Raw genomic sequence first — 1,153,433 nt, 5'->3', positions numbered from 1 at the left:
CGTCTTTTAAGTTATCAGGCACTACTCCAGTTTTGAAGGAGGCATTGATAAGGTTAGTGATAAATGGGGCAAGGTCATGTGCTGCTGCTTTGATGATTGGAGCAGGGCAGGCGTCACCTTGGCAATTCGAAGGTTTGAGTTTCCTAATGATATTTTCCACTTCCCAGATTGACAGGGGTGAGAAACTAACAGGGTAATTCATAGAATTTCGCAGAAAAGTGTCGCAAGCGGCTGGCGCAGAGTGTCCGCGTGCGATTGTCTGCACCAGGCACGTGCGCTAAAACCGATTTCCGCGCACAGCGTATTCATGGATTTTAGGCTCCCAAACCAGCCGTGGCGCAGAGAATCGCAGCGACCCTGCAGCAGCGCCAGTAACGCCCCAAGAACGCCCTTGCGCAAGGAAAAGCCATCAAAATCGCTAAATCATCGCAAAGGGCTGCGCTAACCCTGGACCAGTTCACCGGGCTGGCAAACAGCAAACGCCAAGCGGGGAACGTGTATTTCAGGGGTGCGCGGGAAGTTCCACACGCGATTGGCCCCGTGCAAGCAGGGTACGTGTATTTCAGGGGTGCGCGGGAAGTTCCACATGCGATTTCATCAGGGTACGTGTATTTCAGGGGTGCGCGGGAAGTTCCACACGCGATTGGCCCAGTGCGAGCAGGGTACGTGTATTTCAGGGGTGCGCGGGAAGTTCCACACGCGATTTCATCAGGGTACGTGTATTTCAGGGGTGCGCGGGAAGTTCCACACGCGATTGGCCCAGTGTGAGCAGGGTACGTGTATTTCAGGGGTGCGCGGGAAGTTCCACACGCGATTGGCCCCGTGCAAGCAGGGTACGTGTATTCCAGGGGTGCGCGGGAAGTTCCACACGCGATTGGCCCAGTGCGAGCAGGGTACGTGTATTCCATGGGTGCGCGGGAAGTTCCACACGCGATTTCAGCAGGGTACGTGTATTTCAGGGGTGCGCGGGAAGTTCCACACGCGATTTCAGCAGGGTACGTGTATTCCAGGGGTGCGCGGGAAGTTCCACACGCGATTCCAGCAGGGTACGTGTATTCCAGGGGTGCGCGGGAAGTTCCACACGCGATTCCAGCAGGGTACGTGTATTCCAGGAGTGCGCGGGAAGTTCCACACACGATTTCAGCAGGGTACGTGTATTTCAGGGGTGCGGGGGAAGTTCCACACGCGATTGGGCCAGTGCGAGCAGGGTACGTGTATTCCATGGGTGCGTGGGAAGTTCCACACGCGATTTCATCAGGGTACGTATATTTCAGGGGTGCGCGGGAAGTTCCACACGCGATTGTCCCAGTGCGAGCAGGGTACGTGTATTTCAGGGGTGCGCGGGAAGTTCCACACGCGATTGGCCCCGTACAAGCAGGGTACGTGTATTTCAGGGGTGCGCGGGAAGTTCCACAGGCGATTGGCCCAGTGCGAGCAGGGTACGTGTATTCCATGGGTGCGCGGGAAGTTCCACACGCGATTTCAGCAGGGTACGTGTATTCCAGGGGTGCGTGGGAAGTTCCACACACGATTTCAGCAGGGTATGTGTATTTCAGGGGTTCTGGGGAGTACTACACGTGAATTGGCCATGTGGGTCCTCCCAGGTGTACGCTCCACAACCTCCACGGCCCCTGCAGGCAGCCCACAGCACGGGGGACTACCCTGCACCCCTGCTCATGTCCCGCAGGCAGCCCATCCACCATGGGCATGCCCCCCAGCCAACCCACATGTCACCTTGCACTACTGATCAACAGTGCATGTCTCCCACCACCCCCCAGCAGTGCAGGGGCACCCTCCACAAGGCCCCCACCCATGTCCCCTATCACCCCCACCCCCCAGCAGTGCAGGGGCACCCTCCACCAGGCCCCCACTCATGTCTCCCACCACCCCCACTCCCCAGCAGTGCAGGGGCACCCTCCACCAGGCCCCCACTCATGTCTCCCACCACCCCCACCCCCCAGCCACCAGGGGCACCCTCCACCAGGCCCCCACCCATGTCCCCTATCACCACCACCCCCCGGCATCCAGGGGCAGCCTCCACCAGGCCCCCACTCATGTCTCCCACCACCCCCACCCCCCCAGCAGTGCAGGGGCACCCTCCACCAGGCCCCCACCCATGTCCCCACCACCCCCCAGCCACCATGGGCAGCCTCCACCAGGCCCCCACTCATGTCTCCCACCCACCCCCATCCCCCAGCCACCAGGGGCACCCTCCACCAGGCCCCCACTCATGTCTCCCACCACCCCCACCCCCCCAGCAGTGCAGGGGCACCCTCCACCAGGCCCCCACCCATGTCTCCCACCACCCCCACCCCCCAGCCACCAGGGGCACCCTCCACCAGGCCCCCACCCATGTCTCCCACCACCCCCACCCCCCAGCCACCAGGGGCACCCTCCACCAGGCCCCCACTCATGTCTCCCACCACCCCCACCCCCCAGCATCCAGGGGCACCCTCCACCAGGCCCCCACTCATGTCTCCCACCACCCCCACCCCCCAGCCACCAGGGGCACCCTCCACCAGGCCCCCACCCATGTCCCCTATCACCACCACCCCCCAGCAGTGCAGGGGCAGCCTCCACCAGGCCCCCACTCATGTCAACCACCACCCCACCCCCCAGCCATCAGGGGCACCCTCCAGCAGGCCCACACTCATGTCTCCCACCACCCCCACCCCCCAGCCACGAGGGGCTCCCTCCACCAGGCCCCCACTCATGTCTCCCACCACCCACACCCCCCAGCCACCAGGGGCACCCTCCACCAGGCCCCCACCCATGTCCCCTATCACCCCCACCCCTCAGCAGTGCAGGGGCACCCTCCACCAGGCCCCCACCCATGTCCCCTATCACCCCCACCCCCCAGCAGTGCAGGGGCAGCCTCCACCAGGCCCCCACTCATGTCAACCACCACCCCACCCCCCAGCCATCAGGGGCACCCTCCACCAGGCCCACACTCATGTCTCCCACCACCCCCACCCCCCAGCAGTGTGGGGCACCCTCCACCAGGCCCCCACTCATGTCCCCCTGCACCCCCACCCCCCCAGCATCCAGGGACAGCCTCCACCAGGACCCCACTCATGTCTCCCACCAGCCCCACCCCCCCAGCAGTGCAGGGGCACCCTCCACCAGGCCCCCACCCATGTCTCCCACCACCCCCACCCCCCAGCCATCATGGGCAGCCTCCACCAGGCCCCCACTCATGTCTCCCACCCACCCCCACCCCCCAGCCACCATGGGCAGCCCCCACCAGGCCCCACTCATGTCCCCCTGCACCCCCACCCCCCAGCATCCAGGGGCAGCCTCCACCAGGCCCCCACTCATGTCTCCCACCACCCCCACCCCCCCCTAGCATCCAGGGGCACCCTCCACCAGGCCCCCACTCATGTCTCCCACCACCCCCACCCCCCAGCAGTGTGGTGCACCCTCCACCAGGCCCCCACCCATGTCTCCCACCACCCCCACCCCCCAGCCACCATGGGCAGCATCCACCAGGCCCCCACTCATGTCTCCCACCCACCCCCACACCCCCAGCAGTGCAGGGGCACCCTCCACCAGGCCCCCACCCATGTCTCCCACCACCCCCACCCCCCAGCCACCATGGGCAGCCTCCACCAGGCCCACACTCATGTCTCCCACCACCCCCACCCCCCAGCAGTGTGGGGCACCCTCCACCAGGCCCCCACTCATGTCCCCTTGCACCCCCACCCCCCAGCATCCAGGGGCAGCCTCCACCAGGCCCCCACTCATGTCAACCACCACCACCACCCCCCAGCCATCAGGGGCACCCTCCACCAGGCCCACACTCATGTCTCCCACCACCCCCACCCCCCAGCCACCAGGGGCACCCTCCACCAGGCCCCCACTCATGTCTCCCACCACCCCCACCCCCCAGCCACCAGGGGCACCCTCCACCAGGCCCCCACCCATGTCCCCTATCACCCCCACCCCTCAGCAGTGCAGGGGCACCCTCCACCAGGCCCCCACCCATGTCCCCTATCACCCCCACCCCCCAGCAGTGCAGGGGCAGCCTCCACCAAGCCCCCACTCATGTCAACCACCCCCCCCCGCCCCCCAGCCATCAGGGGCACCCTCCACGAGGCCCACACTCATGTCTCCCACCACCCCCACCCCCCAGCAGTGTGGGGCACCCTCCACCAGGCCCCCACTCATGTCCCTCTGCACCCCCACCCCCAGCATCCAGGGGCAGCCTCCACCAGGCCCCCACTCATGTCTCCTACCACCCCCACCCCCCAGCAGTGCAGGGGCACCCTCCACCAGGCCCCCACCCATGTCCCCTATCACACCCACCCCTCAGCAGTGCAGGGGCACCCTCCACCAGGCCCCCACCCATGTCCCCTATCACCCCCACCCCCAGCAGTGCAGGGGCAGCCTCCACCAGGCCCCCACTCATGTCAACCACCACCCCCACCCCCCAGCCATCAGGGGCACCCTCCACCAGGCCCACACTCATGTCTCCCACCACCCCCACCCCCCAGCAGTGTGGGGCACCCTCCACCAGGCCCCCACTCATGTCCCCCTGCACCCCCACCCCCCAGCATCCAGGGGCAGCCTCCACCAGGCCCCCACTCATGTCTCCCACCACCCCCACCCCCCCAGCAGTGCAGGGGCACCCTCCACCAGGCCCCCACCCATGTCTCCCACCACCCCCACCCCCCAGCCATCATGGGCAGCCTCCACCAGGCCCCCACTCATGTCTCCCACCCACCCCCACCCCCCAGCCACCATGGGCAGCCCCCACCAGGCCCCCACTCATGTCTCCCACCACCCCCACCCCCCAGCCACCAGGGGCACCCTCCACCAGGCCCCCACTCATGTCCCCCTGCACCCCTACCCCCCAGCATCGAGGGGCAGCCTCCACCAGGCCCCCACTCATGTCTCCCACCACCCCCACCCCCCCCAGCATCCAGGGGCACCCTCCACCAGGCCCCCACTCATGTCTCCCACCACCCCCACCCCCAAGGAGTGTGGTGCACCCTCCACCAGGCCCCCACCCATGTCTCCCACCACCCCCACCCCCCAGCCATCATGGGCAGCCTCCACCAGGCCCCCACTCATGTCTCCCACCCACCCCCACCCCCCAGCCACCATGGGCAGCCCCCACCAGGCCCCCACTCATGTCTCCCACCACCCCCACCCCCCAGCCACCAGGGGCACCCTCCACCAGGCCCCCACTCATGTCCCCCTGCACCCCTACCCCCCAGCATCGAGGGGCAGCCTCCACCAGGCCCCCACTCATGTCTCCCACCACCCCCACCCCCCCCAGCATCCAGGGGCACCCTCCACCAGGCCCCCACTCATGTCTCCCACCACCCCCACCCCCAAGGAGTGTGGTGCACCCTCCACCAGGCCCCCACCCATGTCTCCCACCACCCCCACCCCCCAGCCACCATGGGCAGCATCCACCAGGCCCCAACACATGTCTCCCACCCACCCCCACACCCCCAGCAGTGCAGGGGCACCCTCCACCAGGCCCCCACCCATGTCTCCCACCACCCCCACCCCCCAGCCACCATGGGCAGCCTCCACCAGGCCCACACTCATGTCTCCCACCACCCCCACCACCCAGCAGTGTGGGGCACCCTCCACCAGGCCCACGCTCATGTCCCCTTGCCCCCCCACCCCCCAGCATCCAGGGGCAGCCTCCACCAGGCCCCCACTCATGTCAACCACCACCCCCACCCCCCAGCCATCAGGGGCACCCTCCACCAGGCCCACACTCATGTCTCCCACCACCCCCACCCCCCAGCCACCAGGGGCACCCTCCAGCAGGCCCCCACTCATGTCTCCCACCACCCCCACCCCCCAGCCACCAGGGGCACCCTCCACCAGGCCCCCACCCATGTCCCCTATCACCCCCACACCTCAGCAGTGCAGGGGCACCCTCCACCAGGCCCCCACCCATGTCCCCTATCACCCCCACCCCCCAGCAGTGCAGGGGCAGCCTCCACCAGGCCCCCACTCATGTCAACCACCACCCCCGCCCCCCAGCCATCAGGGGCACCCTCCACCAGGCCCACACTCATGTCTCCCACCACCCCCACCCCCCAGCAGTGTGGGGCACCCTCCACCAGGCCCCCACTCATGTCCCTCTGCACCCCCACCCCCCAGCCACCAGGGGCACCCTCCAGCAGGCCCGCACTCATGTCTCCCACCACCCCCACCCCCCAGCCACCAGGGGCACCCTCCACCAGGCCCCCACCCATGTCCCCTATCACCCCCACACCTCAGCAGTGCAGGGGCACCCTCCACCAGGCCCCCACCCATGTCCCCTATCACCCCCACCCCCCAGCAGTGCAGGGGCAGCCTCCACCAGGCCCCCACTCATGTCAACCACCACCCCCGCCCCCCAGCCATCAGGGGCACCCTCCACCAGGCCCCCACCCATGTCTCCCACCACCCCCACCCCCCAGCAGTGCAGGGGCACCCTCCACCAGGCCCCCACTCATGTCTCCCACCACCCCCACCCCCAAGCCACCAGGGGCACCCTCCACCAGGCCCCCACCCATGTCCCCTATCACCACCACCCCCCAGCAGTGCAGGGGCAGCCTCCACCAGGCCCACACTCATGTCTCCCACCACCCCCACCCCCCAGCCACCAGGGGCACCCTCCACCAGGCTCCCACTCATGTCTCCCACCACCCCCACCCCCCAGCCACCAGGGGCACCCTCCACCAGGCCCCCACCCATGTCCCCTATCACCCCCACCCCCCAGCCACCAGGGGCACCCTCCACCAGGCCCCCACTCATGTCTCCCACCACCCCCACCCCGGCCACCATGGGCAGCCTCCACCAGGCCCACACTCATGTCTCCCACCACCCCCACCCCCCAGCAGTGTGGGGCACCCTCCACCAGGCCCCCACTCATGTCCCCCTGCACCCCCACCCCCCAGCATCCAGGGACAGCCTCCACCAGGCCCCCACTCATGTCTCCCACCACCCCCCCCCCAGCAGTGCAGGGGCACCCTCCACCAGGCCCCCACTCATGTCTCCCATCACCCCCACCCCCCAGCCACCATGGGCAGCCTCCACCAGGCCCCCACTCATGTCTCCCACCCACCCCCACCCCCCAGCCACCATGGGCAGCCTCCACCAGGCCCCACTCATGTCTCCCACCCACTCCCACCCCCCAGCCACCATGGGCAGCCCCCACCAGGCCCCCACTCATGTCTCCCACCCACCCCCCAGCCACCATGGGCAGCCCCCACCAGGCCCCCACTCATGTCTCCCACCACCCCCACCCCCCAGCAGTGTGGTGCACCCTCCACCAGGCCCCCACCCATGTCTCCCACCACCCCCACCCCCCAGCCACCATGGGCAGCCTCCACCAGGTCCTCACAATCCCCAATCATGTGCGTTATGGTCAGCCTCCACAGCCAAAAAGCCCTACCAACTAACCCATTCACCCACATGGAAATGGAAATTACATGTTACACCCCCAATGTTCATAAAGCTAATGAACCCATGTCCGTCACACACAATGGTTGCAATTGAATGGGAAAACACCCAACATGACATGCATGAAACCAATGAGATGATACCACACAGTGAAGTATGAAAACAAAATTGTATTAAAAAAAAAGAGAATGCAAAAGAAATGAAACAAACTACAATGGGAATGAAAAAAAGATAAGCTGCATGTCCGTTTAAAAAAATAAAAACACCAAATCCTAATCCAAAAAAATGTTGTCCAAAGTCAAATGAAAAATAAAATCAATCCAATGAAGAACTATGTACAAAACATCCAAGGGTCCATGAGCCCAACTGAACAAAGGAAACCTACAAAAAACCCTAACTAAAATGCAACTATATACAAAAAGTGGAGCAGTGTCCGTCGACTCCAAATCATAAGAACAAACAAAGGAAACCTAAAACTAAAGAACTATATACAAAGGCGGCGGGCAAGTCCAGCGGCTCACTCCGTGGTGTTCCGGGCCAGGGCATCATCGAACTCCTGTTCAATGTCCCGGAGGCGGTCCTGTTCCATGGCCCCGAGGGTCCGCAGGGACGACGCCGTGTCCTCCTCCAACCCCCTGCGGATTGCCTCGAGGCACTCGGCCCGCCTCAGGGCCCTCTCCGCCCTGACCATTGTGAGCCGCGCCTCTTCCGCCCGCCGCCGCTCTGCACCTATGGCGTGGCCCAACCGCTGCCACACGGAAGACACTCTCTGTCCTGGGTCCTCCTGCCCTCCGGCCGATGCCTGCCCCTCCGATGTCGAAGGCCCCGAGTCTTCATGGCTCCCACCATGTTGCTGCTGCTGCTCTGCCTCTGCCCGTGCACTGCCTCCTGCTGCCTGCACATCCTCCGCCGGCTGGGGTGCAGTCGTAGATGTGGCCATCCCTGCTGGACGTCCGACTCCCGACTGTGGCACGGATGCCTCCTCCACCAGCCTGGCCGCACCATCAGAGGCAGCACCACAGGGCACCCAGGTGACTGATGGGTGGGAAGATGGCACAGAGGACGACTGGCGCGTAGGGGGTCCAGTTGAGGAGCGGGTCGGAGCAAGCCCCATCAGACGGAGGAATCCGGCCTGGGTGACCTGTCCCAGCAGGCTGACGTGGTCAACGAGCCATTTGAGATGACGTGCAGTCTCTCCATGAAAAGACTGCAGGTCACCTTGCATGGCCCGTTGACGCAACGCCACACCAGCCAGGACAGGCTCAACCCGGACCTGGATGGCCACGTCCGCAGGCAGAGGAAGGCCAGTTGACGTCAGCTCATCCCCTGCCTGAAAACGGGTCTGGACGTAGGCATCCCTGCTGGTGCAAGATGATGCAGGGACAGGATCGGGGACAGGATTGCACACAGGCACCTCCGCGGCAGCCTGTGCTGCCTCCTGTCCCTGGTCCTGCACTGCACCACTAGCACCAGTGGGATCCCCACCTCCAGACCCCGTCTCTGGTGCTTGCACGGCCTCCTCCTCTACCAAACCCCCCACCAACCTGGATGACTCCGTGCCATCTTCCCCTGTTGGGCCCTGTGGGGTCCCAGCTGCCCCTTCTGCTGCCGAGGAGTCCAACTCCAACCTCTGCCTCTTGGACCTCCCCCCGGCAGCTGCGGCCTGGGACGCGGCACCGGACTCCTCACTCCCCGACGAGATGACAACACGGGAGGGGAGCCGGTCCTTGCGTCTCCAGCTGGCGGTGGGATCCCCGCCGCTGTGCTCCACAGCACCTTCTCCGCCCTCTTCATCAGTTGACGCTGCAGACAGGGAGAAACAAAACACATGCATCAGGGCACTGTACAATGGACACATACACAAATGACGTACAGACACGCATGCGCATTTCAGCGCGTGTGAAAAACTGCACGTCAGCGTGTAATACGAGGAAAGGGCCTATGCCCGTAAGCGCGTGTGGAAACTGCACGTCCGCGTGTAATACGAGGAAAGGGCCCATGCCCGTAAGCGCGTGTGGAAACTGCATGTCCGCGTGTAATACGTGGAAAGGGCCCATGCGTGTAAGCGCGTGTGGAAACTGCACGTCCGCGTGTAATACGTGGAAAGGGCCCATGCGCGTCTGTACGCGTCACGTCACAGGGGCGCTTGCGCTTGAGGGGCCTTCTGTCCAATGAAAATGCGTATGCGTGCAGACGCGCTTACGCGCTAAGGGCCTTTCCTCGAATTACACGCTGACGTGCAGACTTTTCACGTGCCAAATCACTCCGTATCAAGCTGGCCACGCGTATGCACACGGAAGACCACGCTCCTGCCCAGAAGGCCGAACTACTGCCCCCCAGAGCCCCGAGCACGCTCCCACCTGCCATCTGCTGCTGCCTGACTGCCTGCTGCCCACGTGCACTGCCATTTGCTGCCTGCACATCAGCCAGGGGTGCTGTTGCTGTGACCACCCCTGCTGGAACCGAAGACTCCCGACTGGGATTCCATCGCTCCACAGCCCAGCCCCAGGACCCAGTTGCCCACCCACTCCTGCCTCTGGGGTTGTCATGTCGGGGCAAACACCACCTGTGACCACTGACACTTCCTGGCCAGAGAGGCAGAGGGGCACCAGCTTCAGTGCCACCGAAGTTGGTGTCCTGGTGGAGCAAGTCCTGGGGCAGTAAGATGCCCTCTTCAGAAGTTCCCGCGCCGACAAGGAAGGATGGACTCGGATCTGGACTGACATCGTGACTGCCATAAACGCGGAGGGGGTGGCAGTCCGCGACTTACAACATGTCAGGAAGCGCTGGGAGGACTTCAGGTCCAGGACCCTGAACAAGGCCCGGCGCCTCTTGAAGGCAGCGGATGCCAAGGGGCGCCGGGGCCACTTGTCGGAAGAACAGATGAGGGTCCTGGAACGCATATCCCCAGCGCTCCACGTCCAGGTCCTAGAGAAGCAGACCCGTCTGGAGTCGAGCGGTGAGTGTACATGCATCCTGATTGTGAGCAGTGCGTGTGGTGATTATTCGGTAGTGTGCAGGTTGCACATCTGTTTGTATGGGGTCGAGTATGGGTGAGGGTGTACAGGGCCGTGGGGCTGACACATGCGAGGGCTGTAATGTGTGAGACATGGATGGTGCTTGTGTGTGTAGGCTTGCATGCCAAATGCAGTTGTGTGGGCACACATGTTTGGATTAATGTGTATGTAAGTAGACATGTCCGTAATGTCACGCATGTATGTTGTTTTCGGCTGCATGTATCAGCACTGTGTACATGTGCATGTGTGTGTATTTGACAAGGGTGCAACAGTGATGCAACATGGATGCATGTGACAGCGGTATGTGGAGGCCTTATTGGCAGATGTGACATGGATGCCCATCTGAACAGTGCGACACTTGGCAGAGGTGTACACATGCATGCAAGTGTGGTGGTGTGTGTACATGTGTGGTGCACTTCCTGTGTTGCATGTGATGTCTGGCTCACCTTTGGCTGCTCATGCTGTTGTATGTGTAGGGATGGTGGTGGCAGTTGCGATATGGCTGTGGTATGGCTCATGTGTGCGAGTTGTAATGACATGTGTGTTGGGGATTGTGATGACATGTGTGAGGTTTGCCAATGCCACTCATGTGCAACTGTCATGTGTGTATGTGTCCATTGTACAGTGCCCTGATGCCTGTGTTTTGTTTCTCCCTGTCTGCAGCGTCAACTGATGAAGAGGGCGGAGAAGGTGCTGTGGAGCACAGCGGCGGGGATCCCACCGCCAGCCGGAGACGCAAGGCCCGGCTCCCCTCCCGTGTTGTCATCTCGTCGGGGAGTGAGGAGTCCGGTGCCGCGTCCCAGGCCGCAGCTGCCGGGGGGAGGTCCAAGAGGCGGAGGTTGGAGTTGGACTCCTCGGCAGCAGAAGGGGCAGCTGGGACCCCACAGGGCCCAACAGGGGAAGATGGCACGGAGTCATCCAGGTTGGTGGGGGGTTTGGTGGAGGAGGAGGCCGTGCAAGCACCAGAGACGGGGTCTGGAGGTGGGGATCCCACTGGTGCTAGTGGTGCAGTGCAGGACCAGGGACAGGAGGCAGCACAGGCCACCGCGGAGGTGCCTGTGTGCAATCCTGTCCCCGATCCTGTCCCTGCATCATCTTTCACCAGCAGGGATGCCTACGTCCAGACCCGTTTTCAGGCAGGGGATGAGCTGACGTCAACTGGCCTTCCTCTGCCTGCGGACGTGGCCATCCAGGTCCGGGTTGAGCCTGTCCTGGCTGGTGTGGCGTTGCGTCAACGGGCCATGCGAGGTGACCTGCAGTCTTTTCATGGAGAGACTGCACGTCATCTCGAATGGCTCGTTGACCACGTCAGCCTGCTGGGACAGGTCACCCAGGCCGGATTCCTCTGTCTGATGGGGCTTGCTCCGACCCCCTCCTCAACTGGACCCCCTACGCGCCAGTCGTCCTCTGTGCCATCTTCCCACCCATCAGTCACCTGGGTGCCCTGTGGTGCTGCCTCTGACGGTGCGGCCAGGCTGGTGGAGGAGGCATCCCTGCCACAGTCGGGAGTCGGATGTCCAGCAGGGGTGGCCACATCTATGACTGCACCCCAGCCGGCGGAGGATGTGCAGGCAGCATGAGGCAGTGCACGGGCAGAGGCAGAGTAGCAGCAGCAACATGGTGGGAGCCATGAAGGCTCGGGGCCTTCCACATCGGAGGGGCAGGCATCGGCCGGAGGGCAGGAGGACCCAGGACAGAGAGTGTCTTCAGTGTGGCAGCGGTTGGGCCACGCCATAGGTGCGGAGCGGCGGCGGGCGGAAGAGGCGGGCTCACAATGGTCAGGGCGGAGAACTCCATGCGGAGGGCCCTGAGGCGGGCCAAGTGCCTCGAGGCAATCCGCAGGGGGTTGGAGGAGGACACGGCGTCGTCCCTGCGGACCCTCGGGGCCATGGAACAGGACCGCCTCCGGGACATCGAACAGGAGTTCGATGATGCCCTGGCCCGGAACACCACGGAGTGAGCCGCTGGACTTGCCCGCCGCCTTTGTATATAGTTCTTTAGTTTTAGGTTTCCTTTGTTTGTTCTTATGATTTGGAGTCGACGGACACTGCTCCACTTTTTGTATATAGTTGCATTTTAGTTAGGGTTTTTTGTAGGTTTCCTTTGTTCAGTTGGGTTCATGGACCCTTGGATGTTTTGTACATAGTTCTTCATTGGATTGATTTTATTTTTCATTTGACTTTGGACAACATTTTTTTTGGATTAGGATTTGGTGTTTTTATTTTTTTAAACGGACATGCAGCTTATCTTTTGTTCATTCCCATTGTAGTTTGTTTCATTTCTTTTGCATTCTTTTTTTTTTAATACAATTTTGTTTTCATACTTCACTGTGTGGTATCATCTCATTGGTTTCATGCATGTCATGTTGTGTGTTTTCCCATTCAATTGCAACCATTGTGTGTGACGGACATGGGTTCATTAGCTTTATGAACATTGGGGGTGTAACATGTAATTTCCATTTCCATTTGGGTGAATGGGTTACTTGGTAGGGCTTTTTGGCTGTGGAGGCTGACCATAACGCACATGATTGGGGATTGTGAGGACCTGGTGGAGGCTGCCCATGGTGGCTGGGGGGTGGGGGTGGTGGTCGACATGGGTGGGGGCCTGGTGGAGGGTGCATCACACTGCTGGGGGGTGGTGGTGGGAGACATGAGTGGGGGCCTGGTGGGGGCTGTCCATGGTGGCTGGGGGGTGGCGGTGGGTGGGAGACATGAGTGGGGGCCTGGTGGAGGCTGCCCATGGTGGCTGGGGGGTGGGGGTGGTGGGAGACATGGGTGGGGGCCTGGTGGAGGGTGCACCACACTGCTGGGGGGTGGGGGTGGTGGGAGACATGAGTGGGGCCTGGTGGGGGCTGCCCATGGTGGCTGGGGGGTGGGGGTGGGTGGGAGACATGAGTGGGGGCCTGGTGGAGGCTGCCCATGGTGGCTGGGGGGTGGGGGTGGTGGGAGACATGGGTGGGGGCCTGGTGGAGGGTGCACCACACTGCTGGGGGGTGGGGGTGGTGGGAGACATGAGTGGGGGCCTGGTGGGGGCTGCCCATGGTGGCTGGGGGGTGGGGCTGGGTGGGAGACATGAGTGGGGGCCTGGTGGGGGCTGCCCATGGTGGCTGGGGGGTGGGGGTGGGTGGGAGACTTGAGTGGGGGCCTGGTGGAGGCTGCCCATGGTGGCTGGGGTGGGGGTGGTGGGAGACATGGGTGGGGGCCTGGCGGAGGGTGCCCCTGCACTGCTGGGGGATGGGGGTGGATGGGAGACATGAGTGGGGGCCTGGTGGGGGCTGCCCATGGTGGCTGGGGGGTGGGGGTGGGTGTGAGACATGAGTGGGGGCCTGGTGGAGGCTGCCGATGGTGGCTGGGGGGTGGGGGTGGTGGGAGACATGGGTGGGGGCCTGGTGGAGGGTGCCCCTGCACTGCTGGGGGGGTGGGGGTGGTGGGAGACATGAGTGGGGGCCTGGTGGAGGCTGCCCCTGGATGCTGGGGGTGCAGGGGGACATGAGTGGGGGCCTGGTGGAGGGTGCCCCACACTGCTGGGGGGTGGCGGTGGTGGGAGACATGAGTGGGGGCCTGGTGGGGGCTGCCCATGGTGGCTGGGGGGTGGGGGTGGGTGGGAGACAAGAGTGGGGGCCTGGTGGAGGCTGCCCATAGTGGCTGGGCGGTGGGGGTGGTGGGAGACATGGGTGGGGGCCTGGTGGAGGGTGCCCCTGCACTGCTGGGGGGTGGGGATGGTGGGAGACATGAATGGGGGCCTGGTGGAGGCTGCCCCTGGATGCTGGGGGGTGGGGGTGCAGGGGGACATGAGTGGGGGCCTGGTGGAGGGTGCCCCACACTGCTGGGGGTGGGGTGGTGGGAGACATGAGTGGGGGCCTGGTGGGGGCTGCCCATGGTGGCTGGGGGGTGGGGGTGGGTGGGAGACATGAGTGGGGGCCTGGTGGAGGCTGCCCATGGTGGCTGGAGGGTGGGGGTGATGGGAGACATGAGTGGGGGCCTGGTGGAGGGTGCCCCTGGATGCTGGGGGGTGGGGGTGATAGGGGCCATGAGTGGGGGCCTGGTGGAGGGTGCCCCTGGATGCTGGGGGTGCAGGGGGACATGAGTGGGGGCCTGGTGGTGCTGCCCCTGCACTGCTGGGGGGTTCGGGTGGTGGGGGCCTGGTGGAGGGTGCCCCACACTGCTGGGGGGTGGGGGTGCTGGGTGACATGAGCAGGTGTGCAGGGTAGTCCCCTGTGGTGTCCGCTGCCTGCAGGGGCCGCGGAGGGTGTACAGGGAATACCTGGGAGCACACAGCCAAATCGCGTGTAGAATTTCCCGCGTACCCCTGAAATACACGTACCCAGCCAAATCGCGTGTGCAAATTCCTGCACACGTACCCGGCCAAATCGCGTGTGGGACTTCCCGCGCACCCCTGAGATCCACGTACCCAGCCAAGTCGCGTGTGCAAATTCCCGCGCACGTACCCGGCCAAATCGCGTGTGGAACTTCCCGCGCACCCCTGAAATCCACGTACCCTTCCAAATCGCATGTGAGACTTCCCGCGCACCCCTGAGATCCACGTACCCAGCCAAATCGCGTGTGGAAATTCCCGCGCACGTACCCGGCCAAATCGCGTGGGCAACTTCCTGCGCACCCCTGAAATCCACGTACCCTGCCAAATCGCGTGTGGGACTTCCCGCGCACCCCTGAGATCCACGTACACAGCCAAATCGCGTGTGGAAATTCCCGCGCACGTACCCTGCCAAATCGTGTGTGCAACTTCCCGCGCACCCCTGAAATCCACGTACCCTGCCAAATCGCGTGTGGGACTTCCCGCACACCCCTGAGATCCACGTACCCAGCCAAATCGCGTGTGGAAATTCCCGCGCACGTACCCGGCCAAATCGCGTGTGCAACTTCCCGCGCACCCCTGAAATCCACGTACCCTGCCAAATCGTGTGTGCAACTTCCCGCACACCCCTGAAATCCACGTACCCTGCCAAATCGCGTGTGAGACTTCCCGCGCACCCCGGTATACACGCACACGTATTTTTTATCAGCTGGTGTCCGTGTTTGTGAGTACCCCTTTGCACATCATTTGTCCTGGAGGGCCACAGTATAGGACATTCATCATGGCTGTATATAGGTGCTATTTGTTGGCGCACCTTTTGGCGCACATTTCTTCCAGGCGCAGAGACGCTACCGCCTGCTTTCTTGTGGCGGTCGTGTTTGTGCCTGTGCGCTGGTTTGAGCGTGTGCTTTTTTGCCCTATTCTATTCCATGAATACATGTTGTAGGCGAGCATGTGGGCGTTCCGCGCACTTGTACCCTGTACTTCCCCCTTGACGCCCACATTTTGGCAAGTTGTTCCCCATTCCGAGTGTTACGCCCTGTGTTCCGCCTACTTTTGTTGTGTGCGCCGCGCTATGTGCGAATTTCGCTGTGGCCTGTGCGATTTTCGCTGTGACCTGGCGCACGCAGTTAGATGGCCTGTGCGCCAACGTGCGCTGCGCACTTTTTTATCGCACATCCGATGGTTTTCTCGCGCACGGCCTTCCATGAATCGATGTGCGCTGCTTTTCGTGCGATTTTCGCACTTGCACTGCGATTTTCGCTATTCCTCTGCGATTCGCACGTTTTTGGCCACTTGCGCCGCGCTAATTATTCCATGAATCGGCCTGTAAATGGTTTACAGGTAGACTCAAAGGTGGAGGTCTTATTAGGATATTGTTTGTATTCAGGGTCAGAGAGTAGCAAACATTTTTTCGCGTTAATTTTAGATTGTAGCAAAGCTATTTTATCTAATAGCGCCTTCTGAATGTTAGTGCACCATAATGTATCTGTGATACATTTGTCAACAGGGGCGATAGGAGATTCCAGTTCTGTTAGGATCTTAAAACGTTCTTTGTATTTGATTCCGCTTGTATGATCCTTTTGTTGTAAGTGGGCCTCATTACGACCCAGGCGGTAAGTTACCGCCTGGGCCGTGACTTTACCACCATGGTGTAAACTACGTTTACACCATGGTGGTTGGCGGACTTACCGCCCCATTCCGACCTTGGCGGGGCGGTAAGTCCCCAATCCCCATTTACCCTTCCCCATTCCCATTTTCGCCCCATAGGGCATAATGGGAGTGGGGAAGGCGTTAATTACGCCACCGTAAATTACGGTGGCGTAATTAACTCCATGGTCCCTTAGCGCCATGGTTTTTAACACCCGCTAAAATCGGGTGTTAAAACCTCCATGGCGCTAGGGGAACTCGGAATTGGCGGTAAGGGGTCGGCGCAGCTAACGCTGGCGTTAACCCCTTACCGCCAGGGTCGTAATGAGGCCCAGTGTCTTTTTTAGCAAGTATAATGGCCTCTTTGTAGTTAGATGCTAGCGTTAGCTCATTCTTATTAGTTACTGAAGGGCACTTTTTCCAATGTGCTTCTGCAGTTCTCTTAATTTTACGCCATTCTCTTAGATGCAGCGTGAACCATGAATTCAGATGACGTTGTGGTTAAGTTTCTGCAATTTTAAAGGGGCGATGGTATTCAAAGCTTTAAGTATTGACTGATTATAAGTGTCAACTTGCCATGTAGGGTCAGAGGTGGCAGTATTGTTGAGAAGGGGGAGTAATAAAGGGAGGAGTTTATCAGGCGTAATGTCTTTCTTGTTCCTGGTGTGGGTGGCTGGAGCAATGATTGGTGCAGGACGTTGTGTGGTGACTTTGATGGAGAAGGTTATTTTATGGTGATCAGACCAAATACATGGTTCGTTAGATAGAAGATCAATAGTGCAATTAAGGTTGGTGAGCCAGTCCAATGTTCTTCCTTTAGTATGTGTGGGCTCATGAATGATATGGGCGTGACCAAGGTCAGATAGAGGGTTGGCTAGATCAAGGGCGTTAGTATTCATGGGGTCATTAAGACCAAGATTAAAATCCCCAAGTAGGATACTTTGTGAATTGGGTTTGGTATTAGCAGATATAAGGGATACAATGTCCTAAGTGAATGTGGAAATAGGTCCTGGTGGTCGGTAGATGAGGTGCACTGTTGCTGTGTGGTTGGGTGATAATGGTAGTTTGATGGACAAGTATGCAGCAGAGGGGATTTGTAAATCCTGAATGACCCTAATGTCGATGCTGTTTTTGAAGATGAAGGCGAGACCGCCTCCCTTCACCTGTTTAGTGTTTCTATCACATCTAATGATAGCATAGTCGTTCGGTATGGCTAGAGCCAAGGAAGGCCCAGAAGCTGCATTTTTCTGTAACCACAAGGAGATCAAGCTTTAAAGAAGTTATAAAATCAGCAATATCCAATGCGTGGGCAGGGAGGGACCTAGCATTCACCAAGGCTGCTTTGATGAAGGTGTCTTTTGCAGGGGTTTTCTGTGGTGGTAAGGGTGAGTCATGCAGAGTGATAGAGGCCAGATTAGTGTCTGATTCATTGGCCTGATTGGCTGGGTTGTTAAGCCGACGCAAGTGTTTATTTCTCTTATAGAGGTGAGGCTGAGGAGTTTTAGTCCACAGTCGAGCTCCTAATCTGAAGTTTCTGAATGTGACGCTCGGGTGGTAGGAGCGTGGTGTGGTTTGACATGGTTGCTTGTGATATTGTTGCACGGGGAAGGTGAGCTATTATAAAGCTTTGAGTATGAGCACCGTTTTAATGGGGTGGCTCTAGAGTTTAGTCTAAGGTTTCTATTAGTAATAGAGCAGGGTTGATTTGGTGTTGGTCTGGTAGCGAAGTGGCGTATCCAAAGTGCCGGATCATCCAGATAAGGGTTAGCACAGATCATAGTATTAATCCACAAGATGTGGGTGATAGCTACCTCAGGTGTGAGGGTGGACGTGTAGTGGCCAGTATGTAGGTGAGACTGGAATGTCCAACGTCTGGTGTAGATGTACAGTAGGTGAAGGAGAGTAGTTAGGCACCAGTACATAGTGGAGGTATGAGGTGCCTGTAGGCAAGGATTGTGAGCTAGTGCTCTGAGTGTACGGATCAATTGGAACGCTAACTAATATAACACAGTCAGGCTTAAAGGGGAAATTAGCTAGGGCTTGTGAATAAATAATTGACCAGGGTATAGGGCAGATCTACAGGGCAGCACCTAGTTTCAGAATAGTACCTTTGAGCTAAAATGCAATGGGGCAGCACCTAGGTTCAAAATGAAGCATTTGGCAGAACGCAGTGGGGCAGCGCCTAGGTTCGAGGTGGTACACTTAAGCTGAAATGCAGTGGGTAACACCTAGATTCACAGTAGTTCACTTGAGCTAAAACAGCAGTGGGGCAACACCTTGGTTCAATTAATACATTTGGCTAAGATGCAGTGGAACGATACCTAGATTCAAGATAAAAGCAATTGGCTAAAATGCAATGGGCAGCACCTAGATTCAAGATGAAAACAATTGGCTAAAACGCAATGGGGCAACACCTAGATTCAAGATAAAAGCAATTGGCTAAAATGCAATGGGCAGCACCTAGATTCAAGATAAAAAACAATTGGCTAAAATGCAATGGGGCAACACCTAGATTCAAGATAAAAGCAATTGGCTAAAATGCAATGGGGCAGCACCTAGTACATGTAGCGACAGTCGGAACGGGAGATAGGCATTAGCTATACTTCATCAACTTTGCACTTGGCACGTTTAGCGGACAATCAATTAATGCATATAGAGCAGGCAGTATAGGCACAGGTCATCTGAAATCAGGTTAGGCTAGCGAGTCTTAAGGCAACACATAGGAAGGCAATCAATCAGAGCATATATATGCCACCAGTACAGGACAGGCCGCTATAGGTCAGGTTATGCAAGCGGAAGTAGACAAACGAAAGTAGGCACTGGCATTATTAAACAAGTATCAGAAGGGTTGAGTGGGCAGTCAATGGCGGCAGAGCAAGTTAAGGCAGGCAGACATAGTGGGCACCAGTCTAGTTATAGATGGGTTCATAAGCAGTCAATTAGAGCAGTCATTCCGGGTACAGGCCATTTGAAATCCAAAATAAGCAAGCAGCATATAAAACCACTGGACTAGATCACACGTTTCCAGACTGGGTAAGGCAGGTAATAGGTAACAGTGCGGACAGTTGCAAGTCAATTGTGGTAAGGGCGCTAGCCTCATATTAAACAGAATATCAAACTGATAAACACGCCGTCAGTATGGAACAGACCACCGCCGAACCAGTTAGTGTCAGCGATATATAAGGGGCACTAACACATTCATGAGAGGGGCGGGTATATGCAGAGGGGTTGACGTTATCAATCGCAAGACGGAATTTTATGGCAAAGTTAATACTTGGACAACGTTTCAAATGTTCATCCGCAAAGTACGTTAGTTAGCTGGTAATGTTAGGAAAGTTCTGGTGCCGTAATTCAGGATGGCGAATGGAGCGTACGAGTGCTAGGGCTGCATGTAATGGGCACTCCCTACAAAAATCCAGTGGTATAGCTGGGGGTACCTGGTCAGCTCTGTGAGGTGACAAAGCCAAAGGTTGTCTTGGTTAAGTAGGTGAGTGCAGAGAACCACAAAACTGAATAAGGTCATTGGAAAACCACCCCGCAAGAGTCATATTTGCATGGCCTCTAGATAAGGGTAAATTCACTAAAGCAAACTGTGGACGATGTGTGATGCTTCTGATCTCTGTTTGAAATGTTACCAATTGCGGTTTTGTGCTTCCAGACCAAGGGCTGCATTCTATATATAAAGAACTTCAAACGATGGGTACTTACCAACGCACGGGGACTGCGTTAGTGCGCCCTCTGCCTCTATGTGCCACCCTGCCTTTCCATGCTTGCATGTGTTTTCATTGTCTATATGACACTCCTTTCTGGCTTTTGCTCCCTTTTGCGCTCCCATTGCTTTGCTGCTTGAAGGTGCATGAATGTATAGACAGATGCTATTTTAAACCATGCATTTCTGCATCACGATTGGACATCCCATTGACAAACACCCCTATAAAAGGCGATTGGGTTGAAAAACATACACCTCCCAAGGGCTGATTTAATACCATAATAAAAGTGCAGGCATACAAACCATACAGGCCTTTGGATGTGTAATATCATAGCAGGCAGAGTGATAATTGAAAGATGAAGCAAACAATAATAGTAATAACGACCTAACGATTACAATGCAGAACAACGGACAAACAATAATTTACAGCAGAGAGGCTCTGGGCCCACCTAAGTAGAGCAAGCCTGTAGTCATGTAGAGGAATCATAAATCAACAGACAGAACACAATGGCATTGATTGTGGACAGTCCTACACAGATGTGTCCTGCGCAGAAAGGGGCACTTGTAATGTGTGAAGTGCTATGTATTGAACGCTTTCTTAAAGCCTGCGCATTCATTAATTGCACTAATGTCACTGGCGAGGGTATTCCAGTATAGAGACAGTAGGTGAGAGAAGGATGACCCCTCATTTCATTTTGGCGAAAGTGAAAGCTACAAGTGTAAGGTGGTCGAACGACCTGGGTTGAAGGTAGGTTCAGGAGGACACAGGGTCTATTCCATGGAGGGCTTTTAAGATGATGGATAGGGATTTGAAGGTGATTTTCCTGCCCACTGAGAGTCTGTTTAGTGAGATTAGCGCTGGAGATACGTGTTCTCTAAAACCAATACAGAGAAGAGTGCGTAAAGTGGCACTTTGGACTCTGTGGAGTCTGCATATTAGATAAACTGAGGTGCCGAAATTTAGGTTGCTGTTGTGTATGAAAAAAGATCCAGCTCCTTTAAGAAAGCGGTAACAGAGAGGGACCAGGAAAAGAAAGAGGAACGGGAGGAGCAAGGGAAGGGATTGGGAGAAAGAGAGGGGAAAATCAAGAACGAAGTTGAACGTTGATTCGGTTACGTGTCTCATTGGGCCTGGGTCCATTATTCCATCCCTGCTGTCAGCTATATAACCACTGGTGACGAGGAGAAGACGTCCCCACACCCCAATTCCATACACTAGGGTAAGAGGTGCCAGAAGACCCAATGCGATCAGGTGCCATGGCCAATAACCCTGCCACCATACTCCTCCTATGACAGAGTACATGGTTCCATATGAGCCAAGGTGATCCCCCGCTGTGGCCGGGGACCCTTCTACCACGCTCTGCCCACCTGGGCCTCCTCGCCCTCCTCCTCCCGATACTATGCCAATGGATGATGCTACACTCTGCCTGCCATGGTCTCCTCCTACTACCTGCCACCAGCCCACCTACTGGCTCCTGACACTGCCAATGTCTGTCCAGACTGCCTTGACTGACACGTTGCCACATGGTCTCATGCAATCACACCAAAAGATGAGACTGGAGTAAGGTAACTGCATCTTTATTCTCCAATGTTCAACCTGTTACTGAAACTTCTCCTCTCCCGCCCCTCCCCTTCCCGTTACCCCAGATCCCTCTACCACATGATGTGAGAGTTCCTTAAAGCAACGTCATCCCCCTCTCCCCCATAATAAACACAACGATATACATTGATCCATAACCTAAATTAGTCTCTGTGGCCTGGCTGCGACCCTCTAAGCTGGACTGGCCTCGAGGTCCTCACAATCAGCAAGAACCCTCTCTTTGCTTGAGTCCTCGTCATCACCTTCATATGATGAGTCCCATCCAGAAGTGGCAAACTCAGGGACTGGCGATGTGGACAGGATGAAGCCTGGCATTCTCCTAAAATGAGAAGAGTTTTTGGTGATGCTTCTCCTCTCACCTTCAACAGAGACAAGGGACCCTTTCACTTGAGTTACTGTAAGCGGCTCCTCGCTGAAGGCTGCAGTACTCTTCCTGCTTTGAGGTTGTCTCACTATTACAATGTCTCCTGGTTCCAGATCATTGTCTGGTGCCTTTCTAACTGCACCAGCTCTTCTCTTCATGTGCCGAGTGTCCTGTTCCCTCATCTCCTCATTTCCTCTGTATCTCTCTTCAGAGCCGGTTGCATGGGGTAGTCTTGTTCGAATGTTGCGGCCAAACACAATCTCTGATGGCGCCTTTCCAGTCGTGCTGTGAGGTGTGTTGTGATAATCCCTCAGCAGACGGCAAGCCACTTTCTCGACAGGTTCCCTGGTGAGGCGGCCAATTTGCACGGTCCTCTTTATGTTGCTCATAAAGCGTTCAGCAGTGCCATTCGCTTGGCGCCATAGGGGTGTAATTCTGCGATGTGTAAATCCCATGTATTCAGTAAACACCTTGAAGTCCTGTCCAGTGAAAGGCGGTCCATTATTCGACTTCAAATTCTTGGGGATTTCATAGGTGGCAAACATCCTGTCAAGGGCCGGTATGGTGAGGAATGCAGATGCGGATTGCACTATTTGTAGGTCGGGCAACCGAGAGTATTCGTCTACTGCTACTAGAATGTGTTGACCCCCATCCAATGGCCCAAGAAAATCCACAGCTATTTCATCCCAGATGTTCTGCGTGAGTTCTGTCATATGTAGGGGTTTCGGTCTTGTGTGGGGATTGATGACAGCCCACGTTGGGCATTGCCTAAGAAGATCTTCAACGTGCGTGTCACGGTGGGGAAACCACACCTTGTGCCTGAGCATCTTATTGTAGATACTATTCCCCTGTGCCCTTCATGAGCAAGTTCCAATGTTTTCTGACGCAATGTTCGTGGAATCACTATTTTTGTTCCTTTTAATAATAGTCCTTCATCCATTTTGGTCAGTTCCTCCTTGACCGCTAGTAAGCAGCTGATGTCTTGTTTCGCTTCTTCGCAGGTGCTCTCTCCGCCTTTTTCGCTTGTTTCCAGTGTCCCCTTTCTAAGCATTTTAAGATGATTTGTAAACCCTGATCATTTTCAGTCTCTTGGGCTATTTGATGCGGGTCTAGGACTTTTGGTATGTTCTCATGGACGATGTAGCGGGTGTATTGGTCCTCAATTGATTTGGTGGGCTGGGATTCTTTGCAGGGATGTCTTGACAAGAAGTCGGCCAGGTTGTGGTCCTTCCTGGGTCGGTGTATTATGTTGAAAATGTAGTCCTGCAATCTTAGTGCCCATCTCGTAATTCGTGGCAGCATTTTTGCTTGCGGGTTGCCGTAGATGAACAGCAGCGCCTGATGGTCTGTGACCACTGTGAACGGTTTACCGTAAAGGAAAAGGTGGAAGTGTTCACAGGCCCACACCACGGCCAACCCCTCTTTCTCAGCCTGGGAATATGCTTGCTCTGTCTTTGATAGGCTCCTGCTGGCTTAAGAGACAACATATTTGGCGTGCTTGGTCCTTGGCATCTACTTGCATCAGAATGCCACCCAACCACAATGGGCTGGCGTCCACTATGAGTTCTGTCTCCCGTTTTGAGTCAAAGTAGGCCATGTTTTATTGTTTGAAACGCACGTTGACAATCCTTGGACCATTAGAATGCTGTGTTCTGCTTTGTCAGTGCCCTTAAAGGCTCACTGACTGACGCAAAGTCCTTTATGTAGCAGTTGCAGTAGATTGCAAGCCCGAGGAATGAACGCAAGTCTGAGACATTTGCAGGTGGGGCTGCGTCCGTGAAAACAGCGACCTTTTCGGGGTCAATGGTCATGTCATTTGATGAAAACAGGTGTCTGAGAAACCAAAGGGTTCCCTTCCTGAACTCACATTTCTCCTTGTTCAAAGTGAGCTGTGCCTCCTCAAGAGCCATGCAGACTTGCATGAGTGTGTTGTCATGCTGCTCCTGGCCTTGTCCGAAGACCAGGATATTGTCACTATAGTTCAGGCAATTCGGTATGTGTTTGATGACATTATGGATTTAAGACTGAAATAACTCTGCAGCTGAAGAGACTCCGAAGCTGAGACGCTTGTACCTAAATAGGCCCAAATGCGTGACAAATGTGGTGATAAATCTGGAGTTCTTATTCAGTTCTAGCTGGTGGTACCCTTTGTTGAGGTCCAGCTTTGAGAACACAGTAGCACCATTTAGCAAGTGCACCATGTCCGTGATGTAGGGGGCTTGGTACCGCTCCCGTATTATTGCCTGATTTCGTCGCTGCATGTCCACACATATGCGAATATCAGGGGACCCCCTTTTCGGCACGGGTACAATGGGAGATACCCATGGGGTGGGCCCCTCTGCGGGCTCAATGATGTCTGTCTCAAGGAGTTTATGAAGTTCCTCTTCAACCTTCTTCTGGATGTTTATCGGTATCCCACGGTAGTGCTGTGCAACTGGAGGTATTTGAGGGTCGATATGGAGTTCAATTTGCTTTCCTTTCAGTTTTCCGAGTCCTTTGAACAGAGATGGGAAAAGCTGTGCGATCTTCACGGCGGGATCAAGGTACTTGTGGGACATAAGTCTGTACAGTACATAGATAGGTCCCATGTCGATGGCCACTTTGTTACTCAGAATGTTCCGATTTTCGGTTGCAGCCTCTAGTACGTGCAACGGTATCTTTTTTGTCTGTCCTTTGTATGAGCATGACACCATAAAATATCCTTTGCACGGTAATGGGGATTTCGCTCCGTACAGGTAAATGTGGACCTCCGCTGGCCGAAGACGGGGAACCTGCGGAAGATTGTCATATACCTTTTCACTTATTACATTTCCGATTGCCCCTGTGTCCTCTAGGAATTCGGCCGCTAGGTTGTTCACCTGGATCAGGAGAGTTGGGCTGTGTTCTTTCGCTATTGGATTGCCTCACTTCTAGGGTTCTTCTTGATGTTTCTCCTTCCATCTGCCGTCTTCTTCAGAGGATGCACTCGACTGCTGTCTGTTTGAGAGTGCTCGACCAGGTAGTGTATATATATCCTAGGTCTTCTCCTAGGTCTTGACGAGCTTGGTTTGTTGTCACGCCAATCTACTGGTGCTTTCTTCAGTGTTCTTCTATCTATTTTCTGCGATTCTTTGAGAGCGTAGAGCTTTGTCGTTGGAGTAATTATTGAAGTCACAGTGCTTCATTTTCACCCTTAATCGCATGACAAAATTGTCCATGGACTCTCCTTTAATCTGTTTGGTCGTGTGGAATATGTGCTTCTCATAGTCCATGTTCATGTGGGGCGTGAAATAGTCAGTAAGTGTAGACTTGAGGCCAGCGTAAGTGTCTGTTGTGCTCGCAGGGAGTTCATCTACTATGCCACTTACATTGGAGCTTATTATGGACAAGGTGAATAGGCCGTGTTTCTTTTCGTCGTCTAGAAGTCCGATGGCTTTTATGGATACTTTGAAGTCACTGACCCACCATTTCCAGTGGGGTCCAAGGCTGCTGGATTCAGTTAAGTCAAAATGTGTGGGCAGTTGGGTAATGAGGCTGTCCTGCAATCTGGTCGGTAGTGCCGGGGTGAAGGGAACTGTGAGCGGCTCATCCTCCGACATTGTAAATGGTTCTTCTTCTGCACCGTGGCAAATCACTCACCAGGTTGGATTCTGGCGATGTTTAGGGTTGGCTGAACTTTGGGCTGATGCTGTGCACCTTTTTGGTGCTGTTGGTTTGGAAGGCAGCACGTGGTGGTGATCCTTTCTTGCTATATAGGGCTAGCTGACCTTTTGTATGAGGCTGTATGACTTTCTTGCACTGATAGCATGGAATACAGCATGTGGAGGTGCTTCTTTGCAGTTTGTGTATTTCGTGCCATAGTGCTGGTGTACTTTGATGGGCACGTGGACAAAGAATGCTGCTGCTCACGTGCGCTTGTGTTGGTGAGTTGTTCTGCAGACCGGCGCCTGCTCCTGTGTTCCTGCTACCTCGTGCACACGCTATGTGGACCACGTGGCTGTAGGCTGCTGGGTGCACACGTGCGTGTAGGAGAGCCGAATTGTTTCCAGACCGGGCTGTCGCTGGATTCCAAAACAGCCGCTGCGGTCACCCCGCTGTTGAGCAAGTGTTGATGGGCCAGAGCCAGTTCTGGCATGCCCTTGCCCCAAGAGTCGACATCGGCCTGTGCTTTCTTTCCCTCTCCACTCGCGCCGCCGCGAGGAGGGCTGATGGCACCACGGGTCCACTGGCCTCCTCGTCGCCAATGTCGTATCCATACTGCCTTGTCTGACACGTTCCCACACGGTCCCATGCTATCACACCGAATGATGAGACGGACAAATGGAGTAAGGTAATTGCGTCTTTATTCTCCAACGTTCAACCTGTAACTGAAACTTCCCCTCTCCCGCCCCTCCCCTTCCCGTTACCCCAGGTCCCTCTCCACTTGATGTGAGAGTTCCTTGAAGTGACAAGGTCACAGCCACCAAGCCAAGCCGCCACAATCTCGTCCACATCACAATGTGTGAACACGCTCACAGTCTTCCATGCTCCTACAGCCCTACATTGGGGATACCCGGATACTTAATGCTCAGACAGCCCTCATTTGGGGTACTCACCAGCTAACCAGCGCTGTACTACAAGACACAGCATACGAGTGGTAGTCTCCAGCGGATCCACAGGTCAAACCAACATGCATAAGGTGCCAATCCACCCAAGCCAACCATGCACGACAGGTTCACGCCGGAGTGGACGACAAGAGACCAGGATGATGGATCATCAACAATGGTGAGAGAAGCTGACACCATCGCGCATGCCACCCCTGGATTAACACCATGGAAGGAGAACAGGAAGCTCAGGGCCTAGCACAAATGATACCCGCATCCAGAGCGTCAATTCTCAGATGACTCCAACCTTTCCAGCTGCAACCTCAACAAGACAAAGACCTGAGATGGAAAGAATGGCTAGAGCAATTCTTGGACTTCATCAAGGCGCTGGGAGACGACAAGTTACCCGCCCTGCAAGACATCCTCACTAACTTGGCAGGAAAAGAAATCAAAACGTTCCTTAAAACAATCCCAGTGCAGGAAAGTACATCATACAAGATTATCTTTGCCAACCTCAAAAAGAAACTCACGAGATGGTGGGCAAGTTTGTCATCTGTCTACAAGAGAAAATTACACACTGTCAGTTTGTGAATTTCTCAGATGATAAAGCAATCCGCTTGAGTTTAAAAGAAGGATGCACATCCTCAGTGTTCTGCAAAATCCCCATGGAAAAAACACTAGAAATAATAGACCTAGCATGCATCCATGAGATGGTAGACGTCCAGGAAGCCTCAATAGAAGCACCAAAGAAAGAAGAAACGGCTGCGAACATCCGCAACACCTGTTCACCGACGCACCCCCAGAATGCAGCATAGACACCACTGTACCAACCAACCGCCAACAGGAGCCAAACACCAAGTCTCTGCTACTGATGCAGCCTGACATTTCCACCCGTAGAAGATAACAATGTGCCAAGAGGGATGCTTCAAATAGGGTGTCAGAATCACCAGTTTATTGTCGACGCAAGCGCTACCCCAATGCCATCCACAAGAGTGAATACGTACTCATCCGCAAACTGTAGCCCATCATGAAATCCATGGTGAACATATATCAATGGGCAGCCTGCCACCCACTACCCTCTTCAGGACAATTCAGATGCCAATTCCGACACAATTAAATAGTTACTACTACAATCATGCATGTCCTCCAAAGTCCACTGTCCAGATGGTGCCTGATAAGTTACAAAACACTCATCGTCATACATTATTACAGCTCAGAAGTTGTCCACTTCCACCCAATAACGGCAAATACCATCTACGCCATCAACAAAAGCTCAATCTCCAAAGAACAGCTGCACACCACATTCCCAAAACTATTCCATAGACTAGGAAAGCTGAAAGATACAGTGATAAATCTACACATCGATGAAACAATTAGACCGGTCCCACAACACTCCAGGCAAATTGAATTTAATCTCCAAAGTACGGTGTCAGAAAAAACTACAACTCCTTCTACGAGATGGCATCATAGACAGAGCGGAAGGCCTGACACCGAGGGTGTCACCATTAGTACTAGTTCCGAAAGACAATGGATGAATCTGTCTATGCGTTCACATGTGCATCCCAAAAACAGCCATTTAACGAAAAAGCCATCCAGGCTCCAACACAGAAAACATGATAGAAACACTTAACAAGGTAATCATATTTTCCCAACTTCATTTAAATCAAGGATAGCACCAAATGGTCCTTCACCCTGACTCAAGACCCATCACCACCATTTTCCACCCATGAGTGCCTGTTCTGGAATCAAAGATTACATTTCGGGATCTCGTCTGCTGCAGAAATATTTAAAGAGTCAATTAGATGCCTACTACTACCAACAAACTCTGCCTTTAACTACAGTGATGAGAACCCTGTTTTTGGCACATCCCAGGAAGAACACAACCAGATGCTAGAGGAAGTATGCAGAGCCGTTCAAAAAGCAGGACTAACTCTGAATGGAGACAAGTGCAACATAAACAGAGCTACTTTAAAATTTTGCTGACACATTTTTTCTGGCCAGGAAATGACCCCTGATCCTGAAAAGATTCTTGCCATCACAATGGCCGTGCCCACCCAATAACGGAAAATATAATCTACGCCATCAACGAAAGCCCAATCTCCAAAGAGCAGCTACGAACCACATTCCCAAAACTATTCCACAGACTAGGAAAGCTGAAAGATACAGTGATAAGGCTACACATCGATGAAACAATCAGACCAGTCCCACAACACCCCAGGCAAATTGAATGTAATCTTCAAAGCAAGGTGTCAGCAAAAAATACAACTCCTTCTACGAGATAACATCATAGAAAGAGTGGAAGGCCCAACACTGTGGGTGTTGCCATTACTACTAGTTCCTAAAGACAATGGACAAATCCGTCTATGCGTAGACATGTGCACCCCTAACAGCCATTTAACGAAAAAGACATCCAGGCCCCAACACAGAAGACATGATTGAAACACTTAACGAGACAGACAGACTCACCAACGTACAAGCACATAGTAGCCTACGCCAGCATAGCCCTTTCCGACATTGAGGCAACATACTCCCTGGCTATAAAGGAAAGCTGTGAAGTCGCCTGGGCATGCAAACACTTCCACCATTTTGTAGACAAATGAACTCTTATCACAGATCCCCAAGCGCTACTTTCTCTATTGGGCAACCCGAAAACAAAAATGACACCACAAATTGAGAGATAGGGCATCTGGCTACAGGAGTACGATTACATCATTGTCCACAAACCAGGAGGTGACTTGAACCCATCTGACCATCACTACATAGGATACATCTCTGAAAGCGCCCTCCCACCAACCCGGACAATGGACACATTTGCAAAAGAATCCAGGGAAGACCTGACATCAGCCTGGCCCCAATGCTCACTAAAGGAAATGAATGGAAGAACTACAAATACATTCAATGACAACACAGAGAAGCCAAGATAAAAGACATAGAGAGGATGGGCAAGATCCATAGAGAACTGAATGGGCGAAGACTAGTAATGCCCAAACGCCTGAGAAGAACAATAGTAACAATGGCACACAGAGGAGCGGTAAACACCAAGAAGATACTCCTCAACTAAGTATGGTTTCCATACATGGATGCAAAAGGGAAAAACATAGTGTAACACTGCGTGCCATGCAGTGGAAGAAATCCTAGATGAAATGCTCAGTGAATGGGCCATTTCCAATGTCATAAAAACAGACAGCAGACTACCTTTCAATGGACATGAGTTCACAAGATTTGCAGCACACATGGGGTTTAGACAACAAAAGAGCATGGCGCTATGGCCACAGGCAAATGGGATTGCAGAGAGGTTTATGGTGTCCATTAAAAGTGTAGAGAAGGAGCCATGTACCCCCACTTCAACCATTTTGCCTATATTGCCTATATTTTGGAAACCAGAGTGTGAGACACGTGCGGTACCAGTGAAAATACCGATATCGAAGAGAATCCTGGAAGCAAGATTCCCATTGAGAAAGCCATACCTGCATACGAGACAGTATGATGGCCATTTGAATAAAATCCGGGAAGAAGCAGAACCAATGAATAAAAGGGAAGAAGGGTGACGTCACACGAAGAAAGCTGACGTACATGAAAGAGATGCAGAGACAAGAGAATGCAGATATTCTATAAGGCATCAAGAAAGGATCAAAGATAAGTCACATCTTGGGATCAAGATGAAGGAACCTATGCTGCAGAAACTATGAAGATATCGAGCTATTTTACACATGTACAGATGCAAAGAAACACAAGCAGACAAAGTATTATTGAGGCTATCTTTATAGTGAATAGATTGCAGCAGGCGCCAACATATAGACACATATATATTGAAGTAAGCAAAGAATGGATGTTTCCACTAAGTATTATAGCAGAGCTGGACAAGAGAAGGAAGGCCTCTTTTCCAGTGTGTCGCAGTTAAAAAAGCAATTGAATTATAGAAGCAGATCTCAGAAAGGCAAGGCTGGATGAGCCCCAAGAAGCCAATGTCTTATCAGGTTGGGGTGAGCAGACACTGGATACAAATCGTGTGAAAAAAAGAAACTCTTGTTCAGAAGACAGGGACAAAAACAAAGAAGACGTCATAGGTCTATTAGAAAATAGTATTTAAATGCTCTGAAGCTTGATTTTGTGGTCTTCAGTCACGTGGAAAGATGAAGTTGGACGAACACGATGGTCACACCTAGGCATGAGGGCAGAGCATGCTTTCACTCCCCTGAATTCTCCAGAGCAATAGAACACTCCCAAAGATAAGTTCAAAGGCTTAATTGACAGCAGACCACAGAGGCGATGATAGATTAATATGCTAATTGATGGGAAGCTATGGTTAATACTAGCTCACCAGCACCTGGAAGACTAGCCTGTGTGCTGCTAAACGTAGGTGGAAAAGTACTGACTGAGGTTAGAGTGCCAACCAACTGTAGGGAGCCACATGATTAAGGGTCCTATAGTTTGGTTAACCAATGGGACGTTGTGTATTTAGTGACGTTCATAGTGACCTGTTTAAGGGTAGGGCTTAGTTGCCCCACTTGAAGTTAAGAAACCTATCACTTTTCTTCACTCTTTTAGATGAGTATGGATCGTATACTTAGAGGTTCCTTAAGAACCTATCACAATTGCCACTAGCTTTTTGTAGTTTGCCACGTAGGATGACGGTAGTAATACGTAGGTTAACATCATCAATGATGATTTTTTGCTATAAAAGAATGCTTTTCTTTAAGATGCATTGAGAGATCTTACGCTGCGATGTCCGCCGATGTCCGTTGTACTCCCTAATTGATAGTAAAACAGTTACCATTTTTCCAACTACCTGAGTCGTTTCGATTATTGATGTTTGAGTAACTTCTGCATCCTCATCCATCTCAAGGGTATTGCTACCTCATCTTAAAGGGCTGGAGTCCACCAGTTCACGTGGTACCGGAGAGGATGGTTTAAAATCCATCGACCAAATAGGCTTTGGGGTCCCGGAAATATTGCACAACCTCTGCCATTCGGCTGAAAGGACGTGAAGCTCCCTGTAGATGGCGGATATTAGTTTAAGGCAAGTCTTGCAAGCTAGGTCAGACGGTCCCTTGTTTTTAGGCAGAAACCCCTGCCGGCATCTACAGGAAGCTGAACAAACAGAAAGTTGAAACGGCTGTTAAAGAGGCGCACGATCCTGAGAGTCAGAAGTTGAAAAAACAAATGGTGAGTAAAACTGATTGAGGTGGCAAAATTGTGAATGGGCAGTGGGTGAAGAAAGTGATAAGGGAAAAATGAGTAACGGAGGGAGCTTGCGGTAAAGTAACTTGAGAATGTTGAGCATTGAAATATTAGGTAATTGACTCGAGGAGAGGCTAAGCAATTAAAAGGTATACTGAGGGAAGGTGCCACAGTAAAGCGTACGCCCAGTTTTCCTGCGTTTTAAAGAACATAACGGAAGGAATCGTTCCTACAGCCCTATTGACGGGTGACGTAGACTACGAACTCAGTTAAAGATGAGTTTAAAGAGGACGATGCACATCCAAACCGGGGTATTTTTAGGGGTAGGTAAAGGTCGGTCCTGAGGAGAGGACTGAAATATATGTGTCTGGTGAGTATGCCCATTTGGCTGTTTGTTTTATGTAACTGAAAATGGTGAAAAAACAAAAGAGGAATTGATAGATGTGAAAAGAAAACACGAGATTTGATAATTAATTATTTATTTAGTGGAAATTGAATTGATGGTGTTTAGTGAAAAAGTAGATATATTGTGTTGTTTTTCTGAAACGTATTTTTGAAATCTGCAAAGTGTAAAGGTAAGTATTGACAGTCACGTGTGACGAGTCAGAATGGAGGATATTACTCCACTTATGCACCTTTGCAAAAAGTTACCGAAACACACACACTCAAGCTTAGACAGTACAGTGCGAAATGGGTTAAAGGGATGGCAGACAAAATGTTCATGTCATGGCCACACAGGGGATCTCTATCAAAGGCAGTTTTGCAGCATATGACGACATATTTGCATGCAGCGTATACGGGAAAAAGTTAGATAAACGATTAGCGAGCTTAGAGCTCTGGAAAATGTACCAGGAGGAGAGAGAAGAGCCACTCCCTGAACACTGGATATTGAATATATGCAAAGAGGGGGTGAGGAGCCTACTGCTCCACCCGCCGCGCCTGAAGCAGATGGCGATAGTAAGAAAGATGATGGGTTATACCCATTAAGAGGGGCTTAAGGCAGCAACAGTGTACAGAAATCTGGCATATGAGTCGCCTGCGCAAAGCAGCAACGAGGGCCCAGAGAAAATACCAGAGAGAGATGCGTTCTCTAAGGTCGCGAGGGACAAGGAGAGACGCGATAAGGAGAGAAGTGATCGGCCAAGTACATCCTTAGAGATAGGATGAGAAATAAAGAGATGGAAAGGAGAAAAAGATAAGACTGATGAGTTAGCACTTATACAGAATGAATGGATGGGTGGTCAGATTTTGCTCAAACCCGATGGTAAGAGCATTGAGGACGTAAGGCAAAGGGAAGATCGAGACGAACAGGACAAAAAGGATACAGAAAGAGAGAGGATATTGAAAGAAGACAGAGCAAAAAGGAAGGATACACAAAGACGGGAATAGTTGTATCAGAGGGAGCAAGTGAGAAAGCAGGAAAGAGCAGACGAACAGAGAAAGTATGACAATACACAGAAGGCAATCGAAGAACGAGAAAGAACAGAAAGAAAGAGAGAGGAAGAGGAGGAACAGAAATTAAGGGATAAAAGAATACAAAGACAAAAAAACATGGAGGTACAAAGGGCAAATGAGAGGAGAGATATGAAAAGAAAAGAGGAAACAAGAGTAAGAAAAGAAGCGAGGAAACAAAGAGAGTTTGATGACGAACTAGGAAGAAAGAGGAGGCAGAGAGCATGCGATCTTGAATGTGTGGAAGAGTAATTTATAGATCCTAATCCAGTAGTGGCATGGGAAGACATAGAAGAGTTATTCCCAGCACATGAGCCAATAGCAGGTCCGTCTAGAGCAAATCTAAAGGATGAGTTTGACTCTAGAAGTATTAGGGAACTTATCAATAAAGTCTATCATGATATGAGTACTAAGAAAGTGCTAAAGGGGAAGAGTAAAAATGATTGACTCGAGAGTACAAAGTTGTATGACAAAGAAGGAGCCTCATGCAGTTTTCAGCCAAAGGAGCTGTCTTTAGATAGACCGACTCTGAATAGAGATGAAGAGGAGTGAAGTCACATGAGTTGGGGACAGGATATGTCAGAAGAGGACAGGGAAACCTTCCATGGGGATGAGGAAGGCAATGCATGTGGCCCTGAAGGGTGCTTTTCAATGGTTAAGGAAATAAGATGGTCGGATCTAGACCTACCCAAATCTTGGCCGTCAGAATCATTGATGCGGATAGATCCACCTAGAGGGCGATCCCATGGTGAGAGGGGGGACTCGCCACCTTATGTGAGCAGGTTAAGGTTGCTGCCAGGTAGAAGGCGGAGCAGAACCATTGTCCCTGCTATGGATAGACAGATGATGGGAGACAAATGTGAGTTTGGGATCTGGCAGTTTCCTTTGTTAGAAAAGGGAGGAGCTAGGCCACAGTAGATACCTTGGTCACAGATCGATAAGGATAATTTAAGGTGTAAACTACTGAGTATAACTTCTGGCGCTGGGAAATGGATACATGAGTTGGAGAAAATGACAGGAGGAAACACGTTAGCTATAGGGGACATTAAAGGTCTCCTGATTGCCATCATTGGGGAAAGGGCTGATGTCATATGGTCAAGAGCAGGGTATTCTAGTGTTACCACAGTAAACACTGCTCATGATGGAGCACTGTTCAATAACTGTAGGGTGGTGGTCTGGAAAGCTCCTAGAGTACTGTATCCGGAAACGTCCGACATGGGAGCTATAATGGCTGAAAGTGACCGTCCCCAAAAATGCAGTGATAACTCCCCAATGAGAGTCAGTAATGGACACACCCCAGGAGGGAATGAGACCAAGACCAAGTGCGGGTGAAGATAACAAGTAAAGTTTATCCAAGACCAAATAATGCAAGCAGAGAATTCTGCAAACTCAGAGAGCGCTCTGCCCAAACATCAGAAAATAAACATTATATTACAAAATCACATCATCTATGATGTGTGCTATAGGGGATACATTAAATTGAAGTCATTGGATGAAGGGGACAGGACTGTATCCATGCTGTAGGGGTGGGGCTCCCGGATTGGCTGGCATAGAACTGGTTACTTTATGGAGCACGTGGGTCAGCTGGGCTCATCTGGATGGGGTGCAGGGTCAGGCGATGTCCAAATCATGAAGATATAAGCTGCTTAACATTTGCCCTTGTGGCCACACATACCTTGAACATTGTTTATACATTTTGACTTATAAGATATATTACTAGACATTTGACCTGGAGGATAAAAATGAGACTAAATGGGTCCAGATGCCTAGCCTATTCACAATATTATGTTGTCACATTCGTCAAACATTCCCTTAGATCCCATGAAAGAATGGTTTATTGTTTGTTATCGTGAGGGGAATATATTGCCACACATATGATTAGTGGTCTGGTGTGAGCTGGGGTGCTACACCGATGAGGGGCATGCAACCATTACATCAAAAGGCTTTGGGGTGAGGGGCTTGTTGCCCATATTTCATTAACCAGAGTCTGGGGGTGTGAGGCGGGTTTATGGAGACCTTCTGTGTCAGGGAACTGGGGGGAGGGTGGATACTTGGTGCAGGCTTAGCCGAAGGGTGAGAGGTTACATTTGTAGCATCAGGGCATCAGTGAGACAAGAGCCTTTAGTCATCAGCCCAGCATGAGGGGGAGAATGGTGGGGGCTGAGTGTGCAGCGCTGCGAGAGAGGGGAGAGAAGGCCCTGGGACCTGTTAAGTTTGGTCCCGTTCGATTTGTGGGATTATATGTGAACCATTAGAATGAGGTAAAACCAGGTTATTGCCACTGCATGTACAATAAATAATAAGCAAGCTCTGATTACATTATAGGCTATGCCTTCGCATTTACCATGATCATCGTGCGGCAAAATTACTCTATTTACATTAGCCTCGTGGCCTTGCTGTTTATATTGTACACATGAGAATCTTATACCATTTGAACACGTTTGCGAATATACATAGTATTAAAAAACCAGTGAGCATGCGGATCATATACTTTACATCATATTGAGCGAGCTACTTGGCATATCATACATTAGCGTAGGTCTTTGGTAGGGAGCGATATGTAAACAACAATATAGGACCCAGACATATAGGTCATAACTTTGTGCTCAGTGCAATTGATTTAGATATGTTAATAAAAGATTGTTTTGTTGCATCTCATAGAGTCAGCCCCTTAATACACAACCACAGAATGGGATTTATAGCCTTTACAGTGGGTGAAACAGGGTGGCACACAGGCGTGGGGTATGTCTCTGTTACTTCAAAAGAGAAGTGAGGTTGGGGTTTATCCACAGCATATATCTTAAATGCAGGGTCTGCAGGTGAAGGGCCATGTTTGTGGAGATGAATTGTTTCTCCCAGACCCAAGCTCTTGCCTGGTCACCCACAGGTCAGTGATGGATGGAGGAAGGCGGAAGATACAGTGTTTGTCTTGTAGCTTGTTCGCGCATAGTCTCCCGTGAGAACAGGACTGCTGCAGGGACACAGAGGGGAGGAGGGTGGGGGAAATAACTGGCTCACTGTGTGTGATCTTAAAGGGAGAGCTGCAGCCCTGCAGGCTGGTTTTGCTATGAGACCTGCTTTGGCATGTACAAAATTGAGTCGGGGTTTGGTACAAAATGGAGTCAGCAATCAGCCTTCTGGTTGAGCTTTGCATCCATATGGCAGCTATCCAGCACCTCTGGCCACAGGCGCATGGGTAGCTGTTGGACGAACATCATGTGCAAGCGGGCCAGAATGGAGGGGGGAGCCTAAAAGACCTTTTCTCCCATACATTCCCCCTTTCATTACTTAAGTAACTAATATTGTAATTCACCCAGTCTTTTACGCGCCTCTTCCTCGGCCACTGCCTCATCCCATGCAGGTGTTCCCTTTCGTGGCATCCATCCTCTGGACACTGCCTGAGAATCTCCCCAGTCCTAGCATACTCATATGGAGTACAAGTCATGTAGATACAACCCCCATCTCCCTCCATGTCCACCCACACCTCATCACACCAAACTAGCTCATGGGGCTCTTTTATTGTTGTGTGGTATAACCTATCTACAATGTACCCACCGTTGTATATGGCCGTTAGCCTATATTTTGGCCCTGAGTCATCTCCTGTTTGTACTTGTGCCTTGTGCGTCATTTGCACCACTCCTTTTACACTGCCCATTGTCACCATCATCATTGCACTGTTAGGTACTGCATCTGCGCAGCACCTAAGGCCTAATTGGCACACACAACAAATCAAAAGCAGGAAAACGATGGTGGGTTTTAATAGTTTGACAGCCATCCCGAGCCAGGAAGGTACCCACGAGAACATGTCGTCGAACCAAGTGCTGGGCTGCACCCCTCCTTCTTCTTTCATACGCTCGACATGGTTATGCACGGCTGCTATTACGTGCAACAAAGTTCCATTGTCCACATCTGCAGAAGGCACGAATGTGCAACATGCGCTCCCGATTTTTCGGCGAACACCTCCATCCATGGCTGTCAAGTCTAGAACGTACCTGTTCTACATCGTCATCAACCGCAGGGTCCTTAGCTCCACCTTGATCACATTGAATCCTTCTTCTGTGTCGTTGGCCAGTTGGATCAGTTCCCAGCAGATGATCGAGGGAGGCAAAGAACGTTTCAGCGGAGTTAAACAGTCGGAACCTGACTGGAATTTTTGCCAAAAGTCCGGAGGATACCTTGGAGATATAGTTTGACGACCTTCTTTTTCTCAAGACTGTGCTTTGCAGTTTTTCCTCGGATAGGGCATATACAGGGGCGTCTTCAGTTGGTTGCAGTGGCTCTGGCTCCTTGATGGCCGACGGCCCTTTCTCCCCTTGAATATGGCTTTCAGGTATCACCATCAGGGCGTAATGCAGCGTTGCCAGAGAGCACGTGCCCCTCCATGACTGTGGAAGGTGCAGGTATGCCAGTTTTCCGCAAACCCAGTAAGTATCCATCAATGCAGAAGTCCCTTTTTTCATGTCTGGAATGATGAGTGTTTTGCTACAGTTCTTGTTTGTGCCCATATTTACTTTTCCCTCTCCATGGAAGCACAGCTCATAGGATATTTCTTTATGCAGTTTGAATGGCTTTTCAAGTGCCGTGACCCACGTGAGCTTTGCAATGTGTTATATCGGGGCGCACGTTCTCTGGATGCACTGCAATTTTTCATCGGCCAGTCCTTGTAGTGTCTCAGCTTTGCATGTCATCTGCTCACCTTGCCACTTGTTGTATGAATATAATTTTCCCTTTATAACTAGAAAAGGTTCTTTCAGGCACATTACACCTTGGGGTTTCGAGTAGCATGTCTTTTCATTTAGCAGCATTTCAAATGAAACAGTCTGTGCTTGAAAAGTATTTTTTATTCTGCATAGTGCAAGATGAAGGAGACACTGTGCTTCTGCAACAGGTGACTCTTGTGGTAACAGCACTTTAGGAGTACCCGAGGCATGAGGTATTAGAGAGCACACGTAGCAGCTCTCTTTAATTGTTTGCTTTGCACTAGAGCTCATGTCCGTGTACCATTTATTAGACTGGTGGGGGTGTTGTGGGTCTTCTATTGCGTCTAGGTCTAGCCCGTGGTATTCATCGTATTTCTTCTGTCCCGCCCCCCTTTTTCTTCTTCTATTACCTCCCGGGTGCCCCAGAGCTTTTCCTTCATCATGCTGGGTTAAGGGTTTTCCGCCTACCCACCCCTTTTCCCACTCATTATAAAGGGCAATAAATATCTCGACAGTTTTTTCATCATCTCGCTCCGCACTCTTAGGGAATACTGCATATTGTTCAGTTGTGTCAGGTACAAGTGATACAGTTGGATTGGAATCATCATATAGCCAGGGTAGTTCAGAGGGGTCTGGGTCGTTCATGTCATAGACATTGAACTCGGATTCGTTATATTGGGCAGTGGTGCGTACTGATACAAATGGCCGGTTGTGTTATTTTCATACTGTGTGCCGTTTCTCTGTGTCCCGTGCTCCCAAATGAGTTTGAACCCGTCCCATATGAGGTGGGTGCCCTGTTTTACCAGGTTGGCACCCCCTCATTTAGATCAATAGATATAAATGCTATTGCCCAGTACACCACCAGGCCAAACAACATTGAAAAAAATATTACTGCACAGAAGAACAACCCGCATTCATACGAGTACTTTCTTAAATGAAATTCACTATTTCTATTTCTATCTAATCTTCTGTTGTTGATATCGGGGGCCCCTTCCGTTACCATGGTTACTCCTACAGAATGAGACATAAAGGTGAGTTAAGCATGCACACATATATATATATATATATATATATATATATATATATATATATATATTACATGGCCACGGTAGTGGCCATGTAGTTATGGTTAAATTGCTGTTTCCATATGAAAAACACTTTTTGGGCGGCTTATAACTTATATATATAACTATAACTGCAAAGTTTGGTGAGGATTCGTCCAGGGGGCGGGCAAAGTTATAGGGGGGGTCCCAAAACTTTTTTTTTCCCATATACTGAATGGGAATAAAATTTTGCTCGCGTCTACAGCCCAAACCGCTGGACGGATTTTCGCCAAATTTGGACCAGGAGCAGCGGCTTGGTCCAAAAAGTGTGCTTTTGCAAATTTGGTGAAAATCTGTCCAGTAGTTTTTTTTAAAATGACCAAAAAGTAGGTAAAAAAAATTAGTGATATCTGTGTTCGGTCCGCGGACACACTTCCCTGTTCGCTCCGCGGACAGCGTCCTGATTGGCCAATCGGCTTGCGTGATGTTCGCGGACATGCAACGTGTTCGCTGATTGGACGGCGTGGAGCGTGAAGCGCTTCAGATTTTCGGTAGCACCCGCCATCTTGGATTCACGGTCGTCCGCGGATTTGTATTTAGTAGAGTGTGTTGGTGTGTAGGAGTGTTTGGTGAGGGTGGGAGTGTATGAGATAGGATGAAAGTTGTGTTTTTTATGTGTTAGACGTTCTTTTTGTGTTCGATTTGTCTGCGGACATCACGGGTGTTCTGAAATGTTCTAAATAAACTGAATGGGGGGTGTTCTGAGGACTCAATATGTGTCCGTTTTGTTCGCAAGCAAACTGAAACTGTTCTAAGAACACTCACAGTGTCCTGAAATGTTCGCAAATAAACAAAATGGGGGTGTCCTGAGGACGCTGTCCGTATTGTTCGTTGTCAAGTTGAATATATTCTAAGAACACTCGCGGTGTCCTGAAATGTTCGCAAATACACAAAATGGGGGTGTTCTGAAGACGTTGTCGAACACTCGCTCTGTCCTGAAATGTTCGCAAATATGAATGGGGGTTGTGGCTGACAAGTTGAATGTGTTCTAAGAACACTCGCGGTGTCCTGAAATGTTCGCAAATAAACAAAATGGGGGTGTCCTGAGGACACTGTCCGTATTGTTCTCTGTCAATTTGAATGTGTTCTAAGAACACTCGCGGTGTCCTGAAATGTTCGCAAATAAACAAGATGGTGGTGTTCTGAAGACGCTTCTAAGAACACTTGCGGTGTCCGGGGAATGTTCGTAGGGGGTGTCCTGAAGACGCTGTCCGTATTGTTCTCTGTCAAGTTGAATGTGTTCTAAGAACACTCGCGATGTCGTGAAATGTTCGCAAATAGACAAAATGGGGGTGTTCTGAAGACGTTTCTAAGAACACTCCCGGTGTCCTGGAATGTTCGTAGGGGGTGCCCTGAAGGCGTAGTCCGTATTGTTTGCTGGCAAGTTGAATGTGTTCTAAGAACACTCGCAGTGTCCTGAAATGTTCGCAAATAAACAAAATGGGGGTGTCCTGAGGACGCTGTCCGTATTGTTCTCTGTCAAGTTGAATGTGTTCTAAGAACTCTCGCGTTGTTCTGAAATGTTCGCAAATAAACGAAATGGGGGTGTTCTGAGGACACTGTCCGTATTGTTCGTTGTCAAGTTGAATGTGTTCTAAGAACACTCGCGGTGTCCTAAAATGTTCACAAATAAACAAGATGGTGGTGTTCTGAAGACGCTTCTAAGAACTCTCGCGGTGTCCGGGGAATGTTTGTAGGAGGTGTCCTGAGGACGCTGTCTGTATTGTTCTCTGTCAAGTTGAATGTGTTCTAAGAACACTCGCGGTGTCCTGAAATGTTTGCAAATAAACAAAATGGGGGTGTTCTGAAGACGTTTCTAAGAACACTCGCGGTCTTTGGAATGTTCATAGGGGGTGTCCTGAAGACGTAGTCCGTATTGTTCGCTGGCAAGTTGAATGTGTTCTAAGAACACTTGCAGTGTCCTGAAATGTTCGCAAATAAACAAAATGGGGGTGTCCTGAGGACACTGTCCGTATTGTTCGTTGTCAAGTTGAAAGTGTTCTAAGAACTATCGTGTTGTTCTGAAATGTTCGTAGGGGGTGTCCTGAAAACGCTGTCCGTATTGTTCGCTGGCAAGTTGAAAGTGTTCTAAGAACACTCATAATGTCCGCGGACATTAACAGTTTCCATAGACCATAGTTGAAATGTTTGACTCTATGGATGTTATATGCTGCGGTGGTTGTTGCCAGGGCATAGAGTCTTGGGTGCATGGCCATTTGGCCATGCACCCAAGACTCTATGCCCTGGCAACAACCACCGCAGCATATCACATTCATATTTGCTTATAACTTTGGGTGAAAAACAAATGTATAAGGAACAAAGGTATTAGATACTATGGATGTGATATGCTGCTATGGTTCTCCTTATTATTGTATACTTACTGTTTGGTCTAGTAACCGGAGTACATGTATTTCTTGTTAATTTCTGTGATAAAAGAAAATAGCATGTTAGTATTAGTATTTTGTAATGACTTATTACATTGTATAATCAATATCCCTTTTTTTTTTGGACCCTCATATTTAGTAGATTACAAATCAGAGTACTGTGCAATTTGCTCAGTTTCTGTATTTGTTGCTAAAATCATTGGGTCTGTTGGAGAAAAAAAAATCCATGTTGGATTAAAAAAAAACCTTTTTCTGTTATGCTACACAAGACACAGTTTATTTGTTTGTTTGTTTTCAGTGTTCACTTGTTGTTTCTGGCTAATGCTTTATACTTTGGCTTGTTGTATTTTTTTGGAGCAGTAACATATTTATTTGTTTTGATATTATAAAATTTTGGAGCAGTTAGATACCAATTGGCGTATTCTAACTGTCTATTTTTTTGATATATTTTAGTGGTATTGATTTATCTATTTGGATATTGTTAAATTTTGGGTCAGTTAGATACCAATTGGCGTATTCTAACTGTGTATTTGTTGGTCTAATTTAGTGGTATTCATTTATCTGATTAGTTGTTGTAGAATCTTTGAGGAGTTAGATAGCTTTTGGAGTATTCTAACAGTTTATATTTTTTTAACACAAGTTTACTTAGGGTTTAAATACAGTTTAGTTATCAAATTTTGGTTTTAAGAACATCAAATAAGCGTTTGTAAGATTTCCTGGTAATCTCTGCTTTAGAGTAATGGTACTATCATTACATTGAAACCATCCACATTTCTTTTTTATATGTGCAGTGTAGTGCCCTGAATTGGTTGTGGCTCCTGCGTGGTAGATTATACCTATTGTTGTGAAGGTTTTCTTACCAAGTGATATTTGACCATGTGTGAATCCAGTCAGCTTGCAGTTGTTTTTGGTAACATCTGCATTGTAACGTAGAAGCATTAGTATTATGTATTTACTATGTGTTTGTATTACTAACGTGGAGCGATTATCTGAATTGCAGGTAGAGCAAAGTCTACTATGGTTTGCATTTTGTACAAGTCGCTGAAATGGAATGGATTCACAATTTGGTATTGATATATATATGAAGCGTTCATTGGGGATTTCTTCTTGTGTCACATTGTTGCAGAGAGTGCATGTATGTTTCCACATGTATGAAATCTGAAAGATTTCATGTATAGGTATGTTTTTGTTTTCCAGTACTTGTAGTAAGTACATTAGAAATTCTTGTGGATCTTCCTGTGAATTTATAGTGAATTTCACCATTCCAGCACAGTAGTCCAATTGTTGTCTTATTCCATAAACACTATACGTGTTGTCAGGATTGTTTGCTGCATTTCTGTGAAGTACTAACATTTGCAAACACAAGGGGTCTGTACTGTGTAAGTAAATGTTGTCAACAATTGGTGGTAATTGAAATAGAATATTCATTGCTACATTTGCGTAGCAATTTACACCAACTATATTTGAGAATTTAAATGGTCCAGGTAGTTCTGTATCTAACTGCTTTTTTTGGAGTTTGTCTTCCTTCTTTAAATAAGTACCTGGTTTACTTTCCCTAATTGATTCTTTTTTGCTTGTGGTACTTGATGAAGTATTAGTTTCTTTTACTCTCTTTGGAGGATTTGCAGCGACATCCTGTTGCATTTCTGTTTGATTTATTTTTCTTTTATAACGTTTTACTGTTTGTGGAACAGAATATGTGTTTAGGTGGGGGGTGTATAGTGAGCAAAGTCTACTGTATTCTAAAATGCAAGGAATATCAGCGTTTATTTTACTTGCCTCAAAGTTGATTAGAAATAGACCGTCAAGTGTACGTAAGCGTGATAGTGCTACATAGCTCATGCCTTCTTTAAAGACTGTGTTACCAATATCTATCATTGCTTTGTCTAGTGTAAGACCTTGTGATTTATGAATCGTGACTGCGTATGCAAGAGTTAGAGAAAATTGTTCTCTGCGTACATACATATCTTTGAAGAGAAGGAATCTAGCTGTTGAGCGTCCTATCCTTTTTACTTCTGAAAGTTTGTCAAAGAGTATATTGACAAACTGAATTTTGTTGTCGCGTGGGTATGTTTGAAAGCCAACAACTGTACCCAGTGCTCCATTAACTAGTCCTTGGTCCACGTCAAGGTTACGTTTAAGCATTACTCTGCAATTTAAGGATAATTTTAATATCTTTTCTAAGCCTGCTGTGTTTGAGATTGATTTTTCTAAACTATTTAGTCTTGTTGTGGCTTGGTCACACATGTGTAGTGTCATACCATGTACATCTAGTTTGTCTGTGGCGCTAATTTCCATGATTGGTTGCATTTCTTTACTTAGCATGATTTAATTGAATTTTAAACAGCTTGCAAGAGTTGGCATTAAGGCCATACAATTGACATTTTTGTGGGCTAATTGTTCCATAACATCTGTAGCACATGCATTATTGCCATAAAGTGCATTAATGTGCCAGGTTTTCAATATTGCTTCTGCTTCTTTAGAAGGTATACCAACTCTGATACTTTTTAAAATGTTGGCATAAGTGAGATCTGCAGATTGCCGCATGTTTTCTGTTAATTCTCTGTATTGGAAATGTTGCCAAAGGCTGACATTTCCAATGCTGCCAACAGTTTTACGGCAGAGTTTGTGTCCTAATGTTTTAAAAATAGGCTCACCTTTTACTGGTGTTAATTGAAGCAGATCTCCAAAAACAATAATGTGTTTTCCTGAAAAGAGCTCTTCATAGTCTGTTTTGAGTACTTCTTGTAATCTGAGGTGAATCAAAGCTAACATCAGGTTGGAGACCATGCTCACTTCATCTATTAGTAGCATTTTCATTTGTTTCAATACTCTGCGTAATTCCATTGCAGCTTCTGCAGAAAGTTTGTAATAGTCTAATTTGTTCTGGTGTTCTACTGGTAATAGTAGTAATTGGTGTAATGTAACACCACCTATGTTGTAGGCAGCTAAACCTGTGGGGGCAATGACAACAGCTGACAGTTTGTTGTTTGTCAATTGTTGAAGGAACTTACTAATGATTTTGATTAGGAATGTTTTGCCAGAACCAGCTTCACCACTGCCGTACAGTATTATAGGTTTATAATTATGGCAGGAACATTCTTTATTTTCATGTTTTACACCATGTGCAATTTGTTTTGTTACTTCTTGAAAAATGCTACTTTGCTCATTGTTTAGTTTTGATTGTAGTATAGTTAAGTCATCCTTATCTTCATACTGACACATGGTGTTTTATACTTCTATCATAGCTAATTCTGCCTCATTTATTATTAGTGGTTCTCCCAGTGGTTCTTGGCTTCCTGTTACAGAAGGTTGACTCCAAGCCCAACTAGATCAGGAGTGTCCTTATCTAGTTGGGCTTGGAGTTCTTCTTCGTGTTGCTGTTCATTGTGCAACATTGTTTTGTACTGTGTAAAGTTTACATCAGTTATAGTGCTTTCATTTGCTTTGAAAGCATCCTCATATGAGTCATAGTTATCTAGTAATTGTTCTTCTTTTCTCCATGATTTGAAGAGTTGTAGCAGGGACATGTAATATACTTCTTTATGTTGAGGAGTCTTTAATGACAATTTGATATGATTAATTAAATTTGGTTTAGTGAGTTTAAGTAAGCTGCCTTCACAGTTTGTCACTCTATATTTACCTTTTTTTCATCAGGTTTCATATTATTTTTGTATGTGTAGTTTTGGGCTATGTGGTATAGACACATGTTTTCCAAAGTATTACTTCTGTTTGGGTAGTATGTGTCCAATAAATTGTTTTTTAAAATGTCTTGGCTGTTGGGATCATGTTTGGCTATTGTTTCTATATCTTCATATGATTTTAGAACTCTTTTTCTAGATTTAGCTGGACCAAGACTTAGCCAAACTATATTTTCAGATTTACCATACAATGCAGTACCAGTTAAACGATCAGCTGCTTCATATGATCCACATTCTCTATGGGTGAGCATTTTTATGCCCAAGCTGTATAATTTCTGAGATACTGTTTTATCTGATGACAGGTCATTCCAGAGGTCTTGGAGCTCTGTCTTTTCTGCTTTAGTTAAGTATGCTGTGACATATCGTGCAACTGCAGTAGAATTGTCTGCAATGTACTGCACATCTATTTTTGCATTCCATAAGTGGGCAATGATTGCATTATAATCATTGATATATTTTTCTTCTTCTTTTCCTTTTATGTAATATGCATTTTTAGGTGACTTACCTTTAACACTATGTCTAATTGAAGACATGAGGTTGTTCACTTGACCTGTATTTGTAACTGGTCTAGGGAAACCAAATCGGCATTTGGTGTAGTATTTCCCTTTGTTTTTGTATTTGCGACGACAATATTCTCCACATTTGTGTCTTTGAAATTGTAAAATTTGTGCATGAAGATCACTATTTGTGGCTTCTGATGGAATTTCACAAGTGACATATTTTTCAATAAACTGTAAAACAGTGGCATCACTGAATCGACCAAATTTAGGAGCATCTTTAATCCATAAAAGCATGTGGATATGTGGTGCTCCTCTGGCTTGGTATTCTTTTCTCCAAAAGAAGTGTTGCACTTCTCCAAGGGGAGGAACAGTTTTATTACAAATAAAATGTAGCATAGCAATGAAGCGATGGTGAAAATATCTTGAAACATTAACAGGATCCAAAGAACAAAGTTCTCCAGGTGTTAGTATATCTATGTTTGTTTTGTTTTTATTTGATATGCGTAGGAAATCATGTAAATCTTCCCATGCATATTCTGCACAACTTAATGTAACAAACCAAGTGGGTGGGCCAAGGTTTCTGATCATACAACAGACATCTCCATGACGTCGAAACCAGTACTCTTTAGTACCACGCATATTTGCTAATAGATTTGTAATATTTGATTGTAAAACCTCATCCTTTTGTTGCACTTTTTCTAATAATTGTGTAGCTGTCATATTTTAAAAGTGTGATCCTGATTTTAATATGTGTGCAACTCCGTAACATAAAGTTGCTACTTCACTTTCAAAGAGTAGATGGAATATGTAGTCCACATTTTGTCTAAATCTGGGATCTTCAGAATACATCCGTAATGAGCGGTATTCTGAAGCTGATATTTGAATAGGTCTATCATCATACCTTCCTCCTTTGCCAGTAGGAAAGAGTAGAGGAAAAGCATGTGCTTCTATACTTTTTTCCCATATACTGATTGGCGATCCTTTTGTTTGACGCATTTGGTAAGTTTCCAGTACATCTTCTACGGTGTCATTACAGTGCAAAGGATGAATTGTATAATGGTCTAAAGTATTTGATATTGTTGCAGGATCTAGTAGCTGAAATTGACCAGCTTCTTGTGTTTCTTGAATTATTTCAGTTGTATCTTTCAAGTTTTCTTCAATATTAATTTCTTTGTAATATTCATTATTCTCTTTAAGATATTGGAAGGCTTGTCTAACTTTATATAAATTTACCAGCTGTTGCCATATTTTTTTGTCTTTTGTAGGTACTCCATTTACTAAGATAATTCAAGATTGCTGCATTGGACGTTGCACTCCTAGAGTATGCACACTTTCTTTTAGATCTAATGGTAAATAAACTACTTTTCCACGAATGCCTTTTACCAATTCAGAGGGAGGTAATTTTGCTGTTTTTGGTTGAAGGCGTATTATTGCTTGAAATGGGTGTACTGTTTGAATTATGATGCTCTCATATACATTAAGTTGTTGTAGGGGTTTTGGTACTGGGTATAATTCCAAATTATTTGTGATAGCACGTGAAGGAGTTTGGTTGTTGTCAAGTTTTGTAGTGCCGTAACTGCAAAGTATTAAGGGCTCAGTTATTTCGTATTTGTTTTCTGCTACAAGGTAGAGAGCTAATTCAAACCATTTAGAATCTTCATTGTCTTCTATTTTGTCTGATTGGTCTACAGTTTTTGTGTTACATTTATAAAAAGTTCTACAGCAACATACACATACATGGTTTGGTACTTCAGCTGATGTACTTTTAAATTTTAGTATTTCTTTTTTGTATGTGTTTAGCAAAAGGTTGACATGTGTAGAATTGTTGCTTAATTGGTTTAAAGCTATTTCATTCTGTAAATGGCTTTCACTTCCAAAATATTTTTTCTGGATATAGTGAATTTCTTCAAGTAGGTCTTTTGCTGTACCATGTAGAAGGATGTTATTTAACTTTGCTAGTGTTAAAGCAGGACTTTTAGCATAGTACAGTTTATAGACTAGATATCTTATAGTTGAATGATGTGTTGATATCCTTTTGATATCATGGAAAGTGGTTTTACAAGTAGGTCCTGTAATGCAGGCCAATGAATGTCCTTGTAGTCCTGTGTACTTGCGCACTAGACGGGTATCCATATTTTGCAGTAATTTAATTTTGATTTTGTCTTTGCTTTTTACATATTTATTGAGGAATTGGCGTAAAGATTTGAAACATTGTTTGGGAATGTTACACATTGACGTGCATGGCCATTTGTACACTAGACGTTCTGATTCAGTTGAATGGAGGGGTAATTTTAAGTTTTAAGGGCATATTTTTGTAAGGAGTACTTATTGTTCCATTATGGTATTATTCACTTTTTCATGACCTCGACCACTGCTATGTATGGCAATTGTATTTGTTTGCTTTTGTTTGTACGCTTCTTCATTAAAATATGGTTCTGTGCTCGTAGTGTGATTCCATTCACCTCCGCAGATACTTAAGAAGTTCTTTCTGTTGACATTTCGCTTATTGAGAAGTCTTTTTTTGTAATTTAATTATTAGTTTTGTTAGTGGTTTCATTTTGTTTAACAGTAAAATAAATAACTTTCTTTTGAGAAGAATTGCACTGTCCATCAACGCTTCTAAGATTAATTTCCTACGATAGGTTTTAAGCATTGAACCTGATTTCTCTCCTGTTTTTATAAGATTTTGAAGGACTTTGTGACGGTACATTTTGGCTAAAATACTTTTCTTGGTATGCTTACTTTGCACTATATTAAAATTTTAAGACGTAGTTTTATCTGTAGTGATAGCTGATTTTCTGTTAATTGTTTTTTGGTTTGTTTTACATTTTGATAGAGGAGGCAAAGTTTTTGTACTTGAAACTTCTTGTGTTTCACTAAATTACTGTATTAGCTGTTTTGTTTCAACTTTTGTTACAAATTCTGCTAGAGATGGATGCTTATGTTGGACACTTTTATTTTCATTTGCTTTACTTTTGCGTTGCTTTCTACGGACTTGACTTTTGGTAGGCATTCTTTAGGGTCTGTTGAAAAAAATAAAGAAGATATGGGTTGGGGTGTTCTGGAATGTATGTGTGCTGTGTGCATGAGTGTTTGAGTAAGATGATAAAGATGTATGTAATGGTGTGTGATTGTGCATTGGGAACTACAACTAGTAGGGATAGGTATTCTTGAATTTATGTGTTACTAAACTGGGGTTCATATGAAAAAAAAAGTAAGCTCGTGGTGTGGAAAAGTACAAATAGTAAATCTAATGTATACAATTAAAACAGTTGTTTGTTCTATAATATGAAAATTGTAGCGGTTCAGTTGGGTAATTTGTGTGTCCAAAAATAGGAATTTGTGGGCCATTCTGGCTGTAAATCGCTGTTTAAAACATGGAGATTTTTGGACAAAATGGTACACAATCTCTATTTTTAGGCACCGAAATAGCTTGTATTAACGTTATAGTATGTTTGATTAATAATACAAATATTATGGTGATATTTTACTTACTTTTTTTCTTAAATTAACAGGTAACTTCTTAGTTCAATTGTATTAGTTCTTCACTGCAATTGTATAAGTTTCAAATTAGTAACTTTGTTTGTATATAGCGCTGTTTTTAATTTAGATATTGATTTTTTTAATTGAAATCCTCAGTGCCTTCTTTAAAACCATTAAACTAATTTATTTACATAAAATACATTGCATCAGTTCAGTACATATGATATGTTCTTAATGAACAAATTGTATTGAATGACTAACTGTAGCAAAAAAAAATATCTTTACTATGTCTTGTGAAATTTATAATATACCAGTGAATACCACTATTTCTGTAAGTAAGCTGTTCTAGGTAATAGCGCCTCAATGTCATGTCTAAATTAAAGTAATTAAGTAAATAAATAAATAAAAACAAAAAAATATGAAATTGTATAAGTATTTTTTTAAAGATTTAAACATAGATTGTGCTTGCATGCAATTTTGTTTGAATATATGTAGTCTATATATTTCATTTAAAAAATGTTAGGTTAACATGATTTGTGTGTGTATAAAGAAAGTAAATAGTATAAAGGTTTATAAGTGATAGGTGATTTTAGGAAATTGAAAAAATACAGTAAATTCATTTTACAGATTACACAAGCTAAAAGTCTGTTTGAAAATGTGTTCATCTACTGTACAGAAAATATGCATACCTGAAGTTTGTGTTCATGCATATGGATATGCATGGAGCTGCAAGTAGAAATCTTGGAGACTTGTACAGTATTTCTGGTAGATGGTGCTTGCCAATGATATGACACTTGTACTCAGAGAGATTCACAGTACATTTGCAGTGCTGATCTATGATGATGCAGTTAGATGTAGAGGTCTTGAATGTGATTGGTGTATGGTCATGTGATTTCTTAGCTACATCCAATGAGGGAATGGCAGAGAGAGTGAAGTGGAAATGGTAGAAGGGCTGTTCATGTTATGATATGTCCGCGGACATGGCGGTAGTTCGCGGACATCGGGAGTTACATCTGGGGATTTTTGGGTTCAGAAGTCATGCAAATGAGAATAAGCACTGAAAGGGATTGGTCAGGAACGTTTAGTGGGTGTGTTGTGCCAGGAGAGAGTTTCTCAGATACTCTTTTTGCTGAGAGAACAAAAGATATCTATGGCTGTGTGTTTCAGAAAACAGATTGTTTGGCTTTTGGGAGATTCGTGGATACATTGGTTGAAGGTGCATGCAGAAAGCTGTGGAGTAGCTGTAGATCTTGGATTCCCACATGTGGAAGTACACTGGCATGGAGTACATGGAATGAAGTGGTTGGACTTGCTACCTCTCTGTGCTACTTTGGAGACAGAGCAACATCCAGACATAATTGTAATTCATTGTGGAGGGAACAGTTTAGGACATGTGACTGGAATTTTTTTGCAATTTGCTATGAAAGAAGGACTTGGGAGGGTTATGGACATGTTTCCTAATTCTCAAGTGATATTTTCACGGATTGCGCAGAGGCAAAAGTGGCTTCGTTCTTCTTCATTTGGTCCTCAAATGGAAAAAGCAAGGCGCAATGTTAATAAGGCTGTTTGTGCCTTTGTAAGAGATTTTGGCATGTCCTCTTTTCACAATGAAAATATTATGTTTTGTAGTACATACATTTTTCGCAGAGATGGAGTCCATCTTACTTATGCTGGCAATCAGATTTTTCTGAGAAATGTACAAAATGCATTGCGATCTTTTTTGGAATTACAACAACCATTTTGAAGTAGGTGTTAAGCATTTATAATTTTTGACTTACAAACACCTCCCAAATGCTCTTTTCAGAGCCACCACTTCCTCCCAGAGAAAATTGCAATGTTTGTGATGGGGTAGCAACCCAATTTTTTAAATGTTCGCGAACTGTCCGCAGACTTCTAAAAAATACAAAGGGCCCTGCTTCATTTATTTTCACTTCTATTTTTTAACTGTGAAAGGCGGCTCTGAAAAGAGGCTCATTTTTTTTTTTTATTTTTGATATTTTGTATTTTTTTTGGTTTTTTATACATGACACACTAGGAGAGGAGAGGAAAGGAAGGTAAAGGGGGGGACACCAACCACAGGGATAAGAAAGGGCGAGCTGAGAGAGGAAGATGTAGAGTGTGTTTTAATTGGGTAGTGAGCAGATCTTCTCGTGTTCTGAGACGATAGTCTCAAAAGCACTACGAAGTCGCTCCCCCCTGCATAGTACTGTGTCACAGTACATACATACAACTGTGACCCTCGAAAGGTAAGGGTCATCAGCATTCTGTATGGCCTGTGAGGCAGCTTGAGGAAGACGCTGTCCCACAGAGGTGGTCCTTGTGGTGACAGGATCAGAAACAGAGGATGAAGTAGAGGAAATCAACCTGCTACATTCTTCGCAAGGTACAACCCTGCGAATAGCCCCACAGTGAAATGACCTCAGGTGTCGCTTCATAGTAGTGGTCCCAAAGCTGTACTTACTGTGCTTCCCACGACTGAGTATCATTTTGCAGGTAACACGGTTCGCACAAGCCTTAGGAACATTCCCATGAATGGTAAATAACCGCCACACCCAAGACTCACGCCTAGTGCGGGTAGTAGGGTTTTCCTCTACCTCATTCTCATCATCCTCTTCTTCCTCCTCCGCATCCTCACTCCTGTTCCCCTCTTCAGGCCCTTGACTGTTACTGAAGAAAACCATGTGGCCTAGATATGTCAGCAAAAGAAAAAAGAGTGAGCCAGACATGTGATGTCATCAGTGATGTCATCAATGACATTTGTGATGTCATCTTTGATGTCCTGGGTGTTAGTCTTAGCAGTGCACGGTGGTGGCGCGAGTTATGGTTGCTTAGCTTACCATAACTGGCGAATTTCAAGGGTTTTTCGGTTTTACTTGGAACCATAACGTCCCTTAAGTTACCGATTTGCTAATCCATAGCGTCATGTCCGCAGACATGTGATGCGTTCACTGATTGGATGTTGAAGACCGTGAAGTGCATCAGATTGTTTCGATGCGCCTGCCATCTTTCATTCGTGTTTTGGTGTACGGGGCCATCGCCGCTAAAACATATAAAACAACACAACATTGTACTTGTTAAACTTAAGAAATACTGTCTCGGAAGGTGAGTGTTAATGAGGCTGGGATGGGATGTGGCAGCAGGAAGTAAAAAAAGTGGTGTTTTTTTGTCACCAAAGTCATACAGTAAATTGCAAGTTGTTGCTCAATATAATGTCTGTAAAGTACAGGCGAAGAATTACTGTGTCTGTGTTACAATGTATTTAAAATAATATTGCAGTTAGACTGGCGCCCTAGAGTTTGAAATCTGAAGCAGCCACCTGCAGTATTTTATGGAAACACCGGGTCTGCAAGTGTATGGGAGTACCAGTTCTCATGAATGCATTGAGACATGTTGTTGCAAAGTCAGAATGTATTTGGATTCTGAGTGAAGGTCACTTGCTTTGCTTTTTTGGTTGCGCGCTCAGTGGCCAACGCATCCGACTGAACCCATAAGGGTCAATTGTTTTTTTACCTTGAGTGAAAGGGAAAATTCTGTAAGAATGCAGGGAGTGAAAGTTTGCAAAAAAGACCCTTTGATATGGTTATGCATTCAAAATGTTTGTAAGGCACATTTAATATCAGTACATGAAGATTCTTTGGTGCAAGCACATACAAAGACAATGGAGACGGTCAATATCGTGTAAGTTTGCTTTTTACGACTGTACATCGGAACGAGATTTAATTTTTTATTACCTGAACATTAATTTTGGCACTGTAACTGAAGTATTATCTTTCTATGTAGTTGTCATTTTTTTTTGTTATGGAGAGCGCAGATTCTCAGCGTTTGTAGGCTATCACTAGCTTCACCCATGTTCAATGCTAATATTTCTTTAAAATGTCATGTCTGACCACATCGATTTGTTTAGTTTCCACGTTCTTTTTGTCTTTTTTTAAATTGTTTGCTAAAGGTTGGTTATTGATACATATTTTCTGTTATGTTTTCCAAATAGCTACATCCCGCCTTACTGTGATTGCCTTGGATTCCAGATGCCAAGTGATGGATTTTTCACCCGCCAGATGCACATACTCGTGACCGGCTGCCTAGCCGTGACTGTTTTGTGGGACGATCGCGCAGGACCCATTTGTCTGTACGCTGCAGTGGCAATTAGGAGTAACATAACATCTTTTATGGTGGTCTAGGCCCAAGTTCATGCCGACGTCCTGGAATTCACTGTGCGACCGAAGCGGTTGCTTTATCGAAAACAAATATTTTGTGTATGGGAAAAGAACAACGTGTGCCTCATGATTAACATTTTCGATGACGACCGAAGAAACAAAGTTACAATTTGATTGAACATGGGAATTGTCCGATGGTCTTGGACAGTTTATTGTGAAATAAAAGTACTTTACAAATTGTAAAGTGTTAATGTTTTCTTTTAAAAGCCATTTTATTATTTCAAAATGTGACGTGCTACGTTGTAAGGCGGTGTATGTTCATGTTCAGGTTCTGCGTCACGGCACGTAGGTGCTTATGGGCGCATTTGGCTACGCTGGAGAGGAACTTCATCCAAAAAAGGTGTAGAATATCATTAGGGTTGGTTATGTGACGGTCAGGGGCGGCCCATATGATTTAATGACGTCAGGGCAATTTATGTTAGGCAGATGCAGCAATGGACAAGACTAGTGATTGCAAATGATTTTACAAAGTTTGTAGGAATTTTGTGCACACCTAATATGATACATTATTTGTGTATTCTTTTGACAGTTTTGAAAAAAAAAACGTGGGTGGATTTACAGTAAATTTGTGTAAGGCTGATTGGCAATGACCGAAAAGCATGGTGTTGGAGATGTGGGAGTGTTTTCGTATTTAACAAGTCATAATGTAGTTAAGAAAAATAGCAGTATACCTTTACTGACTGAGGGGCAGGCTGTAGCCATGGGGAGTGGGCAGAATGTTGGGGTCATGGTATAAGGTCATGATCCACACAATGTGGCTACTGGGCATGACCAGAAGGGAGAAAAGATAGGATTAAAGTGGACATGTCCACCTGGGACTGGTTTTGTGGTAAAGTTGTTCGACATTAGGATACATTTGAAAGGGAAGAAAAAAGTGCTTGTGGTAATATGTTAACAGAGTTTCTTTTTTGCAGGCTGCCATGGAAAGGGAAGAGGGGTCCTGTATGGAACACCCGCCTTCCCTTTCTATGGTGGCCATCTTGGAAAAGGATTTTGTTTCCTAAACCGGGACGCCACAGGGACGCTATATATATATATAGTTACTCGTATTTTTCTATATACATTTCTTTTCATTTTAATTATTATTCTTATAAATGTTTGTGTCTTTCACGAACATCATTGTTTACCCTATTCCACTAATATAATAAAAGTATAATAAAAGTGAGAGAGAGAGAGAGAGAGAGAGAGAGAAAAGAAAGAGCACAAATCATTCATCAATGTTATTGAAATCTTATTACTTATTTGACACCTACAACTTCTATTTTCTTCAAATGTTTTACAATACGGAATGCACATCTCATTTCGGTATGATCAGTTTATTTATGTCACTCTTTTGTTTCATATATCACTTTATTTCTTTTGCTCTTTTGTTTCACGTATCTCATCAGTTGTGTCTGCTTTTCCTTTTACGTTTGGCTCTCTCCTTCTGACCTATTTGTGTCTCCACAAATGTATCCAATATCTCAGGCCCTTTACCTTCATGGCTGTGTGCGTGCAATACACAACTTCATATGGGCCATGAAACCTTGGTGCATTCCACCGACATATGAAACTTCTCACATACACCATCTCCCCTGCCATGAGCTGGCTGCTTGGGCTATCTGTGGCTGGCGTTACCGTGTCATTTGCTGTTTCTTGTGTGAATGGGGGTGTTAGCTGTCTAGCAATCATACGTGCTGCTTTGGAACTCTTTCCCCAGCACTGTTGCACTTCTGTGTGCATCTGATTGTCTCCGTAGGGGGTAATGTGCTATATGCATGCGTCTGCTTGTCACTATCTCGTGGGGGACCAATGGTGGTCCTTGCTGGGTTGGTTTCTCAATTCAAACAGGACCAGGGGTAAACAATATACCCAAATTTTCTTTAGTGTGTAACATAGTCTACTTTTAAGGAGTCAGTTTATTTTGTCAACAACGCCATTTGATTGCGGGTGGTAAATCATGCATAATTTGTGAGTAATGCCCAACATTGTCGTTACTGCTTTGAACAGATCATTGACAAAATGTGTTCCATTGTTGGAACGTATTACATCACATTTCCCCCAGCGGGAGAACACCTCCCGCACTAGGAACTTGGCTGCGCACTTTGCGTCTGGGTGGGCGCAGGGGCCTGCTTCTACCCACCTTGAAAAGGGGCACACTACCACTATCATGTATCGAGATCCATTACATCTTTCTCCCATATCTGCATAATCTATGTGTAGTTCTCGGAATGGTCCAATTGTTTTAGGAAATGTTCCTTGTGATGTTCTCAATGTCATTCCTGAATTGTATGTTTGTAGTACATTCTATCACCATTTTGGATATTTGTTCTTGTCTGCCTGGCAAGAACCAATTATCCTGCATTTCAGCTGCAATATGTTCTTTGGAATTGTGGGCTGGGAAGTGAAGCTGTTGGAAAGCTATTTCTAGTAGTTTGTGTCATTACTACTTTACCTGTGATATTCTGCCACCAGAGAAGGTCAGTAGATGATTGGCTACACCCTCTTTTTTAATGTAAAAATTGAGGTATTATAAATATGTCGCATTAGATACACAGCTAAATTGTGTCAAACGTTAGCTGGTGATTGAATAATTAGCAGTCCTAATATTCTGCTCTCTAGAGTTACAAAAACGTTACATCTAAGATGATCGCATAGTGAACAAGTTTTTTTTCGGGTAATCAATCCCAAGTGATTAAATGGTTAATAGATTTCATCTCGATATTTCCCATATTTAAATCACCATATATATTTTCCTGCTATGTTCGCCCCTGTGGACGTACATACCAATACATAGCAGCCCTCACAAGGATTTGTGGTCATTTGGGTTCCTCCAATATGGCACCCAAATCGGCACACACTAACTTCTCACTAAGAATATGAGCAACGAGCTTACCCGGTTGCTTAGCAACATGCTCTGCATGCACCGCTACTACGAGCAACACAGACAGCAGCAGCTTGCGCTGTTTAGATGAACGACTTCCAGCAATCAGGAGGTAAGCCCCCCACTGCGGTTCGCCGCAATCACAGCATGTCAACTTGACAGTGTAGATAAAATAAAACTAAATAAACATCTCTGTAACCATAGGTCTACGGAGAGGACGAATTTGAAAATAAAAGTTGCTACGTACATGCCAGCAGCCGTTTAGTGCTACGAGTGCCTTTGCTGTACTGCAAAAACGCTCAAGTTTGGAATACCTACAAGGTAGGAGCCTTACAGGATATACAGGATATACACACTGTTTACATATCAGATATGTAAGAATGAATGATTAAAGTCACTGTGTATTCTAAATCACTGCCACATTTACTTTCCAGGAGCATACCAATACCGATGTAAGCATCGACAGATTCACGAGGCATTAAGTGTACAACTGAAATACTCACCAATTAATGAGTTGTACCTTCCTAAACTTATTGACCGCAAAAGTATATCACATAAATATGGTGATGTTCAGGGGGGCTCACCGCTCACCTTTGGAAAAGGTTTCTAATTAGTGACAATAGACTTTGCTTTGTCCTTATTCCACAGCATTCTTATTGAATTTCAGCCATATAGGCAGCAAGCCTTTCTTTAAATGGGAAACCGACTCTCAAGTTAGTTCCTTTGAATTGAGCCATGTTAGTAATATTCTTTATTAACCAGAAGTTTAAGTTAAATAATTGAGACAAAATATTTATGTTTTACAGATAATATCAAGTCAATCCAATTTTCTAAAACCTGAAGAAGGGCACATTAAGCCCGAAACGTGTAGTTTAAAGATAGGAGATCACACTGGAAAACCTATCAAGATTATTGGATTGGACGATACAGTTTGAAACATATGATAGTAATATGTGAATAAGATCTGTATTGTGAAATTACAAATGTGCAAAAGTACAACATAAGTGCTACTAAGAAAGTTTTGATTTTGCTATATACTTTTGAACAAATCATAAAATCATGGTAATTGAGAATATATGTTTTTGTATAAAAGTTTTTTTTATTATGAATGATATGCGCATAAATTGAATGATTAACTCTGAAAAAGTATTTCTTAAGCCAGGTTAAATGAGAAGCAAAGTTTGTTTGCCCCATGCTGTGCCCTAGTTTGTCCAACGTGGTTTTTCGGTGCACCATTTATTTTCTCTATACCCTCTTTTTTCCCATAAGCCTTTTTCCTCGTCTGGAGCATCCTGCTGTAATTCTAATATCTGAGAGACTGGCGTTGAGCTGTATCCCTCCATTGGCTCTTCTTCCACATGTTTTTGTAAGAGGTACTCACCCGTTGTTTCCTTAGTTAAATAGGAGCTTTTTTGATGGCAGTATCTGCTGCCGCATTACCTAATGAGATGACGTCATTCTTGTTTGCGTGGCCCTGGCATTTTACCAGTGCTACAACCGGTGGCTCTTTTAGGGCTTCTATTAGTTCTGCTAGCAATTCAGCATGTTGCACCGGTAACCCATCTGCTCTTCGAAATCCCCTCCTTCGCCAGCGGGCCCCTCCCCCATGCACTGGTGTGGTCATGTATGCGGAATCAGTGTATATTGTTACTGTGCTTTCTTTTGCTGCATGCAGTACTTCAATCAGTGCCACTAGTTCGGCTGCTTGTGTCGAAAAATGGGCGGACAATCTTTTTTGGACCATTACTTGATATTGTCCTTCTTCCAATCGTACCACTGCCACCCCCACGTGTTTTTCCTGAGTCTCACAATTTATTGATGCTGGCCCATCTACAAAATATACCTCTCCTTCAGTCAGTGCATATTCCTTGGCAGTGGGTGTACCATCATCTTCCCCTCTGTATGTGGCACAATCGTGTGTTTACATGTCTTCCACTGTGCATGCTTCTGTGAGAAATGTGGCTGGGTTCACTGTTTTACACCTCACTATGTGTATATTTGCACTTGATAGTATTATTTCATATGCTGTGGCTCTCTGTGTTGTTAGTGTACTTTTGGACCTTTCTAGTATGGCAAACAGTGAATGCTCCACGTAGAGTCACGGTGCATCCCCTCACAATTGTTGCACTCTTTTCAATGGCGAACGATGCGACTGCGAGAGCCTGTTTGCAAGCGAAGTGTCCCTGCATTACTGTGTCTAGTGTACCGCTGTAGTACGCCAGAGGCTTGTGACCCAATGATGTTTTTTGTGTCAGTACTGCTGTCATGAGTGTTCCATCACAATGCGCAAATAAATAAAATTTGTGTTCATAATCCTGTGCGGCTAGGACAGGTGCTGTTGATATCAACTCTTTCAATGTGTTAAAGGCAGTGTGCATTTCTTATGTCCATTGTATTGCTACGTTCTCCCTTTGTGCTTCTTTAAGGCCCTGTAGGAGAGGTTTTGTGTATCCTGCATAATCTGATATCCATGCACGGCAATAATTGCACATGCTGAGAAATGTCTGCATCTCCTTCACTGTTCTGAGCTCATTCACAGCTCGCACTGCAGCTGCTCTATCGGGTATTATTCTTTTGCCATCTTTTGATATCAGCTGACCCAAATACAACACTTCTGTCAAACAGTATTATCATTTCTCCTTGTCCTCTTAATAGCCTTTGTGTGCCAACAATGTCAATATTGTTACAGAGTCCTGTCTCCACTCATCCTCATTCTTTCCACAAATCAAAAGGTTGTCTACATATTGAATGGTTGTGATCTTTGTGTCAATATTTCCAAGAACTTCATGTAAAATTCTGTTGAATATATATCCCTGGGGCAATTTACAATGTTCATATCTCCCCATCCCCTAGGCTGAAGGCTGTCAAATATTGTGACTCTGGGTCTAGTGGCACTGAGAAGAATGCATTCTTCAGATCTACCACCGTGAAACATGACACATCTTTGGGTATACTGCACAAGATCGATGCAGGATTTGGGACAAGTGTACATTCTTTTTGTATGACATCATTGAGGGGGCATAGCTCCTGTATCATCCTCCAAGCCCCTCCCTTTGCCTTTTTGATGGGGTATATACAAGTATTACAGGGAGAATTTGAGGGTACTATGATCCCTTGCTGTAGTAGGGCATGTATTGTTTCTTTTATCCCTTCTTCTGCCTCTCGTGACAGCGGGTACTGTTTTTCCTGGGGCAATAATGCCCCTCCTTTTGAGTTTTATTTTTACTGGTGTCACTTCATGCAACAATCCCACGTCATGTGGGCCTGTCATCCATAAATCTTTTGGCACCTGTTGCATGTAATCATTAGAAAATGCTGGTGGTGTGCTCACTAATGCCATAAGCGGTAGTGACACTTGTCGATTCTGAATCATTATGTCACAGGGAATTGCTATCTCCATTATTATTTCTCTGTCACTGTCTGAGTCAGTGAAGAGCTCCTCGTCAGACAAATCTCGCAGGGCTTTCTTGGCATTTATGCACAACACTGTTCGCCATTCACATCCATGTATGTCCCCTCCGATCACTGCTATCCTTTGTGATGATACCTGCACACCATGTAAGTGTCATGACCACTGTTAGGGGGCATAAGTAGTGACACAAGTAGGGCCCCACCAGAACCCTGAGGGCCTTAAAACCACTGCAAAAGGGCTTCTGGAGCCAGTCCTGGCGCCTTTGGCACCAGGCTCATATGTAGGAATAAAGGGCTGTTCAAACTAGGTCCCATTTATGTACCTGGGCCTTTAAATGTTAATGTTAAAGGGCATTTGTACCGCGCACTATCACCACCGAAGTGGTCCCCTGGCGCTCTGGCGGCTCTGAAAAAGGGGAGGAGAGGGGGTGGGTTAGTGGGAATAAGCTGGAAAAGTGCAAGAGAGCAGTGATGTGCTGTTGGCAGCCTCAGCCCGCTGGGTCAGTTGGCTAGGCTTGGGGGTGTTTAATGGTCCATAGTCATCGCGTGCTGTTGTGCGAGTCTATGTGTGGTTTGCTTTGTTGTTGCATTGTTGTGAAGTTTGTGCAGATTGCTGCGTTTAAGGCTTGTGCTTGTGTTTGGTTATAGTTTGAGAGGTGTATGCAGAGGGATGGAATTGTTAGTTGGTTGGTTAGTTGGCATTGCTGTCCTTGCAATTGTGGGATTCCATCTAGGTGCGGTACATGCTAACAGTCACATTTCTATCTAGATGCCGCGCGAGCTAAACTTCAGAATTCCATACTAGTGTGGCACATGCTAACAGTCACATTTCTGTCTAGATTTGGCGCAGACTAAACTTGAGAAATTCCATCTAAGTGTGGCATATGCTAACAATTACATTCCTGTCTGGATTCGGCACAGACTAAACTTGAGAATTCCATCTAAGTGTGGCATATGCTTACAATTACATTCCTGTCTGGATTCGGCACAGACTAAACTTGAGAATTCCATCTAAGTGTGGCATATGCTAACAGTTACATTCCTGTCTAGATTTGGCGCAGACTAAACTTGAGAATTCCATCTAAGGGCCTCATTACGAATCAGGCGTTAAGGGGTTAACAGCGCCGTAAACGGCGCCGACCCTTAACGCCTGATTACAAGGTCCGTTAGCACCCAGGTGATATTAACGCCTGATTTTTGCAGGTGTTAAAATCCATGGCGCTAAGGGACCATGGTGCTAATTACGCCACCGTAATTTACGGTGGTGTAATTAGCGCCTTCCCCACTCCCATTTTGCCCTATGGGGCAAAAATGGGAATGGGGAAGGGTAAAATGGGAAATGGGGATTTACCGCCCCACTCACCTTGGAATGGGGTGGTAAATCCGCCATCCACCATGGTGTAAACATAGTTTACACCATGGTGGTAAGGGTACGACCCAGGCGGTAACTTACCGCCTGGGTCGTAATGAGGCCCTAAGTGTGGCATATGCTAACAATTACATTCCTGTCTGGATTCGGCACAGACTAAACTTGAGAATTCCATCTAAGTGTGGCATATGCTAACAGTTACATTCCTGTCTAGATTTGGCGCATAGTAGACTTGAGAAATTCCATCTAAGTGTGGCATATGCTAACAGTTACATTCCTGCCTAGATTTGGCGCAGACTAAACTTGAGAATTCCATCTAAATGTGGCAAATGCTAACAGTCCCATTTCTGTCTAGATTTGGCGCAGACTAAACTTGAGAATTCCATCTAAGTGTGGCATATGCTAACAGTTACATTCCTGTCTAGATTCGGCGCAGAGTAGACTTGAGAAATTCCATCTAAGTGTGGCATATGCTAACAGTCACATTTCTGTCTAGATTCGGCGTAGAGTAGACTTGAGAAATTCCATCTAAGAGTGGCATATGCTAACAGTCACATTTCTATCTAGATTTGGCGCAGACTAAACTTGAGAAATTCCATCTCAGTGTGGCATATGCTAACAGTCACATTTCTGTCTAGATACGGCGCAGGCTAATCTTTGTGGTTCTCTCGGGGTATGGTACTGGTTAACATTATACTGCAGGCCATTGAAAGGTAAGTTAGGGTGGCAGGAGCTTTCTGAAGTAGAGTAATTGCTCTACCCCCCACTCATGCCAGCACTTATAGTTTTGTCGGTGTCTGGTGGCTTCATTGGCTTCCCCTGCTGACACCTGCAGACACTCCCTGGAGCTACCATTGTGGGAGTCGCCCTTAGCCTTGGGGCCCTTAGCGGCGGGGGGCTGCCGGGCAGAGGGCTGCCCTGGGAGGGTTCGTGATATTTGGCCCGTGGACCAATCAGGGGGGCAAGGGGAGGGTTGGGAGGCGGGATTGGGCTGGGGAAGGAGGGGGAAGGAAGAAGGCAACTGGAACGCCGAGTGCGTGGGAGAAACACCATTTGTAAACACTTTTACAGTGTTTTAGGTAGTTGGGGGGGCATCTGGGCCAGGATTCTGGGGGAGACTCACCTTGCCCAGCTTCTGCAAAGTGAAGGTGCCGGCGACAACACCGCGCTCCTCTTGGTTGTTTCTATTTGTCCCGTGGACCAATCAGGGGGCGAGGGCAGGGTGTAACGCTCACCTGATTCCCACGGAGGCACAGGTCTGGCTTCGAGTGCTGATGCTTCTTCAATGGTGAAGCGCAGGACCCTGAAGATGGACAGGAAGGGCCCTCTACTCTGGCTTCTCCGGCTCGCAGGAATATTCCCCTGTGCGTGAAAAGGGAGTATTACCTACTGACTGAGTTATGCTCAAGCCTCCCACTCTCTTCCAACCCTCCACGAAACCCTTCCACGATTCCCCGTGAAGTCTCACCTTTGGGTCAGGAAGGATGAGCTCTCCATCCTGCTTCTGATGCAGGGGCGCATTGAAACCCAGTTACTTCACTGGATTGAGGATTGATGAGAGTTCCGGTAAGCTTGACTATTCAGGTAAGGCTCTGTAAAAGTTATGTTGCAAGTTCAAAAGTCCAAGCTTAATAATAATGTTCATTGTCTTTTTGCAGCAAGCGCTAATGCTTATCTCTTTTTTCCCCTTAGGGGCCGGGATTCGGAATGCCGGAGATATGGCACCGACCCGAAGTGAAACGTGCAGTTCCAGTTCCAGTAAATGGCAGGTTAGTTCTGGATGAGCGCTCGGGAACTGTCTTTGCATTCGCTCATTCGATGTCTTTGTCTTTTTTCCCCATAGGGGCCGGGGTCCGGAAAATGCCTGGAAGCGGCAAGACCCGAAATGAAATGGGAATGACCGAACAGGTAAGTGTTATTCCCTTCCTTCTCTCACCTCTTATTCTTGTCTTTTTCTCTAGGCTCTGGGAAGTGGCTGCGTATCCGGATGATCGCTGCTGAAGATGGAGGAACCCAGGAAAGGTGAGTGAAATGCAGCGCTGCAGCGATCGTAAAGAAATGCTTTTAAAAATAATGTCTTCCCTTTCAGGATCGTCGGTGATGTCTCCGTGGTGCAGATTTAGCTGGTAAGGTCTCTTGTCTCCCTTTGCAGGTGACCCAGGATGCTGACAGGCGTGGCTGATGTCCAGATGCAGGAGCTGACACGGTGAGCGTCCAGCTGCGAGGAGCAGAACAACGTGAAGCATGAGTTGCTGATCGGGTGTGGTTTAAATAGCTTTGGAAGAAGTCCCAAGTGTGTATCCTTCCTCCGATCAGGTATGTATCCTTCCCCGACCACACCCGGGTGGAAAGTAGTCCCACAGGTAAAGTAGTTCCATTCAGGCCTCAAGAGGGCCTGGATGTGGCAGCATGGTCTGCATCAGGTAAGTGCACATTAAAACACTTGAACACATGTCTAGCTTTATGAGCCTGGCGCCTAAGGCGCCAGGACAGAGGTCCAACATGAGCCTGGCGCCTAAGGCGCCAGGACTGCGTCCAAAGGGCCCCAGCTTGGGCCCGCTGGCACTCCCCTGGGGGAAATGATGCCTGCCTCTGGGGTCGCTGGGTCGGACCTGGCTCCTTGGAGGTAGGCATCATGACACAGGGTTGGGAGGCGGGATTGGGCTGGGGAAGGTGAGGGAAGGCGGAAGGGGACTGGCGCGCAGAGTGCGCGGGAGAAACGCCATTTGTAAACACTTTTACAGTGTTTTAGGTAGTTGGGGGGCATCTGGGCCAGGATTCTGGGGGAGACTCACCTTGCCCAGCCTCTGCAAAGTGAAGGTGCCGGCGACGACGCCGCGCTCCTCTTGGTTGTTTCTCTTTGGCCCGTGGACCAATCAGGGGGCGAGGGGAGGGTTGGGAGGTGGGATTGTGCTGGGGAAGAGGGGGAAGGAGGAAGGGGACTGGAGCGCCGAGTGCGCGGGAGAAACGCCATTTGTAAACACTTTTACAGTGTTTTAGGTAGTTGGGGGGCATCTGGGCCAGAATTCTGGGGGAGACTCACCTTGCCCAGCCACCTTGGAGCGCCGAGTGCCAATCCAAAATGGAAGCACCCACACAGTCTAGTTCTAAGAACAAAGCCATGTGGTCTAGTGTTTTGGGTGTGGCAAGCATGGAACTACTTTCCTTGGTACTACTTTACCTGGGCTATACAAACCACACCCTGACTGCAGAACATTGTGTTATTCTGCAACCAGCAGCGTGACGCTCAACGTGTCCAGCTCCTGGTCTTCAGCATCTTCCTGTAATCCTACACGAACAAGATTATTCTGTTTAACCTGAGAAAATACCATCCAGTACTCAGCATCTCAGCTGGGCTGCAATCTGTGAAAACCGAGAGACGAAGAAATATCACTCACCGGTGAGTACTAGCTTAAGGACTTCCTGCAAACCGCTACCACAGTGTCAGGTAATGTCAGGTTGGAGTGACATATTCTTTTACATACAGTATCATATACTCATTTACATTGGGTCAGGGGAGACACATATTTAGTATAGAAAGGTTTTGGGAAGTTATTATGGGTTATATTTTTAAACAGACAATTTTGCCCTTAACCTTCATTGCAGTCTATGGAAAATGCCCCAAGCCAAGATGGAGGTTCTCAGTCTAAATTCTAATTGGCTGGAGATTGTTTATAGGGAGGACAGTGAACATTCTAAACTGCCTTTCATTGTCTTTGCCCAGCTGAGAGGTCGTGTGCTATGCTGCTCCTGCTTAACTTGTTCAGGGGTGTCAAGTTTCAAGCAGTCGAGCGGCATCTTTGAAAATATAACAGGAGTCGTGTATGGAGTTTCGTGGAGACACAGGACAGGAGTGAGAAATTTCCAATTTTCTGAGAAAAGAAGTTTTCAAGACTCAATCACAAGATAAGTGACTTTCCATGTTTTTATGAACTTTGTAAAAAGGTTATATTAATTTAAAAGGATTGAAATCGCAAACCTGTATCTAAAAACTGAAGCGCGTACGTTTGTTTTCTTTCCTACGTATCATTTCAAAACTAGCGCGTGATTTTTCCGTTACCTTGAGCCTGCGCGTGTGACTCTGCGCGTGAGAGGGAAGCGCGAGCGTGAACTTTTGACTCGCGTTTACTGTTCATACACGCGAGGGTTTTGCTACGTGAGTTCGCGTGTGCATTTTATTACGCGTTTCGAATCTGCGCGCGCGCAAGAACAAATCTATGTGGAGCTTCCGCGCGAGCTCTCAGAAGTGTCACGTGATAAAATAAAAGCGCGTGTGCTTTTTTTCCCGCGATTTGGTTTTTGCGCGTGTGCGTATTTTTTCGTGGGTTGGACTTTAGCGCGAGTGTGTTTAACTCGCATCTTGGACTTTAGCGCGTGTGCGTCTTACCCGCTATTTGGATTTTCAGCGCGTGTGCGTATTTCCCGCGATTCGGAGTTAAGCGCGTGTGTTTTTTCCCGCGGTTTGGATTTTCAGCGCGTGTGCGTATTTCCCGTGACTTGGATTAAAGCGCGTGTGTTTTATCCCACAGTTTGGATTTTCAGCGCGTGTGCGTATTTCCCGCGTCTTGGATTAAGGCGTGTGTGTTTTATCCCGCGGTTTGGATTTTCAGCGCGTATGTGTTTTACCCGCGGTTTGGATTTTTAGCGCGTGTGCTGGATTTTTCCACGTGAAGATTTCATCGCAAGTTTTAAAATAGTTCAAGAGTAAAAGACACTCTAAAAGAAAATATAAAAATAAATACAAGAACTTAAAAGAACTTTATTAAACTTATTTAAAGAACTTTAGACTTTGTTCAAGAATCTTGAGGTTGAGAAGACAAACTACAAAGTTAAATATTACATTCATGGACCTGCTGAGAAGGCTGAATGATCTTTAAGATTCTGGTCAACAAGTAAGGAAGTCTTGTCGGCTTATCACTTCTCTGGGCATTCTGAAGAGAAGTACCAGGTATGGTTTTTTGACTATTTTGGTAAAGGATATAGGGCCTCATTACGACCTTGGCGGAGGACCATGGCGCTATTAGCACCATGGTCCATGCCGCTAAGGTCCCAACTCCGCCATGGTGGATGGCGGAATTACCGCCCCATTCCAAGATGAGTGGGGCGGTAATTCCCCATTCACCAGTGGCCCCTGCCCCATTCCCATTTTTGCCCCATAGGGCCTAATGGGAATGGGGAAGGCGATAATTACGGCACCGTAAATTACGTTTGCCGTAATTATCGCCAAGGTCCCTTTGCGGCATGGTTTTTAACGCCTGCAAAAAGCAGGCGTTAAAAACACCATCCCGCAAAGGGACCTCGGAATCAGGCGTTAAGGGTCGGCGCCGTTTACGGCGCCGTTAACCCCTTAAAGCCTGACTCGTAATGAGGCCCATAGAGTTTTAAGGTTAGTATAGTAACCCATTGAGTAATGAGGTGTATTATATGTTTATGTTTTTAACTACAGGTGAAGAACCAGCTAGTTGATAGCTTCCAGCCTGGTGTTTGTTAATTTGTCCCTTCCCCCTTTCCCCTGGAAGTGAGGTAAACTGAGCGGTTATATATATTATCAGCTCAGAGTGCCACATTTTGGGTGGATTGTCAGGGGTTCAGCAGCTTCCGCATGACACCAGGATCTCAGTCTGACACACAGCGGCTGTTCGAACATTGCGACCTGCAATAACGAGAAAGGGAAAAAAAATATTAGAACGTGTGCTTCCAAAACATCGAATTCCATCAGTCTTACCTGAATTCCATCACACTACGCCACGCTTCCATCCAGAGCAGCACAGCAACATAGGCAAAGGAAAAGAGACATATTCAGGTTTGCTTTCAATATTAAACAACCGCACAGCGCTGTACTACCTTAACGGATTCCGGGGGCCTGTTTTTCATCGCGCTCTCATCCACTCGCAGCACCACAGCGGCCAGTGAGGAGAAGAAGAAGAAAACACAGGTTAGCTTCAAAAGACAAAGGTGCTGCGCTTCGCGCTTTCTCTTACCTAGAAACGTGCCTCTCCATCCGGCACGCCAGCATCAAGACCTTCGCACCAGAAAAGAAGGAGATAAAGACATTAACAAATTCCCACCATAAACAGAACAAAGACTTACAATTAACAAACCTACCTGCCTACCAGCAGATCCGGGGTCGCAGCAGGCCTGGGCCCAAGGAAGGCATACTGCACCAGTGAAGCAACTCAGACAGCTCGCCAACAAATGTCAAGCGCCTCTGCACAAGAAATGCAGGACGGATAGCTCACCCTACAAATAACTAAGATTCATTATTCAGCACTGGGCAACTACGCATCCAGGGTTCCAGATCTCAGAGCCTTCCAGATGCCCCCGGTGATATCAGGAGAGCGTAACAGAACACGAAGCGTTTAAACCTTATCCACCTGGGCGTCATGGAGACATCTGAAACTGATCAGTTAGCCCAGCTTTTGGGACAATTACATGCCGAGGTACACGCAGCCCGGCAGGAAACCAATGCCTTAAGACGAGAGTTAATAGTCACAAAAGACCGTACGGATGAACTAAGCAAACAGCTACTACAAACAGAGGCGCGGGGCAGGTTCCATTGCCCGGATTCACCCCATCCGTCACTACACCATCATCAGTCAATCCAGTACAGATAATGTTGCCGGGAGCAGTACCCCTGGCTCCACCAGAACGGTTTAATGGAGACCGCAGAATGTACGCAACATTCATGAACCAGTGCCGCCTTCATTTTCTTTTAGCCCTGGGGCTTTCCCAAACGACCATGCAAGGGTGGCCTTCGTGTTATCATATTTCAGTGGAAGTGCCGCAGACTGGTCGGTACCTTTAGTGAGCCGGGATGACCCTTTACTGCAGAACTTCAGGGATTTTCAACAGGAGATGGAAAAGTGATTTGCTCGACACTTGCATGGACAAGCTCTTGATAACAAATTCCTGTCCCTCTGCCGAGGGAATCAAGATTTGCTGACTTATAGTGTCACCTTTAATAGACTGGTTGTAGAAGCGGGGTGGCCAGAATATAAAAGAACCACAGTGTTTCATGGGGGCCTATGAGGAGACCTGAAGGATGCCCTTGCTCAAGTGGGAGACCCACCTAAAGACTGTGCAGAGTTTATCAACATGGTAGTTCAGTTGGACCACAGATTACAGGATCGAAGAACAGACCGAAGTAGACTCAAAAATCATGCCATGTACGTACGTTTAAAAGATAATGTTCAACGTCCATCAGAAAATACCACAGAACCCATGCAGATTGGAGGAGTACGACCCCCCTTTAACCAAGGTTGAAAGTGACAAGAGGAGACAGCTACAGTTATGCCTATACTTCGGTAAATTGGGTCACTACCTCAAAGAATTCCCAGTGAAACCTCCAAGGAAGGTGCTAGGTGCTACAGAGAAAGAAGATGATGGAAAGGAATCGGAAAACTACCAGGCCTGGCAAGCGTAGAGGTCCGCTTGTTGAGCGAGAAGGATGAGTCACAGACCTCACATTGCGCCCTACCAGAAACCTTGATCAATCACCAACGACCGTCATGGATGCATGCCATAGAGGCATATATAGACAGCGGAGCAGTTGGTAATTACATAGATCGAGATCTGGCAACAGAAATGGGACTTCCCTTATGCACAAAACCAACAACTGAAAAGGTAACTACTGTTGACGGTACAGAAATTGCTTCGGGACCAGTAACCCAATGCACAACAGAATTAACCCTTCTGTGTCAGGATGGACATCAAGAAGCAATCACGTTTGACCTCATCAAAGCTCCTCAGTTCCAGTTGATCTTAGGGATGCCATGGTTAGTAACTCACAATCCCCACATAGACTGGCGTGCAAAGAGGCTGACCTTTTCCGACGCTTGCTACCCGAAATCTATACCACAGCCAAACCTGAAATCTGTTTAAGGAATAGCATTGGGGATCGCGGAACCAATGGACACCTTACCAAAAGAATATCAGGATTATCAAGATGTTTTTCAGAAGGAACAGGCTAACACATTACCGCCACATAGGCCCTATGACTGTCAGATCGACCTGATACCTGGCGCACAGGTTCCTTGTGGTCGAATTTATGCACTTACGGAAATTGAAAATCTCCACTTAAAGTCCTATCTGAATCAATACCTGGATAATGGGTTTATCCGCCCGTCAAAGTCACCAGCAGCCTCTCCCTTATTCTTCGTACCCAAGAAGGAAGGAGATTTGAGGACTTGCATCGATTACCATGCACTTAATTAAATCAAAGTAAAAAACCACTACCCTTTGCCCTTTATCCCAGAACTGTTAGACCAAGTCAAGGATGCCCGAATCTACACCAAACTAGACCTCAGAGGAGCATACTACCTTGTACATGTTAAGAAAGGGGATGAATGGAAAACCGCGTTTCGCACCATGTATGGCCTGTACGAATATCAGGTAATGCCTTTTGGGCTGTGCAACGCTCTTGCAGCGTTCCAATACTTCATGAATGATGTATTACGGGAATTAATCGATGTCTGTGCCCTGGTCTATATTGACGACATCCTGGTGTATTCCCCCTCTGAAAGAGATCATGTGGAACATGTTCGCTCAGTCCTTGCAAAACTTTGCCAGCACAAACTGTACGCTAAACTCGAGAAATGCTCCTTCCATGTCACCGAAGTTGAGTTCCTTGGTTTTGTTCTCTCGCCAAAGGGAGTCAAGATGGTTTTACACAAAGTAGATGCCATCCTTAATTGGCCGTCACCTTCTTCACTTAAAGGAACCCAAAGCATGCTCAGCTTTGTGAATTTTTTATCGCCGATTTATTCCAGATTTCTCACGGATAGTCCACCCAATCACATCGTTACTGAGAAAAACCCAACAAAAAATTCCAATGGACTGATGAGGCAGAACAGGCCTTTCAAGAACTCAAGAAAAGATTCACATATGCGCCAATTTTACAACATCCCCGCCCTGATCTCCCCTATGTAATGGAAACTGATGCTTCCAGCGTAGCTATGGGAGCAGTTCTCTCTCAAAGAGATCCAGAGACAGGCCAACTACACCCCGTGGCCTTTTGCTCACGTAAATTCTCACCACCAGAACTTAACTATGCAATTACAGGCAAAGAATTGTTGGCAATAAAATCAGCCTTCAAAGCCTGGCGGCAGTATCTATTAGGTGCCAGACATACCATCACAGTAATCACAGATCACTGAAACCTTCAATACCTAAAGTCAGCAAAAGCCCAATCGTCACGACAGTTGGGGTGGGCTCTATTCTTCGCAGAATACGATTACGTAATAACATACTGACCGGGAGTTTGGAATGGGAAGGCCGATGCCTTGTCTCGTATGAGTGTTGAAGAGAAAACAAACAGTACCCTGGACCCTGTTGCCATCATCCCAAGTGATAAACTACTGGGACTCACCACCACATTGACTCTGAGTGAACTTCAAGATAAGATTCGAACCTTAATGAACCCTGAGATCTTGCAGAAATGGAATTCCCAAAATGAACATCACACGGTTCTGGATGGATTACCCTACTTCAGGGAACGATTATATCTACCAAGTAAAGATCTGCAAGAATTTGTCCTGTCTTGATCATGGTATTTTGTGATCCTTTCTGCGTAACCTGGCAAACTTTGACAGATGTGTGCCAATGGCGTTTCCGCACCCATTCTATCTCTAACCATTCCTTCCCCACCTTATGAGTCTGTACAATAAGAAATGCAATTCACAATACTTCGGTACTTCATGTCTTTATATAGCACTTCTGTGTCATGGTGTTTAGTACTCTTCAACTTCTATGTAAAACAATAATGCAATACTTGTTTTGTCATGGCTTGTCCGTGTACACTATACACAACAAACACAACAAGACAATTACATGACACCAACCAGTAAACATATAACATGTAACATTTAACATAAATCTTCCCTACCTGTCCCTTTTACCCTTGTGATTTATCCCTTGATACTCTAGACCCATTGTCCCTCTGCCCAAAGAAGAAAAAGAATGAAGCATTTCTAAATTGTACTCTGAGTCTTTCCTTTATGCAAGACTCCTACTGATTCCACTTATTTTGCTCTTTATATCCAGCACTATTTGAGATAGTACTATACAGCGCTGTCTTCCACTCCTTGGCACAGCTAGGTTCCCGTACTCCTTTTTCACATTGTAATCTCCTTAGCTTGTCCGAATGGCCATATGCAGAAAAAAGAAAATAGATTAAGCCCATGAGCCCTCCCTTAACCATATTAAACTTTACTCTCATCTAATCCCCCTTCACTTCGTCTGACTCCATGTACTACACCTGTAACCTCACCTAGCTTCTTTTAGCGTCACTCGCCCTTGATACTCACGTGTTCGTCTTGATCTGAGACCCTCTGGACCCGGTCTGTCCAGGCGCTGCCCCGCACTCAATGGCAGCACCCGGCTCCGGCGAGCGGTACGGTGAGTTTTTGCAAAGGTGGGACCCGTACCCTCTCGCCCTACTGCGTGCGCACGTCTAGGTGTACCGATTGCTGTAGGCGGGCAGCTCTTTTGAGGGGGCACGCCCTGGGTGTCTGCTGTGGCCGGGGACGTCTCATGCCAGAAGGAACGAAAATAGCGCTATCACGTTGGGGGATACCAATTGAAAGTGAGCATCCCCCAAAAATGCAGAGATAGCTCCCAATGAGAGTCAGTAATGGACACACCCCAGGAGGGAATGAAACCAAGACCAACTGTGGGTGAAGATAAAAAGTAAAGATTATCCAAGACCAAATAGGGCAAGCAGAGAACTCTGCAAACTCCGAGAGCGCTCTGCCCAAACATCAGAAAACACACATTATGGGAATAGTTTCTTACCTGTAACTCCATTTCTCCAGCATTGGTATCTTTCATGGATTCACATGCTTAGAATATTCCCCGTCGTCAGGCTGGGAATCCCCGGTACATTATATAGACCCTTTCCCGTAGGAAAACTTTTTCGACGCTTATGCGTCCTATCCACCTCGTTTTGCATCATGCGTGCCCACGCCGTCGGGGCGTCATGACACAAATACAGGCCCCGCCCCCGCGCTCCCTCAGATTTCGGCCCCCAAAGTAGTGGGGGAACCGGTTTGCATGTTCAGGGGAGGCAGGAGGGCGCATGTGAATCCATGAAAGATACCAATGCTGGAGAAATGGAGTTACAGGTAAGAAACTATTCCCTTCTCCAGCATTGGATCTTTCATGGATTCACATGCTTAGAATAGATTACACAGCAGTACCACCCCCAAAGAGGAGGCGTGCATGCAAACCCATATACTTTGTTCGCAAGGCCCGTTCCCTATGATCATGTATACATCAGTAATCGTTAACACAGGCAAACGAACCACATACAGTCATAAATTCCATAGGATGCAACCCCTCAGCCGGGGCTTACCTTACTGGAATAGGTGTCGAAGCACCGCCTGTCCCATCCGGGTATCTTCGGCATGTTGCTGCGACAGGCAGTAATGGCGGGTAAAGGTGTGTGTAGCCGCCCAGGTAGCCGCCATGCAAATGTCCCCCAGAGGGACTCCGGCCCACAGTGCCGTCGACGATGCCGCTGCTCTAGTTGAGTGAGCTCTTGGCCGTCGTAGAAGAGGCTTCCCTGCCCTAGAATGGCAGTACGAAATGGTAGATGACACCCATCTTGACAGTCCTTGCTTCGAAATGGCTTTTCCTTTAGCACCCAAACCATAGGCCACGAACAGCTGTCTCGTTTCTCTGAACGGTTGCGTACGATGGAGATAAAACTTAAGAGCCCTTTTTACATCCAATGTGTGTAGCATGCGCTCCGCTCCCGAGCATGGCTCCGGAAAAAACGTAGGCAACACAATAGAGGAGTGTTTATGGAACACCGACGGAGCTTTTGGTATAAACTGCGGGTTAGTGGCTAGGACTACCTTGTTCTTGAAAAATCGTAAGTATGGTGGGTCTACCATTAGAGCCTGAACTTCTGAAATGCGTCGTGCTGAAGTGATGGCCACCAGGAAGGCCAATTTCCACGACAGAAACTTTAGAGACGATGATGACATTGGCTCAAAAGGAGGCTTCATAAGAGATGTTAAGACCAGATTGAGGCTCCACTCCGGCGGAAATTTCTTCTCTGGAGGGAAAATCCGAAAGAGGCCTTTAAGGAAGTGCTTAATCAGGCGGTCGCTGAACAAAGGTGCCGAGTGCCGTCGACGAGTAAACCTGGAAATGGCTGCTAGGTGTACTTTTATTGAAGATACCGACAGGCCCTTTTGGGCTAAGAGCAGCAAGTATGGAAGGAGCTGTTCTGGCTTAATCGATTGCGGGGCCAAGCCTGGTTGATCCTCACACCATTGACAGAAATTTTTCCATTTGTACGCGTATGAGGCGTTTGTGGAAGGTGCTCTTGCCGCTTGTAGGATACGCCGACAGTCCTCCGGAATCGTTAGCCGACCAAATTCGGCGAAGTCAGGAGCCAGGCCGTCAACTGGAGGCTGTCCGGGTCGTGATGCCAAACAACACCGTCCTGTCGAGACAGAAGGTCGGGGGTCTTCTTGAATCTCATCGGTTCCGCAGCCGCTAAGTGTAGCAGGTCTGAAAACCACACCTGTCTGGCCCAGTATGGGGCCACCAGAATTACACGACATGGGTACCTGAGGATCCATTGCAATGTCCTCCGGACCAGGGGAAATGGAGGGAATGCGTACATGAATTTGTTCGTCCATGGGAAGGAGAACGCATCCCCCAGAGAGCCCTTCTGAGGCCATCTGCTGGCGTACTGATGGCATTTTTTGTTGTTCTTCGTTGCAAACAGGTCTATGGACGGATGTCCCCATTTCTTGAATATTTGTTGTAGTTGTTGGTCGTTCAGTACCCACTCGTGAACTTCGTTCATTTCTCTGCTGAGGGCATCGGCTTCCACGTTTCTCACGCCTGGTAGGTGGAACGCTAAGATTTGTATGTTGTGTTGTAGGGCCCAATGCCAGATTTTCTGTGCCTCCGTCGATAGGGACCTGGAACGTGTCCCTCCTTGTTTTCTCAAGTAGAACATCGTAGTGGTGTTGTCCGTCATGACACGCACCACCGAGTCCCTTAGTTGTGGAAGAAAAGATTTTAGAGCCCATCGCACTGCTCTCAGTTCTAGCAGGTTGATATGCAGGGAGGACTCCTGCAAGGACCACTGGCCTTGTACCTGTAACATATCCAGATGAGCTCCCCATCCGCTCAGCGATGCATCCGTCACCACCGTCTTTTGGAACTCTGGTTCCAGTAGAGGCATCCCTTTCGTTAGATGAGTAGACACTCTCCACCAGCCGAGTGCTTGAACTAGTTGTTCGTCGACGACCAGTTTGTCGGACCAGCGACCTCGGCTCTGCGCCCAACGGTCCGCTAGAAATTCCTGGCAAGGTCTCATAAACAGGCGACAGTTGTTTATTAGCGGAATGCAGGACGACATGGTCCCTAGAAGGGACATGTACTTTCGCACCGAGACCTTGGTACCGCCTCTCCATTCCGACGCCTTGTTTTGAAGTTTTTGAATTCTTTCGCTGGATGGTCTCACCAGGCTTGTGTGTGTATGAAACTCCGCTCCTAGGAAGACCAAGGTCCTCGAAGGCTCTACGGAGGACTTGTTGAAGTTTATTGCGAAGCCCAGTTCCTGTAAGAGGGACATTGTGGCTCGTAGACTGTCTCGTGTTTGTTCCTTGGATGAACCTCTGACCAGCCAGTCGTCTAGATATGGATAGACATGATGACTGTCCTTCCTCAAATGGGCCGCTATAGGGGCCAAGCACTTGGTGAACGTCCTGGGGGAGGACTTTAGCCCGAATGGGAGGACCTTGAACTGAAAATGCTTTCTCCCGACGACGAATCTTAAATACCTCCTGTGTCGTGGGCGTATTGGAATGTGAAAATAAGCATCTTGAAGGTCTAGTGATGATAGATAATCCATGGGTTGCACCGACCTGATAACCTCTTGGAGCTTTAGCATTTTGAATTTTAGGCTCTTTAGCCACTTGTTGAGTACCCTCAGGTCGAGAATGGGCCTCCATTTGCCGTTTGGCTTTTTTACAACAAAGAACCTGGAATAAACTCCTTGTCCTTCCTGTGCTACAGGAACTCTCTCTACCGCCCCTTTTTGCAACATAAGCGCCGCCTCTTGTCGTAGGATTCGGAGGTGGGGCTGTGTCGAGAATAAAGGAGGAAGACGCGGAGGCTTGTCTTTGAATTGCAGCGCATGACCCATGCGAATCGTGTCTAGGACCCATCGATCTGTGGTGATGCATTTCCATCGGTCGAAGTGATGAGAGACTCGACCCCCCAGGACGTTCCGAAGGCCGTCATTGGTTGCTGGTTTGCTTGGACTTCGTCGACGACGGACCTGAGCCTCGCCGTCTGGAGGCTTGATAATCCCTGCTTCTACGTGCCGACTGGGACGCTCGTCTGAACCCTTGTGAAGAGTAAGAGGGCCTGTTGAATCCACGGTCCCTCGAAGCTCCAAAGCGGGAGTTTCCAGAAGCACCCCTGAAGGGGCGAAAAGAACGAAAATTTCTACCCGTTTGAAGGGCGCCGAGGGACCTAGCAGTGTCCGTGTCTTCTTTCATCCCTTTCAGCGCTTCATCAACCTTTTCGCCAAACAGGTGTTCCCCTTCGCATGGCATGTCAAGGACTTTGTACTGTACTTCAGGACGGAAAGGAGTACATTTGAGCCACGCTTGCCGACGAAGTACTACTCCATGGTTGATTTGTTTGAACCCAGATTCTGCTAGGTCAACTGCGATATTGATAGCGTGGTTTGAGGCCTCTTCGCCGTCCCGCACCAGTAACATAGCTGCTTTCCGGTGTTCGTCTGGCAGGTGTTCTAGGATAGGGGCTAGTTTGTGCCACATTTCCCTATCATATCGTGACACGATCGCTAAGGAATTGGCTGCTCTTACTGTCGTCGCTCCGACCGAGAGCACCTTCTTTCCAAAGGCGTCCTGTCTCCTAGCTTCGCTTTCAGGTGGCGTTGAACATTTTTGCTGGACCCTGGCCTTCCTAGCCGCTGCCGCTGACACCACCGAGTCAGACAGAGGTTGCGATGTTAGACATTTTGGAGTGGACTCCGGAGCTTTAAACTTTTTCTCGATCCGACCCTTTATGGCTGGCTCCGAGAACGGATGTCGCATCGTCTTGAGACCTTCTTGCCACACGTGGTCCAGGATTGGGATGGCAAATACTGATTTTCTCCTTTGGCCCATATGGTCAAAAAGGAAACAGTCTTTCTTCTGCTCCTCCGGAATCAAGCCGAATTCAGAACAAGCTTTCCCCATCATTGCATGGAAGGCTCCCACATCATCCGGGGGAGATGGCTGTGACTGGCTCCTCGTAGACTCTAACTCTACATCCGAATTCCATGTTGGGTCCCTCGAAGGTGACATGGAGATATCTGACCCTGAGTCCCCCAGTACAGAATCGGACTCCGACAACTCACCCTCCTCCTGTGCTCGAGGACGATCTTTCATTGCCTGGGGAGCCGACGGGTGTTTTGTCGTCGATCGAGCCGTACCCGTTTGCTCGTCGACGGAAGGTACAGACAAAAGTGACGATGAAGTCCCGGGCTGAGGGAACTGCGTATCCAGCCGCTGCAGGAGCTTCTGAAGAGTATTAAGCACATCCAGAGACAAAACCGTCTGGGGGGTCAATAACGTGGACGATATCGGTACCATACCCCCATTCGCGCTCGTCGCCGTTGACGTGGAAGGCCGTAAGCCTAAATCCGATGGCTGCAGAACCAGATCACCTTCTCCTTCCGCCGAGCCGGCCGTGTCTGGCTGCAGTAAGACTTCCGGGGGGATCGGGTCATAGACCTCGGGCAGCCAAGCCATGGACTGAGTCTCCGTTGACGGGGGAATCCCCCCCGCTGCTGCTTGGACGGTAATAGGCATCGTCAATGACACCGAGGTCGACGAGCAAGTCGTCGTCGTCGTCGAGCCCTTAGACTTCGTCGTCGATTTGGATGCCGACTTCCCGGCTGAGGCTTCCCGACTCATGGAAGACCTGGGACGGTCCCCTGAGGAGGATTTTGACAGCGCTAGCCTCTCCGTCTTAGATGATGAGGAGGAGGAGGACTTTTTATGCGATGAGGAAGATCCATCCTGTTTCCTCTTATGCTTGTCCTCAGAGCGCATTTCAGCTGGCCGTACCTTCTTCGATGGAGGTTCCGATCTACTCCTGGAGGCCGTGGAGCCAACTTCCGAAGCCGGGTAGGCCCCTGCTCCGTCATTAAGCCAGTCGACCAGCCTTCTTTTTCGGTCCTTAAGGGTTTTTTGGGAGAAACCCTGACAAATTTCACATGTATCCGCCGAGTGGTGTGGGTGGAGACAGTAGATACAGTCCATGTGGCCATCTCCTTCATAAACCTTTTTGAGGCCACAGGTTGCACACGGGCGAAATAACGCTTTTCCAGACATAATTCTCCTAGAATTTGAACTTCGCCGAAGCGAAACAGACAAAACAACCTAGTTTTCACTAGTAGTAAAACACGAGGATCCCACTACTTTGAAAGACGGTTGAAATCTGAGGGAGCGCGGGGGCGGGGCCTGTATTTGTGTCATGACGCCCCGACGGCGTGGGCACGCATGATGCAAAACGAGGTGGATAGGACGCATAAGCGTCGAAAAAGTTTTCCTACGGGAAAGGGTCTATATAATGTACCGGGGATTCCCAGCCTGACGACGGGGAATATTCTAAGCATGTGAATCCATGAAAGATCCAATGCTGGAGAAATTACAAAATCACGTCATTTATGACGTGTGCTATAGAAGATACATTAAATTGAAACCATTGGATCAAGGGGACAGGTCTGTATCCATGCTGTAGGGGTGGTGCTCCCAGATTGGCTGGCATAGAACTGGTTACTTCATGGAGCATGTGGGTCAGCTGGGCTCATCTGGATGGGGTGCAGGGTCAGGCGATGCCCAAATCGTGAAGATATAAGCTGCTTAACATTTGCCCTTGTGGCCACACATACCTTGAACATTGTTTATACATTTTGACATATAAGAGTTATATTACTAGACATTTGACCTCGACAATAAAGATGAGACTACATGGGTCCAGGTGCCTAGCCTATTCACAATATTATGTTGGCACATTTGTCAAACATTCCCTTAGATCCCATGAAAGAATGGTTTATTGTTTGTTATCGTGAGCAGAATATATTGCCACACATAGGATAAGTAGTCTGGGGTGAGCTGGGGTGGTACACCAATGAGGGGCATGCAAACGTTACATCAAAAGGCTTTGGGGTGAGGGGCTTGTTGCCCATATTTCTTTAACCAGAGTCTGGGGGGGTGAGGCGAGTTTATGGAGACATTGTGTGTCAGGTGGATGGGGGAGGGGAGATACTTGGTGCAGGCTCAGCGGAAGGGCGGAATGGTGAGAGGTTACATTTGTAGCATCAGGGCATCAGTGAGACAAGAGCCCTTAGCCATCAGCCCAGCATTAGGGTGAGAATGGGGGGGGCTGAGTGTGCGGCGCTGCGAGAGAGAGGAGAGAAGGCCCTGAGGCCTGTTAAGCTTGGCCCCGTTTGATTTGTGGGATTATATGTGAATCATTAGGATGAGGTAAAACTAGGTTATTGCCACTGCAAGTACAACAAATAATAAGCAAGCTCTGATTACATTATAGGCTATGCCTTTGCATTTACCATGATCATCGTGCTGTAAAATGACTCTATTTACATTAACCTCGTGGCCTTGCTGTTTATATTGTACACATGAGAATCTTAAACCATTTGAACACGTTTGCGAATATACATAGTATTGAAAAACCAGTGAGCATGTGGATCATATATTTTGCATGATATCGAGCAAGCTACTTGGCATATCATACATTAGCGTAGGTCTTTGGTAGGGAGCAATGTGTAACCAACAATATAGGACCTAGATATATAGATCATAACTTTGTGCTCAGTGCAATTGGTTTAGATATGTTAATAAAATATTGTTTTGTTGCATCTCATAGAGTCAGCCCCTCAATACACAACCACATAAGGGTATTTATAGCCTTTACAGAGGGGATTAGCCTTGTGGGTGAAACAGGGTGGCACACAGGCGTGGGGTATGTATCTGTTACTTTAAAAGAGGAGTGAGGTTGGGGGGTTATCCACAGCATATGTCTTAAATTCGGGGTCTAAAGGTGATGGGACATGTTTGTGGAGATTAATTGTTTCTCCTAGACCCAAGCTCTTGCCCGGTCATCCACAGGTCAGTGATGGACGGAGGAAGGCGGAAGATACAGTGTTTGTCTTATAGCTTGTTCGCGCCTAGTCTCCCGTGAGACCTGCTTTGGAATGTATAAACTGGAGTCCGGGTTTGGTACAAAATGGAGTCAGTAATCGGCCTTCTGGTTGAGCTTTGCATCCATATGGGTCGTCCCGCGGCTATCCCGCACCTCTGGTCATAGGCGCATGGGTAGCCATTGGACGAACATCATATGCAAGTGGTCGGAATAGAGGGGGCCTAAAAGACCTTTCCTCCCATACATGGCAAAGAAGATGCAGGAAGGGGAGGATCCTCTTGTTTACATTCAGAATTTCCAAGAGCAGTGGGCTTTGGAGACATGTGAGGCTTGGGGGAAATCCATACCTGTATTTTATCATATATTGTGTCAATGGATGCCAGAAGCAGTACAAAAGCAACTCAAGAAATTGGTGGGCATGGAAGCAAAGCGATGGGCAGAGATTCAGCCATTATTGCAGGCTTTTGCAAGAGAAGAATCGAAAGAAAGACGATGCTAGGAAAGTGAAGAGGCAAAGTTATACTCGCACATGTAGAAATCAAGGATTAGTGCAGAACTGTTAATTCTCAAGAGGGGAGACAGCAAACCCACCTGCATATTCGCAGCAGTTTGGAGATAGGTTTGCTCAGAATCAGACAGTGCAGCAAACACAAGTGCCGAGAATGTATCAAGATTTTCAAACACAGCAGGCAATAATGAATCCACCCCAAGGGCAGTCACAGCAGTCACATATGCAGATACAGCAGAGCACAAGCACGGGTCAGTTAATGACTCCTAGAATAGTGGGTGTCACTGTCAAAGGAGGAAATCCTTTCACCGATACGGGGATGAGAATGTATCCACAATAGGACAGCTCACTGGGAGACTTAATTTGTTCAATACTATCAGTGACACCCAATCCTCAAGAGGAACCGAGGGTTGACGTCAATATAGGAGGTAAATATTTTTCTTTTTTAGTAGACACGAGTGCAAAACGCTCATGTATATGAGAGCGGAAATTTTCGATGTCTGGAAATGCCATGAATACTCAAAGGTTCACAGGAGCTACAAGCAGAGTTCCTTTTACTGAAGAATTGACAGTCTTTATAGGAGAGTGTGACATGTCTGTGCCGTTGTTCTATTCAAGGCAGACACCTGTCAATGTCGAAATGTAATGACCAAGTTAAACATGACGATTTCATTCACTGGTAAAGGTATAGTGTGCTCAACACCAGGTATACATTATTTAAACATGAGTGAATTTTTTATGGCATGTGCAGGACAAATGGCCATGCGAGGAGTACCGTTAGAGGCAGATGTTTTTCACTATGGGATATGCATTTTGTTCATATGGCTGCCAGGTTTAGTGGGCAGAACCATGAGAATACCTGATGGAATCTTTCCTTTAGAATTACAGGCAGCCATAGTGCGAGGAGAAATGGCTTTGCTTGATGGGAATGATTATGAAGGCAGACGGTGGTGCACAGTGATTGCCATTGGGGAAGGTTATAGATTGACTGATGTCACTGATGAGGATATGTTTGGAGACCATCCATCAGATGACAAAGTAGTATTTGAGATGAGCATTACTTTTTGAGTAAGAGCAATTAAACGTGAGGTTCCTCAGAAAATTAAGTTAGCACAGAAACGCCCCAAGTATTTCGATGAAGACATGATGAAAGTGCCAGTTTCATTGGACAACAGGCCCCTATGATGTAGGCCTATTGAAGGGAGTTTGAGAGGTGAAGATTAAATTGAAATCAGGAGCAATTTTACCTCAAGCACGACAGTATCCCATGTCTCGAGAGGCAGATGAAGGTGCTTTTAAGACAATATCTGCTATGATGGAACAGGGCAGCCTAGTGACGTCAGAGTCATTGTGTAATACCGCAATTTATCCTGTCAAGAAAGGGAAAGGGGGGTCATGGTGTTTAATTCAAGATTTACGCACGATTAACCAGATTGTAGAGGCCGAGTTCCCTCTAGTTCCTAATCCTGCGACAATCTTATGTAATATCCCTGTTGAAGCATGATATGTTACTGTGATTGACTTGAAAATCCCATTGCATAAAGATTAGCAAGATCCTACGTAATTTACGTTCAGACAGACTCGTCTGAAAAGTACTCATCTACCCGAGCGGTACTTCGAGTCTCCGTCGATTTTCAATAGAGTCCTGCAGATGGACAGATTAGCAAGATCTGACGTAATTTACGTTCAGACAGACTCGTCTGAAAAGTACTCACCTACCCGAGCGGTACTTCGAATCTCCGTCGATTTTCAATAGAGTCCTGCAGATGGACTTAAGCAATATTGATTTGAAAAGTGTTGTGTTGCAATACGTGGATGACATATTGGTCTCTAGCACCTCAGAGTCAGAGTGCAGACACGATTCAGTTTCACTGATGATTATTCTTGCAGACAAAGGATATAAAGTAGACAAGGAGAAATTACAGTATTGTCAAAAGGAAGTATTACACATAGGTCAGTTAATTTTGCATGAGGGAAAGAAAGTTACTACTGAGAGGGCTGAGGCTATTTTGAAAACAGTAAAGCCACTCACGATGAAGCACATGCAGAGATCTTTGGGATTGTGTAATTATGTAAGAGCATGGGTCTTTGATTACAGTTCATACATAAAGCCCTTGTTGCAAGCTCTGAAGAAAGCACAGGCAACTCAGGAGAAAATATTTTGGACTAAGTAATGGAGGAAGGGTTTGATGAGTTGAAAAAGGCAATTAGCACAGCTCCAGTTTTAGGGATTCTCAATTATGCTGAGGAATTCTTTTTTTTCTCTCACACGAATGGCACTTTTATGACAGCTGTACTTACGCAGAGGACCATGTTGGGGTAAAAGCCCCTTGCATATTACAGTGGGATTCTAGACCCAGTAATGAGGGGTCACTTTCCGTGCGAACAGTCTTTGGCTGCCGTCGTGTTCGCCATTGAGAAGGCAGCTAGCATAGTAATGGGGTGTTCCATGACGTTATTTGTTGAACATGAACATACATTGTTTGCCTTTTGGAAAAACCTAAAGGCACGTTGACTTCCCAAAGGGCTTCTGCCTATGAGGTAGTCAAATCAAATCTGGCAATTAAAATAGTGTGATGCAAAATAGTGAATCCTGCCATGTTTGTAGCAGAACCCCTGACAGAGGACGATCATGCACATGATTGCTCGAATTATGAGGAATTCTATGATGAACTCTCAAGGGTGAAGACAAATGCATTGGCAGCTGGGGAGATTCTCTTTGTTGGCGGTTCTTCTAGAATCAATCAGAATGATGGACAAAGATATACAGGTGCCGCTGTGGTGAAGCACGTGGCAAATGGTGAGTTTGAAGTACTGATAAGTGCACGACTACCGTCTCACTTTTCAGCACAGGCTGCAGAATTAGTGGTGCTGATTATCGCGCTCGAGAGACATGCATACCAGGAAGTAACCATGTACAGGGACTCCGCCTATGTGATGTCAACAGTGCATGCAGGGCTATCACGTTGGAAAAGGAGGGGCTAACTCTGAGCGGATGGCACTCCAGTGCAGCACGCAGCCTTATTAAACAGGCTCATTAGAGCACTACAACTCCCAGTAGCCATCGCAGTAGTTAAATGCGCAGCACACACTAAGAGAGCAGACTTTATCTCACGTGGAAATCAAACAGCAGATGAGAAAGCAAAGCAAGTTGCATGTATAGATATTATTATGTTGTTTGATACGCCTGATGTGAATGAAAGCATGGTGATGATGATGAGTGTGTCTGAATGCTATAATAACTTGTCTAGGACTCAATTGGCAGAGATTCAAGGGGAAGCGCCTCAAGATGCGAAAAACGTGTGGACAAGGAGAGGGTGTTCTTTAAAGCCCTCTGAAGCGTTGTGGCAAAAAGACAGCATTGGTAAACCAATGATGCCTGTAGTCCTATTAAGGGTGGCACTGGAACAGCTACACTACCCTGTGTACGTTACTAGAGAGAGCCTCGCCGCAACTATTGCAGAGGAATGGTTCATTCCAGATATAGTAGAACATGTTGCATTTTATGTAGTAAATTGTATCATATGTCAAAGGTTTACTGCTGGGCACACACTGTGCACAATTAGAGGAGTTATTCCAAGACCTAATGGACCCTTTCAGCATTTGCATATTGACTATGTCGACATGCTACAAGTACGTAATGGATACAGAAATATGATTGTAGTGGTATGTCCCTTCTCGAGGTGGATTGAAGCTGGACTGTGTACACACCCAGACTCCACCTGTGCAGCTACATTTTTAGTACGAGAAGTATTTCCTAGATGGGGAATATGCGAAGTATTAAGATCAGATAATGACCCTCATTTTGTTAATGAAGTGTTTGAACAAATAAGCTTGTTGCTTAGCATAAAGCACAAATTTTAATCGGCGTATCATGCGCAAGTGAACGGAATCTGTGAGAGACTCAACGGCTTGCATACAGAGAGAATAGCTAAATTGAAGCTTACTTTGAAGAAAGGGTGGTTGCATTGTCTTTCACTGGAATTGTATGTGTTGAGAAATCAACCAGGTTCAGACCACCATCTTACCCCCCATGAAATAGTGACACGGAGGCGAATGAGGACACCTCTCACACCTCCGTCTAGAACTAGAAGCGATGCCCAGACAACAGCAGAATTGTTAGGAAAGGAGTTACGTGATTACTTAACATGTATGACCTCAAGTGTCTCTGTCATTTCAGATCAGCTCAAGCCGAAGGGGTGTGGGGCAGCTCTGAACACAGAAGGAGATGCTACAACAACCAGAGTTGAAAAATGATGTCTTCCCCAAACTTTTCCCCAGTGATTCGGTCCTAATCCGAACTTTTACAAGGAGGTGGCACGAGCTATGTTTCAACGGTCCCTACATAGTGGAAGACGTGGCACCATCTGCAGTCAAAGTGCAGGGCAGACGCGCTTGGATATTTCTCTGAGATGTGAAAATCTATGCTGGAGAACCCCCTTCACCTCCACCCCTGTCGGAAGCAAGCATCGGGGAAGAACCACATCACATGCAGACTATGTCTATGACGAGGAAGGACGCAGAAGCTGTTGAATAAAGAAAAAGAGTATACTGGACTGTGGCTGATTTCGGGACACTCTTTTCAGTCACTAAAAACAGACTTAAGGGAAGCTATTTGTTCTTGAGCCACAGGAGTTTGTTGACATTGGATTGAGACATGTTTAAGTCTTGATCATAAAGGAGAGCATGCCAGATTTGTAGTTCCTTTCCGACGACTGGAAGAGGGAACAGTTCTCCGATTCCTTTCTCACTGAATTTCTTTTTGGAGGTGCCCATGGTGGTGCCCCATGACAACGTTTCACGGATCGTCGTTGCAGTTTTCCTGTTTATTTTGTGTGCATACCCTGCGCTTGTGGGGAGAACTACTAGTGTTCTCCTGTTCCTGCACGATCCTAAAAATGGTCCAATCATGAGGAGATTGCTTACAGCTATCAATGAGCAAATCCTTCAGCTTCCCGAGTACAGTGGGGAAAACGCAAATGCCCCTATCAGTGGATAATGCACATAGACTGGTCAGTTTGGTATTCTGTTATCTGATTGAGGAATGCCCGCATCTCGTTGTGAGACAAACTGATGTCCGAACATTCCTGCGGGATCCGAGGAATAATGCTCCACTTAATGAGATACAAAGACACATCTTCTCACAGGTGAACTTTTACTCTCAGAGAACACTGAGAACTGAATGAGACTTTCGAGGGGAGAGATCCAAGAGGCTGCAGATTAAAGTACTTTGTTTTATGCTGAAGGAGAGTCATCATGTCGTCTGGTAAAAGGCCAATTTGTGGCCTTCATTGGGAACTTTTGTTCATCATTGCATAGTCAGCCAGCCGAAGCTGATCGAGGGAACTTCTGGAGCATACTCAGCAGCTTCCAGTGTATTGTATAATGTTGCCCGATTAAAGTTTATTTTTCCCTTCCTTAAAAAAGAGTAAAAATGGGTAGCATTAATAGTAATATTATTATGGCAGATCCTGAGAGACGTTCATGTTGTGCAAGAAGCTATTGTTGTAAATGGACTTATCCGTACGTAATTTATACTTGCATTCTATTCATAGTGATACTGCTCTCACTTACAGTACATACTGCTTACTATATAGACATAAATGGAGCAAAGCCTCCTGTGCATCTTCGTCTACAGAAGGAGGGTACTGATGTGGCAACTACAAAGCAGTCTAGATTTTATGTTTGTGTTCCTACTCTAGAGATACAAACAAGGGCACCTGGTCCTGTTATGGATAAGCCTGGTTTACCTTTTGGAGGGAGGTCACATGCAGATATTATAGCAGACTCCATGAGGCCGGCCTTAGCTGCTGCTAAAATGAGGTTTCAGGATAGGAAAAGACTTTTAGATCTTTCTCCTACACAGATAGTACATGTAAAAACACCCAGTCCACTGACAAATGTTTCTATGGTTGGTCCAATAAGGAGAAAATATGCTGACATATTGAATGAGATGGTTAGAGAAGCTCACAAGAAAAGAATGAGATCTAAGAGAAATGCTAGGGAGGATGATCATGAGCTGAATGATTACCTGGATAGTGCAGCACACTTGGGGAATAACATATGGTATCAGCAAATGAAAGAAGTGGAAAGGAGGACCTCAAAGGAGGAATGGCACCTTTCAGTCATGGCTCTTATGTCTTGATCTACCAGTACAACTCTCTCACCTCCTTTTCATCTTACTCCCCAAGTGCCCTGCATGGGCTCTGCATGTGATGGTTCTCCTCAACACCACGGGCAGGATAACCTGGTCACCTCTCATCAGCTTACCTTGGTCCTCAAACCTTTCGTCTGACACTTTCCAGTATGGCTTCAGGCCCTCATAGACGGTTCTTTTGTCAGGCCAGCCATTTCCGAACCCGTTGGGTGATCTTTGTCGTGGTTGTGTCATTGGCTGCTTCTTCACTCCAGTGTTTCTCACTCATCTCTAAGTATTGTTTGCTTCGGACATCTCCCAGTGAGGCCATGACACACGTCCTTCAGGAAGTTGTCTTCTGTGTTACTGCACTCCAGTAACCTGGCCATGCAGTCTGCCTGCGTGTTTCTCCATCCAGGGATATGTACCACCTCGTATGTGTATTCGTGCAGCTTGGATGCGATGCGGGCAAGGCGAGGAGTGGGGTGGCCGTCCTCGTCCTTCCAGGAGTCAGCATGTGCACCAAAGGCTTATGGTCTGTCACCAATTGGAATTTGGTACCCCACAGGTACGTCCAGTAGTATTCAGCTGCCCATGCACATGCTAGCATCTTCTTTTCAACTGTAGAGTAGTTCATCTAGGCTTGTGACAGTGCTTTAGAGGCCAATGCCACTACCTGCTTCACGTCACTCTTCCTCTGAGTCAATGTTGCCCCCAGGCCGTATGAGCTGGCATCTGTAGTTTTGATCGTCTTCCATTGAGGGTTCAACGGCTGTAGACAGGGGGCATGGGTGATGCACTGCTTTACCTTTTTGAATGCCTCCACTGGTACTCAGACCCCGTTTTCATTAGTTCAAGCATGAGGGCCGTTGTCTCTGAAAGGTTCTGCACCAATTTCATGGGGTATTCAGCCATTCCCAGAAACAATCTAATTTCTTCTCTGTTGGACGGAGCTCGTGCTTTCATGATGGCCTGCAGCAGGTCTTTCTTCGGGCTGATTCCCGTGCTCGATATTTTGTACCCTAAGTACTCCACTTTTTCTGCACTTAGGATGCACTTATCGTATCGTAGTCGTACTCTGGCTTCCTGTAGTCGTGTCAGCAACTCTCAGAGCACTCTATCACGCGTTTTGCCATAAATTGCATATACCAAGATATCATCCTGAAAATACACTACGTTACCAATTGTCTGAAGAAGCGAGTCCATCATGTGTTGAAAAGCCGAGGCGGCTGATGACAGACCGAACGGCATGTGGGTGAACTGATATGTCCCAAATGGAGTTATAAATGCTATCAGGTGCCTCAACTCTTTATGTAGACCAATTGGATGGTATGCATCCCTCATATCGAGTTTTGAGAAAACTTGGGCTTCTTTCATTAGGAGAATTAACTCATTAATGCTGAGAAGTCGATAGCTGTCAGTCACTACTTCGAGGTTCAGACTGCGGAGGTCTATGGATATGCGTAGGTCGCTGGAGTGCTGTTTCTTGATCAGGACCACCGGGCTCAGCCACTCGGATGACTCCACTATTTCAATTGTTCTGTCTTTGAGCATTTTGTCCAGCTCCTGTAATGCCCCTCTTGTAATTTGTAATTTAGTTTATTTGTAAAGCGCAAACCAGGCCCGAAGGCAACTGAGCGCATATTTTTAGGAGCAGTTACAGTACATACAATATGGCAGTATAGAGTACAAGGCAATATATACAGTTGCAGTAATACAAAAATAGGTGCCAGATCTTGATAGTGGTGCTTCAGACGTTCTGCATGATCAACCAAGATTTGGTTTTATTCTTGATGGTTAAGAGAGAAGGCTCAGTTCTGATGTGGGTGGGCAATGAGCTAGGACAGGGAAGCTCACACCACCAGCTTTTTGGAGTTTAAACCTAGGCAGGATGATGTTATGAACATGTGGTGTTCTAGTCGGTCGTGTGGAGGTGTGGAGTATGAGACGAGAGGCAAGGTAGGGTGGGGCTTTGTTGTCTAGGCATTTATGAGTCAAGGTTAATGTTTTCAAGGCGATTCTATGTTTTACTGGGAGCAAATGTAGCTCAGCTCTGACGTTGGAGATGTGGGACCGCCTAGGGATGTTGAGGGCTGCTCTGATGGCATTATTCTGGACTGTTTGCAGTTTGTTTAGGTTGGACTGGCTGATCCCCAAGTAAAGGGCACTGCAGTAGTCGAATTTGGACATAATGAGTGTTCTTGCCAGAGTAATGCAATTGTGCAAGTTTAGAAACGGTCTGGAGGCGGTGATAAGTTTGCAAGTGTAGGCCGAGGCCGACCTTACTGCATTTGTTTGTCTGTTCAGAGAGAGAGCAGAGTCCAAATAGATACCCAGCGTTTTAGTGTCTTCAGAGACCTTGATGTCGTTGCCATCAATGTTGAACGATTTGAAGGCTTGGTCTAATTTATTGAGGAGTTGAGTAGAGCCTAGTAATAGAAGCTCCGTCTTGTCGTCATTGAGGCAAAATCCGTGTTGTGCCATCCAGGCCTGGATGACCAAGTAGACATCGTTCAAGGATTTGGTATCGGCTATGTGATCACCAGTGATGGGATGAGTATCTGGGTGTCGTCTGCATAGTTAGTGTAGGAGACACCCAGATAGTCAAGCACATCGAAGAGGGGTTTGGTGAACACATTGTAAAGAGAAGGCGATATGCAGGACCCTTGAGGGACGCTGCAGTGAATTGGGGAAGGGTCAGCGGAGGCTGTGGGCGAGAAGACCTGCATGGATCTGTTACTTAGGAACGAGTGGATCCACGCATTGGCAGAATCAGAGAAGTGGGCCGCAGATTTAAGATGCTGGCACAGTATTTGGTGGTTGACCAGATCAAATGCCGCAGAGAGGTCAAGGAGAAGGAGTAGCGCTAGCTTCCCATTATCCTTTAGTAACTCCATTTGGGTTTTCAGATCGATCAGGGCTGTTTCGGTCGGATGTTTAAGGTGGAAACCGGATTGTCTTAATCCAAGAAGATTATTGGATTCAAGATAGTCTTGGATCTGCAAGTATACTGCATGATCTAGAATCTTGACCAGGAAGGGGACCGTAGTGATAGGTCTAAAATTGGTCAGTATGTTAGGGTCAAGGGAAGGTTTTTTGAGTAATGGGATCACCCAGGCATCCTTGAGGTTGTCAGGGACTATGCCGGTTTTGAAGGAGGCGTTTATGAAGGCCGTGATGAAAGGGGCTAGTTCTGAGATGCTTCCTTGATGATGGTAGCCGGGCATGGGTCTCCTTGACAATTGGAAGGTTTGAGGTTGTTTATAATCCCTTCTACTTCAGGAATGGAAAGCGTGCAGAAGGCGAATGGTTTGCAGTTCGGGTTAGCTTGACACGTGCTAGACGTGGGATAAATCAGGGGTTGATCTCACTGTAAGGAATTTTGTTTGTCTTTAATTTTGGATTGAAGGGTAGTAATTGTGCCCAGGAGTGCTGTCCGTATATTGGAGCACCAATTTCTATCTTTGGCATGGGAGACAGGGGGAACTGCAGGAGTCTCAAGTTCCTTGAGAATTTTGAACAGTTCCTTGGTGTTCGCTTGTGCTGATAGGATATGGTTATTGTAGGAATCTTTTTTGGCCTGGAATAGGGCTTCTTTATATTTGAAAGTAGCTAGGAATAGACCATCCTTGTGGGCATCCGACGGGTGGCTTTTCAAGCGTGACTCTGCGCAAAGTTTCTCTTTGCGTAGCACTCTGAGCTGTGGTGTGAACCACGAGTTGAGGTGCACATGCTGTTTAGGTCTCCTTAGTTTGAGAGGGGCAATGGAGTTTATAGCTGAGAGCACTGTCTGGTTATAGGTGTCAGCTAAGGTGGTGGGGTCAGAGCAAAGGTCTGTGACGTTATTAAGGGTGGGAAGGGTAAGGGGGAGTAAATTTTTGGAAGTTATGTTCTTTTTGTTCCTGGTAGGAATGGCAGGGGCGATGGAGGGCGTGGGCAGGTGTGCTGCTTCAATTTTGAAAGTGATGATGTGATGATCTGACCAGGCGCATTGAACATTAGAAAGTAGGCTAATGTTACAATTGGTGTCGCTTAGCCAGTCTAAAGACCTCCCTTTGATGTGGGTTGGTTCTTGTATATGATGGGAGAAACCTAGATCTGTTAACGTGTTGGCGAATTCAAAGGCCGTTGGGCCATTGGGGTCTTGGTGGCCTAGATTAAGGTCTCCAAGGATGATTGTTTGAGAGTTAGTTTTCGCTTTATCGAGTACTAAGGAGGTAATGTCATCTATAAACGATGTGGGTGGACCAGGTGGTCTGTAAATTAGATGTAGAGTGACAGTTTGGTTGGCAGATAGAGGAAGTTTGACAGAGAGTAGCTCGGCCGAGTCTAGCTTAGTGCTTGGTAGGGTTCTAAATCCTAGTGAGTTTTTATGTATGAATGCAATTCCACCGCCTCTGGAGGATGCAGTCACATCTAGGTATGGAGTACTCAGGGGGGATGGCCAGGGATAGTGCTGGGTCTGAGGCGGGATGCAGACAGGCCTCAGAGATGGTTAAGAGGTCAAGCTCCTGAGTCTTGATGAGGTCAATAATGTCAAGTGCATGTGCTGCTAAGGATCTTGCATTGACCAGAGCGGCCTTGATCTGTGTAGCTTTGCTTAGTGGCACTGAGGTCTGGTGACACTGGGGGGAAGGTGAAATAGGAGATTTGAAGGACAGGCCGGGTTGGGCTATTTTTGAGTGGATGCTAGAGTGCAGAGGATGTCCTGTCGTACCCAGAAATCTGGTTCCTAGTCCTTTATTTCTTAGGCGAGTGGAACATGAGTGACTGGGTGTGGGTTTATTAGTTAAATGGTCTTGTTAACTGTATTAAATTGTATTGTTAACTGTAAAGCACACATAGGCTAAATTGAACTGATACAATGCAGGCACATACAGGCTAGATAGGACTGATGCAGTGCAGGGCTAAATTGTATTGTTAACTGTAAAGCACACATAGGCTAAATTGAACTGATACAATGCAGGCACATATAGGCTAGTTAGGACTGATGCATAAAGGCTAGATAGGACTGATGCAGTGCAGGGCTAAATTGTATTGTTAACTGTAAAGCACACATAGGCTAAATTGAACTGATACAATGCAGGCACACATGGGATAAGTAGAGTTGATAATGTGCGGGCACGTAAAGGCTAGATAGAATTGGTACAGCGCAGTGCAGAGCCTAAATTAAGCTGATACAATGCGGGGCACGTGTGGACTAGGTCAGGTCATTAGTTGTGGAGTACTTATAGGTTAGGTAATGCTGACACAGTACTGGCATAGAAGTGAGATAGGACTCTGACGCAGCAGAGGCACGGGCCTTCCTAGGTAGTCATGTCCGGATAGGTAGTAGGTGCACAGGCATCAGGCAGAGTGTGTTCGAAGACTTTGCACACCCGGAGGATTGGGAACGTTCTGGAGAATACTAGCTAATCATGTGCTGATGTGTAATAAAACAGCAGGCAATGTGTATGCGTGGGGATAGTTTTGGCATTCAGGAGTGGATGGGACACTAAGGCAGGCTGCGGAAGGTTACGGTGGAAAGTTCTCTGCCACTTGTGGAGCCCATAATATAGTAAGTAGTGTAGAAGACGGCATACTCACGTCGCTCAAGAGGGGTTTCACAGAGCGGATGTTGCATGGCATGGAACGCGGGTCAATTGGTGGTCGCGTCTGGCGGCCATCTTGTAGTTGGCGCCAAATACAAATGTAGGAATTACGAAATTGCGGCCAGAAATGGGCCAGAAATTGTAGTTGAGGGAATCAGCCTCACTTTATGTTTGACTGGGACCGCCCATTGTTTCAACTTGATTCTATGCACGTAATTTTCTATCCTTCCTTGTTCATCAGAGAATAAGTCCCAAATCCCTTCTCTGGATACTGGCAACTAGACCGAGGCGATGAATAGTACTTCACCTTCCAAGCTGGCATCTAGACGTATCTGTAATTTGGCTTGGTCCTCCCAACTCAGGACTGCTGGTCCTTTTTCAGAAAAAAATAGTTTGTTCTTGGTCATCATGCCATTGAATTCGATCGTGCTTAGTATGTATCTTAACAAATTCACTGTGGCTCCACCGAAGACGGTTGGCCTGTGTTTGGTCGTGCGTACTTCCACGCAGTCCTCCCCACCATTGATTTGTACGTGGTGGGAGGTAGTATGGCCAGGTAGAACCCAGAATCTGCCATAACTCTTGTCTCATTGCCGTCGAACTTGATGACACAGTGGGGCTTTTCTCTGCGGGCTGTGACGCTGTTGACCATGATGACAGTGGGACACTCCTCTTCCTCTGATGACTCCTCTGTCCTGGCCGCATCATTGTGTATTGATGTCATCATCTTTCTGCCTCTCCACATGCAGGTAGCGGCCATGTGTCCAAATCTTTGGCACTTAGAACACTCTTTGTAGATAGCCGGACCCTTATTGTTGTTGGCGAGGTGGCTGATGTGGGCACATCTGTAACATTTGGCTGGTTCTCTTCTCTCTGCTTTACCTTCTCTGGGATATGGCTGCCATTTCTCACACTTCCCTTTGAATTGTAGTCTTTGTATTTCCAGTTCCAGACAGCTTCCCACACATTCTTTTCTTCTTCCGGAGGTCTTTTGTACAAACCTGGATATTCAAAGCCTTGTGTAGATGCAATGTTTTCTCCAAAATGTATTTGTCTTGTATATTACAACTGTTTGTGTGTAGGGTCAACATGCCACAGATTCTTTCTTCCACTCCCTCTCCAAAGGCACATAGTGCATCTAGCTCTCTCAGCTTTGTGACTTAATCGTCCACTTGCTCAGCAGGTTCTTGCTTCTTACTGTAGAATCTTATTCTGTAAAGAATCACGTTCTCACTGGACGACAACCTTTTTACGTTTCTGCTCACTGCCTCTTTGTAGACATTGGGCCTCATTACGAGATTGCCTGTAAATTTTCCTAGTTAATGTCATGCCAGTGCCACCGTTTCTGGCAACCTGTGATTCCGGAATCACCGGATGATTATGGAGTGGCAGGCACACGCATTCTGGCATGCCGAAAACGGCGCTAGTGGCATCACGGAAACACCATGAAAACTTGCAAAAATTGACAACAATGTCATCCTTGGTGCCGGTGCCCCTGAATCCGGCATCGTGATGCCAGACCGAGCAGCACCGAAAACTCTGATACCACTATTACCATGACTGGAATACAAACTGATTGCCGGAACACGACACTGGCCGGCGGCCATTACAAAAAATACAATCGATTGCAATCTGCAAACCACAGGCGAATCCACCGTTCATGACGAGACAAATTACACCAGTAGCATGTCATCTCAAGTGTGTGGGACCGCAAGCAGAAGCCACGCTTCTCCGAGCCTGAACTCAACATGCTTGCGGACACCATTGTCCGACATGCAGGAGAGCTATTCAGCGATGACCAGCGCAGGCAAACACAGCTGCACAAGAAGAGCATTTGGCAGAAGGTGGCACAGAAGGTGTTGGCAGTGGGGACAACATCACGCACAGTGCAAGACCGCCACAAGCGCTGGGACGAGCTGCGCCTGAGGGTACGGCACCTCCTCTCTGCCCCGCGGAGACAGGTCATGGCCACAGGTGGCGGGAGCACATCACCAACACGCCTGATTCCCTGGGAGGAGAGGTGCATCAGTGTGCTGCACCTGGAGTCAATCCAAGGGGTCCGTGCTGCGGAGGCCAGAGACTGGACACCCGAGGTGGCCGGTGAGTACACATAACCTCAATGAAATAATCAACATCCCAGGCCACCCTACTCCCACCACTGTACCAACATATCATGTAAATGGGAATTGCAGCCTCCACACCCCCCAAAACACCCTGCATGCATCTCCCCTCCTCAAAGAAACAACATCCATGGTGCATACATGTACATGCGCCCAGGCCACCTAACAATGACCCATGCCTGAAATACTTGTTGAACACTGCAGCGACATCCTGTACTGCCAACTGTTCAAGCATCTGCTCCACAAAGACACATATCACCCTGCCACAGTATACTGCATGTGTGCCTGCCGTGCTTCCACTGGCACCAAATCACGGCAGTGCTGAGCCCCATCCCCACCCACACATGACCACTGTAGCACACAAAGTCAACATGTGTCCCTCTCATGCGAGCCAGCCCGACCCCTGAGCACAAATGCACTGTCCTTGTAACTGGTCCAGGCAGCAAGCACATGCTTGCCCCATCCATACTACACCCCTCCCCACCCCAACATCCCAAAGCAGGGACGTTCCCCCCTAACCCAGCAAGTGGCAGTACACCACGACAGTATCCACAGCGCAGTAGTCTACCACGTACAAACATCGCACCTACTGAAGCTCAGTACACATAACACAAGCATGTGTGCACTAGCCATGTACCACGCCATGTCCCCGACACAGCATGGCCACCATAATGCATGTATCTGTGTTTCCTGAAACCACACTGCTCACTGACAACATGCCTGTCCGACTCCCTCAGGCACATCATCTGAGAGTGAAATGGCCCATGCAAGCACCTCAAGGGGCACCAGCCACTGCTGCCGCCGCAAAGCACAGACCACCACCACCCAGGATACCTCAGTGTCCACTGGCCCAACTGCCACAGTTACCACTGCTGCAGCCATACAGGCAGGCCCAACTGCCACAGTCAACACTGCTGCTGCCATACAGGCAGGCCCAAATGCCACAGTCACCACTGATGCGGCCATGCAGGCAGGCACTGCTGTGGCCATGCAGGCAGGCCCAACTGCCACAGTCACCATTGCTGCGGCCATGCAGGCAGGCCCAGCTGCCACAGTCACCACTGCTGTGCCCAATCAGCCAGCCCCAACTGCCTGTCAGGCTGAGAGGTCCTGTGTCCGCGGAAGCTGCTGAACCCCCGACGATCCCCCTGAAATGTAATTCCCAGAACTAGATTTCAATTCAGCTCTGTAAACTACACCCCAAAGGGAAAGGGGGAAGTGGATAACAAAACAACACCAGGCAGACTGCGTCAAGGCTAACCAGAACTGAACCTGCAGAGGATATAAGAAAAGCAGATACAATTCCTTTATTTACTTACTTAACCTTAGGAATGGGAAAGACTTTAAATCCTTAACTAATAATTAAGAATCATACCTGGCTCTTCTCTTGAAATTTCTTAGAGAAGCTTGTAAAGAAGCTGAAAAAATCTCTTACTTGAGACTCTTAAAATTCACAGCAACTTCTTACTTTGGGCAAATCTGGAAAGTTTAGTTTGTCTCTTTTCCAAAATGCACTAGATGTCCAGTTAAATTGTCTATATTTATTCTTTCCTTTTCTTTCAATATTTTATATTCCATGCGCTATGAGTTCACTCGCGATCGAATACACGCGTTTAAAAAGACACGCGCAAGAAACCACAAGCGCAATTGAGTTCTAGTGTAGAAGCACACGCGTTTGAAAACACACGCGGTATAAAGTTTTCACGCGGCAATCAGATTTTCGCGTCAGGAAGCACACGCGCTGGAAACACACACGCTTTAAAGTTCTCGCGCGACGAATGAATCTCACGCTAGGAGCACCCGCGCTGGAAAACACACGCGCTCTTGAGTTTTCACGCGACAAACAGATTCTCGTGCTAAGGACCACCCGCGCTGGAAAACACATGCGCTCTTGAATTCTCACGCGACGAACAGATTCTCGCGCTACGGAGCACACGCGCTGGCAAACACACGCGCAGTTGAATACACTCGCACGCGCAAAGGTTCAACAATATTTTCAGATTACAAGTAGTACGCGTATTTACAGATAGCGCACAAGCGCACTCAGGGAGTTCAATAGTACAAGTACAAAGGTAACTTTTTACGAATTTTCAAGGAAATGTCATTAAGATGAACAGAGCTGCAGTACAAACAAAGTCACTTATCTCCAGAGCGGATTCAAAAGGATCTTCAGAGTTTCCTGTCTTCAAACACGAATTCCTGACAACTGATAGCTTCTCCAGAAACCCCCAAGAAAGTAGCCGCTCAACTGCTAACGCCTGAAGGATAAAATCCACCAGACCTAAGTCTAAAGCAGGAGCAGCCACTAAACACGTCTTCTCAGCTGGGGTTTAGATGATGAAAGGCACAGAGTGACAGTTTAGAATGTTCATTGTTGTTCTGCAGTGTCTTCTAACCAATCAGAGCTGTCACTGTGAGACTCCATTTTGCCTTGGGTCAGAACCAGGATTCTGAATCAGCAAGTTAAGGCCAAACCAACTACAATAGAAAACTTCCCACCCACACAAGGCTAATCTAAAAAGGATTAATAAAGAGAAATACTGAGAAGGAAACTTGAATAAGGGAAAATAGCCTGAATAGGGGAAGGAAACCTGACAGTACCCCCCTCCTAATGCCCAGTCTCTGGGCCTACCTTATGTGGATTTTTAGCATGAAACTTAGCAACTAAACGGGGGGCATGTACATCAACTGAATCTTCCCATGATCGTTCCTCAGGTCCATATCCCTCCCAATCAATTAAATACTGCAACCTTCCCCTCACTTTCCTGGAATCCAAAATTTGTTTAACCACAAATTCCTCAGATGAATCCTCCAAAATCACAGGGAAAGGTGGTGTTCTAAATCTAGTTCCTGAACAAACTGGTTTTAAAAGGCTAACATGGAAAGTAGGATGTACCTTCAATTGCTTGGGTAATTTCAATCGTACTGCCAAAGGGTTGATGATTCTCTCTACTTCGAATGGGCCTACAAATCGTGGACTGAATTTATTCTTCCCCTTAATTTTTAGGTACCGGGTAGAAAGCCAAACTAAGTCTCCCACCTTATATTCAGGCCCAGCCTTCCTTCTCAAATCAACACACGTTTTATATTTCAATTTGTTTTCTCCCAGCACCTTTTTTGCTCTATCCAAGTTATTCTTCATTACCAACAAACGATCTTCCACTCTAGGAATCCCAGAATCCTCCAACACCTCAAAACTCAGAAAGCGAGGATGAAACCCACAACCCAAAAAGAAAGGGGGCATAGAAGTAGCATCTTTACCACAATTGTTGTAAGAGAATTCTGCCAACCATACCAAATCCACCCATTCCTCTCTAACTTGTAAATAACACCTTAAGAACTTCTCCAATTCCTGATTTACTCTCTCCACTTGTCCATTACTCTCCGGATGATACCCAGAAGTCAAACTAACTTCCACTCCAAGTTTCTTACAGAAGGCCCTCCAGAATTTTGAAATAAATTGAGATCCCCTATCAGAGATAACTTCACTTGGGAGTCCATGTAGTCGAACTACACCTTGCAAAAAACTATGAGCCAGTTTTTCCGCAGTAACCTCTCCCTCCATTGGTAAAAAATGTGCTTCTTTAGTAAGAAGATCCACCACAACAAGAATGGTAGTACAACCCTTATATTGAGGGAGATCATCAATGAAATCCATAGAAATAGTGTGCCAAGGACGAGGAGGAACGGGTAACGGCTCCAATAAACCATGCGGCTTCCCAACTTGACTTTTTGCTTGTGCACAGACTACACAAGTTTTAACAAAGTTCAATGTGTCTTGCCGAATTTTTTCCCACCATAAATTCCTTCAAACCAATTCCAGAGTTTTTCTGAAACCAGGATGTCCTGATAAAATGGATTCATGACAATTTCTCAAAACCTTTTCTCTTAACTCTTCAGTAGGTACATAAAGTTTGTTATCAAAAAAAGGAAGATCGTCTTTCAAACTTCTGGCTGGATCCAGTCTCACCCACTCCTCCATCTTCTGCAAGGACATATTCTGGCGAACTTTATTCAAAAAATCCATTTTTTTAATGGTTCCAGCAAACAAAAAACGTTCTGGAGCAATTATAGGTTCTGGTTCCAGAATCTCTCTCTCCTCACTACCAGGAAATTGGCGGGATAAGGCATCAGCTTTTTTGTTCTGACTTCCGGGTTTAAAAGTCACAATGAAATCATAATCGGCAAAGAATAAGGACCAACGAAGTTGTCGTGGAGACAAAGTTCTTGCAGATTTTAAATACAATAAATTTCGGTGATCAGTAAGGACCGTTACCGTATGTCTTGCCCCTTTCAGAAAATGTCTCCATTCTTCAAAAGCGGACTTTATTGCTAATAGTTCACGATCTGCAATTGTGTAGTTCACTTCAGCGGCAGAAAACTTCCTAGAAAAGAATGCAACTGGATGTAGTTGACCAGTATTTTCATTCCTTTGAGAAAGCACCGCCCCCAAAGCTAAATTTGAAGCGTCCGCCTCCACAAAAAAAGTTTAGAGAGATCAGGATGAATTAGAATTGGACTAGAAGTAAATCTTTGTTTTAACTCTTGAAAAGCTTTTTCTGCTTCAAGGTCCCAGTCAAATTTCACTGCTTTTTTCAAAAGTCTCGTTATAGGAGCAACCAGCCGAGAAAAACCTTCGATAAATCTCCTATAAAAATTGGCAAACCCTAAGAAACTTTGTATTTCCTTAACCTTAGTAGGAGAGGGCCATTCAAGAACTGCTTGCACTTTTTTAGGATTCATTTCTAAACCCTTAGGTGAAATTATAAAACCTAAAAACTCCACAGAATCTGTATGGAATTGATTTTTTTCCAATTTGGCAAACAAATGGTTTTCTCGCAGCTTTTGTAAGACTAAGCGCACATGTTTCTGATGTTGATCCAGGTCAGAAGAGAAAATCAAAATATCATCGATATATACGACAACAAAAATATCTAGGTATTCTCTAAAAACCTCATCAATGAAAAATTGGAAAGCCGCTGGAGCATTACATAAACCGAATGGCATAACTTGATATTCAAACAGCCCAAACCTGGTCTTAAACGCTGTCTTCCATTCGTCCCTTTCCTGCACACGCACAAGATGGTAAGCTCCTCTCAAATCTAATTTAGAGAAAATATTTGCTCCTTGTATTTGATTAAGCATTTCCGAGATGAGAGGAAGAGGATACCGGTTCTTAACCGTGACTTTGTTAACTGCTCGATAATCTATGCAAGTTCGAAGCGTTCCATCCGGTTTTGGAACAAAAAATAAAGGAGAGGCCGCTGGTGACTTAGAATGACGAATAAACCCTTTGGCCAAGTTTTCCGACAAATACTCTTTTAAATAATCATTCTCTTTTTCTGTAAGAGCATATACCCTACTACTAGGCAAAATTGTTCCTGGCTCCAGCTCAATTTTACAATCAAAGGGCCTATGGGGTGGTAATTCTCCTGCCACTTTCTCATCAAATACGTCCCAAAAATCTTTGTAACACTGGGGAAGTTGACCCACTACAGCTCCCACATCATGACTTACAATTCCAGTCTCAGCCAGAAAACTAGACACTGAATTACTTTGTTTGACATCTTCCTCTAAGAGACTTCCTGAAAAGCAATTCTCTTTACAAAAATCTGACTGCATGTCAATTGTCCTAGCACTCCAATCAATCAGAGGATTATGGAGAGTAAGCCAAGGCATAGCCAAAATAATCTTCAACAAAGGAGCATCAATTAACTCAAACGAAATTATCTCTCTGTGACCTCCTGATAACTCCAAAGTTAAAGAACCTGTCCTATGAGTAATAGGACCAGAAGATAGATACGTACCATCAACAGCCCTAGCCTGCTCTATAACCTCCTTCTGTATAATTGGAATTCCCAAAGATTTTGCCAGACCCCAACCCATGAAATTCCCGGTGGCACCAGAGTCAAGCATTACAGGACCATTTCCCTTACACTCCAACTCAAAGAACAAGGATACATTTACGGTTATATGGGGAACCGCTGTCTGCACCGTATTGGCGATCTGTTGTACCTTGACCGCTGAGGTAGAAGTCTTCTTGGGAGTGTAAGGACAGTTCCCTAAAAAGTGCCGACCTCTTCCACAATATAAACACAGATTGTTATCTCTCCTCCTAGCCTTTTCTTCCACTGTTAAAGGGCCTCGGACCCTGGGAGATGGATTATTCCCTTTGGATCTACTCTCTACCTTAGGTCTATCCACTCTAACTAGAGACTTTACGTCACTCTGACAATGACGCCTCTCTGCCTTCCTTTCACTCAAACGAAAGTCCAATTGAATAACCAAATCAATCAGACCTTCACAAGTAGAAGCGCGTTCAACTACTCCAGACAATGCATCCTTTAACTCATCTTTAAGGCCCCTATAAAACAACGAGGCCTGTTTAACCTCGGGCCACTTGCTTTCTAACACAAGGGACTTAAATTGTGTTATATAAGCAATCAAGTCTCTATTACCTTGTTCTAGTTCTAAAAGTTCACCATCCACTTCCAGAGATAACTGTCTTCTATCAAACATCTTTCTGAATATCTCTAAAAAACTGGTGTAATTTCCTAAAACCGTACTCTTTTGACTCACCAACAACCCAGCCCAAGTAGATGCCTCCCCAGAAAGATAGGACAATATAAAAGTTATCTTAGATGCATCCGAGGGAAATAATTCTGGTCTACTCATAAAATGTAATTCACATTGTGTCAAAAACACCCTAAACCTCTTGGGATCCCCATGATAACGTTCTGGAGGCGCCAAAGGAACTGGCATAATTAAACTCCTTACCCCTTCTGCCACTGGAGGTGCCCGTTGTATTTGTGGTAAATGATCTTCACCTTCTCTTTCTAACTCAGGTGGAGAACCAGCGCCCCCTGAAACCTCATCCTCTCTCCTTTCTCCCCTCTGTTGAATTTGTGTTACTTTTACACTCAAGTCATCCACCTTTTGACTAAGTAAGGCATTTTCATCCCGAGATATTTTCAACTCCTCCCGTAACTCCCTGATCAAAGATCCTAACATCTCCATGGATTTGTCGGGGTTCATGACAGCTCGGGCGGACTAAATTATTGGCCTTTCATTCTGTCAGGCTGAGAGGTCCTGTGTCCGCGGAAGCTGCTGAACCCCCGACGATCCCCCTGAAATGTAATTCCCAGAACTAGATTTCAATTCAGCTCTGTAAACTACACCCCAAAGGGAAAGGGGGAAGTGGATAACAAAACAACACCAGGCAGACTGCGTGAAGGCTAACCAGAGCTGAACCTGCAGAGGATATAAGAAAAGCAGATACAATTCCTTTATTTACTTACTTAACCTTAGGAATGGGAAAGACTTTAAATCCTTAACTAATAATTAAGAATCATACCTGGCTCTTCTCTTGAAATTTCTTAGAGAAGCTTGTAAAGAAGCTGAAAATCTCTCTTACTTGAGACTCTTAAAATTCACAGCAACTTCTTACTTTGGGCAAATCTGGAAAGTTTAGTTCTTTGTCTCTTTTCCAAAATGCACTAGATGTCCAGTTAAATTGTCTATATTTATTCTTTCCTTTTCTTTCAAACTTTTCTTTTGTTTTTTCAAACTATTTACAATTCAATTGAGTTTGTGAATTCTTGAAGAAACACGTGTTATACTCACAGGCGGGTTATTTTCATGCAGATGAAGTTCACATAGAAAAATTCCTGCGTTGAAAAACATGTGCACGGTAAGCAAAATCCACGCGCAGAAAACACACGCGCTTGCCTAACCACGTCAAGTAGAATTCACGCGCCGTGTTGAAGAACTTCCGCGCCTATTCACACGCGCCTTATAGTCCATGCGCTATGAGTTCACTTGCGATCGAATACCACGTTTAAAAAGACACGCGCAAGAAACCACACGCGCAATTGAGTTCTAGTGTAGAAGCACACGTGCTTGAAAACACACGCGCTATAAAGTTCTCACACGGCAATTAGATTTTCGCGTCAGGAAGCATACGCGCTGGAAACACACACGCTTTAAAGTTCTCACGCGACGAATGAATCTCACGCTAGGAGCACCCGCACTGGAAAACACACACGCTCCTGAGTTTTCACGCGACGAACAGATTCTCGCGCTAAGGAGCACCCACGCTGGAAAACACACGCGCTCTTGAATTCTCACGCGACGGACAGATTCTCGCGCTACGGAGCACACGCGCTGGCAAACACACGCGCAGTTGAATACACTCGCACGCGCAAAGGTTCAACGATATTTTCAGATTACAAGTAGTACGTGTATTTACAGATAGCGCACAAGCGCACTCAGGGAGTTCAATAGTACAAGTACAAAGGTAACTTTTTATGAATTTTCAAGGAAATGTCATTAGGATGAACAGAGCTGCAGTACAAACAAAGTCACTTATCTCCAGAGCGAATTCAAAAGGATCTTCAGAGTTTCCTGTCTTCAAAAACGAATTCCTGACAACTGATAGCTTCTCCAGAAACCCCCAAGAAAGTAGCCGCTCAACTGCTAACGCCTGAAGGATAAAATCCACCAGGCCTAAGTCTAAAGCAGGAGCAGCCACTAAACACGTCCTCTCAGCTGGGGTTTAGATGATGAAAGGCACAGAGTGACAGTTTAGAATGTTCATTGTTGTTCTGCAGTGTCTTATAACCATTCAGAGCTGTCACTGTGAGACTCCATTTTGCCTTGGGTCAGAACCAGGATTCTGAATCAGCAAGTTAAGGCCAAACCAACTACAATAGAAAACTTCCCACCCACACAAGGCTAATCTAAAAATGATTAATAAAGAGAAATAATGAGAAGGAAACTTGAATAAGGGAAAATAGCCTGAATAGGGGAAGGAAACCTGACACTGCCACACTCACCACTGCTGCGCCCATCCAGCCAGCCCCAACTGCCACAGTCACCACTCCTGGGCCAATCCAGCCAGCCCCAACTGCTGTTGTTACACCACCACCATCATAGCAGCCATATGCACGTGGCCATGAATCAAGTGCAGATGACATAGCTGACAATGCTGGAGACAACACAGGGGAGACCAGCGACCACAGCAGCTACGAGCCTTCAGAATTCAGCCCGATGAACCTAATGAGCCCACAACGCCCACCCTTCCCCAGTGTCAGGGAAATGGATGGCCGACTCCACCATATTCAGGAACGGCAGGATGCCTTAGCTGCCCCAGTGCAGCAGCACCACCAACAAGCACAGTTGATGAGGGAAAGTACTGTCTAGCGGCCGGCGCAATGCACGTGACCTTGGACATGGAATAGCTTGGGTGGTGGGTGCAGTTCCATATTTGTTTTGCATTTCATTCATTACATTACACTTGGAGTTGCATTGAAATCATGATTGGGCATTCATTTTTAGTGTGAGTGAGTGTTTAATTTCCTATAGTGCTATAGTACTGAGTGCGATAGCTGGCCTAAGCCATGTGCTTGTGTTATGTGCTCAGAAATAGTGGTTAATCAGTGCATCGCGTGCATCACAGCCATCCATGGCATCCCTGTGATGTGCCAATGGCAGTTCCTCATCACTGTCATTCTCATCCTTCGCATCAGGTGGGTGCATGTCCGTGTCTGGGGGGAATGGTATGTTGCGCCGGATACAAATAGTGTGCAACATGGCACAGGCCAGGTCTATCTTTCCCACCTTCACGGGGCTGTACATCAGTGCACCCCCGGTCTGCTCAGTCAGCGGAATTTTGCCTTTAACAAGCCAAATGTCTGCCCAATTGTGCACCATGTCCTGATGTGAGCACAATTGTATCCCTGCTCGTGCTGGTTCTGTGGCTGCCTCACGAGGGTCATCAGCCATGGCATCAAGGGGTATCCAGCATCACCTGCTCGGGAGGGGCCGAAAGGGTGCAAATTCATTGGGGTGCCAGTATCATGTTGGTACAGTCTGCATATTGGCCGCTTACAAATGCAAATTATTACATGAGATTGGCACAAGATGTAGCATATGTCATAGATGATCCTGGTACCATGCGCATTGTCAATAGGAAATTGCTCTGTCTGAATAGTTTGGATAGTAAGGCATTGAATCTGTGATCTGCCTGCTTTCTGTCTGCATTCATCAATGTCAATTGAATGACATGGTCAAACTGCACATTGTGCTTGTCTGGGTCAAAGTTTGCCGGTGGCCTTACCAGGGGGCTTGTTTCTGGGCTGGCAAAATACAAATCTGCCTGCCACAGCCGGTGTGCCCGACAGGTCTGACCCGGTTGAGCGCCGCAGACCTGGTAGGCAGACCTGTCACAGGAGCTAACATTTGTTTACGTGCACGAATTGAAATTGCTCTTGCTTAGGGAATGGATACATGCGTGCAGTCATACTTGCATTTGGATTTACATGATATGCTTCATGGGAGTGGTTGATGATCATCTATGAATAATGCGAAATGATCAATGTGGATGTATACACAGAAGGTATTATTAGAGGATTTGATTTGATTGAGAAGGCGATGGCAGGATAATGATTGCCATGCAGCCAATATCATTGGTCCCTATGCAAGGTGGATGGGTGGTTTTCTGTCACTTTCCCATCACCCATTCACACCCACCTTACCCTATGACCATATGCCTACGCCACCGACAACTTTGACAAATGCGTGTGCCAATCTGGGTTCCATTGGCATGTTTTATGATGGCCATATCAGCCATACATTCAGATGTCTGACTATTTTGTTGCCATTCATGTCACATGCATATGGGGTTGTGCACTTGTAACTGGCAGGTGAACTGCCTACTTGCTGTGGGGTACCCTAGTGGCTGAGAGTGGGGGGGTTGCATTTGAATGGCTTGTGTGTGCTGCAGGCACTAGGGGTTGTGCTCAGTGTGTTTTTGCAAGGGTGTGATGTATTCTGGTACCTGTAGTGCATTTTATGTGCCAGTTCAGCTTTGCTATTATGCGCATGCTCCGTCTGGCCATTTCACACACGTGAGTCATGCCCTTCAACTCATGCATACAGTTTGTGTGTCTGACATTGCATTGCACACATGCACTGGAGACAGCTATCACCCCCACCTCCCAATTCCACAGTGCACATGCTTTGGTAAATACACTCCCCCAACAGCCAGGTCCACTGTCCGGTATGACATGCCATGTACCTTCGCAGCGTGGAGTTCCTCAGCACCATAGAAATATGTGTTTATTCTCAGAAATCTTGCACAGCAACGGGTGATGAGGGGTTGTGCATCACACACCATCTGCACATTGAGGGAGTGGTAAAGTCTACGGTTCCTGTAGACTGCCTCAATGGCATTCCTGGCCACCAGCTCCACATGTGTGCAGTCCAACGTACACAAATCACATTGGGCATGCCGGCCAGGGCATGGAATGCGACTTTGGTGGCATTAACTTGGTTAAGTCTTCTGGGTAGGGCTATGTGATCAGACACATGCCGCAGGAGGGCATCCAGACCCTGAAACAGGACCCTCGAGTAACAGGGTTGGGGTAGCCCATGCAGTTCACCCACTGTGTGTTGTTAGGTGCCGGTGGCAAGGCAATGTAGCACAGACACTACCTTGAGCAAAGGGGGGATGCAGTATGGATCTGGATGAGGCTGACAAGGTCATCGTGGATCAGGTCCACTATGGAGGTGATGGTGTCCCTGTCTAGTCGGTATAGGGTGTGGATCTGTGTTTGGCTGATATTGAAGGTAGTGGCCGTTATGCAGGGTATGGGTGGCTGCCTGCGGGGTGCTGACTGCTGGCCATGATACCCTCCTGCTCCTCCTGCACCTCCGCCACCACCTCTGCCTCTCTGCCTCTTCCAGTTGTATCCATGCATGCAGGGCCTCCAGCTCCATTACTGCTACTGTGAGCATGGTTGTGCTGGAAGGAGTGTGGGTGGTGGGAGTGGTCCTTTTGTGCTTTTACAGTGTTCATGGTGATCACCTGGGCTGATTTTGGCCACCTGTGACATGTTCCTGCACACCTGACACTGATTAACGCCTGGTCCGCGATGTCAGTGTTTCCGGCGGGGTCATCATGGTGCAACTGCCACTTTTATGCCAGTGTTTCTGTGAAGTTGGTACTCGGAATGTGCATATACTACCGCTGTGCTGGTGTTTCAGGCACAGCCGATGCGTCATTCTGCAGATTCCGTTGACAGTGCTGCCAGATACGGTAGGTCACTAGCAGTGTCAGAGCTAGTGGTATCGCGACTCTGAGTATACCGGTCCAGAAAAAGGTGCCGGTACGGAGTGAGCGTCACTGCTATTTACGTACTGGCATACTTGTAATGAGGCCCATTGTCATCATCCCCTTCCACTGCTTTGGGTTTCAGTCCCGCGAAGATTCTCTCGCCTTCCACCACTAGTGCATTTAGCAGCATTGCCTTCTTCCTCATTGCTATGTAATTTGGGCCACCCACGGCCTCCAAGTACATTTCAAACATGAGTTCCCACTGTGTCCATGGTATGGCTGGCCTACTGGGCACTGGAGGAATGCTGGCGATGGCGTGGCGCCTTGCATGTTGTCTTCCATGGGTCGTCTCGAGTCCTCGTCGCCAGTTATGTTGTGGCCCAACAATGATTACTCGGACACCAGCTGATGTTAATGTGGCCTTTCCTTTATTAACAGCTTGCAGTCAGGGCAGCACAGTTACTTCACTGTGGGTCATTGCATGTGGCAGCACACCACAAGGGAGGGTCTGTAATAGGGGCGGATGACAATTTGGGATTGGGGGCTTGCCAGGGCTTTAAATGGGCTAGGGCTAGCCGGGGCCGGACCCTGCCTGTCTCCAGAAAGGGCTCCTGAGCCGGGGCCCCAGAGGGGCCCACCCGACTAGCCCCAGCCAGCCAACACCTCAGGCAGCCCATGTAAGAGGCTGCGCGGTTACACGAGCTGCCTGCCGGTGTCAGCACTTCGGTTTAGAAAAAAGAAAAGGCATTCATGAACATCAGATCTGATGCACCCCGTATTGGTGGCCATGCGGTCCCCTGTTTGTTCTATGCTGACGACCTTGTGTTGCTAGCTAAGACACCAGGGGGCCAGAAAGCCCTTTTGGCATGCTTGAGTAAATATGCTGATGCAAACTTGTTGAAAATTAATCAAGCAAAATGCAAAATCATGATACTTGGTTCTAAAAAGAGGGGGATACCTAAATTTAAAACGTGGTATATACAGAATGCAAATATTGAAATTGGATCCAAATACAAGTATCTGGGATTAACTATCAGTACTGATCTGCATGACAAACCATATTGGAACAAAAAGTCAGTACGGGTATAGCTCGGACAAAAATTATACAGGCCAAATTCGGGAAATTCTCGATACTACCGGCTATAATATTTTTTAAGCAAAAAGTCACCCCATAATAACTTATGGGGCTGAAACTAGAGGTATTGTCCCGGAGAATGTTTGGATAAAATTGGAAGGCTGATTCTGGAAGAAAATGTGTGGTTTGCCAATGTCTGTATCAGTGTGTCTAATAAGACATGAAATGGAGCTAGTAACCTTGAACGCAATCCATACATGGAAAGCTTTGACCTTGTATCAGAAATATCGGATGGTCGTTAAGGAAAATGGCATAATTTACACTATGGGGAAACATATGTTGGAATCAACAAATCCTAAAATTCTGAGATGGCGAAAGTGGATAAAATCATTGATGGAGAAGGCCGGCATTGATGACGACCTTCTTATCAATAATCCTGAAAGAGCTAAAAAGAAACAGTGGTTGAATGATTGGATCCAAACCAGAGATTCTTGCATGAAATTGAGACTGTTTAAACATCAAGCTTTCGCAATTAAAGAACTACATGTTGTTGAAAAATATTTGGTTAAGTTTCCAGATCCCAAGAGTAGATTTGCATATATGAGAATCAGATCGACTATTTGCCTTACGAATGAAGTTCGCTTTATGCGCAAAAGTACATTAAAGGCTAGTTGTAGATTCTGCCTTGTACCGTCAGATATAGAGACAGTGAAACATTTAATTTCTGAATGTCCAGCTCTAGTTTGGCAAAGATGTCAACTGTTTAAACATATGTTTGTTGGTTACCTTATGCTGAACCAAGAACATTTTTGGAACATCTTGTATAATAGTCAATCACCTAAAATGAATATTGCAGTGTTATTGTTCATTGAATCTTTAAGTTTGATGAACCAGACTGACATCATTAACTATAAAATGTTACAGCATATCAAATAATTGCTTCTTCAGAGAGTATGCAAACAAAATTGTTGAATTATAATATAAATATTTCTGGGAAAACTGGCATCATACCACTTGAAAAGCGTGTACAATGAGAAACTGAGGGGATCAAGGGATTATAGAAGTTCATTTGAAAGCATTCTCTTGTTCAAATCTAATAGGCCATGGAGTGTACAGAGTCGTAATATTGTCGTGAATAGCTAACAGGTGGCATATGTTGCTTTGACATTATTCACATTTCTCTTTTATTATGTATTAAGTTTTTATATGTCTTACTAATTGTATTTATTAGATGTTATATTTCTGTATTTTATTGTATTTTTTTATATTGTATGATGTTTATATTTGAAAGGCTGTATGTTTACAGCTATATCCAAATAATAATAAAAAAATAAAAAAAGGCATTGCCTTTTCTTTTTTCTAAACTGAAGTACTGACACCTGCAAGCAGCAGGTGTAACCGTGCAGTGCGGGCTACCTGATGTCTATGTCTATGTACTCGAAACAGGAGGTTGGCTGGACTGATCAGCTCTGCTTTTGTTTCGAGTAACTAGTCATCACCCAGCATCATTAGTTAATCAGAACAAAAGGAGAGACTCGTCCCTCCAGCCCTCCTACCGTTTCAAGTACATAGACACCAGCAGCAGGCAGACCTTTCATTCAAGGCGCCTGTGGTTAAAGCAGGCTCCTTGAATGAAAGGACTGCCTGCTGCGTGTGAGCTGGAGCACAGTGGTACCACACCTTCTTGTGCGCCCAGCCCCTTCTTTTGTTTAAAAGGATGGGTTGGGGAGAGGCGTGGCCAAGAGCGCCATCAATGTGGTCGCTCTTTTAATGGCCCCCGTGGGGAGCCCGCTGCCGTGTAAGAAAGCAGACGGTCCCGGTATCCCAAAACATCGGATGCCCTGGCTGCTGAACCCGAAATGCTTCGAGCACAGCTAGTGCCAAGATGAGCCGCCCCCGCCCCTCCGGAGCTCCCGAACTGGTGAGAGAACTGTGACCCGCCGGCGTCGGTGTCTCCAAGATGGCGGATGGAGGCCCTGGCGGGGAGAGGAGCAGCAGAGAGGACCCAGAGGGCGAGTGAGGGCCGATGACCCCAGGACCCAGCAACACAGCGGAGCGCTCCCGGCCGCAAAGCTGAAGCGGCTCTGGTGCCCCCCAGACAGCGGACACGGGACTTGCGGAGGCGCTGCGCCGCCCGCTGCATGGTGAGCAGCTCAACATCTGAGCGTGGCGCCCCAGCCCGACGCAAGCTGGGGGTGTACTGCCCGGCTCCCCGCTTGCCTGCCTGCCTGCCCGCCGCCCGCCCACCTGACATCCTTCGGGCCGCTACACCCGGGCTCCGAGACTTCCTATCCTGGCACAGGGCGGGCCAGGTTCTTACGTGGGTCCGGCCCGCCTCTATCCATGGTCCCGCTCTGGTTGGCGGCGACGGCGGCTTACGGGCCTCCGAACTGGACCCCTAACACGGCCCAGCTGCTCGCGCTGCCACGCGCCGCTCCTTGCTCCAAGCCCAGTAAATGCCTGGGGGGGAAAAACAGAGATGGCAGCTGATGAAGGCCAGCAAACACGGTGAGAGCCTAGTGAGGGCTCATTTGGGATCTCCCTGCCTCCCTGCCTGAGGCACCCGGGACTGCTGTGGGGCACGCATCCTAAACCTGTCCCGCCCAGCAACTGACCCCTTGGGTCCGACGCACTCCTCACCTATTCCAGGGGTGCCCTGGCCCACACAACAACCCATCTCCCACCCTTGCTGAGGTGCCATCGATTGACTCTCTGACACTGGACAAGAATAGCCCTATTCTATCACCTTCATCACTCTTGGAGGGGAACGCAACCCTCAGGAGCCCCGGTGCGGGTGAGTGGGGCCCCCCTGGGGTCTGCAACACAACACCAAGCGTCTCCGGGGGAGCGCCCTGTCCTGGCCGGGGGGCGCTGAGGTGCTGATTTACTCCGGGCCCTACAACTTCATCGAGCCCCCCTGAGCCTCCCAACATTACTCCAGGGGTGCCCCGGCCCACTCGGCGACAGTTTCCCCCCCCCGCTGTGGACATTCCCGGTCACTTTACACCTCGGTGGAGGAGATCTCCCTCACCCATTCTGCATCCAGGACCTAGATACATCCCTCTGAATCTCAGTGTCTACAAGCAGGATACCCCCGGATCTCCCGCTGTCCCCTTACAGCCCATTGCATATGGGACACCTCTCCTTTACCATTAAATAGACGGGTGGGCCCCCCGCCTGCTTGCACCTCACTTCAGCTCATATATAGTCGGGCTCTTAGGGTACCCGATATCACTCCTGGGGCGCCCCAGCCCACCCGGCGACTCCCCGTTCCCCGCCGCCCTAGCCAGGAGCAGCAACACCATGACTAAGCAACTTAAACCCATGAAGAATACGGATATCGCCAACATGCTATTGGCGGCAGACAGGGGGAAGAAACAAGACCCTCCCACCTCCATACCGCAGACGGCCCAGGAGGGCAGGGAGATCCTCGCAACCAGAAGCAACCTACTAGCCTTTATGGCTGACATCAAGGCTGAATTTAGGTCCTGCATGACCGAGCTCTCAACGAAACTGGAGCATACAGACCAGAGAGTAACAGAGGCAGAACAAAGGTTGGGGGAGTTTGAGGACCAGACTCATGATCATACCACAGCTATAGACGGAATCCAACACTCTATCAGGGCCCTATAGGACAGATGTGAAATCCTGGAATTCAAACAGGAGGACCTTGAAAACCGAGCCCGGCGCAACAACCTATGAATTCGAGTCCCGGATCAAAAGCTAACGGAATACGTCGGGGATCTCTTTCAGGGCTTACTCCCGGACTTGGACAAGGCCCGACTCCTATTGGACCGTACCCATAGGCTTCGGCCACGCCGCGGAGTGGAATCGGACTCTTCCCCCGATGTCATCACCAGGGTGCACTTTTTCACTACCAAAGAGGCCATTTCATCGATCTCCCGCTCTGGGGACGGTATAACCTTTCAGGGCTTCCCACTCCAAATCTATCAAGACCTCTCCCTCCTCACATTGCAAAAAAGAAGAGCTCTCCGACCACTGGCTCTCTTCCTCCAGGCCCAACAGGTCCACTACAGATGGCTCTTCCCAACAGCGCTACAATTTACCTATAAAGGAACCCTACAAATAATCAGCCACCTGAAGGATGTCACACAAATAATTAGTCCACTCTCACCCGGGACGACCTCGCCGGGGGCCGCTGTCGCTGCCACGGAGGGGGATCCTGTGCCCCCGCCAAAAGAAAAGCGGGACACATGGACAAGGGTTCCAAGAAACAGAAGGAGAAAGTGACCGCTGAATCACCACAGAAGAACCATCTTACGCTCATGGCAGCGGGCCCCCCCCATGGCTCCTGCCCGCTTCTGAGGTATGTTACACCTACAAATCCTTGGAAGGCCGGTCATACACTGGCCACAAGTTCCAGCCATGTTGGCTGACCCTGGTTACTTGGCCCAGTTGGCCTGGGGTGGTGCCGGCTCTACAAGCCCGGCTCCCACGCTAGTTAACACCTGGCCTCCCCATTGCAGGCAGGGATTAAAAACCCAAGAGCAGGATAGCAACCAATCCAATCCATCCGAACAATGGCTGACACCCATGCCTCTCACCTGAACCCTCCAGAGGCTCCCCCCCCCCCTCCCGTCTGGGAACATAGCACCTTGAGAGTAATTTTCCTCAATGTCAGGGGGTTGAACCCCCCACCCCCCCAAGTGGAAATCTATCCTACAGAAGTTTCAGAACGAGGAGGCAACAGTGGCCCTGCTCCAGGAAACCCACCTACTGCCGACAGATTTCGGGCGCCTACGCTCACAACAATTCTCAAAGCAGTTTATTGCCTCAAGTGGCAACAGGAAAGGGGGCACGGCAATCCACTTTAGGAGGGGACTGAACCCCCACATCCTGGACACTAAACTCTGCTCAGAGGGAAGATTTGTGGCGGTGAAGTGTCTCCTGCTGGATCAGCTTTACACCTTCATCTCGGTGTACGCCCCGAATACGGGACAAGTTGCATTCTATGATGCCTTGAACACCGCCCTGATTCCCTTTGTAGAAGGCCAGATCGTGATGGGAGGAGATTTCAACGGAGTGCCAGACCCTGCGAAAGACAAATCACACCCGGCTTCCTCCGGAGACTTCACCCTGGCCCTCGGCCTATTACGACTATTCAGGACCCTGGAGGTGGTCGACGCATGGCGAGTGCTGCACCCCTCTGAGACAGACTTTACTTTCTACTCCTATGTCCACAGAACCTTTTTGAGAATTGACCTCCTCCTAACGTCACCACAGCTACACGCTTTCACCAACGAGGTGTCCATCGGGTCTAGAATACTGTCCGGCCACGCTCCAGTGACCCTGGAGATCCGCACTTGTGATCAACCCCCCGCAGCCCGCCGCAAATGGGCATTGTACGACCCAATGCTGAATGAAATGCCGATAAGGGACGCCATAGCAACATCAATCTCAAACTTCTTTCAGGAGAACCCCAATGAGGATACCTCCCCGGCTAATACCTGGGACGCTATGAAGGTGGTCATCCCGGGGGAATTGATAGCTCGTGGAGTGGCGTACCACAGGAGCAGGAGACGGGTACGCTTGGCCCTTGAGGAAGATCTTCGGGAAGCGGAAGCGGCGCATAAGGAGAAGGGATGGTCCCCCAGAATACAACAAGCGCTCCGGACGGCACGGAAGAAAATCGAGGCGCACTATGTCGAACATACGGCACAACTACTAGCGAAAGCCAAACAATTCTGTTATGTTAAGAACAATAAAGCAAACAAATTGATGGTAGCAAAACTCGCTAAGATTAAGACGAATAACACCATTGTCGGATTACGGGACCCCCAGGGCACGACCCAGTACTAGGAGCTGGAGAAGCTACGGCTAGCAACCGACCACCTGGTACAAGTGATGTCCGCACAGCCACGAAACCTGCAGGAACAGACAGAATACCTGCAGAGGGCCACCCTCCCTCGGCTGAAGCCCTCAGTCCGGGACACCTTGGATGCGCCAATTTCTGCAGAAGAGGTGGAAGAGGCGATAAAATCCCTTAAATCCAGAGCCCCCGGACCAGACGGATACTCCACCAGGTTTTACAAAGTCTTCAGACATCAGTTGTTACCATCACTGGTGAATCACTTCAACTCCTTTCGGAGCACGGGCACCATAACCCCCTCCATGCAGGAATCCATCACGGTTCTTTTGCCCAAACCTGGGGGGACCCAACAAACCCAGCCTCCTACAGGCCTATTGCATTGCGGAACATCGATGCCAATATCTACTCGAAGGTCCTGGCGGCACGCCTCTCCCGCATCCTGCCCGACATAATCCAACCAGATCAAACCGGATTCATCAGAAATAGAGCAACAATTGATAATATACGAAGAGCACTGGATCTGGTAGAACTGGCCACCCGGAACTCCCAAGGCTTCGCACTCCTGGCCCTTGACGCTACCAAAGCGTTCGATAAGGTGGACTGGACCTTTATGAACCTCACCCTGGAGGCCTTTGGCTTCGGACCAGAGTTCCGTACCATGGTCCTGGCAAATTATAGGTCACCTAAGACACTCCTGAGAATCAATGGCACCTTCTCTGCCCCAATCCCCCTGACCAGCAGAACCAGGCAGGGATGCCCACTATCACCACTTCTATTTGCCTTGGTTATGGAACCCTTTGCCCAAAGAATTAGACTAAATGACTCCATTAGGGGTCTCCAGGTCGGGTCCTCCCAACACAAAGTGGTATTCTACGCGGAAGATGTCTTATTTACTATCTCACAGCCATGCCTCTCGCTGAAACACGCCCAGGCCGAAATAAAGGACTACGGAGGAGTCACTGGCTTCGCCATTAACTTCAACAAATCTGCAGCTCTCTGGATAGGCCTGACCCCATCGGAGAAGGCAACCCTGGCCCCGCTCTGCCCTATCCAATGGAAAACCACAGCGATCTCATACCTGGGGGTCCAAATTCCGGCAAATCCAAAGGATGTCTACCGCGCAAACTTCCCCCCTCTTTTTAAGGAACTTACGGACGACCTGAAGCGATGAACTTACAAGAAATCTCATTGACGGGCCGCATCACTGCATGTATAATGAACCTTCTCCCCAGATTCCTATATGCCTGCTCCTCACTCCCAGTGCCTATCCTACCCCCAGCTCTTCAGGACCTCCAAAGGAATATGCTATGGTTTATTTGGAGGGGGAAAAAGCCCAGAATCCCCCTGGGAACGATGCTGGGGAATGCCAGGCTGGGCGGCCTGGGAGTACCCGACCTAGAAGTATACCAGTTGGCAGCACAATTGGCGAACACCCAAGCTTGGCAGATAACTTCTGATCACCCCAGATGGGTGGAACTCGAACAATCCCGTCTCTCTCTCCCCCTACGCTTCCTCCCGCATATTCCACCACCTATGCGGCGGACGGAGGAACTTCTGCTCGCCACCAGGCACACCATAGACACATGGGACAGAGCACTAAGGAAAAAAAGGGTCACGAGAGGACTGAGCCCCTCATCACCGGTATTCCATAAACCGACTTTTTCACCGGGTCTGAACCCCCGGAACTTTAAGAACTGGATAGCGGGGGGCTTGGAATCATTGGGGCAGCTGTTTGAGGGGGGAGAACCACACACGTTCATCCAATGCAGGGAAGCTTTTCAACTTCACGAGACTGATAGGTTCTCCTACATTCAACTTCGCCATTGGTGCTCCCACCCGCTAATTCGTCCCGCAGCAGTCTGCCCTCCCACAGCGCTGGAATTTACTCTGGTGGATCTCCCGGCCTGAGGTAAGATTTTAGCTCTATATAAACGCTTCCAGGGGGACTTCCTCGCCTCTAAAACTCGCGCGATGGCACAATGGGAGGCAGACTAGGCCACCCCATAGAGCACCAGACCTGGGTGGACATATGGTCCAGGGCACACTCATCCTCAGCCTGCATTACTAACAGGGAATGTGCTTATAAACTTTTGCTATGTTGGTATACCCCTCCCCCCCCTGAGGCTCCACCACATGAACAGCTCACTGGACCCGGCATGTTGGAGACAATGTGGACACGGGGCCCTTCATTCACATGTGGTGGACGTGCCCACGAGCCCAACAATTCTGGAGGCAATGTTTGAACATCATTGAAGATATTACACAAACAATGCTCCCCTTGGAGCCTGAACCCATTTTGCTGGGCGCCCCAGTCCCTGGATCGTACCCTAGGTCGGGGGCCAAAGCTAAGCTTCTGTCTCAATGCCTCCTAGCAGGGAGAATAACGATTGCCCATTCCTGGAAGGCTAGAGAGGGTCCTCTCCTGCCCCCCTGGTGGACCAAAATGTGGGACATCTTCATCGCAGAAAAGGTGATGGCAGCTAGGGCGGGGACTTCCCACCGCTTCCAAAATATTTGGGGCCCATTCCTTGACTACGACCAGAGATTCCCAGCTCTTACATACAAGCCCCAGCAGGCCAGGCGAATTCTATGTAGCGAGACCACTCCTGATGAGGGGGGCGAAACATGAATAGGTGGGGAGAGAATCCTGACCTCCAGGATGGTGGCGCGGACAGGCATGCGAAGAGAGGGATGGAGGAGGGGGGGGGGGAGATAAAGGGAATGAATGTGACCGGAATGCTATAACAATGCATAACTGTACTTGTTTCCTGCCTTGTTTAAAATAAACATATATAAAAAAAAAGGATGGGTTGGGCGCATCAAAGGTAATGATGCCAGTGTGCCCAAGCTCCACCGTTTTTACCAGCCGCCCCCCTGCCCTTAATCAAGGTGGGGGTTCTCATTAGGGGGCGTGTCCTTAAGCCACACCCCCTAAGTAGAGCCCCCCCCCGTCGATTTCCAATCCCACTTAAAGCAATGGGGCATGCCTCCTTTGCAGGGGCACTAGGGCTGCGGTCTTATCCGCTTCAAGCCCGCACCGTGAAAGCCAGGGGACGTGCCAAGCAAAGGGAGGCCTGGGAGGACGCTGCCATAGCCACATCACCCAGCAGGCCTCCCTGGGCCCACGTCTCCCCATCCCCCTACAGAAGGGACCATCTGGGGTACCCCTCCCAGACTGACCAACGCCAGCTTTAGGGAGTGGGTGTGGGGGAGGGATCCCAAAGTGCAAAAAGGGCGGGTTGGGGGAGAAAGAAAGTAGTCCATCCCCCATCAGGTGCTTATAAGTACCAGAAGTTTAGGCAAACAGCCTTGTTTCCTGATCAGCTGAGGGCATAAAGATTGCATCGCCCACCAACCCAGAAAGTGTAATGCATAATGTGAAATGTTTAATTTGTTATGATTTCTAAATTTTACAGCAGAACCGTTGCAGTGGAGGTACATGGTGCATCCAGGCTGGTAGGCCTGCTGGAATCCACAAGGGACTGGCAGTGTCTGAGATTGTCAGCGGCAGAGTATATAACGCAGCAGGCCACAGGGAAAGTGGAGGAGGAATGTGCGGGTGGGGGGATGGAAGGGGAGGTGGAAAGGTGCAAGAATCAAGAATGGCTGGGGATAAGGCAACTGGCATTAGGGGCTGGCAGGCACAAGGTAACAGGGCGCAGTGGAATCCAGTTAGTTGGGAAAAGGGGTTAGGGGCCAAAGGTACGGAAATGCAGCGCAGCAACTTGGGGAGTTGGTTGACGAGTAGTGGTCGGTTATCATGCGGGAGCAAAGGGGGAGGTGAGTTATTATTAAATATGATGTGTAATCAGAGGAGAAAAAGTGCAGTCTACCCTGCCTTCCAGGGGCTAAATCCACGGACACTGGTCACTGTATGCTCCGGAAGCTGCAGCCCAAGCTGACCAGTGAGGGAAGCTTGCACTACTGAGGACTAAAGTGGCCCAGTTTGAGTGAAGGAAGCTTGCACTGTGCAAGCAAAGATGTCCTTTTCTGGCAAAGGGTGGCATGTGATGCCACAATCCAGGCAGCGTAATACTTGGTGAAGGATGCTTGAGCTACTGTAGCCCAGGACTGTCTGTTCTGAGTGAAGGAAACTTGCACTACTGCGAGAAATTCAGACCTTCTCTGTGTGAAGGAAGCTTGCTCTGCGTTTGCTGAAACTACTGTACTTCTTCTCTTTGCAGCATGCAGCAAGCTTGGTCTGTACCAGCCCCAGACGACCGGTTACAGAGGCATTACATAGCTTGCAGTACTATTGTTTCTGTTCTGGCTCCCTGCTATAACGTTCCTCGTCTTTGGGAGGAAAGCCTACTCAGCTTCCCATAATGTACCTGTTCTATGTATCAGTTGTGCTTTCTCTTCTGTATGAACATGCCCTGCCTGTTATCTGTGAGGACGGTAGCTTTGATGCTGCTTGTTCTGCATTTGTTTCATTTATAAGGAAATGCTGCACAACTGGTGCCTGTGCTGTTTAGGGTGTGTGGAGAAATGTCCGGACTTGGCATTCCACCATGGGGTGTGATGTTCACCTGTATGGTACTCCGAGTTGAAACTAAAGAGTGCGGTTTATCTTTTTTTCCGCATTGTTTTTTTATTTTATTTTTTATTAAAAAGAAAATGTTTTTAGTACGCAAGGGGCTTTAACAAATTATTCTCAAACTCACCATAGCGACATGCTTTTACAAATAAAATTCCTAATTCAAATCATTAACAAAGAAATATAAAAACAATACGCGTAGTTCGTAAATCGACATGTCTGGAGCTTCAGGAGCCACACTGTTGGTCCCATGTTTAACAGTGTGTTGCACACTCTTGCTATTCTTACTGACCTTGGGAAAGGTACTCCACATCCCTCCCTTTCCTGTTTCGACGCCCAGGGCCTGACCCTCCAGAAAAATAGGGATCTAACCCATGTCCAGCAATGGCACTGCCTCTAGGAGGGCCCCTTCCATCCCCTCCTCCAGGCTCGAGAAGATAGTAATCAAAAACTTGACCAGAGTCAGAGTATGGGATAGGTGAGCAGAAGTTTGTAATCTGTGCCATAGGTCAGATGCTATGAGGCCTGTCAGGGAATTAATAAAGGGAGTGAAAGTTGCGAGTCTCTAATTAAATACCCTGGGGCAATTCATCACGAGAGGGTGCAGCGACTCCAGATCTCCACCATACAATCTGCATCGTCTGAGCTCCATTGGAATCGATATTTGGGCCCTACAATGTCCTGAGTGGGCAGACAGTCTAACCCAGTGGTCTTCAAACCTTTTTGGCCGGGGCCCCCCTGGAGCAAAATTTGGCTAAGCCGGGACCCCCCAAAAATCCTAAATGGACAGTATGTATATGATATGATAGGTTATTTATAACACGCTTAATACCCAGATGTTTCTAAGCGTGGACCTGGGATCGAACCTGTGTTGCATCGTGTTGTCTTGCTTCCAAGGCGAGCATGTTGCCGCTGAGCTATCCTCCCGGGCTGTCACCACTATTGCGTGCTGTCACCACACCCTACTCCCAGTATAGTCCCTAGGCTCCCCCACCTGCTCCCATCACAGTCGCTGGGCTCCCTCATCCCACTCCTACCCAGTCCCTGGGCTCTCCCCACCCCATCACAAACCATGGGTTTCCCCACACTGCTCCCACCACTATCCCATGGTTGCCACCCATCCTGCTCCCACCACAGTCCCTGGGCTCCCCCACCATCCCGTTCCCAACACAGTCAGAGGGCCAGTGGCGGCTGGTGAATTTTTGAAGTGGAGGGGCATGACTATTCCCCCCCAAAAAGCCTAAGTGACGGAGCGCAGTGAGGGAGCCTGAACTGATCAAGGGGGGATCAGGGGGTTTTCACCCATGATTATTTTTAAATGATGGGTTAAAATGTTGCATTGTAGAGTATGCTTTAAAAAAAGAAATCGGTAAATAGCCAAACAGTTTGCAATTGGTGCTGGGGGGCCCAGGGGGTAGGCATGACATTTTTTACTGGACATCTATGATAGATGTCCAGTAAAAGAATACCATCCCTGTCCCCTGGGCCCCACTGGGCCTAACACAATCAACATGATTATGTGTGTATGCGAGGCATTGGGGTTCCAAGGGGGACAGCATGGTATTTTTGACTGGACATCTATGATAGAAATCCAGTAAAAAAATACCATCCCTGTTACCTAGGCTCCACAGCGCCTCAGAAGGAGAGCTGATTTTGGCTGGTGGGTAGGGGGATTGTGCAACAAAGGCATTCAGACATTTTTAAAATGCCTTTGTTGTACAACTATCCTTCCCCCTTTATCCACCACTTGCCAAATGCAGCTCAACAGACCAAAACAAACTAACACACACACATACACACACACACATATTCATACAGCAATCACTCTATCATTCACACGAGCATCCATCACCATAACTTCACTCATAACACAAGCATACACGCATCCATACACATGTTTAAATTTTAAAAAATGAACATAACCGTACCTTCTGCAGGGGCCTGCGTGCGGGTGCTGAAACTCCCCACTCCAGGATGCTCGGTCCGTATGAGCGAAGAGGCGCAGGAGCTTCCCTTCGCATATACAGACATGCAGTGCCGCAGCCAGCATTTCCAATGAGCTATGCAATGCTGGCGAAGCTAAATGCCCCAGCCTTGCATGGCTCACTGAGCAGAACTGTCAAAGCGAAATAGTGTTTGTCTTTGACATTTCAGCCAGCCCAGGAGCACTCCCACAGCTGGAAAAAGCAGCTGAGGGAGTGCTAATTGTTTCACTGGGCTCGCTCCTTAGCTCCTCCATAATGGGTGAGGGGGTCACTGGGTGGGCGCCCCCTCGACATTATGGATGAGCTGCCAGGCTCGGACTGGCCTATAGGGCAATAGGGCAATGCATGCATCAAAAATGCAAAATGCTAGTGTGGGCCATTTAAAATGGGCTACCTTTTTGGCCAATGTGGGCCAGTTTGATGAGTTACTTCTCTATGCAGTTAGATTTTGACCATTAAGCAGTTAGTAATTCTGACCATTGTTGCTGAATAAATATTCTTTAAATATCACAATTTACTTACATTTTAACACACAGCACCCCCTTGGGTACTATTCAAATAGTCTGTGACTAAAGGAATGAATATCCATTTACAACTGCGGGCCACTTTTTCATTGGTGTCTGAGACAGTTTCATGCTTCTGCCCGACCATGTGAGCCGCCCCTGCCATTTCTTCAAATCTAACATTTTTTAGATTTCATGCTAGCCACTCACGACCCCCCAGGGATGCGGCCGGGGCCCCATGTGAGGCCGTGCCCCAAAGTATGAATACCGCTGAGTCTAACCTAAATTTAAGGTACCAATCTTGCAGCCTGCCGAGGGAATCCTTTTTATGTATAGTCTGAGCTCTCTTGGGGGCAAGCAAATACCAGACTTCCAGTCCGCATATCTCTTTAAGCGGCCCAGGTCTTACAGGTCTGTTATCCTTTTTTACATTGTATTTCAGGCACAGTCTCCGCTGGGGCCTGTCAAATGACTTAACATGTGTTTAGTTTGGGCAGAGCAATGAAATGGAATATATTATGGAAATGGAAGAAGACAAAGCAGTGAGGGGAGCATCGACGGTTGACTATTATTCCTTAAGATTTGCAATGTTGAGTAACTAAAAATGGAGCCTGGGTAGGGCAAATCACTGCATGCTGCGTGAAATGATGACAACAAACAGATGATATTATCTTTCATTTTCTTTCACTATGTCTCTTTAAGTCTTGATAATATGATTCAAAACCCAAAGGGCATGTGTGTAAGTCCACCTTACTCTGCATGCTGCTATTGTAATCTTCCATTCAGGATTGGGAAAACAATGCTATAATCATACGCTTTTTGGTCGACATGATTGAATGTTATATATATATTGTGAGGTTAATTTCTTATGAAATTTGTGTACTTTTCAAAATGGTTCCAAAGCACTAAATATTTCTTTAGCTCTTGAAACCCAAGCTTTATCAAATAATTGTAATAATTAAAGCTAGGAATATGTGTGGTTAAGTGCCTACAATTCACACTGGGATTAAATCCCAGTTTCACCATTTTGCCAGAGTTTGTGATCCTGGGTAATTCATTTAATCTTACTGTGTCTTGTTTGACAAATTAGGGAGTTCCTAGGGAGGATTCATTTTGCAGCTGATTCTGTTAAAGATATTGGAGCTCATTGCATGCTTGCCGATATCCCGTCGGTATCACTGGCGAGATACCAGTAAACTGTAATACTGTTTCCGCCACTTGGTCTGCCGGAATTACCAGTAGATTCCGAGTGGTGGAAACACTGATAAATCGCCATTACATGGACTCCAATAGGACTCCATGGGGGGATTTGTAGGTTTTACCTGCAACGGTATTACCGGGACAGTAAGACTGGCAGTTTTTTGCCAGTTGGGTGGCGGATATACCGCCAGCTCAGAACTGTAGGTAAATCCACCACCCTACTGGCAAACCTGGAGTGTGCTGGTGTGGTAGCGTGCCGATATTTGCTGTAATACTGACATGTTATTACCGCACTGGAACACTTGTAATGAGGCCCAAAGTCTCACTTATGGTTTACTAGACAACAGTGTTGTTCCATAAATTATAATAATAATAATAATAATAATAATAATAATAATAATAGTGACAATTCATATATTGCACACACAAGTTTATTTGTCTTTTGGCTTACTTATGGTAACTGTCTGTAATGTCACTTTCACTTCCCATGATGCTGTTGCGTGTCAAAAACTTGTGACAACCCCTTGTAATGTCTTTTTCTGTGACATCACTTCCCATGATATCAATAATTATGCATATTTTGGGACCCACGTGTCTTTTGAAATACATGCCTCACAAATCCCAGGTCAGGTGCTGGAGAGAAAATGCCCCTTTTCCTCGCAGACCAATTTGCTCGAAACCCATTTAGTTGCAAAAGGTTTCCCCCGAAATGTAGATGGGGTGGGGTTGGGTTTAGGTATTTAGGAAGGAGCAGCCATGTGGGGGGATGTGGGAGAAGGTGCGGGGGTCATATATTTGCAGTAAAATGTGTTAAAACATTTTTGGTGGGAAATGGGCTTCAAGCAAATTGCTGCAAGTAAATTATGCAGATCTATAGAACGATAACAATAAATGTTGTGTATTTCTGGGAAATCCCAAGAAGGAAAGTTGTTTTCTAAGGGGAGACATTTTAAAATGGGACAAGCAGTAAACCAATGTAAGGGTGCTGAAAGAGGAGACTGACACACATGTGACATAGTGGTTACTATAAACTTTTATTGTTTAAGAAACTAAAGAGACAACCTAACTTTCCCTAACTCAAGGTTCCCTACATCGACTAAAAGACTAATGGTTCTGCCAGAATGCCTTTGTAAATCAATAGTCCACCATCCTTTGTCAAAAACCTACTTCTGTCCCTTACACTGAATACTAAACTAAAGATACAATAGGTCTTCTTGTTCCAGAAGAATGACTCCCTTCTTCTGGACTGAGAGTAGAGGTTTGTTCCCAAGTATTGGCTCCTACCTGGGGGAATGGCTGCCTTCCCCAGGTCAACACACAAAAGTTCAAAACAATTCTCCTTGGCAGACACCCTGCCTATTCTCTAACAGTTCACCACAACCAGGGGGAATGACTCCCTTCCCCTGGTCTTGGTTACCAGGAGAATGACTCCATTCTCCTGGTATCTAGGCTTTAGAGTTCACACAGCTTTGGTTACTAGGAGACTGCCTGACTTCCCCTAGAATCTTGACAGCTCCACACAACCAGGGGGGATGACTCCCTTCCCCATGTTTTTTCTCACAGGTCACAGCACCAGGGGGAATGTCTCCCTTCCCCTAGCCTTCTCGCAGGCTTGTTTCACGGTTCACAACACCAGGGGAAATGTTTCCCTTCCCCAGGCCTTTTCTCTGGCCTATTTCACATTTCACAACACCAGGGGGAATGACTCCCTTCCCCTGGTCCATATCTCATGTAGCTTCAAATACACAGTTCTCAAATGTTAGAAGGATCCCCTGGCTTCTCTCTCTGTTCTGTTGGGTCCACTCGGTCCACTCTCCTGCCAAGTATGACGCAGAGGAAGATGCCTCACTTCCTGGTTTGGATCCAAGATCCTTGTTTCTCTCACTCTTCGGTTCAGCTCTCTTAGCTCACACTCTTGCCAAGCACTGTTAAGAGGAAGATGCCTCTCTCCTTGATGTGGGTCCCTGACCCCTCTGTTTCTCACTCTCTGGTTCAGCTTGTAGAGGAGGAGCGAAAAGCCTCCAGCAGAAGCCCCACCCCTAACCTGCCTATTAGTAGGGCACCAGAGATAGTGATGAAGGGGACACCTGTAATGATGCCATTAACACAAGCAGCCTTTGAAGCAAAGTATCCGTTGAGAAAGCCATTCTTTATGTATCCACGAAGAGCGGACAGCCTCTTAGGAAAGATCCCTGAAGAGCGGGAGAAGATGAATGAAAGAGCAGACTGGTGAGATCACATGATGTAACGTGACACACTGAGATGAGATAATAGTGGTGAACGTAAAGAGAACACATAGAATCCAGTGATGAAGTAAAGAATCGAGCAATCTGTTACGTGTAAAAAGAAAATTACACGAGTGAAGAGCACAGAAGAAAATGCAAAACCGTTTTATAATTGTACAGAGCCTGTAACACAAGTAGACTAAGTGATAATAGAAGCTAGTTACATTTAGTATATAGACTGCAGGCGGTGCCGCCAAGGTATATGTAAGCATAAGAAATCTGGATATTTCACATCATGTTTGAGCAAACTGGGATTCCAGGAGGAGGAAGCCTGAAGTGTGTCGCAGTTCATAAACAGTACCTGACAAGCAAGAAAGAACCAAGGAGGCTTGGCCCAGTGCCAAGAAGGCCAGTGCAGCCGAGAACTGGTTGTCTATTCAAAGGATACAATTAATACAAGAGACGAGCCAAGGTCCTGCCAAGGTGCAGCTGAGAGACAATAAGTGCCAAGTTCTATACGTTTTAATATAATTTAATTTTGAAAAGAAGCTTGAAAGGTGATCATCAATCATGTGACCTGGATGGAAATAGACTTAAGCAGACTCTGCAGAGACCAGAAGATAAGAGCATGTACATACTCCCTAATACTCCCAGGAGTTGTGAAGCCTGCAAGGCCATGTTCAAAGGCTAATTGAATGACAGAGAATAAGAGTGATGATAGATGTTGGGCTAATTGGGTGGAGAGGAATGGTCAAAACCAAACCCACCAGCACTTGGAGTACCACCTTGTGTGCTTCTAGCGAGTGGAATATTCCAGAGTGGTACACGTGTGCCAACTAATTATAAAAAGCCACGTATCAAAGAGCCCCATAGTTTGAGATCCAATAGATCGTTGTGTATTTTGTGACGATGAAGATGACTTGCACTAGGGGAGGGCTTAGTTGCTCACCTGACAGTAGAGACCCAATCACAACTTAAACCCCCATAGAAAGTATATGTAGATGTTCCCTATTACCCAACCACAGCCCCACATGAGTTTTTACACTTTGCCACGTAGTATTATGTTAATGATGACGAATGTTTGTTATAAAAGGATGTTTTTTTGACTTCTGCCTTTTTCTACTGCAGGGATCCTTGCTGCCTGGGCTTGGCAGCCCTCCTTCCGCCTACACCAGCATCAGTATGGAGCACACGTTTTGCAAGGGTAATGTTACGCTCACCTGGTCTTTGCGGGGGCTGTGGGCCACGGTTGTAGCCCTTCCTCGACTTGGCTCCCCTGTATCCACTATCTTCCCCAGCTGCTGCAGAGTATGCTGTTCTGGATGCTGGTATTGCCCCTGGGAGAAGATGAGAGGCAATGAGAATGGCGTGGGCATGTCACAAATTCCCTCGACTCTTTCGTGCCAAAATGTAGTGTGCAAGACTTTTCCCATGCAAGCTCACCTGTTGTTTTGTAATGCTGAGCTCTCTGTCCTGCTTCCTTCAGCAGGGGCACGTAGAGTGGACCTAGTTGCTTCACTGGCCCGAGGAAGTGGTGATCCAGCCCGGCTGCGACCAATCCACTTGGAAGGTAAGTCTTTTGTTATGATTATTTTTCGTTTATTATAATGTCTTTGGCAGTGAGTCTTTTGCCTTGATTGTAAAATAATAATAATTCTTGCAATGTCTCTTCTCTTCCCAATAGGTGTGAAGATGGTAGATCGGAATCGTGGAGTGGTTCCGGGGATTCCCTTGAGGATGATGGAGCTCTCAAATCGACAGGTAAGTTGGCTGTTATAATAGAGTTCTAGACTCAGGTATGGAGCGGCCAAGTGTTCGTTATTTATAAGATTTCTAACCTGTTGTGTTCTTTTTCCCTTGCAAGAGCGGTGTGGCGGCGTGGAGCAGAGTCTGGATGCTCGAAGGCCGTTCTGTGGCCCGGATGAAGATACCGCAAAGATGAAGAAAAGAAGAGGAGATCCCGCGTCGCTGGACGTCCGGATCGGGTGAGGAAAGACTCTGATTCCGATGGCGATGGAAAGCAGGTAGGGTGCGCGCACAGCGATGGAGCGGCTGGAATCAGGTAAGGTACGCCTTCAGCGCTGGAGAGGCTGGGATAAGGTAAGATGCGCCTTCAGCGATGAAGTGACTGAAATCAGGTAAGGTACGCCTTCAGCGATGGAGAGGCTGGAATAAGGTAAGATGCGCCTTCAGCGATGGAGCGGCTGAAATCTGGTAAGTTGCGCCTTCCACGATGGAGTTGCAGGCTTCAGGTAAGATGGTCTTCAGACGTGGAGTAACAGGAACCAAGCTGAGGAAAAGCAGTAAGCGTCACATTGCAAAGCAGAATAACGCGAAGCGGGGGCATGTGGTTGGGCTGGCCTTAAATAGGCTGGCTCTGACTCCTGCCTTTGGCCCCACCTTGTGGCTCCACCTTGCCCCTCCCAGGGATTCTTGCACGTGCCTCCCAATGATGTTCTATGGCCACGCCTGACCCTGATGCACAGCACACTTTTCTATGAGCCTGGCGCCAGAGGTGCCAGGACTGAGTCCATTTGGACCATGAGGGTGAAGAAGGCCTGGGCCCTTGCCCAGTGGGCATGACAGTTAAGCTCTGCATTTTCACTGTGCAAAACGCGCCTGTGCATGTTTTGTCATCATCCTGCTGGGAAAATCATTTTCTGCTGCTGGCAGGCTGCTGATACTTTATACAGCAATCTTTTACGTTCATTTCATTCAATTTGAGGTATTCAGCATGGTGTTATTGGACTTCACTGGTGTATCGGCCTGTCCAAGATGGCCGTTACCTTTCCTTCCAAGATAAGGCTCCATTGTCAGGCATGCACTCCCTTCCCCTCATTGGCTGGCTGGGGCTTGATTGCCCAATCAGCACAATCGGGAGGCAGGAGCCGGAAACCAACTAAGACCCACAACGAAGGCCCCTGTCTGCTGCCTGTCTGCTTCAGGTAAACCCCCCGCCACCATCTGGTCCCCTGTTTTGTTTCTTTGTGCCCCCACCCGTCATGCTTGTGCCCCCCACCCACTCTGGTCCCCCATTTTGTTTCCTTGTGCCCCCACCCCACTCTGGTCCCCTGTTTTGTTTCTTTGTGCCCCCACCCCCTTTGGTCCCCTGTTTTGTTTCCTTGTGCCCCCACTCCCTCTGGTCCCCCATTTGTTTACTTGTGCCCCCACCCCACTCTGGTCCCCCGTTTTGTTTCCGTGTGTCCCACCCACACCCTGGTGGTCCCCCCTTTTATTTTCTTGTGCCCTTCACCCCTGCAGGAAGCTGTCTTTATTCATTTTGTTCACCACCACCGTCTTGTCGACAATACTGGGATTTTTTACTTTTTCTGGACTCATTGACTCATGGTGCATCACCGTTTCTTAACTTTCATGCTGGACTTCTGCTTCACGTACTCATGGTGCCCCTGAATCATGCTATGTGCTTCCTTATCTGGAATCCTGGTTTGCATTTGACTGTTCTCTTGCAACATTATGGGCCTCATTACACGGTAGGCTATTAGCACCTTGGTCCATGCCGGTAAAATACTGGCACCGCCTTGGTGGAAAGGGGAATTACCGTCTATTCCAAGGTTGGCGGGGCGGTAATTCCCCCTTCCCCCATTGCCCTTCCCTATTCCCATTTTTGCCCCATAGGGCTCTATGGGAATGGGGAAGGCGCTAATTACGGTGCCGCAAATTGCGGTACCGTAATTAGCAGCCTGGCCAAACAGCAGGCGTTAAAGTACCTACCCGCAAAGGGACCTCGTAGTAAGGCGGTAAGGGTTAACCCTTACCGCCTTCCGTGTAATGAGGCCCTATGTGTTATTTCTGACTCCTTCAAATGTATTCAATCTCCCCTCCTGTTTCTCCACTCCTTTCCACCCACCCCTCTGGTCCCCCTTGATGTCAGTGTGCCCCCCACTTACCCCGTGCTCCCCCGTTGGCTTAGTTGTCTGCCTACTTAATCACTGTTATTGCTGTCCCACCCTCTCCCCTCTCCCCCCTCCCTGCACTGTACCCTTAGCATTTATGCTATTCAGAAATGTCGACTGACCTGTATGATAGCTGCTTGTTTGTCCCCCCCCTCATTTGTTTTCTCCTACCTCTCCCCCTCCAGCACTATCTGAAATGTCATCAGGCCTAGTACTATAGTTGCTTGTTTTGTTCTTCTCCTTCCCCCTGTGCCCCCACCCCCTACCTCTTGTTAAATTCCGGCACTACCTCAATTGTTGTCAGGCATAGTAAGGTAGCCTCTTGTCTGTCTCATTTTTCTGCCCTCCCCTCCTTATCATTGTCAATAGCTCCTAATTTATCACTAATGCCCCCCGACCTGTTTGATAGCAGCTTGTTTGTCTCTCCCCCTCCTCATTTGTTTTTCCCCTCCCTCTCCCCCTCCAGCACTATCTGAAATGTCGTCTGGCCTAGTATGTTAGTCGCTTGTTTTGTTCTTCTCCCTTTACTCCAACATCCCCTATCCGCCCCCCCTCTTGTTAAATTCCGGCACTACCTCAATTGTCGTCAGGCATAATAATGTAGCCGCTTGTCTGTCTCATTCTCCCTCCTACCCACCTCATCATTGTCTATTGCACTTGCACCATCTGAAATGTCGCCAGGCTGATTATGATATTTTCCCATTTTCCCATGTTTCCTCCCTGCCTTGAAGTGCTTTGAAACACATTGCGTATAGGTGCTATACAAATAAACAATCAATCAAAATCGAAGAGAATTTGCTATGAGACATCCATTGATGTCTGTTGTACTCCCTGTTTTAGATAAATGTTAATAAAACAGCATACACCTTGCCAACCTCTTGAGTCGACCTTATTATTGATGTTTGAGTAATTTCTGCATCCCCATCCTTCCCATAAGAGCGTCACCTCGTCTTAAAGAGCCCCCTCGGGTTCAAGCTCACTTGGCTTACTTTTCCATCAAGTACTCATACAAGGAAGATGCCTCGCTCCTTGATGTGGGCCTCCGACCCCTGTGTCTCTCACTCTCTGGCAGTCAGTGGTTTTCATTAGCCATTGGGCAGACAAAGTGTTCCTCTTATGGAAGACCACTTTGCCGGCTGCCCCATGTCCCTACTGGGCCTCCCGAACATCCCCGTACCTGCCATTGGGATCGGGTAGCTCTCCGGTTCTTCCTGGGATTGGGCATCCTTGCGGCAGCACCGGCTCTCCTTCCCCCTGGCTCATCGATTGCTCAGATCAGCGGTCTGCTTCTCATGTGTCATGACCACTGTGAGGGGGCACAAGTTGTGCCACAAGCAGGCTCCGACCAGACCCATGAGGGCCTTAAAACCACTGCAAAATGGCTCCTGGAGCCAGTCCTGGCACCTTTGGCACCAGGCTCATATGTAGGAAGGAAGGGCTGTTCAAACTAGGTCCCATTTATATACATGGGCCTTTAAATCCAACATGGAAGCACCCACACAGTCTAGTTCTGAGAACCAAGCCATGCGGTCTAGTGTTTTGGGTGTGGCAGGCCTGGAACTACTTGCCCTGGTACTACTTTACCTGGGCTATATAAACCACACCCTGACTGCAGAACACGCTTCGTGTTATTCTGCAACCAGCAGCGTGATGCTCACTGTGTCAAGCTCCTGGTCTTCAGCATCTTCCTGTAATCCTGCAAGAACAAGAACAAGATTATTCTGTTTTACCTGAGAAAACACCATCCAGCACTCAGCATCTCAACTGGGCTGCAATCTGTGGAAACCGAGAGAAGAAGAAACATCACTCACCTGTGAGTACTAACTTAAGGACTTCTGGCGAACTGCCACCACAGCTGCTTTTCGAACATTACTACCTGCAATAACGAGAAAGGGAAAAACAATATTAGAACGCACGCTTCCAAAACATCGAATTCCATCAGTCTTACCTGAATTCCATCGCGCTACGCCACGCTTCCATCCGGAGCACCGCAGCAACATCTGCAAGGGAAAAGAGACATACTCAGGTTCGCTTTCAATATTAAAAAACCACACAGCACTGTACTTACCTTAACAGATTCCGGGGGCTCTCATCCACTCGCAGCACCACAGTGGCCTGTGAGGAGAAGAAAAAGAAAACACAGGTTAGCTTTGAAAGACAATAAAGGCGCTGCACTTCACGCTTTCTCTTACCTAGAAACATGCCTCTCCATCCGGCACGCCAGCATCAAGACCTTCGCACCTGAAAAGAAGGAGATAAAGACATTAATGAATTCCCACCATAAACAGAACAAAGACTTACAATTAACAAACCTACCTGCCTACCAGCAGATTCGGGGCCACAGCAGGCCTGGGCCCAAGGAAGGCGTACTGCACCAGTGAAGCAACTAGGGCAGCTTGCCAACAAACGTCAAGCGCCCCTGCACAAGAAACGCAGGACGGATAGCTCACCCTACAAATAACTAAGATTCATTATTCAGCACTGGGCAACTGCGCATCCTGGGTTTCAGATCTCAGAGCCTTCTAGACACCCCGGGGATATCAGGTGAGCGTAACATCATGGCCTCGCCACCACATGGTTCTTCGGGACTGACAGGGAGGTTGCTTCTTGCTCAGCCTCTGCAGGGCTTCCATGGCCACTCGCCTCATCTGGCTGGTTCTTCTCTGGGTGCGATTCTTAACTCCTGGGTTCATCGCGGGCTGAAGACACCAAGTCCTCCTTCGGCTTCCCTTTTGTTATGCAGGCTCCACAGTGGCGCAATGTCCACACCTGCAGTAGTGTCAGTCCTCATTCCTCCTATGGGCCACACTGAGGGCTCTCAATGATCTTCTTCATCTCAGTACTTTTGGTAAAGTTAACCTCACAGATGTTACAGAAGTGAATGGGATATTCACTCTATGGGAGTCTGTATTAGAAGAGGGGTCAAAGGACTGTAGGGGTGTATAGGGCATATGTGGAGGATGGGTATAGTGTGTTCTCCCTAAATGTTCTCCCTTGTCCCAAGAGGGGAGGTCTTTTCCCATGAGATCCTACGTCTGAGTGCCAACCCAAGGGGGACTATTGGGTAGCGGCCTCACCACCATGTCCTCATGGGAAGGGCCTTCCCCCGCGAGAAGTGACATCTCGGGATTCGTCACATCAAGCAGTAAATGCAGAGCATAACATAGCATTCCATAATAGCACTAGGTCAAACTTTGCCATTTAAATAATGCATTGAAAGTGCACGCTGCTTGCACTAGGGACATTTTTGCTCCAGTGTATATACCATGAAAAATTGCACTTGTCACGGTGCAAATGTGTTCAAATATGGCCCCAATGTTTTTGCACTTGGGCAAACTTTGTCCTAGTGCTAGTACGGTGCAACTTTGCACTTGAACTGGTGCAAGGATTCTGTAATCTGGTCCCTGGAAACCAGGAATGAGGGTCTGCTCAACTGGTATTACAGGCCTCATTAGTATGGCATTAAAAATGTAGTGTTACCGTGATGGTGGTGGTACCGTTTCCGCCACGGCGTGGTGGCGGAGACAAGGTAGAATTATGGCTTGGCGGCCGCACGCATCATCAAAGCACGCAACCGGTGCCACCGCCATCAGGGTAACACCGGCAGAGATGGATGTACCACTACAAATGTTGATGGTGCATCCATGTCCGAATCATGTATGCGGGACATAGCGGCACCACCTACGTGAATGCGGGAACACCAAAGCCAGAAAATACAGTGATCGCTGGAACCGGAAAGAGAGCGGCGGCCATTACAAAAATCACAATTCACTGCAATTCTCTGGTTCCAGAAGGCATCCAGCTACTGTGAGTGGCCCAACCTACTGACGGATATGTCATCCAAAATTCCACAGACTCGTATGTGCAAACCCCGCTTCAGTGAAGCAGAACTCACTCTGCTTGTTGACCACATAGTGGACAATGCAGGGGAGTTATTTTCATCAGACCAGAGGTGCAGCACACAGCTGAGACGTAAGACCATATGGGCTCAGGCTGCCTGGAAGGTTTCAGCTGTGGGGGTCACAGCTTGTACCGTCAAGGACTGCCATAAGATGTGGGATGACATGCACATAAGGGTGCGCAACCTACTGGCATTGCAAAGACGACAGTGCAGTGCAACAGGAGGTGGACCACAGTCACCAATAAAGCTGCTCCCATGGGAGGAAAAGTGTATCAGCATGCTGCACCTCGAAGGCATCAAGGGTGTCGGTGCTGTGGAGGCAGGAGCAGTGACACCTGGCGAGGCTGGTGAGTACAGAAAGTGCAAAAATATGTTTGTGAATCAAGCTAAACCTGCACCCCCAATCAATGCATAGAAATACACATATCACAGTCTCCATCACCCCGAGCACACCCAGTACTCCCATGCCCCCCGCCCCCAAGCCGAGGCAGATGGCCTGCACCCAAGTATAACCCATACACACCCACATGACCGCAGAACACATCAATGCATGTAACCACAATACTACTATACACATCCTGTAAGACCACTAACAGCATGCCTTTCAATCACCTACAGGAACATCATCTGAGACCGATGGGGCTACCCAGGGACGTCGAGAGAGAATGGACGTGCACGTCAGCAAAGATGTCAGTCAACATCCGGTGCAGGCACCTCGGGCACCCGTGAGGTTACGACGGCCCAGGTACACCACACCCAGGAAACCACCACTCCTTCTGCCCCTGGGACCCAGCAGCCACCCGAGCCAGACACCCCTGCTGCCCCGGTAACACAGCAGGCACCCCACCGAACCCCCGTGCTTCCCTGGTAACACAGCAGGCACCCCAGCCAAACCCCCCTGCTGCCCCAGTAACACAGCAGGCACCCCAGCCAAACCCCCCTGCTGCCCCAGTAACACAGCAGGCACAGCAGCCAAACACCCCTGTGCCACTGCTATTCCACTGGGAAGTCCACCACCACCACCACCACACCTGTCTGAGTCAGATGGCACGGACAGCAGTCAAGAGGAACAGCCCAGTGAGGCACCTGGATCAGGCAGCGAGGAGAACCCCAAAACCCCTGATCAACTGGCCACATTTAGCCCAACGAGCCTCAGGAGTCCAATGCACTCCCCAACACCATCACTGCAGGAGATCAGCAGCCATTTCCAGCGCATTGAGGAATGGCAGGACATGCTGGCCACACTGGTTGAACGACACCTTGAGGAGTCCAGGATGCAATGCGAGGAGTCTAGGCTGCAACGTGAGAGCAACCAGAAAATAGGCCGCCGGGTTGCACATGCCATTTGGGCGCTGTGCCACTACTTTCAATGTTACGGAGGGTCCATGAGGGCAACAGTGTCCAGTCCAACATTGCTGAAACAATGTCGCTGGCCCTGCAGGTCCTCACGAGCTGCGTACTCCCACCCAACCCCGCTATGCCTTCCACCAGCACCACTCCATCAAGCTCACAGACAGGCAGCCCCAGGAGGAGGTCCACGCAGCTGTCTGGGGCAACTCAAAATCTCGCGCTAAGGAACACCGCACTGGAAACACAAGCGCACTCCGATAGTTCAATAGTTTTAGTAGAAACACTACTTTTAACGAATTTTCAAGGAGACTGTTATTAAGATGAACAGATTTACAGTAGAAATAAAGTCACTTATCTCCTGAGCGAATTCACAAAGATTTCCTGCTTTTCCTATCTTCAAAACGAATTCCTGCCAGCTGAAGACTTCTCCTGAACCCCCAAGAAAGTAGCCGCTCAACTGCTGAGATCTGAAGGATAAAATCCACCAGGCCTAATATTAAAGCAGGAGCAGCCACTGAACACGTCCTCTCAGATGGGGTTTTGATGATGAAAGGCACAGAGTGACAGTTTAGAATGTTCATTGTTGTTCAGCATTGTCTTCTAGCCAAAACAGAGTTGTCACTGTGAGGCTCCATCTTGCCTTGGGTCAGAACCAGGATTCTGAATCAACAAGTTAAGGCCTAACCAACTATAATGGAAAACTTCCCACCCACACAAAGCTAATCTGAAAAGGATAATAATAAAAAGGAAACTTGAATAAGAGAAGGAAACCTGACAGTACCCCCCTCCTAATGCCCAGTCTCTGGGCCTATCTTGTGTGGGTTTTTAGCATGAAACTTAGCCACTAAACGGGGGGCATGTACATCAACTGAATCTTCCCAAGATCGTTCCTCCGGTCCATATCCCTCCCAATCAATCAAATACTGCAACCTTCCCCTCACTTTCCTAGAATCCAAAATTTGTTTAACCACAAATTCCTCAGATGAATCCTCCAAAATCACAGGGGAAGGTGGTGTTCTGAATCTAGTTCCTGAACAAACTGGTTTTAAAAGACTAACATGAAAAGTAGGATGTACCTTCAACTGCTTGGGTAATTTCAATCGTACTGCCACAGGGTTGATGATTTTCTCTACCTCAAAAGGGCCCACAAATCTTGGACTGAACTTATTCTTCCCCTTAATTTTCAGGTATCGGGTAGAAAGCCAAACTAAGTCTCCCACCTTATATTCAGGTCCATTTTTTCTTCTCAAATCGGCATATCTCTTATATTTCAACTTATTTTCTCCCAGAACCTTTTTTGCTCTATCCAAGTTATTTTTCATTATCAACAAACGATCTTCCACTCTAGGATTCCCTGAATCTTCCTCCAACACCTCAAAACTCAGAAAACGAGGATGAAACCCACGACCCAACAAGAAAGGGGACATAGAAGTAGCATCTTTTCCACAATTGTTGTAAGAGAATTCTGCCAACCACACCAAATCCACCCATTCCTCTCTAGCTTGTAAATAACACCTTAAAAACTTCTCCAATTCTTGATTTACTCTCTCCACTTGTCCATTACTTTCCGGATGATACCCAGAAGTCAAACTAACTTCCACTCCAAGTTTCTTACAGAAGGCCCTCCAGAATTTTGAAATAAATTGAGATCCCCTGTCAGAGATAACTTGACTTGGGAGTCCATGTAGTCTAACTACACCTTGCAAAAAACTATGAGCCAGTTTTTCCGCGGTAACCTCTCCCTCTATTGGTAAAAAATGTGCTTCTTTAGTAAGAAGATCGACCACAACAAGAATGGTAGTACAACCCTTATCTTGAGGGAGATCAACTATGAAATCCATAGAAATTGTGTGCCAAGGACGAGGAGGAACAGGTAATGGCTCCAATAAACCATGCGGCTTCCCAACTTGACTTTTCTCTTGTGCACAGACTACACAAGTTTTAACAAAATTCAAGGTGTCTTGGCGAATTTTTTCCCACCAAAAATTCCTTCGAACCAGTTCGAGTTTTTCTGAACCCAGGATGTCCTGCTAAAATGGATTCATGACAATTTCTCAAAACCTTTTCTCTCAACTCATCAGTAGGTACATAAAGCTTGTTATCAAAAAAAGGAAGATTGTCTTTCAACTTTCTAGCTGGATCCAGTCTCACCCACTCCTCCATCTTCTGCAAGGACATATTTTGACGAACTTCATTCAAAAAATCAATTTCTTTAATGGCTCCAGCTAACAAAACGTTCTGGAGCAATTATAGGTTCTGGTTCTATAATCTCTTTGTCTTCACTTCCAGGAAATTGGCGAGATAACGCATCAGCTTTTTTGTTTTGACTTCCGGGTTTAAAAGTCACAATGAAATCATAATCTGCAAAGAACAAAGACCAACGAAGTTGGCGTGGAGACAAAGTTCTGGCAGATTTTAAAAACACTAAATTTCGATGATCAGTAAGGACCGTTACTGTATGTCTTGCTCCTTTAAGAAAATGTCTCCATTCTTCAAAAGCGGACTTTATTGCTAACAGTTCCCGATCAGCAATTGTGTAGTTCACTTCAGCAGCAGAAAATTTTCTAGAAAAGAATGCAACTGGATGTATTTGACCAGTAGTTTCATTCCTTTGAGAAAGCACCGCCCCCAACGCTAAATTTGAAGCGTCCGCCTCCAAAAAAAAAGGTTTAGAAAGATCTGGATGAATTAGAATTGGACTAGAAGTAAATCTTTGTTTTAACTCTTGAAAAGCCTTTTCTGCTTCAAGCTCCCAGTCAAATTTCACTCCTTTTTTCAAAAGCCTCGTTATAGGAGCAACCAGCCGAGAAAAACCTTCTATAAATCTCCTATAAAAATTGGCAAATCCTAAGAAACTTTGTATTTCCTTAACCTTAGTAGGAGGGGGCCATTCAAGAACGGCTTGCACTTTTTTAGGATTCATTTCTAAACCCTTAGGTGAAATTATAAAACCTAAAAACTCCACAGAATCGGTATGGAATTGACTTTTTTCCAATTTGGCAAACAAATGATTTTCTCGCAACTTTTGTAACACCAAGCGCACATGTTTCTGATGTTGATCTAGGTCAGAAGAGAAAATCAAAATATCATCGATATAAACGACAACAAAAATATCCAAGTATTCTCTAAAAACCTCATCAATGAAAAATTGGAAAGCCGCTGGAGCATTACAATGGCATAACTTGATATTCAAACAGCCCAAATCTGGTCTTAAACGCTGTCTTCCATTCGTCCCCTTCCTGCACACGTACAAGATGGTAAGCTCCTCTCAGATCTAATTTTGAGAAAATATTTGCTCCTTGTATTTGATTAAGCATTTCTGAGATGAGAGGAAGAGGATACCGGTTCTTAATAGTGACTTTGTTAACTGCTCGATAATCTATGCAAGTTCTAAGCGAGCCATCCGGTTTTGGTACAAAAAATAAAGGAGAGGCCGCAGGTGACTTAGAATGACGAATAAATCCTTTGGCCAAATTTTCTGACAAATATTCTTTTAAATAATCATTCTCTTTCTCAGTAAGAGCATATACCCTACTACTAGGCAAAATTGTTCCTGGCTCCAGTTCAATTTTACAATCAAAGGATCTATGGGGTGGTAATTCTCCTGCCACTTTCTCATCAAATACGTCCCAGAAATCTTTGTAACACTGGGGAAGTTGACCCACTACAGCTCCCACATCATGACCTCCAATTCCAGTCTCAGCCAGAAAACTAGACACGGAATTACTTTGTTTTACCTCTTCCTCTAAGAGACTTCCTGAAAAGCAATTCTCTTTACAAAAATCGGATTGCATGTCAATTGTCCTAGCACTCCAATCAATTAGGGGATTATGGAGAGTAAGCCAAGGCATGCCCAAGATAATCTTCAACAAAGGGGCATCAATTAACTCAAACGAAATTATCTCTTTGTGACCTCCTGATAACTCCAAAGTTAAAGAACCAGTTCTATGAGTAATAGGACCAGAAGATAAACATGTACCATCAACAGCCCTAGCCTGCTCTACAACCTCCTTCAGAATAATTGGAATTCCCAACGATTTGGCCAGACCCCAATCCATGAAATTCCCAGTCGCACCCGAGTCAATCATTACAGGACCATTTCCCTTACACTCCAAATCAAAAAATAAGGATACATTTATGGTTATATGAGGAACCGCTGTCTGCACCGTATTAGCGATCTGTTGTACCTTGACTGCTGAGGAAGAAGTCTTCTTGGGAGTGTAAGGACAGTTTCCTAAAAAGTGCCCACCTCTTCCACAGTATAAACACAGATTATTATCTCTCCTCCTAGTCTTTTCCTCCACTGTTAACGGGCCTCTGATTCTTGGAGATGAATTATTTCTTTGGGTTTACTCTCTATTTTAGGTCTATCTACTCTAAGTATAGACTTTACATCACTCTGACCATGACGTCTCTCTGCCTTCCTTTCACTCAAACGGAAGTCCAATTGAATAACCAAATCAATCAGACCTTCACAAGTAGGAGGGCGTTCTACTACTCCAGAAAAAGCATCCTTTAACTCATCTCTAAGGCCCCGATAAAACAACGAGGCCTGTTTAACCTCGGGCCACTTGCTTTCTAACACAAGGGACTTAAATTGTGTTATATAAGCAATCAAGTCTCTATTACCTTGTTTTAATTCTAAAAGTTCACCATCTACTTCCAGAGATAACTGTCTTCTATCAAACATTTTTCGGAATATCTCTAAAAAACTGGTATAATTTTCTAAAACCGCACTCTTTTGACTCACCAACAACCCAGCCCAAGCAGATGCCTCCCCAGAAAGATATGACAACATAAATGTTATCTTAGAAGCATCCAATGGAAATAATTCTGGTCTACTCATAAAATGTAATTCACATTGTGTTAAGAACACCCTAAATCTCTTGGAATCCCATTGATAACGTTCTGGGGGCGCCAAAGGAACTAGCATCATTATACTCCTTACCCCTTCTGTTGAATTTGTGTAACTTTAACACTTAAGTCATCTACCTTTTGACTAAGTAAGGCATTTTCTTCCCGAGAAATGTTCAACTCCTCCCGTAACTCCCTAATCAAAGATCCTAACATCTCCATGGATTCGTCGGGGTTCATGACAGCTCGGGCGGACTAAATTATTTGCCTTTCATTCTGTCAGGCTGAGAGGTCCTGTATCCGCGGAAGCTGCTGAACCCCCGACAATCCCCCTGAGATGTATTTCCCAGAACTAGTTTTCAATACAGCTCTGTAAACTACACCCCAAAGGGAAAGGGGGAATGGGACAACAAAACAACACCAGGCAGACTGCGTCAAGGCTAATCAGTGCTGAACCTGCAGAGGATAAAGAATAACATATACACTTCCTTAATTCACTTACTTAACCTATGAATGGGAAGTCATTAATCCTTAACTAATAATTGAGAATCCTACCTGGTTCTTCTCTTGAAATTTCTTAGAGAAGCGGATAAGAAGCTGAAAATCTCTCTAACTTGCGATACTTGAAATTCCCAGCAACTTCTTACATTAGGCAAAACTGGAAGTCTTAGTTCTTTGTTTGTCTTTTTTCCAACATGCACTGGTAGTTCAATTAGGTTGTCTTTAAAATGTTCTTTCTTGTCTTTTCAAAACTTTTCAAACTATTTATAATTATCTTGAGTCTTTGAATCCTTGAAGAAAGAGGAAACACGTGCTAACTGCACACGCAGGTTATTTCCATTAAAATTATCGATGAACTTCACATAGAAATCTTCCTGGTTGAAGAACACGCGCAAACGGATGAAGACGCGCGATCAAAATAATCCACACGCGCAAAAAATCCACACGCGCAATAATTCACACGCGCAATAGTCCACACGCGCAATAATGTTCTCCTGCGAGACACGCGAAATAAGAACACCCGCGCTATTGAGTTCAAACGCAACGAAGTGATTCTCACGCGCAAAATCACTCGCGATGGAAAAAACACACGCGCACTCACATGGCACGCGACGAACAGATTCTCGCGCTTTGTACCCCCGCGCTAAAAATCACACGCGCTTTGTATTTCACACGCGCTTTGTACACCCGCGCTAAAAATCACACGCGCTTTGTATTTCACACGCGCTTTGTATTTCACACGCGCTTTGTACACTTGCGCTAAAAATCACACGCGCTTTGTATTTCACACGCGCTTTGTATTTCACACGCGCTTTGTATTTCACACGCGCTTTGTATTTCACACGCGCTTTGTAGTTCTCACGCAGCGTATAGCTTTTCGCGCAAAGGATCACCCGCACAATAATACACACGCGCGTTTAAAATGGCACGAGACCAACCTCTACTCGCGCTCGGAATACACACGCTCGAAAGCACGCGCTCACTTGAATACGCACGCGACAGTCAAAATCTCGCGCTAAGGAACACCGCACTGGAAACACAAGCGCACTCCGATAGTTCAATAGTTTTAGTAGAAACACTACTTTTAACGAATTTTCAAGGAGACTGTTATTAAGATGAACAGATTTACAGTAGAAATAAAGTCACTTATCTCCTGAGCGAATTCACAAAGATTTCCTGCTTTTCCTATCTTCAAAACGAATTCCTGCCAGCTGAAGACTTCTCCTGAACCCCCAAGAAAGTAGCCGCTCAACTGCTGAGATCTGAAGGATAAAATCCACCAGGCCTAATACTAAAGCAGGAGCAGCCACTGAACACGTCCTCTCAGATGGGGTTTTGATGATGAAAGGCACAGAGTGACAGTTTAGAATGTTCATTGTTGTTCAGCATTGTCTTCTAGCCAATCAGAGTTGTCACTGTGAGGCTCCATCTTGCCTTGGGTCAGAACCAGGATTCTGAATCAACAAGTTAAGGCCTAACCAACTATAATGGAAAACTTCCCACCCACACAAAGCTAATCTGAAAAGGATAATAATAAAAAGGAAACTTGAATAAGAGAAGGAAACCTGACACTCAGAGGAACATACATGGGGCAAAGCGTGGCAAGAAGTAGTGTCTTTTCATTGACTATTGTTTCACATGTTGCCACTTTGGTTCTTGGGCCGGGGAGGTGGGTGGGTACGTTTGGGAGGTGGGGGGGAGGTCCACAGTGGGGATAGATAGTTGAGGCCTGGGAGGTGGGTGGTACGTTTGGAAGGTGGGGGTGATCCATAGTGGGGATAGGTAGTTGGAGCCTGAGAGGTGAGTGGGTACGCTTGGGAAGTGGGGGGTCCATAGTGGGGATAGGTAGTTGGGGCCTGGGAGGTGAGTGGGTACGTTGGGGAGGTGGGTGGGTACGTGTGGGCGTGTATTCTTGTAGCACCTGTTCCCATTTTTTCTTTCATAATATACTGGGTTACAAATCTGAATTACGAGTGGACAATCTTCTTCCGTGGGTGTATTAATCATTTAATGTAAGTGTACCAAACGACGTGTATTTTAATGTGCTCGATGTGCATGTGAAGTTTATTCAGAAAAAAATGTTAATATGTGCTCTTCGTGCATGTAGTCCATCCATGGCACCCCGCCCTGGTTGCACACTCAACCCATCATCATCTTCCTCATCCTCTTCCTCCTCATCTGCTGGGTCCATGTCGGGGGGGCAGTACTCGTTCCTGCATATACATATATTGTGCAGCATGGCACATGCCAGCACAATTTTGCCAACCTTTAGAGGGCTGTACAGCAATGCCCGCCGGATCGGCTGAGGTAGCGGAACCTGGCCTTCAGCAGTCCAAAGGTTCGCTCTATCATGCCCTGTGTCCGTATGTGTGCCCGGTTGTAGGCCTCCTCATGTCTGTTCTATGGTCGTCTGACGTGTGTCATGAGCCATGGCATGAGGGGATATCCGGCATCACGTACATGGGAGTGACAGAAAGGTGATAGGATATTTGTGTTGGGGATTTGGTGTTGGCAATGATTTTATGTACACATTGGGCCTCGTTACGAGTATGGAGGTAGCCATGGTGCTATTAGCGCCATGGTTGCCTCCATACCGGGCTCCAATACCGGGGTCTGTGAATGAGGAATTACCAGGTCATTCCGACCTTGGAGGACCCGGTAATTCCTCATGCACAGAACCATTCCCCATTCCCATTGAGCCCTCGTAGGGCTCAATGGGAATGGGGATGGAGCTAATAACGGGCCCGTTGATAACAGGCCCGTTATTAGCTCCTTGGTCCCCTCGCGGGACCCGGAAAGGACTTCTGATTTTACCAGATGTTTGTTCCGGGTCCTGCTAGGGGACCTCATAATCAGGCAGCTCGTAATCAACCGTGCCGGTCCCGCACCAGCACCGTTCATTACGGGACCGGCAGGGTCGTAATGAGGCCCATTGTCTGTATAATATTAGCACACAAAATAGTAAAGACCACAGATTTCATTATGTATTCTGTTGAATTGACTTGGCTCAACTGTTCAATATTACACACTTGGGTCACGCATTCCTCCTGAGACTGTTTGGCTCGCTCAATGTCTCCATTCGTGATGGCCTGCTAGACAACTACATGTCTCATTCCTTTCAATGTACACAATGGTGTGTTCCTATGTACTAGGTACCTCTTGACTTGTAAGGTGCTGGCAAAATCAGCATCAGGCAGCCGCAGCACACAGGAGTGAAGAAACGAATGCGCAGAGTGGGATAAATAGCCATTGAGCACATGGGTGCACCGACTACTTTATTATCGGTGACGATACTCCCTTTCACATGTTGCCATTGCATGGTGAGCCATGGCTAGGGTTTTTTCGATTAGCCAGTGTATGCTTTCCCGTAACATGGCATACTGGCATGTACATATTGCACCAGTAAGCTGGGTGAACTCTGGTGAGTGTCTTTTGCCCCCCCCACTACACAGAGGTCATGCATTGGTCATTCTACTCCCCCAACAACCAGGGACACTCAGGTGAGTGTCTATTCCCCCCACCCACACTACACAGAGGTCATGCATTGGTCATTGTACTCACCTAACAGACAGGTGCTTTCTCCCACGTAATGTGCCATGTACCCTGGCAAAGTGGAGTTCCGCAATACCATTAAGTCGCATGCCAACCCTGGGAAACGTGCACAGCAATGCGGGATGAGTTGTTGTGCATCACAGATCATCTGTACATTTAGGGAGTGGATTTGTTTCCGATTTTGATAGACCGCCTCAATTGCATGTCTGGCAGTCAACTCCACATGGGTGCAATCCAAGGCACCAATGCAATTGGGCATGCCGGCAATGGCATGGAAGGCCGCTTTCGTGGCATTGACCTCTGCAGGGGTTCGGGGTAGGGCAATATGGTCTGACACATGGCGCAGCAGCGCATCCAGTACCTGGAGGAGTATCCTTGAAAAACAGAGTTGTGACAGCCTGTCCAGCTCACCAACGGTGTGCTGATAGGTGTCAGTTGCAAGGAAGTGCAGTACCAACCTTCAGCAGGGGTGGAACTGCAGTCTGGATTTTGATTATGCTGCAGATGTTTTGATTGATGACGGTGACGATTGATAATATTGTGGCCCTGTCAAACCGGTATAATGTGTGGATTTGACTTGGGGTCAGGTTCCAGGGTGAGGCCCTGATGAAGGGTATTGGTGGCTGCCTGCGGGATGATACCTGCTGTACAATGATGTTTGGGATGGCCATCGAGTTCCTCATTTGCCTACTGCGCATATGCCTCCTCCTCTGCCTCAGTGCTGCTTCTAACTCTGTATCTGCTTGCAGGTTCCCCATCCCAATTGCTGCTAGACCGACTACCAGCATGGTTGTGTTGGGAGGTGGATTGGGTCTGGCACTTTTGTAGGTTCCCAGTGGCCAATGATGTGAAGCTGGGCTAATTTCGGACACCTAGGGCTTGTTGCAGCTCATCTGCCACTGTTTTACGCCTGGTCCGCGGTGTCAGTATTACAGGCGCGGTGGTCACGGTGCTACCGTCATAAGTGAAGTGACCATACTATATGGGCACTCCCGTCCCCTGCACACCTGTAGGAAATGGCAATAGTGTCCAGTCAAAGTTAATTACAACGTTAATGAGTTACATTCGTTATGAATTAGTTAATTCATTATTCTTAACGAGTTCATTGGAAACATAATTTATGCACTGTGGTCTTTAGAAATAATCATCACAATTTTAGAAAATCAAGTTTTTAACTATAATCATGATGGTTTAATTACATGTGTATGTATTATTCTCATACATCTCATGTCTGAAAACTCATACATAAATTATTAAGATTAAAAAAATTAAAAATCAAAAAGCTCAACACGTTTCGAGAGTTAGTCTCTCTTCTTCAGGAGCAACATATCCTTATGCATAATTCACGAAAGTAATTTCATTCATAGTTTTGTTTGTGTGGAAGTGATTTCGTATTACAACATCACTTGTTGGCATCAGATCCTATCCCCGTGTGAAGTAATGGTTATTCTTTCTCTGGTGGAATACTGCAGTGTCCCCTGCAATTAATACAAATAGCACTCAGTAATAGATAATTCATAATTGGCCAAAATGTATTTACACTAGTGAATGAGTGGTTTTATTGTGTTACCTGAATCATAGTCATCTACAGTACGTGGGCAGATACTTTCATGTAGCAGAAGTCTTGTCTAGCTGTTGTAGACTGATAAAGACTGGTCCTGTAATACAGGTATATATTCATCAATCCCTCTTTATCACACTTAATGCCTAATCATTTAATGCCATGACACATTTGGATAAGTCCAATTAGATGCTATTTAATACAATAACACATTTAAATAGGTCCCTTTCTGCTAGACCTCTAATGTGCTATTGGCAAGTACAGGTTGTATATGCTGTATCATCAAGTAAATATCGGAAAAACATGGCTCCAGATGCTTACCTCTAACCTGTTTTCGGGTTGGTGCCAGATTGTGAAGCCCTTTGCGTCCTTCAAAGTGTATTCCTGCGCTGGTTGTAATAGATCGCGGTAGCGATCGTGATTCTTGCTCATTCTGTAATGTAAAGAGTGCTGATTAGTACACGGTCATGCCAATTGCTATCCTAAAATTATGGATCCATTAAAGATACTCACAATAGATTAAGGAACTTGCGTTTCACACCAGTGAAGTGATATGCCTTGCCGACTAAATACTTACAAAAAATTGGAAAATCACAAGATTGGACCAACAATTGAGTGCACTATTCCCCAATCAACCGTTCATGGCATACAAACGAGGACTAAATCAGAGATTCTTTGGTAAAAGCAGAAAGATAAGTCTAAATAACTGTTCCTGGCCACCTGGATGACAGATCTGCGGGCACCAGAGGATGCGACACCTACAGGTTTCTCACATATGTAATGGCATGTCCAACCTCTGAGAGATGCACCCGTGGCATACTTCTGGACCTCTTAACAGCCTTCGGAACTGTCCCTGTTTATCCTGGGCCTGGTATTTGCACAATGGTCACTTCTTGCCACTCCACTCCAGCGCATGTAGCCTTCAAGTTTAAGCCCCCAATGGATTCAGCTCAGTGGTTACCTCTGACAGAAACGCCTCACCTGGAGCACGATTCTGGGCACCTATACAAGACCCCATGCTACCAATCCTGATCTTGCCGCCAGAGTCCCGCAGGTTCACCACAAGTTACCATCCATAACGTTGTCGGTCCCTCACAGAGTCTTAGAAGTCAGCTCCGGTACATAGCCCCCAGACAGCAGCCGTGATCTTGGTGCCAGCATAAATGCCCCCTTCCGAGTTCTCCAGTGCCGTTGGGAGACTCCTTTCTCAGGAGGCCTCCACCCGCTGTGTTGAATGCTGCAGCCGTCCTCCGCTGTTGCGAGGAGCGGCTATGCCTTTCGGGAAGCACGAGGGACTAGATTCTTAATTATATTAGGGGCCTTCGTGAAATTAGTCTCAAAGGTTCGATCTCTTAGCCGAGTGCCCATGAAACATCTAGTAGAGGAAAGCTGCAGGGGATAGAAAAAAGATGAAGAAAGAATTCACATTCCACTTGGAGACAGAGAATTTCTCAAATTTGAGTTTGTTGCATAAGCTGTAGTACTTGGGTTCACAAATGTAACCGCAATACAGTCACCCTCTAGTGTTTTTCTAGATTTCCCACCCAGCTAACTGACCTTGCCGTAAGGATCGCTTGCAGGTTGATATTTGCCCTATGAATCTGGAGTTGATCCAATGTGATGCCTTGTTGATTAAAGAAGCAGTAGATTATTTGTCTCCTGGGAACAGTGGTTTTGGCTGAAAGACAACATTCACAAACGGTGATGAAATAAGGGGAAAATGAAGGACATCACAAGTTTTTGTATTATTGGTTGCATTTGCATACCTCTTGAACGGTACACAGTTAGTGATATTGTTAGGTTTTGTGCATATATCTGCTATGACACTTGATGGAGCTCATGTTTTGTTATTTCCGATTACTAGAGGGGTAACCTTATTAGTACAGATTGGCAGCGAGCCTGGATTATCGGTTGTCACAGGATATGGAGCTCCCAATTCCAAATTTACTGGTTTACAAACCATTGCTGATATCGCTGATACACCCTTTTTTAAGTCTGTTAAAATATCATCCATTATTATTAATGAATGAAAAATAGATTTTTTAAAATTAGATGAAACCTTTGTAGTTAGTTTTCCTTCAGGCTGCGGATTGGGAATCTTTATGAAGACTTTTAAATACGTCCAAGAGCTAGTGTCATTCTTGGCTAGAAGAGGAAGATTCATGCTGTGCAGTACAATTATTAGTAACTAGCGATAGCCCCAGGTGTTGCCGGGGTGTGTAGCTGTCATGCACGTGGGGGTCTGCTATAGCCTTGTGTATGTTTCATTGTGTCATAACTTCCTATTATTGAAAAATCGCAAAATTTCCAATCTCCCGAAATCGCCTATGCTGATATCAAAGGGCCGGACGCGCTCCACCCCTGTGCAGGGCGAATGTGTGAGGTTGGTCAAATTCCACTAACAACAGTACACCCCAGACTGGTATGTCGACCTTGTGTCCTAAATTCCTATTTCTGGAAAAGCTGCAAAATCGGCAATCTTCCGAAATTGCCTATACTGATAGCACAGGGCCGGACCCCATCCTGTGCAGGGCGAATGGGTGGGGTTGGTCAGATTTCACTATCGCCAGTACACCCCAGACTGGTATGGCAACCTTGTGCCAAAATGTCAGCTCACCAACTGTTATGGGGCTGGAGACAACCCTGAACATACAAAGACACTTTCAGAAATATATATATAGATGGCACAAGTGAGCCTCTAAGTACAGGCGAATAATATCTAAACATTTCAGAGGTTGTCATCTTCCTTCTCTCCCCTTGGTTCTCCTTTGTCTGGGTTTCTACGTCACCCTGACCATGATTCGCCTTAATCTGAGGTTTTCCTATGGCCTTCCTTCTCTGAATTATTTGACATTTTCCACACTCTCTCTTCTCTTTTTATCTCTGGGTTTCCTTTGGTTCTCCTCTTTCTCAAATTCTTTCTGATGTCCTTTCTTCTTCATTCCCTTTAACCTCCCTCTCAAAGGGGTCCTTTCTTATGCCCTTAGCCTCTTCCTCCCTTTATTCTGGCCACTTTGAGTCTGCTCAGGTTTTGTAGATTCTCTTTCCCTCCCTCCGCCTTCATTGATCTTTTCACTTGTCCCCCTCATTCTTTGGCCTATTACTGCATACCTTGCTGTCAAGCTTTTCACCATTCTACTTTCTTGTAAGCATTTGAATGCAGGCCAAACCTTTTCTGAGGCGTGGCCTCAGTCTCTTTGGTGTTACTGTATAAGATTTCCACTCTGATCTTCCTCACGACCTTTGAATCGGTTGTCGTTAAGAACCTTTTCCTGAAATGCTCCATCCTTCCTCTGGTGTTCAACTTCCCCAAACCTCTGCTTTATAGGGGACTGTGAGAAACCTGAGGGTATTCACCCAAGCCAACCTCGAGAATCCCTTATTCAAGTGCCCTCGGAAGGGCCGATGCTCTGAGACCCCAACCCCGGGGGTGAAAGGAAGAGAGGGGATCACCTGGATGCGGGAACACAAGGTTGTGCTGGGGGAAAGGCCCCAGGTGAGGCGCGGTATTATACCGAGGAAGAGGGAGAGCAGGGCGGGATGCCTGAAGCCTTTGTAGGCTATACAACATCTACCTCCCTCCTCTCAGTGAATCTCTCGGGCCCAGATCCAACAACCCCACTGTATATAGCCAACCAACTATAAGGCCAAACCTTGTTACCCTCGAAAACCCCAACTCTGAGAATCCTCTTTTTTCTGTTGTCCACCCTAATAATCCCAGTCATTTCCATTTGTTTAGAAAATCTCACCCCTCACTTTATAAACACCACATGGAAGAAAAATATAATGTTCCATGACAACCCCCCTCTTTCCGACGCGAACACTTTCGCATATCAGGAAGGACAACGGACTAACACCCAAGTCATTTACCTGACATGTCCCAACACAGGGGTAAGGCAAAGTCAGGCAATTGACCAGAATCACGCACACCTGACAGCCCTTTCCCTTCCCCACAGGGATAAAAGATGGAGCACAAGAGCAAAATAAGAGCAAGGCAGACCGCAGGTCAAGAGAGCTAACTTAGCACGGCAGTTCAAGAGGAGAGAAGAGACCTTGCCCTCTCCGACCAAGGCCTGTGAAACCTCTGTGGAAGGAATCGTAAGCCTGCATACAATAGTCAGCTTGTGTTGCAACAGATATCAACGGTACACAGGACCCTCCTCCACTGATAACCAAGCCGAGGTGAGACGCTTGTCTCGGTGGTACCAACCTTGACTCCAGAGAGAATAAAAGCCAAGCAGTTCAACACAGTTGTTGAGTCGAGGGGAAAGCCGATAAGAAACTGAGCTGTGTTGCACGAAAAATCGAAATCGGCTAATTGAACTGTGAAAGTACAAAGAACTATTGATACCAAAAGGCAGAAAACCAGAAACAGAGGAGTCCCGCACCACGTGGGTGCTCACTCAGGAAACTCTGGCCGATTTCCCGATTGTTGAAACTACCGTAACCAGAAGGCCTTGGGAAAGGCGAGAAAGGGGTCAAAAGTGGTCATAACTGTTATTTCATTTATATTATTTTTTGTGTGTTACATCTTCTGTCACATGTTGGTGTACACTCTTTATTATTTTTTAATTGAATTAGTTTGATGTGAATGTTTACCGTGTTTGCACAACCATTCTATAAATGGCAGCCCGAGGATGACCGTTGGTCGAAACACCGGTTGGCTACATTCTTGAGCCTAACATATGGCCTCATTAAACCAATTCGTAGTTACAAAACATGTTTTGAATTTTGTAGAATCTTTATTCAAAACGCAAGAGTGACATTGGTTTTGCACTGCGTAATCCACCATTCCCTATCAAACCAAGTATTTAAATAGTGTGAAGGGTCTGAGGTCGGAAGAGGGGCCACAAGGGTGGAAAATAACCCGCTGTGTATATGGAAAATAACTTTTGTTTATTATTTTGAAACAAATCAGGTCCACGGAGGAAAGAAAGTTTTTTTTAATTATTATTTTTATTATTTTTTTAAACAACATTCCAAACAATACAAACGTTGAGGACATCCTCATATAAGCTTCACAATATTGTATTACAAATCAAACGTGTCAGTCCTCCCCCCTCCTGCCCCCAAAACCTATGCCTTGTTTCCGTGTCACTATTTTATTTATCTCCAGGCATGTCTACTTCAGTTATCTCAGCTGTATCATCCTCACTATGGTCGGCCTGGGAGGGTCCCACCATTGAGGCCACAAGTCGTCTCCATGCAATCAGAGGTCCCACCTCCTCCTCTCCCCCTCTGCTGACTGCTTCGTACCAGGCAGTCGTTCCTGCATCTGCCCACTTTATGAGGCCAGCCCACCACATCTCAATTCTAGGTCGATGGGCTGCTTTCCAGCACATTGCGATTCTTCGTTTGGCCAGGATGAAAGCCAGATCTTTCATCCTGCTAATGTGCTTCAGGTTGCGTGGTCTGGTAAAGCCCCCCAGCATGCACGCCCAGGCTGAATCCACCTCCAGTGTGATCCCTTTTTCCCCATGACGCATCTTCAGCTCTGTCCAAAACCTCCCCACCTCCGGGCAAGCCCAAAACATGTGTAGCATCCCAGCTTCGGAGGCAAGAAACTTTTTCTAGAAAAGAGACTTAACCTCCAAAGGCCCTGATTGCTGAGAGCGGAACTGTTGGCCTGTGCTGGGAAAGCTTAAGCGTGTGCTACACTCCAGAATCCCACATTGTCCCGTGCTGAAAACGTGGGGAAGGCAGACCCCGACTACCGCATCCTGACTTATTATTTGTGAACATTTCCTTCTTTCTTATGAACATTATCCTACACCTCTTTTTGTAATTAGCTTAAGGATTGGCAATATTTATTTTTAGTATAGGCCCTTTTATTTGACAAGATGCCACTCAGACTGCCTTGTTATTGTTTGATGGTCGAAGCTTGCTCCCATCTTAGATTTAGGTTTAGATAAGGCGTTTTTACAACTTACCTAAATAAACTCCCTTAAACTGTGATCACTTATGTCTGTCTTTACTGTTGCCACCATGGTGCCTGCCTGCTTTGGAGGCCACCACCACTTTTCTGTTGATATAGGGCTTGTTCCATACCCATTTGACATCGGGTGGGACCCTTGGTGTCTAGCACGTCTTCTAGTGGGTCCCCTTTCCGACTCATGCTTACAGCAGTAAGGTTTTCTATCTATCGGCCACTGCAAAACCTGTTACAGATTCCAGCCATGGTCTCCTATGAGCAATGTCCATGCTCTTGCCACATACTCCTGCAATCTTTCTCCATGGGAAATCTGCTCACCATCATTCCTTTGGGGCACTGGAAGGTCAATGCCCCTAGTTTATTCCCTACTAGAGAAGTTTTCACCAAGTAGCATGTCTTTGAATTTAACAGCAAGGCTCTGCCTGCCTCCTATCAACTCCCTCCTGTCAAAATGGTCATCAGAGCAAAGTAGAGACCAGGTAAACAGGCTTCTCCAACTCTTCTTCACTCTAACCCTGGATTATTTCAAGGGTTGGCACTGCCGGCACATCATATTCCTCTACTCTCACTGTTTGTCTTGTCACATCATGTTTCACACCGCTCCTCCCCATGGCAAATCTATTCTGTCACCACTGTCTTAGGAACACAGTCTTATCTCCCACCCAGCCATGAGAATTGTGTCTACTTTTATACTCCATCTAATTAGGTGATTGAAAATGTATGCACTCTGATTCATTGGTCTATTTTTTTATCACCTTCGTACCCTGCGTTTTGCCCTTGCCCAGTAATTCCATCTCCTCCCCTTGAATCTGGTTGGTGATCGTAATTCTGATAGTATATATAGTGTTAATGAGCATCCATCCATAACTCACTGTGCCCATGCCCTGTGGCCTGGAGTGATAAATACAGTGGGCCTCATTACGAGTATGGAGGTAGCCATGCCGCTTTTAGCTTTATACTGGGTACAGGGTCCGGGTCCCACAAAAAGGGACTTACCGGGCCATTCCGACCTCGGAGGGCCCGGTAAATCCCTTTCGCTGGTCCTGGACCCGGTACATCCCTATTCCCATTTGAGCCATGAGGCTCAATGGGAATGGGGAGGATGCTAACAACGGGCCCGTTAATAACGGGCCCGTTGTTAGCATCCTGGTCTGCTAATGGGTCCCGCTAAGGATGCCTGGTCTGACCAGGCATTGCAGAGCGGGACCCGCTGCAGACCTCATAATAGTGCGGCCTGGAATGAACGGTGGCGGTCCCTTACCGGCACCATTGATTCTGTGGCTGCCTACCTCGTAATGAGGCCCAGTGTCTGTTATGTTGGAATTTGGCATCAGAGTATGGATGGCCGATGGTCTTGTTCCACAAGCCTCAACGTATTCCTGCACGTTTTTCCGATCTTTGCCTGCTCCAATGTGTGAGCATTAGCTGCTTTCTTTTTCTCTTACTACTGACATTTTTCGTGGAGCTTCAGTCCAGAGCCTAGTCCAGAGCCCATGCTTGAGCATGTGGACGTGGCGTATGCTTTGCTTGGGCTTCTCCTGGGGTATCTTTGTATACCACTCCCAGGGTTCCATCATGGAAGTGGTGGCTCCTTCTGGCCCCTAGAGCTGCTCAGCCCTCTGTTAAAGGGTAAAGAAGTTGTGACCTAATCACACAAACCTTGCATCCACCTTTCCTTCTTAAAGTTATATTCTGAACATTTGTTGCAATGTCCTCCTGGCTGAAGGGGTGTTGGTTATAAGTACCAATAATAGGTAGGTACAAGAGACAATAGGACTCATTCTGAGTTGGCCGGTAAAACGGCGAAAATACTGACGTGCCTTTATTACCGTTACAGAGAGATCACCAGAATTAACAGTATACTACGTGTCCGTGGACGTGCACATATATCTCCTGCCTGAAGGCAAGGGTCTGTGGCCTCACTGCAAAGCACAGGAGGGAGTGTGCTGTCACCAGAGGAGGCATGGTGGACCTCCTTGCCCTCATGCCCTGGGGGGAGCCAACCAGCAGCAACCTGCATATGGAGGGAATTGAGGAGATAGGAAGCACTGAGGTAGGAGCAGGGACCCAGGGTGATGGCAGTAAATACAACTGCATGTACATGTGCATGTACAAACCAATTGCATGCATCCACCAGCATGAATGGGTATGGGAAACTATTTTTGACACATGGTAGGCACGGCAAATGGACAGTGAGTGCAAGCACACATGTGCCAGGGGGTGTGGGTGAACGGACCAATGCACATGCAATGCAGCATAAATGTGCATGCAAGCACATGGACACATGACAAGCATCCATATGTGCCAAGATCGTCCACATCAGAAAATAATGCTCCACCACACCCACAACAAAACCCCACCTTGGCAGGCCAACAGTCAACCTTCCTATGCATGTACTGTGTACACACTCAGCAGACACCACCACCACATACATGCATGGGCACCCATCAGTGCAATAGCACCCACGCGACCCACCTGAAATGTTGAACTCTGGGACATGCACAATGTGGCATGAGTGTCATCCTGTCCACCTTCTCTTCCTCTACTTCCTCCACTTCTGGCCCGCCTTTGGCCGTCTCTCCTCCTCCTTTCTCTTCCTTTCCCTTGTTCACTCCAGACAATGTTTCTAGACTAGTCCGATCTATGAAAGTCTCAGTCAAAGCAGGGTCTCCCCGTTCATCCAGAACCATCAAGGACCAATTTGGCACTATTGCTCCAGCCTTGGCCGATTTCTGCAATCACTCCTTTGCCGCTGGAACCTTCCCCTCTCCCCTTAAGCACTCCCTTGTTCACCCCCTTCTTAAGAAACCCTCTGCCGATCCTTCTTCTACGTCGAACTATCGCCCAATCTCCATCACTCCTTTACTGGGCAAACTCTTGGAAAAGCTGGCCATCTCCCAGCTTAATTTTCACACTAAATCTGTTGGTTGTCTCCACGACCACCAGTCTGGCTTCAGAGCTGCCAGAAGCACGGAAACTGCTCTCCTGAACACACATGAAGGCCTGCTCTTTAACCTTGATTTCAACCTTCCTTCTGTCCTCATTCTTCTCAATCTTTCTTTTGCTTTTGATATGGTCAACCATGCCATCCTGGTCTATCGCCACCGTGATAACCTAGGTATCACTGATCAGGCCCTGGCCTTGGCTGGCCTCCTTTCTCAACCAACCCTCTCAGGCCCAACTGGGGTCTTTCCTCTCTTCTATCCCTCTCTCTACTTGTGGTGTTCCTCAAGGGTCTAACCTTTCTTTGTGGCTTTTCAACCACTGCCTGGCAACTCTTGCCCACTACATCGCTACTTTGTGCTCCAACTTTCAGTGTTATGCAGATGACACCCAGCTCTCTTTCAGACTCCCATCAGCCGCGTCTTCTCCTTCTCTCATACCAGACTGCCTGGCCGCAATTCAGGAATCGTGTGCCGCCAATGATCTCTGCTTTAACGCTAGTAAGACTGAGATCCTCCTCATCGGAGCACCAGCTCCCTCCTTGGGCCCTCATCCTGCTCCCATCTGTGATGCTAAGAACCTTTGGGTCATCTTTGACTCCACCCTCTCCTTCTATCCTCACATCGCTGACGTCTCTAAGAAGTCAAACTATCAGTTGCACCTCCTCAGAGGTATTCTTCCTTTCCTCACTTTCCCCCCAGACGCTCACTGTCTCCAGAGCTCTGGTCCTCTCTAGGCTGGGCTACTGCAACAGCCTCTTTCCAAATCTTCCTGCCTCTACTCTCCGACCTCTACAACTTATACAGAGCAGGAATGCAAGACTTGTCCTTGGCCTCAAACCCAGGGATTGCACCTCTCCAGCTCTAAAATCTCTGCACTGGCTCCCTGTGGCGGCAAGGATCAAGTTCAAGACCCTTTGCATCGTCCACCTTGGGCCTGGACCGCACTACCTCCAACTCTCTCTTCCTAAACATCTCCCTTTTCGAGTTCTCCGCTCATCCACCTCCAACTCTCTGAGGGTCAGTCACTTTTCCAGGCAGAGAGTTGGGGGCAGATCTCTCTCTTCGGCTGGGGTCTCCCTCTGGAACAGCCTCCCTCACTCTCTCAAACTTGAGCAGAACCACTTCTGGTTCCAGAAGCAACTCAAGACCTTCCTTTTTACTTCTGCTTTCTCTCTCCTCTCCCCTGCTGATGTTCTGACTGCTCCACGCACTGGTCACCTGGCTACCCTTTGAACGTGGGCCTGGGCTACTGCATGTCCAGCTGCCCTTTGCACTGCCTCCTGACTCCCCCAGCACTTGTGGTCTTTATCTGCAACCCTACAGTCCCCTCGCTCTGCACTTATAAGCCACCCGCTAGCTGCAATTATTGCGTTACCTGCACTTAGCCACCTGCTGGCTGCACTTGAGTTACCTGCACGGGCCCCCAGACCTTCTCCCCTTCCTCTTGCCTGCACTTGCGTGATCGGAATGACACAAGATTGTTGTTTTGTCCTCCCTCTGTTTCCTCCTCCTTGTCTTGTCGCGCCTAGAAACACTTTTGTTCCGGTGCCTTATAAATGACATATCATATCATATATCATATCATTACATTTCCAACAGGTACTGTGATGAATCCCCAGCCTAGGATCTCCTCCCATATGGCCATTCGCTACCTGATCCTAACTCTGGGGGTGGTATCATGAGGGAGGATCACATGGGAGGAGATGACTGACAGGGAGAAGTGGTTACTCATTTGGAAGAGACTCAGTATTCATCTTCTTCTGAGGGTGAGTCTCATCATTCCCAAACAACTAATGGCATGCTGTCATTGAACCAGCCCCTCCCATGAAACGACCCAAAAAACATGTTATGAAAAGTAATCTAGACAGAATGAGGTTTGTACCTTGGGAGTTCAGGAATTAAATATGACATCCTCTAATTGTCATGATTCTGTCTTAGATAGAGATCCTAACACCAATGTTAAATCACAAACATTTTATATAGGCTAAGCAGTGTAGAAATCCGTTATTCGGGAATCGGTGTGGGCATGGGAGGTGCAGGAGGCATCACCACTAAATAGCCCTGCTGACCACCCACAACCATGCACAGAATATAGGAGGCAGATCCCCGAGTGCACCTCAATATGCAACACTAGCAGGGACGTGTACCACAGGCTGCTAAAGCAGTGGAGGTACGATGGAGCACCACCACTAACCAACCCACTAAAAATCTCATCGCCCTGCTTGCACCTCTCAAATTCTAAACATAACACAACTATAGCTATATTGCCCAACAAACAGCATGCACTTCACTACACCACAACAACGAAACAAACCACACACAGCCTTGCACAACAGCACATGACAACTACCAACCGAAAAATCACACCTATACTCAGCGAATGGTGTAAACTGAACTGAATCTGCCAACAGCACATTACAGCTCTCGTGCTTTTTCCCGCTCACTTCTACAAACTTACCCTACACTCTTGCCTTTCAAATCGGCCAGAGCACCAGAGGACCACTCTGGCGGTGATAGTGCACTATGGGCTACAGGATCCATAATGATTGTGGTACTGGGACGAGGAAAAGGGACTCAGAGTTAATAATGATCAGAGGTGCTATTGAACGGAATGTGCGGTCTAGTTGTTGTAGAGCAAGAAACCTGAGCTTGACATTTAAACCCAAGAATGAGCTACAGCTAGGGAGAGATGTGGAAGGAGAAGGAGAGGGACAAGCAGTCCGGAGTTCTGGGATTGCCACAGAAGCAGAAGGAAGAATGCCAACTGAAGCCAACGCAGGAACAGAAAGCGGTCAGCATTACAGAGTGCAGGCAGCAGGAAGCAGCGCTGTGGACGGCAATGGGAAGAGGAGCCCAGCCGTATGGGAGACGTGCTACCAACCCGACGTGAGCTGCTTCGGTGTCTGGTAGGATGCGGAGGTCCAACAGAGATGGTAGAGCTCTGGAGAAGAGCCGTGGAAACCGCTGCAGTTACGTGGGAGGTGGCAACAGAGTGGGCAGAACGCAGAAGGTCCGCTGTAGTGAAGCAGAGACGCCAAAGGAGACCAGTGAGTTGGCCTGAAGTTAAAGGTGACCGCAGGGCACTCTGAGCAGGACATTTGTCAATAACTAATAATTTTGAATACCGAACAAATAAAGTAAAGAGGTGACAAGGGCGCAATTCCCCTTTCTTGAGTTTCCAGTTTGGGGAAACCTGTAACTCACATTGCCAAGAGTCAAGAGACTATGAAAAGAGGCAGCCATTGTTCAGCCCTCCTCACATGTGATAGTGGTGTGGAGAATCTTGGAACAAAGATTGCCACTAAGACCAATTGTAGTTGGAGGATATTGGCTTCCTGGCAGGCGAGTAAACTAGGAAAAGGATCAGTAGTAGTTCGTCCTGGCAGGCGAGTATACCAGGAAAGAAGAAGATATTTTCAAGAAGTGTGGTTGTGGCAAGAAGGTGTGGTGGAAAGAACATGTTAACTTTATTAATACATGGACAAACAGTTGCATCACCAAAGGGAGTGCTGTGTTATCCTGACAAAAGTATTCAATTTGAAGAATAAGTATGCTATGCCAATAATTGCTTTGTATCCTGAGGAAAACAATTGCCTTGGCTTACAAACTTGTGTTTTGTGAGAGAGACATTTGCCTTACCAAGAACGATATTGGGAAAAGACATTTTTGTGGTGAATTGAACAGTACTTTGTTGAATCAGAAAAATTCCAAGGGTATTCCTGAATTGGTCCAGGGGAAGGAAACCCAAACCTGGAAACACAACTCGCTGCGCTCCCTCCAGCAAATCCTCAATCCCACGCAGTCTCCAACCCATGCATGTGAGGAGGAGCTCCTGTGTTGTAGGAGACTGGGCTGAGCTGGCACGGCCGCCGCACAGAGAAGAACATGGAGGGTGAACCCAGCACAGGAGACGGCGACGGTGTGGACGGGACGCAGGTCGGGCAGCAAAAACCCACTGGTGATGGATATGTGGTAGCATAGTGCCGCAGCACGGCTGAAGTGGCGCACACCCATCGTGGCCCGAAACAGAGTGTAAGGGCTGGCGCGGCCGTATGCGAGACACCAGATCATCATAGCTGTGCCCTCCCTCTGAGCTGTGTGAGCCCTGAAGAGCTGAGCCGTCTGCGGGCCGGCTGGGCATGGTGGGACCTGCGGGCACCGACTGCTGCGCGGGCTGGCTGGTTTCTGCGGTGCGGCCACTGGATGTGGCCGGATGTGGCCGGCAGGAGCTCCCCGGCATGATTCCTGCAAAGCCTTTGGGAAAAGCAGCTTCCCTGGGGCCGTGAGCCGGCACAAGTACCCTGGATAGTGACACCAGCATGTTTGGAACACCGCACACGACAACTGGAGGCACTGTTGGCCGGGACAGCAGAGAGTACATATACAGAAAAGGCTGGGGACACAGCTGTGGATACAACACGTGGTAAGAGATAGCAACAGGTGGGCAACACCTTGCAGGGGTAGAGTAGAAGAGCTGCTGGCAGGGATCTTAAACTGACCACCAAATCTGCGCAGGGCTACACATTGACAACCAAGGAGACCCCCTAGTAACCCCGCCTTGGGGAATTTCCACTACTGTAGCACTGACCTCTGACTAGAACCATGACGAAAGGAGCGGAGCTTTACCGCCCCCATGGCTAGGCAGCCTGTGGGCTCCGGAGATCAGCCTCAGCAGCTTGGAGATCAGGCCCCACCACAAACATCAAATGCCCCTGACCTACACCGTGTACTGGAGACGGTGCAATGAGGTTTCGAATCAGTCAATACTAAACTCAATGGTATTACAGCGGATGTCTCCTCCATATGGGCGCAGCTAAGAGAAACACATCGCATCACGGAAGCCGAGAGATGTATCAGTAGCACAGAGGACAATGTGGCAGTGCTGCAAACGGCAGTGGCTACCCTGACCAACGACATGAGGCAGGTGAAGGCTAAATGTGAAGACCTGGAATCCAGGTCACGGAGGAACAATGTACACATTATTGGGGTCCAGGAGGATGCACTACATGGCAACATGGAACTCGCTGTGGAGAGCCTGCTGCAGGAGTTGTTGGGGGACCCCGGCTGGTTACCTCAGTTCATAGTGGAACGTGCACACCGGGGCCTAGCAGCCAAACCTAGGCCTGGGGATTACACCCGCCCCATAACTGCCTGTATATTGAATTATCGTGATAGAGACTTAATACTGCGGGCAGCACGTCAGAAAAAGATAGTTGAGCTGGGGTCGAATATCATTCATATCTACTTGGACTACACGGTGGCGGTGCAGCGTGAAAGGTGCACATTCCAGGGAGTCAAAAAACTACTGAGGGAAAGAAACATGCAATATACCATGATGTTTCTGGCACACCTCAGGATACAATTCAACAGCAAAAACTTCTTCTTCACTGTACCGGAAGAGGCAACGTCATTCATTGAATCCTGAATCCCACTCCCAGGGGGTGGTACATGTGCTGTTGATTAAACCTCACAAGGTTGTCCGTAGGAAGTGTTTACCGAATCTCATGTCTATTGTCATTACGAGTCAAGGGTATCCAGCTATATAGGCGGGCTCAAGCATGTAACCTGGACACTGGTCTGTGTTAAATGTTTGGTTCCACCCTGCGCGGCGGCAGCAGCCCCCATGCAGGTGCACCTGGGCGGATGGATGGTTGGGAGGGGGGGTGTGTACTGACACAACCAAGGTTTGATTGAGTGGTCCTGAGGGTGGGGGTGGGGAATGGGAGGTTTGTTCGTTCAAGGGGAAAACTGAAAAGGCACCTGGTGAAGGTTCATTGCATATTTACAGAGGCAAGGCAGGCTCCAGCACACACTATAATTTGGGAAAAGCACAGATGGCATATGCAGCCGGATTAACCACACAGGTGACACTGCTATCCTGGAACGTTCAGGGAACTGGGGAACCCCGTTAAAAGGCGCAAAGTAATCTCATACGCTAGTAACAAGGGGGCTAAAATGCTATTCCTACAGGAGACACATCTGTTGCAATGCTAGGCACAGTGTTGCAAAAGTGTGGGGCAGTGGCAGGTATTACACTTCATACTCAACAAGGGCCATGGGAGTGATGATATTGATTCACCGAACCTTGCGATTCACTCATATTGGGAACGTAGTAGATGAGGGGGGTTGCTATGTATTGGTGCATGGGACACTTAATGGGTGGGAAATACAGCTGGCAAATGTTTATTTCCCTAATGTAGATGACCCCTGTTCTAACTACCCCATAGCGCAGGTGATATTTGGTGGGGACTGAACACTATATTAGATGTGGATCTAGACCGGTCCTCGACTGGCCCCAGGGTTCTAACAGGCGCTGCGAAGGTCGTGCACACACACATGGAAGACTTGGGGATGGTGGATGCGTGGTAGGCATCACACAGGAGTGAGAAAGGGTATACATTCTATTCATCGGTGCATGATATGCATTCCAGAATAGATTTTTGGCTGATGTTTGGATCCTTGCTGTCGGTTACCAAGAAGTGCCTGATTCTACCCAGAACTACCTGTGACAGGAGAGTGCTCCATTATTGCCTACATTACACTTGGAGACGAAAGGCCAAGGGAGGTTGCTGTGGTGATTTAATCCTGCAGCACTGGCAGATCCTGTGTTGAACACTAACCTATGGGAGCTGATTGCCCTGTATTTTGAGGCAAATGTGGGCTCGACTGAATCAGCAGCCACGGTTTGGCAGGCATTTAAGGCATATATAAGGGGGTGATCATGTCCACCGAATTCGGGATACTGAAGGGCATCCGGGCTGACCTGAGACGTCATGAGACCAAGCTAGCTGACCTCCAACAAAAGTATGCCAACTTACCTACCCTGCATCTTAAGAATGTTATAAAGGTCAGCCTTGGTGCATACAGACAGGTGACTGACACGGAAGTAAAATACCTGGAAAGACCAGTGATGGCCAGGCGCTATGGGGAGGCAGACAGGCTAGGCAGAATATTAGCCAACTCAGTGAAGAGACATAGGGAGAGCACTCACGTTCCTTGCATAGAGAGCGCGGACGGGGGGATAGCACACTCGGACAAAGAAATAAATGCAGTATTTTATAGATTCTACAAAGAGTTGTACTCTCCTAAGTGTGTAACTTCTGAGATTGAAATAGCCGAATACTTAAACAAAATTCCCACCACGCTATTGTCAGCAGGGAGGAGAGATGCACTGGAGAACCCTCTGACTCTTGTGGAAGTCAAGGCATTGATAACTGAATTACCCAACGGCAAAGCGCCGAGGTCGGATGGGTTTAGCGCAGAATTTTTAAGGAATTTAAGAATGACCTGGCCTCCCACCTATTAGATGTGTGGAATGAAGCGTTAAGAGGCCGAGATGCTTCCCGAAACTATACGTGAAGCAATAATCATACTCCCCCTGAAACCAGAGAAAAGAGCTGATGAATGCGAATCATACAGGCCCTTATCGCTGATTAATACCAATACGAAGGTCTATGCAAAAATAATAGCAAACCGCCTCTCCCCTTTGATGCCACATATTGTCCACAGTGACCAGTCCGGTTTTATCCCGGCGTGACACACAGCACTAAACATACGCAGACTTTCTAACATTATGGCACAAAAAATTAGCTTAGCTGTGTTCTCCATCAATCGTTGTTGTCATATGCGCCGCTATACGGTTCATTCTGTTCTGTGCGCATTATAAATACCAAAATACAAATACAAACACCATGAGACGCTCAGGCCGTTGCAGTGGCTCTCAACATGCAGAAAGCATTTGATACAGTTTCATGGCCCCTCCTATTCGAGGTGCTGATGAACTATGGCTTCGGGCCTAATTTTATCTCATGGATTCACCTGTTATACTCGCATCTGCACGCCAGGGTCTGTAGTAATGGCAACCTCTCTCCAACTCTGGAACTGGGGTGCGGCACGAAACAGGGATGTTCTCTGTCGCCCTAGCTTTTTGCGCTGGTAATTGAACCCTTGACTGACCTCATTTGAGCATGTTTCGGGTTTCGGGGGTCGGGGGCGCGTGCTTGCAACATGGGGAGGATCTGAGATAATCTTACTATATGCCAACAACAGGATTCTGGAGGCGGTTGTGGAGTTCGGTCTCCACACAAGGCTACGGCTAACGCCACCAAGTCAGAGATATTGCCTCTGACAGAAGTCACACATAAAGTAGAGTCTGCAGCCGGACTTAAATGGGCTCTGCTTGACTTCGGATATCTAATGATCAGGGTGGCCCGCACGGAGGCATTGACCTTCAATCTAAACTATGGCAACTACCTAACCAGCCTCAGAGTAAAGCTGCTAAGCTGGGGGAAACTCCCACTCTCATTGGCCAGGAGGCTAGCTCTGATATAATGGCCATAGTTCCCAAGCTACTATACTACTTTCATAATATTCCTATGTGGCCGAGGCAGGCATTTTTCACTGAGCTTGTGGCCCTGTGCTCGTCCTGCGTAGGGACCAAATGGGCTGTATGTATGAAGTGGGAAAGGCTGGCTCAACCGATTGGGAGGGGAGGCATGGGAGCACCAGACTTAGAATTGTATTACCTAGCGGCACATTATGCTTAATATTGGGTTGAGGGTTGTCCAGATCTTCCCCACTCCCACCAGGAAAAGCTGAGAGCACAAGCGGCCCCACTGATTCTGCTTCTGGCTGGTAAGAGTTTGGAATAGGCTGTATCTTAAAACAAATACGCAGACACCCTATGACCGTAATTTACCGCTATGGAGCCTGTCAGGGTGGGGACCCACTACGGATTAATCAATTGAGAGTGTGTGGAAAAAGGCAGGAGTTACTAAGGTGGGGGATCTATACATGGAAGGCAAGTTCGTAAATTGGGAGGTTATGGGCCTGAATAGTGGGGGCTCCCCCCTGCAGAAACTGCAATACTTACGAATTAATGCGGCAGTGGCAATGCACTGGCCGGGATTTCCATCTGAACCAGAATCGAACACATACTTGAGATATATACGCACTTCAGGTGGGAGTAATACGTCTGTCTCGGTCCTGCATAGGCTGGCCCTGGCAATGGCAACATGTAGGGGCCCAGACATGGGAGCGTACATGCCAATTAATAAAGGGAGTGTCCATGAATGCGAGATACTGGCTTGTGCATTTTAAAATTGTAAATAGGCTGTACTACACTCCAGCGAGGGTCGCCAAGTTTAGCCCCTCAGGCACGGGGGAATGCCCATGCTGTAAGGGCTCAGACACCAATCTGTTGCATATGCTATGGCACTGCCCCAGATTGGAGGCCTATGAAGGGTCAAGACTGGATGGCCAAAGACATGTTCGATGCAATGATGGGCCGCACGCTGCAATTTACACGCGTGCAGTGCATATTGGGATACACAGAGGAAATTAATGCAACAAACCGTCAACTGTTAAATGTATGCTTGGTGTTGGCAAAAAAGGGCCATTTTGCAGAGATGGACATGGAAAAATCCCCCCACGTGGTTGGACGGGCTCCAGGATGTAACGTGGACCAATATGGCGGAGGAGCTATACTTACCACTGCCAGCTGGTCCCAGCTGCCCCAAGGACATATGGCAAAACTTCCGTCAGTACCTGGTGGACTCTGCCAATGGTGGAGATGGACATTAGAACTGCAGGACACTTGTTGGAACACTGGAGAAGTGGGCTATGAGCTGGAAACATCAATGCGTGAATGCTTCCCTTCACCTCTGTAGTAGTTGCTGGTTGTTTATTGCAACTGTACAATTGTATGATGCTTGGAGCCTTGTTTACAATGCGTTGACCGTATAAGGAACACTCACCTGGTGCAAATTAATTAAAGTTGTTAAAAAAATGTTTTAATGTGCTGCTACATTGGTTTGGCCCTTAACTAATTCATATACAGAAGGAGTACTCCATAAGCCATCATAGCTGTTAGTGACTGAGAAGCTAATTGGTCAAGAGGAACAGGGTAGCTGATTGGAGGACAATTGGAACATGGATTCTGAACTGACTTTCATTGTCCTTCCTCAAGCAGGAAGGTCCTGTTTTAAGAAGCTGTGATCTTTAAGGCCTTTTTTAAGAGCTGCAAGCATAGTCAAGATTTTGAGAATTTCTTCAAGAAGTACTGCGTGGGACAAGACAACCTGAGTGATTGGTGGGAGTGTGTCAGGCTGAGAGGTCCTGTGTCCGCGGAAGCTGCTGAACCCCCGACAATCCCCCTGAAATGTAATTCCCAGAACTAGATTTCAATTCAGCTCTGCAAACTACACCCCAAAGGGAAGTGGATAACAAAACAACACCAGGCTGACTGCGTCAAGGCTAACCAAAGCTGAACCTGCAGAGGATATAGGAAAAGCAGATACAATTCCTTTTATTACTTACTTAACCTTAGGAATGGGAAAGACTTTAAATCCTTAACTAATAATTAAGAATCATACCTGGTTCTTCTCTTGAAATTTCTTAGAGAAGCTTGTAAAGAAGCTGAAAATCTCTCTTACTTGAGACTCTTGAAATTCACAGCAACTTCTTAAATTTGGGCAAATCTGGAAAGTTTTGTTCTTTGCCTCTTTTCCAAAATTCACTAGTTGTCCAGTTAAATTGTCTTTATTTATTCTTTCCTTTTCTTTCAAACTTTTCTTTTGTTTTCAAACTATTTACAATTCAATAAGGTTTGTGAATTCTTGAAGATACACGTGTTAAACACACACGCGGATTATTTCAATACAGATGAATTGCACGTTGAAAACTTCCTGCGTTGAAAAACACGCGCACGGTAAGCAAAGTCCATGCGCAGAAGACACACGCGCTTGCCAAAACACGCCAAGTAGAATTCACGCGCAAACGAGAACACGCGCAGAAAACACACGCGCTAATAAATTCCCGCGTTGATGAACTTCTGCGCCTATTCACACGCGCCTTATAACCCACGCACAAAGAGTTCACACGTGATCGAGTACACGCGTTAAAAAGGACACGCGCAAGAAACCACACGCGCAATTGAGTTCTCGCGCTGAAGCACACGCGCTTGAAAACACATGCGCTATAGAGTTCTCACGCGGCAAACAGATTATCGCGTCAGGAAGCACACGCGCTGGAAACACACACGCTTTAGAGTTCTCACGCGACGAACGATACTCATGCTAGGAGCACCCGCGCTGGAAAACACGCGCTATTGAGTTCTCGCGCGGTGAGTCGATTCTCACGCCAGGAATCACACGCACTGGAAAACACACGCGCTATAGAGTTCTCACGCGAGGAACAGAATCTCGCGCTAGAGAGCACACGCGCTGGAAAACACACGCGCAGTTGAATCCTCTCGCATGCGCAAAGGTTCAACGATAGTTTCAGATTACACGTAGTACGCGTTTTTACAAATAGCGTTCAAGCGGACTCAGAGAGTTCAATAGTATAAATTAAAAGGTAACATTTTACGATTTCTCAAGTAAATGTCATTAAGATAAACAGAGCTGCAGTACAAACAAAGTCACTTATCTCCAGAACGATTTCTTAAGGATCTTCAGAGTTTCCTGTCTTCAAAACGAATTCCTGACAACTGATAGCTTCTCCAGAAACCCCCAAGAAAGTAGCCGCTCAACTGCTAACGCCTGAAGGATAAAATCCACCAGGCCCAAGTCTAAAGCAGGAGCAGCCACTAAACACGTCCTCTCAACTCGGGTTTAGATGATGAAAGGCAAAGAGTGACAGTTTAGAATGTTCATTGTTGTTCAGCAGTGTCTTCTAACCAATCAGAGCTGTCACTGTGAGACTCCATTTTGCCTTGGGTCAGAACCAGGATTCTGAATCAGCAAGTTAAGGCCAAACCAACTACAATAGAAAACTTCCCACCCACACAAGGCTAATCTAAAAAGGATAAATAAAGAGAAATAATGAGAAGGAAACTTGAATAAGAGAAAATAGCCTGAATAGGGGAAGGAAACCTGACAGTACCCCCTCCTAATGCCCAGTCTCTGGGCCTACCTTATCTGGATTTTTAGCATGAAACTTAGCAACTAAACGGGGGGCATGTACATCAACTGAATCTTCCCATGATCGTTCCTCAGGTCCATATCCCTCCCAATCAATTAAATACTGCAACCTTCCCCTCACTTTCCTGGAATCCAAAATTTGTTTAACCACAAATTCCTCAGATGAATCCTCCAAAATCACAGGGGAAGGTGGTGTTCTAAATCTAGTTCCTGAACAAACTGGTTTTAAAAGGCTAACATGGAAAGTAGGATGTACCTTCAATTGCTTGGGTAATTTCAATCGTACTGCCACAGGGTTGATGATTCTCTCTACCTCGAATGGGCCTACAAATCGTGGACTGAATTTATTCTTCCCCTTAATTTTTAGGTACCGGGTAGAAAGCCAAACTAAGTCTCCCACCTTATATTCAGGACCAGCCTTCCTTCTCAAATCAGCACAATTTATATTTCAACTTGTTTTCTCCCAGCACCTTTTTTGCTCTATCCAAGTTATTCTTCATTACCAACAAACGATCTTCCACTCTAGGATTCCCAGAATCCTCCAACACCTCAAAACTCAGAAAGCGAGGATGAAACCCACAACCCAAAAAGAAAGGGGACATAGAAGTAGCATCTTTACCACAATTGTTGTAAGAGAATTCTGCCAACCATACCAAATCCACCCATTCCTCTCCAGCTTGTAAATAACACCTTAAAAACTTCTCCAATTCCTGATTTACTCTCTCCACTTGTCCATTACTCTCCGGATGATACCCAGAAGTCAAACTAACGTCCACCCCAAGTTTCCTACAGAAGGCCCTCCAAAATTTTGAAATAAATTGAGATCCCCTATCAGAGATAACTTGACTTGGGAGTCCATGTAGTCGAACTACATATTGCAAAAAACTATGAGCCAGTTTTTCCGCGGTAACCTCTCCCTCCATTGGTATAAAATGCGCTTCTTTAGTAAGAAGATCCACCACAACAAGAATGGTAGTACAACCCTTATCTTGAGGGAGATCAACAACGAAATCCATAGAAATAGTGTGCCAAGGACGAGGAGGAACAGGTAACGGCTCCAATAAACCATGCGGCTTCCCAACTTGACTTTTTGCTTGTGCACAGACTACACAAGTTTTAACAAAGTTCAATGTGTCTTGGCAAATTTCTTCCCACCAAAAATTCCTTCGAACCAATTCCAGAGTTTTTCTGAAACCAGGATGTCCTGATAAAATGGATTCATGACAATTTCTCAAAACCTTTTCTCTTAACTCTTCAGTAGGTACATAAAGCTTGTTATCAAAAAAAGGAAGATCGTCTTTCAAACTTCTGGCTGGATCCAGTCTCACCCACTCCTCCATCTTCTGCAAGGACATATTCTGGTGAACTTCATTCAAAAAATCCATTTCTTTAATGGCTCCAGCTAACAAAAAACGTTCTGGAGCAATTAGAGGTTCTGGCTCCAGAATCTCTCTCTCCTCACTACCAGGAAATTGGCGGGATAAGGCATCAGCTTTTTTGTTCTGACTTCCGGGTTTAAAAGTCACAATGAAATCATAATCGGCAAAGAATAAGGACCAACGAAGTTGTCGTGGAGACAAGGTTCTTGCAGATTTTAAAAACAATACATTTCGATGATCAGTAAGAACCGTTACCGTATGTCTTGCCCCTTTCAGAAAATGTCTCCATTCTTCAAAAGCAGACTTTATTGCTAATAGTTCACGATCTGCAATTGTATAGTTCACTTCAGCGGCAGAAAACTTCCTAGAAAAGAATGCAACTGGATGTAGTTGACCAGTAGTTTCATTCCTTTGAGAAAGCACCGCCCCCAACGCTAAATTTGAAGCGTCCGCCTCCACAAAAAAAGGTTCAGAGAGATCAGGATGAATTAGAATTAGACTAGAAGTAAATTTTTGTTTTAACTCTTGAAAAGCTTTTTCTGCTTCAAGGTCCCAGTCAAATTTCACTCCTTTTTTCAAAAGTCTCGTTATAGGAGCAACCAGCCGAGAAAAACCTTCGATAAATCTCCTATAAAAATTGGCAAACCCTAAGAAACTTGGTATTTCCTTAACCTTAGTAGGAGAGGGCCATTCAAGAACTGCTTGAACTTTTTTAGGATTCATTTCTAAACCCTTAGGTGAAATTATAAAACCTAAAAACTCCACAGAATCTGTATGGAATTGACTTTTTTTCCAATTTGGCAAACAAATGGTTTTTTCGCAGCTTTTGTAAGACTAAGCGCACATGTTTCTGATGTTGATCTAGGTCAGAAGAGAAAATCAAAATATCATCGATATACACGACAACAAAAATATCCAGGTATTCTCTAAAAACCTCATCAATAAAAAATTGGAAAGCGGCTGGAGCATTACATAAACCGAATGGCATAACTTGGTATTCAAACAGCCCAAACCTGGTCTTAAATGCTGTCTTCCATTCGTCCCCTTCCTGCACACGCACAAGATGGTAAGCTCCTCTCAAATCTAATTTAGAGAAAATATTTGCTCCTTGTATTTGATTAAGCATTTCCAAGATGAGAGGAAGAGGATACCGGTTCTTAACAGTGACTTTGTTAACTGCTCGATAATCTATGCAAGTTCAAAGCGTTCCATCCGGTTGTGGTACAAAAAATAAAGGAGAGGCTGCCGGTGACTTAGAATGACGAATAAACCCTTTGGCCAAGTTTTCCGACAAATATTCTTTTAAATAATCATTCTCTTTCTCTGTAAGAGCATATACCCCACTACTAGGCAAAATTGTTCCTGGCTCCAGCTCAATTTTACAATCAAAGGGCCTATGGGGTGGTAATTCTCCTGCCACTTTCTCATCAAATACGTCCCAAAAATCTTTGTAACACTGGGGAAGTTGACCCACTACAGCTCCCACATCATGACATCCAATTCCAGTCTCAGCCAGAAAACTAGACACTGAATTACTTTGTTTGACATCTTCCTCAAAGAGACTTCCTGAAAAGCAATTCTCTTTACAAAAATCTGACTGCATGTCAATTGTCCTAGCACTCCAATCAATCAGAGGATTATGGAGAGTAAGCCAAGGCATACCCAAAATAATCTTTAACAAAGAAGCATCAATTAACTCGAACGAAATTATCTCTCTGTGACCTCCTGATAACTCCAAAGTTAAAGAACCAGTCCTATGAGTAATAGGACCAGAAGATAGATACGTACCATCAATAGCCCTTGCCTGCTCTACAACCTCCTTCAGAATAATTGGAATTCCCAAAGATTTTGCCAGACCCCAATTCATGAAATTCCCGGTGGCACCAGAGTGAAGCATAATGGGACCATTTCCCTTACACTCCAACTCAAAGAACAAGGATACATTTACGGTTATATGGGGAACCGCTGTCTGCACAGTATTGGCGATCTGTTGTACCTTGACCACTGAAGTAGAAGTCTTCTTGGGAGTGTAAGGACAGTTCCCTAAAAAGTGCCCACCTCTTCCACAATATAAACACAGATTGTTATCTCTCCTCCTAGCCTTTTCTTCCACTGTTAAAGGGCCTCGGACCCTGGGAGGTGGATTATTCCCTTTGGATCTACTCTCTACTTTAGGTCTATCCACTCTAACTAGAGACTTTACGTCACTCTGACAATGACGCCTCTCTGCCTTCCTTTCACTCAAACGAAAGTCCAATTGAATAACCAAATCAATCAGACCTTCACAAGTAGAAGGGCGGTCAACTACTCCAGACAATGCATCCTTTAACTCATCTCTAAGGCCCCGATAAAACAACGAGGCCTGTTTATCCTCGGGCCACTTGCTTTCTAACACAAGGGACTTAAATTGTGTTATATAAGCAATCAAGTCTCTATTACCTTGTTTGAGTTCTAGAAGTTCACCATCCACTTCCAGAGATAACTGTCTTCTATCAAACATCTTTCGGAATATCTCTAAAAAACTGGTGTAATTTCCTAAAACCGTACTCTTTTGACTCACCAACAACCCAGCCCAAGCAGATGCCTCCCCAGAAAGATAGGACAATATAAAAGTTATCTTAGGTGCATCCGAGGGAAATAATTCTGGTCTACTCATAAAATGTAATTCACATTGCGTAGAAAACACCCTAAACCTCTTGGGATCCCCATGATAACGTTCTGGAGGTGCCGAAGGAACTGGCATAATTAAACTCCTTACCCCTTCTGCCACTGGAGGCACCCGTTGTATTTGTGGTAAATGATCTTCACCTTCCCTTTCTAACTCAGGTGGAGAACCAGCGCCCCCTGAAACCTCATCCTCTCTCCTTTCTCCCCTCTGTTGAATTTGTGTTACTTTAACACTCAAGTCATCCACCTTTTGACTAAGTAAGGCATTTTCATCCCGAGATATTTTCAACTCCTCCCGTAACTCCCTGATCAAAGATCCTAACATCTCCATGGATTCGTCGGGGTTCATGACAGCTCGGGCGGACTAAATTATTGGCCTTTCATTCTGTCAGGCTGAGAGGTCCTGTGTCCGCGGAAGCTGCTGAACCCCCGACAATCCCCCTGAAATGTAATTCCCAGAACTAGATTTCAATTCAGCTCTGCAAACTACACCCCAAAGGGAAAGGGGGAAGTGGATAACAAAACAACACCAGGCTGACTGCGTCAAGGCTAACCAAAGCTGAACCTGCAGAGGATATAAGAAAAGCAGATACAATTCCTTTTATTACTTACTTAACCTTAGGAATGGGAAAGACTTTAAATCCTTAACTAATAATTAAGAATCATACCTGGTTCTTCTCTTGAAATTTCTTAGAGAAGCTTGTAAAGAAGCTGAAAATCTCTCTTACTTGAGACTCATGAAATTCACAGCAACTTCTTAATTTGGGCAAATCTGGAAAGTTTTGTTCTTTGCCTCTTTTCCAAAATTCACTAGTTGTCCAGTTAAATTGTCTTTATTTATTCTTTCCTTTTCTTTCAAACTTTTCTTTTGTTTTCAAACTATTTACAATTCAATAAAGTTGATTGAAGATACACGTGTTAAACACACACGCGGATTATTTCAATACAGATGAATTGCACGTTGAAAACTTCCTGCGTTGAAGAACACGCGCACGGTAAGCAAAGTCCAAGCGCAGAAAACACATGCGCTTGCCAAAACACGCCAAGTAGAATTCACGCGCAAACGAGAACACGCGCAGAAAACACACGCGCTAATAAATTCCCGCGTTGATGAACTTCTGCGCCTATTCACACGCGCCTTATAACCCACGCGCAAAGAGTTCACACGCGATCAAGTACACGCGTTAAAAAGGACACGCGCAAGAAACCACACTCGCAATCGAGTTCTTGCGCTGAAGCACACGCGCTTGAAAACACACGCACTATAGAGTTCTCACGCGGCCAACAGATCATCGTGTCAGGAAGCACACGCGCTGGAAACACACACGCTTTAGAGTTCTCACGCGACGAACGATACTCACGCTAGGAGCACCCGCGCTGGAAAACACACGCGCTATTGAGTTCTCGCGTGGCGAGTCGATTCTCACGCCAGGAATCACATGCACTGGAAAACACACGCGCTATAGAGTTCTCACGCGACGAACAGAATCTCGCGCTAGAGAGCACACGCGCTGGAAAACACACGCGCAGTTGAATACTCTCGCATGCGCAAAGTTTCAACGATAGTTTCAGATTACACGTAGTACGTGTTTTTACAAATAGCGTTCAAGCGCACTCAGAGAGTTCAATAGTATAAATTAAAAGGTAACATTTTACGATTTCTCAAGTAAATGTCATTAAGATAAACAGAACTGCAGTACAAACAAAGTCACTTATCTCCAGAACGATTTCTTAAGGATCTTCAGAGTTTCCTGTCTTCAAAATGAATTCCTGACAACAGATAGCTTCTCCAGAAACCCCCAAGAAAGTAGCCGCTCAACTGCTAACGCCTGAAGAATAAAATCCACCAGGCCCAAGTCTAAAGCAGGAGCAGCCACTAAACACGTCCTCTCAGCTGGGGTTTAGATGATGAAAGGCAAAGAGTGACAGTTTAGAATGTTCATTGTTGTTCAGCAGTGTCTTCTAACCAATCAGAGCTGTCACTGTGAGACTCCATTTTGCCTTGGGTCAGAACCAGGATTCTGAATCAGCAAGTTAAGGCCAAACCAACTACAATAGAAAACTTCCCACCCACACAAGGCTAATCTAAAAAGGATAAATAAAGAGAAATAATGAGAAGGAAACTTGAATAAGGGAAAATAGCCTGAATAGGGGAAGGAAACCTGACAGAGTGCTGCAATCTAGTTTCATTTAAGAGACATTTCGTCCAGTAAGAAAGACTGTAACATTTTTTAAATACTTTCTTTATTGATAAGTTTTAGTTTAGGTATTTAGTTAGATAATGTAGGAGAACTTATTGAACTTTAAAGCAAAGGATTTCCCATTCACTTCATTATTGAAACCAGCTATTCCGTGTAATCTGAGGTGTGTGTGTAATGACATTAACTTAAGGCCTGAAAGTGAACCCCAATTTACCGGAGCACCCCTTAAATACTTTGGGGTACCCCCGGATCACGCTCAAACCAGATTAAATGCACCCCTCTAGGGAAAGATAACAAATTTACACCCTGATTCATGGACTATTTGCGCATAAAATGCACATTTGCGCACCATTCTTCCCGAAAATCTCCATACCTCAAACAAAAAACTCTGCCCAGAGCAGTATATTCTGTCCCTCAACTGCTCCCAGGTCCTGAAAACTGGTGCTGGGCATGGGGCTTAAATACTCTTGACTTGGTTACTGGATACTGGCAGAGCTCATCCAAAATTGTCCTTCTTGCCTTTCAAGGGATTCTGCAAAGTCCTTCTTTCTTCATCATCAGCCATGGTCCTCTGCTTTGGATAACGTGTCAGGTGACACAATAGCTTTAGGCGACTCTGCTCCCCTTCTCTGCGCATTTTGAAATCCGTTTCTAGGAGTCCAGGTGGCAGAGAATGTCTCAGTCAGAAGTAAAACTCCACGCGCATGTGTAGCGCGAATAAGGGATAACGTCGAGCGCATGGGTAACGCGAGTGAGGGGTAAAGCTGAATGCCTTTGAGGGTCTGTGGGGTTCAGCAGCTCCTGCGGACAAGGTAAATAGGAGCAGACAGCGTCTCTCTCAGTTTGTTAGATTCGCTCACTATGCATGTTCAGGAGAGAAGCAAACCCTGTAGATGAGCTGCGCTAGGCCTAAGACGCTTGACAACGAGCGTGTGTTCTCTGAAATTAAGTAAGGAGTGAAACACTTTGTGAGTTTGCGCATGGACGTCTGGTGAAGAGAAGTGAAATTGTTGTGCGCATGAATTTACACTAAATTTCGAAGAAGAAATACTAAGCATGAGCTTTGAACTTCTGGAAAGCGACTTTTTAGCACGCATGTATTTGAAGTCAGGGGCGAGCACCGAACATGGCTTGATAAGTGGTTTCTCATATCAAAACTCAGAAACACAGAGCTACAAGAGAAAGGAAAGAAAAGCTGAGCAGGCATTGCATGTAACTTTCTAAAGGTTTAAGTGTTGGCTCTGAAGAGGAGACAGGAAACAACTCATAAAGAAAATATGGAAATAACTTTGACCAAACTTAAGTGAATTGAATCTCACAAGGTGCAAAATAGTTGAACTCAAGAAGAGGAATGCAAGTACTTGTCAGCCTATAGAGGTTCAGTTTGTAAAGACTTTTTTATAGAGTTGGCTTAGGACAAGTTTGTTAGAATTATCCAAAGTAAAGTTTGCAGGACAGTGTGTGCCCATATCTGTGAACAGTTAAACATCTATATCAAGGAAAAAGACAAGATTGGAGCAAACCAGATTTCACCCTGAGCAAAATCTTCAAGAACTCCTCAGAGCTTTAATGTTGAGGGGGACATATTCCTTTGCAGTCGCAACAGTGAAGTTTGGAAGACTGTCATTTTTTATTTTATCCACATCCCCTTTCCCCCGCGGGTCTGTCGGGTTAGCTGTTTATAGTCAGCTTGAACTGGAGCGCCCTTGTGGGTTTGTGGGGTTACGCAGCTCCTGCAGCGCAAGCTCATTGGACAAGACACTGATCCCCTGTGCTCCTGCCCAGCTCTGCCCTTCAATTCAGTGAATATGCTGGCTCTCACTTTAAATCACTTTGAAGTGGTGGCATTCTCACTCTAAAGTTTCCTAGATAGACCAATACAATACCCTATAATTAACCCTGCCTCGCAGTCTAGACTTTTTCCCTAGATGGACCCTCGATTAATCAGAAAGACTCTACTCTGCGACAGCTACCCTAGTTATCTAAAGTCTTTGCTTTGTCTGAAGTCGCTATTTCCGTTGCATTCAATTTTCCCTGAAGACAACTTGGTGACGGCACTCTCTGTCTAAAGTGGAACCCAGGCTTGACTTCATTTTTAAAAACACCCCATTTCCTTGTTTCTAACATTCCTTTCAAACACTTACTGCGGAAATCAAGGAATCAGTTAAACTATTTCACCACCCTTATGCTTGGAAATGTCTTACCTCACACAAGACAACAAGCTATCTCTTTATAGGGCTGAATTGCTCCACACTACAACTCATTGTTTCACTCAAACATCTTGTGAATAAGATGTGCAAGCATGCATGTGTTATGACAACAAGTTACACACATAACAGACCAGTCAGCAATGATGAGTTAAAAATAGGTTGATATGGTACAGCCATGTAGTGCGGAATATGCACATAATGAGGGGCTTTGGAATATTAATGACCTCTTTCCAGTGAGCTGTGATTTGACAGAGAAAGGGGCTGTTAGCAGTCTCCATTTCACACTTGTGTCTGCCTAAGCCCAGTAATAAAAGATAATCGATCCAAGAAACATACTTGGGGAAGGTCCTGGAGTGGCCAGTGAAGCCCTGCTATGACTTTACCATAACATTATTTCGGAGCCATTGATAATTGTCAGCATTCACAATGCAGAGAAAGGAACGGTAGTGTGCAGGAAGGAGTAGTAGTGGGGACGAGGGAGTAGAGTCGTGGAAGAAGAGTATCATCGGAGGGTGGAGACGAGGCCTAAGAGTGATTTACATCAGAAGGATACAATGTGTCCAGGAGGTGTGAGGCGGCGTGAATAAGAGGAAAAGAATAGGAAAGGGAGAGTTGAGAGTGAGCGTGCTATTCGGATGACTGCATCCAACTTGGTACTTGTATGGCACCGTTCCCAAATCTCAGTAGAACACTAACAACTGGATAGTATAGGGAAAGTTAGGAAGTCCCTGACTGAGTTTAGAGAGACAATGCGTTCTGATGACAGAATTAGACTGTAGCTGTCAATCTTTTGTATCTACTAACCTGGTGTCAGGGTTGCCTGGATTAGGGTAGAGGTGCAACATAAGAGGAGAGGGAGAGAGACAGCCTTAGGCCCCGCAAAGACTTCCATAAAAACCTTTGAACTGCCTCTAAGACTTGGAGTGATTCTTGTGCCATCTTTGACAGTACAATGCAGGCTTTTGCAGATGCAATGGGACGTTCTATACTTGCCATCATTTAGGTATCGACCTTCAACGTTGACGCCTTTGAGAAAAATGTCTAACATTTGCAATCAGAATTGTTCCCACTCATCCGCGGATAACGCTGATGTGGGGCACCACACCTTTTTCGATGAGGAATCAGATGATTCCTCATTGGTATTGTCCTGCTGGGAGCAGTGCTTTTGCTTCTTCTCATGGGCAGAGGAAAATGATAGTGGCCGCTCTTTGAATGCAACCTTCTAGGGTACTTTTTATAATCTTTCTTTCACACCTCATGAGCCTCAGTGGGCCCCTTCTTGGGCGTAGGAAGTTCTGATGCCCCCTCCCCGTCTGTTGAGTGGCTTCTGGGGGGGGTCTCTCTACTTTTTGGAGGGGGTCGGCCAAGGGCCAATTCGACCACATGATCTCGGAGGCCCTTCGGGTTCAGTGCCTAACAGGAACCACACTCCAAGACATTCTGCCTCATCACGAGTTTGGCACGTTATTACCGCCGCATTTAAGGGTCTGCCAAATCACGAGTTTGGCAGGATTTACCCCCAGCTCTGAGGTGGGGGGAAATCTGCTGCGACTTTGCCGATTGTCAGCACTATTACCACCGCGCTAATACCGCCGGCAGTAATAGCACCGAAAATTCCCAATTGGGCCCAATAGGGAATGGGGAATTCCCAAATGAGCCAATTGGGGAATGGGAACTTACCGTTCCGCCAAACCTGTGATTCGGCGCTAATATCGCCGGGGTGTTTCCACCAGGGATACCGCCCAACTTGTGATGAGGCCCTTTGTGTCCAGACGCCAAACGCAGATCGTTTGTGGGTCAATAACCAAAATCTTCGATGAGCAGTGCCTGCAGCACTTGAACCCCTATGCTTTCGATGAACCAACCAGACATAGAAAAGGCACACAAAGACAAAATGACACAGAGAAAACATTTCTCTGAAGAGAACGTTCTCGCGTGAAGCGCGCTGATCATGAGGAAAATATTTAACTGAGGTCAGAGCGAGTGGTGTGCAACATATATACTATGGGCGCGATCACTTCCAGAATCGAGATAGGGACCCCCAAAGCTGATCGGCGCTGAAGCACACGACTCCCCCTGCTGGGACAAACGTTTCTGATGCCTGCTGAACAGTCCAGGATATATCTAAAGATGAGGAATCTGTGAAAGGACTACATACATTAGACATTTTATTACGATATGACTATCAACTTTAAAATCAATCAATCATCATCCTTAGTGGCTTATGAATTATCCCATTACCAATCTTTCAACTTTGTAAGTTGATAGTTAGAGAACATTATTTTAGTATTGGCCCATATGACATTGCAATGAGATAATTTAAAAAAGATCCTTTACCTCAATGTATTGATCATTTTAATTGATGTATTCCAACCAGTACAGACGGCCGTACCTAGCGCACAGTTTGAAAACACAATTATCGACACCGGGTGAGTATAGAATCACTGTCTTTGCTTTCATTCAAGTTCAATGAATGTATACAAATCTTATATAATGTATATTTTTTCCCCCTTTCTTCTTTTCTATAATTTGTACAATTTACATGTCTGGAGGACATCCTTGTATGCCAGAATTCTTTTTTGTGATAAACAACACACAGATAGTTTGTGGGTCAATAACCAAGATTTCGATGCGCAGTGCATGCAGCTCTTGAACCCCCATGCTTTCGATGAACCAGACATAGAAAATGTACACAAAGTCAAAATGACACAGAGAAAACATTTCACTGAGGAGAACATTCTCGGGTGAAGCGTGCTGATCATGAGGAACTTCCTTTGTTCCATTTTGCAGGAGTTGGAGCTGCTGAAGAGGTCTGTAAGGAAGGCAGGGTATCAAACAGTGAAGATAGCCACAAGTGATCACAGTTCAAGGGTGTTCATTGACCTTCAATGGGTTGATTGAACACCTAGATAGCCCTAAATCTAAGGATGGGAGCAAGCTATGAGCATCAAATAACAATAACGCAGTCCTAGTGTCTCTGTCAAAATAAAAGGGCCTATACTAATACACTATTGCCAATCCTTACTTCTTAACACAAATGGTGTGGGAAAATTATGTATGCAGAAGAAAAGTGTTCAAGAAACAATATGTCAGGATAGTTGAGCAGTTGGCTTCCCTTCCCTGCGTTTTCAGCACGGGACAACGTGGCACACTTGAGCTTCGCACACACTCTGGCTTCCCTGCTACAAGGCTGCAGTTCAAAACATAGGTATCTGGGACTTCTGCACCAAAGCCTCTTTCCCAATAAAAGCCTCTTATTGCAGAGTGCCTGGCGTAACAAACAAGTACCAAAGTTCCTTTCTCATCAAGATTTTCATATTCACAAGTTCTCAGGTTTATTGTTCACCCTGGGTCTCCCTATGTCGGGCTCGGACCCCCTTAAACACAAGTTCACAATTGGTCTCCGTCGATCGGACCTTATAATCTCACTTTCTTTGCTTTCTTTTTGTTAACAAAATTCAAAAGACTTTCGACTGTGCAACGGATTATTCTTAGACCATCGCAGGACCAGTTTGATTCACTTCATCCATAAGTTTCACTGGGCCTCATTACACGGAAGGCGGTGAACCATGGCGCTATTAGCGCCATGGTTCATGCCGGTAAAATACTGGCACCGCCTTGGTGGAAAGGGGAATTACCGCCCCATTCCAAGGTTGGCGGGGCGGTAATTCCCCCTTCCACCATTGCCCTTCCCCATTCCCATTTTTGCCCCATAGGGCTCTATGGGAATTGGGAAGGCGCTAATTACGGTACCGCAAATTGCGGTACCGTAATTAGCTCCACTGGTCCCTTTGCGGGTTGGTTTTTAACGCCTGTAAAAAGCAGGCGTTAAATTCCCCAACCCGCAAAGGGACCTCGAAGTAAGGCGGTAAGGATTTACCGGTACCAGTACAATACTGGTACCGGTAAACCCTTACCGCCTACCGTGTAATGAGGCCCACTCTATTGCTTTTGTTTCTGCTACTTCTTGGATGAGTACCTCACACAGAGACCTTCGATTGAGCACACCGGACCACTCTGTTACTTTGTCACGTACCTACTCTGATTTATATTAAAGTTCAAACATTCATCGGCAATTGAGCTTTACTCTCATCTTTCATCACATGCATTAATATTCTTGGCTCTTGCGCTCTTTATGCAATGTTGACGCATGAAACCTTGACTTCAACACAGACCGGTCTTGCATCGGTGTCGACAACTGCCGGATGTGTTGATTTCTCTTGCGCTGCTTTGATCCTGGAGCCAAGGACGGTACCACTGCGGCTGCAGTTCCACCCCGACTTAGCCAGACATGCAGGAGGGCCCTGGGTATCTCCAACATACAGTGTAGGATACTTCAGTCTGGTTTCCTGGACTGACGCCTGGAAAGTAACAGTTTCTCGCCGGAAAGGTCAAGGGTATCTCCCTCCTTGCTCTCTCTTCTCGGTTTGCCACCTTTCTCCCCTCGTTCAGCTCCCATCTGGAAAACGATGTTCCTTCGTGTGCCTTGCCTCACTCAGAGTGTGCTCTCGTGCTCCGCCTTTTATCCATGTGGGGAAGCTTAATGGAAGTCTGGTGTGAGTTGTTAACAGTAATTGCCTGACTTTGCCTGACCATAGTAGTGGGACATGTCAGGTACAATGCTCGGGTACAAGTCTCTTTTCTCCCAGAGTGGGCTGTCTGTGTGAAAGTGTTCCTGCAGGGAGGGGACGAGGGGTTACAGTTCCCAAGTACCTTACTTGGTAGGATGGAGTAGAGGTGTTATAGCGGGGGATATCATGTCTCGCCATCAGGTGTCCCACTACCACGCCCCGAAGACCCCTCACCCAGGTGATCCTCCCACACTAGTCCACCCTTAGGGTCTGGATCCAAAGGTGATTGCCATGCCCTGGCCACCTGAGAGATCCCCGGGGATTAGAGGGTGAGACACCCTCTGGTTTCTCACAGGTCTCCATCCAGCTTGGTGCATGAGCCGATAGTTTCGGCACTGCAGACGCCGAAAGCTCTGGGACACTTGGCCCCATGGTCTTTCTTTTACTTGGAGCCAGTGTGGATGATGCTGAGTCGGCTGCTTTGAGGTCGACCCTCTGCCCAAACCTCTTGCTGTGTGGGAGTGGGGCTTTCCAAATTTGCTGCTGTCTGGAGGAGCAGATGGAATGGCTGAACCCAGTGCAGCTTTCTTGTAAACCGTCTCATTGGGAGTTATTACGAGTTTGGAGGCAGCCGGCTAATCCAATCTCGGGTCCAGGTAGTCGGAATGGTGACTTACCGGGACATTCCGACCTATGCGGACCCGGTAAGTCCCCATTTTGAATACCATTCCCCATTCCCATTTGAGCCCCCATCGGGCTCAATGTGAATGGGGAAGAAGCTAATAACGGGCCCGCAAATAGCGGGCCCGTTATTAGCTCCATGGTCCCTTAACAGGTCCCGCTAAGGGCGGCTGGTAAAACCAGCCGGACCTGGTGGGACCCGCTAAGGGACCTCGGAATGCAGCGGTAGGGGGTTAACGACACCTGCATCCTTACCGGTGCCGTTAACCCCCTACCACCGTACTCGTAATGGCCCCCATTGTCTTTTAAAAGCCTTTCCCTCTTTGAGGTGTATGAGGAAGTTGAAAGTGGGGACGTGGTACTCACAGAAGAATTGGCAGGTCTTACTTTTGACATGGAACTGTGTTTACAATGTTTATTTTGGGAAGAAGAGTGAGCCGTATAGGATAATGACTTGCTCCTAGAATGGTTGTTTTTTCATTTTTTCCCGCTAGTCGTGCCAACCTTGTTGCTTCCCAACTGAAGTCTAAGGAACAAACATCGGTGTGGTAGACTTCACTGGTGTAATCCTAACAGAGGTGTCACAGCCACCTAGGGATAGAGCTGCAGTAAGAAACAATAGGTTAGGCCAGAGGTTCTCGAATAAGGAGAACCTAGTGTGTGTGGGTGTTTGTATATGTGGTTGTCTAAGGTTCAAAATGGTGGGCATGGGTCTGAATATTGATTGGTTCAGACACTGGAGGCAGAGACCCGGGAATGCTCCTCTGAATTCTTAACTGCCTTTCATTTTAGTTAACTTAGTTACAGGTTTTTGTTTTGAAACCTCAGGTAAAAACTTTTATTTTGAAAAGGAACTTGAATCGATGAGGGACATGATCCAGAGTACTGGTGTGGCACAGCAAGGTAATGCATCGGGAGGAAATGTTTAGTTTCTGTGCGTAAAGATTATGTGCACATGGGCCATTCATTTCTTCCCTAAGAAAAGACTGGTGTCTCCCTGCACTTCAGGAGAGCGAGCGCTCTGATTAGCATCACACTACCGTTCTCATTCAGCTTACGTAAATGGACAGCAGGCCTTATTATGAGTTTGGTGGTGTGGCCAAAAACGGTGTTAATGCAATGGTAAAGGAGTTACCACTGCATTACCGCCGCATTACCGCACTAGACAAACTGCACGTTTGGTGGTAAGGTGGAGGAAAAATCTCCATTATATTTCCTTCACCTTACTGCCAAAAATCGAATGACTGCTGGTGGTAATTCCAGCGAAAAACACTATGGAGTCCTATAGACTTCAATAAATGGGGACTAACACTGTTTACCACCACTTGTAATTCGGCAGTTTTACTGCCAAAATACCACAAAACCTGTGCTAAGACCATTGTCAGTATCTGGTAGGACCAGTATCTGGACTGGAGGGTAGTGTCTTCACTCCTGGAATGGAGAGTAGCATCTTTGATTGAGGATTACATGGTACAGCAACTGGAAAGGGTCCCTTTCAGAACTGATTGCCAGGTTTGTGGCAAGAAAGGAAGAAGAGGCAAACAAGTAGAAAACAAAACAAACTCTTTACAAACTGTAAGGCGAGTAACCCTAGTCTACAAACCAATTCGTGAACAGAACACTGTTAAAGCACAACGCTTTGAGGTTGTCCATCTCCAAGCAATTAGCAGAGGCTAGTCAGATAAAGCAGCAAGAAGGCATTCGTTTGGGAGCAATAAGGAAATGGAACAGTGTATACTCTTTGTGGGAATTGAATGTGCTTACTTCTCTGCAATCTGCAGGTTTCCGCAAGACATGGAGTATCATAATGTTGTTATTTTGTCCTAATCCCCTATCCCCTGTGGGAGTTCAGAGTGAAGTAGGAAATATTAGTCTGTCTCACATGGGATGCTTACGCAGTTCTGTGGGGCCAGTGCCAGCTTCTGTGGAACATCTCAAACCAGTTCCTGATAATACGTTAATAAAAGCCTTACACTCCTCTCACGGACCACTTTAGGATGCATTGATTGACAGGATACACACTCCTCTGTGTCATGGACATTACCAAAATACAAAAGACAGGATGAGTGCAGAGCAGTCACTGACATAGACCAGTGACATGCGAAACAAGCATTAAAGCATAATTAAGGCATTTTCGAGTTGAAAAAAGAGAGGAAAAACTTTGAGTGACTGATCAAATCCTTACATGTGATGGCTGAAAAAAAGAAACTGAAGCGAAAGGGCAAGAGCAGCTTCAAATATCTAAGATACGATGTTCGGACCAGCATTAGATGATGGCAAGGAATGGTGATGTGGTGTCTTGGAGCAGTATGGCAAACCTGGTGGCTGACGTTTCTGATCCTGAATGAGTCTGAGGCAGAATTCATGAGGAACCTGGGGAGGAATGTATCCATTAGAACATCTATTTCTTCCCTGTTAGTCCTGGGTATACTACGTCCAGGCTACCATCATTACAACCACCCGCCAGGGCAGTATCTCATGGCTATCCTGCATATCTCTCACTACCACTTACTTTCATATAGACGTGTTGTCTTTAGTGTTATTGGTGGCTTTACCAATTCTACCAGATTGGGATTATGGCTCATCGCTAGCCTGACTCTTATTTCATTTGTTTTGCTTTTCAAGGCTCTATATGCTTAGGGACTACGAGTTTTTGGCTTCAGGTCCACAAATTTCTAGTTATGTTTGTTATATTACAAAAGGTTACTATAGCGTGACTGTTACCTGAAGGTATTGTGGTGCTGTAGCTGAGAACCATAAGGGTAAATCAGAGATAGAAAAACTATCTGGATCAGTGGGGATATAAGAAAGTTTTAAGAGCCTTGCGAAAATGAAGATACTCATCAATAATCCTCGAAGTCAGGACCAGGTTGTTCCAGAGGCAGGGCCCAGCCACAGAAAAACGCTCGACCACCCACAGTCCTTTTCTCAAACCGAGGTACACATGGGGGGCAGTGGAGTTTATTCAAAATGGGGGAGGCGTGAGAACATTTTGGAAGGTCTGCCACTTATCGGGCTGTCGTATTTTGAATGATCTAATGATCACCCCAAGTTTTTTACTGACTCAACAGGGGAAGGAAGGTTGTCCATAGAAGGATGCCAGAATTCATTGGTCCATAAGGACCGAGCCGACGGGGGCCAACCACCAGCACCTCAGTTTTACTTTCATTGAGCTTGAACCAATTTTGACTCATCCAGGCATCAACATCTGCCAGACATTCACGCAAGCAGATAGCCGCCTCCCTAGGGTTGGGGTCAACTTGAAGAATGAGCGGACTGTCATCAGACTATGCATAGAATTTACAACTATGGTTTTGTATCAGGTCAGCCAGTAAGTAAACATAAAGATTAAACAGCAGCAGTGATATAGCCGAACCCTTCAGGTTTTCCGCACGACAGAGCCACAGGGGTCAACCTAAACAGGGGCAAGGACGAGGTCTGTGAACAGTCCCACAAAAACGATTTTAGCCACAACAGTACTGCACCAGTGATACTGGGCTCAGTGAAGCGTGGACACAGAATAGTGTTGTCAATAGTGTCAATCACCGCAGAGAGGTCCAAAAGGATATTAAAGCCCACCCCATGCTGGTCTCTGATTCCAGCCAGGTTGTCCATTACTGACACCAATATGGCCTCCGTCCCCATCAGAGGGCGGAAGCCGGATTAATGATGTAGGATTGCAGCTTCCTCAAAGAAGGCGTGAAGCTGTGGTGTAACAACAACCTCCACTACCTTCATCAAGAATTTGAGAAGGAAAATAGGTCGGAAGTTGGCAGGAAGTGAGGGATCAAGAGTAGGTTTCTTTAACAAAGGTGTTACAAGGGCATGTTAACCCAACTGTGGAATTCCAGATTGGATCCCATGGGCTCTGCCTTCCAACTCTTGGCACCCCCTCTGCTCTCTGTTCAAGATGGGACACTACCATTGTCAAGACATTTGTCAATACTATGAGGGCCAAGGTCAGACCGGATGCGAGCACTGCAATCTAGTAGTGAGTGCTTCCCGCCACAAAACAAAGGTATTTCTGATGTGTGGTAGTAGACAGGGATGTGACGGCATGCATCATGCACATTATGAGGCACGAGCAAGTCATGCAGCTCTAAAGCCCAGAGGATCTGCAACAAGGTGAACATCTTGAAATGCTCTTTTTTTAGGAGGTTTTTGGTGAGCCTCAAATAATAAGGCTTATAGTGCCCTCTTTCAGATGGGAATGAAGTGGGCTTAGCTGAAAGACTCAAGGATTTCCCAGCCTGTCTTGAATATTTCAGCTTTACACCTATGAGCCAATACCAAAAAATAGCTATGAGGTTTTGGTTTATTTCTACCAATTAGGCAAGACAGATATCACGGTGCCAGTGAAAGTATTTGTGCCTCTTCAAGGGTGGTGACACCCCTTATCCCCCTTAACTGACAAAGGGGCCATAGTAATTGATTACAATGCCAATCTGGTACCCTGGGTGCCAGCAGGCTGATGGGGCCCTACTCAGGTGCCTATTGTTTTCTTCTTGAAGAAGCAACTCAGAGCAATCACTTCTTAATTAGCCCAAGACTGTTCCATGTTGCACCTGTTCCCCTGGAGTCTTTGTGTGTGATAATCTTGCTCTGCCTCATCATCTCGTATTCAACAATGTGTGGTTTATTTATTTATAGCATTTATGAAACGCCCAAACCCTGAGGCATCACAGCGTTTGTACAGGAGAAATATATGGGAGAAACAGTATGGTACATACGTTTACATTAGAGAGAAGTCAGGCACCAAGAGATGCAGTCAGGTGGTAGGGTATGCATCCCGAAGTGGGGACTGAACACAGTGCAGCCAGGCTTGAGCAGTTAGTCATATTTGTCGAATAGCCAGGTTTTTAGCAATCTCTTGAATGTTGCATAGGAGGGTTAATTCTTGATGGTCGGTGGTTAGGAATTCCAAAGGGTGGGCGCAGTAACACTGAAGCTCGCACAACCTGCTCTGACAAGTTTGAAGCTTAAAGTGGACGACGAAATAATGCTGGGGTTCGAAGTAGTCGCTTTTGTTGTTTCCTTGTGACAGTGTCATTCAGGTAGAGTTTCATTGTAGATGCACCAGTGGGCAGTTGATAGGGTCTTAAAGTCAATCTGGCCTTTGATGGGGAGCCAGTGGGAGTCACAGCGGGCTGCTGTGATGTGGTCTGAGTGGCAGAGCCCCAGGGCTGCGTGCAGTGCTTTATTTTGGAGGAGTTGCAGCTTGACATGCCTTTAAGGAGCACATTGCAGTAATCGAGTTTAAGAAGTATTAGGGCTCTCGGGAGAGTGGGGGCAGTTATTGGTGGAGAGGAACGTCCTGCTCAGATATATGAGCTTGGACGTGTAGGAGAAAATGGCATTGATGTGCTTGTTCATGGTGAGCTCAGCGACAAGGTAGACCCCAAGGCTTTTAACTTGTTTGAGAACCGGGATAATGACCCCATCAATGTAAAAGGCGGAATAGGGGCTGTCCAGGAACTTAAGGTGCTGAGATGAACCCACAATGAGTAGCTCTGTTTTTTCATCATTGAGAAACAGATTGTGTGTGGCCATCCAATTGTGTATAGCACTGTAAACGTTGTTTACAGTGGTAGTGCCCTCAATGTAGTTGCCTGAGATGGGGATGAGGACTTGAGTATCATCAGCAAAGTTAGTGTATGTGATACTAAGGTAATCGTGGATGTCAAAGAGTGGTTTGGTGTAGGTGTTGTACAGAGTGGGGGAGAGGCAGGAGCCTTCAGGAACGCCAAGGGGAACTGGGAGGGGGACAGCAACAGCATTATAAATTGAGACTCTTGAGGTACTATCACTGAGAAAGGATCTGATCTAAGTAACAGCTTCTGCAGAGAAGTGGAAATGGGACCTGAGGTGCAGGCAGAATGTGTCATGATCAACGTGATACAGGCAGCCGAGAGGTCGAGGATGAGGAGAGCTAGGTTACCAGTATCTTGAATCCTGTCCAACTGTATTTTAAGGTCGAGTAGTGCAGTTTCCGTGCTGTGCTTAGGTCAGAAACCGGACTGTATAGCTTTGAATAGGCAGTGATGCTCTAGGAATGGTTGTACTTGCGCATAAGCAATGCAGTCGAGTACTGATAGGATGGTAATTAGTGGGCAAGGACGGGTCCAGAGAGGGCTTTTTAAGGAGTGGAGTGACCCAAGCTGCTTTAATACTGCAAGGGACGGTGCATGCTTTAAAGGGGGCATTTACAAAGTCTGTGATGATGGGGGTAATGGTAGAGGCGCAGAGTTTGATATGCGCTGGGCAGATATCACCCTTACAGTTAGAGGGTTTTAGGCTTTGAATAGTCTCTAATATTGTAGCTTGTGTCGCTTGGGAGAAGGAGAAGGGTGGTGGAGTGGCTCTCATAGATGGGGTAGCTGAGGCTGAACGTCCTTGGGTGGTCAGGGGGGTGGTCTTGGCTGCGAGTTGAGTTTTATTTAGGTTAATTGTGTTGCAAAGCATGTCAATCTTATTGGCTAGAGCATCTTGAATGGTGGTGTGGGTTTTGGGTAGGACAGGAGTCTTCAGTTCCCCCTTGAATTGCAAAGAGTTCTTTAGTATTAGAGCTCACGTCTGATATTCTGTTGCCATAAGAGGTGGCTTTATTGGAGATAACTGCTTTCTTATATGCCTTGGTGAATTTGGCTAGGTTTGACGAGTTGCCTGGAGAGGGATGTCTCTTAGCAAGATGCTCAAGTGATCTCTTTGTTCTGCGCAGGGCGATGAGCTTGTCAGAGAACCAAATGTTAGTGTACTTATGAAATCTGGGAGTTTTAAGTTGAAGCGGAGCATGAAGGTCGATGGTAAGACCCTGGTGTTAGTGTTTAGCTATGTCTTCTGGATTGCTGGAGCAGGCAGGGTCGTGGGTGAGTGTGGACAGTAACATATGCTTGAGGATCTCGTGCGTTAGTTTCTTGGTATTTCTGACCATTATCTTTTTGAGAGTGGGGCTTTTTTCAATAGTGCGTTTAGTGTGCTGTAGATTGAATTCTATTAGGTGATGATCCGACCAGAACACAGGGTGAATAGCAGATTTTTTAATACTGGAATTGGTGTTGAGTATCCAGTCAAGGATGCGACCCATGACATGCACAGGGGCAGAGACTAGTTGAGAGAAGCTCATGTCCTCAAGTGCACATGCTAGTGCATTAGCTTTGGGGTCAGTGGGGTCATTGTAGCCCAAGTTGATGTCACCTAGGATGATACCTTTGGTTAGAGGATTGAGTAGTGGCGTGGGGAGGAGGTGGATGTCGGATTCAGGAGCATTAGGTGCGTTGGGTTGGAGGTAGAGTAGGAGTATATTGTAGGTGGTGTGAGAATTGATGGCTAGTTTTTGTTGCAACGTTTCGTAACCCGTAATGGGTGTTGTTGGGAGGCAGCAGATGGAAAGGGTGGATCTAGCGATGAGGGCTACCCCTGCTCCAAATGTGTTGGTGCGATCTGCCTTGAAGATAATGTGTTCAGGGGTTTGGGGGGGCAAGCGTAAGTGAGGGACCTGATGCGCTATGCAGCCAGGATTTGGTAGTTGCAAGGTTCTATGTGAAATTTCATGCTTATTGAAGACCGAACTCAAAGAAGGCCTATTTTTTTTGGTCAATTCTGTGCAGTCCTCAATATGCCGAAATATCACATTATATGATACCCAACCCAGCACCCCTTCCTTGCCCCACCCCACTTACCACCCGCGCCCCTCCCACATTGGCATGTTTTTTTGTCATTTGGGGGGTTTCACCCCCCTGAACCCTCTTACCTCCCTCTGCTCCACCCTTCCCCACCAAAAGCCTTTCTCATCACAGACTCGCACGCATCCAAACATATGCACACTTACAGTTACCAACTCCCTGCCCCCTTCCCCTTCCACAAACATTACTCACACACACAGACACACACAAAAACAAAACTCTTACCTGGGCTCCAGCGACTTCCCTCTTCTGGCTCCGGCGTGCCTGTCAGCCCCTACACACACTCGTGTGCATCGCAGGAGCTGAAAGCTTGATTTAGAAAGACCACTCAGAGACTGCTGCGAGCGGTCTTTGTAAATCGGAATGTGGAGAAATCCATTTTTACAAATCGATTTCTTCACTTAGTACCAGTTGCAAGCATGCCCAAATTGTGTTTGAGGATCCGATCATGGATTTTGATGGCGTGCATCGTAGAGAGCGTACATTGAGGAGTGCATACTTGATATGATATGAAAAGTCATTTATAAAGCCCCTGTACACAAGTGTTTCTAGGCGCGAATCTCTCCTACTTGAAGGAGACATTCTGGGTGGCTGCGATAGGGGATGAAGGGCAGGAGGTGGTGATGCTGATTGGAATTGGTGGTAGGAGGTAATGGAGGGAAGGTGGTAGGAGAGGCTTAACCTTCTATTCTCGCCTGTGATGGAATAAGAGAAGTCCAGCAGGGAGAGGTCAGGTGAGTCTGTTCTGCAGCGTATTTTGAATAGTCTTTTGACGCCTGATTGTGGTAGGGAGCGGAATGGTTGGGTGTTCCTGATGGGGTTTGCTCTCTCTCAATGGGGAGGCAACGAAGTGGGTGTGCACAGGCATCGGGCTGGTATAGCGGGTAGTGGCACCCATAGAGGCTGAGCGTTCTTTGTTGCAGGTGGATGAGCAAGTATAATTAGGTTGGTTTGGGGGATTGAGGAAGTAGCTGTTGTGAGTAGACAAGGTTGGGGTGGGCCCTTTGTAAGGTGCAGGCAGTTACATGTTTCCTTACCACTGACCAAAATGACAAACTGAACAGTAAAAACAGTCCATGCTGTGTTGAAGAGATGGGATATTGTTGTAAACTGAAAACATGTTACTGTCAGGTGGATTTCAAATGTGAGAAGGCAGTTGTGAAAAATGTTCTCTCAATTGTATATGCGGTGCATACTCTCAAGTTTACTCTCTGCTACACTCCCTACAAACCTTACCAGTTCAAAGCATGATAGCTTGCTGGCCATATTGTAATCAACAACATGAACATGCCAATCAGAAGATTCCATGTGTGGTCTAGAGCAGCAAGCTTAGCATAGGTATAACTTGTTCTAATAGAAATAGAGGAAAGGGGTAACAGGGAAGAAGAATGGGATGATTAGATGAGAATGAAGGCAAATAGAAGGGGGCGTTCAGACATCAACCAAATTTCAGATTATGTGCCATGATTCGCTCCCTTTGCTCCCTTTCCTGCTACTTGGGGGCCTGATTTGGGGTTTATTTCCTATTGGATTTTCCTCTCAAACTTATGAGACATTGCTGTGGTGATTTGGGAGTGCTAAATCCTTATTTTCCATGTCACATCCCTTCTGGATACATTCCAGGTTTTTGGCAGCAAGTATGCTGCTTTAATCAAAAGACTATGCTTCCCAGAATGCCTGGCCCACTGCTTCATCTCCGCCCTTACAGGACAAAGTTGGGTGGAGGATAAGCAGCACCTGTAGCTTGCAAGCAGCACACCTGAGGCGTTTGCTCATTAGCCAGCTTTAAAAACCTCTGTTTGCTTCAGTCCAGGTCATTGACGCAGTCTTCCTTTCTTGTGACCAGTCCCTTGGTCCTGGTTCTTCGCATAGTGCCTAATACCTAGTTTCTGATTTCTTGTTACCTTTTCCCTGGATTTCAAAATGAGTGTGCTTATTAGTATTTTCTCCTTCCTGGATTCCTTTTCTGTCTTCTTCTTTTTGACATTCAGCACTTCCCAGTGCTTTCCTTTTTCTGTGCAGCCCAGTTCGTCTTTGTTCTTTACTCCTTTGAATTTGCCTTGATCCTTAGACTAGCCTCATTTATAGATTTTTCATTGTGTACCATTGTCCTTCCCTGGGTGGGGAGGGGGGGGGGGGGATTTTGCTCTTGTTATTTCGTTTTTCCAGCTCCTGCTCCTTTGCCTTCTTTTGGAGTCTGATCCTGGTTTTCCCTTGCACTGTGCCCTTAGTTCTATATTGATTGTGAGATAAACTAAGCTGTTGTATCCAGCTTCTGTGTGAATGCCTGTGTATCCCTCACTATTCTGTAATCACTATTCCTACTTGTCTCTTGTCAGGAGTCGTATCTATTAAGTTATCCTCCCTTTGCTGTTATAGCCCTTCTGGGTCCCTGTTTGATCAGCAGGATTGTGGGCTTCACGGACATTTCGGGTGGTATTTCTCATCCTTGTGAGTATTGTCTTTAAGTTACCTGCTCACAGATCCCATTGTTGCTTGTCCTGTATGTGGGCTTAGCACTGACAGTACCTGTAACGGCAATTGTGGCTGAGGAGCGTGCCGAAATTCTTTGTAATCATGTTCTAAGTGCTTAAGTGCTAAGGAGTCATCCCTTTTCATATACTTGTATTCTTATCATGCTCTACTTGCACATCCTGGGTTCTAGGGTACGTGGTTCCTGAGTGCATGGTGTTTGACTAAAAGCTATTTACTGAGTGATCTTGTGTACAGTTCCCTTGCAATATTCACTGCCTTTGTTCTCTCATGACAGTATGTTATGAGAGCCATATTTCTCCATGTTATACCTATCTCAAATGGCAAGGTTCTTTTTTAACCCTCCAATCCTTCCAGAAGTTGGAGGCAGAGTGGGGCACATGAGCTGTACAAATTAACCAAATATGTTTTCCTTGGTGCTGGGAATTCTGTGACTCCTCAGAACAACTGCCAAAGATTTATTTTTTAAAACAAAAGCTTTGTTGCCCTTTACTCAAATGAATTAAAAATAAAAATATAAGCATGTTTTTTGCTATTACAATTGTTTTAAACATTCCATGTGTCCTACCTGGTGGTAGATACAATTCAAGAGGTTATGAACCTGAAGGGGATTACTTGAAGGAGCACCATTGTTTTCAAACTGGCTATGGTGTTTTGGCCTTTCACTAGGTTACCGGTGAGCACATGGGGCCTCATTAATGTACCTTTCCAGGAGAGCAAATGCAATTTAAACAATCTAAGTAAAGGACCAAAAAATTACTCCATTTAAATGTTGACAATTAGTCTGAGGACTCCCAGATTTCCCAACACCAAGGAACCCATCTTTCCCCACCCCCCAATTTGTATTTTAACTTGCACAGGTTTATCAACATTACTTCAACTACACATTGTGAAGGTTGCTTTAGTTAGTTTATTTTAATTTGACAGTGTGAAAGAATGCAATCTGGTGATAGTGGGATTAAATGAACTTTTTTGATGTCAAGTAATAAAATGATGTGGGTAATTGTGTTTCTGAAAGGGTGGCCTTCAAATCAGATGCACTTTGATAATGCTCCGCCCAACGAATAGTGCACCATTGCACCTCTGCTGCAACCATCTCCTGAGATCCCCAGGGACTACCCAGCAGTGGCAAAAGATCAGGTTCAAAGACCACATATGCATTCCTGAACAGCTCCTGGAACACAAGTTCCAACAGATAGAGGGGGCTTATTAATCGTCTGTACCCCTGGTTGCCCATTAAAATGAAAATCGACACTAATATGTAAATAGAAACCATGTCTGTTATGACATGGTGTCTCCTGGGATCACACAATTATAAAACAACACAATTATAATACCACAAGCATTTGGATTTCACATTAGGGTCAACTTGGTGAGGTAACTCCTTCATGACAGGGCTGACTGAGATAATGAGGCTGATATTTGATTGGTTCTGGGTTGCTATGCTGCTATGTAGAACCTCGCTGAGGAGCCTGAACTGCCATTCATCTGTTCAACTATAAAAGCAGTTCCTTATTAGACATTTCCCTGTAAAATTAGAGTAAATCCAAGTCTTTTTAGTTAAAACAGGAAGGAGAAATTTGGAAACCTTCAAGAAACCTTTGTGGGACATGGTCTGGAGCTGTCTGGTGGGATGCAATGTCGGGATCAAGCAACGATCCAAATATAGACAACGTACATCCTTTCTTTTCTTTAATCACAGTATCGAAGGAAAGCGGTCAGTTAATGGAGCTGTGCTAACATATCCAATTGTAAAATTAACTATAAGAGAAAAGAGGCACTACCTAATAGTATGGCAGCCCAATAATAGATGAATCTACACATGTCAAGAGTCCAGAACCTCATCTGAACATAGATTTCACTGTGGGAAAAGGAAAAACACAAAATCAATACTTTGCTTATGTATATTCACAAGACAGCTCACTTCCAGAGGATTTTAAAGACGAAATAAAATTTACTTTGGAGACTGAGAATTAGGAAATCCAACCAGAGGCAGTCAAAGAGAACTCGTAGTGTAAATAGTAGTAGTTAGGAATGGATTAGTGGTAGTAGCACTCAGAAAGCAAGACTGGAGTTAAACGACCATCCTTAATTTGACCTAGTGATTACATTTAGGAAACTCCATGAGACATAAAGGCCTCTAGGCTTCTTGGAGAGCTTCTCAGGCGTGAAGTGGTGATGCTGGGTAGGAGAGTGTGACTGAGAGAGCAGTTGCGACAGATAGGTATAGTTGCAATTTTTATTCTCTCTACAGATACCTCCATGGCAGCAAGGTGTCTGAGTTTTTGAGTGTCTGAGTTTGTTGTCCCAATCCCCTTTCCCTTCAGGGTGTCATGTGAGCGTCGCAGGATATAAAGCTTGCTGACCCCTGGACGCTCTATAGGGTCTGTGGGGCCAGCACCAGTTTCTGACAGAAGTGGCCCTGTTCTCCTGATCAACCTTAAAGGACCCTAGTACCTTTTAAGCCTCCTTCTCTATATGTTTAAAGACACCCGTTATCAATATTTGCTGCTGAAATCAGTTGCCTCTACCCCTGTCTTCACCAAGAGCTCCCTTTTATTCTAAAGTCTGCATTCTGTATGTTTCTTTTACAGGGATGGTTCATTCATGTATTTAATTAGTTCTGTACATCATTTGTTTTTTTATTAAACTTGGTATTTTTCTAGAACCTTGGCTGGACATTCTTTTATTTTCATTCTACCGTACTAATGTTGTCTGCGATTCATCTGTACCAGTTCACACTGCTCCTGAAGAGTATGGCCTTGTGTCAGCCCGCGTTACCACAAGAGGCCAAGGAGGTATACCTGTTGGGCTGTGCCCGTTTCCCCTTTATGATGGGTAACACTGATGCTCTGCATAGGTGTCTTAGCCACTCATCATCCCTGTACTCCTGCATCTGCCACAGACAGATCATGTGCAGAGTTCTCGCGGGCAACAGAGATTATCAGGCATGGGCTGGAATGATTGTTTCACTGAAGAACAGTCTCAGTAGGACCATCACTATACACAGTGATGGTCCCAGGTCTCAGAAGGAAAGCTAAGGTATTGCATCTCCGGGCCCTGCGATGTTGTCCATTTAGATGCAGACCACTTCCCCAATGTTAAAAGCGAAATCATGCTTCGGGTTACCCCACTGGGTATTTTGCATCAGCATGATCGGCCTGCTGCTGGGGTACTATGGGATTTCTATTGGTTAGGCTCTGCTGTGGCCTTCCCAGAGCATCGTTTCTGGAATGGTTTTCACTGTCCAAGGGGACTCGTGATATTTCCTTAAGAGAGTTGTGCCATTCGCCTTAGAAGGACATAATGTTCCCTTGCCATTGCATCTTTAGTCGAATTCTTACCTCACAGATAATGTTCAAAAAGCAATATCTTGAAATCGTTTTCATATATGTATTTAATTTGAACACTTTTGAAATGGAGTTACATTAATAAAGAGTTCAGATTGTTGGTGCACTTAAAGCATACAGAATGAATGTCTCCATCTACGCTAATGGTATAACTTATTATAGTGGAGGCACCAGGTGAGTATATAGGTCACAATTTTACATAGTGATATATTTGTAAGTATAGGTACATCTGGACATTCCGCAGAACAAAGAGGCTAGTCGCTCTAAACACACACAGATACACATACAGAACACATGCAATGCACACAGGATTGTGTGTTGACATCTAAAAGCAGATGATAGTAAAACGTGTGTTGTTAAATGCCATCTTTTATTAGACATGATTTTTTGTACAGAGCTAATCTATGTTCATAATTACACACAGAGAGTGGTAAGACAAATTTACAACATATGTCTTTCATTCAGATGGGTTAAAGTCTACACACATGAGTTGTTACGTTATTGAATACCTTGGAGAGACAGACTGAACAGTTAGCAGCTCTGGGGTTACAGTGCATTTAGAGGTACAGAGCACAGGAGAAAGACATTGACATATAGGTCATACAGAGAGGATTAAGTTTAGTAGCAGAGGCCACAGGAAGCCTGGTTGCCGCATGCTCAGAGAAAGCCTCAGTTCCACTTACAAACTACGAGAAAAAGAGAAAAAGATGAGTCACGCAGAGCATATACAAGGTTCACGACTCCTGGAGCCGACAGAAGGAGAAATCATTGGCACATCATGCTATGTTTATTTACTTATTGCATTTGTTGGCAGCGCCCAGTGGCGGAGGCATCACGGCGCTAGTACATAATCAAGTACAGAATAACACAATGCTAGGACATACAAGGGAAAGATGAAAGCCATAGAGTTAGGTTGCATCAAATCGTATACAAACGGAATGAGGAAGTCGGGCCTCAATCCTGTGTGTCTTCAATTGAAGCATATCCACAAATATGTAACTTGGGGTTTCTTAAACTTACGACTTATGGTTTCCAGTTTTGATTTGTAACTGATGTTTTGTAACCCAGGTTTGACAGTTGTGGCCTACTACCTCTAATGTCAGTAATATTACATGGCTCATTCTATGATCTGTACCCCTCTAGATGAGCCTACCATATACTTGTGATGACACATGGGTGTGAGGAATCAGGTCATACATACGTTTTGATTGAGTGACAGATCTTATATTTTGAATCATGCAAATGAACAAATAACTGATCGTTGGTCAAATCTTTTCTAATTTAATAGACAGTGAGAGCCAGAATGGATTTGCAAAATGTTTCAGTGATATTCCAACATAAAGATCGGTGGTGCCACAAAGCCACTGTTAACACAGAATTTTATTTTTGGGAATTCTGTAGGGCCTATTTAGGGTCTCCTTCACTTTTTGCTTTTCCCATTTTTTCTTTTTGGATCACTGAACTATGTTTGGTGGTCAGGGAGACTTCTGCTGAAGTCCCCCTGCCACTGCAGCCCTTTTTCATTTATTAAGTAAGGGTCATTCTTAAGCACCTCGTTTGTGCCATAGGGTGATTATAGCTCCCTATATTGATGTTAAGGGGTATCCTGATAGCTATCAAGTTGGCTTCGCCAGGGGTGCAAGCCGATTGAACACATTGGCAGCCCAATGTAAACATTTTGTGGCCAATGAGGTAAACATGTATATATTTAAGTACTACTCTCAGCCATTTTGTTTTAGGGGTTTTCTTGGTTTCGGGAACCATGAGGAAGGCCTAAAATAGCAACTGTGCACAAGTGGCCTCGTTGTGAGCCTTGTAAGGAATCCTCCATATTGGTTTTCACTGGTTTTGACTAGTCTCTGTTCTTGTGCTGATCATATCACACACATGCTGTGGGAACGCTCTGGGTTGAGTGGCAGATTTATGGGCCAACCAGATGGGATGACCACTTAACCTGGACTGGCCAATCCCAGAGACAGTGATTGGTATTATATAAGGGGAAACACTGAGCCGAAGCTCGAATTTGTACTTTAAATGTTGGAAGAACCAGCTTTACCTACCTGTTGGAGGATCTCCTGTCATTTTCCTGCCGGTTCCGGGTTTTAAGGACTAGATCTGACCATTCTGGCTGAATGCTGCATCCTGTGTTGACCACCTGATGGAGTTTCTGGCTACATGGTGTCCCTCTTGGCCTTCTTATGTCCTCCGGCGGGCTCCACTTGTGTGCTGGGCCAGGACTCCCCTGCTGGGACCATCTCCAGGCCTTTTTGCCTCAGGCTTCCCACTGTACCACTGTGGTTGCCTTACCTTGGTGCTGGCCACTGCCATTGCCTGGAAGGGCATTGGGACTCCAAAACCCTGCCTCACCTGCTCTTCAGGGTCGTCCTTCGTTGCGCCCACCATAGCCTTTGCCGTTGGACTGTTTTCTGTGGCTGTGCTGCCCTTTGCTTCAAGCTGCCGAACCCTGCTGTGATGGGTGCTACCCCCTTTTCAATTCAGAGTCTTCCACACTGCTGCTTCTAGCTTGAGCGGCTCTCGTTGTTTGTTCTTCTTCTCCGTCTTAGGGCCATCAACGGCTCAGGAGTGAAGTCTCTGCAGGGTTGCATCCTCTGCCTCACCTTAAGGTTGGTGGTTGTACAGCCCTGACCAGAGGCCTGTGCAAGAAATGACTTAACCATGCCATCTAACATCACACAATACATGGATGTAGGAACAAGTGACTCCTCAGAACGAGTGTTACAAATAGTCAGAAAACATCTGAAGGACTAATGTCTGGGCACACACTTGTTTCATCATCTGATAAAATATATATATTATGGTTGTTCTGTTTTGCAGGGGCATCATCAGTGGCACAGATGCCAGTGCCAGGCATGATTCCACCAAGGTCTGAGGCACATACAAGAATCACCCTGATGGCATGCAAGTTTGTCCTTTCTGTGGCATCACCCTTAGGTCCAACTTTGCAGCCAGCCCATAGGTGGTTTTAGCTGCCTTTACCTACTCCTTCTGGGTTCAGACAGCAGCGTTAATATGAAACGTATGCTGATTGTGTAATAAATAAATAAATAAATTAGAAACGCAGGGACAGTGGTCCCAAAAGGTGCCATGTCAGTAACATTTTTTAACCGTTACACCCTGATTTAGTCAAACTGACAGACAATGCTGTCACAGGAGGGGAAAACTACCTGATGCTTTAGCAGCACTGGAATATGCCATTCTGAAGATGAAGGGGAGGGGGGGTGTTCTTTTCTTACAGCCTGTCATGCCTAGAACAGGTGTAAAGAACCAAAGGTCTTGGAACAGGACAGCTTCTTTATCTTTTTTGTTTTGTTGCGACGCATGGTTTCATGGTGACTCCATGAGGTTAACAGGTATTGATGGACTCTGCCTGATGGCTCCAATTGTGGCGTTTGGGAGTGGAACGAGGCCTTTTTCTTGTAAGCAGTCATAGAAACATGTTCTGCCCTTTTCCTAAGGGCTTTCCTGTGCATGCTGAGGCATAACCTACAGGAGAAAAGTTCACAGTTGGGCCCAAAATACCACACCCGCTCTTGCTTGGATGAGAACATGTGGTGCCTGCATTGTTTGCCGAGCTTCGCTTAATTCAAACATATCCTTATGGATGACATGGCAGGAAAAACCATGGTAAACATGTTTAAAAAGTCGAAAAAAAGGTTACTGAACTGATTCAATACTTCAGTTCCTACCATATGTGTACGCACAGAAAAATGAGGGCTAGGACGGTCCATTTGTGCAGGTGGAAAGGATGCTTAAGCATCCTTTGCCCGAGCCCCTGCTAAACCACATTGCGCATGGTTGGATTATTACTGAACATAATTCTGGATTCACTCTGGCCCCTGACCAAATTCCTCAATGAGCAATCTGTTTGAAGAGTCATCTACTACAAGTAATTCTGGTCAAAGAAAAGGGCACTAAATTACATGTTGCTTTAGTATCACATCTTTCAGAGATTCACATACCTGATGAATACTTATTCAGTTTTGTTTGGAGACCTTGAACCACTTTTAAAAGTTCATGGGCACATGGAGATCATTATTGACCTCCTTTCAGCCAATCAGAATGCTCAGAGAGCAGTCAATAACTACTGGTATTGACTGCATTCTGAACATTTTCACTTCCCAAAGCCGAGAGTGAAGCAACAATGCAGTTTCAGGGCACAATGTTTTTTTTAAAATACACTCCATCCCTTGGAGGATATTTACTGCAACATTCAAGTTAACACACCAAAGAGAAAGCTAAACATGGGAAAATACTTTCACATTTTTAAGAGAAATAATGTTCTTTTACGTTATACCTAATACGTTCGGTTAAACATTTTCCAGTTCAGCCACATTTGCAATCAAAACGCTTACTTATGACGAAGACAACCTTGTTATTTGAATACTACAAAATGAAACCACATTTAATTTACTAAGTTTTTTCTTTACTTTAGTTACCATTTTACAATTGTTTTACTTCATTACCGATGCTCCAAAACATGTATTGTTATTACCACTATGCGCTAATAGCCTTATAGACTTTGACGGTGTCATTATCACTTGGGATAATGACCCTTCCCCAACTTATGGTCCTCGGCTCCGCCTCTGCCATAAGTTGGTGGTGGGCCATTACCCTGTGCTAACGACCCCTCCCTCAGCCTGAACGGCTATATTAAAAACATTAATAATAAAACATTTATTTTGATAGTGCTTCCTGCCCGATTGATGATTCTTCTAAATGCTGTAATAATAGCTGTTAACACCCAAATTATTGGTACTTAATTTAGTGATCATGGAAGGATAAAGGGCTGAGTTACCGGATTTTGTGGCCATATTCTAGTTTTTGCGGCGCTTATTTGGACGACATTGTCATTCATAGCAAAACCTGGGAATAACATATGTACCATCTGTATGATATGACTAGAGCTCTAAGATCAGATGGGGAGGAGAATGCGGTACAACACCCAACACTCTCCACCTACTTCCTTTCCCTCTTCTCACTCCATGAGGCCCACCTTCTCATCCCTCTCTTTCATAGCACATAGAGACAGAAACTGAGACGAGGAAGAGTAGGGATAACTTAATAAAGATCTCCTTGACAGGTACTGAGACGAGGAGGAGGTGCAGAACGATGAAGAGTCCCCCTAAGAACTTGAATGAACATTCTAGCTGTCATCGCTCATTCAACATAAAGAGAGAGGAAGGACTTAACGTTTTGTCAGACTGTCCCAAAAGGATCCACTAAATTGGAAGATGTCCAGAGTGTAAGACTAGGATGTGTACGAAGGAGTCGAGGCATCCCTATCCAGTCCATCGTGCCTGGGCGGACCGGGGAACTGGAGAAGAAGAGGTGTAGGTGGAAGCAGTGACTGGACCACACGGTTGTGGCAGGGCGTGCAACCCTCCCAGAGAGAAGCGCGACAGAGCCGCTGCAGATGGCACAGAAGCAGCAGTAGAATGTGAGAAGCTGAACAAGATGTTTGTGAAGCACGCAACCGACAGTGAAGAACCGGCACAGTCCCAGAATGTACATGAGCCGTTAGGATCGAGAAAAGTAGCAAGCAAGAGAAACCTCAAACCCGGGGTCTGGGACCCAGGTATACTTAACAAGACTATCTTAAGCAATTGGTCATATGCTAGTACTTGGCAGCAGAGTGAACCAGGTATATCAGGAACAAAATACAGAGGGGGAACAGGGTCTGGGACCTGCACCACGTCTATATTTGAGAAAGGCCAGGGGAAGGGAGACAGTCCCCCTATCATTGTGAACTGTGATAAAAAGCCTGAGAAAGGCCAGGGGAAGGGAGACATTGCCCCTGGCATTGTGAACTGTGACGAAAAGCCTGAGAAAGTCCAGGGGAAGGAAGACATCCTCCCTGGCATTGTGAACTGTGAAACTAAAGCCAGAGAAAGGCCAGAGAAAATGAGTGATTCTCCCTGGAGTTGTGGACTGTGAAACTAAAGCTAAGAAAGGCCTGGGGAAGAGAGTCATTCACCCTGGTGTTGTGCATTGTGACACTAAAGCCAAGAAAGGGCAGGGGAATGGAGTAAATTTCCCTGGTTTTGTGAAAGTAAAAGCCAAGCGAGTGTGAGAACCAAGCCAAGGAAGGCCAGGGGAAAGGAGTCATTCGCCTGGAATTGTGAAATAGTGAAACCAAGTGAAAAGAGTGCAGGGGAAGGGAGTCATGCCCACTGGCTTTGTGTGGGGAAAGACACTGAGAGCCAGACGCCAGGATAAGGAAGCCATTCTCCTGGTAATTGAGCTCACAGGAAGGATCAAATCAGTGATCCAGGGGAAGTGAGTAATTCCCCCTGTAGAGAAGAAATAATTAACTTTTGAATCCAAGCCAGCAATCCTTTGTTTGAAGTATTGAAGTCAGGGGAGGGGAGTCACTCCTTCTGGTGAAAGGCTTGCACACAGAATTGTGCCATCCAGTCTAGGGGCAGGGATTCATTCTCCTGGACCAAGACCATTGGTACAACTGTAGTTTATTTATATGTGTAGGGGACAGTGATAGGGAAATTTGACACAGGATGGTGGACTCTTTGTAGTTGCAATGACATCCTGACAGATCCATTAGCACTTTTAGTTGAGGCAGGGAAACCTCTTAAATGTCTATAGGAATCCCAATGCCACCTGTGTGCCAGTGCCCTCCTTCTGCACCCTTACATAACGCATTCACTACTCAAAGTGTTCAGATAACCTCACCCTATGTCGACATATTATCTTGTTGTTGCTCGAAGATCATTGTAAATGTACATTCACCATTTGTATACCAAAAAGGTACAGGACTGACAGTGCTAGTGAAAGTGGCTCTTCACAGAGTAAAGGTACATGGCCTAACCTTTTGAAAAACAAAAGAGGTTCCGCAAAGCCAACGCAAGTACACTGTGGGCCCTGTGGATTCCTGTTTTCAGTCCAGTCTTTGCTAGCTGGCTATGGTGCAACATATGCTGAGCTAGCAGTAAGTGGTCTGTTGTGCTCCTGGCTTTTTTTTTATTTTGTATTCTTTTATTGGCATTTTACAAACAACAGTACAAATGTACGAACAGCCATCAATGACAATTCCATCTTCCTACAACTCAAGTCGCATTTTTTGTTAATTAACATTGGAGAGAAATTGCATGCGGATGGGGTCCTGGCCTTGTTGAGGCCCATACAGGGCAACCATTCATTGTTTGTGCAGAGACAACTGTGTGCAGAAGGGGCTTGCTGAAGGGTCATAAATGGCAGCTCTGCAAGAGGTGTGTGTGTCTAGGTGTGTGTACTGCCATCCTTCTCTCCCTGCCCCTTACACTTCCCTTTCTGTGTCCCACTGTGGGCTCCCTACTTTTCTCATGCATCTCCTCTGAGTGTCCCACCTTTGTCCTCCTCTTGCACTCTGCTTTATACTCCCATTATCTTGCCATTCCCTTCCAATTGCTTTTCTAGGTTCCATCCTTTCTCTTCATGTGAGTGTCCCGTGCCATGCATGAGGAGATCTGCTCCTCTGCATGCTCCACATGGTGCACACCCTCCTCTCCATGTCCCACATTTCTACCCGTCCTTTGTGTGCCCCTGCTGTGCATGAGAGGCTCTTCTTTTCTTCTCCATACCCCATGCTGTGCATGAGGTACACTGTACCAGTGGGGTTCAGCATGCCCCGACATTCTTAGCCTTTCATAGAACATGTACATTATTTTGAAGCGCTACGAGACCTTCACAAGTAGTAGTTAAATTCTGATAGGGTACCTTTTCAAGAGCTTTCCAGAAAGCAAGAGTTATGAAAGTTGGAGATGCATTGACAGCGGAAATACGAGTTTCACTTACACACTCAGAAGAGGTAAAGTACAGGCAGGGGCATCCAGGCCTTGAATACACAGCAGGTAGATCACAGCCAGCACTATTGCAACCTTTCCCTTATGCACTGGACAGGAGTAGCTTGAGCATTGTTATGGGGATGCCCATGCAAACTACTTTAGCACAAACAGGATTTTATATTAGTATATCTTTGAGGTTTATTGTATAGCGCCAATGTGCCACTGAAGAGATACTCAGATGCCCTAACACGAGACAGGAAAAGCGGGATTAGACAATCACTTTGTAGGTACCCTAGGCAGAATGTCAGTCAGATGTCAGTCAAAAGGATCTGGATAGCAAAGTTAGTCCAGAGGTTGACACTAAGGCGGGACGAGTAGGAACCTGGGCAGCTGATGAGGTGAAGAGATGTTGATATTAGATTATGGCTAGAGATATAATGCAGCCATGTGTCCTTGAGTTTGGCAGGGTAACGGGGGAGACTGATTCATCGAAAAAACATGTTTTTGAACTTAACTTTCATCTGATCGGGATCTAGTGGAGAGATGGGAATCCAGAACAGATGTGCTCCTGGTTAGGTGAACCGATGATAGCTTGTGGAGCACAGTTCTGTATGACCTGAAACTTAGAAGTGGGGAAAAGTGAGGTTGCCAAAAGAGCCAAATCATGTTCAGGCTGTGTTGATCACTGTGGTGGCTCCACTGAGATGTGTCATGCATGCTGCAGCACAACTCATCAAAGAACTATGCAAATTCGGCCACATCACCTGACCCTTATGAAACTGCACTGGCTCCTGCTGCAAACCTGTATCACCTTTAAATCCTGCAGCATCATCTACAAGGCTGTCACCCTGACGTCCCAAACTACCTCACTGAGAAACTCAGCATCTCTGGAGGCCTGCGCTTCACCAGAAGTAAGGACATGTGCAGACTTGACCTCCGGTGCAGGAAGGAAGAAATCAGAAGACAGGCCTTCTCTGCATACCCTCCAAGACTCTGGAACCTCCTCCCCATAAACATCTGACTTGTCTCCTCGCTTCTACAGTTTAGGTAGGAGCGCAAGGCCCTCCTCTTCAAGGAATGGCTCCTCCCTAACCCTAGATCCATACACCATCCACGCCCCACCCTACCGGAGACCGGGTTGTCTGATTCCCCCAGTTTCCTCCCATGGTTACTTGTAGACCCATTGCTGACAACTGCCCTCCATGCCCTGTTGTTAGTTCCCCACACCCTTTTTTGTCTGCTCCCTAAACTTGGGAACTTGTTCTTCCCCCTATGATTGTAAAGTGCCCCACTCAATAAATACACTAATAATAATAATTCCTCGGAGTCAGAGAGGATGGGGAGAATTATCTTCAGAATTCCAAGGTTGCAAATGCAGATGTTCCAATCTTGGATACTTACGGGAAGAAAGGTAGGCCACAGTCAAAGGACAAGGAAGAGTAAATGATGCCATGGAATGCAGGGGACAGGTTAGCTTAAACATGCTTTTTTTTAACTGTTAGAGGCTATTGTATAGCATTCTGATGTTTATTTAAAGTAGGAAATCAGTGATTCGATGATGGTTTTCAGTGTTAGAGGCCAACTTGATCTGGATTTGCAAATTGGCATACATTTAAAAATGAGGGTGAAAGCTTTTGATGAGATCTGCCAGCGGTTTTACATAAATATCCAACAGTAGGTGACAAATAGTGGCTAGTTGAGGAACCGGTCAGGATGGGCAGTCTTAGGGTTATTTAAATCAGAGAGCTAGAGATGAATGGGTCTTAAAGGCTGTGCCAAATATTAATGCTGCATCTCAATCCAGGCAACAGGACTTAAACTGATTTTCATGAACATTCACTGGACACTGTTCAAGTGGCCAAGTTTAGAAGGAATACCATCTACAAAGCCTCACCAACAAGAGGATAAGGTAGGCATAGTTTACCTGAAAGTGCAGATACAAGGAGAGTCCCCAGGTGCTGTGGCATTAGCTGGCAGCTGCCTCTTGGTGGAGGGGGAAGATCTTTGATTGGTCATCAGCCTCACAGCTGCAAGGTAAGTCACTTCTGCAAGTTAATGAAAGAGAGATAGAATCGTAATCTGTGAGAAATAGCCCATCGTGTACTCATTCTGGTGAATGGTAGGTGGCCCATGTAAAAAGCAACAAATGAAAGATGTGGAGATAATTAACTTTAAAAATTGCACAACAAATGGACATGCAAACAGCCTACACAAAGAACCTCAGCTGATGCCATCAACATTGCAATAGCACTGCAATGAGTAGAAGTTACTTTTAGATGATAGGCTAGAGCACAATACCAACTCATCTTAGTACTAAGCATCAAATACTTTTGCATGGCCTTCAAAATCCCAACATGTCCAAGGTGTTCCGCACCCATCCGTCTATCCATTTGTGGCTGTTCTGGAATATAAACTTGACTTGGAGCTGAGCTATGAATGGCAAGCAATTGTTTGCAAAATTAAGGAGCATACGTAGAGAATTGTAGGTACTACTGTGAGCAACCTGCCTTCACCCTTAGATCTTGACCCAACAAATTAAAACATTAGAAGAGATTATTAACCTGCGGCTTCTGGAGAAAGGGCTAGGATGGAAGGCAAGGGGGTAGGACAGCTCTTAGGACTGCAATGGGCCAGTTTGCTGATCATCCTATCAGTGATAGAATTCTAGGGTCTACACCACTAGACCTGAATCCAAGGAATAGTCGCCTATACTATCTAGATGGACAGCCATTCACGTATGAGAACCAATACTTCGAATGGATTGTGTCCTCCCACGTATTCCTCATCTTGTGATAAATCGTTATCTCCAGCTTTGCTGCTTCGGAAAAAAAAATTCTCGGCAGAGGGCGCTGTGCTGGAGGTCGTGGCATTGATTGTCCTTCGACATACTCCGTACACTGTCGACGTCACCGATGGTATAAATAGCTCGAGCCGCGCCCGTTGCTTCAGTTCTGTTTTTCCGATTGCTTCGCTATCGAGAACGGCGCGCTCATATTTTCTGTGAACAAAGTGTTGTCATCTTCGACACCTTCGACACCCAGAACTGGGTTTAAAAAGTGTGCAGATTGTGGATCTAAGATGTCGATCACCGATCCCCACCGGATTTGTCTCTGGAGTCTCGGTTCCAGTCACCGAACCGACGACTGCGGGTCCTGCCAATCTATGACCGAAAAAGCTCTTCATGAGAGGAGAGGTAAACTGTCGGTGGGGAGGGAGGCCTCAAAAAAGGTTTCATCAAAAAGACACAAGAAAGCGACTGATTCTAAGGAATCGGATCACCATGGGCACTCGAAGAGATCTCGATCTAGGAGTAGATCGAGACACTCTTCGTCGTCATCGAAAAAAAATGAAGAGGAGACATAGATCTCCCTCATCATCTTCTTCTTAAGAGTCGACCGAAGAAATTTGTTGTCCGACTAAATCGGATTCTCCCAGTAAGTGAGAAGATTTCCACAAAAAGATGATGGAGGTTTTCGAGAATGCGGCCCGACCCCCTTGAAAGACCCTCGAAAAAGCCATACCCCTAAAGTCGCTCCATTGGACGACAAAGGGAAGTCCAAGGCTACCATGGCCAAGACCAGTAGCGTCGAGGAATCCAAAAAACCTCGAGTCGACGTAAAACCGTCGAAGATTCTTCGAGAGTCAAGCACCTCTCCAGTGCCATGCAAGAAACACAAGTCGTCGAAGACGTCGACAACTTCGTCGACGCCCTTGACGTTGATAATTTCGACGCCAAAGCCAAATGCGTCATCGACGCCATTATCGAAGTCATCTTCGAAAACTTCGAAGACTTCGAAGACACCCTCGAAAACTTCGAGGGATTTGCCATTTCCTTCGAAGCAGATGGAAGAGGAAGAAAGGAGATTCACTCCTTTGCCCAGGTCAGACTTTTTCAAATCTATGACAGCAATCTATGAAGAGTCTGCTTCAGAAGAAGACGAGGTTACTCCTTTGGGAGTTACTTATGGTACAAGACAAGTTCCTGAGGAACTTATTGACCAGGAATCTAGAATGAGAGACCTGAGTGATACTCTACATTCTGCCAGTGGAGTTGACACATCCCCAGAATTAGAGTTCGCCAAACCTGATCCTGCAGAGCATGCAGATGCTGGGTACAGGGGTCTTATGACCAGGGTAGTTGAATATATGGGTTGGGGTAATACTTCACCCATTTTTGAACAAGATGACATGAGGGATATAATCGTCAAGGGACCTCAGAAAGATCCTGTTCTCCCTTTTCACAGGGCCCTTCAAAGGACTGTGGAGAAAAACTGGGAGAAACCAGAATATATTGCTGCTGCAGATAGCACTTTTCCAAGAAAATATTGATCAGCTGGAATGGATCCTGAATATTTGAATAAAAATCCGAGAGTTTAGTCATTCAGGCAGCATCTACTTCAAAACAAACTGCTTATCAACTATCCCTCCAGATAGAGAGGATAAAAAAATTGATGCCTGGGCACGTAAAGTTTTCACGTCAGGCAGTATGGCACTTAAGTCGGCAAATGTCACCTGTACCCTAGCCAGGTTTACCCATACCCTGTGGGACTGTATTTCGGCGGCGGCTGATCATATTCCGGAAGGCGAGGAAAGGGAAGGCTTCCTGAATATAGTCAAAGACGGGAAGGAGGCAATGGGGGAATGTCTCCAGTCTGGACTGTATACTGCTGATAGTATCAGCAGATCCATGGCTGCAAGCATTGTGCTACGCAGATTTGCGTGGTTGAGGAAGTTGGGATTTGCACCAGACGTGCAAGCTAGACTCCTCAACATGCCCTTTGATGGCTCGAGGCTCTTTGGCAGAAAGGCTGATGAAAGCCTAGAAAAACTTCAGACCTCGAAAGCGGGAGCTAAATCACTTAGCGCCTCTTTGTGCCAGCCTCTAAAACCCTATTCCAGCTCATCTTCCTGGAGGGGTCATTCTTTTCGATACTACTCCTCTTTTGCTAGAGGAAGAGGACAGGCTTCTCAAAGTGGCAAAAGAAACTTCCCTCGTGGAGCACGAGGAAAAGGTAAAAAATCAGCCTCAGGAGCGGCATCTGTACCCTCAGCCACTCCTGCAGCCGCCTCCAAATCCCTCTGGGACCTTGTTACACAAAACACCAGTGGGAGGCAGGATCTCTCAACATCGGAAGGAATGGGGGGGAATTACCTCAGATGCTTGGGCACTGGAAACAGTAGCCCAAGGTTACTGTCTCCCCTTTCAGAAAGGCCTCAGAATCATCCACCAGGAGCCAACTCCGCCAAAATTCCAGATCCGCTCCTGTTGCATGAAATTTTAACCCTGCTAGAGAAAGGTGCCATAGAACTGGTACCTTTAGCGGAGAGGAACAGGGGTTGGTACTCCCCATATTTTCTCATCCCAAAAAAGGACAGAGGACTGAGACCCATCTTGGACTTGAGAAACTTGAACAAGTTCCTCAGGAGGACAAGTTCAAGATGGTGACTCTTTCTCAGATCCTTCAGGCTCTCCAACTCCAAGATTGGTTGGTATCATTGGACCTTCAGGATGCTTACTTTCATGTGCCAATCCATCCAAAGCACAGAAGGTACCTGAGGTTCGCGATTGGCAATTCTCATTATCAGTTTCGAGTTCTGCCATTCGGGTTGACCTCCGCCCCGAGGGTTTTCACCAAACTGTTGGCGGTTGTGGCAGCAAGTCTCAGGAGAAGAGGTATTCACATATATCCCTACCTGGACGACTGGTTGATCACAGCAAGTTCTCCAGAACAAGCTCAGGAACATCTTTCGATCACCTGCCACTTCCTCCACAAACTGGGCTTCTCCCTCAATTTCAAGAAGTCCCACATGATACCATCCCAGAAACTCCAGTTTATCGGAGCAGTCTTGGACACTTCATCGGGAAAAGCCTCGCCTCCCGAAGTGAGAGCTCTCCACATCCAGCAGATGGTAATGAAGTTTCAGAATGCCCAACATCTACCGGCCTTAGATTTTCTCAGGTTGCTCGGTCTCATGGCATCCTGCATTTTCCTAGTACCAGAGGCCAGGTTGAGAATGAGATCCCTTCAATGGGCACTCAAAACTCAGTGGTCCCAGTTCTCAGGGAATATGTCGGATCTTCTGCAAGTCCTGAGCGCAGTTGCTCAGGATCTTCTATGGTGGGCTTGCAACAACAACATTCTCAAGGGAGAGTCTTTTTGGCAACAATGGCCGGAGATAAAGGTAGTGACGGACGCCTCACTCATGGGGTGGGGAGCACACACCAGCGATCTGACAATCAGCTGTTGTTGGTCTCCATCGGAGTCCAAACTACACATCAACCTATTGGAGCTGAGGGCAATCGGACTAGCTCTGAAGGCCTTTCTGCCCTCTGTACAGGGAAAGAATGTCCTGATAATGACGGACAATACAGTGGCCATGCACTATCTCAACAAGAGAGGAGGTGTAGGGTCACTGCCACTGTGCAGAGAAGCAACGCAGCTCTGGTTCTGGGCAATACGAGAAGGAATCTCTCTGTCGGCAATTCACCTAGCCGGAGAGAAGAACACAGCAGCAGACACCCTGAGCAGGCAGAGCACGGTCTCTCACGAGTGGGAGCTGGCTCAGGAAGTCCTTCTGGAGATCTTCGCCCTTTGGGGAACCCCTCAAGTGGATCTGTTTGCCACCACGATCAACCGGAAGTGCGATCAGTACTGCTCAAGGGAATTTCCTCAAAGAGGAGCTCTGGGAGACGCATTCGTAGTGGAGTGGAAGTTTCCACTGCTGTACGCGTTTCCCCCAGTCCCCGTGATTCCTCAAGTAATCAGGAGGTTGAGAAAGTTCAGGAAAACCATGATCCTAATTGCCCCGGATTGGGCCAGGAGAATGTGGTACCCAGACCTTCTAGACATGTCCATCTGCCCTCCAATACGTCTTCCGCAAAGAGAGGATCTTCTCTCGCAAGAGGAAGGTCGGGTTCTCCATCCAGAGCTCACGACACTCAACCTTCACGCATGGTTTCTGAGAGGTTGAGATACAAGGATTGGGATCTTCCGGATGACGTAATGGAAATCTTGCTTTCGGCCAGAAGACCAGCAACAAAGTCTTTGTATCGATGTCGCTGGAACAGGTTTAGTAACTGGTGCAAAGACAAGGATGTGGACTCTTTTCAGTGTGGCACCCCAATGGTACTCTCTTTTCTACTACATCTAGCTAATCTGGGGCTCCAGATAGGAACAATTAAAGGATACCTTGCTGCACTGTCCATTTTCAAGCGCTCCTCGGAAGAGGTTTCATATTTCAAAATACTGTTAATAATTCAATTCTTAAAGGGGCTTACTAATGTATACCCTCCAGTACCTTTTCATGTACCAACTTGGGACTTAAATTTAGTATTAAAATTCTTGACTTGCATACCTTTTGAGCCTCTGCACTCATGTCCATTGAGACTTTTGACTCTAAAAACTGTCCTCCTTGTGGCCCTATCATCAGCCCGCAGGTTTAGCGAACTTCAGGCTCTCTCATGCAAACACCATATACTATTTTTTATAAAGATAAGGTAGTCCTTAAAGTTAAACCTTCGTTCTTGCCAAAAGTAGTCTCGGACTTTCATTTGTCACAAAAAAATAGTACTACCAACATTTTATACTCCTCCTCATCTGGGCAAAGAAGAGGAGAGATTACATAGATTAGATCCCAAGAGGGCTCTTAGTTTTTATATCTCAAGGATGGCTAAATTGAGACAAGATGACCAACTGTTTGTGGGTTATACTGGTCATAAATTAGGCTTATCTGTAACAAAACAGACCATTTCCCGCTGGATCATATTAGCCATAGTTGAATGCTACAGATTAGCGGGAAAAGAACCACCAGATGGGCTTCGTGTCCATTCTACAAGGGGAATGGCTACTTCTGCGGCTCTAAAGGGGGGAGACCCGGCAGCAGATATTTGTGCAGCTGTAACCTTGAAAACAATGCATACTTTTGTTAAACATTATTGTTTGGACACTGCCTCCTCTAATAAGGGTTTATTTGCAAAGGCAGTTCTGCATTCTGTCCACGAAAACTGAAATTAGTACTCCCACTTCCAAAAATTGATACTGCTATGGGAGCCTATCACAAGATGAGGAATACGTGGGAGGACACAATCCATTCGAAGAACAAGTTACTTACCAACTGTAACGTTCTTTCGACTGGATGTTCCTCCCACGTATTCCTCATCGACCCTCCCATCCTACCCTACAGTACAGTTTACGTTTTCTTACACTTTCCTCTCACGAAGAATGTATCGGTCATGGGACACGCCTGGGTGTTCCTCCTATATATATATATATATTTCATCGAAAAAACAGAACTGAAGCAACAGGCGCGGCACGAGCTATTTATACCATCGGTGACGTCGACAGAGTACGCAGTACGTTGAGGGACAATCGACGCCACGACCTCGAGCACAGCGCCCTCTGCCGAGAGTTTTTTTTTCCGAAGCAGCGAAGCTGGAGATAACGATTTATCACAAGATGAGGAATACGTGGGAGGAACATCCAGTCGAAAGAACGTTACAGTTGGTAAGTAACTTGTTCTTCGATTCAGCTGACCGCAACCTCTGATGACGGGTTCAAAGATATGCAGAGGAGCACGTCCCTGTGCTGAGGAGATACTCGGATCTAATAGCAGTCCTCAGAGTAACAAGTTTACACTTTGCAGGAATAAAATCTGAAACAACTCGAAATACAATGCGAACACAGTGTCTTCCAGGAAAGTGAGAACAGCCAACAGGAAAATGGACTGGCTAAATTAAACAATGTGACCAAAGGTGGCGAGAGACTCGATCTTGGGGGAAAAAGGGCATACTTGACACTACAACTAATTTGTGTAAATGAGAAATAAAGTTACCTGTTATACATTAATCATCTAGTCTGTCTACTTTATATTGTCAACGCTGTCATAGCAATTATAATTATCTGAAGAGTAATCCCTCTAGAAAGGTGTTCCCAAATACTGCACCAAGGTGGAGATATCAATTATTAATGAAAATGAATGATGATCATAGTATTAATAGCTAGCGAAACAAATTGACATTTACATTTAGCTACATCAACATCATGCACACTTTCAAACAAACACGCATATTCAACCACAACAATAAAACTACTGATAGTGGTAAAACGCATTAGATTACAAAGTTCTACAAATATTACAGTTGACATGTTTGAATTTTTATTAAAATCGAATTAAAAGTTGCACTTAATGGAAAGCAATAAAGAAAAGGTACGCTAGGATATCAGGAAAATGTAATGGACCAAACCCACAGACCTAAAGAAACAGGAAAAAGCCACCATCTTGACTCGAACCTCATAACCTTCCAAGAAAGCAGCCTAGATTTTTTCAAAGTGCTCTGACTTACCCTGGTACTGTCAGGTCACATAGAATGGCTGGATTAATGCACAGAGGCAGGAGGGTTTACTTTGCTAGCTTACACACCTTTTAGGATTCCTGTTACCTTGAACGTTGCTTAACTATTCTCCTACAGGAATCAGAATAATTCCCAAGCCATCATGGTGGAAACACATCTGAATGATGATTGGTTGGAACTTTAGTCTGGTCCAACATTCTAAACTGCCTTTCATAGAAGATTTCATGTAGGACAGTCCTGTTTTGTTTAGCTACTCGGTTTCCAGTTGTAAGTAAGCTGCGTATTTTCTGAAGAAAAGTGACAAGAAACATGAAGGATAGGTTGCAGGAGTTTCCAGGGCCATTAAAATTGACAATGTCGGGCGCAACGTTCTGTGTGAACTGAGTTGAAGTCAACTGCTTGTGTCAACGAATTCATTTGGGGGTGACAAGCCGCGCAGTTAACTCTAGTACAAATGTAATACATTTAAGATATTAATCTATGCAAAAGCAGAGCATGACTTTGTACAAGCAAACTCTTAAATTAAGAAAGATAGTCATGTTTTTGTGCTCTGCAATGGAAGATTTCCGTCAGAGGCAGACAGCCTTATGATTGGAGCCTCTGTAGTGCTCTGGCGCCCTCTTGTGACTAATTCCGTTTCATGAAGAAGACACTGTTTTTTCCTATGCAGCAAGCACTCTGATTGACTAAGGGAAAAGCGTCAAGAGTGATGTGCCAACAAGGGGAGTTAAAACCGAGAGTAGGAGAGACAAGTTGAACTATAGCCACAATTCAGCATAACTTACAGAGTGTGCATAAAGGAAACTATACAACCAAATCGTTTGGTGATTCGTGAAGTACCTTATCAAACAAATAGGGTTTTATTAGATAGTTTGTAGGAATAGTTATTAAAGTTATTTTTGTTTATAGATTTCTTTCTGTCCAGAGCTTGATCTTAATCAATTCTTTTGGGAACTACTACTAAAGTTGTGGATAACCAGAAGAAAAATAGTCAAGCAGAAAACTCCTATTCCAAAACCAAAACTCTGTTTTTCCTGTAAACTGATTGCAGATCACGGGTAATCTTGGGAGACGATAGAGAGCTTTTGGGTAGTTCTTAACAGCGTACCATACCAATGTGCTTATTTTTTCTCATACACTGCAGATCTTCATACATCCTTAAGGACTGGAAGGCTGTGCTGTTTGTTATTTTATTCACATCCCCTTTTCCCCTGGGGTGTGTCGCGTTCAGCTGTTGAGCTAGTCAGCTGCAGACGAGACACCTTGGTGGGTCTGTCGGGTCTAGCAACTCCTGCGGATCAAGCTGGTCAGGACCTAACAGTATGAAAGGCTAACATAATTAATTTCCGCCTGAGCCATCATGGACCCCTAAGAGATCAGCATGATTTCCCTGGGGGAGATGATTAGGGAGTTAAGAGAAGAAGTAAGGGTTGATCACAAAGACAATGTTACTTGGAATAGAAGGTGGAGGAGCTTAGAGTTAAAGTAACTAATCTAAAACCACAATTACGTTGGATAACTTGGACTCCTCCAACGACCCCCCTGTTTTCACTTTTAAATCTGTATCTATAGAAGATGTCATTGATACTGTTTCCAAACTGAAACCAACCTCCTGTAAAGTAGATGTCTTTCCAGCCTCCTTACTCAAAGATCATATCCCATACTCTTGCCCCATGGATTACCACTTTTGTGAATAGATCCTTTCAGGAATCTTATGTCCCTGAGAACATAAAGGAAGCATGGGTTACACCTCTACTTAAGAAGGAAAACTTGGACCCAGCAAAGGCGGGTAATTATCGTCCAATTACCAATGTTCCCTTTTTGTTGAAAATTTTACATAGAATCGCGTACTGCCAATACCAAATTTTCGTCGAGGGACATGACAGACTGGCGTCACAACAATCTGGGTTTCGCCCTAATCATGGGACTGAGACTGCGCTCTTAGATTTAAAATCATATATTGCCGGTCTTGTTGACACAGGTCATACAGCCCTGCTGCTTTTATTAGATCTATCGGCCGCATTCGACTTAGTCGATCACCAGCTCTTGGCCGATAGACTAATCACAATTGGTAAATGTTCTCCAGAAGCTTCAGCTTGGTTTAAATCATTTCTGGGCCCACGAAACATGAGGGTAACAAAGGATAATGCTCATTCTATAGCATCCCTATTGTTATGCGGTGTCCCACAGGGCTCATGTCTTTCCCCCTTACTTTTTAATATTTACTCACGTCTCCTCTGCGCTCTTTTGTCAACCATGGGCATTTATTTTGCCAACTATGCCGATGACAGGCAGATTGTTGTCCAACTTACTGGTGAGTACTTAAAAGATGCAGAACATATTAATGCTATCTTTGCTGAAATCCAGAAGTGGATGGCATTTAACTCATTAGCCCTTAACAAAGCTAAAACTGAGCTGTTGATCTTATGCACCCAGAAGAGATTAAAGAAACTTGATACAAAGTATGACAACTTCCTGATAGGCCAACACGTCATTGCTGTTTCTAAATCTGTAAAAACTCTAGGGGTCTTTTTTTACCCTCAGTTATCCTTTACCCGTCAGGTCAATTACCTTAAATCTTCCTGCTACTATTATATCCAGCTCTTATGGCAGATTCGTCCGTTTCTGTCTAAATAAAATCTTGCCTTGATCGCAGCTGCCATTGTAAACTGCAAGCTGGACTATTGTAATAGTCTGATGATTGGTACTTCGCAGGCCAACGTGAAAACCATGCAGATTATTCAAAACAGTGCAGTTCGGGCTGTAATGGGCCTTAAGCGCAATTTACACATTTCCGATGCTAGGCGTAGCCTGCATTGACTGCCAGTTAAACAGCGCCTAGATCATAAAGGTTTATCCATAGTCTTTAAATGTCTGTTCGGTCAAGCACCATCTTATCTTACAGCTAGGCTCAGAAAGAAGCAAGTCACCCGATCTTTGCGCTCTAACAGTAACATCATCTTGGTTCAACCACCATTTGCCCTGAAAAGATTTGGCGGTGTTAGTTTTGATTCTTGGGATCCGGCTCTTTGGAATTCACTCCCTAGCTATTTTGCTTACAGCGACTCTGTGGTTACCTTTAAGAAGCAACTAAAGACCTTCTTGTTTGATAAAGGTTAGGACACTCTTAACTTTTCCGACCCTGCACTCTGATATCTGGTTTTCCTTCTGTCATTTCTCTTCATCATGATTGGCCTGTGTGATGACGGGCCTCCTTTGGTCACTGTCTTTTTTGTGCTACTTGTCTGTCATTGTTGTCTGTTGTCTGCTCTCTCTCTCTCTTCGGTGAGCGCCCTGAGGCCTTTGGGTTAGTGGCGCAATACAAGAACCTAGATAGATAGATAGATAGATAGATAGATAGATAGATAGATAGATAGATAGATAGATAGATAGATAGATAGATAGATAATTTCTCAGAAATTGCAAGTCCCCAACCTCTTTGGCAGAATGCTAGTGATTGCCCTCCTAAGCTTGTCCAAGAAGATTTAAGAGGGATTTTGTGTTCTGATAAAGGGGCAGTAGATGGGTAGAGATCCTTTCCTACAGCTGTGCCGCTGGCGCCATTTTGGGGGAGACACAAAGAGATTCCAAACCTTTTGGACAAAGTGCGAATTACATTTTCGTTGCAAACCAGAGGCGTTTCCTATGGAAGTAGCAAAGGTGCTTTTTGTGCTTTCTTATTTGTCGGGGGCAGCATTGATTTGGTCATTCATTTTAGGGGGACAGGGAAACTCTGCATTAAAGAATGTTTCTCTCTTTCGGGAGGAATTTAAGAAAATGTTTGATAGGTGGAAGGTATCTTTGGCGGTGGATGGTGAGTTGCTGGAGCTAAAGGAGGCTAACAGGGATTTAGTGAGTTACATAGCACAATTTCATTCTCTGGCATTGGAGAGTCAGTGGCCGGAAGAAAATAGGGCTTCCTTGTTCCATAAGGGACTGAGAGAAGAGCTTAAGGATGCTTAATCTGTTATCACGGATTGGTCTACTTCTTGCAAAGCCTTGATCGACTTCGTTATGCAGGTGGACTTGAGGTTAGGGGAAACAAATAATGAGCGCAGAAGGTATACAGCGAAGATCAGGACCAATTTACGGGGAGAGAGGGCAAGAGCAGAATTTGAAACCCAGGATCCCAGAAGTAAATGTCTAGAGCAGAGTGGGGAGGTCAGGGGTCTTCTCTGTAAAGAGGAGAAAGATAGACATAGTCAAAATAATCTCTGTTTGTGTAGCAGCAAGGGAAGTCATTTTTTGGGAAATTGTCCTGTTACTCCACGAAGATTCAAGTGGGACAAGCCTGATTTGCATATAGTCTTTCCCCTTTTGTAATGGCTTGGCAGGCAAAGAACGATGGTCTAGAGGGTTGCCCAGAGCAATGCCAGAGGTTAAGATTGATTCTAAACCTTCCAGCCATCACCTCTTTTGTTTTGCTTAGTCATCCCGAGTGGGACGGGTATGCCCAGACGTGGGCCCCGAAACCTGCTGGGCCTAGAGACCCAAGCTACTCCTTAGATGATAAGGCCCAACAAGGTCCAAACATGTCCGGGAATGCTTGTTGTCTCGTGCAGAACGGATATGATGAAGCAGTTCGGTCAGGCCTGCCTCTTTTGAGGTGGGACCAAGTCGGATTTGCATATGGTCATTCCTCTTTTGTAATGATATGATATGGCATTTGTAATGAGACTATGCACAAGTGTTTCAAGGCGCAACGAGGCAAGGAAGGGGGAACAGAGGGAGGACAGAGACAACGATCTTACTAGGCCAAGTGACATTGAGATCGTACAAGTGCAGGGGATGCGGGAGGGGAAAAGTGCCAGAGGAAGGAGGAGGGGGCAGTGCTGTACATGGGATCAAAACTATAACAAGAATAACTGCCAGCAGGTGGCAGTTCCAAGGGTAAGTACAGACAGCAGGTGTACAAAAGTGTAGTTGGGGGACTGTAGAGTTACAGCTACAGACCCAAGTGCAAGGCTTGCCGGGAGGTAGTGCGGGTGTGCAACTGGACGGGTAGGGACCTGAGCCTGAAATCAGAGGGTAGCCAGGTGACCAGTGCAGTATCAGACAGGAAATCAGCAGGGGAGAGGAAGAGAGAAGGCAGAAGCAAAGAGGAAGGTCTTGCGGTGCTTCCGGAACCGGGGATGGTTCTCAAGTTTCAGGGAGGGTGTTCCAGAGGGAGGCCCCAGCCGAAGAAAGAGATCTACCACCAACTCGTTGCTTTGAGAAGCGACTGACCCTGAGGAAATTGGAGGTGCGAAGAGCTCGAGTAGGAAGGTATTTACAAAGAGAGAGTTGGAGGTATTGAGGACCCAGGCCCCAGAAGGCCTTGTGGACAATCCAGAGGGTTTTAAATATAATTAATCCTTGCAACCACTGAGAGCCAATGCAGAGATTTCAGTGCTGGAGAGATATGATCCCTGGGCTTGAGGCCAAGGACAAATCTTGCAGTCCTGTTCTGGATGAGTTGCAGAGGGGAGAGAGTAGAAGCAGGCATATTTAGAAAGAGGCTGTTGCAGTAGTCCAGCCTAGAGAGAACTAGAGCTCTAGAGACAGTGAGCTACTGGGGGAATGAGAGGAAAGGAAGAATACCTCTGAGGAGGTGCAGTTGGTATTGGGACTTCAGAGATGTGAGGAGAGAAGGAGAGTGTGGAGTCGAAGATGACCCTGAGGTTTTTAGCCTCACAGGTGGGAGCAGGAACAGGGCCAAGAGAGACCGGCCAGAGAGTGAGAAGAAAGGAGGGAGCAGGTGTGCCGATGAGGAGAATCTCAGTCTTACTGGCATTAAGGCAGAGATCAGTGGCGGCACACCACTCCTGGATAGCAGACAGACAGTCAGAAATGAGAGATGGAGAAGAGGTGGCACAGGGAGCCTGAAAATGTGCTGACTGTCATCCGCATAGCACTGAAGTTTCGGGCAGAGAGCGGCAATGCGGTGGGCAAGAAGTGCCAGGTATTGGTTGAACAGCCAGGGAGAGAGGTTAGACCCCTGGGGAACACCAAAGGTAGAGAGAGAGATAGAGGAGAGGAAGGCCCCAAGTTGGACCTGGGAGGGTCGATCGGAGAGGAAAGAGGTCAGCCAGGCCATGGCCTGATAAGTGATACTCAGGTTATCACAGAGATGGTTGAGGAGGATGGCATGGTTGACCGTGTCAAAGGCAGAAGAGAGATCAAGTAAGATGAGGACACTGGGTATTACAATCAAGGTTGGAGAACAGGTCTTCACAGATGTTCAGGAGAGCAGTTTCTGTGCTTCTGGTGGCTCTGAAGCCAGACTGATGGTCATGGAGGCAACCAACAGATTCAGTGTGAATATTAAGCTGGGAGATGGCCAGCTTTTCCAGGAGTTTGTCCAGGAAACAAGTGATGGAGATTTAGCGATAATTAGCTTGGCAGGAGGGGTAGCCTGAGGGTTTCTTGAGAAGAGGGTGTACACAAGAGTGCTTCAGGGGGGAAGGGAAGGTTCCAGTGGTGAAGGAGGGGTTGCAGAAGTCAGCGAGGGTGCCAATGTGGTCCGTAATGGTTTTGGAAGAACAGGGAAGAACCTGTTTTGAGGAGACTTTCATAGATCGGACTTGTGTAGAAACCTTGTCAGGGGAGAACAGAGGAAGAAAGAGAAAGAGGGAGGAGAGGTGGCCACAGCGGGGCCTGAGGTAGAGGAGAGAGTAGAGGGATGAGGAGGAGAGGACGAGAGGGTGGACAGGATGTCCTAGGTTTTAGAGATGAAATGAGAAGCCAGGTCCATGCAGAGGGCCTGGGAGGACACATGAGAGGTAGACTGCAGCTGGATTGGCCAGCTCCTTGCAGATTTTAAAGAGTTCGGCTGAGTTGTGAGATGCCGCAGAGATGCAGGCTTGGATGTTGGCTCTCTTCTTAGTGCAGACAGAGAACTGGCATTGTTCTGGATTGGTAGGCAAAGAACAATGGCCTGGAGGGTTTCCCAGAGCAATGACAGAGGTTAAGACTTATTCTGAACCTTCCAGCATCACCTCTTTTGTTTTGCTCCATTCTGCGGGCAGATCTCAGCAGGTGGCCAACACACTTCACTCTGCAGTTCCTCACATCAACATCAATCTACTCCTGTATTTTGAGGGTAGTTTCAAAGAGAGCGGATCAGTAGTTATTGATTGAGGGGCAACAGGGAATTTCATGACTTCGGGGTTGCTACAAATTTAGGAATCCTGTTGGTACAGAAAAAACAGGTGGAACTGGTCCGGGCAGTAGATGGCTCCCAATTAACATCAAGCCTGATTACATATGAAACAGTCACTTTGGGAAAGGTGAAAGCGGAATATCATCGAGAAGAGATTGCTTTTAAACTGATAGGTGCCCCTCAGTTAAGAGTCATTTTAGGGATGCCCTGGCTGACACATCATAATCCAGTTATTGATTGGAGCAGATGTGTGGTTGAGTTTAAGTCAGAATTACAAGCATTATTTAGATGTTCAGATTCATTTACAGTGATCAGGTTCAAGTAAAGGATGAGGTGGTGAAGTGCCTTGTAGATGGGGGGGAGTGTTACCCCATTCCATTGGAGAAATTGTGGGTGAATTGGCTGAGTGTTATAGTGAATTCTGGGATGTCTTTGATGAGACTGAGGCACAAGAACTTCCCCCACTTATGATTCTAAGATCGATTTGGAGGCTGGAGCGGCATTACCATGTAGCAGGGTAAACACCCTTAAAGAAAAAGAAAACAAACATCTTAAAGAATATTTGCCCAACAATTTGGCCAAGGGATTCATTAGAAAATCTCAGTCTCCAGCAACCTCACTGTTATTTTTTGTACCCAAGAAGGATGGAACTCTTCAAACGTGCATTGACTACTGAGCACTAAATAAAGTCACTATCAAAAGCAGATACCCTCTTCCATTGATCTCAGCCATGCTGGATAAAATATAAAGATCATTTATCTTCTCTAAGTTGGATCTTCGGGGGGCATACCATCTGGTTTGAATTAGACAGGGTGATGATGGAAACTATCTTTTAAAACATAGTTTGGGTTACTTGAGTATCAGGTGATGCCCTTTGGCCTTTGTAAAGCCCTGGACGCTTTCCAATTTTTCATTAATGAAATTCTGAGAGAATATTTGGATATCTTTGTTATAGTGTACATAGATGATATTTTAGTGTATTCTAGGAATCTAGACCAACACAAGGAGCATGTTCGACTAGTGCTTAGTAAGTTAAGGCAGAATCATTTTTATGCTAAGTCAAGCAAAAGCCAATTTCATACTGAGACCATGGGGTTTTTAGGTTTTGTGATTTTCGCTAGAGATTAAGAGATGGATTCCAAGAAGGTACAAAGTTTCTTAGGCTTTGCTAACTTTTACAGAAGGTTCATAGAAAGGTTTTCCCCAAGTGATTACTCCTATCGGCAAACTGCTTAAGAAAGGAGTTAAATTTGTTTGAAGTCCTGCACCCGATGAGGCTTTCAAATTACTCACCAATCGTTTTACCTTAGGGCCGGTACTCTTGGATCCAGATGCATGTAAACCTTTCTATGTAGAGGCAGACGCTTCAAATTCTGTGGTGGGAGCTGTTTTATCTCAAAGGCGTGATGACACCCAATAACTATATCCGGTAGCTTTCTTCTCCAAGAAATTATCGCCGGCAGAATGCAATTATACTATTACGGATCGAGAACTTGGCCAGTAAGTCTACTTTTGTGGAGTGGAAATACTATCTGGTGGGTGCAAGAATTACTGTGACTGTGCTAACTGTTCGGGGCCAGAAATGAGAGGCTGGCACAAAGGTGTCATGTTTTCAACATCAGACATTTTATTAACTCAAAAGGATTGGATAAAGGCCTTTCTGTCCCTATCCAAAAGAAGGTCTCCCTACCTAGCAAACTAAAACTGAAGATCAGCCTTGTCGTCAAAACTAAGAAAACAGTCCTTGTGTCCAAACTATATCTGACCCTCACACTTAGCAATCAAAAGGTGCAAGGTAAATGTTCTGAATTCTACTTAATAAAAAGTGTATAGAAATTCAACAAATAATCCTTGACCAAATTGTTCTTTAAATTCTGAATCTTTAAGAGTAGCTGGAACGTGTCTTTCACAAAGCACGTTCTTAAGGATGGCAAACAGCGTCTTTTTTTCAAACAATGATTCCGCAGAAATAGCAGAAATGTCTTTTCCCACAACAATGAGCAAGAGAAGCCTTTTCAACTTTACTTAAGGATGGTCAAACAAATGTCTTTTGGAGGATAGCAAAATAAGTCTTTTCAACTTTAAAGGGTGGGAAAATTGTCTATTTTTTTCACAACTACTTCAACTACTTCAAAATTGACAGGGTGGGAAAATGTCTCCTTTAAACTACTTTTCCAAAGATGGTTTCCTGGCATACTTCCCTGCCAGGAATGTGTCCTTTGACTCTTTCGATCTCCTGGTATACTCTCCTGCCAGGTAGCTTTCACTGTGTCTCTTTCTTTCATAGGCTTTATGGATTACATGGTGTACTCCCTGCCAGGAATCCCCCTTTCTGGAATTTGCAGATACCCTGGTGTACTCTCCTGCCAGGTATCTTTGTCCAAAAAGAGTTCACTGCCCGATGTGCCTTGTTCACCAGGTCTGTCTACAATGTTCACTTTCTTCCAAAGTATATCACAGTTACACTCCTTCACTGCTTAAACCTCTGTTACTTCAGGCACCACTTGTTCCAATTTCCCCCACATTGACATTTCATATATGGAGGTTTGTACAAGTTTTTTCTGTTAACCTCTTCATTAACATCTCTTGGCTTGTGGCAATGCTTGTTCCACGTTTCCCCCAACTGACATTTCATATAACGAGATTTGTACAATCTTTGCTTTTCAACTGCTCAACTAACATCATAATGCATGTTCCAACTTTCCCCAAACTCATATTTCATATAGGGGGATTTGTACAATCTTTATTGTCAGGTCCCTGGGAAAGTAATCAGCATTATTCAGGCCTTTGGGACGATTACCAACATGTTCTCATTCACTATTACCTGCCTTGTGCTCAATTTTCACTTTGAGTTTTTATTATTTTATTATTTACTATAATCAGTAAAGTTTCCTAGGAGTTAGTTTGGGTCTTAACTTTAATTCTCAGAATGCTAGTGAGAGCCCAAGTCAAGATGGAGGAAAGGAACAGGAGGGATGATTGGTGGATGGGTGAACAAAGAAGTGGGTTACACATTCGAAACTGCCTTTCATTTCACAATCTATGTATGCAGGTCATGTTTTGTTTTGCTCCTGAGTTTTGGGCCTAGGTTTTCAAGAGTAGTCATCAGCCTCTTGAAGAAACAAGAAAACAAGCCAAGTTGCATCTTAAGAAGAAAAGACTTAATTGAAGAAAAGAATATCTAATAGTATTTAAGGATCTTCAAATACAAAGCTAAGTACATTTTGTCTGACTTGCTATTCGGCTCTTCTACATTTATAAGACTTTCCATTTGCCTTGGTAAAAGCTTCTAGTGTGCATTTCTGGTTCCTTAGGGGTTAAATATTTTGACTTCCAGTGTGCGTGTGTGTGCAAGTTGTTTTGTTTGAGAGGGTCGCGGGGAAACTCTCTAACGTTTGTATACTTACCTTGTTGATCGCTCCAGTTTACGAGGGAAGTCAGCTGCTGCGTGACGTTCTTCAGTGAACAATGGAGGTGAGAAGTCCAGACCACGTATTCTTCGACCGTGACGTGTTTCCTGAGGTGAGGTTGGAAACTCCTCCCTGTGTTCCTTTCATAAGCAAGGTAAGCGTTGCGCTATTCTTTTTTTTTCTGGCGCTGATGTCTTATCTTCATTTCCAGTTTTCAGATAGCACGGAGACTGTGAACTGATATTGACTTTATCATACGTTTTCTCGGTGAAATATATAAACTCATTTTGGAAGGCGCGGTACGCGCGGCGACAGAGTAGAACTGCAGTCAATTGCAATTACTCCATAAGGCAACTACAAACAACTTCCTAATTTTGAAAGGCGCGTTGTTACACCCAGATGTCGGCATACTACTCTCTGGCATCGTTGGCGCTTACAGCCGCGGATACGAGTTCATATCATCAACAGGGAGCCTCAAGCTCAGAGGAGCGGTCTAATGGTTTGTGAGATGGACGAGAGCGAGACTCCTCCTTCCACTCCGGAAGTACAATATGAACGAGAGTTGCCAGGAGTACTACGCCTTGCTACGATTCATCACAGCTCCGCTCCGTGAGTTAATGCAACTGCGATACGCGCCTCTCATTGATTTAGATTTAGGGAAGCCTTTCTTTACTTTACTCTGCTTACATTTCCTGCAGGACTTTCCTCCATTTACCCCTATTCTGTCTGACCCAGCAGCTCCACCCGGCTCAGTCTTACGGACGAAATTCTCAGCGGTCTTGTTTAACTTTTGTCGATCCCGTCTCGACACTACCCTCGAACTCCCAAGACTCAACACATGATCTCTGCATCCTTGCCTATCCAACAGGTAGGAATCTAAGCATTCAGGCTTCTACCCCCCCTTACTTCTCTTCTCACAAACCTTATTCAAACACCTCCCTTCTGTTTCTCTTTAACTTCACATCCCCAGCCAACAGAGACTCTCCATAACACTCCTTGGGATTCTCCCACAGGTACATTGCTCTCCTTCAACCTTGGGTAACCATAAGATGAAGGGTGCTACAGATAGTTAATTCTACCTATTATATTCCCACAGAAGAGTCTCACCCAAGCCAATTCATCACAACTCCATCCGGTTAAACTTCCTACTCCAGTCGTGAGGGCTCTAGGCGAACTACCTACAGGACAACATCCACAACCGGGTTTTTTCCCTCTAAGAGGGTTTCCTGGAGAACCCCTTTCTGGCACCTGTGTTGGAAGGTTGGGGAAGGGGTCTCTGGTAAACTTTCACTCCTTCGGAGATACCGAAGACAAGGTAGGACTTTTCCATTGTTGCCTGCAAAGTGCTTCTGAATTGTATTCGTTACACGCGTTATGTGCGGCCAGGGCACGTTACTGCAATGTATTTATTTTCTTCAATGGAAATCTGTATTTAAGTTTCAATTAACACGCAGAAGTGAGGACATTATTCCATAGTGCTCACTTGTTTCAATGTGTGCTTTTATGAGGTGAATTCTAAATCTCAGAGACAGATCTGGGAATCTAAGGTTATTCTGCCACTGAACTGCATGGACACTTTTACCCCTGTGCCAGTTGAATCCTTTGTGTGCTTTAATAAGGAGAACTCTTTTATTCAATGGCAGTTCAGTGATTCAAAGGTAGTTTACCTGAATCCTCATTGAACACAATTTCCTTGGGCAATCTAAAACTAATAAGTGCCTTATCCGAAGAATTATTTCTTGTTGTGACAATTCAAGAAATCTATTTGTTTCTACTGCTGAGCTGAAGTTTTATTAACATTGAATGAATCTCTCATCTATGCAGATACCAGAAGGAGGTTGGAGATCCAGTGTGTGAGTTTGTTATTTTATCCACTTTCACTTTACCCATGGGATGTCACGAGCTCAGCTGGTATTTTTGGTTAGTTGAGTGTGCTACACCTTGGTGGGTCTGTGGGGCTCAGCGTTAGTTTGCAAACACATTCCAGAACCCCCAATTTCTCTGAGCCGACACACTGTTGTATCATGTGGCCGTATTGAAGTTCTTTCTATGGGAAGGCTTCCCCCGGTCGTGCAGACGATCTTTTGGCTGCTGCGTCAGCTTTCCAATTCCACGCCGATGGAAGCAAGGCAGCCCCGCAAGACACGGCAGCAGTCTGCCTTGCAGTGGTTCTCCTGCTGCCCTCTCACTGGTTTCCCGTTCCTTCGGTGAAGCAGGCCTCCAGGCAGTTGCCTGTAAATGCTTTGGTCTCTCAGCACGGCTCTTCTGTGCGTCTCTCTTGCTGCTGTTAGTCGTGCTTCCCGCTCCACCTGCTCTGCAGCTCTCCTTTCCTCCATTGAATTTCTTCATCCGGTTTAAATGCCCAGCGCAAATGATTATCAGTCTGACTAGTCCGTACGTTGAATTTGATGCTCCTTTCATTCCACATTGACTCCTACCTCCTCTTCCTCATCTGAGTACTTGAGGCTTTATGGGAGTTGGAGTCCATAGGAGTTTCAAACCTTTTAATGTTACATTGCTTTACATTTGTGTTTAAATCAGGCACATTCGAGACAGAAGATGTCATGTTGGTGTTATGCACATACGGAGTGTGAATGGCATTTTGCCCAGGATGTCTGACAAGAAGAGGTCTATGAGTTGTATTATTGAAAGAATTGGTATACTGACAATATGCCATCAAGCAATCAAGGATTATAGGATCTTCTTCACATGGAAAAGGAGCATACCACATCTCTCCTGATGGGGTCACCACTTCTCCCTGACAGCCATCTCCTTTCATGTGATCCTCCCTCATAATACCACTCCCAGGGTCAGGATCAGGTAGTGACAATCTTCCCCATGCCTCATGGGAGGAGATTTTAGGCTGGGGATCAGTGATGACGCCATATGATTCAGCACATAACTGTCAGGTACTGTCAGGTTGGAGTGACATATTCTTTTACATAGAGTAACATATACTCATTTACATTGGGTCAGGGGAGACATTGGGTCAGGGGAGACACATATTTAGTATAGAAAGGTTTTGGGAAGTTATTATGGGTTATATTTTTAAACAGCCAATTTTGCCCTTAACCTTCATTGCAGTCTATGGAAAAAGCCCCAAGCCAAGATGGAGGTTCTCAGTCTAAATTCTAATTGGCTGGAGATTGTTTATAGGGAGGAGAGTGAACATTCTAAACTGCCTTTCATCGTCTTTGCCCAGCTGAGAGGTCGTGTGCTATGCTGCTCCTGCTTAACTTGTTCCGGGGTGTCAAGTTTCAAGCAGTCGAGCGGCATCTTTGAAAATATAACAGGAGTCGTTTATGGAGTTTCGTGGAGACACAGGACAGGAGTGAGAAATTTCCAATTTTCAGAGAAAAGAAGTTTTCAAGACTCAATCACAAGATAAGTGACTTTCCATGTTTTGATGAACTTGTAAAAAGGTTATATTAATTTAAAAGGATTGAAATCGTATCTAAAAACTGTAGCGCGTACGTTTGTTTTCTTTCCTACGTATCATTTCAAACTAGCGCATGATTTTTCCGTTACCTTGAGCCAGCGCGAGTGAACTTTTGACTCGCGTTTTCTGTTCATATACGCGAGGGTTTTTCTACGTGAGTTCGCGTTTGTATTTTATTACGCGTTTCGAATCTGCGCGTGCGCATGAACAAATCTATGTGGAGCTTCCGCGCAAGCTCTCAGAAGTGTCACGTGATAAAATAAAAGCGCGTGTGCTTTTTTCCCGCGATTTGGTTTTTGCGCGTGTGCGTTTTTTTTCGTGGGTTGGACTTTAGCGCGAGTGTGTTTAACTCACGCCTTGGACTTTAGCGCGTGTGCGTTTTACCCGCTATTTGGATTTTCAGCGCGTGTGCATATTTCCCGCGACTTGGAGTAAAGCGCGTGTGTTTTTTCCAGCGGTTTGGATTTTCAGCACAAGTGCGTATTTCCCATGACTTGGATTAAAGCGCGTGTGTTTTATCCCGCGGTTTGGATTTTCAGCGCGTATGCATTTTACCCGCGGTTTGGATTTTTTGCGCGTGTGCTGGATTTTTCCAAGTGAAGATTTCATCGCAAGTTTAAAACCGTTCAAGAGTAAAAGAGACTCTAAAAAGAAAATATAAAAAGAAATACAAGAACTTAAAAGAACTTCCTTAAACTTATTTAAAGAACTTAAGACTTTGTTCAAGAATCTTGAGGTTAAAAAGACGAACTACAAAGTTAAATATTAGATTCATGGACCTACTGACAAGGCAGAATGATCTTTAAGATTCTGGTCAACAAGTAAGGAAGTCTTGTCTGCTTATCACTTCTCTGGGCATTCAGAAGAGAAGTACCAGGTATGGTTTTTTGACTATTTTGGTAAAGGATATAGAGCTTTAAGGTTAGTATAGTAACCCTTTGAGTAATGCAGTGTATTATATGTTTATTTTTTAACTACAGGTGAAGAACCAGTTAGTCGATAGCTTCCAGCCTGGTATTTGTTAATTTGTCCCTTCCCCCTTTCCCCTGGAAGTGACGTAAACTGAGCGGTTATATATATTATCAGCTCAGAGTGCCACATTTTGGGTGGATTGTCGGGGGTTCAGCAGCTTCCGCAGACACCAGGATCTCAGCCTGACAGAATGAAAGGCCAGTAAAAAAAAAATTGTCTGCCCAAGCTGTTATGAACCCTGACGAGACAGCCATGGAGGCGTTGGGAGTACTGGTTAGGGAAATGAGGGAAGAGTTACGGGTGGCTCATCAGGAATATTCAAGTCTTTGTCAAAGAATGGATGAGTTAAATTTAAAGGTAACTCAAATACAAGAAAGAGGAGTTGAAGTTTCGGAAGGTGCAGGAAACCCGCCTGAGTTGGTGAGAGTAGGAGAAGAACAAGAACCTAGTCTTCCCAGAGGGGCAGTGGGAGGTTTAGGAACTTTAGTTATACCTGTTCCTTTGGCCGCTCCCGAACGTTTTTTAGGAGATTCAAGAAAGTTTAAAATTTTTCAGACTCAGTGTGAATTGCATTTTTTTAAGTCGTCCAGAGTTGTTTTCCACAGATGCTTCAAAGGTAACATTCACCTTATCATATTTATCTGGAGAAGCTTCTGCGTGGGGAAGTCTTTTGGTGAGTCAAAAGAGTTTGGCTTTGAATAATTATTCCCTTTTCCAGACCGAATTTAAGAAAATGTTTGATAAGAGACAGTTATCTTTAGAGGTTGATGGAGAATTACTGGAACTGCGCCAGGGAGGAAAGGAGTTGATTTCTTATATCACTCAATTTAGAACTTTAATTTTAGAGAGTAGATGGCCAGAGGAGAAGAGGGCTTCCTTATTTTATAGGTGCTTAAAGGATGAGTTAAAAGATGCTCTGGCTGGAGTTTTGGAGCGACCAAATACTTTAGATGCTTTAATTGATTTGGTAGTTCAGTTGGATTTTCATTTAACAGAAAGACATTTAGAGCGTAGATGTTCTCAGGGAGAGGTTAGGTTTCCAGGAAGAATGGAGAGGCCTAAAGTTGAGGTGGTGAACAGAGAAGTGAAGTCAAAGATAATTGACCAGCAGAGTCGGATGAGAGGTCCGTTGTCCAAGGAAGAGAAGGCAAGAAGAAGGGAGAATAATTTGTGTTTATACTGTGGTAGGAGTGGCCATTTTCTTGAAAACTGTCCTTTTACCCCCAAGAAGATCTCCAATTCTTCAGGCAGAGTACAACAAGTGGCTAACCCAATACAGACAGCGGTTCCTCACATATAAAATAAAAATATATTAAAAAAATTAAAAAAAAAAAACTGTGAACGTATCCTTGATGTTTGAAAAAGTAATTTTAGGCTCTGGGCCAATAATTATTGATTCAGGAGCTACGGGTAATTTCATGGATAGGGTATTGGCAAAAACTCTAGGTGTTCCTTTAGTTGCAAAGAAAGAAGTGGAGCAAGTCAGGGCAGTTGATGGGATATCTCTTTCTTCAGGTCCAATCACTCATAATACAGAGTTACTTGAGATGGAGATGATTGGAGGTCATAAAGAAAATATCTCTTTTGAGTTAATTGAAGCGCCAATCTTGAAAATTATTTTGGGTATGCCCTGGCTTACTCTTCATAATCCAAGAATTGATTGGAGTGCAAGAATTGTATCCTTAGAATCAACCTATTGTCTGGAACATTGTTTTTCAGAAAAATCTCTTGAAGAGAAAGAAAAAGTTGTGAATTCCGTTTCATTTTCGCTTGTAGAAAGAGGGGCAATAGGTTTTGACATTGGAGCAGTTGTGGGTGAACTTCCTACTTGTTATCAGGATTTTTGGGACGTATTTGATGAAAAGGAAGCTGGAGAATTGCCTCCTCATAGACCTTTTGATTGCAAGATAGAGTTGGAGCCTGGAGCTATTTTACCTAGCAGTAGGGTTTATGCCTTGACAGAAAAAGAGAATGATTATTTGAAAGAATATTTAAAGGAAAATTTGGCTAAGGGATTTATTCGGCACTCTCAATCGCCGGCAGCCTCACCATTGTTCTTTGTGCCAAAAGCTGATGGTTCTCTCAGAACTTGTATAGATTACAGGGCGGTAAATAGAATGACAGTGAAAAATCGGTATCCTCTCCCTCTCATTTCAGAAATGTTAAATCAAATCCAAGGTGCTACCATATTTTCTAAGTTGGATTTACGTGGAGCTTATCATCTTGTACGGGTCCAAAAGGGGGATGAGTGGAATACGGCATTTAAGACCAGATTTGGGCTGTACGAGTACCAAGTGATGCCTTTGGTCTTTGCAATGCCCCAGCGGCTTTTCAATTTTTTATCGATGAGGTTCTTTGGGAATTTCTTGATGTTTTTGTTATCGTTTATATTGACGACATTTTGATTTTTTCCCAGAATTTGGAGAAACACAAGATTCACTTGTCAAAGGTCTTAAGAAAATTGAGAGAGAATAATCTTTACGCTAAATTGGAGAAGAGTCAGTTCCATACGGATTTGGTAGAATTTTTAGGATTTGTGATCACTCCTTGTGGCCTGGAAATGAATCCAAAAAAAGTGGAAGCGGTTCGTGATTGGCCTACTCCAACTAAGGTGAAGGAGATCCAGAGCTTTTTGGGATTTGCCAATTTTTACCGAAGATTCATTGAAGGCTTCTCCAGTTTAGTAGCTCCAATTACTCGACTTTTGAAAAAAGGAGTTCCATTTGTTTGGGAAGCTAAGGCTGAGGCTTTTCGAATTTTGAAGGAGAAATGAATTACCTCTCCTATCTTGATTCATCCTGATACTTCCAAACCATTTTTTGTAGAGGCTGATGCTTCCAATGTGGCAGTGGGAGCAGTGTTGTCTCAGAGGCATAATGTTACAAGACAATTGCATCCAGTGGCCTACTTTTCTAAGAGGTTTTCACCTGCAGAAGAAAATTACACCATTTCAGACCAAGAGATTCTTGCTATCAAAGCAGCATTTGAAGAATGGCGACATTTTTTAAAAGGAGCACGTCACACTGTGACAGTATTAACTGACCACCGAAATTTACTTTTTTTGAAGACAGCAAAAACTATGACACCTCGACAACTTAGGTGGTCCATATTTTTTGTGGATTATGACTTTATAGTAACTTTTAAGCCAGGTAATCAAAATAAAAAAGCAGATGCTCTGTCACGGCAGTTTCCAGAAAGTGAAGTTAAGTCGGTCTGTGAGCCACTTCCATTGATCGCTCCAGAACGTTTTGTTCTTGCTGGGATTGAAAAGGAGAACGAAATCTTCAAGAAAGTATGGGAATCCATCTCTGAGACACAACTTGAAGATTGGGTTCGTTTGGATCCAGCTCGCAAAATTAAAGATGGTTTACCTTATCTAGATGACAGACTCTATTTATCATCAATTGAACTTAGAGAAAAAATGTTGAAGGAGTGTCACGAATCAGTTTTGGCAGGACATCCAGGGTATCGGAAGACTCTTGAGTTGGTCAGAAGAAATCTTTGGTGGGATAAAATTCGACAAGATACCCTTAATTTTGTTAAGACCTGTGAAGTTTGTGCTAGATCTAAGAATCTCATCGGAAAGCCTTCTGGGTTATTGGAGCCGTTACCAGTTCCACTGCGGCCTTTGTACTGAGTGTCCTTAGATTTCATCACGGATCTTCCACAAGATAAAGGTTGTACATCGGTATTGGTTGTAGTTGATTTACTCACTAAAGAAGCACATTTCATTCCACTGAAGGGAGAGGTTACCGCTGATAGTCTAGCTCACAGTTTCTTGCAAGAAGTGGTAAGATTACATGGAATTCCCAGTCAGGTCATCTCAGATTGAGGGTCTCAATTTATTTCTAAGTTTTGGAGAGCTTTTTGTAAGAGATTGGGAGTTGAGGTATGTCTATCATCAGGTTACCATCCTGAAACCAATGGGCAGGTAGAAAGGATACATCAGGAGTTGGAAAAATATTTGAGGTGTTATCTGCAAACAGGTGAAGAGTGGGTAGATGTGTTGTGGGTTGCAGAATTCGCATATAACAACTGTAGTAATATGCCACCTCTATGTCTCCGTTTTATTTGGGACGAGGTTTTCATCCTCGTTTTCTTAGTATTGAGATCAATAATGATTCAGGAAACCCAGAAGTGGAAAAGAGACTAGAAGTCATGAAAAGAAACTTGGAAAAGGCAAAAGGGGTGTTGGTGGAGAGTAAACAAAAATACAAAGGGTTTGCTGACCTTAAAAGAAAGATTAGTCCTCAATATAGTGAGGGAGATTTGGTGTGGTTATCAACCAAGTTTTTGAGAATTAAAGGAAGAAATAAGTTTTGCCCTCGTTTCGTAGGACCGTTTGTTGTCGAAAAGGTGATAAATCCTGTGGCTGTTCGTCTTAGATTACCCAGACATATGAAAACTCATCCAACTTTTCATGTTAGTTTATTAAAACCTGTGGTTAAAGGAACTAGATTGACACCTACTCCTTCAGCAGTTGTGATTGAGGAAGATGCTTCAGAAGAATTTCTGGTTAAGAGAATTCTGGACTCTAGAAGAGTGAGAGGAAAGCTACAGTATCTCATTGATTGGGAGGGTTTTGGTCCTGAAGAGCGCACTTGGGAGAAAGCAAGTGATGTGCATGCTCCTCGTTTGGTTGAAAGAGTCCATAAAAAATTCCCATTGAAAAGTGGCCCAGGGACTGGGCGTTAGGAGGGGGGTACTGTCAGGTACTGTCAAGTTGGAGTGACATATTCTTTTACATACAGTAACATATACTCATTTACATTGGGTCAGGGGAGACATTGGGTCAGGGGAGACACATATTTAGTATAGAAAGGTTTTGGGAAGTTATTATGGGTTATATTTTTAAACAGCCAATTTTGCCCTTAACCTTCATTGCAGTCTATGGAAAATGCCCCAAGCCAAGATGGAGGTTCTCAGTCTAAATTCTAATTGGCTGGAGATTGTTTATAGGGAGGACAGTGAATATTCTAAACTGCCTTTCATCGTCTTTGCCCAGCTGAGAGGTTGTGTGCTATGCTGCTCCTGCTTAACTTGTTCAGGGGTGTCAAGTTTCAAGCAGTCGAGCGGCATCTTTGAAAATATAACAGGAGTCGTTTATGGAGTTTCGTGGAGACACAGGACAGGAGTGAGAAATTTCCAATTTTCTGAGAAAAGAAGTTTTCAAGACTCTATCACGAGATAAGTGACTTTCCATGTTTTGATGAACTTGTAAAAAGGTTATATTAATTTAAAAGGATTGAAATCGCAAACTCGTATCTAAAAACTGTAGCGCGTACGTTTGTTTTCTTTCCTACGTATCATTTCAAACTAGCGCATGATTTTTCCGTTACCTTGAGCCAGCGCGAGTGACTCTGCGCGTGAGTGTAGCGCGAGCGTGAACTTTTGACTCGCGTTTTCTGTTCATATACGCGAGGGTTTTTCTACGTGAGTTCGCGTTTGTATTTTATTACACGTTTCGAATCTGCGCGTGCGCAAGAACAAATCTATGTGGAGCTTCCGCGCGAGCTCTCAGAAGTGTCACGTGATAAAATAAAAGCGCGTGTGCTTTTTTCCCGCGATTTGGTTTTTGCGCGTGTGCGTATTTTTTTGTGGGTTGGACTTTAGCGCGAGTGTGTTTAACTCGCGTCTTGGACTTTAGCGCGTGTGCGTTTTACCCGCTATTTGGATTTTCAGCGCGTGTGCGTAATTCCCGCGACTTGGAGTAAAGCGCGTGTGTTTTTTCCTGCAGTTTGGATTTTTCAGTTCGAGTGCGTATTTCCCGCGACTTGGACTAAAGCGCGTGTGTTTTATCCCGCGGTTTGGATTTTCAGCGCGTATGCGTTTTACCCGCGGTTTGGATTTTTAGCGCGTGTGCAGGATTTTTCCACGTGAAGATTTCATCGCAAGTTTAAAACCGTTCAAGAGTAAAAGACACTCTAAAAAGAAAATATAAAAAGAATTACAAGAACTTAAAAGAACTTCCTTAAACTTATTTAAAGAATTTAAGACTTTGTTCAAGAATCTTGAGGTTAAAAAGACGAACTACAAATTTAAATATTACATTCATGGACCTACTGAGAAGGCAGAATGATCTTTAAGATTCTGGTCAACAAGTAAGGAAGTCGTGTCTGCTTATCACTTCTCTGGGCATTCTGAAGAGAAGTACCAGGTATGGTTTTTTGACTATTTTGGTAAAGGATGTAGAGTTTTAAGGTTAGTATAGTAACCCTTTGAGTAATGCAGTGTATTATATGTTTATGTTTTTAACTACAGGTGAAGAACCAGTTAGTCGATAGCTTCCAGCCTGGTGTTTGTTAATTTGTCCCTTCCCCCTTTCCTCTGGAAGTGAGGTAAACTGAGCGGTTATATATATTATCAGCTCAGAGTGCCACATTTTGGGTGGATTGTCGGGGGTTCAGCAGCTTCTGCAGACAATAGGATCTCAGCCTGACAATAACTGATTATCACAATCTGCTATTCCTCAAGTCGGCGAAAACTCTCACACCCAGACAGCTCAGATGCTCTCTGCTTTTTTAGCTGAATACAATTTTGTTGTGACATTCAAACCTGGAAGACTCAATGGGAAGGCTTGTGCTTTGTCATGCCAATTTCCTGGATGCGAACAGGAAAAAGAACTGCTCATCAAGGACGAGTGTTTTGTCTTAGTGAGCATGGAGCTGAGGAGAGGATTACTTCTTGAAGTACAACAGAGCCTGACTGAGGAACAAATTAAGAATTGGGCTCATCAGGATCCAGTTCATAACATTAAGGATGGGTTACTTTACATTGATTCAAAGTTGTTTCTGCCAACAGAGAAACCTTGTGAGAAGCTGATGAAGGATTGCCATCAATCCCTCCTGGCAGGTTATCCTGAGTAAGTCAGAGGAGAATTCTGGTGGAGTACTGTTAGAGTGGATACTACTAATTTAGTGAAGACCAGTGAAGTGTGTGCTTGAGCAAAGAGTCTGGTAGTGAAACCGGTTGGATTACTGGAGCCAGTCCCAATTCTGCCTTGTCCTGGGCATACTGTTTCAATGGATTTTGTAGTAGATCTTCCAAGAGATCAGGGGGTTCAGCAGTTTTAGTGGTTGTTGATGTGTTGATCAAGGAAGGACTCTTTATTCCTATTAAGGGTGAGGTTACTGCAGTGAACATTTTACAGGGAGTAGTTGGATTACATGGGGCCTCATTACGGGTTGGGCGCAAAGGGATTACCGGCACCGGTAAGGACACCCGTACCGGTAATCCCTTTGCGGGTCCCTTCCTTAACGCCTGGTCTGACCAGGAGTTAAGGACGGGACCTGTTAAGGGACTTTAGAGCTAATATTAGCTCCTTCCCCATTCCCATTGAGCCCTATGGGGGCTGAAATGGGAATGGGGAATGGTTTGTTCAATGGGGACTTACTGGTCCCTCCAAGGTCGGAATGGACCGGTAAGTCCCCATTGAACCAGGGCGGACTCGGTACCGGTATGGGAGGTAGTCATGGTGCAAATAGCGCCATGATTACCTCCATACTCGGAATGAGGCCCATGGTCTACCTAGTAAGATTGTTTCTCACAGAGGATCACAGTTTGTGTCTATGTTTTGGAGAGCCTTTTGCAAAGATCTGGGAGTGGAGATGTACTTGTCCTTGGATTATCATCCTGAAACTAATGGGAATGTGGAGCAGGGGAACCAAAGAGTTAGAAACATACCTTAGATGTTATTTTAAAACAGGAAGTAGTTGGGTGGATCTAATATGGCTTGCAGAATTTGTGAGCCAAATTAGATCCTTCCAACTACTCAGTAAAAGATTCAACCTTTATGTCCCCTTTATTTTGTACTCTTTATTTTTCATCCTCGTTTCCTGCAGGAATTGGTTGGAGAGGAATCTACATATCCAGCAGTAGAGAGCATATTACAGGCCATGGAATCTGGTTTGGAGAGAGCGATTTTGACTTTACAAGAAAGTAAGCTTAACTACAAGATGTTTGCCGATCTGAAATGTAGACGAGGTACAGAATATTCCATGGGAGTTTTGGTTTGGTTGTCCACAAGGTATCTCAGTTTGAAAGGAAGGAATACATTCAGTCCTAGGTGTGTGGCACCATATGAAACTGAGAAAATAATCAACCCAGTAGCTGTAAGATTAAAGTTATCCTTGGTTAGGAAGGTTCATCCCACAATCCACGTATGTTTGCAGTACTGAAGGGAACCAGGTTAGATATTCATCCTGCCCCCGTTTCTACAGAAGATAACTCAGAGCAATTTAAACTTAACTGTGCAGTTTGCCAATGTGCTTCTTTTTTCTCATCCACTGAAAATCTTCATGCATCCTTAAGGATGGAAAGGCTGTGTTATTTGTTATTTTATACACATCCCTCTGCCCCGGGGGTGTCTTTTGTTCAGCTGTTGAGCTAGTCAGCTGTAGATGAGATGCCTTGGTGGGTCTGTGGGGTTCAGCAGCTCCTGCGGATCAAGCTTGTCAGGACCTGACAACTCACCCCGGTACTTTAGAATGCTGTTTTTATTACATTTGAGATATTCAGCAGTTCATTTATTCAGTCATTGACTGAAGAGGATAGAGAGGATTTCCAGAACCATACTGCAGCTTTGAGATCATGGTAATTCTATACAATCAAACCTTGATATACTTGTGTAAGTTCTCAATTTCTTGGTCATCACGGAGAACAGAAGCCAGGAATTTTAGAAGAATATTGGACTCTATTGCAATGCAAATTGTGGGTTAAATGATCTTCCATAATTTTAATGTTTTTGGATGACTCCATAAAATGTTGGGGAATGAACACTTACTTGTGCATTTCCAACAGTAATGATTGTCTTTTAGGCAAGTGTGAAATACATCATGCTGATGTCTTTGAGGTGTACGTTTCGCTGAATCAAGAATGTCTATCTTGCTACAGCTATCAGCAGCCACCTGTTTATGCAAATCATATGATCTTGCAATTGCTATGGCTAATAGCATGTGCATGCAATGTTATAGCGTGTACCTAAAGGATAGCTTGTAAGTCCTATGTGAAGAATCTTTTCTAGAGTCTGAAACATTTGGGCATTAGTATATTTTTTATACATGTTTGCCTCATGAGAGAGTGATTGATTGAAGCTTTTTAAATTACGTGGACAACGCTCTTGCTATACTATTAGTACATATTTTATTTTCATATGAAACCAAGTCCCCTCCTTGCATTATATTTCAGATGTATTTTATTGCTCTGATGAATATGGTTGTCCACAAGATTGTTTTGCTCTTGATTTCGATGACATAATTCCTCCAAATGCAGGCCTCTGAAAATACGGCAGTGTACATCTTCACAGTCTACACATGGAGAGCGAGCAACTAGACAGCTACATCATTATGCTTACAGGGAGTTGTCAATGCAGAGTTGGCTTTCATCTTGCAGATCAGTGATCCATCTGAAGGTGTTGCAGGCCGAGAAAGCAGAGTGGTAATTATTCAATGGAACAAATCCCCCCTCTTTACAGTGCAAATTGATTGTAAAGAACCCATCTAGATTGTTTAATAATTCAAAGGAATTTGTGAAGGGCTGAATTAAGATAGACAATAAACAGTGCATTCTGTGTGCATTTTAATGTTAATGGAACTTAACAAATACTTCTAATTCTTTTGATGTATTTCATCAAGAATAACAAGAGCAACTCTTGAAAGTGTGACTGCGACTCACCTGTTATCATTGATGTCTGTAGCATTGCCTGTGGCCGCCGTTCCAATGTCATCAGCGGCAAGGTGGAAATGAACAAGGAAACAGAAAAATGAAAACATTGTCAGAACATGTTGCTTTTCTATGTCTCTAATTCGATTGTGAGGTACTATCAAACTTTCACAAACCCTGTTACTTTTTCTCAAAGTTGAACCACATATCCACTGTCATTCCTAGTTTTGGTGTTACACTTTCCAAACTAGTAAACAAAATAACTGAAGTGCAAACTACAGAATCCTATCAGAATCCACAGGCAAGATAGCCTTTCTGTTTTGTATCCAATCCTATTACATGAAAGGTAACTACACACATAATTTGTGTTCTCCTTTATATTAATATCTTTGGCTCAATTCAGTTGTAGTAACAGTTAAATATGAGAGCCTCTCAATAGCTTGAACAAAATATGTTTGCCAAAGCACACGTGTAGGCTTCCTTGTTTGCCTGAAAAGATACAAGGTGGAGTCATCAATCACTTGAACACAAGATGACTTCAGTAGCTAAGTGAGCAACAATAAGATGGCTGCACCAACAACAGGAACAGAAGGAAGAGAGGGCCATCATCCATGGAAAGAGCAACAAGATGGGGTCATCAACCACAAGAAGGAAGGCAAGATGACTATCCCAATAGCATAACGAGATGACCATACCAACCACATGAATATCATTAACTTGGCAGCACCAACCATCTCAAAGATGGCAGCTCTGCTAACCTCATGAACAGAAACAAGATACTGGCAGCAACTACATGGACAGAAACAAGATGGCTCCATCCAGCCCCCAACCATAAACAAGATGGCTCCAGAAACCAAAGGGATAAGAACGAACTAAAACTCTGCCAATCACACAACTAGACATATGTTTTTTCTACAAACCACATGAACAGTTGTAAGATGGCTCCACCAACTAGGACAGGGGTCTTCAAACTGTCGCTCTCCAGATGTTTTAGACGACTCACATGATCCCTCATCACAGTCTATGATAGCTAGGGTGGATGGGAATTGTAGTCTAAAACATCTGGAGAACTAGCTGAACAGAAAGTAATTATATGAAAATAACTCCTACAAAAATGTACTCAACAATAACATCCTCTCAAAAATAATGTCAGCCAATATTATAGCGAGAATAGAATCTGCCCAATTTAGCATACTGCTAATACAAGTTATGGGGCTGTTAATGCCATGGTGATATGGTTTGCAATATTACTAAGGGGATATTACTTTTGGGGATAACTAGATAGTGTAGATGCTCAGAAACAAGGCATATTTATGAACAGAACCAATATAGCTCTGCACACATTGCCCTTAGAAACAAAATAGCATCCTTAACAGCTTAAGCATGTGCATGAACAGAAGCTAATTAAATCTTTAAATCCCATAAACAGAAACACAATGCTTTAATCACATACAAATAAACAATACAGCTCTCTCAATCCATAAACAGAAACACAATATTACCACCAAACATTAATATACATATACACAAAAAGTATGCACCAACCACCTAGATGGAATGTTAGCTCCATCAATCATATAAAGAGAGACAAGATGATTTAATCAATCACACAAATAAAAAGAGGTCCCTGCACAGATTATATGAACAGGAACAGCATAACTGTCCCACCTACATATACAGGACATAAACAAGATGACTACAGGAAGCCCAGGAGTAGAAACAAAAGGATATTCTTCAACCACCAGAACAACCACAAGGTGGCCCCAGCTCTCAGCTTTGCCCACAATTTCAATGTTCAGATGATCTTCAATTACATAATGTCATATTTTGAAGATCGTTCAGTAGCAATGCTCTCAAAAGTGATGTTGATACAGAAACCTGCAACAATATTCTGAAAAGTGTACACCCTTCTAGAAAGCTCACTTATATATGCAGGAAAAGTACTAGAAATGCTTGGAACAGGGATATGGCAAACAATGTCTGTCAGGATTGCTGTTTCGGGGTGATCAAAATCCATACCTTAGCACTTCCCGCTTCAAGGCCCTACATTGAAGCAAAGAAGTAGATGGAAAACAGAGAGAGACGGTTAAGGGCCATCTGTTCGGGCAGCCCTCCATCTGCCACCTCGACTTGGTCTCTGCCAACTGCCCTTCACAGCCTGCCTCACCTGGGGTCTGGAGAAGTGACCTCCAGGCTTGGAACAATCTCAGTCTTACAACACTAAGTCCAGTGGATGTCTTCTGGCCCCCTCAGTCTCCCTTGGTGCCACGTTTGGATTTCCACTCCTCTTTAACAGCTGTGTGGAGAAATAGGAAACCCATGTGCGGTGGGTAGTGGGCTACACACACCAGTCTGGGAGGGCGGTGATGTCGCTGACAAACAGACACCACAGCAGTTGACTGCCATATGGCAATTCTGACCCTAGCTCAAACTGCTCACTCTCTCCTTCTATATCAAGGCTGGCTTTAAAAAGTTAATTCTTGTTATATAGTTCAGTATTTTTGAATAATCTAAATAAAGAGTTAAAAAAAAAGGTTCATTCATTTGGCTTCCATGCCTGTTCATTAGCAAACATTATAGCATGTTTTTTTCTGCAAAGCTTTGGCTTCCTTTAAATCACCAATATCCACATCCAACTCACTTACCATTGTCCACATTTATCTTCTGATAAGGAATCTGGGTGCTATCGGAGGAGCTGCTCCCATTTGTTGAGCATACATTTACAGGGCTGGAAAGAAAGTAAAAGACAGAATTAACAACAAAAGAAAAAAAAACACATATTTATGGCTTAGCATAAGCACTATTTTACTGGATTATTTTCCAGTTCTTTATTCCCCTTCACCCACACAGAAAGAGTTCTTTGAATAGACACAATTTGTATTTCTTGTTTGAAAGCAATCCTTATGGAAGCTATAATTAGGGAGGAAGCAGTGAAAAGTGCACCTGCACATGCTTGGAAGAGCATGAATGACCCTTACATCTCACTGTTAATCAAACTTCCCTAGGGGATGAGTTGGAAGGTTATTCTGCATATCTATTGACACACTCAGAGGTGTCTCTGCCAGTACTGCTCACAGGGGTCCCAACTGAGATGCTGTACCTAGAAGCATTAGCCTCGTGGTGTTCATTGTACAAACGAACACAGCAAGAAACATTACAAAACAGAAGCCAGTTCCCGTCCATGTATAGACAGATGTTCAGAGTTGCCTTTCTTGCAGGGGAACCGTCCGTTTTTGCCACTTACTTTCAAGGTTGATAAACTAAGTGAGTTTTGCAAAACAAATTCCTGCAACTGCGGTTCTAGATTCTCTAGACACTGTTGAGCTTTATTTGCCTTCAATATATTATTTTTATTGGTATTTCAAATTCATACAAATAATTTACAAAACAATCACAACTGAGTTCCTTGAGTACCACATACATTTCTAAAAACTATGCATTGTTCATTTTAGCTAGGAGGTGAGAATGTAATTGTACAGTAATCATGGTATGGATCCGGGGGCACCTTACCATTGGATATGTAATCTGTTGCAAAGTCATTGTTGCAGCGTCTCTCTGGTAACCCCAATATCTTCTATCACTGGTGACACTTTTATTTCAACATTCATGACTTCACCACATATTTCCAGTTTTCATGTCAGCTGCTTGTACCATATCGTAACATCTTTCTTGGGACATCTCCTAGTTTGATAATCACATTTTTCCAACAGCATCACAGCATCCATGCCCACCACCCTCCATTTGGCCACAGAGAGATGTGGGTCAGTGCCCCACACCAAAATTGCAATGCTGTAGAAATAAAAGCATATTCCATATCAAGAACTATAAAACCAATCCATCTATCTTTAATAGTGGTTTGACCTTGATTCGTTTTTATGATGTTTGGGTGACTACATGCTTTATTTTGGTGCAGCATCTTTGCATGGTCTAACGGTCCCATAGAGTGTGATAAAATAAACCTATTAATGCATGGAAGCATACGCATTCCAACGCTGAACACCTAACCATGTGTTGTATTCCATTTCTGGAAAAATATATTCTGTAGGAGTTTGTGAGCTGTATATCTGGAGCTTAGCACTAACTGCCACTTTTCTCAGAGAGGCAAAGGCCTCTGTCCAATTCTCTTCTTACATGCCCTCAACTACTACTTTATAGTATGTGACGAATAATTAGATGTTGTCATTTCTCCCCAGGGGGAAACCCCTTTCCATGAGGCCAGAGAGGTGAGGCTGCTACCCGGTAGTCCCCTTGGGGGTGGTATGATGAGGGAGGATATAATGGGGAGGAACTCCCCCCCCGGGGAGAAGGAGAGCCATCTAAGGTGTAGCCCTTATAGGAACATCACACCCTCACACATTATAGCCTCTTCTTCCTCTGCTAATCTCTTTGTAGATACTAGGCCTATGTGTTGTTGTAAAGTAGATTACCTCAAGGTCCTGGAAAGCACTGAGACGAAGAAGACACTAGGAACATAGCTAACCTGCAGCGGTATAGACTTCCATGGAGGCGTGGTCCTGCTTACGCGATAAAGACCAAAGTAGGACTACCTGTCAGAGAGATGCAGCCAACCAGATGAGAGACCGGGAAACCCGGGAAGCACGATGGAGATGCATAGAATGCCAGGATAGAGCCGAGAGCAGTCCACTCCTGGAGTCAAGAGGATAATGGGACTCCTTCACCCTACAGCATGCAGACAGTACCGGGAGCCTGGCAGACGGTGACGCGAAAGCCAGAAGCATCGTCCATCCCGTCGTTCCAGGGGCCGGACAGGAGATTCGCAAGGCAAAGGAACCGAGATGCAAAAATGCCAGCGCAACACTCCAATCAAGAGAAGACCCCAGGAAGAACGGGTTTCGCATCCTGGGTGCAGACAAAGTAACAGGAGGGGCGCAGAGACTGGCAGGAGCCGAAAGTTGCGGGAGACATGATCCCTGTACCGAGATTACAAGCAGGACTATCTTCCTCGGGGCACTACTTAGCAAGCGAGGCAGGTAAGGGGACATAAAGAGAGGGGGAGAGAAAGCGGGTCGAGGACCCAATCCAAGAGAGTCCAAGTGAGCCAAGCCAAACAAGAACAGAAAGAAGGATAGAGGACCCAACCCAAGAGAGTGTCCTAGTGTCAGTACTCTGCACATGAGGCAGCCAAGGGAACATAAAGAGAGCGGGAGAGAAACCAGGGTCGCGTACCCAAATCAAGAGCGCAATACGAGTTATCTTTCTCATGGCAATACTTGGCACAGAAGTGGACCAACTGGGCCAAACCAAAGAAGAAGAGAGAAACCAGGATCGCGGGCCCTCACAGCACTCAGAGTTGGGTGTTGTAAGTGTAAAACCTAATGAGGAGAAGACCAGGGGAATGGAGTAATTCCCCCTGGTTGTAGGAGAGTGTGTCATAACTACCAGGAGAAGGGAGTCATTCCCTTAGTTAGATGGACTGGGAGGAAGGTCCAAAAAGCCTGGGGAAGGGGGTCATTCTACCGGGCTAATTTGAGACTGAGACCAAACTCCAGGGTAAGGGAAGCATTCTTCTGGCTTATGAAGTAACTGTTATTTTGGAACTTTGTGTCCAGGGTAAGGGAATCGTCCCGCCAGGTCTAATATTTGGAACTTTATTTGGAACTTTGTGACCTGGGGAAGGGAGTCATTCTGCCAAATTGTTTGAGACTGAACAGCAGGAGAATGCAGGCATTCTCCTGGCCCACCAAGAAGACATTGTTTGGCACATTGACAATAACCCAGGAGAAGGGAAGCATTCTCCTAAGATCAGCCAAGTGCTTCTTTATTTATTAGTTTATAGTGTATGGGCCAGAAGTAGGGTTTTCTTGACACAGGACGGCGAACAGCTTTCCTTTAACAGACATCCTGACAGTCACCTTAGATCTTTAGGTGAGGCTGGGAAACCCCTCTTAGAAATAGGGAAAGATAGGAAGTCTCAAATATGCCACCTTTGTGTCAGAGTCCGCCTTCTGCACCCTTACAAGTAACACAAGGTTTCTCTCTCTCTTGACATTATTTCCCATGCACTAACTACCCCAGCCTCGTCCACTAACTAAGAGTACACTCTACAACCCATCTTCTAAAGCTGCCCTTGTTTTCTTATTTATTTTAGCAATGTAACAGCATGGACCAGACCCCATCGGCCGTCAAAGGTCTTCACAATAAAAAACGATAAACATAAATATAGAAACGGGTCCTAAAACAGCCAGGTAAGGCATTGTCAAAGCATACAAATATTGAATTAATTTTAAGAATTTACAGCAAGAGGCAGGATAGCACAGATACATAAGGCTAATAGTATAGTTCAAAGGGACAGTGTTCCATAAGAGCTTGAGTGCATACAATAGGGGAAATCTTGTTTGAAGTTTCCAGGTTAGTCGGCTTTACAAAATTTAGGATTAAATCTCAGAAGGTATGGGAAAGGGAGACACAAAGGCTAAAAGCGTTAGGCATGGAGTGAGCCAGAACCTTGAGTATATCACACGTTAAGGGCAGGAGTAATGAGAAACCTATAGCATCTCAAAACAGCTATGTAGCAAAGGCATCATTGAAAGCGCAGTGAAGTCAGCAGAAGACATTTTTTTAAACCAATTTTTATTTAACCAAATTTGGCTGCGGCATACCGATCACAATAACAGATTGCTGCGTTGAACACATACAACAATGAACAGACAGGTCCTGCACCTCCCCATTACCCCCACCCCTCATCCAACCCTCCCATATTCGTCCCCCCATCTAAACCCTGGTGATGCTGTTTAGTGTTTCAAAAAAGCTGAGCTGGGGTTGGTTTATGTGTTAGGGCTGGGCAATTCTGTGAAGTTGGTTGTCCATTGAAGCGGTAACTTTTTTTTCTGTAACAAGTAGATCCCACACTTTAGCCCATCACATGGCTAGAATCAAGCCTTCCTCTGCTTTCTAACAACAGGCCAATGAAATTCTTGCTGCCAGCAAAAGGTGGGTAATTAACTTTGCAGAAGTACCCGACTATGCATGCATCCCCTCAAGTGGAGCCCCCAGCAGTACTGTCAACTGGTCCATAGGCAGTTGAACTCCCATTATATCCTTGATGATGGTTACAACTTCCTCCCTAAAAGGACCGGGGAATCGATTAGTTCTTCCACATGTGAAAATAGGAGCATCTGTGGCCACATTTACGCCAGCAGTTAGGATCTAGGCTATGTTTGAATTTGTGTAGTGAGGCGGGGGGTAGAGGGAATACCACCTGTATGTCAACTTAAACCTACACTCCCTGTTCGTAACACATCTAGAGGATGAGTAATTACGCGCCCATACCTCCAGCCATGTGAGATCTTCAATAGGGTGGCCCACATTCATCTCCCAGGTAGTCATATATTTTGGTTTTTATCACTAACACATCGTTTCTCAGTATCTTATATACTCTGGAAATGCAGACCTGAGAAATCCCTTCCCAATGGAAAGTTCCAGAGCACTGGGGGCCCATACGGAGCAGATGAAAATGTTAAGGAGGAAAACATGCCAGCATGTAAATGCTGCATTCTAGTGAACTTTCTAGTGGTTCCTGAATTCCTATTGGTCAAGTCACATTCAAAATAGAAGAGGGATACTGTCCGGTTTCCCTTTTTAGCAGGTCGAACCAGGTCTCTGGTCCTACTTAAATCAGCTTGGATTTATTTATTTATCTATTTATTTCTATTTAGTTATTTAAGGGAGAGTTGGACATTAACTGTCTTTCAGTGTGTGGATAACATCCCAAGCCAAGATGGTGGTTCGTGCTTTCCTCCTTGATTGACTGGGGAATGTCTAAGGTCATTTGTAGGACCTAGTCAACTGCCTTTCATTGTCAACACTTCTGTTGAGTGGGTCCGGTGGTCAGGAGTTCCAGATATAAGGGACCATTCTGTTCAGGAGATTAAACTTTGTATGTAAGTAAGACTGGAAAAATTAAGAAGAGCAGTTAACAGAACACACGTGGCAGATCTTCAAGAACTCAAGCTAAGTGACTCTTTGGGCCTCATTACATGGTATGCGGTAACCATGGCGCTATTAGCGCCATAGTTGCCGCCGGTATTTTACTGTGTCCGCCTTGGTGGATGGCGGAATTACCGCCCTACTCCAAGGTGAGCGGGGGCGGTAATTCCCCATTCACCAAGGCACTTCCTCATTCCCATTTTTGCCCCTATAGGGCTCAATGGGAATGGGGAAGGAGCTAATTACGGTACCGCAAATTGCGGTACCGTAATTAGCACCACTGTCCCTTTGCAGGCCCGTTCCTTAACGGCTGGTAAAACTAAAGCCCTCTTAGTAAGGCGGTTACCGGTACCGGTGCCCTTACCGGTACCGGTAAACCCTTACCGCATTCCGTGTAATGAGGCCCTTTGTTTTTTCATCAAAACTTCACTATATACTTGCTTTGAGAGAACAAGCTATTTTTAAATTACTTCAGGATCTGTATGTTAATGCGTAAATCTAATGATTGCCTTTACTAAAAACTTTTTTTAATAGTGCTCGCTTTACTTTATTCCCAGCGAGTTATTTATATAAGGAAACCGTTCCACTTCGGTGAACGGTCGTTTTTTCAGAGGCTCAGCGCTTCAGGTTCCATAACTTAGGAACTGTGGAACAGCTCAGTTTTCTCATAAGGAAAGCTTTCTAAGTTACGCATGTTCCGTAGTTTCCATTACAAACTATGTTGAGCGCGCCGGCACGAGTAATACATGCAGATTTGTTTTCTTTTGACATTAAGGTTTATTTCTTGCGTGGTCTGCACAGCATTCTTCCTGTGTGAGGGAAGGTAGCTTTATTTTGATAAGCGCCGGTTGCGCGTGCAGTGACTGTGACAAGCCCTGGAGACAGGAGGAGCTCAAAAGCACGCAGTTTTACATGGAGTGAAAACAGAGAGACAAGGAGAACAGAGCATCATAAGATAAAGTAGACATTTTCTTTTTTAACACTTTATTTCTAGTTTTCAACAAAGCATTAAACCATGTTAGAACCAAATACTGAGCTTGAACAATAAACAGCTACATTAAAAGGTTATATGCAAGCAATATAATCATAGAATCACAGTAGAAAATCCAACATCTAAACACCAAACTCAGATTCTCTAAAAGTACAACTTAACACAACTTAACACCACATAACAAACAAAATAACAAGACAAGACAAGACAAGACGGACAACAAATAAACTCACACCCACATCCCTAACCCTCATACCCTTTATTCCTGTCAAAAATACATAACTCACACCCCAATATTCATTTATCAATTTCCATAAAATTCATTGAAAGGTCCCCAAAGTTCATCATATACTGCTACCTTTTGCTGCCTACATAACAAACATTTCTCGTATTTTGAAAGAATCTTCATATCACAAAGCCATCCCTCAACAAGAGGCTTTTTCCTTGTTTTCCACACCTTTAACACCTGCCTAATCGCCACCACTATGCTTCTGTTAATCCAATTTCTAGTTACATAATCAATATTTCGTCCGAATCTTGGAGATTGCAGAATCACTGATAAAGGGCTTTGTGGAAAATTGATGGCCCAAACTGCCTAAATTCTGTCCAGCACATCCTTCCAATATTCCATCACTCTATCACAGTACCATAACATGTGCAACAGAGTACCTTTTTCCTTCTGACAACCCCAGCAATAATCATTTTCCACCAATCCTAGACCACACATACGGACAGGAGTCTAATAAATTCTACCCAATACCCTTTCGTGAATGTAACACAAGTTTAAGTCAATTTTTGCCTTAACCGGGACCTTCCAGATTTGTTCCCATTCCTTCACCAAAATATCCTTGCCCAACTCTTCAGACCATGTCATTCTTAGCTTCTCCCATGAGGTCAACCAAGTACTCTCCAAAGGTATAAAGTTCATGATATCCAACAGTTTCTGCTGCATTAAAGAAAACAACCCACATATCTCTGGTTTCTGCACAAACAATGTGTATAACATCTGCTGCCTTTTAGAAAGCAAATACTTCAGAATTCTATACCTTTCCTGTTCCCTCCCACTCATTCCATATGCTCTATCCTTTTTTCAACTTTATATTGAAATCCCTTCCTGAATAAAATACTCACACCTCTTGAATTTGCAGAAAAACAGTTTGATTTATCCTTGTCATATTTAGAAGTATTCAGCTATTGTCTAGTTTCATCAATTAAGTGCGTTTCTTGTAGTAAGAAAACAATATCAGCCTTGGACCTCCACAGACGTGCCATAACTTTCCTCCTCTTCCTAGGGCATCTCACACCTCTTACATTCCACGTTACCACCGTCAAATGATTTATCCCCATCACGACAGTCTACTATACCCCGGTGTACCAGGAACCATCAAATACACGTGGCAGCAAAATTCGAAAAACTAAGTAAGCCATCAACCCATACAAACAACACAAAGAAAAATACACACAACACAAATCCACAAGACACAACAATGAAATCAAGAGCAAACAATAACTATTAGTGAGAGTTTTGAGTAAAGAGAAAGTAAAGGGCAATTAACACTGCTGCATGTTAAAGTACGTTTAGGTTATGAGAAAACACTATTGACATTTCTTCAAGTTATAGTTTTTAAAGATACTCTTCATGGTCAATAGTTTTAAAAGATATTCTTCAAGGTGAAAGATTGAACAATTCTGAAACTATTAACATGGAACTCTCATCAAGAGTATAACTTTATGAAACTCTGAGGGAGTAACATGTCCATTCTTGGAGCCAAGTTCTGTAAAGTGAGTTTTCAAGAAAGTAAGAAAGTCAAGTTCCCTTGCCCATTGAGAGATATGTTTCCTAAGCAAAAGCAGAGATCCTCTTGGCAGGTTGCAGAGGAATGCCAGGTAAAGATTTAGTATTGATTGGTGGATTTTGAGGGTTAAAGAGGAGGAGGCTGTTGTTGATCATATGTGTCATGTGCTTTCTTTCCCTCTGCAGATTTCCATGAACTAGTTGGAAGGAATCTGATTTTTTATTTGATCCACTTCAGCTTTTCCCAGAAGGTGTTCTGTGCTCAGCTGTTAATTCGGGGAAGTTGAGTGTGTAGCGCATTTAAGGGTCTGCCGGGGTTCAGCAGCTTCTGCAGACTTCAACATAAGACTCAGCCTGACAGATTACAGGAGAAGAAGTTAAGCCCTCCGTTCAGGAGCCGCAAGCAGGTTGGCAGGGTAGCGGAGAGAAACAAGGCAGACCAGGATACACAGCGAGCAGGCGAAGCGTCTCTCAGGGGTCAGAAGGGGAAAGACCCTTCTCCCTACTGGAAAGCAGCTGACCTACCTGATGGAAGAAGAGGGACCGCATTGGTTCGTGTCGGTAAAGCAGCCCAGAGGGAACCCGCAGCCGCAGAGCCGCCATAGCTGGAACGAAGTCGGAGGAAGGGAAGACTCAGGACCGACCGCAGCCCAGACCAATCTTCGTAAAGGTAGGGTCCAACACGGAGAAGAAAGGCTAGTGGTACAGATAAGAAGGGTGGAAATATCCCGGAAAGGAGGGCTGAGAAAACTGCCCATGAAAAAGACTGTGGGAAAGTAAAATGTGAAGCAATACGGGTCTGGAACCTGCACCTACACGAAGGAAAGTCCATCAGTCATCTTCATAGTCGCAGTACCGGGCAGGTTACAGAACCAGGTCTGCCACACTACCAGCAGAGAATTCTACGGGTCAGGGATCCAATCTACACTGGGGAGAAGTGTGCAAAAAATGAGGCCAGGGGAAGGGTGTCATCCCACCGTTTGTTGTGAATTGTGAAGTAAGCCTGAGAAAAGGCCTGGGGGAGAGAGGCAGTCCCCCTGGTGTTGTGAACTGTGAAGTAAGCCTAGGAAAAGGGCCGAGGAAGGGACACATTCCCCCTGGTGTTGTGAACTGTGAAGTAAGCCTGACAAAAGAACAGAGGAAGGGAGACATTCCCCCTGGCGTTGTGAACTGTGAAGTAAGCCTAGGAAAAGGACAGAGGAAGGGACACATTCCCCCTGGTGTTGTGAACTGTGAAGTAAGCCTGAGAAAAGAACAGGGGAAGGGAGACATTCCCCCTGGTGTTGTGAACTGTGAAGTAAGCCGGACAGAGGAAGGGACACATTCCCCCTGGTGCTGTGAACTGTGAAGTAAGCCTGAGAAAAGAACAGGGGAAGGGAGACATTCCCCCTGGTGTTGTGAACAGTGAAGTAAGCCTAGGAAAATGACAGAGGAAGGGACACATTCTCCTGGTGTTGTGAACTATGGAAGTAAAAGTTAAGAAAGTGTGAGAAGGGAGGCATTCTTCAGGAACCCAATAGTGAAAAAACAATTGTGGGAAATAAGGAATGCTGAACGGAGAACTTTACTGCATTCTAGCATTACAACATGGAACTTTGTTTTGTGCCTTGGAAAGGGATTGAGACCTGGAGAAGGGAGGCAGTCCCTCAGGTAAAGATCCCACCTAAAAATATGAACTGTGATCCGTTGTCCAGAAGAAGGGAGACATTCTTCTGGACCATAAGATCCACTATCTCTTTAGTTTAGTTATAAATGCAAGGGACAGAAGTAGGTTTTTGACACAAGACGGTGCACTCTTGATTTACACAGCCATCCTGACCGAAACCTTAGTATTTTAGTTGAGTTAGGGAAACCCCTCTTAGAGTAGGGAGAGATAGGTTTTCCCTTTGTTTCTGGTATAATAAAAGTTGATGCCAACAACCATGCCACCTGTATGTCAGTCTCCTCCTTCGGCACCCTTACAATACCTTTTATTGGATTAACTGAACATATTATATTGCAATGAAATAATGGATGAGTTTTCAAAGTCACAAATATCTTCATCAGATGATAAAAAGCAAAAGTGAGGGGAAAGAAACAGTAATGAGTTGTATACATCAAAGGATGGCATGCTAAGAATGCAATGCTGTGTGTGATCATCTTATCTAACTTATATAACTTTACACATAAAAACCCCTAGCTTGGAGATAGACCAGTTTGAAATATTGTTCTCTTTATAAGATACTAGCATTTACATAGTTAAAGAAGTCAATGTGTATGTGTTTCCGAACATCTGAGAAGCACTTTCTCAAGACAGGCCTAGTGGACATTGTCTCGGGAGGATAACTCAGGGGCAATGTGCCTGCCTCGAAGGCAAAATGACATTGAGCAACAAAGGTTCGATCCCAAGGTCTGCGCTTAGAAACCTCTGGGTATTAAGCGCATTATAAATAACCTATCATATCATAAAAATGAGTGTATTTCTGTTAACGGAAAAAGTGTCTTTGAGTATACGGTTAAAAAAGACAGAAAAAGCATCTGTTATAGTGTATTAATTTCACTGGTAAAATTGCATTGTTGAAAACATTTGCATCAAGATTGAAAATTTTCAAATTCTGGATGCTCAGTCACAAGACCCTACACTGACTGCCTGCAGTGATAATGTTGTGTAGTAATACTTTGCAAAATATACTGCTATCAAAGGTTGTTTACATATGGGAAGTGCTGTGCTTGGCAAAGAAACATAATTACTAGCACCTACATGAGCCTGAGGGATATATTACCATTGTTAATATGGCATGTTGCTTCATGTACTAAGCTTAAAGTTCATTATAGTGACACATGTAAGCCACGTCTCTGTTGAAACCTCTGTTCTTTAGGCTGAGACTCTTCAAAAACTGAGTTGCCATGTTATTCTGTGTTATTCTGTGTCTTGTACTTGGGAGATCTCCTTTCAATACCAAAACTGATCATTCATTTAGTGAGTGAGCAACCTGCATGAAATGGTGTCCCAAAGGTGTTTCCATATATGGTTCAAGATGATACGTCACTATAGGTTTCTGGCAAGTTTCACCTGAGTGTGTTCCTTGCAGGCATTTCTTGCTTGGATGATGTGCAAAATGTTGGATGATTTGCAAGTTCCATGAATCTGTATTGTTCCGTTCTGTAGGGTTGCTATAGCAGATTCAGTGCAGCTGTGTTGGCAGATTTTGCATCTCCAAATATTGCATGAGTATGTTGCCTGTCTCATTTAATTTGTTCTTAACCAAATGGAATTGCGCTTCAATTCAGAGATTATGCTGGATTGTTTGGTTGCATATATGCAATCAAAGATGAGGGGTATTGAAAATCTGTTTTAGCTCTTCGCCCCTTTTGAATGTTGGTTGTAGGTCCTTAGCAATTCTGTTCAGTTGTGCTAACATTGGGCGATTATTGACCAACTAGAGGTACCAATTCAGAAGTTATGCTTTGTCTGTACTGTATGTGATGAATATAATTATATCCTCAATCCTTTACCTGAGGTAGTGCCTCCCTATCTAGCAAGGGGACATTAGCCGCTACCTGATCCTGACCCTGGGGGCTGCTATATGAGGGAGGACCACATGGGGGGAGGCGACCCTCGGAGAGAAGGGAGGACGCCATTGGGAAAAGTCACATACCCTCCATTCCCTCTTGGTGATGTTTGCCCAATCCCCCAAAACTTAATGGCTTTTTGCACCACTCATACTCATCCATGTACTGAATCCAGTATTAATATTCCCTAAAATGATAACCGGAGCAACACATTAATTACTGAGACAAGGAAGAGACAGGAAGCAGTAATGATTACTTGTGCTCTCATCCTCCTTGACATCTCAGCAGCCTTCATCTCTTTCCTCTCCAACTGCTCCAAAATCGTCTTTCTCCATCCGTTCTCCTCAGCCCTCCACCCAGTCCTCCACAGAATCCCTCAGGGAGCGTCTTTTCCCCCTCCTCTTCACTTCTAACCTTTGCTCTCCCCACGCTCATCTGTTCCCACAATCTCACCTGGTACAACTATGCTGACGACACTCAGATCATCCTGAAGATATGCAACTCCCCATCTCACCCAACCGGACCTGGCATCCTGCCTCTCAGACATGGACCTCTGGGTAACGAGCAGCCACCTGCTCCTCCACTCTGGAAAAATCAAAATTCTAATCTGCAACAAAACAGCTCTCCTTCCCTAACCCATCCCTTGGCCGGATTCATTAGGATCTGCGTCCACTGCATCCCCCTCAGTCAAAAACCTAGGATGCACTTTTAGCTCGGACCTCACCCTCTCCCGTTACATCAATGCAGTCTCCTGATCATGCACCTTCCACCTCTGCATCCTCAAGAAAAACTTTCCTCATCTCTCCTACTCCCATAGAGTTTCCGCAATCATGGCCATCATCGTCTCACGGCTATACTACTCTAACTCCCTCTACCTAGGCGCACCAATTCTGCAGCAAGGCTCCTCCTCACACTTTCCCCCAGAGAATACATCTCCCCACATTGACTCCACTTCACTGGCTGCCATCAGCCGACGGGCCTCCTTCAAAGCCATGTGCATTACCCACTGCACCATTCACAAGAAAGGCCTGGAATTCCTTCAAAACAAGCTCATGTGCTACCGCCCCACCAGAATCCTCAGATCAGGCTCTGCAAACCTCCTGATAGTCTCTCCTTTCATGTTCTCCAGATTAGGAGGTGCCTGTTTCTCCGTCCTCGCACCCACTTTCTGTAACTGTCAGGACTGGCTGGGTTAGTAGCAGGAAGAGTAACAGGATTAACATTGTGCTTTCAGAGCTGGCTGGGTTAGTTGTGCTTTCAGAGCTGGCTGGGTTAGTAACAGGAAGAGTTTGTACATAGAATTAACATTGTGCTTGCCCAAGTCAAGATGGAGCGAAAGAAACTTAATCTGATTGGTTAAAGGAACAATGATATGTTTGGTTTGCCTGATTGGTGGAAAGGACAATGGGTTTGATTCTTGGGAGGCGAGCAAGATTCTAAACTGCCTTTCATCCATAGAAATTCAGTGGCTGGTTGTACATTAGTTAAGCTCCTTAAGTAAGGCCTTTTCAGAGCTCAGAAAATCTACCAAAGAAGTAAGAATATCGTTAGCTGATCCAGTTTCAACAAGACATCAGGTGGGATCGTTCTTTTAAAGATTTTAAGATTGTCACAGTGAACTTTCATTTTCTTTTATAAGAAACCTTAAAGAGTTAACAAGTTTCAAAATTCTTTGAGAAAAGAGACATTTACAGTTAAAGTTATCATAAGGAAAACAAGCTTGAAGATTGTGTGTAGAAGTTTAAAGTTAATTAACTGCGTGTAATGTTCTTCAAGACTGTTTAATGTGTGCGCGAGCTCGCAAGTCGCCGTTTACGTGTTTTTGAAAGCGCGCGGGTATTCAGAGCTATAGAGCGTGTGTCCAACTGAATTGCGCGAGTGAATTTTAGCGCGTGTACATTTTTAACGTGAAAGACGTTTCATGGGAAAGCGTGTGTTGGTTTGCGATAGAGCGCGAGTCCATTTTGATTAAGTGCGAGTTGTTTTTAACGCGTGAACTATTTTACGTGAATTACGTTTCGTTTCTCCGGGTGAGTTCAGTAGCGATAGAGCGCGGGTCAATTTTAACTAGCGTGTGTTATTTTTATCGCGTTTATGTATTTTCTCACACGCGCGGGTTTGGTAAAGAATCGCGTGTGTATTTTAAATGCGAGGACAATTCTTCACGTCTTCTGATTTCATTTGTTTAACGCACACGCTTATCAAGGAAGAAACTATACGTTCTTTGTGTAAATAAGGAAACAATTCACACGCAGAAGGAAAGCAGCATTCCAGAAAGTTAAGGAATATTTATTTAATGTAATTTATGCAAATGGAATTCAATACTTCAGAGAAAGGCTGCATTTTATAAAAGCATTCAAAACTACATAGAGTTAAAAGTACTTTGAAGCAAGAAGAATATCTAGTTCTGAAAGGTGTTTGCAAGGGCTATCACTTTAGGATTCTAAAGAGACTTGAGTGGCTTGAACTATATGCACTACACAAGATATTATTTACAAGATATTCCACACAGATTATTAGCCTCTAAGTCTTTTACTGAGGTTTAAGAGATACCAGAGCCTACCAGAAGGTTGCAGGGCTGCAGTGTCTCCGTTGTTATTTTCTCCAAATTCCCCTTTCCCTTTCTTGGGGTTTTCAGCTCAGCTTATATTTAAGGGTTGAGAGGTGAACTCCTGGTGAGGGTCTGTTGGGCCAGCATCAGCTCCTGTGGAATTCAGTCAAGCCGGACCCTGACAGTAACTCCCTCACCCTAGCTCTACGCATCATAGAGGATCACCTAGCCTTTAGAAAAGCCCTCAAAACCTGTCTGTTCCCCCTGATACCCCCATTTGCCTGTGCCCACTCCCCACCACTTGCATGCAAGTTTCTTCCAGCAGTCCCCGTTTGCACAGTCCCCCTACCTGTCCCTCAGCCACTAGCCTCTTTTCTCCTTTCATCCACTTTGCTCAGCCACCTCCAACTCCTCCTTGGGAGCCGCCCAACAACACATGGAGGACTCATGAAGGTATTCAAGCAACATGCACTTGGAAAGAGTCCTGACAGTGTGTCAGGTATTGCACGCATATGGGCTTGCAGGTGGGCAATGCATTGCACTTAAAATGCACCTTGGGAAAATCACTCTAATTGTCCGGGAGGAGGACAATCAGGCACTTCATATCCCTCGCTCATGGCTGACACTGCATGCAACTCCAAAGCAGAGGAGTGTGGGCTGCTGCATGTGATTGTGAAATGGGGACATTTTTTCGCACTAGAAGGAACTAGGGATGGCAATTTTGCACTCTAAAATACTCTCAGAGGGCGAGTTTTATGCCTTTATCTAGTACTTAGATAATCTGTGAAACGTAGCACTGCTCCTTGCACATAGATGGAACCTAGGCTGGAGACATTGTTCTTTGTACAGCTAACCCATGTTCTCCTCACACAGTGCACCTTCACAACACAGTGGAAGGCAGGGGCTCACTCCAAACACCCTGCACTCACATATAACACAAACACTACTGCACAACACCTCTACCCTAAGAACCAAGCTAATTTTAATAACAAAAATTCAAAGTGTAGCTTCTCACATAACTCTCTATCTCTTTAAACACAATCTTCCCCCTTTAGTTCATAGTATACCTCTGCTGCGCCCATACACCTTCCATTCAAACATGGGTGACTATGATGGTCTTGGCCATCCTCACATAACTTAAATGCACCCACGCATATCACCTCCCAATTCTCTCCAAATTATTTGACTCTGGTCCCTCCGGGGGCGTTCAAACGACAGCGCGTTGGGACCATTATTATGGTGAAAGGCGCTATACAAATGACAAAATGAATGAATGAAAGAATCCCATACCAGCTTTCTCAACAACACATAAAGAACCATATATCAACTACTGAGACGAGGAAGAGACAACGTTTAGTAATGATTACTAAGACCGGGAAGTCTATGCTGTGGTCTAGTCTTTGGAAATTCTTTTATTCAGAGTCAGTGATGAAGCAAACTCGCCCAGTAGGCGAAGGAACCGGAGTGCAGAGGATGCACTGCCCACAAGGGACAGGTAGATGAAACTGAAGGCCGGCATAGCAGAGGCACAGTGGAAGACAAATCACTCACTAAGCCCACAACGTGAAGCAGACAGTAGCAGGGATGCGCGGGAGACACTTGGCATACCCGGTAAGCCCAGGGAAGCATAGAGGGTTTCCTGAAAGTGTTCGCTGCTTCAAAATAGCTCAAAGTGAAATATGTGAAGAAGCTAATAAATAAATAAATAAATATAAAAGCTATATCATGAGTGAGTGAAGTATGTAAAGGGCCCATAATCTAATGCCTTAGAGTTAGAGAGGCTTTGAGGTAGACCATGATGGCTGATTTCACAGATGCAAGCAAATCGGATGAAAACCATTTCAGTGCTGTAATGTCAGGCTCACGGACAATGTCAAAGTACTGGAGAACAAGTTCAGCCATGTCCAGCCAAAAGGCTGAAAGACCAACCAAAACAGAATAAGTAAACCCTACCTGGCCCTCAGAAATATGGCATACTATGGACCTCTGGGAGAAGAGATCTTCCATTGATGGGTGATGCACATAGGAAGTTGCAAGTCTGGATGCCTTTCCTTTAGCTCAGAGAGCCTAGTCAATTCTGAAAAAATGTAAGGTTCCCTGCTTTGAAGCTACCAAGGATCAAAATAAAATGGGTCTGGAACGTCACCGGGACTCAAGGTACACTTTAGAGTGTTGGCGTGATATCACTGATTAGATAAAGGTACTTTGACATTGGAGCAGCCATGTTTCTGCTGCAGCTGAAAAGCAACGACAGGTATCAAGTGGGAGTTGGCAGGTGTGGGTAACCCAGCTGAGTACTTACTGTGTATCAGTATTTGGGCTGGAGGAACGCTGCAAGAACATGTTTTGGTAATTCTGGAAGAGGCTGTTGGTGTAGCTGATGCACTCTGGGTTGCGAACTCCATAATGGCTGGTAGGAGATGCAGCTGGATAATGGCCTGGCCTGATTGGCTTAGCTGCAATTTTAAAAGAAAAACAAAAGATATGGTAAGACATTAATAATTTTGGAAAACGTTACTGCCAGTGCTAATTGTGTCTCCTTTCTTGTTTTCCTGTGACTCTGGAGTCCGTTTTAAAGAAATCTGACATGATTTAATGCTTATTCAAAATGTGTGAGTTCCCTGATTCCGCATTTAAAATTCTACTGGGTCTTGAAAGAGTTATACTTACAGTTTTAAAAAACATTAATACTGTTATTACATAGCAATAGACAAGCAAATCTACAATGCCTTGCTGTGGAAATGAAATATGAACATCCAACAATGTCCTTCACGTTTATTAAGTAGACAAATTCACATTCGACAATTATTTTTACCAACCTGTATCTCTCTTTCCCAAACCCACATCTCCATCTGCAGAAGTTAGGTCTCTGATATTCTTGGACATGCAAAAAAGCTGAAAGAACTTTCTTGATTGCTTTAATGAATTGTGTAGTGTGAGGAACCTGAGGGCATCCTTGCATCTATTCTCCCTGGATTTTCCTCTCAGGTGGCCACAGAAAGGCCATCGCTGTTGGATCCCGACTCTGGGGGTGGATATGGGAGGATCACCTGGGTGGTAGGACCTTGGGGAGTGGGGAGAGGATGTCTTTGGGTGAGACATGGTATCCCTCTCTCCCTTGTAAGAATGAACCCTTCCCTCCCTCTGCCTACATAGGCTAATGTCAACCTTTATCTCCTTCATGCACCCAAAGTGTCCCCAATCATTTCCGTTTAAGACTGGGACGAGGAGGAGGCAACTAGGAGTGATGCACACTTCCATTCATTCGCACCACTTTGGTAATGGGATGAGGAAGAGGACTGTGGAAGAATACTATTGGAAAGGTCAGGCATGTCCTGCTAATAGATTCAACTATAGTCAGGCAAAGGACTTACACCTGCAACCCGTTAAAGACCCAGAGGTGTATAACATGAGAGACCAGCATGAGAGAAGGAGAATCACACCTGGAAAGACAGACGCGACTGGCAGAGCTGGAGCAGGCTGGAGAGGGGCTGGTGATAAGGATGCCATGTGTTGCAGAAGGGTGAGTGAGATGCCTGGGCCTGAGCGGGCCACGAGAGGGTTGTGACACCTGCAGTCCCCTGCGTTGTGTTTCCACAGCCTGAGCTGTGGTACACTGAGGGCTCCAGATTGTTGCAGGCTCCTGCAGCAGGGTTCGAAGGTAGCAAGCACTGCTCGCCGAAGCTCCCAAGCGGAACCGAGAAGCCGAACAGAAGAAAAGAAGACGACCAGAGGAGCGGCCGTACACCTGTGAGTGTGAGAAAGGGAACCCCCATACCAAGCTGCTCTGGGGTAGGGAAAGGGGCATCTGAAAATGCAGAACAAACTGAAACTTATAATAAGTATGTTTGAAGGCCGAATTGAAGAATTTTGAATACCGAACAAGCTGTAAAGTATTTTTAAGAATGCAATAAGAATGATTGAATACTGAACTGAAGGAAAGATATGAAAAGTATATGAAAGCAGAGCACGAATGAAAGCAAAGTGATGAGCACTTATGAAGCAAGTGAAAGCAGAGCGATGAGCACTTATGAACAAAAAGGAAAGCAAAGTGATGAGCACTTATGGACATGCGGTAGATCTCTTTCTTTGGCTGGGGCCTCCATCTAGAACAGCCCCCATGCCACTCTGAAACTTGAGGAGAACCATGTCCGGTTCCGGAAGCACCTCAAGACCTCCCTCTTTGCTTCTGCCTTCGCTCTTCCTCTCATTTGTTGATCGGTCTGCGCCGGCACCATGCACCTGGTTTACACTCTGATTTCGGGCCCAGGTGCATGCCCACTCAGCCACACACCCACACTGCCTCTTGGCAGCCCTTGCACTTGGACACCCCATGTCTGCGCTCTAAATCTGCACTTGCCACCTTGCTGGCTACACTACATTTGTTATTGTTGTTATCCCTTGCTCAGCACTTTCCATCTCTCCCCTCTCCCCTGCACTTTCCCTCTTCCCTCTCGCATGCACTTGTGCGTTCTCAATGTCACTGGGCCTAGTAAGATCGCTGTTTTGTCATCCCTTGTTCCCCTTTCTTGCTTCGTCACGCTCTGAAACACTTGTGTATGAGCACGATACAAATGAAATATCATATCATATCATAACAGAGTGGAAAGCAAGTAATAAGCCTTAATGTATAAGGTGAAAGCAAGGCGGCGGAAAAGGATCAACACCACAGAATGGGTTGTGTGAAATACATGTTGTGGCAAAGCCAAGAGACTGTAATGGAGAATAAGAATTGAATGTTGGTTAATGACGTTAGTTATGAGAGAGAAACCCTGTGTTAGCAAGAGAATAAATAAGTATAACAAAGTGCTAAGGGTTATCAGTTGAGTGACCTGTAATGGGTGGTCTGTGTGGTCCGAGAACTGCGCCATGATCGAGCGACCCTACTAAAGAGCTAAGGAAAAAGCAATATATAGAAGTTGTATTGTATAACAAGTGCTGAATTGACTGAAGAAAAGAACAATCTGTATGAACTACTGCAAAGCCTGGATGGTTACAACGTTAAACTGGAAATTGTTATTGAAAGCCAAGAGATTTGTGAACTAATTATAGTTTTGAAGCTGGAAGAGATGACTTCTTGGGGAAAGGAACTCAGAGATTTTGTGAACTGTGTTGAACTCTTGGGAAGCGAACCCCAAGGCCTTTTTGGAACTGTGCTGAACTTAGGGAAGGGCAAGCTGAAAAACAGTCCAGGGGCTGGAAGAAGCTTGGAACTTTATTTGGAACACTTCTTTTGTGGCTGACATCCTTACACATTGCATATGTTTAGATGTGAGGGCACGTATAGGTTTTGGACACAGAATTTTCAGTTGAACCGAACAACACAGACTATCCTTAGTTTCTTTTTTTTTTATTTTTTTTATTTTATTGAAAAACTACAGTTTCTTCTCCTTTCTCCCTCCAACACCAAGGTGGAAGTAAGAAAAGAAAAGAAGACTTTTGTTTCAAATCGTGTAAACTTCCAATACATATTATTGTTACAACATCATCAATATGTCCTATTATGCTTTCCACAAGGATCTTCTGCACAACCTTGTGACATATAAGGCACTTAATGATCAAGCAAACGGACAAACGAAGTCAAATAAACAGTCAACATGTCAATTAATCAATTACACACTTTGAGCATCAACTCAACGCCCCACTTGCTTACGGGGGACATCTCAGGAGAGCGTTCATAAAATTTACAACCGCACAGACATGTTTAATGTTTTGGCCTGAGGTTATCAGGCACCACCAGGAGTTCATATCATCGTTTAGCGGGGCATATACGCCTAGGTGGACAGAGCGTAAGTTAGCAATTGCTGAGCATCTTATAGTCAGGTGTTTCAGTGTTTCAACCGATTCCTCGCAGAAACGGCATAGATTGTTGTTTATAGCAGGCTGCCTTCTTTGGAAAAGAATTTCTTTCGTACTCAACGTATTTAAGCGGAAACGAAGAAATTGCTCTCGATATTGGCGATTGTAGCACTGCAGGAGGTAGGGTTGTTGACAATTTAATTTTTTCTGGACGTTACCTATCTTATTGGAGAGATCAAGATTTGAGTATCTTTCCACATTTATAATCCATGCCCAGGCTTCAAATTTACTTTTTGCCACTCTTGGGCGTGAGAACAGGTCGAAATAATTGATGTCCGCTGCTACGATCCACTCTTGCACTCTTGAGCTCCATTGTGCCAACAAGGTACTACTTTGCGAATCGTCGGGGGCGGTGAGTATTCTGTATGCTGGCGCACCACCCACTTCTCTCATCTTACGCCAAAGTGAGATGGATTTCCAAACTACGTTTGAGAAAAGAGAGTTTAACGAAAGTTCGTGGCGTATTGCAGTAATTGGAATACAATTTGGGAGATTAAAAACCCGTCTCCAAAAAAGACCCTCTACAGTATTCCAATTTTGTTCACTGATGTTCCATCCCGCCTCTGCCCCAAACGTTAGAATAGGAACAACCTTTTGGCGGTAGAACGTTATCACCAGCGATAATGAAAATTTACCAAAGTTTTTATTAATCAGGGCTGCTTGCAGTGCCAGTCTTACTGCTTTCAGTTTCAGCATATTTAGCCATTGAACTTCCCTGATTGAGCTGTTAAATTCGATGCCTAGGTAGCGAATCGAATTAACAGACGTTAGTTTTTGACCACCTACCGTCCATTTAAAGGCACGATCTCTTCTACTCATTAATGAACCAATCGACACAATTTTGGTTTTGTCTGGGTTAATGGCCAATTCATTTGCAACTATGTATTCATGCAGACGATTTAGCAGACGTTGAAGGCCGATTTGTGTTCTGTCAATCAGCACGAGATCGTCAGCATACGCAATATACCGAACTGGAGTTCCGTTTAGTCGTGGAGGAAAACAGTGTGCTTGCTCCAAGAAGAGTGGGAGATCTGCCAAAAATAATTTCAATAGATCCGCGGCCAATGGGCAGCCTTGCTTGACACCCCTTGTCGTTGGTATGCTGTCGGATAATAAGCCTTGTTTGTTGAGGCGTACCCTGAAAGAGGTCTCCGTATGGAGTGCCATTATTGGGGTGAGAAGGGCCATAGGACATTTCCATTTCATTAGTTTGGCCCATAGCATCTGCCGGTTGACTCCATCAAAAGCTTGCCTCATGTCTATGAAGGCTAAATGCAATTTGGTTTTACTCTGTAATGCATGATATTTCAAAGCTGTCAGGATCGAAAGATTAACTTCCACACCTGTACCCTTTGAAAATCCAGTTTGCCGGATGTCCATGATCCCCGCCTTTTTAGCCCAACTCGCCAATTTACATCTCAAATTGGAACCAAAGAGTTTTCCAATGGTGTCTAATAGGGCAATAGGACGATAGTTTTCGGGTGCGTCCCAACAGCCTTTCTTGTGAATTGGAATTACAATTGCTGTTAGCCATGATTTAGGCAAGCACTTTGATTTTGCGATTTTGTGGAACAAACACTCAATGAAAGGTGCCCAGATCTCTGGATTTTTTTTTAGTCTGACGTTACTTATCATATCTGGACCAGCAGCACGAGAGTTTTTTAGGGCCTTAATAGCGTCAATGATGTCTGACAGCGACATCTGGACATTCCAGGAACCCATTCTATCCACTGATTTCCATTTAGGAACCTTCAGCACGCTATTGAATACTGACCCAAAGTGTTTGCACCAGGTATCCCCTGAAATTGTGTTCTGCGTGGAATTGGAGCCGTTGAAGGGGCCTTTATTTAATATTCGCCAGATGTCACGTGTGTTTTTAGTAACCATCAGTTTCATCATGATCTCGGCGGAATCCTGTTCTACAATCGCTTTGTGGGATTTCAACCAGTTTCTGTAGGTAGCTCGTCTGGCCTTCACTTTCTCCTGCATTGTCTTGGGTGATGCATTTTTTTGCATTTTTATTTTGCGGACATCTTTTCTTAGAGCTTTCTTATTAGCATCCAGTAATTTACTAAAAGGGTGGGTGTGCGGCTTATGTTGCTGAGCGTTGTCTTTGATCGAGGTGATATGATACTGTAGCAGTGGAGTGTATTCCACATCGTCATTCAGATCACTTAGATGAGCCGTTAGCGCACGGATCTCATTTGCGCTCAGTCTCAATCGGTTTCCACCCATATTTACTTCGACTGCTCCTCGGTATGGGGACAAAGTATCAGACACCGCCAAAAGACATTTCACTTTCAACAGCGAATGATCGCTCTTGGTCGTTGTCAGTGAATGCAGTGTCAGAATCTTTGGCCCCAAGTTACTGGACACCCAGAAGTAATCAATTATACTGTGCATGGATTCACGATGCCAAGTGGCCTGAGCTGGAATATCACCACGCGTATTGCCGTTCAGCAATACGCAGTCAAACGTCTCCATCATATCTGACCAACGTTGTTCTTTTTCGCCTAAGTCGACATAAGGAATCTGGCTGTAAACTTGATTGGGAAGATCGTAATTAAACCATGAGCCGTTGAGGTCACCACAGCATATGATGCTTAAGTTATTATGTTGCCTGGCTGCCTCTTCCATTAGACAGCTAATTGCTGTGGTAAACTCTGTGACATTTATTTTGGCCGGATTCCAGTAACAATTTATAATCAACAGAGTTGCGATTGTGTTTGGAGTATCTGAACATGCTTGCATAATTAAGCCTTGAATGTAGGGATTGGGATTACGACAGATAGGAGTAGACCATACTCGTGAGATTCGAACCATTGTTAAGAGTCCTGCCGAGGGTCGGCCCTGAGTATTTTGTATTGCAGGATTGATAAAAGTATTGAAGCCATCTCTGATTGGCGCATCAACTAACCAGGTCTCCTGCAAACAAATTACAAACACATCATCCAATGGGATGTCAAATTCCCGGAACAAATGTTGAGAGCCACGAGTGTTCCATGATAGGATCGAGCAGCTTTGTTCCTGTAAGTTCAATCATGGCTAATCCTGCTTCGACTGTCTCTGCCGCCCCAGCTGATTCTCGGACCGACGAGAGTCTACTTGACGTGTTTCAGAAGACATACTGTGACGAACTGATGTCACAGCTGTTTGTTTTTTCGATTTTGAACCAGAAGTTATTTGCACCGGATTTGAACTTCTCCTGTCCACGTCTGGTTCAACTGAAATGTCAAAGCCGAATAACAGAAAGTCTTCAGCTGCCTTGAGAATGGTGTTGCGTACCCCAACGGCATCAATATGAAGGAGCACCGCGTCAGAGGCGCTTTCTGTCACATACTCGACTATTTTAATGTCATCTGATTCAATCAGTCGAAGGGGTGGAATATGCTTAAATAATCGCAAAACGTTTGCACGGTTGAGGTTCAAGTCATTGTCATCCTTAAGTATGTTTTGCAATCTCAACTTACATCTGTTGTCCTTTGTGCGGTGCAGCAGCTGCTCTTGTGACCTCGGTGGGGAGCAGCGCTGTTTGCTACGTTGATTATATGTGAATTTCGGATTCAGTTTTGAAGAAATACCCTTTGAAGGCATGACTTCCTTTTTCATAGTAGAGGCACGACGACCTTGGACTACTTGCCACTCTGAGGTCGGGGAGCTTAGTTTTCTATTGTCAGATTTCATAGGGAGATTGAAATCTAGTTGCTGTTCTTCCATATAATGTTGCGATGTCTCCTCGTCGCTACGATGGGAATATATAGAAATGTCACACAAGTCATGAACGTCAGCTGCCGCCATACTGGCCGACGTGCTATCACTCGAATTTAGACGTCTACGCTTGACACCGTGGTTCAGAGATATAGAAGGTTCGGTATGCTGTGATGGGGGGGGAACCTTTGCTCCGTTTGATGGGCGCTTGAACAGCCCCGGCTTTGGTGGAGTCGACATGTTTCTTATAAAGCTCTTTGTTGCAGCATGAGTTGATAATTTTGTTTTCTTGGTTGTAGACGTCGTTTTGGTGGACTTCACTTTCTCCTTCAACTTGGCCGTGCAGTTCGGTGCAAAGGATTTAGCCGTACCTACAAAGATGCCAAATGTGGACGGCGCTCCATCCTGGGAAGGAGCTTGTGCTGTTACTTTATGTGCCTGAGTAACATCAGCTGAGGGTACCATTGCGGCACATATTGGAGTGTCTATGTCAGAAGAGACATGTAGAAGGACGCAATCAGATGAATTAGCATCACAGACCGCAGACGATGGTTTGTCGCTGTGGCAGCACATCGGTTTATGTGTTGCACCAACCGTTAGGTCTGTAGTTGTGACCAATTGTTCGATAGTCTGCATCGTAGGCCTAGACCCTTGCTCAGAATTTTGTAATGGGGCGGCACATTGTACATCAGATTTGGGCCGGTTAGGACTATAGCCGGACTTTAACAGAGGTACTAGTTCGGACAGTACCTCTAAGAGACATTTTAGCTGTAAGTCATGTCGATCTTGTTGCAGGGTCACTAGATCATTAAGACGAGATTGCCAGAATGAACTTGTGTCTTTCCCGTCTTGAACATCAAGTTGGATAAGCTTGGTAAAAGACTCTATTTGATCCAATTTCGTAGAGAGATTCAGAATGAGAGCGCCTTGATCTCTTATAGTCTCATTTAAGGTCTCATACAGCTTTACGAAGGGAATCATCGCTTGAGATGATGCAGCGAGAACATTAGTGTGTAGTTGAAAGGCTGCACCTGCAGACAGGTTTATTTTCGAGGTCGGTGTTTTCAAAAAGTCTTTGCCCGGAGTTTGATTTAGTGATAACTCATTCACAGAAGTTGTGCTTTTTGCCGGAGTAGCTGGCGTTGTGGATGGAGCGTTCATTTTTAGCAGGATATCAGTTGCGTTGTGCCTTTTTGTGGCGCTGTTTTCTTCAGATAAGATCACCGTTCCTAAAGAATGGCGAACTGACCCTTGGTCCTGCGCTCCAGAACATTCTAGTCGTGATTTTGATAATAGCGGCGCTGACCTCAAGGAAGACAAAAGCACCTGCTTTTTCTGCGACGGGCAGGACGGACTGACACTGCACTTCGTACGGTCATTGAGCGAAAACTGCAGCAGAGAAGTATCGTGTGCTATCTTGTTTTGGGCGGTTTCGCCAGCAGGCTTGTCATTAGGGGACCGTGTTGAGGTAGTGCAGGAGTTGCTGGAAGGCGTTGGATTCGAGTCTTTATCGGACATTTTTAGCCTTTCAGGGGCTTTGCTCAAGGCACTATCGGCCAATGTCGTCAGAGTTGACTTTTGTGAAGTTAAAGGTGCATTGAGCTTAAGTTCAAAGTGATCGACACCTTCTGTGCTTATTAAGCATGGCACTGAAATTTCTGGAGCCACCCCAGATTGCTCCAGCGAGGCCGTTCCACTTTCCTGATGTTCACTGAGGACACTTAAGACTCCAGTGCTTGCGGCACTAGGGACGGAGTCAGTCAGGGAACGACCTCCCACGGAGTTGACGATCGTCTGCATTGGAGGGGCAGCATGTTCAGTAGTCTTTAGTCGCATGGTTGAAGTATGTACTCGAACCGGCGAGCTCTCATTAACATTGAGCTTTTCCTGTGTGGCCGAAATCGCATTTATTATTTCCGCATCCGTCAAATCAAAAGGCGAAAACATTTTGAAAGGATGAGAGTGCGTGGTTGGGGCCACTTTTGATAGCACGTGCTCTGTTGATGGCGATTTCGGCAGCGGGAGTGGCATCGGCACAAGGTCATCAAGTGAAAGCATAGATAGTGGTTTTACCAAGGGCTTATGTGTAGACGCGCTAAGCGTATTATGGTCCAGACTGGTGCTTGCAGACACCGCTGTATCAATGACATTGACCGCACAGCTATCAACCAAGGGGGCGACGTCGTGATGAACCTGTGCAGTTGTTTGTATCAATTGGGTTGGCGCTGCCGCAGGATTCGCAAGCGCTGAAGGGGCCGCCTTCAAGCAAGTAGCCGGCTTACCTTGTGTCTTCTGGCCAACCACTGCATTGTTTGTCAGGGGAGTCCATGGATTAAGCATCCGACGCTGTAGCAAAGTCTTATGACGTGTCTGAGGCCCCCCCGACGCAGGGGCCTTCTGCATTGCAGCCATCGGCCCTTGAAGGTAGAGTTGGTCCCAGCCCTCGGACGCCCTCGGGCGAACTGGGCAAACTGGGACTCAGCCGGTACTCCGCGCCGCGCTCCGCGCGGCAATGCAGTCTTTATGCAAATCCACTAGTAGAAGCAGAGAAGGGACTCACAAGTCGCTGCAGCTCCTCACAGTGTTACACACACAGAGACTCTGGGCAAACTGGGACTCAGCCGGTACTCCGCGCCGCGCTCCGCGCGGCAATGCAGTCTTTATGCAAATCCACTAGTAGAAGCAGAGAAGGGACTCACAAGTCGCTGCAGCTCCTCACAGTGTTACACACACAGAGACTCTGGGCAAACTGGGACTCAGCCGGGACTCCGCGCCGCGCTCCGCGCGGCAATGCAGTCTTTATGCAAATCCACTAGTAGAAGCAGAGAAGGGACTCACAAGTCGCTGCAGCTCCTCACAGTGTTACACACACAGAGACTCTGGGCAAACTGGGACTCAGCCGGGACTCCGGGACACTTAGAGAATAATTCCCGCAATACTGTATGTGCTCGTGTTTTTACTGGTGCACTGCGTCCTTCACTTCACGGCACTGCTCCTGCTCCTACGGCCGCCTGTCAAAGCACGCCAAAGCTTGGCGTAACACACAACTGCAGATTGTTTAAAGCTCAGGCTCACCCGACACGTCTCGGGCCAGCTGCACCTCGGAGCTCAGAGGAGCTTAGAAGAAAGCACCTATCGCGTCTGTCGGCGTTGACTGGTTCTGCCTCAACACTGGCTTTTACCTACGAAGCTCCTTTTGGGGGTATCCTCCCCTCACGTGACAGCACTCTTCCTCGCTGTGTTCATGTGACAATGACTTAACGACTGGACAGTTTCTTTAGGAAGGGACATCTCACCTTAGCATAGGGCAAGTTAGGCCTTACTCCTTCCTGACAAAGAAGACAAATAAGTAATATTTTAGAAAAGTGAATCTTTTTTCTTTGCCTTACTTCATGATGCCTTCATAAACGGTGTCAGAATGGGATGCTGCTTAACCGATACAAGTTGGGGAACCCCCATATTTGAAAATGGAAGTGCCAGAGTATCAGACCCATTTGCAGCCACTAAGGGCTCTATTGGGTTTGACCTTTGCATCAGCAGTGACAAGATTATTCCCCCATGTAAAAGAAGACTGATACCCACTGATATGATTCTAATTTCACCCCGTGATACTTACATTGGACTGGGTCCCAATCAGGACTAGCATGGACGAAGGGAATTGATGTGCTAGCAGGGGTTATAGACCCAGATTTTCGAGGTGATGTTAAAGTGTTGTTACAAAATCACGGAAAAGATCCCTTCCAAATCCTTAAAGGGGATTCAAGGGGTGCTTGAGAGGGCAATGCTCCATAGGATCAACGAAGAGGCTGGGCAGGAGGGAAAAGATAGAAGTACTTGGGTTTCCCGGAGGCAGATGTGCAGATGATACACCTAACGCCCCTCCATAGCCTAGAAAAGTCAGCGAAGAAGAAACTGAAACCCTTCCTGACCTAGTCTTTGCCCAAAGCAACAACCCATTGTTGTCTGAAGCTTCTTTACATCAGAACAAGAGGGCTGTAAGAAAGGAGGGGATTTTTTTTTGAGACATGGCCTTATGTATCGGGGACACACCACATCAGAGGGCTAAGTAAACACCCAAATGGTGCTCCCAAAGAGTCATATGCAAGTGGTCCTAGAGATAGCTCACTCACACCTGACGGGAGGTCATTTAGGACAGACAAAGATGCAGGCCCAGATCACTAATAAGTTCTACTGAGTAAGAATACATTATGACATCATAACCTTTGTCCAGGCCTGTGAGATTTGCCAAAAGACTAGTACTCATATGCCACCACCAGTTCCCTTAAATCCTTTGCTAATCATTGAAATTCCATCCTCAACAATTGATATGGACATTGTGGGACACCTATAAACATTGAAATTAGGGAAAAAGTAAATTGAGGTAATTGTGGATTTTTCAACGATACCCAGAAGCCTTTCCCCTGGAAGCAAATACCACCTAGCAAATATTGAAACACCTGCTCCCTTTCTTTTCATGAGTGGGACTTTCAAGGGAAATACTGGCAGATTAAGGCACTGTTTCATTAATTATTTCTGCCGAATAAAAATGGGATTTGTGCGCCATTCTTCCCGCAAATCCCCATTTGTTAAACAGGGATTTGCGGGCAGAATGGCGCACAAATCCCATTTTCTTGGTGCAAATAATCCATGAATCAGCCTCTAAGGCTCTACATATATGAGCAAACTCATGGGGGAAGCAAAACAACTATTGCATATTACCACTTTGAGGACTTCAGTATATCACCCACAGACAGATGGCTTTGTAGAAAATCTTATAAGACATTGAAGACCATACTGCAGAAGTTAGTGGAACAAGGTGGCAGAAATTAGGATCAGATGATTCCATGGGCTTTATTAGGAAGACGTCCCAGGCTTCCATAGGATTCTCCCCTTTCAAATTACTCTATGGGTGGGAACGCCGGGGTGTCCTAGACATGTTCAGCGAAGAAAGAGAAAAATCACCAATACCACTCTCCAAAACTGCCACTAGGTTTAAAGAACACATGGTGACAGTTAGATCTTTGTTACAAACCCATATGGCCAAGGCACACGAACAACAGAAAGCCTCCTATGACAAAAAGGTTTTCTTTAAGATCCTTTTCCAAAGGCCAAAATGTATTGTTGCCCACTTCTGAGAAAAAACGAATGTCTAAGTGGCACGGACCATTTGAAGTATTAGAACAAATGGGACCTTGTAACTATAGAATTTCCCAACCTGACTGCTACCCAAAAAACACAAGTCTACAACATATATCTTTTAAAGGAATGGAAGAAAAATCCTTCAGAGTTTAATGCCACCATTTTGTCCTGTCTGTTAAAAGAGGATCCGAATAACACCACCCTAATTCCACCTGAACTTAATAACAATCAAAAGCAAGTTCTGTATGATCTCATAAGACCATTTACTGACAGTTTACTGGTGTATTTAGAGAAGAGCCAGGAAGCTGAGGAGAGAGTTGTCCTTGGTTTGGTTCAGAGACTCTCTGGCACTTCCCACCTAGGAAGCTTGGTTGCATAGCCTAGAAGGGCATGCTGTGTGCTGGCTGGGTACTGGTTATGGAGCTCCTCTGGATACAGTATCTCCCTCTGTTCCCTGGGAGATGTTTAGGTGAGGGATCTTGCTTCCATTTTTGGAAATCCTGGCCTTCCTTCACTGGCGGAAGCTGTAAGGCAGACTGTACCTTCAGCCAGGGTCCAAATTAGTTCTTCTTGTTACTCTTTGCAAAGTCTTCAGATGATCTGCCCAAAAGAGGGGCTTAGCCCTCGTTAAAAGCCAAATGGGCCAAAGTGATTGTTGTAGGCTAAGCCTACCTTAATGAACCAATCCTGGGTCCCCACAAACAATCTCCTGTATGTGCGAGGTCATAACCAGAGTGCTTTGCAACTGAAAAGGTAAAAGGGTGAAAACATGTTATACTAACTCCCATTCATCTTCCTTTCTGTTGTGGATCAAAGGGTCTTTTCTGGTTAATTGAGCTTCCTGTGGTTCCTGATTAAAGCAGCAGGTCTCCCTTGAAGCTGAGGCGAGACCAGAATATTGGTCGTTGCCAAACAACCTACTTGTACCTTCTGAACGGGGTCCACCTGCGTGCGAGACTATTGTAAATACATAGGCCCAGACATGACAGATCAATGCCCTAGATACTGAGAGGTGGGAGCTGGCTTCAGGTTGACACAGTGCATATCAAAGGTTGTTGGGGTTTTCCTGTCGATGTTAGTCCTGCGACCAGGCCTCTCGTTGGCCTCTTTGAATTAACTCTAATTACTATGCAAAGCTGTCATCAGCAGATAACAAAGGACAAGGTGGATCCATGGAGCCTTTGTTAGTTAATTAGGCTGGCCATGGCAGGAGGACGTTTTTGTCTTCTAGGAAAATGTGTGTGGATTAGCCCCTCACATTTTCCAGGGGTTGATCTACCATCATTCAATTTCAAAGAAAGCCCAGGTGAGCGCCCACCCACTGTGCGGATGGTGGAGTTCCTCACATGCCCCGAGCCTCAACATGTGAACAACCTCCATATTGAGGGTCTAGTTCCTCATGAAGGCGAACGTACCAGCTGAGGCCATCTACATTTTCATGCTGGGATCCTGGCTTGTGCTGGATGTCCATATCTAATCCCTGTAGGGATATGGCCCAACGCAAAGGCGTAGGGTTTTATTCATTTGAATGTGTATAGCGCACAGCGGCTCTGAGGCATTGTGGCGCTGTTACAGATGGTCTGCTTGGTACATACATGAGTGAGTCAAGAGAACAGTACAGAAAAGGCAGATGATACATTATATACATAAAAAGAGGATGTGCGTGTTATTTGTTCGGAGGTACAGTTTCCTGTTGCAGTGCCACCATCTTTCAAATGAATAGTGGGAGCGTTATTAGTTGAACAAGTTGGTTTTTAGCAGTTTGTGGAAGACATTGTAGGATTCCTCATTTCGGAGGGCATTCCAGTCCTTAGGGGCTAGGTGTAGGAAGCTGGAGCCTCCAGCTTTTACCCTTTTGAAAAGTGGGACATGGATCTGGTTGGCAAGATAAGATTTTATGGTTCTGGATGATGGGATGCGGGTGATCTTTTCTGAGAGGTAGTGAGGGGCGTTAAGTGACAGGCACTTTTGTGTGATGGCCATTGTTTTAAAGAGGATGCGTTCTCTGATAGGTAACCAGTGTGCGTCTTTCCTGGCCTGGGAGATATGTTCCCTTTTGAGAATGCTCAATGCTGCTCTGAGGGCATTGTTTTGTGTTACTTGGAGCTTGTTGATGTTTTTAGCTGATGTGCTAAGGAAGAGTGGATTGCAGTAGTCAAGCTTGGTGCCTACTGTGGCTCTGGCAATTGATTGGCTGTTTTTGATAGACAGGAAGGGCTTGACAGTGTTGATGATTTTAGTGGTGAGGGCAGCGGAGGAGGCTATGGCGCTGACCTGACGTGTCATGGTCAGGGAGGAGTCGAGGTATACCCCTAGAGTTTTGACTGATGTAAGTTTGCAGTAATGGTGCTGTTGTCAATGGTTTATAGTGATATTACCGAATTACATTATGTCGAAAGTTATAATGTAAAAAAAAAAATAAAAAAAATAAAAAAAAATAAAAAAAAATAATTCAAATGTCTATTTTGGTTTATTTTTTGTTCGAAATGGGGGGTTCTCCCCCAAACCCCTTTTTTAAATTTGTTTTTGTTTTACCCCTTTTTTTTGTTGTGTAACCCAAAAAAAACATATAAATAAAAAATTAAAACATTGGGACAAAAAATCTCGACATTTTATTTTTCGATATTATGACTTTCGACATAATGTTTTCGACTTTTTCACTGCACACCGTTGTCAATGTTAAATGTGCTGTATTATGGCAGAGTTTATTGAGTGTTTCTTTAGTGCCTACCACAAGTATCTCTGTTTTATCTCCATTGAGACAGAGGACTTTGGCTGCCATCCATGTTTGGATGGCTGTGTAGATGTTGGTTAGAGCTGTGGCGTCTTGTTCTTATGTGCCCGTTAAGGGGAGAAGGACTTGGGTATCATCGGCATAGTTTGTGTACGCTATGTCATGTCGATACAGGTCATTAAAGAGTGAGAAGGTGAAGATGTTGTAGAGGGTGGGTGTGGTGCATGAGCCTCGTGGGACACCACAGTGTATGGTGGTAGGAGAAGCGCAGGCAGAGTCTGAAAATACTCTCCCTTTGAGGAATGACTCAATCCAGACTGTGGCTTGTGGGGAGAAGTGGGCCCCATTTATTAGTTGCTTACTGAGAATGTCATGGTTTACAAGATCAAAGGCAGCGAGAGATCTAGTAGAAGGAGAAGTGCCGGTTTGCCTTTGTCCATAATGTTGCCCAATTGGATTTTAAGATCGAGGAGGGCAGATTCTGTCCTATGGTCCGGGTGGAATCCTGATGGCCTTTTACCTAGGATTTTATTATCTTCCAGAAATTGCTGGATTTGCGTGTATGCCACCTTGTCTAGAATTATGAGCAAAAAAGGGACGGTGGTGATGGGGCTGTAGTTGTTGCCTATTTCAGGGTCCAAGGAAGGTTTTATTAGGAGTGGGCGAACCCAGGCTTCTTTAAGGCTGTCAGGAACTGAGTTGGTTTTGAAAGATGCATTGATGAATGTTTTCAGAAAAGGGGCAAGGATTTCTGAGCAGACTTTAATTAGTTTGGCTGGGCAAGCATCACCTTTGCAGTTTGATGGCTTGATTTTGTTGACAATATCTAAGACTTCAGATTCAGTGACCTCCCTGAAGGAGAAGGGTTTTATATTGTTAGGAGTGATTAGGTTCTTCCCTGGCATGGCAATTAACCATCAAAGAGGCCGGTGGTGTGTCTGAATCATAAAGTGCGACCCAAAGATGTAGGGTTTCAGCTTCTTTACGGTCCATACAACCGCATAAGCCTCTTTTTCAATGACAGCCCAGTTCCAGTCCCTTTTTGCCATTCGCCTGCTAATGTAGGCGATAGGTTGCTCTACCCCTTGAGAATTGAGCTGTGCTAACACTGCTCCAACTCCAAAATCACAGGTCTGTCTGGATAATGAACTCCTGACCATAGTCTGCAACTTTCAGAACTGGGGCCCTGTACAGTCTATCCTTTAAATCTTGAAAGGAGGTTTGACAAGTGGGGGTCCAAGTTACCTCTTTCGGCAAATTCAGGGGTATTACAATGGTCCCATAACCCTTGATGAACAACCGGTAGTACTCGGTGAGACCTAGAAAGGCTCTCACCTGCGTCTGCGTGCTGGGGTGTCCCAATCCTTCACAGCCTGTACCTTCACTTCGAGAGGTTGTTTCTTACCTCAAACGATCATGTGGCCTAAGTAAGTCACAGTGCCCTGTGCTATCTAGCACTTTGTGGCCTTGATAGTCAGACCTGCATTCTGCAGCAACTGAAGCACTTGTTTCAGGTGGGATAAGTGGTCCTCCCAGGTGTGGCGGAAGACAGCAATGTCGTCTAAATAGGCAACACTGAAGTTTTCCAGACCAGACAAAACCTGGTTTACCATCGGCTGAAAAGTGGCAGAGGCATACTTCAATCCGAAGGGCATCACAGTGAACTGATAATGTCCTTCCGGGGTTGAGAATGCTGAGCTCTCTCTCACTCCATCTGTCAAACCGACCTGCGAATACCCTGCAGTGAGGTCAAAGGTACTCATGTACTTGGCAACGCAAAGCATGTCAATGAGCCTGAGGAATGGGGTCACCATCTGTCTTTGTGACAGAATTGAGCCTCCTGTAGTCCACAAAAAGTGAACTTCAGTTTTCCCACCACTGGTCATTTTAGGGACCAGTATCATGGAGCGATTTCTTTATATAATGTATCCACGCTCCGGGTTGTGGCATTCTCGCACTTCTTAACTTGATTATACAGCTGCACGGAGACTACTGTATCCAGTCCAGAATCCCTCAAAAATTATTATTGTCCTCTGAGTTGCCTTCCAACTCGGGACACCGTTACTCTGCTTCCTGACCTGTAGACATTGAATGAATATTAAGACATCTCTAGCTTGTGTTAGACTTATGTATGGTGCATATCTTTAGCTGTGCATATATATATTTTTCAGTGGTTTTTGTATTTTTGCATTGAATTTAATATATTTTTTAATTTGTATTAATTGTTGAACCGCCTCCCTGGAAAGAGCCAATACATATTCTCCAACCTTACAGTAGTTATTGGAGTATATTTTGAGTTCGGGGAAAGGTTGAAGTTCACTGAGTTATTTAAACTTGTGAAATCCCATTTGGGATTTCCTCATTGGTCTATATATAAATGAATTCCTCACTGATTTCTAATTTGTAGTGTATTTATCAGTACTGGTAACTCTGATAAATGTGTATTCATCTAATTTAGTTATTCTAGAAGATATTAATCATTGGTTAAATCAAAGAGGTAATGTAAATATAAGTAAGAGACTCAAAGAGTATGTTTGGCTTTGTTCAATTTTACAGAACAACATTGCAGAGTACATACTCTGAATTGTATCCTCTCTTCAAATACTTTTCTCAGTGAGTTGGCCCTTTTTTCCCTATGGAAGCTAATACTTTTACATTGTAATGTCATTAATTATAGATCAGACTAACTGAAAATATTACAGCTCTGTTAGTTTCTCTGTCCGACTCAACAATCTATTTGGGATGATGAAACTGCATCAGATCAGTGGCTTAAACAGTATATCCCAGTTGAAGTTATTTCAAAAGGGTCAAATTGACTTGATTTTAGCCATGGCTCTCTCTTGAATTGTACATAGCTTGGAGGGAGAAATTACTTACCAGTAATGTTCTTTCTATGAATTTTTCTCTAACAGATTCCTCATCTTGATAGATCATCCCGTTAGCGCTAACTGTTCAGAATAATTCAACAGGGGGCATTGGCCCTCATTACAAGTCAGGCGTTAAGGGTTTAAGGCGCCGTCGGCGTGTTAACCCTTAACGCCTGATTAAGAGGTCCCGGGTTTTAACGCCTGCTTTTTGCAGGTGTTAAAACCCATGCCGCAAAGTGACCTTGGTGCTAAGTACGGTGCCGCAATTTGCGGCACCGTACTTAGCGCCTTTCCTCATTCCCATTATGCCCTTAGGGGCAAAAATGGGAATGGGGAAGGGCAAATGGTGAATGGGGAATTACCGCCCCACTCACCGTGGAATGGGGCGGTAATTCCGCCATCCACCATGGCGGAATCGTAACCTTAGCGGCATGGACCATGGTGCTAATATCCGCCAAGGTTGTAATGAGGGCCATTGTATGCTTGACCTCTGCATGTCTTGACCAGGCCACCCCTCGACTGCGGACCTGACTTTGGCAACCACATATATAGCATCCCTATGTACTCTCATACCTTCAGTTCCCCACCTTGATCCCCCATGCTCAGCAGCTGAGGGAACCAATTCCCATACACGGAAATGAAAACTCAGAAAAAGAACACCCACCCCTTTTTTTTTTTACTGAAGAACAGGCATATATAAGACTCATGGCTTTGGTTGTAATTTTTGTGTCTCATTAGCTATAACTTTTTCTCTTTTTTTTAAGCAATGCTAAAGCACCAACTCTTCTTTTATCACTCAACCACAAAAGAGAAAGCTTCCATAGAGGGGCAGGTAGGGACAGCGATGAGGAATCTCTGGGAGAAGAATCCACTGAAAGAACATTTCTGGCAAGTAATTTCTCCTTCAATAGATTTAATTCTCACACAGATTCCTCATCTTGATAGATTCCTAAAGCAGTACTGACTTCAGGGTTAGGGATGAAAGCTTATACCAGGAATTACTGCAACACACCCGGCATCTTTGTCTTGGGCCAGGCCCAGGCTATAGTATTTAGAGAAGGTGTGCAGAGAAGACCAGGAGGTGGCCTGACAGATTTCCCTAACTGGCACTCCCCCTATGCAAAGCAGAAGAAGCCGCCACACCAATGGTAGAGTGAGCCTGTATGCCGGGTGGCAGCATGCCCCATCTTGGACCAGGAGAATGCAACAGTTGATCATCCCGCCGAAAGGCAGCTGTCCTCGCCACGTAAAAACTCAGCCTCTACTGTTCTTTGGATGGTTGAGGTGGTGGAAAGAAAACTGGTAACACCACACTATGAGAAATATAGAATTCCGAAACCACTTTCAGAAAAACCTTGGGTTGAACTTTCAGAGAAATATTATCTGGAAGATTTTAAGAATGGCGGCTTGGTTGAAAATGTATGAAGCTCACTAACACCTCTTGCTGACATGATGGTCTCCAAAATGAGTGTCTTCAACATGAGTAGCCTGGTAGATGTACAATGCAATGGCTCAAAGGTGGCTGCCATCAAAAAAGAAATTCTAAGCAGGGACAAAAAAAGGTGTTGGAGGGAACGTAGGTCAGGTTATTCATAATTCATTCACACACACATTGATTATGTTCACTTCTTTCCCATTCTCACTTTATTCTTACATAGAGGTGTTCTTTGAAATTCATCTTGTTTTGGCCCTTAACATATTTCTCTGTAGGAGGAGGGATTCCCAAGCCATCATGGTGGTGATGGTTGTAAGGGCTCATTGGTGATGGGACAGTACTTGGAACTGAGGAAGACATTCTAAACTGCCTTTCATCATCCATTCTCAACAGTAAGGTCCTGTTTTGCCCAGCTCCCAGTCAGGGGGTCTAGGATCAGGTGTGACAGGTGCCTTTGTGAAGTGGTGTTTTTTTAGCAGTAACCTCCATGGGACATCTCCCAGAGTAACAGTGGGAGCGCAGCGTTCTTTGTGTGCAAGAAGAAACTGTTTAAATTTGATCCAGTTAGTGAATAGTTAAAGTTCCTGTTGAACTATTTAGCGCTTTCATGAGAGACTGATCATTTTAGCTTACCTTGAAAAATTAGAGGGCAAGATCGCCTGCATTGCCGGAGGTGCACTCTCTGTCACAGACTAGTGAGACAGAGAGAAGCACGTTCTGAACATTTCGTTGCTGTTTTGCGCATTCAGATTTCCTGAGATCAGTGTCTGCTAGTCAGAGTGTAATGTACACTGAAGCTGTGAGAAAATGTCTCTGAGTTACACTGAGACCGGTGTTTATGGCTTCTGAACTTGTGAGCAGGTCTAGGAGATTAGTGTCTCTGAACTGTCTGATGTTCTGCAATCTGTCTGGAGAGATTAGTGTCTCCTTTAGACAACTAAGTGGCATGCATCCGCAGTCTGTAACTGACCGAGTTTCACGTTGAATCCTCCATCAGGGGATCAGAAGCACTCACATCATTCCAGTGAATGTTGGACATTTAGAAGAACAATCATTTCCACAATCCTGCACTAATGCTGTGAATAGTTTTTCTGAAGTAACAAACTGAAGCTGCACTTTCGGACACAACAAATAAAGACTAGCAGTAGTTACAAGTTTGAACAGATTGGTTAATTTAGGAAAGTACTCATGTGAGTACATAGAATATAAATAGGGTTTAGTTATTTTTGGAGTTGGAAATACAAGTCATCAAATAAAGACGCTTCAAGCCACAAAAAACATTTAAGCCAAATTCCAGAATTTCTCTCAAGGGAGTCTGATACATTTCAACCCAGAAATCATACTTTCCTCCCAGCTCTCTGAGGAGGAGGTGTACAGGTAACTGTTATTATTTGGGTCCTGGAGGGAAGTCTCTGGGAAAGAATTGATATAACCTGCAAATGTGATACTTTCTTGCCCTCTGCAGATTTTTACGAAAATTGAATTTAGAAATCTGTTGTTTATTATTTTCTCCATGTCCCCTTTCCCTCAGGAGTGTTTTGGATTTCAGCTCTGACTTACTCAGTTGTTGACTAAGCGCCTTTGGGGGCCTGTGGGGTTCAGCAGCTCCCACGGATCATGGACTTCAGGACTGGTACAGCCCTTCAGAAACTGGGCCACCATAGGAATAGATAAAAAGGGAACCTTGCTCCAGCTATCTCAAGAACAGAGATAAGGCAGCCAGATAGACCATGGGTCTGTCCCTCTGTCCTTAAAACTTTCTCCATCTGCACACATAAATAGACCTGGTGTAAGACCTGCATGCAGCCAGCAGGACGTCTAAAACCTCATCACTGAGGTCCTAATCCTCATACCCCAGCTTCTCAAGAGCCACACATGTAGGTTGAGAGACCCTGTATTCGGGTGAAACACTCGACCCTCTAATTGGGATAAGAGGTCCATCATCCGAGGAACCCAATGAGGTGAAACAATGGCCAATTCTAGAAGGTCTTGATACCGTGCCCTCCTCACCCAGTCTGGGAAAAATATGATCAGGCAGGCCGGAACTTCATCAACCTCCTGAGAACCCACAGAATGACGGGGATCAGTGGAAATGCATACTGGAGGTCGAAGGCCACGCCACCAAGAATGTGCCTCCCAATGCACCTTGCAGGGGAAATTCCATCGAGAAGAACTTCTTGCGCTTCGCATTGTCATTTGTCACAAAAAGGTCCACTGATGGGGTTCCCCAAAGGGAGAAGATCTCTGCAAGGACCTCCGGGCAGCTCTCCCATTAGTGAGGGACCATGATCTGCCTAATCACAGCACCTGTCAACCCGTTCTCTGTCCCTGATAGATAGATAGATAGATAGATAGATAGATAGATAGATAGATAGATAGATAGATAGATAGATAGATAGTACAAATGTTGATCTTTTTCTCTAGTAGCCAGACCAAAGCTGCATGGTCTCCCTTGCATCCCCCTACTTGTTGAGGTAAGGCATGGTCACTGTGTTGTCGGTCAGGATCAGTAAATTTTTCCTCTGGAGGGAATATGAAAAAGATGTCAGTGCTAGCCTGACTGCTCGCAGATCCAGCAAGTTGATGTGCCGGCGACATTCCACTTGGGACCAAAGACCGGTTACCTGCAGGTCTCGGCAAGGAGCGCCTGAACCTTTTAGAGAAGTGTCTATGACTACTTGGACAACTAGCCGAGGTGCCCAGAATGGTTCTACACCATCATGCTCTCCGTGTTGGCCCACCAAGAGATGGCACTTGCCACCGCTCTTGATATCAGGAGGACGTCCATCATTTTGCCTGAACATGGTGATCACTGGCTCCTAAGGAGCCACTGAAGGAGGAAAATCTGAAGCCTGGACTCTGGCACCGGGAAGATGCAGGAAACCATGCGTCCTATAAGACGGAGGAAGGCAGATGTTGGAAGACTGCTGGAGTTGTGGAATAGTGCAACTATCTGTGATGCAGGTCTCACTCTTCTCAGGGGTGGGGCGAATGCCTTCCCCAGTCAAGTGTCCAGGACCACTCTGATAAACTGAAGCCTTTGCGTTGGTGTTATGTGGGACTTCTGTACATTTAGGTAGAAGCTCAGGCTGTGCAGCAGTGAGCAAGTATCGTCAAGATGCCTTGCCACCTGTTCCGGGGACCGACTTCAGATCAGCCAGCCATCTAAATTTGGAAACATGAGGAGGCCAGATCTCCTGAGGTGCACCACACATGCCTTGCAAATTATTAAACATTCCACTAGAACTGCAGGGAGAGTTCCTTATTTTACAATCTCGACCTAAGAGAAAGGCACTTGCCCCAAGGCGACTGGTGACAAAATAGTTACCAGTGCTTTTTGTAAAATGGTGCATGTTCATCCTGCATTACGAACAGAGAGGGCGCATACAAAATCCTTCTTCGCTGGTATTATCCTCCCCTGAGACTACACCATATGAACCCTACACTTAAACCGAACTGTTGGAGGCAATGCGGCCAAGTAGGGTCTTTCTTCCATATGTGGTGGTCCTGCCCGAGGGCCCAGACCTTTTGGAAACAATGCCTAGCAACAATCGCAGACATCACTCAGATACGACTTCCCCTGGAGCCCGAGCCCATCCTTCTGGGAGCCCCGGTCCCCGGGATCTACCCTAGATCTGGCCCTATGGCCAAACTACTGTCCCAATGTCTACTGGCAGGCAGAAATGTAATAGCCCGCACTTGGAAAACCGCAGAAGGACCACTAATGCCTTTTTGGTGGATTAAAATTTGGGACACCTTAATCGCGGAGAAGGTGACGGCTGCTGGGGCAGGCCGCCTACATCGCTTCGAGAACATCTGGGGCCCGATCCTGGACTTTGATCAGAATTATCCAGCCCTGACATACAAACCCCAATTAGCCAGGAGAACCTTACGGAACGATAATTCGCAGCTGGGCCAGGTAGAGGAACATTAAGATCATGGGGAGGGGAGGGAAGAGCAACCAACTGTATTGCTTCTGTACCATATGTCGTGATTGATTAAGCTTTGTATCATTTTATCCTGTTTGTTTAAAATAAATATTTTGAAAAAAAAAATGGTGCATGTTGCCATAAGCACAGTTCATGTTGACTGCAATGCTGTCAAGCATGCACAGTGAAACCTGTATTTGCCGTATACTTTAGAAACAAAGTGTGTTTGCAGTAAATGAAAAATATGTTTCTAAGATCCCCATACTCGCCATAATGCAAATGATACTCGACCTGCATAAACACTACTTGCCAATGCTAGTGAGCTATGTCATAGTCATGAAGTCAGGGGCACAGGTATGCAGGGTTCGCATGCACAGGAGACCTGGGTGGACACTGTCCTGGTGCCTTTGGTGCCAGGCTCATGAACAAAAGTAAACAAGAACATCCATTTAACACCAAAAAAGCTTTTATTATGGACATAGCACTTCAGATGCATTAACCTTGAACATTCCATCCATTCAGCAGGTTGCATTAACCTTGAATATTCCATCCATTAAGCAGCCCCAAGTGTATTCTTGGGTGTGGCTGCTAATGGATTGCCTTCTCAAGTGCTCACTCCCTAGGAATGGCAGGGTGTGGCTGGTAAGCCGGCCGTAATGGGCGTGCCCACGAGCTCAGCTATATAAGCTGCCCCAATCCTGCCCCAAGCTTCGTGCTATTCTGCACTTGTAAGCAGCATGATGCTCACCGTCGCCTGAGGTCAGACTTACCTTTGAAGATCCTGCTTCCTGGACATCCTGCTTCCTGCCAGCATACTTACCAACTGGGGGAAGCTGTTCTTACCTGTACATCTCTTCGGCGAACCAAGTATTCATCTTTACACTTTCTGGAACGCCAAAATCTTCATCTTGGCACCGCAGCACGCCACGCTCCATCGTCGGCAGCAGCGCCTCAAGGAAAAACAGACTACAAGGTTAAACATCGAAAAAACAGTCAGTTTAAGGTAGCGCTTCACCATACTTTGTACTTTTCCTTAAACCATCACTTACCTGCTGTCGAACATTGCGGTAGCATCCATCTTCCATCCGACCACGTCTTGCGTCTCACAGCTGCATTGAGGCCGCTTTTCCATCTAAGGGAAGAGAACAGAAGAGAGACATTATTGCGGGCATGAATAGGAGCAACATATAAAGACATTAAACAGAACGAACAGCATTACAAGAGCTCAAGAAAGACTTACAATCATAAGGAGAAGCATAGTCGGAGCTGGACTGGACTAATCCTTATCAGGGATAAGTGAAGGAACTAGATCCCATTTGACGCTCCCCTGCCAGAAGTAGCAGGACGAAGAGCTTATCTTCCATAATTCACAGGTGAGCTTTATGGGGTGAAGGGTTCGAGAGGTACGACAATCATTGATTGGCGCACTCACAAACTGTTATCTCCACGCAGGAGCAGTATCACCACATACCACTGCTCACAGGTTTTATACTGAGGGAGAGGCCTGCAGGGGGTGACTCAAGTTCAGGGAGGGCTGCAACCGTGCCCCAATGCCTCTGCGGAGACCAGGTGAGCGTAACAGCCCTGCACCACCACCATCAGCTTAGCGAATAGCCTCGGAGTAGAGGTTAGGTAAAATGGGAGCACCTTGAACTGATAACTTGTGTCCCCAATGATAAACCATAAGAACTGTCCGTGCTTCTGGTCGATCAGTATGTTAAAATAAGTGTCCTGAAGGTCCAGCGACACCAATGAGATGCAGAGCCACCTGGAGAATCTCTTTCAATGTCACCATCCGAACTTGTCCTTCTTCAGGACCTTGTTCAAGAGTCTGATACCCGGGATTAGATGAAGTCCCCATCCCTTCTTCTTGGGTGCCAGGAAGTAGTAGGAGTGCTAGTCATACCTCAATCCCTGGCTGGTACCACTTCTACTCCACCCTTCAAGAATAGGGCTTTCAGATCCTCCTGGTGCTTGGGTTCCGGCTGCAGAGGAAGAGGCAAATGTCTGTCTGGTGGCCTTTGGAGAAACAGTTGACAGTATCTTAGTTTTACCAACTGAAGGACCGAGGCATCAGTTAACCTCCTTCCACCTGTCTCAGTACCAGGAGACTCTTTCTCCAACCCGGAGAAGCATGTGGGGAGAACTTAAACGGTCTTGGAAGAAACAGGAGCTGTCGACGTAAAGGCTGCAGAAGATTGGCCTTTCGATGCCTCTCTTCTACCCCTGCCGGGGCATGAACATCTTCTCTGCCCCTGTTTGGCCTGGGACAAATGTGTCCTCCCCACAAAGGGGACACCTTCTGTGTCTGGAGTCAAATGAGAAAGGCTGCATGTCAAGTTACTGGACTACCAGCCCCAGCAACTTTGATGCAAGCTTGGAGTCCTTAAACCATTCCAGGGACATGTTGAAAAGGTGTTTGCCATCGAAGGCTATATCAAGGAGCTTAGCTTATATATTTGAGGGGAAGTCTGAACTTTGAAGGTACGAGGCTCCCCGAAGCATTGTCGATGTCCCGATCAATCTCCGAAGTGATCCACAGCATTGAGACCTGCCTGAAGGGCTTGGCATGCCACTCCTTACCATTGTTAACAATGTCCAAGAAGCCATCTCCTAGATGGTGGGCTGCCTCTGAATTCTTTTTCCAGAGTAGAACCTTCTACATGAGGGTGTCCATTTTCTTTGACTCCCTGCCTGCACCTGACATGGCCTTCTCGAAAAAATCTGCAGAATGTGCTGCTTGAACTCCTCCCATTCCTCCATAGGTGCCCCCTTCAATTAATAAAACTTTCTCCTCTTCTACAAAGAATTGGAGTTGTGCCTGTGTCTGAGTTTCTTTTGTGTGAGCATGAGGAGAAAGAGTGATGAAACTCGAATGTGATCTCTTTTCCACTTTCTTACGTCGGCCGTCTTTTCTCGGGAGTGGGTCCTTCGGTATCGGCACACAAAGATTTGGTGGCCAACCTGGCTTGTGACTTTGAAGGGGATCTCCCTAGTGCCAGTATGGCTGAGCACTTACTCAGAGCCTACGGATTCATCAACTGAGAGCAACTGCATTGTTCAGCATCATCTTAAACACGTAGACACCACACACACATTGTGTGTGGGTTAGTGATGCACATCTTGAAGCTGCCAGTCCAGAGAGCATTTGAACGCCAAAGGCTTGGGCCCAAACATATTGACGCTGAATACATTTTGAGAATTTTGAGCCATGTTCAAAAACAGCAGGATGAGCATGTGAAAAAAGGAACTAAGGAATATGGGGCGTAGTGACACTATACATGTTGTTGCCCATGTCACGTCCAGAGTTGAGGAGTGGCACAGTCAAATTTTTCCGAGCAGCTGCTGCTGAGGGGATAATCTATTAAGATGAGGAATCTGTGGGAGAAAGCAATCTATTCAAAGAAGGAGCAATTACTGAGTTAATACTAAAGATGCATTAATAAGTCACCTCAAACAGCACTGATTAAACATTCTGAAGGCAAAAAAGGAACATTTCACCAAATGACCAAAGCTGGCTTTGATTATATACAAGGAACGATTTGCGGTCCTGCGAAAATTGTGTGGTCTTCACAAAATTCCTAACTGTATTTGTATTTTATTTGTTATTTATATAGCGCCTTACGCCAAGGCGCTGTAAATACCAACTTACAGTACAGTAATTATGCATACAAAATGAGGCAATCCATCAAAGTGAAAGAGTAATGAAAATGAGAATAAGAAAAAAAATAGAGTAGAATAAACAATAAGGATTGAAGCAGATTGCTCATCAAGGAAGAGCGAAATAAAGAATAAGTAGCAATAGAAAGAAGAGAAAGGAAGAGAAAGGGGAAGAGCATTCCAGTGAAGTGGAGCAAACAAAGAAAAGGAACGGAATAGTGATTGAGCACAGGGAGGGCAAAGAACTGATAATAGAAATTGAGATTGCGATCGAAGGACATGAGAAGGAACTTAGAAGGAAATAAGGGATGTAAGGAGATATTTACTGGGTTTGTGAGGATATCTTTCTTCTCCTTGCTCGTACTCACGCTACTTCCTCCCCACTGGATCCCATACCATCTGCACTTATTCCTAAAGTTTACCCTCTACTTGTTCCCTATCTCTCAAGTTTGTTTAATTCCTGTCTATGCTCTTCGGTTTTTCCATCTTCATTTAAGCATGCTACTATTATTCCAATCTTGCAATCTTGAAAAAAACTTCTGCTGATGTATCTTCTGCCTCTAATTTACGTCCCATTTCACTCCTACCTTATCTTTCTAAAATGCTTCAACGCATTGTTTACTCACAGGTTTATACTTTTGTTTCTCGTAATTCTATTCTTCCTTGTTTTCCATCTGGATTTCACCCTGGTTATTCCACTGAGACTGCTCTTTGCTCCGTTTTGGACTCTCTACATTCAGCACGTCATGCTAAGCATTCTTCTCTTCTTATTCTTTTGGATCTTTCTACCGCTTTCGACACTGCTGATCACACACTGCTACTGTCTGCTCTTTCTTCTTTTTGTTTCACTGGCTTAACTTTTTCCAGGTTTGAATCAGACCTGCCTCAGAGTATGTTTTCAGTCTACTGGGCTGTGGTTTCTTCTAAAACGTGTCCACTTATCTATGGTGTTCCTCAAGGTTCGGTTCTTGGTCCTTTTATTTTTTCTCTTTGTAACTCCTCGCTTGCTGGGGTTATTGCTTACTTTGGATTCTCTAATCACTTTTATGCTGATGACACACAGCTCTTTCTTTCTTTCTTTCTTTTCCACACTTCACTGACGACATCCATCATAAGCTTAGCGCCTGTCTCCTTGCCGTTCAAGCATGGATGTCAGACAACTTTTTGATACTCAATGCTGCTAAACCTGAGGTTATTTTCTTTCCTTCCACCACTATTTCTCCAGTATCAGGTAATATTATCCACATAAATAATGTGCCATACATATAGTAGCCAGAAACAGCATAGGCAACATTATTTATGGGGATAATGTATGGGGTTAATGGGAGCTGGGGTTGCGGGGGTGTCCCCCATTCCCTTTAAAAAAATATGGGGATTGCAGGGGTTTCCCACGCAGGGTCCATGAGGTAATATTACTGAAAAAACAGTGCCATTCTTGTATGGCGACATTTTTGTGGGAATATTATCACATGGAACCTATTTCTCCTTCTCCGCCCTCTCCATTCATATCATTCCCTCCTTCCCAGTTACCTACTTCTTCTGTAGCCCGTAATTTTGGTCTTTATTTTGATTCAGGTCTGGTTGTTCCTGTCAATTTCATTTGTACAACATCCGAAAAGCCCGTCCTTAAATGACTTTTAAGGCCACTAAACTGTTGGTGTCTGCCCTAATTTTCCCACAGCTTTTCTATTGTTCTTTCGCACTCTTTGGACTTGTTCATCTTGTCTTGCTGCTCTGAAATCTGTATTTAATGCTTTGATTTGTGTTCTCGTGTCTTCTTGCTCCTCGTGATTCGATTTCATTTTCTTTGGCTGATCTAGGATGGCTCTCTTTTCATCATCGCTTAAACTTTAATTTTCTATGCTTATTTTTTAAATCCCTCTATGCCTTGGATCTCCTTATCTTTCTTCACTTCATTATTCTTCTCATTGTCTTCTTATGGTTCCTTGTCCTCTCTGGCGGAAATCCGTCGCCTTGAGCCATCCTCGTCGTCTCAGGCAAACGCTGTTGCCCAACTGACGGAAACCGGTGTTGGCGATGTCCGTAGCCACCGTAATGGCGTGGTCCGAGGCAATCTCACCTTCCTGTAAGATTTCCAGGGCCTCAGTCCTCTTGGTGTCCGGAAGGAAGTCCAACAGAGGGGCGATCTTGAACCATAACTCCCTGTCGTAGCGGGCTACGATGGCCAGGGCGTTGGCCGCCTTGATGGTCGTCGCTGCAGATGAGATGACCCGTCGTCCCATCGCATCCAGCTTCCTACCCTCGCTGTCCGGCGGGGAGGTTGAAGACGAGGCCGATGCCCTTGATGTGCTCAATCAAGTTTCTGTTCTTTCTCTATTTTGGCTCCTTTACACTGGAATGCTCTCCCACTCTCTCTTTGTTCCATCACTGTTTATTCATCCATTCGATTCTCTGTGCGTTTCTTTTCTCTCTTTTCGACTGGTTAATGAAGGTTATTGTAACCACAGCTACATGCTGTGTTTTAAATGTTAATTTTGTTTTATTGTACCGTTCTTGTTTCTATGTTCAGCACATTGATGTTAAGCGTTATATAAAACCAAATGAATACAAATACAAGAAGGAGCAAAACCATAAAGAGATTTGAATACAATGCAAAGAAAGTTAAATTTAAGTCGAGAATGAAAAGATAATCATTTAAGAGAGGATAAAGATATATCAATAGAGTCACGAGCAGAAAGCAAAAGCAAAAGACAAATTGAAGCATTAAAACTGACTTTAAAGGAGTAAGACGAGAAACGGGAAAACCGAAAAGTAAAACAGAACAATAAAATAAATGTGAAAAAATTAACAAAGAAATCAAAAAAAGAAAGAAAAGACTGAACTTTACAAATGTTGAAAATATGATATTGACAGGAATGAGAAATATTAGAAATATGATAAGAAAAGGATAAGTCAGTATCAAGATAAAGACCAAAATTACGAGGAGTAGAGGAGATGGGAAGATAAGAAGGAGGGAACAAGACAAGGATGGAGGGGAAAGATGAGGAATAGTACAAGCCAGAAAAAAAAACCTCAATTGAGGATGAGAAAATTATCTAACATCCAAGCCTTAACAGCACAAAGACAAGAAGAAAGATTGCTATGAATAACAGGCGTGAAAGAAGAAAATGACAAAAAGAACTGGGTATCATCAGCATAAAAGTGATGAGATAATCCAAAAGAACAAATAATGGCAGCAAGAGGAGAAGTATGGAGAGAAAAAAGAAAAGAACCAAGGGCAGAACCATGTAGGACACCATGAAGAAGAGGAGAAGCATCAGAACAGGAACCAGCCCAAAAGACAAAATAAGTGCGGTTAGATAAGTAAGAGCGAAACCAAGATAGCACAGATTCAGATAACCCAAAAGAAGAAAGAGACTGTAAAAGTAACACATGGTCCACCATGTCAAAAGCAGCAGAAAGATCCAATATGATGAGAATAGATGAGGGTTTAGAATAGCAATCAGTACGCAATAAGTCGCAGACAGAAAGAAGACCAGTTTCAGTAGAGTGAAGAGGACGACCCCAGACTGAAAACGGGAAGAGTAGAATTTTCAGTGACAAAAGAGGAGACCTGAGAATAAACAAGCTGTTCCTGAAGCTTGGAAAGATAAGGAAGAAGAGAATTAGGGCAATTATTTGAAGGAGAGGATGGATCTAGAGAAGTTTTTCTCAGAATAGGAAGAATAGAAGCATGCTTGAATAAAAGGGGAAACATAGAAGTACAAAGAGAAATACTACAAAGACAAGTGAGATAAGAATTAAGAGAAGGATAGACTTTAGGGATAAGGTATGAGGCAATAGGATCATTAGGAGAAGCAGCAGGGGGAGCCCATGAAAGAAGCAGGGAAATACGAGGGTCCAAAATCAGAGAGAAAGAGGCAATAACCGTGATAATGAAGAAGATGAAGGAGGAAAATGAGAAGGTGAATAAGCTGCAGAAAGAGTTACCACTTTAGAAATTAAATAAGGAACAAGTTACTTACCAGTAACTGTTGTTCTCCAGCATGGGTCTGGTATGGATTCACATGCTCATGAATATTCCCTGTCGTCAGGCCTGGAATCCTCGGTATAGAAAAAATCAGTATCAGTTTTGTTTCTGATCTGTCTTTCTCAGTAGTAACCAATCACTGGTCTCTGGGTCATACCGCCCCCAGCCAATGACTGCCCTCTCCCTAAGCCCCGCCCCTGGCAGCCATCAGATTTGGTAGCACGTGAAGTGGCAGTATGACCAAGTGAAGAGCCGCAGAGGGGTAGGCAGGAGGGTTCGCATGTGAATCCATGCCAGACCCATGCTGGAGAACAACAGTTACAGGTAAGTAACTTGTTCCTTCTCCAGCATGGGGTCTGGCATGGATTCACATGCTCCTGAATATAAGAATACATAGCAGTATAAACATGCACAACCACGGGAGGTGGCAAAAGGCTCAATATCAAGCAATACAACAACTCAACATTAAGCAACTCTTACCTCCTCATCAGGCTCATCTTAGGCGAACAGGTTGCGCAGCACTGCCTGGCCGACTCTGGACTCCTCCCTGGAATCCCGGTCGACGCAGTAGAATCTCGTGAAGGTGTGCGTCGACCTCCACGTAGCAGCCCTGCAGATGTCGAGCAGGGGCACACCAGACAGGAACGCCGTAGTAGCAGCGATCGCTCTGGTCGAATGGGCCCTCGGACGGCCTGGCAATGGTCGGTTTGCCAACCGGTGACAGTGCATGATGCAGCCGGAGAGCCATCTGGAAATGGAAGTCTTCGAGAGAGCCTTCCCTTGATTCACAGGTCCAAAGTTCACAAACAGCTGTGATGTCTTCCGAAAACTCTTTCTGTGGTCCACGTAGAACTTCAGCGCTCTAGCTACATCCAGCGAGTGCAGAGTCCTCTCAGCCGGCGACAAAGGCGACGGGAAGAAAACTGGCAACACCAAGGGCTCGTTGAGGTGGAAGTCCGACGGCACCTTGGGCATGAAGGAGGGGTGCGTCCTTAGCACCACCCTCGTGTCGTGAAAAGTCAAGTATGGAGGCTTGCAAGACAGGGCCTGGATCTCTCCCACTCGTCGTGCAGAGGTGATGGCCACGAGGAATGCTGTCTTCCAGGACAGAAACTTCAACGGCACTGAATGCATAGGCTCGAATGGGGCCCCCATGAGCCTGGTCAGCACCACGCTCAGCTCCCACGCCGGGGCAGGGGCCTTCACCGGCGGGAATGATCGGAACAGTCCTTTCATAAATTCCTTCACCAGTCGATGAGACCACAAGGACGCCCGTCCTGTAGTTCTGGTGTAACGTGAGACGGCAGCCAGATGTACCTTGATGGAAGCGTGAGACAGGCCAGCCTTGGCCAAGGACAATAGGTACAGCAATACTTGAGGGGCTGTAATCCGCAGAGGGTTAATCTTCTGTGCACGGCACCAGACAGAGAACCTCTTCCATTTGTGTCCGTAGCACTTGAGAGTTGAGGATGCCCTGGCCTTTGCAAGAACCTCTCTGCAGTCGGCCGGGATGTCGTATATTCCAAACTCTAGTGCTGCAGGGGCCAGGCCTGCAAGTTCAGCGACTCTGGTTCGTGATGAAGAATGGCGCCTCCTTCTCTGGAGAGAAGATCCGCGTCCGTCGGCAGCTTGACTGGTGTGGACACTGAAAAGTCCAGAAGGTCCGGGAACCAGATCTGCCTCGGCCACGCCGGTGCGACGAGGATCATCCTGCACCGGGACCTCTTGAGCTGGTTGACGAGCCAGAGTAGCAACGGCAACGGCGGGAACGCATAAAGGAACAGGCCGTCCCAAGGGAACGAGAAAGCATCGCCCATGCTCCTCGGTTGGGGAAACCTGCTGGCGAACCTCCGGCACTTGGAGTTCGCCGCCGTCGCGAAGAGATCGAACTGGGGTTCGCCCCATCGTCGGAAGAGTCGGTCCACTTGATCCTGGCGCAGTTCCCACTCGTGGCACGAGCGCAGCTCCCTGCTGAGTGAGTCGGCGATGGTGTTTTTTATCCCTGTCAGATGGAAGATTACCAGAAACATCCCTTGGGCGACAGCCCAATGCCACAGATCCTGGGCTTCCTTGGATAGGGAAGGGGATCTGGTTCCGCCCTGCTTCCGAATGTAAAACATTGTGGTGGTGTTGTCGGTGAAGATCCTCACCACCTTGCCCTTGAGGGACGGAAGGAAGGACCTGAGGGCCCAGAACACTGCATGTTGATGTGGAGAGTCTTCTCCTCTGGGAGCCAAAGGCCTCTCGCGTGGAGACCCCCAGTGTGCGCTCCCCAACCTTCCAGGGAGGCATCTGTCGTCACCGTCACCTGGTGGGCCGGGGCTAGGAAACCTGTTCCCGCCGTCAGATGAGAGCAGACACCCCACCATTGTATCGCCTGACGGAACGCTTCGTCGAGCGGGATCCTGTCCTCAAAGCTGCCCGTCATCTGGATCCAGCGGGCGTCGAGGAATTCTTGCAAGGGCCGCATCCGAAGTCTGCAGTGGCGCACCAGATAAATGCATGAGGACATCATTCCGAGGAGGGACTTGATAGACCTCACTCTGGCCACGTCCGTGGCCAGCAGACGTTGCACCTTTCCCAGGATGGTCCTTATCCTTTCCTCCGACGGTGAGGCCCGCTGCGCCACTGTAACAGGGCGACTTGCGACGGGACCAGGTGGGATTTTGGAAAGTTGATGGAGAACCCCAGGTCCGTGATCAGCTGGACGGTCTTCGCAGTGTGTTCCACGGCGAGCTCCCTTGTCCTTGCCCGTATGAGCCAGTCGTCCAGGTAGGGGTAGGTGGATCCCCTGCAGGCGCAGCCGCGCCGCCACCAGTGCTAGGCACTTGGTGAACACCCTGGGCACCGATTTTAATCCGAACGGGAGGGCCTTGAACTGGTAGTGCCACCCTTTGACCACGAACCTGAGGAACTTTCGGTGTCTCTTTAGAATAGGGATGTGGAAGTATGCATCCTCCAAGTCCAACGACGACAGGAAATCGCCCTCCTCCAGCTGTCCCAGCACGTGCTGGAGGGTGACCATCCGGAACTTCTGTGCCTTATTGTATTTGTTCAGTCGTCGCAGGTCCAGGATGGGACGCCATCCTCCTGTCTTCTTCTTTACGAGGAAGTATCTTGAGTAAACTCCGGAGCCCCGAAGCCTCTTTGGAACAAGCTCGATGGCACCTTTCCTGAGCATCGCCCTTACTTCCAACAGCAGTTGAGGGATGTGATTTTCCTTCCTGGCCACGGGAGGAATGCGGGGGCACCTCTTGTGAAACTCGAGGGTGTGCCCCAGGGCCAGGGCATCCAGCATCCAACAGTCGGTGGAGATGGACTCCCACACGCCGACGAAGTTCGTCAGCCGGCCTCCCACCGGGGTGCTTCGGCGGGGGCCCGCCCCGACGGTCGGTTCAATCTTGCTTGGAGGCCGCTTTGCCTCCTTGACCACCTTGGCGACGACTGCGGGATCCACCTGACTTGCCGCGTCCCCTGTAGGCCTCCTGCGACGAAGATCTTGCCGCTTGACGGTACGTAGAGGAGCTGCTGCCGGCTCCCTTGGAGGCACCCTGTCTGCCTCCGGGGCTCCGAAAGGACGGCCGTCGCTGTTGGAGCACACCCAGTGCATGGGCCGTCTCTGTGTCCGTCTTGATCGCCTGAAGGGACTCATCAACCGCCTTGCCAAAAAGGTTGTTCCCATCGAAGGGCATGTCCAAAACCTTGGTCTGTACGTCCTGGCGGAAATCCGTCGCCTTGAGCCATCCTCGTCGTCTCAGGCAAACGCCGTTGCCCAACTGACGGAAACCGGTGTTGGCGATGTCCGTAGCCACCGTAATGGCGTGGTCCGAGGCAATCTCACCTTCCTGTAAGATTTCCAGGGCCTCAGTCCTCTTGGCGTCCGGAAGGAAGTCCAACAGAGGGGCGATCTTGAACCATAACTCCCTGTCGTAGCGGGCTACGATGGCCAGGGCGTTGGCCGCCTTGATGGTCGTCGCTGCAGATGAGATGACCCGTCGTCCCATCGCATCCAGCTTCCTACCCTCGCCGTCTGCGGGGAGGTTGAAGTCGAGGCCGATGCCCCCCCCCCCCGCTTTCTTTTTGGCCGCCGCCGAAACAACCGAATCTGGGGTAGGTTGCGCCCTAAGGCACAAGGGGGCAGCGTCGGGGACCCGGTACTTCTTCTCGTACCGGTACCTCTTCGCAGGAGCCGTGGCAGGGTTCTTGAGGAGGGCAAGCCCCTCATCCCAAATGTCATCAAGAAGCGGTACGGGGAGGACCGTCTTCCTTGTAGCCTTGCGCCGTTGGTAAAGGAACCCTTCTTTCTTCTTTTCTTTGGGGCAGAGCTGGAAGAGCTCGGATGCCCTGGAAATCATAGCATGGAAGGATCCAATCTTGTCGGGCGGGGACGCCCGGCCAGAGGGCGACGGGGGACACGTCCCGTTGTCGCCTCTGTCGTCATCTGTACCCGTCGTAGTCGTATCCATGCCTGTATCATCCCCGTGGGTAGTGGACCGGGGGAAAGGCAGAGAAGGCCGCAGAGGCAGGAGAGGAGGCCTAGGATGCGTCCTCCTCCTCTTAAGTGGTGGGCTCTCCGAAGGTCCTGGCTCCGGTTCCCCCGTCGGGTCTGGCTCAGGTACCTACGTCGGGGAAGGGGCAAGCTAGTCCTTATCTCCGAGCATAAGGACTGGATGGCTGACAAAATGGCCGCCGAGGTGTCCTGCGGCGCCGGAAACGACGGGAGAGAGGGCTCTTGAGGAGCCTCGTCTGCGTCACCGTCGCCCTCGTCGTCGCCCTCGTCGGGATCCCTCCCGATGGGCTGGGCCTCCTCCACGACTTGGATGAGTTCCTCTTCGGAGGTCGTGTCCGTATCCACGACGGCCACCAACCCCTCCCCCACCCTTTCCAACGAGGACTTCGTGGGGGTCTTCTCGATGGGCCTGAAAGACGACTCCCTCCGCGGTGGCAGGGAGACTCTGGTACCTGAGGGCGCCTCCACTGGTGTAGCCTCCACAGGCTGAGCCAGGGCCTCAGCGACATCCTCAATCGAGGTCTTAGCAGGGTGAATTAAGGCCAACGTCACCTTCTGTACGCCTGGGGTCTTCACCTTGGGGGGAGGGTCCGAGCCTCGCTCCCCCTCTGCCAGAATCTTCGAGATCGACCGGGGCCTCTCCAGAAGCTTCGCCGGGTTCTCGGACTTCCTCTTACCCGAGCTTCTCGGACTTCCTCTTACCCGAGCCAGAGCATTGGCTCGTGGTCGATGGCGCCGGGGAGGATGCGCCCTGCCTGGCAGCCAAGGAGCCCAACCGTTCGGCGCTCCCGGTGCCCGCGGACTCACGGTGCTTAGCCTTTTGTTGGGCCCCCGTCGCCGGAGCACCCTCACAGGACTTAGAAGACCGCTCAGACTTCTTTTTCTTCTTCTCGCCTGGCGGGCTCTTACCTTCCAGCCAGTTGGCGAGACGGAGGTGGCGATCCTTCATGGTCCGCTCCGACATGTTCCCACAAAACGCGCAGTCCTTTTCCTTGTGCGTCTTGTCCTCATGGAGACAGTAGAGGCATAACGAAATCTCGTCCTCCTTGAAAACGTTCTGAAGCTGGCATCCAGAGCAGGTCCTGAACAGCTTCCCGGGCGTCGAGCTCCCTTTCTCCTGGGCCATGTCAGGGGTAGGCCTCGGAACTTCTGGAATCCTCCAAAAGCGTAACTCGACGAAATCTTCACCCTTTAGGGGCGTAGAAACTCCGAAACGGATCCCCGTTGATCGGAAGTAGAAACGGTGGAGCTTGAGGCTCTATTTAACTGAAAAAATGACAAAATCTCCTGAAAAAAGCGCGAAAACGCAGCAAAAGCTCGAGAGCTATAGCACGAGGACTCCCAACACTTGAACGTGCGGTAAAAATCTGAGGATGGCTGCCAGGGGCGGGGCTTAGGGAGAGGGCAGTCATTGGCTGGGGGCGGTATGACCCAGAGACCAGTGATTGGTTACTACTGAGAAAGACAGATCAGAAACGAAACTGATACTGATTTTTTCTATACCGAGGATTCCCGGCCTGAGGACGGGGAATATTCATGAGCATGTGAATCCATGCCAGACCCCATGCTGGAGAAGTTGAGGAATCAGATGCAGTTAAAGTAGACATGAATAGTGAAGAGGAGGGGAGAGAAGATGAGAGAGTGGTTAAAAAAGACATCTAGTATTGCTACAATTTTCAAAATGTCTTCATGCGCAAAGTCTAAAGTATTTGAGCCAGTCTGGACACCACTGCCTGCACTTCAAGAACCTTCCAATTTTCCCCAGAAGAGGTAGCCTCTTGACATGCCCTGATATTGTGCTGCGAGAGTCTGTTAGAGTGAGCCACAGTAGATTTGCCATTCTGGGAACTGTGGACTTATAGAGCAGGTTTTTCAATTGGAGCTGAGTCCTGACAGCATGAGAACTTTTGGAAACTCTTGAAAATGCTTAGTATTGAGTACAAGTGAAGTTAATGGTTTGTCATTGAAGCACACGTCCAGTACTGAACTCAGCAGGTCCAGGTCGAACGTCTCTTAATGAGCCGTCCCACGATTTCAAGAAGAATTGTCAGAAAAAAACAAATCACCTGATAAGGAATTAGTGAACATAATAGTGTATTCACCCGAGGCTTCAGTTGGCTTCCCTTGCTCCTGAGTTATGAAGGTCTGGCATTTCAAGCAACATCACACCCAAAAATAGAGGCCATCACTGGGGCCTTTTCAGACTAGTCAGACAGAATCAGACTAGAAGTGCTCAAGACTCAGACACTGATGGGAAATGCAAAGCTAATTAACTTTTGGCAGTAATGGCATTGCTTGAAACACCTACTAAATTGCAAAGGCAGGAGCCATGAACCAATCCCAAAAGCCAGCAGTGCATGGCCAGGACTGAAGACTAGAACAATTGCAGGATAGCTCCAAACTAAAAAAGGAATGCCCAGTAGGAAGACGCATAAGAAAATAAGCAAAGATGTATGGAGACAGCATGCGCTTCGGGAGGAGGTAATCACCCTTTTTAGTTGTGGCACAAAAGTGGCGCTTTAGTGCCCTCTAGTGAGACAATAATGTTGCTATTATCTTGGAGGCCGGGTGGGGTGCACAAGGGATGCACAAACAACTGGATGCAGAAGATAAGGTTTAAAGTCTTTAATTTTACAGACCAAAAGGTAAATGCAAAAGTCATATTAGCAAACAGAAAATTAGCAGCTGCAATTAGGTCTCTCAGCCTGGGGTTGACAAGTCCTCTCGTCCAAGGGTCAAGCCTTGTGGTCTAGCTAGATGTGGCGCTTCTTTTATCCCAGGCCGATGGCTGTTTGGCCACATGAAGTCCCTTGCTGATGTGTCGCTGGGTTGCCTCCAGCAGCTGCAGGAAGGACTTGAGTTCCTCCAGGGGCTGGAGCAAGGAGTTCCCACTATCAGTTTTCTTGTCCCCAAGCTCCTTCTCTACCTTCACAGCTGTGCCCCTTTAGCACCTTTCTTCTCTGTTCTCTCTGCCTGTGTTTTTCCTTCCCCTGCCTTCTCGACCCGTCTTGGGCCAACCCGGACTCCTTGTTCCTTCCTGCTCTTACTGTCTTGGTCACCAATTCCTCCAACTGTTACAACCTCTTTATTGGGGTAGCCCCCTCCTTCAGACCCCTATCCCTCCACCTGTGATAATCACCTGCTCCAGATCTTCTCCTCTTTTTGACATTACTACCTCCTCCAGATTCTCACCAGCTCCTCCTAACTCCTTCTTTCCCCTGACCACCACTTCTCCACAGTCCTTGTATTGCGCCCAAACTCCTCAAACGGCCAGCTACAATCTTCTCCAACAACCCACACTCAGGAACAGGGTCTGGCTGCATTAACAATGTGATATTGTGTACCCACCTCCTATTGAGTGACTCTTTTACAGAGCATCAGCACCTGTGAGTGGTAACTGAGCAAGTGATGGGATTGGCTGCCTTCTCCGAGTGCACCGGGGCTGCTTTGGCTCAGGGGGTTGGGTCAAACCTATAAATGGCCTGTCCCTCATCTTGGATTTTAGGTTTCTACCTCTGATCCTTCCTGGGGTTGCCTGTTCTGGGCCAAGAGCTTTGGAGTGTACACCATGCGAATTACAGGCTGCACATGCCCTGGGTAAGCTTATTGACATCTCTGAATTATTTTTTACCATTGGGTAATTGGGGAAAGTGATTGTTTCCTTCTGGGGGAACAATGAAGTTGGAACATTGGTTTCAATGTCAGCTTCCTCGTTTAGGAAGCTGCAGGCTTGAACCATTGCACCCTTGAAGCTGCAGTGTTAGTCGCAGGTCTAGTGGTACTTCAAGCAAACTTCCTTTGACAAGCTGGGTGGACTGGCAACAACAGCTATTTCCACCCAACCTTCACTGGCTATAGAGAAAGGGTTTCCCTTAAAGGGTCTGGCTATGGTGAGCTTTAGAATCTCTCAAATGGGAAGAGAGAGCCTTTCCATTTGCTTGCAAGATGTTACAGGGGTTTAGGAATCTAAGGTGAGTTTGTTATGATGGGCCAGTGGGTGAGAGGGATTGGATCCCTAGAACTGTCCCGTGATAAGGCATTGTGACCTTCCCCTGACATGTGCAGGGACCATGGTAAGGGGATCAGGGGTTTCTCATCAAACTGCCCTCAAGACCAACATCCACTGGCTAGAGGTGACACCCAGCACCTTGAGTCACCTTTCTGTCAGTCCCCACCTAGGGCCAGACAGGGGACTTTGTCATAACAGATGTATGTATGAATGGGATATATAAAGCCAAACCCAGCTGGGAAACAATGGCAAACTGTACAAATGAGGCGCAACAGTGGTTTACAAGTAAGGGTGTAGTGGTAGCTGGGGAGCTGAGATGGATAGAGGTAACAGGGGAGGGAAGAAAGTTCCACAGAGGAGAATAAGGCTTAACTAGAGCGGTCAGTATTTGGAGAGAGTGTAAGAGAGTGTATAGAGTGTAAAGAGAAAGGGATGGCATTGTAGAGGTAGGTGTCCCTTGACTCCTTGCTCTGGCTCAGTAGTCACCGTTGGTACGAAGCTCCATCATTAGTTTTGGTTCATAGGTGTCAGGTACTGTCAGGATACAGTGACATATTCTGAATTACATTAGGTATGGGGAAAATTAGTATAGAAAGGTTTTTGGAAGTTATGATGAGTTTAATTTTAAAACAGCCAATTTTGCCCTTAACATTCATTGCAGTCTATGGAGAATGCCCCAAGCCAAGATGGAGGTCCTCAGTCTAAGTTCTGATTGGCTGGTGATTGTTTATAGGGAAGACAGTGAACATTCTAAACTGCCTTTCATCGTCTTTGCCCAGCTGAGAGGTCGTGTACTAAGCTGCTCTTGCTTAACTTGTTCAGGGGTTTCAAGTTTCAAGCAGTCGTGCGGCTTCTTTGGAAAAGTAAACAGGAATCTTACGGAGCTTCATTTTGTCACTGAACAGGAGTAAGAAGATTTCGAGCTATCCAAGAAAATAAGTTTCCAAGACTCTTCACAAGATAAGTTCTTTTAAAACTCAAAACTCTTTTTATAATGTCATTGTAGAAGAGTTAAACTGATTTTCAAGTTCATATGAAAACATTAATTAAGAACTATATTGCTGTCGTATGTTTGGCTTTGCTACGCTACGTTACCTATCGAGCGTGTGGTTTTTCCGTTAACAGAAGCCTGCGCGTGAAAGTCTTGGCTTGAGAATCTAGCGCGAGCTCTTTGGTGTCGCGTGATACTATTGTGCGTGTGTTTTTTCTACCCGCGGTTGGTTTTCTGCGCGTGTGCTCGCATCTTGGACTAAGCGCGAGTGGATTTTTCCCGCGGTTTCGACTTCAGCGCGTGTGCTCGCATCTTGGACTAAGCGCGTGTGGATTTTTCCCGCGGTTTCGACTTCAGCGCGTGTGCGTGTGCTCGCATCTTGGACTAAGCGCGTGTGGATTTTTCCCACGGTTTCGACTTCAGCGCGTGCTCGCATCTTGGACTAAGCGCGTGTGGATTTTTCCTGCGGTTTCGACTTCAGCGCGTGTGCGTGTTCTCGCATCTTGGACAAAGCGCGTGTGGATTTTTCCCGCGGTTTTCGATTTCAGCGCGTGTGAGTTTTCTCGCTCCTTGGATAAGCGCGTGTGGTTTTTCCCGCGGTTTAGTCTTCAGCGCATCTACGTTCTTCACGCAGTTTGGATTCTTATGCATGTTCAAGATATTTCCACGTGAGAATTTTTGTTGCAAGTTTCAAGAACAGTTTTATGAAGTAAAGACACTCTAAAAAAAATAATAAGAAGAAATATAAGTTCTTTCCAGAAACACTAGAACTTCCATTTACTTTTAATGAACTTAAGACTTTGTTCAAGCTTCTTGAGTTTAAAGAAGATTACCTGCAAAGTTAATTTCACATTCATGGACCTACTAAGAAGGCTGAATGATCGTTGAGATTCAAGTCAACTAGTAAGGAAGTCTAGTCAGCTTATCACTTCTCTGGGCATTTTGTTGAGAAGTTCCAGGTATGGTTTTTACTTTATTTGGTAAAGGATATTGATAATTAAGGTTAGTATAGTACTCCATGAATAACAAGGTGTATTATATGTTTATGTTTTACTACAGGTGAAGAAACAGCTAGCCTTTAGCTTCCAGCCTGGTTTTTGTTAATTTGTCCCTTCCCCCTTTCCCCTGGAAGTGAGGTAAACTGAGCAGTTTATAGTATCAGCTCAGAGTGCCACATTTTGGGTGGATTGTCGGGGGCTCAGCAGCTTCTGCAGACACCAGGATCTCAGCCTGACAGAATGAAAGGCCAATAAAAAAAAAAAAAAGTCTGCCCAGGCTGTATGAACCCCGACGATCCAGCCATGGAGGCGTTGGGAGAAATGGCTAGGGAAATTAGAGAAGAGTTACGGGTGGCTCATCTGGAATACTCAAATCTTAATAAAAGAATAGATGAGTTAAATTTAAAGGTAACACAAATACACGAAAAAGAAGTGGAAGTTTCGGGAGGTGCAGGAAACCCACCTGAGTTGGTGAGAGTAGGGGAAGAACAAGAACATAGGCTTCCAAGGGAAGTGGTGGGTGGTTTAGGAACTTTAGTTATGCCAGTTCCTTTGGCTGCTCCTGAGCGTTTTTTGGGAGATCCGAGAAAGTTTCAAATTTTTCAGACTCAGTGTGAATTATATTTCTTAAGTCGTCCTGAGTTATTTTCAACGGATGCTTCCAAGGTCACATTTACATTATCTTATTTATCAGGAGAAGCCTCTGCGTGGGGAAGTCTTTTGGTGAGTCAAAAGAGTTTGGCTTTGAATAATTATTCCCTGTTCCAGGCCGAATTTAAAAAGATGTTTGATAAGAGACAGGTATCTTTAGAGGTAGATGGAGAACTACTGGAGCTGCGTCAGGGAGGAAAGGAGTTGATTTCTTATATCACTCAATTTAGAACTTTAATTTTAGAGAGTAGATGGCCAGAGGAGAAGAGGGCTTCCTTATTTTATCGGGGCTTAAAAGATGAATTGAAAGATGCTTTGGCTGGTGTTTTGGAACCACCAACTACTTTAGGTGCTCTAATTGATTTGGTAGTTCGGTTAGATTTTCGTTTAACCGAAAGACGTTTAGAGCGTAGACGTTCTCAGGGAGAAGTTAGGTTTCCAGGAAGAGTAGAGAGATCTAAGGTTGAGGTGGTGAACAGGGACGTTAAGTCAAAGGTAAATGAGCTGCAGAGTCGGGTGAGAGGTCCGTTGTCAAAGGAAGAGAAGACAAGAAGAAGGGAGAATAATTTGTGTCTATACTGCGGTAGGAGTGGTCATTTCCTTGAAAACTGTCCTTTTACCTCCAAGAAGATCTTCAATTCTTCAGGCAGAGTACAACAAGTTGCTAACACGATACAGACAGCTGTTCCTCACATAACTGTGAACGTATCCTTAATGTTTGAAAAGAAAATCTTAGGTTCTGGGCCAATTATTATTGATTCAGGGGCTACAGGAAATTTTATGGACAGAGGATTGGCAAAGATTCTAGGTGTTCCTTTAGTGGCTAAGAAAGAAGTGGAGCAGGTAAGGGCAGTTGATGGTACATCTCTTTCTTCAGGTCCAATCACTCATAATACAGAGGTACTTGAGATGGAGTTAACTGGAGGTCATAATGAAACTATCTCTTTTGAATTAATTGACGCTCCAATCTTGAAAATAATCTTGGGTATGCCCTGGCTTACTCTGCATAATCCTAGAATAGATTGGAGTGCAAGAATTGTATCCCTAGAATCAACTTTTTGTAAGGAACATTGTTTCTTAGGAAAAAGTCATGAAGAGGAAGAAAGATTTGTGAATTCATTTTCGTTTTCACTTGCAGAAAGAGGGGAAATAGGTTTTGATGTTGGAGCAGTAGTGGGTGAACTTCCTACTTGTTATCAGGATTTTTGGGATGTATTTGATGAAAAGGAAGCTGGAGAGTTGCCTCCTCATAGACCGTTTGACTGCAGGATAGATTTGGAGCCTGGAGCTATTTTACCTTGCAGTAGGGTTTATGCCCTAACAGAAAAAGAGAATGACTATTTGAAAGAATATTTAAAGGAAAATTTGGCTAAGGGTTTTATTCGGCACTCTCAATCCCCGGCTGCCTCACCATTGTTCTTTGTGCCAAAATCTGACGGTTCCCTCAGAACTTGTATAGATTATAGGGCGGTAAATAGAATGACAGTAAAAAATAGGTATCCGCTCCCTCTCATCTCTGAGATGTTAAATCAAATCCAAGGTGCCACCATTTTTTCTAAATTGGATTTAAGGGGAGCTTATCATCTTGTACGAGTTCAAGAGGGGGATGAGTGGAAGACGGCATTTAAGACCAGATTTGGCCTGTATGAGTACCAAGTGATGCCATTCGGTCTTTGCAATGCCCCAGCGGATTTTCAATTTTTTATCGATGAGGTTCTCCGGGAATTTCTTGATATTTTTGTTATCGTTTATATTGACGATATTTTGATTTTTTCCCAAAGTTTGGAGAAACACAGAATTCACGTTCGACAGGTCTTGAGAAAATTGAGAGAGAATAATCTTTACGCTAAATTGGAGAAGAGTCAGTTCCATACGAATTCGGTGGAATTTTTAGGTTTTGTGATCACTCCTTGTGGTCTGGAAATGAATCCGAAAAAGGTGGAAGCGGTTCGTGATTGGCCTACTCCAACGAAGGTGAAGGAGATCCAGAGTTTTTTGGGATTTGCCAACTTTTACCGAAGATTCATTGAAGGCTTCTCCAGTTTAGTAACTCCAATTACTCGACTTTTGAAGAAAGGAGTTCCTTTTGTTTGGGACGTTAAGGCTAATGAGGCTTTTCAAAAATTGAAGGAGAAATTCATAACTACTCCTATCTTGATTCATCCTGATACTTCCAAGCCATTTTTTGTAGAGGCTGATGCTTCCAATGTGGCAATGGGAGCAGTGTTGTCGCAGAGGCATAATGTTACTGGACAATTGCATCCAGTGGCCTACTTTTCTAAGAGGTTCTCACCAGCGGAAGAAAATTACACCATTTCAGATCGCGAGCTTCTTGCTATCAAAACAGCATTTGAAGAATGGCGACATTTTTTAAAAGGAGCACGTCATACTGTGACAGTATTAACTGATCACCGAAATTTACTTTTTTTGAAGACAGCAAGAACTCTGACACCTCGACAACTAAGGTGGTCTTTATTTTTTGCAGATTATGATTTTATAGTTACTTTTAAGCCAGGAAATCAAAATAAGAAAGCAGATGCACTGTCACGGCAATTTCCATAAAGTGAAGTTAAGTCGGTCTGTGAGTCACTTCCTCTGATCGCTCCAGAACGTTTTGTTCTTGCTGGAATTGAGAAAGCAAACGAAATCTTCAAACAAGTACGAGAATCCATTTCTGAGACACAACTTGAACATTGGGTTCGTTTGGATCCAGCTCGCAAGATTAAAGATGGTTTGCCTTATCTAGACGACAGACTCTATTTACCATCTATTGAACTTAGAGAAAAGATTTTGAAGGAATGTCACGATTCAGTTCTGGCAGGACATCCAGGATATCGGAAAACACTAGAGTTGGTCAGAAGACATTTTTGGTGGGAAAAAATTCGACAAGATACTCTTAATTTTGTAAAGACCTGTGAAGTTTGTGCTAGATCCAAGAACCTCATCGGAAAGCCTTCTGGGCTATTGGAACCGTTGCCTGTGCCACCGCGGCCTTGGTACTCAGTGTCTTTAGATTTCATCACGGATTTTCCACTAGATAAGTGGTGTACATCAGTATTGGTTGTAGTTGATTTACTCACTAAAGAAGCACATTTCATTCCAATGAAGGGAGAGGTTACCGCCGATAGTTTAGCTCACAGTTTCTTGCAAGAAGTAGTAAAACTGCATGGAATTCCCAGTCAGGTCATCTCAGACAGAGGGTCTCAATTTATTTCTAAGTTTTGGAGAGCTTTTTGTAAGAGATTGGGAGTAGAGGTATGTCTATCATCCGGTTACCATCCCGAAACCAATGGGCAAGTGGAAAGGATAAATCAGGAGTTGGAGAAATATTTGAGGTGTTACCTACAGACAGGGGAAGAGTGGGTAGATATGTTGTGGGTGGCAGAATTTGCATATAACAACTGTAGTAAGGAGGCCACCTCCATGTCTCCATTTGATTTGGGACGAGGTTTTCATCCTCGTTTTCTTAGTATAGAGATCAATAATGATGATGGAAACCCGGAAGTGGAAAAGAGACTAGAAGTCATGAAAAGAAATTTGGAGAAGGCAAAAGGGGTGTTGGTGGAGAGTAAACAAAAATATAAAAGATTTGCGGACCTTAAAAGAAAGACTAGTCCCCAGTATAGGGAGGGAGATTTGGTATGGTTATCAACCAAATTTTTGAGAATTAAAGGAAGAAATAAGTTTTGCCCTCGTTTTGTAGGACCGTTTGTTGTTGAAAGGGTGATAAATCCAGTGGCTGTTTGCCTTAGATTACCAAGACATATGAAAACTCATCCAACTTTTCATGTTAGCTTGTTGAAACCTGTGGTTAAAGGAACTAGATTGACACCTACTCCTTCAGCAGTTGTATTTGAGGAAGATGATTCAGAAGAATTTGTAGTCAAGAAAATTCTGGACTCTAGAATAGTGAGAGGAAAGCTACAGTATCTCATTGATTGGGAGGGTTTTGGTCCTGAAGAACGCACTTGGGAAAAAGCAAGTGATGTACATGCTCCTCATTTGGTTGAAAGATTCCATAAGAAATTTCCATTGAAAAAAGGCCCAGGGACTGGGCGTTAGAAGGGGGGTACTGTCAGGTACTGTCAGGATACAGTGACATATTCTGAATTACATTAGGTATGGGGAAAATTAGTATAGAAATGTTTTTGGAAGTTATGATGAGTTTAATTTTAAAACAGCCAATTTTGCCCTTAACATTCATTGCAGTCTATGGAGAATGCCCCAAGCCAAGATGGAGGTCCTCAGTCTAAGTTCTGATTGGCTGGTGATTGTTTATAGGGAAGACAGTGAACATTCTAAACTGCCTTTCATCGTCTTTGCCCAGCTGAGAGGTCGTGTACTAAGCTGCTCCTGCTCAACTTGTTCAGGGGTTTCAAGTTTCAAGCAGTCGAGCGGCTTCTTTGGAAAAGTAAACAGGAATCTTACGGAGCTTCATTTTGTCACTGAACAGGAGTAAGAAGATTTCGAGTTATCCAAGAAAATAAGTTTCCAAGACTCTTCACAAGATAAGTTCTTTTAAAACTCAAAACTCTTTTTATAATGTCATTGTAGAAGAGTTAAACTGATTTTCAAGTTCATATGAAAACATTAATTAAGAACTATATTGCTGTCGTATGTTTGGCTTTGCTACGCTACGTTACCTATCGAGCGCGTGGTTTTTCCGTTAACAGAAGCCTGCGCGTTAAAGTCTTGGCTTGAGAATCTAGCGCGAGCTCTTTGGTGTCGCGTGATACTATTGTGCGTGTGTTTTTTCTACCCGCTGTTGGTTTTCTGCGCGTGTGCTCGCATCTTGGACTAAGCGCGTGTGGATTTTTCCCGCGGTTTCGACTTCAGCGCGTGTGCGTGTGCTCGCATCTTGGACTAAGCGCGTGTGGATTTTTCCCGCGGTTTAGACTTCGTGTGCGTGTGCTCGCATCTTGGACTAAGCGCGTGTGGATTTTTCCCGCGGTTTAGACTTCAGCGCGTGTGCTCGCATCTTGGACTAAGCGCGTGTGGATTTTTCCCGCGGTTTCGACTTCAGCGCGTGTGCTCGTATCTTGGACTAAGCGCGTGTGGATTTTTCCCGCGGTTTCGACTTCAGCACGTGTGCGTGTTCTCGCATCTTGGACAAAGCGCGTGTGGATTTTTCCCGCGGTTTTCGATTTCAGTGCGTGTGAGTTTTCTCGCTCCTTGGATAAGCGCGTGTGGTTTTTCCCGCGGTTTAGTCTTCAGCGCATCTACGTTCTTCACGCAGTTTGGATTCTTATGCATGTTCAAGATATTTCCACGTGAGAATTTTTGTTGCAAGTTTCAAGAACAGTTTTATGAAGTAAAGACACTCTAAAAAAAATAATAAGAAGAAATATAAGTTCTTTCCAGAAACACTAGAACTTTCATTTACTTTTAATGAACTTAAGACTTTGTTCAAGCTTCTTGAGTTTAAAGAAGATTACCTGCAAAGTTAATTTCACATTCATGGACCTACTAAGAAGGCTGAATGATTGTTGAGATTCAAGTCAACTAGTAAGGAAGTCTAGTCAGCTTATCACTTCTCTGGGCATTTTGTTGAGAAGTTCCAGGTATGGTTTTTACTTTATTTGGTAAAGGATATTGATAATTAAGGTTAGTATAGTACTCCATGAATAACAAGGTGTATTATATGTTTATGTTTTACTACAGGTGAAGAAACAGCTAGCCTTTAGCTTCCAGCCTGGTGTTTGTTAATTTGTCCCTTCCCCCTTTCCCCTGGAAGTGAGGTAAACTGAGCAATTTATAGTATCAGCTCAGAGTGCCACATTTTGGGTGGATTGTCGGGGACTCAGCAGCTTCTGCAGACACCAGGATCTCAGCCTGACAATAGGTGGGGTTTTAGCCAGCCATACCTAGTGAGACATACATAGTTTTCACTCATAGGTAGCACTTTAGCTCCACCATTATTTTTGTTTCACAGGTCAAAGTGTCAGGCTTATCTAAAGACAGTGGTCCAGAAATAATAATAGCATATATTGCTTCAGTTCTCCACTCTCCCTTATGCCAGATGATGAACAACTCATTAAAGCTGGGCTCAGAACCAGTATACTTCAATCCTGCAATGACCTCCCCCTTTTGACAATGAAGACCCCAGTGATAAAGCAAATTTCAGGTAAACATCTCTCCTCCGCTGCATTGGCAAGATGCTGTAAACAATATTAGGACATTCCAGCACGGCAGGCAGAATTCTGCTTAAATTGAGCAGAAGAGCATACATTACACCAGCACCCACCCAATTACAATGGCTAACAATCTCAGCGCTTGGAGTTCAAGTCGTTCTATCTGGTGCGTATAGCCTACAATGGCAAACGGTCTACATTCATTAGGATGAAAAGTGAGTGGTACTGCCCCACATAATCTTTGAGATCTGAAAGGAAAATCGATGTGTTCCGAATATAAGAAATTAAAGATATGGAAGATACAATGTTTTCTACCAAACAAAAAGACTATGGCACTATATAGTCCCAAAGAGATGAGACATAGACAACCTTCGATAGTTTGGGAAAAACTTGAAAACCTTTTGTTCCCCTAAAATCCTCGAATGCACCAAATAGCCGTTGATGTCCATTCAAAACAAGTACAACTGCAGTTTTTCCAGTGTTAAAGTGCCACGATACAGGCTTAAGAAGCACTTTAGAAATGTGCATGGCACTGTATAATAATGGTTGTGATTCAGCTTTAGCATCATTAGTTTTGGATCGAAAAGGTGATCTACTATTACACCTTTAGTTTTGGCTCATGAATGGGACCTTAATACTCCTTATCGAGGCTGCTTAGCTTTGACTCACAGGTGGAGCTTTAGTTCCACAATTAGTTTTGGCACAAACACGTTAATTTGAACTTGTTGTTGGTGCCTTAGAGCCATCATTAGTTTTAATTTCTGGGTGGAGATTTATCAGCAACCAGAAGGATCTAAGAAGAATGTTTCAGATATATGGGATTGGGCATTGCACAGAGAGTGCATACTGAAATGCAATGGGGCCATTTAGGTGGGAGGAGGTTGGTGAGTCCATGGCACTGCAGTCCTGTTTTATGGTGGTGCTCCTTTGACAATGTAGGCCATCACCCAGGTCTCTTCTTCGACCTAGGAGCCTGTGTGACTAACAGTGCTGGTTAAAATGTTCTTGCTGTGTACGACCTGCTTCCATACTATAGGCAGGACAAACACATGTTTGAAGAGGGGAGGCTGGGAGCACCTGAACTATAAAAACATTAACAACAATACATTGCTTAAGACATGGGCTTCATTTTAGGAGGGGAAAAGGGTGTTTGTCAACCCCAACTTTCGTGGACCACCATTTTGTCCCCCTCATTTGGCAGGGGGGGAGGACAGGACATCCTTTAGATGCCATGTCCCCTCCCAGCATTTTCAGTAAAGTTACTCCACTGGTTTAAGACTGTAAGTGCTAATTTCCATCAAATACAAGCATAACCTTGTAGTGTAGAAATAATAACAATGATTAGTCTCTTATTACAAACGTAGAAAATACAGCCCAACCATGCTTTGTTATTGAGAAAATCATACTGGAAAAAAGTGCAATTTTGACATGGGTCCTCTAGACCGATATCTAAAGTTTAAACTCTAGAGGGGTAGACATCGGAATTCAAGGTGCATCTAGCCTTGTCAAGAGGATAGAATTTTGGTCTATGGAAGCATAGATGAAAAAAAAAAAATGTTTGAAATTATTTGGCCATACAAGAGTTTTAATCATATTACCAAGAGGCAGTGAAGAGCATAGTGTAAAACAGTTGGCCTGGCATGAAATCCCACTAAGGACATGGGTTAGTGCAATGTGAGTAACAAAGTACACTGTAAAGGGCTTACCTGTTAATGTAGTGGCCCAGTCAGATCAAGCACATAAAATAAATAAGGAATATGAAACATGGTTTACACATTTGACATGCCAAAGAGTAAGTACCACCATGAACCCTAGGACAAGTGGGATTGCGTGTATACTTTGCCTGACTCACCAATCAGTGCTGAGTGTGGGCGTCGAGTAGTGTTTTTGTAGCGCACCGCTTCCTTGATGCGATCCACCTCCTGCTGGTATCGTTTCTTGTCCTTCATGGCACCTTCCTTAGCCTCCTTCAATGCACCCTCCAAGGCCTTAACTCTCTCAGCTGTAGCCCGAAGACGCTTCTCCAGTTTAGGAAGCTCACAACGAAGATCTGCATTGTCACGAACCAACTGTTTTCCCACCAAAAAGAGAGCACAAAAAAGAGAAGGAGAAAGAGACAAAGATAGAGAGAGAGAGAGAGAGAAAGAGAGAGAGAGAGAGAGAGAGAGAGAGAGAGAGAGAGAGAGAGAGAGAGAGAGAGAGAGAGAGAGAAGATTGAGTGAAATCAGCACTGTCAGGACCACACTCTTATTCAGTTAAGTGAAGACTGGGGGATGGGGAGGAAACACCCTCCTGTGGACTTCCCCTTCTGTTCTGGGGCCGGAGCTACACAAAAAAAGAAGGTAGCAAACAGGTCAAAAGTAGTGAGCCAGGTGTGTTGTAGCATCTATATATTAAGGAATAAAATGAGTGCCTGGTTTTCTAAGAATGCCTCATAACACAAAGCATGTTTGCCATGTCCTCAGTTCTCTAAATCCTGGATGATTGGCCTCTGCTTTGGCCTGCCTGCTCCTAGAGAATGTCTTATATATGCACAGAAGTAGACAGAATATCCTCATAGTAAGGTCTGAATTATCTATTGTGGGACATGGTTTTTCCTCGTGACACTGCTCTGCAACATAGATAGCTGCATACACGATTGTTAACCGAAACATGATAAAATAGAGCAGTGTGATTTTGTTTTTTACAAATTCCTTCAAAGATAACATAATTCATTGCACTAACTGTTGTTTTGAAATTTTTTATTTTGGCATGGTGCCTTGCGTTTGGTGTACTAATTGTTCCAAAAAAGCTTTTGAGGTTAATTTCCTTAGTATTGCTAATACACGTATGCAATGAGAAATATCACGTCGCTGATTAATGTTACAGCATTGACCACAACGGATTGGTGGCTCACTGGCAATTTACTCAGTCCTGCGTGCTGCTGCCAGGGGCAGATGAAATGCCCTGCAGGCTGCAGCATGCTCTCTCTTTCTCTGCAAGGCCAAACAACAAAGGGACGGCCGAATGTCAGCCAGGAGGGGGTTTTAGTAACATAGAAAGCTAGACCTGAGACTAAGTTCACATTGACCCCACTCCTCATGCCAAGGACCTGGCAGATCAAACAGATGTTTAGTACTTGAAATCCAACCAGATAAAGATTTCTCTATTGACAAGCAATAGTAGAGGTATACCCTTCTTGACATGGGTAGAAGGCAAGGCAAAGGTGACCATTATGGAATTCCCACTGAACCCCCTGCAGTTAATGGCTCTCTTTTCTTATATAAAAAGAAAAAGCAAAGGCTGTTAAACACAAATAGGTTACATTTTGGAAAATGCAGATTTGATTCCTAGATCCTGATAGTGCACACGCTTTTTTGCAGATATACGGAAGGATCTTGACATGTGGGCATACATTACTTTTGATCCCCCACTTCACCAGCCCTAAACCTATTAGAAAGTCAATCATGCTCTTAAAAGCTTACATCCCGGTGCACCTCCACAGTGTTTCCATTATTAAAATGCTTTCAAAGGGCCTGATCACGAGTTGGGCGGTATCCCGGTGGTACCACCCAACGTTAATTGCATTATCGCCACCTGCTCCGGCGCTATTAGCGCCGGATCTCGGGTTGGGCGATAACGGGAAATCCCCATTCCCCATTGGACCCAATGGGGCATTTTGGGTGCAATTACTGCACGCTGATAGCACCACCTGTGATTGCACCGAAAACGGGGCGCTAAATGGGATTTTCACTTCCAGCAAAAAGCTGGCGGTAACACAGCCCATTTAGTGCCCAACTCGTGATCAGGCCAGCATTTAAATGAGGCGGTATTAACGTTACCACTGCATTTAAGGGCCACCGCCCAAATCGTGAAGAGGCACAAAGAGTGCTAACCAATCATGGCTTTTGCCTTGGTAGATGGCTTTGATTAGAGCAGATTGCTCCATTATTGATACACAAATCACTAATCAGCACTAACCACCAGTGACTCGAGTATCAATACAGGTGGCAGGTGTACCTTCACATTCTTAAAGATTCCACTGTAAAATTAATTAATGTGCTAAAACGAAGACATTCTGGTTATAAACCCTAGTGCATTTTTCAAGGAATTCTAAGAGATGTAGTTGAGATTTTATTAGGTACCTTCTGTACATAGGAAAGGCTTTACAATACATTTAAGCATTATTAAGCTTTAGCTAAGAAAAATCCCTACCAAAAAGAGTGCACTATGTATGGAGTAAGAGCAGTGAAATTCAGATGCTATTACAGCTTCTCAAAAAGGACAATGTCAAGGGCACCACCTACCTTCTCCATCTTGACGCTTGAAGTCGTCTATTATCACTGCTCAACCAGGCACAAGTTGTAGGATTATCAAAGAGATGGTGACTCCCCACTTTAGTTGATAAATATGTCAGACATATACCTCCACTCTACATTCTCTCCCATGGAAACCCAAAGTGTAGGACACATTCAGTACCGTAGGTGTCAGTGTGCATAGTGACATGCAAGCATGGCACAGGCAGGCGGGAAACGCCACAGCAAGAATGCAAAGATCGGAAGTCATGAGTTCATGTGATGGGTGATAAGAAGCAAGCAGTGGAGGAGAGAGAGCAAAAGTAAAACTCTTGACTTGCAGCATCACATGTGGCTGGAAATTGAGACCACATCAGACACTAAGTAGAGTATACAAAGTTAAAGCAGTTAAGCAAATGGGCAGATACAATTGGCCTGGTTATCCATACTTTCTGTCATCTATGGAAGGCCTAAAGGCAAGAATAAGATGTTTGAGTTTGCCAGGTTAATCATCAGTGCATCCTTTGAAGCAATTGATGATGCAGAACCACTGCACCTACAGTGTCTAATGGGAATCTGGGGACGCCACATTGTGTGAGAATGATTTTTCCGTAGAGAAAAAATCCCAATGCGTTGTCATAGGTTCCCATGTATTGCTGTAGGGACCATTCACCTTTAGGGTGACAAAGAGGACAGAACTGCCTTGTGTGATTTGATAAAATAATTTGAAGTGTCAACTGAATACGGATGGCCTTCAGATATCCCATGTATGTCAAGTCGATCTTGTGTGAATAGGCTAGAAATACACGGCTTCACCCCTCAACAGACAGAAATTACTATTGGAATCACAAAGTTGCCTAATAACTGCCCAGGAAAAGGTCTACCATCCCTTGATTTAAATTCTCACTGAACAACCAAGAACTACTATTTACCCAGAGCTTTCATTTTTGATCCCACATCAAAGCAGTGGTCTGAGTGGGCAATAGCTGACTTTGTTGGCTTTGTCTGGCACAGGATCACGACTTGTGCAGCAATGAAGAGTTATACATTTATGAAGGACTGACAAAACACATGACATATAAAATAAGAGGTTAAACTTGGTTTATGCAGCAATAAAACATTTATGGGCAAAACGACTATTGGGATTAGGGGTCTGTCTACAACAAAACAGGATGCTCTCCTTAGGTCTTTCCTAAATCAACAGTGCAAGGTCGGTTCAAACAATAGAATGTCTGGGTTCTCACTCTAGTGAGGATCGTGGTCTCCGGAGAGTTCTCTAAACTTCACATAGTCTCAGGCATATACCACCCAACCAGTTGTTGCCTGAAATTTAGTCACTTTGATATAGCGCACAATTCCTTCTTAGCTCAGGTTCCACTCACAGGAATATACTGTCCAACCACTTTTGTCTCAGGTTACGGCCACAGGAAGATAGTGCACTTATTTGCGACATCCAGCTCACTATGTGTTATCCATGCAAGGAGAAAAACAAAATACTTACCCCTGGTAATGTTCTTTCTATTGGATGTCCCTCCCACAGATTCCTCCTCTTAGATATACCGATAACAAATGTTTCGATAGCAGAGGGCACTGTGCAGCATCGAGTCGATGCCCCTTGATGGTTACCATTCCGCGCCCGTCGTGATGTCAATGACAGTATAAATAGCACACACTGCGCCCGTTGACTCTGTTCCTAGTTTTTCCCTCTTTCTGCACAGCGGACTAAATTATTAAATAACATGCATTTCGTTGAAAGAGAAAAGTATATTTAAAGGATTCACCCACAGTCAGAGGGGTAGGCTGGGAAGGCGATGAGAAATCCATGTGAGGAACATCCAGTAGAAGGAACATTACCAGGGGTAAGTAATTTGTTGTTCTAATGGATTGTGTCCTCCCACGGATTCCTCATCTTAGATAGACTCCCATAGCAGTTTTGTAGATGGAGGTGCATTTTGTACAATTTTCTGATTATTGATTGACATTGTGCAGAACTGTTCTTCCAAATCGAGCATGCTGGCCCGACAGAGTGTCCAAGCAGCAATGCTTTGGAAAAGCGTGGAGTGAGGACCATATTGCAGCATTACAAATGTCCTGCACTGGAGCACTTCTTTGGAGAGCTGAAGTAGTTGCCACTCCTCTGATAGAATGGGCTCTTGTGTTTTCTGGGACATCAATGAAGTAGTACTCTGAAATGCATAGGATGATCCAACACAATAAAGTCTGTTTGGTCCCAGCTTGCCCTAGCGTGTGAGCGGTACAAACGATAAAAAGTTGGTCATCTTATCTGACATTTGCCATCTTACAAATGTAGAAACTGAGACTCCTTTTCGGGTCAAGCCTTTGTAACCTCTTTTCATCCTTAGCAGGGTGAGAAGGTGGACACAAAGCCGGCAGGGTTATTTTCTGTGTTAGATGGAATTAAGACACTACGTTGGGAAGCAGGGACAAAACCTTAAAACTACCTTCTGCTTGGAGAATATAGTAAATGATGGTTTACATGACAAGGCTTGTAGCTCACTCACTCTGCGAGCAGAAGTGATGGCTACCAAAAAGATTGTGTTCAAGGTGAATAACCTGAGTGGACAAGCATGGAGGTTCAACTGGAGCTCCCATTATAAAAATCTACTACCAAATTCAAATCCCAGGACAGAGCTAGAAAAGGGACCAGTGGATACGTATTTGTCAGACCTTCCAGGAATTGTAGGACAATCACCATCCTAAAGTAAGAGCCTTGTTCCGGAGTGCATTTAAACATTCATAATACCACTAGGCATCCCTTGACAATAGTCACCTGCAGCCCCTGATGGGCTAGGTGCAGTAAAAAGGAAAGCACTGCAGGTGTATTGCAGGATGTATATCTTTAGCTGTACACTAGCTGCAAAACGTTTTCCAACAGCAGTGGTATAGCACTTTTGTTGCTGGTCTTCTAGCCGAAAGCGACACCTTCATCACATCTTCCGGGAGGACCAAATCTTTAGATCTTAATCTCTCTGAAACCAGGCCTGAAGGTTCAGAGTTCTGATTCCTGGTTGACGAAGAGAGCCTTCCCCTTGTGAGAGAAGGTCCACTCTCTGGGGAAGACAGAATGGAGGGCAGACGGACATGTCTAGAAGGTCCAGGTACCACGTCCTCCTGGCCCAATCTGGAGAAATCAGAATCATGGATTTCGCAAACCCAACCTCCTGATGACATGAGGAATGACAGGGACTGGAGGGAAGGCATACAGGAGCGAAATTCCCAATCCACTACGAACGCATCCCCCAGAGCTCTTCTCTGAGGAAATTCCCTGGAGCAGAACATGTCATGGTTTCTGTTGATACCAGATGCAAACAGATCTACTCGAGGGGTTCCCCAAACGGTGAAGATCTCTAGGAGGACTCCCTGAGCCAACTCCCACTTATGGGAGATCGATCGCGCGATACCTGCTCAGGGTGTCCACCATCATATTCTCTTCTCTGGCTAGGTGAACAACCCACAAAGATTCTGTTTTGTAGCACCCAAAATCTTGTTACAATCTGCAAGATATGTTGAGCCCTCAACTCGAGAGGTGAAGCCTTCCCTGAGGTAGAGCCCAGGATAACTCCTCTGAATTGCAGCTTTTGAGAAGATGTCACCTGGGACTTCTTGAAATTGAGGGAGAAGCCCGGTTTGTGGCGAGAATGGCAGGGGCTGTTGATATGTTCCAGAGCATGCTCGGGAGAACGAGATCAGATCAGCCATTCGTCTAGGTAGAGAAAGATGTGAATCCCACTCCTCCTTAGATTCGCTGCCACCACCACCACCATCAACTTGGTGAAAACCCTCAGGGGGTAGGTGAGCCTGAAAGGCAGTATTCGAAAGAATAGTGAGAACTGCCAGTGGCGAACCTGAGTTTTATTAACACCATCCAACTTTGGAGCTGAAGGGCCTGGAGGATGTGTGAAAGAATGATCATCTTGAATCTGCCCTTCCTGAAGAACTGGTCTGAGGTCCAAGATGGGTCGCAGTCCTCTGACTTTCATGGGAACCAGAAAATAGGTGGAGTACCGACCATAGTATTCTTCTGCTATTGGTATCTTCTCCACTGCACCTTTCTACAACAGGGAAAGAATCTCCTGTAGAAGAAGCACATTTGCTTCCCATGAGAAAATCCTCACTTGGGGGACATTCTGGAGGTCTTCGTAGAAATGGGAGACAGTACCCTTGAGCCACTGTCTGTAGTGCCCATGCATATGAAGTAATGAGATGCCATTCTTGCAGATGCTTTGTTAACCTGCTGCCCAATGGGGCTGTGGCAGAGGGCAGTGAAGAGGTGGCTGACTGAGTAGTTTTTCCTCCACGGCCTAGTGGGCATGTGAGAACTGCCTTTGTTGTCTCTGGATAGCCTGACCTCTTCCCCTTTGGCTAAAAGATGAGTAGTAACGAAAATAACACCCTCATAGGCAGGTGTTTTGTTGTGGCTGACAAATGGCTGCCCATAAAGATTTCGCAGCAGCCTTAAAAGCTTGTAGCTTTTCTAGGCTGTCATCAGCCTTTGGTCCAAAAAGGTTGGGCCCATCGAAGAGCATGTCGGGGAACATTAATTGGATGTCGGGGCAAACCCAGACTTGCATAAACCCTCAAATCTCCTGATCACTGCACTCAAGCCCATATACCAGCTGACACAGTCTGACACATCAAGGTCTGATTGAAGGGAAAGGCAAGAAGCTTCCTAACCATCATTGATGTGGTTGTTGAAGCCATCTCTTATCTCCCCTTCGGGAATGTTTTCTGCCGCCTGTGAAGTGACATTCCATAATGTATAAGTGTATTTCGCCAGAGCACAAGATGCATTGATGGCTTTCAGTGCCATCCTTCCAGCAGAGAATGCGCTCTTAGCCAGTGCATAATATTTCGTATTGTCCTTATCTGGTTGGATGGTCAGATAAACTGTGGCCTTTGAGGTGGAAGTAGCCACCTGCACCACCAAACTCTCTGGTGAAGGGTGCCTGGAGAGGAAGTCAGGGTCAACAGAATAAGGTCTGTACTTCTTCACCAACTCCTTGTTTACAGCAGGAGTGGGGTCTGGTATTTGCCAGTTTTCCAGAATGTTTTTTTAGTGCTGTATGGAAGGGCAGCACAGGCTCCTTAGGATGGCCTCTATCCCAAATCGCTATAAGATCATCCTGGATAATGTCCTTAGCTGGACATCCCCAACCGAAATATTCAATGACCCTCATGACCGTTCGATAGGCTGCATTAGGGTGAGAGTGTATGTTTGGAGTGTCAAATTCCACCTCAGGTGAGGTATTCAGAACAGTTGCTTCTTTTAGACAATTGGCTAGGTCTTGAAGCCGGGACTGGTCTGAGGCCAACTCTTCTGGAACATTGCGAGTTCCAAACCATTCATACCAGAAAGGTACAACGTCATTGTCCTCCTCAACTCCCTTGAAGATGGACCCAAAGGATCTGAAGATCCGTCTTAGATTTGGGTTTAAGTCGATGTTGAAGGGCCCTTCGTCTTCGACTCCTTTGAGGTGGAAGTCATAGAAGCTTTTTTTTTTAATGAAGTCTCTGTGGTTGACGCTGTCGATGCTATGAGAGATGACATCTCTGAGGTCTTCAAACTCTGGCTTTTGGGCACGCGGGTTGAAGCCTTGCTGGATTCCCTGCTGGTCTTGAAAGACGTGGTGGGTTCAACAGCCTTTTTTAAGTCTTTTGAGGGACCATGCAGGGCTGTCTTTGAAAAGACCTCGATCACCTGTTCTCTGAACTTTTTCCACTCACCACAGAAGTGGTCTTATCGGGAAAATGTCCCTGATGCTTGTCGGGGGCGAGGAGTCTGGAAAACAAGGAACGATGGCGTTGTTTCTTCGACTTTTTCCATGACAACAAAGAGGAAGAATGACAGGAATCCCTCCTGGATCTTGACTGTTTAGTTAGACAAGATCGTTTTTGGCCCTTTCTCGAGATTTGTCTCCTGTGGAGCTTCTATCTTTGGATGAGTTCCTCTTCGAAGGTTTGGAAGACAGAGCCTTAGAAACCAACTGACTTAGGGCAATGTTCGCTCTTTCAAGGCCTTGCTGGTTATCGATTGGCAGGAGCTGCACTCAGTGACTTCATGTTCTTCGCTGAGGCACCACAGACAAATCCTGTGCGGATCAGTGATCAACATCTTCGAATCACAGTCAGCACATCTATTGAAGCCTGTCTTCTGCTTACACATCACAAAGAATTGACTCAAAAAAGGGCAAGAACGTTAGTTGAGAGATTTTCTGAGGAGAGTCAAATCGTTCCGAGAGCATACTGCACATGTGGAAAAATTGAACTGAGGCAACAGGCGCAGTGCAGACTATTTGTACTGTCATCGACATCACACCTAGATGCAGAAATGGTAGCGGTTGAAGGACATCGACTCGATGCCGCACAGCACCCTCTGCTGTTGAAAACATTTCTGAGACTGTAAGCAGGAATTCAGCATACCTAAGATGAGGAATCTGTGGGAGGACACAATCCATTAGAAGAGCCTGATTCACTTCTTCTTGATCCAGGGTTAAAGTGTTCAATTTCCCTCTTAACTGATATAGTACAATCCCCACTGGTAAGAAAAATGGTGTCCTCACTATTAAGGGATCTGTTGCCTTTCCCACTGTTTAGGAATGTAGTGCCACTCCCATTGCTTAAGGTATATAGAGCACTTCCCACTATCAAGGCATACAGGGCCATTCTTACTAGTAAGGGATATTCTGCTCTTCTCACTATTAAGTGATATAGTGCACTTTCCAATATCAAGGGATATACCACCCATCTCACTAGCCAGTCGTTCTTGTCTCACTACGGGACTAAGTAAGAGGAAGCTGCAGAGAAGAAAAGCCAAAAGGAGTGGAGACAAGAGCAGATTAGGCAAATCCACAGCAGTCATCTGTCTGTGGAATGGGACTTGCCAGTGGGCTTGAACATGATCTGAGATCAGGAAATGAAGAGTGTAGGAGATCCTGAAACACCTGCGTAGGCCACTCTCATTGCTGTGGCTAAACCTGAGATGAGGTGCTCACAGGTAGCATTTTTGCTGCTACAGACTTTTATTAAAGTATAAATAGGGTTGGGGAAAGACCTTTCTATCCCCAATTGTACAAGGGGTTTTCCTGTATAAACATAAATATTTAATGGGTTCATCAGGTTGTCAAAAATAAATAAAGAATTGTCCACTGTGGTGTCAAAACCCTAACTCTAGCCCTCAAACTAACAGCTTAACTAAAAGGTGCAAAAGAGTGTCTTCTTAGCACATCCTTCACAGTTCTTTTCAAAAATTCCAAACACAAAGTTCCAAATAGTGCAAAAACAAACCAAGTTCTGCAGGGGTCAAGAGAATGTCTTCCTTCTCTTGACTTTGCCACAGTGTCCACAATCCCAGGGGTTGTCTCCCTTCCCCAGGTTTAGCTTTCTTTGACACAGCAAACCGTGTTCTTCCCCGGTATTGTGACTAAGAAGAGTAGTTACAATTGTTCTTCTTATATGGGTGCAAGTCCCAGACTCACGCAACAAACACAATTCTCTTCTTAGGTAGACTTGATGTACTCTCCTGCCAAGTACTACCTTCTGCCACAACTGTCCTCCTTTATGTGGGTGCACGCCCCAGACATGCGTGGCTTTAACAGTTCTCCTTGTAGGTAGACTTGGTTTACTCTCCTGCCAAGTACTACCCATTTCACTACCAACCTCTTTCATCTTCCTCCTAGGTACTGTGACTATGAAGATGAGCAACTGTGGTATTCCCTTCTGTCTTCCTCTTTCTGGGTAGGGTTGGTTTATCTCCTGCCAAGCACTACCATATACGACCAAAGATGTAACATCTTCTTTGCTATCACTTTAAGGGTCCCATACCCTAGGTTCGGGGTATTTCGTCCCCCTTTCGGCTTGCCACAAATTCTTCCACTGATCAGGGTCTAAGACCCTAGGTATGGGGTATTCTTTCTGCCTTTTAGCATGCCACAACCTCTTCTACTTCCTAGTGGTTCCCTGCCCCATCGCATAACCGTCAGTTTAGTTCGAGAGAGTGTCTGCTTTCACCCAGCTTCCTCTGAGAGCTGTGGGACTCATGCTGCTTGCCAAGGCTCTGCTTGGTCTGTTGTGGCTTCGCAGCACCGGTCTTCCTTCTCAAAGTCATCTTGCGTCTGACACCTCGAGATCGTCTGCTGTCTTTATCCGCAGCCAGTATCTCAGGACCGGCTTTGGAGCACTCAACCTCACCCTGGGCGTCCCGGCTTCATTGCAATGTACAGCAAACATGGTCATCATCCTCCGCGTTTTTTGTTTTATTGTATGATTATTTTTCTGTGTTGATTACATTTTTTATTTAGTTCACCCCTGGGACTGTGCGATGCACATTTTGACTGATGCCATTTGGTATTCTGGAAATTGCATCCAAAAATGAGATTTCAGGCTAAACAGCAAGACTGTCCGCCTGAGACATAGGATTTTTTTAAGCACATAGTGCAAGGTGGATTTTCACTGAATTTCAAAGTATATTACAGAAATGTACTGTTCTGCCCATACAATTTGGAACCCAGTCTACTCAGTATGGCCTGTACATACACAGCTGGTAAGCACAGCTCTGACTTTGGAAACCTGGTGTGAGGAAGAAAATCATTCTCCCATGCCCCAAAATGGTAAAGTTGTGGCTGTTGTCTTCCCTGATCTGGTAAACCTGGGCATTCAAATAGACAGAAGCAGCAAGCAGCAGAAGATTGCCAGAAAGGCAAAGGGTGGGAAAAGCATGCTTGCTTGCTGAATCAGGATAGTTAATTCCTGGCAATGCTTATGGCAAAAAATAAAAACACCGGAAGGTGTCCAGGTGGCAAGGGGTTAGATCTTCACTGTTTAGATCTACAGCTGACGACATACTCAGAAAATAGTAAGTGGGAGCTAAGTAGTGCTATTTGTGCTCTTGAAATGGAACAACAGACTTAAAGGAGTGTTGAAAATGGACCTTAGGGGCTGTTGGTGTTTATAAATAGCTTGCACCTATTATATCATAGACAGGACATATACACATTCAGACTCACAGGAAGGATGTATAGGCATATGGTTACAAGTAAAATACTTATCATTTCCAAGCTCTTAGTCCTTGTTCTCCCTCTTTAACTACTCCTCGATACACCCTGCACGGTAGGCAGAACTGAAAAAAGCCTTTCAAAGATAGTCTGTCTTTTAAGAGCTAAAGCAGGTGCCTTATGCACAATGCTCCCCTACACACACCATCCCACCCAAATCTATTTGCGGCACCAAACGCTACACTCAGTTCTGTATGTTTTTCCCTATACTACAGTTGGAGAGCTGCAAGGGCTCGGGAAGGATGGCGGTGTTGTGTTGTGAGGCAGGGAGAGCCAGGACTAAGGGAATCGGAATCCCCATGAAAATACTGTTTACATTGGTGTTCTCCTTTCCAGATGGTTGGGAACCAAACTATAAAGCCCAAAAGCATGGTACCAGGGAGAAGGGTATCATGTAAACCACATTCAAGCAAAAAGGTTGGACATACATTCCAGCCCAAAAGACACATCTCTTTGTGAAGACCTATCTAACGAAAAGCATGTGGGTAGCCCACAATACACAAGATTTCTGGTAAATAGCAAATAAGCCTAGTTGGGAAAAACCTCAGTGGTCGAAAATCAGATGTCCCAGTGGTGCTAAGTGTAAATGTGTGAGGAGCATGAGGAAGCCTGCGTAGATCATCCATCATGACATTCTCACAAGTATAGTGTTGCAATCATAAGATCCTTGTGGTTAGCCCAAATAATCTCTTGCAAGCTTACACAGAGGATGACCTCAAGTTCTTTCTTGTTTGCACAGGTGGAACACTCCAGTAGAATTACTATCAATAAAGTGAGCAACTTTCCCAAAACTCAGGAAGAAAGATTTGAGACTAAAATAAATCCCTTTCAGATTCTGAATGTTTACGTGTAGAGATTTGCCCTTTTGTGTTCGGAGGCCATCCAAAGCCAATTGTGGCAAAGCGCCTCTGAACCATAATCTGACGGATCTGATGTGACCGAAATCTAAGGAAATAAAGGACGTAAATGAGCCCCTTTGCATGATTTTGCTTTTCGTAACAGCAAAGGAGGGGCTAGACCAGACAAGAACTTTTTCTATCTTCAACTGGTCCTGATGTTTGATCATAAATCATTGCCAGATGCCACTTCAAAGCTCTAATTTCTAATTTTCAATATTGATAGTAGAACAATATGAAAGCAGGTGGCCATCAGTCCCAGACATCTCTGTGACACCAACGTGCTCTGAAGAAAGAATGGGGTTGTCCACTTTTGTCACTTTTTATTTCTCGACAGTCCACCTTTCCCAAATGGCAGCCTGTAGGGAAATACTGTGCATTTGGGCAGAGGGACAGGAAGGGGCGATGACTGGACACAAAAGGTAATGGGGCCATATGGTGAGGTGAGGGGTGTGGGAAAGGTTGCAGGGGATGAGCAGGAGGCAGGGCTGCAATCATGGGAGGGCAAGGAGCAGGGCCCGGAGGGAGACCGTGTGTTGCAAAGGTATCCCCACTACAAGACAAGGGAGATGGGAAGTGGGTAAGGGATATGGGGCGAGAGCAAACATGCAGGGAGGGTGACTCCTGCAATAAAGGAGAGTCGGTGGGGGAGCAAGAATCATATTTCCCCAAAGTGCTAAAGCCAGGTCCGGGAAAACCAGGCTTTGGCAAAACTGGCCTATAGGAAAACCTTATAGATCCAAAATAATTATTTGAAAAATGAGCAACAGCGTCCTGAATTGATAGCATTCTCTTAAGGAGGAAAAACATTCCCATGTCTGCAATTTAGATGTGATCCATTGAACTGGACAGTTACTCTTTTGCCATCATGGGATATTCATTAATATTTGTAAACAAGATCTCCACCTGGGGATGAGGTCTTGGGACACATTTATTATATAGAGAGAAAACTTTCTTGGTAAAAATCGATTAACAATTATTTCATAGACATTTAACCAGAGCAAAGCCGATCTGTCCAGCTGTGACCTCTAGTTTTACCCCTATTAAAAGCACGTGCTGGATGTTTCCTTGCATAACTGCCACTAAGAAACTACAAAGAGGAACAATAGCTAGACATAGTTTCAGTCATGTAGAACAGAACACAAAGCACTGTCGCTTTAGGGTTGGTTACTTCCTAGGCCCCCTCATGCACCATAGTGGCCGATGAAGCAAGTTCTTTTTTTACGTACGTCATGAGGCTCAATATAACCCACATCTTCTCAATGTACACCAATAGGGCTGATGTCTAAGGAGAGGTGGGTTGTTCACAACTTCAATTCAGCTACCGATGATGGAAAACCTGGATTACACATAAGTAACTTTGCTTTCTCCATCATAGGATCTTCATTGAGATTTGTAAACACTGAACAGACTACCAACGCTTGAAAGGTGGAAGGGACACCAGAGCACAGGTAATAGTATTGCGAGAAATACCACAACAACGTTAAGGTGATGAAAACTTGGTGACACAGATACATTTTAACACCAGAGTCCTGGCCTCAGCGTCTACACCTTAATGCCTGGTGAATGTATGAAGTGACCTCCATGTGGCTACTTTGCAAATTTCAGACACAGGTACATTCCTTAGGAGAGCAATTTTCCCTCTGCCTTCCCCCTAGTCGAATGAGCTCTCATCCTACCTGGCAAGGGTCTGCGGGCCTCCTGGTAGCACAGCAAAAGGCATGGAACTATCCATATCGGATAGGCCGGGGCCACTAAATTTGCTTCCATGTGATAATGTTGCTGTGAAATAGTCGCAGGTAGGCAAATTCTTTATGGTGACCCTTAAAATTCTTTCCCCAAATATTCTAGGAGGGGTATAATTATACATTATTACCTCCAATACTAGAATATTTGAGCAAACGCTTGATTGTCTGCAGGGTGCATTTTTAGGGAAATGTCGTCATCTGGCGGCCATTTCCCCGGCAATATTATCACTGGATCCCTACATTTCAGAAGCTTTGTCCCTGATGTTCTCTGGCCTGAATCCTGTCAGATATTTACCATACAGTAACTCAGAAGAGCATGGCGTCTTTGGGATTGTCTATTCTATAAGATTGATGGAACAAATTCAAATTCTTTAGTCACACATGTATTTTTTATGTGCATAAAGCCATACATAACAGGTTTTATGGTAATATTTTAATGCAACGTTTTATAAGTGCCAACTCAATTTTATTGTATTACATGTATGTACAGTCTTGCATTTATCAGGCATGTTATCAGACATTGTAGGGAAAAGATTCTTGCCATCATAGGGAAAAGCAAGCCCCTGTCCTGAATGTTGCAATGAGGATGGGCTAACAAGCCGATATATAAGCTCTTGTGACCCGCACTACAATTTACTGCTGCCTTTCAATGCTAGACGCTTCTTGGACAATGGAGTGCCGTCAAGTCTTCCATAACCTCTTCGCTATCTTCATGCACAACACACAGATGCTTACTGGGTGGAGCTTTCTAAGAACGTTCATGCAGCCTGCGTGTAAGTCAGTAACAGCTGAGGAGGGGTTTGAACACAAACACTCCTCTGAAATGATCACGGAAAAGTGACATAGACATTCATGGAAATAAGGAAGGCATCAGTGGAAAAGAATATTCCTGGCCTGCTTGTGGTGGAAAAACCAGGAACGAGGTGTGGCAGCTGGTGAAGCAAACCGAAAGAGGTAGGTCTGCACGTACATCATCAGTGTGGCAAACAGAGTACCTTTGTGCTAGCTCTTTAAGAATGCCCTTTCTGGCCCTGCCTTTAGTGCAGGATATCCCAACCAATTGGCAAGGAGAGGAAGAGGATGCCAGAATAGCTTAGGTACAGCAATTGAGCATACATGGAAACAAATCACAGTACCGGGGTAGATGAGACAGAAACAGGAATAGAATAAACAAATACAGAAACAAAATGCACAAATATGGGAATACAAGTAACTGACACTGTTTTAGAATACATACAGAGTTAGAACACACAGACACAGGTTCACACACAAACATAAAGAAAGTATTACTGGGGAGGGTGCCATCCATCAATCAGATTGCGTTGCCTTTGAATCTTAATATCATTTTCAGCAAGGTGGCATGTCTTAGCCAATGTGAGCACGCGGAGGGAGGGCTTTACTGGTAAGGGACCACACATTTCTAATCCCATAGATGAGCTTCGTGCAATCGAAGGCTTTCAACCTCTGCCTCCATTCCGCTCTGCTGCACTTTAACTGACCCTCTCACCTGCTGTATTGTCTGCCACTCTTCTTTGCCCTGCATACGTTCCGCCAAGGGAAATGGAGATGGGATTTCAGAAGTTCCCTTTGTCATTTCCATGGGTCCATTAGGCTTGGGCACAAAGTGCTGTAGTACAACCCCCACCCCTTTTCTGGCTTTCCTAGGCAGCAATGATATCTTGTACCCAGAGGCATTGCTAGGGTGAGGCTGGGGGGATGTAGCCCCGGGTCTTTTGGTTGTAGCCCCGGATAAAAGCTCATGGGTTACAAACAAAAGGCAAGCTATCCTCGAGTCCCGACATTAGAAATCAAGCAGCACCCCTTCTTGCACCTTATTAAAGGCCCTCCTGCTGCTCTGGTCCTTTAACTTGACCCACAAACCATAACTTCCCGGGAATGCCCGCACAGGATGTTACTATTGAAGATACCATCAAATCTGAATGCAGCCTTGCACCTGCAGACTAAACCATGTATATGCTGAGAGGAATAAAAAACGCATTTAAAGATCTACAACCCAGTCCTTTGCTGTTACTTCATTTTTGCTTCTTACGCTGACATTTGTACACATGTTTCTTTTTAAGCAACTAAAGAAACTGAGGGCTCTCACCACTCAGCTTTACTGTGATCTTCCCTATTTTGTATGCGCTGATTCTCATAGACGTAGTTGACATTCCCCCTCCCCCTTTTACAGTGTCTTTCACTGATAAAAGTTTCCCCTATTGGTATCCCTCTTAGGAAACTCATTGCTTTATTATTGTTTTGATTTATCAGTTATTAAAAATGTTATGCGGGCATACAACTTTTTGTTCTTTAGCACTGCTTTGCAATGCCATTTTCTGTTCTTTTTTTAAAGATTGCTGTCGACTTTGGTGTGTTTGTAATTCTTACTGTCAGCTGCAGCAGAGGAAATATGGTTAGGAGAAGCAAGTTAAGAAAGCAGTGGGGAAGTGTGTTTGGTCAGTTTGGTTTGTGGTTTTCTAAGGTTCTTTACTTAACTGGAGTTCTCCTGGAGCCTAGGCCTCTACATGTTCAAGACGGTGAGGAAGGTTCTGTGTGCTGATTGGCCCTAAAGCAAGGTTTAGGAGAAATGAAACGTTCTCCTAGATTCTAAACGTCCTTTCATCGCTTGAAGTCTAGGGTACAGGTCCTTTTTCTAACTTCTCCATCTGGAAAGTTTACTGGGGAAGGTGTAGACTAGTGCGATCGACATTTAAGATACCCACTCCCGCCAGCAGGCTAAATTAACATTCACTGATTTATTTGAAAAGAAACATCAAGGTGCTGGTGCCACACTATCATATCATTGTTCGAGACTAGCACCTAAGAGTAGGGCCCTTATAACGCAACCGAGTGCATGTTCTGCAATTTGTTTGATCAATGTAACAAAGGGAAGCAGCACTCCCAGCACATAGATTGACACAGACCCAGTCGTCCACAAAGCCAAACCTCACACAGGTTCAAGACGAAGACACTCTAGGAAGAGCAGTGTCTCACAGAGTCCGCCACAAGACTAATCTTTAGACTGTGAGAAGAAAAATACTCACAAAAGCAACAAAGGCTATTTATGAGAAAGATGAAAAGGGAAAAATAATTCATTAATAGAATGTGAATACTGTAAATGTGTATTAACAGATAGTTACAATGGTTAGATGCTCGGTGTAGGTGCAAGACATCAGGGCAGAAACTAATTAGGGTTCACTCAAAAACACTAGAAACTACGATGTTCATCAGAGGCATTTAATCAATGGTTTGGGAAAGAGCCTGTTTTATAGAAACAATGGATTTAACTTCCTGACCTCTAAGTAACACACAATTTGGAGCTAGGAGGAGAGAACTGAGTGCAGGGTCTCTCTTTTTCGAACATTCCCATCTGAATAATTTATCATAACCTTTAAGGTGCAAAATCTCCAAGCATTTTGTGGAGACGCTTCAGGTAAACAGAGTTTTGAGTAATAATGGACTGATATTCTAAAATTGTTATCTATCTTTTTTATCTGTAGTTATCTTTCAAGCAGAAATGTCTGAACTGTATTATTTTGTCACAGTCCCCTTTCACCAGTGGTGTTAAGATTGAAAAAGAGGCTGAAAACTATTCCAAGCTGTACACTCACAGGGGTGTGTGGGGCCAGCATCAGCTCCTGCAGAATGTCTCAAGCTTGTTCCTGACGCTTATCTAAACGTTCAGTCTTCTGTGTTTGCTCTCCAACTGGCTAAAATGCCTTCCTAAACCTGTTTTCTTGTACTTCCTCCCATTTCAATCTTAAAGGCTGGTACATGGAAAAGCAATAGTGAACAGCTGTTCACATGCTCCTAGAGTATCAAAAGTTTTGGAGCCCGTGGTTACAGGCTTTATCAGCCATTGTTGCATAGTAGTCCATGTGGCCTCCAGGCTATAAAGCTTAAATAATACACAGATCCAGGAATAAATGAAACACGTGCAGCGATAGAACACACAGATACAAGGATGAGTAGCTGAGGTCTGGGAGAGGGTGTTGTATAATGGGAGCCATGAATAACCTTGTCTTTTTACATATATTTCTATTTTCAAATTATATTCAAGGCTCGCAAGAGCAACAGTGAGGTAGTTTTATATTTCTCGCTTTTTCTCACTCTCTTTCTCGTGGAGTGTGGGGGTGGTTTTGTTAAGATGTTAACAAATGAATAGTTTTTGTTAAACCCCTAGTCATTAATTTTGCCCCCTTTCTGCAAAATGGCAATTGCTTTTTATAGTACTACACATCTGCAAAACTATGGAAGCAAGTGAAAGTAAAAGCAGATGAAAAACTGCAGACTAAAAAGCATACACACATAATGCATCGCATATTGCCTACAAATTCTGTAGGATAGACATCGAAGTTATGTTTCATGCATAAACATCAAACAGTTTGATGATAACAAAGTTGCATTTTCACCAACCTGCTCCCAAAGGAGACAAAGTTGTTAAAAAACAAATGATTTCATGTGTCAGCTATTGAAACATAATGTTATACCATGCTGCTTTCAAATGGGCATAGTTGATTTCTAGCATGTCTTTCTGCACATCACCCAATTTGCTAGATCCCATAGACATAATCACCTTCAAACTATTGAAGAAAGGCATCAACTCCTTCATACACAAATTATACACCTTTGACCTCACCCACTAGAAAGAAGTCTGGGTCGCCCAATCTGCCAGCAGACATGATGGGTTTGCCATTGAAAGAGACCTAACATGTAATCCAAAGGGCCTCCAAGTTGGATGGCCAAAGAGGAGTACAAAAGGGCTAAAGCCAACACCCTCTTGTGGAACTTCCCTATAATCAAAAAGAAGGCATGGCAGAAGGCGATCCCATTTTCTAATCAATGGTTTTTCTAAAGAGCACATCATACTCTTGAAGGTTCGATTGAATCTTTCTACCAAACCATTAGTCTGCAGTTGGTAAATAATGGAGAACTTGTAATCCACTCCACATTCCTTCCAAATGGCTTTCATGTAGTTGGACAAAAAATTGGTCTCTCTCTCAGACAAAATTTCGTTCAGAAATGCAAAATGGGTGAAAAAAAAACACATGGGGCCTCATTACAACTCAGGCGATAAGGGTTTTACGGCGGCGTAAACAGCGCCGACCCTTACCGCCTGAGTACGAGGTCCCTTAGCGCCATGGCGGACTTAACACCTGCTTTTAGCAGGTGTTAAAATCCATGGCGCTAAGGGACCATGGAGTTAATTACGCCACCGTAATTTACGGTGGCGTAATTAACGCCTTCCCCACTCCCATTATGCCCTATGGGGCAAAATGGGAATGGGGAAGGGTAAATGGGAAAATGGGGATTTACCGCCCCGCCAAGGTTGGAATGGGGCGGTAAATCCGCCAACCACCATGGTGTAAACATAGTTTACGCCATGGTGGTAAAGTCACGGCCCAGGCGGTAACTCACCGCCTGGGTCGTAATGAGGCCCATGGGCATTGACAACTAACTTGCCAGTCAGAGTCCTGAAAGGGATTCCTTTATGATAACTAGTGGCAGGGTAAACTGCCAGTAGTATGCATATGTTTCCTGAGGCAGTAGGTGGGCCAAGGTTACCAACTATGTCAATATCTACCTTTTCAAATGGAACGTCCCCTACAGTGAGAGGGTAGAAGGTGCCTGGAATTTTGCAAAACATTTGCCTGATTTATGGCAGGTAGTTCAACTCCAATAGTGCCTTTCTACTGGAATACCCATCTAGAGCCAGAAGAACTGAAGAGGCAACCTTTTATTTGCCTTTTTTGTTACCCTAAAATGACTTGCCAGAGGTACCTCAGGGCCAACTGTAGTGGGAAGTTCCTGTTTTGGCCACCGCCAACCTCCTGTGATCTCCCCTCTGATCTATGACTGGCCTGCCTTCTTCAAACGTCCAGGGACAGTCCATCTGATCCTAACCAAAGTCTTCTCTAGAGTGTTCACCTTCTGCAAGCAAACATTGCAGGGAGGATTGTCTCCAGAATTCAGGTCTTCAGGGCCATTCGAAACCTTGTTTCCTCTCTGTCAAGAGTAAATTCAATCACATTAGGTAAACATTGAGGTGGAACAACTTCTTCCCCTTCTTGGCCTTGGGTTTTCACTTTACCTTAGGCTACGTCATGACCAATGAATTGTCTTCTTGGTCTGTGACCTAGTCCTGGGTGGACCAGCAGAGCGGGCAACTAGTCCAAATCCATTTAGGAAATTTCCCAGCAACACCTTTGCTGGTACATCTTTCTGTTAACTTACCAGTAAAGTTACACGTTTAAGATTACTGGTAGAACTTGTACCATTCTGACAGGGCCATTGGCAATCTTAATAGCCCTAGGGAGCCATATGTGATACTACTGTCTTGCTGGCCCAGTGTTTTTGGTAACAACTGTGTGAGCCTATGGAAGACGTTCCAAATAAGCAGGGGTAGCCTATAATGTTCGAAGCTGCTTCTCATATATGGTGCATAAGGGCAAGCTGTTCCAAGGGCTACTTTTAGTTATTGACTTCAGGATTGAGAGTAGATGAGTTCAAGCAAACAATCGATCAATCAATAACCAACTTTAGTCACAAAGTAGGACAGTGGCTCATTCAATATTTTCAAATACATGAGAGCAACTCTACATTGGCAAATAGTTGAATTTCTTAAACACCAGTTTCAGTGTGAGAATGAATGTTGTCATAAATTGGACATAACAAAAGAAGATGCATTACGGTTTCAACAGCATTATGGCAGCAAGGACACAATTACTTATTGTAGAGGAATATTTTGTGAGTTGGGAACGTTTTTTTAATTGTTGTCTCTCCTTTTTTCCGTAACAAGCCTTTCTTTTCATGAAGCTAGGACTTCCCCATTTTTAGGAAAGGCCATGGATGGTTAAAGATGTTGTATCAGGCAGCTTGGCAGTAAAGAATGCTTGGGAGTGTTCTGTAACTCCCTTTCATCATAGTATGACCTAGGAGCAGGTCTGAAATAGTTGGGCTTTCTCTGTGGGCAACTTCAGAGATAAGCACAAAAATCAGTTGAAACCTAAAAGGGATAGGTACTGGTGGTAACAGTGTGGCACAGCATGATGTTTAAAGGCTGCTTGCCTGCACTGTGAACTGTAGGAGCTTGGTTTGTGATCCATTAGGTAGAGCACCAAGCATGTACCATATTGCTGCCAGTTTTCCCAGAAGAAAATTATTGTCAATAAGCTTTGAAGTGGGGCAGCATCATTTCATTCGAATGTCCCATGCTGAGATTAAAACTCTGGGAAGCAGGTTATCAACATGATTGCCAATGCTTCAATGCACATTCTCCCACCTTGTCTGCTGGACAGAAGCGTCTTTTATTAGGATGGAGCTGGACAAGGGCTACCTTCTTCTTACAAAGCAGTACTTCATAGGGGGAGTACTTTCCAAAGTGATGGTGCCTAAAGACATGATCCCATAAGTGACAATTGGATAAAAGTATAATTTCCTAGGAGTAGTGGTTGGCTGGGTAGACTTAGGAATAGTAAGAAATAGTAACAGGCTAAGGTTTCTTTTAAGAAGATTCAAAGTCAGCTATAAGACTCAAAGTAGGGAAAGAAGTCTGGGAGAGATCAGACATACAAGCACCTTCAATCAGCAAGATATGTTGGAACATTCTCTTGAGGATTTTGCTAGGTTGACAAGGGGACCCACTCACAAGATTGAATCAGGACATCCCAACAATTAGCAGAAATGTCCATGTACAGAAATAGATGGGCCAGGAGGTGGGTGTAGTTGGGATGCAGGAGGAACCCACTAGAATAGCAACTGAACATTGTCTTCAGTCATTGAAAGATCTCTGATGAAGCAGAGGAGGGTATAGTTTGTTGTTTTATACAATTCACTCTTCACCCATGAGCGTTTATTTATATTGTACTTGTTGTGACCAGAAATAAATACAAACACTATCCTTGAAGTATTGCTTAGTGTTATCTGGGATAGAGTTATAGGTTTGGATACAATGTTGCTTGCGGGGTCCAAGGGACACTAAGTTACTGTCAACTTAAACTGCTATGGACTATTTAACAGAAAAAGGTCTGCAACTGGCAATACAGTTCCACCGTCCGGCCAAAAAGCTAACATGACAGATGGAATCACCAAGGCCTTGCCCTTACAATGGGGTTCCCATTCAGTAGGTCAATAGTGCGCACATAAGGCAAAAGCCAAAAGCTGTATTAAATGGGAGCTTTTTATGACCCGACTCCAGTTTGGTATAAGCGTCCGCACTACCAATACTAGGATGGTTATGCGATTTACCCTCTTATGTTTGCTGGCCTGTTTTGAACCTTTCTTTTTGTTTCTTTCCCTCCTCATGCTTCTGAGGAGCCCCTTTATACGTTTGGGATACCCAATGGGGCACCCACAAGTTAGAAGCTACTGCCAAATTCTTAGGGTCCAGGTCATTTAAACCAGCCAACTGATGGCTCAGCTCTGGGTAATAGGGGTAGAAAATATGCTCACTGCACCAGGTCCAACAATGTTTTACTTTTGGAGCAGTCTATCCACCTATAATAGTTCTTAAGGGAATCATTCTCCAAGGTCACATTACCCTTTTTCTTCTGATTTCTGAACTTCTTCAATTATTGGGGAGGAATCTTCTCAAACTTGAGGATGAGAGCACTCTGCACATTAGCATAACCACTTTTCTCACCTGCACCCAACACCAAAATAGCATTACATCCACTGCTGGGAAGACTACTGAGTGAACATTCACAGGGTAATTCATAGAATCCAGCGCACAAGTAGCGCACGCGGCTGGCGCACAGCGTGCGCCTGCGATAGTCTGCGCCAGCCGCGTGCGCCAAAACCGAATCCGGCGCACAGCGTATTCATGGATTTTAGCTTCCCCAGGCAGCCGTGGCGCACAGTGGCGCAGCGACTCGCTGCAGCGCCAGTTACGCCCCCAGGAACGCCCCTTGCGCTGGGAAATCTCATAAAAATCACAAACCAGCGCAAGGGGCTGCGCTAACACTGGACCATCACGGCAAGCGGCCCATGCGATTTTCAAGGGTGCGCGGGAAGTTTCACACGTCAAATCCCAGGCTACGTCCATTTCAGGGGTGCGCGGGAAGTTCCACACGCGAATAGCCTGGCCGCGTGTATTTCAGGGGTGCGTGGGAAGTCCCACACGCGAATAGCCTGGGCGCGTGTATTTCAGGGGTGCGCGGGAAGTACCACACGCGATTACAGCAGGGTACGTGTATTTCAGGGGTGCGCGGGAAGTTCCACACGCGAATAGCCTGTCCGCGTGTATTTCAGGGGTGCGCGGGAAGTCCCACACGCGATTACAGCAGGGTACTTGTATTTCAGGGGTGCGCGGGAAGTTCCACACGCGAATAGCCTGGGCGCGTGTATTTCAGGGGTGCGTGGGAAGTCCCACACGCGAATAGCCTGGGCGCGTGTATTTCAGGGGTGCGCGGGAAGTCCCACACGCGATTACAGCAGGGTACGTGTATTTCAGGGGTGCGCGGGAAGTTCCACACGCGAATAGCCTGTCCGCGTGTATTTCAGGGGTGCGCGGGAAGTCCCACACGCGATTACAGCAGGGTACTTGTATTTCAGGGGTGCGCGGGAAGTTCCACACGCGAATAGCCTGGGCGCGTGTATTTCAGGGGTGCGCGGGAATTTCCACACGCGAATAGCCTGGGCGCGTGTATTTCAGGGGTGCGCGGGAATTATCACACGCGAATAGCCTGTGCGCGTGTATTTCAGGGGTGCGCGGGAATTTCCACACGCGAATAGGCTGGGCGCGTGTATTACAGGGGTGCCCGGGAAGTTTTACACGCGACTTCAGCAGGGTACGTGTATTTCAGGGGTGCGTGGGAATTCTCACACGCGAATTGGCTTGGTACGTGTATTACAGGGGTGCGTGGGAAGTTACACACGCGATTAGGCTGGGTGGGCCCTCACAGGTGTACCCTGTACACCCTCCACGGCCCCTGCAGGCAGCCCACAAAACAGGGGACTACCCTGCACACCTGATCATGTCCCCCTGCACCCCCATCCACCAGGGGCACCCTCCACCAGGCCCCCACCCATGTCTCCCACCACCCCCACCCCCCATCCACCAGGGGCACCCTCCACCAGGCCCCCACCCATGTCTCCCACCCCCCCCACCCACCAGCACTGTGGGGCACGTGGCCAGCAGGCAGTCAGGCAGCAGCAGATGGCAGGTGGGAGCGTGCTCAGGGCTCTGGGGGACTGTAATTTTGCCTCCTGGCCAGGAGCGTGGTCTTTCGTGTTTGAACGCGTGGACAGCCTGATAGGGAGTGAATCTGCACGTGAAAACCCCACACTCAGCGAATCGCGCGAAAACCCGTCACCAGCATATGTGCGTCTATAGTTACCTGCACGTGCAGTGTCAAAGCGTGTGATTGGTGAAAATGGATCTACACGCAGGAGTGACAAAGCGTGTGATTGGTGAAAATGGATCTACACGCAGGAGTGACAAAGCGTGTGATTGGTGAAAAGTGAGCTACACGCAGGAGTGTCAAAGCGTGTGATTGGTGAAAAAGGATCCACACGCAGAAGTGACAAAGCGTGTGATTGGTGAACATGGGCCAAGCACGTACACGCCGTAAGTGACGCTGTACGTGTGGGCCTGTATATAAGGTAGTGTTGAACACCATTTCCTTGTACGTGCTTTTCGTGGAGAGCGAGTGGGTGAATTCTGTACTTCTTGTCGTTTCACACGCGATTTACTTCACGGCGTTTCCAGTTCGTACTCCCTGTTACCTCTGACAGCTTTTTCTCTTTTTCCTCTTGTACTGGTTTACCTGGGCCTGTTCCCTCAAACAGTGTCCCCTTCTACTGTTGTCCTGTCTCCTCAGACAGCGTACACATCTTCTTTTGGCGGGGGTGTTGCCAACCAAACGCGCTCATTTTTCACGCTCTTTTACCTGGCAGACGGTGAGTCACGCACGTATCTAACTTCTGTGCTTGCCCCGTGTGTAGCCTACCCCTTCAGAGGTCATTCTAGGCTGCGTGTGACACGCATACGTTCATTGTGTTACTGGATGCCACAGCGTAGTGCAGGGTTTTCCATCAGCACACGTGGTCTAGGAGGGGTATTGTGCACGTTCCTTAACTTTTCTGGGGTGCCTGTGCGTTGCGTGACCCGTCATCTTTCCCCAGGGGTGTCATATAGCCTTGCCACTGCACTAGGGTACGAATACCATCTGGTACCCAACCCCTTTGACACCCAATTGCCCAGGACAATTGTGCACACCGACTCCCATACGCACAATAACATCAGTGCCATGGTTGGGAGGCGTGCAAGCCGTAAGGGTGGCAAAGGTGGGCGAGCCACACGTGGTGGCCGTGGAGGATCCACTAGGGGACGTGGTTGTGACTTGCAGGGTGCCCCTGTCCCCCCCAGTCTGGAGGACCAGTCAGGGACACCCATGCCCCCCCCCCCCGAGGGTCATGTGGCTGATACCAACCCTGATCAGCCCTTGTTGGACCAGCCCATTGTGGCAGCAGACCTGTCCGAGGGTGATCCCATCGCTGACATCCAGGTCAGCAGGTCCACTGCACGTGCACCGGTGCACATTGGTGTCATCAGGGCACGCGCATCTATGCCAGATAGGTCATCTGCTGGCCCCCGTAGCCAGGGTGTGGCTCCATCCACCCCACCTCTCATACACCCTGCCAAGACTGTGTCGGTCCTAGTTCATGCACCTCAGATCAGGCCTGACCCCATCCCACTACCCCCAATGCCTGCACCTACTCCCATGCTGAGTGTGCAATCCCACACACCCAGTACTGAGTCCACCACGGCTCCTGCCCCTAGTGTCCACAGCGGCGTAGGACACTCTGGATCCCCACCCCCTTCCAAGCGCAAGAGGAAGAGTGCACGTCCGGCACAGGCTGATTCCCCAGGCACGGCTGCACAGTCCGGCCCATCAAGGAAGCCAAGCTTCACAGACGCCGAACTGAATGCACTTGTTCAGTATGTGTCAGATCATAAAAGGGAAATGGTCATCGTTGCAGGGTCCAAGACCACACATGCCAGACGCCAGGCACACTGGCAGACCATTGCTGACAGAATAAGTGCCCTTGGAGTAGTGAGGCGCACAGCTAGTGATTGCCAGAAGCGCTGGAATGACCTTAAGCGCAGGGCAAAGGATAAGCTGGCCTCAAGTCATGCCGCAACCTTGGTGACTGGAGGTGGGTCCCCAGCACAGGAAATAGAACTCACACCACACGAGTCCGTAGCTGGATCCTACGTCACCGAGGGACAACTCCAAGGTGTGGGAGATCTCCCTGATTACGAGGCATCATCCGGTGAGTGCACATGCATGTGTGTATTATCCATGTGCATGGTGTGTGTGTGAAGCATTCATGTTGGGTGCCTGTCAAGGGGGTGTGTGGCAGAGTAGATAGTGGCACCCATGTGCCTCATCCAGTATGTTCAGTGCAACACCATCTGCCCACAGCACTATCCCAACTGGCAACAGTGCACATATGGCCCTACACCATGGAAGTTGCCCTTGAATTGTCATTTTGTCACTACATTGTTGCTCATACTCCCCTGTCTATTCATCTGATGTCTTACATACCATTCCTATACTTTCCCCCAGCCAATCAAGTATCATCCTCACATGCCTGACATGCAATGATACCACATGCTAATGCGTCCTCTGTATATAAATGCCAACCAACATGCTGTCATACTGTGGATGTTGCCTTGACATCCACCTCCTACCTGTGTGCTTTGGTACCGTCTGGTTTCGAGCCCCATTCCCTCACACTCCATGCTGCTCTTCATGGTCTATCTTCCCTGACTTCTACAGTTCAGACCATCGTGCCCTACTCACGACACCTGCTTGCTAACAGTCAAATGAGGGCACCCTGCCCTCCAATGCGACCCACCCTATTGCTGACAAGTGCATCTGAGCCTACTCAAAGCCAACTCTCACTGACATCTGCTCATACATGCCTTTGCCTGTCCCATAGACCCTTCACATGGTCCCTGTCCTCTCTCCTTGCTCCTCTTCCACCATCAATGGTGGGACCCGTTGGGGTGTACTCCTGGCCTCCTTCCAACCCTCAGAGGCCACAATTGATGTGCATGGTAATGGGAGCATCTCAGTCCAAGGCCCTTAGGCCAACCTCATTCTCCTTGAGAAATGCTAGCCACATCTCATCAACTTCCTTACCTCTCCTGCTGTCCCCCCTCCTCTCTCCTCATCAATCCTGCACTGCCTCCCTGCACCCTCCCATGATCCTTCTCCGCCTCCCACTCCAACTCCTACACATGCTGCACCTCTGATCTCTAGCACTCCCCGTAAGTCCTCCAAGGCTGTCAACCTCCTCCACAATTACACTCCTTTCACTGCGGCTGCATCAGGCATTCCTCCGATATCTGTCACTTACATGAGGTTATGCACCTTGACATCCTTGGTCTCATGGAAACATGTCTGACGGCCAGCTCTGTCTGCATCCTTCACACACTCCTACCTGATGTTCAGGAGACCCTCTCCTTTGCCCGCCACTACTGTGCAGGGGGGGTGTGCCCTTGGCTTCCCTGAGGGTATTCCTGCCACTGTCACTCCTACTTAGACCTACTCCACTCTGGAATGGCTTGTGTGACGTCTCTCTCTACCACACCTTGACATTCACAAACTGTGCGTACTGTGTCTGGGAAAACTGGTCAAATGTACTACTTCCTTTCTGAGTGTCCTCACCTCTCCTCCTCACTCATGTCCCCAGACACAGAAATCCTCTTCCTTGTTGCTGTACGCATCCACCTGCATGCTTGTTGACCCCCCCACGTGACCTTTCTGTGACCTCAGCAACTCCCTCTCACCCTCTAGACTCCCGTCTGTCCCTACTCATTCTGCAGGGCACACTCTTGATGCTCTGATCTCATCTGACTTTCCCCTCTCCGTCCATCTCTGCACTCCTCTCTCCTGGAGTGATCACATTCTCCTCTCCTCCCAGCTCACCCTCACCACACCACAGGCAAAGCCACCCTCACCACTGTCACACACCTTCTTGGTATTCCAACCCATGAAGTGTGTGTCAGTCGAGGCTCATGCTGCCAAAATCTCCCCCCCATGCAGCTCCCCCTTAGGCTCACTCCCATCCTGACAGGGCCCACTCCATGCTCCACTCTATGTCAGGTACACTGGATGTCTTTGCCACGGTCATGACCACCTGTCTGAAGCCCCATGCCAATGCAGAGTCCTGGCATGACTCGGATCATGTGAACCCAGACCACAGGTGCCGGGTGGCAGAGAGGGAATGTCCTGCATCATGCTCATCCTCTGGCAAACTGGCCTGCCACATGCTCCAAAGGCAATAGCGCCTCACCCTTCTCACCAAGATGAGATCCCCAATCCAAGGGCACATATCTGCGGCATGTGACAACTCTGCAGGACAGATAGAAATCTGCAAGGACCTTGGCGAGCCAGATGCAGTGTGTACCTCCCCTGTCCCCTCCGAGCCCACAGCACTGCATGATTGTCTCTGTACCCCTATAGGCCACCCCCCCCAGCACTTGTCTGCGCCTAACACCATCTGCCCGTGACGTTAAGTCCTACTTACCTTGTACAGCACTTCCAGCCGCCACTTCCCCTTGCACATCATTGTGCCACCCACCCCTGCACTTGCGTGACATGAATGACACCAGCACCAGTAGGATTGTTGACTGGCATCCCCTACTGCCCCACCACCCCTCAGTGCTCCGCTGTACCTTCATACATTTCTGGACCGGTGCTTCACGAATGCTATATGATTCCTTTACAGGTGATGGGGAGGTGGAATCTCATTGTTTACTGCATTTTGTTGATGTAGACAAGGCACTGTGCATCGTGGCCAATTTGGACTAGCAGATCCATGTACAACATGTCAACTTATTGATGTGATGATGCAATGTCAGGACCAGAGTGGTAGAAATCCAAAAAAGTTGCCCTCCTCTCCCTCTTCACTTGGTGGCTATGTCACATGCCATGTGTGTGATGGCATGTGCCTTTGACATGGCAATCACCGGCCAATGTGTGATGGCAGTGCTAGGCAGCATGGTGAGCAGGCGTTGCTCTCCAATCTGTACATTGTATGCCCTGAGCCTCCCCTACAGACCCAGTGATGGTGAATGCATAGGAGGTCTCCCAGTCATGTGGGACATGTGTCGTAGAACTACTGCCTCTGTTGTTCATCAGCCCTTGTTGCATGCCATGGTGCTAATGCCTGTTTCCATTTTTCTCTTTCATGTCTTTGCAGGGGACGAAGCACTTGTTGATGCTGGGGATGTGGTGGTTGAGCCGTCCCAGGAGGGCAACCCGGGCCGACCTTCCACAAGTGAGGGACGTGGTGTGTTTGTGGGTGAAAACCCACAAGTGCTGCAGGTCGTGCTGTCGAGGGGTGTCTCTGGGGGTTCCTCCCCCGAGCAGTATTCAGGTGTAGACTCGGAGGATGACACCTATGTGCAGTCGCAGGTGAGTGTTCTTGGGAGAGAATCTCCTCTGTCCGACCCACCTGCAGCCGGGCCATTGCCCTCAATGGGGATGTCAGTGTCGGCAGCTCAGCCTCCGGTGGTTACGGATGCAGGGCCACACCACACAATCTCTGATCCTGTTCCTGGGGCTGCAGATCAGAGAGGGAATGCAGTCCTGCAGCCTGAGGCCTTGCCGGCACAGCAAGGCGCAGTCCGCCTTGCCCCAGGCAGGTGTGGTGCCCGTCAACGTGGTGGCCGTATGCCACCTGGCAATACCGCTTGGGAGCAATCCATCTACGGTATGGCCAACCAACAGGCAGCATCATCCGAGATGATTCCACAGGCCTTGGATAGGGTGGCCACTTCCATTGTCCCCCCAGAAAGGCTGATGGAGCGACTGGAGCAGGCTACAGAGTCCATCAGCCAGGCACACAGGGAGGATATGTTGGCGTCCAACAAGGACAGGCGGGCGGCACTGGCGACTCTGCGGGAATCACTTTCCATGGAGTCCCAGCGCCACAGGGAAGGCCTGAGGGAAGAATTCCGTCACCTCAGGTCGACCCTGTTAGAGCTTGAGGCTTCATCCCATAGAAGGACAGAGGAGCAGCTGGAGCGTCTGACACGGACGCTCTCGGCCGAGATGCAGGCAACTCGTGCGGAGGTCAGGTCATCCCGGGAGTTACTGCATGGGGACCTCCGCATGATTATAACCCAGAACCAGAACTACCAGACCCGCCTGCTTGCAGCCATGGAGGAGCAAACTCGTGCTTTGCGTGGGCTGCCTCCCATTGTCACACCATCTTCTGAGGCAGCTCCCCCACCTCCTGAGTCAGCTGCAGGGTCTGGCCAGAGCGATAGCGACTCATCTCCCACAACAGAGTAGCCGTGTGGGCCACGAGCCTATGGGGTGTTTTAGTTTCCCATGATCCACACAGGTGGATTGTGGCGTGCATCCTGTCCTCGGACCTCATAGGTGGCCCCCCCCCCCCGCCGGCCCTTTCATGGCCATTTTTTCTCAATTTTCTTTTTTCTTTTCCAAGAGTGTTGCCTTGTGTGGGTACCTGGGCATACACTGTATTGTGGCTGGGCACATGCAGGCTTGTCCTGAGTTTGGTTTAGATGCTTGGGTAGCAGACATCCACACCCCTCCTGCTTCCGTTTCCATGGGCTTGCAAAGGGTGTGCCCAAGTGACAGCAAATTACACAGTGACATTGGACTCCCATGAGCTGTTGGCCAGTCCATAGTCAATACTGTGTAGACATTCATAGTGTACATTGTTGTTGCACCTAACTATGCATGATGGTTTGATATGTGCCTCTACTTACATATGTTGCTCATGTTTTGCAGGTATTTCACACAGTTCTTCACACGGGCATACTCTCTGGAGTCAGACTACATGTCGGTAGATGTGCACTGACACTTTTGCGTGGCGCCATCACTGTACATCTGGACGGTGAGGACATACCAGCAGAATCAGGTAATGAGACTACCATTGATTACATGCATTGTGTCTTGTTTGGGTGGGCTTCAAGGTGGGTTGGTGTGTAATTTGATTGAAATTACTCTTACACAGGTGTGTAGTAGTGGCTCCAGCGCGGTTAGCTGTTCAAGTGCGGCTATGTTCCATTTGGGGCACTGCTATTTGTGACACCGGTGTCATGTTGTGATGGCCAGTTTGTTTGCTCTCACATACCATGACATGGTGTCCTCAGTGGCGGGACTGTGAAGGGAATGGGTGACATGGCAATGTTGTCATGTAGTGAATCGCCTGTGGCAATGCATATTTGATTGATGGAGTTGTGTCTTCTCGTTGTGATGCATTGCTGGTGTATGTGTAGGTAGGGGTGCACACATAGTGACACTTCCATGTTAACAATCTCAGGCTGATGTGTATCTGACAGTTTATTGTCGAGTAATTTTGTGACATTGTCAGGTAGTGTCATCATTGATTGTCAGATGGTATGTGCCAGAGCAGTGTGCACTAGCCAGCACTGTGATTCCTAGGTGAAGAAGTTGGCCACCAGTTGCGTACGGGCTGCCACCCCCCGTGCCCTTTCCCCTCCCATGCGCAGCGGACGTGCATGTGGTTGTGGATGTGGGGGCACCACCATGTCCACGGGCAGGCCCCGGCGTGTTGCAACGTTGTGCAGGACACATGCTGCCACTATGATCCTGCACACTATTCAGGGAGCATATAACAGCTGCCCGCCAGAACGGTCAAGGGAGCGAAAGCGTGACTTCAGCACTCCGAATGTGCGCTCCACTATGCCCCGTGTTGCAATGTGGGCTGTGTTGTACCTTACCTCGGGTGGCGTGGTGGGGTTCCGGATTGGGGTCATCATGTGGGGGCTGATAGGGTAGGCACTGTCCCCTGCGGAGGTGGTGATGGGTATCATTAGTGGTGTTGTGTCATGACCCAGTATCTGACATGCATGCATGTGCAATGGCATTCATGCTCACCAAGCAGCCATGTATCTCCATGCTGGCCAGCCTCCAGGTCCCGGCATAGTGTAGACATTCTGTAGATGAAGCTGTCGTGGGTGGACCCGGGATAGTTGGCATATACTGATGTGATTATTCCCTTGGCATTGCATACAACTTGCACGTTGATGGAATGCCAGTGCTTGCAGTTTCTATAGATGTGCTCTGTTGCCCTGGGTGGACGTAGAGCCACATGTGTGCAGTCAATTGCACCAAGCACTTTGGGGAATTGAGCCACACCATAGAATTCCTGGATGCACGTCCGCCTTTCTGCATGAGTCCTGGGGAGATATATGTGCCTGCGGACTGATGGCCGTGCAGTGATGATGTTCAAGACCTGGTGTAGGCAGCGTGACTGCGTGGCCTGTGACACACCACCCACTATGGCACTTGTCCGCTGAAAGGATCCAGTGGCCAAGAAGTGCAGTACATTCAGGACCTTCTGCAGGGGGCTGAGTGCTTGGGAGCACAGGGTGGGTGATGTGAGGTCATCCTCCCACTCACTGACCAGGTCCAGTATGATGTGTGCTGGAAACCTGTACCTCCCATACACCTGGTCATCAGGCATCCCGAATAGGCTGGTTCTGGGTGTGAATATTCTGGCCCTGACTCTCCTCCTCCTCCTCCTTTGGTAGCCCACTGCCACTGCTGCTAGGAACGGTATGTTCATCCTGGCATCTGGCTTGTTTATTGATAAGTGCGCAAATTAATGCCTTGCGCGTGTTCTAGGCGAGCGTGTGACCCTCGCACCCCTGGAATCTAGTTCCCACTCCAATAGCGTGTGGAAATTCCCACGCAGCAGGCATACAGGTGCGCTGACGTACTTGCGTGTGTAAGTGCCCGCGCACCCCTGTAATACACGTACATAGGCCAATCGCGTGTACGCGCACTTTTGGCCAATTACACGCGATGTGATACACGTACATTGGCCAATCGCGTGTACGCGCACTTTTGGCCAATTACACGCGATGACACTCTGACGTGCAGTATTTCCACGTGTGCTCCGTCATCACGTGCTGAGTGGGGAACGCCCGTGCGGATCACGTCAGACGCGCTTACGCGGTGAGGGACTCTGGTCCAATAGAATCGCGTATGCGTGCTGATGCACTTACGCGCTAAGGCCCTTTCCTCGGATTTCACACTGACGTGCAGGAATTTCACGTGCCAAATCACTCCGTATCAAGCTGGCCACCCGAAAACACACGGAACACCACGCTCCTGCCCAGAAGGCCGAGTTACTGCCCCCCCAGTGCCCTGAGCAGCCTCCCACGTGCTATCTGCTGCTGCCTGCCTGCCTGCCTGCCTGCTGCCACCGTGCCCTGCCATTTGGTGCCTGCACATCAGCCATCTGCAGGGGTCCAGTTGCTGTGTCCACCCCTGCTGGAACTGAAGACTCCCAACTGGGATTACATCGCTCCACAGCCCAGCCCCAGGACCCAGTTGCCCACCCACACCTGCCTCTGGGGTTGCCATGTCGGGCACTTCGACATCTGGCACCAGTGGCAACCCCAGGCCAGAGGGGCAGAGGGGCACCAGCTTCACTGCCACCGAAGTTGGTGTCCTGGTGGAGCATGTCCTGGGGCAGTATGATGCCCTCTTTGGATCGTCCCGCGCCAGCAAGGAAGGACGGGAGAGGATCTGGGCCGACTGTGTGGTTGCCATCAACGCGGAGGGGGTGGCAACCCGCAACGTCCAGAAGATCAAGAAGCGCTGGGAGGACTTGAGGTCCAGGACCCTTGTGAAGGCCCGGCGCCTCGTGGAGGGGGGCCGGGGCCGCATGAGTTCCATCCAGAAGAGGGTCCTGGAACGCGTACGCCCAGCGCTCCACGCCCAGGTCCTTGAGAGGGAGGCCCGTCTGGAGTTGAGCGGTAAGTGTGCAAGCATTACTGTGTGAGACAGGGCATGTTGCGGTGTGCTGGTTCTATGATACTTGCCTGTATGTGTGCCATGGGCCATGTATGCATGTATGTGTGCAGGGACATCATGGTAATGCATGTGCGACCAGTGATGTGTGACCCACATGGTTGTTGCATGTGTTGAAATGTGGCATGGGGAGCCCTATGCAGATTTAGGACATGAGAGCATGCCAGTCTCTGTACCTGGACATGGATGGGGGTGAAGGATGGGTGCTGATGCCAGGTACATATATGGTAGCCATGTCTGTGTGCCTGACCTGCGTGTCTGTGACTTGTGCATGCCATGGATGCATGACACATGTGTGTGACAATGCACAGATTCTGTGACGCACCCAACTAACCCTTGTTTCGCCTGTGTTCGTTGTGTTTGGGGCCAGATGGATGTGACTGAGGTGAAGTGTGTGCATGTGATATGCATGAGCCATGATGCATGTGAGTCACATATCATTGAATGTTTCAAGAGTCAATTGGACATGCATGGAAATGTGCATGGCATGCACCATGCCTGTTACTGTGTGTGTTTTGCCTGGACTGACCCATGTGTTGTGGAGGGACATGATGGAAGTGTACTTTGACAGGGGTGCTCATCTGCTATTGCTTCCTGTCTAGGGGACCATTTTACAGTAGCCTGATGCTTGTGTCCTTTGTCTCCCTCTACGCAGCGGCTAGTGAAGAAGAGGGCGGAGACGGCGCTGTGGAGCAAGGCGGCGGGGATGCCCCCACGGCTGCAGCGGAAGGGGTGGGTGAGCCCCCACAGGGGCCTGCTACGGCGGGAGACGGTGAGGAGCCATCCAGGTTGGTGGTTTGCACAGAGGAGGAGGAGGCCGACACTGGTGCACACATGGGGCCTGGTGGGAGCATCCCTGCTGGTGCAAGTGGTGCAGTCCAGGGCCAGGGGCAGGAGGCAGCACAGGTCACCGTGGAGGTGCCTGTGCATGTCGCTGTCCCTGACCCTGTGAGTGCACCACCATGCACCAGCAGGGATGCCCCGTCCCAGGCCCGTCCGCAGGTAGTGGGGATGTCCATGTCAACTGACTCCCCTCCACCTGCGGCCGTGGGAACCCCTGGCCGCGTGGAGCAGGTCCTGATTGGGGTCGCGATGCGCACGGCTGTGATTCGTGATGACGTGCGTGCTTCCCGGGAGGAGCACGCACGTCATCACGAAGTGCACCGTGCCGACGTGGCCCAATTGGGATCGGCCATGTTCGGGGGGTTCCTGCATGTGTTGGCCAATCTGACGGCCCTCTCCTCCTCTGTGCAGGCTATCCAACGGTCGTTCTCCTTGCCGTCTTCCGGCCCAGATGCCACCATGGCCCCCTGTGGACCTGCCCCGACCAATGCAGCCAGCTCGGTGGGGATCCCATCCCTGCCACAGTTGGGAGTCGGAGGTCCAGCAGGGGTGGACGACACAGCAAGTGGACCCCAGCAGATGGAAGATGTGCCGGCATCATCGGGCAGGGCACGTGCACGACGGCGTCGGTGGTTACCATCAGCCTGGATGCCGTCGTGCTGGCAGAGGCAGTGGCGTCGGAGGCAGCAGCGGGCTCGACGTGGGAGGCATCATGGCTCAGGGCCATCAAGATCAGAGGGGCAGGCATCGGCCGGAGGGCAGGGCAACCCTGGCATGGCGGTGTGTTCCGTGTGGGAGGAGTTTGGCCAGCGGATAGGTGCGGAGCGGCAGCGGGCGGAAGAGGAGCGGCTCGCCATGGCCAGGGCGGAGATCTCCATGCATCGGGCATTGAGGCGGGCTGAGTGCCTCGAGGAGGCTCGCAGGGATTTTGGTGAGCACATGGGGTTGTCCCTGCGAGACCTCGGGGCCAGGACAGAGTCCCGCCTCCAGGACATTGACATGGAGTTCGAGGATGCCCTGGCCAGCATCACCAAGTGAGCCGCAGGACTAGCCCGCTGCCTTTGTATATAGTTTTTTAGTTAGTTAGTGCTAGGTTTCCTTTATTTATTTTTATTATTTTGGACCGCTCGGACAATGGCCACTTTTTTGTACATATTTATTTTATTAGTTAGTATTAGGTTTCATTTGTGCTGTTGGGCTCATGGACCCTGGAACATTCCTGTATATATTGTAATATTTTGGGAGATACATTTTTTAATTTTTTTATTGTTTACACCATGACGTAATGGTTTTTCTTTGATTTCCTACTACATGGTTTTGCTTTGGACAAATTATATTGATTTTTTAATCCTTTGTTTTTTGGTTTATCATTTTTGTTCTCGGACATGGACCTTTTATTTACTTTGCCACATAGTTGTATGTTTTATTGGTTTACTTGATTTGTGTTTTTAATACATTTTTATATTATCTTACACTTGTGTTATTTTCTCTTTGGTTTCTTACATGTCATGATATGGGTTTTGACATTCACTTGCACCCATTGTGTATGTGTGTGTGACAGACATGTGTTCTTTTGCATACTTGCCTTTGGGGTTGTGTCATGTGATTGCATTCACTATGTGGGTGCATGCAATCCTTGCCTGGGTGTTTGTGCTGGGTATGCTGGCCATTACTGCCATGATTGTGTATCGTCAGGACCTGGGGCCAGGGGGACATGGGTGGGGGCCTGCTGGCAGGTTCCCCACAGTGCTGGGGGTGGTGGGAGACATGGGTGGGGGCCTGGTGGAGGGTGTCCCTGGTGGATGGGGGGTGGGGGTGGTGGGAGACATGGGTTGGACATGGGTGGGGGCCTGCTGGCAGGTTCCCCACAGTGCTGGGGGTGGTGGGAGACATGGGTGGGGGCCTGGTGGAGGGTGTCCCTGGTGGATGGGGGGTGGGGGTGGTGGGAGACATGGGTTGGACATGGGTGGGGGCCTGATGGCAGGTTCCCCACAGTGCTGGGGGTGGGGGTGGTGGGAGACATGGGTTGGACATGGGTGGGGGCCTGCTGGCAGGTTCCCCACAGTGCTGGGGGTGGGGGTGGTGGGAGACAAGGGTTGGACATGGGTGGGGGCCTGCTGGCAGGTTCCCCACAGTGCTGGGGGTGGGGGTGGTGGGAGACATGGGTTGGACATGGGTGGGGGCCTGCTGGCAGGTTCCCCACAGTGCTGGGGGTGGGGGTGGTGGGAGACATGGGTTGGACATGGGTGGGGGCCTGCTGGCAGGTTCCCCACAGTGCTGGGGGTGGGGGTGGTGGGAGACATGGGTTGGACATGGGTGGGGGCCTGCTGGCAGGTTCCCCACAGTGCTGGGGGTGGGGGTGGTGGGAGACATGGGTTGGACATGGGTGGGGGCCTGCTGGCAGGTTCCCCACAGTGCTGGGGGTGGGGGTGGTGGGAGACATGGGTTGGACATGGGTGGGGGCCTGCTGGCAGGTTCCCCACAGTGCTGGGGGTGGGGGTGGTGGGAGACATGGGTTGGACATGGGTGGGGGCCTGCTGGCAGGTTCCCCACAGTGCTGGGGGTGGGGGTGGTGGGAGACATGGGTTGGACATGGGTGGGGGCCTGCTGGCAGGTTCCCCACAGTGCTGGGGGTGGTGGGAGACATGGGTGGGGGCCTGGTGGAGGGTGTCCCTGGTGGATGGGGGGTGGGGGTGGTGGGAGACATGGGTGGGGGCCTGGTGGAGGGTGTCCCTGGTGGATGGGGGGTGGGGGTGGTGGGAGACATGAGCAGGTGTGCAGGGTAGTTCCCTGTGGTGTGTGCTGCCTGCAGGGGCCGTGGAGGGTGTACAGGTAATGCCTGGGAGCACACAGCCATATCGCGTGTGGAACTTCCCGCGCACCCCTGAAATCCACGTACACGGCCATATCGCGTGTGGAACTTCCCGCGCACCCCTGAAATCCACGTACCCGGCCATATCGCGTGTGGGACTTCCCGCGCACCCCTGAAATCCACGTACGCGGCCATATCGCGTGTGGAACTTCCCGCGCACCCCTGAAATCAACGTACCCGGCCATATCGCGTGTGGAACTTCCCGCGCACCCCTGCAATCCACGTACCCGGCCATATCGCGTGTGGAACTTCCTGCGCACCCCTGAAATCCACGTACCCGGCCATATCGCGTGTGGGACTTCCCGCGCACCCCTGAAATCCACTTACCCTGCCATATCGCGTGTGGGACTTCCCGCGCACCCCTGAAATCCACGTACATGGCCATATCGCGTGTGGGACTTCCCGCGTACCCCTGAAATCCACGTACACGGCCATATCGCGTGTGGAACTTCCCGCGCACCCCTGAAATCCACGTACCCTGACTAATCGCGTGTGGAACTTCCCGCGCACCCCTGAAATCCACGTACCCGGCCATATCGCGTGTGGTACTTCCCGCGCACCCCTGAAATCCACGTACCCGGCCATATCGCGTGTGGAACTTCCCGCGCACCCCTGCAATCCACGTACCCTGCCATATCGCGTGTGGGACTTCCCGCGCACCCCTGAAATCCACGTACCCTGACTAATCGCGTGTGGAACTTCCCGCGCACCCCTGCAATCCACGTACCCGGCCATATCGCGTGTGGAACTTCCCGCGCACCCCTGAAATCCACGTACCCGGCCATATCGCGTGTGGAACTTCCCGCGCACCCCTGAAATCAACGTACCCGGCCATATCGCGTGTGGAACTTCCCGCGCACCCCTGCAATCCACGTACCCGGCCATATCGCGTGTGGAACTTCCCGCGCACCCCTGAAATCCACGTACCCGGCCATATCGCGTGTGGTACTTCCCGCGCACCCCTGAAATCCACGTACCCGGCCATATCGCGTGTGGAACTTCCCGCGCACCCCTGCAATCCACGTACCCTGCCATATCGCGTGTGGTACTTCCCGCGCACCCCTGAAATCCACGTACCCTGACTAATCGCGTGTGGAACTTCCCGCGCACCCCTGCAATCCACGTACCCGGCCATGTCGCGTGTGGAACTTCCCGCGCACCCCTGAAATCCACGTACCCGGCCATATCGCGTGTGGTACTTCCCGCGCACCCCTGAAATCCACGTACCCGGCCATATCGCGTGTGGAACTTCCCGCGCACCCCTGCAATCCACGTACCCTGCCATATCGCGTGTGGTGCTTCCCGCGCACCCCTGAAATCCACGTACCCTGACTAATCGCGTGTGGAACTTCCCGCGCACCCCTGCAATCCACGTACCCGGACATATCGCGTGTGGAACTTCCCGCGCACCCCTGAAATCCACGTACCCGGCCATATCGCGTGTGGAACTTCCCGCGCACCCCTGAAATCCACGTACCCTGCCATATCGCGTGTGGTACTTCCCGCGCACCCCTGAAATCCACGTACCCTGACTAATCGCGTGTGGAACTTCCCGCGCACCCCTGCAATCCACGTACCCGGCCATATCGCGTGTGGAACTTCCCGCGCACCCCTGAAATCCACGTACCCGGCCATATCGCGTGTGGTACTTCCCGCGCACCCCTGAAATCCACGTACCCGGCCATATCGCGTGTGGAACTTCCCGCGCACCCCTGCAATCCACGTACCCTGCCATATCGCGTGTGGTACTTCCCGCGCACCCCTGCAATCCACGTACCCTGACTAATCGCGTATGGAACTTCCCGCGCACCCCTGTAATCCACGTACCCGGCCATATCGCGTGTGCAACTTCCCGCGCACCCCGGTATGCACGCACACGTTTATTTTTTCTCTCAGCGCGTGTCTGTGTTTGTGGGTACCCCTTTGTACGTCATTTGTCCTGGAGGGCCACAGTATTGGACATTGATCATGTCTGTATATAGGTGCTATTTGTTGGCGCACCTTTTAGCGCACATTTCTTGCAGGCGCAGAGACGCTACCGCCTGCTTTCTTGTGGCGGTCGTGTTTGTGCCTGTTTGTGCCTGTGCGCTGCTTTGAGCGTGCGCTTTTTTGCCCTATTCTATTCCATGAATACGTGTTGTATGCGAGCGTGTGGGCGTTCCGCGCACTTGCCTCCTATACTTTCCCCGTGCCGCCCCCATTCTTCCCCATTCCGAGTGTTGTGCCCCATTTTATTCCCCATTCCGAGTGTCCCGCCCTGTGTTCCGCCTACTTTAGAGCTGTGCGCTGCGCTCGGAGTGATAGCGCAGTGGCCGTGGCGCACGACGTTGGTTGACCTGTGCGCCGGCCTGCGCCGCGCGCTTTTTCAGCGCACGTCCTCTGCTTTTCTTGCGCACGGACTTCCATGAATCGACGTGCGCTGGTTTCCCTGCGCTTTTCGCTTATTTTCGGCGCAGCGCACGTATTGGCCCCTCTGCGCCGGGATTTTCGGCGCACATTTATTCCATGAATCGGCCTGTCAGTCTGGTCTGGGATACCCTAATTTTGTACTTGACAAGCAAGATGAAAGACACTGCATCATAACATCATCTTTGATGCCATACACATTCACCTGATCTTTAGGGAATATAGAATGAGAGGAGGATCCAGAGACATTCTCAATAATGGAACCGGAACCATTGGGGATGGAAGCTCTTGCAACTTCCAACTTTCTCTATTGTAGATGGGGCCCTGTCATTTTCTTTTCCTCCCTTTGAGAAACCACTGTCAGGGTTTACTTATTTTTGGGTATGTTGGTTATTCTTGGGTAGTATGTTTGGATGGGAGAAAATCATAATGATTAAATATTGTGTGTCATTTGTGAATTTACACAGGTTGGGCCTTAATTAACTTGTTTAGAGTGTTGATAACAGCTCAAGCCAAGAAGATGGAGGAACTAATCAGTGATCTGATTGGCCGTGGAACCCTTAAGGTCAGTTGGGAAACATTCTCAACTGCCTTTCATTGTCTTGCTTCAGCTGAGTTGGTCAGGTTCCAGGTGGTTCCAGGGGGTTCCAGTTTTCAAGAAGTCAAGCAGGCTGAAGGGAAAAGTCGTGGAGGTCCTGTTGGCAAAGCCTGCTGAGAGAGATAGTCAACTTTCCAGAGCTAAGTGAACTTGTCAACTTCCTTTCTAAAGACTATTTGAACGGTTAATCGGTCTACTTATTGAACAGTGTACATAATTGTGAAAAGAATGGGTTGTGCGCTATTTACTGAGTGAGGGGGTCTGAGCTATATAATTGACCAGATTCATTTCCTCAGACACTCGCGCGTCGTTTATTAACTTTTCTCCGCTCGCAGTAGTTTTCAGTCGAACGTTTATTTTCTGAACTGTGAAATTGACAGGATTTATCTTTCGGACACTGCGTGCGTCGCTTATTTATTTCTCATCGCTCGCAGTAGCTTCTTTAAGGGTTCCACACTATGTTCATCACACTGTCTGGGGTTCATGTACCAGCTGGTGTTTCAGGCATTTGTTTTGGAGGTGTAGAAGGGGAGGTCTGTCTAAGTATTAGGTTGGTTCTGGGGTGAGACTGATTTGGGTTGCTGAATTGGGCTGAAGAATTTGTTTTCCTTCATTTTCCTTTCTCAGAAAGCCTTTGTTTCCCCAAGCCAAGATGGAGGCTCAGCACTACAGCAGTGATTGGCTCAGGCTATTGTGATGTCACTTGGAACCCCTTGTGGGGTTCTAAACTGCCTTTCATTTTAGTTTTAACCAGAGCGGGTCATAGCCTTTGTAGCTCCAGTAAATAAAGTATAAATATTCTCTTAGAAGTTTGTAATTCTATTTTCTTTGACAAGTAATATTAGAGTTCCCATAGTGTAACTTGAAGATAAGGTGCAGGCGGCAGCACAGCAAGCTAAACTCAGGAAGAAGATCAGGCTGGCTGAAGCTGCTGAAGACAAGATCAAGCTAAGTGCAATTTCGAATTCTTTACTGTTGGTAAAGTCAGAAGAAAGGAAAGTGATTTATGTGATTCGTTGGGAGCTGACAGGGAATCAGATAAAATGAATGCAGCATATTGCAGTGAATCATTCATAGAACGCTGCGGTTCATTGAAGCAGTGTAGGAAGATAGCAACAGGAAAATCGATTGACAAGTCTAATGCCTAACAGTAACTCTTTGAAGTGACGTATTGTGTGACTCGGTTTTGAAGCGCGAGGAGTTTTCGGTGGACTCGCACTAGAGGAAAGGGCCCGGCAATGTCGCGTGCGCGCCTTCTTCCTCGTTCAGTACCGTTTGCCTGATGGTCTGTTACGGATTGAGGTGTTTTTGTCATCGCAAGTTACAAACTTTTTTCCCCACTGTTTTTCGGGTGCTTCGTGGCCAGCAAGCAGAGGTCAGCGAAAAAAGCCAAGTAAGCGGATTTCAAGTTGCACGAGTTTGTGTAACATAATTTGTGAACATTTATGAAAAGAAACTTTTAGAAAAAGAACTGAGAAAATATTTACTGACATTAAGTCCTTGATTAAATTAAGAGTAGTTGTCTCAAGCCAACAGCAATCAGAAGCAGCAGGAGGTTTTCAGCAAATACATTTCCAGGCAACATTCTTATTCAACAAGGAATAAAGGAAGAATTAGCATTCTTCAGAAAAGATGTATTTCAACCCTATCAGCCTAAAAGCATAGGCAGCAGGTAGGGGAGTAGCCTGAGTATCAGAGAAGTTAGAGCAGTAAGTTGTAGTACACTAGAGTGAAAAGAAATAATTTGTTGTGATTCATTTTAGGTCTTCACTACAGAGCAGACTGCCCAAGAGGAGTACAGAAGTCGAGGGCAATAGAAGATCCTGCATTTATTATTTTCTCCACTTCCCCTTCCCCCTTGGGTGTGCCAGCTTGATAGAAGTACTTCAGGGATTGTTGTGCCAGCATATTTAGGGGGTCTGGTGGGCTATTGTCACTCCTTTAGGAATTCCGGGGTGACTTGACAGTTTTCAGCACAGCGTTTATTTACCTTCCTTCCCTTTGGTGGAATCGGGAAGAAAGGAACATGTCAGTTTCCTTCGTAGCAGGAAACCTGACTACAGCTGTTTGCACTTCAGCCCTTCCTCGCTCGCTTGCCACGTATATAAAATACAATCCTCGCACTACGTTTATTTTTTAGGTTGCGGTTGGCAACAGCGTTCGTTTTTCCTTCCCTTCATTCAAAAAATAAACGTGAAGGGAACTCAGATAGACTTCCACAGAAGTCAATTTCATTACTATCTATCCGTCTCGCGGCAGCCACGTTTGTTGTCAGTTTCACTCCGCGCTCAGCTCCCGAACAAAACTAAACAGTTTTTCTCAGCACGTGACGGGGCAGGCAGAATACTTTGCCTCTCTGGCATTTATGAACTCTCTAAAGAGCTTCAGTCCTCGTGGGTTGGGTGGCGACTTTCTTCAACATCCGTGGGGACAGGAGCGCTGTACTGAAGCAGCTACAGGGTTTGCATGAGGAGCAGGTTTTGAAGGTGCCACAAAGTCAACTCCTTAACATTTAGCCTTATAAGAACCAGCTCTTAGTCAAAGTTGTTTAACATGCAAGGCACTGCACATAGAAGATTTGAAGGAAAGTTGTAATGGGTCACACCAACTGTAAATTCTCTTTAAGGGAGAAGAATCATTTTTAGAGGAGCAGTGTAAAGGCATGGACCTCTAGTTAAAAAGTATAATTGAAAAGCAGGAGTACTTAAGTTACAAGAAGCATCAGCTATACTAGAAACATTTTCAAGATCCGGTGCTAAGAAGAAAGCATTATCTTCCTCTGGGCAATCAGCAGAGGAATTACAGGTACACATTCCTTAATTTACAAGACATGAGTGCAAAGTGTCAGGACTGACTAGTTTCATAACAGGAAGAGTAACAAGATTAACATTGTGCCTTTAGAGCTGGCTGGGTTAGTTGTGCTTTTAGAACTGGCTGGTTTAGTAACAGGAAGAGTTTGTTCATAGAATTAACATTGTGCTTGCCCAAGTCAAGATGGAGATAAAGAAACTTACTCTGATTGGTTAAAGAAACAATGATATGTTTGGTTGCCTGATTGGTGGAGAGGACAATGGGTTTGATTCTTGGGAGATGAGCAAGATTCTAAACTGCCTTTCATCCAGAGAAATTCAGTGGCTGGTTGTGTATTAGTTAAGCTCCTTAAGTAAGGCCTTTCCAGAGCTCAGAAAATCTACCAAAGTAAGAATATCATTTGCTGATCCAATTTGAACAAGAAGTCATCAGGTGGGATCGTTCTTTTAAAGATTTTGAGATTGTCAAAGTGAACTTTCATTTTCTTTTATAAGAAAACTTAAAGAGTAAACAAGTTTCAAGTTCATTTGAGAAAAGAGACATTACAGTTAAAGTTATTATAAGGAAAACAAGCTTGAAGATTGTGCGTAGGATTTTAAAGTTGATTAACTGTGTGAAATGTTCTTCAAGACTGTTTAATGTGTGCGCGAGCTCGCAAGTTGTCGTTTGCGTGTTCTTTTTAAAGTGCGTGTACATTTTTCACGTGAAAGTCGTTTCCTGAGAAAGCGCGTGTGGTTTGCGATAGAGCGTGTGCCAAAAAGAATTGCGCGTGTGAATTTTAGCGCGTGTACATTTTTCACGTGAAAGTCGTTTCCTGAGAAAGCGCGTGTGGTTTGCGATAGAGCGCGTGCCGAAAAGAATTGCGCGTGTGAATTTTAGCGCATGTACATTTTTTCACGTGAAAGTCGTTTTCTGAGAAAGCGCGTGTCGGGCTGCGATAGAGCGCGAGTCCATTTTTATCAGCGCGTGTTATTTTTTATCGCGTTTACGTATTTCTTCACACGCGCAGGTTTTTTATGATAATCGCGTGTGTATTTTACACGCGAGGACAATTCTTCACGTCTTCTGATTTCACGTGTTTATCGCACACGCTAGTAAAGGAAGAAACTATACGTTCTTTGTGTAAATGTGTAAATAAGGAAAACAATTCACACGCAGAAAGAAAGCAGTATTCCAGGAAGTTAAAGAATATAATTTAAAGTAATCTATGCAAATAGAACTCAATGTTTTCAGAGAACGACTGCAATTTATGTAAGCATTGAAAACTACATAAGATCAGAAGAACTTTGAAGTAAGAAGAATATCTAATTCTGAAAAGATGTTGCAAAGGCCATCACTTTAGGATTCTAAAGAGACTAGGTTGGCTTGAACTATTTGCACAATACAAGATATATTTACAAGATATTCCACAAAGGTTACTAACCTCTAAGTCTTTTACTGAGGTTTAAGAGGTAAAGAGTTTAGAATTTATTTAGCATAATTTAGAAAAGAAGTTTTCTTATTATATTAGTAACCAGGTGTATTTGTTTATCACAGATACCAGAGCCTACCAGACGGTTGAAGGGCAGCTGTGTCTCCGTTGTTATTTTCTCCAAATTCCCCTTTCCCTTTCTTGGGGTTTTCAGCTCAGCTTATATTTAAGGGTTGAGAGGTGAACTCCTGATGAGGGTCTGTGGGGCCAGCATCAGCTCCTGTGGAATTCAGTCAAGCCGGACCCTGACAGGATGAAAGGCCCACGATAATATTTTCCACCTGAGCTGATATGGATCCCACAGAGGCACTAGCTAGTTCCATAAGGGACATGTTTTCAGAGTTAAGGGAGGAAATGAGGGCTGTGCGAAAAGAAAATCAGGAATTACAAGTCAAGTTTGAAGAGTTAAACTCCAAGGTTACCCGTAAGGGTGAAGAAATTTCTTTGGAGTCAAGAGATTCAGAGGATACTCGTAGAGAATTACCAGTGTTAATTAGAGAGGATTTGGGTGAAGGAACGAGTTCTCAAGAAAGATGCAGGGGAAGTTTGAATATACCTGTAGGTCCAGTCCCCTTAGCACCTCCAGAGCGTTTTGGGGGAGAGGCCAAGAAATGCCAGATTTTCCTTACACAGTGTGAACTTCATTTCCTTTGTCGACCTGAAGCTTTTAACACAGATGCTTCTAAAATAGCTTTTATGCTGTCTTACCTCACTGGTGAGGCAGCAACTTGGTCAGTATTATTGGTTGGTCAAGAGAATCCAATACTAAAGAACTTGTTAGCTTTCAAGTTAGAATTTAAAAAGATGTTTGACAGACGCCAATTATCTCAAGAAGTAGATGGAGAACTACTAGAGTTAAAACAGGGAACCAAAGATTTAGTGTCTTACATCACACAGTTCAGATCTTTAGTATTAGAGAGCAATTGGCCAGAAGAGAAGCAATCCTCTTTATTTTATAGAGGTTTGAAGGAGGAATTGAAAGATGCATTATCTACAATTGTTAATAGACCCACTTCATGTGAGGATTTAATTAATCTGGTCATACAAATTGACTATAGATTAGGGGAACGCAAGGCTGAGCGTAGAAGAGGAGGAGTTGAGCAACCCAGAATTTTCCCTAGAGTTGATAGAGGAAGATTAGAAATTGTAAATAAGGAATTGAGAACTGGGAACGCAGAGAGAGTAAATAAAGTGAGAGGTCCTTTAACTAAGGAGGAGAAGGATAGGCGAAGACAGAATAATTTATGTTTATATTGTGGGAAATCAGGACATTTTGTTGGAAATTGCCCTTGGTGTCCAAAACCTTCTACATCTATTAACAGCTCCAGAAATCAGCAAGTGGCAAATACCATCCAAGCAGCAGTACCACATATTACATTGAATGTATCCTTGTATATTAAAGAGGAATTAAAGGGAAGTGGTCCAGTAGTAATAGATTCAGGAGCCACTGGTAACTTCATGGATTGGAATGTGGTTAAAGATATGAATGTGCCTTACGTTGTAAAAGATATACCAGAGTATGTGAGGGCGGTGGATGGGTCTCAACTGACATCAGGTTTAATTACACATGAAACAATCCCATTGGAAATGGAAATTGGAGGACACTGGGAGGAAATTGTGTTTGAATTAATTGACACTCCACAGTTGAAAATAATTTTGGGAATGCCTTGGCTGACGTATCATAACCCTCAGATTGATTGGGGAAGAAGAGTGGTGAAATTGGATTCTGCTTTTTGTGTTACAAATTGTTGTAAAGAAGCAATTCAGGAAAATGTTTCTAGTGATAATTGTTCAGAAGTAGTGGAAGGTTTGGTGAATTTGGGAACTATAGTACATTCTATAGGGGCTGTAATGGGAGAATTACCAAAGTGTTACCATGATTTCAATGATGTGTTTAGTGAAAAGGAAGCTAATGAATTACCTCCTCATAGAGAGTATGACTGTAAAATTGATTTAGAACCAGGGGCCCACATTCCTTGCAGTCGCATCTATGCCTTAACAGAAAAAGAGAATCAACATTTGAAGGATTACATCCAAGAAAATTTGAATAAGGGTTTCATCAGGCACTCTCAATCGCCAGCAGCTTCTCCACTATTTTTTGTTCCCAAAAAGGAAGGCACTTTACGAACATGCATAGATTATAGAGCATTAAACAAGATAACAATTAAAAACAGATATCCGCTGCCTTTGATATCAGTAATTTTAGACCAGATTCAAGGAGCCTCAGTATTTAGCAAACTAGATCTTCGTGGTGCATATCATTTGGTGCGAGTTCGTCAAGGTGATGAATGGAAGACGGCATTTAGAACAAAATTTGGTCTTTTCGAATATCAAGTAATGCCATTCGGATTGTGTAACGTTCCCGCAGCCTTTCAATTTTTTATAAATGAGGTATTAAGAGATTTTATTGACATCTTTGTAGTAGTATACATAGATGACATTCTCATTTATTCTAAGGATCTCATGCAACATGAAGAACATGTCAAGAAAGTGTTACAACGACTAAGGGAGAATAAACTATTTGCTAAGTTAGAAAAGAGCCAATTTCATACCAGAGAAGTGGAATTTCTAGGTTTTATGATTTCTCCCAAAGGTTTGGAAATGGATATGAAGAAAATTAAGGCAGTTGAACAGTGGCCAACTCCAACTTGTGTTAAAGATATCCAAAGCTTCCTGGGCTTTGCAAACATTTACAGGAGATTCATTAAAAATTTCTCTCAAACTGTTGCTCCTATCACCAAATTATTGAAGAAAGGAATGAAATTTGAGTGGAAAGATGAAGCGGATCAAGCTTTCAAAACATTGAAGAACTGTTTTACATCTGGACCGATCTTATTACACCCAGATCCTTCACAACCATTTTTTGTGGCGGCAGATGCTTCTAATGTTGCAATTGGAGCAGTGCTTTCTCAAAGGCATCCTGAAACTGGACAGTTGCATCCTGTGGCCTATCTATCTAAGAAATTGCTTCCAGCAGAAGTGAACTACACAATTACAGACAGAGAACTCCTGGCAATCAAGAAAGCATTTCAGGAATGGAGACATTATCTGTTGGGAGCAAGATTCACAGTAACCGTTTTAACCGATCATCGAAATCTTCTGTTTTTGAAATCTGCTCGAACACTATCACCTTGACAACTTAGGTGGTCACTTTTCTTTTCAGAATACGATTTTGTGATAACATTCAAGCCTGGGCGGTTAAACGGTAAAGCGGATGCTTTATCACGACAAGGATATTCGGGAGAAGTTGAAAATCAATTATTACCAGAACCAGTGATTGCAGAAGAAAAATTTATCCTAAGTGCTACACAGGAAGAGAATCAGCTTCTTAAAAAGATTCTAAAGGAATTACCAGAAGATGAAATTCAATCTTGGTTAGCGGAGGATTCTGGAAGACATTTAATTGAAGGATTTCCATGTGTTCATTCTAAAATTTACCTTCCAAGCAAGGAACTGCAAAAGGAAATTATGCAAGAATGTCATGAATCCAAGTTGGTAGGTCACCCTAGAATTCGTAAAACTATTGAACTGGTTGAGAGAAAGTTTTGGTGGAAAGAAATGAAAAAAGATATTGAAGACTATGTGAAAACATGTGAAGTCTGTGCTCGAGTAAAGTCAGGAGGAGGAAAACCATCTGGGTTATTAAATCCATTACCAGTACCTCCTAGTCCTTGGTTTACAATCTCTATGGATTATATTGTAGATCTTCCCAAAGATCAAGGTTACACTACAGTATTAGTAGTTGTGGATTTACTAACTAAAGCTGGGCATTTCATTCCCATGAAAGGAGAGGCTTCTGCAAGGAATCTGGCAAAAAGTTTTTTGCAAGAAGTAGTACGATTACATGGTCTACCAACACATATTGTATCAGATCGAGGGTCCCAGTTCATTTCTAAGTTTTGGCGAGCTTTCTGTACAGAGTTGGGAATTGAGGTAAAGCTTTCTTCAGGTTATCACCCACAGACCAACGGCCAAACAGAGCGAGTAAATCAAGAATTGGAAAAATATATTAGAGCTTTTTGGCAAGAAAGAGGAAGTTGGGTAGATCTTCTTTGGCTAGCAGAGTTTAGCTATAACAATTCTGTCAAGGATTCTACTAAGTATTCTCCATTTTTTAGCAACTATGGTTTCCATCCACGATTTTTGAAAGAAGTGTTACCATCTGAGTATTCCAATCCAGAGGTTGAGCAGCGATTGACTTGTATTAGAGATGGTTTAGTGAAAGCTAAAGAAACCTTAGAAAAAAGTAAGCTAAGATTTAAAACATTTGCTGATAAGAAACGTCGTAAAGCACCACATTATCAGGTGGGTCAAAAAGTTTGGTTGTCCACAAAAAACTTACGTTTAAAGGGAAGAACTAAATTTAGTCCGAGATTTATTGGTCCATTTGAAATAGAAAGAATAATAAATCCCGTAGCAATCAAACTGAAATTACCCGCAAGTATCAAAAGTCACCCTACATTTCATGTTAGCTTAGTGAAACCTTGTGTGTCAGGAACTAGATTAGGAAAACCACCACCAGCAGTTTACACAGAGGACAATGACGAAGAGTTTGAAGTTAAGAAAATCTTAGATTCCAGGATTGTTAGAGGTACCTTACAATATCTTATTGACTGGAAGGGATACGGTCCTGAAGAAAGATCTTGGGAGGATCAAGTAGATGTAGATGCCCCTCAATTGATAAAACAGTTTCACAAGAGTTTCCCTGCTAAACCAGGCCCTGGGACAGGGCTTTGAAGAGGGGGGTACTGTCAGGACTGACTAGTTTCATAACAGGAAGAGTAACAAGATTAACATTGTGCCTTTAGAGCTGGCTGGGTTAGTTGTGCTTTTAGAACTGGCTGGTTTAGTAACAGGAAGAGTTTGTTCATAGAATTAACATTGTGCTTGCCCAAGTCAAGATGGAGATAAAGAAACTTACTCTGATTGGTTAAAGAAACAATGATATATTTGGTTGCCTGATTGGTGGAGAGGACAATGGGTTTGATTCTTGGGAGATGAGCAAGATTCTAAACTGCCTTTCATCCAGAGAAATTCAGTGGCTGGTTGTGTATTAGTTAAGCTCCTTAAGTAAGGCCTTTCCAGAGCTCAGAAAATCTACCAAAGTAAGAATATCGTTTGCTGATCCAATTTGAACAAGAAGTCATCAGGTGGGATCGTTCTTTTAAAGATTTTGAGATTGTCAAAGTGAACTTTCATTTTCTTTTATAAGAAAACTTAAAGAGTAAACAAGTTTCAAGTTCATTTGAGAAAAGAGACATTACAGTTAAAGTTATTATAAGGAAAACAAGCTTGAAGATTGTGCGTAGGATTTTAAAGTTGATTAACTGTGTGAAATGTTCTTCAAGACTGTTTAATGTGTGCGCGAGCTCGCAAGTTGTCGTTTGCGTGTTCTTTTTAAAGTGCGTGTACATTTTTCACGTGAAAGTCGTTTCCTGAGAAAGCGCGTGTGGTTTGCGATAGAGCGCGTGCCAAAAAGAATTGCGCGTGTGAATTTTAGCGCGTGTACATTTTTCACGTGAAAGTCGTTTCCTGAGAAAGCGCGTGTGGTTTGCGATAGAGCGCGTGCCAAAAAGAATTGCGCGTGTGAATTTTAGCGCGTGTACATTTTTTCACGTGAAAGTCGTTTTCTGAGAAAGCGCGTGTCGGGCTGCGATAGAGCGCGAGTCCATTTATATCAGCGCGTGTTATTTTTTATCGCGTTTACGTATTTTTTCACGCGCGCGGGTTTTTTAAGATAATCGCGTGTGTATTTTACACGCGAGGACAATTCTTCACGTCTTCTGATTTCACGTGTTTATCGCACACGCTAGTAAAGGAAGAAACTATACGTTCTTTATGTAAATGTGTAAATAAGGAAAACAATTCACACGCAGAAAGAAAGCAGTATTCCAGGAAGTTAAAGAATATAATTTAAAGTAATCTATGCAAATAGAACTCAATGTTTTCAGAGAAAGACTGCAATTTATGTAAGCATTGAAAACTACATAAGATCAGAAGAACTTTGAAGTAAGAAGAATATCTAATTCTGAAAAGATGTTGCAAAGGCCATCACTTTAGGATTCTAAAGAGACTAGGTTGGCTTGAACTATTTGTACAATACAAGATATATTTACAAGATATTCCACAAAGGTTACTAACCTCTAAGTCTTTTACTGAGGTTTAAGAGGTAAAGAGTTTAGAATTTATTTAGCATAATTTAGAAAAGAAGTTTTCTTATTATATTAGTAACCAGGTGTATTTGTTTATCACAGATACCAGAGCCTACCAGACGGTTGAAGGGCAGCTGTGTCTCCGTTGTTATTTTCTCCAAATTCCCCTTTCCCTTTCTTGGGGTTTTCAGCTCAGCTTATATTTAAGGGTTGAGAGGTGAACTCCTGGTGAGGGTCTGTGGGGCCAGCATCAGCTCCTGTGGAATTCAGTCAAGCCGGACCCTGACACAAAGCAGATTAAGCAAAAAATGTGGTTAACTGTTTATATCCTTTTTTCCTTTCCTGCTACAGATTATCCTGAGGATACTGAAGGAATCTGTTACTTTGTTATTTTAGCCACTTCCCCTTTCACCGGGGGTGTAGTGTGCTCAACTGTAAATAAGGTGGTTGAGTGCTCCACGCCTTTGAGGGTCTGTCGGGGTTCAGCAGCTTCAGCAGCTTCTGCGGATCTTCAATCAAGACTCAGCCTGAAAGCCAACTCCTATTCTCTTGGAGCTGTGTCTTCCCTCTACAGGGCTTCCTGATACACCCGATATCTATCCTGTTCTAACTCTGCTTCAAAGCTAATGTTCCTATACCTTTGCAGTGGTATCTAAATCGGCCTTCTTCATTGCCAGTTGCATCTTTCAGGCTTTCATTTTCTGTATTTAGGAGATCTTCAGCCGCAGAGGGTGTAAGAGATACATTAGCCGTGGGGTTGGGGACAGTAAATGTGCCCACATCCCAATCCGTTGCCCCATCAGTTAAAGAAACACAGAGAATCTTGAAAATCGACAAGACCTTTGGTTAACTTAGCCTTTCTGGCTGTTGAACTCAGACCCCTGGAAAACATTGTTCTTTAAGCTTCTAAACCTCAAACTTGCCTTGTGCCTCTACCGGGAATGTTTCCATAGTTAAAGCTACTGTACTCACAGAAAACGTTACATGATGCCCTCATTAGTGTGAGGGTCAGTGGTTGGTACCTCTGTGATGCTTAATTGAGTACTTAACACCTTATAGCTCACTGCTGCCACTACCTGGTTAGGGGACTTTCCAGAACCACTATAAGAATCAGGTTTTTCAAGAGCAACTTAATGAATCTCCATTGTTTCCACCAAGTTAGACCAAACCTCTCACTGGTAACGTGACTAGGAAGTAAGGCTTAGACTAAGAAGGGGAGAACAATGTTGTAAAACATAGATCATATACAGAAAGGTTGTCAAGCAATAGATGGACCACAAAGGTCAGTTATGTTATGTGTGTGTTTATAACGCGCCGAAAGCCCGCAGGCATCAGAGCGTGGAAACAACCAGTAAAACATATTCACAACCTGATTCCAGCTAGCAGCCAATACCAAATAAGCATTGGGAGCATGCCTATTAATAGCAGGTTTTTTTGAAACAGGAGGTTTTCAATGACTTCCTAAAACTTTGATAATCCTCATCTTGCTGAATGGCAGCAGGCAACTCGTTCCAGTATTGTGCTGCCTTAACTGGAAAGGATCTGCCGCGCCCTAATGCATGATTTACGCAGGGCATGTCCAATAAGCCCGCATTGGCTGACCTTAAACATCTCCGCGGGATGTAGAGTGAAAATTGTTTTTTAAAATAGCTCGGTGCCTCTCCAAATAGGCATCTGTGGACTATCGACATGGCTTTAAATTTGACTCTATCTTCCACTCTAAGCCAGTGTAAGGCTTTTCTCCCTGTAGATGTGTGCTCTCTGTTTTGATTCCCTTAACTATGCAAACTGCGTCATTTTCCATTACTTGGCACCTTTCTATCTCCCTCTTGGTGGCTCCAAGTAGTAAAGCGTTGCCATAGTCTAGAAGCGATACTATGATTGCTCTTCCAATGGTGGCTGTGTTTTCTTTATTGATGTCGGGTCTTATGGCTCTCAGGGCCTCATTACACGGTAGGCGGTGAACCATGGCGCTATTAGTGCTATGGTTCATGCCGGTAAAATACCAGCACCGCCTTGGTGGAAAGGGGAATTACCGCCCCATTCCAAGGTTGGCGGGGCGGTAATTCCCCCTTCCATCATTGCCATTCCCCATTCCCATTTTTGCCCCATAGGGCTCTATGGGAATGGGGAAGGCGCTAATTGCGGTACCGTAATTAGCTCCACTGGTCCCTTTGCGGGTTGGTTAAATTCGTTAAATTCCCCAACCCGCAAAGGGACCTCGTGGTAAGGCGGTAAACCCTTACCGGCTACCGTGTAATGAGGCCCTCAGTAACCGCAGGTATTAGGCCTTGTTTTTATGCAGGTAGTTAACCTGTACTTCTGAACCCACTGATGCATCAACCATCATCCAGAGTGTTTTAACTTGAAGCATTACCAGAAGTTTAGCTTCTTTGATGGTTAAAGGTTTATTTTCCACACCAAGCTTGGATCTGGCCTGTCGTGTTCCGAAGATCATCAGTTCAGTCTTGGTGTTGTTCAAACACATCGGGCCTCATTACGAGGCTTGCGCTCCCGTAATGAAGGGTGCCGGTACGGGACCGGCACCCTTGATTACGGGATGCCCTATTACGAAGTTCCCTTGCGGGACCCGGTAAGGATGCCTGGTAAAACCAGGCGTCCTTACCGGATCCCGCCAGGGGACCAGAGAGCTAATAACGGGCCTGGAATTAACGGGCCCGTTATTAGCTCCCTCCCCATTCCCTTTGAGCCCTATGGGGGCTCAAATGGGAATGGGGATGGGTTTTTCCAATGAGGACTTACCGGGTCCTCCAAGGTTGGAATGGCCCGGTAAGTCCTCATTGGAAGAACCCAGTACTGGAACATGGGCATGGCTGCGTCCATACTTGTAATGAGGCCCATCCAGTGTTTTTGCATCCAGGTCTATAATATTATAGACCTCTGTTATTTTTGCGCTATCTATGTCATGGTCGCCGATTTGTTCGAAGATTAGCTATGTGTCATCGGCGTAATTCGTGAAGAATACGCCAATGTTTTCTAGCAGGTCACAGAGGCTTCTCATATAGAGATTAAACAATAAAGGGGATAAACTTGCTCCCTGAGGGACTCCAAAAATAATGGGGGCAGCCTCAGAGAATTTATCACCCGAGTGTACTCTGGCTCTCCGGTCCTTCTAAAATGAGGCCAGCCACGCCAGTGCAACTGGGGAGCAACCCGCTATTTTATCTAATGCTAATTGTAGTAGCTGATGGTCCACCAGGTCGAAAGCTACACTAAGAAAGCAGCATAAGTATCCTGGTTTTGCCTTTGTCAACCAATACCAACATGTGGGTCTGTAGATCTAGCATGGCGGACTCGGTACTATGGTAGGCCCAAAAGCCTGATTATTGTTCATGCAATATCTCTAGAGCTTCCTCATGTTTCTGCAATTGATTAGTTGCAGTTTTATCCAAAATCTTCAGGATAAAGTTTGAGTTGGAAATAGGTCATAGGTTACTGGGATCTTTTGGATCCAGACCTGCTTTTTGTGTTATCGTCACCTCCTTGATCTCCTTATGTATATATATATATATATATATATATATATATATATATATATATATATATATATATATATATATATGTATATATATATATATATATATATATATTAGAACAAAAACATTGCATTATGCTCAGTAAACTACAAAGTTTATATATGTGGTTTAACAGGCTCAGTAAAATAGTCAAGCACAGTTATAGTGGCACAGGTTTTCATTGAAGGAAGAGTGCATCCACCTATCCCAGGAATCTAGAGGGACCCAGATCAGATCCTAGTACCGAGGTTCCACCACTAAATTTAAGGCAAAGATGGCTGCAAGAGAGAGCTCTATATCCTATTCGATATTACAGGGGCAGAGGGCAACAAAGCTGGTATGAAAACAAGCTTCTTGAACCCTGGCCAAGAAGATCAGCTCCAGGTATTCATAAGACATTGGGGATGAAACTTTCATCCTTGGTTGCTGTGATGAGGGTTCAGGGGTGCCATAGGTTAGTTTTGTTGTTGGGATTGGGTCCTGCAAGGTGCAGATTCTGGTGGTCACTTCAGGCTTCACAGTTCTGGATAGCAACAGATGCTCTACCTCAAGCTTCCAATGACAAATGGACCTCTGCTTTGGCACCCATAACAAGAAAGTAACAAGATGATGCAGCAACTATGAGAAGGACTCGCCATGACCAAGCCAGGGTCTTTAGCCAATGATGAAAGAGGGTGTTAGCTTCTCTGAGGCCCATATATCTATTGAAGAGCAGCAACAGAACCACAATGGAAGTGCTGCACAAAATAATGAATGGGGTCAGTCTTTCTGCGCTGATAGCACAAGGCACTAAGCAGTGCCCCAAAGCAAAATGCGTTGTATTACTGAGTGAGTAAGAAATTATCTTCTTCACTAAAAAGTGGTTAGGATCAGACAATCAGTCAGCAGATATGCTGGGTGGGGGGGGGGTATCACTGAAAGAGAAGGGAAAGCTGCAAAGAGAACAATCTTTCCTACTAGCGGCAAAAAGACCTAGCGTAAATCCTTCCTGTGCAAATTATTTTTCTACCTGTAGTGCATCCACTACATGCGTGAGCTTCTATGGCTGTGTTCCTTCTGATCGTTGTGCATTTTCATTCTGGCTTTTTACTTTAAGCGATTTATAATGCGCTCGCATAGACCCATAGGCTTAAGGGTGCCGGACAGACGACAACAAGTAAGATAAAAGAAGAAACCTCTGCAAGATACTCAGAGGGGTAGAGAGGCTGAGTAATTAATATCTACTCAAACAGTCAAGTCTCCAGTTTATTTTTGAAGACATCAGTAGAATCAATGCCTCTCAAGTACAGCGGTAGGTCGTTCCAGGCCTTAGGAGCACTAGCGTAAAAAGCTCCCTTTAAGGCCTTCTCAGTCCTGTACCTCGGGATCATCAAAAGATCCTGATTGCTGGACCTCAGGATTCTACCTGAGGCTCTGGTTTGTGGCCCATGCCAACTTTGGTGCATCTGCCGTGCGCTGCTAATTGGCTCCTGCATGCCAAGAACCCATGGCTAGGCGCCGAGTACGATGCCACCTGTACTAAAAATGTCAAACAGGTTCTAGGACCGAATAGGTCTCTGGGATTTCACCCAGTAGGTGTGGAGCTGGACCCTGAGCTCTAGAGGTTGGATTGACTCTCCTCTTCCGTTATGAGGGTCACTGTAATAACTTTGACAAGGGTTGCACTCCACAATCATCCAAAGAAGGACAGGCGGAAAACTGGGGATCCTCTTGTACCGCCTTCTGGGTTTGCATCATGGACGGGTGACTCCCACTGATGACAGCAATTTATCAGCCTTCCTCTGCAGGTGATACACAGGTTACAGTATACAGAAAGCATACACATCATTCACTGCCTTAAAAAGAAGATTAGTCTTTAACATCAGTGAGGAAGAATTGATGGTACGAAAGATTTAAAAAACCCGGGGGAGTGCTCATCACTTTCCAGTTAATGTGGCAAAACATATGGAACAAGGTCAGTGTTGTATCTAAACCAATGCAATAATAAATGGAGCTGCTATAGGTGATGTGCTGAGGGTATATGTAAGAATCGAGATCGCAACTGTGTGCCTCGTAGATCATAAGTCGCTTGGTATTCTGAGAACATGTCACCCGTAACAATCCCAAGCTGAATGTTTCAGAGATTCACAAATGTATTGCGAAATGTGGACTAGTGGCTTGAAGGAATTCAAGCTGAAACAAGAAGTCATTAAAGCGTCTTCACATACTGTAGATCTGTATGGCCTTACTCTAACATACAGAAATCTGTCCACAGTGCCAAACCTAATCTATCCCCCAAAATGCGCCAGCAAAAGTGTTCAGTGATTCTCTGTATAGGAACATGGAAAATGGAATGCGTTGACCACCCACGTCAATGCTGAGGACATTCACCTCCCCATTGAAAATAACGTGAAAAAACACACCTGCTCCAACCTTCATGCTTTCACTTGTTCATTAAAGAAGCACCCAGAAGTGATGTTGGATACGTTGATTGATCTGCAGGCAAATATGGTGTCTGCTTACCATTTCAAAGCTCTATACGCCAGAGGATTAAAACACAAGAATTCCAGACACACAACTAAATAATGCTGCAACTAAACATCACAACTTTTAAACACATCATTTAAAAATATTAGCTTCTCTGCCTCCACAGTAGATCATCTAAAAACATTGTGTCTTTCTGCCTCTCAGGACTCGCACACAAGTGAAGGGGAGAGGGTTTTATGAAAATACTATAACACAGATTTAACATGAGAGTGTTTTCCAATGTGCTGACTCTCTCTCTCTCTCAGATGGTGAGACGGCCAAAAGAGCATAAACGGAAACCCTCTTCTGTTGGGAAAAGTGTTTCATATGAGACAGCGGACCAGTGATGGCTTAAAGACACCCAAGGGGGGAAAGGAGTGACAACACACAACCCAAACTGTACAGATCTTTGCAAGCCAATGCTCAATGAGCTGAGAAGCAAGTCAAGGGGGTTCTACCTTGCAGTGCCACTGCATCACCTGGGCAGCATGTGTCAAAGAGGGAGAAGGACGGACAAACAGAAAGAGAGCGTAAAAGAAAGAGAGAGAGAGACATAATGTTGACAGTGGGAGGATGACATCATGTTTCCTATCACCAAATAAAGACACGTTAAAGATTAAATGCCCCTATATATTATTTGGGGCTTGCGTGAAGGTGTTATCATTCATCTAACATGCATTGCACCATTACGATTGCATCAGACGCACCACCACTTCTTTATATAACATTCTGTATACTTTGTGACCTTTTCTTCTTTGTTTCCCAGTCTGAAATGGTTTAAAATCCTGTTCCCATAAATATGCTTAACCAAGCATCCCTGAATGGTCCAATAAAGGACCTTAGCCAGGGGACGTAGCCGACCTCTAGATGGATGTTTAGAGTGAAGGTAAAGCATAGGTGTATGAACATGTTTTGGGTAGAAAAGGAAAGAATTTCAAAACACCAATTTCCAGTGGAGTACAAATAGGGTAGAGCCAAACAAAGGAATGTTCCCTGATGCTGCAACATCGTGCTTCATCTCTGGGCACCCTCGGCTCCATGCTCTACTTGCACCCATTGATGAATGATGCTGCCTCTGTTTGCTCCGACCTGAATGTTCATAACTATGCTACTGCTTAATTGCATGTTTGAACTGGCTTAATGTCCCTCAAGCAGACGAAGGGTGGCATGCTGCTGCTATATAAACATTACAAAATAAAGAAAAACATTTTAAAAGCCATTTCACTGAAGGCTGAGCCAACTTCAGAAACACAGCTATTTACTTTCTGAAATGCTATAACTTTGTTGAAAACAACTACTGAATGAAGCAGAAGTAGTGATGCCAGCCACAATGTTCAATGTCGCTGTGGGAGCTACACTAGTTTGCTTAGCAAGTTGTGCAAGCATGTACAGGTTAGAAGGAAATATGTAAAGGAATTCGAGTTTGGGCAAGAACAAGTACACTTCGAAAGCTGTAACAGTGTTTTGAAACGCTGGTATCATTTCCAAACAAGAATATATTTAAGCACCACCCAGCTACTGAATGCAAAGTATTGCAAAATTCCGAAAAGCCTATTACTAGTTCCAATTTCTAAAGGCTTGTTAAATAAGCCATTAAGCTGTCTACTACTCTGCGTACTCCACCTGAATAGGCAATGAATCAATATATAATAGTTTGGAGTGTATTTGACACACTTGACTTTGGTGATAATTTGTAAAAACTCTTCAGCACTGATTAATGAGTTAACCAATCCATCAATAAATTCAAATGCCTTAGTATTCAATCATATATATATATATATATATATATATATATATATTTATATATTAGTACAATTAGACCTTTTTTTCATTTATTCTCAGCAAATTCAAACTCTGGTCCTAATCTTGGTCTCCTATGTTTTCTGTGGGGTCTTTTGATCCCACAGTTTCAATGATCTCATCTAGAATCTCTCTATTCTAGTAACACTGGACCACATGTTGCACCCTTTCCAAGTCTACATTTCTGACTTTCAGCACAGGCTTTCTCAAGGATTTAGTAAACATAGCAAATTACACAGAGAAGAAAAACAAAGTTAATGCCAGCTATCAACTATTATCTCTGTTTTGAATCCATCCAAATTATGGAAGTTTAAACACACCCCTGCTTCTTTGATGCTTTCTCTTCAATACATTTTGTTTCATAAACAATTGCTCTTTGTAGAATTAGTCTTATTTTCAACTCTGCATTTAAACGGTTGTTTGGAATGAAATGCCCACTTTTCCAAAACAATTATACTTGCTTAATGAACAAACCATTCACTTTTTGTATCAATAATCTTCCTCTTGATATTGGTTTGGCTGTGGGTACTCTAAAAGAATACAATAAGAGTAGAAAAAAGAATGTTTCTTTCGTTTCTTGTATTCATCCCTGTCGGCATGATTCTACTCTCCTTAACAATATTCACTGTACAGCATGAGTTATAATTCACTGCATTTTAAGAAATAAAAGCTGCTTCAGTGTTTGCCGTCTGTGTTGACTAGCAAGAAAAAGGACTGTGTGTTTCATCTGGTGTTCATCATGTTGAGAGTATTTTTGATAGGTGATTTAGATCTTATACCTTTAATATATTTTTAATTAATGTTGCTGTTGTAGGAAATTCCTAGGTTGGAATTTCTGTCAGTTTCAGATGTGGGTAATCACATGGGAAGAAGATGATTTCACTCACTGGCTGTAGCCATATAGTAATTGTTTTCATTGGCACTGTTTGATTTCAATAAATGTTCTATTGATTGCATTTTAGTTTACTTTAGATGTGTGTTTAGAGAGATTGATACTTAAGTTCTAATTGTTATCAGTTTTGGAACTGAAACTGTGTATTTTGTCTTGATGTTAGTTGTTTGATCATTATTAATTGTTTTGTACGAAATATACTCTAGCACTTTTTTTTTACAAGTGAGATTTGAGAAATCTTAATTTTATTGTTCCTGTATTTTCTGTTCATTGTTTTATTATTATATTCTCTGTATGTATATAGGCATTTTAATCTGGGAATACACTACCCTCAGATTTTAGTTTGGGAATAAAATTAATACATTCTTTTGATTTTATAGTGCATATTTGTAGATCCTAGATAAGAAAAAAATATGTGTATGCTAAGGAAGGATAACACATGAATTGGCAGGCAATACCATTTACTCCTTCAATAGATCGATTATATGTATGTTTTTAAATAAGATACTGATAACACCTTGTTTCTTTTGATTTTTTGGTCTCTGGCCACTCATCAATTATGAATTGTATTGTTGTAAATGTTTTGATTGTCAGGTCTGCTAGGCCCATACACAGATTGGGACGCTATTTCTTTTACAGGAGAACATAATTTAGGATTAGAGTTTTGGTAGGCTTAGACTGTAATTAGTTTCGGCTTTAACCAGAGACCTGAGGTGATCCCAAGCCAACATGGTGGGGGGGGGGGGAACGGAAATCTCATTAGTTGCTCCTCAAAGACAAAGGCAGGCTATTTAAGGTTCTAAACTGCCTTTCATTTAGTATTCAAGCAGGAAGGTTCTGTATTTTCTGAGTAAGGTTGGGACCTTACCTGGCCTGCGGAGAATGAAGATGTACCCAATAACCCCCACTGGACTGCAAAGACTGAGGACTTTTTCCAAAATCTGCTTCAGACTGACACCCCTGGGGGGAAGGGCAAGTGGACAAAATAAAAAACTTCCAGGCATCAGCTCTACCCTCTGTCTCAGCTTGCTTTATTCTTTCTCTGGGTATCTGCTGATCTGTAAAACATAAAACACAACTGTACTAACTCAATAGATCTAAATGTTCCGCTTCCCTTTCTTCCTTTATATCGATGCCTTTGCCTAAAGCCTAGAGGCAGACTCTTCTTCACATTTCCTTTTGGCTCCTTTTGTTTTTCCATTCTAGAAGACGAGTTCCTGCTGCTGTCTTGTTGTCTTAGAACTGTCTTCTTCTGAAAGTCTCTTTCATCTCCTACTCAGATTGGGCCTCATTACGATTTTGGTGGTAGCCATGCCGCTATTGGGTCCGGGTCCCCAGAATGGGGAATTACCGGGCCATTCAGAGTTCGGAGGGCCCAGTAATTCCTCCCTCCAGGAACCTGGGCCCAGACCATCCCCATTCCCATTCAGCCCCCATGGGGCTGAATGGGAATGGGGGAGGGAGCTAACAACGGGCTGATTACGACCGGCCCATTGTTAGCTCCCTCTTCCCCTCGCGGGACCCGCTCTGCACGTCTGGTGAAACCAGACGTGCAGAGCGGGTCCCGCGAGGGGACCTCGTAATGTGGCGGAATGGTGTTAACGGGTCTGCATCCTTTTGCGGCACCCGTTAACTCATTCCGCCACTCTTGTAATGAGGCCCATTGTCTTTAACATTATCTTCTATTTGTTTGAAAATGCTCCTTACTGTGGCTATAAGTAGTTTTTACTAACTAATTGGATTCAAGTCTTTTTTTCTAACTACTTAACTTCTTCTTGCTTAACCAATATTTACACTTTCTGTATAAGTTTGCCCTTGGTTGTGATTGCTTAACTTAGGCTTCGTAGTCCATTTCAAACTATTTTCAGCATATCAATATTTACCTTTTCTTTTTCTGTCTTCCACGCTCCTGAAACGATTGCCCCACATGACCGCTCTGCTTCACATTCAGTGGGCTTCTCCTCACACTGCAGATCCATAACCTGACTCCCACGCTCTGAACATTACGACTGAATTCCTTCATTGCTACAATGCACGCACTACAGCTAAGGCCTCGGCATTGACATGACACTCGTATAATCAAGGAACACGTCACACGCATGGCACGCCGCAAGGTCCTTTGCTCGTCATTTCCTAAGAAGCTCGCTCGCACGCAGTCCTTCAGCTTCCCAACATTCACGTGGGCTGATGCGATCGTTAACAACAAAATTGAAGATCAGGTTTAGCGTTGCCTGAATTAAAACACGCTGAAGACTAGACAGCAGCCTTTCTTCTTGTTTATCTTGTCAAGCAGCTTACTTAAGTCTTTAACGAAAAGCTCCCCTTTACACTTCTGAAACTATTTATATCAACTGTACTCCCTCTCCCCTTCATAATACAATGAGTCTTTTAAATAATTCACTCTGCCAAACTTTAGTTTTGTTATCCTGGACACTTAGCTCAGTTTTCACTGCTGAAGTTTTCCTCTTGAATAAGATTCCGGTAATTTTTCTCTGGAGCTGCTGAAGCGGTGACCTTATTTGCGTAGTTCTGAGTATGAAAGGTAGTTTAGAACCCCCACAGAGGGTTCCAAATAGTCACAAGTAAGCCTTCAGCCAATCACTGAGGATTCCTACCTTCACCATCCTGGAATGGGATAATACCATTGTCCTAAATGCCAAGATTACGGAGGGTAACCAAAAACCAATCATCACTTCAAACATATCATACACAGAAACTTGACCCCCTTACACACACAGGTCTCTATTTCCACGGCATGGATCTGATCTTCCTGGGCATAAATCTGATATTACTGGGCAGAGACCTGACACGTTCAGCCTAGTAAAGTCATTTTTGATGAAGAAATAAGTCAGAACTGTGAGGTGACAGGTTTGGAGAGAACTCTGTGGGACATTGGTGTGTTACGGTGCGGTGCACCGATTAATAGCTGTGCATATGCTATTGTTCGCTACCTTTTTTGAAGAAGACTATACGTTTTCTTTATTCACAGTGTGTAGAAGGGACGTTCAACAGTATTTCAGTTCTTTCATGAGTATTTTTCTGATCATGCGCACTAGCAGGAACAGTAACGCAGGAAGTGTAGTGCCTTCCAAGCGCGCACCATAGCATCAACTAGACCACTGCGTTAAATGATTATATCCTTCATGGTTTGTCTGGGAATTAAAGCATTTGAATAACGTTTCACGCAGAGAACAGTATCACTGCTCTAAGCCAACCAAGGCCTCAGAGGAGGACAGTGCCTCCGCTCTACGCAGAACCCAGGCCTTTAAAAGGAACAGGGTTTTCGCATCATGCACTCTCAAGACAGTTGAAGAGGAAGATGTACTTTTCATTTTCTATGGATTCCTCATCGCAGTGAGTTGTGCATTTTTGTAAAAAGACTTTCTGAATGGCATTGAATTTCTAGGAGAAACCTTTCAAGATTTTTAGTACAGGAAGTAGAATAGATTAGATACAGTTAGTTAGGCAATGCTTAATAGATGGTAGTCTATTTAGGCCAGATTCATTACTTATATCTTCAGTGTTAAATTCTTGAACCTGGAGCCTTTTTTAAATCTGGAGAGACTTAAAGCAAGGCACCTACCTGTGAGGTAGAATTTTGGAACAAAACTCAGCAGGATTAAATCAATAACCTTCTCTAGCAGTTAGTAGAGGATCACAGGTACAATGGGGTATGTAAGACCGGGAGTTGGGGAGAGGGTATTTCAAGAACAGTTATGTTTTACCATATTCTTTTCTCTCTCCCCTGCAGATCTTCTGGAGACTAGGAAGTCCTGAAGTCTGTTTGTTATTTTATCCACTTTCTCTCCCCCCCTGGGATGTGTCAGTTCAGCTGTATCTGTAACCAGGTGTAGATGAGACGCCCTTGTGTGTCTGTGGGGTTCAGCAGCTCCCGCGGATCAAGAAAGTCAGGACCTGACATGAATTGACCCATTATTACCAGTGTACACATTGATAGATAATTAAATTGTTATGGCAAGATGTAACTGTGTTGCTAATAGGACAATCGATTCTATCAGCTAGTTGAATTCAGATCACAATAAAAATATATAATTCTTAATGATTCTTTTATTATATATAAAAATCTGTTTCCTAGCTAGGTATTGTCACGGAAAATTGAGTGAAAAGCACAAGGGGCTGATGCAAGGATATAGTTCTAAAAAGACAGTTTTTAGTTACATAACCAAAACAGGAGATACACTCCTCAATAATGAACTGTGAACCAACGAAAACTTCCTTACAAAAAAATTGAGTTTAGCTCATCCTAGTCGTCAGTCTAGTATCCGTTAGAGTACCCTTGTCTTTGTCTATGAGTGGCATGCTTTCAGGTTCCCAAATCTGTTTCTGTAGATGACTCTGAGGTCTACTTGTCACGTGTCACAAAGTTGGCAAAATGTTCCACCACTGGCCACAAAGTTGGCTAAATCTCAGGTTCTCTGTCATGTTTTTATAGCGGAGCTAGGCTTTCACCATGATGTATCTGCCCTCCCATAAACTGGGAATGCACATTTCTAGTCTTATGTCAACTGTCCCCTCCATCTTCTAGGGTCTTAGTCCCTTGCACAGTCTTCTCCTTGCTACTATTGTCCTAGCCTCCATGCTCTTTGGTGAGGTTGTATCATCTTGTTCCTCCATCCTACCTCTACAATCTGCTCTGGCCCTGCCTGGTCCATTTGAAACCTCTCTGATTTTACTGACTAGCTGGGTGGCGTTTCCCCCTCTCTCCTTCTTGACCAGTGCAACTATTTCCCCTTCTAGACAGGTAGCACCCCTCCCATCCTGGTCTCAAGATCGGGCCAATGCTTGCTCTCTCTGCCCTTATTTATACTCCTGGTGATCACTGCTTCAACATAGTTCTCTCCTTCCTACCTTCTCTAAATGAAACCTCATTGATCAATACCACTCTTTTCTGATGAAATCTCTCTTTGTTCTCCAACCTCCCACTACTTCTTCTAAGCTGCTCTCTTCTCAATAAAAAATAAACAGCCAAACCTCTTTAAACACATTCCTCCATCTCCTTCTCGAACACCCAACATCACTGGAAAGAGCAGGCTGTTTTGTTAAGTCTGCCCACCCCTCCCTCTGGGCGGTGCTTTGAGATACGGACTGCAGCTGTGACAGCTGGTCAGTTAGGGGGTTGGCTACCCTCTAGCTCAGCACCTGAAATGGTTTGAGCTATGGGGGATAAAGACATAATACCCATACACCATCTTGGATTCAACCCACCCCCCCAAGTTGCACGAGTATGAACCCACTGAACCTCTTCCTGCCCTTTGTGAACAAGCTGAAGGAAAACACTTGGATGCAAGCAGGAGCATTCTGCCTTAAGACAATGCTTTTTGTGTGCTTCTGTGCTGTAAGGCAAGGCATTCGGTGCAGCGTTTTTGCATTGCTCTTGCCTGTGCTTTGTGGCATCCCACACTGACTCAGGAGACTGCAGACTCCACACCATCTTGTTTTGCACAGATTTTTCTGCACACATTGAAATTAAACCGAAAGCTGACAAATAAACTAGAGAAGGAGCAGAGCCGAATTAGCCAGGTGTGAAATATAGGTAACAGAAACAAGTTAAAGAATCATGTACTTTAGATGTGCACCGAACAGAAACACACAATCCAGTTGTAGAAAAGTGATACAAAAAGGAGTGTATGTTAAGCTGTTCAAATATACATGTTTTAAGGAAGAAAAATAGTAAAATAACAGTATTGCGTTTGAAAGCATTCCAAAATTAGCAGAAAACATCATTATGACTACAGCGCTGTCAGAAAAACAGTGGTAATGCAGTGGTAACTATGTTAACATTACAGCATCGCCATACAATTCTGGTGCTATGGGAGAGGATTTTCCTCCAGCGAAATGTTGAAGGTAAATCCTCCACCAGTAGCAAAACCGAAGAATTACCACTAGCGCTTATTCCGCTGAAATCTCAATCGAGTCCTACAGACATCAAACAATGGGGACTTACGCAGGCCACCACCCCTTGTAACCTTGCAGTAATTCCGCGGGACCAAGTGGCAGCAATGGTAATACTGTTTGGCAATATTTCAGCGGATTTACCACAGAAATAGCGCCAAACTTCTTATAAGACCCTTAGTACACTGACATGAACTTGGTTTCATTTGCAGTTTCTGGTGCAAAAATATTAAGAAAGGCACATTTCTCTAACAATAATCCACTAGCATTGATAGATCATGCTTGGTTGAGGAATCTTATCTGGCTTCAGGGAATATTGTCACTAAAGATGAGTATAGTTCAGCCAAGTTTGTAACCCATAGTTGATGTATTGCCGGAGAAGACCACCTCCACCAAAGCAAAATACAACCGAAGTGTGGCACATACCTGTTTGTGAACCTTTGTAAGCTGATCCAGGTTGTTCTCAAGAAAGGAAATCTTCTGCTTCTGGGAGTGAATCCCCCCACTGTCTTCAGGCTCCATCTCAGAACTCTGCAGGGTACAAAATAGAAATCAAGCTTAAGACCCAGCAGGAATCCACTATCTAGACTGTCCAGGGTTTAGCCTTACAGAAATGAGGCCCCATCCTTCACTTGAGTGTTCATTGTCAATGTTGATTCCTTTAGGTGCTGTAGTTATTCGGTGGTGGGCCTGCTGCAAGTTGGTATCTAAGATCTAGCCTTCCACTAACACTAGTGAGCAATTACAAAGAATAAAGACATACACATGTAAAGATGGATTTCTAGAATCTGGCCTGGTGGACAGATTCTAGGAGGCTACCCTAGTTGCAATGAACAGGGACTCTGCGAGGTTAGCCAAAACCCTATCAAGGTAGCAATGGAGAGCAGTCAAGGCTTATTGTTGTCAGATCCTGCAAATGGCCAGTGGTTGTTCATAATATTGGGAGATGATTTGTTAGAGCGAGGTGCTAGAGGAGGGATCATTTAGTGTTTTGTTTCCTTGTTTCCTATTTTCTTTAACTAGCCACCCTCCTCGATCAGTCTACCCCAGCACCCTTATAACCAGTACGTGCCCTTGGACACCCTTCCCTGACTAGCCACTGAGGCTGGTCCACCCCCTTCCTTGCACTTGTTGACCCTTACCCCTCGCTCCCCAGTCACATGCCCTTCTGGGCTCCCCTTAGCATGTGCCCAACCCCTGGGGCCCCCTCCCTCTTGCACTCCCCGCTTCTCCCTTTCCCTTATGCCATCCGTTCCACCCTGAGCTGCCCCATCCCCCTGCACTTCTTGTCACTGCACGTGCACGATATCTATGTCACAAGACCTAGTAGGACCATTATAGTTGTTTCTCCTCTGTCGCCCCCCCGCACCTCTTTGTCTTGTGGCGCCTGGAAACACTTTTTGCTGTATAGGCGCCATACAAATGTTCAATAAATACAATTAAAAAAGGAAAAAATTAAGACAGGATAGGTGGGAGTGCTTAGCAAAGGCAATAAAGTTGTAGACATTCATGAGAACAGCTTGCGTGTAGTGACAGGAGCAGACACCTGCTTGATGAGGGTCTCGAAGGTTGTGGATGTCTAAGAAATTGGTACGACGGTTGAACACAACCCTTTTGAGCACTTTAGAGAAGTGTGCGGAAAGAGACACAGGGTGAAAGTTAGTCAGTAGGTTTGGGTCAGACCCTTGCTTTGCTAGGAGAGATAACCGTGGCCATTTTCAAAACAGAGAGAAAGCAAGCTGAGTGGAAGGACAGGTTGAAGAGTTCAGCAAGGTAAAGGCCACTAAATGGACAATAGGCTTCACAACTGCAATTGCACAATGCAATCCCTGTCAGTGAAGAAATGCAGAATTCAACGCTGCAGGCCTCAAGACAATTCACATGCTGGAAAAGAGTGAGTTGCAGCAGCGGTCACCATTTGCAGGCCAAGACAGGCGTCCTTCCAGTTGCGGTCACAGAGCTGCTCCAGGACATATTCCCTTGAAGATAGGAAGCTGGAATTGTGGGAGAAGGCTACTTGTGGCACAAGCTGCAGACCACAAGAGTTCCGGGCTTGAAAGTGGAACAGTGCTGGTTCTCGCAAAATAGCCTAAGAGAGAGCTGGTCAGTCCACCGGGCAGTCCAGGGACACCTCCAAAGACTCTGAAGGGCTGGATCGTTGAGAAAGTTTTCAGACAAGTTGGTCGCACTAGTCAAGGGCTGAAGAACCACAGAGGGATTCAAGCACATCAGCAGGGCTTCGGCAGCCGGATACTGGCAGGGATGCTGATCCACTAAAGCAGTCACCTTTGGGTCATCAACTGGCTGCTCTTCTTTGAGGGATTTTGGCTCCACCGGAGATCAGAAGAATGATTGCGGGAGTCCTACTCTTATCTAAAAATCTGAGCTGAAAGCAAGTCCAAGCCCACCAATGGTAGGGATCTGCACCATTCAAACAGGCAGTAGTTGTCCAATCAGGGACAGCTACTGGTTTCACATCCGGGCCAGTAGCAGACTTACTGGCACCGTTGACAGTCTGGGACTAGACAGTCCCTGTCCCTTTCCCGCACCACATACACATGCAGATAATCGCAAGCCCTCGAAAGCAGAAGCTTTCCTGGGCAAGTGCATGACTTTATAAGGACTTTCCTGACCTTAGAGGGCAGGAGAAACGTCATACTACAATATGTCCAAAGAACAAATGGAAATCTCGTGGCACACCCATATTAGGGCACTAGCCACGTTTAGTAGCCGCACACAAAAAAAAGTGAATGTGCACACTTATAATAATGCAAAAATTGTAGAAATGTAACTGCTACCACCAGCTTGCCTTTGGCACATATAAAAGTTACCAAAAATATAGGGTGATACAAAAGTACCCCCATTGCTCTGCATTGTAAAATAATGCACGCAATATAAAAATATAAGAATTCAAAAAGGAAACAAAGTTTCACAGTACTGATAGGCTGATGGACTGATTGGTTTCCCCATACCAATTGAGCAAAAGGCAAGAGAAAAAGTCAAGTCAGGATCAGGAGCAAAAAGAATGGGGTTCCATAGGAAACCATAGAGGGAAAGTTGAAAGAAGAAAATCTTTTCTAGCAACATGCACAGGTATTTGTGCAAATGATGCTTTTGTTGTCATTTATTCATCAATCATTTGTTTTTTCAGGGGAAACTGCCTATTGGGCCAACATGTGTTTTTCACGACTGCGCCTCCTTTGGGATACATGCTTCTTCAAGGCTAAGGGCCTCATTATGAGTTTGCCGGTCTGGAAATAAGGTGCCGCTAACATGTACCAGCACCTTTGCGGACCGCCAAACTCCAGGTCTACCAGTCGGGGCTGTGATCTACTGGCAGGCCTGACCGGGTGGTAGGCAGGCCCCTACCGGCAGATAATTGCCACACTCATCGGCATCAGTATTACCGGTGCTGGTAATTGCGGCATTCCCATCCCATCGGAATGGGGAGTTACCGGCATCTCCGCTGCCCCTAATATCCCAGTATGACAGGGATATCGGGTGGCAGAGATGATGCAGTATTTCACCGGTATCCTGCCAGAACTACCGGCGGAATACTGGGGAACACCGTAATGAACCCCTAGGCTTACTATCAAAGCCTGGAAAAGCACCATGTACAGTGCCGAATTCCTGTCAGAACAATATTCAGTTGCTCCTGTAAAATGAGCCATTGATAACTATATCACAACAAAATGGCCTTTGTGCAAATACCTGTGTGTAAACCTTTATTCCAAGCTTGTTAAAGCTCTCAGAAATGAAGTAGTGCATAGACCGCTTTGAGTCCAGTTTGGTTTCCTAAACATAATCAACCCCAACCCAGTCCTTCAGGAATTCTGATAGGCGCTTCTTACATAGTGTGAAATCTTCTGACTGCCAGTAGCCCAAACCAAAGGGTGGGAATCCGAGCTTGAACTCAGGACAAGGTGAGTGACATCACAAGAAAAGACAACACCACCTGCTACCCAAGTGATCACAAAGCTACTAAGTCGATGCAGACATGATTTCATTTGGAGAAACGGTAGGGGGCATTATTCAATATCAGCTCTCTCACGGTAGTTTTCCAAGTCTGGTTATAATTTTTGATTTGTGCTATTTAACCCTAATGGCCACACAAGCACCCTTACACAGGCCTAAGCTCTTGGGTTACTTACTGGAGCCTAGCCAGCCCTCCAAAGTCCTAATTGTGGCCAAATGCACACACGCATCTTAAGCCGCCTCTGAGAACTTTCCCGTAGAGGGCGTTTCTACCACAACGCAGTTTGAGACCATAAAAATGGAAAAAGATGCTATTTGAATGACTACTACAATACAATAATCAAGAATGACAAATAGGGGCCTGAGTGGGAGTGGTGTGCATGTGGGACAGCTGAAGGTGGTGGGACTTTGGGTCAGCAGGCACTGGGATCATCTTCAGGGCGTAGAAGACACTCAAAGGAGGGTCGTACATGAGCTAATAGGGGACTGCCCCGGCTCCAAAGTATTATAACCCAAGAAATGGGCAGAAATCCTTTACATTTCAATCATGTCTCTTGGCTCACATACAGCCCATGAAGGCATAACCCTTTCTTTTGGTAGGTCTGCAGGTCTTGCGCAACAATACAAGTTACAGCCTAGCCGGGAGTATTTGTAGCCACCAACACGGAGAGTGAGGTATCCTTTCAAGGATTTCCGGTGAGTTTAAATACTATGGCCCTCATTCCGAGGTTGGTGCTAGTCATGGCGCTATTAGTGCCATGACTAGCACCATTACCTGTACCGTGTCCGCCCTCGTTCAATGGGGATTTACCGGTCTAGTCCGACCTTTGTAGGACCGGGAAGTCCCCATTAAAAATGTCAATCCCCATTCCCATTTGAGCCCCCATAGGGCTAAATGGGAATGGGGAGGGTGCTAACAACGGTACCGTAAATTACGGCAACGTTATTAGTCCCTTTGCGGATCCCGTCCATACCGCCTGGTAAAAGCAGGCGTTAAGGACTGGGCCGCAAAGGGACCTCGTAGTAGGGCACAAAGGGTTTACGGGCACTGATGTCCTTAACGGTGCCCGGTATCCCTTTGCGCCCTACTCGGAATGACCCCCTATGGCTTTCATTTCCCCTACAAAAACAGTACTCCTAATGCTGCGAGAAAACCTGTGGTTTGACTCACAGATAATCAATTCCTTCTTGGCTGACACAGAGGTCCGATGAAGGCGCCACAACATGACACATGCCCTTTATTTTGGTGTCCTTTTTGATCCTGAGCACCAATACAAGTACATCTACCAACAGAACTGGAATAAAGTCAATGCAAATATTCAACCAGATGGGATAAAAAAAAAGCACAACATCTCCAGTGAGAGGTGAGTGTGCGTTCCCTCATAAGCAAAACAGCATAATAAGATAATATGTCACATGCATACATGTCAATGAGTCCCAGTTGCAAGTAGGCTTAAAATGACAATACAAATAAAAATAAAAATAGTAATGTAAACGTAATTAAGAATATACAGAAGTGAACCTATGCTAGCCTGGAACGGCTAACACAAAATTAACATAAGTCAACCAGGGCAAACAGATCACGTTTTGAAGAATGCGTTGCATCAACAGAGACATATTGATTATGCTTTAAGTGCAAAAAGATGTGACACCCTGTTTTTGGAATTTTCTTTAATACTGAGCCACGGAAGTACTGCACATTGTTTGTGCCTATCCACACATGCAGTAAGACTTGCTGCAATTGCACCTCACCAAGCAATAGAATTGAGCAGCTGGGGAGCAGGTGTAAGTGAATCTAGGTCACCTGGCCTAAGCCCCGCCCACCTGGTGCTTTCCTGGTTGCTGCTCTTTTTCACCACTTAGCAAGCCCTGCCCACCTGGTGCCTTCCTGCTTGCCGCTCTTTTCCTACTTAAGGAGCCCTCCAGCCTCTTTTCCTTTGCAGCTGGGGAGCAGGTGTAAGTAGATCTAGGTCACCTGGCCTAAGGCCCACCCACCTGGTGCCTTAGTGCTTGCTGCTCCTTTCACTACTTAAGGAGCCCTCCAGCCTCTTTTCCTTTGCAGTTAGGGAGCAGGTGTAAGTGGATCGAGGTCACCAGGCCCAAGCCCCGCCCACCTAGTGCCTTCCTGCTTGCCGCTCTTTTCCCTACTTAAGGAGCCCTCCAGCCTCTTTTCCTTTGCAGCTTGGGAGCAGGTGTAAGTGGAGCTAGGTCACCTGGCCTAAGCCCCGCCCACCTGGTGCCGTCTTGGTTGCCGCTATTTTTCACCACTTAAGGAGCCCTCCAGCCTCTTTTCCTTTGCAGCTGGGGAGCAGGTGTAAGTGGATCTAGGTCACCTGGCCTAAGCCCCGCCCACCAGGTGCCTTCCTCCTTGCCGCTCTTTTTCACCACTTAGCAAGCCCCGCCCACCTGGTGCCTTCCTGGTTGCCGCTCTTTTTCACCACTTAGCAAGCCCCGCCCACCTGGTGCCTTCCTGCTTGTCGCTCTTTTCCATACTTAAGGAGCCCTCCAGCCACTTTTCCTTTGCAGCCGGCGAGCAGGTGTAAGTGGATCTAGGTCACCTGGCCTAAACCCCGCCCCCCTGGTGCCTTTCTGCTTGCCGCTCTTTCCCGTACTTAAGGAGCCCTCCAGCCTCTTTTCATTTGCAGCTGGGGAGCAGGTGTGAGTGGATCTGGGTAATCTGGCCTAAGCACCACTCACCTTCTTAGCCCTGCCTCTTCCTTCCTGCTCTTAACTCTTAGATCAAGGGCGTATCTCGCCCGGGCGTCCAAAGAAAAGGGCAATTCCTGTTTGAACCTGTTCGGACCAAGAGGATCCACGACCGAACCCCTGCTAAGACAGCAGGTAAGCATGCACCAACATGTGTTTACACCCTCTGTCCTCACAGGTCATCCCCACCCTCTCTGGTCCCCCCGTGCTGTTCCCTTGTGCTCCCCCCTTCCCTCACACAGGAGTCTGTCCTGCTACATTCTGGTTTCACCATCACCGTCTTGTGGCCAATGCTGGATTTTACTTTTATGGACTTCATTGATTCACGGTGCGTTACCCTTTCTCAACTCGCATGCTGGACTTCCTTTGCATCTTGTATTCATGGTGATCCTGAATCATGCTGTTCCCATCTTCATCTTGTATCCAGGCTTGCAACATTATGTGTTACTACTGACTTCTGCAGTTGTATTCGCTCTCCCCTCTTGCTTCTCCACTGACTGCTTACTCTCTGTTCTATCCTCCCGTTTCCCTTTTCCTATCTCCTTCCCCCCTCCCCTTACTTTCTTCTACGCACTTACTCTATCAGAATTGTCCCTGGACCTAGTATGATAGCAATCTCGTCTGTCGCTCCCCCATCCCCTTACTGCCCCCCTCCCTCCCTCCAGCACTATTTGAAACATTGTCAGGTCTAGTACGATAGTCGCTTGTTTTGTTCCTCCCCTCCCTTTCTGCACCCCTCTCCCTCACCTTTTGTTTTTCTCCGGCTCTACCAGAAATGTCGTCAGGCCTAGTACTGTAGTCACCTGCCTGTTTCCATTTCCTTCCCACTCTCCCCCTCCCTTCCTTATCTAAGTCTTAGCTCTTGCACTATCTGAAATGTCGTCAGGCCAAGTACGATAGTTAATTTCACATCCTTACTGTTCATAGCCTGTAAGAATTTAATTGCATTTTCCCTTGTTCCCTCCCTTGCCTTGAAGCGCTTTGAAACACATTGGGCCTCATTCCGAGTATGGCGGTAGGGGGTTAACGGCACCGGTAAGGATGCCGGTGCTGTTAACACCCTACCGCCACATTCCGAGGTCCCTTAGAGGGTCCCACCAGGAACGGCTGGTCTGACCAGCCGTTCTTAGCGGGACCTGTTATTTGCTCCGTCCCCATTGCCATTGAGCCCTATGGGGGCTTGAATGGGAATGGGGAATGGTTTTCTGAACCGTGACTTACCGGGTCCTCCAATGTTGAAATGACCCGGTGAGTCCCCATTCAGAGACACCGGACCCGGACCCGGCTGCCTCCAAACTCGGAATGACCCCCATTGTGTATAGGCGGTATATAAATAAACTATCATATCATATCATAACACACTTTTCATGCTAAGACCTTTCTGATGAAAGTGGAAAAAGAAATATGCCCCACAAAAACTGGTCGACAATGGTGGCGATGGCTCATGAATAAAAAGCCACGATCCACAATAATCTTGACCCTTGAGGGGCTAAGTATACTAGACCCCTTAAGCAGATCGAGTTTGTCTTTTTTTAAATACCAAATATTTAAATATTGTTTTAGAAGCGTGTGCTTCCAGACTATAGGCCTACAATGATTTGCTGTGGATAGTATCCTGGGTCCCACTAACTTTTTACTCATTTTTCAATAAAAATGTTTTTGGTTTGGAAAGGTGGGAGTGATGTCAAAGAGGTTTTGTGATAGTATGAAAATAATGATAAAAAACAGAAACATCTGTCAAAGAGACTACTGGTCGTCCTTTGACTTCTTTACCTGTACCCGTTTAGATAGGCGCGGCACCATCATCCCTGAGGGCCAGGTAACAGAAGCTAGGGCAAGTTAGTTGCTGCTCTCTGTCCTCTTCTTCTCTTTCCTGCTGACACCTTTGGTATTTAATTACCCAAAGTCAGAGCTTTGTACCATCACCATTCTCTTGGAATGACTGATTGCATGTAGTTGTTTGCACTTAATTGAAATATAAAGGATTTCTGCCGATTTCTTGTGTTATAATCATCTTCTGGGCAACAATGGTAGCTTTGAGTGTAAATACTTCTATATGTTGGTCAAGTTTCCCTTTTTAATTACTGCTCAAACTGCATGTTTCGACCCTGTCCCTTTTACTTTAAACAACTTGGTTTATGTATTATGGGCACTGCCTGACTAGCAAGCCTGCAAATAACAATGGCCAGGTAGGTCTGAAGATTCCTAATTTAAGTACTTGAAAGACACATTGGTCAGCTATCCTAGGACTAGTCAAAAGAGAGACACATCAGCCAAATTGGTTTATATGGGATCGACTGGAGATTAGGAATGTAATTTACTGAGCAAGGACCATTATTTGTAGCAAAACATAAAGTGTTAGCCCCAAAGTTCCCACAGTTACATTTTGTGATGGACAAAATGTCAATGTTTTTTTATAATTATTCTAACAATTGATATCTTTTGATAAATATACCGCAATGTGAGTGACTTTGGTTACACACATTGAGATGAGATTTTGCAGTTTAAAAATAGAACAGAAACAGTTTTTTTGTGTACAAGGAGCATGAAGATAATTTGCAGATGTAAGCACAAAGAAGAGCAATCAAAAGTGGTGTGGATTACAAATCCGCTTGCAGTTTAGACCATATAAAGGAACAATAGTAATATGGCACATATAACTAATTTGTGAAGGGCTACCTTTGACACAAGTGGCTTGTTGTCACTACATAAGGAGCAACACAATGGTCTATTAAACCATACAAGAGTGAGTTGGCAGGGCCTAGGAAACAAAGGCTTGGCTGAGTGGCTCTCTATTGGCTAAGGCAATTGGTGACCTAGCCAGGACTAAGACACCGGAGCTAAGCATGTTGACCCAGAATGCTTTAAACAAATGGTATCATGTTGTATCACACCCCTGAAGATAGCATTGAACAACTTTGAAAGCATGCAAAATCGTTCAACTGCACAGACCAACAGTGCAATTTCCCCGATCTTTAGGAAGGGTGAGAAAAACAACCCAGAATACTATTGCATAGTCAATTTCTGCACATTAATCAGAAAATCTTCACAAAATGCATCCTGGTGAATGTGCAAGAGTGGCTAGTGTGTAATAACATTCTATCCCCATTTAGTGCCAAGAGGCCATTAGGTTTGTAGTGATCGTCATAAAAATTATCTTAATCACTTATACAAGTTTCCATAAAAGAATGACTACTCTGGACCATATCTTCTCTCTAATCAACCTTGTGTGGAAATACTGCACAGACAGGTTTATAACACTGATATATCGCCTTCCTTAACTACAGTTGGTAGTCTGACCAGTGGACAGAGCCTGACTCTGCAGGAAACTCATACATGTGCAGCTAAGTCATATATTGCAAGCCACAATCATGCACAAACACCTCCATCCAGCTGCAGACCGGGTTGGTTGGCAGATTAAGGCCCTCATTACAGGTTTGCCGGTCCGGAAAAAAGTGTTGGTAACAACAGTTACCAGCACCCTTTCTGGACCAGCAATCTATAAGTCTGCCGGTAGGGGCTGTAAACTACCGTCTCTGGCCCCTGCCAGCAGATTTTTCACTGAAGCACCGGCACCATTACTAACGGTGCCAGCGCTTCTGGGTTCCGATTCACATGGAGTCAGGACTCCATGATACTGGGAACTTACCGTGTCCTATACCCATAATATTCCGGTATGACTGGGATATCAGGTGCCGGAAACGGTAAGACGAGTCTGCCGGCAACCCGCCTGTAGCACCGGCGGGTTACTTGCAGACTCGTAATGAGGGCCTAAGCAAGGTCATTCAAGTGAATCATGAAGGAAAGCAGGGGTGCCTTCTACCAGTGGTACTTTTCAATGTGCACACTACAATATATATGATGAAAGCAGCAGAAGATGCCCCTAGATTTAATAATGAAAAGATTCTGATGTTCCTCTACATGGATGATACGCATTACTAGTAGGAACTCTGAACTCTCTGCTGAAACAGCGATAAGCAAAGCAAGAAAACAGCATATAAAGAAAATACGCTCAGCATCAGTGGGAAGAAATCAAAGTCATAACAACACAAGGCTGGAAGCAGTTGAAATGCTCCCGCATGTGGGGTTTACCATCAATTGCAGAGGATCATGGCATCAGAAACTGAAGCAAGCGCCTGCATGAGCAGCCACTCCTTAAAATGATATTAGTTAGGACTCATCAAGATATCTAGACAGAGCAATCCATTCAAAGAAAGGTGGCATATCCCTAAATGTGGCTGAGATACAGTGATGGCTGGGTTCTATGTTCCTTTATCGACAGTGTTTTTTTCGATGGGTGTTTTGCTGATTTTGTTTTTTTTCTCAAAAAAAGAATCGAACATTTTTATTTTTGGGGGTCCTCCAACACCCTCTACTCTATTAATCTGACACTATCCCCTACTCCCCCACCCCTTATATATCTTTACCCACAACCCCCAATATTTTTTGATGAGTTTAACTAATATTGGCAAAAAATGGAAGAAAACTATGTCGATGAATATCATCGTACCAATGGCTGTTTGCTTACTCAAGAATTTGAGAGGACCCTGTGGAGAGATCTGATGGGAGCTCCAAAAGGATTGCCCAATATCAGAAAAGCACTTTTGGAAATCTTTGCCGTGTTGTGCCTCGCTTTGTGAATAGACTGGAGTCTTTTCACTGCTTTCATTCACCACTATAAAAACGCTTCTGCAGGCGGAGCCCTGGCGGAGTGAGGCTGAGAGTTCCGGTGTTCCGGCTGCGATGGTCTCATTGGGATCCTGTGAGGCACAGCGTACCAAGGCACAGGGAAAATAAACAACTGATTCACTATGCAAGGACCTGACAAGCGACATCAGGTGAGGCTCCCTGAGAATAGGGTGCTAAGCTCTTTACATATGCTCTTTCCCGTGTATTTCATTGCCCGCCTTTTGAGTTGCAACAAATACATCTGCTCGACGAATTTCCAGCCTATGTTTGGGTACATATTCTCCCGGTGAAGCAAGAGATCGATTTTGGAACTGTACCAAATTCTGTATACACATATACATCTGTTTGCATAAACTCAAATTCAAGCCCATGTTGCTGCTGACAAAGTGACTGCTCCTTCACTCTGTAACTCATGAAGCAAGGGTCGAAAGGTTAACACGTTTGTCTTACATTGGGAAACGCTTTAGCAGGAGAGCGTTTCTTTTGTAAAAAGGGCTTGTGGAATACTGCTGTGCTTGCCTGCCACCTTAAGGGCTGGGTACACGCCCTCTGAGGAATCCCTTGTATATCCCTGAAATAACTGACCTGGTTGGGCTCTTTATCCACTAATCACAGCTCGCCCTATTCCCTCTATCCCGGGGAAAGCTGTTAGCCGTGGGAAAATGGCGGTTTCCTGTGGCAAGAAACCCTATGGGCTTCACTCATCAAAAAAATGTTTTTGTTCATTTCTTTTTTTTCAGTTTACTGAAAGGGAGAAGGGACTATTTTTAGTCCCTTCTCCCCTTCCATGGCGGCCATTTTCTTTGTTTACTATGTCGGACATGAAAAGAGAAAATTAACTACGTTTTCCTGTCTGAGACAGCCATTTTTTTCTGCCTGCGAAATACACCGCCTCTCGCAGCCGGAAATAACCCACCATTAGTACCCTGGTCTAACTGGCCGGGGTACTAATGGCAATAAACCCCAATACTGCGGGGCGGGCCATTACTGCATAAGGTAATGCCCCCGGGGCCTTCGTTAAGGGTCTTGCTACGCTCAGGCCTGTAACTATGCGCCCCGAGGGCATTACCTTGTGCAGTAATCGCCTGCAGCCTCAGCGTCTATTGCCTTATTAATGCAATAGTAATATTTGGTAAAGTCCCAGACTCATGGAAAATTGCAGACATTTTCCAATATATAAAAAAGGGGGGTGGGAAACGCAAGAAATTCACTGTCCCATTTTATTACTATACAGCAGTGGGAAGATTTATGGTAAAGTTCTCCTAGTAAGAGTCGCCTTCAAGCAGACTTTAAGAAAGGGATGAGCACTATTGATTAAGTCTTCAGGATCAACCTGTCATTTAGTAAATATGTTACACTTAGGAGCGGCTCCCTCTACATGATGTATATTGACCTTAAAACAGTCTTCAATGGTTTCCCAAGATCTGAACTTTAGAACTTCCTCTGTAAGAAAATGATAGCATCTATGCTACTCAAAGCAATTACGAAACTCTACTCTGACAGTATGGCTACAGTAAGATGGGACACTGGAGGCAAATGCACAAATTCTTTTTTGGTTGGCAAATGTGTGAAACAAGACCGTACATGTTGTTTAGTCTGCTTTTTATGGGATAATTTAGCTACAGACGCACCAACTATGGTGGGGGGGGGAATGTGGGGGTGGTGATGATACATTTCTGCCCACCCAGTGGCCTCCCGACCCTTAAAAGATAATTTTGTTATATTTAATGACACCACAGGTCTGACAGTAAAATGTAAAAAAACAAAGTAAACCTAACCAGACATTGGGGAAATTGAGCAATGGTCTACTGAGCTTCTCTAAATCGTTCGGGAATAACATCCTTAACTCAACACTCAAGGTTTACAAAGCACAGGCTGTGTTGCAGGGGCATTATATGGGGCTGAAAAGTGGCCACCACTGCAAATATGTTCTTGAACAGGTTGCTCACACCTCCATTAGGTGCACCTAATGTTCCTTTGCACCTGGAGCGTGGTCTTACTCCTATAGAATATAATGTTGCTTTGGAACCCTTGTTACATTGGATAAGACTATGCTCAAGCAACTGCCTGCTGAAATATAGAGAGGCCTCTGTGGGTTTATTGGGTTGACTTCGATGGTGTGACTTCGTTACACTGGTCCAGTTATGTCAAGAACACATTTTATTCTGAACCTTCACGATCTATGGCATAACCCTTCTAATATAACATCAGCTCACAAATTTCTTGTAATAGAGGCATACACTGAGTGGACTTTAAATACAATGAATGACAACCGTTTGCGCTCTCTACTGGCCTTGGGTATCTTGCATTAAAGCAGGTCTGCAGTATGGAAAAATATCTAATGTTTATAGCTAGCCCATTTTTGAGATCTCTTTAACTGGAAATGAGGCTAGCTATATTACCACTTGCAACTGCTCAGATATGCTGGGGCAGAGCGACCTATGGTCTTTGCCGTTTCCGTGTAAATAAACATGGGTCCTTGCAACATTTCCTCTTTGTTTGCTCATCCTATGACAATATCCACCACCGAAACCTAAAGTCGTGTTTAATTATTCATAGAGTAAGGTCTTTCATCACAGCTGGAATACTGTGCAGAAATTCAAATAGTAAGGATGTGCTGTCAGCTTTTAATGGTTAAGCTTGGTCTAATAGAAGTAGATTTGTATTGACCTTGTGATATTGATTTTATATGCCCTGTTTTTACTAGCGGTCATCATCTTTTTTGCAATCCATTTGTATATTTTTATAATACCTACATGAATTTGTACATTTTGTATATGAATTTATTAATTTAAATGTTTATGGCTTAATTGCACTGAAATAAAGTATGTTGAGTGATTGACTATAAAAAAAGTAATTTGTTGTGCTACTTACTTTCTTGACTCGAGTTGTGACGTCTTGAACAAAAAGCTTCCGAAGGTTGTGAAGGGTCTGGAGTTCTCGGGCCTGAAAGGGGAAACACACACACTACAGTTTTCAAAACATATGCATGCGCAGGCAAAAGGCTGAGCTGAGAATATGTGGATCTACTTTCACAATAGGGAAGGCGTGAGAGAAAGGAGTGGCCAAGCAAAAGAACTTGCTCTGCATTGGTGCCTTTCATGTACATAAGTTAGACCGTACAGTAAAACTGTTTATAATATACCATAACAACAGAAAATGTCTTGTATCCTTGATCCATTGCATGACAACATGTACCGTATGCATTTCCAAATTCTTATTTTTCATTGTGGATACTTGCTCAACTGGCTTGTCTCTGCCTCAGAATTGTACAACTTGCCCATATCGTGCTTCTTTTTTTCCACATCTTTTTTATTACAACACGTGGGAGGAATCTGGTGAAGAGCAATATATAAAAACCTGATAACATTGCTGCAAAAACCTAGAAAGTTGTTCCCTTCCACATTCATTTTTGTTTGATTGGTTTCAAGATCGGATCACTGCCTGACCACTAGTACGGGACAATTCCAAAGCATGTGGAGGAGTGTGGCATCAAGTTCTTTACATTGCAAACAACTGTCTGTTTCAATAGGCGAGGACTAAACATGTTCTTAGGTTTCCGCTATGATCTGGTAAGGATTTATGTTGCCTCTACACCAAGTACAGATCAGGGATTATATTTCTGTAACTCGATACATAGTGTACACAACTGTCATCTGTTTATTTATATGGCTGAGGGGGCAGAAACGGAATATCAGTTTTCCTCTACCCTACCCTCTCTGCGATACAAATATGGCAGCATTTACGCCAGCATGACATTTTCATGCTGGCATAATGCTGTGGACTCCTATGGAATCTGCCTGCTTTTTACACTAGCAGATAGCAGGCAGATTCCATAGTAATCCATTGTGAATGTGGCTTGCCATGCATACATGACAGGCAGCGTTTGCTCTACGTGCATTGCGACGTGCAAAAAGAAAAGCAACGTGTGATTACGCCTACATTTACACCTTTGTTTTGCACTTCATGTAAAATGACAAAAAAAGCCATAGAGGGGACATAATTGCATGTACGTGTCCTAACGTCAGAACCTGCTATACCCATCTATATATTGTTTTTTGCTACCAACACGATACAACGTGGGCCATATGTTTGTTTCTTTTGTCAACATTTACACTGGTGTTCTTCTTTCTATTGTCTCAGACAAAAGTGGAATCTCAGCCAGCTTCTTTGGGAATGAAAGAATGAATGACTGTAGGTGGAAGAGTTGCTGCTTTTGAAACAAGGCATATTAGTACTATTGGGCCCCCAAAATGCTTGCCTCTTACTTCACAGCATGACATTTCTAAATTATAGCTCTTTCCACTTTCACAACATACATGTCCGTTTTTGAGGCTTATAATGCATAATCAAAAATCCTTATTGGTAAGTTGTTGTCATTAAGCAATATATATAAGACTAATATAAGCATATTAAGCATACTAAGCCCCGATCTAAGCATTTTATCTCACCAATTGCCAAGCTCGGACCTAAATCTTTTCTCTAACAAATTTGTTTTAGCTTCATTCGGTTTCTGAGAGCAAAAGAATGGAACAGTACGAATATACCTTCTAAACAGGACTGTCCAATGATGTACCCTGATGTTGTCAGGTCCTCTCAGCCCAGAAAGAGAGACAGAAAGACAATTGTGGTACACAAAGTGGGGGGATGTTTTCTCTCGCAGGAAGCATTAGGTAAATATAAGTCTTTGGGGTAGATTAATTTGTGTATGACTGTTTTGGGGGGCTTGAGAAATCATTTTGTAACATAGCTTGCCTTAACCACGGGCAAGAAAGGCTTATGATGTCATCGGCCAAGACAAACTAGAACTTTTGTGAGGGTTTCATAACTGCCTTTCATCAAGTCCCCTTTTGGAATTTGCGATGCTCTGCTCACAGGCCATCTGTAGGTCGGTTTCCGGGGGAGGTGAGAAGAGTTTGGCATCAGTTCAAAGTCTAGAATAGGCAGGGTTCCCAATTACAAATAAACCCTGTCCGACATGCGAGCATGTTGGGCAGCGTTTAATTGTAATTGTACGTGCTTCCTGTCATGCTGTGTACACTGGATCTCCAGCATTTATATGGCTGAGAGGAAGGAAGGTGGTGGAAACACAAGTTGCATTTCGCCCCTCCTCTCCATTATACAAATGATTGAATATGTGGCGGCCATGAATGGAAGGCGTTAAGCCTTACTCAAGGCTTTTATGCCTTTCATTCACATTAAGCCAAATACCAACATGAGCTCCATAGTCTCTTAGTACTGATAGTGTTATGGACTAATCAGTATCCCATAGGAATGAGCAAAAAGAGAAGGGAAGTAAAGCACAAGGCTTTACTTACCTACAAAAAGTCAGTTCAGGATCCCAGACAAAGCAAAAAGAAAATCTATGAAGTCTATGGGAGGAAATCAGCAACAAAAAAATCTTAAGTAACAGACACCATCGACCATCATGCCTCTCCTCCCTCAATACGGGATTCACTGACACTGTCCTGAATTTGTTTACCCACTACCATTATTTCTCTCGACTTGCTTCATGATTAACTGTGTTTTCCAAATTAGTACTGAGACGAAATAGATCTACAATATAAGGACCCCCTCTTTGAGGTGCCTCGCGACTCCCGTACTCCTGGTTACCTTCTTCTTCAAAGGAGAACATCTTCTGTGGTTGGGTTCCTCGGGATCCTTCTTGTCTGCTTTCAACCGCTGGTGTCTGCTTCTTTGGCATATTGTTTATTGTGGTCTCCCTCTGCTTTTAGTTTCTCATTTCGGTGTTTCGGACTTTGAACGTAGAACCGGGCATCTTCATGCTTCCCTTTCACAATGGTCTAAGTGGAGTTGTTTGGACCATTGGCCAGAGTGAGAGAGGGAAAGCAGGAGCAGGGGTCCCAATGAGAAGGATTTCCATCTTACTGGCATTAAGAGAGAGATTGTTGGAGGTGCACCAATCCTGAATCACAGATAGACAGTCAGGAATGAGCGGGAGAGGAGAGGTGGCTGAGGGGAGCCTGAAAGAGAGCTTAGTGTCATCCGCATACCACTGAAAGTTAGAGACCGTAGAGATCAGATGGGCCAAATGGGCCGAGTAGACATTGAAGAGCCAGGGTGAGAGGATAGAACCCTGTGGGACACCACTTGTGGAGAGAGAGGTGGTGGAAAGAAAGGACCCAAGTTGGACCTGAGAGGGTTGGTTCAGGAGGAAGGAGGTCAACCACTCCAGGGCCTGATCCGTGATGCCCTGGTTCTCGCAGAGTCGATTGATCAGGAAGGTGTGATTGACCGTGTCAAAAGCAGAGGAAAGGTCAAGGAGTATGAGGACAGAAGGAAGGTTGGAATCAAGAGTAAAGAGCAGATCTTCACCTGTTTTCAGGAGAGCAGTTTCCATGCCTCTGGCTGCTCTGAAGCCAGACTGATGGTCATGGAGACAACCAACAGATTCAGTGTGGAGAGGAAGCTGGGAGATGGACAGCTTTTCCAGGAGTTTGATCATGAAAGAAGTGATAGATAGAGATCGGGCAATAGTTTGCCGGACAGGTAGGGTCGGCAGAAGGCTTTTTAAGGACGGGGCGAACAAAGGAGTGCTTGAGGAGAGAGGGAAAAGGATCCAGTGGCGAAAGAGTGATTACAGAAATCAGCCAAGGCTTGCGGGCGTCAATGTGGTCCTTGATGGTTCTGGAGGAGCAGGGGAGCACCTGTTTGGACAACACTTTCATGGATCGGACTTGTCTAGAAATGTCAGATGTTGTCAGAGAGAAAGAGGAGAAAGGAGGAAATGGAGAAGTGGCCATAGGGGCTGAGAGAGGTAGAGAGAGAGAACGAGGAGAGCGAGGACAGGATGTCCTGGGCTTTAGTGGTGAAGTGAGAAGCCAGAGCTGTACAGAGAACCTGGGAGGGAACAGGAGAGGTAGATACTGCAGAAGGATTGGCCAGCTCCTTGCCGACTTTAAAGAGTTTGGCTGTGTTGTTAGAGGCCGCAGAGATGCGGGCTTGTATGTGGACTCTCTTCTTGGACAGGACAGAGTCTGTATTGTCTTTGGAGCAGGTGGCAGGCCAGTTTGTCAGAGGATGCGCCCGAAGTCCTCCACTTCCTCTCAGCCATCCTGCACTTGCGTTTCAGGGCAGGGAGGTCAGAGTCATATCAAGAATTGCACATGCAGGTAGGCTTCAGACGGGTCCTCATGACAGGGGCAAGGATGTCCAGAGCATTGTAGATAGTCATATGCAGGTTAGAGAGGGCTGTGTCAGAGTGTGAGTCAGCCGCAGGAGGGGCAGAGAAAGTAGAGGCAAAGGTATCCACTGACACACGGTACATGGGCCAAATGGCCAAGAAGGTAGGTGGCTGTGCTGGGGCAGGCTTTGCCTGAGGGACAGAACGTTTTGGTAAGAGGAAAGCAGAATGTGGTCAGTCCAAGATAGGGGAGTGGTGAGATGGTCAGACAGGGGGATGCATGAGGAGATGAGAACATCCAAGGTGTGCCCCGCAGAGTGTGTCGGACCAGAGGGTAGAATGGAAAGAGAGAGTGTTGCAGAGGTTGCAGAATAGCTTGAGGAGGGATTAGAAGCATCTAGGTGAATGTTGAGGTCTGAGAGCAGGAGAGGTTGAGAGGTAGAGGCAAGGGGAGAGGAGGAGAGGTCAGCCCACTCTGAGAGGAAGAGGGCAACCTGGCTAGGAGACCTGTAAATGGTGGCCACAGTCGGAGAAAGGCCAGGAGAGATAGAGAGCCTGCAGACCAGGCATTCAGGAAGAGTAAGCCGGCGAAGGAGGGACAGAAGCAGGGACCCACTCTGGAAAGATCAGCGCTACTCCACCTCCAGGTTGGTTGGTTCAGGGCTCGGAGAGGATCTTGTTGCCATCCGAGAGGAGAGTGTCAAAACATGTGACAGAGCTGGCCGTGAGCCATGGCCCGGTGAGAGCGAGGACATCCAGGTAAAGTTCTTCGAGGAGGTGGCAGATGTCAGAGGAGTGTTTGACAGCAGACGGAGAGTTGAGAGTAGTGACGTGGAGCAGGTTGTCACATTTTAATGTTTTCCGGGGAGGGGGGGTACAGGCTTGAGGAACACCCAGCGGAAGTGGTAGAGAGGCCCGAGCTTGGGCAGAGGTTGTAGTAGGAGGTGGGATAGTAGCCTGAGAGGAGGAGGCAGGTGCCAGAGAGGTGGTGGAGGCAAGACGTGGCAGAGGAGTCAGAGATGCACTAGTAGGAGTAGCATAAGAAGGAAGGAAGTTGATAAGAAGCAGATGACGCCTATCGAAAAGGAGGAGATTGTGCTGAGGGCCCTGGACCAAGATGGTGCCATCCAGATAGACATTAATGATGGTCTTGGAGGAGTGGCAAGGGGCTAAGAGGACCTCCCAGTGAGTGCCACCATTAATGGGAGAGGAAGAGATAGGACAGAGAACCAAGACCAAAGGTCCATAGGTCTGGGGAGGGAATGACAAAGAGGATGTCGGTGAGAGTCTGTCTGGAGGTAGCACTGATGTAGTTATCAGCAATAGGGAGGCCTGGGTTGGAGACCAGATGTCCCGCTTGAACTTCTTCCTTGCAAACCTTGTGGGCGGGATAGGATAGGAGATAAGAGAAGCAGTTAGAGAAGATGCGAGAGACAGAAAGCACCATAGAGGGTGTGAGGAGAAAAGTAGGAGGAGGAGGGAACAAAAGAGAAAGGAGAGACAGCCCAGAGCCGCACAATGCAGGAAGAGCAGAGGGGTTTGGGGGTCACAAAGTAGGGGGCACACAGGAGGAGCAGACAGGAGGCACACAACAGTACTATGGTACCCCCACCTGGTGGGGACCTAGAGAGTGGGACACAGTTCACAGTGCACAGTACAACAGTAACCACAGTGCAAAAACAACCCAAATTCGACTTTCCGAAAAAGAGGGAAAAAGGCCTAGTTAAAAGTTAAAAACACAGCAGCAATGCAAAAACCACCCCGATTCGACTTCCCTAAACGAGGGAAAAAGGCCTAGTAAAAAACACAGCAGCAATGCTAAAACCACCCAGATTCGACTTTCCTAAAAGAGGGAAAAAGGCCTAGTTATAAACACAGCAGCAATGCAAATGTGACTTTCGTAGGGAAATGTGAGGGGTGGCATACAAATACAATTAACTGAGGTGCTAAAGGATGGTATGGTAAGTGAAATAGGAATAATGTGAGGGGTGGGTCAGCTTAGTGGAGTGCAGTGATTGCTGCCCCCCCTGACTGTACTGCAACTACTTGGTTGGTAGCAGCAGGTTGACGGCTGCAGGCTTCTTGCTTCCCTGGCTGACACCGGCAGACACCATCTGGAGCTGCTAGGTGGGGCTTAGGCCAGGTGACCTAGATCCACTTGCACCTGCTCACCAACTGTAAAGGAAAAGAGGCTGGAGGGCTGCTTAAGTAGCGAAAAAGAGCATCAAAATAGGAAGGCGCTAACAGTTTAAGGTAATTGACAGGTGGGTGGGGCTTAGGCCAGGTGCCCTAGATCCACTTGCACCTGCACACCAACTTTAAAGGGACATAGTCTTTTTCAGCAAAATGATGGCATCTCTGTAGAGTTTCTTCATCCCAGTTTGCAGGTAAAAAGATTTCTGGAATTTGACAACATCTGGTGTTTGCCATAGTATTTGCCACTGTAGGGAGTTCCTCACGGAAAAAGGAGTCCTTGTTCCCCAAGGGAGAGTCTCTCCCAATGAGGTCGAACTTGCCTCTACCCCACATGAAGGGCTCCACTTTGGGGAGAAGGGATGGATTCCCTCGATTCGTCACACTCGCCATCATCCAGTGCTTGATGTGTACTGCCTACCTCAAACGTAACCCTGCCAAAAACGAATTTGTCCTCATCAGTCCCCCCACATAAGAACAACTCATACATCAATGGCTCATTGGTAGGCACATAAAAGGAATTGATCAGCAACTCTTGGATTTTGCAAAATCCTTAGCTTTCATCATCGACTGAAGCCTGTGCTTCCAGAAACACATAGCCAAGAAGGTCCAAATTTCCAACCTCTGCAAAATCAAACCCTTCATCCCACCACAGGATTTCCAGACCATAGTGCAGGCTCTTGTGGTCTCGCACATTGATGGGGGAAACACCCGCCTGATAGGGCTCCGAGCGTTTCACTTGGCTCCTCTAACATCAGTCCCCCACGCCGCACCATGCCTTATTAATGTGTGGAAATTTTACTGAATCATGCCCATCCTATCTGAACTAAATTGTCATTGTCTCCAAGCCAAGATATTGTTGAATACTGAATGTACCATCCACAAAGCAGTCATGAGTAGCACAACAGCATACCTAGTGGGTAACCTCCACATATTTGGTGGCACATGCTTCTCACGCAGCAAGTCAACCAACTGGCTAAAATAACAACTCACCTGCAAAGAGGGGACATGCAAACAAGCCTTCTCTTGTCACGCACCCACCCACTGCTACTCAATCCCAGTATCGGGTCAGAATGCCCCCACAATTTTCCAGTTTCACAAAGCTCTCACAACTTGGCTTTTTCCACAATATCTGACCAAGGTCTAACCTGATGGATGCAAAGACTGGCACACAGATCCCAACTCGTAGTACTTTGCTACTGTTAAAAGACAGCAGCCCAAACGCTGGTTACCCACACCCTGTACAGCTCTACACTGCTCTCTAGCTAGTGCCTTATTTTAAACAAAATAAAATACAAAATAAAAATGTGATGTCATAGCTGAGGTTGCAATATAGGCTGATATAATTACTGAAGCAGAGGGTGTTTCAATAGCGTATGTGGTCATAGACCAAAGTCAAAATGGTTAATTTAATCAGAGGAGTAGATCTTTCTCAATCAGGAGCCATCACAGAGCCAGGCTTCAGATGTGAATAGCTTTTCCTGTTTTCATTCTCTCTGAACTGCATGGGCTTATGAGAAGGAACCCATTTGTAATGTTTTCACTGTCAGGCAGCTGGCTTCCCACCTTTCACCTATTGAATCAGACAAGTGCTGGCAATGTAAAGAACTTGATGCCACATTCTTCCACATGCTTTGGAATTGCCCCTTACTGGTCACACAGTGATCCGATCTTGAAACCAATCAAACAAAAATAAATGTGGAAAAGGACGGCTTTCTCGGTTATGCTCCCTAAAAACCAGAATATGAAGGTGTTTGAACTGTACCCATATTGGAAATCCCCCAAAATGATTTAGTAGAATGAGCATTAGATTACTGTTCCTTACCTGCCACTATCAGGTGTTCACAATCTGCAACACCAAGGAGAGTGCAAAATGAATTGGAGGACCAATGTTTCTGGCCAAATAACATCTAGGAGACCTGCATGAGATATGACTATGCAGAGGCCAGATCGCCATGGAGAAACCGGGTACTATATTTCAACCTCAAAATCCCACTTGTAGACAAGCTGTCACAATCACTTTAACATAAACATTTGACTTTCCCTAGAATATGCCCTAATACTTACCACTGTCTCCTCCAGGCCTTTAAGATCCTGCTTGGACTGCTCGTGCCTTTCGTAAAGAAATCTGCATTAAATAAAAATTGAAGATTGAGAACTCATCAAACAGAGCAGCAGCAAACTTTTCCTGAATTTAAGCAATAAGGCTACACTCCAAGGCAAACTGTGAGCATGCATTTGAACCCAGATCTCAAAGTGCATATCTGTACTTATTGCAGGACAACAATCGTTGATAGAAATCAAATGCACTAATAGGAGCAGCATAACAAAGCTGGTCTACTGAAACATTCCAACCCGATTGTGCCAATTTAGCTTCCATTCTTGGAATCAGTTATTTCAATGAACAGATATAGACTGTGAGGCCCAGAACTGAGGATTTAAGTTATGTATTTACCTGTTTTCTAATATGTGTTCTTGTTGGGTGCAGAATTTCACCTCTAGGTCTTAAGTCAATCAGTGGTACCTCAGTGCCTTCCTTCTTAATTAAGCATTTACCTTGCAGTCAAATACTATTACTGATAAGCACAATGCACTATCACTCAAAATATTTATATTCAGTTTCTCTTGGCAACTGACTCCAACGTTCTGCCATACACCTCTCCATAGAACAGTTTAATAGCCCTCTCGTCACTATTCATGCGCTTCACACAGATCTGCCTATGCGTTTCATTCCTGATCCAACAAAACACACCAATTTCAGTACGAAGACCCTCACAGTTCAGCTGATGCATCTCAGTCCTAACCTCAAGAAATCCATCTTATTGCACTACTGAAACCCACAAAGTCCACCCTTATCTGCCAATTCCCTTGTCATGTCAGTGTTGATGCCCTAACACAGCCCTACCAATGAACCTCAGTCCAGACTTCATCAGTCCTTCCTATCCCTGGAAAAGCTTGCTACTTCAGGCCTTACTTGCATCACCACCTTTTGTTATTCCAGTACTGGGACAAAAACACAACTCTTGTTAGTCTTGAATCCTTGCTAGCCAACACTGAATTCCCACATATAATCCACATCGTGACATTCCATCACTAGATACATCTTCTAGTCATCCACAAAGCTACCTTAGTGCAACGTTACTATTCCTGTATTAACATTTTCTCCCACAAACCTATGCAAATAACCTCAATCCCCACCTTTGGGCTCAAAGGCTTTACCCAGCAATGAGAACTTCTAGCTCCGTTAATCTACCTGAAAAGTGACCTTTCATACATCCTGATATTGTGATACTGAGATCCACACAAAGGCTGTACAAATATACTGCAACCTCAGGCTTCAGCAACTCCATTATTTCAAGCACTGATACCTGCACAGCTGCCTTTAACATCTCCTGCAATTTTGGTACGCAGGCATAATAATGTTTCTCAGATGCCTTGGCCTCTTCTAAGCCAAGATGGTGGGAAAGAGAATGATGCTTGACTGGCTCTGGGCTGCTAGGCAGCAGCTGGGAATCCACCTGAGGGTTCTAAACTGCCTTTCATCTGATCATCCACGAAATAAGACCTGTTTTTTGTTTGTCCTGAATTTAGAAAATGCCAAACAAGTAGATCAGAGGATCAGCCGCAGAAAATATTCAAGAAATCTGCCACATGATACAGTAGACACTGGTGGGGCGCAGCAAGTATGCTATTTCTGGAGCAGCAGGGTAAAAGCTAAACACTTCAAGGTTAAGGACATTTAGAAAAGCATAACACTTTAGCATAAGTGCTGTTGTAAATATTAATGGAAGGAGAATGAACCAAAGATTTTTGACAAAGGTTTCTAGCAGAGACAACCAGCTAAGGCTGGGTAGTGGAGAAGTGCAAGCATATTAGAACGTTGAATGAGGTACGCAGAAGCGAACAAAGCGCCAGGCTGCATACACCAAAAAGTGGCCCCTTCAGCGAAGAGAACATACGGTCAGGTCTGGGGCATGCGAGGTGCTGGGTAATTTGGCAGATTATTGTATGTGGTGGACGTTTTGGGATAAAATCTGAGAATTAAAGGGGGATTTTAAATGTGGTGTTACATTGGTTTGGGCCTTAACTAATTCATTGACAGAAGGAGGATTTCCCATGCCATCATGGCTGCTAGGGACTGAGAAGATTGCTCAAGAAGCACAGGGCAGTTGATTATATAAAAATTGGAACTTGGAATCTGAATAGACATTCTCAACTGCCTTTCATTATCCTACATCAAGCAGGAAGTTCCTGTTTTCAGAAGCTCTGAACTTTGAGGCCTTTGGGGAGGTACAAGCATCATAGTGAGACATTGGGAATTTCTACAAAAAGTATGGCGTGGGACAAGAAAACCAGAGTTTTTGGTGGGAGCGCAACACTCTAGTTTAACTTGAAAGACATTGGGCCTCATTATGAGTGTGCCGGTCCAGTAACAATGGTGCCGGTAAGCCTACCGGCACGGTTGTTACCGGACCAGCACACTCTGAGTTCTGCGGGCGGGACGGCACCCGCCCGCATTCTTTGACGGAAGCACCAGCACCGTTGCGCATGGTGCAGGTGCTTCCGTCCTCCCCATTCCCATTGAGTCCTATGGGACTCAAATGGGAATGGGGAGTCACTTTTTCCGGCGCCTGGCTGTAATGCCCCGGTAATTCCCCAAAGCCAGGTGTCGGAAAAAAACACAACTCTGGTGGCAGCCGTGCACTTTTTACCGGCACGGCTACTGCCGGGGTCATAATGAGGCTGATTGTCTTCAGAAAGAAGGACTGTAAAATGTATAAAATGCTTTTTAATTCATAAAGTTCAGTTTAGGTATTTAGTTATGAATTTTAGAGTTAAGACTTATATAACTTCAAAGGAAGTGATCTCTTGTTCACTGTGTTACTGAAAACAGTGTTTCAGTGTAATGCGAGGAGCGGTCTTCAAAACAAAGACTGGTGGTCATACTGTTTGTTCGGCTGCTCCGTGAATGCTAATACGATCCATTGTTTGGAACTGTGTCAGCCGGCACGTTAGCCTGAGGCAACGCAGCTACACTGTTTTGTATAACGAGTCAGCCGACACGTAGTCTAATGCAACGCAGCTTCTTTTCGCCGCAAATAAGTGATTAGATCTTTGAAGTCCAGGCGGCAGCGTTAGTCTCCTGTGAAGAGAAGCGCACATGCGCATGGGTAGCATGAACGAGGGATAACGCACAGGAGTTTATGCGCAAGAGTGTTCTAGTAAAGAAGGAAACCGCGCGCGTGTGCAAAGAGACTAGTGTCTCTAGAGTTAGCCATTACACGAGAAAGTCAAGGACTGGAGTCTGCGAAGCAGGCAATAAGAAATATATTGCTCAGGTTTAGTGCGAACATTGCGGATCTGAAGCACAGAGTGCAGATTTGAGACAACATGTTTTGAAGCATTAGCCATCCATTTCTTAAATCTTTGAACACATAAAAGTAAGTTTGTGAGTAAAAACTCAAGTAACAAGTACTCCTATTGGACTTCAGGATATAAAGGAGCAATTTGGAACATTTTGCCCAGAGGATTTGAACTTTCACTTAAAGTCTTCAAAAAGAAAATAAAGAACCAAGAGGTTATTTCTTCAGTCAAAGTCAGCTAAGAATCTTCTCTTCTTCTGGATTTAAATGTAAACCTCCCAGTAATTCAAGGAGGTTGAACAGGTACAGGAAATACTAGGGATGACAGGTGGGCCAGTTATTTAGCATAGAAGTAACCATAACTTTGTTTTCTCATCCTGTGCAGATTCTCAGCTAACATTGAAGATTGATGTCTGTGACTTTTTATTTTATCCACTTCCCCTTTCCCTTGGGGGTGTTGGGACTTCTGCTGTTATTAAGATCAGTAGTCGACTGAACACATTGGAAGGTCTGTGGGGTCCAGCAGCTCATGCGGACGAAGAATAGGACCGCACACAAACACAGCATTCGGAGTGTGGCAGGATGCTCACTAAGGCGAATAAGAAGCTCCCAGTACTTACAATGCTCTCCTAACAGAGCAACGAAGTTCCAGTGTAGATGAAATCTGCATTGGGAAAGGAAACCAAGTGACATTGATCTGCGCATGTGCAGAAGGAAAGTGTTCTGTGTTAAAGTTTGTGGCAGTGCATGTGAATAAAGTTTTAATATGAAAGTAACCGGAAAGAAAATGCCTGCAGGGTTTAACAGACTTCCAGAGCTAAAGACAACAGGGAAGACATAGTAAACAGAGTATAGCGGACTCTCAAAGTGGGGAAAAACCAAAGAACAGGTTTTCATGCCATGTTCTTTCTATAGAGGGGCACCTGCTACCTTCTTTGCATTTTGCAAGGAACCTGGGGGTTAGGCAGCCTAAGTTACCTGGAGGAACCTAGGTGTGGACCACTTGCTCACTGTGCTCAGAGAGGCACAGGTGGACTCTCAAAGTGGGAAAAAACCACAGAACAGGTTATCATGGCATGTTCGTTCTAGAGAGGGGCACCTGCTATCTTTTTGTATAGTCAAAAAGGATATTCTATCCAAAGACTCAAAAATATTGGAAGTATGCAAAGTTGATCATGTAGTTTAGATAGAGAATAGAAGTGGGTTTGTTTGAAGAAAGACTTTCAAAGACCTAACAAAGGGTTCTCATGAGAAAGCACTCAAGAAACTATGCAGCGGTATTAAACTCCAACATGCACTTAGTAGAGGTAACTCAGGTATTGCGAGAAACTAAAGGGAAGAAAATAAAGTATAGTCTCGTGCCATTAAGTGGAAAGATTAATGAATCTTGTTCTTCTGTGTTTTCTGCAGATCTCTTCACAAGAGCAGAGTTTCTGAAGTTTGTTATTCTGTACCAATCCCCTTTTCCTTCAGTGTGTCGGGAGATAACTTAGCTGTAAATTCAAATAGCTGCTTTCAGGATGCTCTGTGGGGCCAGCGTCAGCTCCTGCAGAACCAAAAAGATTTAATCCTGACAATATGAAAGGCCAATAAAGAAATAGGTTCCATCTCAGCTGACATGGACACGGAAGCCCTAGCCCAGAGCTCCTTAGGGAGTTTACTTAGGGAGATTAGGGAAGAATTGGTGGTTACTCGTAAGGAGGATAAGGAATTAAGTCAAAAGCTAGAGACCCTCAGCATTAGTCTTTAAGGGTTGCAAGCTAAAGAATTTCCAACCTTGTTAGAAAGTGAGCGACAATTGGAATCCCCAAAATTGGAGTTTAAGAAAATGTTTGATTAGCGTCAAGTGTCTCAAACAATAGATGGGGAGCTTTTAGAATGTAGACAGGCTACTAGGGATCTAATCAGGTATATTTCCTACTTCAAGACTTTAGTGTGGAAAGTAGGTGGCCAGCGGAAAAGAGGGCATTGCTCTTTTAACGTGGGTTGAGGGAGAAACTAAAGGATGCCCTGGCCGTTGCAGTAGATAGGTCTTCTTCCTGTGAGGAATTAATCAATGGTTATATGTCATTTTACCAACGTAAAATTCAGAGTGGTACATTCCATAGCGACCAAAATACCAAAAAACTCAGATTTTTTTAAAAAGAACGTCCCCCCACTCACTGATTTTCTACCCTTATAATGCCACCCAAACCCCATCCCTACTCATTTTAACCCCAAACCCACTACCCTTTATAATTTATTTACTGTTTTCAGTGTTTTTATGTATTATGGTCTTCCGTGAACTGTACCACTCTGAAATAATTTTGGTAAATTGATTGGGTACCTTAATCAATCTGGTGCTGCAATTATATTATAGGATAGAGAAAGGAGAGCAGAACATATGAAGGTGGATTCTGAGGGAAACCATGGTCTAATCAGGAGTGCTCACGTGATGGAGTTAATTATAGGGATCAGAGGCCTCGGGTTAGTTTAGCAAAAGCTCCCACTTTTTAACCCCATCCTCCTCTCTCCAGTAATGAGAAAGAAAAGCGACGAAATGTTTATGTGGTGGAAAAGAAGGACATTTTCTTTATGATTGTCCATGTTGTCCCACAATGCTTTCACCGCCTATAAGCAGGGCAACTCCGGGCAACTCAGCGAGTAGCCAACACAATTCATGTAGTAGTACCATATTTGACCTTGAATGTATCCTTATATATGACAGGGAATTTAATCTGTTCAGGACCAGTAATGCAAGATTCAGGCGCTACAGGTAACCTTTTGGATTGGGGCTTGGCGAGGTCGGTGCATATTACCTAGATTAAGAAAGAGAGAAGGGAACAGGTGAGAGTCATATATGGCACACAATTTTCATCAGGGTCCATTACTCATGAAACTGTAACTTTAGGAATGGAAATGCAAAGGGGGCATTTGGAAGAAATCCTTTTTGAATTGATGTCCTTCTTGGATATGTCCTGTCTGAATCACAACAACATCAGAGCAAATTGGGGAAAAAAGACCGTGGACTGCAGGGAAGTGTGTCTCCAAGGAAGACCCGAGGATGAACTAGCATCCTCTGACATTTCTGCAGATGTTGCAGACAGTTTTGCTGGGGCAGTCTGGCAGCTGTTGCCGAAAACATATATGTCATTGGTTGTCATGGGTACCAGGCATGTTGTCGGGGCAAGTTGGGTGGAGGCTTGGCAGGCCTGGCAAAGGCACACAAAAAAACCCATAGCAGATGCCTTCTTTTAATTCCTTCCTGGTGTTTGTAGTAACTTCCTGGTTACCCCTTCCTGTTGCCAAAGAGGAAGTGCATGAAAGTCCATGAGCTCGCTAGTGTTCGGGTGTGGCTGGCTATATAAGCCACACCCTAGATTCTTCCAGTGCTTCGTGTTGCTTTCTGTAAGCTGCATCAGCAACACACTCACCGTGATCCTGCTTACCTGCTCTGGATCATCCTGCTTCTGCTTACCTGCTCTGGATCATCCTGCGTCTGCTTACCTGCTCTGGATCATCCTGCTTCTGCTTACCTGCTCCGGATCAACCTCTGTGCTTTCTCCGTGCCGCAGCTTTCCCCGGACACGAGGGGAAACCTACACCGGCACCTGTAAGCGCAAAGAAGAACTTTCAGTAGTGCACTCGCTCCAGTAACACTACGCATACTCACAGAATCTTCCCGCTACACTGGAATCCAGGTTCGTAGCCGGAGCGCCCAAATTCCTGCAAAAGAAAGGAGAGACATTACTTACTGCGCTCGCTCCAGTAACGCTGTGCATACTTACCGAAGCCTCTGTGCATACTTACCGGACCTCCGAGGCTCTCTAGTAGAGCTGAACCCAGGCTCGTGGCGCAAGCACTCCATAATCCGCTCCTGTAAAGGAAAGGAGAGACATTACTAGGTGCGCTCGAACTTATAACGCCGCGCATACCTACTGGCAGTTCTGAGTTCTACACGCAGCGCTACTCACCCAAGATATCTTTGGCAAAATAAAGACAACTCAGACAATACCGGACTCCAAAATCCACCGCGCAACATTCGCCGTGTGGAAAGGACTTTCTTGCTAGTGAAGAAACTAGCACATGGAACACTCTGCCTCGCTGTGAAGACATATAACAGCGTGTGGCATCAGAACTCGGCAAACAGACATTGGCATCATCCCTACGTGTAGGGCTGTGCATCTCCCATAGAATCGCACCCCTGTGAATGCAGGATGCAGTGCACACCCCACTAAAAGCCAAGGTAAGCCCTTAGGGGACATCACACCACATAGTAGAGAGAAGGAAAGGGGCCCAGGGGAATCAGGTGAACCCAGGTCTGAGTGTGCATCTTATATTTGACAGGTGTTCCTTCGGGTGAAACAGGGGAAGTGAGAACTCGGGGTCAAAGGAGGCTCATCCATCGCTCCTGCAGAGACACAGGTGAGTGTGACATTGGGGCAGCATGTGGAGAGCTTCCGTCATGTTATCTGGATTTTTGGTAGGTGTTAGATGAGATTGAGTCAGGAGGGCTTCCACCCCATGACCCTTAGGATTGTAAGATAGAACTGGAAGTAGGTGCACCTATACCTTGCAGTACGATATTAACTCTCACCAAAAAGGAAAATGTATATTTGAGACAATACCTTGATGAGAACTTGCAAAAGGGGTTTATTCAGCACTTACAGCCTCCAGCAGGTTCGCTTTTGTGTTTGGTGCCTAAGAGAGATGGGTTCTTGAGAAGATGCTTGAATACATAGCCAATAATAAGATTAGAATCAAGTACTTTTACCTGCTGCGTTTAATCTCAGTGGTATTGGGTCAAATTCAAGGACTCAAGATATTCTCCAATGTAGACCTGCGGGGAGCTTACCACCTAGTACAAGTTCGAGAAGGGGATGAGTGGAAGAATGCATTCAGAACCAATCATAGTTTTTTGAGTACCAAATGATATCTTTTGTACTGTGTAATGCTCCAGCAGGCTTTCCGCTCTTTATTAATGAAGTTTTGCAGGAGTATCTGGACATATCTGTAGTAATCTACATCGATGATATCCTAATTTTCCCCACGATTTAGAACAACATCAAGAACATGTACGATTTGTGCTGCAGAAGTTGAAAGAAAATCATTTATATGCCAGGTTGGAAAAGAGCCCATTCCACAATGAGGGGGTAGAGTTTGGGGGTTTGCTATCTCAATGCAAGGTTTGGAAATGGATAATCCCAAGGTTCAGACAATTAAGAAATGGCTAACTCCTCACAGTGTAAAAGACATTTAAAGCTGTCCAGGATTTGCCAATTTTTGTCAAAGGTTCATAAAAGATGTTTCTAGTCAAGTAGCACCAATAGCTAAACTGCTAAGAAAGGAGTGTGCTTCTGTTGGATGTTAGAAGCGGAAGAGGCATTTCTAAAACTGAAGGAGTGTTTCTGTGCCGGCCCAATTTTGTTACATCAAACGTTGAAGAGCCCTTTTTGGTAGAGGCTGGTGCTTCCACTCTGGCCATTGGAGCAGTGTTGTTTCAACGTCATTAAGAAACTGGCCAGTTGCATCCCACTGCTTTCTTTTCTAAGAGGCTTTTCCTTCCAGAGGCTAATTACACCATCTCAGATCATGAGTTATTGGTCATAAAAGCAGACTTTTCAGAATGGACACATTATTTACTTGATGAAAGACATCCAGTGACTGTATGATTTCACCATCACATTTAAACCAGGACGTTTAAATGGTAAAGCAAATGTATTATCACGCCAGCATCTATGGAGTGAGAAAATGAAACAATGAGCGTAGAACTGCTAATCCCTGAGAAAAACATGATAGTAGGAGGAACTAGTGAGACCAAGAGGTGGCTTCTAGAAATAAACCTAAGCATGACAAAGGAACAGATGCAAGAAAGGGATGCACAAGATCCCATGAGAACCGCGAAGGATGGCTTCCGTATGCGACAAATGATTGTATTTGCCTAGTATCGTGTTACAACAAGCAACCTTGAATGATAGTCACAAATCAAAACTTGCTGGTCACCCTGCTTTTCTTGAGTTGCTGGAATAGTTGAAGAGAGATGTGTGGCGGCCAACTATGAGAGAATATACTTTACATTTGTGAAGACTTGTGAGACTTGTGCTCAAGTAAAATTTGAAACACAAAAACCGTCTTGGTTGCAATGTCCATTGGAAATGGCACCTCGGCCGTGGACTCTATTACAGATTTACCTATGGATAAAGGATGTTCTACCATCTTAGTAGTTGTAGATTTGTTAAATCAGACAGGACATTTTGTTCCGATCGAAGGGTCTGTGATGACAGACAAGTTGGCACAGAGTTTCCTACAGAGTGTGGTTAAGACTTCATGGGTTACCCACACACAAATCGTTTCAGATCAGGGACCTTCATTCATATCAAAATTCTGCCAGGAATTCAACAAACAACTAGGAATTGATGTAAAATTATTCTCAGGTTACCATTTCCAAACCAATGGACAGACTGAGTAAGTCAATCAGGAATTGGAAAAGTACTTACGGTGCTATCTTAAGTCTGGTAAGGGTTGGTCTGGTTTTAAGAATTTTGCTATAACAATTCAGTTAAATATTCCACTTCTATGCCATGCTTTTCTTTACATCAGGGATCTCAGCCTCGTTTTTTGAGGGAAATAGTTTCTGAGGATTCTTAAGTAGCTGTTGTGGAAACCAGGTTAAAGATGATGAAGGAAAATCTTCAGACAGCAATGCAAGCATCACAAGCTAGTAAAAAAAGGTATAAGGAATTTGCTGACAAATCTTGGAGTAGCTCCTAATTAGCAGAAGGGAGATCAGGTTTGGCTGTTGACTACACCCATAAAGCTTCAAGGGAGAAATAAGTTTAGACCTAGGTTTATTGGTCCTTTCCAGATAAGCCCAAAAAAATATCCAAGGCACTACTTTTAATATTACCCTTAGGGTTAAAGATACATCCTTAACCCTAACCCTAACCCATTTGTCCTTAACCTCCATTTTATTAGAAGGGAAAGTTTCCCAATCCGGCATGGTACAGAGGAAGCTGGGCATTGATTGGGCATTGATTGGATGAAGATGCCGCAGGATGATTGGAGGTTGTGGGTGTTAGGAAATTGTTAGGGGATTCAAAACTGCCTTTCATTGTCCTCTCCTTAACAGGAACGTCCTGTTTTATGTATTTCTTAAGTTAGGCCCTATTATGACTCCTTTGTAATTTGCCCAGTCTGATGGAGGAACAGGTTTGGAATCAGAGCAATGTGGGACAAGACAAGCAGATAGACCGGTGGGAACACTGTGCTCTAGCTCCATGTGAAGAGAGACTTTTCTCTCTTCACATAAAAAATACCTTTAAAGAAATAGGTAAAGAAATACCTTTAAAGTAACTTGTTGTTTATCTTAGTTTAGGTATTTAGTCAGTTACAAATACTTTCCTTTTCAAAATCCTCTCAATAGCTGTCAGAAGATCAAACTGAGGAAGGTTATGTAAATTGTCCCACGAAGCAACGTGTAACTCCTTTGCAAGTCAATTTCTCTTTGTTGTGCTCTGGCTCTTGTTCCTGAATTGAGTGTTGAGCTACGTGTACTCTGTGTGAGGCAAAGTATTGACAAAATTAGCAATTGTGTTTTTATTTTGGCACACGCGCCGCAGCGAATGTCCACTTTGAAATACGCTGCACGCGTGCAGGCTCTGGAGACTAGCGTCTCTGTCTGGAAGCCGTAAGTCTCATGAAGGACTCATAAACCCCACTGGGTTTGGATATAGAGCAGCTTTTGCACTGGTCACACGGCAGACTTTATGAATCCAGAAGGGTCAGAATATTGAGCGGCTAATCCGTTCATTACGTTTTAATTTAAACAGTCCAACTAACCTTTTAATGTAAACAGGGTGAAGGATTTATGTTCATTACCCACTCGCGCATGCTCATAGAGTAGTGACTCTGAAGCAGAGAGCAGTGCGCTTCAGTCATTCCCCATTCAAACTAATGAAAGTAGGAGTGACCCTGTCAGCACTGCTTAAGCTGTGTTAATACTAAGAAAATGTTTTAAAGGACACTGATGGTTAAACGGTGAGCTCACTGCAAACAGAGGAAAATGACATGCAAATGTGCAAGTTGATTTTGATCAAGTTTAACCTGTAACTTTTTGAAGTTTTAAAATTTAACACATTTTCTCCTAAGGAAAGCTGCTATTTTAGAAGCTAGTATGACAGTCAACAACTTGTATTAAATGAACTCAATTCCTTATAGAAGAAACAATACTGACTTTAAGAATTTAATGCAAGTTCAAAAGAAGTTTCCTCTTGTGTAAGGTTTAGAATGAGAGGTTTCACAGCAATGAGACTTCTTAATTTCACCTTCCAGCAATCCAGGAAGGCATAACAGGCATTAGAAATGACAAGGGAATTTTGGAGGGGTTTCTTTTAGTAGAAAGGAAATAATATCTTTATTTCTCTCATCCTCTGTAGGTGCTCAGCTAGTTGGTGTGCGAGTGACCTGTGTCCTTTTTTGTTTTATCCACTTCCCCTTTCCCTCAGGGGTGTTGAGACTTCTGCTGTTTCAAATCAGTAGTTGACTAGACATCTTGGATGGACTTTGGGGCTCAGCAGCTCCTGCGGACAAGGCTTCAGGACCGGACGACTAGGAAAGGTACCTCCTCCCATTGTGGTGGAGAAGGATGCAGAGGAGTACGAAATTCAGGCCATTTTAGTCTCCTGCTTCATGAGGCGATGGTAACAGTGTCTAATCAATTAGAAAGCTTACAGTCCTGAGGAAAGAAGGTGGGCGAAAGCACAGAATGTTCATGCTGCACAATTAGTCAGGAAGTTTCATTTATCCAGACCTGGGAAATCAGACCCACGGAATGGGCTTTGAAAGAGGGGGTACTGTCAGGGATTCGCAGTTTGGAGAATTCAGAGTAGAGTTGAGGGCCTTGTGAGTGTGGTTTGGCGTATGAATGGGGAGTTAATTTCTGAATACAGATTTTCCTTAATCAGGTTTCTCAGATGCCTAGGGCTCTCCCAAGCCAAGATGGTGGGGAAGAGAATGATGCTTGATTGGCTCTGGGTTGCTACGCACCTGCTGGGAATCTACCTGAGATTGCTTTTCATCTGATCATCCTGAATTTAGAAAGGCCAATCAAGAAGGTCAGAGATTCAGCCACAGAAAATCTTCAAGAAATCTTTGTGGGACCTGATCAAGTAGACATTGGTGTGGATCAGCGATTAAGATATTATTTTGGAGCAGCAGGGTAAAAGCTAAAACTGTCAAGGTAAAGGACATTTAGAGAAGCATAACCCTTTAGCTTAATTGCTGTTTAAATATTAATTCAAGGAAAAGCACCCAAGTCTTTTGACAGAGGTTTCTAGCAGAGTGTCAGGTCCCTGGGCAAATAGACTGGGATGTTGTGCATTAGACTGTTGCTCTGGTCAGTAAAGTGTGCAACATTTTGGGAGGACTGTGGGTCTCAGCAGCTCCTGCATTGAATTGAAGACTGGTCATGATATAGAAACACCAAGCTAAGGCTGCCCAACGCAGTGAGAGGCACATGCATAGTAGAACGCTGAATGAGGTACGCAGTAGTGAACACAGCGCCAGGCTGCACTGCACAAAAATGGTGTCCCTTCAGGGAAGAGAATGAACATGGCATTCAGCGTTTGGCAGGCTGCTCGCTAAAGCAAATAAGAAGCTCCCAGTACTTACAGTGCTCTTACAGAGCATCTGCATCGAGAAAGGAAACCAAGTGACGCTGATCTGTACATGTAGAGACGGAAAGTGTTCCATGTTAAAGTTCAAAGCAGTACATGTAAATAAAGGTTTAAAGTGAAAGGAAGTGGAAAGAGAACGCCTACAGAGTTTAAAAGACTTCCAGAGCTAAAGACACAAGGAGTGGAGTGTGTGAAGTTTGTATTTTGGTCCCAATATCGTTTCCCATCAGTGTGTCTAGGGAGAGCTTAGGTTTAAATTCAAATAGCTGCTTTTCGGATGCTCTGGGGTCTGTGGGGCCAGTGTCAGCTCCTGCGAAACTAAAAAACTAAAAAGATTCAGCAACTTAATTAATTCAAGTACTGACAACTGCACAGCTGTGCTGATACACCTCACGTCTGGATTTTAACATCTCCTGTAACTCTGATACAGAGACGTACACTCATCTCTGTCAATTCATCTTGTTCTGAATGCTTATTCCAGTACAGAGACTCCCTTTACTACTACAGCTCAGCCACTGAACTTCAACCCACTATACACTCCCCCTGGCTCTTTAACATCTACCTTGCTCTCCTTTCACGCCTCATCTCCACCGTCTTCTCCAACTTCCAGTGTTACGCAGATGCCAAACAGCTCTTCTTCAGACTCCCTGCTGACCCTCTTTCACCCTCCATCATCCATGACTGTCTATCTGCCATCCAGTGTTGGTGCGCCTCCAATGATCTCTGCCTCAACACCTGTAAAACTGAGATCCTTCCCATTGGGACATCTGCTCCCTCCTTCTTCCCCTAACTCTGGCCTTCCTCCTTGGGCTCTCCCCCTACACCTTCAACTGAAGCCAGAAACCTTGGAGTCATCTTCGACTCCTCTCTCTCCTTCCTCCCTCACACTCAGGACATTGCCAAGAAGTCCAACTATCAGCTCTTCCTTCTCAATGGAATTCTACCTTTTCTCACTTTCCCTCAGAGGTTAAATGTGACTCAAGCCTTGGTTTTCTCTAGACTTGACTACTGTAACAACCTCCTCCTGAATCTGCCTTCTTCACTTCTGCAACCCTTTCAGCTTGTCCAGAATAGGGCAGCAAGACTTATCCTTAATCCCAGTGATTCCATCTCTCCTGCACTAAAATGTCTTCACTGGCTCCCGGTTGCAGCACAGATTAAATTCAAAGCCTTCTGCATCATCCACAAGGCTGTTTGGGCCAGGGGACCGCACTATCTTCAACTTTATCTCCCTAAATACTCACCCTCCAGATCACTTTGCTCCTCTGGCACCAACTCCTTGTGTGTAAAGCGTTTTGCTACCAGAGGGCAGGGGGTCGCTCTCTTTCCTATGCGGACTCCCTCCTTTGGAATAGCCTCCCCCTCTTCCTGTGCCTTGAGCAGAATCTCCTCAAATTCTGGAAGCTCCTTAAGACTTTCTTCTTTTCCTTCTCCTTCCTTCCTTCTCTCCTCTGCTAATCTCGTAGGGGCTGTATTGGTGTCCTTGGCCCTTATGCATCTTTGTGGCCTTGACCTCCCACACCAATTCTCCCCAACTCCTGTCTATCCACAGCACTTTGCATCTGCACACCCTCTGCCCTGGAGACTCGGACTTATACCTCCCACAGCCCAGGCCGTCAAGCACTCAACAATCCTAGCACTTCGTCCATGGCTCACCCCCGAGCTCGGACTTCCCAGCACTTACCCCCTCTTCCTTCTTTCTTTCTGCACTTGCACGTTCTGAATACTCACAAGATATAGTAGGTTAGTTTCTGCCACCTCCTTCCCCTCTGCTCTTAATATTGTGTTGTAATTGTATTTCCCACCCTCCCTCCCTGCCCTGTGGGCACTTTAAAACAGTATATTCTTATTGTATAAGTTGTATAAGTGCCTAACAAGCAAAGAATAAATAAACAATAATTCGAGGACTAAGCCCTCATCTGTACACGCATTACAGATGATCCATGCAAATTCTGGCTTTCAGGACTAACCCCCTTAATGCAGTACTGCTACTCCACTGACAGCTATGGTTCTAGCAGTGTCCAGAGATGCCAGAGTGCATCTGTAAAAGCACCTCAATTCTTATCTCACTCCTCCACTTTCACTTCAAAATCTGAGAGGGGCCAAGGCTGACATTAGCCCCTCCACTCCACTTGTTCATACTGTACAAGCAAAACGATGTTTTGTAACATCGTGAATCCTGTGAGCGTCTCAGACATTCCATCTCACTTAGGTGACAGGACGTACGTCAGCTCCTGAAGCCGTCCATTTTTCTCCTCTTCCTGGGTCTTTAGCTTCTCGTAATCGGCCCGCAGCTTTTCCAGCTCCAACTGCAGCTTTTGATTCAGGCTGTGGGAAGACAGATGTAGCTTAATTTTTGCAGGGACCAAGTTTGCAAGATACACAAATGTTTGCATTCAGTGCTAAAATGGATAAGAGCATAGCTTGTGTATTGTTTTCATTTAATCAGTTTCCATAACAAGCAGTTTTTAATTGACGGTGAAGGACTTGAATCTTATTTGCTCACAGGTTTAAAGGGTATCACTCACCTAATTTAAAACATAAAACGCTCAAGTACAGGCATGTAGCTGAGTGTGACTTTGTTTGACACAATGTGTAAACCTATGTTTTGGAACACTGCATGATTATTGCAATAAGCTGCTTTCCTGTGCAAGAGTTAGCTTTCCTTCAATGATGTAAACATGCAGCCACAATCTGTCTTTGATTTATGCGTGGTGACCTCCTTCAAAATATTAAACATTTTACTAAATAACCACCTTCTGCGATGGGAAGATCCTCACAACCCGCTTTCCGGTTTTCTTTCCCTGCTCACACAATCATGGTTTAGGGATACTACCATCAAGTACCTTGTTGTCATGTACTGATCTCAATAATCTGTATAGAGCATTTCTTCCCAGGATACTCTTTGTAACTAAACAAATGTCAATACAATCTTTGCCTATCTCTATTCTTTAGCTATGTTAGAAGTCTAATCCAATGGGGAGTGAGTCCTTAATCATCAATTTTAGCACATGTAATGAACTTGTCATGTTCATTGGTGGTATTTGTATCAGTTCATTGATTTAAGATGATTTTAGGTTAATGTTTTCCTTTTTGCCATTAAGGTTTGTTTTGCCATGTATATACATCATACCATTAGTGAAAATATTGAAACTGTTTTTTACTAAGGATTTTGTATATACATGAATTGTGTTATAGTTGTGAAGAATGTATGCGATTTTATGATATTTTTACCAAAATAAATCTTTCTTGACTGACTGACTAATGTTTAACCACCCAAAACAACAACACTGTATTGTAATCAGTGGGAGGCTCTGATAAGCAAAGCATTTGATATTTTAATCATTAGCAATTGACTAAACTTACTGTACTTTTAAATGAGGTGTCTTTTATAAGTTATAGTTCATTATACCTTCCAATGTCATACACATAAAGTACTTATTTACTGGCTCCTCAATAAGGCATGTGGTGTTTTTGATTCTTTCAGTTTCTGAAACCCTTCTTTATTAAACAGTTTTCTGAATTAGAGGTGACACCAATAAGGAAATCATATTTAGGTTTGTCGAGCTGGTATGACTAAAATAAAATGCTTACTTGGAAGATTTCAATGAGGCATTCTGTGAGCTATGACACACAGAAGCATTCAATCCCTCAGAATTCGACAGATACATATATTAATTTATTAAAGAATAAGCTGATATTAATTAAATGATGACTAAATGATTTACTTAGGCAAAGTTAACCTTTACTCTGATTGGAGCGGCTTAGAACACATACAACAATTTGGTGACGCGGCTAGCGTGCATTAACCGGTTTACGTAACTATGCTAGTTACACTAACACCCAATGGATTTTTAAAACTGTTTCAATAGTTTTAAATCTTTTTGATTTGTAGAGGTTTTCTAATTCTCTTATTGCCTGTAACACATTTAATAATGTTGATAACTGTGTATGAACCAACAAAAAGAAATGTATTAAATGTAGACGTCACACTCACATTCGTTATGTCACATAAAGTGCAATTAACTTAAACAATAATAATCCACAGGGATGTCATTTTCCTGTCGGGAACTAGATTAGTCTAAGGGATAGCCAAGAAATGTAATTCTTGCAAGGGCATTATCTTTCAGTGATTATCACAAATTGTTAAAAAATAAAGAAAACATTAATCTCCACCCTCTAAAAACCATCTTGACATTTTGGAAATATTTGCCAGACAGCACAAATCCTTTCACCAAACAAGCCAAAATGTAGTTGTGGCAGTGATTTTATAATCTCATGCATCGCTTTGCCTTACTCCTTCAGCTCGTCGATGATCTTCTGCTTTTCGTTGATCTCGTCTCTCAGCCGGGCTAGCTGCTTATGGTGGGCATCTCGGTGACTCTCCATCTGTAGCTCCAGCGCCTTCTGCGAGGAACAGTATAAGGTAAACTGCATATCATTGGTGTTTATTCTGAAAAGCACATTTTACCTCACACAAGCCCAAGAGCAAGCTAGAGTCATACATTGATGGCACATTGGTAGACTACCTGCTTAGGACACATGGAGCCTCATTGCGGTTCCTACGGTAACCCTGCCGGTGGTGCCGGCGGGTTGCGGACGGACCCGTAAGAATTTACTGGTACATTTGTAAATCCCCATTCCCATAGAGTTCTATGCGACTCTATGGGAAGGGGGAAATGGGAGCACTGGCACCGTTAGAAACAGTGACAGTGCTCCAGTGACAAGTCTTCCTACCGTGGCCGTTGCGCACAGCAGGGTCAGACCTGTCGGGCACATCGGCTACGGCAGGCATTTGATTTGACCATTCAGGTGACTCCTGTTCTCCAACTCTGTGGGTTTGCCAGGCAGCTCTTCTAATGAACAAACTTAGTCAATAAATACAATTTTCTTAACAATAAATACTAATAACAAGGGATTTGCTTCCAGCTGCATTAATATTTATGTTTTCATCTTAAATAAAGTAGCCACATAGAGTGTGTTGATTAAATCTCTGTGAATATCAGAATGTGAAAGCCTGGACCTCCAGGAACTCTGAACACAAATCTTTGGGCATCATTCCAAGTGTGTCAGTAAATCCAATGGTTTAGTGTCAAAACTGATTACTGTTACTGCCACTCAGTCCCGTGTACTTACTATGGGGATTTTTTGCATATTTACCACGAGCGTTAATACTGCTCAGTAATATGATGTTTTTGGGCAGTAAGGTGAAGATTTGTCTCAAGCTTCTTGCTGAAGGTAGATTCTCTGACTTACACCCCAAACTTGTAGTACGGCGGTGCTGTAATGTGGCAGTAAAGTGATAGCAATGCAATTACCACCACTTTTTACCACACTGCCGTACTTGGAATTCTATTATACTATTTGAGTATTCTCCTTAGAGTCAGCCCTTAGGATCTTCTAAGCAGAGAATTTTCAAATCGTTATGATAATTACTAGTCTGACTCAGTGTCACAAAAATCTTCCCTGCTCTGGTTATTTTGGAACTTTCCAGTAAGGATGATAATACAAAGAGGGACAATGGTATGGTTATAAAAATTGGGGTGAGGAAAACTCACCTGTGGGCAATTTGCTAAAGAAATAAACCCTGCTGCCATGACTAGATGCCACAGTAGAGAATATCCCTTCCAATTGTAGGAAATGATTTGCCCATTTGAAAATACTGCCACTTTATGTCATTCAAGGCTGTGGTTGTTGGTTTAACAATCTATAAAATGTGTTAATTAATTTTTTAGAAACCGGTGTTTAATAAATGTCCTAAAAAAAATCAGTGTTTGTAAAAGTTGTGATTAATCCTATTTTCAACATTTCTAAATAACTTTTATGATTGAACCAAATTCATGATTTATTTTTAAAACCTTCAAAACTATTTTTAAAATGTTACTTTCAACTTAGTGACAAACAAGACCCACCTCTTTTATAACACTTGGATCCTTTATATTGAATGATCTAATGATGTCTACACATGGAGGACTGCACATATTCACAGACATACCGGCCTCTTCTAAAAATCTGCAAAGCTCCCCGTTTTGGGCAGAGGGAACTTTATCTCTGGAAATATGAAAAAGGACAACCGTGGATCCTAATGGAGTGACAGATGTCACAGCCATTTTACCCTCTAATCTGATTCCTGTGGCTGTCAGAGTGAATATATGTGGTTCATGGGCACAATTTAATATTGTGTTAAGTGATCCAAAAAATGAAATGATTACCAATCCCAGAGTGCATTATGTACTTATCAAGGAAAGCATGCAATCATTTTATAACAGATAAAATTATGAAATATAAAGATTTGTGGTCATTCTTATGTTCCCAAAACACTGTTTGATTTTATGCAAAGCAGCAAGGGGCCCCCAATGGTGCCATGGAGGAGGGATAGCTCAGGAGCAACGCCTTTGTCTTTGAAGCAAGACAACGCAGCACAACATAGGTTAGAATCCCACGATTAGAAACCATTCCTGGTATTAAGCGCTTTATAAATCAACAATTGCTATTATTTTCTGTCCCCTTCCCCTTTCTGATTTTAAAAGAGTACAATAGGTGAGTTATAGCATGTCCATCTTGGAATGGTAACCCTCTATTGGGAACAAATTATTATGGTTTGTCTTTGCTTGGATAACGTGCTTTGTTCAGTAAGACAAGTGCAACGTTCTTATTATGACTACAATATATACTGCAAGTATTATCAAGACATTTGAAAAAGAGCTAATTTACAATGTTAGCACAATTAAATAATGTCCTTTTTAATAGCTCCTTTTGTAACTAATCCACACCATTTGTCTCTCAAAATATTCTTTCTCCTTGGTGTCAGGTTCTCATTCTGATGTATGTCAAAACATTGTGACTATTAGCTACATTCAGTATTTTAACCTTATTTAGTTGGTTTGGCCCTTAACCCTATTGTTTTTGAAGGGGAGTTCCCCAAGCCAACAAGGAGCTGAGCAAGCTAGCAATTGATTGGAGAAGAAGAAACTGGAAGCTGATTTGAGGTTGTGGGTGCAAGGAAACTAAAAGGGCATTCTAAACTGCCTTTTATTGTCCTTCCCCAAACAGAATCCTGTTACAGATAACACTTTGTTTTAAGGCCTAATTTAAGTGTTCCAGACATTTTGTTCAGGTAATTGGTGAAGTTCAAGTTTCCCTTGGAGCAACACGTGGGACAAGACAAGCTTATTTATTGGTGGGAGCATTGCGCTCTATTTAAGGTTCTGGACTAATGTTAAAAAGAGCTACAGAGAAGAGAAACTTGAAATAATTTTTGTTTCGTTGAACATAAGTTTGGGATTTAGTTAGGTTTAAGATTCTTAATGAGCAAATCGTTTGAATGCGCTTTTCACTGCAGGAGGCTGTTTATTGTGAAGCTGAAGAAAAAAACATTACACACGCTTAGTGTAACAACAGTGTCTAGGAGTTGCTGTTGCGCACTCGCATTGCGATGAGAAGCTTAGTGAAGTTATCTGAAAAGGTTCAGCATGAGTTAAGTCATTGACTGTGGCTGTCTCTTCGCTTACCGATATGATATGATATGGCATTTGTAACGCGCCTATACACAAGTGTTTCAAGGCACGAAAAATCATTTTTGGAGTTTGCCATTTGTTTTCCAGTTAAGCGCGTTGAGTGTTTAAATGTGGAATTACACCACCGAGCACATGCATTTTGAGACTAGGGTCTCAATTTTCATTGTGCTTAAAAGGAAATACATTGAACAGGCCTGGAGGGGAAACGTGTCTCTCCCAGACAATTCCTAAATGAGTATGCGCATGGGTTGGGTTACTGTACACTATCTACAGAAAAAAGGTGGGCTCGCTTCTGAAGCAGCGAGACAAAGTTATTAGTAAGAAAACACTTTTGAATAACCTAAATTGCTAAAGAATATGATCTTCAAGATTTTATTGGAAAGAATTCCATAAAATATTAAAAGAATATAAAATTCAAACTGATAAATAACATGTTGTTAATAACCCATTCAAGTTAACTGAAATGAACTTTGCTCCAAAAGTCTCTACACGTGTTATGGATTCAATAAAGGAAAACTCTTCAGTGAAAAGTTACAGAGAAATAATTAAAGTAACCACAGTTATTGGATTTTTCTTCACACTTCCCAGCTGTTCAAGGTGCAACAGGTTCTCAACTAAGTTGAAGAGTGTAGCCTGTGTTTTTTATTTTATCCACTTCCTCTTTCCCCCATAGGTGTTGAGACTTCTGCTGTTTCAGATCAGTAGTTTAATAAAAACTTGGGAGGGTCTGTGGGGCTAAGCAGCTCATGCGGATGAAGTAACGGGACCGGTAACTTGGAAAGGGTTGCTCAGAATAAAACCAGTTGCCTATTTCTTTTACAAGCCCAAAGATAATGCTTCATTTTGCCTACAGATTGGTTGCTAGTACTTCCAAAACTGTGAATTATTTCAGTATACACTAACAACAAATACGAAATTGGAAAAACTGTCATAGATCCTGCAGCCTTGTTCGCAGGTCATTTTCAAGATCTGTCAGAACCCAGCACCCATCGCACAGCCTATCCGCTTCTTCTTCACATCGCACATCACAGACAATACACTCTTATAGTGTTTCTCTCCAAATACTAGGCCTTTCGACAACTACGGAGGATTAAAAAAACACATTACCTCTTTGTGACAAAATGATGACTTCTTTGCAGAATGACAGCGATAAGTGATGGTTAAATCACCTACTCAGCCCCACACTACTACTAAACCAGCAGTAATCCCAAACATTAAGGTAAAATAGGCAAAGCCGTACAGGTATATCTCTTTCGCCTTTTGTGGTAACATTGAACCGATGGCAGTCTACATCCTTCAGAAGGGCTATGAGGTGATAGCAGTAGCAAACTAAACAACTTAAGAACAATAGTCCAAAATAAACTAATGACTAATCAACATTACAGACTTTTAATTAAACAATATTAATGTAAATAACTAACTAAAACACAAGTAAAATGCCACCACAGTAAAAGACAACACATAAGATGTGTACAGTTGTGTATGGCACTTTGGATACTTGAGCATGGACAATACATTGCAACAATGTCGCTGTTCAAAAAGTATATGTCTTAAAGAATGATTCCATAAAGTGAACCAGCGCGACAGAGACACTTTACACTACCTTATTCATGTCTTGGGTATACAACACCATCGAGACAGGCTTCTGAACGCTTTCATGTGGTCAAGCCGGTGTCAAGACAGGGCTTTCGGTAGATTCAGTCAGCGCTCAAGGCAATGCGGTTTGATGGGTCCCAACAGGTTTGAATCAACAGTCGAGTCAAGCCAGACCTATCTCTCACCCAAATTGAGTCGGTGAGTGATATGATGACTTCCAGCAGTTTGGGTCAGAGGTCGAGTAGGGTTCAGTCGAGGTTCTGTTGGATTGAAGTAATCCTCGAAGTGCAACAAGTGGACTTCTGTGGACTCTGCTGTGGAGCACCTACTAAGACAGAGGCTATAAGAGGTGGGGTGGTCATCTTGGATTTTACAAAGCTGCCCTGTACCCATATGGCCGCCTTATGCCTCTCTTTTGTCCATCTTTGAGGTGAGTGTAGCTTACATTGTGTGGTGTGACAAATCTGAGGATGTTGTTGGGGGGGAAATCTTTCCCATGGGGCCAGGGCGGTGCATCCACAGTAAAATAGGCCCCCTGAGGGTGGTGCACAGAGGGAGCATCACATGCGGATGGAATCCCCCTATTGGACTCGGTACGATTATCACCAGAGGAAGCAGTATCACCTCGCTTTGCCATATCCAATCCCTTGTCCAACTCCAACTCCTGCTGCCCCCTCCCCTGATGCAGCTAATATATATCGCTATCAAGTTACCCAAACTAACCTACATGACAACACTGAAAAACCAGATAATACAAAGTACTATGGATGAAGCCAAACTAACCTACATGACTACACTGAAAGACCACATTATGTAGGTTAAAGGCTGGTACTGTGATGAAAAAGATGGCCATGGAGTACAAGGATCACTTGCGAGAAGCCGAGCGAGACGTCTAGTTTTCCAAGGCGAGTGATTGGCTCCAAAAAATACAAAAATCAGACGCGTGAGTTCCAAAATGACCCAGGTTCAATCTCAGACTCAATTGAAAGCGCCAGTGAGACATGAGAGAGGGAGAGCTGTCCCTGGACGAGGAATAGTGGGAGCCATACAAGGATGAGAGATGAAGCGTGGAACAGACAGAACGCATAGGCGGAGAGAAGCTTCAGTCTGCAGGGATGCTGAAGACACCGCTGGATGCCCAAACACTGCCAGAACCTCCAGGGAGGATACAGCTGCCTGGGAATTACTGTCAACGGCAAGAAGCAAGCGAACAGGTACTCAGGTTGACCAGGAGCTATGAGAGGTCTGGGGAAGCATCGGGTGAGCTCAGTTCAGAGAGTGTCTCAGACCCTAAATTAAATAAGAGACAGTTGTGTACTTGGCAGGAGACCAAACCAATCGCATACAATACAACGGTGCGAGTCTTGGACCCGCACACAAAAGCAAGAGGGCCTGGGAACCTAATGAAAGAAAGGGTTTGGGACTCTGAAATGAATAAGAGACAGCTGTGTACTTGGCAGGAGAGTGAACCAAATGGATACAACACAACCATGCGAGTCTGGTAGCCACTCCCAAAATCAAGAGGGTCTGGGACCCTGATGAAAGAGAGGGTCTCGGACTCTGAAGTGAATAAGAGACAGCTGTATACTTGGTAGGAGAGTGAACCAAACGGATACAACACAACCATAAGAGTCTCGGACCCACACCCAAAAACAAGATAGCCTGGGACCCTGTATGAAGATAGGGTCTGGGACCCTGAAGCAAATGAGAGTTCTATACTTGGCATAAGAGTGAACCAAGTGGACAGAATGCAACATTTTGAGTCTGGGACTTCCACCCATATGTGAAGTCAAGGTTTAAAGCAAAGAGGGTCTGGAATCCTGAGAGAAGAAAAGAGAAGGTACAAGAGAAAATGCTTGATTGGCAGAGGTGTGAGCCAAGATGTGTAAAGTATTGCGAGTCTGGGACTCGTACCCACCTAGGAGGTTCAGAAATAAGAGGGTCAAGGACCCTAGGACTGATAAAAAGGAATCCTAAGCTTGGTAACGGAGCATGCCACGCTGATAGGATACGAGTACTGTGAAGCTAAGAAACAGTTCCTCTTGAATTGTACAGTGTCTTAAAATAAGAAGAAGTCTAGGAGAAAGGAGCATAACCCTTGCTTTGGAATTGTCAGGTTGGAGTGACATATTCTTTACATACAGTATCATATCCTCACTTACATTGGGTCAAGGGAGACACATATTTAGTATAGAAAGGTTTTAGGAAGTTATTATGGGTTATATTTTTTATACAGCCAATTTTGCCCTTAACCTTCATTGCAGTCTATGGAGATTGCCCCAAGCCAAGATGGAGGTTCTCAGTCTAAATTCTGATTGGCTGGAGATTGTTTATAGGGAGGACAATGAACATTCTAAACTGCCTTTCATCGTCCTTGCCCAGCTGAGAGGTCATGTGCCTTGTTGCTCCTGCTTAACTTTGTCAAAGGTGACAAGTTTCTAGCGGTTGAGCGGAAGATCTGAAAGTCATGGAGTCATGTTTGGAGTTTGGTGGAGACACAGGACAGGAGTCAGAAACTTCCATTTATTCTGAGAAAAGAAGTTTTCAAATCGCATTCAAGATAAGTGACTTTCCTGATTTGTTGAACTTGTAAAAAGGTTATATTTATCTAAGGGATTGAAATCAAATCTGTATCTAAAAAGATTTAAGCGCGTACGTTTGTTTTTATCGCTACATGTCAAATCAAACTAGCGCAAGAGTTTTTTGTCCGTTACTTTTCGCTCGCGCGTGTGTCTCTGCGCGTGAGAGTGAAGCGCAAGCGCGTACTTGGGACTCACGTTTACTGTTCGTTTACGCAAGGGTTTTTTCTGTGTGATAATATAAGCACGTGTGTATGTTGCGCGTGTACGTATTTATTCATGAGTTGGACATTAGCGCGAGTGCGTTTACCCACGAATTGAGTCGTCAGCGCGTGTACGTGTTTCCCGCGACTTGGAGGAAAGCGCGTGTGATTTTTATCGCGTCTTGGATTTCAGCGTGAGTGCGTTTTACCGGCGTATTGAATCTTCTGCGCGTGTGCGTGTTTCCCGCGACTTGGAGGAAAGCGTGTGACATTTATATTGCGTCTTGGACTTTAGCGCGAGTGTGTTTTTACGCGTGTGCGTATTTCCCGCGTTTTGGAGAAAAGGCGCGTGATTTTTTTTTCTTCCCGCGGTTTCTGGCTTTCCACGTGAAGATTCCAGCGCAAGTTAAATTCGTTCCTGAGAAAAAGACTCTCTACAAAGAAAATATTAAAAACAAATACAAGAACTTAAAAGAACTTCATAAATCTTACTTGAAGACCTTGTTCAAGAATCTTTGATTGGAGCAGACTAACTACAAGTTAATTTACATTCATGGACCTACTGAGAAGGCTGAATTATCTATAAGATTCTGGTCCACAAGTAAGGAAGTCTTGTCTGCTTTTCACTTCTCTGGGCATTCTGAAGAGAAGAACCAGGTATGGTTTTTAAACTATTTTGATTAAGGATTTAGAGTTTAAGGTTAGTATAGTAACCCATGAGTAATGAGGAATATTGCATGTTTACGTTTTAACTACAGGTGAAGAACCAGCGAGTTGATAGCTTCCAGCCTGGTGTTTGTTTCTTTGTCCCTTCCCCCTTTCCCCTGAAAGTGAGGTAAACTGAGTAGTTATTTATGTCAACTCAGAGTGCCACATTTTGGGTGGATTGTCGGGGGTTCAGCAGCTTCTGCAGACACCAGGTTCTCAGCATGACAGTATGAAAGGCCAATTATAAAAAAAAGTGTCTGCCCGAGCTGTTATGAACCCCGACGAGACAACCATGGAGGCATTGGGAGTAATGGTTAGGGAAATGAGAGAAGAGTTACGGGTGGCTCATCAAGAGTATTCAAGTCTTTGTCAAAGAATGGATGAGTTAAATTTAAAGGTAACACAAATACAAGAAAGAGAAGGTGAAGTTTCGGAAGGTGCAGGAAACCCACCTGAATTGGTAAGAGTAGGAGAAGAACAAGAACCTAGGCTTCCCAGGGGGGCAGAGAGAGGTTTAGGAACTTTAGTTATGCCTGTTCCTTTGGCAGCTCCAGAACGTTTCTTAGGAGATTCTAGAAAGTTTCAAATCTTTCAGACTCAGTGTGAATTGCATTTTCTAAGTCGTCCAGAGTTGTTTTCCACAGATGCTTCAAAGGTGACATTCATCTTATCATATTTATCTGGAGAAGCTTCTGCGTGGGGAAGTCTTTTGGTTATGAATAATTATTCCCTTTTCCAGACAGAATTTAAGAAAATGTTTGATAAGAGACAGTTATCTTTAGAGGTTGATGGAGAATTACTGGAACTGCGCCAGGGAGGAAAGGAGTTGATTTCTTATATCACTCAATTTAGAACTTTAATTTTAGAAAGTAAATGGCCAGATGAGAAGAGGGCTTCCTTATTTTATAGGGGCTTAAAGGATGAGTTAAAAGATGCTCTGGCTGGAGTTTTGGAACGACCAAATACTTTGGATGCCTTAATTGATTTAGTGGTACAGTTGGATTTTCGTTTAACAGAAAGACGTTCTGAGCGTAGACGTACTCAGGGAGAGGTTAGGTGTCCGGGAAGAATGGAGAGGCCTAAAGTTGAGGTGGTGAACAGAGAAGTGAAGTCAAAGATAAGTGACCAGCAGAGCTGGGTGAGAGGTCCATTGTCCAAGGAAGAGAAGGCAAGAAGAAGGGAGAATAATTTGTGCTTATACTGTGGTAGGAGTGGTCATTTTCTTGAAACCTGTCCTTTTACCCCAAAGAAGATCTCCAAATCTTCAGGCAGAGTACAACAAGTGGCAAACACAATACAGACAGCGGTTCCTCACATAACGGTGAACGTATCCTTGATGTTTGAAAAGGTATTTTTAGGTTCTGGGCCAATTATTATTGATTCAGGAGCTACGGGTAATTTTATGGATAGAGGATTGGCTAAAACTCTAGGTGTTCCTATTGTTGCTAAGAAAGAAATGGAGCAGGTCAGAGCAGTTGATGGGACATCTCTTTCTTCAGGTCCAATCACTCATAATACAGAGTTACTTGAGATGGAGATGACTGGAGGTCATAAAGAAAATATCTCTTTTGAGTTAATTGACGCTCCAATCTTGAAAATTATTTTGGGTATGCCCTGGCTTACACTTCATAATCCCAGAATTGATTGGAGTGCAAGAATTGTATCCTTAGAATCAACCTTTTGTCAGGAACATTGTCTTTCAGAAAAAACTTTTGAAGAGAAAGGAAAAGTTGTGAATTCCATTTCATTCTCACTTGCAGAAAGAGGGGCAATAGGTTTTGACATTGGAGCGGTTGTGGGTGAACTTCCAACTTGTTATCAGGATTTTTGGGATGTTTTTGATGAAAAGGAAGCTGGTGAGTTGCCTCCTCATAGGCTTTTTGACTGCAAGATAGAGTTGGAGCCTGGAGCTCTTTTACCAAGCAGTAGGGTTTATGCCTTAACTGAAAAAGAGAATGATTATTTGAAAGAATATTTAAAGGAAAATTTGGCTAAGGGATTTATTCGGCACTCTCAATCGCCGGCAGCCTCGCCATTGTTCTTTGTGCCTAAAGCTGATGGTTCTCTCAGAACTTGTATAGATTACAGGGCAGTAAATAGAATGACAGTGAAAAATCGGTATCCTCTCCCTCTCATTTCAGAAATGTTAAATCAAATCCAAGGTGCAACCATATTTTCTAAGTTGGATTTACGTGAAGCTTATCATCTTGTAAGGGTCCAAGAGGGGGATGAGTGGAAGACGGCATTTAAGACCAGATTTGGCCTGTACGAGTACCAAGTGATGCCTTTTGGTCTTTGCAATGCCCCAGCGGCTTTTCAATTTTTTATCGATGAGGTTCTTCGGGAATTTCTTGATGTTTTTGTTATCGTCTATATTGACGACATTTTGATTTTTTCACCGAATTTGGAGAAACACAAAATTCACGTTCGACAGGTCTTGAGGAAATTGAGAGAGAATAATCTTTTCGCTAAATTGGAGAAGAGTCAGTTCCATACGGATTCGGTAGAATTTTTAGGATTTGTGATTACTCCTTGTGGTCTGGAAATGAATCCAAAAAAGGTGGAAGCCGTTCGTGATTGGCCTACTCCAAGTAAGGTGAAGGAGATCCAGAGCTTTTTGGGATTTGCCAATTTTTACCGAAGATTCATAGAAGGCTTTTCCAGTTTAGTAGCTCCAATTACTCGACTTTTAAGAAAAGGAGTTCCATTTGTTTGGGAAGCTAAGGCTGATGAGGCTTTTCATATTTTGAAGGAGAAATTCATTACCTCTCCTATTTTGATTCATCCCGATACTTCCAAACCATTTTTTGTAGAGGCTGATGCTTCCAATGTGGCAATGGGAGCAGTGTTGTCTCAGAGGCATGATGTTACAGGACAATTGCATCCAGTGGCTTACTTTTCTAAGTGATTTTCACCTGCAGGGGAAAATTACACCATTTCAGACCGAGAGCTTCTAGCTATTAAAGCAGCATTTGAAGAATGGCGACATTTTTTAAAAGGAGCACGTCACACAGTGACTGTATTAACTGACCACCGAAATTTACTCTTTTTGAAGACAGCAAAACTCTGACACCTCGACAACTTAGGTGGTCATTATTTTTTGCGGATTATGACTTTATAGTTACTTTTAAGCCAGGAAATCAAAATAAAAAGGCAGATGCTCTGTCACGGCAGTTTCCAGAAAGTGAGGTTAAGTCGGTTTGTGAGTCTCTTCCATTGATCGCTCCAGAACGTTTTGTTCTTGCTGGGGTTGAAAAGGAGAACGAAATCTTCAAGAAAGTAAGGGAATCCATTTCTGAGACGCAACTTGAAGATTGGGTTCGTTTGGATCCAGCTCGCAAAATTAAAGATGGTTTACCTTATTTAGATGACAGACTCTACTTACCATCAATTGAACTTAGAGAAAAAATGTTGAAGGAGTGTCACGAATCAGTCTTGGCAGGACATCCAGGGTATCGGAAGACTCTTGAGTTGATCAGAAGACATTTTTGGTGGGAACGAATTCGACAAGATACCCTCAATTTTGTTAAGACCTGTGAAATTTGTGCTAGATCTAAGAATCTCATCGGAAAGCCTTCTGGGTTATTGGAGCCGTTACCAGTTCCACCGCGGCCTTGGTACTCAGTGTCTTTAGATTTCATCACGGATCTTCCAGAAGATAAAGGTTGTACTTCGGTATTGGTTGTAGTTGATTTACTCACCAAAGAAGCACATTTCATTCCAATGAAGGGAGAGGTTACCGCTGATAGTTTAGCTCATAGTTTCTTGCAAGAAGTGGTAAGATTACATGGAATTCCCAGTCAGGTCATCTCAGACAGAGGTTCTCAATTTATTTCTAAGTTTTGGAGAGCTTTTTGTGAGAGATTGGGAGTGGAGGTATGTTTATCATCAGGTTACCATCCAGAAACCAATGGGCAGGTAGAAAGGATAAATCAGGAGTTGGAAAAATATTTGAGGTGTTATATGCAGAGAGGTGAAGAGTGGGTAGATTTGTTGTGGGTTGCAGAATTCGCATATAACAACTGTAGTAAGGATGCCACCTCTATGTCTCCGTTTTATTTGGGACGAGGTTTTCATCCTCGTTTTCTTAGTATTGAGATTAATAATGATTCTAGAAACCCAGAAGTCGAAAGGAGACTAGAAGTTATGAAAAGAAATTTGGAAAAGGCAAAAGGGGTGTTGGTGGAGAGTAAACAAAAATACAAAGAGTTTGCTGACCGTAAAAGGAAGATTAGTCCTCAATATAGCGAGGGAGATTTGGTGTGGTTATCAACCAAGTTTTTGAGAATTAAAGGAAGAAATAAGTTTTGTCCTCGGTTTGTAGGACCGTTTGTTGTTGAAAAGGTGATTAATCCAGTGGCTGTTCGTCTTAAATTACCCAGTCATATGAAAACTCATCCAACTTTCCATGTTAGTTTATTAAAACCTGTGGTTAAAGGAACTAGATTAACACCTACTCCTTCGGCAGTGGTGATTGAGGAAGATGCTTCCGAAGAATTTCTGGTTAAAAGAATTCTGGATTCTAGAAGAGTAAGAGGAAAGCTACAGTATCTCATTGATTGGGAGGGCTTTGGTCCTGAAGAGCGCACTTGGGAGAAAGCTAGTGATGTACATGTTCCTCGTTTGGTAGAAAGATTCCATAAAAAATTTCCATTGAAGAGTGGCCCAGGGACTGGGCGTTAGGAGGGGGGGGTACTCTCAGGTTGGAGTGACATATTCTTTACATACAGTATCATATCCTCACTTACATTGGGTCAAGGGAGACACATATTTAGTATAGAAAGGTTTTAGGAAGTTATTATGGGTTATATTTTTTATACAGCCAATTTTGCCCTTAACCTTCATTGCAGTCTATGGAGATTGCCCCAAGCCAAGATGGAGGTTCTCAGTCTAAATTCTGATTGGCTGGAGATTGTTTATAGGGAGGACAATGAACATTCTAAACTGCCTTTCATCGTCCTTGCCCAGCTGAGAGGTCGTGTGCCTTGTTGCTCCTGCTTAACTTTGTCAAAGGTGACAAGTTTCTAGCGGTTGAGCGGAAGATCTGAAAGTATAACAGGAGTCATGTTTGGAGTTTGGTGGAGACACAGGACAGGAGTCAGAAACTTCCATTTATTCTGAGAAAAGAAGTTTTCAAATCTCATTCAAGATAAGTGACTTTCCTGATTTGTTGAACTTGTAAAAAGGTTATATTTATCTAAGGGATTGAAATCAAATCTGTATCTAAAAAGATTTAAGCGCGTACGTTTGTTTTTATCGCTACATGTCAAATCAAACTAGCGCGAGAGTTTTTTGTCCGTTACTTTTCGCTCGCGCGTGTGTCTCTGCGGGTGAGAGTGAAGCGCGAGCGCGTACTTGGGACTCACGTTTACTGTTCGTTTACGCAAGGGATTTTTCTGCGTGATAATATAAGCGCGTGTGTATGTTGCGCGTGTACGTATTTATTCGTGAGTTGGACATTAGCGCGAGTGCGTTTACCCGCGAATTGAGTCGTCAGCGCGTGTACGTGTTTCCCGCGACTTGGAGGAAAGCGCGTGTAATTTTTATTGCGTCTTGGATTTCAGCGCGAGTGCGTTTTACCCGCGTATTGAATCTTCTGCGCGTGTGCGTGTTTCCCGCGACTTGGAGTAAAGCGTGTGACATTTATATCGCGTCTTGGACTTTAGCGCGAGTGTGTTTTTACGCGTGTGCGTATTTCCCGCGTTTTGGAGAAAAGGCGCGTGATTTTTTTTTCTTCCCGCGGTTTCTGGCTTTCCACGTGAAGATTCCAGCGCAAGTTAAATTCGTTCCTGAGAAAAGACTCTCTACAAAGAAAATATTAAAAACAAATACAAGAACTTAAAAGAACTTCATAAATCTTACTGGAAGACCTTGTTCAAGAATCTTTGATTGGAGCAGACTAACTGTCAGGACTGGCTAGTTTAATAACAGGAAGAGTAACAAGATTAACATTGTGCCTTTAGAACTGGCTGGGTTAGTTGTGCTTTCAGAACTGGCTGGGTTAGTAACAGGAAGAGTTTGTTCATAGAATTAACATTGTGCTTGCCCCAGTCAAGATGGAGCGAAAGAAACTTAATCTGATTGGTTAAAGAAACAATGATATGTTTTGTTGCCTGATTGGTGGAGAGGACAATGGGTTTGATTCTTGGGAGATGAGCAAGATTCTAAACTGTCTTTCATCCAGAGAAATTCAGTGGCTGGTTGTATATTAGTTAAGCTCCTTAAGTAAGGCCTTTCCAGAGCTCAGAAAATCTACCAAAGAAGTAAGAATATCGGTTGCTGATCCAATTTAAACAAGAAGTCATCAGGTGGGATCGTTCTTTTAAAGATTTTGAGATTGTCACAGTGAACTTTCATTTTCTTTTATAAGAAAACTTAAAGAGTAAACAAGTTTCAAGTTCATTTGAGAAAAGAGACATTTACAGTTAAAGTTATTATAAGGAAAACAAGCTTGAAGATTGTGCGTAGGATTTAAAAGTTGATTAACTGCGTGTAATGTTCTTCAAGACTGTTTAATGTGTGCGCGAGCTCGCAAGTTGTCGTTTGCGTGTTCTTTTTAAAGCGCGTGTACATTTTTTACGTGAAAGACGTTTCCTGAGAAAGCGCGTGTGGTTTGCGATAGAGCGCGTGCCAAAAAGAATTGCGCGTGTGAATTTTAGCGCGTGTACATTTTTCACGTGAAAGACGTTTCCTGAGAAAGCGCGTGTGGTTTTGCGATAGAGCGCGTGCCCAAAAGAATTGCGCAAGTTAACTTTAGCGCGTGTACATTTTTTTTACGCGAAATACGTCTCAAGAGAAAGCGCGTGTTGGGTTGCGATAGAGCGCGAGTCCATTTTTATCAGCGCGTGTTATTTTAATCGCGTTTACGTATTTTTTTTAACGCGCGCAGGTTTTGTAAAATAATCGCGTGTGTATTTTACACGCGAAGACAATTCTTCACGTCTTCTGATTTCACGTGTTTATCGCACACGCTTGTTAAGGAAGAAACTATACGTTCTTTGTGTAAATGTGTAAATAAGGAAAACAATTCACACGCAGAAAGAAAGCAATATTCCAGGAAGTTAAAGAATATCATTTAAAGTAATCTATGCAAATAGAACTCAATGTTTTCAGAGAAAGACTGCAATTTATGTAAGCATTGAAAACTACATAAGGTCAAAAGAACTTTGAAGTAAGAAGAATATCTAATTCTGAAAAGATGTTGCAAAGGCCATTACTTTAGGATTCTAAAGAGACTAGATTGGCTTGAACTATTTGCACAACACAAGATATATTTACAAGATATTCCACAAAGATTACTAACCTCTAAGTCTTTTACTGAGGTTTAAGAGGTAAAGAGTTTAGAGTTTATTTAGCATAAGTTTAGAAAAGAAGTTTTCTTATTATATAAGTAACCAGGTGTATTTGTTTACCACAGATACCAGAGCCTACCAGACGGTTGAAGGGCAGCAGTGTCTCCGTTGTTATTTTCTCCAAATTCCCCTTTCCCTTTCTTGGGGTTTTCAGCTCAGCTTATATTTAAGGGTTGAGAGGTGAACTCCTGGTGAGGGTCTGTGGGGCCAGCATCAGCTCCTGTGGAATTCAGTTAAGCCGGACCCTGACAGGATGAAAGGCCCACGATAATATTTTCCACCTGAGCTGATATGGATCCCACAGAGGCACTAGCTAGTTCCAAAAGGGACATGTTTTCAGAGTTAAGGGAGGAAATGAGGGCTGTGCGAAAAGAAAATCAGGAATTACAAGTCAAGTTTGAAGAGTTAAACTCCAAGGTTACCCGTAAGGGTGAAGAAATTTCTTTGGAGTCAAGAGATTCAGAGGATACTAGTAGAGAATTACCAATGTTAATTAGAGAGGATTTGGGTGAAGGAACGAGTTCTCAAGAAAGACGCAGGGGAAGTTTGAATATACCTGTAGGTCCAGTCCCCTTAGCACCTCCAGAGCGTTTTGGGGGAGAGGCCAAGAAATGCCAGATTTTCCTTACACAGTGTGAACTTCATTTCCTTTGTCGACCTGAAGCTTTTAACACAGATGCTTCTAAAATAGCTTTTATGCTGTCTTACCTCACTGGTGAGGCGGCAACTTGGTCAGTATTATTGGTTGGTCAAGAGAATCCTATACTAAAGAACTTGTTAGCTTTCAAGTTAGAATTTAAAAAGATGTTTGACAGACGCCAATTAGCTCAAGAAGTAGATGGAGAACTATTAGAGTTAAAACAGGGAACCAAAGATTTAGTGTCTTACATCACACAGTTCAGATCTTTAGTATTAGAGAGCAATTGGCCAGAAGAGAAGCAATCCTCTTTATTTTATAGAGGTTTGAAGGAGGAATTGAAAGATGCCTTATCTACAATTGTTAATAGACCCACTTCATGTGAGGATTTAATTAATCTGGTCATACAAATTGACTATAGATTAGGGGAACGCAAGGCTGAGCGTAGAAGAGGAGGAGTTGAGCAACCCAGAGTTTTCCCTAGAGTTGATAGAGGAAGATTAGAATTTGTAAATAAAGAATTGAGAACTGGGAACGCAGAGAGAGTAAATAAAGTGAGAGGTCCTTTAACTAAGGAGGAGAAGGATAGGCGAAGACAGAATAATTTATGTTTATATTGTGGGAAATCAGGACATTTTGTTGGAAATTGCCCTTGGTGTCCAAAACCTTCTGCATCTACTAACAGCTCCAGAAATCAGCAAGTGGCAAATACCATCCAAGCAGCAGTACCACATATTACATTGAATGTATCCTTGTATATTAAAGAGGAATTAAAGGGAAGTGGTCCAGTAGTAATAGATTCAGGAGCCACTGGTAACTTCATGGATTGGAATGTGGTTAAAGATATGAATGTGCCTTACGTTGTAAAAAATATACCAGAGTATGTGAGAGCGGTGGATGGGTCTCAACTGACATCAGGTTTAATTACACATGAAACAATCCCATTGGAAATGGAAATTGGAGGACACTGGGAGGAAATTGTTTTTGAATTAATTGACACTCTACAGTTGAAAATAATTTTGGGAATGCCTTGGTTGACGTATCATAACCCTCAGATTGATTGGGGAAGAAGAGTGGTGAAATTGGATTCTGCTTTTTGTGTTACAAATTGTTGTAAAGAAGCAATTCAGGAAAATGTTTCTAGTGATAATTGTTCAGAAGTAGTGGAAGGTTTGGTGAATTTGGGAACTATAGTACATTCTATAGGGGCTGTAATGGGAGAATTACCAAAGTGTTACCATGATTTCAATGATGTGTTTAGTGAAAAGGAAGCTAATGAATTACCTCCTCATAGAGAGTATGACTGTAAAATTGATTTAGAACCATGGGCCCACATTCCTTGCAGTCGCATCTATGCCTTAACAGAAAAAGAGAATCAACATTTGAAGGATTACATCCAAGAAAATTTGAATAAGGGGTTCATCAGGCACTCTCAATCGCCAGCAGCTTCTCCACTATTTTTTGTTCCCAAAAAGGAAGGCACTTTACGAACATGCATAGATTATAGAGCATTAAACAAGATAACAATTAAAAACAGATATCCGCTGCCTTTAATATCAGTAATGTTAGACCAGATTCAAGGAGCCTCAGTATTTAGCAAACTAGATCTTCGTGGTGCATATCATTTAGTGCGAGTACGTCAAGGTGATGAATGGAAAACGGCATTTAGAACAAAATTTGGTCTTTTCGAATATCAAGTAATGCCATTCGGATTGTGTAACGCTCCCGCAGCCTTTCAATTTTTTATAAATGAGGTATTAAGAGATTTTATTGACATCTTTGTAGTAGTATACATAGATGACATTCTCATTTATTCTAAGGATCTAATGCAACATGAAGAACATGTAAAGAAAGTGTTACAATGACTAAGGGAGAATAAACTATTTGCTAAGTTAGAAAAGAGCCAATTTCATACCAGAGAAGTGGAATTTTTAGGTTTTATGATTTCTCCCAAAGGTTTGGAAATGGATATGAAGAAAATTAAGGCAGTTGAACAGTGGCCAACTCCAACTTGTGTTAAAGATATCCAAAGCTTCCTGGGCTTTGCAAACTTTTACAGGAGATTCATTAAAAATTTCTCTCAAACTGTTGCTCCTATCACCAAATTATTGAAGAAAGGAATGAAATTTGAGTGGAAAGATGAAGCGGATCAAGCTTTCAAAACATTGAAGAACTGTTTTACATCTGGACCGATCTTATTACACCCAGATCCTTCACAACCATTTTTTGTGGAGGCAGATGCTTCTAATGTTGCAATTGGAGCAGTGCTTTCTCAAAGGCATCCTGAAACTGGACAGTTGCATCCTGTGGCCTATCTATCTAAGAAATTGCTTCCAGCAGAAGTGAACTACACAATTACAGACAGAGAACTCCTGGCAATCAAGAAAGCATTTCAGGAATGGAGACATTATCTGTTGGGAGCAAGATTCACAGTAACCGTTTTAACCGATCATCGAAATCTTCTGTTTTTGAAATCTGCTCGAACACTATCACCTCGACAACTTAGGTGGTCACTTTTCTTTTCAGAATACGATTTTGTGATAACATTCAAGCCTGGGCGGTTAAACGGTAAAGCGGATGCTTTATCACGACAAGGATCTTCGGGAGAAGTTGAAAATCAATTATTACCAGAACCAGTGATTGCAGAAGAAAAATTTATTCTAAGTGCTACAAAGGAAGAGAATCAGCTTCTTAAAAAGATTCTAAAGGAATTACCAGAAGATGAAATTCAATCTTGGTTAGCGGAGGATTCTGGAAGACATTTAATTGAAGGATTTCCATGTGTCCACTCTAAAATTTACCTTCCAAGCAAGGAACTGCAAAAGGAAATTATGCAAGAATGTCATGAATCCAAGTTGGTAGGTCACCCTGGAATTCGTAAGACTATTGAACTGGTTGAGAGAAAGTTTTGGTGGAAAGAAATGAAAAAAGATATTGAAGACTATGTGAAAACATGTGAAGTCTGTGCTCGAGTAAAGTCAGGAGGAGGAAAACCATCTGGGTTATTAAATCCATTACCAGTACCTCCTAGTCCTTGGTTTACAATCTCTATGGATTATATTGTAGATCTTCCCAAAGATCAAGGTTACACTACAGTATTAGTAGTTGTGGATTTACTAACTAAAGCTGGGCATTTCATTCCCATGAAAGGAGAGGCTTCTGCAAGGAATCTGGCAAAATGTTTTTTGCAAGAAGTAGTACGATTACATGGTCTACCAACACAAATTGTATCAGATCGAGGGTCTCAGTTCATTTCTAAGTTTTGGCGAGCTTTCTGTACAGAGTTGGGAATTGAGGTAAAGCTTTCTTCAGGTTATCACCCACAGGCCAACGGCCAAACAGAGCGAGTAAATCAAGAATTGGAAAAATATATTAGAGCTTTTTGGCAAGAAAGAGGAAGTTGGGTAGATCTTCTTTGGCTAGCAGAGTTTAGTTATAACAATTCTGTTAAGGATTCTACTAAGTATTCTCCATTTTTTAGCAACTATGGTTTCTACCCACGATTTTTGAAAGAAGTGTTGCCATCTGAGTATTCCAATCCAGAGGTTGAGCAGCGATTGACTTGTATTAGAGATGGTTTAGTGAAAGCTAAAGAAACCTTAGAAAAAAGTAAGCTAAGATTTAAGACATTTGCTGATAAGAAACGTCGTAAAGCACCACATTATCAGGTGGGTCAAAAAGTTTGGCTGTCCACAAAAAAAAAAACCTACATTTAAAGGGAAGAACTAAATTTAGTCCGAGATTTATTGGTCCATTTGAAATAGAAAGAATAATAAATCCCGTAGCAATCAAACTGAAATTACCCGCAAGTATCAAAAGTCACCCTACATTTCATGTCAGCTTAGTGAAACCTTGTGTGTCAGGAACTAGATTAGGAAAACCACCACCAGCAGTTTACACAGAGGAAAATGACAAAGAGTTTGAAGTTAAGAAAATCTTAGATTCCAGGATTGTTAGAGGTACCTTACAATATCTTATTGACTGGAAGGGATACGGTCCTGAGGAAAGATCTTGGGAGGGTCAAGTAGATGTACATGCCCCTCAATTGATAAAACAGTTTCACAAGAGGTTCCCTGCTAAACCAGGCCCTGGGACAGGGCTTTGAAGAGGGGGGTACTGTCAGGACTGGCTAGTTTAATAACAGGAAGAGTAACAAGATTAACATTGTGCCTTTAGAACTGGCTGGGTTAGTTGTGCTTTCAGAACTGGCTGGGTTAGTAACAGGAAGAGTTTGTTCATAGAATTAACATTGTGCTTGCCCAAGTCAAGATGGAGCGAAAGAAACTTAATCTGATTGGTTAAAGAAACAATGATATGTTTTGTTGCCTGATTGGTGGAGAGGACAATGGGTTTGATTCTTGGGAGATGAGCAAGATTCTAAACTGGCTTTCATCCAGAGAAATTCAGTGGCTGGTTATATATTAGTTAAGCTCCTTAAGTAAGGCCTTTTCAGAGCTCAGAAAATCTACCAAAGAAGTAAGAATATCGTTTGCTGATCCAATTTGAACAAGAAGTCATCAGGTGGGATCGTTCTTTTAAAGATTTTGAGATTGTCATAGTGAACTTTCATTTTCTTTTATAAGAAAACTTAAAGAGTAAACAAGTTTCAAGTTCATTTGAGAAAAGAGACATTTACAGTTAAAGTTATTATAAGGAAAACAAGCTTGAAGATTGTGCGTAGGATTTAAAAGTTGATTAACTGCGTGTAATGTTCTTCAAGACTGTTTAATGTGTGTGCTCGCAAGTTGTCGTTTGCGTGTTCTTTTTAAAGCGCGTGTACATTTTTTACGTGAAAGACGTTTCCTGAGAAAGCGCGTGTGGTTTGCGATAGAGCGCGTGCCAAAAAGAATTGCGCGTGTGAATTTTAGCGCGTGTACATTTTTCACGTGAAAGACGTTTCCTGAGAAAGCGCGTGTGGTTTTGCGATAGAGCGCGTGCCCAAAAGAATTGCGCAAGTTAACTTTAGCGCGTGTACATTTTTTTTACGCGAAATACGTCTCAAGAGAAAGCGCGTGTTGGGTTGCGATAGAGCGCGAGTCCATTTTTATCAGCGCGTGTTATTTTAATCGCATTTACGTATTTTTTTTAACGCGCGCGGGTTTTGTAAAATAATCGCGTGGGTATTTTACACGCGAAGACAATTCTTCACGTCTTCTGATTTCACGTGTTTATCGCACACGCTTGTTAAGGAAGAAACTATACGTTCTTTGTGTAAATGTGTAAATAAGGAAAACAATTCACACGCAGAAAGAAAGCAGTATTCCAGGAAGTTAAAGAATATCATTTAAAGTAATCTATGCAAATAGAACTCAATGTTTTCAGAGAAAGACTGCAATTTATGTAAGCATTGAAAACTACATAAGGTCAAAAGAACTTTGAAGTAAGAAGAATATCTAATTCTGAAAAGATGTTGCAAAGGCCATTACTTTAGGATTCTAAAGAGACTAGATTGGCTTGAACTATTTGCACAACACAAGATATATTTACAAGATATTCCACAAAGATTACTAACCTGTAAGTCTTTTACTGAGGTTTAAGAGGTAAAGAGTTTAGAGTTTATTTAGCATAAGTTTAGAAAAGAAGTTTTCTTATTATATAAGTAACCAGGTGTATTTGTTTACCACAGATACCAGAGCCTACCAGACGGTTGAAGGGCAGCAGTGTCTCCGTTGTTATTTTCTCCAAATTCCCCTTTCCCTTTCTTGAGGTTTTCAGCTCAGCTTATATTTAAGGGTTGAGAGGTGAACTCCTGGTGAGGGTCTGTGGGGCCAGCATCAGCTCCTGTGGAATTCAGTTAAGCCGGACCCTGACACTAACTACAAGTTAATTTACATTCATGGACCTACTGAGAAGGCTGAATTATCTATAAGATTCTGGTCCACAAGTAAGGAAGTCTTGTCTGCTTTTCACTTCTCTGGGCATTCTGAAGAGAAGAACCAGGTATGGTTTTTAAACTATTTTGATTAAGGATTTAGAGTTTAAGGTTAGTATAGTAACCCATGAGTAATGAGGAATATTGCATGTTTATGTTTTAACTACAGGTGAAGAACCAGCGAGTTGATAGCTTCCAGCCTGGTGTTTGTTTCTTTGTCCCTTCCCCCTTTCCCCTGAAAGTGAGGTAAACTGAGTAGTTATTTATGTCAACTCAGAGTGCCACATTTTGGGTGGATTGTCGGGGGTTCAGCAGCTTCTGCAGACACCAGGTTCTCAGCATGACAGGAATAAGAAGTAGATTAGGGTAAAGGAGCAGAACCCTAGCATTGGAGTGAGAAGCAGACAAGAGGAAAGGAACACAAACCTAGCATTACCAAGCTGGTGGGATACAGGAACTGTGAAAGCGAACAACAGTTCCTTGTGAGTTATCCAGAGACTTAAGATGAGAAGAAGTCTAGTGGAAAGGAGCGTAACCCTAGCATTTGAAATCTTGCATTTGGGACATTATTTTGCATCACTTTTTGCTACCAGAGAAACTGGGAACTTTTCTGTTGTTTGAAAGCAGAACAATCTCTTTTTGCTTTCAGAAGAGAGCACCCTTGCATAGTTTTCATAGATTATTAGTGTTAGGGACAGAAGTAGGCTTTGGGACACGACAGTCACAGACCTTTAGGTTCAGACTTCCTGACAATTTCATTAGTTTCCTTTGAGGTAGGGAAACCCCCTTTTAGCTTTAGGGACAGTGAGACAGTGAGGCATTTTTCCAACCCTCTTTATATTAGTAAAAGTCTATATCCAAAACCATGCCACCATTGTGTCTGAGTCTTACTTCTGAACTTTACAGTGGGAATTTTGTTCTTTGCACCAGGGCTTCTCATGATGGGAAGGTGGGGACTCAGGACCAGGCATAACTGGCCCATTCTCTGGTTTTGACGTTAGCAGGATCTGTGCCTCTAGCAGCGGTTCAACTGATCCTGCAACATCCAAAGCTCTGGGCTCTCCCGATCCATTAGTTAATAGATGCGGCATCAAGTTCACAAACCTCAAAGTCCTCCAAATCGTTCATGGGAGCTGCCCGTGGGGGTTCCAGTGTGCCCGTCGCGGTTTAAGGAAAATAGTCTTGCGTGGCTATCTTAAAGAGACCAGAACCAGTTCTCAAGCAGAGAGGATTGGATTCCAGCTGTCCCATGGCCTACTAGGTTGGATCTTGAAAGAGGACTTGAAAACCTTGTCTGCATTTCTCCGGTCCTGCTACTCTGATCCTACCAACAAATGATTCTGGAGGGTGTATTTCTAATGGACTGCCCTCTACTTTGCAAGTACGCTTTAGTGCAGTATTCCTGGGACTGACCCACATATTTCCTCCAGGACAATCCTGGATTGCAGGGATGGGGGCTCCAACATCTAAGGCCACCACACTGCTGGCATCCAGCGCCAAGCGAGGGATTCTGTTACAGGATAATTTAGCAATAGATAGAGTAGACGTTAGGTAACATTGGTAGAGTAGTAGGAGTGAGAGCAATACTTCACATAAAATGAAGAAAGCCATTAAAAGACTCAAGTGACAACACATTAAATACTCTTCCAAGAAAAGTCATACACCATTAACTGAGACATCCATCTAGTGGAGGAACCCATTCTACAGCAATTGTGGCAAATGGAATTTCACCCACAACTCTTCAGAGAAAGTTGGGAAATTTTGTAAAGTCATACCTTTCAGGTACAGGGCTGAGAGGGCTGACGAGATATCCCAAGAATAGGGTTGTTCACAGATTAGAGGGATGTTTTGCGTACAAATAACACTGAGGAATATTGGCTGGGTATGACTCAGCAAGGGTTGGGGAACAGATATGTTTTTCCTTAACTAGATTTCTTTAGGTACAGAGGCCTTTGTCTGCCCAAGATGGTGGAAAGTTGTCTCAAGGTTGCTGGAAAGCAGATGAGAGGTAGAATAAAATTCAGAGGAGAATTCTAAACTACCTTTCATCGAAGACACTGACTGAGAAGGTCACAGTTTTATGAGCCGAGTCAAGACTTGAGAAAACCTGAAGATATTGAGAGTATGGACATCACTTGTTAATTTCAAAACTACAGAGAAGCCACTACAGAAAACTTACAAGCTGCAAAAGGTGATAAGTGAACTTTTCTACCAAATCTTTAAAGTACTTCAATTACATATAGTTACCAGAAATTATCAGTTTTAAAACTTTCACAAGAGTTTGTTTTATGAGAGCCTTTCCAATGGAAAAACAAACTTTTCATTTTTTGCTGACGTCTGAGTAAGCTCGGTTTCATAACGAGAGTACGTTTTCGGGTGCGCGTGACCCAGCCGGGTTAGAGGAAGGCACCTTTCAACGCGAGTGTACATGCTGGTGCATCATTGCCCAACACGCCTTCAGAAGCTTGCTGTGTCGCTAAGCAACCAACGGTGTTGTTGCACGTCAAGAGCTGTGAAATTAAGTACTCATTTCGCTTTGGTCTGTAAGTGCAGGCAATGAAGTGAAAACAAAACAAAGCATTTTCTTAATATTGTTAGTGCAGACTATGCAGTGAGATTAAATCAGCAATTATAATCAGCAGAAAGCACAGGGTGTGTGGTGAAGCAAAAAACAGGACTGCACAGTGGAGAAAAGGAAGCAGACTGCTTAGAGAAAAGGATGTAATAAACAGACACTTCTTTCAAGGATAAAAACAGTCTATAGAAAACTCTTAACAAATAATTCTTTTAAGACAGTGCCTTCTAGCTTCGTGAGAAGGCAACCAGGTATGCCAAAATGTAGAATACAGTGATAGTTAAAATGTGTTAACTTAGTAAATGAAAAGCCTAAGACCTACACTGATAATATTCCTGATTTGTAATTATAGATCCCCACACTAACGTTGAGACTGCCTGAAGATATAGGGCCTCATCATGAGTTGGGTGGTAACCCTTAAATGCGGCGGTAATTATATTACTACTGCATTTAAGGGTTCGTCCAATCACAAGTCTGGCAGCATTTAACCCCTGCTGTGAGCTGGGGGTAAATGAGCCGGAAAAATGCCAATTTTTGGTGCAATTACTGCATGGTAATACCGCCGGCGGTAATTGTGCTGAACATTCCCCATTGGGTTCAATGGACCCAATGGGGAATGGGGAATTACGTTTACCACTCAACCCGTGATCCGGTGGTAATACCGTCAGACAGGTGGTTGGTAACGCAAATACAGTTTGGCGGTATCCAAGTCAGAATACCGCCCAACTCGTGATGAGGCCCATAGTCAGCAAGCTTAGATCTGGTGGTTTGTTATTTTGTCCACTTCCCCTTTCACCCCTGAAGTGTCAAGTCTGCTGCTAGAATTTGGAGGGCGCACATGTAGGGGTTAGTGGGGTTCATCAACCTCTGGAGTATCGGTAAACTGGGACCTTACAGGTACTTGGCGGAGTTACTGGTATAACCCACTTAAAGCAGGACATGATACTCAGTAAAGAGAATATAGAAATGCACCACTGAAAGTCGCTGTCTTCTTTCTTGCAGCTCTCCGACAAGGAAGAAGAGTTCCAGTTCTATTATTTTACCCCATTCCCCTTTCCACCAGATTGTAGTGGACACTAGTGGATTAATATAAACCGATGTAGACTAGATGCTCAGGGAGGTCTGCAGTGCTAACAGTTCTGTGGATTTCGGCTTGTGAGGACCTGGCACTTGCATACCAGTGTCAGGGTTGGCAATAGGGGGCGTAAAGGCAGGCCTGACTGGTGGCCAGCGGTTGTGCACAGGGTGGGAAGATGCTTTGTCAGGAGGAGATGTTAAAAGGAATTGGGCCAGGGTCGGACTGGGACAAGAAATAGGCCCGGACACCCAAAAAAAAGTGGCCCACCCCTCGCTTCAAAAAAGTGGCCCACCCTGCGCCTCAAAAAAAGTGGCCCACCCCACGCCTCAAAAAAAGTGACCCACCGCGTGCCTCAAAAAAAGTGGCCCTCAAACCATCATCCGTGAATCGCCTACCACGCTTCTCACTGCGCAAAAACAGATGTTTCTACAGTATCAGTGCCATTAATGAAACACAACCTTTCACCCCTTGACAAAACGGGAAGTGGCATCAAAAGCAGACTAATATGGTTATGATTTCACTAATATGATATGCATTTCATACAAGAATGGATCACTATATGTATCTGTGTGTTTAGAGCCATATTGTCAAATTACTGTGAATGCAAGCAGACGTCCAAGGCCAAATGATAATATGTTATTGTATAGCACTTACGCTTAAGCTCTTTTTTATAGAACAAATATGCATACAATATCACCCAACCTGTCTTGGTACCCATTTATCGACCTCAGAAGAATGAAAGGCTGAGATGGCCTTGCTGGGATTCGAACCTGCAGATCACACACACATCACAGCAGCGAGCACTCAACCCACTAAGCTATTATATTGGCTATAGTAAAATTAGCATCTGCAGGTTTGGTGCAAATGTGGCCGCATTTCAAGCATGTGTGCAATGCATCTACTTTTCAGGCTCTGCCCACGGTAGTGCTTGTGTGATGAGGGCCTCAGCAAATACAAGTGCATGACACAAGGCAATGGCGCCTGACCATTGAGGGTAGTTTCTAAGATCCCAAAATGCAGTCTCTAGTAAATCACGTCCATGACAAGCTGCCAGCCAATCCCCCAGGACCTCGAGCACCTGATGGTAGGCTGATGTTAGCTGGATGTCAAAGCCAGCCTGAAAACAACAACGTCACGTCAGTAAAACACTGTCAGTAAAGGCCCTGTTTCTGGAACACCACCACCAAGGCATGGTGCTTCAGGCAGTCCCGGCCGTTTCCTCTGCTTATTAGGAAGTGGGGGCCCGAGAAACATGTGAATGAAAGAAGGGACATGCATAGCGCAGCCCTGTTAACTGAATCGCCTCAAGGCGCTTCCTGGCCACACGCCCACAGGGATTCTGGGAAATCGACAGACCAAAGGAGGTCGAAATTGTAATGCAAAGATCCCTGTTAAGCAGGCTAGATTCTGCACGGACAAAGCAAAAGTAGGATTCTAACAACAAAATGTCAAAAGAGAAAAGTCAATTAGCTTTGAAGAAGGAAGGATGACTGCTTTGTGGGATGGAAAGTACATCACACCCCTCTGAGATTTGTTTTAGCGAGTAGGCCCTCTTTAAATGCCATGTACGCGTACAGGTTCGAGATATCATTGATATGACCAAATTAAAAGACTAATTGGAGCATTGTTCACTATTAGTTGCATTTCCATTTTCAAGTTGGTGACATAAAATGGAGGCTCGTATGCAGGCATAACGTTGCCCACAACTACCTCATGCAAATAAAAGGTATCAAAGGACGTGGGAATCATATTGAAACCACAACACAGTGTGGCTAGTGAAATGTGCGTTCGCCTCCAGCTATACAAGGTTGACAGCAGTTCGGATAAAATTGCACTCAGTGTGAAAAGGCGAAACACAAGGTGAGAAATGGAAAATGCTGGCTGTGCTTGGATAAATGATAATAATGCATGCTCCAATAGTCATTAAATAAAGTGCATAGACTGAGAACAGCCAACCTTGAGCTGTTTATGTGGCGCTCCCCAAATGCCACAACACATCACAACACACCACCATGTTGCGCCCTCTCTACCCAGTCCACCTCACTCCCCCATTCCCGACATGGCACCGTGGCATCCATTCATGTAACAATTGTGTATAGGCGCATTACAAATGCCGCATTCGCTCAGATTTTAGTCCATGGCCTACAGTCATCTCTGCAGCAGGACGCTACCCCGCCACGCTCTCTTAAAGCACTTTGCCCACGGTTTTCTGAATTTCTGTGTGTTATGGCAAACTCTCCGGGGTTCCATTATCTGCCCTTTAAACTACCAACAGAACTGGCTCTCCTCCGGCGAGTTCATGGTATTATTCACTTCCAAAGGGGGAAAGTCTGGGGGGTCTGACTCTCGGGTCTGCCGTAGCTCGCACCCCTGACGCTGGGACTGTACACCGATTTGAGCAGCGGGCGCAAGGCCCACTGAGATACCTTGCCTGCTGCTGAGTCACAGATTGGCCGACAGGTGATGATATGATGGGCCCTACGAGAATAGTACTAGTACTAGTCCTTACCTCAGTGGCTGGCTGGCTGTTGGGCTGCTGTCTGTGGGCTGTGGCCTGTGGCAGTGGCACTGGGCACTGTCTGCTGGCCGCCTCGCCTGCTGCCTGGTGGTCCGCCTGTGTGTGGGCACTGGGCACTGGACTGTCGGCCTCCAAGTTGTCTGGTGAGGTCCAGCTCCGTGGTGCCTGGTGGTGGTGGCTCTCTCTCTGCCTGCTGCGCTGTGTCGGTGTGACTGCGGCGTGCCCAAATAAATCAGGGCCAACCCAGGGTGGGTCAGAGAGGCAAGCGAGGCCCAAGGCAATTAGAAATAGCAGCATTGGCGGCACTATGGGTGGGCAGGGCAGCCTGCCCAGCCGAATTTTCATTGGCTTTTCTGTGGCGCCAGCGGCCCCGGGACCCAGCCCAGCCCCCAGGCACAAGTTGAAGACAGTTGCTTTCAACTTTGCAAAGAAGTGTTACTTACTTCCTGCAAAGTTGAAGCAAGTGTCTGTGAAATGTGTCACTGTTCTGGCAGTACCAGCCCCAGGCAGGCCCCCAGCTCATCCCTCAGCCCTGCAGGCAGGCTGCACCCCCAGGGTCAGGACTCGGAGGGAGGCAGGTGTTACAATAGCTTTATTGTGTGTTTGCAATTGCTTCAGCCTGCCTCCCTCCCACAGATCAAAGAAACGTTCTGGCCTGGCCATTGCAGGCCCGAGCGGAGCGCGAGCCGGCGAGCACAAACGGCACCGGCCCCCTTCAGTGGCGGCACGGGTGCCGGCCCTGTGGCCCACGACGCCGTGAATGCATTATGCATGCATTTGCATCTGCATGCATCATAAATTATGATGCAGTCATGATGCAGATGCAATCATCAAAGCAAGGTAACTTCTAGTGTGTTACGTTGCTATGATGATTCTGAAGACGGCAGACAGTGCCGCTGCCGTGCGGCACCAGCGCCTCCCCCCCCCTGGCTCCCTGCCCTGCTGCACAGCACAGCCATGGCAGCCTCCTGCTCTGAGCCCCTGGAGCTACAGACAGTCGCGAGCTGCTGCTCTGCGGTGCTCGGGGCACACACACACACACTAGGCCGGGGCCGCCGGGCCTGCCAATAAAAAAATGACAAAAAAAAAACGGCCCAGAAGTGGCTGCTGGAAAACCGGCCCCAGGGGACCCTAAAGTCCTTCGGCCACGGGCCGAAAGACCGAAAGGGCCAGTCCGAGCCTGAATTGGGCAGGGTGTTTGTGCTCTATCTTCCTTAACCTTATGATGTACAGGTCTCCCAAGCCAAAATGGCTGAACAATAGCTGGAGAGCTGATTGGCTGGTGTTTCAGGAACAATCACTTGGAATGCACAGAAGAATTTGTAAATGCCTTTCATCAATGCAGTTGAAGAGTCAGGTTGTGTTTTATAGTTTTCCTTAAAATGAGGCCCAAAGAAGTACCAGTGTAAAGAAGTCAGAAGAAGTCTGTTTCAGGAAGAGGAGCATTTTGTGAGCCTGAATTTAAACAGTTAAAGATTTCAAGGATTGGTAAAACAGTACCTGTGAAATATTAGAGACTGTCATTGAGCAGCCTACAGCTCGCTATAGGAAGCACTGTGTGCAGCTGGACCGTAAGCGCATCACTATATTTTTCAGAACTTTCACCCATGACTTTTAAAAAGCTGGTTTTGGTGTGACGAAGAAAGTTGCCGCTTTGTGCATGTGTGATTCAGCACGAGGCAGCAGAGAGAGAGAGAGAGATCGCTCAGCAAACAGTAAACTTGTGACCTTTTGAATCGTGTGCTGGCGGGCAGGCAGCACAGTGGTTTTTCTGAAGTACGGCTTGTGGTTCGTTACAGCCGTCTTTGTTTTCTCTGAGCGGCTTCCATTCAGCAGCTGCAACTCGTGCACACGCCTGAAGGTGCAGACGCCTAGGCATTCCGTGCAGCAGTTTTTGATGTACGGTTCGCGGCTCGATTCTACAACCGTAATTTCTTCCGGAGCGGCTACTTTTCAATAGCTCCGTAATCGCGCATGCGCACCAAAGTGCAGAAACCATCTAGGAAGAGTGAGAAGATGTAACGTGGCAACAAATCAAAAGATCATTGCGCAAGCGCACAACCGAAAAGACATCTTCCTCCAAAATCATAATTCGTAAATAAAAGGAACAAATATAAGTATTCAAAAGAGCAACAAGTCAGCAAGTCTGTGTGTATGTTCTTAGACAAAAGGACTTAGACAAATAGTTTCAGCTAGCAGGAGAATAGCACAGACACAAAAGATTGATTCCTCTCCAGAGTCTGAGAGCATTATTCAGTTCTACAGAAAATAAGTGTAAATAAGATTAGGTAATTAGGTTAGTAGTTAGGTTTAAAGCAGCAAGAAATTGACTAGCAGCTTTTATCAAGAAGTAACTTTTCAGTTGCTTTCAAAAGAGCTAAAAAAGAAGAAGGCTCTTAGATTTAAAAGTCAACATCAGGGCATTAGAAGAGGTGCGACTGGTAAGAGTATGTTTAAATGACAATGTTTTGTGAAAAAGATTTTGACTTTGTACTAAAGTATTTGCACTTAACTTTTTGCACTTGTTGTCATGCAGAAGAACGAGGTACCCGCAGCAGAGCCAGCCTGCTCGAGAGTCGTCTGTCTTTTTATTATTTTATCAACTACCACTTTCCCCTTCCTGGGGTTTCTGACTCAACTGTACTTAGGAAGGTTGGGTTGGAGGCATCCAAAGGGGGTCTATGGGATGAGCAGCTCCTGCGGAGAAGACCCAGTCGGATCCTGACAACCAGGTACAACTACAAAATCTTACACCTCTAAGACAAACAAGTCAGATGAAAAATATAGTTACTTTGGAGTTTCAGAATAGTTGGACTTTTGAATGATACAAGTTTTTTTACTTTCCTTTGGCAGTCCCTTTTATTAAAAATATATGTTTTCTCTTTGGGGAAAATGGCCAAAACGTTCTACTTTTGCTTCCTGGCGGGGGATCCTACCAACCCTTACACGGACAGCAATTATAGGTCATGGAAGGAGCTCAATTCTCACACATTAAGTGGAAAAGTATTTGGTTCTTTTCACATCTCACCAATTAGGTATTTTACATAAGAAGGCCAGTGTCCGTTTTTCATATAGGCAATGCTTGGCATTTCACTTTGCATTTTAAAGCTCAAGGATTCTCCTCTACTGCATCGACAGGCCCCATCAACACCAAGATAAAGACTTCTGCAATGAACCCGAAACCTGCAGTCTCTGAACAGGAGACTTGGATTAGGGTCCACCTACATATGGGCCTACCTCCGGCTCCACCCCCCACACTTAACGCTGCTCGCTTTCAGCTAACTCCTCTTTAGTGCCCTCTACTGGTACTGAAATAATGGCAGTGATACACATCAGACTTCACTTATCCTGGATTAGACTATCACAATATTGGGTAGTCAGGGAAATAAAATGTGCACAAGTTAACTTCTCGCTTATATGATTTTCCCATTCCCATTTTTGCTATCATTTGCTTCTGTGTCCCCTCAACCTCTTAATCTCTTACTCACCTGCACCTCATCTGCCTCCTGCATGTCCAGTTCCTTGTCCTTCATGCTCACTTCGTGCACCGTTTCTGCAAAGGAAAACAGATGGAATCAAAGCACAGATCAGGAGCGAAGGCCTTGCATCTGAACCTCGAACTGTCAGGGAATGAGAACATCTAATGCATTGCCAATGTGGATTTTGCAACTTCAGGATATTATTTTACCCTTTCACAATAAACCACACTATGTGGTAATGTAGATCTATATGCTTCGTGTCCCACGTGACATATTAAAGGCCTCCCTACCAATGCATATACCCAAAGGGGTTTCACCATTCCCATGCACATCCACCACCGCCACCAATTCTAAGGCTATTATTCGAAATTTGCATTGCTAGGTTTTGCAGCATGATCCATATTTATGCTTCAATCAATGCTACCCTTTCACCAAAACATTTTATACAAACCCACCATTCTCAAAGAACAAAGAAAGCCTGAAAACAGGGCATATATGATGGTGAGCCTAAGAAAATCCTCTAACAATAGTGCTTAGGGAATGCCATTTTATATACATCCACATGCTGTATTGAGTCTTTCCAGGTGTAGAGTTTTAAATTCTCTGAACACATTTTAATAGCACTTTCACTTTATGATATGATAAGTCATTTATAACGTGCCTGTACACAAGTGTCTCTAGGCGTGACAAGACAAGGAAGGGGAGACAAAGGAGGACAAAACAAACAATCTTACTAGGCCTTGTGTAATTCAGATTGTGCAAGTTCAAGGGTGAAGGGAGAGGAGAAGTGCCAGGGGGAGGGATGGGGAAAATGCAATAGGCAAAGATCAAGTAAGTGCCACCTGGGTGGCCGTCTCTGAGTAAGTGCAAGGAGGCAGGGGACTGTAGGGTTGCAAATACAGTCCCCAAGTGCACAGTAAACCAGGAGGCAGTACAAGGAGCTACTGGACGAGTAGGAGCCTGCTGTCAATTAAAGTTCAGAGGTTGGCCAGGTAACCAGTTAGTGCCACAGACAAGTACATCAGTAGAGGAGAGAGAGAAGGCAGAAGCGAAAAGGAAGGTCTTCAGTTGCTTCCTGAACCTTAGTTGGTCCTGCTCAAGTATGGGAGAGGCAGGGAGGCTGTCCCAGATGAAGGCACCGGCCAGGGACAGAGATCTACCCCCACCACCCTCTGCCTGGAGAAGCGTCTGACCCTCAGAGAGTTGGAGGTGGATGAGCGAAGGGCTTGAGAAGGAAAGTTCTTAGGAAGAGAGAGTTGGATGTAATGTGGTCCCCAGACCCAGACAGTCTTGTGGACAATGCAGAGGATCTTGAACTTGATCCTTGCAGCCACCGGGAGCAAGTGGAGAGATTTCATGGCTGGGGAGATATGATCCCTGAGCTTGAGGCTTGAGGCCTTAGGCCAAGGACACATACTAGTCCTGTTCTGGATTAGTTGCAGAGGGTGAAGAGTAGAGGCAGGTAGCTGTTGCAGTAGTCGAGCCTAGAGAGATGGTGAGCTTCTGGTGGAAAGGGAGAAAGGGAAGAATACCTCTGAGGAAGTGCAGTTGGTAGTGGGAATTCTTAGAGAGGTCCGTGATGTGAGGAGAGAAGGAGAGAGTGGAGGCGAAGATGACACCAAGGTTTTTTGCCTCGCAGGAAGGCAGAGAGAGAGGGCCCAAGGAGAGCGGCCAGAGTGAAAGAGGGAAGGCAGGAGCAGGGGTCCCAATGAGAAGTATCTCAGTCAGTCTTACTGGCACTAAGGCAGAGATCATTCCTGAATCGCAGATATACAGTCAGGAATGAGCGAGAGAGGAGAGGAGGCTGAGGAGAGCCTGAAGGAGAGCTGAGTGTCATCCGCATAACACTGAAAGTTAGAAGAAAAGGTAGAGATGAGGTGGCCCAGCGGTGCCAAGTAAACATTGAAAAACAAGGGTGAGAGGTTAGAGCCCTGGTGAACACCACATGTGGAGAGAGAGGTGGTGGAGAGAAAGGACCCAAGTTGGACCTGGGAGGGTCAATCCAGGAGGAAGGAGGTCAACCATGCAAGGGCCTGATCCGTGATGTCCAGGTTGTCACGGAGAGGATTGATCAGGATGTCATGGTTTATTGCGTCGAAAGCAGAGGAAAGATCAAGGAGAGGACAAAAGAAAGGCTACAGCCGACATTAGAGAACAGGTCTTCATGGTTGTTCCATGCTTCTGGCTGCTCTGAAGCCAGACTGATGGTGTCAGGTCCAGCCCAAAGGGCAGAAAGGGTATACTTCTTACCTGTGTTTGTTTGGGTCTTTTTTAAAATTATTTATCAGTATTTATTCTGACCTTAGTTTAGGCCTTAACTCTTGTGCTCTGAGTAGGGAAGCTTTCCCATGCCAAGATGGAGGAAGATAACCAACATGCTGATTGGCTACAGCGATAACAAAGACCCTTTGACCAATATTCTAAACGGCTTGAGACATTGATTAATTCGGCAGCGGTTAGGTTGAAGTTACCCTTTAGCATGGAGGCGCATCCAACATTTCATGCCAGTTTATTAAAGCCGTTGCAAGAAGGAACTACACTGGGTCCAATTCCTCCTCCTGTTCAGGTTGAGAATGATTTTGAGGGTGTTTGTCCCCCCAACTTTTGTGGCACACCTTTGTTTCCCCTTCATTTAGCAGGGACCCTTTCATTTAGATGGTATGCCTCCTCCCCCCAACATTTTTAGCAAAGTTACTCCACTGGCAGGAGAGCAGGTTGTACTAGACTGGCAGGAGTAATATGGAGGTGAGGGGGCTAATGCTTCTTTCTTTGTCTCGAGAAGGCGAGGCTGTGTTCAGTTTGTTATGTTATCCATTTCACCCTTTGCCTTGATGGTGTTTGGAATTTTGCTGAAAAATAGGGGGATTTGTGTGGTTCAGCAGCTCCTGCAGACTTTTGTCAGTTGGACCTGACAGCTTATGCATCGTCTCCCTCACTGAGCCTGCAACCCATTTCCCCTGGTGGGGCATGTGCACCGTCTATCCCCCGATTCTGTCTGCTATCCCCCTCGGATCATGCTATCTTCATCTAATGCAATATTTTTGATTAAGATCCCTATTTTGTTAGTAGTCCATTTTCTGGCCCTATAGGCCAAGTTGGCAAATACAGTTAGTAAACTCTGTTGCTGACTATACAGCTACAGTGTTGTGGCAACAGAAACTCAGGATTATGCCTCTATTGTTATTACATCATGAGGAAACATATTGAATGCTGTCCATTTCACTTTGAAAGCTAGTATAGCAATTGGAAAGCCAACAAGACAGAACAGAAAGTTAATTTCACAGCCCATACATCTCTGGTCAGCCAGTAGTACACAGGTTAAAAAACTGTCAAGGTGGACTCCACCCTTCCCATTCCAAGAGCAATGAGTTCAGTTATTATAAATTTAGTAAAGAGCCAGGCCAGGCAGAAGTCCATGCTGAGGCTGCTGTGTAAGCCGCCTTTTCTTTTTTGCAAAGTAATAGGGCCATTTAGTAGTTAGGAATTGGCACTCAAGGCTCTTTATGTTGGACTACGACAAGCACCCTTAGTTTTGTTTTAGAAGGCAGGGCATTTGCTTCATAGTGATAGGGCAATGTCTTCTTTTATTTGAATAAACACATATATACCATGATCCACTGTTGTCCGAGTCCTCCTTCTGGTTCTCCACAGATTCCAGATAGCAAAGAAATTAATAGCGTCTAAAAACAAGAAAGTACTTTCTCTTGTGAAGTTGAATTGCAGAATTGAATACAGTTTCTGTTTTGTATAATCCTCTTTATACTGGGATGATCCTTTTCTCTCTTCATGTGTCATGCATATCTAAAAGCATTAACTATCCCCAAACCACCACCACTAATCAACGGCTAAATGCCCTTTCATGGACAATCTAATACACGTTCACCAGTGCCAAGACCCCTTCCTCCTCAATGATACCTTCCAACAACTGCTTGGTGAAGTTTTATTTTCCACTTTCACCACTCTGCACACAATGATTTACTTCACCCCATTCAATAATTTCCATCAACTACCCAGCACCTCCACATACTGTGGCCCTCAATCCATCGTTTTCTTTTTCAAAAGACATATTTCAAACATCTCTCCACCCAATGAATAGCTACCATAAATACTCCACCCACCAATCCTATCCAAACAGCATTTCACCGATTGGGAAAATCAGAAATCTACATGCATTCACACACCAATCTAAATGTCACTTTCTCAAACACAATCTTTCAAGGATTCTCTCTCTCTCTCTCTCTCTCTCCAATTGACAAACGATCTGAGACTAGTGTCTGTCCACAGTTGCTCTGTCTGGTACCTGACCCACTGTCATGGTCATAGTATACCACGAACAGACTTCAACTCCCAGCTTCCTGGCTCAAGCAGCAACATCACGTGACAAAAACGTCTGTGTTTCTGTGTGTCTGAGTGGAATTTTCTAGAGACTTTTTGGTTCTGAAATGTTGAATACAAGCCAAAGGTAGGTTATCTGGGTATGTAAAATAGTTGGAAGATGATGCTGGTTCTTCAAGGTGTGTGAGAGGGACTACCTTTACACTGCATCTAGAAAGAATAACTGAATACGAATTACCACAGTCTCCTAGCCTTTTCATGAGGTAATGCGATGTAAACCAGCTCTTTAGTGACTTCAGATTATGCCTCTACTGCAGGGGAGATAGGCATCAGGATTCTTAGACACCACTGAGCTATGGCCAAGAAGGTTGCAGATCCTTGCACAGGAAGAGTTACGGCCTAACCTGAATCTGCAGCATGATCCAGGTCTCTACAAACTACAGCTGTGGTAATGGAATGGCTGGGACTCTCTTATCAGCACAGACACTTGGCCTGTTCCAGTCAGAAGCCTGTGACGTCATCATCTGTCTGCATTCCTATGATCGTGCTCTGACCTCCAGACATGCATTTGTCAATTAAGATTCATATTTTAAATCTGTCTTCACTCACGAGCCACCATCTACGACCTCAACTAACAGGGTCTCCCCTCCTCTTCGCTGCGTCACTATTCAGACCGTCTACATTGGTAAATGTGGTATCTGTTGATGTCTGACCTACCTGGTGCTTCTGGTACGACATTCCATGATGCTCTGAGAAGATTAGAGGGACGGTTCTGTGCATTCATTGGTTCCTGCGTGACTAACAGTGAGTTGAGGCTGGCAATAGGATGATTACGCATAATGAACTTGCCTGGCATTCAAGAGTCGCTGCAGAGTGAAAGTTAACTGTGCATCCAGAAGGAAGCATGTTAAATATGGACAATGGAGGATGCGCGTGGCCTGGTAAACTGCAGCCTTAGCAGGATTATATGAAAGGTTTTGGACAACCGTTAAGTGTCTAAACCCTATCAAACTGGGACAAATTCACAGGTAAAACATGTGTTCAGTTGTGACAGAAAGATGTGCTCTTAAAAAGAGAAGCATTTTAAAAGCTCTAGTATTTCTTCCTGGCACATTAGTGAGCTTGGAACATGTGCTGTTCTCATTCTTCCAAGTTTACAGGAAAAAGAGTTTGATCTGGCCAGCTGGCTGTAATCGGAACTGCTTCATTTACTTGAGAGGCACCTGCACTCATGCATTCGGGCATGATCATCTTCTCAGTGGGTCCTCGTATGCGTAGACAGCTGAGTGGCTATTGGGCTCATCTATTCAATCCCCAGTGGTTGAACAACAGATTCACCTTGCACATGTGCAAATGGAAAGCTCTGATGCGTCATGCGGATTGAAATGGGACAATGAGTTTTTATCATTTTTTCAAGAATAATGGCCTCATTAGGAATTGGGCAGTGTGGTATTAACATGCTGGTGGATTACTCTTAGCTGGAGGTAATTCCGGCACCCCAGCAGCAAAAATTGCCAGTATTAATACTGCCAACTCCCCCCATGGAGTCTTATGTGACTCCATCGAATGGGGAGTAACTGCCCTTACCGGCATTCGGAATCTGGATGTAATTTGTTTGGTGGTATCCCGATGGATTTAACAGCGGGATACCACCAAACATGTAATGAGGCCCATTGTCTTGAATTCTTACTTAGCTGAGAACCAGACGTTCAGCCTCATTACAAGTACAGCGGTGCAGTAAAAAACAGCGGCAATGGAGCAGTAACTCCATTACCGCTGCACTAAAACGTAGAAAAAGCTGGAGGTAAATCCGCTAGTTTTCCACTGAAAATCAACGAAATCTGCAGAATTACCACTAGCAGTAATTTCGCCGAAATCCCCACGGAGTCCTATGGACTCCAATTAATGGGGATTAACACTGCCTACTGCCACTGGTAACCCATCTGTAATTCCCTCAGACCAAGTGGTGGTAACAGTAAATCAGTTTAGTGGTATTTCAGCACATGTACCACCGAAATACCACCAAACTTGTAATGAGACCGTTTATCCTTAATTTATTTCATAAAAGTACTCTACTTCATAGGATTTTACTACTCAGAGCTAGAGCCTGTGCTCTTGAATTGAACTGAAGATGCAGCCCCTGTTTTTTTTATTTCCTGGCCCAGGTGAGCGCAGTATTATGTTTGTTTGTTTATATTATTGATATAGCGCGCCTGACCCAGAGGTATCTGAGCGTTTTAGGTAATGAAGAGGTTACATGATACAATAATACAATGGTTACATAATACAGTTATAAAAGGCAGAGTACAGTAACATAGTACAGGGTGGTGTCAGGTGTAAATCAGTAGGGTTAGTTGTTGTTCAGTAACCATGCAATGACGTGACTTCTGAATTTATAAATACTCCGGGCCAGGAACAGACTTACTGACACCACCTCACCATCCCAGACCAGCTACTCTGGTGGGGCACTGAGCAACCTGCACACAATATATATATATATATATATATATATATATATATATATATATATATATATATATATATATATATATGATATACTACACAAAAACCAGAACCTAATGTCACAATGGGGTGACTGCTGCACCCCTTTAGCTCTGTCCAAGGTGCAGGGCTGCTTGCTCTTGATGGCACTGGCTGATAACCACAGATGATGAGGCATGGCCACTCCTCTTCTTCCAGGGTGCCCCGTCCACCCCATGTGGCCACCACACAACACACGCCCTTCACAATGTCCCAGATGGCCCCCTATGCACCTGAGGAGCACCCACACTCACCGCCGCAACCAGCAATATATATATTCTTTTAGGGTGAACCCTGTTGGCTTGCTGGGGGGCCCACCTGAAGTCGCTGCATGGCCCTGGTGCCATTTTCTGTTTCGGCAGTGTCCCCGTTGATATGGGGACGCCGCCAAGCTCATGGTCTGGCCTCCTCCTGGCCCGCCCCCTCAGCAATGTGTTGTAGCAACGCAGGGCGGGGGGGCTCTTCTTCACCTGGGTCGCTCTGCTGGGCAGCTCGTGGCTTTCTACACCCGGCCCGCTCAATAGAGCGACCCGGGACTTGACCACCTGCCTCCTCTTCACCCGGATTTGGCAGTGGCAAACCCGGGGCTTCCAGCTTCACCGCTCAACTCCACGCATCTTTGCATTCCTTCCCAGGCTGCTTCGGACATACGCAGCCCAGAAGGATTTGTTCAATGACAGGCTTGCCTCGCTGGCCATGAGGCGGGCTTTTGGGAGCATGGCTGGGCAGCCCGGTCGGGGCCACCCCCCACACATGGTCCTGGCCTGGCTGTTCTTAACAGGCCCGGGTAGCCACTGCCACACTGACTGGGCCTCAAATGTTAATGTTAATGTTAAAGGGCATTTGTGCCGTGCACTATCACCACCGGAGTGGCCCTCTGGCGGCTCTGAAAGAGGAGGGGAGGTTGAGTTAGTGGGAGGAAGCAGGAAAAGTGCAAGAGAGGAGTGATGTGCTGTTGTCGGCCTCAGCCCGGTGGGTCAGTTGGCTGGGCCTGGGGTGCTTGCGGTCGGTAGTCGTTGTGTACTGTTGTGCGAGTCTATGTGTGTTTTTTGTTTTGTTGTTGCAAATTTAGTGACGTTTGTGCGGTTTGTTGTGCTGTAGGTTTTGGTTGTGTTTGGTTTGGAGTTTGAGAGGTGTATGCAGAAGGGGAAATTGTTAGTGGAGTTGGTTAGTTGGCATCTCTATCCTGAGTTGAGGCACTGGGCTTGCGTAGTCTCCCCTGATGTGCGTCTGTCCTGATCTATATAAATGTCTATAGGGCTGTCCGGTCTGGCTCCCGGACGTGTCAACAGGCACCACGGCCAAGGGCGACCGAGCTGCCCCTGAGATAGCAGCTCGGCCCCCCTGCTCACAGTCTCTGCGGGGGCTCCCTGTTGCGCCGCCCAGCGCTGTGCAAAGGATTAAGGCCCCGGGGGGGGGGTCGCTCGAAGCAGCTACCCCGCAGGTATGTCTTTCTCTTTCGCTCCTCTTCCCCAACTGTTCTTTTTTCAACTGTTCTTTTTTTTAAAAATCACTCTGGATACTCTTCTATCCCCTGCCCATGTTCTTTTCTATTGTTCTGTCCTTTACTTTTAACATTCCATCCAGTCCCATGGTGGACTGGATGGATTTTTCCAAAACACACACACAGAACATATAAACAAAAACTCACTACACTTAAATAAAACCTTTTATTATTACACTAGTGTTTGTGTCTTTCTTTTCTGTGTGTTCCCTCAGAGGGCCAGCATATAGCCCATTAGCCGGGCCCCATGGGGCTATGGACTACAAAGACATATTCTGTAAAAAGCTTCGTAGCTTCTCGAAGCTAGGTTCACGCTCAATAAATACCATAACAATAATTCCCAAGTGAATACTTTTTCTCAACTATTACAACTGTCCTAACAGGCCCTAAACTTATCCCTAAATCAGACTATCTCTAATGTCTCCAACCTGTCATTCTATTTTCTATTCAGTGACAATTTGAAAAAAGTTTCAGCCTCAGTCAACTGATGCTGCTTGGGAAGTACTGTCTCATTCTGATGGAGATCTCCTACACACACAGCTCCCTGCTCAGAGTTACAAGGCTGGGGCTGTACAGGAGAGTGGTTCCAAGCTTCTGGCATGATTGGCAGTGCCCCGTTAATTTCTTTTGGCCAGATGCTACTCTTTACTGTGGTGTACTAATACTAGTGTATGCTGCTGCTCACCACTCTGAGCATGCACAGTGTGATCTCAGGACCCCACACTGGTGATCTAAAGTGAATCGGAGAGCAGAGCTTCTGCTAGCCTCCAGCCTTGTGCAGGAGACTTAAGGCAACAGCCTTGTAGTACTTTCTGCCTTATCTCAATGACTTTAGTCAACACTAAGTTGTCCACCAGTCTGTGATTTAGACCTTGGTGAAGTTTTGGAACTGCACTCTTCTAGTGAGTCTTTTATCTTACAAGTTCATTCGAGCTTGACACAAATGGCAAGCTGTCCAATTAGCTCCATGCTTTGCCCCACCAAATATTCAGGAACCTGTTCTGGGGACCAAACTTCCAAATCACAGAAATGCAAATCAGGTTTGGCTCTAAGCATCTTTCTTCCAGGAAGCAGGTTAGGGCCTGGTCTCAGCACAGATGCTGAATTAAAGTGGGTTACAGACTGTTGGTTGGTGAATGATAGGTCCCAAATCTGGCATTCCACTTGCCCCTTCCTCACTTTTTGGACTAGAAACCTCTGAAGGCAAACAGAGGGCCAGTTAAGGAAAAGACAGATCAAGACATAGGGCCTCATTACGAGGTGGGCGGTAAGGGATTACCGGCACCGGTAAGGGCACCGGTGCCGGTAATTCTTTGCCGCCCTACTACGAGTTCCCTTTGTGGGTCCTCCCTTAACGCCTGGTTTTTACAGGCATTAAGGACGGTACACGCAAAGGGACTCTGGAGCTAATAACGGTACCGCAATTTGCGGTACCGTTATTAGCGCCTTCCCCATTCCCATTGAGCCCTATGGGGGCTCAAATGGGAATGGGGAAGGGCCCTGGTGAATGGGGAATTACCGGTCCCGCCAACCTTGGAATGGACCGGTAATTGCTCCATTCACCAGGGCGGAGTCGGTAGGGTTTTGGAGGCAGCCATGGAGCTAATAGCTCCATGGCTGCCTCCAACCTCGTAATGAGGCCCATAATCTCACACACACTCACAGAACTCTCCAGCCCTCCTGACACAAACTGTACTGCAGTCTTTAAAGCATATTGGGAGAAAAGAAGCCCTCCTCCTTGTGAACTACTACTGCCCCCTAAAGGGCTCCAGGACAGGCCAAGACCTTATTAGTGTACTTACCTGTCGTCTGTTGCCTATTTGCATGTATCTTGGTCACTGCCAATCTGTCCTCTGACCGCTACCTATCTATTGCCCTCAGCCCTGACACAAGAAGTCCATCCTGAACCTTCCCTCCCACCCTACTCCTACACAGACGCTCTCTACCGCTCACATGGGTCCCCATTCACTTTCCTTTATGGTTCCCTTCCAGCTTCTCCCCTCTCCCTCCTTCCACTCCATCCCTATCCTTCCCAATTCTCTCTGGTGACACCAATCCCACTTACCCCAACCTTATTCACACCTCTCGTCTTCCCTCTCAAAATGTCCAGTTGTTAATGGGTAATGGTAGACTATTCAGGTGTAAGAAGGGTTCACCCACGTTTTCATAGTAACACTATGCCGTTGGACAATAGGTGTCATTGCAAGGTTGCCAGTAGGCTGTCGGTAGTACTGGCGGCCTACCGACAACATTGGCTTAACGTTTCCACCGCCTGATATTCCGGTTGTACTGGAATACCGCACGTGGCAGCGGAATGGTAAACATCTCCCTCTCATTCTCCCTCTGCTTAAAACTGCATCAGCCACTTGTTCTGATCGCACAGTCCTAGTGGATACATATAATCACACCATGCATAACACTGTTACAATTATGCAAACAAAAACCTTGCCATCACCTCAACTCCTGGTTAACTCCACATCTCACAGACCTACGCATAGTAAAAAGAAAGGCTGAGGCACATTGGAAAAGTACACCATCACCAGTCAACAAAATTATCTTAACAAATTCCTCCTCTTCTTATAAAGAAGCCTTACTTGCATCTAAAAAAGACGTTTACAATAAACATATCTTGCAAGCTGAGTCCAACACAAAAGAACTTTTTAAGATCCTCAAGGAATTAGAGTCCCCTGTAGCCCCATCAAATATTTGTATCCCTGACATTGCATGGTGTACAAACATCCAAAAGGCACTCTTATCTCTACACTTCAAGCTAAAGTTAACGCCAAAAGAAGCAACCTCTCTGACTCAGCACTCAACTCCCCGTCATATAACCTCCCCACTGCCAAACACACCTCTAAACCGTTCAGCTTCTCACCTCTCTCTGTACAGGAAGTTGAAAATATTATTAAGAAGCTCAAACCCTCAAACTGCTAAGGGGATTCATGCCCGGCTCCTATCATCAAGGAGGCTGCCCGTGACCTTGCGCCTTTTATCACCACCTTCATAAATGCCTCATTTAAATCTGGTATTGTACCTGTCAACCTTAAGGATGCTTGGGTCATCCCTTTAATCAAAAAGCCTACCATGGACCCTAGTAACCCGTCCAACTACAGGCCTATTACCACTGTGCCTTACTTACTTAAAATTCTGGATCACGCTACTTACCTCCAAATTCAGGAACAACTTGAAACTAATAAACTATTGGGTCTCCGGCAATCAGGCTTCCGCCCCAGACATGGAACTGAAACTGCCTTGATTGACTTAAAAACACAAATGGAGGACCTGAAAGATAAGGGCAAATTGGCACTCCTACTTCTTCTTGATCTTTCAGCAGGTTGTATACGAATTGATCGTTTTACAACTGCTCGAATGACAATTGACCTTTTCACAATTGACCGAATTGTGAAGGTCAATTGTACCATATATGTGGGGGGAAACCCCCCACAACCTCCCACCCAACGCCAAACCCCCCAAAACCCATATATATATATATATATATATATATATATATATATATATATATATATATTCGGTCAATTGTGAAAAGGTCAATTGTGACCCTTTAAATTCGGTCAATTGTTCATTCGAACAATTGTAAACAACCAATTTGGGTAATACCTTTCAGCAGCCTTCGATCTGGTAGATCATCAAATTCTATGTCACCACCTCAAAATAGCTGCTCATTTCTCAGACGCTGCCACTTCTTGGATCAGCTCCTTCCTGGCCAACAGAACCATGAGGGTTTTCTCACCATCTGCATCCGCTGAACCAGCACCTGTCCTTTGTGGAGTCCCTCAAGGATCTTGTGTCTCTCCCATACTGTACAACGTGTTTACTAAGCCACTCTTTGACATACTTGACTATCTGGGTGTCTCGTACACCAATTATGCGGATGACACCCAGATACTCATCCCCATCACAGGCGACTATGCAATCGACTCTAAAGCACTCAATGAAGTCTACTCAATCATCCAGGCCTGGATGGCACATCATGGGCTCTGCCTTAATGATGAAAAAACAGAGTTACTCGTCCTTGGCTCACATATCAAACTGTCCAAACTAGACACTGCCTATAAATCATTCCCTATTGATGGGAACACTATTAAAGTATCCAACGACACAAAAACACTTGGTATTTACCTGGATTCGACATTATCCCTCACCAGACAAACAAATGCCATAGTATCTGCGTCAGTTTACACCTGCAAACCTATTATTGCCTGCAGACCTTTCCTGACGACTGACAACTGCATTATCCTTGCCAGAACCCTCATCATGGCAAAAATGGATTACTGCAACACCCTCTGTTTAGGGACTAGCCAAAGAAACATTGACAAGTTGCAAGTTACGCAGAACAATGCCATTAGGGCAACCCTTAACCTCCCTAGGAGATTACACATCTCTGATGCAAGAAGGAATCTACACTGGCTTCCCGTTGCTCACCAAATTTCTCTTAAATCCCTTGCTCTAACATATAAGGACCTGAACAATCTGGCACCCGCATACCTAGCTAATCACTTCATGCGAAATACAGCCAACAGACCCCTGAAGTCGGCCCATTTCCACTCACTTACTGTACCTAGATACAAGCTTCAGACAGACGGGGGATCAAGTTTCCCAGTCCTTGCGGCCAAACTTTGGAACACACTACCTACTTCACTCAGAGTGGAACCACCCTTTTTCTCCTTTAAGAACAAAACTAAACTCTGGCTTCATGAGCTAGACGCCTCTGCCTCATCCACCTAACCTCATTGGCCAATTTATGGCATTGTACCAATGTTGGACTCCTTGGACATTCTTTGCACTTGTAATTTCCCTACACTGTTATACTCTAGTATACCTGTTATATGCCCATCACACTATTGGAACTGTCTATAGCACAGTCTGTAACTATGTAATTTGCTGTAAATATGTAATTAGCTGTAACAAATGTAAGAATTGTTTATTCTTCTAAAGTCTTGGCTTTCCCTCTCGGGAATCTTGTTCACTTGTATGTAATCATTACCGTCTCAAATTATGCGCCAACTGCCCCAGGGCATGGCGCGCAATACAAATAAAATAAATACAAATATAAATGGTAAGTTCCCATTCTCATGGGAATGAGAACACTGAAGCAACAGCGAATATACTGCTGGTAGGGGCCTGAACTACCAGCAGGTCAGGGCTGCCGGGGGTTCACAGCCCCCAGCGGCAAACAAAGAGTGATCCGGTCGGTAAAAGGTGCTGGTAACGTTATTACCGGCACCTATTACCGGACCGGCTCACTTGTAATGAGGGCCATTGTTGTTTAAAGCAAAGCTTTAGGGTGCTTTGCACAGAAATTTATTTTATAAATTGGAGTGTTAGGACTAATTGCGACATATATCTTTTTTACTTTTACTTTATTAGTAGCAATAGCACTACTTTCAATGGAATACATTTATATCCACATCTTTATTTTTACAACTTCAACTCTACAACTTTTTTACTATGTTATATTTTCCATTAGATATTTGAACATAGAGTACACACATGAGAATTGAAAGATGTTTTGAGGGTTTTCCATGTCTTTCAATGTGCTCCCCAACATATTTACTGACTCTCTGACCTAATTTTTGTGAGTAAGGTCTTATTAACCATACTCACTTAACTCATTTTGTGCAGGGCACTGGTTATTCCTTAAGGTTATCAGTGCAGAGGAACCCAATCTCCCACCGATGTGACATTCACAGCTCTACTAACACACTAATGGACAGTATTGTAGTAGAAGAAAGTTGTTTCCCCTTTCATTTTACATATGGGCATTTTTCCCATGGTCAGGAATCGCCCAGACAGGCTTGAGGCAGTGAGTGGTACTTTTACACTTTCTGGATGCACTCCTGTGCACCTCTTCCTTTTTGCTGAGAGGTGGCTATTTTCCCACTACAGTAGCCAAACTGGCAAACCTTGTCATTTAGTCCCTGTCTTTTGACTCACTGCCTTTGTTTCCTTCCTCCTGGATAGGGGCGGGAAGTGTCTACGTGCATGGTCATTCTGGCAGAGGCAGGATGTAGTCTTTGTGTGTGTATGGAACTAGTTTGGGATGGCTAAGGAGCTGCAGACAGCCTTAGTACAAATCCTCAGCCTTATATGATGTCATGACTGTAGCCGCGTTGGCTGTCCATGACTGGAAAGCCACACAGTTTGAATGCTGATGGTCTCCCAGGCCCAAGCTTCTGTATATCAGGAGGGGAATTGTGGCATTCCTAAAGATGAACTCTGGAGCCAGGAATCTGATGCATGTGTGCCTGCAGAAGGAGGATGGAAAACTGCTGCTGGGAAATCCATTGCCCAAGCCATCAATCGTAAGGTGAAGCTCTGCTCTTTCTTCGACAGGGGAGGACTTCCACAGTGCCTTCCTCCTTTTAACTAGCGGGCTTAAAAACGTCCAGGTCCTGCATCGCTGAGACAGTCATCCCAGTGCTCAGAAGAGTAGTGGGGTTGTGTCAGGCTATCCAAAGTTGATCTCCACAGAAGATGCTGAACCCCCAACATCCCTCCTACAGAGTAACACACAAAACTAATTTTAGATACAGTTCTGCATGATTCTCCCCTGAGAGAAAGGGGGAAGTGGATAAAATAAGAAAACATCAGATTTCAACAATGGATATCACCGAACCTGTAGATAGAGCAAAAAAAATAACATTCCACTTTTAAAAAGTACTCAAGAATTACCTGCTGCTCTTCATATCATCCAAAACACGTTAATAAACCATACCTGGTATTCCTCTATTAATAGCGCAGAGGAGATAAATTATTTGTAAGATGCTCTGACTACTGGTTGCTGCTTTCACATCTATGCCTTCTGTTGCTGCCTTTGTAGTGCTACTTGCTATACTGTGAGCTGCTCTTAAAGAACCTCCTGGTTCCCTGGCAAACTGTCTGTTGCAGTGGAAACTTTGTTGTCAAAAGACATGTTTTTTCCTTGCATACATTTCTTAACTGGAACTATTACACATTCACTTTGCAGTTCCAGCCACACAGTCTTTGGTTAATAAATTGTTTTCTATTTTCGAAAGTTTGCCTTTTCCAAGAAACTCTGTGCCTTTAACTTGCTTGCTTTGGGTTCGAACAAAGATGAAATCCTTCTTCTTAACCAGTGCACGTGCGCTATGTCTCCAAGATAGTTAGCCTTTCCCGTGCGCCTTTTCACAATACAGTAAGTTCCAGCGCACGCCCGTCCTCTGAAGATACTACAGTCAGGCTGTTACCACACACACACACAAAGATCCACGGATCCCGATGCTGAAACCCAAGAATTCGTACTGAACGAAAAACCCTCTAAACTGGTAAACTTAAATTACAGCCCGCTTGCCATACGCACGAAAACAAATCATTAGCTTTTTAATTGCTAACGATTAAGAAATGAAAGCACTGCAATCTGCGCTCAGTCGCTAGTTCAGCTGCCAAAAAAAACGGGCACTCTGAATAGCGTTCATTAAACACAAAAGAAGGTTGTTGCAGGTACAAACTGCGCAGCCTATGAGCGCGAGCAATGAACAACAGCTGATGAAGGAAGTTGGCTCGCGCGAGCACGTATCCTTGCAAAACACGCTGCTCGGAACAAAAAGTCTATTCAGAGTTCAACGCTTGTTGAGCAAGACACTCTCTAGCTAGACAGTCTTTTAGTTAACTTTGAAATATAATATCTACATCAGCGCCGCATCCTCACAACTCAGGAGGATATTTAAAGTTATTTTGCTTTAAGTTCAATTATTGAAAAGGTTATTTTACAAATGTGCAGTCACCTAGATTCTGGTTTCCTGTGTGAACCCCTGCTGACTCTGCCTGTCTCCTGAACTGCTCCTGTGTCTCCTGAATCTCTGTCTCTGCTAATTAGTTGCCCATGAAGACCCTTCTATGCCTTGAAAACAGGAGCTTCCAGAAAACATGTTCTCTCTGCTGGGCTGTAGACCATGAAAGGCAGTTTCGAATGCCCATTGTCTGCCCTTCTGTCGCATCTAGCCAATCAGGATGTTTGCTGAGAACCTCCATCTTGGCTTGGGAAATTCTCCACTCTCTGCATAAAGAAAGTTAAGGCCAAGCCAACTACATAGGAAGACACTGCTAACATTCCCAAAGCACATTCCTTAACCAGGGAAACGGAACCTGACAGTTTGTAGCTGGCTCACATCATCCAAAGTGGGGACTCCTCTTATTCTTGTATCTCCTACAGCCCTAGAATTGTGAATATCGCAGCGGAACCTCCTTGTGGGACCAGGAACTCACATCCTCACTACTGCTGCCCTGTGCCAATAAGAGGAGTCTTGCTGGATCCTTTGTTTTGTGGTCCTTCCATTCTCTTCATGTCTACACACCCATTGCTGGGCCACTTAACACACTTATCTTGACTACAGCATCTTGATGGCCCTCCAACATCATGGGATCAGATGCAGAAGTCTTTCTTCATCATTATGTAGTCTGTGGCCCCATAGGGCCTGGCTAGTTGGGCTACATGCTGGCCCTCTGACACACAGGAAAGAAAAGACACAGACACCAGTGTAGTAATAAAGATATTATTACATGTCTAGTGTGTGTGTGTGTGTTTACCTGTGTAGGTGTATTGGAAGAATTCATCTAGCCCACAATGGGGTTGGATGGAATGTTGAAATAAAGAACAATAGAAAAATAACTCCCCTGCCCAAGAATGGGCTGGGCAGGGGAGAGAAGAGAATCCAGAGGGATTTAAAAAGAAAAGACAGTTGAAAAAAGAAGACAGGAAGGAGAGACACTTACCTGGGGGGTCGCTGCCTTGAGCGGCCCTCTGGTGCCGCAATCCTCTGAAAAGCGCTGGGCAGTGCTACGGGGAGCCCTAGACGAGACTGTGCAGGGGGGCCAGAACAGATGGGCCCCAGAGACATTTAAGGCCTGTGCAGCTTGGTGGTGCAGCTTGGTAGTGTTTGGCAGTGCCCCCAACCAACAGGGCCCACCCTAAAATAATATATATAAAGTGGGTTGCGCCAGTGAGTGTGGGTGGTCCACAGGTGCATAGGGGGACTCTCAGGACAGTATAAAGGATACAGGTTGTAGACGGGCCACCCTGAAACAAGAAGAGGGGACCAGGCCTCACCCGTCATCTGTCACCTTGGACAGACCTAAAGGTACTGTGAAGGGGTGGCTGTCTGCAGCAGTCCCCCTATTGTGACATGGGGTTTTGTGTTTCTGTAGTATGTCTATATATATGTATGTTATGTATGTATGTTATGTGTATAATTGTGTACAGTTAAGTAGGGTAAATGTTACGTTGGGGAGGTTAGGGAGTTGGGGTAATCAGGGCTTTAAGTGGGCCAGGGCCTGCCGGGGCTGGGTCCCGGCAGGTTCCCGAAGTTTCATTTTGAGGCGGGCCCTGCCGGGGCCCACTAATCTCCCCTGGCAGCACCGGCCACTAAACGAAAAGGCTTTTTTTTCCTACAGCTTGAAGCTCTTGCTCGTGTGCGAGAGCTTTAGGCATCAGAAAAAAATGCCTTTCAGTCATAATGGTGGCGCCGGACCTGCGAGGCATCCCTTTAAACAAGAGATGCCCGTGGGCCGGCGCCACCATTATGGAGAAAACGTGAGGCTGCTGGAAGCAGAGGCCTTGTTTTCTAAATACTGAATCTCCCGCGGATTTGCAGGAGTTTCAGTCTTTAGGAAAAAAGCCTCTGCTTCCAGCAGCCTCACCCTTTCAGCCTTTAATGGTGACGCTGCCCCTCCCCAGCTGGCGAGGGGCAGAGCTACCATTAAATCTGAATAGGCGAGGCACTATCCCCTGTCAGGCAAGCCTATAGAAAATAAATGCAGAGAGCAGCACCCTCTCCCACATAGGGAGAGGGTGCTGATCTCTACAAAAGGCTGCCTGGCAGGGGTGCCAGTAGCCCATTGAGCCGGGGCTCATCAGGGGCGTGGCCTAATGGGCCAGCGGGTCCCCCGCCATTAGGCCACGCCTCCTTCATGAGCCCCGGCTCATTTTGTAGTGCCACTTAAGGCACTGGCGGTAATAATTAGAGGGAATGTTCAGTAGGGTAAATGTTAAGTAGGAATAGATGAGATGGCCATTAGTTTAAATAGGGGGAAGAGGGGAGGCACTGTGGCGTGAGGTGGTGGGACAGGCTGGCGGCCTGTCCAAGGCCGCTTTGCAATGGGATCACCCAGGGAGGCCATCCTCTGGCCTCACTCTCCATGTGGATGGTACCAAAGTTTAGCAAGGGGATTGTTTGCGGCAACCGCAACACCAGTAGAGGGTCTGAAAAAACCTATCACTTGGTGTCAGTTTCATGTTATGTTAAAGGATATTTGTACCGCGCACTATCACCACCGGAGTGGTCCCCTGGTGCTCTGGCGGCTCTGAAAAAAGGGAGTGGGGGGTAGGTTACTAGGAATAAGCTGGAAAAGTGCAAGAGAGCAGTGATGTGCTGTTGGCAGCCTCAGCCCGGTGGGTCCGTTGGCTGGGCTTGGGGTGTTTTACAGTCGGTAGTCGTCGTGTGCTGTTGTGCAAGTACATGGTTTGTTTTATTGTTGCAGTGTTGTGAAGTTTGTGCGGATTGCTGCGTTTAAGGCTTGTGGTTGTGTTTGGTTAGAGTTTGAGAGGTGTGTGCCGAGGGATGAAATTGTTAGTAGGTTGGTTAGTTGGCATTGCTGTCCTTGCAATTATGGGATTCCATCGAGGTGTGGTACCTGCCGCCATTCACATTTCTATCTCGATGCGATGCAAGCGAAAGTTCAGAATTCTAAGTGTGGTGCATGCTAAGAATCACATTTCTATCTAGATGAGACGCAAGCTAAAGTTCAGAATTCTAAGTGTGGCACATGCTAAGAATCACATTTCTATCTAGATGCGACGCAAGCTAAAGTTCAGAATTCTAAGTGTGGTGGATGCTAAGAATCACATTTCTATCTAGATGCGACGCAAGCCAAAGTTCAGTATTCTAAGTGTGGCACATGCTAAGAATCACATTTCTATCTAGATGCGATGCAAGCTAAAGTTCAGAATTCTAAGTGTGGCACATGCTAATAATCACATTTCAACCTAGATGCGACGCAGGCTGAAGTTCAACATTCTAAGTGTGGCACATGCTAAGAATCACATTTCTATCTAGATGCGACGCAAGCCAAAGTTCAGAATTCTAATTGTGGTACATGCTAAGAATCACATTTCTATCTAGATGTGACGCAGGCTGAAGTTCAGAATTCTAAGTGTGGCGCATACTAAGAATCACATTTCTATCTAGATGCGACGCAAGCTAAAGTTCAGAATTCTAAGTGTGGCGGATGCTAAGAATCACATTTCTATCTAGATGCGACGCAAGCCAAAGTTCAGAATTCTAAGTGTGGCACATGCTAAGAATCACATTTCTATCTAGATGCGACGCAGGCTGAAGTTCAGAATTATAAGTTTGGCGCATGCTAAGAATCACATTTCTATCTAGATGCGACGCCAGCTAAAGTTCAGAATTCTAAGTGTGGCGCATGCTAAGAATCACATTTCTATCTAGATGCGACGCAGGCTGAAGTTCAGAATTCTAAGTGTGGCGCATTCTAAGAATCACATTTCTATCTAGATGCGATGCAAGCTAAAGTTCAGAATTCTAAGTGTGGCACATGCTAATAATCACATTTCAACCTAGATGCGACGCAGGCTGAAGTTCAACATTCTAAGTGTGGCACATGCTAAGAATCACATTTCTATCTAGATGCGACGCAAGCCAAAGTTCAGAATTCTAATTGTGGTACATGCTAAGAATCACATTTCTATCTAGATGTGACGCAGGCTGAAGTTCAGAATTCTAAGTGTGGCGCATGCTAAGAATCACATTTCTATCTAGATGCGACGCAAGCTAAAGTTCAGAATTCTAAATGTGGCGGATGCTAAGAATCACATTTCTATCTAGATGCGACGCAAGCTAAAGTTCAGAATTCTAAGTGTGGCACATGCTAAGAATCACATTTCTATCTAGATGCGACGCAGGCTGAAGTTCAGAATTATAAGTTTGGCGCATGCTAAGAATCACATTTCTATCTAGATGCGACGCCAGCTAAAGTTCAGAATTCTAAGTGTGGCGCATGCTAAGAATCACATTTCTATCTAGATGTGACGCAAGCCAAAGTTCAGAATTCTAAGTGCGGCACATACTAAGAATCACATTTCTATCTAGATGCGACGCAAGCCAAAGTTCAGAATTCTAAGTGTGGTACATGCTAAAAATCACATTTCTATCTAGATGCGACGCAGGCTGAAGTTCAGTTCCCTACAGGTGTGGCACTAGCTAAATTGGCAAGTGAGTTGATATGCATCACAAGGCAACATTTACAATCCACTTACAGTGGTCACAAGTCTTCCTAAGTATGTATTGTCTATGTTTATGGCAGTCTGCGCTATGGAAGGTAAGGTAGAGTGACAGGGGCTTTCGGGAGTAGAGTAATTGCTCTACACCCCACCCAAGCCACACTCACAGTTTTGTTGGTATCTGCTGACTTCCTTGGCTTCCTCATGGTGGGGCTCATGGAGGAGATAGAGACACTGAAGCATTATGCCTTAAAAGTTACCATGTGAGATTGTATCCTACCTAACTGGTTACTCTTTTTCTATCTCCTGCCATTCCGCTTCCAGTTGGAATCCCCAGGTTACGGTCTTTGAGCTCCTACTCTTTACTCTCTGCACCCCATTAAGTGGCAAGCTGATGACACACAAACCTATTACTACCTCCCCTGCGCATCCAGCAATAATCCTTCTGCAGAATGTGTGACCACCATGTGCCACTGGATGCCTGATGTTTGACCCCTTCAAATCTGAAGAGAAATGCTGTAAATCCCTGTGAGTTGCATCCTGCTGCGCTGGTTGCTCCTTATAATCATACAAATAATTGGTTATTTATAACATGCTTAATACCCAGAGGTTTCTAATCGCGGACCCGGGGATCGAAACTGAGTTTCTCCGTGCCGTCTTGCTTCCAAGGCGAGTGCGCTGCCCCTGAGCTATCCACCCGGTATCTTCCTGGTTATCTTCTGTGACAGCAGGGCTAATGGCGATAATGGTCTTGGGGCGTGGGCAGTACCATGTGGTAATGGCCTGCCATCCAGTGGTAATTCTCTTGCTTTGCTCTTATCAGGATGGATGGCTGTTACCACACGGCACAGTCCACCACCAACGCCATCCCTACCATAATATAACACAACCATCATGTAACAGTGCACTACAACCCAGGCCCTACAATGCTTAAGTACCAAACCCTCTGGCATAATATTCCTATGCCAAAGTTCTTTTTCAGATATTCCTACCAGCGTATTCTCAGCCCAGTGTCCCCACAACAATTCAAACCCTGGTACAAGATTAGGCATTCCCCCAGTCCAGTTTTGGTTGATGATCAACCTGAGGAGTTTGAGGTCAGAGCGATTTTAGATTCTAGGAGGAGTAATGGCCAGTTTCAGCACTTAATCGATTGGAAGCGTTTTGGGCCAAAATAACTTTCCTGGGAAGTTCCTAGTGATGTTCACGCTCCTATTTTGGTTTCCAGGTTTCACAGAAAAAATCCTTTCACACTTGGCCCCGGGGGGAGGTCTTGGAGAGTGGGTACTGTCAGGTCCCTGGGGAAATAGACACTATTGCCTGTCTGGTGCTTGATTGTCTTTTCAGTGAGTTTGTGGTGTTTAACTGTTTGCTATTACCAGTTAAGTTGCCTTGGAGTGGTTTGGGCCTTAACTTTAGTCTTCAGAATGCTGGTGGGAACCCAAGCTAAAATGGAGGGAAGGAACAGGAGTCGTGATTGGTTGAAGGGACAGCAAAGGACTGATTCAAGCATTGTAAACTGCCTTTCATTTGAGATTCCATGTAGGCAGGTCATGTTTTTGTTAGATCCTGAAGTTTGGGCCTAGGTCTTCAAGAGAAATCATCAGTTTTCATGAAGAAATGTATATCAAGTCAGGATTTGATCTGAGAAGATAAAATCTCTTTTGAAGAAAAGAAGATTGGAATGGTTCATTTAGCTGTTCACCTTTTAAGCTAAGAACATTTGTCAGAGTTGCTACTCAGTTGTTTCACTATAACAATACTATCTTTTCACTTGGAAATACTTAAAGAAAGGATATCTGGTTCCTATGGGGTTAATGGTCCTGAATGTGGTTGCGCGCGTGTGTTTTTGTCGAGAGGATTGTATGGAAACTCTCTAACTGCCTGTTTGCTTACCTTGCTAGACGCTTCTTCCTGCGCTGCTCCAGTGACACGTGGGAGACCAGCAGCGGCGTTGCGATCAGCAGTTTTCCACAGGGTGGCATGTTTCGGGCCGCATATTCGTCTGCAGTGACGTATTTCTAGAGGTGAGGTTTGAAAGTTCGATCCAGATTTCCATCTCTCAACAAGGTAAGCGTTGCGCATATCTTTTTCTTAGCGCAGAAGTAATTACTCAATATTTTGTTTCCGGATAGCGCAGTGGCTGTGAGCTGTTATTCAGACCTTGCTCGTTTGTTATTGAATATCAGTTGAACTCCATATTTAAAGCACAGTGTGCGCAGCGACAGAGTTGAACTGCAGTCAGCTGCAGTAACGTTATACGGCCACAATGAACATCTTTCCTTTTCTTAAAGGCACAGTATACGTGGCAATTGTAAGTAACTACAAGGAGTTTTATCTTCAATGGAAACCAATTTTAAGCACCAGATCACACGCAGAAGTGAGGACATTATTCCATAGTGCTCCCAATTTACATGGTGCACTTCATGAGAAGAACTCTCTATTTTCAGTGACTGTTCAATGAAATGTTAAGTAAAACTGACTCTGAATTGCATGGACACAGTTCTTCAAGTGCCTGTTGCCTCTATAGTGTATATTAAGAGACATTGCTCAGTGGCAGTTTAGTGATTCCATGGTTGTTGCCTAAGTCCTCAATGAACACTACATTCCAGTGCAGGCTAATCTCAATACATGCCTAACCGAGAAATAACCATCCTGGTGACTAAGTTGTACATCTACAAAATTCATCTGTTAACCAATTCCATGTTTCTGTCAGGTTTCCTTTAATTATTCCATTATTCCCCTTTATTTCTGTGTGGGTTAGAAGTTTTCTACTGCAGTTGGTATGGCCTTGACTTTTCTATACAGATACCTGGCTCTGACCCAAGGCAAGATGGAGTTTTACAATAGAAGCTTTGATTGGCTAGAGAGAACTGCAGGACAACATTGAACATTCTAAACTGTCACTCTCTGCCTTTCATCGTCGTAACCCCAGCTGAGAGGATGTGTTTGTAGCTGCTCCTGCTGAAGTCTTGGGCCTAGTGGATTTGAACTTTCAAATCTTGGCAGTCGTGCGGCTACTTATTTGGGATTGTTCAGGAGAAGTATTCAGGTTCACAGGAGAGTTTTCGGAAGTTCTTTTGGAAAAGAAACATTCTTAAGCTAAGTGACTTTATTTGGATATGTAAATCTGTTGCTCATATTCATTAGTGACTTTTAGAGAAAGTAAATGTAAATTCAATAGTAGAACTGTGATATTACACTGTTAATAGTTGCACGTTTAATTCCTAAAAGCGCGTGTGTGTTCATTGCGCGTGTATTCATAGCGTGTGTACGCGAGCGCGTGAAAAGACTACTACGTGATTTCTGCAGCGCGTGAGTTTATAGCGCGTGAGTTCATTGCGCGTGTACGCGAGCGTGAGAAAAGACTTCTACGTGATTTCTACAGCGCGTGTGTTCATAGCGCGGGTGTTTATAGCGCTTGTACGCGAGCGTGAGAAAAGACTTCCACATGATTTCTACAGCACGTGTGTTCATAGCGCGGGTGTTTATAGCGCGTGTACGCGAGCGTGAGAAAAGACTTCTACGTGATCTCTACAGCACGTGTGTTCATAGCGCGGGTGTTTATTGCGCGTTTACGCGAGCGCAAGAAAAGACTGCTACGTGATTTCTTCAGCGCGTGTTTTCATTGCGCGTGTGTTCCTCAGCACGTGTTTTTCTCCGGCGTGTATTTTCTTCAGCACGTGTTCTGCGCGGGAAAATCTTTGCACGTGTGGACAAGTTTGCAAGTTCTTAAAGAGACTATGTACTTTATTAAGAAAGAAGAATGGATTCCTTTTAAGCCCATCATAACTGGAACATTATACAGTTTTAAAAGGCATGAGTCAAGGTTCTTAAGGCTACATTACTCGAAAGGAGTTGCTGTTATTTTCAAGATTTTCAAAGCAAAAGAAGGTAGAAAGATTTTATCAGCAATTACTCCTATCTTCTCTAAGATCCTTAAAGAGAAGAACCAGGTATGATTCTTTACATTTTAGTTAAGGATATAGAGTTTTAAAAATCAAAAGGTAGTTAAGTAATTTGAGGATTTTGTGTGTTCTTATGTATTCACTGCAGGTTCTGCATCAGCTAGTCTAGACGTCGCCAGCCTGGTGTTTCTTATGTTATCCATTTCCCCCTTTCCCTTTGGAGTGTAGTTAACAGAGCCGAGTATAAACTGGTTCTGAGGATTACATTTCAGAGGGATTGTCGGGGGTTCAGCAGCTTCCGCGGACACAGGATATCTCTCAGCCTGACAGAATGCAAGGCCTTTAACCTTAGTCCGCCTGAGCTGACATGAACCCCGACGAGACCTCAATGGAGGCTCTAGGATCTTTGATCTGGGAGTTACGGGAAGAGTTAAAAATATCTCGTAGTGAGAATGCTTCACTTAGTCAAAAGGTGGAGGATTTAATTGGAAAAGTGGCACAAATTCAGCAGATGGGGGCAAGGAGAGAGGATGAGATGGCTGGGGGTTCAGGTTCTCCACCTGTGTTAGTAAGGGAGGAAGGTGACCAGTTATCACATTTATTACGGCCCTCACATGCTAGTGAAGGAGTTAGAAGTTTAGTTATGCCGGTTCCCTTGGTGCCTCCTGAATATTATCAAGGAGACTCTAAGAGATTTAGGGTGTTTTTAACTCAATGTGAGTTACATTTTATGAGTAGGCCTGAGATTTTTCCTACAGATGCTTCCAAGGTAACTTTCATGTTGTCTTATCTCTCAGGGGAGGCCTCTGCTTGGGCGGGGTTGTTGGTGACTCAAAGGAGTGAATTTTGAGAAATTATTCTAGTTTCCTGGAAACTTTCAGAAAAATGTTTGACAGAAGGCAGATATCTTTGGAGGTGGATGGGGAGCTTTTAGAATTGAAACAAGGTAATAAAGAATTAGTTACTTACATTACACCTGGTTTTAGAAAGGTGGGTGGCCCGAGGATAAACATGCTTTGTTGTTTTATCAAGGCCTTAGAAGGATGCTTTATCTGGAATTGTAGATCGGCCCTCTACCTGTGATGCTCTGATAGATTTAGTTATTCAATTAGACTTTCGCTTAAGTGAAAGGAGAGCAGAGCGGTTCATAGTCAGAGTGATTTTAAGTCTTTAGTCAAAGTGGATAAACCTAAAGTGGATTTGAAAGTGAAAGGGAATGATCCACCTTCCAGGGCCCGGGGTCCTTTAACTAAAGAAGAAAGGGCTAGGAGAAGAGAAAATCATCTGTGTTTATATTGTGGAAGAAGTGGACATTTCTTAGGAAATTGTCCTTTCACACCAAAAAGAAATTCTACTTCAACGGGCAAGGTGCAGCAGTTCGCCAACACCGTGCAGACTGCTGTTCCTCATATCACAATGGATGTATACTTGTTTTTGGAAATGGAGTTTAAGGGAAAAGGTCCAGTTATGGTAGATTCAGCAGCCACTGGGAACTTTATGGATTGGGGGCTTGCCAAATCTTTGGGAATCCCTATTATTCAGAAGGAGGTTGTTGAGCAAGTTAGAGCAGTTGATGGGACTTCTCTTTCTTCAGGTCCAATTACTCACAGAACTCGATTTTTGATTCTGGAGTTAACCGGGGGTCACAGTGAGAGGATATCTTTTGAGTTGATTGATGCCCCTTTGTTAAAGATAATTTTGGGAATGCCTTGGCTTACTCTGCATAATCCTTTGATTGATTGGAGTGCTAGGACAATTGATATGCAATCTGATTTCTGCCAAGAGAATTGTTTCTCGGGAAGGCCTGTTGAGGGAGAAGTTAAACAGATAAATTCAGTGTCTAGTTTCTTGGCTGAGTTTGGGGTTGGAGGTCATGATGCTGGAGCAGTTGTTGGACAACTTCCACAATGTTATCAAGATTTTTGGGATGTTTTTGATGAGAAAGTGGCAGGAGAATTACCACCTCAAAGATCCTTCGATTGTAAAATTAAGTTGGAGCCAGGAAAAATTTTGCCTAGTAGCAGAGTATATCCTCTTACAGAGAAAGAAAATGACTATTTAAAAGAACATTTAACTGAGAATTTGGCAAAAGGTTTTATTCGTCATTCTCAGTCTCCTGCAGCCTCACCTTTATTTTTTGTACCTAAACCAGATGGAACCCTCCGAACGTGCATAGATTATCGAGCAGTTAATAGGGTCACAGTTAAGAACCAGTATCCTCTTCCTCTCATCTCAGAAATGCTTAATCAAATTCACAGAGCCACCATTTTTTCTAAATTAGGCTTGAGGGGAGCTTACCATCTAGTGCATGTGCAAGAAGGAGATGAATGGAAAACAGCGTTTAAGACCAGGTTTGGATTATATGAATACCAGGTGATGCCATTCGGACAATGCAACGCTCCAGCGGCTTGCCAATATTTTATTGATGAAGTTTTTAGAGAATTATTGGATATTTTTGTAGTAGTCTATATAGATGATATTTTGATTTTTTCTTCAGATTTGGATCAACATCAGAGACATGTTCGTCTGGTTTTGCAAAAAGTACGCGAAAATCATTTGTTTGCCAAGTTGGAAAAAAGCCAATTTCATGCAGATTCGGTGGAATTCTTGGGTTTTATAGTTTCACCAAAAGGTTTGGAAATGAATCCTAAGAAGATACAAGCAGTTCAGGAGTGGCCTGCCCCAACAAAGGTTAAAGATATACAGAGTTTCTTAGGCTTTGCAAATTTCTATAGAAGATTTATAGAAGGATTTTCACGGCTAGTTGCTCCTATAACCAGACTGCTCAAAAAGGGAGTAAAATTTGAATGGGACTTTGAAGCAGAAAAACCCTTTCAAGAATTAAAAAAAATGTACAACCAGCCCAATTTTGATACATCCAGATATTTCTAAACCTTTCTTTGTGGAAGCGGATGCTTCCAATCTAGCAATGGGGGCGGTACTTTCACAGAGACATGAAACAACTGGTCAGTTACATCCAGTAGCTTTTTTTTCCTAGAAAGTTCTCTGCGGCAGAAGTGAATTATACGATTTCAGATCGTGAATTTCTAGCTATCAAGTCCGCTTTTGAAGAATGGAGACATTTTCTTAAAGGGGCTAGGCACACGGTAACTGTACTCAAGGATCATCGAAATGTATTGTTTTTGAAGTCTGCTAAAACTTTGTCTCCATGACAACTTCGTTGGTCCTTATTTTTTGCAGACTATGATTTTGTAGTGACATTTAAACCCGGAAGTTTAAACAGAAAAGCAGACGCACTATCCCACCAATTTCCTGTAAGTGAGGCGAAAGAGGTTCAAGAACCAGAACCGATTATTGCTCCTGAACGCTTTCTGTTAGCAGGAGTTTTCAAAGGTATGGATGTGTTGAATGAAGTTCGCCAATCTATGTCCTTACAGAAGATGGAAGAGTGGGTGAAATTGGATCCAGCTAGGAGCTTAAAGGAGGGTCTTCCCTTTTTTGATAACAAGATTTATTTGCCCGCAGTTGAGTTAAGAGAAAAGATCTTGAAGAATTGCCATGAATCGATCTTGTCTGGACATCCAGGTTTCAGGAAGACACTGGAATTAGTTCATAGGAATTTTTGGTGGGAGAAGGTTCGTCAAGATACTTTGAATTTCGTTAAGACATGTGCAGTCTGTGCGCAGGCAAAAAGTCAAGTTGAGAAACCGCATGGTTTATTGGAGCCGTTACCTGTTCCTCCTCGACCTTGGCACATGATTTCTCTGGATTTCATCAGTGAGCTTCCCCTGGATAAAGGCTGTACAACAATTTTAGTTGTGGTGGATCTTCTTACTAAAGAAGCGCATTTCTTGCCGATGGAGGGAGAGGTTACTGCGGAAAAACTGGCTCATAATTTCTTGCAAGGAGTGGTTAGGTTGCATGGTCTTCCTTGTAAAGCTATCTCAGACAGGGGATCTCAATTTATCTCAAAGTTTTGGCGGGCCTTCTGTAAAAAACTTGGGGTGTAGGTTAGTTTAACTTCAGGGTATCATCCAGAGGCTAATGGACAAGTTGAGAGAGTCAACCAGGAGTTAGAGAAATTTCTAAGATGTTATCTACAAGCTAGTGAGGAATGGGTTGATCTGGTGTGGTTGGCTGAGTTTTCCTACAACAATTGTGATAAGGATGCTACTTCAATGTCACCTTTCTATTTGGGACGTGGTTTTCATCCTCGTTTTTTGAGTTTTGAGGTTTTGGAAGATTCAGGGAATCCTGGAGTGGAGGAACGTTTGTTGCTGATGAAGAATAATTTGGATAAAGCAAAAATGGTACTGGGAGAAGGCAAATTGAGATATAAAAGGTGTGCGGATGTGAGAAGGAAAGCTGGTCCTAAGTACGAGGTAGGGAACTTATTGTGGCTTTCTACCCGACATTTAAGAATTAAGGGGAAGAATAAATTTAGTCCTCGATTTGTAGGTCCATTTGAGGTCGAAAAAATCATAAATCCAGTGGCAGTACGACTGAAGTTACCCAAGCAATTGAAAGTACACCCCACTTTCCATGTTAGTCTTTTGAAACCAGTTAGTCCAGGCACCAGGTTTAGAACTCATCCCTCTCCTGTGATTATGGAGGATTCATCGGAGGAGTTTGTAGTTAATAAAATGTTGGATTCCAGGAAAGTGAGGGGAAGGTTGCAATATTTAATTGACTGGGAGGAATATGGACCCGAGGAAGGTACCTGGGAGGATTCCTCTGATGTACATGCTCCTAGGTTAGTTGCTAAGTTTTATGCTAAGAATCCACATAAGATTGGCCCAGGGACTGGGCATTAGAAGGGGGGGTACTGTCAGGTTTCCTTTAATTATTCCATTATTCCTCTTTATTTCTGTTTGAGTTAGAAGTGTTCTACTGCTGTTGGTTTGGCCTTGACTTTTCTATACAGATACCTGGCTCTGACCCAAGGCAAGATGGAGTTTTACAATAGAAGCTTTGATTGGCTAGAGAGAACTGCAGGACAACAATGAACGTTCTAAACTGTCACTCTCTGCCTTTTATCGTCGTAACCCCAGCTGAGAGGACGTGTTTGTAGCTGCCCCTGCTGAAGTCTTGGGCCTAGTGGATTTGAACTTTCAAATCTTGGCAGTCGAGCGGCTACTTATTCAGGGTTGTTCAGGAGAAGTATTCAGGGTCACAGGAGAGTTTTTCGGAAGTTCTTTTGGAAAAGAAACATTCTTAAGCTAAGTGACTTTATTTGGATATGTAAATCTGTTGCTCAGATTCATTAGTGACTTTTAGAGAAAGTAAATGTAAATTCAATAGTAGAACTGTGATGTTACACTGTTAATAGTTCCACGTTTAATTCTTAAAAGCGCGTGTGTGTTCATTGCGCTTGTATTCATAGCGTGTGTATGCGAGCGCATGAAAAGACTACTGCGTGATTTCTGCAGCACGTGAGTTTATAGCACGTGAGTTCATTGCGCGTGTACGCGAGCGTGAGAAAAGACTTCTACGTGATTTCTAGACCGCGTGTGTTCATAGTGCGGGCGTTTATAGTATGTGTACGCGAGCGTGAGAAAAGACTTCTATGTGATTTCAACAGTGCCTGTGTTCATAGCGCAGATGTTTATTGCGTGTTTACGCGAGCGCACGAAAAGACTGCTACGTGATTTCTTCAGCGCGTGTTTTCATTGCACGTGTGTTCCTCAGCGCGTGTTTTTCTCCGGCGCGTATTTTCTTCAGCGCGTGTTTTGCGTGTGAAAATCTTTGCGCGTGTGGACAAGTTTGCAAGTTCTTAAAGACACTATGTACTTTATTAAGAAAGAACTGGATTCCTTTTAAGCCCATCATAACTGGAACATTATACAGTTTTAAAAGGCATGAGTCAAGGTTCTTAAGGCTACATTACTCGAAAGGAGTTGCCGTTATTTTCAAGATTTTCAAAGCAAAAGAAGGTAGAAAGATTTTATCAGCAATTACTCCTATCTTCTCTAAGATCCTTAAAGAGAAGAACCAGGTATGATTCTTTACATTTTAGTTAAGGATATAAAATTTTCAAAATCAAAAGGTAGTTAAGTAATTTGAGGATTTTGTGTGTTCTTATGTATTCACTGCAGGTTCCGCATCAGCTAGTCTAGACGTCGCCAGCCTGCTGTTTCTTGCTATCCACTTCCCCCTTTCCGTTTGGGGTGCAGTTAACAGAGCCGAGTATAAACTGGTTCTGAGGATTACATTTCAGGGGGATTGTCGGGGGTTCAGCAGCTTCTGCGGACACAGGATATCTCTCAGCCTGACAGTTTCCAGCTGGGAAAAGTTAAGGGTGCGTACTTTAATTGAGAGTATAAGGCATAGTAAAGGTTGTGTATGCTACTAGTTCTCTTCTAATAATGACTGGGAAGCTGTCAGGACTGGCTGGGTTAGTAACAGGAAGAATAACAGGATTAACATTGTGCTTTCAGAGCTGGCTGCGTTAGATGTGCTTTCAGAGCTGGCTGGGTAGTAACAGGAAGAGTTTGTACATAGAATTAACATTGTGCTTGCCCAAGTCAAGATGGAGAGAAAGAAGCTTAATCTGATTGGTTAAAGGAACAATGATATGTTTGGTTTGCCTGATTGGTGGAAAGGACAATGAATTTGATTCTTGGGAGGTGAGCAAGATTCTAAACTGCCTTTCATCCATAGAAATTCAGTGGCTGGTTGTACATTAGTTAAGCTCCTTAAGTAAGGCCCTTTCAGAGCTCAGAAAATCTACCAAAGAAGTAAGAATATCGTTAGCTGATCCAGTATGAACAAGAAGACATCAGGTGGGATCGTTCTTTTAAAGATTTTAAGATTTTCACAGTGAACTTTCATTTTCTTTTATAAGAAAACTTAAAGAGTTAACAAGTTTCAAAATTATTTGAGAAAAGAGACATTTACAGTTAAAGTTATTATAAAGAAACAAGCTTGAAGATTGTGCGTAGAAGTTTAAAGTTAATTAACTGCGTGTAATGTACTTCAAGACTGTTTAATGTGTGTGCAAGCTCGCGTGTCTTCGTTTACGTGTTTTTGGAAGCGCGCGGGTATTCAGAGCGATAGAGCGCGTGCCCAAATGAATTGCGCAAGTGAATTTTAGCGCGTGTACATTTTTAACGTGAAAGACGTTTCATGGGAAAGCGCGTGTTGGGTTGCGATAGAGCGCGAGTCCATTTTGATTAAGCGCAAGTTGCTTTTAACGCGTGAACTATTTTACGTGAATTATGTTTCGTTTCTCCGCGTGTGTTCGGTAGCGATAGAGCGCAAGTCCATTTTAACTAGCGCGTGTTATTTTTATCGCGTTTACATATTTTTTCACACGTGCGGGTTTGGTTAAGAATCGCGTGTGTATTTTAAATGCGAGGACAATTCTTCACGTCTTCTGCTTTCACGTGTTTAACACACACGCGTATCAAGAAAGAAACTATACGTTTTATGTGTAAATAAGGAAACAATTCACACGCAGAAGGAAAGCAGCATTCCAGAAAGTTAAAGAATATCTATTTAATGTAATTTATGCAAATGGAATTCAATACTTCAGAGAAAGACTGCATTTAATAAAAGCACTAAAAACTACAGAGTGAAAAGAACTTTAAAGCAAGAAGAATATCTAAGTCTGTAAGGTGTTTGCAAGGGCCATCACTTTAGGATTCTAAAGAGACTTGAGTGGCTTGAACTATATGCACTAAACAAGATATTATTTACAAGATATTCCACACAGATTAGTTAGCCTCTAAGGGGCCAATTCATAGAATTCGGCGCACAAGTGGCGCACGCGGCTGGCGCACAGTGTGCGCGTGCGAATCCCTGCGCCAGCCGCGTGCGCCAAAACCCATTTCCGCGCACAGCGTATTCATGGATTCCAGCCACCAAAACCAGCCGTGGCGCATAGTGGCGCAGCGACCTTGCAGCAGCGCCAGTTACGCCCCCAAGAACGCCTTCCGCGCAGGGAAAAGCCATCAAAATCCCCAATCCAGCGCAAAGGGCTGCGCTAACCCTGTACCAGCACGGCAAGCGGGCTACGTGTATTCCAGGGGTTCACGTGAAGTCACTCACGCGATCGGGCCTGGGGGAGCGGGCTACGTGTATTTCAGGGGTTCGCGTGAACTTTTTCACGCGATCGGGCCTGGGGGAGCGTGCTACGTGTATTTCAGGGGTTCGCGTGAACTTTTTCACGCGATCGGGCCTGGGGGAGCGGGCTACGTGTATTTCAGGGGTTCGCGTGAACTTATTCACGCGATCGGGCCTGGGGGAGCGGGCTACGTGTATTTCAGGGGTTCGCGTGAACTGATTCACGCGATCGGGCCTGGGGGAGCGTGCTACGTGTATTTCAGGGGTTTGCGTGAACTTCTTCACGCGATCGGGCCTGGGGGAGCGTGCTACGTGTATTTCAGGGGTTCGCGTGAAGTTCCACACGCGAATAGCCTGGGCGCGTGTATTTCAGGGGTGCGCGTGAAGTTCCACACGCGATTTCAGCAGGGTACGTGTATTTCAGGGGTGCGCGAGAAATTCTACACGCGAATAGCCTGGGCGCGTGTATTTCAGGGGTGCGCGAGAAATTCTACACGCGATTTCAGCAGGGTACGTGTATTTCAGGGGTGCGCGAGAAATTCTACACGCGATTGGCCTGGGTACGTGGATTTCAGGGGTGCGCGAGAAATTCTACACGCGAATAGCCTGGGCGCGTGTATTTAAGGGGTGCGCGAGAAATTCTACACGCGAATAGTCTGGGCGCATGTATTTCAGGGGTGCGCGAGAAATTCTACACGCGATTTCAGCAGGGTATGTGTATTTCAGGGGTGCGCGAGAAATTCTACACGCAATTGGCCTGGGTACGTGGATTTCAGGGGTGCGCGAGAAATTCTACACGCGATTGGGCCTGTGCGAGTGGGGCAGTGTATTACGTGGGTGTGCGGGAAGTTGAAGAGGTGAATTGCCAGTGTGGGTCCTCCCAGGTCTCCCCTCTACCCCCTCCACGACCTCTGCAGGCAGCCCACACCACAGGGGACTACCCTGCACCCCTGGTCATGTCCCGCAGGCAGCACATCCACCATGGGCATGCCCCCCAGCCAAGCCACATGTCCCCTTGCACCCCCACCCCCCAGCAGGCCCCCACTCATGTCCCACTCATGTCCCCCTGCACCCCCACCCCCCAGCAGGCCCCCACTCATGTCCCACTCATGTCCCCCTGCACCCTCACCCCCCAGCACTGTGGGGCACCAGCCAGCAGGCCCCCAACCATGTCCCACTCATGTCCCCCTGCACCCCCACCCCCCAGCACTGTGGGGCACCTGCCAGCAGGCCCCCACTCATGTCCCCCTGCACCCCCACCCCCCAGCAGGCCCCCACTCATGTCCCCTTGCACCCCCACCCCCCCAGCACTGTGGGGCACCTGCCAGCAGGCCCCCAACCATGTCCCACTCATGTCCCCCTGCACCCCCACCCCCCAGCACTGTGGGGCACCTGCCAGCAGGCCCCCAACCATGTCCCACTCATGTCCCCCTGCACCCCCACCCCCCAGCACTGTGGGGCACCTGCCAGCAGGCCCCCAACCATGTCCCCTTGCACCCGCACCCCCCAGCACTGTGGGGCACCTGCCAGCAGGCCCCCAACCATGTCCCACTCATGTCCCCCTGCACCCCCACCCCCCAGCACTGTGGGGCACCTGCCAGCAGGCCCCCACTCATGTCCCCCTGCACCCCCACCCCCCAGCAGGCCCCCACTCATGTCCCCCTGCACCCCCACCCCCCAGCAGGCCCCCACTCATGTCCCCCTGCCCCCAGGTCCTGACGAAACGCAATCAAGGCAGTAATGGGCAGCATACCCAGCACAAACACCCAGCCAAGGATTGCATCCACCCACATAGTAGATGCAATTACATGATACAACCCCAATGGCAAGTATGTAAATGAACACATGTCCGTCACACACACATACACAATGGGTGCAAGTGAATGTCAAAACCCATATCATGACATGCATGAAACCAATGAGAAAATACCACAAATGTAAGTAATAAATATATGTATTAAAGATGAAAATGAAGTAAAGAAAAAAAACACACAACAATGGAGATGACAAAACTAATGGTCCATGTCCGAGAACTAATAGAAAAAATCAAAAAACAAAGGAATCCAAAAACTAATGTAGTCCAAAGCAAAATAATGGGGGGAAAAAATAAGGAAAAACCATTGCCTCATGGTGAACGGAAATATAAATCCAACAAATGTTTTTCAAACATCAAACTATGTACAAGAATATCCCAGGGTCCATGAGCCCAACACCATAAATGAAACCTACTACTACTAACTAATGAAAAAAATATATACAGAAAAGTGGCCATTGTCCGAGCGGTCCAAAAAAAACTTTACAAATAAAGGAAACCTAACACTAACTAACTAAAGAACTATATACAATGGCAGCGGGCAAGTCCTGCGGCTCACTCTGTGATGTTGCCGGCCAGGGCATCATCGAACTCCATGTCGATGTCCCGGAGGCGGGACTCTGTCCTGGCCCCGAGGTCTCGCAGGGACAACCCCGTGTCCACCTCAAACTCCCTGCGAGCTTCCTCGAGGCACTCAGCCCGCCTTAACGCCCGACGCATGGAGAACTCCGCCCTGACCATGGTGAGCCGCTCCTCTTCCGCCCGCTGCCGCTCCGCACCTATCCGCTGGACCAACTGCTCCCACACGGAAGACACTGCCATCCCAGGGTTCACCTGCCCTCCGGCCGATGCCTGCCCCTCTGATCTTGATGGCCCCGAGCCATGATGCCTCCCACGTCGAGCCTGCTGCTGCCTCCGACGCCACTGCCTCTGCCAGCACGACGGCATCCAGGCTGATGGAATCCACCGATGCCGTCGTGCACGTGCCCTGCCAGATGATGCCGGCACATCCTCCATCTGCAGGGGGACAGTTGCTGGTGTGTCCACCCCTGCTGGAACAGTAGACTCCCGACTGGGATACCATCGCTCCACAGCCCAGCCCCAGGACCCAGTTGCCCACCCACGCCTGCCTCGGGGGTCGCCATGTCGGGGCAAGCACCATCTGAGACCAGTGGCGACCCCCAGCCAGAGAGGCAGAGGGCCACCAGCTTCAGTGAGAAGGAAGTTGGTGTCCTGGTGGAGCATGTCCTGGGGCATTATGATGCCCTCTTCGGAAGACCACGCGCCAACAAGGAAGGACGGGAGAGGATCTGGGACGATGTAGTGGTTGCCATCAACGTGGAGGGGGTGGCAACCCGCGACATCAAGCACATCAAGAAGCGCTGGGAGGACTTGAGGTCCAGGACCCTCAATAAGGCCCAGCGCCTCGCGGAGAGGGGCCGGGCACGCCTGAGTGACATCCAGATGAGGGTCCTGGAACGCGTAGACCCAGCGCTCCACGCCCAGATCCTTCGGAGGCAGACCCATCTGGAGTTGGCCGGTAAGTGGCCAAGCATTGCTGTGTGAGACAGGGCATGTTGCAGTGTGCTGGTTGTCTGATACCTGCCTGTATGTCTGACATAGGCCATGTACGTATGTGTGTGTGCAGGGACATCATGGTCAGGCATGTGAGTACAGTGATGTGTTCTATTGCAACATGGGGGGCTCTGTGCGGAATGGACACATGGAAGCATGGCAGTCTCTGTTCCTGGACATGGGTGGGGGTGAGGGATGGGTGCTGGTCCCATGTACACGTATGGTGTCCATGTGTGTGTGTCTGACCTGCGTGTCTGTGACTTGTCACCGCCATGGATGCATGACACATGTCTGTGACAATGTTCAGATTCACTGATGCAGCCTAGTCATCCTTGTATCCACTGCGTCTGTGGTGCACGAGGCCAGATGGATGGAACTACGGTGAGGTGTGTGCATGTGATGGAAAGACCCATGATGCATGTGAGTTTGAAACCAACATTGTATGAATCATGAGTCCCTTGGTCATGTATGCCAATGTCCATGGCCTGCCCCATGCCTGTTACTGTATGTGTTTTGCCTGCACTGACCCATGTGTTGTGGAGGGACATGATGGGAGTGATGTATGACAGTGCCACTCATCTGCTGTTGCTTCCTGTCTAGGGGACCATTGTACAGTACCCTGATGCTTGTGTTCTATGTCTCCCTCTACACAGTGGCAAGTGAAGAAGAGGGCGGAGAAGGCGCTGTGGAGCAGAGCGGCGGGGATGCCGCCACGGCTGCAGCGGAAGGGGTGGGTGAGCCCCCACAGGGGCTTGCACCGGCGGAAGACGGCGTTGAGACATCCAGGTTGGTGGTTTCCACAGAGGGGGAGGAGGCCGCTACTGAGCCACACATGGGGCCTGGTGGGGGCATCCCCGCTGGTGCAAGTGGTGCAGTCCAGGGCCAGGGGCAGGAGGCAGCACAGGTCGCCGTGGAGGTGCCTGTGCATATCACTGTCCCTGACACTGTGACTGCACCACCATGCACCAGCAGGGATGCCCCATCCCAGGCCCGTCCGCAGGTAGGGGAGATGTCCATGTCATCTGACACTCCTCTACCTGCGGACGAGGGGACCCCTGGCCGTGTGGAGAGGGTCCTGATTGGTGTCGCGTTGCGCACGGCTGGCATTCGTGATGAGGTGCATGCTTCCCGGGAGGAGCATGCACATCATCACGAAGAGCACCGTGCGTACGTGAACCATTTGGGAGCCGCCATGGTCGGGTGTTTCCTACATGTGTGTGGCCTTCTGGCGACCCTCTCCTCCTCTGTGGGGGCTATGCGCCAGTCGTGCTCCATGCCGTCTTCCGGCCCAGATGCCCCCAGGGCCCCCTGTGGACCTGCCCCGACCAACGCAGCCAGCTCGGTGGGGACCCCATCCCTGCCACAGTCGGGAGTCGAAGGTCCAGCAGGGGTGGACACACCAGCAACTGTCCCCCTGCAGATGGAGGATGTGCCGGCATCATCTGGCAGGGCACGTGCACGACGGCATCGGTGGATTCCATCAGCCTGGATGCCGTCGTGCTGGCAGAGGCAGTGGCGTCGGAGGCAGCAGCAGGCTCGACGTGGGAGGCATCATGGCTCGGGGCCATCAAGATCAGAGGGGCAGGCATCGGCCGGAGGGCAGGTGAACCCTGGGATGGCAGTGTCTTCCGTGTGGGAGCAGTTGGTCCAGCGGATAGGTGCGGAGCGGCAGCGGGCGGAAGAGGAGCGGCTCACCATGGTCAGGGCGGAGTTCTCCATGCGTCGGGCGTTGAGGCGGGCTGAGTGCCTCGAGGAAGCTCGCAGGGAGTTTGAGGTGGACACGGGGTTGTCCCTGCGAGACCTCGGGGCCAGGACAGAGTCCCGCCTCCGGGACATCGACATGGAGTTCGATGATGCCCTGGCCGGCAACATCACAGAGTGAGCCGCAGGACTTGCCCGCTGCCATTGTATATAGTTCTTTAGTTAGTTAGTGTTAGGTTTCCTTTATTTTTAAAGTTTTTTTTGGACCGCTCGGACAGTGGCCACTTTTCTGTATATATTTTTTTCATTAGTTAGTAGTAGTAGGTTTCATTTATGGTGTTGGGCTCATGGACCCTGGGATATTCTTGTACATAGTTTGATGTTTGGAAAACATTTGTTGGATTTATATTTCCGTTCACCATGAGGCAATGGTTTTTCCTTATTTTTTCCCCCCATTATTTTGCTTTGGACTACATTAGTTTTTGGATTCCTTTGTTTTTTGATTTTTTCTATTAGTTCTCGGACATGGACCATTAGTTTTGTCATCCCCATTGTTGTGTGTTTTTTTTCTTTACTTCATTTTCATCTTTAATACATATATTTATTACTTACATTTGTGGTATTTTCTCATTGGTTTCATGCATGTCATGATATGGGTTTTGACATTCACTTGCACCCATTGTGCATGTGTGTGTGACGGACATGTGTTCATTTACATACTTGCCATTGGGGTTGTATCATGTAATTGCATCTACTATGTGGGTGGATGCAATCCTTGGCTGGGTGTTTGTGCTGGGTATGCTGCCCATTACTGCCATGATTGCGTTTCGTCAGGACCTGGGGGCAGGGGGACATGAGTGGGGGCCTGCTGGGGGGTGGGGGTGCAAGGGGACATGGTTGGGGGCCTGCTGGCAGGTGCCCCACAGTGCTGGGGGGTGGGGGTGCAAGGGGACATGGTTGGGGGCCTGCTGGGGGGTGGGGGTGCAAGGGGATATGGTTGGGGGCCTGCTGGCAGGTGCCCCACAGTGCTGGGGGGTGGGGGTGCAAGGGGACATGGTTGGGGGCCTGCTAGGGGGTGGGGGTGCAAGGGGATATGGTTGGGGGCCTGCTGGCAGGTGCCCCACAGTGCTGGGGGGTGGGGGTGCAAGGGGACATGAGTGGGGGCCTGCTGGGGGGTGGGGGTGCAGGGGGACATGAGTGGGACATGGTTGGGGGCCTGCTGGCAGGTGCCCCACAGTGCTGGGGGGTGGGGGTGCAAGGGGACATGAGTGGGGGCCTGCTGGGGGGTGGGGGTGCAGGGGGACATGAGTGGGGGCCTGCTGGGGGGTGGGGGTGCAGGGGGACATGAGTGGGGGCCTGCTGGCAGGTGCCCCACAGTGCTGGGGGGTGGGGGTGCAGGGGGACATGAGTGGGACATGGTTGGGGGCCTGCTGGCAGGTGCCCCACAGTGCTGGGGGGTGCGGGTGCAAGGGGACATGGTTGGGGGCCTGCTGGCAGGTGCCCCACAGTGCTGGGGGGTGGGGGTGCAAGGGGACATGGTTGGGGGCCTGCTGGGGGGTGTGGGTGCAGTGGGATATGGTTGGGGGCCTGCTGGCAGGTGCCCCACAGTGCTGGGGGGTGGGGGTGCAAGGGGACATGAGTGGGGGCCTGCTGGGGGGTGGGGGTGCAGGGGGACATGAGTGGGACATGGTTGGGGGCCTGCTGGCAGGTGCCCCACAGTGCTGGGGGGTGGGGGTGCAGGGGGACATGAGTGGGGGCCTGCTGGGGGGTGGGGGTGCAGGGGGACATGGGTGGGGGCCTGCTGGGGGGTGGGGGTGCAGGGGGACCTGAGTGGGGGCCTGCTGGCAGGTGCCCCACAGTGCTGGGGGGTGGGGGTGCAGGGGGACATGAGTGGGACATGGTTGGGGGCCTGCTGGCAGGTGCCCCACAGTGCTGGGGGGTGGGGGTGCAAGGGGACATGGTTGGGGGCCTGCTGGGGGGTGGGGGTGCAGGGGGATATGGTTGGGGGCCTGCTGGCAGGTGCCCCACAGTGCTGGGGGGTGGGGGTGCAAGGGGACATGAGTGGGGGCCTGCTGGGGGGTGGGGGTGCAGGGGGACATGAGTGGGACATGGTTGGGGGCCTGCTGGCAGGTGCCCCACTGTGCTGGGGGGGTGCAGGGGGACATGAGTGGGACATGGTTGGGGGCCTGCTGGCAGGTGCCCCACAGTGCTGGGGGGTGGGGGTGCAAGGGGACATGGTTGGGGGCCTGCTGGGGGGTGGGGGTGCAGGGGGATATGGTTGGGGGCCTGCTGGCAGGTGCCCCACAGTGCTGGGGGGTGGGGGTGCAAGGGGACATGAGTGGGGGCCTGCTGGGGGGTGGGGGTGCAGGGGGACATGAGTGGGACATGGTTGGGGGCCTGCTGGCAGGTGCCCCACAGTGCTGGGGGGTGGGGGTGCAGGGGGACATGAGTGGGACATGGTTGGGGGCCTGCTGGCAGGTGCCCCACAGTGCTGGGGGGTGGGGGTGCAGGGGGACATGAGTGGGACATGGTTGGGGGCCTGCTGGCAGGTGCCCCACAGTGCTGGGGGGTGGGGGTGCAGGGGGACATGTGGCTTGGCTGGGGGGCATGCCCATGGTGGATGGGCTGCCTGCGGGACATGACCAGGGGTGCAGGCTAGTCCCCTGTGGTGTGGGCTGCCTGCAGAGGTCGTGGAGGGGGTAGAGGGGAGACCTGGGAGGACCCACACTGGCAATTCACCTCTTCAACTTCCCGCACACCCACGTAATACACTGCCCCACTCGCACAGGCCCAATCGCGTGTAGGATTTCTCGCGCACCCCTGTAATACACGTACCCAGGCCAATCGCGTGTAGCATTTCTCGCGCACCCCTGAAATCCACGTACCCAGCCCATTCGCGTGTAGATTTTCTCGCGCACCCCTGTAATACACGTACCCAGCCCAATCGCATGTACATTTTCTCGCGCACCCCTGAAATACACGTACCCTGCTGAAATCGCGTGTGGAACTTCACGCGCACCCCTGAAATACACGCGCCCAGGCTATTCGCGTGTGGAACTTCACGCGCACCCCCGGAATACATGTACCCAGCCCATTCGCGTGTAGATTTTCTCGCGCACCCCTGTAATACACGTACCCAGCCCAATCGCGTGTAGCATTCCTCGCGCACCCCTGAAATCCACGTACCCAGCCCAATCGCGTGTACATTTTCTCGCGCACCCCTGTAATAGACGTACCCAGGCCAATCGCGTGTAGCATTTCTCGCGCACCCCTGAAATCCACGTACCCCGCTCAATCGCGTATTTGACTTCCCGCGCGCCACTTTTTTGATGCGCTGGGACTCTACCGCCTGCCTTCGTGTGGCGGCCGTGTTTCAGCTTGTGCGTGTCTTTGCCTGTGCGTGGCTTTGCCCTATTCGATTCCATGAATACGTGTGGTTCGAGTGCGTGTGGGCGTTCCGTCTGCTTCCCTGCAGTACATCCCCAGTTACGCCCTTATTTTCCCGTGTTGTTCCCCATTCCGCGCGTTACGCCCCATGTCCCGCCCACTTTCTGGTGTGTGCGCTGAGGTTGTGCGCTTTCACTGTGCGCGTCGCGCACGCCTTTCGCGATGTTGCAGTGACTTGTGCGCCATGCATGGGTTTGGCGCACATCCCGCGGTGAACACGCGCAGGGACTTCCATGAATCGCACGCGTGCGCGTGCGCCTGTTTTTTTCCGCTTGCGCATGCTTGCGCATGCTTGCGCGAAGATTTTCGGCGCACGTTTGTTCCATGAATCGGCCCCTAAGTCTTTTACTGAGGTTTAAGAGATACCAGAGCCTACCAGAAGGTTGCAGGGCTGCAGTGTCTCCGTTGTTATTTTCTCCAAATTCCCCTTTCCCTTTCTTGGGGTTTTCAGCTCAGCTTATACTTAAGGGTTGAGAAGTGAACTCCTGGTGAAGGTCTGTGGGGCCAGCATCAGCTCCTGTGGAATTCAGTCAAGCCGGACCCTGACAGGATGAAAGGCCCACGATAATTCTTTCCACCTGAGCTGATATGGATCCCACAGAGGCACTAGCAAGTTCCATAAGGGACATGTTTTCAGAGTTAAGGGAGGAAATGAGGGCTGTGCGAAAAGAAAACCAGGAATTACAAGTCAAGTTTGAAGAGTTAAACTCTAAGGTTACCCGTAAGGGTGAAGAAATTTCTTTGGAGTCAAGAGATTCAGAGGATCCTAGTAGAGAATTACCAGTGTTAATTAGAGAGGATTTGGGTGAAGGAACGAGTTCTCAGGGAAGAAGTAGGGGAAGTTTGAATATACCTATAGGTCCAGTCCCCTTAGCACCTCCAGAGCGTTTTGGGGGAGATGCCAGGAAATGCCAGATTTTCCTTACACAGTGTGAACTTCATTTCCTTTGTAGACCTGAAGCTTGTAATACAGATGCTTCTAAAATAGCTTTTATGCTGTCTTACCTTACTGGTGAGGCGGCAACTTGGTCAGTATTATTAGTTGGTCAAGAGAATCCTATACTAAAGAACTTGTTAGCCTTCAAGTTAGAATTTAAAAAGATGTTTGACAGACGCCAATTATCTCAAGAAGTTGATGGAGAACTATTAGAGTTAAAACAGGGAACCAAAGATTTAGTGTCTTACATCACACAGTTCAGATCTTTAGTATTAGAGAGCAATTGGCCAGAAGAGAAGCAATCCTCTTTGTTCCATAGAGGCTTGAAGGAGGAGTTGAAAGATGCCTTATCTACAATTGTTAATAGACCCACTTCATGTGAAGATTTAATTAATCTAGTCATACAAATTGACTATAGATTAGGGCAACGCAAGGCTGAGCGTAGAAGAGGAGGAGTTGAGCAACCCAGAGTTTTCCCTAGAGTTGATAAAGGAAGATTAGAATTTGTAAATAAAGAATTGAGAACGGGGAATGCAGAGAGAGTAAATAAAGTGAGAGGTCCTTTAACTAAGGATGAGAAGGATAGGCGAAGACAGAATAATTTATGTTTATATTGTGGGAAATCAGTACATTTTGTTGGAAATTGCCCTTGGTGTCCAAAAATTTCTGCATCTACTAACAGCTCCAGAAATCAACAAGTGGCAAATACAATCCAAGCAGCGGTACCACATATTACATTGAATGTATCCTTGTATATTAAAGAGGAATTAAAGGGAAGTGGTCCAGTAGTAATAGATTCTGGAGCCACTGGTAACTTCATGGATTGGAATGTGGTTAAAGATATGAATGTGCCTTACGTTGTAAAAAATATACCAGAGTATGTGAGAGCGGTGGATGGGTCTCAACTGACATCAGGTTTAATTACACACGAAACAATCCCATTGGAAATGGAAATTGGAGGACACTGGGAGGAAATTGTGTTTGAATTAATTGACACTCCACAGTTGAAAATAATTTTGGGAATGCCTTGGTTGACGTATCATAACCCTCAGATTGATTGGGGAAGAAGAGTGGTGAAATTGGATTCTGCTTTTTGTGTTACAAATTGTTGTAAAGAAGTAGTTCAGGAAAATGTTTCTAGTAGTAATTGTTCAGAAGTAGTGGAAGGTTTGGTGAACTTGGGAACTATAGTACATTCTATAGGGGCTGTAATTGGAGAATTACCAAAGTGTTACCAAGATTTCAATGATGTGTTTAGTGAAAAGGAAGCTAATGAATTACCTCCTCATTGAGAGTATGACTGTAAAATTGATTTAGAACCAGGGGCCCACATTCCTTGCAGTCGCATCTATGCCTTAACAGAAAAAGAGAATCAACATTTGAAAGATTACATCCAAGAAAATCTGAATAAGGGGTTCATCAGGCACTCTCAATCGCCAGCAGCTTCTCCACTATTTTTTGTTCCCAAAAAGGAAGGCACTTTACGGACATGCATAGATTATAGGTCATTGAATAAGATAACAATTAAAAACAGATATCCTCTGCCCTTAATATCAGTGATGTTAGACCAGATTCAAGGAGCCTCAGTATTTACCAAACTAGATCTTCGTGGTGCATATCACTTGCTGCGGGTACGTCAAGGTGATGAATGGAAAACGGCATTTAGAACAAAATTTGGTCTTTTCGAATATCAAGTAATGCCATTCGGATTGTGTAACGCTCCCGCGGCCTTTCAATTTTGTATAAATGAGGTATTGAGAGATTTTATTGACATCTTTGTAGTAGTATACATAGATGACATTCTCATTTACTCTAAGGATCTATTGCAACATGAAGAACATGTACAGAAAGTGTTACAGCGACTAAGGGAGAATAAACTATTTGCTAAGTTAGAAAAGCGCCAATTTCATACCATGGAAGTGGAATTTTTAGGTTTTATGATTTCTCCCAAAGGTTTGGAAATGGATATGAAGAAAATTAAAGCAGTAGAACAGTGGCCAACTCCAACTTGTGTTAAAGATATCCAAAGCTTCCTGGGCTTTGCAAATTTTTACAGGAGATTCATTAAAAATTTCTCTCAAACTGTTTCTCCTATCACCAAATTATTGAAGAAAGGAATGAAATTTGAGTGGAAAGATCAAGCGGATCAAGCTTTCAAAAAATTGAAGAACTGTTTTACATCTGGACCGATCTTATTACACCCAGATCCTTCACAACCATTTTTTGTGGAGGCAGATGCTTCTAATGTTGCAATTGGAGCTGTGCTTTCTCAACGGCATCCTGTAACTGGACAGTTGCATCCTGTGGCCTATCTATCTAAGAAATTGCTTCCAGCAGAAGTGAAGTACACGATTACTGACAGAGAACTCCTGGCAATCAAGAAGGCATTTCAGGAATGGAGGCATTATCTGTTAGGAGCAAGATTCACAGTAACCGTTTTAACCGATCATAGAAATCTTCTGTTTTTGAAATCAGCTCGAACACTATCACCTCGACAACTTAGGTAGTCACTCTTCTTTTCAGAATACGATTTTGTGATAACATTCAAGCATGGGCGGTTAAACGGTAAAGCGGATGCTTTATCGCGACAAGGTTCTTCGGAAGAAGTTGAAAATCAAATTTTACCAGAACCAGTGATTGCAGAAGGTAGATTTATTCTAAGTACTACAAAGGAAGAGAATCTGCTTCTTAAGAAGATTCAAAAGGAATTACCAGAAGAGGCGATTCAATCTTGGTTAGCAGAGGATCCTGGAAGACATTTAATTGAAGGATTTCCATGTGTCCATTCTAAAATTTACCTTCCAAGTAAGAAACTGCAAAAGGAAATTATGCAAGAATGTCATGAATCAAAGTTGGTGGGTCACCCTGGAATTCGTAAGACAATTGAACTGGTTGAAAGGAAGTTCTGGTGGAAAGAAATGAAAAAGGATATTGAAGACTATGTGAAAACATGTGAAGTCTGTGCTCGAGTAAAGTCAGGAGGAGGAAAACCATCTGGGTTATTAGATCTGTTACCAGTACCCCCTAGTCCTTGGTTTACAATCTCTATGGATTGTATTGTAGATCTTCCTAAAGATCAAAGTTACACTACAGTATTAGTAGTGGTGGATTTACTAACTAAAGCTGGGTGTTGTGTTTGTACTTTTCCTCCTGGTTGATAGATCTGTGTGCATGAGCCCCTGATGGAATGTTGGTGTGGAATGTTATGGATGAACTGGGTCTGGGTGTTCCATGAAGTCAGTTGGGGCCTGGACTTGGATGATGAGGGGGCCGGTGGATGTCTCTCCCTGTTTACTTACTTAACCTATTTGCTTCATATATACTTACCTCCTGTGTCAATTTAGTAAAGAAGTTAACCCAAGCAGAACGACTCCCTGTACTCATTGAACCCAAGCACAAACTTAACATTGGCGACGAGGATCTTGGGAACGTACACCAAAGGAAGGAGTAACACGGAACGAAAATAAAAGGAAAACGGAGCAGCAAAAGGGACAGGAAGAAGAAGAGTCCCATAGGAGACATCCACCGGCCACCCCTGGCCATAAGGTGAGCGTGCCCCGTTTGCCAGAGCTGGCAATAGACTGCGCCCAATCTAATTAAAGGGGGGCTTGCGCTTGCACCTTAGGGGGCATTGAACATGAAAGGACCCATACGGCCGCAGCAATTAACCCCGTTGGACGCCGTTATGGCATGGATGTTTTCCCATAAAGAGTTGCCCATTTTACATGTGGGGCTGGCGTGCACCTCAATGGGACAGTGTACTATAACGGGCCCATATGCTCGGGGAAGCAGTGATGTTGGAAATAGACATGGCGCAGGTGTTTTCCCCTGAAGGAGCGCTACCTGCTGTGCATGCGCACTGGAATTGGCCCCTGGGTCTGACTGCAGGGCCTCTGGGGAGCTTTTGGGTGTGCCGATGGCTATTGGGACATGGCTGGAAACGGTCCCAACCACCAGCTGTTGAAATAATGTGGCGTGGCAGGTGCCATCTCTGCAGGCACCAAAACAGGAGTGTTAATGCACTTACCTCTTCCTTGCTGGCTGCTCTTCTTGTGGGCTGTGGTGCTTGCGGTCCGGGCGGCTGCGTAGTTGTGATGGCCTGCGCGGCGCCGTGTGGGGCTTGGTAAGCGCATCCACTGCAGCGGTCCAGGATGACGGTTGGAGCGGAGCTCTCCTTCCGTGGCCGCTCTCGACATAGCAATAGTGACGTCACCTGGATGCTGGGGGAGTTGGCGCTGGTTAATTCGGAATGCTCCCTCCAGCATTCCAGGACCCGGCAGCGCTGTGAGCGTGACAAACAATGTTCAGAAGGTTAGAAGAAAGAACCTTCCAACGTGAGACCAACGTGCCCTAGTTCCGGGTCTCACACGGAAATGCAACATTGGGATATTGACGTTCTGGCAGCATTGGGCTGTACAAAGGATTTGTAAGGTACTGCATTCATTGGGAACATTTTCACCGTAGTTTTCAGTCTATGCAGCATGAGCCGGATTATAATGTACTGTTTTGCCGACAAGTTAAGAAACTATGACGTCTCATTGGACACAAAGTTAAGTGTCAGAGTTATTTAGAATTTCGGCGGAGTGAAGTTGACTGGCGAACTCGTACATGCAGTGATGTGCCACGAACTGTTGGAGGAACTGTATTTTGAACTTAAGTACTGGGAGTTACTTATGGGTGTTACAGTGATTTTAACAAATGTTATGGTCAATCCATAGGTGATTGAGTATTTGCCACTGCTGGTGGGGTCTTTGTTTTGTTCTGGTTAATAAGAAATGGTGATGTGTACATATTACAGTGCTGTTACACTAAAGCGTAAATGTGGCATGTAGATTGCAAAAGCATTTAAAATGTCTTGTGAGGCCTGTTAGATCATTTCGTTGCAGAATTGTTGCTATGACTTTCAGGGTTGGGTGACTGTGAGAGGTTGGATGTTATGGTTGTCGTGGCCTCTGTTTCAGTTTCTCATGTGTGACATGATGTGTTGCATTATGTATGTTATTTTGGCTAACCACATTTTCATTCACAGGTTCATCAAACACAAAAGACTTTGTAGGGTAAAGAATATGGACTCGGTAGTAGTGTTGAACTCTCGCTTACCATTCTTATACTCTCAATTTATCTTTGCTTGTATGGTAAGAGACTTGTGGTGAGTGAAGTGTTTGTGTTGTGTGGTAACAATATTTTGGTTATTTGGGTGGGATGTGTGGTCCCTGTAAAAGGTTCTGGTTCTGGTTGAACTGGTATCCTTCGCACTAGGTGCATTCTGACTATTTGGTGTTTCGGTGGGATGTATGGTCCCGGTAAAAGGTTCTGGTTCTGGTTGAACTGGTATCCTTCGCACTAGGTGCATTCTGACTATTTGGTGTTTCGGTGGGATGTATGGTCCCGGTAAAAGGTTCTGGTTCTGGTTGAAGTGGTATCCTTCGCACTAGGTGCATTCTGTAACGCTCACCTGATTCCCACGGAGGCGCTGATCTTGGCAGGAAGGTGTCTGTGACTCGAAAGGTGATGTGCAGAACCCGATGGGCTTCTGGGGTCGAACCTCTTCGCACTGTGTGTCGAACTCGTAGAGTGAGGTTTCTGCAGGTGAAAGAATATGGGGGTTAATGGTCTGGGTTGTTCAATGTCCCTCTTCCTCTCTCTCCCTCTCCGTAGAGCCCCCAGGTCAACGTGCTCACCTTAGATAGGTGAATGCTGGGCTCTCCATCTGCGTCTGGTGCAGGGCGCTGTTGCCAGTTCCTTCACTGGTGAAACATAGGCCTCTTGGACTCAGAAGACCGTTACCGTCGTTAACTGCACGAGCGGTGAGTTTCCAGACACCTTTTTAGTCTTTATAGTCTTTAGGTGCAAGGCACGTTAACATTGAACAGGACTTCGTATAATGCTTTTCTCCCTTTTGTCTTGCAGGACTCTTGAGGAAGATGGAGTGAAGCGCCTGGAAATGCGTGAGTAAATGCAAGCGCTCTAACTGTCTTTTCCTTTCAGCGTAGTTCGTGCTGAAGAGCAGGCGTTCTATTGCGAAGAGCGCGATGGGCGTAAGTAAATACCTGTCTAATGTCTCTTCTTTTGTCTTTCAGAAGTTGGTTTGCAGCGCCGGAGTCCGCGGAATGTCCGTAAGTAGATACAATGCTTTTATCTCCGCAGGCGGCGATGCAGTGTGAAGAAATCCAGAATTCACGGAGTGCCGGTAAGTAGTGACAATGCTTTTGTCTTCGCAGGCGGAGGTGCAGCGTGCCGAAAATGACCGCAGCCGATGGATCAGGTGAGTAGCACTGCGAGATAAGGCTGCCTTGCTAACCTGCTGTTTCTTGTCTCTGCAGGTGCTGCTGTCGACTGGATGCAGGAATGGTGAGTATGCTTCTTGCAGATTCAGGATGCAGGAATGGTGAGTATGACTCTTGCAGATTCGGGATCGTAAGAAGAAAGGCTGGAACAGACTCGGTGAGCGTTCTGCTGCAGATGCAGAATAACGCGAAGCACGTTTCGTCTATCGGGTGTGGTTTAAATAGCCTTGGAGTGATGAGGCGTCTTCCTCCACGACCCCGCCTAGGTAAGAAAAGAGTTCCAGTTCCAGAAGCTTTCCAGTGCTGAATCCAGGGAGTGGAGCTTGCCCCACCCAGGTAAGAAAGTAGTCCCTGTTCACAGAGGACTTCTAAGAGGCTGGTAAGTAAGCAGCATGGTCTGCTGCAGGTAAGTCCACCCAAGCATCTGCACACATATTATGAGCCCGGCGCTTCCAGTGCCGGGACCGATGATTCTGATGAGCCTGGTGCCACCGGCGCCAGGACATGGTCCAAAAGGTCCCCGTGGCGACCGGCTGGTGCCTAGGATTAGGGGCCTGCTTCCAAGGACGTTGGGCTGGTCCTGGCTCCTTGGAAGCAGTGATCATGACACATTCTGACTATATGGTGTTTTGGTGGGATGTATGGTCCCGGTAAAAGGTTCTGGCTCTGGTTGAACTGGTATCCTTCGCACTAGGTGCATTCTGTCAATATGGTGTCTCGGTGGGATGTATGGTCCCAGTAAAAGGTTCTGGTTGAACTGGTGTCCTTCGCACTAGGTGTATTCTGACTATTTGGTGTTTCGGTGGGATGTATGGTCCTGGTAAAAGGTTCTGGTTCTGGTGGAACTGGTGTCCTTTGCACTAGGTGCAGTTGGTGTGATAGTGTATTGGGATGTGTGGTCCCGTTAAAAAGGTGCAAGTTTGGTGAAATTTTGATCCTTCGTACTAGGTGCACTTCAGTGATTTGGTGTAATTGCACCACATGCATTGTGGTGATTTGAGGTTCTTACACTGTTGCTGAGTTGTGTTGGGATTAGTGGTTCCGACATTTGTCCTAGTGTATTGGGATGTGTGTCCCACTCACGCTACTTTGGGAGCGTGAAATATGCTGATGTTGTTATTTGTAGAAATTGCTATACTGTGTTGGTGGAAACAGTTGGATGTGTTTAACTTCTTATGGTGTCCTTGCACACCTTGTTAAGGGATTATGGATGATGATGGTATGGTGTCTGAGTTGTTGGTTTGGTTTGTGAGTGAGGGCTGGTTCCCTGTGTTTGATGTCCGTTGTGGGCCCGCTACAGAGTTGGTTGAGTGTATGAGTTGGAGTTTAGTTTATAGGAGCTGGTTTAAAGTTTGGTGGAGTTGAGCAAGCAGCTTTGCTCTGAGCATATTGCTTGGTATGGAAGTTTTGGTGATGAAAGTACGGTCTGGGTTAGATGTCTTTCTTGGATTGTTCTACAGAGTTCTATAGTATTGTTCCCTTACTTCCTCCTCTGTTGTTATCCTTATTTCATAAAGGGGGAAGATGTGTTGTGTTTGTACTTTTCCTCCTGGTTGATAGATCTGTGTGCATGAGCCCCTGATGGAATGTTGGTGTGGAATGTTATGGATGAACTGGGTCTGGGTGTTCCATGAAGTCAGTTGGGGCCTGGACTTGGATGATGAGGGGGCCGGTGGATGTCTCTCCCTGTTTACTTACTTAACCTATTTGCTTCATATACACTTACCTCCTGTGTCAACTTAGTAAAGAAGTTAACCCAAGCAGAACGACTCCCTGTACTCATTGAACCCAAGCACAAACTTAACACTGGGCATTTCATTCCCATGAAAGGAGAGGCTTCTGCAAGGAATCTGGCAAAAAGTTTTTTGCAAGAAGTGGTACGATTGCATGGTCTACCAACACAAATTGTATCAGATCGGGGGTCTCAGTTCATTTCTAAGTTTTGGCGAGCCTTCTGTACAGAGTTGGGAATTGAGGTAAAGCTTTCTTCAGGTTATCATCCACAGACCAACGGCCAAACAGAGCGAGTAAATCAGGAGTTGGAAAAATATATTAGATCTTTTTGGCAAGAAAGAGGAAGTTGGGTAGATCTTCTTTGGCTAGCAGAGTTTAGCTATAACAATTCTGTCAAGGATTCTACTAAGTATTCTCCATTTTTTTAGCAATTATGGTTTCCACCCACGATTTTTGAAAGAAGTGTTGCCATCTGAGTATTCCAATCCAGAGGTTGAGCAGCGATTGACTTGTATTAGAGATGGTTTAGTGAAAGCTAAAGAAACTTTGGAGAAAAGTAAATTAAGATTTAAGACATTTGCTGATAGGAAACGTCGAAAAGCACCACATTATCAGGTGGGTCAAAAAGTTTGGTTGTCCACAAAAAATCTACGTTTAAAGGGAAGAACTAAATTTAGTCCGAGATTTATTGGTCCATTTGAAATAGAAAGAATAATAAATCCCGTAGCAATCAGACTGAAATTACCCGCAAGTATCAAAAGTCACCCTACATTTCATGTCAGCTTAGTGAAACCTTGTGTGCCAGGAACTACATTGGGAAAATCACCACCAGCAGTTTACACAGAGGAAAATGACGAAGAGTTTGAAGTTAAGAAAATCTTAGATTCCAGGATTGTTAGAGGTACCTTGCAGTATCTTATTGACTGGAAGGGATACGGGCCTGAGGAAAGATCTTGATAGGATCAAACAGATGTACCCTCAATTGATAAGACAGTTTCACAAAAGGTTCCCTGCTAAGCCAGGCCCTGGGACAGGGCTTTGAAGAGGGGGGTACTGTCAGGACTGGCTGGGTTAGTAACAGGAAGAGTAACAGGATTAACATTGTGCTTTCAGAGCTGGCTGGGTTAGTTGTGCTTTCAGAGCTGGCTGGGTTAGTAACAGGAAGAGTTTTACATAGAATTAACATTGTGCTTGCCCAAGTCAAGATGGAGTGAAAGAAACCTAATCTGATTGGTTAAAGGAACAATGATATGTTTGGTTTGCCTGATTGGTGGAAAGGACAATGGATTTGATTCTTGGGAGGTGAGCAAGATTCTAAACTGCCTTTCATCCATAGAAATTCAGTGGCTGGTTGTACATTAGTTAAGCTCCTTAAGTAAGGCCTTTTCAGAGCTCAGAAAATCTACCAAATAAGTAAGAATATCGTTAGCTGATCCAGTATGAACAAGAAGACATCAGGTGGGATCGTTCTTTTAAAGATTTAAAGATTTTCACAGTGAACTTTCATTTTCTTTTATAAGAAAACTTAAAGAGTTAACAAGTTTCAAAATTATTTGAGAAAAGAGACATTTACAGTTAAAGTTATTATAAGGAAACAAACTTGAAGATTGTGCGTAGAAGTTTAAAGTTAATTAACTCCGTGTAATGTACTTCAATACTGTTTAATGTGTGCGCAAGCTCGCGTGTCGTCGTTTACATGTTTTTGGAAGCGCGCGGGTATTCAGAGCGATACAGCGCGTGCCCAAATGAATTGCGCGAGTGAATTTTAGCGCGTGTACATTTTTAACGTGAAAGACGTTTCATGGGAAAGCGCGTGTTGGGTTGCGATAGAGCGCGAGTCCATTTTGATTAAGCGCAAGTTGTTTTTAACGCGTGAACTATTTTACGTGAATTACGTTTTGTTTCTCTGCGTGTGTTCGGTAGCGATAGAGCGCGAGTCCATTTTAACTAGCACGTGTTATTTTTATCACGTTTACGTATTTTTTCACACGTGCGTGTTTGGTTAAGAATCGCATGTGTATTTTAAACGCGAGGACAATTCTTCACGTCTTCTGATTTCACGTGTTTAACGCACACGCGTATCAAGAAAGAAACTATACGTTTTATGTGTAAATAAGGAAACAATTCACACGCAGAAGGAAAGCAGCATTCCAGAAAGTTAAAGAATATCTATTTTATGTAATTTATGCAAATGGAATTCAATACTTCAGAGAAAGACTGCATTTAATAAAAGCACTAAAAACTACATAGAGTGAAAAGAACTTTAAAGCAAGAAGAATATCTAAGTCTGTAAGGTGTTTGCAAGGGCCATCACTTTAGGATTCTAAAGAGACTTGAGTGGCTTGAACTATATGCACTAAACAAGATATTATTTAAAAGATATTCCACACAGATTATTTAGCCTCTAGGTCTTTTACTGAGGTTTAAGAGATACCAGAGCCTACCAGAAGGTTGCAGGGCTGCCGTGTCTCCGTTGTTATTTTCTCCAAATTCCCCTTTACCTTTCTTGGGGTTTTCAGCTCAGCTTATACTTAAGGGTTGAGAAGTGAACTCCTGGTGAGGGTCTGTGGGACCAGCATCAGCTCCTGTGGAATTCAGTCAAGCCGGACCCTGACAGAAGCAGGGTGTCTTGAGAGATAGGGAATCCAAGAACATTATCCTCTAAGCTGTAGCAGAGGAGGTTTCAGGTGATTTCTTGTGTATATTTTGTGGAAAGTGTAGTTAAGGGGGTGAACATTAAGAAGTTAAATTAACATTTAATGAATCTCTCATCCTTGCAGATACCCGAAGAAGGTTGGAGATCCGGTTTCTGAGTTTGTTATTTTGTCCACTTCCCCTTTTCGCTCTGGGGTGTCACAGGCTCAGCTGTATTCAAATTAGTTGAGTGCACTACATCTTGGTGGGACTGTGGAGCTCAGCAGCTCCTGTGTAAAATTGAAGATAGGTCATGACAGTGCACAGTGAACTAGAGCTGAGCTTGTCCAGTTCCCTCATTCTTGCAAACATCTTAAGCAATGGCAAAAGCTTACCCCCAAAACTGAATCCCCTCTTGATATTCCCTGCTGGTTATGTTGATTTATACCACGCACCGTTGCCATTTCCATGGTCTCCAGGCGCTCAGGGTTGTTGGAGAGACTGGAAAGGACCAGTCACTGCTTTAAAGTCAAGTCTTTTCCAGGGCTCTGCTTTCACACGTCTCGCAGTTTTCCTCAAGGCTTCTACTACCAGGTTTGTGTGGGTTCTGTGTCCATCTCTACAGATGTCCTGCCTGTTTCTACAGATTTCATTTGATGCACCCTGCCTAATGTCAATCATTATGACCTTCCTTTTGACGTGTTTCCTAGAATCGTCCCTGTTGTTGTATCATTTGCTCAGGTTCTCTGTTCTGAGCCGCTTCCCCTTCCTGCCGTACTTTAGTCAAGCGCATGGATTCCAGTGTGGCGGCTGCTTGCAGAAATTACATTCGGGGCATTCTGCTTTTTCTAACCTTTTAATTTATTTGCACTTCTGCCTCTCTTTCATCCGCAATAAAGGCGCACCGGAAAATGGTTGATTGCTCAACCTGTGTGCCTCTATTGATGCACTCTATTGGCTATGTCTGATGATTGGATTCCAATGACAACACCCAGCTGCTTTATTTGATTTAATGTTTCTTTAAGGTCTTTTCAAATTATGGTCCACACCCCAGATGGAGTATCGAAGTGCTGTACACTGGGCAAAGCAAGACAGCAGCAATTCTACATTTTAGCATGTGAGCACATTCCAATTAAAGAAACAGTAAATACGAAAGTTATAGAACGTTACTGTCAGGTACTGTCAGGTTGGAGTGACATATTCTTTACATACAGTATCATATACTCATTTACATTGGGTCAGGGGAGACACATATTTAGTATAGAAAGGTTTTAGGAAGTTATTATGGGTTATATTTTTAAACAGCCAATTTTGCCCTTAACCTTCATTGCAGTCTTTGGAAATTGCCCCAAGCCAAGATGGAGGTTCTCAGTCTAAATTCTGATTGGCTGGGGATTATTTATAGGGAGGACAATGAACATTCTAAACTGCCTTTCATCGTCCTTGCCCAGCTGAGAGGTTGTGTGCCTTGTTGCTCCTGCTTAACTTTGTCAAGGGTGACAAGTTTCTAGCAGTTGAGCGGAAGATCTGAAAGTATAACAGGAGTCGTGATTGGAGTTTGGTGGAGACACAGTACAGGAGTCAGAAACTTCAATTTTTTCTGAGAAAAGAAGCTTTCAAGTCTTATTCACAAGATAAGTGACCTTCCAGTTTGTTGAACTTTGTAAAAAGGTTATATTTATCTAAGGGATTGAATTCGCAAATCTGTATTTAAAAAGATTGAAGCGCGTACGTTTGTTTTTATCGCTACGTGTCAATTCAAACTAGCGCGTGAGTTTTTACCCGTTATTTTGAGCCCGCACGTGTGTCTCTGCGCGTGAGAGTGAAGCGCGAGCGTGAACTTTGGACTCGCGTTTACTGTTCGTTCACGCAAGGGTTTTTCTGCGTGATAAATTAAGCGCGTGTGGTTTTTCTCGTGATTTGGTTATTAGCGCTAGTGCGTTTTACCCGTGAATTGAATTGTCAGCGCGTGTGCGTTTTTCCCGTGACTTGGAGGAAAGCGTGTGCAATTTTTATCGCGTCTTGGACTTTAGCGCCAGTGCGTTTTACCCGCGAATTGAATTGTCAGCGCGTGTGCGTATTTCCCGTGACTTGGAGGAAAGCGCGTGTAATTTTTATCGCATCTTGGACTTTAGCGCGAGTGCGTTTTTACCCGCGAATTGAATTGTCAGCGTGTGTGCGTATTTCCCGTGACTTGGAGGAAAGCGTGTGTAATTTTTATCGCGCCTTGGACTTTAGCGCGAGTGCGTTTTTCCCGCGAATTGGATTGTTAGCGCGTGAGCGTATTTCCCGCAATTTGGAGAAAAAGCGCGTGTGATTTTTTTTCCTGCGGTTTTGGAATTTAGCGCGTGTGCTGGCTTTCCACGTGAAGATTCCATCGCAAGTTAAATTCGTTCCTGAGAAAAAGACACTCTACAAAGAAAATATTAAAAACAAATACAAGAACTTAAAAGAACTTCCTAAAACGTATTTGAAGACCTTGTTCAAGAATCTTAGGGTTGAGCAGACTAACTACAAAGTTAAATTACATTCATGGACCTACAGAGAAGGCTGAATGATCTATAAGATTCTGGTCCACAAGTAAGGAAGTCTTGTCTGCTTATCACTTCTCTGGGCATTCTGAAGAGAAGTACCAGGTATGGTTTTTAAACTATTTTGGTAAAGGATTTAGAGTTTAAGGTTAGTATAGTAACTGATGAGTAATGAGGTATATTGCATGTTTATGTGTTAACTACAGGTGAAGAACCAGCGAGTTGATAGCTTCCAGACTGGTGTTTGTTTCTTTGTCCCTTCCCCCTTTCCCCTGAAAGTGAGGTAAACTGAGCAGTTATATTTATGTCAGCTCAGAGTGCCACATTTTGGGTGGATTGTCGGGGGTTCAGCAGCTTCTGCAGACACCAGGTTCTCAGCATGACAGTTATACATCAGTCAAAGGATGTCCCATACCCATAGGCCAAACTCCAGGCCCCTTCTTCTGCAGACAAGATGGAGAAGTACTAGCTAGTAATTAAAAAGCAATCTTAAAAAGACTCTGAACTTTTGAGTAATCATAGAAAACATTTGCAATCACCACAAACACAAATTTGGCATCTATTCTTGTTTGCTGATGAACACATGTTTTGCTAGTACACTGTCAGAGTTCACACAATCCGTGATCCATGATGCATAGCTCTTCAGAACTGCCTGGCATACACTAAGTCATAGTTCACTGTCAGAGTTCACATGATCCACGATGCAGAGCTCTTCAGGACTGCCTGGAATGCACTACGTCATAGTACACTGTCAGAGTTCACACGATCCATGATGCAGAGCTATTCAGAACTGCCTAGCATGCACTAAGTCATAGTACACTGTTAGAGTTCACACGGTACATGATGCAGAGCTCTTCAGAACTGCCTGGCTTGCACTAAGTCATAGTACACTGTCAGTAATTAACACAGTCCATGATGCAGAGCTATTCAGAACTGCCTGGCATGCACTAAGTCATAGTACACTGTCAGTGTTCACACGATCCATGATACAAAGCTATTCAGAGCTGCCTGGCATGCACTAAGTCATAGTACACTGTCAGAGTTCACACGATCCGTGATGCAGAGCTCTTCAGGACTGCCTGGAATGCACTACGTCATAGTACACTGTCAGAGTTCACACGATCCATGATGCAGAGCTATTCAGAACTGCCTGGCATACGCTAAGTCATAGTACACTGTCAGAGTTCACACAATCCATGATGCAGAGCTCTTCAGAACTGCCTGGCATGCGCTAAGTCATAGTACACTGTCAGAGTTCACACGATCCATGATGCAGAGCTCTTCAGAACTGCCTGGCATGCACTAAGTCATAGTACACTGTCAGAGTTCACACGATTCATGATGCAGAGCTATTCAGAACTGCCTGTTATGCACTAAGTCATAGTATGATATATGATATTTTATTCGTACACAAGTGTTTCAGAGCGCGATAAGGCAATGGAGGGGAACAGGGGAGAACAAAACAACGATCTTACTAGGCCCAGTGACATTGAGAACGTGCAAATGCATGGGAAAGGGAAAGGGGAAAAATGCATGGAAGGGGGAGAGTGGAAAGTACAGGGCAGCGGAGAAACAGATAAATAGTCATAAATACAAATACATAGATAATGGAACAATAAACAGGGGTAGTGCAGTCAGCAAGTGGCAATTGCTGTGTTTACGGCAGCAGAGCTGGGTAAGTCTGATAAGTGCATAAAAGAAGAAAATGGGAGGGGTGGGGGACTGTATGGGCACAGATATGGTCCCCAGTGCGAGGGGTGGCCGGGAGGCAGTGCAGAAGGGTGGCAGGGTGAGCAGGTACCTGGGCCCGGTGGACAGAGGGTGGCCAGGTGCACAATGCCAAGAGAGAGCAGATCAGCAGGGCAGAGGGGGAGCAAAGGCAGATGCAAAGAGGAAGGACTTGACGTGCTTCCGGAACCAGAGATGATTCTCCTCCAGTTTTAGAGTGGCAGGGAGGCTGTTCCAGAGGGAGGCCCCAGCCGAAGTCAGGGATCTCCCTCCAGCTCGTTTCTTTGAAAAACGACTGACCCTGAGGGAGTTAGAGGTAGAGGAGCGAAGGGCTTGAGAGGGGAGGTATTTGCGGAGGGATAGCTGAAGGTATTTTGGACCCAGGCCCCAGAAAGCCTTGTGCACAATGCAGAAGGTTTTAAATTGAATCCTTGCATCCACTGGGAGCCAATGGAGAGATTTCAGAGCTGGAGAGATACGATCCGAGGGCTTGAGGCCAAGGACAAGTCTTGCAGTCCTGTTCTGGATTAGTTGCAGAGGGCGAAGAGTAGAGGCAGGTAGATTTAGAAAGAGGCTGTTAAAGTAGTCCGACCTAGAGAGGACCAGAGCCTGGGAGACAGTGAGCTTCTGGGGGAAGGAGAGGAAAGGAAGAGTGCCTTTGAGGAGGTGCAGTAGGAAGTTTGACTTTTTAGATACCTCCGAGATGTGGGCGGAGAAGGAAAGTGTGGAGTCAAAGATGACCCCGAGGTTCTTAGCCTCGCAGGTGGGGATAGGATAAGGGCCAAGCGAGGCCGGACAGAGAGAGAGGGGAAAGGATGGAGAAGGTGTGCTGATGAGGAGGATCTCGGTCTTGCTGGCATTCAGACAGAGATCAATGGCGGCACACCGATCTTGAATGGCAGTTAGGCAATCTGAAATGAGAGAGGGAGAGGAGGTGGCCGAGGGCAGCCTGAAAATGAGTTGAGTGTCATCAGCGTAGCACTGGAAATTTGAGCATAGAATGGCAATGCAGTGGAAGAGAGTTGCCAGGTATTGGTTGAAAAGCCAGGGCGAGAGGTTAGACCCCTGGGGAACACTACAGGTAGAGAGGAAGATAGAGGATAGGAAGGACCCCAGTTGAACCTGGGAGTGTCGATCAGAGAGGAAAGAGGTCAGCCAGGCCAGAGCCTGATCAGTGATATCCAGGTTCTCACGGAGGCGATTGAGCAGGATGGTATGGTTGACCGTGTCAAAGGCAGAAGAGAGATCCAGCAGGATGAGGACAGACGGAATGTTTGAGTCAAGGTTTGAGAGCAGATCTTCACGGATGTTCAGGAGAGCAGTTTCCGTGCTTCTGGCCACTCTGAAACCAGACTGGTGGTCATGGAGACAGCCAACAGAATCAGAATGAAGGTCAAGCTGAGAGATGGCCAGCTTTTCCAGGAGTTTGCACAGAAAGGGAATAATGGAGATTGGGCGATAGTTAGCCAGAGAGGAAGGATCAGCTGTGGGTTTCTTGAGAAGAGGATGCACAAGGGAGTGCTTTAGGGGTGCGGGGAAGGATCCTGAGACAAAGGAATGATTGCAGAAATCAGCAAGGGCTGGAGCGAGAGTGTCAATGTGGTCCTTGATGGTTTTAGAGGAGCAGGGATGAACCTGTTTTGATGAGGCTTTCATAGATCTGACTTGTCTAGCGACCTCATCAGTGGAGAAAATAGGAAAGGAAGAGAAGGAGGGAGGGTGGGTGGATAAAGGTGGGTTAGCAAGCACAGCCTGAGAGGGAATAGGAAGGGGAGGGGAGGAGAGGGTGGACAAGATGTCCTGGGTTTTTTAAATAAAGTGAGAGGCCAGGTCATTGCAGAGAGCCTGGGAGGCAAGAGGAGGGTTAGAGACTGCAGCAGGGTTGGCAAGCTCCTTGCAGATTTTAAAGAGTTTGGCCGAGTTGTTAGATGCCGCGGAGACACGGGCTTGAATGTGGACTCTCTTCTTGGAGCGGACAGTGAGTCGGTATAGCCTTTGGAGCAGGCGACAGGCCAGTTTGTTAGAGGATGAACAAGAAGCCCTCCATTTCCTCTCAACCGCCCTACACTTACGTTTAAGTGTAGCTAGGTCGGAGTCATACCAGGAATTACACTTGGCTTTGGACTTCAAGCGGATACTAATGACAGGGGCAAGTACATCAAGAGTATCAGAAATGGAAGAGTAGAGAAGGGACAGAGTTGTGTCAGGGTGTGAGTCAGCGAGAGGAGGAGGGGGGGAGAGAGGTGGCCGAGAAAGCCTCAACTGACACACGCTTCATAGGTCGGATGTCCGAGAAGGTAGGTGGCAGTGTTGGGGTGAGCTTGGCTTGGAGGGAAGAGAGTGAGAGATGAGAGGAGAGAAGGAAGTGGTCACTCCAGGAGAGAGGAGTGGTCAGCGGGATAGAGAGGGGGAGGCCAGAGGAGATCAGGACATCGAGTGTGTGTCCAGCAGAGTGCGTCGGGCCAGAGGGGAAGATAGAGAGGGAGAGGGAATCACAAAGGTCACAAAAGAGCAAAGATGAGGAACAGGGAGAATCGAGGTGGATGTTGAGGTCAGCAAGGAGGAGGAGTTGAGTGGTAGAGGACAGGAGTGAGGAGGAGAGGTCAGCCCACTCAGAAAGAAAAGAGGTGATTTTCCCAGGGGGCCGGTAGAGAGTAGCAACAGTAAGAGAGTGGCTAGGAGAGATTGAGAGCCTGCAGACAAGGCATTCAAAAGAGGAGTAAATCTGAGTGGGAATGATAGTGGCAGGAATCCATTCTGGAAAGATCAGGGCTACACTACCTCCGGGCCGGGTGGATCTGGGTGCAGAGAGGATCTTGTAGCCATCAGGGAGAAGAGTGTCAAAGCTCGTGACAGAGCTGGCCGTGAACCAGGTCTCTGTATAAGATCGAGGACATCAAGGTCCAGTTCTTCAAGGAGGTGGCAGATGTCAGAGGAGTGTTTGACAGCAGAGCGAGAGTTGAGAGTGGCAAGGTGAAGAAGGTTGCCGGCCTTCAAGACCTTCCGGGGAGGGGTACAAATTAGAGGTATGCCCTGAGAGGAGGGGACAGCCGGAGAAGAAAGTACACTGTCTTGTACCAACCTACATAGACCCAAACCAGTGCCGTCAATCTTACAATAGTCGCCTCTACACCTAGTAATCCAACCCTAAAACAATCTACTTGATTATCGACTGCTACCAAAGTGTTGCTAATGAATGTTCACTTTCTCATCATCTATCTTAATGACCATCCATAAACCCAGAAACAGCACAAATCCACTTACCGCTCAGTGCCACCAAGTCATTTACCCTCATGCCACTATCTTGCACTGATCCACTTGTTTACTTAAAGCCCTACTCTTTTTCAGAAAGCCAGCATTTCTGAAAAGTTCTGTTTAATTTTTTTGTTACGCAAGGAACATCTAGATGTCACCTTCCTCATTGGCCAGAATGCTTAGCCACTCGCACAGGAATGTGTTGACTCCTGTGTGCAAGCATATTTAAGACTTTCTTGATCACTTCAAAATTGCATTTAGGTAAGGCTTTCACTATACAAATGTTATGTCTTATAACTGTGTGCCCACTGCTAAAGTGCTGTGGATCAGATGGGAAACAAATTGAGGGAACATAAGAATAACACAGGGGATGCTATGCGCGGTGGAGAAGATGGAATAGTACCTTGCGCCTGCAATTTAACCAAGTCCTCGCTCAGCGTATCATAGGACTCCTCGAGCTGACGCTTCTTCTGCTCCACACTGTGCATGTACTCAGTCAGCGACCTGATCTTAGCTTCATGCTACATGGAGAGAGAAACCAAATCCCATGAGCTTGGATATCAAGGGGTCAGTACAGAGCAAGCTGCAATGGTTCAGGTATTATATGCAAATAGAGAGCTTTGCAGTATTACAAAATGAAAGCATGTTACATGTATGGTGATGGAAGACATGACTTCTCTGAGGACTCTAGGTACTCTTGCAATGCAAACACATCCAGTGACCAAGAAGAGACCCTGACAATTACATAAGTCCACAATGATCAACACGTTCCCTCCTTTCCGGAACCCGGGCAACTACAACAAGCATTGGCAAAGCCAACAGTTTGAGATTTCGGGTAGGCATGGGCTAGGCATTTACTAGGCACTGATATAATGGTTCTACATGGCCTTAAGATCCCAACAGCTGGAAAATGGAGCGATTACCTGAGCATATGAAGTCAGTACCTGGCAGATGTTTATTTAATATCTCAAGCCAAAATTCTTGGCTTTGTCATTGCTTCTTTTTAACAGGATTGCAGTGCATGCCAGAGATATAAATTAAACAGCTGAGACACACTTGGTTAAGACATTTCTATTATTAAACCAGTAGCCATTTACAGCAGCATTTTAGCCATTAAGCCATTCACTCTCAGAAGACTGCTTAGAAAAACATTGGCATGCTAAAGTTCATTGATACTGCTTGGTAGAGCAAGCTCAGAGAGATCCCAGGAGGGTGTGTTTAGGGAGGAGAGGGGCACATAGTGGGTGAGAATGGCCAGTGGTTGGCTAAATAACCAAAAAAGGTTCCATGGGATCATGTCGCCGCAAAAATGTCACCATGCAAGAATGGCAGAGTTTATTTGTGGAGAAATTATAGTAAGGAACATGCGGGGGACAACCCCCCCCCATTTTTTCTTTTTTTTTAGGGAGCTGGGGACACCTATGCTTCCATTTACCCCATGTATTGTCCCCATATATAAGGTTGCCTATGCCCTTTCCTGGCGACTAGAACTATGGTGACATTATATACAGGGACAATATTACCTGATACCCGAAAATACACCCACAGGCTGTGTCCCCCTCCTCACATGCCATCTCTCCTCTACATGTACTCCAATTGAATCCTTTTTGGCTTATAGGTGGTGCTTAAACACAACCTAGTAGCCTAAACTAAAAAGGGCTCAAGATAAGGAGAGTATAGTATATTTTAGTCACTAAAATGACTTAAGTGCCCCCTCAAAAACATGGGTTAATGGTATTGCCAACTAAACATATGGCGTGGTGTATAAATACGTGCCCATACCCTAATCCTAGTTGCATAGTTCCACTGATATGCTCAGATCAGTGGCACTGGCAGCTTCATGCACTTAAGGGGGTAGTCTACTGTTTAATGTAAGTAAATACATCCTCTTGGCTAAAAATTTAGTAACTAAAAATAAATATGTATTATCTGAAGACAGCATTTAAAATACATAAAAAACATCTTTTCAGTTAGTAAACTACTAGCTGCAAAGAACCCGTTGTTGACTTCACAAATTCTTACATTTAAAACCTAACATCATTTTTTCCTTTGAGCTTCTACAAATCCACTTGAAATGTTATCTATGTCGCTGGCTGCATGCATTCTTTAGGAGGAAAGGTTCAAAAGCTAAAAAGGCCACAAGCATAGATGGGAGTTATTTTGTGTTGGCTATAAAGTGCCTTATATAATACTAGCAATATGTTCATAGAGCTACAGCCAGTATGGAAGTAACCAATGGAAACTGGGTTATGAGCAGTAGCCAGTATGCAAATAACCAATGGACTCTGTACTATGAGCAGCAGCCAGTATGCAAATAACCAATGAAAACTGGATTATAAGCAGTAGCCAGTATGCAAATAACCAATGGAAGCTGGTTTATGAGCAGCAGCCAGTATGCAAATAACCAATGGAAACTGGTTTATGAGCAGCAGCTAGTATACTAATAACCAATGGAAGCTGGATTATGAGCAGCAGCCAGTATGCAAATAACCCATGGAAACTGGATTATGGCAGTAGCCAGTATGCAAATAACCAATAGACACTAGATTATGAGCAGTATCCAGTATGCAAATAACCAATAGAAGCTGGATTATGAACAGGACACCCGTTTGACACAGGTCTCTCGACAAGCTCTAGATTACGATGACCTTTGGGCTCTGCAGATGGAGGCTGTCAAAGGGTGAATAAAAGATGTAGTGTGTGTTAAGCGTGTGCTGACTCACTGCCCACCCAGCGCCCCTTTATTTCAATCCTCTTTTATTCTTCCCTACCCTCTCTTTTATCGGAATGCCATTCTTAGAAAGCATTGTTAGGAGCTTGTAAACACATTATTTCCCATTTTTGGGGTGTGGAAATTCACTTTGCATGCCATACCTGGGAGATGAGAAGTTGGCAGGAAGACAGCTCTCGTCCCGTCACCTCCATTTTCCGGTGGCACTCCACTTGGAGGTTCTCCAGCTGGCGGCAGCGCTTCACCACTGACTTCACCTCTGATTTTATCTTGCTGATGTACAGGCGAGCCACAGTGAATTCCTCCTCGATGGCACCACTGATCTCCACCGGCTAATCACAACACAAAGAATCATGAGCATCTTTCATATACCACAAGGAGTGATACACACTTAGAACACCTGGGGATATATATCATAAAAAGTATTTGGCATTAAGTACTTTATCACAGCAATATCTGGTGATGCTGACACGCCTAATAAAAATGGGAACCATTAGATGAAACCACGTGGGCTCTTCAGGCACCCTTCTTCAGCAGTAGTTGCTGGTAGGCTGGAGCCATGGCAGAGTTTCAGATGGGTGCGCCCATTGCAGAGGAATGGGGAACACACACTTTCCCAGGACCTTCGGTCAAAATAGGCAATGATGTGCACCTCTGGAGTTTGTTTACTAGTTTAATCTTACACAACATAATTACCACCGGTATGTCCCTGTTTGAACATTTCTTTACAGGTCTGTTCATTGCTTAATAGATACTCTAAGGGTGCAGAAGTGCTCAGACAAAATGGGTGTATGTTTTTGGGTATAGACTTTAAATAAATAAGAAAAGGTTGGAAAATTGCCTCTCTATCCCTAAAGGTAAAAGGGGTTTCCCTACCACAAAGGAAACGAGTGAAATTGTCAGGAAGTCCAAAAATAAAGAGTGCATCACTGTCGTGTCCAAAGACCTGCTTCTGACCCGAACACTAATCATCTAAAGTAACTGTGCAAGGATGGTCTCTTCTTGAAGTAATACGTGTTCTTTGTGCTTTCAATCAAAAGAAAGGTTCCAAGTCTTTCTGGTAATAAAAAGTAATGCCAAACAATGTTTCAAAATGCAAGATTTTAAAGCTAGGGATTGTGCTCCTTTGCCCTCGACTTCTTATCTGAACGTTGCTATGAGGAACTGCTTTTGGCTCCGCTGCCGTGCCCAGGATTCTTTTTATCATTTGCAGGGTTATTGACTCTATTATTCACAGTCTCTCATGTGGGTGTGGGTCCCAGACTCATGGACTGTCTCTTTCTTTCTCACAGGGTCCAAGACCCTCTCTTTTATCAGGGTCCCAGACCCTCTTACTCTTTGTTTCTCATTTGTGTCCCTCTGACTTTCAAAGGTTAGGGTCCCAGACCCTTTTATTCTCGCTTTCTCATTTGTGACCCTCCGACTTTCAAAGGGTGGGGTACCAGACCCTCTTATCCTTGTTTTCTCAGTTGTATCCCTCTGACTTACACATAGAAGTGTACCAGACCCTTATATTCTTCACTTATTTGCTTTGGGGTCCCAGGCCAACTTTCCCCAGCTTCTGGGTTCACCTCACTGCTTCCCTAGACCTCTAGCACCTCCTGGGCAGCCCACATACCTTCTCGTAGGTATCGACGGTTCCAGGCAGCTGTGTCCCTTCTCGAGGCTAGGATAGTGTTCAGGGATTTGGCGAGGTCTGCAGCACCTCTGCAGTCTTCTGATGTTCTCCCTCAGAGGACCGCTCTCTCACTCTTGGGGTTGTGCCAGATCAGCATGCTGTGAGCGCCATCTTTCTTGCTCAGCTGGGTGGCTATCTCTGCTTCTGTGGTGCCAATCTCTCCTCGAGGGGTTTTCCAGGGTCCCTACTCCCTCTAGGTAAGCTTACCGGTCTTCCCTTTTCTGGCTTCTCTGTCTCTGGACTGGCTTCACCCCTTCCACATGGTTTCCCTATGGATGGCTCCTCTTATACTTTCTGAGTCTTCACACCGCCCTGGCCCCATGAAAAATGTTCCCCTAAATGAAAGAACGGACGACATCCTCAGATTCTTCACAATACCTGTGTGTGAAGGCAGGCCACCGCAAGTTCCTCCTCGATGGCGCCACTGATATTCACAGGCTTACCACAACACAAAGAATTGTGTGCTTAATTTCAGTGTACACACTGTCACAGGGAGGTTTGTACCAATCTTTCATATACCATGAGGAATGATACACACTTAGAAAACCTGGGTATATATATATCACCAGAAATATTTACTGTTAAGTACGTTGTTACAGCAATAACTGGTGATGCTGACACGCCTAATAAAAGTGTGAGCCATTAGGTGAAATTAAATTTTCTGTTTTTTGTGCAGAAATGTCTGAGTTTATTATATTCTCCAATCCCCTTTCCCCCAGGGGAGTTGAGAGTGACAGAGATGATCTGAATACTGTAGCACGCTAGACTCTCACGGGGGTCTGTGGGGCCAGCATCAGTTCCTGTGGAGCACTTGAGACCAGCTCCTGACAACAACACAGAGTACTCTATACAGTGTTCACAAAAGTGATGTCTGCTTTGGTTGCCTGTCTGCATCGGGGGAGTTCGCATCTGCTTCTACCTGAACGACTGGCAGATCAGAGCCCCAAGTTTCTAACAAGCAACACAAGACAATACCTTATGGGGAATACCTCACTCCATAAATGGAAAGAGAAGGGTTTTAAAGAAATGCACATTCGAAAATTCAAATAAGCAGATTCAAATAAGCAGATTTTGAAAATAATACAGATCCTCCGGCTCATATCCCCCTGTAGCATCTTGGAACCAAGAGGCTCACTCTTAGAAGGATCCAGTCTCAGCCCACTGCCACTTAATCAGTTAATCTGGATTTCGTTTCTTGTGAAACCACTTTTTAGTGTTTGTAACTATGGCTTTATTTTTTATTGAAAGTATTTACTGAGTTTCAAATTAACAAAGAAATGTTTCTACCGTTTTTTGGTGCTGTGATCCAAGTAGAGAAATCTCAACAGTGCAGTCTTTTTCGGGGTACCAGAATATTCTCTGATTGTAACAACATATTCCTCTCCCAACAGAGGTGAGGGGGCACAATTAAGTCACCTCACAGTACACAATATGCGGTATTCAGAGGATCAAGAAGCACACATACATATTCTGGAATTGAATGAAATACCTCTGGCCCTCAAAACATTCTTTGCTTCAGTCAAGGAGTGCAGAGTATTGATCCAAATGGACAGGCTTATTACTACATTTCATATAAACAATCAGAGTAGTGCTTGTTTCCTTTTACTTTGCAGGTTGGCTCTATGCATTTGAGAATGGGCAGCGGTTCAGCAAAGAACTACCCAGTCTACTGGAATTTCTATTGGTGTTGGGGAGACCTACTAGGTCTCCCCGATACCAATGCAGAATACCTGTGTCAACATAGTCATACTCCTCACAAAAGGGAACCTAACACTCAAGTAATGTCCATGAGACCTTTCACGGGTGAGGGGTCTTGTGGTGTATTCTTTGCAATGTAAGATAGAAAGAAATGTTGTTATATGTCCCAAACAGTTTTGCAAGAGCATGGTTTGGGAGATGCTTTAGGAAGATCATTCTCAACTGGTGAAGGGTTCAGAGAGACCAAATGAATTAGTGTGCAGGGCGTCCTCTTTCAGTTAGACAAAACTCTCATGGATAAATGTGACTGAGCAGCAAACCTTTACTCCTAGGAGAGGAGGAGGCTGGTGAAAAGTACACATCACACACACAAGCACACCAAGCACATGGGTTATACTGAAAAATAAACAATATTTATTTAAGAAGTATGTACATGGGGAGTCATTATCTATAAAAAGCAAGCACTTCAAGTTTAGGTCTACAGCAGCACAGTATCTATTGTCAACACAGAATTACGCACAGTCGCTTTTTAAGTTGGGAAGAAAGATGGGTTAAACCACATAACACACACTGCTTTAGAAATATAAAGAAAAAGTTTACAAGTTCAATCAATCTTGTTGAAAGCTCAACCTTAACACTTCACAAATGCTCACTTTTGTGATTGTGTTTCAGGTTCCTTTAAGGGCTTTAAGCTGAGCTAGAAACTTCATGCCATAGGAAACTACGGGACAAAGAAATAGTTAGACTGTGGTTATGGTGTCATCATATGTAAGTATGTACTTAGAGGTCTCCATGTCAGGATGAGGGCAGCCACCTAGTTGGGGGAGTCATAAGGACTGCACAGAGAAGGCCCAGACTTAAGTTCCACCACCAGAAGTAGGAGGACAAATGTTGCAGAAGATGGACTTAGGTCCAAGGGAAGAAGATTACATCGGGGGTCTCAAAAAGGGGTAGGCAAGCATGTCACACTGGCCCATATAAAGAAGACAGGCAATTGAAGGTAGGTCCAAGGGCCCGAGGGGGCCTACTCACAGTGATAAATGTTGCAGATGGTGCCCTAGGGTCACGGGTGCAAAGGCAGGTTCTTGTATTGTCTTGTATTGTGGTTGAGTCCAGGTGACATTGGTTACAGTCCATGGTGAGGGACTCATGGTTACAGATGACAGAGCCAGACCTCTTGACTGTCAATGAGGGACATCTTTCCAGCAACCCACAAAGAAGGGCACAGAAGATGCAGCAGCAGTGGTGGAGATTCAGGTTGACTTTTCCAACAGGTCACAGGCAATGCAAGATGCAGCTGCAGTGGTGTAGATTCAGTGTTGACCTTTCCAACAGGTCACAGTCAATGCATGACAGAAGAACAGAATTGAGCTCCAACTCTATCCAATGTTCAAGACTAGAAGCAGGATCATGAGCAGAGAAGCTTAATTACGAGATTATGTACCTGGAGAACAGCAATGAAGGGCATCTCAGTAGCCAGTTCACAGGATGAGCCTCCATTCAAGATGAGTAGCACTTGGTGAAACAATGCAGGTAAGCCCCCGAATGCAGTGGCAGATGGTGAGCTGACAGTTCTCGCTGACTCAAGGGAGGAAAGCCCCTGGTCGAGAGAGGTGGCAAAGCTACGCCTTACAAGATCTGCAGCAGCAATGAAGACTTCCAGAAGAGTCTCTGGAGTCCTTTGTGGATCTCTTGGCTTCTTAAGATTCAGGATCCAGTGGTGAACTCAAAAGGGTGTCCTATATCCTCTCCTGATATACACAATGCAGGGCTAGGCCTTACCCCAGTTCTCCTATCACCAAGCAAGTAACACTGAAGTATTTGGTGACAATTTAATCCTGGGTAGCCAGACAAATACCATTTGAGACATCACTCCAGTGAGCATGTGGTTTAGAGCATCTGGAAGACCTCTAGCCAAATCTCAATGCAGTTCCTATTCATTCAGGCTACCCATTGTGAGCTCACCACACTAAAATGAGGTAAAAGGGGAGCAGGTAGGGGGTGAAAGAAGAGTGTTGGGGCTGTGGGGAGTAAAGGGTGGGGGAGTGACACGTATATGGGAGATGGTCCCCCATTAAAAAGCAAAGGCAAATGCAGTGAGAAGGTCATGTGGGGATTTGTGATAGATCCCTCTGTACAGGGATGGTGAACGAGGATGACCATATATAGTCATTCCCACCTTAGAATGCAAGTAAAGCAACCAGAAAAGCCTGTGGTTTCATAAGACAGGGCTTAAAATTACAAGATAGGCATACTGGCTGCTACACAGCCACATATGACAGCCTTGCAGTAAAATATGCAAGTGCTCAGAAGTACACCATTAAAAACTTTAAACTGCCAGTAGCGTCCTGTGAACACAATGCACTGGTTCAAAGACTGCTGAAGGAAAATAAAAGTAGGGGACTGGTATAAGGACTAGCAGTACTACCCAAAAATGATAATCGGGGAGAGGGTATCCCTGTGCTGACAGTCATAGGGAAAGGTCAGTGCTGGCCAAAGAGATATGTTACAATGGTAAGGTTGGAAAGAGCCTCACTTGCCCAAAAATAAGTCAGGAACACCAAAACTGCCAGTATACATTCTGGGGTCTCATATGATGAGGCTAGAATGCAGGAACATGTTTCCTAGCAGTCTTTCATTTATCTTTCTTGTCACAGTTTCTCAAGTTCTAGCAAATGCTTTACTCAAACAGAGATGTATGGCATGTTGAATGATTGTGGTAATCATTCTTTGGCTGAACTGGCATTAGTTCTAGGTCCATCTTCATACAGCTGCAGGAAGGAATGCAAGATTCATCAGAGTTCAAACGTCTTGTGAAAGCAACAGGCAATGGTACAACAAACCCTTCCTCAAATCCTTAGTGGTATGGTTCCTGAAGACTTTGCATGTGAGCATTTTGGATTATCTGCCAAAAATATGAAATTTTCTGGCAGCAAGAAAAGATTCCATTAGCAACCAGAAAATAATTAAATGGACAATTCTCTGTTATTGGGCATTTGAAAATAATGTAAATCTATTGAACTCAAAGCTAGAGGATGCATTAAGTTTATATCCAGTTTAGCAGAATCTGCCATTAACGTTGAATTGTGTCATACATAGTTATTATTATAGTTTTTATGTATCTCCATTACAAGTGAGCTGAATTCCCTGGGTTCTCCATGCCAACGTATGGGGCTAGATGACTACTGGGGTGAGGCTGATTGGCAGCTCCACGATCTGCGTCCCCGAAGGCAGACCAGGTGCATATTCCATGGGCCTGTTACTCCGCAGGAGACATGGTATGCCGGTAAGATAGCTCAGCGAGATGAGTGCTCGCTGCTGCATTCTGCTTGTGATCTGCGAGTCCTAGCAAGGCCAACTCAGCCTTTCATCCTTCTAAGGTGGATAAATGAGTACCAACTTCAGTTGGGATGATTAATGTATGTAAATATGTTCTATGTACAGCGCTTAGGCGTAAGTGCTATATTCATTACAATTCATTATATTTATGGTAACCCCTGAGGGTGCCATGAGGGTTGATAGAGACTGATTACATTAATTACTCTTTTTGCAGTTAAAGTAAACCTTGACACCACAGTATTCTGTATTTGACCAGCAAGAGGTATGCAGAATACCTGGGAGGTTAGAATTAGTTCAAACATATATGTGTCAGCTTATATGCACTTCACACAAATGGATTAGCAAGGTTGATTTTGAACAGCAAGGTTAATATACTTAGCACTTTTACAGTGCCTAGAAGTGTATCGAGCCATGGAGCTTTATGTGTTCACTGTAAAAACATGTAAAACTATAGCACTGAGAAATAGATTGCATATTGAATGTATTTGGTAGCCAGATACATTGGATTTATGAATGAGCCATCATCACTGTTCAGTGAAAAGTCTATGGCTGTATTATATTGCATGCATAATTGAATTTTGGGAAGCCTGGTTGAGAATGTATTACTCTGCTCTCAGCTCGAAAACAATATGAACAAGGTCAGAAATAAAAAATATCAGTAAGCTGGACAAGATAGGTCAACTTAGATACAGGGAGATTGTACACTACGTAAGGCAAATTAGGAGAAATGAACACAAGCCACGCCAGAAAGCAGAGACCTGTACCACACACTAGAATAAGGTGATGCCCAGTTTGCCAATATGTTTTAATAAAATAATTACAGCAAGTTGGACATTTGACAAGATATAGGCCCCAGTTGAAGAGTATATAAATCAACACGAACAGACAAGTGGTGCGGATAATGGGAGCTGGGCATTGAATAGACGCCTACCAAAGAAGAAAGCAAAGAACTGAATAACACCCAGCGAATGGATGGGTGCCAGCCACAATGGAATGGTATAAAAGCTTTCATTTAGAAGCACCAAAGTGCTAAGTCATTTCATTTACAATGTTTAAAGAGACAAAGAAGGGGCATGCATTTTATTTGATTACCATGTAAATTGAAAAAGAGCACAGAATTAAGCTGGGGAGCATTTAGCAGGGAGGCACAGAAGGTGGCCTGCATTATATTTTATTAGCCTGTAAACTGAATTAGAACAGAATATTATTTTGAGGAGATTTTAGAAGAAAGATACAGGAAGTGGTCTCAATTTATTTGGTTACCCTCTAAACTGAATTAGAGAAGATCATTTTTAGCAGAGGCACAGAAAGTGACCTGCATTTTCATTTGAACAGTTAGAACAAAGAGACACAGAAAGGGGCTTGTCATTTTATTTTATTTACATTTAAACTGAATTAGAGCAGAGAATTAAGTTGATGAGTTTTTAGCAGCATGGATTCAGATTGTATTCTGTTAGGTCTATAACAATTGTTTGTGCAGAACAGCAGAGACTATTCCGCACTCTTAATCTAACAATATAATAAAAGGCCAGATGCATGTTTGTCCTGTATGTTTAATTGTCTGGTGCAGTAGTTTTGCTTGTTGTTACCGCTAGACGGAGCTGTTGCCTTAGGATATATAGTGGTCCTACTGTGTGAATGCAAACCTGCACTTTGGCCTGTGTACATGAGCTCTTACACTAGTCAAATTATATACAACAAGCAGACATTATTTCAAATGAATTGAAGTAATCATAAGTACAATTGCAAACAGTTATTTGAAATTTCTGAAAGCTAATGCATAATTCATTTTTTAGTAAAGAATGTTTTTGAAATGGTCGCGGTTTATGTTGGAGAAGGCGCATCATTCTGTATGGATTGTTTTATTGTTCTAGATTTTCTAAAACCAACTTTCCTCAAACTTGCCTGCTCACCAATCCTAGTCCCCTGATTAACAACCCACCCACTAAAACCAGCAATACAAACACATACAAAATCAGGCAGAGAAACCCTCCAATCATGGATACCACGATTATCAAAGGTGCCTTAATCAACGCAGGATCCCTAATGGTGCATGCCATTGACATTGCTGACCTTATCACTTCAAACAAATTAGACTTCTTAGCTATCACGGAGACCTGGCTCCACGCTGCTACTGGCTCGTCTCTCCTACTCGCGATACCAGAGAACTATACTATCTTGAGAACTGACAGAGAAACCTCTAAAGGGGGTGGCATTGCTTTTATGGCCAAGTCGGATCTAGAGCTGACAGTATCCTCGTCACTCAATGTCCAGCCCTGCAAACTACTCTCCGAGAAACTCCCCATATCGGAGTCTCGGAACGCAACGGCACACCTAATATACAGAACTCCAGGACCCATCGGCTCCTTCGAGGAGGACATCACTACCATAATATCCACCAATACCAAACCTACCTCACAATTACTAGTGCTAGGAGACTTTAACCTTGGTCTTAACGACCCCAATGATCAACACACTCTGACACTCTCGAACACCCTTACTGAACTTGGCCTCACACAAAGAGTCAAGCAGCCTAACCATGAGAAAGGCAGAACCCTAGACTGGGTGGCTGTGCTCAATTGCGAGACTATGATTACCTCCATTGTACCCCAGTCATGGACTGACCACTATCTAACCACTATCTAGTATCCTTCACTATACAAGCTAGTACTTCACCTACCAAGACCAGGCAAATAGCCCCCCCCACTCCTCACTAGTAACAAAAGGAACATCAGTCGATAGGCTAATGCCACACCTGCTGCCGATCTTAAACCCTGTGCCGGCTACTTCCGACCCAGCTACCCTAGTGAACTTATATAATTCCACCTTTACACAAGCCCTAGATAGTATTGCCCCGCTCAAGCTGCACAAGTGTAAACCTAGAAGCCACCTGAACACATGGTTTATACCACAAATAAAGCCCTTAGAGCAGAAAAAAGGAAAATGGAAGTCTAGTGGAAAAACCTCCCGACTAAGGACAACAAATGTAACTTGCTCAAAATCTCTGCTAAATATAAAACTGAAATACTACTCACTAAATGAGAAACCTACAACGACAGGATTAATAAAGCCAGTTCAAGCGCCAAGGAACTCTTTATTATCGTTAGGGAATTGGAAGCCCCTATCCCTCCTGTGGACTTGTGCACCAATGATCAAGTATGGTGCACTAACATCCAGAATTCACTCTCTAGCAAAATCTCCCTCCTCCAAAAAAAAAGATCAGAAAAAAATCTGAACCTGTCTACAACAGGCTCATTTAAAAGAAATCCAGGTCATATTCTGAAACCTTCCAGCGTTTCAAATTTGCACAAGTCAATACCCGAGAGGTGGTAAATATTATCGCCTTGCTCAAACCTACAAGGTGTCAAGGCAATATATGACCAGCCCAGATTATCAAAGAAGCGGCCAATGAGCTGGCTCCCTTCGTTACCAAACTAATTAATGCCTAATTTCTATCATGCAATGTCCCTACAAATTTTGAATTATGCATGGGTCATGCCACTCTTGAAAAAAACACTCCTTGGATCCGCCTATCCCAACAAACTACAGACCAATCACGACAGTTCCTTTTTTACTCAAGATAATAGACAAGGCAGTTTATTTCCAAATACAAGCTTACTTGGAAATCAACAATCTTTTAGGGCTCAGGCAATCAGGATTCAGACCTCCTCATGGCACAGAAACGGCTCTGATAGATCTGATTTAATCAAAGACAACAGGAAACTAGCCCTCCTACTCCTTTTGGATTTATCCGCTGCTTTCGATATGGTGGACCACAAAGTGGTATGCACATATCTTTCTACAGCAGCCCACTTTTCCCAAGAAGCAACAGCATGGATCCACACATTTCTTAACAATAGGTTAATGAGCGTGGTCTCACCTGCAGCCTCAGCAGAGCCTACACCTATAACATGCGGAGTACCCCAAGGCTCTTGCGCATCACCTACCATGTATAATGTCTTCACCAAACCACTGTTTGATGACCTTGACCATCACTAACTATGCAGATGACACCCAGATCCTAATCCCACTCACTGGAGACTATGATACTGACTTGGCCTTGGTGACCAAAATCTATCTAATCATTCAGGCATGGAGGGCCTCACATGGCCTCTACCTGAATGACGATAAGGCGGAGCTCCTCATTTTAGGAACTGCAGCTAACATTAAAAAACTTAGCAACTTGCAAACCCTTCCTCTCCACGGAAAGCTGCATCACGCTAGTGAGAGCATACATTCTCTCCAAAATGGATTATTCTAATGCCCTTTACTTAGTGCGATATAAATAATTATAAATTATAATTTTAATAAATACTATAAAAATGTGCATGAACTTGTTATTCTTTCACGCTTTCAAAAAAGACCAGTGTCTGATTCAATAAATAAAATGAATAGTCTCTATGTTATCAATAAATGTGAAAATGAAAAGGTATTCATGAACAGGCTTTTCCAAAACATACTTCCCATTCAAAAAGAATGAAGTACCTATCTGCATGGCATAATTAAGTGGAGGTGAGTAGATCATTTAAATTAGTCACTGACAATGTTTCTATTATTTTGAAAAACAGTTTAGCAATATTTTGCATTCAGTCCTTGATGGACCTTTCACTGAACAAAGCTCTCAGATGAGTCAGATACGATGAATGATGGAATAGAAAATCCCTCTGGCAAATAAGACATTTTTATAATGCTATCTCTGAAGAAAGTATCTTTCTTTGGGGAAAGAGGTTGGAAGGTCACTAGGGTTAAAATACATGTCACTGGGTCAACTACTAGTACCAGAATGCTTGAAGATCCTGGGTTTATATTCGAATCTTGCAATTATTCTGAATTAATCAAGTTGAAGCTTATCTAGGAATCTCCCCCATGAATGGGGGTCCAATACCAGGAGAGCTGGAAACGTGTTGCACTTCCCAAACACACCGGGAAAGAGAATGCCAAAAAGTGTCAGCGTTGTGAACTGGCGGCATTCAGAGACTCCGGCACTCTGTCTAGCAAGTGTTACCTAGCTGAAAAGCAGAAAACTGCGGCGAGACCAAGGGAACGCACAAATGTGCAACTTCTTGTTCTGCAGCATTTTAAGTTCCAAGATGATGCCAGCTGCTGTGCTGCCCTTAAACGTCTTGCAGACCCTTGCCAGGAAAATCAAGTCACTGAAAAGATTACACAATCCAGTCCAAAAGCAAAAAAAGAGATGAGGAAGGGGAGTCACGAAAAAATGGAGAATAACCAACCAGCTTCCCAAATTCCAAACTTGAACGGGAAAATCATTGTGGGAAATGGAAGGAAAGCAAGCCTATTGGGAGGAGGATAAAAGGAATTCGGAACGCCCACTGGGCAAAGGATCCTAAAGATACAGCCCTGTCTGTCTCTGTTCCCCTGTACCAAGGGGAGAGCCAGAGAGAGGACAAGCCCAGGAAGATTGCTAGATGGTGGCACCCTGCTAGGTTCTGGGAGAAGCCACTGGAAACCTAGCGCAAGAACAACCCAGCAAGAGAGACTTTGACACATAGGTGTAGGGTTCCCGGTACAGCACTAGATTACACAGCACTTCATTCCAGGACACATCATGTAGTGTATAGGTTGTCTATTTGGGAGCACCTCTGATGATTTTATAGTTTCTCTGAAAACAATGGGTCAAACCCATTAACTCAATTTGGCAGGGATTGTGGAATGGGTTAAATTGTTGGTATACCATTTTTGGGCCTTATCATATTCTTTCAGGGGCAGGCTGTTTCCCAGGCCAAGATGGCGATAGAGGACAAGACTCTTGATTGGTTGAAAGAGGAGACAATGGACTAACCTGGGAGTTCTAAACTGCCTTTCATTTTCGTTGTCTTAAGAAAAGGTTCTGTCGTTTTGACCTCCTGAATTTTCTAGGCCTGAAGGTTTTTGAGGAACCAACAAGTCAGGAACAATTAAGTAAAAAGAAGAAGAAAGAGTTTTGTCAAGAAGAAGAATGAAGAGCAGCGTCTTCTCATCCTTAAATTAGGTGCTGAGCAGTTGTGAAGTAGATCAAGTTTAACTATAGCTTTAATTAAAGATCGATAGGACCTATTTTTGTAGTGAATATCTGGGTTTGTGTGTGTGTTTTCAGCTTAGTGGCAGGCAGGTAAGCAATTCCGTAATGTTTTTATCCAAGAAACTATTCTGTTTAGATTTCTGAGCAATTTGTTTGATCTCTGCATGTGCGTGCAGCTTTCAGTCGACGGACTCCCGATTTGTGTTACTACACTATCTGCGTAATCTTAACTGTTTTCTTTCTGCTGCTATGCAGATAAAGTGAGCCTGCCCTGAGGGAAAGAAGACGACTGCGCAGTGCGCTTTGCGACACGTCCGCTTCAGGAAGTTTTCGGGAACCGACCCCATCGCGTTCGACCATTCTTGAAGATATTCATCAGTAAGCTGTTTCTGGAGTCCTCGATGGGCGTGGAGAAGGCCACATGTTTAGGTGTGGCAAGGTGAGGCTCTCATATTTTAATGCAGCGACTGCTTCCCTTTTTACTTCATAAAAAAACTAACTTTTGACAAGCAAGGGTTTATTTTCGCAAGTGTTATTTATTTATATTGTCTGAAGTGGAAAACGAATCTGTTTCTTTAGAAAGGTACTTGAAATATCCCTAAAGGAGACCACTTTTTAAAACGTCTTTAAATAGGTTTAGAGAAGTGTTAGTGTACTTACTTTAGTTACGAATCAGTCTCTCCGGCCGCTGGAAATCATTTCAGCCGCTTTTCCTTCATTCTCCTCTTCAGTTTTGGTTCCAGTGGTAGACTTTTCCTCAGCTTCCAGGTTCGCAGTATTTATCAGGAACTACAGCACAACCTCTGCATTCTCTGCCCACATTTTACAAGAAGGGGCAGTCTGGTTATCCAATCAGGACAGCCATTCCCCCCCCCACACTCGGATTTGTCCCCATTCAAGCAAGGCGTAAGACAAAGGGCTGGGGAGTTTTGCACTCCTCCCTTGCTTCTTGCACTGTCAGGTACTGTTAGGATACAGTGACATAATCTGAGACATTAGGTCTGGGGAAAATTAGTATAGAAAGGTTTTTGGAAGCTATTATGAGTTTAATTTTAAAACAGCCAATTTTGCCCTTAACATTCATTGCAGTCTATGGAGAATGCCCCAAGCCAAGATGGAGGTCCTCAGTCTAAGTTCTGATTGGCTGGTGATTGTTTATAGGGAAGACAATGAACATTCTAAACTGCCTTTCATCGTCTTTGCCCAGCTGAGAGGTCGCGTATTAAGCTGCTCCTGCTTAACTTGTTCAGGGGTTTCAAGTTTCAAGCGGTCGAGCGGCTTATTTGGAAAAGCAAACAGGAATCTTGCGGAGATTCATTTTGGCACTGAACAGGAGTAAGAAGATTTTGAGTTATCCAAGAAAAAAGAAAGGTTTCAAAGACTCTCCACAAGATAAGTTCTTTTAAAACTCAAGACTCTTTCTATAATGTCATTGTAGAAGATTTAATCTGATTTTCAAGTTCATATGAAAAATATTTACTAAGAACTTTATTGCTGTCGCATGTTTGGCTTTGTTACGCTACGTTTTCTATCAAGCGCGTGGTTTTTCCGTTAACAGAAGCCTGCGCGTGAGAGACTTCGCTTGAGTATCTAGCGCGAGCTCTTTGGTGTTGCGTGATACTCTTGTGCGTGTGTTTTTTACCCGCGGTTGAACTTCAGCGCGTGTGCTCGCATATTGGATTAAGCGCGTGTGGATTTTTACCCGCGGTTTGTCGTCAGCACGTGTGCTCGCATATTGGACTAAGCGCGTGTGGATTTTTACCCGCGGTTTGTCGTCAGCGCGTGTGCTCGCATATTGGATTAAGCGCGTGTGGATTTTTACCCGGGGTTTGTCGTCAGCGCGTGTGCTCGCATATTGGACTAAGCGCGTGTGGATTTTTACCCGCGGTTTGTCGTCAGCGCGTGTGCTCGCATCTTGGACTAAGCGCGTGTGGATTTTTACCCGCGGTTTGTCGTCAGCGCGTGTGTTCGCATCCTGGACTAAGCGCGTGTGGATTTTTACCCGCGGTTGAACTTCAGCGCGTGTGCGTGCTTTCGTTTAATCGCGTGTGGATTTTTTCTGTGGTTTAATCTACAGCGCTTCAACGATCTTCACTCAGTTTGGATCCCTATGCGAGTTCAAGAGATTTCTACGTGAGATTTTTGACGCAAGTTTCAAGAACTGTTAATTTAAGTAAAAACACTCTAAAAAGAAATTTATAAGAAGAAATATAAATACTTTCCAGAAACACTAGAACTTCCATTTACTTTTAATGAACTTAAGACTTTGTTCAAGCTTCTTGAGTTTAAAGAAGATTACCTGCAAAGTTAATTTCACATTCATGGACCTACTAAGAAGGCTGAATGATCGTTGAGATTCAAGTCAACTAGTAAGGAAGTCTAGTCAGCTTATCACTTCTCTGGGCATATTGTAGAGAAGTTCCAGGTATGGTTTTTACTTTATTTGGTAAAGGATATTGATACTTAAGGTTAGTATAGTGCCTCATGAATAACAAGGTGTATTATATGTTTATGTTTTACCACAGGTGAAGAACCAGCTAGTCTTAGCTTCCAGCCTGGTGTTTGTTAATTTGTCCCTTCCCCCTTTCCCCTGGAAGTGAGGTAAACTGAGCAGTTTATAGTATCAGCTCAGAGTGCCACATTTTGGGTGGATTGTCGGGGGCTCAGCAGCTTCTGCAGACACCAGGATCTCAGCCTGACAGAATGAAAGGCCTATAAAAAAGAAAAAGTCTGCCCAAGCTGTATGAACCCCGACGAGACAGCCATGGAGGCGTTGGGAGAAATGGTTAGGGAAATTAGAGAAGAGTTACGGGTGGCTCATCGAGAATACTCAAATCTTAATAAAAGAATAGATGAGTTAAATTTAAAGGTAACACAAATACAAGAAAAGGAAGTTTCGGAAGGTGCAGGAAACCCACCTGAGCTAGTGAGAGTAGGGGAAGAACAAGAACCTAGACTTTCAAGGGAAGTGGTGGGTGGTTTAGGAACTTTAGTTATGCCTGTTCCTTTGGCTGCTCCTGAGCGTTTTTTGGGAGATCCGAGAAAGTTTCAAATTTTTCAGACTCAGTGCGAATTACATTTCTTAAGTCGTCCCGAGTTATTTTCAACGGATGCTTCCAAGGTCACATTTACATTATCTTATTTATCAGGAGAAGCATCTGCGTGGGGAAGTCTCTTGGTGAGTCAAAAGAGATTGGCTTTGAATAATTATTCCCTGTTCCAGGCCGAATTTAAAAAGATGTTTGATAAGAGACAGGTATCTCTAGAGGTAGATGGAGAACTACTAGAGTTGCGTCAGGGAGGAAAGGAGTTGATTTCTTATATCACTCAATTTAGAACTTTTAGATGCTCTAATTGATTTGGTGGTTCGGTTAGATTTTCGTTTAACCGAAAGACGTTTAGAGCGTAGACGTTCTCAGGGGGAAGTTAGGTTTCCAGGAAGAGTAGAGAGATCTAAGGTTGAGGTGGTGAACAGGGAAGTTAAGTCAAAGGGAAATGAGCTGCAGAGTCGGGTGAGAGGTCCGTTGTCAAAGGAAGAGAAGACAAGAAGAAGGGAGAATAATTTGTGCCTATACTGCGGTAGGAGTGGTCATTTCCTTGAAAACTGTCCTTTTACCTCCAAGAAGATCTTCAACTCTTCAGGCAGAGTACAACAAGTTGCTAACACGATACAGACAGCTGTTCCTCATATAACTGTGAACGTATCCTTAATGTTTGAAAAGAAAATCTTAGGTTCTGGGCCAATTATTATTGATTCAGGGGCTACAGGAAATTTTATGGACAGAGGATTGGCAAAGAGTTTAGGTGTTCCTTTAGTGGCTAAGAAAGAAGTTGAGCAGGTAAGGGCAGTTGATGGTACATCTCTTTCTTCAGGTCCAATCACTCATAATACAGAGGTACTTGAGATGGAGTTAACTGGAGGTCATAAGGAAACTATCTCTTTTGAATTAATTGATGCTCCAATCTTGAAAATAATCTTGGGTATGCCCTGGCTTACTCTGCATAATCCTAGAATTGATTGGAGTGCAAGAATTGTATCCCTAGAATCAACTTTTTGTAAGGAACATTGTTTCTTAGGGAAAAGTCATGGAGAGGAAGAAAGATTTGTGAATTCTGTTTCGTTTTCACTTGCAGAAAGAGGGGCAATAGGTTTTGATGTTGGAGCAGTAGTGGGTGAACTTCCTACTTGTTATCAAGATTTTTGGGATGTATTTGATGAAAAGGAAGCTGGAGAGTTGCCTCCTCATAGACTGTTTGACTGCAGGATAGATTTGGAGCCTGGAGCTATTTTACCTAGCAGTAGGGTTTATTCCCTGACAGAAAAAGAGAATGACTATTTGAAAGAATACTTAAAGGAAAATTTGGCTAAGGGTTTTATTCGGCACTCTCAATCGCCGGCTGCCTCACCATTGTTTTTTGTGCCAAAATCTGACGGTTCCCTCAGAACTTGTATAGATTATAGGGCGGTAAATAGAATGACCGTAAAAAATAGGTATCCGCTCCCTCTCATCTCTGAGATGTTAAATCAAATTCAAGGTGCCACCATTTTTTCTGAATTGGATTTAAGGGGGGGCTTATCATCTGGTACGAGTTCAAGAGGGGGATGAGTGGAAGACGGCATTTAAGACCAGATTTGGCCTGTACGAGTACCAAGTGATGCCATTCGGTCTTTGCAATGCCCCAGCGGCTTTTCAATTTTTTATCGATGAGGTTCTTCGGGAATTTCTTGATATTTTTGTTATTGTTTATATTGACGATATTTTGATTTTTTCCCAAAGTTTGGAGAAACACAAAATTCACGTTCGACAGGTCTTGAGAAAATTGAGAGAGAATAATCTTTACGCTAAATTGGAGAAGAGTCAGTTCCATACGAATTCGGTGGAATTTTTAGGTTTTGTGATCACTCCTAGTGGTCTGGAAATGAATCCGAAAAAGGTGGAAGCGGTTCGTGATTGGCCTATTCCAACGAAGGTGAAGGAGATCCAGAGTTTTTTGGGATTTGCCAACTTTTACCGAAGATTCATTGAAGGCTTCTCCAGTTTGGTGACTCCAATTACTCGACTTTTGAAGAAAGGAGTTCCTTTTGTTTGGGACGTTAAGGCTAATGAGGCTTTTAAAGTATTGAAGGAGAAATTCATAACTACTCCTATCTTAATTCATCCTGATACTTCCAAGCCATTTTTTGTAGAGGCTGATGCTTCCAATGTGGCAATGGGAGCAGTGTTGTCGCAGAGGCATAATGTTACTGGACAATTGCATCCTGTGGCCTACTTTTCTCAGAGGTTCTCACCAGCGGAAGAAAATTATACCATTTCAGATCGCGAGCTTCTTGCTATCAAAGCAGCATTTGAAGAATGGCAACATTTTTTAAAAGGAGCACGTCACACTGTGACAGTATTAACCGATCACCGAAACTTACTCTTTTTGAAGACAGCAAGAACTCTGACACCTCGACAACTAAGGTGGTCTTTATTTTTTGCAGATTATGATTTTATAGTTACTTTTAAGCCAGGAAATCAAAATAAAAAAGCAGATGCTCTGTCACGACAATTTCCAGAAAGTGAAGTTAAGTCGGTTTGTGAGTCACTTCCTCTGATCGCTCCAGAACGTTTTGTTCTTGCTGGAATTGAGAAAGAAAACGAAATCTTTAAAACAAGTACGAGAATCCATATCTGAGAGACAACTTGAACATTGGGTTCGTTTGGATCCAGCTCGCAAGATTAAAGATGGTTTACCTTATCTGGACGACAGACTCTATTTACCATCTATTGAACTTAGAGAAAAGATTTTGAAGGAATGTCACGATTCAGTTCTGGCAGGACATCCAGGATATCGAAAAACACTTGAGTTGGTCAGAAGACATTTTTGGTGGGAGAAAATTCGACAAGATACTCTTAATTTTGTTAAGACCTGTGAAGTTTGTGCTAGATCTAAGAACCTCATCGGAAAGCCTTCTGGGTTATTGGAACCGTTGCCTGTTCCACCGCGGCCTTGGTATTCAGTGTCTTTAGATTTCATCACAGATCTACCACTAGATAAGGGGTGTACATCAGTATTGGTTGTAGTGGATTTACTCACTAAAGAAGCACATTTCATTCCAATGAAGGGAGAGGTTACCGCTGATAGTTTAGCTCACAGTTTCTTACAAGAAGTAGTTAAACTGCATGGAATTCCCAGTCAGGTCATCTCAGACAGAGGGTCTCAATTTATTTCTAAATTTTGGAGAGCTTTCTGTAAGAGATTGGGAGTTGAGGTATGCCTATCATCCGGTTACCATCCCGAAACCAATGGGCAAGTGGAAAGGATAAATCAGGAGTTGGAGAAATATTTGAGGTGTTATCTGCAGACGGGGGAAGAGTGGGTAGATATGTTGTGGGTGGCAGAATTTGCATATAACAACTGTAGTAAGGATGCCACCTCAATGTCTCCATTTTATTTGGGACGAGGTTTTCATCCTCGTTTTCTTAGTATAGAGATCGATTATGATGCTGAAAACCCGGAAGTGGAAAAGAGACTAGAGATCATGAAAAGAAATTTGGAGAAGGCAAAAGGGGTGTTGGTGGAGAGTAAACAGAAATATAAAAGATTAGCCTTAAAAGAAAGACTAGTCCCCAGTATAGGGAGGGAGATTTGGTATGGTTATCAACCAAATTTTTGAGAATTAAGGGAAGAAATAAGTTTTGCCCTCGTTTTGTAGGGCCGTTTGTGGTTGAAAGGGTGATAAATCCAGTGGCTGTTCGCCTTAGATTACCAAGACATATGAAAACTCATCCAACTTTTCATGTTAGCTTGTTGAAACCAGTGGTTAAAGGAACTAGATTGACACCTACTCCTTCACCAGTTGTATTTGAGGAAGATGATTCAGAAGAATTTGTAGTTAAGAAAATTCTGGACTCTAGAATAGTGAGAGGAAAGCTACAGTATCTCCTTGATTGGGAGGGTTTTGGTCCTGAAGAACGCACTTGGGAGAAAGCAAGTGATGTACATGCTCCTCATTTGGTTAAAAAATTCCATAAGAAATTTCCATTGAAAAAAGGCCCAGGGACTGGGCGTTAGAAGGGGGGTACTGTCAGGTACTGTTAGGATACAGTGACATAATCTGAGACATTAGGTCTGGGGAAAATTAGTATAGAAAGGTTTTTGGAAGCTATTATGAGTTTAATTTTAAAACAGCCAATTTTGCCCTTAACATTCATTGCAGTCTATGGAGAATGCCCCAAGCCAAGATGGAGGTCCTCAGTTGATTGGCTGGTGATTGTTTATAGGGAAGACAATGAACATTCTAAACTGCCTTTCATCGTCTTTGCCCAGCTGAGAGGTCGCGTATTAAGCTGCTCCTGCTTAACTTGTTCAGGGGTTTCAAGTTTCAAGCGGTCGAGCGGCTTATTTGGAAAAGCAAACAGGAATCTTGCGGAGATTCATTTTGGCACTGAACAGGAGTAAGAAGATTTCGAGTTATCCAAGAAAAAAGAAAGGTTTCAAAGACTCTCCACAAGATAAGTTCTTTTAAAACTCAAGACTCTTTCTATAATGTCATTGTAGAAGATTGATTCTGATTTTCAAGTTCATATGAAAAATATTTACTAAGAACTTTATTGCTGTCGCATGTTTGGCTTTGTTACGCTACGTTTTCTATCAAGCGCGTGGTTTTTCCGTTAACAGAAGCCTGCGCGTGAGAGACTTCGCTTGAGTATCTAGCGCGAGCTCTTTGGTGTCGCGTGATACTCTTGTGCGTGTGTTTTTTACCCGCGGTTGAACTTCAGCGCGTGTGCTCGCATATTGGATTAAGCGCGTGTGGATTTTTACCCGCGGTTTGTCGTCAGCGCGTGTGCTCGCATATTGGACTAAGCGCGTGTGGATTTTTACCCGCGGTTTGTCGTCAGCGCGTGTGCTCGCATATTGGATTAAGCGCGTGTGGATTTTTACCCGCGGTTTGTCGTCAGCGCGTGTGCTCGCATATTGGACTAAGCGCATGTGGATTTTTACCCGCGGTTTGTCGTCAGCACGTGTGCTCGCATCTTGGACTAAGCGCGTGTGGATTTTTACCCGCGGTTTGTCGTCAGCGCGTGTGTTCGCATCCTGGACTAAGCGCGTGTGGATTTTTACCCGCGGTTGAACTTCAGCACGTGTGCGTGCTTTCGTTTAATCGCGTGTGGATTTTTTCTGTGGTTTAATCTACAGCGCTTCAACGATCTTCACTCAGTTTGGATCCCTATGCGAGTTCAAGAGATTTCTACGTGAGATTTTTGACGCAAGTTTCAAGAACTGTTAATTTAAGTAAAAACACTCTAAAAAGAAATTTATAAGAAGAAATATAAATACTTTCCAGAAACACTAGAACTTCCATTTACTTTTAATGAACTTAAGACTTTGTTCAAGCTTCTTGAGTTTAAAGAAGATTACCTGCAAAGTTAATTTCACATTCATGGACCTACTAAGAAGGCTGAATGATCGTTGAGATTCAAGTCAACTAGTAAGGAAGTCTAGTCAGCTTATCACTTCTCTGGGCATATTGTAGAGAAGTTCCAGGTATGGTTTTTACTTTATTTGGTAAAGGATATTGATACTTAAGGTTAGTATAGTGCCTCATGAATAACAAGGTGTATTATATGTTTATGTTTTACCACAGGTGAAGAACCAGCTAGTCTTAGCTTCCAGCCTGGTGTTTGTTAATTTGTCCCTTCCCCCTTTCCCCTGGAAGTGAGGTAAACTGAGCAGTTTATAGTATCAGCTCAGAGTGCCACATTTTGGGTGGATTGTCGGGGGCTCAGCAGCTTCTGCAGACACCAGGATCTCAGCTTGACAATATTGTCTGAAGTGGAAAACGAATCTGTTTCTTTAGAAAGGTACTTGAAATATCCCTAAAGGAGACCACTTTTTAAAACGTCTTTAAATAGGTTTAGAGAAGTGTTAGTGTACTTACTTTAGTTACGAATCCGAAAGGAGACATCAGTATTTTCAAACTTTGGAGGCATAGTAAACATTAGAGACAGGAGTGAAAGAAGCACAAAAAGCTACAGTAAAACCGAGTTTTCAGTTCTAAAACCTTGGAAGAAAAAGCAAGGCATCAGATTCTGGATTGGACGAATTGCAACACAACATTATCCTGAATTGGAAGGGAAGCTAGGTTCACAAATCAGAAGGCAGTTAATTACTTTGGTAACGTTAAGTTCAAAAGACCTTTCTCAGCTATCTCTACTGCAGGCAATGATATCCAAGCCTTAATCAGAGACAATTGGTTATTTCTTCTGCAATCTCTCCTCTAGGCTTCCAGATGAGGAGTTTCAGGTACAGTGACTTCTTGATGGGTTAATAAGGGAGGAGGAGAAGGTGGCCAGGAACTGGAACATTCATATTTATCTTTTCTCGCCCTTGCAGATGTCTGATCAAGAGAGGAAGATCCAGAGCCTGAGTTTATTATTTTATCCAATTCACATTCCTCCCAGGGGTGTTGCAAACTCAGCTGTTGAAAATATTAGTTGAGAGCGAAACACTTTTGAGGGCCTTTGGGGTTCGGCAGCTCCTGAGGAACTCCAGACGCAGGACCCGACAATAGGCTAACTAGGAGGCAGAAGACCACACCTTTTGACTTTGTGGGAACTGGACGGACCCAGTACCTCCACCAATGACCCAGAGATAGAAAAGTTGACTGTGGCAGGACAAGAACCAAGAAAAGGGGGAACAAATACTGTCTCTGCTTACCAACCAGTGGTAGAACAGGTCCAGACATGACCTGCAGTTTTCAGTATTGCCAGGAGCTGGGAACTATTTGGCTCCTGGTTATAGCCAAGGGGAGCCTGGTTTGCTTGAAGCCAACAGCTACCAGGAGCTACTTTTGACTCCTGTAGCAAGTGATGCCATACAGACCTAGCTATGTGATATTAACTGTGTATGTTTGGGAATGTAAATAAAGGAGAATAGAGCACACACCTAAGGGACACTTAGAGCAAAGTAGGTAATATAAAATGGACAAAAGTTTAGAGTTTGCATATTGCGCAATGTTAGATTTGTTGTGCACTATGTGCTAGCTCCTGGTTTCCGAGCAGTAGCTCCTGCCTAACCGGTTATGCCTGACACCCAGGAGCTGCTTTTTGCTCCTGGTCAATAAATACCAAGTTCAATCCCTGGACCTGACCTATATAAAGTAGAATAATACCAAAAAACTGTCGGGAAACCTGAAACACAAGGTCTGGGCAGTAGACCTGTCTGAGGAAAGACTTAAAGAGAATTCTGAAATCACACAGGTGGTATGGGAGGAACTTTGGAATCCTAAGGCCTGTGACAGAGTCCACTTGCAAATTCTGCAACCCAAAACCTATGAAGGAGACCTGCTGTGAATCCTGAAACCCAAGGCCTAATAGTGCGGCCTGCTGTGAACACTGGGAATCCAAGGCAAATGAAGGAGGATTCCTGTGAATCCTGAAACCACTGACCTAGGAGTGAGGCCTCTTGTAGATGCAGGGACCTGTCTATGAGGGAGGCCTACTGTGAACCCTTGACCTCTATGGCCTACAAGAGAGGCCTGTTGTGAGTCATGGGACCCAAGCCCTATGAGAGAGGTCTGCCTTTCAGAATCCTGAAACACAACCTTTAATAAAATAACTGCTGAGAACATGAGACCCAAGATCAGTGGAAAGACTTGGAGAGAAGCTGGTACCATTAGGACTGGGAAGAGACCCGTGGCAAAGCCTGAAACCCCAATTTCTATGAGAGAGGCCCGTTATTAATCCTGAAGGCATGGACTTTTAGGGAATCAATCAGGAGGGTCCCGACTTCGAAACTGGACTGTTATAGTCCTCCTAGAGAGCTATTGAAAAACCTAAAGGGACTGATGGCCAGCAGACACCCAACAGTGATTGTGAGCAGGTTTAAGGAACACTGAAGGGGAACTTTTTGGGAAATCTGAATCCTAGGAGAGGTCAGGAGAAGCAAGGTTAACACCAGGAAGTCGGAAAGCGATATCAGACTGTAGTGTCTGCTACCGGAACCTCCCTAGAGGAACAATTCCTTTTTTCTTTCATTAGAATAGGAATGAACACTGAAGAGTAGACTTATAGATTTCCTTTGGCCCAATCCTTGGAACTGTATTTTTATCATAGGGTAGCCAGGAGTATAGAGGATAGGAACATACAAGATTAGGTGGAGACTTTTTCTGTTGTCCTTGCCATTTGGACATTACTTTGTATACTTGGGCATCCACTGGAGAGGCAAGGACATATGACAGGTGTTGGACCTTTATGTTCTATCATGAGGGGAACCCAGGAAGCACTAAAGGTTCACTATTCAGTTTAACTCATCCTGACAGTGTCTTATTCAGATGTCCCCCTTTTGGCGTACAGCGACCCCTATTATCAGTTACACATTTATCTAAGCCTAACCTTTAACAGTTTGTTTTTGTAATATAACAACTGTTGGAATCACACTTTGAGCGTGATGTGTATCATTGCCTTGAGGTTCCCACACCAGTTAAATCCCCTCAGTATGGCACTTGAACATATCTGAGGCCATGGCTTCAATTAACATACAATTAGTTTCATTGGAAGCATTATTTTATGGCCATAACCTTGTCTTGCCGGGAATGGGAATTATAAGCCCTTTACTCAGAAGAATCACTTCTATATTTGTATACTGTGGCAAAAAGGGGACAGGATGCAATAGTGTGAAGATGCACTTAGAGTTATCTTAACTATACTAGAGATATTGCACCAGCATGCACTTTAAAGAGTGCCTGCTATTTTGTAAATATTCTAGTATGTATAGTAGAGTGCTGTCTGTGGTCCTGCACCCTTGCCATGGATGATATCCCAAATGTATGGCGCAAAGGGAACTAGGGACTAGGAGTACAGTAGTAACTACAGTGAATAATATGTACTACATTGAGTACCGTCAGCCTCTTCCTTGTCTACAGGTGTGATCTGGCTTCCACCTGTGGATTTTTGTGTGTCCTTAAATTTCGTTTGCTGCTTCTCCAGTCGAGGCATACATAAATACTTCTTGTGACAAAATTTAGTAATGTAATCTGATGACAAAGGATTTAAGGGGTTTGATCCTAATCAAGCAGGAAAGGAGTTCGATATTTCTTAAATGTTCCCTTTCCTTAAATAGTCCTTCAGGGAATGGCTCTTCATTAGTGAAGTCCTCAAGGTCCAGGCATTAAATAATCCCTTGAGAGCACAATGGTGAGTGGAAATATTGATGCACCAAGTAGACACATACTTGCCTCTGTATTGATGGAACTTCCTGTCCCAATATGGCCTGACACAAAAAAGAGAATTACAGGTCCTGAAGTGCATCCTTAGCACCTCACCATGTGCTTGCAACTCTTCTCACCCCGCGCACACACTCCCATAGCATAGGATGTCTCCTCCAAACCTTTGTTCGCTTGTTTTGCCACCTACCTATTACAGACCAAAGGCAATTTTGTTGCTATAACCGTGCTCTCTCTAAAACTTCTCATTTGTGTTAGTCTCAAGGAAGCAGATGTCTAATTTACTACATAAAATAAAACAATGCTGAATTTGTCTAAAAAAGGGATAACTGTTTTCAATATGATGCAAAGTTCTGCAGAACATAGTGTCATGAAACACAATCTTGATAATGCAATAGGGGTTCCTTCAGCTTCACTGTGCTGTCGCTTCCTTGGGCCCAACTGTTGTGGCCTAACACTTTCCCCTTCTTTTGGCCAAGCCTAATGGTTTTAAAGTGCAACTGAAGTTGATTGGCACCTGCCCTGGAGCCTGGGGGACCGGAAACTGTTTCCCAGAATCCTGAGCAAGGACACGGCAGATGTGTCCCATGACTCGCAATGTTGTGACATCACCTGCAGGACCTGAAAATCGCAGCCCTGCTACAGGGATTTAAACCCGGCTCTCCAGAGAGCAGGCACTTCTGAAACTGGCTACAGCATTACAAGTGGTGTTTGTTTCCTGACTTCAGTGAATATTTTTGGCATTTTGTAACCTCGGCTTCTTTCTCTTGGATTTCTTTGTCTTCACGGATTAGTGTCTTGGTATTTATTGCTTGGATTCCATGGTGTTTTTGGATTTTGGACTGGGACTTGGTTACTGGATTGGACTTGGATTTTCCTTTTTCTGTTTTGGTGTTCTTTCGCTCTGGAACTTGCCCTTGGATTACGCTTGTGGATTGTTAGCAGCAGCCTTCTGGACTGATCATGACTTTCGGTCTCTTTCCCTCCCCCCCTTTTGATAAGCTCACAATGCTACGGTGCAGCTTCCCTTCTTTCTACTACTCCTTGGAGCACACCTACATTCTTTATCAGGTAAGTCATATTTGCAAGGGGGATATTCAATAGGGGATTTCTTGGGGTGCTTTAAGTGATTCAGCTGTGTTGACTTGCTTTACAGCTTGGGAGCAAGAGCCTGGCAGTGCACCTCCTTTCCTTCCTTTTGCCCAATCCTCTGGTTAGCGGAGTTCGCTATCTAACTGCCTGACTTGTAGATTGGGAAGAAGGCTATTCAGTTCACCTGAGAACCCAGCTCCTGACATTGATCAGGGTAGTCTGTCTCCCAGTTAGTGGAAAACCAAATAGTCTTTGAAGAGCCTCTGCTGCATGTCAGGTTCTTCCCTCCCCCAAAGGCTTAATCAAACAAAACTAAGTCTCTAAAGGCAAAAACAGAGGTCCAACAAAAAGTGCCTTGGATCAACCATCACCTCTTCTGTTTTGCTAGTCACCGCGAGTAGGACGGGTATGCTCAGACATGGGTCTTGTGCCTGCTCGGCCTAGAGACCCAAGCTAATCCTCATTGATGAGGCTGAAATATGTCTGAGGATGCTTTTGGTCTTGTGCAGAAGGGATGTGACCGAGCAGTTCGGGCTGGACTACCTCTTTTGGGGTGGGACCAAGCCTGATTTGCATATGGTCTTTCCCCTTTTGTAATGGCTTGGCAGGTGAAGAACGATGGTCTGGAAGGTTGCACAGAGCAATGCCAGATGTTAAGATTAATTCTAAACCTTCCAGCCATCACCTCTCTTTGGGATCAGAAGGGACATTTCTCAGAAATGGGTTCAATTAAAAAAGCAGAACAAAGCAAAGCTTTTCACTGTTCTTTCCCTGGTGTTGCTCACAGTCCTGGTTTGTTCTTTTGCAGTTATCTTGACCCTTCACAGGCTGGTGGAGTTCATGAGTGCAGGTTGAGATGCAGATGTACTTGAGCAGCTTTCATGTAGCACATAACTATTCTCATAGGTAAAACGGGCTCAGATGGTTTACCGGCAGAACACAGGTTTTCTGACCGACGGCTACATGTCTCCAACCCACTCTCACATTCCTCCCTCGTAGCCATGATAAAAACGCTACCTGCTCTGTTCCTCACCATGTGCTCATAACTCCTCCCAATAAACCCCTTTGGCGTGGGTGCATGTGTTCCTCTCTCCACGCAACCTCTTGCACTCATATGTTCTCCTCCTTTTGCCACCTCCTTCTCAGGACTTAATGTCTCCTCCACCTATGAGGCTCCTCCTTTCAAAAAACTCCTTACTCTCACATACATCTCTACTGTTCTTTCCATCATCCTTCTAACTCTCTTCTACATTGCCTCTGTTTCATTTTTCACCAGCCACCTTAGTCTCTCCTCCACCACCACTGCTCCTCCTGTCAACATCTCTTCCTCTGATGTTACTCTCCTCAACCCTCTGTGTTCCACATTTCACCAGCCTCCCTTCCACTCTCTGCCTCATTTGCTGCCTCTGTGCTCTCCAGCCTTGCGTTTCCATTTAAAAATGAAGACAATAAAAACATTATGGGGTGGTGTCAGATCCATGGCCCGGTGCAGCGTTGAACATGTCAGGGGTGCCTGTCGTCACCCCTGATTTTTGCGTTTGGATATCGAACCACTAGCAAGGGTAGTTCGTAAAAATCATAAAGCTGTGGGCTGGATAATGGGTTGGGTGACACACACTATCTCTCTGTAAGCTGATCATGCCCTTCTATACGTACAGGACCAGTTGGCCCATCTGAATCAGGTCATGACGATGATAGGTCAGCTCAGGAAACTCTTGTGCTGGTCATTAACAAATCCAAATGAGCATTATATACATTGCCGAAGGAGCTGACCAAGGAGCTGGCGCAGCAAAGGATGGAGGTTCCTGAGGGTGGGTTCAAGTACTTGGGAATTAGAATAAGCACCGTTTGGGAATGGGTGTGTCAGCAGAATGTGGCCTGGGCTATGGTCGCATTTGAAAAGCTGGCTACTTTTTGGGCAAGATTTACCATCTGTCTGGTGGTGCAGGTTGCGCTTGTGAACATGATTATGCTTCCTAAATTGTTATACATGTTTTGAATATTGCCCATGGTCCTCCCGGTGGCCTGTTTTCGAGACCCTCATAAGACTATGTCTGGGAAATTGTGGAAAGGAGGTGTTCCAAGGATAGTGCTTAGCACGTTGCAATTTCCGGCGGGTAAAGGGGGAATAGTGGTACCTGACTTCAGGTCGTACTACTGGGTGTCGGTGCTACAACATATGGTGCACTGGTTTGTCCGCCCAAATTAAGATTGCCTCACAAATTGGATCATGGCTGAGGTCGCCTCTCTAAGTGTGATGACATTACTTGGGGGTTGGGAGGGAGAGATTGGGCAATTGCTGACGCCCGTCAGTACTATTATACGGACATGGTGGAAGGCCACTAGGGTACAAGGACAGAAATGTCCCTTTATGGCTGACATCCCCTTGACCTGTAATACACTCTGATATGCACTTCAACCTAAAGGGGTGAGTGCTATTGGGCAGTTAGGTCATGGGGGATCTAATAGGGGACATATCTAAGGAAGATGAGGCCAACACCTTTGGGGAATTCCACGAAAGCATGGAATGAATGAGATGCTGGTGAGGCTAGCAGAGGGTGGTCGGAATGTCTCTGAGCTGTATGCAGCGGACAGAGCAGAAATGGATGTTGAGGATGGGAGCCTGAGTATGAAATGTGAAACGGACCTAGGGGAGAAATATTTAGATTGTGAAAGGTAAAGGGTGCTCATACATGCAAAACAAAATTCCGAAATGCACGTTTCAAGTGGATTCAGTATAAAATTGTGAGGAGGGTCTATGTCACCCTAGTGAGGGTGCACAAAATGGTGCTGAGTGCTGATCCAGCATGCTGGAGGTGTACGGCGATGGGGATGTTTCTACATATGTGGTGGGAATGTGTTCAAGTGAAGGGGTTCTGGCAAGGGGTTCATGAGGAGCTGGCCGCCATGTTTGATATTCAGATCCATCTCTCGTGCAGCTCTGTATTTTAGGGTTGGGTCCTTCTCGGAGGGGGAAGAGTGGTAGAGTTTTTTTTAGCATGTTATCACTGGGACTTATACTGGCCAACAGGGCAGTCACTATGGCCTGAAAGGCAATTGTCGGCCCCAGAATGGGTGAGTAGCGCAGGCAAATGCGCAATTGGGTGCAAGCTGAAATGGAGATGACCTTTCGTTTGAGTATCTTGGGGGATGAAGATGCGAGGTACATGGTCTGGGATTAGCTTGATTTGCCATCGGACCTATGTATGCCATAGCAAGCTGGGCAGAAACAAATGAGGAGCAGGGGAGGCAAGGTCCAATTTGGGGGGTGGTGGGAGTGTTGTTAGGATTTCTTGTGTGTTTTGACTGTACTGTTGAAATAATACTGATGTATGACAAAAATTACAAATAAAAAGATTTAAAAAAACCAAAAAGATTTAAACACACCTTTCGATTCAGGTCACTTGGATGTAGGAACACAGGCTTCCTGTGTTTCCTGGATGGAAGCAATTTCTTCCAGGTGGGTCTTTTTGTTTCTAGTCTATAGTCCGTGCATGTGTGGAGAAGCCGGAACTCCAGCGAAGCTCCCTGGAATCGGCTAAGCTCCGGCAGCAACCCACTTCCCACTCAATACATTAGTAAGTGGGGTCACTACTGGGGAACACACAGATTTCTTCAGCCTTGAACATTATTTGGCCTGTAATAAAGGAACCAAATTACTGATGTTGCCTGCATTGTATATACGTTTAGTTGATACCTTATTTAAAGAGCCAGATGCTTTGCTAAAACCCATGTGACAAAAACCCTTGCCTCTGGTGTTGAGGTGGTGATGAGGGGGGTCCTGCTCTTACCACCTCTTTGCCCTGCATCACAAAGTGGGTGGTGGCCCCCAGGTCCCATGGTCCCATGGTCACCCCTGCCCCCTCATAATACAAAGGCAAAGCATTTGTACCTCATTAAGAAGGCTTTGGCAGGGTCATGGTTTACATGTTGTTATGTCTGACTTTGGATGTGCCGTAGAATCTATCTTTTCATGTGGGATCTGTTAAGATGCCCAGTCTCTAGGTGTTGGATTACCCTTGTGCTTTTACCTATGGCATGACAATGCAGTTTAGTGAACTGTGGTTAAGTCTGAATGAGGAGACGGGCCCTCTGCCATGTTTTTAAGGATTCTTTATGATCAAATGTTTCAAATCCTACTCTATCCCTGATGTGCAAAGCCCTAAAGAAGTATAAAGGGGTGTCCTACAAAGAAACCAAAGTCCTTCGTCCAGAGAACCATCTCTAATATGGATTTTGTCCCTACCACTTTTAACAAAAGAAAGTTGTAACATAAACACAAGAAGGTTTTTCCACAACCCAGGAGTGGTGACTGACATCTGACTCACTTGTGATCTCTGCTTGTTACAAGTGTCACAGGCTCTTGGTCCGTTTCAAAGTTCCAGTCACTACAACAAGTCTCTCTTTTCCTTTGGGTGGTTTCATAGTATCATGGTCTCTGATTAGTCTCTTCCATATTACACCTTTAGCAGACAGTTTGTTTCAGGCTCTGGTTGATGAACCAGCCTGAGTTGTTTTCTGTTTCGCTACTTCATATTAAGTATTTTTCCTGGGTTCCTCACCAGGGAAGCTTATTCAGTTCTCTCCAGTTCTTTTCTGAGTTGTCGGCTTTCCCAGCCCTCATTTTAGTTTGGTTTTGTATCAGCCATTAGGATTGGGTTACTCTCACCCTGTTCTCTTGTTTGTTCTCTTGTGCCCCACTCTGGGGTATGATTTCTCTTTCCTCCCCTTGGGTTATGGTTTCTGGCAGCCTGCCTTGGGCTATGACTTCTCTCTTGACCCACCTTGGGGTATACTCTTGCTCACCCCACCCCGGGGTATAGTTTCTGGCACACTGCTTTAGGGTATGCAGGTGCTCACTATACCCTGGAGTATGCTTTCTGGCACCCTCCCACATTTCTCAGAACCACTGTGTACCTTGTTGTCCGTTGCTGTTCCCCTCGGGCAGACCAGGAGCTTTGGGGTCAGCGGCATAGTCTCTTCAGTGGCTTCTCTCATTTCAGCCGCGGTTCATGTCGGGCCTCCCTCTGCTGGGCCCTTCGGTACTCGTGGTTCTACTTCTTTGGCCCACTGTTGGTCTCTCGGGTCGAGACTCCGACAGTGAGACAACGAGAGAAGCAGAAGCTGGTCTCAGCATTTCGGAGGCCTCTCAACATAGTTGAATGCCACACCAGGCGTCAGTCAGCCTTCTCCAGCCACGCCTCTCTGGAGGTCTGCCAGGTCTGTGGACTGTGCCTTTTCGTTACACCCTGAAAAGGGGAGTGTTTGTTCTCTGTTCTCAATTCAGGCACCAATGGTGTCTGAAAAGATCAGATGTCAAGTCATCCCCTAGTGTATGAAGTTGGGAGTCCGTGCACCATTCCATTGCCATATAGCCAACAAAAGTGTTCCCTGTTTGAGTTAAGGCAGGATAACAAATATCCCTACCTTAAGAATGCCTGTTCTCTAAGGGGGTGAGGAGGGCACCCCCAGTAAGATCCTGCTTGCCCTGTCCCCTAAGGTTTGCTAAGCTTAGCAGACTCACCCCCCTGACCCTGGACTCGTCACAGAACGGATTGTTCTGTTTCATTTTGTAAAATGTTGCCATTTCTTGATGGTTTTTGGGAAACCACTGGGCTCCTTTTCGAAAACGTTGTTGCAGATGGACTCTATGCAGGCAGTATTGTCAGTTATGATGATGGAGATTCTTCCCTGTCAAAATGGTTAGAGTCCTTGTCGGAATCTTTTTTCTTTTTTTTTTTAGGTTTTGAATTTATTAAACTATTCAGCAGCACATATGGCATCTGCTTGAGGAATGTTTTATTCGGTTGCCAAATACTGAACATGCTAAGCTCTGTACATGAATACACTTGACAGGGGAGTATCACTTATCAAGGATGCTTCCTTCTTCGGACCTGGGCCAGATCACTTGGATACACAGAAGAAAAAGATTGGTGCTAGGCTTTGCTTAACTGATTGAATGCTTTAATGCTACCCACCCCCCTAAGTGTCATAAGCGGTCATTGCCAAGGCAATGACGGCAGGTGGTCTAGAGAGCTTTCTTCACATAGCAATACATTCTACATTTATTTTCAAAATTATAACAGTATTTAGTATATTTTGTATATGCAATTTTTTGCAATGAAAATGGCCTCTAGCTAGTCTTCTATAAGATCATGTCATCAAACTAACTTTTCTGAAAAATATCAGGGCTGTTAATTATCAAACATGCTTTGCACTTTCCCAACTTGTGAGTGTCTTGGGTGCTGTCCTTGTCGGAATCTTGAAGTGAATTGTAGTAAACTTACTCTACATCCTCTGTTTCCTTCTCGTCAGAAGAGTGGCGCTCTGTCTTGGCTGGCACCCCATCATTACCTTCATTTCACAGAGTCTGAAACATTTTGGCCTGGAGAGCGAGCTTACGTGACATTCTAGAGATTTAGTTCACATAATATAATACATGCAGATTGTGTTTGACTGACATGTACAGTAGAACTCTATTTGTATCTTATCAAAAAATTCTAAAAATTAAAGTAAAGAAAATGTGACGGAAATATAAAAGACAAAGGGCTTCATCACGAGTTGGGCGGTAGCCCCGGTGCTATTAGCGCCGGGGCTATTAGCACTACTGCCAACCCCCCCCAGCGCTATTAGCGCCGGATCACAGGTTTGGCAGAGCGGTTATTTCCCATTGGGCCCAATGGGGAATTTTCATGCTATTACTGCCGGCGGATTTCCCACCCGGCGGTAATAGCACCGAAAATCATCACATTTTCGGCAGATTTCCCCAAGCTCAGAGCTGGAGGGAAATCAGCCAAGGCCCTGATTTGGTGGACCCTTAAATGCGGGGGTAATAGCGTTACCGCCGCATTTAAGGATTACCGCTAAACTTGTGGTGAGGCCCAAAGACAAGTAGAGGCAAAGATAAAGGACATAAAACAGGCACAGTACTGACCGAAAGAATTGTCCTCGGTCAGTGGTGATAGATAAATAAATATAAATGGTGAGGGTGGGAAAAGATATATTTCATGGTAAAAGAATAATTTTGAAAGCAGAACATAATTTATGCTAATGCTAGTGTTTCTGCAGTGTCATAAAAAAAGGTTTAAGACATAAAACAGTTCCTAGGAATTATACCCCAAAAAATGGACTGGGATGCTCACCTAACAGTAAATATGAATTCAAACAAGCAAGTGGGTTTACTGAATGCCATAGAACTTCACTCGCTTAAATCAAATTTGTCTATCTAGTAACCCTCTTTATTAAGCAAATTACCCCTCCCATAAACATTACCTTCCCCATGTCTATAATAAGTGCAGTGTTTTTCCTTTTGTAGCACTGCTGGTAGTTCCATCAACTTTCTCTCTCCAATTGTTTCACTCTGCACTGATTTCTTTCCCAGAATCCACCCACTGTCCACCCCAACACTTAATCAAGTGTTACCGGCACCTTTATTTCTGGACCGGCTCATTTATAATGCTTCACAATCTAATTGTCTATAATCAGAATCGCTCTTGTTTCTTAGTTACCTTGGCACATACAAACATCCATTTAGTCAAGCAGAGAAGCTGAACTGCAACCAAGGTCATCTGATTCTGAAGCTAATTAATTAGCTGCTAGGTCACACTTCACTTTTCACAGTCACATTAAACAAAAGACATTTGAGCCTCATTACAAACCTGGCAGTCCGGAAATAAGGGTGCCAGTAGCAATGTACCAGCACCCTTTCCAGACTGCCAGACTACGAGAATGCCTGCTGGGCCCAGTGCTCCCGGCAGGTCTCACCTGCCGGCAGCACCAGCCCCTGCAGGCATGGTTTTCACAGAAGCACCGGCACCTATGGGACTCCACGGGAATGTGGACTTACACTTTCTGCCGTCTGACATCGTGGGCCGCCGGGACTTGTAATATCCTGGTGCCACTGGGATCTCAGGCGGCGAAACGGTGTTACGAGGTCGGCGGCAACCCGCCGGTAGCACCAGCGAGTTACAGCCGACCTTGTAATGAGGCCCATTGATTGAATTAATCATGTTGCTTTCAAGTTGGGATTCTGTCAGTCAGGGAGAGTCAGGTCTGGGTACACTTACATTTTGCACACTTGCATTTATTTGTACACTTACATTTAGTTTATCACTTATTTTCACTTGTTGGTTTGGGTCTTAACTTTGCTTTCTGTAGAATGAGAGAGTCCCAAGCCATCATGGAGGAAATGGAACTGAGAGCTCATTGGTGAGCTTCTACTCTTGGAGCTCAGACAGGCATTCTAAACTGCCTTTCATCGTTCATGTTAAGCAGGAAGGTCCTGTTTAAGTGAAGCTCCCAGTCAAAAGGCCGAAACTCAGGTGTGGCAGAATTTAAACGTGAGGAAGAACAGTTATTTGAGCTGTAACCTTCGTGGGACATTCTGAGTTACGGTGGGGGTGCAGCGTTCTCAATTTTGTATGAAGAGACTGTAAGAGAAAGGTGTTTGGAAGCTAGTGTAAAATAGTTTTCTCAGCCCCAGTTGGATTAACTGTTTAGTATGAGTATAGGAAAACCTATACAGTTTGAATTGCAAGAGCTGTCAGGAAATCTCTTTAATGTAGGCTGTGCACTCTCTCACAGACTAGGTTGCAGAGAGAGAGAGTAGCGTTCCTAAGGATTCATGAGGAAGACATTTGTGCGCATCGCCAGAGTCATCAGCGTATCAGTAGAAAAAGAACCTAAAGTGCATCGCCTGATAGATCAGGGTTCCAGCTGCAGATTACCAGTGTGCACGCTCAGCCTCAGGGAAGACAGTGGCTTTCACTGAGCGAGACCAGCATCACAGCCTCAGCTGTTCTACACACACACTCAGTTTTAAGGAAGGTAGTGTCTTTGTTTACAACACGCTACTTCAGTCTCAAGGAGGCTAGTGATTTTGTTTTCACCATGCACGCTTGACAATCAAGAAGGTAGTGACTCTGTTCTGCGTGCGATTGTCAGTGGAGGGAGCTGTGAATTCTCTTAAGCATCGGCAATCACTTCAACAAGTGACTGGAGTCTCAGGTACTCTTAGGAGTGTGGCTACAAAGTTAGTAATCATCTCAGCAGAGTTAGTCCTCTGGGAGAGTCAAATTAATAAACAGGTTTAGTTAAAGTTTAGTTTTTTCTCTAAAAATAAGGAATGTCAAAGCAAAGAGTAGCTCTAAGGTTTAGGAAATACTTAACATTTAAAATTAATCTGAATAAACAAGTAACTCTGGATACTTTAGCAACCTCCAGTTTATAATTCCAGGATACCTCCCTGGAAGGTTGTACCCACCTATCCGGCAAGATTTCATTAATTCCTCCCACATCTTCAAGGAGGAACACAGGTATTCATTGTTACTTGGGATCTGATGGGTGGAATTAGAGGAACAGAGTAGAAGTAATCCAGGACTCTTGTGTTTTCCCGGCCCTCTGCATATTGCAATGAACATTGAAGACAGAAATCTGTTGTTTGTTATTTTCACCACTTCCCCGTTCCCTCGGGTGTTATTGGTTTCAACTGCAGTAGATTCAGTTGTTAACCAAACACCTTTCTGGGTCTGCGGGGTTCAGCAGCTCCTGTGAGTCAAGGTATACAGGACCAGACAGATGCCTGATGATGATTATGAGTTAAAATACATTTTTAACATAGTTTTTGTCAGGCTTTATCTTCAATCAGGATGTTGTCCGCGGAAGATGCTAAACCCCCACAGTCCCCTTTGGATGCTAACCTCTCAACTGAATACAAACAGTTTAGCTGGGAGCATCCTCAATGGAAAGGGGGAAAATGGGACAAATAATAAACTTCAGGTCTTGTTCAGCTTCTTAATATCACTTAACCTGAATCTCCTCTATTGATAACTTAGAGGAAGTTTTTTCTTATTGAAAAAATAGTAAAGTGTCTCTGTCACAATTACTATCTCCTCAATTTCTGAATTGGAAAGCTGCTGCCTTGAATTCACACTTAAAGTTCCATGAATTAGTTTACTAGCAGTTGAAATTCCAAAACAAACATGCCCATCTGAAATGCTTGGCCAGTTTTTTTGTGTGAATCTCAAATATAAACTCTGAACTTATAAAGTTCCAAAGAAGAATAACATGTTTGAGGGAATTAATAAAATGTCAAGCCTCAAAACTAAATGTGAAAAGGACTTCACTCTAAATCTTAACACAGATGTTGTACACAAGCGCGTGAAAATTCCTCTTCTTCACATTTAAAATGAGACTGCGCATGTAGAAAAAAGCAGCATTCATTCAAATGGTAGCTTTCATGCGCATGCTTAAAAATATGACACTAGCTTTTTCCTTCTTAAATTGTTTGCGCATGTGGAAAGAAAGCAGCATTCACTAAACAGGATTTTAGAGCTTGTATGTAAATGTCGCACTTCAGGGCAGCATTCGCTTGGCCGGATAATGTGCATGCATGAAGGTATTCCTTTTCCTACTGAAACGGTTCGCGCATGGGAAAAGAGAATAGCGTTCATAAAAAGGCACAGGCGCATGTGTAGTAGTTTAGTATTTCTCCCTCATGAATTCTAATTAGTTCGCATAGAAAAAAGGAAATAACTGAGTTCCGGACAAATCCTTGAAGAGGCAGCTTAACGATCAACGCGCGCCAGGTTAGAGTGTTGGTAAATTAAAAACATAACGTCCCAGGAACGCATGTCTATCACACTGTCATTTGCGCAGACAGTGTAAGATTTCTAGTGCAAACCCGACGCTTATAGAGAGCACAGTGTCAGGATTGACTGGATTAGTAACAGTAACAAGATTAACATTGTGCCGTCAGAGCTGGCTGGGTTAGTTGGGCTTTCAGAACTGGCTGGGTTAGTACATAGAATCAACATTGTGCTTGCCCAAGTCAAGATGGAGCAAAAGAAACTTAATCTGATTGGTTAAAGGAACAATGATATGTTTGGTTTGCCTGATTGGTGGAGAGGACAATGGGTTTGATTCTTGGAAGGTGAGCAAGATTCTAAACTGCCTTTCATCCAGAGAAACTCAGTGGCTGGTTGTACATTAGTTAAGCTCCTTAAGTAAGGCCTTTTCAGAGCTCAGAAAATCCACCAAAGAAGTAAGAATTTCGTTTGCTGATCCAGTTTGAACAAGAAGTCATCAGGTGGGATCGTTCTTTTAAAGATTTTAAGATTGTCAAAGTGAACTTTCATTTTCTTGTATAAGAAAACTTAAAGAGTTAACAAGTTTCAAATTCATTTGAGAAAAAAGACATTTACAGTTATTATAAGGAAAACAAGCTTGAAGATAGTGCGTAGGAGTTTAAAGTTTATTAACTGCATGTAATGTTCTTCAAGACTGTTTAATGTGTGCGCGAGCTCGCAAGTCGTCGTTTACTTGTTTTTTTGAAAGTGTGCGCGTACATTTTTAACGTGAAAGACGTTTCCTGAGAAAGCGCGTGTGGTTTTGCGATAGAGCGCGTACCCAAAAGAGTTGCGCGAGTTAATTTTAGCGCGTGTACATTTTTTACGTGAAAGACGTTTCCTGAAAAAGCGCGTGTGGTTTTTGCGATAGAGCGCGTGCCCAAAAGAATTGCGCGAGTGAATTTTAGCGCGTGTACATTTCTGATGTGAAAGACGTCTCATGAGAAAGTGCGTGTTGGTTTGCGATAGAGCGCGAGTCCATTTTAAACAGCGCGTGTTATTTTTTATTGCGTTTACGTATTTTTTCACGCGCGCGGGTTTTGTAAAGAATCGCGTGTGTATTTTAAACACGAGGACAATTCTTCACGTCTTCTGATTTCACGTGTTTATCGCACACGCTTATTAAGGAAGAAACTATACGTTCTTTGTGTAAATAAGGAAACAATTCACACGCAGAAAGAAAGCAGTATTCCAGGAAGTTAAAGAATATTATTTAAAGTAATTTATGCAAATGGAATTCAATACTTTCAGAGAAAGACTGCAATTTATGAAAGCATAGAAAACTACATAAGGTTAAAAGAACTTTGAAGCAAGAAGAATATCTAGTTCTGAAAAGATGTTGCAAAGGCCATCACTTTAGGATTCTAAAGAGACTTGATTGGCTTGAACTATATGCACAACACAATATATATTTACAAGATATTCCACAAAGATTACTAACCTCTATGTCTTTTACTGAGGTTTAAGAGGTAAAGAGTTTAGAGTTATTTAGAATAATTTTAGAAAATAAGTTTTCTTATCATATAAGTAACCAGGTGTATTTGTTTACCACAGATACCAGAGCCTACCAGACGGTTGAAGGGCTGCAGTGTCTCCGTTGTTATTTTCTCCAAATTCCTCTTTCCCTTTCTTGGGGTTTTCAGCTCAGCTTATATTTAAGGGTTGAGAGGTGAACTCCTGGTAAGGGTCTGTGGGGCCAGCATCAGCTCCTGTGGAATTCAGTCAAGCCGGACCCTGACACACAGTAAGAAAGAACTGTGCTCTATTCTTTTTTTTATACGACCGTAAAAAAACGCGACGCTGAAGTAATGAACTTGCTTCCACAAACAAACTTGTCACGCGCTAAATACATTGCACACTTCATAAATAAAGAAAACAGTTCAAGTTATTCAAGAATAATGTCTTTAAAGAACAAACACTAAACTAACTCCTGTAAATGAACTTTTCCTTAAAGGGAAACAGGAAACTGGAAAATAAACTATATAGGAATAAAAACTCTTCCCTGAACAACAACAGAGTTCAGTTTAAAAATAAAGTCACTTAGCTTGCTTCTTTCTTTTTCTGGAACGTTGCTGATTTTCTTCTTTAATTCTCCAACACTTTCCTGATCCTAATGAAACCCTAGGCACAAGGGCCCAGCTAAAGTTTCGAAATATTCAGAGCTTCAAACATAAGACCTTCCTGCTGGGCTGCTGACAATGAAAGGCAGTTTAGAATGTTCTGACAATGCCTTTCTTTTACTTCTGACCAATCACTGATCTTATTTGAAGTCTCCATTTTGACTTGGGAAGCTCTCCACACTCTGCACTTTAACGTTAAGGCCCAAACCATAAATTGTATTAATTATATACTCATTCCACCACATTCAACCAAACCCCATGAAACCTGACAGTTTTAAAGCATTTCCTCTGACAGTGCTAGATACCTCAAAACGGGTTTTGGGCACATTATCATAAATCTGTATCCTAATGCTTGAATCCTGCCAGCTGTTTAAACTTTAGTTATTTTTTCTTCTTCTGATGCACCCCCAATCTCTTGCAGACCGGTTTTTATATCTTTGATGATCTTGATGCAACCAGATCTAATGATCTGGTTATTCAACTTCATGTCGACCTCACTGTAGCTTCTGGCATCATTTACCCAGCTACCTCTCCAAAAGGCAACAACTGTTCCTCATTTGAGCCTTCTTCTGACAGAACCATGGTTTCCCATTATGCTTGAATTTCCATAAGCTTTGGTGTGTGCCCTTTTTCTTTTCTCTAAAGAGGATCTCCAGAAATCATATTTCTTTCTGCGTTGGCCACAATGATTCCATCCCAAACTCAGTGGCATTATTCCCGTCCTCTCTCACAGGACATGCCCTATATGCAGATTGCCCTTAATTTTAAGTTATATGCAGTGAATGAATGGTACGCCAGATTGTGTTTTCTTTACTCCTCTTTGCTGATTCGCTACAAGCCAAGACTCTGTGCATTCTTATTAACTTTTGATTGAAATAGGGTCCTTTGCTTCTTTGCCAAAAACATCATTAACTCATACTATTTACTTTTTAGCCCCTTTCCCATTGTGTTCTAAACTGTTCTGAAACTGCAGCCCTACTTTCTTCCACGCCATCTTCCTGATTATTCTCCTGCTATATTTTGTTACATCCATCAATGCATTGCAACAATTCCCAAAAAGAATATGTGGTGACCTGTTAGTTGTCAGATATACTTGGTTAGCCAAAGGACTGATCTTATGGATCCCCAGAAGGCCTTTCAGACTTCCAGGATCTACAGGGAACAGGGTGGTTCATAAGTGTTAACTTGTACCTGTGATGGATAATTGTAGTGTCTGGAAATAGTTAAGATTGTTTTCTTAATTGGGTGCCCTTTGAGGAAACAAGACCTGCCAAAATGGAGGGGAACTGATTGGCTCTTGTTCCTTCTGCCAGGCAGTGCCAAAACTGACAAGCATTCTGTAACAGCCTTTCATCATCAAGGTCTTGATCCTCAAAGACCAAAACTCATGGGCCAGAACTACTGAAATCATCTCCAGAGGAACAATGTTTCAAGGGACACTATCCAGAACACTCACGTGGGGAGCAGCACTTAGCTAGCAGTCACACACCAGTACCGAAGTTAATTCACACTTTTCAAAACTGTGCAAATGTAATCGTTATTTGAGGTGAGTGCAGGGGTCTTCCTACCTCTCTGCCACTGGAAATGTGGATGTCGAGAGTGCTAAAGACTCGGGAGGGTGCATGGTGCATGTTCTGCGCTCTGCGTGCATTCCCAGTTTCAGAATGAAGGTGTGCCTCTGCTCTCATAGAAAGTGGATGTCCGCATGGTGTAGGAATAGCTGTGCACGCTCTATGTCACAGAGCTTTCAAAGACTATGTCAGCATAAGTAGAACTGTGCAGCTGATGGAGAGACACTGTCCTTTCCTTAAGTCGGTAGGTTCTCTCCTCGGGGTAAGATCTGCCTATTGAGGATTGAGAAAAGGAACACAGTGTTCCAAAGACAAACATTAAAAAGTGACTAAAACTACAGTAGGTTTTAAATGTTTGAATGAGATGAAAGTAACTTAGGAAGAAAACATGATAAGTCAATGGAAGTGTACATAGTGTAGTTTAGGATAAGTTTGGGGTAGTAGTATAGTAGCTTTTAGGTACCACTTTTGTTTTTATTTCAGAAATGTGCAGGTCCCATATTTTTCAAAGGCGACCTGCAAATTTCAGTGGGGCTGGGCAGCAGCGCAAAAGATGTGCTGGCTAGTCGCCATTCATACACTAGTGATATTAGCTCCCCACACTAAAATATTACAGGTTACCAGTAGGTGTTGGGAGTGCATTTCACAATGACAGTCCATTAAAGGCCCTGTCACTGTTAAATTCTGTAAAAAGGAAAAATTCATTTCTATCCTTGTTTGAAGGATAGAAAATTCAAATGGGGAAAACAGCGGCTCACACTGCTGAGCTCCCTCGCAAAGGAAAAAGCATGAAAGGTTCAGAAATAAACCTCTGATGCATTGCGCCTTCCCCAGTACCCAGTTCAACCAGGCACAGGAGAATTATGTGATTGTTGAATGTTTCAAAGTGCATCCCATTTCTGGATTCGGGAAGTGCATTGAAATGCAAAAAACGTCCCCTTCTTTGTGAAAATGCATAAAAGGGGTGAAAAAGGGCATCTGAATGCTAGCGCATCTCCTCACTTGTGCCAAACGTTTTGAGAATCTGGCCCAATATCTCCACCGGGCCTTTTACAGACACCAGATTGCAAGAAGGTTCACATGATTTCATTATTCATTTCATAAGGAAGCAAGTCTGGAGTAGAGTCAGCGCTCACCCTAAGAAGAAGAGGCATTCCCATAAGTCAATTAGCAGATGCATTCAGGTGCTAGGTGGGAGTGGGATGTGAAGTAGGAGGGGAGTTAACATGTGATGCCTAGATGCTGACCTGCTGTCTTCTTTATTGCAAATCTCTGACTTGTCTGGCTTGAAATTTGATCAAATTCCCATGTTCCCCAGGGCTGCTAGGAGTACAATAGTGGAAAATAGGGCTTTGCACACTCGACGCTTCCAAGTAGCATTTGTGGGGACCTGATAGACCCTCTTTCCGGATATCTGCTTAGATTTTCACATAGATGACAACATCTTCTTACTCCAGAGTGTGGTGTGTCCTATGATTAGATTTCATGACTAGTTCAAAGTGCCAGTGGCTCACCTTGCAGTAGAACAGCGACAGTGCCTTGCTTGTGCACTCTTGTCTATAAAGTCACTCTTGTAGTGATCACTCACCAGTTTAAATTCCCCATTGCCTACAATCATGCTGAACTCGCTGAGGTCCTTCATCAAGCCATTCAGCACCTCTGCTATCCTCTTCCGCTGGTGGCTGCTGAACTCCTGCATGCGGTGCAGCTCCGTCTCTAAAGACAGCATGGTGGCCTGCAGAGGGAAGATACAACACCTGGATGGATTTATCCACAATAAAAGCGTAGCCGTTTACAAATCATTGATTTCCATAAATACCCACGCTGAGGCAACCCATTCTTCCAACTACCACACAGTGCACCAATAAAACAGCTCTAACAAGGAGCCATTGCTGGTTTATTTTAACTACAGGTACTTGGTGCAGCCACATAAGGGGTCCATAATAAAACTCGCAGTCCGTTAAACTGGTCACAGCAGGTGAACATGCATACAATAGGCCAAGTAGACCAAGAAGAAAAAGGAGTAGGCAAGCTGTGATACAATTATTGCAGCCAGACAAGCGCAGCAGTGAGGGTTCTACATGTTTTTGTCAACTTCTTTTTTAAAGTGGCGGAGTGTGCAGGAGTGTGTTTCCTGTTATCTGTGGAGCAGTCTGTTTGCCATTGCTGCTGCTGGAAGGTGGAGTCTAATTACAAAAACCCCTGCACTACGCAGAGCGTAGCGGAGTGTGCAGGAGTGTGTTTCCCGTTACCTGTGGAGCAGTCTGTTTGCCATTGCTGCTGCTGGAAGGTGGAGTCTAATTACAAAAACCCCTGCACTAGGCGTAGCATAGCGGAGTATGCAGGAGTGTGTTTCCCGTTACCTTTGGAGCAGTCTGTTTGCCATTGCTGCTGCTGAAGGTGGAGTCTAATTACAAAAACCCCTGCACTATGCGGAGCGTAGCATGCAGTAATGTGTTTCCTGTGTTCCCTGTGGGCCGTAGAGCCCTTAGAACTCGGAGTGCGCCTGTCTTTGCTAAAAAACTGTAAACTGCAAAACTGGCAAGTATGAGGACCGTGATCCCTGCAAAGGCTCGCGCACAGGTCAAACGGGTCTTGTTGAAAGCCACGCCCCATAATCAAACTCTGAGCAGTCGAGCAGACGATATGCCGTGGGGTGGAGAAGGACTGTTAATGCCCCTTGCTGACAATCATGTTGCGAGTCGGAATGGAGCCTCTGCTGTGCCCCGCAAACACCGGATACCACAGTGAGTGATGGTTCATCCGACCAGGAGACTCAAGAGTTCAGCGGGGAAGGAGGGAGAGAAAGAGAGGAAGAGGAGGAGACGGGAGGTGAGGGGGTAATGCTTCCATGCAGATGGGGCTCCTGGCCCAAACCTCTGAAACAGAAACTGAGTCATTGTCCACCAGGATGTGATGCATTCCCCTCTGAAATCACGTGCTCTGCCGTGATTCACTGCCCCCCGTGGGGAAAAATCTCAGCACTACCGTGGAGCATGCCATTGAACAAAAAACCATGCATTGCTGAGGTGAGCGTGTTCATGCCACCTGTTACTCATAAAAAGCCATCATAGTGTCCATTTGGAGAGCGGGTCCATGGTGTGCAATAAGGAGGCAGTCTCATAAGTGTTGCCAATACAACAAAGGCCAAAACTGAACAATAATGGCTGTACCTCGAACATAGAGATGAACAAAAGTGACAATGGTGTAGGGAAAGTGAGGCCCCTCACAGAACATTTATCAGCTTTTCATTCAAATTCAAATTCTTGGAGTGCAACAATAAATGCAACAACTCAGAGTCATCTGTGGAATACTACAGAAGTGGGAAGGCCAATTCCTCCACTAAAACTAACAGCATGGCTAAGGGTCGCTGCAATGAAGAAGCCGGACCACAGGAAAAAACGACCTATGCATGCAAGAAAAGATGAACAGAATCTAAAGGTTGGTGAGGTTCCGGCTGATATCCAACATCAGGTGCCGACATCAGAGGTTAAAAGTTCAGCCTCTGTGGCAGAAGGATTCGATGATGTATGGAAACCTACAGAGTTCGTGAAAGATGGATATGAGGTATCCTCTCATACTCAGCCGCCTGGTCGCCGCGACTCACTAGTGATCGCTGATCAAGTGACAAAAGATCTAGCGGCTCTTAACCTCAAACTAATGCAACCGATGAGAGAATCTCACGCAAGTTCTTGCGGAAGAACTATGCCACCATCCACGTGGCCTCACCATAGGAATAAGAGCATTAGTGAAGTGTTGAACCTAGAACTGAACACGCCGTCTTTTGAGGCCCGAAATGACGAGATCTTGTCCTCCCAAAAAAGAGTAAGACGGGCAGCAAGCTCAGATAACGAGGTGAGTGGCCCCAACAAACGCTTTAAAGGCTCGGAAAAAACGAATTTGAACGCAAGTGATGAGGAGTGTGGGCCTCCAACACTTCAGAAAGATCGAGAAGCGATTGATTCATCCTCCTCCTCTGACTCATCCGATGAAGATAGCTCTCCAGTAAAAAGAAAAAGGAGGCACCTGGGTATAAAAACCCCACGGTTGAAGGGGTCAAGAAGTCAACAATTAATACCTGGTTTACTAGAGAACTTAATCTCCGAACTAAGCCCAATCTTGATGTCTGCTACTACAACAGCAGTGGCCCCTATGACAAAACTGTATGAGAACTTAAATGGAAACCTCTGTGATCAAACGACTCTGATTGCTCTCCTTATTTCAAAAATTGTAAAACTGGAAGCTGACTTGGTGGAGATGATGTCCCAAATTGTGACAACTAGAAGAGGCAACAATATCTCCTTAATAGCACTGAAAGAGTCATTCAAAAATAACTCAGAAGACAAAAGACTCTTGGCTGAAGTCACGAGACAAGCTCTTCTCCTTCTACAAAAAGAACGAGATGGAAAGGGTGTAGCCGAACCAAAGCAAAGGAGAGCTGAGATCCAGCAACCTATGGAAATAGTGATCGATCTGGAAGTTCCGGACAACACAAGAGGCCCCCAAATAAAAAACCAACACTCTGTTGAGAGGGCTGAGGCGACAAAGAAAACCCTGCAGCAGAATTGCCGCTATGAGAAAAATCTAACGATCAGCCCTATTCAAGAGAACAGTCCACTGAAGGAGACCGATAAAGAAGATGAGGAACAGATAGAAAGTCCTGTTGGCACAAGTGAACAGTGAAAGGTGCATAGACTCGAAGAGCCAGCGGAAGTCCCGATAAATGGCTCGATAAACTTAAAAGACAAGGAAGCAGAACATCCCCTGGTGATCGTTCATGCGGCTGAAACCAGAAGTGTCGGACACCCAAACAGAACTATCGAAAAATAAGCTAACAACATCTGCGATGAACAAGAAAGATGGAGATTGGTTTGATATATTTGAAAAACCTAAAACGTTGCCAGGACCGCCGAAACCAAATAAAAGTTTGGACACTGAAAAAAAGCAAGGCAAATGCAAAAAAAAAAAAAACCCTGCTAGCACAAAAGAATAAAAACTCTCTAAATTCTGCCAACTTCTTTAGAAATATAAAAGCTCTGAACATCACTGTGAACAACACAGAGCATTGGAAAGATAACGACAGAGGGTGTACAGGGTTACCAGTCATTTGGTCGAAAACCAAATGGTCGAATGACCATTTGATCGATGTTAAATGGTCGGAGAAAAAAAAGTTCATTTTTTTTTTATGGGGGGGTTCCCCCCATAACCCCCCTTTTTCTTTATTCAAAAATATTTTTTAAGCAACCAAACAAAAAAATATACATATAAATACATAAATAAATAAATAAATTCAACCTTTTTTTTCTACCATTTTGATTCGATCAAATGGTCATTCGACCATTTATTTTCGACCAAATGACCGGACACCGGTGTACAGCAGAATCGACCAACAAAGATCCAACTGATGGTGAAGCTAAGGTCGGCGGAGCAATGAAAGAGAGCATAGACACCCTAGTGATCGAAGATGATGAAGATGAGACCAAGGAATTGATGAACATGCCGACTTATAGTAATACCGTAGATGAGGATGAGGAGGAAGATAATACGGACGCTCCAGAGCAGAAAAAGGAGCCAAAATCCAGCTGTCCGGAACTCGATTGGGGCCAGAATTCTACATCGCCAATAACGCAAAAGAGAGACCGGAAGAGAAGAGAACTCTTCGAAGAAAAGAGTGATCTCATAGCCTGTGACGCAAGCGAGAGAAGGTGGTGGCAATCCAACCCTTCCGCACACTCGAAGAAAAGCGGGGGCTAAGTTTGCAGATTATGGAGTCCAAGTCATGCAAAGCTAAAGAAAGTCTACGAGTACAAAATGAAGCCCAACCTCATATGACCATCAGCGTTGAGGCCTTAAAAAGACAAGATGATGGTCCCTGAAAATGGAGAAGATCCTCATGCGAAAAAGATCAAGGAGGGAGACCGATTGGTGGCCAACAATTCCCCCCCCCCCCCGACTCCAAAGACCTCACATGCACTACAGCCATACAGAATCTTGGTGGAAAGAATTGAGTGTAAGAAAAATGATGCTGCGTTGAATAGATACACCATACTACAACTATTTCAATCGATCCCTGTTCTGAGAACATTAAAAACTTGCGTATAGATCGCATCAAGATTATTGCGGACATGAATCGAAAATTTGTCTTACTACATATTAGCGACAAGAAAGATGTTCAAGCAGTGATGATGTGTGAGAGACAGTTGCTGGATGTGGGTTACCAGGTGTATGAAGTTGATAACGCACTGGCAAACAAGGAGCTCCCTAAACCCATGGAACCAAACTCTCCAAATAAAAATGAGAAAGCAAGAATGCGCTTCAACCCACTATCGACGCAAGTTAGATCCCCAGACTCAGTGATGGTAAATGCTATCGTAGACGAAGAGATCCTCCAAGCCTCGATTTCAACTGAGGAGATCAAACAAAAGAAAATCACAATAACTGTAGAGAATCCACTGTACAGAAAAACAAATCAAGCCGCAAAAGAGGAAGTGCAAAAAACAGAAGTCGAAATAAGCAGTTGGGCATGGATAGCAAAATCTCTAAACGCCTCACAAAAGAGCTAATGCCAAGATCAACCGAATAATGTTGTGCTCGCCACTTGGAACACAAGAGGGTTCTCGCATCTTTTCGTGTCCCTTCCAGAAATCCTAGTGACGGCTGACACAACATGTTTGCAGGAAACATGGTTAGTAAGAACACTATGGGCCTCATTACGAGGTATGCCGGTAGCCATGCCGCTATTGGCGGCATGGCTGCCGGCAAAACCGCATCCGTGTCCTCGGAATGAGGACTTACCGGACCATTCTGAGTTCGGATGGCCTGGTAATTCCTCACTCGAGGACACAGACACGGTTCATCCCCATTCCCATTTCAGCCCCCGTAGGGCTGAATGGGAATGGGAGAGGGAGTAAACAACGGGCCATTACGAGATGGCCCGTTGGTTGCTCCCTCGTCCCCTCGCGGGACCCGGTATGCATGCCTGGTTTTCCCAGGCGTGCTTAACGTGTCCCGCAAGGGGAACTCGTAATGTGGCGGAACGGGTTGAACGGCGCCGCAGCCTTTTACGGCGCCGTTTAACCCGTTCCGCCAGGGTCGTAATGAGGCGCTATGTGTTGAAGGTTTTGATGTCGCAATAAATCCACCTGTAACTAAAAAAAAAGGCTGCCCGATGTCAGGCCAACTAATCCTTGTTAACTGAAAGTGTGGATTACGAATCAAGTCAGCTCAGAACGTCTCACTGTATCTTCAGACGGTATGTCTCAAACCATCTGACCCATTGTTGACCACTTCAGGAACTCTCCACGTATTAAATGTCTACTGGAATACAACTCCGACAACCCACCAACATTTTGAGGATGATCTTCTAAATGTGATCGATAACATCTTAACAGGAGATCCAAATGCTCAGATCATACTATGCGGAGACTTGAATAAAGTGGAGCAACTAAAAGCAGTGCGAAATCATAAGGAGTGGTTGAAATGTGAAAGATGGCTAGAGGAAATGATGAACAGGAATCTAACATTGCTGAATGGATCGATAATGGGAGACATTCCACCAATGCCGACTTGGGAAAGAGGCCCCCAAAAATCCATAATAGATTACATTTTCGCTTCCGAAGCAATGGTACAAGACTTTACACACCTCAAAGACACAAAGACTAAACAAAGTGATCATAATGTAGTCTCCATACAGTGGCAGAAGAAAAAATGTCAACAACGCAAAAAACAATGGAAAAAATCGAATTGCTGTAGAACCTGGCCACAATAGATTGCGATTAAGAAATAATGACATCAAAACAGTAACGGAAACCATGAGACTGAAACAATGGAAAAACCTAACGGATTCTATAGAAAACCATCCCGTGTTTGAAATCTATAAAATAAAAAAGAACAACTCCCAAAACAAACCGAACTACCGAAAGCACAAGTATGACCCTTAAGTCGCGCTAAAAAAAAGAGAACTCAGGAAAGACTTAAGAAGAATATATGCTGCAAGACAGCCAGACTGTAAGTGTGCGATAAGGAAAGCTAAAAACAGATTTAACAACTGGTGCAAAGTGTATAGAGCGACGCTTGAACAGAGAGATGCAGAGATACAGCTGACAGCATTAAATCAAAGAAACTCAAGAGGTTTCTGGACAATAATAAATGAGTCCACAAATCCAGAAAATGCAATATTAATGAATATGGTAACGGAAAAACAGTGGGAGAGACATTACACACACTTGTTTAAAAAAGTAAAAAAGGTCAACCTGTCCGTCCCTACAAATAAGTCAACCATGGGAATTTACCATTGACCGAGATGATATTCGATCATGTATTCAAAAAAGTAGCGCCTCCAGAGCTGCTGGCCCCTTTCGAACGCCGACCTTAAAATGAACATCGAGGAGTGGACTGAATTCTGGGATATCCTATTTCAGAGCATAATCAAGGAAGAACATATTCCATCAACCTGGAAATCTGGTATTATAGTAACGTTATTCAAGAAGGGTATCCGCACAGATCCGGCAAACTATCGGCCAATAGCCCTTCTTGATGTGGTGGGGAAAGTCTTTGCAAGCTTGATGCTAGCTCAACTGATGAAATGGATTAGACAACAGAAGATCTTTGATGAGCGTCAGTCTGGCTTCATCAAAGGAGTAGGTTGCAGCCTAAATCTCCTCATCCTAAACCTGTTGAAAATGGATGCCATCAGAACAGGCCAGAAAGTCTACCTAGCGTTCATCGATATGGCAAACGCATTCGATGGTGTGGATCGAGAAACGCTATGGACAAAACTTAAGAAAAGAGGGTGTGATGTCAGCCTAATTCAGGCAATCAAAGAGTTGCATTCAGACACCTAAATAAAAGTTCAGTTGGATGGTTCGGGAAACCTGACAAACCCTATACCTACAGAAAGGGGGGTGAAGCAAGGTTGCCCCTAAGGAGCCACCCTATTCAACTTTTATATATCAGAAGTTGGCTTAGCATTAGAGTGTGTTGTGTCATTTCCTCCAATGGTGAATTGAACTCATATAAATCACATTCTCTATGCAGATGATATGGTCATCCTTGACCTTACACCTATTGGCCTACAAAGAAAATTGACTGCACTAAAAACCTTTATAGAAGAACTAGGGTTGGATATTAATGTCGCTAAATCCGTAATTGTAGTGCTGGAAAACAAACGAGGTAGGCTATCAGGCAAAAATAGGTCAAGATGGGCCCTTGGATCAAAGAACTTGAATAAAGTTCCATATACGCGATATCAAGGAACTGTCATAAACTCTAGTATAAATGACGAGCCAATGAAGAAAAAACTATTAAGCAACTGCAAACAACTAACATTTCAGGGAATAATTCTGCAAAAAGAATACGGTAAATTTTCCTACACCCCGATAAGAACATTTTACCAAAGCAAGGTTACTCCTATACTAACATATGGAGCCAAAAATATGTTTGGCTGTGATGCAAAGATCTGGTCAAGATGCAAGGGCTCCTTTTGGAAGCAAATCCTCCAGATCCCACAAAGTTGTCCAACAGCATGTATATTGTATGAAGTGGGGGTCTCTACATTAAATGCTAGATTAATATGGAACAAGCTATCGCTATTCAGAAAGACCAAGGAAGAAGCAGATCTACCACCATTTAAAATATGAATTGAGCGGAAAGTACAAAGGAAAACAGCATGGACAGAATGGAGGCAACAATGCATGGATATCCTGAAGCAGTTAGACACAGATAAAACAACATTATGGAATAACCCAAATGCAGTAAAGAAAAAGTTGCTGGAACTTGATTGGATCAAAACTGGAAAGCAAAGATTAAACCATCAATGTATGAACAATTCACCATTTGAAGCCAAAAGACTCAACACCCTGCCCAAATATATGATCATTGCACCATGTAAACGTCTAAGAAGACTATACCTGAAATTACGCCTAAATATTTTTGAAACCAAAGAAATCTTAAGGCATAGACGAATGATTCAGCCCAGAAATATAAACTGTAGATTCTGTTTAAGCAAAGAGGAACATTTAAAACATCTAGTCCTTTCTTGCCATAATCTAAGGGACCAACGTGAGAAATTCCTAAGGAAAGAGCTGGAAAAATGTCTGACTTATAACATGGAGGAATGGTGGAGGCAAATGAACAACAGCGAGTGCAAATCACTCTCGCTAGCATTAATGAGGTTCTTAGATCAGCTTCAAAAGATGTTGGAGTCGGTGCCAGCTGTCCAGAAATGAAAGAAATCTCTCCTTGCAGTAACTGAGAATTGATGCCTAGAGTTTGGTTTGTGTGGTATTCTTTTTTTCCCAATCGTAGTCTTTCTAAGCTTAGTTGTACATTTAGTTTTAGTTCATATTGTGATGAATTGTGTTAGGAGTTCATTTTTTTTTTATTTCAAAAGTTTGTATAAACTGTGTGAAATAAAAAATAAAAAAATAAAAAAGTGGTTATTTTCGTTTACAATTTATTTTTATTATGGAGGTGGGCCGGAGTCTGAGTTCCCTTCAGTACCCTACCTCTACTACCCCTATTTCCCAGCCCCCTTCTTCCCTACCCTACATACACATATGCATACCTATTAAAGAAAGTGTCAAATTCTAGTCGTACAAAAGAGCATGACCAAACAACCACTTAAAAAAGAAGTCCATTAAAACACAAGAGACATCAGTGAGGGATAGTGGCCAATGAAAGTATGGCATTGCTCTGATGTGGTTCTGAATGTCAGAGACAGATTCTGGTGCAGCAATAATTCCCAGTGTCAAATTATGGCACTGGCTGAGATTCTGGAGTAAGCCTTCAGAGGCATCTGTTAAAGCTACAACCAGTTAATGCAGTGTCCTACAGTATCCTTCAATGTTATGAGAATCAGTAGACACACGTATGCCGCAGAGTGCCGCGGACACCCCTTATGAAGTCGCACTGATGCACTGAGATCACACAAGTGTGTTTTACTTTGTCTTTTGGATACAAGGTTCTCAATGGCATTTTTTATGGATCTATATAATTACAGCAAACTTACTATGAGGTCGAAAAGTTTGACTTTTGTTTCTCGATTTTTTGCACCTTTAATGAGGGGGAGACCCCCTGCAGAGCCCTACCTCCATGCTTAATTTATACCTTTACCCCACTTACCATGTACATTTTCGACACAAGTGCTAAAAATCGAAATAAAATACATGTTCAGCCTTGCAGTACTAGGATTCAGTATTTTGTAGTGATACCGATTGTTTTCAGGGGCAAGGGCTTGGAGGAATGAACCGGCCAGAGAAGATCAAACTGCTAGAATAATCCTCCCATATCCTGTGCAAGCAAAAGTATTTCAAGCTGTTAAAATTGTTTTATTTGGTTACCCAAAGGCAGGGCCCATGATGACCAATTCATTGATCAAAAGCAGTGAGCCTGGGTGGGCCTTTAACATACCACTTTCTGTGACAGTTCCTCTGCCAAGATCTTGTTCTGGAGGTTCTTGTCGTCCACCTCCTGGGATTTCTGGTCGTAGTTCACGGCCAACTCTTCGAGAGCCTGCAACACCTCCTTCACCTCCTCCTTGGCACAATCATTCTCTGATTGCAGACGGCTCAGCTCCATCTGCACCTTCTCATTGTCCCCACGGGTCGAAATCAGCAGCTAGTTGGGAAGAAATTATGACAAACTTTATACTTTACAGTGTCATTTATAGTTTTGGGTGAAAGTACTTTGCCAAAGTATATGGTATATGGGCTTTCAGATTGGTGCAAAGATACATTGTAATTCAACTTTTTTCCTACCTGTTTTGCATGTATCCAAGCTTAGTGTATGCATCATATCACAATATTTTTTGGGTCAACTTTTAGGTAAAAGAATGCAACAGAGAAGAACGAAAAAGGGAACGGATGCTGAAACACGGGGGTCATTACGAGTTTGGAGGCAACCATGGCGCTATTAGCGCCAAGGCTGTCTGCAAACCTGGGTCCGTTCTCACTGAACGGAGACTTACCGGGTCATTCCAACCTTGGAGGACCCGGTAAGTCCCCATTCAGTAAACCATTCCCCATTCCCATTTGAGCCCCCATAGGACTCAACTGGAATGGGGAAGGAGCAAATAACGGGCCTGCTAATAGCGGGCCCGTTATTTGCTCCAAGGTCCCTTAACGGGTCCCGCTAAGAACGGCTGGGATGTTACATCAGGCAAAGGGCAGTTAAGTCCTTATACTAAGTTTCTCGTATTTGACAATGTCTCTTCACTCTCAAAGTGATGCAAAGAAGACTTCTTAATAATCGTCCTTCCATATCTGGTATGCAATGTGGATCATTAAACCAATGGGTGTATCATATCTTATTGAAGGTCCCATAGATACAACGTATCCATGGAATCTTGGAAAGCAAAAGTGTAACAAATTTGTGATAATAGACTGTGTTAAAGTTGCTTTTTTCAATACGCCATAGGCAAATCCACAAGTCGACAGAAAACATTGATAGAATGTCACTAAGACATTGAAATCCCAATTCAAGATGCATATTGAACCTACTGGTAGACTGGGCCATCCCCAACAATGACCCCTGTCAATCTCAGCCTCCCTTCTCTGATCCCTGCCACCACCCGTGGATCGATGCATCTACCTTTTCTTCTTCCCTCTTATGTCCTGCTTTGTCTGTCTCCCTCTTTCTCACTTTCACTCTTGTTGTCTCTTTCATCATCATCACCACTTTATTGTGTAGTAAAAGCCATTACAATATAACACAGTACAAATTCACCACAGAGGTGTACAGTAAAGATATGATGGGTCGATCACAAATTCCACAAACGACTCCCATGTCCCTTTCTCACAACTCTCCCTATCTGTATATGAGCAATGCTCACAAATCTAGGGAGCAAGGGCCCTTCATCTTTCAAGCCAGGCTGCAGTTGGAACGCGAGCCATTTTTTCCTTTACCCGCCCATCTTTAATAAATGTGCTGTAATCCATTGCTTCCTTACACATTTTAATTCACTTTGACCTGAAGAGGTGTAGGTGCACCTTCTGCCCCCATCTGTAAAAACAACACAAGCACAAGAGTAAGCAATGCACCACGTTGGCACGTTCACAGAAGCCAACCCTTGGTACCTTGCCCCACTTAGCAATTAGATAGTCAGGGTGAGACACCCTAAACCAAACTGCTTATTGGCCTTCTTTTGTATACTTCAGGCCGCATAAGCCTCTATCCCCATGTATCCTTATTTTTCAACCTGCAGCCCTTGTCCAGGTTACTGGACCTTGCCTCCTTTCTCACATCCCAAAATCTGCCCCTCACTTCCCTAAGGGAATACCTAGTAATCATAGTTGGAGACCCAACGGTATTCTATTTCTAATGCCCAATCATTGAATGCAAGGTTTCTTCACCCAGGCCAGCCACTGGATCTTCATACAAGCATAAAACATATTTCAATGTGGCTTGATAGACCCTTCAACATTGAAAACAGCAGGCATCTAAGGAGGTAACTCTCAGCTACCATAAAAACAACGAGGTCATGTGCAGGGGCATTACCCCAAATTCCTACTGAAGTTTGGAACCCTGCCAGCAGATTGGCCCAATTTGTCTGTACTTCTTTCTACTTACGGGCACTACCCAGTTTCATTATCAAAGCAGATACCCAGGTAGTCACAGTGAGATACTACCCCGAAACATCTACTATTTAAACAAAAACTCCTTCAGTGGCATTTAGCTGGGCCCATCAACACTGCCTTTGCTTTCCTCCCATTAATGATGGGCGGTAATTACAAAAGGCACATAGTAGTTTATGCATTGCTATGTACGTGCAAGTTAGTAGCACATAGTTATTTGCAAAGAGTCGTCCTTACTAAAAACTCCTCTAAATCATTCCTTTTTTTTTAAATGTATTACTCGTGTCACACAGCTGTATAGTCGACAACCTTTCAACACAATGTCCATGATAAAAGAAAATAGAACTTCATAATCAATAAAATTGGCATAGCACAGCATATACAACATGTCCTCTTAAAACCAACAATCCCCTCCAGGTAGCATCCAATCCATACCCTCAATGTATCAGCACAGGTTACAGTCCTCCAGAATGCACACAACTTTTTTCCAGAAAGTCGTGAAGAAGATGATACAGGACTCACTATTCCCCCCATAATCAGCGCCCATAACGACTCTCTGTTGGTAATAGGGCTCAAGCCAGCTGCGATGAGGGCCTTCAACCTCAGTGCTCCCAAAGATTCACAACTAGTTAACAAATGTTTGGCAGACTCAAGTAGGTTGTTACGACACAACAGACAGAAACAAAGGGTCCTTGGGATACCATTCCAAGCAACCACGATTTCCAAGGTCTTTACTGAATTTATTTTGAGATTGAGGTAATCCCAAAGCAGGGGGATACCCAGAAACTGTCCAATATAACTTGGAGCATGCTCCCGAATAAGGATTTGCTCTATAAATAGACCACTATTAGATTTGGTGGCCAGATCCACATTATGTTGCCTGCGATAGCATGAGAGAACAACTTTTCTCACGACAGCTTTAAAGTGCGAGAGGGTCCAACTCAATGGATCAACCGGGACCAGAGCCAACCATCTAGCAGCCACAGTGTTCATAAAGAACGGAGCATTATCCTGCATATAGGCCGCTTTTACTCGGGCAGCGTCAAAGATAAGGAAATTCAGGGTACCAGCCTGAGCATTTGCGAGTTTCCAGTAGGTGATCAAACAAGTCAACTGGAATCTCGCCAAACAGGAATCAATACTAAGCTTGAGAAGAATCGTCTCAACCGGTATTCGAGTAGGGAGGTGAATCAGCCTCTTGAGCAGTGTAGACTCCAATTTGGCCACTTCGGTAATGTTGCCGGAAACCCAACCTTCTGCTCCATACATAATTACTGTAAGAATCTTGACCAAATATAATCGCACCAAAATTCCAACTGAACAGCCCCCTCCAGTGCGGCCCAGTTTTCCAAGGCACTCAACCTGAGAACACTGTAACTTGACATAATCCAGATGCCGAGTACCCCATAATCTACAGTCAAGGTAAATTCCCAGGTATTTGTACTTGCTAAACACCTCAAGTTTATTTTCCAAAAGATGCCACGGCACAATGATCTTTTTACGGCCATAAGGATGGAACACCATAACCTTGTTTTTTGTTGTTGATATTTACAACAAAGTGATGGGAATCTGAGAACTTTTTTCGCACATCTACGGAAGCCTGTAAAACAGACTGGATAAGGCCTAGCAAGATGATATTGTCTTCATAACCCATCCACTGTAAGGGGGAGTTTCCCAATTTCGGGGCGATCGATGTTGAGTTAGCCAATGCCTCTCCCATGTCTGCTAGGTATAAATTTAACAGAAGGGACGCAACGGTACATCCCTGCTTCAGTCCGCAATCAGTGGGGATCCAGGAAGAAGTCTTGCCTGATTGGTCCAATCTACCTTTTACCCTTATGTTGGTATGTAGGGAAATGATCACGGAGAGTAATCCTGCTGACATATTCCAATCAGATAGCTTCCGCCAAAGTTTATTCCTATTGACGGAATCAAAAGAAGCAATGAAGTCAATAAACGCTACATAGACGGGGCACTGTCGGGTGAGACATGCTTGTTGGATGACAGTCAGCGAAGCAAGGCAATTAGTCGCCATGCTGAGTCCCCTCCGGAATCTGGTCTGATTTAGTGAAATAAGCTTAGGAGCTTCAGCACAAGATTGCAGTTCATTCAGCAACAAACAGGCAAAGATCTTCGATGAAGCATCAAGCATTTCTAAAAGGTGACTACATCATTCTGCAATAGGCTACATAGGGTCAGAGCCAGCCCAGACCACGTTTTGGCACTCCCTTATACCAACAGAATGTTGACCTGCCAGTTTTCCAATGGAGCAGTATTTTACTCTTGCCACTGTGAAGTGCCTCTGGTATCTCCACATACCCTTCCCCCAGCCCTTTTCTACTAAGTGATTCCCCCAACAACTCCAAATTAACTGAGTCAAAATCGCTGTTGGATCTACACATCTCTTTATCTGTTCCTCTGGAGAGTGCCCGTTGGGATGGATAACATGTCATGCAATGTAGGATAATTTTGCTCTGTTATGCTGGAACAACACCATCCATACCCGAAGCCTGTACATGGATCTGTGTGTGGTACTTCTACATTTCCCAACTGTAGACCTTGCTTGTTTAGAGGGTTTTGCGGTATGCATGGAACTTAAGCACTATTATTAAGTGTAAAACGTGTGGGCAAAGACTGACCGGAGCATCAGCTTCAGTTTTTCCGGAGGTAAATGGTAAAGCATGATTGCTGCATCAGCATTTGGCTTCAATACTATTGGATCTTCTTCACATCAGTTAAAACTAGCAAGGTTACATGAATGTTGATGCCCTCTTTGCAACACCACATTTTTTTCAGTGTTTGTTTATATTGCTACTTGCCTTGTGCTTCAGCCAAAAAATGACAACTGGCAAGATGCAGTTGCAGGGACTTTGAGCTGTAATAATAAATAATACATTCAAAGTGGGCAATGGCAAGGTGGAGCAGCAGGGGAATGAGCCTGTGAAGTGCAGCAGAGGGGCTTAAGGGTATAGTTCCATTTACATCTGGTGAAAACCGCAAAACAAAATGAGGTATTAGAACTTCTGGAAAAGGTTCTAAGGCTTGTAATTTCCAGTTCGGTGCGAGCAGAGCAAAAAGATAAAGGGAATATGGCGGCTGTGGAAAAAACAGCAAAAAAGAAAGGTGGAGCAGGTGTTAAAAGTGGCAGCTGAGCTGAAGGGGGCTATGGAGGTCCCCCATTTATAATACTGCCCCAAACCAGGCCCAAAACATAAAGGAATACACCCTATGGCAACAAAAGATGGTTGTCTGATGCAGGTGTGTTTCATGATTTTAAATAGTGAAGCATGTGCTTTCCTTCCATAAGTCTCTTGATTCTTTTAGGTATTACTTGTGGAGGTTAACAATGTTACCCTAAAGATAATGCTATTTCTGGAATAGTGTTCAAGGAGATTCTGTCACTATTACCAGAGCTATATAATCTGCAGGTACATGAATATACAATGTCATTCTGCAAGTGTGTTTTTTTATAATTTTGCACATGTTTGCATTTTGCGTATTTGGTAGTGTTTTGTGAAAAGATTTTTTTTGTAATACAAACACAATGCAGCAATAATAATTTCTTGGGGGGATTCTTGCAGTATTTCTCTGGAATGATATTGGAAAATTTGGATTTTTCCTTTTCTGAATTTGTTCACACTGTCCAAGGGTGTTCCGTGTTGTCATTTTGCATTCTGATTTTCACTGATTTTTGTGATTGTTGTGCTACCTTCAAAGATATTTTATGGTTTAAGGAGATTCTGCCACTATTTCCAGAACAATATAATCTGCAGACACATGTATTTCAATAACCAGCGATTTACAATGTAGCATTATTTTTGGATCAGTTGATTTTGAAAACTTTGTTTATCTACCAGTATTACCACATACAACCATTATCAAGCAGTACATGCCTTCTTACACATGGGCCCTCATTAGGACTCCGGCGCTAAACCATGGTGCTATTAGCACCATGGTCCATGCCGGAGTCCGCCATGGAGAAAGGGGGAATTACCACCCCATTCCAAGATTGGCGGGGCGGTAATTCCCCCTTTCTCCTTGGCCCTTCCGCATTCCCATTTTTGCCCCATAGGGCTCAATGGGAATGGGGAAGGCAGCAATTATGGTACCGCAAATTGCAGTACTGTAATTGCCATCAAGGTCCCTTTGCGGGTCCCTACTTTAACGGCTGGTCCAGACCAGCCGTTCAGGTCGGGAGCCGCAAAGGGACCTCGTAGTAAGACGTTAAGGGGTTAACGGCGCCGCAGCCTTTTACGCCGCCGTTAACCCCTTAATGCTAGGGTCCTAATGAGGCCCATGGTCTCTTATATCATGAATCTCTGTATTTTCTTTCTGAGTGGTAAAGTCCTGAATTGTGGCCTTGTAGTAAACAGATTGTTAGGCGTTACGCCATTCTGTTGTACATCGTTTGCAGCCCAGGTGATTAAGACTCAAAGGTGTGATGTAGCCCTGATGATGCCATGGTGGATAGTAGAGCGATCAAAAGCACTTTATGGACCTTCGCATCAGGCTGTGTCATGCTTCAGCTGCTGATTTTACATGCTAACAGCTCACCTAATGACAGCCATGCAATGATCAGCACTCCGGCTTACATATTATGGAGCTGGGCATATGAAGAACACATTGATGCCTATACATGCCTAATGCAATGAACAACTGCAAAGGCATAAACTACTGGGTTGGCCAATGCTTCTTAACATACCGATTGATACTGTGCTTTGCTTGTTTTTAAGCATTCCCAGGGTATGGCAGACATGAGGCAGGCACATGGACATGGACTACTTTGCCCAGAAGGACATCATTTAGCCAAATCACTTAGTTTATTGTCATAATTTAATGACTTACTATGCAAAGCCACCCATCAAGGCCAGACCTGTGCCAAGACACTCAGCAAATGACAGATGTATTTTTAAGTTTTTAATGAAGTTGACCGCACATTAACACTGCATGTTTTTGTCTCCCAGTTGTCGGTTTTCCACCAGAAAGAAAATTCTGCAAGCCGTTGGCAGTAGTTGTGTTTCACAAACTGTATCAGAAGGCCACACTATGTTACTCTGCATAGCTTCACTGTGGCTTGCATTTTGCCACACAGCCTATTCGCTCTTTGGTTCTGTGTTTCAAAACCAACCGGTTGGAATGAGTACAGTGATGCATAGCTTGCAGACAGATCCCACAGCCCACTGACAGTCAGACCCAGCTGACACCTAGGGCCAATTGGATTACACAGAAATCAAAGCATCCACTTTCTCAAGAAAATTGAATATGCGATTTGTCACAGATGCAGAGAAGCAAACCATTTCAGAATATTCAATTTCAGGGGCTCAGCAGGGATGACACCATCCCAGAGCCGGTTTTAAGAATTGATTTTGAAAACAGTGCAAGTGGATTTTATTTAACAGTTTCCGGCAGGAACAAAAACATATTTTCACATTGGGACAGATTGGTTTTGGGTACAGTGAAGGATGTTGAAATTAATGTGCCCCCCAACCCCACATTCATTCAAACATCCTTCACTGTAACCAAAGCCAATCTGTGGTTGTTGGGGCGGTGGTGCTCATGTGACACTACCATTATTTGAAGTTTAAATGATGTCTTTGTTGTGGTTCCCCCATATTGCAAATATTTAGATCTCTTTGGTTTTGGCCACTTGGATAGTTGGCTTGTAGATGGAATACGCCTTGATGCGTGTAAGCTCTTATGATGCATTTTGCAGCATCCAGCTGGCATAGGAAAAGCATTTAGACGATTTTGAGTTATTTTCTCGTTGCATGAAATCCCAATCATTGGGATAATTAAAAACACTTTTTGTAACCCCATGTACAATTCTGAGGATACACACCAATTTATCAAACATTTGACGCAGTAGTGTGGGAACGCCCGGTCATTGTATGATAACTGTAATGGCACAAGTACATTCATTTTTAGGTTCAAGTTAAATAGTCAGCTGGCCGTACCTGCATGTAAAAATGTTGTCTAATGTTGGTTGTCCTTAATCTATGTATGTCCACCCATGTATTGTCCCCCGTGACTGTTCCATTTACTCAACCCATCCCCCAACAACCTGGCCAGAATGTCACTCGAACTCACTGCATTGTAAGAAGCTCACTGCATCCCGTCTAATCTTATTTCTTATCTATCGTACATTCTTTTGTGATAAAAACAGCATTGTTCCTCTCTGTATATAGATGCATGAATACATAAATAGTAAATTTAGATGTAAGGCAACAAAGTATATGTTTTACCCTGCTTGATTAATTATTGTCACAGATGGCTGCTATTATTCCACCGAACTGGAAAACAGTTCAGTTTTATTTGTTTTTTCATATTTCTGTTATGTTTGGAAGATTGCTGGTTGTCCCACCTAATGGGTGTCCCTGACTGGCCCCTCAACCTCCTGTGGACTCCTTCCACCTGAGCCGATGCTTAGTGATTACCCAGTGTGTTATATTAAAACTACGATCATTACCTCCTATTGTCTAAATTATCCTAATCTTGCGGTGAGGGATTAAGTCCAAGACTTTATACATCCCCCACCCTCCGGGACTTTCTAAGGACTCCCTACTCACCTGGTGACCCACAATGGGATCAATGATGTTCAGGATGGTGCTTGTCTCCTCCTACACTCTCTTTCTCTCACCTCTTTCTCTGATCTTGTCCCGCCTTGCTCTCTGTCTTGTTCTACTCAATCTCCTTCCACTCATCCCTATCTCTCGTTCTCTGGTCTTCATAGGTCCTCTCTCTCTCTCTCTCTCTCTCTCTCTCTCTCTCTCTCTCTCTCTCTCTCTTACTTTGTCCTGTCACTATCTTCTACCTCCAACCGTCTGTTCTCCCTCCTCTCTCTTTCCTCCTCCTCTGTCCCTCCACAATCATCCCTCCTATCTCGAAATTGCTCCTTCTCCTGCTACTCCCTTCTGTCTCCAACCTTCCTCTTTCATCTCCCACTCTCTCCCATCCTTTCCGTCACTCCCTTTCCCTCTCTTTCTCTGTACCACACTCACTTTTCACTATCTACCTTCAACCCATACACCTCACCCATTATTATCTCTCACAACCCTCCTTGTTATCACCCACTCTATCATACACTCTCACCACCACAGCTTCAATCTTTCAGACTTGGTACCCTTTCTCACATTCAATAGCTTATCATATCAAGCTGGGAACCCCCTACCACCTCCAACTCACTCTTACTACAGAATAAGGAAACTCTAGTCAATCCCCCAACACCAGCCCCCCTATCACCACCTCCTCCGATTACAACCCAGGTGCAAAAGTCAAAAGGCCACCAAGAGTACACAGTTATACCTATAATTACAACGCAAGAAGATAACAACCGCCACAATCCAAACCCTGCAAAGCCCTACAGGCGGGCTACTGCCCCTGTGACCCAAACTCCAACCTCCAAACCAACTACCAGTAACGACCACAACTAGCCATGACACAGAACAGGACGACGCCAAACAAAAACGGAACAAGGAGCAAACCAAATGGAACCATACCCTCTCCCAGTAGAAACTGCCACTAATACAGAGCACAACGCTGCAAACAATGCGGCCAACAGAACAAACATCATGAAAAGAGAAAAGTCACTATATCTAACACTGTACCTCGCAACTGACCATGCAGCACAACCTCTCAGCGCCACCAAGATCACTAGACGCGCCATACACATACTGGAACCATGCAGAAAAAGAAGAGAAAATAATGAAAGCAACGCCCTCATCCCTTATATCACAAAAACACGAGGACACCACCACCAACCACAACAAAACATAGAAGAAGAGGAAATCAGCAACCCAATAATTAATTTAACAGGCCGTTTCAACAACGAGGCAAACCTCACGTAGCACCCATCAGATCCTGACAGCAACATGGAAGCAGAACAACTGCAAAATAAAACCAATATTAAAAAATAAACCAAACCACACCAAAAGGATCCACTGCAATCCAATGTCCAAACATGCCACAGAGATTTACGACCTACTGTGCGATGGAGGTATTGACATCCTATTCATTACAGAAACATGGCTAGATGACAATTACAGAATCACACTACACAACGTGCTCACGGGCAAATAGGAAAGACAAAATAGGAGGAGGACTTGCAATAGCATACAAGGAACACATGAAAATAAAAACAAATTAACCACTAAACATAATAAACTGCGAATCCCTAATCCTTCACCTGACAGTGAACCCCAAAACAAGCCTCAAATTCGTTCTGGTTTACAGACCACCGACATACCATTCAACTTTCATGGACACCCTCACAGAACCCATCACCAACCTAGCTATCGAGCAGGAACACCTGATAATCCTCTGGGACATCTGATCTGAAGAAGAAACCGCTGACTCACAAAAATCACTAGCCAAACAACTGAAGACAATGGAACTACATCAGTTGGTCAAAGGAGCAACACACACAGCGGGACACACACTCGACACAATCTTCGCCAACACAAACCTCATCACCACAGCACCACCAATACAGATCCTCTGGAATGATCACCTCATCATTCCATTTGTGATCACGCTACCAATGAAAGGAGTCAAACAACCCAACAAACTGCCAACTATCATGAAAAGAAACTGGAGGACCATCAAAGATAGCAACTTAGTAGACCAACTCGAAATGACAAAACCACCAACCACGAATCTGAACAAAGTCGACCTGGACAAAAAAACAGAAATACATCATAAATGGATCACCGGAACAATCGCCAATATCTCCAAGGAAAAACCTTTTACCCAATCTTGCAAGAGAGCAACACCAAAATGGTTTACTCTCCTCCTCAGTGCCATGAAGAGGAAAAATAAGAAGTTGGAACTAGAATGGAGGAAAAAATATGACCAGGCCAAAACAACACAATTTCAACAACAAATTCATACAAAAACGAAATCCTTAAGGCCAAAAAGAAATTCTACGACAACCGAAACACCAAAGCCGCAAACACCCCAAAAGAACTATTCAGTATCATAAACGAAATTAGGAACCCCCTGGCTGCAGCAACATACCGGTACCCTTACTGAAGCTACGCAAAGACCTCGCAGACCATTTCAAAGACAAAATCAATGCCATCAACCAAATCATACAAAGCAGACAGTCAACCAAAACACATAACCCACTCTCCCAACCGAGGATCGTCAGAACAAACTCCAAAACTTCCCACAAATATCAGCAGAGACATTTGTCACGCTGGTAAGAAATAGCAAGAAAGCAGGCTCCCCCATGGACCCCTGCCCTCCTGACATATACAAATGAATCCTCACACAAGGCACACCTCCGGAATACTACAGAAAACTCTTCAATGTATCACTCTCAGCAGGGAAACTACAGCAATCTTTCAAATCAGAGTACATCAAACCACTCCTCAAGGACACAGCAGGCAACGTGGAAGACATCTCCAACTACAGACCCATTTCAAACATCCCCTACCCAGCACAACTACTTGAAACCTATGTCTATGGAATAACACAAGTACACATAGACAAACACCAACTGCTGGACCAGTCACAAGTCAGTTTCAGACCTATGAGAGGAACGGAAACGGCACTCCTCTCAATCTGGGACAATCTAAAGACAAATGCAGACTCTGAGACAAGCTCAGCTCTGATACTTCTGGTCCTCTCTGCAGCGTTGGACACAGTCAACCATGACATCCTCATCAAAAGACTGGAAGAGATAGAAATCCCCAAACTAGTACTACTCCGGATCAAATAATTCCTAACACAGAAATCGTCTGAATTAAACTTTTTAAATCCACTCCAAGGGAAACCACCTGTGGAGTACCACAAGGATCGTCCTTATCTCCACTACCGACCCCACTAATCAAGCTCATTAAAAGACATGGTTTTGTATGCCACAACTATGCTGATGACACACAAATCGTCTACAAAATACACACATGAAGAAAACACAGCGCTGCCTACAAGAACTGAATGGTTGGGTGAACACAAACAACCTCAAACTCAACCCAGGCAAAACAGAAATAATGATTATAGCCAAAAACGGGGAAAAAACACTACATCCCATGGCCGACAGAACTAGAACAGCACTGATGCTGTTGGCCACAGTAAAACATGTTGGAGTGCTGATGGACAACAAACTAACACTAGAACCACAAGTGAACGCAATAATCAAGAAATGTTTCTTCCAAATGCACACTGTAAAACGAATCCTACCGTTCCTTTCCTTCACCCATAAAACATTCACCATCATCTCCCTCATCCTGTCCAGAATAGACTACGCCAACAGCCTATACCTTGGAATGCCGAAACGCCTACTAAAGAAACTACAATGTATCCAAAACACAGTGCCCAGACTCCTGCTCAGACTACCACGAAGGGAACACATCACCCAAGCACTAAAAATACTACATTGGCTACCCATCAAGCAACAAATAAGGTTCAAAACAATATGCATAATGCACAGAGCAATCGATGGCCAAGGAGCAGAATTCCTACAAAAGAAAATAAGCATCTACCTTCTGGCAAGACCACTCAGATCAAGCAACGACGTTCACCTAAAACTAAAACCTTACAATAAGAGAAGATTCGGAGGGTCGTCATTTGGAATGGGGAGCATGCTAACAACGGGCCGTTAATGACGGGCCCGTTGTTAGCATGCTGGGATGCTCGATGGCCTCCACCTGCCCCCTGGCTAGATATGATTAAGTTAGGGTTTTTGGGTGCATCCCTGGGTTTCTTGTGTGGGATCCCTACCTACCAGGGGTCGATGCCCTGAGCCCTCTTTGGTTGGCAGTAATGGTTGATGCTCCCCCGTCTGTGTCTGGATATCCTGTTTCCAGGGTATTATATGGTCCGAGTTACTTCCCCAAGGTTCCATTCCCTCCATCTTGGCTTGGGCTGTCATTCAATGTCTGCTTGAAAGGTTAAGGATTGACACAAAACTTAACCAACCTAAGATCCCACTCCCCTTTCCAAACTCCCTTCAAAATAAGAAAAACACTACCGAATGCACTTGGTTTATCCATCAGAATAATATGTGAGTCAAGTGCCCAAGGACCCAGACAGGTATTGCATGATTGCCAGTGGTGCCACTCATAGTTGGGCAGTGCGGTAATGCAGCGGTATATGTTAATAATGCAGCATTTAACCCGCACAGCCCAACTCATAATGACCCCCGTGTCTGTTTGCCTGCCTACGTCTGTCTCCAACCTCTCATGCACACCGTTGTTTGGCAATCCAATCACCACATGGTGCACTGAAATTACCCTTTAATGTTACTGTTTCATTTTCTATGAATCTGGGTAGAGAGGTGTTTTTTTGTGTCTGCCCATAGCTCAAGCTTGAATGAACAATTCTGGGGACATTTAAAACAGCTCTCTTGAATTGGTGAATCCCAGTCTTTTTGTGGCGTATTTGAGCTGTGTATAGCTTCACACGCATGTGTAAGGGGATTGCGATTTGTAAAATGTTTGTAACAGTACAGCAACAGACTGTCAAATGAATAACAAAGTTGAATGAATTAATGAATGAAGTTGTCAACAAGTGTGTTCAAGGTTATGGTCGCTCTATGTGACACAAGGATGTAGGCTCACATTTCCTGGGACTAAACTGCTCAACTGTTTGCACTGACCACCCTAATTTGATCACAATTAAAGTGAAAGGCACTCTTCACCTTTGCAGACTCTAGCCTTCCCCTTCCTCTGATTTTGCGTCTCTTAGAAGGACTAAAACTCTGAGGGCTTCTCTCTGAGCAAAGCATTCCTCATGCCCAGGTTGGTGAAACCCTTTACTTGAATATTCCGTTTTTTGCTTGGAAGTGCTATGAAGAAGCCCTCAGCATTTCCAAAGGACCTTCACACCATATTTATGCTGTAAATGTTTCTTCATTAATGATGTGCGGGTACATATGTGTAGATCGGAGTGATGAAGGATGTCACAGGTGAGAGAAGAGGTGAAAGAGAAGAACAGTGAGTTGCAGGCTTTGGATTGGGCTGAGATAAGAGAGTGCTGTAGGAGTGAAGTGGGCAAGAATGGAGAGCTAAGGAAATCAACATGCACAGAAGGGAGGGCTGCAGTAGGTAAGATAAGGAAAGTGATAATGAAGAGGTGCATAAGAGCAAGAGTAATAGGATGGGGGACAGTGGTCTGAAGGATGTAAGAGGAAGAGAAGGAAGCGAGCGCTGCAAGAGGTCTGGACAGAGAAAAGGGAGGCTGTAGGAGTGTGACGGGACAGAACATGGGAAGGAGTTGAGAGAGAACAGCAGGAAGTGAGGGGGGAGTAGAGAAGGAGGTGCAGAACATACGAAAGGAAAGGAATGGGGAACAGGCATTAGGCGAGTGAGCATTAAAGAATTTCAGGAGCTGAAAAAGGAAAAGAGAAGGGAAGAATGTGGAACCTAAGAGGTGAAATCAAAATTCATGCTGTGAAGTGGAAGACCTGGCTCGCTTGAGGGAGTGAGGGGCACATTAAAAATGTGCTGTATGAGGAAAGTGATGTAAAGTAGTGTTCCTGGAGGGGAGAAAGAAGGGCTTCAGAAGTTGAGGGTGATGAAAAGGGAGGGCTGGCAGAGGTGGGTGGAGGGAAAAAGGAAGGCTACAAGATTTGACAGAATGAGATAATGGAGGATTATCAGAAGTGAGGGGTCAAAATGGCAGGCTGGACAAGGTGGAAGTGGGGTAGATAAGGATGTGTTGCACAAATTGAGAATGGGATAAATAAGGAGAATATTCGAGAAAGTAGTAGGGCATTCTTTTGGGAAGAGTGGCTTCATGAAGGGAACGGGGAAATACAAGAAGGATTTGCATAAAATGATGGTAGCAGAAAGAATGGAGGGCTGCAGGAGGCAAATGAACGAGTGAAGGTGATATGATGGAGAGGAGATACGTTAGATGAGCTGCAAGTGTTGCGAGAAGAACAGGCAAAATCATGTATTGCAGGATGGCGATGTGCAGGAAAAGACAGAGCTACCCGAGAAAGTAGGCAGAAGAAAGGAGAGGTGATGGTGAGCTCAACAAGATGGAAACTCTGCAAGGGAAACTGTTGGGAGACCTGTGGAAAAGGAACGCGTAGGGGGTGGCTTTAGAAGGAGACAGGCTAGTGAGTGTGGATCCCTGCAGGAGGGGAGAATAGAAGGCGCCAGGGGAAGTGGCAAATTAGAAAACTTCAGGATTGAAGAAAAGAGACAGAAAGGAAAAACACCCAAAGATGATTCTGTGAATCAATAGCTGTATCAGAGAAGTCCGAGTAGCAAAGGTCGTTTGAGGCATAGGAGGTGGTGCAAACTGTAAACATCGTAGCTAACATCAAATACACATTTAGAGGTGGAAGTGGCAATTGACAGATTATCTCATGGTTACCTTCTTGCACGTCCCAAGTCGCTAATCACAATTACAGGAGTGGTGTTTTTTTTTAACATCGTCTGAACCATGGAGATTCAGGTGTGCCGCAGGGGAAATTCACAATGAATCATGAGGTATGTTTGATCATGGAAGTACGCTACTGAATGCATCTGCTTTGATATGTGTCAATTAGAATAATTACTACTAACAGTTGACTTTTTAATGCTTTAACAGAAGGGAGGATTGGCAGCTAATTAAGTGATTGGAGCACGTAGGAAATCTGGGATATGCATAATCTTCCACCTTACAATTGTTCACTTACGCTTATTGTCACTTGCCTATCTACATATTGTGGTAAGTTAGAATCAGGAGACTGACAAGGTAACATTTTGAGTTAAAAAGTTATTTATTAGAACACCCAAAACCTATCCTTTCCCTGGGTTTCGTGGCCCTACTTCTAACTACTTCTAAAGAAGAGAAAGGAGTCTAAAAGAGTGCCTGTCAAGGTGTCCTACAATGTTAACAAAGTCCACCGTCCCGAAAATCTGTCCCTACCACTGCAAACAAAGTCCTCACTTTAACAAAAGTAGAAAATGGGCCTTGCCCAAAAAGAAAGAATGCTGGCTGGATTCCAGCCCCACTCTGATGTTCAGCTCGCCCCACTGCACAGTTTTGAATCAGAAGACCAAATGTCTCTTCAAGCGTCCCATCCACGTGTCAGTGTTAGATTAGTCTTTTTCACCTTGTTTTTTGTCAGACACTTTGTCTTAGTCTCTGGTTTTCTTCCACCGTTGGGAGCCGCCTTGTTCCTAAGTCTGCTGGGCTGGGAGCACGGCTCAGGGGCAACACGTTTGTCTTGAAAGCAAGAAAACGCAGAGCAGCACAGGTTTGAATCACAGCACCATGCTTTGAGGCTGGTCTCCGGTGTTAAACATGTAATAAAAGATTCATTAAGTCCACACTAGCATTCTCCTTGGTCTCACCACCAAGGAACTTCGTGATACTCTCTACAGTTTGTTACCTCTCCCGGGGCCTCGGGTCTCACACCCTACTTTGGGGTTCAGTTTCTTTCACTGCACCTTGGAGTCTGGGGTCTTGTGTTTCTCCCTGGAACAACCATGTACCTTCTGTCTCTGCGCTGTGCTCCTCCGCGATAACGTTCCAGTAGGCCAACAAGGCTTTTCTCTTGAGGCTTCTTCCCAGCATTCTGTGTCCTACAGAACTGGTGCTCCCTTCATGGCTTAGGCATTCTCCACGGCTTGTGCCTCTCGTGAGCTGGGCTTCTCCGTCAGTGTCTCGGTTGCTGAGCATTCCACAGCTTGACTGCAAATCAGTCTGCCATGCTTGGCGTGTGCTGGCTTCTCCTTGCCACACCACCCAGGAGGTCTCTCCAGCTCTACGGGCACCCCTCTTCTCTCGTGTAGCAATGCTGATTGGGTCTTTATCCTCCACACAACCAGGGGGTGGGCTTATTCTCTGGGCTCTCGTCTGAGGGATGGACGGTGCCTGAAAAGGGTCAGACACCATACCATCCATTTGTGGAGGAAGTTGTAAGTTACTGTACAGTTATATAACCAACAAAACTATTGGGTTTCCTGATACAAGGGAGGATTACATACACCCGTGTTTAGGTATTGCCTGTCCTAGACTAATGGAGGGTCACTTCCAGTGGGATCCCGCTTGCCCTATCCCCTATGATGTGTTAACCTTAACGGGCTCACCTCCCTAGTTCCAAAGAGGGGGGCTCCCCTTCCAATTGCATGGATTCATCAATATATGTACTTATATTAATAATGTATTTGGCTGAATATTGATGCTGGTGCTGTATCTTGGAAATGTACTCTGGTAGAGTACCGGGTAACCAATCTCTGTGACATTTGAGCTAGCATGTTTTATATATGTCCCACACAGAATTAAAACTGTAGTGTTTACAGGAATGCTTTTTATTGAATTTTTCAGAATGTACCCACTTCATAGAGACATGCACTATATTGTCTATTTCAGTTGCATCCTCTTGTTTTTTGTCAGTTTCATATTTATTTTGGAAATAGTCATTGATGTTAATGATGACTTCCTGTGAATTATTCAGGTTCAAAGGTTATCTGACACCACTTCTTGTAATATTATCAGGTTAGATATATGATGCCACTTCCTGTTATGTCATTGGTGTCAAATGTCATGTGATGTCATTTCCACCCCACTTGCATTTTGGTGGATCGATGTCCCTAGATATCACCCAGAACTCACATGTTGGGATGGCAGTGAGTTGCATTTTCTGCGCTAATTCTTACCTAATGTGAAATCATATTTAGTGCTGGTGATATAAGACATTCTGCAACACTGCAACAGTCTCCTTTAACTTGAAAACAGTCCGGAAAAAATCTTCACTATGGAGGCCAGAAAGAGTATTATTTTACTGCTGTTTTGTGTGAGGAACCTGAAGGCGTCTCCCTAGCTAGTCCCCGGGGATCTGTCGTCCAGGTGTCCAAGACACATCCAACACTATTAGATCCAGTTCCTGGGGATGGATCAGTGAGGGAGGATTACCTGGATGGGGAGTCCTTAGGTAGTGGGAGTGGGACACAGATGGGTGAGAGGCGGTATATCCTCCTTCTTTCAACACCTCTTCCCTGTCCTACCACATAGGATATTCCAAAGCACTGCCCCCCTTTCCCAACATGAATACTTTCGCACAACACAGAAGACAACGGACTAACACCAGAGCTGTTTACCTGACATGTCCCAATACAAGAGTCAGGCAAAGTCAGACGATTGACCAGAATCACCCACACCTGACAGCCCTTTCCCTTCCCCACAAGGATAAACGGTGGAGCACAAGAGCACAAGACCAGCAAGGCAAACCGCACGATGTGAGAGCTAAGTCAGCACAGCAGTTCAAGAGAAGGAGAAAGACGGCGCAGACTGAGAGGGTGATAAGGGAGAAACACGACCTTGCCCTTTCCTACCAAGGCCTGTGAAACCTCCGCAGAGGGAATCCTAAGTCTGTGAACAATAGCCAGCGTGTGTTGCAGCAGATGTCTACGGTACATGAGACACTGCTCCGCTGATAAACAAGCCGGGGAGAAATGCGGGTCTCTGTGGTACCAACCTTGACTCGAAGGAGAAGAAAGCCAGGAGGTTCATCACAGCCTGCAAGTCGAGGGAATAGCTGATAAGAAACCAAACTGTGTTGAATGATAAATAGCCAACAGCTAATTTGAACTTTTGAAGAAGCTTTAAAGATACTATTGGCGGAAGAGGGGGAAACCCAGCAACAGAGGGGTCCGGCACCACGTGGGTGCTCAGGCAGGAAACTCTGGGCAATTACTTGATGGTAGAAACTACCGTAACCAGAAGCCCTTGGGAAGAGGCGAGAAGAGGTAAAAGTGGTCATACAGGGGTCTTGTAAAATCCTCTCTACTGTTGAAAGTCTTTGACTGACAGATGATTGCGGAGCTAAGGGAAATGAGTCCCGCTTGGTGAAATGAGCGTATGAACAGTGTGTTGTAAAAGTTAGCAACACTGAGCCGACAGAGGGGAGTTGATTAAAAAAAGGGGCAAAGCCCGAAGAACTGATTTTAAAAAACAAAGATTTGTGAAAGGAAGAAAAGCCGCAGTGAACTCGAAGGAGGGAGCCTAACGTCTGAAAAGGCAACTGAGCCCGAAAGAGGGAGATCTGGGATGGAAAGCTATCACCCAAAGTTCATTGAAAAAGGAACTGTTTATTCGATTTGTTGAATACGATTTTGTTAAGGGTCTACGCCCAGAAGAGGGGGACCCAGGTGTGAAGCCATCACCCAAAGTATACATGGAACCAAACTTTGTGTTTCTTTGTTGGATGTATCAGGCCTCGAAAGCAAGAGACTTTTTCTTGAAAAGAGTCTTAATCATCGAAATAACCTGATACCTGAGACAAAACTGTTGGCATGTGCTAGGAAAGCTCGAGCGTGTACTGTGCTCAGGAGATCCACTTTGTCCCATGCTCAAAACGTGGGGAAGGGAGGCCCCTGGCAATCACATCCTGACCTATTATTTGCGAACACTTCTTTCTATATCAAAAACCCTATCCCACACTCTTTCAGTAATTAGTTGTAAGGATTTGGAAATCGTTTTTTTTAGTATAGGCCTTTTTATTTTGACACAACGCCACAAGGACTGTCTTATTTTTCATTTGATGGTCGAAGCTTGCTCCCATCTTAGATTTAGGTTTAGTTTAACCGTTTTTCCACCCTGCATTTACAGTTTAATAAACACCCTTGAACTGTGATCACTTGTGTCTGTCTTTACTGTTGCCACCATGAGTTCCTTATATTGGACATAAGCAGTCACCCTTATTTCTGCATTAGGAGAGGGGGAAAGTGCCTCAAGTATATAGCTTAGGGTTAGTGCTAAGGATTGGATAGTTAGAGTACTTAAGGGCCCCATTACAGGTTTGGTGGTATCTCAGTGGTAAATCCGCCGAGTTACCACCAAAAGGATTTGCTGTTATGCCACTTGGTCCGGCAGAATTGCCGCTGGATCACAAGTGGTCGTATGCCAATGTTAGTGCCCGTTTATGGAGGATTTCGGCAGAATTACCACTGGCAGTAATTCCACTGAAAGTGCAATTTTTTGGCAGTAAAATGGTGTAATTTTTCCTCCACCTTACCTCGAAAGCCATAGTTTTCTGGTATGGTAATGGGGCGGTAATGCAGTGGTTATCACTGCATTTGTTACCACAGCATTACCACCATAATGAGGCCCTTAGAATAAATTGAATAATCTCAAGTGAAACAAACGCTGTAAAGGTAAAGTCAAGACTATTTAATACCAGTGATTGTTTTAAGGCAATAAAGTAAGATTCAACTCGAGCACAAACAGGGAGGGGATCACACAACATTCCTTGGAAAAGACTTTGAGTTTGGCGGTGTGGCCCACCCCATTACCGTTCCACCGAACTATGGATTTGAAGGTAAGGTGGAGGTGATTCCGCCACCTTACTGCACAAAAATTGCAATTTTGGTGGAATTGCTATGGAGTCCTATGGACGCTATAAATGGAGACTAACACCGCCATACCCCCACTTGTGATCCGTTGGTAATTCTGCCAGATCAAGTGGCGGTAACAGTAAATCTGTTTGGTGGTATCTCAGCGGATTTACAGCTGAGATACCACATAACTTGTAATGAGGCGCTTTGACTTTTCATTTGGGAGGAGGAACGAAGACCTACTCAAGAACTAACATAGGATAACAGATTACATTTATATTAAGCCCCAAGGTGTTCACTACCAGAAATGACTTAAGGATAATTCTTTAAAGGAATTTTCCAGCTCTCTGAGGAAGATGTCTGTGATGTGTCCTCGATTAGCAACACTGAGATTTCTGATATGTAGTCTGAAACATGGCTTTAGTAAAAGTCCAGGATAAAAAACAACCATAACTTAATAATTCACTGTTAAAGGATAGGGAATGCACCAACTATGCAAGTATTGTCTTAAATTCATACGTTAGATTAAATGGAAACAGACCTTTTTACATTCTGCAATGAGCTTAAGGCTTCAACCTGTTGAATATCTCAGGAGCAAGGTGCTTGTCTTGGAAGCAAGACAACGATGAGCAGCAGGGGACTAATAGAATGCACAGTCCCGGTGCACAGTGTAAGGGAGACATGGTATCATAAGTGAAGACAGACACAAGAGATTCAATGTTCAAGGGTATTTATTGAACACATGGGTTGGATAACCTCCTATCTGGAAGTAACTTTGAAAGATGGGAGCATGCACTACCATCAAATAATAAAAATAACAGTCTTAGGAATGTCTGGCAAAATAAAATGGCCCATACTAAAGAAACCTATTGCCTGCCCTTTTACTACTAAAATAAATGAGTGTACAGGAAAATGTATATGTAAAGGAAAACAGTGTACGAAATAATATATCAAAATGGCTGAGCAAACAAACTCCCTTCCCCACGTTTCTAGCACGGGTCAAGGGGGCACACTCGGGCTGTAGAACAGACTCTGGATTTCGTGCCACGAGTATGCAGCTCAGAACACAGGCTAAACCCCTCCACGAAAAGTCTCTTGTTCATACCAAGTCTCTCTCCCTGGCCGCCTTGGGCTTTTCCAATGAAACAAATTTCCTTCAAAAGTTCAACTTAAACATATTTCTCCAGGGTTTCTCAGTTCAAAAGCATTCAGAGTTGCACAATTCACACTGGGTCTCCCTTGGTCAGGCTCGGACCTTTTGCTAAAACTTTTCTCACGATTTACAGTTTGCAATTTCTTATAGGTCTCCCTCAGTCTGGCTCAGACCTTTCATTCACAGACTTTCGAATATTCGAGGGGTTTCAAAAATACCTCAGCATAGCCACTTCGATATTTTACCAGATTATACTTTGCCTCAATGCTTTCTGGTATTGGTAGTTCCTTCAATTTGGTGGTTCATCTTTCCAGTCTCAGGAATCCTCCCCAAGTCTGTCCTTCACAGGGAGGGGAACAGGCCTAAAATCTAAAGCCTCAATGAGGGACAATGCACACTTCTCAGCTAGCAATGCTGTTGCAGCGCTGCAGAAGTCATCCTTCCTTGCCTCTTCCCTTTCCTCAAGTGTGCCTCTGAGCAGCAAGACAGGGATCCCCTGCAGGACTCAGCCTCGCAGCCTCCCTGTTGCCTTCCCAACTGCAACTCCCTGCTCTATACGGGGACACTCCTTTTATACACTTGGGTAGTGTCAAGTGGTTGCAGGTGTACGTGATTGGGGTGGAGTGCCTAATCCTGCCTGGCCTAATAAGTGTGTGAATATGGTGGATTCCCATAGGAAACCATGACCTTGCTATTCCTATGGGAAATCTCCATTCTTCTTTCTTTGTTCTTTTTCATCTCAGTATTTGGGGAAGGGGAGATGGAATGACTAAGGAGAGGGGCTAGATGGAAAATAGGGGAGGGGGGAATGCAGCGTCTCTACCCGAGGCACTCTCCCTCTAATCCCCTGAGACTACTTATCTAGGTAGATCTTCTTCACCTTCCTAGCCACAGGGTCGGGATCTAGCAGTGATTGTTCTCCCCTAATCCCCTGAATAAGGAGTTCCCCAGAAAGGGGCCGTCAAATACCCTCAGGTTTTTCACAGCAGGAACTGGGGCTACGTCATCTCCCCAACTTAGCCTCTAGGGTTGGACGCCTCTGGTATACACCCTGGTAGGCCACCTACCCCAAACCTGTTGCTTCCTGTCAGGGCCATACCCTGATCCTGTCACACTAGTCCCCAAGCACCCCCTAAACTACAAAATAATGTTCAATGAAGTGGCCAACAGAAATGTTTTCAGATTCTATTCTTAATGATTCCTTACCCTCCTAGCTACCCTAAACTGTAAAACAAATGTACACTTTCTTGGCCAGCATAAGTGTTACTAAAACTTAATCTCAAATGTCCAACCCTATTCTAACAGCATGTCTCTGGTGAGGATCTTTCAGGAATTACTCACAGCCTGGACTCTTCTTCAGTACTCTTATCTTACATCTTGGTTCTCAAGCCCTCTTCCTGGTTCCAATCTTCACAGCTTTCTCTTCTCATGCCTTTGCTCAGCCTTGAAACATTCTTTGTAGGCTTCTTCCAGCCCAGGGCATCTTAATTTTCCTAAAAGCTCTCTCTGTGAACCTGGGTTTTCTCAATATTCACAACAGGTCTCTCCCAAACCATCGGGTTTCTCAAAATTCACAGTGAGTCTCTCCCAGACCTTGCATTTCCTTGAAATTCACAGTAGGTATCTTACGGACCTTGGGGTTTCTCAAAATGCATAGCAGTTCTCTCCCAGGCCTCTAGTTTTCTCAGCATTCACAGCAGGTCTTTCCCAGACCTTCACTTCAAGAAAGATTGGTATTTTTCACCCTTACCACTAGCAGACACTATTATCTTACCCTCCTGCCAGTGGTACTCCTCATTTGGTTCCTCTGGGGAGCTACTCATCAGGCCTTTCCCTTTCTTTACAACTGGATTCTGCTCACAGGACCTTTCACTGGGTACTCCGCACAAAGTACCACTTTGCCCAGTGGCCAGGTAACCATAGGACCTCCCGTATATATACTACGTTGTGTGACGAATCTAGCAATATCGTCACTACTTCCCCAAGGGAAAGCTCCCCTTATGGGAACAGGGAAAGGCAGAAGCTACCCGACTCTGACCATGGGGTGGCTATCTGTGGGAGGACCAGATTGGGTAGGACAACCCTTGGGGAGGCAAAGTGAGCCTGCTGTGTCAGAACAGGTCTTTACCTGCACTCCTGGGTAACACCCATTTACTTTTTCCCTATTCTTGTATGGGCAAAGTGAGCCCGCTGTGTCAGAACAGATCTTTACCTGCACTCCTGGGTAACACCCATTCACTTTTTCCCTATTCTTGTATGGCATATTGTGGTGTGAATAAAGAATCTCCACTATTTACTGAATTCCAACCTTATGTACATCCCTCCACCTTTAATAACACTGAAACAACAAGTACTGGGACTTGTGTACACCTCCCCCCCTTTTATAACACTGAGAAGAGGAAGAGGGATGGAGCAATGAAGATCACTAGGAGCGGCAAGCCAAAACTGCGTTCTAGTCTTTGGAAGATGTTAACAGCCCCGGGATATTCAAATATGGAACCTCTGAACAAGACAGAAGAATCAGCCCTCCCAACAATGGTTGGGACACAGGAGGAAAGACCAGAGAGAAGAAGCTTGCGAGGACGATGTCCAGGAAAGTCAGGAGGAAGAGTGTTTTCTGCGCTGCCAGCCCGAGCAGCAGGAGCTGGCGAGCGAAGAAGGCCAGGCGGGAACCGAGAAACCAATGAGACATGTTCCCTGGCAACAGACCGACAGTGGAGGAAACAATAAGCCCAGAGAAGGAGACTGGGATACCAGGGAGCTTCAGGACGGATGCTGCATGCTGTTAGTAAAGAGCAAAAACCCCATTTAAGGTAGCTGCGACATTTAACACATTAACAAAGTTTGTTCGCTTTGTCACTTTATAACAAGACATCAAACATTTTGCAGAGACTTTCGAGTGGGCTGTTAATTTTCGCGGGACCACTCTGCTATTCTGTATCACTGGCTTCACAGTTATTGGTAATTTTTAAAGTTCACTACGCGTTTGCTTTCTTTCGTGTCTCATCAGCATGCGCACAACCTTCAATAGTGAGATACACTGTTGAGACTTCAATCTTTCCTTGACACAAACCAGTGTTTAATGTCTTTTCGCGAATTCATTGGTTGTGTGCATTCCCTTCTTCTCTTTGCGGCTTTGATTCACGAGTCAAGGTTGATACTAAAGGCTTGGCCTCACCTCCCCAACTCTGTCGTTCACCCGGAAGGGTCGCTGGTATCCTTCAAACACAATACAGGCTTCTTCTTGTCTGGGATTTGGCTTTCTCTGCGTATCCTTCACGGTTTCCCAGAGGTCATAACGTCCTGCAGGGATCTTCAGGGTTTCCCTACCCTTCGCTCTGGTCCCTCAATCGGTCATCCTGCTCAAATGGGTTTGCCTTTGCCCCAGAAGATCTGCTCCTTCTTGTGTCTCACCTTGCTCAGAGTGTGTTTCTATGTTCCGCCTTTTATCAGTGTGGGGGGAGCTAATGGGTATCAGATGTATGTTGATGATGTAGGGCCGCTTGACCTTCCACGTTAAAGTCACTTATTTCCAGTTCACCAAAAGTTCTTTCACAGTTCACAAAAAGTAGTTCTCCCTCTGTTGGGCATGGACCTCTCAAGAAATCAACAGTTCACGTAGGTCTCCCTCAGTCAGGCTGGGACCTCTCAACATAAAGTACCTGATTCAACATAGATCTCCCTCAGCCGGGCTCGGACCTCGCAATCACAGCACATGCAGGGGTTCCCTTCCCCAAGCTTCATTCACAATGTTAGGGGTTCCCTAACCCCTAATTTATTTCCTGTTCCCTATCCCCCTCAGTCAGGCTCGGACCTTCATTCACATTCGTTAGGGGTTCCCTTCCCCTAAGTTATTTCCTGTTCACGGTCTCCTTCAGTCAGGCTCAGGCCTTTCACTGATGTCGAAGACTTTCGAATGTGCAAGGCCTTTTACATAGACCTCCGCAGGACCACTTTGACTTTCAATTCAGCTCTCCCTTATATTATTTGACCCAGTGTCTTTTGGTCTTGGTAGTGCCATAACACAATCAGAAAAGTTCAAATAAATCTTTCTCTTAAAGCAATCACCTTTTAACTTCCCCTTTTGATGGGATTAATCTGGACCATTGCCCATTTCATAGTTCGTTCTCTTTGTCACTTTATTACAAGTCATAAAACATTTTGTGGAGACTTTCGAGTGGGCTATTTCCTTTTTGCTTGACCACTCTGCTACTGTATATCACTGGCTTCACAGTTAGCAGTAACTTAAAGTTCACTACTCGTTTGCTTTCTTTCGTGTCTCATCAGCACGTGCGCAACCTTCAACCGTGATATACACTGTTGCTGCTTCAATCTTCCTTGACACAAACGGGCCTTTCATGTCTTTCGCTAACTCGCCGGTTGTGTGCATTCCTTTCTTGTCTTCGCAGCTTTGATTCACGAGTCAAGGTTGATACCAAAGGCTTGGCCTTGCCTCCCCAACTCTGCGGTTCACCCGGGAGGGTCGCTGGTCTTCCTTCAAACATAATGCAAGCTTCTTCTTGTCTGGGATTTGTCTTTCTCTCTGTATCCTTCACGGTTTCCCAGAGGCAACAACCCCCTGTAGGGATCTTCAGGGTTTCCCTACCCTTTGATCTGGCCCCATGATCGGTCATCCTGCTCCAATGGGTTCACCTTCACCCAGGAAAATCTGCTCCTTCTCGTGTCTCACCTTGTTCAGAGTGTGTCATCTCTATGTTCTGCCTTTTATCGTGTGCTAATGGGTATCAGATGTATGTGATTAAGGTCAAGTGCCTGACTTTGCCTGACCTTTTTAACGGGACATGTCCAATGAGATATGCAAGTGTTAGCCTCTTTACTCTCAGTCCTCCTCTTCCTCAGCCCAGTGTTTGTGTACAAAGGGTGGGAGAGCGGAGTTGCAACGTTGGATAATCCTATAAAAAAGGATCTGGATATGGCCACAGGAAAAGGGGGCTACCATGTCTCACCATTGGCTGCCCGACCCCCACTTTGCAAAGATTCCTCACCCAGATGATTCTCCTGCACTGGTCCACCCCCAGGGTCTGGATCCAAAGACGATGGCCGTGCCTTGGCCACTTGAGAGAGAGATCCCTGGCAACTAGTAAGTGAGACACCCTTTGGTTTCGCACACAGGGCGCAGAAGTTTTACACTGAACACATTGTAAATAAGCAGTACACATATATAGCAGTGCAGAAGGATTTAGGTCAGTCAAAACTGTGAGGTTCAGGAATTACCCTCTAGTACAGTAAATGAGAACCAGAAAGAGGGCAATGGACAATAGAGGGTACTGAAGTAGTAATCACCTAATCAGAGTGAGAGAGCCAAAAAGACTATATTTTAGGTTAGATAATTCAGTAAAAAGGAAGCACTCATTACAGGAATTCAATGGAAACTAGTGAGACATCAGTGAATCTCTCTATAATATCTTCAGGTGGAGGAGTATCAGAAAGGAGAACCACAGGCCAGTATGAGAAGATAGCGGGAGTACTCAGAGGTGCCTTCAAGCTTTAAGAGGAGGCAGACAGGTAACCCGGGGGTAGTAGCTCTACAGGATACAAAGGGAGAGCAGGAGGTAAGGAACTAAGTATTAACACATGTATTTGGTTTTCAGGTATTCAATAGCAGATTGGAGGACAAGGAGGAGCATCTGAATGAAGCCAAGTTCTTTTTTATTTTATCCACTTCCTCTTTCCCCCTGGGGTTGTGGGCTCAACAGTAGTCACTAAAACTCATGGAGTCGATGATTGCAAGGGATTAGTGGGGTTCATCTTCAGGCTCCAGAGGATCAGAAGCTGAGACCTGAGAGTGAAGGGGTAACTAGTGAGGGGGCTTGGCAGACACTAGGAAAAGGGGTCTACCCCCAGCCACAAGTATGTCTGTTTGCTTTCTCCCATTGCTTCCCCTCCAATCCCCTGACCTTATTAAAAAACACTGCACATTCACTGTTACATTGTTATCTTTATAAACAGATGTGGCAAGAGAAGTTGCAATCCTGAAGAATGGTGCAGTTATCTTTCCCTGATTGTGGCTGCTTTTCAGGGCACAAGTAAAGGATACATGTGGGAGGACAGTGTCACTTTTTTCAGGATGCAGACACAACCCCTCATTTTTCTTGAGGTTGGAAAGCCTGCTCAAGTATTTGACTACCAGGATTTTTCCCAGGTTGTCATGTTGCTAGTACAGCCGCTGTCTATTAGTGGGGTTTTGTTTTTCAGGGAATATTTCACTACAGATTGCTGGGTTTTAAAGATGAGCATCTTTTATACTTTGCCAGCATATTTATTGGAACATTTCCGCTTTCAGGTAATTTTTATGGTGTTCATTACTTTTCTTTTAAAAGCCCAATGCTCTTTTCTCTTGTGCACTTTCTTCTAAGGGGAAGGTCAATTGAACGACATGTGTATATTTCACTTTAAGATATGTTCATTCACTGTGTGTATATTCATGGGGGCCAGCTTTAGATTTTCCCTCTGGGGAAAATGTTCATGCACAGAGTGAAGCGAGAGAGCCGTGCTCATCCCCAGCCAAAACAACACAATTTACAGCACTTGTTGCAGCAGGAATAGGAAAAAATCCATATTTACAGGAAGGTATCAACATAATACATCTCATCAACAATCACCTGATCAGCTGAGTTGCCTTTGCAACAGTCTACTATTGGATTCCCTGATATTCCCGCACCCAACTAACAGTTTTGGCAGCACTTGATAAACATAGTTGTTATCTGCTTGCAGTTTATTTCTTATGACAGTCAAAATAATCTATCTCCACCAGTAACTGCTCATGAGCAAATCCTTTTTTTAACAAACTATGACTTATCTGCTAAAATTAGAAGTCTCTAAAATGTGGAAAGGTCGTTTTCACAAATCAAAGTCTTCATGGGAAGAAAAGAAAGGGCAAGGATGGACAAAGAGTCCCTTAAAAAAGTATTCCCTGATTTACTACAATTATTTTGACTTGTAGAAATGTTAGAAATTACTGGATTAACATAATCATCTTTATTCTCCGAAAAGTGTTCATAACACCTTGCTCTGAGAGATATTACCCTACTTATACACACAATTAAACAATAAATGAATATTTGTGTGTTTACACTGGAAAAAACAGCTATTTGCAATTTTTTGATGGGGGCAAATTGGAAAAGACTGATAAACACAGCTTCTGAAAATGTTTGAAACAACTGGAGAAAAAAAATAAACCATGAAAACAGAAAACCCCATTTATATACCACTTTTGACAAAGCAATGTACATAGAACATTTACATACAAATATTATCACCCAACTGAAGTTGGTACACATTTAACGACCTTAGAGAGATGAAAGGCTGAGTTTGCCTTGCTGGTATTTGAACCTAGAACCTGTAGATCACACGTAGATCGGAGCACCTAGCGAACAACACACTGAGCTATCTTAACAGCTGAAAATCCTCAGAGCTCTGACAATGGGCTCCAGCAGCCAATTTTTCTTGTCTTCACGACCAGCTGTTGTTACATTTTTGCTTTTGGTTAACAGTTGTGATACATGGCCGTCATGGACACACAATGTTGGCCGTCACCTCACGTTTATTAGTTTCCCATTATCTCATGACAGCAGAGCCTGTTGGACACTATTCATTTACACTCACCTATAGAATGGGCTTATGTGCTCATGATATGCATCCTGACTATATCTAACTAGATGTATTTCATTGTGCAGTGCAGCTGGACTCCCTCCAACGTGATTTAGGAAATCTCGCTTTACAATTGGTGCAGTTTGTGCATTAACATGAATGTAAATTTTTTCTTACAAGTGGGCTGTTTTCACTCTTCAGATTCTACACTATGCCAATATTTTAGGCACTACGGTTTATCCTCTCAATTTGTGTCTGTGCCTCCTGACGTTTCATTAAGATATGTATTGCTGGTTACCATGCCATATATTTCAGGGTGGGTTCCCGTTGGGATCAAGGTGGCCCATGTAAGTCTTTTCACATTTTCCATTTTTAGGTGTGTTATGCAGTCTAATAATTCACTGGCCATTTCTCATGTTTTATAGATGCTTATCTTATTCCCACATGTGCAGTACTAAAAGATTGAGGGCATCACTGTGTTTAACTGTAAGGTCATCCTTTTATTTTGGGGGCTGTCCTCCTGTTCTTTCCTCTTGGGTGGCCTTGTCCATCAGGTTTGATTGTGAGTGTACGAGTCAGTGAGGACTCTAAGTGATCCCCTCGGCTTTCCTGTCTGTTTGGTGCTTGTTACCACTGTGTTTCAGGCTGAACGTACCAGTTCTCCTGACTGTTGAGTGTGTGTTACCACCCTGTTTTATGTGGCCTGTACCTTGCACTTTTCCTTTCTGTTGGGTGCTTGTTGCCACCCTGTTTCATGCTGAATGTAGTTCCAGTTCTTCTGACTGTTGATTGTGTTACCACCCTGTCTTATGCGTTATTGACACCCTGTTTCATGCTGAATGTACTTTCAGTTATCCAGACCGTCGAGAGTGTGTTACCACCAGGGTTTATGTAGTGTGTACCTTGCACTTTTCCTTCCTGTTTGGTGCTTGTTTCCACACTGTTTCATACTGAATGTAGTTTCAGTTCTGCTGACTGTTGAGTGTGTACTACTGCCCTGTTTTTGTTAACTTTCTTAGTATCCACAGAGGCTGGCAGTACATTGCAAATTACACATTCCCATGATCATACAGTAAGAAATGAACAGCCTTTGATACTTCTGAGGTCAGGAAGCAAAGCTCATGGGTGCCGGAGAAAGGCAGTGAATGCACAATCATTCTATAAGTCACCATATTAGTTTATGAAACTGGTCTACTGACGGTTTCAAAATGTCCCAAGGCAGTTTCAAATTGCACCTTTCCACATGTGAGCCTGGTAAGAAGCTCGAAGAGTTCCTTAGATGCTACATTAAAACAGTTACTTGTCAATGGTTCAAGGCTCCTTCAGTGTCATGATCGGTAGTATTCCCATGGGAAACAGATGGAGATGACCGGCGGCAGATGAATAAGGATCCACTGGTCATCTCAACTGTCTTAATGTTTTGGAACTGTGATGTAGGAATTGGGGGTTGAACTGTGATGTCACAGAGGTGGTTGAGGGTGGTGTGGCAAGGTTTGCAGGACCCAATCATGTCAGGATAATGTATGTCCCACTATAGGGGAATGAAGTGGCTCTACCAATTAGCCTCACATGGAGGTCTAACCTAATGTTGCAATGCGGTTTGATGCTAATAAGTTTGTATGATTATAAAATCTCCTGTTTTAGGGGCGTATCTGACAGCACCTTTCATGCAGTTCTGTTCTGCATTCTGTGTGAATTTTGCTTTCCCAGCTGCTTCTGGACCCAGATTAGCATTACTTCTTGCTTGGTGTACACTCCTTTTTTAATTACTTTTGTAACTTTTATTGGTGAGTTCTGAGGCAACCCCCTGTACACTTTTTGTTGAGGTCAGCATGCTGCTGCGTGCCTGGCTGTGCAATGTATGTGAGTGGAATGTTGGTCCCCCTGTTCTCGCCCAGTGAAAGGTGGAGATTGCCTGCGTGGTGGGCACGGTTGGGCCTCCTTCTCTGAACCTGTGCAATTCTCTGAATAAACAGTATTTACCTGACCCACACTCTTGGTTGTCCTTATTCCAGAGTACTTTTCTGCATAAGCTCATACCACCTGCCCTAGCCCTACTCTGCCTGAGACCTATCCACACCTGCCCTCCTGTGCTCACTGTTATGTGCAAACATATTTAGGACTGAATACTTGAATGGCAGATTTACCTAAAGCCACACACCCCACACATGGTACAGAACTATGCTGAAGATAACACAAGTTGTCAGCGGGCAGCCTCTGCCAGGCCCTCGGGGCTCAGCCTCACTTACCTCCTCCTGGTCCAGCATTTGCTGCTTCAGCTTCTCGGCCAGCTGGCTCTGCTGGTTGATTTCGTCATCCTGAGCAAGAGGGTGAGAAATGACAGCGTTTGACAAGGAAGGAGCAGCTACCTCCACGAGCATAAATGTTACAGCATGGCCTACAGACTTAAAGATTCTAAACAACACAGTCCAAAAGTCCACAAGTCCAGCACACTGAGCGGCAAAGGCTTTTTGCAACATACATCTTGTGCGGCGGTTGTGCAAATACTGATTTTAGGACATCTTAAATGCAAACAAATACGCAAGGGCTGCGCTATTGTTTAGGAAGTGGTCATGTTCCGACTTCTATTTCCTTGAATCTCAGGTACAAACAGAAAAGTGTCATCTGGCTCCCCAACTAAGATAAGGCCTGAAGACACCTGATCACGATAAGTGGCGGGCCTTATTTCAAGAACACCAAGACAAGTTGGCAAACAACGTGGTCAGTATGATATGATAGGTTATTTATAACGCGCTTAATACCCAGAGGTTTCTAAGCGCGGACCCGGGGATCGAACCCATGTTGCTCCGTGACATCTTGCTTCCAAGGCAAGCACGTTGCCGTTGAGCTATCCTCCCGAGTATCTCTCCTTGATGACCCATTGGGTACATAAGTGCCATGCAAGAAGTGTGTCGAGCGCTTGGAGGCAGGATCTCCAGTGGTCCTAAGCAACAAAGAGAGATAATGGCTGCAACAGTCGAGCCCTTCGTGTCATGTGGTTCCCGCACGAGGAAACTGAGATGGGTCATGTGACCCGCGAGAAGAAAGCATATTTTGTTAATCGTGTGTGGACCTGTAGTTACTTTGTGTGCAGGAACGCATGCGCCCAGGCAAGACCAGGCACCAGCCTTGGCATTCTATCTGCAATGTTACAGGAAAAAAACAGCCTCGACCTTAAACACTTGTTAGGAGCCAGGCCGAAAAGCCAGGATGTGAGCTGGTCATTCAGCACCCTGGACAGCACCCCTGCAGCCCCGCGCTACTCTGGGTGCCACCCACCTTGTCGTCCAGTTGCTTGTACATCTTGCGTATCTCCTCTTCATACTTTTGCCGCTCCTCCTCGGATATCCGGATGACGATGGAGGAGTTGTTGTCGTTGACAGGGGTCTCGTCGCATGTGTCCGGGACAAGCTTCTCATTCTCGCTTAGCTGTTCCGTCTCAGGCACGTTCTCCCCTACAGAAAAGAGAGACGACAGGAAGTGGGGTAAGAAGAGGACTCATGGCGCCAACTGGCCTGCCACTGCAACTTCCTAGCACTGACATGGGTTCACCTTTGTGACGTCATCTACGTTTCCAGGAGCCTGGCGCAGTAACCGTTACCCCTAGCAACAAGCAACATGTTCAAAAAGGGGTGCCGCTGATTTAGGTGTTACATTTGACCCCTGAGCTGCAATGACTCACATCTGAAGCGCTAGTCTTGGAGGCAGACCAGAATTCACTCTCCTGCCAAGGGCTGCATCTATGTGCCTACTAGCACGACTGTGGGCTTCATGTAGGTATTTAGTTACTTTGATTTTTAAGTTTTGTATTCAGCATAGCATCAAGACACGGGAAATATGTCCCAAACGGACATTGGACTAAAACTATTAAGGACAGTAGAAAGATGAGGCAGTTTCGGGAGACTAAGTGAAATTAAAAGTACAGATCACTCCGTAAAGTGTCAGGAATGTACCCCAAGTGTTCATAACTGACCCTTCATCTCCACTGAGTCTAATAGTCACCCACTCCACTGGGGCAAGGCAGGACATAAACGCCATTAATTCTTCTATTTTTAAGACCTTTTCGGTCGTCTAATGTTTTCAAGTCATTATGGCATGCTTATGTTGATGCTTAACATTGAAAAGGATTGTTATTCGACCTTGCACCCTGTTATAATATGCACGTGTTCAAAGAAATGATTTCACAACAGGCCTACACAGAGGGAAAGCACCAGCAGGGGGGGTCAGCTAGCCCGTGTCTAGGGCGTACCTCCAACACCGGCCGCATGTGTTCAGTTTGAGTTTGAGTTGTTTGCATAATTTTTGCACTATGTCCACCTAAAGTGCTGGGTACTGACCACCCAGCAGCATAGCACGTTGCAGCAAGGTGCAATGTGCTCTTCTGCAAGTTCGGTCCTGCTCCCTCTCTGAGGAGTCTGATGCGACGACTGCCCAGCCCTCATGGTTGCCTTCTCTTAGAAAGTAAGACTGGGTACTGAGGAATTTTGAAGTCAAAGTTTACACAATGTGGTTATTTGTGAATGAATTTAGGGGGCCAGCCAATTGCACAACTGTAGAGCCAGTTCAAAATAGTCTTATTAGAAGACACAGTATTACAATATTAGAATTACGGGACTACCCCAAGGCACTCTGACCAGTGTGCTACATATAGGACTGACTATATGTAGCATCACTACTCCAATTGGGATTTGATTTATACTTTCTGAAGAAACAGATGTGAACCCAAAGGTATATAACATGGTGTCTTAAATGACCAATCGCTACCTATTACTAAATATTCATAACATACATCTGGCACCACGTTGTTGGGTACATTGAGCTTTTCAAATTTACATCCATTGAAGCATCCTTCTTACATTCAGAATTAAGGCCATTTCCAGTGAGGTGCAGCATGGGATAGCTTGGAGTAGTTTGATCTTGAACATGTCTCAGGTTGCTTGTGATCTCATGCAGAATGCTCGTGACCAAGTAGTGCGGTCTGCACTGTCCCTTTTGGAGTGGGCTCAATCCTGATGTGCATGTGGTCTTTCCTCTCCTGTAATGGGATGGCACGTTGAAAAATGATGGTCTGGTGCCACTGGTGGGTTGGTCAGAGCAATAGCAGAGGTTATTATTCATTCACAATCTTCCAGCCATCCCCTTTCTGCTTTTCTTGCTCACTCTGACTCTAAGAGAGAAAGTGGTATGCCCAGACATCAGTTCCGAGATTGTCGGCCTAGTGACCCAAGCTACTCCTCATCTACAATGGCCCATGAGCCTGATACCTACAGTGGCTAATGAGCCTCATGCGTGTCTGGGATGGCTTGTGGTCTTGTGCAGAAGGAATGTGACCTAGCATTTTTGGTTGGACTGTTCCTTTTGGGGCGGGACCAATCCTGATTTGCATGTGGCCTTTCCCCCTGTGTAAAGGCAAGGCAGGCTGAATAATGGTAGTCTAGAAGGTTGGCCATAGGTATTTATTCAAACCCTTCCAGTCATCACCTTTCTCCTTTGCTCTTGTGTTGTTTTGTCTGTATACATGTGGTGTCTGTGTCAAAACTGTGTTGTGTGTATGGTGTCATGTGAGTTTGGTGTCCAGTCATGGTAGAGTGGTGAGGTTGGTGTGTGAGGTTCTGAGTTGCAGTTAATGCCTAAACCAAATTGTTGTGAGGTGGTATATGCTTGAGATATTGTGTAAATTAGTATTAGGAATGGGGAGAATCCCAACATTTCTGGAGGGAGTTTGGAAGAATGTGAATGAAGTGAACTGTAAAAGCGCTTTGAAGAGCAGTTGGTGTGTGATGTGGTGTGGATGGTATATTTTAATGGGGATGTGGTGGACTGGTGAAAGCAAAGGATGTGCGTGAAAAATAGGGATGAGGGCATTCACACAGTGGAGTGGAACAGAAATGTAATGGACTGGTGAAATTGTGTGAACAGCTGTTGATTCATGGTGTGTATTGGTTGTGGTTGGTGTGTTCTTCATGGTATGTGTGTTAAGGGTGATTTGTAAAGCTCAAGTCTTCCATTTACATCAACTTGAGGCACAGATGAGCGTTCTGAAGGATCATGGTTGAAAGCCCGAGATCCAAATGTTCGAGGGAGAAAAGACCGAAGATTATTTTTCCGAAATAACCTCCAGTCTTTTCTCCCCAGAACATTTGCAACTTGGCCCCCACCAGACCCCTCTACTTACCTTGTGGCTGCTGACTTGCAGTGTCCCTGCATTGCCTGTTACCTTTCACTTCCGTGATGAGGAACCGGCAACACAGGGTCCTTTCCTTTTTTCAGGAAGGCTGCGGGGGACACCCCCGCTCACAATATAGTGAACAATGGTGCGGGCCACACCTCTGCAGCCCTCTCTTTTTTTCTTTTCTTTTTTCAGGACGGCTTGCAGGGGGCACCGGCTCACAATATAGTGAGCAAGGGTGCGGGGGACACCGCTGCAGTCCCCAGCACCAAATGCGTGATGTGGTCGAACTTTTTTGCTTTTCAGAATTTTCGAGCAGCCGAAATTCAGCCAGATCATGCGTTTGGTCATTTTTTATCTGTCATTTTGGACAAACCATTGATATGTCAGATCAATGCTCTGAAGTGGGTGCTAATGATTTGAAATGAATCATTCACCACTGACTTTCCTAAAATTCCTTTAGGGAAAAGCCCCAAATCATCTGCTAAAATTTCATCCAAGTCTTATTAATCTCTGACCAACAATATGGGGCCACTGTGCTTTCAAATTTACCATTTGCCAAAAAAACACATCTCACAAATTCTCCTGCGACATAGTGTTTAACAAATATCAAGTCATAATCAAAGTTACTTGGATGATAGCGTTCAAAAGGTTCTATTTGCCATAAATCAGTATATTTACCAAAAACTAATAGGGTGCATCCGCATCTCCCCATACAAAGTGGCCTTTAGATCCAAAATGATTCTTACCAATGTTGCTGGCCCAACGTGCTTTAAAGTGGACAACTTGTCACCATATATTTAGAATGCCTCTTGGGTGATGAACTTCAAACCTGCTTGTAAAGTGACCTTTAAATCATGACATATGTGCCTTTTACACTGTGCTTCAAAAATGCAACACATTTCTATAAGGGGATATGCCAAAAGAGCTGCTGAGAAGGGGACAACAGGGATGTGCAAATGTCAACTGCATTGTGATGTGCAAAGATTAACAGGTAAGTGCAGTGGTCATGAAGATAATCAGGTGCTGTATGGTTTGAGCTGCAATTCATAACCTTGCCATCTCTCAGGTTGTAGGTTTTGCAGAGATTCTAGGTACACCAGGTGCACCAGCTCCGTGTCTGGCGAGGAGCCCTTCACAACCACGCGCAATGTATCACTGGTGCTCTCTCAAAGGGGACAGCTTTGGTGATGAGTGTCTCAATGTTGGGTTATGTCTTGATGTTCAACTGAGTGCTTTATTTAGCAGTCAGCTTTAGGAGATTCGTGGGGGGTATCACAGATAAAGAAACATCAGCCACCATCTCTAGGGAATGCTTTGCAGAATTAAGGATATAAAGGTAAAGCCTGGCCCTACTTTGATCCCTCAGCGGTCACCTTTAGGGGATAGGTGGGGGCAATCAAGGACCAAAAGGTAAAGCCTGGTCCTCATTGAATCCACTCTCATCTGCAAGCAGACTTAGAAACTTTTACACCCGCCTGGGAGCCTGTATTGTACAGTTGCCTGGTTGGTTTTCTCAACAGGTTAGGAGCATTCATAAGGTCCCCAGAAATCATAACGCTGTGGTTCACAATTTGACAACGATAGGGGGTGTAGAGCAGATCTGATCAAATCGCAGGCTCCAGCAGGGACACTGTTATCGAGAATAATACCAACAGTTTTTGCCACAGTGTCACAAAAATCTTTTTGTTTTTGTGATATGTTCATGCACAAAGTGAAGAGCGCTTTAAAAAACATTAGAATATCAGCACACTCTGTAGTTTCATCATCCGAATACAAACACAAATTACTCTCATCATGCAACTTCCTTACTTCATCTGAAATGTTGTCCTAATCAGGTGTTTTCGAAAAATTAAATTAAACTCTTATCACATTACTTGCCATAATAGACTGGTCTTTAGGCTGATTATACAAACCATTACCTAATGATTCACGGTGAAGACTGTACACCAAGTTGAGTAACTAATGGTTGTCAACAGGGTTCGAAAAAGTATTGTTTTTACCAAAGCTTAGTGTAACATTATCACCCTGCATAGGAGTTGTATGATCTTCCGAGATAGACAAACAGATACATTCTTGGTTACCATGATTACTTCCTCTCTCCCTAGGGTATTCACCCACAGTACTAGGAGGTAACGCTGGAAAATAGTTAGCAATTTTACTATTAGTAGCAGTGTCATTAAAAATTAGTTCAGCCTCAATCGGCACTGTTGTAAATAGAGTACCTGCTCCGGATGCTTTCTTTTTATTACGTCCTTTTTTTGGAGGCATCTTAACCGATTGGCCTGTATTTTGATCACCTTTACGCCTTAAAAAATATCCCTTACTTCTCCCACTCATCAAATACCGTAAGAGCCAAAGAGGATTTTCAGTGAGCAGATCTCACCGGTCTTTATAGATCAGAACTCTTGAACGAAGCAGCAAACTGCGATTGCACTCGCAAAGCACTCACTCGAAGCACACGCGCAGAAGCGCCACGCCGGTGCTTTTTAAATCCTTTAGTGCAGAGTGGGCCTATCCACCGTCAAGCCCAATAAATTAAGTAAAAACTGCAGGGAACTCTGACAGTAAACACTGCAAATTCTGATTGAATTCGCCAAGCACTCACTCGAAGATCTTACTGAAAAAGTGAATGATGATGGAGCAGCATGTGCTTGCGGTGTTGGAATTAAAATCCACAATGGTATATACTGTTTAGAGAGGTCTCATGGTTTTGCTTTGGCGACAACCAGCATCAACACAGGTTACAACATGCTTCTGTGTACTGCTAGTGCCCTGCCATCTTTTGGAGTGTTTCATGTGTTGCCCTGCATAACAGAGTCTACATACTACATTGTTACCTTAGTTTCTGCTGCAAAATGCCTAATTTCAAAACCATTATTTGTAAAATAAATTATATTGGGGAGCACCACCCAAAACCTTACTGGATTAGTTCAGGTAAACTCGCTCGGGTCAGTTCAGGGGGAACCTTTCCACCCTTCACTTCACAAATCCACTAGCTTCAACCACTCGACTGTATTTATTTTTTACATTTGTATAGTGTGTGCAAGCCCCTAGGCATCAGGGCGATGGAGAAACCAGTTACAAGAGGCCTGTAGGCGACGGTAGAAGCAAACATGTTTCAAACAGCAGTCTCACATAAATCAGGTGGGTAGTATAGTGTTATTGTTTGAGTGGGGCGTGGAAGCCATGAAGATGGCTGGCTAGGTCTTGCTACCTTCTTTGACCGTACATTGGGAGTACCCGATTGCCCCATTAAAAAACACGGCTGTTTTCATGGTCCCACCTCCCCCACACTTGCAAAGTGACACTCTTGCCACACTGGACATTCACCTGCAAATGTTGAAACCGGTATTACATCACCCAGCACAGCTACATAAAACCAACCCAAACACTCCATCGGGCTGTTGGAGGGGCTGCACGGCTGAAGGAACACTATTCCACCTGTTGTGGACCTGCACGCAGACGACAAACTACTGGAGAGAAGTACTAGACCATATAAAAGTGATCAAAGGCCTTGCAATTCTTTGGGACCCAGGGATTCTTCTACTAGGAGACACGGGACGGGGAATTCCCTCTGACAGGCCACACAAACTGCCTATCTACCCACCTCCTAACAGCAGCAAAGATTGCACTAGCACGGCTCTGGAAAAATCCAGTGGGCCCATCAATCCCGTCATGGTGGGCAAAGTGTTGGGACACTGTTGTGGCTGAAAAGATCACAGCTCTACGAGCAGGGAACCTGAACCAATTCCGGAATACATGGGCCCCATTCATGGACTTTGCAGTAGAATTCCCAACACTCTCCCAAAGACCCCCACTAACCCATTGGCTGGAAGAATCCAAGAGACTATGAGACATCATAGTCACGGTGCTCTCATCTATCCCCCTTCCACCCTGGAGTGAAGTACCCAGATCGGGCATAGCCTTTTCCTGTCAATAAGTCACTATGCCAAAATGTGTTATGATGTATTCTGGAATATACCAAATGTCTGATGTTTCTTGTCATTTGTTAAAATGCCAATAAAATGTTATGTTGTAAACAAAATGGTAGCACGTTCCACAACACAAAGCAAATGCTTAATAGCACCGGGGCTTGCAAACCAGGCAGAGATTTTCGAATTCTTTGAAAAAGGGAATCATTAGTTTGTTGCAATCGACCTTTATTACTCCCAGCGACTGCAGAGGAAAGGAATAAGCATTTGCTCTGCACCTGGCGCTTTAGTCTAAACATAGCTTTCATTAACCAGGTTCTTTTTTTAAATCCTTCAAGATGCCACTTGGGGGAAAGAAATAATGAGCAACCTGTGCAGTCCAAGCACTTTTCCGACTCTTTTGTTCTTCCAGTTTGTCTACTCTGATCTCCACCAATGCTAACCTTCTTGTTTAGACTTCTGCTGGCAGGACATTTCCGAGAGAAGCACAAAGGGTCTTGTGCTAATTACAGCTGTCATTCTTGCGCAGTCCATATTTCATATCCAGAGAAATTGGGCACATTCTGCTGTTGCACAAATAGAAATATTGTTTTTTTTAACTTATGTTTTATTAAGTTTTCATACGTCTAGATAAACAGTATCAACATTCCCCCAACTCCCTCGCCCCCCCCCTCTTCTTGCTTCGGAGCGAGTAAGCTTACAGAATGTCCAGGATTCTTATGTTGTGTGGGCACCACTGGAGCATGTAATCACTCTGCAGGTAGGTCATGATACTGCCCCAGTCCGACCGAAAGGCCTCTGGCGTTCCTTGAAGCTTATAGGTCATCCATTCCAGAGAGACAAAATGCCATACCTTTTTAAGCCAGTCCAATATCGTGGGTGGTTCTTTTTGTTTCCATTGTTGGGCTATCGTCATCCATGCTGCTATAATCAGCGTCATCACCCCCCTCTGTTGTGCTTTTGAAAAGTCCCTTCGGTTTGGCTCCCACATTCCCACTATCCATACCTTCTCCTGCAAGTCCTCTGGCCTTAGCATCATTTTTCTTAATTGGGTTTTAACTTCTCCCCAGAATTGTTGAAGGATAGGGCAGCTCCACCAAATGTGTTTCTAGTCTCCTTTTGTGTGGCACCCTCGCCATCATTTATCGCTAGTGGCTGGATACATTGTATGGAATCTTTCTGGAGTGTAGTGCCATTGAACTATGACTTTCTGCCACATTTCTCTCATCAATGATGCGCGTTAGCTTAGGGATTTCGTTCCACACGTTTATCCATTGGTTTCTTGTTATGATCGTTCCCACTGTCTTCTCCCATCGCTTCATATAGGGCCATTGAATATCTTCTCCTTGATCATTCAGGAATTTGTATAGATTGGAGACTATTCTTCTACAGCCTGTGTCTGTTGTCATGTAGACTTCAAACGGAGTCAGTTGTTTGGTGGCCGCTTCTTTGTTGGGGGGGAGTAGATACAGTGCTTCAGTTGAGTGTATTGATATTCCTTTGTGGCCTTTATCCCCACGGTTTGTCTACACTCTTGGTAGGTCATGACATCTTGGCCCCTGTACATATCTCTTAGCTTATTTCAACCTGCTTGTGACCAGCTCAGGTATGAACTCTGCTCCATCCCTGGTTGAAAGTCAGGATTTCCAAACATCGGGGTGAAAGGAGATGGGAACTTCGTTAGGGCTCCTCTTTTGATCGCCCCATCCCAGGCTTCCGTCCCTGCCTCCACAACCTCACTTATCTTAGTATTCGGATGTCTCTAGCGTTTAGGTAGCTATAGGCGATTGGAGAGGGGGGAATCCCGCCACTGCCCGGTCTTGTTTTGCCTAAATGTGTTGGGGAGACTGCGCCACCCACTCCTTTATGACATAGTACCTTCGAAAGTGTGGTAGTGCTAGCCCCCCTTTGTCTTTCTGTGCTGTTAAGGTTGACATCGCCATTCTAGGTGTTTTATGTTGCTATATGAAGGTACACAACATCTTGTTCAGGGCTGTTAAAAAAAAGTCTCGGTATCCTTATTGGGAGTGTTTGAAAAAAGAACAATAATTGTGGGAGGACCAACATTTTTATGACTGTCAGTCTGTCAGTCCCACCCCCCCCAGCAGATGGTGAGAGGATTCCATTTCTTTAAGTCTGCTTTCAGTTTCGCTAGAAGGTTTGGGTAACTTGCGTTGTAGGGCTGTCCAATCGAGGGCGTTAATGTAATCCCTAAGTACTTGATACCTTCTGAGGCTTTATTCAGTTGAGTAGCTTGGTCCAATTTGTCTATTTTTTTTGGGTCTTCCGTCAAATTCAGAATTTCAGATTTTTGCTTATTGATCTTTAGGCCGGAGATGGACCCAAATTGATCTAATTCTTGCAGGAGTGCTGGAAGGGGGAGCTCTGGAATCATTAATGCTAGGAGCATGTCGTCAGCGAAGGCAATGCTTTTATGCTCCTCCCCTCCCATCATTATGCCCTTCACTTGGTGTGCCTGACGAATCCCAATCAGGAGTGGTTCCAAAAATAACGCATATAGCAAGGGTGAGAGTGGGAAGCCCGGCTTAGTGCCTCTGGTCAGGGGTACCTTCTTTGAAAGGGTGCCATTCACCGAGCTCCGCAGCAAGGGGCTTTTGTAGTTTGCTTTGATCAGTTGCATAAAGTTTGGTCGAAGCCCATGCCCTCCAATGTGTGGATGTGTTCTACTTTTTCAATGAGATGGCTAACCCTCTGGGTGTTATCTGCAGTTTTTCTCTTGGGGATGAATCCTGATAGGTCTGGGGCAATGAGTGTCAGGAATAGCCGAGTGCACCTTTCCACCACGATTTTCGTGTAGAGCTTGGCGTTCAAGTTGATTAAAGCTATTGGGCGGTATGAACCTGCTAGAGATGGGTCCTTTCCTGGTTTGGGGAAGATGATCCGTTTCGCTTCGTTCATGGAGTCTGTGATGTTCCCTTGTGACCTAAAGCTGTTGTAAAGCTTTGTCAGTTTTGGGGCAGCACCTGCTATTTTTTGTAGACGGTATCAGGGTAGCCATCTGGGCCCGGTGCTTTGTTTTTTGATTGCCTGATGAACTTCCTCTTCTTGTATGTCTCTCTCTAGTGACATTTTTTCTGCGCCCAATATCTGGGGGAGAGTGAGATTCTCTAAGTAGGCCTTCTGTTGGTCTTCCCTGGGTGCGTCGGACTTGTATAAAATCTGATAATAAGATCTCATTATTTCTCCCAATTCCTGATTAGTTGTCTTCAGCTGGCCGTTATTGTCCCTTAGTTTTAATATGGTTGATTTGCGCCCTTTTTCAAGAAGTTGTCTTGCTAGCAGCTTGTACGCTTTGTTGGCGCCAATATAGTACCTATGTTTCACACTTAATAGCACCATTTCTGCTTTCTCATTTTGTATCAGTCTCAATTGTCCTTGTATGTGTTTCAGGGCTAGGTTTGTCTTTTTATTGGGATTGTTTGCCAATTCATTTTGCGTGCATTTTAGTTTCCCTTCCAATTCTTCCTCCCATCTTCTTCGTTACTTGTCCCTTTGCGATTTTATTGCTATCAAATCACCCCTTAGTACCACCTTAAAGACATCCCATACCACGGTCCAGGGGGTTGCGCCTGTGTCCTTTACAGAGAAGTATTGCTCGATCTTTCCCTTTATTTTCTCCGCCAGGAGGTTGTCCTAAAGGACATCTAATGGAAATCTCCATGTCCAGACCACTACCCTTGCCCTGTTGATGTTGAAGGATGCCATTTTTGGGGCATGATCCGAGAGGGATATCGGACTTATTTCCATATCTATCACTTTCCCCACTAATCCCGTGGATGCCCAAATATAGTCGATTCTAGATTGGAAATTATGTACATATGAAAAGTTGGTGAATCCCTGCGTATTCCCCTTCATGGCATGCCAGATGTCCTAGAGCGCTAGAGTTTTGAAAGCTTTCTTGAGGACCTTTGAGGGGGTAATCATCCCCGCTCGTGAGCTGTCCCGTTTATGGTCCCATGCTAGGTTGAGTTCTCCTACTAATATAATTTCCTCTGTGGCAAATTCTTCTAATGCCCTGAGGATCCCTCTCAAGAATCCGTCTTGACCCGTATTGGGGGAGTAGATGGAGGCTAATGTGAGTTGCTGGCCTCCTATGTTCATGTTGAGGAAGAGGTAGCGCCCGTCCCCATCTGCCAGAAAATTCTGAACTTGTGTGTTAAGTCTATCTTGTATAGCTATAAGGACCCCCGCTCTCTTCACCCCTGCGTTTGCCTGATAGGTTTGAGAGACCCCCCTGATTTTGACCTGTGCTTTCTCTTTCTTTTTTATGTGAGTTTCTTGGTATAGAATAATGTCTGCCTGCAGTCTTCATGCCTTGCATTCTCATTTCTTCCTCTTTATAGGAGTCTTCATCCCCCTAACATTGTGTGTCAGGATTTATATCAGTTTCTGGTTCCCACTATCCATAATCCTCTAGAGTGGTCCATTCGCTCTCATGATTCTGCCCTCAACTGGTTTTCCCTTCTGTCTCGCTCCGATACCACCAATCACTGCCTCTACCTCACCCCCCTTCTTCCTCACTTCCCCCCTCCCTATACCAACTTCCCACTACCCTGAGGAGGGGCTAGGTTCCTAGGAGCGCTCGGACGAAGTGTCTTTCATGCCTGGCCCCTTATCGACCTCAGGTTCAGTTTGTGGGGGATCCTAAACCCCACTCGGGATTCCAACATCACCCTCCCTCCGTCTCCCCTTGGCCTTGAGTTGTGTGATTCTGGGTAAATTCCCATCCCCGTGACATGGATTGGTGGGTTCTGTGCCTTGAGTTCTTACTTGTGTAATGTCGGGGAGTTAGTTATCTTCATCTTTTCCTCCCTCCTCGGTTTCTCCTCGCTACCATTTTCCAACCTTCCAAATATTGTTTTAAGGGGGTCTCAGTTCTTTTGTCCTTGTGTCAGCATCAGTTGGTATGTGCATTGAGTTTCTGCTGAGGGGAGATATGATTTGCACTAATTTACATGGCCCGTGGGCTTACTTTGGGGCCTTTTCAGTATTGCACTCCATGGCCTCTGGCTGCAGGGACCTGCCAGCTCTAGACAGGAGAATAACATTTACCGGTTCTCTTCTGATTTCGGTGCATTTCGGGATTGTCACTGTTAGGGAGAATTCTCCAGAATGGCAAATTTCCCTTACCTTGTCAGTCCTTTTTTTCCACTCTTACATGTGTTTTGCTTTGTGTTGTAAATATTTTTGCTCATGGACTATGGAGTCTCACCCACTCCATAGGCATCATCTTTTTACTGTGTGTCACCCAACACCTTTAGTGCAGTGACACAGGGTTGTCTTTTCAGACTTCCCACTTTAAACTCCATTTTCTGGGACTGACTACTGTCTCCCAGAACATGTAAAGCTGCCATTGACTTTACTAGTCTTTTTAAATGTACAGACCTAGTACACCCTATCTTCCAATAGGGTATTGGAGGGGTTAATAGTTATCCCCTTTTGTCTGATTCTCATGGAACATTTTTGTGTTCTCCTTTCTCTAAGATTTGGCTGGTGGCAGTGGTCTCTACCATTTTTATTCTACTGCTGACTATGAAAATAGCCTTGGCACCGTTAGAGGCTATGGTGGTAGCCTCAAACTCAAACCCGGTAATCCACGTTTAATTGAACTTGCTTCCGGTCGAGTTCTTTTCCCATATCTTTTCGTAAAGGTCTTTTTAGTGTTTTACTCTGCATGCCAAACCAGGTTTAGTTCCTTTGTTCGGCATCCTTTGGCGGGCACAGAAGCCCTCCTTAGGTGTCTGAGTGTCTGAGTGGGCAGGATGTGAGGGAGAGGTTTGAGCCCCCCCTGCACAGGGTCTTCTTGGAGACCCAAGTTGCACTCTTGTTTGATTGGCTAGGTGGCTCTCCTGCCAGGAAAGCCACCCTGCTGTGTGATTGACAGCCAGGCTGTGTGAATGGGGGATTTGGTGAATAAAAAGCCTGTCTCTGGGACTGGAAGGCAGAGTTGCCACTGAAACGAGAGAACCAACGAGAAGCTGAAGGAAGATGACTGCTGCAACTACTGGACACCAGGTGAAGCCCTGCTGCAGGTCCGAATCACCTGAAACATCGACGACAGAGGAGATCTGCAAGGAATCTTCTTCCCTTGAGCTTGGTGGGAACACTAGCCCGCCAAACACCAGACACTGGTCCTCATCCTGGTCGAATTTGCTGTGCATCGCTGCAGTAGATCGGATAACCAGTGGGAAGAGAACCAGTTTGGCTTTTAAGGAGCACACCTTTTATTCGTCGTTTTGCTCCACTGCTGGCTTCTTCCCTGGGCAGCCCTCCAGCCATCCTCCTTCTTGTCACCACGACTGAAGCTTCAGGAACCGCAAGCCTGCAGGAACTGCCAGGAACAACTGCCTCAGCTACAGCATTCTTCTTCTTTTAAGGTACTGTGCAAACTCGGTCGTTCTTTCCGTCCGACCACGGTGAAAGTGCTTGAAATCTTTCGCCTCACCGAAGTTTTGTCCTTCTCTTCTCCTTTAAATAACTTTTCCTCTGACCAACTTCATTTTGAACTCTTGGCAAAGACTTAACCGCAAACTACTCTGAACTGTGTGATCCTCTGCAAAGACTCTGAACCATTAGCATTGGCCCAGACCTATTGACTTGAATCCTAGTTGTAGTAGCCTTTTCTAGATTGCCCTGCCTATAACTTGTTGGTGCTATTGATTGTGATAACCTTGTCTTTTCTGCCTTTTAAATTGCTTGAGTGCCATTTTGCTCACACTTCATTTTCAGCTTAACTTGTCCAGAATTGATTGTGTGTTATTGTAGTATATTAAGATTGTGATTTTCGGCTGCTTTATAATAGGGAACTGTTTTATAAATGATGGTGTAAATAAATGTATATTATTTTACTCAGAAACCTTGAATCAGTGTTTGTTTGAACCATAGTAATTGTTGTCCTCTGTGTAACCTCTTGTATGTTATGTTATGTTGTGTGCTTGCTTATTACGTGCCGGTAGCCCGCGGGCATGAGGGCGCAGGAACAAAGGAAATCTAAATACGTAATTCTCCTCATTAAGATGGGTAGATATCCTAGAGATCGGGACTCTATTGCTCATTGAAACAATTAAGTTTTTAGCGATTTCCTGAAACTCTGGTAATTTGCTTCAAGCCGTAATGCTATCGGCAGCTTGTTCCAGAGGTCTACTGCTTTCACCGGGAAGGATTTGCCTTGCCTAAATGCAGACTTAGCCCCAGGGGTGTTCAAGGTGCCCCTGTCGGCTGATCTTAAACATCTTCCAGGAGCATAGAAAGAGAAATGTACTGCTCACTTTACTCTTGAGATAAGTCTAGCTGCTCAGCCATCGCTACCACTTTACTGTGTAGTACGGGCTTGTACCAAAGGTGAATTTGTACTTACACTTGTAGTCTTAATTGTGTGTGGTGTTCCCAAAGAGTACTGCATATGATTCTGCCTAAGAGTGACTGCCGGTATGCTCTTTAATTCTAAGGATTGTGAAGGTATCATGAAATACGACACAGACAACAGATTCAAAGTTCAAACAAAATGCTTTTTAATAACTTAAATGTCAGGATGGTGTAAGGCCTAACTTGCCCTATGTGAAGGTGGGATTTCCCTAAAGAAACTAAGGACAGTCCGAGTCAGTAAGTTCAACTTCAAAGTCTGTCTGTATCCAAAACCTATACTTGCCCTCACAACTAAAGCTAAACAATGTGTAACGATGTCAACACAAATAAGTAGTGTTCCAAAATAAAGTTCTGCGCTTATTCCAGCTCTTGGCTTGCTTGCTAGCTCCCCTTCCCCAAGTTCAAAGCAGTTCCACAAAGTTTTGGGGTTCCCTTCCCCAAGAAAACAACACAGTTCCAACAGGATCTTAGGGTTCCCTTCTCCAAGAAGACAACACAGTTCAAAAAGGGTCCTGGGTTCCTTTCCCCAAGAAGACAACAGAGTTCTGAAAAGGCCTCATGGTTCTATTCCACAAGGTGACAACAAAGTTCACAGGTCCATAGGTTTCCCTTCCCCAAGACATCAGCTTGTCTAGCTTGTCTAGCTTGCCAACTCACACTCTGTTTCAGTCTCTTAATACTCAACACCAGTTCCAGGTCAACTTGACACTCCTTCTGATTTCTTAATAGTTTACACAGATTGGTCTCTTCTGTTGTCACTTCAGCAATCTCTTTCATAAGTGAAGATTTGTTGTTTGTATATTTTTCTTGGCTTTCATAGACAGGGTATCCGCGGTCTAGGTGCAGTTGTCGGACCACACGGTCCACCCATTACAGGTCACACAACCAATAACCCTAAGCTTTCTTGCCCACACACATTTCTCTGTCACTGCGCCTGTGTTCTGGTTCACATTCACTTTGGTTTCTCTTTGCTAGTATCTTGGCTTTGCCACAATGTGCTTTTCTCTTTGCCAATCTCTTGGCTTTGCCACAATGTGTTCTTTCATGCACTTCACTTCCTGAAGCTAACTTTCCTTCACCACCTTACTTTAACACTCTTCAGTAATGTTCATTACTTGCTGTTCAATTAATTCCATCAGATTTGTTCCTTGTCTTTCAGTATTTATTACGCGTGCTTCATACGTGCATGCATTCCATTTGTTGGCTTATCAAAGCTTTATTTTAGTTCGGTATTCAAAAATGCTTAATTCACGTTCCTTCACTTAGAGTTCAACTTGCTCATATTGTTCAATACAACCCCTCATTTTGGGTTCACTTTTGATTGCACATCTATTTTTGTTCATCCGGCAATAAAATGTGCCCTGTTCTAGCCCCAGGAGAGCCCAGGTATGAGTGTTCCCTCTGTTTAACTCACCGGTCCTTGGCGGCTCCTCCGGGCGTCTTCTCTCCTCATTCTGTCCTCTACGCACATGTCTCTGTAGCTTTGCGAGCAGCACTCACATTTCGGAAATATATCTGTGGGTTGCCGGTAACTCACCCGGACGCTGCTGGTAGCTCGCAGCACTGGCATCTCTTCCAGGCCCCCCAGCTCCGGCAGTGGGCCCCCGTGCAAGGAGGCTCTGCCAGCTTTGACCTTCTCATGGCCCGCTCGGGCCCAGGTGTCGCAGTATCTCCTGGATAATTGCTGGCGTCCTGTCCTCCAGGCAAGACTCTCCTCGGCAACCGCCTTCTTTTTTGTGACTTCTTTTTATTAATTTCACAATACACCCAATAAGAATTAATGAATACGATCATTCATGTAACATCAGAATTAAAATTCCTTTCTGAATCAATCAATGAATACACTAACACATCCTAAGAATCCTATGATACAAGCTTTACAATACAATGACTGCACTATAAGGCAGTCCTCGATAATACACGTTGTCCTCAGATATAATACCAGCAGAACACACCAAACGGCAACACAACACTGACAAACATAAAAACACCCATACCCTCACCCTAACAGGATCCCTTTGCCCAACCTTTTTCACAGGCACATTAAACACTCACCCACCATATAAACCATTTAAAGGTGACCAGAGTTCTAAATAATCATCTTCTTTATTTTGTTTCTGAAACAAAATCTTCTCAAAGTCAGACAATACTTGCACATCACTCACCCAACTCTCCACTCGTGTTTTTATCATTGTTTTCCACAATTTTAGTATTTGTTTTGCAGCCACTACTATCACGTTGTCAGTTGATTGTCTATCCTGCTTAGCAATCTTACATCATCCTCTATTGGCTAGCAAAAGGACTTGCAAAGGCATTCTAGGAAAGTTCATTGAAAGTACTTTGTCTATTCTGTCCAATACACCCCCCCAAAATTCCTTCGGCCTAGAACAATCCCAAGACATATGTGTAAGAGTACCCCGCTCCTTACCGCATCCCCAACAAATGGCATTATCAATCGAACCCAAACCATGCATATGCGCAATCCAGTACAAACATCCCAAAATTATCCAACCCAAATCCTCTTCCCACATCCCTTTCAATTTTTCCCAGGAATCATCAATGAGAGAATCCAGGGGCATGATTTCTCTCCTCACAGGCCTTCACCTCCTGGCCCGGTTTCTCTCCTGCTGGTCTGCCCCTCCTGACTGTCGACTCCTCCTTTTATGCACTTGTGACCTATTAATAGTTTGCAGGTGCAAGCCCTTCAGTCCATTTGCCTGACCCTAATTACTGGTGTTCTCTGCACATGCTTGACCCTCATAACCGTCTTCAGGCCTCTTTCTCGTCTCAGTACCACAGTTGTGTAATTGCATGGTAGTGTGTACCACTCCTAGTCTCCTCCTCCTAGTCCCAGTACTAGATTGGTATGACTGAGCGGAAATTAAAGGAAGTGATTGGCAACAACCTATAAAGGTAGGGGGAGGGTAAGGTTTTTATTACAAGGAAAAGGAGGATACCATGTCTCGCCTGCAGACATCATCTCCCCAATCCCCAAGGTTCCTCCACCTAGGTGATCCTCCCACGCATCTCCACCCCCAGGCTCAGGATCCAAAAGCGATGGCCACCTGCGAAGAGGATCCAAGGGGAGTAGGTGTGAGGATACCTTCAGGTTTCTCACAGGACTGTGTTTCCCAGAATGCCTTGAACATGCATCATCACTACCCTTGTGGTGCAAGGATGGGCAGAGGTTTTAGGATACCTGTGGCTGGTCGGTGCAATCATTTGACTACATCTGAGCCTCGTGATCATTAATCAGCTATAGTACAGCGTTCACTGATGCATTGCTTCGGCACTCTGGCTACTGGTTCCTCGTTCCTTTCGCCTTGTTCCCTCTTCGTGGTTCAGAATTGCTCCATTTTAATGTTGATATGCTTTTCAGTGTAAGTCAATACAAATCTTTATTTAGATGATTAAAAGACTATCATAAAATAGAATCTAACAAAATAAAAAATGCCTTTAAGGTACATGGATACAGATAACTAACAATACAATTTCTCTTTGAAAATAATGCTTTTTCAATATATAAATACACAGTCTAAGCAGGAAGTATGTAAGGTAATTACTATAAATAGTTGTTTGCACCAGTGACCTTAAATGACAACCCTTCAGTATTGGAATAAGATATTTGTTCCTTGAGAGATTCAAAATAGGGCAGAAATGTGAAAGGTGTGTCAAGTTCCCCTCTGAGGGATCATCACATACAAAAGTGATGACATATTAAGGTGTCTGATGGAATTCCAGTTAAATCATACAGAAGCCAGCGGGAGGCGATTGGCCCTTAAATTTAACAACATACTCCGCTTATGTGCTTTTCAGTGTTTTCTTGCTCCCATGGCTTATACATTTTTAGCACCCCTCTTGATTTCTGTACTCATTTTGCATTTTGTTTGCAATATGTATGGTTTCCTGGTCCTGGACCGCTCCAGTGTGCCCCTGTTACTTTCAGTGTATTAACCTAGCACTGTAGGGTATCCATGTTTCCTTTTTTTCTTGGTGATGGGTGTTTACCCAAAGAGAGGATACATGAAGGCAGGCCTTTGTTTGAAAAGGAAGTTATGCTAATTCTCTTTATGGCATTATGTCTCATATCTAATAGACTAGGTGCTAGAAACTCTGGGGTTCGGTTTTTTAAACCATTCTTTGGTGTTTTTAACTTGGAAACTGGGTGCTGTAAATACTTGTCACTCACTGCAGTGACTCTTGGACTGCTAGACATAGTTACACTACCTCATTACGCACAATTTTTGACAGATTAGAAGAAATAGTCAAAGGCGCTTGCTCCCATATCCCAGTCCTTTTCTCTGTGTCTATTATGCAATAGAAAGAAAGGGGTGTGGTGGTAACTAATGTGAATGATGTGTATATATTTCTGCACCCATACTACCTTCCAGAACCTTGGATTTCGGAATTCAATGAAGGCAGGCTCCCACCTGGACCTTGACATAAGGAAAAAATATTCACAGCGGGTTCCTCCAGGACCTTGGCTTAGTGCCTCTGGTCAGGGGTACCTTCTTTGAAAGGGTGCCATTCACCGAGCTCCGCAGCAAGGGGCTTTTGTAGTTTGCTTTGATCAGTTGCATAAAGTTTGGTCGAAGCCCATGCCCTCCAATGTGTGGATGTGTTCTACTTTTTCAATGAGATGGCTAACCCTCTGGGTGTTATCTGCAGTTTTTCTCTTGGGGATGAATCCTGATAGGTCTGGGGCAATGAGTGTCAGGAATAGCCGAGTGCACCTTTCCACCACGATTTTCGTGTAGAGCTTGGCGTTCAAGTTGATTAAAGCTATTGGGCGGTATGAACCTGCTAGAGATGGGTCCTTTCCTGGTTTGGGGAAGATGATCCGTTTCGCTTCGTTCATGGAGTCTGTGATGTTCCCTTGTGACCTAAAGCTGTTGTAAAGCTTTGTCAGTTTTGGGGCAGCACCTGCTATTTTTTGTAGACGGTATCAGGGTAGCCATCTGGGCCCGGTGCTTTGTTTTTTGATTGCCTGATGAACTTCCTCTTCTTGTATGTCTCTCTCTAGTGACATTTTTTCTGCGCCCAATATCTGGGGGAGAGTGAGATTCTCTAAGTAGGCCTTCTGTTGGTCTTCCCTGGGTGCGTCGGACTTGTATAAAATCTGATAATAAGATCTCATTATTTCTCCCAATTCCTGATTAGTTGTCTTCAGCTGGCCGTTATTGTCCCTTAGTTTTAATATGGTTGATTTGCGCCCTTTTTCAAGAAGTTGTCTTGCTAGCAGCTTGTACGCTTTGTTGGCGCCAATATAGTACCTATGTTTCACACTTAATAGCACCATTTCTGCTTTCTCATTTTGTATCAGTCTCAATTGTCCTTGTATGTGTTTCAGGGCTAGGTTTGTCTTTTTATTGGGATTGTTTGCCAATTCATTTTGCGTGCATTTTAGTTTCCCTTCCAATTCTTCCTCCCATCTTCTTCGTTACTTGTCCCTTTGCGATTTTATTGCTATCAAATCACCCCTTAGTACCACCTTAAAGACATCCCATACCACGGTCCAGGGGGTTGCGCCTGTGTCCTTTACAGAGAAGTATTGCTCGATCTTTCCCTTTATTTTCTCCGCCAGGAGGTTGTCCTAAAGGACATCTAATGGAAATCTCCATGTCCAGACCACTACCCTTGCCCTGTTGATGTTGAAGGATGCCATTTTTGGGGCATGATCCGAGAGGGATATCGGACTTATTTCCATATCTATCACTTTCCCCACTAATCCCGTGGATGCCCAAATATAGTCGATTCTAGATTGGAAATTATGTACATATGAAAAGTTGGTGAATCCCTGCGTATTCCCCTTCATGGCATGCCAGATGTCCTAGAGCGCTAGAGTTTTGAAAGCTTTCTTGAGGACCTTTGAGGGGGTAATCATCCCCGCTCGTGAGCTGTCCCGTTTATGGTCCCATGCTAGGTTGAGTTCTCCTACTAATATAATTTCCTCTGTGGCAAATTCTTCTAATGCCCTGAGGATCCCTCTCAAGAATCCGTCTTGACCCGTATTGGGGGAGTAGATGGAGGCTAATGTGAGTTGCTGGCCTCCTATGTTCATGTTGAGGAAGAGGTAGCGCCCGTCCCCATCTGCCAGAAAATTCTGAACTTGTGTGTTAAGTCTATCTTGTATAGCTATAAGGACCCCCGCTCTCTTCACCCCTGCGTTTGCCTGATAGGTTTGAGAGACCCCCCTGATTTTGACCTGTGCTTTCTCTTTCTTTTTTATGTGAGTTTCTTGGTATAGAATAATGTCTGCCTGCAGTCTTCATGCCTTGCATTCTCATTTCTTCCTCTTTATAGGAGTCTTCATCCCCCTAACATTGTGTGTCAGGATTTATATCAGTTTCTGGTTCCCACTATCCATAATCCTCTAGAGTGGTCCATTCGCTCTCATGATTCTGCCCTCAACTGGTTTTCCCTTCTGTCTCGCTCCGATACCACCAATCACTGCCTCTACCTCACCCCCCTTCTTCCTCACTTCCCCCCTCCCTATACCAACTTCCCACTACCCTGAGGAGGGGCTAGGTTCCTAGGAGCGCTCGGACGAAGTGTCTTTCATGCCTGGCCCCTTATCGACCTCAGGTTCAGTTTGTGGGGGATCCTAAACCCCACTCGGGATTCCAACATCACCCTCCCTCCGTCTCCCCTTGGCCTTGAGTTGTGTGATTCTGGGTAAATTCCCATCCCCGTGACATGGATTGGTGGGTTCTGTGCCTTGAGTTCTTACTTGTGTAATGTCGGGGAGTTAGTTATCTTCATCTTTTCCTCCCTCCTCGGTTTCTCCTCGCTACCATTTTCCAACCTTCCAAATATTGTTTTAAGGGGGTCTCAGTTCTTTTGTCCTTGTGTCAGCATCAGTTGGTATGTGCATTGAGTTTCTGCTGAGGGGAGATATGATTTGCACTAATTTACATGGCCCGTGGGCTTACTTTGGGGCCTTTTCAGTATTGCACTCCATGGCCTCTGGCTGCAGGGACCTGCCAGCTCTAGACAGGAGAATAACATTTACCGGTTCTCTTCTGATTTCGGTGCATTTCGGGATTGTCACTGTTAGGGAGAATTCTCCAGAATGGCAAATTTCCCTTACCTTGTCAGTCCTTTTTTTCCACTCTTACATGTGTTTTGCTTTGTGTTGTAAATATTTTTGCTCATGGACTATGGAGTCTCACCCACTCCATAGGCATCATCTTTTTACTGTGTGTCACCCAACACCTTTAGTGCAGTGACACAGGGTTGTCTTTTCAGACTTCCCACTTTAAACTCCATTTTCTGGGACTGACTACTGTCTCCCAGAACATGTAAAGCTGCCATTGACTTTACTAGTCTTTTTAAATGTACAGACCTAGTACACCCTATCTTCCAATAGGGTATTGGAGGGGTTAATAGTTATCCCCTTTTGTCTGATTCTCATGGAACATTTTTGTGTTCTCCTTTCTCTAAGATTTGGCTGGTGGCAGTGGTCTCTACCATTTTTATTCTACTGCTGACTATGAAAATAGCCTTGGCACCGTTAGAGGCTATGGTGGTAGCCTCAAACTCAAACCCGGTAATCCACGTTTAATTGAACTTGCTTCCGGTCGAGTTCTTTTCCCATATCTTTTCGTAAAGGTCTTTTTAGTGTTTTACTCTGCATGCCAAACCAGGTTTAGTTCCTTTGTTCGGCATCCTTTGGCGGGCACAGAAGCCCTCCTTAGGTGTCTGAGTGTCTGAGTGGGCAGGATGTGAGGGAGAGGTTTGAGCCCCCCCTGCACAGGGTCTTCTTGGAGACCCAAGTTGCACTCTTGTTTGATTGGCTAGGTGGCTCTCCTGCCAGGAAAGCCACCCTGCTGTGTGATTGACAGCCAGGCTGTGTGAATGGGGGATTTGGTGAATAAAAAGCCTGTCTCTGGGACTGGAAGGCAGAGTTGCCACTGAAACGAGAGAACCAACGAGAAGCTGAAGGAAGATGACTGCTGCAACTACTGGACACCAGGTGAAGCCCTGCTGCAGGTCCGAATCACCTGAAACATCGACGACAGAGGAGATCTGCAAGGAATCTTCTTCCCTTGAGCTTGGTGGGAACACTAGCCCGCCAAACACCAGACACTGGTCCTCATCCTGGTCGAATTTGCTGTGCATCGCTGCAGTAGATCGGATAACCAGTGGGAAGAGAACCAGTTTGGCTTTTAAGGAGCACACCTTTTATTCGTCGTTTTGCTCCACTGCTGGCTTCTTCCCTGGGCAGCCCTCCAGCCATCCTCCTTCTTGTCACCACGACTGAAGCTTCAGGAACCGCAAGCCTGCAGGAACTGCCAGGAACAACTGCCTCAGCTACAGCATTCTTCTTCTTTTAAGGTACTGTGCAAACTCGGTCGTTCTTTCCGTCCGACCACGGTGAAAGTGCTTGAAATCTTTCGCCTCACCGAAGTTTTGTCCTTCTCTTCTCCTTTAAATAACTTTTCCTCTGACCAACTTCATTTTGAACTCTTGGCAAAGACTTAACCGCAAACTACTCTGAACTGTGTGATCCTCTGCAAAGACTCTGAACCATTAGCATTGGCCCAGACCTATTGACTTGAATCCTAGTTGTAGTAGCCTTTTCTAGATTGCCCTGCCTATAACTTGTTGGTGCTATTGATTGTGATAACCTTGTCTTTTCTGCCTTTTAAATTGCTTGAGTGCCATTTTGCTCACACTTCATTTTCAGCTTAACTTGTCCAGAATTGATTGTGTGTTATTGTAGTATATTAAGATTGTGATTTTCGGCTGCTTTATAATAGGGAACTGTTTTATAAATGATGGTGTAAATAAATGTATATTATTTTACTCAGAAACCTTGAATCAGTGTTTGTTTGAACCATAGTAATTGTTGTCCTCTGTGTAACCTCTTGTATGTTATGTTATGTTGTGTGCTTGCTTATTACGTGCCGGTAGCCCGCGGGCATGAGGGCGCAGGAACAAAGGAAATCTAAATACGTAATTCTCCTCATTAAGATGGGTAGATATCCTAGAGATCGGGACTCTATTGCTCATTGAAACAATTAAGTTTTTAGCGATTTCCTGAAACTCTGGTAATTTGCTTCAAGCCGTAATGCTATCGGCAGCTTGTTCCAGAGGTCTACTGCTTTCACCGGGAAGGATTTGCCTTGCCTAAATGCAGACTTAGCCCCAGGGGTGTTCAAGGTGCCCCTGTCGGCTGATCTTAAACATCTTCCAGGAGCATAGAAAGAGAAATGTACTGCTCACTTTACTCTTGAGATAAGTCTAGCTGCTCAGCCATCGCTACCACTTTACTGTGTAGTACGGGCTTGTACCAAAGGTGAATTTGTACTTACACTTGTAGTCTTAATTGTGTGTGGTGTTCCCAAAGAGTACTGCATATGATTCTGCCTAAGAGTGACTGCCGGTATGCTCTTTAATTCTAAGGATTGTGAAGGTATCATGAAATACGACACAGACAACAGATTCAAAGTTCAAACAAAATGCTTTTTAATAACTTAAATGTCAGGATGGTGTAAGGCCTAACTTGCCCTATGTGAAGGTGGGATTTCCCTAAAGAAACTAAGGACAGTCCGAGTCAGTAAGTTCAACTTCAAAGTCTGTCTGTATCCAAAACCTATACTTGCCCTCACAACTAAAGCTAAACAATGTGTAACGATGTCAACACAAATAAGTAGTGTTCCAAAATAAAGTTCTGCGCTTATTCCAGCTCTTGGCTTGCTTGCTAGCTCCCCTTCCCCAAGTTCAAAGCAGTTCCACAAAGTTTTGGGGTTCCCTTCCCCAAGAAAACAACACAGTTCCAACAGGATCTTAGGGTTCCCTTCTCCAAGAAGACAACACAGTTCAAAAAGGGTCCTGGGTTCCTTTCCCCAAGAAGACAACAGAGTTCTGAAAAGGCCTCATGGTTCTATTCCACAAGGTGACAACAAAGTTCACAGGTCCATAGGTTTCCCTTCCCCAAGACATCAGCTTGTCTAGCTTGTCTAGCTTGCCAACTCACACTCTGTTTCAGTCTCTTAATACTCAACACCAGTTCCAGGTCAACTTGACACTCCTTCTGATTTCTTAATAGTTTACACAGATTGGTCTCTTCTGTTGTCACTTCAGCAATCTCTTTCATAAGTGAAGATTTGTTGTTTGTATATTTTTCTTGGCTTTCATAGACAGGGTATCCGCGGTCTAGGTGCAGTTGTCGGACCACACGGTCCACCCATTACAGGTCACACAACCAATAACCCTAAGCTTTCTTGCCCACACACATTTCTCTGTCACTGCGCCTGTGTTCTGGTTCACATTCACTTTGGTTTCTCTTTGCTAGTATCTTGGCTTTGCCACAATGTGCTTTTCTCTTTGCCAATCTCTTGGCTTTGCCACAATGTGTTCTTTCATGCACTTCACTTCCTGAAGCTAACTTTCCTTCACCACCTTACTTTAACACTCTTCAGTAATGTTCATTACTTGCTGTTCAATTAATTCCATCAGATTTGTTCCTTGTCTTTCAGTATTTATTACGCGTGCTTCATACGTGCATGCATTCCATTTGTTGGCTTATCAAAGCTTTATTTTAGTTCGGTATTCAAAAATGCTTAATTCACGTTCCTTCACTTAGAGTTCAACTTGCTCATATTGTTCAATACAACCCCTCATTTTGGGTTCACTTTTGATTGCACATCTATTTTTGTTCATCCGGCAATAAAATGTGCCCTGTTCTAGCCCCAGGAGAGCCCAGGTATGAGTGTTCCCTCTGTTTAACTCACCGGTCCTTGGCGGCTCCTCCGGGCGTCTTCTCTCCTCATTCTGTCCTCTACGCACATGTCTCTGTAGCTTTGCGAGCAGCACTCACATTTCGGAAATATATCTGTGGGTTGCCGGTAACTCACCCGGACGCTGCTGGTAGCTCGCAGCACTGGCATCTCTTCCAGGCCCCCCAGCTCCGGCAGTGGGCCCCCGTGCAAGGAGGCTCTGCCAGCTTTGACCTTCTCATGGCCCGCTCGGGCCCAGGTGTCGCAGTATCTCCTGGATAATTGCTGGCGTCCTGTCCTCCAGGCAAGACTCTCCTCGGCAACCGCCTTCTTTTTTGTGACTTCTTTTTATTAATTTCACAATACACCCAATAAGAATTAATGAATACGATCATTCATGTAACATCAGAATTAAAATTCCTTTCTGAATCAATCAATGAATACACTAACACATCCTAAGAATCCTATGATACAAGCTTTACAATACAATGACTGCACTATAAGGCAGTCCTCGATAATACACGTTGTCCTCAGATATAATACCAGCAGAACACACCAAACGGCAACACAACACTGACAAACATAAAAACACCCATACCCTCACCCTAACAGGATCCCTTTGCCCAACCTTTTTCACAGGCACATTAAACACTCACCCACCATATAAACCATTTAAAGGTGACCAGAGTTCTAAATAATCATCTTCTTTATTTTGTTTCTGAAACAAAATCTTCTCAAAGTCAGACAATACTTGCACATCACTCACCCAACTCTCCACTCGTGTTTTTATCATTGTTTTCCACAATTTTAGTATTTGTTTTGCAGCCACTACTATCACGTTGTCAGTTGATTGTCTATCCTGCTTAGCAATCTTACATCATCCTCTATTGGCTAGCAAAAGGACTTGCAAAGGCATTCTAGGAAAGTTCATTGAAAGTACTTTGTCTATTCTGTCCAATACACCCCCCCAAAATTCCTTCGGCCTAGAACAATCCCAAGACATATGTGTAAGAGTACCCCGCTCCTTACCGCATCCCCAACAAATGGCATTATCAATCGAACCCAAACCATGCATATGCGCAATCCAGTACAAACATCCCAAAATTATCCAACCCAAATCCTCTTCCCACATCCCTTTCAATTTTTCCCAGGAATCATCAATGAGAGAATCCAGGGGCATGATTTCTCTCCTCACAGGCCTTCACCTCCTGGCCCGGTTTCTCTCCTGCTGGTCTGCCCCTCCTGACTGTCGACTCCTCCTTTTATGCACTTGTGACCTATTAATAGTTTGCAGGTGCAAGCCCTTCAGTCCATTTGCCTGACCCTAATTACTGGTGTTCTCTGCACATGCTTGACCCTCATAACCGTCTTCAGGCCTCTTTCTCGTCTCAGTACCACAGTTGTGTAATTGCATGGTAGTGTGTACCACTCCTAGTCTCCTCCTCCTAGTCCCAGTACTAGATTGGTATGACTGAGCGGAAATTAAAGGAAGTGATTGGCAACAACCTATAAAGGTAGGGGGAGGGTAAGGTTTTTATTACAAGGAAAAGGAGGATACCATGTCTCGCCTGCAGACATCATCTCCCCAATCCCCAAGGTTCCTCCACCTAGGTGATCCTCCCACGCATCTCCACCCCCAGGCTCAGGATCCAAAAGCGATGGCCACCTGCGAAGAGGATCCAAGGGGAGTAGGTGTGAGGATACCTTCAGGTTTCTCACAGGACTGTGTTTCCCAGAATGCCTTGAACATGCATCATCACTACCCTTGTGGTGCAAGGATGGGCAGAGGTTTTAGGATACCTGTGGCTGGTCGGTGCAATCATTTGACTACATCTGAGCCTCGTGATCATTAATCAGCTATAGTACAGCGTTCACTGATGCATTGCTTCGGCACTCTGGCTACTGGTTCCTCGTTCCTTTCGCCTTGTTCCCTCTTCGTGGTTCAGAATTGCTCCATTTTAATGTTGATATGCTTTTCAGTGTAAGTCAATACAAATCTTTATTTAGATGATTAAAAGACTATCATAAAATAGAATCTAACAAAATAAAAAATGCCTTTAAGGTACATGGATACAGATAACTAACAATACAATTTCTCTTTGAAAATAATGCTTTTTCAATATATAAATACACAGTCTAAGCAGGAAGTATGTAAGGTAATTACTATAAATAGTTGTTTGCACCAGTGACCTTAAATGACAACCCTTCAGTATTGGAATAAGATATTTGTTCCTTGAGAGATTCAAAATAGGGCAGAAATGTGAAAGGTGTGTCAAGTTCCCCTCTGAGGGATCATCACATACAAAAGTGATGACATATTAAGGTGTCTGATGGAATTCCAGTTAAATCATACAGAAGCCAGCGGGAGGCGATTGGCCCTTAAATTTAACAACATACTCCGCTTATGTGCTTTTCAGTGTTTTCTTGCTCCCATGGCTTATACATTTTTAGCACCCCTCTTGATTTCTGTACTCATTTTGCATTTTGTTTGCAATATGTATGGTTTCCTGGTCCTGGACCGCTCCAGTGTGCCCCTGTTACTTTCAGTGTATTAACCTAGCACTGTAGGGTATCCATGTTTCCTTTTTTTCTTGGTGATGGGTGTTTACCCAAAGAGAGGATACATGAAGGCAGGCCTTTGTTTGAAAAGGAAGTTATGCTAATTCTCTTTATGGCATTATGTCTCATATCTAATAGACTAGGTGCTAGAAACTCTGGGGTTCGGTTTTTTAAACCATTCTTTGGTGTTTTTAACTTGGAAACTGGGTGCTGTAAATACTTGTCACTCACTGCAGTGACTCTTGGACTGCTAGACATAGTTACACTACCTCATTACGCACAATTTTTGACAGATTAGAAGAAATAGTCAAAGGCGCTTGCTCCCATATCCCAGTCCTTTTCTCTGTGTCTATTATGCAATAGAAAGAAAGGGGTGTGGTGGTAACTAATGTGAATGATGTGTATATATTTCTGCACCCATACTACCTTCCAGAACCTTGGATTTCGGAATTCAATGAAGGCAGGCTCCCACCTGGACCTTGACATAAGGAAAAAATATTCACAGCGGGTTCCTCCAGGACCTTGGCTTCAGGATTCAAAACAGGTCCCTCGTGGACCTTCTGTCCTCTATCTTCCCTTGTGTCAGGGTCCTCACTTTGCCTGTTTTCGTTTGCATCAAGAGTACATGATTTGTAGTAGACCTCTCTCATTGGTCTGGGGTTGCAGCATTCACAACAGGCCTTGGGTTACAGGACTCACAAAAGCCATCTCTTATAAGTCTCAGGTTACAGCATTCACAACAGGCTTATCTCCTATGCCTTGGGTTTAGCCTTCACAGTCCACCTTTCTCACTCAGGCTTTGGGTCACAGGAGTAACAGTAGGCCTTGCTCGTAGGCCTTGGGTTCAGCATTGACAGCAGGCATCTCTATGCTTTCACTGCCTTGCTCCAGGCAGCAATCCTTCCAGGCACACTCCTTTCCAGCAGCCTCCCCTTGAATCACGGCAGCATCAGCAGGTACATCTGCATCCTCCGGGTCCAAGAAGTAATTGGTCCTTTCTCATGTGCTTTTGTATCTCCTCTTGGGATTGGCCATTCCTCTTAGGAGTCCTAATTCCGCTCATTATCTGATTATTGTTTTTGGGACAGTGATTGGTTCATGAAGTAATGGCCTCTAGTAGGTTTTATAGGCTTCTGTGACATGCTGTGCCATCTTGAAATTCCCAAGATTAAACTTGATGGTTCCATTGTGTTCCATGGTCTCTTTTGCTGGCTGCATCATTTCCCCTTTTGGTGCTGGAATACCTGATTGCTAAGCGCCTCGTTGCTTGTTTCTATATTCTGGTCTGCGGGCCGAACCATTCCCCTGTGATGGATGTATTCTTGAAAATGGAGTGGACATGGTTTTTTCTAGGGTGACAATGTGATAAGAACTCTGGTGTGGCATGGTGTGGCTTGGTGTGGGGATCCTCCCCACTCTACCTCTGACCCATTACCACCTGGCTTGTGGTGGCACCTGCCCACCTTAGCAACGCCACCATTCACCAGTACGTTTAGGCGGACTTCGACACACTCCTCACCTGTTCCAGGTTCTGAAGCTGAATGGATGTGAGCTAAAAGTAAGGAGGAAAAGGTTGAGCTTGGTTAAAATGAGGCAGCATCCCTGACCCCTCTATTATGCAAGGCTTGCAATGCACAAAGACCAGCCAACATTACGGAAGGGATTCAGGTCCTGGCACATAGACATTTTTAAACCACGTTTTAGACGAAGAACCAAAAGAGGTACCCATGCTAGTGACAGTCCTAATCTCTGTCAGTTATTTTGGTTGAATCTCCATATTAGTACAAGGTATATGCTTTGAAAGAAAGTCACGGAAACAAAAACCAAAGAAAAAAGTCCTAAGAGTACAAACAATACATTTATTATTCAAAACACATTTTCTTGTTCGAATTACTTTTTACACAAGTTAAAGAAAAATCTCAGAAGAAGAAAAAGACATAAAACATAGCATTCATTGTATATACATAAGTTCACCAAGAGCGGTATATTCATCAAGGAGCAATTTGGATAGTTTTCAATAACTCAATTGATGAAAATATCCTAGCAGGAAACAAATTGTTCCTCTGAGCTAGGTATTACCAGGGTGTACAAAAAATTACCCTGGTAGGTAAAAGCAAAATCATTCAATCAACTTGGTTTATATTGTTATCTGCCAAACATAGACACCAACCACACCCTGCATATAAAGGGGGTTAGCCCCTAAATATGGTAGCTGGAATCTGCTGTACGGTTTGACTTCACATTTCTAAATTCTTTCTGCTGAAGTAAGAGCTGAGCGCCCATTACCATTTCCACCATACATTCGAAGGGAAAAAGAGGCCCTGTGGTGTCTGGAGGTCCGTTTGCTCCACTCAGTCTTAAGTGAAGTGTGACTCTCTCCCTCCTTTGTTTTATTTATTTGATTTCTGTAGCACTTTTATCCAACGCATGGTACATAAAAAGATAACCAATGTATAATAGTCCGGAAATATTGAAATCATACTTTAACATGAAAATGAAACATAATAAAATCAAATAATCCAAAGATATTAATTACATTGTCAGTCAAAAGATGGAAAAACAATAGTCAACACATTTTATTTTAAGTGTTTTTTAACAATGATAAAGTGGTGCATAAACTTATATTTAAAGGTAAAGCATTCCGTAATTCAGGAGGCATGACTAAAACAAACAGAAGTGGGAAGAAGCACAGGGAGTGCGCTGACAGGACAGGAAGACTTGAGTACATGGACGAACTTACGGATAGCTAGTGCAGTATAATATCAGAAAGGTAGGAAGGTGTAAGAAAGCAAAATAATGCAAATCTGTGAAGAATAGGAAGCCAACAAAGGTTAGCAAGATAAGGTCAGACATGAGATAAAAACACTAATTCAAAAGGAGTGTTAAAGTAACACATATTTTGGGAAACCCACATCTCAAGGCCTTGAGCAACTCTATGTTATGTGAATAGGAAGAGCAGATGTTTTAGTCGGCAAAACAAAGAGGACTTTGTTTCACCAAACTCTACATGACTGATGTGAAGTAGGCCTATGGGGAATACCTTGATGGTGGATTTACAGACACCTCAGGTCTAGTCCCAGAGAAATACTCTAACAAACCCTTGGATGTTCCCCAGGCTTAGGTTCCTAAGTGATGCCCTTAGACTATTCACACAGCACCTCTGATACAAGCAAGCTTCAGGCGTGTAACTCTAAGTGACATTGGGGCAATGCCTGGTAATTGGAGTCATTGCCTTAGCTTGCGAGGGCACCTTAGGGCAGAGGAAAATAGCATTAGGCCATTCAGAGAATTCTCTGTTGTGATGTACTAGGCCTTACTACTGAAGTTCCACCTTGACATGATGCCGTTGCCTTCGATGAACGAGGCATATGATGGGGTACAGACCTAGGACTAAAGTCCCTCCAGGGGCTGATGGCCTGTTGAAACAACTCTCCACAGCAAAGTACAGTAGAGAAAAGAAGGTCACTCATCTGTCTTTTTTTCTTACGGGTGACAAAGTTAATGAGGTCCCTTGAAGGATGTCCACAAATCTTTTCCCAGTGCTTTAGGTGAATCGTAGTGATTTAGTAAAGTGTCATAGGGGACTCAGCGCACCTAAGAGTGGCCCAGAAACTGTCTGCAAGGTGTGTGCTGGTCGGCGCTAGTGTTAGGCCACTCACCTTTCCTAGGCAGCTTCCTCGGGTCTAAGCTTGGCAGCTCTGACCACACTGGTGCCTGCCGTGGATCTCATCGGTACGTAGGCTGATGGGTGTGGCCATTTTTGATGGACGATGCATACACGTGCGTCCTCGTTCACAGCTCCACGCATGCGCAGTGCTCATGGTGTTGCAGCTGCATAAGCTTGCCTTTCAAGCCTCTCTTTCACCCTGTGGCCCTATCAGCCCTTGTTTGTTGCTGGTTCACTGCATCTCAATGCGGTTTGTCCCCTGAACCGTGCTTCGCTTCTGGATCCTTTTTCTGTTTCCCTGGTCTTGCTTTCTTCCCATCCTCCTGCTTTATGTTCTACCTCTTGTGGTCACCCTGTCTGCTCCTTCTCCTTCATCAGAGGCGTTGCTAAAGGGGATCTGGTGGGGCTATAGCCCCTGGTCTTTTGTTTGTAGCCCCGGATAGAGACTCAGGGGCTACAACCAAAAGGCTAGATAGCCCTGAGTCCCGACAGTCTCAACATTATCGTAACCCCAGATATTTTCAAGACATAGCAACACCCCTGTCCTTCATTACCCCTCTTGCTGTGCTTGGGTTGTTTGTCCTTTATTCTTGTGTTCTGTGCCTCTCCCTGGTTGGAATCCCCAAGCCTTTTTCTGTGTCTGTCTACAACCTGCTGCTGCTTAGCCTGCATTGATTACTTCACAACCTGTTCATGGCCTACTGTGATCTGTAGGCCTTCCCTGCCTGTGCGCCTTCCCTGTCTGTGCTTGCACTGCCCCTACATCACGCTAATCAGGGAAGTGCCATCCTATGGCAAGGGGGGTTGGCTCAGGACTTTTACTGTATTCATTCAGGGGGGTCCTGGGTTGACATCCTTTTTTTCCTCAGCATTCTGGCTTATTCATCTCAGCACCAGTCCGGAAGAACAAGTACGCAGCACCAGTACGACACCTTGTATGATAGCTGGAAACCAGTTGGTTCCAGGTCTGACACCACAACCGACCACCAGAGACAATGCATGGGGTGGGAATTTCAGAAAAATGAGAGACTGTGCTTGTCTGCTCCAGACTAAGTTACCAAAAAGACTCGCAGGAGAGAAGATGGATAGCACAAGTAAGACAGAGCTTGGGATCGGTCCTGCCTTTTGGACACCCCATCTTAACATGTGTTTTTAAGAATTCAGAGGAAAGGGCTTGGGATGTAGAAATAACTGAAATATGCTGTCAATGTTGCTGTGCATTAATATTCTAATGAATCAATATTTCAAACTCCAGATTGTGTGTCTCGCAATTTGGATATTGATATACCCGCTGGACAGCAGTAAATCCTTGCCTACTTGGGAGAGTGTACCATTGCTCTTAAGGTTTCACCAAAGGGCATTTGATCTATCGGCACCAAGAAGTTATTTTACAGGCAGGGATGAATCAAACAGTGCACAAGGAGCAAGAATGCCCAGAAGCTATCCTATCAGCATCTGCTTTAAACGTGTTGTTGAAAACAGGATTTAAATATATTCTTGTAATAGTAGAGGTAAATCTTTGTTGTGAAAAGGCTTTATTAATTAATTTAAATTGACAATAGATTTAAAGCAACTCATTTTACTTCTATGGTCCGATATATTGAATCCTATTAATATTTAGTAGTGTTTCAATTCTAAAATACAAATAATTTTTGAAATACAGTTTCTAAAGAAATATCAATAGGTTTATAAAATACTTAAAAAAAACCCTCATAATCTAACTGGCACACTGAAAGCTGGATATTTTGTTTTAAACAGTTGGGATCTTGATTGATGCATATTAGCACTCATAAAGCGGCAGTTCTGTTATTGCAGCAGGATTTGTTTGTCTTAAGGAGGAATTCAAATTTCCAGCATTTTAGAATTCTCCCCCTTGTTTGTCATTGTTGTTTGTTCATTTTATGTTTTTAACTGATTGTGGTTAATTATTCACAACTGGAATAGAGGTTTTTAAAATTACATTATTTTCAGAAAACAGTTTTATCTTTTTGTGCTGGAATCTACCTGGATCACCATTTTTGAAGTATTTTTCAGAATTTCTGGTTTGATTAACAATTAACAATGACAAATTCAAGGGGGGTTTCATCAGTTTTTAAATGAATTTCAAGATTTCCACGAATGTTAAAGGCGAACGACTTCTGTTCACCTTGATTTTGTAAGAATAAACATTCTGCACGCCACTTATTTTTGTGAGATTGTAACTTGATACCATTCTGAACTAATGTTATTTACAAATATGTTTTTACTTGCACATTTATTTAAAATGTTTTTACAAAAACAATATTAAAGGTGGGATTTTTCTTTCTAATACTTTTTTAACACATTTCTAAAAATTGCACTAACACATGCAATTCATTTGGACTAGTATCAATTATCATTAGAGTATGAATAAACCTGACTAAATCATAGCCTAAAACTGCAAAAATGGACGAACATATCCTCAAAAAAAGGAAGACATTTAATACAACGTCTGTCATATCCAGTAAATGGAAGTAGTCCGAATGATGACTATCAACATAAGGAGGCACTTATTGCAATAGGCCTATATGGGTAGTCATGACCGATCAGCACTCCAGAAAATATAGCATGATACCTCTCAAGCACAAGACAGAGACCGCTAATACAATTTAAGGCAGAGCCTGTAGGATGGGGGAATGGACCAGTTACTGAGGGGCAAGTAGACTCTCCCAGAGTCCACCCTAGAGCCATGGTTCCAACAGTATCCCACTAGTAGAGTGACACTACAATGGCTCCAATTGAGTATGATTGGTTTCTGAATTGCTACTTGTAGGCTTGCATATGTGCCACAGAGCTCCATTTAAGTAACACACAATGGTGACCCCCCCACCAGTCCCCTGCAACCTCCACAGGTCCAAACAGTGCCTCTTCTATTGGTCTGAATTATTGTAAGCTGCACATGCATTCAGATCAAGGTTTGCCCTTACCATTTCGCCAGCGATTCAGTTCGGCCTCCAGCTTCTGCATGGCCTCTTTCATGGTCTTGTTCTTCTCCTTCTCCTTTTCGTACTTCTTCTTCCACTGCTCGGCAGTCAGCTCCAGGTTGACAGATGCTGTGTTCTTAATTGTCTTTGCCCTGAAATTCACAGTAGATGTGTTATCCTATAAAATACCACTATATGCCCCTCGTCCTATCACCACTTCATATGTGTTACTTAAAAGAGTAGACCATAGACTTCTTCTAGTTTATAGAGCCTTCACAGGAAGGTAATTAAAAAGCACTGAAAATCATGATGCCAATCATATAGCAAGCAATGGGGAATAAGAAAAGGATCAGGGACATTTCACTGTGCTGGCTATTTCCCTGCAAATTGTGCTGCATTGTTTATGACCCCCACCACTGCCCCACTTCCCACCACCTTAAACATGAAAAATAAATCTACTGTAGAGAGGCAGATGAACATGTCATCTCTAGTGCCCACCCCCTCAACTCTGTCATATTAGAAGAACAACAAAACGGCACTGTGCATGACACCTTGTATAGTCCCAATACTGCAACGAAGATATGAAAGGCGTTATGCACTCAGACAACCGTACCGAATGTACCGTTGTACTGATGTAGTAGAAGGAAGTCTGCAGACACCACTGAACATGGAAGAGTGACAAGTGAAATCTGACAAGAGTAAAGTGACGTTATAAAGAGGAGACATGAGGATATACTGAAACAATATGAGATTACTTAAAGAATAAAGATATGACTGAAGGAACAAAGTAACTGAACATGCAAATATGAAGCAATCATATACACTGAGAAGATAAGTGAGAAGAGATGCAGTAGATGTGTAGACACAGAAGCGGAAGGTAGATGAGGCATATATAAGCTTGTTCCAGTAAGAAAATATTACACGGGTAAAGCAGCCATGATGAAAAGATGGATGTTGACTCTGTATAAATAATAAGCAAGAGGCCTGAAGGAGAGAGACTGGGGCTGCAGAATCTGACAGGTGCTGGAAAACAGCTTTGTGGAAAGAACAAAGAATATCTGTTTGGCTTGGGATCAAGGATGCCACATCAAGAAATAATTGCAAGACACAAAAGTGAATTTGAAGAGGATAAGCTACATACACACAATATATTTCTCTTAGATTAGGTAAAGGAGTGACCATTTGCAAGTGCCAAGTATTGAACAAAGATGCAGAAAGCATATGCAAGACGGAGCAACCTGGTCTCCAGAGGCCAACATGAGTAATAGAACCCAGTAGAATTGAATCAAATAGCACTAAATAAAAGGTCAGAATGGACAAAAGTGTGGTCTCCTCACACGTGGTGAAAGACTGGATAACAAGGCCTATTCATAAAGCTCCAGTCGAAGATAGCGATGTACCCTCTGTGAGAAACCTGATGGTATTCTCCCACCAACTCCCCCGGGATCCTCCATTCAGGTGACCAGGGAACGGCCATCGCTTTTGGATCCCGACCCTGGGAGTGGACCAGCGAGGGAGGATAACCTGAGTGGAGGATCATGGGTAATTTGGAGGAGAATGCCTAAAGGCAAGTCTTGGTATTTCCCCTTTTTCCATTGTACATCAAAACCCTCTCCCTCAGCTTTTATGGGATATTTTAAATCCCATTCCATCCCCCTCCCCATTTCCAACATGTACAGGGACACGGGAGATGTGATCAGGGGCAGTAAAAATTACCCATAGACATATCAGTGAGGAGCAACGAGAAGCCTACCACATTACACCACTAGGCTGTCCCACTAATAGAGTCAGGCAAGGTCAGGCTGTTTACCTTAACCATTCACACCTGACTCCACTTGACCCTGTGGTTCTGCTAGAGAAGAGGAGCGAGCTGGGGTTGCTGGTTGGAATGTGGAGGCTACAGTACGAGAAGCCTGGAAAGTCTGGAGGAGAGCGGACACCGGAATGCTGACCCTATGTGGCTGGAGGGTTGCAGCGTGGCGAGGGAGCCCTGTCTCCATGGAGCCGGAGTGAGGCCAGTTGCTAATTATTGGCCGTGTCCAGGTCAGTGCTCATTCCCCTGGCATGTGTGCTGGTCCCAGGGATGGCGTAGGGGCAGGTGGTGAGACCATGACCTCGACCCACAGAACCCAAAGAAGCTGCCCGCCAGTGCCGCGTTATCTGGGTGAGTTTCATAGCAGGAGAGACAGAGAGAAAACCAGTGGCACGCGTGTGGATGGAGCAGGAGCAGAGATTTGAGAGGGTGCAAGTGACCAAAAAGCAGAAGAGAGGGTGCAAGCGGCTCAAAAGACAGAACAAGTGCATTTAAAGTTGAAGGAAAGCAGAGAGGGCGCAAGCGGCCCAAAAGCAGAAGAGAGGGTGCGAGCGACCCGAAAAACAGAAAGAGTGCATTTGAAGGTTGAAGGAAAGCAAACAGAGGGCGTGAACAACCCGAAAGCAGGGGAGAGCTTGCAAGCGACCCAAAGGACAGAAAGAGTGTAAAGAGGGGGTGCAAACTACCCAATTGTAAGTAAAAGAAAGTGGAAGGGTGCAGGGCAAATTGAAAAGAGTGTGCCAGGGGCACAACTAAGCAAGAGGAGTATGCAAGAAGCACAGCAATGAGAAAGAAGTGCAGGAGTGTACTGCAAAATGGAAAGAAAGGGGAAGTGAAACAAGACAGAAGAAAAGATTCAAAGCACGAGGAGAGGGGTCAGAAGCCAGAGTGGTCGTGCAGGGAAGGAGCAAAAGCTCAGCGTTTACGAAAGTCTCCAACACTGCCCCTTAGAAGGAACTGTGTGAACATTTGTTTGAGATCAGAGGGGTCTAAGCTTGGGAAGGGAACCCTGAGAGGCCCGCAGAAACATTTTGCACTTTTGCAGGAGAGGCCTAGACTTGGGGAAGGGAACCCTGAGAGGCCTGACCAGAACTGTGTCTTTTTGTTTGGAACTGGATACAGTAGAGCTTGGGAAAGAGACCCCAGGTGACCCAGAGACATTGTGAACTTTAATTGCTGCAATAGCCTTATGTGAAAGGTACAAAAGCAACCCTTTATGTTTTGAACTATCTATTTCCTGAAACTGGCAGAACTACACATGATGATAAGGCCACCTGAAACTAGTTGTGATTTACATTTCTTTTTGAGCCACTATTTTTTCTTTAAGAAGAGGTGAGTGATTGCAAGCATAGGATTTGACACAGACAGACTTTGGTTTTGGACTTTTGAACATTGACGGCTCTTAGAAACATCAGTTGAGGGAACAACCCCTTTAAAATTAGGGCCAGTTTGGCACTACACCAACCCAGCAAAGTCTTTCATAAAGGTTTTCGAACTGTTGCTTTTGAGTCTGTGTCCCTCTTGATACCATGCCTGTCTCACACCTTAAAAGTCCTGAGGAAGAGAACAGTCACCAAGGTCAACTGCAAAGAAGAAGCCTTGGTTTAGGGCCTAACTGATGAGAGATGATAGGCTAGTTGGCCAAGTGGGCAGCGGTCTGACGTTGTTACCCGCACCTGGGCTTTGTTGTGCTTACTTGCTGCTAGAGAGCTGAATGTCCAAGTTATGGAGAGAATGGCAACCAATCATGAGGGCCTACATAATGATGGACTATAAATTGTTACAGAAGCCAATCCACTGCTGTTATTCTGCTATTCATCTGTATTATATGTAGCTAGAGGTAGTTCAAGGCTACTAACACCAAAATGAAGTATAGGTATGTATGTTCCCCTAACCAATCCCTCCTTTCTATGGGGTTTTACTATTTGCCACGTAGGATGACATCATAGCTGACGTATATTGAGGTATAAAAACTTTTGTGTAACTGAAATGGATTGAGAGTGAATGAGCTGCAATCTGTTTGTTCACAAGGTTCCCCTACTTTATTGAGCTGATAATAAAGTAATATTTTGCCATATCCTTTGAGTCTGTTTGGTTATTTGGGTCTGAAATAATTTCTTGGTAATTCCATCTGGCACTTGGAATGCTCCAGGTGCTACTGCAGAGTATCCTAAACTCCCCACCCCCTAAAAAAATGCCACAACAATGCAGCAAAATGTACATTCACCAAATGCAGTGAAATGGCTGTGGCAAGACGGGCAGGTACCCAAGAAACAGTGTGATTTTCAATGGCTTTTTTAGTGCATGCAAACTGGTAATTGTCAATCAGTATGCTAGATTAAAGTGAATGGCTCTTGTATAGGGACACTGGAAAGAAGTGTTCAACACCAGAGCAAAAGCAATGGAGAGTAAACTTCAAAAACCAGGATGAGAGATTCAGGGGGAGCCTCAACACAGGGTACTAACAGAAGTGCATGAGACTCAACACCCTGATAGGGCTCGTGGAGCAGGAGAATCAAAACAGGTTTTGAGGGGCAGTGAAGTGTGGAACTTAATACTGATATTTTGTAGTAGAGTGTGCCACACTGGCAATAGGAGCAACAAGGAGACCTTGGACTGGACAAAATAAGACCTGCTCTAAAATGCAGTATTGGACCACTTACCAGCAACACCTGTGTATATTCCAGAAGAAGTGCTTATGCCATTAAACATTTGTTGAATTGTGTACCACACGTTTTTACTATGGAATGAAAAAACATCACAAACACATGCCAACTTAGTGGACCCTAAGTGATTGATTTTGCTTTGTTTAAACTTGGCTGAACTCTACAGCATAACGAAATATGCACCAGCTGCACGAGCTTTCCTCAACACAGTGACATAACAACACATCTGGTTCTAAGTATGACAGAATGCAAATACTAGGGTGGAAGGAATATGGAGGTGTTCCACAAAGAGTGAGATGGAGACACAATGTAGTTGGGGGGCAATAGAATAGGTAGATCATTGCACTTGATCTTGTACCTTCATAAATGTACCCTTCTGCTGCTGATGTGGTTCCAATGAGAAAGTGCTCTTCGTTCTCCCAAGTGTTAAGTTAGAGAATAGGAGCTTCAGCCCTGTTCACCTGAGCGCTGAGTTATTCAATAAGTAATTGTTGTTGCAATAAAACAGGATTGGAAACAACTGTTGGTGTTATATTTATTGTTAGACGTTAACCGACAGGTGTTTCAACCCTCAGGGGTCTTTTTCAAGGCATGTGGAGTATTGGCCAGTCATTGCTGGGAGGTTGTGGGAGGTTGTGGGAGTGTTCCCCTGCCCTGGGTTGGTGATGTTTGGGTTAGAGGGTTCTGGTCACTCTGTGCCCATCCCATGTGGGGTCCTTACCTACCTAGGATTCCTCTGTGGACTAGCTGTATGTGGACATGGGTGATTGGGGCGCCATCCCCCACACTACGGTTGGCTAAGATTAAGTTAGGGGTCATGGGTTACTCCTTGGGGATCTTGTTTCCCATGGTATACATTTGAATACATGCGGTTACTTAGTGGATCAAAATGCAAATATATGGTACAAATGTTGAATACATGCTGTTACTTATCGGACCTAAATTCAACGATATGGTATGAATGTTGAATGCATGTTTTTACGTGGTGGATCTAAATTCAAAGATATGGTATAATGTTCAATACTTGTAATTACTTAGTGGATCGGAACGCAAAGATGTGTATAGATGTTGAATACATGCTGCTACTTAGTGGACCTAAATTCAAAGATATGGCATAAATGGTATACATATTGAAAGTGTGCTGTTCTTTAGTGGATCAAATTCACACAGGATAGTGGCAAGTTATTAACAGCCCTTAGAATGCTGAGACAATTTGCTGTTAACTCCTGATCCAGCAGGCTGGATAGGGGGTTAAGGCCACTAGCACCCTGGGTTACCAAAGAGGTAACCCGGGGTGGTAAAAAAAAGGATTTTCCGCACGTGTCCCGTTGAACGAGGGAAAATCCTTTACAAACATGGCCACCATGGAAAAAGAAGGTGGGGCTCCATACGGAGCTCCTCTTCCCTTCCCATGGTGGCCTGTGGGACTCAAGGAGAAGGAGCAGATGCAGCGGTGTAACTCGCTGCTTCCGAAAAAAGGCAAGTAGGTGTGTGGGGGAAGGATAATAAAAAAAAGAAAAGAGAACAGAGGGTCGGGGGAAGCTGGCGACGGGGGAGCTGACCGTCAGGTGGCTTGGAAGGTGGGCTTGTACCAATGGTACAAGCCCACATTCCTAGCCATCTGATTGGTTGGCTCCTCCCGCCCGGGTGCAAATGAATGTGAACCACTTGAGCCTGAAGAGCTAATTCAAAGATTGCTGTCAGTGGTAAAGAGCTTCCAAAGGCATTCATTGTAATCGCAGAGACTCATGTTGGAGATACCTTTGGCCAAACATTAAAGTTGACTTGGTTTCAGCATCGTTGTAGTTGGAAGGAGAGCAGCATATGAACATTGTGGTCCTGCAGTTGCCCCCCAAGGAATCCTGGAGGATTCGTGTCATCTTGCTGTCTCGATATGGCACATAGCTTTTCTAAAAGGGACAAACCAAAAAGAGAATGATTATTTTCTTATTCACAACATTTGCAAGCAAATCACTGTAGTTTCATGAAAGATTTTAGAATTTTGGTTAACTTGCCATCCTATAGCAAATCAAAGATTATGCTTACTTATTTATAGCATGCTTACTGCATAACTTAATTTCTTCTTGGTGCTCCCCTGCAAGATGTATGTTTTACTCAGGAATTGAAAAGATTTAGCAAGACGTACATGACAAAATATCTGTGATAGGCCCTATTCTATTTGACCCCTTTGCCTCGCCTCCATTAATCAATTTTCACCACTGAGCCCCATAATCATTAGCCATTTTTCTAGTTGCACTTCTGAACTACAAGAGCTACAGTTATGACTTTGATCTCTGTACTCTAGATGTGCATAGCTGTTTGCTGCCTATCTGTACTTTCTCTAAACATTTGAATTCTGTATTTACAGTTGAAGCAAGACCTCAATCATTCAAGAACATTCTTATAATGCCTCTGCTAACACAATCACAAACTGTCCTAACAAACAGTGCCCACAGACATTTATAATTGCAACAAGTATTGAATCTTCCTTATCTAGCTAAATGCTTCAAAGTCATTGCTGTCCCAGTAGGAGTTGCTGTCGATTGCAACATCTATCTCAGCCACTTTGTTTGTCATGTATTCTGCTTTTTTCTTCATCTTTGTTAATTTATATTCCCTTAGTGCTCAGATATAGGTTCACTGGAGCCTTGTCATTTAGTGTTGACAGGTTTCTAAATGTTTTCCAAACCATGTACCCAGTTGACGATTGAGTTTCACATATACTAATGGATTTTGTTACCTAAGTGAGTCTGTTGTATTCTGATGAGTATTTTATTTATCTCTGACAGCTTGGTTTATGTCGGCTGGAGTGTGGTTTTAGGTTTAATTGAGGAACGTGCTGGTCATGTTTCTTAGTTCGTTGGAATGAAGAGCAGAGATGAGTGAAAGTAGACTGAGTCCACAGGGGGCACCTAACCTGCAGAGAGATACATATCGGACTGCATTTGCAATACATCTTTGATTCAACTGTGTGTGAGATCCTTCTTTTAGTGGGTGAGAAATTCTGCTATTTCTTCCTTGTACCGTACCAATATTCCCAAAGACCACCTGTCCCTCTCTCTTTTTTTGTAGGTGGGACAAAAAACTCTCTCTACTCCTGTGGACATTAATGGAAAGTTTCTTTATCAATCTAGGTTTTTCTGCAGATCTGTAATATCGTGACCCATTACATTTTGTGGAAAGTCCACATGGTTGTGCTTCAGCTAAAATAGAGAGAAAGCTATGCACTGGATGGTCCAGCTTGTTACTGGAGGATTCAATGATTTGCTCTAGTGCAGAGGTCTGCAACATTTGGCTCTCCGGATGCTTTGAACTACAACTCCCATTAACTCTAGCCATAATTGTCAATATTGAGGGATTGTGGGAATTGTAGTGGAAAACACGGGCTGAGCAAAGGGGGTCACTCTGAGCTAAGATTGCCACTTCAAACAGCCAGGGAATTTCATACGATTTGCTGCGAGAAGATGGAGCATCTTAACTCTCTGTTTACTAGTTCTTTCCACTGAATATCAAGGGTTTTGTAATGCTATACAGCGGTCGAAATTGGAATTCATGGAGCAGGAGCTGGAAGTAGCTCCTGGATGTCAGGATTTCCCTCTGTCCAGGAATTACTCATCATGCCCCAGGAGCTAATAAAGTCCAACCTGATGATTGGAGTGCCTGAAAGATGGCAGTATTTGTTTCTTAGTCCCCTACTTCTGTTGCTGTGTAAAGTATTGTACTTAACTGCTGACTGTGTCTGTTGAATAATGTGTTGCTTGCCATGTTGGTTTACCTGTAGTCACTATTGAAGTTCTCTTTAAATTGCTTTCTGTTTTATTTATTTCACGTTTTTCTACCAGTTCTTCCGTCTTGCTGCTACCTCTCATTTAGTCTTCATCTATCTTTGCTGCTCTTTCATAATTCTGCCACACCCGTTGCAGCATGAATATCTGTTAATGCCACATTTTTCTCTGCTTCCACCTCTTTTTCTGTGAGGACCGCGCTCATCTTTTCTCTCTGCTGCACAATGGCTTTTATTTTTGCTTTTATTTTGTTTTGAACAAATCTGTGTGGACTGTTTCTCGGATGTCCGTGGGAAGAGAATTCCATGCACGTAGAGCAAGAACAGAAAAAGAGCGGAAGCACAGTGAGGGCGAGGAGCTGCCTGGGTAGTCGAGGAGGCAGAACAGAGATTACAAGAAGGCTTGTAGAGTTGGATAGAGGGGGATAGATATAGTGGTGCCTTAACATGGATACCTTATGGATAGATGAATTAGAAAACTGGATACGAGATAATGATATTGTATCTACGTTTCAAATTGGATTTCATCCTGACATGAATATCACAATAAATGGATTTCTATTCAAAATGACGAAGCATGAAGACTACGTAAACCTATATATGATGTCTTGCTTCATTTCACTGCAGAATTTGAAAAGGTGGATTGCAACAGATTGTGGTAAACGCTTTCTTTTAGGGGATCCCTGAAGGCTTATTAAATTTGCTAATGCATATGTATACCAATACTAAATATAAGTAATGTTGAATTTTGACGGTTCCCCTTCCATTACAATAATTGTCTCAAAGGGTCTGAGAGAGGCATGAATGTTGACCCCCTGTTTGTTCAATTTCTTTGGGCGGATCTAGATATTACATTGAAAGAACAGATGATTTCTCAGTGAAAGTTGGTTCCTTCAGATATTCATGGTTAGCCCTCACTGATGACCTGATTATAATAGGCTGAACACAAATTGGTTTTCAGCGCAGCCTGGTCCAAGAATGAAACTATTTGCTCGTTAATGATTTGCACGCTAATCCAACTACATATTGTATTATGAATTTTTAAAGGAGATCATCTAACAATACATCTTTTATATGGAATTTAAGTGATTGTCTTTTTTGATGAAAAAAGTCATTGATTTGGGATTTAACGTAATAAATTCTTGGTCTAATTTACATTAACATAAAGTCACGAAGAATAAATTACTCCCCTTAAAATTAAAATTAAAAATATTTATTTTGTTATATGGTGGCTACTTGGTTTCGCCATTCATTTTCCTTCCTATGATATGTTATGATGGGTCATTTATAACGCACCTGTACACAAGTGTTTCTAGGCGCAACAAGACAAAGGGCCTCATTACAAGTTTGCTGATCCAGAAACAAGGGAGTCGGTAAGCTCACCGGCACCTTTGTTTCCGGACCGGCAAACTAGGAATCTGCCTGCCAGGGCCGCTATGCTTGACAGGTCTGACCCTGCAGGACACAGCATCCAAGGTAGGCAGACCAGTCACGGAAGCTCCAGCACCACTAGCAACAGTGCTGGTGCTTCCAAGTCCCCACTCCCATAGAGTCCATGGGGACTATGATTTTACCAGCGCCTTACTTCCCGGGCTGCCAGACTTGTAATCGCCTGGTGGCACCGGGAAGTCAGGCGCTGGTAACATTTTACGAGTCCGGTGGCAACTCGCCAGTAGCACCAGCAGGTTTACCGCCAGACTCGTAATAAGGTCCCAAAGACAGAGGGAGGACAAAACAGACAATCTTACTAGGCCTTGTGTCATTCAGATTGTGCAAGTGCAGGGGGGGAGGGAGAGGAGAAGTGCCAGGAGGATGGAAGGGGGAAGTGCAATCAGGGCAGTATTACTCTAAGTGCAGCCAGGGCAGAGTGGCTCAGGGTAAGTGCAAGGAGGCGGTTCCTGTACTGCTTTATGTTATTGAAATCAAACCTAGACTGTTGTTGCAAAGTTTGAATGCTTGGAAAGGTAAGATTTGGCGATTGTTTTTAAATCTGCCAAGGAGTTTACCTATAATGGCAATTCAAGCCAAACTGGATCTAACATCACTTTATATGATGGCAATACTGAGGAGGCTAAACTTATATGCTTGAATATTGAAGGGTGAGGATAATTCTTTGTTGGCCTTTTTAGAGATCTGTACCCTGCTGGAAGCTGTAGATTTGTTGTGGATTATATTAAAGACTGCAAAGTTTGGCTAGCTCAATTGGGTTTTAATAACAAAGATATAAGAGATTACTCTTATGCTGTTGGAATAAAACAAGCTTCTCACTAAGACTGGATTTACAACTATAAATATATTGAGGAAAAACAATCTCTTGCACAACATCGCAATCTTTTTTTCAAATGTTGTACTATACAACATTATCGAAAACAAATCCTAGTAGATTTGATTTAAGATAGTAAATGATGTTTTGTTTAATTTGATACTTACACAAGAAATAGTTGCTGCTTGCAACATTTAGAACATAGAACATGTAGAACATGTCATTTGTGTAAGAAATCTGTATGTATTGACAATCATAAACACCTTTCGAATTTTTGTAATTGTAGCCATGTTTTCGGGTATTAATATTTTAGTGGGTTTGTTCGTAGTCCCATCATGTTGGAAGCCAATGAATTCTGGAATAGAATGATGTTAGGTAAATAGAGGTCACTTATTTTACTTGTCTGTAGGTTTTGTTCACTGGTTTTGATTTTTCATATAATGATTACTATGTATTTTGTTCATACATATTTGTGAAAGGTTTGTAAAAAATCAAAACAAAACAAAATAAAATACAAATAAATAAGTATGAATTGTATCACATCGCATCTTTACTCAGCTACCCATATTACCATTCTGTTGCAGGCCCCCATTTACAGGCCTTTCCATTCTTTTCAAGGCTTCATTCCTAGAGCTAGCATTTAATCTGTAGGATAAACCCATAGAACCACCAGGATTCGTATGTTATGGATCCAGGTCTATTAACCTTTCCCAGATCCCACCACTCAGAGAAATTTGTGCAAGCTTTTTTGATGCACATTAGGGGCATGGAATTCATTTCTGCTGGTTCAAACAATTTGAAGACATAGGGCCCGATTATGAATCCGGCGGTAGCCATGCCGGTATAAACGGCACGGCTGCCGCAGTAATTTCTTTTCTGGCACCCGGCAATAGGGACTTCCCAGGGCATCACGGCCCCGGCGGTCCCTATGGCTATGCCCCGGAAAAAGAAAATCCCAATTCCCATTCAAGTCCCATTGGACTCAATGGGAATGGGGAGGACGGATGCACCGGCACTGTGTGCAACAATGGCGGTGCATCCATCAAGGTCTGCGAGCGGGTGCCTTTCCGCTCCCAGATTAGATATGGTGGGTTCGAAAAGCACCTGCTTGCAGAACTCATAGTTTGCCAGTCCGGAAACAATTATACCGGCAAGCTTACCGACACTGTTGTTTCTGGACCGGCAACCTCGTAATGAGGCCCATAGATTTTGAATTTGTGTTAGTATTCTGAAATCTTATAAACTCAACTTGTACAATGCTATGGTGTTTCTTTTGTAGCGGTTTCACTTTTCAACGTTTTTTTAAAAATTGTCCATGAAGCACTTTTGCCCCTGAAGGGGAAGGCTTATTTATTAACACTGCCTCCTTGAACTTCAAAACCAGAGTGGGAGAGCTATTTGGGCCAGCTTCCACCTCTCGCTAAACAATGCTGGGCTGGAGGAAGGGGCGGGAAGGATCCCTCGGCTCACCCCTCCCTATTTTTGTGTAAAGAGCTTGTCATGTAGAGTGAATTAATAGTTATGAACCCTTTCATGGGCCTTTATAAAGAAGAGATAACTGTTAGCAATGCCATCCTCCCTGCAGGCACTAAACCCAAAGGCAGTGTACAGAAAGACACACTTGCACGTGTAAATCATCATGCTCAGATGTCCGCATATTTGCCAGATGCATGGGGGTAGACCGGGGTGAGACTGTGGAGTGTGTAGCTCTGCCATGTCCATCTTCCCTGCACATGTGTATTCTAGGAATTCAAGATGGTGGTAAGCCTACTTAATAGCTCAATCCGCTGAGACACGTATGAAGGAGGAGGGCCTAGGAATGTGGCTGGAAGGCTACGGTTCAGTAGAACACAACCAATCACATTTCCAAACTCAAATGACTGCACACCTGAACTGTGTCAATTAAGGTAAGTCTCCAGAGGTGGGGCTAAGCCCAATATAAGGCCCGGGAACTGTCAGAAAGCTGTGGACATGTGGATAGAGCAGAGGTGTGGTGCAGAAGACTGGAATTAGGAGATCAGAGAGGAGGTGGTGCAGTTCGAGAAGTGAGAGGAGGTCAGAGAGGATGATATGAAAGTGGGAAGGAGAGGAGAAGTTTGGAGAGTGGAATACAGAGAAATGGTGGAGCAGGAATTAAGCCTCATTCAGGGGAAGGAGGAGAGTAAACATGCAGAGACCAAAAGAGAGGGGTAGACTAAGGAGAAGGATGAATAAGGGGAGGAGAACCAGCGGTTGAAAGGAAAGAGAAACGAGTGACGGAGGTTACGGGTGATCACCTAGGTGAAGATAAGGAGAAACATAGCCCAGGAGAGGCTTGCAAATAAAAACATGATAAGCAGGCACAATCTAACCATGAGGGAAGGGAAGTAAGGAGGGGAAGAGGAATGAAAATTTAGCTGAGCACTGAGGAGCTGGTATAGGAGACAAGAGAGGAGTACAGAAGAAGAGACAAGGAATAAATGACCCCCTTGGGAATGAGACTATCCTGACTCATTTAGGAGTGTAGGGAAAGTGGGGTTTTGGGGAACAGAGATTGGTTCCCCAGACAATGAGAAGGCTGGGATAAGTGTCCCAGCCCCTGGTGGAGAATTTTGGGCTTGACCTGGTGTCTCTCCACCCTCCCTCTTGCTGCTGTGAAGGCCTCATGTGCAAGCACACTCAGTCTCTGAGATGCAGTTGAGAGTGCCTCCAGAAATCAGGATAAGAAGAAGCAGACAGCATCCGAAAAAACTAACAATCAATCAAGAAGTGCAAGGTCAATTAAATCCCCAGCCTGTGAGTGACAGAAATGATTCAGGAACCGGTCCCAAGACTGAGAGACTTTGCATTTGAGCAAGATAACTTTTAATTACCTCCAAAGAACTTTTCCTTATAGGAAGCCTTGTAGGAGAAGCAAACCTGTGTTTTGGTTGCTCTTTCTTTAAGTTACCCAATATGTGTTCCAACCCACAATACATATATTTTCGTTAACTCCTGCATCCATCACTTTATGATTCCCCTTGGCTTCCTCACAGATGGTGTTAGAACTGAAATCAATGAGATCTGACCAAGACATTCCACCACACGCAACACTGATGGTTGTAAGAACTACTAAGCAGGCTAAGCTTCCCTTTCAAGCCACAAAGAGCTTGACTGACTTTGACTTGTGCATCGTTGATAATGTTAATATCCCAGCCAAGGCAAGTCCCTCATTTTAACTGGCTAAAGAGTCCAGCTCTGCAACAGGACATATGAGAGTTATGACAGGGTTTGCGACCTGACACTGTCAAGAGGGGATAAGGATCTTTCTCAGCCTGGGGTGCAAGGCCTACCACAGTTAATGCCAGAGACAGTGCCTCCTCAGAGGTGGGGTGTGGGAGCTCAGAGGGCCCCAGTTCCTGCCCCTTCACCTTGTGCCTGGTTGCATGACAGCAGTATCACTGTCTATCACCCCATGCCTGCCCAGCCCTTTTCTGGTCTGTGTCCTTGTCTCGTAGAACCCACAAGGTTATCAGTTTTGACAGTAGCACCATCACCAGTGTCGTAACACAAAATGTGGAGGCCCCCCCCCTGCGAGACATGCCAAAGACCACCTTCCCCTCAAGCTCCTCGACAAAGCAGCGGGTGCACCACACTCTGGGCGGGCTTGAACCACCATGTGTGCTCAAAGTCTGTGATGATCATGCTGCTGCAGGGGCACGCACTGGGCTAGGCGAAAGATGTATGTCTTTTAATTTGGCTGCTGAATTGTTTTATTGGAGGTGTGTAAATATTTGCCACAAGTATGCAAGAGTGACTGAGTGTAGCGATGGAGCCTGAACCTATGAAAGAGGATTTGGGGGGTTCTCTCCCCAAGAATTATTTTTGAACATGGTGCATTATGCAGCACACTTGCTGTGACAAATTGGGTAAAAAACCAGACAGTGTGCAATTGGTATTGTTGTGTAACTCATGAAAAAATCAAATAGATGCAAGCCGCCACAGGAACATTTCCAAACACATTCACGTGCTTTTCCCCACAACATATGTCAATATAAAATACATTTCACGCTCCCTGTGCCCATACATTACCAAGCTGGCTCAGCCAATATATGCCAGTACCCCTACATAAGATAACACTCCTGTTGGCTTTGCCATCAAAAAAGCCATGCCAAAATAAATAAAAAAATACAAACTAGATTGTCAGTCTAGACTGGTAAGTACACATGTCATGCCTGCTTTCTCATAGATGCTCTGTAAAAGATGTCATGCCACAGGAAGAGGTAGCTAGGCTGGCTGCACCTAAATGTCAATCTAGCCTTGGAATAATACTTATCATGCTTGCTTTATCATAGAGGCCCAGTAGAAAATGTCAGGCCACAGAAAGAAATGGCTAGACTGGCTGCACCAAAATGCCAGTCTAGCCAAGTAATAACATACATCAAGTTGGCTTTGCCCAAAAATGCCTGTAAATCAGCAATGCTCCAGTGCTCACTGTGGCCCCCTAGCGACTTGCATGCACACATAATCACATTCTTACCAATTCACTCACCAGTCATTGGCCCACACACTTTCTCTCACACATGCATCCAGAACATTCACACTGTATTCTCCACATAGGCACCCTCTGAGAACATTCACACACAATCACATTCATAGCCATTCACCCACCACTCACTTACCCACACACCTTCTCTTACATTCACTCACTGCATTCTCCACACATGCACCCACAAACCCAGAACATTCACAGTCACATTCATTCCCACCCACTCACCTGTCATTCATCCATACACCTTTCACATTTCACATTCACTCACACTGCCTCCACCCACCCAGAAAATGCACACAATCACATTCATACATATTCACCCACCAGTCTCTCTCTCTCTCTCTCTCTCTCTCTCTCTCTCTCTCTCTCTCTCTCTCTCTCTCTCTCTCTCTCACACACACACACACCGGGGTGGCTGGACCCCTCACACCAAGGTGGGATGCGGGAGCCCCCTTTAGACCAGTGACTACCACCCGACCACCTTAAAGACCACCTTAAAGAGGGCTCTGAACAACAAAGAGCTGGAAGAAACACAGCATGAACTGAGGAGCAACCAGCCGATACATGATTTAATCCATTCAGAGTGTTTTTGCTGAGAGATGCAGCTTAGTTTGAGTAGGCATTGTGGAGTATTGTGCAGATCTCCCAATAAACCCCGCCTAAAGTCTCCTCCCAGGTGTCCAGCAGAGGGCAGACACTTTCTGATGCCAATCCTGAGGGAGGATCACATTGGTGGAGACAAGGCGCAGTGTGGTTGGGGAGATTTCGCAGGGTGCGACACAGTAATTTTCCTACAAGAGAAATACTCTTATGACAGACTTAGAGGAGCAATTGGCTTATTGCCATTATGATATATCTCGGCCTGGAAAGATACATTGTAAAGAAGTAGCTCAATATAATGTTAAACCCAAAGAACACCTCTTTTATACCCTTAAATCCCCATATCCTCCACAATGCCAAAGCTATGCCAAAAGGAATGACGAACATGTGACTTTTCCTGTCCCATCTGCCTCTAGAAAGGTTAAACCTTATAATTTCTCTCTTAATAACATCAAGAGAGGTAAAGTCATCTCTAAACCTTTTAAAGAAGTAAGAAAACCAAATTTCTCCGAAGTGGACTACATGTCCCAGAATCCCCCAGGGATTGTGCCAAAGAAGAGGACTATTGAGGCATGTAGGAGCAAAGAACAGACAGGCAGGCCGAATAGCTTTTGGCAAGGTCAGGCAATTAGTCCTAATGGTCTGTACCTGAAGCCAATTAACCCAGGCCGGATCGATGGGTGAAAGCAGCCCAATCAAGACCTGAACACTGATGCTTTGAAGTTGTTGAAGCTGTTATAAACCCAGAGTACTCTGATACAAGGGTGACAAAAGTTATCTAAGGCTGGAAGAGTGGTGCTACAGTTTTGGGGTAACTACTGGAAGCCAGAAGGTGTGCATAAAGCTGGCGATGGGAGCTGGGTGCTTGTTAATGCATACCTTCTGCCTGTCCTTTGCAAACAATAATCTGTGAAGCTGAGACTGTTGAAGCTGAGAGAGAGAAGCAGTCTAGAAGCCAAGGCAGATTTTGTGGTAGCTGTAAGACAGAAAGAAGTGGCAAAGAGGCTGCCCTTTCTTATGATACAGGAAAGAAGAGTGCCTTGCCTACCTGTAGAGGTTGAAGAGTCTTGTCTAAGTTGCCTAATATATTTTTCAAACTATCAAGTTGCAGTCAGAGCAGTAGTATGGTTGTCTATAATTTTGTCAGAACATTTCTATTTTAATGTAGTTGAAGTAGTAGTAGACTGTGGGTCAAAGGAGGCTGCTTTCACAGTATCATTGGCAGAAGGGAGTTGCCAAGGAGAAAGCAATCCCCTTAAAAGAAGCATCCTCACAAGTCATATTAAAGACGCTGCAGAGGGTACAGAAGAAGAAGTATTGGTTACAGCAGAAGTGGTACTTTTGTTTGAACTTTGTCCATTCTAGCCTGGAAGGAGATCATCCAGATTCACCATTGATGCTGTTTTCTATGTGGAATTTGGGAGGCAAACTTTTCAACAAACGAAGAAGGAACTGTTACCAGTGGATTTTTGTTTGACTGAACTTTTGTGACTTCGGAAATTTTCAAGAACTGGTTTAAGACTTTATTTTTCTTGGAAGAAATTGACTTTGGACATTCCCGGGGAACAAGATTTACCCAGGACAAGTAGAGGTCATCCAAGATACTGGTTATTTGATAATCTTTCCTTTATGTTGTTTATGCTTTGTTTTGATTGTTTTGTTGTTTATTGTGAGGGCCAGTTTTGTGAATGCTAGGAGATCTTCCCTTAGATCCTAGACTAGGTAGGGAATCCCCTGGTAGAGTAGGCTTAGTTAGGTTTTCTTTGTAATTTTTGTGTGCAATAAAATCTCTGCCTTGCCTTACTGACCCCTCACAGCATGGAGTGCATGTCGCATCAACACCACGCTGGTGTAAGACATGCACCCAGCGGGACCTGTCCTCTTCAGGGCATTTCACTCACCTATGCGGGGGCCACGGCATTGGCATTCTTGGTGAACCAGTGTTTCCAAACCAGCAGACCCTCACACAAACTGTGATATTGACCTTGGCGCGCTGCCATTATGGGTGGTAGTCTGACATGCATTTGAAAAAGGTGAGGGGCCTTTAGCCCACTTCTGAATATTTGGATGTTTGTAAAACCTTCCCAGGGAAAAGGGCAGTCAGTGGTTGGCTTGGAGAAGCAGCAAGTGAAGGTAGCCAATGGAGGGGGAAATGGAGAATAAAAGGGAGGACGGGAAACAGGAAGGTGTGGGTTATTTGGGTGAGGTCAAGAGAAGAGCAGAAAGACCAAGAGACCAGGCAGAGGAAGGACATAGTGAAGAAACATGGGGGAGAATGTGATGAATCTGATGATGTCATCGCTGCTTTCCCGGAAGTAGCCGCTCCCCATGTGGCCATGTTTGGGATGATACAAATACGGCACGAAGTAGAAGGAGAGACGGTGTCTAGAACATAGATGCATTCCCGCAAGCAGAAGAGACGCAAGGCAAAGAAGCTTCCCACTGGTAAGGAATGCCGGAGGGACACGGAGATCGCCACCAGCCACATAGATGCACCGCCCGAAGCGGAGAGAGGGAGCCGAAGCAGAGAAGGACCCAAGTGGGGTCGGAGAAGCCAAAGAAGCTGTCCTAAAGCCGGTGAGCCCAAAGTGGAAGGGCAGGGCCACGGGAAGGAACTAAAGAAGGCAATCTCTAATTGGAACAAGAGGCAAATTTCCTTCAGCTTAAATTAAAAACTGATTTTCGTAATCCAAGTGTTTGGGATATACAAATACTCCAGTGATAGAGGAACTTGAGGAAAAAGCATATGCCCTCAGATCCTGAAAGTGGATGAGCATAATGAGAGAACCTGGCAGGAGAGTATACACAGTGTTTTCCGAGTGGATTGCAACACCAAGAGTATGGGGATATACTCTTGGGCTATACAAAATTGGTTATTCTTTTGAACTTTTTGTTTTTGTGGAAAGAAACCTGGGAAAGGAAGCAATTCTTTGGAACTGTGAACATTATCCTTTTGGATTTTTTGTTGGATTTATACCTTTTTGGTGAACTTGAACATTTGAGTATTCGCCAGGCCAAAGAACAATACCCTTAAGACCTTCGAGTTACTTTTATAATGAGAGGGCTATGATAGGATTTCAGACAAAGGCCATTTTTGCTTTGGACATCTTGACACAGGATATCCCCTTAGTTTTTGGTTGAGGTAGGGAAATGCCTCCTAGATTAGGAACAGTGAGGCATTTTCCAACCCGCTTTTTTGTTAATAAAGTCTATACCAATCACCATGAGTTCTCTTGGTCCGTGTCTCACTCCTGGGTTCTCACAAGACGTATTGAATGGGTGGGCAAGGTCAGGTACTGGTTGGTGGGAGACAGTGGTACTGGTATTTGAGTGTACTTAAAAGATGAGTGAGTGACAGTAGTGAAAGAGTTGAGGGTAAAAGAACCGGGACTCGGGAGAGCGAAAGGAGGCTGACCAGGGGGGAAGGTGTGGGTGGAGTGATTAGTAGTGTGGAGAGGAGAGTAGTTGTAGTGTGGAGAGGGAAGTAGATGTAGTGGGGAGAGGGCTGTAGGTGTACAGTGGAGAGGAAAGTGGGTATTGAGTGGAGAAAAGAGTAGTAGTATGGAGCGGGGAGTAGGTGTAGTGTGGAGAGAGGAGAAGTAGTGGCATAGTGAGCTGAGAGTACTGGAAGTTGCAGAGAAGAGAGATAGAGGGAGTAGTGGGGAGTACGTTTGGAGGGTGAGATAGACAGTAGAGAGAGGAACATCAGATGTATACAGGAGGAAGTGTCAAGGAGAGACAAGTGAGATGGTGGGTAGAGTAGGAGCAAAGGAGTAGGAGAAGACAAGGGAGAGTGACACAAGCCCTAGGGAGATGGGAAGGCTTGTAAGGGTAAGATCAAGTGGGCCTGGAGTATCCGAAAGGTACTAAAATCCAACGTAAATCATCCTGGGGGCCATACAGTAGGGACCACATTGTTCCCTGAGGGAGACTTCAAAAGATGAAACATTTGCCTTTAGGCTATCACAATTAATAAGACAACCCTTAGATAGTAGGGGTTAGTGATCTCTAGTGATCATCCTCCGGTTGAGGGATGCCTGTTTTAAGGAGGGACAGTCCATATATAGATTAGATGGAGAGGGATGGTCCTTTGAGTGCCCCTTGAGTGTCCGAGAGTTGATGTATTCTTGAGGCCATCTGTGACAGAGGATAGCTGCCAGGTCAGATCTAGCTGTAAAGTATGTGTGACATAATGCCATCTGTAAGGGGGTAAATAGTCTGAGCTTTTATTGATAAACTTTTAGCTATAATGGGACCTAGCGTTATTACTTCTTTTCTGGGTGGTGGTTTAACTGGAGGGGAATTGGGGTGAATGTTATTTTCGTTAACTTATATTCGCAAGGCAAGATGGAGGTGCTACACTTAAGCAGTGATTGGCTGAGGCAGGCTGCTGGACTCTGTCTGAATATTCTAAACTGCCTTTCATACAAGACATCAGGCAGGAAGGTTTGAGGAGTCAGCGGGGACAGCAGAAGGAATATGGTGGAAGTGTTGTGCAGAAAGAAAAAAGGGTCTGAAGTGATTTATTTATTGGAAGCATTGGAGCGCTCCGATTATCACAGTGTGGGACTTTGGAGAAAAAAGTTCAAATTAATGAATGGGTTTGAAGCCTTACTACAGCATACTACACTTTATAGCATGTTAGTATACTCTGGTGTGGCAGTCGCCCGAAACATGATCAGAGCGACGGAGGAATCTAGTTTTGGGTGCGCTCTTAGCTGAGACACTACCAGTTCAGTCTTAGCTGCGCCCACTAATGAGACACTAGTCTCCTACTCATGCTGTATCAGTGATTTACTGAAAGGACACAAGGTAGTGTCTCAGCACTGAAGCCGAGTGCATCTCATCAAAGGGAGGCTTGAAACACTGAGTTTCACTGCCTCATAACACAACGGAATTGGTCAAATGGTTTAAAGACTTGCACAATTCAAAGAAACCAGAGGTTGCAGTTTTCAGAAAACTAATTAAAAACTGTTACTTGACTAATGAAGTTTGGTCTATTTTTTGGGAAATTGCTTGTTTTAAATATTTTGGTAGTTAATTTAGGGACATTTGGTTTATGTAGGATATTCTTTTCACCAAGTATGGATGACAAGATTGAACTGACATCTTGTAGAACTTTCCTGTAAATTTGAGACAACAGAGAGTAGGAAATGTCAATTGCAGTCAATCCCTCCCAGCCTACGTGGAGGGTACACAGGTAATTTGAGTGTGGTTGAATATTGGAGAGAGTTAAGAGTAGAGAGATGAAAACTGAAAGTTAATGTGCAGTAATATGTTCTTTATTTTGCTGCAAATTCCACATCAAGATTTAGAAGCAAGAAGTCTGTTTGTTTTTTATCTACTTCCCCTTTCTCTCCAGGGTGTTAATATTCAGCAGTTTTATTTGCCAGTTTTTAACAGGACACCTTGGCACGTCTGTGGATGTGATTTACCAGAAGGTCAGGACCTGACACTTGCACATTCTTAAAAATCCTAGTCAATTTCCTTAGTTTACATACTCGACCCAAGAGAAACGCACTTGCTCCACTGTGACTGATGTGTGAAACCTGAAGGTACTCTTACATCTACTCATCAGGGATCTTCTGTTCAGGTAGCCAGGGAAGGGCTATCGTTTCTGGATCCCGACCCTGGGGGTTGACTAGCAAGGGAGGATCACCTGGGTGGAGAGTCCCTGGGGAATGAAGAAAGGGTACCTAAAGGTAGGTATCTCCCCTTCACTAACACTGACCTATCAGATCCTCCCTCAGTATTTATGGGATATTGTCAGTCATTTCCAGCTTTTCCCTCTAATTTCATATCAAGTACTGAGACGAGGAAGAAGCAACTAAGAGTAATCCCCACTTCCTATTGGAAACAACACTATAGTACTGGGACAAAGAAGAGGGAGTCTGAACACTACAGAGCTGAAGGTCAGGCATATCCCAGTAATTGGTCTAATTGGAATCAGGCAAAACAGGCAAGAGAAGCACACCTGAACACCCTTGATGGGATAAAGGTGTATAAAAGGGTGATGTGGCAGGAACAGAGGGGAAGGAGAGAGAAGCAGTCGGGAAGAAGAGAGAAGCAGAGAAGTCCAGGAGGACAGTTGGAAACCGAAGGATAGCAAAACGCAAGATCACTGGAAAGTTGCAGAGCACAGCGCTCTGCGGAAGTGTGGGGAGGGAGCTATGTCTCCAGGGATCTGGTGAGGTCGGAGGAGGGAAGCCGTATGCAGTGGCGGCCCTTCCCATTTGGTTCTGCAAGTGCTTGTTCCCCTGGGTGGAGGAGCCGGCCCAGGAGTACCTGAGGGGCAGGTGGTGAGACCCTGACCTCAGTTCTAAGAAGCTGTAAGAGCGGCGGATCCGCAGCATCAAGTAAATCGACCAGTGAGTTTCTGTGTGTAAAGAAACCCGGTGCGCGAGCGAGAGGAAAAGAAGGTACATTGTGGAAGAGCGGGTGCGTGTTGCCAATAAACTTGTAAGTGCTTTTGAACTGTATGAACAATCGAATGCTATGCTAATGAGGCTATACAAAGATACTGTGTATCAGAGTGATAGGGTATAGAAGATATGCAAGGTTTTGAAAGCCTTTTGAGTAACAACAGAAGGGGAGCAGTGAAGTGGGAGCAAAAGAGAACCTAGAGACTGCAAACCCTGGTGAAAGAAGAGACAGACTGAATATCAAGTTAACAAATGAAAGTACAAAGAGTCAAGTAATGCCAAGACAAGATGTCTAGCCAAAGCATAACACCAATGGGCCCTGGTTGCACGACCTGTAATAGGGGACCGTGCAGTCTGCAACTGCGCCCAGACCAGAGAGCCCCAACCAAGTGTATGGAAGTCACTGAAGAAAACTTAAGAAAAAGTGTTTGTTGAACTTTTGCTGCACATGTGCTTGAAGCTTGGGGAAGGGAACCCTGAGCTCTTTCGTACCATTGGTTTTGTGAATCTGTGTTTGAAGCTTGGGGAAGGGAACCCTGAGCTCATTTTTTAACATTGTTTTAGTGAATCTATACTTGAAGCTTGGGGAAGGGAACCCTGAGCTCTTTCGGAACACTAGTTTTGTGAATCTGTGCTTGAAGCTTTGGACACAGGTTGGCTGATCGGCTTAGTTATTTAAACGCATGATAGTTCTTCTCAAACATTAGGGTTCTTCAATTTAAAACAAGAAATGGGACATGTTTGTTCATGTTCTTAAAAAGATGTGTTCCCATATGCTGTGCTCCCATCACCACGAATTGGACCGAAAAGGTGAGTGTCAAGGAAAAAAAAAGATGTTACCTCACGTTTGTCTGTTATAAATGTCTGGGGTTGATGTGGTAACTCTGGTGTAATCAGTGCACGTAGGGGAATGGTAGAGAAAATACAAAAAATACATGAAATGAAAACCGAGATACGTGTCAAAGCCACTTGGGGATGAAATGATGTAAGGAAGCTTACTTTAAATGTGCACCGGGAGCATATCACTGAGAGTGATGGAATACTGCAAAAGGCTGGGAACCTGAGTCTCGCGGCTTGGTGTGTGCTGCTCTGCGCTGACGGCCAGGAAAGCACAGAGTTATGAATGCTCCTCATTGCAGCTGCGTGGTGTGAGCATAGCATGTAATGACGTCACAGAAATAATGAAGCTTTTCGTCCATCCGTCATGCACGAGAATGCCGTAGGTGGAGAAAGAGTGCTTGCAATAGAAAACATGGGGATTTGTAAATGTAGACAAGAAAGTGGCAGAAGTGAAACTGGGAATCTGGGAATGTTCTAGCTGCTGAATAAAGCATTGAACCCTGTTACTGGAAAGTGTAAATCCAAATTGACTCAGAATCTGATTAGACAGTGGCAGATGAACATCTAATATAAGCCATGTCTAATTTTGACATGTTGGCATCTGGGAATCTATAATTACACTTGGCAAACCATATTGGTGTCATATTATTGTCAGCTTGGTTGCTAGTGACTCAGTCACAGACACAGACTTATGTGTACTGTGAGGAACCATAGGGCATCCTCACTTCTTTTCCCCCTGTAGCCTCCTCTCGGCTGGCCAGGGAAAGGCCATTGCTTTTGGATCCGACCCTGGGGTTGGATATGCAAGGGAGTCACCACGGAGGGGGAGACTTGGGGCGTGGGGAGAAAACTTCCTTTGGTGAGCCATGGTATCCCCCATTTCCCTTTCTCAATGAACCCCCCATCCCTCAAACCTTTATAGGCTTTTGTCAGCCCTTTCCCTGTGCTTCCCCCAAAACACGCCAGTATGCTACTGGGATGAAGAAGAGCATAACTAGAACAACACATCCTCATTTTATTAATGTAGACACATATAGACCCCAACCAAATATTCAGACAAAGAGGAGGACAACACGAGTAAAGCAGGACTACCGCTTTAATGGTGAGCGGTCTAGACCTTTTTGGAATAATCATGGAGGCAGGAACTTTAAAAGCTGGAATAAAGAGGTGAATGGAGTCAGCTGTGGAGCCTGTGCAAAACCTGAGGGTATTCTCCCAAGCGGACCTCGAGGATCCCTTATGCAGGTGACCTGGGAAAGGCTGATGCTCTCAGTCCCAAACCCTAGGAGAGGACAGGAGAGAGAGGATCACCTGGATAGGAGAAGCTGAGGTGGTGTTCAGAGAAATACCCCAGGTGCGACACGGTATTATACAGAGGAAGAAGGAGAGGAGGGCAAGATCCCTGAGGCCTTTGTAGTCTGTATGACATCTAGCTCCCCTCCCCTCAGTGAATCTCTCTGGTCCAGACTCAACAACTCTGCCGTATATAGCCAACCAACTAGGAGACCAAACCTCGTTACCCTTGAAAACCCCAACTCCCAGAATCCTCTTTTTCTGTTGTCCACCCTAGTAACCCCGGCCATCCCCGTTTGTTTATCAAACCCTACTAACCTCACCTTCTGGAATTTACCAATACTCCTAGGACAAAGAATATCATTTCCCATGACAACCGCCCTTTTTCCGACACAAACACTTTCGCACACCACAAAAGGCAACGGACAAACACCAGAGCTGTCAACCTGACATGTCTACAAACACCAGAGCTGTCTACCTGACCAACCCAAGGGTCAGGCAAAATTAGGCAATTGATCAGAACCGCCACACCTGACGGCCCTTTCCCTTCCCCACAGGGATAAAGGGTGGAGCATGAGAGCACAATACAAGCAAGGCAGACCGCACGACGAGAGAGCTAACTCATTACAGCAGTCCAAGAGGAGGAGAAAGACAGCACAAACCGAGATGATGACAAGGAAAGAAGTGACCTTGTCCTTTCCCCCAAGGCCCGTGAAACCTCTGCAGAAGAAATTGTAAGACCGCAAACAATAGTCAGTGTGTGTTGCAGAAGATATCAATGGTAAACGGGGCCCTCCTCTGCTGATAGCCAACCAGGGGAGAGACGCTTCTCTCCGTGGTACCAACCTTGACTCCAGAGAGAAGAAAAGCCAAGCGGTTCATCACAGCTGGTGTGTCGAAGGGAGAGCCAATAAGAAACCGAAATGTGTTGAACGAAAGTAGCAAAAGGTTAATTGAACTGTGAAAGTACAAAGAACTGTTGATACCAAAAGGGGGAAACCAGCAACAGAGGAGTCAGGCACCACCTGGGTGCTCACTCAGGAAACTCTGGGCGATTACCCGATTGTTGAAACTACTGTGACCAGAAGGCCTTGGGAAAGGTGAGAAAGAGGTCAAAGTGGTCATACAGGGATCCTGTAAAATCCTCTGTACAGTCGAAAGTCTTTGACCGCCAGATGATTGTGAAGCTAAGGAAAGTGAATCCCGTATCTTAAGAATTGGTTGAGAAAATGTGCGATTGACAAAGTTGGCAACAGTGAACCCAAAGGAGGGATGCCGATGAACAAGGGGCAAAGTCTAAAGTCACGATGTACAGTGTGTTGACAAGAGTGAACCCGGCCGAGGGATGTCCACAGTGAACTGTTTAAAAAGACAGTAAGATACATGAATGTCACAGAGGAAATTATGTTGAAAACAGTAGCAAACCCGGTGGAGGGAAGCTAACATTCCACAAGGGTCTGAGCCTGGAAAAGGGGGATCCAGGGGTGAAAAGGCATCACCCAACATACAAGCAGAAAGGAACTTTTGTTTTTTATTTTTGGATCATTTCGAGAAGCCGTAGTGAACCCTGTTGAGGGAGGCTAAATAGGGAGAAGGGTCTGAGCCCGGAAGAGGAACACCCAGGGGTGGAAAACCATCACCAAGCCATAATGAACCCAACGGAGTGAGGCTGACATTCGAGAGGGGTCTGGGCCCGGAAGAGGGGGATCAGAGGATGAGGAAGCATCACCCAAAGTGCAACCAGAAAAGACATTTTGTTGAACTTTTGTTTTGTTAAATTGAACCTATCAGGCCCTCGTAAACAAGAAAACATAACTATCTTAGGTCCTGATATCGCTACAAACTTTTTGCAGATCTGAGCCTGGAAGAGGGGGATCCAAGGGTGAAAGGTCATCACCCACCGTGTATACGGAAAATAACTTTTCTTTATTATTTTAAAACACATCAGGTCCTCAGAGGCAAGAGAATCTTTGTAGAAAAGAGTCTTCACCACCAAAGGCCGTGACTGCTGAAAGCGCAACGGTTGACTCATGCTGGGAAAGCTTGAGCGTGTGCTGTGCTCCAGAATCCTATCTTGTCCCGTGCTTAAAATGTGGGGAAGGGTGACCCCGACTAATACATCCGGACTTATTATTTGTGAACTCTTCCTTCTTTCTTATGAACATTATCCCACACTTCTGTATTTAGTGTAAGGATTAGCAATACTTTTTTTAGCATAAGCCCTTTTATTTGACAAGACGCCACTCGGACTGCCTTATTATTCTTTGATGGTCGAAGCTTGCTGCCATCTTCGATTTAGGTTTAGATTTTTCCAACCTACCTATACAGTTTAATAAACACCCTTGATCTGTGATCACTTGTGTCTGTCTTTTCTGTTGCCACCATGCGTTTCTTCTTAGAGGGTAGAGTCAGCTGTGAAGGCTGAGACAGCACTTGGGAAAGCAACTCCAGGTCAGCAGTGTTGCAAGAGGAGCGCTCGAGACTAGTGTACAAATGCAGAGTTTATGAAGCAGAAAGTGAAGCCAAGGTGCGCTGGGAGACCGGCATGACCGAGTAAAAGCGGTTACAGGAATCCTGTCCTGCAAGTGGAACATCGCTGCAGAGATGCGCCATGAAGAGCCGCTGGGAGAGGGAGATGAGGCAACACTGGGGAAAGCAGAGACATGTGGCCTGTCTGGGGTTGGCAGGTTGGGTGTTTGGTGTCTCATTTCTGTTGATCAAGGAAATTCCCAGCCCATTTTTGTTCTTGATTCCATTCACCTTGTTCTAGTTTCCATGGTGGCTCCCAGATGCTTTTTGGGAGCTGCGATTCAAAAAAAGACAAAAGAGAACTCCAGAATTACTGGGAGGCATCATGCGACAGAAGTTGGTACCGACATTAACAGTCGTGGCACATTTATGTGCTGAATCCTCCCCCACAACTCCATATCCCAGCCACGGCTGGCTCTGGCTTTAGCTCGGGTAGTGTAAACCTGCCTATCATAATATTGCCAAGGAGAGAATTTGATGTACATTTTCATAATGGCATTGCTATACATATTTGGATTTACACAGGAAATAAGAATGTATTTTTAACCTTTGCACAATCACCAAATATAAAAATGTATCAAAACAGTCTGTCATTTCAATCAATTTAGAGACTGCTGTTGCACTTAGCACTTTAGCACATAACCTGTATTTGCACGCAATGATGACCATAATATTGCATTTTTTTTTAATTTACAGTACTTTCTTCAAGTAATGCAGAGGGATCTGTGTGGTGTATTTAATTGTTTTTACTTTTGATGTAGTAGGATCTCTTTAGATGATTGGACTAAATGTCAAAAGCTTCATTTTCGATTGCAAGCCAAATACGTCTATATTATATTATTATATCGTTGAGAATGGTCATGTTTATTTTATATATTTTTTGGAATATATTGTGGTCTCACTTTTATGACACATTGTCAAAATAAAGTGATCTAACTAAAAGAAGAAAACCACCATAATATTTGATGATAGATAAAATAATAGGGTGCGAAGGACAACTTCTTGGTGTTCCTCGCCCCCCATGCAAATTCCAGCTCCTGTCCTTTTCTCTCTTGCCCCGGAAACACTGGAATACACTTTCTCTTTCTCTTCGATCTCTGCCTCTCTTTCTGTTTTCTGCTGTCATCTTAAGCCTCATCTCCTCACTGGTTAACTATGTCTGTTGATATTGTTTTTCAATTTCGTTTTACATTACTTGTACCGCTTTTATCTCTGTACAGCGCTTTGGCTTATATCGCATTTTTTTCAACAACAATCAAATCAAATAATACAAAACCAGCATCCTTACCTCTGGAAGAGAAACTTCAAAATCAGTCAAATTTGCTCCAGTCCAATCCTACTTCATGGCAATCAAGCAACGCATTCTAGCAATAATTTCCAAATGCGGTTGATCACATTTCATCAGACACATTTAAACTGACTAATTTGTGCAAGCCACCCTTCCCCTCATTAAAAACAAGGCCAAATGCTGTTCATTACGTCCCCACATAAAGTAATTCTCATCCTCATTCCTAGTCCTGACCTGACTTGCTCCCTCCACAAGGTCACTACTGCCTGAGAGCACCTTTCAAGGCCAACCAGTCCCAGAATCACAATCTCTCTTGTGAACACATGAAAAAAGATCTTCAGATGTGTTTGATCAGATCGATTCAACCATTATAAACTCACCCATCATAAACTTCACCCCCCCCCCCTCAGATCTATTCCCCCCTTCTCTGCCCCCTAAAAAGTGCAGGAAGCATTCATGCCACCACCCTACATAAAAAGGTAAGCAGCAAGGTGGTTGCCATTACAGAGACATACACGTGTCATTGAAAAGAGAGTACAAACAGTGGGTCACCTGAGTCTTTCTCCCCCCACAGAAAGTAACTTGTGTGCAATGTTAACTCCCTAAGGACTACCTCAGGAATGTAAATCAGGAAGTACAGTCATGAGGAATGACAATGTTGGCAAGTGTTCATTCTTATGGCCTTCAGCCTGGCTACCCATGAGACTGTAACCATACACCATAAATTTTCGTTTAACTGCATAGTGGGAAAACGTTCACATTAGATCATTGAGTGAACCCGACACCTGTTTAATTTTCTCAAAGGAAATGGCACAACTGCTAGCACAACTCAAACCTCTTCCTCATTCTTAGCTCACCAGCATACGCTCTTATTTATTCAACATCATTGTATTCCTGAGAGTATCTAGTGAGCCCATCCAAAGGTTCCTGCTATGAATCATGAGGAATAATTGAGTAGTTTAAATATCATCGCGGTTAACTAGCCTCTTCACCCTTACCTTTGTGCCTAACACCATCACCCACGTGACCCAGTTCAGTCAAAACACAACATACTCATATTCCTCCCAACAGAAGGTCAGCTGACCCAATTACAAGCTTTTTTGGAATCAAATGAAACCACACTCAGGTTGCTGTTATATGGCGTTGTAGTTCAAATCAATGGTCATGCAAATATTCTCTGCACCCTGTCTCCCTTTCATGAATTCCACCAGGTCAGAGTGCACTAGTTTTGCGAGAACTTCTCAATTGACAAGGCCTTCACTGCAGCTAGAACCACTCAGCCCTCACGCAGATGCGCGATGGCATCTCAACAATCAATGTGGATAACTGAAAAAAGGGCTTCTACTTAGGTTATCAGAAAGATTTTGGAGTCCTAAGGATCCCGAATCACCTGTAAAAGGTTATAATATAATCCTCACTCCTTAATGCATCCCGCAAATCATATTTTTGTTTGATAACTTGATTTTATTGGTAATTACTGGGCATCGAGAATCAATATTCCTTCTCTCGATAATTTGGGTAAATTGGCTTCAATGAGTTGTGCTTAGTTCTATCTCACTTTCATCCACTCTGTGCTGAGGCAGGTACAGGCTGCTACGATTGTTCTGACCATAAGTCTGGTGTTTCTGCGTGTTCCTTCTGCTCTAAATCCACAGGCCTACTCTCTGTTCTTTACTAGCATATTTTTGTGCAAGCGGAATCTGAGTATTGTGTCCCCTTCTAATACTTAAAATATTTTTTTTTACTAAATTTGGAACTCATAAGAAAAAGTGTAGGATGCAGTAAATACCACTTGGGAGGGTAACGTTAAAGCGATTTGCTTGTGGCAAAAGTTCACCTTGTTTCTTGGGCAGTCTTTAAGTTAGGAGGGTGGCTGTACTACCTATGCCTAGTTGCCAGTAACCATGTATTTGTTATGAAGAGTAGGCTATTGTGCCTTGCAGATGCATGTTGAAGGAATCTTTCTTTTCAGAATGAGGGTGGCATTCTGATCTGATATTATGTAAAACCTCCTTCACTGGGTGTACCAGCTCAAAATACAAATGAATGCAATTACAACAAGCACTAATGCCCAGATTGCTTGGCATTAGTGAGCACATTTTTCAAGCTATTTGGTTAGGGTGAGGAGAAGGGAAGGTATTTGCCGTACACCCGTTTTTTGAAGGCTTAAGTCATTTTAAGATTTCAGTCCTTTTGGACTAAGCAATCAGTGTCTCACCGTCCCTTCAGCCAATGATGATATGACGTTCCCAAGGGCCGACAAAGACTTGTTGATGTTCTTAGCTTCATCCAGCACTGCTCCTTCAGCTCCAGTCTTACTGACCTGCATAGATGGAGGAAAACCTGTTAGAACTAATACATGGTAGGTGTAACAAAGAGCGACATGATTGTACGTAGTGTAAACTCTAAGTGAACGTAAGTGAACACCAAGTGAATAAGAAGCCAAAGAGCTTTTTATCTTGTTTTACACTGAGCATCTTTGCTATGCAAAGTCCAGAAATCTTTCCAAATCCTTAAGCTCTCTCCTTTTCATGAACAGATAATTCTTCTATGCTACAGTTTAGGAAGACCAGGATGTCTTTCTCCCATCATCAATCTCTCCTCCCATAGTTTTTTGTAATACTTTTGCCAAGGCATAACACATTGGTACTTCAATTATACTCATAACCCACAATTCATGAAAATGGATACCAATAAAACCCCTCTGATTTCCACTCAACGCTCTCTCTATCTCACCACCATTGCCTTCTTAAAATACAACCCAACTACTCAACTATGCATTTCTTTGCCTAGTGCTGTGTTAGGTTATGGCTGGCTCATTGGTATACTCATATTGTTTTTATAATACTTCCAGTAGTAATCCTTTGCTAATCATTAATATCTAACCTGCCTGATAGCAACTGCTTGTTACTCAACATATAATTAGTAGCCGTTCCCGTATTAATCCTAGATGATCACTTTGCGATCAGTAACCTCTCCAATAGTAACCCCCTGTCAGTTTAATCGGAACCCTAGACAATAGCGTGGTCACTCATTTGTATGCAACTCTTTGCCAAGAACAAAGAAAACCAGAGAATGCTAAAAGGTGAAGTAAACAAAATGTCCCAAAGTATGAAAATAGAGAGAATAACAGTTCTAAGACCAAGGTTAAGTTAAAAATAACGGTTTGGAAAGACAATGATTTTGAGGAACAGACCTGAACTATTGCAGCTCACGAATGAGAGTGACAATCCTGACCATAGCCAAATATTTATATAAAATATATTAATTAAAATCTATTGCCTATTTAGTGTTTTTGAAATGCCGCCACAGTAGGTAAGGCATTGATGCAGGATACAGGTGATTCGGGTTCAGAAAGCTTTGAAGATTCGTCTTATGTTTTGACCCTCCTTGTTAGTATCATCTGAAAGGCAAACATCAAGTCGGACCTTAGGGTATCAAGTTTGACAGGACATGGACTAGGCACACCCTAGGACATGTATTGGCATAACTGGGATTCAGACTCTCTTGGCAGACAGTAGGTGAAATTGACAGGTTCTAGTTTGCTGATCGGGATACTGTTCCTGATGCTGAGTGGTCACTAATGGTAAGAATAGAACCCAATGTCTGAAATAGGGCCAATGTTGTAGATAGTACTGATGCTATAATAATGATATGCCTAAAATGTAATTTGTGCAAAGTTTGGCAGGATATGCATAACATAACCCATGTTTATTTCCTACTCAGTCTGCCAATCATTCGTAGACAGGTTTGTAAAGACGCATGGAGCGAAACAGGCAGTCATTGGCAGTTTAAAAACATACAATTACATTTATGTTCCTACTAATTCTCTTTGTGAACAAAAAGATCTGCACATTTCCTGAAATTTATTTCACATAAGCATGGATCAAATGAAAAGCGTTCCTGCATTATTTTCAGGTTCAGAGCCATAATAGTGAATTACACTAGTGAAAAATCAAAAATGCAATTTGTACAAAAAGCAGGTCATTTTCTTATGGTTTAGACGTTTTCTATAACAGTAACATTGACTGGAGCATTTTCCCCTTTCTATTCAATCAATGCTGCCCAATGGAACTGTGAGAGGTAGGCAAATTAGAGCAATTCTGTGGATGAAGTGGGTTGGTTCAGAAGGTGGTCAGGGTTGGTTCTCAGTGTAGATTAGAACAGTACTTGGCTCTTTGATACCTCTTCAAGTAGTCTCTCCTCAACACCTAGGCCATTGCGCCACCCCTCGCACCACCTGCCCCACTAGACACCACCTGCCCCATCCCTACCAGCCACCTGGTACAGCTGTACCCCTCCTCTGTGCCCCTCTGTAGCCTACCCCCACAGCATATCTGTTCTGTTGTTAACTCTGAAAAGTGCTCTGTCATGCATCTGTACTGTTGTAGTTAGGTTCGCGCTCAATGAATACAATAATAATAATAATAATTGATATTATTTGCAGGACCATCATTGCAATAGTAAAGTATTACTATTTCTGTTATAGAAAGGTGTGGTTGTTCTAAAGAGCAACAAGAACTAAATGTTGATAAAGGAGAATGGGAATCTTCCATTTTGTAAGCCACACATTGCTAGCAAGAATACTGCTTAATACGTAAAATACAGTATGGCATATTCATTTCTTGTGGCTACATTTTGTACAATGTGTAGTCTTTACTTCCTTATTCTTATAGAATTTTGTCAAATGCTGTTTTATTATACAATGAGACATCTTTTTCAAGTCCTAACCAAAGCACGAGTGATATTTTCCCTGATATTTCCAATCAAATTAACCAATTTAAGAGGGATGCTGGAGAAAATTATCAGGACATAAATGCATATTTTGATAAGTCAGTCCATTTAAAAAATAACCTACGGTAACAGGACATGAGTAAGGTGGGGAGAGGAACATTGGATGAGAGTTGCCATGTATGCTTTCTCATCCCTTATGCCATGAGCACAGCCAGAACATGTATAGCAAGAGAAATACCTACACACGATGTGAAGTATCTCAGCCATCTAGCAGCATGCATGATAAGAGGACAATTTGAAGGGAAGTGGGCAACCCTACGATGGATGTCAAAAACAATGTTCCCATACGAAGATTTTTATATAAAAACACAGAATGCGATAAAAGACCCAAGATGAAAGAGCAACAGGATCCTGTACTCATTGAGTGGTCTGAATAGAGGCGAAAAGAAGATTGTTGAACAAAAGACACTGTATTGTGCAGATATACGGGACACCGGGATTGCCAGGATGTTGGGAGAGACCTCACCTATTGGTACCAGTACAGGATGGGAAGAAGGATTGTTGAGATGCAGTGCACACTTATTGATGACAGCACCAGTAAAGATAGTGCAAGTAGCAAATGATGGATGCCTTAAGGAGTGGGCCAAATATTCGAAGTTATTAACGTGGGTTGAAGATGAATCAGGACCTGTTTCCATACCGCCAATGAAGAATGCGACACTGTGTTTCAGAAACAGTGGACAGACCAAAGTTGGAGAAAATTACGGATACAAACAAATAATTGATGTGCCAGGAATGAAAGGAGGATATTGGTTATTCCCCAAAGTGATTTCCATATAACCAATTTTCCAAAAATGTATGCACATCAAAGAAAGGAGAGGTCACTCAATCTCACCCTGGCAGAAGAGAAAGAATGACTTTTCGGTCAAATCAATAGAAGTTTATCATGACATTCCTGATGAGCATAAATTGTTCAGCAGGACGGCAGTGATATTTACAGCCATAGTCATGCCAGGAATTCAAGCTGCAGTGAATGCCAAATGGTTACAAATAACAAGGAGGAAACTACTACAAACAATTAACATGACATTAAAAGGATTTAATGTAATTAAAGAAGAATTGAGGGCCATCAGCCTCATGGCCCTCCAAAAGAAAAATGTGTTCTGGACTTAATTACAGCAATGGAAGGAGGCGTGTGTGCCAAGTTCGGGCCTTTGTGCTATACATACCCACCAACCCATGATGGAGAAAATGCAATCCTGACAGAAGCTATAACTCTGTTGTCAACCCTGCATATGAAAATTGTGGAAGAGGTAGATGAAAGCGAAGATGAAGATTGGTTTTCATATCTGTTCTTGTGGGTTCCAACCTGGTTGGAGAATGCCTTCAAAATGTTGGGAGCAATACTAGTGTTATTGTTGCTGGGATTCTGTGTTATAAGAATAATTATAGGAACATGTAAGAAGACAGCGGAGAAAGCAGTTGGAAAGAAGATAATGATCGATAATGATCGATGTAAATGCTGTGACAGACGAACACAAACAGACCGAGAACACTAGTCGTGAGCACCTGAAAGGCAGTACGCTGGCACCCCTAGGAACATAGTTATATTATCCCAAGGATCATAAGTACTATGTGGTGTTCTGTACACCGACTGAGTGTTGCCATATGACCTGGAGTGTGGATGAACACATAAAAAATGCAGGTGACCTGAGGGGGGTGACAAAGATATGTATTCCGAAGAAACCACAGTGCGAAGAAAGATGAAGAAAATTGAGGAGGTGGTCGAGGACTTAACTAGAGGGGATAATGTAGAGAGGCAGTTGTACACTCAATTATAGAGCCGACCCCATCACCTCTGCCATATTGGAAGAACAGCAAGAAAACACTGTGGATGACACCTGGTATCATCTCAATACCACATCGGAGATATGAGAGACATTATGCGCTCAGACAACCGTATCAAATGTATCCCCAAACTGATGCAGTAGACATGAGTCTGCAGCCACAACTGGACATAGAGGAACTATAAGTAAAATCTGACAGGCGTGAAGTGACGTCATGAAGAAGAGAAGATATGAGGATGCACTGAACTCGATGTATGGATATCTAGAGAATGAAGATGTAATTGAAGTGACGGTCTAAACATATATGCAAATATGAAGCAAAACATATATACTTAGGAGATAAGTGACAAGAGATGTAGTAGATATACATATGCAGAAACGCAAGGTAGATAAGAGAACAAAGAAGCTGGCTAAAGTAGGAAAGATAACGTGAGGAAAGCAGCCATATTGAGAAAATGGATGTCTGCATCGTATAAAAGTATGCAAGAAGCTTCGAGAGGAGTTAGACCAAGGCTGCAGAGCTGACAGGCGCTGGAATCCAATTCTGGGCAAGAACAAAGGGTATTTGCTTGGCTCAGAGTCATGATGGCATAGCAAAAAAGTAACTGCAAGGCTTGAAAGGCGTCGAAGAGAATAAGCCATGTACGAAGGACATATTTCTCTTAGAGTAAGTAAAGGCGTGAATAATAGTGAGTGCCAAGTATTGTACAATCAAAGATGCAGAAAGCACATGCAGGATGGAGCAACCGAGTTTCCAGAGGATGAGGAGAGTAATAGCACCCACTATAATTGAATCAAATAGCACTAAATAGAAGGACAGAATGGAAAAAAGTATTGTCTCCTCACATGTGATTCAGGACTGGAAAACAAGGCAGATTCATAAAAGCTCCAGAGGAAATAGCAATGCACCTTCACTCCCTTTAAAGTTCAGAGGAAGATGAGCGTCAGCAAAGTCAACTACAAAGAAGAAGCCTTGGCTTAGGGCCTAACTGATGAGAGATGGTAGGCTAAGAAAGGCAGTGGTCTGACGTTGTTCTCTTGCACATGGTTTTGTTACGTACGTGCTGCTAACGAGCCGAATGTCCAAGGTTGGAAGAGAGTGCCAACCAATCATGAGGGCCTATGTAATAGTAGACCATACATTGTTGCAGAAGTCTATCCGCTGCTGTTGTTATGCTATTATCAGTATTTTGTGTAGTTAGAGATTGTTCAAGGCGTGCCTACCATATAAGGGGCATCTAATGATGATACCTACACCTATATAAACTATAGGTATTTACGTTTCCCTGAACCAATCCCTCCACCCAGTAGATGTTTACTGTTAGCTACGTAGGATGATGTCATAGCTGACGTATGTCGAGATATAAAACCTTTTGTGTAACGGAAATGCATTGAGAGTGTGTGAGCTACAATATGTTTGTTCGCCAGGTTTCCCTCCTTTATTGAACTGATAATAAAGTAGTATTTTGCCATATTCCTTGAGTTTGACCGGTTATTTGGGCCTGAGATAATTTATTGTGGTAATCCCATTCGGTACTTGGAACGTTGCTGCACATTACCTTCTCACTTCCAGCGAGATCGACGAGGTAGAGCTTCCCGCTCAACTTCTGCTCGGTCTCCATGTTTTCCTGCTTGATGTTGATGAGAAAGATGCTGTGACTGCGGGAGCTGTGCTCGTTCATGTCTGGGAGAAGGAAAGAGAGAATGAGGCCAGAGACGAGAGAGAAAATAGAGGGTGAAATGGAAAGGGAGACAGAGATACAGAGGGAAAGAAAGAGACAGAAGTATTAATAATGCTTGAGAAAGGGTGATGGAACAAGCAGAAAAACGAGATAGAGTGGCACGCAGAGAGCGGTGCACTGCCGAGGGAACACAGGACTAAGAAGTGGAGATCATGCAGAGAGGAGATATCACATTGGTATGCGAGAAATAGAGAGGAATGCAAGAGGGAGAATCACATAGGCTGACACCACCTGTGGTTCAGATCACCAAGCAGATCTTTCACAATTTAAGTCAAGATGTTGTGAATCTTTTAGCTAGTGGGTTGTGTTTTTCATTAAAGTGGGTCGCATAAGTATTTTAGTCCAACAGAGAAATCTGTGTATATATTTTTGTATGACTAATACTATTAGACCCTTTGAAAAAAATAACCTTTGTGCCCTATGAAGAATTTAGAACAATTTCTCTCTGCAGTATTTGAGATGTCCACACATGGGGCAGAAGGCTTTCTGTATTTTCGTAGTGCAACAACTCCAATAACGTGGCAATAATTTATGGTACCCTATAAGACGTCATGTACATAAAACAGATCTCACTTGTGACGGCGACATGGCGGTTCGACTTCCCTTCATCGATGACATCCAATATCTCCTCTGGGCTGGATACAAAGCGCTCCGTGCACCCCTGAATGAGGCAACACAGAACAGTTGTTGATTTTGTATTAACTAATCTGAATATCAATACTATTAATGCAAATTACTGAGCTTTTTTGTATAGCACAAAGTATTATCTCAAGCACACCTAGACATTTGGCAAAATGGTGAGGATTGGGTGCTTGTGACTGCAGGACTTGCAAAGGAGCTGGGAAAGGAGGTGCACACTCTGTGCACCAACATGCAGGGTGAGAGGGAAATGCACATTCCATTGGCAGAAAGAACAAAGTCTCTCGGTAAACACCAACAAAGTAGCTTCTCATGGCCAACTGGATTATTATTATTAAACTCTATCAATAAACCCCAACAAAGTGCTTACTCTGGCCATGTGTGCAGTGGACATTTGGTGAAGTCTTTGGCCTGCTGGATCATAAAAGAACACTGGCCATCCTTACCTTTTTCATGCAATTGAACCTCCACTTCTCAGGTAACATGAAATCCTTGGCTTGTACTACTATGAGCCAGCATATTCCTTCTGATTGGATCTGTAAGCCTATGATGCCATGACCATCAAATGCTAAAGACATGACCTTACATGTAATTTCAAGTAAGCACCCAAGAGATCTCCTAAGCTTTGCTAGTTGCCAATTTCAAGAAACAGATTGCAACATTTTACGCAACGTTCGGCTCTTCGCGATCTGTTCTTACTCTGACAGTTTTGACCTAAGCGTGTCTTTCAACACATCAGTGGTCTGCGATCTGTAGACCTCAGGGCTGCCCTTCTGTAAAAGTGGTACGTATGGAAGGAGAAAACAGGAACTCTTCATGGGAGACCATTTAACATGACAGAAAAATGTATTAACTGAAAGGCTTGCGTACCTTGACAAATGGAACCCGGTTCTTGTCTTCATGCACAGAGAGATTCGTCTTGGACACTGCATGGGGTAAAAAATATGAAAATACAACTTCAAGCAAGAAAGCAGTCATTTTTGTGCGGAATCAAGACATTGCGACAAGAAGGTAAATTTAAAGCATGAGATCACTGGCCCTCATAACAGGTTTGCCAGTATCCCACCGGTAATTCCGTTGGGATAACGGCAAACGGACAGGGACGTCATTTAGGGGTCACCAGAGGTCACAAATGTGACCTGTGAGGCCTCCCTTGCGACCTCTAAAAAAAACCAACGTTTTTTTGTTGTAATGCAAGCTCCTGGGCTGTGGCCAGCACCATGTGGCTCTTTATTTCTGGAGTGGCTGGCTTTCTTGTTCAGGCTCCTTAAACAGAAAAAATAAGAAAAATAAGAACAGGAGTGCCACAAGTCTAACACTTTCAGCACTGACCCTAAATAAGAAAGAATAGGAATACGAAATAATGTGTCTTTCTGGAATTCTACACAATAATTGCTAGACTCATTAAAGGTTTATTTCAGGCACATTTCAGGGGGTGAGTTCACTGATTTAGTCTGTTCGAGGTCGATAAATGAGTACCAACACAGGTTGGGTGATACTGCGTAAGTGCTATATAATAACACATCATTATCATTTGGTCATGGACGTCTGCTTGCATTCACAGTCATTTGGTAATATGGGCCAATACACACTGATCTTAATGATACATTTGGTGATCCATTCTTGTATGAAATGTACATCACATTATAGTGATATTGTAACCATATTTAAACTATAATACGGCCTGCATTATCCACAGCATCCAGGTTGTTTTATAAGGATGCAGTTGGCAACCTGTTTGCCTTCAGTTATAGTTTTTTTTAAGAGCTGAGATTTCATGGGCTTTGGGACTGTTTCAATTTGCAGTAGTAGTTCATCCCATTTATGGCAACTATAGTTAGCCAAAAGGGTAGTATTGTTGGCTATCCTAGTCTGATAGGCAGCTGAGCAAGCCACTTTCCTGCAAAAAGTGTAAATCTTCTTACTTTCTTTATCTGGAGCGGCCTCTGCAGAGGCTACACGTGGGCCTGCTCTTTTCCTAGTTGTGGTAACCACCAGGGAGCCGGGTTTTAGATGATACCTGATGTATAGAGGGTATAGTGGGTCGGTAGGTGCTAGTCTGAACACCTTCTCGATGCAGCGATTGACTGCTCGAGTAAGGTTTGGTGTTAGGAGAGAGGGTTTAATGTGTCTGAATAGATTGCAGGAGGTGAAATAATTGTGTTGCAGACTTCTTATATCCAAGAATGTCCTCCACAATTTCCTTATCAACTTGGACCTCCTGGGTGTCTATGTTGAAATGTTCTGCGCCCTTGAGGAGCAGCTCATTGTATTGGAGCTGGTTGTCGACTGGGGACTCAGCCACTGGTTGATCCTGATGGTCTGGTCACTGGATGACATAGATGTCATCGTCGTCATCATCGTAAAATTGGTCTTGGCCATCCTGGTCCTGATCATACTGTTCCCCTTGATCTCCTTGAGAGCCAGGGTCAAGTGAACCTGAGGTCTCTACCTGGCTCTGGGTGGAGGCGCTAGGCTGAAATGTGTCCAGGCATGCCTTCTTGGCTGCTGGTTTATCCCTAGCTACCACTCTGTGAGAAGTGCCCTGAAGGTTAAACAGATCTGCAGGTTGCCGGTCCATAAAGTCTACAAAAGAGGACCTCTTCCTCATGACTCTATCGAAGCTCTCTGGGGTCCACTCAAATGACCTTGTGAATACTGTAGCAGGAGTGTCCTGCCTTTAAGGGTGTAGGCTTTTTGTTGTGCATGGTCCCTGAAAAAGTGTCTGAGGTTAGAGGGCCACTATCTTGGGAAGTAGAATACTTAGATGGTAGAGGAGTTTGATTTTTTGTGGCTTGCAACATCTTGGATTTTAAAAGAGGGCCAGGACTTTTTTTTATGAGTTCTCTCATTTTTGAGGTAGTGGAAGGTGCCGTTCAAGCACCTTTCAGAGCATGCCTTTCAGCACGCGAAAGGGCATATGTTTTATGTGTGGTATTTGAAACTGACTTGTGGGTCTGTTTCGGAAGTCTGTCATGCAGCAAACACTAGCACGGTGGCCCAGAGGACAGGGATATTTTCGAGGACCTTTTCTTTGACACTGCATGGCTTTCAAAGATCGACAGTGTGGCGACGGTTGGCTGTGGGATGTGTGCTTGGTGTGGCATGTAGTGTGCTTGCTTGCGTCGCCCGGTGTAGTCTCTGTAACAGGACTGCCGGCCTGCTTAATGGAGTTGGGGGCTCGCAAGAGGGAGTCTGTCGAATTCCATTCACCCTTGGCGTCACTTAGGACACCAACGCTGCCATCACTGTAAGCTCCCTCCATGCCAATGGAGGCCTCTGCCTGCATGGCATGGGCGGCTCTGCATTTTGTTCTGGGGTCCTTTAATGTCTTCGTTCAAAGGAGCTTGCAAGATTTGCAGTTCTTTTCAGGGTGATCCCATGGGAGACAGTGGTCACACCGCCTGTGTTTTTCTACCCGGGGGTAATTCCTATTTCAGGACGTGCAAAACTTAAAATGTGTCTTTTCCATGATTAGTGGAAATGACAGCACAGCGAAGAGAAGGAAATGAGAAATGCGGAGAAGAGATTAGGCATTATCTAAAAGGAGAAGAAAGTATGCCCTCCCCCCACACTCCCTACTGTGATGGGCAGAGGCCCAGTGAGGCCTGTGTAGCCAGCGGCCAGTGTCCGTTGAGGTGATTGTTTGGTCGTCGTCGATGATGGCTTTGTTTGTTGAGCTCCGCTGCAGATATTTTGTGGCAAGCGATGGGCGGTTAGCATAAGAATAGTAAAAAATTCTATGATAAACCTTTTCTAATCAAAGGCATCAGCCTGAAGAACTCTGCAAATCTGCGTTTGTCTACAATGGTGGAAAAAAACAATCTGAGGGACCTCGATGTGTAAAGGAACATGGGTACAATGGACGTCACAGTAGGGATTTTACTGACCCACCCAGTCAATGTCCCTTTTCGAGTTTCGAAAACAAATCATGTAATACTCCGCGACTACCACTAGATGTTGGCCTATGCATAGCATGTCATCTATGCAGATCCACAAGCCTCAGAAATATATCCCCTTGATGGCCTCCCGTTTTTGAAAGCTGGGCGCGGGTTGCAAGGTTATGATTTTAACCATGTTTTGATAAATAAAAGAATATATTTTTTACGTATTTTGCAATGTTGGAATGAGGAGCTGTTCTTTCATGTGAACCGAAACTTGCTACAAACAATTTGTGAGTGCGGTTCAATTTTCACAAAGGGATTGGTAAAGCTGAAAAATTTTATATATATATATATATATGAAAGAAAAGGTCCTGACTGACTAACAGACTCATCAACGCCCAGCTCAAACTGTTAAACCTAGGAACTTGATATTTGGAAGGTACATTGTTTTCATGACGTAGGCACCCACTAAGGAAGGATTTTTGGAAATGACATACCGAAAGTGAGTGGGGGTGCATTTTTAATGGGGGTACCTATATCTCAAAAACCAAAGATGTTACAGACGACATGAATATAGGTATTTAGATTCTTCTTCAAATAGAGAAACACATGTTTTACCATTTTTTGAAAATCCAGTTAAGGGAGCGGAAAAGGGGGGTGAATTTTATTTAAAGGATACCCATATTTCACAAGCTGAAGATGTTAGAAAAGTAAAAATTCACATTTTAAATAAAAGTAAGTTTCCAAAACTTCTTTTTAAAATTGGTAACGTAGAGTATCCGTATTTAAGAGCAATATTGTCATCCCTTCCGATCTAGGCACAGTCATCAGTTCCCTAGCAGACCTCATATCCAAAATGTACTGACATAATAAATCTAATGGAGAAATCTACAGACTGGTTATGTCAGCATGCCATTTTAACGCCAAAGAACAGCATGGCTCCCGCAATCAATAAGGTACGTATTAATTCTTTCAGAGGAGTCCAAATGGAGAACAAATCTGTAAACTCAGTGGTTCCCCGTTGAGTTCTTGGACACTATAAATCCTCCTAATCTTCCCGAACACAAACTTGCTCTCAAAGTGGGAGCACCTGTAATACTATTACGGAACATCAACCCACCTAAGCTCTGTAATGGCACCAGATTGTGAGTGAATGCTCTCCCCAGAAATGTGATTGCGGCTATGGTGCTAACTGGTTTTGGCCCAGTCGAGTCTGTGTTCATACCATGAATACCTCTTACACCGTCAGAATATCCATTTGAATTCAAAAGACTTCAGTTCCCCTTTAAGGTTTGTTTCACCATGACCATCAACAAATCTCACGGGCAGACTTTAAAGGTAGTGGGGATTCACCTAAGGGAAGACTGCTTCTTGCATGGGCAGTTTTACGTGGCCTGTTCCAGAGTGAGCTCACATACCTCTCTGTAATCCTAGCACTTGTAGGGAGAACCACTAATGTAGTTTACGAAGAATTACTCAAATAGTTTGGTTTGTAGGTTGCAGATGCCAAATAAGTAATTTTTTTTTTTGTCTGTCTCATTGTCTGTTTGTAATTACAACACAAAAGAAATTCTGGACGCACATCAATGAAACAACCATCTTTGTATTGTAGCCAAAACGCCCCAACTTATGTCTGCAATAAACATTGCTTATTACGTTAAGACATCAACCTTTAAATTATATTTTGTACAGTTTGAACAAAAAATCCATGTGTCTTTTGAAAACAATTGTACCAAATGGCAGAAACAAGGAGACAAGTAAAACATGCGTTTTGTCACTCTAGCTTCGTCAGAGCCAAATCCGTCATGCAAGCAAAGGTTATTAGCAATTCAATTTTCGTGTTTCCTAAGGGACTTGCTACTATATATTGATACTTGGATATATTACACGGCCCGCGCTAGTAGTTATGGTTAATTTTCTAAATCCATAGGAAGACCTCTTTTTGGGCGGCTTATAACTTTGCTCCCCCTGGACGAATCCTCACCAAACTTTGCAAAAAAAGCATATGGCCCGCTCTGAATTTTTTTGCAAAGTTTGGTGAGGTTTTGTCAAGGCGGGCAAAGTTGTAGGGGAGTCCCCACATTTTTTTCCCCATAGACTGATTGGAGAAATACTTTGCTCACGCCTACAGCTCAAACCGCTGGATGGAATTTCACAAAATTTGCGGCAGGAGCGACGGCCTGGTCCCGAAAGCGTGCTTTTGTAAATTTGGTGGAAATCCGCCAATAGGTTTTTTAAAAACAACCAAAAAGTAGGTCCAAATAAATGTGTGATATCTGGGTTCTGTCCATGGATTGGCTCAGAAGGCAATGTGGTGTCCACGGACATCGGACGCGCCCACTGATTGGATGCTGAAAAGCATGAAGTGTGTCAGATTTTTGGAAACTCCCACCATATTGGATTCACAGACAGTGGCCCTTCTCCGCGTACATCTCGGTAAAAACATATTAAAAAACACAACATTGCACTTGTCAAACTTATCAAAAAATCTCTGGGGAAGTGAGGGGTGATGAGGATGGGATGGATCATGGCTTCAAGAAGCAAAAATAAAATTGTGTTTTCGCCATTAAAAGTCCGCGAACAGTCCTATGAAGTTTGCAGACACCTCTGCATTACAGGTTTGGTGAAAAGCAGTTCTTGGATGGCTTATTACTTACTTACTTATGACGCCACTTAATGAAACTGCATGACATTTTGCAATTGTATTCTTGACATGATTCCGAATGAGTTTGCATAGTTTGGTGGCATTCTGTCAAGAGGGGGCAAAATTAGAGGGGATGTCCCAAAATAATGTAAAGGCTTATAAATGGTGCCATTTGACGAATCTGCACTTACGGTGTTAAACTGATAACAGATCTAAATATAAAAGTTTTTACGAAGTTTGGTGGGATTTTGTCAAGAGGGGGCAAAATTTGAAGGGGGTCCCAAAATATTGTAAAGGCTTATAAATATGGTGCCATTTGACAAATCTACACAAAGGTTTGCAAGAAGATTATGGATCTCGATATAAATGTTTTCGCAAATTTTGGTGGGATTTTATCAAGAGGGGACAAAATTAGAGGGGGTGTCTCAAAATATTGTAAAGGCATATAAATGTGGTGCCATTTGACGAATCTAAACAAACTTTTGCAAAAAGCTTTCAGATCTAGATATAAATGTTTTTGTAAAGTCTGAATGGATTTTGCCAAGAGTGGGCTAAATTATAAGACTATTGTATGTGCATACATTTGACACTTTTGAAAAAATAAAACATGGGTGGATTTCCAGGAAACTAGTGTAAGGAGCATTGGCAAGGACCTAGAAGCATGGTTTTGCAAATGTCCCGTGTTTTATATTTTGTCATAATGTAGGTACAAAAAATTGCGATATACCTTTGGTGACTGAGGTATAGCCTGTGGCCATGGGCAGTGGCCACATTGTCTGGGTCATGGAAAAAGGTCAAGATCCAGACAATCTGGCTACTGGCCATGACCACAAGGGACAACACATGGGGTTAAAGTGACCATGTCCACCTGGTACCGGCTTTGTGTTAAAGTTATTGGAAAGTGGGATAGCTTTGAAAGGGAAGAAAAATGCGCTTTTGGTAATATGGTCATAGGGTTCTCTCGTCACCTTCTGGAGGCTGCCATGGAAAGCGAAGAGGGGCCCTGTATGGAACCCCGCCTTGCCTTTCCATGGTGGCCATCTTGGAAAAGGATTTTCCTTCCTACAGCGGGACCCCGTGGTGTAGGAAGAAAAATATTTTTTTTTTTAGCTTTGGGAACCTTGGGTGCTAATGGCCTTCATCCCCCATTGCAGGGGCTGGAATGGGGGGATAATGATCCGGAGACCTTGTTATCCACCTTGCTTCGCTTGGGCTGATAACTTGGGCTGCCGAGCTGGTATCCACTGTTCCAGTTCCTGTAACGGGGGGTGAACGCCACAATATACCATTAGCATAACACAACATGCTAATGGAAATGTTGGAAAATCTTATTGAGTCTATGTACTTTACTGAGAAATGTAAAGTAGATGGAGTCTATGTTTTTTTTCTTCTATTTTTTAACTGAAAGGTGGTTCGTTAAGGAACATTTCTTTTGTTGTTTTTTGATGTATTTATTTTTTTGGCAGGAGAGGTTAGAACGTAAGGTGGGGAGGGAAAAGAGGGAAGAGGCACCAAACACTAATATGGAGGGGCAGGTGGACAGGGGAAGATGTTGCACATGTGTTATTTCTAGGGTAGGGGGGCAGTGTTTCTCATGCTCCTTGATTACCGCTTCAAAAGCACGTTGAAATTGCTTGAATGTCATCAATGACATTTGTGATGTCATCTTTGATGTCATGGGTGTTAGTCCTTGCAGTGCACAGTGGTAGCGCGAGTTATGGTTGTTTAGCTTACCATAACTAGTACATTTCTGGGGGTTGTCGATTTTACCTGTAACCATAACGTCCCTGTAACTGTAACAACGTGTTTCCATTGAATTTCGTAGGTTTTTTTAGTAGTGCAACTTAACCATAACGTCCCTTTAACAACGTCTTTTCTGTGAATATATATATCCACTGTACATTCTTGCCCACAGTGAGTTCGTGCATCTGTGACCACGCTGAGTACTGTGGATTAGCCCATCTCTCTAAGGACGCTGTAGGACATCTCCTCCATCCAATAATTAACACAAGAAGCTTTCCTAAAGCCGCCGCTACATGTCCTGGTCTACAATTGCCACATTCCTACTTGATCCCTTCTTATAAATGTTTTCAGATAAGCACCTTGTCAAGCGGCGACACATTCTACTGAAGTAACCATGGGATGAAGCGTGTGGTTCTAAAATGCAAGCACCTAATGAAGTGTGCACAGGACATTAAAAGTACACTCTCTGCCTAAGCACTGCAATATTTTAATATGAATTGTTCAATAACTCAGAGGAATAGTGGAAATACGCGAATATCCGATTGAGATTTTTTCCTAGCATTTGTTATCTCCAACAATAGATTGTAGTTTTTCTAAAATGGTCTCAATCGGTTCTCTAAATGTTTCCTTTTTGGAGTTTAGGTTTAGTAATGCTTTCTTGTTTGTAATTTCAAAAGTATTCTATACATTCTGCTCTCTGGAATCATGCATGCATTCAGGGTCAATGGTGGGGAAGAAACATGCATGGATTCAGGGCTAACGGCAGGGGAAGAAACATGCATGGATCCATGGGCATTAATGGAGGAGAAGCATGCATGCATGGACTGAGGGGCAAAGACAGGGAAGAAATATGCATGAACCCCAGAAGAAAAAAGGGGACAAAGCATGCATGGACCCAGGGTCAATGGTGGGGAAGAAAACATGCATTGATCCAAGGGCAATGACGGGGAAGAAACATGCATGGATCCAGGGGGAATGATGGGGAAGAAACATGCATGGATCCAGGGGGAATGATGGGGAAGAAACATGCATGGATCCAGGGGCAATGGTGGAGAAGAAACTTGCATGGATCTATGGATAATGTCAGGGGAAGTGACATGCATAGGTCCATGGGCAATACTGGTTGAGAAGCATGCATGAATGGATAGAGGGGCAAAGACAGGGAAGAAATGTGCATGGACTGAGAACAAAAATGGGGAAGAAACATGCATGAATCTAGGGGTAACGGTGTGTAAGGAACATGCATGGATACAGGGCTAATGGCAGGGAAAGTAACATGCATGGACCCATGGGCAATAATGAAGGAGAAGCAGGCATGCATGGATAGAAGGCCAAAGACAGAGAAGAAATATGCATGGAGCCAAGAGCAAAGATGGGAAGAAACATGCATGGATTTAGGGGCAATGATCGGGAGGATAGATGGCACATCCTGACTCAAGAAGACAAAGGACAAATGGAGCAAGTGTCCATGTAGTCTGCCTCTTGGTACACAAACGCAAAGGATCTTGTGAGCTGAAATTCCTGGACTGCAAGTGTGAAAGGTTAATGACATGGACAGCATCAATTTAATTAAATTATTGGTGAGCAAGAACCAGCGAGATCCGCAATGAAAGAGCCACCCAAACCTACTGTTTCAGTTGAAACGGTGAAAGCCATAAAATACATCTTTCGTATGGTCTATTCTTTTGGCGCTTTCAACACACACCACACCAACAACATAGTGGAGGGATCGGTTGCTGAAGCGGAACCATGAAAAAGTGAATGTTTGGTCAATTCTTGGGTTAAATTAGACTTAGCTAGCACTGGGTTAGGTCTCTTGCCAAATCCAGCAGAAAGCTTTGTGCGTAAAGGGGAACATGAAATCCAAAACATCTGTAAGCTCTTCCATGGTAGCATATAAAGGCCATGCCGCCTCTTCTGAAAATCATGCGAGTGATGCAATCAAATGAGCAGCAATTAACCACTTCCACAATAAAACAATTCACAAGATGTCCATTTCAGAAAGAAAAAACTCCACTCTACAAACTCTAGCGGCATAACTGGGAAACGTGAAATGACTGCTCCCAAAACATATGCCCAGTAGAATTATTCAGATTCTGCTCAGTGTAAAAAGGGGATCTCTTTGGGGAAAGTTAAGGAACCAGATCAGGAAAGGCTTAAACTCAATAACTACCAAAGGCACCTTGTCTCCCTTAAGGCTGGTTTTGCCTTTTTTGGGTCTTTATTCAGCAAGAAAGGGTCAGCGTTCTCTTGGTCCCAACTTTGGCCATCATCATCATCATCATCTCACTTTTGCCCAACAAGGCTAAAGCTTTGAGACTCTAAATCTGGAAATGTCCCCTCGTGGGCTTGGGTCCAAAATGGGCGGGGTGCAGCAGTGTCCTCTCACAGCATCTCCACATCTTCCAGCCTATTACCCAGGACCTTTCTATTTAGAAAGCTCTTCCTCTCCTGAAAGTGGCTGCTACTGTCATTAGATCTATGTCAGCAGTCTGGACCTGCCATGGGGGTCTACGCACCAAGCCATCAAAGGAATATCGACGCTCGCAGACCATCCATACTTTAATTAGCACTTACTTGTGGACTGCAGCATGAAGCAGGCACTGCCAACAGCAACTGTCGGACACAGGCTAGGGCACACAGGGCTGAGTGGCGTAAAGCTGGAGACCAGGCAACACATAGCCATACATAGACACTAAGCTTGGACTCCATAATTCGCCACATCTTACTCTACCTATGGATATTGGCCATCATTCTCCGAGGGGAATGCTAGGTCTCTGTAAAGGGAGTAAATGACTACAAGCAGTCTAGCACAGGTAGGCGCACATGTAGGCTGCAGCATAATCATTGAGATTTTAGGCCAAAAAAAGAAAAAGGTCCTGCACGGAGTTCGAACCTTACAGAGCTACACCTTGTCGCTCCGCTGTGCATGAGAGTGCCTGCGCGTAATACTGGTGCAGTGGTAGGACCTGTGCTTTGAGCAAAAGGTAATTGAGATGGGGTTTCTAGGTGCACTGGAGCTTTGGGGGACTTCTGCGAAGGCGGTCTGCCGGCACAGACTTGCATGGATGCACAGAACCAGCAGTGACTGACCTTCCCTGTACTCGAGCAGTGTGAAGCTGCAGGAGCTGCGCTTGGCGAGGGTGTCAGATGGTAGCATTGCTACGTATGATAAGGACCTGCATTGGTACGTATGATAAGGACCTGCATTGGTACGTGTGATGAGGACCTGCATTGGTACGTATGATAAGGACCTGCATTGGTACGTATGATGAGGACCTGCATTGGTACGTATGATAAGGACCTGCATTGGTAGGTATGATAAGGACCTCGTTTGGGCGGGTGTCGGCTCTATAAATGTCCTCATTTCAACCATTACTTATCGCGCTGCACACAATGACAAAGTGCTGGGCATCAGTAACACACAACCTGTAAGACGTGTTAGGAGCAAAAACGCAGTAGAATGCATTGCTTTATTTGAAACGCCTGTGCATTTTTTAAATGAAATCGGAAGCAAGGCTGGGTTTCAAAATGGAGGTAAGGATCGAGAGAAAGAGCAAGTTAAATGCCCCTGTTTTATCCCTTAAACAGCTGAAGTGCAGCAGTTGGAAATGCAAGTACCCATGTTGTTAAGGCATCCAGCAATAATGGAATTAAATGTAAGCAGGAAGGGACTGTGCTTAAGGGCTCATGGCCCATCAATGATTCATGAAAGTGAAGAGATGAACGAACAGCAGCACACTGCCCTTACCGTCCAGGAGGTCCCGAATCTTATCCAGGTAGATTTCAAAGTATGACACCTAGTGAGGGAAAGAGAGAAAGAGAAGAGCCAGCTTTCATAAAAGTAACAGAAAACAAGATGGTTTTATTTTTGCTTACACTATCCTGCTTGCTCCTATGGATGGAGATCTGCAATATTCACATGACTGGCCCACTTGCCTGATATTACAGCATTAGCAGGAGAACACTCTTACCAAGCACAGTACCAGGAAACACTCTTGTCCAACTCCAGGCCTCAAGGGCCGGATCCATGTCGGATTTTCAGGATGCCTGCCTTAATATTCATGAGATAGATTTGCATGCAATGATTCCAAAGCCGGTAAAATAGCTCAGCAGGTTGAGCGCTCGCTGCTGCGATCTGCAGGTCGCAGGTTTGAATCCCGGCAAGGCCAACTCAGCCTTTCATCCTTCCGAGGTCGATAAATGAGTACCAATTTCAGTTGGGTGATATTGTATGTAAATATGTATTCTGTAAAGCGCTTTGGATTAAGGCGCTATATAAATAACACCTCATTATCATTACATGTGTGCACATTTCTTCTCATGAACCTTACTGAGAGATATCCTGAAAACCCATCAGGATTCCGGGCCTCGAGGCCTGGTCTCGGACAACTAACACCTTCTTTGACATGGTAAAGCATAAGGTGGGATTCTGGGTTCCAGTCTTATGAGTACAGAGCTGTTAGGCTCAGTATCTTCTGTCCAGGGGCTTTGGCAGATATCCAAGTCCCTGATTCACCTGCTGGACCCCCCAGGATGTAGGCATGAACACATCCTGCCCAGCAGCAGCCGTTTACAGAACGCCCTGAGAGGATATCAGGCTTTAAAGCAAAGTGAGGATTTATGGTAGTCTACAGCCAGCTCGCTTCTTTTGTCAGCCAACATTTCTTAAACCTCGTTCCTCTTTAGGCCACACTGAACAGCACTTGATACTAGTCAAAAAAAGGGAAAGAAGGGAAGGCCTGCAGGGACCACCTTCACTTACACAAATCATCTGCTATGCCTTGGTCAAACCCTGTTTAAAGATCCGAGCATCTTTCATACTAGTTGAAAGATGCCATGTGTCTCCACCATTCTTCCCACCTTCATGGAGTTCTTTATTCCAAGACAGAATCACACGTCAGCCCTGTCACAGAGTGCCCAGCCCACCGTACAGTGTTCTCCCATTCCTCACCTGTTTTCGCTCCTCAGTCATCCCTGGTGCTGCCTATCTTGGCCATCAGTCTTTCCCTTTATCTCCTGATCTCTCTTCCCACTTTCTGCATGCATTCATCCCAGGCCTCTGGTCTTGCTATTAAGGCCATCAGCACATGCTTTGTGTCCATCGCTCCACCTGTGAACCTCCAGTATTCCCAGAGTGCGGTCTCTTCTTCTAACTGATCACGTGAATAACTACTGTTAAGCACTCTTCTCGACTCTAGTTTGCATCAGGGGCAGGTGTGTAAACGTTGCACTGCTAACTAGAGCGCTTTCCGTTGGCATATAGGGAGTCATCCTATTAACTGGGTAAGTGAGAGCTAGGTTGTTTTGGCATTCAACGCCCAAATACACTATTGAAACTTTAACTATTCTGACCACAGCCAGCCATTGCTGCAGTGTCTGTGATAGCATCTCATGACAAAACCTCCACAAGCCAAATTGCAAATAGACTCCTGCATTTTGTTTTCTTTGGAGTTTTGGGAAGGGGGTGTGGTGGCAAGCCTGCTTAAAGCACACCGCAGTACGCTTGTCTAGAATTAAGGGTTGGCCACACTACAAGTAAACTATGTAGTAGAGTAAATCGATGCATCAGTTCCTTCAATGAGCTTTATGTCTCTACTTTCTTTTACTCTCCTACTCCCTCATATATTGCACACTCAGGCTCTCCTTCCTCCATCTCTCCATTTATCACTTGCCTTTTCTCTCTCCTCCCCCCTCTGCCCCGCCCGCCGTTCATGACAGGGCCTCTTAACTTCGTCCCTATCCGAACACCAAGGCACATCATCTCTGCTTGTTCTTGTCTGAATGACCTTTGCATTATAATTCTGTATATTTAGTTCCATGTCAGAACATCCCAGGAATAATAGCCCACACTGAAAATGAAGTGGCAAAACGTAGGAGGAAAAATAGCAAATTTTACATTGAAAGTAATGCAAACAGTAAGACAAGTACATTTCAAAAGAAGAAAGTAAAACCAACTTAATATAATATTTCATTTATTTCCTTTACAAAAATGAAAAAGGAAAAACGTTTGTGTATTGTATGTATTTGCTTTGGTAAGGTGTTTTGGTCCCTTTTTAATTTAGTAGTATGACAGGAAAACACTTGTACCCTCCAAGCTGACGCCCCTCAATTTACACATACCTATTTCCACCAGTAAAGGAAAGCCACGTATCCCAAATACCCCATAATCTCTTCTAACCTAACCCAAATCATACTGCTCATGTCAGGAAGTGGTTTGCTTTTTGTTTTGACCTCATGAAATATCATGTATTTTGATATCAAATATTTATAGTTCTTTTCACTACAACCTATTCTGGCACCTTACGTTCAGTAGTCTTCATTTTCTCTCAGAGTTGTTTTTCACTGCGTACCAGTTCCTTTGCACATAACAGCAGACATATCTGCTTGCTCCAGAAAAGCAAGGTTGTGTAGCAGGAACTACCACCACAGACCTAACTCACCTTGCTTGAACTATGCATGCGATGTAGATGTAACTGATCTTGAAGTAAATTGGAAGCAACATTCGACAAGCACAATTATGGACCGTAAACACAAGTAGGTTTATAGGCTACGACCGCACACCCAGAAAGTTTTCATCAGAATTGTACAAGTGGCTCGGATCCCTTGAAAGTATACATCAGGCCCTGGCTTTTGAAATTAGAGCCAAAACGGTCCTGCAAAAATGCTGGAAAAATTGCTGGTAATACCGGCAACGTCATTTTTACAGAACCGGGGAAACCAGAGTTTTGCCAGGTGGGGCTCTACCGGCAAAGAAATGCCAGAATCACTGGCACCGGTACTACTGTTGCTGGTCATTCTGCAATCGAATCCCATGGAGTCCTATGGAAAGGGAACATACCACCATCTCCACAGCCTGTAATATCCGGGTAGCACCGGGATATCAGGCGGCAGAGACGATAGGGGCAGTTTCCCAGTATCCTTCCAGAATTACTGGCGGGTTACCGGGAAACTTGTAATAATCCCCAATGTCTTCGGAGGGACTCTGGGAGTATAGTACCTTGATATGGAATTCCAGATTCTCGTCCATGGAGTAGATATGGTTGAAGATGTCCCGAGCAATCCGTGGAATAATGCCCATTCCTTGGGGGTCATGCAGCTTTCCCTGAAACAGACCAAGAAGAGAGAAAATAAATGGAAAGGAACATCCTGGCAGTCAGACTGCGAGGGTTAGTCTGCGCACAGAATAATACGCAAGGACAAGGAATACAGCAGGATTGGGGGTTCAGAACGGAAGGACCCCTGCTGTCTTCTGTCCAATTACAACCTAGAGTAAACATTGCATCTCACTGTGTGTTGGCTTGTTGTGCAGACTGCCGAGGCATCTCAGGGGCTACTGGAAAACCTTGAGTTAGATCATGACTGACTAAGTCGCGCAACCACAAACCTATTTTTCCTCAAGGAAATGCACTTGACTGCACGTATATTAAAGTACAAAACACCCATCCCAATGTTGATATTTGTGAGTTAATTGCTGACGGAGCACAGTTAGGCCTTCACACTATGCAAAAAAGGAGAGGCAGGTGCCCTTATTTACCTTTCACAACAGGGGGTTACTGTGGTGCCTGGTGTGTCGGATCTGGGAGTAATTGCTCAGACTCCTGATTTGAGGGGAGCATTTCTCTTGCAGGTGGGCAAGCTTCCCAGATTTCGGGTTTTAGTGGATAATGCAGTTCACTTGATTTTGGGGTTTTTAGGGAATATTCTAATAATGACTGGGTGGGTTGCTGTTGGCAACCTGTTGTTGAATTTGTCTTTGCAAAGTTAATCGGGCAGGAATTACTTGCTTAGAACCTAGCTGTAATAGGTATTCTGTTCATTTGTAACAGTACAGTAAGTGAAGGATGGGAAGGCAATTCAGTTATGACCAGCCCTTTACCAGTGTCTCCAACAGTATATCCTCAATCATGGAGGATTGTCTTATAAGGCAGGTGGTGTGTAGGCTAGTCTAGCTTTGGGTTATTACTTGTTTAAGTGAGGCTATCCGTTGGAGGCATTGGTAAACGGCTGTTGCGTAATCGAATCGCCCCCTGGGCCTTTATTTCCTCTTTATTCACAAATTAAGAGAAAATGTACTCAACTGAAATCAATGCAAATAATGTCTCCCCCCTTGTAATCTACAAGCAACGATTCACGTACTGACTGCAGTAACCCATCCAATCAGAAGCCACAATTAAAGGCTTCCCGAAAACCTTAAGATCATGAGTTAGATGTTGTCTACTCAGACCACAATCCGGGAACAATCTCCATTACCAAATCCCCATTAAGGAGGAATTCTCCCCAAATTCCTACACACCTGTACTCGCTGCTCTCTTTTTTCTTTAGTGATTTGCAAAGGCCATTGATGCCCAATTAATACAAAGGATTAATTTCAGTGGCAGGAAGCAAAGGTGCACCGATCAACCGTCAGAGGTGATTGGCTGTCATGGATGGCAGCTGGATCTGCCAGTTCCTGGAAATGTTCTGTGAAATAACTGTGACCCAGAAGAATGTTTCTATGTTTGTTTTGAAAGATTTCCGAATGGACCAGTGAACTTTCAGAGACACTGGGCTGTCTTGGGCACCGCCCATATGCCCCATAGAGGGCGGGGTCCCCCATTGCTTTAGAAACTGATCACCCCATTTTCCCAGCAAGCTTACATGTCAGTGGGTATATTTATAGCAGCAGAGCATTTGTGACAGGGTCCATGGTGCCGGCAGTGACATGGCCTACTGGCACGCTCACCGAGATGGGCCTTGCACTTAAATGCCTGGGCAGAAAGAGAAGACAACGCTGAAAGCAACCATTCCTTCCTGAAATGGCGGCAACCATTTCTCATCCCGGCTAAACAGGCCCAGATTAAGGAGGCCATTCATTGGACAAGCATGTCCTTGGCTCCGCGATCATCCCTTAAAGAATTGGAGCTAGAAAGAGAGTCATCAGGAACATAGAGCATGGAGAGAGCTGGAGGCAGTTGGATGAAGGGTTTGTTCAGCCAGTGGACATCACTCTTACATATTCTAATCTAGAAGGCGAATTTTACAATGGGCCTGTACCTCCATCGTGTGAGTCTTCCCAGATGCCGTCTGTCCATAGGCAAAGATGGTCCCATTGTATCCCGCCAGCACATCTGGAAGAGAAAGACACGTATGTAAAAACCTCAACCATTGGTCTATCACCAAAGATAGAATTCCCGAAATCCTTTCTGGCTCTTAATGGCTGCCAGGCTGACTTACTATGTGCTCTGTGGTCATTAGATAGGATTATGAATGATAGTCAATGTGAACTTAAACAGCATGCACACACCTTTAAATCAAAGACTCAGGTTAGAATTGTGTCTTTCACACCCACCTGCCGCACGGGAGCTGTTATATGTGCCAGGTGAGTGCGTAGGAGTATTGGACTTTCTGGCTCATAAACAGTAAAAAGTGATGGATGGAAAGCTTTGACTTAATCATAACCCCTGGCATTGCCTGGGCAGATTCCATTCCACTGCATTTTAGGTTATCTGAAACATTGCAGAGTCAGCCACAGGCAAATCAGTCTTGGTCCTACCACCAGTGAGAGCCTTCCATCCCGAACTGAGAGGCTACGCCGCCACTGCACTGGAATCCAAACAAGCCCCTATTCAGTAGTCACGAGTGGGGTGCACTTTGATTCCCTAGACACAGCAATGCAAAGGGTCCACGTCTGTGCATTCCCCAGCCTATTTAGGGAAATGCACCACAAAGAGCAGAAATGGATGGAAAGCTTTAAATTAATCATAACCACTGGCAGTTGATCTAGTTCGACGTCCGTTTTTTTACCACGTCTGTCCCTCTATAGAAGGGGACCAGCCACAAGCAAATGAGTTTACTGGGGTCAGATATGTCAATACAGAGCATGTTTAAAATGAATGTGTTCACTGCATGTTTGCATAGTGAGGCCTACAGGGTCTGGCTGTTTCTTCGAATGCACCTGATAGATACACCTCGCTGCATTGTGCCTGCAAGGTTCCTGCTTTGGGGAGGGTGGGGGGGAGGGGGTTGCACACTAGCCCCAAGCAAGTGGGAATGCCTGAACCCAAGCCTTTAGCAGATAAATGGACCACCGCACACTCAACACAGAGCCAACTTCAAAGACCTGAGATGATCGCCTAATGCCGCCACTGGGAAGGCGCAGACTCCTATCAAGTTGCAGTGGGATGAAGGGTATATACCCTTGATGACTACATTTTTAATTCCAATCCCCTGAATGCAGCCTGCTGCCAGCCACAGCAGCGTGCCCAGTGCTCAGTGTAGGGTAGCTGATGTAGGCTTGGGCCGGCCCTCCAGACGCTCCACACACGCAGCTGCTCCGACCTTGCTCGTTATTGCCTGAGATTGAGAAGGTGGCTGGCTGCCCTTCGGGCTTGCTGCTCGGGAGGCCTTTTGGGAGACCAGCTCCCTCCGGCATCGCACAATTACACCTCCCGAGATTGGGGAGCTCTTTGACCTGTGGGGGAGTGCTTCCTAACACGGTTAAAAGCACCACCCTCGTCTTGTGCGCAAATTCCCATCTCACTACTGAATTATTTACCTTATTTTCTATTTTAGTTTAACACAAATAACGGCGTCTTCTTGCAGCCTGGACTTCGCGGAATTGACCTACATAGCGGCTTGAGGTCCGTCCCTATCTGGATTTTGGGCAACGCCGCAGCCACCCGGCGAGGCCTGGTAACCTGTGCTCCATGGCAGCCAGGCAGGGGAGAGGGGCGAGAAGCACCCCAACAAATGGGCCGGTGCTCCCCCTCTCCCCCACCACAACTACAAAGGTGACGCTCAGTCACTGACCTGGAAAACACAGAGGGAAATCAACACCTTGCCTTTCCTCCTGAAGGGATGCAAAGCACCAGGGCCTGCAAAAAACAGGAAGTAGGCGGGGGAGTGGTTTATTAGGCACCATAAGGACAATTGTTGTCAGCATCTGTCGGCCTGGGGGAGTTGAAGGGGAGCTCTGGCACCACAGCCCCCCATACAGACACAACAAGGACCCAGGGGACAGCCCCTTGGTCCCATATAAGGAGCTGCTTTTGCAGCAGAAAACAGAATCAGTTTGGGTCCCTGTACAGAGACCCAAGCGAACCAGTTTGTGGTCCCTGCACGGGGACGCAAACCGAAGAGTACTTTGTGTACACAGAGTCTCCTCTTTTTTCTTTAGCAGTTTGTGGTCCCTGCACGGGGACCCAAACCAAAAGTTTGCTGTGTGCTCAGCGTCTTTGTATCTTTTGCACGAACATTGTCTTGTTCAAATATCCATTACACAGTGCAGCGGGAGTGTCTGAACGTTAATTCAAAGCAGCAAGCGATCGGGAGAAGAAAAGTATCCAGATCCTGGCAGCGGTGCCATCCAAGGTCCGGGAACAGAGAACGGTCATGCGGAAGAAGACGAGCGGTCAAGAGCGTCCGGGAGTAGGAAGCAACGACGAGGGAACCCGGTGCAGGCAGCGGCTTTGCTACTTTGTTTCCAAGTAAGTCAGCCCCAGCGTGTTTGGGTTACCCACCAATGGGTCCCCATGCGAGCCCCGTACAAACATTTAAGTCAGAAACAAGCCGGCACAAAGCGCTAAAACGATACAGCGCAGTAAGACATTAACAAACAGATTTCGAAATATAACGAGGTGGCATCTAGCTTTCATAGATTGAAAGCAAGCCAATACAGACCAGCGGCGGATAGCCATACCGCGCAATAAGCCAGAAACATACGGATTGTAAAATATAACGATGTGGCATTTAGTTCAATTGTAAAAATAAGGAAACTCTACCCCCCTTTTCCCATAAGGTTAAAACATGCTAAACGCGCCCATCATTTAAACAAGAACGGGTTTCAATTGACACAGGAGGCACGTTACACTCCCCGGAGCAATTCACAGCAAATAAAGAAAAAGATTTCTTTTCTAAAGCATTTTTCGAATTTAAGTAGGGGAACGAATTCCAACACGAGACAAGCCGTGTTGTTGATCACAGACACGTGACTCATACGTTACACGGCACAGCAAGCACGATAAAAAAACAAATGAAACAAACCTACAAAAAACTCCAAGCAGGACAGTACCCTGTCACAGGGGCACACCACAACAGTTACCTGCAACGGGTGACAACACCAACTTTACCAACATACCCATCAATTCGAGACTAAAGCGAAACATTCAACCAGCATCTCAGAATACAAACACGGGAGGACATTTCGAATCACGTGCAGCAATCCACAACAGCAGAGCACATTTAAGAAATAGTTGTTAAATATTGCCCACGTCAAAAACTCCTTTTACAAACTTACTTCAGATTCCAACAGTACCCAGATACGGGGCACTGCACATCCGTTACCTGACAAAGGTGAAAAAGATAGGTGCGGCACAAACCCCTCCAGCCTTGCCACGGATCCTGACAATAAGTATGGGGCAACGGGCAGAGGACAAAGGCATACGGCGGGCAGCCCACAGCGACCGTCGGAGACAAAGACAGCCAAAAGACAGCTACACAACTCATTCCCTCCAGCTTCACAGAAACAGCAGCTGGCACAGTTAAAGTGAAGAGTTTGAACATGGGCAAATAAATTCTGCACGTTTGGAAGCAGGACGACACAGAGCATAACAAGATTGTCAGGCGCCGGTTGGTGCACAAACTTCACTTCAAAAGGGGGGCACCACCATCTACAGTGCGCTCACTTGAGCAATCTGGAAACATAACGATTGTCATCAAACAAACAAGTTCCCTAAACTTTCAATTAAAAGCGCTAGGGGGTTTCCCAATAACTCAACAGGTAGAGCATGGGTCTACCAGTAACAACATACAGGTCAAGCCACCTCTCAGACATGTGACAGCGAAAATGGCAGATTGAGTACAAATCAATATTTATTTAAACCAGGACATATCACACATGAGTCAAGTTTTTTCCTTTCACCAGCACAACATATTTGTTTCAGCATGCCCATGAGACAGATTTTTACATCTACAAACCAGTACCCTGACACAGGGCACAGCAAGACATAGAGCATGCTCACCCAACAAACAGGGGTAGACCCTGGACAGCGTGCAACAAGCCAAATAACCACAAACATTGCAGTTTCTCAAATTGCCAAATTTATTTTGCATAAGAAGTAGCGCTCAAGTATCAAGATTAAACCTCACAAATTGCAAATCAATCCTAAGAGACACAGGGCTAGACATTTTGTTGCACCAAAAAACAGTACCCTGCACGGGGCACAATTAGAAGAGGGATCAGACTAGGCAAAAGCCTCCTCTCAGGACGAACAAAGGGGAACCCAAGAACAAAGGAGAAAGTCCTGGCGGTCCCGCAGCTCTTTATAAGAACACCAAACAGTCAGCTCAGCTGGCGCAAGCGCTCAATTTTTGTACATCCGGACAGAACCTGCTGATGCAGTTTTTAAGCGTGGCAGATCTGACACACAAGCCAATGCGAATCAGCACCAGCCAGAAACAGAAGGCCATGAAAAGGAGAAACCGTAGAAAGAGATCTCCAACTCCAAGCAGCTATCTGAACGGAGCTTGCCAAATATTTCTGTGTACGCAGAATAAACAACAGAACCCTGAAACGGGGTTCAAAACAGCCTCACAACTAAGGAAAACCCGCACTCGTGGGGACCCAGTTGCAGCAACACTACTGAGGTAGTGCAACAGAATCAGACCCCAGGCACGGAAGCGGGCAACGACAATATGACAAAAGAGCACAGAAGGTTTCGGGACATTGGGTGCTAGCAGTAAGGAGCCATGTGAAGAAGGGGAGACAGCACCAAAGAAACACCACTGCAGGGTAAGTAAGATAAAACTCACAGGGGGCACCAGAAGAAACACGGCTTCTCAAACCTACCGACGGTCCCGCAGCCAGCTAAGGTCCCAAAGAAACACACACACTAAGGCAGGCAAAAATCAAGCCAGCCCCAAAAACTGCTTGAAGAACTGAAACAAACAGCTAAGACAGGATAGACAACCAAACAGTCAGGTAGCACAGCAAGCAGAGCGTTTGCATTTTTGCATCCGCTCAAGACTGTGATTCCAGTGTCCAGTCCGAGCAGTACCAAACACAGCCCACCAGCCTTTAAAAATCAAAAGATATATCCGTCTCATATTGTAAAGCCGCACAGAAATACAGAGCCTTTAGCACAACAAGCAGAGCGCTCCTTTTAACATCGGCCCAGAGCCGGCCGATGCAGTTTCAAACCCCAGCAGGGCCAAACTCAGCATTTCACCTCTCCGAGGGCGAGAAATCAGCGCCACACATCAGGGGTAAAATAATATAGCACTCGAGATCCAAGGGACACAATTTTAAGTTTAGCAGGACCAAGACCCAGCAGTTGCCAAAGGTGCTCGCACAAACAGCACACATACCAAAGCGAGAGTCGAAAGATTATAACAAACCCCCGAAACTAGGGTGTCAACAAACAAGAAGTGTTCCAGACCGTTGGGATTTACCGTAACATGCAAGTAGTACACATGTTGATGAACAGTTTTTCCAGCGTTTAGAGGAGGCAGACCACAGCAAGGGCAGAACAGTTTTGAGCCACCCAAGGAAGACACGGATGCACGTTTTCCTGGCAGCTGATTAAAACAGAGTCACAGATACAAGCCTATCCAACCAAGACGGGGGAAGAAGCAGTATCAACACAAGAAAGCAGGACAAAGGAGCAAAAACTATGGGCCAGAATAAAAGCCCAGGCTTGCCACAAAGGGCAGCCAAGATAACAGAAAGGGTAATATATTTCTAAACATAGTCACCACACTCCCAAACGGTAAAGAACAGAAAAGAGGGGGAAAACAACAGAGGTATCGGAACATATAAGAGAATATGGTGTGAGTTTTAAACTCAGAGAGGCTATAACACAGGGGAAGAATCACAAGTCAGGCGGATAGTTCAGCAGGATGCTAGAGAAAAGGGCGACACAGCAAGGCAGCAAGGCAGCAAAAATACAAGCAAGAAATAAAGAAAATAAAAGGCCAACAACCGAGGGCGGCGGCCGGAAAACAGCAAATAGCACTGAACATGGTTTCTACAAAAATAATAAGCAGTGGGGAATAAACACCACACAGCACAATAGAACAGGCCAACGCCCGAGGGCCGGGGCCAGAGAGCTACAAGCAGCACAGAAACTGAACACGGGTTCGACAAATCAGCACTGAACCTGGAAAACTGTTTCTTCAAAAATAAAAAGCAGTGGGGAATAAACACCACACAGCACAATATAACAGGCCAACGCCCAAGGGCCAGGCCGGGGAGCTACAATTTAGCACGGAACCTGAATGCAGGTGCTAGAAAATGTTTTAACAAGCAATAGAAAAACGTGGGTGAACCGTCCCATAGGAAACCCGGGAATTTCCCCAACAGGTTACCACACCTCGGGTCACAGGGGAGAGGTCACTCACTTTTATAGGAAAAAGTTTTTTTGTTTGCTGGAAATATGTACCAGGGTCCATTTGAACAATTACGTTCAGGGATCCCCAATTTTGGTTCGCAGTCAACCCCGGGTGGTAAAACACCACGCAGCACAAGACAACAGGCCAACCCTGCAAAGGTCCAGGGCCCAAAGCTTCTAGAAGCATAAAAACCAATAATGGTTGGAAATAGATAAACAGGCCAAATGCCGCAAGAGCCGGGGCCAGAAAGCAGCTAATAGCATGATAACCGAAACAGGTTGGAAACAGGAGCAATACTGGAAAGCAGGGGTAGCATAGGGGGCTCCCCAGGAACAGGCCAAAGCACTAGCACAAGACGGGAAACGAAGTAATAAAGCGAAACCAACCCTACTGCGAAGAGAGGTTAGAAAACCTACACCACATTGGATGGGCCAGAAGGCCCCTCCAAGCAGTGCTATATGTAAGTACTGCAGCAAGTAGATGAAATAGAAGGGGGCCTAGAACCAGCTAAGACAGTGAGCAGTCAGAGCGGGAACCATCCTACGCAAGGGGTAGCCAATGTCTAATTTTCTTAAACAATCTGGTTTTGATTGGTTTACTAAAAAGAAACAAACTTAGACAGCCGTACAAGGGGAAATAAGAGGCTAGCACAAAATGTTGGGTCGCACATAACTACAAGCCAGCAATGTGCGGGCAAATAGCGGGGGAATGGGTTTTGCAGCATTTAACGCACCCCATTAAGGATAAGACCAAGTAATGACAAATCCCTTACAGTGGTCAGTACAGGCACGGTCAAGGGACTAGCCCCAACTATTGGGAACAGATAGATCAGCAAGGGAGGAAAACAAACGAGCAACAACTTTTGGGGGAACCTGGATAGCCGGTAACCCATGCAGGTCGTGGCGGCACAGGCCAGAGGGGGTAACCTCGGGACGCGATGCCGAAATGTACAGCATATTATGGTGACTGTAATTATGATTATGTTTTTGTTATGACCATAACTGTGCAATAAAATCTCACAGCCTTTTATTGCCAACACTTACCCAATGTTTTGCGTACTACCTGGTGGGGGGAGCATGGGGCGTTTTGTCACCAGGTTACGTTACCACTCTTCTTGCTTATGGGTCCACTGGTTATTTCTGCCGTCTTGGAAATGACCACCAGCACCATATAGCTTCCAAACACATGCTCACTCGTCAGATCAAACCACAGCAGTGACATTTCTTCTGCTTTTTACAGAAAACAATAGATGCTTATTCTTTCCTAGAGCTTAACCTCGTCATTCTACTAATATACAATGATTTAGCGTCCATTTCTTTGCGAAAAATGCTTTCCCGCCAGACTGAATCTAAAGGCTGCATCTCTCTTAGAGGGTACCTCGCCTATGCCTTGTCCTAACAGGCTGTGGAAGAATGGAAATTCCCACCATTCTCCCTGGTGTGCAAATTACTAGAAAACAAGGTCAGCTCTGGAAAGAAAGGTAATAATACAAATGAGGTAAAAGCAGGGAGAAAGAGAGCAAAAAACCAAAAAGAACATACTTTGACTCTTCCGGGTAGTACTCTGTGTCTGAATGTAGCTGTTAAGGGCATTGAAAAACAGTGCACACTGGGAAACACACACACCAATCAACACGCAGAAGCAAAACAATCCTCGCAGGGAAAGAAACACACTGAGGCAAATCATCACGCACTGGCAAACCAATGCATACGTCGAACTAAAACACAACAAAATGAAGCACACACACACACTAGCAAACATATCTGCAAACTAACTCACCAGCAAAGGATCACAGACACAAGCAAAGCCAACAGTGTTGGCTTTTTAGTGGGCATGGAATAGGCGTTTTCCAGATCCTGCCATAACTGGAATGCCCTACCACCCCACATTAGGCTGATTCACACTTTGCCTTCTGCAAAGCAATCAAAACCAGGCTATTTGTCTGACTCTGAAGGAGCCAGTACCTGATACCCGACTGTTTACCCTGACTCTCAAGCATGATGCAACACCGGGAACAGCATTCACCTGATTTTGTCATGTTTTATCACTGTCTGTAACTATCTGTTTTTGATTGTTGTAACTAGGAAACTTTTGGGCTGCTCTGTTTGTACCCCCTTAATCAAGCCTTGTACATTCTCCTGTGACAGTGCCTCAATGCCTCTGGACTGTAGTGCGCTCTACAAATCTAAATAAAAAAATAATGGTAGTACTAGGCCATAAAATGGTAACAGCTGCACAATTATTAATTAACTGATCTTTTATAAAGCGCTAAATACCAGACCAGTCTCTAAGCAAGGGACGGAGATGTGAACCTGTGTTGCTCTGCAGTGCCTTGCTTCCATGACAAACGTGTTGCCCCTGAGCTATCCTTCCAGCCCTATGTGAATACCCGGGCATATGTTATAAGTGACTGGAAACTACCCATCTAATACCTGCACAAGCCAAAAAATTAACAGGATATCAGAGCGAAGACACCCAAACTGCTTATAAATCAAGCGGCTGAAGGCACACTTGGTTAAGACATTTTTATTATACCCGCAGCTGATTTATAGCTGGAATTTATCTATTAGCCCTCAGGTGACTGCTTTGTAATAATACTGACAGGGACTTACATCACACACATTTGATAATACTGTTTCATTTAATTAGTTGAAAGGAGATTCCAAGATGATTTGTTTTGGTTGGGATGGGGCAGGTAGAGGGTGGGAATGGTCATAGGACTTAGCATGGCCATGGGCAGTCAATGGGTGGTTAAATAACTAAATAACACACACAAGCTATATGTCCCTCCTCATATCCCTCCTAGCTGTACTCAGTGCTAGGTGGTGCTTTAGCACCATCTAATAGCCAATACTAAAAATAGCATCTGTTTGCAAACTAAGATACACTGACCAAATAAAACACCAACAAACTAAGATTCACTTCCTGAACAACCAATGCATGCAGACAAACACACTACACAAAAATAATAGACAACAGCAAACCGATGAACAATAACAAAGCACAGTAGCAAACAACCTCCCAGTGGCAAAACAAACACAAACTGAAACACTGGCACACATAGGCAATGGAGAGAAACATGAAATAGATATGGAGAAAATAGAAAGAATAATGCTAAAGTGAAAACAGTAATAAAAAGCCAATAGGAAATGCATAGGTTGACTCTTCCTGTTATTCTATGGACTCCATAGTGGTCATTAGCGTAAATGTAAATGATTATAAATAAAGAATGACCAATTACTACACTGACAGATTAACATGTACCAACAAACCAACATGGACTCAAGCAAATCAATGCATGCCAGCACGCAAAAAAACAAAACTGGCAAATCAACACATACTGTCAACACAGCATTACTGTGCAACCAGCACACACACTAGCAAAAACATGCATAATTACAAACTGGCACACCAAAACACACCAGTAAACCATCATGTGCTAAACAATTAACATGCGAATTCATGCCAACAAACAGCAGCAAAGCAAACTACACAGGCAAATAATCACAAACTTAAATGAGAAAGACATACCAGCAATCCAACAAATCAAAGAAAGAAAACACAGACTGAAAAACTAGCAAACAGCTGAAAATGAGCACACGCTGCCAAACAAACACACTCAAGAATTAATCACATTATAAACCAGTAGACTAACACACAATGACAAACCAACTCAAAGAGCCTGACAAATAAGAGTGAACTGCACCAGATTTGGATCACTTGGCAACAATAAAACTGAAATTCCAGCAATAAGTCGCTGTCATAAATCTCCCCCCGTCTCACCTGGGATTGCCTCTTGCTCTGTTCCGCGGGAGGATTCCCTTTGTGGACGGATCGGGTCTTGTATAGGCTCGCTCGAGTCTCGTCCGGCTGCAGAGCGCGTTCAGAGTTCCGGGAAGGCCACTGTTCCAGGATGTCCAGAAAAAAAGGGTAGCGGTCGCTAAAAATGGGGATTCCAGGAGCAGAATAGAGGGAAGGGGTGAAGGAAGGAAGAAGGAACCAGGATCTAGGAATAGTGGATTCGCCGAACAGCACACACACGTCAAGTCACTACCTAATGATAGCATTGAGACGCGTGGGGCTGCGGGGGCGGGGCCAATTTATAGAACGTGCCGTGTGCGACGTGAAGGCTGGTGCGAGGCAAGTCGCTTGATGCGGCCATGTTGGGAGTAACAAAGAATACAAGCCCCGGCGCGACAAGACCAGAAAGTCCAGAAGGGGCAAGTTCTTTGCGTCGTGACAGCATGCCTCCTCCAAAGACCTCTTCCACCAGGTTTGCTCGGATGTATGAGATGGAATCTTCTAAGCAGTCAAGGGGTATTTAAGTTAGAAACTGGTTCCCAGGTTCTCTCGCTAGGGGGGTATCCTTTCCATTCAACCAGGTATTGAAGTCGACCCCGTTTATACCTGGAATCGTATATTCTGGACACTTCATATTCCAGCTGATCGTCCACAAAAACAGGACTGGGTCTGCAGGATTTCCGGGAGGATTGGATGTAAGGTTTCAATAGGGAAGTGTGAAAGACTGGGTGTATTTTCTTCCAGGAATCGGGTAGCTTGAGTCGGAATGAGACAGGATTGATGACTTCCTTTATGGAAAATGGTCCATAGTAGCGAGGGGCCAATTTGTTTGGGCGTAGATATCGAGGTAATAGTTTCGAGGACAACCAGACTTTATCAGCAACAGAATAAGAGGGCACTGATCTTCTCTTGGAATCCGCATAGAGCTTAGTGCGTGTTTGAGCATCTTTCAGTTGTTCCTTGGCTTCCTTGTGTATGTTGATGAGAGTCTGTATCCATGAGTCGAGAGTAGGTACTGGAGTGGGATGTGGAAGAACAGAAGGTAAAACTGACGGGTGAAAACCTTGACTGCAATAGAAAGGGCTGACCTTGAGTGCTGAGTGATCGGAATTGTTGTAGGCAAACTCAGCCAGGGGTATGAGGAGTGACCAGTCATCCTGAACCTTGGTAGAAAAACAACAAAGATATTGCTCCAGAGTTTGATTTACACGTTCCATGACTCCGTTGGTTTGTGGGTGATAACCTGATGAGAGAGCGCGTTGGATCCCTAGAATACGACACAGATGTTTCCAGAATTGTGAGACATATTGAGGTCCTCGGTCCGATATGATCTTGGAAGGAAGTCCATGAAGAAGGAAAATGTGTTCCAGGAAGATTCCAGCAAGTTCTGAGGAGGATGGTAGTTTATACAAAGGTGTAAAATGAGCCATATGGGTGAACAAGTCTATGGTTACCATGATGGTCGTGTACCCTCGGGAAGGTGGTAATTCCACAATGAAGTCTGTAGCAATAAACTCCCATGGTCTTGTTGGCAGCAACGGTTGCAGTAGAAGACCCGCCGGTCTCTTGTTATCATGTTTGTTTTGACTGCAGACAGCACAAGCTTTGATGTACTGTTGTACGTCGGTCTTCATCCGAGGCCACCAAAACTGTCTTTGTATACGACGGAGGGTGTTAGTTATACCACGATGACCGGAGTGAAGGGTATCATGGCAGAGGTTTATTACCCTGTGTTGTAATTTCTGCGTAGGAATGACCAGTGCATTGTCCTTGGATAGATATTCTTCCTTGACTCTTAGATTCCATGGATTCTTCCTTGAAATATCCTTCCAGAGGTCAGAGGACTGGGTTTGCACTCGGATTTCTTCCAGGAGGTTGATTGCTTGAGCTACAAAGATATTTTGGGGAAACATCTTAGGATAGGCCTTGTCCTCAGTAGCTGCGTAGTCAGGACGTTGAGATAAGGCATCAGCAATCGTGTTTTGTGATCCGGGGACATGAGTGATTTGAAACTGGTACTGGGCAAAGAAGTAGGCCCAGCGGGCCAGACGACTGTTCCTGCACTCCAACGATTGTAGGATTTGGAGATTCCGATGATCTGTGCGGACCTGGACTGGATATCTAGCACCCAGAAGTAGGTGTTGCCATTCAGTGAAGGCTTGGCGGATGGCCAAGAGTTCCTTCTCCAGGGCGGAATAGTGTGTCTCGCTGGGGGTCAGGGTTCGTGAAAGGTAAGCAATGGGGTGTTCCAGTCCATCCTGATGTTCCTGTTTCAAGACCGCCCCTATGGCTTAGTTAGAGGCATCCGTTTCCACTAGGAATGGGCGATTTATATCAGGCTGGGTCAGGATGGGGGCTTGCGTGAACTCTGTCTTCAATTGTTGGAATGCTTTATCTTGCGGCGGAGACCAGATAAAGGGGTTGTCTTTCTTCAATAGAGCAGCGATCGGCTGAACGATCTCGGAAAAGGTAGAAATAAACTTCTGGTAGAAGTTGGCGAGCCCCAGGAAGGATTGCACTTGTTTCACAGATGTGGGAGTGGGCCAAGCCAGTATGGCCTTTACCTTTGAAGGGTCCATACCAATTCCTTCTGGGCTAAGGATGAATCCTAGATAGTGAACAGAAGTAACGTGAAACAAGCATTTTTCGGGTTTGGCTAACAGTTTGTGTTCACAAAGTCGTTGTAGTACTGCCTTTGCATGTTCTTCATGTTTTAGAGGATCCTTGGAAAAAATCAATATGTCATCCAGATAGACAATGACGAAGAGGAACAACATATCAGAGAACACCCTGTCCATAAAACGCTGAAAGACTGCGGGAGCATTGGCTAGTCCAAAAGGCATGACTAGGTATTCATAGTGACCAAAGGGTGTTCTAAAGGTTGTTTTCCATTTGTCCCCTTCACGGGCACGGATTAAATGGTAGGCACCCCGGAGATCCAACTTCGTGAATATTACGGCTCCTCTCACAGCTTCCAGTATATCCGAGATCAGGGGCAGTGGGTACCGATCTTTGAGGGTGCATTGGTTTAAGCCTCGATAGTCGATGCAAGGTCTGAGTTCCTTGGTATCCTTCTTGGGAACGAAGAACAAGGAAGCACCCGCTGGGGATTTCAAGGGTCTTATGGTGCCGTTTTCAAGATTGGTGTCTAGGTATTCCCGAAGGGCCTTTTTCTCAGGTTCGGAAAGAATGAACATTCGGCCGAAGGGAATTACAGCTGAGGGATCTGTATCTATGGCACAGTCTTCGGGCCTGTGAGAGGGTAAGGCTTGGACTATAGCAGTAGAAAATACATCAGCATATCCCTGATAGGCCTCTGGAACTTGTATGATATTGGAAACCATGAGTGGTGTTTCTTGGTCTCTTGGTGGTTCTTTAGGAGTTATCGAGGAGGGGTCCAGGGATAGACAGTGGGACATACAGAACTCTGAACCCAGGAATAATTATCCTGCTGTCCAATTGAAATACGGATTGTGCTTTTCTAACCAGGGCATACCCAAAACCATGGGGTAATGGGCTAACCTAATGATGTCGAATGTAATCCGCTCTTGATGATGGTTTATGGAAAGTTGGATCTCTTTAGTCTGCAGGCTTATGGGTCCTGAAGAGAGGGGTCTTCCGTCAATTGCTTCCACCGGCTGCATGGTATTTCGTATCTCGTACGGAATATGATGACTAACGACCCAGTCTTGATCAATGAAAATTCCAACAGCTCTACAGTCCACCAAGGCCAGAATGGGATAGGTCTTGTCTTTGGAGGGCGACAGGAAGGCCTGTAGTATCACCAAACTGTTTTGTCCAGGAGAGTTCAAGAATGGAATTGATGTGGAGCAAACATCTCTCTCCCGACACTTCGCTCCATCTAGGCTCGGGAGCTGGCGTTTCCCGAACGCCGTGGAGGGGCTAGAGGGCACTCTCTAACAAGGTGTTTATCCGAGGCACAATACATGCACAGGCCTGTGTGGATCCTTCTCATCCTTTCTTGAGGGGAAATAGGCCCACGGAAGGCTCCGATTTGCATGGGTTCTGGATCTATGTCAGGGGTTGGGGCAGAATCGGTTTTAACAGAGGTCTCAAGGGAATTCTTTTGAAAGGGTGTCTTGGTCTTTCTTCTTTCAGCCTTTCTTTCCTGGATTCGGAAATCTATTTGCATGGCTAGATCCATAACAGCCTGGAATGAACTAGGACGAGCCACCCGGGCTAATTCATCCTTAATGTCCTCATTTAGACACCTGCAAAATAGAGTGAAACTTGCTTCTGAGGACCAATCCGCTTCCTTGGCCAGTTGTTTGAATCTAGTAACGTATGTTAGCATATCCTGAGTACCCTGTCGGAAATCAAGTAAGCGTTCCTGAGCACTAAAAACCTGTTCTGGGCGGTCGGACATAGTCTTGAGTGCCTGAATGAATCCATCATAATCATCCAAGAGGGCATCCCCTGAGTTGACTAAGGGAGTGTCCCAGGTCAACACGTTCCCTGTGAGGTGTGAGATTATGAAGCCCACCTTCGCCCTAGAGGTTGAAAAATAATAGGGCTTAAAAGTAAAATGCACCAAGCAGGAATCCAGGAATCCACAAGGATTTTGCCGATCCATCATATTTGTCTACCACTCCACCCAGTAACACACTGTCCTTAGCGGGTTCGCGAGACAAAACAAGCTGCCTTAACGCAGCATTCTCAGCCTTTAAGTTCTGTACTTCTGTTGTGAGCTCTTGCATGCCACGCATAAGGTCCTGGACTGCTTTCTCCATAGCAGTATCAGTGTCGGTCGTTTGGCATCTCAAACTGTCATAAATCACCCCCCGTCTCACCTGGGATCACTTCTTGCTCTGTTCCGTGGGAGGATTCCTCTTGTGGACGGATCGGGTCTTGTATAGGCTCGCTCGAGTCTCGTCCGGCTGCAGAGCGCGTTCAGAGTTCCGGGAAGGCCGCTGTTCCAGGATGTCCAGAAAAAAAGGGTAGCGGTCGCTAAAAATGGAGATTCCAGGAACAGAATAGAGGGAAGGGGTGAAGGAAGGAAGAAGTAACCAGGATCTAGGAATAGTGGATTCGCCGAACAGCACACACACGTCAAGTCACTACCTAATGATAGCGTTGAGACGCGTGGGGCCGCAGGGGGGGGGCCAATTTATAGAACGTGCCATGTGCGACGTGAAGGCTGGTGCTTGATGCGGCCATGTTGGGAGTAACAAAGAATACAAGCCCCGGCGCAACAAGGACCAGGAAGTCCAGAAGGGGCAAGTTCTATGGGTCATGACAGTCGCATCAAAACAGATGAAATTCTGAAAATTGAAATCTGAGTTTCTTAAATTACATTTGGTGTAGCCCATAACTTGTAAAGAGATGACCCCAGAAATATTTTGGTTGTATAAAAGGTTTCTACATCAGGTTTACATTTCAGCCTTGTGATTCCCTAACAAATGTGAAACGATTATGCTACAGAAGAGGAGAATTTCATTTTGCAAGGCAGCAACTGGACCTGATTAACAAAGTTAATATGTGTAATGGCAAAGCATCAACAACGTTCTGATCAGTGGACTTCACAGAGGATTACAAAGAACCTCCTTCAAAATACCCTTGGCTCACCACTAGGTAGCATGGGCTGAGCTCAAAAATGTAATCTGAAGGAAAAGCTATAGTGCGAAAAGAAAGGACCGCTCAGTCAAGGCACTGCAATTTAAATATTACAGAATTTAAAGTCCTACCAAATGTCCTTTTATTTTGGAGTTGCACCTTGCATAAATTAATGTTTACCTATAACTCTTAATACTTTGTTATTCATGTGATGTCGGGTGTATAGGCATCACTCTGTCCATGCTACCTGGCCCAGCAAAAGTAGTCATAAGTGAGGTACTTGAGGGAACACAACACTTCTGCACATTTGTGCTCTAGCACCTTGATGCGTCGTCTTTGTGCTAGATGGAATTGCCAGTAATTATCGGAGACCAAATAATTGGACAGACCAAAGGAAGATGGTAAAATACTGCTTTAATCTCAATGAAAGAAAGGAGGGAGGGGGAAATACAGCTATCAAATAGATGCTCGAAATGCTCACGTCTAGGCTTGCTTGCACAGAGTTTATATACTTCTACGTACGTCATTCATGAAGTCATCTTAGAAGGCATTTCATAAAAACCTATCACCGGAAGGGATTGGATTAGGGAAACATATCTACTTATAAAATGATATAAGTGTTAGTATCTCATTGGCTGCCCCTTGTCTGTGGGACACACCCTGAGCTACATCTATGTACGTCACGTACTGATTGTAGCAGAGAATATGGTAGTGGGCTAATATCTGCAACATTTTATATAAAAGTGCGTGGCAGGGCTTTTGATTGGTTGGCAACCCTATCCAACCTTGGACTTTTGGCTCGTTTTAGTAGCATGTGAACAGAATAAAACCTAGGTGGTCCAGCTGCGTCAACTTGCTCTCTGTTTTCCCAAGCAGTCCATTGTATGTCATTGACCTGATCCTTAGTCAAGGTCTATTGTTTGTAGTTGACCTCAGTCTGCTCACTGTTCTGGGACATTCAAGGGAGTGTGAGCACATCACTATCTGAACTCGAAGCTCTAATGAATAGCCTTTGTTTTGAGCTCTTCATCACATGTTAGGAGACCACGATGTTGTCCATTTCAGCCTCTCAATTACTGCTATTTGATTTAATTCAACAAGGTGCCATTACCTTCTCTGGCCTTAAGAGACTTGCTTACTCCATACATAGGTGTTTACCTTAGTCATTAATCAATACTTGGCATCAGCAAATGTCCTTTCCCTCCTAATCTTAGCAGAAATATGTCTCATGCACATGGTCATTGGACTCCCTTTGTGCCTGCCACCCATCTCTCGAAATAGCCTCCTTGATTACACGCCAACGTACTCCCTTATTCTGCACACGAAAACAGCTTCTTCATCAATTCTTCAATTTACAATCCTAAGCTTGTTTTTGAGGTAGCTGGGTTAATACTTCAACATGGGCCGTCGTCCATTTTCTTCCAATGGCCGTCCTAAATGTTATATATATATTCCTCTTTTTCTATATGTTTTTTCTACCTTGCGTTACAGCATATTTACAGTTATTGGCCAACAAGTTAATTCTTTTTCTTATTTTCATGATAACTTCATCTTTTGGTAGATGTTTCTGTTAGTACTTTTGTTACAACGTCAGTCTTAAGTATTTTCATTATGTTTCGGCTTAAACTTATAAATCTTGTTTATGACATCATATTGTTGTCGCCAGACTTGTGTTTAGAGTTCATCCATGATTGCCATAGCCGCATCCTGGCACTTTGGCAGTGGATATCCTTCTTGTTAACTTCCCTCTTTTGCCTCAACGTGAGGGTACCTTCTAAATGGCTGTCTGAGTGCATATCATCTTACGTACAATCGACGCGGTATGGACATGTCACATAAACTCATGCATGAATGTCCACTTGTAGCCCTTTCGTCTGCTACTCCAATAGGACGATGGTGAAGGAGCAGGCCTCCACCTGCTCCTCTACACAGAATGGTGCAAGGGCAAGCAGATGTTCACAAAATGCATTTTTCTCATTGAACATCTGTAACGCTCACCTGACTCCCACGGGGGCGCTGGCCTGGTTCGCGCTGCTGTGACCTCGTCTAAGGTGATGCACAGGGTTCGGAAGACGGACTGGATCGGGCCCCAGATCTGGCTTGTCTGACTCGCAGAAGTATCCTTCTGTAGGTGAGAATAGGGGGTTAACTGTCTGCGGGGTAATGCAATCGGCCTCCCACTTACCCCTCTCACCCTCCTCAAAACCCTTCTGTGCTTCCCCGTAGCGTCTCACCTTAGGGTCTGGAAGGACGAGCTCTCCATCCTGCTTCTGATGCAGGGGCGCGTTGGTATCCAGTTACGTCACTGGATTTTCGGATGGGTGAGAACCAAACTTGCTTGGCTTCCAGGTAAGTTTTTCTATAAGTGGTTCCCCTTGTGTCCATGCATTAATGTTCTAATGCTATTGTCTTTTTCCCCATAGGGGCCGGGGTACGGAATGCCGGGGAACAGGCACCAACCCGAGGTGAGCGGTGAAATCCTTGTGGAAATCAGGTAAGTCTTTAATGAGTGTTTTGGTAATGTCTTTTCATTCACTCATTAACGCTGATGTCTTTTTCCCCTTAGGGTCCGGGGTCCGAAAATGCCTGGATGCGGCGCGGACCCGAAATGAAAAGGGAATGATCCAACAGGTAAGTCTTGACATGGAGTTTTAGCTTCCCTTTTCCCTTCTTTCTCTCACCTTTGTTCTTGTCTTTTTCTCCCTAGGCGCGGGGGCGCGACTGCGAATCCGGATGGTCGCTGCTGAACATGGAGGCGCCCTGTAAAGGTGAGTAGAATGCGGCGCTGCAGCGATTGATGCGATGTGCTTTAAAAAATAAATGTCTTCCTTTTCAGGATTGTCGGCGAAATGTCTCTGGGATGCAGATTTAGCAGGTGAGGCCTTTTCCTTCTTCTGTTCTCTTGTTCCCTTTCTTTGCAGGTGATTCAGGATGCTGGCAGGTGTGGCAGAAGTCAAGATGCAGGAGCAGACACGGTGAGCGTCCAGCTGCTAGATGCAGAACAACGCGAAGCACGTGTGGCTGATCGGGTGTGGTTTAAATAGCCTTGGAAGAAGTTCCTAGAATGTGTCCTTCCTCCAATCAGGTATGTATCCTTCCCCGACCACGCCCGGGTGGTAAATGAGTCCCACAGGTAAAGTAGTTCCTTTCAGGCCTCAAGGAGGCCGGGGCTCTGCAGCATGGTCTGCATCAGGTAAGTGCACCCAAACACTTTCATAATGAGCCTGGCGCCTATGGTGCCAGGACTGACGTTTTCTTTGAGCCTGGCGCCATAGGCGCCAGGACGCTGTCCAAAGGGCCCCTATAAGGGGTTGCTGGGACCTTCCCCGGGGACTTGATGTCTGCTTTCGGGGACGCAGGGCCTGAGCCGGCTCCCCGGGAGCAGGCATCGTGACAGCACTCCCCCCCAAGGCCCCTCCCTAGGTTGTTCCCTCCGGGGGTTTTGGTTTGTTTGGGAAGAGTCGATGGAATTTCCTGACTAATCGAGGTGCATGCACATGGTCACTGGGTTCCCACGACCTCTCCTGAGGTCCGTACCCCTTCCAATCAATTAGGTAGAAAAGCTTTGACCTGAACATTTTTTAATCTAAAATGTTCTTCACTTCGAATTTGGGTTCCCCATCTATTTGAATAGGTTCTGGAGGTTTAAGTAGTCGGGTTCTGGGGACCACTGGTTTCAGAAGTGGCACATGAAAAACAGGGTGAATTCGCATATTAGCTGGTAAATCAAGTTTAACGGCTACTGGGTTAATTATTGCCGTAATAGAATAAGGTCCCAGATATTTTGGGTTAAAAGTTCGAGGCCCTTTGAGCTGTAAATGTCTGGCAGCTAACCACACTTGATCCCCAATCTGATACGGAGGTGCTTCACTCTGATGTAGGTCAGCATTCTCCTTGTATTTTCTCTTGGCTTGTTGTAAATGCGTGGTTGCCTCTTTGAAGGCTCGGGTAATGGTAGAATGCAGATGTTCTACTGCGGGCACTCCGAGGTGAGTCGAGGTTTGAGGTTCGAGGGTGATGTCCAAACAAGGTATAAAAAAGGACTATGGCCAGTTCCAGAGTGTACCGAATTATTATATGCGTATTCGGCTATCCAAAGAATGTCTTTCCAGTTGCTTTCAGATTGCTGTAACATACACCGTAAGTACTGCTCAAGGGTCTGATTTGTCCTCTCGGTCTGACCATCGGTCTGAGGGTGGTGACTGGTCGATAATCTTACGTCGATTTGTGCCATTTGACAACATTTGCGCCAGAAGTGGGAAATGAATTGGCTTCCCCGGTCAGAGATTAGTATAGATGGGAATCCATGTAGCCGAACAATATTGTCGAGGAATTCTTTGGCTAGGACAGAAGCTGAAGGTAAACCTTTCAAAGGAATGAAGTGGGCCATTTTGGAAAACAAATCCACAATTACCAGAATGGTATTGTATCCCGAACAAGGAGGCAAGTCCGTAATAAAATCCATTGATAGGGTATGCCAGGGTGCTGGCAGTATGTCTAGAGGTTGAAGGAGACCGGTTGGTCTTTTCTTTTGACCTTTATTTTGGGCGCAAACACCACAGGACATCACAAAAGATTTAACATCTTTTCGCCAAGAGGGCCACCAGAATTGTTGTTTCACCTTTTCCATTGTCTTGGCAATACCGGGGTGTCCCTCTATTAATGTATTGTGATAACCTGAAATAACTAGTTCGTGTAAATCCTTGTGCGGCAGGAATAAGCGTCCTTGGTAATAAGGTAAACCATTATCTATGGTAAAGTCTGATCCCTTTTGTATCCAATCCTGTAGGACTGTAGGGTCCAGGAGTTGTTTCACTCTGACTTGAATGCTTTCAAGCGTCTGTTACGAAGTCATGCCTAGAATTCTCTGTTCGGGAATTATTGGTACTGGTTCTGAGTTTGTATCAGATTCTCCCATTCCAATTCGGGATAAGGCGTCTGCTTTGCCGTTCTTGCAGCCAGGTCGATAGGTAATCACGAAATCAAATTCAGCGAAAAACAAAGCCGATCGGAGCTGCCGTGATGACTGAGCCTTGGCGGTTTTCAAATACTGTAAATTCCGGTGATCAGTGATCACCGTGATGGTATGTCGAGCGCCAAGCAGGTAATGCCGCCAGGCTTTAAAAGCGGACTTTATGGATAACAGTTCTTTGTCAGTGATTGCGTAATTAATCTCTGGTGCCGAGAATTTTCTGGACCAAAATGCTACGGGATGCAGTTGGTTGGTTTCAGGATCTCTTTGAGACAGAACTGCTCCCATGGCTAGGCTGGATGCGTCAGTTTCGACGACATACGGGAGATCTGGACGTGGGTGTTTCAATATAGGTGCGGAGGTAAACTTAGCTTTTAAATCCTGGAAGGCCTGCTCGGCTTCTTCAGACCATTCAAAACGTTTATTTTTCCTCAAGAGTGCAGTAATGGGTTGTACTATGCGTGAAAATTCCGGGATAAACCTGCGATAGAAATTGGCAAAGCCGAGCATGCTTTGAACCCCTTTTACAGAGCTAGGTGATGGCCATTTGAGGATGGCATCCACTTTTCTTGAGTCCATTTGGACTCCTTTGGGTGTCAGGATGAAACCGAGAAACTCAACTTCTGTGGTATGGAAAACACATTTCTCCAGTTTAGCAAATAGTTTGTGTTGGCGCAGTTTTTTCAGAACTGCCCTAACGTGTTTTCTGTGATCAGATTCCGAAGAGGAGTACACTAGAATGTCATCGATATAGACGACAACACAAACATCAATGAGTTCCCGAAGGACATCATTCATGAAGAATTGGAAGGCAGCAGGCGCATTGCACAACCCGAAAGGCATTACCTGGTATTCGAATAATCCATATTTTGTACGGAAGGCTGTTTTCCATTCGTCGCCTTCTTTTACTCGCACCAGATGATATGCCCCCCGGAGATCTAACTTGGTGTATATGCAAGCGTCCTTCACCTGGTCAAGGAGTTCAGGAATCAGAGGCAGAGGATAACGGTTTTTAACCGTTATCTGGTTCAATGCGCGGTAATCGATACAAGTTCTAAGGTCGCCTTCTTTTTTAGGCACAAAGAACAAAGCCGAGGATGCCGGGGACTTTGACGGGCGAATAAAACCATTGGCGAGGTATTGATCCAAATATTGTCTCAAATGCAGGTTCTCAGGTTCGGTAAGAGCATAAATCTTGCTACAAGGGGGTTGTGCACCGGGCACCAGATCGATTTGGCAATCGTACGATCGGTGAGGAGGTAACGTGTTGGCCTGTTCCTTTTGGAAGACGTCCTGAAAGTCCTGGTATTCCGGAGGTAATTGCATGGAGGCAGAGGTTACAGATGCTAGATTAATCTTCAGGTTTTCTGGGTAGCATGTTTGTGCACAATCCGGGAAGGTTATTCTCTTAGCTCGCCAATCAATTTGAGGATTATGTGTCTCTAACCAAGGAATTCCAAGAATAACCTGAAACTGTGGAGCCTTGATTACATCAAACACAACTGCCTCCCGATGGCCGTCAGGACCAATAAGAGTCACCCCAGTAGTGGAATGTGTTACCGGTCCAGAGGCAATTTCAGTTCCATCGACTGTGGTGATGACATCTTTGCTGGTTTTAGGACGGAGAGGGAGGTTAATCCTAGAGGCCAATTCACGATCCACATAGTTTCCAATAGCCCCACTATCGATGTATGCCTTTATTGCATGCAACCGCTTAGGTTTTTCTGGATCTACGAGAACCATTGGCACAATGAAATGCGAGGTCTGAGAGTTAGTTTTCAAGCTCGGCAAGCGGACCCCTACGCTTGTCGGGCTGAGTCGTTTCCCGAAACAGAGTCTTCATGGTTTTTATCAGCGGCTCCTACCGCTTTTCGGGGCGGTTTTGCCGGGCAATCTCGTAGAAAGTGTCCAGTGTTCCCACAATAAAGACATAATTTTAACTGCCGCCTCCTTTCACGTTCCTTTTGAGTTAAGGGTTCTTTAACCCCTCCAATTTGCATAGGCTCAGAGACATTAACTCCTTTGGGGTTAGCGTGGGTCTTGACCAACACCCGGGTCTCAAACCTAGACCGATCTGTTTTTCTGTTTTGAAGTCTGTGATCCAATTGGACCACTAAGTCTATATATTCTGTGCATTCTTGGGGCGGATTTACAACTTGGGCCAAGACATCTTTAAGTTCTCCGCGTAGACCTCGATAAAATAACGTGACTCTTTTATCCTCTGGCCATCCCGTTTCCACAATTAGTCTATTAAAGGTTGCAATATAGGATAGGAGGTCCTGATTGCCCTGTCGCAGGGATAGAAGTTCATCATCCAGAGCCTGCCCCTGAGAGTGTCGAGCAAATAACCTTTCCATGCTTGCTTGAAATCCTTGAAAATCACGGAGAATCGGGTCATCTTGAGTAACCAGTGGAACTGACCAATCGGCAGCGCAGCCGCTGAGATATGACAATACAAAGGCTACTTTGGTCTGATCATTAGGGAAGGCCCGAGGTCTGCATAGTGCAAACGACACTGATTCATGAATACGGCGAATCGTTTGGGGTCCCCAGCAAAGCGTTCAGGTGGGGCCAGCGGCATGTTTTCAGGTAGATTAATCTGCACAGGGTTACTGGGAACCACAGGAGCGGGGTTCCCTCTGGAACAGGGTAGAGGAGTTTGTCCAGCTTGACCTTGCAAAAGCTGTCTGGCCAGGTCATCAGTTCTTTCCTCTGATATTATTAATTCCCTCTTGAGGGCATTAGTCTCTTGACGAGCGGCATGTACTTCGGCCCGTAATGCTCCCAGTAATTGGGCCAACTGATCAGTCTCAGAAGTTTCCATAGCGCCTGGGTGGGAATTTGTAGGAAGGCTTCGCGTTCTGTAACGCTCACCTGACTCCCACGGGGGCGCTGGCCTGGTTCGCGCTGCTGTGACCTCGTCTAAGGTGATGCGCAGGGTTCGGAAGACGGACTGGATCGGGCCCCAGATCTGGCTTGTCTGACTCACAGAAGTATCCTTCTGTAGGTGAGAATAGGGGGTTAACTGTCTGCGGGGTAATGCAATCGGCCTCCCACTTACCCCTCTCACCCTCCTCAAAACCCTTCTGTGCTTCCCCGTAGCGTCTCACCTTAGGGTCTGGAAGGACGAGCTCTCCATCCTGCTTCTGATGCAGGGGCGCGTTGGTATCCAGTTACGTCACTGGATTTTCGGATTGGGTGAGAACCAAACTTGCTTGGCTTCCAGGTAAGTTTTTCTATAAGTGGTTCCCCTTGTGTCCATGCATTAATGTTCTAATGCTAGTGTCTTTTTCCCCATAGGGGCCGGGGTACGGAATGCCGGGGAACAGGCACCGACCCGAGGTGAGCGGTGAAATCCTTGTGGAAATCAGGTAAGTCTTTAATGAGTGTTTTGGTAATGTCTTTTCATTCACTCATTAACGCTGATGTCTTTTTCCCCTTAGGGGCCGGGGTCCGAAAATGCCTGGATGCGGCGCGGACCCGAAATGAAAAGGGAATGACCCAACAGGTAAGTCTTGACATGGAGTTTTAGCTTCCCTTTTCCCTTCTTTCTCTCACCTTTGTTCTTGTCTTTTTCTCCCTAGGCGCGGGGGCGCGACTGTGAATCCGGATGGTCGCTGCTGAACATGGAGGCGCCCTGTAAAGGTGAGTAGAATGCGGCGCTGCAGCGATCGATGCAATGTGCTTTAAAAAATAAATGTCTTCCTTTTCAGGATTGTCGGCGAAATGTCTCTGGGATGCAGATTTAGCAGGTGAGGCCTTTTCCTTCTTCTGTTCTCTTGTTCCCTTTCTTTGCAGGTGATTCAGGATGCTGGCAGGTGTGGCAGAAGTCAAGATGCAGGAGCAGACACGGTGAGCGTCCAGCTGCTAGATGCAGAACAACGCGAAGCACGTGTGGCTAATCGGGTGTGGTTTAAATAGCCTTGCAAGAAGTTCCTAGAATGTGTCCTTCCCCCAATCAGGTATGTATCCTTCCCCGACCACGACCGGGTGGTAAATGAGTCCCACAGGTAAAGTAGTTCCTTTCAGGCCTCAAGGAGACCGGGGCTCTGAAGCATGGTCTGCATCAGGTAAGTGCACCCAAACACTTTCATAATGAGCCTGGCGCCTATGGCGCCAGGACTGACGTTTTCTATGAGCCTGGCGCCATAGGCGCCAGGACGCTGTCCAAAGGGCCCCTATAAGGGGTTGCTGGGACCTTCCCCGGGGACTTGATGTCCGCTTTCGGGGATGCAGGGCCTGAGCCGGCTCCCCGGGAGCGGGCATCGTGACAACATCTAACCAAATCAAAATTGTATTTATTTATTTATTTATTTATTTATTTATTTATGTGTTTGTAATGCGCTGAAAGCCCGCAGGCATCAGGACGCAGAGACATAAAACAAGGCAAAATAGACAAACAACAGGGGTGCTGGAAAATACCCAACTACAGCTGCTCAGGGTTGAGGAGGGGCTGGTTGATGCTCAATGAGTAGTTGTACATTGACTTGGCCAATTTTTGGCCTGTTTCATGTGCTCCTTTGGAGGGGTTTGTGTGTTTTTTTCAATAATATTTTGACTAGTTTGTGCTACTCTGGTGGGTTTATCTTGTGCTTTCTGTGGCCTCCCACCCCGGTTTATGAGCTGGTCTGCATCTAGAGGTGCAGTCCCTGGGGTGTAGTCCTTTGTTTGTTTCTGTCTTTCTTCCTGTCCCCACACTTCCCCTTGCAATTGGTTGAAACAGTCAGGTGTCTCTCTGCCTCTGTTCCTGGCAGCCATTTTCACTTGCTTTCTGGACTTCTTTCAATTTTCTGCAGCACCTGTGCGATCTCCCCCCTGCCCCCTCCGTACCCCCGCCCTGTGCCCATGATTGGCTGCTGCCCTCAGGAGGCAAGCTCTTAACCACACCTACACTCTGTCCAGGTGAAGTTTAGCCATGCGTCACACTTAGATAGAAGAATTATGGCGATTAGTCATTTGTCACATCATATTGGACTCTCTAGATTTGCCACATAGAAGAACTTAGCGAGTAGCCAAAGCACTAACCACCCGCTTCTACCTCCTCAAACACACCACCCAAACACTATACATGCCCACTGGTCTAGCAAACCTATACCCTAATACAAACCCAACACAATCAACACCCACTTACAGCAAACTAACCTTACCAATACAGACACAAAAAGCCAGTGCACACAACATTAAACACCTGCCAATCTAGCCACAAACACACATAGACACCCCAACATGACAAACAGCCACTCAAAAAACACCCAAGGCATTGGACCTTACCCGTATTGATACAACAAATCAGTGCACACAACCTTCCATCTGCAAGCCAACACGCACAGATGCCAGTTTCTCCTGGTTATGGACCTATCCTATTATTATTCCCTCACTAACCAACAATGTCCTCTTTCTTGCAAAGCCACGTGAGCACCTGGAGACTGCCCTTGGGTGGTATCGGTACTCGGTATAAATCAACATAACATAACTTAACATAACAGGGGCACAGCTATCTATGCAACCACAAAACTGGCCCACGTCTCTTCTATCCTATTTTATCCCCACCACCAAATAGAAGGTAACGTGCATGTACCCACTTCCATTCTGCAACTGTCACCCCACATAGACTCACTGAGTTGTGAACTGTGTTGCCCAGCCATGTCTCACTTCAAGATGACTATTAATTAGCAATATTTCACAACTAGGTAGAGTATACTCTGTACTAGCTATCCCAGTTAAAATTGCATATATGAGCCAGCATCACAATTAGACAGAATTGTGAAGATTAGCATTGCGTCACATCTAAACAGAATTGTAATAATAGCTTGCGTCACATCTACACAGAATTGTGAAGAATAGCATTGCGTCACCTCTAGACAGAACTGTAATGCAAGCTTGCTTCATATCTAGACAGAATTGTGACTGTCAGCTTCCATCACATCTAGACAGTATTGAAAAGATTAGCTTGCGTTGCATCCAGGCAGAATTGTGAAGATTAGCATGCGTCACATCTAAACAGAATTGTAATACTAGCTCGCATTACATCTAAACAGAATTGTGAAGATTAGCATTGCATCACATCTAGACAGAATTGTGAAGATTAGCCTCTTTCACATCTAGACATAATTGTGAAGATTAGCTTGCGTCACATCGAGAGGGAATTATGAATGTCAACTTGCACCACACCTAGACAGGATTGTAAAGATTAGCTTGCGTCGCACCAAAACAGAATTACGAATGTCAGCTTGCACCACACCTAGACAGGATTGTAAAGATTAGCTTGCGTCGCACCAAGACAGAATTGCGAATGTCAGCTTGCACCACACCTAGACAGGATTGTAAAGATTAGCTTGCGTTGCACCAAGACAGAATTGCAAATGTCAGCTTGCACCACACCTAGACAGGATTGTAAAGATTAGCTTGCATCGCATCTAGACAGATTTGTGAAGTCAGCTTGCATCTCATCTAGATAGAATTTTAAAGATTAGCATGCGTCACTTCTAAATAGAGATGGCACTAACCAACCCCACTAAACAAGCTCACCCCTCTGCATACACATCTCAAACTCTAACTAAAAACAACCATACCTCTAATGCACAACAAACCGCACACACTTCGCCACGCTGCAACAACAAAATATACTCCACATAGCTTCACGCAACAGCACGCAACGGCTGCCAACCGAAAAGCACACTTAAACCCAGCGAACGGTGCAAACCGAACTGTGGCTGCCAACAGCACATCACTGCTCTCTTGCCTTTCTCCCAATCAATCCTACTAATCTTCCAATCCTCTTCCCTTTTCAGATCCACCACAGTGGCTGGGGCCCACTCCGGTGGTGACAGTGCGCGGTACAGATACCTTCAACATTAATATTAACATAAACATATGGTGATGAGGCGAACCTACAGGCTTCTGGGGTCAAAATAAAGTGCAAAAACATGGGAAGTGGGAGGTCAAATCATTCACAGAGAGGATGGGGAAAGAATAAAAAGGCAAACCTTTTGTACTCTATAAAGTGTCGAAATTAAGTGGAAACACACTGGAGTGGTATAAAATGCAAATTAGAATCTACGGTAAAAGTAATGATAAACTGAGACAAAAAAAACAAACAGGAAAGAAAGGAGGCTTCTCTCCTTCAGGCGTTACTCTAAATTAAAATGTAGTTATCAGTGTCATTTAAGAACATTTCACAAAGGCAAACACACATACACTAGAAAATCATCAACAATGACAAATTGGCACCAAAATAACATATACTCCTGAAAACCGATTCACACTGGCAAACCAACACGCACCAGAAAACAAACACAAGCCAGCAGATCTACACACACAATCCAGCGCATAGTCGCCAACTAAAACAAAATGGCAAACGAAGACACTCTAACGAATCAATAAACATTGGAAAATTAACATACAAAGGCAAATTAACATACAACGGGCCTCCTTCCTGGCTGGGTGGTGCAGTAAAAACTGGTAGTAATTCCATTACAGCCATGTCTTTGGGCAGTAATGGAACCACATGCACAATATTTACTGCAAAACCGAATTCGGAGATTGACTTTGAAGTGGAGGATTTATCTCCAGCAAGATGCTGGAGGAAAATCCTCTTCATTAATGACAAAGATGACAAGATGGAATTACCACGCACGGTAATTCATCCAAAAATCCCCATGGAGTCCTATGGACCCTGTAAATGGGGGCTAACACCTCCATTCCACCATTCATAACCCCATGGGAAACCCACAGGTCCGAGTGGTGGTAACGGTCGATGAATTTTAAAGTAAATTGGCAGATTTACCACTGATTTTCCACCAAACTTGTAATGAGGCACACTGTCACGCAAGATCCCTGGGAACAAGAAGGATGCAGAGACCAAATTCCACCATTCTATTGCTTTATTTTTGAACTGTGTACAAGTAAGGGGTCAATTTAAATGCAAAACAGGGATCTTCCCGAAATAAATAATAATCAGGTCGTGGGAAACTGTGTCTTTGGGCTCCAGAGCAAATGTTACAGTCCCTACTGTTTGCAGGAGGCTACGTCATCACCCCTCCTCTGGCATTATGGATTTAACATGCACCGGAATCGTTTTCTTCAGCCTAAGCCCCCAGGCTTTCTGGGTCCTTTAACCCATGACTGATTCTAGCACAGAGTTCTGGGATCAGATGCGTCCGGTTGTAGCTGGCAGGGAGAACTAATGAGAAGTTCCTGGGGCTGCCAGAGCTTTCCTTTGACTGATCTCCCATCGCCTCTCTGATATGACCATATCCTCCCTGTCCTCAACAGAACATGAACCTTCCTGCTCTTGCTATCCACATACCAGTCTTTGTCAATCTCTCCTTCACTCCATTATTGACATCTCTTTAACTTCCACCTCCCAGGGTGTTATTTTCACTTGTGTCGTGTCCTCTCCCTGACGGCGTGTTCCTGAACTTTGTACTAGTTTCACTATCACCTTCTGCAACACCTCCATCTCGTGGTACTACTTCATCCACTGCCTCAGCATTCTCTCTTCATCTGATGGTGTCATTTCGGTTCCATGTGTTAATTCCGCCGCAAAAATATCACAATGCAAAAATATCACCATATTTTTGCGGCGAAATTCACACATGGACCCTGCGGGGCACACCCCTGCAACCCCTGCATCAATTTTTTAATGTGCGGGGGACACCCCCGCAACCTCCACTCCCACATAATATCCCACCAAAAATATTGGCTATGGCGAACCAAACGGCCATATCTACGGCGATAATTTTTGTTGGGGATATTATGTAGTGATACCATCATTTCAGTGTCAGTCCCTGCCCATGGGCTTTATCACCTCCTTCTGCACCCTGTCTTCTACCACCCATGTCTAGGTCCTGCTACTATCCTATCCTCCTCCTGGACCTGTTATCAACTCTGCTACACCCTTAACTCTCACCACCTACCCCAGGCCCATCTCCCCTGCAGCTGCTTTCATGTCGACCTTTGGCTTCCTCCTCCCTGACACCTACTAATGCCAACTCTCGTCTTATTTTACTACCTCCTCGATCAACTTATCAAATCCTACTGCCTCCTTCTGTCCGCTCTCCCCAATGCCTTGTTACCATTTCCCCCTTCACCTTCTTAATCCTCGACACCTTCTTCTGCCCACTCTTGCCTCCTGATATTACCACCTCCTCCTTAAGCTTCTTAACTTTCACCAACTCATTCTGTCCACTCACAATCCCTGATTTTACAATGTGTTCCTTGACCCTTCTTGACCCTGTACATCTTCCTGCTCACCACTGCTTGCACCTTTCAGGCCTCCTCGGTCTTTCCAGTCTCTGATGTTTTAACCATTTTCCAATCTCCAACCTTCTCCAACTGCAGTCCTCCTTTTCCTGCAACCCACACTACTTGACTGGGGTGCCTTTATAGTGTGCTCCCTGGTCCCCCTGAGTGGCTCTTTCAGTCAGGGGTCTGTACCTGTGGTTTGTAATTGGCTGAGGGCTGGGATTGGTTGGTGTTCCTTACTGCTCCTGGGGCTACGTTGTACGCAGGGGGTGGGAACAAGTCTATTATTGTGCTTTCTGCCATCTTGGGAGGCAGTCATGCTGCTGTAATTCATCCATGTGCTGCGTGTGCTGTACAAAGAGCCCCTGCTCTCCAAGTGTGCAAATCCAATACTGGAAACACAACTGGTTAAGATTTTTACAGTCTTTGGTTCAGTTAATGGCCTATGTCTTTGAGGAAACTGCCACATGTTATTCTCCGCAGAGAACCTCTGACGTGAGACAATCAATACCTCGTTAACTTTGTTTTCCCTCTGATACAACCCCTGGCCAGAAGCACCAGGCTTGCAACCTTGCATCTGTGGGAATTCCTGATTTATAGAATATCCCTTTTTAGTCTTGTAATGACTTCCCGGATCAAGTTTTAACAATGGCACAACACACTCTACCCGTGTCTAGTGAATGGAAATGTTATTTTAAAGGAAAAGGTACAGTTGTAGAGGGGCACCATATTACCCTAGGCTACCCGGGTCTCACCAAGGATTTGGGCTGGTGTAGGGTTTCCAGGATTATCCTGCCGTAGTGGACGGATGGATTGGGAAGGGTGTTGATTCCCAATGCTGGGCTGTGGCGAGGAACTATGACTTCCCCTGCCTCGTGACTGGATCAGGGTAAAATGTCGGGAGCATAGCTGAGGGGCAACGTGCTCGCCTTGGAAGCAAGATGACACCGAGCAACACAGGTGGGATCCCCGGGTCCGCGCTTAGAAACCTCTGGGTATTAAGCGCGTTATAAATAACCTATCATATCATATAATAAAATGACCAGGGGACTCGTCACATACCAATCCGGGGAATTGGCTCAGGGCGTCACCCAGTCCCCTGGGACACCACCTTGGTGGTCCCCTGAACCAGGCAGGGGGCCTTGTCACAACACCATCAAAGGTAAATACGCTAGCAAATTAGCATATGCTGGCAAATCTTCATAAAGTAGCAAACCAACAGACATACCCCAAAACACGAACAAGCAAATTCGCACTGGCAACTCAAACAGCCTCAGACAGCTCAACATACAATGGAAAAACAACACATACCAGCATACCAGCACACACATACTGACAAACGAATACACACTTGAGATTAACTGGATTTGGATAACATGATAAGAATAAAATGGTAATACTAGTGATTCATAGTTCAAAATGCATGGTCACGCATCATACCAAGGCAAACACTAATGCTTACAAGAGACCCCTGCACTTTCATAAAGCTCATTTGATTTAACGCTTTTCTTTACAGAACTAGTTCAACGCCATTTCAATTGTGAAAACTGATTTTACATTAGTCTGTATGATCCAAATTATGAATTTCTGACATATGGCAACCGAATATCTTGAAGGAGGATAATTTGTGCTTCAGACAATGTGGGATAGTAGAAAGGCAGATCTTCAATGTTCTCAATAGCATGCACAGCATCATGTTTGTATTACATGGACACTTTAACATTCATGTAATTGGATAAATAAAAAGAAAAAACAAGAAATTAAATGTTTTGTTTGTATTTTATTTAAAAAATATATATTTTTACATTATAATGGAGCGCACAAACCCGAGGCATCTGGGCACTGTAGGGGGTTTGACTTCCACTTTTTACACTGGAATTAAATGCAGTTGTTCATGTAATTGGAGAACAGCCCACACAGGCAAATAAGCAAATACCAGTAAACCAACATACTGCATACACAAATAAATCAAAACATATATCAGCGAATGAGCTCACACCAGCTAAGCACTGGCATACCAGCATACACTCACAAACCATAACAATCCACAACACACACATGTACACACGCACACACACACCACAGAAAACCAACATAACCAAGGAAATCACTACACAACAACACACTGAGAAATTAACACTCTGGCAAACCAATACGCAACAGCATATCAACACATACTACAAAACCAATACATCAGCAAACCACCAGACATTGACAAACGTACGTACATTTGCAATTCAGCGATAAAAACATCATAATTATATAAATAAGAATTGCACTAAGGTAAAAGTAGTACAGTTGAAAACAATAAAACACATATGTGGACTCATCCCGACAAAACTCTGGATTTCCATGTAGTCATTAATGTTATTGAAGACCAATGGTGTTAAATAAACACATACTGACAAACCAGCACCCCCCCCCCAACATTACAAACCAAGACTGATCGACTATTAAGAGCATTCATAATGTATTTCACTAACATGGCAAGATTGAAACAGGAGAACTAGTGGCACATGTTCACTAATCAAATCAAAGCAGTACAGTGACATTCACCTTAATTATTTCCAGGAAATATTGACAGGTTCCTTAAAGCTCATTTAACTAATTATATCCCAGTCTGTACTAGACACATAAAGAGATGCTCCAGGATTCATTTAAATTGTGACAAATGTTTTTTTTTTTTTTTTACATCAGAGTGAAATGCTGTCATCCTTAAACCTTGATAAATGACAAAAGATTATGTTGGAGAAGAGGAGAATGCTATTTTGGGAGGATGTGGGAAGACAATGTGCACAAAGTACGCGGAATGCAGATCTGCGGTTTACAACATGGAAACCATCAAGGCATGGAAAAAGAAGGGATGAATAAAGTAAAAGAATCACGTTAAATATTGAGACTCAGCCAGCACCTTGAAATTAATTACAGTTGTTTATGTCACTTAAGAACAACAATAACTAATCAACGAACAATCACTAGCAAATGAACACAAATTGCCAAATCAAGACACAATGGCAAACCAACACACTTAACTGCAACGCAGCAGGCAGAGGCAAATTGACATACAATGGCAATTCAACTCACACCGGCAAACCAAACACCAGAAAACCCACATCCACATACACAGCAATACACTAGCAAATAAAGCATATACGGCAACCACCAGCCTAGCCAGCAAGAGAACTTGCACACTCAGGTAGGACGTGCTCCTGTAGCAGTCTGACCATTGCCATGCTTAAGACTAAACTGTCCCTTAAAGAGAAATCAGGAAACAGGCCTTGTCTTCCTATGCCCAAGCCTACTGGAACACCATCCTGGACAACGTGAATGCTCCTGCAGTTCGGGAAGGAACTCAGCCTGCTCTTCATGAAATATCTCGGGGTCACTTACAACCTGCTACTCCTAGGTGTATGCCAAACCTGCAGTATAGGGTATTCAAGTCATTATGTAACCTCACCTTCCACTGACCTCTGTTAACACCTTAGTACATGTACAGTGTTCTATTGCTGCCTAGCTAGGTTTACGCGTCATAAACTCAAATGCAAATGCAAATACCAACACACACATGAGCAAACCAACACATACCAACAAAACAACACATATCGTCAAAGCAAAGTGCACTTACACAACCAGCATACAGTAATAAAGCAGAAAACTCTGACAAACCAACAGACACTTCCACAAGCCAACATAGAATCATAGATAAACACAACAAAAGTAAACCGCATGCCATTGAAAAGACACAAGCTATACAACACACAGCACCATTAGCAAACTAGCATAGAGCAACAGCAATCAACAGAAAAACAATATCGAAACTTCAAAGTAGAACATGATCACCTAACTTCAATTTTAATTTCTTATAAAATCGTTTCACCTAAAAGAAGGGGTGAATGGGGAGGCTACAGGTTGAAAATGACAGCAGGGTGGACAAAACGTACTACGTCCATATAATCAACAGGAGATGGATCCAGCGAAAAGGTGCACACAAAGGCTAAAGCTGTATCTTTGAAGAGGGGTGTGCTGATGTGGATGAAGGCAGACAGAAGAAAGGGCAAGCAGAGACTGAGGAGATGGTGAAAGGGGAATAAAAAATGGTGTCCATTGAAAATGTTTCCAACAAAAATGTAGTCAGTAAACAAATCATGGTGAAAATACCTTTGCAAAAGGGCAAGCAGAGACTGAGGAGATGGTGAAAGGGGAATAAAAAATGGTGTCCATTGAAAATGTTTCCAACAAAAATGTAGTCAGTGAACAAATCATGGTGAAAATACCTTTGCAATGAAAATGTTTTCAGCCAAAGAGTGGTAAAGAAAATATAACTGAAAAGTAGCCAAACAAACAGTGCTGTTAGGGTAAGTGTTAGGGTTAAGGAGGGGTTAGTGGGTTTATGAATTCCTGATTAGGGTTAGGATAGGGTTGAGGTAAGGGTAGGGGTTATGGTTAGAGTTAGAGTAATGTTTTTGGTTATACCTGGGCAAGGATTAGATGAAGGTGGTTGTGAGAGGACTGGTGATGTTGGAGGTTAGTCTGTGGTTAAGGTAAATTACATGTCGGTGTGCGTATTAAGGTAGTGGTTATGGTAAGGCTAGGGCTAATAGAGCAGTGGTTTGGTTAAGTCTTAAAGAAAGGGAAAGGAAGGTTGGCGAGGGCTGGTGATTATGGCGTTAGGACAGGTGTTAGGAAAAACCTAAGAGTTAGGGTACAGTAAGCATTAGTGTTAGCATCGCAGTTAGAGTAAGACTAAGGTTGAGAATAAAGGAAGGGTTTGAGTTAAGGCAAGGGCTATGGAATTTGTGGCAAGCTGGTGATGGAGTTGGTTCACTTTTCATGTTCTATTTGTTTGGTGTCTTGTATTGAGGCATATGCAAATAAAATGCTTTAGTGCGCTGAAAGGTTAGTGTCAGGTAAGGGTTCAGGGTAGAGGAGGTAGGGTGATTGGGGAGGTTTTCTTAGAGGTGTGGGCCATTGTTAGCATGCAACCTTGTACTTTTGTGCATTTGGTGAATTACTTATTTTTGCACCCTTATCACTGGAAACATTTTCACACTTTTCATTGCTTGTATTGAATGACGTGTATAAACAGGAATGCCACTGAATGCAGCTACCCGCCTACACACATGCTAGGTGTGACTAGTTGCACCAGGTGTTAACAAATCATGTTGGTCTATAGGTCCAAACAGGAAAAAAGAATAGAGATAAACATATTTTAATTAGTACATAAGAAAACTCGACACGTTAAAAAACAACAATGCATTTCGTTTACACAAAACATAAAAACATCTTGTGAAAATCAGCATTTTTCCTAACCAGGAAGACAACAACTGCAATCGTCATTTTTAAACAGTGTTGTGGGGTTAGTACAAGTGTGATATTAACATTTCATATATACTCAACTGTTGTTATTATTTGTCCTTGACTCTGTCGACGCAGAGAAATGTGTTTCTGGGTACCAGCAGATGTTATTGGAAAGAAACACTCTCTAGCTGACGTTAGACTGCTATGAGACGTGTGCTGAACCCGTCTTCAGGACAATAAATTGTGAGGCCACAGGATGAATGTCAGGGGCACAGTGATTAAACTAAAAACCAAAACACAAAAACAACGTGTTAGTGGCATCTTAAAAGCTGGGTGGAAATCTCTATGGGTATACACGTGCAACTATTAGCACTAACTAACCTTGCAATTACTTTGTAGCTGTGTGTGGCATCGGATTTGGTGACCATGTAGACCGAATCCGATAGTTATAACTGTGAAAACTTACAGTTAAGATAACTAAAATGAAGAAATAGATTTTAGCTGTTCGTTTTTTTTAAAACATTTTATTTTTTTAAAGAATTTTATTTTCATTAGTGTGCGAAAAAAGATGCAAGCCACACGGCGTACTCCGCATTAGCTGCACTATTCTGGTCAACATCGTGTCGATTGACATCAACGAACAGGCACACTCCCGCCTGTGCATGAAGGTAATAATCGTTACCCGCACGCTTGTGAAACTCTGCACGCTAATGCACAGGCCTTTTTAATCTTCTAACCGTAGGACTATCACCAAAATAAGCGGACAGTTTTTCAAGCATTAAAATTCAATGCCCCAAGCTGCTCACTTAGCGAATTTGCATCTTTTTCGCACACTAATGAAAATAAAATTCTTTAAAAAACAAAAAAAATGTTTTCAAAAAACTAACAGCTAAATCTATTTCCTCATTTTAGTTATCTTAACTGTGAGTTTTCACAGTTATAACTATCGAATTCGGTATACATGGTCACCAAATCCAATGCCACACACAGCTACAAAGTAATTGCAAGGTTAGTGCTAATAGTTGTACGTGTATATCCATAGAGATTTCCACCCAGCTTTTAAGATGCCACTAACACATTGTTTTTGTGTTTTGGTTTTTAGTTTAATCACTGTGCCCCTGACATTCATCCTGTGGCCTCACAATTTATTGTCCTGAAGACGGGTTCAGCACACGTCTCATAGCAGTCTAACGTCAGCTAGAGAGTGTTTCTTTCCAATAACATCTGCTGGTACTCAGAAACACATTTCTCTGTGTCGACAGAATCAAGGACAAATAATGATAACAATTGAGGATATATGAAATGTTAATATCACACTTGTACTAACCCCACACCACTGTTTAAAAATGACGATTGCAGTTGTTGTCTTCCTGATTAGGAAAAATCCTGATTTTCACAATATGTTTTTATGTTTTGTGTAAAAGAAATGCATTGTTGTTTTTTAACGTGTCGAGTTTTCTTATGTACTAATTAAAATATGTTTATCTCTATTCTTTTTTCCTGTTTGGATCTATAGACCAACATGATTTGTTAACACTTGGTGCAACTAGTCACACCTAGCATGTGTGTAGGCGGGTAGCTGCATTCAGTGGCATTCCTGTTTATACACGTTTGCATTTGGTCCTCAGCCACACAGCCCCTAAAAAAGAGGACTTTTCTAACTCGAAACGCTTGATTTACCCCTTGTATTGAATGAATACATTTAAAACAATTTTTCGCTAACTAATTTGTCACATGATACATTTTCCTGGAGTCATTTTCAAATAGAACTGAATAATCTCTTAGCTCTGCGGTGCGTGGGAGAGCGGTCGCCGGTAGCCCGGAAGGAACAGCAGGCTAGGTAGCCCTGCCTGGGCCCTGTGAGTGAATTTTAGTTTTTGTTTTTCTAAATTTGATTTGGCGCTCCGAGCGCGTTGTGTGCCAGCTCCTGCTGCCCTCCCTCCCACTTCCTGGTCCTCCTCTCCTCCCGCCTCCCTGCCCGCCCACCCCCCCCTCTGATTGGCTGCCTGACTGTCCCCTTCTGGCCTACTCGACGGCCGTTCCCCCCCGCCCGCTTTCTTAGCTCTGCGGTGCGTGGGAGAGCGGTCGCCGGTAGCCCGGAAGGAACAGCAGGCTAGGTAGCCCTGCCTGGGCCCTGTGAGTGAATTTTAGTTTTTGTTTTTCTAAATTTGATTTGGCGCTCCGAGCGCGTTGTGTGCCAGCTCCTGCTGCCCTCCCTCCCACTTCCTGGTCCTCCTCTCCTCCCGCCTCCCGCCTCCCTGCCCGCCCACCCCCCCCTCTGATTGGCTGCCTGACTGTCCCCTTCTGGCCTACTCGACGGCCGTTCCCCCCCGCCCGCTTTCTTAGCTCTGCGGTGCGTGGGAGAGCGGTCGCCGGTAGCCCGGAAGGAACAGCAGGCTAGGTAGCCCTGCCTGGGCCCTGTGAGTGAATTTTAGTTTTTGTTTTTCTAAATTTGATTTGGCGCTCCGAGCGCGTTGTGTGCCTGCTCCTGCTGCCCTCCCTCCCACTTCCTGGTCCTCCTCTCCTCCCGCCTCCCTGCCCGCCCACCCCCCCCTCTGATTGGCTGCCTGACTGTCCCCTTCTGGCCTACTCGACGGCCGTTCCCCCCCGCCCGCTTTCTTAGCTCTGCGGTGCGTGGGAGAGCGGTCGCCGGTAGCCCGGAAGGAACAGCAGGCTAGGTAGCCCTGCCTGGGCCCTGTGAGTGAATTTTAGTTTTTGTTTTTCTAAATTTGATTTGGCGCTCCGAGCGCGTTGTGTGCCAGCTCCTGCTGCCCTCCCTCCCACTTCCTGGTCCTCCTCTCCTCCCGCCTCCCTGCCCGCCCACCCCCCCCTCTGATTGGCTGCCTGACTGTCCCCTTCTGGCCTACTCGACGGCCGTTCCCCCCGCCCGCTTTCTTAGCTCTGCGGTGCGTGGGAGAGCGGTCGCCGGTAGCCCGGAAGGAACAGCAGGCTAGGTAGCCCTGCCTGGGCCCTGTGAGTGAATTTTAGTTTTTGTTTTTCTAAATTTGATTTGGCGCTCCGAGCGCGTTGTGTGCCAGCTCCTGCTGCCCTCCCTCCCACTTCCTGGTCCTCCTCTCCTCCCGCCTCCCTGCCCGCCCACCCCCCCCTCTGATTGGCTGCCTGACTGTCCCCTTCTGGCCTACTCGACGGCCGTTCCCCCCCGCCCGCTTTCTTAGCTCTGCGGTGCGTGGGAGAGCGGTCGCCGGTAGCCCGGAAGGAACAGCAGGCTAGGTAGCCCTGCCTGGGCCCTGTGTGTGAATTTTAGTTTTTGTTTTTCTAAATTTGATTTGGCGCTAGTCCTCCTACTCCATGGTGCTCTCTATTTCGCCTATCTACTCTAATTGCTTCTCTATTGACTATCCTGCTCTCCTCACTAAATCTGGCAGGAAAAAGTTTAAAAAGGACATCCTGGTCTCCAACCCAGGCCTCCCTATTGCTGACACCTACACGAGCGCCTGCTCCAAGGAAACTCTCACTGACATTCTCTTTTTCGTGCCTTCACCTGACCTATGGACCCTTCACATGCTCTCTGTGCTCTCTCCTTTCTCCTCCTCTCCCATCAATGGTGGCACCCGCTGGGATGTCCTCCTGGCCCCTTTCCACTCCTCTAAGGCCATCATTAATGTCTATGCTAACGGGACCGTCTTGGTCCAAGGCCCTCAGGCCAACCTTCACCTCTTTGATAGACGCCTCCCACGCCTCATCAACTTCCTCTCCTCTCCCACTGTCCCCCTTCCTCTGTCCTCGGCTACCTTGCCTCTCCCCTCCCTCCCTGCCCCATCTCTTGCTCCCTCTTCAACTCCCTCTCTAACACCTCCGCAGGACATACCTCTGATCTGCACCCCTCCCCGGAAGTTTTTCAAAGGTGGCAACCTTCTCCACATTGCCACTCTAAATGCTCGCTCTGCCATCAAGCACTCCTCTGATATCTGTCGCCTTCTTGAGGAACTGGACCTGGACGTCCTCGGTCTCACTGAGACATGGTTCACAGCCAGCTCTGCCACCAGCTTCGACACACTCCTACCTGACGGTTACAAGATCCTCTCCGTGCCCAGGCCCAACCGTTCAGGGGGTGGTGTTGCCCTTATCTTCCCTGAGTGGATTCCTGCCACTGTCACTCCTACGCAGACCTACTCCTCTTTTGAATGCCTTGTCTGCCGACTCTCTCTCTCTCCTAGCCATTCCCTTACCGTGGCTACTATCTATCGGCCACCTGGTCAAATTTCCTCCTTCCTCTCTGAATGGGCTGACCTCTCCTCCTCACTCCTGTCCTCAACCACCCAACTCCTCTTTCTCGGTGACTTCAACATCCACCTCGATGCCTCCTGTCCCCCCACTGGTCTCTTTCGCGAACTCTGTAACTCTCTCTCACTCTCTATTCTCCCGTCTGGGCCTACTCACTCTGCAGGGCACACTCTTGACGCTCTGATCTCTTCTGACCTTCCCCTCTCCCTTCCTCTCTCCACTCCTCTCTCTTGGAGTGATCACTTTCTCCTATCCTCCCACCTCTCCCTCCCTACCCCACAGGCAAAGCCACCCTCTTCACTGCCACCCACCTTCTCGGTCATCCGACCCATGAAGCGCGTGTCAGTTGAGGCTTTTGCTGCTACCTTCTCGCCCCCTCCTCCCCCCTCGGCTGACTCCCACCCTGACACAGCCCTCTCCATGCTCTATTCCTCTATATCTGATACTCTCGATATCCTTGCCCCTGTCATGAGAATCCGCCTGAAGCCCAAAGCCAAATGTAACTCCTGGTATGACTCGGATCTCGTCACCCTAAAACGCAAGTGTAGGGTGGCAGAGAGGAAATGGCGTGCTTCATGTTCATCCTCTGACAAACTGGCCTGCCGCCTGCTCCAAAGGCAATACCGGCTCTCCGTTCTCACCAAGAAGAGAGCCCTTATCCAAGCCCGCATCTCTGAGGCATCAAACAACTCGGCCGAACTCTTTAAAATCTGCAAGGAGCTGGCCAACCCTGCTGCAGTCTCTACCTCTCCTGTCCCCTCCCAGGCCCTCTGCACTGCACTGGCCTCGCACTTCATCTCAAAAACTCAGGACATCCTGTCCTCGCTCTCCTCCTCTCTCCTCCCTCCCTCTCTTCCCAGCTCTCCCTCTTGCTCTCTTGCAGCCACCCCTCCACCCTCCTTCTCTGCTTTCCCACCTTTTTCTGCTGATGAGGTCTCCAGACAAGTCCGATCTATGAAAGCCTCGTCTAAACAGGTTCACCCCTGTTCCTCCAAAACCATCAAGGACCACATCGACTCCCTGGCTCCTGTCCTGGCTGACTTCTGCAACCACTCATTCGCCTCTGGAGTCTTCCCATCCCCCCTCAAGCACTCCCTTGTGCACCCCCTCCTCAAGAAACCCTCTGCCGACCCCTCCTGCCCGGCCAATTATCGCCCAATCTCCATTACTCCCTTCCTGGGTAAGCTCCTGGAGAAACTGGCCATCTCCCAGCTTAACCTCCATGCTGACTCTGTTGGTAATCTGCATGACCATCAATCTGGCTTCAGAGCTGCCAGAAGCACGGAAACTGCTCTCCTGAACATCCGTGAGGACCTGCTCCTGAACCTCGATACCAACACTCCCTGTGTTCTCATTCTGCTCGATCTCTCCTCTGCCTTTGACACTGTCAACCATGCCATCCTGCTCAACTGTCTCCGTGATAACCTGGGTATCACTGGTCAGGCTCTGGCCTGGCTGACTTCTTTCCTCTCCGATCGACCCTCCCAGGTCCAAATGGGCTCCTTCCTCTCTGACATCTTTTTCTCCACCTGTGGTGTCCCCCAGGGATCCAACCTCTCTCCCTGGCTTTTCAACCAGTATCTGGCACTCCTTGCCCACCGCATCGCCGCTCTCTGCCCCTACTTCCAGTGCTATGCAGACGATACCCAGCTCATTTTCAGGCTACCCCCAGCCTCCTCCTCTCCTTCCCTCATCTCCGACTGTCTGTCTGCTATCCATGAATGGTGCGCCGCCAATGACCTCTGCCTCAACGCCAGTAAGACTGAGATTCTACTCATCGGCACACCCACTCCCTCCTTCCCTGCAGCTCTCTGGCCGGCCTCCCTTGGCCCCCTTCCTGCCCCTACCTGCAAGGCTAAAAACCTCGGGGTCATCTTCGACTCCACACTCTCCTTCTCTCCTCATATATCTGACGTCTCTAAGAAGTCACACTACCAGCTGCACCTCCTCAGAGGTATTCTTCCCTTCCTCTCCTTCCCCCAGAAGCTCACTGTCTCTCGAGCCCTGGTTCTCTCAAGGCTGGACTACTGTAACAGCCTCTATCTTAATCTGCCTGCCTCCACTCTCCGCCCTCTGCAACTTATCCAGAACAGAACTGCGAGACTTGTCCTTGGCCTCAAGCCCAGGGACCGTATCTCTCCAGGACTGAAATCTCTTCACTGGCTCCCAGTGGCTGCGAGGATCAAGTTCAAAACCCTCTGCATTGTCCACAAGGCCTTCTGGGGCCTGGGACCAAAATACCTCCAACTCTCTCTTCCTAAATATCTTCCTTCACGAGCCCTTCGCTCATCCGTCTCCAACTCCCTCATGGTCAGCCGCTTCTCGAAGCAACGAGCTGGGGGTAGATCTCTCTCCGCAGCAGGGGCCTCCCTCTGGAACAGCCTTCCTGCCTCCCTGAAACTTGAGGAGAACCATCTCCGGTTCCGGAAGCACCTCAAAACCTTCCTCTTCGCTTCTGCCTTCTCTCTCCCTCTCCCCTGCTAATCCTGCTTAACTCCCCACTGAACTCAGCTCAAACCTGCATCTGGGCCACTCTCAGCAACCTCGGTCCAGGGCCCAGCCACTCTCCACCTGCACTGCCTCCCCGGCTCCCCCTGCACTGTGGGACTGTCACTGTATCCCTACAGCCCCTTTCCCAGCACTTGCTCTGCACTTACCTCGCACTTGCCACCAGCTGGCCCTTTCTATTTATTATTTATTATTATTTTATTTTTTTACGCTACTTACCTTGTACTGCACTTCCCCCCCACCTCCTCCCCCCTGCACTTCCTCCTTTTCCCCTTACCTCTGCACTTGCGCGATCTGAATGACACCTGGCCTAGTAGGATCGTTTGTCTGTTTTCCCCCTGTTTCCCTCCCTCCCTGCCTCGTCGCGCCTTGAAACACTTGTGTATAGGCGCGTTACAAATACCATATCAAATATCAAATATCAAATATCAAATATCAAATTGAGCTGGGATTTAGAAGAAGTGTGTGGAAAAGTCCCTTCTTCCTTACCTCAGTGATGGAAGGAATTTTTGCCATGCGCACCATGAGGAAAATCCCCTGGCTGCCCACACCAATACACTCGCTGTCACAACGCCTCAGTCCAGGGTAAATCACATGGGTTCAGTCCCTCCCCATGCCCGTTACCCATCAGGGAAGACCAGCCATAAAGGGTTAATCTTGAATCAATACCCGGGAATTAACCTATAAAATACCCCTTCCCAACTGAGAGAGCCTGCAGCTTCCTTTAAACAGACCTCCAGCTCCAATAAGCAAAGAAACGCCTTTCCCTTTGAAGAAAATCATCTCCCTTCACCATACAGTGCTAGAATATTGAGTAATATTGTTGCTGAGTGTGGATTGCAGTAGCAAGAGGCACCCATTTTATGATGGCTGGAGACTGGAGAGGACTGAAGGGAGGAGAAACTGGAGCTAGGGAGGAGCTTGGCAAGGTGACCACAGTGGAGAAGTGATAGATATAGCAGGATGTGTTACTCTGTATAAGGAGGGGTTGGCTATTGTGGCTATTGTGGGAGGTAGTAACATCAGTAGGTAGGAGGTGGTTACATTAAGAGGTGGGAATATTAGTAAAAGGCTCTAGGAGGCTGATGAGATCAGAAGTGAAGAAAGTTTTGAGATCAGAAGGGAAGGATGTGACACAATCCGCAGGGAAGGAGGTGGTGAGATCCAGAGGGTATCAGATGGTGAGATCAGATGCAAAGTAAGTGGGGAGATTAGAAGGGAGGGTGGAGACGATAGTAGCAGATGGGGGAGAGGGTCATGATTTCAGTAAGATGATGCACAGGGTTATAATAGGAGGAGGTGGTGGTACCAACAAGTTGTAGGAAGAGGTTATCATTGGATGTGGTGGTTTCATAAGGCAAAGAGGAAGCAGTCACAGCAAAAGATGGTGCTGACCGTGAAGAGGAGGAGAGATTATGTCACAAAGTGATAGTGACAGGAACAAGGAGGAGTGGTTCTGAAAAGAGGGAGCGAAAGTTGGACGAAGGTGGTGAAGAAAGCTCGGGGAACATTAGAGACGTGTTAGAGAGTTTATTGAGATGTTGTAAAGAGACGTGGAGGAGGGGGAAGCCTAACATCAGATGGAGATGGTACAGAGTTCAGGAGCACAGCATCAGGCAGGACACGAGAGCCGGAGGGAGATGATACATAGATGGCAAGAGCAGGAAGGTTCAGGTGGGCCGAATAGACTCTAGGCAGGACCTGATGGTGGGAGGATGAAAGAGAGGGGGTCAAGAAGGACGAAACAGGATCGGGGTGTTGAGAAGGGAAGAAACAGGAAGGGTCCAGGAAATAACAAACCTGAGTAACCACCTCTATGCACCTTTACCTTCATTGTACCCAGACACTCCACTCACTGACATGACACTGGAAAGACTTAACCCTAGTTAGTCTTGGAATTCTTGTCCCCAGAAAGGATGTACCCAGTTAGTTGCCAAGGTAAAGCACGTGAACCATCAAAGTAACAACAGACTGAGGTTTGCCAACTACGGTGGAGGGAGCCCCCTTGGAGAGAGACGAACTTGGCTAGGTAATGTGTTTCAATCAAAGAGTGGGAAAGCCTGAGAACCCTGGAAGGACTTGAGAGGACTTTCGGGCGGCTGCCCAGTGCTGGAGTGCCACCACTGGGAATTGAGGAGAGCCCGCCTGACACTCAACATTGCGTTTGAGACCCCAAGTAGTTTGAGTTATCCAACTGTGTAATCTTCCCCAAACCCCTAACAAAACTGAGATGAAAACATGTATAATCAGGTTTGTATGTGTTGAGGGCATGAGTAGAGCATGTTTAGACATGTCTTTCCCATCACTACCATGCTTGTGACCTACTTGTTTTGCCAGTGGGAATTTGTTTGAAAATGTATGTTGGTCATCAGTATACTGCGTGTTGTTTTTTTCATTGTGTGTTAGGTTCTGTTTGCCTGTGTGTGCCTCTGTGATTGTCTGGTTCAATGTCTGCCCACCAAAGTGCCTATTCATGGACACTGCCTGTGGAATCGTGGGCTCACTGCAGCCTGAACACTTTAAAGAGGTGAACGGGACAGAAAGAACAGCAAAGGGAGTCAAAGCAACTCACGTGACATACAAGGTAATGCTTGGACAAAAGGGAAAGTGATGTAAGTCAGAATGTAATACTAGATTCTACATACAATGAAAAAATTACAATCCAAACTGGATAGAATACAGTGAGCCAGCCAAATGGAAATGTTTGTGTTCACGTCCAGTGCAGATGCTTACATTAAAGCTTAATTTCAGTCTATGGTAGCAGAAATAATTTCCCACAATACCTAATTGTCTTACACAAATTGTTCCCATTTGTTTCATAGCAGAGTAACCTCTGTTTGCACAAATGTGGAATGTGATAAATCTGCATGATTTAGAGTTGTTGTTCAGTAGTGGCTAAAAGGTAGTAAATTGTATAGATGTAGTCAATGTTCATGCACAAAATCGTCATTCGTGCCAGGGGCATGTGCCACATACGGGTTGGACACAATAACACGACGTGCCAGAAGGGCCCCTAAAGACGTGGGTGAAAACGCTTTTTTCTGAGTGGCCCCACAATTGCCACACATCATGGTGGAGGAGCTGATGGGCCATGGGTTCCTGGAAGTAGCTATCACATTCATCACATTGCACATGCATTTTCCAACAGGTTGTCCCTTCTAGTTGTTTTTTGTTGGCAATCCGTGTGTTCTACATGGGATACAGTATCATCCACAAAAAGGCCAGCCCCTACTCTGCTCAACACCGGGCGGGGGGGGGGTGGGGTGGTGGGGGGGGTTCTACGTGATTTCATCGCTGCACCTTTCATCGTGAGGTTTTTTGGCGTGATTTTATTTTTTAAAAAAAACATCGAATTATTCTTTTTTTTGGGGGGGGGGGTAACCCCCAAACCACCCTTTCTTTTTTTCCTTTTTTTTTACATCCCAAACACCCAAACCCATTTAAAAATGTACCCCCCCAAAAAATTCGATGTTTATTTTTACGAAAAAAAAATCGCGGCAGAAAAGTGCGGCGAAGAAATGACGGTATACAGTTCCTTTTGGTTGCTCAATGTCGGTCTTTGGAAAATGTTCTAAGACACACAAAGGAACAACTATCAGAGTAAATCAAAAGTTAGGGCAAGGCAATTGTATTCTTGGAAGAAACCATATCTAAATGAATTCATAATGGTACACTTGCATTTGGCAAAACATTATTTATTCTGCATTTCTTCTCGCAAATGTGATGCAAATATTCATAAACATACACAGGTGTATTGTTCTACAGGTGAAACAAAAGTGTTAAAGCAATATATCAAAATATTCCACATAAAGATACAAAAAAACTGAAAAAAACAACCAATAATCAATCTTAACATACACAAAACATTTTAAAGGGACAAAACACAGGGAGAAGTACCTGTGTTATGGGCTAGTCAGCGGAACAATCTCCTTGGTTCCCACAAAATGCCTCTCTGTCTAACTAAACACAGTGTATATAACACCTAAAATGGTGCCTCATGGATCCATTCATGGGCTCAGGGGTGAACGTAGCGCTCAGTTCTGTACACTCAGACTGATCAGCCACTCTATTGTGTTCTATAGTAAATCGCTAGGGGCTATACATTTCAGCGGTGATGACAAAATGGTTCTGCCCTCCTCAGTACCATGACCATCCTGTTTAAGTGACCCACTCTCTAGGCCAAGTGAGTGCGCCTTCCAAAGTGTTTTTTAAGGGAGTTTTGAATTTTAATGAGAATTGAGGGCACAGATTAGGGTATGCAGTGATTTTAACGAATGAAAAATAACAAATTACACTTTTAACAAACCAAGAACATCTAAGAACAAAATAATTAATTTGTTAAAACTATATATATGTAGTTGGGAATGGGAATAGTAGTTTTGGGGGTGGGGGAAAAGTATCAATAAAAAAACAGGGGGATTTGAGGGGAACCCCCCAAAACAAAGAAAAGAAATGTGTTATTTTTTTGTAGATATTTTTGGTTTGATCAAAATTAATTCATTGTTTTGTGATTCGTTAAAATCACATATAACCCAGATTAATCCCTCCTCTCTGATATGGGATTCATACGACGAAGGCTACCGCCAGAAAGGGCCAATTCCAGCTGGAATAAAAACTGCATGACGAAGCATCCAGCTCAATGGAGGAGAAAGAGAAGTTTCCCCCCAATGCTGTTAAGCAACCTAAATTGAAGTTGCATCTACGCACAAGCTCGTGTGGATTGTCTTCATACCCGCGTACGGGTCTGCGACTACTCGACTCTGCTGTACTGAGGCAGGTTGCCGGGGGACTACATGGGATACAGAACTTTCCATGTGGTATTTTATACAACCTATCCCTATAAAATACCATATGCAGTCCATATTATTCTAAATGCATATATGCATGTATGGCATTTATAAAGCGCAACCCCAGCTGGGAAGCAACCAAGAGCTAAACATAGGGGATGCAACAAGGGGGTTACAATTAAAGATGTGGGGTAGCATAGGAGATGTGATAGTCGGGGGAGAGGAAGGGGAGAATTAGGATTGAGGGGGTGATTAGTGAGATGATCTTTGGAGAGTAGGTGCCTTCATGATGTGCAGGATGGGGTGGGGGCTTTCTTACCTGTATTGATGACGTGTTCCAGAGAGAGGGTACGTCAAAGGAAACGGCCTATCACCATTTTGTTTCCCTCTTGCAGTTATGATGATGATTGGTTATGACTGGTTCTTCGTTTCCAGCCTGGCGATGTAATGGCTTCTGGTGGTGGTGCACTGGACTCCAGAGATGTTGAGTTTCTTGGCCAGTTAGAGTGGTGTTTTGCATGAGACTGCTTTGTAGGTGAGACAGTCTATCTTGCACATGATGCATGCTGGAGGGGTAGGCAGTGCAGCCCCTTGAGGATAGTAGAATTGTCTTAGTCTGGTGATGAGGCATGCTGCAGCATGCTGGATGGCTTCCAGGGGAGCCTAGGCGGTATCTTCCACTCCTGTGAGGGGAGCGTTGTCAAAATCCAGGTGCGAGACAACCAGGGCTTTGAAAACTGTTTTGAAACTCAGGACAGGGATAAAAGGTGTGACTTTGAGCACAAGCTGATACAATGCTGCTGGGGTGCTGTTGGCGATGTGTGTTTTGAATGAGATGTCACGCTTGATGGCAAAGTTGACAGATCTTGCCCTAAAACATGATTGGCAAAAAATGTACAGAACTCTCGATGCTACATTTTGTCCTGATTTTTCCTGATTTCCATCAACGTTTAAAGAGATGTTAGACCCCACAGATGAAACTATGCTACCTAGTCTCTGTGTGCTCATTGGAGTAGCAAAGCATGCCCCAAGATATATAGCACATCTTTCATGTTCGGTTGTACAGAAGAATTATCTCAAGGCAAATTTCCAGACTTGGAACCTAACAAAATCTTCACTTTAATGATAAAAGAACATTCTGATCTACTCACATGTTCAGGAGCAGGTACAAACGTAGAATAGCATCATAGGCCAACTCAAACTCCTCTTAGACAACTCATGTGCTTAACATTTCTAGAACTTGCGATGTACCTTATAATAAAATAATCATACAGGGGCAAAGAGTTGCGACTACCCTGCCTGGCTGTTATTACGACACCCCGCTTTGGATAAGACCTGCACATTCCTGTGATCTGCTCGTATTTCAAAAGGAGGCCAAATGAAGCCTCAGAGGCTGATTTTTGATCAATAGCACAGTCATAGCCCCAATGAGAAGCGAGATTATCATCAACGGCTTCCAGAAAAACATCCAAAAACAGGCAACACTGCAAGTAAACTATTGAGCGTTTAGAAATTACTAACTGCTCTGCTAGTTCAACCTCTGGAGCTCAATGGCCACAATCAGCAATACGCCTGACCTAGAAAAGATGACCCTGGTGGCGAATCGTAGTCCATAAAATGTGCGTAAACCAGGGAAGAGGATGTTTTCTTTTCTTTACTAGTAACAGTATCAGGGACTAGTAACAGTACCAGGGTAACTGCGAGCTCTTTAGAGAAGAGACACACCAAGGTCTTGTTCTTGGCTTCTTAGAGTCTATTTATTTATTTGCATTTTTAAAGCGCTCACACAGCCCGCAGGCATTGAGGCGCTGTTACAGGAATTGTTTGTTTTTTAGTTGTGTAATTGTTTTTTTTTTGTCTTAGTTGCATATTTTGCAGACCCGGGGATCGAACCTGTGTTACTTCATGTTGTCTTGCTTCCAAGGCAAACACTTTGTCCTCCCGGGACCAGTAACATCTGGATGGTCTTGAACCAATCTCTCATAAAACAGTCACTCTAGCCTTACAACAGTGTTGTTCAGTTGTCAGTAAGGCAGGTTGGGGCTTCAGCAAGAGGATGCCACCAGATGGTATGAGAGCCCTATCCAAAAACCTAATATTAGACAGTTATGCCGCACACAGCACATTTGCAACAACTTTGTTATAAATATTCATAGGTACTTTGATTTATATACCACGGAAGCTATTTCCATCTTCATGGCAAAATATGGAATATGATGCAAGATCTCAACGGTAAACAAAATGCCATCAGCTGGCAATACTACGCTCTACCCGCCTCACTATGGTACCCACCCAATGCATTGCACAGCGCTCTGTTGGTCCTCAGCCAGGTTTGCATTTTACCAAACCCTAACATACATACATATATGGCCACCTGCCAATGTCCTGTGTCGTTGCTTGATTACAGAACTATATGGGTGGAATGATCAAGCTGTGCATGCAGTCAAGCATCAAGCAAAAGGCAGCTGCACAATAAGCGAATGAGTAGCATTTTCACACCCATTTAAAGTATATATTTTTAAATGATTATTTAGTATAATGGTCATAATATTATCACCTTTCATACACGTAGAACAATGTATTAATAACAGTGAATTCCATCAATTTCACATTCATTATTATGATAGAAGGCAGTAAATCCTAATATGATATCACATCTACTCTTGACATTTAGGCACACACTACTAAAAGCAATAATACAAATAACATATTACAACAGCATAAAAGTATAACGGGCCATGGCAGTTAGCATTTCGCTACTCTATCGATATCATGAGGTGTATGCTTTTTTCAATATCCCGCCAGAGTCGTGTCAGATGGTCTATAATAGGTATGTCATTGCCTGTCGTAAACCTAGACCAAAGTGAAATATGCCTAATGTTCCTAGCCTCACCTCTCCCATCAGCCAGTGGGTGTTTCCTAAGCCCAGCAGTCAGTCTGCTGCATTCGGTCTACAAGTGTCTGACACTTTCCACACAGACTTGACTGCACAAACGGCAGGTTCTCATAGTTCTTTCTATCTTTGATCTTGCATCAATATTTTCCCCGACATCACCATCTTCAATGTAATCCTCATGTAATCTCTTATTAGGCATTGATTGGGAAAATCCTGGAGATATCATGGATGATGCCCCAATTTAGGGATACATTTGACATATTCTCGACCTAGTTCTTTTGCAGCTAGATCAGCCCCATTCTGCTCATAATCAATGAGCTTAACATTTCTTTAGCCTTTGTTGGGAAACGGGGGTGATCGTCCCAGGCCCCAAAGAGCTTCTGAATGCGGCAGATGACAAACAGTGAGTTGTAAGTGCTTGGGAAGGTTACAGGGGGAGGGTGTGTTAGGAGAAGCTGCCTTGTAGTAGATTATCATGTATCTGGGAGTAGATTGTACTAGAAAATGAAACGCCATTTTAGGAAAACATCAGCCATCTTGAAATCGAGGCCTGCGCTGCAGCCAGGGCAGTAGGCCAAGCCCCGAAGCAGAGAAATGTGTGTGTGCGAATACAGGAGCTGGTTGCAGCTTGGGCAGCAGTGGGAAGGCAAAATCCACTGGGATTCATAACCCTTTCATTGTCTCATACTAACAGCGCATGTAACCCAGAAGGAATGCGCCCTACAAGACCATGAGGGGTCTCAGAGCTCTGTGCGAGCAGTTAATCCCCGAGAAGGAGAGCACAAGTCTCTGACCTACCCCAGCCCAAATCCTAAGTTATAGTGTCCAGATGACCCTGTCCCAAGACCAAAACATTCTAGAGTGTGGTTTGTCCCAGACCACCGACCAGCTGTTAGATTGCCAATTTATCAGAAGGATCATAGCAAAACATCCTAGGCCCCTGTGGTTTGTACAGCGGGGTGCCACAGTGGAAAAGTAACACATTTAAGCCCTGGGTGGGAAGAACTGGAAAGGCGCGAAGCATCTGGGATAGACCTTGGGTTTGTAAGATAGTGTGATCTCGAACGTAGCCTCTGCGCCCCCGTCTGCAGTACCAGATGCACATTAGACCACAGATAGGGCAGGCTATGATTTGTGTCTCAAATTGACAGTTAAATGCCCTGCACCCGATGACGCGCTAAGAAGAACACCACGTGGACGAAGACGGACAGGTGAAGCTGGGACCAATGACCTGGCATCCCGTATGGAACAGCCCGCCTATCTATAGGGTCGCACCAACCAGATACATGGTTTTGTAACTTATGTGATGTATGCCAGTTGTGGTGCTTTTTTCCTTTATGAGCTAACACCCATGTTGATTTCATCAGAGCGCTCTGTGGCAGCAGAGTCCTTTACTAATATGCACTTTAAAAAAAATTAGAATAAACCTTGTTCTCCTTACAAGGAGTGTGCTCAGCATTTTTTCCTAGTAGGTTGTATTTTCTCTGGCGTGAGTGTTGAGGGGTTTCTCTACACCTTAACATTGCTTTTTGACAGACAGGCAGCAGTGTCTTGAGGGTCGATATACTGCTTGCAAAGTCGCACTTCCCTCATCAAGCAGCTCATGGTGGTGTTTTTATACAATTTCTCCTGATGGGACTCCCCAAAGTAGTTGAGCTCTGCTAATGTGTTGGTTTCTGCCATTTAGTACATGTATCTACATTGCGTGACCATAACAGTTGCAGAGGGCACTGATCATTAAATCGGCTCTTCAGTATTCCAAGGGTAGATTCTTGGCTACACAAGTAATTGTTCGAAGGCAATAGCTTTCAATTTTAAGGAGGACTTTCTACTTTCCGAGAGACCATATCTCAGAGACATATAGTATTGTGGGTACAATTTGGATCACATAGATCTCTCTCAATGCTTTTACTGTATACCCTGAGTTAGGCTTGGCAAACAATGATAAAGACGCCATTAGTTTATTTACTATCTACCAGTGCTCCAAGGTATTGATCAACAATGTCAATGACACTACCATTTAATTTCCAGTTGAATCTCATTCCCTTCTTGCCCCTCTCCCTGAATCACAGTATCTTGGCTTCAGTGACATTAATTACTCACTGATTTTCATAGGCATATTTAGCGAGAACATCCAGTTGAGACTCTAATCCTCTCTGGGAGGTATCTAATAGTGTAAAGTCATCCAAATAGCCAAGCCATTTTTGCCTCCTAGACCTCAGTCTAGGCGGTTAAGCACTAAAACCATCTAGTGTCTCAGTCAAATCTGCCAAGTAAAGATTAAAAAGGGTGGGTGCAAGGAGGCAGCCCTGCTTGAGACCCATATACGTGAAAATATGTCCGCACGTTTACCATCCTGGGAATAACTGATCCTTACTTTAGTTTGGTCGTGTAGTGCAATGATCATTTTCAACAAACCAGGTGTGGTACCCCAATTGTGAAGTTTGCGCCACAGCCTATTTCGGATCACACTATCAAAAGCGGCACTAAAGCCTACAAATTCAGGGTATGCCACCTGTTTATAATGAGTTCTTGCTTGCTATACTACTGTAAACAGCACCCATTATGCTGATTAGTGTAGAGAACCCCCTCCGGAGCCAAGTTGGATTAATAGGGATAATGTTCTTATCAGACCATTCTTGTAAATCTGATAGGAGGATTCTGCTGATCATTTTGGCAGGGACTTCGGGCATAGCTCTTATGATCAGTGTGTGGCCCACACTTATAGATCGGAAAAATGGTCCTGCTCTTCCAACTTTCTAAAATCTGGCCCACTGTGCTTATGTTCTTAAATAGTATGTGTAGAATACCTCCCCAAATATCAATATTGTTCTTGAACAGGCGACGGGTTTGGGTTTCTAGAGTTGCTAATGGTGCATATAATCTTGTTCATATCAGCGATGTTCCTGTTATAACTCCACCTAATACCTTCCAGGTTAGGAGGCAAGGATTCCACTGGCTGAGTGCCAATCCTGTTATTAATATGGCAAACCCAGCTATCACATGCTGCCCTCTCACCAGCTTAAGGCCAATCCTCTCACCATTTACCATAGCCCCGAAGCATCGCCCTCTATTTGCTTTCAAAGCTTCAATGAGTTGTTGCCATCGTTCAGTCCTTCGTAGGGACTGATATGTCTTTAACCATTTTTTGCACTTGACCTTTCTCTGCCTTATCTTAGCTCTCATTTCATTACTACTCTTTAGCATCTTCCTCAGATCTTTTCTCGGCCACTTCTTTGCCAGGTTCACCTTGGAATCAAAGCTGTATCTAATGGGCAAGACCGTCTTATTAGAGTAATCTCTGCTGACTTAAATGTATTCCATCGATTGTTCAATCAATATTTCAAATTGACTGATAGTAATCATATCTTTCTCGGTGCTTTTCACATATGCATGCTCTACCAATGGATGGGCTTCCTGATTCTGCCAGCCGTGATCAGTTACCCACATTGCCCCCTGTCTTTTGAGAAGTTCATTAGCATAACTCAAATTAGGCGCACTACATTGCATGTAATTAGCCTGTGTTGCAACACCCACAGGCCTAGCAGGATCATAGGTTGCCCTCTGCCCCTGCGAAGTAGTAGCCGCCTTAACAGTAATAGGGAAATGAACTATGTTAATTCCATTGATGTAATATAACCTTGCTTTGTCAATAAGGATGTAATCCAGCGTGGTAGCACTGGTGTTAGAACCCCTAGTTACTCTCCGGGGATGCCCCCACTGCACTTACCACTTAACAACTAAACCATGTTTGTTCAACAGGTCAAACAAAGTTCTGCCTTTTTTATCCGTGCTAGTCTGTCTAAGTGTAGCAGTGGGGTTATTAAATGCCTTGTTCCTATCCTAAGTGTCCAATAGTGAATTGTCGCCGGGCATTCTTGCATTAAAATATCCCATCACCAATGGGGAGATCGAATGCTCAGCCCCCTAGGTCGTGAGTGACTTCCCTACCACGCAGTAAATGTTCCTACTTTCAGGGGTGCCTAGTGGGTCGTAGACATTTATAATGATCAGGTTATGTGTCTGACCAAAAAACGCCCCCACCCAAAATCGTACCCACCAAAACGTTATCACATGGAGTTGCACTAATTAGTAAGCCTCCCTTGGGTCTCCCTCAATGGCCAATTTGCGTATGGTGCTCTGATCATCAGAACCAACAGCTGAAATGGTCCAGGCTTCTTGGAGGCCAATAATGGCAGGTGACAGCTAATATCAATGACTCCTTCCACACTATTATAATGGGAGGGCCCACGTGTGTTCCAAGATAATAGGGATAGTTCCTCATCAGGGTCTATGTAAAGTTGTGGGCGGCAGCACCATGGGGAGCCAATCCCAGCCCAGCTTTTCACAGAGTTTCACCAACGAGGTCAGTAATCAAGCGCCTGCAGCTGGGAACTATGGACCTCTCCATATGGAACAGGCAGTTCCACCATTGACAACCTAATCTCTGCTCACAGTCTGTAGCTGCCATTCCGGATTTTGAATTTAAGAGACTAGGAGGGCATTTGCTGTCCATTACTTGCGTTACTGTCTATTCATCAGTGGCATGGCCGGGGGGGGGGGGGGGGAGCGAATGTGCTCTTATTTAGTAGATGCGCTCTGTCATAAGATACGTCAAAGTCGGTTATTAACTTCACCTCGTTAATGTTTGCAGCGTCTGTATTATTATTAACCCCGTCGTTACCCACCCCCTTTTCATTTCATTTTCTTATTTTCTATCTATCTAGGACAGGAACTATGTGTATCAGTTGTATAATGTGAAAGGCTTACAGTAAACCAAAGGACAATTAAAAAAATACTAAAACGCGGGTCGAACACAAAAAGGCCGAAGTATTTCAGACGATTTTGTGTTGCCTTCAAAATGCAGAAATATGACATTGTCAGTCCCCCGTGTCCTCCCTGCAACCCCTTGTGAAGGCCATCCTGCCCCACCTCTACCCTCTCATGCGCTGGCGGGATGTTTAGAAAAATAGAGGAATGAGGGGGTGGATCACCCCCACAAAGTGCTCCTTTCATCCCCTAATGCCCCCCTTCCCAGCCCAACACATTACACCTCCTCTCCCACACCGACAGTCAAACAGAGATGTTTCTGCCACCCGTCCCCTCCCGCACCACAAACCTTCCACCTCCTCTCCCACACAGACACGCATTCACTCGCCAACACACACTCTAATTACAACAAAAAGATATGTACCTCACTTCCCCGAATTCCCCTCGCCTGGCCGCGCCTGTCAGCCCGTGCTTGCGCCCGTGTGCAGCAGGGGCATGACAGTTTGATTTAGAAAGAGCGGTCTACGAGCAGTCTTTTCAAAACGGTCCTTTTTAAATTCTACAATTTAAAAACGACCATGGGCCTCATTACGAGGCTTGCGCTCCCGTAATGAAGGGGGCCGGTACGGGACCGGCCCCCTTCATTACGGGAGCGCGTATTACGAGATTTCCTTTCCGGGACCCGGATCAGACGTCTGATAAAACCAGCCGTCTTTTCCGGGTCCCGCGAGGGGAAGAGGGAGGTAACAACGGTACACCTGTAATGTGCCAATTGTTACCTCCCTCCCCACTCCCATTGAGCCCTATGGGGGCTCAAATGGGAATGGGGAATGGTTCCTGCAAGGAGGACTTACCGGGTCCTCCTATGTTGGAATGACCCGGTAAGACCCCATTGCAGGAACCCGGTAATGGAGCCCGATTTGGAGGCAGCCATGGAGCTAATAGCTCCATGGCTGCCTCCAAACTCGTAATGAGGCCCCATTTCACTTAATACCACTAATAAAACAGAGTAAAAGGACATTAGCTCTATAATCATCTGTGACAGATCTTGTGCTGGTATTTTTTGTTCCTTTTCTTAAAATCAACAAGCTGTACTTTTTACAATTATACTTTTTGGTGTATTTTACTACTTAACCCTCCAGACGTTTGAGCTCTCGGAGCGGCTACAATCTTGAGATTGGAATATTGTAAGATGTTGGGCCTCATTACAAGATTTGCGGAATGGGTTAACGCGCTAATGGAGGCGGACCCGTTAAACCCATTCCGCCAAATTACGAGGTCCCCTCGCGGGAGCCGGTAAGGACGCCTGGTAAAACCAGGCGTCATTACCGGGTCCCGCGAGGGGACCAGGGAGCTAACAACGGGCCGGTCGTAATCGGCCCGTTGTTAGCTCCCTGCACCCATTCCCGTTGAGCCCTATGGGGGCTCAAATGGGAATGGGAAGGTCCGGGCCCGGGTTCCCTGTAGGGGGAATTACTGGGCCCTCCAAATTTGGAATGGCCCAGTAATTCCCCATTTAGGGAACCCGGACCCGGTTTTGGTGGCAGCCATGCTGCCAATAGCGGCATGGCTACCGCCAAAGCCGTAATGAGGTCCCTTGTTTTAGTGGCTTTCCCCGAACACCTACACTTGCTTAAAGGTGCCTTTTTAACCCTTGTGTTGCTGCATAAAGAAAACATTGGGTCCTTGAGGGATAATGCACAATGGTATATTCCAACTAGGTCCCTCTGCTCAGAAATTGCAGGATTGTCACTCGTATCCATCCGGGCTTCATCTAACTGTTGACCAGGTTCATTTCCTCCGAGGGGTGCAAGTGATAGCATGCCCTGAGAGGTCCATCTACAGGGCCCACCACAAGTGGGTCACTCTGCAAACAGTGTGCATGTACTCAACTCACTCAAACATCCCCTGGCGATAGTGATTTTTATCCTGAAAAAGCGGGTGCTGCAATACTGAATCCATTAAAAAGACCTCATTACGACCCTTGCGGTCCCGTAATGAAGGGTGCCGGTACGGGACCGGCACCCTTCATTACGGGAGCGCTGATTAAGAGGTTCTCTTTGCGGGACTCGGAACAGACGTCTGGTAAAACCAGACGTCCTTTCCGGGTCCCGCGAGGGGAAGAGGGAGGTAATAACGTGCCATTTATAATGTGCCCGTTATTACCTCCCTCCCCATTCCCATGGGAATGGGGAATGGTTCCTTCAAGGAGGAATTACCGGGTCCTCCAATGTTGGAATGACCTGGTTATTCCTCATTGAAGGAACCCGGTAATGGAGCCCGGTTTGGAGGCAGCCATGGTGCTAATAGCACCATGGCTACCTCGAAACTCGTAATGATGCCCAGCGACTACAAAATGCAACAGGGCAGCATCTTAGAGAAGGGGGGGGGGCATTCACTTGAAGAATGAGTGAGCCATCTTGCTGAGACACCTAGGGATGGCTAGGGGTCTCTAAAAGCTTAGGACTACTTTCTGGTACATCGGCTAGCCGGCCCTGAGAAGCCATTACTACTTCTAAGAAGTCAGGGACGGCCCAAGATTTTGTTCTCTCCTAGGCAAAAGGTTTTGCTCCCCCTGAACACATATCCAACCCGTCACGTGGTGTGTGAACAAACTCTTTTGCCAACACACATACAGACAATCTCCAGAGAAACAGCAAGTGTAAGCAACCCTCAGCTATCGAACAGGCCCCCAGTGAGCAGTGCAAGTGCAGCTTCTCTCAAATAAAGTGCACCAAGGGCAGGGCCAGCAAACATGTCCATCATGAAGAGGTGCAGGTAAGCATGCCCAAATCCCACATTTGCTTACTGACACAATGATTCATGGCTCAGCCCTCACCCGGTGCAAGCTCCCTTGGCTTTACTATAAACTGTGGCCGTTCATTCAAACACACACATTGCCAAGATGACGCCAAAAGCAAGGAAACAACTTGCACTCCTCTCCAACTCTGCAAAGTCAAACCTTTCATCCCTACTCCGAGTTTCAGAACATTTGTCCTCTTTGACACTGGTCCTCTCCCGCCCCGGCAGTGGCAACACCCTATTTAGGGGAGTCTGTGATGCCACTGCATACCCTCGGAATGTCGTCTAGCATGATGCAGCACACCTCATCACAGGACTAAGAAAATTCCACTGCATCAGCCCTATGCTTAAGGGGCTGCACCCTATTTATAACCCCCTGGGGCATCCTCTTTGTACAGTGCTATGTTGTTTGCCAGTTAGGTTTGCACTTTATAAACCCCATACACTCATATTAGTGGTATAGGGAGGGCCAGTGCAATCTTCTCTATGGGTATGTGTATTGCATAGCCAGAGCAGGTCTGGCATAGGCAGCCCAGTGCAAACCTTTCTTGCACATGGGTACAGGTACAACATACACTAAGCAGAGGGAGATTGGCACCACCAAAAGAATTCAAATTCAGTTAAAGTAAATTATTTCAGGAAAAAAGTGTAATAGGAGCACTGCCGTTAACTGGCGGTTGATGCTGCGGTACTTTTGAGTGCTCCGCGTGGTACATTGCTTTTTGTACCTTCTGTTTGCGGGTTTGCAGAAGTATGACCAATCATCTTGTATAGCAGTTTATTGACTACCAGGAGACAGATAGGCACCGATGAAGGATGTGGATGATCCGAAATGCATTGGCCTTTCATTCTGTTCCTCCTCTGCTTTATATGTCTTGCTATTAAAACACATCATATTATTACGTAAGTTGAATTGAATCTGTTTTTTGAACTACAAATTTACTTGTACGAATACTGATAGTTCTGCGGAGCGGACTCTCTGTGAGCACGCCATATTATATCCGCCCCGCTATAATCCTCCTGTGATTGTTCAGGTACAAGATAAGCAAGGCAAGGGCAATATCTCCTCACACACTGGAAAATGTACAGCACGGACAGTAGCTGTGCAAGCACCCCAAACACACAGTTCTAGTTACTGCATGAAAAAAGTCCAGTGTATGTTGACTGCCAACCTCCCATTCGGAGAACGTTAGAAGTGTGGGTATTCATTGGCAGTCCGATTTGGGTGCTAAACATCAAGTGTGAGTGGTTGTTAAGTTCTCTTTGTTCAGACCAGAGCAACTTTGCTCCATTCCCCCATTTTCTGAGAGAGGTATAGGGTCTGGTGAGTGGAGCATTTGTTAATTTAGACTTGTTTACCCCATGGCACTTAATGTGTTCCTTTATCCCTGAGCATCAGCATAACTGCCAGCAAGTTGCACTAAATGCAGCAGTCTGATTGATTCAAGGACATCCCAAATCTGCATTTGTCTCTGTCTATAGGCAATCCTAATGTGCGACCTGATGCCTGCGGGCTGCGGCGCGCTAGAATTATATAAATAAATAAATCCCTTCACAGGTGATGTGAAAACCAGAGAATCCACTTTAAATTGTTGTGTCTGGTTTTTAAATGCATCCATAAATTTGCTCCCCTACATCTAACAGAAACAATCCATCTCTAGCACCATAGTAGGTCCTTACGCTAAAAAAAGTCTCTTTGGATATTCCTTAAACCCAATGTAAGTCCAGAGGGGATCAGTGCTTCTCAGTCCTCAGCCCTTGCTTCAGGAATTCCCTGCCCTTCAAGCTTAGCAGCCTTGATTCTCTGTTTTTCTTCCACAATGGTTCAAATTCACCTCTTTTTTTTTGTAGGTCTTCTGTTTCTGTACATTTTCCTCATTTAACCACTGCACCTGGAAGCTGCTCAATTGCCCAGTTTTGGGTGGCATAAAGATATCAACATCAAATTAATAATCTGAAACAATGGTTGGAATACCATGCTCGCCCGATGAAAAGAATCACAATACAACAATCCACAAGAGATTGAAGAGGGAGACCTAAATGTGGTCCTCGTTGCACCTATCCCACACTCATCTTGGTGGCAAAGAAATGAGAGGTGTATATTGTTCCTGGTTCCCCCATCTCCATCGTTGATGTACCGCAGGTGTGAGAAACGCTATTCACTCAGGCATCCCTTTAGACCCTACCCTAAAGACGCCACTGAACATACAAGTTTGCAGTCAATAGAGCAGGTAGACTGACTGTGACCATGCAGAAGCTGATGACGTCATGACAGAGACTGTGACATAGATGCATCATGCATGAAGCGCATATGCATCCCTGCATGAAGCTACACAGACACTTAGATTAAATTGCTTGCAGACACGACAAAGCATGTTTAAGATCTCTTAGAGGACGGACACATTCTTGCTATGCAGTAACCACAAGTTGCACAAGAATACATAAGAACTGCTAGCTGGTGCTAAACGCGGCCATGTAAATCAAGATTGCATTGAAGTGAATGGAAAGTGCTAAAAGGACTCGAGAATACAGAGAGAGATCTGACATGCTGATTTTGCAGAGACACGCAGACCAGGCTTCCAGTGCAGCCAGTGTGCATATTCTTGCCAAGGACACCGAGGGAGAAGGTTTCATATTAGCAGATGACATAGGACACCTGCGTGTGTAAAAGCTGAAAATCCTCATAAATGCAAGCAGGAGAAATCAAGTGTGTTTCCTGCACGTGTGATCTGAACCTGGGAGACAAAGCCTATTCATTCGAGCCAGGCTGAGGCAGTTGTTCCCATCCAGCCGAAGGCTGGATGATACAAATGTAATGTCAGATTCAAAGACTAATGTTCTGTCTCAGGGCCTAGAGGATTAGAGATGGTAACTTGTTTGGGAAATGCACCACCTTCAGGGCTGTTCTCACCTCCTTGAATAGTTGTACTTGGGCTGTGTAACTTTCCAAAGCTTCAAGGCTAAGTAGACCCTCTTTGATCAATACCTATTCACCTTCCACGCTATGCTCACACTTTGTTGCATAACCCGATTGCAGTACACTAACCTTAAATGTTTATAGTTGCAACATTTTGGAGGTAGTCGCAGGAGGAGCCACCAGATGTGTCTCACCCAATCAATGTACTAATCCCCTACATATTGTATTTGTAGTCTACTTTATTAACCAATCCCGGTCCACTTTAGGTTTTGTGCAATGTATCATTATTGTGTGACATCACCATGCCTCAATAAACGACTGGACGAGTCTATAATTGACGAGAAAGTATTGGAGAATGCTGTGTTTTCCATTGCTTGATCCCTGTGCGAGAGCTCTCAAATAAAACAGTAAACTTTTGGTACATTGATGGACTCTTCCGTTTTTTGAGTGCAGGGGATTTCCTCCGCCCAGTTCCTCTTGCTTGTAATCAAGGAGATTAATAAATCCTTTGCCTTAATTCAAGATCTTTCAGAGTGGCACCTTTATAATCCAAACTCATATATATTACTGGTTTGTGGGTTGCCATGGGAATTTAGACAACTAAATAATTCATGTCTTGCATGGTTCTTTGCTGTTCTTTAATAAGGCAAGCTATTTTTAAATGTGCAATATTCTAGTATCTAGCCTGATTTTAACAAGCACACTAGTAGCTCTATTTCAAAGGACTTCGCAGTAATACCCGCATACCCATAATTATCATTAGAATGTAATTTGTCACACTAAATAGCCTCAAGTTAGACACGTTTGGCTGATCTTCTCTGAGGGCATTAAACACCTGTCTCCTTTGGTAAAAGTGAAATTCATTAGTGCCAAAAAACATTGAGTGACAGGGGTACGCGTTCGGCTCTTTCGCCATGAAAAACAGTTTCAATTACAGTTTTAATGAATACAAATTCATCTCCAAGGATATGGGAGGAATGAAATTGCACCATTAGCAGGTTTTCCTTCTGAGATGTACAGAGCTGTTCGTTCATGCCTTTCGGCCTGCTACATAATATGCACCTGTCGAATAGCTTTCTTGTCGCCTCAATAAGTGCCTGAGCTGGTGTGTGGCTCTTTTGAACACCAGGTTGATGCATACTTGCTATACCAGTATTTCCACTGGTGACAATAAACCACTGCAGCAGTGGTGTATCCAGGCTCTTTTGACTGTGGTGGTCCAAGTGGGGCACTGACTTATGCAGGGGTGACATGAAGTATGAGCGCACACACACGCACACATAATGATCATAGTTTAGGATAATGGCGTGGCACCTGGGGTGGCCAATCAGATTCCAGGGGTAGCATGTGCCACCCTAGGGCACTCCCTGGACATGCCAATGCACCACAACCTTGTCTGGTAGATTTTGTCACGTGCTGACCTCCACCACCTCTTTGATTGTGGTTTGTGCAATGGGCCCTGGAGTAAATGGCTGAGGTCTCCCAGCATTTAGATATTACAGCCACTGACAATACAAAATGAAAAAGCTACTCTCTTGTAATCCTAGTTCTCCATCATGGGTATCTTTGCTATTGATCAAAAGCTCTAGGACATCGCTGTGCATCAACTGGACTAGAACTCATTTTGAGAAGATAAATATCTCTTTTAGTATATTCAATCCAAAAAAATCAAAGATGTATCTGATCGTTTATGTTTGGGAAATAAAAGGGGGGCAATAAGCAGGTGATAATGATTGTCTGTTTTTCATCACGTAAGTAAAAGAGAAAAACAAGAAATTAGGTGAAGGCATTCAATGTACTGCACATCCAGTGCTGATGACTGTCCCGATAAAAATAACAAGCAGATCCCAGACAAAGGCAGGGAAGGCATAGACGAAATGAAAGAAGAAGCAAGCCACGACCCTACAGACTCCCCTTCTCCTACGTGGGAGGCCTAAATCCCATCAACACGCACACTAATCAGGGCAGCTCTGAGGTTACCTAGGCAGGGGGTGTGCAAGGCAAGCTACCCAGGGCACCTCTGGGGTTACCTGGACAGAGGGTCTGCAAGGCAAGCTATCCAGGGCACCTTTGAGGTTACCTAAACAGGGGGTCTGCAAGGCAAGCTCCCCAGGGCAGCTCTGGGGTTACCTAGACAGGGGGTCTGCAAGGCAAGCTACCCAGGGCACCTCTGAGGTTACCTAGACAGGGGGTCTGCAAGGCAAGCTACCCGGGGCACCTCTGTGGTTACCTAGACAGGGGGTCTGCAAGTGAAGCTACCCGGGGCACCTCTGGGGTTACCTAGACAGGGGGTCTGCAAGGCAAGCTACCCAGGGCAGCTCTGGGATTACCTAGACAGGGGGTCTGCAAGGCAAGCTACCCAGGCCACCTCTGAGGTTACCTAGAAAAAGGGGGTCTGCAAGGCAAGCTACACAGGGCACCTGTGATGTAACCTAGACAGGGGGTCTGCAAGAGAAGCTACCCAGGACAGCTCCGAGGTTACCCAGACAGGGGTTCTGCAAGGCAAGCTACCCAGGGCACCTATGAGGCTACTTAGACCGGGGGTCTGCAGGAAAGCTACCCAGGACAGCTCCGAGGTTACCCTTAGGTTACCTACACAGGTGTTCTGCAAGGCAAGCTACCCAGGGCAGCTCTGAGGTTACCTAGACAGGGGGGGTCTGCAAGGCAAGCTACCCAGGGCACCTCTGAGGTTACCTACACAGGGGGTCTGCAAGACAAGCTACCCAGGGCAGCTCTGAGGTGACCCTGAGGTTACCCTGACAGGGGGCTCTTCAAGGCAAGCTATCCAGGGCACCTCCGAGGTTACCTAGACAGGGGATGTGCAAAGCAAGCTGCCTAGGGCAAATCTGAGGTTACCTAAACAGGGGGTCTGCAGGGAAACCTACCCAGGGCAGCTCCGAGGTTACCTAGACATGGGCTCTGCAAGGCAAGCGTCCAAGGGCAGCTCTGAGGTTACCTACATAGGGGGCAGGGGGGCTGGAAGGCAAGCTACGCAGGGCACCTCTGAGGTTACCTAGACAGGGGGCCTGCAACACAAGCTTCCAAGGCAGTTCTAGGTTACCTAAATGGGGGTCTGCAAGGCAAGCTTCCAGGGCAGCTCTGAGGTTACCTAGACAGGTGGTCTGTAAAACAAGCTGCCCAGGGCACCTCTGAGGTTACCTAGACAGGGGTCTGCAAGGCAAGCTACCCAGGGCAAGTCTGAGGTTACCTAGACAGGGGTCTGCAAGGAACGCTACCCAGGGCACCTCTGAGGTTACCTAGATAGGGGATCTGCAAGGCAAGCTACCTAGGGCACCTCTGAAGTTACCTAGACAGAGGGTCTGCAAGGCAAGCTACCCAGGACAGCTCCGAGGTTACCTAGACAGGGGTTTTGCAAGGCAAGCTTCCCAGGGCAGCTCTGAGGTTACCTAGACAGGGGGGCTTGCAAGGCAAGCTACACAGGGTACCTCCAAGGTTACCTAGACAGGGGTCCTGCAAGACAAGCTTCCCAGGGCAGCACTGGGGTTACCATGAGGTTACCTAGATAGGGGCTCTGCAAGGCAAGCTAGCCAGGGCACCTATGAGGCTACCTAGACAGGGGGTCTGCAACGCAAGCTACCCAGGGCAGCTCCGAGGGTACCATGAGGTTACCGACACAGGGGTTCTGCAAGGCAAGCTACCCAGGGCAGCTCTGAGGTTACCTAGACAGGGGGGTCTGCAAGGACAGCTACCCAGGGCACCTCTGAGGTTACCTAGACAGGGGGTCTGCAAGACAAGCTACCCAGGGCAGCTCTGAGGTTACCCTGAGGTTACCCTGACAGGGTGCTCTTCAAGACAAGCTACCCAGGGCACCTCTGAGGTTACCTAGACAGGGGATCTGCAAAGCAAGATGCCTAGAGCACCTCTGACGTTACCCAGACAGGGGGTATGCAAGGCAATCTACCCATGGCAGCCCTGAGGTTACCTAGACAGGGGCTCTGCAAGGCAAGCGTCCCAGGGCAGCTCTGAGGTTACCTAGACAGGGGGTCAGGGGCTCTGCAAGGAAATCTACCCCAGGCACCTCTGAGGTTACCTAGACAGGTGGTCTGCAAAACAAGCTACCCAGGGCACCTCTGAGGTTACCTAGACAGGGGTCTGTAAGGCAAGCTACCCAGGGCAAGTCTGAGGTTACCTAGACAGGGGGTCTTCAAGGAACATTACCCAGGGCACCTCTGAGGTTACCTAGAAAGGGGGGTCTGCAAGGCACGCTGCCCAGGGCACCTCTGAGGTGACCTACAAAAAGGGATCTGCAAGACAAGATATTCAGGGCATGTCTCAGGTTACTTAGACAAGGAGGTCTGCAAGGGAAGCTACCCAGGGCACCTCTGAGGTTACCTAGACAGTGGGTCTTCAAGGCAAGCTACCCAGGGCAGCTCTGAGGTTACCTAGACAGAGGGTCTGCAAGGCATGCTACCCAAGGCAGCTCTCAGCTACCTAGACAGGGGGTCTACAAGGCAAGCTACCCAGGCCACCCCCGAGGTTACCTAAACAGGGGGTCTGCAAGGCAAGCTACTGAGGGCAACCCTGAGATTACCTAGACAGGGGGCCTGCAAGGCAAGCTACCCAGGGCACCTCTGAGGTTACCTAAACAGAGGAGACAGGGGGTCTGCAAGGCAAGCTACCCAGGGCACCTCTGATGCTACCTAAACATGTTATTCAGGGCACCTCGGAGGTTACTTAACCAGGTGAGACAGGGGGTCTGCAAGGCACACTATCCAGGGTGCCCCTGAGGTTACCTAAACAGATGAGACAGCGGGTCTGCAAGGCAAGCTATCCAGGGCACTGCAGAGGTTTCTTAAACAGGTGAGACAGGGGGTCTGCAAGGCACACTATTCAGGGCACCCCTGAGGTTACCTAAACAGGTGAGACGGGGGGCTGGCAAGGCACGATATCCAGGGCACCACTGAGGTTACTGAACAGGTGAGAGAGGGGGTCTGCAAGGCACACTAATCTTGGCCCCTCTGAGGTTACCTAAACAGGTGAGACAAGGGGGGCTGGCAAGGCACGCTATCCAGGGCACCTCTGAGGTTACCTAGAAAGGGGGGTCTGCAAGACAAGCTATCCTGGGTAGCTCTGAGGTTACTTAGACAAGGGGGTCTGCAGGGCATGCTAACCAGAGCAGCTCTCAGCTACCTAGACAGGGGGGGGTCTATAAGGCAAGGTACCCAGGGCACCTCTGAGGGTACCTAGACAGGGGTCTGCAAGGCAAGCTACCCAGGGGACATCTGAGGTTACTTAGACAGGGGATCTCCAAGGCAAGCTACCCAGGGCACCTCAGAGGTTACCTAGACAGAGGGTCTGCAAGGCAAGCTACCCAGGACAGCTCCGAGGTTACCTAGACAGGGGTTTTGCAAGCTAGACAGGGGTCCTGCAGGAGAAGCTTCCCGGGGCAGCTCTGGGGTTACCATGAGGTTACCTAGACAGGGGTTCTGCAAGGCAAGCTACCCTGGGCACCTATAAGGCTACCTAGACAGGGGCTCTGCAAGAAAAGGAACCCAGGGCACCTCTGAGGTTACCTAGACAGGGGTCTACAAGGCACGCTACCCAGGGCACCTCTGAGGTTACCTAGAAAGGTGGGTCTGCCAAGCACGCTGGTCAGGGCACCTCTGAGGTGACCTACACAAGGGGATCTGCAAGACAAGCTATCCAGGGCATGTCTCAGGTTACTTAGACAAGGGGGTCTGCAAGGGAAGCTAACCAGGGCACCTCTGAGGTTACCTAGACAGAGGGTCTGCAAGGCATGCTACCCAGGGCAGCTCTCAGCTACCTAGACAAGGGGTCTACAAGTCAAGCTACCCAGGCCATCCCCGAGGTTATCTAAACAGGGGGTCTGCAAGGCAAGCTACCCAGGGCAACCCTGAGATTACCTAGACAGGGGACCTGCAAGGCAAGCTACCCAGGGCACCTCTGAAGTTACCTAAACAGAGGAGACAGGGGGTCTGCAAGGCAAGCTACCTAGGGCACCTTTGAGATTACCTAAATAGGTGAGACAGGGGGGTCTGCAAAGCACATTATCCAGCACACCTCTGAGGCTACCGACACATGTTATTCAGGGCACCTCTGAGGTTACTTAAACAGGTGAGATAGGGGGTCTGCAAGGCACGCTATCCAAGGCACCACTGAGGTTATCTAAACAGGTGAGACAGGGGGTCTGCAAGGCACACTATCCAGGGTGCCCCTGACGTTACCTAAACAGATGAGACAGCGGGTCTGCAAGGCAAGCTATCCAGGGCACCTCTGAGGTTACCTAAACAGGTGAGACAGGGGGGCTGGAAAGGCACGATATCCAGGGCACCATTGAGGTTACCTAAACAGGTGAGAGAGGGGTTCTGCAAGGCACACTAATCTGGGCCCCTCTGAGGTTACCTAAACATGTGAGACAAGGGGGGCTGGCAAGGCACGCTGTCCAGGGCACCTCTGAGATTACCTAGACAGGGGATCTGCAAGGCAAGCTACCTAGGGCACCTCTGAGGTAACCTAGACAGAGGGCCAGCAAGGCAAGCTTCCCAGGACAGCTCTGAGGTTACCTAGACAGGGGTTCTGCAAGGCAAGCTACCCAGGGCAGGTCTGAGGTTACCTAGACAGGGGGGTCTGCAAGGCAACTACCCAGGGCACCTCTGAGGTTACCTAGACAGGGGGTCTGCAAGACAAGCTACCCAGGGCAGCTCTGAGGTTACCCTGAGGTTACCTTGACAGGGGGATCTTCATGGCAAGCTACCCAGGGCACCTCTGAGGTTACCTAGACATGGGATCTGCAAAGCAAGCTGCCTAGGGCACCTCTGAGGTTACCTAGCCATGGGGTCTGCAAGGGAAGCTACCCAGGGCAGCTCCAAGGTTACCTAGACAGGGACTCTGCAAGACAAGCGTCCCAGGGCAGCTCTGAGGTTACCTAGACAGAGCGCCTGCAACACAAGCTTCCCAGGGCAGTTCTGAGGTTACCTAGATGGGGGTCTGCAAGGTAAGCTTCCCAAGGCAGCTCTGAGGTTACCTAGACAGGTGGTCTGTAAAACAAGCTACCCAGGGCACCTCTGAGGTTACCTAGACAGGGGTCTGCAAGGCAAGCTACCCAGGGCAAGTCTGAGGTTACCTAGACAGGGGGTCTGCAAGGAACACTACCCAGGGCACCTCTGAGGTTACCTAGACAGCGGGGTGTGCAAGGCAAGGAACCCAGAGCACCTCTGAGGTTACTCCGACAGGGGGGGTCTGCAAATCAAGCTACCCAGGGCACCTCTGAGGTTACCTAGAAAGGGGGGTCTGCAAGGCACGCTGCCCAGGGCACCTCTGAGGTGACCTACACAAGGGGATCTGCAAGACAAGCTATCCAGGGCATGTCTCAGGTTACTTAGACAAGGGGGTCTGCAAGGGAAGCTACCAAGGGAAACCCTGAGATAACCTAGGCAGGGGGCATGCAAGGCAAGCTACCCAGGGCACCTCTGAGGTTACCTTTAAAGGGGGGTCTGCAAGGCACGCTGCCCAGGGCACCGCTGAGGTGACCTACACAAGGGGATCTGCAAGACAAGCTATCCAGGGCATGTCTCAGGTTACTTAGACAAGGGGGTCTGCAAGGGAAGCTACCAAGGGCAACCCTGAGATTACCTAGACAGGGGGTCTTCAAGACAAGCTACCCAGGGCAGCTCTGAGGTTACCTAGACAGAGGGTCTGCAAGGCATGCTACCCAGGCCACCCCCGAGGTTACCTAAACAGGGGGTCTGCAAGGCAAGCTACCCAGGGCAACCCTGAGATTACCTAGACAGGGGGCCTGCAAGGCAAGCTCTCTGCTACCTAGACAGGGTTCTACAAGGCAAGCTACCCAGGGTACCCTTGGGGTTACCTAAACAGGGGGTCTGCAAGGCAAGCTACCCAGGGCAACCCTGAGATTACCTAGACAGGGGGCCTGCAAGGAAAGCTACCCAGGGCACCTCTGAGGTTACCTAAACAGAGGAGACAGGGGGTCTGCAAGGCAAGCTACCCAGTGCACCTTTGAGATTACCTAAATAGGTGAGACAGGGGGGTCTGCAAAGCACATTATCCAGGGCACCCCTGAGGCTACCTAAACATGTTATTCAGCGCACCCCTCAGGTTACCTAAACAGGTGAGATAGTGGGTCTGCAAGGCACGCTATCCAAGGCACCACTGAGGTTATCTAAACAGGTGAGACAGGGGGTCTGCAAGGCACACTATTCAGGGCACCTCTGAGGTTACCTAAACAGGTGAGACAAGGGGGGCTGGCAAGGCACGCTATCCAGGGCACCACTGAGGTTACCTAAACAGGTGGGAGAGGGGGTCTGCAAGGCACACTAATCTGGGCCCGTCTGAGGTTACCTAAACAGGTGAGACAAGGGGGGCTGGCAAGGCACGCTATCCAGGGCACCTCTGAGGTTACCTAAACAGGTGAGAGAGGGGGTCTGCAAGGCACACTAATCTGGGCCCCTCTGAGGTTACCTAAACAGGTGAGACGGGGGGTTTGCAAGGCACCCTATCCAGGGCAGCTCTGAGGTTACGTAAACAGTTGAGACAAGGGGGGCTGCAAGGCACCCTATCCAGGGCAGCTCTGACATTACCTAAAAAGGTGAGACAGGGGGGTGTGCAAAGCACACTATTCAGGACTCCTCTGAGGTTACGTAAACAGTTGAGAAAGTGGGATCTGCAAGGCACATTATCCAGGGCACCGCTAAGGTTACCTGAACAAGTAAGACAATGGTCTGCAAGACATGCTATTCAAGACACCTGAGATTACCTAAACAGGTGAGACAGGGGGGTCTTCAAGGCAAGCTTTTCAGGGCACCTCTGAGGTTACCTAATCAGGTGACACAGGGAGGTCTGCAGGGCACCTCTGAGGTTACCTAATCAGGTGAGACAGGGAGGTCTGCAGGGCACCTCTGAGGTTTCTTAAACAGGTGAGATGGGTTGTCTGCAAGGCAAGTTCCCCAGGGCACCTCTGAGGCTACTTAAATAGGGGAGACAGTGAGGTGTGCAAGTCACGCTACCCAGGGCACCTCTGTTGTTCCCTAACCAAGTGAGACAGGGGGCTCTGCAAGGCAAGCTACCCATGCCACGTCTCAGGTTACCTAAAGAGGTGAGATGGGGGGGGGGGGTATCTGCAAGGCACATTATTCAGGGCACCTCTGAGGTTACTTAAACAGGTGAGATGGGGGGTCTGCAAGGCAAGCTACCCAGGGCAACTCTGAGGTGACCTAGACAGGAAGGTCCGCAAGGCACCCTACCCAGGGTAGCTCTGAGGTTACTTAGACAAGGGGGTCTGCAAGGGAAGCTACCCAGGGCACCTCTGAGGTTACCTAGACAGGGGGCCTTCAGGACAAGCTTCCCATGGCAGTTCTGAGGTTACCTAGACAGGGGGCCTGCAAGGCATGCTACCCAGGGCAGCTCTCAGCTACCTAGACAGGGGGGTCTACAAGGCAAGGTACCCAGGGCACCCCCGAGGTTACCTAAACAGGGGGTCTGCAAGGCAAGCTACCCAGGGCAACCCTGAGATTACCCAGAGAGGGGGCCTGCAAGGCAAGCTACCCAGGGCACCTCTGAGGTTACCTAGACAGGGGGTCTTCAGGACAAGCTACCCAGAGCAGCTCTGAGGTTACCTAGACAGGGGGTCTGCAAGGAAAGCTACCCAGGGCACCTCTGAGGTTACCTAAACAGAGGAGACAGGGGGTCTGCAAGGCACACTATCCAGGGCACCCCTGAGGTTTCCTAAACAGGTGAGACAGGGGGTCTGCAAGGCACACTATTCAGGGCACCCCCGAGGTTACCTAAACAGGGGGTCTGCAAGGCAAGCTACCCAGGGCAACCCTGAGATTACCCAGACAGGGGGCCTGCAAGGCAAGCTACCCAGGTCACCTCTGAGGTTACCTAGACAGGGGGTCTTCAGGACAAGCTACCCAGAGCAGCTCTGAGGTTACCTAGACAGAGGATCTGCAAGGAAAGCTACCCAGGGCACCTCTGAGGTTACCTAAACAGAGGAGACAGGGGGTCTGCAAGGCACACTATCCAGGGCACCCCTGAGGTTTCCTAAACAGGTGAGACAGGGGGTCTGCAAGGCACACTATTCAGGGCACCTCTGAGGTTACCTAAACAGGTGAGACAGGGGGGCTGGCAAGGCACGATATCCAGGGCCCCACTGAGGTTACCTAAACAGGTGGGAGAGGGGGTCTGCAAGGCACACTAATCTGGGCCCCTCTGAGGTTACCTAAACAGGTGAGACAAGGGGGGCTGGCAAGGCACGCTATCCAGGGCACCTCTGAGGTTACCTAAACAGGTGAGAGAGGGGGTCTGCAAGGCACACTAATCTGGGCCCCTCTGAGGTTACCTAAACAGGTGAGACGGGGGTTTGCAAGGCACCCTATCCAGGGCAGCTCTGAGGTTACGTAAACAGTTGAGACAAGGGGGGCTGCAAGGCACCCTATCCAGGGCAGCTCTGACATGACCTAAAAAGGTGAGACAGGGGGGTGTGCAAGGCACACTATTCAGGACTCCTCTGAGGTTAGGTAAACAGTTGAGATAGTGGGATCTGCAAGGCACATTATCCGGGGCACCGCTAAGGTTACCTGAACAAGTAAGACAAGGGTCTGCAAGACATGCTATTCAAGACACCTGAGATTACCTAAACAGGTGAGACAGGGGGGTCTTCAAGGCAAGCTTTTCAGAGCACCTCTGAGGTTACCTAATCAGGTGAGACAGGGAGGTCTGCAGGGCACCTCTGAGGTTACCTAATCAGGTGAGACAGGGAGGTCTGCAGGGCACCTCTGAGGTTTCTTAAACAGGTGAGATGGGGTGTCTGCAAGGCAAGTTCCCCAGGGCACCTCTGAGGCTACTTAAATAGGGGAGACAGTGAGGTGTGCAAGTCACGCTACCCAGGGCACCTCTGTTGTTCCCTAACCAAGTGAGACAGGGGGCTCTGCAAGGCAAGCTACCCATGCCACGTCTGAGGTTACCTAAAGAGGTGAGATGGGGGGGGGGTATCTGCAAGGCACATTATCCAGGGCACCTATGAGGTTACTTAAACAGGTGAGATGGGAGGTCTGCAAGGCAAGCTACCCAGGGCAACTCTGAGGTGACCTAGACAGGAGGGTCCGCAAGGCACCCTACCCAGGGTAGCTCTGAGGTTACTTAGACAAGGGGGTCTGCAAGGGAAGCTACCCAGGGCACCTCTGAGGTTACCTAGACAGGGGGCCTTCAGGACAAGCTTCCCATGGCAGTTCTGAGGTTACCTAGACAGGGGGTCTGCAAGGCATGCTACCCAGGGCAGCTCTCAGCTACCTAGACAGGGGGGTCTACAAGGCAAGGTACCCAGGGCACCCCCGAGGTTACCTAAACAGGGGGTCTGCAAGGCAAGCTACCCAGGGCAACCCTGAGATTACCCAGACAGGGGGCCTGCAAGACAAGCTACCCAGGGCACCTCTGAGGTTACCTAGACAGGGGGTCTTCAGGACAAGCTACCCAGAGCAGCTCTGAGGTTACCTAGACAGGGGGTCTGCAAGGAAAGCTACCCAGGGCACCTCTGAGGTTACCTAAACAGAGGAGACAGGGGGTCTGCAAGGCAAGCTACCCAGGGCACCTTTGAGATTACCTAAACAGGTGAGACCGGGGGTCTGCAAGGCACACTATCCAGGGCACCCCTGAGGTTTCCTAAACAGGTGAGACAGGGGGTCTGCAAGGCACACTATTCAGGGCACCTCTGAGGTTACCTAAACAGGTGAGACAGGGGGGGTGGCAAGGCACGATATCCAGGGCACCACTGAGGTTACCTAAACAGGTGGGAGAGGGGGTCTGCAAGGCACACTAATCTGGGCCCCTCTGAGGTTACCTAAACAGGTGAGACAAGGAGGGCTGGCAAGGCACGCTATCCAGGGCACCTCAGAGGTTACCTAAACAGGTGAGAGAGGGGGTCTGCAAGGCACACTAATCTGGGCCCCTTTGAGATTACCTAAACAGGTGAGACGGGGGGTTTGCAAGGCACCCTATCCAGGGCAGCTCTGAGGTTACCTAAACAGTTGAGACAAGGGGGGCTGCAAGGCACCCTATCCAGGGCAGCTCTGACATTACCTAAAAAGGTGAGACAGGGGGGTGTGCAAGGCACACTATTCAGGGCGCCTCTGAGGTTACGTAAACAGTTGAGATGGTGGGATCTGCAAGGCACATTATCCAGGGCACCGCTGAGGTTAGCTGAACAGGTAAGACAAGGGTCTGCTAGACATGCTATTCAAGACACCTGAGATTACCTAAACAGGTGAGACAGGGGTGTCTTCAAGGCAAGCTTTCCAGGGCACCTCTGGGGTTACCTAATCAGGTGAGACAGGGAGGTCTGCAGGGCACCTCTGAGGTTACCTAATCAGGTGAGACAGGGAGGTCTGCAGGGCACCTCTGAGGTTTCTTAAACAGGTGAGATGGGGTGTCTGCAAGGCAAGTTCCCCAGGGCACCTCTGAGGCTACTTAAATAGGGGAGACAGTGAGGTGCGCAAGTCACACTACCCAGGGCACCTCTGTTGTTCCCTAACCAAGTGAGACAGGGGGCTCTGCAAGGCAAGCTACCCAGGCCACGTCTGAGGTTACCTAAACAGGTGAGACGGGGGGGTATCTGCAAGGCACATTATCCAGGGCACCTCTGAGGTTACTTAAACAGGTGAGATGGGGGTCTGCAAGGCAAGCTACCCAGGGCACCTCTGAGGTGACCTAGACAGGAGGGTCCGCAAGGCACCCTACCCAGGGCACCTTTAAGGTTACCTAGACAGGTGAGACAGGGGGGTCTGAAGGGGACCTCTGAGGTTACTTAAACAGGTGAGAGAAGGGCTCTGCAGGGCACATCTGAGGTTACCTAGACAGGTGAGACAGGGGGGTCTGAAGGGCACCTCTGAGGTTCCCTAAACAGGTGAGATATGGGGGTTTTCAAGGCACCCTATCCAGGGCAGCTCTGAGGTTACCTAAACAGTTGGGACAAGGGGGGCTGCAAGGCACATTATCCAGGGCACTGCAGAGGTTATCTGAACAGATAAAACAAGGGTCTGCTAGACATGCTATTGAAGACACTTCTGAGATTACCTAAAGAGGTAAGAAAGGGGTTTCTGCAGGGCACCTCTTAGGTTTCTGAAACAGTTGATATGGGGTGTCTGCAAGGCAAGCTCCCATGCGCACCTCTGAGACTACTTAAATAGGGGAGACAGTGGGGTGCACAAGGTACGCTACCCAGGGCACCTCTGTTGTTACCTAAACAGGTGAAACAGGGGCCTCTGTAAGGCAAGCTACCCAGGGCACGTCTGAGGTTACCTCAACAGGTGAGACAGAGGGGTCTGCAAGGCAACCTACCCAGGGCACCTCTAAGCTTACCTAGACAGGTGAGACGGGGGGTCTGAAGGGCACCTCTGAGGTTACCTAGGCAGGTGAGACAGTGTTTTTTTTAAGGCAAGCTACCCAAGCCACCTCTTAGGTTACCTAAACAGGTGTGACAGGGGGGTCTGCAAGGCAAGCTGCCCAGGGACCCTGTAAGGTTACCTAGACAGGAGGGTCTGCAAGGCACCCTACCAAGGGCACCTCTAAGGTTACCTAGACAGGTGAAACAGGGGGTCTGAAGGGCACCTCTGAGGTTACTTAAACAGGTGAGACAGGGGGGGTCTTCAGGGCACATCTGATGTTACCTAGACAGGTTGGGCAGTGGGGTCTGAAGGGCACCTCTGAGGTTACCTAGACAGGTGAGACAGGGGGTCTGAAGGGCACCTCTGAGGTTACTTAAACAGGTGAGACAGGGGGGGGGTCTGCAGGGCACATCTGAGGTTACCTAGACAGGTGAGGCAGGGGGGTCTGAAGGGCACCTCTGAGGTTACCTAAACAGGTGAGAAAGGGGGGTCTTCAAGGCAAGCTTTCAGGGCACCTCTGAGGTTACCTAATCGGGTGAGAAAGGGGGGTCTGCAAAGCATGCTATCCAGCGCACGTCTGAGGTTACCTAAACAGGTGAGTGAGGGGGGGTGCCCTACCCGAAAATCCACTCTGAGGTCAGAATCTGAACAGTAATTGTTTATAATGCATGGTAATCAGAATGACTGCTATTCCTCCTGACCCGTCCCATTCCCCACTCATGGAGGTGCTCCACCTTCCAGGCAGAAATAACCTGGTGATAACCGAAGAAGAATTGTCCCCATTCCTCAAAGATGGGCAATCCCAGGGCTGGTGCAACTACTAGGCCAGAAAGATATTAGCCTAGACTACAGCTCCAGCTCTCCTAAACATGCCTATGTAAATTCTCTGTGTAAACAATGCTCAAGCTCACTTTCCTGAGAGGGTGCTGTGCAGTGCTGGCTAAACCCCACTGTCCCACCCCCACCTTGAAACCCGAAAGGTTGCCTGTGCAAGTGGCAAGGGCTTATAATCCCCATCTTCAGTGCCTGTGTGGCGTAGGCATGACCTTGGAGGGCCGTCTTCCTTATAGGCGAACTCAAGTCTTGGAAGTTTCATACGTTGCTGATGTGCTATGTTCATGCAGACACAGCTGCACTGTCAAGTTTCACATGGAAGTCCGGTATCTCTGCACTCTGTTTCAGTTTGTAGCGCGGGTGTTCAGAGGAACAACTTCTGGGTATGTTTATAGGCTGTAGTCTGCATCAGTTCCATTCACCAGGCAGTTTGATGTGTCCTGGCTGCAGTGCATTAAGTGGGAAGCTAAATCGAGGGGGCGGGGGCTCTCATTCGGGGGCGTGGCCTAAGTACGGGTGAACTAAGTCTACGCCCCCTAATGACAGCCCCCAGGGGTGTTGCTAGGTCTGGAAAAAACCCGGGGCTAAGCTAATGTTGGAACTGTCAGGACTCGGGGCTAGCTAGCCTTTTGATTGTAGGCTCTGAGATTCTATCCGGAGCTATAACCAAAAGACCAGGGGCTATAGCCCCCTTTTCCCCCCCTAGCAACGCCTCTGAGAGCCCCCCTCGCCTAAGGGGGGCTGTTAAGAGCAGCAGAGCTGGGAGCCCTGGCATTATTAGGTTGAGTATGCCAACCCCTCCTTTTTGTCCAAATCACAGACTCAGAGCCTGTTATGAAGAAATAAAAGGAGAGCCTGTGCGCACCAAAGGGGTGACACCAGTGTTCCCCAGCTCTCCTTCTGTGCCTCCAACACCAGCAGGTGGTCCGTTTCTTTCAAGGCGCTGCATAGTTAAAGGGTCCCCTGGGATGGTGGAGGGAGTGGGGTACTGACTCCTGCAGGCAACCCTTTTAACCACTCGGTTCCTTCAGTGAAAAGGCTGCCTGCTGTGTGTTGGCTCTTAATTGAGAAACAGGAAGAGGGCTACGTTGCCCAGTCCCTCCTTTTGTTTCTGAGTAAAGACCTAAAACAACAGGAAGCCCCTTAACAGAGCAGTGCTGCACAGTTAAATGGGCTGCCTGAGGGGTTGGCGTGGCTGGTGCTAGTCGAGGTTAAGCTCTGGCAGTTCCCCAGCTCAGGAGCCCTTTTCGGGACTATCGGGGCTCTGTCCCGCTAGCACTGGGCTACTTAACGTGCTGCCTACCTGGTATCTGGTGAGGTGACCCTTACTTGGCTTCTCCCACACCTCTATGCTTGTAAGAATACAGTAGCACGTAAGATGCCAGCTGCCGCACCCTCCCAGCTGGTAGTGGCTTAACAACATTGATTTTTAAAAACTGGATTTTGCTAATAGTTGTACATGTTGAACAGGGAATGGATTAAATATTGCGTTGGCCCGCCGGATACGTGGAAATCCCTTAGGCCATAGGACTGCAGAGAACGTACCAGCTGGCAAGAGACAGAACAGGTCAGCAAAGCAGTGACGAGGCACTGGAGGACAAGAAGGGGGAGATATGGGACAGAGGAGAGGTTGAAGGAGAGTTTCCTCCAGACGAGAAGTTTTGGTTTGAGGAGTACCAGATTGAGGAGGAAGAATATTACAGCGGAGAAGAAAACTAGCTGGAAGTGCAGTCTTATGGTGATGAGAGGAAGAAGAGAGCTTCAGAGCTGAGGGACCAGGCATTCATTGAGGTGCTGCTCGCTGAAACAAGGACCTGTGACGGGCCAGTTAAATAGAGCAGGAAGGGTCTGGAAGGCCAGGCCAGGCCATAGGCAGGCCCAGGTGGTGCAAAAAGGTACCAGCCAGGGCTAGAGTTAACTGTTAGCTCATAGAGAAACTGTGAAGGACCACAAGGCTCTCTGCCAGGGAGTGATCCTCCTTCCTCTTCACTGGCTGACTGACCCCTACTCCATTTTCGGGGAGACCTGGGGAGTGGTGCAGAATATGACAGGCATGGTTAGTCATGGGGTACGGGACCCTGGAGAGCCCACATCTAAGCTCAGTTGAGTAGATATAAAGTGGGTTAGGGAACTCGATGAGCAGACAAAGACAGAATAGGGGGAAGGAAGACTACCTCCCACAAACACTAAAGACCTGGACATTGGCTAGAGGAGCACAAAGGCCCAGCTACCCAGACACAGAGGAAGAGACATGTGAGAAGGACACCCTATGTTGTTAGTTCATAGGGGACATCCTATATATATATATATATATATATACATATATATATATATATATATATATATATATATATATATATATATATATATATATATATATATATATATATATATATATATGTGTGTGTGTGATCAAGCACGCTGTGAGCGCGAAACGCATAACCTTTTTTTCTCCTTTGTCCATGCATGCTGTGTTTTGCTAACAAATATGTATCAAGTTATTTTTTCTTAGCCATGTCTTTGATTTCTGCGGCATCTCGCGACCCGGAGTGCAGTTCTCCTGCCATACGGCGGGTTTTGTGTTTTCTCTGATATATATATATATCGCCCAAAAAGTGCTCTTCCTATGGGTTGAGCAACTTAACCATAACTACAGGGCCGCTACTATTACATTTAGAGGGCTTGGTCTTGGTGTCCTTCTTAATACCAGCTGTCTGCAGTGTGACAGCACCATCAGAGGGGCAAATCACCACAGACTCGGGAGAGGAAGGCTGGGACTCGGGCGGTGTCACATCGGCAGGACTCGAAGTAATGCTGATTACCAAACATAATCAACCATTAGCTTCCCCCTTATCCTTAATGAACACATACCATATAGTAAAATGGAAGATCTTGATCGCAGGCTGAGAATTATTTGTAAAAACAGCAGTTTTGTTTGAACAGATTGAAATATTACCTGCCAGAAGAATACTGGTGCAAATCCCAGCTCACATGAACCTTCGATTGCCAGCTTATAATGACAAATTAAGGCATGGGGATTTGCTCAGTTTGCTCCATTATATCAGCCCTTTGTGGAGACTGAAGCTGCAGGCTATAGTGTTGCAATCCCTCTTTTGAAGGTGCCAGGATAGAATCTGGCAACAGAACATCTATATGAGCTTATACTGTTGAAATATTTGACCCCCTCATGCAGATGGCCCCCAATATGAGTCAAGTGCTTTGTGAACATTCGAGGAGTTGAAGGCAGGCTAAAAAGAAGGCCTTCAAGTGATGAATTGCCTCATAGAATTAACATGACAGGAATCTCTGGTGAAACCTATGAATGTAAATATGGAAATATGTAATCAGGAGCTCTACAGATGTCCAAGATGGACAGACGCAATGATGTGTTAAGGGTATCCATACAGAAAGAATGACAGGCCAAGACATGAGACAACTTCTTTAAATTGATGACTGGGCAAAACAACACATGGTCTATTTACCAGGGAGAGAAAGGAGTTCTTGGAGAAAGCAATCTCAACTATGGTCTTTTGGATAAGATGCTGAATACCCTGCAACAATGCTTTCCTCTGTCCCAATTCATTGGGAAGAGATGTCCAGTCTGAAGGGATCTCACAGAAGTCAAAAGAGACCCCATGCACCTGGGATGACCTGCAAGGCTTCCTCAAAGTGTAATATCCAACCTCAGACCGCAGGCTACTGCCAAACAGTCATGTAGTTGAAGCGAGGGACCTAAACATAGCCCTTGTTACACCTATACTGCTCTAAAGAGACAGAGAAACGAGAGATGTATTTCGCTCGTAGCCCCCTCCTCTCCTTCATTGCTGATGTACTGTAGATTAGTGAGACATACTCACTCAGACAGCTATTCAGACCATACCCAGACGACGACACAGAAGATACTAGCCTGCAATCAATAGAGCAAGTCGACTGACCGCAGCTACAGGGAGCAGATGACATCACGACTGACACCATGACATGGATACGTCAGACATGAAGTACACATGCATCCATGCACGAAGCTACGCAGACATTCTAGTTTATTGCAGATAGACACAAAGAATATGCTTATGACCCACATAGCTAGAGGACTGAAATATACATAAACACTTTTGCTGAGCATGAACCAGCAAGACACACAAGAATACATGTGAACAGTTTGCTGGCGCTTAACTCAACTAATACGGGCTCCCATGCAAATCAAGATGGAAGCCACAGGTACATTGGAGTGAATGGGAGAAGCTTCGACAGTTCGAGGTGCAGAGAAAGCCGACAGGCCAATTCAGGTATGGCTGGCAAGACAGGCTTCCGGTGCAATCACCGTGCACAGATAGCCAAGGACACAGGGATAAGGAAAGTTTTCAGATAAGATGAGGGATGGACCATCTGCAAGACACACAAGCTAAAATCCTCATATTTACAGGCAGAGTGGCCCCATTTCGTGGTCCCTATGCACGTGACTTGCACCTGCCAGACAGTGCCAATTCATTCGGGTTAGATAGGGATGCCTGTTCCCAGAGAGCTGAAGGTAGTGGGATACAGATATAGCACAGGTTCAAAGACAAATGTTCTGTCTCACGGCCTAGCAGATCAGGGAAGGTAACTTATTGGGAACACACAGTACCTTCGAAGTCATTGCCACTAGCTTGAGTTGTTCTGCTCGACCTGGTGCCTGTCCAAGGCTGAGAAGACCGTTTTTGTCCCATCCCTGTTCACCATTCACATTAGGCTTACACTATGTTGCATTGGCCAACCACCTTCCACTAACCTGTAATTCTACATTGGATACTTTTGGAGGTAGTCTCAGGAGGAGCCACCAGATATGGTTTATCCAGTGAGTATCCTACTGCAGAATAGAAGCTATATGTAGTTACCTCAGTAACCAATCCCTTCCCCTGTTAGGTTTTTGGGATGTAACTATTTTGCCATGTCATGCGCTAACAAAACCAGCTGACAATTGCCTAGACACTAAGAGAGTGTGGAGAATGTATGGTTGTTCATGCTGCAATGCCTGTCATTTGAATGCACAATAAAAGCAGTTGAACTTTATCTTATGGCTGGGTCTTCCGTTCTTGGTGCAGGGGTTTTCCAGGGCCCAATTCCCCTTGCATGTGAATTGGGAAAATCTCAATAGTCCCCTGACCGCCATTATATAGTCGTGCTTTGGGAGGAATGGAATGCAGATGGGGAGGGCTGGTGAAGTGACAACTGGGGTTGGATCACTAGCTCCAACCATGAAAAGCACCTGTGCCTACTGAAGCAGAAACCACAATGGATGAACTATGCCCAGTACCAGAAGGCGTAGCAGTAAAAGACTGCCCCTCCCGCAACAGGATACAGGATCTAAGAAGGACTTCAGCAATAAATAAACTAGCTAAAGCCTAAAAACAAGAGCTCTTTCGGGGCTTCTTTCTGAGTTGCATTGGTCCTCCAATTCCTTAGCCACGGACACTGCTAGCTGCTGTGAAAATAGGTGACATCTGAACCAGCAGCCCCCCCATACTATAGTTAATATAAGGCAGGGGTTGCACATGGCATTCCATGTAATATCTGAGCCCTCCTGTCAGGTAAATAAAAAAAGGCCTGGCAGCCAAGAAGGAGGGACTGAGCTGCATAGCCCGAATAAGCACCCATTCTAATAATCAGATTGATTGAAGAATTAGTTTATTTTGGAACACTCCCAATCTTTTTACCCACTGGCTCAGTCGATGTCGCTTAATCTAGAGAAAAGTTATTGTGCCTCCTCATATCTCCCAGATGGGTGTCTAATTCACACTGCCTGGCTAGTTAGCATCAGAACTTTTCAAAGGATATGATTTAAATAAAAATCATAGAAAGGATAGCTTATTGGTATCGGTCTACTGTTTTAATCTAACCTTCCGCATGTCCTCATAGAAAGGCAAAACTCTATAAAGCTGGTTGTTACATCTGTTTTTGCAAAACTACTTCTGAAGATGGGTAGGCGGGGAAGACAACACTAGATTACATGGGGCCTAATTCACACGTAAACCCTCATCTACTGGCTCCTTCACCAGACTGACACGTTGTGCATCTGACAAATTCTCAGGAGATTTGGAATGCCTTGTATGTTTGTGGTGGCGATAGGTGAACATTCTGGGGGAGGGAGGCCTAGAATCTGATGAGGAGAGATAGTTCCTCTTCTCAGCACATATGCTTGTACCCATGCTAACAGTAAAGAACTATGATTACACAAGGAGCCAAAGCATTCCCGTAATTATCGGTAGGGGGCCCGCCAGGAAGCCTGATCTTCACACATGTGCAGACTCTGCCCCTCCCCACCATTGTGTAAGTGGGAGAGAAAATATGCATGAGGTATATGCTTCTTTCCTCATGTAAATATACCTATAAATGATAAAAAAAGACTTCACAGCATTGCTGCCCCGCACCACAAAAGGAGAGTGTGCGACACCACAAACTGTCAACCATGAGGATCTACAATAGCCCAATCTGTTACCATAACATATGGTCCATACCAGTGTGAGCCATCCACTGTCAAGGGTTGCAGCAATATTGTGCAACCAGCCCACAACCCATCACCAGTGTAGAGGATCAATAATGGCACACCTTAAACCAAGTATGAGGGTGTGTCACAGCATGGCCCAGAGCCAATCACTGGGCCTGGTGTGAACCAAGTGGATGCTCCAACATCACTATGTGGTCCACCAAGTCCTCACAGAACAGGCTAGGCGGCAGGGCAAGACAAAAGACAGGGTGACCTCGTGACTCCATGACATGAAAAATGCTCAAATAAATCAACAAGACTCCCCTGCGGATCTGCAACAGGCCCTCCAAGATCACAAAACATGGCTCACCTGAACTGCAACACCACCATCAGGTGAGAGGTTTCTCTTGGTATTGTAAATGGCCAAGCACCAATACGTCCAGGTAATGTCACTTTCAAAGTCATAAAAACACAGGGCGATAACCCTAAGGACTGTGGTTTTTGTCCCCTTAAAACGTTTGGGAAAACATTATTAGATTATTTTCAGTTTTCACCCACATGTTTCTTTGTGGATGGTGGATTGTGAGTGAGATGGTGAGTGAATGGACCTCCGTGTAGCAGCTAAATACATGTCTGTCATCAGAAGGTTTCCAAATAGGGCTTTAATGGCTGCTATGCCACTCGTTGAATTGGCCCTGTGTGTACTAGAGATTGGCCTACCATCCTACTGAGAAGAGTGGACTATATAGAGATACTGTTCATCTTCCACTTCGAAGAAGGGGAACCACATCAATTGGACCCTATTTCACAATAGCTATTTTTACTTTCTTGCATCCTTGGTCCGTTCAAAATAAAAAAGAATGAGAGCCCTTTACATGTCTAGAGAGCAAAGGGACTGTTTTGCCTGCAGAAAAGGATTAGGAAAGAAAGAAGAACAATAAGGGGTCTGATTTAAATGCAAATCTAAGACCACTTTTGGAAGAAAGTGAGATGTGTTCTAAACACGGCCATTCCCTGTGCAATTTCTCTCAGCACTCTTTGTTAAATGGCAATTGAAATAGTTACTTTCAAGGAGAGGTTCTGCAAATGCATTCGCTGTGTAAAATCAACTAGAGGCCCATAACCCTGGATACGACTATTTAGTTCCCATGGAAGAGGAGAGCTTCCAACTGAAGTAAAATAAAACCTTAAGACCTTCTTAGAATTATTTAATGGCTGAAATAACAATAAAGGTGGCCTGAGATTGACTCTTCCTATGGGCATTAATGGAGGCTACATCTATTCTTATAGAAACGTACTATAAGCCTGATTTAGCTCAATGAAGGAAGTCTGAGAGGACCACATCTTCCTGAAAGGTGCGCAAGTCTATCCTATTCTCTGTGTAGCATTTTGAGAAATGGCCATCTCGCAAGGGGGAACATCCCAGGCTTTTATTATTTTTAGCACATAAAATGATGCAGGTGATTCCTTTTCCAAAGGGGTATCTGCTAAGCAGATCCCCCTCTGTCGCAGCTCCATGTCAGAAGCATAGTGTGTGCACTGCTGCATCAGTAGCCTGATCCGCAGCATCCACTCTTCTCATGGCACAGCGCAGGTTCAAAGGCCACAAGATGCCCACTCGACCGCCACAGCAGGAGCAAAGTCACTGCAGCACAGGGACGACATTTAGGATAAGCTCTCTGTACCCAAACTACATGATCATGAGTACCCATGCTGGTGGCAGGGCAATCTCTAAGAATAAGCTATGCCTGAGTTTAGGCATTGTGCATGGCACTACTTATGATCATGATCGCCACATCCCAGTTGATATTGCACCTGTGTTAGCTCCTGTGAGTCAGTTCTGCTGTGGAAGGGAATGTGTATTCAGGTCAAAAGGGCCGATACTGCCACACTGCAGGAAAGGAACCCAGAGGACTCAGCCTCTCTTTGATTTTCTTTGTGAGGGCCAGTAACTCCATCCCCCAGAGACATCCACCAAGCAGGCAGCTGTCCTGGGCCCCAGTATCAAAAGAGCAAATACATTCAGGAGGAGTAGCATCACACCAGGATGCTGCATGTCTAAAGGTCTTTGTTGTCAGTTGGAGGGAAGAGGGTGGGAGGGTTTTCTCGCTTTCTCGCTTTCTCTTTTGTGGAAAATCCTGTGGACCCACCACTAAAACCCTGCCTAAAGTCTCCTCCCAGGTGGCCTGGAGAGGGCAGACACTTCCTGGTCCCAATTCTGAGGGTGGTGCACTGTGGGCGGGTCATGTGAGTGGAGACAAGGCCCAGGGCTGTGGAGTGATTTCACAGGATGAGACACAATATTTCTCCCTGGAGACAGATTACCCTGATATTGGGTTAAAGGAGGAATTTACTTATTGTCAATTTATAATATCTCAACCTCCTGTGAGAGAGGGAAAGATAAACTCCCAGGATGTAATCCAACAAAGTACTGCATGTGAAGAATAAGTCTATTGCCTCCCTAAAATGATATATCCTCCCGATGCCAGAGGTGCACCAAAAAGGATTAAGGAAATGTAGTCCTTCATCTTCCATCTGTCTTTAAAAAGATGAAATCCCACAATCCATCTTCTAACACTATTAGGGAAATTTAGACTACTATTAAAAGTAGTAACGGAATAAAACAATCGAATTTCCCTTAAAAGCACCACATGTCCCATAATCCTTCTGAGGTCCCAAGAGAGCCTGTGGCAGCAGTAGCAGAAGTCAGAAAGTTTGAAGATGAAAGCAGCCCACAACCATTGTGATTTGGAAGCCGGTGAGTGAAGCTCACTACTCTAAATCACTTTTAAATACCTTTGCCGGTAACTATAACCAGCATAGTTTATACTCACGTAGAAGTGAAAGCGAGTGGAATCGTTCAAAATTGTGGGAAGTCCTGATTAACAAAGGGAATTGTAGCACAATCTTGTTCAGCGTTAAGCAAAGTGCTCGCGTAAGAAGAGAGCTTTCCTTTTCCCATTGTTATCCAATATTCATTACCGGAGAGGTCCTGTGTCTCCCATTAAGGTGGAGAACGTTATTGGTAATGGTTTAAGAAGCTGTAGTTGACTTTGCCTAAGTGTTACAAGAATATTTCATCTTACAGAAGTAGTGCATCAGATATTTTGTTTCGCGGTACATGTCAAAGCAGAATGCTGAGTGAATCAAAAGGGAATGCAAGTTTATACGTTGAATTTCTGCATCAAAAGAAGATCTAACTTTTTAATAATTTTTGAAGTTGTTGAAGTCACAGAAATAACAAGCATTACCCAAGCTAGTAGACAGATCCTTCTTGGAGGCAAACCAGCACAGTTGAGAACTGATCACAATGGTTTTGAAGTTGTTGAAGCTGCTATAAAAGGGCCTCTAAAATAAGGGTGACAAGGTTGTCCAAGGCTGGAAGAGAGGTAGTACAGCTTTGGGGTAACTACTGGAAGCAGAAGGGTGTGCCTGAAGCTGGGGATGGGAGTTGGGAGCTTGTTAACCGAATTAAGTCTGTGAAGCTGAGACTGGTAAAACAGAGAAAGGAAAACAGTGCAAGAGCATGGACAGATTTCTGTGGTAGCTGCAAGACTGAGAAGTAAGGCAAAGAGGCTGCCCTTTCTTATAGAAGAGAGAAGAGGTCCTTGCCAACTGGTAGAGGTCAAAGAGTCTTTTATAAAGTTCCCTAATACAATTTTAATACAAGTTGCAGCAGTCGCAGTGGAACTGTGGCTGTCTATAGTTTTGCCAGACTATTTTCAGTTGTATAAAGTTGAAGCAGTAGCAGAGTGTCAAGCAAAGGAGTCTGCATTCACAGTACCATGTGTAAAAGAAAGTTGCTCAGGAACAAAACCTCTTTAAAAGAAGCAACCTGAAAAATTGTATTCACAACGCTGCAGGGGTTACAAAAGAAGAGTTGTTATCCAAGTTGAAGTGGTACTTTTGTTTTGTCTTTTCCATTCTATCCTGGAAGGAGGCTAACCAGGGTCACCATTGGTACTGTGTTCTTTGTGGGACTTGGAAAGGGGATGCTTTCAATGACCGAAGAAGGAACTGTTATCAGTGGATTTATGTTTGGGTGAACTTTTGTTTCTTTGGAACTTTGCACAAACTGATTTGGAACTTTCTTTGTATTTTCGGGAAGAAAATGACTTTGGGCATTTCTGGGGAATTACATCTAACCATGACAAGTAGAAGTCATCCCAGACACTGGTTATGTGGTTTTTTTTATTTATGTTGTTTTGCTTTGTTTTCACTGTTGTGTTGTTTAGAGTGAGGGCCAGTTTTGCACATGCAAGGAGTTTTCCCTTAGTTCTTGGACTAGGTAGTGAATTCCCTGGTAGAGTAGGCTTAGTTAGGTTTTATGAATATTTTTTCTTTGAAATAAATTGTCAAGTATTAAGAAAACTACAAGCAGTGGTCCACCTTGCATTACTGACCCCTCACACTTTCCTGTCCCCTCAACTTCCTCTGGAGCAAAGCACTTTGGTTGGATATCAAGTGGGCAAAGTCCACTCAAGGCATGAGCAGGGATTGGTCTGCTAAAGCAGGCTAGCTTTAGACCAGTCACCTGGGGACTTGCATCCTTAGGAGACTTCTGAAGATTGTCAGTTGGACTTCCTTTGGGACAATTGCACTGTCCAAAGCCCTCCACCAGAGGTAATGAAAGAGCCATCCAAGACAGAAGGAAGATGGCAGAACCACTCCCAGGGAACATTGGGAGTGACCAGTGCTGTGGACCAGGACCAACCACTCTGCAACCGATCTTCTGTGCCAGAAGAGCAGACCCTGAACTGGAGTATCCTGTCCTCAAGTCCTCTGTGAAGGCATCACAGCAACCAGAGGGCCAGACCAGCGGAAGCTCCCTGTTCTCTCACACCGAACCAGTCGCTCTGTGTTCTCGGCATCTTGAATGATAGTTCCTCCAACCAGCCAAACTATTGCACTGCATCTAAACCAGCACCTGCTCAATGCCAGAACCCGAACCAGATCGCCGGAGGGTCACTCGCTGATTCTAAGTGGGGGTCACAACCATGGCTCGGCCCACCTTGCCTGAGAACCGCCACCTCATTGACTGCATATCGATGCACCCTCTATCACCACTTCAACGACCATCGCCCAACAACTTGAACCACTGGAGCGTCACTCACAGAACTCTTCCAGCGCCAAAGCCTGACTCGGTCTGGCCAACTGTGAAGTGTTCTTGGGACCACCCCAACCTGCATCACTTGAACCGCCGCCGTTCAACCGCACCCTGCACCTACATTAAAACATAGTCGACGCCCGCTTGTTGCCAGCGCTTCCTCAATCCTAGGAGCCTGACTGAGCCTGATCAGCTCGCATTAACGTTCAAACCCGGGTCTGATGTGTCAGCCTACCAAGAAGTGAATCCAGGTACTGTGACACTGAACTGCCCCTACTGTCCACTTGGGCCCTAGAGACTGGTTAGGTCACGTTTGCTCCTGCTTTCAACCCAATATCCTTTTTATGGTAGTACTTTACCTACCACCCCTGTAAGTACACTCAGAGTGCTACTTTCTGCAGTCTGTCGCATCTCTCCTGTTCTTAACTTTGGGGTGGGTTTTGTATGGTAATCTCCTTTCGTTCTACTTGCAGATGGTGTGTTTTATTAAAGTCTTTATATTTGTATATAACCTGGATTGGACATTCCCTCTATTTTGGACCGTGATACCGGGTTTATTGGGTCACTTCTGGTTTACCTTTACACCCCTCTTTAGAGTATAGCCTTCCCTGGAGCCGCGTTCCCACAAAAGGCAAAGGAGGTATTTCTCTTGATTGTGCCTGCTTCACCTTTATGATTGCATTGTGTTTTGGTTTGTAGAAGTGTGAAGTCTGAGTGGCAAGTTTTCCCATACTCATCCTTGTATTCCTGCGAGGTAGAATCCAATTCGTCACACCCATACATCAAAACATTGCCACTCAAAGTACAACTGGCCCTTGCTGAAGGACATTTCAGTTCTCTGAGAAAGTTTATGCAGTCCTGTGGTAGATCTTTTTTTTTTATTTTTTTTTTTTTTATTTTGATCGGCTGAATAATCAACCTTACAAAATTATTCACAAAAGTTATTCATGTTACAATGAACATTCATCAATTTTAACCAAAAAAAAGGAAATTTAAAGTCATATAAACAATAAAAATTTCAACATAAGAAAAAATTCAACCGTACATAATTCGGAGCACAATACCAAATTCTTATAAAAACTAAACCTGCAAGAGTATAACATAGAACATTAAAAGTGACAAATCATGACCTACAGTGCACTAGGGGGAATGACGGCATTAACAAATTGGACTAGTGCGATTTGAGTAGAAGCTTTAGCATTGGACACAAGATAAGCCCAGATTTCCTCACTGGGTTGAGGCAGAACAAGAGGACTACACATCTTAAACAACTGTCTCCGAATTACCCTCAAAGCTTGACAATCGACAACCAAATGCTGCAGTGTTTCAATCTGTTCAGCATCCTTACAACACCGACAAAATATGTCATTTTTGGAAATGAACTGTCTTCTTCCCAAGATCTCTCTGGTCACACACAAATTCAATCGAATGCGCAACAATTGGGATCTAATGTAATTAGACTGGCATTTCACTAAATACTGTTCCATGGCGCGTAATTATTTGTGAGGCCGCACTAGGGAATCACAGTCCACATAATCCAAGCATTGACTGCGAGTATGAATCCAATCAGCCTGGTAAAGTTTTTGTCTAGCTTTGGTTGGATACAATAACAAAAGATTAAGCGAGATGTCAGCACTAGATAATCCATCCAACACAAAGTTATTCCATTTGTTCGCAAGAACAATGCAAGGGACCAGTAAGTGGTTTGCAAGATTACCTAGCACATTTGTGATGTTGGCACTTATAAGACATTTCCTATATAACAAGCAAAACTTCCAAACTACTTGATTATGCAAAGACACAGTTCCCAATTCATACCTAATCATTCGTAAAGGAGCACATTTGGGGAGCTTTAAAACAACCTTCCAAAAACTGGATTTAAGATGATCCTAAAACGCTCTCTCCTTGGGAGTTCTTGTTTCGGCTCCATAACTTATAATGGGGACTGTTTTTTGTTGGTAAAACCTTAGGACATGGTTTAGCATGAATTTCCCATATCTATACAGTAGTATGTTTGCTTGAGATGTTAAAGAGCGAACTTTCGCAACTAAGAGTGCTGAATAGATTTGTTCATTTTGCCATCTTGTAAATGGAAGTCCCAAGTATTTGTATTGAGTGACTTTGGCTACCTCCTGATCTTGTAATATCCACTTATAGCTAGACAACTTTTTTTTGACATTAGGAACACAAGTTACCACTTGAGTCTTACCAAGATTAATAGTAAGATGATTTTCACTCACATAAATTCGAAGTTTGTCCATCAAATGTTGTGACCCACCAGGAGAGCATGACAATAGAACAAGATCATCTACATATAAGAGCCAGATGAGTTTCTGTGTACCCAGGTTAGGTGCATCAGAGATGATATCTGCAAAATTGGAACCCAAATCAAGTAGGAACAGATTGAATATTGTTGAGGCCAGGATACACCCCTGTTTAAGTCCTCGATAAGTTGGAATCGAGGCAGACAACGTTCCATCCAGGGCCAATCTGACTTGGAGTGACGTGTCTGTATGCAATGATTTAATGATGGCAAGTAAGGATCTAGGACAACCATATTGCTCTAACTTCTTAAACAGCAACTGGTGGTCAACAGAGTCAAAAGCATTGCTGAAATCGACAAACGCTATGTATAGGTTTTGCCCACGTTCAGCATACTTGCTCTTAATCAGGTTAAGAAGGAGCATATTAGGGGAAGTACCCAGACCCGAGACAAAACCTGCCTGAAAAGGGTCTCGCTTACCTGCGAGCTTTGTCCATTCATTCAAATGTTGTAACACAATCCGACTATAAAGTTTTCCTGGAGCATCCAGCAAAGCAATTGGTCTGTAGCTTTGTGGTAAACTACTGTCACCCTTTATAAACAAGGGGATGATAATGGAATGCTTCCAGGAACCGTGAATTATCTGCGTAATGTTGATGTTTTGAAAAATGTGGTACAATATCTCAGTCCACAGATCGATGTTAAGTTTTAAGGACTTATTAGATAACCCATCAGGGCCTGGTGCTCTGGAGTGGCTTATTGAAGAGATATAGTATCGTATATCTGATCTTAGTATCTCAAGATAGAATTCTGAGACCCGAGCCTCCTCTTGTGTTAAATAGACAGAAGCCGTAGAGGAATACATAGCCTTGAAGTACTCAATCCATGCCGATTCGGATACATTATGACCCTGGATTAACGTTTGTGGAGTGCTAACAGCTTCATTGAGGGTTGCCCAAATGTGTGCGGTGTTTTGATTACACATTAGATTGAGCATCTGCTCCCCATCCTTTTGCCATAATGTTGCGCGATGTTGCCACAGCCAATTTCTGTAGTGCGTTTTTATTTTGACAGAGGCCGCTGTTCTAAGTTCATCTGGCAACTGTACAGCTTTCCATTTCAGTGCACGGTATTCAGTTTTTTTTTATTTTTGACCTGTACATCAAATGAGTGTCTTTTCACTACTGTTGATGCAGAGGATTTTCGCTGATATACTAAATGCTTCTGCATAAGATCAAAATAGCACACATTGAATTTTTCCCCAGCTAGTCAGGAATGGGTAAACGCAGATGTAAGCGAAGTAGCATATTGTGTAAGACTGGCACTTCAGTCCATTTTACCCGATTGACACAAATGTTGGACATCACGGTCCCAAGGTATTTTGTCTTTGTGTTTACCAAACCTTTCGGGGGAGCATGCCAAGAACTGGCCAATATAAGATGGTCACTAACTGAGACTGGCACTGTTTGAAACTGTCTTACCAATGACATCAACTTGGGATCCACATACACATAATCAATAATGGCTTGAGATTGCCCACGCTGCCAGGTGAAGTTTGGCGGATTAGCATCCATACATGAACCATTAAGCATTATCAAGCCGTGAGAAGACATGATGTGGTTCCATTGAATTTGTCGAACAGATTCCCCAGCTTTCTCAAGTGAAAACAAATGCAAGTTAAGATCCCCAGCCAACACTGTATGTGCCACATCTGGGAGCAAAGTAACATAGTTCAACAAACAATCAAGATCATTAAAAAATTTAGAATCATCAATGCCCTGCCAGTTCCAGTATATATTGACTAACGCATACAGCGAGGCTCTGATGGAAATTATGGTTAATTGCAAAAATGGATTCAGTGAAAAGGTGGAAATCATTTTAATCTCTGAGCTAGTTTTAATACATGTGATCAAACCGGCCATAGGACGACCTTTATCCCCATACAAGGCAGGGGTGAAATGCATGATGTGTTCATGCCAAATAGGGGATACGGTCAGCCATGTTTCTTGCAACAAAATGATGTCATAATTGTTTAGATGGGAATTCAAATTGTTAAACAAATGAGAGTGCCCACGTGTATTCCACGAGGCAAACTTTATCACATCATTGTCACACTGTTGCGTTAGTTAACTTGTTGTCATGCAGTTACACACACATTGGGCTGGCATAGACTGGACACATTCCTTCACATTAAGTAAGGCAGATTTGGGAATGGAACCTTTCTCATGATTTTCACTCTCAGCAGGGCCCAATAATAAAATAAAACCCAGTTCAAATAGTTTGCTCTTAGCTGCCCAAATGATGTTACGTGCCAGCCTTGATCGCAATTTCCAACAAATGGTGGTAAGCACATTCTCATTAAAAACTCAAATTGTTCAATATCTGCGGAACCTATGTCTTCAAGTCCATGAACATCGGTAAATATTTCCAACATACCATGCCTATTTAGCAGATATTGAGGTCTACACCCCAAGATTAGAGTGTTTTCATGAGTATTTTGTTTGGGGTTCGTCATTGGTTTTTTAAAAGGTTGCTTCTGGGGTGGTAGTTTTGGTTCCTCAGGCATTTTGACTTTGGAAGTTGATTTGGGCAGAAGAGCTTGAAGTAACTGAGCTATTTCATCACCCCTCCCTTCAAAGGAGTCAGATGTCGACTTCACCCGCACCGAGGAACCTCCTCGATTTTGGGTGCAGCAATGTTCATTTTGTACAACTGGGAGAGAACTCGGCTTCAATGCCACTTTTGGCTGAGTTTCAGTCTCGTTTAGATCTGTTGATTTTGGTTTAAGACTGGCAGCACCTCAGCCCATGGCACCAAAGGTCACAGTTTTTAACGCTATTTTGGGGGCACCAATAGTGGGCAGTTGCACAAACCTGGACATATAGGCGTCCACTTCCCTTGTGATATCTTCCCGTGTATCATTTGAGCCACTCAAACCTGCAGGCATATTACATTGCTTGGAGACTGAAGTGACAGTCTGAGACTCTTCTTTCAAACTTGGGGTCATGTTAGATTTAGGTACACTCTGTAACACGTCCACAAGATCATCCAGGGGAGCATACTGCTCTTGTGAAGCTGTTTGGTTAGCCACTCCCGCTTTGATCTTTTTTAGATGGTTCAGTTCAATATATTTTTTTCTCACAACTTCTGCTGTGACTACAGTGGCGCTTTTAGAAGGAATGTTCAAAGCGTTAATGAACTGTTTCGTAGAACCAGTAATTACACTCTTCTTAGTTTTAACATTCTTAGATTTTTGCACAGGGTCAACCCTAATTTCACTACCAGACTTCTTCAAACCCGAGTTTTTTTTCAAAGGGCATCCATAAGCTCCTTTGAGGGGTTTGGCAAAGATGGTGTAAATTTGTCTTTCAGACTGAGTTGGCGACTGGGTTGAGGGCATGACCTCATTATTAACAGACACAGAGGGATCAGTAATTATTTCTGTAAATATAGGAACAGCAGAATTCTCAGCCGAAGTCGAACAAGGCCATGAGGAATGAGTAGAAAAGGTTTGCCTTATGGGAGAGGTGGCATGATCAGTAACCGAAGCCTTGATTTGGGAAAGAGCTACTGTTTTTTGCTCATCACAGTCATTTCCCCTCAAAGCTCCAGCTCCATACATGGCCTGCCAGGCCAGCTGCACACTTTGCACTGAGATCTTGTCATTTAGGGAGTCAAATAGCTTGACTAAGGTGTTCATAGTGGTGGTCTTGGTTACAAAAGCCAGATTCACCACTCTACTTCCTCTAGGAGAAAGTGACCCATCTTCTCCTTGCCTAGTTTTCCTGGGCGTAGGAACCAGGAAGGATGCAGAAAGGCTAGACCTGGATGGGCTAGCCACAGGACACATATTTGGTGAAAACAATAGCTTTTCAGACAAAGTTTGAGAGGAATAATCAGTATGCATAGAATCCAAGTTAATTACTGCGACGTCATTGGAAGCCATAACAAAGCTCTCTCCAATTGAGGTAGCAACTGATGTCACAGACACCCCTCGTAACACCGTACAGTCTGCAAGAGCTCCAGTCGCAAGTTTCACCACTTTAGCACACTCCACCCCCACCCTCCCATTAGCAGTTCGCACTTGATTTTAACAAGCCGTCGGGGGAGGAGTATCAGGCACCTTTGCCATATTTGCTGGAAAAAACCCACGAATGTCTAAGGCACCCGGCCCCTTTGATGGATTCGCGGGGGCTTTTGAAGCTTCCATCAAAAAGCATTTCGGAGTGGAACAATTATTGTCATCAAACAAAATTTTATGTGAGGTTGTTCGTTTTTTTACATCAAACCTTGAATTTTCACTCCTGTTAAACGGCGGTACAGGCATGCCTGTCCACAGAGTGTAAATAGGCAAATTCATAGTGAGCGGGAGCACGCACAAAAGAAAGCACACTCAAAAGCCCCAACTAGTTTAAGATCCACAGGGCGAGCACAAGCAAGAGTAGACTGGAATCAGGCAAACAGAGGTAAAAGCCAAGCACCGGCGCTGCACCGCTCGACGCCGCGGCAAAGCGGCAAATTGGTGCTTCACTGGTGCTTCTTCCTGGTGCGCGCGCTAGTGCGTGCAGCTTCCTCACTTTGTAGCGACGCCTCAGAGGGGGCAGGGCTTCACAGTTAAAGTAACTAAAAAAAGGGTATATAAAAGGGTATAGGAGTTGTAGTGTGTACTACGTATCTTAAATAATATGTAGCAATCACAGGGATGGTTAGATTGAAATACCAGCAGGTATAAACACAAAATCCACAAAAGTCCAGTGAGGAGCGTTCAGGGTCCGGTGCAAAGCGGTGCTTCACCGGTGCTTCTTCCTGGTGCGCGCGCGCTGGTGCGCATGGATTCCTCACTTTGTAGCGATGCCTCAGAGGGGGCGGGGCTTCACAGTTAAAGTAATTAAAAATAGGGTATATAAAAGGGTATAGGAGTTGTAGTATGTACTACATATCTTAAATAATATGTAGCAATCACAGGGATGGTTAGATTGAAATACCAGCAAGTATAAACACAAAATCCACAAAAGTCCAGTGAGCAGCGTTCAGGGTCTGGTGCAAAGCGGTGCTTCACCGGTGCTTTTTTCTGGTGCGCACAGGACACCTGCGTCCTGTGGTAGGTCTACATTGTCATATAGTAAGACTTCAGGAGCCAACCTGTTTATGTCATTCATGGAAGGTTTCAGTGGACCAGACTGCCTCCTACATTGGTCCTGTCTGCATGACACTGTCTTGTATGGGGTTACTGGTAGATATAGCAGGTCCATCTACCAACACTGTCTCTCAGCCAAGATGAGGTTATGAGAATCATGTGAGCTCTGGATCCTGACCTTCAATAAATTTCAGGAATTAGAGGTATTTGTGGAATGGCAAACATAAAATATGGTGACAAGGGCATTTAAAGGGCATTCAACCAGGAGTAGGGTTCAAGGAACCTGAATGCAAAGGATGGGAATGTTGTGTTTTGCACCATGGCGAACAGCCTTATACTTGGTTTTTCCCTCTCTGCAAAGGTGTTGCGCAGAACCTCGTTGATCACTTCCCATTTGTGTTCTTCTGTCAGCACTCTACTTGATGTGCCCGCCCTTACATTCTCTGCACGACTGAGGTGGAAATATTTGAAATGGATGTTCCTTTACCACAGCCCAATGCTCATCTGGTGACCTTCCCTCAAGTGGATTCTGAATCTTGCCCTTCCTTGTTTGCTTATTAGTAGATTGAGGTGGGGTTGTTCGACTGCACTAATACCAACTTGTCCTGAATTGAAGGCAGACATGCTATCAGGGCCAGGTGTATCGCTCACAGCTCCCAAAGGTTGATTCATTATAATTATAATTGTTTTTTTATAATGTGCTTAATACAGAAGAGCTTTCTATGGCCGGACCCGGGATTCAAACCTGTTCTGCGTCACCTTGCTTCCAAGACGAGCGCATTGCCACTGAGCTATGCTACCCATGTTACGCTGTCTTTTTCTCTGATCATGGGTTGGTTGATAATGGTCCCATGGGTGCTCCCTCGCCATAGGAGAAGCATCGGTTACAATCGTTGTGTCTATGAGAGGATGCTGGAAAGGCACTCTTACCATCAGGATTGGTCCGCCAAGACAGGGAATGTGCAACTCTCTTCACATATTATCCACCCATTGTCCTGTTTTCTGTTTGCATGGTTATTTTGTTCTGTTTTGACTTATTTATATTATTTTTCCTGCAGAGATTCTGAAGGGAATGCATGCACAGGCTCACGTGAAGAGCAATGAAGATGGAGAGAGACACATTGATTGAGTTTTTTTTTCTGGAAAATGGTTTAAAGTCCCTCTTATAAAGGAAACACCCTTCATCTTTGAGTGGAAGGTCAGGCCCTGGTCCTAGGTGGTTTGAACTGGTCCTAAAGTGGACTTTCCCCAGTTCACCTACTGGCCCAATTGAAAGTACACGTGTGATCTTCACTGACTGTAAGAGTAAGCCCTGTGTTGACACTTTAAAGAGGGGTCTTGAAGTACTGTAGTTGCCACCCAGTCTCTCACCCGAATGTGTGGAGCAGTCTGGTTGAGTGTCAGCATTACCATTTTTTCTTTCTTGACTCAGTTGTTTGCATCACAATCCAAAATGGGTCTGAAGTCCTTGCATATGCCTTTTTTCCTAATAAGAAACACCCTTGAATAGACTTCCTTTCATTTTATTTTCCTGGAACAGTTTCTGTGCATTATGATTAATTATGATTATGATTGGTTATTTATAATGCACTTAATGCCCGGAGGTGTCTAAGTGCGGACCCGGGGATCAAACCTGGGTTGCTTTGTGTCGTCTTGCTTCCAAGGTGTGCGCGTTGCCCCTGGGTTTTCCTTAAAGAAGGATGTTAGCTACCTGTTGGTGCCTGGACCAGTGACACAGAATTCTGGCTGATTTCGATGGCCTGTTTGTTGACAATGCCTTGAATTTCAATTCCTTCCCTGGCATGAGGATGCCGAGTTCCCAGCCTCAATTTGTGATCTTTGCGCAATGGTGGGCCTGTTCCATGAAGATACCTCCTGATGGGGTGATCTTTGGTAGGAGAAGAAGTTGCAAGTCACTGAGACGTTTGGGCAGGGAAAGTCTCATTGCTGCAGCTGATGGCTATGCGCCACCTCCCCCATTACGCTGCTGCTTCTATATTGTTTGGAAATTCGGTTTTGATATTGAGGGTGCTAGTCAGTGTGTTGAACCATCTGTGGCATCTTTTTGATTTGCCTCCTCTGGACTGCTGTCTAAGGAATTCTTTATTATTGTCCAGATGGGTAGATTTAAGGGTATCTGCTTCCATTTCTATCTTTTTGACTTCTTCATTGACCAAGGCTCCAAAAAGTGCTAGCCCATAAAATGCTCAGGAATGCAGGCATTATCTATTGATCTTAACCAGTGTTCCATGCTGTTGGCTGACGTGTCCCCAGTATGCACGGTTCTGCCTTGCCCAAAACATCCAGGCCCCTTCCCTTCTGCCCTGCTGTCACCCCAGCCCTATCCCTTGCATTAATTTACCTTCCCCACTCCCACAATGCCACACTACAGGGCCCAACTTGCTTTTGTGGCCTACTGCAGAAACCAGTGTCCTACCCATTTGGAAATGGAAATGGAAGGGGGCTCCATCTCAATGGCGGCCATTTTGTCTCACTTCCCTGCCGTCATGGGTGAGTGTTTGCTATTCCCCTTTTCTAACTTTTTTCATGACATTAGCACCTTCGGGCTTTGTTCTAAAGGGCTACTAGCAATAAAGCCCTGCCCCTCTCCTGGCCATTACCAGGTGGTAGCATCCCTTTGCCCTCGTTGAGGGCCTGAGCAAAAAGCGAAGGGCCATTGACACCCAGTAATGGCCCTCGAAATGCAGCATTATTGCTTAATTAACCATGAAAACCTCAAGCCATTAGTTACACAGGGGAGGGAGACCATGGAAATACCATTGGAGGAGAGGTCAGCTAAATCAGCAGAGGCCCTTGTAATCTTTTTGGAGGCAATTTTGCCCTCAGATATAACTTCTAGGGAGTCCTGTCTTTTGTGCAGTGGCAAACCCTTGTTGGAGCTTCACCTCCTCCTTTCTCCAGAGGTGCTGTTTGTAGCCTATGATGAGGAACTATAGGAGCTTTTGATGGCATTGGTGTTTGTGTGGTATACACAAGAGCCAATGACCATGAAGAAGGCAATCGGGCCAATGATCCTGCAGTGGATGACGCATTCAGCCTTGGTGTTGAGGCCGTCGGTGAGTATGCTTCTAATGCAGATCCCTCTTGAACATTTATAGGATGGAATTTGAGTTCAAAATCCTCGACAATGGGTCGATAAACTTTCAGAGGTTCAACAATGAGTGTTTTGAAGTTGAGGTCCCAGATTGTAAACATATTGGCATTGAGACTGATATAACATTGAAAGTCTTGACGGATAAGAGTCCCTCGATTTCGAAGGACTGGCATGGTCGTGATGTGCCTCAGAGCTAGCTGGGGGATCTCAAGTCATGTGAGGGGGGGGGGGCAGACATGACCCAGGCTATACAAAGGGAGCTTCTCAATTGAAGGCCTCATGGTTGGGCTCATGGAGCCAGAAGATGCTGGTCTCGAGCATGCTGGCATACCTAGCCACCCTTGGAATCCATCCGCCTCGCTTTCCCCTAGTCTTCTTGTGGGGAAGTTGGACTGATGGCAGAGAGAAATCAGTGGGTGTCCCTGGGGACAATGCAGGAGGGCTAGCGTAATGAGGAGGCGGATCAGGGTGGAGCGCCATGGCAGCAGGAGAGGGAGGTCCTGCGCCTGAGACACGAGCAGAGACCATTGCATTCCTCCGTGGCGAGCTCTCCAGCCACCACATTTCCTGTTTTTCTTTTTTCACTGCAGTGAATAAAGGAAGGCAAAAATCATCATCTGGTCCATTTTCACCTTGTTATTTGTGTTTTTTTTTTTTAAATAAACTAACATTTCAGATACATTTTTGATACATGCTATGTTTCGAAGAGATAGTAGTCTCTTATTAAAACGTGTTTCTGTTTTTATGGTGAGCAATTCAGAGCCAAGGCGTTTCCCTTCGATGCATTGCCTCTTTCTACCATGGAGAGAGGCACACCCCCATTCCTGAAGGATGTTCTCCTGTCCATTGGCAGCTCTTTTGTTTAATTTAAAGTTTTCCTGGGCATCGTTTAGCTTCAAACTAGAAATCGCAATTGTATTTGCAGCCTTAGGACTCTGTCGTAGGCCTCTGCAAAGCCATAACTGTGTCCTTGTCTTGTGCTTCTGAAATCATCCATATGCTAAGAGCTCATGTGATAGCTCATGCGTCACCATTGCCCTCAAGCAACCCAAGGGATTGTGTGAGTGCAACACAAAAGGTACCGGACAGACAGGTCTGTGCATGATTACTCCCGTCCTGCATTAACCACCTCAATAAGTTCAAGGTATCTCCTAAGATTACTCACAGTTTTCAGTGACTGCTATTCTGCAGCATTGTACCATTTATTGCTGTTCCCTCATTAGCCTCCTGAAGGGGGCCGTCAGCCAATCAGGAGGCTCGGAACATGGGCTGTATCGTATGGTAAAAGTCCAAGTTCTGAGATGCATGGGCAGCCAGCGCCCACTTCGCTTCCCCGCTATCACTTCCCCCTCACCATAACACCTGTGTAATTTTCTGTACTTGGGCCCTTAACTTGGGCAGCGTCCCGTTACCTACAGGGTCAGCCCGCCACCTCAGGGCATATCGCCACAATAATAGCTCCCTAGGCACCTACCAGAGCTTTTGGTGAAACCTAAATTTCTCCTGCTAGCTCTAAATTTCTAAGACAATGTGGCACCTTGGGTGAGAAATGGACTGCGATCAACATTTATATGTGAAAACGTTTATCATAAACATGCAAAAAATGAATGAATCAACAGGAGGTAAGGACATAGACAGTGCTTTGAATGGGGAGGACCTCTCATATTCCGGATACTGGAATTTGTTCCAAAATCCTTAAAACAAAGTCCAACAGATTAGAAATATACCTATTAAGCAGTACGCACTGAGCAGGGAGGCATTACCACTTCAGGTATTTATTTATTTATTTATTGGTTTCTTATAATGCGCCTAATACCTATACGAGTTTGGTTTCTAAGCTTGGTTCCGGGATTCAAACCTCAGTTGCTCTGTGTGGTTTTGCTTCCAAGACCACCACGTTGCCCCTGTGCTATCCTCCGTTCACAGTTAAGGTCCCGGGGCCTATAGTTACAGGCCCGAGTGGGGTAATGCCCCTCCTGCAAGGGGCTTATTGCTATTAGTAGCCCGGCCCGTAAAAATCATTTTTTTTCTGTTCTGAAACACTCTGGCAACAAAGAAAAAGTTTTAAAATATGGCCGCAGGGGAAGGGAATACAAAGTCTGTTTTCCCTTTCCATGGTGGCCATTGAAAACAATAATAAAAAGTAACCAAACAAAATGGCCACCATGGAAAGGGACAAGGGACTCCGTGTAGTTGCATCTTCCTTTCCATTGCGCTGTGTCGAAGATAGGGTGCGAGTGCGCTAGAGACAGAAGTGTTTCCAGCGCATCCGCTACGGAAGAGGAGCCAAAAAACAGGTAAGTGGAGGGAAGGGAGGCGAGGAGGGAAGAAGGAAAATCTGTGGTGGCGAGCAAGAGGGTTGGAGCACTTACCTCAATCCCCGTCGGGGGAAGATGGCAGCCTCCAGCCGTGAAGCGGCTCAGAGCAGGGGATTACCATCTGGTAATTCCCCCATTCCGAGCCTCCTCATTGGCTGAGAGGCTGCCAAATCCATCCCCCCTCCACCAGGTACCAATGTGAAGTAACTTTGTTTTTGTGAGTCAAACTCCCACGGGTTCTTCACTGTCCGCTTCACACATTTATGAAGAGGATTGCAGACTACACGCTAAAAACTTCCATTGATACAATGTAATTCTATGTTCTTTTAACAGCAACGCGACATTAAAAATGATAAAATCACGACGCTTTTTTTAGTAAAATTCAAATAATCATACATTGTGGCATCTACTAATGATAATGATTTATAAAAAAGGAAAAGAAATTAGTACAAACCGATTTCAAAAACATACATAAAATCAATGATTTTAAAAGTGATGACACAGCATCAGCAGCAAAGGCGTTGAAAAGTCTACTGGAATTTTCCTTTGATAAATATTGACAAGGATTATGATACCGAAATACAAAGGTATGTTGACACGTTTCAGCCTTTTTATAAATAGTGGTGTCCTTCATCTGGAACACTATTCAAGCTGCAGTACATGAGTCTGCATGTCATGCGATTGTGTTTCCAGACTCATTGATCCCTAGTTCTATTAGTGGAAGTATAGCCAGATGGAAAATATTTTTGGATATCCGACATTTAAGGCCAAAAGACCAAGGAAATAAAAATGTGACCATAATTAGCTTTGAACTAACAATAGTAGCCACCTCCCCCAGGTCTACCCTTCTCACTGGGATCCGGATGGAGTCAGGTGTAGTCTGAGTATCTTGCAGACGATTCTCCCTCAGATGGGGCACTCACTGTAACATTGATAGTAGCCCAAGCCAATAGAAGGCCCGGCATTCATGAGCCTTGTATTAGCAGAACAGTGGCTGCCTCTTCCCACCCCCTTACATCATCGTAGCTTACCTTTAACAATCTGCATGGCGCAGGCATGGTACACCTGTTCCTGGGTGGTGTTGGGAGGGAACACTCTGTCAAAGACGTAGGGTTTGCCCTGCAAGAAGAAAAGAAGATTTGCTGTGACATTTGCTGCGGCTGATTGAAGGCACAGGCCGCACAAACATTGATCTAATTGAGACCACTTTGGACACTGTTATTAAGTACACCAGGGCAGGACACACTCACAGGCAACACTGCTATTCATGGTTCACTGTAGGAGTAACATTAACCCGTTTCCATCCACCGGTTCACAGGACCAGGGCTGCAGGAATAGGCTGCAGAGTAGGGGGTGGACTGGGAACCAGAAGAGGCCCTTGAAATCATTTTCAAAGTGGCCCCAGAGCACCCGTTTCCAGCACGCCCAACCCTTTTCCACAAAAGAGGCCCAGGGTGCGGGGACCTACCGGGAAATCTCCAAAGCTTCATCCCTGATGGAGTGGGACCGGGGCTGCTTATTCCCAATCCCCTCTTCTGGGCCTTCCCAAACTAAATCGGAATTTAACTCAGGGCTTTGTGCGCTATACAAATGTCAAAATAAATAATAAATAACTAACTAAATAAATAAACAAACTACTGGACTATTTTGCATACACGCTCTTATCACATATGTATGGTTCATCGTTCGACAGGTTATCTCAGAATGATGGGCTCCCCTATATGCGAATTGATACCATTTTTGTCAGTTCAGGTGACTTCAAAGCTGACAGAGTATGGGTGTGTTTGTGTGGGGGGCCGAGGGGGGGGGGACTGGCAAGTGACTGACACTTCCCCAGCCCTACGGAGGCACCAGTCCAACTCACAGTCTCCTGGTTTCCTGGCAAGGTCAATCGGTCTCTGTGGTCGATCAAGAGCTCGCCCAGGGCGGGCGGGGTCTGTCCTGTGACATGACTGCCTGAGCTGGGGGAATCCTGTTCAAGGACCAAGTTCAGAAAAATGACACGGCTTCATAATCAGGCTGTCCTCTCGTGGGCCCGGAAAATAAAAGTGTGCAGACATTGCGTGGACAGATTTGTATCCTGCAATGCCTAACAGCGCCATAGGTTGCCCGCGAGAACTAACACAGCGAAAGAATAAATAAAGCTGAAAAAAGATGTGTGCGCAGGGCTGGAGAAAATTCGAATTCTTTTCTCTGCAGCAGCTGGTATTAGAGTTATTCTAAGAAACGTGAGTTATTTTCTTTCCTGCATGTTGCCAATTAGCAGACACCAAGGGTTCCGCTGGTTGGTAATCTGAATGTTTTCTGATGTAGAGATTGACTGCAGCCACCCACCAGCCCCAACCCAAGTGTGAGGCTGGATGGACTCCACGCCTACACCCCATCCATGTCCATTTGGAGAGGGAGAAGACCTCTGCCCAGCCTCCCACCCCTCTTTGTTGGATAAAGCAGAAGGCAGACCCTGGTCAAGCAGCACACATCCTTCTCTGTTGGATGAGGTAAAAGACAGGCCTCGACCAGAGCATCCACCATTGGGCGAGGGGGAATATAGACCCCGGTGCTGCATTCCACCATCCTTTATTGGATGAAGTCGGGGTTTGAGCACCGTCAGCCTCTGCACTTCACGAGTGTCCGAGGTGGATGAAACATCCCAGACCCACATGCCTGTGTCTCCTGTTTCTCCATTGTGTGAGGTGGAAGGTAGACACTGGTCCTGCATCAGGCATGTGGGTCTGGCATGTGCAGTAATAGGAAGGGCTCGGCCGGAACATCCACCATTGATATTGATATTGATATTTTATTTCTATCGCGCTCATACACAAGTGTATCAGAGCGCGAGAAGGGAAGGGGACCAGGGGAGAACAAAAACAACGATCTTACTAGGCCCAGTGACATTTAGAACACGCAAGTGCATGGTAGAGGGGGAGAAGTGCATGGGAGGAGGAACAAAAGGAGAGTGCGGAGCGAGGAGGAAAAAGCATAAATAATCATAAATTAATCAATAAAAGGCAACAAACAATGGGAGTGCAGCCAGCAAGTGGCAAGTGCTGGGTTTAAGGCAGCAGACAGGGTATGTCTGATAAGTGAAGGAAGAAAAAAAAGGGGGACTGTATGGGTACAGATCCATAATTCTCTCTTGGCAGGCCTCAGCCAGAGCATCCACCATTGGGCGAGGCGGAAGATAGATCACAGTCCTGCCTCCCACCGTCATTTATTGGATGAGGTCAGGGGTTGACCACTGTCAGTGCCTCTGCTCTTCTCCAGTGGCCGATGTGGATGACGCATCCCAGACCCACATGCCTTGGTCTCCTGTGTCTCTATTGTGTAAGGTGGAAGATACACCCTGGGTTCTGCATCACGCATCCCTCTCTGTTGGATGCCACCCTTCTTTATTGGAGGAGGTAGGTGATTCTCCAGCAATGGCTGAGGAAGATGGCGTATACTAGCCGTGTCGGCCTTTATCTCATGTTTTCCTGAAGCGTAAGGTGAAGTTAGACGCTGGCCCTGCGTCCTGTATCCGTCGCCATTGGATGAGGTGACGGATATACTTCAGAGAACAAGAGAGGGAGAGGGCATGGAGAGATTAAAGAGATAGAGATACAAAGAGAGAATGTCAGAGCGAAGTAGATTTAGAGAGGCTGAATAAGTCATACAGAAAGACAAACCGAGAAATAGGCGCACTATACAGGTTTTGTTTTCTTCATATTTAAATTATGCTGCAGATTAGATACTGCTGTGGTTATCCGCTATTGTTAAAGCTGTGTTTTTTTTAATGTATACGATTTGGCCGTGGCATAATTGTTCACGGCCGAATTGAATTCGGCTGTGAAGCCCATATTACCGCGGCCAAATCTGGTCAAACTGAAACCCCCCACTCACCCCCATACCCTCCCCCTCCCATCCCCTACTTACCTTTTTGGCGTCCGCTCAACTTCTAACCCTGCAATGTCAGATCCGTCCCTCCCACGTCAGTCGGATCAGACGCTGCAGGGTCCGCTTTTCTTTTTTTTTTCTTCCTTCCATCCCTGCCTCCAAACCTCTGGAAGCGGGGGACATCCCCACTACCCCCAAAGACCATCACTATCAAACATGGGGAGTGGGGGACACCCACAGAACCCCCACTCCACGTGTTTGGTAGTGATTACCCAAATTGATTGTTTCCAAACGATCGAATGGTACTGGCCGAATTCGGGCAGATTTACCATGCAATCAATTCTAAACGATCAATTTGGGTACTAGCGTTTTTTCCTTGCCAAAATTCTCTATTTCTTCAATCTTTACAGTTTTTCAAAATCAGATTTGTTTTTTATTTTATTTTATTGTATATTGCTTTAAAAAAACCTTTACAAAATCACATAAAATAGCATTAAAACAAGTATACCAACATACAAATACACATAGAACTTCTTTAAAAGATCAGATTTGTTCTAAAACTTTTCCAATCCGTTGCTCTCTGCCTCCACTCACTGGTGAGACTTGAGCTATCTAGTGATTTAACAAAACATCTTTGAGGAAACGATATTTTTTGGACTAACCATCCAGCACTTTTCCCATATATTCTACAACTGGAGTTTTTTTTTATAATGGATTTTTTATTGACATTTCTTAGACATTAACATCGGGACACAACATTGTCCCCAACTTCCCCTTCCCGCCCCCCTCCCTCCCCACCGGTATTGGTTTCTCTGCAGTTCCTACTGTCCCATGTTTGCTTCGGGCTTAGCTTGTGAACATATCTAAGATACGAATGTTATGTGGGCACCATTGGAGCATGTAATCACTTTGCAGGTATTCTATGGTGTGTCCCCAGTCTGTAGCGAATCGCTGTCTGTTCCCTTGTAGGTTATACGTTATTCTTTCCATCGTTACATATGTCCATATCCTGTGGAGCCATTCTTGCGTCGTTGGGGGGGTCTTTTGTTTCCATTTTTGTGCTATTGCCAACCAGGCCGCTATGAGGAACCCCATGAAGTTTCGTTTTTGTGTCTTGTTTAGAGTTCTATCTTTGGGATCCCACATTCCGCACATCCAAACTTCTTCTTCTAGGTTGTCCGTTCCCATGAACATTTCCTGCATCTTGTCTTTCACTTCCGTCCAGAATTGTTGTAGTTCCCGACAGTCCCACCAGATATGCCTCCAGGTGCCCACTGTGTCACATCCCCTCCAGCAGCTATCTTGGGTTGTCGGGAACATTTTGTGTAGCCTTTCCGGAGTGTAATGCCATTGGATCATCACCTTGATCCATGCTTCCTTTGTTTGAATTGCTCGCGTCCACTTGGGAATGATGTGCCACAGGTACGTCCATTGCGTGCTCGGGATTTGTTTCCCTAACGTGATTTCCCATTTTTTCATGTAGTACCATGTGATGTTTTCTTCTTGGGCATTGATGAATTTGTAAAGAGATGAGACGAATTTCTTTTCTCCCGTTTGGGTTAGTATATAGGTCTCAAAGGGGGTTAGGTCCCTTGTCAACGCCTTCATAATTCTGGGGGATGTGAGCCAGTGATGAATTTGCTCATACTGAAACCTGTCCTTCTCCGTGAGGGCTAGTAAGTCCTGGCAGTCCGTAAATGATCTTATCTGCCCTTTTTCAAACATGTCGCCCACTTTCGTACACTCCGAGTCCCTCCATTTCTGGAATGCGCCTTTTTCTACCCCTGGGGGGAAGTCTGGATTGTCTAAAATTGGGATGAACGGGGCCGGGTCTATCGTTAGGGTTTCTCTTTTGGTGGCTCTGTCCCAGATTTCCATAGTGGTGCTCATAACTTCACTTATATCAATGTTATGATGTCTGTGTGCTGGTCTCTTCCACAACAGGTGGCGCAGGTTAGATCTCACCACCGCTCGATCCTGTGCCATCCACCACTTATCTGACGTATCCGTGATCCATTCATGTAGTACCCACAGTTGTGCCGCCTCATAGTACTTCCTGAAGTGGGGAAGTGCCATCCCCCCGTCTGATTTTTGTGCGGTAAGTGCCTGGTGTGAAATTCTCGGTGTCTTATTTTGCCATATATATTTGGTAATTGTTTTTATGAGTGATTTAAAGAAAGATGTTGGGACCTTTATGGGGAGTGCTTGGAAGTAGTAGAGCAATCTAGGTAAGATCGTCATCTTTATAACCGTTAACCTGCCCCACCAGGACACCTTCAGGGGGTTCCATCCGCTCAGGTCTGAGACGACTTGTTCCATTAGCTTCGTGTAGTTCCCTGTGTATAGATCTCTTATTTTTGGTGTGAGGGTCACTCCTAAGTATGTTACTCCTTCCTCTGACGTCTGGAGGCGTAGCTCTTTCGTTATCCTGTGGATCTCATCCTTGTTTCCGGCCATTGTCATTACCGACGATTTCTGCTTGTTAATTTTCAGGCCCGATATTTCCCCGTAATCATCTATCAGCTGGATCAGGTGTGGAAGCGATCTGCTCGGGTCCGTGATGGTCATCATCATGTCGTCGGCGTAGGCGGCTGTTTTGTGTGTTTGTCCGCCCATTTCTATCCCCTTTATTTCTGGCGTCACTCTGATCTTTTCCAATAGGGGTTCAAGAAAGATTGCATAGAGTAGGGGCGACAAGGGGCATCCCTGTTTGGTGCCCCTTCCTATTCTGATTGGATTCGATAGTTCTCGGTTGACTGCTATCCTGGCGGTCGGTGCGTTGTAGATGGCTTTGATCATGTTGATAAAGTCGTTCCCCATTCCCATTTTTTTGAGGGTCGCAAAAAGCATTGTCCATTCGACCCGATCGAATGCTTTCTCTGCATCCAACGATACTATTGCTGATGGGAGTTTCACGATGCCTGCCTTTTCAATGAGGTGTATTATTCTTCTTATGTTATCGTGGGTTTTTCTGGTGGGAATGAATCCCGCTTGTTCCTGGTGGATTAATTTGGGGAGTAGTGGCGCCAGTCGGTTCGCTAGAGCCTTCGTATAAAGTTTGGCGTCTATGTTGATTAGGGCTATTGGGCGGTATGAGCTTGGGTTTACTGGGTCTTTCCCCTTTTTATGGAAGACTAGAATCTTTGCTTCGTTCATCGATGGGGTGATGTTATTCTGTGTCCTGAAGGTATTAAATAGCGTGGTCAGATGTGGAATCAGCGTTTCCGCGTATGTTTTGTAGAAGGTTGCTGTGAATCCGTCCGGACCCGGGGCTTTGTTTTTTGGCAGGTCTCTAATTGCCTTCCTCACCTCTTCTGGTGTTATTGGCGCATCCAGGGCTTCTTTTTCTGACGGGGAGACTGTTGGTAGGGTGATGCCTCTGAGGAAGGCCTCCTGATCTTGCTCCTTCGGGTGTTGGGAGGAATATAGGTTCTGGTAGTAGTTCCGGAAAATTTCTTTAATGTCTTTCGTCTGAGTTTTCATTGTTCCTTGTTCATCTTTTATGGATTGTACCGTCTGTTCCTGTTTTCTGCCCTTCAGTTGTCTCGCCAGCAATTTGTCTGCTTTATTCGATTTCATTGCGTACCAGTGTTTCGTGTGCAGCAGCTGTGTTTCTGCTCTTTTTGTTCTAATCAGGTCTAATTGACTCTGTATGTGTCTATATGCTCTCTTGATCTTTCTGGAGGAGTTTTTTGTCATTTGTTCTCTTGTCTCTTCCAGTTTTATTTCCAGTTCTTCTTCCCATTTGTGTGTGATCCTATCTCTTTGCGCTTTTAGAGCTATAAAGTGCCCCCTCGTAACCGCTTTGAAGGCTTCCCATGTTGTGCTTGGGGAGATTTCCGGGGAAGTATTGTCCTCGAAGTATTCCTCTATTCTTTCTCTGATGGATTCTTTTGCCACTGGATCTTGTATCACCTCTCTGGGGAGGGTCCATCTCCATAGGTTCGATTTTTTCATGAATTTTGGGATTGTGATCCACACCGGGGCATGGTCTGAGAGTGAGATATGGCCTTTTTCGATGTCCTGTATTTCCCCCACTAGGGTCCCTGTTGCCCATATGTAATCTATTCTGGAGCTTGAGTCATGTACATGCGAGTGGTAAGTGTATCCTTTTGTCGTTCCTTTGAGTCTTCTCCAGACGTCCTCAAGGGCTAAGTTGTGCATTGCTTTCTTCAGCGCCGGCGTGGGGGACCCCTGCTGGTTGCCTTTAGGGTTTGATCGGTCTTCCGTGTTGTTCCATGCCAAGTTGAAGTCTCCGGTCAGGACTATTTCCCCCTCCGCGAAGGATTCTAATTTGTTTATTGTATCTTTGATGAATCCCTCTTGACCTGAGTTAGGCGCGTACAAGGTGGCTATAGTTAGTTGACGGTTGTCAATCTGGGCCTTTGCGAATATATAGCGCCCTTCCTTGTCAGTTTGCGTCTCTTTTACTTTAACTTGTAGGTGGTTTGCGAAAGCAATAAGTACTCCTTTCTTTTTCTCTTCATCGTTTGATTGTAGGATTACGTTGTAGCCTTTTAACTTGAACTGTCCTCTCCTTTTTTTTTGTATATGCGTTTCTTGGAGCGATATTATGTCGTATTTGTCTTTGTGGAGAAAGTGTTCTATTTTCTTGCGTTTCACTGGTGAGTTCAGACCTCTAACATTGTACGTTAGAATTTTCAGCCCCATTCCTTTTGATCTGTCTGTAGTTTTGTTTTGTTTCCGCCTCGTGGGACTGTGTCGTGTGTGTTAATACCGGTGTTGGAGTTTCTCCCCCTTCGAACTTTCCCTTCCCCTTTCCCCCCATCCCTCTTCCCCTCTCCCTCCCTCTTCCCCCCAACTTTGTCCCTGAGGAGGGCTCTGGGCCCTATGGTTGCTCCGGCGTGGTGCCTTTGCTCCATGCCCTCTAACTTCTCAGGGGTAACGGTTCGCAGGGAGTCCTAAACCCTGCTTGTGTTGTGGATTCCATGGCCGGCCCCCGGCTCAGCCGCGCTCTAGATCACCCTCTGTCCTGGCTCTCTCGTCCGTTTGGTTATCGCCTTCCCCTCTTGTTGCGCCCGTCTCGTGTAGGGTGTTTCTGGAGACTTAGCGATCTTCTGGTTTCCGGGATTGGAGTCTCGTTTTCCTTTTCTCCGTTTGCCACCCCTTCGGTTGTCTCCTTTGTCTTCGGGGTTCACTATCGTTCTGCTTCTCAGATTCCTGGTCTCCCAGTATTTTAAGGCCTTCTTCGCAGGTTGTTATTCGGTGTTGTCTGTCTTCCCATGAGAATAGTAGACCGAATGGGAAAGTCCATTTATATCGAATTTGTTTTTCGGAGAGGATTTTCGTTATCTGGCTCATTTCTCTTCTTTTTCTAAGCGTTGATTGGGCGAGATCTTGGTAAAGCTGAATTTCTTTTCCGTTCATTCTTATTTGCCCCGTAGTTCTGGCCTTCCTTAGGATTTGTTCTTTTTGAGTATATCTAGTCATGGCCACTAGTACGTCTCTTGGGCGAGATCCGGGCTCTCCTGTTCTGCGGGGACCAACTCTGTGTATTCTGTCGATTTGGATGTCTTCCTCGGTTCCCTCCTGTAAGATTTCTTGGAACACTTGTTGTGCTGCCGTACGGAGGTCTTTGTCTTCAACTGTTTCCACCATATTTTTAATTCTGATGTTCGATCTTCTCGATCTGTTCTCCAAATCCTCGCACTGGGATTCCAGCTCCAGCGCCAATTGTGCGAGTCTGTCTTGTGCTTCCGCTTGTTGTAGTGCTTCCTCGTCTATGTTTTGGACCGTCCTTTCTAAATTGTCTGTTCTCTCTCCGAGGTCTTTTATGTCTTTTTTTAATTCTTGTATTGCTTGTTTCATTTCGCCTTTCATATTGTCAAATTGCGCCTGGGTAGATGCGATGAACTGGTCCTGAAGTTCCTTGAACCAGGATTTCATATCGTCCCTTGAGGCCATGTCTGCCTTTTCTATCTGTTCTGGAGGGTCGCCTCCTTTGTTTTTCTGTTTGTTCAAGCTCTTGGGGTTCTTGTTCCCTAGTCCCCAGATTTGGGTCAGGTCTTGGTCTTGCCTGGGTCCACCTTTCTCCGCCCCCGTTGATTGTGACCCACTCTTCGTTTTGATTTTTGACATGTGTTTGGGCCTCTTCGCTTGGGTTTCTTATCAAAGTCCTCTCTTCGGATTTGACAGGGTTTTGGCTAGTTTCTGAGGTCTCTTGATTTTGGGTTGATACGTTGTCTCTTTTGAGGATCTTTGTTGGGTTTACGGTTCACTTCTGGGGCTTTCGGTCCTCCTCTTGGTTCCCTTATCGCATGTTCATTTACTGGGGATCTGTGTTTGTGGTATGCTTAGGACTTTGCGTGTTACCCCGGTGAGTCCTGCTTCGATTCCCAGTTTTGAGTTCCTTGCTGAGTTAGGCTCCTCTTTCTATATGGACCTCCTTGTGCTGCTTGTCGCTGCCCAGGTCGTTTCCCCACCCCTGGGGTACCCCGAATGCTGTTTTAGTGCCCGGAGAGGACGGGTCTGCTGATGTTCCGGAGACCCCCAGCCCCCGACCCCCTCAGACCTGTTGTGGCGCAGGGTTAAATGTCCGCTTTTTCTTCCGCTCGGGTCGTCTGGAGGGGGGGGGGGCCCTCACCGCCAAATCTACTGTGGGGATGTCTCCTTCCCGCTTGCCCTCCGTCCTTCCCCCCGCCTCGTACCTTTCATCCGTTGTTGCTTCTGCGGGCCTGCCGACAGTCTTTTTCCGGCTTCGGGCTTCCCGTTTTCTCTCCGGAGACTGCTTCACGCTCGGAGCGGGGGCGGTTCTCTCCGTCTGGTCCCGTTCTTCTTGCGGCTTCTTTCCTCGGGCTTGGGCTTCCCTCGATCCGCCCGATCTGCTGCTCACTGCTGGCGTCGGGCCCGGGGTCTCAGCGCGACTCCCGGCTGCGTAGTGTGGAGGGGCGGGTCCGGTCCGGCACTCGCTCTCGTTCTGCCTCCGGCGCTCGTCGAGGGAGATTATTTCCTTTTCCTCCCTGTCTGGGGGAAGACGCTTCTCAGAGGCTCGGTGGGTGCTCGAAGTGAGGTGCTTATTTGTTGCGGCCCGGGTCGGGGGACGGAGCTACGCTCACGCACGTCTGCCCGGCTCGGCCGCCATCTTGGAATCCCTACAACTGGAGTTTGATTATATAATTGTACCAGTCCTAAAGAATGTTGGGATGGCTGTTTAGTGGGTGCGACAAAATATTGTTTCCCCAATAAAGTGCCTCATTAGGACACTGGCGCTAAGTGTTTAACGGCGCCATAAAAGGCTGCGGCGCCGTTAAACACTTAGCGCCTTACTACGATGTCCCTTTTCGGGACCCGACCTGAACGGCTGGTCTAGACCAGCTGTTAAAGTAGGGACCCGCAAAGGGACCTTGGTGCTAAGTACGGTACCGCAATTTGCGGTACCATACTTAGTGCCTTCCCCATTCCCATAGAGCCCTATGGGGCAAAAATGGGAATGGGGAAGGGCCATGGTTCAATGGGGAATTACCGCCCAGCCAACCTTGGAATGGGGTGGTAATTCCCCATTGAACCATGGCGGACCCGTTACAACACCGGCACCAACCATGGTGCTAATAGCGCCATGGTTTAGCGCCGGTGTTGTAATGAGGGCCAATGTTTTTTACAGCGGCATTCAGCGCAGGGTAAGCATGGACACAGAACACGTGCAGGGATTCATAGTTGCAGGAATGTGTCCATAATTGGGGTAGTACTTGACAATTACACGCACATGCACAATGAAATATCAATGCCTCACGCTGGCACGTGGACTGGGTGCAGCGGCAGAGGCATTCGTGCACCCAAGAAGGAAGTGAAACTTTGCAACCCGGATGCAGAATCTCAAGCGCAGAATCAGCCCCCATGCCAATGTGTTTGGCAAAAACGGAGTATTCCATGAAAGCGGGAGCATCATGTCAGAGACGCACTGGGGCACGTGCATGTAAAGACCGTTCTACTGCCCCCTTGCTCTGCCGTAATACCTCACCTTGCAGCTCGGCCAGGGGGGAAAGGTGCTGCTACGCCAAGTCTCTGGTATTAAAGAGTCGTGGACTGGGCCCCCTCTGCACCAGCACTATTCCTGGATAGTCACTGGGGCCTGATTAACAGAGCGGGTTGCTATGGGATTGCGGCATTATAAAAGGCTTCTGTGAATCAGGCCCTGGGGATGACCAACAGGCAGCTATGAGATGGGAAATCAGGCCGTGGGACGGCCATATTATGCAATGGAGGCGGCGCAATGCATTTGCGTCTCAGTCTCACGCCACTGACCAGGGCTGGAGGTTAAAGGTTGAACATTGTGAAGGGGTGGACGTTTGGGGCGGCTTGCAGAGGTTGACTGGGGAACCAAAAGAGGCCCCGGAAATAATGTTCAAAGTGGCCCCATAATACACATTTTCAGCAAGCCCAACACTTTTCCTACGAGCAAATTTGGCAATACTACACAAAAGAGGCCCAGGGTGCAGAGTACTACTGGGAAACCTCCAGAGTTCCCTATAAACCCGTCCACCCCTGGGGGCTTGTCAATGCTGAAGCGGTCGGACCTATAGTTACAGTCTCCCTAGAACAGGCCTTACACTGGGCGGGCGGTTTCTTGCTTTCTAACCCAAGTCTTCCACCCCTTCAATAGATAGGGTGGCCCACCTGCGTGCATTCTCCACTTCTCAAATCTTCTTTCCCTGTGTGACGCAGAAACCGTAACCCAATATGGCAGCAGGTCCGAAAGCCCTGGAGCGCCAAATCCCACCCCTTTTGAATTCAGGGCATACGGACTGATTTCCAAGCAGCAGCATGAAATTGTTCATTCACATTTGGCTTGCGGCCCGTGAGCGCCCCCGGCCCAGTGGCGTGTCCAGGGAGTGGCCTGGGGTGGCACTGTGCTACCCCTGGAATCTGATTGTCCACCCCATTATCCTACACTGTGATCATTATATGCGTGCGCGCTCGTACTTCATGCCACCCTTGTCTCGGTCTCAGGGGCAACACGCTCGCCTTGGAAGCAAGACGACACGGGGCACCACATGTCCGATCCCCGGTTTCGCGCTTAGAAACCTCTGGGTATTAAGTGCGTTATAAATAACCTATCATATCATATCACATCACCCCTGCATAGGTCAGAGCCCCACTTGGGCCACCCCAGTCAGAAGAGTCTGGACACGCCACTGCCCCAGCCCCCACATCCTTTCCTTGATCCACACTGCCGAGTACCTCACCCATTCGGCTGCTATTCATCCGTTAACTTAGTGTGGGTTTCACGCATCAACGTGCCCCCGTCAACTGCAGACGTCATTTCCCGTGGGCCTTGCCACCCCACCAGCGTATAAATGAAGAAAGCGCCAGATAAAAGCAGCGGATGTAACACAGACACCTTAGGAATAACACTGCCCCAGTCAGCGACCTGTGCACAGTCTGTTCATTCCCATGAACACTTGAGGCTCAGTTCCCAATGATAGAATGTAAGAAGCAACAACGTGTGTGGCATTGTGCTGAATGCCTCCACAAAGTCCAGGCACACAACATATTCCTGGCTTCCTGTTAAATGTTCCATTTCAAAACATACTTATGGCAGATGTGCAATAAACACCCCCACCCCAGCATCCATGCTAATGTATAAAAAAACCGACAGATCCTCAATTACACTATCCATAATATAAGACTCCAAATTCTTCACTAATATATGCTAAACCTCCTTGTCTGTAGTTACCAGGTTCTGGCTTAACCATGTTCACATGCATCTTTCTAATGGCGTCCATCAACCAATAATCTGATTTACTCTTCAAAAATGGAGCGCCTGGATTTGATCTACATGTTTTGACTTCCACATGAATATTCCGATAGATCTTCTCTCAACTTTCTACATGTTTATTAAATTACTCAACATATGTTCTTATATTGTGTGAGATCTGGAGCTGATCTGAAAGACCCAGGAGATGATAGCCTAATGATTTCAAGAGGTCCAAAGTTGGTGCTCCTAAAGCCGCCCCTGATATCCCAGCATACACAACTCTATCTACATCAAATAATGGGTTTATTAGAACATCCAGCTGACAATTTGGTAGCGAGGCTGAACGCTCATGCTGAACTCTGTAGAAGGTGGGTGGGCTGGCTCAGAATGAAGAGCACCATTTAGATGCACTTTCAGTAAGTAAATAGGTTCTTACAAACGATATAAACTTTTAATTCACAAAAGAATCACACAACCTTACCTTACCTGAATTGCACGTGATGTATATAGAATTGTAGATGGGTGGCTTCCAACGACGGCAATGCATTCCACAGGGTGGGTTTCGATTGATGTCTGATACATGACAAGCGTGAAGTTCGAGCTGACTATTAGGCACCTCAGAACTCGAGGTGCAATGAACCCCTTTGTGGATACATGCCCACCTACTATGTTATGTTGTGTTTGCCTCTACAACATTGCTTTTCCACACCTGCACTGCAGTGGCGTCCCCAGACTCTTATGACTGGGGTGGCCCAAGTGGGGCACTGACTTATGCAGCGGTGGCATGAAGGCCGAGCGCACACACACATAATGATCATAGTTTAGGATAATGCGGTGACACGTGGGCTGGCCAATCAGATTCCAGGGGTAGCACGTGCCACCCAAGGCCACTCCCTGGACACGTGTCTCCGTGCACTAGCACCGCATTGCGTGGATAAGGGAGGCATGAGCGATATATAGACAGCGTGGCACAAGAAAATGCATGGGGCCCTGCCACCCTCCTCACCCGACTCACTTCCCACCTTCCTTCCATCTAGACGAAAGTGCTGTACTCACCTGCTGTGAGTTCTCACCGGTGGACTCGGGCTTTCATATTCCTCTCACTTGATGTCCTAGCAGGAGGAGACTGCATTTACAAACCTCTTCATGTACACATGGCTTTCTTTTTAAGCCATATACAATGAACTACATTTGAGTGGAAAGGATTGAAACGTTGTTAAATCAATAGCAGAACTCGGTTTAGAATGCAAAGCACAGGCATTTCTCCTGCATTTCGCTTATATAATAAGTGACTCGCATACGCAATTCAACATACTCACAGAATCTATAAGGCACATCTATAGTTCCGTTTGCACTAAACGCACCACTTCTTATTGGTCAGTTTTACAGCGTAGCAGAAATAAGGCTATTTTTCCACTAGATTTGCCGTTGAAAATTATCCATTCGTGTACATCCCCTGACAGCACTGGCTGCCTGGTTCCTTCCAAAGGCTTGAAGTCACCATTCATAGAAAGAGTAAGACGAATTGCACGCGCTGACCCTGGATGTTAGCATCCAGGTCGGTGTAACTGGACTGGTGACTCGCGCCCGGCGGCTGCCGGCCCTTTCTGTCATGTTGATGTTTTGCGCTACCATGTGATGTAAAAGGGACGAACAGCTCATCGTTTCTCCCAGGAATGCCAGTAGCACTAAAGGAAGCTCCCAAGAAAGAGCGAGTCCTGGGCAATGCCGCAGGGCCGCTGAAGTCGAGGCAGGGTAACTGATGTTACCATGTGGCAGGCCTGGGAGAGGGGCATCCCCCACCCCCAAGCCTGCTCCTCTCCCCCCCACGGACACAGAGACACGTAGTCTCCAGCATACACAAGCAAGGGAAGGGTGAGGTGTGAACAATCACCTCACCCTTTCACTGAGCAACAAGGTGCTAAGCACCAGGAAGGTAGCTAGCAGGCAGGGCACAGGGTCAAGGACCTGCCCCCTCCCTCCTGGGGGCATAGACAGTCAGCTACACCGGCCTGGGGGCTGGACTACAGCTCCCCCACTATGCACATCAAAGACCCAGGGCTCCCCTGGGTCTTATAAATAAGAGCAGCATGCTCTAATAAAACACTACTTGTTTGTGGACCCTGAACGGGGACCCAAACAAACAGGAGGTTCGCTGTGCACTCAGCGTCCTCCAATCTTTGTTTCTTTACTTTAACACGTTTGCCGTGCACTCAGCATCGTGTATTTCTTGAATTCTGGTGTTCGCCGTACACGCGGCGTCGCTTTCTCTCTTGAAACATTGTATTGTTTCAGTAAATCCCTTGCGGCTCCCCCGCTTCGCCGTTAGCGTGGATAAACAAACAAACGTGAGAGGCCCAGCTGAGTGATCCAGGGAGTCGTGAAGCTGCAGCAGGAGAGGTATGAGGAAGCGTGAAGGAAGGAACCCGGCACTGCAGCGACTTTGCATCATTATTTCAAGTAAGTCGGCCGCGGCACCGGGCAGAGGCAGTGGTGACAGCCGCTCATGAAGAGTGGCTAAATGAAATAGACTAAGGCCTCATTACGAGGCTTGAGCTCACGGAATGAAGGGGGCAGGTACGGGACCGGCCCCCTTCATTCCGTCAGGGCTGATTACAAGGTTCCCTTCACGGGACCTGGATCGGACACCTGGTAAAACCAGGTGTCCTTTCTGGGTCCTGCGAGGGGAAGAGGGAGGTAACAACAGGACACTCATAATGTGCCCATTGTTATCTCCATCCCCATTCCCATTGAGAACTATGGGGGCTCAAATGGGAATGGGGAATGGTTCCTGCAAGGAGGACTTACCGGGTCCTCCTATGTCGGAATGACCCGGTAAGTCCCCATTGCAGGAACCTGGTAAAGGAGCCCGGTTTGGAGGTAGCTATAGAGCTAATAGCTCCATGGCTACCTCCAAACTCGTAATGAGGCACCAAGCCTCCGTTTGGAGGCAAGGCAACAAAACAAACGGCCCGCTAGTACGTGGACGCCCTATCTAGACAGAGGAGGGCTCGTACGCCACAATAAGGAGCTCCATTAATTTCGCTTCCAGTTGGAAGCAAGGCAACACATAGCAACATGGTCCGCTATAACGTTGACTGATTAGTAAAATGCCAGAAAATAACATTTGTAGCCACCAGGATATATATTACAGAGGTGAAGCGTCCTACCTACAAACCTGAAGACGAGGTTTCGAGCCTCGCGGTCGGTGGCAAAGCATAATTTCATGGACGACACTCAATAGTGCTCATTTTTGGTACAAAATTATAAAAAATCATAAAATTTAACAGGAGCACGGGGGCGGCTGAAATAGAAACAGCAGGCCAACATTTGTTTGTGTAAAGGGGCACGGGATGCTTATACTCTAAAGGGGTGTGTGGGTAAAGCTGCAAAGTTGCAAAAACCATCTGCAGACCCACGTTGTCCACACCCGGTGAAGTGGCTCAGCGAGTAGAGGGCCAGCGTCGACAGCCGTGCCGAGCCTGTTGATGCAGGTTTGAATCTTGGCAGGGCTTAACTCAGCCTTTTATCCCTCCAAGGTCAATAAATAAGCACCACACGCCCTGGGCAATATTATTCACAATCCAATGAACGTTACAGAAGCCATTTGATATTTCTTGAAGGGGGTTTTCCATATTACTGAAACTGGATAGCAGATAAAGTGCACAAAGTTGGACGATACAGGCCCAACAACAGCCAGCTACCCAAAGCACGCAGCAGCATAGACAAGTTTCATGCATACAGAATTTTGTGACACAAACAAACAAATTGAATGGTGAATGATTAGTCACGTGTTCACAAAGACAGTTAGGTAACTGCACAAAGTTCAAAAGGGAATAAAGTATTTCCATTTCTTTTACTTAAACAGGCAAAGAATAATGTCTCCCAAGTGAAAACCACAAGAACCCACAACACCACCACAGAAGCCCAAATCACCCCACTTGTTGGCGGCACTAGAAGCAGCCGAGCATTATGGCTGGGCCTGGGTCAGGGAAAACATATACGGCCTAGCTAAGGAAGGGGTAAGCTTGCCACCAGGCCTGGAGAACAACCCACCCCCAACAAAGAAAAGACAGAAGCCATGGGAAAAGGTAACAAAAACAAAAAACTGTCTCAATTATGTGTAAACATGAGTGAAATGCAACAATTATTGCTTGAAATCAGGGGTCAACAGCCACCTCCCCCAGGCGGGACCGTTTCCCCAAGCCCCAACACTCCACTTGAACCCAACATCATTATAGACCCCCCACTGCCCACAACAATATTAAGAACACATATGTCACTACCTTTAACAGCACCCCTTCCGCTAACAATGACAACACCAACAGCAACCGCTACAGGTCCACTTGCGCCAACAGCGGCATCACCAGATCCGACAGGTGCACTGAAAGCATGGGCAAACCCCAGTGCAAACACACCGGGGCAGACGGTGGGAAACAGCAACAACCCAGCAGACATGTTAATGATCAGCAGTGCCCAACTAGACCTAAAGCTGAAATCCTTCCAAACAGAAATCCTGAACAGATACAAAAGATGCTTAGCATGGAACATTGACAGTACAATCAAAGAAGCCATATGGGCAAAATAGTTCATCGAACTCTGTTCACTTATAGAAGCCCAATGCAAAGGGAGAGATGCTTTCATGGATCCAAAAAAGATATAGGAAAAAGCCATAGCTAGGAACGCCCTGGTAGAACAGAACTCGGACAACTGTTTACAATCTTTCGCCATCCTAGCATCCATGGTAGAAAACTATGGGCATACATGTACAAGATCAGAGAAGTAAAAATAGCACAAAGGGGAAAAACCTGGCTAGCATATGATATTAGATTCAGGCGGAGCATGTCAGAGAGGCCAGCCATAGAATGGGACGAGGTACAGAATGATCTATACATGCTTAATGCCGAGCCTCCATCAGAGGAAGAGGCCAACTAAGCAATACCCAAAAACAACGGAAATTCACATTGCCCCAGAAATTCTGAAAATGAAAAATACAAGAAGGGAGAGCAGCCCTTTCGGATGAACCAGCCATGGGCGGCTAAGTCTAATGCCCACAAACAGGACAAAAACTACCCCGCCAAAGCTAATATCCCATGCAGGAACTTTGGGAAAAATAAGTGCAACTGGGGGAAGGAATGCTGGTACAAACACACATGGACCAACTGCAACGGTGACCATGCAGCAAGCAATTGCACCAAACTCCCATTCAAAAATGCAAAAGCCTAGCAGCAACACCCCCCCCCCCACCAATCCCATTTCTAGAACCAGGGAAAACACCCATCAATTGTAACAACTTTAGAGATGCGTTGAGGAACTACCCAGATAAAGAAACCAGCAGGGCTATCCTGCAAGGTTTCACCAATTGTTTCATCATCCCTTTCAAAGGGACAGGAACACAAAAAATCCCAAAAAACCTGAAATCAGCTATGGACAACCCAGAAATGAGAGAAGGAACTACTACTAGGCAGGATTGCAGGCCCCTGGGACTACATGCCCTTCACAGAGTTCATAGTCACCCCACTAGGCTTGGTCCCCAAAAAGAACCCGGAAAAATTAAGCTAATCCACCACCTGTCCTACCCAAAAGGCGAATCACTGAACGATGGCATCCCGTATACAGAATCTGCGGTATCCTACACACACTTCCAAGAAGCAGTGAGACTCATACAGGAGTGTGGTACAAATGCCCTTATGGCCAAATTGGACATAGAATCTGCTTTCAGATTACTGCCAGTCCCCCAGACTCTCAGCAATGGCTAGGTTCACTTTCAAAAACAAATTCTATATAGACAGATGCCCCCCCATGGGATGCGCAGTATCCTGCGCCCTATTTGAACAGTTCAGCTCTTTTTTCCAATGGGCATTCCAAAAACAAAGACCAGGAGCCAAAATAGTTCACTACCTTGACGACTTCATGGTAATGGGACCAGCAAATTCTGAAGAATGCAGTAGAGCTCTGGCCAAGTTAGAGGAAATGGCTGCACAGTGGGGCATCCCCCTGGCAACAGAGAAAACGACCAAACCAGATACCAACATAATCTTTCTGGGTATTGAAATAGATTCTGCATGGTGCCTATGCAGAATTCCAAAAACTAGATAGCAGAACTACTGGAAAAAATACAAGGCCTGACAACAAAAGACAAGGCCACAGTAAAAGAAATCCAGTCACTGGCTGGAAGCCTCAACTTTGCAGCCAGAATAATCCCCCAGGGGAAGATATTCTCCAGAAGTCTGGAACTAAAAATCAAATCATACATCAAACCCCATTTACACATCCGGCTAGGCAAAGTAGTAAAACAAGATCTGGAAGTTTGGGGGAATTTCCTCAGAAACTTCAACGGGACCTCACTTTGGCACACGCCATTGAATACATGGACAAAAAGGGTCCTTTTGACTGATGCAGCCGGGAGCAGGGAGTTTGGAGCCATACTTGACGTAGAGTGGGTGGCAGGACACTGGCCCAATTCATGGCAAATGGCAGGGTGGCCAAAAAACATCACCCTCCTAGAAATATTTCCCATTTGGCTAACCATACACATCTGGGGAAGGCAGCTAGCTAACATGGAACTCTTGGTCTGGTGTGACAACATGGCGGCGGTAGGCTCCATAAACAGAAGATCTACCAAATGCCATTTAGTGCTGAAAGTACTACGAGCCATTACAGCAGTCACACTGCAGGAAAACATTGTGGTGAAAGCAAAACACATCGCTGGAGCAGACAATAATATTGCAGATGCTTTATCTTGCTTTCAGTGGCCAGGGTTCTGGGAGCTAGCACCACACGCCCGAAAACAGATGACGGCAATACCAGCGGAATGCTGGTCAATAATGAGAAACTAAGAAAAATGGCATCAACGCCAGTGCCAGAGAGCCCAGGCCAGGAAGCCCAACAAGAACCAGGCACCTCAAAAACGGGTGCCAACATCACGCTATCCACCGAGAACAGGAACCCTGGCACGTAGTTCCTAACAGAAATGGCCAAGAAGGCACTGGCAGGCACTACCGCAGCTCAATACACTAACTGCCTACAAACAGTATTCAAAGCTACAGGTTTAAACCATGTAGAATTAAAAACGATTAAAGACATAGAAATATTTTTTAAATGGGCTCACAACCTGGGTTTCAAGAGAGACTGGGCAAAAAGACACCTGGTAGCAATTTCATATTTTTCCAAAATACGGAGAGACTCGGGCCTCACTCAGAACACTCTGATCTCCTACGCCATGAAAGGCTGGGGCAGAACAGAGGGACACCAGGTAGACACCCGCTGCCCCTTATATTTCAACAAACTAGTAAAAATAGCGGAGCAACTGGAGGCCATATGCTGGCACCCCTATGAGACCATGATATTTAAAACAGCATTTTTTCTAGTGTACTTTGGGGCCTTCCGGGTAGGGGAACTCATCGCCTCCAGCACAAAAGCCAAACATGGGTTAGGCATCATGGAGGCCAGGGTCAGACAAGACAGCGTCAGCATAGGCAGCCAACAGTCCAAAACAGGGGCCAAAAGAACCATCAATATCTGCTGCATCAACGATGCAGAAAACTGCCCGGTGTGTTTCACCAACAAAAGTGGGGGGGGGGTTCTTAATCCACAGGGATGTCTCGGCACTAAGCCACTACCAATTTAAAGGGGTGCTGATGAAAGCAATCAGCAAAGCAGGATGGGACCCTAAAGATTTTGGCACCCATTCCTTTAGAATCGGGGCCGCCACCTCAGCATGGCCAGGAGGCCTGGCACCAGAACAACCAAAAAACATAGGGGATGGAAGACAGATTGCTACAAAAGATACATCAGACTACAGCTATTATAGCCCTTCCCACCGCCCCTTTTTCTATTCCTCTCCACCCCTGCAGAAACAACTGCCAGGGAGAGGACACCACTCCGATCAGCATGGATAGTCGGCCACTGAATCGTCTTCAGGACAGGCCGATGGGCTGAAGAAACTAAAGAGGGTCCACCCTTTAGGAACACCATAGCTTCCTGGTGGGGATACAGAGGTCTTCTCTGGGCCGACATCCACGACCCACTAACAGAGCTGGTTGCATACAAAGACCCGCCAGAATTCCTCATAGTACATCTAGGGGGCAAAGACCTAGTGTCTGCAGGAAGGAGAAAACTACTGGAAGAAATTTGCTCCTCCATAGCTGGAATTTCGCATAACTGGAGGGACACAGAAATCTACTTCTCGGCCATCCTGCCCAGAAAGAAATGGCAGGGGGCCAATTGTTACAAATCAATAGACATTTCTAGACGAAAACTGAACAGGGGTCTGGAATAATGTTATACAGCACGAGGCCTGGGTTTCATAAAACACCCGGTCATCACGTTAGGTGACCCAGATCTGTTTCTTAAAGACGGCAACCACCTATCAAACCAGGGCATGGAACATTTCTTTCGAGAAATCACATCTACCCTAGACTCCAGGGGTTGCCAGCAGAGATACTTTCGGGGGAACACAGTCAGCCGGCAACCTGCCCGTGTGTGGCGGCACGAGCCAGAGGGGGTAACCCCTGGACCCGCTGCCTAAAAGTATGATGATATTATGATATGTGATTATTGTTATTCCATAACCATATCTGCACAATAAAATCCTACGGCCTTTTATTGCCAACACTTCACAAATGTGTGCTCTTGCTTATTACTGGTGAGGGTAAGGGTTCGGCCCATACAATTTGCATGCATATGCGTTCAGCAGTTACGGGCAGACTTTAGAAAGGTACCTGCAGTGCCAGGTGTGTGTGGAACGTCAGGATTCGACAGGACATGAAGAAGGGGGTTCGGAAATGGCAATAATGGAATGAAAATTACTTCATGCTCCCCTCCCTCAGCACCTCACTGATTGGGTACCGGTAACTGCCAACAGCATAAAAAAAATTAAAAAAGACGACTGTTTCTCCCCTTTCCCACCTTACTCCGACTACTGCCTTGTCTGCATTGCGAGTTATGAAATAGCCATGCCCTCCTATAATACAACACAGTCATAGACATGTCGTATCATCATTGGCAGCCGGGTGGCATGTGAGTAAGGTGACGCGGAAGGGGAGCTGACGTCATGTGGATCACCATAACCTATCACCTGACCTCCCTCGTCACGTTCCTCATAGTATGAGGACATACATAGAACATAAGCAAGGATAGGTCTATATGAAAGATGGCATGTTATGCCAGGACCAAGCACATCGGTTTTAAACCAAATTCACGGTGCCCATTCCAGAAGTGCCTACGCTACATCTCCTGTGCCCTGGACTGGAATCTTATAGTGTTGGATAAAGGTTCAAGTGGTAGGATAGGCGCCCTAATGGGGTAAACATCCATACTATTTACTGTACGTTCTATAGGGTAACCCATTATAAAATCCAATAGATGCTCGGTTACCAACAGTACACAGGCACATTCTTCAACACATTTTCATGATGCGTTTGCCCACAAAACATGCCACCAGTGCCACTGTAAACAACTCTTCATGATATATGCCAGTGTTATGCCAATGCAAGGCAGAATTGTATGCTGGCTTTCCAGATCGTTGCCAGTATTACCACTGTAAAAACACACTCATGTTGGCTGTACTCAATAATGTCAGCATTGTAAGTGTAACTCACCCATGTTGCCTGTGCCCCATAATGGCAGCTGTGTCACTGTTACAAAACACTAATGATGGCTGTGCCCAACAATGCTAGTATTACAACTGCACAAACACAATCACGTTGCTGTGCCAAATAACACCACCATTGCTACTGTAAGCAGACATTGGCATTCTGGTTCCGCCAACAAGTGCCAGTATCCCCACTCTAAGAATGCACTCATATTGGCTGTGCCAATGAATGCCAGTATTGCAACTGTAAGAACACAATCATGTTTATATCCCCAATAATGGCAGTATTGCCACTGTAAGAACACATTGTCATGCTGGTTATACCAATATTGCCAGTGAAAGAACACACTTGTGTTGGCTAAGCCATGTAATGCCACTATTCCCACTGTAAGAACACACTCATGTCAGCTGGGTGAATTCATAATCATACTGGAACCGTAAAACACAGTAATGTTGTCCAATAATGTCACTTGAATACTACTCTGAACACATTTGAGCCTCCACCATATTTGCCATGAAAATGAAATGGAGACACGTAATAGCAGGACAGCACACATCAGGGTCCCAGTGGGGCCAGCTTGGCACATAGCCCATATTACAATGAGATCAGATGTTGCCAGAGTGCACACGATTTCTCTGCTTTTTTGCCCAGTATTCCTTTGTTCACTTTGAATGGAATGGAATGGCTGCCTATCCCGGGGACACAGAAACAATTGTGTCCTAAGGTTAGGCGCCCCTTGACCCCTGCACACTTTCCTGCTGTAAACACAGCCAACAGTAATTAAACATTGATATAGTAATTCAAAGAGCAAGTTAACAAAAAAATAATTCACAATACAGATTTGAACAAACAATGAAGCTTCTTTTAATTTTGAAGAACAGTGCTCAACATGTTTCAGGGGAAAGCCCCTTCTTCAGGAGCGAAACTGCAAATGTAATAAGTTCTAGTACAATTAGTTATTTAAAGGCCGATTGTTTCAAACAACACAGACTTATATCCATAATAGTAAAAGACTCGAACAGAATCAGGGATATCGGACCACGTGTACCCAGATTAGTTAATGTCCCAATCATGAACAAATTCAGTGAAGAACATAGAATACAGAAGTACCCTAAAGAGACACCCCAAAAAGGATAGAACGTGTGCACATCTTGTGAAAAAAAAGTCCAGGGAAACCAAAGCAACTGTATTCGAGGATCCCCAATGGCTCCAGAGTGCTAATAAAAGCAAACACCCAAGTGTTCACATAGTCAGGCAACACAATCAGCCAAGTGTTATAACCCTATGGCGCCACACACCAAGTCTTCAACATGCCTCAGAAATCCAACGCAGCCTACCAACAAAAGGGTATAACTAAAGGCCCCTGAAGTGCCTCTCCGTGCAAGAAATAGACAATCAGTAAACACCTGCATGCAGAATACAGAACAAGCTAATGGGTAAGCAAAACATCAAGCAGATCTACTCCACGTTTCATAGCTATGCCTCAAGCCTTCCCTGAACATTCTTTTCATTTCCACTTTTGCTTGTCACAGTTGTTGGGCTGTCCTGAAAATAATTCCTTGTTCTACGGTGTTGTGCACCTAATTAGCCTATATCTGCAAGGTCTGATTTATGATTCCTTACACATTTCTTGCAAATCTTTAAGTGCTGCCTAGGCTGTGTTCACCAGGAGCATGTATGTCGGCAAGGTCATATTAGAACCACCATAGGCCTCTTTTTTATCATCTTTGAAATTCTCATTTGAAGCGTCTCTTCGGGCCAAGTTACCGTCATGGCACATCCTGCTAGGTCAGAGAGAGCAGGTCCACTGCCTGTCATAGGGTAACCTTTGCGGATTGATTTTGAAGTATAATCTTCTAAGAGCCCGGCCGCTCCCTGGCCTTTTTGCCTGGTTTGAGAATGAGGACTTGAGATGCATCTAAAATAACATACCAGCTCCAAAAAAATCACCATCTTCTTCCTGGTATATTTGTTCTGCTGGGAATTGTAGGAATTCCCATTCGTGGGGAAATACTGCTGGACTTACTTATCTGACGATAGAGTGGCCTTTGACATCACGGCCAGATTCTACCCTTTTGTCATTCCCATGTGCATTCTTTTTCCAGGGCTTCTGCCTATGCTGTTTCAGCTCTACCGCGGGTTTTGGCAGATCAGGCAATTGGTCTTTCGGTGTCTTCTCTTTTCTGAGGCGGCCATGTGTAGTAATCTCCCCTCTAGATGGGGTTCTAGATCGAGGCCTCTCCCTGTGGATCCTGCCTGATCTAAAGACACCTTTGCCAATAACTTTGATCCTGTTGGGAGCAGAGAGATCTACCATTCAGTAGTGGAAGCAGAGGGAACGCAATCATCCTTTATCACTCTTAAGTCGGATTGGCTGTCTTATCAATAGTCTAGTCCTTGGAGACTAGCACAGCGGGGACTACATCACATCCCTGTAAGTATACTTATCATTAGGTGCCATTCTCGGGACTTCCAAATTGCCTGCGTTACCGCCCCATCCCCACAACCAGATGCGTGCTGGGGTCTAACAAGCCTGCACCCGAGTGACCATCCCGCAAACCCAGGCCTCGCCAAGGCTTGCAAAGGGCAACAGCAGTATGGTTTATATCCGGGCCCTCCATGCCCCACCTAGTTTAAGGGAATGCCAGGTTTTTGGCATGCCAGCATGTCCCGTAGCAGGCATGCCATATCCCATAAATCCAAAAGTAAAGAAGAGGGCTATAAGGAGGTCTAGCTATCTTATAAGTCCCGATGAGAAGAAAGGGCATAGGAAGAGCCAGCATAAGGCAGGAAAGCGGCGAAAGAATCATCTTTAAAACTGTTCAGCCAGGAAGGTGGTGAGAGAGGGTGCCTGATAGGTGATGTGTTATTTCCTTGGGGTGCATTTATGGAGCCTGTGTGAATCGTGCGATCATCAGTCATCACCAACACCCCAATAATGCCACGGGATTGTTTGTAGAAAGCTACCCGCTAAACACTTCTCAGCATAAGGAGAGCAAACGGAATAATCAACCTACCCGCTCTGCAAACCAGCTGTCACGCATGACGTCAATAGCACATATCCTGGTTCCAAGGTTTAATGTAGGGACTTCATACAGTTAAAGCCCACTGAGTCATAATTCTACGGGGTTTCCCAACATAAATAATAATACTATTGGCCAGGATGGCCTCTCAGTCAGTGCGTGTGATTGGGCCTCTGAGGTGCTTGGGCCAATGTCTGGATTCTTCGCGTCCATGGGAGGGAGCCTCACCTCTCCGGCCTTCTCTGGTGCCGGCAGGCCCACAGGATTCCCAAACTCTCTTCTTTTGCATTACTCTATGTGTGGGCTTCCCGGGATCCTGTACCCCACAAGTAATCCAGTTGTTGAGGCTTGCAGCATTCCCCAGGTCCCGTCGAGTGGTCTATACTCCCCCCCCCACTCCTGCCCTTTAAGCTCTCGCCAGGCCCCCTGCCCCGCCTGGAACCTGCCCACACCTCCTAGACCTGTCGCGGGCATGACCTGGCACTTCAGAACCTTCCTCCACTATCTGACTTATTCATTTTCCACACTTTGCCTCTTGGATTAACTCTTCAACAAAGTCCCGGTTTCTCATGGCAGTTTCCCTTTCCTTCCTTTCCAGTTCCACTTCTCATTCACCAAGCACGCTTCTTTCTCCTCGCGCTCTTCCTCTTCTTCCTCAACCTTCTCACTACAATACCCTTCACTCATCTTCCACACTGCAAAACTCCTTGTCTTCCTCACTCTGAGATGTGTCTATACGGTCCGCGCCAGCTTTCCAGCTCACACCCCCTTTACGTCTGAGATTGACTCCTCCCCCTTGTCCTTCGCGGGCTCCTCACTCCCACTTTGGCCGGTACTTATGACCATCACATCCTCACTCCATCCTCAGGCTGTTCTAATTGCCACCTCTTCCTCTTACCCACCTTGGGTTGTTCTTGTTGCGGGCATCTCGTTCCTATCACTGTGCTCTATTTTCCGCGCCACCACCTCATCTCCGCCAGCTTATGGCTGTTCTTGCAGCTACCACCTCCTCCCTACCACATTGGACTATTCTCTTCACCACCAGCCCCTGCCTACCACCTTGGCATATTTCCTCTCGCCATCCCCCACTCTCTACCATGTAGACTCTCCTGCAACAATTTCACTAGCACCTCCTTCACCTTTTGCTCCCTAGCTGTTAGCACCTCTGCCATGTCTGCCACTATCAGCACTTTCCCCTCTGATTGCATTACCCCCTTCTCTCTCCCGCTGCAGCCTTTCCAGCTCCCTCTAACTTGCCCAATACTTCTTCAGCAATCTCCAGTCTCTAGCCTTCTCTGAACATTAGCCTCTTGCCCAGGGCCAGCTGAAGTGCTCATGGAGGCCCATTTAAAAATGATGCTGTGTGGCCCCCGTTGCCTACAGCTGGGAACCTATTTTAAAGGGCTGCATAGATTATAATGGAGAGACAAAGGAATAGAGGGAGGGGATAAGTAGCTGCAGATTATCACGGGACATGCTTATTGGCCTGTGCACAGGGCAAAGAAGGGCAGCAAGCTAGAAGCTGAAACATTAAAAGTCAACTGTAGAGCTTAAAATGCACTAATATTGCGGAAACCAGAGTACAAAGGCAATGAGGTGATAAGAATGCTGCTGGATACGGCAAGGCCTGAGGCAGTTGACTGAAGAAGTGGACTGGCCATTGGGGAACTCTGGAGATTTCCCCGTAGGCCTCTGCAATTTGGGGCTCTTTTGTGTGGTATTTCCACATTTTCTCAAAGGAAAAGAGCTGGGCTTGCTGAAAATGTGTAATATGGCACCACTTTGCACATTATTTACAGGGCCTCCTTTGGTTCCCAGTCCACCGCTGGTTGACGGCCTGAGGAGTCCAGCAAAGGCAACCTGAAACATGCATGCTGCAAAGTGCATATTTAATGTATTAGCATATTAGGGTCCCTAAGGCTTGAAGCCCATATTGATTGAAACATGTAAAAGGCCCCAGTGCTGTCCCTGTTCTTGCCAATGAAACCCACACTCAGCAGCTAGGTCTAGTTGCTTTTATAGTCTGTTCCCCCTACTTCTGAGATTTTAGCTCAGGTTTCCTGGTTCTACCGTTTGTAATTTGGGCAGTAAAATATAATTCATCTATCTCATTTTTAGTTTTGCATAAACATACAATGCGTTCTGCATAGTTGTCTTTCAAAAGCTGTACTAGTGCTGTGTTTGATTTTAAATGTTATTCAAGATTTTGTATTGGGCAGGTGACACAAAATGGCAGAGAAAACCAGATTGCCTATGGGAACATACTAAAGGCTTTATTCATGGAACGTTTTCCTATGGGATTGCGCCATTATAAAACACTTCCATGAATTAGGGTATAAGTGTGCAATAAAGCTGACTTGCAAAGCTCCAAACCCCATGATGAATCAACCTGACAATGTATAAGATATTTTTATAGAAACATGTTAGGGAACGAAAAATACAATTCGTTTTGAAAGGGCAAAATGCCACAACAGAAAATGTGTATTTGCAAAATGAAAACAAAGCAATCCATGAATCAATGTTGTTTGCCACATGCAGCGAAGATTTTGCCAAACTCTATGAAAACACATACTTATGTACTTATGCGTATCATTTCGTGATTGATTCACGTGATGTACATGCATTATCTATCGTAACACTCTAGAAATGGATCGCAATATAGCCCAGTGTGTTGAGGGCCTGCTGCAAAGAGGTGTGTCGTGTGATCTCTAAGTCACATGTCTGAATATTGGCAGGAAAGAAGTGGAGTTTTATCGTTCTGTGGTCAATAAAACATTTATCATGTCAAGTGAGCATAACACCTATTAATGACATGAAGAGAGAATACAAACGTGGGACCTGATTATAATGTGCACACATTCTGCCATTATATTTCTGCAAAAGGCTTCCTTACCACAAAACTCCCACCTGCTAGAACCAATCCTCATTCTAATGGTAAAACAATGAAGGACAAGTCGCGGTCTATTGAAGTATGAACTACTGTATAGGGCAGATCTCAATCACAAACTTTAGGCCCTTTATACTGATGGGAGTTCCCAAACAGCATTGTGGGGAAGTGGTAAGTATTGGCTTGTTTAGGCGCATAATAGTCTATGTGCAAAGCAAATTCTGCTTAAGAATATTCTGAAGCCAGTAATACAACTCACTTTCCTCATTTACCTTTACTTCTACATTTTCACTTATTTCTGAACAATATACAGAGCAAGGGCCTTTGTATTATCTGATGGCAGATAGGCGATGTTTTGCCTGCCCTCTTGTTTTAAGCACATACCATTTTGCTCACCTAATTGTAATTAGTTATTTATAATGCACTTAATACGTAGAGGTTTTTAAGCGTGGGGGGCGAACCTGCGTTGCTCCATGTTGCCAAAGCACATTGCTCCTGAGCTATCCTCCAGAGCCTCACTGTAGCGTTTCATGTTTACACTACAAATGCGAGGACAAGTGGCAGATTAGCAAGGTCAGCAGGGTCTGGAGACCGTGAATGGTGGAGCATCTCACGCTTCAGATTGGACGCTCTGGTGGATCTAAATAGAGGGGACAACATTCCAAAAGTGTTTTTACTATTACTAAGTAGCGCCTCAAACACATGTCTGACACCACCATTCTGCCAGTGCTGCCCACTCAACAGCAGTTTGCATTCTGGAACTTGTAGTTTATCTTTTCCCATAGGTTCGGGCCTATGAATCATCAAATGTAAACTGCCATTGGGTCAAAAGATAGGATCAACCACGAGTCAGCCACTTTCCTACCACTACATCTGGCTCCCTGATTACTATTTGAATTGGCAAAAGAAGTTCACAATGCGGCTATCTGTCTTCTCTTTAAATTGACAAATGTTTCTTCAGTATGCATGTTTTGGCACTCTTTACATTGGCTGCCTATTCATCAAATAGTACATTTTAAGATTTTATGTGGCCTTGTATTCAAATGTGATTTGCTCTTATTAGTCAGGTCCTTACTTTCCTTCCTTTCAAACAGACCTTACCAAGTGCAAATGGGCCGTTTTCTCTCCTCCACCTCACTCTCTACATGTGGCGTCCCTCAGGGCTCTATAATATTGCCGCTGGCTCTTCAACATCTACCTGGCCCCTCTGGCCCACCTGATCTCCACTTTCTCCCCTCATTTCCAGTGTCACACAGATGACACACAGCTCGCCTTCAAGCGGCCATCTTCTACCTCCTCCTCCTTCATACCTGACTGCCTGATTCAGGCATTGTGCTCTGCGAATGATCTCTGCCTTAATGCCAGTGAGACAGAGATCCTTCTCATTGGGATGCCTGCTCCTTGTTTCCCAACCGCTCTCTGGCAAGACTCCTTGGGTCCCGTTCCCTCACCCACTTGTGAGGCAAAGAATCTTGGGATCATCTTTGACTCTTCTCTTTCTCTTTCTCTCCACACATCACGGACCTGGCAAGAAGCCCAAATTTCAGTTGCATCTGCTCAGGGGCATTCTACCTTTCCTCACCTTCCCCCAGAAGCTCAACATCTCCAGAGCCCTGGATCTCTTTACGCTAGACTACTGCAACATCCTCTTCCTCAACCAGCCTCTTTCCTCCCTTCACCCCCTTCAGCTAATCCAGAACAGGACTGCATGACTTCTCCTTGGCCTCAAGACCATAGATCACATCTCTCCAGCCCTATAATCTCTCCACTGGCACCCGGGGACAGCAAGGATCAAATTCAAGACCCTTTGCATCATCCACAAGGCTGTCTGGGGCCTAGAACTTCTTTACATCCAGCTTTCCCTCCCGAAATACCTCCCAGCCAGAGTCCTTCGGCCTTCTGGCTCCAACATTTTGCAGATCAAACGCTTCTCCAAGCAGAGAGTGGAATGCTCCCCCCTCAGACTTGAGCCAGATCTTCTTACGTTCTGGAAACTTTTCAAGACTTTCCTTTTCTCCTCTTCCTTCCCTCTTCCTCTCCCTTGCTAACTTTCCGTCTGCCGCTGTGACTGGGGACTGGTCCCTTCAGAGTCATACAGGGGTTAGATCACCCGTTACCAGTCCCCTAGTATCATTTGCCAGGTTTTATAGTGATTATTTCGAATTACATAATTTCGAATTACATAATTTCGAAGGCAAAAATGTCGAAAAAATGTTACCTAAAAAAAAGTTGAATGTTTTTTTTTTGTTATTTTTTGTTTGAAATGGGGGCGTTCCCCCCAACCCCCCATTTTTTTTAACCGTTGTTTTTACTCGCAAAACAAAAAAACATGTAAATTCAAAAATAATACATTTGAAGAAAAAAATGTCGGTAATGTTTTTTTGACATTTTTGTCATTCAAAATTTTATTTTAGACATATTAAGTGGATACCATTTGCCAGCACTTGCCCTCGGGCTCCCTTCCCCAGACTAGACCAACTCGGTCCTCCCTGTCCTCCGCACTCACCCCCCACCCCCTTCCCCTGGCACTTGACGTCTTGGCCTGCTCAGCACTTGATCGCCCCCCCACCCTTGGGGGTACCCCACTCCTGCACTTCTCCCTCTACCCCTCCCCCTTGCACTTACCACCTTGTCTTGCACTTGCACGATAGGATTGTCACAAGGTCAATATAACCGTTATAGTTGTTCATCTTTTTTTCCCTTGTCTCCTCCCCCTGCTGTCTCTTGGCGCCTGAAACACCTGTGTACAGGCGCCATATAAACGTTCAATAAATAAATAAAATAGGATCATGACCTGTTACTCATTCAAACTACTTGCAATAAGACCAAAGGAAACAGACGGGTTTCTGTGCTGGGCCGGCACCTCCAGAATTAACTTCTATTAGGACTCTGGATAATGAATTCCATACTTGATTTTTGTAAAGGTCTGAAAACCTTCCTTTTCCGATAATCTCCTTCATGGCTTCTTCTTGTTGCAGTATTGTCCATCTGTGCCCAGATGCAGTTTACTCTGCTCAGTACTTAGGCTACATGCCTTACAAATAGCTGAAATCAAATCAAACCACAGACTTACTCTACTGTGATAGGCTTCAACACACCATCATGCCTCTAACTTGGAAGTTTATTTGCATTCTTTACTGGTATTGTGTGATATTTCTACTGTAATCCAAAACTATGAGTACCTTCCCAAATGCAAAGCAAAAGCAGCATCCGGATTGGATGAACTGCTCACATGAGACAATGAGTTATCTATAGTATTTACAGGTCAAGGTGCGGATCACAATTAAAATGGTTGTGTTTGCAGAATGAAGCTTTGTTTATTTGTTTGATTGATTTGAAAGGTACTGTATCTGACAATCGATCTTCAGTGCAAAGAGCCCTAATCCAGAGCTCTAACTATGCCGCATCTCAGGTGAGTGAGTGGTGCATCTTGCACTGTGAGTGTATATGTCTCTGCATTCTGGCACTCGTAGTTTTGCTTTTTCACTATTCGTGTGGAACTACAGCAAGTGGCAGAATGCATGATAGGGAGGGAGGGCTGCATGTCCTATTCACGTGAAAGACTGGGACATCCTTAGAGGTCTGCATAGACTGACGCGGACTGGTTGTATTATCAATACATTACAGTAATGTTTTGATTATTTGAAATGTGCATGCTTCGTGTTTTGCATTATGCCAATAAAATGTGCAGTTGAGCAGAAAAAGTAATACAGTTTGTGCATGTCAAACAAGCAGGCAGCTTTGTACATGTATTTAGTTCACAGGTGAATGCTTCAGGGATAGAGAGCTATGGTGGGGAGTTGGCTTTCAAAGGGAGGTGACCTTCACAGCTAGCAATCCCAGCACAAGCACTTTTCAGCAGGATTTGGAACTGTGCACATGAAGGGGTCACTGGAGGTGCACTTCCTATCATGACCCATGCATAATCGCTGGCTGCTGAGCAGCCCTCACCTGGCAATAAGGCTCTAGATGACATCCCTGAGGAAAACCGCAGAATGAAACTATAATGCGAGCTCAGCAGGCGTTTGGAGGAACAACAGTCCTGAAAGGTCTTGTCCCAACACACACCTTCAGGCCTGACAGCACCTCTTTATCTGACAACTGAGTACACATGGGGGGTGGAACCAGGCTTGGACTGGCTTATATGGCAATAGGCTCATGGTCGAACCAAAAACACAAAATGCTGGTGTGGGCTCGTTTTTTGGGTCAAAGTGGGCCACTTTTTTGGCCAATTTGGGCCAGTTTGATGAGTTAATTCACTCTGCGCCTAGTAGTTTTGAACAGTGTTGCTGAATACATATTTTTTTTAATGCACAATTTGCCTCACACTTTATCCCGAAAACTCCCCTTCGGTTACTATTCAAACAGTGTCACTAAAGGAAGTAATTGCCATTTGCAAAGGTGGGCCACTTTTTCATTGGTGCCTGAGAAAACTGTATGGCCCAGTCTGACCCGGGGTGCAGCATTCCCCCGCCCACCTAATATACACTACCACTGCTACCAAGGCCTTGTCTGGGTCTTTGCTGTGTCCAGAACCTGTCACATGCGAATTCGGGGGTCTTCACCATGTCCGGCAGCATCTGCCCCAGGTGAATACAGAGGGTTAAGCGTTGGAAGGAGAGCAGAGATGTTGACCTGGCAGACGCGCACGCACACACCCGCGGTGCTTTGTGTCCTGTTTATTGATTGGAAGATGGCTCATGGGGGAGAGGGGGCGGGATGACTTTGGTATACGCCATATTAGCAGCGGTGCACATCGTCCCCTGGGGGCCCAGCTCATAGGAAAGGAAGGAGGGGTGTGGGAGATAAAAGAGGAGGAGGAGCTTCTGGGCAGGAAAAGGAACGTCTGAGGGGTAGAGTAGGAAGACAGAAAGGGCAGGGCTATGAAAAGCTTAAATAATTTGCCCAGGAGCACCTGATCCTCTTTCGCAGGTTCGATGTTGGGCTGCGGTCAGGCGCCCGCCCCCCCCCCCCCGCACCAGAAATTGGCAGCAAAGTAAATAAGGAATGTAATAATGTGTTGCAATAATGTTTGATGTGCGTGGTCATACTTATTGCAGAGCCGTCACAGTGGAGGTACATGGTGTATCCAGGATGTAGGGGTTGTGCAGTCACAACCTTAAAGTAACAGCACCGGGGGCTCGACCTCTGGAAAGCCACAGGTCCTAAGGAAGCGAGTGGGAGGAATGGCAAGTGGCAGAAGTGGGGTTGGGCCAAGCAAAGTGAGGGCCAAATAATGATTATGGGGAGTTGGGCCTGGGAGGAACTGAGGTGAAAGACATGGAAAGCAAATTAATATAATTGATTTTTTGTAACGGGCTTAATACCAACGATGGGTTTCTAATCGCAGGATCTGAATTCAAACCTGTGTTGCGCTGCGTTGTTTTGCTTCCAAGACAAACGCGTTGCCCCTGAGCTATCGTTACTCCCCTTTTGGAAAAGAGGGCAGAAAACCTAGCAAGCGAAGGAAAGCGGCATAAAGGAAGTTGTGGATGGAAGAGGTCAGGTGGCCGGGAAAACAGGAAATGTATAAACGTTAAGCGGTTGGGGGGGGTGGGTATAAATAGACCTCTAAAGAGGCATCAGGGCTGGGAAACCAAGTGATGCTGCAAGCGGTCAAGAGACGTGGGAAACCAAGTAAATGTGTAAGGGGGCAGGAGACAGACTGGTGAAAACAAATAATTTGGTATGAAGGAACCTGGGAAACCTAGTAATGGTGTAAGATGTGCGTAGGCCTGGGAAACTTGCTAATCATGTAAAAGGTTGGGAGGCCTGGTAAAACTGAGCAAGAGCATAAGAGGTTGGGAGACCTAGCGAAACCGAGTAAGTGCATAAGGGGTGGGAGACCTGGGAAACCCGAGGAATGGTGTAAGAGGTCGGGGGACCTGAGAAAACTTGATAATGATGTAAGAGGTCGGGAGTCGTGGGAAAACTAAGTAATGGCGCAAGAGGTTGGGAGGGCTAGCGAAACTGAGTGACAGAGTAAGGGGTGGGAGACCTGAAAAAACTGAGGAATGGTGGAAGAGGTCGGGAGGCCTAGGGAAACTGAGTACGTAAGGAGTGGGAGGCCTGGGACAGCTGAGGAATGGTTTGAGACATGCGGAAGAGGTTAGGTGGCCTAGGGTGGGTGCACAGTAAGTGTAAGGTGCACAGCTCAGCATAGGACCCTGAGTCTGTGTGGGTGGCAAGGAACACTGGTAAGGTATCTCCTGCCTAACACAGCAGCTGCAGCCTTTTCATACCACACACATGTGTGTCCTGTTTATTGATTTCAGGCCGGTGGCTGGTTAGGAGTTCCCGTGGAGGAGGCTCGGGTGGTTGTGGTTGGAGGAGGACAGAGGTGGAAAATTTGAGCAGTTGCTGCCGTGACTGAGGCTGCTGTGCGGCTGCCTGGCCTCGCAGAAGCGGCGCAGCTGGAAAAGCGGATGCCAGATTACAGACTCTTTAGCTCCTGAGCCTGCAGAGCTCAGCTGCAGCGCTGCCAGAGTGTAATGCGGTTCCGGGAACTGTGGCGCTGCCTTACGAAGCCACGTCATCTCCGGCATAGATTTCCCTGATCGATTGCACGGCAGAGTGCTTTTATGGACAGGGCCTAGGCAGAGAGCGCAACATTTATAATAGAGTTGGGGAAGGAGCTGGGGTGCCGAGGGGCGTAAACGGAAAGGGTAAGGTCGGAAGAAGAGTGGTTGAAGGAGAGAGAGGAGGAATTAGAAATATATGGACTCATGGAGGGACTGTGAGAGAGGAGAATGGAGAATAGGAAAGGGAGAGGAGGTGGTCAAAGAGGGATAGAGCAGGAGCTAGAAAAACACAAATCGCACCAAGAGCGAGGAGGGAGGAAGGAAGGGAAGGAGGGAGAAAGGGAGGGAGGGGGGGAGGAATGGAGGGAGGGAGGGAGGGAGGGAGGAAGGAAGGAAGGAAGGAAGGAAGGAAGGAAGGAAGGAAGGAAGGAAGGAAGGAAGGAAGGAAGGAAGGAAGGAAGGAAGGAAGGAAGGAAGGAAGGAAGGAAGGAAGGAAGGAAGGAAGGAAGGAAGGAAGGAAGGAAGGAAGGAAGGAAGGAAGGAAGGAAGGAAGGAAGGAAGGAAGGAAGGAAGGAAGGAAGGAAGGAAGGAAGGAAGGAAGGGAGGGAGGGAGGGAGGGAGGGAGGGAGGGAGGGAGGGAGGGAGGGAGGGAGGGAGGGAGGGAGGGAGGGAGGGAGGGAGGGAGACTGCTAAAGAGAAGAGACGAGGAACTAAGGAAAGAATACAACACAATAATGGGTATTAGAGCAAAGGCGAAGAAGAGGCGTGGAATAGCAGATATGTGGGTAGAAAGGGAAAGGAAGAAGGAGTGTAAAACAGAGGCATGGGGGATGAGGGAGGAGATGTGCAGCCTAGTGGTTATTTATATCCTCGAGGATAGCTGCATTGGGATTACAGAGAGCTTTAGCAAGAGCCCTCAGAGAGAAAGAGTCAGTGCCCGGGGTTTCTGAGACAGCCACTCTGCCCTTTGGCTGCTTGGCGCAGCTTCCGGCGGGGCCACCTCCTCGCCTTTCTCTCGTTCTCTTCTTATTTCTGATCCCTCCAGGACAGCGCCTGTGGCCGTCAGCTTCATGCAGTGTCTCGAAGGGCAGAACATGTTCTGAAGTGTCTATGTGCGTGCGCCGCTGTGGCTGCTTTACAAAGCTAGATCCTGGATGCATATGGCTGACTCCCTGTGTAGGGTGGACCTGAGGCTGTCGTCATTCTCCTGGAGTTAATGTGCCGGCGGACTGCGGCGGTAGAGCGAAGGTGGGGGTTTAAATATGGATCAAGGAAAAAACAGAGTAGGGACTGCTCAGTTAATCAGTCGCTCACTTGCTGTACCCCAATATGGAAATATGGTAGGTTCAACACACCATCCAACATTTCTATCCTCCTTTTTCAGTGTGACATGCTGTTGCCATCCGTGAAATGGATGTCTGATGGCGTGCTCCAAATATGGCCGCCTCCAGTACTCAGGGACTGAACCCAAGCAAATCTGGACAGGACACTCAACTGGTCACTGGTACATCACCGGTCAGACTCCCAGTGATGCACATATCAGCCATGTAGATACTCAACCAGACCCAGCCCATCAGAGAACCACATAGATATCCGTATGCTAGCATTTGGACTCCTTCTCTTCACACACAATTTCCTTTTTGTTTTTATGGAACAATGTTTTTGAGTTTCTAGCACGAACTATAAAATCATTAACTACGATTCCAAAGAAGAATGCAAGTAACGTGTTTCCTCCATTAAGAAGAAAGATGGAGCAAATGACCAGCTTGAGATACAAAAAGGAAAGCAAGAGTCAAGCTACCCCTCCCTTCAACACACAGGTAGTGACTGAAAACCTACAGCAGGCTAGGAGTAATTGAACTAGCCATTTTTGATCACACATACAAAAATGAAAAAAATACTGTTAAATTCTAACTCAAGATACCTAATAAAATCACGAATAAACAAGTGAAGGTCACTATCATTCACTATACATGTAGCATGCAATTCTATACACAGCGTGGTTAGTAACAGAAAAAGTGTTGTTTTCTGTACTGTAAGACAGTAGCAGCACATTTCTACTGTCGACACATATTGTGTGTTTTTGGTTCGGAGTCAATTTCACAGAAAAATCTGTAAGTGGCACACTTCATGCAATGCTCCGAACTTTCCTCAGGACACTGTGGGACGCTGTTATCAAGGGACGTGCAGAGGTAGATGTTATTAGTCATCCAAGGATAGTTGAAGGCGTCTTGGGATACGAAAATTAAAGGGAAAACCGGCGCAAAGACTGAGCCGCTGATTCACTGCGAGCTTCACCAGCCGCCTGCACCACCTGGAGTACTGCTGACTTCAAGTTGCCATGTCGGTTTCGCTTTTAATTTTTCCTGACGCCACTGAGATATATTACGTTTGCCACAACCTGCAACCAGCTACCACCAGAACCCCTGAGAATATATGACTGTACATGGGACAGTTTTTGCAAATCGTGTCCCAAGACGCCTTCAACTATCCTTAGGTGACTAATAGCATCTACATCTAAACGTCTCTTGATCACAGTTTTCTGAGGAAAGTTCGGAGCACTGCATGCAGTGTGCACTTAGAGATTTTGCTGTGAAATTGACTCCGAACCAGAAACACACAATATGTGTGGAAAGCAGAAATGTGCTGCTACTGTCTTACAGTACATAAAACAACACATTATCTGTTACTAGCCACACTGTGCATAGAATTGCATGCTACATGTATAGTGAATGATAATCACCTTCACTTGTTTATTTGTGATTTTATTATGTATCTTGAGTTAGAATAAACTTTGTTTTGACAGTATTTTTTCATTTTTGTATGTGGGATCCAAAATGGCTGGTTCAATTAACTCCTAGCCTGCTGTAGGCTTTCTAGAACAACCTGTGTGTTGAAGGGAGGGGTTGCCTTGACTCTTGTTTCCCTTTTTGTTACTTACCCTCCAGAGTCAGGCTTGCCGTCAACAAAAAAGAGGGTCCTTGCCCTATATTTTTCACAGTTGGTTGCTGCTGGCTGTTGGGCTGACAAACTGACAGGGGGTAGCTAGTGGGTTTAAAAAGTGGTGGGACATAATTAATGTAATTTTACAATGTAGCGAGCGAGCGCAGTGAGCAAGCCTGAACTTGACCAGGAAAGTGCGGGGGTTGCATACTTTGTGAGAAATGTTTTGAAAAAACCCTGCCAAAATCACACATATTTCAGCACGATTTGTACTAGAAAAGTGCATATGTTTCTTAGTGATCCAAAGGGATACCGAATACTGTACAGCTAATAAGCTGCAGCCAGCAGCAAGCAGACAGGATACAAATACCCAATGTAACACAACATAAATTAAAAGCATGTCCAATTCCAACATAGCTATTTAAACAATTACATTTGTGGATTTATTCCTGTGTGAGTTGCATTTAGTAGGAATGCAGTATGGACAGAACATGCTGCTTAAAAATGAAAGTCGCATTTCCAATTCCAACATAGATCAGCCAAATTTTGTTAATACATTTAAATTTCAATATACATAATACAAAACAAATATGATTCTTTGCAACAACTGTGAACTGTACCCATATTGACTGGGGTTAATATAGAAACCAATTAAAACAAACCATGTCAAATATAATTTTACAAACTGTATAATAACATACTCTCTAATAACTTCATTTATCATTTTAACTAGTAAAGGTGCTTGCCTTTATGCGGGCATGCCGGCGAAATGATCAGCAAAACGAACAACAATAGCATCATCAGAAACCGATGGTAGCACTCTTCTCTCTACTGAAAGTACAGAAAGGTCCTGTAGCCCGGAGTGACCCATTGTATATCTGAGCCATACGGGAAGTCTCCGTAAAGCACTGAAAGGCCTCTCACAGCTGCAACTGCTCACTGGATCAGTTCAAGTAACTTGAATCATGTTTCTTTTCCAGTTGCAATCATTAGAGGATCTAAAAGCGTATACACTTGGTCCATTGAGAGAGTTTGACCTTTCTGCTTCTTTTTAGCAAAATAATATTTTGCTACAAGTGCTTCCTCAGACTTAAAGTCTGTTTTGTAATGGTTTGAAATTTCCCTTAAATCCTCAGATAGAAAGTTCGGGAAAGTGGACCGCAAGCCTGAATTCCTCTCATCATCTCTTCTTTGACATTAGAGAACCGATGTTCTAGTTCAGGGTATCATCCGATCCAAGCACGGGAAAAATAAGTTTGTTCTAAAGTCCTCCTTTGTACTGACATGTTCCAGAGATGAACTTTGTTCAACCACAAAGTCTTCCATGCGCTTTTGATTTTCATTTCCATTCTACTACCATTTCCTTGCCTTCAGTGTTGGTATGTGGAAGGCCCTTGCAAAAAGGAAGCCAAGAGAACACTAGTGATGGCCAAGCCTGGGCCAAGACTTGAATCAGACAATTAAACACGGTCAGGTTTTTCACAAAATTGACAAGTGCTCGCCCACAAAACAGCCCTACTGCAAAATGTAGAATTGGAAGGGGAGTGTGGAGCAAGGTCCAGTGGAGTTTGCCAACCCACCATATTGGGCAGTTCTGCTACTCCTGCATCTCACAAGCAAGCAAGACCACTAAGGCTAATGTGGGGAGGAGAAATTACATCCTGTTCCCCTTCCCTTTGGGGGCGAGCTTTGAACTCTCACAGGAACAGGCTTGCCACATCTTGCTTCTTCCTTGGAGCCCTCCCCGCACCATTCGCCAATCGGCCTCTACCTATACCCACCCCCCGTTGGAGGAAGGCTCTGGGTAATCTGGGCCTCACATTCTTCCTTCGGCGAGCTCTACCACCCTATTCTTCATTTCATGTTGGCACTATGCTACCCATTGCCCAAGTAATGCTGCCTCGCTGCCCTTTCCTAGGGTATTTCATCCATCCAGTCACCCACTTTCTTGTAATAGCTCTGCCTATTTCTGGGGTGGGCAAGGGGGCTCATTACCGCATGTCCACCCCCAGTGGAGCTGTAGATTGTCTACCCTTCCCAAACCTTAGGGGAGGTATTTATCTTCATCCGCCACATACACGAGGACAGCACTTCCTTCCCACCACCCTGGAGGGAGCTGGGTTACTGAATTCATCATCCTGATGGAGCTTGACTACTTGACCCAATGCCCAGTTCTCTTTCACAGCTTCTTCCATTGCCAAGAGAACTTTGCACCATTTTCCAACTCACTGAGGGAGACCATGTACTCCCCCTTCAAACACCCCTTTCTCAAACTTCTTTCACAGACTGCTCTTTACTCTGTGCCATCCCTGCCATCCAGGATGCCATGCCCCACTTGCTGCTCCTAGAAATATTCTACCTCTCCTTCCAGCCCCCTTTTCGGGGTAACTCGTTCATCCTGGCCTTGATTGCATGGAAGCTCTGCAGTGTCTTCCTCTTTTCTGCTGCCTTTATCTTGCTGACCGTTTCTATCTGTCATTCGTTTTTTGGATACTGAGGCTGAGCCTTACTACTCCAGTTTCTCTGGTTGGAAATGGTGGCACTGTTTGGTTTGCTTCTTGAGCACCGTTATCTTGCCATAGAAAAGTTGGTTTCACAAGCTCAACGCTGTGATGGCCGCTGGTAGCAGTTACAATTCTGATACTACCACTCCACCTGCAGATGTATACTCTGAGTGCCCCGTGGAGGTATTTCTAACCTTCCTGATCTCCAGATGGAGCAGGGGATTATGAACATACAAAGCCTAATCCTCCCCTCTTACCGCCCCAAGGAGGTCTAATCCCTCCCTCCCCCCCTCATAGGCACTGCCACGCTTCAGGTGTCTTCACAGGTTTCTCTACCACCAATCCCTGTATTTGAGACCTCTACCTGCCACTCATTCCCCTCTCTGCTAACCACCACATGTAGTTAACACTATCAATTCCCCCTTCTGTTCTTCCTCTCACAGATGTTTGCCCACCATTGACCAGTTACGCTTAGCCCATCAGCAGATATTGCTTTTTGGGGTGAGGGGGGATCTGCAGAGCAGCACCAGACGCTGTGTGGGGTCGACCTCCCACCAGAGTTAGACTGGGGAATAAAAGTGGCTCGGGCAACAATTAACAATGGTCCTCATGCACAAATGGCAATTTGAATTCTTTTGTGATAGACTGTTTTAGTGCCCACTGAGGAGTTTTGGGGTAAAATGTGTTGCGAACTGGGCATTTTAGATATATTCATTCAGCAACAATGGTTAAAATTACTAGCTGCATGGTGAGGTAGCTCATTGAAAATGGCTCACTCTGGCCAACAGTACTGGGCCACACTACAATATTTGGTCTGCACTTCGGGCATTGCCCTATAGGCACGCCCGAGCCTGCCTTCCAGCCCTTGTATATTCCCTAGTTGCTGCTCTAGTTTGCTGCTGTTTGTATAGTTAAAATTCCATGAGGGACTTCACTATAAAAAAGGTGCAGGGAGAACAATCCGCCCCATTGTGCTTTCCTATATTACTTGAAAAATTGTGAATTCAAGGGCCTTAATTGTTTCTAATAGCAGGCCTTCTACTTTGCCACATAAGTGGGGATCCTGGTCACATAGACGTGTAGCTAACAACCCGGTGCAGTAGCACCTTTGAGCGTTCTTCTGCTCCGAATGGGATTACCATAATAAATGATCTCAGGCCCGAATAACCGGACAGACTCGGGGAATATGGCAAAATACTACTGTATTATCAGTTCAATAAATTAGGGAAACCTGGTGAAAAACAAATCGTAGTCCTCGCACTCTCAGTTCCATTTCAGTTACACAAAGGCTTTATACCTCGATGTGCGTCGGCTATGATGTCATCCTACATGGAAAATAATAAAACCTATCAGACGGAGGGATTGGTTAGGGGAAAGTGTTAGTAACATCATTGGCTGCCCCTCATCGGGCATGTATACCTTAAACATCCCTCTAAGTACGTATAATACAGAGTATAGCAGCATAACAGAAGTGGATTAGCCCCTGCAACATTGGATGTTCACCATTGCATAGGCCCTTATGATCGGTTGGCATTCCCTCCCAACCTTGGACCTTCGGCTCATTAGCAGCACGTAAGCAAAGTCAAACCCGGGTCAGAGAATAACATCAGACTACTGCACACTTACCCAATTAGTCTACCATCTTTCATCAGCCAAGCTTTCAGTCAATGCCTCTTGTATGTACTTGACCTTGTTGGATGTTCTCTTCTCTGGAACTTTAAGGGGAGTTAAGGTACATTGTTATCTTCTGGAGCTTATGAATAGGCCTTGTTTTCTGGTCTTTGCAGCATGTGTGAAGAGACCATTAGTTTGTCAATTTTGCTTTTCTATTTGGTACTATTTTATTTAATTATCCTGGGTGTCATTACCTTCTTCGGTCTCTGGAGACTTGGTTGCTCTGTCTCACATATGTGTACTCCATCTTTAATTGTCCAATATTTGGCATTCACAAATGTTCACTCATTTACCTAATCTAAGAGAAATTTGTCCTGCGTATGTTGCTTATCCTTCTTGTCTCCCTTTGTACTCTGCAGTTTGCTTCTTACTACGCCATTCTTGATCTCTGGCTAGCACCTATCCTTTGTTCATACACAAATTCACTTCCAGTGTCTATGAGCTCTGCAGCACTGGTCTCTCTCCATGGAGTTTCTCGCTTTACTTATTGTTCAGAGCCAGTGTCTATCTGTTCAACATGGCCGCTTGACCCATGTTATTTTTTCTACTGCAGCAAGCTTCTATGTGACTCATCTACCTCGTGTTTCGGCATATATACATGTACTACTCATCTGGTTACTTATCTTCTTTGTATATATGGTTTCTTCACACTCATGTACATGTTTAGTTTCCTTCTTCAATTACATCTTCATTTTTTTAAGTATTCTTATGCCGTTTCAAAGTGTCATCATATCCTATCCTTATGACATCACTTTGCACCTATCAGATTCCCTTTACAGCTCTTCGATGTTCAGTGGTGTCTGCATATCTCCTGCTACCACTTCAGTTCGAGGGTACATTCCGTACGGTTGTCTGAGGGCATAACGTCTCTCATATACTCAGTGCAGCATTGGAATAATACCTTTTGTCATGCACAGTGTCTTTCTTGTTCTTCATCCAATATGTCCGAGGTGAGGGGGCGGGTTCCATCAATGACGTACACATCTGCTTCTCTACAGCACCCTGGCAGCAGGCAAATATTCTGGAGTGCCAGGGGAAGTGTGTGTTATTGTTGAAAGTGGATTTATCATCAGAACTATGTCTTCGTCCTTACGGCAGGGGCAAGGGTGAGTGGAGATCCAGTAGGGAGGACTTTGTGTCGCTAGCATAGCACTGAATAGAGCGAAAAGGCCAGTATTTCCCACGGGCATCTCCGTGATCGGTGCACACCTTCCCATCCTTCTGCTTTTGGGGACGTTGGTGGAGTTGTGGAAGGCCACTGTCTCCACTCGCGCGTGCCCTTCTAGACATGATTAGCCATGATGGTCCACACACGCTGGCAGGGCTGCCTTTTGTTCACAACCTCTGCCTGGGTCCACAGCGGCTCCTGCTGGGAGGGTGAAAGGGTTGAAGAGTTTGGGAAGTTTGCTGGAGAACGCATGAAATTGATTGCTGGGGGTGCACTGCCCTGTCACCCTTGCTTTGCTATCCTGGGAAGTTTCTCCCAATCACAAACCTAGGATGTAGGAATAAAAGGTGAATGGATCTATCATACAATGATCAATGCCAAAACAAGGTTCTAAAAGTCTGGAAAAACGAACAGAAAACCCTCATGTGGCGACTGGATTGGAGGTTTATGTATGCTGTCAGCATATCAGAAGAATAACTGTAGGATATGTGGGCCGCTTTCAACGGCGTGAATGCCTCAGTGCTTATGCAAATTCCATTACCCTATTATCCTTACTCCACTCTCCTGCATTCAGTCTCCATTGGGTGTACAAAGGGCGGAAGAGAGACTGCTCTGGCTTCTGACCACACCACGCCATGTAAGTGGCTCGTCAGATTTTGGCAATGGTGTTGGTCCCACTGAAAGCACTGGAGCAGGCCCACCCATCCCCCCGCCCCCTGATAGGCTCACTGCACACTTCAGTGCGCACCTCTCCTTCAGTTTTTCATTGGTGCATTTTTCTTGTCCGGACAGAGTGCTCAGCTGTGTAGGAAGCCATATGATGAGAGTTCGATGCAGTGAATGATGACTGCTGCCTAACAAGCGTTGACACCGTGTCTCCAAGGAGCAACATTGACTTGATTCTGAGTTATTAAAGGATCTTTCCCACTGAACAAGAAAATCATTATTTTGAGGCCAAAGGCTCAAGTTTTCTTCTTAATTCAAGCGCAGTTTGCTTTAACAGAGACTTTTAGGACTTATTTTATTTTGAGAGTTTTACCCCAAAACAATGAGCTTAATAATGTTAGTTGATCTATGCAATGAAATCTTGATATCTTCTATATAAGTACAGACAATCAAAATGTAAGACCTTTCTTCAGCCTATGGGGGCTATCTTAAGGCTCCCGAGGCCCGGTGATGCTACCAAACCCTATTTCTAGAAGTATGATACCTGGCCAACCAAATCCTAAACTTCAATTAAAGGAGATTATTTGCTTATGTTCCTGCGTTCTGAAAACCCGATTGGATTTTATTATTCAGAGGTCAACAATTTCAGCCTCACTCATTTTCAAAACGATCTACAAAATATAAAAATAATGGGTGTTGTCTCAAAAGATTGAAAAACGTGTGTATTTATTTCTGTGTGCTTTCTTGAAGTCAAAATAAAGGGGTTATAGTTTAAAATCCTTATTCTTCTTAGCTTTTCCAAACTATCTTTGCTGGTTAAAAGTAGCCCACCTGCTTATAATTATTCATTTATAATGCGCTTAACACCAACGTGTGGTTTCAAAGCGGGGGAGCAGGATTCGAACCTGGGGTGCGTTGCGCTGTCTTGCTTCCATGACTAACACGTGACGCTGAGCTATCCTTCTTGAGATCTCTTATTTTTCGAGATCCAGTCACGTATTTGATGAAATGGCACGAAGAAGAGAATGTGGATCCACGACAGCTGATGTCTAAACGTGGGTGGTGTCACGTGGATATTTCTCCCACATTAATGCTACACATTACCAGAGAGTAAGGTGAAAGGGAGAACTGATTGCAGGGTGGCAAGTGAAAGACAGCCACAGAGAGAGTGACGGGGGGAGAATGTGGGGGGCAGGTAGAGATAGAGACAGAGAGCGAAGAGACCGGGAGAGGGGGGAAAAGAGAGGAAGAGAGAGTGCTAGATTAAGTGAGAACCAGAGGAAAAGAGAGAGAGAGGGAGGGGGGAAAACAAAGAGCTGGGAAAAATGAGAGGATGGGAGAGGAAGAGAATAAGAGAGAATAGGGAGAAGAAAAATGAAAGAGAGACGAAGTAGAGAGAATGAGAGAGAGAGGGGGGAGAGAGAGAGGTACAGAGAGGGAGAGAACGGGAAAGAGAGAGCGAGTGCGAGACCTTGATTGCATTGCTATTCAAGGAGGTATACTACGTAAATGTCCACGAGTCCTCGTGCCCAATGGAAAAACTTGCAAGTATGAAACAGAGGTGTTGGCCAGAATAAATGACTTATTAGCACAAATGTACTAAGGAAACGGAGACTCGAGCACCCATTGAGAGGGTAATTGTGCCTCACTTGATAGAGCACACGCTGATGACTTTTTATCTGGCGAATGTAAACGTGTGTGGGAAGAAAAAGCCCAAGTGAGAAGCGATAATGCGAGGCACTGGGAAGGCCAGTCTAGAAGGATGCCACATAACACAGGTACTATGAAAGACACATTTGCACGAAACATAACTGCAACCTTTATTTCAGTGCAGTGTTTTCAAATGAAACCCAATGCAAACAAAAAGAACAATATCTTGTGTGTGGAAGAATGAGCTTTCACTTTAAACACCAATCCTCAAAGCAGCGCTTCACATCCCTGCTCAGACACATAACTGTAGAAAATCAAGGCTGCACCTCTCATGGCTGCATCTGGCCCACGACTAAATGCCTAATGCCTAACGCTGGTAGATCTTCCAAAGGATCTACCGATGCACAGCTACTCCCTGGTCTCCACAGCCATTGATGGCTGAAACAAAGGTAAGCTTTCTAGAGTTGACCTTCGCTGACTGCTCTGCTAATAACAAATCTTGAACGGTCATTAATCAGAATTTCAGACGGACCTCCAACTGGGTAAAAAAAAAAAATAATGTTGAAGACCAATGTACAATTCTTAAAAAGAAAATGCACAAATTATACAAAAATACTTGAAATTCAACACGCGCCCCTTACAGGTCCCTCATAACAATCAATGTCAAGACGTTGGGCATTTTCAGACACAAATGAACAGACGTTTTGCTGAACCATGTCAAATTCACGCGTCCTTTCGTCCCAAAGGAAGTAGATGTACTCGAGAACTACCTTCCCCTGGAAGAGCCGGAGCACTGGCTTCAAGCAGGTTGATGTGAACGCCAGTGCCCTTTTTAACCAGATTTTACATATCACCTAAAATGCCATGCCGATCACCAGGCAAACTGCAAAGGATTAATTGTTAGGAAGGACAGACGAAAACCCTTGTAGACGTCTGAATGCATGGCTTGCCAAGAGGGAGAGCTCGCAAGGGTCACTTTGGGTATCAGCATCTCCTTCAATCAAAGATCCTCGGCATGCAAGTGGCCATCAGCCCGTAGCCCCACTAGTTCAGCGGGCTCATCAGTGGGGGATGGTCTTCATGAACCTGTGACTGCAGCCTGCAACAGATCAAGCACTTAGCACAGGGATCTACCGCAGATGGTTAGATGTTCTCATTAGACCTTCTGTACAGGCACTAGTTCGTCCACTGGTGTTGAGGTCACCAAGCCACACCCTAATGTCATCTTCATATACCAGACTCAAATTTGGATCAGCCCTAGCAAGATGTAAAAAGTCTATAGTCCCATTTATCATTTTCACAAAACCCTATAGTCAAAACTCCTCTTGAAACATTCTAATAGCTCTGGCAGAAAATAAAAAAGTGGATTTTACAAGAAAATCTTTTAGCCACCCTTGTCCATCTGCATCGTGTAAGATTGGACTGGAATGGCTCATTATCTAAGCCCATTCCCTCGGCCAGAGGCCTTAGCTAGGGGTGTGTTCTTGCACCGAGCCAATTTAATCTATACCTGTCTGATTTGGGTGAATGCTTAGAACCGGCTGCTTTTGTTACCCCAAAAATTGGAGAAAAGAAAGTAGATTGGCTCAGTTTGCTGATGACGTCCTTGTACTGCACAGGACTCAGGTTGGCCTCCAGCACCTTTTAGTGATTATTTTTAATACACCAAGCAGAATAAATTAAAGGCTAATCCTCCAAAAGACAAATATATTGTGCTTTAGAGGCTCTAGGTCAATGACACCTAATTATACCTGGAAACTTTATCTTAACTATGGTCTCACTTCAAGGGGCAATACGAGATCAATTATTTGAAGGCAACACCCAATTTGGTATGCAAATGCAATCTATTGGCTGCAAATATTGTCGTTTTACATTCTCCCCCCCCCCCTTATTCATTTTTAGAAGCTCATGGTTTTACCAGCAATTTTATACGGCTGTTTGATTTCAGAAACCTTTGACTTTGACAAGCTGCAAGGTAGAATTCTGCAAAAATGTCTAAACCTGCCAAACTGTACTCTGATTATTTTCATTAGATATGTATCTGGCCCCTCATCCATGCATATTTGCCTCTCCTTATATAGGAAAATTCTACGGGGAAAAGAATGTTCTTTATACTGGCTGCTTTGGTTTCAAATGGACAAACCCAATTCAGGATCTCATACTCACTTTAAATCCAAGTGTGAGAACAGCTTCAACAATTGAATATGTCAAAAGAGTTACTTGTAACAAATCCTCTTGTGGTAAAAAGCTTATGAGAATGATTGGGCTAGAACATGTGATTTGAGAACCTTCTGCATATTAGATTATATCTTGACCTTGGAGGATAAGCGATGAGGGGTTGTACGCTCCTATATTATTAAGTCCCCTGATTATCACGTATTTAGAATCTTCTTTAGATTCAGATTGAACCTTCTGCATACAAAAGAAATAGAATTCACTAGAAACCTTGGAACTGATAATAAATGCAGATTTTGTCGAGTGAATGTGGAAACACTGCAACATATATGTATATCGTGTTCTGCTCTACAATCTGTCAGAATGAAGTTGTTCCCAAAATTTGTTCATGGTGAAGCTCAATTGAATATTTATTCATTTTGGTACAGAAGTTATAGCGGTTGGCCCACTTCACTTTTAATTGAGGTTGTTTCGTTTTTTATCACAGTTGAATTTAATTGATGATGTTTAACTGAGACATTAGATCTATTAACTGTTTGTAAAGTATTTACAGGATGTATTTGATATTTTTGCTTACCTCGATATAAACTGAAGCTCTTCAATGAACTGTGCAATATTGCTATGATAATTTGCTATTTTAGAGATTGTAAATTGAAAGCTTTTTTTAATTGTTATTGATTAAATGTATTTAATGTGCCTATCTGTATAAGGTTTTTTAACCAATCGAATAAAAACATGTTTAAAAATAAATAGATACATAGAATAGGAGCTTTTCAAACTTGACAAGATCTGAGGGAAAGGGGTAATTATGAATCGGAAGGAAGTACCACTCAATCTCTAGGTCAAAACACCAACTTTCTTCCTTTACATCAAAATATTGGCCTCCTTAATGACAGTTTTAAACATTGGACTTCAGCTGCCCTCAGTCATGAAACACAGGTTCCATTTTGTTTGAACTGAGGATGGTACCATACTGCATCCCAACGGTATACTAACCAGTGGTAGTGACACAAGCAACTCCTTTTTTCTTAAACTATTGTAATGTCCTCTACCAGCACAATCTAAATATCCCCTTCAGTTAACTTAACATGTAATAAATGCTACGGTGAAGCTACTAAAAGGATTTGGGAGACATGGTCATATCTCAGGTGTTGCCTGTTCCTTTCACTGCCACAATACCTTTAAACTCATGTACCTAGTTCCAAAATGTTGTTGGGGCCCCCGACACTCCACTCTACTGCCTCCATCCATCAAATAACTACATATTGCTCTCCTTTACGGACAGTGTAAACAGTGACGGGTACATTTCTGGTGCACACACCTTACTATCTTGCTATGAAAGGTAGCATCCAGCTCCCGTACATGCTCCAAAGCATCCTAGATTCAGGTAATTGTCAAAGATCTACCTTTATTGAAGTGTTCCATTTTGCACCATACACAGCATTGCGTATGGCGTGTCATTCACTCGCACATCCACTTATTCCCTTTGCTCAGTGCTCAGGAATACTGTATTTGATTGGTATGCAACATTGTGGGTGCAGTGAAGTTGCGCTCCTGGATTATGTTGGTGACTACAACAACTCACTTATGGAAATGCAACTCCCTACTGGTACATCATCCTACTCCAGATATCCTTCTGGCTGCTCAAAGCCTTGCAAGGGAGGTCATTGGGAACCTGAAACCCATTTCTTCTTTTGATGAGATTTCTATTTAGGGTTGTCTTACTTTGTAGTCTGTAAAAGGATACAACGAAATTCCTGAAGGAACAACGTTGTGCTGGGAATCCCCCTACCCTCATCTTGCAATGGGTAAGGAACGATCAGTGATTTGGGAGAAGGGATCAATACCCTAGTAGGAGCAATTTCTAACCTACTTCTGAACATTTAGGTTTCATAAGGGAGATTTTATCCATGATTTTGTTTTCAATGGAACTGTGTCGGTCAAGCATCATCACAAAACGTCTGTGAGGTGCAGTGAAACTCAACAAAATAACACTTTTTTCAGTTGCTGAGGCCCATGAAACATCAGAAAGGGGTGACTGGGAGCAATTTGCCTTTGAGCTCCCCCGGGATAATCTCGAACAGTGCAGGGTGTAGTGAAGACGGCCTTATTTGGGCTGGAGTTTGCATTTTCTGGCATTAATACTGCCGCACATTTGAAGTGCCTCTGAAATTTGAAACTGTATTGGTACAACGTTTTTTCCTTATTCATGTCTTTAAGAAGACTAGTTTAATCCTTTTTGTTTCATGCTTGACTTTTCATTTATTTAATCAATTATTCTGGTTTTGTTGCTAATTTTTAGTAAATGAATGTGTCTTAAAGTTTAATAGAGTCTTACAAAAAAAGAACAAAAACAAAGAAACGATTCACCTCATGGTGGTAGACTTGAGAAGTGGTAAGTGTCTAGTGGAACAGGGCTCACATATACAAACCTCTGTAGCTGCGTGTCTCTTATTTCTAGTCCATTTCTAGCGAGGTAGTCATCCTCGGGTGCATCAGAATAGAAAGAAGCATAAAGGTGCAGCTGGAGGTTAGTTTTGCGTGTGGTCCTGGGTGGAAGCAGAGAAGCTGGTGATACCGTCTAGGGTCCAAAAGATCCAATAGTCTCAACTTAGCGACTGCTCACTCTGCCCTCCATCGGGTTCAGGCCCAGCACTCGGAGGGATAGACCAAGCCAGTAATATCTTGAAGAGTTTCTGCACTGTGAGGGGGCTCTGGTCCAGGACCTGGATCCATTACCAGACACAAATGAGAAGGAAGGAGAAAGAGGCCACTATGAAGCCCCAGCTGGAGTAACATTGAGGCTGAAGAGCTTACCCCGCTTGGAAGATCTTTGGAAATGTTCAGCTGTTCCTTCTCTCAGTCAGACCAACTGACTGGTGGTGATCCCCAGTGTAGCCCAGGCCGAATATGTGATAGTCAGATGCTGGGAATCTGCTACTCAACCACTATACACAAACCTCGAAGACAAATGTCTGAACATAGCACTGGGCAGCACCAACACAGAAAACAACACTATCCAGGAAGACAATGATGAAAACCTACACACGAAGAACTTGAGGAAAAAAGGCTTCAGGAAACAAGGCAGTCTGACATTGGAATCAGGAAATAGGTCTTCCATTGAGGTATCATTGGAAAAAAGTTAACTAAGAGACATGTCTGAAGAATCCCTCTCAATACCATCGAAACCGTGCCTGAAACTTTCCGCAAGATGGTACACTATCCAATAGTTAACAATATAAGGAAGGACAAGGAAAACCGGAAGATGGGTAAATAAGAGACTATGCAGGCTCTGACTTAGATCAAAGGAATCGAAACACATATTATAATCACCAATGTATCTAGCGCTTGCTCTAGCAGTTTAGTAGTCCCTTATCTTTGGAAATAGCAGAAGGCTACCCAACTTGGTGGCTACCCAATTTGGTGGTTACTTTTGGGCCTTGGAATGATGAAGGTCCGAGTTGGTTGTTCTGGGTTTCAAACCTGTGTGCTTTAGCCTACGACAGATCCAATGGGGGTAAATGGAGATTATGGTACAGTTGTCCTCATAAACACCTATGAAATTCAGTGAAAAAACGCTCTTAAAGGGATGTTGTACTTTCAGCACAAGAAACCAAAACCTCAAAAAACCCACCAGTTATACTTTCTAAAACCAACATAACTGCCCCATCGCCATGGTAAAACAACCATAGTTTGGCCACCATCATGCACCGCCCATGACATTTTACCATATATTAATTCATCTGTAAGAGACGGGTCTTCTACTTTAATTTTACAATAGTTCTGGTGTATATATATTTGTGTTGTCCCTCACATAGAATGTAAGCAACTCACAAAAGGGTTTGCTTTCTCTTGGCCATCACATGTAAAATAAACAAACCATAAACCTTTTTCTATTTTGTACTTTTCATTGTTTAAGTATGGTTCAAAGTTTACTTATGAACATGTCTTCTGTGTTGGCGTAGTTGGCATCAGGAGCGGTGCATGGCAGTAGTTGAGTGATGTTTGTTTAACGCTGGTGCTGGCACAGCTATTTTTGCTTTAGGAACGATAACGGGATAATTATGTGGATTTTGTTTTCTTGTGATGCAAACATAAGGGGCCTCATTACAACCATGGTGGTCCGGGAACTACGGTACCGGTAAGCATGCCGGCACCCGCGAGCAGAGCACGTCGGATGCACCGGCACAACTCTGAATGTGTCGGTGCATCCGACGTCCCCATCCCCATTCAGCCCTATGGGGCAGAATGGGGATCGGGACGCCCTTGATTCCAGCACCCGCAAATGGGCAATTACCAGGTCTGCCGAGCTATGCAAGACCCGGTTCTTGCCCATTCGCGGGTGCCGGAAAAAATGTAACTCCGGCGGAAGCTATGCCCTTAATAAGGGCACGGCTACACCCAGAGTTGTAATGAGGCCCAACGTCACGTTAAGAAGGTTTTTTTTTAAAAAAAAAACTTTCCTAGGGTTTTTTAGGCCAGTTTTGCCATAACGTCCCTTTTTTTGCTTTATTAAGTGCTTGTGGTTGTATGAACAACCTTTAACACAAAAAATTGTTGACATACAATACATGTTAGTTCATCATAAAACATTCCATTTAATAAAATTTACATGAAAAAAAATTAACAATAACTAATAACAAATGTACATGCGAAATACTAAAACAAGAATAACATATTGAACTTGTCGTAATTAAAAAGACTAATTGATCAGGGCTTACTGAGTAAAATCCCTCTCTAACCTTCCCTCCCTTGACAAAACCACACAAAACTTTCCTCAAAACATGTTTTTAGACGCTTTTGTGCAGATTCGTCAAATGGTGTCATAGTTGTAGGCCACCTAAATGGCTAATAATTGCCATGAGGAGTCCAGCTTAACCACAAACACAGAGTTTCTGTTGCCTGCCCTGTTAATGATGCAGAGAAGGGCAATGATACAGAGGTACATGAATAACCCCATCATTAGGTGTGATCATGTGCATGTCAAGTGTGTACTATGTTGGCAGAGAAGGGAACTGCTGCAGATATAGAAGGCATGTGCAGAGTGACACAGTACACCAGGTGGGGAGGCCTGGACTGGAATGCGTGTCTCCCAGACCACCTCTCTTCCGCAGACAGTAACCAACACAATGTACACAAGGGAAACGATTGAAATACAATCTGCATTCTTCCTGACAGAGGGAAAGCAGCTTGCCCTGCTGCATGCGGATGCAGCCTCACTGTGGCAGGTGCTGTGGAGGAATCACATTAGGGTGGTGCTGGCACCAGGGGGGTGGTGCACAGCTGCCGTCAGATCTATTTTAAGGAAGGAAGCTTCCACGCACTTTCAGTAGAGCAGGGAAGCATCTTGTGATTGGCCTGATAAGCAAGGTTCCTATTATTATACCACAGGTCACAACATTGCCTCATTTTGTATTTTTACGTATGTTATGGCTTTTAGAGATGGGGCTTCAGGTGTGCACCTGGTCATCCGGACGTCCTTTTAAGAGGCTCATACTTGTAATTTCTTTCTTTTGTAAAGAAGATTGGAATTGCTCATTGTAGCTAACAAGCCACACATGCCACGGTGCCACCCAGTAGCCATCTCTGGAAGTCCCCCTCCATTTCAGAGTCACTGAGAAATGCATTGTGGGTATACAAATTCGCTTAAAAACATGCATTTTGCTCCAGAAAATTGTCTTTGTCTTAGAGAGCATCACTATTTTCTGCATACGTTTACCAGAACAAGAGAAGACCGAGGCAACCACATATGCATTTCACCCTCTATGGGGACCCCCAGTGAGATATGGTCAGATGTGACACCATCAGTGTTATGGCGGGTTTATAAGCAGCAGCAAACATGTTCGCGTTGGACACATCAGCAAGGCGATCAATGATCTGTTTTTCAGAAATACAAAACACAGTTTTCGGTAGTGAGAATGTACTGTTTTCGTGAAAGCATCGACACAAAATGAAAGCCCCAAAGGGGTGTTTGTGTGTGTGGTTATCATAGTATACAGCATTGAAGACACATCTTCATTATGCTATGCTGTGTGGGGTACTGCCATATCCTGGCGTGCAATATGATTTGTAGTGTGCTGTTTATTGTCTATATGTATACATATTGTATTGTTCTGTTGTGGCACGTTGTTTTATACAATGGTGTCATGTCATATGTTGTGCTATGCTATGCTTTGCTTGGTTCAGCACTTTGCCTTTCAAAGGAGAGGGGCACCCCGCATTCTTTGATTCATTTCCTAACTCTCTGGCGGGCAAGAGGAATTTACTGGACCTCTGTTGGGGATACAGACTGTCCCAATTTCCGCCTCCAGGGAAATGAAGACAGAAGGCATCCAAGGCAAAGGCAAGCTCTGTCCCTTAACCATCCCCAGGGAACACTGGGTGTGACTGCTGTTGGACCAAGGCCTTGTTGGAAGCTGCACCTGAACCAGGACCCTGTTGAATGCAAGTGAAGGACGATGTCAGCCCACTCCCTGAAGTGTGAGTGCAGAACAGAAAAACTTGCCTTGTTCTGGAGTCCCTGGACTGGTCTTCCCAGCAGCCACAGCGCCAAGGAAGTGCCCCTGGCTCTCCATGCATCTTCAAACCACCTCAACACCAGTTTGGCACCTTCAACCCCATCCAAATTGCTGCAAGAGAACCTCCAGAGTGATCCTTGACCTCAATGCTCAACTGCATCCGCATCTCCGAGTTAATGCGACACTGATGCCAATGCTCCGCTGTCTTGGCACCTGATAGCCGCTGATTCTTCTAGCATCATAAACATAACACTGCTGCCTGGTGGCCAGCTTCTTGAAGCTCCCTGGTGATGCCACTGCTGTGCCCCGTTGCTGTGTAAAGCCAGTCAAGTCTGCTCGCCACCAAAGGCAAGTCTGCTTCTGTGTCCCTGAGGTCACTGTCTGCCATTCAAAGCAACTTTGATATGCAAGCCGACAATGCTGCCAAACAGCACCGCGTTGTTGGGACCTGTCGCTGCCACTCAACAACTGGATCTGAGTCTGGCACTGAAAGCACCGGACTCCTAGTTTGATGCATGTCTTTGGGCTCAACAAAGTTGAGGCCAATAACAAGAAAAAGGATATCTCGAAGTGGCTCTATCCCACAGTCCTATTTTTGGGACAATAGTGACTTTTAATCACCTTTCTCTGCCTTTTCCCTCTAAGATATTCTTGAACTTTGATATTGTGCCAATTAAGGGCCTGAAAACGCTTTCTCATCTACCCAGAGTGCCTCTCTACTAAAGTCTGCATTCTTCATATTACTTTTTGAGGGGTGGGTTTTTCAAGGTCTTTTGCACTAGTTGTTTGCATTTTATTGTTTGATTAAAAGTCTATATGTTATAGAAACTTCATTGAACATTCTTTTATTTTGGACCATTGTACTAAAGTTGTGTGCGTTGCTAATATTATCAGCTCACACCCCTCCTAAAGCTATAGCCTGCCCTCAACCTGCTCTATCACATAAGGCAAAGGAGGTATACATTTTGGGCTGTTCCTGAGTCACCTTGTGAGTGGGATCACTGCTGGTTTAGTAGTAATGTCCGGCTGGGTCGGCAGTGTAGCCACTACTCATCCCTGTACTCCTGCAGAGCAGTGGTCATTTGTCACAGGCATGCTATGCTATTCTATGTCATTTCATGTGATGACATGCTAATATATGTTAGATTTACTGGGAAGTGATAGCCCAGGGCAGATGTGTTTTGGAGCATGTGCTCTGCAGTATTTCATTGTGTGTCGTTTTTAGTACAGTGTATTCTTTTAGGGCAGTGCTATCGGGAATACTTTCATGTACATTCCAAATGTAGGGGTGGGTAAAATTCCCACAGGCAAAACGATGCTGGTGAAGATCGCCTCCAAGTGAATTTCTTTTTGTCAAAAATGACATTGTTTTGCACGAAATGTATTTTCTTGCCTGGAATGTTGGGCAATTAGGGGGCTGAAACGTTTCACAGCCCCCTAATAGGTGGAAATTCCGGACGACTTTTTGCCAGGAATTCTGGCAAAAAACTACATTTCGGACGGGAAAATGTCCGAAATTCAAGATTTCCCTGTACGGGTGAGATCGACAAAACTGGGGAATTTTCCCCAGAATGTGCCAATTTCTCTACAGAACGAACTTTGGCCGTTCCACCCACCCCCATTGAGTTGTTCCATGGGCGCCTTGGGATGAGTTAACAAGCACAGGGATCTTGAGTTAACAAGCACAGGGATCTTGCAGCCTCCACTGTGGGTAAGGGTTTAGAAATATTGAAAGATGGTCACAGATACTGACTGGTGGTGCCCAGCCAGAAAACACGACTCGCAATCAATATGGCCTCATGACAGAGAAGAAGCACATGCGGATATATTAACCTCTTGGCATTGTGTCGGAACCCTATGCCATATTCCACACACGAGCAATGTGCGAGAGTGCTCCACCAATGTACAGTACACCCCAGTACTGCACCATTAAGGCAACAGTACTGGCCAACACCATTTGTCGCCCCCTGCAGAGCGCCCGAGGGTGTGTGTGAGAGAGTGACTAAGAGCCTGATTCAGAGGTGCATGTTAAAATGGAAAAGTGTCGTGAGGCACAATGTATTACGGGAGTGGCGGCAATAAGCAAAGCCCGGCACGCCTGTAAAGCCGTGATTTACGGCATGGCAACAGCCTTGTCAACCACCTCACATGTGAGGGGCTGGCAAGGGCTGCATTCAGAGGACAGAACACCCTCCCTGCACCAGCGAAAAGATGCAGACATTAACGGTACCCTTGGAGGTGCCGTTAAACCCTACAGCACCCAGTCCCCCATTATGTAGATAGGATTTCTCAGACTGCAGCCCCATTTTTCCAGTTTAATGAAAAGTGGCCATCTGTTGAGAAATGCTCGCTAAGCCACTGGAGCACATGTTTCCCCGGGAAAGATACATTTTAGCAGCTTTTGCTGCTGGAAAGCAGGACTTTTCCCCTGCAGTATCTCCACCCATCTCAGAATGATGGTGTTGGGAACTGGAGGGGAGCATGTTGGCTTTCCACGCTATATTTAGCACGGGCTCGGATTCAGGCCCTCAGTGATTCAGTGAGGGACTGAGCGATGGAGTGATGCAGTGTGTGTGTGTGTGTGTGTGTTCATCCCCTGCACAGGTTTGAGTCCCGCCAGCTCAGTCTCACTACCTTTCAAGGTCAATGCTTTGATCACTATTCATGTGTGCAATTGATTTATGCATACAAAAAGAACTCTCTTAACTTCCACTCTGAAGCATGGCCTGTGGGGATAACCCTCTCCCCCCCCCATAAGGGGACACTTCAACTGTTTAAACAAAAGCATCTTAAAATGATTCTGCAGTTGTGATGGGAATGATCACAACACATGCGCACAGGGCCATCGTTCAGTGTCAGATCGCGTGCGCTGTGTCGACATCTGAACGAATACCGCACAGGTACACAGGACCTCGTTTGCCGCACGTTCAAGCTACCTTTGCAAACGTGGCAGGCCCGGGAATTGTACCGCATTGCGCGCTCACCAGATCCTCTACTCTCTCATTTCAAATGCAGAACACAGCCGCGGTGTCTGGGGAAGGAGAGGCCTGCAGCCGTCCGCCAGCTTTCCTACTGTAGTAATGGGTTTCCGGAGGAGGTAACTCACTCCCATCCTCGGCCTAGCCTCGACGCCTTCATCAAAGTTTCATTAACCCAGCCGCTCGTGGTGGCCAGGTTCTATGGCTGAGAGCTAAGCAGCGGACCCCAGCCGTCTTCAGAAGCACTGGGCAGAGCTATTATGTGCTTGCGTGCGGCTGGGGGTCCGCCTTCATCACTAATGGAAGAAAACACTCATGTGGGCGCAGCTTGGAGGGTCTAGAGGAAGGCTCATGGCTTCAAGGAGAGGTCCATGTTGAAGGCACATCCAGATGGCAGGACGGCTGTGTAACACTGCCTTCTGAACAGAGCTTCCTATCCATGACTTTGCCTCATTAACACTCTCGATTCATTGTTTTCTCATTTTCCAGCAATGTACCCATATGTTAGTCTCCAGCTGGAGGGTGTTTTTATCCCATGCTGGAGATTTCCCAGGTCAATCAATTCTTGGATCTTTTCTTTTCCACATGGATGGCCTCCACAAAGTAAGAGCTCAAGTCGAACATCGATTCCATAGGCGATGGCTAGAAGAGAGGATGGCTGGAACCACAGCCCTGACCACTACAGGGAGAGGAGCCCCTGAGACAGGGATGTAATTTCACCAAAATACCCTGGATAGTGGAAGTGACATCACACGACCCTTGACCTCTGATGGCATCACAGGAAGTGATGTCAATTGAGCTGGCGCCCAAGTGACATCGCAGGAAGTGATGGCACACGACCTTCAGATGCATCTAAGACCCGTGTTTTTCACCCAGGAGCTTCGATTTAAAAAAAATACAGGGGTAGCAAGGGAGACCCCAGGGGTAGCAGCTGCGGTCCCTGGCGACCCCCAAATGACGTCCCTGTTGTAAGACCATGATGTGAAAGACTTATCTGGGGCGATACCTTGGAATGTAGACAAAGCTGATGAACAAAGGCCAAAGCCACAACAAACTTCTAGGGGAATTACACGCATGCTTATGTATCACCTTTGTATCACCTTTGCAAACACATTAGTGTTCACTGGTAGAATAACCCACAGCCTGTTCCTCCACTATACTAGCTATTCACACCCGGGGAAGGGTGCTTAGCCAATCAGGTGGCTGGAACAGTGGGTGCTAGCTGTTTCCAGCCACCCGAGGCCCTTCCCCGAGTGGCGCCATCTTTTTTATTTATGTGGGCACGCAACAGTCAGCATCTTGCTGTTGCCTCCCCACCCTCCACCCTGGGGTGCCAATTTATTTCACCCCTGCTGTGGGGGGTGGACATGGCCTTTAACGGCCCACAGCGCTTGCTTGGGCCTACCTGGGCTCGGATTGGCGGGCCATTAAAGGCCATGTTGGCCCCCCACAGCGAGGCAAAATCCATACTCAAGCAAAGTAAAGACAGTAGTAAGAAAGAGACTTGGAGCTGGTCCTGGGTCTGCATTTCTTTCTTCATTATTTAAACATTATAGCTGAGTTTTGTACTATAAAAATGTATTCTTCTTAAAATTGTACGTCATGAGGGTAAAAAGTCTGCATGGTGCCCTAAGCAAATCCAAATCCCGCCCTGGATATCAACGTTTATCATTTGTGACTCACTTTCTAATTGCAGTCCCTGTCAAATTAAAATTGCGGTGTCCTTTCTACTGGACTTCAATTTCTGCACATTGCGTTCACGCCATCCATCCATAAGCATTCTCAATAGCAACAGGAAGTAGATGTGAGTATGGGAATTGGGATGCCAAAGGCTTGTGTGCATTTTCCAGGAGCTGGCGAAGGCTGCTTGGCCCTTCTTGCCAGGTACCACCAATTTACTGTGAACCCAAAAATACTGAATACGAAAATGTCGAATCTTTTACTGCGCATTTCACCGCAAGTCTTTTGTGTGGGGGTCGGTTAGGATAATACAGAAGGTAAGGGTCGTATGGGGCATTGTTGGGGTCTCCCCCGCATATAGTTGTAGTGTAGGAAAAAATAAATCGACATTTTGTATTCGGCATTTTGTTTTCCCAGTAATCACGTAGATCCTTCTCGCGATCCCCCCTCAACAGTCTGTCTGTGATGAGCAGTTCAATGACAGGCAAGAAAGAGGTGGGGCAGTTGGCTCATCCTAGAAATGTGCTAGGACGCTTGAGGTTCTGCCTACTGTGGCGGCCTTCTCTGGGAGAGGTGCTGGATCCCATTATAATCCATAGTCTAATAAGAATAGGCCCAACGTTCAACCTCAATCAGAGGGAAGCCCGTCCTTTCAGCAGGTAGCAGAGAAAATCCCATAAGTCAACATATCCCAGGAAGAAGAAAGCTTGTAATCCCAAGGAGGCAAACTCGAGTTGTTGCAACCCACTTCTATCAACATATAATCTCACTACACCCTCTCCTTTTAAATTTGGAGCCTGGTGTCGCACCCATTGTCCCTCACACCCAACCCCAGCCGCAACATATTTACCCACTGAGCTGGCCGGTCCTCCTGTGATATCAGCAGATCCCATTGATTTAAAGGTGTGACTGCAGGCTCCCCTAGAAGCAGCAGCAACATTTGGGGAGCTGCAAGAATGAAACATTTTCACCGGACAGGTTAGAGCTGCAGTCATCACACTGTGCTCAGGGTTTTATTACAAGAAGCTTGGGAGGATAGCACAGGGGCAACGTGCTCACCTTGGCAGCAAGACCACACGGAGCAACACAGGTTCGATCCCTGGGTAAGCGCATTATAAAAAACCCATCATATCATATCATAAGAAAGTAGGCTCCTGTCTCTGGGAAGTGGGAAAAGTATGACCTTACACTTGTAACCGGATGTGTCTGATTACAGATAGCATGGGGGCAAAGACCCCCTCCCCAAGAGCTCTATCACTGATTTGCAGCCCTGCTCACTGTGGAGCCTTCCACACATACAGTGGTGTCCCCATCCAATGGTGGTGGGAGCTGTCATACCCACATTCTCTTGTTCGCCACAAACAGGGGTGCATGAAAACTACCTGCATAAGGCCCGCAGCAGGTTTCACATGCAAGTGTATGGGCCGAGTTAGCCCCCACAATGTTGCACAGTGCCCCTCTGTATCTGCTGGAAATCTGTTCTGTTGTTACCTCTGAAAAGTGCTCTGTTGCTCTTCTAAGCTAGGTCTGTGCTCAATAAATACAATATTAATAATAAAGTCCATATTGAAACCGCTGCGATCATACTTTGCTTCCAGTCGTGGCGATGCACGGATGTGAGTCAGGTCCCGATTCTATGGCGGTTTCTACCTACCGTGCCAGGGTAGACGCTTCTCCGGGTCACCTCAAATACACAAGTTCCAATCCCAGAGGAACCAAAATCAGCTTTTATCCTTCAGTGGCCCGCGAGGTGAGAACGAACGTGTTGGGCAGTAGTAACAGTTGCTATTTATAACACCGAAGCTGCAAAACTCTCTGGCTGCTAGCGATATATAAGACAAACGATTTATTTAATTTGTATTCAAGACTGGTCGTTCTGCCACAGCAGTGCGACTTATTGCAACCCAAACAAAGAACAGATCCAGAAATGTTGTGGTGTGGCCAGTGGCGTGAGTCCTGGTAAGCCTGAACCACCCCGAATCATAGAAAAGGGTCTGAAAGGTAGACCTTCAAATAAACTCCAATCCTGCCCTCTACAGCAGGGCAGGCCCATCCTGCCCGAGGACCCCCGCCTGTCTCTTTGAATATTTCCTAACCATGGAGAATGCGCTTGGTGTAGACTTCTCTGTTGGCTTTCCTCGGTCATTATGGGCCTATTCTGAAGGTGGTGGGTGGTTTGGAATGCCGCTGCCTTCAAGCCAAACCTACCGGTGCGTACAGGCCCACGTTGTCGTTCTTAGGAAGGTCAGAGCAGAGATCGCCCGGGCTGCAGGTATGCAGTGAAGTGAATATATTCAAAAAATATCCTTTCACTTTGATTTTTAAGGCCAATGTATTACTTTCTTAAGTAAGGCGGCAGTATTACTTTTCTGTTTGGTAATAAATGTGTATTATGTACAGTATTTCAAATATCCAGGATAAACACACTTGGGGCAAGAGGTTAGAGCCATGTGCAGTTCTCTTTTTAGTGCACCCCGATTTGACGGGGGTCCATGATGAATGCAAACATAAGCTGAGCTTGTGGGTCAGTGGTTACTTTTTATCATGGATTTGGAGTCAAAAGAATGGTATTCTTTTGGATGCATTGCTTTGGAGGAGGTGGGTTTCATGACAAGCACCGTATGGGTTTAAGAAATAAAAATTAAGCTGTAAATACATGATTTGCTTTTATGACCTTTTTACTGGATAGATCAAAATGGTTGCAGATTTTTTTTTTAAATCCACTACAGCCGGCAGAAGAAAATTCAGAAAGCCCTGAAAACAAGTGGTGTTTGGAGAAGAGGATGGTTGATACGTCATTGGGGAGGAAAGATCCTAATACCACCACACAAACACCCATGGGCCTTAACCCTCCCTTCATCGAATGCTGGTGTGCTAGTCATCACGCTGATCGCTTGCATCCTGCGACTAGGTGGCAATGAGTCTTCATTCATATAAACACTTGTGTATAGACGTGTTATAAATGCCATATCCTATCCTATCATATAAGATCATGTGTATCTGATGGAACCCCCGTCTATGCAGCTCGATTCAGCACCCAGTTGCACAACTTGCCAGATCCATGCTACAAAAATGATATCACAAAAGAGGCGAATTAGTGATGCTGCGGCTGTGGAACACCAAATGGATTGGTAAAGGAGAGGGACTGAATTTAAGCCAGAGGAGGATATAGTGGCGGGAGATACAGAGGTGGTCCTTTTCCAAGTGCCGTGTACACTCAAGACATAAGCCATTTATGCCGCACTTTTATACTCCAGCGGATATTCATGTAATTTGGAGTGGGAGTAGGGGCACGAAATGCAAGGTATGTTTTGCTGGGCATTCCTCCACCTTCAAATAACTCCTGGTTTTACAGCAACATGAAATCTTCATGCATGTGTAAAAACCAATGCATTCCAATGGAGCCCGCCATTCTTTTTGCACTTGCGAAATGTAGGTGAATTCCATCGAAATCCATTGTAAATGCTGTCTGCCTAACATTAATGACAGGTGGAATTTTCCCTTTTTGCAAAGCAGAAAGCAAAGAAAGGGATAAAGGTGACTTCACCTGACTTTACTCTTTGGTTTTGCACACAGTTTTGCAAATGATTAAAATTGCATTGCAGGGACATCGGTGCTAATGCTGACGGTCCTCCATGCAGTTAGCACTTACTATAAAATGACCTCATGACAAAAGGGTATAGCAACTGGAGTGCTAAACCGTGCCCAGCCATAAGCAGAGACCATCGCTAAACAGTATGAGGCAGACTCACTTTGGCCTCGTTTCAGAACAGCAATTCTGGTTGGGCTGCTGCTAGGGTAAGTCCATGTGGGCTTCCCCAAAGACCACAAACATTGAAAGAGAAAATTACTGCACTATTTCTCATGCCTATGTCCACTGTAATTGTACATTTCTTTGGTTCGCAAAAGTAATTGGTGAAAGATCAGAATTGGCAGTCCGTTTTGTTAAGTATACCACGGTACCTCTACTGTTTCAGCGTAGACATAATCTTCTGGTAAAATGGAATAAAACGGCATATAACTGCAAAAATGACACTTCCTTACTGATGAGAAATAATAAAATATTGAAGGATAACTAACTCTTTGAGAGAGCTACCTTGACTGATAGGTATACTTAACAAACGGGACTGTCAATTGTGATCTTTCGCCAAAAACCTTTGAGAACCAAAGAAGTTTACAATTACTAGGGACATGAGCCTGAGATATGGTGCAGTCATTTTCTCCATCTCTAAATAGAACAAGCATTGGCAATGGCAACAGTTTGGGCTTTTATGTAGGCATGGCAAAGGCACTTGCCAGGTATTGCCATAGTGGTATTAACTGGCCATTGTTGGTAGCAGGTGCAAAATTTTGCGAGCACCTGGGCATCTAATGACAGTGCTTGTCATATGCCTAATACTTGTACATGAGCCAAAACTGTTGGCTTTGCCAATGTATGTTTTTAACAGGACGTCAGCGAAGGACACACATAGCGCTTATAAATCGAGTGGCTCAAGGCCAACCTGGTTTAAAGATTTTTTTGAAACTAGTAGAGTCATTAACTGTTGAAAGACAGCTTTGAAAAAACAGTGGCAGTCACTTTGAGTGCAAAGTTTGTTGGTAAGGCTTAATTAAAGCTAGCTGAAAGCATTCCCATGAGGCAGTGTTTTAGGTAGCAAGGGGCAGGAACTGCTTGGGAATGGCCATAGAGGTTAGAATGGCCGTGGGCAGTCAATGGGTGAGCAAATAACCAAACAACACCTACAAGCTGTGTGTCCCTCCTAATATGCCATTATGCCCCATTCTGTACTCTAATGCATTTATTTTAGCTATAGATGTCGCAAGCGACACCTAATAGCCTAAACTAAAAATATGGACTGCATCAGCAAATAGTGTGTCATTCAAGCCAAGTTTCCTCATCACTGCCATTTAGTGTGACGTCGTGCACGATGCCATTTATTTTCCTTTGCAGGTCGATGTCTTGCTCATTCAATGGTGCCCCTACTCTCCTCAACCATTATTGGAACTGGACTGAGCTACTTTGTAAGGGAACTAAGAGTGCACTCTATGTGCTACTTCACTAATCAATCAGTCAAGTGTGTAACAAAAAGGTGGAGGGATGGTAAGAAGCCAGACAATGCCAGAAACAGGTTTGGGGAGCAGGTTTGGAAGAACTTCAAAGTACATAAAACCAGTGGACGCGTGACAGGTATTCTCTTAGAACCGCCCACACTGTAAACACAGTGCGTACTGTCACGATGGTGAAATTTGGATTCAGTTTGCACCCATATCAGAGAGAATTCCACTTATTAAAATAGGGGAACACTGTAGAGAGCTGTCCTGAACATAATATCGGCACCGAGTGTGAAATTAATAGCAGAGACCCGTTCAGCTGCTGAAATCATCACCCAGTGTTCAACCAACGCATGGAGCTGCCCAGGTGCTGAAACCTGCAACCAGCCTAGACTGGGTGCAGAGGACTGTCCGTGTGCGGAAAACTGCAGAGAGCGCAGATTACGCAGAGCTGTCCAACGCTTGAAATGCAAAACCGTCGTAGACTCACTTAAGAAGACTGTGCAGGAGCTTTAATTCGCAGGCAGTGCGGACTCTGCACAGAGCTGTCCAGCTGCTGAAATCTGGAAGCAGTGTAGACTCAATGCAGAGAGCTGCCCAGGACCAGAAATCTGTGCTCATTTTACACCGCGGGCTTCATTACAGAAACCTTGCCCAGTATAACTGTAATTTTGGACAATATTAGAACAAGTACAAACATGTTACAAGTGCCCAGATCACTCTTCCAATGCATGCACCAGCAGATCTATGTCACTGTGCCCCATTAGCAATAGTGCCAACATTGGCCGGATGAAAACATGCATGTGTGTATTTAGTTTGGTGTTTTATTCAATGTTTCGTGCAGAGAGAACTGCTTCAGAATGCCTTTTTGCACTATGGCGATTTTTGCCCGAGTGTTAAAACAATGCAAAATTGAATTTGCGCTGGTGCAACGTTCCTGTAATGAGATCCATGGACCTGGGGGCAGCACATCCATGATGGACGCGACAGGATTTAAACCCGTCGCTCATTTTAGATGGGCCAAGCCAGCTCAGTGAAAGCAATGAGCGCACCCCCAGCTGCTGCATGCAGTTGAGAGAGCGCTGCTGTGTTGGCTGAAATGACAAAGAGAAATGTGGTTTCCCTTTGACAGGTCAGTAGCACCCCAGCGTACATGCCCAGAGGCATGCAAAGCTAGGGGTATTTTGCCATCACGGCCTTGCATGGCCCATTGGGGTTGTAGGTGGGGGTACTGCAAGGATGAAGTGAGGGCTCTAAGGGTGGCGTGATGGAGGCCCTCCAGCTCCACTGCGCATTGCAGGATGCAGGAAGCATTCTCTGCTTCCTGGTTCGTGTTGTATGCTGTGTGTGAGCTGGAAGGCCTACAAGGTCAAGTCATCTGGAATCCAGAGTAGGGCTGCAGGTAAGAAAAAAAATGATGTATGTGTGCACGTATGCAAAGGTTTGTGTTTGTAAGTGGGTGCGTGAATGAGAGATGCATGTTGTTTGGGTGCCCTTGTGAATGGGAGCGTGTGAATGCTGTCTGGGTTTGCTGGTGAATGTGAGAGTGAAGGAAGGGTGACTGCTGATTTGTGCATGTGACAGTGAATGAAGAATGAACACTGTGTGAATGCTGATGCATGTGCGCCGGGCCGGGGAGCAGCCCTCTGGTTGGGGTAAGTGCGGGGAATGGCAGCCAGGAGGACATGCTTTCTTACTGTGACATGGCATTTTTTACTGGGCATCAAGGGGAGAGGCAGCATGATGAGTGTTGCTATGTAGTAATGGTCCACATTGCTGGGCCAGTGTGTACACATTTCTTCACTGTGGCATGGCATTATTTACTGGACATCAAGGATGACGACAGCATGATGAGTGTTCCTATGTGATAATGACCCACATTGATTGGCCAGTCTGGACATATTCATTTACTGTGGCATTGCAGTTTTTATTTACTGGATATGAAGGGTAAAGGCAGCATAAGGAGCGTTCCTGCGTGTTCAGACTGAACACATTTATTTACTGTAGCAAGGCATTTTTTACTCAGCATTTAATGGGTGAGGGCAGTATGATGAGTGTTCTTACATGGTACTGGCCCACACTGGTGAGCCAGTCTGCTCATCTCTCTTTACCGTGACATGGCATTTTATTACTGGACATCAAGGGTGGAAGCAGCATGATGCATGTTCTTACATGGTACTGCCCCACATTGGTTTATGTTTATGTTTATTGAGTTTACATAGCGCTTTTCTCCAAAGCACTTTAGTTGGTCATTCTGAACATATGTATTACTATGGCAAGGTATTTATTACTGAGCGCCAAGGGGAAGGGCTGCATGATGCGTGTTCTTACTTGGGACTGGCCTAAACTGGTGTGCCAGTCTGAAAATATTTATTTACTTTGGCATGGCATTTCTGCTGAGTTGAAAGGGTGATGGTGTTCCTGTGTGGCACTGGCACGCACTGGTGGGCATATTTCTACTCTGCCATGTCAGTGTAAACTATGCATCAAGGGTGAAGACAACATGATGTAGTATTATATGGCTAGACTGGCCTACATTTGAGAAGCCAGTCTGAATATATTTTCTTACTTTGGCATGAAATGTATTACTAAACATCAAGGGTAAATCAAAAATGACAAGTATTATTACCTGGCTAGACTAACTTACATTGTTGCAATCAATACAGGCATTTTTTTTCGAACTGTGGCATCACATCTTTGTACTGGTAAAGCCATCAGGAGTATGTTCTTATATGGTTATATTGCCATATACTGGGTCAGCCTCTATGGGCATGTACAGGCACGGCCAGCATGAACATGTTTTTATAATGCCATATAATTTGGGCAATGGCATCATGAAAATGTGCACATTATTAGAACCCAAGGGAACACTGCAAATTGGAGTACTCACTGCATTGATCTCAACTTCAACAGGACTTTTCTACCAATAAGGACTTTCTCAACCTATGATACTTAGTGAATTGAACTAAGGGCTCCAAACCAATAAAGATCCTAAATCAACAAGGATTTATTTCAACTTACAAACAAGACCTAGTGTATTCAACTAAGGATTTTCTCAAAGGATAAAGACCACATCTTAGTGAAAACAACTCAAGATTTCACAGGACTTTCTCAAAGGATACAGACTAAAATCTTAGTGGAAACAAATCAAGATTTCACACTGTCCTAAAAGCTTTAAAACATTTTTTTTTATACTCTCATAACAATTTACTTTGCCTTAACAAACATTCTCTTCACGTTTGGACGGAAATGTGCCAATTTTTGGCCAGAATTGCAATCCAAATAAAACTAAAAGGAATCTGTACAATTTTGTTTGAGTATTTAATTCAACTTCGAGAAGCACAAAAGGAGGGCTTTTTCTCTTCCAAGCATCATGAAAATGAGTTTGAAAATGGTACTGTGGATTGTTGGTGACATGCAGCTATTGAATTTTCGCATGTGTTACCCTACAACACAGGTGGCTAACTGTTTTTTTTGCAAATGCAATCCAAATAAAACTAAAAGGAATCTGTACAATTTTGTTTGAGTGTTTAATTCAACTTCGAGAAGCACAAAAGGAGGGCTTTTTCTCTTCCAAGCATCATGAAAATGAGTTTGAAAATGGTACTGTGGATTGTTGGTGACATGCAGCTATTGAATTTTCGCATGTGTTACCCTACAACACAGGTGGCTAACTGTTTTATTTGCAAATGTTTTCACACACAGTGCGCTGAAAATGCACACTTGTAACCCAATAACCCCCCGCCACGAGGCAACCTTGGTTAATTCAGTTTCCCTTGCTATGATCGGTCACTCCTGCCTATTTTTGTGGGAAACATTTACGCCCCTCCAAATAAAAGAAATCCCCAGCTTTCACTGTCACGGCCACATAAAAACATTCATCAGCTATTTTACATCTCATGTAGGCCTAATATGTTGAGCTGTCCAGGTGCAGAAATCAGAACGTAGATTGCACACATTCTAGGAGATAGCTGGCCTTATACCAACTTTTACGTTTGACATTACTCAATGCAGGAACCTATAATTGTTGGATTTTAGTGATAAATAAATAGCTCTTCATAAAGTCAACTGCTTCCAAGCACTGAGTTGCTAAAATCTCTTTCTTGCTGCTTTCGGATGTAGAATGTCAATATTGCGGCGAGGGAGAGAAGCGCAATTATTTATTTATCTATTTTTACATTTGTAAAGCACCTAAGTCCAGGGGCATCAAGGCGCTGTTGCAACCAGTTAGACTTCTTATGGGGACATAGGGAGGAAGGAAGATATGAGCAGGGCATCTATAAATACGGGAGATCCACGTGATGTGAGACTAATCAGGGTTGTTTGGAAAACGGCCAAGTTCTCAGTGATGCTTAAAAAATCAGCCAAGTTTGTAGGGCTTTGCAGAAGGCCAAGTAAGAGTTCTCTGCTCTTAGAGTGTGCGGGAGAGTTCCAATGATATGCAGCCACTGTAGGAAAACTCGTGCCTCCTCCTCTGATTAGTTTGTATTTGGCGTGGCAGTGAGCGTAGGCTGACCTCACCAGTCTGGACGAGCTTGCTCTGGAGATTCTTTGTGTCAGGTAGAAAGGAGATGAGTGAGACAGGCATCTGTGTGTGATGGATTGAGATTTTAAAATGATCCTTTCTCGGATAGGGAGCCAGTGGGCCCCTCTTCTCGCCGAAGCAATGTGTTCTCTTTTAGTGATGTTGAGGGCAGAGTGTAGGGCATTGTTTTGGATCACTTGTATCTTACTGATGTTCTGTTTGGAAGTGCCTGCATATAGGGCATTGCAGTAGTCGAGCCTCAATCCGATTATTGCTCGTGCAATAGTAAGACAGCTGGTTGGGGTGAGGAAATGCATTGCAGCATTGATCAACTTGTTTGTGTAGGCAGTTGATGTGGCAATGGAGTTCACTTGACTTGTTAGTGAAAGGGTAGTATCTAGGTGGAAGCCCAAGGTTTTCGCTGAAGAGGAGACTGTGATATGTAGGCCGTCTATGTTGAAGGAAGTGCATTGGGTGTTGAGCTTTTTTTTAACATGGCTGGGGATCCTAAGAGCAGGAGCTCGGTTTGTTGTCATTTAAGCAGAGATGGTTGGTAGCCATCCATGCCTGCATTGTCAAATAGGTTTTGTTGAGGGAGCTGGCGTCATCCTCATAGTTGCCTAAAAGTGGAAGGAGAATCTGTGTATCATCGCCATAGTTTGTGTAAGATATGCCGATGGAGTCGAGGAGGTCGAAAAAGGGACTTGGTAAACACATTGTACAGGGTGGGGGACAAACGGGAGCCTTGTGGAACACCACAGCCTCTGAGGGTTGCCGGGGCACTAGCCACTTCTGCGAACACTCTTGTGGTTCTACCATCAAGGAAAGAGGTGACCCAGGCAGTAGCTTCCAAAGAGAAGCTAGTGGAAGCCATGAGCGGGTGGCAAAGAGTTTGATGATTGACCAAGTTAAAGGATGCTGAGAGGTCCAGCAGGACGAGCCGGGCTGACTTGCCTAGCTCTCCGAGATCATCCAACTGGTTTTTAAGTCTAGCAGGGCTGACTCAGTCCCATGGCCTGGCCGGAAGCCAGATTGGTGCATACCTAAGATGTGATTAGATTCCAGGAAGTGCTGTATTTGGTTGTAGGCAGAACAGTCCAGAATCCTTAGGAGGAAAAGGGCTGTCATTATGAGGCAGTAGTTCGTGGGATCAGAGGGATTTAGAGAGGGTTTTTTTAATAAGGGGAGAACCCATGCTTCATTTAGACTGAGTGAGACGAGACAAGATTCAAAGGAGGTGTTTATCAACCTTGTTATAAAAGGGGCCGGGGCTTCAGCGCATACTTTGATAGTAGAGGCTGGGCAAATATCTCCTTTGCATCTGGAAGGTTTGAGGTATTTCAGGATATTGGTGGCTTCTAGTTCAGTAACTCTTCTAAAGTGGAACATCAGGATATTGCGGCTAGGGTAGGTGCGTGTTAAGGTGTGACTATAGGCCGATTTTATAGATGCTTGTTTTTGGGCCATTTTGTGTTGCAGGGAGCATACTTTCCCTAGCATGGCATTTCGAATCTTGGAACACCAAGATTCATCTTTAGTGAAGGGAGGGGAAGCCAGTTTTCGAATTCACTAAGTATTTTAAAGATTTCTTGGGTGTTAGAGCTAGCATTGGAAATTGTAGTATTTTAAGCTGCCCATTACACAGCTAGGATCGCCTGCTTATATTTTTTGGAGACAGTAAGGAACTGTGTTTTGAGGGCATCAGAGGGTGTTTTTCCAGGTACCTTCTGCTAGGGGTTTCTCTATGTGTTTTGCTCCTGAAGGTTAGGGGTAAACCACAAATTAATGGGTCTACTGATTTTGGCATTGCAGGTGACTAGGGGAGCTACCCTGTCGACTTCTGCAGTCCTAATTCTCTGGTACAGATTAACTAGGACACTGGGGTCATTGGAATTAAGGAATTCAGGTTGGAGTGGTGAGAGAAGGGGCATGATGTTTTCTTTGGTCAGCTTACGTGAGCTTCAAGACGAGGTGGGTAGAAGAGAAACGAGGGAGGGTGGGGAATGTTTGGTAGGAGGGAAGGAGACGGTCACTATATGGTGGCCTGACCAAGGGCAAGGTGTGTTGGCGGAAATGGTGACTTGGCTGTTGAGGTCTGCAATCCAGTCCAGTGTGCAGCCTTTAATATGGATGGGGGTTGTCACACAATGTCTGAAACCAAGAGCACAGAGTGTGTTTGCCAATCAATTGGCGTTGGGGTATGCAGTGTCGTTGAGGCCTAGGTTTAAGTCTCCTAGCAGGATGGTTCTGGTGGAAGTCTTGATGTGATCCCCTAGGGTGTGTAAGAGCTCTTTCTCGAAGGATGCCAGCGGGCCTATGGTGCGATAGATAACATGGATGTTGAGGGAGTCATTCGGGGAGGAAGATAGTTTAACAGTGAGCACATCACAGTTACCCTCAGTCAGAGTATTGATTTTTCTAATTTTAAGGTGATCTTTGAAGGTAAAGGCAACACCTCCTACTCTGAGGTCCAACCTGTCATTCCTAAGGATGGAGTGTCCTTCTGGCATGGCTAGGGATAATGCTACGCCAGAGGCTGGGTGGGATCTATGTGATTATTGCACCCTGTTTACTGTGACCCCCGAAAAGCCTGACTTTTGTTTTTATTTCACCCCATATATATGCAGAGGAGAACCCCACATTCCCCCCTTCATCAATTATATACTGTACCCATGACATCTATATATGGTGTGAAAAGGGGGTCAAAAGAAAAAATAAGTCAGCATTTTCACGGGTTTCAGTAAAGAGGGTGCAGTAATTGTACAATCCCGGCTTGGTGTAGCCAGGATTGTGAAATGGCTAGCAAGTCAAGGTCTTGTGCTGATATGAAGTCATTTATGTCCAGTACATGTACTGGGATGGGCCTAGCATTTATGAGGGCACCTTTTAAGTGGGGTTGGTCTGAAGTTAAGGCAGCTCCTGTAATGGACTTTGGGAGTGAGAAGGTTGGTGGAGCATGCTTGGTGAGCAGGCAAGCTGGTAGTTTGTCCACGGAGGCCTGAAGATGCATGAGGTTGGTAGGGGTGGTTCGGGGTTAGAGCCTGGGGTGCAATAGCTTTAGTGTGGTTCGTATTCACCAGGACTCTAGTTGGGTAGTAGGCTGCCCTGAGTTGGAGACCTTTAGTATACCCAGCACCAATGGCGTCAGTACGCTCCCATAGCTTGACACTTCTGAGGATGGTACAGATAGGGCAGGATTGAGGGGGACCCCAGCTGATCTTAGCATCGGTCTCTTTAATAAAGAGGCACGGCACCAAAGAAGCTGGTATAAGAGCTTTATATAAGGCCCCCGGAGGTTGGAACCGCCAGTGCTCAAATGACCTGGTACGTTCTCAGGTGAGAGCGTAGGAGCGCACAGGCGTTCCGTTAGAACACAGGTTAACATTCTATAAGTGCATAACATCATAACATCTCCTTACCTATGGGAAAGAAAGGGACGGAGAGGGGGTAGGGGAAAGGGTGGAACAAGGCAAAAGGAGGAAATAAACTAAGGACTAAATATAAAGCAATGTTTTGTAGGCAACTGCTGGTTAATAGTAGATGTAGTCGCTGTTGAAATTTCGGATGGTTTTCCGATTTCTGTTCGACAGTCTCCCGACAGGGGCTTCATCATTGTTAGAATGGAGCTCATCATCTTCCATGCGCATGTGGTATGATGTTCCATCAGGAATTAGGTCTTTTCTTGATAGTGTGCCACGGTGTCCAGTCAACTGGTCGACAAAAAACTGGTCGACTGCAATTTGGTCGACACCATTTGGTCGAATGCCAAATGGTCGAATTTTTTTTTTTTTATATATATATATGTGTTTTGTGGGTTTTCGTGTGGGGAAAAAAAATAAAAAAGAAAAAAAAGGGGGTTGGGGGGGACCCCCCCAAAAAAAACCAAAAAATGGGTAAAAAAAAATAAAAAAAATTCGACCATTTGGCATTCGACCAAATGGTGTCGACCAAATTGTCTGTCGACCAAATGTTTTCGACCATTTGACTGGTAACCGTGTGCCACAGTTAATGTCTTTGGATGTACTGGGTCTGCAGATGTCATTAGTTATTTTCACAAGACCATACCCAGACCATCTCTTTCCATCGTCCAATATGACAGATTTTCCTTGACAACGTGTGACCCTTTGTGGAGACCTAAAGTTAGATTCACCCTTGAGTGTTTTCTTTGGTTCTTTGACACAAACCCAGTCTCCTTCCTGAATGGCCATTTATTTTACTCCGTTCCTTGAGTCATAATATGTTTTGTATTGTTCCTGCTTCTCCTTCACTGTTTTCCGGATTTGGTCTATGTCCACTCTTTCCTCACCAGTATCCATGAAGATCCACGCTAGCCTCAGTTGGTTGGTTGCTACTCTGCCCCGCATCATGGTAAAGGGCTCCATGTTAGTGGTGGTATGTGGGGTTGTTCTGTATGCATATAGAGCTTTCTTGAGAGTTTCCCTCCATGGAAGAGCATTTGCTGTAGCTAGTTGGACTACGCTTTTCACTAGTCTATTCATTCTTTCTACCAGTCCATTGGAGATTGGGTGGTACAGGGACTTTGTGGTGTGGTTGATGGATCTGTTTCTGAGGAACTCTTGAAATTCTGATGATGTAAACTGGGACCCATTGTCTGAGACCAGATCCTCGGGGTCTCCCTCTCTATTGAAGATTTCAGTTAGGAAATCTGTAACTTTTTTTGTGGTTACACACATTTCCACTACCCCCCATTCAGTCCATTTGGAAGTATAATCTATGATCACAATAATGAATACTCTCACTGCCTCTAGGTTCTCGAAAGGGCCCATGATGTCTATTGCAAGTTTTGACCACACGTTTCTTGGGGGTTCTATACGTTGTAGGGGAGTCTTCCTTAACACTTTTGATTTGTCACTGGTGGTGCAGGCGGAGCAATTTTTGACTACTTCTTCAGCTTCTTTCCACATGTTTGGCCATGAATAGTTGTTCCTCACTCTATTTTTTGTCAAACTCCTCCTTAGGTGTCCCTCGTGTGCCAATTTAAGTAGTCTCTTCCTAAGTGCCACAGCTGGAATTACTCTGTCGCCTCTATAGATATGTGTTTCATCCATGGATATTTCCTCCTTGAAAGGTGTGAAATCTGCTAGAGTTTGTCCAACTCCTACGCAGTCATTGGCTATGGCTCTCCTGATTTCTTGTTGTAGCAAGTCAATGTTGGTGATGTTTTTCCATTCATCTCTGGGGATGACGGGACTGATGACGTCTATGATGTCCTCATCAGAACATTCAGTTTCGATGTCTTGGGTGTCTTGGTTGGTTGGTAATCTAGAGAGGCAATCGGCTACTTGGTTTTGTGGACCAGGGGTGTAACATACTTGAAGATTGTATTGCATTGATTGATATTTTATTTCTATCGCGCTCGTACACAAGTGTTTCAGAGCGCGACCAGGGAAGGGAGGGGCACAGGGGAGAACAAAACAGCAATCTTACTAGGCCCAGTGGCATTGGGAACGTGCAAGTGCATGGGAGAGGGGCGAGGGGAAAAGTGCATGGAAAGGGGGAGAGGTGGAAAGTGCGAAGCAGAAGAGAAACAGATAAATAACAATAAATAAATAATAAAGGCAACAAACAGTGCTAATGCAGCCAGCAATTTGCAAGTGCTAGGTTTAAGACAGCAGACAGGGTAGGTCTGATGAGTGCAGGAAGAAAAAGGGGGGCTGTATGGGTACAGATACAGACCCCATTGCAAGGGGTGGCCCGGAGGCAGTGCGGGAGGGTGGCAGGATGAGCAGGTACCTGGGCCCAAAAGACAGAGGGTGGCCAGGTGCACGGTGCCAAGAACAGATCAGCAGGGGCGAGGGGGAGCGAAGGCAGAAGAAAAGAGGAAGGTCTTGAGGTGCTTCTGGAACCGGAGATGGTTCTCTTCAAGTTTTAGAGTGGCAGGGAGGCTGTTCCAAAGGGAGGCCCCAGCCGAAGACAGAGATCTACCCCCAGCTTGTTTCTTAGAAAAACAACTGACCCTGAGTGAGTTGGAGGTAAAGGAGCGAAGAGCTTGAGAAGGGAGGTATTTGCGGAGGGATAGCTGAAGGTATTTTGGACCCAGGCCCCAGAAAGCCTTGTGGACAATGCAGAGGGTTTTGAATTTAATCCTTGCATCCACTGGGAGCCAGTGGAGAGGTTTCAGAGCTGGAGAGATACGATCCCAGGGCTTGAGGCCAAGGACAAGTCTCGCAGTCCTGTTCTGGATTAGTTGCAGAGGGCGGAGAGTAGAGGCAGGTAGATTTAGAAAGAGGCTGTTACAATAGTCCAAGCTAGAGAGAACCAGAGCTTGAGATACCATGAGCTTCTGGGGGAAGGAGAGAAAAGGCAGAGTACCTCTGAGGAGGTGCAGTCGGAAATTTGACTTTTTAGAGACCTCAAGGAACCAACGCCTAATCCTTGGTGATATGAGGTGAGGTGTTCTGGTTTGAAGAACATTCACCAAAGGTTTGTGGTCTGTTTTGAGTAGAATGGGCAGACCCCAAATCAGGTTCCTGTAGTGTTGTAGAATCCATTTGACGGCTAGGGCCTCCCTCTCGATGGTGGAATAGTTCAATTCGGCACCTCTTAGTACCCTTGATGCGAAAGCGATGGTCACAGTGTCTCCATTCTGTTGTTGTTCCAGGACCCCACCAAGCCCGATCTTACTGGCATCTACTGACACAATTGTCTTAGCTTTATAGTCAAACATGCTTAAAGCTGGAGCTTGATTGATGTCGGATTTGAGTTCTTCAAATTCGTTTTTGCATTTTGTGGACCAGTCAAACTTGGTTGCCTTCTTCATGAGGTTCCTCATGTTCTTTGTCTTGTTGGCATAATTACTTATAAATTTGGAGTAATACTCTGTCATGCCGAGGAAACTTCTCAACTGATCTTTATTTTCAGGTTCTGCAAGGTTCAATATGGTGTCCATGAGTTTCTTTTTGGGACTGATGCCCCTAGCGTCAATGGAATGGCCGAGGTAGGAAACTTGATTACATTTTATTTTGCATTTCTCCAGCTTTAGATTGAGTCCACTTTTTTGGATCACCTGTAGGACACGCATAGGTTTGGCATCATGCTCCTCCTCTGTGCTGGCTGATATGAGGATGTCGTCTTGAAAACATTGTACTCCATCAAGGCCTCCAAATAAGTGTGACATTAACTTCTGGAACACCGCCGCTGCCGAAGCGAGCCCAAAAGGCATTCAGTTGAACATGAATGCTCCCAACGGTGTAACAAAGGATGCGAGAGTCCTTGAGCTCTCTTCCAAGGCGATTCGATGATATGCTGAGGAGAGGTCCAGGGTTCTCAAATATCTTGCTGGCTTCATGGTCGAGAGAAGCTCAGATATATTGGGAAGAGGGTGCCTGTCGATCCATATGTTTTTGCTCAGGTCCCTCAAATCGACGCACATTCTTATGGAGTTGTCAGGTTTTCTCACTAAGACGATCGGGGCGAGACATTCAGAGCTTTCTATGGGCTGGATAATGTTCTCATCGCACACACTTGTGAGTTCATTTCTTAACGCTTCTTTAGTTCCGAAAGGAACTCCACAGACTCGATGGGCTACAGGAATGGCACCCCTTTCCAATACAATTTTGTGTTGAAAGCCCTTGAGGATTCCAATTTTATTAGAGAACACCTTAGGGAATTGTTTGGCCAAAGCAGATTTAATGTCAGTGTCATTTTGAGTACACTCAACACGGGGACTTCTTCTCCAGGGTGGATTTTCACTTGGAGGGCAGCTTGTTCTTCCCAGCCTATTACTGAGGATCCGTTCTTGGCCACAAACAGTTTACAGTATGCTTCCCTGTTGTTGAATCTAAGCTTAATCCAAGTGCACCCAATGATGTCGATGGGGGTCTTTCCATAACCCGTAGCTCTCACAGGGGAGTTACGTAAATCATGGATTTTACCGGACAGCACCTTCAGGAATGTCTCAACGTCTACCATGGTGTAGGGGGAACCTGTATCCACCATCACTTGAAGAGGTATGTCATTCATGTACATGTAGACCCATGGACAGTTGCACTCTTGTGGAGAGGTGACAGTGAAGATTTGTACTTGTGGGCATGCTTGATTGATGGATAACATGCTGTCACACACTTGATCACTGTCCACTGTTCTAACCGACCCAGATCTGCTGAAAGGCCGCCTGGTAACATTACCAAATCTACCAGGTCTCCCTCGGGTATTTCCACATACTTTGGCAAAATGTCCTAACTGGCCACATTTGTAACACTCAACATTCGTTGCAGGACATATCTTGCCGGGCTCATGGTGTTTGTGCCACCCGCATTTTTGGCAGCGTACAGGGTTTTGACTGTCATACACTGACACTCTCTCTCTTCCTGAGCTGAATCTTGAACTTTGTGGAGCTTTCCTCACCGCTGCCACCAGGGTTTCTCCAGAGTTGTCCTTAGGGCTGACCTCTACAGATTTCACTTCAATATTCTCTCTCTGGGCCAGTCTCTCTTTCATGCAGTGATCTCCAAATTCCATACTCCTCACAATTTAGGTGGCTTGGTCTAATGAGGGATTTCTTGTCTGCCATAGTCTCTGCTGTATGCGAGGATCGGCCACATTGAGTACGAGCTGGTCTCTCAAATATTCATTACCGACACCAGTGAAATCACAAGTGGACATGAGCACCCTGAGGGATGCTAAGTACGAATCAACCAATTCACCCTTCAATTGCTTTCTGGAGAAAAACTTATCTTTCTAGCACTACATTTGTCTTATTGCCGAAGTGTTTGGTGAGCTTGGCTAAGGCAGTGTCAAACTTGCGGATGCCACCCCCCCCCCCCAACATCGTCAGGTTCTGGGAGTGCCCTAAACAATCTCAGAGCCTCTGTTCCTATGCAATTTAAAAGGGTTGCTTCCTTGAGGTCATCATTGAATTTATTGCCCCCAATGGCTCTCAGGTAGACCTGTAAACCGTCGAGCCATTGTTCCCATGGGCACACGGGAGTTCCAGGGCAGGGGAGAAACTGAACAGGATGTGGAATATTCTGCATATTTGGCAATATGTGTGTAGATAGATAGGGTTCAGGACAAGGTATCCTTGTGTTGTAGATAGGTACAAATGGAATGAGTGTCCAAGCCTAGTGGTTCTCAGGTCACAGTTCAACAGTTCCCAGGCTGAGCATATGTTCACTTGCAGCAACAGGAGGGCGTGCGGCTGGCAGTAACTGGGAGTAGGAAGAGAAACTACTATTTTTGCGTGGAGCCTTCAGAGTGACACAGGTACTCCTTCACACCACATTAAGTCTTTCTGCTTCTGGAGAGTTGAGCTGGGACAGGCTCGCGGAGGAGTGCAGGGCAAGGGAACCACCCAGTGTAGGGTTAGTGCGCACGAGGTGTGCAGTGTTCGTGGTCCTGCAGGTTTACTTAGTGGAGTGAGCCGGCTTGCGTGGGGGGTGGCATTCAGCAGCCGAAAGCGTGTTCCGTTAGAACACAGGTTAACATTCTATAAGTGCATAACATCATAACAGTCTCGTATTTATTTCCATGGTGGGGGCCTGGCGTAGAGGGCCGTGCTCCCGGATGGTGAATACCAAGGGTGTTAGGTGAGGGGATCTGAGAGGGCAGGGGGAGTTGTGTTGTATGAGCGCATTGGTCCGCTCACTGTTCTCCCTGGCCTCGAGTGAGATGGCTCGAGTAGTTCTCCGTAGAGGCTTGGGGATGACCTCAGATCTTTTTGGAATCAGGCAAGTAGTGTGGGGTGTGCTGTGAGGAGGAAGGGTAGGTGGAGGTTGGACGGGTGATCGCAACGGGCGCATAAACTTAAAGTAATGGGTAGGCTGGGAATTAGGCAGTGTATTGAGCTGTTTTACTGGCGGAGCAGCACATGTGAGCTCGGCCTCGCTGTGGGCAATGCACATGGCTGCAACCTTTTGTGTCATGTTAGTAGTGCATGCTAGGAGTACAGGGGTGAGTGCAGGGCGTAAAATAGCACTTTGAGCAGCATCGCTAGTAATTAGGGGCCTGTCGTCAGGCTTACCTTTGCTGGTTGAGGACTGTGCATGATGTAAGGTGAGCGGCAGTGCAACTCGCGGAGCACGGGCATGGCAGAGACCGGCAGAGACTGCAATTGGCCTTTCCTCCTGGCCTTTGCTCCGGCTGGCTACGCCTCCTGGCTGGGGGCCATGCTTCTGTTTTCCTCTTTCAGCAGCCAATCAAAGCTTGTTCTCGATGGAGCTCTCGGGAGGATAGCTCAGGGGCAATGCGCTTGTCTTGGAAGCAAGACGACGCAGAGCAACACAAGTCCGATCCCTGGGTCCGTGCTTAGAAACCTCTGGGTATTAAGCACGTTATAAATAACCAATTATAATAATATAATAGCTTCCAAACTGCATTCATTCTTGCCAAGAAAGGCGGCGGCCATCTTTATGTTCCCAGGCACCTCGTTGTGCTGTATAGTGGACACTTCTGTGATGAGGCTGGGGGGGGGGTCCTGGAGGTACTTCTCATGTAATATACTGGCAGAGACTGCGATTGGCCTTTCCCCCTGGCCTTCACTCCAGTCCGGCTGCGTCTCCCTGCGGGCGGCTGGGCTTCTGTTTTCTTCTTTGAGCAGCCAATCAAAGCCTGGACTATATGGAGCTTCCAGACTGCATTCATTCTTGCCAAGAAAGGCGGCGGCCATCTTTATGTTTCCAGGCACCTCCTTGTGCTGTATAGGGGACGCTTCTGTGATGAGGCTGGGGGGATAATGGGGGTACTTCTCATGTAATGTACTGGCAGAGACTGCGATTGGCCTTTCCTCCTGGCCTTCACTCGGGCCGACCGCGCCTCCCGGCTGGGGCCATGCAACAATTTTCTTCTTTCAGCAGGGGACACTTTGCCTGCATTAGATGGCGAGAGAAGTACTAGCGGCCAACCATGGGGTTGTGCTTTGTAATATCACACAGTACTTACAGTGGGTAACTATCCAGGTGCTGACAGCTGCACTCAGATGTACCCTAGTGCTGAAACTGTCCAGACACTGGATCAACCATGAACAGTGCCAAAACATTTTGACATAATAGAAAATATGTTTTCTTTACAATTCCTGTTTTAACATCTGCTCATTTACGGGAACAAAAGCCTTCATCGTTCTCGTTCTAATGAGTCAGTGCCTGATTCTCCAAATCAGGAGGACACATCAGAAGAGTAGAGGAAATGGAGTCTGTAAATCGATAAGTGCAGTAACAACATCCACAGTAAAAGTCCGCACTGTATTTTATTTTCCAGGACAAGTGTCTTTGCTTTTTTGGCATACCTGATAGTGGTTTAGTATTAAAAAATAAACGATGCTGCAGTTAAAGAAACAAGGACAAGGATGTTGTGAATTATAATATGTTACTGGCATGCAACTGGCAATGCTTGTGGCATGCATTGGGTTAACCTGATGTTATTTGTATTGTTTTCCACCATATAAACCAATGATGGGTTACTTTATTACCAGCGGGCCTATCAGAATGTTGGCTGTATAAAGGTGTTCTGTTCCCTGTAATGGCAGACAGCACTGTGGGCTCTGTCTCTAGATGAAATGGTTCCATGTCCCCTGGCCGACACCCTTTTTTTCGAAGTATTGTTTTTAAAAAAAATCACTTTAAAAAACTTGATTTTTATTTTTGTATGTTTGCCCCCAGGTCCCCCTTTGCCTATACTATTACCACTACCCCGCCTCTTTTAGCCCCTTACCCACTATATATTTCAAATATTTTTTTAAGTCATTTTATCATTAGAAATACTTCAAAAAATGGGTTTCGGCAAACCAACGCAATACCGATGAAAGGCGTGTTACTGCTTTAGCCTCCATGATGCCTTGATCTTTCTCACTGTCTGTTTATTTATTTCCTTACCCATGGCTCTGTGTGCAATAACTGATGCGTTCCTTTTTCTGGTGCTTCAGGAGATTGTCCCAGCATGTGTCCGATTCCCCGCTTTATGCTCTCCCTCACCCCGTAGCTCCACCCACAAAATGTCCTTCAACTGTGTATTGTACTTCATTTTCAGGCTGGATGGGGGTTCGACAGACCTGCTCACTGCTCTAGACATGCTGAAGGATGAACGTTGAAACACCGAATGGAGAAATACAGGAGGAGACCCCCACTTTCCCCCCTCCACCCCCACCACTTTAACCATTTTTCTTACCCCACCCTACTCCTTTATTTTTTAAAAATGTCCCAAAAATTGGGGAAATTATTGCAAAAAAGCTGCGATAATTTCTCCATTCAATGTTTTCCTTTCGACTTTTTCTGCGGATACCATGCAGAAGAATCCCTGAGCAATTGATTTGTGACTGGCACTCTGCCCATCCCATGAATTCAATAGATAACCCTGGGATGGGGGAAGAAGAGGCTGGTGGGACTGTATCAGAGGCTGTCCAACAATTGCTTTGTGTTTCGTTGCATTGTATTAAATCTGGAGGATCCATTAGCTCCAAAGGAATTCAGGTGACCAACATGTCCCACAATGCCAGCTCATAGTATAAACTGACGTTCTTCAGTTTCTTGGGGCAGACTGAGGCGCTGCAGCCCTTCCCTTTAGAGTAAATGGGGGTCAGCAACTGGGGCAAGGGTATCGGCATGTGTCTAGTTTAGGCACATAGTAGGCCACACTGTGTCTACAGATGGCATATGTTAGGGGGCAGAGCCTGTGAGATGCCCCCCCCCCTATTTCCCAACACACGATCCGCAACCTAGCAGGCATCGGCAGCAAGAAGGATGCTCCCGGCCAAAAGTCAAGCTGAGTCATTGCTGCTGTCCTAGGCACTGGGTTCCACCTTCCATCCTTCATTGGCTATGTGAAGTGGTGTGGCGGGGTTATAATACAGAGCATGGCAGTTTTGGTGTCATTTGTGGCCCCAGCTATTAAACATGTGGAAGCTTGCTATAGATCTGCATGACAATGTAGGATCTACATTGGTCTGGTGTGTCTGGGCACTTATGTGGCAATGAATGGGAGTAGATCCAAGTGTCGGCATGGCTCTTTCTAGAGTTCTGCTCTGGTGGCCCGGGGAGCCTGCTGTGCGTGCGTAACATTCAATGGCTGTTCTGCATAAGGAGTTACAGGTGCACAGCAAGGAAAGCCCTGTTCCTGTAGCATGGGTCTGTGTGGCATTATGTGTGAGTGCTTTGTCTTTGGGTTTTTTGGTGCTAAATCGGGGCGTCCTTTGACCTTTTAGTGAAAGCAAGCCCTGTTCCTGTATGTAGGTTTCAGACTGCTGCAGCATCATATTAGTCCCCCGAAGCTGTGTGGATTGGCCCAGATGCTGTGACGGCACGGTGCATTGTGGTAACTCTTTCTGAGGAGAACTTTGTGCATAAGGAATTCCAGACACAAAACACCTGCAGTGCAGAGTTAAAAGTGAGCATTTTCTGTAAGAAGGAGACCTTTTTTTGTTAAAAATGTCCCCCAACAGACCTGTCAAAACATAAACACGTATGTATTGCCTGTCCCTTTGCTTTGCCAGCAGGAAGTACCAATGTTAGTCCAGTGACTTCCCAAACTGCTTTGCAAACAGCCATGTTCACAGGATAAGGGCTACAACTGAGATTTCAAAATTCTTTCAGGTAACCTTTGTGGTTTTTTTTTTCTTTTTTGCACTTGCACTAAAAGTGGGAAGGTGGTACAGCTTCCTGGACCTTCTCATTAGAAACAAAATCCAGAAATCCGGATTCAGGATTTTCAAATAAAATGCCATGCGCCACTAACTTTGGCTATCATTTGTCGTCAAACGCCTTTACGTCTTAGTTACATATATGTTTACTTCAGAGCTCTGAATACATCTCTCCAGCAATTCAATTAGTCAAAAGGTCCTATACATTTACAACATCTGAGAGTGTTCATTATAAAAGCGACGTAAGAGCCAGAAATTCTCCAGAATGTTTGAGCATCATCCCAACCAGACGCATGAATGCATTTGCCAAGATCTACTGTAGGGATCACTCTCGGGTGGGACATTCTACCAGTCAATGGGCCTCATTACACGGATGGCGGTAAGGATTTACCGGTACCAGTAAAATATCGGTACCGGTAAATCCTTACCGCCTTACTACAAGGTCCCTTTGCGGGTTGGGGGATTTAACGCCTGCTTTTTGCAGGCGTTATAAACCAACCCGCAAAGGGACCCAGGGAGCTAATTACGGTACCGCAATTTGCGGTACCGTAATTACCACCTTCCCCATTTGTCTGTAAGTCGCCGAATGGGGTCCCTTCAATGGGGTGCTGCACATTTATTTTCTGAAGAGCAGTAACGCATTCCACATTACCCGACTTTTCAGTGGCCGCAGCCTCCGTTTACAACAAATTGTCGAAATGGACAGACGATTAGGTAAACCCAGGACTCTTCACCAAATTGCAGCTTCCAGGCCGTCAAAGAACTCCCACTTGAAACCTAGTATTGTTTCTATACCACAGAGAAATGTTGGTATCACTTTAATTTTGTAATATTTGATAAGAGGGAGTAATGTGTATCTGCCATATTGATTATGAATCGTCGTAGTTTGTGTGTTACGCTATCTCCTTTGTTGTTGTGGCCAAAAATGGGAACACTCAGGTATTAAAAATAGTTGCTTACTTCCAGGGAGACATTTGGCCTCATTACGACCCTGGCGCTAAGTGGTTAATGGCGCGGTAAAAGGCTGCAGCGCCGTTAACCACTTAGCGCCTTACTACGAGGTCCCTTTGCGGGACCCGACCTGAACGGCTGGTCTAGACCAGCCATTATAGTAGGGACCCGCAAAGGGACTCTCGAGGTAAGTACGGTACTGCAATTTGCGGTACTGTACTTACCGCCTTCCCCAGTCCCATTGAGCCCTATGGGGCAAAAATGGGAATGGGGAAGGGCCAATGTTCAATGGGGAATTACCGCCCCACCAACCTTGGAATGGGGTGGTAATTCCCCATTGAACATTGGCGGACTCGTTACAATACCGGCACCAACCATTGTGCTAATAGCGCCATGGTTTAGCGCAGGTGTTGTAATGAGGGCCATTGTCCTTAGTCCAGGAGAAGCCCATTTTCTTCCCTGAGTTCCCAAGTCTCATGATCTCGGGTTTGCTTTGTTTACAGTTATCTCCTGCATAAGCAGATACTATAATGCATTTTACATCCTCTGGAGGCCTATTTGCGTGTGGCTCATCAGTAGAATGTCGTCGGCATATGCCAACCAGTGAAGTCTGGAATGCTCTCATTTTGGTGGTATCAGGGCCAATGCCTCTATGGATTGCCTCAGGTCTGAGAAATAAATGTTAAACAGGCAGGGAGCCAATACACATCCCTGCCGTAACCCGCTACATGTTGCAAATATGTTTGACATGGTGCCCCCCCCGCCCCCAGCTGAACCTGTATACCAGTATCTGCATGCAGGTGTTCGAGTATACTTAACAGACCTGCAGGCACACCCTGTATTGCCAGCTTGGCCCACAGTCTCTCCCAACTCACTGTATCAAACGCTGAGGAGAAATCAATCTATCCTATGAAAAGTTGTGGTTTAGTCGTTTGTGATGCTATGCCTTGTAAAACATTTACAACTGCCTTGTTTAGTTTGGTTCCCACACCGCTACGAAACCCTGTATGTTGTTTCCACCAATGACCAGTTTGTAGCGCGCAGGATTCGAGCTCTGTAAGTATCCGGACAGAGCAGATCTTACTCTCCACATCCATCAAGGTGATAGGTCTATAATTTGAAGGGCTTATACGATTCCCTTTTTTGTATATGGGAACTACATACGACAGTTTCCAAGTCTAAGGTGTACTTCTGTACAAGATGATTTTATTAAAGAGTATTAGCAGAATTCTTGCCCATAATTCAGGGGCCACTTGCAACCATTAAGGCCTTTTGCTCTAGACTTGTTTGCTCTTTTGATTACCATAAGGATGTCTTCATAATCAAAGCTTAGTGCCCACTAAGCACCCTTTTCAATCCCTCCATCGGCCCCAATGTTCTCATTTACCTAATAGACCTTGTCAAACTATTCCACCCAGTCAGATTGCAAAATAGGATTAGTTTGGATTTCCGTTTGGCTCTGCTCAGTTTTTCTTATAAGGTTTTGGACAAAATTACCTCTATAGGATCCCATATCCACCATCATAGCCCCTCTGGAGCATCAGATATTTATGGTGCTTAAAGAAGTTCTTATATGTGTGTCTACAATTTTTGGTCGCTGCCATTGTGTTATGAATAGTTTATCTATAAGCTTTTATATAACCCAGTCCACTCCTGAGTTTCTTTTTTTGTTTTGTTTTTATAGCCTCGTCATAGGCATGCACATGGGTGCGCATATCAGTAATGCGCGTGCGTGCTATCAAGCTTTTCTTTTAGGGAGCAGATTATCAATAGGGGCTTCAAGGTCCGCTCTCTTTGTATTCCATGCATTACCTCATAGGCACCGCCTATCGTATTATTAACTTTCGCAATGTTCCTCTTGTTCCATATGAGTCGATAGCCTGCCGCAGTAGCCATTAGATTAACGTGTCTCAATATCGCCCTGTGTCCTAAAGCCAAAACTAAAATCGGCTGTCATCATATTATGATTGCTCAAATCAGTATAGTTAACTTTGAAACTACCACATTTCCGAAATAATTCTGTACCAATGCAAATGTAATAGATACACAAAGAGAACGGGTCCCTATGCCGTGTGGCAGGACCACCCCAGTTCACCCCCAAAGTTGCCATTTAATATTATTATATTCCATTTTCCCCAACAATGGGACCTGGATCTCATGCTTCACATTCTACAAGTGCATGGGGGATGGCAAAAAAGAACCCACAAACATACCCACATGTAGACACATGTCAATCAAATCTTTCACATATCGACTTGTGAATGGCGACAAATTGACTGAAACTAAATTCAGCCAAAATGGAATTGATGGTATACAGCACAAGAACAACCCACCTTACATCAGTTCCTCGGCCTGAGGAAATGAGGACCTGTTCTTGCTAGCAAAGATGAGTGAAAAGATCATCATGGGTAGTGCCCTCACACTCAAATCCCAAGTCAAAGCCAGAGTAAAAGGCTGCCTCTTTCCACTCCAAACCATATGGGGCATAATTAAGTGACATTCACACAGAAACATGGCAATCATCACCCTAGTACTCTCAGGCAGCACCTCGATCCCCACAGGGTTTGTTGTTTGCGACATGGCACTTTCCATGGCATTTGGCAGATCACCACCTTCAGGGAAAATACAATTCCCAGGCAACCCTGCGTTGACTGACGTCATTATGCCATCAATGGAAGCCACATTCTGTACAGCACGTCACATTCAAAAATAGGTAGCAGCGGCGCCGTGATCATCAATTCGAGTGTATTACTTCATGAGCAGCTTCACCGCTATTCCTGACATGCTAGTGGATCTTCTGACTCTGTGACCATCCTTTTGTGTGCACACACTAATCTACTATCTCCAAAGTGAGTGAACGCTTTTTACCCTGCTTGACCTCTCTTCAGCTTGCAAGGCAAGAAATGGCTTCTTGGCATGTGCTTCACGTCAGGCTCCAGCCTTCAAGCGTGGAACCAGGTATTGAGCCCGTGCTGCTCGGCGCTGTCTTGTTTCCATGACAAATGCATTGCCCCTGAGCTATCCTCCCAGACCAAAGCCTCATTATTTAGGTTGTGGTCTGGTGGAATGATTATTTATTTCCCTCTGGGTCCTTCAAATCCACAGTGACTCTCTGTTTGGGAACCTGAGGTAGACCTCTACTGGTTACGACAGGAACAGTGTTGGTCTCCTTGTTTCTCTTTCCCTCGGCCACCTCATCTCACCACCACGCAGCCTCCTCCACTGGTTCCGGTATGGAAGCGTCTTCATCTGGAATATACCTCTGTCCCTCTTCCTCTTAGCTGCACACTGGTGTCATTGGGGTACGGGTCACTGCTGACTTTGTGGATTTATGCTCGGTCAACAGCATCTGGTTCTTCCCCTTACACTGTTCTCTGGACTATACCTGTCTCTCTTCCCATCAGCTGGACCCCCATTGTGGACTTGTGCTCAGTCAACAGTGTCCGGGTAGTCCCATTACCGTGCAGGGGGCGGGGAGGGCATGGTCTCAGGACTGTGGTCTATCCGCAGCTTGCAGACCCCTTCTCTTGTCACTGGAACCTAACATTGTCCTGGTAACTGGCTTTTTTCTTGGGATATCCTCTCCAAGGTGAGTATCAGGAGACAAAGGGAAAGAGCAGAGGTCACACTGCTCCCCTGAATTCACAGACCTGCATTAACTATGCTTATGTTTCCTGTTCCCTGCAGCCAGGGAGAGAGCTTTGCTAGCATGCCTCACACATTTTCCCTTGATGGCTAAGTGTGAATCCTATTATCTCAGCAGGGAGGGTAGGGGGAAAGGCTTGAGGTCCTCCTGCGGTTCAGGTGCCCTCTGGTAGGCAACCGGGCAAGCACTCACCAGTTTTGATTATATCCACTGTTTTACACGAAACTACAGATTGCTTCCTAAACTGCTTACAAAGAGCCCAACACTCGGCAGCTAAACTCCTCCTAAGACCACAAAGATTGGAACACATCACATCAGCTCTTCAAACACTCCACTGGCCTCCGGCCAAACGCAGGATCCAATGCAAACTCCTCTTTACCCCCCACTGAGCCTTTCAAAGAAAGCAACCCAGAATCCACCAGCAAGAAATTCATCCCTACACTCCGGTCAGAACACTTCACTCCATCAACTCTTAGTAGCTGTCCCAGCCTTTGACTGAATGTGCAGAGGAGGATCCTCCTTCTCACACCTATCAACACAGCTATGGAACTACATTCCCAAGAGACGGAACGCAGGAGAAGATCATCCTGTCTTTAGAAAATCACTAACAGCCTGACTGCTCCCAAGACCACAGAAGAACAACTAGGTTGGCAACTTCCAAAGACAGGACTATAAGGATCCTACCATGTGCTAGCCACCTCAGGAGCTGAACTAAAGAGCCACTGGAAGCATACAGATGAAATAGCATGACAAGTAATTCCCAAAGACTGAACCATTACGATTTTTAAAACAGTGGGGCCATTCCAAGCGTGGACCCAAACACCAACCAGAGAACCAACCTCACAAACAAAAACGAAATAGAGAGAGATAAGACCCATTAGGATCAGTTTCACTTACATGTGCAAATATGCCTGCCCACAATGTTTAAATGAAAAACACCTGGAAGAGCGACTCAATGGAGTCAGTCTCCCAAAATGCCCCCCCCCCCATCAGACATAGGGCACTTTCCCCCAATGGTCGACTGGAACCTTACCGGTTCAGTCTAGCCTCAAACCCAATAGCAGGACACTGCAAGAGCCTTCAACTAATAGGTTCACCTTTCAACTTACTGGCACCTTTACACTGCTTACCTCCACACATGCAGGGTGACCAGACTTTAAAAATAAAAAACCCCAGACCAGCCCCAAACATAGAAGTAGGTCTTGCCCCTAGCCACCCAAAAAAACACTTCCCATCCCTCCCCCATCGGGATCCTACAGTATTTCCAACACTCAAACCCCTCTCCCAATCTTTTGGGATCCCACAGTATATGCAGCACTTCGGCTGGAATCTTAATAACAAATAGCAGGTAATGAAGCGTGGCTGGTATCTTAAAGGTTGGGGGATCGAGCCCCTAGTGCTCTCTTAAGAGATACTGTGACATTCTGCTCTTATTATGATGTTTATTTCAATTATCATCGTTGGCGAATGGGAAAACGTAGTCATTCCCTGCAGTCATCTGAGATTGTGGCATTGTTCACTCTCCCTTTCCCCAAAACCACAACAGGGTTTTTAAGATGAAATAAATTGTCGGGACAAAGGGAAGGAGAGACCAATTCCAGGGCGTTACTGGCAAACCGGGACATCTGGTCACCCTGCACACACGGCAGCTTTTTGCCTGCTAGCACCACCTCCAGTACATTAAGTCTGCAGAGCCACTCAGCGCAACATCTTTACCCCTCACAGTGTCCCAACACTGGCATCTAGAGGAGCTTGGGTTTTACCCTCTGGATAACGCATAAAACCATTTTTACTGCCAAAAACCATGTGGGAGTATGGCCTCAGTACTCAAGAACATGGGGTTTTCATGTGTCTCTCCCTCTACCCCAATATTACCTCCCCTGCCTTTTGTTCGGAAACATGTGCCATGCGGCCATCAAAATGACAGAAGTGTGCTATAGAGGGACACGTGACTGACTCACGTGACTGACTCATCCCCAGACCTCCCCCCACTTTTGAAGCACTCTCCTTCCAGTCATCTGAAAAGCTGATCAACTGTATAGGAGATTGAGGATCTGAAACTATATTGAAAGAAAAGCCCAAGACCCCTGCCCAAACTAATCGGTAAAAGAATACAGTTTACATGTTTTATGGCAAAGAAAAAATGGTGTGTTGTTATGTACCTTTTTTCTGAAATCGTTGGAAGCCTGCTAGACGTGGAAAACAACCAGACCAGGGAAGAACGCAGAGAAGGTTAATCGCGATGATATTATGCATGTAATTGTCTGTAATATAAAACGACAAGTGTGCTCCGCTCTTTCTTCCCCTCACTCTGAAACCTGAGGGCAGCACACATCATAGAGAACCTGAATTTCCACACCCTTTGGCTGTGCACTGCGCCTCATCTGCGGCCCGTAAGGCCTTGCCAATGAGCTGCAGTAAAGAATCCCTGGACAGTGTTCACGGGGACGGCATCCGCTCAGTGTATGAAAAGAAGTAGTGAAAGTGTGTTCCCTGCTGGCCTGTCCCCAATCCCCACAAACCTCATCGCCGTACCCCTCCCACGCGACAAACCAAAACCCCCAAACAAACGCACCTGCTGTTTAAGGGAACATTCATTGCAGTGAATTGAAGTCCAAGTTTCAACTTCTTCCTACACGTTTATTGAAAAACTAAGCCATTCCAGAACTGTTTCTTGTTAAAATAAAAGTATTGGAACAGACAAACGTAATTAAAGAAAAGTAGAGGAGCTTGGCTCCCAACCGCTACCGCCCACTTCAACCAATGCATCCACTGCTGTGAAAGCAGCAGATACCTGTGGGAGGGAGGGAAGGCTGGTGGGTCCGAATCAAAGCCAGTCACAATCCAGAGATTTCAGTACCTGGCATGTGATTGATTCTACCCCAGTCCTCTCTTAACTTTTTGAAGTACTGACCTCATCAATCTCCTGATACACATCGTGACCCAGTCCTCTGCAAAGCTGTGCAATTATACTAGAGACCGAGTGACTGATTCACAGAAGTGTTTTATAATGGCACACTCCCCTTGAAGAATGCTCTGTGCATCAGGCCCCAAGGGTTCTGAAACTCATATGTTTAGTGAAAACCCAAGGCTTCTTCCCATGCTTGGATTATACCATTATTTAGGCAAAAAGAACGTTCCAAGGTTGTGCATTTATTTTCCCCAACTCAATGGAAACACCCCAGGGTCAGGGGAAAGCAGATTATGCCAAGTGGGAATGGGGATCCCTCTCAGCCTGGGGTGGGAGGCCTACCAGGGTGAAAGCCAGAGCAATTCCAACCCCATATGGGGAAGGTGGAAGATCAAAGGGCCCCAGTCCCTGTCCTCTGCCTAAGTGCCTACACAGGTATCTCAGTAGTACCAGTGTGGATCACCCATTACTTCCTGAACACAGTACTAGTTAGTTTCTTTCTTTTATTTGAAGACAATAACCATATGCAGCCAAGATCTGGGCAGACTGCTGCCCACAAGACAATGCATAGGACAATGCCTTTTGTGCTACTGAAGTTTGAATCGCGCAGGACTTTTAAAATAGTCTCTGCAGTCTGAAGGTACTTCACGTGATACTTGGGAAAACTGCACAAGAATCAGAACACTTACACTGTTTACTGTTTATCACTAACAGATTAGACAGAATAATATGTGAAGTGGATGCCATCCAAGAAATGCTGGCTCTGCTTGCCGAATGTGATGCTCCTGACACCTACACTGATTCCAAGATGGTGGACCGGCCTGCTATATCCTCGATCCAGCAGATGTGTCAGACCTGCCCTCTTCAAATGCATGCACCTGGAACAGGAAATCCATTAGCGAACATCCAATCATGGCGCAGCCAGAAAAATCATGCACAGTCGCAGACCATCCTGGGGATCCCGTTCGCCTCAAGGGGAGAGGACAGAGGGACATAGAACGCCCAGAGAATGCACATGTATGGGTGTTTGGGAGAAAGCGTGCGTGTGAGGTGGAGGCCGCTGGAGGAAGCAGAGGTTGGCGAGAGAGAAGAGGTTGAAGGTGGCAGGTGAAGCAGAGGAGGCGGAGGAGAGAGCAAGCGTTCAGGAGGAGTTTGTGAATGGAGGCGCAGGGGAGGTGGTAGACATATTGAAAGATGAGGAGGAACAGGTAAAAGGAGGAGCAAAGGAGGTGGCTGACAGCATGGGAGCTAAGGAGGTAGTGAAATGCAGAGCTAATGATTTAGAATAGAGTCAACGTTGAGGAGGAGGAGGATAAATGCAGCGATGGAGAGAGTGAGAGGTAAGGGTGTAGAATGGCAGAAGAATTAATAGATTGGCAGCAGAAAAGTGGAGAAATTCTTACAAAAATGCTGTGTGCTCGTCCCGCTAGATCCTTGCGATTCAATGCATGATACTGTAGCAGGCGCAGGAATCTGCTTCGATCCGCGCGTGCACCGTGAGATCTGTAAAGGTGGCCATCATGAGAAGGTAGGCTGCCCATCATTAACATTGATTCATGGCAACTCTGGCTGCTTTTTTTTTTTGCAGTTGCTAAAAATCCGTGTACAGTTCTCATGAATGAAGCCTATCAATGGGGACCATTCACTGGAGAGCTCTCGCGCGAGTGCTTCTCTATAGTGAACGAGAAAGCCTGCGTTACAGATTTCCCGCCGCTGGTCCCACTCCGTGTTTGGTAACGAGCTCTGTAGTGAAAACCTGCCCAAACCATCTTTTTCCCCGCGGTTTCCTCCCCTCCTCATTTGCAAGGAGGCGCAAGTGAAGACACGGCGCAGGGAGCTGTCCAAGTGCTGAAATCTGCACCCTGTATGGCTTTATGAGGAGTGCTGTCCAGGTGCTGAAAATTAAAAAAGCCGTCTGGCATCTCAACAACTAAATGTAGGAGAACGGATAGAAGGGAGAGATCCAGGTAATGAGTTCGGCACTCACTTTAGACCCAATACAGAGCCAGCCAAGTGCTGTACTCTGCACCAAGGCCCCAATTATTGAAAGCGTGTTCTCCCTTATGACAGATGTACCTAGAACCGCACCTTACCCGTTGGATGACATATAATGGAAAACAAACAGCAAATGCATTCGGGGAGGCACTTTGATTGCCTTTGGGACCTACGTACAAATCGTGCATTCTAAGGGAATCCCAGAGAGTGGCAGCATAACCCTTATATGCCCAGCGATGAGCCTCGTGATCCGTCAGGCACCACTGTCCATGTCCATCTGCCCACTATGTCACAAGCAGTGGTGTCTGGTGAATCCTTTCACTGGAGAAGCATAGATATTTCCCACTAAAGAGTGGGAGCAACGAGAGCCATGAGGTAATACAAACCATACAGGAGTTTGGACACATTTTTCAAATAATAGGTTAACATGCTGCCTTTGACAGAATACGTTTTGTGCAGAATTGGGTCTAAGGATGTATACTTTAAGTTCTGCTGTGCAGGGCAATACAAGAACAACCTCCAATAGATGCCAGATCACCAACAGTACACAGGAGCATTTTCCAACTCATATTAGGGCTTATAATATCAGAGTATTTATTGAGTGCAGACCTAGCCTCTGGAAGCAACATAGAGCTTTACAATGATAGGGGGAAGGGGAAAGAATAAGGTTAGGGAGCAGAAAAACAGCGGAGTGGGGATCTAACACCAGGAGAGGAGGGCAATAGTCAGCAATGGATCTACAACTAACCAGAGAGGAAATAGTGAGAATCAGATCACCCCGTCTCAGGTAAGCGTGGAGTGGGCGCATTATGGACCTAGGTGTTAGGGAGGAGCCAATCTTTGAAGAGGAGGGTCTTGAGCCCCTACCTGAACTGCAGAAGTGAGGGGACAAGTCAGATGTTCGTAGGCAGGAGGTTCCAGAGTGAATTGACCAAACATGTCGAAAATAAAATGCTGAATGCTCATAAAATGTGCATTCGGCATTAAAAAAATATTGAATGCCATTATATCAAACATGGGTTTCCCCTGCCCCCATGTTCGATATAATGGGACTCAGGGGCTGCAGGGGTGTTCCCCCTTCTTAAAGAAGGAGTGCAGCAAGGAACAATAATTTTTTTTTAAAAAAGGGACAGTTTGACGGCAGTTCCTACCCATTTTAGGGGTAGGAGACAAACATTGCAGGTGGAAGGGTGACAGGAGGATCGGACGGGAGAGAAGGTGGAGAGAAGGTAAATGGCAACAAGTGAAGGTAAGTAGGGAGCAGGGGTCACGGTTAGGGGAAAAGCGGCATTCGATATTTTGGTAATGTGAAGCTTTCCACTTTGCAAAATCCTGCTCGGTCTTTTCCGCTTCGATTTTTTCATCTAGATCCGTTCCAGAGTCTAGGGGCATAGACAGAAAGAACCTGTCTTCTGGTTTTTCCTTCCTGTGCCGTTCAAGTGTGCACATGTCCTTACTTCTGGAGGATCGTAAGCCTCTAGAAATGCAGAGTTTCTCAATGTGGTAGCTTGGGGACTTCAGCTTGAAAGCCTTGTAAGATGATGCAGCAGCATATAAAGATGATATGGGCGTACAGCGGGAGCCATTGCAGATCGATGACGGTTGTGATAATGTGGTCGAATTTGCAGAGCCCTTTGATGAGTCATGCTACAGCATGCAGAACACATTTCAGGGGAGGCAGGGTAGTTGCAGGAAGGCCTTCCAAAAGGGCATTGCCACCATCCAGGTGGGAGAGGACCAAGGCTTGGACAGCAGATCTGAAGTTGTTTTCTTAGATGGAGGGTTTGATTTTTTGGCAGGAGAGAAAGTTGGTACCAAACCGTTTGTGGCTCTGCTCATAACATATGCCAGCATTGTCACTGTATAACACATTTTATGATGCCTTTGCTCATATTATATGCCACTATTTTACCACTAAGAAGACATCTTTAAGCAGGCTGTGCCAATATATGCCTGTAGTGATACTAAGGACACACACATGTGCGCTGTGATCACTAATGACAGTATTGCCACTGTAAGACCCCTCATTCTCGTTCTACCAAGAAAAAACATCATTTGTCACTGTAAGAATATTTCTGCTGGGTGTGCCCAGTAAGGCCAGTATTTGACATTGTTAGAACACCTGTGATGAATGTGCCCAATATTGCCAGTATGTGCCCCTGTAATAACACTTGTGTGTGCTGTGCCCAATAGTGACAGCATTTGCCACAGCAATATTACTTGTGGTGGTGCACACAATAAGGCCAGTATTTGCTTCTCTAAGAACACTCCTCCTGGCTGTTCCCAGTATTTGTCACTGTAATACCACTTATTCTGACAGTGTCCAGTAATGGTAGTATTTGCCCCTGTAAGACCACTTGGGCTGCATATGCACAGTAAGGAAAGCCTTCCCCTGTACAACATATTTCCTTAGTGAAAGGAAGCCCCCACACTATTCATAAAGCCAGGGAAGATGACCTGCTGCCTGGTCACCGTGGAAATGTCACACATACACACACACACACTCACACACACTCAAACACACTCATGCACATACTCATTCCAAGGCTCTCATATACACATACACACAAACTACATAGCCACACATACACCGTCTCCGACACTCATTAAAACACTTCCACCCTAATTCAAACACACTCTCTCACATAGACACACTTAACTTTACACAAGAATGCAAACATACACATTTTCTTTAACTCTTGGCTTGGGCCATGGTGGAGAAATCTCCTCTCTCCAGCACAGACTCCCTACAGGTGAACACAAGAAGCAGCAGGTCGGGGACTCTCACTTCACCCTCCTTTTCCCTACTGTGGAATTAGGCTGTGGGTGGGGTCACAATTCTGACCCCATCCTCCAACCCGAGTCATGCACAACTAACAACTAGGGAGGTGCGAAGATGCATTTTCTGGCCTCAATTGGCGGTATTTTACAATACAGTGTGAGTACAATGAAGGCAGTTGCATAACATCCGGTCAGTCTAATGCAGTGGCCTTCAAACTGGGGGCTGGATCCCCCTAGGGGGCACTGAATGATGTCTACGGGGGCGGTGGGGCAGTCTCTTTCAAAAGGGGATTAAGCTGACTGTTTTTAATATAAAAAAAAGGATTTAGGGGACTGCTTTTAATAGAAAATATAAGCAGTACAAATTCTGTTTATATTCATATTTCTCTCCCCCAAACGCCCCCAGACATCATTTGGGCCCCCTAGTGGGGACAACCCCTAGGTGGGGGGTCCAGAAACAATACTGTGCCTCAAGGGGACTCGGTATGAAAAGGTGTGAATGCCACTGGTCTAATGCCTTCCATTGGGCTGTGCAGGAGTCAGGGCCCGGGCACTGATAGCACCAGGCCCCGACTTGCGCACAGCACTGAGTAGGGCCACAGGGTTGCCTCCATTCTTCGTATTTACAACTAATCTAAATATATTTAAAGTCTTTGCAAAGGCTAAGACTAGATTTGCATCATGTAGCTAGTGGAAGGCACTAGCGCCCCTTTTAGGAACGCTGCCACTGGGCACAGGGGAACCTGAAGTGCAGATAGGGTTTGATTCTTTCTTTGCATTTCCACCCTGGAAGTGGGAATGCAAATGTGGAAAATGCATCTCATGTGGTGTCGGGTGAGTCCCCAACAATTACATATACATTGGGGGGGGGGGGGCGTGAGGCAAGAGACCGGCGCGCAAGGCCTATCCCTCCTTTCACACACAAGCCCCCTTTGCGAACTAGGGGTTCTGTGTGTAATTAACGCTGGTTAAAGAGTATGACAAGTATTACACTCGTTGCATACCCCATGTAACATATTTGGTGAATTGGCCACTTAGTGAGGACCTAATGCAAAAGACTTAACCATGTGTTATCATGTGAACACCTGATAGAGGTGTATACCTACTTTTAGAGAACTGAACAGGGCCCAGAAATCTGATCACTCTATGTAGATATTATATACAATGAAAAAGGCCAGATAGCTTGCTCTGTGCAATGGCGCCATAAGGACAGCCCAGCCCAGCACCAAAATGCCAAGCAATTCCCCTTTGAACAGGAGTACCCACAGCAACCAAGACACGTGCTTCTGCCTCATGTGGCATCATCAGTGAGGTGCGGCTGAGGTGCAGAAACACTCGAAGCACTCAGAGGAGAATTGCTTGGCCTTTCACCACAGCACTGTACATGCGGGCGGGCGGGCGGGCGGGAAAAGGCTGATATGAGAATGGATGCATCTCATGTGCTAAGCGTCAGAGAGCTGAAAGACTGGTGTAGACTCATCATAGTGGGCACCGACCCCTAGAAGAGCCTCTCCGTCTGGAAAATATATGGGCATGATGACACAAGAAAGGGCTGTCCTGCAGCTGAAATCTGCACTCGAAGTGGAGCTAATTGCACTGAACTCTCTGGGCGCTGAAATCCCAACTAATGTCTCCCTCTACTCTAGCTCATGATGCCTTAACGCCCAAAAGAGTAGGAGCTGGGGAGCACCAGAAAAATAAAACCTTTCTGATTGGAAGAAATGTGCTTACTTTGGTGTTTTGCGTAGCACAACACTGTCAACTCCGTTCTCGCTCTGATCTGTGAATACACGGCTGAGATGTTTTATAGAACAGTGATCAAAGTGTCGATTTTTTGGTCCAGAATTGCAGCCAGTCTCCGCATCTGGATTCTTGCTGTGTGTGGCAGGCGGTCTCCTGTCACTCATTTGGAAGATCTCTTTGCACGCCGAGGCCCATGCGTGTTCGTGGGCAGTTATTTGCATTTCTCCGCAACTGCAATTTACGGCCCAAGTTTACCTTAGATAAATGCAGTTCTAACATGTATGCATGTGTGGGCACCTGTGCCACGGGCTCAGTCTGGTGGGAAAGGCAGATGCCGTTTAAGGAGAGATGGACACCAACCTATGATCATTCAGGGATACACCAGCGAAATGTAGGGCCTCGTTTAGAGCTAAGCAGAATGTGACGTTACCACCACACGTTTTACTACCTCCAGTGTGTGAAAAGCAGTAACATTTGAGGTAATATCATGCCTGCATTTTAGTTAAAGTAATAGCATGCCTGCATTTTAGTTAAGGTATGCCTGCATTTTAGTTAATATAACAGCATGCCTGCATTTTAGTTAAGATAATAGCAGGCTTGCATTTTAGTTAAGGTAATAGAATACCTGCATTTTAGTTATGGTATGCCTGCAATTTAGTTAATATAATAGCATGCCTGCATTTTAGTTAAGATAATAGCATGCTTGCATTTTAGTTAAGGTAATAGCATGCCTGCATTTTAGTTATGGCATGCCTGCATTTTAGTTAATATAATACCATGTCTGCATTTTAGTTAAGATAATAGCATGCTTGCATTTTAGTTACGGTAATAGCATGCCTGCATTTTTGTTAAGGTAATAGCCTGCCTGCATTTTAGTTAAGGTAATAGTACGGCTGCATTTTAGTTAAGGTATGCCTGCATTTTAGCTAATATAATAGCATGCCTGCATTTTAGTTAAGATAGTAGCATGCATGCATTTTAGTTAAGGTAAATAGCATGCCTCCATTTTAGTTAAGGTAACAGCATGCCTGCATTTTGACCACAAGCCTCCAATCACTTTGGCATTCGTTGATTTGTTCCCCTCCCCCAGTGCCCTATCCTGTTCCACTGCTGGCATTATTTGTCATACTTTCATTTCATTTTCCCGTGCGTTCCTATATGACAGGGAACACGCTTAAAAAGTGGGAGGTCATTAGTTTTCATTTGCATGAATGCCATCGGTTTGGCCGACTCAGCTTCTCTGGCCTTGCGCTGCTCAGGCATGATTTATCTTCATAGATGCAGATGCTTTTAAGCAATTTCAAGCCAAGCATTAGGGCTTGGGAATGCCGTATCGATTGACAGTAATTCCATTACCCAAACGGAGTGGGAGCGAGCAAAGAACCGTGATGACGATCGGGTGCTCTTCAACAAACTCCTCAGTGAACAAAATAGCAAACGGGCAGTCAGTGCCACAGACAGCGGGCTACCTACGTATATACCTTTGTATCTAGCCTTAGCACCCTGATGGGGGGCACTGGCTAATCAGGAGGCATGCAGTGCGGGCTGTACTGTATGCTACAAGCCTGCGTTCCAAGCAGCCTGGGACGTAAGTGCCCCGTGCCCTTTGCCGCTTCCTCTTCACCTTAGCACCTATGTAGTTTCCTGCACGGGTGCTAACAGTGTCTTTTTTTTGTAAACAAAAAAAAGAGAAACTTACATTTGCTGCGCGTCCCGGGGCTGTGCAGTGCTGCTTTACCTAAAGTCAGTTTTCATGTTGATGACATCACAGTCATCAACAGTGAAAACAGACTTCCAGGACACTAGCACTGCGCGGCACTGGGTTGTGCAGGCAAGGCAAGTTTCTTTTTTTGATTTAAAAATAAAATACACCATTAGCAACCATGTAGGGAACTACACGGTACAAGCCCGCATTGCGAGCAGCCTGGGTGCTGCTGGCCAGCGCTGCTTTCCTTTCTTGCTCCTCCTTATGTTCCCCACTCTCCCTCACATTTAGTACCTATGTACTTGTCTACACAGGTGCTAAAAGTGTCTTCTTTTTTATAAAAAAAAAAGAAACACACCTTTCCTTGTCCCAGCGTCGTGCCGTGGTTCCTGAAGTTCATTGTCAATGTTGATGACGTCACAGTCATCAACATAAAAAATGGACTGTGAACCACGGACACCATGCAGAAAAGGTAGAATTCTTTGTTTTTAAAAGGTACCATTAGCACCCATGTAGGGACCTACATGGGTGCTAATGGCAATATGCCCCAAGGCAGTGGGCCGGCCGTGACGGTAACAATGCCACTGCCCTCATTAAAGTACTCTCGCTTCGCTCAGGCCCTTATCTTGGGTGGTGGGGCATATCGTCTTGTTCCATATTATCTCTTTCCATCTCTATGTCTATCTATCTATCCATCCAGCCAGTGTCTTTACTTATCTGTCTTTCTATCTATCTCTCTGTCTATCTATTCACCTACTTATCTATCTTTCTATCATGCAATCTATCTATCTATCTATCTATCTATCTATCTATCTATCTATCTATCTATCTACTTAGCATCTGTCTGCCTTTGGAGTCTCCCTCTACTTATCTGTCTTTGTATCTCTCTTTGAACCTATCTATGGGTATTTCTATCTGCTTATCTGTCAGTATCATTCTCTAGGAATTATCTATGTATCAGTCTCTCTATAAACCAATCGAGCTGTCTCTCTTTTGGACTCTATCCACTTATCTGTGTTGGTATCTATCTATCTCCCGGTCTGTCAGTCTGTCTTTGGGCCTTTATCTATCTAGCTATCCATCTATCGATCTATCTATCTATCAATCAAGCAATCTGGCAATTATGCCATTACTGCGCCCCCATCACTGTGAACTCAGAAACTGTCAACTTTTTATTTTTATTTCGACCCCCTTTAAACCCCATATATATGTGGAGGTCTAATTTGATATAATGTAAGTGAGGGAGGTGTTGGGGGGGTATCTCCCCGCATATATATGTGGTGAAAAGGGTGTCAAAATTTAAAAAAAGTTGGCAATTTCAGGGTCGCAGTGATGGGGGTCGCAGTAATCGTATAGAATCAATCTGTGTATCAATCGATCTGTCTCTCTTTTGTATTCTATCCACGTATCTGTCTAAATACCCACCTACCTATTTGCCTATCTGTCCTTGGGTATGCAAAGACGGACACTCTTGACTTTATATACTTCTATAGGTGAGATACAGCGGCTGCCCTTAAGCAGGCTGCATGCAACATATGAGGCCTACAAATAAAACAGTGCTGATAATAAATACATAAAATATCCGCTGTGTTCAAATGTGATGTTATTAAACTGAAACCAGACGGATTTTGCAAATAGAAGCCACGGGCCTTATGTTTCATTTAGATCTGCTTCGGTGGTCACCATTTCATTGGGGGAAATCGTAATTAGCAACAGAAATGACACTGAAATGTGAAAGAAATCAGCATGTTCAGTGTCTCAGTGGTTCTTAGGACCCTGACACTGATGCATGTTGGGTCTGATTCGGCTGTAAGAATGAATAGGCAGGGATTGGTTTGTAGTTAAATGGCTCTAAAACATGATTGGGACCAAAACTGCCCATGCAGACATAGACTTCCACCCCATCTCCCTTACCCACAACAACCTTTTCACCGATTACCTTTGCCCATTCACCAAACGATCTAAAAGTACACCTCAATTCTAAGTCAAACCTTTGAGGGCTGAGCGCATAATTATATATGCCCTCATTCAAATAGGAAATCATTGAAAACCTGCACTTAAGTGTTAACCTTCAATTAAGGGCAGTGACTAAAGGGGTTTTCACAGACGTATTCCCCCCCCCCCATAATCCCTTCCAGTCTTCACAGTATCATAGCCAGCACTATGGTAGACACCAGACTCGATTTCCCCAGGCCTGGATTACTCCAGCAAGTCTAAAACATAGCTGACAGGCAGGGGTTTCAAGATGTCCACTTCATTGTAACCTCTACACCAAAGCTCTGCAATATTCACCGAACTGATCTATCAAAGGAGATGTGGCCAGAGTTGTCCAGAAGGCTGAGGAAGAAGAATCCATATTCTGCAGCCAAGGGTTTTCCGGGTCCACAGATGGGACATAAGTCAAGTGGACCCATCCCACCAGGCACACATGGAGGAATGCAAAGTGGTATATGCAAGAAGGTGCAGTCCTGACTACCTTGAGGAACAGTGAGCATAAAGGCAGTCCACAGTGGGGATGGAATACTGAAGGGCAGAGAGCAGAAGGATTGTAAATCGTGAGAGAGTTAAGATTGTGCTTCTGGAACCAAAATACATTGCAGAGCAGAGCATGATGACGCAGATGAATATGTCATTACTACCTTCTGCCCCGGCCCCGCCCCATTGCCGTATGTGTGACAAATGTTACAAGCTGAGACAGCCATACCACCCCATAAATCTAGGATTGGTTGATAGGATTTTGAGTTAAACTAAGCTACATGAAACGATATGCTTAACCAAAGTGAACGTATATGCTATCTGCCATAAAGATTTAGTTAGGTTGTGCGACACAAGCAAAGATTAAAAGTAGTTTGCATAGTGCACAAATAGTGTTCGGTATAAATAGTACAACATAGTATAAAGGGATAGAAGGTTCCTGTATACCAAGAAAGGGACTTACTACACCAATAGGGCAGTTGAATTATAGGTAGATGAGATGCTGAAGAGCAGAAGCACATGGCTAAAGCCAAGGTCAGGAACAAGGAATGGAGCAATAGATGAACGGAACGTAGGCACGAGATAACGGTCCCAAGGATGAGAAGTGGCAGTCTCCCAAGTTAATCAATTTTAATAAGAGCACATCAACCATTGATGTCCAGTTGCATGAGATCAGTAGGCCGCAAGTAGCTGTCAAGCGCTAGAGGTGACCACAAAGAACACAACATGCACGCTAGAATTAGCTAAAACCTCAATAAATAGAAGGAAATTCAATCTCAAACACAGTATCCTAGCATGTGCTCCAGATAGTGAAAACATGGCTATTCATTATGAGCCAAACATAGATAAGACATGTGCAGAACTCCCTCAGCACCGACACCGACACAAGACAGCACACAAGGCCAAGTACAAAGGATAGGGAAGGCCTCATCATTTCAGGATGACTAGGAGTATGTGTTAACAGGAAGTATGGCAGACCATACAAGTCTCTTCCCCCACTAATGTCTCGCTCATATCTTGACTCCTTGTCAAGGTTTCCAAGGTTGGTAAGCAAGATGCCAACCAATGAGATGTCCCTTGCCACACCGACTATGATGGATAGCGCCAACCAATTACCTGTCCCTGTAATAATGTAGTAGAAGTAGTATCAATAGGGAGATGGGTCCAGGAGGAGGTATCAGATAAGTATAGACCAATAACAAACAATGTTTTACTTACACAAGACGACTCCATGCAGATATGCTGGAGGAGATGAACAAATACGAGTTGAAGAATGACTTTGAAATTAACTTGACAAAATGAAATCTGAAATGCTGAACTTAAATATACACTAAGTATAGATGGAACAGGTTGAACAAGTTCAGCTCTACAGAGCACATCATGGCTGCGAGGAATGGAAGCCTTTAAGATGAACACTCTTGAGACATGATGGAGGTGCATGCAGAAAAAGCAGACCGTACTAAACAAACATTAATTAGGCAAAGTCTCACCCCAACGCTGGCTTGATGTCTCCAAATGTTATACAATCATGAAATACAGGGAAGCATGGATCAAAGTAATTTATATCTGGCACTTACTTCCTGTGATATTGCATAAGATGTTCCCTAATACATCAAATTCTTGCTGGGTAAACTTTGGGGGATGGGGACGTACTCCTTATCACATGGTCTGTAGGATTACTAAAAACCTATTGACGGGATAAACTGAGGGCCAACAGGGAGATCTGAGGAATCCTTCTGCATGTTCACCCAGCAATCTTACTATTGGGGCACAGAGTTTCTACTATAAGGGGGTATGATGAACAGTGACAGGACAATAGAATCTACTAAACACATACTGCAATTGCATCTTGTTTGGCTAATGAAGCAATACCATGTTTTACAAAGTGGATTCAGAAAGTGTGGTAAAACATGGCTGTATAGCAGGTCACATGTTCTCTTGTTTCCTTCCATACTGGTTTGCTAGAAATTTGGCTACATTCGGGCTGCAAATAGTGGAACAGGGAGAGGTAGGGGGGAGTTGATGGAAGAAGGTATTTTAATGTATTGCACAAGCCAATGTCCTATTAAAATAAGAAACAAAGATGGCCACTGCCTTAGTGAATAGAAAAAAGGGGCGAAGTCCCATTTCTATTTCTATAGCAGGCTGGTGTGGATGGGGAGGGTGCATGGCAAACTGAGCGGGAAGCCCTAGGCAGCAGGCACGTCCTTGTGTCATGTAGGGAGGCAGGTTGCGGAATGTTATCGCCTGGGGCGTGGGGATATCTAACAAGGAAGGGAAAGGGCTGAGTAAAAAAAAACACGTCAGCACCCGGTGAAAAGGCAAGGTGGCTGCAATAACATGGGCGGATACTTGCAGTTTCTGCCCGTGTTGCCAGACACCTTATTGGCTGAGCGTCCTTCCCTGTGTGCGAATATGCAACAAGGCAAGTATAGTAATTGAAAAGTTAACACACAAACAGTGCATGCTTGTACAGAGAGAAGTAGGAATTCAGTGGTAGATTTATTGACTAATTAAAAAGCCAATCCAAAGCATGGCAAATGCGTGCTGAAAACGCCCATCAATATCCTTAAAGGTGCATTCAGACAGATTCAAACATACATGGTGTGGGAGTAATCCATCTTCAGGAGCTGGCGATTACCCACCTGCTGCCCCGGGCGCTGCACGTGTGGATGGATGCTTGTTCTTGAGAAACGCTAAACAATATCGAGTTGATTTGGTAAGTGTAAGCTTCTGAAAGTGGAGAGCTCTGAAGCACGTCGACTGCTGTCCTGTACCTCTGTGCATCAAATATATTGTTACGTCATTGGCTTACACGTGGGCCCATGCAGCTTTGGAACTATCTGAATTAAAGTCGAAGGCTGCCGATGGGCTTTTGGGCGGCATTTGTCACGCGTTTAGATTGGCTTTATGTTTCCTGAACACATTTAACAATATATTCATACTTATGTCTATACAAGCATATATATGAGCTGCAGGTGTTCACTTTGCAGTTCTTATACTTGTCACATAGCATCCTGTTTGTCGATTTGTAGTTCTTCTTTAGGCCCTAGTTAGCGAGTGTATTAGCAGTCAATATGTACCCATACTACACCTTTTAAAGTTTGTGGTTTGGAAATCCCTTCCGACACTGGTGACCCAGCACGCAGAGGTGTTGCTAGGGAGGATGAGGGGGCCAGAGCCCCAGGTCTTTTGGCTGTAGCCCCAGATCGATGCTCAGGGGCTACAACCAAAAGTCTAGCTAGCCGAGAGTCCCCAACAGTCCCGACATTAGCGTAGCCCTGGATTTTTTTGCAGACCTAGCCACCCCCTGCCAGCTAGGTTCAATGAGCTGTATACAGTGTGACAGAGGAAAGCCAGCAAGAACTGCTATGTGGCATGAAGAGTCTGCTGCAGCCAGCCCTGCAGTGAAATACAAACGAGCTTTTTAGGAGGAACTTCCCATCCCTGGACGGTAGGAGAACTGGAGTTTGTGAGAAAACAGGACACTGCCTTCGTTGGAGCACAACGCTGCCTCCCACCTGTACACTAAGCGAAGAACAACTCACTGAACAGAAGACGCTCGGGCAGGGGAGGGCGCCCTCGAGCAGACCGGTTGACACAAATGCAGAGGTAAATCACAGGGGCTGACTGCGCTTCCACCCAACACCTCAAATGGGCAAGCAGAAAGGAATAGACCAGTAATAAAAGGACAAGGAGGGAATCACAACAGAAGGTTAGAAAAGGAAAAAATGGTGGACTCGGGGAAACTAATGTGTAGTCTTACCTGCCATTATAGCATGCAACCCATAGCCCCTACTCACAAAGTAGCCAAGGAAAATAAGTAGAACAACCCAGACCAAATAGAATCCACCTCTACAGGCTTCTAGTCAACATCCTGCAAGCCATCATCAAGCTAGACTACCATGCTAGCATTCCCAAACCCTGCTGGCTTCTAGCTGACATGCCACAAAGCATTGCCAAATGCTGCTGGCTTCTAGTCAGCATCCCACAAGTCATTGTCAGCACCAAGCTAGACTACCATGCTAGCATTTCCAAACCCTGCTGGCTTCTAGTCAACATTGCACAAAGCATTGCTACACGCTGCTGGCTTCTAGTCATCACCATCAACAAGCTAGACTACCGTGCAAGCTTTCCCAAACCCTGCTGGCTTCTAGTCAACATCCCGCAAGTCATCACCATCAACAAGTTAGATTACCGTGCAAGCTTTCCCAAACCCTGCTGGCTTCTAGTTAACATCCCACAAGTCATCACCATCAACAAGCTAGACTACCGTGCAAGCTTTCCCAAACCCTGCTGGCTTCTAGTCAACATCCCACAAAGCATCGTCAGCACCAAGCTAGATTACCAAGCTAGCATTCCCAAATCCTTCTGCCTTCTAGTCAACATTCTAAAAGTCTTCATCATCAACAAGCTAGACTACTGTGCTAGTATTCCCACACCCTGCTGGCTTCTAGCAGACATGTCACAAAGCATTGCCAAATGCTGCTGGCTTCTAGTCAGCATCCCACAAGTCATTGTCAGCACCAAGCTAGACTACCGTGCTAGCATTTCCAAACCCTGCTGGCTTCTAGTCAACATTGCACAAAGCATTGCTACACGCTGCTGGCTTCTAGTCATCACCATCAACAAGCTAGACTACCGTGCAGGCTTTCCCACACCCTGCTGGCTTCTAGCTGACATGTCACAAAGCATTGCCAAATGCTGCTGGCTTCTAGTCAGCATCCCACAAGTCATTGTCAGCACCAAGCTAGACTACCATGCAAGCTTTCCCACACCCTGCTGGCTTCTAGTCGACATCCCACAAAGCATCGTCAGCACCAAGCTAGACTACCATGCAAGCTTTCCCACACCCTGCTGGCTTCTAGTCGACATCCCACAAAGCATCGTCAGCACCAAGCTAGACTACCATGCAAGCTTTCCCAAACCCTGCTGGCTTCTAGTCGACATCCCACAAAGCATCGTCAGCACCAAGCTAGACTACCATGCAAGCTTTCCCACACCCTGCTGGCTTCTAGTCGACATCCCACAAAGCATCGTCAGCACCAAGCTAGACTACCGTGCAAGCTTTCCCACACCCTGCTGGCTTCTAGTCGACATCCCACAAAGCATCGTCAGCACCAAGCTAGACTACCGTGCAAGCTTTCCCACACCCTGCTGGCTTCTAGTCGACATCCCACAAAGCATCGTCAGCACCAAGCTAGACTACCGTGCAAGCTTTCCCACACCCTGCTGGCTTCTAGTCGACATCCCACAAAGCATCGTCAGCACCAAGCTAGACTACCGTGCAAGCTTTCCCAAACCCTGCTGGCTTCTAGTCGACATCCCACAAAGCATCGTCAGCACCAAGCTAGACTACCATGCAAGCTTTCCCACACCCTGCTGGCTTCTAGTCGACATCCCACAAAGCATCGTCAGCACCAAGCTAGACTACCGTGCAAGCTTTCCCACACCCTGCTGGCTTCTAGTCGACATCCCACAAAGCATCGTCAGCACCAAGCTAGACTACCGTGCAAGCTTTCCCACACCCTGCTGGCTTCTAGTCGACATCCCACAAAGCATCGTCAGCACCAAGCTAGACTACCGTGCAAGCTTTCCCAAACCCTGCTGGCTTCTAGTCGACATCCCACAAAGCATCGTCAGCACCAAGCTAGACTACCATGCAAGCTTTCCCACACCCTGCTGGCTTCTAGTCGACATCCCACAAAGCATCGTCAGCACCAAGCTAGACTACCATGCAAGCTTTCCCACACCCTGCTGGCTTCTAGTCTACATCCCACAAAGCATCGTCAGCACCAAGCTAGACTACCATGCAAGCTTTCCCACACCCTGCTGGCTTCTAGCTGACATGCCACAAAGCATTGTCAGCACCAAGCTAGACTACCATGCAAGCTTTCCCACACACTGTTGGCTTCTAGCTGACATGCCACAAAGCATTCTCAGCACCAAGCTAGACTACCATGCAAGCATTCCCACACCCTGCTGGCTTCTAGCTGACATGCCACAAAGCATTGTCAGCACCAAGCTAGACTACCATGCAAGCATTCCCACACCCTGCTGGCTTCTAGCTGACATGCCACAAAGCATCGTCAGCACCACACCCTGCTGGCTTCTAGCTGACATGCCACAAAGCATCGTCAGCACCAAGCTAGACTACCATGCAAGCATTCCCACACCCTGCTGGCTTCTAGCTGACATGCCACAAAGCATTGTCAGCACCAAGCTAGACTACCATGCTAGCATTCCCACACCCTACTGGCTTCTTACAAGAAAGAATAAGAAAAACAGCACAGAAGGAAATCTGAGTTGAAGCGCGCACACACCAGCCCAACCTTGATACATCTGCTAGCTACACACCATTGCAAGATTTATATTCAAAGTAAACGGCAGCAAGTGCATGCAAAACTTAAGACAAAAGCATAATTGCTTACAGGCCCCATGACAACAGTTGTCTATAATTAAAGGTTACCAACAAAGTGTGTAGAGTCTGGACATTCCCCACAACAGAGGGGTTAATCATTTTATTGCCGGGATCGGGGGCATGAAACAGGCTCTAACAGGATCAGAGAAAAGAACGAAGCTCCCAAGAGGCCCCAAATCCTCCACTTTTATTGATTGGCCACTGTTGAGGTCACTGCCATAGATCAATCAGCATGATTGATTGGCAGTGTATAGCAAAGGATCTCAGATCTTAGAGGACCCCACGGTTTCAGCGTTACATAAAAACACAAGCTCGCGCACAATCCTGAAATAGTTGTGCTGCCTTGAACCGCGTAGAGCTGTGCTTAATGAGGACTAACGAGTGAGGCCTAATTACAGAGCTTTCCAGGCGCTGTCATTCACTCCAACCAATCGCATGGGGAGTGCAAACAATGCGTGTCCCACTGGCCTTTTATGAGCGCACGCAATAAACGCAGCTCTCGCTTAACACGGAAATAGCCGGTGTTCTTATTGCTCACCTCCGCGGGCGCCATTTTACTGACCGTGGAAAGATGAGCAGTTGGCACCGCAGCTGCTGTAGTGCAGGCTAAACACAGACTGTACAGTGGGCACACGGCCATGCCAGAAAACGTACAGGCTGCGCTTTATTGAACATAACGTCACACGTTGTGAATATCCCTCCTCAGACCCAGCCTGTACACAGTAGAAGAGCAGCGTCAGCTCAATTGCCAGCTGAAGGGAAGTAAACACAACTGGATCTGAAGTCAATTCTTGGAGGGGAAGGGGCTTGTATACTCCGCCATCCCATGTTCTGATCAATCGCAACTCAGCAGGAGCCATGGCATTACAGGGTGCACCATTTGCAAAGAACAGGGTGTTGAGGCAGTCCCCCCTCCCCGCCCCCGCTCCGATTAGACCAGCCAAACTAATCCCAATTCATGTGATTATTTGCGTGCGCAACTGGGATTTGCGTGCCATTCTGCCCGCATATCCCTGTTTGACGAATGGGTATGGTTGGCACGCAAACCCCCGCTTTACACGCAAATAATTCCATGATTTACGGAACGTACCTCGCCATACTGCGCTCCAGTTAAAACATGCCCGCCCAAACGCGGGCTACCCAGACGCTGTACAGCGCTCTGTTGTTCTCGAGCTAAGTAGCGCTTTAAACAAAACTAAATGAAAAAAAAGAACTGGGCACTTCGGGAGGGCAAGGAACCGGGGCAGGTCTAGCCTGGAGAAAGCATGCGTGAAACCCTTCAGCGTTCTCTTTGGACACCTGTGGCTAGATACTATAATAATGGTGATTAAGAAGAGAACACCATGGGCTGCGAGGGATGGAGTTCGGCAAGGACACTGCTTATAGGTTCACATGCATGCACGCAGTCCTAAGAGGTTAGGGCAAACATGCCCCGGATGGTATCTATTCACCACAACCCCCACTTACATCGGGAAGGGACTACTCTGCATGTTTCCACCCCGGGTACAAAACGCAGCACTGGGCTGAATCAGGGCACTCCCGGGTTCGCTTGCTGCAGGGGGGATCAAAGAGGTCTATAGGGGATCGATAGATTGCCCTGGAGGACAGCCCTAAGGATTTTCTGGAAGCAGGTGTGATTACCCACTGCAGGTAAGTATGCTGGGCTGAACTATTGCACAGAAGGCCATGGTGGCTTCCCGCCGCTAAATCCCAGTGATGGGGATGCGGCTCTCAGGAGGGTGGCTAGCCGGACAATCTGACATTGATCATGTGATGGGCCGGGATTGCAGGAGTCTGCGTGCCGCACTATTCAGCATGTGTGGCGCCACTCTACTTTGTGTGGCATGACGTCAGGGCTTCCTGGGCATGCTTTGCTGATGGTAGCTTGTGGATGGTCAGAGCTACCTCGTTCGGAAATGAGTTCAGTCTGGTATATATTGAGTAGTTTGGGAGCTCATTGTCTTGGAAGTTAGATCAAGTGATGAGAAGATGTCTAGTTTCAGAATCGCCCTATGGATTGGTGCCGATTCAGAGCAGAACGTTGGCTTATTCAAGAGCGGAATGACTCGCCATTGCGTCCAGGCAGGTTTAAGTTGGGGAGCACCGGAAGATTTGCATCTGAGGGTTATTCTGAGACCAGGTGGTTGGGCTATTTTGATGCTTTCAGAAAACAGAGTTGGAGATATTCTCTGTGGCGCTGGCAACCCAACTGCTGATGGTGGACAGCGCATGCCATTGAGTAGGTATGAACTCTGTGACCATCTGCTTTGCCGAGGAGATTGAAGCTAGACTGTAATGCTCGTCAGCAATACATATCAAGACAAAATAGGGTCTAAGGTGGTAGATGGATTAATGTGGTTGCCCAACGAGGGTTTTTGGAAATGGTTGTATTCAGTGTTGAGGAATGGAGGAATGACCATGCCATGGCTACTAGGCTAGTGCAGCGTGCCCATAACCACCTTTGGCACCCTGTCGCGGCCATTCCTAATATCCTCCCTGCTCCAATGACTGCCTCAGGGTTAATTTACACGAGCGGAAGGATAATAAACAGCGCTTGTATTGTTTATCTAGCAGTGTTTTACCAATCCCCCCCATTATGTATTTATTTGTTTTAACATTTGTAAAGCGCACCAAACCCTTAGGTATCAGGGCGCTGGTTGCAAGTAACAAGGGAAAAAACGGTACGTCATACAGAAAACGAGACAAAGAAACAACAAAGTACGCAGGAGCATGAGAATCAGTTCAATCTGGGGGCATCATTGTTTTAGGGTGTCAAGTCCATGGCTGACGCTTCTCGGAAAACAGAAAAGTCTTAATGTGTCGACGGAAGAGCCAGTATGATTGTCTGGTCGGGCAGAGATTTTAGCTGAACAAACGGAGGAGCAATCACAAGTAAAACGGATTACATCGGCTTTCAGTCAGGAAGCCAGACGAAGACAGGGAGGCCTCACTCCAAATAGGGAGCCGCCCATGTTTCCTGTGAAATGTGCTTGCTGCTCACCTGTAGGCCAAGGAGTGTGCGCGGGAATGCACGTCACCTGCACGTGGCAAGGGCAACGGTTCTCCAGCTTAGTACTTATGACCGAACATCCCTGATTCGTGACGTGTGTCCGTGCTATCTAGGCTTTTTACAGCAGAAATGTCACCACAGATGCTTTACAATGCTTTTTTAACCGTTTGTTCCTCCGGGAAATTTAGGGGTCATTCTCAATATGTGATGGGGATCGACTGGGAGACATGGAGAGAGGATCTGGGTACATTTTGCAGGAAAAATAAATCGGTACAAAGTGCAGGAAAAACAATGCAGTCCACTGCGCGATAGAAAAACATAGGGCCTGGTTTACAAAAGCCTTTTTCAATGGGAAGATACCATTGAAAAAGGCTGTGTAAATACTGTCTTGTTTATTGCTTGATTTTGCTAGAATTGGTTTCACATAGAACGGAGCCTTTGCGAGAAGGGATGGGCAAGTTCCTAACTTTATTCACAAAGGAGTCGGCTGCATTTTAGGAGGGTCGAGCATGCAGGGCACACAGTCTGCAGCCTGGTTTGTAGGAATGACTAAGCCTGAGTCTTACCTATTGCAAGTCTTGCAGCAAGTAGGTGGGCGAGAGCTGGAGCCTGCTAGCACCACAGCCCTAGAATGCTGGGAGCATCATCAGGCCTGACAGGCTATAGCAAACATGCACAACCTCAGGAGACTACAACCAAAGCTACACCTTACCTAGCCGAACAACTCGCTATTGCCAGAGGCGCCTGCAGTACCAGAGGCCACAATCTCAGGAGACGACAACCAAAGCTACCCCCTACCCAGCCGAACAACTCAATACTGCTAGAGGCGTCTGCAGTACCAGAGGCCACAAACTCAGGCAACTACAATCAAAGCTACACCCTACCTAGCCAAACAACTCACTATTGCTAGAGGCGCCTGCAGTACCAGAGGCCACAACCTCAAGAGACTACAACCAAAGCTACTCCCTACTGAACCAAACAACTCACTATTGCTGGAGGCTCCTGCAGTACCAGAGGCCACAACCTCAAGAGAGTACAACCAAAGGTACACCTTACTGAGCCAAACAACTCACTATTGCTATAGGCACCTGCAGTACCAGAGGCCACAACCTCAGGAGACTACAACCAAAGCTACACCCTACCTAACCAAACAACTCACTATTGCTGGAGGCGCCTGCAGTACCAGAGGCCACAACCTCAGGAGACTACAACCAAAGCTACACCTGACCTAACCAAACAACCCACTATTACTGGAGGCACCTGCAACACTAGAGGCCCCAACATCAAGAGACTACAACCAAAGCTAAACCCTACCTAAACAAAGAACTCACTATTGCTGGAGTCACCTGGAACACCAGAGGCTCCAACCTCAAGAGACTACAACCAAAGCTGCACCCTACCTAACCGAACAACTCACTATTGCGGGAGGCACCTGTAACACCAGAGGCTCCAACCTCAAGAGACTACAACCAAAGCTGCACCCTACCTAACCGAACAACTCACTATTGCGGGAGGCGCCTGCAACACCAGAGGCCCCAACCTCAAGAGACTACAACCAAAGCTACATCCTACCTAACCAAACAACTCACTATTGCGGGAGGCGCCTGCAGCACCAGAGGCCACAAGCTCAAGAGACTACAACCAAAGCTAAACCATACCTATCCAAACAACTCACTATTGCAAGAGGCGCCTGCAGTACCAGAGGCCACAACCTCAGGAGACTACAACCAAAGCTACACCTGACCTAACCAAACAACCCACTATTACTGGAAGCACCTGCAACACCAGAGGCCCAACCTCAAGAGACTACAACCAAAGCTAAACCCTACCTAAATAAAGAAGTCACTATTGCTGGAGGCACCTGCAGCACCAGAGGCCACAAACTCAAGAGACTACAACCAAAGCTAAACCATACCTAGCCGAACAACTTACTATTGCTGGAGGCGCCTGCAGTACCAGAGGCCAAAACCTCAAGAGACTACAACATAAAGAATACAATAAGGAAAACACACAAAACAAGCCTTCTCCTGCAACACACCCAGGCTTTGGAGCAACATCCAGATTCACATCATAGCAGCCTCATCTCTCCTGTCTTTCAGGTAGGAGCAAAAACCCAGTTGTTCAACGAAAACCGTATCAACTGCTGCGATATGATAGCAGCCCGTCATCCCCATACTGCCTCTCTCCTTTCCCTCGGCCATGCTCCTTCGTTCTCTGTCTTCCTCTTGGTTCTGTGGAGCACCCCATTCCTTTCCAGCTCCATTTCTTCCATCTAAATCCCACACATACATACATTCCAGGAAATAGGTTTTTCATGGTATCAACATGTGGGATAGGGATTTCAAGTGTGGTGTTGTTGAAAAATACTGAATAGAATGCTCAGCAATGTTAGGGAGAATTCTCCAGAATGGCTAATTTCCCGTACCTACTGAGTCCCTCAGCCGCTTTGCTGGATTTCTAGGATTTATTTTTTTCACCTGGTAAGAGTGTGAGCCTTTTTTCCCACTCTTACATGTGTTTTGCTGTGTGTGTTTAACATTTTCTTGTGTTCATAGACCGTGGAGCCTCACCTACGCCACAGGCATCATTCTTTTACTGTGTGTTACACAGCACCTTCAGTGCAGTGACACAGGGTTGTATTTTAGACTTCCCAATGAAGAGTCCATTTTCTGGGACTGACTACTGTCTCCCAGTGCATGTAAAGTTGCCATTGACTTTATTAGTCTCTTTTAAAAATCACGGACTCAGTACAAACTATCTTACATAGAGTTCTGAAAAGGGTTAATAATTATCCCTTTTTTGTCTGTTTCTTTGGAACATTGTTTTGTTCCCTTTTCATTAAGACTTGGCTGGTGGCAGTGGTAACTACCCTATTTCTCCTACCACGGTTATCTTAAATAGCCCTGGTATTATTTTAGGCTATCTTGGTAGCCTCAAACTTAAACCCTCTTGACCATATACGTTTCCATACGGTTCCAGCTGGGTTTATTCACCATTTCTTTTTGTAAAGGTCTTTCTCATGTTTTACTGTGTGCGCCAAACCAGGTTTGGTTCCTTTGTTCGCCGTCCTTTCGCTGGCTTCTGCACAGAAGCCCTCCTTAAGCCCCTGTATGTCTGAGGGGGACAGGATGTGAGGGGGGGTTTAGGACTCCCTGCACAGGGTCTCCTGGGAGACCCATGTCGCACTCTGATATGATTGGCTGTGGTGACTGTCCTGGCGGGACAGCCACCCTGCTGTGTGCTTGACAGCCAGGCTGTGTGAATGGGGGAAACTGCATAAAAAGTAGGTCTCTGGGACTGAGAAGGCAGAGTCACCACTGGATCGAGAGAGCCAACGAGAAGCTGACAGAAGAGGACCTCTACCATGGCTGAACCTCCCGGTGAAGCCCTGCTGCGGGTCCGAATCTTCAAACTTCAACGACAGGGAATATCTGCAAGGAATCTTCTCCCCTTGAGCTGGTGGGACCAACCAGTTCACCAAACTGCTCGCCAGGCTTCTCTTCTCTGGTCGAATTTGCTATACAGAGCTAGAGTGAACCGGATAGCCAGGAGGAACGGACCCTGCTTGCGTTTTAAGAAGCGCACCTTTTATTCTTCGCTTTGCTCTGCTGCTGGTTTCTTCCCTGGGCAGTGCAGGACCCACCAGTCTTCCTCCTTCTTGTCAGTCTGACAGTCGCTTCAGGAACCGTGAGCCTGCAGGACCTGCCAGGAACAGCTGCCTCAACTACAGCATTCTTCTGCTTTAAAGGTACTGTGCTAACTCGGTTGTTCGTTTCGTTCAGCCGCGGTGAAAGTGTGCGAAATCTTTTGCTAATCCGAGGGCTTGTCCTTCTCCATTCTTTAAAGTAACTTTTCATCCAACCAACTTCGTTCTGAACTCTTGGCAAAGATTTAACTGCAAACTACTCTGAACTGTATGATCCTCTGCAAAGGCTTTGGTCCATTGACTTTGGGCCAGGCCCCTTTAATTTGATTTCCTCATTGTAGTTCCTTTTTCTATATTGCCCTGCTTACTCACTTGTTGGTGCTGCTCAATTTCTGTCTAACTTTGTCTTTCCCTCTCTTTTAAATTGCTGGAGTGTCATTTTGCTCACACTTCATTTTGAGCCTAACGTGTCCAGAATCTATTGGGTGCGGTGTAGTGTATTAGTAACGTGATTTTTCCACTGCTTGATAATAGTGAAATGTTTAATAGCTGATGTGTATATAAATGTATATTCTTTTACTCAGAAACCTTGAGTCGGTGTTTGTTCGAACCATAGTAATTGCTGTGCTTTGTGTAACTATTGATACTGCTCACTTTACTCTTGAGATAAGTCTGGCTGCTCAGCCATCGTTACCACTTTACTGTGTAGCACAGGCTTGTACCAAAGGTGAATTTGTACTGTCACTTGTAGTCCTAATTGTGTGTGGTGTTTCCAAAGGTTACTGCATATAATGCTGCCTAACAAGCAATTACTATGTTGTCTATGATAGGATTTGTACAAACCATGAATATATTATGAAGTGAGTACGTTTGTATCTGAAGTATGCAACAAAACTTGAAATGTTAAAACATATTATCAGTGGTGAGAGATAATTCAGTTCTTGGTGTGTGCTATAGAAATGGTTATTAGCAGTAGTAGTAGCAGTGGCAGTAGTAGTACTATTGGCTGGAGATTGCGCTTGCATTTCAAACTGGATAGCATGAATAAGGTCCGCGCACAGCAGAAGTGCATGCACTGGCAGACCTTAATGGGCACGTGAGTAGCAATGAAAGCACTTGGAGTAGCTGGCCTTTCCACGTTGTTAACCTTACACACAATCTTGGAAGTAGCTTGGTCTAGAGACGAAGGAAAGCAACATTACCAGCTCTCCTGCTAAGTCCATCATTGTTTCCTTGCCTCTTCACCTTGCCCCCAACCCTTCAAAGTCTCTTGTTCCATCTTCGTCTTCCAAAAAGCGAGGTGCCAGCGCTTACGGGGAGAGGGTAGGAGTTCCTCCCCTGGAGGTGCCTTTTGCCGCTGGTTGCACGGGTGGTGTAAGGAAGGGAGGGCTGTTTGTGTTAATTATGGAGGATGATGAAAAACACTGAGAATGGCTTTTTTGGTAAACCCAGATGCACTACATAATCTTCATCATCTCCCATGTAGAACTGCGTCAATCGCAATACCCAGCAGGCTCCCGGGTTGGACCACCAATCACAGCGTTCCGCCATTAAAGCACATTATGTATTCATGTCCCCATTTCTGAACACTATCTTTAACTACAGCATCAGATCTCATCAATATTAGATCGGCCTCCTTTCCTGGGATCCTTATGCTCTGATTACTTATGAAGTGAGCCGATCAATATCCACACAGCCGGACGAGCTCCGATGTCCTACCCCGCTTCCGGACGCATTCAAAAATAACCTTCTACTGGGAACAGACGCACCGATCGGCTGGGCACCACAGAGTTATTTATTTTATTAGTTTGTGCAGTGTATCTTTATGCCACTTTACAGCCGACCTGGGCTATCCATAGCCAACACAACGTCAAACAATATCTCAGGCAGAAGAGGGGTACTCGCAAAGCTGGGGTGGCTGTGGAAAGTCTACTGTGGCCTCCAGTGATGGACCTGTTGCAGTTGCCTAATTCCCCAATGAAGTATATTGTTTGCACCCAAAGACGTGTAGGGGGCTGTTTAAATAGAACTGATTGCAATGTTTACCGCAACATTCGATAAGTGGTCCTTTAGGGAGAGGTCATGGCCTTCCCTTTCACCGTAGGCTTAGTTTGGTGAATTGCCAGAGACGGGCTCATCCCAGATCTCTAGCTGGGGTAGGATGTAGTGCGGGGGCAAGTAAGACTGCTCACATCCAAGTGAGTAGATGATTCCATGGTAGGAGTGAAATGCATTGTTAGGCGAATAGAGATTCTACTGAACAGATATCTTTCTAAAAATACGGGTATATATGGTAATGGAGGGCAGAGGGGCGTCCTAGTGGAAGACTTGGAGGGAAGACTAATGGGTGCATTTACACAAAGAAGGACTTGCCATCTCACCCGCCTCAGAGCAGTGTGTGTTTGGCACTGTGTGGGCACAGAAGTAGTGCACACAAAGCTACTCGCCATGGTAACTCCATTATAACAAGGTCAAGAAAGCCTCAGTGCCCCTCCACCGCAGAAGATGAAGGGGTGCCTAGCTGTGAGCCATGGGTCACCCCTAGAAAATGCTGACAGCCCAAAATGCCAGGGTGCATTGCCTTTCTCCCCCTGCACCTGGGGATGCGTGAAAGGGGCAGAGACGGCGGGGGACGCTGGGGCAAGAGGGTAATGGGGCCCTATGTAATAAAAAACAGAAAATAACAAAAACAAAAGGCCGCCAACCACCTGAAAAGCGTTATGCAATCACAACATAAGACACAGATCTGATCTGAGGAGATCGCGTGCTTTACTGTCCCCACACCCAACACGAACAATTCTAGAGCACACACCAAATTACCTGGCAATGAAAAATGGGACGCTTCCCTTCAGCTGGCTTCCTTCTTGGCGTCCAGTCACTCTGGCTGCACCTGAAATCGCGCGGAAATGTTCCATGGGCACATAATAACAGACACTCTCCATACCATTCTACCCATACAAGGAAAGACTACACAATCGTATAAGCCAGAAGCCAACAAGTGGCATACCCAGACATCACTGGTTACACCCCCAAGGCTCGAGGGGCAGAAAGGAAAGGAACTGGCTTAAGAGTCAGAGTCCAGAACACCAGGCCTGATAGAGGCATGAATAAAGGGTACCCCCAAAAAGCCATTTTCACACGAGACACGTATGCCACAGACATCGATGAAGCAAACAAATCACCTGCCCATAAGGAGATGACTGATGCCATCTGCAAGAACGCTTCAATGTAAAACAATGAAATAGACTATAAATTCGTAAAGGAGGCCCCACTCTGGACCCCGGGTCCTGGCACTGTTCAGTTTCAGCAGTTGTGTCACTGATCTGCTAATATCCAGTGCAATCTCTGATCTAGGAATGAAATGGGAGAGTCGACACTGGCCTGTGACCAGCCGGAACGACATTGGGGCTCCAGCACATGCCATTGATGCTAGTTAACTGTAGGATCTTAGTTGGCGAACACACACATCCCATTCTGGGAAAACCTAACCTTCATCGCATGACCAGGCCTAAGGACAGACCCAGGCACAGCCTTCTTTGCTGGTCAATGTTCAGAGAGAGCATCGCGGCCCAGTAGCTCCCATGACATACATTAACGTAAGTGTGGATCCATCCAATGCAACCGCGTGTGGCCAGCCGCTGTCAACTGGTAAGTACTAAACTTCCAGGAGATAAGTCTAGACTGCAGCAAATGTTGGCAATGCACAACAAGAGTACCTCGTCAATGGAATGTCCAACTCCAGTGACATCTCACAAGCATCATGCAGAGGAATGGACGAACTACAATCTCCCCGAGCTCCACGCGGCAACACCACATTCTTATAAATGTAATGTAATGACACGGCTGTGTTCCTTTAACACTGAAGTGCAGAGCATTGAAGCAGATATGTTGACTGCACCAACGGCCCCAGATAATGACATCAGGGTCACCTAACTTCCTGGATCTGGTCATCCTGTTGCATCCGCTGATGTAGATAAACATCTTGACTGTCAAGCGCTCTAGACTGAACCGCGACCTGAATATTCTCGCTGCCACTTTTCCACAACACCATCTTGACCAAAATGCTCGTATTTGTTCAGAAGAGGGAGCCGTCTCTGAAATCGTTTTTTATGGCATCTGGTTTTCGCATAGAGCCACCTCTTGGTCGTTAGCATGTTAGGGTGCGCTCTCCTGCCAAATCTATCGTGGAATCGGTATGAGTCCAAATTAAATGACGAGCCTTCTTAATGAGGGCACATTTCTGCATAAAGTGCACCAAGGCCACTAATAGGGGCAGATAGGCGCAATGCAAGATCACTTACACTGTGTAAAATGCATAATGTTCTGCTTTGATGCTTAATATTAATGTTTTGCATTGGGCAGCTTTGCTTCTACTACTTCCAATGAGAGCAGACGATCCAACACTGTTATACTTTTTTGGATAGGCAGCTTATTGGGTTTGTGGAACTGCGTCGTCCAATTCTGACTGTAAGCGAATCCTTACACCGATGCTCCGGTTACCTGATAAGTGGAGAGTATGTATAATTCTCCACACGTGCAATTATTTAAATGAAATATCGGTTTCTTCCCGCACTTCTGGGTCAGTGAGAGAGAAAGTGCGTCATGAAATGGCGCCGCTGGAAGTGTCAGAGAGGACGACGGACCGGCAGCAGAGCGGGAGGTGGGCGCCGCAAGAGGCCAGCAGCATGCGCCTAGGGCGTTCCTTACACCCGGGCCCACCCGGATGGGAGGCCCGGGGCCGTAAACTGGGAGGTGGGGGATTTGTGCGAAGTCCGGTGGGGCAGCGCCTGTTTGGTTCTGCCCCACTTAGCATGCACATGGTGGGGTCGGGCTGCTGGATCCCTTAACAATGGGAACCCAGACAGCGCGTCTCCCGCACAGGAGGGTGAGGTGAGAGGGGCAGGTGACAACCGGTAGTCGCTGCCCCGTCACCTTGCCCTCCATACTTCAAAGGCCCCCCCTTCCCATCCTGCGGATGCCGAGCGGGGGCCTTTTGAAGTTCAAAGAAAGGGCCGCCTTGCCCCCAGGCCGAATTTTGCCTTTATCTGGTGGGGGCAAGGTGGCCCTTCTCATGCTTCCTCCCCATCAGCCACGAACAGCAGCAGGACGGCTGCAGGTCTACACAGAGCACCAGGACGAGAAGGAGCATCGTTTACTGGGTCCAGCTGACAATTTTTCCTGGCTGCGGAGAAAAAGCGGACATTGACATACTTCCAGCAGTGAAGGCCCGTCGGTGCGTGGGCCTCCCCAGCCCCGCAGGCTTCAACAAGACAGAGAGGCACACTGCTGCTGTGCTTTCCTAGGAGAGAAGGCTGAAAGCTCCCCAGCCCCTCCTGCACCTCCCATCGAAGTGGGATTTTTTTTAAAGAAACCAATGCTGCGCTACACTGTTGCACTCAGAGCTAATTGCTTCGAGGGAAGAGCCCAGCTACAGCCAGGTGATTGTTTCAACTGGGGGGGCTGCTGCCAGTGTTTTTCGAGGAAATCAACGCTGCACATGCATAGGACAAGGTACAGCTGGACAATTGCTGTATGAGACCTGTCCTAATCTGACATCGTGTCACGACGGCGAAGATAAATTAAAAATACCTTCTTGGGGATACAGCGGGGGACTGTGGGCTGACACAGACAGGCCACAGCATTCCAAACCTGACCGAGTCAAAGGTCACAAGCAACATGCAGGTAAGGAGCAGAGAAGAATTTGTGGCGGCCGTGCATTTCTGTGTTTCAGCTTGGGAAGCAGGACTACACAGATCGCCGGCTTTAACAGCTGGTCAGAGGACAGCCGGAATTCGCAGGCGCACATTTCGGCAGACCTGCATTGGAAGGAGGCAGACACAGAGCCCCAGCATTTTATTTCGCCTGGGAACTACAATAGGGGGGGGGGAAGAGGACCCTGACCCACACAGCAAGTTGGGAAACACAAGGACAACCCATTACGAACCAGCACGCAGAGACCCAAACAGGCAAGAGATGGCCAACGCCTTATCCCTGAAAGAAACATTACTCCTGGAATGGGCCAAAGCAGTGGAAGCCGTCCATGGCATGGACGTGGTGCAGGAAAGAATGGCAGAGCTCGCATCCACCAGCCTCAACGAGGATGACGCAGGCGCCCTGGAAGAGGAGGTCGACGGCGATGAGGAGCCAGCAGAAAGGGAGCAGCCAGCTAGGAAGAAGCAGCGCCTTGATGTCCGCAGCATGCCCGCCTCTTCAGACACCCACCCAGGCACCAAAAGGAAAGCAAAATCAGGTACTGTGAAAAGCAATGATTTGGGGCCTATGCTTGAACAATTTTTAAAATGCCATAAGGGTGCGGGCGCTGGGAAAAGGAGGAGGCACAGGGATGACTCGAGCAGCTCCAGCAGCGAGAGTGACAGCACAGACACAGAGTCGGAATCTGGGGGCGAGGATGACCAGGGCCACCTTAAAGCATGGGTTGGGCCTAGCAATGATGTACCGTCTCCAACACCACATATGACTAAATATGGGAGGCGCACTGCCGGCAAAAGTGTAAATAGAAGCCTAAAAAAGACCATTGCATGGCACATTGAGCGGAAAATTAAGAGAAAGATTTGGAAAAAGCAATTTATTGACATTTTTTGCCTATTGGAATATGAAGAATTAGGTTTTGGCATTTCAAAAAGGGATAAGAAAGAGGAAGAAAAAGAGAGAGCAAAGAGGCCCACACTGGAGAAGAATATTCAGAACTGGGAGGCCTCTTTTCAAATCCTATCCACAATAATTCTAGAAAAATTCCCAGAAGAGGGCACTGCACTGATTGCCTACCACCACAGAATTTTGGAGATTCACAATACCTTTGGGGGGGGGAGTCCTGGCTGAACTATGATAGAGAGTTCAGGAAGGAGATGCAGAGATTCCCTGACCTGGGCTGGGAGGAGGAAGACCCTAAATTGTATCATTTTCATGTATTAAAAGAAAACTCAGCTAAGAGCGCCCAAAGCAGCAAGGACTATGAGCATCAGTATAATAGAAGGGGTAGAAACAGGCAACATAACCAGCGCAGGCCTCAACAAGACAGTATAAATACTAACAAAAACAAACCCCTCTTTCGAAGAACGCCCCCAAGGGGGCAAAAAACAGGGCATAATCAGGGGCAGTCTGGCAACCGCAGCAACGGGGGGGCCAAAGGAAGCACTCCGGGGTCCTGCTGGTACATCAACAGAGGGTCATGTAACAAGGGCACCGAGTGCAGATACAAGCACCAATGCAGCACATGCAGTGGTGGCCACAGCAGCAACAATTGCACAAAAGCCTCTCCTTCCAGGCCCAGCCCAAAAGTCACTGAGGGCAAAAACATGCACTAGCTATAGAATAGGGGCCTCACCAATAAAAATGGACCAACTGCTAAAAATGTTAGAGAACTACCCTGACCCAGCAGCTAGAGCATTCCTGGCTCAGGGTTTCAAAGATGGCTTCCAGATCCCATTCAAGGGCCAGGGATCTCCCACCATACCCAAGAACCTACAATCTGCCTCATCCCTAGCTACCATAATAAGCGAAAAAATTGATAAAGAGCTACAACTAGGGAGGATTGAGGGCCCCTTCCAGCACCCCCCCCTTCACTGAGTTTTTATGCTCCCCCCTGGGCATGGTGCCCAAAAAAGAGCCGGGGGAGTTCAGGATGATCCATCATTTATCACACCCACCCGGTAGCTTTTTCAATGACGGCATCCCTGCCACGGATGCCGCTGTCTCTTACAGCTGCGTGCAAGATGCTGTCGACCTAGTAAAACTGTCAGGTAGACACGCTCTCATGGCAAAAGCGGACATTAAGTTAGCTTTCAGGCTGCTGCCCGTGCACAAGAGCACTTACCAGTGGCTGTGTTTCCACTTTGACAATGAATTCTATTTTGACAAATGCCTTCCCATGGGCTGCGCCATCGCGTGTACCTATTTTGAACAGTTCATTTCTTTCCTACAGTGGGCGTTCCAACAGTCCATGCCCAGAGCCAGAACGGTACACTATCTGGATGATTTCTTCTTCACTGGCCCAGCAGGGTCTCTCCTATGCAGCTCATCCCTAAAAACATTCAGTGAAACTATGCAGGAATTAGGGGTTCCTCTGGCACCCGAGAAGACTGTAGGAACCACCACCACCCTGTCATTTCTAGGAATAGAGATTGACTCTTCCATGGGGGAGTGCCGCCTGCCCAGGGACAAAATAGAGGACCTTCTACAGACAATAAGGCGGATGACAGGCAGGGACAAGGCGACGCTGCGTGAAATACAGTCCCTTGCTGGGAAGCTGAACTTTGCTACCAGAATCATGCCCCAAGGCCGGGTTTTTCACAGGAGCCTGGAACTAGAAATGAGGGGGGTTACAAAGCCACACCACCACATTAGATTGGGCAAGGAGATAACACAAGACCTGGCCATGTGGGAATCATTTCTTAACAACTTCAATGGCCAAGTGATATGGCGCAAACCCATGAATGGGGCAGACAAAAGGTCCCTGTTCACGGATGCGGCTGGCAGCAGAGGCTTTGGGGTATGTTTTGGTAACAAGTGGTGCGCCGGCCGCTGGCCGCCCTGCTGGCAGCAGAGGGGCTGGACCAGGAACATCACATTGCTAGAGATATTGTCATGATCTCTGCTTCCAAAAGGTCAGGGTTTTCCTAACTCCCTTGGAAGCAGATCCATAACCCAGGTTCCGAGTGCCAACCAGTCCCAATTGGGACCTTTTGGACCCAGTCCTGGCGCCAGTGGCACCAGGCTCATAAATATGCCCAGTCCCAGCGCTGGAAGCGCCGGGCTCATAATGCTTGGGTGGACTTACCTGCAGCAGACCATGCTGCTTACTTGCCTGCCAGTTGAGCCTCTGATCCTCTTCTGTTTGGAACTACTTTTCCTGTTGGGTGGGGCAGGAGCCACTCCCTAGATTCAGAACACTGGAACTCTTCTGGAAAGCAGGAACTCTTTTCTTACCTAGGCGTGGCTGTGGAAGGAGACACCTAAGCACTACAGGAGGCTATTTTAACCACACCCGATGGATGAATCTTGCTTTGCGTTATTCTGCATCCTCTGCAGCAGAACGCTCATCGTGTCTTCTGCATCTGATCCTGGGCCTAAGGAAAAAGGCTTACCATCCTGAATCCAGTCTTCAGCAACACCTATAAAGACAAGAAAGAACAGGTTAGCATTACGGTCTTGAGTGACAGCTCTTCACTTACCTGGTCCATCGGCTGTCACCAACGCCTCGCGCTGCATTCCGGCATCTGAAAGACAAAGGCTTACCTACTCTTCGTGCGCTCCGGAGGTCTTCACACTGCATTCCGGCATCTGACAGACAAAAGCTTACCAACTCTTCGCACGCTCCGGAGGCCTTCGGCGCTGCATCCCGCATCTGAAAGACAAAACAAGGTGCGTTTAAAGACATTGGGGAACTTTAATACTCACGTGCCATTACTCCTTTCCACATCTAACCCAGTGGGTATTCCGGCACCCTGCAGCCGCTCCGAACTTGTACCTGCAAAATAAAAAGACAGTTAGAGCGCATCGTGAAGCAGGCAACAAGCGCTTACTTACGTGCTTCCAGGCGCTTCTATTCATCACACGGGCTCCATCTTCAACTCACTTCAGCCCGTCATCCGCCATCGCCGGAACCCTGCAAAACAAGAAACATCATTACTAAAGACTTTAAAGACATTAGAATTACTCGAAACTTACCGTTCGTGCAGTAAACGACGGACAGCAGTCCTCTGAAGTCAAGAGGCCTGCTCCCCTTATCCAGTGAAGAAACTGGTTACAGCACCCTGCCCCGAGGCAGATGGAGAGCACGGCGTTCACTTACCTAAGGTGAGAGCGTTAACCTTTGGGGTTCTACTGGAGAAGAGAAAGGGAAGAAGAGAGAGACATTCAATAACCCAGTTCCTTAATCCCATATTTTCTATCTGCAGACATCTTACCCTTCGAGTCAGACATACAGTGCACAGAGGTCCAGCCCAAAGAGCCAGCCGTGTGTTACACATCACCTTTGAAGATACGGTATACGCCCAGTCAAGACCGGCGCCTCTACGGGAATCAGGTGAGCGTTACAGAACGCAAAGCCTACCACAAAACTCCCGTCCAGGCGCTATGGAAACCTCGGATACCGACCAGCTAGCCCAGTTACTTGGGGAACTAAGGGCAGAAGTGCATGCAGCCCGTCAGGAAACGAACGCTCTAAGAAGGGAACTGATTATTTCCAAGGAGCGAACAGATGATCTCGCTAGACAATTGCTACAGTCACAAGCCGGACAGACCCCGTTACCCGCATCTGGGGGAAATCTTCCTTCTACATCCTCTATGAATCCAGTGCAGATCAACCTACCTGGGAATGTACCTCTGGCTCCGCCCAAACGATTTTCTGGTGACCCAAAGAGGTTTGCAGTATTTATCAATCAGTGCCGGTTGCATTTCTTATGCCGGCCAGCAGCCTTTCCAACTGATCAAGCTAAAGTAGCTTTCGTGCTTTCGTACCTTAGTGGCAATGCGGCAGACTGGTCGATCCCTCTAGTAAATCAAGATGATCCGGTCCTCCATGATTTTCAAGCTTTTCAGCTCAGTATGGAAAAACTGTTCGCAAGACATTCACAGGGGCAGGCCTTGGACAATGAGCTTCTTTCTTTGCGACAAGGTAATCAAGACCTTTTGGCTTATATTGCGTCTTTCAACAGACTGATAGTGGAAACTCAATGGCCTGAGGACAAAAGGATTACGCTGTTTTATAGAGGTCTACGTGGAGAGCTCAAAGATGTGTTAGCCCAAGTAGTGAATCCCCCACAAGATTGTTCGGACTATATAGACTTAGTCGTTCAAATAGATCACAGACTGCAGAACAGGAAGGCCGATCGTTCCAAGTTTGATGCTCGAGTATTTTCCAAACCGCCAACTCCTTCCAAAGGAGTAGACTCCGGGGAACCCATGCAAATAGGGGGTCTGAAAGGTCCTCTAACACAAAAGGAGCGGGAAAGGAGAAAACAGTTGCAATTATGCCTCTATTGCGGAAACTCAGGGCACTTTCTTCGAGACTGTCCGGTGAAACCTGCCAAGAAGGCAGTAGGAGCTGCAGTTACCAAAGTTACAAACTCTGAGCAGGGAAACGACCCCGCCCGACAAGAATAGAGGTCCTCTTGCCGAGCGTGAAAACCAGTTCCGTGACCTCGCATTTCGTGATACCTATGGTCCTCATTAGCCCTGATAATCCGGATCGATTACATGCAATTGAAGCTTACGTCGACAGCGGTGCCATTGGCAATTATGTGGATCATGAAATGGTTTTGAGGATGAATCTAACTCTTTGTCCCAAGGCTGTAAAGGACGTCATTACTACGGTGGATGGTACGGAGATAGCCTCCGGGCCAGTAACGCATACCACTCAAGAGGTGACGCTAGTAAGTCAAGATGGACACCATGAGAAGATCGTGTTCGATGTGATCAAGGCCCCTCAGTTTCAGATTATTCTAGGAATACCTTGGTTAGAGAAACACAATCCTCTGATCGATTGGCGAGCAAGAACGGTCCAGTTTCCAGAATGTGTCTCTACTTGTCACCCTCCACCTGGTGTTGCACTGGCAGCAATTTCTTCAGAGACTACCCAGTTACCTCCCGAATACCTAGAATACCAAGATGTTTTCCGGAAGGATCAGGCTAACTCTCTACCTCCTCATAGGTCTTATGACTGCCAGATAGACCTGATACCTGGATCTACTCCTCCTTGTAGTAGAATTTATGCCCTCACCAAGCCTGAGAACCTTCACCTTCGACAATACCTGGATCAATACCTGGCAAATGGGTTTATTCGTCCTTCCAAGTCCCCTGCTTCTTCAGCTTTGTTCTTCGTTCCAAAAAAGGAAGGAGACCTTAGAACTTGTATAGATTATCGCTCCCTGAACCAGATCACCGTTAAGAATAGATATCCGTTACCTTTGATCCCTGAACTCCTGGACCAAGTCAGAAAAGCATGCATATATACAAAGCTGGATCTTAGAGGAGCTTACCACTTGGTACGAGTAAAAGAGGGCGATGAATGGAAGACGGCCTTCCGCACCAAGTATGGGCTATTTGAATATCAGGTCATGCCCTTCGGACTTTGCAATGCCCCGGCCGCCTTTCAATATTTTATGAACGATGTCCTCAGAGAGCTCATAGATGTGTGTGTTGTTGTTTACATTGACGACATCCTCGTTTATTCTTCATCGGAATCTGAACATCGGAAACACGTGAAAATGGTCCTCGAAAGATTGCGTCAACACAAACTTTTCGCTAAATTGGAAAAATGTGTTTTCAACGTGACTGAAGTTGAATTCTTGGGATTCATATTATCACCTGGCGGAGTGTGTATGGATTCAAAGAAGGTCGATGCAGTTCTCAAATGGCCATCACCATCCTCCGTAAAAGGTGTGCAAAGCATGTTAGGCTTTGCTAACTTTTACCGCAGGTTTATCCCCGAATTCTCTCGAATAGTCCAGCCCATCACTGCCTTGTTAAAGAAAAACAAAAGTTTTGAATGGTCTACCGAGGCGGAACAAGCTTTCCAGGATTTGAAGACTAAATTTATCTCTGCACCAATCTTAAAACACCCTCGCCCCGAACTCCCCTACATCGTGGAAACTGATGCTTCAAGCCTTGCCATGGGGGCAGTTCTATCACAAAAGGACCCGGTAACCAATCAGTTGCATCCCGTGGCATTTTGGTCCCGCAAATTCTCGCCTCCTGAAATCAATTACACGATTACTGACAAGGAACTTCTGGCTATCAAGTCTGCCTTTAAGGCTTGGCAGCATTATCTGCTGGGGGCCCGACACACCGTTACTGTGATTACGGATCACCGAAACCTGCAATATTTGAAAACCGCAAAAGCCCAATCCTCTAGACAACTCCGTTGGGCATTATTCTTTGCCGAGTTTGACTTCATAATTACCTATCGACCTGGTACAAAGAACGGTAAAGCTGATTCCCTTTCTCGGATGGGAGTGGAAGAACACTTGATCAACCCTAAACCTGTACCAATCATTCCCGAACAAAGAATTCTGGGTGTAATCGCCACAGAATCCATAGAGGAAGTTAAGGATAAAGCCAGGCAACTTGTAACTCCAGCAGACATACAGAATTGGCATCTGCAGGGAAAGGACTTTGCAGTAAAGGACAACTTATTGTATTTCCAAGAACGATTATACCTACCCAGCACAGATTTACAGAAAAAAGTAATCTCTTGTTATCACGATTCTTTAATGGAAGGATATCCCGGTATGGCCAAGACCTCAGAAAAGATCAAGCGCTACTTCTGGTGGCCGTCTTGGAAAAAAGATATCAGAGACTTTATAATGTCCTGTGGAGTATGCGCCCAAAACAAGAGTCAAAAGGAAAGACCAGCAGGCCTCTTACGCCCTATTGACATCCCACTTCGCCCTTGGCATACGCTTTCTATGGACTTCATCACCGATCTACCTCCATGCTCCGGATACAATACGATTCTAGTAATCGTGGACTTATTCTCCAAGATGGCGCATTTCATTCCGCTCAAAGGCTTGCCAACAGCAGCAACTCTGGCCCGAGAATTTCTCGAAAACATCGTCCGACTGCACGGTTTCCTTCGGTTCTAATTTCGGATCGAGGTAGTCAATTTATTTCTCATTTTTGGCGAAGTTGCTGTCGGTCGGCTCAAATTGATGTGAGATTATCGACCAGTCACCACCCTCAGACCGACGGACAAACCGAGAGGACCAATCAAACTCTGGAACAGTATTTACGCTGCATGCTGCAACAAACTGAAAAAACTTGGAAAGACATCCTTTGGATAGCCGAATATGCCTACAATAACTCTGTCCATTCGGGAACTGGGAAAACCCCGTTTTTTCTTTTGTACGGCAGTCACCCTCGAACCTCGGAGTTGGATCCCCTCCAAGATCTTGAAACACCAGCAGTAGACTACCTGCATTCTACAATCACCCAAGCCTTTAAGGAAGCTGTTTCTCACCTTCAAAGGGCTAAAGAACAATACAAGAAAGGAGCAGATCAACATCGGAAGGAAGCCCCTCAATATCAAGTAGGGGATCAAGTCTGGTTATCCACCAAATATCTACCTCTAAAAGGGCCACGCACATTCAACCCAAGATACCTTGGTCCCTATTCCATCACTACCATAGTAAACCCAGTAGCGGTCAAGTTGGACTTGCCCCCGCACATGAAGATACATCCGGTCTTCCACGTCTCTCTATTAAAACCCGTGCAACCTCAAACCCGACTAACTAAATCTCCAAAACCTATCCTAGTTGATGGAGAACTCGAGTTTGAAGTCAAAAGCATTCTGAACTCCAAGATCTCCAAATCTAAACTATTTTACCTAATTGACTGTAAAGGCTACGGCCCCCAAGAGAGATCCTGGGAACCTGCTGAATATGTCCACGCTCCTCGCCTAATCAAAAGATTTCACCGAACATTTCCTGACAAGCCAAAACCCCCGGAGAAGCCCGGTTTGGGAGGGGCCTTGAGGGGGGGTACTGTCATGATCTCTGCTTCCAAAAGGTCAGGGTTTTCCCAACTCCCTTGGAAGCAGATCCATAACCCAGGTTCCCGGTGCCAACCAGTCCCAATTGGGACCTTTTGGACCCAGTCCTGGCGCCAGTGGCACCAGGCTCATAAATATGCCCAGTCCCAGCGCTGGAAGCGCCGGGCTCATAATGCTTGGGTGGACTTACCTGCAGCAGACCATGCTGCTTACTTGCCTGCCAGTTGAGCCTCTGATCCTCTTCTGTTTGGAACTACTTTTCCTGTTGGGTGGGGCAGGAGCCACTCCCTAGATTCAGAACACTGGAACTCTTCTGGAAAGCAGGAACTCTTTTCTTACCTAGGCGTGGCTGTGGAAGGGGACACCTAAGCACTACAGGAGGCTATTTTAACCACACCCGATGGATGAATCTTGCTTTGCGTTATTCTGCATCCTCTGCAGCAGAACGCTCATCGTGTCTTCTGCATCTGATCCTGGGCCTAAGGAAAAAGGCTTACCATCCTGAATCCAGTCTTCAGCAACACCTATAAAGACAAGAAAGAACAGGTTAGCATTACGGTCTTCAGTGACAGCTCTTCACTTACCTGGTCCATCGGCTGTCACCAACGCCTCGCGCTGCATTCCGGCATCTGAAAGACAAAGGCTTACCTACTCTTCGTGCGCTCCGGAGGTCTTCACACTGCATTCCGGCATCTGAAAGACAAAAGCTTACCAACTCTTCGCACGCTCCGGAGGCCTTCGGCGCTGCATTCCGCATCTGAAAGACAAAACAAGGTGCGTTTAAAGACATTGGGGAACTTTAATACTCACGTGCCATTACTCCTTTCCACATCTAACCCAGTGGGTATTCCGGCACCCTGCAGCCGCTCCGAACTTGTACCTGCAAAATAAAAAGACAGTTAGAGCGCATCGTGAAGCAGGCAACAAGCGCTTACTTACGTGCTTCCAGGCACTTCTATTCATCACACGGGCTCCATCTTCAACTCACTTCAGCCCGTCATCCGCCATCGCCGGAACCCTGCAAAACAAGAAACATCATTACTAAAGACTTTAAAGACATTAGAATTACTCGAAACTTACCGTTCGTGCAGTAAACGACGGACAGCAGTCCTCTGAAGTCAAGAGGCCTGCTCCCCTTATCCAGTGAAGAAACTGGTTACAGCACCCTGCCCGGAGGCAGATGGAGAGCACGGCGTTCACTTACCTAAGGTGAGAGCGTTAACCTTTGGGGTTCTACAGGAGAAGAGAAAGGGAAGAAGAGAGAGACATTCAATAACCCAGTTCCTTAATCCCATATTTTCTATCTGCAGACATCTTACCCTTCGAGTCAGACATACAGTGCACAGTGGTCCAGCCCAAAGAGCCAGCCCTGTGTTACACATCACCTTTGAAGATAGGGTATACGCCCAGTCAAGACCGGCGCCTCTACGGGAATCAGGTGAGCGTTACAGATATTCCCCATATGGCTGGCACTCTACCTATGGGGGGACTTGTTGGCCAACACAGAACTGGTCACATGGTCAGACAACATGGCGGTTGAACACATTTTAAACAAGGGTGCTACCACCTGCCCACTGGTGCTAAAAGTGTTGAGAGAAATGACGAAAGTCACCCTGGAAAATAACATTGTAATAATTGGGCGGCACATTGCAGGCAAAGATAATAAGGCTGCTGACGCTCTGTCCCGTTTTCAGTTCTCCACTTTCAAGGCACTAAACCCACAGGCAGAAGCCAGGAGGACAGCAGTTCCAGAAGAGGTTTGGGCCATCATGGACACACCCAAGGCAGCCCCCGCCAACCAGCCGGTCACAGCTCTTCCATGAGATGCCCGCGCCCAGCTCTACCCTCACCCCAGGGCCCGGACAAAAGGGGTTGCCTTTCCCGGCACTACACTCCTACAGGTGAGGCTAAAGGTGTCTTAGGGGAACTGGCCAAAAAGGCGCTGGCACAGAAAACTGCCAAAATGTACAATAAGTGCTTGACTGATTTTGGAAGGATCACAAAAGTCACCAACATCAGGGATATACAGGAGTGCCATGTCAATGACTTTATGGAGTGGGCTTTCAAACAAAGCAAAAAGAAGTCATGGGCTTCATCCCATCTGGCAGCAGTTTCATATTACACTAGATTAGCGGGGGCACCCGACCCCACCCACGGCGCACTAACCAGATATGCTCTCAAGGGTTGGTCCAAAATGGAAGGGGTCAAGACAGACACCAGGCGCCCCCTCAATTTTGCTAAATTAAAAATTCTGCTAGACACCCTCCCTGCAGTATGCAACAATGCCTACGAGATCTCACTATTTAGAGCTGCCTTCACACTAAACTACTTTGGGGCGTTCAGGATCAGAGGAAGGGCTGGATATAGGCGACATCCACCTGGGGAAGGACTCCATGGCTGTGAAACTGTGTAGGTCCAAAACTGACCAATTAGGAAAAGGGAGGATCATCAACCTGTACTGCATTGAGGAAACAGAATATTGCCCCATCTGCACCACCAGGGCCTTCATGAACAAGCGCCCCAGCCGGGGGGGGGGCAATTATTCACACACAAAAATGGGTCTGCCCTCAGTAGATTCCAGGTGAGGTCTGTCCTCAAGAAGACTATAATAGCTATAGGATGGAATCCTACTGAGTTTGGATCCCACTCCTTCAGGATAGGAGCAGCCACTTCAGCCTGGATGGGGGGGCTGCAAGAGAAAGCCATAAAAGGGATTGGGGGTTGGAAATCGGGGGCTTACAAAAGATACATCAGGAAAGACTTGATCTAATAGTATCCTCCGCCCCCCTCCCCCATTTTTCTTCTAACCACAGGCTACCCCCCGTCCCAGACGGCGTGGATCGTGGGTCACTCTTTCATTACCAGGGCCAGCAGATGGCTGGAGGAAACCCAGGACGGCATGCATTTCCAGGACACCATCACCTACTGGTGGGGCAAGCCGGGCATGCGCTGGGGAGACCTACACGACAAATTGGCTGGCCTACTGGGGGCCTGCTCACCTCCCCCCCGAATTTCTCATCATCCACCTCTGGGGCAATGACTTGCCTCAGCTAGGCAGGAAGCTTCTCCTGGCTGAAATCTGCACCTCCCTCAGATCTCTGGCACACATGCTAAGACTTCGAACAGAAGTGATGATGTCAGAAATCATCCCTCGCCAACATTGGCATGGGGCAGAGTGCAACAAAGCCATGGAGATTTCTAGGCGCAAACTGAACAAAGCTGTGGCCAATTTCTGCCTTTTCTCAGGCCTCAAATTTATTAAACATGGGATCTCGGTACACAACCAGGCCATGTTCTGCAGTGACGGGGTTTACCTGTCCATTGAAGGTATGGACATCTTCACCAGGAATATTTTCTGGACCTTGGCAGCCAGAGGCTGTACTTAATTCATAATCTCTTATTTTGGGGGGACCTGGGAGACGCCGGTCAGCATCCCCTCAGGGTGGCGGCGGGGATCAGCCTCGAGCGGCCCCTAATTGGGATTAGGGCCCCCCGCTCACCTGTTCCCTCTGTCCCCAAAATATAGTATTGTTATCCTTATGTGAGGTTATGGCTGGTTTTTCTTTTGCACCATGGCTGGTACTAAAATAAAGCTTGTGGCCAACGTTTTTTCCACCTCACATCCTGGTCGTCAGTCTCCTCATTCCTGCAACTGTCATTACTGTATTGCCTGTCTTGTCACACTTGTCATCCATCCATGACACCCGTCACCTGCATGCCACTCCCCAGCACAAAAACACTTCCAGGCTTATACACCCGGGCCCACCCGGATGGGAGGCCCGGGGCCGTAAGCTGGGAGGTGGGGGATTTGTGCGAAGTCCGGTGGGGCAGCGCCTGTTTGGCGCTGCCCCACTTAGCATGCACATGGTGGGGTCGGGCTGCTGGGTCCCTTAACAATGGGAACCCAGACAGCGCGACTCCCGCACGGGAGGGTGAGGTGAGAGGGGCAGGTGACAACCGGTAGTCGCTGCCCCCTGTCACCTTGCCCTCCATACTTCAAAGGTCCCCCCTTCCCATCCTGCGGATGCCGAGCGGGGGCCTTTTGAAGTTCAAAGAAAGGGCCGCCTTGCCCCCAGGCCGAATTTTGCCTTTATCTGGCGGGGGCAAGGTGGCCCTTCTCATGCTTCCTCCCCGTCAGCCACGAACAGCAGCAGGACGGCTGCAGGTCTAAAAAACCATCCCTCCCACCCTGCAAATAACTGTAAGGAAAAGCTATAGCGAGGGCCATGTAGAAGATGGAACACACTCATATCATTAGGGGAGGCTAAAACGCCTCACTTTAAAAAATAAACATAAAAATTCAACTCCAAGAAGGGCCTTTTTTAAAATACCGGGGGGTCTTTTGTCTATTAGTTAATCTTCTAGGAAAATGCAGTTATAAAAGACCTAGGTGCTCAGAATCCACCAGAGAACATCAATACAGGTGGGAGCTCTAGGGGTATTACAAAGCCGAAAAGGAGAGAGGAACTTGAGCAGGAACATGTACTAGCAAGCCTCAAGTATCCACCTCCATGCATGCAGAAGGGGGGGTCTCACCACAAGTGGATCAGGAGCAGGGTAAGTTCCTAGTAAGGCTCTGGAACCCACCCCCTCGCATTTTTTATCCAAGATAAGCGTACTGGGGAACGCAAGTGGATCGTGGGCAGGGGAAGTTCCCAGCTAAGCCCTTAGAACCCACCCCAGCAACTAAATAGTACGACACAAGCACTGAAGGGGTTTCACAACACAAGTGGAGCGGGAGCAGGGAAAATTCTAGTAAGGCTCTCTTTTTGAACCCACTCCAGCTGTAAAAACAAGCAGCCTTAAGCGCTGAGGGGGTCTCACAACGCAAGTGGATCGGGAGCAGGGTAAAAACCTAGTAAGGCTCTTTGAACCCACCCCGGCTGTAAAAACAAGCAGCTTTAAGTGCTGAGGGGGTCTCACAATGCAAGTGGATCGGGAGCAGGGTAAAAACTCAGTAAGGCTCTTTGAACCCACCCCGGCGGTAAAAACAAGCAGGCTAATGCGCGGAAGGGGTCTCATAGCACAAGTGGATCAGGATCAGGGAAGACCCTAGTAAGGCTCCTAGAACCCACCCCCGAGGAAACAACTAGCCCACAAACGGAGCGTGGGGGCTTCAAAGACTCAAGGGGATCATGTGTGTAGAAAGTGCCAAATTCATCTCCAAAGAGTAGACCAAGAGGCTAAAACGCCTCCATCCATGGAAAAGTACAAAACACATAATCAAAAAATCAAAATGGCTCTAAGAACACATCCCGCGGAGGATCAAGTGAAAGGCTTCACAACGCAGGGTTTTTGTTTTATCAAGAAATATGGATCAAGAGCCATAACTTCAGCGAAAATCACCCTGTGAGCAAGAGAGGGCGCAAGTGCTAAAATCTGGTCAGGTTGGACAGCAATAAAAGGCACACAAGCGCAGACCTCCCCACCTCACTTGGAAAGGACAAGAGAAAGCAGGATGAACCTGCTCCAAAGACAAGCAATTATGAACATGTCACAGCTCACACGCTGGGGCCAAACAATTGTCACAAGCTTTCATATGAATGGCGGCGGGGATCAGCCTCGAGCGGCCCCTAATTGGGATTAGGGCCCCCCGCTCACCTGTTCCCTCTGTCCCCAAAATATAGTATTGTTATCCTTATGTGATGTTATGGCTGGTTTTTCTTTTGCACCATGGCTGGTACTAAAATAAAGCTTGTGGCCAAAGTTTTTTCCACCTCACATCCTGGTCGTCAGTCTCCTCATTCATGCAACTGTCATTACTGTATTGCCTGGCTTGTCACACTTGTCATCCATCCATGACACCCGTCACCCGCATGCCACTCCCCAGCACAAAAACACTTCCAGGTTTATATTTCAGTGGGCGGTCATGCGTGCCGCAGGGCAGTGCCGGGGGACCTGCGCAGGCGCGGCAAGACAGCCGAGCAGCCCCAGTTCCTTACAGTGAGAGCCCGTGCTTCATGCCAGTAACTGCAGCAGCGACACAAAGGGAGCTCAGGAGAGACGCTTGGGCTGCAGCGAGTGGCCATCAATATTTCAAATACGTTATACCAGTGCTGTAAGTGGGACAATGAATCGGTGGTGGGGGGCTGGGGGACGGGGTAAGCTATCGCGCACTTGATGCACATTTTTGCGGGTAGGGTCTAAAAAAGGTCTGAAGCAACCTAAAATCCCAAAGCCTTTAGAGAGGTGGGGCCTACTTAATAAAGAGTGACACCCAATCAAGTTTTCATACGTGCAATGAAAGGGAGTAAATTCTACTTTAACATATGTATCAAATATAATAAATGTGTTTAAAAATACTGCCTTCAATGAATAGCAGCAATATTAATATTAATTAATAAATATTCATATATGAAACTGAACTTCAAATCTAAATAGGTCTCTGAACCATGAAATCCCATAGATCCTTTCAAAGCAATCCGTGCTTCTTGTTTACTAATTAACATCGTTGTCATGGCAATACCTTAATATAAGGTGTTGCAATAAATAATTAAACCTTTTGGAAAGCAACCTAATTCAAAATGTATTTGACATCGACTGGCTATTTTACATTAGAGCTGGTAGGGAAAGTCAGTTCCGAGAGCCCCGCAGAGCCCCGGTTCAAGGACAATATTGAGAGACGGCTGGGGCTGAGCCATGGCTAGCCCCGGCCCACTTAAAACCCTGCTGTGTATACATCATCCAGCTATGTGGCCAATAGATGAATACAATGATGAGAACCCAGAACTCTTCTTCATTTTAGCAACATTTCAGTTTCTATAAGTGGTGATGTTTGACTGTGGATTTTCTTTTTTCTAGCAGAAATGTGCAAAATATTTCCACAGATTTCTACACAGGCTTCTGTAGGTTTTCATGGACTTTTCTAAGTAGGTTTAGCCGTGGAACATTCCTTAGCGCCTACCTTGTGTAAGTCAGGAAAAGGGAAGCACATACAAACTGCCCATGCACTACAAGCAGACTTTGGGGGTCAGTCGATACATTCGAACGTTACTGTAGGCCGCAGTACTGCGCCAAATCATAACATAACAAATATTTCCAGAGACTTGCGGAATTTGACCATGAAAAATATTTTCTCATGGCCCAAAAAAGTAAACTGAGCTTTTAATAGATTTGAACATTGGATATCTTGATTATTTGTGCCCCGTCATCATCCATTTTACGAGCATGTGAAATCAATGTTGGCAAAAGAGATATAACTATGTTTTGAAATGGACGATTGGAAGAGACTTGGAGATCTGTCAACAATGTTGCCTTGAGGTAAAGGTTCCACCAGAAATTGAACATCTAAGCAGAATAGCCACCCTACCACCACATGCCGTCATGAGGGAGATGCCGTTGACACTTTGTGTCCCGGACTCTGCTCCCGGGCAGCTTCACAAGGGCCTTACCCTGCTTGTCGAATACTCTTTTAGCAGGTCTGAATTGAATCGTTGAAGTGACCATTGTCTGTGGCATGTCCTCTTAATATGTGTTAATACTTGGGTGCACTGTGATTGGCACAGTGGCGCCTATTTCTCAAACTGCCACAATGCTTCAGCTTGCCCTAACCCTCTGCTTAGTTTCAGGTTCGTAGCAGTCTTTGTGGGCACTGTTTTCATGTACACATTTCCCCCGTGAACTGTGTCATGGTGAGTAGATGGTTAAATTCCTTTCCTCCCTTGTTTACCTGTGACAACAGTGTCCTTTCATTGGCCAGTTGTGCTGACTGCGGTGGCACGTTGTTCAGAGCAGAGGGCATTGCTTCTGGTTCCAGTGAGATGTGCTAGCAGGGTGCTGGAGCACAAGACTGACTGGAGCTTGACTGCGGCTCAAGGGTTGCAGAGGTTCTGGCAAGGAAAGCCCTAGTAATGTCGTAAGACTAAGGTGCTTCTTTATAAATCCCCTTGGGTTCCCTCCCCTTATCCATGGGAGGGAGCCTCTAAACATACACATGTAGACTCTCATGTTCTGTGTGTGTCTGGTTTGCTGAAAGACTTTCATGGGGCAAAACACCTCAAGGTTGGCCTTGGTGTACTCCCTGACAAGGTTTGGCATCTGTGGGGAGTGAGTATGATGGACTGACAGATAATAATCGATTAAGGTTCCGGTAGTGGAGGTTGACGGTGGTGCTGATAGAGGGGTTCCGTACAAAATTCCCCAAAATAAAACCGTATGGTATATTTGGTCGATTTTTGGCTCTACGAAATTTTCATAGAGCCAAACATTTCGAATAAATATGTAATGCGGGACCATTGTAGAAAACAAGGGGAGCGGGGGCTGCAGGGGTGTCCCCCGCAGCCTTGTACTCGATTGTGGGGGTATCCCCGGCCTCCTGAATATGAAAGTAAAAAAAAAAAAAGAGGACACTGCGGTTCCGGTTCCCATCCATGTAAGTGAAGGGAACCGGCGTCGCAGAAACATTGGGGATTGGCGATGTGTACCGCCATCAGGTAAGTCGGGCGGCGGGTGGGGGAGCGGGTAAGGGGATGTGATGGAAATCATGCGTGATTTCACTGCTGCGCGCATTTCTCATTCAGCATTTTCGAATTCGAAATTTCGCACTGCAGTAAAATTACGTATCGAAGGTGTAGAGAGAATCAAGGTGTTTGCATTCCAGTGGCAGTAGTGGGGACCCTGATCCTTTCAGGGTGGGAGGCCAGTGGTTAACTATGTGCCCATGACCTTATAGTTTCACTCGGAGCGCCTCAGCAGATGCTGTGGACAAATGCAGTGCTCTCCTTAAAACACGAAGCCTGTTCACATTTGGTGTACCCTAGCAGGCGTATAGTGCAAATATAGTGGCTACCCTCAAAGTGTTATGCAGGACCTGTTCTCATTCCTAGTGCTTCAGCAGGTGCCTAGAACACATACAGTTGCTACCCTCAAAGTGCTATGCAGGACCTGTTCTCATTTTTAGTGCTTCAGCAGGTGCCTAGCACGCATACAGTTGCTACCCTCAAAGTGCTCTGCAGGACCTGTTCTCATTCCTAGTGCTTCAGCAGGTGCCTAGCACGCATACAGTTGCTACCCTCAAAGTGCTCTGCAGGACCTGTTCTCATTCCTAGTGCTTCAGCAGGTGCCTAGCACGCATACAGTTGCTACCCTCAAAGTGCTCTGCAGGACTGTTCTCATTCTCGGTGCCTCAGCAGGTGCCTAGCACACATACAGTTGCTACCCTCAAAGTGCTATGCAGGACCTGTTCTCATTCCTAGTGCTTCAGCGGGTGCCTAGTACACACACAGTTGCTACCCTCAAAGTGCTATGCAGGACCTGTTCTCATTCCTAGTGCTTCAGCGGGTGCCTAGCACACATACAGTTGCTACCCTCAAAGTGCTATGCAGAACTGTTCTCATTCTTGGTGCCTCGGCAGGTGCCTAGCACACATACAGTTTCTACCCTCAAAGTGTTATGCAGGACCTGTTCTCATTCCTAGTGCTTCAGCAGGTGCCTAGCACACATACAGTTGCTACCCTCAAAGTGCTATGCAGGACTGTTCTCATTCCTGATGCCTCGGCAGGTGCCTAGCACACATACAGTTGCTACCCTCAAAGTACTATGCAGGATTGTTCTCATTCCCGGTGCCTCGGCAGGTGCCTAGTACACATACAGTTGCTACCCTCAAAGTGCCATGCAGGACCTGTTCGCATTCCTGGCGCCTCGGCAGGTGCCTAGTACACATACAGTTACTACCCTCAAAGTGCCATGCAGGACCTGTTCTCATTCCTAGTGCCTCAGCAGGTGCCCTGTACAAATAAAGTGCCTACCCGCTGGACGCTGTACCTGTTCTTATTCAGATTGCCTTAGCAGGAACTCTCTATATATTGAAATATGGTGTTCTAAGTACAGCACCTGTGCCCCTACAAGAGAGTCTTAGCAGGTGGTTCTGACAGATTGAGGCAGGATCCAAAGCGCTTTTCCTGCACCTTCCCATGTGCGCCTCCACAGGTGTCCTGGGTTCATAGGATGGTATTTGCCTCCTCGGTGTTTCCTTAGAGCCACTGTTGGGGTGCCATTCCGGGCTCCTTGCAGGACGAGCTGTTTGATGACGCACCCCTCTAGCACCGAGAGGTACATTCACAGGGGCCAAGGGCAATAGCCGTGCTAAGTTATATGAAGTGATTTTCAGGTGCACCATAAGGTGTGTTTGCGACCCCTGGATTGTGAAAGTTCGAAGCCTATCTCTATTGCGGCAAAGTGCTCCCCGGAGCCATGTGACCGGGGAGGTGGTTGCCTAGGACTGTGTGGTGTTTGGACGGCCACCACTAATGCCTATTGACAGCTTTCCACTCAAGAGCTGTAAACTGAATCAGGAAAAGGAAGTCAGTGTATACATTGCTAACAACATCTTGATTACATTTGAATATTCATGAGCTGACTGTGATGACATGTTTGCAATGGGGCTGCTATTTCACGGTAGTTCTCTGGTGGCACCAACCTGCCCCATTACATGCTTTTGCTTGGTAGGGAGAGGCACATCATTAATGTGCATAAATATTCAGGAGATGGCTTTCCTTTTCCACAGTGCCAGTCAGTGTACCCGATCAGTTACTGGTACCATAGTGTGCCATAATACCTAGAAGAATAAAGGGCCTCGCATGATCCATATCTGCCTTCTCAGAGAAAATAGTAAAGCCAAATCACAAAGCAACGCCCACCATGTTTAACTGTTCACTTTATTTCAATGTCTGCGTGTTTGCTGTACAAATAAGGTTTGCGTTTTGCAGAACTTCCCATTTGTGTCGCATCATGAAAACAAGCTACATAACTTTGAAATAGTTACTATAAGCATGTGACCACACCCCACAGTTTGTTTAGTGCGTCCATATATTTTAAAAGTACAGCAGTGAACCCCAAAAAAGAGTTCTAGGTTAAGATCACTTTACATTCTTGTACTTGTAGTTTTCATTTAATGAGGGGGGATAGGCGTTTCTGTAAATACTGCATATTGTCTGTGATATTGCTAAGATGGATTTCTCAAATCTGGCCCGGTGGACAGTTTTCCGGAGGCCACTCGAGTAATAGCGAATAGGGCAACTCTGAGCCAAACCTAAGCGCGGTAAGCAGTGGTCAAGGCTTAGTCTCAGTAAAAGTGAGTGAGGTCAGGGGTCCTCAATGAGTCCACGCAGTGAAATATACAATGGGCCTCATTATGAGACCGGCGTTAGCCATGCCGGTAAAATCAGTATAATTATTTTTCTGGCACCCGGGAATGGGCAATTACCGGGTCATTACCGGGTAATTACCCATTCCCGGGTCCCGGGTGCCGGTAAAAAATGCTCCCCATTTCCATTTGAGCCGCATAGGGCTCAATGAGAATGGGGAGGCCGGATGCACCGGCACCATTCAGAATGGAGGTGAGCATTCAGAATGGTGCCGGTGCATCCGGCATGGTCTGCTCACAGGTGGCGGTCCGCCCGCCAGGTCAGTCCTGGCAGGCGATAAGGCACCCACGAGCAGAACTCGTAGTTACCGTTGTTACTGTACCGGCAAACTTGTAATGAGGCCCAGTAATTCTACATAGACAGGTAAGTACAAAAATACTATATTTACTATAGGCCCAAAACTCACTAGGAAAATTAATCAAGCAGATAATATTCTCACACAACACTCTAAATATAAAACATATATACTGTCATCTTCTGTTATAAAAATGCACACAAATTACTTATACACCTGAAAGGAAGGTTAGTAGTTTTGCAATAGGAAAAACGGTCCAGGGTGAAAAGACCTATTTCTTTTTTCCAAATGGAAAAAAATATGATTTAGAAAGACCGCTCCGTGACCCGTGGTCTTTCCTAATTGGACAGTCAGGCCCCTGCTGCACACGAGTGAGTGCAGGGCCTGGCAGGCTCTATGTGACCAGGGCGACTCAACACCGGAGAGACGGGTAAGTTTAAAACTGTATGTGTGTGTGTATGTGTTTTTATGAGAATGTATGGGTAGAATGCAGGTTTAGATGTAGGAAGGTGGTGGTGAGTGGGGAAAAGAGGGTTTGGGGGTTAAACCCCCCCCAATTAACGAGAGAATGAGCGGGAGAGGGTGGGCAAGGAGGGGGGCTCTATGTAAGAATACTGCATTTTAAAGCCTGCACAAAAACAGCTTTAAAATGCAGGATTATGACATAGAACCCAAAAAACAGTACACAGGAATAGAAGCCCTAGATTGATGAGTCCAATCCCGAAGTTGAATGAGGCCTTGTGCCCAAAAATCACAAAGTTCCTTTAGGAGAGGGGACACACTTTGGAAATGTTCCTGTGGTGGTGACAAAAGCGACCGCAAACATAAATACAACGTTTTCAAAGCTGCGGTTTTATTTCTAAGTTTTCCGGGCTCCTCCAGCCCGGAAAACTTAGAAAAAAAACCGCAGCTAGTGCTTATTTTTTTTTTTTAAATGAATAGCACTTACCGAGATTCAGCTGCAGCTTTCCTGCTCTGGTCTCCAGTTCCCGTCCTCCGCGTACAGCACCAATGAAGGAAAAGCCACCCAGTGGTAGTTTTTGTTTACTACAGCTGGCTGCCTTTTACTTCATTAGTGCCGCAAAAGCAAAAGCCAGCACAGGCGGGCATCCAATGGATGCGCCCATGTGCTTGCTTTTGCGAATTTTGAGCTTGAATAGCTCAAAACTTTACATAGGAAGTTAAAAAAAAAAGTGCTAGTATTTTATTTTTAATGTTGCCTATCTATTTTTTAAATACATTTTTTTACTGGACTATCCCTTTAAAACTGAGAATATATTATACAGCTTACATGAATAATCCGATGGTAGTGAAGAAAAAGCCTGTGTATTGTACTAATATTTAAATTGAATACTATAAAGGCTTATTTAAACATTCTATGCATTTCTGTAAAGTATTTATGAAGTGTATAATTCTATACTAAAAATTGTATTGATTGGAGATGTTTACAATTTGACTTATTTTCTTTCTTTGTGCAAGATTTGCTTGGATAAACCAATTTCACAATTAAAATAAATAAAAAACGCTTGTGCTAATCATGCAGTTGAAGCATGTGAAGAAAACTCTTTCGCAAATTAGCCCTGATGTGTCATATCTGCCAATACAGGGAGGCCCTAGAAGCGATTACATTCACAGTGTGCCCTACTCAATGGACGCCTCAGCCATGGTTCAATGGACTGCTAGGGTTATTCTACATATACTGACAGCAGTAATAATGAGCGCTCAATATGTAACATGTTTCTTGGCACACTCATGCTATTTGAAAATCGTCACTCTATTTCTACTGAAAAGTGAGATCAAAGATACATTACAATGATAAGTGACACCTTTGGGTAGCTGTACATATACACGTAAATGAACACATATTCGCTACTCTTCGACATCCACCCTTGTTTAGTACCCCATGGTTTTATTTGACTCCTTAGTTCAGTTCCATGTCATTTCATTGCGTCATGTTTTTTTGCAGATTTTTTTACCGTGAATTTTTTTACGGAAAAAACTGACTTTTTTGTGGGGGGGTCCTCCCACCAACCCCCATTCCCTTTCAGTTTTTATCTATACCCAAACACCCACATCCCATATATATGATTTTCTAACCCCCCAAAAAATATTAGATGGGTTTTTTCGTTAAAATATTTGTGGTAAAAAACCCTGCGAAAAAACATCCAGTGATGAAAGGACGTTGTACCCTTTGTTCTCCCCTTATAAAAGGTATGGATTGCAAGGAGGCAAGGTGTTACTTTCTAATGAGGGTAGGAAGATTGGGTACTATAGTTTGAAGGGAGCCCCAGACCCTGCTACCAATGGATAGTATGGTGGCCCCTTCAGCAAAGGGCATGCCTTGGGGGCCAGGTGTATAATGCATGGGGGCCCTTTTGCAGAACACACCGTAAGCAGACAGTGCTCTAAGCTTCAGGAATAGGAACCCTACACATTGTTACTCACTTTTCCAACCACGGGGGGTGAACAGCTGATTCCATCAGGATTGAAAACTGATGTGGGTCTTGTTGGCTTTTGTTGAGGTTGTGTTGGCTTTGCAGTGGTACATGCCCTCAGCATGCTGGGGCACATCTGCAGCTCCAAGACCACGTGGAGCTAGTAAGGGAGCCACCTGTGGGCCATGACTCATAAAGCATATCTTGCCAATGCAACAATAGTTCATTTTCAAATGGGTTTTATTTTTAAATGCCTTTGTGTCCATGTTACTGATGCCCCTTCCTGGGTTTCCACTTCTTCTAACAGCATTTCCCATGATGCCTTTAAGTATCAAAGACTGCACCATCACTATCTGTGATATCACTGCTTGCGACATCACTGCACATGCAAACTGGGGACACCACATGTCCTTTGGTGAACATAGCCTTACAAATCCTACGACCGACCCGGCCACTCTGAGAAAGAACGTCCACGTGAATTAAATAGTGTCCCAATGATCGATGTTCATCATGTTCTCCGCGTGGCGCTGAAGACCTTGAAAGCTTTTCACTATCTTGTCATGAATGTAATGATCTTAATGGAGCCATGCATGCTCCATGCATGTATATAATAACATGAATAATGAACTGGGAACATCTGTTTCATCTGCTGTGGAATGAAAACAGCACTCCATGGGGTAGTTCTGGGTGGTAAGTTTTACCATTACTGCAAGAGTTCCTTACATATAAAATAATGTTTTTCATTAGAAGTTGCTCATATGCGTGCATAAAACATTGAATGTAGGTTTTTTTGGATGCTGCTGGTGACGGCAACAATTAAATACGGCCAATTGTCTTATCGTCTTACGTCGAGTATGTGCAAGCGACATGAAACTGACATGGGGCCTAATCATGTTCTTGCATGCCGGGTCCTGGCTGGTCCTAGATAATTGCAGCCTTGTAAAACCTAAATGGTACAGAAACATCTTCTGAGGAGAAACAGTAACTATAGACCGTTGAAGGAAGGACAAGTCCTCTGGACTCCAGGGATCCTTACATGGGAAAGAAGGCCGGCTGATGGATTCAGAGCCCAGTCTGGCAGACAGGCCGAGAGGCATGACACTGGCCAATCCAAATAAGCGGCCTTCCCAGACATCACCAACGCTATGCCAAAAGTGGGCACGTGCAAGGTTCATGTCTATTCACGCATTGTCTTTGGGAGGGAAGAGTACACGCCCTCTGTACTGCGAAACCATCCTCTAACCCACACTCGGGGGCAGACTGGCCATAAAACAGATTGGGCACTCGCCCAGTGGGCCAGCAGCATCAGAGGTGCCAGGGTTCCTCTCCTATTGATTTGGGGCTGCCTCCTCCTTCATCCTCTAGCCAAGGGCCACTTCTACAGAGACAAAACAATAAAAAATCACACATTAATATAACTCGAGGGCTTCTAAGACTGTTATAGAGCGCCTCTCCCTACAGTGATCCGGGTAAACGCTAGTCATCTGCATCTACAGGGCCCATACTCCATTGCAGGACAGATAGCTCTGATCTCTGACAGATAGACAGATCTGTGCTTGCCCTGCAGGTAACATGTCCGAGTCCTGAAAGGGGCATTTGTTTGTGGCAGCCCTTATGAGTGCAGGAGAGTTTACAACGGTGCATACAGAGGGGAGTACTTGACTATATGCAGAAACAGGCTGAAGTCCCTTACTGCCCTGGCTGCAAAGCTCCCACTGGTCTATAGGCCAATGCCTGACGGTCAGGCCCAACATACTTGTGTCGCCCAGTTTTTTGGTCTAACAGACATTTTGGTGACTTCACTGCGCAGATACTATTTTGTACACGTTTTTCTGAACAAATATGCCTTAAAATACCCAATTTCCAACCCATTTTGTTTGTATTCCATTGGATATCACTCTCCCAGTCTATCTTAAAAAGAACAAATTGCCATTTGTGACTGTGGGCAACATTTTCATGATGGCCCAAGCCAATTATATGCACCAGTCCGACCCTACTGACTAGTGGGGACCCTCCCAGTCCACCCCTGCCACACTGCTGCAGGATCAAAAGGCGACACTGAAACTGTGCAGGGAAGCAGAAGGGTGTGATTCGAAATAAATGAAGCATCTATGATTTGGTTATTCCCCGCGCTCGGCTTGTCCAAACGCATCATAAATAAAGGCAAACATGGTTGATTTTAATGTGAGGTCACGTCAGACTCATTCTCTCTTGGTCACGACCACAGGGATGGCCTTAGGGCACAGCTGCCCCAGCGACTGCCCGGGGCATGGTATGTCCCTCGCCACAACATCTCAGGGGAGTATTTCAAGGGCTCCCCCCAGCTGGTGTGGTGGGAGAAGGCGCAGTAGGTACCCTATCGCAATTAAATGTGACCCTCTCTTGTCTCGGGAGGATAGCTCAGCTGCAACGTGCTCACCTTGGAAGCAAGAGGACACAGAGCAACACAAGTTCAATCCCCGGTCCGCGCTTAGAAACTTCTGGGTATTAAGCGCGTTATAAATAACCTATCATATCATATCTTGTGCTGGTGCTGGGATTTCCAGGGCAGGAGTGGGGTGCATTTAATAACACTCTATTGAGATGATTGTGCAGGGGGGTTTTCATTAGAATAGGGCGCAGATACTTCCGCATCAGCACCCTATTCCAGTGAATGATGACCTGCTCTAGCACAAGGAGTTAAAAAAAATGTGGTGTCCCCCGACCGCCCCTGCATTGACCAGTGGCGCGTGCCCAATTTGTCTTTCACTGCCAGGGCCGCTAAGGCCGGCACTGCACACCCACTCCCCACTGCCTCAGCTTGCATGACGGAGAGCCCCATCGCTGCTGGAGAAAGGAGTAAAACACTGCTGGCCAATCAAGGGGACGCCCCCATTCAGCGGAGATGTGATGGCCTGATTGCTCCTGTGCCTGGCGCCCGATGAGGGCTGATGGCAGCGCATTCGTCTTCCCGGCAGAGAGCGGGGGTGCGCTGCGACGTGTATTGAGCGGGTGAAATTGGCAATCTCGCGCTGAAGGGACGGGCAGCCACACGGAACGCTAATGCAGAGTGACTGCCACTGCCAGGGTACTGGCACTGCATTCATGTGGACCTCTAGAATGCTCTGTGCATGTTCATTGTGCACGTGTGCGTGAGAGTCTGCCTCTACGTCTGCCACGTGCCTGTGTATTTTCCTCACTTCCTTGTAAACCTTGCAAGGTGCATTGTATTATTGAGACAGAGAGAGTGCAGAGAGACACGCAATGCGGCAGATAACTCGCTAATGCGTCCCAAGGAGTGGAATGTCACTCAAACAATGCGGAGCTGCATAGCCACCGCACGCCTTTCCCAATTAGCATCCTAAAATAGAGCTGTGGGAGGAGGAGAGAGAGGGGCGGGCGCGCCACCTTCTTGGGGAAAACCTACGGATATTCCTGCGCCAGGCGTTTGGCGTGCAGATGAGTGTAGATCGCGTGTCTACCCCAGGGGCTGGGCGCTGGTGCATAATGTATTTGAGCTGAAACATTTTGACACTGGCCAACAACACAAGCTTTGTGTTCTTAAGCACTTTGCACAGAAGCAGTAAAAAAAAACCCCTTTTGGTCGCCATGGCATAAGTAGGAAGCGCACAAAAAACACACAAGCTCATTTTTCTCGTTTTTGAGGGAGCTCTTTTCAAACTTGGCAAATTCGGATTTCTGGCATGGAACCCCTTCCAGCGTTTTGTTGGGGGGCCTCGGGCAGGAAAGAAGTAGACGGACTTTGCCACCCGTGTCTTCTTGGGCGTGGCTCCTACATACCTTGGCATGCCATGACACTGTGGGAGGCTCAAATGTCTGGCCAGTGCAGAGCGATAGGCTTTGTGTCCTGGAGCAGCCTGCACAGAAGCACAGGCCCAGGGTTGTGGTAAAACAATACGTTTGGCAGCCGTGACATAAATAATAAGCTCAGAAAAAAATGAAGGTTGTTTCAGGGAGCTTTTCCAAACTTGGCAAATTTGGATTTCTGACGTGCAACCTCTTCCAGGGGCCTAGGGGGGGAAAGAAGTAGAGGGGCGTTGCTGGCTGGATCTTCTTGGTCATGGCTTCAACACGCCTTGGCTAATCACAAGATGAGTACATTTGTGACATACCCCTGGCGCGGTGAACCCCTTTCTCCAGCTGTCTCTCTTTTCAGCGCTGCGCCCCATAGATTACAGGTGAGTCTCATGATACACGTGGTCCAGTGGTACACATCGCTCCTCCACCTTTTCCTTCTCATGCCTTCCTGAGCATCTCATCTATCCCTCGCCCTCATCCCAAATACCTACCCGACTTTGCGCTTCCCTACCACTACTGAATGTTCTGTCGTACCCCTCCTTTTCCTCTCAGTCAGGCAAAGTGCTTCAACACCATAAACAATAGCAGTAGGCGCTATACAAATGTAAGATAACATGGCATGTGTTTGTGAGTCTGCATCTACATCCTCCTTGGAGTCTGCTGCCATGTGCCTACCTATTTTGTTCAGTCTGTGGTTCCTTGTACATCTTGCCTGGGGCATTGTATCAATGCGTCTGAGAGTGTAGACAGAGACACAATGTGGCACTCTCTGATGCTTCTGAAATGGTGGAATGACATGCAAATAAATGCTAAACTTCATAACCGTCCTACGCTTTTCCCAATTAGACAGCATCCTAAGATCCAGCTGGGGCCTGGAGAGGGACCGGATGCTCCACCATCCTGGAAGAAAATGACAGATATTCCTGTGCCACGCATTTTGTGTGAAAATAGGTCCAGTTAGTTTGTCTACCCATAGCTTGATCCTATACTCCAGTGCAGGTATCTGGGCTTTAAATAGGTGCTCAGGTTTAGGCTGCTGATTCATACTGTATCTTAGCTGAAAAATCTTCAGACTGTCCACCATATGATACTCCTCCATTGCATCATGATTACACCAGCCTGCAACATGTCCTGGAGGACCCCCAACAAACAGATAGCCACTGACTTTCCAATTCACCAAAGCTTGTCTGGAGATAGACACGCACACACACAAACACACACACACACACATTGTGTGCGCGCACATCCCCACACTCACCCTCACACACTTTGACCTACTAATCATTAGAGCTTCTTACAGGGTAGACTGACACACTGCAGCCTAATACGCATTAGTGCTACTCAGAAAGTAGAATGGCACAGACCATCCTAATACTCATTAGTGATTCTCAAGAAGGTAGACTGACACACACTGCAGCCTAATACTTATTAGTGCTACTCAGAAAGTAGAATGGCACAGACCATCCTAATACTCATTAGTGATTCTCAAGAAGGTAGACTGACACACACTGCAGCCTAATACTTATTAGTGCTACTCAGAAGGTAGAATGGCACACACTGCATCCTAACACTCATTAGTACTACTCAGAAGGTAGAATGACACACACTGCGTCCTAATACTCATTAGTGCTACTCAGAAAGTAGAATGACACACACTGCATCCTGATACTCATTAGTGCTACTCAGAAGGTAGAATGACACACACTGCATCCTGATACTCATTAATGCTACTCAGAAGGTAGACTAACACACACTGCAGCCTAATACTCATTAGTGCTACTCAGAAAGTAGAATGGCACACACTGCATCCTAATACTCAGTACTACTCAGAGGGTAGACTGACACACACTGCGTCCTAATACTCATTAGTGCTACTCAGAAGGTAGAATGGCATACACTGTGTCCTAACACTCATTAGTACTACTCAGAAGGTAGAATGACACACACTGCATCCTAATACTCATTAATGCTACTCAGAAGGTAGACTAACACACACTGAAGCCTAATACTCATCAGTGCTACTCAGAAAGTAGACTGACACACACTGCAGCCTAATACGCATTAGTGCTACTCAGAAAGTAGAATGGCACAGACCATCCTAATACTCATTAGTGATTCTCAAGAAGGTAGACTGACACACACTGCAGCCTAATACTTATTAGTGCTACTCAGAAGGTAGAATGGCACACACTGCACCCTAACACTCATTAGTACTACTCAGAGGGTAGACTGACACACACTGCAGCCTAATACTTATTATTGCTACTCAGAAGGTAGAATGGCACACACTGCACCCTAACACTCATTAGTACTACTCAGAAGGTAGAATGACACACACTGCGTCCTAATACTCATTAGTGCTACTCAGAAGGTAGAATGACACACACTGCATCCTGATACTCATTAATGCTACTCAGAAGGTAGACTAACACACACTGCAGCCTAATACTCATCAGTGCTACTCAGAAAGTAGAATGGCACACACTGCATCCTAATACTCATTAGTACTACTCAGAGGGTAGACTGACACACACTGCGTCCTAATACTCATTAGTGCTACTCAGAAGGTAGAATGGCATACACTGCACCCTAACACTCATTAGTACTACTCAGAAGGTAGAATGACACACACTGCATCCTGATACTCATTAGTGCTACTCCCAAGGTAGACTGACACACACTGCATCATAATACTCATTAGTGCTACTCAGAAGGTAGAATGACACACACTTCATCCTGATACTCATTAATGCTACTCAGAAGGTAGACTAACACACACTGCAGCCTAATACTCACTAGTGCTACTCAGAAAGTAGAATGACACACGCTGCATCCTAATACTAATTAGTGCTACTCCCAAGGTAGACTGACACACACTGCATCATAATACTCATTAGTGCTACTCAGAAGGTAGAATGACACACACTTCATCCTGATACTCATTAATGCTACTCAGAAGGTAGACTAACACACACTGCAGCCTAATACTCACTAGTGCTACTCAGAAAGTAGAATGACACACACTGCATCCTAATACTCATTAGTACTACTCAGAGGGTAGACTGACACACACTGCGTCCTAATACTCATTAGTGCTACTCAGAAGGTAGAATGGCATACACTGCACCCTAACACTCATTAGTACTACTCAGAAGGTAGAATGACACACACTGCATCCTGATACTCATTAGTGCTACTCCCAAGGTAGACTGACACACACTGCATCATAATACTCATTAGTGCTACTCAGAAGGTAGAATGACACACACTTCATCCTGATACTCATTAATGCTACTCAGAAGGTAGACTAACACACACTGCAGCCTAATACTCACTAGTGCTACTCAGAAAGTAGAATGACACACACTGCATACTAATACTCATTAGTGCTACTCCCAAGGTAGACTGACACACACTGCATCATAATACTCATTAGTGCTACTCAGAAGGTAGAATGACACACACTTCATCCTGATACTCATTAATGCTACTCAGAAGGTAGACTAACACACACTGCAGCCTAATACTCACTAGTGCTACTCAGAAAGTAGAATGACACACACTGCATCCTAATACTCATTAGTGCTACTCCCAGGGTAGACTGACCCACACTGCATCATAATACTCATTAGTGCTACTCAGAAGGTAGACTGGTACTGCAGCCTAATACTCATTAGTGTCACTCAGGAGGTAGACTGACAAACACTGCATTGTAACATTCAGCAATGCTTACTGGACGGTAGTTTAATGCACTCTGCAGACAAACATTCACTGATGCATTTAAAAGGTAGATGGAAACACACACTGCACCCCAACATTCCCTTATGCTTCGAAAACGGTAGACAAACACAGACTGCAGCTAAAACGACAATGCTTCTCAGAAGACATACGCTTCAGCCTAATATTCACTAATGCTTCATTTCTTGTGTCCAGGATTCTCTCTTACTCTCTCTCAGCTTATCTATAGCTATTCACATGTCCCCACACCTTCCCACATTACGTCAGTATTTGTGCGGGTGATTGATGGATTGGGCCTGATTTCCAAAACGTTTTCTAATAGGATTGGACGATTGTCAAATGCTTTTGTAAATAAGGCCCAATTTCTTCTGCATAGAAGCAGACTACCGTTTCCTGTGTGTAATGAGTGTATCTTCATGTGTGTACGTTTGGTACCTCCAAGTGATGCTCTAATCCTCTATGTATACATCCACAGCAACCTGTAAAACAATCTGAATACTGCCTAATATTGCTTTATTCTTTAATTTGCTGCTATCAAGATTCTGGAGGCATATCTTAGATACTTTCAGCGGTATCACGAAAAAATATCCCCACCAAAAATATTGCCGTACATATGGCCGTTTGTCTCGCCATAGGTGATATTTTTGGTGGGGATATTTTGTAGGGAGCGGGGGTTGCAGCGGTGTCCCCTGCACATTTTAAAAGAATGCATGGGTTGCGGGGGTGTCCTCCGCAGGGTCCATGGGTCAATATTGCGACAAAAATATGCCGATATTTTTGTATTGCAATATTTTTGCAGGGATATGAACACATAGAACCCTTTGAGCAGTAATGAGGCAGCAATTCAGTTATGGCTGCATTACTGCACCACCCAGGTACGAGTTTGGTGGAGAGGAGGAGGATTCCAGCTACATCTGGGGGTATAACCACCACGGTTCTGCCAACAAACCCCCATGGAGGACTCCAGTTAATGGAAAGTAACACCGTCTAAAACCACTTGTAATATGGCGGTAATTCCGCTGGACCAAGTGGCGGTAATGGTAATTCCATTTGGTGTTATCTCTGCAGATTTACCACCAAAATACCAACAAACCAGTGATGAGGTTTATCTTAACCAAGCGGGTATTAGCTCAGCATTCTCTTTCTTTGCCTATTCTATTCCAGCGCTCTCTATCATTTTGACCAAGAGCCCTCATTGTTCAATACTAGGAAGCGCTGACTGTGCCGTGTTTAGCCTTTCTTTACAGGAGAGAGAAACACATTTCCTTTTCTAAATAAATCTTTATTGAGAAAAAGCGTGGACATTCCATGATTCTAGGAATACTCCCGAGCCTCACAACTGTCTGATATTTGTATCAGACCACTGAACCACAACATGTTCCAAGATTTATTTTATTTCAAACCTCTCCTTGAATCACCAACAGTCCAAGCTCCAACTTGTTTCACACTCCTGGCTGCGTGCGGGGGTGATGCAAGGGGCGGGAAGCGTGAAGTGATGAACACGAGCATGCAAATCCACTTGCTAAGTAAATTAATGATGTCGTGTTCAAACCTCTCAAAGCGCCATCCCACTCAAACTGGCTTATGGCCAAACATCGAGTAGAAATACTGTAACACTGCAGTGCCAACAATCCAACCACATCTCCAAATACACGGAGCAACTCATCTCATCCAATCACCGCGGAGAATGACTTGGCTGCATCCACTTAGACACATCTCTGAGTACCAAAAACAGGTTTGGTGGTTGCCAAATAGATGTCTCCACCCCCAGCTCCTGTTGCCATATTTGGGTATCACTGGCCGAATTGAAAGAAACGAAAACCTTCTTCTCCAGAAAATTGTATTCCCACTTTTTTACCAGTGTTCGTAGGATCAGCTTCCTTTCCCGAGATGGGTGGGTGGGGGGCGGGGGGTGGCTGACTTTGGCTACCCCTGTTAACCCTTTTGAGCATTTTCCTTTAGGACCCAGTGTGGGCAGCCGAAGAGCTTTGCACACCAACACTGAGCTAGGGGCAGTCCCTGGTTGTGCCTCAGCATTGAACTCCTGCACCTAGCTCAGCAGGCCGCCTTTTTCATTGAATGTAGGCAGACCGATGATTCACCGCCATAGCCAGATTTTGCAATCTCTCAGCCTTCGACTGCAACTCTACAATAGAGGATGCAGCACACCCCTGACCTTTCTGAAACCAATTCACACATTGATCGAGTCATGCCTTTCTCCAACAGTTGTGGCCGTTGCTTTAATAATTCTGGATACTTTTTGAAAATCTTACAGGGCTTCCAACAGGGAAATTTCGCCCTGCAAGAGCTCAGAGGCACCTTCAGTTGACATCTCTAGCAATCGTGCTCGCTACCCTGGGCAGCGGAATCCTTCAAACTCAAGAGGTTTTCCCTTCTTTGCCTATTGTATATAACCTTATTGTCCTTAGAAGGCAACTCCGGGTAAAATGTTGTTGTCTTACTATGTGGGGGCACCTGTGCTCTTTCGGCACAGACTAACTCTCACAGATTCAATAATCAGAGATTTTCCTGTAAATAATATCAAGCATCAGTGATGTGGTTTTCCATAAGTAGTCCACACACTTTCACCTTTCCTTTCACCAAGTGGGAATGTAGAGAGGCAGATGTACACGTCATCTCTAGTGCCCGCCCCCTCACCTCCGTCATACTGGAATAGCAGCAAGAGAATACTCTGTGTGACGCCAGGTATCGTCCCAATACCGCATCGAAGATATGAGAGATGCTAAGCACTCAGACAACCGTATCAACGGTGTCACGCACTGACGTGGTGGAAGGATGTCTGCATACACTACTGGACATAGAAGAGCTACAAGAGAAGTCAGACCAGAGCAAAGTGACGTCATGAAGAGAAGACACGAGAACGCACTGAAACGATATGTAAATATTTGACAGACCAAGATGCAATGGAAGTAATAAGAGAAACTTGTATGCAGAGACGAAGAAATCATATTCATTGAGGAGATAAGTGAGAAGAGGATCAACGAATGTATGTAACCCGAAATGCAAGGTAGATAAGATATATAGAAGCCTGCTGCAGATGAAATTATAATGTAATAAGAGTGACCATGAAGAAAAAGATGGACGTTGGACTTGTGTTAAGAATGACCAAACTACCTCAGGGACGGAACAAGGCAGTGGAGCTGAAAGGTGCTGGAAAACTATCTTTTTGCAAAGAATAAAGAATGTCTATTGGCCTGGGATCAAGGATGCCACATCAAGGAATAATTGCAAGACACAAGGGGAGTCAAAGAGAAAAGGCTAGGAACCCAAGATTAAGTAAAAAAGATTAAGTAAAGAAGAAAACAACTGCAAGCATTGAACAATTAAAGATGCAGAAAGTGTATGTGAGATGGAACAATCAAGTTTCCAGAGAGCAAGAGGAGTAATATCACCCAGTATAATTGAATTTAATAGCATCAAATTAGAGGACGAAATGGACAAAATGGTGGTCTCGCACGTGATTTAAGGCTCAAAAACAAGGCCTATTCATCAGGCTCTAACTGAAGAAACTGATGTACCTACACTCTCTTAAAAGTCACAGAGAAGAAAACAGTCAGCAAGGTCAACTATGAAGAAGAAGCCTTGGCTTGGGGCTTAACTGATGAGAGATGGTAGGCTAATCGACCAAGTGGGTAGTGGTCTGACATTATTCTCCGCACCTGGGTTTTGTATTGCTCACGTGCTGCTAATGAGCCGAAAGTCCAAGGTTGGGAGAGAATGCCAACCACTCACGAGAGCCTATGTAGCAGTGTACTATCCAATGTTGCAGAAGTCAATCCGCTGCTGTTATTCTGCTATTAATCTGTATTATATGTATTTAGAGGTAGTTTGAGGCATGCCTACCAGATATGGGCAGCCAATTATGTTACTAACCCCTAAACTATATATAGGTATCCAATCCCTCCACCCGATAGGTTTTACTATTTGTCACGTAGGATGATATCATAGCTGACATACATCGAAGTATAAAGCCTTTGTATAATCAAAATATTGCCAATAGTGTGTGAGCTGCAGTTTGTTTGTTCACCAGGTTTCCCTACTTTATTTGAGCTAATAGTAAAGTAGTATTTTGCAATATACTTTTGGTCCATCCAGTTATTTGGTTCTGAGATCGTTTATTGGTCCTTGCATCTGGCACTTGAAACGCTCCAGGTACTACTGCAAAGGAGTCATGTTTGAGGGTTTCTCATCTGAACAGCTGCAAAACAGGCAACTACCAGTTGGCATCATCCCCTCCTTTTGCTGTGCAGTGCCACCACCATTCCCTCCTGCAGAATTACACCAGTACACAATGGCACTGCTGTGTTTCTGAAGGTGCCCTACTTAATCCGTGTGCTATTAGCTACAAGGCAATCCTAAAGTCATCCGTCTCTCTGGGAGTTTACCAGGGCTGCCACATCTCGAACCGCAGCACGGCCATTTTACATCTCTCAATGGCTCTACAGGGTGTGTCCAATCTCCCAAGACTCTGCACTGCTCTCTAATGCCACAATATGCACCCCAGCATGAATGCTGCTCACTCCCACAATCCACAATCGCTCTTCCCAATTGTAGGCCCCCTCCTCCTTCCTTGCTCAGACACACAGCTCAGGAAGGGGAGCCCAGACCGGAATGCAAAGCCAAGCATTGCAGCCATCATGGAGCCTGGCTATCTGCACCCTCCATAATCCAATGTCAAGCTCCTCCCAAATTTGAAGAGAAACACTTAGACACATGTAGGTATTTCCAGAAAGTGTGAGGGGGGAGTATTTTGGGACAACTTTCTCAATGGACATCATACTTTTGGAATCCAATAGATTCTCAATCATAAATGACTTTCTTTCAGTATTATTAGGGTATTTAGTGAGTGCAAATCTGGATTTGGGAAGCAACAAAGTGCTTCGCAGGTCATAGCACTACCTTTGCATGTCTGATGAATTTGATCTAAGATGCTTTGTGAAAATGTTTGGTTCCCTAAAGTCGGAGGGTCTATAGACAGCTTCAGGATGTGGATTTCTTTGCTAAGGTCACAGGAATAGCACATTGCTTCCAGAGTCTCGAGTTTCATTTGTTTGAAAAAAAAACGTAACCACTTAACTAAAGAAGGTAGCAGCTACACCAACTGTACTGCAGGAAAGACTCACGGTTTGTAGGACTACAGGAAGTGTCCCTGAACAAAAGGGGAGTTGATAAAGAATTAATGTTATGTCGTATGGAAGCAAGGTTGATTTGCCAAGAGCAACAGAATATGGGTTAAATATAGATCACGAGATGGTTTCATTTCTAGAAATTATTTGTATTTTGATAATATACATTCTTATGCTCAACAATGTCTTTAATCTGTGTAACTGTTATGGATCTACAAGAATCAGTGTTATATATGCACAGGTACAATTACCATTTGTTGTGATTTTCTGATAACAGTGAACTCTGGAGCATCAATGTTTAAGATATGATTCTTAGTTAAATGTGATAATGCGTTTCATTATAAATTGAGCAGGTTATTACCAACTTGGCTAGCGTTATTCAGCATTTATGTAAAAACAGTAAAAACAGCAGGGAATAACCAGTCTCTAAACAAAAGACTATTTATAAAGAGCAATGGCATAGTGGAAGCCCTCATTTTATCTTTCACTTAGGAGATGTAGATCAAATTACTGTTACATTGCTCACTGCAGTAATAATCATTTTAGACAGTTTCCATACAAAGTAAGTATAGGGGAGGTGCTTCACGTGTGAGGCCGTCCAGTTACTTGTGGATGAGCGCATTTCAGAAGCTAAAACACCATTTGATACATAAATAAACCCACTAGCCCTCAATCATGACGTAGGCATATAACCATAATATGGGCAGTCGAAAATAAGCGCTATTAGACCAAAATATGGCCACTGCTTATACTAAGAATAATGCAGTTTATTATTTATTTATTTATTTATTTATTATGGGCCGTCATATAAGAGACGCGATTAGCCCAAGATAAGGCCATAACATTTAGAAAGAATAACATGAGCCACGTGAGACATGACCACGCTTATGCGTGATGACATCACATAAGTCCTAATTAGGATTAGCAAAAGCTGGCGACTGCAATCAGGAATATCGGAGGAACAGCGTTTTTGGAATCTGAAGCTGGGAAACCACGCAGGTAAATCACAATTTAAATTTAGAGCTGCAAGAAAATGCATCATTGCTGGGGTTTCAGCAAAAATTGAAGGGGAAAGAAACATTTTTCTTTTGTTCTGATGTATTACTTCCAGGTGCCTGGGATCTATCCCCTATATACAAATATGCTAATTTTAGCAACGAGTTGATGAATGTTTTCGAATCTCAATCAATTGAGTAACTGTCACAGTTTAAGCACATCAATCACTACAGTGTGTAAGCGTGAACTATTGGGAGACATCTGAGGACTATGAGTTAGAACAAGTAGCGTCCACACTGAGCATGGTGTGCATAGAACCATATACAGGGGAACAGAGAGCAAATGTCCAGAATGCACCAGTATTGAGCATGCAAAGCAATCTCGTATGTAAGGGAGAATCACTGCGAGTAACTAGGGACTTTAGATACAGGGTGAGGGGCGATCACATCACCACCTTGTTTCGCATGAGAAAAATGAAGTAATTGCTATCTCTGGTAGTTGTCATGTAACACAAACCACACTCTATGATATAAGAGGCACAGTTTTGGGACTTTTGCATGTGGATATAGCAAGCACATGTTCTTGCAAAGTAATTAATGAACTGTTGACGTGGTTTCTCTCCATCCCTCACCAATCGGACCCAATACCACTCCATGATTATCTGTCTATATAAGTATGACTTATATGTTCTGTTGTAATGGCTTATATGCAACTTTGATTATGTGATTTTTCTATCATTTAATTTGATTAGTGACTTGAACAGTGATTGTTTTGACCAACCCGGATTTTGAAAAAGGCCTCAGTGGGCCGAAACACGTGTCAAACAAGACGGGCATACGTACTAGATTATGCATTTTTACTGAGAAATTAACTCAATTTAACAACTTAAACTACAATCTAACAACGCAAATATCACAAACCTTGGCGCACCAAATTAGTACTTCCTTTTCCTTTGACCAAACCTTGTTAGGGTGTGGGTGTACCATAGGTACTCAAATTAGTTGTGACAAGGCCATTTTTGACAGATTTTGCTGATTGGAAGGTGGTACCACCTTCCTTAGATGTCTTTGGCGGCGCAGGATGACAGCCCTTTTACCCAGCGGTCAGGTTCCGCTTTCAACTAACTTAAGGTGTTTCCAGTTCAGTAGAGAACATCACTTTCAAGAAAGTTGATTTGTCCAAGGACAAGTTGGGGAAAAAATGTCCACAGTGTTTCCCCATAACTGCCCGGGAAGAGTATTACACGTCCAGGACGTTGGAGCGATTTGTATTTGAGTGTCGGATTTACAATGTGCCCATTACAGCATGTCACTGCACTTTGCAGTTTAAGTTTTCTCTAACAGATAATGCCACAAAATATGTACATAAATCGTGGCAGAAGAATCATTTTGATGAGATTCATTCTGTCAATTACCTGTTGAATTTGTTCATCTTGTTAATTTCAAAGCAACGTTTTGGAGCACGGTCTCACTGTTTATATGGCTAACGTCAAACGCATTTGCATTCGCTTAATTCCTCAACATTGTGCCATGAAACAGATGAGTACAATGATGCCAGGTAAAATGCTGGGTTTAATTTGGGAGTGGGGTCGGGGGGGTCCCACACTTCCCAGTTTTTCACTACCTATTCCCCCGTCCCTGAACCCGTATATATCCCTTTACGCACCCCATTCCACCGATTTTTGTCGATGAGTTTTTCCGTCCAAAAATCGCCAGCAAAAAAACTCCCTGACAAAACACCCTGGCGGTAAATGAACGTCGTACCAAGCCTTGATTTTTCCCTCTGGTGAAGGTCCTGATTCACATCCAAATCCCTGCATTAGTGGCTTAGTAGTTTCTCTTGCAGTTGCTACTTCAGGGGTAGCAAAGCAACCGCGGCGCTTCTTATTAAGCAGACTCAAGCACACGCCAGCCTGGCCCTCACGTATCCTAGTGTACACAGCGCGCAGCACACACTGCAGTCCAACACTAGCTCGTCTTGAGAGAGTGTCAAGCAACTCCGAAGATGTGGTGGGCGCAAAAAATGGGAAACAGCATGCACTGTAACGCGCAGCGTGCAATATGCGCCTCCGGCTGCCAGTCACATAAGCGTCGAAGCTGAATGCTGAAAAATGACACTACAACCTGACTACTCCTGAGGAAAAGGAATGGAAAGAGGCGCAGGAAGGGTTAAAGGCGACGGAGAAGGGTCTGCACCTTGCTGCTGTAGCATTGGAAAGGTGGGGGCAACCCACCAACTCCCCAGGCGAGGAATTTCACCCTTGAATAAATGCCATTTAAGGATAAGGAATATTGTTGATGGTGAGTTTGGATTTTTTAATATTATCATTCTGTTCTTTCTTCCACTCCGAATACAGAATTCAGGAGTTTGTCCCGCCTTCGTTTCTCTCAGATATTAAATGATTGGTCTCCCTTCAAGCCTCTCACCTTCCCTTTGCTTTGCTGCTTCAACATTTGACAATTGCAGCCACGTTCGGGACATTTCTGTGCCCATATTTCGCCTTGTTGCCAATAATCCTTCTGAACCATTGTGCCAAGAGTAGGCAGGATGACCAGGGGTTTTGCTAGGTCTGGAAAAGATCTGGGCCTAGGCTAATGTCAGGACTGTCAGGATTCGGGGCTAGCTAGCATTTTGGTTGTAGCTCCTGAGCTCCTATCCTGGTCTACAACCAAAAGACCTGGGGCTACAGCCCCTTCAGTCCCCCCTAGAAAGGTCTCTGAGGATAACTAAAATATGGGAACCCCACGGTAGAAATGAGGAATAACCCTGGCGCTGATAACCGGGAAAGGATTTGCATTAATAGCCTAATGACATGTCTTTGCACAGGTGCTATGGCATCAGTGATGAAGAAGGGGTTGAGGGTGGGATGGGGGCATAGTGTGTTCACCCATTTTGAACAGAATGTTCTGGTAATAAGCTTTTCTTTTTCAGCAAATCACCACAGTACTAGTTTCAGAGCGCCGAGGCTTGTCTGTGGAGTGGAGTACTGTGCCCCCGCCACAGATATGCAGACCGCAGTCTTCTGAGAAAAGAAAAGGAGCGATAGGAAGATAAATGCATGAGAAAGCAGGAAGGAGATGATTAAAACTCAGGGACGGGCGGATGCAGCGAGGGAAGAATGCTTTGCGATAGGATGGGTGCATTTGAACACAGACAGTGGGCTTCATTCCGAGATTGGTGGTAGTCATGGCGCTATTTGCGCCATGACTGCCACCAATAACGGGTCCGGCACCAGTGTAGTTCAATGGGAACTTACCGGTGTAGTCCGACCATGGCGGGACCGGTTAGTCCCCATTGAGCATGCCATTCCCCATTCCCATTTGAGCCCCCATAGGGCTCAATGGGAATGGGGAGGGCACTAATAACGGGCTCGCGACTTGCAAGCCCGTTATTAGCGCCCTGGTCGCTTAGCGGGACCTGTAAGGAACGTGTGGTTAGACCACACGTTCCTTACGGTCCCCGCCACGCGATCTTGGAATAGGGCGGTAAGGGATTACCAGCACCGGTCTCCTTGCCGTTGCCCGGTATCCCTTACCGCCCACCTTGTAATGACCCCCAATAGTTTAACAAATGGAGGAGGCAGGTATATCCCAAAATTGTGCAATATTTGGGTTTCAATTTCCAAGGCAGATTCGGAGAATTTTAAGCTAGTACACAATGTAACATTGGGTGTGTGACGGGCTCGAGAGTGCGCACAGGCAATCCTGGAAAAGTGGTGGCTTATTTGTCCCGGCATTTCTATATAGTGTTTCCAGGTCATACTCCAGAATGTTAATTCTGTGACTGCCAAGCCTGGGCCAAGAGTGGCATGGTCAAGGATAGAGTGTGCATAAATGCGAATGTAGAATAGAGTATGCATAAAGGTGAATGTAGAATAGAGTGTGCATAAAGGTGAATGTAGAATAGAGTGTGCATAAAGGTGAATTTAGAATAGAGAATGCATAAAGGTGAATGTAGAATAGAGTGTGCATAAAGGCGAATGTAGAATAGAGGATGCATAAAGGCGAATGTAGAATAGAGGATGCATAAAGGCGAATGTAGAATAGAGTGCGCATAAAGGCGAATGTAGAATAGAGTGTGCATAAAGGTGAATGTAGAATAGAGTGTGCATAAAGGTGAATGTGGTTAGTCACAGAAGCTAAGGGAATGGAGTGGTCAGACTAGTGTGGCAGAATGATGGCTTTACACCAGTGCTAAGAAATACTTATACTCTTGATGCAAAGCAAATGGCATGATTGCAAAGACCGTCATTACTGGGTGATGAATTGGGAGAAACCAAACACATCGCATTCCAAAGGGAACCAGATACTTGAAGGTATCCATGAGAAAAAGGACTCAGGTATGTCATGCTATGTTATGTTAATATGCTTTCCTACTGCTCCAAATCACCACCGTAATAATATCAGAGCACCTAGGCATATCTGTGTAGTGGCATATTGTGTCTGTGCCAGGGGTTACCAGATGTTAGTCAACTACAATAAAGAAAAAAAGATTCAAAAGCGGAAACAGTGACAGATTGAGATTATCCATAATGCAGCTCTGTCAAATGCGTGATCTGTGACCGTGGTGTTGCTATTGTGGAAGCGTATGGTGCCGCAACTATTCAAATCATAAGAAGAAAAAGTAAAGATGTTCAAAAAGCCCAACTGAAAATACAGAACACACAAAATATTACGTTTGAAAATGAAAGACACATTAAATATAGTCTCCATTCTATCAAATTTGAAAATGGAGACTACATTTAGCAAACGGTGCATTGTATCGAATTTGAAAATGGACTCCAAATTAAATAAAAGGTGCATTTTAAAAAGAATATCCAGAGACAGATGAAGGGAGGTGCTGGTAAGGGAGCTAGGAGCAGTACTTTTGGGTAGGTGTCAGGTGAGAATATAGGGGATGAGGGTGATTTAAAATGTTCAAAATGGGATGCTGTAAGCAGTCTAGGGTGAGTTGAACCATCACATGCTAAAACATTCATTACATGACTGTTTACATTGAATTTTTGAACCATTCACTTTGACATGTTTCCATTTGACTTCATCGACAATTTGAATGATAACAATTATATTATTTGAGATTCGATTTTGCTCATTCAAGACTGACACATTTCCTTGTTTTACCCTCTAAAAGGAGTAGTGTCAATTTACGGCACAATCAGAAAAAAGATTCTGGCCAATAGGCCAAAAGGCTGAGGAAGCTACTTTGTGTCAATTGCGTGCGTATCTGCCCAGGGAAGGGATCATTGTGGGCGATGAGCATGAGGCTGCAACGTCATGTCCTGGCAACCTCACCCTCACCCTCACCGTGAGGGTGAGGGGTTATGTCAGGACACGAAATTGCATGTTTCATGGCCGTCAAGAGTAAAGCAAAGATTATTCATGCTTGCTTACCTCTTGATGCCTATTTTGTTTTTATATGGCAACACTGGTCTACGTTGGTGGGCCATATTTCTTTACTGTAGAACAGTAAAACATAAATCCAGACTGGGCCACCAACAAAGCCCAGTCATGCCAAGGCATTTCAAGGCCAAGAGGACCGGAATCCAGAGCTGGGCTGCTCGAAGGAAAATAAAACAAATGTATTTGTGCGTGCATGTATGCAAGGGTTTGCATATGTAACAGTGGCGTAACACAAAATGTGGGGGCCCCCCTGCGAGCCATGCTGAGGGCCCCCCCCACTCGGCAACAAATCACTGGTCGCGCCTCGCTCTGGGCCGGCCTAAATTATTATGCTTGCGCAATACGCGCAAACGTGCTGCTGCAGGGATATCCTGCACACTGCACTAGGAGAAAGATATAAATATGTTTTTTATTGTGATATACAGCACACTTTCTGGGAAAAATTGGCTAAAAAGCCAGAGTGTTTGCAATTGTTTTGTAGGGTAACACCAATCCAATAGATGCAAGTCACCAACAGTGCACAGGAACATTAATGCTTTGCTATTAAAAATGCCATGCCACAATGAAAACATGTCCAACTGGCTGCACAATGTAGACCAGTGTAGACATGTAATAACCAGACCTTCCAGGATTTTGTGGCATGAAATAGCAAATTTTGCGGCATGAAACGGCAAATTTTGCGGCACAAATCTTTATTTATTGCGGCATTTTTGCGGGACATTTTGTATTAACTGGAGTGTGTAAGATTGGAAATAGGAATAGGAAATAGGCAGAGTGCAAGGCTACAAGAGAGCCAGGGTATCATTATTATGTATCTTTTGTATTAATTTAATAGGAAGAGTCCTAGATGTCTCTGGCTTGGCAGAACAGTTTTTGATTTGGCTACATTCTTGGTTTAATGTGCATGCCTATTTATGATCATTATCAGTTGTAATGCTGAAAATATTCCCCTTCTATGTTCTCCAATCCCCCAAACACCCACACACCTCTCTCACCAACACACACTACACATCTCACCAACTCCCCATCACAGCTTGCATTCCTGAACCTCTCACTCTGTCATATAAATACTCACATGCTATGTCACACTGTCAAGTCACAATATGCACTGCCCATCACCTGCCACACTACAAATCATACTCCCAACTCACACCTTACACTCTACAATTCCTCCCGCAATATACAGTCCTTAATTCTTTTGTGATGCGTCTGCATCTTGCATCCTTTCTCCCATTCTATCGCACTCTTTCCTCATTCTTTTTCCCAATCTGCAGCTCACTGCCTCTTTCCGGCCCACCGCTTCCTCTCTGCTTTCTGGCTCACTGACCACATGCTCCCTCTACTTTCTGTAACCTCCGCTCGCTCTCAGATTTCGGGCCCATCACATCACTGCTTCCTCTGCTCTCTTGTGTACCGCTTCCTCCTCTGGCCCACTGCTCTCCTTCTGCTTTCTTGCCTACCACTTCACATCTCACCCATCACTCTCCCTCTCTCTCCTTTCCCTCTCATAGTGTAACCATTTTTTTTATTTTTTTTAAATGTAGATTTTGATCCAGACCCTCAAAAAATGGGGCATTTAAAAATGGAGCCGAGGATATGCTATTTTTAGACAACTCAGTTTTTTTAAATGAGCAGGTCACCTTATTCTCAAAGGTGACCGGCGCATTTCCACAGGCTTGAGCTGTAGCGCAAATTGTGCGCTGGCCAGCAGCCTTGAATGGTGTTCTGGGTTGTTTGACCGAAGTGTAATTATTTGCGGCGGAATTGACAGTAGTCCATTTCGCCGCGAATTGATTTGCACTTCAGCCAAACAACCCAAAATATACCTTTCACCACCACCCTCTCCCCTACTTAAATGCTTGGTCGCTGCCGCTTCCCCTGCAACCCTGCGTTGTCAGATCCGTCCCTCTAACGCGGGTCGGATCCGACTTCGCAGGGTCCCTTTTTCCGTTATTTTCTTTTTTTTCTGTCCCTGCCTCCAATTTTCAAAAGTGGGGAACACCCCTGCAACCCCCTAACCCAAATAATACTGAACTTGGGGAGCGGGTGACACCCCTGCAACACATGTTCCGTATTTATAAAAATTGATCGAATAGTATTGGAGTAAATAGGTCAAATTGTACCATTTGATCGATTTTTGTCATCAAAATGGGTAGTACCTTGAATAGAATCGCTCTCCCGACAGTGTTCTGCGAGCTCCCAGCGCCTTTCACAGGGACTTGCCCTTTGGGGGCCTGTCACTGTAAAATGTGACCCAAAAAATGCATTTTTATCCTGTTTTAGGAACAGAAATGCAAGCGACACAGCAGCAGTTCATTCCTTAAAAGGAATGCATGATAGGGTCAGGAAAGACCGTGTCATGCAGTAGCACCCCCACATCCCATGCGCGTAGGGTTGCCTACAATTTCTACACATTTAAAAGTGCATCTTGCTTGGAAATGAGTGATGCAATTTTAAATTGGCAGAAACACCACTTTATTTGATCAAGGAGGTGAAAAAGGCCCTCTGAATGGGTGCATATATAAAATGGCCCATTCATGTGTCCCTTGTGGATTGGGCTGCTCTTTTTTTGGGCGCAAGTGATGAAATGTGTTGGTGCATTTCATTTCTTGCGAGAAAAAAAAAATTGAGAACCTGGCACCTTGAATATTTTTTTAAAACAGTAATTTTTGCAGAATAATTTTTTTTTTTAAATAATTTTGTTAAAAGTTGCTATTTTTGCACAAAACGGCCATTTTCGCGGCATTTTGCGCAAAACGGCCGTTTTCGCAGCATTTTGCGGGATCACAAAATCGCTATAAGCTGGATGGTCTGAATAACTTTACAGTAAAGCATGCCAGGCCACATTTAGACACACCTAGACTGGTTGCACCAAAATGCCAATCGAAGCAATTACACTCATCAAGAAGAGAACACACATTCAAGCCCATGGCCTCTAACAACACGGCCAAACTCTTTAAAATCTGCAAGGAACTGGTCAATCCTGTTGCAGTTTTTACCTCTCCTGTTCCCTCCCAGGCCCTCTTTATGGCTCTGTCATCTCACTTCGCCGCTTAAAATCAGGACATCCTGTCCTCCATCTCCTCTTCCTCTCCCTCTCCCTCTTCCTCTTCCTCTCTCGGACCCCCTTAGGCTATCTCTACCTCTCTTCCTCCTTTCTCCTCTGACAACACCTAACAAGGTTTCTAGACAAGTCTGATCTATGAAAGTGTCATCCAAACAGGCGCTCCACTGCTCCTCCAGAACCATCAAGGACCATATTGACACCCTCGCTCCAACCTTGGCGGATTTCTGTAATCACTCTTTCACCACTGAAATGTTCCCCTCTCCCCTTAAGCACTCCCTTATTCACCCGCTCCTCAAGAAGCCGTCTGCTGATCCTGCCTGCCCGGCAAACTATCGCCCAATCTCCATCACCCCTTTCTTGGGCAAACTGTTGGAAAATCTGGCCATCTCCCACCTCACTCTCCACACGGAATCCGTTGGTTGTCTCCATGACCTTTAGTCTGGCTTCAGAGCTGACAGAGTCATGGAAACTGCTCTCCTGAACACCTGTAAAGATCTGCTCTCTAACCTTGATTCCAGCATTCCTTCTGTCCTCATCCTCCTTGATCTTTCCTCTGCTTTTGACACGGTCAACCACACCATCCTGATCCATCCTGATCAATCGACTCCATGAGAACCTGGGCATCACAGATCAGTCCCTTGAGTGGCTGACCTCCTTCTCCTTGGACAGCCCCTCCCAGGTCCAATTTGGTCCCTTTCTCTCCGCTCCATCCTCTCACCCTGGTTTTTCGACCTCTACTTGGCCCCTTTGTCCCACCTGATCTCTACCTTCTCCTCTAACTTTCAGTGTTATGCGGATGACACTCCTCTTTCCTTCAGGCTCCCCTCAGACTCCTCTCCGCTCTCGCTCATTGTTGTGCCTCCAACGATCTCTGCCTTAATGTCAGTAAGATGGAGATCCTTCTCATGTGGACTCCTGCACCTGCTTTCCCTCTCTCACTCTGGCCGCCCGCTTTGGGCCCTCTTCCTTCGCCTTCCTGTGAGGCAAACAACCTTGGTGTCATCTTTGACTCCACTCTCACTTTCTCTCCTCACATCTATGACGTCGCCAAGAAGTCCCACTAGCAGCTGCACCTCCTCAAAGGGACTCTTCCCTTTCTCACTTTCCCCCAGAAGCTCAATGTCGCCAGAGCCCTGGTTCTCTCTAGGCTGGACTACAGCAACAGCCACTTCATCAATCTGCCTTCCTCTACTGTCCACCCTCTGCAACTAATCCAGAACAGGACTGTGAGACTTATCCTTGGCCTCAAGCCCAGGGATCGTATCTCTCCAGCCCTGAAATCTCTCCACTGGCTCCCACTTGCTGCAAGGATCAAGTTCAAGACCCTTTGCATTGTCCACAAGGCTTCCTGGGCCTGGGGCCCGCACTACATCCAACACTCTTTTCCAAAATATCTTTCTTCTCGAGCCCTTCGCTCAACTACCTACAACTCTCTAAGGTTTAGATGCTTCTCCAGGCAGAGTGTGGGGGGTAGATCTCTTTCCTCTGCAGGTGCCTCCCTGTGGAATAGCCCCCCTGCCCCTCTCAAACTTGAGCCAGACCACCTGATGGTCTGGAAGCAGCTCAAAACTTTCCTCTTCTCTGCTTTCTCTCTCTCCCTCCTCTGCTGGCCTACCTGACCTACCGGTCTGCTGTACCGACTGGTTGCTTGGCTACCCTCAGAGTCTCACTGAGTCCAGACTCTTTCTTGATCAGTCACCCTTGCACTGCCTCTGGGCCTACCACACACTTAGGGGCTGTAACTGTAACCCTACAGTCCCTTGTTCTCCTTGAACTACCCAGAGCCCCGCTGCCCTGGCTGCACTTACTCAGAGCATTGCTGCCCTATTTTTCCCTCCCCTCTCCCTTGCACTTCCCCCCTCCCTTTCCCCCTGCACTTCTCGTTCTCACACTTGCACAATCTGAATGACACAAGGCCTAGTAAGATTGTTTGTCTTGTCCTCCCTCTATCTTCCCTTACTTGTCTTGTCACGCCTAGAAACACCTGTGTACAGGTGCGTTATTAATGACTTATAGCATATAATTTGATCACAGATGCCCAGAAAAATATGAAATGCTGCAGTAAGAAATGGCTAGACTGGCAGCACACAAATGCCAGTCTAGCCAGATAATTCACTTAGCAGGACTGCTTTATCAGAAATGCCCAGTTAAAAAAAAGTCATACCAAACTGAGGAATGACTAGACTGTATGCACGAAATGCCTCTCAAGCCACTAATACCAAATATCATGCCTGCTTAGTCTGGACATGGACAGCCATTATGATTTGTTGCACAATCCTGCCCCCCACACATCCCCTCTCCCTCCCAACCATACCCCATCCTCCAAAATCCGCTCCTGGGCCTAGAATTACCTTCACGTCCCTCTTCCTTGTCCCAGAGCTTACGTATGAGGCTCTTTGCCTCATAGGTAAGTACTGGGATGAGGACGAGTGGGACTAGGAGTAATGAAGATTACAGGTAGCTAAGTCAGGCATTACCTCCATGTACCTCTACCTCACCCAAGTACTTGTGTATGAGGCAGCATGCCTTATACATAAGTACTGTCTCATACACACTGGGACGAGGAAGAATAGGGCTAGGAGTAATGAGTAATCAAGGCATTAAACACACGTATTGGTGCAACACCATTGAGTTGACTGGGATTCAGCACTCCCCCCTATCCCCTGAAATTTTGGGCTATGTTGACTCGACCTGACTGACCTTCAGAGCAGTTGCCAGACAGAACAGGACACAGATGTTAAATGGCACCTGGGTTTCGCTGTTAACAAGAGCCCAGCAATTACTAACATAAAGCATTTCACTATTAGTACCTGCATTCAAATGCCACATTTTTTAGGCAATTGAAATCGTGATGTGGGTTTAGTACTTGCATGCCAGGGGAGTGATTGGAAGGGTAGAGGGGGAACAGGAGACCACTCATTCTCACAGCAGTCCATAAGTGGGTGCTTTCAACCTTAAAGGAGAGAGTTAACTGCTTGTAACATTGAAGCTGCACAAGAATAGTCTCATTAAAATGCATAAAGAAATGAGATGCCCCCCAAACAATCAAAGTTTTCCCCTCCCCCACCGCAAATGACGTTAGCGCCTCGCCCAACATTTGAAGGGTTAGCCCCTGAAATGTAGTTTTGTTGCGCCCCTGAACGCAAGCACACACACCATTCACCATATACACACACGCACACCCAGCCATCCATACATTTAAGTGTGCATTCTTTCACCATACAGGCACACCCAGGCAGCCATCCATACATTTAAGTGTGCACCCTTTCACCATACAGGCACACACACCCAGGCACCCACCCATACCTTTAAGTGTGCACCCTTTCACCATACACTCACACAGTCAGCCACCTATACATTTAAGTGTGCACCCTTTCCCCATAAAGGCTGGCTTAGGCAGCCACCCGTACATTAAAGTGTGCACCCTTTTACCATACGCTCACACAGGCAGCCACCTATACATTTAAGTGTGCACCCTTTCCCCATACAGGCTGGCTTAGGCAGCCACCCGTACATTAAAGTGTGCACCCTTTTACCATACGCTCACACAGGCAGCCACCTATACATTTAAGTGTGCACCCTTTCACCACACACACATGCACATGTCATGGGGTTGAGGGAAGCTCTAATACTTCAAAACGAAATTGGGCCTCATTACCACTATGCCGGTCCGGAAATAACGGTGCCGGTAAGTTTCCGGACGGGAATAATTCAGCTCTGCGGGCGGTTGCCGTCCCACCCGGCAGGTCAGACCTGCCGGGCAGAACGGCACCCACCCACAGAGTTTTCACAGAAGCACCAGCACCATTATTAACGTGCCGATGCTTCTGTGGTCCCCATTCCCATAGGGTCCGTTGGAAATGGGGACTTACCATTTGCCGGCACCTGACTTCCCGGACCGCCGGGGTTGTAATCACCCGGTATTACCGGGATATCGGGCACCAGTAAATGATTACGGGTCCGGCGGCACCCTGCCGGAAGCACCGGCACGGTTACCGCCAAACCCGTAATGAGGCCCATTGTTTCTTTTTGAAGTCACTCCGACTTCATAAAGAAATTATTTCCGTTAAGGAGCGAACCATAACGGAAATAATTTCTTTGTGAAGGCAGAGTGACTTCAAAAATAAACTATTTCTTTTTGAAGTCATAGGGCTCCCCTGACCCCATGACATGGAGGCCTCCAGCCTAGGGTCTTCCATGCCATGGAGAGGGCTATGCACTCAGGCTTAAAAAACCTTTCTTTTTGTAGTCTCGGTGCCTTCATAAAGAAGTGATTTCTGTTACAGAAATCATTTCTTTATGAATGCAGAGTAAATTCAAAAAGAAAAAAATATATATTTTTTCCTCCATTGGGGCCCCCTCCTAGGACATGTGCTGGCGGGGCCCCCCACAACGCGGGGCTGCGGGGGCCCCTGTTAAGAGGGCCCTGTAAGAAATGACATGCCACTTTAGAACAATATGTCCAGACTGGACCCACCAATGGTGAAGGAAACATAATGAGAGCATCTACATGGTGTGTGGGCCCCTACCACATAGGAACTCTCATTATACTGCCTTCACCTTTGATGCACAGTAAAATAAATGCCATGCCACTGTGAATATTTGTCCAAACTGGACACACCAGCTTGGTGTGTCCAGTTTAGGAAAATATTCACCTCAGCAATAGAAATGTCCTTGCGGCTGCCATCCCACCTCCTTCTCCTCTTCCCTCTTCTTCCTCCCCCAGTAGGAAGCCTGCCCCCACCTGCCCCACTCTCCCATCAGTGTTCATTCATACATCATTCATTCTCACATTCAAAGACACGCATGAGCATTCATACAGCAGTCATTCTTCATTCACTTAGAAACTCATATTCACTCTCGCACACATACAGCATGCAAACGCTCTCACATAAACACACGCACCGAAGCAACACACTCTATCTCTTTCATGCAGCCACTTACGTAATACGTAATACCACCAAGTTGCTGTGTCCAGTTTGGACAAATATTCACAGTGGCATGGCATTTATTTTACTGTGCATCAAAGGTGAAGGCAGTTTAATGAGAGTTCCTATGTGGTAGGGGCCCACATACCATGTAGATGCTCTCATTATGTTTCCTTCGCCATTGGTGGGTCCAGTCTGGACATATTGCTCTATAGTGGCATGGCATTTCTTACTGGACATCAAGGGTGAAGGCAGCATGTTGAGTGTTCCTACTCGGTACTGGCACACATTGGTGGGTCGAGTCTGCACATTTTCTTTACTGTGGCTGGGCCTTTTTACAGGACATCTAGGGTCAAGGCAGCACATGAGCTAGAACTATGTAGGAACTCTCATTATGCTGCCTCACTATTGGTGGGCCAAGTCTGGACATATTTTGTTCTACAGGTAGAGCTTTTTTTATAAGGCATCAGAGTGACATCATCATGATGACTGTTTCTATGAGGTACTGACCCACATTTCTGCATCCAGTCTGCACATATTTCCTACTTTGTCAGGGCATTTGTTACTGGGCATTAAGGGTGAAAGCAGCATGATTGTTCCTACGTGGCAATGGTTCATATTGGTGGGTCCAGTTTGCACATGTTTCTTTACTGTGGCATGGCATTTATCACTGGGTATCAAGGGTGAGACCGCATAATGAGTTTTCCTATGTGGTACTGGCCCACATTGGTGGGTCCATTCTGGGCATATTTATTTACTCTGGTATGTTATTTTGCACTGGCCATCAGCGGTGAAGGCAGCATAATGATTGTTCCTATGTCTTACTGGCCTGCATGGAGCCCAGTGTAGAAATATCTTCACAGTGGCATGGCAATATTTACTGGACATCAAGGGTGAAGACAGCATGATGATACATGGTACTGGCCCACATTAGTGGCTCTAGTCTGGACATATTTTCATATTGTGCCATTGCATTTGGTACTGGTAAAACCAACAGGAGTGCGTTCTTATTTGGAAACACTGGCAGATATTGATCCAGCCTACATGGACATGTTTAGGCACAGACAACATGAAAATGTTTTTTATACTCACATATATTATGTTCAAAGGCATCATTAAAATGAGCTAAAAAGTTAGCCATGCAATGTTGATGACTTGAAGCTATTGCATGTTTTCATGGGTTAAACTAAAAACCCACCCCACTGGCTTTTTACCCCATTGTTCACAGAAAGTGTGCCAAAAATGCAAGATTTTAACCCAATATTTTAAAAATGTTGTCAGGGAAAACCATCCCGGAGTGCCACTTGCTAGGTTCACACTCCCTCACTATGATCAGTCACTCCAGCATATTCAGGGGAAACATTAGCACCCTTCCAATAAAACAAAAATCACCAACCGCCACTGGTTACATGGTGGTTCAAATGGCAAAGGGATGGCCAACGCCAAACGCTGGCAAAGTATGTAATGTAACCAATGTGAGGACGAGGACCCTGAAAGAAGCAGCACTGCGCAGGCCTCATGGAGGACGGGCAACGTGCCAGGCACGGGTCTCTAGCAACAAGAACATGGGGGCCAAAATCAAGGATTGGCTACATGACAACACCATTTGAAGGAATGAAACTGATTGCGCTCTCCTCTTTCATGTGAATAAAACCTACACGCTTTTTTTTCTCCATCCAGCAGGTTCAGTACAAGCTCCTGAGGGGTGCGCTGCTGTGCAGCCTGACATAGAGTTGGCCCATCTTCCATCACTTGTACTATAATTAGCTTGGCACTTGGGATAGCCACCAGATGGGGTCACTGTTGGACCAAACCAAAATGGGTCCCCAGAAGGGTACGGGCCCTACAGCAGGTTATATTCCCCTCACCCAGCACCAAGGCGTGTCTTACAGCAGGGCTGGCTGGGTGACTGCCTTGGGCTCCATTAGGGTCGCCAGCCCTGTCCAGCACCCTTATAAAAGAGTAAGCTTGATGGCGGCTAAGGGGGCACTCCACACCTCCACGTGTGCCGCGATTCACGTAAGAAGGATCTACGGTGCAGAAGCGACAGTGAAAGACGCTGCAGTAATCCAACGTACAACATCAGAATCGAATCATGCCCCTGTAATCAATGTTGGTTGTTCTCGCTCATTAAAAGTCCACCTGATATTTTAGTTAAGTGGGGCGTGGAGCCATGCTGCTTTTCAAAATGGACTCTTCGTATATGTGTGTCGCTAATTGCATAGCAACCACATTGTGGCAGCGTTTAAAGTACTTGCCAGTGTCCTGAAAAAGAGGAACTGGCCGGTGTACTGTGTAATTACCGCTCAATACCAGCGAGTGTGACTAACAAGCTGTATAGTCACTGTGAGATGCCGGTAAATGGATCCGTCTATGTCTGAGATGCAAATCGAGGGTTCTTTCACAGGTAATTGCTGAGCAGTGCGCGGGCACGGTATAGTCCAATGTCATTTTCATAATTTCTGGAGAAGTGAATAAGCAGTTGAGCTGATACGTGGCTGCGCAGTACAAGACTGCAATGCATGTAACATAGCTAGCACAGAAGAATATGCCAAAATAACTATGATTTGATATGATTGGTTATTTATAACGTGCTTAATACCCAGAGGTTTCTAAGCGCAGACCCGGGGATCAAACCTGTGTTTCTCCGTGGCCTCTTGCTTCCAAGGTGAGCACATTGCGCCTGAGCTATCCTCCCGAGACTATGCAGTCAGTAAGCACTGCTTTTGCATTTTCTGTGCTTAGTAACAGCTGTATGGCTAAAAACGAAATACCGTGCTTAGCCCAAGGGACCCGTCTTGTATCCCTAGTGTAGCTCGATTCTGTCTTGTGTAGTTGCAGTGCAAGTACCACCATGGTTTCAAAAACCTACTATCCTTCTATAGCTCAAAGTCCATCAAAATGCAACTAGATGAATTTCTCTACGTCCCATCAACGGGAGGGAAAAGGATTGGCATACGTTACAGATGGGCTGGTAACACTTGGAAGTGACTGGTGAAATATTGGACCCAGTGTGCAGGCCTTTTTACATGCCTCCATTGAGTTATTCTGAAGGCTTTAGAAAACGCTGTCTGTGTATATCCCGTAGTAAGGGCGTGAGCGTTATAATGAAGGGGCCGGGGACATACATTGAGCACCAGCCCAGAAGGCTTGGATGGACCCTAAACATGGGGTCGGCAAGATAGTGGATGATTCTTTTGCGCGAGGCCCTGGTTCTGCGAGTGGCCTTCTGCCCGGTGCCTGGGCATCCGATTGTTAGGATCAAGTCTCACTTTGGGCTGCGGTGGCCTGGGTTCGGCTTGCAAGTCCCAAGTGTTTCCTTGAATAGAGAGCTTTTTCTAGTCTTGTTTTGTGACAACCGGGTCCAAGTCCTTGCACAGTTGGGTCCACTGTTCTCAGAGGCTCCCATCTCTTAAACACACGAAAAGGGGCCTAAACACTAGGTCCAATATTTGACCAGTCATTTCATGTTTCAGAAGCCTTCGTCTTTAAACGTATGCGGCTCTTCCTCCGGGACAGATCGCAACGCAGGGGATATACAGTGGTGCTTCTTCGAGTGAAGGGCTGAGCTCACGGACTGATCATGAATTCTTTCTAGTTTCTGATTTTGATCTTTTGGAAGCGTGCTGTATGATCTATTGCAACAGTGGTGCTCTGAAAGGATCCAGGATCTGCTGAGCTGCTTTCGGGGGCTCACGCAGAGCAGCAAAGGAAAGCCTCTTCGAAAGATAAGCTGGAAGTGGGCACCTTTAGCCGCTGCATTCATCTGAGAGTTGAAAAGGATAGTTTGATAAAGGGATTAAGGACTTCAAAATGAAATCCCATATTGTTGACCTTTTGAATTTGCCAACTGGGTGCCTCCACGACTGGTTGCCATGAAAATAGGAAGGTGGTGTTTTTAGGGGAATTTTTAGGGTAATTCGCTATAAGCAGCACCTCAGTCTTTACTTCCTTCTGCCATACAAGACTTTCCTTCCTTCAGAAGGATACCTATTCTCAACCCTTTCCTACACTCAGTTGAGATATGTGTGTATGCAGACAATTGCACGTGACCCTTGAAGAGCTCTGCAAGTGGCTACATCATGCATTGCACAGAAGCGGGTACAGTTAGGATCCTTGGGGTGACCCACATCTGATATTGTTAGTTGTGGGCTGAAATGGCCCAAGGACATCTGTTGCCTATGATTCGAGAGGAATGGTTTAATCCACTTAAATTCTAGATCGTATACAGCAAATAATTCTTGTAGATGCTTGAGTAGGATCCAGTGATCCACTGGGTTTTACTCTGTGATAAGTCTAGTAGGCTTGGGATGCTTCCTAACATTCATCCATGGCCATGAGCCGGTCCTCCTTTGCGCCTGACAGTCCTGATTCCGTTCTTCTAGACAGTCTGAAGCACTGATGACGGTCGTTGCATAGATTGCTAGTTTCAGCCTAAATCTATAACTGTTTGAAACCTATCGCCTCCACATTTTTCTCAGTAAATCCGACTTGAGACATTGTCGGAACTTGCTAGTTTTCTTAAGACTTGCTGATTTTCTTAGGAGGGTATTCACTACCTGCAAGAAAAACATCCAAAAACTATTGTGATGAAGGAAAGTGTTTAGAAGGTCTGTGTTGTCAGACACCAGGTTCAAGAAGAACTGTTTGAGGCCACAGGGGGTGTAAGATTCGACAAACTAGCTGAAGCCTTCGTTTATGATACGTTAAGTTTTAATAACCTGAGCAATACTTGGGTCATGATTATCAGATTGAAGATGGAAAATATGAGTGTCTGAAAATGTGACTGTTTTTGCATAGAAGAATTTTGGGAGGTTTTCACATTACTCTCGTGGGTGTGATAGGGCATTCTTTTGAAATTCTGTGCTGGAATCCTCCCTGTTAATCATCACTGGCTCATTAGTCAGACTGGTAGCATCGTAGATTCTACTAGTGTGTAATAAAGACAGTACACTGCGAGTGCATCAGTAACCGTTTATTCCGATCAACCTGTAGCCAGCCGTGCCACAGCTCCCTCAACTCTCTCAACAATGACCAGTATAAAGCAACAACAAAGGTAAACAACATTGGAACATTAGAACTACGAGCATGGAATTCTACATGTAGAATTCCACGCTCGTATGGCACGAGCTACTTACAACATAGTGCAGTGACATTCTTTACACATCTGACTACTTTGTGGTAATCCCTCGAATGAGGCGATTTGCTCCGAGGTGGCGGGCCAACCATGTAGGTAATGGCCTACCACCCAAGTTAAGGGCCTGTGCCCAGCGAGGGTCCCTTAATGAGGGTAGGGGCCGTTAACTACAGGGTCAGCACGCAACTGGGAGCATATCGCCATTAGCACCCGTGTAGTTCCCTACACAGGTGTTAATGTTTTTTTAATGGAAAGTATTTTCTTTCTGTGAGCGGATCGCCTCGGGGCTTCCTTTTCACAGATAGAAAATACTATGCCAACATGGCCTCCATGGAATAGGAAGGCAGGGCTCCGTATGGGGCCCCTCTTCCATTTCCATGGCAGGCAAACGGAGCGGAGACAGAAGCTGCAGGGGCTGCGGCGGCAGGACCTGATGACGCAGCAATCAGCTAAAGGCGTTTGGGGTGGGTGGAGAAAGAAAATGCATGGTGGGTGGGGGGAAGATGACGGGCAGGGGAACCGGCCATCAGGCGGTTTGGAACGCGTGCTGATACCAGGACTGTCAGCTCGCGCTCTGTGCCTCCTGATTGGCTGGCTCCCCCAACGAGTTTACTAATGGATTTTACATCATACTTTCTCACAGTTACATTTGTTCAAGGTAACAATCTTCTCTCTACATGGTGATCCAACATAGAACCGTCTACGTCACGGGTGACTCATTTGTTGGATGGTTGGAAGCCATTTTTGGCTGGGTGGGAGCCATCAGAGCCAATGTTTGCGCATAGACTGTTTAGAAATTGGCCTACCAAAGGCCTATCTTGCAGGGCAGACTGCATTGTGTGAAAGGGTTTGGTAAAACAAGTTGGAAAAACTTTGTTTAATGGCTTGTGGAAAAATATGCTAAAAAGGCATGCCCACTGCTTTATTCAAACAAAAATACATTCTGTGAAGTATATTGTCCATGTCCTTCAGAGCGCGACCAGGCAAAAGGGAGGGGAACAAGGGAGAACAAAAACCACACTCTTACTAGGCCCGTGACATTAAGAGCACGGAAGTGCATGGGGAAGGGAAAAAAGGGGGGAAAGGGCATGGAAGGGGGAGAAGTGGCAAGTGCGGAACAGAGGAGAGAACAGAATAAATAATAAGTAAAAATAAATGGAACGGATAATGAGTTTGCCTAGTTGCTGTTGGACATGTGCATTCCAAATAGTGAAATTCCTCTGTAATACTTATCTAGATGAATGTTGGTCTGCATAACCAGGACCTGAATATTTTGCAACTCAACGCTACACAAACACTCAGCAGAGTGTCTGTCGGCTATCTTTAGTCCAGGCCCAGGCTGCACTGAACAGTGAAACCTCTGCATACGAACTCTTGTCTAGCTGAATTATGTATGTACGTTCGGTACACTCGTGACGTGGCTGGGTCATGCCTCCACTGGCAATCTAAGCAATGTACCTGAAGTGCAGTTGGATTCTGGCTCATGCGCCTGCACTGTAAACACGATGCATCTCTAACAGAGACACATACGGAATATGTTCCCTGCTGTCGAGCCGCAGTCACTATCCTCTGGTTAGTGTGCTTACAAGGGAATGATTATGCAACCCTGAGGATTGATGGGTATCCAGGGGTGGCAGCTGCTACCCCTGGCATTGCCCTTTCATCCTGTGGGTGTGCAAGGGACAGAAGGCAGGCAAGGCTCTCAGGTAGTCACTGATTTGCCTCTGAAGTATCACGCTGTGCAAGTAGACAGTCCCTGGATTTAGCTTTCGGCCCTGTCTGTGAAAATGCTCAGAGTTTAAACATCACTTTGTGTCTTGCCCACTTCTAAGGTTTAGGTAATGCATGACACCCTTCACGGCTGTTTGCTTCAGCAGGGGTCCTCCTTCTGCTAGCCCAGCCTCCTCTCTAATAGGATCTGGGTCCTGGGGTCTTGCAATCTGATGTGTGTGTCCCATTGGTGTCTTTTTTATATGTTGCTTGCATACAAGTAAGGAATAGTTGGAGTTTTTGTCTAGTTTTCGTTGTGACAGAAAATGACCCCTGCATTCTCTGATGATGTAAGCAGGGTCTCTGGCTCGGTGGACAGGTCTGAGGCATATAATGGCATTTCTGAAGCTGTACCTGGCATATGATGGCAGTGCCTGCATGTGCGGGTACACCTGGAATATAGAGGCAATACCAAGGATATGAAATGTTAAGTGAGATGAGATAACATTTCCTGAGCACTGGAGACTGCCTTGGCATGTGATGGCTGCACCTGGACATGTCAGGCTGCACCTTGCATATTATGACACACTTGGCATGTGGAACTATAACAGGCATAAGATGGCAGTATCTGTTTAAAGTAGGCTACACATGGCATGTCATTGCAGCACCTGGCAATGCAGGGCTGCAGGAAGCATTTAAGTATTATTGCCGCCGTGCAAAGCTATGACTACTATACAATGGCAGTACCTGGCATAGGAAGAAAATGGCCCTGGAATATGCTGTTTCTTCTTAGTTTACTCCTTTCTAATCATGCACCCCAATATGACATATCAATGCAGCACCCTTTTCAAAATAGGGTTAGTAAAATAGTTTATTTCAATATTTGTAAGCTTGTTTACATTGTTTTTGTTATCTAGTCAATTCATCTAAAACCATTCCATCTAATACCATTCCATCGAAATTTTTCCATCTAAAAAATGTCCATCTAATGTATGTTTTTGGGGGGTAAGTTAATTTTTGTTGAGGTGTATTTTAAAGGGTAAAAAACGGGATTTTGAGGGGAGGGGCCACAAAACAAAAAAAGAAATGCATTAGATGGACATTTTTTAGATGGAAACATTTCGATGGATGGCAATGGTTTTAGATGAATTGACCATAAACCATTGTTTTTACATCCACAGCTTCTCTTTTGGGAGTGTCAGCTAAGCGCATGTGACATCACTTCGTGTTGTGCCATCAGAGTCATAGGTCATAAGACATAACTTTAGGTGATGTCATCAGGTCGGTGCTGTCACTTTTGCTGCTTGTGGCATTTTGGTGAATTGACGTCCCTGGCGTCAGTAGTCTATAGGCATTGTATCAACTGCACTAACAGTAGCATTTGGTGGCTGTTGCCTTGTCATGCCTATAATAGCTCCCAACGTAACAATGGGTAACCTTCAAGGTGCTGGGTCTCATTGAAAAGGACTTCTGGTGTTGGCATGTAATCATTTAAGTGAACCTAAAATCAGCACTGAACCTGCCCAGAACTGGAGATGCATAGCAAATAGCAAAGCAAAAGGGGCAACAGGAAATTAAACTGTTACCGAGGCAGTACTCCAGGAATGCTAGGCTCTGAGACAAGACATCATTTGATCATGATAGAAATTGTCTCCCTCTGCAAAGCCCATGAAAAATGATCAAGTAGAAAGGTCATAAATGTGTGATTCTGCTTTGAAGGTCTCCCACAAGGGCAAGTGCTTGGTCCACTTGTCATCACGCTCTATACCTCCTCTGTGTGCAAACCTCATCCCCCCCTTTGGCTTCTCAGAACACCTGTTTATGAATGATACTCAGATCTGTTACTTACTCTCCAACATCCCAGAGCTGTTCTCCCACATCACTAGCTACATATCCGCTGTCCATCACAGGAATACTTTGCCTGATGCATCATGCCTGTAAACATAAAGTGTTTGTTCTCTTGGCCTCCAATGCTACATCTATTATATTCTCTCCTAAATCCTTCCCAGCCTCTAAAGCCCATCCACCGACCTTAAACCTCAGGGCTTTATCATTTCCAATGCCATGGCTGCCTGACCTACCCTCCCAAAGATCCTTAAAAATGTATCCCCATTCTCAACGTTCACTCCTCCTCCAAAAATCCCATTACCACCTGGGCTGCGACAGGTGGGATTCCTTCCCCAGCCTCCTACTGGGACTCCCCTTTACTCCTTTGCTCTACAAACAAGTTTCTGAACTTTCCTACTGGAACCCTTGGTTACATGTCTTTATAACGAAACATTTTATGAAGAATGCACTTACAAAGAAACTTTTCTGACAAAAAATATAACCATTTTTGTTGTTGTTGGGGGGTCCCCCAAACCCGCGTTTCCAACCCCTAAAAGCCTACCCCAACCTTTTCCCCACAAGATTTAACCCTTTACCCCACCCCACATACATTTTCAATATATTTTTCGTTATAAAAGATTCGATATATGTGCATTCTTCATAACATTTCTTTATAAAGACTGCGCACCCTCCTCCGATCCTCACCCACTTCCGTGCACAGCCTTCACACATATGGGCCAGCAGGCAAAACTGTCCCCTATTCCAATGCATTCTCCTTGTGTTTACAACTATCCAGGTACTATTTCCTCAGCACAGCGGAATCTATCTCCTGCTAGCCGTGCCCATGCGCTCTAAAGCGCTTCCCAACCTCGCCGTCCGCGGTCCACTCACTGCTGCTTCCGGCTTTCACTCCTTCTCCCTCCTGGCTCCCCATGACTGAAACAGCTGAGCTGCTGGAATTAAGGCCTTTTCAACTGTCTTCTGGACCACCCTTAAGCAGAGGCGTAGCTAGAGGGATACAGGGGTGGCTATAGCCCTGGTTCTTTTGGTTGTAGCCCCGGATAGACATTCAGGGCCTACAACCAAAAGGCTATGGCTAGCCCCAAGTCCCGACATTAGCGTAGCCCCCGGATCTTTTCCAGACCTAGCAACACCCCTGCCCTTAAGAATCCCCCCTATCACACCGCTCAATGATCCCCCACAACGGCCACCACTCAAGTGCATGTCTGTGCGCATCTGTGTATAGTGACGATGACCTTGGAGACTCTCCTGTGCTGTCCACTATTATTCTCCACCACCTGGTGGTTTAATGCATTAACTAGTATCGCAAAGCTGTGTCAAATACCCAACAATGTTCCATTTGGGAAGTGCTTCTTGGGGGAGGGGGGGGCACTTTCATTTTCGATACATGAATATAATAGGAACTGCATTGTGCAGGCGCCCGCCATTTTGTTTTTTGATCTGGGTGTCTCATGGATCACTGATGAAGACGCCATTAAGAGAGACTTCTCTCTCCCCACTCCCCGCCCCCATCTCTGTCACATTAGCACAGCGAATTGCAGACGGCCACCCATTTGTGTGCTCTCTCCTCTAATTGTGTGTGTGGCTTTTGATAAGTCTGGACTTTAGCAACATAAATCAAACCTTGAGAGTGGGAACATTCCACAGTTTCCAAGAACACATCCATTTCGCGCTTCTACTGAACCCCAGTGAAGACAGGTGGTGAGTTTCCAGACACACAAGCACACAGACACAGCCACCGCTACATAAAGCCGTCTCTTACTCCAGATCCATTAAGCTGGGTAATGATAACAGCTATTATTAAAGCGCTTTGAAGCAGGACGCATCTGCCCGTAAGCGCCGTATAAAAACCTTACTGTATTATTATTGGCGCATTATCATTACTGAACAATAAATGCATCCTAAGCGGGTATTCTTGACACTGCCCATGATACACGCAATGTTTCGATAGATGTGCCGCATTAGCGCAGCGAGTTGCGGATAAAGATAATAACGCGCAACTAACGCATCGTTCCTCGCGCCCGTGTGTTTCTGGCTCGGCCCAAGCCTGGTTTGCAGCCGCACATGTCACCCCTTGGAAGCAGCACGCGGAATCCTTTTAGAGATCACTCGATGGAGGCGAGGAGGGCTCCCATTTGCAGGCTAGGCCAATGCTTCACACTCAGGTTTTTTCCAGTAATTACAGCGCATCACCATGGCGATACCTCCTTGGAGAGATGGCTCCTAGGCTTATGTCATCAGGGAGCCTACGATGTTCTAAGAGCCTCTAACTCCCACCCGCCCCCATCCACCGGTGAAATGTAACTTCAGGCGATGCAGACAACGCGTCTGCGAGAATCCCCTTGACAGCGCAATCCTGGCAGCAAGAGAGCGAGTTGGTGAGGACTAGTGTTAGGCGGGAACACTGCCCTGTGAGTAAACAGAGCCACGTCACGTGTCCCAGGCTGGACGCAAATAGGACCTGTCCTGTGGTTACTATTGTAACTACCAATCTAGGCTAAGTGCTGGCCTGGGAGGATAGCTCAGCAGCAACACGTTTGTCGAGGGAGCAAAACAATGCAGAGCAACGCAGGTTTGAATCCCAGCCGCACCTAGAGACTGGTCTTCATTATTAAACTCATCCCAAAAGATAAATTAATGAGTGGAGTTAATTTATTGAGCGACTACAGCACAGCAATTTTCCTATTGGGAACATGCATTCAAATGCAAAAGTGGACACCAGACACGAGAGGCGTTGCTGGGGGGGGGGGCTAAGGGGGCTATAGCCCCTGATCTTTTGGTTGTAGCCCCGGATAGAATCTCAGGAGCTACAGCCAAAAGAGTAGCTAGCCCCCAGTCCCGACAGTCCCGACATTAGCGTAGCCCCGGATCTTTTCCAGACCTAGCAACTCCCCTGGCAGACACACAAATTCTATGCTCAGCGCGCGGTGCCGAAGCAGGCATACAACATCTACTCCAAGCGGCTTCTCACAGAATGCCAAGCAGACTGCCGGAGGGCATCATTACCATCGTGATTCAGTAATCGCCCTTCAGAATTACTCATGAACAGCATGAGAAGATACTCATCCCCATCAAATACAAATTCTAATTTTGAGATTACTTTTAAATGGATGGAGTGTTCAAAGGTGCACAGGGTTTCAGGAAGCAGTGAAAAAATTGAGACGAAATGTATACTGCGGTCAACTAATCTCCGCAGAAATACCAAACCATTTAATGTCCCTTGTAAAGTCTAATGATCTGTTCAGTTCTGAAAATATATCTTCGTGTGCACCATCCACGTGTGCTGATTCGGAATCTATTTAACGGGAAATGGCTGACTACTACCACTGTGACACCACAAGACTAGTTATACGGCACCTGAGATGGGTCGAGGGCCCAGACGCAGAGGGTCTTAAGACTTTGGAAACAGTCTTCACGCATAGCCCCCACTTCGCCTGGGGCAGAAGCGCAAGCTGGTGTAGAATGCCCTGATTACCTCATTACTCTTACTCCTCACCCAATCGCCGGCTGTCCTGACAAATATCAGCCAATCGGCCCGCAGGAGACATCGGCAGAAGCAGAATTCCAGTAACCAATTTTTCAGCACAGCCATTTTAAGGGGCCCCTGGGTTCCTCCTGTCATGACATGAAAACCAAAAATGAAAGGCTGGCAGTAGTATGGGAAAGGGGTAAAGAGGAGCAGGATGAGGAAGACTAGGACTTGGAGTAATGAAGATAATTTAAGTAATAAGGGCATGACCCCCTCATCTGTATCAAGAGTACCGTGTTTCAATCACAACAGACCTCAGATTTGGATGCTAAACACTTTGATTGATTAAGGAGAATGGGCACCTCAATCATCAGCAGATCCAAACACAGACCAGCCCAAAGTGGCTCACTAAGTGGCCACCACCTCCTGTGGCCTATACTTTAAGAAAGGAAGATGGTTAGACCCATGTGGTGACCCAACCGATCTCAGACATGGATACACCCATTGCCTGAGCCCAGGATGCAATGACACGCCTGGTAGATCTACCCAAAATCCCATTAGATAAGGCTAGGCTTTATTGTTCCTATGCAATCACAACAGCTGGCTCAATGTAGCACAAACATTGTCCCCCTTATGACCGGCACAAAGACCAAAATCAAAAATTCACACCCTTTGAATGGGGGTGTGTTGTGAAACTAGATACCGACTGCTCAACTCACATCCAAAAGGTGTTCTGTATAATCAGTGGACAGACTCTGGCTGTAAAAAGGGAACAACTAGATGATTAGATGAAGGAACAAGTGAAAGTCAGATATTACCTAAACCAACGCAGTGGATGAGGACAGAGCACCCAACCCAATTAAATAAATCTGAGGTATGGTTCAGAACAGATGGGTGCCCCCAATTTCCTCAGCCGATGCCAAGACCGAAGTTCCAAATCCACCACCCCAAAGTTTTCAAACAGAGGGGCTTGCAAGGCCCAGAGCACCAGTCAGAGGTCCCACGTAGCTAAAACGGGGCGAGGCGAGGAGGGGGGTGTGTGAGTCAAGGAACTGCATAAAGGTCCACTCTAACAGTACCACAGCAGGGTTCTCTAAATGCCCGAACCCCTGCAAGATGGGCCCTCAGTGAGAAAACCGCAAGACCCAGGCTGTCGTGCAGAAAGGCACGGATACACTGAGATGCGTAGGAAAATGGAAGCCAACCTTCAGACAGAAAAGAAGCAGAACATGAAGCAAAATGGCGACTATGCACTTTCAAAGCAGCTGAGCATTTAGACTGTTGAAGGCCAAGGTCAGACTGTCCAGCAGACCCTGACAACTTAGAACCCCTATGTCAGTAACCATGCCAACACAACACTCATTGTCTGGCAAGGGCTTTGGTTTGGCAGAACTGCCCTCCTCAGGGCTCGCACTAGCGTGAGAAGTCAGGGGCTCATGCACCGCAAGAGAAGGGGCAGATATGAGGGAAAGGTTCTGCTAGGGGCATCTGCGCTGACGTTTCCTTTGTTCGCGGGAGGGGGGGGGTGGAATAAATAGGAGGAGGCTGGTGGGTGGTGCCTCATATACCATCCCGAAGGTATTTTTCAAGGTATTTCAATTTCATTTAGCAGATGTCTCTGGAATGTAAGGCGCCTCATGTTTATCAGGCTGGGATAAGGAAGAAGGACACCGAGATAATGTGCCTGTTTTCATGCTGTAACATGCCACATAACCCCTCTGCCATCTGTACTGGCCTCGAGTGTATTTATGCATCGATCCAAGCCGGCCTATACAATTCTGCAGAATATTTGATCTCGGTATCCAGATGCGCAGCTGACTTACAAGCATGGGTGCTATGAAATGCAGTTCAGAGGTCAGGGTCTGCTCATGGGGCTTATAATCTGATTCCTGGTGACCAGGCAGTCTCTGTGCAGTGCCTTCAGTATGGCAAACTCTACCATCAAAGATCACGTCAACCGAGAGGGTTGATCTTTACAGCAAGATCTTCACCAACAACCTATTCCTTAGACCTCCCCTTACTTTAGTCTGCCCATGTAGTCAGAGAGGTTCATATCGACAAAAACTGCTCATTGTCTTAATTAATACCTTTCTTTACACTATCGTGAAGCGCCCGGTGAGTAAGATGATCTAAAAAGTAAAAATGATAGAACGATTGGGTTCTATGTCATTTCATCGACGGGTGCAATTTCGATGTTTTTTTTTAACAAGTATGTTTTACCGAAAAAACTCATTGAGATTGATTTATTTTTTATTTTGGGGAGGGGGTTCACCCTAATCCCCCCATGCCCTATTGTTTGTTTACCTATTCCCCGACCCCTTATATATACTTTTCCAACCACCCCCGATATAGTTTGATGAGTTTTTTCGGTAAAATGTACTCGTAAAAAAAAAACATCGAAATTGCACCCGTCGATGAAAGAACGTTATACCAATGATTGATGGGCTGAGTCCCAAAACACTGAATTCCTCTATAAAATAGAGTAACCGTGTCTCATTTATTTTCATAGATTTCCCGCTATTGTCGCACACATGTCGGTCGCAGCACTAGACAGCTGCCATGGCAATATCCATGCCTTACGGAAGCCGATTTGTGGTTTGCATTAACAGATAAGAAAAAATAGCTGCAATCGGGCTCATTCTCAGCGCTGTGGGGTGGGATCTCAGAATCGTGCTACTAGTTTCTACGGTTCGGGCTCCTGAGTGAGATGTTGCCTGGTGGTCAAGTCACTGACTGTGGAAGGAGACCCACACACACCAAACCTGGGATGTCCACTTGACCCCACGGAGTGACTCTGGACAGAGCCCCCCATTTGCAGACATTGGGGTCGCTTGGTTACTGCTTCCTGGCAGTTGGCTGACCAAAATCAACTCATACAATCATTGCACACTTTGGGCCAGATTCATGGAATTTTCTGCACAGTTCAAAGTGTCTTTGCACTGCTGAAAAGTGACTTTGCACTGCCGACACAAACCCTGACCCATGGAACTGTGCAAAGTGTATTTTTGCAGTGCAAAGTCAGTGCATAGTCATGTTTGCAGTACAAAATGACTTTGCACTGAATTTGCACTGCAAAAATACACTTTGCACAATTCCATTAACCAGTGTTTTTGGCGCTTTTCAGCAGTGCAAAGTCACTTTGAACCGTGCAAGAAATTCCACGTATCTCTGTCTTTGCCTGTTTCCCACCTTGCTTGACAGTCCATTCAGATAAGATGAAATAACACATGCTTTAACTTTTATGGTATTAAGGTACTAGTGCTTGATAAATAAAGCGGGCAAATCTTGTATTTTTTCATTCCTCAGATTTATCTGATCAATCGTTCACTCCATGGTTGACAAAAAGAACGACAGGGTTCAAGTCGAGGGTACACGCGGGTGGACCGAGTGCACCCACTTGTTTTAGAGGGTGGACTCAGTCCCATCAGCTAAAATGAGAAACATTGAAAGACTTCTTTGAATCTATCACCTCGGGGATCGAACTGCAGTCGTCAGGTTTGCAGGCCGGACACTTCGCCACTGTATTATATAACCTGACGCCAAATAACAAACAACTAAAGGTGAAATGTCCCATTTCGGTACTGCAAGTTCCAGGGAAAACATTTGTATTGGCTCTTGGAGTTTAAAACATGCACACCTTTTAACGTTTTCAAAAGCACCATTTGAAGACAGTATCCTCTGTTGGTTTTGTGTGTGTGTGTGTGTTGATTTCACGAAAGACAAATGCCATTCTTCCTGTGCGATTAGGGTGGTTATGCAAAACCAATTTAATGAAATGTGCATATTTCACCTTGGTATGCTAATTTCTGGCAGCATCACATCCCATTGCATTGTTGATGAGTCCCCCCACTTTTTATTTTTTAGGACTTGACCCTTGAAGAACGATAATGGAAAACCACTTCGTTCATGTGCAATTAGAAACTAAGCTGGATGGAAAGGCATTGTACATCCCTCGTGGCCTTTCTGTGCAAAGTATAGAGGCGGCTGCGCCCCGCTGGAAAGACACACTCTTCTGCCGCCAAAGGTGGACTGGTGCGCTGGCGTCAGTGAATACATAAGCGAATGAAGGCGGAGACGGGCATCCGGTCCCCCGAGGAGCAGGACTAAGAGCTTTGAATCACACAGAGCCTCTGCTTCCGGTTAGTGGAAGAGCCATTATTCCTGTACCTGCTGGGCGAGGGCACGCGCTGCCCCGTGGCGTCTGGCCAGGCTATGCAAACCTAACTCAGCAACACAAGGCGAAGAAGAGGGGGAAGTCCAAGGGAATGAGTGGTGCTAACAGAGAATGAAGCGGTGGTCTGGGGGAGGGCGAGACACAGAGAAGGGGGAGGGGCATTTCCCATTGGTATGCAGACGGTGTGTACATCCAGGCCAGCACTGCTGTCAAAACCCTTTTACCAACAGCAAACCCATCAGATACGAACTGCTTTCCTGCCTGTTAATGCTTTTCCACTGCTAGAAAAAAAAAAGGAAATTGTTTTACGCTATTGCTAGAGGCAAAGATCACTGCTCCTGTGCCATTTATTCAAGGAGAACATTTATGGCAGAGAAGAAGGGAATGGCAACAAACAGCAACCCTCCAAAAACAGGGCAATCCAATTTGAGAATTGAATAATGCCTCTTCTGTGTTTTCCTTTGTTTTTTTTACATGTTTTCTTGTACTTTTGGGTGAAATTCTAAAAATAGACTGCTCCATTTGCAATCACTTTTTTTTATAAACCGAATCAGAATTGCCTGCATTTATAAAGGAAGATGCAGGTGGAGAAATATTGTTTGCCAATTGTTTTTAAAAGGTGGTGCCAGCCATTGGACTGAGGGCACAGCAGATGCAAATGGAAAAACCCTGTGCACTGATGTGATAGCCGACATTGTGGGGCATTTCTGCACTACTTAAACAAAGGCTACGTCATAATTGGCGGGACATTGCTTGCCGGTAAAATCCCTTGGTATGACGTAATGCTTCTCTCGAAAAGATTGGGTGACTGGCTGACTTCCTCGTGATCGTCTCACCTTTCCAGCTTTAAAGAGAGCACGTTTGAACTGAGAGAAGACCAAACTTTGCTAAGCCCTGCATCTATTATTGAACTGCTGTAATGTGTGCATGCTGAGGTGGGGGCAGGGGCAATCGTCTACAGTTTAAATACGTCTTTTCAGTGATTGCACTGACTGAATACTCATTGATAATCCTTCTCACAGACTGTGCTTTCCTTGCCTATGGGAGCCCTGCTGAATCTGAAGCTCACGGAGGGCAACTTTGGACAAGATGGACCATCGACAGGCATCCCTTTTGAAGTGCCATCAATTCAGAATCCCTTCCAGGGAGATGACTCGGAAGGGTCTTCTGTGCAGATGTCTACCATGCTGAGCACCACATGTTACATTGTCTGGGGTGTTGATGCTTCTTTGTAGTGCCTGAGGTCATCATTTCTCAACCTGACTCCGGCCTAAAATGTGATCTTGCATTAGATATTGACCCTGTGGTCAAGGCGCTCTTTAGTCTGGAGGATGTCGAGCAGGTGGTAGTTTGGGGTCTGCACAGCGTCTAGAAGCCAACATCGTGCATCTCAGCCCTCCCCATGACTGAGGTGCAGCACAGCGTCTAGAAGCCAACATCGCCATGACTGAGGTGCTAACGCAAATATGATTTAGATTGAGAGCTTTTGGTATTCTGCGGAGGCAAAGCTGTGTGGATGGTATTAATGCCATCCCCGTGATCATCAACTGAGCTGCCGCTGAATCACCAGAACTTCTAAGGCCGTGGAAACTGACTATCACTGTGAAAACCTTAGATTCTGGACTGTCAATACTCCGCAGTGGTGCGTACAAGACCAAGATGACTCACTGTGGAGTATCACAACTGGGCCAGGATCCTTAATCTCCAGCTTTACTAGTTTGGGACTTGATTGTGACGTATAATTGTTAACAGCCTTTTCATAAAAATCTTTTCCTAGATGCGATTGCTTGATGGGATTGCATGAGTGAGATACTCTTACTTGCATTTAAAACCCATTTATTATTTTTTTAAAACAAAATTACAGTTTTAAAATGTTTGTCTTTTGGCTATTTATAGCTTTACTTAAGTAAAGTGTGGGCAATTTTTCCTGGAATTGAGGATTATATAAATCTTTGAAACGCTGCATTGAGACCATAGTTATGTATTGAGATAGCAATAATTGTGCTACGTCTGCCTTTTACAGAAAACAGCGTGGGCACTCAGTTTTGTCACCAAATGGTGAACCAGTGGTCTTGTAAACCTCTTGATTGACGGAGGTTTCAGAAATACGTACGTTGGTGTCTTGGAGATGTTAGTTTGGCCCACCTTTGGACCGCCGCAAATCTCTCTGGTGTTGCAAACTTCTGGCCTCACACCATGGATTTTAACTATTCTAACGATGCTCCTCAAGGTCTAGGAAATGAATGGGAGCAATATCATTAACGCCCTCCTCCGCAAGCATTCACTGTCCCGACCGCTCCCCCCTCGTGTATAACCAACGCCCCCGCATCCTCCCCGGAGATAGGGGACTTCATCTTACTGCTCAGGCACTCTACTGTGTCCCAATTGGAAATACACTGAAATATATGCTCAAGTGGAGAGAAAAGTGTGTGTGATGTACAGAAGACAATGAAAAATTTGCTGCACCGGTACAATGGCGTCACAGCAAACAATTCATCTAAATCATAACCATTTGTGGGTATTTGCTCTTAACTCACATCAATTATGTCATAACACTGAATTATTCTTCCACATTCATGGGAAGGAAATAATCAGAGGATTTCTAGAAGTGGGAAGTCTCTGAAATGGGTTCTTTAATCATATTTCGTTTTCACTTATCAAATACTTTCAGTGTTCTCTGTGTAACACTTTGAGTAATCAAAAGGCACTGTCCGGTTGCACTATACCGGGTAACGGCAAAACACCAGCATGCAGTGCAATAACCGTACCTTTGCTAGTTCAATATTGCAAAAAACAGCTGCCAACACTGCTCACTTACTCAGCCAAGACATGCTTTTAAAATAGCAGAAATAAGTCTTTACTCAGACCCTGACTACTGACTAACATAAATCAACTTTCTTTTCTACAAGTACAGGATTCATCTTATTGCTAGAATCCTTCAGTGACTCCCTGAACCAAACAAAGCCATGGCTTTCCAGATGCTCCCTAACTCCCCTCTCAGCTGCCTAAATCTCAGGTACAAGGGGTTCTAGAGCTGGTTATTGGAGCAGAGCGAGCTCCCTTCTTACGCATTCAGCGTTCCAATCGGAGTTCCTGCTATCCCTGTCCGGTGATAGCCGTGTGCCGTGCTCTTTAGAGTGGGCACCCTGAACCCCTACCTGGCAGGAGTGATCCCAAAATCCCCTCTTCGGCTGAGCTCCTCGGGTGCCAGGGACATGAGGGCGTGGCTTCTTTCTCCAGATCCCTGAATCCATGGAACAGGGGCCTCTGCATGTACCAGCAGTCCATGTTCCTCTCGCTGCATACAAGAAACCACAGCATTACTAATTCAACACTCAGATCCTCATTGCCATGACAGGACGCGCCACTGTCACCTTTGGTTCTAGGCTGAGATTCTGGCATCACTTGGTCAAGGCATTGCAGAGCCTGATAATATTGCACTCATCCAGCAACTCCACAAAAGACAACTGTTACTCAGTGAAATCCTGATATTCATTACGCAGGAAAGTCTGGCGTCTATTATTAATTCACAAATAGTGCAGAATTAGCATCTTTTATCCTTAAGCTATTACAAAGTTGCCTATCATTGAAGGATATCTTCTCTTCATTCCTGCACAAGGAATGTCAGAGCTTTGGTAGTGGAGGCAAAGTAGAATCATAGATCCGGAAACCCTGTTAGGCAATCGGACGATAATCTATGTGCGGGAGCTACTCATAAAGGGCCTCCCTTGTTGCAATTCCTTTTATGATTATAATTATTTTTTTATAACGCTTAATACCAAAGAGGTTTCTAAGCGCGCAGCCAGGATCTGAACCTGTGTTGCTCTGCGCCGTATTCCTTCCAAGGCAAGCGCGTTGCCACTGAGCTATACTACCCATGTCTTTACGATTACAATAAGTAATGCTATGTACCTTCTGTGCTCCAGTACTATATAGTGGATACAGCATTGTTAAATAAACCATGTCTGGACCGAGAGGATTTTGAAACTATCCGCCAATCTCTAATGTAACTGACCAAGCTAAGTTGTTGAAGCAGCAGGGGTTTACAATCAAGCGCAAAAGGATGTTCTTCATCTATATTGATGACCTGCGTCTGGGAAAGGATGCCAGCATTCTAAGGTGTTTGATGATGATGGGTCTTTCAGTAGCCTCCAACACCATCAATCAGGAGTATCTGATTAGCTCAGGTTGCTGGAAAAGGCTTAAGAGGAGCAAGGTTAGCAGGTTGAATTTCTTCCGCACTAACAGAAAGCAATAAGTGGCTATTGCCTCCTTTGCTTCTCTGTCTGAGCTTCTTATCTGTGGTGTCCAGCAATGATCAGCTTTTACACCCACCCCCTCCTTTGTGTAACAATTACAGACAACCACTAGCAGCGCTCATTCTCTCCTCCACCTTGAATTTGTATGACTATGTTGATGACATCCAGGTCATGCTGAGGCTACAAAAACACAAAAGAGCATCTCCTCGCTCTTATCAATTTGCCACCTTAAAATAGAATGTTATATGTTTTTGAAGCACCTCAAGTTAAAGCCTTCTAACACAAAGGTCACATGTTTGTTTAGCCAAAGAGGGAAGTATAACGCAACCATGCTTCACTGGCTGATGGGTCCTGGTAGTTTAACTGGTCAAGGTTATGGATACATTTCTCAGATGTGTACCACGACAAGTGCAGAGAGGTGGAGAGTAGACTTCCGAGTGGGAGAGAGACCTGGGTCACCCTGGAGGGCCTTAACGGAGTATAAAGAGTGAGATGGGAGCGTCCTAGGTTGAACCACAGAGGGGAGAAGAGTTGAAGGCGAAAGAGTGGTGACCAAACAGAAAACCACAGGGAACAGGTAGATCGAGGGCACAGGGAAGAGGTCCCACCACCCCCCGGTACACCATCCTTAAGGGGCCGAGGAAGGAGGTGGCAGGTGCACACCAGTATAGGCCAAAGGGCCAAACCGGTGCAGAAATACGTTATCCAGGACTCAGGGTGGAGGGGGGGCGGCCGTATTGCCTCTAAATAGCCTTTCAGACAACCCACAATCCTACAGAGAATAAAGGAGGGAGACTCTTCATCGCCCCAGAACACCACAATATGCGAGACTGCAGGGACGCATATCACAGGTGGCCATAGTAGAGAAGGTATGATGGAGCGCCACCACCAACCAAACCCACTAAAAATCTCATCCATCTCATCATAACACCTCTCAAATTCTAAACATAAGACAGCCATGCCTATGCTGCACAACAAATGGCACACAAGTCACTACACCACAGCTACGAAACAAAACACACATAGCCGTGCACAACAGCACACAACAGCTACCGACTGAAAAAAATCACACCCATGGTCAGCGAGAGTTTTAAACCGAACTGAAGCTACCAACAGCACATCATTCCCGCAAAGCCCGCAAAGTCCTACTAACTTACCCTACCCTCTTGCTTTTCAGATCCGCCACAGCGTCAGGGCACCAATCCGGCTGTGATAGTGCACGGTATAAATATCCTTTAACATAACAGATGGCCAGTCATAATTTGGAAAGCATGGTTACATATGGCAGTGATGGTGTAATATTACATTATTTCCCACCACATTGGTAGTAAGGAAGGGGTACATGCTCAGCCCCTGTTCTTTGTGTTATATATAAATGACCTTGAGAACCATCTGGCAGAAGATACCTTTGATGTTACATGATTAGGGGGTGGCAGTGGCCCCCCTGTCTCACTCTTCATGAACTTCATGAGTTCTCTCAAAGGCTGAGTCATTTCTGCAAATCCTTCAATAAATGCATTGTAATTCTCAGCTAGGCCTAGGAAAGAGTGCAATTCTTCTTTGTTATTGATATGATGTGATATGATTGGTTATTTATAACGTGCTTAATACCGAGAGGTTTCTAAGCGCAGACCCGGGGATCGAACCTGTGGTGCTCCGTGTCGTTTTGCTTCCAAGGCAATCACGTTGCCCCTGAGCTATCCTCCCGAGATGATACGTTGCATATATTGTGTACCAAGATACTGATGCGAGCCCTGCTTCCTCCGTCCTCCTTTCCAGTCTCTCCTCTCTGTTCCACCCTCGGTCATCCGCTCTGCAAGCCTGCCGTGTCATCACATCCTGAAGGCACAATACCACAGTCTACAAGCACATCTTTGGATCTTAAACATGTGGCCTTAATGGGTGTGACCCCTCCAACGCCCTGCCTCAGTTGTCAAGAGAATGGGTGTGTACCTGGATTCCCTAGTTCCTGCCCTCTAAGTCCCCGATCGTGTTTCCGCAAGGATTAGTGGCAGTCCTGCTGCTGGTGATATCAATGCTTCATAATGCTGCCACCTTTATCTGGGCTCCCCCTATGAGACTGGTTCTAGGTCTCTTTGTTGCCTGTTTGAGGTCATTTGTGTTTTCGCTGCCTTGGAGCGGCCTCAGACTGGCCACAAATAGTCATAGAATCCTTTTCATCATGGGTTTCACCCCGAACCTGTGCGCCAGCGCCTGCGCTCCATTTTCCCCTCTGCGTCTTCTCCTCTTTCACTGCTTTTCCAGCCCACCAAAACTCCCCATTCTTGGGTTACTGTCGCTCTATGGCCCACCCCCAACCCAAAACCTTTGTGATGTTTGCCCTCCTAGCCCCTTGCACACCTGAATGGCTTACGTGCTTGCCCCGTCCCCGCTCCCTCCTCTTCTGTCTTGGTAGACCTGCTCGAACCCTCCAGTGCCCTCCTCTTCCATGATGGGGGGGTATTCAGACCCCCATGCATAAATACCATGAGGTGCAATTTGCTGCCACGCACCTCTTTCTACCTTGCATGGAAGGATGCGTGCTACTCCTTCAGTGCTAGAGTTGCGTTGCCTGGCTGTGGCCAGGTGAGTCGAACATATCACCTGGCGCGTCGTGCATATTCTGATTTAGTACCTGATTTCTAACTCAGAAATGAGCACCTTGCCACACTGGAACCCATCTTCTTCTGATGCTCTGTCCTGACTCCTCCCTAGTTGCAGAAACCCCTGTGCGGCAGGCAAGCCTTCTCTGTTTGCCCATGAAATCCACCCTGTGTGTGTTATTAGCACAGCCCTCTGACTCCTGCTTAGTCACGCAGCACGTGCGCGCCAGTGAATGGCAGTAGCATGACAGAGCAGGCGCGGCTCCTGTGGAACTAGCACCCTCGCGCTCAAATCCACCGTACGGAAAGCACCATGTCCCTAATTCGCTCAAAACCGTCCAGCATCTCTACCCAAAATCCTCTATCCAGACAGTGGCCGGCGCTGTTTCAGGCGAGCCGCCTGCCATCCCAAACTATAGGCTGTTCCTAAAAGTAAGACTTGGCGCGGAACTGACGGAATTCTTTGAAACATCTTGGAAAGACCTAGGCCTCCCAGCCAATCTGCCTGAGTGCAGCGGGAAGGGAGACGCGTTACCCCGGATCTTGTCATATACCCACTACATGAAAGGGATGGAGAGCACTCTGGGCCATCATGGCTGCCTGCTAACCTGGGAATTCACCAAAAATGGCTATATGGCGCTGACCATGGCAGAACACTAAGAGAGGGTCTCTTGCGGACCCCTGGAATAAAACCGGTGTGTTGGTAAGGGTTTTTAGGGCCTCAAGATTTTATTTTCGTTATTTCAACGTATAACCCACAATGTATTATTTCAAACTTTCTGGACAACAACCTAAAAGCTAGAGGAGACACTGAGACCAGAGGGCGGTGAAGCAGTTTAATACTGGACGGTGGTCGGATGATTTGGCGCCTAGCCACTCCATTAATAACAGAAGAGTGAACAGCTGTGCTCCAATAATGACATTGACCATTCATATAACACACGCTGCCTCGACTGTTGGGGCTTAAATAATAGGTGCTGCGATTGGTTCACTCGGTGGAACTCAAAGTTTGGATATTGACAAGATGAAAGGCTGAATGAGCGAAGCTGTACAAATTCCCTCTGGAATGTTGGATGAATTAATTCATGAATGGAAGAAGGACGTGACTTGTCACTAGGGGCAGATGGTTGCTTAGGGCAGATGGGTTCTGTCCCACTGCCCCCAGAACCAGGCGGCAGAGCCAGGGGCGTCATTTCACCAAAATGCCTGCGGTAACGGAAGTGACATTGCATGACCCTTGAACTCTGATGACATCACAGGAAGTGATGTCCTTTGACCCCACCCCGAAGTGACATCACGAGAAACAATGAAACACAACATTTCACCCCTTGACAAAACAAGAAGTGGCACCACATAGCATTGTTCCTAAGTACACTATGAAAAATATGGTTACAATATCACTAATGTGATAAACATTTCATACAAGAACGCATCCCCATATTTATGGTTAATATCAGTGTGCGTAGGCCCATATTACCAAATCACTGTGAATGCAAGCAGACATCCAAGGCCAAATGATAATGATGTGTTATTATATAGCACTTACGCTTAAGCACTTTATATAGAATAAATAGACATGCAATATCTCATTTATGGATCTCATAAGTTTGAAAGGCAACGTGCAGATCACACACACATCACAGCAGCAAGCGCTCAACCCACTGAGCTATCTTACCGACTATAGTAAAATGAGCAATTACATGTCTGAATGTTCTCAAAGTCAGAAAGCAAATTACACTGTGTAGTGGATAACAGTAAACTGGTAACTGAGATTTAACAGCAGGTCAGTTCATCCACAGGTCTGGTGCAAAGTTCGCTGCGTTAGCCTGCGTGGATCTTCTTTTAAGGCTTCAGAGGTTTGCAAAATAGGGAAAGCAGCGCACTAACACAACATCCCATACTCTGGGCACTAGGTACCTCATTCATGTAAACAAACATCCTGAACAGGATGCCAGGGAGATAGGAAAGACGGGCGCGTTACAACAAAGCATTAATTGTGGCACAACGAAATCAAGGGCCACTTTATGTGCTGTGGTCAAACATTTCTACACTGTACACAAGCTTTTAGGCACAAGGATGTTGTCAAGTGACCGCGGACACCAATATGGATTGTCGTGTGATGATCATAACAGAGACAACAACAGAAAAAAACATGCTATAACTGCAACTAGAAAAAGCAAAACACATAGGCCCTCATTCTGACTCAGGCGTTAAGGGGTTTACGGCGCCGTAAACGGCGCCGACCCTTAACGCCTGATTACAAGGTTCCCTTTGCGGGATGGCTTTTAACGGCTGCTTTTTTGCAGCCGTTAAAATCCATGCTGCAAAGGGACATTGGCGATAATTACGGCACCGTAATTTACGGTGCCGTAATTATCGCCTTTCCCCATTCCCATTATGGCCTATGGGGCGAAAATGGGAATGGGGAAGGGTAAAATGGGAAATGGGGATTTACCGCCCCACTCACCTTGGAATGGGGCGGTAAATCCGCCAACCACCATGGCGTAAACATAGTTTACGCCATGGTGGTAAGGGTACGACCCAGGCGGTAACTTACCGCCTGGATCGTAATGAGGGCCATAGTCCGAAATGGATGCTTATTCTACTCTAAATGTGTTTTGGAATTTTTTGTCTGCATTGTGAATTTGAGGTGTTTAAGAACAGACTAATTCAGTGACTCACCCCCTGAAGTGTGCCTGAAATAAGCCTTCAATGAGTCTATCAATTATTGTATAGAATTCCAGGAAGTCAAATTATTTGCTATTCCTATTCTTTCTTATTTAGGGTCACTGCTCAAAGTGTTATACTTGTGGTACCTCCTGTTTTTTTTTTTAAGAGGGTGTAACAGGAAAGCCAGCCACTCCAGAAACAAAGAGGCACATGGTGTTGGCCACAGCCCAGAAGCTTACATAAAAGAAAAAGAAAAAAACATATTTTTTTTATGGGTAGCAAGGGAGACTACTGGGGTAGCAAGGGAGACCTCAGGGGTCACAGTGGCAACCCCCGGCGACCCCCAAATGACGTCCCTGGACAGAGCGCACTGGTTCGTCTTGAGAGGCATCACTCAGATGCATAGACCGGTGCTGCAGAAAATTGAAATTGTATTTTTATAAGAAATTAAATAAATAATGATGGCATGTCAGCGGGCATAATCTACAGTGGCGCGTCCCATGCAATGCAAGATTTCTTTGTATTCTCTGTGTGGAGCCATTGCCCCGCCCATATAGCGTAAAGGTTTACATTAGGCAGCTAGCAGGGCGCTAGACCTGTGTCCCCGCTAATATAATATAGTGTGCAACCGGCGCGGCTTGTATCTTGTGACGCTCAGCGTCAGTCACCGTTCTTAGACCGTCAGTCTAAATTTCATCGGAAATGTGACATTTGCTGGGTGGGCGGGTTTCCATGCAGCACATCCACTCAGCAAGTGCGGGGTCGGCAGTGACTGTCAACTGGTGAGCAGGATGGAAGAAGCCGAACAGCAGCGCAGCCACCCACCCACGTGTTGCTGACACAGTGATCAGCACCGAGGAAAGTAAAACTTGCATGACACGTCATAAAATCAGACATGCCGAATCCAGTGTTGTTGTAACTAGAGTCCTGGGCCAGGGCTCGTGCCAGCTCACATGATTGGGGTCCAAAGTGATCACAGCACGTCACCCAGGGGGGCCGGCTGTGATCACGTGTAAGTGGCCAATAAAAGGGCAGAGTGGATTCTTTACTGTGACAAGACCACACAGACGAAGAAGAATACACACCCACGACCACACACGCAACCCGAGAAGATGGAGTAATGAGGCTCAAGCCTTGGTATCCAAAAATCACTGCGGAGGGATACAAATCTATCAGCAAGAAGAAGAAGAAGCGCGGCCATTACCCCCGGCCTAACATGGCAAAGACCCAGTGAAACTGGCTTTACTGTGACAAGTGCACACAGACCCTGAAGAAATCCAACCCACGACCACACACTCAACCAGAGAGGATGGAGTAAGTATCCAATAATCACTGCGGAGGGATACAATCTGCCAGCAATGAGCAGAAAGAAGCCCCGCTCGGCAGCCAATGCCATCCGACCCTACCTCTGTCTGCTATTGCCGCGCGGTGCCGGCGCTGCCATTGAGGCAGAGGGCATGCCCAGCAGAGCCCTGCACAGGTGCGGCCCGTCCCCTCCCCGGACCCTCTAACACTTATGATGTCACAGAAAAATCCAACCCTAAAGTAAATATTATATATATGGGTTTCGTAGGATTACTCTTGCCACAGCGCTGGAAATGGCTGGGCCAACCCCACACCCCCACTCGACCGTGTTTTCCCTTGGGGGTCCTGCACTGGCATCCTGAAAAGTCGAAACCAAACGTGTTTAATTATTTGAAGCACGCCTCACTGTCTAGACTGCTTTCTCCGCTGAGCAGTAGGGCACCCTAAAGTCCGAGGACGGGAGCGGCAGCGGCAGTTTAAAGGTAGTACTGGGAGCGGCAGCACCGCATTGGCGTGGCCCTGGGATGCGCTGGCTGGCAGGTGGACATCTCTGTGACTGCCTCCATCTCCCAAGGTTGTGTTTGCCTCGAACAGGCTCTGATCCTTCTTGCTGACGGTGGACCACGCCCATAAGAGCAGGCATATCAAGTTGGCATAGAGCACTTGATGCAGGATTCCTCCAGCTTCCAAGCGCTGTAACAGTAATTATTAATAGTTACTGTTTACCCAAGTTTATGGTACTTTCGGGCCCGAGTCGAATACCCACATAACTTTGGCACCTTTTCACATTTACACTGAGACCTGGGAATGAGTACCCAGACACACCCAGTCAGCCGTTTTCTGCACACACATGAAGCCACGCCAGGTCTCTCTGTCACACCTGTCATTTTCTGCTGTGGGTATTAAGCAAAGTCAAACCATCCAGGGGGGCTGTTGCTAGGTCTGGAAAAGATCCGGAGCTATGCTAACGTCCGGACTGGCAGGACTCGGAGCTAGCTAACCTTTTGGTTGTAGCCCCATAGCTTCTATGCAGGGCTAGCCCCATCAGCTCCCCCTAGCAACGCCTCTGCCATCCAGTCAGTCATTGGGCCTCATTACAAGTTTGCCGGTCCGGTAACAACGGTGCCTGTAAGCTACCGGCACCGTTGTTACCGGACCGGTAAACTACAAGGTTTGCGAGCGGGTGCCTTTCTGCCCTACAGGTGTGACCTGGCGGGCGAAACACCACCCGCTCTCAGACCTTGTCAGATGCGCCGGCACCATTCATGAAAGACATCGGTGCATCCGTCCTCCCCTTTTCCATTAAGTCCAATAGGACTCAAATCGGAATGGGGAGTAATATTTTCTGGTGCCCGGGAACAGGCAATTACAGGGTCCGCTGGGGCTGTAATGCCCCAGTAATTGACCATTCCCGGCCACCGGAAAAAATTAATGACTCTGGCTACTGCCAGAGTCATAATGACCCCCATTGTCTGTAAACACAGAAAGAAAAGTCAGGCAAATGAGTCTGGAGGTATACTTTATTGGAGCAGTGGCAGAGCACTGAATATTAATGCAGAGCAATCAGGCATCTTCACCACCTAGTAAACCACGAGCTGGATATTGCCAAAAGGTCAGGTGGACTTGGAGCAATGGGTCCACAGATAATGCATTACTGGATGGGCCTGGATAGGCTTCCGTTTACTGCAGAGAATGGCTCACTGGAAGGATTGGACTTGGAGCAATGTGTCCGCAGATAACGCATTAGTGGATGGGCCTGGATTGGCTTCAGGTGTGTGCAGAAATTGATACTGGCGGACTGAATGGACATGGTCTGCTTTTAGGTGTCAAAAGAGAATTGCTGAATAGGTTGTTGTGACTATTACCTTTTAGTGTCTAGAACGAATGACTGAATGGATGGGCATGTCCTGGCTCTCAGTGACTGACCTGAATGACTTACTGACTGTATGGGCCTGGATTGGGGTCCCATGTTTGCAGAGAAAGGCTGGATGGGTGGGCTTGGCTTGACTTTTTGTGTCACAAGGGAATGGCTTATGAATGGCCTGGCTTAGCTCCACTTTTTGGTAAGGCATGGCGGACTGTATGGGGCTGGCTTCACTTGTGTCAGGAATAGGAAATCGCTTACTCATGGTAATGCCTCGGCTTTGCTTGTCTGCAGAGAATCAGGTAATGACTGACTAGAAGGGGGTGGCTTCAGTGGAGTAACTTTGCTTAAAATGTTAGGCGAGGACATGCCATCTAAATGAAAGGGGCCCCTGCTAAACGAGTGGGACAAAATGTGTTTCCACAAAATATGGGGGGGGCAAACACCCTTGACTCCCAACCCCCTAAAAGTATGCCCATGGTTGGCTTGGCGTTGGTCCAGTGCAGTGCTTCTTAAAAGAGCATCACCTTTCCTTTCAAATATGGATCCAAAAGTGCTGTTTTCCACAAGGAAACCTTAACGTTGGCACTGACACTGTTTGACCAGAAATGGTTTAGACTAGAGCAGTTCTAGTCAAGCAGTGTCAGTGTTATCATGCAGGTGCATGATAAGAGGGTGTTCTGTTTTCGCACACAGAGCAGCCGGACAATGCTGCTATGTATTGACTGTTTGATGTAAACCCAGTTCCACCATGGCTACAAAGGCCTTTTTGTTACATAGCAAATATTTTAGGAAATTGTGTCTTTTATATGTTGTTCTAAATGCTGCTTCAGGTTTTTTGCAGTTTTTTTACATATATATATACATATTGGAAAGAGCCTACATGAAAGCACACAGTTTGGATCGAGATTCTCTGTTACTGACAAACAACGACCAAGCTAATTCCCAAAATATTGACCGAATAAGACTCATTTTCAGCTTTGGGGCTCATTCTAATTTGGTTCATCACATTTTACATCGTCATTGGCTTGTGCTGCAATTGGATGAGAGTTTGTCTCCAGTTCTTGGCGAAAGAGTTTTTTTTTTTTTTTTTTTTAAATGTATTTTATTTTATAACGACCACACAGTGCAACAGAACATAAATAGAACACATCAAGCCACAACAAAGGCCAAACAACAGATATGAAAAAGAAAAGAAAGAAAAAACAGGACAGAATTAACTTAACAATCCCCTTCCCTCCCCCCTATGAGCCTGCAGGGTGTCCACCATCATTGTCCGTTCCGTGTGGTGGGGTTCCGTCGCTCTCAGATCCAGCCGAGGTCGACCCCGTACTAAACAGTTCAGCCAATAGCACCTTCCATGCCGTGAGGGAGCTCACCTCTTCCTCCCCTCCCGCCCTGCTGGCCTCCCACCATGCTGTCGTCTCGGCGGCAGCCCATTTCTGGAGGTCACGCCACCATACCTCCACCCGTGGCCTCTGACAATTCTTCCATCCCATGGCTATTCTGCGTTTGGCAAGTGTATAAGCCAAATCTTTAAGCTTCTCCACGTGCCGAAGCTTGCGCGCCCTGGGGTACCCTCCAAGCAAACAGGCCCAGGCCGAATCTATCTTAAGTACAATGCCCCTCCCTGCCAGCTTCTGCGCCACTTCACTCCAGTAGGTTGCAATCACAGGGCAGGCCCAGAACATGTGAATCATATCAGCGTTCTCTGTGTTACACTTGGGACACGCCTGGCGCCCAGCGTCTCGAAATCTGGAAATTCTCAGGGGGGTCATGTATGCCCTATGCGTGATATATAGTTGTATCTGTTTAAACCTGGCATTCCTCGATACTTTTTTGTGGTACCCCAGGGCGCGCTCCCACTGCCCATCCGCCATCGGGGCCCCCATCTCTGTTTCCCATTCCAACCTCAGGTACCCCAAATCCTTCCCAACCTTTGCCATCAGCATCTCGTACAGCCTGGAGACCTCATGCCCGCCCTCGGATGCGTCATACATAATCTCCAGCGTCGCATCCGGCTCGTCAGCCAATACGGTCTCGGGCCAAGTGCTCCGGACCTCCCTGACCACTCTGTGGAACGTCATGTATTGCCCCGCATGCAGCCCCGCCCCCGCCTCTAGATCTGCGAACTCCGCCAAGGCCCCATCCTGCCAAATGTCCCCCAAAGTGACCAGCCCCACTGACTCCCAGTATGTTCGCAGGATGGCCCTAAGCTGTCCGTCTTCCCCTGCCAAGGCCACCAGCGGCAGCTGCGGCATGCACGGCAGGGGATCCCCCATCATCCGGCAGGCTCTTCGCCACATGTTCCTGCCCAACGCTAGCATCTTAGGACGCCCCCTCATCCATGTGCTGGATACCCAAATAATCTCTCGCAGGTAGAAGGGGGAGCAGTCCTTTCCCAACAGTCTATGTTCCGGGGTTTCGTCGTCCGAAAGCCACTTGGCCACGTACTGCAGCTGCGCTGCCACGTAGTAGGCCTCAAAGTTCGGCAGCCTCACGCCGCCTTTCTCATAAGCCTTCTGCAATTTCCACAATGCGACCCTGTTACGCGTGCCCTGCCATAAGAAATCTCTACATACCCTATGTAGTCTAGCAAAAAACCCCTTGGGTATCATGTATGGAATGTTATTGAAATAATGCAGCAGCCTAGGTAGCACGACCATCTTAAGCATAGCACCCCGGCCCATCATCGCTAAGGGTAGTTTCTCCCAAAACCTCATGCACTTCTCGATCCTCCCCACTGCCAATACAGTATTGTGCCTGTGTTCCTCCCCGGTCGTGTGATATATGTCTATGCCAAGGTACCGAAAGGTGCTTGTCGCCCATGGGATTCGCAATACTGGCAACCTCTCAGCCGGTATCCCCACATAGCCGCCCAGCGGGAACAGGGTGGATTTCCGAGGGTTGACCGCTATACCAGAAAGCCAAGCAAACCTCTCCATCACCTCCAAGACATATTGCAAGTTCTCTTCAGGGTATTGGAGGTACAACAGCATATCGTCGGCATACAGGGATATCAGATGACTCTCCCCCCCCACCTCTATGCCCACCGGGTCATACTGTTGCCGGAGGTAAATTGCCAAGGGCTCAAGGGCCAGGATGTACAACATTGGGGACCAAGGACATCCCTGCCTGGTGCCTCTACCTAACTGCCACCTATCTGACACTACTGCCCCCGTACGAACTCTGGCTAGAGGCGCGCTATATAATAATTCAGCCCACCTCCTGTACCCTGGCCCCATTCCGAAGTGATCCAGTGCCGCCAACAGCCACGGCCAACGAACAGAGTCGAACGCCTTGACCGCATCCAGCGCCACTATCGCCATTTCGCCGTCTTTGTTACATCCCCATTCGACCACTCTGTGTAGGCGTCTATGGTTGTGGGTAATGTTCCTGTCCGGGACATAGCCCGTCTGGTCAGGGTGAATCAGCTTGCCTATCACTCTCCTCATTCTAGCCGCCAAGACAGCTGTTAGGATCTTGCTGTCCTGGTTCAGCATTGACAAGGGTCGATAGGAGCCGCAACCGTGTCCCGGTGTATTGTGCTTGGGGAGTGGCACTATGACCGCTTCCCTGAGTGATTCTGGTAGCTGTCCCAGCTCAAACGCCTCATTAAACATGTCCAGCATGGGTGGGAGTACCTCCTCCCCATACGCCTTATAAAACTCGCTGGGGAACCCGTCCGCCCCCGGGGCCTTGCAAGTGGGCAGCTGTCGCACTATTTCTCTGAGCTCTTCCAGAGTGATCGGAGCATCCATCTCCTCTCGCTCTTCATCGCTGATTCTGGGCAGGCCTATATCCCCGAGTACTTCATCTATCTCCTCTCGGCTCCCCCCTTCCCGATCTTCATACAATGTTTGGTAGTATTCTGCGAATGCCCCATTTACCCCTTCTTGCGTATCGATCTCCGCACCCCTTTCGGTGATGACCAATCGGATCGGAGCCCTAGGGGTTTTGCTCTTATATAGCCAAGCGAGGAGCCTGCCTGTCTTGTCCCCACCCGCATGCAACCTCTCAATGTACTTCGTATAATTCAGGTTACAAAGTCTGTCCCAATGCCCAGAGCACCGCTGCTGCAGCTCAGTAACTACTTCCATATCGGTCCCACCCTTCTCCAATTCTTTTTCCAGCTCGATCTCGGCCTCTCGCAGGTCGGTCAGGATTCCGCCCATTAATCCCTTGGACTTCGCGATAGCAACTCCCCTCATCACCACCTTAAAAGCCTCCCACAAAGTACCAGCCGATTTGACACTCCCTGTGTTCGACTCAAAATACGCGACTATCTCCTCCCTCATGTCCTCCTTGAATACCGGATCCCGTAGTGCTTCCGCCCGAAGGCGCCATGTTGGAATCCGTGCACGTGGGGGGCGCAGCCGCCAATGCATGATTAGGGGCGAGTGGTCCGAGAGGACCCTCGCCCTGTAGTCAATCTGTTCACACTCCGTAAGAATGTCTGGAGTGGCAATTCTTGGCGAAAGAGTTAACATAACTTTCAGAAAATCCATCTCCCTAAAAGACTCCTTTGTCTGCAGTTTTATGCCTCCAGAGAAATTAGGAGGCTTGGATACAGGGTTGAATGCGCAACCTCCAGGTTTTTACAAATGTACAAGATGCAAGGCATGCAAGTTCGCAGTCAACAAAACCAGTTACATGCATCCTGTGTTGGGGCCAGTGTATCCTGCAACACAGAATTTGTGGTATATGTTTTGATGTGCCCCTGTGAACTGTGGTACGCCGGGAGTACCATAGGTAAACTTAAGTTCTGCATTTTACAACGTATGAGAGCTATAAAGAATCTTGATCCCTCCTACCCTATGGCTATATAGTTCTGGGATAAACATAATGGTAAAGTAGAGGGTCTCAGGTTCTTTGCAGTATACAATGACAAGTAACATCGCAGGGTAGGTAATTGTGAACTCGGGCTATGCCAAATGGAGAATACATTCATATTGGATTTAGAAATAAAGAAGCCCAAAGGACATAATCTAGACAAAGAACTTAACACATTTCCGGGAACTTGAATTGTAATATTGATAAGAGTGTACATTTTGTTTATTCTATCATGCAATCTGCTTTTCCCTTTTCTCTTCCCTTTCCTGATTCCCTTTCTCCTTCATTACTTTTCTCCTTTTTTTGTTGTTTTTTCCATTCTAAAATATTTTTTTTAAATATTGACAGCATTTTTTGTTTGTGTAGATTTCTTTGCAGGACTATGTAGTGATACGTTGGGATCTTTTTCTCTCCAGAGCAGAGGCCTGACCAGAGAATGATAGGTTATATTTCGCATGAGACCCAGTAGTGTTAAGGTACACACCCTCAGCAGGACCTAGTCAGCTTCTTTGCAATACACTTCCAGCAGTCCTCTTAATTCCATTTGAACTGTTTTACATCATGCCAAATGGATTGAGGAATAAATTGTATCTTACGTAGGTTGATTTAATGGAGTGCATAGTAGTAATTAACATCAATTCTCATGCGATATTAGACATAGACTGTATTGCCTTTATTATAAGCAGTGATTTTTTTAGGCTGATTTTTCTAAACGAATATACTTATGTACTATGCACCTTATCCTTAATATAGAGACCCCTTAATACCATCATTCGAAGTAGCTGTCATGGAGGTGGGCCCTTTCAGAGTGGATACTTTATGCACTATTCACTTTATATTTACGTATGCAGCTAGCTTATGTTCATGCACTATGCAATTTATCCCCAATATAAGAAATGCACTTTATTACCATCACCAGAAGCATTTGTCTTCGAGGTGGGCTCTCTTTTTCAAGTGGATATGCCAATGCATTTTGCACTTTATGCCCACAAATGCACCTAGCAAAGTAGATATTTAAGTTGGCGGCATGTTCTCAGTAATCTGGACCCATCATCTGTTTGGTTGCTTTCAGGCATGTGTTACTCTATACATAGGCACTATGCACGTTCATAAATAGGCAGCAGTGGATTCCATTGTATTCCCTATCTCCTCTTTTTCTGTCACCTCCAGATCTACTTTCTCTGAAATTAGTGCACCATGCACTTTATTAGTTGAAGCTGCTGCTATTGCAACTTTACATGCATATTTCATTTGCACATTGCTATTTGGAAAGATCCTGCAAACCTTTGGTGATGCACTATACACTTTACTAGTTGAAGCTGCTAATGTAACTCTACATGCATTCATTTACACATTGTTATTTGGTAAGATCCTGTACATTTTTGGTGATGCATTATGCAGATTTACTAATTGAAGTTGCTATAGTAATTGTATATGCATATTTAATTTGCACATTGTTAAGTGGAAAGATCCTGTTTTAATAAGGCACTGTGCACTTTATGAGTATTTGCAATGTAGCTGCATAAGCTATTGCTCATTAATGTCAATGTTGTTGCCAATATTCTTTCAATCAGAATTGATAAAGCATTGTACGCTATACTTGTTAGTATTGTGATCTTGAACCAATTTCGAACGACTTTGTCAAATGCTAAAAGGTACTGATTGGTGTTGTGCAATCAAGGGATAAAAAAAGTAAAACATGCAACAAAATGTATTAACACAAAATGGCCGACAGTTTTAGCCGCATATTCCTTCTTTTGGCTGCACATTGCTTTTTCAGAAAATGGAGAAAAGGACCAAATACAAAGAACCATAACATTTTTGGTAATGTTTTTAGACCTGATTCCTGCATTGAATGAACTGTATGTGAACAAGTAGCCGCTAGGCTACGAAACGCGGTATACCGCGTTTCTTTCCCAGTCCATGTGACGAAATTCACTTTTCCACCCTTTTTCATTGCGGTCTTTATTCCAGGCATCATCGAGGGGTTCCTCTGAGTGCTAGTCCAAGTGCGAGCTAATATATATATGTAACTATTTAGTAATAGGAATGCTGACATTTATATTTAGTCAGGCCCATAGGTTCATGTGGTGTGTGTGTGTGTGTGTGTGTGTGTGTGCGTGTGCGTGTGCGTGTGCGTGTGTGTGTGAGACTATATTACATAGAATATCTTACTGCATACTGGGTTTGAGAAGATACTGTCAGTGCTGATGTTCAATGCTAGTTTTGGAAAGATGGTTTGGTATATTTTCAGACATGACCTCAGGTTTTCTTTAACCCTTACACCCCATTCATCTGAGTTTGAGATGAGTGGGGTGTAAAGTTCAAACAAATACAGTGGTCATAGAGTTGATGAAGAAACGAGAGAAACCTCCGTTACAGTGAAGAGAAACATTTTGATTGTGAGCCTGCGTCTCATATAAAGACATATTTGTGATTGCTTGGGACACTCTGGGACATTATTTTATGCTATGAAAACATAATGCTGTCGAATTGTGACAGACCCTGGAGTACTGGAATATTGCATTATTGTACTGTAGAAAAACAGCTTATGAAACCAATAACTTCTTATTTATTTTCCATTGAAAACGGTGCTGTAAAATGCATAATTTTAACCCTTTAAACAAAACTATTATGGGGGGGGGAGAACCCCCACACCCCTTAAACTCCTATATGATTTAGACTTGCTTGCTGCACTCGCTCGCACACAAAAAATTGTATCCGCCGCACCAGTTAAAAAATTCACCATCCGCCACCGCCTATCACATCCTTAGCATTTCACAGAGACAGCTAAGGAGGACGGCATCCTCTTCCTTATCACTAAGGGGTTTTAACGTCTGACCTTCAGGTCGCACAGATATCTTTGCGGCGCGCATAGGATTTAGCCATGACTTATCAATCTATTGTACCGGTGGTTAAAATCGATCATGGAAACAGCACAATAGGGTCTAACGTCCGCATTTGGGAAGGCACAAACAGAAAAGCACATTATAATGTGCCTGTCATTCAAAAGCGGTCTGCGGCTGTAATCGCGAAGGAGGTGGCGCGCCAGCACTCTCGAGCCCCCTGCCACTTCCAGTTTGCATCTCTGGTCTCTACCAGTGCCTCGGCATCTCTCAGCTTCGCTCAGCATTCCTGGGACGAGGCGGTTCGGGTTGCACCCTAGGCATCTATAGGCAGAGCATCCAATAGCAAGAGCAGGCAGTGCTTGTTTTGCGGAACACCCAACATGAACAGCAACATGGTACAGAAGACCAGCTCTCAAAGGCTAGTGATATATAAACCAGGAAGCAGGAGTGGTGTCTGGATGCTGCTGCTAATGTTCACCTGGATTATCAGGGAACCCAGGGGCACATGCCCATTAAGAAGTGCTCTGGCTCCTCCTGAACAACTAGCTCCAGACATCGTCCACTCTCCACCACAACTGAGAATGGGTGATCCGATCTCCACTGTTTCCTCCCTTGGTTACTTGTAGATCCATTGCTGACAAATGCGCTCCCTGCCATGTGGTTAGATCCTCACTCCCTTGTTTCTCTGCTCCCTAACCTCATTCTTCCTCCTATGATTGTAAAGCGCTCCGTTGCGTCCCGAAGCCAGGCCCATGCTCAGTAAATACCCTAATAATGATAAAAGTCCCATCTAAGGTTTACTTAGATGCCCCCAGCTACTAGAGTAAGGGAATCCGCCAGCCAATATAAACAGCCTGGCTGCTGCTCAACCCTTACTGTGCCAGGGGAAGGGTATGGGGGGAAAGGGAATATCAAAGAGCTCTGCTGGGTAAGCAGGTGCCTACGGGTACCATGGTCAGGCCACCTGATTCCTCTGAACAACACAAACAATGAATCTTGCTAAGGCTGCCACCTTTCTTTGAAGGAAAAACCGGACTGGAAGCCCCACCCATGTTTTTAGTAGCTCCACTGCCTTGATATGCCCATTGTAGAGGTTTGAAACCTGTAGGACAATAGCAATGGAAAATAAAACATGGTTCCAGTTTTATTTTAACATAGGTGTGTTCATTTAAAATAAAATAAAAATTATAAGCTGAGGACTGAATATGACATTTCACTTAAGCAATAAGGCCCACACTCGGGGGCATTACCGCATCACTGGCCCAGCGGACTGGGGTACTAAAAGCAACTTCATTCAGTTGTGGGACGCTCCGGTGTTTCGCAACTGAAAAACCTAAAGAAATAAACACTGTCCACCATGGACCAGGAAACGAAGTCCATCCTCCCTTTCCATGGGTGCTATTCAAAAGAGTAAATAAAATGTCGACAAAAAAGATGGCCTCCACGGAAGGGGAGAAGTGACTAGACATAGTCCCTTCTCCCTTTCCGTAGTGGCCATTACGAAGCGTAGAAGAGACACACGTTATTGACCCTTGCCAGGTATTAATAAATAATATACTATACATTTTTGACCTTGGAATGATCAAAAACTGAGCTGGTTCTGACAGTATGGGATCTAGTGACTGTGAAGCTGTTCAGATTTCAACAAGATGTGCATTAACCCACTTGCCCATCTTAGCATATTAACAGGTGGCACTGATAATTGTATTTCTGAACACTGTATAGGTGCTAAAAGCAGCGGTAAAAACATTCATAGGAATGTTATTTCAAGCCGTGAAAGCCAGTGCATCTTTGGAATAGCTCAGTGGGATAAGCACCTACAGCAGGGAGCTAAATCACTGCAGCGGGAATATTGACCCACCAAGTCAACATGCTAAGAGAATGACACAGGCAGGAAGGGTAGGACCATTTTATATAGTGCACACTAATAACCGAATGGTCTCCTGCAATATGTAAGACAAGTTGCCATTATTACGCAACTGAATTAAGTTTATGGGGGCAAGCCAGTTTAAAAGCTTGTTTAGGCACATCTAGTGTTACACTGGCTCTTCCCAATCCTTCCCAAACATTTAGAGGCATGGGCCAGCCAAAGTCTTGTAGGATAACATTTTATACCAGAACCATACTCCTTTTGCAAGATGGAATAAGAGGCTTGGTACACTGACATGCAACTGACTTTTCCCCATTCCTCAGAGGCATAGAAACTGGCTGCATTGCTCCTAGCCTTTCACAGACACTGGCCTGTTATTAAGTCTCCCACTGTATCTCTGTTTTTGTGCTTGTTAAGAACAGCATAGAGCAATGCTATAACCATCTCGCTCCCTTACGCAACAGTGAAGGTTAATTTTCCCAATGGAAATTTAGATCTACAAGTAGCAAGCTTGCAGGTTGATGTGGGATTGGAGAAAATGAATGGCGGTGTAACTCACAATTGACATTGGTTAGCTTGATAGATTTATAAAGAGGGAACTACATTGCAACAAAGCTTCAAGTATTGATAAGTGGCCCTATGACATGTCTAACACCTCCCAACCAGACCTTGATGCTCATTCAACAGAAGTTTGCATTCTGTGACTTGTAGTTTAGCTTTCACCGTAGGTTTGCATCGAATGCAAAGTGGCATTCCCTAAAAAGCAAAGACTGACCACTAGTCAGCTTTTCTTCCCACTACCTTCTGTGAAGCAGAGATGTTTATTCTCTCATGCCATGTCCCGGCCTCATTTGTTTCTTAACATTCTTTTTGTCCATACTGTATGCTTATTCCACTATAGGTAACTATATGTACCAGAACACAAAGAAAAAAGAAATTCTCGATTGGATGAGCGGCTACAAGTCACATACTAGACGACTTGGGTTGTATGTAGTATTTGCACATTAAGATTCAGACCACAATTAAAGTGATATATATGGCTCCAAAGTATCTTGAACGCATGCAAGAAAACAAATAAATAGATATATATTGTGTGTAGCAGGTCGATTTATTTTGTGAGACATTATTCAAAACAATCTCTCTGCAGTGCCTAGAGATCTAAACCCGAGATCTAAAGTCCCAGGCCAGGTCTGAGTGCCGCATCCTATACCGTGTGTTTCCCTGTATTCTGGTACTAATAGGTTTGCTTTTCATTTAAAAATGCAAAGCTGTAAGTGACAGAATGCAAAAAGGAGGCCGGGTGGATGTCCTGTTGGCATATGTCACTGAGACAACCTGAGATGTCTGAGAAGCCTGCTGTGGGTTGGTGGTATTATTAGTAAAGGTTGCTTGCATGTTCATTATTTGAAACAGGCATCCAGCATGCTGTTTTCCATTATGTGAATAAAATGTGCAGTGTTTGTCAAGCAAGCAGACAACTTGGGAATTTCTAAAAAGATATAGTTGATCCTTTCTTTCAAAAATTAACCAATCAGCTGATGAGAGATTTTGACACTTGGCTTCAAAATGCATTTGGCCCATTACAATCAACAGCCCCAACATTAACACTTTTCATAAAGAATTGGAATTTTGCAAATAGAAGTTGCACTGGAAGTGACTTTGCCCTATGACACCTTTTCCATTAAGTGTTGCCTACTGGATGGGCCGCATGTCACTATAGAGCTGTGAATCATGGCTCCAAGTACAGCAATAAAAACACGATGTATTTGAGACCCTGACAGGAAGGCCAAACACTTCCCCCGGCGATGCGCACCCAGCAAAGCCGCAAACAGCTCCGTTGTCTTTTTCCTTAGGGATTGTCCTTCGGTGAACGTGGCGCTCCAGTCGCAATTTGAAAACGCGACTCCATACGCCAGCCTTAATCAAGCTCAGGCCTAGGATCTCAGGTAATCTCAACCCCTATCCCCAGCATTGATTGCAGTCCTCGTTTTTACCATCTATTGAAACGGGTTCCTATATCTTGTTTTTAACAGAACTGCCATAGACTAAATACCGACTTTGGCTACACCACTCCATTACCCGCTGGCCCGAAGTCCTGTGCTCAGATGCCACTCAACCGGCACCCCGCGCTTTTCCTGTGATTTTCCACACATAAGTGAACTAGCAAGGTGAGCGCTTGCTTTTTCTATGCACCAAGGTCACTAAAACTTTAGTTTTGACCACCAACAACTGTACATTGACCCATAATTGTTTATGATTTTTTGACTACTGTAGCTTTCCACAGTCTGCTGTTAAACCCTAGAAGCCTCGACTATCCTGCACCTCACGCCACGCAGGTGTCACAAGCAATCTGCAGATTCATACAGCATTTCAGCCCCAAAGGTCAGCCTTGTGTTTCCCTTGCCCCCAATTTTACAGTGGTGTACTATACTCTTGGAATAGATCGTGCCTTGTGTTTTTTAACAAACAGTTTTTAACTTTCAATTCAGACACTAATAGAGTCCATATATCTCTTTCCTAGGGAGACCTACTCCAGGCCCAAGATGAAGGCACTTAGCCGAAACGTCTTCAGGACCAACATTCACATACTTATCCTGGTCCCTACATCTTTTTGATCCATATCTAGACGTCGATCACATATTAGGTCACCCTCCAGCCTGGCTACAGACAACCAAGAATTTCATCATTTACTGCTTTTCTTTGGTTGCCTTATATCTAATACTTGTTAATCACTTGTCACTATAGGTGGTGGTTACACAGTGCTCTTTCAAGCACTACTTTGTTTTATCATTGCATTTCTGCAATTTATCTTGTTACAACAATTGTGCGAGGACTAGGCTAAGACTATGAATTATCCTCCTTGCACACTATGGCCCTCATTACGACCCTGGCGGAAATCGAAAAACGATGGCGGAAATGCAATACCGCCATCGAATAGCGCTCGGTGCGACTATGACCCGTCACCGTAAAGTACGATGCCATTAGCGACACCGTAGTGAACGCCAACGCAAACTGCACCAAGTACGCGCACGCGCGCCATGCGAAACCGTAATTACCACCATGGCGCAACGGTACGCGAATGCTGACCCTAGCGGACATTCACCTAACGCCATCAAGCATGGCGGAAAGTACCATTCCGCCATGGTGAGAAGAACGGCAACGCGAACCAACCGTAAATGGCCCTACTGAGTGCCTGTACACCACTCCCTGGCCACATTGCACAACTCCTCGTAGGTGCAATGAAGTCCCACAATGCAACCAGTGAAATGTACACGTCACCCATGCATGCCAACGAACAAATGAATGTAGGGGCTCCAAATGCCTTGTGAGTGGCCATCCATATTTGCCATGTCACCATTGCCGTACTGATGCAGCACAGGCATGTGAAGGGCCAAGTACAGCAATATGAAGTGAAATATGAGACAAAACAACAGGCCCCCATCGCTTGACACCAGTGTAAGGCAACATTCAAAGCAGTAACCTGAGGGAGACTGCACCAGCCCTGTACCCTTGCCAGTAAACAAACCAACCATCAGCACAAGCATGTACCACACAAGTTGGCAGAGTGACTGAGCAGCCAGGCCCATCTCAAGAGGGGCCAATGGGAGCTGCAGGGCACAGATGGCACGAATACAGAAGCTATTCCAATGGACATGACCTCAGTCTCCCTCCAAGAAACGCACGCAAACACAGGCACCTGTGACCAGCCATATTCTGATAATCACATCATTCCACCAATCCACCTGGCTGACCGGCATCTGTCACACAAAAGCTAATCCCCCGCCCCTGAGCATGACATCATTAAAACAGTCATAATGGCAGCCCCTATCCCTGACCTCACTGGGCTTCGTAGGCAAACGCGGCCAGTACAGTACCACGCAACTATAACCAGAAGCCGGAACCCAATGCAGATCTACTCACAATACATCGCTCCACAAATAGGAATATGCTACATTACTTGCAAAGAATAACGCTACACGGTTAATATCAGAATAGAAATTTAATGCACCACAAAATCACCAAGCCCATACAGCCATTAGGTCATGAACACCAAAATACATTTCAGTATTGTGGGCTGCATCCGCAATAAATGACCAGCTTCTGCTTGTGTGACGCCCTGTTCCTTCATGGCACACAGGGGCTACATACACGTTCAAAAAGGCAACATGGAAGCGCCTAGAACCGCAGGGCCGTCCCATTAGGTAGGCACTAGTCCAGCTGAAAGGTCGACATGTTGCTCCTAGCCACTAGTACTGCGTAAGGGCATGTGGCCCATTGGCGATCGTCCCATAAGATCGTAATGGTGCTCCACTGATTAACACGAAGCAGCAGGTGTCGGGAGTAAAAGCCATCTGCAGGAGTGGCATACAGATGGCAGCGGCAAAAGGGGAGGAGATACCTGTCACCCAAATGAAATGAAAAAGAATGGCATGGGCATCAGAACTTAATTTGAATTACACACTTCAATGATCACACTAAATCTACAGCCATATGCATGTTAGCCCACTCAAAAGGATCATTCACACCCAAAAATCACTTGCGAATCATAACTATATAGATCGAGGTGAATACACTATTACAAACGAGTGTATGTGTGCATGCGTCTGTTAAAACAGAATCCATTAGATGGGATTAGTAACGTGCATAGACACAAGTGTTTGAAGGCGCGTCGAGACAGGGAGGGTCCAACAAGGGCAGATAGACGATGGTCCCACTATGGCAGCTCTGCATCACATAGCGCAGGGGAAGTGGATAGATCCCAAAAAGCCATGTACATGGTAAACTCTCAATTAAATCATCTGTCCATGCATCCATACATCATACCCTCATCCCGGTATGAAAACGCCTGATTATTTACTCACATAACATGTGAAATTTCCATTGAGTCTGTGCGTAATGCAGTCTGCAAAATCCACTGTGCTCCAGCCCGGAATTCTAGTGTTGTGAAGTAACATGTATCTGGGAACGTCCTGCCTTATCGTCCACTACGCTATTGCGCATCCCATACTATTCATATCAATCATTGCATTCTCGCCATGGCCCCTGTCCCAAGGACATTAAACAATAGAACTTAATATCTGCAGTCAGACCTGTGGGCGTCTCCTCGCCGCTAGCTGAAAACCGAAAGCGCTGTCCTCGAATTCCACATTTGCAACATCACGTCGAAAAGGCATCTGTGACCGCTTGAAATCACAAATTCATCCATGTAGTGCGGCAGTGTGTGAAAATGGCAACTGGCTTCACTCACAAATGGGACGCCCCGCCCGTCGGTGAACCTCAGTACAGTGCTGCATGAGGGTCCAGCGTTAATCGAGTACTACATTCCACTGACCCTTCACGAGTTTGTTCGCGACTGTAAAGATAGTATGTGAAACAATGGGACCATTGCAGACTGAACATATGAACAAATATTCCACTGCCATCGGGATTAAATACATGATTGTAATTGCAAGATGCCATGCGTCGAATTGCAGCGTTGTGTGCGGGACGTGCTCGCCCAAAGGGGATTGCAGCTTGCACAGGTGGAATGAATCACCACAGGTGGAGGCTATACAGCCTGAAAACACATAAATTGCACACCCAACCCCCTCCCACAACCACACCCACTCCAAAATGCTACCGGCAGGACTAGCGATGTTGGCCCTGGGGGACCTGATAGCACTGCAAGTACTACAACATCAAGAAGAAGACGAACACCAACTACTACAACAACCGGCCGCACAGAGGAGACAGAGGAGACGGAAGAGGAGGAGGAGGGCAAGGCAGGGCCAGCAAGGCCCACCAGCACAGCCACTACCACCACGCAGGCAGCCCGCAATCCCACGCCTCCGAGCCCATCCGTTCAACCTCACTGATGAGCAGATCCACACCCTCTACCGTTTGGACCGGGACACCATAACCGCCATTGTGGACATGACACATGCTGACCTTGTCAGCATGATAGATAGCCCAACCGCCATCCCACCCCTACTGAAGGTGGTGTCTGTACTACCCTTCCTGGCCACAGGCACCTACCAGCACACAGTCGGACAGTTGCATGGCATTTCACAGCCACTGTTCTCACGGACACTATTGCAAGTGCTCGATGCCCTCCTGAAGCACGCAGACGACTACATCTCTCTACCACGCTCGGAGCAGGAAATTACGAACACGAAAGTGGGATTCCATGCACTTGCCGGCATACCGGGTTGCATTGGTGCCATCGACTGCACCCATGTGGAATTGGTTGTGCCACATGCCATGGAGGCCCAGTACCGCAACCGAAAACAATATCATTCTCTTAATGTACAAATGGTGTGTGACTCCAACAGGATCATTACACATTGTTGTGCCCGATTTCCTGGATCAACCCATGATTCTATGGTCTTGAGGAACTCTACAATACCACGCTACATGGAGCCACACGCAGGGAACAGATCCTGGCTACTCGGTGAGTCTCATTTCATGCATGATAATGTGGGGTATGTGATGCGGCAATGAACTGGCAGGAAGGGGGGGGGATGCGTACGTAGCTATGTCATTCCACAAACATCCTTTATTGTCCACATACAGGTGATGCCGGGTATCCACTGAAGAGATGGCTCCTTACACCACTCCGGAACCCACAGAACCAGCATGAGGAGGACTACAACCATGCCCACTCACGTACCCGTGTAGTCATAGAACAGGCATTCGGCCTACTGAAGACTCGTTTCCGCTGCCTCAGCAGGTCTGGCGGGGCACTCCTGTACCGCCATGAGAAGGTTGCAAAGATGGTCATGGCATGTGTCATGCTACACAACATGTGCGTACGTAGAAATGTGCCCATGCCCCCTGACGCAGGGCTGCAAGCACCTGAAGATGGTCATGATGAGGGTGGGGATGTGGCAGCACCTCAAGGAGTCCGCGAGGCACAGGAGGGCCGTGAAATTCGTCAGATTCTCATAGATTCATGCTTCTAGCACTCACGCCTGGTGGCTGATACATGGACACGGGACTTGTGGCACTGTGTGTGTCTGGAACATGCACAATATGGACTGTACGCCTATAAAGGCCTCGTACACAAAGATCAATGTCCACACATCTCATTGGATGATTGTGATATGTTTATAGCATATGTGAAATTATGTTACACACCCCATCGACCCGCCACCCAAGAAAGCCCAACACCCCCCCTCCACCCTCCTACCTCCCCCCCGAACACCAGTGTCCAAAGATGCTCATTGTCAGTGGGCAGACGCTATTGCAAGCCCCCTCTCCGGGTATCAGGGGCACCCCTGCCTGTGGAGCGCAGGTTCCTCCCAGATCTACGTTGGGGGCTGCCCTGGACGGAACTTGCAACGGATGATGTCTCTGCCTGCTCACGTCCATGCATGTCCCTAAGGGTTTGTGAGAGCTCAGTGAGCACACGGCGCACAGCGGCAAGTTCAGCACATACGTCTTTGGACGTCGCATGCAGTTCCCCTCTCAGGCTCTCGGTGCTTCTCTCCATTTGTACCCTCAGGCTCTCGGTGCTTCTCTCCATTTGTGCCCTTAGTGTCTCTGTGCTTCTCTCCATTTCTGACCTAAGTGTCTCAGTTGATGTTTCTATGGCTGCCTTAGTACCCCCACATTCATCAGCATGCTCCTTGAGGAGCGTGGCCAGTTGCTGCTGTTGCACGATCACCTGGTCGAGGGACTGTTGCCTCTGCTGGGCCATGGCCATTTGCGGTGGTGTCACAGAGGGGCTGATCACCTCATGTTGCCTTGCCACAGGGCTTGTGGGGGATGGCCAGTCGTCGTCTTGTGGGTGCCCCTGCGTGGTATCCTCATGGTGTACGGGATGAAACAAACAGGGGGATTGAGACAGGTCATGGATGGATCCTACATCGACAGCACCGTCTTCTGTGTCGGAGCATGCTGCCATTAATGCAGTGTCACCTATGGTGCTGCTGCCACCAGAAGCAGTGCCTTCTGTGGCATCCATTGGGGGGACCTGTGGTGCTGCTGTTGTGGGCATGCTGGCTGCTGGGGTGCCTGTTGAAGTCCCCTCCTGTGTGCTGCAACTTGATTTGTGCTGCTGCCGTGTCTTGATCCGTGCAGCTGAGGTGGAGGGTCTTTGGCCGTTGGTCTTGGCCCTCTTTGCAGGTGTGCTGGTAGGGGTGTCCTGGAGCTCGTCGTTGGAATCGGACCCTGTGGTGGAGTAAAGGAGGGCGAGCGTTATTTATGGGTCTGTGGAAATTGGTATGGCAATGTATCACATGCATTGGGGTGGTACCTGAGGGTGATTTGGGTCAGGGCCTTGGAGGTGGTTTGATTTTTGTGTGGATTGAGGATGCAGTTGTTTTGCAGCCTGCAGTTAGGGTGTGCATGCTGCACGTGTAGAGGGTGTTTTTGGGACTTTTAATTATTTATGTATTTAATGTGAGTTTTAAAGTGCGCTATCAGGCCAATGTATGTGGACGTTCTCCTGGACATGTGTTTCTGTTGCACTATGTGGACACATGGTACTTCACATGATTGGACATTGTGGATTTAGCATTGTTTTATTTGGCTCACCTACCTGATTCTTCGGATGTCTGCACTCCTTTCTCCATCCCTCAGACTCCCTCTATACTCTCCATTCCAATGGTGGAGGCACAGATTTCTTCCCAGGGGGTCAACTTGACGGGTGATTCCGATCCTCCCCCGGTAGCTGTGGCAATGTTACGGTTGGCAGATAGTATGCTCCGTACGCGTATCCGCAAGTCGTCCCATCGCTTTCTGCATTGCTGTGGGTTGCGGGGTGCGGTCCCCACCGCACTTACCCGCTGTGCCACCAGGGCCCATATGGCCTTCTTGTTCGCAAGTGCCGTCCTGGTCATTTGCGTCGAGAAGATGACGGCAGCATTGTCCTGGAGGGTCTCTGTGAGCACGGTGAGTTCCTCATGGGAGAAGTGGACCTGCCGCTTGCGGTCGCACGCTTTCTTCGCAACTTTTCCCATTTTTATTGTTTTCACTAGGGTGGCTTACGGGTTGGGATGTGTCTCAGGGTAGGATTTTTGATGGTTGTGTTGGGATTCTGATTTTATAGGTGTACGGCGTGCTGTTTCCCGTTCCGGGGCCATGTTTTTACTTCCGTTTCCGTATATTTACGGTCACCGTATTTTGCGATTACCGCTCATTACGGTGACCGCTATGATGGGTGGCGGAATTGCACCTAGAGCGCCGTACGACGGCGGTGAGGGGCGTTTTGGGGACATTTCCGCCATCGCGGACTTTGCACTTCCGCCATGGCGTAGTGCTCGTGCCCGATAGGTCAGAATTGGCCGCACTTTACTCCGTCGTGCAATGGCGGAAACGCTATTTACGCTATGGCGGTCCGGTCAGTTACTTTCCGCCAGGGTCGTAATGAGGGCCTATGTATTTATGAATGAATTTGTTGTTTTTATGATTGTCTTTTCTACAAATACCTCTCAAAAAATACTACTGATGCATGACTACCTAATGCACCTCACAGCAAAATAAATTTAAAAGCTGTCAGTTTGATATCTATTTTTGTCTGAACTCCTTTCTGTACATCTTCACATTTAAAGTGTTTGTGTACCCCTTTTGACACAATAGAAATTACTTAGGTCTACTGCAATCAATAAGTAGCCTCCCCCCCAAACAAACGCTACACGCCTGAACAGACCCCTTTTTGTTAACCAAGTCTTGTCAGCCCATTGTTCTGGCGTTATTGGGCCATCCCTCCAGTTACCAGGAAGGCCATTCATGACAGCTTTGGCTGAACTCATACCTTTGAGAGCCACGTGCCTCTCTTAATCCAACAATTCGGTGACCATGTAGGGTGGACAGGGGCTGACTTGGAAAGGGCGCAAGGAGGCAATTGCTCCACCGGGTGACTGGGCTGTTTCTCTCTGGGGCAGAGCTGCAAAATGTAAAATAAATAGACAGAATCCTTCATAATCCAGCCTGCCTTAAAGGAAACAAGTGCTGCAAGGCCTGCTCGGCTTCTGTGTAGATGGGGCGAGGCACTCGTCTTGATTTCAGCAATGTTGTAGATGTGCCCGGATCGACTCCACACATTAGCCCCCATAGTGAGGGAGTGGAAGCCAGACGAGTCTAGGGTGCAGGGGCACATTCACACTGCCCAGCGAAAATGTACTCTTTATACAATAACAGGTTCTGTGACCTTGGATGGTACAATCCGATGCATTTGCCTCAGGATACAGGTGATTAACGGGCTTCCCTCTTATAGATACATGGGTGCTTTGAAATCTAGATTTATTGAACAACATCCATTTTAGACCTTGAAAAACAACTTTGCAGAAAATGTTTTGTTAGTTCTAATATTGAAGATGGAAGCAGACAAGATGAAGTATCCCCCTTTTCTAAATTTGAAACTCAAACCAGGGGTTAAGGATACTGAACAAATCACTTTTCATCACTGTGCCTTAACTATTTGCAGGTAAAGTCTCACTCATATGGGTTTATAATCTATTGTCTTACTCCATAAATAATTATGTTAACCATTTATATGATTCAAACTCAATGGGAGGCAGGTTGCCAAGTGAGGGTCCATTGTTGAGTTGTGGTGTGGGGGACAGGTAGAGAGGGTGCCAGGTATGGGTTTTGTGTTGTGGGCTGGGGAGGCACGAAGCCAGGTATGGATCTTTTTGCCATGCCAGCTCGTGTTTGGCTCCTACAGCAAAGCCAGACACCCTGGTTTATCAATGACTCAGCTCTACCATTGAATTCCCCGGCTTGGCCACATATTTGCATTAGTCTAAAACTAATGATGGCATTGGATAGGCTGAGAGGATATGTAGTAGACTGTAAATTGCAAACTGGGACCAAAGGAATCCTCGGCTCAAATCCTAGCTTTTCCATTTCATCAACTAAATGATCCTGGTGAAATAATTTTACTAGGTTTGGCAGGTGGGAGACTTTCCCGGGGTCCAAGTCTCTTGAATTGAATTGATATTTTATTTATATCGCGCTCATACACACATGTTTCAGGGCGCGACAAGGCAAGGGAGGGGAACAAGTGAGAACAAAACAATGATCTTACTAGGCCCAGTGAAATTGAGAATGCACAAGTGCATGGGAAAGGGAAGAGGGGAAAAGTGCATGGGAAAGGGGGAGAAGTGGAAAGTGTGGCACAGAGGAGAAACAGATAAATAATAATAAATAAAATAAATAAATAATAAAGGCAATAAACAAAGAAGTGCAGCTAACAAGTGGCAAAGTGTTGGGTTCAGCAGACAGGGTATGTCTGATAAGTGTGGAAAGAAGGAAAAGGGGGCGGGGGACTTTATGGGTATAAATACAGACCCCAGTGCAAGGGGTGGCCCGGTGGCAGTGCAGGAGGGTGGCAGGGTGAGCAGGTACTTGGGCGCGGGGGACAGAGGGTGGACAGGTGCACAGTGTCGAGAGAGAAACGGATCAGTAGGGGAGAAGTTGGGCAAAGGCAGAAGCAAAGAGGAAGGTCTTAAGATCCTTCCGGAACCGGAAATCGTTCTCCTCAAGTTTCAGGGCCCGATTCTCAAGTTGGTGTTAATTACCGAAAATGTCGTAAAAAGTGCTAAGACATTTTCGGTAATTACGACCTATTCTGAACGTGGCGCAATCTTCCAAAGTCAGACTGATTGCGCCACTTTCGGAATATGGGTGCCGATTGCTAGGAAGGGCTGAAAACCGACCTAGCAACCGGCACTTTCGTTATCTCTCCTTTTGCATGGGTATTCTTGTGGCACTCCTCCAATTTCGGAACTGCCTGAAATTGGCGCCGAAGTACGGTACCAAATTGGTGTCGTACAGGAGGAGTGCCACAAGAAGCACACAACTGTTTGGGTGTGAAGATGGTGACAGGTGGATCCTGCACTGCATCTTAGTTTACAGAAGAGTGCATACTGTCATCCATGGTTCTACTCTGGATGGCAGTATGCACTCGTCTGCAAACAAAGATAAATAAATGCAGTGCAGGAACCACCTGTCTCGATCTGCACACTTTTTGTTTTCATCTCGGCAGCATTTTCGTTAAATAATGATTCCCTCGTTATTTAACGAAAATGCTGCCGAGATTCTGCAATCCGTTTTCATTAGAAACAGGCGGATTGCAGGGAAAGCACTGTCGCGCCTTGCGAAGATGCCCAGGCCCACATGAGAATAGCAGTGGTGTCTGGGCGTCAAGAAATGGCCCAGTGAGTCGTGCTATTTAGCACCCTCACTGCGCCATGATGTGAATCGGGCCCTCAGAGTGGTATGGAGGCTGTTCCAAAGGGTGGCCGCAGCCGAAGACAGATCTACCCCCAGCTCCTTTCTTCGAAAAACGACTGACCCTGATGGAGTTAGAGGTAGAGGAGAGAAGAAATCACAAACATAACTGAAATATCCGTTGTCTAGAAGGAAAAGAATGTCAGTAGGGTCTACTATATATACCGGAGGATGTGCGTCAGTGGGAGAGATTTATATTGAGTTTACTTGTTCGGGAAGTTGGGGGCCACTTCATTGTAGGCTTTGGCCACTACAATAAGGGCCAGGAAATAATATTTCCCCCCACCCCTGGCCAAATATTACCAGTCTTCCCCTGAGGGTGGAACACCCCATATACGCTCCAGGAGCTACATACCTGGCTGCAAAGTTCAAAACCTATTTCTTGGGACTCAGTGTCTTAAAATGTAGACTGCCATGCCAGGGGTTGAGATAAATTCGAGCACAGCTCCAAAACTACAGTCAGTCTCGGCAGAATCCGCGGAGGTGGTGACTTTAAACCTCACATTGTTCAGTTCTGCCTCCAGGAAAGGCCCGGAACTTACTGTTAACATAGCTTAGAAGCAGCAATGAAACAACCTCTTACCGCTTCAATGTGTACGCTATTGATGGAGGACCCCAGACTCGGCAGTGGCCGCTTTCCCTGCACAATCTCTGCACACGAGCATTAGCCAGAAACACAGAGAAGCATCGTTCACAGATGCGTCCATACCACCGAGTTTGGCACGTGCCTCAAGCTCTCCACCAATCCCATGCTTGGAGTAGCACGTTCACGTGGGGGGCTCCCGCCCAGACCAAAGACAACGGCTTCCTGCCCTATTGAATATGCAAGTGCTATCCATTTTTTGACAGACCTTGAGGAGACGTGAGAACCCCTTGGCGCAGCGTTTCTCGCAGTTGCTGCGACGCCACTGGCCCCTGGCACACTTACAGAGGATCCCGCTCTCCTCTGAAGATAGCGAAGCAATGACAGATGCCTGCTGGGCACTGCGACTGCAGAGCCTGGCAGCGAGCGAGACAGCAACACTGCGGCAATGAGCCGACAACTTCTACCTCATGACCATCCATCGAATTCCCATATCTGGTGCTTACAGGGCGTTCCTTAAATTATTACAAGCAAAAGACAGTAAATTCCCGAAATATCACAGCTTGGTCTGCAAAAAGAGATTTGAAAAACCCAGTGAAATAATGACGCACGCACCATTTCAGAGCCGGCATGGGTGTACGCTGCAGGGAAGCGGTGCTAGAGCATGGACGCACCAGGCAGGATCCCCTTGTGCCAGCAGTAGGCCTCAATCTTCCATTGTAGTGTGTGCACGTCAGCCTGGTTCCTGCCACCACTATGGGCGTTGCAGCCAGAACTTCTAAACCGGAAGGCTGCCTCATGGGCGTGGTTGCTTGTGTTCTGGGACGGAACATGGCTCAGCACTTTGAACTGGACTGCCCCGCTTGGAGGCAGAACCAAGACTAATTTGCATATGACAGGTTCCCTTCTGTAATGGCCCTAGCTGGTAAATAAATGATGGCACGGAGGGCTGCTCAGAGCAATAATTCAAAGCCTTGCATCCACCGCGTTTTGATTTTGGTATGGTGGTCATGAATGCTGTAAGGAAAGTCCCCTCATGTAACTATCTAATTTATGGCTGCAAACCCTGCCAACAGAGGCTAATAGCTACCCTACATAGAATAAATATTCTGTGTACCCTTCCAAACGTACCTTTCTTGCTTACCAGCCTTTATTTTGTCGCCTATCCAGGCTCAGACTGCCCTATAGGGCAATAGGCCCAGGGCCGAACCAGAAGCACAAAATGTTGGCGGGGGCCAGGTTTTTTTTTAAATCAAAGTGGGTCCAATTTTTTGGCCAAATTTGGGCCAGTTTGATGAGTTAATTCACTCAGTGTTGCTGAATAAATATTCCTTAAAATTCACAATTTGCATTACACTTTATCAAACCCTCCCCCTTGGGTACTATTCAAACAGTATCTCACAAAAGGAATGAATTCCCATTTGCAACTTTGGGCCACTTATTTGTTGGTGCCCGAGACAATTATATGCCCCAGTCCGACCCTGCCTACAGACACCCAGTAAAGTATTTGACACAGTGACAGTGGGTACCTCCTGAGGAGTACTCTACTCGCCCCCTTTCTGGATACCAGTGGGCAGTGTTGGTACATACACACCCGCAATCCCATCAAGTAAATGATTGACATCTTCTTCCCCAGTTGCAGGGTCGCCCATGCCTCGGCCAAGCACCGGTCCTGCAGAGTGCAGGGTGCTGCCTTTCAGCTGGTGATCAAGCTTTGCCGCATTCCCTTCTGCAGCTTGCCGCCACTCACAGGGAAACTCAGAGGACCTGCACGCTTTTCCTGATAATGCTTTGAAAGAATTGGATTTTTTTTTAGCCTGCTTGTATTTCGTTACACTGTCATCTTTCATATTCCCACACTCAAGTCTGTAAACGGCCTCTTGAAATGTAAGAGGCAAGCAAAGAGCGAGAAGCCTTGGTGCACTGGATCCAATGTGTATTGAATTGCATGGTTTCTTTATAGTGAAAGACAATGATCTTCACTTGCTCATTTGTGATTTCATTATGCTTCTTGATTTAGAATAAACTTTGTTTTATCAGTATTTTTTCATTTTGTTAGTGTGATCGTATATGGCTAGTCCAAGTAGCTTCTAGCCTTCTGTGGGTTTTCCAGCACTACCTGTGCGTTGAAGGGAGGGGTAGCCTTGACTCTGTCTCTCTTCTGTTCACGGAAAGACACGTGCCTTCCTCCATGACTGGCCTCCGGGCACACACTACTCCCGTCTGACACAATGAATCCCTTATCTCCAAATTGAATTGGAGCTGATTCACTTTGCGCAGTGCTCGTCTGTTTCGGGTTCAGTAAACGAGACAGGGGCCATTGCCTTTTATCAGATTAGGAAGCCATCAGTTGCTTTGTAACCAGTGCAGACTAAAAGTGCTTCGGATATTCTATTGGAAATATGAATTAACTAGCTGTGCTCTGCGTACTATATGCCTATCTGTGCTCTCTCTCTCTCTCTCTCTCTCTCTCTCTCTCTCTCTCCCTCTCTCTCTCTCTGCCTCTCTCTCTCTCTCTCTCTCCCTCTCTCTCTATCTATATATATATATATACACACACATTCAAGGAAAACACTTTATTTGCAGGAATGTTACGGTGAGCAACCCCTGAACTTCAGCTAAAGCCACCTTAACTTTGCGCCCCCTATTGCGCTACCTATGACCTCAATGATGACATTACAGATCACATCACTGATGACATCACTGTTGAGAACACGAATTACATTGTATATAACTGATTACATCAATAATGGAATGAAACATCATTTAATAGTTAGCTCATGAACATGTTGATGCAGTTTGGGCTGAGCGCTTTGGAAAATAAATGACCTTGTTTGTCTGGGTAAAATGAATGGGAAGTAGGCTGCAACTTTGGAAAAGAATATTGTTTTGTTTTCTTAATACCTTTTAATATTTTTTAACGTATCTTTATGAAACTTTGCAGTCTGGGAGGAGTTGAGGTGTGAGTGCCTAATCACTTTAGAAATTTCGGTCATATTCTTTACTTGAATCAAAAGTTAGTTAGTAACAATAGAATTTTGAGGTGTCCCTATGGTAGTCCGCCTCCCCTTAACTATAGGGCAGCTATCACCGCCCTCTAAAATATATATATATATATATATATATATATATATATATATATATATATATATATATATATATATATATATATATGCATAATCTCTGTTATAAAACAATGTATATGGGCATTCTAAGTTCTGATAATGTGCTTTGCACAGAAAGGCAGCCCCTGGTAAGAACTTGTGGGCAGCGCTTGTTGCATTCATGTTTTTTCGTTTTGTGTGCACATTTACTTTCCTTTCAAGAGGCAGGGACCTTTTGGAAGAGAAACTGGTGTGTTTCTAAGAAAAAAGAAGTTGTTAAGAAAAGAAAATGATCATAATTGAACCAACATTGTCAATTGGCTCTTTTTTTAAAATGTTGTAAATGTAATTTACAGTGACCACTTCCAGTGTATATTTTAGTTTTAATAAGAATGTTGTGCTTGTCTTTCAGTGCAAAGAGTATTATCCTAACCTAGAATACTCATATACATTATTTTCTAACAGAAGCTTATTATTCCAAATGGATAGATTATTACACTCCCATTGTACCCTTTTAAAATATCTCCATGAGAAATTGGAAGGAGAGAAATACAAACATGTGCGCGCCTGGCTGCCTTGCATAAAATCAAAGACTTTTTTGGAAAATAAGAGTTACCACAGATCTTTACGTTCATCCTATAGGTCTGTGATAACAGGGTTTTATGTTTGAATTAATAAGGAAACAATTCACACTGGGCTTGGTGGCCATTTCATTTTTTCACAACATTCACCCTAGCATTAAAGTGCATGTAACCATGAACCATATATTCTCTTTCAGGCAGCTTGTGAAGATAAAATGGATGTGTCATATAGTACTCTCTTGTGGTCCATGGCCATGCTACTTCTCATTTACAGAGATGCATCCTCCCCCAAAAACCGGGCGCCCTGAAGAATATGGGAAGATTAGGAGCTGTGTGGTCATATGGTAATGTGCCCATGCCTAGCCCCAAATGCAAAAACCTCCTTAGAGAAGTATATGGACAGAATAGGATGGTTCGCTGGTGTCTTTTGGCAGCAACAGAAATAACCAGGTCTGGGCCATCAACGGTGTATTTGTATTTTATTTATTTATAAAGCGCAACCAGGTGTTAATATTGCTACTGCTGATTCATACAGTTACTTGGGTGTGCTATTTGCAAGCAATTACTTGTGGTCTGCACACCTACGCCTACTGCACAATCAGCTACGGGTGGGCCTGGAGGCGTTTGAAGAGATTCTATTGCAAATATGGTTGCTTACGTTTGGATAAATGCATCCTGGTGCTGGTGGCAAAAGTATATTGATCGGTTTTGTACTGCAGCGAAATCTGGGGCAGTATGTCTACTCCGGCCGTGGATTGTATTATGTATATCTATTTGAGGAAGCTTTTGGGGGTGGGTCCAACCACCACAGGACGAGCCTGTGCCCTTGAAGCTGGGGTTATAAACATTGGTGTGCAAGCTGAATATAGATTTCTGGAATATTTTCAGAAACTACACTTAGGCCTTTTTTTAACGAACCCCAATATTAGGAATGTGGCATGAGTTATCAAAAATCGAAAGTTATGGCAAATATGCCTGACATAAGAAATGTGGTTTGTTATGTAGAAAGTGGGGCATTTGTTTTAATCAGTTAAGGGGTTGCTGACCATGCAACAGTTAAAAAAGAGAGTAAGCAAATTAGAATTGGATCTAGCTATAAACAGCCTGAGGATCACTGTGGTATTTAAGGGCAGCACCAAATACTCACCAGGAGAATTTGTTGTTGAGTCATATTCGGTCCCCTAATGATAGACGTATTATTGCTATGGTGAGACTAAATGTTCAGCCTTTAAGGGGCCGTATGTCATGGCAGTTTAATTCTAAGTATTGTACTTGTGACAGTGGCGCCATGTAGGATTTTCTGCCTTTCCTGCTCATTTAAACAAGACTATTAGACCTGAGACGACAGTGGCTCAAAAGAAATGTTATTTGCAATAATATTTATTTATTTATTGTTTGCTTGTTAGACGCTTAAACAGGAAGTAAATACTGTTTCAAAGTGCCCCCAGGGCAACAGAGAGGGGGCAAGGGGATGTAAAACAATTAAACAATGAATACCATTAAATACATAAAGAAATATTAACTACAATGAGTAGGACAAACCTACTATGCCTTCTGAGAGTTCAGAACGTGCATATGCGGAAGGGAGGGGGAATGGGATAGGTTCTCTGGTACTCATGGATAAGCAACAGGTTAAATGCTATGAAGGGTAAGTGCGAGCCTCCAGGGAGGAGGGTGAGCTGAGGCAAGTGCTAAGGATAGACAGAAGCTGAGGGTGATTTGGTGTGGGAGGTCAGGGTCCTGAGGATGCATAAGGGCCCTGCACACCAAACAAGCAACTCAACTGTGAGATTAGCAGAGGAGAGTGGGGGCAGGGGAGGAAAAGGTCAAGCGGAATGCCTTGAGGCAATGAACTTTGTTCTGTCATGTGTTGATGTTTATTTTGTAAACAATTTATGCGAGTATATTATCGCCTCTTTTATCCGTTTGGAAAGGAATCTTTAAATTCTGTATTTTATTACTAGTATGGGTGGTTAGAAATTATATTTTATCTTTTAACAATCTGTCTTCTAAATCTGTTTTTAGATTATATTTGGTTTTGTATTTAAAAATGTTTACTATGTAAATGGTGTAAACCGAAATAAAGTATTTCTTACTTACTGGTGTGTGAAATATCAGAACCTGTCTCTAAGGCTATGATATGCAGGTTCCTGCTTTTCATGATCCTCCCCTCCCCCATGATGTACATGTAGATGGGGAATTACTTAGGAGATTTTGGAAAGGAAGAAAAGATTTGTTCTCATGCTTGATTTTGGAGTAAACGCTGAAGACTCTGCAGGCATAAATACTCACTTTTCCGCCTCGTTCCTCACTGCTGGGGGATTTATGAAACAATGTAATACCAAGAGAGCAATTCACAAAGATGTTTCCATTTGCCAAGAAACAGTGGCATACATTCAGGGCCTGTATATCAACATCTTGCGTCAATGCAATTTTTGCACAAGTGCAGAAAATGGCTTTAGGGCAAATATGTATAGGGACTGATTGCGAAAGATGTTTTTCTGCAAGTGATGGTATGTGCTAGTGCATACCCTTTACTTGAACAAAATAAGTTTGGGCCAGTTCACATACAACACCTAAAAGTGTGCATCACAGTTGCACCCATTCAAATGCCAATCTTCCCCACCTGTGCGGTTAAAGGGGCATTTCTGTACCTTGAATAGTCCATCCTGAATTCCCAAATGGGATGCACTTTGAAATGTGCAGAAAACAACGACATTTTTTACGCGCGTAATGAACTTGTCTTCTTACATGGATCCTCAAAGGATCCCTCTTCTGCTACAAACACAACCTCAGCAGTAGTATTTAGATTTATTATTCATCCAGATAAAAGACATTTACAAAATAAATGACCTTTAGTTGAAATATTATAAAGTAAAGGTAAGCTTTAAGTTTTAGTTTACAATGGGAGACAAACATTGACTACTCCAGTAGAATGCTGGAAGGTGATGTCTCCAGAGAAAGGACCCTTGGCAGTACTTCACCACCATATTAATTGGATTTAAGAGATCTACTATTAAAAAAACTGGCTTACTTCCTGCTTCTCCTGTCTAATGGTTCTGGGCGCTGGTCAGTTGTGAGTCCTAATGACATCCCCTATGACTGGTCTGTACTCTTTAGTTTGTCCATCCTTGTTGGAACAAACCTAATGTAGCGAGGACAGCGATGCCTCACCATCTCCCCTCTCCCACAAGGCACAACCTGGCATAGATGAAAGCGGATCACTTCTTCTCAAATAGCTGTGCATCTCCTCTTATACCGTTCCATAGGAGATTTGCTCAAAGTGCCTGCAGAAAATGAAATTATTTTCAGCTGCATAGATTGTTTTATGCAAACGGCACTGGCATTTGCAGAGAAATTAGCTATGGCGTGTTCCTTTATTGAGTTCCTTTCCTGCCTTCAGTTAACACAGATTCCATCAATGAATGGCATTTATATGATGAGTGCATGGCAGACATAATTATGTGTCACTTTCTTTATGTGACAAATCCTTTATAAAGCATAGCGACATATCAGAACGGTGTTCAGTCATAATATCGAAGAAAACAATGTTGAAAGACAATAATTTCGAAAAAATAATGTAAAAAAAAAAATTGAATTCTTTATTTTTTTATTTATATCTTTTTTTGGGGGGTTCGCGAGTAATAAAAAGGTTAAAAAAAGGGGTGGCTTGGGGGGAACCCCCCCTTTTCGAATAAAAAACGTAGTGAAAAAGAAATTCGATTTTTTTTTCGACATTATTTTTTCGAAATTATGACTTTCAACATTTTTGTATTCGATATTATCACTATAAACCTATCAGAACTGGCCCTGCTCGCCCCATGAAGGAAGGTGAGTAGATATTAATTCACCATAGCATAATGCAATAAACATCTGGTTTTGACCCCCAAGGGACCACTATCGATTCCCCAATAATTCTGAATATTGTTTGTAATGCTAATGAAGGAGTAAGTGATCTTAATATAAGAACTTTATAATAGTAAATGGATGAAACATTGTCAGTGAGTAAATAGGCTGTAGGGTGAGCCGCATGGGTCAGAGTGGCCTGGAGTGAGCAAATAGGAGGGAGAAACAAGATGTAGCAAACATTATTTTCTCATATCATCGCTCAAGCAGGGTTCATCTTGTGGGATATAGGACATGGCATATGCTTGTGGATCTAGATCAGAAGGTTTTCACTGGAAAATATAAGGCTGTCATGTTGTTGGAAATAGCATGATCAAGGACTAATCCATGGTTCAGCTAAAAACGGATTCAAGGGCTTATCAGAGAGGAAGGGGGGGGGCAGACCCCATGAGGGAGCTACTTTCAGGCTCAATTGTCCAGGTGAAGCAGATATCAATTGCTCGACCCCTTACTCCCCTTATCTCTTCAAGATGCTCACGAACAGTGGATGCCCGTTGATCATGGGGCTTGTGAGCTGTCCATATGGTTTTATGGGGAGTCTTTCAGCACTCATTGACAATATTCTAGGTAGAATTGACAATTGCAAAGGGCAGTTCTACGGTTCGAGCTTGCTGTGAGAAAATGTGAGAAATAATATTAACCAATTATGATGACATTCTTGAGTTGACTAACAAAGTCATGACACTTGAACAAGAAAACATTTTGCTTGAACATCAACTGATTCATTGTGAAAAAGAGACATGAGAAAGAATGAACATAACGTAGTATGGCAACAAAGTAAATTCTGCTCTATGCATCTGCGGGGTCAGTATTTTCAGCACATTGCAGCAGCAGCAGCGAGTACTCCTTTGAACACATTCATCACAGTTGTTTTTTATTATTGTTACATTTTGATGGAAAAATCGGTATTTAGAAAAAGCAATGTCATGCTCAAGACTCAAAATGTGATGATTATGCACTTTTGTTTTTGTAAAACCTTCCCGTAGTGTTCGCTTGCAGCAATTAATGTGTGGAATGCTGCCTTCCATTATGCAGAGGTCTGCAACCAGATATTCCCCACACATGTCAGATGACGCATCCCTTGCTCGTTCACCATTGACTATATAGACTAGAGGCTGATTGGAGTTGAAGTCCAAATACAGAATATGAATGAGACATTAACTTTTGAGCTCATACAATGGTAGGAACATAATGAAGGCATTTTTAAGGACTCACCAGAAGCCAAAACCCACATACATACAATATAAAACAGCCAAACACCGAAATATTATTCAAGTAGGGTGTTTTGCTAATTTCGTTTGGCAACAGACCTAAATGTGACTTTCATAATTAATATTATGCTTGTTGTGTCTTCTCTTTCCACGCGTTGTATACCCCTAGTTTTAAATGCACATGCTTGAGGCTCTACAACAACAGTCATGCTCCACAACGGGTGGCAATGATGGAATCCATCAGCATGAATGGTGATTGCATGGATTCCTTGACAAAGTCCCCAGACTTACCCTGAGGACCTCCAGTGTGGTGACCAAGAGGGCTGGGCTACTGGATAATGACCCTGGAGGATCCACGGTTCACCCTCATTTAGTCCATCTGAACGGGCAGTGGGCAGCCAAATGCCAAACAAAGGAGCGATAGGCTCTTCAACGACCTTGCCACGAAAACCTGCCACTTTGCGTGCAGAGGTGCCCCCCACCGTGATCTCAGTATCAATAAGATGCGGGTCCAAACCTTTCATAACATCTCTAAAGCAATGACAACAGCGCCCCAGGCCCTGCTGCTGATGCAGCTCAGCTGAAGATCACGGACGACCACCCACATGTGCAGACTCACACAGACCAGAAATCCAAGATGGCAGACCAGTTTCTTAAAGCCATGGTGTGTGTACTCAACACTACATTACAGCGGTAGGGGGAGAAGAGTTTGACTGTAAGCAATCATACAGTGGCACGAAGACTCAAACAAGCTCTAGGGTAGCACAATCTAAAATATAAAAGCAATGCCTCAGGAAATGGGAACGTCTTTTATACACTAAAGCCCTAGGCGGAAGGTTGCTCTATCACCAAAATACCCACAATCACTAACTTTGCCACTTGGAGAAGCTGGGTCATCAGGTACTGCCTGTGAGATACCAGTGGCCAGTGTTTTGGGCGTGACAAACTTAGACTCAAGTACAGTGGATTGTCAGGTATATCTATTTCCATCATATCCTTGATCCCAGATACCAACACAAGACAGACAGTCCTTACAAAATGCACAATGGCTCCTCTACGACCAGAACTTCTCCAGAATCCATCCAATCAGTCTGTTTGATGTTTGGACAGAGAATCTGAGATGAGGCTCATTCTGTCATCTGTGATTATGTGAATGCCTGCAGAAACCAGCACGTCATGTAATTGTGACATCAGCCACTTGGTTCCATTGGCCTCTTGTTTTTGCTTTAATTTGGTGCAGTCTTGTGTTGCTCCCAACGTAATGGCAGGCTGAAGACCGTGGCCGACCTGCCAATATCTATATATTTTCTCTCTTCTAGCCCAAAGTATTTTTGTCCGACCTGCCAATATCTATATATTTTCTCTCTTCTAGCCCAAAGTATTTTTTTTGCATTGTTCAAATGTTTTGAGTTTCCCTAGGGAGAATTCCAAATGTTCCCCCTGAAGCGAGCAAAATGAGACAGGCGTGAAATAAGCCCTGGTAACTTCCCCAATGCGTCCCATTCCTCAAAGGTCGCCTTTGTGATCACACTGATGTACAGATTAGGGGGTCTTCTGTTTGTTGGTAGCCGCCGTTGCGATGTGATGACGTAGCTTCTGCTCTGATGGAGAAAAGGGGTGAGTAATGGATAAAGGGCCTACTCAGCACAGCAACAAGCAAGACAGGGAAGGCAACCAAGCAGGCAGAAGGAAGTTCCAAAGGAAGATTGAGGGAAGGTAGGGCGGGCAAGCACAACCAAGTCTGAGGGAGTGTTAAGGCAGGTCTGCCAAGCAGCATTGAAGCCTTTTAACTGCTGGCTTGGTGCACTGAAATTAGGGTGCCAGTGAAGCGGGCCACAATGGGGATGGAGGACACCAGCCACACTGTGCATGCATGGAATTCAGGAGCCGGCCTCCAGACAAACACAAAGATGGAGAAATGGCAGCCCACAAGACACACGTGAGCCAGCTGATCATCCCAAATTGGCCCTCAGAATGGGTAGGGAGAAGAGGTTTCCCCTTTCTGGGAGCTCCTGTCTTCACCTCTCTGGAAGATGACTCTGGATGAGACTGTACCCATAATCCGGTTCCAGTGAGTCCTTTTTCAAAAGTGTTCCAAGAATGTATCAACTGGGGGGGGCATGGTCCCCTCCATAAATAGGGCAAAAGCCACTTAGCAAGCTTGTTGTTAAGGGTCCAATCCAGGCTGAAGTAACAAGTGCCTTTTGACAGCTGATATCATGCCCAGAGTGAATTGTCTGTAGTAAATGAGGTGGGGAAACAGGAAGTTTGGAAGCCATAGAAAAAATCAAGATGGTGAGATCCTCTGTGGACTGAACCTCTTCTCTGGGCTACCCTAACAACACCCCCTTAATCTGTCTGCAGCTTCAAAAGAACTCGTATAAGCAGCATCTTGTTGTGAGGTGGACATTGTCATGATAGGACTGTCTTTGTAGCATTGTTTCCCAGGGGCCCTACCACAGAGGGTTTCTGTTCCCGGGAGGAAGGTATCGACTCTCCTTGTGGTCAACAGAGGCATCATGGGCTAGTTCCAACATGGTTGATGTGGGTACACCCAGGCCAAACATAAGGCACACCAGGCCCTGTCAAGAATGGGATAGCTCGCTAAGCTGAAAATGATATGACACCCAATGCCTGTGACGGCACAATTGTGTACTCTCAATAACTAATTTTAGTAGCCCCCCCTTTCATAACTAGATATGGCTTATATTGAGTTAGTAATAACTGCCACCATGCCTCTGAGGTGCACAATTATAATATGTGTAACTAGTGGTGCAGATGATTAAAAAGCAACCTATGCCCGTTGGAACTTTGAGTTCCCTGCAGCTGTGTTCAGGAATACACATGTGCCCTTTGAACCTTTCCCTGTTGCCACTGCAGTGCAGTGCCTGGGAATGTCAGGAGATGGTTGCAGCAAGGTACATGTGTGCATCATGCATTTTGGCATGGAGCATTATGAAAGTGTGCTCCGATTATCAGATCTCACTTTCAGAAAGAGAATTACCCATGTCATTTTCTTATTAAAATTCAAAAAAGCTCAGGCTATCCCACCCTAACAAGATGGCATTCTGTCACATGCTTCCATATGTGGTGTCCCACTATTATCTGTTCAATAAACAGCCAATGCTCTTCAGGCCGCTCCTGCATCCATTCCACAATCACTCTCATTCAGAAGGTGGGGTGATATCTATAACATCTGAGTACGTACGCCCCATTGCCTTTTTGTAGCAAAAAGGAGTTTGTTCCTGTAAAGACTGGAGAGGGGTTATCTGTACTTCTGCCCTCTATATGGTTGTGACAAAGGCACAGAGCACCCTAGCCAAGGTTCTCTATGGGGTAGCTTGGACGAGCAACCAAGGCGTAGGCACTCAGGAGGGGATGCAGGCAGGTTCTTAAGTATAGTCTGCAAGCCCCACAAAGGAATGTCCACACTATGTTAGGTGATAGCACAGCTTCTTTATATGCAATAAGTGTTGCTACCAATATATACACATACATAACAACACTTTGTACTCAGGCAGTTCTATTCAAAGAATGGTAAAATTGTAAATTCTATGTGGTACCACATAATACTTACATTCAGTAATAACCAGCTGCATGCAGTCCCAAATAGACATGTGAATTCTTAAGTGAGGACTAACAGCATATATTAGCGAAGAAAGGCAGGTTAGGTATGAACAATGGCTGAATGCTTTCTTTATGAACTCGTGAGATTAATAACTACAATGTATCAAATATCCCCGGTGGAAGTGCACTGGCAAGAAAAACATATTGGAGAACTTATAAAATCATTTAGGTTTACAGAAATTGAAAGAGTTACGATTGGCTAACATAGAAGTAATCCAGAAGCACTGCTACACCAGAAAGCAGCAAAGAAAGTCTTTGTTAGATCAGTGGAATATGATTTTAACAAGAATCATGAACTATATTGTTTTTTGTAGAAGAGTTATATTTTGTCTTACTTTCTTAAATTAGTTTACATCTTATGGCTGTTTGTGTTTCAAATTTGAGTATGAAAGGAGTGACTCCATAGCACTTCATTTAACAAAATTAGTTTGTCATGTTAAGCCAGTTTTTAAAGTTCATTGCCGAGTATATAAACTGCTATGGTAAAATGGCACTTACTTTTACAAGGATCTCCATGAAAGCAAATTCCCTATTTAAAATGTATTTACTGAGAACACACCATAACCATGGGGTATAACTACTGCAAGAGAACCAGCATGCCAAATTTAGGCAAGCTCAGATAGCGCTTATATATGATAAGTTTTGGAAAATATTCTGTGTATTAAAATGAACACCTTAACATTATTTAATTATTTGTGTTGCTTCTTTTTCTGATCAGAAATCCGGTGGGCACTAGAACCTTGCCAGGTCAATGTGCCTCAGAGATAAAACCAGAAGAAACTTGATTTTAGTACAGAATCAGGCAGATTTTTAGAACAAAATATCAAGTGGCTAACCTAAAAACCTGGGCCAGATAAGATTCCTGTTGAGCTGTAGCTGAATGAGCCGGCAATCTGGATCCCTTACCTGACCCTTTTTTTAATTCAATTAATAAAGCTGTAATTATCCTGACAAGTTGGTAATTTGCCGAACTTATTCACAACCTAGATGGCAAGGTTGTAGGTTTCTACCCCGCACCTAGAAAAACATCACCTGTTAATCTTAAATCTTTAAGTTGAAACTGATTGTATTTACCAATGTGTAAAGTTAATTTAGGAAGGTGTGCTTAGTGTCAACTAGGTTTGTTATTTGCCGAAATAATCCTGATTTAAAAAAAAAGGGAATAGCGATTTCTAAGGAAATTATTGTCCGACATCTTTAGGTAGTAGTATGGCCACAATCTAGTGCAAGATTTTGTTAAGCAGATTGGAGTCTTCGGTCAAGGAATCGGAAATGTGGCTAGTATTACAAGGGATTTCTGAGATAAGCGGGGTACCGTCGAACATTGTTTTCTCAAACACTCTGCACACTAAAAGAGAAATACTGTATCCAAAAGCCTTTGTTAAATATCTTGTTTTTATAGATTTTAAAGCTGCATTCAACAAAGTGGACAAATACCTTTTATGGTTAGTGTTGGGTAAATTGAAAGCACCAATATTGATTGTAAATGCAATTAAAACTCTATATGAGCGCAACCAAGCAAAGGTTAGTTATGGAGTTGAGTGCGCCGAGGTCTTGCTAAAGGGGTAGGGCAGGGGTGTATTTTGTCACCATTGTTATTTTCCCTGTATATAAATACCCTAGCAGAAACTATTCACAATTGTAAATGCAATGTACGAAGGCTTAATAACGGGAAGATTGGACTTCTACTCGATACAGGTGATGCAGTCCTGATATAACAGTCTCCTACAGGAATACAAGATGTACTCTGATTTTTTTAAACATTTTGCGATAATTCGGCAATGGAAATAAATATGACAAAAACAGTATCAATGGTGTGCAATAAAAAAGCTAAAGAATAAATGCAATTCAAATAAAAGGGCGTGGCTATCCACCATGTCGAACAGTTTGATTTAGTGGTGCAGATAACTTATAATAGATCATGGGCAATGCAGCTAGAACTCAATCGCTGTATGGTGAGACAGCATGTCGGTGCAACCCTTGAGTTTTTGAGAATGCTAGGGGGTAGAGCTACTGTGAATACCCTAGAAGTATACTTTACTTTTATTTATTTATTAATATACAGGAGGAACAATGCTCTTTTGATCACAAAAGAACCACAATATATAAGGTACAAGCTACAGGCCCCCTCAATTGAGCACAGCTGTGGGGCAAGGTAGAACCAATAGGGCCAATTGCAGTTGGGGAAAGAACTTTCCTTAAATGAGTATTATCCCCAACACGTAGTACACCAACTGTTCAACTAAATTTAGAAGTTGGTCTTTCACCCATCAAATGTATTGTTTGGTTAAGGGTTTTACTCTTCTGGTTCAGAATCAACATCAGAAAAGAACTACAATTCAACAAAAGTGTAGTTCTGAAATTAAATTACCAATTGGAAGAACCAAGCTGGAAATGGCTACGTTTCATAAAAGCACTATTAAATCACTTGGGTCTTTCATTTTTATGGAAGGCAGGGAGTGTGATTCTGAAAAAAACATTATGGGCAAATTAAGTCAATCTGTGAGGAATGGTCTTTCCCGTGTCGTATCTAACGATCACCCTGGCTAGTGAGAACTCTGTCCTCACTCTCAGATTGGAGAAAGGTGTAGCATTCCTCTATGCGATGGAAAAAGCTATCAGCCACTGGATTGATCATAAAGGACGTCTACCCTTGACCAATTCAGAGCTGATTTTGTAGTCATGCTACAATGATTAGATGTGTAATTTGTGGGCCTCAAAGTCTGTTTCCCTTCCCCACTCACTGTCACAACAATTTACAACTCTCAGAACCGACAGTTTACTCACAGGTTCTGCAACCATCCCATGTTAGTTCTTCTGTCGCTTCCTAGTGCACACATAGGGATAGAGAGATTGACAAGACAAAAAGACTTTGGGGGAGAGGCAAAATGCAACACTACATGCAGTGCTATTGATTATAATTGTTTTTTTATAACACACTTAACACCAACGAGTGGTTTCAAAGCGCGGGATCGGGATTCGAACCTGTGCTGCGTTGTCTTGCTTCCAAGACAAACAGTTTGTCCCTGAGCTTTCCTTCTTCCCCTGATTACTGTACCAATATAACCCAGAGTCAAGAATGCCTACCGTTGTTTATAAAATGCGTATTTTATTTACAATCATAAACCCTCAGATCATCTTGCTAAATCAACACATTGTTCAAAACACTTTTGTTTTCTTCAAAGTCCTTACGTGCTTCTCACTAGTTCAACATAAAGTCAAACACATCTGTTTGGTAGGTAACAAGTCAATTTTCTTTCACTAAATCAATTAACATCAATATTCTCATCTTGGGGCTTAATTCACATTCACAATACAAAACGCCCTGTCCATGCTTTACCCTTCATTTACAGGAAAGGCACAACACCTCTAAAGTCATATCACAATGCTCAATTCACTGAAGCAATATTGTGTATAGGCACTCAAACCTATCCTATACTGTCCAAAATAAGCCAAAAGCTTTAATCAATAAAGCAATCATATGCATCTCAATAAATGACAATGTTCAATGCAAAGCACGACATTACAGCATCAAAGGACCAATGACCAGAATTGCACACTATTCAAAGCCAAATCCAATTGCATCTTAAAAAGTCTTTAAGGTGTAGGTCCAAAATCACACCCCCTGTAGCCTCTGGCATGGCCTCAGCAAAAGAACCCTTGGTGTGTGGACAAGCAGCATATATATAGGGCCCCTCGCTTGGAAATCCTTCTTACCATAAATGCGGTCTCTTGGTGGGCAGATCCCCTGCTTCTGACTCTGACTCAGAATCACTCCCTATTCTTCATAGAATCAATGTAAACTATATGGCTTGTACCTCACCTCGGGTTGCTGCCAAATTATCGAGTGTTAGCTTCTTGGCTGATTTATCTCTAAAGGATTCAAGCTGTATTATCTACGGCCCTAAATGTCCCCAATACAAGGACCTTACGTCACGGGTTGCTTTGCCTTTAGCTTATAAGCAAAATGCTGCTTATTCCTTTAACATAGAAAATGAAGTGACATTGATTGCACTGCCTAGTCATTATAGCTATATTCCATCTGTATGCATATAGGGATAATGTACTGGCTTGCTCAAAGCTACATATGTAAGCCTGTATGCATGCATTTGTGAATGATATGATCAAGCTATCAAGCTGCTTAGCACTTTGCTATAATGAATGGTTACATAAATAAATGAATATATGAATGTAAACACAGAAACATACTTCTCACTATGTGTTTGTGACACTACTACTAAGACTATGTAACTACTTTTCAATACAGTGCTAATACAGGCCTCTAGTTGCCCTTTGAGCATTACACGCTTTGAGTATACATTTGTTGTTTTTAGCACTACGGTTGCCATTCTAAATATTTCAGTTTAGCCTGCCCTTTAAACATGTATCACACTACTTGCTCAGTCTACATATACTTAAACATAACCTAATATATCCTCAGAGGATACAATATAGGATCATTTCTTGCTTATCCCCTTCAAGGCACTATATTCTACTTGTCAAGCTAGTTTGACTACTATGAAGGGATATTCTGAAATGAAATGGTGTCTCACCTGTTGCTCTTACCCCCACATGGCAGACTGGGGTGAAATACCATGACACGCCCCATCGACATTTTTTAGGTAGTCCAAATTGAGGGCCAATGTCAACAGAACATCTAAGAGTGAAAATGAAGTGGGGGTACAAAAATGATCTCAGAGATATAAACTGCCCAGTTAAATGCTTACTGTTGTGAGAAACCTGAGGGTATCCTCACTCCTATTCCCCTGGATCCTATTCTCAGGTGGGCAGGGAAAGGCCCTCGCTTTGGGATCCTGACCCTGGGGTTGGAGAAGTGATGGAGGATCAGCAAGGTGGATGGTCCTTGGGGAGTGGAAGTGGGGCGCCCACAGGCGAGACATGGTATCCCCTTTCCCCATTGGAGGCCAACCTAACTGGCCCCCAGCCTTTAAAGGCCACTGCAAACCAGCTCCCCTCATTTCCCCACATTTTACCTCTGACAGTACTGGGGTGAGGAAGAGGTGACTGAGAGTAATGAACACTAAAAACCCATTTCACCACGCTAGTACTGGGACGAGGAAGATGTGTGCAGAGTATTGACAGGGTCAGGCCTGTCCCTTTAATTATAACCAGGCAAGCCCAATTGAGAATCCACACCTGAAACCTGTCAAGTGGTTGCAGGTGCATAAAGGGACACCAGTGGAGCAGCAAAGGGAGCAATAGGGAGGCCTGTGTGGGAGAGACCAGCAAGGGACCCTTTTCGGAAGGAGGCAGCCATGGTGGGACCTGAGGAGGAGCCAGGATGCCGGCCGACATCCCAGAGGACCTGTGGAGGCCAAGGCGAGTTGGGCTGTTAGGCTGCCACGGGTGTGGGAGCTTCCATGTTGAAGAACGAGCAGCTGGAGCTGCAAGCAAGCAGGATGGAGAGAGTCGTGCAAGCGGGGCTCACAGAGCCCAGCCTCCGGCCTAAGAAGCAGAAAGGAAGCAACAGAAGCTGCTGGAGCGGAATCTTGAGGACCGGTGAGTGTTGGGGAAAGCCACTCAAAAGCCAGGGCGCTCCTAGCAGGCTGCGCATAAGTTCCGAAGTGCTGTATCAATGAAAACTTCAAAGCATACTGATTTAAGTATATTGAATACCGAACTGAATGTAAATCTGAAACTAAACATATTGAATACCGAACTGAATGAAATTCTGACACTTGGCATATTGATTACCGAACTGAGTAAAACTTTATGGGAAATGCTTGTAGCTGATGAAAGTCAAAAGGGAAAGTGCCCATGAGAAAGCAACCTACGGAAGAGAGAGCTTGTGCGAAAGAGTGCAACAGATAGGTGGGGCATGAATAAAACCACCATTAAGTGAACTTTGTACATGAATAGAGTGCGGCATGGTGGAAGTCTAGAAAAAGGTGTGTGACATGTTATGGCAAAGCCAAGAGGCTACCCAGGAGAAGCCAGGAGAGTGTAAAGCTGCACACAAAGCCAAGAGGCCAACAAGGAGAAACTAAGTGTATGTGAATCTATGCACAGCGACAGGTGCAGAAGAACCTGTGTGGACTGAAGAACATAGGGATCCTGGTTGCACAACCTTTGATGGGTGGACTGTGTGGTCTGACAACGGCGCCTAGACCAGTGAGCCCTAAATTGTGAAAGCCAAAGAAATTATAAAACAAACATTGAGCAGGTACAAATAGGATAGGTTGGTGAAAAGGATGCCAACCGAATGGTGCTCTTGTTGGGTGTTAACAATGAAGAGAAGTATTGTGAACTGTGAAGCCTCAAGAAACTGGATTTTGTGAAACAAACCAAGAAGAAGCATTGTAAGTGAACTGGTAATGTACTCCAGAAGGAGGGTCAGGTTTACCTAGAGTTCTGTTGAACTGTGAAAGACTGAAACTAATATCCGTTGCTAAGTTGAAGTCTTGGGGAAGGGAACACTGAGACCTGATGAACAGCAAATGCTTTCTTGAGGCTGGAGCCTCAGGACCCTTTTCTTTTTTAACTTTGGTGCCTTAACCTTGGGAAAGGGAATCCCTAGGAGTGTGTGGAACTGTGTTGCGTTGCAACTTGTGAAAGGTAATCTTGAGACTTTTGTGGAACTTTCTTGAACTTGAGGAAGGGGAGCGGGAAAGGAAGCTAAGAGCTAGTAGAAGCGTAGAACTTTACATTGATCACCATTTCTTGTGTTATTAACATCCCTACACATTGTTTAGCTTAAGTTGTGGGGGTAAGGATAGGTTTTGGACACAAACAGACTTTTAAGTTGAACTCTTTGAGTCAGACCTTCCTTAGTTTCGTTCAGGTAGGGAAATCCTACCTCAGCATAGGCAAGTTAGACTTTCTACCATCCTGACATTTGCTTTAATAAACCATTTTGTTTCAAACTTTGAATGTTGTTTGTGTCTTGCTTCATGATGCCTTCACACTGTTTACAAAAATTCAGATTGAACCATTCACCACTTGCGAGCCTGATGGCAAAATGAGATAAAAGAACAACAGGGAATTGGCCTATGTGTAAAAATAGTAAAGAAACTATCCACCATTTTTGCCATATATGTCCAACTAGGATAATATACGATGGGAAGTTTAAATACGACTTATAATAGCAAATAGACGTGTTAATGCAAATGCTGTTACAGTCTTTTTAAAATGATCTATTAATCCTAAAATTGTCTGTATATTTGTTCCATTTTTAAAAAGTGCCTAGCAAACAAGAGAGACCATAACGAATTTGTTAATGCAATATGTGGGTATGGAATTCTAACCTGTTTTTCTTATGATGTCACAGCAGTTTTTATCATATTGTTTTGGTATGCTTTGATGGATTGTTACTTGAATGTAGCTTGTTTTGAATAGAAAAGTTCGGAGCACAATCGATCAAGCCTTCTTATTTATTGTTTTAAGTAACTATGTTATTTTAAAGAAAGAAACCTTATATGTTGCTTTTATAGATTTTAAAACAGCTTTTGGTCCAGCTGATCACAAAATTTGATGGAAAACTTTGAAAAACATGAAAGTACCAAATGAAAATCTTAATCCCACTCAGAGGCTATATAAAGACAATTCTTCTATCGTATGTTGCGGCCAGGCGGGTGAGTCCACCCAAGGGTTTTCTATTCAAAGTGGTATTAGGCAGGGGTGCGTTTTGGCACCCCTGCTGTTTCTGCTATTTATAAATAATTTAGCATTTAGGATCCAAGAAATAAATTTGGTGTGTTGTTTTATGGGATGATGGTTATCATTTCTAAGACATCTTCAGGACTAATAAAGCAATTAGGCATAGTGTCTTCCTTTTGCAAAGAAAGTAATTTAATCATTAACGCTGGATCGACCGTGGTCATAGCTTGCATCCACTTACGTCAACAGAAACGAAATGGCTTGTTAGAAGGTGTCGCGGCAGGTCCCAGCGTGCAGGAGCTCCCGCTCAACCTCTGATTACACCACTGGCAGGCCTCCACTCTGCAAGCACCGGCACCGGGGTAACTCACCCCTCTAGCACCTACTGGGTCTGTGCCACTGACTGTTCAGTTCAGGAGTCACCCCACTGCCCATCTTCCTCCTGTCAGCACTCAAATGGGTGGGTTGCCATGGTCACCATATAATGTTTTCCTAGGGTCTTCCAGGCTGCCACGCTGTGGTCATAATGCTCTGTTATTTCAATGGGATCTTCATGATAGCATTGATTTTGCCCCTTATAGTATTGTGTATGTCTGGATGCCATCTGCCTGTCTAGGAGAGTCGAAACATTGCTTTCTGGTTCGGTGGGAGCTGGAGCTGTCTTAGGATCCACATTGACCACACCCGCCAAATGTGCTCTCTGACACAGTAATGAACTAGATGCTAGATGAAATGAGGTATTCTGAATTCTAAGGCCGATCGGCACATGCACATTCATAGGAATGATGAGACTGGGACAGTCAAACAGGTTACTCAAAATGCAGCCCATTGCCCCCAGCACATCACATGAGCTAAACCTCTTCCAAAAGAAAGAACAAGCTGAGGGAATAACTGCAAGGTGTTGGAGAAAGAGTGGCAGCACATTCATGTGCTAACAGCGGTATTCCTCTTGGAGATAATCAATAACAAAAATGATTCCTCCTGAAGCCTTAATGGTGGCCTTGCCTGCCGCTCAGACCCCAAGTTATTTATCAACTGTCTCCGCTGTCAATAAGGTCACATTTTTGTACCCTCAACTACCTATGAATCCACATCTGCAATTCGGTGCTACCAGTCTGGTAACGGACTTGTGTGCCTGGCCCACTCATAAAAACACCTGCCCGTGGGCTAATTCACAAAACCACCCCAAACTGCTTCATGATTTCCTTTTTGGGACCCAGAGCACGCACAGAATGCAGGCAATGGGCACGCCACAGGAGTTCGTCCCCATTCCAAATGGGGTTTAATGTGATCTGCATCAGACTTGCCACCCGTTCCCTCGTGCCACATCCCTCCTGCAGGAGGTCAAGTGCTAGAGAAATTCCAATAGTTAGGTGGGTCTTTCTAGACTGCTGGCAGCATTGAGGCGGCCCTAAATGGGGACACATTCAAAGCAATGGCCGTTTCCGTCATCAGGGGTGGACTGGGAACCAAAAGAGGCCCTGGAAATAATTTTCAAAGTGGCCCCATATGACACATTTTCAGTCAGCCCATCCCTTCTCCTATGAGAAAATGTAGAAACACCACACAAAAGAGGCCGTGGGTGCAGATGTCTACACGGAAATCTGCAGCGTTCCCTACAGGGCAGTCCACCCCGTACATCATGTATCTTAATATTTCCACCCCTCAACCAGAGGTGAAAGTTAAAAATGTAAATGGCAACAAAGCCGTTCACTTTGCCATCACTAACCGTACCTGAGTGCATTGTTAAGTGCAGCCCCGCGCCCATGTGCTAACTCTGACATGCAGAGATGTGCATTCAGGGAAATGTACAGGTTTCGTTTTCTGGTAAATCAGGTCCCATGTTTGAAATATGGCATGCGGGTGTGGAATAATAGCACCAACTATGTGCAATACTCACGCCATTCGCAATCACTTGGCAACCTCGGTTGAATACTTGTCCAAAATGTGTGATATATCCACTGTTCATGCAATATATCTTAGCACGTCTAATGAGCTTGATGATCACTGCAGACAAGAAAAGTCAATAAAACATACTGCCTGGCGGAGGGCTGGCTATAGCTAAAATATATATTTTGATTATGTGAATTCGTTGCAAGAATATTGGGTTAGGACTCAAATAAAAGTTATTTAACCATTCTCTAAACAAAGTTAGGAGTCCTCTCCCTCGGCCCCTCACTATTGAGTGAGCCAGTTGAGCGAGTAGGTTCATTTTTATAGAGTGCACGCAGCAAAAGCAGTCACTTTTTTTGAAGCGGGCCATCACAACAGGACAGTAGAAAAAAGGTCTGCAGCCATTTTGAAAAGTAGAGTTTTCAATGATGCTCTCTAATGAAGTTGTGTTATGCTATGTAGATACGCTTTTCTGCTGTGCCAAATGACCACCATGGCAGTTTCAGTGGGTAAGTGTCCAGGTACAAGCCTTTATCCAGATGGGAGCGTATTACATTCCCGGGGACCCAGACAGACTTTCGAACGACCAAAAGGCCAGAGCTCTGGGTGGATGATACCTATGGCTTTTGTAGGAAAGGTAGCAATTAGCAGGGGCCACATAAACACTAACCTCTAAGCCACAGGATTTTAAAGTGGATCCTATACTTAATGTCCATTCAGTGCAGAGAGGTATGGGCTGTGAAGATGCAGGTGCACTTCCGAGGAGTTTTGACCAGTGTGACTAGCACATTTTGGGCTGGCTAGAGCAGAACCACAGATGGCCTAGGGAAACGGCGTAAAGAGAATTGCAGAAGTCAAGAAGGGAATTTATCAGGGCAGCCACTACAGTTGGCATGAACAGGAGGAGAAATGGAACTGCCTATGCTAAAATAACAATTCCTTTTGACTCTGAGCACCTGCTCCATGAGTGGCATAGTGGACATATTGATCCTCAGATTCTGCTCAGGACAGGGGCTGGGTGGGATGTTGAGGAGAAAAGACAGAAGGAGAGAAGCCAAGGTCAGTTCAGAATAGTTCTGTAAGAACCCAACATGTGTATTCAGGTTTTCTCTGAGTTCGGTTAGAATCAGTAGTTGGTCAGGCGCAATTTTGTAGAGTCCAGACAAAGCCCCAACTGAACCCGCTGATTTTATGGGTAGTAAATGTGACTGTATCGCTGGATATCATCCGCTTAGGACTGATATAAGACTTTGAAATAGCAGATGGCTTTGAAGAGGGGGGCTATGGGACATCTGCTGGGTTTTTTCAGACAGGAACGATGTCAGCTAGTGGTTGGCCAAGAGAGAAAGATGAACTTAATTGACCAAACAACTGAGTAGTATGGCGTGGTGTGAATACCGCATATGGATCAAGCAGACAGATGAGGCTGGTTTTTACCTCATTCAATGCGGGCAGGACATCGCTCCACACAGTCGGCAAGGGCATTTCTGTTGCATGCTTGCAGTGGAATCTTCATTAGCAAGGGGCAGGATGCCATTGGCGGCAATATAGTTCTGTAGCTGTGCCGTGGCTGTGCTTTGAATCATTTCGGCTGCATGACGATGAAAGGAAGTAGGAAGGGCAGACCAAAGTGTGTTCATGAGAAGATGGGAAGAAACCTTCTGAGAAAGAAAGATGGGTGAGTGATGGAGCAAATGTCATCTAGAAAAACATCAGGGAAGGACCAGATCCTAGAAGGGATAGGATCAGCAATGGAATTGGTGAGCTTTATTGAATTGAGATACTGCTCCATTTTCTCAGAAGGGACTTCTTGAAACTCAAAGATCTCAGTAGAAAAGTGGGGCGTGGGGTGGCAAGATGGGGATAGGGTGGCAATCACAGGTCCATCCTTCTCTGTGTCCATTGCAGCAGGGGAGACTTGTCTACCATTCCTGCATTATATTCAGCACTCTGGTGCTTTCCAGCACCACAGAAGACCTTGTATATCCTGACATAAATACAAATCATCATTCATTGTTTATAATTAGAATGATAAGGCTATGTGAAGAAATTAAATTCTCCAAGTGGGATGCACATGCAAAAAAAAAGAGGTGTGGTATTGAGTCGTAATGTGTTGTGTACGGAGTATGCCAGATCTTCATTTGGTGGATTAAAAGTGATGCAGCAAATATAAATGTTAATGAGATATGGGTAAAGGTTGGGGAAAGGTGGCTAATAATTTAGCAATACTTTTCCATGATTTCATTTTATCATTTCTTTCTTTGTGGTTGTTTTAGCTACCTACCACGTTGTATGGCGTCAGCTAAGCCACTAAGATGTTATCCAGGTGGAAGGCTGTGGGTAAACTGTATTAGCTAAACAGCTGTTAGTTGTATGTATATTGGTAGATTCAAGATATGTGCACATTATGGTAATACAAAACATGTATTGACCAATTTGCCTTTTCGTATTATGTTTTTCATGTAGCCCCTATAAAACGTGCAATGTGGTGCACGTTATGCTATGTATATACACATGTTGTATTATAGCAATGATTTAATTTTATGATGGGTAAAACGACCACAGAGACCAAAACACTCCTGTAACTAACACAAAACCAGCTTAAAATTAAGACAACCTGGGGCCTTGTTACAGAACAAACACCGCTATTGGTAAATGAACACTCCACTCGGCCCACTGCTTCCCCCATCAATAACGCCGGCGGTATTGCATTTACACATCACTGCTAGCCATGAGGAACACGGAACACTCAGGGCACTCATTAATAAAGAAAGAACATCATGTTGGTGTTTATGCTGCAAGCGAGCATCATTATGTACATCCATGTGCGCATATGAGTCATAATAGACCACAAACAAGGAACTAAGGCCTCCTTGCCTCTCTCAGGCGCAAACATACATCACGTTATATTGATTCTAAAGGAACAGGTCGATTCCAGAAGAGCGAGGATTAATACGTCATGTATTCACAATCATTGAAGTATAAGAAATAGCCTCTGAGTTATTTTATAACCTAACTTGAAAGTCTGAAAAACAACCAACAAGTGTTTCACACTAAACGAAGATTTCGATGTATAGCCTCTAGCACGTGCTTCTTCAGGGCCCGGAAGTCAGTCCCAGTAATAACTGGTTGAATAAAATAACGATGTTTTGCTAGTACAGTTACAACACAAATAGTGCTACTATTGACAGGACGGGATAATATAACAAAATCAAAAAGAAAAGATAAGAGAAAGATAAGAGAAACAAATATATAAAAAAATAGTTACAATCGCATTAACATAATATAAATTACATATTTGTATTTTTAACATCTGGCACAGTTTATGTGTTCTTTATGTGTCATGTGTAAACTTCCTAGATTTAACAATTATGATATACTTGATTTTAATGCAACTACACTAAGATGGTTAATCAGGATCATCAGGTCCACAGCTAGTCCCTTTTCTATTCTTATTTTCTGTGGCGCAGCAACTGCACACATTCGGCAAGTTTCAGTCAGAGTGCTTTCTTTACTCATTCCATAAAATGCAGGTGCGTTTCCCCTGCGTGGGAATTATGTTTCAATTTGACATCAACGGCACAGCTCACAATGTTCTTTCTTCTTATGTAGTCCTCGTATAAATTGCTCTTGAGACTTAACATATTCATTTTGTCTTACAGCCTAGGAAACCACACTCTTTTTTAAATAGACCTGCAGCGCACACAAGCCAATCTAACTACATACAGATCACCAGGGTAACTAGGTGCTCATTTGCCATGTTTAGCGCTGTCATTCCTTTGATTGCAGATCTCTCCTTGTGTCCGCCATTCTCCCCCAAGTCCAGCGGTTCTGCATACTATTGTGTCTTTATCCTCACTTACTGATTGGGGCATTAGCAACAATCTACATTTGCATGACAACTCAACACTGGAAGTGCCGCTTTAAAGTTGGATCCTAAACTAGTAAGAATTCGAACACCATGAATACTAGCATATAGATCTTTGTCACATACAACTAATTTTTTCAAATATTCATTTGGCTACCATTGTTTGGATCAGATCCAATGGTGAAAAATAGCAAGTTGCCTTAGTAAAAAAATATTTTACATAAGTGAATATATTTTCCCGGGACAGGAATGTGTCTTAAAACCACCAGTTTGTTGTTAAATAACAATAATGTGTTCTTTATATAGCACTTTCTCCAAAGCGCTGTACATAGAACATTTTTTATATACAATTACCATTACCCTACAGAAGTTGGTACTCCTTTGTCAACCTCATAAAGGATAAAAGGCCGAGTTGGCTTTGCCCAATTTGGAACATAAAACCTGCAGGTCATGCACAGATCTACGCATTCAGCTGTCAAACAACTGAGCTATCTGGCCAGCATAAAGAAGGCATAAAAGAATACCTGAGTTCTTACTGGTCTCATACTATCTAGTATCTTGGAAACCAGCATTCGTCCCAACTTAACTAAGGAGGTCATAAAGACAGACCCAAATCTACTTGGATCCCTGTTTGTACATAAGGGAGAGCCCAAACAATCTTCTTAAAATGACCATTATCTGTGAAATAAGCCATCACTTACTGCCAGCATTTGGTGCTGGTACCAGCACCTCGCGCCACTAATCTGTGGGCTGACTGAATGAGTAAACTTAACCTGAGCTGCATAAGCCTTCCGCTTTTCCTAAAAATAAAATGTAGATCGCCGACAGGTTTGTTGCGGACGGGTTTGGTTTTGACATACCGGCTTGATTGTGTCAGCACACTATGTGTAGACGCATCACGGTGTCCTCACTGCCAATGCCTTGTGCTATTGTACATCTTACTAATTCAGAATTGCAGTAAACCTGCCGATAATTATGTTACCACCAAAAAAGTGTCGCCAGCAGAATTACTGCCACTTTTGACTACGCTGCCGAACTTGTAATGAGGCCCAAATCTTTAACCCCAGTAGCAAGAGTTCATGATTTTTGTTGTTGTAATAGGGCATGCAAATGTGTGATTAGACTATTTTCCACTTCTACTGACCTCCAGAGAAGACGTAGGAGACAGCTGCATGTAACTGTGGCCGTCATCTTGGAACGGTGAATACCGAAGCTCTGTGTTATGATATGTTAAGACTAGATCTAAATAAATATTGCATTAAAAAAACACAGGATATAATAGATGCTTCTTAAAGACCCTTTCGAGGGGCAGTGGCAATAGAGGCAAAATTCATTGAATATCCGTCCTGGTCACAAAAATATACATGCCGCTTGCTCTTGGCATGTCAACGTAGGAGAAAAGAGTGCTCGATCCACCTTTGTTGACATTATGCGAACATTATCCGAACAAAAGAAGTGCAAGTATAGATAGAGCATGAGTTAATCTTGGGGGTACTAGCTCTTTTCCTTCTCCAAAGCCCAGTTCTTAGTATTTCGAATGATGCCATTTGTTGCAGGAAAAAACGCATAGATTGCATTCGGCAAACTAGTGTGCTCTTATTATATGGGGTGGGGAGACTATTTTTGTTCTAATTGAGAGTGCATTTTTTGGTGGGATTAAAAGTTAGATGTGTAAATGGAGTTGGAAGTCACATTAAAAAGCAACCCGGAATCTTTGCTTTCTCCCCTCAATATGCCCACCCCCCTTCTAGGCTCCTTTGCAGCTCTTCATTTAATCAGTCCACATAGAGCAATTAAGATCTAAAAATGAAGCATTCAGCAAGCATCGAGTGAGATTAAATAATGAATTCCTACACTGGCTTCAGGCATCCTCCTGCCTCTGATTAATGATTCCCTATCGCAGGTCATATCATGAAATCCTCAAAAACAGGCAGATACTCCGTGCTCTTAGACATTTCAGTGTCGCATTTCAAGGATACCTTCGTAAATTAGGACAAATATACCCACCCTCTGCACTTAAGAAGTTAAAAGAAAGTCTGTTTTGATATGAAAGATATAGCCAAGTATTGCCCACTTATTCTTCCTGAGGAGCATTCCTAGTTTTAAAAGAAAGGTGGAATCCCACTATGTCCTTCAAGAGCATCAATACACCCAGGCTGTGGGGGGGACATGGGGTTTAACGGCCCAGCAGCCCCAGCTTTGGTAGGCCCGAGCGAAGCTATTCCCAGCCCAGGATTTACCAGGTTGCGGATAGTTCATTTTTTTTTCATCAGACGGGAGATGACCTCATCTCCCGTTGGAGAAAAAAAATGCAAACAAAATGATTGCCGCAATTGAAATGGAAAAGGGACTAAGTCCCTTTTCGGATGATGGCGACCATGGAAAACATGTTCCAAAATGGCCACCGTCATCTGACCTATTCCCTTTTCTATTTAGATGGGGGGCAGACGAGAGAAACAGGTAAATTGGAGTGGGAAGAAGGGAAATTGGGGTTTTCTAACGTGATGAGGCAACAGGGAGAGCCTCCCTGTTGCCTAACCATGTTCGAAAAAAAAGGAAAAAAGTGACACCCGGGGAAGGGGCCCAGGGTGGCTTAAACAGCTGGCAAGGATTGTGTATTCTCTGTCAGGAGTAAAGGGTGGTGTAAGAGGGGAAGGTATAAAACCCTGTAAATGGACGAGAAACACGAAAATCAAGAAAGAAACTAAAATTCCCATCAGCCTTTGGGGAATGATGTAGTTTCAAGCTGCACGCGCGTGTGCCCAGCTGTCTGTGATCAAGAACAGCTTATTACGGGCCAACGGCAAGCGGCAGGAGTGGCTTATTTTGTGTGCTGCAGGACGCGGACATGAAGGCAACGAAATGAGCACCGCTGCGGCTCGTTTCACCATTTGGAAAAACCCAGGCAGGATTCTGTGGACATCGGCGGCGGGCGGAGAGAAACGTGGCCAGCAGTGTTTGGGTGTTCAAAACTTCGTCCGGGTTGGCTTTTGAGCCTCCCGGACCTCAGATAAGTGCAGGAGGGGCTGGAGGAAGTAATCCATGTCTAATGTTTTAAATGCTGCGCTTTGGTCGAACTGTATACTTTGGGAAGAGTCAGCCTGTGTATGTTTCCTTGTCAAAGTGAGGCATGGATTTTGCGTCTCTGCTTTGAAAACAGGAGGCAGTATGCAAGCACGTTATCAGGAAAGTGCTTAAGAGTGGAGAGTCCACTATTTTCTCAAGGAATCAGTGATGTAACTGGGTGTCTGGGGGGACATTGTCTCAAGGCAACACAAATCAATGATTTATGTACATGTCAGTCATGTTATATGTGGGTATGTTATATGTGGGTCTTCTGTGTTCATGCTTGCCCTGTGGGCCATGTGTATTGTTTTCTCATTGAGGGCATAGTCCCCAACTGTATGTGTTCATCTTGCTTGCTCCATGTATTGTTGTATGTGTTCAGAAAAGTCAGTACACGTATCAAGGTGTGCTTTTCAAGTGATTTGACCAACAGGCATTAAGTATGCTTTTCAGGTGGGGCATAAGAGTGTAACTGCATGGTGTTTTTTGATCAGGTGGTATCAGGTTAAGTGAGACAGGATAGGGCTTTACCCTGTTACTTTCCCGGTCCTATCCAATTTAGGTGTTCCCTTCTCCTCTATCTGGTGTTCCTAACTCCCCTTCCCTAACCACAACCTCTCCCTAACTCCTCTTCCCCCCATTGGCTGCCACGTGGTGTCCTGTATTATACATATCAGGTACCTGTGCCAACCACGGTGGGAGGGTCGAATTCATTCGGTTTCTGTGGTTCGGGGTTGAGTGTCGAAAACTCTCGCCTCATTATTGTGCCTATTATTGACATTCCCGCCTGCTGTCCCAGACACCTGATTGGCTGATCGCCCTTGTCTGGGTGAGAATAGGGCTTCAGGTCTTCCAGTGAACTGAGTCTTCGTTCATTCTTCTTAAGAGATCTCAACTTCTTGAGATCAGGTCAACAGTTATCATTCCCCTTGACCTGTCACCCACACACAATATGGTGGGTAACTACACCCTCCTGAACCATTTAGAAATATGAGCTGGGTAACTTTAACTGTATTCAATTGTATGTATGAAAAAATGGACAATTGCAGTCTTGGTCAACCAGTTTGGCGAGTCCTAAATTATTTTTTTTTATCTGAATTGTGATGTCAGCAAGATATATGTCCACATATTGTGACTGCCCAATACTGATTGCTAATTTGTATTCTGAATTGGATTATCCAAATCGCGCCAACTAAGTCGTATGAAAAGAAAATGCTTACAAATTGTCAGGTGGTCAAGAAATAAAGAGTTATTTTTTGGTGCTTTTCTTCATAATAAACTTGTAATGACAAACAACCTTGTTATCTTATTCTTTGTTGTAAATAATGTTTATATTGTAGGTGTTGAGCTTATTTCATATTTGATTTTGTCATTCATTCTGAAGGTCCTCTTTTTAGAAACCTCTTTTGTAATAAACTTGGAGAGACAAGCAACCTTGTTGTCTTGCTCTTTGTTATTAAATATTGAAAGTCCTCTTATTAGGAAACCTCTTATTTGGAAACCTCAACACGTGTTTCCACCACGTGTTTCTCAGTGGTTCATCACGATGGTTTATTATTGATTTTCATTAATTCTATGTCTGGATTATGGTAAAAGGAAAAGGACAAAAATAGATAAAATGACAAATATATGTAACGAAAAACAAAACACAGTGTTTACATGATCAGTTTTCTGAAGTACTTTAAATTTGTAAAGTGAGCCTCTAGATTGTTGGTTACCATAGTTCAATCTGCTGACAAGTTATAAGCCTGACTCACTATGCTGTCATGTGCAGGCTTGTGAGACTTCATTTGGTATCCAATGATTTTGCTTGTTTTCCGGGGGTTCACCCTGTGAATGAGGGGATGCCTGTCTATTAATGCTCTATTTTGAGTAATCACGATACACACGTTAGTTAAGGATGCAGTTTGGCATATCTTTCCAAAATAACTTACCAGTTTGTCTTGAATGAAAATGGATTTGATTGTCCAGGGAATCAGCCTTGCTTTCAGTCCGCGTTGATGCAAATCCAAAATGGCTGCCCTGATATGCGTTTATGTGATGATGTCATCATGTACTTTTACGTGTCTGCATCATCACGTTTAGATGCTGTAGCGGCCATCTTAAGTTGGGCTCTAGGGCTGCAATGATGTAGGATACCGACTGCAGAAAGTGCTTGGTATGACTTGTGGATCACAACCATAAAGTTTACAAATGCTGGCTACTAGATTTGCCAAAAGATAATAAAAGCTTAGTAATTGAACACTCTTTATCTTGTTTTGGATGTATGTCTATTGCATGTGATTGTTTGATAAATTCAAAGTTATTCATCTGAATATCGTTTGGTCTACAGGGTAATTACAATCATTACTATTTTTTTAATTGTCTATTACGTTTATTAATTTTTTATGTATTTGGTATTTTATAATGTGCTTCGGGTATACATGATGCTACAGAACCCATGGTCACATTCTTACCCTCAAACTGAAGAATACATGTCAGAAAGGACTCAGCCCACTCTACCACACCTGCTATTCAACACATATGGATGGCCCCTAAGGTGGTGCAGCTCATAGCACCACACCATTGACAGCTCCAGATGAACACAAATGGCATCCCGATTCATTTGTGAGTAAACAATGGTGCTGATAAAGAGCGTGTCTACATCTCAAAAGCCTCACAGATGCAGCCGAATCTTGAAATCACACCATTGGCAAACACTGAAGAAAAGTATTAGACTCAAAAAGTCTTCTAGGGCAGCAAATCAAATCACCTACAAATGCTGCCGTCTCAATGCCCCCTCAAAACCTAAACCCCAGACAATTCTGCCTGAGTTGTCCAACCTAGTTAAAGAAAAAGCACATCAGGGGCTGATACTCTGTGTGCGGGGCACCATGTTGTGGAACAACCTAGGTCCACCCCTGAGGTCACAACAAAGTCATTAAAGGTTGATACAGGACCTAGGATCTGTTCTGCTCAAGCTATTAATCCCCTGGGGGGCAAAATGCCATTAATCAGAAACTCAGAGTCTTTCAAACAGCTCTTTCTTGTTTTGCTATTTCTTTCAGATGGAACCATAATTCCTAAGTGCCTAAGTGTATCTTCTCTCCATCCTCCAGTTTTTCTGTGCCATCTGGTTTACCTCCCAATTAAGCACCATCTGGTTTATTTTTCCTTTGTACAGGAATTGCCATCACAGGGGTACTGGGTTTAACTTCCACTTGTCCCTCTCATAAGAATTCATGTTATCTAGCCTTAAGAGCTTTTCCTCTGGGGGTAGTCTCTATACATGCTTCCCAGGCTTCAGTGAAAATCCACGATTTGAACATATGGCAATAGGATCCCAAAGATCCCTAGACAGGATGCTTTGCTTCCACGTATCCATGTATCCCTGTTTCTTACAATGTGTTGAATGCAAGTGGTTTCTCCATCTTCAGGTTCTCAGGGCTTCGGCACGTCTCAGGTTCATGTACTTGCAGGTTCAGCCCCTCTCAGGTTCAAGTGCTGTCAGTTTCTGTTCCTCTCAGGCTCAAGCACCTATGAGATTCAAATATGGGTTTCAGCAGCTTCCAGGGTCTGGTGCCCTGGGTTTCTGCACTTCCTAGATTCAAATTTTGGGGGGTTTCGCACCGCACAGATTCAAGTGCTCACATGTTCGTCAGTGTCTCCCTTACCACATTACTTCCTCCTCTCTGGTAGGGGGGTCTCCTTCGCGAGTATGTGTTCATTGGTGGTTACCTTATGAGCTGACCCTTACCCAAGGGGATGTCTCTGGTCTGCAGGAAGTGAAAAACGGCCCGGACGCCATTTTGACATTGGTACTGGCCCCGTGTTTTGGCAGATCTGTATACTCTCTCTTGTCTTCTTGGGGCAAGATGCTGCAGTGTCCATGGCGCTCTTACTAATCCCTTTAGCATAGCTATCTGCATTATGCAGTCCTTTTCCTCTCGCATGTGCAAGGCTCTGTCCCTGGGTGCAGCAGCCTACCTGTGAATTGCCATGACATACCTAGCCCTTTTGAGTGGAGTCGTGAGCCCTGAAGGCTACAGGCTCACTTTGTCACAGCTGCTAGCAGGTTTTGACATGACTACTCGACGGTCCCCCCAATGGAACCAGGTCACAACAGCTGCTGCTAACTTTACATCAACCAGCTGAAGTTATTCATGCCCAATGAAACTTTTCCGCATAGGGCACAACCGCACACACTCTGTCTGTTGGATGTACGAAAGGATCCGTACAGGTACTATCAAGCTAGACCCTCCCACAGCTGCTTGACTCACTGAGAGTGCTGAAGCAACTGGGAGGTTGCATTCAGCACTTTGCAAAACAAATACAATATATGTCTCCTTATAAGGTTTTTGGCAATGTGGGGTCCTCCTATTAGGTGCATAGTACATTTTCAATGAATGTCAGGAATGTCTGTCCGCGCAGAACCAGCTGCTCCATTTACCAGAATGCTTATCGCAGACAGAAAAGTGGGGAAGGCATTTAGTGACTGAGCCATGGAATTTCTGAAGTGAAAGATGGCGCTGGAGTGCAGACATACTGTCTGGGATGGCGGGCAAGCAGCCCTGTCCCTGCTATGAGGAGCATCTGCAATGCTCTTGTCTGAGAGGAAGAAGCAGTGTCTCTAGGTTCGCAGAAAGGAAAGATGCTATTGAGAGCAAGAGAGAGATTGATTGGAACGCGCCAGACATCAGACTTGAGCAACAGATGTTATCATTAGCTGAGTTAAGAGTTTCCCAGCGTCTCTGCATTCTCTAAGGGAAGAAAATATAAAAAATGCTGCACCCCACAAAATACATACATAAATATTTAGTTCTGCTCCCACCTCTGTGCCTCATCCTGTGCTCACCTAATCTTTGTCCCTTTGCCCTGGGGCCACCTCCGCCTCTATCTATCTTATTAATCACTGTTCCCTCTCAGCTCGCCTGATCATTGATTCAATTACCCCGCTTGGTTCTTTTACATGTTCTATTTCCCAGCCTCCCCTGCAATTTCCTAGTGGTCCCAGAGGTATCTGAAGTAAAGCGATGTCATTGTAAAGAGAAAGTCCCGTCCCCTTATTCGGTCAAATACACATTTCTGTTCAGTGCCCACCTATAAACTTGTGAGCTTGGGTTTACAACCGCAACCATTAGTAACTATTATGATACACCTTGCTAAGAAGTGTTTATACAGCACAAGTCATCACCATTGTGGCTTTAGGGTGCCGGGACTTGTACTGTGCCCCCATCTGGGGTAAACTAGACGTTGGACTCTGGAGGAAAGGACACGGAAAAAGGTGAAAGGGTGGCGAAGGTGGGAGTAGGGTTAAGAAAACAATTGGCGAGAGACGAAGGGTTTTAGGGTGATGGTATGGGATATTTTGGGGGGTTCTTGTGCTGTTAGTGGATCAGATGGACTTGTAATCAGAAAGAGGGAAATCAGAACATCTTGTGATTACAAACAATTTGTATTGATGGCCTTTTCTAGAACTTCAAAGGTGGTACTAGAATTGTGGGTTGTGTGATGGAGCCAAGATGTGCTCAGGGGTGCCCTAGAAGCACGGGGGCTTCATGGCAATGAAATAGCCTTGTTTTTATATAGTACTTCATGTTGGATTCACTTCTAAGCACTGCATAAACGTATCATTATTGCCAAACGCACTGGTAATGAATGTATCAATCATGAAAGGATGAAGGAATGGACCAGCCATGCTGATAATTTAAACATTGACACATCAGGTTTAACACAGATGCCTGAGATGAATGACTATCTCGTTTGGCTGTCTTAAAGTCTACTGGCCCACCATCCATGTATCTCAACGTCTATCAGAAGCTCTTGCTTAGCAGGTTTTCCACAGACAACGTATCTTTATCTGTGCCTTTATTTTGGGCTGTTTTAACTCCAATCCCTCCCTCCTATAGAAATCACCTGTCTTTCTTTCCTTAAACCCATCCACTTTCCCCTGCACATCTCCCTTGGTTTTCACGTTCATTTTTTCAAGAAATAGCCACATGTTACCTCTGCCCATGCCAGATTCTTTTTATGGTTCTCAAAAACTCCATTATGAAAAGTACCTCATCAACATGGCAGAATTCATGCAGGTGGCCAGATCTCATTTCCTCCTTCTACATCTTCAACTTTGACCATAGAAGCCAATGCCCTATGCAAGCATTACATTCCTTGCTCTAATCTCAACCCTTCACGCTTGTTGTTTTGATTTTGGAATAGTTATATTCTCTTCAAGGATGTGAGAGCCTTGATATTGCAGTAAAACACCCCCAAAGTATAATTCATAACATACTATAGCACAGACGTTGCCACAAAGCATAACATTTCAAGCACTTTGTGGACTCGACTGTCGCCTGGTAAAGGTTGGCAAAAACGATGTAACTGCATGTTTTGCTAAATATGGCCTGAGGAGCATAACAAAATCCGTACAATTTCATACAGAAGACTTAGGCATGGTGGAAGAACTCTAACAGAGGCTGGCTCCAAAATCTGGAACAGCCTCCCTTACAAGTTCAAGTGAGAAACTATCTAAAATGTAGAAAGTACTCAAAGGCATGGCTATTCAAAGAAGCTTAGCCTCCATAATAAGCCCACTAAGACCTCTGCAACACACATCTCTCAATGATTTCTCGTCATACTATGAGCTAGAAATCCACAAGCAAGTAAACCAGAGCTTTCAGACTTTAAGAACCATTCATACCCTGAATCTTAATGTGTTACTTGGTTAACTATGAATGTGCAATACCGCGTACTGTGAATGGTTCCTGTACTTCTCCTATTCCCTCCGATACCCCCACAAGCTCCTTTACTGATCGACCCTAACTGGGAGCTTCCAAATGGAAACCTGCCAGTTGGTGCATTATAAAATGAAAATAAATACAAAAAAAATAAGGCGACATAGAGAACTCTACAGAACAGCTAAAGAAATATCTCAATAGCATAGTGTAGTTAGGGAATGGGATATTTTGCCGCAGCAAATTTGGTCGAAGGAGAAATGTGTCAAAGTTTTTTAGACAAATTTAATCGCAAATGTATGTGAGGGTGGATTTTGATAATACAAGTAGTGAGGGTCTAAGGGGCAGGGCGCGTCTCTCTCCCGCCCCCGCATATATTTATGATGAAATAACCCAATCAAATAAAAAATAAAAATAATTCGATGAAATCGCCCTGACCAAATAACTTTAACCAAATCACAGAGAACCATGTACCTAGATTCCTTTCAACAGCAGGCCAGCCTCATTAACACAATGTGCATCAAACCCTTCTGATAGCCTGTAAAAATAAGCATAACGTTATTATGCCCCGCATACCTCTTCTCTACTTGCTCATCCTTTCCTGGGGGGAAGTTTGCAATGTCTTACTTGTTTTGTCTTCTTTAGATGGCTGCCCTTCATTGCCGATCTTCTGTCCACTATGTGCACACCGTAATGTTGCCCTCATATTTCTAGCAGCTTGATATTTCTCTATGCTTAAGGTACAAACATCTTACCCCATACAAAGATTCTCAATATCCCCAGAAACCACACTGAATTTCCTTGGCTCTTTACCACTTTGGTTGTGAGATGGATAAAATCAACCAGATCAAGCTATTGAAATGGTTATGGAGCCGGTCGGCTCTGGCCGATTCACCAGCCCACTTATAATGAGTCTATGAGCCTAACGAACTGGAAAGTGAAGCCATTCTCATCAGTGCGAACTACCTTCCTCATGATGACAGCTAGCGTGAATCAAGCATGTTCATGTGGATGAGAAGATGGACTCAAATGAAGCAACAATATGGATGCCCACTGGTGCCAAAAATAGGAAGTAGGCACCTGTCACTTGGACAAGACTCAGTTCCTTGCACAACTAGCAGCACAAAATAGAACAACTGGTATGGTCCAGATTAGACGTGGCAGGTGAGAAGTAAAATGTTGTGCAAGTGGTTTTCTCGCCAACCACTCGGTAGGAGACGTAGAAACTTGCACCAGCAAGAGTGGCAGAGTGCATTTATTAACGCCTACCTCTAAATATATGCATGCTTTAGCGCACACGTTACAGGAGGAGCTTGCTGGTGCCATCAGGCTTATGTTCACGTCCTTGACCATTAACACCTCTTATCAAGCTGATACCAATATATACATATTAGTGCAGACTTAGTTGGGTAATGTTTTCAGCAACTGAAAGTACCTTCCCAATATAACACCTGGACATGCCACAATCTTCTTCTGCCCCAGACCATCTGGTGGGCATGAACCTCCTGAGAAAAACCTACAAAATAACTCTTCTGGGCATGCTTCCTCCTGAGAATTGGATAAGACAGTTTGGGGGCAGAGGCAGGGGGTACAGACAGGAATAAAGCCAGAAATTATACAGGAACCAGGCCATCCAGGACTTTCAAATAAGCTGCAGGCTGCAGTATCCTTGTGACAGGGAGGTGATCTCTGTGTGCAGAGCACAGCCGAGAAAGAGGCACCATGGGAGCTGCATTCCACTCCTTTTGTAGCCAACTTGCACCCATCCATGTCGCTGCTGGAGGGTGATAAGAGATGTTAATGGTCAAGGAAGTGAACACAAGCCTGGTGGCTCCAGTAAGTATCAGTGTTATGAGTGTCCTGTTAGGAACACTCTGCTGTGGTCGGCATCCCGTGTTTTGCAATGTCGGGTGCCATTTTGTATTTGTGTTGTTATAAGATCAGGTGACGTCACACGTTTTCAGCGTGTGACATCATTGCCGTATTTCCGTCTGAGAAAAGATAGCATTCATGGAAAATGTGTGACATCCTCTGATCTTATAACAACACAAATACAAAATGTCACCCGACGTTATAACATGCGGGACACCGACCATGGCAGAGTGTACCTAACAGGACAATCATAACACTGATACATCATGTTCATAGATCCACAACGATATGGAAATGGATACCTAATGCAGCCAAAACTCTAGAATCAACACTTAGTGACTATATTGGTCGTGGGTATATTTACACCTAATATCAGAGGCGTTGCTAGGGGGGGCAGAGGGAGCTATATCCCCTGGTCTTTTCGTTGCAGCCCCAGATAGAAACTCAGGGGCTACAAGCACAAGTCTAGCTAGCCCTGACATTAGCGAAGCCCCAGATCTTTTCCAGACCTAGCAACACGCCTGCACAATATTTTCACCTGTCCAAGGAAATCACGGACTACACCCATATATCTTGAACCAACATCTAGGAACCATACTGGTTGTGGCTATAATAATACCACACGCTCATACCAGCCTAAGGCAAACAAAGACTGGCTAATGGATATGATATTGACCAATCATTGAACACTTCTGTATTTTCTTTTTTTCCAATGTACAGCCTTGAAAAATACCAAATAGGGTTGAAACACGTATGGGCTTGGCTAGGGCATAGAATGGGTTTGTCAGAATAGAAATGACATGCCAGTACCAATTGTTTGGTTTTATTAAAATGAACTAATATTGTTGGGAAGAGTGCACTGTCATTGGTGTTCTCTCTTTTACTTCTCAAACACCAAGACAAGCAGCAGCCTACACATATATGTATACAATTATTATCAGTATCAAAAACAATTGTAAACCCAGGCGCACAAGACACTTGGTCCGCCCTAAACCATTACATTTCAGCATTTAGAAGCAGGAGGAGTCAGGAGTCGGCCATGAAGCGCTATACATACAAATATGATATAATACCAACTATTCTACCCTGATTTCGGAAAAACTAGGCTACAGTTAAATCAAAGCATAGAGTATTTTTTGACACAATTATAGGCCTCAGAAACATAAAACAATCAAGTTGATTCTAGAGAAGGATCTCTGGTTCTGGAACATCCAGTCTGCCTGACCTATAAACGCAAACAGCACTCCCCAGTTGTTCCTTTGTGAATATAGAACATTGGAAAACAACAAATCGCACGTGAAATATGGAAGGCTTCAGGCATGGAGAATTGTGAAGGGAATGTCACATGAGCAGCAATGTGCACAGATTTCAGCTGGCTAGCGTGCGCACGATAGACTCATGGTCCATGACCCTAGATACTGGTGGAAGATGACACATGTTGGGTGGCCCTGACGTGATTGTTGCAAGATTTTAAGTGTGCTTAGTCACCAGATTTACCCAGGACATATTTGTTATGGTAAGTGCAATGGACCAACTGCAAGGTTTTAGCTTGACCCAGCGGCACCCAGAGGGCTCCATCGTCATATCTATGCCATCCACACATGAAAGGGGCGAGTTTTCAGTCGCCTGTTGGCGGAGCTGCTGGCCCAATGGAAAAATAACGAGGGGGCTGCACCTGTTTTTTTTACCCTGGCCCCGGCCAAGCCACGTGGCAGCCCTGCCAACCCCACTCGTAAAGGCATCTCCTTAACTGTCTGCCAAACAATCGCTCAATCGTCGAATTGCAACCTCTGATAACTTTGGCAATAGGTTTCCTTTCACCGCGCATTGGAAAGTTATGAGAGCACAAGGGGCAGGTTTGGAGGTCACGGTTTCCCTACAGTACGGGTGATTCATCGACAAAGTAAGCTCGACAGAAACACAGGTTTAAAAATAAGAAAAGCGTGTCATCAATTTCATGAGGCGAGACCAAGGCACATAAATATACACGCCTGGCAGGAAAAGAGCCTGAGAAAACATGACAGAGGCCTGCAAGGCTCCCAAGAACGGAACTAATGAAACATGGTATTTCCAGTGAGAGGGAGCTCTGAGACAGAAGGAGGGTGACAGACACACAGCGGTGGAGGGGTGTCTCCATGGGGGTGGGAGCATGCAACTACGCTGACATCAGAAATGGCAGACACGTTCCGGGCACTGGACACGTTCAAGCCGTCAATGCAAGAAAGAACGCGAAAGATTGGTTGAGGGGTGGTGTGGCGGTTGGTGGGTGAACTGGAGAGCGTGGACCGGGGCTCTGGGGTTGTCCGGTGACATTTTATGTCTCTCTTCGTCGACGGCTGCTAGTGGCTAGGAGCGAAGCTGCCACTTTTGCGGATGACATAATGAGGGCCACCAGGCTTAAGATTCCAATCAGGTCAAATCTAATTTCCTCTTCCGGAAGAAGGGGTCAGGTGGGGGAGGGGAGGGCGGAATAAATGGGTTTTCTCTGTCAATTCTCCAGGGTCTACATCCATCTAGCCTGCGTCATTGTAAGCCTCTGGAAAGGCTACTCCCGCGCCTTTGCCCACTGTCTCGGTGTCGCAAGGCGGTAGCGAGGACTGCAGTGAGGGGAACGTGTAATTAAACCCACTGCACGCAGCGCGAGGACTGCAGTGAGGGGCACGTGTAATTAAACCCACTGCACGCATCGCGAGGACTGGTGTGGGGGGCAGGTGTAATTAAACCCACTGCACGCAGCGCGAGGACTGCAATGAGGGGCACGTGCAATTAAACCCACTGCACGCATCGCGAGGACTGCAGTGAGGGGCACGTGTAATTAAACCCACTGGACGCAGCGCGAGGACTGCAGTGAGGGGCACGGGTGTAATTAAACCCACTGGGCGCAGCGCGAGGACTGCAGTGAGGGGCACGTGTATGATCAAACCCACTGGACGCATCGCGAGGACTGCAGTGAGGGGCAGGTGTAATTAAACCCATTGGACGCAGCGCGAGGACTGCAGTGAGCGGCACGGGTGTAATTAAACCCACTGGACGCAGCGCGAGGACTGCAGTGAGGGGCACGTGTGTAATTAAACCCACAGCACGCATCGCGAGGACTGGTGTGAGGGGCAGGTGTAATTAAACCCGCTGCACGCAGCGCGAGGACTGGTGAGAGGGGCAGGTGTAATTAAACCCGCTGCACGCAGTGCGAGGACTGCAATGAGGGGCACGTGTAATTAAACCCACTGCACGCATCGCGGGGACTGCAGTGAGGGGGCACGTGTAATTAAACCCACTGCACGCATCGCGAGGACTGCAGTGAGGGGCAGGTGTAATTAAACCCACTGCACGCATCGCGAGGACTGGTGTGAGGGGCACGTGTAATTAAACCCACTGGACGCAGCGCGAGGACTGGTGTGAGGGGCACGTGTAATTAAACCCACTGCACGCAGCGCGAGGACTGGTGTGAGGGGCACGTGTAATTAAACCCACTGCAGGCATCACGAGGACTGGTGTGAGGGGCACGTGTAATTAAACCCACTGCACGTAGCGCGAGGACTGGTGTGAGGGGCACGTGTAATTAAACCCACTGCACGCATCGCGAGGACTGGTGTGAGGGGCATGTGTAATTAAACCCACTGCACGCATCACGAGGACTGGTGTGAGGGGCAGGTGTAATTAAACCCACTGCACGCATCACGAGGACTGGTGTGAGGGGCACGTGTAATTAAACCCACTGCACGCATCCCGAGGACTGCAGTGAGGGGCAGGTGTAATTAAACCCACTGGACGCAGCGCGAGGACTGGTGTGAGGGGCACGTGTAATTAAACTCACTGCACGCATCCCGAGGACTGCAGTGAGGGGCAGGTGTAATTAAACCCACTGCACGCATCGCGAGGACTGGTGTGAGGGGCACGTGTAATTAAACCCACTGGACGCAGCGCGAGGACTGGTGTGAGGGGCACGTGTAATTAAACCCACTGCACGCATCGCGAGGACTGGTGTGAGGGGCACGTGTAATTAAACCCACTGCACGCATCGCGAGGACTGCAGTGAGGGGCAGGTGTAATTAAACCCACTGCACGCATCGCGAGGACTGGTGTGAGGGGCACGTGTAATTAAACCCACTGGACGCAGCGCGAGGACTGGTGTGAGGGGCACGTGTAATTAAAACCACTGCACGCATCACGAGGACTGGTGTGAGGGGCAGGTGTAATTAAACCCACTGCACGCATCGCGAGGACTGGTGTGAGGGGCACGTGTAATTAAACCCACTGCACGCATCGCGAGGACTGCAGTGAGGGGCAGGTGTAATTAAACCCACTGCACGCATCGCGAGGACTGGTGTGAGGGGCACGTGTAATTAAACCCACTGGACGCAGCGCGAGGACTGGTGTGAGGGGCACGTGTAATTAAACCCACTGCACGCATCGCGAGGACTGGTGTGAGGGGCAGGTGTAATTAAACCCACTGCACGCATCGCGAGGACTGGTGTGAGGGGCAGGTGTAATTAAACCCACTGCACGCATCGCGAGGACTGGTGTGAGGGGCACGTGTAATTAAACCCACTGGACGCAGCGCGAGGACTGGTGTGAGGGGCACGTGTAATTAAACCCACTGCACGCATCGAGAGGACTGGTGTGAGGGGCAGGTGTAATTAAACCCACTGCACGCAGCGCGAGGACTGGTGTGAGGGGCACGTGTAATTAAACCCACTGCACGCATCGCGAGGACTGGTGTGAGGGGCACGTGTAATTAAACCCACTGCACGCATCGCGAGGACTGGTGTGACGGGCAGGTGTAATTAAACCCACTGCACGCATCGCGAGGACTGGTGTGAGGGGCACGTGTAATTAAACCCACTGCACGCATCGCGAGGACTGGTGTGAGGGGCACGTGTAATTAAACCCACTGCACGCAGCGCGAGGACTGGTGTGAGGGGCACGTGTAATTAAACCCACTGGACGCAGCGCGAGGACTGGTGTGAGGGGCACGTGTAATTAAACCCACTGCACGCATCGCGAGGACTGGTGTGAGGGGCAGGTGTAATTAAACCCACTGGACGCAGCGCGAGGACTGGTGTGAGGGGCACGTGTAATTAAACCCACTGCACGCATCGCGAGGACTGGTGTGAGGGGCAGGTGTAATTAAACCCACTGGACGCAGCGCGAGGACTGGTGTGAGGGGCACGTCTAATTAAACCCGCTGCACGCATCGCGAGGACTGGTGTGAGGGGCAGGTGTAATTAAACCCACTGCACGCATCGCGAGGACTGGTGTGAGGGGCAGGTGTAATTAAACCCGCTGCACGCAGCGCGAGGACTGCAGTGAGGGGCACGTGTAATTAAACCCGCTGCACGCATCGCGAGGACTGGTGTGAGGGGCAGGTGTAATTAAACCCACTGCACGCAGCGCGAGGACTGGTGTGAGGGGCACGTGTAATTAAACCCGCTGCACGCATCGCGAGGACTGGTGTGAGGGGCAGGTGTAATTAAACCCACTGCACGCAGCGCGAGGACTGCAGTGAGGGGCACGTGTAATTAAACCCACTGCACGCATCGCGAGGACTGGTGTGAGGGGCAGGTGTAATTAAACCCACTGCACGCAGCGCAGGCCACACATTCTCTTCCACCGTTTCAGTGATTACTATACACCAAACATTCCAAACTCCACATATTGCAAAAACAACAAAGTGAGATATGCCTACAAATATATATTCATAAATGATCACTCAGTTTACTCATACATTTCTAAGAAGAAAAAGGAAAATTAAACAATTGTACCAAATGAATTGGCAAAGATTCTTTTTGAGCTCCGTAACAGCATTTAAAACGGATATATGCCGGTGCGAGTTCGCCGACTACAGCACAAAGAAAAGCGAAACCAATTCTAGCAGACATAACGGCTATCCTAAAAATTATTTTAAAAAAATAAATAAAAAAGGCAGTTGTTAAAAAAAATTGCTCGGTGGTAAACATCAATCTCTAGGTTGAGTAAAAGGTTCTACACAAAAGGAGGCAATTGAATCAAAGCTGTGCTGGGATAGCAAACCTGTACAAATATGCATTCCTACTAAAATAGTCCCAGTGTGAAATCAAACAATTATATCGGGTTAGAAGGCCACCCCCATCTGCCTTTAGACACACAATGCATGGCTCTGTGCAACGGGAGTCCTAAAATGAGCTCTGCAGAGGGGAGTCCTTCGGTCGAACAAGGGAAACCCGTTGAGCCAGCCTCGTTTTCCCCTCAAAAGGCATGGAGAAGCCTGCTTCGTCACTTGGCCCCCCTTTATGGAATGATCTCCCAGAATCCTTCAAGTCTAGCACTTGTTTTTGCTGAAGAAATAAACCTGTTGGTGTTACCTAAATTGACCTTTTACAATTGACCTTTTGCACAATTGACCTAATTATAGTGGTCCTAATTGACCTTCTGCACAATTAACCTTTATATTATTTTAGTTATTTTATATATGTATTGGGTTGAATTTGGATTATAAATATAAGGGGATTGGGTGGGATGTTGCAGTGGGTTTTGGATTGGGTGAGTGGGTGCGGGGGGTTTCCCGCCCCGCATATATGTCCTAATTGACCTTCCAAATTAGGTCAATTCTCCCGAGGTCATTCTCCCGAGGTCAATTGTGAAAAGGTCAATTAGTATACAACCACCTGTTTAACAAGGGCATTGGCTAATTTCTGTCACTCATATCTTGCACTCTTCTCTCAGTGTTGTTTTGTGTCTGTCCTTGTTTTGTGTGCGCTCTGAGGCCTGCGGGTTACTAGCTATAAGTACAAATAAACATAAACATGTAGGCAGGGCTTGGTGCTCGTTTCATTTTTCACAACACGCATCCTAACATTAAAGTGTTTTCAGCCATACACATTATTTAGAGACCCTTAGGTTTCTGATGTGAGGATAACAGGGGTGTGACATCTGTCACTCCGTTGGGGTCTGAGGGCTGTAGTTCGGAGATATTTCTCTCACCAAAACCAAAAGCCTCACTGAGTTTGAAAAGAGGAAGGGCTGAGCGGGAGAGTCGGGTCTCAGAGTAAGGATGGTCGTGTGTATATCCAGTCCCCAATGCACAGGCCTCCTTACATAGTTATATGTGTAGGGGCTCTTTCCATGTATGCAATTTATATATGGATTTGTGTATAGTATGAATTATAATTTCGGGTTAGGGAAACCTTGGAAAAATATAAGCATAAACCCCAGTTCCTAACATGCATCTTTTGATGTCCCTTTCTTTGTAAAAGTGAACAGTGTGCTGCAGCTAATAGCAGGCAAACAGTTTGCCAACAGGAGACCTGCCTTCAGTTATTACATCAATCACAGGCAACTGACTTTCAAAAGGAAGCTGGTCTCAAATATTGCACCACAAAATGTGCTTTATAAGATCACACAATCAAGGGCTTCGACCGCGTCAACGGTATCCTGACCTCAATTATAGCATCACACAACGAAAAGCGAGTCTCACTTGTATAATGCTATCATGCACTCGACGAAAAACTTACCATCCCTGCAGGCCGCACACAGCGCTAGAACCCTGGACATGGTGATCCAAAACACCAAGAAATGCAAAAATGAAAAGACCGGGAAGAAAGCCTATGCACAGAGAACATGAACAACATTCTGAGTGACATCAGCCTCGCCCTCCCTCTCCTGAAAATTTGAAAGGTGATGGACTCGCATTTCTTCAAAGAACATGTCATAGACCGATAACCTCAAGAATAGGTCCATCTTTCCATCCCTCCCATGCATCCACTGCCGTAACCCTCTTTGTGCCCTTTCTGCAGGCTTCTGCACCCTTCTAATTGTACCCATATTATTGTATCCTATTAGCGTACCGCCTTGTTGTACAGAGCTCCTTTACTCCCCAACTAGGTTCACAAGGTATGTAAACACCCAATGCCTACATACATGGATCCACAGCTGATGACTTTCATTATGACATCAAAGATTCAAGAGCAGCTGCCCGGTTAAGAGTACCCTTAGGTCAAGAGGGGTGGACTGGAAACCAAAATTGGCCATGGAAATGGTTTTCAAAATAGCCCCATAATACACCATGCATGCAAGCCCAAACCCCCAAACCCCCTAAGTATGATTTGGGGATTCTCCCACAACAACGTTTGGAAAAAAGTGGTCCAAAAATTACATTTTAATGCACATTTGCACCTTTATAGGGATTATAAAGTGGTTAAACCTAACAACTGGCATGTACCATTTCTTAAGAATGAGATATACCATACTGGAAGCTTTATAACAAATCATTAACTTCAAGGTGATGTGGAGGATGCTGACGGATAGAAGGAAGGGGTGGGCTAATTAGGAGCGAGGGCAAGAGTGGGAGAAAACTAGGCTAGCCACACAAAAAAGGCCCCGGGTGCAGAGGCCCACCGGGCAATCTCCAGAATTCCCTGTAGGCTATTCCAGCGCTGTATATCAATACAACCAATGGTAACTGATGTTCCAAAGAGGGCTTCATTTGCATTTTTACATCTTACAATGGACTGTGCCATCATATAAGTATTCACACCTTTCATTATGACATCAACCAAGAAAGAACAGCTCCTGCCAAACTTGATGACATCGCATGATCAAGGAATTCTGATGTGCCAAGAAGGGACGTATCTACATTTTAGCACCACATTATGAAGCACAAAGTACTTTCTTAGACCAGGAAGCAGACAGACAAAAAAAATAGCCAGGTTGCCACAGTCATGCTTAATAATTTTTGTAATTCAATTACAATGACAGATGCTATCTTGGTATGTGTTCAAAGGCCGGCTGAAAGGAACATGCTTAAATAATGTTGGTGGTACAAGAAGGATATGCCAAAGGGAGACAGAGGAGGGATGATTGGAGCATGAAATGTGAAGGAGGAGTTAGATAGAATCTGGGATCAAATCATACTTATCCAAATGGGTTCTCGGGCAAAAAAGTGAAGCATAATCATGTTATGCACACACTTCTGATCCATTTACTGAGTGTGAAGCTGGAAGATCAACACCCGCACAGGTTCCGCATGGAAATAAGGAAACGCAATACTGACTGTGCGATCTGCGCAACTAAAACAGGGTTTGGTCGTCGGAGCGCTGCGGTATGCAGAGTAACACAGCTCAGTTTATCAATATTGATCTTCCTGTCCACATTGGTTTACTTATAGTTTTAACTTTAGTATTTAATTCAATCGCATTTTCACAGAGCATTTGCTACCTCTATTTAACCAGTTAAGTCTCATTTCAATTCATTTCTCCCTTCCCTGCCACACCTGCTGGATCTGCTTAGGCAAGGCATGCAATCCGGTGTTGGTTCCGGAAGACTTACAATGTCTCCACGAGCCAGATGTAAATGGGGGAAGCAAAGGGCGATCGCACAGCATGTGCACCAAGTCCAGTCGAAACGAGTGCTGAAACATTGAAACCCAAGGACCGTGCATTAACAGGGCTAGCGTTGGCGATAACACAAGAACTCTAAAATAATTGAATAGCTGAAAATATTCTTGTCATACACCCCCAGTCTCCATTGTAGAGCCAGTAAAACCTGCACACACACACTTGCTTACAGAGGCAACGTGGCACCCATGTACCATATAGTTTATGCATGTAAACCAAGGCAGGCAAGCTATTTCTAATTGGCCAAAGCATGTAAACAGTGAAACAGTCAACCTGAAGTTCCGCTTGATCAAACCCAGTTCTGCTTTTCTTCCTTTGAAATGCAGAGTTACTACACATGCACCACAGGGGGGCGTATGGCACTTTTGCAACATCCTGTGCATATTCAAGTCTGAAAGACCCATGCTTTGCAGCACACACGTTATCATCTTGAGTCATATTCAGACAAAGCTCAGAGCAATCACGGCTCATTTGAACCTAAAACTACTCAGGTCACTCCTCTGAACAATGTAAGTTCATTGGCTCCTAGGCCGCATAATAAGTATCAAAAAACGAAAAAGGGATTGGATCCACAAAAGACTTTTAAATAGGTAATTGTTGTCAGGAATGATTGCTATCATTTTAAAGAAAACAAGGTTTACTCCTCTCCTGAAAAAAATCCAATCTCAGTTAATTACCGCCCAATAACAAAAATATTCCTTTTCTATATAAAATTCTGGAAAAAACGGGCCATGAAACAAATCCAACCTATTTTGGGAAATAATAACAGACTTGATACAAGATTACTGGGCCAGGCTGGGGAGGTTTTGGTGCTAAAGTGCTGACAATGCCATCATGAGGTGCTGCGTTATACCATTGGGCAACTTTCCGGGTGGGAGGGGTGTATCAGGATCGGAAAGGGGCCATGAACGGAGTGGGTGCCCCGCCAACCCCCTCTTTGCTCTGCCACTGGAAGAGAATAGGTGTAGGTGGCCGCTCCTGACCATCGAAGGATCCTGCTGGAGCTGGGATCCTTTAAGATTTATCTCTGCTCTTTGCACAGCTGGAAGAAGTTGGAATAGAAAAATGTATGCCTTTTTCCATTATTTTCTTCCCAAAATCCCAACCATGTACATTCTTGCCGATCTCTTCCTGCTGGAAAATTCATTTTGCACTGAGTGTGTTAAGGCCTAATCCCACGGCTTGCTTGCAAAGCTTATTTTTTTATTTTGTTTTTTTTTCTGTTTTCATTTTTCATTTTCCATGTACTGCCTCTCTTCTTTGCACACTGCACCCCCTTTCTGTGTTCCCTCCATATTTGTTCTTATTACATGTTTTGTGTTTCCTTTTCCACAATCGATAACCCCTGTTTCTTTGCCCCTTTCTCTGTGCCAATACCTTCCAGTTCACTTTGGCATTTTAACCCGCATGATGCTGGCCCAACTCCTAACTTGTGTCCCCTTATCCATTCCTCCGTTTTTTATGCAAATGTTTTGAAATTAAATGCATATTTTTAATTTTTTTATTTTTTTATTGTTGCATTAATAGTTTACAGGAAACTTTATACAACATAATACAGATAGTAAAATATACAATTCATTATAAAAAACAATACATTATACAAATACAGAAATAATCAAAAACCTACACATGAATACATCCTTAAATCCCCAATGTCAATTCATCCTACCTTAAAATCTATAACAACCCTTAATTTTTCAATTTACAATCATTGCTTATTAAGTTCATTTTATCCAATTCCTCTGTAATATCCTGCAATAATAAGTTCAAAGCTAAAATTAATGAAATGTTTATGCCCCACATACAACGGCTCCAAAACAGGTGCATAGACATTTCGAGATCCTTGTTAAATCTGTCTTTCAGATAGACCGCGCGTTTAGGCTCAAAATATTTACAAAATAATACAAGATGCTTAAGTGTCTCTTGTAGTCTGGTTTCTCCACAAAATCGACATGTGAAATCGATTTGTTCCAGTTTAGGTACATCATTGTATCCCCAGTACCGTACCCTTTCTAAGGTCAGTATCTGATTCAGCCTAAAGCGCATGTACGTGGATCTCGCCCTGTCACAATGGAACCTCTGTAGATAAAGGGGCACACATTCCCTGGCGTGGCAGAAACTTGCATACTCCTTCTATGTGGAATAAGATTCCACCCCATTTACCGTCTCTATCCAATCAGCCTTGAATAGAAGTTTCTTAACCAGCTCTGGACGCTGGACCAGATCCTCTAAACAAAGAAATTAAATGCATATTACTCAGCTCTTTTGCACATAAAACTCAGGTTGGCGATCCGTTTTAGGCTATAAAGGTGGAATTGCAACCCCTTCACTTATAGAAGGGTCTGGAGAGAGCGCACACCGTTTGATATGCCGCGGAAGAGACTGGATGTCATAGTCACATTTGGGGCGCAAAGGGTCGCAGTTGCACCCACTGGAAGGTCTTTAGTAACCATTGTACTCTTAAACCTTGTAGATGTGTCAGCTACTTGACGTCCAATACCCACTGGACTGGAGATCTGGGTGTTTGTGTGCAGCATCCAATGCTGCAGGGAGCGGCAAGGAATGTGTGCTTAATGGCCAGGAAGTATGCAGATGAGGGACTAATGGGACTGCTACAAGAAGGTGGCAATTGCACGCCCTATGCTCCTTTCAACTCCTAGCTCCTTAGCTCCTTGTGTAACTATCTGCTCCTGTGAGAATGTTACGTTGTAAAAATATTATAGGATTTCTCTTCATCCTTTTTGTGTGATTTAGTCGAATCTGATTGGTATTGGCTGAAATGCAGTTGGTGTAACTTTCTGTGGTGTCATCAGAAAGTCCAGCAATGCCTGATGTTGCATCTGTGTTAAGTAGTGAGCCAGAGACAATAAAGTGTTCAACAACGGTTTTATTACACGGCTCACCAGTCTTCATGTTATTGTAAGCAAAACCAAAAAAATACAGGACTTCCTCTCTTCAAGTAAATGCAGCTTTACAGTTCATATCGGCTCAAGCGTAGTCTTCGCAAGGCCGTTTCTTTTAAGTAAATGTCCCCCACTTCCTTCAGTGCTTTCACCAGGCTTGCGGCTGCAGGCTTTCTGAGACTCAGCCCACTGGTCTGCCTGGCCCCAGAAATCGAAGAACCATAAAAACAAACAGACACCTCCCCGTGTCCATCCTCATGCTTCTTAAGCCTCCTTTCCCTTCAGGGCCTTCTGCCGCTGCACAGCTGACTTTGCCCAGCGGTCTGGTAGGGCGTTCTCCGGCGGTTCTTTCTCTCCGCCCTAGTACGCCCACTTGTACTCGGGACTGGTCTCGCTCCACTCCGGGGCAGCTCCGTCAGCCTCCTTCCACTCCTGCAAGACAACACCCCCTCTGAGTGCTTTGGTGATGCTTTTAACCCAGGTGCCCCTCCTCCCCAGTGATTACCGCCGGGTGTTCCCAGCAACGGTTTCCCCACACCTGCTGCTAATTCCCCTCCTCCTCCCCTCTCAGCCCTCAAGGTGTTAGCCTTGATTTTAGTCACTGACTGTGGGGGTCTGCCTGAATAGGGAAGCATGTTTTCCCATCTTCCTTTCCCCTATTCTGGCTTTTATACTGATGCTGTATTTGGTGGGGCATTCTGGGATATGTAGACCATATGTGTTTCATTTCACTTGCTTCACTCAAGGGTAGCATTATTTGTTCTGTTGGCTTACACCCCTCTCTGCTGTTCTGTTCCGTACCTTCCCTTCGCACATTATCTCGGGTGGCGGCCACTTCTTCACCATCACAGCCTGCTACCCGTGCGGTACTGGTGAAATAACGCCAGCGTTGAGCTAGAGGCTGGGAGGCGGACCTCCCGGCCCTCCACACCAACCATCACAGCTCATATGGCTGACTGTGTTTTTGCCCAGCTCTTTCCTTGCACCTGCAAGTACACCATATGCAGGATAACAGTTCAGGGTTGAAGCTCCTTGAAGTACTCATCAAGCACATCTTTGGTGTCTGACGTTAGAGGACTGCTTGAGATTTTGAATAGGCTTTTAAGTACAGTCTAGTGGATATTGTCTCAAAGAGAATACCAAAAATGCATGGTGAGAAAATGTGCAGGCTACCAAATAAATGTGTGGTGAATACAGTAAGAGCTCTGAACCCATATCATTTGGTGGATTTTCCACGCTATCACCTAAATACGCAATCATTGTATTAATAGTTATGCATTCGAATGATATCCTTTAATGCAACCCATTGTAAATGAAGCACCAGCAAATAAAAGGCATTACTATCATAATCCTGTTGGAAGTTCATGCTAATGCATAATTATGTCATCAGTGAATTATGAATGCTGCACTGTCTTAAGTTGCTGCCCAAAGCCTGTGGGATCCTTCTGGTGCAGGCTCCTCTGTGGCTGCGGCACTCTTCATTCACAGGCCGGCGGCTCCTGTAGGCTTCAGGCGCCTGGCTTCCTTCTGGGAGCCGGATTAAACATGAATGGCAGGAAATCACTGAGGACACAGAGGCTACACAGCAAAATTATGAACATGTGAAATGTAAAATGTGAAATTAAATCAAATCTCCAAATTAAACCATGCCCGGAGAAAAGGCAACAGCAGCTACCATGACCCTGGTGATCGGGCATATGCATGATACTGGGCATGCGCCTTGGGAGTTCATATTTCATATTGTATATATGAATCAGTTGGAAAAACAATTTGATATGGTCATCAATATTGGAAAATCAGGATTGGGCCAGCTGTACACCCAGGTGATGCGTGAAATCAACGTATCTGTTTGTTATACATTGGGTAATTGATTTCCCGGGCTGGTCATGTCCTGTAGCAGGAGTGATAGGTAACAACGGATGTCAATCGCTGCATCTGGCGGAGACAAATTATGCAGCTTCAGATCTAGCTCAAATGTGCATACTCCTATCTCGAAACCACTGTCTCCCTAGCAGATGAATAGTCTGATGGCTTACCACTAATCTTCATTACCCCAAACCTGGTCTTCCTCATCAAAGTGGCCGTCCGCCCATCTCCTCCCCACCACCCTGTACATGCTATACCCCAACTCTGTATCCTACCCCTGATGTGTATTTGTTCGGTTGTGTACCTCTGTAAAGTGCTCCGTTGTGTATCTGTGTTGTTGTATACCTCTGTAAAGCACTCAGTTGCTTCTCAAAGCCAGGTCTGTGCTCAATAAATACCATAATAATAATAATAATGTCTCCAAAACAACTTCTCCCTACTACCTTTTCCAAATCTCTAGAAGCTAAACAGACTGAGTCCATCTTCTATGTTTCTGCCACTTTCTATAATATACCCCCACACCACATCCTAGAATGCCAAGCCAAGAAACCCTTGGTGAAGGGGGGCGGGTGGAATAACTGGTAAGTAATCAAGCCATTAACCCTCATCCGTCACAGCCATATGCCAGGGCCTACCAAGTGTCCTAGTAAGTGAAGAAAGAGCCAAACATGGTCTTAAGTGAACATCCTGGGGCAACTTCTAAAATTATTTTTGGCAAAACTCATGAGCTGTGCTAGCAAAGCTCATCATTTCACAAAAGAAAAGATGAGCTCCATGCACATTCAAATGCCCGCTTTTACCTCCTTCACATGTTTGTGCAAATTATGGGGTGATTCTGACTGTTATAAAGCGCATCCCATATTCAAAAGGTAAGGCACTTTAAAATGCTCAGAAAACAAGGACACTCCCCTGCATTGGGGGGCGGGGTTGCATGATAGGGTTATTCATGTCCTTGTATACAAAGAGATTAGCCAGCGCGTCTTTTATGCTGCTGGCCAACCAAACTTAAATGTGCAGGTCACCATTGAGAACAAGTTGACCAGCACATCTCTAAAATGAACACAAATGTGGCATTTTGTAGCATTTTCATTTGCATGGTTGGTGATGATTGTGGGGTGCACTTCCTCGACTTCCCAGGGTCGTTATGTTGGTGGACCAGTGGTGATGCTGAGGCAATGGGTGGAGGTAGAGAGGCCATGAGTTATGGTGTTGGCTGCACTCTCAGCAAGGCCCTGGTTGGCAATAGTGGTGGTGTTTGTCGTGGTGCTGGTGCTGCCGCTGAGGGCCCGGGCGGTGATTTTGGTGGGGCTAGTGATGCTGTCGAGGCCATGGATGGTGGTGCTGTCTCTTCAGCCCTGGGTGATTATGTAGGCTGCAATCCCATCAAGGCACCATGTGGTGGAGTTAGTGTTGGTTATGGGGCTCGGGCTACCCCTGTAAAACAAGATGGAGGTGTTGGTGGATCGAGCAATGAGGGCATGGGTGGCAGCGTTGGTCGAAGTTTCGGATGAGAGAATGATAGGTGAGTGTGCTGCAGCCCATGGTGGTGATGTTGGGTAGGCAGTGCTACTGCAAAGGGTATGCTTTGTGCTGCCACAGAGGACATGATTGGTGGAGGTGGTGCTGCCTGTAAGGCCCTGGGTGGTGGTGTAGGTTACACTGGGCCTGGGGGAGTTGGGGTGTTGTTGTCAGTGGGGCCTAGGATTCTGCTGAGGTACTGGGTGGTGGTGGTGGTGTCGGAGCCGCCTCTGCATCTGTGAGTGCTGTGATTGATGGGGCCAGTTCTGACACTGTGGTCCTGGATTAAGTGCGACAGGGAGGGTGCGTGTTATTGTGTGAAATAGCAGGCATGAGAGGGTGCTTGAGGCTGTATGTGATGAGACAAAATGGTACCTGCAAGGATGTGAGTGGGTGAACATGCATGCAAGACGGAGGCAACAAGAGAATGCATGCACGTATATGAGAGGGTGAGTGTAAAGACCGGATCGGGGGGTATCTATCTGTACTTCTGCCCTCTATATGGTGGGGACAGAGGCACAGAGCACTCCAGCCAAGGTTCTCCATTTTGTAGTTATACATACTTGCGAACATTCTGTGACCAAAAAGATGTAGGATTTTTCAAGTTTCAAAGATAATACTTCGCATAACAATTACATCACAGGAAAATACAAAACATACATTGTTGGCACCACTGGAGAATTCTAAAATACACAACCTATTACACAGCACAACATGGAAAGATGTTCAAATGTTTCAAATGTATAATTCTGAAGCGCAAGTTAACACCAAATTCAATTCCCTAACTTCACAGAAGGTAATCACACAGCGCTGGTAGACAAAGTTTGCCACTGCTCTGTAGCAGAAGCCTGGCCAATACATATTTATTCCTGCAGTGCAAGATAAACAACTGAACAACATGGAGACTGATACCCTGCTCAGTCTGATATGCAGATGCTGTGTGATGGTGGTACGCTCTGCCACTTGCCTTCACTGGTGAGTCCCCTAAGGCCAGAGTGCAGGGCAGAGTCATGTAGTTGTCATGTCACTGGATTGGTCTGAGCCCATCGCTCAAAGTAATCACTTACCCGCCCACCTCACAGACAAACGAATGTGTTGCATGCTTTGTCCTGGGCAGGTCTCAAGCAGCCTGCCTTAGAGTCACATAAATTACCTGCCCCTGTAAAAAGCAGTAGGATCTGTCATCCAAATCTGTAGGGGGTAGGACTGCTTAAAAAGCAGTAGCCTACTGCCTAAATCTGTAGGGGATTGGCAAGTAGGGGTATGGACAAGCAACCAAGGCTTAAGCTCTCAGGAGGTGATAAAGGCTGGTTCAGGTCTGTCACTGATGAATAGCATAAATTATCATATAAACATTATTTTTGTGAGTGATGGTAGTGCCGCTTGAGAGTGATTGCATGCACTAAGTTTGTGTGCCAGTGCGGACGTTCCGAAAAGTGAGCCGCTTGCTGGCTGTTGCGAGAGGCTGCTTTGTATCTTCACGGACGAGCCGTGTAAATGGCTTCCTTCTTTTCTTTCACGTACGCGCAGACATGATGAGGCTGTCTGCCACGCTGGAGTCATGTGACCTAGGCACGTTATGACTAACCATCAGCACTGCATACAAACGAACTAGGCAGTTGGGCACCAAACCGACACAATTTGGGTGTGAGGAGAAGAGGCTGACCACCCTCTAGAAGCAGGAAGGAATAACACGATATGCTAGGTGAGTACAAATGGTACGTTGTGATGCTAGAAATATACGTACCTTCACCCTAACAGATTATGTTGGAAACAGTTACCACCTTGTATGAATTCCAACTGTGAGCTAAGTGTCACAGATGGTTTTGAATCAAATGAATATTGCGCCAGCTCAATAAAATTAAAATAAAACACCCGCTGTCTGTTTTCTCTATGCTGCGGGTGGGTGAATGCAGTACTAGTCCATATGGATGTTTTGGACACACACGTACATATTTCAACAGCTCACTAAGTATAGTCTATCTTGCACTTGCAGAAACGCACTTTTTGAAAATCTATCACCACACTGAAGGGGTGTTGCTAGGTATGGAAAAGATCTGGGGCTACGCTAATGTCGGATTCACTGCTAGCTAGCCTTTTTGATTGTAGCCCCTGAGCTTCTATTCGGGGCTGCAACCAAAGGACCCGGGGCTATAACCCCCTCAGCTCCCCCATAGCAACGCCTCTGCCGCACTGTGCGATGTAAATCCACGACGTGCTTGTAGATGCAGCAAGACTGAAGCCACGGTGTTGTGTGCAATGAGGGATTACACCCATGTCAACAATAGGAAGCCCATGGTGAGCACAGCTAGCCGAACTGTAACACACTTGCATTAAGACTAATCCGGCACCAAACACGACTTTGGAAATGTGTCAAAGATTGATGCTGAGGGTATCTCAGTATGTATTTATTTCCATTGATCCTCCAGGTTATAATAAAATCTACGCCCCTGTCCATACCTGCAAATGAGGAATAGGTGCCCATTGTATCATTTTTGGTAGAATTGCACTGAAGTGGCCTTGTTTCCTTTACTAAACTTGGACATGGTGTTGGGCCTCACGTTGTTATACGGTGGTTTTTTGGGCCGTGGCTTGCCATTGTGGCACTTAGGTGTTTCGGGGACCATTGGGATTCAGCATAGGTTTCTGAGCACATGACAAATTAAAATGGTGGCAAATGCTATTCGTGTGTTTTTAAATAGTAATTCAGTATGCATTTTATGTAGGTTAGTGAAGCTTTTTATGTGACATTTTTGAGGATTATTGCATGTTCCCCGATGAAGGCGCGATCAAATTGTGCCAATTATGTCGAAACCGGTTGGTCCCGTCTAAATTCCTGGAAAGGGGATTGCAAAAAACAAATATTACCCAGTCTAGGATATATATATATATATCTGTCAATTGTATTGTGATGGTTCATGTATGGTTTAGCTAATTGTGCATTTGAATGTGAAGAGTGGATGCAGATATGGATCTGCTTGTCGGTACTGAGGTAAACTGTCCAGTACAGATGTGAGATCAATGTTTTTTTCATTTTCCTGCACTAAATTAATTGTCCTGGATTTATTCTTGATTTATTCAATATTTTTGCATTCACTAAATAAATAATTTTTATATTTTTGTAAATCATGTCCTCTGAATTTCTCTTTTCTGTTACATAACTGCCTCCTGTCTTGCCAGAAAACTGACAAGTGGGGCAGGTCTTGCAGTGGGCTTCCACATCTACTTTCATCCTGGGCCAATAAAAGTGGGCTGAGAGCCTTTGCCTGGTCTTCTTAGTGCCAAGATGACCAGCTAAGGGCACCTCATGTGCCAACTGCAAAGGGAAGGGCCTGCATACCTTAGGTACAACCAACCTCTTGACTGCACTAGGTTCAGGCTGAGTGGGTTCACTGTAAAGGAGCTCACCCTCCCAACAAATCCTAATAGACCTAGGCACTTCACATTGTTCCTGGGCCTGTTTCCTTAGACCCTCAGGAGAGTGGCACTCTCTCTGACCCTTACAGAAATCCACCCTAGAGTGCCCACCTTCAGCAAACAAGCATTGTAGGTCTGGGTTATCCTCTGGAGTGAGTACCTTTCCCTGAGGAGGCTCCTCTGGCTCTTTGCCCTCAGGAGTTGAGTTTAGGGTCACCATTAGGCCTAGTCCCTCAGGGGCTGGGACCACAGTGGGTGCTGCTGAAACAGCAGGAAGAGAAGGAGCCCCCATTCCCAAATGTGGTCTTCTTCCGCTTTGCCTTGGCGTTCCCCTTTTGCTTGGGGTAACTGACTATCAGTCAGACCCTGTTTGATCTGTGATCTAGTGACTGCATCAGCAGTCAGGGTTGATCCTTCAGAAATTAACCCCATCTTTACTAAGTCACTCCCCAATAAAATGCTGGCAGGCACCTTGTCCTGAACCGGGACAGGAAGCCTTGCTATCTTGTCATCAATCTGAATGGTGACTAGGGCTAACCTGGTGGTTCTCAGAGGAGCACCTACATAGTTCTATGGCCTGGGCAGGATCCTTTCCACCACTGGCATGCTAGCCCCAGTGTCTCAAACCAGTGGAAGGGTGGCCATTAATGTGGACACTGCTAAAATAAATCTACCGTATTCCGTGGGATAGTAGCCAGTACCTCTGGGTACTAGTCCCAGGCCGCAAGGGACACTAAGGAAATCTCTGCAGGAGCACCAAAGGTGATTCCTGGAGCGGAGGACAGTGGCCTCTACCCCAGGATTAGGGTAAGGGTAGGTCAGGCTGACAGCCTGGACCCCAAGTGCCTTACCTTTACACTTGGGGTCACCCTTCCTGTGGTCCAATGGCCCACAGCCCCAACAGGTGCCAGGAATATGGGGCACTGAATTGGATCCACTGGGAGTCAGCTTTGTAGCAGGAGCACCACTACTCATACTCACACCCCCATTAGTCTTAACCCCACTAGATTGTTGGACCTTAGAGGGAGAATGTTTAGGTTTATTTGAATGTGGCTGCTTCTTGGGCACATCAGCCTTCCAAGGCGTCCCTTTTTCTATGTCCTTGTCCTTCCCACTAGGATCCTTAGGGGACACCATGTAGGAGACCAACCTATCAGCCAACTTGGCCAACTTAAAGGGGTGCAAGATATTCTGGTGAGCAATTGCACTAACAATTGAAGGTAAGTCCTTGGGCTTTTGTGGACTGCACACTGTGCACTGAGCGCTACCTTGGAATAATCGAACTTCAACATCAAAATATGTATTTTACAAACTTTGACATTGCCATCATGTTGTTTAGCATGGCATGTGCCTGCATAATCATTTTCGTTTGTATTGCACATGCTGGGCTCTTTGTTCAGGCCCTTCCAAGATGGCCGTCCTCTTCTTTGTTAGTTTTAAGCAGGCCTCTACACACCAGCCCTGCTTACCCTGATTGGCTGACTCTCTCTTCATCTGAGCCAATCGGGCAAGCCGGCAGCCGAATGCTGGCCCGCCTCCAAGGCCCTAGACTAAGGCCCTGTTTGTTTCCTGTTCATTGCATGTTCGTAAGGTAAGCCCCCTCCCCTTCACCCGCGTTGCTCCCTGATGTCCCCCTCCCCTCCTCTTTGACTTACGTTGCTTGGGTGTCCCCCCACCTCCTCCATTGACCCTTGTGGCTCTCCCTTGCCTCCCCCTTCTCCTCTGTTTCCTCTGCTCTTACCTTTTCCCCCCTGATGCCCCCTCACACCTCTCCCTGTCCTGTGTTTTCTGTCTTCCCCTTCCCCTTTTATCTTCCCTTGTGGTGATTCCTGCTGCTTGTCTCTGCCCACCCTTTTTATCTTCCTTTGTCCATCCCCCCTGTTCTACACCCGTCCCCCTCCTTTACTCCCTTCCTCCTTAGCACTTGTCCTGTCTTCCTCTCCCCCTCGTCCTTCCCCTTAGCCCCCCAGCACTATCTGATTCATCTGCAGACCTAGTAAAATAGTTGCCTCGTTCTGTTCCCCTCCTTCTCCCTCTTTCCAAACCCCCCGGCCCACCCTCCTCCTGTTTATTTTCCAGCACTACCTCAATTGCTGTCAGGCATAGTAATGTAGCCGCTTGTTTGTTTCACTCTGCCTCCCTCCCCATCCCCTTAGCACTTGCACTATCTGAAATGTTGTGAGGCTGATTATGATAGTTGATCTTTGTTCTTTTCACATTCTGACTCTTTCAAGGACTGAAAGAATGTTCATTGTATTTTTTCCCATGTTCCCGTCCCTCCTTGAAACGCTTTGAAACACATTGTGTATAGACGCTATGCAAATAAACAATCAATCAATCAATCAAAGCAATGTACTGACACAGCTCTGGTGAACTAGCTTCAGAAAATGTTTCGTAAAATAGGTGAGACAATACAACAACATACTTCACTTTGTAACCATCAACCCATCCTATCATATTCATATGTGCAGCACTCACCCAATCAACCCAAGACATATTCTCCCTCTTCTTATAATCCCTGAACCTCTTAAGGTACTGGACAGGTGTCTTGCCAAACCTGGCAACCAAAGCAGCTTTCATACACTCATACTGGCCTCTTTCTTCCACACTCAGTTTCAGACTACAGTCATAACCAGTCTAAGGTAGTCTACTTAATAAACACTTAGCCCAATCTCTATGGTCAACATCATGGATACCACAAGCCACCTCAAATGATTCTATCCATTGGAGGATATCAGAAGCCTCCACATTTGATATGATATGGCATTTATAACGTGCCTGTACACAAGTGTTAACGCACCTGTACATGCCAACCAAATCTTTCATAAACTTGGTAGCAGGAGCCCTGACACTCTCAACTGGTTTGGCTAGAGTCTCAACCATAGCTTTCTCTAGCTGGCGTCCTTTACATTCAGTGTCTTTGTCTTTGAGTTCAAGATCTCTTTCCTTGAATATAACTTGTTGTGCCAACTCCACTTTCTTCAACTCAACTTCAGTATCTAACTTTGTGTATTCAAAGGTGAGTTCCATCCACAAGAACACAGGTTCCAGGGCATTCCACTGAGAAACAATGTTTGGTTTTGGAATAGAAGTGACATGAGAGGTGGTAATCCTATTGGTAGCAACTGTGACTCCACCAGAGGCAAGGTCCCTAACAGAGCCCTCCCCACTGTCATCATGAGTATCACAATCTGCCTGGAAATCCAGAAGAGCAGCTATAAACTCTGCCCTAGACTTATCCTCAAAATCTATTCCTCCCAATTCACAAGCACTCTGGAGAGCACCTAAGCTCAACCTAGTCAATTTACCATTTGCAATAGTTTTCATTGTAGTGCAGATATCAGCATACACCACTAAACCCTAAATTAGTAAAAGTGTGCATATTTTGTAATAGCTCAGTTAAACACTGAATCCTAAAACCAGTGATCCCACCACTGTACCACCAGTGTAAAGACTGGAGGGGGTATCTCTACTTCTGCCGTCTATATCATGGGGACAGAGTCACAGATCACCCCTGCCAAGGTTGTCTATATGGTAGCTATGGACGAGCAACCAAGGCTTAAACTCTCAGTAGGTGATGCAGGCTGGTTATTAAGTACAGTGCATCCACAAGGAATGTCCACACACTATGTTAGGTGATAACAGAGCATCTCAATATAAAGTAAGGTTCGGTAAAATATAGCCATATAAATAATAACACTTCGTACTCGGGCAGTTCTATTCAAAGAATGGCAGTGCTATAAACTCTATGTGGTACCACACTAGACTTAAATGCATCAACTGCTGACAGTTTTAAACAGGCATGTGAATTCTTAAGGAAGGTTTACTTTCATAGTTCAAGGGAGAAAGACAGATTTGTTTCCAAACATAGGCAGTATACTTTCATGAGACTCAAATAGCAATACTGTGTGTGGATGCCCCCACCTGGCTAACCTGTAATGGAAAACGTAAGGGAGTACCTTATCTTGTCTTTTGCAGCCCAGTCCAAAAATGTTCAATAATGCTCTGCTTTCTTTTTACAGGTTCTACCACCCTAATGTACCTGAGATGCCACTGGAGGACAAGGTCCACAATGAACCTGGGACCCCTGGATGACTCCTGAGGCTGGAAGAAGCTCTTCCTCATCGCAGTAGCTTTGATCCTTGGCAGGCAAAGTGGCAGAGTTTTTTGGCTTCACTCGATTGGACCCCTGAAGGATGGACCCCCTTTGCAAGAAGGGATCGTTGGGATGCAGAGGCCAAGAGAAAAAGAGGAATCAAGTACTTTCGGAAAGGCATCAGTTTCGGTCTTCACAGCGGTCTCCCTTGGACTGGTGTTACTCTGGTTGTAGAAGTCCTAGAAAGGTGAAACTTGTCGTGACTCCAAAAAGACCTGGGTGAAGAAGATAAGACCCTTTGGGACCTTGGATGCCTCTCAGCGGTGACGGGTGTTGTGCCTGAAGTAGGTGTCTGTTTCAGGATTTTGCGGTTCACCGTCTCTTGGATCTTGGGTGCTGCAGCCGCAGCACGGACATCTGGATGGCTTCTGACAACCTGGACTCAGCCACTGGACTTGACTACAAACCTTCACCAAGGCTGGACACTCGGGACATTTTCTTTGGATTTTGTTGGTGGAAAACCCACTGGCAGACCTTCCGCTGCACACAGTGAACTGGAATCTTCTTTGGCGGGAAAAAGTGGTCATATGTCGTGTCAGGCGGTATTAAGTCAAAAGGTCTTTTTCTATTCATTGAATAGAAAAAAGACCGATTTAAAAAGACCGCTCTGTGACTGCACAGAGCAGTCTTTCTAAATAAAACTGTCACGCTGCTGCGCACACGAGTGCACACAGGGGCTGACAGGCATCATAGGACACAGAAGCTCTGTCAGGGTAGAATAGAGTTTGTTTGCATGTATGTTTGTGTGCATGTGTGTTTGTGTGTGTGTGTGCGTTGCGTATATGTGTGTGTTTGAGTTTGCGTGCGTCTTGTGTGGGGAGGGTGGGTGGTGGGGGCTGAGGGAGGAGGGTTTGGGGGTGAAACCCCCAATTCTGAACAAATCCCACCAGAGAGGGTGGGGTTGCGAGGCGAAACAATATCATATTTTTGCTCTTTGTGGGCTGCCTAAAATCAGTTGAAAAAAATGATCTTTTTGTGAGGCGACCTACAAAAAGCCAAAATATGACAAAGACCCGTGTCAAGGATGTCCCTTGAAGGATTCTTTAATCAGGTGGAAATTTCGCAGCTCTGGGTGTCAAGCAGCACTATTCCAGGGTACCCCTACTTCTGCGCGGTAGACAGCAGTCTGGCTTCCCGCGGTCACAAACACTCCTCTGGACCCTGCGTGACACAACTGGACTTCTTCAACTCAAGATGTCAAAGCACTTCTCTTCTGGACTCACAAAGACACCTTGTCCAGATGGGATGCACACAGGAGTGGCGTCCGGGGTACTTCTGAGGAAGAGTAGCAGGTGCACAATGGTCCCTCGTAGCTTGGGAAGAGGTCTTCTATCCTGGTCCTGTCTTGGATTAGTCCTTGGAAGAACACAACAGCTTTCGGATTACATGAAGAAAATGCAGCAGCAAACTTCTTCCTCCAGCTGGGCTCCAGGGAACAGCTTCTTCTTGCTTCAGCTCCGACTTCAGCTTCAAGATTTGCTTCTGAACAACCTGGTGAGTGAGAGGTCCCCAGATATACACATTGGTTCCCCATTCACTCAGGCTGAGCCAGGCTCAGGCTGCCAATCATTCACGAGTACATTCATGCAGCCAGCCAATCAGGCTCACAGTACATTTATGCAGGTAGACAGCCAATCAGGCTCACAGACATGCAGGCCATTCACACCACCCAGACACCTATAACAGAATGTGGATTGGAGTAAGGACCCAGCCTTTCAGCACACTAGACTGCATTCACTCCAGTTTCAGCCAGTGCTGTCTCAGGCATTGTGTCACACAACCAAACCCAGACACCCATGACACAGAATGTGAGTACACTTCTGACTCCATTCATACAGGTCCCACCCCAAGGCTGTAGCCACAACACACAACCCCTTGGAAGGCTACAGTCAGTCTGACAGAAGGCAGCCCCAGAGCCATATATGATATTTCCTCCCAACATCCAGTCAGGAAGAAAGTGACAGAATCAGGGCATCCCAGGACTTTTTCGAAAACAAGGTGTAATGGCAATAGAAACCAAGAGGCTACAGTGGCCATCTTGCCTTTCTGCAGGAATCCATTGATTCCTATGGCAGGGCCTGGGTGTCCCAAAAATGGAAGATACTCAGAGCCACTGCCAAGTCAGCATGAAGCTGCCACCAGCCCATACCCTGCTCTGTGGGCAATACACAGGTGCCCAAAAACATACATAAGGGGTATAAGGGTATACCCCACCCAGGGGTGCCGTAAGGGTATCCCAGGGGTGCTGTTCACAACAAGGGAAGAATTAAGAGCTACAGTGCCAGAGGTTCAGGCTGGAACTCAGTGGCAGAAAACATACAGAAAGGCCACACAGAGAAGTGGTGGGACAAGGACTAAGAGGCCCTGTCCCTCTAACAGGCATTTCCAGCATCACAGTGAGTGTGCATGCAAGGGTGTGAGAGATTGAGTGCAAGGGGGAGAGAGTGTGCATGTTGAGCCAGTGTGAGAGAACTACATTTCGAAGTGTACGTGATGAAAGATACACATTGAGGACAAAATAAACAGAGTAGAGAGTAGGCAGCTCGGGGTTGTGAAAAGGGAAATTGTGCAGTTAAACAGGGGGTGAAGAGAGGGCAAGGAAGTAGCACAGAGAAGAGGCAAAGATATTGTTGGCAATTGGGTGGTCAGTCTTTGGCAAAGGATGCTCACGAAAAATGGAGGCACGAGGGGGCATGGGGGGGTAAGGTACATTAAGGTGTCGTAATGGGCACATTGGGGGCTCATAGTGGCAAGGAGGGAGAGGTGAAGATGACAAGGTATTAAAAATGGGAAATGGTGGCTGAAAGAAAGGAAGAGGCGAAAAAGGGAATGGACAACACTGACAATCTGGGGCCCCAGGTGCGCGTGATAGAAGTAAGCAGGAGAGGGTGCGAGAAAGGGGATATGACTATGGATATATATAAGAATGTGTGGTTGTATGCTAGGCAGCTGGTGCATGCAAGAGAAGGCATACAAGAGTGGGATAGAGTGCATGCAAAGATGTGAGAGTTTGTGCGTGCAATGCTGGTGTGAGGGCAGTGTGCATGAAGATGCAAGTAGTGCACATGAAAATGGAAGGAGGGGGCACACAGTGTTTCGGAATAGATATACGAGTGAGGGAAAGGAGGCTGGTGGGGGCTCAGATTAGCAAGGGGTAGGAGCACAGAAAGCTGTGGGGCAAAAATGAGGTACGGCTGTTAAAAAAGGGGACGAGGATGAAAAAAGGAAATGGTGATGGATGAAAAGAAAACCAATGGCGGGTAAACAAAGGGATGAAAAGAGAACGGGCCTACCTGTGGGAGGAATAAACAAAGAGAGGTTGCCATGAGCGGGTCTGCTTACGTTTGACCAGGGTCAACGGAGGGTCTGCTGCGGATACCGGAGGTAAACCAAATGCAGACCCAGATTGATGACTTGTAGGTGTTTTCGGCGATGAACAGCATGGACAGTTACCCTTACAGGCTTTCTGCTGGAGTGTAGGAGTGTGTGATGTGAGCTGTGCCGTCATATTGAGGGCTCGAATGCTGCCACCATTCTCACTGTGCAAGAGAGGAAGACTCTGCCTCACCTACATTTTGAAGGCTGGAGCAGCCTTTATGCAGCTACTTAAATGCTGTGATCATCATTTATGCAACTACATCGATGAAGGGAGATAGTCTAGTGTGAGCAACATGGAAAGTTGTTTTCTCCATAAGCTCACACAATCCAAACCGAAAGAAGCTTGCAATTTCTTCATTTGTGTAAATCATTTGTAAACGTCTTTTTTCAAGATGACCACGTACATCGTGACCAGATTTAAAAAGAAAAAATACGGCACACGGCAACTAACATAAAAGTAGACTTGAAAATGGCTGCCAAGGCACTACACTTCAATAGTGTTTGGAGAAGAAGGGGGTTTAAAAAAAAACCGGGACCACTACAGTTGCCAATGGAAACATAATCTTGAGAAAGGGGGACAGAGCACCACATTCCAGGACAGTCCCGGCAAAACCGGGACCTCTGGTCGCCCTACCGCGTGCGTGTAACAAAGCATGAGTATTTCAGACTTGAATATGCCTAAAATGTAAAAGTACCATAAACCATCCCTGTGGCAGGGTTGTGTCCACAGAGCGGCGTTTTGGTGCACGTGTAATAACTCTGCATTTCAAAGGAAGAAAAGCAGGCAGCTAAACACTCGCTCGCCATGCAGGCAGCTGCCTGGAGGTGAATGTTGTTTAGATTTTCGCAGCTATTAACATCTATTTAGCGGGCATAGCGGGGAAACAGCAGATTTTGCGATTGTATTGCAAATCGTAATAAGCTGGAGGGTCTTCCATTGCATTATGAATGTTGTGACGAATCCAGGCTATTAATCCCTTCTCCCCACAGGGGAGACACTCCTTTGGGGCAAGGGAGGTGATCCCACTCTGCAACACCATCCCTTGGGAACAGGGCAAGCAGGATCCAACTGCGGGTTACCTCTGGAGACTAGGAATGCCCTTCCTGTCTCCTTAAGACTTCCACGTTTATTGATTGCATGGGAAGTGCAAGGCTTCTTTAATGTGGAAGGCTCAATGTCTGCTTCAAAATACAAAAACCTGGTGCAAGCTTTCCATGAATAGCAGAAACCACACAATAAGGAGTAAAGAGAGAAAACATTCAATTTACTCTCGAATGTTTACTCAAACGTTAATCTACAATTTATTAATATTAATATTAAAAACTAATACCAGTTTAAAATTACAGGTAAGTTTAAAGATGCACCCTATAATCAGTATCACATAAAACAGTACAACGTACATAAATTGATATAAAAACATTCACACTTTCAGTGTTTAGACAACAATACTAACAGAAAACCCAATATAAAAAAATCACAAATCATAACAATCAGAAAACCTACTAGAGTACTTGGCTTAAAGCGCTTAAGTGCTAACTCTACTGAAATGTTATAGCCTATTAGGTGAGGCTATTATCAACCCAACATGTTTCATTCCTAGCAGTCCATTGACAAATGTTGTTGGAACTTTTTTAGGAAGTTTTCAGAAAATATTCTCTGGTCTTATGGCAATTGGACTTAATAAGACATGTCTTTTACTCCTTATCGTTCTGTACTATCCTGTGTCATGGAAAACATCTGAACAACATATTAATAGGTATCATTCACCTTTTATTTCAACTAATAAAAGTAAAAAATGTCATGCCCAATGGTCCTAATTTAATACAGTACCAAATCTGCCTTGCATACCGACCTATTAAGCGTTCTCTCAATAGGTATGCAGGAGAAGTTATATTTCTCTGATGTCTCTCTCCCTATGGAAACATAAGCGAACAGACCAATGGTCACTGAAGTGAAGAGCATCTTGAATTGCTCTTTATAACCACTTGATGGTGAATGTAAATACTTACTACTAATATAATCCATATAAAGTCGTCCAATTTGTATGGCTAATCTCTTCTTATTTTATGGTTTCTGCTATTAATGATAAGCTTGCACCAGGGTTTTGTATTTTGAAGTTTTACATTAAATAACCAGGTTTAAAATGTGTGCATTTGAATCCTGGTGTCCCTATTTGTATAAGAAGGCACATTTTCTGACCTGCATTTGTCGCCACCTAACTGTGGACGCCAGCACCAATCAACCGTCTTCTTCTGTACCAAGCGGGAACCTAAAAAAACTGACAAAGGAGCAATAAGAGGGAGAGTATCCACCGTGGCGGAGGAATGCAGGCTTGCAGAGCTGCACAGGTGAGAAGTTGAGTATGAAGCAGACGCCGTGGTGGGTGGAAACCAGAGACAGCGCAGAGAATGCTGTAGCTTTGACGAAGGTGGAACCTCAAGCCAGAGACTGGCCACTGAGGCAAGAAGCACCACCACCATTGAAGGCGAGAAGTAACAGTGTCCTGTAGCACAGAGGCCCATGCTCTCCGCAACACAAGACCACCTGCAGCAAGGTCGACAGAAGGATATGTTTCTGACCTTACACCCATTGACCTGCATCCTGCAGGGGAAACTGGGAAATTACCCCTTTCTACACTGGGGCATTGATCCCCTGTCTTTGCTCTCCACATGATTGTAAACTCGTGTAGTGTGAATGGTACCTGAAGAAGGGGGTATCTTTGAAAACTCTATTGAGTGCCTTTGAGCTATGACCTCCAGTGACCATTGATCTCTCACATTTGTTTGCCAACAGGAAATACACTGTCTTAGTCAACACCCCCAATGGACCATTGTTGAATCCAATGGAGGGATAGGTAGTACTTTCGCTGGAAATTGGACTGCGAGGAGATGGAAGGCACTGTGGGGGATATGGGGTTGTCTAACAAACGGGCCCCCCAACCACTACCCCTGCCTGGAAAGAGACATCCCCACTACTTAACCTGGGATGCACCCCCCAGGTCGCCTGGATTCAAAGGATCTGCAAGGAACTTGTCAAATTGGACTGATGAATTTTCTGTTGTCTGCAAACTTATTCATTAATTCGTCCATCTAAGACCCAAAGGTTCTAGATCCCTGGAAAGAGAGATGAAGGTGCAAAGCTTTCTGGTTTGGCTCCAGTTTGCCAGGTCTTATCCAGAATCTTCGGGCTGCTAGGGAATAACCCACAGTAACTACAGATGCTCATAACCCATGAGAGGTTACATCTGATATGCAATAACATTGCTGCTTTCTCTCCGGCAAGAGACTCTCCTGACTCTGCAAGGTCCCAAAAAGTTATTTAAAGTCGCTTGGTAACCTTTCAGCAATATATGAGGCATGCGTTCCTGTTCTGATGGAAACACGGAAAGCAGAAAAAGGCCTCTTTACTATCAGCTCTATTTTCCTGTCGGTAGGGTCCACCAGGGAGGCATTCTTCCTGGCAGTGAGGTCTGAGCGGACAACTTACAGGCTAAGGAATCTACTGTTACCACTGGTAAGAATGCTGTCCCAAATCCCTATCAAACGGTCCCTCTGTGCAAGGGGAGTCCCACGTTACTCGTGCAACCTGATGTGCTATCTACCAAATCTTCACAGCCACAATATGCATTTCTGAATCGCCCTTTGGGAAGGATAGAAGAGCCAGCAAGCTGCTGAAGACAGGCAAAAAGCAGAAAATGGTGTGGGAGGGGTTATCCTTTATAGATCACATGATAAAAAAGGGCAGAGACATATAAGATGGATTTTGGCAGTTTCACATCTACAGTTTCTGGACAGGGTAGCTGGGAGACTGCGATTTGTGTAAGTAAGAATTGTGACAAGGATTACGGCAAGGGGGTAATGAAACACAACCCAGCCCTGGATTTTAAATTCACTTTCAATGTATTCTGGGAAAGGAAGTTTGCATCCCTCAGGCTTAAAAATGACTTCAATACAGTGTGATATAAGGGAGGCATAAAAAGGACTTAAATACTGTGTGATATAAGGGAGGCATGAAAAGGACTTAAATACTGTGTGATATAAGGGAGGGATGAAAATGACTTAAATACTGGGTGATATAAAGGAGACATGAAAAGGACTTCAATAGTGTGATATAAGGGAGGCGTAAAAAGGACTTAAATACTGTGTGATATAAGGGAGGCATGAAAAGGACTTAAATACTGTGTGATATAAGGGAGGTGGACCTTTTTCATTATGGCCTCGAATTGTACTGTTTTATGTGATACTGATTATAGGGTGCATCTTTAAACTTACCTGTAATTTTAAACTGGTATTAGTAAAATGGGAAGTATACACAGCTGTGAGTGTGAAGTTTCTGACTCCTATTAAGGGAGTTCAGCAAGGTTATTATCGCTTTGGAAATCAGGGGATCAAACCCCAGCCTTCCTGGTGGTATCCTGGTCATTTTTTTTTCTTTTCCGGAATCAAGATCCAGGTATGTCAGTGTCCTATACCGGATCTCTTCCAGGTATAGTTATTTATTTGCATTTCAGCGTGTTTAGATTACCTTCATTTTCTTTTATTTTGCAATTGAGTAATGTGCCAAGTCACAGAAAACCATTCCATAGCACAGCAGGGGGTGTGCAGCATAGGACAAGGCAGGGTGAGCAACAGCACATTACTGGGCCTCTCATACACTTTGGTTTCATTCTTACGAGTGCAAACAATGCGAGCTGATGAGAAAATAAGGTGGGGGTCGGTGTTCAAATCAAGTTAATATTATACATGCAGGACTAAAAGGACCAGGATGACAAAGAAAAAAGTATTCTGGAGCCGCTCAATAGCTCGGGACTGGAAAAACAGGTTATACTCGACATGGGATAAATCGAGATTTTTGGGCTGGGCGAGGTACTCACACTTGAAATGAGACAACTTCAGAGCACCCTGCAGCTGCATTGCCGGCAGTTTCAGTGATGTTCACAGTGAGCTATCAATGTTTTATTTATTATTATTCTATACATTATGTTATGTATGATATTTGTATAGCACCTACTGCCATTTTTATGGCTTCGAAGCGCTGTAGGGTAAATGGCCCTTTGGCAGACCGCAGTCTGAACAGACATGAGAAATGAAGCATCACATTGGATACAAATGGTAGATATAATTAAGCAACTGGTAAATTATTAGCAGAGATGACTAGTAAAGGGACGTAGAAGCCATAGACTGAAATGTGGTTAGGCGTGGATTGTCATGTCTGAGACTATGTGACAGCTGGACTGAATATTTTGTGGAACTCAGTTGTATTCTATGGGTCGCAGCGCTAAAGATGGAAGCGAGCTTGCGCAACTCCCTATATCAACCCCAAGGGCAACTGTATACCGTTGAGGGCTCCACTGTACTAACATGCAGAACACATGCACAATGAATGAAATGTAGTCACATGCAAATTACCATGAACAATTTGTCAAGTAGACCAAAGATACAATAAAGCATATTCAGATCTCAGGTCATTTGTATTGGGAATGACCTTAGCAAGGGCAGGCAACTCCACACAGAGCCAACAAGCACAACAAGAACAAGCAACTACAGACACACCAAAACACCCAGGCAGGTAAAAACATCAGTGAAAACTGCACCACCCAGCCACCTGCCCCACTGTGCCAGGTGTACCCAACATACATGTTACATTTCTACAAGCAGCAGAACCCACAAGACAGACAGAAGTATGAGAAACATTATTGGGCAAACAACAACTCTTGAGTGCAATGATAGAGGACCATAAAACCATGTGGATGTTACCAACCATGAAATGGGGTACACTATGTTGCTATGCAGTGCACTGAGTGTTATTTATCCTAGGAATTTCTAGTGGAAGGCTTTTAAAATGTTGGGGGCTTGTAGAATGTAATATCCTGGGGTTAAGCAAACACAATAGATTCTGTTCTGCCAGGCCTTCCAGCACAGGGCCTCATTACAAGTTAGGTGGTGCTGTCAAAAAGTGCTGGTGATTCAGTTACTGCTGCTTTTTCTGATGGTAGCAGAATAACTGCCAATGCTGGAGGTAAATCCCCCACTTTAAGGCCAACAATCTATGTGAGGAATAACTGCTTGTGGAAAATCCAACAAATATAACCATGAGTCCTGTGAAGCCCATGAATGGGGATTAACAGAGGCGTAGGCAGGGTAGGGCCTGAGTGGCAAAGGCTCACCCAAAATCTGTAAGTGCCCACTCAACAACGCCGTGTGGGTATTTACAGTTGTTAATGTCACTGCAGTGGGCCCAACTACATTGTCTTCAGGCCCCACTTGTTAGACAATCCTGGCTACACCTCTGGGGATTAACACTGCCTTGCGCCCACTCGTAAACATGCAGTCATTCTGCTGGACCCCGTGGCGGGAATGGTGTACAGTTTTGGCAGAAATTCTGCAGAAATCCAGACAAATTCATAATGGGACCCATAGTCGGTTTATACTTAAAGGACACACAGTCACGAAAGGCGGTCATTATCTAAACACTGTATACGGTTTTAAGATAATTTGTTTATTTTTAGGTATGGAACCTCAGCACAAGGTATTTTTTCAGATGATGGGCTGTTGAATTCGAAATGCTCTGCATGCCAAGCAGATGCCTTTACAGCAACTGAGCTTTAACAGAGCTGTTTACCTTCAGCTAAACCCTCTTTGTCAGAGTCTTCCGAATCAATGAGGTCTTGAACTAGGAAGAAAATGTAATTTACAGAGCACTGCTTTTCAAATGAACTTTAAACTTAATTCTTGGCTGTGCATCTGAGACCACCTACAGTCAACTCTTTAATATGTGCATAAGCATACACCTATGCACACCTGATATAAATACAGAATACATTAATAACTATGCTTGCATATATCGAAGTAAAATGTTAACTACCTTCCATCAGGCCTTTACAAAGATGCACCCATGCAACATTGCAGCACACATGCAGAGACATTTTAAAATACATCATTTTATTTTTCCTGAAAGCCTACAGCATCGTGTGTTTGTCACTGTGGCAATAAGACCCGAGGCAGCGGGCCAATACCACCCCAGGTAATACCCTCGGGGCTGTGCGCTCGGGCCTTAACGAAGCCCCGGGGGCATTAGCGTGGGCGGTATTGGCCCGCCGCCGAGGGTCTTATAGCCATTAGTACCCCGGCCCGTTAGACTGGGGTGCTAATGGCATTTTTTTCTGTTTAGAAACGCTGCCGCGATTCGAAACAGAAAAAAAAGTGAAATAAAATGCCCCCCCGCCGGGAAAGGGAAAATGTAGTCCGTTTTCCCTTTCCATTGTGCCCATCGGGAGCGGATGCGCTGGGAACAGAAGTGTTTCCAGCGCGTTCGCTCCTAAGAAAATAAGAAAAAAGAAGGTAAGTGGGGTTGGGAGGGTGGGGAAGGGATAGATTGCGGGGGTGGGGGTGGAGGAAAAAAAACCGCACCTGAGTCCCCGGCAGGGGACAAAGGCAGCCTCCAGCCATGGGGAGCATCGGAGGGGGGATTGCCCCGTTTCGGGCCTCCTCATTGGCTAAGGGGCTGCCACGCCCCTCGCCAGGAACAGAGTACCCGCACGCGCGGGACACACTAACATACACCGGAATACCATGTGGTATGGCTCGGAAAAGAGCCAATCCACACGTAGTATTCCCGATGTACAGCGCGCACCGGGTACTCATTTGTATTATTGGTTTAACATTAATTACTTGATATTTCAGTGCAAAATACAATTCTTAGCTGGCAATATTTAATATTTAATGGAGAGCATTACATTCCATCAAATACCATTTTGAAAGCTCTGCGAATACAAGTAACCAAAAAGGGAAATAAACTCAAATCCAGCGCATGCTCAGCACAAGTAAGTAAAATAAATAATGTGAAAAATAAAGTGTAAAGGTTTTGAACTCAGCCAGGAACAGAGGGAGGAGATTCTCAATGTTATCCTGTTCGTTTGCTCTATGGCTCGAGGATCAGAAGGATAACCGAGCCGCCGTAGCATATCTGCCCAACCGAGCCCAAACCTAACAGAAGCAACAGACATACTCCTCCTCTTTAGCCCACTTAAGAAAACCACTCAGAGAGAGACCCCTCCTTGAAAGTTGGTGCATTGTTTGGACACCCCCACTGAGAGCTGGGCACCGGAGCAGTCACTGGAGGAGTGTCATACAACACCCCCAAAACCCCTTCACGTGGTTGAATGACTGCCAAGGCAAGAATGAATGGATAAGCCTGGAGCTGGCAAACCTGAAGAGAATGGGAACAAATCTAAAATAAAGTGATGGGAAAAGAGCAAGACCATGTAGAACAAAGCATGCTGCCGCATTGAGAGGGAACTCCCAGTGGGGGGTGGGCAGGGTCAAAAGAGCTCGCTATTCTGCACAAATCAGTATGGCAGCAACTCAGACAAGCGAATGATTAGAAGATCATGGTGCACGCTATAACCTCTGAAATAATGTGACATGTCATCACACTGGAGAAGGCCATTTGATGTTGTATCAAAATCATTAACACCTGCAATGTCATGTGGGATGATCTTTAGGCCTTTTCCTACTCCTCAAAACCTAATTCCAAGATTCAGGTCGTAGTGTAGGCACTCCTACCAATGAGACTAACACATTTCCAACACGTGCAACAAGCAGAATGAAAGCATCAAATGCGCCAATCATCCATGGCCAGCAGCATTTCTTCAAGATTGCAGCTGATATTAAGGAGCTGCTGAACACCTCCCTGCAATGAAGCTCCTTGTGCACGTAAGCACACAAAAGTAACCTCTAGCCCTTCTAAATAAATAAAAATACCACAATGGCAGGACCAAAGGGGCTTTCCAACTGCAGAACACTCTCCAACCTCCCTCACAAGATAAGGCAAAGTCATGACTCAATTGCAAAATCTCATGGAACCCCACAATCTCCACCATGGATAAATTTGGCTTTAGACCTTTGAGTTCCACAACACCTCTCCTCCCCCCGGTAGATTTACGAGAAGAACTACATAATTCAAAAGTGAATTGCTAGCCAGGATTCTATTCAACGTATTCACTGTGTCAGGGTTTCAGACCTGTGGCAATGCAGCGTCCGCCTTCAGAGGCTCGGGGCATGGAGGGACTACATGTCTCAGCGTGCCTTGTTTTGACGCGGGCACGTACCGCTGCATCGATCAGCTGACGCCATACTATTCCGGTGTGCCATGATGCGCTCAACACACCGCAGATGCTATATTCGTAATACGAAGGCACAGGAGACGGACCTCAGCGCTCCTTTTAAGAGACACTTGTGTGCAGGCACGTTATAAATGACTTATCATATTATAGAGTAAGTCCGTGATCGTGAAGGTATATTGTACCCTTCTCACCATAACGTATAATATCATATTTTCTTTCTCTCTGAGTGGCACTAGGGTCTTGGCACCTCGGTGCCCTCATTATAGCTCCCACTCTCTGCACCTTGTCCCTAGTTCCCATGATTTTTGAAGCACAGCCGGGTATATAAGATTTCCCAATGCTTCCTATCATGATTGTGAAGATACAGACAGATCCATGATTGTGCCTCTACTGTCTGGTTTTCATCCGGCTTGGGGCCAATTGCTGCCAGAGTACTGCACCGGTCCATCATTTTCAGAGTGCTGTCCTGGGCCCGTGGTAATCCCAGTGCTGCCTGGAAACCATAGTTATGCTTCACGCATGATTGTCATTGTCTCTAATAAACATGTGTGCATGTAGCATGTTATGCCACACTCTTGCTCTTTCTCAGTGCTATAATAATACGTTTTATTATTAACCAGCTCGGTGGTACTTTATTTGTATGTGCCTCAAAGGGACGAAGGGCCAATATATCCTGTGAGATCTGAAACTGTGTCTGCAGGTTGCATGCAGATCTCTGAAGCAGGCGCTGAGCTAACTGAGATATATAGCTGGTCCGATAGCACAGCGAGTAGAGCACTCGCTTTAACATCTGTGCAGAGCCTGACACAGGTAAAGAATCCCGGCAGGGCCAAACCCGAGGTCGTTAAATGAGCACCACACACCGTGGGTAATAATAAGCGGCACTCAGATACCTGAGGGTTCGTAGCGCTATATAAATGCTAAATTATTATTATTATTATATCACCAGCTGTACTAAGACCATGATCTCCGAAGGATGGCCAGGTAACCATACTTTTCACTGCCTTCCTTATGTGCATGCTTCTGTCCCTCCGATCCTGTATCTATATTTTGTCTGTACATCTTGGTCCCTTTTATTTTCCATTAGTCACAGGCTCTATTATTGATACTACCCTATCCACGTGATGACTTTTAGATGTGTGTGTTTACAGTGCCAATGTGGCTGGTGGGTTGATTTAAAAAAAAGCTCACTGTTCCCACATCGTGGGAATACGAGCAATGCCAAGAGCACGAGGAAGCAACAATGGAAACATCACCTCGCTGCCCTACAGTGCCTTCTTCATTGAGAAATCAGGGCACAGATCTGGCGAGAATATAAGTTATCCCTACACAAGATGGTACCTCGATTTGAATCAGAGCCCTGGTTTACCAGCACCATACCAAAGACCACGAACTGCCCCCCAACACCAGCCACAACCTACCTAGGGAGTCGCTTCACAACTGCAGGACAGCCACCCGCTCCAAAGAGCCTCATGCCAATACGAACACATTGACAAGGACAGTCTCACTGGGGCAGACCGCTGAAAACAGATGGTAAATGATCCAACAGACTTGTTTACTAGACTAGCCATCGCCTTGTCACACATACCAAGATGGCGGACGAGCAATTTAGACTAAAAGAGTGAATGGCCTCGAGATCACCCATTTTTATGGACTTCCACCCAAGTCACACAGTACAACTGAAAAATGTATAGTGCTCCGTTAACACCTCTTCTACCTGCCTCACAGCACCTAATGAGCAGTGCATTACCTAGTGTTGGGAAATGCCAATCTATGTAAAGGATGCTTTGTATCAGTGGAGAATGTTCCGTGGTTCCCTGGTTCTTTTTCGCTTACCACCAGGAACTGGAATACAAATATATGGGTTGTTCTTGGCTCCTTCTTACCAATTATTGCCCATATCTCATCATTTGCCTGCCTTCCTCTGCCTTGCCTGGCACTTTGAAGCACAGTTGTCAGGGGCTTGCGGGCAGAGACATGACAACAAAGTCAAGGGGGGAAAAGTGCACAAGAAACATGAGTCTAAGGAGTCCTACAGACAAGAAAGAATAGGCAATAACTACAGACAGGCAACAAAGGCAGTGAACAGAAAGGGGCTGGGAGTACAGTTCCATGTAATAATGTCGCCACAAAAATCTCGCCATGCAAAAATATCGCCGAAAAATGGCAGTTTTTTTGTGGCGACATTATTGCATGGAACATGCGGGGGACACCCCCGCAACTCCCAAACTTTTTTCTTTTTTTTTTTTTTAATTATTTTTTTGTTTTCCCTGTCCCCATATATATGGTCACCCATATAATATTGCCGCAACCTTTTCCCGACGATATTATTTACGGCGACCATATATATGGGGATAATATTACCTGATACCGGGAGTACAAGTAAGACAAACACGTTAGGTGCCCACTTGGGGTGTACGCAGAATGGGGAAAGAGTTTCCCCCAGGGTTAGGGGAAACTCTAGCCTTCTGAGCTGGTTCCTATTACAGGGCCCCACTCTAAATGTTCATGGAAAGAGCAGAAGGAGTGGGTGTCTGTGTCTGCACCCTAAGGCCCGAACAAGGAAAGATTACTCACAGGACTGAAGCCTGTACGAGGCCAGCAGGAAATGAAAAGTGACTGCCTCCTGAAACAGGAACCATCACACTGTTAACAAAATGGCCAATGGTACAATATTGAAACGCAGCAAAGGAAAGGGGCAGAGATTGCCTGCTGGGAAACACAGAAGCGAAGCTCTGAACAAAGAAATTACAAAAGCGCAAGTGAGGACAAGAACAGTAACAGAAATATCCAGGGAAAGAACAGGAAGTTATAGCGAGCAACTGGAAGAAAAAGGAAAAGCAAGAAGGCAAGAATCTAAGTGCAAGGGTTGAGCGACCAGAATCAATGAACAGCGGACTGAACTATAGACCAGGAACAAGAAAACTCAGGACCAAAACTCTGGACTAGGATAACAAGGAGTGAACTGCAGACTGGTAACAAGGACCTGTAACTATGGACTGGAATAACAAGGGCAGGACTGCAGACAGATGACAAGGAATCTCAGGACTGAAATCTAGGAAGCTGTAGCCAGGTAACACGGACTATGGGCACAGAACAAGGAACTCCAGGCAGGTAAAAAGATAATTGGTGGTAGAGAGCAAGGGGCTGCAGAGAACAGAGGACTGCACGCAGGGGGGCACGGCTGCGGTGCAGGAAGTACAGAGGTGCGGGGCAGAAAACAGGGGAGTGCAGGCAGAGTAGCAGGGCTGCAAGGCAGAGAGCACAGGGACCTGGAACAGGAGCAGGTTCGGGAAGCAACAGGACACAGCAGAAATCCAAGGGTCAAAGACCATGGGGCTGGGAGCGAACTCAATGCAAGAGCCCTGTGCTACTGCGGCGGCTGCTTAAATACTCACCTGCCCTGTGTTGAAGCAGGCTCATTAGCTGCACCTGGAGCAGCACACCTAAAGGCAATCTGCCTCCTCCCTCTCTGGTCCTGGGAAAGTGAAAGCAGCACTGATCTCTAAGGCTTCTGGAGATTTTAGTTCTAAGACTGCTGCATTGGAATAGCTAGGGAATAAGAACTGCCACAAGGTGCATTATAGGATATGTTGTTTGTGGAATTAAGCAATGAAGTACCAAAGTCTTGCAAACAGAAAGTGACAACATTATGAATAGGGATTGTCCAGGGAGGATTATGGCACTGAATGAGTCCCAAATAGTCCAAGATCGGTGCCAATTGGTGCCCCAGTGGCACAGTCGTGACAACAGAGTATTGCAATGTAGCACTACATAAAACAGAACGATAAATAAAATGCATAAACAAACATACTGCTTATGTATGGGTGACCACCCCTTAACTGGCAAGGAGTTCAAAAGGAAGGTGGATCGATCAGCACATATTTCAACCAGAGGAAGACTTGCCCAGTTCCCACCCTCTGTCAGGCCCCAGTGCTCACCACCTTGTTTGCAATTGGCTTGGAGAGTGCGATTTAGGGCCAATTTTAGCAAGGAATGCCTCTCTCACATCATGTGCAGATGTGTGGCTTTTGGGTGTCCCGTGACTTCTCTTTGCCACTGTGGTGGTTGAAGGGTAATAAGGGTAGAGGGTACATGAACAGTAACCTCCACCCTCATCCTCAGAGTGGCAAAACCCGTCACTCCACTGGTAGCACCGTTCATGAGCAGCTATTTAAAGGGGGGGTGATGAATTAGGTCATTTGTGGTTTTTCGTATACTGTTCTCGTTGATAAATTAACTCATGTAGAACAAATAATCTGTTAATGAATTACTTGGCTTGAGGACAATTATTGATTTATTTGGGGGGAAATGGTCATGAAGGTTAGAAGGTCAGCACCGGGTTTGGTTTCAGTGTGGAGGAGCAGGTAGGTGAGCCATGGTGAGGGAGGATCTATTGTGATGAGTTGGCAGATGATATAATGATGAGTCAAAGGGAATTGCATATAAGTATGGTGGGTTCCATGTAATAATGTTGCCACAAAAATCTCGCCATGCAAAAATATCGACGAAAAATGGTCGTTTTTTGTGGCGACATTATTGCATGGAACATGCGGGGGACACCACTGCAACCCCCAAACTTTTTATTTATTTTGTTTTATTTTTATTTTTTTACATTTTTTTTTTGCCCCTGTCCCCATATATATGGTCACCCAAATAATATCGCCACAACATTTTCCCGGCGATATTATTTACGGTGACCATATATATGGCGATATTATTACCTGATACCGTATGGTGCCACCTAGGCATGGAAACATGTGTTTTGACACTGCCATATACACCCCCAAGGACAGGCATGAATATGTCATCTTCCTCATCATCAACGTCGAACAAGGCTCCACCTGAGGCAGCATCTGCAAACAATGTGCAGCAAAAGCATAAAATGAACAAATGAAAACATCAAGAAGAGGCCAAAGGGAAAGAGTCTGGTTATTCATCTCACGTCTTGGCAAAGCATTGGACAATGCTCAGACCCCATCTTTTGAGAGCAATGCATAGGAGTAGTCAGTAGACGCTTACTCATTAACACATAACGCTCTATCCAAGGTAGCTGCCAATAGAGAGCTGCACAACTCTCCCGGGGCATAAATATAAAGTGAAAATGACGCACCCACAACATCACAGGGCAATACTCATACCTGGCTCATCGTCGTCAGCCACACAGGAAGATTTGCATGCAGTGCTTAATGTGTGGGGTGTTTGCCAGGGCTCAGCCCTGGCACTTATCTTTGAACCCCGACAATTTATTGTCTCTGACTCACTTTAATTATGAAGTGCTGATAGTCAGTGCATCCATCAACCACAACGAGCAGGTGTGAGCTGTAGTGTAACCCCAAATATGTTGACAATGCAGGGAGCATCTATGGGTGGTGGCAGCAGTGGTGGGGAACTGCCCACCGCAGTGTCACGGGATTGCTAGAAAATATTTGGGCCTTGACACTTATGTTTTTTTTTTACAAATTAAACACTGTTTGCATGCATGCGTTCCCCCAGGCAACGGGTGCTGCCACAAACACATGGACCATTGATCCTAGGGCCAAGCTACATGGAATGAATACCAAGACCTCAGTGTACAAAGGCCAAAACACATACACTGCATTGTTCTGGCTTCTTGAGCATGTATATCTAGAATGCGATCCACAAAGACATAGAGGTAGCCCACCCTGCCCCCAGTGGTAGCAGGCACACACTACTCACCAGATGGAGCTCACCATCACTGCTACAAAATAACCAATAGCTCTTGCAACCAAAAATCATCACTTCCAATGTATCTAAGGGTACAAGGAAGAAGCCCATGGGATGTTAGAAGGTAGAGAATATAGAGAAGTCCTATATAGCCAGTTCAGAATTAGTGGCTTTAACGATTCCCTCAACAAGGGGCATTAATCTAGCAACACGTTTAAAAATGGTTGGTTTTAATGAAGATTGAGTGAGAACCCTACAGTGGTAAGTTTTTGTGTCATGATCTGACAGTCCCCATTTGTCATTGATTTACAGGTTCAGTACAGAAGAAATGTAACTTCTCCAACAGTTTAAAGACCAGTCCAAATTAGGACATTGAACCATGGAGGACCAGCTACACCAGCTTGACCAGGTAATTTCAGACCTCGTCTAGCTGTAGGAACTTAAGTTTGTCCTAAGGAAGTTGAGCAATTATAGCTTTCTCTTGTTTTATATTTTATCAACAGTTATACCCGACAATACGTGATCCAAACTTCAGTGAAAGAAGACAGTGTGCTTTTGAATTCTTTTTGGAACTCTAGTTTTTGCGACCCCTCCTGATGAATGTCCCGCAACAACTTAGAGGACAGAAACATGTTGAGTCTTCCCTCTAGTCTTAGTGAACCTAGAAGTGTAACCCTGTAGATCCTTTTATGGGTTCATTTGAAGCATGTTTCATTGAACATGAAAAGTATTGTGCATCATGAAATGTGTAATGCTCCCTGAAATCAGCTTGTCCTAAGAATGAACTGTCTGTGCTCTTCTGCTTTTCCCACATCCATAAACAGGATAGTAGTTCTGCTTGTATCACGAGTGAGTCAGCCTGTGAATCAAGAACACTGATTGTGGGAATGTCAACACAAGATTAAATGGCAGTCCCCTCCTTTGGACTTCAGGACTAAGGATTACGGTAAACACAAACAGGAAACAGGGCAGACTGACATTGTCAAATTAAATAAAACACCTAAAACACCTAAGACCCAAGACAGACGTCCCCATGAAAAATGTCCGATGCCTAGCTCTGCTACTGGGAATGGAAATTGAGGCTGTCTAAGTAGTGTGGCCCCCAAAGATTTAAGATGTATTCCAACATCGGCACACGGATGTATACCACTAGGATTTAGTGGTGGGCGAAACCATTTTTAAAGCATGCACTGTAGGCTTGGAGATGGTCTTAGATTTTCTGAAATACTGGATAAGTTTACCTGGCAAATGGGTCTCCTAGATTTCCATTGAGATGAATGAAAACTGTATTTTTATGGCCAAAGTTGGCAGCCTGTTCCGTTGGCATGCTTTGTGATTAATAGAGGATCTACATAGACCTGAGTCACTGGAATACTGTTTAATCCAGCGCTGCATGTGCTCAAGAAATGCTGCTGCGTCCATCTGCAGCTGGTACAGAAGCTGAAGGAGGTCCGCCTTCGCGCGGGAGGTCGGTGTGTAACCTGCGAGTCACAGACTCCCACCCATGTAGGTCCAACTCAGCTCTTCTGTCTTCCTAGGGTTCAGAAAATGTGGAACATTTAATTGGGTCAGAACACCTTATTATTAGCGCCAAAAGATAAGTGTTTGTGAATACGCCACATAAGGGTTCAACAATGTGGCCTTACTTACCATAGAGATGTTCAATAACATAAATGATTGACTCATCTGAATCATGGCTACTACACTTATAATCTCATAAAGCCTATTTTACAGATCATATCAGGTCTCAGCTCTCCCTCATAAACTTAGGAGCGGAAACACAGAATGGACAGCTGATGAGGATAACTTGCGCTATCAACCAGATCCAAGGTAATACATGCTATTTGCAATCATCTGTACCGGTGCTGCCTCTCCAGCCTGCCCCCAGGCCCTCCCTCACTGCTTCAGGTGGTTCCCCTCTGCTCACTGGCAATGCTTTGAGTACATTGTGGTCTGAGCGAGGTTCCTGAGGGGACTATTCCAGACGTTGCACGCTGGCTCTTCCCTCTTAACATTCAAGCAAATGTGCTAACGTTATGTACGCCTTCCTTACAAACCAGTGGATTAACTCTGCCTTTGTATATTCCCCCACCCCCTTTGTTTCTGCCCGACATGTTTTGATCGACTAGTAACGAACATGTGCAGAGCCCTACTGCTACAAGCCCACAGCCTCCCCTCAAATCCCTTTGCATCATTCCATGTGTGCGTCTCTCATCCTTTCTCTCTTTTCAACTGTCCCTTTCCTACACAGACCATAGTCTGGCTCACTCAGGGCGGGGGCTCCGTGCCACACTTTCGGAACAAGCTTTGGTACAGCAAGACCACTAAAGTGCTGGTGAGCGCAGTGTAAAAGCTTTTTAACATAACACAACATATATGTTCCGAACAACCAGGCTCGGGCTGACCTATAGGGCAATGCCCAAACCAAAAACGCAAAATGCCAGTGTGGGCCAGTTTGATGAGTTACTTAACTGTGCAGCTAATAGTTTGGGCCATTATTGCTGAATACATATTCTTTAACTTGCACAATTTGCATCACATTTAATCAAAAAACTCTTTCTTGGGTACTATTGAAACTGCCACAAAAGGAATGAATAGCCATTTGCAACTGTGGGTGACATTTCCATTGGTGCCTGAGACTATGTTATTCCCCAGTTCAGCCCTGTAAACAACTATTATCTTTGAGCCGGTGATAATGTCTTGAAAAATAAATAAGACTTTTAAAAGTGTTGCTTTTCTGATTTGTAATCAAAGAACATTCCAGAGACAATGACACCACACAGAAATGGTACAAACGGTCCAGTGTCTTTTTGGAGAAGAGAGTGACTTGTTATCATGTTTGACGCAATTGAGATAGACACATGCCTTTTATGTACGGGGTGGTGCCAACCTCAACATTTTGAGGGGCTGCAGGACAGTTTTTAAAAGAAGGTTAGGAGTGGGGGCATGAATGACACAATAGCTAATACCACTCCAAGTACCTGAATGCCCACTCTGCCTTTTATTTGTTCTCTCTGGCCTTGGTAACCTTGTACCTACTCCCATATGTCCTTAAAAAATGTGAATTAAATTAATTAAAGAATCAGGATAGGAAATGCAAGGTTTCTCCATGTGAAGACACCTTCCTTTTACTTTCCCAATTCTTTAATTAATAGTTTCTCCCTCCCTCTCCTCAGACCTATTAGTATTGCACCACATGTCCGATCTCTGTGGTGTATCGTAACTCAAACTCCATCTCTTTGGAAGACCACGGTGAGTGCCCCTCTATTAATTGAGTACAATCTTCTTTGTACAAAAAATAAACGACAGTTACCTATATTCAAAGCACAACGAATTAGAATCAAATTGTTGCTATCTATCATTAGAGCTTCAGTAATGAAGACAAAAACAACTCGACAGAGGATTTTGCCATTGTGAATTCTTTTTGGCCTGAAGAAAGCTAGGCCATTTTGACTGTAGATGCCCGATCAGCCGAAACCAAGTGCTCAGGTCGACAGATAGATACAGATTTTACCCTACGGTTTCAATTACCTATAACATTGGAATCTTTTTTCAAGACATAGGGCCTCATTACGACCCAGGCGGACTTCGCGGTGCTAAATGCACCGCGAAGCATGGCGGAAAGCCGCCGATAGCGCCATGGGGGTTGGCGGATTTACCGCCCCATTCCGACCTCGGCGGAGCGGTAAATCCCCAATCCCCATTCTGCCCTTCCCCATTCCCATTTTTGCCCCATAGGGTATAATGGGAGTGGGGAAGGAGTTAATTACGCCACCGTAAAATACGGTGGCGTAATTAACAACGAGGTCCCGTAGCGCCATGGTTTTCTCCGGCTGGTAAAACCAGGCGGAGAAAACCTCCATGGCGCTACGGGAACTCGTAGTATGGCGGAGAGGTACGCCATGCACTACGCTGGCGTAATACCCTCTCCGCCAGGGTCCTAATGAGGCCCATAGTCTAAACAATAGCAAACAGCAACGTTTAGTATGTATGTTGTTAGCACCCACTGACACTTTTGTGCAAAGCGCTATTGCCCAAACATTGCTTGTTTTATTTTGTTATACAATATGTTTTGTTCTGTCTTTGTTGCCACTTTGTATTTCCTAAGCTTTGACCATATATATGGCTTGTTGTTTGTCATACTAATACCAAAGGAGAAAACCCAAATAATCACTCATGAGTGATCGTCTACCTTTATTTTGGGAAAAAGAGACTATTATTAAATAGAAGGTAGACACAAACTATATCAATAGTTAAACTCTCAAGAAAAACAATACAAATCAATTCAACAATTTATTAAGATACATTTTTAAAAAATCTCAATAGTGAGATCATAGTACAAAACATGTTTTCTTAAAAGAAACTCTTAAAACACACACATTAATTGTAAGTCACAGAAACACTATTCTAAATTGAAAAAGGGTTGTTACATACATCCAATGTATTATAAAGCAACATTAGAGAGAGTACACATTTTTCTGTTATATAGACCCTTACTAAGTCTAGATCTCAACTTCTAGGTTCACTAACGATAGAGGGAAGACTGAACATGTTTCTGTCCTCTAAGTTGTTGGCCGACATTCATCAGGAGGGGTCAAAAAACTAGAGTTCCAAAAAGAATTCAAAAGCAAACTGTCTTCTTTCACTGAATTTTGGATCACAAATTGTCGGGTATAACTGTTGATAAAATATAAAATAAAACAAGAGTAAGCTATAATTCCTCAACTTTCTTAGAACAAACTTAAGTTGCTACAGCTAGACGAGGTCTGAAATTACCTGTTCACGCTGGTGTAGCTCGTCCCTTGTGGTTCAATGTCCTAATTTGGACTGGTCTTTAAACTCATGGAGAAGTTAAATTTCTTCTGTACTGAACCTGTAAATCAATTACATATGGGGACTGTCAGATCGTGACACAAAAACTTGCCACCGTAGGGTTCTCACTCAATCTTCATTAAAAACAACTATTTCTAAACGTGTTGCTAGATTAATGTCTCTTGTTGAGGGAATCGTTAAAACCACTAATTCTGAACTGGATATATAGGACTTCTCTACATTCTAACATCTCTATTTGTAAACAGCACATCAATGTCATTCAGATGAAAGTACGACAGAGAACTCTTTATTCCTCTTACCTCTAAGAAAATCATTCCTTAGTTAGACTTCCTTTTAACAGGTCACTGAGTATCGACACATGCTGTGATTTCAACCATGTAGGAATTACAGCCGCGCTTGATCTCAGGCGCAATCTTGGTACACCAGAAATGCTCTATCTGATGGAGATCTGTAATGATTTTATGAAGAACTGTTAGTGACACCCACATTTAGTGGTTAAATAGTCACTCAAACTTAAATATCTAATTTAAATCGTCTTAATAAATGACTAGATGTATATCCTATAGATCTACAGCATGTAACATACCTTCTAGATAGGTCTGGAAGAATTCCCAGGGTGTTTCATGGACCATGCCATCCAATCGTATCTCGTTGGATGACCGATCTACAACGGGTGTGGATCTCCTCTAATATCACTATGGTGAAAGCCTGTAGGTGCAATAGAAACAGACCATAAATAGGCCGTTCATTATCTAAATTCTTAAACGCTCAAACTTCAATTCAATGTATTCACCCCGCTAAGCATATTGCATTCAGACTTCATATCTTACCTCCACTGTTTGGAGGAACCAGGTATGTAAGCTTCCCGAGATGTGATTTACATTCGAAAATCCGGGGAGCTCCAGCATTCCGTTCTCTACGGTGTTAACAAAACGTCCTGTCCTCAGAAGTTCTGGAAATAGAGGAATTCACAGGAAAAACGACTTCCATCTTGGGAGTATAGAAATGGCCATGCAAGTCCTTTTTTAGTTTTTACATGAATGGAGAGCTAACGGGTTCAAATTGAAAAGATAACCCGTATATGATTATTCATCATGGTAATATGGTTCTTAAAAATTAAGCTCTAAAAAACAAACAAAAAAAATCTTCCTTGAGAATAACTCTTCTAGTAGATGTCTCGCTTAAAGTGTACTCGTCCAAGCCTCCTGAAAAATTAATGGCAGTAACTCTTGTGGTTCTGCAAACCTCCACCACCATGCCGTTAAAAATGTAAACTATTGAATGTTTTTGTTGTCTATGGCAAAAAGTGAGACTAGTCAAGTGTAGTTATCAATTTAGTGGAACTAAACCTCTTGTGGTTTTGACTTTGCAAATGCATAGGTACCTCACAGTGACATGTACATACTGCGGACCCACCTACAAATTCCTTTTAAAGCGGCTAGTCGTTGCCCACTTTTGAGTATTGACCATACTGGATCATCGGGGTTTTCTTTATTGTTAGATCTTATGCCATTCAGACCCCTTACATCGCTTTGTGTTAAAAAAAGTACCTTTGTTAGTTCTCTATCAAAATCCTGTTTTTTAAATTATGATTATTGCCCTGGATCATCATCAACATGGTTCATTTAAAGTCTTTGTGAACATGATTTTTCTCTACGAAGTATTTTACCATTGGGGCCAGCAGTATCTTGTTCTTAATGCAGCTCTTATGTTCGTCGATGCGTGTTTTTATGTGAGGCTCACTGTGCTTGGAGTTTTCACTTTCAGCTTACTGCCTTTTGTAGGCAAAAAGAGGAAAAGGTACACTTGGGTTCGAATCAGTACCTTCCAGTGTTTAGGAACAATGCGCTACTCCATTACCAGAGCCATCATGTGAAACATCTCAGGGACAATTTGCCCTATGGCCTATTCTTAAGGGTCAAGCGGAACAGTAGTCAACAGACATCCTTCGAAGAAGAGGCCAACATCTTAACGAGAAAATTGAGACTAAAAGGGTACCCCAAAAAATGGATTAGAAAATCTGCGAAAAGAGCATATAACAATAACTGGGGCCCCCTTTTAAAAGAAAAGAGTAAGCAGCCACCAGACGAAAGAATAGTCTGTGTTAATACTTTCACCAATATGAGCCTAAAGATAAGCAACATTGTTTGTAAACACTGGAAGGTGTTCACTGATTCGAACTCAAGAGTACCTTTTCCTCTTTTTGCCTACAAAAAGTCTACCACGATTGGTAATCGAGTGAGTAGTAGCAAGGTGAAAGTGAAAACTCCAAGGACAGTGAGCCTCACTCAATCTTGGGGACTCGAGCCCCCTACGGGGCATTATCCTTCCAGCCATTGTACCGTATGTAAACTCACTTCCAAGTGTAAAGAAGTAGACATTGGACTCACTCAACCGTGGCAACAAAAGCAATTCTCTAATTGTAATTCGGAGTATACTGTGCATATGATTACTTGTCCCTGCCAACTCAGATACATAAGTAAGACTAATAGAAAGATAAAAACATGCATCATCAAACATTAGAGCTGCATTAAGAACAAGATGCTGCTGGCCCCGATGGTGAAACACTTCATAGAGAAAAATTACAGTCACAAAGACTTTAAATGGACGGTGTTGATGATGATCCAGGGCAATAATCATAATTTGAAAAGCAGGATTTTGCTAGAGAAAGAACAAAGGTTAATTCTTTTAACACAATGCGATGTAAGGGGCCTGAATGAAGCCATTGAGTGGCATAGGATCTAATAATAAAGATAACCCTGATAATCCAGCATGCTTAGTGGTCAAACGTGGGCAACTACTAGCCGCTTTAAAAGGGATTTGTAGGCGGGTCCACAGTATGTACATGTCACTTTGAGGTACCTATGCATTTGCAAAGTCAAAGCCACAAGGGGTTTAGTTCCACTAAATTGATAACTACACTCGACTAGTCTCACTTTTTGCCATACACAACAAAAACATTCAATAGTTTACATTTTTAACGCAATGGTGGTGGAGGTTTGCAGAACCACAGGAGTTACTGCCATTCATTTATCAGTAGGCTTGGACAAGTACACTTTAAGCAAGACATCTACTTGAAGAGTTATTCTCGAGGAAGTTTATTTATTTAGAGCCTTATTCTGAAGAATCATATTACCATGATGAATAATCATATACGGGTATCTTTTCAATTTGAACCCTTTGGTTTTACATTCGTGTAAAAACTGAAAAGGGACTTGCTTGGACATTTCTATACTCCCAAGATGGAAGTCGTTTTTTTTCCAGTGGATTCCTCAATTTCCGGATACTGCCGAGCACAGGACTTTTTGTTAGCACCGTAAAGAACTGAATGACGGAGCTCCACAGATTTTAGAATTTAAATCACATATCGGGAAGCTTACATACCTGGTTCCTCCAAACAGCGGAGGTAAGTTATGAAGTCTGAATGCGATATGCTTAGCGTTGTGAATACATTGAATCGAAGTTTGAGCATTTAAGAATTTAGATAATGAACTGCCTATTTATGGTCTGTTTCTATTACACCTACAGGCTTCTGCCATAGTGATATTAGCGGAGATCCACACCCGTTGTGGATCGGTCATCCAACAAGATATGATCAGATAGCGTGGTCCAGGAAACACCCTGAGCATTTTTCCACACCTATCTAGAAGTTATGTTAATCTAGAAGGTATGTTTCATGCTGTAGATCTATAGGACATACATCTAGTCATTTCTTAAGACCATTTAAATTAGATATTTAAGTGTGAGTGACTATTTAACCACTAAATGTGGGTGTCATTAACAGCTCTCCATAAAATGATTACAGATCTCCATCAGATAGAGCATTTCTGGTGTACCAAGATCGCACTTGAGATCGAGTGCGGCTGTAATTTCTACATGGTTGAAATCACGGCATTTGTTGATACTCAGCGACCTGTTAAAAGAAAGTCTAACTAAGGAAAGAAATTCCTAGAGGTAAAAGGAATGAAGAGTTCTCTGTTGTGCTTTCATCTGCACGACATTGATGTGCTGTTTACAAATAGAGATGTTAGAAGGTCGAGAAGTCCTATATTTACGATTCCCTCAACAAGAGGCATTAATCTAGCAACACGTTTAAAAATAGTAGGTTTTAATGAAGATTGAGTTAGAACCCAACAGTGGCAAGTTTATGTGTCACGATCTGACAATCCCCATATGTAATTGATGCACAGGTTCAGTACAGAAGAAATGTAATTTCTCCAAGAGTTTAAAGACCAGTCCAAATTAGGACATTGAACCACGGAGGACCAGCTACACCAGCTTGACCAGGTAATTTCAGACTTCCTCGAGCTTTAGCAACTTGAGTTTGTCCTAAGAAAGTTGAGCAATTACACCTTACTCTTGTTTTATTTTATATTTTATCAACAGTTATACCCGACAATTCGTGATCCAAACTTCAGTGAAAGAAGACAGTGTGCTTTTGAATTCTTTTTGAAACACTAGTTTTTGTGACCTCTCCTGATGAATGTCTCACAACACTTTAGAGGACAGAAACATGTTGAGTCTTCCCTCTAGTGTTAGTGAACCTAGAAGTTGAGATTTAGACTTACTAAGGGTCTATAAAACAGAAAGATGTGTACTCTCTCTAATGTTGCTTTATAATACAATGGATGTATGTAACACCCCTTTTTCAATTTAGAAGTTTTTCTGTCACTTACAATTAATGTGTGTTTTAAGAAAAAAATCTTTGTAGTATGATCTCACTATTGAGATTTTTTACAAATGTATCTTAATAAATTGTTGAATTGATTTGTATTGTTTTTCTTGAGGGTCTAACTGTTGATATATTTTGCGTCTGCCTTCTATTTACTAATATTGTTGCTTGTCATGCAATGTATGTACACCTACCAAGACCTCTGTATAAACTCTTTAATTCCTTAACTAATTGTCGTTTAAAATAGTTTGTTCTCTACAAGTCACACTGACTTGGGAGGTCACTTGACTTTCAGATTGCATGCTCTCGTCCCCTATCCTTGTATCCATGAGAGAGTCTTCCCTTCCTTTGTTGTTGTTGTTGTTCATGAAATAGTTGAAAAATACTTTGGAAATAATTCTTGCATTACAGGGTCCAGTGGGCTCAGGCTTCTTGTGCGGCAAATCAGACTTCACACATGTTTAATTGAATAAACTAGTGACAAATAACTTAGCTAGCACGCTATGTAATGATTGGGCCCACTCTGAGTGTGTCTGCTTCTGCTCTGACATTGTAACAGTAAAGAAAACACATCAACAAGATGAACACCACCCGACCAAGGACTACTACCCCCAATGGACACACAGACCGATGCACAGACCACAACTCAAAGTACTGCGCTACTGTTAAAAAATGCCGGCGGAAATGCTGGCTACCCACACTCTGTACAGTGCTCTGCTGCTCTCGAGCTAGGTCAGCGCTTTAAACAATAAAAGAAAAGAAAATCAACAAAAAAGATCAACAAAACAGGGCACATATGGAAACTGAACCAAAGGGAGTAAGTATTTTGCCAAAGATCAAACCACTTGGGTGAAGAACGGAAGTAAAGCTTCTGATTTCAAAGTTAGCAACTTGACCCATCACTACGACCCCTCCATTTCCTCTTCTTGGCTTTTTTTATTTATGTAATATTGCATTTCATGCTAATGTTCAGTGAATTCATTTCTAAGTAGTCCCACATTTGTCACATAAGAGTTCCAAGAAGCAGGGATTAGCAGCACTGAGAATGTTTAATCGAAATGATAAGGTTTGCGGAAGCAGTACCAAGCCTTGACCCCTGAATACGCCAGAGTATAATAATAACCTGTGACTGCGGCTGGCTAATGAACAATGATTGATAAGGGCACTAACACCCAGATATTAAAACGACCAAAATCGAAATTCACACACGGTTGAAACCAGCAAAATAGGGGCAACAACTGCTACAAGAAAATGATAACCATGATCGTATTCCCTTCTTCTGGTTCCAGGGTCTATGATTACGCCACTAGGCCATACTTCTCCTCGCCAGTCTTTTTGGTGTAATATTACACTTTATACTGGTGATCAGTGATTTGCTCATGGGCAGAATGTTGGTGACACATAGAAGTCTGGGTGAGAAGCTGGACCTTCTAGTTCTAAAGTTGGCAACTTCACTGATAGGCTGCGTTTGTCCCATCCCTCTCATCCCCTCTTTTTTCACTTAATGTAGCACTTAATGATGCACTTAATGATGATGTTCAGTGTATTGCTAAGCACTCACAGGTTATGCAGATAAGGAAATTGCAGTACAGGGAGATACAATTATGCACCCAAGATCACATCATTTTGGTCAAGTCGGGAAGCCGGAATTAGAATGCAGATCTTCTAGCTAAAAAGCTAGCGATGTATCAAACATAGCTCTTCTTGTCCTCTCCTTAATATCCTCTCCTCCATCTACCACCTAGACGTTGCCTCTCCCTTCTTACTTCCTCTCCTCGTTCGTGCATGTGATTGGTGGGAACTGCCTGTGGGTGTAGGGATGGACAGTAACACTATGTCTGGGCAGATAAGGAGCAGTCTGGAGGGTGGGAATGGATGTGCCTGGAAGGGGTGGCTTGGGGACGCAGTGGCGCATGTGGAGTGTGGCTAGGTGGGGAATGTGGTAGGCTGATAGTGACAACTGCGGAGATGTGCAGGTTGGGCCGCTGATGGGGGGTGGGGATGCACCTGTGAAGGGAGTGTGGGGTTATATCTGCACACTAAGGGGGGGTTGAAGATATGTTGGAAACACATACAATGCCAGAGCTGCCTGGTGTGTAATTATTTGGCTCACAAAGTCTGAAGATCTTCATTAATGCTCATCCCCGGCCTGCTCTCAATGCTCATCTACTGCTAATTTATTATATTAAATCCCTATAAGATGGTCAGCATTGCTAGCCCTGCCTGTTGGTCATTACTGGGAATGCCTCCCACGGTCAATATTCCTAAACCCTTGTCAGTGGACGTTGCTGCTGATCACTTGACTGCTGGTCAATATTGGAAATCTTTCCTGGTGTTCCTTATTCCTGATCCTTCGCATCGCTCGTCCTTGCTCATGCTGCCTGACATCATTATCCCACTGTGATGGGAAGTGCTGTGGGTCTTACTGGAATATGCTCTTCAGGTAAACATTTCCGAATGAGGATTCTAAGTCCTAATCAACAATCTTGGTGGACAACGTGGTGCCTTATTTTCCTCAGTGGCAGAATATCGAATGACTTATCAAATGCTAAAGGCATTGGAACACCAGGACCGGCATCCCTTGTCTTGGGGGGATAGCTCGGGAGCAAAGTGCTCGCCTTAGAAGCAAGACAACACAGAGCAACACAGGTTCGATCCCCGGGTCCGTGCTTAGAAACTTCTTGGTATTAAGCGCGTTATAAATAGCCAATCATATATCATATCATCAGTGATCGAAGTGTACAAAAAGAAGTCGTAGAAATATGTTCCCTGATGGCTTGTCCCCATCCCCAAAAACACAATGGCCACGCACAAATCAAACCCCCAAACAAACACACCTGGTGTTTAAGGGAATGTTTCAACATCTTCCTACACTTTTATTTCAAAACGAAAACATTCCAGAACGGTTTCTATATCAAATAAAAGTATATGATCAAGTACAACTTTTTTTTTTAAAGTGAAGGAGCACCTCTGTCAACCGCTCCCGCCCACGTCGACCACTGGGCATCATGGGCTTTGTAGTCCCAGGAACTAATTGGGAGAGGAATTGCTTTGCGAGTGGAGGAGGGCATCAGGAGGGGAGCAGAAGCTATTGACAGTGACAAAGGACAAGCAACCTGCCAGATGGAGAATGAGGCATGCCGACATGTGTGGGGATGGTGCAAAACAAGGAAGCATGCAAAATGAGGGATGAGACGGGATGTATCTTGAGACAAGATTCAAAGGTGAAGAGCAGTGAGCAGTGAGGTGGTTTTCAGTGTAGACTAGAGGCAGCAGGTTAGGCGGTACGAAAGATGGTAAGCATGAGACCAGAGAGACAGGACCAGCGAGAGAACAGACATCCTAGGAGCATGGTAAATGTATGAGCCACATAACTTGATACGTACGGCCTAGTGGGTAACCAATCGGGTGCTGCCTCACTGCAACACAAGTACTAATTACTTTTGCCTCCACCTGCCACGATCTAACCAAATACTACAATAAATGCCCTAAATACTCCTGCAAATTTAAGACACCCGGGGCCTCATCACAAGTTGGGCGGTATCCTGGCTGGGATACCGTCCAACTTTATTTGCGTTAGCGCCCACCCATCCGGTGGTATTCCTGCCCGATCGCGGGTTGGGGTGCTCCCCATTCCCCACTGAGTACATTGAACCCAATAGGGACTTTTTGCTGCAATTACTGTGCAGTAATACCACCAGCATTTTCCCAGCATGTTTACTCTGATCTGAGCTGGGGGTAAACACGGCAGACTCGAGATTGGGCGGAGCGGTAGATGCAGCGGTAACACCATTACCGCCACATTTAAGGGCTACCGCCCAATTCGTGATGAGTGCCCCAGCCTAGTTTGCATCTGTCATTGCATTTGTCACAAAGTGCTGGAAAGTCTATCAAAAAAGCGCTGTAGTCTATCACATCTTGGGCTCTTCCCTGTGGAATACATACTCCCAAGTTTCTCTCTCAAACCCATGGAAAGGGGGTGTCTGGGGGGAACACATAGCGTTTCCCCCCGGGGTGGTTTTGGGCGCTGCACAGGCCAGTGAGCTGGCCTGCACATAGCGCATCTCGGGGGTTATCTAAGGGGGCAGGGAAGGTTCGGGAGCAGGCGACGGTTGAGGACCAGCTTTTGTCCTGGTCGCCTGCTCTCGAGCCTTCCCTGCGTTTCTGGGCCTGCTGGTGCGTTTAGCGGAGGTGAGAGGCGGAGGAGTATAGCTGTTAGTGGATAGTGGGTGGGCAGGTTAGTGCCAGGTTCCAAAAAAAAAAGAAAAAAGAAAAGTAGATGATATTATTAATTAGGAGAATAGTTGGGGGTACCGTACATAAGGTACCCCCCCTTACCGCGGTCTTTGGGGCAGGTTGTAGGGTGGGGGGTGGAGTGCTCTTGTAGGTGAGGGAGCTGCGGCTGGGGGGCTTTGTCCTCTCGGTGCTGCGGGCGGCAGTGTCCACACTGCGGGGAGCGGGTGTCCTGCCGGCGATCCGGTCTCAGGCCAGCTGGGGGGCCTGTTGTGGGTGTGGGTTGCGGGGAGGGAGGTCCATTTGTTTGGCAGGCGCGCAAGCTCTAGCGGCCGGCGCCCATCGTAGTATTGCAGCAGCTGGGAGTTGCGGGTGGAGGCAGTGCGAGTGCCTTAAAGGGGCCGCGCAGGAGGTCGGGCAGCGGGCTGGGGAAGTGGACTCGGGGGGCTTTGCTAGCATTTTCGGTTGGGTAGGGCAGTGCGCAGGCGGGGTGCAGGATGGTGGGTCCAGGGGCAAGCAAGAAGGGGCTAATTAATGCCAAGGCATTGAGGGAGGCCCTTGCAATTATCAACAGGGCTTCCAGAGCACAGCTCGAGGGGGCTGTGTCAGAGGTTACGGGAGGAAGGGAGGAAGATGTAGGGAGGCCGCAGTGGTGAGCTGCGGTGAGCTGCGGCGGATGGGGCACTTGCCGGGATGGTCGCATGTAGCCCTGCGGCTGGTAGAGGGGGGGCCTGGGAGGCATGGGGTAGGTGGAGCAAGAGGGAGGCTCCCAGGAGAGCATCAAAGGGGGCCGGGGAAGAGGGAGATAGATCAAGGAGGGTTTTGGGGGAGGAGGGTGCGGGGGAGGAAGGAGGAGAGGGGAATTTGCAGAGGGGTGATGGTTGGGCAGAGGAGGAGGGTAGGGGTGCTGGGGTGCAGAAGGGGACGGTAGCGTAGAGAGGTAGGAGCGGTATTTACAGAAGAGTGTGAGGGCTAGAAGGAGGGAGCGGTCACCAGAGAGCAGTGAGGAGAGGGAGAGGTGCGGAACGGCTTACCCGTTTAGGAGGGCTTCAGGTGGAGGGCTTGGGGCATCCCCCACGGTTCTTCAGGAGCAGCCAAGGGAGGGCTTAAGAATGACCCCTCTTCAGGATATTCGGGAGCAGCCTAGAGGGCGCAGCACGGCCCCTAGCGCGGATAACCAAAGGGTGGAGGTGAGGACCCCTCACCCAAGAAGAGAGGAGCAGGCAGGGGTTTCCACGGCCCCGCCGAGAGGACAGCAACGGAGCAGCAGAGCGGACGCCCCGAGTTCACCGGAAGAAGAGTTACCCGGCTCGAGCTTGTTTGAGCGTTTTAGTTCATTTTTGCAGTGGGTTTTTAAGTATAGCTTTGGGGTAGAAAGTGTTCTGCGTTACCTGGACAATTTTTTGTTCATGAGCGGGGCAGGCAATGAATTAGAGTGCAAGAACATGTTGGGGACTTTTCAGGCTCTGATGCGGGAATGGGGGGTACCATTGGCAGAGGATAAAACGGAAGGGCCAGCGGTGGTTTTGACTTTTTTGGGGATCGAATTGGACTTGGTGGCTATGACCTCACACTTGCCGTACAACAAGGTGAGGTGGTTGGTAGGTTTGTTGGAAAAGGTGGTGGTTGTGCGGAAAATGACCTTATTGGAGATGCAGCAGCTAGTGGAGCATTTGAATTTTGCATGTAGGGTAGTGGCCCTGGGGCGCACTTTTTGTAGGAACATGTCGCGGTCTATGGCAGGAGCAAAGTGCCCACATCATCGGGTAAGGGTGTCAGGGGCCGTGCGTGAAGACTGTAGAATTTGGTTGCACTTCCTGGAAGGCTTTAACGGGGTGTCCATGTGATTACAACGGGATCCGGTAGCATGGGAGTTGCAAATATTTTCAGATGCGGCAGGAACGGGGGGGTTTTGGAGTTTTCTGGGGGGGCAGATGGTGTGCAGAGAAGTGGCCGCTGCAGTGGCTAAAGGAGGGTAGAAGCATAGCATTTCTTGAGTTCTTTCGTTTGTTGGTGGCATTGGAACTGTGGGGCAGGGAATTTGAGAACAGGAAAGTTCATTTCAATGTGGACAATGAATGCGTGGTCAATGTGGTTAACAGGCAGTAAGTCGGCCAAGGACCAGAGGGTGGCGAGGCTAATGAGGGAGTTTGTTTTGCGCTGCATGGAATGGAATGTGGTGTTCAGGGCAACACACGTGCCAGGATAATGGCATCGCTGATGCACTATCTCGTTTTCAATGGCAGAGATTCCGTGGATTGGCACCAGGGGCTGACCAGAGGGGGCAGGGGATCCTCGACGAGCTGTGGAAGATAGGAAGTTGCGAGTGCTGTCCTTAGTGGAGGGTTCGCTAGCTCTGGCGTCTAGCGCGGCCTATAGGAGAGCATGGGAAGAATTCTTGATGGGGGGAGTGCGTAGCTGGAGGGGTAGGGAGGATGCTGAGGAACACAGAAGGGATAATGTGGTCAATTTCCTTTTGTGGTGTATGGATAAGGGTTGGTCGAAGGCAACTATAGCTGGGAAGTTGGCAGGAATAGCCTTCTATGGCAAATGGTTTTGGGGCTTCTAGCCGAGTGGTGGGGAAATGGCGAGTAGGATGCTAGAGGGCTGGGCGAGGGAAAATAGGAGGGAGAAGGATAGCAGAAGGCCAGTATCGGCAGCCCTGTTGGTCAGTTTATGCGGGGTTTGGAAGGGGTCTGCTGGTCGGCTCGGGAAGGAGTTATGTTTCAGGTTTGTTTTACGTGGCTGTTTTTTTTGGCATTCATGGTGTCAGAACTTGTGGGGGTAAAGGGAGGAGTAGGGGAGTTGCAGTGGGAAGATGTCTATTTCTCGGATTTGGGGCTGGAAATTAGGATTGGAAGGTCAAAGACGGATCAGAAAGGGAGGGGCTGCTGGGTATCGCTGTGGTGGGGAGGTAAGGAGCTGTGCCCGGTCAGGTCAGGTTTGGCATGGAAGGATCTATCCGGGGGCAGGTTGGGGCTGGTGTTCCAGGATTAGGATGGGTTGGGAGTGTCAGCAGCACAAGTGCTGGGGGTGCTATGGAAGGCATTGGTGGTAGTAGGGGAGAACCCGGAGGAGTTTCGAACTCATTCATTTAGGATGGGTGCAACATCTGAGAGGGTAACCGTTCGGGGCTATCAAAGGACAAGGTTAAGAGCTTGGGCCGATGGAGGTTGGGGAAGTATAAGGGATATATTAGGGATCTGAGGAAAGGTTCTGGATGAGATGGGGTAGAAGGTTTGAGGGGAGGGCGGAGGGTTGAGGGGGCGAGGGATGTTGGAGTGTCAATGTGATTTCTTTTTCAGAGACCGCAAGGAGGCCGGGGCAGATACTGCAGATCTGGATTGTCGGACATTCTATTGTGAAGTGAGCGGGTAGAGAGGCAGAGAAGAGGATTTTTGGCACGCAATTGGGATGCAGATATAAGGTGGCGATTGTGAGGTGGTAGGGTCTTGGGGGGCTGCGCTGGGATCAACTGCTGCCCATGCTGGCAAGGATGAAGGAGCGTTTCGGGGTCCCGGATGGTTTGATCATACACGCTGGGGAGAATGACCTGGTACGGGATACGGGTGTAGCTCTGCTGAGGAAAATGTAAAGGGACCTGGTATGGCTTACGGAGATATGGCCTAAAGTAAGTTTGATATGGACTAAGTTGTTAACGAGGAGAGTGTGGAGGGGGGCAGTAAGTGAGGGTGCAGTAGAGCGGACAAGAAAGAAAATAAATAGGGAGATGATAAAGTTTTGTGGCTTGGCAGCAGTGTAAGTTTTGGAGCACAAGGAGATTGTATATGAGAATTTTGAGGTTTTCAGGGAGGACGGGGTTCATTTGTCGGTTTATAAAACTAGCTACTACCTCTTGGATTTGACGTTGCAGGTGGGGGACATGGTAAAGAGTTGGAAGTAGTAGTGGTGGTAGGGCAGAAAAGAACACCTCAGGGGAGGTTTTTTTTTGGTGCCGGGTGCATGGCCCCTTTGGATGAGGGGGGGCAAGCACAATGGGGGAATAGCGCGGGTAAGGATGGGGGTGGTGCTGTTTGCACGAATGGGCTACCCCGGGGGTGCAAGAGGGGAAGGTCTTGAAGATGGAGGGGCATGGCCCCGGGGAGATGATGGGAGAAAGTGGGAACGAGGGCTTGAGAAGATGGTAAGGGGACGTAAGGACCTGGGGATAGGTAGGGAGGAAGTTGTATTCATTTATTTATTTATTGGGGACATAAAGAGTTATTTATTTAATGTTTTGGCAAATTGTTAAAGCAGTTATTTTAGTCTGTAAGGCCAGGAGCCAGGTTAGCATTTATTTTGAGCTTTGGCCTGTCACATTAAAGCGACCTTTCCCACTGCAAGCGAGTCTGGGTGTTTTTGTGCAGTAAGCCCAAAAGCTGATTGGCACTCAGGAACCGGGTACTTCCAACCTTTGGCCATCAACACCACAGGTTTTCGTATATGCCTTTTCCACTGTGCCACTAACGAACCCAAGCCCCCTTTTGTTACAGAGCCAAGCACAGCGAGGGCACCAATAGTTGCAGACGGGCGCTAGGCAAGACCACTTAAATCACATTAGATTGTATCCATCTCGTCTGAGCGTAAGGGACTCTAGCGACATCTAAAAGCGGCCGAGGGTGGGGACATACATTTGACAGGCTCTGGGGTTAGATGGGTCGACCATTTTGCATTGAAAGTACACGGCTCCCAGTTCTAGATTTCTGGCCCGGCTCGGGCCGCGTGCCCTGCAGTACCCGGTTGTTCTGTGCCCTTTGGCAGGGGTAGGGCTTCAGCTCACCCGGCACTAATCGGCATCTGCTGAATAAGCAGAAAGGTAACGCCAATGGGTATGGGGTGCCAGTTGGCATCACTGCATGCAGTGCTGAATGTGTGCACACTGGCGGGAAGCAGCGAGGACGCTCTCACCGCAGTGCAGGACACCCCACGGTGCTAAAAGGCAAAAGTGGTATTCTCACAGTATCTGGAAGCGAAGGCGCTGCACCCACTCCTTTGAGGTCACATCACCGGCAAAGTCAGCTTAACCCTTTCCCTATCATGAAAATACACGGAGGCCCAATCAGAACCCTATTTTATTTGGAATATACCTTGCATGTGTTTCAACTATATTCAGGAAAAGGGAAGTGTTCGATTCATAAAGTGTTCTTGCAATGTGACTGTGTGGGGTGGGGGAGGGGACAGTGGCAATACTCCAGTACTGGGGATGCAGAACACAGACCACGTCCCCCTGCCTGGCACTACAATGCTGCCCTTGCCTGCAAGCTGGGCCACTAGCATCGGATAGGTGGATGGCAGGAGGACCCCGCCTGGCCTAGAGAGAAAGGCCGGCGAGCCCGGCTAGTGCGGTGCAGCCCCCTCTAAGCAGTAAGGGCGAAGCAGAAGGGAAATGCAGCGGCCGGGGTCATCGCTGGGACGCAGCGCCTAGAGTCAGTGCAGAAGGAAGATGCAGCAAGCCCCTTACACCCAGGCTCGGATTCCTTTTAGGCCAGCATGGCATGGGCACCCCATGGGCCACACCCAGCCACTTAAAGGACGCATCCGCCGGAGAGGTGGCTGCTGGTACTGCATCGCACGCCCATTATACCCGCAGCCTCTACATGGCATTTCCAATAGAGATTGCCCAGGTAGCCATTTGAAGCGCAGAACCACATGACAGCTCTTCATCGCAGACACACGAGTTTAGGGGGTGGAGGGCGAGGGCAGGTTAATTAAAAGGGGTACCACAATGTTATGTCTGTCAATGTGCAGGCAGTGCGGCGAAGACTCAGTCCGTAGCAAGAAGGCGCTGTAAAAAAGCAAATGCAACATTCTAAGTACTTTTCTGGGGGTGACGCGAGGGATTGATTTGTGCAAAAGTTCGGGTGGGCAGTGGCTCCTAGACACCCCCCCCCCTCCCTGTCCCCAGGGACTGACAGCGCGGGGAAGGCGGGGTCCGGGGCCTCGAGCGTCAGCGACTTACCCCCATGATGACCGAGTCGTCTCCCTGGAAGAGGGGGATGAATTTGTCCCCTCGCACGATTTCCGACTGGTTCAAGGGGCGAAACCGGCAAAGCACCTTGATGCTGCATTCGTTGACCTCCGCCATCCTGGCAGAGAAACGGCGGCTCCGGGCTCAGCGGGAGGGGGCGATGGACAAAATAGACGTAATGTATATTTATGTGTTCAGCTCAGCTGTGGCCTGAGAGTCTGAGGGGCCAGCTGGCGGTCTACCTTCATGCAGCGAAGCCGGCCGTAGGCTGTGCTTCGGGTTGTGCAAAGGCTTTGAGCAGGAAACAAAAAAGGATGGAGGAGGAAGTGGGTGCCCCGGAGATGGAACACACGCCCGCAGATGCAGCCACAGTCGGGTCTAGGCAGCACCTCGGCGTGCATTCATTGGGCACTCGGCGTTAGAGTGCAATGGTGTCGGTTGTTGCGTCTCTGCACCATATAGGTCTAGGTAGGTATATACAAGTGAATATGGCTAGGATGCCGGCCGTCGCTCTTTTTCCGGGGGCGCATTGATGTCTCCGGCAGGTACCAGGTCCCGGGGATGCTTTGCAGTGGCTCAGCTCTCTGCCGTCCTCCTGCTGCAGCGTATGCTTCAAGGCTGTGTCATTGGCGTAGAGAGGGGAGGGGGCCTGGTGACGGGTGGGTGTGGCTAGTCTGCTTCCCTGTTAAGGCAGAACCAGTCTGATTCTCTTAAGGTGGAAGGTTGCCAGTCCCTTATTTGTCCTCTTTGGGCCACTTAGGAGGCTATGACACACTATAAAGATACACAATTGCAAAAACAACACCAGACCTACTCAGAAGATAAAAACATTTACATAGCGGTTTCAGCCTCCATTGGCGGCCCCTCCCCCACCCAATGTCTTGTGAGGATGACATACCTTGGGAACCAAAACCAGAGCAGCCAGTGAATAATAGTCTGACAACAGTTTACATTTTTGGAAACACAAATCACAGTTTATTGGAGCATACCACACAAAGGGGGCATTCCCAGCCTTAAAGCATCATGGTTCATGACCATCTATACCACAAAACGCATAGCCCCCAAAAAGTGGGGCAAAAAATCTGAATTTTCCGGTGTCCCCTTGCCGCCCCCATGCATGTCGCAAGGCACCGGACATACGCTCCAGATTGATGCACAGAGTGCTTCTCCCTTGGGCCACTGCACACTTCAGGCAGCATCTCTACAGGGCAGGAGCCCTCCTCGCACCGGGAGGATCCAGCCTTTGATGCCTCCCCCAGCCCCGATCGACCGCCTACCTTCCACACGGTCTGCAGGAGCAGCCGTGCCCATCTGTACAGCGCTGCTGGAGCAGTCGCTGTGAAGCACTACCTGTGCTTCCTTAGGTGAGCCCTTCACCCACGAGTGCGCAGTGAATCTCCCCAGGCACCCGAAGCCCACTGCCTGCACCAAGCCGCCAAAAGAGCCTACCAAAATGGCCGCCGCCATTGTTGTTTACTGCGTTGCCTAGCAATGCGTCTCATTCTTCTGCGTGCCAGCCCGCCGGCAGGCGGAAGCCGGCCCAATCGAGGAAGGCCCAGAGAGCAAGGCCCTTCCTGTTTGCCCCTACCCTCACTTCAGGCAGCATCTCTACAGGGCAGGAGCCCTCCTCGCACCGGGAGGATCCAGCCTTTGATGCCTCCCCCAGCCCCGATCGACCTCCTACCTTCCACACGGTCTGCAGGAGCAGCAGTGCCCATCTGTACAGCGCTGCTGGAGCAGTCGCTGTCAAGCACTCCCTGTGCTTCCTTAGGTGAGCCCTTCCCCACGAGTGCGCAGTGAATCTCCCCAGGCACCTGAAGCCCACTGGCTGCACCACGCCGCCGAAAGAGCCTCCCAAAATGGCCGCATCCATTGTGGTTTACTGCGTTGCCTAGCAACGTGTCTCGTTCTTCTGCGTGCCAGCCCACCGGCAGGCGGAAGCTGGCCCAATCGAGGAAGGCCCAGAGAGCAAGGTCCTTCCTGTTTGCCCCTGCCCCTCACTTCAGGCAGCATCTCTACAGGGCAGGAGCCCTCTGCGCACCGGGAGGATCCAGCCTTTGATGCCTCCCCCAGCCCCGATCGATCGCCTACCTTCCACAAGGTCTGCAGGAGCAGCCGTGCCCATCTGTACAGCGCTGCTGGAGCAGTCACTGTGAAGCACTCCCTGTGCTTCCTTAGGTGAGCCCTTCATCCACGAGTGCGCAGTGAATCTCCCCAGGCACCTGAAGCCCACTGCCTGCACCACGCCGCCGAAAGAGCCGCCCAAAATGGCCGCCGCCATTGTTGTTTACTGCATTGCCTAGCAACGCGTCTCGTTCTTCTGCGTGCCAGCCTGCCGGCAGGCGGAAGCTGGCCCAATCGAGGAAGGCCCAGAGAGCAAGGCCCTTCCTGTTTGCCCCTCACTTCAGGCAGCATCTCTACAGGGCAGGAGCCCTCCTCGCACCGGGAGGATCCAGCCTTTGATGCCTCCCCAGCCCCGATCGACGGCCTACCTTCCACAAGGTCTGCAGGAGCAGCCGTGCCCATCTGTACAGCGCTGCTGGAGCAGTCACTGTGAAGCACTACCTGTGCTTCCTTAGGTGAGCCCTTCACCCACGAGTGCGAAGTTAATCTCCCCAGGCACCCGAAGCCCACTGCCTGCACCATGCCGCCGAAAGAGCCTCCCAAAATGGCCGCCGCCATTGTTGTTTACTGCGTTGCCTAGCAATGCGTCTCATTCTTCTGCGTGCCAGCCCGCCGGCAGGCGGAAGCCGGCCCAATCGAGGAAGGCCCAGAGAGCAAGGCCCTTCCTGTTTGCCCCTGTTCGCCTCTGGAGTCACAGAGCCAACACTCCCTCACTGAGGCCCTCCCTGGACTCGAAGGCTACGTGAGTAGAACACTTCACACCAAGACTGCTCTGCATTGCCCCCAGACTCTGAATTGCGTAAATCACAATATGATTCTATCTTGTAAGCCACTCCTTGTACCAGTACTTTTGCCTACGTTTGCACATGTCGCAATGCAATGCTAAAATCTCATATTCATGATTCAAAATGTCTCATTACGTATTTGTGGACAGTGAATGCTTTTCGCACATTTCTGCCATCTGATATCCTCTAGGCAGCTAGCGCATCGCACTACCAGAACCACCTCTGCTCCATCCCGCCTCCCTGCACGTGCACAACAGACTACTCCAGCATGTTACCAGGGCTGCACCACCAGATTAACACTCTACTACTCATAGGCACACTTCTCGCCACCACAATATATGGACGACAGTATCTACACTCTTGCTTACCTAGCTCCAGCATCATGACGCCGTCCAACACAAACTCCACACCCTCTCACTCTAGTCCCGACACCACGCATCCTCACACCTCTATACCTAATAGTTGCACCAGTCTGTGCAGACTGAGGACGCGCACGCTACCTAGGTCCTTCTCCTCGCAACACATTCCAACATCACACAGAAACTACAGACTAGGTTCCCGCACATCCGTCTCTCACAACCTTATAGCCAGCATTCCTCACGTCTTCCCACCGTGTACTAGCTTTACGCCCACTCCTAAATCATCCATCCCATCCAACTTCAAGCAGAAAAAACAAACAAAACAGCAGCCTCCTAACAGAAGTCAGATAGCGCCAATACTCAAATGCGCATTACTTAACACTCAATCGCTCACTGCCCATGACTTACAAATCAATGAGCTCATCTCCAGTCTCGACCTAGACCTGCTAGCCATCAGAGAGACCTGGCTACATGAAGCTTCAGGCCCGCCATTATTTTAGCCGTGCCAGAAGGCTACTCCATCCTTAGGCAAGACAGACCAACAAAATCAGCGGGGGTGTTGCCTTAATCTATAAAGACATCCATCATATCAGACCCACACCCCGCACATGTGAAGGGAATGCAGACATACTATCGGCCAAACTACCTCTCTCTCACAACAACACCATTAATATCCACGTCATCTACCGGCCCCCAGGACTCCCAGCCGATTTTCAAGGGCAAATCACGCACATTCTCAGAGAAAACTTAAAAAAATCAACCAAAACCTTACTCCTAGTTGATCTAATCTCCTTTATATCCTCTCCTCCATCTACACCTAGACATTGCCTCTCCCTTCTTACTTCCTGTCCTCGTTCGTGCATGTGATTGGTGGGAACTGCCTGTGGGTGTAGGGATGGACAGTAACACTATGTCTGGGCAGATAAGGAGCAGTCTGGAGGGTGGGAATGGATGTGCCTGGAAGGGGACAAAACAGCAATCTCCTTCCTTAAGGACCTCTCCAACTTAGACTTGACACAAAAAATCGTGTCACCCACCCACACCAAAGGCAGAACTCTAGATTGGCTGGCCGACCATAACTGCAACTCCTCTATAACATCCAATACATTCCTCCCCTGGACAGATCACAGCTGAATACAATTCTCTATCCCCACGATACCTACCAAAAAAACACTAGTACATAAATCTGCCACCTTAGCCAGAAGCCCCAAAAAAAAATTAACTGCAGGCAACTTACGCCCCTTCTCAACACCCTATGCCTCGCCCCACATTTCCCACAAGATCCTAACATTCTAGCAGACATCCTCAAGGATACGCTCACTAATGCTATAAATTCCATTGCTCCTCTAGAAGAAAAAAAAGAAAAAAAGTCTTTCCATTCCAACGCATGGTTCACAGAGGACCTCCAAGCTCTGCGCAACAACAAGCGCCAAGCACTTAAAAATTGGCGGGCCAACCCATGCAACATCACCAAAGACTTATTCAAAGACATTGCAAAAAAATACAAAACTGCCATCTTCAATGCCAAATCTGAGTCATGCAACCGTCGAATATCAGACTCGAAGTCCCACTCAAGAGAACTCTTCTCCATCTTTAAAGAGCTCACAGTGCCCCCCACTTCCACTGACGAGATCATTAAGGATGAAGGCTGGTGCAACAGTATCCAAGCCGCCATGCTCAACAAAATAGACCTCCTACAAAACAAAATCCGTGACCACTACAATACCCTGCCGAAACAGAGTCGGCACTCAGATTCTCAATTGTCTAGCAAAACCATTAACATCCTCAAATTTGCCTTTAACGAAGTTTCAGAACTAGAACTCCTGGACATTCTGAAACATTTGAAACCATCGACCTGCAAAGCCGATACATGCCCTCCAAAGTTAATCAAGGACTGCGCTGAACCACTTGCCCCACTCATTACCACATTCATTAATGCTTCATTCAAGACCTGCTCCGTCCCAGACAGTCTTAAAGAAGCTTCGGTGCGCACACTTCTAAAAAAGCCCACTCTCGACCCCACGGTACCCAACAACTACAGACCTATAACGACAGTCCCTTTCCTTCTCAAGATTTTAGATAAAGTGGCACAGCGCCAAATCCAACTATACCTTGAAACTAACTCCATCCTAGGTACCAGACAGTCAGGCTTCCGCAAAGGTCATGGAACAGAGACTGCTCTGCTGGACCTTAAAAACTAAATAACTAAGATACTGGACACAGGTAAACCCGCCCTTTTACTTCTCGACCTCTCAGCGGCATTCGACCTAGTGGACCACAAGACCCTCACTTCACACCTCTCCCACTCTGCACACTTTTCTGACCAAGCCAGCTCCTGGATAACATCATTTCTTGAAGGGAGGGCCATGAAAGTCTTTTCTAACACTTCTAACGCAACACCATCCATAATACACTGCGGTGTCCCACAAGGCTCTTGTACAGCACCTACGCTGTACAACCTATTCACTAAGCCCCTTTTCGATAAACTGGATGCACTTGGGATTGCCTACACCAACTACGCAGACGACACCCAAGTGCTCCTCCCACTAACTGGCTTGGCTCATACCACACAGACGCTCTTTCTCTAAAACATATATACGCCACCATTCAAGCCTGGATGGCCACTAACAGCCTATGTCTTAACGGGGATAAGACTGAAATCCTTATCCTCGGCCAAAAATCCACACTGGCCAGGCTAGATAGTCGCTATGCCAATTTCAACATTGACAACTGCACTATCCCAGTCCTATCTTCTGTGAAAACGCTAGGGGTCTACATTGATGCAAGCTTGTCTATGGACAAACAAGTTATGTTATTGTCTCCGCATCTGCACTAAGCACTAAATTCATCAACGCCATCAAACCATTCCTCTCCAAAGAAAACTGTCTATCAATAGCAAGAGCTACCATAGGCGCTAAACTTGACTATTGTAACGCACTCCTAGCTGGCACCTCTGAAAAAAACCTAAACAAACTTCAGGTCACTCAAAATAACGCTCTAAGAGCATCCTTAAGCATCTCCAAAAGGGACCACATCTCACTTGTAAGACAATCTGTTCACTGGCTCCCTGTCAAAGAACGCATCACCTTCAAGGTACTGACTACTACCCACAAATGTATCCACCACACTGCACCATCATATCTCTCAGACACTATTCTCAGACCGACCTCATCCAGACTTTGCTACACTAACCAACTCACAGTACCACGCATCAATAAGACTACAGCAGGAGGGCAGGGTTTGCCCTACATAGCACCCAGACTCTGGAACAATCTCCCCCACGCTCTAAGAGCAGAAGGCTCCCTCACAGCGTTTAGAAAAAACTCAAAACCTCTCTCTTTAACTAAATTTCCTCTACCTACAGCCAGACACACATTGCTAAATATTGTTATTGTCTAAACCTGTATGCTTGTATGCCTCTATGTTGTAACTAAGTCGCGCTATTTCTGTGACCAGCGCTATTTCTGTAACCAGCGCCACGATGTGTCAGGGCTGACTCTGGGCGCTTAACAAATACGAATAAATAAATAAATAAATAAATAAATAAATAAATAAAGAAGGTGAGGAGTCTCCAGTGTCCATAAGGGATCCAATGCCCATCGTCCGAGTTTGGCTCGAGTACGGCCATCGGGTATCCGCCCAAGGTTCAAGCCGCGGCATACTCCTCCGTGGCTAGGACTGCCCCGCTCATCCCTGCCATCACTGCCGGTAATGAACTCAATAGATCGATAATGGGTGCAGTTGGGAGAGACTCCCCCCCCCCACGTAGAGCACCCATTGGCGCCTACGCTCCAATAGGGGCCACCAGTTCCAATAGTGTTTGTGTGTGGAGTGCAGGTCAATGGCTTTGTCACCCTGCTTTTCCTAGCTGCCCGTTTCTTTGGGTAAAGTGTAACTTGGACCCCCGAACCTGCCCCCGCCAGCTCTATTCCGGACACCACCAATTGCGCCTTACCTTGCTGGTGCTTGGTGCCCTCTTAGGAGTCGGGACACTGACCGGTGGTGACTCTGTGAGTGGGGGGGGTGTCTGGCACAGCATAAACTTGTGCTTCGACCGTGCGCTGATGAGGAAGAAGCCCTTGTCCTTCGCTTAGCATTTTCTCTGCCCAGTCCTTTCCTCTGGCCCGCTTTTGTTCCTGGACGGAGCGGAAGGGGGAGTGACCGGCCTACAACAACAGGGATATGGGGGACAGCCAGAGGAGTGCCCACACTATGTGGGACGTCCCTCGAGCGCCCCCTGCAGGGGCTGGAACATCCCCTGAAAAATGAGCAGCACGTTGTTCATCAAGGATGCAACCAGGGCATTAAGAAGAGGGTGTCACTGAGCAAAACTGCATTGAAATAGTACATATTTGCAATGGTGTACTTTTTTGTACTGGCCCAAAATTCACACTCTGCTGGTGCAAAGGTTCTGTAAATCGGACTCTGATGGAGCTGGGTGGGCGTCAGGGCCTTTCAAATTTGTTATTTGAAATAGGCCCAAAATCTCAGTGAGGCCTCCAGGCAGCTACCCACATGTGGGCATTCTTATGACATGATAACATACTCCTTTCATCTATAAATATGCATTTGCAGAGCGCACATTAGAGGCTGCCTTTGCTGACGTCCTCAGGCCACTTGGGCTTCTGCGGTATCCAGCAGCGTTCTTATCGCTTGTTCACTTTTTACTCTGGATTTGTCTAAATTAGCCCATTTCTGACAAAAGTGATGTAGCTTTTCAGTGGACATTCAGTATTTCAGCTCTCCGCTGGCTGCTTGCCACATGATAATCAGTGACTATTGACCCCATGGCTGCATTTCTTTGTCTCCATTATAATGTATGTACCCCATGGGTGCTTCAGACTATTTTTCCCCGCTCTATGCGAGGGGGCCCCCACACATTATGTTTAAATGGGCCCTCAGGAGCCATGACATATCTTCAGCCTCCCTTACTTGGGGGCTTCATAACTCCTTCTCAGCACTGTCTAATACGGGAGCATCATTCGCAGCATGTCCCACGAAGGTGGAAACGTTTCTCAACCAGCACCTTCACTGGCGTGGCCCAGTAAATACTTTATAAGACCACTGTCTGGGACAGGGCTTCCAAATATGTGCTAATGTGTTTGTGGCTAAAAGTACCCTGAGTGGATTTGCATGGGGACACTCCGGCACACGGGCAACAATAATAAAACAGAATCACAGCATTAACCCCATTTTTAAAACTTCGAATGTTTTAATTGTTTCCTTATACAAGCTTGTTCCACACTCACTCCACTGCAATCTTAGCGCCAGGAAGCAATTACAGAATAAACACGTAGAAGAAATGTTGCTACACACTCATCTGCTGCATTCTGGTACTTGTAGTTTTCCAATCACGAGGCCCTTCATAAAGATACCATCATTTGTTTGCAGACACGCTTCTATTCGTTTTTTTTTTATATAGATAGTGGGGTTTGTGGGTGAGGGTGGTTCCCAGTCTTTCTATCACTTCACTGCCATGACTTCAACCATAGCCTCATATCACCCAGCCGTTCCCCATTACTCACACCTCGCCCCTCAACGGCGGAGGGTTCCCAGAGTGAATGCTTCGCATTTCCAGGACAGGATGTATTCATAGTGATAGCCATGACTCAGAGTGAAACATCTCCCGTCACTGCTGTAGTAATTCCTGTATATAAAGCAACATGTACAGGGCATGATTGAAATCAGATGTACAACTCTTGTTGCCGTCTATGGCTGGCCTTTTTGTTCAGAGCAAGAAACATTTACAACAGTTTTGAGTATACATGAGAACTGCCTGAATTAGAGTACATTTCCTTTTTACTCTGATGTTACGTCACCCGAATGAAGGCATATTTGGCAGGAGGCACTACAAATAAGTCATTTCAGGGGAACAGATACCTTTTCAAAGAGATTACCACGTAAACATCATTGAAGCCAAGTGGTTGAAATATATTTATTTGAAGTATTTTCTAAAATTCTAAGGGCCTCATTACGACTTTGTCTGCCACCAAAACCGGGTCCGGGTTCCCTGAATGGGGAATTACCGGGTCATTCCGAGTTTGGAGAGCCCGGTAATTCCTCCTACAAGAAACCCGGGCCCGGACCTTCCCCATTCCCATTTGAGCCCCCATAGGGCTCAATGGAAATGGGTGCAGGAGCTAACAACGGGCCGATTACGAGCGTCCCGTTGTTAGCTCCCTGGTTCCCTCGCAGGGCCCACTATGGACGTCTGGTAAAACCAGACGTCCACATTGGGTCCCGCGAGGGAACCTCATAATCTTGCGGAATGGGTTTAACGGGTCCGCCACCATTAGCGGCACCCGTTAACGCATTCCACAAAGGATATAATGAGGCCCTAAGTGTCACAGGATTCACTTCCGGTGCCAAGAGTTTCTTTATGACATCGCACGAGGCAAGCATCACCCCCAAAATAATGGTAACATTCCAACCCCAAAATATCATTACACAAGTACGAGTGTTGCAAGTCATATTTTTTTACTGTTTTCCAATAATGTTTATTGGTTTAAAAACGAAAAATAAGTAAACTTTATCACAGAAAAAAGTATTTCAAATTTAAAATGTACAATTAACCATTTACATTGCTCCTTATTTCGTCCTATTGGATTGGTGAAACTACATCTTTAAAAAAATAAAAAAATGTTTTCTTTTCCATCAGTTTCTTAATACACTTCAATTCAGTATACCTTGATATATGACACTTAAACAAGTTCACATCACCTCATGAACTCATCAGATCTTTTCTACAACCAAATTCATTTGCTTAATTTCACTTAACATTGCTTCAAATAGTTTCATCACCTCTATACAGAGAATTGGGCGTTCACCCGTTATAACTCTCTCCCACCAATTTTGATCTAGTTCAAAGCAGTTAATTTGTTGGGTTGTTTGCAGATATTTTCAGGGTAATTCATAGAATTTCGCAGAAAAGTGTCACAAGCGGCTGGCGCAGAGTGTCCGAGTGCGATTGTCTGCGCCAGGCACGTGCGCTAAAACCGATTTCCGCGCACAGCGTATTCATGGATTTTAGGCTCCCAAACCAGCCGTGGCGCAGAGTATCGCAGCGACCCTGCAGCAGCACCAGTAACGCCCCCAAGAACGCCCTCGCGCAAGGAAAAGCCATCAAAATCGCTAAATCATCGCAAAGGGCTGCGCTAACCCTATGGACCAGTTTACAGGGCTGCCAAACAAGGAACGCAAAGCGGGTAACATGCATATCAGGGGTACACATGAAGTTATACACGCGATTAGCCAGGGTACGTGTATTTCAGGGGTGCCCGGGAAGTTCCACACGCGAATAGCCTGGGCGCGTGTATTTCAGGGGTGCGCGGGAAGTTCTACACGCGATTTAAGCAGGGTACGTGTATTTCAGGGGTGCGCGGGAAGTTCCACACGCGAATAGCCTGCGCGCGTGTATTTCAGGGGTGTGCGGGAAGTTTTACACGCGATTTCAGCAGGGTACGTGTATTTCAGGGGTGCACGGGAAGTTCCACACGCGATTAGGCTGGGTGGGTCCTCACAGGTGTTCCCTGTACACCCTCGACGGCCCCTGCAGGCAGCCCACAAAACAGGGGACTACCCTGCACACCTGCTCATGTCCCCCTGCACCCCCACCCCTCAGCAGTGCAGGGGCAGCCTCCACCAGGCCCCCACCCATGTCTCCCACCACCCCACCCCCCAGCAGTGCAGGGGCACCCTCCACCAGGCCCCCACTCATGTCTCCCACCACCCCCACCCCCCAGCAGTGCAGGGGCACCCTCCACCAGGCCCCACTCATGTCTCCCACCACCCCCACCCCCCAGCAGTGCAGGGGCACCCTCCACCAGGCTCCCACTCATGTCTCCCACCACCCCCACCCCCCAGCATCCAGGGGCACTCTCCACCAGGCCCCCACTCATGTCTCCCACCACCCCCACCCCCCAGCAGTGCAGGGGCAGCCCCCAGCAGTGCAGGGGCAGCCTCCACCAGGCCCCCACCCATGTCTCCCACCACCCCCACCCCCCAGCCACCAGGGGCAGCCTCCACCAGGCCCCCACTCATGTCTCCCACCACCCCCACCCCCCCACCATCCAGGGGCAGCCTCCACCAGGCCCCCACTCATGTCTCCCACCACCCCCACCCCCCAGCCCCCACCATCCAGGGGCACCCTCCACCAGGCCCCCACTCATGTCTCCCAGCGTGCTACGTGTATTTCAGGGGTGCGCGGGAAGTTCCACACGCGAATAGCCTGTGCGCGTGTATTTCAGGGGTGCACGGGAAGTTCCACACGCGAATAGCCTGGGCGCGTGTATTTCAGGGGTGCGCGGGAAGTTTTACACGCGATTTCAGCAGGGTACGTGTATTTCAGGGGTGCGCGGGAAGTTCCACACGCGAATAGCCTGGGCGCGTGTATTTCAGGGGTGCGCGGGAAGTTTTACACGCAATTAGGCTGGGTGGGTCCTCACAGGTGTTCCCTGTACACCCTCGACGGCCCCTGCAGGCAGCCCACAAAACAGGGGACTACCCTGCACACCTGCTCATGTCCCCCTGCACCCCCACCCCCCAGCAGTGCAGGGGCAGCCTCCACCAGGCCCCCACTCATGTCTCCCACCACCCCCACACCCCAGCAGTGCAGGGGCACCCTCCACCAGGCCCCCACTCATGTCTCCCACCACCCCCACCCCCCAGCAGTGCAGGGGCACCCTCCACCAGGCCCCCACTCATGTCTCCCACCACCCCCACCCCCCAGCACTGTGGGGCACCTGCCAGCAGGCCCCCACCCATGTCCAACTCATGTCCCCCACCACCCCCACCCCCCAGCACTGTGGGGCACCTGCCAGCAGGCCCCCACCCATGTCCAACTCATGTCCCCCACCACCCCCACCCCCCAGCACTGTGGGGCACCTGCCAGCAGGCCCCCGCCCATGTCCAACTCATGTCCCCCACCACCCCCACCCCCCAGCACTGTGGGGCACCTGCCAGCAGGCCCCCGCCCATGCCCAACTCATGTCCCCCACCACCCCCACCCCCCAGCACTGTGGGGCACCTGCCAGCAGGCCCCCACCCATGTCCAACTCATGTCCCCCACCACCCCCACCCCCCAGCACTGTGGGGCACCTGCCAGCAGGCCCCCCCCAATGTCCAACTCATGTCCCCCACCCCCCCCCCCCAGCACTGTGGGGCACCTGCCAGCAGGCCCCCGCCCATGTCCAACTCATGTCCCCCACCACCCCCACCCCCCAGCACTGTGGGGCACCTGCCAGCAGGCCCCCGCCCATGTCCAACTCATGTCCCCCACCACCCCCACCCCCAGCAGTGCAGGGGAACCCTCCACCAGGCCCCCACTCATGTCTCCCACCACCCCCACCCCCCAGCAGTGCAGGGGAACCCTCCACCAGGCCCCCACTCATGTCTCCCACCACCCCCACACCCCAGCAGTGCAGGGGCACCCTCCACCAGGCACCCACCCATGTCTCCCACCACCCCCACCCCCCAGCAGTGCAGGGGCACCCTCCACCAGGCCCCCACCCATGTCTCCCACCACCCCCACCCCCCAGCAGTGCAGGGTCACCCTCCACCAGGCCCCCACTCATGTCTCCCACCACCCCCACCCCCCTGCCACCATGTGCAGCCCCCACCAGGTCCTCACAATCCCCAATCATGTGCGGAATGGTCAGCCTCCACAGGCAAAAAGCCCTACCAAGTAACCCATTCACCCACATGGAAATGAAAACACATGTTACACCCCCAATGTTCATGAAGCAAATGAACCCATGTCCGTCACACACATATTTTCCAATTGAATGGGAAAACACACAACATGACATGCATGAAACCAATGAGATGAAACCACACAGTGAACAATGGAAAAAAAAATGTATTGGACAAAAATACGAATGCTAAAGAAAGAAAACTAACTACAATGTAAATGTGAAAAAATAAGCTGCATGTCCGCATAAAAACACAAAAGTAGAAAATCAAATCCAAAAAAGTTTTGTCCAAAGTGAAATGTAAAAACTCTCCATGCAACAAAGAACTATGTACAAAAATAACAAGGGTCCATCATCACAACTGAACTAAGGAAACCTCCTAAAAAACCTACCTAAATATCAACTATATACAAAAAGTGGAGCAGTGTCCGTCGACTCCAAATCATAAGAAAAAACAAAGGAAACCTAAAACTAAAGAACTATATACAAAGGCGGCGGGCAAGTCCAGCGGCTCACTCCGTGGTGTTCCGGGCCAGGGCATCATCGAACTCCTGTGGATGTCCGTGAGGCGGTCCAGTTCCATGGCCCCGAGGGTCCGCAGTGATGACGCCGTGTCCTCCTCCAACCCCCTGCGGATTGCCTCGAGGCACTCGGCCCGCCTCAGGGCCCTCCGCATGGAGTTCTCCGCCCTGACCATTGTGACCCGCGCCTCTTCCGCCCGCCGCCGCTCCGCACCTATGGCGTGGCCCAACTGCTGCCACACGGAAGACACTCTCTGTCCTGGGTCCTCCTGCCCTCCGGCCGATGCCTGCCCCTCCGATGTCGAAGGCCCCGAGCCTTCATGGCTCCCACCATGTTGCTGCTGCTGCTCTGCCTCTGCCCGTGCACTGCCTCCTGCTGCCTGCACATCCTCCGCCGGCTGGGGTGCAGTTGTTGATGTGGCCACCCCTGCTGGACGTCCGACTCCCGACTGTGGCAGGGATGCCTCCTCCACCAGCCTGGCCTCACTGTCAGAGGCAGCTCCACAGGGCACCCAGGTGACTGATGGGTGGGAAGATGGCACAGAGGACGACTGGCGCGTAGGGGGTCCAGTTGAGGAGGGGGTCAGAACAAGCCCCATCAGACAGAGGAATCCGGTCTGGGTGACCTGTCCCAGCAGGCTGACGTGGTCAACGAGCCATTCGAGATGACGTGCAGTCTCTCCATGAAAAGACTGCAGGTCACCTCGCATGGCCCGTTGACGCAACGCCACACCAGCCAGGACAGGCTCAACCCGGACCTGGATAGCCACGTCCGCAGGCAGAGGAAGGCCAGTTGACGTCAGCTCATCCCCTGCCTGGAAACAGGTCTGGACGTAGGCATCCCTGCTGGTGCAAGATGATGCAGGGACAGGATCGGGGACAGGATTGCACACAGGCACCTCCGCGGCGGCCTGTGCTGCCTCCTGTCCCTGGTCCTGGACTGCACCACTAGCACCAGTGGGATCCCCACCTCCAGACCCCGTCTCTGGTGCTTGCACTGCCTCCTCCTCCACCAGACCCCCCACCAACCTGGATGACTCCGTGCCATCTTCCCCTGTTGGGCCCTGTGGGGTCCCAGCTGCCCCTTCTGCTGCCGAGGAGTCCAACTCCAACCTCCGCCTCTTGGACCTCCCCCCGGCAGCTGCGGCCTGGGACGCGGCACCGGACTCCTCACTCCCCGACGAGATGACAACACGGGAGGGGAGCCGGGCCTTGCGTCTCCGGCTGGCGGTCGGATCCCCGCCGCTGTGCTCCACAGCACCTTCTCCGCCCTCTTCATCAGTTGACGCTGCAGACAGGGAGAAACAAAACACAGGCATCAGGGCACTGTACAATGGACACATACACACATGACAGTTGCACATGAGTGGCATTGGCAAACCTCAGACATGTCATCACAATCCCCAACACACATGTCATTGCAACTCGCACACATGAGCCATACCACAGCCATATCGCAACTGCCACCACCATCCATACACATACAACAGCATGAGCAGCCAAAGGTGACCCAGACATCACATGCAACACAGGAAGTGCACCACACATGTACACACACCACCACACTTGCATGCATGTGTACACCTCTGCCAAGTGTGGCACTGTTCAGACGGGCATCCATGTCACATCTGCCAATCAGGCTTACACATACCGCAGTCACATGCATCCATGTTGCATCACTGTTGCACCCTTGTCAAATACACACACATGCACATGTACACAGTGCTCATACATGCAGCCCAAAACAACATACATGCCTGACATCACGGACATGTCTACTTACATACACATACATACAAACATGTGTGCACGCACAACTGCATTTGCCATGCAAGCCTACACACACAAGCACCATCCATGTCTCACACATTACAGCCCTCGCATGTGTCAGCCCCACGGCCATGTACACCCCCACCCATACTCGACCCCATACAAACAGATGTGCAACCTGCACAATACCGAATAATCACCACACGCACTGCTCACAATCAGGATGCATGTACACTCACCGCTCGACTCCAGACGGGTCTGCTTCTCCAGGACCTGGACGTGGAGCGCGGGGGATATGCGTTCCAGGACCCCCATCTGTTCTTCCGACAAGTGGCCCCGGCGCCCCTTGGCATCCGCTGCCTTCAAGAGGCGCCGGGCCTTGTTCAGGGTCCTGGACCTGAAGTCCTCCCAGCGCTTCCTGACATGTTGTAAGTCCCGGACTGCCACCCCCTCCGCGTTGATGGCAGTCACGATGTCAGTCCAGATCCGAGTCCGTCCTTCCTTGTCGGCGCGGGAACTTCCGAAGAGGGCATCATACTGCCCCAGGACTTGCTCCACCAGGACACCAACTTCGGTGGCACTGAAGCTGGTGCCCCTCTGCCTCTCTGGCCGGGGGTTGTCAGTGGTCCCAGATGGTGTTTGCCCCGACATGACAACCCCAGAGGCAGGAGTGGGTGGGCAACTGGGTCCTGGGGCTGGGCTGTGGAGCGATGGAATCCCAGTCGGGAGTCTTCGGTTCCAGCAGGGGTGGTCACAGCAACAGCACCCCTGGCTGATGTGCAGGCAGCAAATGGCAGTGCACGTGGGCAGCAGGCAGTCAGGCAGCAGCAGATGGTAGGTGGGAGCGTGCTCGGGGCTCTGGGGGGCAGTAGTTCGGCCTTCTGGGCAGGAGCGTGGTCTTCCGTCTGCTTACGCGTGGCCAGCTTGGTACGGAGTGATTTGGCACGTGAAAATCCTGCACGTCAGCGTGAAAATCGAGGAAAGGCCCTTAGCGCGTAAGCGTGTCAGCACGCATACGCGATTCTATTGGACCAAAGGCCCTCAGCGCGTAAGCGCGTCTGTGACGTGACCCGCACGGGTGTTTCCCACACAGCACGTGATGACAGAGCACACGTGGAAAGACTGAGAGTCTCATCGCGTGTGATTGATGGAAATGGCCCTACACGCAGAAGTGACAAAGCGTGTAATTGGTGGAAATGTCCCTACACGCAGAAGTGACAAAGCGTGTAATTGGTGGAAATGGCCCTAGCGCGTACACGCCGCGTAAGTGACGCTGGACGTGTGGCCCTGTATAAAAGGTATGTGTAGAACACGTTTTCCTTGTACGTGCTTTTCGTGGAGAGCGAGTGGGTGAATTCTGTACTTCTTGTCGTTTCACACGCGATTTACTTCACGGCGTTTCAAGTTCGTATTCCCTGTTACCTCTGACAGCTTTTTCTCTTTTTTCGCTTTTACTGGTTTACCTGGGCCTGTTCCCTCAAACAGTGTTCCCTTCTACTGTTGTCCTGTCTCCTCAGACAGCGTACAAATCTTCTTTTGGCGGGGGTGTTGCCAGCCAAACGTGCTCCTTTTACACGCTCGTTTACCAGGCAGACGGTGAGTCACGCACGTATCTAACATCTGTGCTTGCCCCGTGTGTAGCCTACCCCTTCAGAGGTCATTCTAGGCTGCGTGTGACACGCATACGTTCATTCTTGTGTTACTGGGTGCCACAGCGTAGTGCAGGTTTTACTTTCTGCACACGTCGTCTAGGAGGGGTTGCGTGCACGTCATCTCCCTTTTTTGGGGCTCCTGTGCGTAGCGTAACCCGTCATCTTTCCCCAGGGGTTACAATCAGCCTTGCAAGAGCACTAGGATACAATTACCATCTGGTACCCAACCCCTTTGACCCCCTATTGCACAGGACAATAGTTTCCAGCCACTCCCATACGCACATTTACATCAGTGCCATGGCTGGGAGGCGAGGATTCCGTAAGGGTGGAAAAGGTGGAAGAGCCACAAGTGGTGGCCGTGGTGGATCCGGTAGGGGACGTGGTCGTTACTTGCAGGGTGAGCCTGTCCCCCCATGTGTGGAGGACCAGTCAAGGGCACCCATAATCCCCCTCCCCCCCTCCCGTTGAGGCTGATGTGGCTGACACCATCCATGCTCAACCCTTGTTGGACCAGCCCATTGTGGCACCAGATCTGGCTGACTCCATGGCTGACTTCCAGGTCAGCAGGCCTATGACACGTGCGCTGGTGCACGTTGATGTCACCATGCCACGTGCATCTGGGCCAGCAAGGCCATCTGCTGCACCAAGGAGGCAGGGCGGAGAGGCTGCAGGGGCAGCTGCGGCTCCATCCACCCCAGCCCTCACACACCCAGCCAGGACAGTGTCGGTCCTAGTCCATGCTGCTGACATTCCCCCTGACACCATCACACTAGAGCCAATGCCTGCACCAACTCCCATGCTGAGTGTGCAATCCCACACTCCTGATACAGAGTCCACCAGGGCTCCTGCCCCTAGTGTCCAGAGCGGCGCAGGACACTCAGGATCACCACCACCTTCCAAGCGGAAGAGGAAGAGTGCTCGTCCGGCACTGGCTGATGCCCCAGACACGGCTACACAGTCCGGCCCCAGGACCCAGTTGCCCACCCACACCTGCCTCTGGGGTTGCCATGTCGGGCACTTCCACATCTGGCACCAGTGGCAACCCCAGGCCAGAGGGGCAGAGGGGCACCAGCTTCACTGACAACGAAGTTGGTGTCCTGGTGGAGCATGTCCTGGGGCAGTATGATGACCTCTTTGGATCGTCCCGCGCCAGCAAGGAAGGACGGGAGAGGATCTGGGCCGACTGTGTGGTTGCCATCAACGCGGAGGGGGTGGCAACCCGCAACGTCCTGAAGATCAAGAAGCGCTGGGAGGACTTGAGGTCCAGGACCCTTGTGAAGGGCCGGCGCCTCGTGGAGGGGGGCCGGGGCCGCATGAGTTCCATCCAGATGAGGGTCCTGGAACGCGTACGCCCAGCGCTCCACGCCCAGATCCTTGAGAGGGAGGCCCGTCTGGAGTTGAGCGGTAAGTGTCCAAGCATTACTGTGTGAGACAGGGCAGGTTGCGGTGTGCTGGTTCTATGATACTTGCCTGTATGTGTGCCATAGGCCATGTATGCATGTATGTGTGCAGGGACATCATGGTAATGCATGTGCGACCAGTGATGTGTGACCCACATGGTTGTTGCATGTGTTCAAATGCCACATGGGAAGCCCTATGCAGATTTTGAACATGAGAGCATGCCAGTCTCTGTACCTGGACATGGGTGGGGGTGAGGGATGGGTGCTGATGCCAGGTACATATATGGTAGCCATGTCTGTGTGCCTGACCTGCGTGTCTGTGACTTGTGCATGCCATGGATGCATGACACATGTGTGTGACAATGCACAGATTCAGTGAAGCAGCCAAATTACCCTTGTATCCGCTGTGTTTGGTGTGTTTGGGGCCAGATGGATGTGACTGAGGTGAAGTGTGTGCATGTGATAGGCATGAGCCATGATGCATGTGAGTTACATATCATTGAATTTTTCAAGAGTCCATTGGACATGCATGGAAATGTCCATGGCATGCACCATGCCTGTTACTGTGTGTGTTTTGCCTGGACTGACCCATGTGTTGTGGAGGGACATGATGGAAGTGTACTTTGACAGTGGTGCTCATCTGCTATTGCTTCCTGTCTAGGGGACCATTGTACAGTGCCCTGATGCTTGTGTTCTTTGTCTCCCTCTACGCAGCGGCTAGTGAAGAAGAGGGCGGAGACGGCGCTGTGGAGCAAGGCGGCGGGGATGCCCCCAAGGCTGCAGCGGAAGGGGTGGGTGAGCCCCCACAGGGGCCTGCTACGGTGGGAGACGGTGAGGAGCCATCCAGGGTGGTGGTTTGCACAGAGGAGGAGGAGGCCGCCACTGGGGCACACATGGGGCCTGGTGGGGGCATCCCTGCTGGTGCAAGTGGTGCAGTCCAGGGCCAGGGGCAGGAGGCAGCACAGGTCACCATGGAGGGGCCTGTGCATGTCGCTGTCCCTGACCCTGTGAGTGCACCACCATGCACCAGCAGGGATGCCCCGTCCCAGGCCCGTCCGCAGGTAGAGGGGATGTCCATGTCACCTGACTCCACCCCACCTGCGGACGTGGGAACCCCTGGCCATGTGGAGAAGGTCCTGATTGGGGTCGCGATGCGCACGGCTGTGATTCGTGATGCCGTGCGTGCTTCCCGGGAGGAGGACGCACGTCATCACGAAGTGCACCGTGCTGACGTGGCCCAATTGGGATCGGCCATGTTCGGGGGTTTCCTGCATGTGTTGTCCAATCTGGCGGCTCTCTCCTCCTCTGTGCAGGCTATACACCAGTCGTTCTCCTTGCCGTCTTCCGGCCCAGATGCCACCAGGGCCCCCTGTGGACCTGCCCCGACCAATGCAGCCAGCTCGGTGGGGATCCCATCCCTGCCACAGTTGGGAGTCGGAGGTCCAGCAGGGGTGGACAACACAGCAACTGGACCCCAGCAGATGGAAGATGTGACAGCATCATCGGGCAGGGCACGTGCACGACGGCGTCGGTGGTTTCCATCAGCCTGGATGCCGTCGTGCTGGCAGAGGCAGTGGCGTCGGAGGCAGCAGCAGGCTCGACGTGGGAGGCATCATGGCTCGGGGCCTTCAAGATCAGAGGGGCAGGCATCGGCCGGAGGGCAGGGCAACCCTGGGATGGTGGTGTCTTCCGTGTGGGAGCAGTTGGTCCAGCGGATAGGTGCGGAGCGGCAGCGGGCGGAAGAGGAGCGGCTCACCATGGTCAGGGCGGAGTTCTCCATGCGTCGGGCGTTGAGGCGGGCTGAGTGCCTCGAGGAAGCTCGCAGGGAGTTTGAGCTGGACATGGGGTTATCCCTGCGAGACCTCGGGGCCAGGACAGAGTCCCGCCTCCAGGACATCGACATGGAGTTCGATGATGCCCTGGCCAGCAACATCACCGAGTGAGCCGCAGGACTTGCCCGCTGCCTTTGTATATAGTTATTTAGTTAGTTAGTGTTAGGTTTCCTTTATTAATTTTTTTATTTTTGGACCGCTCGGACAATGGCCACTTCTTTGTATATATTATTTTCATTAGGTAGTAGTAGGTTTCATTTATGGTGTTGGGCTCATGGACCCTGGAATTTTCGTGTATATAGTTTGCTTATTGAAGAAACATTTTTTTTATTAATTATTGTGTTCACCATGAGGAAATGGTTTTTCATTATTTTACTTCCACATGATTTTGCTTTGGACAAAATTTGTTTTTGGATTACTTTGTTTTTTTTTTTTTTACATTTGTTCTCGGACATGGACCATTTATTTTGTTATCCCCATTGTTGTATGTTTGATTTTTTTACTTATTTTTCATCTTTAATACATGTTTTTTTAACTTTCACTTGTGGTATTTTCTCATTGGTTTCATACATGTCATGATATGGGTTTTGACATTCACTTGCACCCATTGTGTATGTGTGTGTGACGGACATGTGTTCATTTACAGACTTGCCATTGGGGTTGTATCATGTAATTGCATTCACTATGTGGGTGGATGCAATCCTTGCCTGGGTGTTTGTGCTGGGTATGCTGGCCATTACTGCCATGATTGAGTATCGTCAGGACCTGGGGGCAGGGGGACATGTGTTGGTGCCTGGTGGAGGGTGCCCCTGCACTGCTGGGGTGTGGGGGGTGGTGGGAGACATGAGTGGGGGCCTGGTGGAGGCTGCCCCTGCACTGCTGGGGTGTGGGGGTGGTGGGAGACATGAGTGGGGGCCTGGTGGAGGCTGCCCCTGCACTGCTGGGGTGTGGGGGTGGTGGGAGACATGAGTGGGGGCCTGGTGGAGGCTGCCCCTGCACTGCTGGGGTGTGGGGGTGGTGGGTGACATGAGTGGGGGCCTGGTGGAGGGTGACCCTGGTGGCTGGGGGGTGGGGGTGGTGGGTGACATGAGTGGGGGCCTGGTGGAGGCTGCCCCTGCACTGCTGGGGTGTGGGGGTGGTGGGTGACATGAGTGGGGGCCTGGTGGAGGGTGACCCTGGTGGCTGGGGGGTGGGGGTGGTGGGTGACATGAGTGGGGGCCTGGTGGAGGGTGACCCTGGTGGCTGGGGGGTGGGGGTGGTGGGAGACATGTGTGGGTGCCTGGTGGAGGGTGCCCCTGAACTGCTGGGGTGTGGGGGGTGGTGGGAGACATGAGTGGGGGCCTGGTGGAGGGTGACCCTGGTGGCTGGGGGGTGGGGGTGGTGGGAGACATGGGTGGGGGCCTGGTGGAGGGTGACCCTGGTGGCTGGGGGGTGGGGGTGGTGGGAGACATGTGTGGGTGCCTGGTGGAGGGTGCCCCTGAACTGCTGGGGTGTGGGGGTGGTGGGAGACATGAGTGGGGGCCTGGTGGAGGGTGACCCTGGTGGCTGGGGGGTGGGGGTGGTGGGTGACATGAGTGGGGGCCTGGTGGAGGCTGCCCCTGCACTGCTGGGGTGTGGGTGACATGAGTGGGGGCCTGGTGGAGGCTGCCCCTGCACTGCTGGGGTGTGGGGGTGGTGGGTGACATGAGTGGGGGCCTGGTGGAGGGTGACCCTGGTGGCTGGGGGGTGGGGGTGGTGGGTGACATGAGTGGGGGCCTGGTGGAGGCTGCCCCTGCACTGCTGGGGTGTGGGGGTGGTGGGTGACATGAGTGGGGGCCTGGTGGAGGGTGACCCTGGTGGCTGGGGGGTGGGGGTGGTGGGTGACATGAGTGGGGGCCTGGTGGAGGCTGCCCCTGCACTGCTGGGGTGTGGGTGACATGAGTGGGGGCCTGGTGGAGGCTGCCCCTGCACTGCTGGGGTGTGGGGGTGGTGGGAGACATGAGTGGGGGCCTGGTGGAGGGTGACCCTGGTGGCTGGGGGGTGGGGGTGGTGGGTGACATGAGTGGGGGCCTGGTGGAGGGTGACCCTGGTGGCTGGGGGGTGGGGGTGGTGGGTGACATGAGTGGGGGCCTGGTGGAGGGTGACCCTGGTGGCTGGGGGGTGGGGGTGGTGGGAGACATGAGTGGGGGCCTGGTGGAGGGTGACCCTGGTGGCTGGGGGGTGGGGGTGGTGGGTGACATGAGTGGGGGCCTGGTGGAGGCTGCCCCTGCACTGCTGGGGTGTGGGGGTGGTGGGAGACATGAGTGGGGGCCTGGTGGAGGCTGCCCCTGCACTGCTGGGGTGTGGGGGTGGTGGGTGACATGAGTGGGGGCCTGGTGGAGGGTGACCCTGGTGGCTGGTGGGTGGGGGTGGTGGGTGACATGAGTGGGGGCCTGGTGGAGGCTGCCCCTGCACTGCTGGGGTGTGGGGGTGGTGGGAGACATGAGTGGGGGCCTGGTGGAGGCTGCCCCTGCACTGCTGGGGTGTGGGGGTGGTGGGTGACATGAGTGGGGGCCTGGTGGAGGGTGACCCTGGTGGCTGCGGGGTGGGGGTGGTGGGTGACATGAGTGGGGGCCTGGTGGAGGGTGACCCTGGTGGCTGGGGGGTGGGGGTGGTGGGTGACATGAGTGGGGGCCTGGTGGAGGCTGCCCCTGCACTGCTGGGGTGTGGGGGTGGTGGGAGACATGAGTGGGGGCCTGGTGAAGGCTGCCCCTGCACTGCTGGGGTGTGGGGGTTTTGGGTGACATGAGTGGGGGCCTGGTGGAGGCTGCCCCTGCACTGCTGGGGTGTGGGGGTGGTGGGTGACATGAGTGGGGGCCTGGTGGAGGGTGACCCTGGTGGCTGGGGGGTGGGGGTGGTGGGTGACATGAGTGGGGGCCTGGTGGAGGGTGACCCTGGTGGCTGGGGGGTGGGGGTGGTGGGAGACATGGGTGGGGGCCTGGTGGAGGCTGCCCCTGCACTGCTGGGGTGTGGGGGTGGTGGGTGACATGAGTGGGGGCCTGGTGGAGGCTGCCCCTGCACTGCTGGGGTGTGGGGGTGGTGGGAGACATGAGTGGGGGCCTGGTGGAGGCTGCCCCTGCACTGCTGGGGTGTGGGGGTGGTGGGTGACATGAGTGGGGGCCTGGTGGAGGCTGCCCCTGCACTGCTGGGGTGTGGGGGTGGTGGGTGACATGAGTGGGGGCCTGGTGGAGGGTGACCCTGGTGGCTGGGGTGTGGGGGTGGTGGGTGACATGAGTGGGGGCCTGGTGGAGGCTGCCCCTGCACTGCTGGGGTGTGGGGGTGGTGGGAGACATGAGTGGGGGCCTGGTGGAGGGTGACCCTGGTGGCTGGGGGGTGGGGGTGGTGGGTGACATGAGTGGGGGCCTGGTGGCTGGGGGGTGGGGGTGGTGGGTGACATGAGTGGGGGCCTGGTGGAGGGTGACCCTGGTGGCTGGGGGGTGGGGGTGGTGGGAGACATGAGTGGGGGCCTGGTGGAGGGTGACCCTGGTGGCTGGGGGGTGGGGGTGGTGGGTGACATGAGTGGGGGCCTGGTGGAGGCTGCCCCTGCACTGCTGGGGTGTGGGGGTGGTGGGTGACATGAGTGGGGGCCTGGTGGAGGGTGACCCTGGTGGCTGGGGGGTGGGGGTGGTGGGTGACATGAGTGGGGGCCTGGTGGAGGCTGCCCCTGCACTGCTGGGGTGTGGGGGTGGTGGGAGACATGAGTGGGGGCCTGGTGGAGGCTGCCCCTGCACTGCTGGGGTGTGGGGGTGGTGGGTGACATGAGTGGGGGCCTGGTGGAGGGTGACCCTGGTGGCTGGGGGGTGGGTGACATGAGTGGGGGCCTGGTGGAGGGTGACCCTGGTGGCTGGGGGGTGGGGGTGGTGGGTGACATGAGTGGGGGCCTGGTGGAGGGTGACCCTGGTGGCTGGGGGTGGTGGGTGACATGAGTGGGGGCCTGGTGGAGGCTGCCCCCGCACTGCTGGGGTGTGGGGGTGGTGGGAGACATGAGTGGGGGCCTGGTGGAGGCTGCCCCTGCACTGCTGGGGTGTGGGGGTGGTGGGTGACATGAGTGGGGGCCTGGTGGAGGGTGACCCTGGTGGCTGGGGGGTGGGGGTGGTGGGTGACATGAGTGGGGGCCTGGTGGAGGCTGCCCCTGCACTGCTGGGGTGTGGGGGTGGTGGGTGACATGAGTGGGGGCCTGGTGGAGGGTGACCCTGGTGGCTGGGGGGTGGGGGTGGTGGGTGACATGAGTGGGGGCCTGGTGGAGGCTGCCCCTGCACTGCTGGGGTGTGGGGGTGGTGGGAGACATGAGTGGGGGCCTGGTGGAGGGTGACCCTGGTGGCTGGGGGGTGGGGGTGGTGGGTGACATGAGTGGGGGCCTGGTGGAGGGTGACCCTGGTGGCTGGGGGGTGGGGGTGGTGGGTGACATGAGTGGGGGCCTGGTGGAGGGTGACCCTGGTGGCTGGGGGGTGGGGGTGGTGTTAGACATGTGTGGGTGCCTGGTGGAGGGTGCCCCTGCACTGCTGGGGTGTGGGGGGTGGTGGGAGACATGAGTGGGGGCCTGGTGGAGGGTGACCCTGGTGGCTGGGGTGTGGGGGGTGGTGGGAGACATGAGTGGGGGCCTGGTGGAGGGTGACCCTGGTGGCTGGGGGGGGTGGTGGGTGACATGAGTGGGGGCCTGGTGGAGGCTGCCCCTGCACTGATGGGGTGTGGGGGTGGTGGGAGACATGAGTGGGGGCCTGGTGGAGGCTGCCCCTGCACTGCTGGGGGGTGGGGGTGGTGGGAGACATGAGTGGGGGCCTGGTGGAGGGTGACCCTGGTGGCTGGGGGGTGGGTGACATGAGTGGGGGCCTGGTGGAGGGTGACCCTGGTGGCTGGGGGGTGGGGGTGGTGGGTGACATGAGTGGGGGCCTGGTGGAGGGTGACCCTGGTGGCTGGGGGGTGGGGGTGGTGGGAGACATGGGTGGGGGCCTGGTGGAGGGTGACCCTGGTGGCTGGGGGGTGGGGGTGGTGGGTGACATGGGTGGGTGCCTGGTGGAGGGTGCCCCTGCACTGCTGGGGTGTGGGGGTGGTGGGAGACATGAGTGGGGGCCTGGTGGAGGGTGCCCCTGCACTGCTGGGGGTGGGGGTGGTGGGTGACATGGGTGGGGGCCTGGTGGAGGGTGACCCTGGTGGCTGGGGGGTGGGGGTGGTGGATGACATGAGTGGGGGCCTGGTGGAGGGTGCCCCTGCACTGCTGGGGGGTGGGGGTGGTGGGTGACATGGGTGGGGGCCTGGTGGAGGGTGACCCTGGTGGCTGGGGGGTGGGGGTGGTGGGAGACATGAGTTGGACATGGGTGGGGGCCTGCTGGCAGGTGCCCCACAGTGCTGGGGGGTGGGGGTGGTGGGGGACATGAGTTGGACATGGGTGGGTGCCTGCTGGCAGGTGCCCCACAGTGCTGGGGGGTGGGGGTGCAAGGGGACATGAATTGGTGTTCATTAGTTCAAGGAGACATGTGCCTTTGCTGGGGGGCATGCCCATGTTGGGTGGGCTGCCTGCGGGACATGACCAGGGATGCAGGGTAGTCCCCAGTGGTGTGGGCTGCCTGCAGGGGCCGTGGAGGGTGTACAGGGTACACCTGGGAGGACCCACACTGTCAAATCACATGTGGGACTCCCCGGCACCCCTGAAATACACGTACAGTGCAGAAATCGCATGTAAAACTTCCCGCGCACCCCTGAAATACACGCGCACAGGCTATTCGCGTGTGGAACTTCCCGCGCACCCCTGAAATACACGCGCCCAGGCTATTCGCGTGTAAAACTTCCCGCGCACCCCTGAAATACACGCGCACAGGCTATTCGCGTGTGGAACTTCCCGCGCACCCCTGAAATACACGTAGCCCGCTCCCCCAGGCCCGATCGCGTGTGAAACTTCACGCGAACCCCTGAAATACACGTAGCACGCTCACCCAGGCCCGATCGCGTGAGAAACTTCACGCGAACCCCTGAAATACACGTAGCCCGCTCCCCCAGGCCCGATCGCGTGAATGACTTCACGCGCACCCCTGAAATACACGCGCCCAGGCTATTCGCGTGTGGAACTTCCCGCGCACCCCTCAAATACACGCGCCCAGGCTATTTGCGTGTGGAACTTCCCGCGCACCCCTCAAATACAGGCGCCCAGGCTATTCGCGTGTGGAACTTCCCGCGCACCCCTGAAATACACGCACCCAGGCTATTTGCGTGTGGAACTTCCCGCGCACCCCTCAAATACAGGCGCCCAGGCTATTCGCGTGTGGAACTTCCCGCGCACCCCTGAAATACACGCGCCCAGGCTATTCGCGTGTGGAACTTCTCACGCACCCCTGGAATACACGTAGCCCGCTCCCCCAGGCCCGATCGCGTGAGGAACTTCACGCGAACCCCTGTAATACACGTAGCCCGCTCCCCCAGGCCCGATCGCGTGTGAAACTTCACGCGAACCCCTGAAATACACGTAGCACGCTCCCCCAGGCCCGATCGCGTGAGAAACTTCACGCGAACCCCTGAAATACACGTAGCCCGCTCCCCCAGGCCCGATCGCGTGAATGACTTCACGCGAACCCCTGTGATGCACGTACCCTGCTGAAATCGCGTGTGAGACTTCCCGCGCACCCCGGTATACACGCACACGTATTTTTTGTCAGCGGGTGTCCGTGTTTGTGGGTACCCCTTTGCACGTCATTTTTCCTGGAGGGCCACAGTATGGGACATTCATCATGGCAGTATATAGGTGCTATTTGTTGGCGCATCTTTTGGCGCACATTTCTTACAGCCGCAGAGACGCTACCGCCTGCTTTCTTGTGGCGGTCCTGTTTGTGCCTGTGCGCTGGTTTGAGCGTGCGCTTTTTTCCCCTATTCTATTCCATGAATACGTGTTGTAGGCGAGCGTGTGGGCGTTCCGCGCACTTGTGCCCTGTACTTCCCCCGTGACGCCCACGTTTTGGCAAGTTGTTCCCCATTCCGAGTGTTACGCCCGTGTTCCGCCTACTTTTGTTGCATGCGCCGCGCTATGTGCGAATTTCGCTGTGGCCTGTGCGATTTTCGCTGTGACCTGGCGCACGCTGTTAGATGGCCTGTGCGCCAACGTGCGCCGCGCACTTTTTTATCGCACATCCGCTGGTTTTCTCGCACACGGCCTTCCATGAATCGACGTGCGCTGCTTTTCGTGCGATTTTCGCACTTGCACTGCGATTTTCGCTATTCCACTGCGATTCGCACGTTTTTGCCCACTTGCGCCGCGCTAATTATTCCATGAATCAGCCTGTTAGTTTGTAACTCACTTAGTCTAGGGCATATTAACACCCAATGGGTTAAAGACTCCACAGATTCAACATCCCCTCAGAAGCGACATTTTGATTCTTCTTGGGTTATCAACCTTCTCTCCAGTGCAATTTCATTAGTGGGCAAGATGTTCAGTCTTGCACAAATCAACAAATCCCGATAAATAGGAGAAGGGAATTTTGTCAGGTAACTAGGGAGGTTGTTAAGACCTCTTTTCTCTAATTCTTTCACTGGTCTCAGATGATCACAATTTTTTTCATCAACTGTCTTGATCCAATCATGTTCAATTATTTTCTTCTTGATCTTCATAGGATTACTAATCAACTCTTCCTCACTTAAATGCCGCTCTTGCATTATATCTGAAATTTTTACATGCCACTTTTGGAATGTTTTATCTTCCCTTTGTTTATCTTGAAGGATACTTAAAGGTGAATTTCTTTCATGGAACAACGATTTTCTGTATAATGCAATGGACTTCCACAATACCATGCTTTCCAATGATTGGAGTTTTAGCTCTTCATGAATTACTACCGTTTTCAGACATTTAGGGAGATTTAAGCATTTCCTCCAAAACAATCCTTCTAATGTTGACCAAATAGTCCATGGTAAACAATCCATACCTTCTGCTCCAAATGTAAGTGTAGCAGCTACATTTTGCCGATAAAATGTCAAGAGCGGGATAAAAGAAAACTTTTTGTATTGGTGGTGAATACGCCTTCCTTGGGCTGCCAGGTACTTGGTTTTATTTCTCAAAGATTGATAGTGACCCACATCATTGACGTTTTTATTCATGTTTACACCTAATTAGATCATTGAGTTAACAATTTCTAATTTTTCATTATTGATCCACCAGTTCTGGTTCCTCAGGTTTGATAATCGGGCAGAACTCAGCTGTAAAATCTTAGATTTAGGAGCATTAATTTTCATTTTATTTTCACAAGGGTATTGATAGAAGCACTGGAGTCTTCACTGCAGACCTATTGGAGTCAGATCGATAAAAACGATGTTGTCCGCATAAAGAATCCATGGGATTAGTTTACCATTTATTCCTGGAGGAAATGCACAGATTTTACTTTGCGAATTTCCCAGATCTGAGATGTATAAGCTGAATAGAAAGGCTGCTAAGTCGCAGCCCTGTTTTAGGCCACGGTCAGTAGGAATTTTCTTTGCGATTGCTCCCATGTTAGTCAGTCTAATTTGGACCGAAGTGTTAGAATATAGGGCGTGCATTGCTTCAATTAGAACACAGGGACAGTTCCAGTTCTTAAGATGGGCCCATAACTTATTGCGTTTCACACAGTCGAAAACTTTTTTCGAGATCTAAAAAGGCTGTGCATATTTTGGAATTAGTTTCAAGCGCCTTAATTTTCAGGATTCCCAATAAAAAGATGTTAAGTGAGGTTCCTATGCCCTTGACAAAACCTGTTTGGTGTTTATCCAGGATCTGTGCACTATTAGCCCAAGCTGTTAAATCTCAAAGCAAAATAGCGGCAAATAGTTTCCCCATCGAGTCAAGGAGAACAATAGGACGATAATTATTGGGATCCACTCGATCACCTTTCTTGTAAATCGGCACTACCAATGCTTCATGCCAAGAATCTGGAACACATTTTTTGCTTAGCACCTGTTGGAATATTCGCAATATCACCTTACTCCATTTTTCCGGATCTTTTTTCAGAAGAAAGTTTGAGATCCCATCAAGTCCTGCAACCCTAGATGTGCTTAGTTGGTTTATTCTTGACCTGATGTCACCCTGATCAATAATTATGTTCCAAGAAGATGTAAGCTTGGCAACTTTACTATTTCTTACTTCTGGTAGTATTTCCCAATCTCGATTAGTGGTCTTCTGTTTCACAGTTAGTGGATCCTCTTTTATTGTGAACAGGCTAGAAAAATGTTCACACCATCGCTGTTCACTTATAAGACTTATCATGGAGTCTGATTTAAATGTTCTTCCATTATTTAGCAGTGTCCAGATATCTCTGGTGTTATTCCCCCTGATCGAAGTTAGCATTTCTTCAGCTTCTGTTTGCAATCTTTGTGAACGAGTGGCAATAAGCCAGTTTTTATATTTCTGTCTCCTTAGGCATCTTAATTGTCGCCAATTGGCAGGTCTTTCAGATCACACCCTACATTGCCTTTTTTTGATTATAGACCATAGAATCAATACACATCTTGTCAGTTGTTCCTTTCGATTTATAGGGTTTTGAGAAATATTTTAATATCCAGGTATAATCAACTTGATTTGGATTGTTTCCAAGAACTTGTTTAAACATGTGGTCGATCAGCATGATCTCATTTGTGTTGATTTTCAACTGTTTCTTGGACCAGGATACATTAACTGATCTCATGTATTCTCTATTTGGTCTTATACAGTCGGTCATCAATGTTATACCAAGTAGATCATGATCGCTTGAATGTTGGATTTCAACTACTAAAGATCTAATTCTGTTATGCTGCGGGTAAAGACGGGGAGGAAATCTCTCGGTTCTTACCTCTCTGATGTCAGGTCCTGAATCCTGATCCACGGAAGCTGCTGAGCCCCACAGATCCCCCAAAGAAGTGAAGTCAACTACATGAGAACAAAGCAGAAATCTCCACACCCCAGAGGGAAAAGGGGAAGTGGAGAAAATAAAAAAGAGAACACAGGTCACCCTCTCTCTCGAAACAGCTGAGCACCTGTAGAGGACGAGAAAATGAAAGAGTTATTTTCTCTCAAAATCTCAAAATATCTCTCACCCACCAAACTCCCCTAGAAAAGGTAAGTACCTGGTTAGCCTTCCTGAGATCTGAAATGCATGTTATTGAAAGATGGAAACTTCCTTGAAACTGTTTCTACAACTGCAGTTTCTTCTCATAATTAAATTGTTTTGCGTTGACAGGTTGTAAAGTTAACTGAAGAGATTACTCCTTGAATAAAATGTGCTCCGCAATTATAAACTCCTTTTTTTCTTGGAAGATAGGAGAGCAGAATGTAAGTTCAAACTGACTGACTCCTAAAATGTTCACTTCCAAAAATGACAAAATGTTCTTTTCTTCAATTGTGAATGACAATCTTCATCTGCATTCCATTTGGTACATTAATTCAAGAAAAAGAGTTCCTGTAAGCAACTTAACTGACTCTTCTTCAGTTTCAGATCACAGATTGCTGACCTTGTTTAGTTTAGAATTTATTTAAATGAACCTTCTTTCCAAATGTAAATTCTACATAAGCAGATTTAAATAAATGTCTTTTTAAAAGGATGCGTTACGTTTGAACTTAGTAAACATCTGACACTACACATAATGTTCATGTCAATCCGTTCGTGTCACGGGTTGCATTGGTTACCTTGTGCATAGCTTGAGACACTCTCCGCTAAACATGCGCATTTTGGAAGCAGGGGGACTAAAACCTCCTGCGCGCGTGTGCGAAGGAAATATTTCGTTATTGAAACATGCGCAAAGACGGACAAGCAAGCAAGGCTAACGCTCCGTCTCGCGCATGCGTATTCACAATTTCTCTATTTGAGCAAAGAGCAAAAGACAGGTAAGCAAAGCTATGCTATCGTCTTGCGTGTGCTCATTAGATTTAGCTGACCCTAAACATACGAACGCTTGCAGCATTTCTTCTTTCTGCCAACCACTTTGTTTATTGAATGAAAGTTAACTGGTTGCGTACTTCAACTTGACAAGAACGCTTAAGCAGAAAATTATTTTGAAAACAAATACTGAAGTGCGTGCAACGGACCCCAGGACCTCAAAGGAAATCTACGCAACTTCAAGTATGCAGGATCCTTTCATTTAAACAGTCACTGTAGTTTTGGTATCGAACACTAACTAAATACCTAAACTACGTAAAAGAACTTGCCCATCAGTTGCAAATAATAATTCTCCTTGAACAAACTTGAAAATGTTAAGTTCTGCAATTAGTCTCTTCTCCTAAGATCCTAGAGCGCTGCGCCCCCACCAAAATGACTGCTTGTCTTGTCCCATGGCGGTTATTCTCCAGACGAGAGTCAACTTCAGGTTACTTAATCTTTGGGGAACTTAAGTTGGGCCTAAACTCAAACTAATTAAGAAATAGGACCTTCCTGCTTCAGGTATGACAATGAAAGGCAGTTTAGAACTATGCTGATGCTCCTTTGTCTCATTGTCACCCAATCACCTTACTGCTCTTTAATAACCAATCAAATCCCTGCTTCTTTCCCACCATGCTCGATTGGGACACTCTCCCCCTGTTACAATGAAAGTTAAGGATTGAATACAAGAATTAAAAAAAAAGGAATTAAAACAAAGAGCCATACTAGAAATACTAGAAAAAGGGAGTGTGAGAAACCTGACATCTGATCACTCTGAATATAAGATGTAGTGAAGGGATCTAGCGACAGGCTTTCCCTTTCAAACATGGATGCAGGTCTTCCTCTGGTTTGCTGTCCAACATCCCTCACTTGCTCTAAACACATTCTCAGACTTATCGCATCAAGCAACCCTTCTTGACACCCAGAGTGTTTTGACAATCTAAACACGTTCTCAGCCATATAGCGTCCAGCACACTCAGGATATAGTGGTCAGCTCACTTCCAGGGATATTGTGCCCAACTCACTCCTGGACACTCTCAGGGATATTGTGCCCGACTCACTCCGGGACACTCTGCTGGGTTTAGTGATAAGCTCACTATGCACCTAGGGATATAGCAGCATGCTCTTTCTGCCACAGTCCCAGGAATAAAGTACCCTGCACACTATGCTCCTAGGGATATAGGGCTCTAGTCATTCTCTCTTTGAGCCAGCACCAGATTGTCTTACAATCCTGGTGGGTTGCCCTGCTTTGCAAGATTCTTCTGTTTGGATCTCGCCCAAGAGGAACTGGCTTTTGGGTTTAACTGACTTTGCAGTTTTTCTGGTCACCTTGGGTGCCTCTGGTTCTCCCTGCTCCCTTGGTTCACTTGGCTTTTTCGGGGTTCTCAGCTCTCTCTGGCCTCTTAGCTCTTTCACCTCTTGCATGTGCATCTGTCAGTTTAACCTGCAAAGGTTGCACTTTAGCGCTTTGTCACTTTGGGATTTTCTTCTTTCCTTCAGGCATCTTGCTTTCTCCAGCACTAAAGGATATATCACACTACTCGCCCTGTCATCTTATTCCCCAGCCACCCAGAGATATAGATCCCTGCCCACTCTGCCTCTTGCTCTCTAACAATAAACCAACTAAATAGACACAAATCCTGTGGATGCCCGAGGCGTCATTCTCACAGTGAATGGGGCCCCGACAATTACTTCATCCTCCAATCTTGATCTACCCGCTTGCTCAAGATAGGGCCAAAGTCTTCTTATTAAATCATCCCATTAATCCGTTAGACTGAGGGTGATGGATTGAATTCCTCTAAGTTGCACCCATAAGTTTAGATATGAAGCTTGAACCTTGATCTGTCCCAATTTTTGTCAGGAACCCAGATCTTGTGAAGTACTGTATCAAATATGTATTTATTTATTGTTCATTGATTTAATAAACCTTTCACAATTTTATAAAGCCGAAACTAAATAAGTACAAAGCTGTTACTAAAAATTATCAAGCCAGATCAAAGTAAAAAAAATACAATTGTACTGTAAATATATTTTCTACAGACATAATATAGAATCAATAATAGGAACCACTTAAGTCTTTCACATATAATAAAAAGGGACCATAGTTACCATTAGGAACTTTTAACACGGTTTCATACAGTTGGCGTTAAATGTGAAGTAGAGAAATAACTAACAAACCTTGGTCACCCCACATGAATCTTGTCCAAAGAGGATCTATAGAAAATCCAAACCATCCTCTACATACTTCAGAAAGTGGAGTGTTGTCACATCCTTAAGAGCTGTTCGTGAGATTACAAGATGTTAATGTTTTCTATAAAATTCTAAGATTTACGTCTACAAGTTCTTTCCAATCTATTCAAACCTTTCATTGGTCCCAACACCTCCAAAGTGGGCACAATATTACATCGAAATCTTATATAAGCAATAAGAGAGCGAGGTGCTGGAAATTGCACCACATATCTTGAAAGAAAGCCCTTAGGCCATTTTAAATTGGACTACTCGTTATACAATGAATAAGCAGAAATCTTCTCTGATGAAAGCCGCCATTCGCTTTCAAACAATGTAAGTTTGATCTATACCAGGTTTGTAACAATAACATTAACAACATAACCCTGTTCCTCCACATTTTCCTAATTTATTTTTGCAAACTGATTCAGAGATGGTACCGATCTTTCCTTTAAACAACAATTTAGATCTTCAAAGAGAGAGTTTTCAGGAGGAGCTAAGATTTTAGCAAATATGAACTATTTAAAAAACATTTTTATTAAATGTGTGTTGTTTAACAATAAACTTTCATGCACACTTTATATTAACAATAAATCATTCAACCATTTAAAACATATTAATAAAGCGCATCCCATAACATACATAAGATTATTAACAATCAATAATACACCAGCACAATACATGTAACTAAAATACATCTAATAGCAAACAGCACATTTTAACAACATTTATAAGAGTCATCTCTGTTAAATAATCCAATCTTAACATTACATTAATTTCATCCTTTAGTTCTGTGAGTGAAATTATCCTAACAAATACAAATCTCATGTTTATGATTTATGAATAAAAATCCTATTATATTCATGGAATCATGATTTAAAATTCTCGCCATATAAAAAAAGCAGCAGCAGCAATAGTCAAAGAAGATCATGAGAAAATCTATGCCCAGAACAGTTTTTTCCAAGTCGCAATGGTACCCAAAGAAATGAGGCTCAATTTGTGTCAGAGTGCACTATTTGGAAGACTATGTGGAAGAGGAAGAATAGATTTCCATATAACACTCTTCAAGGTGTCAAGAGAATTACCCAACTCATATAGAACAATGTCAAGGCCATACATAAGAGCCGTGATGATCTTTAATGCATAGAGTTTTCTAGAAGGGATTAAATAATATCTAGAAAATGTAAAATATATCCTTCTCAGTTGGTCAATATAGAATTTTGAGTTACTTTATAACCTATCCTCAAATTTGTCCTAGGAAACACATTGGTTAAATGAAAGCCTAGATAGGTGAGGCTATGCACACTTTGTAATGTAGAGCCCATAACCAACCAGGGCATGGTCTTGGGAAGCCTTCATTTGGAGAAGACTAAGGTTTTTGATTTTTTCACATTCATTGTTAAATTATTTCTCACGGCATACACAGAGAAAGCAGCCAATTTCCCTGAAGGTCCACAGCAGCCAGATGAAATAGCATGAGATTGTTAGTGAATGCCATACAATGCAGGGTGGAGGATAAAACCTTTACCGGAAGACACTTTAAATTTGCCCATATATCATTAATATCTGAGAGATACAGGTTGAAGAGGTTTGGGCAAGGATACATCCTTGCAGTAGGCTCACTGTCATATGGCAAATTTTTGTTTTGGCAAGTCACCTTCCCTCGTTATTCTAACCTGCATTTTAGTGCCAAAATATAGAAGGATAATGGGCCTCATTACGACCCAGGCGGTAAGGGGTTAACGGCGCCGTAAAAGGTTGCGGCGCCGTTAACCCCTCACAGCCTAATTACGAGGTCCCTTTGCGGGTCCCTACCTTAACGGCTGGTCTTGACCAGCCATTAAGGATTGGACCCGCAAAGGGACCTTGAAGGTAATTACAGTACTGTAATTTGCAGTACCGTAATTACCGCCTTCCCCATTCCCATTGAGTCCTATGGGGGCAAAAATGGGAATGGGGAAGGGCCAATGGTGAATGGGGAATTACCGCCCCGCCAACCTTGGAATGGGGCGGTAATTCCGCCATCCACCATGGCGCAATCGTTAAAATACCGGCATCAACCATGGCGCTGATAGCGCCATGGTTAACGCCTGGGTCGTAATGACCCCCAATAAGTCTTAGCAAGCCATTAGGTAGGGACCAATTTTTGAGTTTATACCACATCATCTGCCTGTTGACTGTGTCAAATTGTCATGGATAGATCCAACAAGAACTGGTCCCTGTGGTCTAAGTGTAGGTTTCCGTATAGTTCCATGACCAATAGACTTCGTTCCAAGATGGTGCCCCTTTTGCCTGCATCATTTGAGGCCTCTACTCATCCAATATGGCGCTCTGCAACTTACGCACGGCGTGATCACCTTGCCACATTGGATAATAGAGAGTTCGGTATCCGTCTTAGTGCGTCTCAAAGCAAAGTTTCCCTTAGCTCAGCGCTCTGGTAAATCTTTGCCCTGTTTTGCTGTGTACCCTTCCTGGCTCTCTCCTCCTTCAGGCTACCGATCTTCCTTGCCTTTGCCTTTGCTTTCTCCTGCGCCCACTTCTCTGTGTCATTCTCTGCCCACCCAGAATTCTCTCTGATATTGCCTGCTAACTTGGATGTTTTCTTTTTGGGTTTCCCAGCTTCCTGACTGGTTGCTGTTCTTCTGTGCTTGGATCCTTTTGAACCTGTCACGGAAGACCCCTCTACGCTCCTCGTGCTTTCCTGGGGATTAATACCATTGGCTGTACTGAAAGCTACGCCACATCAACCAACTGCTCCAGCATTCATCAGGTTTTTTTACCCTTTGGGTTTTTTCCTGAAAAGGCGGTTGGCTCTGGCTGTCCCTGTGATCGGTGGTTCTTTCATTGGTCAGGGTGGAGTATGGAGCCGCTCGTCCATTTCTGCATGAGTCCCGGATAACTCAAAGAAAACCCCAGACTAAGAAAACCGCGTTGGATCCTGGCTCTAAGACACAGGTGAGAGATAAGATCTACTCTTCTGAAGGCTCTACGTGCCCTGCCAACTCTGAACCTGACACAAATGCACTAGATCCATGACTGTTTTTTCATAATGACTATGACTATAGGTGTGGATAAGTGTCACGACTTCACCCTTCTGGCGTTTGTGGAAAAGAGGAACGCGTCACCATTGACGGGCCATTACATTGTTCCAACAACGTTACTGTTCACTCTAGCCTTTTTCCATCATGGCCAGCCATGCCGGGTTTATCAACTGTCCGGAACACCGTGGCGGCGCTTTGCAACCGGAGTTCTCTGATTTCTTGTGGGTAAGACGCTCCAAGTAGTTTTCCTTTTGGAATCCTTCTTGTTACTTTCCCTTGCTCTCCTCTGCCCTTTCCGTGCCTTTCTGGCACCGTTTATTCCTCTCACTACTTACTTTGCTGCTGCTTCCCATCTGCATCAGAAGGTTGTACCCTCTCTCCTGCCTTTTTCTACGATACCCAGTCTTCCTTCTGTGTTCTTGTGCTCGTCTGCCTCTCTATCTATTTGAGAGGATCCTGCATGCCTTTATAATCACTGTAGTCCAAGACAGCAAAGTCTGTTACAGGGTTTTTGTTGGTGCCTAGAGGCTTTTTCCCCTGGCTGGGTGTCCCAGGGAGTGAGTTCCTTGCCTTGCCTGTCACCTGTCAGGCGTAGTGGCTTCTCCTTGTGGCATGCCTTACCTCTACAAGGAAGGAAAGGCTACCACAAAGAAGAAGGGCAAATCAAAATACCTTACAGAGTCATCCACACATACTTCCATGGAAGACTCAGGTAAGGAGCACGTGGGACCATGTGACAAAAAGAGATATCATGAATCCATTCAATGAGGTGCCTATGTTTTTACAAAATCCAATCAGGAAATCCGACACCTATCTAGTGTTCCTCACCCAAAAGTCAATTTGGCTGAGACTCAAGGCAGCAAAAAGGCTGCTAGCAGCATCAAGGATGGCTATGGAGGGATAGTTCACAGGATGTATTCTATCGCCCTTTTGAAGATTGGAATGATATAAACGGTGGGCCAGTAGTTTGCCAGGTGGCAGGTACATAGTTATCTCAATAATGTCAAAGAAGAGAGGGTTCAAAATATTGGCCCATAATTATGGATTGAATTTGATGGTAACAGTGACTATCAAGTCAGGGCCCACAGACCTTGTGTTTTTGGAATGCCGATTGGCATCCAAGATGTCTTCTCTATAAAACCTTCCTGTCCATTTGACTAAGGATCATCTATTGATAGCATAATTTGAGGTCATCTAGATAGGAGGGGCATATATTTGCCCATAATGGGTTATCAAAGTAGCTTCATCAATGATGTTGACGTCCAAGTTCTTCGGGGTACTGTCCTCATTTAACAAAGCCCAAAATTCAAAATAATTGTTTCTAGACAAGAGGTTGAGGATCCTCTGACTGTCTCTGTTGGTCATCTGGTATTTATGATTTTTTACTCAATTCCATCAATATCGGCATAATACGTTTTTCACATTGGTATCACTGGGGCACATCTGCACAATCTCTTAAGAGCGTTCAATGCTTGGTTCTCTCTGTGCTTTTAGCTGTGATGGCCATAGCATCTTCGTGCACATGTCTAACTGAAGCAGAGCTAGAGAAGCAACCTTTAGTTGTCATTAAATTGATGCATTCTCTCATGGTGGAATTGATTTTGTCGATACCAAACAAGTCTTCAGAAGAATTATTGTAGAAGTGTTTTTAATTGCCAATAAATTAGAACACTTCTTAGGGGCAGTCAGATTCCAACAAATCCCTCAACCTTGTTTATCTGTGGCCAAAAATGACAAATTACAAATCCCAGACAGAATAGGAATCTCAATCTCGATTTTATATGTAAGGTAAGTGTGATCCCTCAAATCTTTGATTGTCATTGTTAAAGGGGAGAACATCTCAAGAAACATAAATCAAGGAGTGATTGTGTCCCCTCCTCCAGTCTGCATATAAACCTGCTGAGATACTGGCCTCAGGCATTACTAGAGTGAGGCCCGAAAAACACATATGGTCCATCCATAAGAGCCATATTTTGATACTGCTCCTGTAGTGACCTACACTTCTCCTGTAGCCTGTCCTGTAGAATGGGGCCATCTCCAATTTACAATTTGAATCACCTGTTAAGATAATATAGTTCCTTTGTCCATTACTCAGCCAAACATGAAACATATTGCTCAGTTCTTCAAGAAATGTGTGTGATTTTTGTTATCCATGTTCCAGTATACATTAATCACCAACATCGCCAAATCATTATTATGCCTATTTAGAGTAAGCTTGATTGATAAAACACCATCACATCTGGCCTCCAGGATTTCCCCAAATAACCCTTGGTTAACATTGATGGCCATGAGTAAGCCCCCATCTCATTCTTCCCCTAATACCTTGTTTTGCCACTTTGGAAAAGGTAGTACACCCATTTGAAAATAGATGAGAAACCATCCCAATTTCCAGGAACAAGATGAGGCCATAGTCGAGAAAATTAGGAACATACTCTGTATTACTTAAAATACTGCTATGACCTCGACAATTGCAGGAAAGGAAATTTAAATGTTTCAAGTTGGACGACAGAATCAGATTAGATTTTAAATAAGATAATATGTTGGGTAGCCAAGACCAGTCTTTGCCCTCCTGGCCAATAACTTCCACACCACTTGCTCGCACAACACTTCTAACACCTCCCCCTTCCATATCACAATTAATGGTTATAGGGGTAGAAAGATAATTCTCATCATCCTTATCGAGACCTGCAAGTGGATTATTTTTTATCATGTATTGATTTTCCCTGTATAGAATAGAGATCCAGTCGTATGGATCTTAATCCATCAAGTTGATCCCAAACCAAATGGGTGATAAGGCTAGAATTAAAAGTTCCACCACATTATCCCCTTGGTCATTTAGAAATTCCACCCAGTCATTGTCTGAAGAGTTGACCAGCCTAAAAGAGGGAATATATAATAAGAAAGCTAATATTTTTGAACGGTTCAAGGGAGGGAGTCCTCATTCCAAAGGATAAACTAAAATCCAGTGGCACGGTCCTGCTCCTTGACATCCAATGCCTCATTACTCATCCTCCTGGTTGATAAAAATCTCTTTAGAGACTGTAACCCTTCCTTTGACACTTAAGTCAGTCTGGGTGGTGGAGACAAGAGTTCTCAGGGAAGGAGATTCCACTTCATGCGTGTATCCGCAATTACATTCCTCAATCACACGTGGTTCCAAACACAGCTCTTCCGTGTCCACAGTCATTGTTTCTATTTCCACAACCAGAGCTAATGGGTTAAAGTATTGGGTTACCTTTTTTGGCTTTTGCTTTCTCTTTTTCTCAGTAGAATTGGCTTCATTTGTTTTCTTGCCGTGGTCAGTTCTACCATGTCATTGGAGGCATCAACAAAATGATGTACTTCCTCAGATGGTAATGTAAGATTTCTTAAGAATCTTCTCAAAAACTTCTTCCTTTTTTGATGATTTTTTATTTTATTGTATGTGTTAGTCTTAACAACCTTCCCTTTTATCTTGTCCCTCCATTCTTTAGGAGCGGCAAGCATGTCAGGACTAGTCTGTAAATCCGACCATTCAAGGCGAGGTGTTTCTTCCCATCTAAAAAAGATTAGGAGTGATGGTAAGTCTTTCAGTCACTGTTACCTTCCCAGTAACTGGAGACCCCTAGGCTTCTGTATTAAGGGGGCACAGGCCACTGTTTATTCATCAATCGTTGTTTCTTTAAAAATCATTCTAAGAACAAAATCATTAGTATATTGTACAGGTTGGTCATTCGATGTTTTGGCTTTAAGTGAATTTATGAGATTGGTGTTATGATGGACAGCTTTCTTAATATCATTTTACAGTCTAACTAGCCACTAAGTGGAGCACCGAAATGGACGATGGTCCCAATGTATCTAGCAGTGTAATGTTATGGGAGACGATAGTCACATCTGACCTCCATAAGGACTGTACTCAGAAGTTGGGGTTTGACAGGTCCTAAGAAACTGCTCCTGTGGTCTATTATCCCTAAGGACTCCCCAGTGAGTGGGGTGCATGCAGATTGTCTCAACTGTACCACCTCAATTTCCTCAGACAAGTCATCACACAATCTTAGAAGTGGTGCGTCCAGTGAAGTGGAAAGGATATATGGGGGAGAGTTGTTTGCCAAAGTAGTGAAAACAACCCCTGGCATTTTCTGCTTGTCTGTTATTCCTTTGAAGAATCCTTAATTGTCCCTTCTGGTCAGGAGGCAAGTCACTCAAAGATGGTAATTGGGCCATGCTACTACTCGAATTATACTTGGCTTTCATTGTTGTCGACATGAATTCGGAAATAGTGTTGGGGCACCTGTCCTGTGTGTGATAACATTTTTAAAGAGGAAAGATTAAGAAAAACTGTCAGCCACTCTTACCCAATTCTAGAGGATATTGGAAGTCCCTTGCCCTTCCTGCAGACTGCAGCAGACTGCACTTCTTGTCATACTTCTATGCGGCACTCTGCGCGGGGAAGTGAACTTGAAGTAGGGCTCTTCCTCTCCTCTGCTTGCCAAGTGTTATTGCACTAGAGTCCCTGCATCAACACCAGCGGCAACAGATTGTGGCTATGCAGCGGACTGAATTTCTTTGCCGCACTTCGGCGTCACATTCTGTGCTGCGATCAATATTAGAAATAGAGCTCCTCCTCTCCTCTGCTTGCTGAGTGTTAACGCTCAAGTGTCCCTCCAGAAACACCAGCACATACAGAATGTGGCCATGCAGCCGATGTACTTCTTTGCTGCAATTTCACGTATGAAACATCTCAGCATGTTATGTATAAGTGGTTTTGGCTTTAAGTGCAAAGGCCTTTGGGTATTGAGTAAAATAGTCGATGTATATATAACAGTTTCCACTTCTTGAAGCGTCTAACGGTCCTACATTGTCCATAGCTATTCGATTAACTAGTATGTTAATGTTGGGAAGAGGTTGGAGAGGTGCATTAGGTATGTTGGTATCAAATGTCTTCAAGAAAATGGGACGGGTGACCGTGGTGAGGATCTACCTGGTGGACCATGGACTTGCCACCTCATCATCTGTGCCACCATAAATAGGGACTATTTATTTGTCTTATTACTTGTTTTATTTACAATCTTGCTTTAAAAAAAAGTCAGGATCTTTCCCAACTCAAATGCTACACATGTCAGGATAAAGGTGGGCGAACTAAATATGTAGATGAGGAGGATAATAAAGTGTCTCAAAGTAAAGGGATAAATATGACTTCACAAGTCCAACCCTAAGAAGAGGACTCAGGTCATGGGAGGGGAATACTTACTCAAAATAACCAAAGCATGGCTCTTTTCACCAAAGGGTTTCCTCACAACAATTTTCAGGGTTCCAATTGTCAAATAAAAACTCCGCGTGTTGGCAACCAAAAATCCCAAAGTTAAACAAAAGGTTGCTGTTGTGTCCAAAACGAAAATATCTCCAATTAAATCTTTCATAGATGCTGTCTCCTCTCTTCCTCCTGATCCCATACAGAGGCTGGCGTTCTTCCAGAGCTCTCACTTAGTCCTGTGAATAATCTGTTGCCTCATTTCCATGGCTCTTGGGTAGAAAGATGTTTGAGAGGCCTTTCAGACCTTGGTCTCTTCCTCTGCTCACCGGAAGGAGTTGGTGGCCCGGGTGTGGTTTGATAGAGACGTGAGGCCCTGCACCAACCACCCTCTTCTTTTTTCTATGCCACTTCCCAAGGCTGCCTTTCTTTCCTGTCCTCTTCCTATGCTTCCCTTCCTGATCTCAACCCAAGTCCCATTACTACACTCTCCCTTAGCCCACTATGGTCCTCTGAAACCTCCCTATTCTGATCTGGTGGGCAAAGTTGTAGGGGGTTGCCAACATTTTCGAAAATCCAAAGAGACTTCAATGGGAACAACATTTTGCTTGCAGCTACAGTCCGAACAGCTGGACGGATTTGCACCAAACTTGGCACGAGTAGCTTTAGTCAAGTCCAAAAGTATGCTTTAGCAAATCTGGAGTTAATCCATCCTGTTTTTACTTTTTCAAATCCGTCAAAAGGATGCTACAAAAATATATCAATTTAAAATTGGTGCCTGAAACATGACCTGTGGCCATGGCCAGTGGACAGATTGTCTCGTAATTCTGGTCCTTGGCAATGGCCACCAGTGAACCAGCTATGGGGTTAAAGTGGGCAACGGGCCTGGCCTCCAGCAATGCATAATGTCTACTCTGAGATGGATAGCGGGGCCTGCAAAATGGCCATAAACCATGAACAGTGATGCACAGTCCCATAATTGAGGAATGGTGGCCACATGGCCAGGCTACAGGACTTGGACAATGTTTACTGTGATTCTATTCGCGTGGCAGGCAACATGGATGAATCTCATGGCCCTGATATTGTGGCCATTGGCCATGGCCACAAGTCATGGGCACCAGCCATTGTCCCACAATTGAGCTATAGTGGCCACTGGGCTGAGCTGCAGGTTAGGCCCAATCTCTAATATGGGTCATTTTCAGGGCCGGCAGCATCTCTGGAGCACCTGGCCACAATTCATGACCAGTGGTACACAAACCCATTATGGTATAGTATGAACTACACCAGGCTGTAGGCTACGTCCATGCCTGGAGCCCACCGGCACACCAGGAGTTTCCCCAGAAGGCCTCGGGTACATAGGGCCTCTTTTCTTGGGTGAAGGATACATACATGACCAGTCCATAATCAAATCATGTTTGCTTCATTATATTTATGATTGCAAATGGCAATTTGCATTTGTTTATGCTTTTACTAAAACTTTACTTAGTTAAATTATAACTCTAGTTTCTCTATGAGAGACTGAGAGTCATAGTTCATCGTCGTACAACCTTCTTTGTTCTTGTGATGTTTTGCTTTCAGGGCGGGGTAGCTTTCATGTGGATTTGTGGGTTAGTCCGTCAAAATCCTGGTGGGTGAAAACTTGAGCAAGCAAGCTTTTATACATGCTGACCTCAAAAACACCCAAGGGGGATGGAGTCGGCACTGTGTATAAAGTGGGTGGATTTTCTCAACCTACATGTAATCTCAACTTCCACCCTGAAGATCAGCCCAGGGCCAGGTAGAACATTTTCAGTCCAGCAACTTCTCTTCCCACATCCAAGGACCTGGTAAAGCATCACAACAAATTTGGCCTCTGATCCTTTCCTCTCCACACCATGACATTTGGCTTTCAACACTACCGCTTTTTTTTAAGGTTATTTCATCAATCAAATTAAAACATTATCTCATCAAGCAACAATTTCCATAAAAGTCAATGAAAACCAAACTTAACAAAAACTTTAAATGGGAACAGAAATATAAATGACCTCTGCATATCAACAGTTAATTTGTATTACTATCGTACTCTTCTGCTAGACGTTTTGTCATGTCTTCCAAAAAAAAAGTTAAAGCAATTATTTTTTTTCTAATAGATTCATCAAAGAGCGCTTGCCACCAGTCCTTAATGTCTTGGGAGGATAGCTCAGGGGCAACGCACTTGCCTTGGAAGCAAGACAACACAGTGCAACACAGGTTTGATCCCCGGGTCCGCGCTTAGAAACCTCTGGGTATTAAGCATGTTATAAATAACTAATCATAACCAATCATAATCATTCAATCTTAAATTCTGTTTCTCTGCAATTATGTGGCCAAAGTGCTTTGTCCTTTCTGGCTTAAGAGCCGTGCACAATAATGTAAGATGTTTCAAAGTCTTGTCTTTTTGATTGCAAAGCCTACACATGCGTTTAATATCTGCGTGGTTTGACCATGAACTTACGATCTCCATGGTTTTAAACAAGTTGAGGCCAAATTTCATATATAATAATCTACGTGTCGATCAGGAAATTTCAAATACTTTTGTGTTTTGTTCAAGGCTGTTGCTTCACTCGGTACAAACTTCATTATCTTGTGCTTCAATCTCTGTTCTCCTACTGCTGTCCAATCTTGCATTCAAAGTTTTTTTTTTGGCTAGGTTTGGATTGGTCTGAAGAACATTGATGTCAATGTCGAGATCTTTCATTATTTCTTTGCAACGGTCTGCCCACATAGTCAACACACATTGTTTCACTCCGCTAATTGGATCTTGCAGAATTTTGAATTGTGGTAAGACTTCCTCCATTGTCATTTTTCAATAAAGTGTGAGCATGTTCCAAAAAACTCTCACATTTATTGATAGAAAATGTAGTTCATAACGAATACACATGGTTGGTGTTCCCTTGGGATAAGACTTTTGACCAGAAGCTGTTTTCCAACGTGGCCCACAGTGAAAAAGACCAACCTAGAGCACTCTCTGCTCCATGGATCATAGCAGGGACAGCTTTCTGTTTGTAAAAGTCAATCACAGGTTTTAATGAGAACTTGCAGTATTTCTTATTCAACACAGCAGCTTGAATTGCTAATTGTCGGCATTCGACTTTCACATTTTCGACCCAGGGTGCGTCAGTCAAGCTTGAGCTGATCATCATGCCCAAGTATCTAGTATGTGATGCAGTCTTCAAGTTCTCTTTTCCTAGATGCCATTGAAATTTCGTATTTGAGCGTGCTTTGTTCTTCCTTAGATCTTGTAGGCCAGTCATGTGGCGTGTGTGGATTGCGCACAGGTGTCATCAGCCATTGAAGTAACCAGAGTCACGTGTAAGAGCATAGGACACAGATATCAATTGCACTGCATTGAGGATGCATGGCATGTTACATGTCTTGTTGATGGGCACTCTCTTGATGCAGTTATGGCACATTTGAACAACATAGCTTTCATTCCAGGTAATTAAATGAAGTGTTATATACTACGGGTGTGCCTGTGCATTGTCACTTAGAGATACACTGTGCACACAGCTCACACACAAGTTGTGCCAGACATGGCCTGTGATAGGATTTCAAATGTGCATGTTGTCTGTGTTGGGCCTCTGTGTTGGGCCTGGGCAGTGTTGTGCTGTGAAGTAGTTTGCTGCTGGGTGATTGGTTGTTCTTGTGCATGTTTGTGGTTTCTGTGTTCCTGCAGCAATGTAGCAATGGAGCTATCCTTCCTAGGAAGGATAGCTCAGAATCAACACATTTGTCTTGGAAGCAAAACAATGCAGCGCAACACACGGTCGAATCCTGATCCCACACTTAGAAACCACTCACTGGTATTAAGCGCGTTATAAAAGAACAAATATCATTATAATTGTATATGGTTTGCAGTTTACATGACAAACTGGCAGTGCTGCATTGCCCTTGTGCAGTGCTGAACTGTTGCACTGGATGTGTTGGTATGTGTGCCCTATGCATTGTTGTTCCTGTAATCCTCTGTATGAGTTACTTGTTTGGGCAAAATCCATTGCTGTTATACTAATGCATAGTCTTGCAGGGCCTAGTCCTGTGGGTCGGTGGATGCCATGCGTGGTGTAAGCGAGCAGCTCCTGCATGTACAGTGCCTTGGCAGGACATGCATTGATCAGTAGTACTAATGTTCCACACAACCCTGACTTCATATAGCATTTAACTTGTGCTGCAAGATTGTATTGTGTGATGGTGCTTGTACTCTCACCCTGCATCCATGGCCATTGCCCTTTGTGGCTCTCCATGTACGCAGGCTGGGTGCTATTATGCAGAACCGTAGCATTGTGGGTGGATACAGCAGTGGGTTATCGATGCGCCACACGTAACCTGCACATTCATTGAGTGGATCTGCTTCCTGCTGCGGTATGCATCTTCTGATGCCTGGGAGGCAACAAATGGGTGCAGTACAGCACGTCAATTGCATTTGGCATGTTGACTGCTTCATAAAAACATGCCTTTGTGGCATTTATCTGTGTCAGGGTGGTGGGCAGGGAGATGCCTACAGCACCTGCCAGAGCACAACTGAAAAAGTAGGCTGGGGCATGCCATGCAGCATGCTCAGTGTACCGGAAGGTGCCACTGCAAAGAAAATGTAGCACCAACACAATTATCAGAAGTGCGGGTAGGGCAGTCCTTCTCTAGATGTTGTTGTGTACCATGGACAATACCTCTGCTATCAACTGCCTGTTAAGCTGGTACACGATGATGAGCGAGGCATCAGTCAATGCCCAAGGTGAGTTACTGAGCCAGTGAATGTGCGCTTGCCTTGCATGGCGTCTCCTCCTCTCTGCTTCATGCATTCCTGTCTCTGCAGCTCAATGTGGAGCAGGAGGTGCTGCATGTCCTACTTAGCAACTGCTAGTGGCAGCATGGTGTAGGAAAGTGTGCATGGGTCAGGTATGGGCCTCATATACTCTTTCTGAGTGGATTGGGTGCTCTGGGACCTGTTTGCATTTACCTCCACCTTTTAGGTCCACTGTATTTCTGGTGGAGTGGCTACCCATTTTCTGCAGTATTTCAGCAGTATTTCAAATTGTATTGTGGCAGAAATACCATTTTGCTTCTTAGTGTTAATTCCACAGGGAAAATTAGCACCAACGCTAATTCCTCTATGTGTTTGTTGTAATTACGCCAGCGAAATGAGTGCCCTTTTCCGTGGACCCCTAATTCGGCAGTGTAATGAAAGTGGCAGTAATTCCGTTACTGCCACTGTTACCGCATATCGCATAACTCACAAAGAGGGCCAATGTTCTTTACATGGAATAGTCAACAACATTTTAGCAAGTCAAGCTCTGCAACATCTAATCTACTCAAGCTACCCACACAAAGGACGCAGCCGAAAGATTACAATTACTCATGAGTCTGGTGCGACAGAGGGTGCCCATACACACCCAAACAAATATGATAAAGTGCTAAAGCCTCATGAAGCACTTAAATAGTGCATTTTTCAAACTCATCAGCTCGTCTGTTCGCACACCAAAGCTACCACAGACTTCAGGCTGGGCCAGAAGAGAGGAAAAAGAAGCCCTGCGTCTATCTAGGGTGGTTTTGTCAGGATTGTATTTCTTCTGTATTGACAAAATGTGTTCCTTTTAAGGTGAAGGCGGATTTCCTCATGAACATGAAGATGCACCTTGCTGGTGGCAAGCCTTCCTTTGTTTTCATTACAGTCGCCATTTGCTGTGGCTGATTGTAATATGATGTGCTCTGCTGAGTGGCGAGACCAATGCAGTCAGCTTGCCGGGAGTAGGGAGCCAGTCGGTGATGCCGTACGCAATGATGTCAAAGTACGACTCACTGGTGCAGTGCAGAGGATTCCCTTACGGGAAAGGGGCGTGGCAACAGGGGCCGGAATCCAACAGCAATACAGGAAGGAAGACGTTTCTTCATGAAAAGCGAATTTGGGGGGGAGGGGGGGAGGGTCTCGAGGAAATGTGGTCATGCCTTTTTACCGGGCACTGCTATTGTCAGATCTGAGATATATTTGTTGGCAATATTGTTGCTCCAACGTGAATCAGATTTTGCTGTTTTATCGGCAGTGTTCTTTTGCTGTAGTCACCGAAACCTCCAAAAATGGCTACTGGGTGTTCCTGTGACATGTCCAGTTTAGCTGAAATGGCCTATTTTTGCCCCACATTTCAGCTAGAAGGTTTTTCTTCACGCTTCTTTAAACCTACCATTACATTGGTTGGGGTTTGCTAAACATATCTTAAAGTTCCAACAAGGATGCCAGTGCACCCCGAACTGATGTTTCCTAAAGAGGATGAAAAGCATGCGTGGATGTCTGCATCATTGAGAGCCCTCTGCCTGGAACTGATAAAGCTATGTATAAAATAGAGCTGCCTCAGAAGACAATCCCAAAGACACTTTTCTGCTGCAAGAAGCATACTTTTGGGCATATTTACATACCCACAATCAGGTTCGGACGGGCCTTTAGGGCAATGGCCCTTTCGACCAAACCTAAAACGCAAAATGCTGATGTGGGCCAGTTTTTCGGGTCAAATTGGGCTAGTTTTTAAGCCAATGTGGGTCAGTTTGAGTTACTTCACTATGTGACTAGTAGTTTTTAACAGTGTTGCTGAATACATATTCTTTTAAATGCACATTTTGCATCACATTTCATCCAAAACCTCGCCCTTGGGTTCTATTCAAACAGTGTCACAAAAGGAATGAATTATCAATTTGCAACTGTGAGCCACTTTTTCATTGGTGCCTGTTATGGTGTGGGTTTACTCTCACGCACACACTGCACCGCAGGCACACAATGAGGAGCAGACGCAGAGCTTTTCAGAACACAAATCTCTTTATTCAACTGCGTATCACGACTGCCCCTAATTCCGCCCCTCCCACGTAACATCCCTTCCCTTGTCCTCCCGCCTCCCGTGTCCATGTATATGTCAACGTGACATCTCCCCACTTTTTAAACAGCCACTTTCACAACAGGTGGGCGTCTAGGGTGAGCGATTAGCCCATTTATTCAATCGGGCGGCAAGGTTTGTTCCTGGCCCTCTGGAGACGTGCACCTCTTGGTTTCCGGAGGGCTGTCTCTGGCTTCACAGGCCACCTGGCCTTCTTGATCAGATTCCTCTGCGTCTTCGTGATCTCCTTGATATGTATCATCAGATGCATAGTCAATGGGAACAGTCACTCGTCCACTCAATCGGCAGGACCCTGAAGATGGGATTCCCTTGAAATGAGATGAATTTCGGGTGATGGGCCCTCCGGTTCCTTGCGCAGTGATCATGGATCCTTTCTTAGCGGTGACAAGCAAAGGTTCCTCGTGAAAGACGGTAGTGTGCTTTTGAGTCTGTGGTTGCTTTACTGCTACGACATCGCCCACGTCGATCTGGGGCACCCGAGCCCCTCTGTGAGTGTCCGCGTATGTCTTCATTCGTTCCTTTGCAGCATTGTCTCGTTCTCTCATCTCTCGGTCCAGGTCAGGTTGCTTGTCTGTCCCTTTGGCTTGAGGGATTCTCCTTTGGACGTCTCTCCCAAACATCACTTCAGCAGGGGTTCTCCCAGTGGTGCTATTGGGAGTACCCCGGTAGTCCCTCATTAGTTGATGTAAGACCTGCTCATTTGGCTGTCCTGTGAGCTTGGCTATCTGTACCGGTCTCTTTAATTTGGCCATGAAGCGCTCTATCATTCCATTCGCTTGAGGCCATAATGGAGTGACCTTCCTGTGATGAAACCTCATGTTGCTCGCAAACTGCGCGAACTGGTGTCCATTGAAAGGGGGTCCGTTGTCTGTCCCGAGTACTTTTGGAATCCTGTATGCAAAGAAGATGCGATTGTCATGATGCATACTCCCGGAGAGCCAGTCCAAGACCGGCAGCCCCGGAAGCACACATCAGGTACCCAAGGGAAGATCCAGCAACCCCAAATAGGGGCCCTTTGGACACAGTCCTGGCGCCTTTGGCGCCAGGCTCATTTTGTACATCAGTCCTGGCGCCGTAGGCGCCAGGCTCCTAAAGGGAGTGCTTTTGGTGGACTTACCTGATGCAGACCATGCTGCCAGATCCAGACCTCTTTGAGGCCTGAAAGGAACTACTTTACCTGTGGGACTATTTGTGCCACTCGGGCGTGGTCAGGGAAGGATACATACCTGGTTGGGGAAGGATACATACCTGGGACTTCTTTGGAGGCTATTTAAGCCAGGCCCAGACAGCAGCTCACGCTTCGCGTTGCTCTGCTCCTAGCAGCTGGACGCTCACCGTGTCTGCTCCTGCATCCTGACTCCAGCCATGCCCGCTTCAGTTCTGGAACACCTAAAAGGAAGAAGAGAGGAAGAGAAGGTGAATAAAGGACATTACCTGATATTGCATGGGATCCGGAGCCAACACGCCGACGATCCTAAAGGGAAAGACATTATTTTAGGATTCCTCGCGTTGTTCGTTGCAGCGCTGCGCTCAACTCACCTGTCCATAAGGAATTCCGTACTCCTACGACCATCCGCATGTTCCGCTGCATTCCAGCACCTAGGAAGGAGAAGAGAAGAACAAAAGGTGAGCCAGAGGAGACATTGGGAAAAGACCGATTTGCCCGAAGGCTTACCTGGCGATTGGTGGGGGAGAATCCTTCCTCATCTCGGGTCGGCACGCCTTTTGGCAGTACCGCGCCCCGGCCCAAAAAAGAACACGCACATTAGTGGGTGAACATACAGACATTAGAAAAACCACCCCAACATAAGCTCACCTGAATTATCCACAGCAAATTGTCTTCTCTACGTGGAATCTTCGCTCAGCACCTGCGCTAAAAGACTAAAAGCAGTCCATTGAAAATAAAGGCCAAACAGGAAGGGAGAACAACCCTTGAACTTGATAAGTCATATACTTACGAAAGCGCTTTATTCATCCAAAAAAACAGTGAAGCAACTGGACCTGAATGCCCGTCCGATAACCAGTGAAGTAACTGGGTTCTACCGCACCCCTGCACCAGAAGCAGGATGGAGAGCTCGTCATTTCAAATCTTAAGGTGAGAATTAACGGGAAGGTTCAGAGGTGGTTTGAAGAGAGAGTAAAATGGGAAAGGAGGGGTTCGACTCGTCACTCCGCAGGTGATTAAAATCCTTTTCCCCATCTACAGAAAGATCTTCCTACGCATCAGACAGGCGAGGTTTGGGGGTCCGGCCCAGTCGGTGTTCAGAGTCCTGCGCATCACCTTAGAAGAGGCCGCAGCAGCCCAGACCTGGTCAGCGTCTCCGTGGGAGTCAGGTGAGCGTTACAGAACGCGAAGCCTTCCTACAATTTCCCACCCGGACGCTATGGAGACTTCTGAAACCGATCAGCTGGCCCACCCATTGGGGGAATTACGGGCCAAAGTGCATTCCGCACGTCAGGAGACAAACGCTCTCAGGAGAGAACTAATTGTATCTAAGGAACGAACTGATGACCTTGCCAGGCAGTTGTTGCAAAGTCAAGCTGGACAAACTCCTCTACCAGGTTCGGGGGGTATTCCCGCCCCAATGGTTTCAAGCAACCCTGTGCAAATTAATCTACCGGGAAAAAATGCCATTGGCCCCACCTGAACGTTTTTCCGGCGGACCCCAGAAGATTTGCTGTATTCATGAATCAATGCCTATTACACTTCCTTTGCAGACCGGGGGCCTTTCCTAACGACCAAACCAAAGTAGCCTTCGTATTATCATATCTCAGCGGCTGCGCTGCAGATTGGTCGGTTCCACTGGTCACTCAAGATGACCCGATACTCCGAGACTTTCAAGGTTTTCAGACACGCATGGAAAGATTATTTGCTCGGCACTCTCAGGGACAGGCCCTGGACAACGAACTTCTGTCCTTACGACAAGGTAACCAGGATCTATTAGCCTATATCGCAACCTTCAATAGGTTGATAGTGGAGACTGGGTGGCCAGAGGATAAGAGAATCACGTTATTTCATCGAGGTCTACGTGGGGAACTCAAAGACGTTCTAGCCCAAGTTGTAAATCCACCCCAAGACTGTATGGAATATATAGACTTAGTGGTCCAATTAGACCATGGGCTTCAAAATAGAAAAGCAGATCGGTCCAAGTTTGAGACTCGCATGTTAGTCAAGACCCACGTTAACCCCAAGAATGCCGATGTTACCAAACCTATGCGAATTGGAGGGGTTAAAGGACCGTTATCTCAAAAGGAACTTGAAAGAAGACGACAGATGCAATTGTGTCTTTATTGTGGGGCTTCTGGACACTTTTTACAAGATTGCCCGGTGAAACCACCCAAGAAAACGGTAGGAGCCGCGGATAAGAATCATATGGAACCGGATTCGGGAAAAGACCACGCCCGACAAGCGTAGAGGTCCACTTGTCGAGCCTGAAAACTGACTCTCAGACCTCGCACTTCATCATGCCAATGATCCTTGTGAATCCGGAACAGCCTGGACAGTTGCATGCTATGAAGGCATACATCGACAGTGGAGCTATTGGGAACTATGTGGATCATGAATTGGCTTCTAGGATCAACCTCCCTCTTCATCCAAAAACCACTAAAGAAGTCATCACCACAGTCGATAAATCCGAAATTGCCTCTGGGCCAGTAACACATTCCACTGCAGAGGTGACACTAGTAGGTCAGGACGGGCATCGGGAGGCTGTTGTGTTTGACGTAATCAAGGCCCCGCAGTTTCAAGTAATTCTAGGAATCCCTTCGTTAGAAACACACAATCCTCGAATTGATTGGCGAGAGAAGAGGATAACCTTTCCTGATTGCGCACAAACCTGTTACCAAAGATAGGCCTGGCTACAGTAACCCCTGTCACTTTACAGCTACCGCCGGAGTACATGGAGTTTCAAGACGTCTTCCAGAAGGAACAGGCCAACACGCTACCCCCTTCACAGGTCATACGATTGCCAAATCGATCTGATGCCGGGTGCGCAACCCCCGTGTAGCAGAATTTATGCTCTTACGGAACCTGAAAATCTTCATTTGCGACAATATTTAGATCAGTACCTAGCCAATGGTTTTATTCGCCCCTCAAAGTCTCCTGCATCCTCGGCCCTGTTCTTCGTGCCAAAAAAAGAAGGCGACCTCAGAACTTGTATCGACTATCACGCATTGAACCAGATAACTGTTAAAAACCGTTACCCTCTGCCCCTAATCCCCAAACTTCTTGACCAAGTAAAGGAGGCCTGCATTTATACCAAATTAGATCTCCGGGGGGCTTATCATCTGGTGCGAATAAAATAAGGCGACGAATGGAAGACCGCCTTCCGTACCAAATATGGACTATTCGAGTACCAAGTAATGCCTTTTGGATTGTGTAACGCCCCTGCTGCCTTCCAAAACTTCATGAACGATGTCCTTCCAGAACTCCTGGATGTTTGTGTCGTCGTATATATCGATGACATTCTGATATACTCCTATTCAGAATCTGAACATATAAGGCATGTTAAGGCAGTTCTCGAGAAACTGCGCCAACACAAACTATTTGCGAAAATTGAAAAGTGTGTTTCCATACCACAGAAGTCGAATTTCTTGGTTTCATCCTGACACCTAAAGGAATCCGAATGGATTCACAAAAAGTGGATGCCATCCTCCAATGGCCATCGCCTAGCTCTGTGAAAGGCGTACAAAGCATGCTTGGCTTTGCCAACTTTTACCGCAGATTTATCCCGGAATTTTCGCGGATCGTTCAACCCATCACTGCACTCTTGAAGAAAAATAAACGCTTTGAATGGTCTGGGGAAGCCGAACAGGCTTTTCAGGAGCTGAAAGCCAAATTTATCTCCGCACCAGTACTGAAACACCCGCGCCCGGATCTTCCATACATACTTGAGACCGACGCATCCAGTTTAGCCATGGGAGCTGTTCTGTCTCAAAGAGATCCCAAATCTAATCAACTACACCCCGTAGCCTTTTGGTCCAGAAAATTCTCGGCACCTGAAGTTAACTATGCAATCACCGATAAGGAGTTATTGGCCATTAAATCCGCTTTTAAGGCTTGGAGGCACTATCTTCTTGGCGCTAGACATACCATCACGGTGATCACAGACCACCGGAACTTGCAATATTTGAAAACTGCCAAAGCTCAGTCATCACGTCAGCTCCGATGGGCTTTGTTCTTTGCTGAATTCGATTTTGTAATCACCTATCGTCCTGGCAGCAAGAACGGTAAAGCTGATGCCCTTTCCTGAATAGGAATGGGTGAAATAGATACAAGCGCAGAACCAATACCAATAATTCCCGAACAAAAAATTCTGGGTATGATTACCTTACAAACTCTGGAGGACATTCAAACTAGAGTTAAGCAACTCATGGACCCTACAGCCTTGCAAGATTGGATTTTAAAGGGATCTAACTTTACTGTTAAGGATGACCTACCTTACTTCCAAGGGCGCCTATTTTTGCCACACAAAGAACTACAAGAACTAGTTATTTCTCGTTATCATGATACCCTGATAGAAGGACACCCAGGGATTGCCAAAACGGAAGAAAAGGTAAAATGACAATTCTGGTGGCCCTCTTGGCGAAAGGACATTAAATCTTTTGTGATGTCATGTGGTGGATGCGCCCAAAACAAAGGACAAAAGAGGAGACCAGCTTGTCTTCTTCAACCCTTAGACATTCCATCAGCACCTTGGCACACCTTGTCACTGGATTTTATTACGGACCTGCCTCCTTGCTGTGGGTATAACTCTATCCTTGTTATAGTGGATTTATTTTCTAAAATGGCCCACTTCATTCCATTAAAAGGCTTGCCTTCAGCTTCAGTCCTAGCTAAGGAATTTCTGGAAAACATTGTTTGTTTACATAGATTCCCATCCATACTAGTTTCTGACCGAGGAAGCCAATTCATTTCCCATTTTTGGAGAAAGTGCTGTCAGCTGGCGCAGATTGACGTAAGATTGTCGACCAGTCACCATCCTCAGACCGATGGACAAACTGAGAGAACAAATCAGACCCTTGAACAATATCTACGGTGTATGTTGCATCAATCCGAAAGTAATTGGAAAGATATCCTTTGGATTGCTGAATACGCAAACAATAATTCGATACACTCGGGAACTGGACAAAGCCCTTTTTATACCATATATGGACATCATCCTCGGACCTCAGACCTTGATTCACCTCAAAGCCTCGAAATGCCCGCCGTAAACCATCTACATTCTACAATAACTCAAGCCTTCAAGGAAGCAACTGCGCATTTACTGCAAGCCAAGAGAAAGTACAAGCAGAATGCTGATCTACATCGAAGTGAAGCACCTCAATACCAAGTAGGAGACCAAGTATGGTTAGCTACCAGGCACTTATCGCTCAAGGGACCTCGAACCTTTAACCCAAGATATGTGGGGCCCTACTCAGTTACGGCCGTCATCAACCCGGTGGCCGTCAAACTCGACCTGAAACCGGTGCAACCTGGAACCCGACTAATCAAGCCACCAGAACCTATCCAAATAAATGGAGAACCTGAGTTCGAAGTGAAGAACATTTTGGATTCCAAGGTGTCAAAGTCCAAATTGTACTATTTAATAGATTGGAAAGGATACGGGCCTCAAGAAAGATCCTGGGAGCCTAGTGACCATGTACACGCACCTCGGTTAGTCAAAAGGTTTCACCAGAATTTCCCAAACAAACCGAGACCCCCGGAGAGAACGATCTTGGGAGGGGCCTTGGGGGGGAGTGCTGTCATGATGCATACTCCCGGAGAGCCAGTCCAAGACCGGCAGCCCCGGAAGCACACATCAGGTACCCAAGGGAAGGTTCAGCAACCCCAAATAGGGGCCCTTTGGACACAGTCCTGGCGCCATAGGCGCCAGGCTCATTTTGGACATCAGTCCTGGCGCCTATGGGAGTGCTTTTGGTGGACTTACCTGATGCAGACCATGCTGCCAGATCCAGACCTCTTTGAGGCCTGAAAGGAACTACTTTACCTGTGGGACTATTTGTGCCACTCGGGCGTGGTCAGGGAAGGATACATACCTGGTTGGGGAAGGATACATACCTGGGACTTCTTTGGAGGCTATTTAAGCCACGCCCAGACAGCAGCTCACGCTTCGCGTTGCTCTGCTCCTAGCAGCTGGACGCTCACCGTGTCTGCTCCTGCATCCTGACTCCAGCCACGCCCGCTTCAGTTCTGGAACACCTAAAAGGAAGAAGAGAGGAAGAGAAGGTGAATAAAGGACATTACCTGATATTGCATGGGATCCGGAGCCAACACGCCGACGATCCTAAAGGGAAAGACATTATTTTAGGATTCCTCGCGTTGTTCGTTGCAGCGCTGCGCTCAACTCACCTGTCCATAAGGAATTCCGTACTCCTACGACCATCCGCATGTTCCGCTGCATTCCAGCACCTAGGAAGGAGAAGAGAAGAACAAAAGGTGAGCCAGAGGAGACATTGGGAAAAGACCGATTTGCCCGAAGGCTTACCTGGCGATTGGTGGGGGAGAATCCTTCCTCATCTCGGGTCGGCACGCCTTTTGGCAGTACCGCTCCCCGGCCCCTATGGGGAAAAAAGAACACGCGCATTAGTGGGTGAATATACAGACATTAGAAAAACCACCCCAACATAAGCACACCTGAATTATCCACAGCAAATTGTCTTCTCTACGTGGAATCTTCGCTCAGCACCTGCGCTAAAAGACTAAAAGTAGTCCATTGAAAATAAAGGCCAAACAGGAAGGGAGAACAACCCTTGAACTTGATAAGTCATATACATACGAAAGCGCCTTATTCATCCAAAAAACCAGTGAAGCAACTGGACCTGAATGCCCGTCCGATAACCAGTGAAGTAACTGGATTCTACCGCACCCCTGCACCAGAAGCAGGATGGAGAGCTCGTCATTTCAAATCTTGAGGTGAGAATTAACGGGAAGGTTCAGAGGTGGTTTGAAGAGAGAGTAAAAGGGGAAAGGAGGGGTTCGACTCGTCACTCCGCAGGTGATTAAAATCCTTTTCCCCATCTACAGAAAGATCTTCCTACGCATCAGACAGGCGAGGTTTGGGGGTCCGGCCCAGTCGGTGTTTCGAGTCCTGCGCATCACCTTAGAAGAGGCCGCAGCAGCCCAGACCTGGTCAGCGTCTCCGTGGGAGTCAGGTGAGCGTTACAGCGATCTAAGGTGGGTATTACGTGTTGGGCCGCGGTAGAGGAAAGGAGTTGGGATTCCGGATATCGTGAGTATTAGTCCATCAATGCGAGTACATATTTCCCGCCTTCATTGGGCCCAAAGAAGTTGGCAGCCACGGCCTGCCAGATTCCCTCCGGGAGCTCCGACATGTTCAAGGGCTCCGGGTGTCTGTTGGGAGTGATGAGGATGCATGTGGGGCATAACCTCAGTGCGTCTTCCACCATGGAGTCAATGTAGGGAAACCAGACATTCTGTCGAAGGGTTCCATGTGTTAAAATCGCGGCAAAAATGGCCGTGGACACAAAATATTGCCGCAAAAAGACAATGGTTTTACTGCAGCAATCCATGTAAAGGATGCGGGGTACACCCCCACAACCCCCGGACCCATTATATCATTTAAGGGAAGCGGGGGCCACCTCCGCGACCCCATCTCCCCTTAAATGTTGTAATGGAGTACATCTTTAACGGGTCAAACCACAGCATTTTTGCTGCAATTTTTTGTACAGCGACATTTTTGCCACTATTTTATCACTGCATACCCTGGCGAAGCATGCAACACAATTCCCCTGTGGTTCTCATGGGCTAGCTTGATGACTTTCTTCCACAGGGATGATGAATTACCAGTTTACAGCTCTTCAACAGGAGATGATCATCTGAGAGCGTCAGCTCTTCTCTCACATGCAATAGTCATTCTACTTCTGTGTGTACAGGGTCCCCTGCGGCTCACCCTCGCTCTCTGGCCCTCCTCCACATACCAGAATCAAGCCCTTCACAGTAACAAGCAAGCTCATTGGCCTTCGCTGGGTCGTTACCAGCCCAACAAAACCTTTGTCGGGCCAGTCCCATCCACGTCCTGACCGCCATGGAAAGGGAAAGGGATAAGGCACTACGTGTAGTCCCTTATCCCTGTTCCCTGGCGGCCATCTTTTTTGTTTACTATTTCAATGCCCACCATGGAAAGGGAGAAGGGACTACATGCAGTTTTCTCACTCAATCTGTGATTGTAATAATAATGTGACTATAGTAAATAACCAGTTTATCTTTCCAGGCATACATATGATATGATATTTTATTTATATCGTGCCCATACACAAGTGTTTCAGGACGCAACGAAGTGAGGGAGGGGTACAAGGGAGGACAAAACAATTATCTTACTAGTCCCAGTGACATTGAGAACATGCAAGTGCAGGGGAGAAGGTATTAATGGTTTTAACCTAGCTGACTGTAGAATGCAGCCTTTGCATTAAACCCAGACGAATATAGAATTGTAACCAATGCTTCAAATATAGCAAATATTCTGTCCTAAGCACTCAGAGTGGAACCAATTTACTTATACTTATTGCACTACTTGGTTAGGAATTTATCCAAAGACATGGCCACATATCCGCACGCATCTCCATGCACACTCAACTCAAAAAACAACATTGCACAACACTTCTGCCTTAAGAATGCAGCTACCCTTCGACAACATTGTGAACGTTAGCTACACACATAATGACTATCCTCTCGCACACCACTCCATTTTAGTCTTTAGACCACCTCTCGCCACCCATACACATGCCAATTAGACATGGGTGGCTAGAAGGGATGTAGCCACTCCCTCATAACCTTGTAATGGCTATAATGCACACACGCATTCTAGCACTTCTTTGAATTTGCCATATTTTGGACTTCGGTCCCCCCGAGGGTGTTCATCCTACAGCACGTTGGGACCATACCTCTGGTGAAAGGCGCTATGCAAATGACAAAATTAATGAATGAAATAGTCTTGATTTCAAAAATCTTAAGAGTGGTCTGGAGAAAGCAGGACGCTAATCTAAGGGATCGGCTGGACTGGTACCGGATAAACCGCAATGTCATGTATGAGGGGGCAGGACTGTATACAGACTTGTGAATAATAGTTAGAAGTTTGAATTTCATCCTGGCATGAATGGGTAGCCAATGAAGCCTCTTCAGTACATGAGTCATGTGATCTTGCCTGTTACTTTTTGTTACAATGCAGGCAGCCATATTGTGGAGAATCTTTAGGTGATGAATAACATATTTAGTGGAGCCTGCATAAAGATAGTTACAGTAATCCAGTCTTGAACCAACTACGACTCTCGCTAACATCACGCAGGCAGACTCAGGAGTGATCATAGCTGTCTGAGAATCATAAGGTGATAATGGGTGGAGCAGGTCAGACTGCTGGTGTGCAATGCCATGGACAGAGTGGAGTCTAATATCACACCCAGTGATTTGACTCTGTCCGATATATGAACTGAACAGTTTGGTCGAGAGGTCCACAGCCGAAGGTAACTCTTTCCAGAGTGTATGTGAAGGCGCGATCTCGGTTTCAGCCCTGTTAAGGCCGAACTAATTTGATGACATCTATTGTAATAGTTTATGGAATACAGACTGGATGAACTCCACATTGTCCTCAAAATTACCCTTCAGTTTGAATCAAATCAAAGTGTCGTCTGCATAGTTCTTTGACATCACATTGAGAATGACCAAGGGCTTTACAGAGATGTTAAAAAGCAGTGGTGAAGTGGACGATGCCTGTGGCACAGTGCATGTCACAATATTGACCTTCACTCTTGAGTGTTTGAGAGAAAAGAATCAAACCCTTTGACCACAGTATCAGAAACAGCCACCATATCCCTTAGTTGTTTCAGTAGAGTACTGTGGTGAAGGGTGTCGAAAGCTGCAGACAAGTCCTAGAGCATCAGAATTCCTACGTGAGCATCTTCAGTAATTTCCAACAAAGTGCCCTTAACATCCAGTTAAGCTATTGTAGTGCTCCTAAAGGGATGAAAGCCTGACTGCTTGTGTCATAGGAGCTGATGAGTTTCCTGATGATCCTGAAGCTGGATTTGTATAGGTTTATCTAAAATCTTAAGGCAGGAAGGCACATTTGAGATAGTTCTATAGTTGGCAAAGTTATTTGGATCCAACAAATGCTTTTTTAAAGTAGACATGGCCCATACCTGTTTCAAAATATGTAGCACACAAGAGGTTCTAAATTGATCATCTGTGTGCTGATAGGCGATAGGGTGTCAAAACAAGTCTTAATGACTTGGGAATTGAAACAATCACCGGGCAGTTCATTGGGTTCTGAGTTGATATGATTTGTTTAGTGTCTGACTCAGACAGGTCCTTAAAGGTGAGTTTATCCTTGCAGCTTGTTGAGTGAAAAGCAACCATTTCAAAAAAGAGTATTGGTCTCATTAATGGGGTATTATCTATTTTTGATGTGTTCCTATTTTTCGCCACTGTATCTATGGGAGAATCCGAAATATCTTATTGTATGTTCTTTATTTTAGTGTTAAAGAACATCTGCATTTGGTTGCACCAGTCTTTTAAAATCTGAGAGGCACTAGCTTCAGAAGCAGGAGATGTATGTTCATTTCAAGAATGTATTGATGTCTTTTGAGGAATTAGCTGCTGCTGAATCTTCTCTACTAAGCAGGCCTTTTTAGCTTTGAAGAAAGAGATTTATATTTAGTGCATTGACATTTCAGGCTGACAGATTTAGCCTGATTGGGATTTCTCCTCCATTCCAGGCGATGTAATTCTTTCTTTATTAGGGCTAGTTAATTAGAAAACCAGAGTTTCCCGTAGTGTTTGCTTTTGAATGTTTTCTTTTTTAGCGGTGCAACCAAATCGATTCTCTGTGAAATGGTAGAATTATAAGTCAACTATCATCCCTACATCTGAG

At 45.8% G+C, this 1,153,433-nt stretch overlaps 1 protein-coding gene across 2 annotated transcripts; it reads right to left on the bottom strand.

Moving 5' to 3' along the window:
* Positions 1-191,038: 191,038 nt before the first annotated feature.
* On the bottom strand, positions 191,039-1,093,784 carry KIF5A (kinesin family member 5A). Of its 2 annotated transcripts, XM_069653594.1 has the most exons (29): positions 1,093,159-1,093,784; positions 774,750-774,837; positions 674,954-675,027; positions 672,918-673,022; positions 669,669-669,717; positions 658,517-658,572; positions 657,581-657,668; positions 656,825-656,949; positions 650,903-651,007; positions 626,917-627,065; positions 620,680-620,828; positions 586,574-586,749; positions 585,544-585,612; positions 554,097-554,303; positions 544,276-544,422; positions 502,478-502,666; positions 500,007-500,124; positions 439,378-439,442; positions 407,552-407,661; positions 405,481-405,582; positions 390,306-390,366; positions 381,776-381,847; positions 367,958-368,062; positions 301,761-301,977; positions 251,599-251,752; positions 235,106-235,188; positions 232,473-232,500; positions 200,411-200,531; positions 191,039-191,373 (listed from the first exon to the last, which is right to left on the bottom strand). In XM_069653594.1, the coding sequence occupies exons 1-28, from the start codon at positions 1,093,282-1,093,284 to the stop codon at positions 200,453-200,455; spliced, it is 3,096 nt and encodes a 1,031-aa protein (XP_069509695.1). In that variant the 5' UTR covers positions 1,093,285-1,093,784; the 3' UTR covers positions 191,039-191,373; positions 200,411-200,452. The 2 variants fall into 2 exon arrangements, with proteins under 2 accessions (XP_069509695.1, XP_069509696.1); XM_069653595.1 differs by lacking the exons at positions 191,039-191,373; positions 200,411-200,531 and adding an exon at positions 231,921-232,203 and having other exon boundaries at positions 1,093,159-1,093,764.
* Between the last annotated feature and the right edge of the window lie 59,649 nt (positions 1,093,785-1,153,433).

Source organism: Ambystoma mexicanum, chromosome 3q, assembly GCF_040938575.1.
Source record: "Ambystoma mexicanum isolate Mex_15411 chromosome 3q, UKY_AmexF1_1, whole genome shotgun sequence".
Taxonomy (NCBI): Eukaryota; Metazoa; Chordata; class Amphibia; order Caudata; family Ambystomatidae; genus Ambystoma; species Ambystoma mexicanum.
This window is presented reverse-complemented; position numbering and strand designations above follow the sequence as displayed.

What these genes read in the sequence shown, in the direction of transcription:
- KIF5A (XM_069653594.1), bottom strand. Translation starts at nt 1,093,284, where the DNA reads ATGGCGGAGGTCAACGAATGCAGCATCAAGGTGCTTTGCCGGTTTCGC. An exon ending in CCGCCATGTCGCCGTCACAA is followed by an intron (nt 656,950 to 657,580) that starts GTGAGATCTGTT and finishes TCCTTCTCCCAG; the next exon opens with ACATGAACGAGCACAGCTCC. An exon ending in GAAGATAAATGTGGACAATG is followed by an intron (nt 232,501 to 235,105) that starts GTAAGTGAGTTG and finishes CGGCGGCCACAG; the next exon opens with GCAATGCTACAGACATCAAT.